At 42.6% G+C, this 909,851-nt stretch overlaps 4 protein-coding genes across 12 annotated transcripts; 3 read left to right on the top strand and 1 right to left on the bottom strand.

Annotated features, from left to right (window-relative positions):
* The first annotated feature begins 5,008 nt into the window (after positions 1-5,008).
* On the top strand, positions 5,009-554,757 carry XKR4 (XK related 4). Its single transcript, XM_033935293.1, has 3 exons — positions 5,009-5,736; positions 434,446-434,645; positions 552,396-554,757. Exons 1-3 carry the CDS (start codon positions 5,009-5,011, stop codon positions 553,340-553,342), a joined length of 1,875 nt encoding a protein of 624 aa, XP_033791184.1. The 3' UTR covers positions 553,343-554,757.
* A 50,102-nt stretch (positions 554,758-604,859) lies between these two features.
* On the top strand, positions 604,860-612,409 carry LOC117354825. The gene is made up of 3 exons (XM_033932801.1): positions 604,860-605,101; positions 605,233-608,086; positions 612,308-612,409. The coding sequence occupies exons 2-3, from the start codon at positions 605,234-605,236 to the stop codon at positions 612,407-612,409; spliced, it is 2,955 nt and encodes a 984-aa protein (XP_033788692.1). The 5' UTR covers positions 604,860-605,101; position 605,233.
* A 69,960-nt stretch (positions 612,410-682,369) lies between these two features.
* TMEM68 (transmembrane protein 68) lies at positions 682,370-733,622 on the bottom strand. Of its 9 annotated transcripts, XM_033933643.1 has the most exons (8): positions 733,356-733,422; positions 723,921-724,318; positions 719,897-720,064; positions 717,402-717,595; positions 701,381-701,441; positions 697,395-697,534; positions 683,839-683,879; positions 682,373-683,276 (listed from the first exon to the last, which is right to left on the bottom strand). In XM_033933643.1, the coding sequence occupies exons 1-8, from the start codon at positions 733,376-733,378 to the stop codon at positions 683,252-683,254; spliced, it is 1,050 nt and encodes a 349-aa protein (XP_033789534.1). In that variant the 5' UTR covers positions 733,379-733,422; the 3' UTR covers positions 682,373-683,251. The 9 variants fall into 9 exon arrangements, with proteins under 9 accessions (XP_033789540.1, XP_033789539.1, XP_033789534.1 ...); XM_033933648.1 differs by lacking the exon at positions 683,839-683,879 and having other exon boundaries at positions 682,371-683,276; positions 701,381-701,417; positions 717,402-717,496; XM_033933647.1 differs by lacking the exon at positions 683,839-683,879 and having other exon boundaries at positions 717,402-717,496.
* A 47-nt stretch (positions 733,623-733,669) lies between these two features.
* On the top strand, positions 733,670-867,295 carry TGS1 (trimethylguanosine synthase 1). Its single transcript, XM_033933639.1, has 13 exons — positions 733,670-733,950; positions 740,272-740,333; positions 750,253-750,419; positions 754,032-755,199; positions 759,133-759,256; positions 768,469-768,555; positions 773,874-774,048; positions 786,918-787,428; positions 791,917-792,078; positions 801,949-802,092; positions 806,408-806,624; positions 813,141-813,219; positions 866,957-867,295. The coding sequence occupies exons 1-13, from the start codon at positions 733,847-733,849 to the stop codon at positions 867,065-867,067; spliced, it is 3,111 nt and encodes a 1,036-aa protein (XP_033789530.1). The 5' UTR covers positions 733,670-733,846; the 3' UTR covers positions 867,068-867,295.
* The last annotated feature ends 42,556 nt before the right edge of the window (positions 867,296-909,851 follow it).

Genomic DNA, 909,851 nt, shown 5'->3' with positions numbered 1-909,851 from the left:
CTCAACACAGACCGTGTTTCGGCTAAAAAGCCTGCCTCAGGAGTCCTGAAATGTATAACAGAGAGGACATAATGCAATATACGAATATACATAAACAAAAGTTTAACATGATTAAAAACAATACAATATTAAAAAGTTACATATAAAAATATAGAACAACACATATAAGCAATGAAAACATACCTTATGAATGCAGCATCAGGTCACAAACAATCCTGCCTGCTGCCACCCCGAAACAATCCCTGGCAGGAGGGATGCCCACTCCCACATGCCGGCACCCCCACCCACTAGAGTGAAAGAGGAAAGGGTGGGAATGTAGGAGGAAGAATGGCCAGGAAAGAACTAAGGGCATAAGAGAAGAGGAGAGGAGCCATGGAGCTTATATTCTAGCAGCAACCACTATGTCCCAAAAGCAAACACTGTCTGCAAATGTCACTCTGCAAGATGCAACAATTTTCATATTTTGCATTCCATCATTTCACTTGCATAATCTTTTGACTTGGTGGTAATGAAAGAGCATTAATGCAGTTTTAACACGCTTGACATCTGTGCCACTTTAAAATTCTGTACGATGATACACAGAATCCGTTATGGTAATGCTCCATTATATTTAACTCATTTACTTGTTTTGCTTACATCCAGTAGGGAAACTTATTCAAAGGATTGTCAATCACCCCCATTTCCTTCAGTGACAGGCATAAAATCTAAGAAATGTAGGTGGTCTTTTTCATACCAGGCCATATATTATTGGGAGTCTTTTCCTTTAAACATTTGGGGATTTTGAAAGAGTCTGAAAACAGTTCTTTTCCAGAAAGTTTTGAATTGATTGTTTTGTAATACTTCCTAGAGTTGTCCTAGACTAGTTTATCTTTGCTTTGACATGCATGGGACTTTCTAAGTGGAATAAATGAGTTTTTATTGTTAATGCAAGGGATAAGAACACCAAACTTTAGCAAAGAGACCTTTTGCATGGAAGGAAACATGTATAGAAAAGGGGAGCATTAAAAGACAAAAATGAAGGCTGCGGTATATAAGAAATAAATTACATTACATTACATTACATTACATTATAGAAGTAGTACTAGTAGTTTATGTCTTAACCCAGTGTCTCGCAAACTTTCTGGCCCGTGGCACACTAAATCTAGTGCCCCAGCTGGAAGGCATCCGGAAGTGCGCGGAGGCCCATCTGGCCGCGACCTGCTTCGGTGGAGGTGTCCCAGAGGTGCGGGGAGAGGAAGAGAGACGCTGGCCAGGAGGAGAGTCATCTGCGCAGGCTGACTTCCTACAGGATGTGCTTCTCATGGCGAGAGGCATGACCTGTAGGAAGTCAGCCGGTATGGATGACTCTCCTCCTTGCCAGTGTGTCATGGCACATCTGAAATCTCAGGAGGCACACTGGCGTGCCACAGCACACAGTTTGCGATACACTGTCTTACTTGTTGAGCCTTTAGGGCAGGGCTGTCAAACTCAGGCCCGCGGGCTAAATATGGCCCACAGTGTAATTATATTTGATCCGCAAGAAAATACCAAATGTCTACTAGAGCTGGCCCGCCGGTAGACAGCACATACATCTTTTTAAATTACTGACGGTTTTTCGAGCCGGTTTTACTTTCGGTTTGCTCAGCTCAAAGCGCTACAGATTGTCTCTATTAGGTAAGAGCCACCATGGCTTTATTTCATTCTTCCTTTTTATTTTTAACGTGACGGGAGACTGAACTTTAAGAAAATGTTGAAAACACAATTATTTGTCAATGCCTTTCTGTGCTAACGCTATTCTCTGTTAATGCCTTCCTGTCCTGTAAATGATTTTATGGGATTTTGTGTTTCCATCTTATAGGACGAATTTAAAAGATTTTAATAATGGTACCGTTAGTTAATGTCTTTTTTTGTGTTTGACGTCTTGAAACATATTTAGCATTTCTTAAATTGGTAAGAGGTATGGAAAACTTTTCATACGCTGACAGGTTGGAAAAGCTGGGGCTATTCTCCTTGGAAAAGCGGAGACTTAGAGGAGACATGATAGAAACCTTCAAAATCCTGAAAGGCATGGAGAAGGTAGACAGGGACAGATTCTTCAGACTTTGGGGAACCACAAGTACAAGGGGGCACTCGGAAAAATTGAAAGGGGATAGGTTTAGAACAAATGCTAGGAAGTTCTTCTCTACTCAGAGGGTGGTGGACACATGGAACGCGCTCCCGGAGGTTGTGATAGGGCAGAGCACGCTACGGGGGTTAAAGGAAGGTTCAGATAAATTCCTGAAGGATAAGGGGATTGAGGGGTACAGATAGAAGTAGAGATAGGTTATAGGAAAAGTCAGAGACCACCTAATAGGTCATGGACCTGATGGGCCGCCGTGGGTGCGGACTGCTGGACACGATGGACCTCTGGTCTGACCCAGTGGAGGCAACTTCTTATGTTCTTATGGCTCTTTTATCAAGCCGCGCTAGCGGTTTAATACGCATAATATGCGCTAAACTGCCGGTCGCGCTAGCCGCTACCGCCTCCCTTGAGCAGGCGGTAGTTTTTAGGCCAGCGCGGGGGTTAACGCGTGATGAAATGTCGTGTGCATTAACCCCGCTAGCACGGCTTGATAAAAGGAGCCCATAGCTTTTAAATAAATAAATAAAATATTAGCCGATGGTTTTTATGTTTTCTATAGTCTATTGCCACTCTGTGATGTTTATTAGTGCAGGACAGTTACACTTTTTTCATGCTCTGCAGCACTTTTTATTTATGCATTTTAAACCTTTCTGCGCAGAAGGTTTTGTTATTATTTATTTTTCACTGTTTATAATTTTATATTATATTTTTTGTTGGGTTTTGGTTTATCATGTGCTCACGATACTTCTTTGGCCACTTTTACATTTACACTCTTAGTTTCTTTTGCCGAACCTTGTCCTTAAACATGGTTACGAACATGGCACTTTTTTGTGCCTCCTCCCCCTTCTTTTTTTTTTTTTTAAACGTTGGTTTTTTTCACACCAGCTTCACTTTCAGTTTATACAGCTTAGAGCGCTGAAAATTGTCCTCACCAGAAAAACTTCCTCAATTGCAGACATTTTTTCAAGAAATATCAAGGCTGGCCCGTATCCAAGTTTTTAATTTTGGCCCACTGTGTATTTGAGTTTGAAACCCCTGCTATAGGGCCTGATTCCATATAGTCTGCCTATAACATTGGCACCAATTAGTATGACACTTTGAGCATTTCTATAAAAGTTAGACACGTTAGACAGAATCACACTTGATGCCCCCCTAAGTGGGCTTAGACATCACTAGGCAACCTAACTTTAGGCATACCCAATTTATGCCAGGGTTTTCGCCTAAATACCTATACCTAAGTTAGGCACCTAATTCGCAGAGAGGGGCCTAACTCACAAAAATGCCCCTAGCCATGTTCACTTGTAGTTAGGCACCTACTTTTTATGGACTTATGTTTTTTTTTAGTTAGATGCCTAACTTTCAATTAAGTCAAACAATCCAATTATGAGATGTTAAGTGCCTATTATCAGTGACAATTAAGCCTATTAATTAAGCTAGTGCCTACATGGGCTAGGTGCACTGATGTAGGCGCTATAGGTAGACTGCATAGAATTTGTCAGTTAGTGAATAATATGATTCTGATTAGAGAATGACACGGTGACAAAATTCATCACCGTCCCCGTCCCTGCGGATAACCGCGGGAAACCATCTTCATGTCATTCTTTAAGGAGAGAGGGAAGAATCAGAGTATGAATGGCCGCAACTACTGACCCGCAAGCTTTGCTTTGAAGAATGCAGGTGTAGTAGGATTGAGGTTGAAATAGACACTAGAAAATGACATGGGATTATTTAATGCCGTTATCCACGGGAACGGTGATGAATTTTGTCACTGTGTCATTCTCTAATTCTGATATTCAATACTTAAAACCATTTTACTGAGTGATAACTATCGGAAGGAATAATTTGATCAGGAAGAGTTATCCCTTCATTCACATTAAGAAGCCTGGGCTTGAATAAATGCAAGATTTTGTAATGAAAATATGTCTTCCTGGAAGAGCAATTTCTATTACAGCAATGTTTACTGTGTGTGTGTCGGGGGGGGGGGGGGGGAGGGCAGTGTTGTCTGATCTAAATGTACCACCGAAACCCATTTTAATTATTTTTAATATCGTGATCAGTACCAGAGGAAATGCGATTTCATTTCTAATCCACCGCTTCCCTTTCATTAAAAAGGAGCCATTCTTCCAACGCGCGTCTCGCTTTATAGTCCATGACGGCGATACAGACGTGCGTGAACTAAAATCCACATCGCACATAATACATTTTCCGCCTTATGAACTTCAAAGCTCTTAGGGGGGAGGGGGAGGGGAACAGGACGAAAACCACACACGCGGCGCTTTCCTCCTCACCAAGCTTTCCCGGGTCTTCCTTTCCCAATTCCCGGGTCAGTCCCTTTGCACCCTCGGGCGAGAGCCTCCAACTCGCTTCCCTGCTACCCTCCCAGCCTGACACAGTTCGGTTTGATCTCGCAAATGAAGTCATAGGGCTGCGGACGTGTGATCCTGGAAGCTGCACAGGTCGCGTGCAGAGCGTCCCCAGCCCTCCCTCCCAGCTTCCTCCCCCCCCCCCCCGAGTGAAACAGAATAAAGATACAACCAGTCCCTTTCGCCCCGCTAGAGCGTCTCTTCTCGAGGGAGTTCCCAAGCAGGCTCACAGAAAGCTGCCGCCCCCCCCTCCCCCTCCTCCCCTGCTGGGAAAGGGAAGAGATGAGGTCATCGTTCCCCAGCACCGAGCCGGGCGCAAGCAGGCGACAGCAGGGGGCGCTAGAGCAGCGAGCGCTGCCCGGTAGCGCCGTCCCCAGCCCCGGCAGAAGCGGGAGGAGGAGACAGAGCCAAAAGGTGGCACGGGAAGGAGCGCGCCTTCCCTTCTCCCCCGCTCCACGCCGTTGCCTCCTTTTTTTTTTTTTTTTTTTTTAACCCCCCCTTCCCCCCTCCCTCCTTTCCCAGTTTTCTCTCCTTGACCTCGGCCATGGCCGCGAAGTCGGACGGGCTGCTGAAGATGAAGCCGAGCGACGTGGCGTTCACGCCGCTGCAGAACTCGGACCACTCGGGCTCCGTGCAGGGCTTGGCCGCCGCGCTGCAGTCGTGCTCGGCCGCCGGGGAGGCGGGCTGCTCGGCCGGGGGCTCCCGCTGCTGCGGCGGCGGAGGAGGCGGCGGCGGCGCCTCGCCCTCCCCGCTCTGCCTGCGCCTGGGCCGGCAGCAGCAGCGGCGCTACTCCTTCTGCGACTGCCTCTGGATCCTGGCCGCCGTCGCCGTCTACTTCGCCGACGTGGGCACCGACGTCTGGCTGGCCGTGGACTACTACGAGCGGGGCCAGCGCTGGTGGTTCGGGCTGACGCTGTTCTTCGTGGCGCTGGGCTCCCTTTCCGTGCAGGTCTTCAGCTTCCGCTGGTTCATGCACGATTTCAGCACCGAGGACAGCGGCCCCGGCGCCGCCTCTCCCCAGCAGCAGCAGCAGCAGCAGCAGCAGCCGAGCAGCGCCGGGGAAGCGAAGCCGGGCAGCGGGGAGGGGGATGGGCGCCCTGCCACCCCGCAGAGGCCAGCGTCGACGGCCAGCAAGAGCAACCCTGGCACCGCCGCTGCCGCCACCGCCACCCGGGCAGCCAAGACGGGCGGCCACAGCTCGGGCTCCTGCTCCTTCTGCGTCTGTCTCCTGCAGTCCCTCGTCCACATCCTGCAGCTCGGCCAGCTCTGGAGGTAAGGGCAGGGTGGAAGGGCTTGTTCTTCTTTCACCCCCCCTCCCCCCCCCCTCTTTTCTTACATGCGTACTATCAATGTGGTCTTGCTCACTTAAAAAAAAAAAAAGCAGAAATGCCTTTCTCTCTGGTATTTGTCATGTCCTGAAGGTCGGGGGGAAAACCAAACAAAACAAGCAATGGGCAAGGTGGTCTTGTGTGAACGCTTTTGGAGCCGTTTTAATCCAATTTCTATACCTTGGTAGGAAGAGGCAGTAGGGAAGAATGTAGTGTATGGATTTGGGATAAGCCCCCTCAAAGAAAACATCTATACTTTCTATCTTCTTACTTAGATGTTACACGTGGCATATAAGATGTAAAGTTTTCTGTCTTGGTTGAAATGCATAGCTGGAGTTCAAAGTGCATTGCCTTGGTTTAAAAGGCACTTTAACTTGTAAAAACTAATAATCGGCAGTCTTAGACGTTTATAGCAGAAAATGGCTTGTTAATTAGCACAAAATAGTAATTGTGATATCTGGGCAAGGGCAGTGCAGCAATCTGCTCTCATTCTGGTGAAAGTGTTGGTTAAAGTGATTATAATGTCCATGCTGCTTTTGAGGAGCAATTCTCGTCAGGGATCTTGCTTGATTTTGGTACTAATGGTTACTCAGCTTTGTGGTTGATTCACCCAGTAAAAGGATAGTGTTACACATTAAAAAATGAATAAACCACTGATTAAGTTTAGAAAAATTATTGCATGGTGTAATATACAATCTTGTCAATTAAGCTATCTCAAAAAAAAAAAAAAAGTTACTGCTCAGCATAGCGGGGTATCATTTCCTGTATATCAAAGGTTTATTTCTTCAAGGAAAATAATTTTCATTATTGGTTGAGAGAGAAGCAAAAATGGTTGATTTACTGTATTTTGCATAATTGTGTATTTGATTCATCTAACTCAACAATAGAGTTGTAAAAGTGTGCTGGAGCTCCAGCAAGTGGTAGAATCCTTGCTTTTAAACTTCCTGGCCTCTGGCTGTGTGCAAATACTTTAATGTGTCTGAGGGATATATGAAAGAATGAAGGCAAAATAATTTTAGGATAAGAATGTTTCTGGATTTGAAGTAGTTAAACTAAGTTAAAACCAGGAAAACATAAAGGTAACATTAGTTAACTTGTTGCTTGATTTGACATATTTAAACTAAGTAAAAAAATGCTATGATTGTACTGATTATTCTGAGAAATAATACAATATGATATTATTATTATATCAACCAAATAGAATACTATTAGTTCAAAATTACTGTGTGGGGCAATTCTAGCTGTATAAGGGATTGATTTCTTCAAAACTAGTTCAGCAAAGCAAATTTGAGAGTTGGTGCCTGAGCTTAGCAAAAGTTGTTAAGCGTAGTTAGGGCTCCTTTTACGAAGCCGCGGTAGCGGCTTTAACGCACGCGACTTTTAATCACGTGCTACTCCCCCCTCGCCCCGCCAGCCGGAAAACTACTGCCTGCTCAAGAGGAGGCGGTAGCGGCTAGCACGGTCAGCGGTTTAGTGCACGCTATTAGACACGTTAAACCGCTACCGCGCCTTCGTAAAAGGAGCCCTTAGTGATGCATTGTTGAAGCTGGGGAGTTCCTGTTAATACTACCAGATTATTCTTGACACACTTCACCCATTGATATCAGCTCTGTGGTGCTGAGCAACCCCAATTCTGAGCAACCTCTTTCACTGTGTCCAGAGAGGGGTGATTTGTTCTGCATTTAAACACCCCCAATCATTTTGAAAGTTTGCTCCTATGACTTCACCTGCCACAATTCAGTCTATAAAAATAGTTGTCGCAGACGGTGGAACAAAATTAATCAGGAAATCTATTTCATCCATACTTCACTCTGTTGTTATTTCCAGCTGGCATCCATTTACATTTTAATTACAGACAAAATGAAGAAGATATGCACATAAATTAATACCTATTCAAGTACTTTCTCGCATTTATCTAAGTCTTTCTAACATGTTTACAGAGTTTGGAAACTGCCCTGTTATTCATCCCTCTTTCACCATACTGCAGGGCAGTGTTTGACAGTTATTTTTACTCATAGGAACAGAGAGCGGGGAGCGCTTTTCAGTCCTTCCCAGGGAGCTTGTAGGTCCGTAGTTACATACCTGTGGATCTCGAAGATATTTTTCAAAGGGAAGCTCCCTGTGGGTTTCTCTTTGGAAATCTGGGTCTGGTAGGTACAAAATACATATCTGACCCTCTCTGCGAAAAGTTGACTAAAATCAGACCCCCAACTATCGAGAATGGCCAATTGTTCATGTCATGGGTCCATAAGCAGTCAATAAAAGTTACATGTCTGAATTTATGAAAGCAAAGATTCTACCATTTGCTGGAGCTTTTCACATAAAAAGATGGGGTCCAGCCTGTTGTACTACAAAATTGTTTGCTCTAACAGAATTCATTAAATTTGCTACTTCATTAATTTTGTCTCTGCTGACTTTAGTCAGTTTTTCCAAGAGATGGTCACATATAATAAAATACATCTGAGGATTTTAAACTGAAATCTCTGTATTGTACCTTCGCTCACACCCCTTTTTAAAATGACTATAAGTGTGTCTATGTTGAACTCAGTGGTGAATTTAATCCCCCTCCCTGGCTGCCACTAGGCGATGGGGCAGTTGTCTGCAGCCCTCCAGCTGGGGAGAGGGTCCTGCTTTGAAACTATGGCAGACTGAGATTATGCCCCCCTTCATAACCATGCATTGTAGTGAGCCCCGGGTGGTACCCCATTGAAGTCACCTCAGCTTTCCATCACAGTATTATAATGGGGTCATTCAGGAGCACCACTTCAACTGATTGAGGTGAATTTCCAGCTGCAGACTGGTGCCCCTCTTCCACGTCCCCTCCTCCCCCCCAAGGCATCTACCCCTAGACAGTTGTCTCCTGTCCCTACCTGGAAGTCTGTCCCTGTGTGACACAGCATGCCCTCAGAATCAGGCATTACATGCACTGAGACATCAATAAATATAAAATCACCCTTTCAAGGAAAGAATATTGGATTAAGTACATTATTTACTTCCACTTGCTCCTGATGACCCTTCATAATTTCTATGAGAAAGGAAATCACATGAGGATTAGAATGTATTATTTATCCATGAGTTACAGATGACCTCATTAACTCATATAACACCCTTGGGAGTTGCATAGCAGTGCGGATATATTTATTTTACTGTGAATGACTCTCTTAGTGGTGGAGCCTTGAGTTATCAAGTTAGCATTGGGAACAAATGACACCGCATACGTTTTTAGCGCTTTAGATATTTTGTTGTTTTTGTACATTCTATGAGCTGGTTTATTTTTCCTTAACACATTTTTTTTCTCTATTGAGTTGGGAAGAAACTGGCTAGGTTTTAGGGAACGCTAAGCAGGGAATATGAAAGTACTAGGAAGGGACTGGAAGTTCCAGTTTGTAAGATGGAAAGGGTTGCACATATTCTAGTATTCTAAGGAGAATATCATTTCTAAGACTTTTATTTTTATTTTGGTTGAAATAGGAGAGGCTGCTGAAAAGTTCTCAGCCCGACCAACAAAGTTGGGGCAGTCTTCCTTGAGTCCAGCGATTTTCCACTTTCTTCATTCTGTATTTTTCCAACAGAACAAAATAAGTGGAAAACCACTAGATTATCCCCCCTTTTACAAAACCGCACAAGAGGTTTTAAGCGCCAGCTGGCGTGCTGAATGTTCTGCGCTGCTCCAATGGTCATAGGAACTCTGGCCAGTGCTAAAAACGTCTTGCGCGGTTTTGTAAAGGGGGGTAAGTGTATAGCCTTCGATGGAGACTGCCCCAGCTTGGTTGGTTGGGCTGAGAACTTTTTAGTGGCCCCTCATAAGAGCCCCTCATATCCAGAGTGGCATTTCCTCTCGTCGGTTTTCTAACAAGCTGTTCCATGAAGCAATCTTGTGTAGCCTCCAGGAATTCTGTCTCCCTAGTGCATTTTAAGCTTCCAAGACTTCAGTCTATCCCGGGGTAGTTGAAATCTCCTATAATAACCGTGTTACCGCTTTTGCATTCTTGCTTCATCTCAGCTTCCATTTCTTTATCGATATCTCCGGTTTGCCCGGGTGGACGATAGTATAGGCCCACCTTTATTTCATGACCTTTCCTACCCGGTATTTTAACTAATTATTTACTGTGAGATAAGTGAATATCTTTTACAGCTTTTGAAGAAAAAAAACAATCCCCCCCCCCTACACATTCACTTTCAGAAATTGTAATGCTTTTTTTTTCCAGATTATTTTGTGTTACAGTTTTCAATTAATAGCTTAGGCCAGGGGTGTCCAACCTGCGGCCCCATGAAGGATTTTGTGTGGCCCCGGTCGAGGGCGATGCAGTGTTTTCCTCTGCTGCCCCTGGGTTTTTACCATCTTGCCGGCTCCCTCCTCTGTCTTGCTGCAGCGTTTGCGCATTTGTGCACCCCCAGAAACATTTTTTTCTGCCAATGCGGCCCAGGGAAGTCAAAAGGTTGGACACCCCTGGATTAGGCTTTAAGCTAACAAAATGAGCGTGAATTTGAAAGTATTAAAGAGGGCATTTCCTGATTCTGTGAGAAAAAACACACTTTGGCCAGTGGTTGACAGAGATCTGGGAAAACTAGAGTTGAAATCCAATTTCTCAAACTGATACTCTTTTTTTAAATCATGAGTGGGTCATATTGTCTGTCATTGCCTCAGGGACCTGCTTTAAGAGGCAATTCTATAACTGCTAGCATGAAAACAAGTTACGAGGGGGTGATGAAAAGTTCTCAGCTCAACCAAGCAACTTCCCAAATTCTGCGTATTATTTTGCCACTGTAGCTGAAAAGAGTGCTATCTTATTTCATTAAGTGCCAATTTGCAGAAACAAAATTCTGTTTCAACATTGTTTCAGATCATTGATTGAACCATATCGACATCATTTTCTTCTTGACTGGGCTGAGAACTTTTCAGCACCCCCTTGTACACGTAAACATTTTGCTCTGTGGGTTTTCCTGGATTTTTCAAAGTGAAAGTATTGTACACTCATTCCTCCACTTTGCAGCATATCCCATGAAAAGTATTCATATACATTTAACATGTTGATTGGTAGAGTTAGTTTTTGTTTGAAAATATTTGCATAAACCTTTGTATTTCCAAACTATCCTCCAATTCTATGTATCACACCCAAATTTCTGCACTAACTTTGTGCATGCATCAGAGATGAGTACACAAATAAATTGATGAATGAGTTCAGAAACATCAATAATTAGGTCCCAACAAACAATTATTGATGTTAATTGGCAGTCTTAAAAATTTGTGAACGCATCTCACTGCGTGCTATTTTATAAAGTACGGTGCCCAAATTCAATCACATGTATTTGAAAAGGGAGCATAGTTAAGGCCATGTTGGGGTGTTGCAAAAAGTTGCATGTGGATTTACGTACAGAATTCACCCAAAGTGTCCCTAAGTTGGTCATTTACACCTGCTTTTACCAAGCTCTAATATGGCACAAAAAAATTAAGGGTGAGATCCATGCTGAATACTATTCTATAAAGCAGGGGTAGGGAACTCCGGTCCTCGAGAGCTGTATTCCAGTCAGGTTTTCAGGATTTACCCAATGAATATACATGAGATCTATCTGCATGCACTGCTTTCAATGCATATTCATTGGGGAAATCCTGAAAACCCGACTGGAATACGGCTCTCGAGGACCGGAGTTCCCTACCCCTGCTATAAAGGATGTACTCCCTTTACAGACTAGCACTTAGTAGTCAAGTTTTTTTGCTGCCAAACTTTCTGCAGTATTTCCTGAATTCCTTCCTATGTGTCTTAAGTGCAACTCCCTTCCCCTAACTCAGGGGTAGGGAACTCCGGTCCTCGAGAGCCATATTCCAGTCGGGTTTTCAGGATTTCCCCAATGAATATGCATTGAAAGCAGTGCATGCAAATATATCTCATGCATATTCATTGGGGAAATCCTGAAAACCCGACTGGAATACGGTTCTCGAGGACAGGAGTTCCCTACCCCTGCTCTAACTCTTTCCCTAGGAATGCCGCTGCTCCTGTGAGAAAAAGTGTGCACATATAGCAGGTAAAGCACTGTTCTGACTGGGAAAATTACTTTGAAAATGACTCTTTCTGAGACTGCTTCCTTTGATTAGCCAACTGGCTGGAACAGTAGTTATCAGCCTGAGTCTTGGAGTCAACTAACAGTCTGGTTTCCCTGATATCCAAAATACATGAACGATCTGCATTCATTGGATGCAGTGCATGCAAGTAGGTCTTGGGCACGCTCATTTTAGATATACTAAAAACCAAGTATATCAATTGTTCTTTGAGGACGAGGTTGAGAATTTCAAGGTTAAGTTTTGCATTTCCATAGTAATGCTTAAAAATCCCCTTCTCTCTCTCTAACCTTTGTATAACATTTCTGGGAAATGTATTCCATGGGTACCCAAATAAAGGTTATTTCATGATTCTAAAGAATCAATATATAGAGTATTTATGGGTGTTTATGATAACCATGAGCATGACACTGTGTTTGAAATACTTTGATATACAACTTATTAAATCAATTGATTGTAATCAATATAATAGTTCTAATAAATATATTGGTCCTAGAGAGAAATGGAATCTGCAAGTTTTGATCCCTTTAAAAGGACCAACAGGAGCCTTAGAAACTTTCCAAGTACTTGGGATTATTTGAGAAAGGGAGTATATTTAATAAGAAATAATGAAAGCTGTGCGGTCTCAAAAGCTTCTGCACTACCACCCAAATTCTCTAACTGGTGTCTATGTCAACGGCCGCCTTAAAAGAGGCTGCCAGTCGCATACCAATCACACAACAGCACCGGTTAGAGAATCGGTGACCTTCCCCTTCCCGGTGCACCCTTCCCAAGATTCACTGGGAGGGGCCTAAGACTCATATTGGCCCAAGCACCTAACACCCCTTTCAAAGGAGGGGCCTTGGACACCTGGGCCAATCTGGGCCTTAGACCCCTTCCCAGTGCACCCTGGGATGGGGTCTAAATTTCTGATTGGCCAAGGCACCTAAAGCCCCTCTCATAAAAGAGGCCTCAGGTGTCTAGGCCAATCAGAGTCTTGGGCCCCTCCTAGTGCATCCCAGGGTGCACCAGGAAAAGGGAGGCCCACCATTTTGAAGAGGCAGGCCTGCCAGCTGGAGGGAGTGAGCATCCTTCCTTTCCTGCCAGTTATCCATCCAAAGGTACAAGAAGGGTGTGGAGAGATGTGTGGGGATGTCGGTGGTGTGTGGGGTAGGTTCGTTGGGAGGCGGCTCTCTTTGGAAGGGTACTGGGGTGGATCAGTGAGTGGAAGGGAGGAAGAGTGGAATCAGGGATCTCCCTGCTAGTTCAGCTAATCGTGGCAGGGGAATCCCCAATCAGCTGAGCCGGCAGGACTCTTGAAGCTGCAGTTTTGGGGAGTTCTGCTGGCTCAGCTGATCGGGGATTCCCCTGCCATGATCAGCTGATGGTAAGCTGTGGACTATTTTCAGGATCCCTGGCAAACATAGGTGCTGGAAATTGGGCCTACATTCCCAGCACCTATTTTTGCGTGAATCATGCCTACATAGGTGCTTTAGGCTACCTAATGCCACTTGGCGTTTGGCGGCCTAAACACCTATGTGGGCGCAATTCTGATGCCTTTTATTTAGATGCCAGTAGGTTCTTCAACCTCACCATTTTTTGCCATTTCTAACAGCGTTCTTCAATTAACCTAGGTACCGGTTTTAGAATTTCCCTGTACGTCTTTTCTTGTCAGTCATTTCTTGTCAGTCTTTGCATGCTAATTCAGTGGCTGAGTAAAAGAGCTGCACTCAACCATGCAGAGCCAAGATGCTCTCCCCAGGCCAGCCAGATCTGAGAATGCTGCAACTGCAAATAAAGAGAGAGCACCAGCCATTACTCAATAGTGACATCTAGTAGCCAGACTTGGGATCTACAAGTCTGCATTCTGAGGGAGTTGTGGCTTGTGACCCCTGGCTGAAGTTGGTGGCTGGAAAAACTGGAGGGAATATAAAATGAAGTTGGAAGAAGGGCTTATTGCATCAGTGGAGAGTTCCAAAAGGACAAGGAGGAAGATGGTCCTGTGCTAAAACAAAAGTATTATTGCCTACAGAGACTCCAATAAATATAAGAAAATAAATTCTATGTAGGAAAGACTTTTTAAATCCTGAAAACTGTTTCAGGGTAGTGTGATAGGTAAAGTTAGTCTGAAACCTAGCCATTTTAAATAAAAATTTATTATTTTTTCCCAATGAGCAGTTTCCTTTCAGCATGAACAGAATTCACAAGGCTTATAAAGGATTTCTCTTTCTTTCTTTTTAAATTTAGTGTGAAAACAGCTTCCACAACATACTTGTGGCCTTTAAAATAGTGAGTTATGGGGATCTTCAGTCACTCATGACCTGTGAATTAAAACCTTTCATCAACAGTTATTATGTGTTTTCTCTTTTACTTTTTAAACGTAAGGGATCATATGTCACTTCCGGCTCACCACACAATTGTTTCCCACGTACTCACCTTTATAGGACCCCCAGGGACCCCTGAAGAAGACTTTTTGTCAAAACGCGGACCGTGTTGGGTCCTGTATCCCTAGCGGACTAGGTCCTTTAAGGCTCTTATGTGGATGATTTATTTTTATGTGGATGGAATTATTTTATGTGGATGATTTCAGTGTACCTTTGGAACTTTGACACTTTAAAATAAAGTCCATTTAGGAACATCGTCACTCCACAGAGTTTTTTTGGTTTTCGCAAGCACTTAACCCCCAGGAAAATCTTTTACTACTAGAGTTTTAGCCCGTTACAATCGTTACAGTAACAGGTGCTAGAATAGCTCCACCTATACCTTGACCCCACACATGCCCCGCCTCTATCATGTCCTGCCTCCCACTGATCCCAGTCCCACTACCTCACCTTTCACAATTTCCTTAGCCCTCTGTACCCTTTTGGCCCTCATCGATCACCCTTTCAGTCCCAGCTCCATTCCTATCTGTCCTTTCTTCCATTGCCTCCAAGGCCATTCTTCCTGTCCCTATATTCCACCCCCCCCCCCACCCAGCTTCTCTTCCTTTTTTACCCTTTCTCTTGTACCCCACCCCAGGACCAATTTCTCTGTTGTTTCTCCCCTGCCCCTTCCCATAGTACTGCAACTGTTCCTGACCCCAACCAAGCACACCCCTCCCCCCAAAGCAAGATCACTCCCTGCCCCCCCCTCTCTAGCACACCCCCTTCCCCCAAACTAAAGCAAGATTGCTCACTGCTCCCCCAGCACCCCCTTCCTCCAAACCAAAGCAAAATCGGTCCCTGCCCCAAGCAAAATTGCTCCCTGCCCCCCCAGCACACAGGTTGTGGCTTATCTGAGAAGTCTCCCGTGTTTTCTGAAGCAGCTCCGGCAGGGCCCGCAGCAGGCTCCTTCTTGCGATGAGGAAACTGCTGCATGCAAACCACCACAGGCTCCTTCTACTGCGCATGCATAGGCACAGAAGCACGGAGTTTCAAGTGCTCATGCGCGCTAAGGATTTTATTATGGATATCAGGTCCAGTGCTATTTGGTGAATTAACCCCATGTATTCATATTCCAACATATTCCGATTCTTTTGTTAGTACTGACAAAATATATTTTTGTGTCACTAGCGGCATTCACATCACCAGTTTTATTTTTTTTGGCATATATATGGTGCTTTAAATCAGAGCATTCTACGGTAACTTGCATCCAAGCATGATGAATGTCTACCCCGAACAGTGTATAATCTATGTGCCCAGGATGATAAAGTAACTTACCCAAGGTCACAGCAAGTATAAGTGGCAGAAGCAAGACTCAAGTCTTTATGACTCCCAATACATTACTCTTACCCAAGGCCACTTGCTCATATTTCCCTGTATCTACTGTATTGCATTTTATGTTTGTATTATAAACTATGAGTAATGCAGGGATGGCCAGTGACTTTTTTTTTAGCTTTAATTACTTTAGTATACTTTCCAAATTAATGAAAAGCAAGAAGCAGCATCTTCAGCTAATTAACAGTTTTCTCTTTAAACGGAGAAGAAATGTAATAGATCACACCAGAGCCAGTCTCATTCTCTTTAGCCCTCTTCCTCTTTCATCCTCCACACACGTAGAAAGTTTTAAAGGCTGGGCTTAATTTTATATATTGACTTTTAACCATTTGGGCCTTTTAGAAAGACCTTTTATGAATGAGTTCCACTTTAAGAAAGATTTATAATTGTGGTGTCCTTTTACTAAGGTGCGCTAGCGTTTTTAGCGCTCGCACAAAATTACCGCATGCTCAATGCTGGCGTTAAGGTCTAGCGCGGGGGGCAATTTAGCCCGCACTATTCCGCGTGTTAAGACCCTAACGCACCTTAGTAAAAGGAGCCCTAAATCAATTAGCGGGTGTTAAATCGGTGAGCGCGCCTTAGTAAAATGGGCCCCTGTATTTGGCAAGACTGCTTTGACAGAGAAGAAATCCTTCCATATTCTCAGAAAATTGAGGGTTATTAAAATGTTTTTCTCTACTGGAACATTGGGAATTCTCATTCAGTCTCTTAGGCCTTCTTTTACTAAGCTGCGGTAGCGGTTTCTACCGCAGCCCGGTGCGCTGAACGCTCTAATGCTGCTCCAACGCGTATACTATTCTATGACCATTGGAGTAGCGTCGGAGAATGTAGCATTCCAGGCCATGATAGAAACCTTTACCTCAGCTTAGTTTGGCTAGACTCGATTACTGTAAAATGTTCCTGGTAGTCTGTTGTAAATCTTTGATTCACTGATTGCAAATTCATGCAGAATGCAGCAATTAGGCTAATTTTTCAGACTTCATAAGTTCAAAGTACAGTTAAACTTTTTTTATTCTGAACTCCATTGGTTGCCTGCTAGCTCTAGGGTACAGTTTCAACTTTGAACTACTGTTTTCAAAATATTGGCTGGAGAATTTCCAGCATAGATGATGGATTTAATAACAATGTTCCATGACGCTAATGCAAGAAATAAATCTCTTAACCAGTTTACACTGCGGCTGATGTCTGAAATGATTCTGAAATGAAATGAAAAGTGTCAAGAAAAGTGTGGCATAACTTGTAAGTGTCATAGCTCCATTTTCTTCTTGGTTGGGCTGTGAACTTTTCAGCAGCCCCTCGTAATTACTTTTGTGCATTTTCTTGTGTAGCTTGGTGTCGAGGGTAGTCCCTTAGGGCTAAGGTTTTGTGACTTTTTTTGCTCAAGATTTCTAGACATGAACCTCAGATGGATGTTTAAAACTAAGGAGTGATGCAGGGCTAGTACTACCTGTGGGTAATGCTCATTGTTAGCATTACCCAAGTATGCAGGCTTGCAATTTCAGGTAGTTCCAACTGGCATGATTCATTTTCTAGCGACAGTTCAACACAAACACTGCTTCACATAAACAATGAGCTTCTTAACCAAGGTACATTGACAATAAGCTTCCCAGCTGTGATGCTTCAACCAAGGCTGTCTCGGGAGTTCTAGAATAGTTTTCAGACTAGCGAAAGGAAAGGTCCTTTGTACCCACAGTTCCAAGAGGGCTTAGAAATAGTGTCTCTTTGAACTCACAAATGCAGACAGGCTCACATCAGGGCTTCAGAATAAAGCTGTTTTCACAGATTACATCACAGTTGATGATCTGCACATCAGTATCCTGCAGGGACCCATGGAAAAGGTTTCTAACAACATTTTTCTCTTTCTCTCTCTCTCTCTCTCTCTCGCTATCCTTTATCAAAATATACAATGACAAGGGACACTCCGTGGAATTACATAGTAGCATATTTAAAACAGCATATTCAAAACAGAAGAAATATGTTTTCACTCTGGAACTCACTGCTGGAGCAGGTGGTAAAAGAAGTTAATGTAGCTGGGTTTAAAAAACTTTGGTCAAATTCCTGGAGGGAAAGTCTATAAACTTATTAAAGTAGACTTGGAGAAAGCCACTGCTTGTCCCTGGAGGTAGGTAGCATGAATATTACCGCTTTTTAGGACCCTGCCATGTACTTGTGACCTGGACTGGTCACTGTTGGAAACAGGATATTTGGTTAGATGAATTCTTTGGACTAGGATTACCAGATGCCCAGGAAAACCCAAACATGTCCTCTTTTTCCAATGATTGTCCAGGTGCCTGGATGTTTTTTTTAAATGGGGGGGGTCTGTCTGGGTTTAGCCAGCTCTCTTGACTCCCCCACCTAACTACCTCTTCCCCAGGTCTGGCTGTTGTAATTGAATATTCGGGCAGCCAGCAGCAGCAACGACATAAGCCTGCTGCTGCCGACCTGCACCAGAAGCCATCTCTCTGTGGGAACAGGAAGTTGCTGCAGAGAGGCGACTTCCGCAGTAGGCTGGCGGTAGCAGACTTACCTCGTTGCTGCTGCAGACTACCCAAAGATTAAATTAAAGCAGCTGGGCCCGGAGAAGAGGTAGGTGGGGGAATCGAGAGTTAGAGAGGTCTTGAGGGGAAGCAGTGTCGGAGGAGAAGAGGGGAGGGAGCTGAAGAAATAGCATGAAGGGAGGAAGGGAAGGAGGAAGAAACAGCATGATGGGAGGGAGGGGGCTGAAGAAACAGCATGGAAGGATGGAGGAGGGCTGGAGAAGCATTATGGAGAGAGTGCTGGAGAAAAGAGCATGGAGTAGGGTAGTGCTGGATGGGAGTGGAGAGATAAACAGAAGGAGAGGAGGTTGGAAGGAGAGAGAGGGGCACCCTTAAGAACATAAGAATAGCCTTTCTGGGTCAGATATCTAGAGAAGATACGGTATATAAGCTTAAGGTTTAGTTTAGTTTTAGTTTAGTTTATCAATGGTACATCAAGCCCAGTAGCCCATTCTCACGGTGGCCAATCCAGGTCACTAGTACCTGAAAGGATTAGGTCCCAATTACTGCCTCACACACTCTGTCATCAGTAAGTCAGATGCATCTGGGGACAATATCTTAGAGACAACAGATCTCCCAAACATGTCCAATTTATTGTTAGCTTTACAACTCTTTTTATATCATTTTACATGGTTCAGTGTTGTCAGCATATGACGTAAATACAAGCCATATATGGTGACAGGTCACATGAAACTTTAAAGAAATAACAAGCCCCTTACTATCTAAAGGCTGAAGTCCAAAGGGTGTTCTGCATAGCAGACAATTTTGTTATCTATAGCTTCTTACAAATACAGCTATGAAAACAATTGAATTCACTTCACAACAAGATAAGGAAACACATCTCTCAAACATAAAATGGCCTTGTAGTATTTCAGCAAGAGAAGGGAAACAGTGTCTGGATTTACAGCTTCAAACACAGCCTAAGGAAAACTACAAGATACATGATACGTGTCCCTTCAGTACCTGGCCAAAACGCAAAGAATATCAACATTCCATGCTACCAATCCAGGGCAAGCGGAGGCTTCTCCCATGTCTTCATTACAGACTATGGACTTTTCCTCCAGGAATTTGTCCAAACCTTTCTTGAAACCAGCTACCCTATCTGCTTTTACCACAACCTCTGACAATGCGTTTCAGAGCTTAACTATTCTCTGAGTGAAAAAAATATTTCCTCCTATTGGTTTTAAAAGTATTTCCCTGTAGTTTCATTGAGTGTCCCCTTGGTGGTGGTGGGATTGGAAGGAGAGAGAATGAGAGACAAAGAAAGAAAGAAGCACCCATAGGGGAGGATGGTTAGAGGAATGGAGAGAGAGAGAGTGAGAGAGAGAATAAAAAGCACTAAAAGGTACAGAGGATGGGAAGGAGGGCCAAGGAAATAGGTGGTGTGAGGGTGGCTGTGGGTGGAGTGTGTCATGTGTCTTCTTTTTTGTGTTCACAAATATGATAACCCTACTCTGGAATTTGTTGCCAGAGAATGTGGTAAACAAGACTTGGATAGTTTCCTAAAAGAAAAGTCCATAGGCCATTATTGAGATGGCTTGGGGAAATCCACTTCTTGATGGACCTTCGCTCTGTCTCAGCATGGTAGTTTTTATGTTCTTACTTCTGACCCAGCATGGCAACTCTCAAGTTCTTATGTTCTTCTTTCTACAAATAATTTTTCTGTAAGGTTTAGAGTTCTTTTCACACAAGCCTAGCTATTCCTTAGCCCTGGTGCCTTCTCTGTACAGATGGTACAGGAGTACAGTATATCAATAACACATCATCTGTACCAGGGATCTCAAAGTTCCTCCTTGAGGGCCACAATCCAGTCGGGTTTTCAGGATTTCCCCAATGAATATGCATTGAAAGCAGTGCATGCACATAGATCTCATGCATATTCATTGAGGAAATCCTGAAAACCCGACTGGATTGCGGCCCTCAAGGAGGGACTTTGAGACCCCTGATCTGTACAGTATATCAACCACCCCTGAAACATGTTCATAATGTTGCTTTTATATAATTATATTTTTGATTAAGTTGATAGATCACTGAAAATCCAAGACATTCTTAGCATTGCTGAACAGCTTTCTTTATATAGTAATTCAGAAGGTGAGAAAAGCATTGTGCAGTTGTAACAGTGAAAATAAATTCCTCTTTGACTCCAAATGAGGTGATGAACTCAGAATCACTTGATTAGCACTTTTCCATAACGTCTGACTGGATCATTACACCCAATATCTTTTTATCCTCTAAAAACTTCTCAAAGTACTTTGGAACTTGATTTAGGGTCTAATTCACTAACACATTTCTCCCATTCAATGGCCACAGGAAAGGATCTTGAATAATAATACCCCTTCCTGCCCCTTTTACATAGAACACTGAGAACATAATTGAATGCATTGCCAGAGGTTGTGGTAAGAGCGGATAGCGTAGCTGGTTTTAAGAAAGGTTTGGATAAATTCCTAGAGGAAAAGTCCATAGTCTGTTATTGAGAAAGACATGGGGGAACCCACTGCTTGTCCTGGATCGGTAGCATGGAATGTTGGTACTCTGGGTTTTTTGCCAGGTAATAGTGACCTGAATTGGCCACCATGAGGACGGGCTACTGGGCTTGATGGACCATTGGTCTGACATAGTAAGGCTATTCTAAGGTTCATATGTGATGTTAGATCAAGACATGCTCGGTTCCAGTGGCATTTTCAAACAGGCCCTGTTGTAAAATATAAATAAGGACATTTATGAAGCCATATTACAAAATTTGATGTGCTGGCACTTCCACTTGGAAGAGGTAGTTTTACAACTTCCACAAACGGCGGCACCTCTTTCATGTGTAGCCATCCCATTTTACAAATCTGTAAATGTAAGTGCTGCCAGTTAAGCACTGAGGCTGGCTTTTTTAAATAATTTTTTAAAGGACTTATTGAAAAGTAATGAGACTGCCTCTGTTTTTCTATCCAAGAAGTAGACATGGTTAACGCTGACCTGGCTGTTGTGAAGCTCATACACCGATGCTTCTGAACCTGCAGTTGGACTGCCATAGTCTTAATTGTTGGGTTACAGCGAGGGGAAGAACTCTGTACGTTTCATCATGGCAGATGAGGAAGACGACGTGTCGGTGAGAGTACGCCAGAGGTGTGTGATTCAATTTTTTGTTATGCTTGCCGTAACATTTCAAGAGTTTCATTACCGCTCTTTTCAAGTTTAACACAAAATTCAATCACACACCTCAGGCGTACTCTCGCAGACATGTCTTCCTCATCTGCCCTGACAAAACGTACGCAGTTCTTCCTCTCGCTGTGATCCAACAGTGAAGTCCACAGCATTCCAACTGCAGGTTCAGAAACATCGATGTTTGAGCTTCATAAGAACCAGCACAGAGTTGCCACGTCTACTTCTTGGAAAGAAGCAAAGGCAATCTCATTACTTTTCAATCAGAACTTATATATTAATATTCTATTTATATTGTATTGTATTTATTGTATTTGATATACCGCTTGTACATGAGTATTAAGTGGTTTACAAAACTAACACCCCCCCCCCATTTTACTGAGGTGCGCTAAATGATTAGTGTGCGCTAATCAAATTAGCGCACGCTAAATGCTAACATAGACTAACATGCACGCGTTAGCGTATAGCACGTGCTAATCGGTTAGCGCACCTTAGTAAAACAGGGCCTAAAACAATAGGCACATTGATAGCGCTGTACTTTGATTCAAATTTTTTTAATTTGCACGATTAATTGTAATTAAAAAGCACTCCCTATGCAGTGCAATATAGAGACAGCAGGTGTAAATTCTCAAAATTGACATTTATTTATTTTAGTATTATATACTACTTATAACCTAAGTGGTTTACATTCAGGTACTCAAGCATTTTCCCCTATCTGTCCTGGTGGGCTTACACTCTATGTAATGTGCTTGGGGCAATGAAGGATTAATGCCCCCCCCCCCCCTTTTACAAAACCGTAGCGTGATTTTTAGCGCTGGCTGCGACAGTAACACCTTTGATGCTCATAGAATTCCTATGAGCGTTGGAGCTGTTACCGCCACAGCCAGCGCTAAAAACTGCACTACGATTTTGTATAAAAAGGGGGTAAGTGATTTGCCTACAAGCACAAGGAACAGCGTGGGATTTGAACCCACCACCTCCGGGTGTTGAGGGTAACTCTAACTACTGTGCCACACACTCCCCAATTACTAAAGTGGAAATAAAATTATTTACCTTATCTTTGTTATCTGGTGATTTTCTTTCTAATCTTCTCATTCCCTGACTAATGCTGCTTCCCTGAGAGCTGTCAACTGTTTCTAGGGCCTCCTCTGTATTCACTCATTTTTTGCTCCAGTAGCTCACTAGGGGGATGCGGGACAGTGGCACAAACAGCTTTCTGGGAGTGGGGCCCTGGCGCCAGCAGCTCTCTGGGGGGGGAGGGGGGACTGACAGCAGCTCTAGCAGCTCTCCTAGGGAACGGGGACGGGGTGGCAGGAGCACTAGCAGCTCTCTGGTTGAGGGGGTGGGGGGGAGACCAGCTGTTCTGAAGTGGAGGTTCGTCAGACAGAGGTGGACTCATAGGCAGGTCTGATGCTGGGGCTTAGGGTAGAAATTAAGGAGGGGGCTCTCAATTCCTCTCCTCTCTGCCCCCTCCTGATATTCTCATCCACCAAATGCCCTTCTATCCACTATTTCTTTCTCTCGCTTTCTCTATCCATCCGCACCACCCCTAGGTCCACCATCTCTCCCTTCTTCTTCCCATTTCGCTTCCCTTGCCCTCCCATTTAGCATCTCTCCCTAACTCCGCCATCTCTCATTTGTGTTTAAAATGGGAGGTCAAGCAGGGCAGCTCCAGGGGGTTACCCTTGGGCAGGATGTCCTTCCCTTCTCCCTCCCTGGTCCGAATGCTCCCCCCTCATCTTTTAAAATTTAAGGGTATCCCTGGTATGGCAGTCATTCTCAAGCACTGCCTGTAGGCTCCTTGGCATTCTTCCTCCATTGCGGCCTGCTTCCTTTATGATACAACATCTTGTTTTCAGTGGTTTGCGACAGATGAAGATGCCGAGAAGACTGTGGGCAGTGCTTAAGAACTACAAGTCTCTGCATGCAACAGTATAAACCCAGGACTGGATCAGCCCTGTCCTGTGAATCTGGATCCAGTTGGCAGCCAGTTATAAAATGAGGAACTGTTGATTTTTGTCCTCCTAGGCTAAACCCAAAGCACACCCCTTTAAAATCTCTGCATAGTATAGCCCTCCATGTATAAAATAGTGACTTTCTGAAATCAATATGTGGAGATACTTCTAAGATAACCTGTTAAATGTTATAGCCATAATTATGTACACTCAGTAGCAATCTCTTTCATGAATTATAGTGAGGCTGCCAACTGGATCAAGATTGAAAGGATAGGGTTGATCCAGTCCTTGGGTTTACCATGTTACATGCGGAGACTTATAGTTCTGATTTCCCTATTACTTTCTCCAAGTAAAGCAAGACTACAAGTCCCAGCATGCACTGGAGTAAACCCAAGACTGTATCAACCCTATCCTATGAATCTGGATCCAGCTGGCAGCCTTAGATTATGATAAAAGTTTCAGCAGCCGAACTATCCACCCTACAGTCCTGATCTGGCTCCCTCAAATTATTTCATGTGCCGAGTTTTGAAGAAATCTCTCAGTGGACAGCTGTTTTCAAGTGATGGAAGCTGTGATGTCCTGGTTTGAAGGTCAATGTATCCCATAATACAAAGGAAAAAACACACATCCACGTGTGAAAAGTTAAACCAAAAAAGAAGTGGAGAAGGGACACAATCAAACAACTTCAGGGACAATCAATTTATTTAAACATTGTAAATCAATGATACACATATACATAAAACAAAGCAGACATAAAAACAAATTTATGTTTTTTCGTTATCTTTCCTTTTTTCCTTTGTCTTTTACATTACATTGATTTGTCTTATTTTGTCCCCCTTTGTAGGACCCCTGAGGAAGGCAACCTTCGTTGCCGAAACATGGACTGTGTAGGATCTGTTGATTTTATCCACAGGGCCTGTTGATTTCATATATAGCACTATTTTTATGTTTTATGCACTGTTGGCATCGGCCAGATTTCGTAGTAAAACCTTTTTATAGCATTGCATTTTAATATACACCAATAAATATTGTTTTCTTACTCCTGCAAGTCCAGGATTGGGTTCCATTTTTTTTTTTTTTGCTTGTTTCATCATTTACTTTTGTGGCACCAAGGTCCTTGGCTGTGTGAAGTTGGACTGCCTTTTTGGCGTTGACCACCCCACAGTCTTTTTGTGTCTTCGTAACCTCAATTATTAGTAATTAGGTATCATTGCAGACATGGGACTGATGCTAAATTAGCACAAGTTAGTGGTGAAATAACATATTTTAGTGGTAGCCCGCAGTGTTACTATATCTCTTAAATAGGTAAATGCTATTTACTTGTGTAAATAAACTCAAAAGTGGCCAACATTGTGTATAAATGAAAGTATGCTTGGGGATCAGTCTAACTGTAGGAATTATGTATGTTAACCTGTAACCTGTTCTGAGATTTTTTTGGGGAAAACGGAATAGAAAATGAATTAAATAAATAAATATAAAGCATGTTTAGAGGTAGGAATAGCAAAAAAACTCGGATATGGTGAACACCACTAATAATCACAAAAACACTTTCACCAAAAGGAATAAATGAAGGTATAATAAATAGTAAAACACAAGCAGAAACCAATCTTAACGGAAGAAAAAGCCTCAGACAGGGGCCCACCCACCTCCACAATGGTGGAATAGCGGTGTTCGGGCGGTCACTTCACTGGCACAAAACCTCCTATTTTGATGGTCCTAGCAATGTGTTTGAAAATTGCTTTCAGAGTTGAGTGATATAGAAGAAGATAATAATGACTTAACTTTCTCCTTTAAGGATCGGTACACCAACGATGGCCAGCGTTTCACTGTCAAGCTGCCTCAGGGTGTAACAAGTCCGATCACACTCTCATCCGGACGCCGCTCGCGTCTCAAAAGATCCAGGTAGGAATAGAACAGGAGAGGCAACAATGTGCATAGTTTTGCAGGAAGATATAAAAAGCAGATGGCGATCTCTCTGGTTGCTTTTTGCATAGGAATTTTCAAAGAGAAAGTATGTGTGTACCTTGAGGACTGATATAAATCTTGCCAGACTAACGGCCTCTTTTACAAAGCTGCGCTAGTGGCTGCTGTGCGGAAACAGCCCCGAAGTCCTTTAATTCTCTATGGGCTTCGGGGCCATTAGCGCAGAGTAGCCGCTAGTGTGGCTTTATAAAAGAGGTCGTAAGTGCCCGTACACTAAAGGTGTTCATGTTCTAGACTTCTGGATACTGGTGTTTAGACATTCATATTGCATAGTCCATAGGCAGCGGAATGCTTTTTTGTTTGGGGGGCCTGTAAGCTCTGCCTCAGACCCCGCCCTCATAATAGTACTAATTGTAATACCATTTTTCTCCATTCATTTTTCATATATACATACAATATAATTTTATTAACAACACATAATGGTTAACAACAAAATGAGACTACACAAAGCACACTGTATGCTTCTCAACATTAATTCCTACCACACATAGAACACAAATAATAACCCCTATGCAAACACAGGACCACAAACTAAAAGTACTAATATATAAAAATGAAACCCTAAGATGCAAGGCTCTGCATACAATGCAACAACCACATAAACAGTGACATATGTCCCTAATACTGTGCAAAATATGAAGACAGTAGATGTAAATTTGAAAAAACTGATACATAACAATCACCACTTTACAAATTAACAAATAGAAATAAAGCAAACATGAGAAATAAGAAAATACCATTTTATTGGACTAGTCCATTTTTCAATTAGCTTTCAGAGGTCAAATCTTTCTTCAAGACAGTACAGTATACTGCTGTTATGGTATCCTGTCCTGACCTGAGGAAAGGGGTTTAGTCCCCCCAAAATTACCTTATTTCAATTTTCTGTTTATAAGCTTTTGTCAATACAGTTACAATACTACTTGATTCTACATAAAGCAACACAAAAAAATTTCTTTCTACCTTTTGTCGTTTCTGCTTTGCTCTCTTCTTTCTATAAAGCATTTGTCTTCTCTTCCATCATCTGCCTCCTCTCTTTGCTCTTTCCACCCAGCCTCTGCCCTCTCTCTCTATCCCTTCCATCTACTGTCCACCCTCTCTCTGCCTCTTCCATCTACTGTCCACCCTCTCTCTCTTCCATATGGCATCTTCCCTCTTTCTATGTCCCTTCAATAAACTGTATATCCTGTGCCCCTTCTCTTCTTTGTACATGATACATTTCAGCTTCACACTCTCTCCATTTTGTTGTCTCCACTCCCTCCCCTATGCTGTGGCATCTCTCTCTTCTCTTTTCCTTCCTTCCTTCCCACTCCAGCCCATGGTCTGGCATCTCTATATCCTTCCCTTCCCCCATGCCCTAGCATCTCTCTCCTCTCCTATCTCTCCCTCACCCTCCATGCTCTGGCACCTCCTCTTCTTCCTTTCCCTCTGGTCTGGCATTTGTCTCCTTTGTTTACCTTCCTCTCCTCATGCCCTGGCATCTCTCTCCTTCCATCTCTATTATCTGGCATCTTCTCTCCTTCCTTTCTCTCCCTCCCTTCTTCTTTTCCCCTGGTCTGAAATCTCCCCCTCCCCCTCCATGGCCTAGTATCTCCTTTCCTTTCCCTCCCTCCATTGGACTTGGCATCTCTCATTCTTCTCCTCTCCCTTCTCTGGTCTTCCTTCTCCTTTTCCCCAATTGGGTGCAGCAGCAGCATTTATTTCCCCCCCCTCCCCCCCGGTCTACCTTCTCCCTCTTTCTCCCCAATTGGGTGCAGCAGCAGAAGCAGCATTTCTCTTCTCCCCCCCCCCCCCCAGTCTTCTTTCTCCCTTTTTCTCTTCAATTGGGTGCAGCAGCATTTCTCCCTCTTCCCTTCCCTGTCCCACACAACCATCCCGGCAGTGCAGCATTCACAACTCGCTGCTCCTGCCTTCCTCGCTGCCGGGTCCCACCTACTTTCTGTTTCCGTGAAGGCAGGACCCGGCAATGAGGAAGACCCGAAGCAAGCAGGAGCAGTGAGTTGAAAGCTTCTCTCCTTCGCTGCCCTATCCTGCCGTAGCCTGCAAGCGACTTCACCCTTGCTCCGGATCTCTAACTCCATGCTTGCCGGCTTCCTGACCCTTCTCCTCCAAAACCGGAAGTTGTGTCATGAGGGGTTAGGGAGGAGAAGCGAAGTTGGCAAGCATAGAGTTAGAGCCCCAGAGCATGGGTGAAGTTACTTGCAGGCTATGGCGGGAGATAGGGCAGCGAGGGAGGGAAGCTTACAACTTGCTGCTCCTGCGTGCTTCGGGCCTTCCTCGCTTCCAGGTCCTGCCTTCGTGGAAACAGAAAGTAGGTGGGACCCGGCAGCAAGGAAGGCCCGAAGCAAGCAGGAGCAGCGAGTTGTGAATGCTGCACTGCTTTGCTCCCCCCTAAAGCCGACTCTGGAGCCACGGCAATTTTTGGGGAGGCTACGGCCCTTGTCGCTACTACCCCCATTCTGACGCCAATGGCATGGTCATCCAAATACCAATTTTATAAAACCAGAATATGGATATCTAAAACTGCTGTATGTCCATATGGCAAGGGGAAGTGGTCTGGGCATATTTTAGGTGGGATTAGGGAGGAGTCAAAAGATGGACGTCCAGCATGGGAAGGGGATATCCATATTCAAAAAGATGGACATATGTATTGTAAAAGAAAATAGTACAGGGTTAGTGAGTGGGAAAGGGGAAATTATCGCAAGCAGTAAGCATTTTTTTTCAAATTGTGCTTTAGGGCTTAATGCCCTTTAATAAAAGGGTCACCTAGTTATTAACTGGAGTTAACAAAAAAAAACCCAAAACATGTCTTAACAATAGCTCATGATGATAACTTGCTTCCATGGTGACCTGGTTTATTAATCTTTTCTTTCCATAGACATAGAACGGGAAAAAATAGTCTTAATAACTCAGACCCTAAAAGAGCAGTGGAAGGCCTTTTTGTGTGGGTGGGTGGGGGGAGGGGATTAGTAGTAGTAGCGATGGTGAGGGAGGGGTTCTCAAAGAAGTCTCTGTGGCAAGCGCTTATGTTCTTAAGATCACTCCTAAATTCAAATAAAATTTAAGGTCTGGCCTAGAGTATGAGCTGTGAACAATAAAATATTGTTCATTCCACTAGAAGTCATTTGATTTATTAATGCTTATGAATTTTACACTCTTTAATAAAGTACAATTGATTATTTTCAATGAGCAAACAGTCATTAGTACTCTTGCAGAATCTGCCACATTGTTGCCACTTAAAATATCTGTTGCTAGGCAACGGTATTTATATGTTAAGGGAAAAGAAATTTAGGAATTTGTATAGCAAGAGGATAAAATGAGAGGAATTCATAAAATGTACAAAGATGAGTAGTTTTCTGGTAATAACATCCTGTTAATTACTCATTGCTATGTTAAAAGATCTCTGTGTTTTAGCTTAAGAAGTCCACCATTATTTTAGCATCCTTCACAGTTTAGAAACTAATGCTTCCCTAGGCCACTAACCCCATTATTTTGTAATAGGTTGCTTACATTTACAGAATACAGTACTGTATCCACAGGGATACGAGAGGGTGCTGAAAAGTTCTCAGCCCAACCAATCAACATCCTAAATTATGAGCGTTATTTTGCCACTGTAGCTGAAAAGAGTGTTATCTTATTTCACTAAGGGCTCCTTTTACTAAGGTGCGCTAGCGGTCTTAGCGCACGCTAAACGCTAACGCCTCCATACAGCTTGCGTTAGTATTTTTCGTTTAGCGCGTGGTTTGCGCGAGCTGATCTTTGGCGTGCTCTAAAAAAACGCTAGCGCACCTTAGTAAAAGGAGCCCTGAGTGCCAGTTTGCAGAAACAAAATTCTGCTTTGACATTGTTTCGGATCATTGGTTGAACCATATTCACGCCATTCTCGTCTTGGCTGGGCCGAGAACTTTTCAGCACCCCTTCGTAAAAATGGCACCATTGTAGGGAATCGCTATTTTACAATTATGCACTCAAATGGTTAACCTTTGGATTCTATATATGATGTGTAAGTTAGGTGCTAAAAGTTACTGGTTAATTGGTAACAATGGATGCGTGCATGCATCTTGCTAAATGCTATTCGATAATGATGTGTGCGTAAGTCTTTTAATGCATGACTAAAAAGGGGTTTAGCCACAGGAGCATCATGAGCAGATCAGGGTCATTTCCTAAAGATACATACAGTATTATAGAATTCAGGGGATTCTTGCCTAATTGATGCACAAAGATTTACACCAGGTTTCAGCTGGGCATGGATCCCAGTGCTATTCTATAAATGGCACCCAACTTGGAGCACCATTTATAGAATAGCTCATTTTTATAGAATAGCTCAGTGCTCATTTTTTTCAAGACCCAAATTTGGGCACCATTTACTGAGTCTAGTCTATCGTGTGTAATTGTTAGATGGGTTTGCACAAGGGAGGAACATGAGCAGAGTTTGGTTGAGGCAACTTACAGAATACTGTATGTTGCTCAAGTTACTGTTGTATTTGGGTGCAAACATTTCCGCAAGCCGTAGTAGACCTGTAATAAATGTTTGCATCTACATTTTTTAATAATAATAATTTTTATTTTGTATTCCGCCATACCCAGGGAGTTCTAGGCGGTTCACAACAGATAGATGAATTACATACAGTGCGATTGAAAAAAGAGGAACATAACAAGGCAATCGAAGGGTCAAACTAGTTTACATTAACAAATTAGGTGAGTGAACGGCTAAATACAGAGCACATACAGTGTGTACTGTAAGAGGATACAATTGAATTTATGAGAAAGGGGAAAGCATATTAGATGAAAGGGGGAGCAACAATCTTAGAAGGGTGGGGGGGAGGAGGCGGAGAGGTAAAGGAAGAGGTGGGAAGCGTTGAGGAGGGAGAAGGGGAGCGTTAAGGAATTAGTCTATTACAAAGAAGAGTTTTGATCTGTTTTCTAGTGTGGAGAAGGGGAACGTTAAGGTGGAAATGGGGAGCATTAAGGATTTGGTCCATTGAAAAGTAGAGTTTTGAGCTTTTTTCTAAAGTGGAGGTATGAAGAGGCGTCAAGTATAATTTGGGCGAGCCATTAATTTAGTTTGGCCGCTTGAAAAGAGAAGGTTCGTTCGAGGAATCTTTTAAGATGACACGATTTCAGTGAGGGAAAAGTGAACATAGTTATTCTACGGGAGCTCTTATTATTATAGTTTAGGTTGAAGTGGGGGTAAAGATAGTCTGGTGACATACCAGATAGATGCATTGATGCAGGGTTTACAGTCGTTTTCTATGAGGTTATTTCATGCACCAATATCCTTAGAGAATAGGCTCACTACCTTCCTTGATGGGCCATCTAAAAGGAGGCACGTTGCTACAGTATTATCCCCTAAGAGCACAGCTCTGTAAAGTAGGCTAACATTGGCTTGAGAAAATGTGTGGAATACTAGCTTATGCAGGCGTATATGTACAAATACACATGGTTCTGCCAATATTCAGTCTAGGTGCTATTCTGTGAATACATGCATATCATGTATTTGCATAAGAACATAGGAATAGCCTTACTAGGTCACACCAGTTGTCCATCTAATCCAGTATCCTGTTTCTACAGTGACTAATCCAGGTCACAAATTGCTGGCAGAAACCCTAATACTAGCAATATTCCATGCTACCAATCCCAGACCAAACAGTGGCTTTCCCCATGTCTGTCTCAATAGCAGAATATGGACCTTTCCTCCAGGAACTTGAATAAATCTTTTTTATACCCATCTATGTTAACCGCTGTTACCCCCTTGAAGGGGCAACACCCTCCAAGAACTCCCAACTCCACCCCCATTGAAGACCATCAGGAGGGATTCCCATGCCCTCCTGCCAAAACCCCTGTGGAACCCCAGATGTTCTGCTTTTTAAAAAAAAATAAAAACATGCGTCCCGATTGGCTGCTAGACAGAGCTAGGAATACCTATCGCTGCCAACATTCGGGACACCCATTTATAAAATCTGCTCCAAAATGTTCATTTTAAAAAAAAAGCAAGATGCCATCCTTTTTTTTTTTAAATGACCTTTCTAGATTTGTTCACCCTTATTGCTTTCATCTTTTTATGACATTTAAAAAAAATAAAATGTATGTATGAAAACATATAAAACAAGCCTTTTTAGTAGATTAGCCACAAGGCATGCCAGAACAGCAGTGGGGCACTCAAGGGGTACTACAGTGAACTTTATATAAAGGGTCTCAGTTATACATCCCCAAACCAAATGTACCCAACTGTTTACCACCCCAGTAGCCCTTATGCCTGCAGGTTTCACCTATATGTCAGTATAGTAGGTTTTGGTGGGCTCACACTTTCGACTACAAGTGTACAAGTTAGGGTGGCATATGGGCCTGGGTCCCCTTCTCTGGAGTCTACTGTACTGACCACCAGGCTAGTCCAGCCACTTGTTTCCTGTTCTAATAAGACTGGCCATTAGATCTGTCAGATAGACAGATACTGTATGTACTATTTCATTCAGATCTTTGGGGGATGGGAGAGGGTCAGAGACCACTGGGGGAATGGAGGGGGTGGGGGTGGGACTATGCCTTCATCCCTGCAGTGGGCATCTAGTCAGTTTAGGCACCTTTTAGGCCCTTATTCGTTTTTAAAATAGGTCTAGTCCCAAATGTTTAAATGGTGCCCTGGACATTTTGTTAAATGTTCAATAATCATTGCAAAAGAAACAAATTCTAATCCCGCACAACTCCCTCCCTTGAGATTTATATGCATTGCAAATGAATAGCTTAGAAAAATATCTAGGAAGTAGGATTCAAAAATAGCAATTTGGACATTTTGGCAATTAACACGTCCAAATGTCACTTTATGTCATTTTTTGATGTCGCTATGTTTTGTAAATGAGCCCCATAGTAATGCATTCCTATCTGCAAGCTTGCAGTATAATATAGCCTTTAATCTAGAATCCTGTTTAATAATCAGTGTACCTAGAAAAAATAGTTCATATCCATTGAAGCAGAAAAATGCAAATTGACATCTTATGTACCATGTGAAAAATTCAGTACAGTGATCCAGCAAAGAGTTTGAAATAAAGAAGATGTCATCAGTAAAACTGGTCCAGATGACTACATGCTGAAATGATCCTCAGATCCTGAGACAGAGAGATTGGCTACTCTAAAAATTTTCAAATAAAACTATCTGAAACAAAAAATAGTTGTATGTACAAAATGAGCCAGGGACCACTTAGTGCACGGACCACCTTCAGCTGTGTCAAAGATGCCCTTCTCTTGATCGACTCTTCACTTGAGTTTTGATCTTTAATTAATTATTGAAGTGTGATTAGAGTTGTTTCTTTGGGACACTGTTTGGATATTATATGATAATTGAATTGTTGAACTTTTTATACTTATTTGTTCACTGAAATCAGTATACACTATAACTCGCTTTTACAAAGCTCTGGTAGAGGTTTCAACCATGGGCCAATGAGGTAAATGCTGTGATGTAGAGAATGAAATGGAGACAAATTTTTCTCCTTTCCTGCAGGAACTCAATTTCCCCATCCTGTCCTCGTGAGTTTTGTCACTGTCGATGTCTCTGTCCCTGCCCCATTCCTGTAAGCTCTGCCTTAACCGCACAAGCCTCAAAGTGTTTGAGCACAGAGCTTGCAGGAATGGGGCAGGGACAGGAAAATAATTTGCCGGGATGGGACGGGAAAATGAATTCCCGCGGGGACGTGGGAAAATTTGTCCCCGTGTCATTCTCTATTCTGATGCTCATAGAATTTAGACAAAATTGCAGAGAAAAAATATCCCAAATACGAGTTTCAAAAGTCTAATTTAATTCCACAGTTATAGCCCGCTTAACCACAAAGCTCCAAGCGGCTTACAGTTAAAATATATATCATTCCCCCCCCCCTTTTTTTTTTTACAAAACCGTGCTAGCCGGCATGCTGAATGCTCTGCACTGCTTCAACGCTCCTAGGAACTCTATGACTGTCAAAGCAATGCAGGGCATTCAACGTGCCGGCTAGTGCTAAAAACGTCTTGCACAGTTTTGTAAAAGGGGGGGGGGGGTAATATTTTCTTATAACAAAGTATGCCATCAACAGATAGTATATATTTACAATATCATTGACATCAAAGTACATCTAAAATAGCCATCAATAGGTAATATTCATTTACAGAACCAATAACACCACGATTCAGATGTTTTTCCAGTCTATGCTATGTTTTGGATGTTTTTCTGTTTTGAAAATGAGGCTGTAGTCATTGAGTTACATTGATGGCTTGAATGGCATTCTCTGTGCAGAGCTCTCTCTATATCAGTAGTCTCAAACTCAAACCCTTTGCAGGGCCACATTTTGGATTTATATGTACTTGGAGGGCCTCAGAAAAAATAGTTAATGTCTTATTAAAGAAATGGCAATTATGCATGAGGTAAAACTCTTTATAAATCTTTCCTTTTGGCTAAGTCTTAATAATAATATTGTCATTTATAGCTAAAGAGACATATGATCAAGAAACTTTTATTTTACTTTTGTGATTATGATAGACATACCGAGGGCCTCAAAATAGTACCTAGCGGGCCGCATGTGGCCCCCGGACTGCGAGTTTGAGACCACTGCTTTATAGAATACCAACTTAACACAGATCTTCCTGCAGCCTAAGTTTGGGTGTCATTTACTGAATTCCGCCCTGCACTTAAGAGGGGCCGCTGATAAGTTCTCAGCCTAACCAACAGAGTTGGGGCAGTCTCCATCGAGGGCTATACACGTGGAGGGGCATAATCAAAAGAAATGTCTAAGTCTGTTTTGGACCTAAATCACTAGTTGCCCAAAGTTGACAGTGTCTTAAGTCCATTCTCGAAAAATACGTTCAAAATATTTTGTTTTTTTCGAGAGTCGTCTAACTGTACGTCCAGCTGTTTGATCGTCCAGACCGCTAAGTCGTCTCTATCTTTATACCCCATTCTCATCCAAAAATTCATCCAAGTCAAAAACGCCTAGAAAAGGACCTTTTGAACGTGGGAGGGGCCAGCAAAGTAATGGACTGGACACCTAGACATGGCAACAGAGTAGTGGGGGTACCTTACAGGGCATTGCTGCAAACTTCACATAAAGGATACCACATAAACATCTCACCATAACTCCCCCTAAAACCTACTAGACCCACCTGTTTACCACCCCCAATAGTCCTCACGGCTGCAGTACAGTATATGGCAGTACAGTAGGGTTTGGTGGGTGCACATATTCCACCATAAATGCAGTGGTTAGAGTGGCTTATGGGCTTGTGTCCTCTTCTCTATGGTTCACTAGCCCACCCCCCACACCACTTAAACCACCTCTTTGCTGCTCTACTAGGTTTTGCTATGCCAGGTGTTGATGTTCTGGAGGCAGGCATGTACGTTTTTATTCCGATTTTTATGGTGTTGTGGGAGGGGCAGTGTGTGGGGGTCTGTACTTTGTGTCTGCAGTGTTTATCTGGTCACTTTGGATACCTTTTTGGCACTTAGACCTGGTTTTACATAGCCCAAGTCACAATGTACAAGTTCCGTCCAGGCAGCCTTGTTAAACTTTCGGTTATACTTGCAGTATGACTAAGTTTGGATCAGAAGTACCGCAAGCTGCCATGATCTCTTGCAGTACTCATGTAGTACCATGAGCTGCCACAAGGCTACAGCAGCCTTGAAGAACCACCACTAGGGACAGGAGAGAAGGAGCTGTGCTTCTGCCACCACTTACCCCCTCTAGACATCCAGGGATAAAGGTATGTCCAGTGAGGCCTACTTACACATCTGATGGATTTGTGGGTCTTCCAGGGGATGTTCACATCCTGGATGGGAGGGCAGGGGGCATGTTCAGGGAGGTAGGGAGGTGGGAGGTCAGAGGGGTCGGGATTTTTTTTATGTAATAAAAAAAACCTTATGCAGCCAGTCTGATATTCCGCTGGGGCCACATATCAATCCGGACACAAAGCTCTGGGCAACAAGGCCACCCATAATTATCAAGAGATATTCAATGCCAGTACCTGGACATAGCCCAGTACTAAATATCACCGGATACTTTAACCAGTGACAATCAGCATGTGAAAATACTTTGCCCATCGCTGGCTGAATTATTGGGGGGATTATAATAATAATAATAATAATAATAACTTTATTCTTATATACCGCCAACAATCTTGCGACTTCTAGGCGGTTATGTCTTAAACCAATGGATAGGCCAAAAAGAACAAATGAGTCTTCAGCAATCTCTTAAACTGTTTTGTATTACAGACAAAATGCAAAATTGGTGTTTAATCACAGACCTGCAATAAAAAATGCAACCTGTTAGGATACAATAGTTAGACAGTTCTAATTCTAATAGATGCTGGCACTGTCATCTAGACATTGGGACGCTGGATCATTGTATTATATTTAGACTCATTGAATTATATTGTACTGTATTGTATACACCCATTGTATTGTATTGTATTGTATTGTTTTGTCTTGTATTGTATGTTGACTTATCGTATTGTATTGTGACCTTGTCACTCGCTGAATGTCCAGCCTTCTTACAGTGTAAACCGCCTAGAAGTCACCTGACTATGGCGGTATACAAAAATAAAGTTATTATTATTATTATTATCTGTTGTTCTATTGTCCTTTGATACTCAACTTTTGGAAGTCAGTATGGGGACAGATTAATACCATTCTGGAATCATCAATTCCATTGACAAATGAAGTAGTCATATTTGGAACATTGTTGCATGTTAAGTCACAACATGGACCGCTATAAATGCTGGCTTTTCCTAATTATGACTGGGATAGCTATGCAGATGGTAATTCGTAATTGGAAAAATTATGATCGCCTCAATTTTCCTTTTTGGTGGGCAAATTTATGCTCCAGCTATAGGTATGAAAAAATGAATGCTGACATGTTGGGGCATAGTAATTTATTTAAACTGGTTTGTGGCCATTGAGACACAGTAATTTGATGCTTTATCTCAATGTTCCAAATGTCACGCAGACCAGTCTTTGGTTTCTTATTCAAAAATCCAGATATTAATTTATACCACTGTGTTTTTATTGATTAGTCATTGGGTGGGATAAAATGGTTGCTCATGTATGTCTGTAAGATGAATGTGCTTTTCTTGATTTATTATATGTTTATATACTTGTGTATTACACTGTTAATATTTGGAAAATCAATAAAGAATTAAAAAAAATGCAATAACCCTTGTGTCAGTATAGCACACATTCCCTAAATTTACAGTTTCTACATATTTCAAGATTAACTGACTGCAGTACATGAATTGGTTGGTGTAATTTCAAAATCTGTGAAAAGTACCAATGAGCTGCCCCATATATAGTATTACACGATGAATTAAAACCAGTATTTAAAATGAAATCCTGCTTCATTGTCAGAGTTATTATATACACGTACCTTGAGGCCCCAGTAATCAAATGCGCTGCAACATTCTGTATCATCTGTAAAGCCTTACAGCGAGCAGTGGAGACCCCCAGGTAGAATGCATTACAATAATGCAACATTTTTTCCAATGTACTCATGTATGACTATTATACCCAGTGCAAACAAAACGTAAATGTGCCTACATATTTGTTCTTTGAATATTTATGCAGTTTCAGTGAAGGGTGACAAAAATGATAAAATGGATGGTATGACTTCCCTATGAGGAAAGGGTAAAGCAGCTAGGGCTCTTTGGCTTGGAGAAGAGATGGCTCAGGGGTGATATGATAGTGGTCTATAAAATACTTAGTGGAGTGGAATGAGTAGATGTGAAACGCTTGTTTACTCTTTTCAAAAATACTAGGACAAGGGGGTATTTGATGAAGTTACTAAGTAGTAGATTTGAAACAAACCGGAGAAAATATTTCTTCACACAATGTGTAATTAAACTCTGGAATTGGTTGCTATAGATAGAATGTGGTGAAGTCAGTTAGCTTAGTGGGGTTTAAAAAAGGTTTGGATAAATTCCTAAAAGAGAAGTCCATAGATCATTATTGAGGTGGCTTGGGGATATCCACTGCTTATTCCTAGGATCAGCAGCATAAAATATGTTTTACTACTTGGGACCTGGGCTTGATGGACCTTTGGTCTGTCCCAGTATGGTAATTCTTATGTTCTTATTTTCTTAGATAAGAATGGAATTTTTTTTTTTCTAAATCCTTAAGAACAAAACCTAATCTGATTTCTTTTCGTTTTTGACATGTACAGTATTTCATATGCAAATGTACGAGTAAAATGTTTTAATTACTGAACTCAACATCTAATTTTATTTACAAATGCATTACAGATGTCTCTGCTAAAATTCATTTTAGATGTTAATTAAAATTAATGTTCTCTAATGGAAAATCAATGTTCTTTTTAATGTTGGATAGGATGATGCTTTGAATCTTATGGCTTTATTAATTTGCAAACTTTGATATACCGCCATACTCTAAGAGGACATCATATTCCATCTATAATTCAGGTGAATGTTACAGTTGTACTGGAGGCATGAAGTCATCTACAGAAGTGCCATAATACTGATATTGGCTGTTTACTTTCACTCACCCTCTATTCAAGGAATGTGCCTTATCAGAATGTGGTTTTGAGGCATTCTAAAACAGTGCTAAAACTGGTTCTCTTCTCTCTCTCTCTATGATTGTGCATAATATATCAGTGTCAATAGTTATATAGATATACCCTTCCCCCTCCCCATTTGCGGTTTCCCTACTTGCGATTTCACATAATCACGATTTTTTTTTTGGGGGGGGGGAGGGAAACCCCTCCCATATTTTTGTCTTCCCCCCCGGCATCCTGGCCTTACCTGGTGGTCTAGCTGGTTTTCGGGGCAGAAGCGATCTTCCTACGCTCCTGCCCCGTGCAGATAGCCATTAGGAAATGGCTGTGGGGAGTTCCCGTAGTCTCTCGAGAGACTACGGGAACTCCTCACAGCCATTTCTTAATGGCTATCTGCATAGGGCAGGAGCATAGGAAGATCGCTCCTGCCCCAAGAACCAGGTAGACCCACCAGGTAAGGCCGAGATGCCAGGGGAAGGCGGAAGGGAAGCGGGGGTGGGTCAGAGCCGGATATTCGCGGTTTTTTGCCATTCGCGGTTCGGCTCTGCCCCTATCCCCCGCGAATAACGAGGGAGAAGTATAATGCTCGTATGTAGAGGTGTCATCCTTTAAACCAGTGTTCTTCAACCGCTGTTCCGCAGAAAATTCCTCCCGGTCTGCGGCAAGATTGATGAGCTGCAATTTCCTGCCGGTCCGCGTAGGGCCGGCGAGATCATGGGGGAGCCTCCGACAGTGGCTTTCTCCCCTCCCAGTACTTGCCAGCGCAGCGATTCACTAAGGCAGCCTTGGGGCTTTTGCTGAGTTGCAGCCGCCTCGGATGATGCAACTTCCTTTTTCCTCAAAGGCGGCACTTCCTAAATAGGTTCCGCTCAGCATGATTCATTAAACAGCACCCAGTTTTACTTGAATCGCACTGAACAGTGCCTAATTAGATGCCTAACTTTTGGGTGCTTCTTATAGAATTTGCCCTTAAGTGTCTTTCTATACAGTGTTTATAACTCATAGAATCACGCTTAGCAGTGCACTAGTTGGCGCTGATTTTTTAGCCTCAAAGATAAACCCTGACTCCACTTGTTAAGAAAGCATATGAGCTGTACTTCAGTTGCAAGATTGGTAATCAAGGCAAACCATGGGCTCCTCACATTTGTTGTGCAAGATGTGCAATCAGTCTTAGAGCTTGGCTCTGAGGTATTCGAAAGCCAATGCCATTTGCTATCCCAATGATATGACGAGAACAGAAGGATCACTTGATAGACTGTTACTTCTGTCTGACAAATGTATCTGGTTTCTCTGGTAAAAATAAGAAATCAATTGAATACCCCAATCTTCCTTCAGCCATGAGACCAGTGCCTTATGATGACAGTCTTCCGGTACCGAAGCCACTAGAGAAATGGAGCTTAAACTAAACCGACGAAGAATATGCTATGCACCAGCCAAGCACTGACAGTGACATTAATCCTGATTTTGAACCATGTACATCTGGTGAGCTTCATCTTATAACACAGTCAGAATTAAACGACCTGGTCAAGGACTTAGGTTTGTCAAAAGCAAAAGCTGAATTATTGGGTTCAAGACTGCAGGGATGGTGTTTGCTTTCGCCAGGTATGAAACATTTCTGTCTTTCGAAGCCACCAAGACGATTTATCAAATTTCTTTGCACAGGTTGAAAATCTCTGTATCTGCATTGATATTTAAGGGTTGTTCACAGCTTTGAGTTGTACGATTCATCAGTGTTAAGCCTCAAGGCTGTTTTGTTATCCAATGTCTACCTGTTGATACCTATTGGCTATGCTGCACACATGAAAAAAACATATGAAAACATGGAATTGCTGTTAAAAGCATATCCAGTATACAAAGTTCAACTAGAACATCTGTGGTGATCTTAAAGTAGTAGCTCTGCTACTTGAAATGCAGCTTGGATATACCAAATGTTTTATTTGTGAATGAGACAGCCATGCCAAGGAGTTACATTACATTCAGAAGAACTGGGCACTCCATAAGAATTTGGTTCCAGGACAGAAAAATGTGGTACATGAACCACTTGTTGACCCGACAAAGATATTTTTGCCTCTTCTTCACTTAAAACTTGGACTGATAAAAAATTTTGCAAAAGCGATGAACAAGGAAGGCAAAGGTTTTCTTTATCTAAGACACATGTTTACAAGAATAACTGACGCCAAGATTAAGGAAGGCATTTTTGTTAGTCCATAGATCAGACACGTCATCAATGACGAGAGATTTGAAGATCTGTTAGTCTGGCCAGAGAAAATCGCCTGGAAAGCATTCAAGGATGTTGAGAATTTTCTTGGCAGTTACAGAGCACCAAACTTTATTCACCTGGCTGACAAACTTCTTAGAACATACAAAACCATGAAGTGTGACATGTCACAGAAGATGCACTTTCTACATTCATACTTGGACTTCTTCCCTGCAAATCATGGTGCAGTCAGCAATGAACGTGGTGAAAGGTTTCACTGGGACATTGCCACTAAGGAAAAAAGATATCAGGGCAACTGGAATCCATCAGTGTTGGCTGACTATTGTTGGACACTGCAACGAGATGTACCAGACACTGAGTACAAACGAAAATCAGCAGGAAAACACTTAGCCAAGGCAAACTATCACAGCGTATCAGAAACTTTGTGCATTAAAACATGTTATAGTCAGTTAAAGATTCTAATTGATCCATGGCTTTTGTTTCTGATAATGAGTGTGATCTTCAAAGTTATACAGAATCTAGGTTCTAAGTGTGATTCTCAGCAATTAGATATTTGGCCCCTACTAGGCTGTCATCTCAGATCCTCTCAGGAATATGTACTCTCATGTAATCTCATCAAAAAATGCTAACAAAAACTATCAAAATTATCCCTCAAAAAATTCATTACACAGAACTCCCTGACGTACCCTAGAGCTCACTTTCATCAATCATTCTTCCGGCTCTATAAACTATGAGTGAACATGGCATCTGCATTTAACAAAAAAAAGCTGAAAAATCCCCAGTCAGTTACAAACCTGCCATCAGTCGGAGATGGCAAAGTCATGATGAAAAAGCCAATCATTTTCCTAGAAAACTCCAAGGGCGGTCCACTCAAAAATCTTATCAACCTCACTGTCACAAACAGGCTTTCAATTCAATAACCTGGTTGAAACCTAAAAAAACCCTCAGCACTGAAAATACCCCAGAGACTTGGATTCTGTAAATGGTGCTGTAAGTTAGGTAGTGGTAGGTGCCCTACCCCGCCTAACATAATTTGTTTTGTTTGGCACAGTAATTGACTGCGCCATTAGAAACTGATTAAAACCTTGTTAAAAAAACGAAGGCATCGGAATTGCATCTAAGAATGGTGCCTATCGGTGCCTAAGTTGAAAGTAAGCATGGATAGGGGCAGAGATGACCTTAGGCGCCATTAGCTATGTTTCTAAGTCAAACTTAGGCACCAGTAATGTAGGCCTTTAAAACCCTGGCTTACGTTATTGGTGCCAAAGTTTCTCTGTAGCCGTGATTCTTTTAAAGGCACCTACACATGATTGACACACAAACAGCGCTGTTTTTGTAGTTGCCACCAATGTAGGCACAGTTTACAGAATCTGGCCCTATAAACCATATTTAAAATGACAGAACAGTGCTTATGTCTGGGAAACATGCCTAACTTTAGTTGCATTCACACTAAAGATGGCACTATTTAACTCTGTTTCATTAATGGTTGGGAGTTATACAACACAAATCTCCAATACTTCACCCAACCAACACAATATCCAACATCCCTCTCCACAAAATTACAAGTTGTTCCACATGCTTTCATATATTTCAAATCTGGCAATAAAACTGCAATGAAAGAATGTTGGCCAATGAGGAATAAAAACACCCGTATCCCTACCTCTATTGAACATTACTAAGGGTGGAGGAGGTGTACCTGAGGCCACATTTTGCCAGATTTGAAATATATGAGAGCATGTGATAGGCCAGAGCACGCTACAGGGGTTCAAGGAAGGTTTAGATAGGTTCCTAAAGGATAAGGGGATTGAGGGGTACAGATAGAAGTAGAGGTAGGTTATAGGAATAGTCAGGGACCACTTCACAGGTCATAGGCCTGATGGGCCGCCGCGGGAGCGGACCGCTGGGTGCGATGGACCTCTGGTCTGACCCAGTGGAGGCAACTTCTTATGTTCTTATGTGGAACAACTTGTAATTTTGTGGAGAGGATGTTGGATATTGTGGAGGTTGGGTGAAGTATTGGAGACTTAACTTTAGTTGCAGCCATTTGCACCAACTAAAAGTGGTGCAAATCCTCACTCTTAAATTAGGTATTCTACAATGTCATATGTAAATCCAAGGAACACCCCCTCAATCTGGCTATAACCCTCCCATTTCCATGCCCTTTTTTTGATATGCATGATTTTTAATTAAAACTAATTAGCACCAATAATTACTCATTAAGATCCCACTTATCGGTGCTCTTTGGCTTGTTATTCAATTAAATTGTATGCACAGTTTTTAGGGGTTGGTATGGCCTTTATAAAATGGGCTTAAAGTAGACATATTTTTGGACTTCTTACATGCGCTCTGTAAATCAACATCTTTTGGGTAAATATGAGCATCTCCAAAGTATATATCACAGAAACACATCATTGTTGTCAGAAATCCAGTAATTAGTGAAAAAACAATGTTACAGAAATATAAAATGTTCTTGGCCATCAGAAAAGATTGGAACAGTTACAGCATCAATATGCAGGCAGGTCATTACTTAATTATCAACAAAATTGTCGAGAAATGAATAGATTGTGCTGTTTTTACTACAGACTATTGTCCTCTGTTATTGCAGCAGACATTTATCTTGCCTTGCATGATCAATACTAGATATAATTTTTTTAAAAAAGTAATGCACATTCATCAAAAGACAGTAAAACCTAACATTTCAATAAGTGATACAGAGATCATTTCACTAAGGTGTGCTAATGAATAGTGCTTGCTAAATGTTGAGAAGCCCATAGGTATAAAATGGGCTTCATAGCATTTAGCACATGAATCATTGGCTCACTTTAATAAAAGGACCTAAGAGTAAGAGGGTAAATTTATGATAGGTTGCCTACGTTTTGAGGTCATAAAGGTGCCTATTTTAACCTATTATATAAAGATATGTGACTTCCCAGGAGAATGCCTCTGCTGCAGTACAGGAGGTGGGAAATTCTCCTGGGGATCAAAATGGTGATGGGAGCTGGTGAGCTGCCTTAAGTGGGTGGAGTTGAGGCGATTGACACAGTTATGAATGTTGTAAAAATATGATTGACAGTGTTCTTATGCAAGAGGTGGGGTTTGTAATGGGATAAAAACATTTGCATTACTGAGCACATGGTCTTTGGTTGTCCATGCTCCTCCCTGCTAAGACCCGTGGGGAGAACAGAATATACCCTGCTGGAGTAGTATGGGCAGAAAAGGAGTAAACTCAAGGATGGGTGCATGAAGACTCCACGAGTGACGCAGGAAAAATTGCCTGCTGTGATTGGGAGGCGAGGGACAGAAATCACATCTCCAGGGAGTTAGGATACACAGGAAGGTCCAGTCATGAATGTGAATCTGGGAGCTGCGCTAAAACCCAAAAGGATCCCTGCAAGAAGAGTTGAACTGCTATGCTTTATTGTCCACCCACGCTGACATCCTCATACAAAATGGCTCCCACTCACGCTGCCATTTTGTGTGAGGATGTCAGCGTCAGTAGATGATAAAGAAAAGCAGTTCAAATAGAAACATGACAGGCTGCTCAAATGATTTATCCCTGATGCAACGGCTAATTATGCTGTAAAACGCTGGCTGTGTCAGATAAAAGAGAAATGGCAATTCATGATTCAATAGAAACGACAGCTTCCACTGAATTGGAGAAGTAAATGGAGAGATCTGGATAAATCCTACAAGTGTATCAGCTATTGAGGATCTCAGCTCTACTTCAGATAAGTTTCTTGTTAAAAGATAAATTTTCGCTTTAACTGCACTGAATGTTTGAGTTTTTACACACTGGGATTGAACTATATGTGCTATATAGAGGTTGATTAATGAAGTTTATGAATATATGATTATCGTGAGTATACAAGATTATTATTTTGAAATTAGAGGATTATCTAAATGAAAGAAGATTACCGTACTGAATTCATTTAAAAGAATATGAAGATTTATCTTAATGTTTGCATGGAGGGGGAGATTTTTATGCTATTGCGCCTAAGTTGGTTTTACCCTGAATGAGGGATGTTGTTGTTCTTAGGTGCCATCGACTCGTTCTTGAGTCCTAGTGACTTGATGAATTGCAGATCTAAAAAGAAATCGGTTTTGTGCTAGTCCAGAACATCATCCCCATGGTTGTTTTCAACGTGTCCAGCCATCTGATTGCAGGTCGCCCTCTTTGTCTGGTTCCTTTGATATTCCCAAACATGATGTCCTTCTCCAGTGATCTCTCTCTTTTGATGGTGTGACCAAAAAAAGACAGACACAACTTCATCATTTGGGCTTCGAGTGACATAGCCGGTTTGATTTCTTCCAGAATTGATTCATTAGTTCTTCTGGCGGTTCACAGCACACCTAAAATCCTTCTCCAGCACCAAAGTTCAAATGAATCAATCTTCTTTCTGTCTTGTTTCTATAGAGTACAGCTTTCACGTCTATAACTGACCTCTGAGAAAATGAGTATATGGACAAATCTAATCTTCATTTGGAGTGTTACCTCCTTGCCTTTGAATACTTTGTCGAGAGCCTTAATTGAAGAGCGACCATGTGCTCTTCTGCGGAGTATTTCCTCCCTGCTAGTTGCTTCTTTATTTACAAAAGAGCCCAGGAGATTGAAATCTTTTATAACTTCTATCGCTTTCAAGCTCAAAATCTTCATCATTTTCCATGCTTATGATCTTCATCTTGTTTATGTTCAGTTCTAATCCCATGTTATGACTTTCGATTTTGACTTTTCTCAGTAGATACAGCATGTATTCTTTGCTGCTGGTGATGAGCGTTGTATCATCTGCATAGCGCAGGTTGTTTATATTTTGGCCACCGACTTTGAAACCGACACTCTCTTATTCCAAATTTGCTTTTCTGAAGACGGTTTCACCGAACAGGTTGAACAGGTAAGGTGACAAGATGTATCCTTGCCTGATGCCACGTTTTATTGGAACCCAATCAGTGTTGCCATATTCACTTCTCACTGCAGCTTTTTCATATTCATATAGACTCTCTATCAGCTGAGTTATGTATTTGGGTATTCCCATTTGCACTAGAGTTTTCCATAGTTTATTGTGACCCACACAGTCAAAAACTTTTTCTCTAGTCGATGAAACAATGGTAAAGGAGTTTTTGTTATTTTTTTGCTTTTCTCCAATATCCATTTAACATTGGCAATAATGCCTCTTGTTCCTCGACCTTTTCTTAAAACAGCCTTAACTTCAGGTAGTTCTTGTTTAATGTATGATTGGAGCCTTTGTTGTATTATTTTCAGCAATATTTTGCTGGCGTGTGGAATTAATGCAATTGTTTTGTAGTCGTTACAGTCCTTGGCGTCACCTTTCTTCGGTATCGGTATGAACAGTGATCTTCTCTAATCAGTTTGCCATGTTTTTTCCTTCCAAACCTGTTGACACAGTCGAGTGAGGGCCATGAGAGCACCTTCTCAGCCTTTTATTAATTCAATTGGAATACCGTCGATACCAGGTGATTTGTTTTTCGATAAAGCTTTAATCACTGCTATGACTTCTTCTATTAAAATATCTGGTTGTTCTTCGGCTTCAGTTTCCAGTACAATTTGAACAATGTTATCCTCATTGCCTTGTTTGTATAAATTTTCCGTATATTCTTTGCATCTCTTTTTAATTCTTTCGGGATCATTTCATATCATTCCATTGGCATCTTTAAGCATTCCCAGTTGAGGATGGCATTTATGCCACAATATCTTAATCTTCTGAAAAGCTACTCTGGTTTTTCCATTTTCATGTTCTGATTCAATTTTCTGACAAATATCCTTGAGATATTGTTCTTTGTCTTGCTGAACTTGATGTTGAAACACTCAGTTTATTTGTGATACTTTTTCTCTATCACCGGATAGTTTTGCTTGTCTTCTTTCTTCTGCTACTTTTCTGGTTTCTTCTGATTAGGGAATGACCACAGGGACAAATTTGTCCCCGTCCCCGCAGGAACTCAATTTCCCCGTCCCGTCTCCACGAGTTGTTGTCCCTGTTCCTGCCCCATTCCTGTAAGCTCTGCCTTAACCACACATGCCTTGAACACTTATGATTTTAAAGTGTTTGAGGCTTGTGCAGATGAGGATGGAGCTTGCAGGAATATAGCAGGGACAGGAAAATGAGTTCCTGCGGGGACGAGGAAAAATTTGTCCCCATGTTATTCTCTACTTCTGATATCCAAGGTGATTTCTTGGCTTTATTTTTCTTTTGGAGTGTTTTTTTAGCTTCATGATTAATTACAGTTTTGATGTCATTCCATAACTCTTCGTGCTCTCTATCTCCTGTATCAAGCAAGGCAAACCTGTTGTTTAGTTGTATCCAATAGTCTAATGGAATGTTTTCAATGTTGTATTTTGGGAAGTCTATAATAATCATCTTGTGAAGCTTCACTTGATCTTGCATGTCAAAAGCTCGTGGTTGCTTCCTTAATCAGTTCCTGGTTTAGTCCTTGCAGTCAAAATTTCAGATCTGTCTTATACAGATGCAGTTAATTTGATTTTGATACATGCCATTTGGAGAGGTCCATGTGTACTCGCAATGTTTGTGGTGTTGGAAATGTGATTGTTTTGAAAAACTGTACTAGCAAGAGGCACATCCTGTAGGCAGTCAGCTGGCATCGATGACTCTTCCTCATAGGGGTCTCCTCCTCTCCCTGCACCTCCCCTCCTCCAGAATCCCTCACCGGGGAAGTGACAGGTTCAGGGTCGTGGACGTTGATGTGCTGACATCACACATTCACGTGAGGTTATTGCATCAACATCTGCGCACTTTCGGATACCTTCTGGCCGCGGCACTGAGTCTAGTGTGCCGCAGCACTGGAAAGTTTGCGGGACACTGGTTTAGAGAAACATCCAAGTCATAAGTCTGCCCTCGTCCCACCCATACCACATCTCTAACACGTCCCCTTGAGATTTAGACAAACTGCAGATAAACAGCATAGAAATCCATCTAGAAAATAGTAATTTGAATAGTTTGGAGAGAAAACTATCCAACTTGCACTTTATGCCACTCTTCGGACATTGTTCTCTTTTGAAAATGAGTCCCATAATTGCTCATGTTCAAGTATAGGCCTATACATCTGTAGTTCCTTCTATTATGGTCCTTTTTCTGCAGGTAGCACTAACATGGGAACTGAGTGTCCCGCTGCTTAGTCGAGCGCTGATCGCTAATCTGTTTTGTTATTGTCTGTTATTGTATGTGTGTTGCTGTTTTATTATGTATGTACACTTCTCTCTCCGTATTCGCGGTTTCAGTAATTGCGGTTTCAATTATTCACGGTTTTTAGCTTGCTGGCTCCTCCCCCCCATTACGTCAGCTTGCATAGTGAAATCGCTGATTCCAAGCGTTTACAGAGAAGATCATTGATCCCCAGCACTTTCTTCACCGTGCTTAGCCTCTCCTTAAGAAACAGGCCAGGTCTCCCACCATGTTATTTGCGGTTTCACCATATTCAAGATGGTTTTGAATAGAAAACAGCGAATAACATATGAAAAAGTTATTCGCGGTTTTTCTATATTTGCGGTTCTGTTAATTCTCTATCACAGCGAATATGGAGGGACAAGTGTACTTGTTGTGACCCACTTTGTATAAAGCAGGATAAAAAATGAATGAACTATAAACATGTGCATATTGTAGGTTAGAATGCACTTTTTGCATGAGTGCTGCATGCTACCCACGTACATACATTCACAGTCACTCCTCTTTTATGCACAAAAGTATTTTGGCCCCTAAACTGTAGCACTCCCTTGTGTTTTTGTACCCTAAATGCATGACCCTGCATTTTTTAGCCTTAAATCTTTGGTCTAGAACTCGGCAGCTTTCTTCAAGCTTCACTAGGTCCCTTCTCGTGTTATCCCCACCATCATGGACCTCCAGCGGCGTAACGAGGGTGAGCAGGACTCGGGATTGTGGCACCTGTCCCCCATCCTCTTTTCTGCCCCCTGCTTCGCTCCTTCCCAACCCCCTGCCGCACATGCGCCCCTTCCCTTCCTCCCCCCATACCTTTTTAATTTTCCAGGCTTAAGCAATATTACGAACTTGCTGCCTGGGTCATGTCGGCTATCCCTCTGATGTCACTTTCTAGGAGTGGGGCCCAGAAATGACGTCAGAGGGAGGCGATATTGAGGTGGGCAGCATTCATAATGCTGCACGCGCAGGGAAAATTAAAGAGGTACAAGAGAAGGGAAGGGGCGCACGTGCGTGACAGGGGGTTGGGAAGGAGAGGGGGGGGGGTGCGGCGGAGGAGGACCATTGCCGGTGCCCCTACCAAGACCACACCTGGAGCGGACCACTCCTCCACCCCCTACTACGCCACTGGGGAGTCTACTTTATTGCAGACTTTGGTAAAACTAAACTAAAACTTAACTTTATATACCGGGTCTTCAGTCAGAAAGGGGCTCGACTCGGTTAACAGTAACTAAAAAAATACTTGTTTTCATTTGCAAAGAGGCAAACCTCGCCAGATATCCCTTTGGTTAACCTCTTTTTTCCTTACTTGTTCAGCTGCTGCTTTTGGGAACCGAAGCATCCTTCGTCTCCTCATTATTATTATTATTATTATTTTTTTTTTTACTTTCCTTACGAAAAGGATTGTTGCCCTTACAATAGCTCCTTTCGGTGTTATTTGTTCACTGAGTTGGGATATTTTACTATTGAAGATAAAGCCGGTGATTCGGAGGTGGCTGGCAACTGAGAGTTAATCTGCAATGTAGTGAGCAGCATTGGACTTTCACATTTGATTCTGTGGTGTCACATAGATTAAATCTGAATACTGAGCAGAATGTATCCTGGTGGTGTCAAAACCCATGCTCCCGTCACTTCTTCCAATAAAACTAGTTGAAAACAGTTCTTAGTGTGACCTGACTGGGAAATGCCTACAGTTAAACACCATAAGTGGTGCAGAGTGTGTTAAATAAAGATATATTACAAATAAAGTCCAGTCTATTAAACAGTTTACCAGAGGAAAGCGAAATACAGTTAGAAGATAATTAATAGGACTGAAATGGCCCAATAATTTACTTTTTTTTTGCAGTAATGCACGAACATAATATGGGTTTCAGAGCAGGGGATTATATTAAGAAGCCACTTTATTGAAAATTTTTAATATGAAGGATAATTAGAAACTCCCAGTATATAACAATTAAGCTAAAGGTTATGTTTGAGACTTATTACTTAATGTACCCTTCAGCCATTTTCTTTTACTGACCTACTAAATGCAGACTTGGCGCATCGAGTTAAAAATGTATCTTACTGACATGCGTTTACGAAAAAGCTGTCAAGAAATATCAGCATGAAATGATACATTTTGAGGCCACTGAAAATCATTTTTCAGTACCATCAACTGTATGATACAGTATAATCCAGTGACTGACAGGATTCCGTATAACAAGTAACATCAGCTTTCCAGCCCCATAATGTCTCATCTGACCTTACTTTGCACACCAGATTTATCAAACTTAAACTACTGCTCTTATGTTTTTGAACCTAGCAATTTCCTCCCGTTCTTTTGTATATCCAGCTCTATCAGACCGATGCTCAAAACCTAACACTGGAGCTAAAGGCGATTAGCACCCGCGATGGTGTGCCGCCTGATACTCTAATAAAAATAGAACATAAGAATAACCTTACTGGGTCAGACAAATGGTTCATCTAACCCAGCAGCCCATCCTCACGGTGGCCAATCCAGGTTACTAGCACCTGGCAACCCCCCCGAAAAGTAGCAACATTCCATGCTACCGATCCAGGGCAAGCAGGGGCTCTTCAACATATTTATGTATTCAAATATATTTTATTGAGCTCAATAGAAAAAACAGAAATAGGCACATAAGGCAGCAAAACAAGCTCAAGGTATATGAAATATCCTACAACATCCCCACCTGAAGGCCTGCACCCCTCCCCCCCCCCCACGAAAGCCTGTCTGTCCCCCCTGAAGGCCTGTGCCACCATTCCTGAAGGCCTGTCCCCCCCTTGAAGGCCTGCACCCCCCTGCCCAGGCTACCCCACCATGCCCTGCCCTGCCCGCATTTACCCATTTTCTTATTTACTTCTATCCCCCTTCTTCCTTCTCTACTTCTACTCTTCACTGTTCTTTCTTTCCCTTTCTCCCACCAGACATTTTTCTCTGCTCACTCCATCCCTCTCTCCAAATACTCCTTATCCTCTTTCCAACCCTATATTTCTCTTCCTTTCTCCTTTCTCATTCCCATCCTTCGTTCAGTACTTTTTCACTCCTTCATAGCTTAGTCCTATTGGCTCTTCACTACTTGCCTCCTTCCCCTCAGCTCTCCTCTCAGGCTGATTGAGGCTGCCTACACTTGATCTCTTTTTTTATTAATGGTGCAGCAGTCTGATGACAGCAGAAGAAATGCTGCGCTGCTGTGTGTCCAGTCTCATGGCAAGAGTTGCAGGATCCTCCCTCTCCCCGAAGCCTGCCTGCCTTCCCCCAAGCCGACCTGTCACCAATTCCGCCTCCCGCCACTCACCCCCTGCCCGCCGCCACTAGCCGACTCCATTTAACAACCCCCCCACCCCTCGCTGAAGCCATAACTCTAAAAGGTCCAGGCGCATGCAGCGATTGCACCCGCCAGTCCATAAGCTTTCCCCCAACCTCAATTCTAACGAAGAGAAGGCTTATGGGCCGATGGCGTGTAATTGCTGCACGCACTTGGCTCTTTTGGAGCAGTAGCAGCGAGCAGAATTAAATGGAGCCAGTGGGCGGGCCGCAAGCAGATGGTCCACGGTGCAGGCAAGCACCAACAGCAGCATTGTCTATCAAGGCATGAAGATAAACACAGAATCACCACTGCTGCCTGCAGTCATCGTAGCAGCGCATCGGGCCCACCCTTTAATCTGGCCCTGGATGCGCGGAAGGCTAGGGGGGAAGCCGGACACCAGCACTTCCCGACTGACCCTCCCTCCTTGCCCTCTAAAGCAGGAGTGGCAGCGGCCGGCCAGCAAGAGGCAGCGCTGCCGCTCCTGCTTTAGGGGGCGAGTGGGGAGGGTCAGTCAGCAAATCGGGAGGCTGATTTTTTTTTTGAATGGATTCGAATCGATTCACCCAAAGTGAATCGTGAATCGGGCAGCACTAGTACAGAGGCACCTACTTTCGATCATCAATTAAAGACCAGTCTATATATTGTATTGCCTTAGATCAGTTTTTCTAAAAAATATAGGCTTTTCAATAATTCTGGGTGTCTGACAACATAACCACGTTCAGAATTTAGAATATTATCTTGGGGTTGAATAACATTGGGCTCCTTTCACTAAGTCACGGTAGAGGTTTCTACCATGGTTTGGAGCACTAAATGTTCTGACACTGCTCCGATTCTCATTGGAATTCTGTGAGCGTCAGAGCATTTAGCGTTCCGGGCCATGGTGGAAACCTCTACCACGGCTTAGTAAAACCCAGAAATTATTTCTTCTTGGGTGTATTCATAGATTTTCTTTTGCTCAGTAGATAATTTGCAAACAAGGAAAGACCAACACCAACAAGTGCTCTTATCTTTTTAACATTTAACAAGAATTTAGCACAGTATATCCTTCACAATTATGAGTCAACATCCATAGCAGTTTTCTTAATTTAATTAAACTGATCATTGGTCTGTGAATTCTACAAATCCTTTTTGTAACATTACAGCACAAAGTATAGTTTATTTGAATTTATACCTTAATTATAGTAGACCATTTCAAATATGAGCACCAGGGGGGCTTAAGCTGTATAGAAGTGAACCTACTGACACTTAGCATCATGCTGTTTCTAGCAGTGATTTAACTAATGCATTATAGCTGATGCTATTTTATATGGGGATAGTTTGGCAAATTTTAAAGGCTTTTCTATGCATAAAAACTAGGTGGTTTATATGTGGAAAAGGGCTTTTTCAAAATTGCCCAGACTGCCAATAAAATGATATGATTAATGCCACTACACATACAAATAAAAGAGACATTCATAGGGGTGGAATTTGGAACATGGTTGACATTTATGCCTACTCTAGACCAGGGGTAGGCAATTCCAGTCCTAGAGAGCCTGAGCCAGGTCAAGTTTTCAGGATATCCACAATAAATATGTATGAGATGGATTTGCATGCACTGCCTCCTTGAGATGCAAATCTATCTCATGCATATTTATTGTGGATATCCTAAAAACCTGACTTGGCTCAGGCTCTCGAGGCCTACCCCTGCTCTAGGCTAGTGCATTTTCAAAGGGCCCATACATATGTGATATTTGAAAATCTTGAATGATATATAAGTTGCCTGTACAGATAATAGTGCATTGTATGTAATACCTACTGTTCTTTATTTGTTTGGCACTGTTTTTAATTTTAAAATCAATAAAGATTAGTAAAATAAAAACAAACAAACAAAGGGCCCATACAAATAGCAGGGGCAAATTGGTTTGCATTCTTTTCCCTACATTTTTAAAGTTACATCTGAAGCTAAAAAATATCCATTAAATGTATATAAAGTTCCCCTGTGTATTTTCTCACTCTTGGCAAGAATGTAGTAAGCTCAATTACTCATTTAAAGGAAAAGTATGCTCAGAGACACGGAGACCACTGCAGCGGATAAGCCCCAAATGTGGCCTCACCATCCAATCATAACATATAGTTCTTTGAAGGTTGAGTACTTGTAGTCATCGATGATCAAAAATCTTTACAATCTCAAAGAAATTGAATCACTTATCTGTTTGGAGGCTCCGACACAGACTTTAGAAGCCCCTCCGGTATTGCCTTCACTTCCCCGTTGCTGGAGCTTTCAAAGCTAACTTGAACCTTATTATTCTCAATAAAATCTATTTACTAAGGGGCTGATTCTATAAAGGATGCCTAAAGTTAAGCAAAATACCCTTAACAGCCTCAATAATTGGTTAAAAAATTAATTGGACAATAGGCACTAGTCTGATTCTATAAAAGATATGCGCCTATTGTAATGCGCTTAGCAGCACCTAACGCCTAAGTGGACATTTCTTTGGGTGGAGCTTGAGTTAGGGACCGTTAAGTACGATTCTCCAAAAACTCAGGTGCCTGAGATGTAAATCTTTAAAATCTTCGCCTACATTTCAGGTGCCTAAGTTTTTACATAGGCACCTCTAGCCACGATTCTGTAAATGGTACCTAGGTGTGACTGGCACATGATTGGCGCCTTTTTTAAGGCGCTGGCCAATTTAGGTGCAGTTTACAGAATCAGCTCCTAATTGTGTACTTAACATGAAATAACACACGTTAATGTGCATTAACATGTCTTAACTTACATGTTTGTAAATCTATATGCTCCTGAGTTAACTGCTCACCTAAGACAGGGAATGCATGTGACACAGTTGACAACATAATTGCCATACCAAGTCTATTATTCAGAAACTGTGGGTAACCCGCCAAAATGGTGGTGGGGGAAAAGGTGCTCACCGCAGGTACGGGGACAAGGCCATTCACCGCCCCGTGGAGTGGTGAATGGCCTTGTCCCTGCACTTATGGGAGGGAATGTATGCGGTCACCGATCACACGTGGCCCTCTCCCTCCTTCCTACCTACCCACCCAAATCTATCTATCTCCCTCCCCCTTACCTTCGTGGCACGTTTTAAGGTTTCAGTCTTGTTGAAAGCCGCCGGAGCGTACGTGCAGTCGTGCGCGTGTGTGGGTGGAAGCTTCTTCTCTGACGCTACTTCCAGTGGCGTCAGGGGAGAAGCTTCCGCCCACACACGCACGTGACTGCACGAACACTCCGGCGGCTTTCAACAAGACTGAAACCTTAAAACGCGCCACGAAGGTAAGGGAGGGAGATGCACCTATCACGCGAGGGGCACCGAAGGGCAGTGAGGTGCCGAGAGGGAAGGGTGGATTGCTGCGGGGACGGGGCGGTGAAGGGGACGGCAGGGAAGGGGATGGGGCGGTGAAGGGGACAGCAGGGACGGGGCGGTGAAGGGGATGGCGGGGATGGGGCAGTGACGGGAACAGATTTTTTTCCCTGTGTCATTCTCTACTCCACACCCTAATGAAAATATTAGCTGTTACAAATGTATTTGGAATGTTTATTCATATTAAGACATTTTTATGATTGCAGTGAACCCTGTTTTATGTTAAATATTTTAACAAGCATTATCATATTGAAGAATCATGTCTTATTTTCATTTTTAATACCGTAGAAGACAGCCTGTCTGATTCCTTGCCTTCTAGTGCTGTTCCGAGCCGTGGGGGTTCCTCCAGAGAGGATAGCTTGTCAGTTATGTCTTGGAAAGTACATGCATTTTGACAGAGCTCTGTGCACAGCTGCTTTGCTCTTGCCTTTTTAACAAAGTTCACTTATTTATTGTCACTAAAATGTAAAATGAACTGCTTAAGATAACTGCTATTGATTTTGCAAAACTGAGCTCATGAATTCTGTTGTGGAGCTATCAAAGTGAAATTAAGTTGATTACTGATCTGCACTGCATAGTTAAGTCAAGACCATGAACTCGTGCTTATTTCTGGTCTTCAATGTCTACTTACTCGTAGCAGAATCAACGGAGGGAAAGTCATAAATAAGTAACTTCTATGCAGCAGATTTCAACCAAGCAAAGTCTTTTGACTATTCTCAGTTGGCATGCTTCTTTTTGATCTTTACATATCAATCAAAACATCAAGAATACTTGACAAGAAAACACCTTAGCTTTAACCCCCTCCCCCCAAAAAAAATCCAAATAAAACAGAAAAAAAGCTAAGAGGGTGACCACAAAAAAACCCAAGAAACATTCAAATCACTTACAATGAATGTACCGTGTTTCCCCGAAAATAAGACCAACCCCGAAAATAAGGCATAGTATGATTTTCAGGGTAGGTTTAAATATAAACTCTACCCCTGAAAATAAGCCCTAGTTGCTGGCAGCAGCGTTTCCCCCCCCCCTCCCGCCGCATGCCCGCCTCACCCCCTGCTGACCCTTCCATCTCTCCCTCCCATCCGAACCCTGACCGCGAGACTCAAATACCTGGGAACAAATGGCAACGTCGGCAGCACAGGCTGCATCGCAGCCTTTTCATGCCCAGGCATTCTGTGTGCTGCTTTGCTGATGACATCATCAGTGATGCGGCAGAGGAACGCCTAGGTGTGAGAAGGCCGTGATCCAGCCTGTGCTGCCGACGCTGCTGTTTGTTACCAGGTATTTCGGTTGGGAGGGAGAGATGAAAGGGTCGGGATCCAGGGGTTGTGCAGCGGCGGGGAGGATCGGAGGGATAGAAAGATGCTGCGCGGGGGGATGGGAAAAAGGGAGGGATAGGAGCTTCAAGGGTAATGCTGAACAAGAGATGGGAGGGAGGGAGTGAAGGATAGAAGCTGCAAAGGTTCTACTGCATAGGGGAATGGGAGTGAGGAATAGAAAGATACTGCACAAGGGAATGGATGAGAGGGGAGGAAATAAGCTGCACATGTGGGGGAGAGAAAGGAAATAGGAAGAATTGGGGTGGAGGAGAGGAAGGGAGAAATGATCATTGTACATGGAAAAAAAAATAAGACCTACCCCAAAAATAAGACATTGTCTTATATTAGTTTTGGGCCCAAAAAAGGCACTAGGTCTTATTTTTAGGGAAACATGGTATTAGAATGCACTTACAGAATCCAGAAAACCAACCCATTATTAATGGGATATGAGAAAATACCAAGAAAAACTGAAATGGCATTAGCTCCAGAAAACTTATTTTACCTAACCTAGACACAATCATTGCCTCCCCCCCTGCATTATTGGCAGTTGTGACAGCTAGAATGTGGCAACCACCTACTTATTAGCTGTCATCTGTCCATGTCTCCCCCTCCACTCCCAAGAGGACAACAGCTTAGCCTTGGACCAATGTGTGCGGGTTATAAAGTTGGGAAGTGAATCCTTGAATCCTTACAGTTACTTTAACCATCTCCATTTTGATATCAGGTGAATAGATAAGAGTCGTTTTAAAGACTAGAAGAAAAGGATTATGTGATTCTTCACCCTCAACTATTTCTCTTCTCAGTTAATTTAATCAGACTCCTAAGATAGGACTTTCAGGGCTGAGACATGATCGTGTCGCATCAACACAATATTATCTAATAAAGGAGATCGAGCACCAACTGGTCACCTTATTTGTTTTTTTCTTCCCCTCCACTCCTGTCATGCTCATGACTTGTCTCTACCTACATTAAGCAGCTAACATGGAATTTTATTGTGTTGGCTGGTTTTTAACACATAAAGGGTCATGGTGCTCATTTTCAAAGAGGAGAACATCTGAAAAACGTCATAAACAGCAGAAGGACATTTTTTCTCACCAAAATGTCTAAGTTGAGATTTTTGAAACTCTGATAGACATTTTTCTACACAGTTCATCCAGATTTCAAGGGGGCATGTGGGGGGGAGGGGCGTGTTTTGGTCAGGACTTGTAATGCGCTTAGCAGCACCTAACGCCTAAGTGGACATTTCTTTGGATGGAGCTTGAGTTAGGCACCGTTAAGTACGATTCTCCAAAAACTCAGGTGCCTGAAATGTAGGTCTTTAAAATCCTCGCCTACATTTCAGGTGCCTAAGTTTCTACATAGGCACTGCTAGCTACGATTCTGTAAACGGTGCCTAAGTGTGACTGGCACATGATGTTTTTCTGCCATAAAGGAACAAAATCAAAACGTTTGGGGCAAAAATTGGAGATGGTTTTATTTAGATCTGTTTTAAGCACAACTAAGTTACCAAAAGCTGCCCTAAATGACCAGATGATCACTGGAGAGATTAAGTCATGACCTCTCCTCCCCCTTAATCCTCCTGTGGTCACTGACCCCCCTCTCATCCCCTAAAGATGTAACTGTGACAGTATATACCAGGCTCTTTGAAACATTCAGATATGATGGTCATTCATTTTATTGGTACAGATAATTTTTTTCTGTTCCTGGAGGGCTCAAAATTCAATATAAGGGGGTTACGATGAAAGCTGTTTTTGAGAAATTGGAAAAACTGTGATAGGTTGAACTACACATTCTGGTGGGAATCCCTGTGTTATACTTATAAAATGGTGCGTTGCATGGCCATACAACAGGGATGCTGTAAGAATTTTATGGATGTTTGGGAGCCATTGGCTAAATACTGTAAAGAGGAATAATTAATTTAATTTTATAGACAAGTAAACATACACATCCTGGGGGTGGGGGTGGGGGATAAGGGAAGGGAATAGAATTGGAATTGATCAAGGATTTTATGAATAGTTTCATGAAGGTTTTATTATATTTGTTTATTAGTTGGGAGGGTGGGGGAAATTTCATTGTGCAGTATATTTGTAAGTTTTGTTGCACTTATTATGTAAGGTGCAAATATGTGAATCATTTATTGCGCATTTGTAGTCTGAAAAATCAATAAAGAATAAAAAAAAAAAAAGAAAGAAATTTGTACCTTGGAACTTTAATGTAAAGTGCACTGCACTGCCCCCAGGCTGCCTCACTGTTCTGCTGGGATGTCTGTGTGGCCAGCCTACTAAAACTCTTGGTCATCCAGACATCCCATTGGCTTATTTTTGTTCGTTCTTCCATAGGATTTTATTTTTCTTCAGAAATGGTACCTACAGAAAGATGCACTGACCACAAAAAACATCTTAAAAAATGGAAATTTTTGAAACAAAAAAAAATAAATGTTTTTCTATTTTGAAAATTGCTCTATTCATCACTCAGGGCTCCTTTTATCAAGCCGCGCTAGCAGGGTTAATGTGCGTGACGTTTCATCACGCGTTAACCCCTGCGCTGGCCTAAAAACTACCGCCTGCTCAAGGGAGGCAGTAGCGGCTAGCGCGGCTGGCGGTTTAGCGCACGGTATTACGCGCGTTAAACCGCTAGCGCGGCTTGATAAAAGGAGCCCTCAGTTTTTGGATGTTTTTCACCAAATGTCCCAAATAAGATGTAGACGTCATATCGAAAATACCCCTTTATCTGTGATACAGCCAAAGTGATTTACATATATTATATGACGGTACTTTCTCTGTCCCTATTGGGCGCACAATCTAAGTGTGATAGCAGGGGTTAGAAGAGGTTAATGCTAAAATCTGCAGAGTGGTAAAGCCTATGCTAGCTGCTTAGTTAATATGTCCCTAAATAAATACCGTATTTTTCGCTCCATAACACGTACGTTTTCCACCCCCAAAAAGGGGATGGAAATAAGGGTGCATTTTAAGGAGCGAATGTAAAAAAAAACCGTACCTCTTTTTGACATCCCAGCGGTCCAGCGCGCTTTCCGCGCTCCTGCCTCAGTTCCTCTGCTCTTTTCCAGCAGCGGCACAGCGGTGCACGAGGCAGGTGCGCACTTTTTGTGTGCCTGCTTGGTCCCTCCCTGCACTCCGAATGGCTGCCTGTCAGTCCTCACGGGACGAGAACTGACAGGCAGCCATTTGGCGTGCAGGGAGGGACCAAGCAGGCACGCAAAAAGTGTGCGCCTGCCTCGTGCACCGCTGTGCCGCTGACACTGCCAGAAGAGAGCAGGGGAACTGAGGCAGGAGCGTGGAAAGTGTGCTGTACCACCGGGATGCCACAAAAAAAAGGTACTGGGGGGATGTGCCTGCCTGCCTTTGGGCTGGCTGGCCGGTTTAACTGGCTGGCTGGCTGGCTTGGGGTGGGTTGGCTAGTTGGCTGGCTGGCTTGGGGCTGGCTGGCTGGCTGCCATTAGATGTGCCCACCACTAGATGTGCCCTGTACCCTGTCCCAGCCTACTACTAGACCACCAGAGGGGGGGACAGGGCACAGGGCACACCATTTGGTTCAGAATTTTTTTTTTTTTGAGTTTTCCTCATCTACAGATGGGTGCGTCTTATGGAGCGAAAAATACAGTAAACATAAAATAGACAGGGTAATTTTTACTAAAGGGTTTTAAGCCCTTAACACATGGATCGCACATGCTAACAGGCTAACATAATGGTATCCTGTTTTTGTGCACTAACCTTCACATTACCTATTTAAATTATTTTTTTTTAGGAAGGGACATGTCATGGGCAGAGAGAAGGTGCTCCCACATTATCCAGCTAGTGTTATGATTAGTGTATACTAACTTAGTACCTCCTAAATAGTTCAAGGGCATGGGACTTGATATACCACTTTTTCTGTGTGGTTACAATCAAAATGGCTTACATATTTTAGATAGGTATTTATTTTGTACCTGGGGCAATGAAGTGTTAAGTGATTTGCCCAGAGTCACACGGAGCCGCAGTGGGAATCAAACTCACAACCTCAGGGTGCTGAGGCAGCTGCTTTAGCCACTAGTCCACTCCTCCATTGCACATGATCTGCAATTAAAACAGACTAAAAAAGCCCTGAAAAATGTCATGTTCATTCTGGGCTTAGCGCGCGGGAAAGTCCCATGTTAACCTTAATTAAGCTCAGATTTTACAGTGGCTTAGTAAAACAACAATTGATTTGATTTACGAGTATTAATTTGTTATTTCACTGTTTGCAAAGCATCAGAGCAGATTGCAATGCCGCTTCATTTTAATGATCTCTGAATGGTATAATCTTTATCTGTGCAAAACCTATATTGCTGTCACTTCTCATCAGTGCAAAAGGTGTAGTGCTGACATCATACCTCTAATGCTGTAAAATGTGCCAAAACTTGCATGCACATAATTTAATGGAATAATAAGCCAATTAGTGCTGAAAATTGGGATCTTAACAAGCCATTAGTGGTGCTAATTGGGTATCCCCGGGTCAAAAATCGTAGACCCAGAATGTCAGTCAACTTGATGTTTGCATTGAGAATCAGTAGTACAAATTCTTTGGATCTAGTTAAATTGATCAATAGGAAAAGCAGCCCGTAGTTGTCTTGGATGACAGCTCATATAATTCAAATAATTATTCTTTTCAATATCTTTCTGATAGACTGTGGTATGCAAACAGTGTCGTGTTGCAAGATGCTTCCAGTTACCAGATTTTGTTCTGATAAAACTTGGACAGGTGGCCCCGCCTCCAGCCCCACCCCATTCTTCCCAAGTCATTCCCCATTAAGCTCCAGGTCTCCCCCCCCAACCTCTTCTCCTCTTTCCTCCAGCTTGAGGCCACATCTGGAGGGCCTCCGTGCATGCGTAGATGTGATGCAATGACATAACACACATGTATGTGACATCATCACCTCACACTCACGTGTGCGCGGAGGCCCTCCAGACGCAGCCCTGAGCTTGAAAATCCTGACGAACTTCTGCTTTTCAAGAATCCGTCCGGACACCCAGACAATCCTCTAAAAAGAGAACATGGCCGGGTAAATCTGGATGTCTGGTAACCCTAAACATGCCCAATAATAGTATTCTGTAAGTTGTACACATTGCTTGGCACCAAGCCCATGAACCTGCCCACGCTCCACACTGTATACTCCTCTCTTGCAGTTGCGTGCCATAGTACTGTATTTTCACGCATATAACACGCGCGTTATACACGATTTTACAAACCGTGCATACCATGCGCGTTATACGTGTGAGCGCATTGTACACATGTTCTTTTTTTCATTCGAATCCGGCATTCCCCCTGTGAACTGGCATCCTCCCCCCCCCGCTCGCGTCACCCCCTCCCCTGCGATCCTACATCCCCCCCAGCACCGCAAAGACAACTCTTACCCGATTGGGCAACAGCACCAGCACCAATGCACAGGATGTGCCAGTGTCCGAAGATCCTCCCTCGTTGGGCTGGGCTGGGCTGGGCGGTGCGAGAGAGAGCGAGACCAGAAGGCTTTAAGCATGCGCAAATGCTCAAAGCCTAGTCCATCCCGGCACAGGAAGAAGGAGGATCTCTCTCGCACCGCCCAGCCCAGCCCAACCCAATGAGGGAGGATCTTCGGGCACTGGCACTGGCACATCCTGTGCATTGGTGCTGGTGCCGGTGCCCAATCGGGTAAGAGTTGACTTTGCGGTGCTGGGGGGGATGTAGGATCGCGGGGGAGGGGGGGTGACGTGAGCGGGGGGGGAGGATGCCGGTTCACAGGGGGAATGCCGGATTCGAATGAAAAAAAAAAATGCTCTCTCGGGTAAGCAAGCGGGGGATGCCGGTTCGGAGTAGGCGGGAGGAGGTTTTAGCATGCGCGGTATACGCGTGTGTGTGCTATATTAAAATTTTTTAACATAAATTTGTGTTCCCCGCGCGCTATACCCGTGTGCGCTTTTTACACGGGTGCGCGGTATATGGGTGAAAATACAGTACATAGGTTACTTACTTGATAGAAAAGGGCATTTTGGCACATATCTGTCAATTAGAATGGCACTTACATGCCTATTTATAGAATTACCTCCACTCTGCATAGGTGTTCCCAGGAGATGCATTGGATGTACACACATTGAATTGATAAGGAGTGTGACTGTTTGGCAGACCAGATGAACCATTCAGGTCTTTTTTTCTGCTGTCATTTACTATGTAAGATGTAGAATGCGCCCAAGTCCTGACCCAAACATGTCCAGACCACACCCTCTCGCTAGGTGCCCATTCTGCAGTTTTGAACATTCATAGCCTGGCTTTGTAAAATCAGGATTTTGGATGTCCAATTGCCAGTTCATGAACATCTAAAACACAAATACCGCGATAAGTGTAGCGGGCCGTGTCTAATCTAACCCGTTTCTCTAACCCGCGTCTGTAACATGGACGCCGGTTACAGAATCGGGGTTTAGTTTAGGCCGATTCTGAATAGGACGCCTCTCCCGGGCGTCCTATTCAGAATCAGGGCCTAGGTGTCTTGCAGGCCTCGCCTTCAATATAGGCGGCCTGCCTGGGGAGCATTTTTTTTTTAAAACGTGCATCCCGATTGGCTGATTAGACAGCTGTAGGACGCCTACAGCTGCCTAAAATCGGGACGCACTTTTAGAGAATCAGGCTCTGAATGTTTTCAGCACCTAAATTTTGGTGTTGTTTATTAAATTCCTCAATAATGCACACATAGGCACATATATGCCAATTTTCTAGATATTTATTCATGTAAATATTAGCATCTAGTTCACAGAAACAGAGAAAAATGAAGACATATAGGGCTCCTTTTACGAAGGTGCGCTAGCGTTTTTAGCGCACGCACCGGATTAGCGCACGCTCAAAAGGAGGCGGTAGCGGCTAGCGCGCGCAGCAGTTTAGCCCTGGCGCACCTTCGTAAAAGGAGCCCATAAAGCCCACATAGCCTATCTAGCCTGCCTAAGCATGCCATCTACTATCCCTTCCTGATCCAAGCTTTCTTGAATTCGGGCAAACTTTTTGTCTCCACCACCTCCAACGGGAGGCCGTTCCAAACATTCACCACCCTTTCCGTGAAAAAGTATTTTTCTGAGGTTACTTCTGAATCTGTTCCCTTTTGTCTTCATCCTATGCTATCTCATTCCATGGGATAAAGGTAAAAGGGGATAGATTCAGAAATCACCTCAGAAAATAGTCCCCCACAATGTATTATGTGACTTAGAGAAAGATCTAATATATAAAAAAACTTTATATTGTGAATTGATGTACCTCTGAAACTTTTCTCATACCATGTGTTGATTGTATTCACCAAACTCAATAAATATCTTTAGATGATACATATTTCTAAGGCCTGAATTTTAGTGACTGAAAACCAATATGTTGGAAATTTGTTTAATTTCCTGTTAAATAAGGATCTCTGTAGAGCGCTCAGGACTTAGGGTACATGCTATGACCTTTCCACAATATTTGTAATGCATTTCATAAACTGCAGCTGAAATACCATTGAGCAGGCTCTGGAATAATAATAAGACTGTCACTAATTTTGAGCGGCTTCTTTAATAGACCCAGAAGTTCAAAATGCCAGAAATGGCAAACAGGGCAACACATCTTCTAGAAAGAATGAGAGCAGGGTACTGACAAAATACCTGAAAAAAGCTGCAGTCCTTTGGTCTTTTAAACTGAGAATTTCTCATTATGACTGCCTTTCCTATAGAAATTTGGTTCCCACTTTTTGGGCTATAAGGTTTGAATATATCTTGGAGTTTCAAAGCACACTCAGATGTGATAGAAGTACAAGAGATGTGTTGCCCTGTTTGCCATGTCTGGCATTTTGAACTTCTGGTATGCTCCATCAACAGCGGGTACTCCTAGCCTCTGTCTATGCTCCTAATGTGGCACAGCGTTCCTATTTCAAAAGGCTTTTGGGAACTCTTCTCCCTTTACAATCTCTGCTCCTCTGGTTCTTTTGGGGGACTTTAATTCTATACTTGACTCCAGTCTGGATTGTTCTGGGGGGTCTTCACGCACTTCCCCTAGATCTGATAATGGACTGCAGTCTTTTATACAGACCCTGGATCTGGTGGATGTGTGACGTACTCTACATCCTGGGGACCATGATTTCACTCATATTTCTAAGGTACATCACACATCTGCTAGGATTGACTATACTCTCCTTTCCCGTTCTTCTTTTCACTGTGTCTCTGGGGCATCTATTGGGGTCTTGGCTATTTCGGACCATGCTCCGATATGGCTTGACCTGCTGCTGGGGGGGGACTCGGGGGGGGTGGATATAGATGGAGATTTCCTGCAGCTCTCTATCATGACCCCGATTTTTCCTCCTTTCTCATCAAGTCCTGGAGAGATTTTGTTTCATTCAATGGGGAGCATGTGGAGGATGGGGACCTTTTTTGGAGTACGGCTAAGGCGGTGTTGCGGGGGGCCATTATAGAATATAGCTCCCGTAAGCGTAAGATTTTAGCTTCTAAGATTTTGGATTTGGAACGGAGGGTTAAAATCAGCCATCAGTTGTTTATTCGTTCTCCCACCGCACAACATCGGCATGACTTTTATACTGCCCAGACGGCTTTCAATACCTTATTGCATGAGCGGGCGCGTAATTCTTTATTTCATTCCAAATATAAATTTCATAGGTTTGGTAATAGGCCTGGCCGAATGCTTGCCAATTTGACTAAGGGTTGGAGAGGTCCTACTTTGATCTCTTCCCTGCACTCTGCTCCGGGACAGCTTGTGACTCAGCAATCGCAGCTGGAGGCCCTTTTTGTTCAATATTATCAAACACTATACACGGCAGAGGTCGTGGATAAGGCTCAGTTGATTGAGGACTTCCTTGATTCTCTGACATTACCCATCTTGCCGGCTGCCGCTAGTGAGGTTTTGAATCTCCCTATTTCTCGGGAAGAGGTTCTTGGTGTTGTGAAGAGGCTTCCCCTGGGTAAGTCTCCGGGACCCGATGGGTTCAGTGGTGAATTTTTCAGGCTTCTTAGTGGCTACATTGTGGACCCGCTTTGTCGCTATTTTAATCAGGCCATTGAACATGGCTCCTTTCCCGAGCTGGCTAATCAGGCTCTTATTACAGTTCTGCCTAAGCCGGGAAAGGACCATAGCCTGGTCGAGTCCTACCGCCCTATTTCCCTTATTAATGTGGACTTAAAAATGCTGGCCAAATTGTTAGCGGACCGCCTGGCTCCTTATTTACCCACCTTGATACAGGAGGATCAGGTCGGTTTTGTGTCGGGCAGGCAGGCGGGACATAATGTACGCAAACTTTTGTTGGCTATGGCACATTGTGACTACCATCAAATTCCTTCTCTGGTCATTAGTTTTGACTCGGAGAAGGCATTTGATCAGGTCGAATGGGCCTTTCTTTTTCCGTTATTGGCTAGATATGGGATCTCGGGGTTCTTCATGCAGGCCTTACGAACCTTGTATTCCAACCCGGCGGCAGCGGTGCTAGTTAATGGTTGTCCCTCCTCAGTATTTCAACTGGAGAGGGGGACTAGGCAGGGTTGCCCGTTGTCCCCACTTTTATACATCTTGTTTTTGGAGCCTTTATTGATCCAGCTTCGGCATCATCCAGATCTCTCAGGCGGCTCTCAGGCTCAGGTGGGCGGCTCGTCGATCCGCTGCATGGCTTTTGCTGACGACATTATGGTTATCCTTACGGACCCGAAGAAGGCTCTAGGTCCTTTATTGGATCTCTTTTATAGTTTTGGGGAGCTCTCTGGATTGAAGCTTAATGTCTCTAAATCGGAGGCTATGGCTTTACATATCGATGCGGTGTGGCCTCTTTTTCCACTGAGAGCGACACCTCTCCAGGTTAAATATTTAGGGGTCTATGTACCTTCAGCTCTGAATCAGTTGTATGAGGCTAATGTGGGGCCCTTACTTAAAAAAATGGTTGAGCTCCTACGTCTTTGGGGTGCACTCCCTCTCTCTTTGTCCGGGCGTATCTATTTGTATAATATGATGCTGGTGCCTCGATGGTTGTATCTTCTACAGACCTTACCCTTATGGCTGAAACGTGGGGATTTGGATGTTTTGTATAAAGCGTTGCGGACCTTTTTGTGGGGTGGCAGAAGGCCTCGCCTACCACTTCATGTGTTAATGTTACCTCTCTCTATGGGTGGATTTGGTCTGCTTGATCTTCAGCTTTATAATTTGGCCTGTGGGCTGAGGGTTCTCCGTGATTGGTGTCTTGAAAGTTCGGTTGCCCTAAATTATCCACTAGAAAAGGATTTGTTGGGACTGGTGGCGGGGTTGTATGTCCTTCATGCTCCTTCTATCCGTTTGCCCCTGCCTAAACGGACTCATGTTGTTTGGGCCTATATGCGCTGGGGATGGAAACTCTTGTGTAGGAAGTTTTCTTTGAACTTTAGTGAGACACCGTTTCTTCCCTTGGTAGGAAATCTGGACTTTACTCCGGGTTCGGAGACTCGCACTTTTAGTATTTGGTATGCCCAGGGCATTAAAAGAGTGGGGGACCTTCTACATGAGCAGGGGCGCCTGCTTACCCCCTCGGAACTTCAGTCCTTATACGACCTTGACACTGTTGATATGTTCGGGTACTTTCAGGTGCGTCATTATATCTCTGGCCTAGACACATTGGGGGTGACAGCTCACAGTGCTGATCGCTTGGGTCGGTGTCTGGCTTTATGGGAACCGGTGGCCCCTAAGCTGAGCTATTATATCTCGACCTTACTGACCTTGTGTCCTGATACTCAGACTGGTCACTTGGCACGCGCCTGGAGCCAGGACTTGCAGAGTGACATGTCGCCGGATTTGCTTTCCCATGGTTTTGGCAGCATTGCGGCTGTTTCTTGGAGTATGATTCATCGGGAGCAGGAATATAAGTTGTTGCATAGAGCTTTCATTTCACCAGTCCGAGCCTTTCGAGCGGGTTTCGCTGACAGGGATACTTGCCCTAAGTGTGCCTCTCCTGGAGCCACATTGGGGCATATGTTTTGGACATGCTCTTGTATACAGCTGTTTTGGTCTCGGGTTTGGTCTTATCTTCGTTCGTTCCTGCCGAATTTGCCAGCTTGTTCTCCTTTGATTGCTCTTTTTTATGTACTGGATGGGATGGGATCTCTGCCCGGAGGGCACCGTTTGTTTGTCCAGAAAGCTTTCTTACTGGCCAAACGGGCGATTTTAGTGTGCTGGCGGGAGCAGGCTATCCCAACGGTGGTACAATGGCAACGTTCACTCTTTGAATTGGCCTTGCTGGAACGCCGGGCTGTGTCCGGTAGGGTTCCCCGTAGTTGGGATTGTTTTCAGGAGATTTGGGAGGCTTATTGGACGGCTTTGCCGCACTGTTCTAGGAGTTTACTGCTTAACTCATAGGATATGGGGGACTGCACCTCTTTCTTTCTATTCTATTCTGCTCTCTGGCGCTTGTTGCTTGTTTCCTCACTCACTCATACATACCTGTGTTTTTTCTGACATCTTTCTTTTTGTTGTGCCATCCACATGGGAGGGGGGGCTGGGTGTGTAGGTTGGGTATCTTTGGGGTGATATTTGTAAAATCTTTTCTGAGCACTTGATTCTTTATGGCACTGTGTGACTGTTGTATTCTTAGTTGATGCCTTGTACTTAGGGTTTGCCGTGGTGTATTATTGCTCTTTTGGCACGGCTGCCTTTTGTTGTGTTCTTTGTTTTTTCTTGATTTGCTCAATAAAATATATTTAAAAAATAAAAAAAAATATTGTAATTTATAGCTAAAGAGACATATGATCAAGAAACTGGTTTATTTTACTTTGTGGTTATGATAGACATACTGAGGGCCTCAAAATAGTACTTGGCGGGCCGCGAGTTTGAGGCCACTGATGTACACAGTGTTGGTAATTTCTCTGTCCCTTGTGGGCTCGCAATCTAAGCAGTATTTCTTTTTTAAACTGGTGCAACAGAGGGTTAAATGACTTAACTAAGGTCACAAGGAGCTGAACTAGGAATCAACCTCAGTTTTACAAGGATCAAAGCCTGCTGCACTAACTTTGTCTATTATGCTGATCATCAGCAGCTTTTTTTGTGAATTCCAACATAAAACATACAACTTTATCAGCATTACACTTACAAACACAAAACCATATTGATATTTGAACCTTATCAAAGCTCAAATGCTTTTAAAATCAACGGAAGGGCATTTAAAATTGGCAAAACGTTTTATTTCCTATAATTAGACCATCTGAAACCCTTCATCTTAAAAAAATCTAATAGCAAGTCTTTACTTTCTTTCACAAATCAGATCTGACCTCAAAAGGCAGTGCATTGCCAGTAATTGATAACATTCACTGGGCTACACATTCTTTGTCAGCAGATTTCACAGAATGAATGTTCGATAAGCTCTGATTCTAGCAGCAAATATTTTGCAATAGATGATAAAAGGATAGAGCAAAAGATATCTGCAAGTCTAGAGCCCAATGCAGTCATAAAGCATCAATACAGCTTTAAGTCTTACACAATAGTCAAAGGATAGCCAGGAAAAAAGAATGCAATAATAGTGAGATATGATCAAACCTTTTGCTACTTCATGCATGCACATATGAGAACACACAAATATACATGCATGCATAGATATCATGGTATGCTGGAAAGCATAATGTTATGTTATGTTATGAGGTTTTCTATTTTGTCTTTACCTATTTAGTTCAAGGTCGGATTACATTACAAGAGGTTGGGTCAGTTACCCAGGAAGCCACAATGGACAGATTGACGCAGACATTCAATAGGGTTGCTAGTTCAGGTAGATCAGGATCAGTATAACTATTAATACAGTTAGGTCATAGTTTCAACTATATACTGTAGTTACAAGTATAATTAAGTTTAGAAATGTGCTTCTAAAATTATTGCTTCAGTTACTTCAGGGTTGGCTCCCTGTCTTGATATAATAAAATCCAAAAAAGCAGGGATGGAAAAGTACACGTCAACCATAGATTTATTCACAAGATTAAGGGCCTGTTTTACAAAGTCGCATAGCGGCTGCCACACGACAACAGCCCAGAAGCCCTTTAAATCTCTATGGGCTTCGGGGCTGTTACCACGCTGCAGCCGCTAGTGTGGCTTTATAAAACAGGCCCTAAGTCTCAGTGATGAATAAATTCTTCAAAGACATTCACCTACTCGGCCACATATGTGCCTCTGAAGTAGGCTTTGGGCCGAAGCACGGACTGTGTCAGGTCTACTTATATCAATAAATATATTTTATTGATGTGAGTAGAGCCGACACAGTCCGTGTTTCAGCCCAGAGAGCTTGCCTCAGGGGTACATATATGGTCGAGTAGGTGATTGTCTTTGGGCTTTTTGGAAGAAATCACTAGTTCAGTGCATCAGTGAATAAGAGCTGTTGAACCAATGCTTGTTCCTGCACAGCCCGGGAAACCTACTCGACCATATATGTACATTTGGAAGAATTTCTTCATCATTGAGACTTAATTTTGTGAATAAATCCCAGTTGACATGGACTGTTCCCACTTTTTGGGATTTTGTTTGTTACTCTAGGGGTTTTGTTTCCTGGTTTTTCTTATGTGGTGCTGGATAGCATGCGAATGGTTTTACATTATTTATTTATTGGGATTTATTAACCCCTTTTATGAAGAGTCACCCAAAGTGGTTTACAATACATTGAATACTAACCAGGTACTCTTAAGTGTTTTCCCTATCTGTTCCGTCAAGCTCCCAATCTGACCATGGTACCTGGGGCAATGGAAGTAACTTGCCTAGGGTCACAAGGAGCATAACTCCTGGGTCCTGAAGCAGCAGCTCTAACCACTAGGCCACGCCACACGGAAGGAAATGTCAATCTGTGTAGTAGAGCTCTGGAAGAAAGTGGGCACACAAACACATTAAAGGCCCAATGCACAAAGCAGCCATGAGCTTAGCCATGGGGTTACCACAGGTTGAACGTGGGTTGTGCTTAATCACACACAGCAATGCAGAGTGGAATCATGCGGAGGTGTTAGCTCATGCAAGAAGACACAGTGCACCAGGTAATATTTTGAAGCCATTGGTATTATAGAGAATGATTCTTTATGTAAAACTTGTGCCTTAATGTCTGGCGGTCGCTGTAACCTCACGCAAGCGCTTTCCTGCGACTGTACGCGATTGTGAGGTGAAGTGGAGAGGACAATTGCGTACAGACGCAGGAAGGCACTTGCGTGAGGTTACAGCAGTGAGGTGGGCAACGTTCCAGAACGTAAGGTAAGCATCGAAAGAAGTGTAGCTTGTTCAAGTTCAAGTTTCAAGTTTATTTAGTTCTTGATGAATCGCCTATTTCAAATTTTCTAGGCGATGTACATAATATAATAAAGCAACTTTAAACATAATATAATAAAATTCAAGTAGTAACTAACATGAAAAAAAGGAAAGGAGGTAAAGTTACAATAAGGGCACAGGAAAAAAGGGAAAAACAAAAGGTAGGGTAAATAATTTCAAGGCACACTTTATGGATATTAATTAAAACAAAATAGATAAGATAAGTTTAGAATCTTTAAAAGTCATAAGCATCCTTAAACAAATAAGTTTTTAAAAGATTTTTAAAAGCTGAAATATCTTGTTCTGATCTAATGTACTGGGGAAGGGAGTTCCACCATTGTGGACCTGCGACAGTGAACATATCTGCTCTTCTTGTTCCGATGATTTTTAAAGAAGGAACAGTTAATAAATTTAATTCGGATGAACGTAAAGATCTTTGGGGTTTGTATGGGATCAGCGATTTAGATATGAATTGTGGTTCACTGGATGTTAGGGTTTTGAAGATTAAAAACATCAGTTTGTGCCTGTGCTGGAGGAGGTGAGAGCTGAAGGTGGTTGTGGATGCGACCGCAGGACACTTAAGGCACAAGTTTTCCATAAAGAATCATGCTTTATAATACCGAGGGCCTCAATATAGTTGGTCCAAAATCTTGTCTCTTGCAGTTGATACTTTGATAGTTTTTCACTTTCTGCATGTTGCACTGCTTTCAGCTGTGTATAGCTGAAATTATCAGAAGCAATTAAGGAAAGATTTATAAACTATAACAAGTTTTACCTCATGGAAAGTTGTCATTTCTTTAATAAGACATTAACTACTTTTTCTGCAGCCCTCCAAGTACCTACAAATCCAAACTGTGGCCCTGCAAAGGGTTTGAGTTTGAGACCGCTGCTCTAAGGGATCCCATGTGCCTATCCCAGGCTTTCTTGAATTCGGACACAGTCTCTGTCTCCACCACCTCTTCTGGGAGACTGTCCCATGCTTCTACCACCCTTTCTGTAAAAAAGTATTTTGTTAGATTACTCTGGAGCCTATCACCTCTTAACTTCATCCTATGCCCTCTCATTCCAGAACTTCCTTTCAAATGAAAGAGATTCGACTCATGTGCATTTACGCCACATAGGTATTTAAACATCTCTATCATATCTCCCCTCTCCCGCCTTTCCTCTAAAGTATACATATTGAGATCTTTAAGTCTGTCCCTATATGCCTTATGATGAAAATCTCACACCATTTTAGTAGCCTTCCTCTGGATTGACTCCAATATTTTTATATCTTTGTTTATATATATTTTTTGAAGGTGCGGTTTCCAGAATTGTACACAACATTCTAAATGAGGTCTTACCAGAGTCTTATACAGGGCCATCAATACCTCCTTTTTCCTACTGGCCATATCTCTTCCTATGCACCCTAGCATCCTTTTAGCTTTTGCTGTTACCTTTTCAACCTGGATGGCCACCTTAAGATCATCACATAGAGTTGTTCTTTATAGCAGTGGTTCCCAACCCTGTCCTGGAGGACCACCAGTCAGTCAGGTTTTTGGGATAACCCTAATGAATATGCAAGAGAGAGATTTGCATATAATGGAGGTAACAGGCATGGAGATCTGCTCCTTGCAAATTTATTAGGGCTATCCTGAAACCTGACTGGCTGGTGGTCCTCCAGGACAGGGTTGGGAACCACTGCTTTACAGGGTATAGAGTATTAGTAATGTGCACTGAAGTGTAAACAATTTCTAAATGCATATGTAAAAAAATCCATTAGCACCCAAAACAGTAAACAAATCATATACCAATAATGTGCACACAAAAAAATGTGTGAAAACATTTTGGAGCATGTTAGTCTATGGATACACATATATTCTAGTATATTGGATATTTGTTTGATAACAGCTGATATTTTGCAGAGATTGTACCAGTAGCTGTAATGGTATTTCTCCTTATCTTAAATCTGCTATTACCCACTGTAAAACTATCTTGATCTTTATAGTGGAGGATATAATGGGACAGTCTTTTTTCTCTTTGATGTTATCATCTTATTGAATCTCAACAGCATGCTTTTTCAGTTGTGGGACAAGTGCTATGCAACTGTCTTGTTAGAATGGGGATGATGTGTGTCTTCAGGAAGAAGGCACAGGTATATCTATAACTAAAAGTGGTAGGGAGCTCCTGGCTGTCACCAGAAAGCATGCACATACTCCTCCAGAGACTAGCATTAAGAAGGAATCTGACTAGAATGGAAACCGTCAAGAGCTGGAAAAACTCATAGTAACATAGTAGATGATGGCAGATAAAGACCCAAATGGTCCATCCAGTCTGCCCAACCTGATTCAATCTAAAAAAAAATAATAATTTTTTCTTCTTAGCTATTTCTGGACAAGAATCCAAAGCTCTGCCCGGTACTGTGCTTAGGTTCCAACTATTGATGTCTCCGTCAAAGCTCCCTCCAGCCCAGCTACACCCTCCCAACCATTGAAACCCTCCCCAGCCCATCCTCAACCAAACAGCCATAGACAGACACAGACTGTGCAAGTCTGCCCAGTACTGGCCTTCAATATTTACAATTATTCTTCAGTATTTACCATTATTTTCTGATTCTAGATCCTCTGTGTTCATCCCACGCTTTTTTGAACTCCGTCACCGTTTTCCTCTCTACCACCTCCCTCGGGAGGCATTCCAAGCATCCACCACCCTTTCCGTAAAGAAGAATTTCCTTACATTGCTCTTGAGTCTCCCAACCCTCAACCTCAAATTTTACAGTCAGTTGGAAAAAATCAGGAAAATAAAGCAGAGTGGTAAAAAGTAGGGTTACCATAGGCTCCAGAAAAAGTAGGATGGATTTGAGATATTGTATCTGGGTTTTACTTCTAATAGAAGAAAAACACAAATGCCTCACTCCATCCTCCTTTTTCTGTAATCATATGGTAACCCTAGGCTTTAGCTCATTTGCTGGTACAAAAGTCACCTGTTTGACGTGGCCACATTTCAGCATGTGCCTGCTTCAGTGGAGGGTGGTGGATGTCTGGAATGCGCTCCCGAGAGAGGTGGTGGAGTGGAAAATGGTGATGGAGTTCAAAGAAGCGTGGGATGAACACAGAGGATCTAGAATCAGAAAATAATAGTAAATATTGAAGAACTAAGGCCAGTACTGGGCAGACTTGCACGGTATGTGTCTGTATACGGCCTTATGGTTGAGGATGTGTTCATCCCACGCTTTTTTGGACTCCGTCACCGTTTTCATCTCCACCACCTCTCTCAGCACCTCTCTCACTGCATTCCAGGCATCCACCACCGACTCCGTAAAGAAGAATTTCCTTACATTGCTCTTGAGTCTACCTCAAGAGTCTACCTGAACCTCAAATTATGTCAAAAGTATATTCCATGCAATAATATTATTGATATGATATATACATTTTTGCTGTCAAGTGCATTGCCCATCAATTCCCAGTTGCACTACTTCCTCCTTAACCCCACATTTGGCCATTTAATCACCTCTATTCCTCATCCGTACAGCAGATAAGAACACTGCTCTCGTATTGCCTTCTGGTTGGAGGGAGGATGGGAAGGGGGAGGAACTTGCTTTGAGTAAGCTTTGTGGCTGACTGTAGATGGTGGAGTTTATTCAAATGCAAGTTCTGTGTGAATTCATTTATGTAAGTGTTCAAATCATTAAGGTTTGGGGTGCAGGGCATTATGCAGTTTTCATGTTTTCTTCCTGTCCCCCTCATCTGATACTATCACTTTCTTTATAGAAAAAAAGCACTGGATATAAGTACATTGTAGACTGTCTAAAAGCAGGAGGTAGACTAGATGCTCTGAGGGTTACCAGATTTCCTCTTAATAAAAAAAGAGGACACTTGGCCCCGCTCTGTCCTGCCCCTGGCTCCACCCCAACACGAACCTCGTGTTTCCTTCCTCGAACTCTGGGCTTTGTCTAAAGGGCCTCCGCACATACGTGGACATCGATGCAATGACTTGGGAGTAATCATCTGGGAAGATATGAAAGCTGCAAATCAGGTGGAGAAAGCTACAGCAAAAGCTAGACAAATGCTGGGCTGCATCAGAAGGAGCTTTATCAGTTGAAAGCCTGAAGTCATACTGCCATTGTACAGATCAATGGTAAGACCTCACCTGGAGTACTGTGTTCAGTTTTGGAGGCCACATTATCAAAAGGATGTGAGGAGAATGGAGTCGATTCAGCGAATGGCCACTAGGATGGTCTCAGGACTAAAAAATCTCCCATATGAAGAACGTTTGAGCAGGCTGCGCTTATATTCTCTCGAAGAGCGCAGAGAAAGGGGGGGCATGATAGAAACATTCAAATACATCACGGGCTGCATTGATGTGGAGGAAGAAATCTTTTGTCTTACAGGTCCCACGGCGACAAGAGGGCATCTGCAAAAACTCAGGGGGGGAAGATTTCATGGGGACACCAGGAAGTATTTCTTCACCGAAAGGGTAATTGAGCGATGGAATGGTCTTCCACGTCAGGTAGTCGAGGCCAGTACCAAGCTTGACTTCAAGGGACGATGGGACAGACAGGTGGGGTCGCTCCAGAGGAATACTTAAAAGATGGATTCTTGAAGGAGGGAGGGTTCTTGTGTGGGCAGACTTGTTGGGCCGTCGACCCTTTTCTGCAGTCATACTCTATGTTTCTATGCACGCATGCGATGTCATCACGTTAACATTCGCACATGTGCAGAGGCCCTCCAGTTGTGACCTCGAGCTCAGGGCCTTCCAAAACCCAGACAAACCGCCAACAAATAGCTTCCTACTTGGGGCAATAACACCAATAATGCTTCACAAAATACATTCCTACCAGAACGCCTGGCCTTGGTCACAAGTGCAGAACACAAATAAACCCTATTCAAATAGAGGACCGCAAACTAAAAGTCTTAATATGCACAAAGGAAATCTTAAGATGCCAGGCTTTGCATGCAGTACAACACCAGAGAAACAGAAAGACATACATTTCTTCCTGAACAGTGCAAAATATAGACAACAGATGTACACTCTGAAAACTGACACATTTCAATCACTAAATTGAAAATAAAATTGATTTTATTTTTCTACTCATCTTTTCCCAGTCTCTGGTTATACTTCCTTCCGTCTGTGCTCTTAACTGTGTTTCCATGGCCTTCTTATCCAATTGCTGCTTTTCTCTCGTTCATTTTCTGCCCCTTATCCATCTTTAAATCCAATTGTACATAGGGAAAACCAAAACACTTGATACTCTATAAGAAAGAGTGATTAAAGGAAAACATATGCAAATCAAAAAAATCACTCAAAAGGTGTAATAATAAGATTCACACTTGTAGAACAAAAAACAATTAGAACTCAAAAATATGCTCAGAGATACGAAGGCAAAGGCAGGGAGCCGAAGCCCCCCCGAAAAATGCCTCACCACCCAATCATCGTATAGTATAAATTCTGGTGCAAAACACAACTCGTTGCTGCAAACTAGCATAAACAGTTTTCTTATACTTTAAATAGTTTCAAGCAGAACACTTAGGGCTCCTTTTACAAAGCCACGCTAGCGGTTTTAACGCATGCACCGGATTAGCGCGCGCTAGCCGGAAATCTACCACCTGCTCCAAAGGAGGTGGTAGCAGCTAGCACGTGCGGCAATTTAGCGTGCTCTATTCCGCGCATTAAGGCCCTAGCGCGGCTTTGTAAAAGGAGCCCTTAGCTTGATCAAAGGTTCCGACGGGGCCTGTTTCGATCCTGCGTCAGGAAACCGAATGGAGCATTCAGCAAGCTTTCAAAAAAAGTGGTGGTGTCTGAAAACATAAGTAAGAAACTTTAAATATTATCAAAAACAATCATGCAATGTATAAAAAGCATCACTTTGCATCAATTTCCGGCAAAACAGAGGGTACCCACCAAAAATTTATGTTTCATTCATAGATATGGGCCTCCTCCACTAATTTCTCCAAGGCCGAAAGACCGGCCTTGGTACTGATTTTAAAGACAGCTGCTTAGCTGATGTCAGGACGCTGTGAACATCGGATACGTCAAACATGTGAAAAACCCATTGTTGTGTCTCTATATATTTTCTGTTATTTCTTGTACTGTACTGTTGATAACTTTTTGTAATAAGAAAATTTCAATAAACATACTTGGACACACACAATAATGCTCAGAATTTAGGAAACTGGTTGCTTGAGCTGAGAAATTTTCAGCACCCCTTTGTAGCTTAAATTCATCCTTCTTTCCCTCCTCCTCCCAAAAGCAAAAAGTGTTTATTTACAGAAATATCTGTGACTTATTCAACATACCTTTATTAATGAGATAGGTATGTGTCCTACAAATATGAGAAGCTGCTTGTGAGGGCGGGTGTGGCCAATGTAGCCCAAAGGTTTATCAGAAGCATTAAAATAATAAGACCTTGTGTGTAAGGATATTGAATGCTTTTCCCTGGGTTACAGTTAGTTGCCAGTCTTTTTACCCAAATATGATAATGTTTAACAGAGATTTTTCACAAGCCATAATCCTAACTGAGTTAGAGGCAACTTGAGGGCAGCCTGACCCAGTGCTGCTGAAACCTTGAGACAGAATAAACTTGTCAAAAGCAGGACCAATTGATGGGAACAAAATGAGCACATGAAAAAAAAGATTTACAGCACGGAGGAATTAGTGGCAGTTGCATGACTGCGCAGTGCTCCAGCACAGACCTGAACCAGTCTCAAGTAGGAGGGAATATATTCTCTTTTGGGGGGGCTGCCGGAGGTACAAAAAAGCTCTGGCACCAAGTCTGCCAAGAATTGGGCTAGAATAATTCACTGCGTTAATAGGAAAGGTAGTAGACATTTGTGTTTGAACCCCGTGTCATGAACAATAATCTATACTCCATTTCTAACATCAATGGTATAGATTTCCAGAATAAACCTGTGAGAGTTGAAAAACTGATGTCTTGACACGGCGAATAAATCAATAATCCCAGCCTTTAAAACATAAGATCTAGCACAAAACAAAATGACATAACAGAGACAACATTTAGATTAAATGGGATAGAACAGTGGTCTCAAACTCGCGGCCCTGGGGCCACATGCGGCCATCCAGGCACTATTTTGAGGCCCTCGGTATGTTTATCGAAATCACAAAAGTAAAATAAAACAGTTTCTTGATCATATGTCTTTTTAGCTATAAATTACAATATTATTATTAAGACTTAGCCAAAAGGAAAGATTTATAAACTATAAAGAGTTTTACCTCATGCAAAATTGTATTTCTTTAATAAGACATTAACTATTTTTTCTGCGGCCCTCCATGTACCTACAAATTCAAAATGTGGCCCTGCAAAGGGTTTGAGTTTGAGACCACTGGGATAGAATGACCCTCATATGAGGAAACAAGCATAGGAAATGATGGTAGATAAAGACCATATGGCCTATGCAGTCTGCTTATCCACAGTGGCACTTTTCCTACCTTTGTTGTCTGGTGATCTTTTCCCAGTCTCTGGTTGTACTTCCTTTTGTCTGTGCTCTTAACTGTGTTTCCATGGCCTTCTTATCCAATTGCTCTTTTTCTTCCAGGTGCAGGGAGCTCGGGGGATGCTCAAGCATTCGCAGGTCTGCGGTCCGCCTGCACACAGCTGTCGGCTCTGCTGGCCCCCACCCCCTCCGATGTCAACTTCCTATTCCGGGGCAGGGGACAAGCAGAGCCAACTGCCCCATGACTGATCTACGCACCTTCCCACTATCTGGAGGAGAGGGTGTTCTAACCTTAGGATGGGGTGCTCCGCCCCGGGTTCCCCGCTCTGCCTGGTATGCCACTGCCCATCCATACTATAATGTTAAAAAGGATAGAGTTCTACAGGCTGGAGAAGAGATGGCTGGGGAGAAGGGGGATATGAGAGATGTCAAAAAAATCCTGAGTGGAATGGAACAGGTAAATTTGAATTGATAGCTTACTATTTCAAAAAGTACAAAGAATGTACTAAATTGTACATTTAAAACAAATAGGAGAACATAGTTAAGCTGAGAAACTCATTGTCAGGGATGTGGTAAGAGCAGTTAATGCAGCTGGGTTTAAAAAAGATTTGGACAAGTTTCTAAATTAAAGTACATAAACTGTTTCTAAGGGTAAAGCCACTGTTTATCCTTGGGGTAAGTAGCATGTAAGTGAGCTACTTTTTGACATCTTGCCAGGTTTTTTTGTGACCTAAATTGACAATTATTGAAAACAAGTTAGATGGACCTTTAGTTTAAACAGTGCATTTTTTCTAGCAAAAAGGGTTCTTGTACCCAAATTCTAGACCATTCTTCAGGAGTGGGATGATCATTGAGCGACCCACTCCACATTAGCCATGTCCCCTGCAACCAGCCACAGAATCCATGAAAAATCAGCAATAAGGGGCAAATTCTGTAAAAGACGTCCAAAGTTAGGCGTCCATAATGTGGACGTCCATCAACTTAGGCGTCCAAATAAATTAGATAGTAAGCCCAATTAACAACTTTAACAAGCAATAATTGAAAGTTAGATGTCCAAAGGCTGTGTGTGATTCACAAAATAGGCATCCACAATTTCGTAGACTCCCATGAGAAAATAGTTGCATCTAATGGTGTGGGCGTGGCTTAGATATAGACGTCCATTTATAGAACTGCATGCCGTTCATTGTCCTAACGCATCTACCAAACGCCTAAAATGTAGGTGTTACAAAAGCAGGTCTACTTTTGAGTGCGAGTTGGGCATTAATTAGGTGGCTGTGACTTAGACGTCACTTAGGTGTGCTGGAGGAATCTACATATAGGTGAAAGGGGCTTTATTTTTTGGAGTAAAAAGGACTCCAGTTTAATATATAGGTCAAAAAATGTTTAATAATGCATTACTTAAAGCACATGAAAAGATATATACAGTACAGTATATTGTATACTAAACCTTCTATTTTGGGGGGTAAAGAGGACTCCTATTTGATAATAATAGAAAAAATGTTCAAGAATGCATTACTCAAGCAAAGCACACACTGTATATATACAAACACACACATATATATTATACTAAACCTCATTTCCAAAAAGTTAAGAAATTAAAAAGAGAAACCCTACTCACAATGGCTGTGGTTCAGAGCAAGTGGACATGGCTGATGCACAATCTTGATATCACTGTGACATCATCAATATGCACCTAGATGGCAGAATTTCAATAAAACTAATAAGAACCCCTCTCTAAAAGAAAGTGCCTGTGACTCAGTGGTTAAAGGAACGTCTTCCATTTCTACAGGTCATGGGATCAAATCCACACAATCCCCCAGCACCTCAACATCTTCTTTTTGGCAGTAGCGTACCAAGGGGAGGGGGGGGTGGTCCGCCCCGGGTGCAAGCCCTGAGGGGGTGCTCCCGGCCTTGGCGTTCAGTCCCTCCCACCCCCGAAGGACCGCTCGCCCCCCTGGCCTCCCCGCACCACCTATGAAGCAGCCCGCAGCGGGATCGCGATGCCAGCGATCCCTGCGCTGCTTCGGCGCTGCTTCCTACGCCGCGGTCCCGCCCCTCCTGTGACATCTGCGGCATGGTTCGTAGGTGGTGCGGGGAGGCCAGGGGGGCGAGCGGTCCTTCGGGGTGGGTCGGGGCATCAAGCCTTCAGGGTGGGACGGGCGGGCAGGCCTTCAAGGGGGGGGTGACAGGCAGGCAGGCCGGCCTTCAAGGGGAGGACAGGCAGGCAGGCCTTCAAAGGGGGGGACAGGCAAGCAGGCAGGCCTTCAAGGGGGGGGACAGGCAGGCCTTCAAGGGGGGGAACAGGCAGGCCTTCAAGGGGGGGGAACAAGCAGGCCTTCAAGGGGGGGGAACAGGCAGGCCTTCAAGGGGGGGACAGGCCTTCAAGGGGGGGGACAGGCAGGCAGGCCTTCAAAGGGGGGACAGGCCTTCAAGGGGGGGGACAGGCAGGCAGGCCTTCAAGGGAGGGACAGGCCTTCAAGGGGGGGACAGGAAGGCCTTCAAGGGGGGGGACAGGCCTTCAAGGGGGGGGACAGGCCTTCAAGGAGGGGGGACAGGGGTGGCAGGCCTTCAAGGGGGGTGCAGGCCTTCAGGGGTGGGATGCAGACCTTTAAGGGGAGGACAGGCCTTCAGGGAGGGGGGCCCTGGTGTAGAAATATACGAAAGGAATGGGGAGGGATCAAAGAGACGTGCATATGCCGGACTTTGGGTGGGAAGAAATAATGGGTCTGAAAATAGAGAAGAGGGAGAGAGATGATGGACCATGGTTTTTAGGGAGGGAAGGAACAGAAAGGGAGAGAAGTTGGACACAAGGGATGGTGTGGAGGGGGGGATAGAGATACTGGAAAGGAGGGTAGTTGGGAAAAGAAAGGGAGAGATGGTGGACCCTGGGGTGGTGGGGAAGGAGGGAGAAATGCTGGATGAAAGGGTAGTTAAGAAAAGATGGATCTGTGGAGGGAGACGAAAAAAGGAAAGATGCCAGACCTCCTGGGGAGGGAAGGGAAACGGGGAGGACAGAGATGGCAGATGGATGGTTAGCATGCAGAAAAAAGGAAGAAGGAGACCCTGACAAGCAAGTTATCAGAAGACAACCAGAGCCTTGGACCAACAAGATTTGAAAAATAACCAGACAACAAAAGGTAGAAAAACTAATTTTATTTCCTGTTTTGTGATTACAATATGTCAGATTTGAAATGTGTATCCTGCCAGAGCTGGTGTTAGACCAGCTATGATTTAACAGAGAGAGGAAAAGTCCTTTTTGTTTTTTTTCTTTTATTTACACCACAGCGCCAGTGTGGTTAGGAGAAGCCAAAGGGGGGTGAAAAAGCTATAAAAGAAACCCACCAGGATGTTTGAAAAAAAACCAAACAAAACACCCAATTGAGCAGGAAAGTTGAATCGAAAAACCAATTCAATAGGCTGAATCGAATCGAAATTTTTTTTTTTTTCTTGAATCGGGCAGCACTAGTTTGCGCTACTGTCTTAGACTTTAGGACCTGGGATTAGGGAGAGATGGCATCCTCAGTACTTTATAATGCAAGTGAAATGAGGATTTGGTTAGACTTTTGAAGGGTCTGCAGAAGAAAAATATTGTATAGGCCGGGGATATGAGACAGCAGGAAACGGGAACTTTTCTTCCTTCTATTTTTATGAATGGCAAGGCTGAGGATGTCAGAGAGTTCAGTTAAAATATGTGCTTTATAAGAAAATATAATAATGTGTTTTATAAAGTTTATAAGCATTGTTGGCCTACCCGGTGAGGTGTTCCTAATGGTGGTGATGGTGGCAGCGTGTCAATGTGTTGAGAGGAAGAGGTGGTCTGGGAAATTCTGCTGAGCAAACTCCGGGCCCATTTCCACCCCCCAGTTAGTCCACTCCACTCAACTGGTTCACACACTAAGTGGGTCTTTGGGTGTTGTGCCTGGGTAGTTGTTTTGGGATCTCTTTCAGTGATTTGTCAGTATCTCCTTGTGGTCCAAGGAAGGAAACTTTGTTAACCTTAGCATTGACCTTTAGAATATGTTTGTAACAGCGCTGCTTGTGTGGCATTAGGCTATGTAGTGATCGAAAGAAAAAAACAGACCTTTGCACATTTTTGCACTATATGGTGGGTATATGAGGAGATTCACATTTCCTGCACAACTAAGTCCTTGTGAAGTTACCTTGTTCGTTCTGTATTTGACATCTAGCATGGTCTCTGTTTGGAAGGAAAGATCTAAGCTTAAAAATGATGTGGCCAGAAGTTATGGTAAAAGCAGATAGCGTTGCTGATTTTAAGAAAGGTTTGGACAAATTCCTGGAGGAAAAGTCCTTAGTCTGTTATTAAGACATGGGGGAAATGTCTGCTTGCCCTGGATCGGTAGCATGGAATGTTGCTACTCTTTGGGTTTTGACCAGGTACTAGTGACCTGGATTGGTTACCATGAGAACAGGCTACTGGGCATGATGAACCATTGATCTGACCCAGTTAGGCTATTCTTATGTTATGTTCTCATCTGTAGGGGCCTTTGTTTTCACTTCTTATTTTAATGTATTTTTTTTTCTGGGAACTTATCAGTGTTTTTTAGAATGGGAACAAAAATGGAAGAGAATTAATATGTGTGGAATGGGGGGGTTACTAATTTCTTCAGCTAAATAATTAATCCACCTCAACCAGACATAGGAGAACTCACGCACCATTCACACACCCTCCAACCAAAATCGTCAAAAGAAAAAAAACTGTTCGGCAACCTCCTAACACTCGACCCCCAACTCTACAACCTATTGACCTCGACCACAAACTACAAAACCTTCAAAAAGGAAATAAAAACCCTTCTATTCAAAAAACACATAAAACCGAACTAACACAGTCAGAACTGTCCCAAACATCACCTGCAACTACTCCATATATACTTCTGATGTCATGACAATTCAGACATAATTTATGTTATGTTTGGAATAATGGTTACATATATGAGGTTCAATAAAATAAAATTTTCACTGCCTGTTTCTATTATGACCATTTATTTTTCATGGTTATTACAAAAAATATTTTTTTACATGGGGGGGGGGTCAAAAAATGATGGGCCCCGGGTGCCACATACCTTAGGTACGCCACTGCTTTTTGGTCTTAGAAGAGAGTATGGGTTGTGGACTTTGCCATTTATATTTGCACTCTGCCCTTTCCAGGGTTCAGAGGGAAACTTATGGCTATGATCTCCTAGGATAGCATCTCACATGGCAGGAATCCCTACATAAAGGCAGCACATAAGGCTCAGTGGTTAAAGCCACTGTTTCCATCTTCCACAGGTCATGGATTCAAATCCCTAGTTTGGTCAGGTACCCCAGCACATATTCCTATTTTTTTTAGGGACAATCTGCCATCTAGATGCATATTGGTAATATCACAATGATGTCAAGATTGTACATCAGACATGTCTACTTGCTCTGAATCACAGCCGTTATGAGTAGGGTTTCTCGTCTTATTTTCTTAAACTTTGGGAGTAAGGTTTAGTATTCAATACATTTTATCATGTGCTTTGCTTGAGTAATGCATTATTAAACTTCATTTTAGATTATTATCAAAGAGGAGTCCTCTATACCCTCCAAAATAGAAGCCCCATTCACCTATATCTGGACACCTTAGGCATGTCTAAGTGACGCTTAAGTTGCGTCCACATAACTTGCACCCAATTAATGCACAAAAGTAGACCTGGTTTTGAAAAGGAGTTCTCTTTACATTAAAAAATAGGTTTAGTATGCAATATATATATATATATTTTTTTCATATTCTTTGATTGAAGAACACAGAGACCAAAAGAGGAACTAGCCAAGTGTTGAAGGTACATGCTTGATATTTATCCTAGAGAAATGACAGCTTATGAATCAAGAGGATATAAGCTTGGCTTTTGAATTGACATGTGGTTTACTATCTGAGTGTGTGTGGTGCAGTGGTTAGAGCTACAGCCTCAGTACTCTGAGGTTGTGGGTTCAAACCCTTCACTGCTCCTTGTGACCATGGGCAAAGCCACTTAATCCCCTTGAGCCCACCAGGACATAAGGGAAATATTATAACATAGCCAAATATAAAATTGGGCTGCCTTCTACATGCCGTTTTACTGCATACAATTTTAATGTAAAAAACAGCATAAAATCGCTGTTCTAATGACATCATAAAACTAAAATGCAACAATGTTATAGACGTGAAGATGTCTATGTGCAACCTAAAAGGGGATTCTATAAAACACGCCTAACTATATAGACGTGTTTAAATTTACATAGTGTTTTTTTCTATTTTTTCTATATTTTGGAGTGCAGGGCCTGTCTGAAAGGTGGAGTTTTTTGCCAGATGAAGCAGAACTGAGGCTTTTTCTCCACCTTTTTTTCCTGCTACTACATGCTGTGTGATTGGCATGGGTGTGTGTGATTAAGGCCTGGTAGTGTTGCAGAGGGGGTGTTTGTGTCCTTATGGGGTTCTGATTTAGAGTAATTACTGGAGTTTAACTGACCCCACACATTCCCCCAATGGTCATTGACCCACTTCCACCCCCCAAAAAATTTGAATGGCTCTAGAACAGCAGCACTAGGTATGGGAAAGCCTAGCACAGCATCACACAAGTGTTTTAAGTACCATATTTTCACGCATATAACACGCGCGTTATACACGATTTTACAAACCGTGCATAACCACTCTCGGAGAGAGCGAGACCAGAAGGCTTTGAGCATGCGCAAATGCTCAAAGCCCAGTCCAGTCCGGCACAGGAAGAAGGAGGATCTCTCTCACACCGCCCAGCCCAGCCCAGCCCAACGAGGGAGGATCTTCGGGCACTGGCACTGGCACTGGCACATCCTGTGCATTGGTGCTGGTGCCGGTGCCCAATCGGGTAAGAGTTGTCTTTGCGGTGCTGGGCGGGATGTAGGATCGTGGGGGGGGGGGATGCGAGTGGGGGGGAGGATGCTGGTTCGGAGTAGGTGGGAGGAGGTTTTAGCATGCGCGGTATATGCATGTGCACGCTTTATTAAAATTTTATTACATACATTTCTGTTCCCCGCGCGCTATACCTGTGTGCGCGTTTTACACAGGTGCGCGGTATATGAGTGAAAATACGGTAGTCATATGGGTGGGCTATTGAGACATAGAGAGGAGGAGCCAGGCCCATAAGCCACTCTAACCACTATATTTATGGAGGAAAGTGTGAATCCACCAAAACCCTACTGTACTGCAGTATAGGTGCCACCTGCAGCCATAAGGGCTATTAGTGGACAAGTGGGTATAGTAGGTTTTGGGGGAATTTGGGAGGGCTCACCATACATTAGATGGTGAGATTTACTTCTGGCGCTGCTTATCTGAAGTTCATAGCAGTGCCTTCTAACGTGCCCCACTGCTCTGTTGGCATGTCTTTGAAGCTAGTCCATTAGGAAGCTGGCCCCTCCTATGTCTAAATGACCTTCATTGGGACATTTTCAACTTAGACAGTATTGTGGTCGAAAATGTAGAATAAAGTTAGATGTCCTGAGGTTGGATATCTATTTGGATTTCTTGATGGCCAAGAAGTCCAACTAGACAAAAAAAAAAAAAAATTAGGAGGTCCACCATTTATGAAAATGGACCCTTCTGGAAGTCCAGTTTTGGACGTTTTGCGGAAAACGTCCAAAGTCAGACTTAGACGTCCTATTGAAAATGCCCCTCCACATGTGGCATGTAAATATACTTTTTATACATGCAAACAGTACACACCTGTCTAAAATTATTTTAGATGGACATATTTAAAGGCCGAGAGGACAAGGACAGAGTCTGGCAGAAAAATGAAATGCTAGATTTCATACTTAATAGCAAAAAATAAATAAAGTGTGTGTGTGGGGGGGGGGTGGGGGGGTATGATTTTGACTTTGAATTGGCAAGCACAGAATGAGATGTTCTTGTTGCGGTCTATATTCTGATGTGAAACCAGTTTCAAGGTTGTTAATGTTGCATTGTTGCAACATGTAATCTGAATTTTGCTTCAGGGGCTATATGTCAGAGATCTCAGCTTTTCCTCTTGTTTGTGCAAAAGGTGCTTTTATGTATTTAGAAAGTGTACATCAAAAGAAAGATACTTCAATAGAGAGGTACTAGATATAGGATTCTACAGCAGAATCAGAGAATGAAAAATCAGAAGTCTGGGATGAGCAAGGAAAATAAATTTTGTTTTTCTTTGTTTTGCATTTATGACATTTTATTTCATTTTCATGTCTATATTGTTTTGTTCATTTCATTTGGCATGCTATATTTTCAAAGTGTGCATACTTACTTATATTATTTAGATGCTAAGGCAGTGTGTATTCTAAAACCTAAATATGTCAGAGGCAGGTTTAGTGAGAGAAGAGAGAACAAAGGATAAATAGACAGCAGGTGCTTGAAAGAGAATTAGCAGATGATAGATAGAAAAGCAGAAAAGAGAAAGTGGAACTAACATGATGGAAAAATAAAGGCCTGGATTCTGTAAAAGGCACCGTTATTGGCGGTCACCTATAAAACTGCTGCAAATCGTGACTTTCGTCCAAGGTAGGCACCGGAAATGTAATTCAGGGTTTTAAAGGCCTACATTTCTGGCACCTACCTTTGATGAGAATCATGTCTACGGAGGCACCTTAGAGCACCTAAGAACATTTCTAGCATTAACCATGCCTCCTTGAACCTTAGATGTTCTAAGGTGCCTCCATAGATGTGATGGAGGTGCTGTTTTTCTAGGCGCCAGTAGGCACCTTTATTATTTTTAAATGGCTTTACAAATTACCCCCCCCCCCTTTTTTTACTAAGCTGTGGTAGAGGTTTCTATTGCAGCCTGGAGCACTAAATGTTCCAGTGATGCTCCAGCACTCATAGAATTCTATGAGCGTCAGAGCAGCGTCGGAGCATTTAGCGCTCCAGGCTGCGGTAGAAACCTCTACTATGGCTTAGTAAAAAGGTGTGTGTGTGGGGGGGGGGGGGGGAAGCTAGGCGCCTAAGTTAAGCAGTCATTTATAGAATATGGCCCAAAATGTCCAGACAAGAACATAGAAAAAAAAGCATTTTATTTTCAATGCTTTAAATGGAATATGTAAGCTTTCAGAAATGTGCATAGCAAATGTCTATATCATGTTCAGAAGAAAAGAAAAGAAAAACACATTTCTATTTTTATTTTTCTAGTGCTACAGTACATGCTAAGTTTTAACTTTTGGTGGTCTAAATATTTGTCTAAATATTTTAATTTCTAATTTGTGGTCCCTAATGGTTAAAGATAGACCATTCCAAATAGATATTCGTAAGTACTGTAAATAAACATGGAATTAAACTGACATTTATTATACCCCTTACAGAAGGGAATTATAATAAAAATGTGTCATGTACCCTGAATGATGAAAAAAAAAAGAAGAATCAAATATTCACTGGAATTAACTTTGAAAATGTGATGAACCGTTGATACAATCTTAAAAGTGATATGGGCTTTCTCAGAAGGGGCTTTAGGCACCTGGGCCAACCGGAGTCTTAGGCCTCCTTCCCAGTGCATTCTGGGATGCACTGGAATTGGCCTAAGACTCCGATTGGCCAAATCCCTAAGGTTCCTCTATTCCCCTCCTACTCTACTATGATCAAGAAACTACAGTGGGAACCAGGTATGGAGCTACAGAATGGTTGAAGATCAAAAAGGGTTCAAGACAAGGGTAAGAACATAAGAATAGCCTTACTGGGTCAGGCCAATGGTCCATCAAACCCAGTAGCCTGTTCTCACGGTGGCTAATCCAGGTCACTAGTACCTGGCCAAAACCTAAGGTGTAGCAATATTCTATGCTACCGATACAGGGCAAGCAGTGACTTCCCCCGTGTCTTTCTCAATAACAGACTATGGTCTTTTCCTCCAGGAAGTTGTCCAAACCTTTCTTAAAACCAGCTACACTATTTGCTTGCTCTTCTTTTCTTTTCAACCTCTATGCAGAGATAATCATGAGGAAGCTGGACTTAGATGATTTGAGTGTTGGGGTGAAAAGAGGTGGAAGAACCATCAGTAATCTTAGATACACATACTGTATGATACTACCCTGCTGTCAGAGTATGAGAAGAAGGCCTTCAAGAAGTTGATCTTGAAGTTGAATGAAGAAATCGAGAAGATGGGACTTTATCTGAACATCAAGAAGACCAAAATCATGACTACCACTAACAAGAAAGTCCATATAAAGATCAACAATGAAGAAATAGAAGTGGTTAACAGCTTCATTTTCTTTGGGTCCCTCATTGATTACAGTGGCGGTTCAACAGCAGAGATCAAGCATCGATTAGCATTGTGGCATGCAGCCATGGTGAGCATGGACCAAATATGGAAGTGCAAGGATATCTCAGACACCATCAAACAAAGACTGATAACTGCCATTGTGTTGTTCCCAATCACAACATATGGCTGTTAGACATGGACGCTCACAAAAGCAGATAGAAGAAAAATTGATGCCTTCGAGCTGTGGACAGCTAGGATCATCAACAAAGATGTTCTTGATCATATAAACCCAGAGCTGTCCCTGGCTGTAACTGAGCATGAGCCCTGTGTTTTCAGTAAAAGGTAGGAGTTAAGTGACCTGCCTAAGATCACAAGGAGCAGCAGGATTTGACCAGAGTTTCCCAGCTTGTTGCATTTCTACTTATGATTTGCTATTCTAAGCCCAAACTCAAGATGAGTTATAATCAGACTTACAATCTAAGGCATCTATTTATTAAAGTGTAGTACAATACACAATTTACTAAATTGCAGTGCCTGAGTACTGCAGGTTACTTATTTATTGATTTGAAAAAATTCACCCAAAGAAGTGTACAGCGAGAATAAGCCTGATATATGCAATAGACAATTGCAACAGTAAACATGAGAACATAAAAATAGCCATACTGAGTCAGACCAATGGACCATCTAGTCCAGTATCCTAAGAATATAAGAATTGCCATACTGGACAAACCAAAGGTCCCTCAAGCCCAGTAAACTGTTTCCAACAGTGGCCAACCCAGGTCCAAAGTACCTAGCTAGATGCCAAGTAGCAAAACAGATTCTATGCTGCTTATCCTAGGAATAAGCAGTGGATTTCCCCAAGCCATCTCAATAATGGTCTATGGACTTCTCTTTTAGGAAATTATCCAAACCTTTTTTAAACCCCGCTAAGCTAACTGACTTCACTACATTCTCCGGTAACCAATTCCAGAGTTTAATTACACGTTGTGTGAAGAAATATTTTCTCTAGTTTGTTTAAAATCTACTACTTAGTAGCTTCATTACATGTCCCCTAGTTCTAATATTTTTGGAAAGAGTGAACAAGCGATTCACATCTACCCTCTCCACTTCACTTTTGGAAAGAGTAAGCAAGCTATTCACATCTACCCTCTCCGCTTCACTCGGTATTTTATAGACCCGTCATATCACCCCTGAGCCATCTCTTCTCCAAGCTTTTCCTTCTAGGGAAGTCATCCCATTCCTCTTATCATTTTCATAGCCCTTCTCGGTACATAAGAACATAAGCATTGCCTCTGCTGGGTCAGACCAGAGGTCCATCATACCCAGCAGCCCACTCACGTGGCAGCCCATCAGGTCCAGGACCTGTATAGTATTCTTCTATCTATACCCTTCCATCCTATTTTCCTTCAGGAATTTATCTAATCCTTTCTTGAACCCCTTTATCGTGCTCTGTCTTATCACACCCTCTGGAAGCTCATTCCAGGTGTCCACCACCCTTTGGGTAAAGAAGAACTTCCTAGCGTTGGTTCTGAATCTCTCCCCTTTTAATTTTTCTGAGTGCCCTCTCGTTTTTGTAGTTTTCGAAAGTTTGAAGAATCTGCCCCTCTCCACTTTTTCTATGCCCTTCATGATCTTGCAAGTCTCTATCATGTCCCCTCTAAGTCTCTGGTTTTCCATTGAAAAGAGCCCCAGTTTCTCTAGTCTTTCAGCATATGAAAGGTTTTCCATACCTTTTATCAATCGCGTCGCTCTTTTCTGGACCCTCTCGAGTAACGCCATATCCTTCTTTAGGAACGGCAACCAATATTGGACGCAGTACTCCAGATGCAGGCGCACCATCGCCCGATACAATGGCAGGATAACCTCTTTCATTCTGGCTGTAATACCTTTCTTGATAATACCCAGCATTCTATTTGCCTTCTTTGAGGCCGCTGCGCACTGTTCCGACGGCTTCATTGTCTTGTCCACCATTACCCCTAAGTCCTTTCCTAGGGTACTTTCACCCAATAGCTGTACTTTGGGTTTCTGTTTCCCACATGCAAGACTTAACATTTCTCTACATTAAATTTCATCTGCCATCTCACCGCCCACTCTTCTAGTTTGTTCAGGTCCCTTTGTAAAGCTTCACAGTCCTCTTTTGTCCCAACTCCACTAAATAGTTTGGTGTCGTCTGCGAACTTTATTACCTCGCACTTCGTCCCTGTTTCTAGATTTTTAAAAAAATCATTAAACAGCAGCGGTCCGAGCACCGACCCCCTGCGAAACACCACTCGTGACCTTCCTCCAGTCAGAGTAGTGGCCCTTTACTCCTCCCCTCTGCTTCCTACCCACCAACCAATTTTTGACCCATAGTAGGTGTTCATGGGGTACCTTGCCAAAGGCTTTTTGGAAATCCCAAGTATACGATGTCTATGGGGTCCCCTTTGTCCATTCATTTGTTAATTTCTTCGAAGAAGTGTAATAAGTTCGTTAGGCATGATCTTCCCTTGCAGAAGCCATGCTGGCTTGTTTTCATCAGTTTATTTCTTTCTAGATGTTCATCGATGCTGTCTTTTATCAGCGCTTCCGCCATCTTTCCCGGAGCCGAAGTCAGACTTATTGGTATGTAGTTCCCCGGGTCACCTCTTGCTCCTTTTTTGACGATGGGTGTAACATTTGCTATCTTCCAATCCTCCAGGATCACGCCTGTACTCAGGGATAGGTTACAAACCTGCTGTAGTAGCTCCGCTATTTCCTCCTTTAGTTCCTTCAAAACCCTGGGGTGGATTCCGTCCGGCCCGGAGATTTGTCACTTTGTAATGTATCTATCTGCCTATATACGTCTTTGAGGCTTACCTCCATTGATGTTAATTTTTCTACCTGGTCCCCTGTGAAGATTTTTTCAGGTTTCGGCACGTTGGATGTGTTCTCCTTTGTAAATACTGACGAAAAGAACATATTTAGTCTATCCACCACCTCTTTTTCCTCCTTCACCACTCCTTTTCTATCTCCATCATCCAGCAGTCCCACTTCCTCCCTAGCCGGCTGCTTCCCTTTAACATATCTGAAGAACGGTTTGAAATTTCCTGCTTCCCTGGATAGCCTCTCTTCATATTCTCTTTTTGCTCTTTTAACCACACGGTGACATTCTTTTTGATGCTTCCTGTGCTCTTTCCAGTTCTCCCCAGTTTTGTCCTTTTTCCATTCCCGGAAAGAATGTTTGTCTCCTATCGCTTTCTTCACTTCTTTGGTTATCCACGCCGGGTCTCTAGTTCGGTTCTTTTTGCATCCTTTTCTAAATCTGGGAATGCACAGATTTTGCGCTTCACTCACCGTGTCTTTGAATAGTGACCAGGCTTGCTCTACAGTCTGAGATTTCTTTGAGATGTTCCTAAGTTTCTTTCTTACCATTACTCTCTTTGCTTCGTAGTTTCCTTTCTTGAAGTTTAAAGTTGTTGCTGCGGTTCTCTTCCCTTTCGATATTCCAATTTGTGATCGCTGTTTCCCAACGGTCCCACTACTTCCACTTCCTTTGCAGGTCCTCTTAGCCCATTGAGGATAAGGTCCAGAGTACCTTTTCTAATTCTGCTATATATTTTTTGAGATACAGCAACCAGAATTGCACACAGTATTCAAGATGTGGCCATACCATAGAGCAATGCAAGGGCATTATAACATTTTCATCTTTGCTTTCCATTCCTTTCCTGATAATTCCTAACATTCTATTTGCTTTCTTAGCAGTCACTGCACATTGAGCTGAGGGTTTCAACGTATCCTCAACAGTGACACCTAGATCCTTTTTGTGTGCAGTGACTCCTAACACAGAACCCAACATCACATAGCTATAGTTTGGGTTCCTCTTTCCCACATGCATCACTTTGCACTTGCTTACATTAAACATCATCTGCCATTTTGATGCTCAGTCTTCCAGTCTCATAAGGTCCTCTTGCAATTTTTCATAATCTTCTTGTGATTTAACAGCTTTATATAACTTTGTGTCATTAGCAAATTTAATTATCTCACTATTTATTCCCATCTCTAGATCATTGATAAATATGTTAAAAAGCAGTGGTCCAAGCACAGACTCCTGGGGAACCCCATTATTTATCCTTCTCCATTGAGAATATTGACCATTTAAATCCATACTCTTTCAACCAGTTCTCAATCCATAAAAGGACATTACCTCCTATCCCATGACTTTCTAATTTCCTCAGAAGTCTTTCATGAGGTACTTTGTCAAATGCCTTTTGAAAATCCAAATACACAATATCAACTAGTTCACCATTATCCACATGGTCATTAATCCCTTCAAAGAAATGCAGTAGATTGGTGAGGCAAGATTTCCCTTGATTAAAACCATGTTGGCTTTTTCTCATTAATCCATGCTTACATATATGTTTTGTCATTTTGTTCTTTATAATAGTCTCTACCATTTTGCCCGGCACCGATGTCAGACTCACCGGTCTATAATTTCCCGGATCATCTCTGGAACCCTGTTTAAAAATCGGTGTAACATTGTCTACCCTCCAATCTTCCGTTAATATGCTGGTTTTTAACGAAAAATTACAAATTACTAACAATAGCTCTGCAAGTTCATTTTTCAATTCTATCAGCACTCTAGGATTTATACATCTGATCCATATGATTTGCTACGTTCAATTTGTCAAATTGACCCATGACATCATCCAGTGTTACAGAGATTTGTATGAGTTTCTCTGATTCATCAGAATTGAATACAGTTTCTGGCACCAGTATCTCCTCAGTGAAGACCAAGGCAAAGAATTCATTTAATCTCACTACTATGTCCTTGTTTTCCCTGAGAGCCCCTTTTATTCCTCAGTCGTCTAGTGGTCCAGCCAATTCTCTTCCCGGCTTCTTGCTTTTAATATACCTAAAAGATTTTTACTGTGTGTTTTTGCTTCCAGTGCAATCTTCTTTTCAAGATCTCTCTCCGCCTTCCTTATTAGCAACTTGCATTTGACTTGACATTCCTTATGTTGTTTACAATTATTTTCAGTGGTCAATCCAGGTCACAAGTTCCTAGCAACAACCCAAACAGTTGCAAAATTCCATGCTACTGATTCCAGGGACTGGCTTCCCACATGTCTATCTCAATAGCAGACTATAGATTTTTCCTCCAGGAACTTGGCCAGACCTTTTTAAAACCCATCTACCTTAACAGCTGTTACTACATCCTTTGGTAACGCATTCCAGAGATGAACTATTCTCTGAATGAAAAAATATTTCCTCCTATTGGTTTTAAAAGTATTACCCTGTAACTTTATAGACTGTTCCCTAGTCTTTATAATTCACTTGTACCTGGACTTTTCTTTTAGGAATTTCTTATGTTCTTATGTTCTTATCCAAACCTTTTTTAAACCCCGCTCAGCTAATTGATTTCACCACATTCTCCGGCAATGAATTCGAGTTTAATTACACGTTATGTGAAGAAATATTTTCTACAGTTTGTTTTATCTACTAAGCTTCATCACATGCCCCCTAGTCCTAGTATTTCTGGAAAGAGTGAACAAGCGATTCACATATATCCTTTCCACTCCACTCATTATTTTATAGACCTCTACCATATCACCCCTGATTCTCTTCTCCAAGCTGAAGAGCCCTAGCTTCTTAGCCTTTCCTCATAGGGAAGCCGTCCCAACCCTTTATAATTTTTGTTGCCCTTCTCTATACAGAAGTGTTTGGATCTCAGAAGACCTGTTAGAGGGAAAAGTAGTGGAAGTTCTGGCTTGGAAATACAGAAGTTAAATTGAAGTCTAGCATGGGGCAGATTAACAACTAGCACCCAAGTAAGATAATGAGTGAAACCCTGTTTATAGACATATGCGACTAGTAAAGACGGTAAAGTTTGACTCCAGTATCTTTGAGCTTCCTATTTACAAGTGGAATTGTAAATATTGCATATGTTTCACTTTTTGTGAGCATTCCTGAAATGGAAGCCTTATCACCAAGTTTCTCAGGAAAGTTCTTTGGTACATTCAACTAGCCAATACGGAGTGAACTCTTTTCAATGTGAAGAAATAAAACTGAGTAAAAACCCCTCTGGCCTACCGGAGTGTGATCCGTCTGCAGTGTGCACCCTGGAATTATAGACCAAACCCCTTTCATACTCAACAGGTACCTTAGATAAGGCGAGACTTATGCCATCCATGGATTTGGGTTATATAAGCTAAAATGAAAGGTTTTTGGCATTGCAAACAAAAAATATCATTTTCATGCAAATGGTTTTATTGTACACCTTAGTCTCCTTTCCTTATAATAAAGAAAGCAGTTCCTCAATGCTTAGTTCTTCATGAGAGCTCAGCAGTTGCTAAGGATGCAGTGTGTTTTGTCATTGTCTGTTGCCAAGGGGCTATTGAGCTAGGGTTATCAGATATCTGGGAAAACCTGGACATGTCCTCTTTTTTAGAGGACTGTCCAAGTGCCAAGAGGGACTTTCTAAAACCCAGCAGTTGTCCAGGTTTTGGAAAACTCAAGCTATATGAGGAGGGCCTCTGAGCATGCGCAAATGATGTCACACTAGTCTGTGCTTGCTCAGAGGCCTCTGGATACTGCCCAGAGGTCAGAAATGATGAGGCTTTTGAGGGCGGGGCTTAGGGAGGAATGGGGTGGGGGCAAAGGCAGAACAGGGTGGGCTTGGGGTGGAACGGGACAGGGCTTGGGCGGAATGGGGCAGGGCCTGCCATCCGGAATTTTGCTGAGAAAAATATGGTAACCCTATGTTGAGCTAAACATGATTTTTTGGAGGGCAGAATAAATTTTATTGCAAAGGGAGATAGGACTTGTATATCTTTTTCTGGTTATACATTCAAAGTAGGGTTACCAGATGTCTGGATTTCCCAGGACATGTCCTCCTTTTAGAGGACATGTCCAGGCATCTGGACGGCTTTTCAAAACCCGGCACTTCCAGCTAGGAGTGACGTCAGGATGGCATCTGCACATATGTGGATGGAACACGGTAAAGTCATGTGATGCCCTCTTGACAAGTGAACAGGGTGAGGGGGTGGGGCTTGGGGGGGGGGCACGACTCAGGCGGAACCGAGTGGGGACATGGGTCTGGATTTTAGCTCCAGAAAATCTGGTAACCCTAATTCAAAGGAGTTTTAACATACAGTATATACGGTTCATAGTCATTGGCGCGCGAGACATCAGCGCGCCGACATTAGAGAGCAGACAATTCGGCGCAAGACATCAGCGCACCACGGAAAAACTTACTTTTAAAGAGCTCCGACACGGGGTATGAGTGGGGAACCCCCCCCCCCCACTTTACTTCATACTCTTCGCGCTGCTGTTGGGGGTGGGTGGGGGGTGCAATAACCCACATTATAGAGAAAAGTTCCTCACTCATACTCCCCATCGGAGCTCTTTAAAAGTAAGTTTTTCTGCGGCTCGCTGGTGTCTTGTGCCGAATTATCTGCTCTCTAATGTCGGCGCGCTGATGTCTCGCATGTTTTTGTCTTGTCACTGTATATACAGGTACTTATTTTGTACCTGGAGCAGTGGAGGATTAAGTGACTTGCCGGAGGTCACAAGGAGAAGTGTTGGGATTGATACCACAACCTCAGTTCTGCCACCAGGCCACTCCTCAGGACTATTCTTTCCAGAAAAGTGTGTAAGTCCCCATTCTAATGCCATAGTGGTTTCTGAGGCTTTCAGAAGCTGTACAGATAATGCACTTAGCCTTTCTAAAGACTAGTGCTATGTATCAATTCTACAGCCTACAAAAGAAATCACAGATTTTGATAAACCTGTCATTGAAAGATGTTTGTCAGGCTAGCAAAGAAGCCATTGAGCTGTGAAGCTGCAGTGTCTCCCTTCTCTCTCACCTCGTACTATTCTATAGATTGAAGTTTACATAGAATGCCTTTGGAAGACATTTTTCAGCCTTTCCTGAACTAAGCTGTTTAATGACAATAAAAGTGAATATGAGTCTATTTTGTGGATTTTTCTACCAGAACACTTTGAACCTATTTTTAAGGGGTGGGTAAAGTTCTAATGGATACTACATAAAGACATCATGGGAGTAAATTATTTCCCTACCCCCATTTTACGAAGCTGCGTTAGGTTTATTTTTACCGTCGACCGCAGTGGTATTAGTTCTGATGCACATAGAATTCTTATGAGCGTCAGAGCAAATACCATTATGGCCGTCGATAAAAAAAGTCTAATGCGTCTTCATTAAAGGGAGAAGGGAGTAATATAAATTGTGCTGAAAAATCAGCACCAGAAAAAAAAAACATCACAGCCTTGACTTGATCCTCATCCTTCTTGATCTGTCTGCTGCCTTTAATACTGTTAATCGCAGCTTATGCCTTGACACGCTTTCCTTGCTTGGATTCCGTAAATTCTGACCTCTCCTGATTTGCCTCCTACCTCTCCCATCACACCTTTAGCACCAGCATTTGCAAAGCCAATGAAATGGCCTGAAGCTCTAGTCCAGGGGTGCCCATACTTTTTTGGCTTATGAGCTAACTTTAAAATGACCAAGTCAAAATGATCTACCAACAATAAAATGTTTTTAAAACACAAAGCATACATACACAGAGAAAATGTTAATCATCATTTATATTCCGGGGGGTTTTCAAAGAGGTCGAGGCAGATGACTATACAATGTCACTTCAATAACAACTATACAAAAATAGACAAATATACCCCCCTCCCTTTTTAATAAATGCCCCACGCTGCTCTCAACACTCAGGCTCCCTGCGCTAAAAACCGCTATTGTAAAAGGGGGCCATAGTGCAAAATATAGACAGCAGATATAAATTCTCAAAACGGACACATTTTGATCACTAAATTTAAAATAAAATCATTTTCCCCACCTTTGTTATCTGGTGATTTCATGAGTCTCTGGTTGCACTTTCTTCTTCTGACTGTGCATCCAATATTTCTTCCCTTCTTTCAGCCTACTGTATGCTTCCTCTTCTCCAGACCTCATTCCCTCCCCCAACTTTTTCTTCCTCTCTCCCTGCCCCCTCCCCTTTCTTTCTTTCTCCCTGCCTCTTTCTGTCTCCCTGCCCCCTTTCTTTCTGTCTCCCTGCCAGCCCCCTTTCTTTCTTTCTCCCTGCCCTCCCCCAAGCCACTGTCGCCACCATCGGGGAACAAGCCCCCAAGCCACTGCCGCCCCAAGCTCTCCATGCTTCCCGACGCAGAAACATCGGGCTGACCAGCATTTGGAGAGGAAGTTCCGGGCCAACCAGGCAGCGATTGTCAGACCAATTGGGGGTGGGGGGTGAAGGGAGAGGCACAGTAACAGAGCAAATGGAAGGTGCAGAGAGAAGACAGAGAGTGGATGGAAGGAATTGAATGGGAAGATGAGGAAAGCAGAAACCAGACAACAAAGGTAGAAAAAAAATTCCATTTCTTTTCTTTTTTGCTTTAGGATAAAGTAGTATATTAGTTGTGTTGATAAAAATGTATAAACAAAGCCCTGCCAGCTGAACATCTCTTTCTCCAGTTCAGCAGCCAGAACTTTGATTTATATGGCAGGAATAAGCTAAATATTGCAGTACTGAGGCTTGTATGGATGCTACGGGGACAGGGCGGTGAATAGGATGGCAGTGACGGTGATGGGGCGGTGAAGAGGATGGTGGTGACGGTGACGGGGCGGTGAAGGGAATGGCAGTGACGGGGCAGTGAAGGGGCTGGTGGGCCAGGGACGGTGCAGTGACGCGGACAGATTTTTTCCCCGTGTCATTCTCTAATCCAGACCTCTATATACACAGAGAGCTTTCCTCCTATCCTCAGGGGAAAGACTTTGGCCCTGGCAACATTATGCCTTCTTGGAGGTTGAAGAAGAATGAGGACTGGAGGCTTGGCTTTGCCTAGGTCCTGTGAATCTCTATCTTGATCCCTGATAGGATCTCTGAGATGATGCTTCTTCTAAGTACTGTTGAAAGTGCCTAGAATTACAAAAATTAGACTGCCCAGAACCTTTAGAAGTTTGCGGTCTGCTGTACGGTAGAGATTTTGGCCGGTAACCTGCCACACTGGTCATCAGATCATCCAGACCCTTTGCAAACAACATCTGTCCTTTGAAAGGGAATCTGCTGAGAGTAACCTTGTACCATATTTTTCACTCGATAAGACGCACCTGACCATAAGACACACCCTAAATTTAGAGGAGGAAAACAAGAAAAAAAACGATTCTGAATCAAATTCTCCCTGCCAGGCTCTATACCCTGCCCCCCCCCCCCCCTGGTGGTCTAATGGTAGGCCGGGACAGGGCACAGGGCAGGCAGGGCTACTGGCTGGCAGGCAGGTAGGGGCAGAGCAGGCAGGGACAGGGCACAAGTCAGGCTGGCCTAGTGGCTGGCATGCTAATAGGTACAGAGCAGGCAGGGACAGAGCACAGGGCTGCCAGGCAGGTAGGGACAGGGCAGACAGGGCACAAGGCAGGCAGACCTAGTGGCTGGCATGCAGGTAGGGACAGGGCAGGAAGGGACAGGGCACCAGGTAGGGACAAGGCAGGCAGGCCTAGAGGCAAGTAGGCAGGGGCGGCTCCCGTATCTTTTTTTACTTTTTAAAATCCCGGCAGGGCCCTCTGTACCTTTTTGTACTACCCCCACCCGTGCACTATTTTTACTTTTTTAAAATCCCGGCAGGGCCTCCCATACTGACGGCAGCCATTCAAGCAGCGGCGCAGGCCCAGGCAGGCATGCGAGAAGCTCGCGCCTGCCTTGTTCGCCGCTGCAGCCGTCTAGCAGGGGAAGCACCGGGAGTTCAAAAAGGTCGTTGCTATATCCATCCAGCGAGGGAAGCACCGGGAATAGGAAAAGGTACTGGGGGGGGGGGTGTTGTGGTATTCGTTCCTTAAGACGCACCCTTATTTCCACCCACTTTTTTGGGGGAAAAACAGTACATCTTATGGAGAGAAAAATACAGTAGATGGAATTTCAGAGCTAAAATGGAATAAGCCAAGACTTTGCTCATGACTCTGATGTCATAGAGAACATTGACTACATAATCCACCCCTGCTAGCATAAGCTGTGACAAAGGCTTGTTCTATGCCCGGGTGAGCCCATGTATCTTATTATCAAGTTTCAAGTTTCAAGTTTAATAAAAAATTTGATTAATCGCTTTATCTGAATTCAAAGCGATGTACATATTAATAAAATAAGTTACTAAAAGTAATACAACATTAGGTAAAACAATCTTGACTTGAGACAAATACGACTATACTAGAGACATATGGAATTCGTAGGGAGAAGTTACATTATAGTAAAAGTATGGGGATACATAAAGGGAAAATACATAAGGGTGGGTAGACTAAAGAATAAGAGAGAGAAAAAAAAGTTATGATTAATTTGAGAATGCATCATTGAAGAGAAAAGTTTTCAATTTGCTTTTAAATTTTCCGGCATTAGCTTCTTCCCTTAGATAGCTGGGGAAAGAATTCCAGGTTTGGGGAGCAATAACAGAGAACATAAACTGACGACGCGTATTTATAATTTTTAAAGACGGGATTGATAACAGATGTTGATCTGTAGATCTTAATGTTCTGTTGGTAGAATAAGGGATTAACAATTTGTGAATGAAAGCCGGAGTTTTAAAGAAAAGAGATTTGAAGGTAAGAAGGCCAATTTTGTATAATATTCTATGGGCAACTGGCAGCCAATGGGCTTCTTTGCGTGCCACAAAAGAGGCTGTTGCAGCTGCTTTGATCCCTAAGGCCAAAGCTTCAAACTGCCTTTTTAGGACCATATCAATTCTGCAATCCTGCATATCTTTTAATACTACGCCTTCCTCACTTGAAAGGGATGTGCACTTGGTTACCTGAGCAAACAAGGAATCCACTTTAGGCTGAATGAACATCTGTTGATACTTCTGTGCCATAGCATACAGCCTAGATCTTGTTTGGCTATCTTTAAAGATCCTTCAGGAGCATCCCGGTGCTCCGTGATTAAAACACTTGTATCAGAATGCCAGGGAAAAGATGTGGGTTGCACTCTCACTCCACTCAGGATAGAACACTGAGTGGAAGAGGCCTGCTGGAAGTCTAACTGCAACTCCCACAGAGAGTTAATAATGAGCTCTAATAGCGCCAAAGGCTTCAACAACCAGCATACAATGGGATCCTTCCCTTGATTGAGGGCCACTACTGCTTACTTGCTCTTGTTTGCAACCCTATATTTCCCAGTAGGGAAGACTTGCTCTATGACAGCAAGGACATACAGGGGACATACAGACTGATCCCTCATCCTGTCAGAAAGAACCACAGGATTCTGATCAGCCACTGCCAATAACCCTGATGCGACCTGGGAACCTAAGCCCCCTTGCATGACCCCTGGCCCACTGTCAGAGCTCATATGAGGATCCCAGCTATCCAAATAAGCTCTCTACATCAGATTAACAAATTCAGGAGAAAAAGCTTTACTAGGTATCACTGAGTCCCCGTTAGTTAACTCCACCTTGTATCTCTTGGGCTTTGCAGCTTTAAAGCTCTTACGCTTAGGTTTGCTGCTGTTCGGGGGGCTCCAGAAGGGATTTTTTTCTCAGTAGACAGACACCCCAGAGGTTCTCTCTCCCTTTCCTAATGTTTTTTTACCTTAATTGTTTCTTTTATAAATAGATTGTATTTCTTCTCTCGCTTTTCCTTTTGTTTGACTTTATATGTATATGCAGATTTATTAAAATATGTTCAGTACATTTGTCCTTGTTAATTATGTATTTGCTGATTTTATAATATGTTCAGTACGATCTGCCCTTGTTAGTTATGTCTCTCTCCCCTGTTATTGTAATTTTTTTATCAATTGTACATCGCCTAGAATTTGGAATAGACGATTAATCAAATTTCATAATAAACTTGAAACTTGATGTACCGTCCCATTCCACCCTCTAGCCCCGCCCCCCAGAATGCTCCTCCCTTTACTATGAGTTCCGGCCATGTCTACAGGGCCTGGAGCATGTGTGGATGTGTGTGACATTATTTGCGCATGCTCAGAGGTCCTCCAGATGCAGCTGAAACTTGTAAGGGCTTTCCAAAACCTGGACCAATGCCAGGTTTTAGAAAGTTCATCTGGGAACCCAGACAGTTCTCTAAAAAGAGGGCATGTCCAGGCTTTCCCGGATGTCTGCTAGTCCTATGCTAGTTGGACCGAAGTCAGACTGATTCCCTTGCCCCAATCAGCTCTATCGGCAGGCAGGGAGAGCAGGGGCTCTTTTTTACACCAGTGGTAAAACTGGCATTAGTAAGCAAGAAAGATTTATGTTAGGGTACATTAAAGCCACTTTTTACTGCTGTATGGTAAAAAAAAAAAAAAAGCCCTTAAAGGGGGAATTCATCAAAGGGCGCTACACGTGTTGTGTGTTTGCATGTACAAACGATAACCACTAAAGATGCACATTATATTTCCATGGCGTCTTTCGTGGCTACTGTGCGCTAATAAAGACTACATGCACTAACGCACTTAACGTCCTTTGATGAATCCTCCCCCCCCCCAAGCCTTTTCAAAAATCTTACAAGTTCTTCTTGGCATAGTTCAATAGCGATCTTATTTTGAAAGTTCGATTTTAGTGACAAATTTTACTTAGCTGCTTTTTGCATATAATTATCTTTAATATAGTGGAAGTTAAAAGATTACATTAAAAATGTAATACTGATTTTTAATGTAGTTTTATTACAGTGATTTTAATGCAGTTTTATTACATGAGGCTGATACAGCAAATTGCTTCTGGGGTAAAATCTCTAGTTGATTTGACAAATTAGGTAACCTGTTGATTTTTTTACCACTTTACTCAATTAAAACTCTTCTACCCTCAATTAATCCCAAATACAAGTCTCCCGCTTCACTTCCTTCCTACTGTTTTGCAAGTGGTTTTGCACAACTGGAGAAGTAATTAAAAGCCTCTTTGTAACCCAATTCATGGTAACTGGGATAACCGTTCAGATTTTTTTATTTCGTAAGCAGAATGAGATAGCTGTTCTTTAGATATCCCCTCTTTTACAAACCACAAAGCGTTTTTTTATGCAGGCCAGCGCGCTCAGGCCTCTATCAAACTGCGCTAGCAGTTTTTAGCACAGAGAGCGGCGTTGAATGGCCTGCACTGCTCCCGATGCTTAGGAACTCTGAGCGTCGGGAGCAGCGCGGCTCACCACGCTACAAACTCGGTGTTCTGCGCTGCTCCCGACGCTCATAGAGTTCCTATGAGCGTTGGGGGCAGATCAGAGCATTCAGCACACCAGCCTGCACTAATAACCACTTTCACGGTTTTGAAAAAGGATGGATTATTTATTTATAAATATTTACATACCATTTTCTTGGCTTCTAGGGCTTCTTTTTACAAAGACTCGATATTGATTCTCCTGCGGCAAATGCATCAAACTCATTCAATTCCTATAGACTTTGGTGCATTTGCCATGGGAGAATCATTACCACGGCTTTGTAAAAAGGTCATAAAAAATCTGATATAACACAATAAAATTAAACTTATCAATTGTTTCCTCCAGGGAACAAATAGGACTTCAAAGCCTTTCTAAAACCAGGAATTGATAAATATACTTTTATTTTTTCCAATAATAGGCTAATCAGTAAATATTACAGCATCAGTATCCCAATTCATGTTTTTAGGTTAAAGGTGGTATTCCCAGCATATGGGAAGAAGCGGCTGCAACATTAACATACATTACCACATGTTAACAGAGAGATAACTGCAGTTGAAGTGAACTATGCCTTTGAAGAGCTGCTGAGAAACTTTACCTCCTCTTAAAATCTGCTTATCATGCGTACACAGTTCAGACTCTTTCCACAATACCACCCAACGCTGTACCAGCCCTGCTTCTCTCTAAATAACATCCTGCCTCCTAAAAGTAATTTGGCTCCCTTACTTGCCAACCACAATTAGCATTATACCTGTACTCCAGCATATTTTGCTCTGCTGGCAATATGGTATCCCCCTGCTGGTATGTTGGCTTTCTGTGTGATTGATTTCTTGTTCCAAATTATAGCATTCCTGTTGCTATAAATTTATACTTTTCAGCTTATAGTCACTCCCTAAAGACTGTATAGTGACTTCCAGAAGACTGTCTTTAAAAAGTATCCCATCTAATTACAGAAGAAACTTCACAGGAGTCTAACACCTAAAAAGTGACTGCAGATAAAGACCATATAGCCCACCCAGTCTGCCCATCTATCTTGTATCATCTATACTAGGTAAAAAAATGCTTTTTTAGCCTTCATATGCTGAGGAAAGTGAGATCCTGCTTTCATCATTCTCACTTCGCCGTCCTTGTTCAATCCACCATCCTCTCTAAACTGGATTACTGCAACTCCATCTATATAAGCCTAACTAAGAAAAACCTCCATATACTTCAGCTAATTCAGAATGCCGCGGCTAAGCTTATTTTCGCAAAAGGCAAGTTCGATCACATCTCCCCACTCCTGTCCAAGCTTCACTGGCCCAGTACACTCCAGAGTCCTCTGTAAATGTGCCTGCTTAGCCTTCAAGATCCTACATGGCATCCTTCCTCCCGTCATCCCACTCTTTTTGAACTCCTCAAACCCCAACTCCACCAGACCCTCCCAAAAACTGAAACTATCATTCCCCTCTACAAAAGGTATATCCCGCGCAGGAAAACTTGGAACATCCCTCCCCTTTAGAACCACAGAACTCTGGAACAACCTCACATCCCCGCTCAGAAATTCACTCTCCCTCCAATCCTTCCGCAAACACTTGAAAACTTGGCTCTTTTCAAAAATCTAATCACCTCCCTTCATTGTAGGTCCTTTCTATCCTAACTCTGTAAACCGTGCCGAGCTCTACGCTCGTGGAGATGGCGCAGTATACAAACCTAAGGTTTAGTTTAGTTTAGTTTAGTTTACCATTCTACACTTATATCCTATATAATAAAACCCCAAGCGCGCATGCGCACTTAGGGTTTCGTGTTCCCTGCTGCCGTGTTTTCTGATCCGTGGCCGGATTCTATTTTAGAACCCGGTGGCAGGGAACACTCTGGCCACTCCCCTCCTCCCACCTTGACTCACCGCCAGAGAAACCGCTGCCGCCGCTGATTCAGAACGGAGGTACAGGCACCCCTGCCGGCATCTATTTCTCCCTCTCCTCCCTCTCGCCTGCTCACCCGCTCGCAGCGTTTAACTGAAAAGCGCTGCGCTATGCTGCCACTGGCCTCGCTGTCTTCTCTCCACTGCGGCCCACCCTCTGACAACTTCCTGTTTCCGCTAGGGCGGGCCGCAGTGGAGAGAAGACACCGAGGCCAGCAACAGCACGGCGCAGCACTTTTCTTCGAGGCAAGTAGATTTCTGCGGGCGTATGCACAGGGAGAGCAGGAAAGGGGTGCTGCTGGACGGGGGAGAGAAAAGGAAGGGAACAGGAGGAGCAGGCAAGGGGTGGGTGCACAGGAAAGGGGGAATGCTGCTACTGCACAGGGGTGGGGGGGAGGGGGGATAGGGAAAGGGAAAGGGGGACAGGGAGCAATCTTGGTTTGCTTTGGGGGGGAGACAAAAGGGAGACATGGAGAGAGACAGAAAGATAGGCAGGCAGTGCATGAAAATGAAAGGCAGACACAAAGAAAGATAGCAGGCAGGGAGACAGAAAGAAAGAAAGACAGACAGACAAAGGGTGCCAGGGAGAGAGACAGACAGAAAGACAGACAGTGGGAAGGAGAGAGACAAAGAAAGGAAGAAAGACAGGGGCAGGGAGAGACACAGAAAGAAAGACAGACAGACATATTTCTAGCACCCGTTAATGTAACGGGCTTAAACACTAGTATATATATATATAATACTACAGTGTTTCCCCGAAAATAAGACAGTGTCTTATATTAATTTTAGGCCCAAAAAACACACTAGGCCTTATTTTCGGGATATGCACATAATCATCTCTCCCTTCCTCTCCTTCACCCCAATTTTTCCTCTTTCCTTTCTCTCCCCCACATGTGCAGCATCTTTCCTTCCCTCCATCCCATCCCTCGTGCAGCAGGACCACTGCCCAGCTTCTCTTCTCTCCCTCTTATCCCTTGTGCAGCAGGATCCTTGCCCAGCTTCCCTTCCCTCCCTCCCATCCCTTGTGCAGCAGAACCCTTACGTCTTCTTCCATAAAGACTGAAGCAAAGAATTCATTCAGTCTCTCTGTTATGGCCTTATCCTCCCTGAGCACTCCTTTTGCTCTTTGATCATCCAGTGGTCCCACAGATTCCCTGACAGGTTTTTTGCTTCTGATGTACCTGAAAGAAATTGTTATGAGTTTTTGCCTCTTTGGCACGTTTCTCTTCATATTCTTTCTTAGCTTTATTTATTCTTTGCATCTAACTTGCCAGTGCTTGTGTCTCTTATTTTCTTCATTTGGATCCTTTTTCCATTCTTTAAATGATTTTTTTTTGGCTCTAATAGCCTCTTTCACTTCACCTTTTAACCACCCTGACTCTCGTTTCCTCTTCTTTCCACCTTTGCTGATGCGTGGAATACATCTGGTCTGGGCTTCCATGATGGTATTTTTAAATAACATCCATACCTGGTTTACAGTCCTAACCTTTGCAACTGATCCTTTTAGCTTCTTATTAACTATTTTTCTCATTTTATCATAGTCGTCCTTTCGAATATTAAATGCCTCTAGAGTACATTTCTTTTGTGACGTCACTCTCGGTAACTCCTGTACTATACCTTGCATTCCATTAATGACCAAATCTAAAATTTAATTTAATTTTAATTTAATTTAATTCTTATATACCGCTAATAACCGTGAGGTTTCTAAGCGCTTTATAAAAATGATGCATTAAAGATACAATAAATAAAAACTAAATAAATAAGATAGGTACTTGGAAATTCCCTAACTGTCCCAAAGGCTCACAATCTAACTAAAGTACCTGAAGAAACAGTATGAAAAATAAAAATAAAAAGACAGAGGTAGAGATAGAGATAGAAATGAAATATTCCAACAAGTAATGAATAAATAATTTAAAGATAGAATTAAAATAATAATTAAAGTAAACAAAACAGAGATAAAAATAAGCATAGAGAGAAACAGAAACACACTCCAAAAAAGCATCAAGATCTTTGACTTGTAATTATTATGATCATTTAACACCAGATCTTAAATGCCTTTCCGGAATACATCATATCCCTATCCCTCTCCATACCCACCTCCATCTCCACCCCAATTCACTTCAATCACCATTCCCATTCTATTCTTTAACTGCTTCTCCTCATGTCGGCTCCCGGAGCAGTTGCTCCAAGAAGCAGTCAGTTATGACATCTAGGAATTTTACCTCCCTAGCATTCCCCGATGTAACATTTAACCAGTCAATGATGGGATAATTGAAATCACCCATTATTATACTGTTGCCCAATTCTCCAGCTCTCCTAATCTCTGAAAACATTTCTTCTTCTGTCTGCTCCACTAAATTACTGGGCTCAGCAGCATGCAACATTGCCATTGAGTTACTGGCCTCAGCAGCATGCAACACTGCCACTGATTTACTGGGTCAATCCCCTGTTCTTATCTAAGATTCTCATTTCTTGCCATCCTGCTGCTGTTAATGATTGTATGCAGGGCTAAAAATCTCGGAAAACTTGGCACTGAGAGCTATAGAAGCAAGACCATCCCACACTGTTTCTATTTAGATGATCTTTGTTGAGAATTCATTTCACATTTCACTCAAAAGAGACTCTGATTTCGAAGTATACTGCTGCATAGCTTTCTGCTCAACAGACATTGCTGCCTTAATAATATTAATGCCAATTCTGTAAAAAGATCTAATTTCCTTGTGAAATAGTCTCTCTGGTTTTCTAATTTCTATGTCTGCAACTTTTTTAAAATTTGACATTTTATTGCTTATCTCTAGGTATTTGTTTACCATAAAACTGCTAGTTTTGCTTTTTTTAATGATAATCCTCTCTTTTGTAATTTAGCTCCTGTTTATGCTATGTACTTTGCATATGTATAATGTTGCTGTATGTTCCTGGTAGCAAATAGTACAGCATTTTAATAAGAGGCTAAGCACATAGGATTATCAGAAGACAAACTTATTATGTTCTTCTCCTTGGTAGATGTTTTTTTTTTAAGTTCAGTATGTTTTATTGAAAATTTTTGTGTCATAACATAAGAATTAAACAATACTAATACAGAACAAGAGATCCTAACAATAAAGCTTGTGTTGGTATTCAATAAATGCACAAGTCAACGCCCAATATTAGGCAATGATAATACAACATTGGTAGATGTTTTATAATTTTTTCTTATGCCCATTTTGAAATAAAATAGTTGTTATAAAAGATGAATCAAACATGGAATCACTAGAAATATATGCATGTAAGGGCTCTTTTGTTAAAGGGCATTAAGCCCTCAATGCATGGTTAAATAGTACACAAATTCATTAAAGTGTTTTGTAATATTTTTTGCTTCCATATTTTAAACCATGGATTCTTTAAGGGGTCAAAATTAAAAGCAATGTAACCAACCAGAAAATGGTTCCTGGCTAGTTAAATAATAATAATAATAATTTTATTTTTATATATCACAATACCAAAACAGTGGAATATAACAATTTAAAAAGGAAAACTAATGATAAAATTATAAAATAATTCCACACTAATAAACTATAGTTAAAGTCCACATTAAGAGGAGAGAGAATCAACCATTTCCAAGGGAAGTTGGATTCCAAGAAATACTAAATTAATTAAATTACAGAGTACAGCTGGAATCAATTAATGGCCTGGTTGGGAGATTCCATGGAAGTCTCTGGAATTCTTGTAGTTGCTTTACCTTCAAGAAAAAATTGCAACTAATCGGGTTCATAAAAAATATATCTATTACTCTGATACGTAATACAACATTTACAAGGAAAATGTAGCTGAAAGGTTGCTCCTAAACTCAAAACAGATTGACGATAGGCCAGAAATTTCTTGCATCTGGCCTGCGTCCATTTCGATACATCAGGAAAAATTGAAATTTTGAATCCATGAAATTCCACATTATCAGCCCTATAAAATAGATGAAGAATTACATCCTTATCTTGAAGAAAGACAAAAGTTACCAATAAAGTGGCTCTAACCTAAATTTCCTCTTGAGATGTCTCCAGCATACCAGTGAGATCCAATTCTCCTGGTGATGCATCTCCTTTTTCTTTATCCACTTTTGGGAGATTCAGGTAATATAACTTTTGTAACGGTAGCATATTATTTTCAGGAAATTTCAAAACTGATTTCAAAAAGAAATGGAATAAATCTCTAGGTGATTGAAATTTAGAGACAGGAAAATTTAACCAAAACAATTTTAAGCGGTTTACAACAAGAAAAGAACTGACAACCAGTGAAATACAATCAAAACAGGCAATAAAAAAAATACATTATGAGGTAACAAATGTATCAAATAGATAGGTCTTTACAGATTTTCTAAAGGATTGGTAGGATGAAGCTTTTAATTCCATTTCGCTTAGCCAGGCATTCATTTTACCAGCTTGGAATGAGTGTTCTATCTAGAACACTGGTTAACTGCTAAGTTTCAGTGGCACTTAACCAGTTTGCACTGCTGAAAATAATCAATTAGGGCCAGATTCTGTAACGGGTACCGAAAAAAAATAGGTGCCTATTGCATGTCAATCACACATAGGCACCCATTACAGAATTGCACCGAGTGGCACCTAATTAAAACTTAGGCATCTGTAATGTAGACTAGGGTTTTAAAGGCCTGCAGTATAGGCACCTAATTTCTTTATATATGGCACTACAAATTGTGCACAGAAATTTGGGAATGTGTCCAATTTCTGTGTGCAATTTAACTGAATATCAAGCCAATTTGCACTGATAATTGGGCACTAATAATTGTTTATAAGCAATATTTGGCATAAATTATAATTTTAGGTGGCCAGCATCTGCACATAAATTTATATACAGATCCAAAAAGGAGGCACAACCATGGGAAGGGCATGGGCAGACCAGGGGCATTCCTGGAATTTATGCATCGTTTTATAGAATACGGGAGATATGCATGTAATTTAGGTGTGAAAATTTGCACCAGGTTTGGTGCAGATTGTGACACTAAACACTATGCCAGTGTATCACAAAACTGTGTGCCCCAGCAGATTCCAGGTGTTCCGTGAGATGCCAGTGAGGAGGAGAGGTAGTGGCGCCAACTGACCGCTTACAGGACGTGCTTCTTGTGGCGCGAGGCATGTTGTGTAGTCAGTCAGCCGCCACCTCTGTTCCTTATACAGTGGTGCCTCACACAACGAACTTAATCCGTTCCAGGAGCAAGTTTGTTATGTGAAACGTTCGTTGTGTGAAACGCGTTTTCCCATAACAATACATGTTAAAAAAAATAATTCGTTCTGTAGCATAAAATATGCTAAGATAACATAAAAAAAGATAAATTTTTGGTTATTATTTTTATTTAGATACATCTAAAAACATAATTGTTTTTTAAAACAACACACATTTTTTAAATTTAAAGACAGACTAAGTAGAGTCTAATTTTACAGTGAGAGGGCAGAGTCTCAGCGGCAAAAACTGGGACTTAACTGTTCATTTTTTTTTTTTTTCTACCGTGTTTCCCCGATGATAAGGCAGGGCCATCAAATAAGACAGCCCCCCCTTTTTAGAAAAAAATGTAAAATAAGGCACCCCCCCGCAAATAAGCCACCCACCGATACCTGCGCTTACACGAATCGGGTGGTACGGTGGGTGACTCCGTGTGGTCCCTGGCACCCCCGACACGATCGGGGCAAGAGGGAGCTCAAGCCCTCTTGCCCCCCCGACTCCCCGACACGATCGGGGCAAGAGGGAGCTCAAGCCCTCTTGCCCCCCCCACGACTCCTCGACACGATCGGGGCAAGAGGGAGCTCAAGCCCTCTTGCCCCCCCCCGACTCCCCGACACGATCGGGGCAAGAGGGAGCTCAAGCCCTCTTGCCCCCCCGACTCCCCGACACGATCGGGGCAAGAGGGAGCTCAAGCCCTCTTGCCCCCCCGACTCCCCGACACGATCGGGGCAAGAGGGAGCTCAAGCCCTCTTGCCCCCCCAACTCCCCGACACGATCGGGGCAAGAGGGAGCTCAAGCCCTCTTGCCCCCCCCCCGACTCCCCGACACGATCGGGGCAAGAGGGAGCTCAAGCCCTCTTGCCCCCCCGACTCCCCGACACGATCGGGGCAAGAGGGAGCTCAAGCCCTCTTGCCCCCCCCCGACTCCCCGACACGATCGGGGCAAGAGGGAGCTCAAGCCCTCTTGCCCCCCCCGACTCCCCGACACGATCGTGGCAAGAGGGAGCTCAAGCCCTCTTGCCCCCCCGACTCCCCGACACGATCGGGGCAAGAGGGAGCTCAAGCCCTCTTGCCCCCCCGACTCCCCGACACGATCGGGGCAAAAGGGAGCTCAAGCCCTCTTGCCCCCCCGACTCCCCGACACGATCGGGGCAAAAGGGAGCCCAAGCCCTCTTGCCCCGCCGATTCCCCAACTCCCCGACAATATCGGGCCAGGAGGGAGCCCAAGTCCTCCTGGCCACGGCGACCCCTAACCCCACCCTGCACTACATTACGGGCAGGAGGGATCCCAGGCCCTCCTGCCCTCGACGCAAACCCCCCCACCCCCCAACGACCGCCCCCCCCAAGAACCCCCGACCGCCCCCCCAGCCGCCCCGCGACCCCCCTGGCCGACCCCCACGACACCCCCAACCCCCTTCCCCGTACCTTTCTGTAGTTGGCCGGACAGACGGGAGCCAAACCAGCCTGTCCGGCAGGCAGCCATCGACGGAATGAGGCCGGATTGGCCCATCCGTCCCAAAGCTCCGCCTACTGGTGGGGCCTAAGGCGCCTGGGCCAATCAGAATAGGCCCGGGAGCCTTAGGTCCCTCCTGGGGGCAGGGCCTGAGGCACATGGTCGGGTTGGGCCCATGTGCCTCAGGCCCCGCCCCCAGGAGGGACCTAAGGCTCCCGGGCCTATTCTGATTGGCCCAGGCGCCTTAGGCCCCACCAGTAGGCGGAGCTTTGGGACGGATGGGCCAATCCGGCCTCATTCCGTCGTTGGCTGCCTGCCGGACAGGCGGGTTTGGCTCCCGTCTGTCCGGCCAACTACAGAAAGGTACGGGGAAGGGGGTTGGGGGTGTCGTGGGGGTCGGCCAGGGGGGTCGCGGGTCGGCTGGGGGGGCGGTCGGAGGTTCTTGGGGGGGGGCGGTCGTTGGGGGGAGGGGGGGTTTGCGTCGAGGGCAGGAGGGCCTGGGATCCCTCCTGCCCGTAATGTAGTGCAGGGTGGGGTTAGGGGGTCGCCGTGGCCAGGAGGACTTGGGCTCCCTCCTGGCCCGATATTGTGTGGGGAGTTGGGGAATCGGCGGGGCAAGAGGGCTTGGGCTCCTTTTTGCCCCGATCGTGTCGGGGGGTCGGGGGGGGCAAGAGGGAACCAGGCGGAGAGAGGGCAGTTAAGCGCAGTGCCTGCGCGGAAGGATGCAGCTCGGGCGACTTCGTTGTGTGAAACGAAGTTCGTTGTACGGATCAAGACATAAAGTTCGTTGTGCGCAGCGTTCGCTGTGCGAGGCGTCCGTTATGCGAGGCACCACTGTACTCACCTCTCCTTTTGCAGTACCCCTCCCCCCCCCCCGGCGGTAATAGGAGGCTCAGGGCTGCGGTTGGAGACCATACGTGCCTGCGCTGATGAAGTGAGGACATCACATATGCCCATGACGTCATTACATTGATATCCATGTATTTCCGGGTGACCTCCAGCAGGGGTCGTGGGATTAGTGTGCCACACCTTAAAAAGTTTGCGACACACTGCACTAGGCTATAAATGGCACCCAGGTCTTGGTGTCATTTATAGAATAGTGGTAAGCGTGAAATTTTATTGGCAATGATTTTTCAGTGCCATTTATAGAACTGTGTCCATAGTGTAGAAGAAACTGCTCTGCTTTCTGAACCATTAACTACATTTACCTGTATTCTGTGATAAATGAAATTAGAGAATGACACAGGGACAAATTTCTCCCCGTCCCTACAAGATCTCAATATTCCTGTCCCGACCCTCGAGTTCTGTCGCTGTCCCTGTCCCATTCCTGCAAGCTTTGCCTTAACTGCACAAGCCTCAGACACTTATGATTTTAAAGTGTTTGAGCCATGTGCAGATGAGAACAGAGCTTGCAAGAATGGGGCAGGGACAGCGACAGAGCTCACGTGGATGGAATGGGATAGAGAGATCCTGCGGGGATGGGGGAAATTTGTCCCCGTGTCATTCTCTGCATTAAATAAGAACCAATTGAAATTCTGTAAGAATACACCTATATTATAATCTATCTGAATTATGTTAGAGTTTTGCTATATTAAATTCATTTCCCTGAACACCACAGACCTGAATACCATCTGGCTGGATGCAAGCTGCTGTTAAATTTATTCTTAGATGAAATATCAATAAAAGTAGGAACGATTTCAACAATGTATTTTTTTTTTTTTCAGATCTGTATCTTGATTTTGAACAAATGTTATTCAATTATAGAGTTTTATATAACAATCTTCTTACAGCAAGCTGTTGGAATAACAAGATAAAACCTTGTTTCTCAAAGCCATTTTTGTGTGTTAGGTATTATGGCCCGGATTCTGTAAACGGTGCCTAAATCGGCCAGCGCCTAGAAAAACAACGCTGGCCGTATGTCAGTCACACATAAGCGCTAAAAACAGAATTGCGGCTACCGGCGCCTAAGAAAATCTTAGGCGCCAGTAACGTTTTAAAGGTCTACAATTTCCAATGCCTAGGTTTCCTTGAGAATCGCGCCTACTGGTGTCTAGTGATACCCAAGGTCATCTCTGCTCCTAAACATGCTTACTTTGACCTGATTCCAGCACCTACTTTTTTATGTGGTTTTAATTTATAACATTTTTATTGAAGAAAGCAGTAAATATACAATATGATACAATAAAAGTCCGTAAATTAAAATTCATCATATTAATTTCCATCAAATATCTTTCATTTCTTCAAAATATATTTCCAAAATACCCATTACATCTCTCAATACCCTCCCCCTAATTCCTACCCCTTCCCTTTTCCCTACTGACCCCCTATCCTCCCCCCAAATTTAGTTTATAACTTTTTATTGAAAGAATCATTCTAAACCCCCCCCCCCCAAACCCAATGAAAGTTGACAAAAATAAAGAATAATAAAAAGTAAAGAATTGGAATTTTAGATAAATAATCATAGCTTCAATGTAAATGATTAAGAATTAAACTTCTTGCCTTAGTTGAAAGATTCTGAATATACGGATCCCAAATTTTCATAAACATAGTCGGTTATAAATGGTGAGTTCAATTGCTTTGCTGATTAAAGCAAATTAATGCAATTAACCCCCTCTTTTACTAAGGTGTGCTGGCCGATTTAGTGCATGCTAAATAGTAGCGCGTGATAAACGCTAACGGGTCCATAGAATATAATGGACACGTTAGCATTTAGTGCGCGTTAATGTTTAGCACGCGCTAAATTGGCTAGCGCTAAATTGGCACGCGCTAAATTGGTCCTTAGTAAAAGGACCGCTAAGTTAGGCGCCTACCGGTGCCATTTATAGAATTTGGCCCTATGTGCCCATTTACTGTGGGAGGAATACACATGGAGAGATAATGATCTGCCAGCAGAACTATAACATTCCTCCCTCCCCCCCCCCATCCCTATATCAGGGTACAGTATTCCTTCTGGGTCTGAAATCTGCGCCACATGATTTTCCAATTTAACCTCAGTACTTCAGAGACATACAGATTGCCAAATGCCTAGATAATGGTTTACGAGTATTATCTTTTTCTCATGCTTGAAAAAATTACAATCAGGCCAGACTGCAGAATGGTCAGCTATTTTGTAAGGATATTTAGTTTTTTCTGAAATATTATGCCCATCTTTGTATTTCTACCCACAGTGACATCCGTGAACTCAGCATGCATGCTCTCAGTTTCTGAAATATCACTGACAGTAATCGCATTATGTAGGTAGCTATCTTAAAAGCATATCCAAAACTAGGGTTCAAATCAGCTTCAGAAGTATAAATCTTTATAAAAATCACATCATTTTAAATACTGTATTTGCTGGCTTCTGCATACAGTCACTGACCAAAACAGCATGTTAAAGTGATAAAAGTTAACATAAAATTTAGCCCTCATGATTATGTATCAGTCTTTCAGCTTGAAAATAACCACTTATATACACTTCTCCCTCGTCATTCGCGGGGGATATGGGCAGAGCCGGACCGCGAATGCCGAAAAACCGCGATTATCCGGCTCTGACCCACCCCCACCTCCCTGCCGCCTTCCTGGCCTTAACTGGTGGTCTAGAGGGTTTTCGGGGCAGGAGTGATCTTCCTACGCTCCTGCCCCTTGCAGATCGCCATGAGGAAATGGCTGTAGGGAGTTCCCAACGTAGTCTCGAGAGACTACGGGAACTCCCAGCAGCCATTTCCTCATGGCGATCTGCACGGGGCAGGAGCATAGGAATATCGCTCCTGCCCCGAAAACCCTCTAGACCACCAGGTAAGGCCGGGAAGGCGGCAGGAAGGAAAAAATGATGGATTTTTTTTACATTAAGACTTTTTTTAATTCTCCCCCTCCTCAGAAAAAAATTGTGATTATATGAAACCACGAGTGCAGGAACCGCGAATGGGGAGGGGGAAGTGTAGTGTGTACTCCCGATATGCACAAACAATTTAAATGTCACAGAGATGCTCCTGGTTGTTTAAATAACTTGTCAATGGCTAACAGTAACAATATTCAGCTGCACTTAACTAGTTAGGCCTACATTCTATAATGTGCTTTTTAAGGCGCCAGTAGGAGCCCTACCGGCACCTAACCTAAGTGAAAAATGCCATTTAAACAATGTTTTAAACTGATTTTCAAGACGCCTACTGGTGCCTTAAAAACTGGCATTGGAATTGTGCCTCCATAGGCGCTTTATGGAGCCTAATGCCACTGTAGGCGTGGCTAATACCAGAAGTGCTTTTAGGCGCTGTAAAGGGCCTATGGAAGCATGATTCACAAAGGCAGGTGCCAGAAATGTAGGCCTTGAAAACTCTGGCCTACATTTCTGGCGCCTACCTTTGCCAGAGGTGATTGACACGTGATTGGTGGCCATTTTTAAGATGGCCGCCGACAATGGTACTATTTAGAGAATCCGGGCCTTAGTGTCACTCAATATTCACAATTAGCATCTGAGTTGAAAATGGCTAACTTGTGGGCTTCACAGAAAGCAACAAGGCAGGTGGTCTGCAAATTCCAAGATAGTGACAACAAAAGCAGATAAGCCAAAGGGAAATATTAAGATCTTTATTCTTGTGGAGGACACACAACATAAAAAAGCCCAATATAGGCAAGGGCTGCATCAAAGGCTCAAGAAAATCTGATGGTATAAAAAAAAAGTGTACCACCAAAAGGTTCAAACTATAAAATCCATAAAATGGCAGTGTCCCACAATGAATCAATGAGTTATGCTGCTGATAGCTGCTGAGTTTGATTCACTGTGGGACATTGCCATCCTTAGAAATAATACAGCATTATTATTATTAATTTGGATTTTATTGCAAGGGGTCTTGGCTGTAATTTGGATAACTTGGGCTTTGATGCAGGAGTTAAGTGAATGAACCCAATGAGTGGGTTGAGGGGTGGAGAGCTATGGGAGTCCCTCTTAAGTTGCACCTTGAGAGGTGGATTCTTCTTTGGCCTGGGGCTGGCCAAGGAGGCGAAAAACTTCAAGGCATTCTTCAGTTACGTTAAGGGGAAGCGACCAGCGAGAGAGGAAGTAGGGCCGCTGGATGATGGGGACAGGAAGGGAGTGATTAAGGAGGATAAAGAGGTAGCTGAGAGGTTGAACACGTTCTTCTCGTCGGTTTTCACGAGCGAAGACAAATCTAATATACCAGACTCAGAGGAGCTCATGAGTGGGGAACAGACTGAAAAATTAGAGCACATAGAGGTAAGTAGGGAGGATGTCCTCAAACAGATAGACAGGTTAAAATGCGGCAAATCACCGGGCCCGGACGGGATCCATCCAAGGGTTCTGAAGAAACTAAGACAGGAAATAGCGGGCACAATACAACATGTTTGCAACCTATCCTTGAAAACTGGTGAGGTGCCGGAGGACTGGAAATTGGCAAATGTCACACCCATCTTCAAGAAGGGATCGAGGGGTGACCCCGGGAACTACAGGCCGGTGAGCCTGACTTCAATTATAGGGAAGATTGTGGAAGCTATGATCAAGGACGGCATTTGCGAGCACATCGAGAGGAATGGCCTACTGAGAACAAGCCAGCACGGATTCTGTAAGGGAAGGTCGTGCCTAACGAACCTTCTGTACTTCTTTGAGGGAATAAGCAGTCGGGTGGACAATGGGGAGCCCATAGACATCATTTACCTCGACTTTCAAAAGGCTTTCGACAAGGTGCCACATGAAAGGCTACTTAAGAAGCTGTGGAACCATGGGGTGGGAGGGGATGTGCACAGATGGATCAAGCACTGGTTGTCGGGAAGACTGCAGAGGGTTGGAGTAAAGGGTCAATATTCTGACTGGCGGGGAGTCACGAGCGGTGTGCCACAGGGATCGGTGCTGGGGCCTTTACTCTTTAACATATTCATCAATGACCTGGAAAAGGAGGCAAAGTGTGAGGTTATAAAATTCGCAGACGATACCAAACTGTGCGGCAGAGTTACGACCAGGGAGGAGTGTGAGGACCTACAAAGGGACCTGGACAAGCTGGAAGACTGGGCAAACAAATGGCAAATGCGCTTCAACGTGGACAAATGCAAGGTCATGCATATAGGGAAAAAGAACCCGTTGTTCAGCTACAAATTAGGGGGGGTATTGTTGGGAGACAGCAGACTCGAGAGAGACTTGGGTGTGCTGGTGGATGCATCACTGAAGCCATCTGCACAGTGCGCAGCAGCCTCGAAAAAAGCCAACAGGATGCTGGGCATCATAAAGAAGGGCATAGCAACCAGAACACGGGAAGTCATCATGCCATTGTATCGAGCGATGGTGCGTCCACATCTGGAATACTGCGTTCAGTATTGGTCACCGCACCTCAAGAAGGACATGGCGGTACTTGAGAGAGTCCAAAGGAGAGCAACGAAATTGGTAAGAGGGCTGGAACACTGCTCATACGCCGAGAGGCTGGATAGGCTGGGGCTCTTCTCTCTGGAGAAAAGGAGGCTCAGGGGAGATATGATAGAGACCTTCAAGATCATGAGGGGCATAGAGAAGGTGGATAGGGACAGATTCTTTAGACTGAAGGGGACAGCAAATACGAGGGGACATTCTGAGAAGGGAGACAGGTTCAAAACAAATGCAAGGAAGTTTTTTTTCACCCAAAGGGTCGTGGACACTTGGAATGCGCTACCGGAGGAAGTGATCAGGCAGAATACGGTACAAGGATTCAAACAGGGATTGGATGGATTCCTGAGGGATAAAGGGATCGTGGGATACTGAGGGAGGAGCTGGGATGTAACACAAGTATAGGAAGTAAATCAGGTATTGAGTATAAACTAACCTGGTCGTGCATGTGCAAGACCGGAGGGCTAGGACTTCGATAGGAAGGCAGGACTTAAATGGGAAACCAAGGTGGCAAGGGAGCCCCTTCTGATGATTCAGACAGGTCTTGACTTGTTTTGGGCCGCCGCGGGAGCGGACTGCTGGGCGGGATGGACCTGTGGTCTGACCCGGCGGAGGCACTGCTTATGTTCTTATGTTCTTATGATATGTTGGGCAGTTGCTCATATGTGGGGGACTTCATCATGGGGAACTTTAATGGAGGAGTCTAGGCCCTGGACTGAGAGGAAAAGATGGCACTGGAGAGAGGTCACATTGGTGGGGCTGCCATCTGAAGGGTCGCTGATGCTGAGACTGGGGCCCTCTTCAGAAAAACCAGTGGTTTTAGACAACTGTTCCCATGTTTATAAGGGAAAAAGAATGTCTACTTTCCCCCCAGGTGCTACCTTCTAATATCATTGCTCCTTCTGAACATGGAGGGTCTTTGACATGCAGTCTTGGACCTATTTTACAAGAGGCTCTACATTTGGCAGAGCGTCTTATAAATTGTGTGGGAATTCTCCAGATCCTGACTTGGCAGAGCATCTTGTAAAACTGTGTGGGGATTTTCCGGATCCTGACTTGGATTTCCCTTTCTACATTCTGTCTAAAATTGCTGAAAAGTAGAGAGAATTGGAGCTGCTACACGAAAGGCACCCTGACGCAGTGGGGAAAGTCATAACCCACGAAACGCAGGCCGCGTTGGTTTTCAGATAGCGGCAAATGGAGTGCACATTGAGAAAGTGGATTTGTATAACAAGATAAGTTTAATTTTCTTGAGCTTTACAATTGATGCATATGAATGAACTGAAATCGTTATAGCTTCAGATTACTGTCCCTGACTAGACAATTTACTTAGCAGCGTAAAGGAATTTCTTTGAATAAAAGTTCATCGGTGCTAAGCAAAAGAAAGAAAAAAAGAGAAAAAAAATTGGGGTGGGGGGAGAAGTTGCTGACGTTAGGCACATAAGTATAAATTTCCTTCTTTTAATAAATTATGAAAAGTAAATGAATTAAACAAATAAAATAAAGATTAACAATCCAAAGGGTTTTTTGGGTTTTTTTGCCTATGACTGTATTGAGAGCTGGGTGAATCCATTACCTTTTATGAGGCTTTTTTCCCTTAGGAAAATTAAAAAAAATAGAAGTAAGGGAGATGAAATAAGAAAACCTATAGATAACTGCTGATTAAATAGATCAATACAGTGGATTATATCTTTGTGACTAATGTAACATTTCCCTGCAACATGCTGTTTTCTTCTATCATTTCCAATCAAGTGAAAATGCAACATCTTGATTAGTAACATAGTAGATGACGGCAGATAAAGACCCGAATGGTCCATCCAGTCTGCCCAACCTGATTTAATTTAAATTTTTTTTTTTTTTTTTTTTCTTCTTAGCTATTTCTGGGCAAGAATCCAAAGCTTTACCCGGTACTATGCTTGGGTTCCAACTGCCGAAATCTTTGCTCATCTACACCCTCCCAGCCATTGAAGCCCTTCCCAGCCATTGAAGCCCTCCCCTGCCCATCCTCCACCAAACGGCCATACACAGACACAGACCGTGCAAGTCTGCCCAGTAACTGGCCTTAGTTCAATATTTAATATTATTTTCTGATTCTAAATCTTCTGTGTTTATCCCACGCTTCTTTGAACTCAGTCACAGTTTTACTCTCCACCACCTCTCTCGGGAGCGCATTCCAGGCATCCACCACCCTCTCCGTAAAGTAGAATTTCCTAACATTGCCCCTGAATCTACCACCCCTCAACCTCAAATTATGTCCTCTGGTTTTACCATTTTCCTTTCTCAGGAAAAGATTTTGTTCTACGTTAATACCCTTTAAGTATTTGAACGTCTGAATCATATCTCCCCTGTCTCTCCTTTCCGCTAGGGTATACATATTCAGGGCTTCCAGTCTCTCCTCATACGTCTTCTGGCGCAAGCCTCCTATCATTTTCGTCGCCCTCCTCTGGACTGCCTCAAGTCTTCTTAAGTCTTTCGCCAGATACGGTCTCCAAAACTGAACACAATACTCCAAGTGGGGCCTCACCAATGACTTGTACAGGGGCATCAACACCTTCTTCCTTCTACTGACTATGCCTCTCTTTATACAGCCCAGAATCCTTCTGGCAGCAGCCACTGCCTTGTCACACTGTTTTTTCGCCTTTAGATCTCTGGACACTATCACCCCAAGGTCCCTCTCCCCGTCCGTGCATATCAGCTTCTCTCCTCCCAGCATATACGGTTCCTTCCTATTATTAATCCCCAAATGCATTACTCTGCATTTCTTTGCATTGAATTTTAGTTGCCAGGCATTAGACCATTCCTCTAACTTTTGCAGATCCTTTTTCATATTCTCCACTCCCTCTTCGGTGTTTACTCTGTTACAAATCTTGGTATCATCTGCAAAAAGGCACACTTTTCCTTCTAACCCTTCAGCAATGTCACTTACATACATATTGAACAGGATTGGCCCCAGCACCGAACCCTGAGGGACTCCACTAGTCACCTTTCCTTCCTTCGAGCGACTTCCATTAACCACCACCCTCTGGCGTCTGTCCGACAGTCAGTTTCTGACCCAGTTTACCACTTTGGGTCCTAACTTCAGCCCTTCAAGTTTGTTCAACAGCCTCCTATAAGGAACTGTATCAAAGGCTTTGCTGAAATCCAAGTAAATTACATCTAGCATATGTCCTCGATCCAGCTCTCTGGTTACCCAATCAAAAAATTCAATCAGGTTTGTTTGGCACGATTTACCTTTTCTAAAGCCATGTTGCCTCGGATCCTGTAACTCATTAGATTCAAGGAAATACACTATCCTTTCTTTCAGCAACACTTCCATTATTTTTCCAACAACTGAAGTGAGGCTCACCGGCCTGTAGTTTCCTGCTTCATCCCTGTGACCACTTTTATGAATAGGGACCACATCCGCTCTCCTCCAATCCCCAGGAATCACTCCCGTCTCCAGAGATTTGTTGAACAAGTCTTTAATAGGACTCGCCAGAACCTCTCTGAGCTCCCTTAGTATCCTGGGATGGATCCCGTCTGGTCCCATCGCTTTGTCCACCTTCAGTAGCTCGGTTGTGTGGAGTAATCTTGCTTTGTTTCCTGCTGCGATTTCATTTATCTGTTTATTCACTCATTCATCTTTAGAACCGAGCCGCTCGTGAACAGTGTTGGTATTTTGCTTCAGTTATCATTCACTCCCTACTGATACTCTGTAAATTTGCTTTATCTGGTCTAACTGGAAAAGAACAGTATAAAACAATTAAAGCGTGTTCCCTTTTTTCGGTTTTCTTTCTCTCCTTTTTTTTTTTTTCGGCTAGTGGTTTTATATAACCTCAAGAAGTTAATAAGACGGCAAATCAGAAATCATTTCAACTTGTATTGGAAAACTGTTTTAATGGGCGTGCAAATTGCATTTCATGAGATTGTGGATTTAGTTAATTGAATAAAATAAATGCAGTGAAAGATCCTCCTTATACTGCTTGGCATCATGTTACATTAAACTAAAATGTGACTTTTGGGATAGGCTTTTCCTTTATAGTCTGTAATCAAAGAAACTGAAATTGCATTACTGAAAATCTAAATCACAGTATTGGTGGCAGACTTTAGGCATTTTACCAGAAAAGCTGTATCGTTTGTACATTGTAAAGAAATAAGAGCCGACTCCCTCCTGCCGCTGGCCCCATCATCTCCTGAACCCCACTAAACATGCCCCGAATCAACCCCGACACCCCCCAAGATCCCTTTGACACTCCCTGTCACCCCCAAGATCCCCCTGCCACTCCCAACCCCACGAACGCCCCCCCTCCCAATACCTTTATCTGATGGCCGGCAAAGGGGATGCCCACTCTCTCCTGCCCAGATTGAATGCATTCAATACTCACTCGATTTACTCTCATTTCTTACCCCTATCCACACTACTCATTCATTCTCAGTGCAGCCTTCATATCCCCAACACTCAATGCTCTCTCTCATTTTCTGTCCCTAGCATTCAATCTTTCTCTCTCAGTCCTCTTTCCATGTCCCAGCCAGTGCTTACACAATTTCTATTCCTTGTCTCCCTATCACTATAGACTTTCTCTCTTCTCTTCCTATTTAGGGGGGTTGGGGGTGGGGTAAATTCTATAACAGTGCACCGACTACTATTTTTGTTATTATTTCTGTAGCGCTATCAGGTTCATGCGGCACTGTACATTAAACACACAAGAGACAGTCCCTGCTCATAAGAGCTTACAAGCTAATTATGACAGACACACAGGACAAAAAGGGGGGGAATCTATATACATATTCTATACAGGAAAGTAGGCACCGACTTCCCTTTATCGAATGCTAGCATAACCGGGTATAGATGTATGCATATGCTTAGACAAGCACTTATACTATTCTATTAAGTGATGGGGAAAGTTTTCAGCTGGCCAGCTTTATGCCTGAATATCCAACTCTCAGCCTTGTCCATGCACCAGCGCCGAATACAAACCCAGGTTTGTGTAGCTGGCTATCCCGTATCTGGTTAAATTTAATGTTCAGAATTTGAACACCTAAGTGAAACTGGATTAACGATAGGACTGAGGATATGTGGTTTGATTTGTCTGGCTAATGATGTAGGTGGCTAAGTGCTTAATATCAACACTTAACTGCTTAAGTGCCAACTCCACTCCTGGACGACCTACAAAACAGCCAGCTGTTAGTGCTATTTAGCAGTTAGTGCTGGTATTCAGTGGCACTTGTTGTTTAAATGCCACTAGATATCAGCTGATAGAGCCCACACAAGCAATTTAACTGGGACAGCATATTCTACTGAGGCAATGGAGGAAGATATCTTGGAGAATTTATCTTTTCTGGACATGAGGAGTGTGTGGCGCAGTGGTTAAGGGAAGTTGCGAAGTACAGTAGTTAAAGCTACAGCCCTAGCACCCTGAGGTTGTAAGTTGTTATACAACTATTCCCTGCTCTGGCCGGCAGGCAGTTTAGCTGTGCTATATTCTGACCTGTCAGAGTGGCTTCCCCAGGAAAGAGGAAGGCTTTTCAGGTAAAACAGACCTAGGCTCCTGCTTAGTCTGCCCAGGCCACACTGAGCTACGTTTGCCAATAAAGGGAGGCACAATTCAGGTATGGTCAAAATCTCATTCTCATGCTTTATTTGATAGGGGGGTCTGAACACCGTCAGCCACCCTCAAGACATTCATAAGTCAGGCAAAAAGTAAAATATAATATCATTCAGTTGTCAGAATGGCTTACAGTCCAAGTATGGCATACAATTGCATTCCCCTGGACTTTCTCTGTTTTAAAGATAGTCCTCTTCACCAGGGTTCAAATAAACAGCAATGCCATGAAAATAAACTTCAAACAATGAAAGCAAAACTCCTAAACCAAACAGGTAAATGAAGTAGCAAACTTTGGAGATAAAGTCCCAAGCTTCCCAGCTAACCTTGCGGGGTAAAGTGTCCAGTTTCCAGACTCCGTTCAGAGCTCTGCTGTACAATAGAGCTTATTAGTATCAGCTGAGCTTTTCAGAGCACATCAGGGAGTCAGATAAGCTTTTAGTTTTACAGAGGCTTTATCACAGTGGCTTCATATGATCAAAGATACAGCTTCTTTAGCAAACAAAACCTCTGAGCTGTCTGGAGCAAAAAACGGAGAGGTTTCCCTTCTCTCCCTAATCAAGGCCAGCTGGTCTCAGGTTACAGAGAGCCAGCACACAAACGCAGCTTAGAAAGACAATTTCCTGGCTTCCCTTCACCTCATGGACTAACCTCCATTCCCTCTGGGTTATAGTCAGCTTCTAGACTCAATTCAGTAGTGTCCATTGCCTCAGCTTTCTCAGCAGTTGGGCTCAGGCTTGGGAAGTCTTCTGCCATATCCACGTCCTCACTGCTGTAGAGCTGAGGAGAGAGACTTCTCTCCTCACCTTCCTGTTTCCTCTGCTGCTCCTCCTTGCTGTTTGTCCGGCCTCCATTCCTGCCTCCTCTCTGTGATTCAGGGCTCTGCTTTTACGTGTGTCATAGCCCCACCCCTCTCTCCTAGGAGCAGGGAGATTGGGCTGGAAATCCCTAGGGAAATAACTCTGGTTTCTCCTCGGCTGATAGTGTGAATATCTTGCAGGACTAGGTCTCCACTTCTAAGTAAAAGTTCTAACAGGCTTTCTGGTGTATTTATTCTGATATGGCATGCAGTGCTGAATAACCTTAGGCTTAAACCCTTCCTGCTCTACCTCACTGTCTGAGGGGCAGTCAGCCATTTCAATATCCTTACTTTTAACCTGGTCAGTTCTCCTGACCAGGGACCGTGCTCTGCTTTTATCCATTACAGGGACAAAGCTGGCTACCGGTTTGTCACAAAGTTCAAACATAGGTTTACCAGATTTTCCATCTGGAAAATCCAGACCCCTAGGCCCACCCATCCCTTTCCCATCACGCCTCAGTTCTGCCCCGCCTCCAATCCCGCCCCAGCCCCACAACTCTGCTGCCTGTTCTTGTCGGGCAGCACATGTGCTGATGAGACACAATGATACAACACACGCGTGACATCAATGTGTCATATCCGCACATGCATGGATGCCCTCCTGCACGAAGGAAAGCTTTCCAAAACCCGGACATGTCTGGGAAAATCTGGACATCTGGTAACCCTATTCAAACCCATGCTGCTCCTTGTGACTGTGGGCAAGTCACTTAATTCCCCCATTGCCCCAGGTATATTAGATAAAGTGTGAGCCCACCGGAACAGATAGGGAAAAATGCTTGAATACCTGAATAAAATTCATGTAAACCATTCTGAGCTCCCTGGGGAGAGCAGTATAGAAAATTGAATAAATAAATGAGGGCAGGAAGGAATTCTCCAGCTGGCACCATCTTTTTATGTACATAATTGTATTGCAAACAAGTGTGCCGCGAGACACCAGCAAGGAGGAGAGGCGCCAGTTGACTGCCTAAAGGACGTGCCTCTTGCGGCAAGAGGCACGTCCTGTAGGCAGTCAGCTGGTGCCTCTTCTCTACGCCTCTCTTCTTCTAGCACTCCCTCACTGGCGGCTCAAGACCCCGTCTAGAGGACCTCTGGGTGGATGTCGACATGATGACATCACGCATGTGCATGACATCATTGTGTCAACATCTGCATATTTCCGGATACTCTCCAGCCACAGCCATGTTAGTGTGCTGCAGCTCTGGAGAGTTTGTGAGACACTGATGTAGAGGAAGGAAAGACGCTTGGAGTAGATGCCAGGTGACCCTGATTTTTGTAAACTTTAACAGAGTGGCATGGAGAGTGACTGCTGAGGGAATTACTTTCTTCTTCTTTCCTAGCACTGTGCACAAGGAAGGAGGGGGGTTCTTAAAAAAGGGTTCCTTGAGGGGACATTTAGTTAAGATTTTTCTTTTCTTTTTTTTTTTTTTGTTCATGTGGGTTGAGGCAAGGAGGGAAGGAAGAGTTTAACACTATTGAATAAGATCTTGGAAAAGAGTGAACTGGAAAGTAAGGAAATTTGTGGCATAGATTGGAAAGATACAATAAAACCTTGGTTTGCGAGCATAATTTGTTCCGTAAGCATTCATATATCAAAGCGAATTTCCCCATAGGAAATAATGGAAACTCAGACGATTTGTTCCACAACCCAAAATACTGTACTGTACTGTATAAAATACAGTGCAAAAGATATGCACACTTGTAAAGCACGCTTGAACTGCGGGTGAATTGGGTGTGATGCTTTTATTATGTTCAGCCGCGCTCAGCGTGAGATGTGCGTATGTTGTGTGTGCTTGAACTCGATCTCGGGAGGGGAATCCACTTGTGTGCACTGTCACCGTGTATCACCAGGCCAGGCCGCGCCCAAGCAGGAGTGGCCGAAAGAGCCCAGAGCACACAGTGCTGACCGAGCGGATTATCAGTACAAATTGGAGTTGGTGGATCAAGTAAAAACACCCAGTTTTGCTTCCAACACAAACTTCTATATTCCAACAGGAACTTCAGCTTTCCCCACAATTGTATTCACAGTTCAAAAGAAAAAAAACAACTTGTATTTCCCAGATATAGTCCAAAATGACTCTTCTCTACCTCACTGAAATAGTCCATAGATTCCAAACTACTTTCAAAATACTTTCATGCAGTTTGACACAGTCTCTTGCTCCTAATATCTTCTGGCAGCTTTAGACTGGATCCTGCCTCTGAACTCCTTGGATGCGGAGCTCAGGGCAGAAGGGACCTCCTCCCAAAATGACCGTTGGCTGTGCTCCCTCCCAACTAAGTCTATGAAAAAGAAACCCCAAAAAAGGAAAAAGGTCTCCAACTACTGCCAAGGCTGTGCGGTGCTAATCACAACAGCCTGGAAACTCTGTGGTTCTTGCCCAAAAAGAATGCAAGGAACATTCATGAGCCGCTAAGGCTTTCAGTAACCTTTCTTATGCCTTAAGGTTACAGAGACAGCCAGACCCTTAACTAGCACAACAAAACTAGCAAGTCCATTTAACTTCTCAGTTTTGCTATTTGTCACAGTCTCTGCATAACTTCCTTTAAACCCCATTGGTTTCCATATCCCACTGGTCAGAATCAACATTTCCCTCTTTAAAGTCCATGACTTCCTCATGGCCTAAATAGTCTTCATTATCTGACGTTTCCCTCCTGAATTCATCTAACATTTCAGCATCCATAAAGTTAGATCTGATCTGGGTGTTGGGCTGAGGTATGCTGCTGCGTGTCCTTGGAACTGGTCTCCTGTCTCCATTTAGCTTTCTCTCCAGTGTGGGCTGGTTCAGTGGCTACCTCCTGTCTGAGCACTGCTGCTGGTCCCTATAAGTCTCAGGATAATAAGCAACAGGTGTGGCTTTTTCCTGACTAAATTGAGGACTAGAGCATTCCTGGTGTTGCCTGGAATTGTGTCCCCCATGAATGTTAGGAGATGTGGGGTGCACCCTGCCCCTAGGAACAATATCCTGAGTACTTTTAGTTCCCCTTACCCATTGTTCTCCCTTCCCTAATTCCAGCGAAAACAAATAGGTACTTTCTTGCTTCTCACTGAACCTTCCTTGTCTGGCTGTAGTTCTGGGTTGAGGGGTTGGTGAGGGTTTGGAAGAACATTTTCCCCTGCCTAGCTCTAGGTATTGGTGTCCTTTCACTACCCGGCTCAGTTGCAGGTCCTACCCTGTGACAGCATTTTACTATATTCGGTCAACAGTCACAAAATATGTGAGATTGTCAAAAGGTATTGGCCTGCGTTACAAGTGCATCCCAATTTACAGTTTAATTTGCAATCAGCCACGATCAGCGATGCGATGTAATGTAATGTAATTTATTTCTTATATACCGCTACATCCGTTAGGTTCTAAGCGGTTTACAGAAAATATACATTAAGATTAGAAATAAGAAAGGTACTTGAAAAATTCCCTAACTGTCCCGAAGGCTCACAATCTAACTAAAGTACCTGGAGGGTAATAGAGAAGTGAAAAGTAGAGTTAGAGGAAAAATAAAAATAAAATAAACATTTTAACAAGACAGCATTGATCTAAATACTTTGGAAGGTAGAAGAGAGGAGAGAAAGGAATAGAAGCAGAAGGGGGAGCCGTTGAACAGTAGAATTCTGGAGAAATTTAAATGATAGAAATAGAACAAAACAAAGACAAAAGGCAAAACAATAGATAAGATTAAAGATAAATCATAAGCTGGAAAGAAAAATAAAATAAAACTTTGTCTTCAATCCACGGTATCAGCGTCAGTGATGAAGTGTAGCAAGTAAGTTTAGGAGGAGCGATTGACGTTTCCAGAAAGGGCTTCTTCAGGGAAGAGACTTGGCAGACAGTCCCAGGATGCCTATGTCTCTTCCCCTGCGATGTTCTCCCATCAATGCATTCCCTCCCAGACACACTGCCCGTGCCCCAGCCACTCCAAGGAGGCTGCCCCAGATGAGGCCCATGGTGAATGCAGGATTCTCTCCTCTGCGGGAAAGCCGCCCGGAGCCGACAGTCGATCTTCTTAGCGGATTGCATGGGGGGAAGAGTTCACACTCTTGGTAGGATCGGGTCTGTGTGCTCTCGGTGGTTGTGGCTGGTCTCGTTGCTGCTTAGGTGTAAAAGCAGTTGATCTCCACTGCTGCTGATATTTAAAAGCAGGCAGATTGATCTCTCCAATGGACTGCAGGGGGAGGAGTTCACACTCCTGGCAGGATCGGGTCTGTGGGCTCTTGGTGGTTGCGGTAGGTCTCGCTGCTGCTTGTATGTAAAAGCAGTTGTTTTTCTACTGCTGCTGATATTTAAAGCAGGTAGATTGATCTCTTAAACGGGATATAGGGGGAGGAGCTCACATGCCTGGTTGGATCGGGGCAAGGGCTCCTATTATAGGCAACTGGTCTTGCTGCTACTTAGGTGTTAAAGCAGTTGATCTTCCTAGCGGACTGCAGGAGGTGTGGAGCTCACACTCCTGTCATGATCTGGTCTATGGGCTCTTGGTAGTTGCGGTTGGTCCCAATGCTGCTTAGGTGTAAAAGCAGTTGTTCTCCCACTGCTGCTGATATTTAAAAGCAGGTAGATTGATCTATCCAATGGAATGCTGGGGGAAGATCTTATATGTCTGGCTGGATCGTGGCAAAGGGTTCCCGGTAGGGGCGGCTGGTCCTATTGCTGCTTAGGTGTAAAAACAGTTGATCTTCTTATCGAATTGTAGGGGGGGCGGATCTCACATTCCTGGCAGGTTCGGGTCTGTGGGTTCTTGGTGGTTGCGGATGGACCCGCTGCTGTTTAGGTGTAAAAGCAGTTGTTTTCCCAATGCTGCTGATATTTAAAAGCAGGCAGATTGATCTCTCCAACAAATTGTATGGTGAAGAGCATATACGTCTGGCTGGATTGGGACAAAAGCTCTCGATAGTGGCGGCTGGTCTTGATGCTGTTTAGGTGTAAAAGCAGTTGATTTTCCTAGCGAACTGCAGGGAGGGTGGAGCTCATATTTTTCAGGACCGGGACTGTGGGTTTTTGGTGGGTTGGTCCCGTTGCTGCTTAGGTGTAAAAGCAATTGATCTCCCACTGCTGCTGATATTTAAAAGCAGGCAGATTGTCCAGGGAGAGGAGCTCTGCATTCAAACTGCCATCCTCCTCGCCTCCAAGTTCCGGAATGTGACACGCGTATATTGCTCGTCTTGCAAAACACTTGCACACCACATTACTCGCTATCCAAGGTTTGAGTGTATTGTATAAAGAATATGCCTAACTTGTCACTATCTATCGTCAATGCTGTTACCAAGAAAATTGCATCACATTATGTGAGAGTATGTCTGTACTATCCAATTGTGTAATTATGTATGTTGACCTGTAACCCATTCTGGGCTCTTTTGGGAGGATGGACTAAACCAGTGTTTTTCAACCTTTTTACACCTATGGACCGGCAGAAATAAAAGAATTATTCTGTGGACCGGCATCGGTCCATGGACCGGCGGTTGAAGAACACTGGGCTAAGTCATGAGCCAGATCCCGCCCGTCTCTACCCAAGCTCCACCCCAGACCCCGCCCCCATAATAGTACTAATTGCACCTTGCACGTCCCGTGCCTCATCTGGAAGCCTTCCCTCTGACGTTGCAACGTGGCTTTGTAAACTGAATCAGTTAGGAAGAGGGAGCTGGCTCGAAGATAACGCCGCATTGATCGCACCGTGGACCTGCGGTTGAAGAACACTGTTTTGGGCCTGATGCACGTGCTGGTCCTGTGGACCGGCAGGAAATTTCTGTGGACCAGCACTGGTCCATGGACCTGTGGTTGAAGAATACTGGACTAAACAACCAAATAAATAAATCAGACATGATTTAATTTCACAGGCTTTCCTGGACTTTACTTTCCAAAGATGTGGTATATCTTTGGAAACTGGCATGAATATTCTGTTAAATGTACTGTATTTCAGGATGCATGTGAAGTCTAAGTAAGAGGTAGAAAAGTTCAGCTGTGTCCTTTTCACTTATGATGGGGAATCTGTGGGGCCAGCTAAGGCTTTCAAAGGACAAATAAGGAATTGAATCCTGATGAGAAGGATTACTGGTGGGAAGGAGAATCTGTCTAACACATTCCCTATTAAAAAGCCCAGTTGTCTATGTCAAGAATAACAGGATCATTACATCCAGTTCCTTACTAGCAGGCTATGACGAAATATGACAACTAAAGCAGACCATCTGTTTTTTGACTGATATGATGGTTATGGCCAGGCTGTGACACAGGTTGCAGCCAGTGAACTAACTATGGACATGGATGATCATTTTTAATCGCAGTGCAAGCAACTGGTTACATAAAGCTGTAGTCCTTTTGCTTGACTTATATCACTAGATTTGTAATTAGACTGTAAGCTCTACTAAGCAGGGACTGTCTCTTGAATGTTTAAGCGCTACAGAAATGATAATTAGTAGCAGTGGTAGTATTTGTAAAATTATGAAATGGTTCGTGCAGGGCTGAAATAGGGAGAGAGTGTGTGAGGAAGCAAATGCTTCAAAAGGAATTTATTTGTGATCCAAAAATTTAAACACTAGACAAGTAAAAAGCTCTGTATACTCACTGGTGATTGCTGACACATCCCATAGCAATTTTTAAATATTCCATTCCCCGTGTTTGGCTTTTGTCTACATTTTCCCCAAGTTATGCATTATTACCGTATTTTCTCGCATATAACGCGCGCGTTATACGTGGTTTTTACAAACCGCGCATACCCTTGCGCGTTATACGCGTGAGCGTGTTGTACAAAATTTTTTTTACATAGTTCCCCCCCCCCCCGACGCCCGATTCATCACCCGGAAGAAGCGCTCGCACTCCCACCCCGAAGGACCGCTCGCACCCCCACCCGAAGGACCTCTCGCACCCCCACAGCCTTCCCCCCTCCCCCATGGAGAAGCTGTCTACCTTGTTTCCGGATGCCAGCCCAGCTGCTTCCTCTGCCGGTGGTCCTGCCCCTTCTCAGAGCCCTGTGCTACGCTGCTTCCTCTTCAGGCGGTCCCGCCCTTTCTCTGATGTCAGAGAAAGGGTGGGACCGCCGGAAGAAAAAGCAGCGCAGCAGGGCTCAGAGAAGGGGCGGGACCGCCGGCAGAGAAAACAGCTGGGCTCGCTGGCATCTGGAAACAAGGTAGACTGCTTCTCCATGGGGGAGGGGGTTGAGGCTGTGGGGGTGCGAGTGGTTCTTCGGGTAGGGGTGCGAGCGGTCCTTCGGGGTGGGAGTGCGAGCGCTCCTTCGGGGTGGGGGTGCGAGCGGTCCTTCAGGGTGGGGGTGCAGGTGCGTGCGAGCGGTCCTTCGGGGTGGGGGTGTGAGCGGTCCTGCGGGGGGGTGAATCGGACGTCGGGGGGGGGCATCAGGCTTTCAGGGTAGGGACAGGACTTCAAGGAGGAAAGGAGAGTCGGGGCGGGCGAAAACAGAGTCGGGGTCTCCAGAGGAGAGTTGGGGCGGGCGAAAGGAGAGTCGGGCAGCATGCGCGGTATACGGGTGTGCGCGGTATATAAAAATTTATGTACATAAATATGTGTTTTTTGCGCGCTATACCCGTGTGCGCGTTTTACACGGGTGCGCGTTATCTATGTGAAAATACGGTAAGCCATATTTGGTTTGAAACAAAAATTGCTAAGTACTATGCAAGGCTTGCATTTTTTTTTTAATTGTGTTTTGTTCTTAATCTGAGAAGGTTAGGATCTATGTCAAATCATTGTATCCAATAATGGGCTCCTTTTACGAAGCCGCATTAGCGGCTTTAGCGTGCACAACTTTTAATCAAGCGCTAGCCGAAAAACTACCACCTGCTCAAGAGGAGGCGGTAGCGGCTAGCACGTCTGGCAGTTTAGCGTGCGCTATTACGCGCGTTAAACCGCTAACGCGGCTTCGTAAAAGGAGCCCAATATGTTTATTCACACAGTTTGTTTGTTCTCTTCACTGGCTAAAGCAATAAGAATATTAGGAGTTCATGTTGATCACAACCTTTCACTATTACCTCAGGTCAACTTATTAATTAAAAAAAAAAAACTTTTGATCTTTTCTGGAAACTTAGAAGGATTAGAAAGTATTTAGATAATTATCAATTCCGCTATTAGAACAATCTTTAGTTTTGTCTCAACTGGACTATTGCAATGTCACCTTTTAAGATTGGCCTAAATTTATATATATATAAAAAAACCAACAACCCTCCAAATGCTAAAGAATACAGCCATTAGATTAATCTTCAGATTGCAAAAAAGTGATAAGATTACACCTTATTTACATGAATTACACTGGCTACCCATAGAAGGGAGAATACTGTATAAATTCTATTGTATTCTATTTAAAATACGGTTTGGAGAAACTCCAGACTATATGCCACATCTCGTTAAATTTTCTAATAATCCATCTTTGAACCTAAGAAACAATGATACTTTTCGGTATCTAATCATTAGGAACATTAGATACAATAGGACATTTAACTCCACATGAGCATATCAAGCACAAAACTGTGGAAAGCATTACCAACTAATATTAACCAGCAATCTAATTTTAAATGCTTCAAAAAATACTTAGGGCTCCTTTTACTAAGGTGCGCTAGTGGTTTTAGCGTGCACTTAGCGTGCGCTACAATGCCGGGCACACTAAATGCTAACGCCTCCATAGAGCTTATTTAGCGCGTGCTAAAAACGCTAGCGCACCTTAGTAAAAGGAGCCCTTAAAGACTTATCTTTTTCGAGAATTTGTTACGAGTGATTCCTAAATATTGTAATACTTGTTTTTAATTTGTATCACCATAATTACTCATGTAATCCGCTGTGAACTTCATGGAGATATTGCCGGTATACAAATAAAGATTGTATTGTATTGTATTATTCTAAGAGGATTTTGAATTAGCCAATACATTTCTCCCCCTTAGCAGCTGCCATGTGGCAAAAGCCCCAAAGCCCTTTAAATCCCTATGGGCTTCGTGGCAATTACTGTACTGGCAGCCGCCAGTGTGGCTGTGTAAAAGAAGGGTTATTTGGTATCTGGTGAGTTAAATTGGATAGACTTTGGTACCTTGAAATCTAAGACAAATCCATGATCTTCCAAGGTGTTTCTTAAAGATCCATGTGTTAGAACAGTGTTCTTCAACCACCAGTCTGTAGACCGGTGCTGGTCTGCAGAAATTTCCTGCCGGTCCACAGGGCCGGCATGTGCATTGGGCCCCAGACAGTGCTCATCAGCCGCCGGTCCACGGTGCAATCGATGCAACGTAGTCTTCAGGCCGGCTCCTTCTTCCTCAGTGCTGCAGTGCACAAAGCCGTGGGCAAAGGCTTCTACGCGCGTCCTGCGCCTGAACCGGAAGCCTTCTCTGACGTTTTTGGTCCTGTATTTGCATGGGGTTATCTGTGTTCTGGTAGGAATGGATATTGAGAAGCATACAGTGTGCTTTGTGTTGTTTAATTTTGTGGTTAACCATTATGTGTTGTTAATACGATTATTTTGTGGGTGTGTATATATGAAAAATGAATGGATAAAATGGTGTTATAATTAGTACTATTATTGGGGTGGGGTATGGGGCGGAGATTGGGTGGAGATGGGCGGGGTCTGGCCCACGACTTAGCCCAGTGTTCTTCAACTGCCGGTTCGCGGACCGGTGCAGGTCCACAACATATTTATTTTATTTCCACCGGTCCATAGGTGTCAAAAGGTTGAGGAACACTGTGTTAGAGCACGATCTTCACTTTAGGAAATATTCCAAGGAATATCAGTCTGAACTAGTTCCTTTTGATATTATTTGCTAATAAGTCCAAAGCTATATTGCATACAAAGTGAATCAGAAGACCTCAAGGCTAGCACTTGTCTCCCTCCTTGCATAAACTGACATCTTTCATTTCCTGTATTAAAGTCAATTTTAAATCCATTTGGCCACGTCTTCCTGCTTTCCATAACTCAATCTGTTCTATCCCCTGTTGTCCTTAGATCAACCTCTTACAACAGAAATTATAACAAGCTCATACATATTTGGACGCTTTCCAAACCTTACTTTGCATCTAACTTGTCCTATGTCATCTATGCATGCAGTGTGTGTAGTTTAATGACAGTGTATATAGCTCCGTTTAAGATACCATCTTACTAGAAAGAAATATTCATATTCAGGAAACGGCATAGCTTAAGGCATTATAAATCACTGCAGAAGGCAGACTTAGGGCTCCTTTTATTAAGGTGCGCTAGCGGTTTTAGCGCGCTTAGTGCACGCTACAATGCTGCGCGTGCTAAACACTAATACCTTCATAGAGCTTGCGTTAGTATTATTGTTTAGCGCATGGTTAACGCGCGCTAATCTTTAGCACGTGCTAAAAACGCTAGCGCACCTTAGTAAAAGATAATGATATTTTTTAGTAGTCATCTTTTAGTCTTTTGATGTATTTTTCTAGACTAATATGGTAGGTTTACTGAAAATCATTACTGTATTTGCATGTCCAGCAAGGCTATTCTAATACCTGATGATAACAATCTCAGAAGGATGACCAAAACAAAGACCCTGATTCTATAAAAATCACCTACTATTAGGTACCTAGATCGGGGTACCTAGATAATAGATGACATGGATATTTGGTATGAGAAAATTTGATCATGTGCCTCCTCTGGCTCCCTGTCTATCTTATAGTTTAAATGCGCTTCTGTGGTTTTAAAAATCATACATGGACTTTTTACGTCTTTGATTCCTCTATCTTTGAATAACCAGAGATCTTCTGATTCAAGAAACTCTCAGAAATTTGAACTGTCCTTTCCATCTTTAAAAGGAATAAAATCTGTTGGTAATATTGCTCGATCTTTCTCATATAATTTTACAGTGATTTGGAATGGGATTTCCTCTTGTGTTAGAACTTTTTGCTCCTTCCAAATTTTCCGTAAATCTATGTAAACATTGTTATTTCAACAGTTCTTAGAAAATTGTTTTAAGGAGAATTAGCTATCTTCTCTCTAGGTTGTCGGATGAGGGTTTTCATTGATGACATGGTATATAAATCCAGAGCATAGATTATTTTTTCTGTTTCCTTGATGACCTGAAGGGAATAGACTTAGTAGATAAGGACAGGTTGTTCACCCTCTCCAAGGTAGGGAGAACGAGAAGCCACTCTCTAAAATTGAAAGGGGATAGATTCCGTAGAAACATAAGGAAGTTCTTCTTCACCCAGAGAGTGGTAGAAAACTGGAATGCTCTTCCGGAGTCTGTTATAAGGGAAAACACCCTCCAGGGATTGAAGACAAAGTTAGACAAGTTCCTGCTGAACCGGAATGTACTCAGCTAGGGCTAGTCTCAGTTAGGTCGCTGGTCTTTGACCAGAGGGCCGCCGCGTGAGCGGACTGCTGGGCACGATGGACCACTGGTCTGACCCAGCTGCAGCAGTTCTTATGTTCTTATGACCTCTTTAAGATTCTGCCCAGGCCTGTAAAATAACAGTGCATGTGAGATTGCTTACATGCAGCGTTATTCTTTTGCCTTAGGAATCAGTAACCTGTAGTACTGGGCTATCACCGTTTGCCATGGTAAATCGAGGTGTGGTAAAAGCCCTCGATAACTTATCCCTTAAAAGGCATTAAAGATGTACACATTATCATACTTTTAGTAAATAATCCTTATAATATTTATTCGAGAACAGTTAATGCAAAGGAGGCTATTTTGAAGGCAGATGATCATTTTCAAAAGCATCCTAAATTTAACATGCAAATCGGTGAGCGACAAAATATTTCAATGGCTACGTCATTACTGTATCAAGGTTTGTGGAAAAACTGAAATATTCAGAGCTTAATTCAGCCTGTGGAAGACACAGACTTGCCAACATGAAGAAGACCTAAATAGTCTCTGAATGGGTTTATTCAACTGAAATTAATACACAGACAAAAGAGGTAGACAAAGCACAGAACGTTTGTTGCCTTCATGTGGGCTCAGTTTAGAATGAATTGCGCTGCCATTGAAAATGCTAAACATGTTATGATGCTTCTTATTCATTTCACATATTCATGAACAACTTAATTCATGTTGCACAAAACCACTGCTCTGATTTTCCTTTATCAAAATACAATACAATACAATACACATTTTATTTCTATACATGCAGTCCCCAGGTTAAGAATGAGTTACGTTTTTAAAGCTGTTCTTAAGTTGGATTTGTATGTAACTCAGAACTTGTAGATTTTAAGATTCTTGCTGCTTACATCTGCTCCTGGCTGACAAAAGGGCCAGCTGTCCCTAACCAGTGTTCCCTCTAAGGCAGGGGTGTCAAAGTCCCTCCTCAAGGGCCGCAATCTGGTCGGGTTTTCAGGATTTCCCCAATGAATATGCATGAGATCTATTAGCATACAATGAAAGCAGTGCATGCAAATAGATCTCATGCATATTCATTGAGGAAATCCTGAAAACCCGACTGGATTGCGGCCCTCGAGGAGGGACTTTGACACCCCTGCTCTAAGGTTCAGCATGCATAACCACACACTGTTCTTAAAGTGGCCATGCATAATTCCTGAATTTTCTGCAGGAGAAGTGTAGGAGTCTATGCCACTGGAAGTATTGCTCAGTGAAATCAAATGAAGCTGCAACTGCATTCCTAAGCATGAGTTGTACTTAAGTCAGGTGTCTGTAACTCTGGGACTACCTGTACCGTTAATACTTCAAAAAGTTCATAATGGTTTACATAAGAGAAATACGCACAATATCAAAGAATTAAAAATTAAAATAACAAAACAAATTACAACTTGTTCAAAACATATTCCCTAAATCTTCCGCCCAATGTGCGGTGGCGGCCAATGAAGCAAATAGAATGCTAGGAATTATTTTTAAAAAGGTATAGTTAACAAGACTAAGAATATTATAATGCCCCTGTATCGCTCCATGGTACAACCTCATCTGGAGTATTGCATTCAATTCTGGTCTCCTTACCTCAAGAAAGATATAGTGGCGCTAGAAAAGGTTCAAAGAAGAGCGACCAAGATGGTAAAGGGGATGGAACTACTCTTGTATTAGGAAAGACTAAAATGGTTAGGGCTCTTCAACTTGGAAAAGAGACGGCTGAGGGGAGATATGATTGAAGTCTACAAAATTCTGAGTGGAGTAGAACAGGTACAAGTGGATTGATTTTTCACTCCATCAAAAATTACAAAGACTAGGGGACACCCGATGAAGTTACAGAGAAATATTTTTAAAACCAATTGGAGGAAAAATTTTTTCACTCAGGGAATAGTTAAGCTCTGGAACACATTGCCAGAGGATGTAAGAGCGGATAGCGTAGCTGATTTTAAGAAAGTTTTGGACAAGTTCCTGGAGGAAAAGTTAGTGAGATAGCCACTTCTTGCCCTGCATTGGTAGCATGGAATATTGCTACACCTTGGGTTTTGGCCAGGTACTATTGACCTGTATTGGCCACCTTGAGAACGGGCTACTGGGCTTGATGGACCATTGGTCTGACCCAGTAAGGCTATTCTTATATTTTCAAAGATTTCTTAAAACTCTTATAATTTCCTATTAAATCAATTTGATCTGGTAATTCTCCAAAGATTGGCTGCCTAATATGCCCATGTCTGAGCAAACACTCTGAAATATTTTATCCCTCTTACCTTTGGAAATTGAAAAACAGATTGTTGTCTCAAACCATAAGATTTAATTTTTGAATAACATAATAATGGAGGCATATATGTAAGTAGGAACATCTCCTTCAGTGGCATATTGAGGATAATCGGTGGCACACCTCTCTCGTCCTCTTCCCCGCCCCCCTGTTGCATGCTTGCATACATGATTGCACCCCTTCCCTGTACCTTTTTAAATTTGGCATGAGCAGCAAAGAAATTGATGCCCACGTCAGCTTCGGAGCTCTCTCTTATGTCACTTCTTCTCGGAAGTGATGTCAGAGAAAGGGCTGAAGCCGATGCAGGCAGCATTTTTGTTGCTGCTCGCGCTGAAGTTAAAGAGGTATGGGGAAGGAGCTCGAATGCATGTGTGTGGCAGGGAGAGGAGTGTGAAATGTAAATAATATGCACTTTAGGCTGCTGAATGCCATTATGGATGTGGCTAAGGCCGGATGTGGTCTTAGGCGGTCTAAAATGCCTACATAGGCAAGATTCACGACAAAGATAGGCACCAGAAATGTGGGCCAGCAAAAACCTGTTATACATTTCTGGCACCTATCTTTTGCAGAGGCACGATTCTCCATAGGGTGCCGTCACATGATTGACACACGATCGGCAACCCTTAGGGAACCCAGGCCTTAGATTACAGAATAGCACCTAAGTGCAGTTAGGTGTGTAACTGCAAATTTGTGCCAATTAATGCCACATAAAGACTATCATTGGCACTTAAGACCAGTTGGCGCCTAATTTAACTTTATGGGGCCCTTTTAATAAAGGAACACCATAATAATGAAAATGCCAAGAAACCTCTATGAATGTATATTTTACACCACAACAAGGTTTCTACCCCACAACTTAAAAGTTATGTGTGTGTTGAGAGGAAAAGGTCTCAGAAATCCTGCTCTGTTCAATGAATGAACATTGAAATAATAATGCAAGTTAGGATTCTTGTTCATTGACCAAAAACCTCTCACTCATTACTTTAAATCCTTGATATTTTTGTATTCATGTTGTTACTCAATAAATAAATAAATAAATAAAGTCATGCTAAAAAGTGGGCTGCGCTGTTTGTAGCCTATGAGTTTCACGCATGTTGAAAAGCCATGTTTTCGGGTTCATAGTCAGTCGCACGCGAGACACCAGCACGCCGACAATGGAGGGCAGACAATTCAGCGCAAGACACCAGCGCGCCATGGGAAAACTTAGCTTTAAAGAGCTCCGAAGCGGGGTGTGAGTGGGGAACCCCCCACTTTACTGCAAAGTGTTTGCGCTGCTGTTGGGGGGTTTGGGGGGCTGGAACCCTCCATTATAGAGAAAACTGAACTTTTTCCAATTTTTTTCGGGAAAAGTTCCGTTTTCTCTATAATGTGGGGGGTTGCACCCCCCCCACACACACACACACCTGTAGAGATAGAGATCTGATAAGTTCTGAACCAGGCCAGGTCGGCACACTGATCTAGGCCCTGTGTACAGATCTAGGCCCTGTGTGCGGATCTAGGCCCTGAGTAAGAATTATAAGCCCCTGTGAAAGAATTATGAATTATTCCCATTCCTCTCTCTTCTTGCCATGCAGCCATTCTAAGTAAAGGAAAATGCTAGCATCTTGTCACAAGACCCTTGTCACATATTAACTTGACACAGGTTTACCCTTATCCCTTATATGGGCAACAGTCAGACTTTTCCTACGTGCAGGCCCTGAGCTTAAGGCTAATTAAAATAGCTTAAGGAGTATGCATTATAACCTATGGGCTGTCACATGCTTATCTTATTTGAGCAGTCCTTATTAGGAAAGGACATCAGCTGACAGGCCTTAAGGCCTTAAGCCCTTGTCTAAGTGCTGAGTTGGAGGATGATCACAAGGTAAAAGCACGAGGTATGGGGAGGGTGATCACGATGTATAAGCATGTATCTTTCTTTGTATCCACCAATGTAAAAGCATATACCTTTGTACCCACCAATCATGAGATGTGTAAACGAGGGAGTTACTATGATGTCATTAGCTTAGAAGCATAATAAAAAGGGACTCGGAGCTAGCCCCTGGCAGCGCCTCCTTCTTGACTCTAAGACTGCGTATGTGTGTTTCCTGTGTGAAATTCCTACACACACCCCACCCAACGGCAGCGCGAAGAGTATGCAGTAAAGTAGGGGGTTACCCCCCCACACCCCCATCAGAGCTCTTTAAAACTAAGTTTTACCGTGGCGCACTTGTGTCTTGTGCCAAATTGTCAGCGCTCGATTGTCGGCGTGCTGGTGTCTGGCGCGCGATTGTCCCGTCACCTGTTTTCGTGTGGCTTTAAAATGGACGCAATTTGGTTTTCCTTTTAATGGCCATGCACTAATTTCAAAATTAGCGTATGGCCATTATCACATCAGCTCTAATCGCCTCCTATTTTCTTAATTTCTATCTTGCCATGAGATTTTACATTTTACGCAACATGGATTCTGTTCCATTCATAGTACTGAGACATTATTATTATTAACTTTGATAACAGAAAATAAATCGTATTTGAGTAGAGAAAGGGGATTTTGTTTCAATTTGATATTTCTGCTGTGTTTAATGCAACTGATCATCATTTATCCAATTGGTGCCAATTAATGGCAATTAATACCAGAGACATAGTCAGATAACCAATTTTGAATGGGCCTGGACCCCAGTTGGGTGAACAGAAGATCCCATCTCTCCCTCTCCCACCCAGGTGAGGTGATCTGATCTGGTGTCTGCCTCTGCTGCCTACCTTTCAAACAGCCAGTCTTTGTTGACAGAGAGCAGTGTGACTGATACATACTGCTTGTGCTTGCCCCATAGTCTTCCTTCTGATACAACTTCCTGTTTTTGCAGGGGCGGAGTGTATCAAAACGAAGGTCGTAGGGTCAGTGCAGGCAAAGTCTATCAGTCATGCTGCTCACTGTCAGCAAAGGTTGGCCCTTTAAAGGTACACAGTTGGAGAGGTTTGAGGAGTTTTTAGCGGGCAGAACTTGGGGTTTCCCCATCAGCTACTTTATAAATGTACTGCTACTGGGTGGGTCTGAACCTAAAGTGGGTGTGCCTGAGCCCACCCATAGCTCTGCCACTGATTGAAGCCAATAGTTGGCTGTTAATTTAAGTTGTGCATGCAACTGACATTATTCTATAAACTGGGCATCTCACTGTGTGCTAAATAATATAGTTGGGCACCCAGTTTTATATAATTAGGTGGATGGTATGTAGACTCACACACTTGGCTGTTATGAAACACAGCCGGACTAGAATTATAACAGGCTGTCTCCCATTTCATAGCTAAGCGAAATGGTTGTTATGACTATTCCAACGAGGCCTTCAAGTCTTTCCAGATCTGCAACTGTGGCAAAACTCTTTGGAAAACAGCTCTCAGTCAGAGCTGTTCATTTTCATGTTTTGCGTTACACATTCATTCAAGCTCATTGCAGTATACGTTCCATTGTATCTCATTCCCTGTATTGATTTCTCTGTTTACCCTGCATCACAGCACTGCATAAATTGGTAGTGCTGTGTAAAAAAGGAATAAAACTAGTCATAACAAATGTTCTTAGTGTGTGTGCTACCTATTGTTTTGACTAACAGTCATAGGATCCCCTTGGTGGTTCAGGATATTTAAGTGCAGTTATTCTGTGAAGTACATCTATGTTCTATTCATTTTGCCTACTTTGAAATTTATACCAGATGAAACAGTCTGCTTAAAAAAAGAGCATTATTATTATTTTTTTTTAAATCTAGCCTCAGCCTCCCTGGGGTATTTTCTTTTAAGATGATTCTCGTGAAGTATCGTATGCAATCAACATGCAACATTTAGCAAAAAAAAAAAAAAAAAAAAGATTAACACCTGGTAGTTGAACAACTGCATGAAATACAGAATTAAAAAGCAGAGAGGTATGTGTGTAAGTTCTAAGGGATTTAAGCACATATCCCCTTCCTTTTGTAGTTCTGGTGATTTCAGAATGCTGTGTAGCACACTAAAGGTTAAGTGAAAGGGTTTCTTGAGTTTTGGTGCAGAGACAGCAAGAAAGCACTGCTTTCCTAGGAATGGAAAACAATTGTTCCTTTGTTTCTCTGATCTCATCACCTGAGGGAAAACCCGCTGCAGTTCTGGAAGGTATTCTCCAGGGGTCTCCAATTAAAACATACCCTACTTCAGGTTAATGGAGAGCTGAAGCCACAAGGGATGGCAGCATGCAGTGACACAGCAGCCTGGATCCTCAAAGGTGCAGAACATGGGCTTTTAGGGGCTACCAATTTCCCATAGAATAACTTAGAAAATTTTACTTCTAAAATTGAAATCCAGAATTTTTCACACCCCAGAATTTATCGATAGACTGCTTATCCCTTGTAACTCATCCAAAACGCTCCAATCAAATAATCAATACCTCTTAGTTATACCTTCACTAAGCCATATTATATATGATACTACCCATACATCGATTTTCTCCATAACTCCCTCCCCCCCCCCTCCAATTATGAAACTCTGTGCCAACACATCTTCGGGAGAAACCTTCGCTGGATTGATTCAAATCGAATTTACCTTCTTATTTAAATATGCATTCAATTTATAATCCCCTAATTACCCCTTACTACACAGATGAAATCTTTCCCTCCTTATTGTATTTACCATTTACATCGCTCTATCCTATCTATTATTGTATTTCAGCTCCCTAACCTATTGTATGATAATGTATGTTTGTTAATGAGATCAGTATGTATTATCCATATTTAATCTATTTTACCTTTGTACGCTGCTTAGAAGCTTGATAAGCGGGATAACAAATTTTAAATAAACTTGAAATTGTAATGTGATAAGGATCTGCCTAGTTTTAGGCACCAGGAATGTGCGTAAATAATAGTCTCTTATAAAACATTGACCAGTGTAAATGTCTGCACATCATTTGCATGACAAATATTTCTAATGTGGGCAGGCACATGGGTGGAATTTGGGTGGAGCACTGGCAGTGTGAGCACGCTTGCCCATTGATTATGAAATACAATAATTTATGTTTATTTGCAAAATTTAGGTGTGGGCATTTACACCAATTCTAAGTCTAGTGTAAGTAGGGTTACCTTTTTTTGGGCCGCAAAAACATGGCCCTGCCCTGTTCGACTTCCAGCCCTGTTCCCACTCAGTTCCACATTCGGCTCTGCCTCATTCCACCCCAGCCCTTCCCAGTTCAATCTCCAGCCCTGCCCCCACAAACCCCCTCTCTTCTTCCCCGACAAGCTCCAACCACGTCTGGAGGGCCTGGAGCATACGCGAATATGTGTGATGTCATCCGTGCATGCTCAGATGTCCTGTAAACGTGGCCAGAGCTCATCAGGGCTTTCCAAAACCCAGACAAACTGCCCCTGGACAGTTCTCTAAAAAGATGTCTGGTAACTCTAAGGCTCTCTTCTATCAAACTGCGACAGCAGTTTTTAGCGTGGGGAGCCACGCTGAATGGCCCACGCTACTCCCGACGCTCATTGAGTTCCTATGAGCGTCGGGAGCAGCACGGACCATTCACGCTAAAAACTGCTATTGCAGTTTGGCAGAAGAGGGCCTAAGTGTATGTGATCTTGCCTTAAGGCACCTATTTTTCTTTATAGAAAGGTTTAAAGTAGAAGTTTTTAGTAGGAGTCCTATTATAAAATTGTCTTCCATCGAAAAAATGTATTCAATGTGTATCTTACTAATTTGGGAATGGTACTTCTTCGCTCTGAAAATGTTTGTTATTTTTCATATCGGATGATGCTGTTTTGATATTTCCTAACGTGTTTCCCTGAAAATAAGACAGTGTCTTATATTAATTCTGGGCCCAAAAAACGCACTAGGTCTTATTTTCGGGGTATGTACATAATCAACTCTCCCTTCCTCTCCTTCACCACAATTCTTCCTCTTTCCTTTCTCTCCCCCACATGTGCAGCATCTTTCCTCCCATCCCTCTGTGCAGCAGAACTTTGCCCAGCTTCTATCCTTCCCTCCCTCCCATCCCTTGTGAAGCAGAACCCTTGATCACCCCTTGCCTCACTGTGCAGCCGAACCCCTGCTGACCCTCCATCCTTCCCTCCCTGCTGACCGCGAGCGAGCCATACCTTCATCCAAAGCAGCATCAGGCCAGCAGCACTCTAAACAAGCTGCTTGGCCTTATCCGTCGGGGATTTCACTCTGCTGCATTACTGACAGTAGCGCGGCAGAGTGAAATCCCCAACAGACAAGGCCAAGCAGTCTGTTCAGAGTGCTGCCGGCCCGACGCTGCTTTGGATGAAGGTAGGGCTCACTCGCGGTGGAGGTGGGGGGGGGCGGGTTGAAGTTGCTGCTGGTGAATCCCAGGACTAGGGCTTATTTTTAGGGTAGGGCTTATATTAAGACCTACCACGAAAATGATGCTAGGGCTTATTTTCAGGGAAACATGGTATGTGTCAGGATTTAGCTTAAATTTATAGTTGGATGAATGAGGTTTTTGAAGTTATCTTTGGATGTAATCCAACTACAAAGGATCTTCAAAAAGTTTCCGTACCTTTTTTTTAATCACTGTTTATTAAATATCTCAAAAGCAAGTTACGTCACTACCTGTAAGGTGAGTCAGCTTGCCTGACTAACTAGTCAATCATTCCACAATACACCCTCTCACCACTTCTCCCACCTCGACCTTTTCCCAGATAAATATGAAAATGTGGAAACTTTTTGAAGAACCCTCATATTTAAAGATTAACTCTGCTAAAACAAATATCTTATGGGTGGGAAATTCCCGAAAGAACATGTCCCAACTGAATCCAAAATTGTCAGGAATTGAAATTCCATTAAAATCAAATATCAAGTTGTTCAGTGGTCATGTTCTGAAGAAACCGGTTCTGGATAGGCAGGCACACCTGTCTGCGAGCCAGGGTCAAGCTCCTGGTGAGCTTTTCTCACTTTTGAAATGCTTTTTTTTTACTTTCAAAAATATATATTTTATTCTTTTTTAATTTAGATATTTATATACTACCTATCAAGATTATCTAAGCGGTTTACAATCAGGTACTCAAACATTTTCCCTATCTGTCTCAGTGGGCTCACAAACTATCTACCATACCTGGAGCAATGGAGGATTGAGTGACTTGCCCAAGGTCACAAGGAGCAGCCACTGATTACGTACGAGTTTCACCTGTTGGAAGAAGGGATGCAAAGTTTGGTTCTGCAGTACTGGCAGCAGGCTCACTTCCCCTCCCTAGGCACTGAGGACTGCTTTGGTATGACCTGTTGGTCAAGACTGATATTCCTGTTGTACTAGAATGGAAGATTAGGTTCTTACCTTTGCTAATCTTCCTTTTTAAACAGGAATATCAGTCTTGATGCCCGCTCTGTCAGTTTGTTAACCTGCTTTGGGTCTCAGAAATGTCTGGAGGGTCAGACATCTTGTTTACTTCCACTGTCCCTTATAGTTAGGGAGGAGAAGAATTTATTGCAGTGTAAAATTTACAAACTGAGTAGCTTTTGAATTGCTGATGCAGGTTGTACACACATTTCATTTCACCTCGTTATGTGTTGCAAAATATTTTAATTAATTTTATTGAGCAGAATAGACTTGTGTTACCTTGGGGAGAATCCCCACATCCCATTTCTATCTTTTTGTACCCACTCCAGGACTGATTCACTGCTTTGATACAAACTAGTACAGCGCAGAGTGAGAGGAGGAGGAGATGAAGAATATGTAGATCGGGCTGTCTATAGACTTTGCAGTAAAGGAGGGTAATATACCATTGGTCATGACTGATATTCCTGTTTGCAAGAAAGAAGGTTAGTAAAGGTAAGAAACCAATCTTCCAATATACAATGCAGGGTTTAAAACATCAATATCTATTTTAGTACCTATAATAATTTAATTTGACAGATTTGTATTCCACACTGATCAATCAGATTCTAGGCGAATGACAAGTTACAAAACTCAAGTATAATACAGACAATAAACCATCCCAATTATAACAATGTCAATAGCCCAGAAACAGATGCTACAACAATATCTAACAACAGAGAATGCTTATTTTAGCACTGATCAGAATTAAGCAAAATTGTCAAATACTACTTAAAGGTTTTATTTTAAATTTCAACAAAAAGTATAAATCAGATTACTGACCAGTGCTGAAACACTTTTTAAACAGCCACGTTTTTAAACTACAGCGAAAGGACATGCAATTCTGATTGTTCCTAGCAGTGATCAAGAGAAGATTCCAAAGTTCAGCTTCTTTCCAACCAACATAAGCTGCTTTTTCCTTTTCAGTCTGCAAGTGGTTTTAGAGAGTTTAGCCAATGTAAAATAACTGAAGAACGGAGGTCCCTAAATGAAATATAGATTCTTATCAAGTTTTTCATATAACTGGGTCCAAGGCCTTACAGTCTGCCCAACAAAGGTAATGTTGAACCAACAATCTAGTAATTATTCATTTTACTTGCTAAATTCCCCTATATGTATCTTCCCCTCCTCCTGAAATAGGCAAGACCTGTACTTAGAAGATATGAATGGGGCATAAGATATGCATATTTTCTCCTAATCTGTCTTGCTGCATACGGATACAGACCGTAGAAGTCCATACTGCATCAGCTACACTGCCCCACTACCAGAGTGCACCTAACTCCTATGCATACTTCTCACATGTCCATGCCTCTCCCACATCCATACCCTTCTAGAAGTTGGGTGTGATAGAATTTGTGCATGCAACCTCTAGAATAGTGACCAAGATCAGTTGTGTCAATTGGTGCAAAATAGTGCCAGTTAACACCAATTTAAGCCAATAATTAGCTGTCAACTCCATTTAATAGCTAACTAATAAATTAAGTTGCATGCACAACTGACCTTATTCTATAAATTGCATTCACAAATTTGCATTATAGGCACAAGTTTATAGAATTAAGGGGGGTTCATGCTTAAGTGTTCTTATGTAGAATACTAGCATACGAGGTCTGACAAGTTCGCAAACTTGCCTCCGTGCACTTATGTTAGCATCACTGTATAAACCACTCAGTAAGGTTTCATAACCTTTGTATAACATAACAGCTGAGTTTGTGTTGACATGTGGCGTTCATTATTATTGTGTGTTTTTGTGTGCCATCGCGAGAATGTCGGAGCTTGAATTAAATTTCTTGTTAAACTTGGCAAGAGTGGAAGTGAAAGCAGAGACATGTTAGTCCAAGTTTACTGGGATATGCCATGAAGAAAACAGCAGTGTACAAATGGATTAAATGTTTTTCTGAGGGGAGAGATAGCGCCATTGATGAAGAAAAGTCAGGGCAGCCAGTAACGAGCAGAACTGACAAAAATATTACAAAAATTCTTTGAATCGTGCATCACAATTGTCAGCTGGCTCTGAGAAACAAAGCAGACCAAGTAAACATCAATAGAGAAACAGGAAAATCTTAACTGAAAATTTTGACATGAGAAAGATGTGTGCAAAAATGGTACTGAAGGAGCTCACTGATGAACAAAAGCAATGGAGAGTTGAAGTTTGCCAAGACCTTTTGGAGAGGCAAGATGATTTTTTGGGTCATGTTATCACTGGTGATGAAACATAGGTATACCAATACAATCCTGAAACAAAGCATTAACATAGTAACATAGTAGATGACGGCAGATAAAGACCTGAATGGTCCATCCAGTCTGCCCAACCTGATTAAATTTAAATTTTTAAATTTATTTTTTTTTCTTCTTAGCTATTTCTGGGCAAGAATCCAAAGCTCTTCCCGGTACTGTGCTTGGGTTCCAACTGTCAAAGTCTCTGTAAAATCTCACTCCAGCCCATCTACACCCTCCCAGCCATTGAAGCCCTCCCTATCCCATCCTCAACCAAAAAGCCATATATAGACACATACCATGCAAGTCTTCCCAGTACAGGCCTTAGTTCAATATTTACTATTATTTTCTGATTCTAGATCTTCTGTGTTCATCCCACGCTTCTTTAAACTCCGTCACCATTTTCCTCTCCACCAGCTCTCTCAGGAGCGCATTCCAGGCATCCACCACCCTCTCCGTAAAGTAGAATTTCCTAACATTGCTCTTGAATCTACAACCCCTCAACCTCAAATTATGTCCTCTGGTTTTACCATTTTCCTTTCTCTGGAAAAGATTTTGTTCTTCCTTAATACCCTTCAAGCATTTGAATGTCTGAATCATATCTCCCCTGTCTCTCCTTTCCTCTAGGGTATACATATTCAGGGTTTCTGTCATCTGGTGCAAACCTCCTATCATCGCCAGATACGGTCTCCAGAGCTGAACACAATACTCCAAGTGGGGCCTCACCAACGACATGTACAGGGGCATCAACACTTTCTTCCTTCTATTGGCTACGCCTTTCATTATACAGCCCATCATCCTTCTGGCCACAGCCACCGCCTTATCACACTATTTTTTCGCCTTTAGATCTTCAGACACTATCACCCCAAGGTCCCTCTCCCCGTCCGTGCATATCAGCCTCTCACCTCCCAGCATAAATGGTTCTTCCGATTATTAATCCTCATATACATTACTCTATATTTCTTTGCATTGAATTTTAGTTGCCAGACATTAGACCATTCCTCTAACTCTTGCAGATCCTTTTTCATATTTTCCGCTCCCTTTTCGGTGTCTACTCTGTTACAAATCTTAGTATCATCCACAAAAAGGCAAACCTTTCCTTCTAACCCTTCAACAATGTCACTCACAAACATTGAACAGGATCAGCCCCAGCACCAATGGAAGTTAACCAATTCTCCATGACCAAAAAAGTTCAGCCAATCCAAATTAAGAGCCAAAATGATGTTGCTAACCTTTTTTGATATCAAAGGGCTTGTTCATTATTAATTTGTACTAACAAGTTTACTATTTGGAAGTGCTGAAAAGGCTGCATGAAAAAGTTAGAGGAAAACGACCTGAACTTTTTGCCAACAACTCATGGCTCTTGCATCACGACAATGCACCAGCTCATATGACACTGTCTGTGAGGGAGATTTTAGCCAGCAAACAAATAACTGTATTGGAACACCCTGCCTATTCACCTGATCTGGTACACCAAAATAAAGGAAATATTGAAAGGAAGATATTTTGATAACATTCTGGACATCATGTGTAATATGATGCCTACTCTGATGGACATTCCAGAAAAAGAGTTCCAAAATTGCTTTGAAGGTGCTGGCATCGGTGCATAGCTTCTCAAGGGAAGTACTTCAAAGGTAACCATAGTGATATTCAGCAATGAGGTATGTAGCACTTTTTCTAGGATGAGTTTGCAAACTTAATTGTCAGGCTTTGTACGTTGAGATCAGTGCACCTAAATGTAGGTGCACACATTTATGCCAGGTCAATGACTGGCATATATGGAAGTGGCTACATTTGATATTTAATTTCTTAAATTGCAGTATTCTGTAACTTGCACTTGTAAATGTCAGCTCCGTCCATGCCTCCTCACTTATGAATTCTTCCATATAATTAATGTACATACTAAGCCATTTAAGAGCCATTTATGCAGTAACAATCCGATTCTTTAAATGACATCCAAATTTTGGGTGGCAAAATTACAGCGCAGGTCATAGATGCATAAATAAACGATCCAGTTAATACCAATTAATTGATGTTAACAATGAATCATTGATGTTAATTGGCAATAGTTTAGATTTGCGCATGAATCTGCCTGCACACTATTCCATTTGCCTGAACACTCATAGCATGCAAAGGAGGGTGTGTCCATGGATCAGGGGTGTTCTGAGAAAATCTGTGCAGTGTTATGGAATAAGGGGTCTCCGCATCCAAAGTGGCCTCCTCGAATTACTCCACATTTCAGCAGGCAAAGGTCTGGCACTCAGAGTTGGGTGTGGAGCTTGGCGCTAAGCACTATATTGTAAAAGTCACATGCCCGTTACAGAAACACACTTAGCGCCAATCTTTTCCAGCAACAGGATTTTGGCACTATTTACAGAATCTGACCCTAAGATCCTGATTCTAAAAAAAATGCATAAAGTTAGGCGCCAGTAATTGACAATTAGCACTTCATAATTGGCTCAAATTAAAATTAATTGGGTGGTAAGCAGTGCTCCCTCTAAGGAGTGGCTGGGTGCACACATTTCTAAAAATCAAGTTCTAAAACATCAACAATTTTATGATCCCAGTATTAGCAATGCATTTCTATAAATAGCACAAAATTACATCACATATATAGTAATTGATTTAATTATTTATTTATTTTACGTATTTATATTCCGCCTATCAAAGTTATCTAAGCGGTTTACAATCAGGTACTCAAGCATTTTCCCTAACTGTCCCGGTGGGCTCACAATCTATCTAATGTACCTGGGGCAATGGAGGATTGAGTGACTTTCCCAGAGTAACAAGGAGCAGCATAGGATTTGAACCCACAACCGCAGGGTGCCGAGGCTGTAGCTCTAACCAATAGGCCACTCTTTCCTGCATTTGGCTCTCCTGCACAGTTTATAAATTTTTTGTTATTCCTTTCTAATAAATTGAGAAGTTCATTTAGTTTAGTTTCATTAATTTTTTTTGTAGTTTAATTTTGTTTGCAAGTTGGGTTGGGTCACTATTTTTGTGAGCAGCCAGGTAAAATGTATGAGCAATTGCTCATGTGCTCTGCGTAGAGGAAATGTAGGTGAAAGTTGCCTAACTCGATAGGTGTGTATGACTTTCAGATAGGCGCTTAGTCCAAGGTGCCTACCAGAAAGTGAGAATGGTTAGGGGGTGGACCGTGGGAATATGCTGGCCATGTTTTGCCTAAACTTAGACAACAGTAGGCACTAGTGCTGCCCGATTCAGGAAAAAAATTTCAATTCGATTCGATTCAGTCTATTAAATTGGTTTTTCGATTCGATTTTCCTGCCCAATTGGGTGGTGTTGTTTTTTTTTTTCAAACATCCTGGTTGGTTTATTTTACAGCCTCTTCACCCCCTTTGCCTTCTCCTAACCACTCTGGCGCTGTGGTGTAAACAAAATAAACAAACAAAAAAGACTTTTCCTCTCTCTGTTAAATCCTAGCTCACTTTTGCTGTCTAACACCAGCTCTGGCAGGATACACATTTCAAATCTGAAATATTGTAATCGCAAAACAGAAAATAAAATTAGTTTTTCTACCTTTTGTTATCTGGTCATTATTCAAATTTTGTTGGTCTCAGGCTCTGGTTGTCTTCTGATAACTTGCTTGCCAGGGTCTCCTTCTTTCTTCTTTCTCCCTGCTAACTATCCATCTTCCATCTCTGTCCTCCCCTTCCGTTTCTCTTCCCTCACTAGGAAGTCTGGCATCTTTCCTTTTTTTCATCTCCCTCCACAGATCCACCTTTTCTTAACTACCCTTTCATCCAGCATCTCTCCTTCCTTCCCCACCACCCCAGGGACCACCATCTCTCCCTTTCTTTTCCCAACTACCCTCCTATCCAGTATCTCTATCCTCCCTCCACACCATCCCTTATGCCCAACTTTTCTCCCTTTCTATTCCTTCCCTCCCTAAATCCCATTGTCCTTCATCTCCCTCTCCTCTATTTTCAGACCCATTTCTTCCTCCCCAAAGACCGGCATATGCACATCTCCTTGAAGCCCCCCTTTCCTCCCTCCGTGTACTTCTATACCAGGGCCCCCCCTCCCCTGAAGGTCTGTGCCATCATCCCTGAAGGCCTGTTTCCCCCTTGAAGGATTGTCCCCCCCCCCTTAAAGGTCTGCATCCCACCCCTGAAGGCCTGCCTGTCCCCCCTAAAGGCCTGCCTGTCCCCCCTAAAGGCCTGCCTGTCCCCCCTTTGAAGGCTTGTCCCCCCCCTTGAACACCTATCCCACCCCTGAAGGCCTGCCCGTCCCCCCCTTGAAGTCCTGCCTGTCCCCCCCCTTGAAGACCTGCTTCCACCCCTGAAGGCCTGCCTGTATTTGAAGGCCTGCCTGCCTGTTCCACCCCGAAGGACTGCTCACTTCCCCCCCCCCCGGCATCCGGCTTCCACACCCCTAACCTTCTGCTTCTCCCCCCTGGCCTCCCCGCACTGCTTACCTTCCAGGAATATCCTGCAAACAAGATCGCGGTGTTAGTGATCTTAGAACCGCTTCGGAGCTGGTTCCTCTGTCGCGGTCCCGCCCCTCCCCTGACGTCAGAGGAGGGGCGGGACCGCGACGGAGGAAACAGCTCCGAAGCGGTACTAAGATCGCTGACACTGTGATCTTGTTTGCAGGCTGTTCCAGCTGGAAGGTAAACAGTGCAGGGAGGCCAGGAGGGGAAGCGTAAGGCTAAGGGGGTGGAAGCCAGAAGCCGGCCGCCAGAGGGGTGGGGAAGCTGACAGCAGCACTTCCTGACTGACCCTCCCCCCTCGCCTTCTAAAGCAGGTGCGGCAGCTGCCGCTCCGTCTTTAGGGGGCGAGGGGGTAGGGTCAGGCGAATCGGGAAGCCGTTCTTTTTTTTTGTTTTGAACCAATTCGAATCGATTCACCCGAAGTGAATCAGTGAACCGATTCAAATCGTGAATCGGGCAGCACTAGTAGGCACCTAATATAGACTCCAAAATTTAACCCTGGCATAATCAGGGAGCACCTGAGGTTAGGGCACCTAACAAGACTGACAGGCAATAAGTGTTGCATTCCTTAATTTTATCAAATCAGGGCCTGTGTACACTTTTGTGCGTGGGTAGCTGTATTCTATACATTCAAACATGCAAGTGGCACTTAAAATTTGGTGCCCTGTCATAGAATGAGGGGGATAATGTGAAAAATGTGAGAGAAATTTCAGGTGGTAGAACTATTGAAGAAAGGGGCTACAGATCAAGATTTATCTCATTTAGGGGTCCTTTTATTAAGGCGTACTAAACAATTTAGCATGCGCTAAAGATTAGCGTGCACTAAATGCTAAAGCATCCATTATGTTCTAATGGGCGCCTTAGCATTTAGCGTGCGCTAATCTTTAGCGCGTTCTAAATCGGTTAGCGCACCTTCATAAAAGGACCCCTTAGATATACTAGCTAAATTTAAAGACCTTACTTTCTCCCAAATTATCTAACATTTCTATGAGATTATTAACATCCCTGTTAGAGAATAGGAAATAGTTTTTCCTTCCCCCCCTCCCCCCCGCTAGTGACATATAGAAAGAGAAAGCATTCACATCTGTATCTCAGTGGAATTGCAAGCTGGATTCAGTAAATAAGATTACACTAAACTCTTCTAAAAAGGAGGCTTTATATAGGTTAGGAAATAAAAGGAAGCAAACTGGGAGCCATTTGATTGATGATACCATTGTCCCAGTGAAGGATCAGGTTCACAGGCTGTGAGTCATCACTGACAGGATTCCCTTTAGTGGCCATGTATTATATGGGGGTGAAAAACTGTTGAAAAATTCTCTCTATCAAAATGTACCTATTTAATGAGGCACATTTTGATAGCAGACTACACTTGAAAAGACTTGTAGATGCCGTCATGTGTTGGATATCGCTACAGCAGATGCAACTCATTCAGAGCACAGTGTAAGTGTTAAACAGAGAACAATTGCAGAGACTTATCTTCAGCACTTCCCTGGATACAGGTCGCAACACAGATCAAATTTAAAGTCCTCACTGACTTTTAAGATACTGTACAATCTAGTGAGCTCACCTGTGTGAAGAACAATTAGCCAGGTGTTACCAAATTGACCTTTTCACTCAGAATGAAGTGTTCTCTGAACCCTCCTCAGAACTTGTACATAAAAAAAGAAGTGGACCTTTGGTCCTAGGGAAGCGATAGTTGGGTCAGAACCAGGAGCAACAGCAGAAGGGGAGCAGAATTAAGAAGCAGTGACTGCTCTGCTCCTCATCCGCCTCTGCTTCTCTGAAGGCTGACTAGAAAGGGAGGGGCTGGAGTGCTTAGGGCTAGATTTACTAAGCCCACTGCTCAAGTCCCGACCACTTAGCGACCCCTTTGCGACCCGGACCGATTCACTAACCTGCCTCCCGATCCAGTCCGATCCGTGCATGCAAATGAGGGGGAATGGCATGCAAATATAGGCAGGCAGTGATTCACTAAAAAAAAGAGGAACACCGACTTTGCTGGCCGATCCCAATACAAGCGACTGCTGAGGACCAGTCACACACATCCCTGCCGACTCTCCTGCTCCATTGCCACCCTGAAATCCCTGCCAACTTCCAGCCCTGAACTCTGCTCCGATTGGTTTGAGGTTTGTCAGCTCGCGTGAGCTGCAGCAGGGAAAGTGAACAATTTTGCTCCCTGTCTCCGCCGCAATTCTGCTTGCCGCCCCGCACTCTCTGCCCCGACTCTTGCTGGCTACCCCGACTCTTCTCTGCCCCGCTCTCTGCTTCGATTCTCCACCCTTCCGTGCAGCGCGAGCCCATGGTCTTAACCCTCTTTAAACCCATGGGTTAAAACCATGGGCTCACGCATGCTTCGGGATCGCTGGAGAGCAATCCGTGTAGTCGATGGGGAGGGGCGTTCCTCCGAACGTCCGCATTTGAATACAGGCCCGTTGTGAATCAGTCAACCTGCGTCGGATCAGACACGGAGCGGAGTGAATCAGGCAGGTTAGTGAATCTAGCCCTTAGTTAGCACATGCAGATTTCAGAGTTATTGCAGGATACCTGAGTACATTCTACAGTACACCATTTTAAGCTGTGTTAGGCACGCATTAACATCTAATGAAATTTAATAAGAGAGCCTCTAAGCCTCTAATCACATTTATATAATGCGACACTGACTTACCCACCCATACAGCCAGAGACTGCCAGGGATTTTAGGATCCTGAGTGAAGAGATTTAGTCCAAGTTAGGAAGTGGAATTGTCTGAGGCAAAGTTGCATGTCTGGGGTGCTCTGGCTTGATAGGAAGGAGGAGGGGGAACTAGTAGAGAAAGAGAGGGAGAGAGACTCTTTTTACATGTCAAGTGTTTCCCTTCCAAAATGATTCTTGGTTAGTGGGGTCACTGGGACCTGGAGAGGGGAGACTGCTTTTTAAGGGGGCCTTATACTAAGCTTTGGTAAAATGTGACCTTAGCACTCCTTTCCCGCTCAATAAGGACATTTTTACCACAACTAGAAAATGACCAATTTTCTATAGTCCCATGGCCATGTTTTAATGTTCCATCAAAATTCATTTGTTTGTTCTATTGCAGGAAGAATATTCAAAGATGCCCCTCTAAATACTCGTAGTAAAATAAATGAACCTCAAAGCTCTGTAAGATGGGGCCTCATTCATAACTCCACCCTAATAACACCCATTTCTTCTCATAGGTTTAATTCGACCCCAAGGAAAAATAGAATAGTCCAAAAAAACTCCAGCCATTAAACAAGTTTCAAAAAAAGAGAAAGAAAAATCCTTTTGAAGAAAAACTGGCTGTCCTATAAGAACCTCAAGACAGAATCATACATCTGCACAAATCAATTGCATATTCTCCCCCCTAAAAATTTTTTTTAATGGCTTCAAAATCAGTGCTCACAGCACAAAAAAAATTTTTTCAAAAAAATCCTCAAATATCTTTCCTGGATATATCCATTACTAGTTGTATTTTATCATTTGAATACTGATGCTTTCACAGCCCCTGATTCCAGCATTTGCTGAAATGTGGCCATGTTGGTATGTTGGCCATGTTGGTATTTTATTGTTCAATAAAGGACTGTCATCATCCGGGCTCCTCCATAAGAAGAGTCGAGCCAACGGCAGAGACAGAGTGTGAGAGCAGAAGAAGTGAGGGAAAGCGAAGGAGAGGCAACGTGTGAGAGAAAGGAGAGGCAAGGAAAGCGAAGGAGAGCAGAAGGGAGCAGGAGCAGGCAAAAACAGTTTCAGGGCAGCGGCGAGAGTAGCTCCGCCCACCCCCACCGCATCAGCAAAGATCAGACGGGCTCCTCCATAAGAAGAGTCGAGCCAATGGCGCGCAGCCATTCGGCGCGCGGCAAAGGCGAGCAGCAAAGGCGCTTGCCTTAGCGAGAGCGCCTTTGCGAAGAAGCCATAAGAAGCCATAAGAAGGAGCCAGGAAGCTAGGCTGACTAACAGAGAGCCCCAAAACGTAAGTTACAATCCTGTTTTTTACCTAGCCACACAACACACTAGAACAAGCACTCGTAGAGAACTCATCAGCACCAGCACAGCACCACTTGCAACTATCAAGGAGGACAGCTAACAGGAAGTTAGGACACACACAGCTGACTGGGACAGAAGGTTCACATAAAAGCACAACTCAGAAGGGGAACAGGACATGATCGCCCACGGAAGCCAGTAGATGAGCTTTCCAGTCTTCTGCACCGGCTGCAATATGTATGACTACCTCCCCTCGGGGACTAGGGCATACGTTTGCAGTCGATGCAAGGAGCTGGATAGCCGTAAAAACAGCAAGTCCGGTTGCTGGAGGGAACTGTGATAGAACTAGAAGAACTCCTCGCCATGAAAGAAGAAAACCGCAAGCAGGAGAAGTTGCTGGTGGAGTCCAGTACCAGCGAAGTGATCGGGGAATTGGAGAGATTCATCGAAGAAGCCCACCAGCAACTTGTGGAGGTCCCAGGGCTAGAGATCAGTACCCGAACAACCCAGGAAGAAGGTCCAGGCAATATGGAAGGAGGCACCAATACAATTGACGGAGAGGCTGAAGCGGAGGTCGAGGATGACCACACACTCAGCAGAAATGAGAGACCACATGGGGATGCACCACAGAAGAAGGAAGACAGGTCCTATGCCATGGATGCAGACTTACGACCCCCAAGGAACCCCCGAATAAAGAAGATAGGGATCATCGGAGATTCCATCATACGCAATGTGGACAGCCACACCGCAGGAGGAAGAGAGGATAGACTGGTTACCTGCCTGCCTGGTGCAAGAGTGAAGGATGTGGCCAGCAGGCTCACTAGGATCATAGACAGCGTAGGAGGAGAGGACACTGCTGTGCTTATCCATGTGGGAACCAACGATGTGAGCGAACGGAAGTACGACAGGGAGGAAATGAAGGACCAACTCCGCTCACTTGGAAGAAAACTGAAGGTCAGGGAGGTGAAAGTGGCCTTCTCTGAGATTCTCCCGGTACCGAGAGCGGATGGAAAGAGACAGGATGAACTGAGAGCAATCAACGCCTGGATGTGACGATGGTGCAAAGAGGAGGGTTTTGACTTCGTGCGCAACTGGACGGCATTCTGTGGAAGAAGCAGATACTATAGAAATGACGGCCTACACCTCACCAAGCAAGGAGCGAGAGTCTTGGCTGAAAACATAAAGAAGACCATTGAGAAGGGGGGAGCCGACAGTTGACAACCAGTTGATGGCCCGGACATCAGGAGACCCCAAAGAAGGAACTACAAGCAACTGCTCAGATAAAAGGGAAGAGCATGTTGAAATCGCAAGTGGCAAAGAAAGAGCGCAAATAGATACAAAAAGGGATGTGAAGATTAAAAAGTCCAGGAAAGTAGCACAAAGGGAGCTCAAATATATGTACACGAATGCCAGAAGCTTGAGAAACAAAATGGGGGAACTGGAAGCACTAGTAAGAGAAGAACTGGATATCATTGGAATAACAGAAACATGGTGGAATGAAGATAATGAATGGGACACAGTACTGCAGGGATACAAGCTATACAGAAGAGATAGAATAGGGTAAAAAGGTATGTCCAAGAAGGAATAGAGTCTATCAGAGAAGGGGAGACAGAAGGAAAAGAAAAACTGGAGTCCCTCCGGATAAAGATTCCTAGAGAAAACGAAGCAGACACAAAAATTGGCCTCTATTATCGACCCCCAGGACAGACGGAGGAAAGACACAGAAATGATAGAGGAAATCAACCATGGATGTAGAACAGAAAACGTAATGATCATGGGAGACTTCAACTTTCCGGGGATAAACTGAAATCTAGGAACCTCAAACTGCGGCAGGGAAACAAAGTTCCTGGAAATGATAGGGGACTGCTTCCTAGAACAAATGGTGGGAGGACTGACAAGAGGAACCACAACCTTGGACTTGGTCCTAAATGGCATAATTGGAAGGACAACAGATGTAGAAGTCACGGCCCCACTGGGGATGAGCGATCACAGCATGATCAATTTTAAAATTGGCATCGGGAAGGGGAAACGAACCAAGACCCAAACCACAACCCTTAACTTCAGAAATCAATTATACAATAATGAAAACCAGGTTAAGAAGGCATTATGAGAAACTCCTATATGGCTTAAGAATGAAGCTAAAGCTAATAGGGGGAAAGTGTGGCACAGTGGTTAAAGCTACAGCCTCAGCACCTTGAGGTTGTGGGTTCAAACCTATACTTCTCCTTGTGACCTTGGGCAAGTCACCTAATCCCCTTGTTGCCCCAGGTACATTAGATAGATTTTGAGCCCACTGGGACAAACACAGAAAAATGCTTCAGTACCTGAACAACCCCATCCTTTTTTGCAAAGCCTCACTGGCCGCAGCGGTAACAGTTCAGACGCTCATATGAATTCTATGAGCATCAGAGCTGTTACTGCAACGACTGACGCTAAAAACACTAGCACAGCTTTCTAAAGGAGTGGATAAATTCATGTAAACCATTCTGAGCTCCCTTGGGAGAAAGTACAGAAAACGGAATAAATAAATATTAAATTGAAAATCTACCGCTGATATAAATGACAGTGTAAACAATTTCTATAAGTCATTCTGGAGCTGTGATGTGACTTTATACAGTGATATCAATAGCTATTATATTCTAGTTTACAAGAATACAAACTACTTAGGTATCATAGCACTGGTACATCCAGATGACATTCTCCACTGTTGATGGGGAGAGGTAGAATAAAAATATGCTTTCCTTCCCCCTGCAATCTGTACCCAAGCATATCTTGCTTAACACGTGGTGTTCACAAATATATTGTGCAGTGAGGACTTGTTTTACAAAATCAAATCTTGGTTTTCTCTCACTATTTACTATGGGGTTGGTTTTTATTTATTTTTTTAAATAACACAATATATAAGATACATTGATAAGAGACTGTGTTCAAGTGAAGGCATCCCTAAGTCTGCATCCTTTAAACAAAACATGGTATTTTAAACCAAAGGTCTTAAACGTCAGGAAAGTAATTGTCAGATTTACATTGATCTACAAATGCCAGAGGCCTTGCCTGCAATGGCTGCTTTTTTGTATCTGCATTTTTCACACAGAAGGTGTCCTGGGTTGATTGGTTTCCATGGGAACAACTGCTTATATTGATTGCATGAGTTCAGGAGTAGTGTGGAACAGAGTCCGAAACAGAATAACAGCATTCCTCATGGAAATTAGACTACCGTAAGGGGCTGCTCTCTCTTAGCTTTTTCTTACCTGTTAAGCGCATCCTTGCATTCAGTAGATAACCAAAAAGTCAACACTGTACTATTTTTTAGGTAAACTGTTTTAAAGCAGCAGTTCTAGTATCAGCTTGCTTTTGTGCTTGAGAATTACCACCCTCCCTCCCCCAAATGAAGAAAACACAGACTCTCACTGGTCACATTGGATTATATCATATTAAAAACATTACAATCATGCATAAACTAGCATTTCATTGACATATGCCCTCCTACTCTGAATTAATGTTATTTAGCATAGCCACTGATGCTACTTATGCTTTCACACCACAGCACAGTTGCTAAACACAGCATGTTGCCCAAGATATTTGGTGGTAAACAGCTCCATCCTCAGCACTCATCAAACCTCAAGGGTCTGCGTTTTGACCATCTTGGAGAATGAATCTCATTTGTTGTCCTAACAAGAATGTTTTTTAGAGCTGGTATAAATGTCCATGCATGACACTTATGCTAGTATTTTATAAAGACAAATAGGTGCCTACTTGTCTGTATAAAATAGCCTTAACATAGGTACCTTAAAAGCACTTTAACTAGGCACCCCCTTATAAAATTACTTCCAATGGGGCTCATAATAATAATTAAAAAAATGTCCCAAACTGGCCTAAGTTGGTACTTGGATGATCAAAAAGATAGGTCATCTAAGTACCGATAATCAAAACTGGTTTAAATGGATCTAAAACCAGCTTAGGCCTTTTCACCGTCTCTATATGCCCAGAGTGAAAAGGGGTGTTTTTGGAGGAGTGGATAGGGCGGGAGGTAGGCGGGATATGGGCCGACCTAGAATTAGTTGTCTGGCAACCATAATCAAAAAAGTTTGATAGGTTGCCAGACGGAACTTATTCATTTTGACTTAGACAAAGTCAAAACACGTATAAGTTCCAAATCGGGCCAGTGACCTGATCGCGGCTGCTGCGATCAGCTCAGCGGCCCAGGTAACCCATCCCCCTGCACCCAGAACGATCGCAGCAGGAGAGATACCCAATGTCTCCTGCCACCACCCGCAGCGACCCCCGTGACACATTGTGGCAGGAGAGATGGCCAATCTCTCCTGCCACTCCCCCAAACCCCTACGCAATTGCACTCTTCCCAATTTACTATATATATATATATATAGTTGTGGGCCACCCTAGCCATGCCCAAAATAATCCCCTTTCATATCTCTGCACCCCAGCAATCTACTTGTGGTAATAGAAGATTTCTGAAATTGCCAGTTGCATATTTATCCAATCTCTATATATAAATGCCACTATCTATACACTTAAATGATTCTAAGATGAGCTTTGTATTGATGCCAATGTCTGAAAATGTAATCTCATCATAGAGAAATAAACCATGGCAATTATATTAAAATGGCTTTTGTTCTCTATTTTTGAAGTACAATTGGTTACAGAAATTTTGGACCCATCATGACTAATCTTAATCAGAGCAACAAGCTGACTTCCTCCCAAAATACCCTATGATAGAATGATATGCCAAATTAATACCACTCTTGGAATCATGTCATAATGCTTTTAAGACCTCTCTTACTTTTTTGCTTGGTATTTAAGCTTGTCAACTATGTCTCCAATTGCCAACAGATGGTGCCCCCTGGCAAGCTGTCAGTTATGAAAGAATCTGGAATTTCATATCACACCAACTTGTCTTTCAGCATTTAGGGCCAGATTCTGTAAACGGTGCCTAAATTGGCAGCCGTCTACAACAAAGGCGCTGGCCGTGTATAAATTACGCTTAGGCACCATTTAAAGAATCAAGCCTGATGACGCCTACCTGAAAACTTAGGCATCTGCAACGTAGGTCAGGGTTTTACGGCCTACATTGCAGATGCCTATGTTCTTTTAAGAATTGTGCCAAATAGCACCTAAGGTCATCTCCGCCCCTAACCACGCCTACTTTGATCTTAAGTACTATTAGATGACGCCTTAGGCATGATTATGACGCCTACCTTTACGTCTTCTGGCATCTATTTTTTTAATGTTTTTAATCGGTTTTTAATGGCAATTACTGCGCCAATTAAAATCAATTAAGTTATTCGGTAGTGCAGCACCTACCACTGCCGAACTTAAGGTGCCATTTATAGAATATATGGCCCTTAGTGCTTTAATAGAAGACTGTGTATGACCTCTCAGCATAACACATCACAAAATGAATGCATTTTTTTGCTTGTTTAAAAGGTATGATATACAGTAGATATCAATTGTTTTTTACTATTTCATATATATATATATATATATATATATATATATAAATGGCTGTACATCGATTAACATTTTTCATATTTTGATTCATTGCAATTAAAATTTTTAATTATGCAATTAATCATGATAAAATTTTTAATCATGTGATTAATCACATGATCCAAATGTAAAGGAGTTGTAGTAAATGTAGCATGTTTACTTAGCTGTTTACATTTTTTTTATTGTTCCTAAACATTCATTGAACAACTATGTCTCTGACATCATTTCCTGCCTGGTCCCCCGCGAACACAGAGGTGGGTAACCTAACCTTGGTCCTTGAGGGCCATACAGTACTTAATAATTGGGGCGTGAACTATCTTGGGTACCATCACAGCAGGGGCACCGGTGACACTTTTAGTCGAAACACTGCTGCTTCCAGCCCTGTGGTTAATTTTAAACCTCACTGAAGATCCAGAGCTGCATGAAATTTTCACTCATTATGGGTAAGTGGTCACAATACATTCTACCTGATGAATATTTTGCAGATGAATAAGGTGTGTTATGACTTTAATTATAGCTGATTATGCAATTTTTATGTTATGTATTCATGGGAATATGAAGAAATATGAAGGGCTGCTGAAAAGTTCACAGCCCATCCAAGAAAGTTGGGGCAGTCTCCATCAAGGGCCATACACTTAGGGCTCCTTTTATCAAGGTGCGGTAGGCGGTTAACGCGCGGAATACCGCGCGTTCAACCGCCTGCCGTGCTAGTCGCTAACGCCTCCATTGACGAGGCGTTAGTTTTTAGGCTTGCCGCGGGGGTTAGCACGTGATGAAATGTCCGACGCGCTAAACCCCGTAGCGCGCCTTGATAAAAGGAGCCCTTAGTCCAGCGTGTTTCCACTTTTTTGTTCAGTACTTTTCCAATGGAAAGAAAAAAAGTGGAAACGCGCTGGCCTAAGTGTATGAGACTGCCCCAACTTTCTTGGATGGTCTGAGAACTTTTCAGCCTAAGTGTTTAGCACTCGAAGCAGACTGTCCCAACTGAAGTTGGGATGAGAACTTTGTAGCACCCCCTCATACATTGGGCTGGTTTTGGGCTGCTTTTTCAAGGCAATTGGGTGGGATTATAAAAAAAAGTATCTGGCAGCACTGGACTCAGCCCAGGCAAATGGCAGAGAAAACTTCTCCACAGGAAAGCCCTGCCCCTTCCTTGTTCAGGAAGACACTCATAACATTGACAGACTCTTGCATACACGATGTATATGTCATCTATTCTAGTGCATATTTATGAAAGGAATTTTTAGAACTAAAGTAAAATTCTGGAATCTCTCGTGATACACCTCTCTGTGCCATGGCACACAGTTTGAGAGACACCAATCTATACACTAAAGTATTCATATTTTGGGGAGTCAAGCCATAGAATATTTTGAACAGTAGGCAGTATAATTTAAACATTGTTCTAGCCTCCATTGGAAGCCAGTGTAAAGCAATTGTATGAGAAAGTATAATCCTCTATTACTACAAGTAACATGGAATCTGGCTAATCTCTCAGCACTGTAGCCTGAGGCTGCTTTGTATCACTTTGTAAACTAGAATTATTTTCTTTATTGGACTTTATTCTAATTTACGGCTATTTAAAATGGTTCTTAACTGCCCAGCATTAAAAGATACCTACTCTCGATCCTTTACTGAGAGATTATAGGAAGAGTATTGCTCACTGTAGTGTTAAGGGAGATGGGATTTGATATGCCATTCTTCTGTGGTTTCAGTCAAAGCAGTCTACGAGTAAACAGGTACTTATTTTGTACCTGGGGCAATGGAGAATTAACCCCCCCCCCACACACACACCCCACCACCACCACCTTTTTACAAAACCGTAGTGCAATTTCTAATGCCTGCCATGGTGGTAACAGCTCCGACACTCATAGGAATTCTATGAACGTTGGAGCTGTTACCGCTGCGGTTGGCGCTAAAAACCACGCTACAGTTATGTAAAAGGGGGGAGGGGAAGGGTAAGTGACAAGCCCAGAGCGACAGGGAGGTTCTCAGGCCGCTACATTAACCATTAGGCGACTCAGTTTTTCCAGTGAGTTGTTAGAGTTTGGATGCTAAATTTTTCCATTCGCTTTATACGTTTGAAGCATGCAGGTTTGCTTTATTTTGCCAGAGAAAGCAACATGGAGCAGGAGGGACAAAGTTGAGTGACATCAAGGTTGTGTAATCAACAAAGCCTCTCAGGAAGAAAGCCCAAAAGACACTGAGGCCTCCTTTTACTAAGGTGCGCTAGCGTTTTTAGCGCATGCAGCAGATTAGCGCGTGCTAACACCGCGCTACGTGGCTAGAACTAACGCCAGCGTCTAGCGCGCACAACACTGTAGCGCCCGCTATTCCGCGCGTTAAAGCCCTAACGCAGCTTAGTAAAAAGGAGCCCTAAGTGCCATATTCTTTAAATAGCGCTTGTGCTTACCGCCACCTAATTTAAGCCCCCTTTTATCAAGCTGCGTTAGGGTTTTTTTTATCACCAGCCACTGTGCTAAAAGCTCAGACGCTCATAGAATTCCTATTTACCGCAGCGGCCAGCAATTAAAAAAAACCCTTAACGCAGCTTGATAAGAGGACCTTAATTGCTTGAATCGGTTTTAATCAGTGCGGTAATTGAAAAATAAAAAAGGTAAGCATTGGAATCACATCTACAGCATGGTGCCGTGCAATGCTTAAGGTCAAAGTGTGCATGTTTATGGGTGGAGATGACCTTAGGCACCACTAAACATGATTCTTCAAAAAACATAAGCATTGGAAATGTAGGCCTTTAAAACCCTGGCCGCCATTACTGACGCCTAAGTTTTTTCTTAGGTTCCGGTAGCCACGATACTGTTAATGGGGCCTAAGCATGATTGACCCATGGCTGGCACCATTTTTCTAGGCGTTGTTTACAGAATTCAGATCTAAGAGACCAAGAGAGCCACAGGACTTCAGACAAGATGGAAAAACTCTAAAACAAAGTTCCAGCTGATATTTTTACAAAACAAGAAATGTCAACAAAAGGAGATATTTAGGGCTGACAAAAAGATATTCTTCAAGACTTGAATAATAATAGACTTGTTAATTTTATCTATCTTTCAAAAGGCTACAGAAAGCTCAATTTTGTGTATATTGTCTAAGTAAGAGAAGGGAAGTTGAAGTCTGGATATTCACAACTTTCCTAATATTTCACAAAAGATTTCTGAATGTGGAGCCTTTTTAAAATACATATAAGGACACAGGAAATACACATATATTCAAACTCCTCTTCTGAGTGGACAAATGCACTCACTCAGCTGCCCCTTACTATCTCAATTCACTTATCTCCCCCTATGATTCCCCCCCCCCCCCCGTGAGCTCCGCTCAGCTGGTAAGTCCCTACTATCTGTGCCCTTTTCTTCAAGTGCCAACCCCAGACTCCATCCCTTCTGCCTTGTTGCACCTTATGCTTGGAGCAAGCTGCCCGAATCCCTACGGCAGGCTCCTTTTCTGGCAGTTTTCAAGGCCCAGTTAAAAGTGCACCTTTTTGAGAGTGCTTTCAGCTCTTAACTCCTCTCACCTCACCCATCCCCAATACTATAGGTCATATCTTTCTGTCCGTGTTAGATTGTAAGCTCTTCTGAGCAGGGACCATCTATAAATTTCAAAATGTACAGCGCTGTGTATGCTTTTCAGCGCTATATAAGTGATAAGTAGTAGTAGTAGTAGCAACAGGAGCCAGAGACACTACAGAATTATTTACTGCGCTTTTGTGGGTCCCGGAGCCAGCCCAAGAGCATTAATTCACACATACACATTTAAGAAGGTTCTACTAAGCTCTTGAAGGCGTCCATTCTGAATATTTGTTCCTGCTTAGGACAGGGGTCAGTCTGGATGTCTCTTTTCCTCTGCTTCTCATTATGTTCTGTGGGAAGATGTGTTCAAATTATTTTCTTTTCCTGTCATTCATGGAACATTATAGACGCTAGGACTTGCCACCTTCTGGGCTTATACAAGTTCATATTTCATTTGGACTGAGAGCTTATGGTCATCATTCAGAGGGTCTTTCTCAGTGCTTTTTTAAAGAGACAGTACTGCTTTCTTCACCAATGAGAGCAGCAATCCTTTTTGTAAAGGTAGTTTGATTGAATAAATTATTTTACAAGATGCTCTTCTGATTTTTGGTTAGAATTCGTAAACCCTGATCACCCCCAGTTTTCAGTTACAACCAAATTCTTCTGAAAATTCTTCTTCTTAAGGTGCTCTGATGACATCATCCTGCTGCTGCCTTCACAGTCAGTGATAGCATTAGAGTGAGACCTACCTGTTTCCCCTCCGGTCTGTCTGCCGCACACAGCATTGCAAGCAACATGAACAAGGCATTGATCACTACCTAGCATATGGCTCCAAAAAAAGGAGGAAAGATTGAGACATCCGGGTTTTACTTTCATTGCTTTCAATGGAAATAAAACCCAGATGTCTATCTGTCCTCCTTACTTGCATTGCTTTCAGTGGAAGTAAACCTCAGATGTCTCAATCTGTCCTCCTTTTCCCGGAGCCATATGGTAACCTTAGAATATACAGTATGAAGGTCAGAATCATAGAGGCAGAAAAACAACAGACACACTAATATGTTATAGAACTTAACAAACAGCACCAGAGATCATGCAGACCAGTGGTACACTACATTAGAAAAAGAAAATGGGCAGATAAGAACATAAGCAGTGCCTCTGCCGGTCAGACCATGGGTCCATCCTGCCCAGCAGTCCGCTCCCGCGGCGGCCCAAACAGGTCACGACCTGTCTGAATCACTAGAAGGGGCTCCCTTGCCACCTTGGTATCTCGTTTAAGTCCTGCCTTCCTATCGAAGTCCTAGCCCTCCAGTCTTGCACATGCACGACCTGGTTGGTTTATACTCATTACCTGGTTAACATTCTATACTTGTGTTACATCCCAGCTCCTCCCTCAGTATCCCACGATCCCTTTATCCGTCAGGAATCTGTCCAATCCCTGTTTGAATCCTTGGACCGTACTCTGCTTGATCACTTCCTCTGGTAGTGCATTCCAAGTGTCCACGACCCTCTGGGTGAAAAAAAACTTCCTTGCATTTGTTTTGAACCTATCTCCCTTCAGTTTCTCAGAATGCCCCCTTGTATTTGCTGTCCCCTTTAGTCTGAAGAATCTGTCCCTATCCACCCTCTCTATGCCCCTCATGATCTTGAAGGTCTCTATCATATCTCCCCTGAGCCTCCTTTTCTCCAGGGAGAAGAGCCCCAGCCTTTCCAGCCTCTCGGCGTATGAGCAGTGTTCCAGCCCTCTTACCATTCTCGTTGCTCTCCTTTGGACTCTCTCAAGTACCGCCATGTCCTTCTTGAGGTGTGGCGACCAATACTGAACGCAGTATTCCAGATGCGGACGCACCATCGCTCGATACAATGGCATGATGACTTCCCGTGTTCTGGTTGTTATGCCCTTCTTTATGATGCCCAGCATCCTGTTGGCTTTTTTCAAGGCTGCTGCGCACTGTGCAGATGGCTTCAGTGATGCATCCACCAACACACCCAAGTCTCTCTCGAGTCTGCTGTCTCCCAACAATACCCCCCCCAATTTGTAGCTGAACAACGGGTTCTTTTTCCCTATATGCATGACCTTGCATTTGTCCACGTTGAAGCGCATTTGCCATTTGTTTGCCCAGTCTTCTAGCTTGTCCAGGTCCCTTTGTAGGTCCTCACACTCCTCCCTGGTCCTAACTCTGCCGCACAGTTTGGTATCGTCTGCGAATTTTATAACCTCACACTTTGCCTCCTTTTCCAGGTCATTTATGAATATGTTAAAAAGCAACGGCCCCAGCACCGATCCCTGTGGCACACCGCTTGTGACTCCCCGCCAGTCAGAAAATTGACCCTTTACTCCAACCCTCTGCAGTCTACCCGACAACCAGTGCTTGATCCATCTGTGCACATCCCCTCCCACCCCGTGGTTCCACAGCTTCTTAAGTAGCCTTTCATGTGGCACCTTGTCGAAAGCCTTCTGAAAATCGAGGTAAATGATGTCTATGGGCTCCCCATTGTCCACCCGACTGCTTATTCCCTCAAAGAAGTACAGAAGGTTCGTTAGGCACGACCTTCCCTTGCAGAATCCATGCTGGCTTGTTCTCAGTAGGCCATTCCTCTCGATGTGCTCGCAAATGGCGTCCTTGATCATAGTTTCCACCATCTTCCCTATAATTGAAGTTAGGCTCACCGGCCTGTAGTTCCCGGGGTCACCCCTCGATCCCTTCTTGAAGATGAAATGAGTTTTGTAGAAATGAACTCCGTATAGCCTATACTTTCATATGTGGACAATCAGTAGAGATGGAATAACTGCCTCGAACCAAAAGGCTTTTGCGGTATATAAATAAAGATTTATGTTATGTTATAATAAGGTTACTGCATAACGAGGCTGGCTAGTTCACTATACTACTCAAAATAATTATTGTTGAGTGAAAGGAAGGCTAGAGGAAAGAAGAGGGGTTTGAGAGAGAGAAATACTGCTGGAGATGTGGAAGAAGAAGGGAAATTTCTGGAAACAGGAGGGATGAGAGTGAAAGATTTAATATGGGTGCTTGAGAAAAGGAGCTTACTGGGAATAAGGTGTGGGAATGAGAGTGAGAGGGGCCTAACTGAGGACACAGTGGAAAGAGAGAGATGGGTGAGATTGGGTGGGAAGTGTGATTTTCTAGGGGTCAAGTGTAGAGCAGTGGTTAAAGCTACAGCCTCAGCACCGTAAGGTTATGGGTTCAAACCGAGACTGCTCCCTGTGACCCTGGGCAAGTCACCTAACCCCCCCATTGCCCCAGGTATATTAGATAGATTGTGAGCCCACCAGGACAGACAGGGAAAAATGCTTGAGTACCTAAATAAGTTCATGTAAACTGTTCAGAGCTCCCCTCGGAGAACAGTATAGAAAATGGAATAAATAGAGAATGAGAAAAAGCATGCCAGTTTAAAATTTTTAAAAGTAAAGCTGGAAAATTTGGAATCCACCTACAAATGTTCTTTAAATGTAATTTTGTGATACAGAAACATTGATATACATAGAATTTTAATACCTTCTCAAAGCCTCTAATCGACTTGACCATAAACTCTTAATTTTACCATTTATATCCCTCTAGAATAAGAAGCCCTGTTTATAGTCACCTGGCCCAATGTAATGAGGAATCAAACATACCACTCATTATCACTGTAGCGCAGTTTTTTAGTGCCAGCCATGGCGGTAACAGCTCCGACGCTCATAAAATCCACGCTATGGTTTTGTAAAAGGGAGGGGGGGGGCATATTTTTTCCTTTTCTCCCATGTCATAATATACTACCTATAGTCACATTGTACCTATATAATGATACAGCACTCCTGCATGCATTCTCGTTGGTCATGTTTACACACCACAGGGAAAAAATAAATAAAATGCAATTGGGTCATCTTCTTTGTGCCTGCATTTTTGAGCTCAAGCCTCATTAGAATATTATCAATATAGTCTTTTTCCTTAGCATAAGGACAAAATGGGCATATTCCTAAGCCCTCAGGATATGATTATAAATGTATAGTTATTTTGGATTTTCTATACTGATTGGCAGGCCAAAGCGGTATACAGACAAACAACAGTAGAAAGCAACACCAGTTTGAAGTGGAATAGAACCAATCAAACAAGATCAGACTCATGACCAGAACAAGCCGTTACATCCGTAGTGGGTTTCAGGGCAGCCATTATACAAGTATTCCAAAGCATGTCTAATAGAATGATCATACAAGAGAAATCACAGGACTAGTTCCAAAACATATCAACACGCTGACTCCCTAAAAGCAAGATGAAAAACAAACGCCTTTGAAAACCGTTTTAAATTTATGAAAGTATAACTCAGTCCATATGGGTAGGGGAAGGTTGTTCCATGAAGCAAGTGCTACAAAAAAGAAATGCACAGGGCAATTGCACTTATAGGGAGCACCAAACAGTGATCATTCAATGAACGAAGAAGATGTAGTGGACAGTAAAAGTACAGTAAGATTGGCAAGAAGTGGAAGGCCTACTCATAATGCTTTGACTATGAGGACCAGAATCTAAAACTGTATGAGTATCTTAAACTTCATAGGGCAGCCAGTGGTACTGGAGTAATAATAGGTCACATGATCAGACTTATAGGCATAGCATAGCATAACATATCAATAGCTGAGTTTTGCAGTGTTTGGAGTCCTTTAAGGTTGATTTGTGAAAATTGAGAAAAGGACAATTTTCCCGGAGGAGGTGTCAGAGGAGGATGAAGGAAGAATAAACAGAATTTGAATAATATCTTTGCATAGCTGTATGGGCTTATATCCTAAGGATTGTATTAGAAAGGGAAAAGGAGCTAAGATGACATTAAATAGGAACCAGAATACAGCAAGAGGTAAACTAAGCATAGACTGTATCACAGATGCCAGGGTCTCAGAGGCAAAGAAGGAAAGCATGGTCAACTCCAAAGATCTAAAGGCAAAAAAACAGTGTGACAAGGCAGTGGCTGCTGCCAGAAGGATGCTGGGCTGTATAAAGAGAGGCGTAGCCAGTAGAAGGAAGAAGGTGTTGATGCCCCTGTACATGTCATTGGTGAGGCTCCACTTGGAGTATTGTGTTCAGTTTTGGAGACCATATCTGGCAAAGTACTTAAGAAGACTTGAAGAGGTCCAGAGGAGTGTGATGAAAATGATAGAAGGCTTGCGCCAGAAGACGTATGAGGAGAGGCTGGAAGCCCTGAATATGTATACCCTAGAGCAGGGGTGCCCAACACGTCGATCGTGATCGACCAGTAGCTCAGGAAGGCAACGTGAGTCGATCGCAGACTCATGTTGCCGTCCTGATCTACGGGCCGATCAGCCTTCCTCTCCAGTGTTCTCCCTAGGGCCTTTTAGCTGGGCGGTCCGCCCAGCTGTCATCTGCCGCTGCTGAACATTAAAAAAAAAACCCAAACACCGGCTTGGAGATTTCAGCCCGCAGCGAACTTATGCTTCGGGCTCTAAAGTGTGCGTGCCGGCTTCTCTTCTCTTCCCTCCGAAACCAGAAGTTATATCCGGGGGGGAGAGGAGAAGGGAAGCCGGCACGCACATGTTGAGAGCCCTGAGCAAGCGTTCACTACGGGCTAAGGCAGGAGACAAGTAAATGAAGCATTTCCTCTTCTTGCTGCCGGGTCCTGCCTACTTTCAGTTTCTGCGAAGGCAGGACCCGGCAGCATTTCCCCCAATAGGTTGATCACGATCTTGGGCTGATCAGCCTTCCTCTTCCCGACGGCAGAATTGACGTCGGGGAGAGGAATGCTGGTTGGCCGAAGCAGGGAGAGCTTGGGGCCTGTTATTGGTGGCGTTTGGGTTCTGGTCCCCGATGGCAATGGCAGTGGCAGTGGCAGTGGCTTGGGGGACGGCAGGGAGAAAGAAAGAAAAAGGGCAGGCAGGGAGACAGAAGGAAAGAAGAGAAACAGAAAAAAAAAGAAAGGGAGGCAGAGAGAAAGAAAGGGCAGGGAAGAGGAAGGAAAAGTTGGGGGAAGAAATGAGGTCTGGAGGAGAGGAAGCATACAGGCTAAAAGAAGGGAAGAAAGATTGTATGCACAGTCAGAAGAAGAAAGTGCAACCAGAGACTCATGAAATCACCAGACAAGGTAGGAAAAATGATTTTATTTTAAATTTAGTGATCAAAATGTGTCTGAATTTATTTCTGCTGTCTATATTTTACACTAAGGTCCCCTTTTACTAAACCGCAATAGAGGTTTTTAGCTCAGGGAGCCTATGAGTGTCGAGAGCAGCGCTGGGCATTCAGCGCAGCTCCCTGCGCTAAAAACTGCTATCGTGGTTTAGTAAAAAGGGAGGGGGGTATATTTGTCTATTTTTGTATGGTTGTTACTGAGGTGATATTGCATAGAGTCATCTGCTTTGACCTCTTTGAAAAACCCTGGAATAGGAATGATAATTAACATTTTCTATGCATACAGTGTGCTTTGTCGTTTTTTTTTAATTTTATTGTTGATAGATCATTTTTACTTGGTCATTTAAAAAGTAGCTCGCAAGCCCAAAAAGTGTGGGCACCCCTGCCCTAGAGGAAAGGAGGGACAGGGGAGATATGATTCAGATGTTCAAATACTTGAAGGGTATTAACGTAGAACAAAATCTTTTCCAGAGAAAGGAAAATGGTAAAACCAGAGGACATAATTTGAGATGGTAGATTCAGAATCTCAGAGACAGCGAGACCCAGAAGGCTTTGAGCATGCGCAAATGCTCAAAGCCAATCCAGCCCGGCCCAGCCCAGAAGAGGGAGGATCTCCGACGCACCGCCCAGCCCAGGCCGCACCAGAAGAGGGAGGATCTTCGGGCACCGGCACTGGTGCCCAGTCGGGGTAAGGGATGTCATTGCCGTGCTCGGGGGGAGGGGATGTAGGATCGCGGTGGAGAGGGGCAATGCGAGTGGGGGGGAGGATGCCGGTTCACAGGGGGGATGCCGGATCACGGGGATGGAGCAGCGTCGGTGGCCTCAAGGGGGGGGGGGAAATGGAGCAGCGCCGGTAGCCTCAGGTGGGGGGGGGAGGAGGTGGAACCAATCAAAGCGAGTTTCCCTTACTTCCTATGGGGAAACTTGCTTTGATATACGAGCAATTTGGTTTACGAGCATGCTTCTGGAACGAATTATGCTCGTAAACCAAGGTTCCACTGTATATTGCTTCAGAGGAGCACCTTTTTAGCAAGGACACGGAATTTGTTTGTTGCATGTACTGTATGTTAACAGTATTACAGTGTTCAGTTTGTTATGTGGGTCGTTGGTGAATGACATTCTGTCTATAGCTCAGGAGACAATATCAGGATATGCTGTCTTGACATTGCCATTTTGAAGGGATTTGAAAAAGATAAGATTGATACAGTATATGTGCTAAGGACTGTAATGATTTTGTTTACAAGTATGCCAAAATATCTAGGATACTTTGACACAAGCAATTATTACTCGCAAAGATTATTTGGTTTTAACAGATATAGTCTGACGTTCCTGACAGTGTGGGCACCAGCTTGGTTCTTGTAGTCTAGCTTAAACTTCTGCCCACCTTCTTTGTAAGATCAACAATCATTGTTAAGTGGAAAGCGGCAATGATAGGAGCAATGCTGTCTCTTCCAGTAATAATATTACTCCAAGAGAAAGGCATATAGTGTGAAAGCAGCTGGCTGTGTAGTGTATGGAGGAACTGGCTTTATTTGTGCTCAGATTGCTTGCATTTCCAAAGCTCAGCCAGATGTGTAAGTTGATTGAAAGGATGCTGGGGAATGGGGTGTCATAAGATGAAGGTGACAGGGGATAGATTCAGGAATGATCTGAGGAAACATTTCTTTACAAAATGTATATTGGATGCTTGGAACAGCTTCTCAGTGGAGATGGTGGAGTCAACGCATGCTGCCCTGTCTGTTACCCTTCCAACTTCCTAAAATAAATTGTTAAAATATTATAAAAGGACACGGTACTATTTGAAAGGGTCCAGAGAAGAGCGACTAAGATGGTTAAGGGGCTGGTGTAGTTGCCGTACAGTGAAAGTTTAGAGAAACTGGGCCTTTTCTCCCTCGAACAGAGATTGAGAGGGGACATGATCGAAACATTCAAGGTACTGAAGGGAATAGACTTAGTAGATAAGGACAGGTTGTTCACCCTCTCCAAGGTAGGGAGAACGAGAAGGCACTCTCTAAAATTGAAAGGGGATAGATTCCGTATGAACGTAAGGAAGTTCTTCTTCACCCAGAGAGTGGTAGAAAACTGGAGACAGTCATAGGTGAAAACACCCTCCAGGGATTTAAGACAAAGTTCGACAAGTTCCTCCTGAACTGGAACGTACGCAGGTAGGGCTAGTCTCAGTTAGGGCTCTGGTCTTTGACCAGAGGGCCGCCACGTGAGCAGACTGCTGGGCACGATGGACCACTGGTCTGACCCAGCAGCGTCAATTCTTATGTTCTTACTTAAACCTGTACATTTTTCACATTCAGCTTTTTGAAAATACATCTTAAAGAGCCTGATTCTATAAACACCGTCTAACTTGGTTGGTGCCAAGGAAAGTGGCACCTATTGCATATCTTTCAAAGTTAGGAACCATTTGTCGAACAGCTCCTAGTGACACCTAAATCAAATTAGACACTGGTAGGTGTATACACCTTAGGCGTTGATATATTAGGCCAGGGCTTTCCTGGCCTAAAATACTGGTGCCTAACTCAACCCACGCCCAAACTCTGTTCCTAACCAGTGTAGCGCCTACATTGAAGTTGTAGGCACCTACAGAGTTTGGCACCTACTGGCTAATTCATTTTTTAAATGATATTTTAATGGTTTTTCAATAAGTACTCCAAAAAATTTAACCCCTTCCTTTACAAAGCCGCGCTCTCATTTTTAGCGTTGCCGCAGCGGTAAGAACTCTGACACTCATAGAATTCCTATGAGTGTCAGAGGTCTTACCATCATGGTCGGCGCTGAAAAATGCAGCACGGCTTTGTGGAGGAGGACCTAAGTTAGGTGCCTAGATTGGGTAGGTATCCAATGTAGGTGCTTAATGGTAGGTGCTTTTATAGAATCAGGTCCAAAATGAGTTAAAATAGGAATTTGGTACTTGTGGCCCAAACATACTCTGCATTTTCAATAAAAATGAACAATTCTAAAAAATAAAGTTATAAAAATTCTATAAAAATTCTACAATTCTATAAAAATAAAGTTAATTCTAAAAAATAAGTCTCTACACTATTTTATGTAGGTTGTTAAGATCAGAATTGAGATATCCAGGTCAGGGGTTGCTCATTTCTCCCTGCATTTTACACAAAGCTATGCTAAATGCATACCTTTTTGTGAAAAGGAAAGCTTCATGAAAAGTTCTCTCCGGGCTGGTCACTGAAACAGTAATACATGTACATCAGGGAACTATTCTGAAGAGCCCTCGGGGCAAAAGTGAATAGATATGGAATAGAAAACAGGCAGAGATTGGAGAAGTATATAGGTGAATTTAATGATGAAAGGGAGGCTGGAATGTTTTTAATTTTCTGGACAAAGTAGGATTTAATGGCCTCTGAGGTGAGGCCAATTGAGGATGAGGGAGAAGACGCAGATGAGGAGAACTGAGAGACTAATTTAAATGATAATTGGATTGGGTTAAATGAGTCTTTATAGCAGTGAGAGATGTAATTTTTCATAGCTTTTTGAATCATTTTTTATAGTTCATTGTTGATTCATCTAGATGGCTTTATTAGCTGGAGAACTATGGATGTGCCAACAGCACTCAGCTCTAAAAATTGACCTTTTCTAATCTTGCAGTGACTTAGAGTATCAAGGATGCTATAAGGATGTGCAGGAGTGCATTTGTGTTTTCTGTCACGTACAGTGGCAGCAGCTGTTTTGCAAATATATGAAACAGAAAAAGAGCAGCATCAACTTGGCAGCTTCCATGTAGACGTGTTGGCACTTGGAAGTGGTGATTTCACAACTTTGGTGTATAAGTGCTGGCACTACTACAAGCAGTGGGACCATATTACAAACCTATACGTATTAATGCCACCAATTAACATATGAGGCTGTAATTCTTTTTTTTAAAGGTGAAGGTGGAAATAAAGAAAATTGGGATTAAGGAGAATGACTCCCTTAATCCCTCATACGGTCAAAACAGACACTGGCGCAAATTTGTTTTCATTTATTCTCATCACATCATGCTTAGACTACTGCAATGTACTTCTCTCAGGCCTCCCACGCATCCATCTTTCACTCCTTCAATACGTTCAAAATGCTGCTGCATGATTCATATTCCATAAGAGCAGCTATTCTCACATTACTCCTCTCTTCAAGTCACTTCATTGGCTCTCCATCTGTTTCCGAATACAGTTCAAACTCCTGTTACTGACTTACAAGTGCATCCACTCTGTGGCCCCACAATATCTCTCTTCTCTTATCTTCCCCTATGCCCCCCACTGTGAACAGATCGGAGAAGGTTATCATGCCGCTGTACCGGGCCATGGTGCACCCTCACCTGGAGTACTGCGTCCAGCACTGGTCGCTGTACATGAAGAAGGACACAGTACTACTCGAAAGAGTCCAGAGAAGAACGACTAAGATGGTTAAGGGGCTGGGGGAGTTGCTGTACAGTGAAAGATTAGAGAAACTGGGCCTTTTCTCCCTCAAACAGAGGAGATTGAGAGGGGATATGATCAAAACATTCAAGGTACTGAAGGGAATAGACTTAGTAGATAAGGACAGGTTGTTCACCCTCTCCAAGGTAGGGAGAATGAGAGGGCACTCACTAAAATTGAAAGGGGATAGATTCCGTACGAATGTAAGGAAGTTCTTCTTCACTCAGAGAGTGATAGAAAACTGGAACGCTCTTCCAGAGTCTGTCGTAGAGGATAACATCCTCCAGGGATTCAAGGCAAAGTTAGACAAGTTCCTTCTGAACCAGAACGTATGCAGGTAGGGCTAGTCTCAGGGCGCTGGTCTTTGACCAAGGACCGCCGCGTGAGTGGACTGCCTGGCACGATGGACTGGTCTGACCCAACAGCGGCAATTCTTATGTTCTTAAGTTCCTCTTATCTGTATCCTTCTCCTCCACTGTAGAGAATGACACGGGGAAAAATTCTGTCCCCATCACTGCCCGTCCCCTTCACCACCCTGTCCCCGCCGTCCCCTTCACCACCCTGTCCCCGCAGCATCCATACAAACCTCAGTACTGTAATATTTAGCTTATTCCGTCCTTATAAATCAAAATTCTGGCTGCTGAACTAGAGTTTCATTAAAAATTTGATTTGATGGCAAAATCGTAATTCAATCCGATTTACAAATAATGATAAAATTGGGGTAAAAAGAAAAACATATTAATCAAACCATAAGGTTAAAACAACTTTAGACCAACCAAACACAGAAGGTAAAAAAAAATAAAAATAAAGGATTAAATACAATTTATAAACAAATAAAAAAGGGCGAGGTGATAAAACAATAGGATGGAGAAAAGGTTACCTGCTCAATTTTCACATATCAGCATTACTAGTATTCTAACACACATCATGAATATATAAAATTTGCATAACTCAATTAAAAGCATCCTTAAAAAGCCAGCTTTTCAGGAGACTTTTAAACTTACTAAGTAATTTTTCTTCCCTTATATTGATTGGGAGCGAATTCCAGATTTGAGGGGCCGTGACGGAAAACATTGTGTCTCTCCTTGAATAAATGAATCTTAGTGAAGGGACTAAGAGGAGATATTTCTCTTCCGATCTTAAGGATTTTGTAGGAATATAAGGGATTAGAAGCCTTTCTAAGAATGCAGGAGCTTTATTTGTTAAAATTTTGTGTGTAAGTAATGTTATTTTATATGTAATTCTATGATTTACAGGTAACCAATGCTTTTCCTTTAGAAGGGGAGTCACATGATCAAATTTTTTCCTTTTAGTAATTATTTTTATTGCTGTGTTTTGTAGGATTTGCAATCTACGTATTTCGTTTAAGATTATTCCCTTATACAAAGCGTTGCAGTAGTTACTTTTTGATATGACTGACGAGTGTATTAAAATGTTCTGAGAAAGATATGTTCAGCTGGCAGGGCTTTGTTTATAAATTTTTATCAACACAACTAATATACTACTTTATCCTAAAGCAAAAAAAAAAAAAAGGAAATAAATAGAAAAATGTTTCTACCTTTGTTGTCTGGTTTCTGCTTTCCTCATCTTCTCATTCAATTCCTTCCATCCACTATCTGTCTTCTCTCAGCGACTTCCATTTGCTCTGTTACTGTGCCTTTCCCTTCACCCCCCCCCCCCCCCCAAATGGGAAAGCCACTGGAATATTGGTACCATGGAATATTGCTACACCTTGGATTTTGGCCAGGTACTAGTGACCTGGATTGGCCACCATGAGAACGGGCTACTGGGCTTGGTCTAACCTAATAAGGCTATTCTTATGTTTTTATGCTTTCAACTCTTAACTCCCAGTCACTGCTGTCAGTGTATCATTTCCTTTACCAGAATCTCCCTAACCCTGAAATGTCCTGTCTATCTGTCGAAATTAGACTGTAAGCTCTTCTGAGCAGGCACCGTCTATTGTATGTTAAATGTACAGCACTGCGAGAATGTCATATAAAGATCATACCAACGGTCTGTACGATCAAACGGTCTGTATGATCAAACGTAGAAGTAGACGATTTTGAAAAAAAAAAATTGGGGGGACGTATTTTTCTAGAATGGACTTTGAACGCTGCTGACTTTGGGCGACTAGTGCCCTAGGCCCAAAACAGACTTAGACATTTGTTTTGATTATGCCCCTCCACTTATTAAATATCTCAAAAGCAAATTACATAACTTATTTTGTCCCTTTATGGTACAAATTGTAAGTTTAGCAGCCATCTTCACCACAGCGTAACAGCTCTCCCACTACCTGCAAGGTGAACTGCCCCAAACATTTCCCACAAAAATGTGAAAGAACTTAAGAGAGCAACATTGTTAGTGACATTTGTAGCAGATAATGATAGGAGTGCATTTATAAAAGCATATTTTCAACATAAAGATTCTTCCTTTTGTGGACAAAAGATTCAACTCTACCTGGATGCATCACATGTCACACAGCTGAGACGGAAGGCTTTTATAGTTTTGAAATCTCAACTTGTGGCATTGGGAGGAACTTTTTATTTGAAGTTCCCTCATAGATGTTTGGTTACTTTTTCTGGGAAGAATTCTGGGCCTGTTTTACAAAGTCGTATGGCATGGGCCACTGCGGTAACTGCCCCAAAGCCCATAGGGATGTAAAAGGCTTTGGGGGGTGTTGCCACGCGGCAGCTGCCAGCACAGCTTTGTAAAAGAGGGGGTATGTGTTCTTTGAATAATCTCAATTGGAAGGCTTCATTTCTCATAATAGTTGATTTATATTATATAAAATAATTTACCCCCCCCCCCCCACTTTACAAAGTCACATTAGGCTTTTTTATTGCTGGCCACGAAGGTATTAGCTCTGATGCTCGTAGAATTCCTACGAGCATTAGAACTAATGCCAGCGCAGCCGGTGGTAAAAAAGCTTAATGTGGCTTCATAAAGGGGGGGGATTTTTTTTTTTTTCTTTCTTATAATAAACTGTAGTAGGGAAGGTGGATATACCTGTGGATAATTAGCGTGGAGGGGCATAATAGAAAGGGACGTCTAAGTCCGTTTTCGTCTAAGTCGCAAGTCGTCCAAAGTAAAAAAAATAGCTTAGGACACATTTTGAAAAATATGTCCAAAATTTTTTTTCTTTCAAAAATCGTCTTAAGTATACGTCCTGCCAATCTGATCATCCAAGTCTCTAAATCGTCCATCTTTATACCACATTTCTGTCCAACTTTTCGTCCAGGTCAAAAATGCCTAGGACAAGCCCTGTTTGACGTGGAAGGGGTCTGCAAAGTGATGGACTGAACACCCAGACATGCCACTTAAATAGTGGGATACCTTACAGGGCACTGCTGTGAACTTCACAAAAAGGTGCCATGTCTTCTCCTCACTACAGCTCCCTTATAGGTCATGGTGAGCCCCCAAACCACCTCCAGAATCCCCTAAACCCACTTATCTACCACCCTAATAGCCCTTATGGCTGCAAGAGCAACTTATATGCCAGTAAAAAAGGGTGTATAGGGTGTGTATAGAGGAGTGCACATTTTTAAGTATCAATGCAGTGATTACAGGGGCTTATGAGCATGGGTCCTCCTCTCCATGAGTCCCTAACCCACCCTCAAGATGACTTAAGCTGCCTCTGTGCTAGACGACTAGGCTTTCCTATGCCGGGCTGCCAGGAGATGATGGTCTGGAGGCTGAATTTTAAAGGTGTGATTAATGTTTTTATGGGGGTGGGAGGTCGGTGATCACTGGGGTAGTGTATGGGGGTCTGTTTTATGTGTTTGCAGAGCTTATCTGGTGACTTTTTGGTGGGTTTTTGTGACGTAGACCATGTTTTACAACGTCGATCCTGGGCTGTATAACTTTCGGTTATACATGCTGTACAACTAAGTCTAAGCCTGCCCACATCCCGCCCAACTCCCGCCCTTGACACTCCTCCTCAAATGCTCCGTTTAGCTTTGGTCGTTCAGTGGCACTATGAAGGCCTAGGTCGTTTAGAAATACGTCCAAAACCCGGTTTTATTATCGGCACTTGGACGTATTTGGACAATGTTCGTCCAAGTGCCGACTTAGGCCAGGTTTTGGACATTTTTCTCTTTCGATTATGAGCCCCATAATGTATTAGGATTGTAGGATTCTTTATTTTTCCTTATTATTTAGACTCATGAGCTCTTTCAGGATGTGGACTTAACTAGAATATATTTTTCTTCCTTTTTTTTTTTCTTCCTTTTTTACTTCTGTTTAATATTAATATTTTCTTTTTCACTTGTCTGATAGTGATGAATAGAAATTTAAATTTAAAAAATGAATGTCTGTAACCCCTAAAGGGGTCCTTTTACTAAGCTGCAGTAAGCACTAAGGGAATACTTACTGCAACTTACAATGCCATACCATGGCATTCCACCTATAATTTTGGCATCAACATGCGCTACGCACATGCTACAAAATAGAATTTATTTTTTAGCACTGGGACGAGTCGGGGGGGGGGGGGAAGGGCAGAGAGTTCTGCTCTAATCAGTTAGCGCAGCTTAATTTTCCCAAGTAGTAAAAATAGCCATCGTAAACGAGAACGACTCACATAAGCATGCACTAAGGTCACTTTATACCTCAGTTTGGTGCGAGGTCCCCATAGAATGGTGCAGCAAAGGAAATGTGAGAGGATCCCTAAACAGCATTGTGGCTGGCCTGCATCTGGATAGGAGATTACCTGGAATTCTTTGGAAAATGGGTACATTCTCACCACCTGTAAAGTGGATAGTGTCCAGTTTTGTTTTCTTTCCTAGTCTGATCATTCCTTAATTGATTTTATAACTTATTGTGACCAGACCCCCAAAATGTGTTCTTTTGGAAAACAAGCAATGCTTGGTGGTCCTACAATTTTATTTTACATTTTGTTTGCAGCATTTGTTAGTTTATCAGCACCCACAGGAGTTAAAGGAGAAAAATCAATCTGAGTTATGAGAATGAGTGTGTGATACTATTTAAGTTTGTTTCTTTGTAGAATATTTAAATCTTATAAGTGGCAAGTTCTGAGTAACTACAGGTTGATATATCAATGCCACATTTTGCTTCCAGCATCAATTTTTGATAGGATAATGGAGGAGTTCACATTTAAAATATGAATAATTAAATTCTTATTCTGCAGATGTCAGGTAAGGTGGAAGATAGATTTTATGCACTACATTAATCTGCTGAGTTATTTTTAAACAGGTCTGGAAGTAACTCTGGCTGCCATTGTCCCTTATAAAGGAAATCTTTTGACCATAATATATAAAATCCCAGTTTCAGAAAGGACATAGAGATGGGAACTGAGATGTCCTGGTCAGACCACCTATTTCGACAAAGGTGTTGCCAAATTAAGCCAATGGGGAATAAGTAGGGCTGAACAAGGGGCTTCCGTTGGTTTCTCCTATCCTGGGGTTCGTCTCTGGATTTTGGCCAATTTTTGATTGATTCATTGCCAAATGAATAGTGGCTTGTAAAATGTACATGTAACATGTATTTATTTATTTATTTAAAACTTTTTTTTTTTAATTTATTTATAATTTTCAATCATTACATTAATTTAGTGAATAAGGTAAAAAAGGCATCATTTACAAAACATTTACAATAATCAAAACATCCATTCATAATTCCTTTTCAAGCCCACATTATTTAGGGAGATAAACTTTATTACAGAACAAAATTAATAAGGAAAAAAGAATAGGGATATTCATTACTTCCTCTTATTTTTCGTGTATTTAAAACTTTTTTATACCATTTACGAAAAAACTAAACGGGTTACATCAATTAAAATATACATAAGATAAAAACAAACCATGTCCTAAAATCTACATAATTAAACGTCACCTGAATTGCAAGATTACAGTAGCAAACATGATTAAACAGATTCTGTTCTTCAAATACCTACTAATAGATCGCCAAAATGCAGTAACAGACAGCTGAGTTCTTTTTAACTGTTTCTTAAACTGAAATCGATTTACACACAGTCGCAATTGGCCCACAAGAGCATTCCACATTTTAATACCAGCAATGCAGAAAGTCATCGCTCTAGTGTCTTCAGAATTTCCTTGCACTATTGGAATTAATAGCTTTTCATTTTCGGATCGTAGGGAACTCCGGTCCTCGAGAGCCGTATTCCAGTCGGGTCTTCAGGATTTCCCCAATGAATATGCATTGAAAGCAGTGCATGCAAATAGATCTCATGCATATTCATTGGGGAAATCCTGAAAACCAGACTGGAATATGGCTCTCGAGGACCGGAGTTCCCTACCTCTGTATTAGGCTTATAGAGTGCCACAACTTGTCAATAGTACCATGGTGCTGTCCGATTCAGGAAAAAATTTTGATTCAATTCAGCCTATTGAATCGATTTTTTGATTCGATTTTCCTGCCCAATTGGGTGGTTTTTTTTCAATCATCATGGTGGGTTTATTTTATAGTCTCTTCACCCCCCCTTTGCACTCTCCTACCCACACTGGCGCTGTGGTGTAAACAAAATAAACAAACAAAAAGATTTTTCCTCTCTCTGTTAAATCCTAGCTCACGTTTGCGCTCTAAGACCAGCTCTGGCAGGATACACATTTCAAATCTGACATATTGTAATCACAAAATAGAAAATAAAATTATTTTTTCTACAATTCATCTACAGGCCAGTACACTTCTAGACCTGAGCTACTAGAGTGAAAGCAAAGCACTTCTTAACAGAATGCAGAAAATTTCAAGAAATGAGAGAATAATTAGACAGATAGTATAGCAACTTCTTATGTTCCAAATTATAGAAAATAATACATCTCCCTCCCCTTATGACTGTGGCAAAGCTAGAGATTAATGCCCCCCCTTCCCTACTTCTATGACCTCTTCTAGGTTCCCTTTTGCCGTGATTAATCTTGCTCTAGTCTTATTCCAAAAGACAAGAGCAGTATACGTAAAGTGAAAGTGGAATGGTGCACGTTTAAAAAGGAGAATATTACTTGTATAGGGTCACATTCACATGCCCCTGAGGTTTGGAGAGGGGCTCTGAAGGTTTCCCTCCACCATCCTCTGACAACTCATCATGTGCAGATTCCTGGGGGTGCCGGGGCTTTTAGGACCTCTTGTGGATTCAAGTATACTGTGACTGGGATCGTAGCAGCTGAACTTATAATCAAGCTAAGCGGTGTGAGAATGCAAAGGGGCCTGAGAAGCAGCCACCAGAAAGCAGGAACCAAAAAAACATCCCAACTAAATAGTGGGCGTATTTCTGATACCTTGTAAAAGGCTCCATTCAGTCCCTGAACCTCCACCACCAGTTCCTCCATATTGCTCAATGCAACAAGGTGGGGGAGGGGGGAATCCTGCGCCCGCTTCCTGGGCCTACTACCATTGTTTTTCCTTCAACGTCGAGCCCGGCGCATGAATTCCTATGGGCGGGTCTAAGGCAGGCTCAGTCTCTTTTACATAGCGAAAAAATTGAACAGAAACAGGAAACCCACAGCCACCGCACTGCCGCACTTCCCGACTGACCCTCCCCCCTCGCCTCCTAAAGCAGCAGCAGCAGTAGTGGATGGCCAGCAAGAGGCAGCGCTGCCACTCGTGCTTTAGGAGACCTGAAGACATGGGGAGGAGGGTTGGGTCCCGAATCGGCTAGGCCAATTTAAAAAAAAAATGAATCAATTCACCTGAAGTGAATCGGAAATCAGGCAGCACTAGTCTTGTAGACATCAGAAATAACTTTATGTTTTTTTATATACCACTTATAGTCTAAGTAGTTTACATTCAGGGACTCAAATGTTTTTCCCTGTCTGTCCTGGTGGGTTCACAAGCTGTCTAAAGTACCTGGGACAATGGGGGGATGAAGTGACTTGCCCAGAGTCAGAAGGAGCAGCATGGGCTTGAACCCACAACCTCAGGGTGTTAAAGCTGTAGCTCTAACCACTGTGCCACACACTCCACATCTATGTCTGCCTATGTCCAGTGCAATCAGCAATTTTTACAAATCTACCTGTAAGAAAAAAAATAATCATGTTCTTCTAGCCCACCTGTGCCTGGGAGCAGGAAAACATTTGAATGCCTATTACATCTATTGTATGCAACTGTCTGTCATCATATTCATTAAGGACATCCTGAAAGCCTGACTCCCACTCCACTCCCAGTTCATGAGAACTGGGAATGAAGCTACTAAGTAGTAGATTTAAAACAAACCGGAGAAAATATTTCTTCACATAATGTGTAATTAAACTCTGGAATTCGTTGCCAGAGAATGTGGTGAAATCAGTTAGCTTAACAGAGTTTTAAAAAGGTTTGGATAATTTCCTAAAAGAGAAGTCCATGAGCCACTGCTTATTCCTAGGATAAGCAGTATAAAATCTGTTTTACTACTTGGGATCTAGCTAGGTACTTGGGACCATGGTTGGCCACTGTTGGAAACCGGATTCTGGGCTTGGCGGACCTTCAGTCTGTCTCGGTATTGCAGTTCTTATGTACCTGTTTATGACATCATTAATATCTGGATTCTAGTGAAAAACAGGAGAAACAAAGAAGCTCACTTATAATGAAAGAAGCATGTTCTGATCAAGTTTCTACAAATCCTTTGCTTAAGTCCTGTACTTTCTTAATAAAATTGATACTTGGGGATCCTTTTACTAAGTTGCATTAGCGTTTTTAGCGCACGCAGAATTTTAGCAGGCGCTAAACCCACGCTACGTGGCTAAAACTAACGTCAGCTCAATGCTGGCGTTAGTATCTAGCGTGCGGGGCAATTCAGCGCGCGCTAAAACCACTATCGCAGCATAGTAAAAGGAGCCCTCAATGGAAAGTGGAGGATAACTTAACATTGTAACATTCCTAGCGTGCCATGGATATGACGATCATTAAATGGTGCCTCAGTAGTTTGCTATAATCTGCCTGATCCTCTCAAATATTTGGTACTGCCACAGAGTTTCGCATTATAGCATTTGGCCTATGCAGATCTGCTATACTTTATTTCATTACGGCCACTTTCATTTCCTATAAACTGAAAATAAAGCATTAGCATTTTTTGGGGAGGTTGTATGTTTGGGGAGAGCCCCAAAAACATTCAGGGGAGATATATATTTTTACTGCCTCCTTTCACAGTTAGAAAAAAAAAAAAATTAAATTGTTCAACAGCTTTGAAGGTCCTGTGATAAAATTTGCCTGAATAGATGCAGGCATGTTAGGTGTGATATGAAAGAGAAATAGGCCTCAAAAGCCTCATTTCAAAATCATTGCTGTTTATAGCACATAAAGCACAGATAATAATAAAGGTTTAGAAAAGTAGTAGAGGCATCCTTTTAGGCCTGCCAGACTGAAGGGCAAAGAAGTTAATATGAAATGTTAGAAATTCAGATAGAAAACACAGGCAGTCCTAACTCTGGGTTTGTCTAGCAGGCACATACAAAGGAGGTCCTCCCCCCCTAAAAAAATAAAAAACCTAACCACCTAGAGTTTTTTTGCTGTTTTCTCAGAAACCGCTTGGAATTTCAATGTGAAATTTTATACCTTTACACTTCCCCCTCCCCATTCGCGGTTTCTGCACTCGCGATTTCACACAATCGCGATTTTTTTCTGGGGAGGGGGAAAATTAAAAACCCCATATTTTTTACCTCCCTGCCGCCTTCCCGGCCTTACCTGGTGGTTTAGCGGGCTTTCGGGGCAGGAGCGATCTTCCTATCTCCTGCCCCGCGCAGATCGCCATGAGGAAATGGCTGTAGGGAGTTCCCATCGTAGTCTCGAGTTTGGGGGTTCTGGACAGATTTTCAAAACCTGGCACTTTGTCCGGGTTTTGAAAAGAAATCGTGTGATGTCATCGCGTCGCAACCGCGCATGCGCAAATGCTTTCCTGCCCGACGAACAGGCAGCAGGGGCAGGCATGGGCCAGAGCTGAGGGTGGAGCTTGGGTGTAATGGGGCGGGGATGGATAGAACTGGGTGGACCTGGGGGCGTGTCTAGGAGTCCGGATTTTACTGACATAAAATCTGGTAACCCTAGGTGAGTGGAATGAGTATCTTTAAACTCTGTAAAATTAGACTTTTTAGTGTGACCACCCAGCAATTTTCACATGTTGAAAACAGTTTAAAACTAACATTGTTTGAAAAAAAAAAGAAAGAAAGAAAGTATACTGGCTTACTGTTAATGATGTCACAGTGATGTAGACTTTTGTAAACAATAACTTGAATAATTTGTTTTTGATAATATGATAATTTATGAATAATTTCCTTAAAAGCATTTTGGATCAGAATGGCAATCATAAGCAAGGGGCTCCTTTTATTAAGCCATGCTAGCAGGGTTAACGCGCACGACCTTTCATCACACGCTAACCCCGGCGCTGGCCTAAAAACTACGGCCTGCTCAAGAGGAGGCGGTAGCAGCTAGCACGGCCGGCGGTTTAGCACATGGTATTACGCGCATTAAACTGCTAGCGCGCCTTTGTAAAAGGAGCCCAAGGTGTTGGTAGCAGGCAAAATGAGAATCCAGCAATGTTTCAGAGGAAAGACAATAGTGCCTACGTATCCTCTCAAGAACTGGAAGCGCAGGACTATGAAGAAAATTTGTCAGCGTGGCTGAAAATTCTGACCCTTTCCCCCCCCTTTTACGAACTCATAGCGCGGATTTAGTGCCGGCAGTCGCGGCAACTGCTCCAGCGCTCATAGAATTCCTATGAGCGTCGGAGCAGTTACTGCTGCTGCTGGCGCTAAAACCCGCGCTGTGCGTTCGTAAAAGAGGGGTTTTGTTAAATTGTGTCGTTTGAATGACGACTGTGTTTTAGTTCAAGCTTTTGTAGCACACATAAATTTCTATTGCTAGGTAGTAATGCAAAAATGTCAGTAACATCGAAAAGCTTAAAATAATTGCTGGCTTTTACAAAGCTGCGGTAGAGGCTTCTACTGAGGACCGGCAAGGCAAATGCTCCGACGCTCATAGAATTCCTATAAGCGTGGGAGCATTTACCTCACTGGACCACAGTAGAAACCTTTACCACAGCTTTGTAAAAGAAATCCTAAATGTTGTTTAACCGTAATACGGAACTGTGGTTCCTAAACAAGTATATAAAATTTCTCATTGAAATTCAAAGCAATTGCTGTAGGGGATTACTCTGTTGTCATGTCCATCTGACAGTTGCCTGCTGGTTGTAGTGGTGGTGGGAGAAAATCCCAAGAGCAGACCTGATCATGTTACTCCATTACTGAAACTTATATGAAAAGGCTGATTGCTTCCTTAGAAATCTGGTCAATAAAGTTAGAATTGTTTCTAAGGTATCTGGCTGTTTGTCTTTCAAATCCAACATCTAGTTTAACTGAGTGTTCATAATGTTTTGAAAGCACTTCTTTTTTGTTTTTTCATAAGCACTCAGAACCACCATTCCTCCGTCCCACCACTTCCTCCATCCGTTGGTGGGACGGAGAAGTGGTGGTTCTGAGGTCTTATGAAAAAAACAAAAAAGAAGTGCTTTCCAAACATTATGAACACTCAGTTAAACTAAATGTTGGATTTGAAAGACAAACAGCCAAATACCTTAGAAACAATTCTAACTTTATTGACTCCATTACTGAAGGCACTGCATTGGCTTCCGGTTTATTGGACGGTTCAATTTAAGGGCTCCTTTTATCAAGCCACGCTAGTGGGGTTAACGCGCGTGACTTTTCATCATGCGTTAACCCCTGCGCTGGCCAAAAACTACCGCCTGCTCAAGAGGAGGCGGTAGCGGCTAGTGCAGCTGGCAGTTGAGCGCGCGCTATTACGCGCATTAAACCACTAGCGCGTCTTTGTAAAAGGATCCCAAAGCGTGCCAGGGTTCTATTTAACATTTTAAATACCTCCCGGGGGGAGGGGGGAGCGAGGGGGAGTATATCTTTTGTTTTGGTATTATTCCTGATGGTAATGATGGAAGGGGAGGGAATTTTTATCTTTTGTATAGATACTGATTGATTATAAGTGCTTGGTTGATTATCATTATTTGTATATAAATTATATTGTACTTTTTGTTGGCATTAAAAACTAAATAAAGTTAAAAAAAACCCAAAAAACATTTTATATGGGATTTTTCCCCCATTGCTTATTTTTTCTTTCAATTCTCAACAACCCCTTTCTTCTAATGGAATACATAAATTGAAATTAGTATTCTCTTCCATTAGGGGTATTAAAACCTTAGGTAGGCTTTCTCACTCTATGGGGTCCTTTTATCAAGCCATGCTAGCGGGGTTAGCGCATCGGACATTTCATCACGCGCTAACCCCCGCGGCAACCAAAAATCTAACGCCTGGTCAATGGAGACATTAGCGACTAGCGTGGCAGGCGGTTTAACGCGCGGTATTCCGCATGTTAAACCCCTACCGCGCCTTGATAAAAGGACCCCTATGGCATTTGCCATGGTAAAAATCTGGAGTGATCTCCCTTCAGAAATTAGACTTCTTTCTTTTTTGACATATTTTAGGAAAACTTTGAAGACGTATCTTTTCCAGAAATTTTAAACTGATAAATAAGGGACTGTAACAGATGAATTCTTTATCCAATCATTGTTTTCCTTTGTCTTTTTAATTAATTTTGTGAACCGGATCAAGTCCCTAGTGGGAATGATCCAGTATATAAGACTAAGGATTGGATTGGCTTATCAGGCCAAACATTTGGACAACAACAGCCACCCTAATATGGCTAGCTGTTTAGATTTATCAATTTTGTGGTTAGGTGTGGAAAGACAGGGATACTAAATAGGAGCTAAATAGGGGTTCACCCCGCTGTATCTAGGAGGGCTGCCTCCAAGCTCCACTGTACTGATGTCCCCAGTGGCGTAGCAAGGGTAGGAGATGCCCAGGGTGGTGGAATCCCCCCCGCACCCTCCTCTCTGCCCTCCCCCCCCTCCCGCTTCTTCCCCACATTCAAAGCCACACTCGCACCCTCCCTTTCCCCCCCCCCCCCGTATCTCTTTAAATCTTCGCCAGCACAAGCTGCTTCTCTGGCCTGCTGCTCGCGCCGGTGTTGGCTCTCTCTACGATGTCACTTCCTGGCCTCGCAACCAGGAAGTGATTTCAGGGGGGAGCCAGGTCAGCGCAAACAGCAGACTAGAGAAGCTGCGCTGGAAAAATTTAAAGAGGGGAGGGAGGGTGTGAGTGTGGTGTGGAGAGGTGCTGCTGCCCCCACCAAGACGGCGCCTGGGGCAGCCTGTCCCCACCCCCCACCCTGCCTCCTCCTTTACTACGCCGCTGGATGTCATCCCAGGAATTAGTACTGAGGACCAGACTAATGGCTACTGAAGGAATGTGACTTCCATGCCATAGTAATGGATAAGGTAAAGGAACTTGTATACTACCTTTTTGTAGTTACACAACCACATTCAAAGCAGTTTACATACAAGTACTCAAGCATTTTCCCTGTCTATCCTAGAGGGCTCACAATCCATCTAATGTACTTGGGGCAGTGGAGGATTAAGTGACTTTGAACCCACAACCTCATGGGTGCTACAACTAATTATTTCTATAGCATTACCAGACGTACGCAGTGCTGTACAGAGTCTCAAAGAAGACAGTCCCTGCTTGGAGCTTAAAATCTAAACAGACAAGACCAATAAATAGGATGCCATGGATACAGTTAAGAGTAATGGTTAATCGCTGGATAGGGTGCTGAGGCTGTACCTTTCGCTGTTCACTGTCAGAGTAGTGAAGCATCGCTGAAGGTGCACAGCCTAAGGGAGGTACCTCTCAGCATGTCACTGTTTGTGGGCTTGATGTACTGCAAGACTTCAGATTTCTATAAATTAGGGTGGAGGATTATGGGTATGAATAAGTATAACTTGACATTAAGCCATACAAGAAACTGAATAAAGAACATGTTGTTTAGTCTAAGTAGAAAGACTGAGGTTATCTAATTCTGTCTCAGTTAAAGTATTGTTAAATGTGAGATCACTCAACAACAAAACTCAAATCATAAGAACATAAGAATAGCCTTACTGGGTCGGACCAAAGGTCCATCAAGCCCAATAGCCCGTTCTCACGGTGTCCAATCTAGGTCATTAGTACCTGGCCAAAACCCAAGGAATAGCAATATTCCATGCTACCAATTCAGGGCAAGCAGTGGCTTCCCCCCTGTCTTTGTCAACAGACTATGGACTTTTCCTCCAGGAACTTGTCCAAACCTTTCTTAAAACCAGCTAGGCTATCCGCTCTTACCACAACCTCTGGCAATGCGTTCCAGAGCTTAACTATTCTCTGAGTGAAAAAAAAATTTCCTCCTATTGGTTTTAAAAGTATTTCCCTGTAACTTCATCAAGTGTCCCCTAGAACCTTTAAATGTTATGTTACACTCATCTTCTATCTATTCCACATTAACCTTTATAGTTCTATAAGGATTACAATAAGGAGAAAAAGCTGGATCTACTGTACAAACACATTCCATAAATTACAGCATCACAATTAACAACAATCTAAGTAACCAGTAAATACATAATTAGAAAATGGAAATGTTTTCAGGTTTATCCTAAATGTCAGATAATTGATAAGAAATCCAATCTGAGAAGGTAATGAATTCCTAACTGAAGCCATTTGACAATGGAGCGAAGAATTGAATATTTTATGTGGCTGATGGAAAAGACAATAAAAGCTGGTTGCGAGTTTGATAAATAGAAGTTCTTTGTAGGAATATAATCCGGCCACATTGATAAGCATATCCATCCATAATTTTGAAATTAGTTGTACACAACTCGAACTGAGTTCTAGCTTTCACTGGTAATGAGTGTAGTTTTTCCAAGCATTTGATTTCACTCCAAGAAAAGTGGAGTGATAGCCAGCTTCAAACTTATGAGCCATAAATATCATCCTTATTTTGTCTAAGCTGCATCAGACTAATTAGAATCATAGGGCAAGCAGCATAAACGTTGTCATAATAGTCTATCCTACATGTTTAAGAGTTGTACGTTTTCTCTGGGTGGGTGGGAGGGTGGGGGTTTCTCTCTGTGGGGTGGGGGGTGTTGCTTTTGATCGTGGAGGACATCAGAGTCCAGTCCTCCGCGGTTGTTGGTTGAAATTGTGTACCCTGTTTTCTACTACTGTTGTACCTGCTGTTGTCACTGCTTAATAAAATAGATTTGAATATATAGTCTATCCTAGATAAAATCCCCCTCCCCTTCCCCACACACACACCTTTTACAAAACTAGCGTGGTTTTTAGTGCCAGCCACGGTGGTAAAAGCTCCAAAGCAGCCAGTGCTAAAAATTGTGCTACAGTTTTGTAAAAGGGGAGAGGGGGTAGTGTCTACACTAGCAATCTAAATGTTATCAGTTCCAAATATTTGCAAACAGATCTTAATTTTTTCAGCATATAAAAAAATATTTGGACTAGCAATTTTACTTGTGGCCCAAATGATAGGGAACTAACTTATTTTTCTCTCCATAAGATGCACTTTTTCCACCCCCTAAAAGGGGATGGAAAAGTGGGTGCGTCTTATGGAGCGAATACACTTTGCCCCCGGTACCTTTTTAAACTGGCGGTGGTCCAGCGTGATCTCCTGCTGGACAGCTGCCTTTCGTTGCAGAGCAGCACACAACACAGGAGTGTGACCTTTGTGCTTCCTGCCTGGTCCCGCACCACTCTGTGATTGGCTGAGGTCAGTTAAAAAAGGTACCGGTGAGGGGGGGGACTGCTTCATGCTGTGGGCTGCTTCAGGCTGCTTCACACTTCCCAGCACCGGACCACGAGATGCACCCCTCTGTAGCGGAGGAAAAAACAAATTTTTTTTCCTTGGTTTTTCCTCCTCTACATGGGGGTGCGTCTTATGGTCGGGTACGTCTTATAGAATAAAAAATATGGTATCTATTTCTATTCCTAAAATCTTAGATAAAAAATCAAAAGAAAAAAAAAATATCTATTTTAATGGATAAACTAGACCTATCCATACAAATTTGGCCTTGTCTCTATTCAATTTAAGCTGATGAACCAGAATCCAGTTCTTAATCAGTTGTCTGCATTCCAAAATTTTAGTCAATGTGGTGGTGCAATCACCTGGCACTGGAAATCAAACCATAATATCATTTGCATATACATAAAAAAATGAAATATTGAGACTATCCAGGAACTGCATTCTGTACTTTTTCATTGCTTTGTGTTCTTGGTCATTCTTTTTGTCACCATCACAGGACTAATGAGCAAGAAGAGAGGTGGGGAATTTGTAGAGGCAGTTTCTCCATTTACAAATTATTCAGCTTGCTCAGCACTCTGATATTGATTATTTGTATGCCCCTTTAAGGGACAAAGTGAATTATGGCTCTTATTCATTTGTCGACCACCTAATAGTTCCCAAGAGGTCCTGCAAAATCTTCCAGATGTCACCTCAGAGAGAGCATTACGAACCCAAAAGCTGTTCATTGTAGGTGATTTAAATTATTGATGCCCCAGATTTTGCAAGTACACATGGCATTTTAGGTACAATGGGCATTTTTGGTCTTACACAATAAAACCCACTCTCCCCCCCCCAATCATATTATACTCCATGCCTTCTGTTTCATCTTACTTCTATTAATGCTTGTTTTTAAGATTATGCATTCATTGATTCATGTTTAGTTTGTTTAGGTGAATTACAGTTGGAGCAAAATCAATTTTAATGCATATTAATTGATGAATTAACACTTGTAAAGTTGATTTCCATGCTTTAAAAAATTCTAACACATCTTAAAATTATTTTTAATAAAAAAAAAAGTGAAATGAATTAAACTAAATCTGTGAAAATAAGGGGAAAAAAAGCATATGAAAATCGAGTCAAAAGCAAATGAACATTTTGTCCATGCTCATACCTCTTACCTTCAGAGAAGACAATGGCTATATTTTTTTTCTCTCTTCTGGTCTGTTTATTTCTTAATTGATGTTAGATATTTATCTTACTATGACCAAACATGTAATGCAGTCTTGCGTGGTCTGGATGAGCACAGGCCCGCCCAGCAGCAGCACAACTATGATGTGGTTGGTGGGGATCCCCATGCTGAAGACTCCAGACATTTCTCCCTCTTCCCTCCCCCACCTTTCCTCAGTTGATTGGAGATCTCTTATCTCCACTCCCGCAACCTGGTATCTTTTAAGTCATTCAGTTCTTCACTGACACTGAACAGTGACTTGTACCTACTACTTCTGTAGGCCCTAAGCCTTCTGTGGAAGAGTAAGAGCTTATCTTCTGCTAATGCTACCATTCCACCTCCATACAGCAGGGGCAGCCTGCCCAAGACTGAGCGAACTACATGTCCTAGACTGCACTGGCTTTACAGCTCAGTGCTAAGCTGCATTAATAATGTAACCCTGCTGAGTCAGGGGGCATGGTTCAACAGGGAGGTGTTTATCTGCCACAGAGGGGAAATCATTGGAGAGAGGTCCCCATGAGAGAAACGTCTTGGAGGAAGGAATGAGTCCGGGGGAGAGAGAGATTTCCCCTTTCCTATCTGTAGGCTGAGGTTGCCTTGGAAAGGTTTGACGTGTGCAAGAACCTCCAAGAACTGGTCTCTACTGAAGCAGGGTAAGCCAGGCCCATAAGGAAAATAAATGTGGAAGTGATTTAAGGTTGTGAAAGCTAAGCAGCTGTTTGTGCCTTTCCTGAGTCTGTGAGGAAACAGACTCAGGTCTCTAGAATAATAAAAGCTTTCTTATTGTTGCACTTTTTTACAGTGGTTGTTTGTGTTGTTTGAGTGCGTGTGGTCAGTGATCCGGGTGCGTCTGGACTGGACTCTGCCACACCTTCCCTCTTGATATATGAAAGGGAGAAAAAAAAACGCTCACTTAAACACACGAAGCAATTAAATACAAAAGAAGAAAGTGTGGCATGAATCCTCAGTGTGTGTTAATTATTTCCAAAACAAGGAAAAAGGACTTCAAACACCCAGATACAACCCTTAAAGGGGTATGAATGTTATCATTAATCCATAAAACCTTGTATAATCTTTTTGTGAATTTGAATTTAAATAATGGTAAATCTTAGTGAATATGCAACTCCATAATTAACAGATATTTTGAGACTTCAATCCTTATTAGAAAGATCGAGTCACTTATCCTCAATCCTTATTGGAAAGATGGAGCCACTTAACTTGTATCCTGTATCCTATGGAGACTCAACCGTTTCACATCTGAATGCTTCTTCAGGGATAAATTCACAAAGGTTTTGTAGAATTGCTAACAATCAACACCATTCCATGTTGCCTTCAAAAAACACATAATGAGAAAAAATATATTAGAAAAAGATGGCAGAACTGGTTGCACAACGCTTAACTGAAGTTGTTGATTAACAACAATGTAATCCTTCAATGCCGCCTAGGCTTATTATTGAACTCATTGGACTCAAAGGGCAACTTTTGTGAAGTTGAACAAATTTTTCATATGGTAATAAAACAAAGGGCATACTAACCAGTGATATTACACAATGGAGATATATATTTGTTGAATATTTTAGAATCATCTTTTTTAGGACTCCCAAACAAGTGGAGGGGCAAAATCGGAAAAAAAAATGTCAAAGCCCCTTTTTGGCCTAAGGTGCTTGGTGCCCAAAGTGGGCAGCAGGGAAATGTTATCTTCTATTTATCATTTGTAAATCATTCCCTGTTTATTATACAAAGTTAAGTTTTAGTTTAGTTTAGTCCTTTCTTGAAAAAAACGTCCAAAATGTGTTGGTGGGGTTTTTTTGGGAGGTTTTTTTCGAAAATGGCCTACCTGTACGTTCAGGTGTTTAATCGCCCAAACCGCCAGTATGTCTATCTTTAAGCCCTAGTCCCAAACAAAAATTTGCCCAAGTTCCAAATTCCCAAAACAAGACCTTTAAGGCATGGGAGGGACCAGTTATTCATCTAAAACCACAATTCTCTAACTGGCGTCTATCATAAGCGCTGGTTAGAGAATTATGAAACCATTTCCACCCCACCCCGTAATGATCGCAGCAGTAAGGCTGCCCAGTCCCTCCTGCCTGTACCTGCTGCGACCCTCCTACATTGATCACGGCAGGAGGGATACCCAGTCCCTCCTGCCACTCCCCCCACAATGATCACTGGCAGGGGAGATGCCCAATCTCGCCTGCTGGACACCTCCTCCCCCGAACCCACAAAAGTTCACTAGCAGGAGGGATTCCCAGTCAACCCCCCCTCCTCACCCCCAAAGGGGGTATATGTTGTCTTCAAATAATAAGGGATTGAAGTCTCAAAATATCTGTTAATTGTGAAGATTCATATTCACTAAGATCTATCATTATTTAAATTCAAATTCACAAAAAGATTATACAAGTTTTTTGGGACTAATGATAACAGTCATACCTCATTATGGGTAGAAACCAGTTGGTAGTTTCTGGGTTAATGAAGTCCTTTTTCCTTGTTTTTGGAATAATACACATTGAGGATTCACACCACATTTTCTTTTTTTTGTATTTAACACTTCTCTGGCATAACTTTCTATTTATGGGACAAGGACTATTTTCCAGGCAGGGGGCAGAGTTCTCTTGCCCAAAACTGGGTGTCTCACTTCGCCCTAGGACCAAACCCCTCAAATTAATATTAATAGTCCACCTTAGAATGCCTTTAACTCTGGTACTTTTTTCTATAGATGAACTGGTTAGATCTGTTGATATGGTAATGTTTTTGAATAAATCACTGCATTGGCAGTTGATACAGTTGCACTCTAAAACTGTGTGAGATCTTTGTTATGAGATTGGTTTGCTGGATTAAATATCTGCTATAATTTGACAAGCACATATAATAGGCATTGTCCAGGTCAATATTCTTTCCCATGGGTGCCACATATCCTTAAATAGATGAATTATTCATCCAATTATGCAGAATTTTGCAAGCCAAAATGCACAATATATAAAGTTACAACTGCTATTTGGCTGGCCAAAACTGAACATGTAAATTATATAAATAGCAGCTTGATATCATCACTTTCCTCCTAGTATATGACAGGTTGAGTATTACTGTAAGCCGCTTAGAAATCTGATAACAAATTTTAATAAAACTTGGAAACTTGGAAACTTCTGCTCTCCTCCTCCAAAGATTAAAAATAATTGCAACATTTGCGTACCCCTTTGCCTCCAGACCTCTCTTATAATAATGGTGGGTTCATAACTTTTGATGGAGGAATAGTAAAGTGGTTTTAGCACTGGATTTGCTACCCAAGGATGACCAGTTCAATTCCCACTGATACTCCTTGTGATCTTGGGCAAGTCTCTTAATCCTCTGTTTCCTCAGGCACGAAAATTAGAATGTGAACCTTCCAGAGACAGGAAAATTTGTACTTTACCTAAATATAATTCAATCTTGAGCTACTACTGAAAAAGTTGTGAGCAAAATCCAAATAAAATAAATGGCCTCTACTATGAAAATCTTAGGTGTGTATTTAGATGATAAATTATCTTTTATCCACACATCTCGTACATATCTCAAAATGCTTATAGAAATTATGCATGCTATGTTCAGTGAAATCATTATAACCTCAGAGTGTGATGTGAACATTGATACTCTCTTTAGTCATCAGTAAGATGCCTACCAATAAGTAGGAATTAAGCGAGAGAAAAAAACCCCCAAAACAAAACGCTTTTAAGAAGCGATATCCCATCTTCTTCTCGTTACTCCCTCTCCCTCTACCCTCCCTTTTATTTTTATTTATCATTGTAATTAATATTTTCCTATCCCCTAAAAACCCTCTCTTTTCTAATCAGTCTCAATTATCATAGGTTTAGGTTTACCCCATTTTATTTTATTTTACCTACTTATATTAGACCTTTTTAATTTGTAATATTGTAAACCGCCCAGATACATGTGATGGTTGGTATATCAATCCATGAATAAACTTGAAACTTGATTTGCTTTCTGGTATTCAACAAACTAATATATGTTGTCTTCAAATAATAAAGTGGCTAAAAATGGGATAATGTATCCCCATCGCTGAAAACTGAACATTGAAATTAGACAAAAAGGTGATATCTGGAAAGCTTTGTAATACCCATAGTATGGGAAACAGATTTCCAGATCTAGAGGCTCTAATGGTAGAAGCTGATTTGGATTTAGTGGTAGTCATGGAATGCCATAACTGTGATATAGTTATGCCTGGCTATAATCTATTCAGGAGGGACAGGATTGGTAAAAAGAGTGGATGTAGTGGTATATGAGTGTTAAGAAATGAAAAAAAGTTAATAAATCCCAATAAATAAATAATATTAAATTGACAGAATTGCAGGACATATGGAGTAAAGAAGAAGCACTATGGGCTAATCTTGAAAGAGAGAATGGGAAATATATTTACGTTGATGTGACATATAGGCCTCCTTCACAGTCAGAAGAAAAAGAGATTTAATTGAAGACATTCAAAAGATATCTATGAAAGGGGATGTACTACCAATAAGTGATTTTAATATGTCGGACGTAGATTGGGGCGTCTTTGTTGCAGGGTCTTCTAGAAATAAGGGGATCTTGGATTTGCTACAGGAAGAATTGTTCCAGCAGTTAGTAATGGAACCCATGTAGGATAGAACTGTTCTGGACATGGTGCTTACAAATGGGAAAAGCATTTCTGATCTCATGATGGATGATTATGATGCAGGAAGAAAGGGTTTGAAGAAATCAGATCATGTTACGCCATACAACAGACATCAAAGTGTTTCGGAAAGAAATCAAAACATTTCTTTTCAAAAAGCACGTCCTTACTTAATATTCCCCTCCCCAACCGCACATGCACAGTCCCCAGCAAATAACACACTAGTCATCCCCTTGAACCTCATTTACCAAAAATATCCAGACTCCTAAATAAGCATCTCCCTTAGGTATCCATTTAACCTTCTCCTAAGCATCTCCCTTAGGTATCCACTAACTGATTCCTTCAAAGTTAGGTATCTTTCTTCAGTTGTCTATATTGTTTTCCCCACTGAACCTTGTAACTACTTGAACCCTGTCAAGTTATTCTATCTATAAATCCAGATATCTTATACTTGTATTTCTACACCACAACATGTAATTTACTTAAATCGTTGTAATGTAATTCTCTCGGTAATGTCCTGACCTCCTTTAACTGTAATCCGCTTAGAACCGCAAGGCACAGGCGGAATAGAAATCACAAATGTAATGTAATGTAATACTACAGACAAGAGGCCAGAGTTTGGTTTAAATTTGGGATGCTCTGTTATAAAGCTGTCCGTGATTAGGCACCTGGTTATTTACTAGAACAATTTACATTTTTTAAGGCGGTTCGTCCACTAAGGATAACTTCATTGTTTGTGTTCCCTCCAGTACGAGGATGTCTTTACTAGAAATTTTTGCATCGAACAATTGCATATCAGGCTGCTAGTTGGGATTTGGAACTGCGTATTTTGTTTGCTTCTTCGATTTCATATATGCATTTCCGAAAACTATTAAAGACATCTCTTTTTGTAAAATTCTTAGGAAAGTAAGGAAGATGAAATTTCTTTTGTATTTCACTGTAATGTACAGTCTCTTGATGATGTAAACTGCATCATTCTGGAAGGTATTGCAGTCTAGAAATGTGTTGTAATGTAATGCAATGTAATTTATTCAAGACTGAAGATTCTAAATTTCAAAAGAACTAACTTTGGCAAGATGGGGGAATACGTCAAGGAGGAGTTAGTTGGATAGGGATGGGAACAGCTGGATGTAGAACAGCAGTGGGCAAAATTGAAAGGAAGAGGAAGATAGGCAAAAATATGTGGAAAAGCTAAGAGAAGCTGGAAAAGCTGTCAGAAAAGCAAAGATGCAAATGGAAGAAAATATAACCAATATGGTAAAATTTGGGAACAAGACAATTTTTATATATGTACATGTTGGGAAAAAGTGTCAAAACAGCATTGTGAGGCTTAAGGGTGAAGAGGGCAAATATGTAGAATCTGAATAAAGATAAGACTGAACAGTTTATTTCTGTTCTGTATTCACAGATGAAAGACCAGGGGTAGAACAATGGGAATGGATGAGTGGTAGACTAGGATAGATTCTCAGAAGATTCTGTTTGTGAGGAGCTAGCTAAATTAAAAATAGACAAAGTAATGGGACCTGATGAGATACATACGAGGGTACTCAAGGAACTCAGAGAGGTTCTGGCAACTCTGTTGTCTTTGTCTTTTCAATGCTTCTTAGAATTTGAAGTGGTCCCGGAGAATTCGAAAAGCGCGGATGTGGTCCCTCTGCACAAGAGCAAAAGTAAGGAGGAGGTTGAGAATTACAGGCCGGTTAGTCTGACCTCTCTAGTGAGTAAAATCTTCTTATGCAATTGATAGTGAGATTTCTAGAACTGAATAGACTGCAGGACCTGAGGCAGCACGGTTTTACAAGAGGCAGGTCTTGTCAGCCAAATCTGATTGATTTCTTTGACTGGGTGCTGAAACAATTGGATATGGGAGGGGCACTAGATGTGGGTGTATTTGAATTTTAGCAAAGCCTTTGACACGGTTCCACATTGGCAGCTGATAAATAAACTGAGTGCCTTCAGTATGGGACCTAAAGTGACGGATTGGATTAAAAACTGGTTAAGTGGAAGGAGATAGAGGGTAGTGGTAAATCAGGAGTGTCAAAGTCCCTCCTCGAGGACCTCAATCCAGTCGGGTTTTCAGGATTTCCCCAATGAATATGCATGAGATCTATTTGCATGCACTGCTTTCATTGTATGCTAATAGATCTCAAGCATATTCATTGGGGAAATTCTGAAAACCCGACTGGATTGCGGCCCTGAGGAAAAGGATATTGTTAGTAGAGTGCCGCAGAGATCTGTCCTTGCGCTGGCTCTTTTTAACTTCTTTATGAATGATATTACGGAAGGACTCGCTGGTAAAGTTTAGATTTTTGCAGATGATACCTGTAATAGGATAGCAATCCCAGAGGGTATAGATAAAATAAGGCAGCATCTAGTGAAGCTTGGTCCAGTTATTGGAAACTAAGATTTAATGCTAAAAAATGCAGGGCCATGCACATGGGCTGCAAAAATCCAAGAGAACAGTATTGTATAGGGAAATGGTTCTTAAACCTGTCCTGGGGGACCCCCCAGCTAGTCAGGTTTTCAAGATATCCCTATTGAATATGCATGAGTGAGATTTGCCTATAAAGTAAGTAGTAGGCATGCAAAGTTCTCTCATGCATATTCATTAGAATATCTTGAAAACCCGAATGGTTGGGGATCCCCAGGACAGGTTTAAGAACCACTGGTATAGGGGTTGAAGTATTTCTGTGTATGAAAGAAGAGCGAGATTTGAGGGTGATTATGTCTGACGATCTTAAGGTGGCAAAACAGGTGGAAAAGATGACAGCCAAAGCCAGGAGGATGCTCAGGTGCAGAAGCAGAGGAATGGTCAGGAGGAAAAAGGAGATGAAACTGCCATTGTATAAATCTCTGGTGAGGCCCCATTTGGAATACTGTGTGCAATTCTGGAGACCGCACCTTTAAAAAGATATAGATAGGATGGAGTTAGTCCAGTTAGCTGCTGCAAAATTGGTTAGTGGTCTTTGTCATAAAGCGTATGGAGATAGATTTATAGACCTCAGTTTGTATACTCTGGAGGAAAGTTATGGGCAGACTAGATGGACCATTTGGCCTTTATCTGCCATCATGTTTCTATTGGCTACCAGATTCATAGAGGGTTACATTCAAGATTCTAATTCTAGTGTATAAGATCTAGCATTCAGGATTCCCACTTAAATTACTTTGCTAAAGGCAAAATTAGCGCATGGCCTTTAATTTGGAAATGGGAAAAACAGCTTATTTCCAGATGCAGCAAAAGTGGCCTTGATGCATGGCACAGACCTGCGGTAAAAATACACTAAGACCATTTTTGCTGCAAGGTATTTTATTTAGAACAACCATAATATTTGGCAAACCTACTCATTTCTTATTGCCCTCTAAGATCATTAAGGTCTCAGAATCAAAACCCCTTGGTCATTATACCATTATCTAGAGCAGGGGTAGGGAACTCCGGTCCTCGAGAGCCGTATTCCAGTCAGGTTTTCAGGATTTCCCCAATGAATATGCATTGAAAGCAGTGCATGCAAATAGATCTCATGCAGATTCATTGGGAAAATCCTGAAAACCCGACTGGAATACGGCTCTCGAGGACCGGAGTTCCCTACCCCTGATCTAAAGCAAGATTGGACTCCACACAAGGGTCCTGCCTTTTTTTTAATTAGCTCCTGCTTTATGGAACATTCTTCCAGCTTATCTCCGTTCCAAGACTAATTTTTTTTAAAAATGACAAAGGATTGAAAGACATATTATTTTACTATAGCATTTTAAATCAATTGGTCTGTTGATACCACCTCCATCCCTCTACTCTCCGGAAGATACTTTGTTTTATTTATTTTAATTTGTTTGGCCTGCATGTTTACTGTTTTGGAAGATACTTTACTTCAGTCATTTTTGTTATGTATAAATTGCATGTTTATTATGCTGGACCAGAAATTGTAAAAAACATTTCATTGGCTATTTATTTGAGAGACAGTATATAAAATGCCATAAATAAATATAGGTGGCACATATACCTGTAAATTCTAGCTGTCTAGCCATATGTGAACACATACATACTGTACTTAGATAATAATCCGCGTATGCTCTATTCTGTTAAGAACATGCCTATATCTTTGATGGCATGTGCTTTGCAGATGGACGTTCACATGAATAGGGTAGATCTCACACTTATCTGTATAAATTACAAAATATTGTAAGTGCTTATCTTCCAATCTAGGTGTGAGCATATAACCATCTCTAGGCAAAAGCACTTCCAATCCACCTAAACACTAATTTGCTATAAAGAAAAGTAGGTATCTACTTTTCTTTATAGAATAGGCCTCAAATAGACTCCAAATAGACACCCCATTTTAGACTGACCCTCTAAGTCAGGGATCTCAAAGTCCAGTTGGGTTTTCAGGATTTCCCCAATGACTATGCATGAGATCTATGTGCATGCACTGCTTTCAATGCATATTCATTGGGGAAATCCTGAAAACCCGACTGGATTGTGGCCCTCAAGGAGGGACTTTGAAATCCCTGCTCTAAGTGTAGGATTGTTTTAGCTGTACCAGTATTTCATATCCATGTTTTGATCCCTTAAGGCAGTGGTTCCCAAACCTGTCCTGGGGGACCCCCAGCCAGTCAGGTTTTCAAGATATCCCTAATGAATATGCATGAGAGAGATTTGCATACCTATCACTTCCATTATATGCAAATCTCTCTCATGCATATTCATTAGGGATATCTTGAAAACCTGACTGGCTGGGGGTCCCCCAAGACAGGTTTGGGAACCACTGCCTTAAGGTGTGCTAACAAATTTAGCATGCATTAGTGTGCATTACGCCTATAGACATACAGTGGGCCACATGGCATTTAGAGTGCACTAAATCTATTAGTGAACCTTTGTATAAGCATCCCTTAATACACAGTTAGCATTAATCTGTTTTGCAGTCGTTTGCCTAGTTGCACAGATAACCCATGCATTACCGTTAAAAAAAAAAAAAAATTCACATGGGGCATGTCATAGGCAAAGAGTAGGTGTTTACGTTATCTAGAAATTGCGTTAGGATTAGTGTACATCAAGGGCCTGATTCTGTATCATGCGACCAAAGGTGCATGTGCCAATCTGTGTGCATTGCTGATTTGCATGTGCAACTTAATTAGTTAACAAGCCAAGCAGCACTGACAATTGGTAATTAACAAGTAATAATTGGCACTAATTAGGATTTCCACACATAAATTTCTAAGTGTAAATTTCTAAAGTGGTGCGCATAAATTCTAGTGCATGAATCTCAAAAGGGAATGTGGCCAGAGGAGAAGCATGGCACGCTGTTTTAGGATATGCCTGATCCATGCACAACTTAGGCACAGTATTTAGGCCTGGTTTTCTTTGGCATAAATGGATGTGCCTAAGTGTTAGTCACACAGATGGGAGCAATGCATGATTCTATTAATTGCATCTCACTTCAGAGGTGTTTTAGTGAGCCACGCTAAGCGCCATCCTTTTTGTCGCTGATACCTGAACGAACTCCTCATCCAGAACAATTCAACCAGACCAAGAAAAACCCAGTCACCGTTTAATCATCCTCCGCCGCCCCCCCCCCCCCTTATTCAAGGACACTGTGCACAAAAAAAAATGTACGACGGCCTACTAGCAACACAGGCAGCAAAACTTGACCATCAGCTCTTCAACCTGCTAATAACACCACCAGACTGCAAAACCTTCCGAAGGGAAATAAGAACTATACTATTCAGAAAATTTGTTAGGACAACCTAACACAGAACCAAAATTTATCACTATGCCTGTATTTGGCACAACTTAGCACAGCATCGCATTTTTTTTTCTGTTCCTGTAACTTGTACTTTTACTCTGTACCTCTGGTAATGTCCTGCTTACTGTATATACTCAAATATAAACCGGGATTTTTGGGCCCAAAAATTGGCCTAAAAAGAGGGTCCCGGTTTATATTCGAACCAACACCCCATCCCAGAATTTTGCAGGCCGCTACCGCTAGGCTCTGCCCTCCTCCCTGCTCTATCCTCATACCTCTGCCGATCCCTGGTGGAGGTGCAGCAGGTAGGAGCAAGCTTTCCAAACCCTTGCCCCGCTGCTAACTGGCTGACGCAGATCGAGTTGATTCAGCTGCTGAGCAGCACGAGCAGGAGCGTGATTTGGTGCTGCTGCTTGGCGCTAAGTGGCTTCCTTACGAGAACTTGCGGGATCCAGTAAGGAAGCCGCTCAGCGCTGAGCAGCAATGCCAAATCGCACTCCTGCTCATGCTTCTCAGCCGAAGAAACTGGATCTGTGCAGCCGGTTAGCAGCGAGGCAGGAGTTCAGAAAGCTTGCTCCTGCCCGCTGCATCTCCACCAGGAATTGGCAGAGGTATGAGAATAGGGCAGGGAGGGGGAACAGGGAGCAGAGCCTGGGAGGTAGGGTGCAGAGTCTGATAGGGGAAGGAAGGGTGCTGGGTGCAGAGCCTGACAGGGGAGGGAGGGAAGGAACGAAGGAAGGGTGCTGGGTGCAGAGCCTGACAGGGGAGGGAGGGAAGGGTGCTGGGTGCAGAGTCTGACAGGGGAGGGAGGGAAGGAAGGGTGCTGTGTGCAGAGCCCGACAGGGAAGATAGGGAAGGAAGGAAGGGTGCTGGGTGCAGAGCCTGACAGGGGAGGGAAGGAATGGTGCTTGGTGCAGAGTCTGACAGGGGAGGGAGGGAAGTAAGGGTGCTGGGTGCAGAGCCTGACAGGAGGGAGGGAAGGGTTCTGGGCGCAGAGCCTGACAGTAGGGAAGGAAGGGTGCTAGTTGCAGTGCCTGAAAGGGGAGAGAGGGAAGGGGGCTGGGTGCAGAGCTTGGCAGGGAAGGGGCTGGGTATAGAGCTTGACAGGGCAGGGCACTTGAATAATAAGCTGCCCAACTTATATTCGATTCAACCATTTTTCCTCCTTTTGGGGGGGAAAAGGGGGTCTCGACTTATATTCAGATCAACTTATATTCAAAAATATACGATACATCTTTAGTAATCCGCCTAGAACTGTAAGGATAGGCAGAATAGAAATCACTAATATAACAGGAAAATACAGAGTTAACAGTAGGTGCATTTAAGGCCAGATTCTATGCATGGCACCTAACTCAGTAGGCACATAGGAAATCAGCACCTATTGCATATCAATCAGTTAGGTGTCATTTTTACTGGTGCTTGTTGCAAGTTTCCAGGTCTCGCTGCATCTTATAAGATGCAGCAAGACCCGGAAACTTACAAAAAGCACAATGGCAGCTGCGGAAACTGAGAGAACATCTAACCCAGCTCCACGGGAAGAACATCTTTAATCCTACTATGGACTTTCACAGCAAAACTCAAATTTCTGACCAACTGACTTTCCTGCCAAAATTCAAATTGGTGGACTGTCCTGTTCCCAATCAGGTCAGTGAACCCACTATTTCTAAAGTCACACTGCAGACTTCAGAGCATACCCTGAAGAAAGCCACAGCATGATGGCTGAAAAGTTGGTTTCTGCCTCACAAAGATGCAGCGAGACCCAGAAACCTGCAACAAGCACAATGCCAGCTGCAGAAACCATGAGAGAACACATCTACCGGTGCCTAAATTGACTTAGGACTGGTAGGCACATACAACTTAGGCCTCCTTTTACAAAACTGTAATAGCAGTTTCTAGCACGGGGAGCTGCGCTGAATGGCCTGCGCTGCTTCCGACGCTCATTGAGTTCCTATGAGCGGCGGGAGCAGTAAGGGCCATTCAGCGCTGCTCCTCGTGCTAGAAACTGCTATCGCAGTTTCGTTAAAGAGGGGGTTAGTCGCCAGTATATTAGGCCAGGGGTTTCTTTGGCCTAATATATTGGCACCTAAGTAAGGCACCTACAGCACCTAACTGAATCCACGTCCAAACTCTGCCCCAAATTATGCCTTCTTGCCGGTAGGTGTAGATGCCTATATCAAAGTGGTAGTCCCTTACCACCTTAGGTGCCTACTTAGTTGGATGCCTGCTGGCTAATTAATTGGTTTTTAATGGTGCTTTAAATTATCAGCGCCAATTAATCCAATTTTTTTTTAAATTGTTAGGCGCCTAAATTGACTGGGTGTCCGATCTAGTTTTATAGAATCAGGGCCTTAGTGCCTCCCAAATAAGAGGCTGTAAGTGCTTCTACACTTCTCCCTCGGTATTCGCGGGGGGTAGGTGCAGAGCCAGACCGTAAAGTGTGAAAAATCACGAATAACTTCTCGGCCGGCTCTGACCCACTCCCACCTCCCTCCTGCATCCCCGGAACCTTACCTGGTGGTCTAGCGGTGAAGCTTCACCGCTAGATCACCAGGTAAGGTTCTGGGGAGGCTTGGATAGCTTAAAAATAGCCAAAAAATGAAAATAGTTTTTTGCAAAAAAATAAAAAAATCGCGGATACTGAAACCGCGGATTCAGAGGGAGAAGTGTACATTAAATTTTTGCAGGTGCTGCACTCTAATGGGAATATTGGCACATGACCTGCAAATTAAAAAAGAAAAATCCCTAAAAAGTGTTGCATTAAATCTGGTTTAGTGTCTGAGAAAGTCCCATGTTAAACTCATGAAGTTGAGAATTTATCACCTTTTTAAAATTTCCCCTTTTTTCATGTGCTTCTTGGTCAGTCCTTAAAGACTGCATTTTTTTATACTTAATTTGTCTTGAAAAAATTGTCAGTGTGTTTTTCCTGATAACAGTTTGAAAGTGCCTTACTTTGATAGCCCTACAGTAGCAGTGCAAAGCCAGAATATTAAGGTGTTTTCCTTGTCTTTGCCTATGGGAAAATGCTTTTATCTTCCAAACCATATCACAAACGCTGGAGTTAAGTGGACATAAAACCCCGGCCTAATAGATGAGAAAGTAGTCCATGTCAGAGAATTCCACATAAAACACTCTTGTCAATAACATTTTCCTTAGCAGGAAATCATGATCAATGGCTTTCTGTAGTGTTTAGTTTAGTGCAATAGTAAGTCTTCAAAGCCAGTGAAAATAAAAGCACTGTAATCCAAATTCTTTGTACTTATTCTAAATGATTGAATGAAGTTGAATCAGCCCAGAATTTAAACTTGAGTGCAGTTATACCAATCATCAAGGCTTTAACTCTGGTTCTTTTCCATTTGCACATCTTGCATATGTATTCATAATTAACCCCCTCCTTTGCAAAGCCGTGCTAGCGTTTTTTAGCGCTGGCTGCCGCAGTAACAGCTCCGACGCTCATAGAATTCCTATGAGCTGTTACCGTTGCGGCTAGCGCTAAAAACGCTAGTGAGGTTTTGTAAAGGAGGGGGTTAATTTGTTTCAAAATCTATGCAACAAAAAGTTAAATTTAAATTCACTCACCTCTTGCTTGGATTATAAGAACATAAGTGCTACCACACAGGGTCAAATCAGTGGACAGCTAAGTCTAGTATCCTATCTCCAATCTTGGCCAAGCCAGATTGTTTGAAAGCAAGATCCTGCTGATTCTGATGAAATCTATACTTTGTTAACAAACAGTTCCCTGCCATATGAGACAGCATTTTCCAAACCTACCTGGATGATAGCTTTTAAAAGACTGTGGGGCTCATTTTCAAAAGATAAAATTGTCCCCCCAAAAATGTCATAAAGTGGCATTTTGACATTTTTCATGCCAAAACGTCCAAATCACTATTTTTGAAACCCATATTTTAGATGCTTTCATATGCAGTTTGTCTGCAGTGTGTCTAAATCTCAAGGGGGCATGTAGGGGGTGTGGTTTGAATGGGCCTAGGGTGGACTTAGGATTTGGACATTTTTCTGCATCAACGGAACATTGTAGAAAACATCCAGGGCAAAAATTTGACGCTTTAGGCTAGACCTTTTTCAATAACAAATAAGTACCAAAACGGTACCTAAACTGACTAGATGACAACTGGAAAGATTAAGGGATGAGCCACCTTTATACCCTCCAGTGGTCATCAACTCCTTCCTACCACCCAAAACTATCAGCTCAGTGGCAACGCGATTCTCTAACCGGTGCCTGTAACATGGGTGCTAGTTAGAGCACAGTTCTTCAACCGCCAGTCCGCAAAAAAATCTTGCCGGTCCGCGAAGGATTCAGGACCCCGCCGCAGCAAAAGGTGCCGGCGTCAGCTGACGTGCAACTTCCTTTTGCCGTCGCTATGCCGGCACTCCTGCCTGCCACCACCGACTCCTGCCGCTTATGTCTCCGCACCCCCAGAAAAGCAGCGGCAGGTCTGTGTGCTTTTAACTTCGGCCCACAGCTGCCCCTAGGCAGTATTTTAGCGCGGTTTCATGAGTCAGCCTCGGGGCCTTTGGTAGGCCGGCCCACATCGCATCATCAAAGCGGGCCGGTCTACCAAAGGCCCCGAAGCTGCCTCATGAACCACGCTAAAATACTGCTTAGGGGCAGCTGTGTGCCGAAGTTAAAAGCATACAGAGCTGCCGCTAGCCTACATCGAGGAAACATTTGCTGGAGAGGGAAGGGAGTAGAGGTGCTCCTAGACAAGGGAGGGGAAGGGGCTACTGCTGGCAGGGGAGAAGGGAAAGGGAAGGGATGAGAATTACTGTTGGATAAGGGGAGGAGGAAAGGGAGAAGGGGTACTCCTGGACAAGGGAGGGGAAGGGGCTACTGCTGACAGGGGAGAAGGGGAAGGGAAGAGAGTTACTGTTGGATAAGGGGAGGAAGAAAGGGAGAAGGTACTGCTGGAACATTGGAAGGAAACAGCTGGCAGGGAGATTAGAGGAGGAGAAGGAGTCAGGATGGAATGGAGAGATCAGATGAGGGAAAGGGGAGAGACAGAGGAATGACAAGGTAGAGAGAGATTGATGCTGGGAAGGGGGGTCAGATGAAAAATAAGGAAAGAGGGACAAAGATGCTAGATCTGGTGTAGGAGAGAGGGGCATAGAAAGAATGCAGATACCATATGGGAGGGGGAGGGGGAGGGGTAGAGGGCAGACAGTGGATGGAAGAGGCAGATGCTGGATTGAAGAGACTGAGGGCAGACGCTGGATGGAAGAGAGTGAAAAGACGATGAAAGCAGAAACCAGAGACGACAAAAGGTAGAAAAAAATAATTTTATTTCTATCTTGTGATTAGAATATATCAGATTTAAAATATGCATCCTGCTAGAGCTGATGTTAGACATAACTGGGGAGTGCAAAGCCCAGGCAGTGCGTCTTTAGCTTCCAGCTGGCTTAGGGCTTTCTCTGACCAGGAGGCAGTTGCCCTAGTTGCACTCCCCCTAACACCATTCCTGCCATGTGTGACTGCGGTATTCTGTTAGCATGATATTTGTGTAGCATTCTGTAATAATTTGGCTTATTCAGTTTTCTTGATAGTAGAGGGGATATATGTGAAGGGGAGGGGAGACGGGGGTTTTGTTGATCCTTGCCCTGTATTATTTATATTTATAAAATGACAATTGTACAGAATATTGTTTCTTTTTATACTTTAATAAAATATGTTCAGTATAAAATCATAACTATTTGAGGCTTGCGCAGATGGGATCAGATGGTTAACGGGACCGAGCTCGCGAGGACAGGGCGGCAATGGGGTTTTTTTAAAATTTCAGTCTTATTAGTTTGCCGGTCCATGAAATAATTATTTTATTTCCGCCGGTCCATAGGTGTAAAAAGGTTGAAGAACACTGAGTTAGAGAGTCTTAGTGGTTAGGCGACTTAGGGCGATTCTGTATAGGCCATCCATGTGCGATTCTCAAAAGTCACTTAGGCGGCTTCTTTGACTGGGCGCCCTATACAGAATCCGGGCCAAAATGTCTGCATGTTTAAATGCTTTTGATAGCTATCTCCTGATTGGTTGCCCTGCTCTGTAAGGGCAGTCAGCGCAGAAACAGTTGGAGAGCAAGAAACTAAAGAGAAGAGTAGATGTGTTTATGAGAGGAATCTATATGTTTGCACGAGTGACTGCTTTTTGAAGAAGAATTAAGCAGTGAAAGGGAGCGTTTGAACAAGTAAAATAAACATCAAAGTGAATGCTGTGAGAAAAAAATATTTTAAATTTGGAAAATTTTTCATTTTTCTTCTCAAGGTAGGAACCCTAAAAGGATAGATGATGTTCTGGATTTAAAGTTACTTCCTTGGAAAAAAAAAATTCTCCTGAATTGCTGAGTGGTTTCAGCACATTTTTAAAATATTCAGTTGAGAGGGAAAATTTGTCTGAAGATTTTTTTTATTTTTAAGAACTTCAGGAGTTCTAAATTTTAGGAGAAATATTAAAACACAGACATCAATGATCGGTGATTCTTTACCCTCTTACTCAATTGATGGGGTTATTTAAAATTTACCTCAGAAACCCCCCTTTTACAAAACTGCAAAACTGTTTTTTAGCTCAGGCTGGCTCACTAAATGCTCTGCATTGCTTCTGACGCTCATAGAATTCTATGAGCGTCAGAAGCAGTGCAGAACATTCAGAGTAGAGAATGACACGGGGCCCGTTTACCACGGTAAACCATGGTCACTGCAGTAAATCTGCAGGAATGGAGACATTTTCAACTGGTTTACCACAGGAATAGAGACAAGACCTTTCACCACCCCGCAGGAATGGGGACAAGACCTTTTACTGCCCCGTGGGAGTGGTAAAAAGTCTTGCTCCTGTGGTATAAAAAATTGCACCTGTCAGACTTGGCATCTCCTCCCTAGCTCCTCTTGCGCCTATTTTACCTTTGGGAGCCAGCCATGCCACGATGAAGACAGAAGGAACCCAAAACCAAAGCCTGAGACCAATGTGATTTTGAAGAATAAAATTACCAGACAATAAAAGGTAGAAAAAATTAATTTATTTTATATTTAGAATATTTCAGATTTGAAATTTGTATCCTGCTAGAGCTGGTATTAGACATAACTGGGAATCACCAAGCCCAAGCTGTTCTTTTTTAGCTTCCAGCTGGCTTAGGGCTCTCTCTCTCTCTCTGACCAGGAGGAAGTTTCCCTAGTTGCACTCCCTAACACTATTCCTGCCATGTGTGACTGAAATATTCTGTTAGCTTGATTTTTCTGTGTAGCATTCGATAGTAATTTGGTTTGTTCAGTTTTCACAATAGTGGAGGGAATATTTGTGAAAGGGAGGGGAGACAGGGGTTCTGTTGATCCTTGCTCTGACTTATTTGTGTTTATAAAATGACAATTGTACAGAATATTGTCTCTTTTTATACTTTAATAAAATAAGTTTAGTATAAAATCATAACTATTTGAGGCTTGTGCGAATGGGATCTGACAGTTTGTAGGGTGGGGACAGGGAATGAGCTCGCGGGGATGGGGCAGGGACGGGGACTGAGCTCGCGGGGAAGGGGCGGGAAAAGTTATAATTTTTTCCCCCTTTCATTCTCTAATTCAGAGCACTGGCCTGTGCTAAAAACTGCTTTTACGGATTTGTAAAAGGGGGGGGGGGGGAAGTAAAGTGAGTGTATGAGAGGTGAGTGTTTGCTGTATTGGTTCTGGGCAGTCAATGAAGAATTCCTGTGCTGAAAAATTCAAACCTCTCCTTTAGAAACAATGGGGATTAAACATCCCTCCCCCCTCTTATGAAGCTGCATGAGGCTTTTTTATTGCTGGCCGGGGTGGTAAAAGCTCCATTGCTCATTTAATTCTTATGAGCGTCAAAGCTAATAGCACTGTGGCCAGCGATAAAAAAGGCTAATGCAGCTTCATAAAAGGGGGTCAATGTTAAAAAGTTAGTAAGAAAATATCGTTAGGGAGCTTCATGTGATAAATTTTATTATTTTAGCTAGAATTACCAGTCCAGGTATCCTGATATTAGGTAAGCATTCCTATATAGTACACAGACACCGGAAGTGAGTTTTCTCTCCGTTTATTTTAAAATTAAGTCAGGTTTAGGGGGGGGGAAGACGACCAAGACAGTTGGAAAGAGAAGATTATTCAAGAAAGCTGGAAGATAAGTAAACAAAACAAAGGGCTCCTTTTACTAAGCCGCGCTAGCGGGGTTAACGCGCGCGACTTTTCGTCACGCATTAACCCCCGCGCTGGCCAAAAACTACCGCCTGCTCAAGAGGAGGCGGTAGCGGCTAGCGTGGCCGGTGGTTTAACGCGCGCTATTACGCACGTTAAACCCCTAGCGCGGCTTGATAAAAGGAGCCCAAAGGTTTTTGGGACTTCTATAAAGAGAGTTTTACTTCACAAAGCTACCTGTAACTGTTTCCAATAAGCTGGAACAAACACCCGAAAACATTTTAACTTACGAATTGAACTAAAAGTGAATTTATCCAACTAGGTGAAAGAAACCGTAGTTACTTATGTTACTATTTGATTTGAATTAAATACTTTCTGTGACTGAGTAGTTACTATTTTGCATCTTAGGGCTCCTTTTACTAAGGCGCGCTAGGGGCTTTGACGCACGCAATAGCGTGCGCTACATTGTCCCGCGCGCTAGACCTTAACGCCAGCATTGAGCTGGCGTTAGTTCTAGAAGCATAGCACGCGGTGTCAGGGCTGTGGAGTCGGTAGATAAATGTTCCGACTTTGACTCCTCAGTTTTTTGTACTTCAGACTCCGACTCCGACTCCAGATACCCGAAATTTCCTCCGACTCCGACTCCTCGACTCCGACTCCAACTCCGACTCCACAGCACTGGTTAATTTTCAGATCGTTAAAATGGAATGTCAAGTTGAGAGAAATGAGCATTTTCGACACCACCTTCTTTTTGCTTTTAATCAAAGTTCTAAGGCCGCAGAAGCTGCTTGCAACATTTGTGCTGTGTATATAGTGGGTGCTATAGCTGAAAGAATCGCTCGTGATTGGTATGCCAAGTTCAAAAATGGAGTCGGTAGATAAATGTTCCGACTCCGACTCCTCAGTTTTTTGTACTTCTGACTCCGACTCCAGGTACCCGAAATTTCCTCCGACTCTGACTCCTCGACTCCGACTCCACAGCCCTGCGCGGTGTAGCGCGCAGTAATTTCCTGCGTGTGCTAAAAATGCTAGCGGCACCTTAGTTAAAGGTGCCCTTAGTCTGTAGAAACGGGCCAGTAGAGTTGGATTTAAAATTTTAGTCGTAAAAGTTTCTACTGTTAGACTCTATTAACAGTGCAGTAAATTTCACTGATGCACTTCATTCTTGTGTGACTCCAGAAATTAAAAAAAAAAAATCTATTACATATTGATTCTCTAATAATTTCAGTTACATTCAAACGCTATGGGCTCCTTTTATGAAGCTGCGTTAGCGGATTTATCGCACTCAACTTTTTAGCACACGCTAACCCCCCCTCCCACTTGCGCTAGCCAAAAAAACTACCACCTACTCAAAATGAGGCGGTAATGGCTAGCGTGGCCAACAAATTAGCACGTGCTATTACGTGCATTAAACCTCTAACGCGGCTTCGTAAAAGGAGCCCTATGTGTACTTTGTAATTTTCTCTTGTTCTTGGAATTGCCTTTGTAGGAAAAGTGTTGTCTTCTGTACTTTCCCCCATCCTCTAAGAAACCAGTCACAGATTCTTGGCTGCACAAATTAGAGAAAGACAGGGCTTCTCCCTCAGAGGGTAGGCTACACTAGTTTAGCTTATCTGGTTAAGTGTTAAATATCAGCATTAAACAGATAAGTGCCAGCACTGCCCCTGGACCACATACAAAATAACCTGTTTTGGCTTGAGTGCTAACCAAGCAGTTAAGTACCACTGAATATACCTGGCTAGCTCTGGCAAACAATTTAAATGGCCAGGAGCCTCTCCTGGCCATTTTAATTGCTTTGGATTTTGGCCCCATAAGGTGAAACCAAGGCCTTACCTTGTCCACCCTGCAGCTGCTTATGCCCTGCAGGAGACAGGCCAGTTACGGTACCTTCAGGCCACTTATTTCCTTGTGCTGAGCTCTCCTTAGCCTGAAATTAGAGGTCTATAACTTGTGCCAACTAAAGTGTTGATGTCTGATATCAAAAGAGAGAAGTGCTTCCTAAGTCCTGTGATAAACTCCACTCCCCATTCCTCAGAATTCAGCAATCAATTTTAGCTAACTATACTTTGCAGAGTAGACCAGTGTTCTTCAACCGCCAGTCCGTGGACTGGTACCGGTCCACGGAAATTTTCTGCTGGTTCACAGGGCCGACACATCCATCGGGCAGAAGACAGTGTTCTTCAGCTGCTGGTCCACGGTGCAATCAACGCGGCGTCTTTGGGTCAGCTCCCTCAATGCTGCAGTGCACAAAGCCATGGGAAAAGGCTCCTATGCGCATCTTGCGCCTGAACCGGAAGCCTTCTCTCTGATGTTGCAACGTCAGAGGGAAGGCTTCCAGATGAGGCGCAGGACGCTTGCAAGGAGCCGCTGCCCACAGCTTTGTGCAATGCAGCACTCAGGGAACCGGCCCGAAGATGCCGCGTTGATCGCACTGTGGACCGGTCCGAAGATAACACCGGGGGGCAGGCCAGAAGGCAAGGCACAGCATGGAGGGAGAGAGACAACAATGGTAGGGGGAATGCTTTTATTTTTTTATTTAGTAATTGATCTACATCTGATGTCTGTTTCTTTTCCTCTGGGGTTGTGCTGCTTGCAGAGTCTTGCATTTTAGGGTTTGTTTGTAATATTAGTACTTTTAGTTTTTGGTCCTGCATTTGCATATGGTTGTCTGTTTTCTGTTAGGAATGAATGTTGAAAAGCATAGTGTGCTTTGTGTATTTTAATTTTATGGTTAACCATTATGTGTTGTTAATACGATTCTATATGTGTGTGTGTATATATATATATATGAAAAATGAATGGAAAAAATGGTGTTACAATTAGTACTATTATGGGGGCGGGGTCTGGGGCAGAGATTGGGTGGATATGGGCACAACTTAGCCCAGTGTTCTTCAAATGCTGGTCCACATCCACAAAATAATTATTTTATTTCCCGCCGGTCCATGGGTGTCAAAAGGTTGAAGAACACTGGGGTAGACTTTAATGAAATTTACAAGAAGCTAATTTACCAGGTTCAGCATTAAGCATATAATAACCTGGAGCATTCAAACACAAGGAACGGGAAGTACTAGGATATGATAGCAGTGCACTCTTAGGCCAAATTTCCTAAAACTAAAAGATCTGGAAGACAAGAGTTAACTATACAAAAACAGGGGGGTGGGGGACTCTCCTCAGGGTGTGCACACAGCCCAGTTGGTGGCCACTGTGAGATTTGGGGATTTTTGTTCTCCTCTAGGCAGTTCCTTAAGTGCTTTAATGGTGGGTAAATCTTTAATACAGAGCAGGGGTTCTCAATCTAGTCCTTCTGTAACACTAAGCCAGTTAGGTTTTATGGCCCACAATGAATATGCATGAGATAAATTTGCATACAATGGAGATAACAATTTGCATGTACTCTCAGGCATATTCATCATGGATATCCTGAAAATCTGACTGGTTGGGTGTGTCCCAAGGACTGGGTTGAGAATTCCTGATTTTGAGTGAGAAACTTCTCAGCCTTGCTTTATGGGCTGGAAGCCAGTCTTTTAGAGCCCTGTAGGCCTGAATTCCTGCCTGAGGCTGACTGGTGCATGGTGGTATCTGTGCATGTTATTTCTAGTTAGCAGTAGGGATTTTTTCTTTGGATGTCTCTTTGTTACTGTCTTTGCTCCCAGGCTAGGGTTACCAGATTTTGTGTCCAAAAATCCTGGGTGCATGGCCCTGCCCTATTCTGCCCCAGCCCCGCCTTGTTCCACCCCAACCCCACCCCGTTCTGCCTCTAACCCTTCCCCATTCTGCCTCCACCCTCAGCAAGCCTCTTCTTTTAATCCCTGACCTCTGAGCCACATCTGAGGACCTCCGAGCATGCGTGGACATGTGTGACTTCATCTGCACTTTCTCAGAGGCCCTCCAGACGCGACCAGAGTTTTTGAAAACCCAAACTGTCAGGTTTTGGAAAGTCCGTCCTGGCGCCTGGACAGTCCTCTAAAAAGAGGACATGTCTGGGTTTTCCCGGACGTCTGGTAACCCTATCCAAGGCAAGCTGTAGCTCAACTCTATCCCCAGGGGAGCCTTTGACTGCAGAGTAGGCAAAATTTTCTTTTCGGTTCAAGCTTTGTGACAGTTCAATCCTTTTTCCATTCTGGAAATCCTTTTGCTATAGTCCTGGGAAATCAGGGAAACCTGCTATGGATTGCTCAGATCCTGCTCCCCATTTCGCTAGTCTGTGTCTCGGAGCTCTCTCTCTCTCTCTTTCTTTCAAAAGTTGCATCAGAGGTCTAGCATCACAGGGAATTTAACCCTCTCTCTGGCAAGGGCAGAGTACATCCAGCAACTTCCTGTGAGTTCCTCTGGCATAGTCTATACCAGGGGTTGGTAACTTTTTAAAGCAAAGAGCCAATTTATCCTAAAGATTTAACCCAAGATTTACAAAGAGCTGCAGTGGGTAGAGAAGGAAGTGTGAGATATTCCAGATCTCTCACTCTCTCTTCCCTCCCCAAGGTCTAGCTTCTCTCCCCTCTTTCTTTCCTCCAACCCCTCACAGGTCTTTTCCCTTCCTCCCTCCCTCTTTTGCCTGCCCATCCCCCTCCCCAACCCATAGCCAAGGTCTCCCCTCTCCAGGCCCCAACTCTTTAATCTCTCTCCCAACCCCACAATTCCCCACCTCCATGCTGACTTAGGTACATAGTGGGCCAGCGGGGTCTTCATGGCAGGAGCGCAGCCCTCTTGCTCCTGCCTCCACATGGCTGCCTTCTAAAATGGATACCTTGACCTTCCACGGCTGCTCGCATTATTTCCTGTAGTATGGCAAGCTGCCACGAGAGGTCATGGCAGCCATTTTAGAAGGCAGCCGTGAGGAGGCAGGAGCAAGAAGGCTATGCTCCTACCATGAAGACCCCCCACTGGACCACCAGGTACCTCAGTAAGCCAGGAGGAGGGGGAATCATGGGGTTCGGAGGGAGATTAAAGAGTCGGGGCCTGGAGAGCCACAGCCACATGGCAGAAGAGCCGCAGGTTGCCGACCCTTGTTCTATACCATGGTTCTTGAGGGCCACGATCCAATTGGGTTTCAAGGTTTCTACAATGAATATACATGAGATCTATTTGTAAACAATGGAAGCAGTACATGTAAATCAGTCTCATGCTGGAGAGCCCTCCGGACAATCCTGGGAACCACTGGAATAGCCATGTAGAATAAATCTGAGAGATATTTCAGTGTGCCTAAGTTACCCAGTTCCATGAAGGAGATTTTAGACCAGTCCTGGATTTTGACTAAATTCATTCTGATGCATTATAGGATCTGTAGCACTGATTTTAATGGATAAAATCAAGACCTACAAATACCACACTGCTTTGAGATGTAAGTTTAAAAGCAGAACTGGCCAAAAAGTCTCCCTCCTGGAACTTGACAGCTCTGATGTTTGTTAGCAATGAATATACCTATTTCCTTAGAATGAAAAATATTGGGTAGCTGGATTGATGCTAGATTATCTATGGAGCCTCATGAATATGATAATGCGAGAAATCTTTTTTAACCTAAAATTGATTAGAAGAATCTGTAAATTTCTGAAACCTGACCATATGTTGAAGATCAGGAGTAATCTAAGGAAATACTTTTTTACAGAAAGGGTGGTAGTTGCGTGGAACAGTCTCCCAGTAGAGGTGGTGGAGTCAGAGACTATGTCTGATTTCAAGAAAGCCTGGGATAGTGGGATCTCTTAGAGTGGGATCTCTTAGAGCAGGGGTGTCAAAGTCCCTCCTTGAGGGCCGCAATCCAGTCAGGTTTTCACGATTTCCCCAATGAATATGCATGAGATCTATTTGCATGCACTGCTTTCATTGTATGCTAATAGATCTCATGCTAATAGATTCATTGGATTGCAGCCCTCGAGGAGGGAATTTGACACTCCTGTCTTAGAGAGTGAAAGAGATAATGGTTACTGCAAATGGGCAGACTGGATGGGCCCATTCATCCATGTTTCTATCATGCAAGTCAAATTATGCAAATATTATGCTCTTAGGTTTGCCAGATAGGCAGTTCCATAGATTGCAAGTTCTACAGAATGTAGTTGTAAAAATGATATGGAGGGAAATAAGGTGGATCATGTTACACCGTATTAGAGCTCATTGGTTGCCATTAAGGACAAGAATAAACATTAAAGTCTTAATATTTATTTATAAAATTTTATATGGAATGGCACCATTTATGAAGCCACGTTAGGGTTTTTTTTATCGCAGGTCATGGCAGAATTCTATGAGCATTGGAGCTTTTACTACCAGAACTGGTGATTTAAAAAAACTTGGCTGTATAAAGGGAAGGGGGTATATATTGCATTTTTGTGTGCTATACATATACTCCAAGATGAAGTTTGCGCACAGGGTAGTACATTTAAGTACATAAGTACATAAGTAGTCGCCTCCGCCGGGGCAGACCAGAGGTCCATCCTGCCCAGCGGTCCGCTCACGCGGCGGCCCATCAGGCATATTGCCTGAGCAGCGGTCCCTGACTAATTTTATACCTACCTCTACACTTATCTCTAAACCTTCCACTGCTCTTATCTGTACCCCTCAATCCCTTTGTCCTCCAGGAACCTATCCAGGTCTTCCTTGAAACCCTGTATTGTGCTATTTCCTATCACGGCCTCCGGAAGGGTGTTCCATGTGTCCACCACCCTCTGTGTGAAAAAGAATTTCCTTGCGTTTGTTCTAAACCTGTCCCCCTTCAATTTCATCGAGTGACCCCTTGTTCTTGTGGTTTCTTTCAAATTGAAAAATCTGTCCTTGTCAACCTTTTTGATGCCCCTCAGGATCTTGAAGGTCTCTATCATATCTCCTCTGAGTCTCCGCTTTTCCAGGGAGAACAGCCCCAGCTTCTTCAGTCTGTCAGTGTATGTAAGGTTTTCCATACCCTTAATCAGTTTAGTTGCTCTTCTCTGGACTCCCTCAAGCATTGCCATGTCCTTTTTGACCAATACTGTACACAGTATTCCAGATGCGGGCGCACCATAGCCCGGTACAGTGGCAGGATGACTTCCTTCGTTCTGGTCGAGATACCCTTCTTAATGATACCTAACATTTGGTTTGCTTTCCTCGAGGCTGTGGCGCACTGTACCGACGCCTTCAATGTCGTGTCTACCATCACTCCCAGGTCTCTTTCCAGCTTACTGACCCCTAGCATTGATCCCCCCATTTTGTAAGTGAACATCGGGTTCCTTCTCCCTATATGCATGACCTTGCATTTCCCTACGTTGAAGCTCATTTGCCACTTTTTCGCCCATTCTTCCAGTGTCGTAAGATCCCTTTGGAGATCCTCGCAATCTACCGTGGTTTCAACCTTGCTGAATAGTTTGGTGTCATCTGCGAATTTGATGACCTCACATTTTGTTCCCGCCTCCAGGTCGTCAATGAATATGTTAAACAGGAGCGGTCCCAGCACTGACCCTTGAGGAACCCCGCTCGTGACCCCTTGCCAGTCTGAGTAGTGGCCCTTTACACCAACCCTCTGCTTCCTGTCTGCCAGCCAGTTTTTGATCCATCGGTGGACCTCCCCTCGCACCCCGTGATTCCATAGCTTCCTGAGCAACCGCTCATGTGGTACCTTATCGAAGGCTTTCTGGAAGTCTAGGTAAATTATGTCTATGGGTTCACCTTTGTCCACCTGGCTATTTACCCCCTCAAAGAAGTACAAGTTTGTGAGGCACGACCTACCCTTGCAGAACCCATGCTGGCTCGACCTTAACTGACAATTTTTTTCGATATGATCACAGATGCTGTCCTTAATCAGCGCCTCCATCATCTTTCCCGGGACCGATGTGAGGCTCACCGGCCTATAGTTTCCCGGGTCGCCCCTTGAACCCTTCTTGAAGATGGGCGTGACATTAGCTATTTTCCAGTCCTCCGGGATCTCTCCAGTTTTTAGGGATAGGTTGCATATTTGCTGAAGTGTCTCTGCTATTTCATTCCTTAATTCCTTGAGCACCCTTGGGTGAATGCCGTCCTGACCTGGCGACTTGTCGCTCTTTAGCTTGTCTATCTGCCTGAGGACATCCTCCTGGCTCGCCTCTAGTTAGACCAGCTTGCTATCTTGATCTCCATTTTCTATTTCCTCTGGTTCCGGAATGTTGGATGTGTCCTCCCTCGTGAAGACCGACGTAAAGAAGTCATTTAACTTGTCAGCTATTTTTTTTTCCTCCCTCACTACTCCCTTTCTATCCCCATCATCCAAGGGCCCCACTTCCTCCCTCGCTGGTTGCTTTCCCTTTACGTACCTGAAGAATGATTTGAAATTTTTTGCCTCTCCCGCTAGTCTCTCTTCATATTCCCTCTTTGCTCTCCTAACCACTCGGTGGCACTCCTTCTGGCTTTCCTTGTGTTCCTTTTGGTTGGCCTGCGTTTGGTCCTGTTTCCATTTTTTGAACGATGCTTTCTTGTCACTGATCGCCTTTTTTACAGCAGCCGTTATCCATGCTGGGTTCTTTATTCGATTTTATTGAATTTGATTGAATGTTCCAAATTTATCTGAGATCCATTTACAATCTACAAGGCATAAAACTATCAATGGTCAGGGTCCTCTTTTGCGGAATGCGTTACCTAAGAATGATTTCATCCTATTTAGACAACACTTGAAAACAGGGCTTTTTCAAAAATATCTAACTGTGAATAATTATCATTCATGAAGTTTTAGAGAAAATGTAAATGGAATGTATGAAATTGTTTGATTGTGTCCATGATTTAATTTTGTTTTATTATGTGATTCGCTTTGAACTGAAAAGTAGAGTGGAATAAAAATGCATATATTAATGTTAATGTTATACCATGGAGGAAATGCATGCAGATGTGCTACATACATATCCATTGTGGTATCCTGAAAAGCTTGACTGACTTGCTACACATCAGAACCAGAATTGCCTTCCCCTGGAATATTCACTAATCACGGTAGAAGAAAGGGTAAATAAATGCAGTGATATACCAATGGCACAGCCAGTAAGGGGGTGCAGGGAAAAGCTGTGGGGGGCCACAGTCTAGTGTCTGCGGCTGTCGACTCCACCTGATGTCAACTTCCTGTTCTGAGGCAGGGGACTGACAGAGCCGACGACCGCACACACCAGACCACAACCCCTTGACTGTTCCACTTATCCCCCTCCCCATTACCCGGAGGAGGGGATGCTCCATCTTGGATGCAACCAACGCAGGTATGCCACTGAATAATTGATTCCTATTTTCTTATTCCAGAGCACTTATGATTTTATAAACTTTTCTCATAAAATCTAAATGAGCAGGGGGTACTGGTCTCAGGGAATTTAAATATCGGGAAGAATGGGGGCCTTTAGAGAATATGCCTGTTTTAGAGAAGACTAGCAAACACACTTCCATTCTACTGCCTGTCTCTACGTTAGCAGTCAGTCTGGAAACAACAGATCCTGAATATTTTTTTCATGTCCTTTCAATTGAATAGATATGTGCTTACATTCTTCTAAATGAAAATATCAAAATAGCTGGACTAGTGCATGACAATTTCAATACCCATGGTTTTAGTTTTTCATGAGTGTGCCTCAGCCCCACCACTCCACCGCTGTACTATCTTGTGACTGCGTGGAGATTTATGTGGCCATTCATCATCGGCTGCTCGTGTCTTTTTAATTTTATAGAATTGTGAAAAAATGCCTTCATATATATATTTTTTTTTATAAAAAGTGTTTTTCTTAATGTCAAAGATGGTATAAATACTTAGCTCTTATCAGCCAACGTCTGGGAGTCTAACCCCAGACGTTGGCTGATAAGAGCTAAGTATTTATACCATCTTTGACATTAAGAAAAACACTTTTTATAAAAAAATATATATATATGAAGGCATTTTTTCACAATTCTATAAAATTAAAAAGACACGAGCAGCCGATGATGAATGGCCACATAAATCTCCACGCAGTCACAAGATAGTACAGCGGTGGAGTGGTGGGGCTGAGGCACACTCATGAAAAACTAAAACCATGGGTATTGAAATTGTCATGCACTAGTCCAGCTATTTTGATATTTTCAATTATTTCTATATTTTGGGACTGGTACAAGCTTTTACCACTATAGCCATATTTGAGGAAGCTTACATTCTTCTAAATGGCACCAGACCTGAAAATCATGTGTAATAAGCAATAAGTACAGTGTGTGATTTGATAAAAATGGAATAAAAGTTAAAAATATTAACCGAGGAATTATCTTGTCGTGTTGAGGAAAATAATTGTTGTTTTTTGCACATGCCCATGACTATAGTGAGCAAAAATAGCTTTCAGAGTTTTCACATTACACATCGGATTCTAATTTTACATTTTCATGGGAAGGATAGATGAATATAGTAAGAAAGTAACATAGCAAATGACAGCATAAAAGGGCTGAAATGGCCTAACTAGTCTGCCCAGTAAGGTAGTTTGTGTGGTTTACCTCCCACCCATTTTCCTGCGTGCAGGTTATCCTCATCTCTTCTTTCAAGTACAAAATGTTGTTTCACTGCTGTTCTAAGCTGAGGTTCCCAATACTTAATCTCTGTCTTATTTCCATTTAAGGATCCTTTGTGTATGAGACTGTGATGTTAATAAGGGAGAGATGGTGACAGTAAGGTGCTGGTTGCCTATGTATTTTATTGTTTCTATTTTTGCTTTGTGTTGTTAAGTGTCTTGTATTGTTATATATGTATTGATTTTGTATGTAATTTTGTAACCCGCCCTAGGTAAGGACGGGATATAAATAAATAAACCGACCAACCATTCATGCCTTTTAAAATTCCATCAAATGTCAAACCCAGTGGAGATGACCTCGTGGTGCTAAAACTTTTTTTAAAATTCAAACAAAACTCGGCACGTCCATGTTTTGGCCTCACAGCCGGTACCAGGATTCTTAGCTGAAATTATAAGAACCCTTGATAAGTGAATAGTATATACTGCAGAGTTCATCACCGACTTGGTGCAATGGCCAAATTGCATGTACAACATACAGTAATTGTTTAATGAGCCAATCGGCAGCAGTAATTGGCCACTAACAAGCAGGTATTGGGACAAATTGGCAGTAACTAGAATTCACACACACAACTTTCTAAGAATATTCTACATAAAGTGGTGCATTTAAATTCTAATGTATGGATCTGAAAAGAAGGCCATGGGAGGGTATGCACACTATTATAGAATACACCTGAGCTATGCAGAATTTAGGTGTAGGCATTTACACCAGTTTTCTTTGGCATAAATGATCGTGTCTAAATTTTAAAGTTATGGTGGTTCCTGATGTTTCCAACTGGGTACAACTTAGGCAGAAAAAATGGCTGTCTGGCTGGGCGGAACTTCCTCTCCGACGGCAGAATTGACGTCGGGGAGAGGAAGATTGATCGGCCCGAAGCAGAGAGAGCATGGGGTGGCATCGGCATCGGCTTTGGGGCCTGTTATCCATTGGTGGCGTTTGGATCCTGTTCCCCGATGGCAGCAGCAGTGGCAGTGGCTTGGGGAAGGGCAGGGAGAAAGAAAGAAAGGGGGCAGGCAGGGAAACAGAAGGAAAGAAGAGAAACAGAAAAAAAGAAAGGGGGCATGAAGAGAAAAAGAAAGAAAGAAAGAAAGAAAGAAAGGGCAGGGAGAGAGGAAGAAAAAGTTGGGGGAGGGAATGAGGTTTGGAGGAGAGGAAGCATACAGGCTGAAAGAAAGATTGGATGCACAGTCAGAAGAAGAAAGTGCAACCAGAGACTCATGAAATCACCAGGCAAGGTAGGAAAAATGATTTTATTTTAAATTTAGTGATCAAAATGTGTCTGAATTTATATCTGCTGTCTATATTTTACAATATGGTCCCCTTTTACTAAACCGCAATAGTGGTTTTTAGCGCAGGGAGCCTATGAGCGTCAAGAGCAGTGCTGGGCATTCAGCGCAGCTCCCTGCACTAAAAAATGCTATTGTGGTTTAGTAAAAAGGGAGGGGGTGGGTATTTGTCTATTTTTGTATGGTTGTTACTGAGGTGACAGTGCATAGAGTCATCTGCTTTGACCTCTTTGAAAAAACCCCGGAATAGGAATGATAATTAACAATTCTATGCGTACAGTGTGCGTTGTGTTTTTTTAAAAATTTTTTGTTGGTAGATCATTTTGACTTGGTCATTTTAAAAGTAGCTCGCGAGTCAAAAAAGTGTGGGCACCCCTGGTCTAAGACAATCCATTCCTCATTTTTCTGTTCTGTGAGCAACTTCCATTTACAACCACCTGTTCTGTATTCTATCAATCAATCATGTTTTTTAATCCAGCCCACCAGCTTGGGACCCTCTTCCAGGCTGTTAATTCATTCATGAGCCTCCTATGTGGCTCAGTATCAAAGGCTTTGCTGAAATCCAAGTAAACCACATCCAGTGCAAGCCATCCATCTAATTTTCGAAGAAATCAATCAGATTCATTTGACACAACCTGCCTCTGGTGAAATTGTGCTGCCTTGGATCTTACAACACATGGTTTATTAATAATAATAATAATAACTTTATTCTTCTATACCGCCACAATCTTGCGACTTCTAGGCGGTTTACATTCAAGAGAGCTGGACATTCAGCGAGTTACATTATGCAGATAGTCAGAGGAAATACAGACTACAGAAATTTTAAGAAAGCGAAAAAATAAAATATACAGTTTGCTAAGAAATTTCCGAGAGGAACTGTTTGGAAAAGGTCGCGAATTACAAAAATACAGTGAAAATTACAATATACAGTTTGTTAGGAATTTTCAGAGGGGACATATTAATTGAAAGGTCCCGAATTACAAAATACAGTTTGATTAGGATCTCAGAATTCTCCTTTCTTTCAATGTTTATTTAAAACTTTGCAACAGGTAGGTCTAGTAGATTCTGGGGGTGTTTTGGGATGGCTCACCATGACCTATAAGGTTGTTGTGAGATGTGTATGTGGCACCCTTTTTGTGAAGTTCACAGCAGTGCCCTGCAAGGTACCCCACTACTCTGGTGCAATGTTTGGGTGCCCAGTCCAACACTTTCCTGACCCCGCCCACGTCCAAAAGGTCTTTTTCTAGGCGTTTTTTATTTGGATGAATTTTTGGACGAAAATGGGGTATAAAGATGGATGACTTAGCGGTCTGGACGATCAGGTGGCTGGACGTACAGTTAGACGATTACCCCCCCCCCAAAAAAAAAAAAAAGTTGGATGTATTTTTCGAAAATAGACCTTTTCCCATGTCCGACATTGGGCGACTAGTGACTTAGGCCCAAAACGGACTTAGATGTACCTTTTGATTATACCCCTCCACGTCCAGTGACTTTCCACTTTTTATTGTTCCATCAGAAAAATATGGAACAAAAAAAGTTGAAAATTGCTGGACTAAGGGCTCCTTTTACGAAGCCACGTTAGCAGCTTCAGCGCGCGCGACTTTTCATTTACATGCCAACCCCCGCGCCATCCAAAAAATTACCGCCTGCTCAAGAGGAGGCGGTAGCGGCTAGCGTGGCCGGCGGTTTAGCGCGTGCTATTACACAAGATAAACCGCTACCACGGCTTCGTAAAAGGAGCCCTTCGATGGATACTGTCCCAACTTTGCTGGCTGGGCTGAGAACTTTTCAGAGGTCCATTGTACAGAGTACTTTAAAACAATTATTTTCCTTAATGAATAGCTTGTTGTGAGGCTCTCACAACAAAGAGGAAGCTAAAATACATTTAGGCTGTTAACAAATAAGACTCAATGCTATGTTTTGAGTGACCTCCTTTGGTAAACACATATATAAAGAATCACAATAGTCTAAAACTCATAACACAGAAGGCTACCACTAGATAAGTCCTTCAGAGGATGAAGCAGCCACTTTTTCTCAATTTCCCATACACTGAAGCTACCATCTAGCTCACCTGGCATTCTTTCAACCAATTCTGATCTAGTAGAGGTTCTGTAACTTTTTCCACCACCAAGCTAAGGTTTAACAAAGGGCAATAAATGAGCATAATATAGAATTGCATTCTGGAACATAAGAAAAAGAAGAGGGAAAAATTATGGATCTGTGCTTAAATGTCCTGAAAGATTGAAATCTGGAGTTACACTTGCTACCAAAAACGTTTAGGATTTTTGAAACATCTGCTACCAGTGACGTAGTAAGGGGTGGGTGAGGGCAGTGGTCCACCCAGGGCCTCATCTTGGGGGCGCTGGCACCCGTTCTCCTGTCTGCCCCCGCTCCTTCTCAGCACCCCCCCCCCCAGTACTGCCCATGCATGCCTCTTCGCTTTCCTCGTACGTCTTTAACGTCAGAGGAAGAGCTGACACTGGCACAGTCAGCAGGCTGGGTTTGCTGCTCGCACTGTGAACATTAAAGAGGTATGGGAGGAGGGAAGGGGCATGCAGATGGTGCAGGAGGGGGTGGGGAAGGAGAAGAGGGCAGGGGAGGGGCACCACTCTATGGATGGGGTGAGAGGGTGGAGAAGAGGGCAGGAGAGGGGCGCCACTGCACTGGGCACCTATCACCCTTGCTACACCACTAGCTGCTACTGAGCAGCACTCCATTGGAGGGATTGGGGGTACTCCCTTAATCTACCAATGATTTTTGCCCTCCAAAATGCCAGTCTAGCAAAAGAAACTGGCCACTCTCACAGCATTGGGTTAATAACCAATTATGTTTCCAAGGTCACAAAGATAACCTGTTGTGTGCTTCATATGAACAGTTATGTTTTGTTGTGCAACATAACTAGTTATGTGCTGTCTTTGAACTCATCCGTTTTTTATATGTCTATTTTTATAAAATGCATAAGAACATAAGAATGCCACCCCTTAGGCTTCAATCACTAGTTACACTGCATACACTGCATATAAAGATTTTCTAATTATGAATAGTGTAACCTTAATAATATCTTCAGAGGGTATTTAACTATGCAAGAAAGTATATGACTAATTGAAGAATATTCGAGAACACCAAAGATCTATTTCCTCCCTAAAATACATAAGAATGTAACAGTGCCTCCAAGTCGCCCAATCGTATCTACAAAATTTGTCCAGATTCATTGATAGTTTTTTTGAAAACAACACAGATACAGAAAATTTCTTCTTAGGTCTTTTTCTAGGCGTTTTTGATTTGGATGAATTTTTGGACGAAAATGGGGTATAAAGATGGATGACTTAGCGGTCTGGACGATCAGGTGGCTGGACGTACAGTTAGACGATTCCTCCCCCCCAAAAAAAAAAAAAAAAAAAGTTGGATGTATTTTTCGAAAATAGACCTTTTCCCATGTCCGACATTGGGCGACTAGTGACTTAGGCCCAAAACGGACTTAGATGTACCTTTTGATTATACCCCTCCACGTCCAGTGACTTTCCACTTTTTATTGTTCCATCAGAAAAATATGGAACAAAAAAAGTTGAAAATTGCTGGACTAAGGGCTCCTTTTACGAAGCCACGTTAGCAGCTTCAGCGCGCGCGACTTTTCATTTACATGCCAACCCCCGCGCCATCCAAAAAATTACCGCCTGCTCAAGAGGAGGCGGTAGCGGCTAGCGTGGCCGGCGGTTTAGCGCGTGCTATTACACACGATAAACCGCTACCACGGCTTCGTAAAAGGAGCCCTTCGATGGATACTGTCCCAACTTTGCTGGCTGGGCTGAGAACTTTTCAGAGGTCCATTGTACAGAGTACTTTAAAACAATTATTTTCCTTAATGAATAGCTTGTTGTGAGGCTCTCACAACAAAGAGGAAGCTAAAATACATTTAGGCTGTTAACAAATAAGACTCAATGCTATGTTTTGAGTGACCTCCTTTGGTAAACACATATATAAAGAATCACAATAGTCTAAAACTCATAACACAGAAGGCTACCACTAGATAAGTCCTTCAGAGGATGAAGCAGCCACTTTTTCTCAATTTCCCATACACTGAAGCTACCATCTAGCTCACCTGGCATTCTTTCAACCAATTCTGATCTAGTAGAGGTTCTGTAACTTTTTCCACCACCAAGCTAAGGTTTAACAAAGGGCAATAAATGAGCATAATATAGAATTGCATTCTGGAACATAAGAAAAAGAAGAGGGAAAAATTATGGATCTGTGCTTAAATGTCCTGAAAGATTGAAATCTGGAGTTACACTTGCTACCAAAAACGTTTAGGATTTTTGAAACATCTGCTACCAGTGACGTAGTAAGGGGTGGGTGAGGGCAGTGGTCCACCCAGGGCCTCATCTTGGGGGCGCTGGCACCCGTTCTCCTGTCTGCCCCCGCTCCTTCTCAGCACCCCCCCCCCCCAGTACTGCCCATGCATGCCTCTTCGCTTTCCTCGTACGTCTTTAACGTCAGAGGAAGAGCTGACACTGGCACAGTCAGCAGGCTGGGTTTGCTGCTCGCACTGTGAACATTAAAGAGGTATGGGAGGAGGGAAGGGGCATGCAGATGGTGCAGGAGGGGGTGGGGAAGGAGAAGAGGGCAGGGGAGGGGCACCACTCTATGGATGGGGTGAGAGGGTGGAGAAGAGGGCAGGAGAGGGGCGCCACTGCACTGGGCACCTATCACCCTTGCTACACCACTAGCTGCTACTGAGCAGCACTCCATTGGAGGGATTGGGGGTACTCCCTTAATCTACCAATGATTTTTGCCCTCCAAAATGCCAGTCTAGCAAAAGAAACTGGCCACTCTCACAGCATTGGGTTAATAACCAATTATGTTTCCAAGGTCACAAAGATAACCTGTTGTGTGCTTCATATGAACAGTTATGTTTTGTTGTGCAACATAACTAGTTATGTGCTGTCTTTGAACTCATCCGTTTTTTATATGTCTATTTTTATAAAATGCATAAGAACATAAGAATGCCACCCCTTAGGCTTCAATCACTAGTTACACTGCATACACTGCATATAAAGATTTTCTAATTATGAATAGTGTAACCTTAATAATATCTTCAGAGGGTATTTAACTATGCAAGAAAGTATATGACTAATTGAAGAATATTCGAGAACACCAAAGATCTATTTCCTCCCTAAAATACATAAGAATGTAACAGTGCCTCCAAGTCGCCCAATCGTATCTACAAAATTTGTCCAGATTCATTGATAGTTTTTTTGAAAACAACACAGATACAGAAAATTTCTTCTTAGGTCTTTTTCTAGGCGTTTTTGATTTGGATGAATTTTTGGACGAAAATGGGGTATAAAGATGGATGACTTAGCGGTCTGGACGATCAGGTGGCTGGACGTACAGTTAGACGATTCCTCCCCCCCAAAAAAAAAAAAAAAAAAGTTGGATGTATTTTTCGAAAATAGACCTTTTCCCATGTCCGACATTGGGCGACTAGTGACTTAGGCCCAAAACGGACTTAGATGTACCTTTTGATTATACCCCTCCACGTCCAGTGACTTTCCACTTTTTATTGTTCCATCAGAAAAATATGGAACAAAAAAAGTTGAAAATTGCTGGACTAAGGGCTCCTTTTACGAAGCCACGTTAGCAGCTTCAGCGCGCGCGACTTTTCATTTACATGCCAACCCCCGCGCCATCCAAAAAATTACCGCCTGCTCAAGAGGAGGCGGTAGCGGCTAGCGTGGCCGGCGGTTTAGCGCGTGCTATTACACACGATAAACCGCTACCACGGCTTCGTAAAAGGAGCCCTTCGATGGATACTGTCCCAACTTTGCTGGCTGGGCTGAGAACTTTTCAGAGGTCCATTGTACAGAGTACTTTAAAACAATTATTTTCCTTAATGAATAGCTTGTTGTGAGGCTCTCACAACAAAGAGGAAGCTAAAATACATTTAGGCTGTTAACAAATAAGACTCAATGCTATGTTTTGAGTGACCTCCTTTGGTAAACACATATATAAAGAATCACAATAGTCTAAAACTCATAACACAGAAGGCTACCACTAGATAAGTCCTTCAGAGGATGAAGCAGCCACTTTTTCTCAATTTCCCATACACTGAAGCTACCATCTAGCTCACCTGGCATTCTTTCAACCAATTCTGATCTAGTAGAGGTTCTGTAACTTTTTCCACCACCAAGCTAAGGTTTAACAAAGGGCAATAAATGAGCATAATATAGAATTGCATTCTGGAACATAAGAAAAAGAAGAGGGAAAAATTATGGATCAGTACTTAAATGTCCTGAAAGATTGAAATCTGGAGTTACACTTGCTACCAAAAACGTTTAGGATTTTTGAAACATCTGCTACCAGTGACGTAGTAAGGGGTGGGTGAGGGCAGTGGTCCACCCAGGGCCTCATCTTGGGGGCGCTGGCACCCGTCCTCCTCTCTGCCCCCACTCCTTCTCAGCACCCCCCCCCCCCCCAGTACTGCCCATGCATGCCTCTTCGCTTTCCTCGTACGTCTTTAACGTCAGAGGAAGAGCTGACACTGGCACATTCAGCAGGCTGGGTTTGCTGCTCGCACTGTGAACATTAAAGAGGTATGGGAGGAGGGAAGGGGCATGCAGATGGTGCAGGAGGGGGTGGGGTAGGAGAAGAGGGCAGGGGAGGGGCACCACTCTATGGATGGGGTGAGAGGGTGGAGAAGAGGGCAGGAGAGGGGCACCACTGCACTGGGCACCTATCACCCTTGCTACACCACTAGCTGCTACTGAGCAGCACTCCATTGGAGGGATTGGGGGTACTCCCTTAATCTACCAATGATTTTTGCCCTCCAAAATGCCAATCTAGCAAAAGAAACTGGCCACTCTCACAGCATTGGGTTAATAACCAATTATGTTTCCAAGGTCACAAAGATAACCTGTTGTGTGCTTCATATGAACAGTTATGTTTTGTTGTGCAACATAACTAGTTATGTGCTGTCTTTGAACTCATCCGTTTTTTATATGTCTATTTTTATAAAATGCATAAGAACATAAGAATGTCACCCCTTAGGCTTCAATCACTAGTTACACTGCATACACTGCATATAAAGATTTTCTAATTATGAATAGTGTAACCTTAATAATATCTTCAGAGGGTATTTAACTATGCAAGAAAGTATATGTCTAATTGAAGAATATTCGAGAACACCAAAGATCTATTTCCTCCCTAAAATACATAAGAATGTAACAGTGCCTCCAAGTCGCCCAATCGTATCTACAAAATTTGTCCAGATTCATTGATAGTTTTTTTGAAAACAACACAGATACAGAAAATTTCTTCTTATTTAAAAGACTCTTCTCATTTAATAAGAATCCTGGAAGAATTGGGTGAGATTACTGAACCAATTTGGTTGGCTACAGTTGATATGATTTCTCTATATAAAAGGATTCCGCAGGACGGGGTAGTAGAAATTGTGGCTCATACCTTGGATAGGAGAGAGTCTTTCTGGTAGATTTCCTGCAACATTTTTACAAGATCTGGCTAACTTACCCCCCACGTTTGTTTGCCTTAAAATCTATATAAAGTTTGCTCAATGATGCCTGGCCATCTTTGGTACATAGAAGATACTAGGGAATGAATGACAGCGACGCACTTAGGGCTCCTTTTACAAAAGTGCGCTAGCGTCTTTAGCACATGCACCAGATTAGCACGCGCTACCTGAAAAACTACCGCCTGCAACCACGCGCTATTCCATGCATTAAGACCCTAATGCAGTTGTTTTTGGTTTTTGCAAATGTATACTCAACACTGTTAATAAGTGGCACTGAATATATATATATATATATATATATATATATATATATATACAGGGGGGTTCCCGTATCTGCAGTTTCAATTATCCATGGTTTACTGCATAAATGCCGGGCACTGCCCTCACAATACCCCACCATACACATACCCATCCCAGCATACCTTCATAAAAAGTTCCCCAAAATCAAGCCGGATCTCCTCCCTGCTTCTCACGATGGCCTGAGCTACCTCATTCTGAGGTCACATCCGGGTCACAGGACTGGGAAGTGACATCAGAGGGAGGGAGCTGAGGCTGGCACTAGCAGCGGTCAGGAGATTCTGCTCTCTGCTGCTAAAGATTTGAGGAGATACGTTTGGGGGCTATGGATACAGCGGGGTAGAGTATGGGTGGGCAAGAGTTCTTGGTGCTCAGGTGGTAAACTGCGGTATAGCACCGTTTGCTAATATCTGCAGTTTCACGTATGTGCAGATATTAGCAAACGGTGGATACAGGGGACCCCCTGTATAGAATGGTGAGCACTGCTGCAATATTCAGCTGCTGTCCATATGCTATAACTATCTAGAAAGAGTTAGGACAACCTTTTTTGTTGACTATTGCAGCTGTCTGTATATTTAGGCAGAAAGTGCATGTTCTGGCCTTGCTCTGATTTGGCACTATCCAGATAGTTCTGCTGAAAAATGATTGATAAGGTATTTATCTGGGTAGTGGATGCAGCTGTCTGGACAAATGCTTCTGAATATTGAACTGTTAGCTTTTAAGGAGCAAAAACGAATATGGAAACATACTGAAGTAAGTTCACCCACTCTCCAGGAGGCCCCAGGGACCTGTCATATTATTATCCTTTATTCAATACAATCCTTTTCATTTTGTTGCAGGATTAAATTGATTCAGTACCTGCATTTGCACAAATTTTTGAGCTTTGACAGCTGACCTCAAGAGTCACCTCAGTGTGTACCAAAACAGATGGCCATATTCTCGAAATGTAGAAAACCTAGTAATGCTACAAAATAGTATTCAGTACTGCCCCGAAATTCATGGGGGTTCCGTTCCAGAAACCCCTGCGAATCTTGAAAAACCGCGAATACGGTTTTTCGTGGGGGAGACTGGAGAGGGCAGCGGGAGAGGCAGGAGAGAGCAGCCGGAGCACTGGCGAGTGAAGGAAATCACTCATTGTATGCTCCGACCACCTCTTCCTGCACTAAAGTCGAGCCTTACGTGTCAAAGCAGCTCCTGATTGGTAAGACCCAACTTTAGTGCAGGAAGAGGCGGTCGGAGCATACGGCGAATGATTTCCTTCACTCGCCGGTGCTCTGGCTGCTCTCTCCTGCCTCTCCAGATGTCCTCTCCTAGTCAGCGGTCGTGGTCGGAAAATACCGCGAATGACTGGGACCGCGAACCGCTGACCGCAAATGACCGGGGGAACATTGTAATGGACATTTGATTTTTTTAGTTCCTTCACTTAGTAGGTGTCAGAGTGCCATAGGGGAGAGAAGGCAGCTTCCTCTGGTAGTGTTATTTTTTCCCATTTGCTAGCTAAAATGTATTTTTTAGTCCTGTCAGTACATATAACTCTACTGTAATACTGTGTGTTTCATGGTGTATTTTTGAAGTTGGAGTAAGTTGGTTGTACTCCTCTTTAAGTTTCAAGTTTAATTGAAAATGTGATAAATCGCAATATCATGTTTCAAAGCGATGTGCAATTTAAAAATGGTGAAAGCCAACTACATTCAGGTTGCAATAAGACATGGACAAAATCAGACCAATACAGAAGGAATGCAGGTGGAACTACAATAAAAGAAAAGAAAGACCAAAAAAGGTAAAAACAAAAGGGGGAGGGGAATAACTTTCCTTTATGCTATTCCATTAAAAGTGGGATAGTCGCGTGAAAGTTTCATGTTTCGAATGTGTCTTTGCACAGCCAACATTTTAATGTCCCTTTGAATCTATTAAGGATTTTTTCTTCCCTAATATGAGCCGGCTGCGAGTTCCATATTTGTGGAGCTGTAACTGAATTGTACCCCGTTGTGTGTTTATGATTCTTAAGGACAGAACAGAAAGACGATTAAAAGTAAGAAAGTTGAGCTGACCTTGAGACTGAGTAGGAGGACTGTCTACTACTATTCTCAGAGAGCTGGGTTTAGTTCCTACAATGAGTTCTGTACCTTAGTCAGCACATGCTAGTGAGGTGCACAAGCAGAACATTTTTAGTACTTTTCCAAATTTTCCGACAACTGTAGTTCATTTCAGACATTCCTCTAATAAAAAAAAAATTTCAACAGACTTTAGTCTGTAGGTTAATGCACTTTGAATCAGAGGCGTTTTTAGAGGAAGGGAAAGGGTGGGCCAACCTAGACTTAGTCATACTGCAGGTATAACCAAAAGTCTAGGGAGATGGCCCAGTCGGAACTTATACATTTTGACTTAGACCAAGTCAAAACAGGTATAATGATACCGTTTCCAAACCCTACGCTCTTAATTATGGAATTCCCCAAGGATCCATCCTGTCTCCATTATTGTTCAACAACTTTTTGTCACCCTTTTAGGCCTTTGTCAGCCTATCGGCTTCACCACCTTTACATATGCCGATGATATCCAACTTTTACACTCTTTAAATCTGGAAAATAAAGAAGAAATACTTGAGATTAATAAAAAGCTTGAGAGGGTTAGACAGAAAACAAAAGCTCTACTTTTTCCATGGAAGACGGGAATAAACTTGAGTGCCTCTTTTACTCTGGATAACATTCATTTGGATCTTGTAACTTCATTAAAAATACTTGGAGTCATCATCGATGATAAACTTTCCTACCACGATCATATAAGTAGTATTGTTAAATCCTGCTTTTATAGGCTGCGAATGATTCGCTCAATTTCCAAGTTTCTGGAGCCAAAATTGTTCAATATATTAATCCATTCTTTAATCATTGCAAAACTTGACTATTGTAATTCTTTATTAATAAGTATCACACAAAACGAAAAAAAGCACCTTCAGATAATTCAGAATACTGCCGTTAAACTCATCCACAATGGTAAAAAATATGATCATGTAACACCGTTTCTGACTAAATCTCATTGGTTTCCAATTAACCTTCAAAATTTTACTTTTAGTATTCAAAACCCTCTCTACTAATGAACCTCAATTTATTGATAAATTGCTCATCCCTTATAGCATTTCACGTTCTCTCCAGTCTACTAATCAAAAGCTTATAGTAGTCCCCTCTTTGAAAGTTATTGGGACACATTAACACGATATGTTTTCAGTGATGGGACCGCAGCTTTGGAACACCATGCCACAGCATTTAAGAGTGGAAAACGATTTGAGTCATTTTAAAAGTAATTTAAAAAGTTTTCTTTTTAAAGACTCTTCTTTCTTTGATTGCACATTTCCTATTTTTTTTTCCATATATGGTTCTCCTCTGTACTTTAAAAATACTGAATTGTAGTTCTGTTCTCTCTTACCTATTGTATTAGTTGGTCTGTAAGTCTATTTGTCTAACCCATTATTTTAAAATTTAAATTGTATGACTAAATATATGTTTATATTTTTATCGATTTTGTACCTCGCTTAGTAAAACTAAATAAGCTATTCATCAAACTCAAATAAAACTTGAAACTTGAATAGGGGCCACTAAGCTGATCGCGGCTGCCGCGATCAGCTCAGCAGCCCCAGCAACCTGCCCACCCCCCACCACAACAATCGCGGCAGGACAGATGCCTAATCTCTCCTGCCATGATCGCAATCCCCCCAAACTGCCACAAATCACGGCAGGAGAGATGGGGTCCTGCGCCTTGGCAGGAGGGCTTGGGCTTCCTTCTACCGGTATTGTCGGGGAGAAGGGGTTCAGGGGTGGGGGCCTGCGCCTTGGCAGGAGAGTTTGGCCTCCCTCTTGCCAGTATTTACGCAGGAGGGTTGGGGTGCTGGCAGGAGGGCTTCGGATCCCTCCTGCCAGTATTCGAGGGGGAGTGCGCCTTCGGCAGGAGAGATTGGGCATCTCTCCTGCTGTTATTATTGCGGGGGAGGGGGGGTAAAATTCTGTAACCAGTGTTTTTGACAGACGCTGGTTACAGAATCCAGCTTTTAGGTGAAGGACTGACCCTTCCTTCGCCTAAAAGGTCTTGTTTTGGGCGTTTGGGACTTGGGCGATTTTTTGGTTGGGGAATGTATTTTAATTTTAGACGTTGTGGTGGTCTGGGCGATTAAACTGCTGAAGGTAGAGGTAGGCCATTCTCAAAAAAAACCTCATTTTGGATGTTTTTTTGAGAATGGACATTTTCCCTGCTGTTACTTTCAGCGTTTAGGGGCTTAGGCCAAAAGGGGACTTAGATGGGTTTTTTTTATTATGCCCCTCTAAGGGGATAGTTAAGTTATGGCAATGATATTTTATTTCTCCTTTAATGTGTGTTAAATGGCAATAGCGTGCATTATATTAATGTAATACATTATTATGTTATCATGGGATACATAATAATGAGATTCAAAGTATGAAAATGAGTGCAAAACACCTCATTCTTATGTAAATTGAATAATGCAACTTGCAGTGAATAAAAAAAACAACTGTGTTATTCTTGAAAAGAAATTGCCTGCTCAAAGCTGGCATTATTTTTTCTGCCTGGGACCCTAGAGTACTGCTCTTTCTAAAGAAAACAAATCTTAATTAAATTTTGCATGATGCGAGTGTATAAAAAATGTTTATCTAAAGTGGTCAAATATAATAATCAACTAGGTAAATATTCTAGAGGAATAAGCAGATATACTGAAGAAGCCCTTTCTGGAAACTTCAAACTTACTTGCTCCACTTCATCACTGACGCTAACCCATTCTGCTTCTATTCCTTTCTCTCCTCTCTTCTACCTTCCAAGTATTTAGATCAATGCTGTCTTGTTATTTTATTTTTCCTCTAACTCTACTTTTCACTTCTCTATTACCCTCCAGGTACTTTAGTTAGATTGTGAGCCTTCGGAACAGTAAGGGAATTTTTCAAGTACCTTTCTTATTTCTAATCTTAATGTATATTTTCTGTAAACCGCTTAGAACCTAACGGATGTAGCGGTATATAAGAAATAAATTACATTACATTACATTACATATACGGACCCATTTTCAGAAGACAAACATGTCCAAAAAAACGGCATAAAGTGGCACCTAGACATTTTAATTGCTAAAGTGTTCAAATCACACTTTTCAAAACCTAGAAGGCTTTCTATGCTGTTTGTCAGTAGTTCATCAAAATTTCAAGGGGCCATGTTGGAGGCGTGTTTTGGGTGGGACTAGGGTGGGCTTATGACCTGGACGTTTTGCAGTGATAAACATTTTACAAAACATCCAGGGCACAATTTGGATGTTTGGGGCTAGACCTGTTTTAATAACAAGTGCCAACAAGGTGCCCAAATTGACCAGATGACCACTGGAGGCATAAGGGCATAACCCGCGAGAACTGATGGCAGCCATTTAGAAAGCAGCATGGCCCAGGCAGGAGTGCGGAAAGCTCGCTCCTGACAGCTGACACACCGCTGGACCACCAGGCTATAAGCTGCATTTTAAAAGGAACGGCGGGCGATCCACCAGAGAGACCACATGACGGGCAGATGGGCGGGCGGGTGAGGGGTCCACTAGAGAGATTGCATGACTGACTGACTGACGGATGGATGTGCGAGCGGGTCCACCAGAGAGACCAGATCTGGACACTATAATAATGCAAGTGTTGAGCCTTCTCTCCACCGCCAACTCCAGACTCTGTCCCTTCTTTCTTGCTGTATGCCTGGAACAGGTTGACAGAGTCCATAGACGTTAGATAGATTGTGAGTCCACCGGGACAGATAGGGAAAATGCTTGAGTACCTGATTGTAAAAACCGCTTAGATAACCTTGATAAGCGGTATATCAAATCCTAATAAACTTGAAACTTGAAACTTGTTATTGAGAAAGACACAGGGGAAGCCTTTGTTTGACCTGGATCAGTAGCACAGAATGTTGCTACTCTTTGGGGTTCTGGAATCTTGCTATTCTTTGAGATTCTGCTTGGAATCTTGATACTCTTTGGAGTTCTAGAATATTTTGTTACGGAGGGGGGTGTTTTAAAAAGGTACGGGGTATTTTTAAAAGGTACGATAGGGGGATTTAAAAAGGTACAGGGTGCAGAGGCTGGCAAAGAGTGTGGGGTTGGGTGCAGAGCCTAGCAGGGAGTGAGGGGGGCTGGGCGCAGAGCCTGGTATATATTAGTACACAATTTGGTTCAGAATGTTTTTTTCTTGTTTTCCTCCTCTAAATCTAGGGTGCGTCTTATGGTCAGGTGCGTCTTATGGAGCGAAAAATACGGTAATTCTTTTGTTGGTTTTGCAATTTTATAATTTCAGTTATAATATGCTGCAAAAAACATTTGCTCCATTTAGTATGACGGAGCCAAAAAAGTTTGAGAAACACTGCTTTAAGACCTCTAGAGATGAGGAAATATCTCCTGTACCTGAACATAATTCACTCTGAGCTACAAATGAAAGACTTGGATTTAACATTGAAAAAATAAGAGTCCAAATGCTTGACATGGCAGATTTTCTGTCTGGAGACCGCCACTTTACCATTACTACTACTACTATTTATCATTTCTATAGTGCTATACTTTTAACATTCAATAGACAGTCCCTGCTCGGAAGAGCTTACATTCTAATTTGAACAGAGAGACAGGACATCTCAAGGTTGAGGAGTTTCTAGCAGAAGGAATGATACGATGGTGATCAATTTTTTACACTCTGCTAAGCTACATGCATACCTAAGAGACACGGCAACTCTTCCCATTTTACACTGCCTCGAACATAAGTGATAAGAAATTTTGGTGCATTCATTATAAAATAGTGCCTAGCACTTATGTGCATAAATGCCAATTTATGGCATCAATCACACCTTACAAGTAAATGTCCTGCTTTATTATTTGTTTTAGGGAAATGAGAGATAAATTGTGTATGAATGTGCAGGGGGGAGGGAGGAGTGGTGTTTAAACAGTTTTGATGTTGTTGAAAAGGCAGTCTGTTGTGGTCTGAAGCGGCCAAAATAAGCCCCATTTGAACCATTTGCTACATTGGATGCTGAGTGTTTTCATCCACTCTCAGCTCCCACAATTCAGCTGGCTACCTCCATATGTTCATTTTTTTTTCTTGCACAACAGTAGTCAAGCAAAATAAACTGGAGGGAACAAAGTAAAGCATGTCATTTGACGAGCAACACCTGCCATGTTCAGTCATCTCATTTAAGGACTTGAACAGAGAGTGAAATACTGCAGGATGTTAAGATGGAGAAAGAAGGCAATGCTGGGGGGGTTTTTGGTTTAAAAAAAAAAATCTTTATTCATTTTTAAACCTTCAACAAGTAATTTAAATATACATTCATATATACTTTAATAACACTTATTAATCATACATTTATTGTATCATAATAAAATTACTTCCTACCCCCTCCCTCCCATATAACATTTTCAGAAATAACTAAAATTTACACCCACCCTCCCCCCACCATATACTTCAATAATAAAGGGGAAAAATAAATTATTAACTATAATCAATCCTTACAATAATTTGTTAATGGCTCCCAAACATCAATAAATCTTTTATATTGTCCCTGCTGAATAGCTAATATTCTCTCCAATTTAAAAATATGGCACAATGAATTCCACCAATGCTGTTTTTAATGTCAGTGTGTTTCTGTTTCAGTCTGACAGACAATAGGCTTCATTTTTTCTAGTGTGTTCGTCTGTCGTTGAAATTGCACCATAGCACACAAGGCATCTATAGATCTGAAGAGCAAAAAGGAAAGGAAAGTTCTTTTGATGAGTAGTAGTTGTGGAAATTGTCTTTCAGATTATTGTTCTCCTTGTTCATGGGTAAAAATGCCAGCATATGTCAACATACATGCTTTTATCCACAGGATTTAGGAGGCATTTCTAGATGGGGTTACACATAAGTCAAAGGAGCAAACTGTATGCAAAGACAGGTCAATATTTAAACTCTGTGATTAGTGTTTCTTACAAATGGCAGTTATGGAACTTACGACTATTAAAAAATTGGTATTATAAATGATGTTATCTTCAGTAATGTCCCTGGGAATGATAAAGAAAAAAATATATATGAATGTATAAACCTTAAAAAAACTATAAATGAAAAATTGCAATCAATCAGACAAATCAAAAGAAACAATCAGTACGGGCCCTGTGCCCTCGTTTCAACCAATGGCCCCGGGCAATGCTTATACAGTGACATGCACTTAGAAATAAATCTAAATAAACGGTGCCCAGTACATCATTTTATTCTTTTGAAGCGTGTCAAAAAATATAAATAAAAAATGATAAATAATAAAGGAGTGAAAACACTACCTTCCCCAAGCATGGACTTCTGAAGAAAAAATCATTGAAAAGAATATCTCCCTGAAACCTCATATGCAAAAACACCAGAATGTGAATAATTATATGAAAAAATCATAATACAAAAAATAATGACTCAAAATCATCAAAAACGTTCAAAAACAAGAGTGAGCAGAATGGATGAGACCAATGAGCAGAATGAATGAGACCAACGAGCGAGATATATGAGTGAGCGGAATGTGTTAATAAAACAGAGTCATAAATTGGAGAGATACTTCTGAACAGCTCTTTGGATTTAGATTCAAGTACTACGGCTACAGCACCTATAAGTTCATTCTTCAATGAGTATTTCGTAAGTGAGCGGGACCGATCAAGCAGAGGTATCACAGAACCATCATTGAACTTTGAACTTTGAATTTTGAACCTCATCCCGTTCTGAAATGGCTGAGCTAAGTACTTTTTATTGATTTTTACTGGTTTCTACTTTGCATCACGTTTCTTAGATTTTCCATTGATAGACACATTGAATTTTTGGTACACAGATTGAGGACATTGTATATTTTCACTTATTTGTTTTTGAACGTTTTTGATGATTTTGAGTCATTATTTTTTGTATTATGATTTTTTCATATAATTATTCACATTCTGGTGTTTTTGCATATGAGGTTTCAGGGAGATATTCTTTTCAATGATTTTTTCTTCAGAAGTCCATGCTTGGGGAAGGTAGTGTTTTCACTCCTTTATTATTTATCATTTTTTATTTATATTTTTTGACACGCTTCAAAAGAATAAAATGATGTACTGGGCACCGTTTATTTAGATTTATTTCTAAGTGCATGTCACTGTATAAGCATTGCCCGGGGCCATTGGTTGAAACGAGGGCACAGGGCCCGTACTGATTGTTTCTTTTGATTTGTCTGATTGATTGCAATTTTTCATTTATAGTTTTTTTAAGGTTTATACATTCATATATATTTTTTTCTTTATCATTCCCAGGGACATTACTGAAGATAACATCATTTATAATACCAATTTTTTAATAGTCGTATTTCTACATAAATTGGTATTTATTTATATTTTGGTATAGTTTTTGAGGCCAGTTATGGAACTTAAACATATAGGCCCTGATTCTATGAATGGTGCCTACAAGTAAGCACCTACTGAGTTTCGTGCCTATTTTAATTTTTTAATTGGTTAGTTGACAACAATAATTTAAAAAGTGTCATCAAAAACCTATAAAAAATTAATTTGCTGGTGTCTACACTGAGGCACCTACCTGCCTACAGCATCTATCCAAAAAGTAGGTGTGGTTGAGGGCAGAAATTGGCATGGATTGAGTTAGGCACTAGTATTTTGGACCAAGAAAACCCGGGCCTAATATACTGACATCTACATTTTTGATACCTACTGGTGGCGCAGAGGTTAAAGCTACAGTCTCAGCACTCTGAAGTTGTGGGTTCAAACCCACACTGATCCTGGGGCAAGTCACTTAGTCCCCCTTTTGCCCCAGGTACATTAGATAGATTGTGAGCCCGCCAGGGCAAACAGGGAAAAATGCTTAAATAAGAACATATAACATAAGAATAGCCTTATTGAGTCAGACCAATGGTCCATCAAGCCCAGTAGCCTGTTCTCACAATGGCCAATCCAGGTCACTAGTACCTGGCCAAAACCCAAAGAGTAGCAACATTCCATCTACTAATCCAGGGCAAGCAGAGGCTTCCCCCATGTCTTAATAACAGACTATGTTCATGTAAACTGTGCAGAGCTCCCCTGGGAGAACAGTATAGGAAATTGAATAAATAAATAAACTTGAGTTAGGCACTACTAGGTACAAGTCTATAAATGGCATCTAACTTTGAAACAAGAAAAATACTGTTGGGAGAAAATCAAATATACCTCTAGATCAGTGGTCTCAAACTCGCGGTCCGGGGGCCACATGCGGCCCGCCAGGTACTTACTATTTTGAGGCCCTCGGTATGTTTATCATAATCACAAAAGTAAAATAAAACTGTTTCTTGATCATATGTCTCTTTACCTATAAATTATAATAATATTATTATTAAGACTTAGCCAAAAGGAAAGATTTATAAACTATAAAGAGTTTTACCTCATGCACATTTTTTTCTGAGGCCCTCCAAGTACCTACAACTCCAAAATGTGGCCCTGCAAAGGGTTTGAGTTTGAGACCACTGCTCTAGATCTTCCAAAAATTCTAACCTTACACATAAAAGATAACTGCCTTAAATACATCTAACATTTCAAATGCATGAAGAAAAATGTGAAAATAGTGCTCAGTTAAAGATTAACACCATCCCATACTGGCAGTGCCATAATCACATTCATCACAGCACTCCCTGCCTACTGTTCCATAATGTTTATGAAACATGACTTATCTTGTTTGATCTTGTAGATTTAATCCTGGCCAGGGGATGAAGGTATGGATTTCCACTATGACAGACTGCCAGTATTTATGCCTTCCTCAAGTTTACAGTTCCCCAATATAATTGTGCAAAAATCCAAAAAAACAACAACAATCCAACAACCAGCAAGACAAATCCAGATGACGTCACATTTTCACATTTTTATTCATGCATTTGAAAAGTTATATTTATTTAAGGCAGTGATCTTTAATGTGTATGATCCTTCCAGATGTATACAATTTTGCATATTTTCAAGCCCGACATTATGTTCGCTCTCTGTCTGCATGCCATTTGACGGACACTTGTCATGAAACTCTTTCTGAAATGTTTAGTTTGTCTGCACAACAATTGATCCCTCTTCGCTTTCATCATGTGGGCATTCATGACAGTCAATCTGGCCCTTACTTTGCCATTTTAGCAACAACCTAAGCTGAGGATTTACAGTGTGTTATTACCTCCCACCAGCTGCAGCAAGTGGTGAAAAATTTGAGAAAGGTGTCCTCCAACATTCAACATTGGGAACTGCAGCTGAAGTTTACGTTTTGTCTATACATTTCACCAATTCGAGTTTGCCGGATGGGCATTACCCAGTTCCATCAATGTCCCAAATGTTCTCAGGCACACACCTCACTGGGACATATGTTTTGGTCCTGCCCTCACATTCTTCGGTTCTGGTATTGTTTGGGAACTTATATGACCTCTCTCTCTGGGGTCGGCGGTGGACCCCGACGCCCAGAGCATTATTTGGTTTCTATGATATTGTCACACCTAAACCAAAAGGCCTTTCAGCTTTTGCGACTCAAGCCATATTGCTTGGAAAAAAAAGCAACATTGACACAGTGGCTGGCCAATAATGCTCCGACTTACAGTCAGTGGAGAACTTTGATGACTGTACATGCCTCCTTGGAATGTAGACATTTTACCGATCTAGACACTGGGCCGGGTCACCGATTTACTTTGATCTGGGAACGCTTTTGGATAACTCTTACACCTATGGCCCGGAGTAGACTCTTGAACCTGTAATTTGTGTTGTGCTGGACTCCCTACACTCAGAGATTATTATTGTGTTTATGTCTCTGGTTGAGGGACTGGGTGGGTGGGTGGGAGGGAAGGATTGTTTTGTGCACAAATGTAAGTACCGTATTTGCCGGCGTATAAGACGACTGGGCGTATAAGACGACCCCCCAACTTTTAGTTAAAATATAGAGTTTTGTTATATACTCGCCGTATAAGACTACCCCTTCTTCCGCACACCTTCTCTACCGCCCCGGGTGCAGCACAGCCGGCCAGGTCCCCTTACTTTTGTGGCACTTCCCCGACCGACCGATAACAGCCCGGGTCCGACAAACCTCCCTGCCCTTAACCGCGAATCTAAATTACCTTCTGACTACCCCTTCTTCCGCACACCTTCTCTACCGCCCCGGGTGCAGCACAGCCGGCCAGGTCCCCTTACTTTTGTGGCACTTCCCCGACCGACCGACAACAGCCCCGGTCCGACAAACCTCCCTGCCCTTAACCGCGAATCTAAATTACCTTCTTACAGCTGCTGTAAGAAGGTAATTTAGATTCGCGGCTACAGGGCAGGGAGGATTGTCGGACCCGGGCTGTTATCGGTCGGTCGGGGAAGTGCCACAAAAGTAAGGGGACCTGGCCGGCTGTGCTGCAACCGGGGCGGGGCGGCCGCCCCTTTCCCTTGGTAGCCACTCGAACCACGAGGCTATTCTCCTTCTCCTTATCTGCCCTGCCTGCAGCACAGAGCCGAACGGAAGTCTTCCCGACGTCAGCGCTGACGTCGGAGGGAGGGAGGGCTTTGTTTAAGCTTTGTTTAAGCCCTCCCTCCCCATCGACGTCAGCGCTGACGTCGGGAAGACTTCCGTTCGGCTCTGTGCTGCAAGCAGAGAAGGTAGGGAGAAGAAGAGCCGCGTACATCCAGAAGACTGAGCATCCAGCCCCGCAGGAGCCCCGCGACCCTCGGAGGCATCCCCATGGGATCCCCGCGACCCTAGGGGGCGTCCCCAAGGGATCCCCGCGACCCTAGGGGCGTCCCCGTGCAGCTCTCTAAACAGTACCCGGCGTATAAGACGACCCCCGACTTTGGGGAGGATTTTAAGGTACTGAAAAGTCGTCTTATACGCCGGCAAATACGGTACTTTGTTCTGTTTTGCTATGGATGTTTCTATGCATGTTGAAAATGAATAAATATATTAAACATAATGTGTATGATCAAACATTGAATGACATGGTAAGTGCCATTTCCCTAGGCGCCTGCTGATTTAGGTGCCGATTATAGAATCAGACCCTTACCATTTACAATTTATTGAAATTTGATACATCATTCATCCTTCATAGATTAGGGCAGCATGCAATCAAATAGAAAAACATTTAAGAAAACATAAGAACATAAGAAGTTGCCTCCGCTGAGGCAGACCAGAGGTCCATCCCGCCCAGCGGTCCGCTCTCGCGGCGGCCCATCAGGCCTAATTGCCTGAACAGTGTCCCTGACTAATTTTGTAACTGCCTCTAATCCTCTAATCCTATCCCTATTTCCTACCTCTACGCCTATCTGTACCCCTCAATCCCTTTGTCCTCCAGGTACCTGTCCAGACCCTCTTTGAAGCCCTGTAGCGTGCTCCTGCTTATCACATCCTCCGGTAGCGCGTTCCATGTATTCACCACCCTCTGAGTGAAAAAGAACTTCCTGGCGTTTGTTCTAAACCTTTCCCCTTTCAATTTCTCTGAGTGCCCCCTTGTACTTGTGGTTCCCCGTAATTTGAAAAATCTGTCCCTGTCTACTCTTTCTATGCCTTTCATGATCTTGAAGGTTTCTATCATGTCTCCTCAAAGTCTCCGCTTTTCCAGGGAGAAAAGCCCCAGCTTCTTCAGTCTGTCAGTATATGAGAGGTCTTCCATACCCTTTATTAGCTTAGTTGCTCTTCTCTGGACTCTCTCAAGTACCGCCATGTCCTTCTTGAGGTACGGCGACCAGTACCGGACACAGTACACCAGGTGTGGGTGCACCATTGCACGATACAGTGGCAGGATGACTTCCTTCGTCCTGGTCGTGATACCCTTCTTAATGATGCAAAACAGAAAAACTAAAACTAACAGAAAATAAACTATATCAGATACATTACTACAGTGTGTTTCTCTTAAATGTTAACAGGTTTTCTGTTCTTCAAAAGCCTGAACCCCAATTGCCAGGGTAAAAAAAAGTGACTCCCCCCACCCTTTACAAAACCGTGATAGCGGTTTTTCGCGCAGGCCGGCGTGCTGAATGCACCTACCTGCAAGAAGGGGGCAGAGGCTCAGCAGAATATAGGCGGAAAGAGGACAGAGACTGTACATTGCAGTCAGCATGTGGTAGGTAGCGATCACTGTCACGTGTGCAGTTCATAGTGGCTGATCTAACATCATCTCAGTAGGTGGAGTTAGGTGCCTTCCTGTTCATAGGGTGGAAACTGCAGAGAGATTGCTGGACACGCCCTCAACAGGTGCCACAGAGCCTTTGCACTTAAGGCACATTGATTTTGCATGTTAATCTTTTCTTAAAACCAACGTTCGAGAGCTTAACTATTCTTGGAGGAAATTTTTTTTCACTCAGAGAATAGTTAAGCTCTGGAACGCATTGCCAGAGGTTGTGGTAGGAGTGGATAGTGTAGCTGATTTTAAGAAAGGTTTGAACAATTTCCTGGAGGAAAAGTCCATACTCTGTTATTGAGAAAGACATGGGGGAAGCCACTTCTTGCCCTGGATCGGTAGCATGGAATGTTGCTACTGCTTGGGTTTTGACCAGGTTCTAGGGACCTGGGTTGGCCACCTTAAGAATGTGCTACTGGGCTTGATGGACCAATGGTCTGACTCAGTAAGGCTATTCTTATGTTCTTAAGTGCAAAATCTTAAATCTCCTCTCGTAAATATGCCCCCAAAGATTAGTTGTCTATATAAGTGTGGATGCCAAACTGGGGCAAGTCAAATAAGAAAATGCAAGCAGTGTCTCACTTCCGGCTCACCACCACCACGTACTCTCCTTTATAGGACCCCCCAGGGATCCCTGAAGAAGACTTTTTGTCGAAACACGGACCGTGTTGGGTCCTTTATCCCTAGCGGACTAGGTCCTTTAAGGCTCTTATGTGGATGATTTATTTTTATGTGGATGGAATTATTTTATGTGGATGATTTCAGTGTACCTTTGGAACTTTGACACTTTCAAATAAAGTCCATTTAGGAACATCGTTACTCCACAGAGTTTTTTTTAGAAAGCTATAGTGGAAATGTCATTGGCTAATATGAAAAATTCACTATGAGGGCCCAGATCTTGTTTACTGTGATTTGTCTGTTGCAAAATTCCACTGCTTTGGATTCGTATAAATGTATCATGAGGACTGTATTCCACCAGAATGTGATATTCAGTAGATCTGCAGATTTCTAATTGTGTAAAATCATTTGGATGGTGATTGCCAGCAAGGTGTTAAGTATGGATTTCTGCCAGGTGCTTAGAGAATCCCCAATAGCGAGAGCTCTAATTATAATTTTAAATGAAGATATAGATATAATAGCCCAGATTTTCTAAAAGGCGCCAATATTAGTGGCTGCCTAAAAAGCGACTGCCAATCGTATGTCAATCACGCAATGGCCAATGTCAGTTACGAAATGGTCACCCACAAATCGGTCACAATGTAACTTTAAGTGCTCAGAACCATTAAAGTAGAGAAATCACAACTGGGGACTATCTCCTAAATGCGCATCTCTTGGTCAATCACAGCACTTCAAAATTATTTTTTCTCTACTATTATACACTGTAATCATTACTAGCCATTACTGTAGTAGTAAAACGTGTCAGAACACGTAAGCCTTGTAGACTCCTTCAGTTAAGTGCATAAACAACTTTAAAAATAACAATAGCTAGTAATTATTACACCATCCATGGCAGGAGGGATTCTCACTCCCTCCTACCAACAGTCCACCTCCCCGAGCACAACCCTCACCCCGACACCCTCACAAAGCAGAACCCCCACCCCAGCACCCCCAGAACAGAGCCCCCACCCTGGCACCCTCCAGAGCATAACCCCCATGCCAGCTCTCCCCCAGAAGAGAGCTTCCACCCTGGCACCCCAACTCCCCCCTGTGACTTTTGGAGTACTGCTGGCCGGAGGGATGCCTACATTTCCGGCCAGCAAGACCACCTCTTCAGAATGGCGGGCCTTCCCCTTCCCACCACACATTAGATGGAGGGTTTCATCGTATTGTCTATAATGACACCCTGATCTTTTTATTGGGGACCTTAGGGATCTGGCCAGAATCTTAGGCCCCTCCCAGTGTATTCCAGAATGCACTGGGGAAGGGCCTAAGGCCCTGATTGGCCCAGGCACTTAAGTCCCCGCCTTTAGGAGGGCCTTAGACACTTTGGCCAACCAGAGTCTTAGGCCTCCTTCTCAGTGCATTCTGGGATACACTGGGAAGGAGGGGTCTAAGACTCTGATTGGTCAGATCCTTAAGGTCCCCAAGAAAAAGATCTGGGTATCATTATAGACAATACGATACGATGAAACCTTCCATCTAATGTGTGGCGGCAGCCAATTAGGCAAACAAGATGCTAGGAATTATTAAAAAAGTGATGTTAACAAGACTAAGAATATTATAATGTCTCTGTATCGCTCCATGGTGTGACCTCACGTTGAATATTGCGTTCAATTCTGGTCACCTTATCTCAAGAAAGATATAGCAGCACTAGAAAAGATTTAAAAAAAGAGCAACCTAGATGATAAAGAGGATGGAACACCTCTTGTATGAGTAAAGACTAAAGAGGTTAAGGCTCTTCAGCTTGGAAAAGAAATGGCTGAAGGGAAATATGATTGAAGTCTACAAAATCCTAAGTGGTATAGAACGGGTACAAGTAGACCGATTTTTTACTCCATCAAAAATTACAAAGACCAGGGGACACTCGATGAAGTTATAGGGAAATACTTTTAAAACCAATAGCATTATATATTTGTTTTCTTTTGTCCTCCAAGTCTGATTGAATAGTTACAATTATCCATTTTTGTGATCTCTGTTAGAAATAATAAAACTGCTCTAGATAGTTTCCATTTAATCAACCACGGTCAGAATCTTCTATTGCAAGTCAAAAATAATTCTTTAGCAGACCAAGATATTTATATATTATAGTATACATAAATACATATATAATAAGTATGGATCAGGTGGTAATGCTAGGAGTTCATTCAATGTGCCATTCTTACTTTTTCACTGCCAGCCAAACAAATGTGAGCATGATTTATGAAGCCAGCCTAGAAACAATTTCATCCTTTAAACATGATTTCCAAAATGCAATTTTCCAGCGATATAAGTCACAAGAAATGCAAACTGATATATTCTCTTTTTCCCTTGAGATTTTTCTTACTAACATTTAATTTGTTTTTTTCTTCTATCCTCTGGCATTTTACTGTCTATGTACTCTTAGGAGAATTGTAGTATTAGTTTTATTTACCTACAGAAAAGGGACAAACTACAAGGAGGCTACAGATTCGGTTTATTAAGATTCTATAGACTCAGAATGACAAGACGTTTTTCACAACTTAGGCCCTGACTACATAATTGTGATATATCTTCAAAATTACCATGTAGAGCCTTTAATTGTGCTTTATTTGGACAACAAAATCTTTGAAACCGTTATTAGGATGGGCTTAGGAAAATCCTCTGCTTATTTCTAAGATAAGCAGCATAAAATCTGCTGTACTCTTTTGAGATCTTGCCAGGTACTTTTGAACTGAATTGGCTACAGTTGGAAACAGGATTCTGGGCCTGATGGACCTTTTGATGTATCCTGGTATAGCAACGCTTATGTTCCTGTGTTCAAAATTATCAACAGGCTGTTTGTTGTGAGACAATTGAAGATTAGCCTGTTAGTTAAAACAGTGGGCTGAGAAGTAAGGAAGTCAGGGTTCAAATCCTGTTGCTGCCTCTTATGATTTTAGACATGTCATTTAACCTTCCATTCCTCAGATGGAAAACTTTTAAGAACATAAGAAGTTGCCCCCGCTGAGTCAGACCAGAGGTCCATCTTGCTCAGCGGTCCGCTCCCGCGGCGGCCCATCAGGCCTAGTGCCTGAACAGTGGTCCCTGATTAATTTTGGAACTTACCTCTAATCCCATCCCTATAATCTACCTCTACTCTTATCTGTACCCCTCAATCCCTTTGTCTTCCAAGTACCTATCCAAAGCTTTTACTAAAGCTTAACATGCACTAAAGACCAGATTCTGTAAATGGCGCTTAATCTAGCAAAGCTCCACCTACCACATGTCAATCAAAGGCGCCATTTGTAGAATTGTGCCTAGCAGTGTCTAAATCAGCTTAGGCGCTGGTGTTTATTTGTTCATTCATTCTATACTGTTCTCCCAGGGGAGCTCAAAATGGTTTGCATGAATTTATTTAGGTACTCAAGAATTTTTCCCTATCTGTCCCGGCGGGCCCACAATCTATCTAATGTACCTGGGGCAATGGGGGGGATTAAGTGACTTGCCCAGGGTCACAAGGAGCAGCGTGGGTTTGAACCCACAACCTCAAGGTGGGAGGGGGTGTGTAACCAATGGGAAAGTGTGGAGGAGTCATTAATCCCTCCAGTGGTCAACTGATCAGTTTTGGTACCTTTTTGGCACTTAGATGCTTCTAAAACAGGTCTAAGTTCCATCTAGGACGTCCTACAAAAGGTTTGATTATTGACGCAAAACGTCCAAATCTAACCCAGCCCACAGCCCGCCCATATTCCACCCAAAACATACCTCTAGCACACCCCTTTCTGAGTTGGATGTTTTGGAGAGTGAATGTCCTGCAAAATATCTAAGTTCTTTGTTTCACTTATCGGCACTTGGACATTTTGCAGAGAAAAATGTCCAAGTGCTGAATTTTGGACATTTTCCTGTTTTGAAAATACCCCAAATAATATATAAACTATGGTCCTTCATCTTTCTTACATTGTTACGGTACTTCTCCCAGATATATTTCTTCTTTTATTGTTTTGTCTTATAGAAATTCAAAGCCAACGACAAGGGAATTTTTAATATTACATTACCCTGGTCCTAGAAAACTGGTATATAAAAAGGTATTCTCAAAGGTCTCAGCACTATTCTCATATCAAGCTTTGACTAGATGGAATGCTTTGCCAAATATGATATCATCTAAACTATAGAACATTCTGGAAAAAAATAGCACTTAGCGCTGGGATCCATGCCCAATTGCATACAGTATTATAGAATATGGCAGATCTGCACCTAATTTAGGTTGCAAGGATTTACACCAGGTTTCAGTTGATGTTAATCCTCTTGTCCAAAATTGGCCATGGATCCTAGTGCTATTTTATAAATAGCAACCAACTTATAGTGCCATTGATAGAATAGCACATAACACTTATTTTTTCAGTGCCCAAATTTGGGTGCCATTTTTTTTATTTTTATTTAGCCATAAAAGACCATTACAGCGACCTTAGTTACATTACTGTGGCCTGCAGTATTCTACCAGAGGCCATATTGTTTCATTGTATGTGTGACTTCCACCCTTCATATGTTAATGCTACATACTGCTTCCACTTGGAAATCGATTAAACCAGCTGAAAATTATTACTAAAGATTTTCAATTAAACCAAAATCATCAACTACTGCAAATCATTCACAAATGTGTTGCAAAGATCCTTCACAACAATTTCTCTAGTGGTGCATCCTGAGCTGTCAGAAGCAGCACCCCAAATACATCAAGTACTGGTTCAAGGGACTAGTTTTCCGCTAGTGCTTCCTCATAGGCTCCTGTACCACTATAATACTTTTTGTGATTTTTATATTTTATAGTTTTTAAAACCTGTGTTTAAACTTATCTTTTTTTACAATCCTGGTTCAAAAAAAGCTAACACCAGAGGTAGGAAGCCACGGGATTCGCGGCTCTCGCAGCAGCCTATCAAGGAGAGGTGCAGGGCCGGCCGGGAGCACGAGAAGCTCACTCATGTGTGCCGGCCGGGTGCGCCACTGACTATTACTTTTACAATCTTCAGGATTTCAGCACGGGATACACGCTGGACCACCAGGGAACAGGTACTTAAAGGAGGGAAGGTGGTAATTATTAGTGTCAGCCAGGGCAGGAGCCGGGAGGGATCCCTCCTATCCCTGCCTACCACTAGGTGGTTTAAGTTAAGGAGAATGGTTAATCTGCTGGCTGGGTTAAAGGGCAATCAAGCCATTGTGACATCAATGATGAGGTTGGCTCTTTATAGGGGGAAGAGGGTACAGGGAAGGAAGGTGGGACAGTGATCAGAGCCTGGCAGGGAGGGGGGGGGCTTGATTCACAGCCTGGTAGGGAATGGGACTGAGTGCAGGGCAGGGAGGGAAGGGGGCTGGGTGTAGAACTTGGCAGGGAGGGGGGCTGAGTGCAAAACCTGGCAGGGCAGGACACTTGAATATCAAGTCGCCCGACTTATATTCGAATCAACCATTTTTCCTCCTTTTGGGGGGAAATGGGGGACTCGGCTTATATTCAGATCAACTTATATTTGAATATATATGGAAACATAGAAACATAGAAAATGACGGCAGAAAGGGGCCACAGCCCATCAAGTCTGCCCACCCTAATAAACCCACCCTCATAACTTCACCCAGCTAGAGATCCCACATGCGTATCCCATTTTTTCTTAAAGTCTGGCACGCTGCAGTGGAAGTTCATTCCAATGATCGACCACCCTTTCGGTGAAGAAATACTTCCTGGTGTCACCATGAAATTGCCCGCCCCTGATTTTCAGCGGATGCCCTCTTGTGGTCGAGGGTCCTTTAAGAAAGAAGATATCATCTTCCACCTCGATACGGCCCGTGATATATTTAAACGTCTCAATCATGTCCCCCCTCTCTCTACGTTCCTCGAGTGAGTATAGCTGCAATTTATTCAGTCTTTCCTCATATGGGAGATTCTTGAGCCCCGAGACCTCCTAAATAGAAAGCAGATTGTCGTTCCAATCTGGCTGCAAAGTGTGTTCTGTTACATTGATTCTCGTGCGGCCAGCGAGTGCAGCCACCCCTCCCCTTTTCATTTTGACCTCAAGATTGTGCAGAGAGCAGGCGCATATGCGGATCACATCTACAGGCAAAGAGGATGGTCTGCGGATGCGTCTGGATCGCTCTGCTAAGGGGTTGCTAAGGGACGTGCATCCGATCACATCATTTGCTTGAGGACACTGTAGTGAATCGGTCACCCGGCAAGACTCAGCCACAGATCGCCTACATCGGTGATCTTTAGTGAATTTAGGCCTAAGTGTCCCCGTATTATTTGTTTGCAGGTACCACATGCTAATGGGAATATTAGGGGCACAGTTTGAAAAAAAAAAAAAAAGAAGAGAGAAAGCCCTATAATAATGCCACATTAACCCTCACCCTCTTATAAAACCGTAGCAGTAACAACTCCAATGCTCATGGGAATTCTATGAGCATTGGCTGTTACTGTCACAGTTTGCACAAAAAACCACGCTATGGTTTTGTAAAAGGGAGGAGGGGGTGAATTTGGGCTTGATGAGCAGGAACTTTAGAATGTGCTGAGCCTAGATTTTAACACACCTAGTAAAAGGGCATTATTTGGAAAATGGCATAGAAAATAGTTTGTAAGTTGGGTTTTGCAACATAAGAACATAGGCATTGCCATACTGGGTCAGACCAAAAATCTATCAAGCCCAGTATCCTCTTTCCAACATTGGCCAATCCAGGTCAGAAATACCTGGCAAGATCTCAAAACAATAAAAACAGATTCTGTGCTTAGGAATAAGCCATGGATTTGTCCAAGTCCATCATAATGGCTTATGAACTTTTCTTGTAGAAATTGTCAAACCTTTTTTTAAATCCCGCTAAGCTAACTGCTTTCACTACATTCTCTGGCAGTGAATACCAGGGTTTAATTACACATTGAGTTCCCTATTCTGTATTAGTTGCCTAAAAATTTGGTGTCAATTACTGCACCACAAAGTACGATTCTATAAAAGTTTGGTGCAGTGTATAGAAAAAACATGGGCAACTCCGGTCCTCGAGGGCCGGAATCCAATCGGGTTTTCAGGATTTGCCCAATGAATATGCATTGAAAGCAGTGCATGCATATAGATCTCATGCATATTCATTGAAGAAATCCTGAAAACCCGATTGGATTCCGGCCCTCGAGGACCAGAGTTGCCCTTGTCTGGTATAGAGACATGCTTAGCGCTGCCTAAGTGGCCTTAGGTGTTGCTAGACGTCTTAATTTTTAAGCACACCATATTTTTGCCCGGGTTTTCCTGACCCAAATGTGTGCGCCTACGTTAGACATACAGTAGTGCCTAAGTCAAAAACAGGCACCTAACTCAAAAATGTCTACAGTCTGCCCCCTAGCCATTCCCACTTTTAACTACACACTCTGGATTAGGCGCCTGCCTTTTATAGAATCATGTTTTTCAAGTTAGGTGCCTAACTTTTGATTAAATCCAACTGACAGCAATTATGAGATGTTAAGTGCCAATTATCAGCACTGATTAAGCCTATCAATTAATTTAGGCAGAGTTTATAAAATTTAGGGGTAAGTGAAAAAATATTTTCCTTATTTGATTTAAATTTGTTGCTTAATAGCTTCATTTCATGCCCCCTAGTCCTTCTATTCTTGGAAAAAAACAAACAAGTGATTCACAGAAGTAAACACACCATGAAAAGTCCAAGTGTCTTTTTTTTTCTCCCAGGCCTTGTAGCTAGAGAATGACACGGGGAGCGATCCCCGCAGGGAGCCGCGGCGTGGCTGCGGTTTGGCTGCGGGTTATGGAGACTCCAAAGCCAAATCGCCGCAGACACGGGGACAAAAGTTTTCACCGCCCGCAAAAACGGTGAAAAGATTTGTCCCCGCAGGCCAATGTACCCCCTTCTAGGAACCGCTATTTACCTGTGTTTCACCGTGTTCGTGACCGGGTGTTTGATGTCTCCGCCATGTTGTCTGTCTCCTCCAACTCTCGATCCAACTTGCACGTTGCCGCATTGACTCCGCCCCCCAATATACTGGCTCCTCATTTGTCATGTGTGCGCGCCTCTTGGGCGCTGTAGTCCGATGGGCAACCCAGGGGAACATTGTTCGGTGAAAGTCTAAGATTCCTAGAGAGCCAGGCGTTTCGGAGGAGCATGGGTGCCCACGAGCTTTGCGTCGAGCCGCCAAGGGGAGGCGCATGTGGGTAGCATGGGTGGGAGGTGTGGCAGCTGAGACGAGTTTACCAGAGGAGCTGAAATAACAAGCTATGTCCGTGGCTGCTAGCCAGAGGCCCCCCCTTCCTCCTCCCCCCATGAACGGTGGCAGCAGAGACATCCTTACATGCACTGGAAGAAATCAGTTTGAAGAAAATACGTCGGTGAAGAAAATACGTCGGTAAGGAAAAACTGTTCACAAAAAAAAGTTGTCAGTTTATCCCATTCTTTGATTTCTGTAAGTATTGTGGGGGAGAGAAGCCGGTTCCCGGGATGGACGCACTCGTTGATCGAGTCAATGCTCAGTTTGCGAGTTAAAGTTTGCTTGAGTGTTTTGCTCATCTTGCAAAACACTAGCAAACCGCGTTAATCGCAAACCAAAGTTTGACTGTATTACTCTGTAACTTCATTGAGTGTCCCCTAATCTTTGTAAATATTGATGCAGTGAAAAAAAAAAAAAAATCCATCCACTTGTACCTGTTTTAATCCACTCAGGTTTTTGTAGACTTCAATCATAGTTTCCCTCAGCCGTCTCTTTTCCAAGAGCAAATAGGGCAACGCCGAAACTAGGATCCTTGTTGGGAAGAATTTCTAATAGGTTGAACTGACATCCTCCTTGCCTTTTTCTTGTGACTGCAGATTGGGAATAGTCATTGGTAAATGCAAAATTGATTTGGGTCAAAGGGGGGAAAGAAACAACTTGGTGAATGATATGTTTTTCTTTGGTTTTATTTCTACTAATAACCTTTAAAGTGAACTAACATGGCAGCCCTCTTGTACCCAGTTTTGTCCTGATATGTTTTGAAGCTTTGTTTTTTGTGAAGTTTTATGTTGAAATTGTTTGTGTTGTTTGCATTAATGATTATGTATGTTTTCCTTGTTCTCTGCTCTGGATAAGGGAAGACTACAGATAAAAAAAATCTAAATCTAATTACTCTCAAATTTGTCTAATAGCTTTGTAGCTTTCTTTACTAGGTTTTCACTGCTACAATTAGTCTTACACCCTAAATGGCGATATCCTAGCTGAGGTCTGGCTGAGCTACTCTTTCCAATAGCATACACATTCTCATGCTGAAATTTTCATTTGCTCTGATGCAGGTGAGATTATTTGCTTTTAGGGTCTCTTTTACTAAGCCACATTAGAGGTTTCTAGTAGGACCAGCTCTGTGCTGAAGTCTGGCTGGGCTACTCTTTCAGCACTGAGCTGGTTCTTTTTTTTAAATCAGAGTGCAAAGCGAATAAGATTATTTTATTTCCAACCCCTTTGCATGTAAGACTGTGTAGTTTTATGTCTGTAAATAAAGAAAAGTATATAAAATCGTACCCGTTTGAGGCTTTTATGTATGCAGCGGTGACGGTGACGGGGCGGTGAATGGGGTTGCAGTGGCGGTGACGGGGCGGTGAATGGGGTGGCAGTGGCGGTGACGGGGCGGTGAAGGGAATGGCGGTGACGGGGCGGTGCAGAGGATGGTGAGACGGGGACGGGGCGGTGACGGGGACCAATTTTTTCACCGTGTCATTCTCTACTTGTAGCTACAGTATTTTGTCGAACAGTGTTTTAATGGAGCTCATTTACTTCTGTAGTAAAACCACGGGTAAAGAGGCCACAGGTTAGGACATTCTCCTAGTTGGATTTAGGGGAAAAAAAAATCGACTCCGAGTCCCGTCTACTCTTTCTTGATTGCATATCAGTGTTACAGTGCAGCAACATACCGAGACAGCAGTGAGATTGTTATGTTTTTTGGAAGTGAAAAGAGAGGGCCCACACAGCACATCTTAGCGGTGTCAATGCCCGTACTATTTCCTTATTTGTTTCACACTCTGTTTTATGGCATGCTAATCAGATGCTGCTTCTGTAGGCTGTAGCCTTGTGGCCTCACTGATTTAATTGAAGGCCTGCCCTTTCTGGGATGTTGCACTTCGCCAGTGCCTTCCCTGCCCATCTGTTCACCATATTGCTATTAGCATTCATATTTGTGAGGTACTTTTATGAGAACTAATTACTAGTGTCTCTTGCAAGCCTGACACATTCTGATTAAGCACGAGAGGTTGAATTCCTTTAGTTCAGCCAATTTTGAGAATCCCTCCCTCTGTGTTTTAGAGCGTTGTGATTTCAATATTTTATTTTAATTATATAGCATATTAATAAAATATATGTTTTATGCCTTAATTTCTTGGAAATGTCAGAATTATATTTAAGAAATTAGCACACGGTTTCATGTCTAGGGACACAATTATGAGTACCTGCAAATAATTTTATGTATTTATCAAATTTTGAATGCCATTTTGCCTCATTTATATATATACATGGATTTATATTCCATCCTCCCCAAAGAGCTCAGAACGGGTTACAGTTTACATTCATAGTGTTACAATGGAGGAAAAGTCCATAGGCTGTTATTGAGAAAGACACGGGGGAAGCCACTGCTTGCCCTGGATTGTTAGCATGGAATGTTGCTACTCCTTGGGTTTTGGCCAGGTTCTAGGGACCTGGATTGACCACTGCGAGAATGGGCAACTGTGCTTGATTGATCATTGGTCTGATCCAGTAAGGTTATTCTTCTGTTCTTATGAGATTACATACAGTGTGTTACCACATATCTAGATATAGGATGACTTACTGATGCTGGAGAGATAACGACTAAGCTTGCCAACGGTAGTATAATTATAGATAAGGAGTTTCAGAAGAAAATTGGGTAGAGTCACTTTAGAATCAGGAGAGCGGTTTGGAAGGAGAAGGAAGGGGATCAATGATATAGTTTGACCACTTAAGTTTGATGGTAGTCTTAGGGTCTAGCAGGGGTGTGGGAATTGAGACCTTATTGCTCAGCACATGGATAAAGTTTATGCATAAGAGATCAGCATCTTTGAGTGTCAGTCCCTAAGTCACAATCCATAGAGAACACTGCTGAGACATAAGCGATTGACATCTTTGATTTTCAATCTTGGTTTCAATCCCAATCTACAGCACTTTTAGAAAGTAGATCCGCTGAAAAAAGAAAATTGTGATCTTTATTTCATAACACAAAGCTAACTGATTTAGCGCGCGCTAAATGCTAACACGCCCACTATATTCTATGGACACATTAGAATTTAGCGTGCGTTAATCATTAGCATGCGCTAAATCAATTAGTGCGCCCTAAATCAGTTAGCACGCGCTAAATCGGTTAGCACGCCTTAGTAAAAGGACTCCTAAGTTTACCATGCCTATTTTCCACCACTAATCATGCCCACTTAACAGGTGGCACGACTTAGGCATTGCTAGGTGCCATGCGGATATCTGCATGCAATCTTAATTAGTAATAAAAAAAATGATTTTTAATCATTTTGTAATGGTGTAGTCAATTACCATGCCATTTATCCAATTAAAAAACAATTTGGCTATGCAAAAATTTAACTCCCCCCCCCATCCCTTTTACAAAACCATAGCACGGTTTTTAGTGATGGCCTCGGCGGTAACAGCTCCGACGTTCATAGAATCGGAACTGTTACCACCACGGCCGGCGCTAAATCCGCACCACGGTTTTGTAAAAAGGGGGTTAAATTTGGTGTCACTAGGTATCTGCAATTAAAGCACCTAGCCGTGCCTAGGCTAAGCACCATTTATAGAATCAAGCCCTATGTGAACACCCAATTACAGAGCACGCAGCGTGGAATACTGGCACATAGCCAGAAACTGCTCATTTGTACAAACATCTTCACAAGTATGCACAAATGACTAGAAGACTGACATTTATATACTGTACATTCTTGCCACTAAAAGCTAGGCAGCTCCTTATAAAATTACTCCCTAAGAGTCTGATTAACATAAGAACATAAGCAGTGCCTCTGCTGGGTCAGACCTGAGGTCCATTGTGCCCAGCAGTCCACTCATGCGGCGGCCCAATAGGTCCAGGACCTGTGCAGAAATCCTCTATCTATACCCCTCTATCCCCTTTTCCAACAGGAAATTGTCCAATCCTTTCTTGAACCCCAGTACCGTACTCTGCCCTATTAAGCCCTCTGGAAGCGCATTCCAGGTGTCCACCACACGTTGGGTAAAGAATAACTTCCTAGCATTCGTTTTGAATCTGTCCCCTTTCAACTTTTCCGAATGCCCTCTTGTTCTTTTATTTTTCGAAAGTTTGAAGAATCTGACCCTCTCTACTCTCTCTATGTCCTTCATGATCTTGCAAGTCTCTATCATATCCCCTCTAAGTCTCCTCTTCTCCAGGGAAAAGAGTCCCAGTTTTCCCAATCTCTCAGCGTATGAAAGGTTTTCCAAACCTTTTATCAGATGTGTCGCTCTCCTCTGAACCCTCTCGAGTTTCGCCATATCCTTCTTAAGGTACGGCGCGACCAATATTGGACGCAGTATAATTAAACTTTTTTCCTCCATACCACAGATGGGCAATTCTATAAACGAGACACTAATGTTAATATACATGTTATGCATTTAAATGTTTAGAATGGTTTTCTTCACTAATTTTTTAAGTCAGGGTCACTTTAGATCCACATGAGTTGAAGGAGAGCCACCAAATATCTTCCTATGCAATGCTGTGACACTGCAGACCAGTGTGTGTCAATGGCTCTCCACCAGCCTACTTTCAAACTTTTTTTATTGAGGGTATCCTCAAGGAGGTAGGCATATATTGAGAAATGATTTGTCCTTCAAGCAGGCAGCTTTTTCTCCCAGAGAGGCAAAGCGTAGCAGAAAAAAGCCAGAATATTAGCATACACGCGCATTTGCCTAGGGTTACCAGATAGACCTTTATGTTCTTATATTTTATTGGTGTACTTCACTTAGAAACACTTGATAAACGGCCTGATCAAATACTAATAAACCTTGAAGCCTTGAGTGCCCTTGGGATTGGTCCCAAATTGACGGGCTGTGTCAAAAACTGGTTGAGTGGAAGACAACAGAGGATAGTGGTTAATGGAGATCACTCTGAGGAAAGGGATGTTGCCAGTGGTGTGCCTCAAGGTTCTGTTCTTGGGCCTGTTCTTTTTAACATTTTTATAAGCAATATTGCTGAAGAGCTGTCAGGTAAGATTTGCCTCTTTGCAGATGATACCAAAAGCTGCAATAGAGTAGACACCCCGGAAGGTGTGAATAATATGAAGAAAGACCTAGCGAAGCTTGAAGAATGGTCTGAAATTTTGCAGCTAAAATTTAATGCTAAGAAATGCAAGGCCATGCATTTGGGCTGCAAAAACCCGAGGGAACGGTACATTTTAGGGGGTGAAGAACTTAAGTGCATGACGGAAGAGCGTGTGATTGTATGTGATGATCTTAAGGTGGCCAAACAGGTTGAAAAGGTGTCCGTGAAAGCTAGAAGGATGATAGGTTACATAGGAAGAGGTATGTCCAGTAGGAAAAAGGAGGTATTGATGCCTTTGTATAAGATGAGACCTCATTTAGAATATTGTGTACAATTCTGGAGGCTGCACCTTCAAAAAGAGGAAAGCTACTAAAATGGTGCATGGTCTTCATCATAAAGCGTATGGGGACAGACTTAAAGATCTCAATATGTATACTTTGTAGGAAAGGAGGGAGAGGGGAGATATGATAGAGACGTTTAAATACCTATGTGGCATAAATGCACATGAATTGAGTCTCATTTGAAAGGAAGGTCTGGAATGAGAGGGCATAGGATGAAGTTAAGAGGTGATAGGCTCCGGAGTAATCTAAGGAAATGCCTTTTTTTTTTTTTTTTTTAAGTTAAGGAAGTTTTATTAACATTTGAAAATTGTACAAAATAAGCAGTAAAAGAATATAAATAATATATATATATAATACAAAAAAATACAGGGTTCAGATTGGTTTCTGCTCTGTTGATTTATCCTCACCCAACTGGTTATTCTTTGAAAATGAGATTTCTTTTCCTCTGTCATTAGATAAATTACCTGGGTTTAAAAAATTCCCAGATAGATTGAGTAATCCTGTTATTAAAAATACATATTTAGTTTCCAGATTCTTTGATGAATATTCAGACATTCCATGGTCTGGTACATTATATTATTCATTATGGAATAATCCTCAATTGCTTGTTGATAAGGAAATACTTTTTAACAGAAAGGGTGGTAGATGTGTGGTGCAGTCTCCCAGAAGTAATGGTGGAGACAGAGACTGTGTCTGAATTCAAGAAGGCATGGGATAGGCATGTGAGATCTCTTGGAGAGAGGAAGAGATAATGGTTACTGCAGATGGGCAAACTAGATGGGCCATTTGGCCTTTATCTGCCATCATGCGTCTCTGTTTCTATCTTCTTAGGCGTGATTCTACAAAATATAGGTGCCTAACACTACAGTAGGCATGTTTAGGGGTAGAGAAAGATTTAGGTGCAATTCTCTAATGGATGTAGGCACTTATATTATAGGCCTTTAAAACACTGGCCTACATTACAGGTGTCTAAGTTTTAAGTTAGGCACGATTCTGTAATGGGTGCCTAAGTGTGATTGCCTTGTAAGAGGCACCTATCATTTTTAAGTGCCAATTACATAATCTGGCCTATATTGTATTGCTTTGAAACATGTGTCTGCATTATCCAAACTCAATCACTCTTGCTTGTAATGATGATGTCTTCTGCATCAAGTTCCCTCTTGACTTGAATTCTGATTGATCAACAAAGAGCACTTGGTAGATTATAAAAAGAAAAGTATCTGGTAAGAAGTATTTGATGCAGTTACTTTTATGATGAGAACTGATTATTTAATCAGTCTGTGTAATACATTAAATGTAATTTAAATCATGATGTACCTTTCTTAGCTCAGAAGCTGTGATCGCAACATGTCTGCCAGGCACATATGAGTTTCATGGGAGAAATAACTTCATTATGTATTAAGAATTTCCAGTTATTTGACGAGAAATATGAAATTGTTTAGGAAGGTTTCAGAATTTTTAGACTCTGCTGTAATGGTTATTATGGATATTTGTTCTGGCAGCTACAATTTCCCCACAATTTCTTGCTTAGAAATTAATGAGGAGATGGGAAGCCTGCCATGTCTGACAACAGCTATGGGCATGATTAACTCAAATTCAGGATTTCAGAACAAAATTCTGGCATAAAGATAATCATCGACCATAGTGAAGAAGAGAATTTAACTATGTTTTTAAAAAAGACTCTGCTTCTCAGGTGCCCTGAATATCATGGATAAACTTTTTTTTAAAACCGTTAGTGTGGATTTTATAATATACATCTTTGAACAAACTAGAAGCTCAAATAGGCAATTCAAATAACATAATAAGAAAAAAAAAAAAAAAAAAAAAGGAAATCAACACATTTGGCTCCCCAATAGACCACAATAACCAATCCGCCTTGAACCGCAAGGTAAAGGCGGAATAGAAATCACTAATGTAATGAAATTCACAAAAATCCGAGGAATTTGACTGCAATAGAAAATAATGTTCAGGATAAAGCAGTGATGTTTATTTATTTATTTTTTTTACATTGGCCCTTACTCTGAATTGCATGATACATTGAGGACCGTTTTCAATATGACCTCTAAATCCAAGTTAGACACTGCCTAGAAGATGCCCAAAATCTAACAGTGTTAATAAAAAAAAAAAGGCCTGATTCTATAAATGGCACCTAACGGCGCCTAGATTGTAGGTTCCAGTCAGCGTGGTTGTCAATTAACCACACAGTGCCAATAATAGAATCTAATCTAATCTTCTAGTTGTGCATCGCTCATACCTATACAGGCTCAAGGCAACTTTAAAGTGTGGAGAGAGGGGAGAGGATGGAGAGGGAGGGAGGAGAGGGGAGGAGGATCATGCCTAGCGGTGTCTAAGCAGGCTTAGGCATCACTAGGCATCCTGGTGGTAGATGCCGTTATATTAGGCCAGTGTTTTCCTGTCCTAATTTACCGACACCTAAGTCAGCCATGCTTATTCTCCATGCCCTAACCATGCCTACTTTTCAGATGGGTGTCGTCAGACGCCGGTAGATGCCTCAACTTAGGCATTGTTAGGTGCTGCGTAGTGTTCCGCATGAAACTTTAATTGATGTTTTTTTTAATCCATCATCCTCTCCAAACTTGACTACTGTAATGCCATTTACCTATGCTTAACAAAAAAAAGCCTCCAAAGACTCCAGCTTATTCAGAATACAGCAGCCAAGCTGATCTTTGCAAAATGTAAATCTGACCACGTCTCCCCACTCCTGGCCAGTCTTCACTGGCTCCCAGTGATTTCCAGAATCCAATTCAAATGCTCTTGCCTGGCTTTTTAAGATTATTCACGGCATCCTTCCTTCCCTACTCCCACTTTCCTTCAACTCCTCGTGCCCTGACTCCACCAGGACCGCCCATAAATTAAAACTATCCTTCCCCTCCCTACATGGTATTCTCCATGCAGGTAAACTGGGAAAATCACTTCTATTCAAAATCACAGGTCTGTGGAATGACCTTACCATCCCGCTGCGGAAACTGAGCTCCCTCCATTTATTCCGCAAGCAACTAAAAACCTGGCTCTTCTCTAACATGTAAATTTTTTTTTCCCTTACTTTTCCACTCAACTTATAAACCTTTTCCTACCCTTTCTCATTTTTAAGTTCTTGTAAACCGTGCCGAGCTCTACCTCCGTGGAGATGATGCGGTATATAAACTTAAGGTTTAGTTTAGTTTTAAAAAAAATTTCAATTACCCCGCCAATTAAGACAATCCAAAAAATTAAGTTTCATGCAGAATTCAGTTAGGCGTTGCTAGGCATCCTCGATTAGGGTGCCTTAGCAGTGCCTGACTTAGGTGCTGTTTATAGAATTCCCCCCTACCACCACCAAATGCCTAAAATGTGTGGCGAGTTTCCAAAATTGCTGAGATAAATGTCTGGGGAAAAAAAGCATTTAAAGATGGGCGTCACCATGTCTAGAAAATACCCCATGAAAAACATCAACTGTGGTACCATACTGATGTCATCATCGACATCAGTATGGTACCACTGTGGTGAAACGATGTTCTCATAATGTGCTGAATGTGTACATATAGTGTTGTATGTGGAGACTTAGTGGAGGGAGAGGAGAGAGAGAGGAAAGAGTAGGAAAGCATGAGAGGAGAGAGAGAGAGAATGGAGGGAAAAGAGAGACAAGAGATAGGAGTATGTCAATCAGGACAGAGCCCAACCACTGCCATGAAACTGAGGTCCTGGTGCTCCTGTGCCTCTGCTACAAGAGTCATATATTCAAGTACCACATCACTTCCCCTCTAGTGTGTCAATGAGGACATGAAGATCCATCCACAGCATCCTAGATAGGTGAGTGTGAAACTGTGACACCCCCTCCCCCCCTCCCCCCCGGATTACTGCAACGCTCATATTCAATTACCAGACACAGGCGCAGAGTGTGGCTGCAATACATAGAATTGCTCATGTCCTAACAAAGGGGAAAAACACCAATTTATAAAACACAATCCACACAATAAGGCATGAGAACCTCACAGGGTCACCCCATGTGCCCTGACAACATAAGGGGCCCCACAGATGTAAGACCCCTTCCCTCTCCCCTCCTGCCCCATGTCTACATAGAGCAGACACGCATCCCAAACCACACCTACCTATCCCCTATGACCAGCCGCACCTACCCCAACAGTGCAAATGTTCCACACAGAGGCCATCCTCGGTCCCAGGCCCACCTCAGATCACAATCCACCTGGGCCATGTTGACTGTTCCCTCTCTAGCCCTCCCTTCAAGCAGCCCATTGCCATCTCTCCAAGGCCAATATTGCACGGGATGTCCCCCCCCGAAAACCAATCATGTATGTGAAGCCAAGAAGGTCTATCGCCTGACCCTATTTCCCTGCAACTTCTGTCTTGCAGGTGCTTCAGAGTGTACCGTGACCTTGAGTCACTGTGGCGCCACTACTGGCACATGTGCGGGACAATCCCAACCCCTTCTGATACATGAAACTGCACCTCAAGGCTAATTATAAGTAACTCAAACACACACAGCATCTCTGCAACTTCCCTGTTCCCCATTATGTCCCCAGTGCACAATGACTCTCCTTTCAGAGCACCTGCAACCCCCAAAACTCCAGATGATGAGATTAAATGGTATGGCTCAGGGGAGGGGGTAGCATTTGTCCACCAGCAGCCGGCAATCCAAAGGGTTACAGTGTGCCACACACTCATATATACATACAAGTTCAATGAATAAGACATAAATAAAGACAAGCTGATCGAGGGGGAGGTGAGAGCAAAATATATCGAGATAAAAAGTAAATATAAAAGGGTGGTAAATGGGGAGGGGAAAACCATAAAGGGGGGATAGTGCTTCTTAAAAGTGGTTGGTATTCATGACTGTAAAAGGATTAAGAAGGTTAGGGAAAAGTTGTCTGTTCTTAGGTTAGAAATGTATCTCTAAATAAGAAAGTTTTTAGTTTGGTCTTGAATTTGTCCACTGATTCTTCCAGTCGGAAATCCAGTGGAAGAGCATTCCATAGAGTGGGGGCTCTGACTAAAAATATGGTATTACGCGTAGTTTTGTAAAATAGCTCCCTAATAGATGGGATAAACAGATTCTGACTGTTAGATAGTAGAGCTTGAGGGGAAACATAAGGGATAAGATATTTTTCAAGAAATGCTGGTGAGTTGATAAGTTTGATCTTGAATGCGAGTAGAAGTATTTTATAGGTTGTCTGGTGAAATACGGGGAGCCAATGGGGTAGTAAAGGGGTGATGTGATCGTATTACTTGCCTTATATATGAGTTTAATAGCTGTATTTTGGATGAGTTGCAGTTGGCGTGTTTCTTTTTGCGTTATACCATGATATAAAGACTTACAGTAATCGATGTGTGAGATGAGTGAATGGATCAAAATCTGGAATGGATCAGTGAATGGATCAAAATAGAGAAACAGTTAAGAAGAGAAGTTATGGATCGTACTAATCTCAATTTGTAGAAACAACATTGAGTTGTGGCACTTATTTGATCATGGTAGTTAAGATCTTTGTTGAGGATCACCCCCAGAAGTTTGATTTCGGTTTCACACATCTGACAAACAGGAGAGTGATGGAGGACAGCACTATGGCCACAGAAGACTTTCACAGCCTCCCTCACATTCCCTAATCCATGCCCATTGGATAGTCCACTGACAGCTTGACAGGCCAGGATGCCACTGTGGGAGACCTGCCAAAGAGGCATAAACTTGGGGCCAATTAAATGTCCTCAGCACAGGGCCTCCAAAAACCCACCCATCCCCCTCTCCCTCTCCCTCTCTGTCTCTCTCCATACCTTTGGAACTCCCGCTCCCCCTTACTATGCCACTGCATTGAAGACCTGATTCTGGAAGTGTGTCTATTATTTTAGGTTCTCTTGTATTAATATTAATAATAATATCAATATCATCCAGAGTCACTTCTGGTTTGGTTTTGTTTTAATATAGGTGCCCTAAATGTAGGCCAGTATTTTAAACGCCTACATTTAAGGCGTTGATCTCATGCCTATGGAGGTGTATAATTCCTTCTGTTTGTTGTCCATGAGAAAAGTTTTAGTACATAAGCCCCTTCATCTGCATTCCTCATATTCTGGACTATTTTCTAAAATGAACAGAAACAAGGAACTTCTAGTGTAACTTGCTTTTAGAGATTTATCAGCTTACCAGACAGTTAAAATTGCAGACAGTTTTTCTGAATGCTTTTGCTTTCCAGTAAACTACATCTTTGACTGAATTGTCCAGGGCTGATGAATTATTATGCTGCCAGCGAGATGTATTATATGAGCACTAGCATGTGCAGCCAAAATTACTTCGTAAAAATGAGGCCTTCTTATTCTTTTCTACTTCCCTTTTGGTTAGGTTACTTTAGGGGATGTAATATATTTTAGTGGTTCAGAAAAAAAAAAAGTACATACCGAAGTTATAAATTATATACTTGATTTTTTTGGGACCGTTCTTCACATCTCTGTAACAGTACAGAGGAACACTTTTCATCAGAGGGTCATAACCTGAGAGTTATATATTGACTTTTGCTTGACTTATAAACTACAGATTTAGAGTGCAGTTTTTTTTAAACAGATCTTTGAGGATTTAAAGAAAGGGCTAGATGGTAGCCCTAAGTTTAGAGGATGGCCTGTCTCCCAGGTTGAGGGGAATCAGGCGTAGAAAGGTGAGGTAATTGGGTTAAGTGATACAGCTTTGTTAGCTCATTTTTTTCCCATTCACCCCTGGGCAGGTTGAGGCTTTTTAGGACCTTAAATAATGATTTCCTCTGTATGATGGAGTCAGTTTCAGTTACCTTAATGAAATCCTGGGCCCTGTTTTAATTCGTAGGATCTAGTTAGGTAATTGGGACCTGGGTTGGCTACTGTTGGAAACAGGATACTGTACTCGATGGACCTTCAGTCTATCCCGGTATAGCAATTCTTATGTTTTGATTCAGGGTTCTCCCTCTCAAGGTGTGATGCCATCTTGTTTTAAAGAGGTATTAGTCTCTCCCTGTTTGATGGTTATGCTAACTGGATGGTTATGTGAAAGATAACAGGCTGCTTGATCCTGTTCCATAAAGACAGTGGCATGGAAACTCTATTAGTGGCATGATTGGGCCAGATCTATTTTAATTTTGACAAGGATGTCCTGATGCTGCTGGCATCCTCAGATCTCTCAACAGCATTTGTTTCAGTGGAATTCCTAAGGCTGTTCAAGACATGCCAACAATTAGGAATGGCATGTAGTGTTTTGTAATGGATTGCTTCCTTCTTAGAGGGCAAAAGGTTTTATGTTAAATTTGGTAAATGTCAATTTAGGGCGATTCGATGTTCCTCTGGCCTTTCTCCCCGTACTGCTTCTTTTTAACATTATATTAATCCATTGGGACACTAAGGGCTCCTTTAATCAAGCCACGCTAGCGGTTCAACGCACGTAATAGCGTGCGTTAAACCGCCAGCTGCGCTAGCTGCTACCGCCTGCTCGGTAGTTTTTGGCCAGCGCGGGGGTTAGCGCATGATGAAACGTCGCACGTGTTAGCCCCGCTAGCGCGGCTTGATAAAATGAGCCCTAAGTAAGGAAATATAGGGGTCAATATTCAGCCTGCGGTGCTCAGTGTTTTGCTGAAATTCAGTGCCAAGCCATATTTGGGTTCTGGCTGTGAATTTCTGGGTTTATAGAGCTGGTGAAACCATAGACAGTTAATTGTAATATTCATCACTTAACTGGCTATGGTGCACCGCATGAAAGTAGGACTGACTTTTAAAGTAGCCCTATCTGTGTGGTTACCATGGCCAGCTAAATGCTGAATATTGGCATTTAACCGGCCAAGGGCTAGATTCATTAAGCAAACCGATTGTGTACCAATCAGTTTGTGACCCCTTTGCGACCCTGACCCAATTCACTAACTTTCTGGCCGATCCTGTCCATACCCGATCTGATCCGCGCATGCAAATGAGGGAAATGGCATGCAAATCTAGGAAGGCAGTGATTCACTAACACTTTTCAGGCATACCAATTGGGTTGGCCGATCCAAAACCAAGCGATAGCTGGATGGATCAGAAACTGGTTGGCGAGCAGGAAACAAAGGGTAGGAGTAAAGGGCCACTACTCAGACTGGAGGAGGGTCACGAGTGGTGTCCCGCAGGGCTCAGTACTCGGGCCACTGCTATTTAATATATTCATAAATGATCTAGAAACAGGGATGAAGTGTGAGATAATAAAATTTGCGGACGACACCAAACTATTTAGTGGAGCTCGGACTAAAGAGGACTAGTCTTGTCAATCCAATCTGATAAGCTTCTTTGACTGGGTAACAAAAAAACTGGCATTATGACTTTGGGGCTCCGGCTGACGAAACCTCTACAGATGCATCCCACCATTTGTCTGGCCTTGGATGCAGCTTTCTCCACCTGATTGGCAGTTTTCATGTCTTCACTAATGATCACTCCCAAATCACATTCTGCCCTAGTCCTAGCTAAGGTCTCACCATTTAGAGTGTAAGATCTGCATGGGTTTCTGCTGCCAAGGTGCATGACCTTACATTTTTTAGCATTGAAGCCTAGCTGCCAAGTCGAGGACCAATGTTCCAATAAGAGCAGGTCCTGCTCCATACTGTCGGGCGAAGCACTGTTACCTACTATGTTGCATAGTTTGGCGTCGTCGGTGAATAATGTTATTTTACCTTGAAGCCCCTGAGTCAGGTCTCTTATGTATATGTTGAAAAGGATCGGTCCCAAGACTGAGCCCTGTGGCACTCCTCTGGTCACCTCCGATGTATTGGAGGGGGTACCGTTAACCACTACCCTCTGGAGTCTGCCGCTTAACCAGTTATTGACCCCATGTCGTCAATGTTGCTCCCAATCCCATCGATGTCATCTTGCTCAACAATCTGCGGTGCGGGACGCTATCAAAAGCTTTGCTGAAGTCCAAGTACATGATGTCCAGAGACTCCCCCATATCCAGTTTCCTTGTAACCCAGTCAAAGAAGCCGATTAGATTGGATTGGCAGTCTTTTCAATATATTTAACATAAAAAAAGAATAAAGCATTTAATAAAACATTAGTTCTAAGCCAGGAAAAACACTGTTTTTAAGCTCCTTTGAAAGGACAATAAATTACCATATATCTGATTGCAAGTGGCAGTGCATTCCACTTTAATAGGCTCACAACACTAAGGGCCTGATTATCTAAAGAATGCAGATCTTGGCAGCCACCTGAGAAGCGACAGCCGATCATGTGTCAATCATGCATCGGTGTCCTGTAGAGAATCGCGTCTACTTTTACTAACAGACACCTTAAATGTAAGCAAGCATTTTACAGATCTACATTTAAGGCATCGGTCGCGCACCTATGAAGATGTGTAGAGACACTTAAGGATGCCCAAGGCGTGTCATGGCTGTGGTCTCCACTGGAAGTGGCCTTGGGCATCCATAAGCGTCCCTACACATCTCTGTAGGTGCGAGACAGATGTAGACTTGTAAAATGTTTGCTTACATTTAAGGCATCTGTTAGTAAAAATAGACACAATTATCCATAGGTCACTGATACGTGATAGACACATCTACATTCCACCCATTTCCTTGGTCCCCCTTCCCATCCTCTGTACCCTTTTAGTGTTTCTCTCTCTCTCGCTCCTTTCCTCCAACCCTCCTTACCCATGGGTGCTTCTCTCTCTCTCTCTCTCTCTCTCTCTCTCTCTCTCTCTCTCTTTCTCTCTCCTTACAACTCCCCTCTCCTGTGGGTGCATTTTCTTTCATTTTCTCCAACCCCAGCCCCTCTCTCTCCTTTTAACCTCCTCTCCTGCTGTTTCCGCCTCTCCTCTCCCATCCAGCACTAACCTCATCCAGCACTAACCACCTCCTCCTCCCTCCATGCTGTTTCTCCCTCCATATCTCCCTCCATCCATGAATATCAGGTAGGCACTTAGTCCAAGGCACCTACCAGAAAATGGACATGGTTAGGGGTGGATCGTGGGCAGATCTTGGGTATTTTCTTGTGTATAGGTGCCTAAATTGGACTTAAGTACTGGTATTTAGGCCAAGAAAACCCTAATAGGGAGCGTCTAAGTCTAGTTTAGGCGCTGCTAGGCATGATTCTATAAATAGCAACCAACTTAAGACTGATGGGCAATAAGTGCCACGTTCTCAGCACCTATGTTTTAGATGCCATGCATAGAATCAGGGCCTAAGGGTCAAGGGCTCCTAACCATCTATCAAAAATTATTAAACTAGATGGAAGCTATAACAGCGTGCATAAATTGCAGGAATGTTCCTAATATATCCATGATCCTCCATGGCCATGTGCCTATTTTGGAGCCATGCATAAAATTTACATGTGGATCCCAGTATCTTAAAATATGCATGTCAATTTTAATTGATGCTAATTAGTGCTGATAATTGATTAGCCCCCAATTATCACTGCTAATTGGTTTGTTATTCAATTAAATTGCATGGGGAAATTGGGTGCAGCCCAATTTTTAGCACCATTTATAGAATTAGGCCATATATGTATTTTATACATGGCTCCAATAGGGATTTTTTCTACCTAGATACCCTATGCAAAGGGATCGTTTTACTAAGGTGTGCTAACGAATTTAGCGTGCACTAATGATTAGCAGGGGCTAAATGCTATGAAGCCCATTTTATACCTATGGGCTTCTTAGCATTGAGTATGAACTAAGGGCTAGATTCACAAAGCAAACCGATCGTGTACTGATCGGTTTGCGACCCCTTTACTATCAAATTTCCATCTGGCCTGATTCACTTATCTCTCCTGTGATCCGCTTCGAATTCATAGAAACATAGAAACATAGAAAAAAGTGGCAGAAAAGGGCTATAGCCCACCAAGTCTGCCCATTCCAAGTATCCCCCCCCCCTGAATTTACTCCCTTAAAGATCCCACGTGAGTATCCCATTTTTTCTTAAAATCCGTCCTGCTGCTGGCCGTTATCACCTGGAGTGGGAGTCTGTTCCAATGATCCACCACTCTTTCGGTGAAGAAGTACTTCCTGGAGTCGCCATGAAACTTCCCTCCCCTGATTTTCAGCGGATGCCCTCTGGTGGTTGAGGGTCCCATGAGCCAGAAGATATCATCTTCTGACTCGATGCGTCTCATGATGTACTTATACGTTTCAATCATATCTCCCCGTTCTCTTCTTTCCTCAAGTGAGTACAGCCACAATTTCTTTAGTCTTTCTTCATACATGAGATCCTTGAGCCCCATGACCTTCCTGGTGGCCGTTCGCTGAACCGACTCGATCCTCAGCATGTCCTTTCGGTAGTGTGGTCTCCAAAACTGAACACAGTACTCCAAGTGAGGCCTCACCATGGCTCTGTACAACGGCATCATAACTTCAGCTCTCCTGCTGACAAAACTTCTGCGGATACACCCCATCATTTGTCTTGCCCTGGAGGAAGCCTTCTCCACTTGATTGGCAACCTTCATGCATGCAAATGAGATGAAAAGCATGCAAAGTAGGCTGGGACGCGATTCACAACGCCAAATTTCCAATCCGACTGGGCTGGCCAGTCACCTGAAGAAGCGACTGCTGGGGACCAATCAAAAACGTCTTTCCGACTGGAAGCCCTGCTCTCTGCCCTACAATCTCTCCTGCCTGCTCGCCCCGCATGCTGCCCTGCTCTGCCTCGATCTTCCCCAAATCTATCCTGCCACATCGCTGTTCTCCTGCCCTTCCCTGAAGCTCTCCTGCCGCATCACCGTTCTCCTGCCCTTCCCCGAAGCTCTACTGCCCTTCCCCGCCCAGCGAGCCCGTGGTTTTTACCAGTGGATTAAAACCACGAGCTCGCAGGGTTAAAAACTAACCAAAAAAAGTTTTCAAGTTAAAAAAAAAGGTGGTTTACGCATGCACGGGGATCGCTATAAAGCGATCCATGCAGGCAGATGGGGGCGTTCCTACGATCACCCCATCTGCATATTTTTCGTTCCTGAATTCATCAGACCTGCCCGGATCGGAACTGGATCAGGCCCGATCGGGCAAGTTAGTGACTACCAGTCTAAATCCTTTAGTGCACCTTTGTGAAAGGACTCCACAGTTATTCTCCACAGGAATACAGTACCCAAGTATTTTTTTTTATTGATTCTGACTTTTCATAAACGTATCCTTGCTCTTGAGTCAGAATATCAATGTTGTTCCTTTCTTGAACTCATTGCAGTATGCTGCTGCTGCTGCTGCTATTACTACTTATTATTATTTCTATAGTGCTACTAGATAGATGCACATGCTGTTGCTAAAGCACAGGCTTTTCCAGTTGTTGACCTAACAAACTGGAATTCACTTCCAATTGATGCATGTCTAGAAGAGAATTTATCAGATAAATGTAGAAGATAAAGGCCTCCTTCCCACATGTTTTTAGTATTATCTGGAGCAGTATTATACATTATAGGGGTGGGCAATCCCCAAAATTTCTTCTTTTTTTTTCACATGTTATTTGCAGCATAAGTTGATTAGTAATTTCCATCCCCCCCTCCCCCAAATTCTATTCTCCCTTCGCCAAGAAGAGTACCCCCTCGCCTCATCTCTGGAAACAATCCCTACCAACCCCAACCCAGGAGCCCCTTCCTAACAGGGCTTACTTTCACATTGTCTGATTGTTTAGTAGTCTTCAGAGGAGAAATGCCAGCTCTAGTCTCAAAATGGCTGCCACAGCCTCTAGAGGCAGTCTCTCAGTACTGCAGTATTACCATGAGACTGTTGCTAGAGATTGCAACAAGCATTTTGAGGCTAGAGCTGGCATATGGAAGAGTGAGTGGGCATTGCTGCTGCTCTGAAGACTACTAGACCATCATGCAATGTGAAGGTAGGTCTGAGGGGAGCCTCTTCAGAGTGGAAGTTGTTTTCGGAGGTGCAGTACTGCTTGAAGGTGATTAAACTCCATTTACACATGCATTCAAAAGACTATACATGTGTACATAACAATTTTAGAGAAACAGCTATTTTCACATGAACCTGTGGTATGCACATTTTAGAAGGAGGTGTGCACTGGGTGTGGTTTGGCTAGGCTTGAAAAGTATACAGTATGTATATTTTCATTTTGCAACATGTATCCTTGTACACCTCAAAAAATTTCCCTCAAAGATTTACACTTGCTTCTAGGGCACATACAATTGTTAGCTAACTGCTCATTTGGACCTGGGATTTGTGATATTGGTTGAGGGGAAAATTTGCTTTCCTCCAGCATTTAAATGTGGGTTTTGGAACTTGGCTCTACAAAAGCTCTCTTTGAGACATGCTGTTTTTGTAAAACTGGCAACATGCATGTGTAAATACTGGAATATAAATGTACAGGTTGCACAGTCTGTCACCTGTATATATCATGGTCGGCATTCACATGTACAAACAGAGCCTCATGCGATGTCACTCTTTCATGAATATTTTTTAATGGATATTTTTGCTGTCATTTGACCAGATACATGTGTTTCTCCTATAGCCTTATAAATCTTTTAGAAAAGGCTTTATTGTTCAATGGGCCTTATGTAGAATACACTGCAAAATTAGGAATGTCCCGGTTTTGAATGTCTCTTTTCCTACCTAGACAACTTATAAATGATAGACTTTTTGCAACTAGGAATTGTTGATGGAGAGCAAAAAAACCTGTGTAAGACCATATGTGACATTTTAGAAACCCCAAAATCAATTAGTAAACAAGACTTTTACAGGGTTTTTTTCATTGTACAGATCAAGATAGAACAAATAGTTATTTTTTTAATTTTTCCAGTTGAGGAACAGTCAGCAAATTAGCAGTTAGAAAACAGAACTGTTAACACAGAAACTCTTGGCAAGTCTTAAAATAAGGCAGTCTATTCTGGCTGAGTACATTATCTGCTTATGTTCCTGCTAATTTGTTCAACACATAAAGACACATTTAAAAAAAATAGATAATTGGAAGTGTGATCGTCACTTCAGGGGCCTTTTACTTAAGGTTTTCTTTCTTTTTATGTCTATAGGAAAAAAGTCTTTTTAAATAGAGCCCACAAGAGTCATTGCCTTAAAAGATATTGGCCATATTTGCTAAGGGATCAGTTCCAACCATGTGTGTCAGAATGAAATGTTATAGACATTTCATGGATTATGCATGTGACTCAAACAGCTAAAATTCTCTGGTACACACATGCTTTTCTTTATACACGCTCAAGCATATATTCCAGAGTACATAGCCCAAGAATCTTGGAATATTACTACTACTATTACTACTTATCACTTATATAGCACTGATAGGCGTTCGCAGTGCTGTACATCTTGATATTTGTAGACAGTACCTGCTTGGAAGAGCTTATAATCCAACTTGGACAGACAGACATGACATATAGGGTTGGGGATTCAGAGCCTAAAGTAAGAGGAGTCAAAAGCACTCTCAAACTGGGCCTTGAACACTGGCAGAGACGGAGCCCGCCGTAAGGATTCAAGCAGCTTGTTCCAAGCATATGGCACAGCAAGGCAGAAGGGACGGAGTCTGGAGTTCACAGCTGAAGAAAAGGGAAGAGATAGGAGGGACTTACCAGCTGAGCAGAGCTCACGGGAGGAATCATGGGGAGATAAGTGAAGAGAGATAGTTAGGAGCAGCTGAGTGAATGCATTTGTAGGTCAGTAAGAGGAGTTTTAATTCTATTCGGAAACAGATGGGAAGCCAATAAAGTGACTTTAGAAGAGGGGTAACGTAAGTAAAGTGGCTCTCTTGGAATATGAGTTGTGCAGTCAAATTCTGGACGGATTGGATGGGAGCGAGATGGCTAAGCGGAAGGCCAGAGAGTAGCGAGTTGCAGTAGTCTAAGCGCCAGGTGATGAGGGCATGGATAAGTGTTTTGGTAGTGTGCTCAGAGAGGACGGGTCAGATTTTGGCAATATTATAGAGGAAGAAGTGGAAGGTTTTAGCTATATGTTGTATCTGGGTGGTGAAGGAGAAAGAGGAATCAAAGATGACCCCGAGATTACGAGCAGACAAAACAGGAAGGATAAGAGTGTTGCCCACAGAGACGGAGAATGAGGGAAATGGAGAGATGGGTTTAGGCAGGAAGATAAGCAACTCTGTTGTAGCCATATTCAATTTGAGATGGCGGTGAGGCATCCAGATGGCAGTGTCGGTCTGGGTTTCAGTAGACTGGGTCTGGGTGGCAGTAGACTGGGTCTGGTTGGCAGTGTGACTCTGGTCTTGCTTTCAGTAGAGATATTTGGCGCAGAGAAGTAGATCTCAGAGTCGTCATCATAGAGGTGATACTGGAAGCCGTGGGAGGAGATCAGCACTCCAAGTGGGCATCCTTTCTGTCTAGTTATTTTGGTTCACATCATTGAGGATATGTCCATCTGTCAGTCACAGAAGTTTGACCACTTGTTGGATATTTCTTCTTACCCAAGATAAATTTTGTCTTCCCTTTATTACAGGCAGATGTGTGTATATGTTCTCACACTCAGCTGAACATCCATCAGCCATTTTCTCATTGCCAAAATTTGCAGCAATTTAGGTGGTCAAGTCCAGTAATATCACTGCTTAAACATTTGTGCACCTTGCCAGATTGTTCCTAAAAATCACTAGCCTGTTAGTATCTGAGCTATTATCACCTACTGGTATCAACCTGGCCACAGCCTACCAAACTGGTTCTTACCATTGTCTTTCATATCTCATCCAAACATGCCAAGATTCTATTGTAAGTGCTCACCTTCTCAAACACTGCTGGCAGGCTGTTTCAAGCTATATAATTATTACAGTCCCATGCTTACTTGATTAAACATTGACATCCTCTTCCTTTTATTTGACCTGACAATTTACTCACTTCCAGCTCAATGAAAATGAGTGCTGGGATCTGGTACAATGAGTCTTCATTCACATCTTCCCAGGGGAGTTGTCCCTATTTCATATTCTAAGTTACAATGTATAGTACTTAGTCTGGTAATTGCAGTGATGAGCCAGGGAACACACAGGTTCTCCCATCATCCTGTATGCATGGGCTCCAAATCTGTCCACTATGTATCACTCTTGATCAATGACCTTGACTCCCTCTCGGCCGGATGCTGGGAACTTTGCCTCCACAATATTCACAACTGACCCAGGAGTGGAAGACCCAACTTGATTATCAAATCTGGGACCTTCCATGCACAAAAATTGACTTTTGATTTAGAATGTGAGCCTCTTTTAGATGCCTGCAGCCAGGGCCGTGGTCCACCCAGGCAGAACCAGGATGCTGTGTTAGAGGTGGGGCAGACCACAGCAGAGAGAACGTGTAACAAAGGCCACAAGTAGCCTGTTAGAATAGCTGCAGCACTGGCAATCCTCTGCAGAGCATAATTACTTTTTAGAGTTAGACCGGGAAGGCCAGGGGGCACTGGACGAGAGTAGCAACAAGGAGAAAACATGCCAGTACACAGGGTACCCCTGGAATAACTGTTCTTGAAGTAGATGGACTGGATGGAGGGGGTTTAGAGAATGCCAATACCTCTCCTCTTCTCCGCCACCCACCTCTTCAAAATCTTTGGTGGCAGTAAGCAGAATAACCTGGCTGTTGCTCGGTGGCCTGAGCTCTGCTTCCGACCTCACTTCCTAGTCGTGATACCAGTCAGTGACCAGTACATTCCTACATTCAGGACCATACCAAGTAAGAATCAAAATGAAGCACATACCATCTAGTTATGCATGAAATAACAAGAGGAAAAGTCTCCTCATAAATAAGGATGAAAAAAGGAACAGTGATGGCCGAAGAGAGGAATGACAACTCAAGGGTCCATCAGGATAACAGACTTTAACCCTCTTTTACGAACTCATAGCACGGGTTGTAGTGCCGGCAGCAGCGGTAACTGCTCCGATGCTCATGGAGTTCCTATGAGCGTCGGAGCAGTTACTGGTGCTAAAACCCGCACTACGCGTTCGTAAAAGAGTAGGTTTATTATATATCCTATGGTACAAATGAATTTAAGATAATCAATAAAGAGGTACACCTTCAGTTCAAGAGGATTTCCCCCCCCCCAAAAAAAAAGCCAAAAACTGTTTTTTTCCCATGTAACAATTTGAAGATCCAACATAAGCTTAGTGAGATTACTTAGAAAGAAGTACTAATGTTTTTGACACAGCTATGTTTTGATGTGAATTGCCTGCATCAGGTGTCCACCAGCTGTAATGTGCCTAACAAAATTTATAGAGTAGAAAATCTTGAGGGTTCAAGGATTTTGCTTTCGCCAAAAGAAAGCATCATGAGAAAGCAGCTCCAAATGGCACTCAATTTGTATCTTGTCTGAAATCTGCCTCACCTTTTGAGTTGTGTTTCATGTGAAATGAATGTGACAGCAAAGAGGTTTTGCATACCCTCCTGCCTGCTGTCCGATTTCTTTACTTATTCTTTATTTATTGGCCTTTTCTATTCCACTTACAATTAAATGGATTACAGTAAAACATATACAATTAAAGTATCATCCTGTAGACACAGGGTTAGGCCAGACACATAACACACTACAAAGCAAAGCAAAACAAAATAAAGCAAACCATTACAGTTCCTGTTCATTACCATGCACTACGGGTACTGATCTGCATGAAAACAAATCATTAAAACAAATTATCCAACTTGTCCATCACTAGGCACCTAAAGCTTCAGTAAAAAGGAAAGTCTGAAGCTTTTTCTTGGTAGTATTGGTTCTAATTGTGTCAAGCAACTTATATTCAAATGGCCCAGCAATAAAGAGAGAGCATGCTGTGGATGATCCAGTATGGCTTTTCTTACGGTCTTATGTTATAGAAGGTCTTTTTCATCATTTTTTAAAATTCTTTATTTATTCAATTTACATTGAACTTATTTACATATTACATGCCTCAGGAAACAGAATAAAGCTATTTCAAACACTTGTATTACATCCAATAGTTCTAGAAACATGTACTTAGGAAAATTTATATAACTAGATCCCCTATAAGCCCACAAATTAAAAGGAGGAGAAATTTAGGAAAAGGAGGCACTTCCTATTTTAAGAAGAAAAAAAAAAATAGAAACAAATTGATGACATCTCATCTGAATTTACTTTATACAACCTTCCTCATTAAACTAATCTCCAGTTTCTTCCCTTGGACCCACAGTCTGGACCTGTATCATATGCTTATTTTCAAGAAATGCCTTCAATTGTTTGGGATCAAAGAAAATATACCTATTTGATTTAAATACAATTAAGCATTTACAGGGAAAACGTAAAAAGAAATGGACTCCCATAGATAACACCTGGGGGTGCAACATCAAAAACTGCTTTTTTTTTTTTTTCCTGTGTCTCTACACAGACGTTGGGAAAAACCCAAATTTTTCCTCCCAGAACAATTTATCATTATTCCGAAAAAAAACAGCCTCATCACCCAGTCTTTATCGGACTCAAAAACGAATGTCACCAGAAGTGTAGATCTTATACTCTTTACTTCAGTAGATGTTTCCAATAACTGAGTAAAAATGACAAGTCTCCCCTGACCCGAAAACCGGGTGAAGGGCAGAGGCAGCCGAACCAAAACAACCTACTGCTAATTATTGGTGTAAATGGGAAACCTTCAGTCTCACAGCTTGCAATAGGAACAAGTCCCTAAAGCACTAGCTGTCACAATCATTACATTACATTACATTAGGGACTTCTATTCCGCCTATACCTTGCAGTTCAAGGCGGATTACAAAAGAGCTAACTGGACATTTCCAGTGAAGTTAAAACAGTTTTGGGTTTTTGGGGGGTTTTTTTTGGTTACAAGGGAGGAGAGGTACCTGGATTAATTCCGGAAGAACTTGCAAATTGGATATTAAATTGACTGTGTGATATAACAAATAGATTACAGTTAGAGTACAAATAAGATTACGTTACATTTCAGGGATATGAATACTTGGTTGGTGTTTTGGGGAGGAAGAGATTATTTAAGTGGAGGTTTTGGGGGAGAATTTATCTAGGAGGAGGGGGAAGAGTTGGGTTAAGATATCTGGATAAATTTTTTTGAAAAGTAGGGTTTTGATTTCTTTTCGAAAAGTTTTGAAGTCGCCCATTGTCGTCAACAGGTTGGAGATGGAGTGGTTAAGTTTTGCTGCTTGCGTCGCCAGAAGGTTATCAAACATCTTTTTGCGCTGAGTGCCCTTGAGTGGAGGGAAGGCAAAAGGGTTCGGAGGTATTACCTGATAACATCCCTGGGTTTCCCATATAGATTGAACTAGCGCACAAATGTGCTAAAAGTGAAATAATAATGAATAAATAATCATTAAATATACAGTGAAATGGTTCAACTGTCTATGTCCCTCATCCGAGGGTCAAATGGTGTCCAAAATCAACTGGGCTGGCTCGAACACGAGCAAATGAAAAAGTACTTAGCTTCTCCGTAAAGGTCCGGAGTGCAGGGTAAACAGCTTGAAAGGAACCCGTCCAACGGGGCTCCGTTTCGAAGGGAAAAGACCCCCTCTTCCTCAGGAACCAGCTGTGAGTCAAACTGTGCTCTCAGGTGCCAGCCAGGAGGATGAAAAGTCATTAATGGCGCCATTTTCATTCCCTCTAAATAAATAAAGAGCAGCCACGTCAGTATAATCACTTTTGTAGTAACTTTGTAAAAGTATTCTGTGTAGTCTGTAAAGTTTTTTTGCGAATGTTTGTGAAAATTTGTGATTAAATTGCTGCTGAGGTCTAAAGTCATGCAAAGTTTATTTCCTCACGTTGGGGTGTAATTGTGCCTATTGGTGGTGTTCTTGGGTTTTTGGGGGGAGCAGGGGGCTGTCACTAGGGGGGGAGGGGGGGAGGGGGTGGGGGGGTGACATCAGGAGATTTGTTGATCTGCAGATTACCTGCCTGTATTGTAGTTGGATATTCCTGATGTTTTGCTGTGATGTTTTTCTCTTGTCATAAATAAACAGTTACAAAAAAAAAAAAAAAAAAAATCATAAAAAATTGTGTGTAAAAGACTGGGAAAAATTGAGAATTATTAGAATGCCATATTAGCATTTGTAGTTTGCTTCTCTGAATTTAAGGCAAAATAAATTACTTTATAATAAAAAGAACACTGGAAAATTCAAGAAAGGAATAAAAACTATCCTTTTCTCAAACTACTTCAACTGAAGCTACAAAGTTGACAGAGAAAGGAAACTAGAACTTTCAGGGATGCATGTAAATAGATTATAATTAGTTGAAATGGCCAACCTCCTTAAGAGGTATGTAAAAGCATATAGTGTATTTAGCTCCAATAGTAAACCTAGTATTACTTGTGCACATACATAGGACAACTGATTTGGTATAAACATGTGCATATAAGTAGGATGATGGATTATTGGCGTAACCATGCCGGTATTAATAACTCTGTAACACCACCACAGAGCTCTGTGTATTTCAGTATAGAGCCCATGCATTGTAACACCTCACAACTCCTTATGGCAACATCTCTACAGAAGCTAATGTATCATAACGCCTTTACAGAAGCTCGTTTAGTGTAGCGCCTTTGCAGAGGCTCATGTAAACTGCTCCGAATTGACTCCCCAGTCATTAGTACACTTCTCCCTCCGTATTCACTGTGATAGGGGATTAACAGAACCACAAATACAGAAATACCGCAAATAACTTTTTCATACGTTATTCGCTGTTTTCTATTAAAAACCATCATGAATACGGTGAAACTGCGAATAACATGGCGGGAGACCTGGCCTGTTCCTGAAGGAGAAGCAAAACATGGTGAAGAAAGTGCTGGGAATCAGCGATTTTCTCTGTAAACGCTTGGAATCAGCAATTTCTCTACGCAAGCTGATGTCATTATGGGGGGAGAAGCCAGCAAGTTAAAAACCGTGAATAATCGAAACCATGAATGCTGAAACCACAAATACGGAGGGAGAAGTATAAAAGCTCTCAATAATCATAATCGAAATGTGAGATTTTTAAACCCTGATACACTGACAAAAAGTTCCAGAGTGTAATATATGTTGACTAAAATAATATTTATTTTAAATGTACTACTTACTAACATCATTGTATGTCTCATAGTCTTTGTACTTTTTGATTCGTATTTACTCATTCTGCTCAGGATTTTCATAGACTTGTATCATATCTCCCCTTGTCAATCTCTTTTCCCCTAACTTCATTAGCCTTTCCTCATATGAGTCATTCCATCCCTTTTATCATTTTGGTCACCCTTCTTTTTACCTTTTCTAATTCTGCTGTAATTCTAATCCTGCAATCCTTTTAATATTTGTTCACTAGTTCAGATAGCAGCACAGAGTGGAATACAGTATTTAAGGCCTATTTAGGAAGGCTTTTATCTCATTATGTGTCCATTATGAGCTTAGTAAATCAAATCCCTATCTGCCTAAAACAGACAGCAATTAACATGCAGTAGAATGCAGTAACCAATGTAATAAATACAATATAATATAAAGTTTTCAGTCCAAGAAGAGAATGATGTGGATATGGTTCAATTAATGATCTGAAACAAAGTCAAAACATAGAATGTTGTTTCTGCAAATTGGCACTTAATGAAATAAGATACTCTTTCCAGCTACAGTGGCAAAATAACGCTCAGAATTTAGGAGTGGGGCTGAGAACTTTTCAGCACCCCTTCGTAGCACACATTGATGAATTTCCCCCTAAGTGTACATTTTCAACTTGAATATATTTACAGCTTTCTATATAGAATAAAATGTTTTCTTTCAAACTTCATACCTATGGATAGAAGCCAAAAATAAAAAAAACCAAAAAAAAGTCTCCTCTTAAGAGTGATGTGTAGTTTTTTTTCTCTTAAATTTCAAGCTTTAATTTATGTCCAATGACTATTTCAGGTCTACTTTTTTTGTATTTTGAGCCCCGAATATCTAAGCTTTCATCCTGGGCTATTTTAAAAAAAAAATGTTGATGCACTAGCTTTAATTTGATTTTTTCATAAACTGTATTATCACAGTTTATACAAAGTTGAAATACTTTAAAGAAAGTTCCTCAGACATGAGATAAGAGTTTTGTGATGTTCTAGTGGTTATGGCTCTATGGGGGGGGGTGGGGGAGCAGTGTTACCCTTAGGTAGAAGTAGGCAATTGCCAAGGGTAGCAGTTTCTAAGGAAGTAGGTCATCAAAGAATAGGTGCAATTGAGGCAAATTAATAAGTGCTGACACTTAAAAAAAAATCACTGGGTATTTTAAATCTGAGAAAGTTGGCAATTTCCAAATAACCCATTTTAAATGGTTGGCCTCGGGGGCAATTTCTCCAAGTGGGTTAGTTTTGCATATATCACAACAGGAATTCTGAGAGAGGAAAGTGGTGCATGATTGTTGTGGATTGGGGGGAGGGGGAGAGGGAGGGACAAGGAGCCTAAAGTTAGTTAGATGGCGTACAAGGTGCCTCATATAAGAGGTTTGAGGAGGTTAAACCTCAGCTTCTATGTGTGTGGATGTGAGCAGTTGGAGCACTTAGAGAGCCTCTACAGTTGCTGGTGGAGTAGGCTGGAATCATTCCCCTGACGCAGCTCAGCGAAACGGAGGTTTCCCCGTCGGGAAAGAGTGGCTGCGGGGCCAGGCAGGCTTGCACTTTTTGGATGCATGGAAGACAGCCAGGACACCGTCTGCAGCTAAGTGTTTGTTTTTTCCTGCTTACCATTGACTGTGTTTGAGACTCATATATGTGCTGCTTGCTTTACTCACATTTTTTGAAGTTTTGTTATTTGGCGTGCTAGATTTTTTTTGAGGTGGTTCCTACAAGGGCTACTATAGTGTTTCTCACTGCTGAGTGAACTGATACATTGTGGACCTTGCTTAATGGTTGTTTATAAGTGGAGTTTTTTGCCATATAAAGATGAACTGAGGCTTTTTCTCCACTTTTTTTCTTGTTTTTTGTGTGTTAAGTGAATGAGCGGGTCTTTGTATGAGTGCAGTGGGTAGACCTGGTAATGTCTAGGTAGGTCCCTCCTATGGTTTCCAAAAGGGCATAATTCATTAGTTTTAGGAGGTTAAACCTCCCCAGCCTCAAGCACTAACTTTTCTCTCCCTGCCTGAATCTGTAGCAGCAACAGCAAATAGGAAAAGTTGGTTTCCCTTCCCTGCCGCTGTCTTCCCAATTCTGGAGGCTACAATAAAAATTAAATCATGTGTGAAGCCAGAACCCTGTGCACGCCACTGCCGGCTTTGCTTGTCTTGCACTCCGCCCTCCACCCTCCCCAAAACAGGAAGTTACATCACAGGGGAGGGAGAAGCACAGTACTCTGGCTCCTCACATGATTTAATTTTCTTTGCAGCCTCCATAGTTGGGAAGACAGCAGCAGGGAGGGAAAGGAAGATTGCCCTTCCTATTTGTTCTTGCTTCCACAGACTTATGCAGACTGTGACCCAATGGAGGTATCAGTGAGTGAAGGATGGAGGGAAGGAGAAACAGAGATGGGGTGATTGTGAGGTAGGGGATGAGGTGGGATGATGGTGAGGGATAGAACTCATGGGAGAAAAGAGAGATGACTGTTGGGGTGGGGAGGAGAGAGACAGAGGAACTCACACCCTATGGATTTCAACTTGGACCACCACACTCCGTATTGCCACAACCTAGCCCAACCCCACCGTTGCCTTTGCCTAATACCTTTGACTAGTCATGTAACAAACAAATATATCCTGTGGCAGCTTAGTCAAAGATACTAAATTTTCTTTCAGTGGAATATATATGTGCGCAGCAGAAGTCTTACGAGAACCCGGGACTGCAATAAAAGAACTGCCTGAAACAGAAGTTACTATTTATTTTGAGGAAAACTACCCCACAATCCGCAACTTTTGGGCCCCTGACCAAGAATTGTTTGTGCATTTTTGATCTAGAAACACCATTTCTTTCCTGCAGCTCTGGGACACTACTGTAGAAAGGCTTTCCCTGCATTCCGAATCTACAGTCTTTTGCCCATTTCTTTGCTTCCTCATTTATATAAAGCTAAGAGACCATGAGACACATGTCAAGCCTGTACACCAAGACTTTCAAAGTGTACTGTGAATTTTGTGCTGCTACAAATGGTGGCCTAGCGAGGGTAGGAGGCACCTAGGGCAGTAGTGCCCCCCAGTATCCTCCTCTCTCCCCCCCTACACTCACACCCTCCCTTCCCCCATACCTTTTTAAATCTTTGCAGCAAAAGCAACTTTTCAGGCTGCTGCTCATGCCGGTGTTGGATTTCCCTCTGACATCACTTCCTGGCCCAGCAACCCGGAAGTGATTTCAGAGGGGAGCCAGGTCGGCACGAGCGGCAGGCTGGAAAAGTTGCTCATGCTGCTAAAGATTTAAAGAGGTACTGGGGGGTGGGAAAGGAACATGCAAGTATAGCATGGAGGGGTGGAGCGGTACCAGCGACCCCACCAAGACAGCACCCAGGGTGGTCTGCCCCCCCCCCCTTTACTACTCCACTAGCTACAAATGATTATGAGTATCATCTTTCTAAGGTTGTGCATCCCAATCATCTCCTGGAAGCACACCTAAATGGGTTTTAAGTCATGGTATTTGCCCCTTAATGCAACTTAAATGGCTTTAATGCTGCTTGTCTTAATTTCTTGCAGTGATATTTAAGTCACCACAGGTTACATAGTAATCGGATGCAAAACATGGATCTTGTAGGGTGTGGAGGGCCTTATGGAGGTTGGGGGATTCCTTGAGAAGGCTTGATCTGGAAACAAGAAAAAGCATCAGGGGCTGGGAATGGCAGCCAATGCTCCAGGCTGCCGGAATAGCAGTGCTTGTGGGATGACTCGCAAGCAGCATGATTAATTTACCATCAACCTGTAGGTCTCTTAATACCGCAGTTTGCTGACTACCACAGTAAATCAAGGTGATCCTTTATTGCACCTTGATAACTTCTCCCCCCCCCCCCCCCCCAACACTCACACTTCTCTATAAGCTGAGCAGGATTCCTCCACCAATATTCTTGCCAAGGGGAGGGGGTGTTGCTGTTTCACCATCACATTTTCAATAATAAGGAACAGGTAAGCTTTGCAGGACTCTAGGGAACTTGCCTGTTCCTAGTGATTGAAAACAGGATTGAAGCACCACCCCCCACTGGCAGCAGTGCAATTGGAGGCAGTGGTGTAATAAGGAGGATGCGGTCTTGGTATTTCTGGACCCGTGTTGCAGGAAAAAGTGAGATAATTTCACGAGGAAATGAATATTGAAGTTCATTGTTGATTTTCAAGTACATGGCTTACCTGATTCAGGGCATCTGTAAACTAGACTTGTCAGGTGAGCAGAAATTGGCTGATTCTGGTTTCAGAACATGACCTGACCCCAGAGCAGATTTATAATGCAGATGAGACTGGATTAATGTGGAAATATTTTCCTAATTCTACAATAAAGAGTTTATGATATGGTAGGGTATAGTATTAAGCAAAAAACAAAAGGAATTGACCCCAAAATATCCACAAAGAAGAAAATCCAGAGAAAACCAAAAAAACTCTGTGGAGTGACGATGTTTCCAAATGGACTTTATTTGAAAGTGTCAAAGTTCCAAAGGTACACTGAAATCATCCACATAAAAATAAAAATAAATCATCCACATAAGAGCCTTAAAGGATCTAGTCCGCTAGGAATACAGGACCCAACACAGCCTGCGTTTCGACAAAAAGTCTTCTTCAGGGGTCCCTGGGAGTCCTATAAAGGTGAGTACGTGGGAAACAATTGTGTGGTGAGCCGGAAGTGAGACTAGGTCCTTTAAGGCTCTTATGTGGATGATTTATTTTTATGTGGATGGAATTATTTTATGTGAATGATTTCAGTGTACCTTTGGAACTTTGACACTTTCAAATAAAGTCCATTGAGGAACATCGTCACTCCACAGAGTTTTTTTTGTTTTCTCAGGGTATAGTATTAGCTAGGCCTGTAGTAGTGTATCACAAACTGTCCATGGCACACTAGTGTACCACCCGAGATTCCAGGTGTACTTCAAGACCCTGGGGAGGAAGAGAGACGCCAGCTGACTGCCTACAGGGTGTTCCTCTTGGGGTGAGAGGCACATCCTGTAGGTAGTCAGCCAGCACCAGCACCTCTTCTTCTCTCTGTGCCTCTTCTCTTCCAGCATCCCCCACAGGCGGCCCCATCTGGAGGTCCTTCACACGTCATCGCGCCGACATCCATGCACTTCCGGATGCCTCGAACCACCATGTTTAATGTGCCACAGCATCGCAAAGTTTGCAAGACACTGGCCTATGTAACTCTCAAGCAACCAGAAACGACATTTATCTGGCATCTACCAATCCCCATGAATGCTGGTTAATGGAGATTCTATTCTATGTAAGGCATGACTCTGAAACACCATTCTGAAATGCCTTTTTTTGCCTTTGGGCAACTTTGTACATGTTGTGAAAAGTATGTGAATATTTTCAGTCAGCTAAATATCCACTTACCCATAGATGGCTGACTACCTTCCCCAACAACAAAAAAACAAAAACCTGTGGATGCTGATGTTCTGAAAATGATTTATTATATGTCCTTTCACAATCAAACCATAACAACATAAAAATACATTTGAAAAAGTCCAAAAGACCCTACACAGTCCGTGTTTCGGCGAACACGCCTTCTTCAAGGGTCTAATTGATGTCAAATGCACAAATAGAGAAATGGACTAAAAACAGTGTACTTGTCTTTAAACATATAGTAGGAACTGACTGGAGACAAGCACAAATTGTGATTTTTTTTTTTGTGCCATTAATGCTTGTCTCCAGTCAGTTCCTACTATATGTTTAAAGACAAGTACACTGTTTTTAGTCCATTTCACTATTTGTGCATTTGACATCAATTGGACCCCTGAGGAAGGCATGTTCACCAAAACACGGACCATGTAGAGTCCGGTTGGACTTTTTCATATGTATTTTTATGTTGTTATGGTTTGATTGTGAAAGGACGTACAGTACTTCCCCCGATATTCGCGGGGGTTCCGTTCCAGGAACCCCCGCGAATGCTGAAAAAACACGAATATGTTTTTTAGCGGGGGAGACAGGAGAGGGTAACCGGAGAGGTAGGAGAGGGCAGCCGGAACGCGGGCGAGTGAAGGAAATCACTCGCAGTATGCTCCGACCGCCTTTTCCTGTACTAAAGTCGGGCCTCACCAATCAGGAGCTGCGAGTCCAAGCAGCTCCTGATTGGTGAGGCCCGACTTTAGTACAGGAAGAGGTGGTTGGAGCATACGGCGAGTGATTTCCTTCACTCGCCGGCACTCCAGATGCCCTCTCCTGCCCGGTCATTCGCGGTCGGAAAATTCCGCAAATGCATGGAAATGGGAATTCGCGGGGGAGCACTGTATAAAAAATCATTTTCAGAACATCAGCATCCACACGTTTTTGGTTTTTTGTTGTTGGATTGATTCTTCTGTGGATTTGGGGGTCTTCTTTTTTTCTTTTGTTGTGACTACTTTCTCCTGCACAATAGGTGCTTAAAGCTTTGAAAATTTACCTCTGTGATTTGCAATAATACCTTACTTCTGAGACTAGAGTAGCAAATAATGTATGTATAATATATCTGGTTGCAGCTAGGAGACTGCCTCGGAGAAAACAGCACAGAAGAAACATAACAGAATTAGTAATGAACAATCTGACAACAGTAACTCTAAATATACTGGGAATTTTGGTTTATAAGTTTATGCTCAATCTAATGTTATTTTTCAAAGCGTGTAGAGACAGATTCCTACAACTTTTTCTGTATATCAAATTTTTATAAACCATGGTCTCCCAACCCCTTCCACTGACTTACTTCAACTGCTACTACTACTTATCATTTATATAGCACTGAAACATTGTAAACATGAAAATCCATTTCTCTGTATATCCAGGGAGATATCTCTATAATGGTACCTTAAGTAAAACGCGCCGGACAAAAACGCGCTGACAATCCCGCGCAGGACTTATGTGTGTGGCCTTAAAACAGTTCCTGTTAGTGCTCTGAGGGAGGAGGGGAACCCCCCAGTAAACTTAAAGTGTTCGCACTTCCGTTGGGGGGAGGTGGAGGAGGGAAGAAAACCCATTACAGTGGAAACTGCTGTTTTCCTTCATTTTTTGGGTATTCTGCAGCTTTCAGAGTAGTGGGAGGATGTTTTAAGGCAGAGCACATAAGTCCTGCGTGGGATTCTTGGCGCACGATTGTTGCCACGTTTTTGTCCGGCACAATTATGATGGATCACCCTCTATAATATGTTCACACAATAACATATATAGGGCTCCTTTTACAAAGGTACGCTAGCGTTTTAAGCGCACGCACTGGATTAGCACACGCTATAGTGCGCGCTACCCAAAAAACTACCGCCTGCTCAATAGGAGGCGGTAGCGGCTAGCGTGTGTGGCATTTTAGCGTGCGCTATTCCGTGCGTTAAGGCCCTAATGCACCTTTGTAAAAGGAGCCCATAGTATATGCCTCGGTGCATAATTAATATAGAACACTGTTTTTGCTTAGGTTTCAATCACTGTTGTCTCTGTTCATTTTCATGCTTTTTACCACTTTAGAGCATTTTCCTTGTTTACTTCAACAGGAAAACAATGGCCCCAGCACTTCTGTCTCTGATCATTTTTCCCTTTTATTTTCGTCTAATTATCGTACCCAGCTTTTGATAGGTAATGTTTCGGTACTTGAAAGAATTTTTAAAATAAGAGTTGGGGGAGAGATGGTAGAATGAGACTGCAGAAATGAAGGGCTGTTGAGATTGGCTGTTTTCCCTAACATTTCTAAGATTGAACATGGAGAGGTGCAAGGGAAAGCTTAGACCTTGCTGGAGTAGCTTTCTCCTGAGATCTTGGCATCAACGATGTGTGTTCTAGTGCTGCAGTAGACTGGTACATCTGAGAAAGGCAAGGTTTCTATTGTCAAGATTGTCAGCTGGACTTAACATCATTGAGCCATCCTTAATTGGGATCTCCTCTCTGGATGTAGGCTCTAGAAGTTGCAGACACTGCCTGTGGGGACTGCTGAGCATTTTGGGGACTGCTAAGCAGTTGAAGTAATGGGAAGAGCTACCTGGGTTCAAAGGAACAATGTGCATGGTGATGACAGGGGCTGGTTGTGGACCCTAGAAATACGAAGGATGTCATTGGAGCCAGGTAAGGATGTAGTGCAGGAGTGTCAAAGTCCCTACTGGAGTGCCGCAATACAGTCAGGTTTTCAGGATTTCCCCAATGAAGATGCATGAGATCTATTTGCATGCACTGCTTTCATTGTATGCTAATAGATCTCATGCATATTCATTGGGAAAATCCTGAAAACCTAACTGGATTGCGGCCCTCCAGGAGGGACTTTGACACCCCTGATGTAGTGGCTCCAGTGGCATAGCAAGGTTGAGAGGTGCCCCTCCCCCACCCTTATCTCTGCCCTCCCGCTCCTTCCCGATCTCCCCTGCTGCACGCGCTTCCCCCCCTCCCCCTTCCCTCCCCGGTACCTCTAGTTGTTCACCACCGGAAGTAACAACGTCAATGTGCTCCTCGCAACCCAGGCAGCTCTCCCTCTGATGTCACTTCCTATGCATGGCACCCAGAACTGATGTCAGCAGGAGATCTGATGCGGTCGCGAGGAGCACGTTGACGTTGTTGTTCACGGCGATGAACAACTAGAGGGAAGGGGAAGGGGGAGCACACATGTGGTGAGGGGAAGAGGCAGAGGGTTAGGAGAGGAAGAGGGGTGCCGGCACCCCCACCAACATGATGCCCAGGGTGGACCGCCCCCCCATCGACCCCTCCCCCTGTACTACACCACTCAGTGGCTCTGTTATTAGTCTCTACCTTGAAGGCTAAGCCCAGCCCAAGATTAGTGAATGTGTTTATACTAGGATTATTAGATTTTTAAAGTTAAAAAAAGAGGACATATGGCCCCGCCCCCTTCTGTCCCAGTCATGCCCCATCCAACTCGCGGCCAGGCTTCTTTCCGCCCCTGGTCACACCCCCACATAAATCTTCATCACCTTGCCTGAGCTCGAGGCCGTGTCTGGAGGGCCTCGAGCATGCGCAGAGGCAGCATGATGATATTGCGCACATGCGTGCAATGTCATGTTGCATCCATGCATTCTCAGAGTCGTCCCCCCCCCCCAGACATGGCCCCCGAGCTCAGGCTTTGCAAATCCTGCACAAACTTCTGGGTTTTGGGTTTTGTTTTTCTTGGATCTCATTTGAATAATGTTCTTTTTTAAAAAAATTCTTTATTATTTTTCAAATCAAATACAAATGCCAACAATATACACTCAATTAATACATAAAACAGCACTTATATCCAAACAAGTATTAATACAAAGTACATTTCCCCTCCCCCCTCCCTCTCACCCTCCCTGGATATGTGTAGAAATCAATTAGGAATTAAAGGCTTATTCGATTAATCGGTTTTAATAAATACCGCTAATGGACCCCATGTTTCTTTAAGTTTTTTATTTTGTCCCATTTTCTCAGCAGTCATTCTTTCATATCTATAATATTGACAAAGAGTTTCCCACCAAAAAGTAAAGTACAATCTGTCCCAGGTCTTCCAATTTCTTGTTATTAACTGCATGGCCACCCCCATCATAATAATAATTGGACTCTTAGGTGGCAATAAAGTTCCAAATAAAACAGTATCATAAGACAATGGGACAGAAGCCTCCAATATCCTGTTAATTTTACCCCATATTGATTTCCAGAAATTGAGTATCAAGGGACAGTAAAACAACAAGTGATCCAGTGTCCCTACCTCAAGATGACAGTGCCAGCATCTATTAGACTTTGAACTACTGGTTTTGGAAATCCAACCGGGCCCAGGACAGTCCTTTAAAAAGAGGACATGTCTGGGTTTTCCCAGACATCTGGTAAACCTTGTTTATACCCAGCCTGAACAAACCTCTTGTGGTCACTATGGACTCACTGTGGATTGCGCTGGTAAACCTGGCGGCATCAACTTCTGTTTTCTTACATCTGTCACATCTGTTGGTTACAAGGAGAGAAAGACATTTAGGGGATGATTGTATAACACATTTCGCATGTGCAAGATATGTTTTACACATGGAAGATGGCTGTTATAAAAATGTATGCTGGCATACACAAGTGAAAAGAAGATGCCTAAGGACAAAGACAACTTTTCCATGATCTGTGCAGAGGTCTTTCGAGGGACATAGTTTGGGTGCCACTGAGGTGGAGTTGTGATGTGCACAGTGGCATAGTAAGGAGGGGGCGGACCACCCTGGGTTCCATCTTAATGGGGGTGCCGGCACCTCTTCGCTCCTCTCCACACCACACTCGCGCCTCCCCCCCCCCCCACCCCACCCCCACATACCTCTTTAAATTTTTGCCAGTGCAAGCAGCTTCTCTGGCCTGTTGCTCGTGCCAGTCTGGCTCCCCTCTGAAATCACTTCCAAGTCACGGGCCAGGAAGTGACATCAGAGGACATTCCAATGCCGGTGCGAGCAGCAGACCAGAGAAGCTGAAAATTTAAAGAGTTACCGAGGGGGGGGGGCAAGAGTGCAGTAGGGGGAAGGAGCAGGGTGGTGGAAAAGAGGGCAGTAAGAAGAGGGCACAGGGGGAGCACCTCCTACCCTCGCTACACCACTGGATGCACATTCATATTTTACAAAATACTGAGCTGCATATCTTTAACAGGTGTTTTCTGTAGACTGCAGGATTAATCAAGCATGCAAGTAGGTGGCTCCCAAGCTCTGTATCAACCTGCTTATACACAATATCTTTTTACTTATGCAGAGCAGCCCAATCAGAGGATGAAGTGAAAATAGCACAGTTCACAAAGACAGGTTGTTTAATACTGCTTGGCTCCTTCCCTATTCCCCCTTAGCCAAAAGCACTAGCAGGAGCTTCCCAAGCGAGAAACCTGCCCTGTGTGGCACTCCCCAAGAGCTCCTGCCCTACCCACGGCATTGCAGCCAAGCAAGGGAAGACAATGGACGTGGCCTGATTTTGGCACCCCTGCCACTGTTTGTGATTTGTTGACTAGTCTATGCAGAAATGAGTAGTGAAGGTATGATGCAAGGATCCCTTCCCTACTTCTTTTGAGATGTGCTTCAATGCAGAGTATTTGGAAAGCTGCTTTTTCTTTTTTTTGTAGTTTTACAATCACACTCAAAGCAGTTTATGTACTGGTACTTCAAGCATTTTCCCTATCTGCCCCAGTGGGCTCACAATCTATCTAAAGGATTAAGTGACTTGCCCAGGGTCACAGGGAGCAGCGTAGAATTTGAACAAACAACTTCAGGCTGTAGTTCTAACCACCAGGCCACACTCTCCTTCAAGTACAGTAGTTACAGTGACTGATTTAATGAGGCTTGGCTGAACTGATTAAAGAAAATGCAGTCTGTCCATAACAGAATGATACACACAGATAGCCAATTAGCCAGGATTCATTTTGCCTCTGGAATGCTAAATTAGTTGGGACTGAAGACAAAACAGCTGCATAGATTTTCTGATGAATTCTGTTCTTTTCAGATACTGTAGTGAGAGCTTATTTACAGCCCAACGAATGTGAGGGCTTCTCTTATGGATGCTTGTGAGGCTTAGGATAAAATGAAGGTAACACTATTTCTTTATTAAAATGAAAGGTCTTGAACAAATTTCCAAGAATGAGCATGGACTATTACGTATTATCATGAAGATACGAATAAGATTTATAGTTGTCTAAGTTCACGGATTCTTCTAGATGAAATAATGGCTACTAGAAAGAAAACTTTCCAGGAAACATTCTTGAGTGAGCTCAGATGGCAAGAATAAAAGGTCCCATGGCGCAGGAGACTTCTGGATCAATATTTTGATATGAAGAAGCCCTTAATTTCTCTTTACTGTAAACCGCCTAGAAGTCGCAAGATTGTTGGCGGTATATAAGAATAAAGTTATTATTATTATTATTATTATTTTATGAGTACATAAGAACATAAGAATTGCCAACTGGGACAGACCGAAAGTCCATTAAGCTAGAGAATGACAAGGGGAAAAAAATTGTCACCGTCCCTGTCACTGCCCTGTCCCTGCAACCACTGTCCCTGTCCCATCCCCGTCCCCGCGACTGCTGTCCTCGCAACATCCATAGAAGCCTCTGTACTGCAATATTTAGCTTATTCCTTCCGTATAAATCAAAGTTCTGGCTGCTGAACTAGAGAAAGATATGTTCTGCTGGCAGGGTTTTGTTTATAAATTTTTATCAACACAACTAATATACTACTTTATCCTAAAGCAAAAAAAAACTAAATAAAGAAATAGAAATGTTTTTTCTACTTTGTTGTCTGGTTTCTGCTTTCCTCATCTTCTCATTCATTTCCTTTCATCCACTGTCTGCCTTCTCTGTCTCTTCCATAAGCTCCACCCCCCCCCCCCCCAATTGGTCTGGCACCCATCTTTTTCCCTCCACTCCCCCCATAGTCTGGAATCTCTCTCTTCCCCATTTCCCTTCAGCGTCTGTTCCTCTCCACCCCACCTTCCCCATTCCCTTCAGCGTCTGGTCCTATCCTCCCCACTTTCCCCAGTTCCCTTAAGCGTCTGGTCCTCTCCATCTCACCTTTCTTCCCTTTCTCCCTCCCTGCCCCTTACCTTCGTGGCAGGCGATTTCTAAATTTCCTTCCTATGAGCAGCCGGAGCATTGAAGTTGTTTGTGGCTGCAGGAAAGGTCGTCTCTGATTCAACTTAGCAGATTTCTAAGCGAAGTACAATAATTTAAAATTGGGGCTAATACATACAGCAAAATTGAACACAACAAAAACACAACATGGACAAACATACAGAACAAGGTAAAAAGGGGACAGAACTACAGTAATTAAAGGACAGAAGAACATGGTAGGTGAAAACACTAGGGGGGAATATACATATAGGAGCAAAAAAAAGAATATTTAGGACAATCTAGAGCAGGGGTAGGGCAATCCGGTCCTCGAGAGCCGTATTCCAGTCGGGTTTTCAGGATTTCCCCAATGAATATGCATTGAAAGCAGTGCATGCAAATAGATCTCATGCATATTCATTGGGGAAATCCTGAAAACCCGACTGGAATACGGCTCTCGAGGACCAGAGTTCCCTACCTCTGATCTAGAGATTGGAAAAGGATAAAAATGCAAAGAAGTCCTTTAAAAGGGCCTTAGGCTTAAAAAGTGTATTTAAATAAAAAAACTTTTTAGGCTTCCTTTAAATCTATCTAAGGGTGTTTCCTCTCAGCTAATCTACCTACCCTTTTATTCTCATAAGGATTCTATCTTTTTCAGTAGAACATCAAGCAATTCCCTGTGAGAGTTTCAAGCCAGGTGGGGTGGGGATATTGGGTGAGGCAGAGGGGGAACTTTGAGAGCTTCTGTGACAGACAGAATCTGTGTGTTACTGGGGATCTTTACAAGAGCCTAGTTTATAAAGGCGCATGGTCATCTTGGTTGCCTATATAAAATACCACCAAAACCTCTCAAAAATCCTCACATCAATTTTTTAGGACCATCATATGGGAGAAAGTATGAGCAACTACTTTAAAACTGCAGGTACTTCCCGAAATATAAGCACTGGTCCAAAATTCAAATAAAATACTATCAAATTCTAATTTCACTTGTCTCAAATTGATAAGTCCAAGTTTCTCAGCTGTAATTCTCCCACTGAAATGTGCCTAACGATCGTGCCTTGAGTCTTTAGGCTCTGCTTCAGGGAAACTCTCCCTTCAGATTCAAGACCCTTTTACTTCTCAATCTCCACTTCACTGCTAAAGTATGCATAAGTAATATCTTTTTGGACATTTCATACATTACATTAGGGATTTCTATTCTGCCATTACCGTACGGTTCAAGGCAGATTACAAATGGTTTGTCTGGATATTAGAAGTGTTTAGGGAGTAGTTTGTACATTGCTTTGAGTTGTTAAGGATTACATCTGAGTTGTCATGATATTAGAAGTTCATATGTGGTAGTTGCAGGTGATGCCAGTGTTAGTTCGGTTTTATGTGTTTTATGAAAAGAAGGGTTTTTATTTCTTTTTTGAAGGTTTTGTAGTCTGTAGTTGTCAATAGGTTGTAGAGTTGTGGGTCGAGTTTTGCAGCTTGAGTGGCTAGGAGGTTGTCATACAGGTTTTTTTTTTCTTTTGACGTTTTTGGTTGGAGGGTGTGTGAATGGTGTGTGGGTTCTCCTATGTCTGGTTGAGGTGGATTGAATTAGTTGATTGTTCCAATAAGCTGGTCTGTCTCCGTTTATTGCTTTAAATAGTAGGCAGTAAATGGGAGCCAATGTGAGTCGTGGTAAGCCTCTGTGATGTGGTCATATTTCTTCATACAGGCTCTCTGTTATGAAATTAACCCCCATCAAGCAATTGGATCATTAGATAATTTCACCAGATGTCTCAAGCTAGTCTTCATCTTTCTTAAAGTGGAGTCAATATCACCTTTAAAAGCATACAGAAGATGGAACAAAATCAAACAGAATAAACAAATCAGCAACTTAGAAGTACAGTATATGTGCCCATGTAAGTTGGCATTAAAAATGCCTTGTTCCAAACAGCCTTGTTTCAACAGGTGACAATAAAATATATACGAAAAGTTGGGGCAGTCTCCATCGAGGGCTTCACACTTAGGGGCATAATCTATAAACGGCATCCCAATGGTAGGCGATGATAGGGATCCTACAGCTGTCTAACAAGCCAATCGGGATGCAGTTTTTAAAAAAACACCCTGAGGCAGGCCACCTACATCATAGGCATCTGTCGCATGTAAACGGCATCCCAATGGTAGGCGATGATAGGGATCCTACCGCTGTCTAACAAGCCAATCGGGATGCAGTTTTTAAAAAAACACCCTGAGGCAGGCCACCTACACCATAGGCATCTGTCGCATGTAAACGGCATCCCAATGGTAGGCGATGATAGGGATCCTACCGCTGTCTAACAAGCCAATCGGGATGCAGTTTTTAAAAAAAACACCCTGAGGCAGGCCACCTACACCATAGGCATCTGTCGCATGTAAACGGCATCCCAATGGTAGGCGATGATAGGGATCCTACCGCTGTCTAACAAGCCAATCGGGATGCAGTTTTTAAAAAAACACCCTGAGGCAGGCCACCTACACCATAGGCATCTGTCGCATGTAAACGGCATCCCAATGGTAGGCGATGATAGGGATCCTACCGCTGTCTAACAAGCAATCGGGATGCAGTTTTTAAAAAAACACCCTGAGGCAGGCCACCTACACCATAGGCATCTGTCGCATGTAAACGGCATCCCAATGGTAGGCGATGATAGGGATCCTACCGCTGTCTAACAAGCCAATCGGGATGCAGTTTTTAAAAAAAACACCCTGAGGCAGGCCACCTACACCATAGGCATCTGTCGCATGTAAACGGCATCCCAATGGTAGGCGATGATAGGGATCCTACGCTGTCTAACAAGCCAATCGGGATGCAGTTTTTAAAAAAACACCCTGAGGCAGGCCACCTACACCATAGGCATCTGTCCGCATGTAAACGGCATCCCAATGGTAGGCGATGATAGGGATCCTACCGCTGTCTAACAAGCCAATCGGGATGCAGTTTTTAAAAAAACACCCTGAGGCAGGCCACCTACACCATAGGCATCTGTCGCAGTTGAGGGAGACACATAGGGATGCTTAAGCTCACCCAAGGCTAGGTGTGGGCGTGATTATGCTGGGAAGTGACCTTGGGTGAGCTACGCATCTCCCTAGGGCTGGTCTATATTTCAAATAAATGTGGCCGCTATGCTGATTGCAGCAAAGAAATCTCAGTGCCGTGATCAGCTGAGTGGACGCAGCAGGGAATTCGCGGAGGGGGGCAATCAGTTCAGCAGCAACACGATTCTCTAACCGGTGCCTGTGACATAGACGCTGGTTAGAGAATCAGAGTGGTTAGGTGGGATTAGACGGGGTTAGGCTAGACAGATGCAATTCTATAACATACAGACACGATTCCATAAAGGACAGGGGTGTCCAATGTCGGTCCTCGAGGGCCGCAATCAGTCGGGTTTTTAGGATTTCCCCAATGAATATGCATGAGATCTATGTGCTTGCACTGCTTTCAATGCATATTCAGTGGGGAAATCCTGAAAACCCGACTGGATTGCGGCCCTCGAGGACCGACATTGGACACCCCTGATATAGGACATCCGCGTGCAATTCTCAAAAGCCACTTAGCTGAGACCGGGCATCCTATACAGAATCAGGCCCTTATTTTCCAATTTTTTTCATTCTGTCTGAAAAATATGGAATGAAAAAAGTGGAAAATCACTGGTCTAAGTCAGTGATTCCCAACCCTGTCCTGGAGGAACACCAGGCCAATCGGGTTTTCAGGCTAGCCCTAATGAATATGCATGAGAGAGATTTGCATATGATGGAAGTGATAGGCATACAAATTTGCTTCATGCATATTCATTAGGGCTAGCCTGAAAACCCAATTGGCCTGGTGTTCCTCCAGGACAGGGTTGGGAACCACTGGTCTAAGTGTTTAGCCCTCGATGGTGACTGCCAATTTTGTTGGTTGGGCTGAGAACTTTTCAGCAGCCCCTCGTATAGGCTATAATTATAGCAGATCAACCAAATGATGCAGTGATGACAAAAGAAAATGAACCCTTCTTTCTGATAATTCCAATTTAGCTATGAGACAAAGTTCAGAAATCAGCATTGCCAACATTTTTCCTGGCACTTACTGAAAAAGGGGATTTTTTTTCTGATAAGGCATTCCTTGTCTACCCTGAACTCTAAAGAAAGCATGTTCTAAAGCAGACATGGGCAACTCCGGTCTTCGAGGGCCGTAATCCAATCGGGTTTTCAGGATTTCCCCAATGAATATGCATGAGATCTATTTGCATGCACTGCTTTCAATGCATATTCATTGGGGAAATCCTGAAAACCCGATTGGATTCCGGCCCTCAAGGACCGGAGTTGCCCATGTCTGTTCTAAAGCCTTGAACCTGCATGTGAGAAAGAACTTCCACAGCTTTTATCTTTGTGCCTTGTCTGTCCTTTTATTTGTAAGCATCACAGAGCAAAGGCCATCTGTTATATACGTTTCTGTAAAACATTGCATATACCCAGTAGCGCTATTTTACTGATAATAGAATTCTAATGTGTATTTCTATAAGCTAAGCCAGTGGTTCCCAAACCTGTCCTGGGGGACCCCCAGCCAGTCAGGTTTTCAAGATATCCCTAATGAATATGCATGAGAGTGATTTGCATACCTGTCACTTCCATTATATGCAAATCTCTCTCATGCATATTCATTAGGGATATCTTGAAAACTGACTGGCTGGGGGTCCCCCAGGACAGGTTTGGGAACCACTGAGCTAAGCTATAGGTGTTCTTCACCAGGGGGTCTTTTTACTAAGGCGTGCTAGCCGATTTAGCATGCGCTAAATGCTAACACGCCCATCATATTCTATAGACACGTTAGCATTTAGCCATGCTAAATCGGCTAGCGCATCTTAGTAAAAAAGGGGGCAGGTCAGCAAAGAGAATAGAGCTCGCAAAAGCTATGTAGTAAAAGGTTAAAAAGGTATTACCTGCAACTTTTTAAATCAGCCTTATTTCTATATAAACAAATGTGACACACGATATCTTATTGGGTGATGTGTGTTCTAGTCTAGTTTTATGTCTTGAACTTATTATATATGTGCTATAGTAAGTTCCTGGCTTTCTCTTTCCATATTTCATATGCACTTCTTTTTGCTGTGACCTGATGACATTTAAAGTGGCATTTAATATAGTAAATGTCGACCTTGACCACTTCTGTCGTATATAGACACTGGCATTTCTCTGGTTTAACATTCACTATGCATGTAGAAAAGTGGTTTTGCTATGTCAAATTCATTCACTAGGCTGAACTGAGGTAAAGAGGGTGTGGATTTGGAGGATGTTTAAGGAAGCACGAAATAATAAGAAAGCTGATCTGCCAAAATCTGATCATAAAGAGAAATAATAAAGAAAAAAGCAATCACACTGAACCTGAAATTACTGCCTTTGAAGATAGACTAACTATAGAGGTCTTAATTTGCTTAAGCTGGCCTCTAACTTTTTTTTTTACAATTATTTTACAGAAAAGATTCTAAAATTGATCTTTACACTAGTTTTCAAGTAGATTGTTTCACTACCAAATGTATCATCCAAAGAGAAACATAAGAACTGCCATCTCCGGATCAGACCTTCGGTCCGTCAAGTCCGGCGATCCGCACACGCGGAGGCCCAACCAGGTGTACATCTGGTGTAATTTTAGTCACCCATATCCCTCTATGCCTCTCGTAAGATGTACATCTAGTTTGCTTTTAAATCCTAGAACGGTGGATTCCGCAATAACCTTCTCTGGGAGAGCTTTCCAGGTGTCCACCACTCGTTGCGTGAAGCAGAACTTTCTTATATTTGTCCTGCACTTGTCCCCCCCTTAGCTTCAGTCCATGTCCTCTTGTCCGTGTCACATTGGACATTGTAAATAATTTTTTTTTTCCTGGTTGGGTTGGGCCCATGTGCCTCAGGCCCCGCCCACAGGAGGGTCCTAAGGCTCCCAGGCCTATTCTGATTGGCCCAGGCGCCTTAGGCCCCACCTGTAGGCGGGGCTTTGGGACGGATGGGCCAATCCGGCCTCATTCCGTCGTTGGCTGCCTGCCGGACAGGCGGGTTTGGCTCCCGTCTGTCCGGCCAACTAAACCAAAGGTACGGGGAAGGGGGGTGGGGGTGTCGTGGGGGTCGGCCAGGGGGGTCGCAGGTTGGCTGGGGGGGCGGTCGGAGGTTCTTGGGGGGGCGGTCGTTGGGGGGAGAGGGGTTTGCGTCGAGGGCAGGAGGGTCTGGCATCCCTCCTGCCCGTAATGTAGTGCGGGGTGGGGGTCGCCGTGGCCAGGAGGGTTTGGGCTCCCTCCTGGCCCGAACAACTAGCGGGGGGGGGGGGGGGTCACCAGGACCAGGAGGACTTGGGCTCCTTCCTGGCCCAATATTGTCAGGGAGTTGGGGAGTCGGCGGGGCTAGAGGGCTTGGGCTCCCTCTTGCCCCGATCATGTCGGGGGGGGCTGGAGGGCTTGAGCTCCCTCTTGCCCCGATCATGTCGGGGGTGCCACGGTTGGCTGGGGCAAGAGGGCTTGAGCTCCCTCTTGCCCCGATGTTGTTTGTGAGGGGGGGAGTGATGCATCGCGGCAGGAGAGATGCCATCACTCCTCTACCCGAACTGCCGCGGGTCGCGGCAGTTCAGGTAGAAGAGTGATGGCATCGCGGTAGGGGAGATGAGGCATCTCTCCTGCCACGATGGTTAGGTTGCCGGGCCGCTGAACTGATGGCGCCAGCGGCCATCAGCTCAGCGGCCCGTTTTTCGGCACTTAGACCTGGTTTTATTTCGTCTAAGTGAAAAAGGTCTAAGTGCCGACTAGACAACCTTTGAAATGTTTTGGTTATACCTGTTGTACGGCTAGGTGTATAACCTCGGCCCACCTCCCGTCCACTGCCTGCCCTTTCCCCTCCTCTAAACACACCTCTTTTCTCTCTGTGCGTTTAGAGGCAGGGGAAAGGCCTAAGTTGGTTTTAGATACGTCTAAAAACCAGCTTTGGTTATGGGTACTTGGACGATCAGGCTTTTTGATCGTCCAAGTAGCCATTTAGGACACTTTTTAGACTTTTTTATTATTATTATTACCCCCTTATGCTATTGTATCTCAAATTACATATTAGCCCTTACCATGCCTGCATTTTTGCTAGCACTTCTAAATCTTTCTCATGCATATTGGGAATTGAAGCTTGACAGCATCTTATTTTCATCATAGCCCCAGTCTTTGGAATAACCCGTGTAACCCCTGCACTTTCATACAAGAGGTTCAGAATCAGACTTAAGACCCATTTTCATATTTCATTTAATATTCCCTGAGAGTCTATAACACCCAGACGCCTGAGGTTAGTACATGCTCCTCCCTTTTATTCTGTTGATTGACAGAAGGCAGCTGCGTACATTTTCTGTCTGTGTGATGAGTTTGGCTGAATGTACTTTTTCTAGCTTTGCTATGGAGTTCTTTTTCCTTTTCTTTTCTTTTTTTTATCTACAATACCTAGACTTGGTCTTCAAAATGAGAAGGGTAGAAAATTGTACAGAAATAATAAACTGTAACCCTCCACACTACAGCAGTTGAGGCAAAGCACAGCAAACATCATTTACTTTAAAATATCTTGCCTTGCAACCTTCCTCTGCCTCTCTCTAATAAAAACATTTTAAAATAAATATTTATAAAAGCCAGGCTGCTTTTATTAGAGAGAGGCAGAGGGAGATGGTGCGGCAAATTATTTTAAAGTAAGCTATGGTTGCTGGCTGCTATGCTTTCCCTTATTTAATTCTTGGGTGGTGGATTCCTTCTCCTTCACTCCCCCCCTCCCCTATGCCGCTGCCAAGTATAGCTCATTACTTGATCTAACCCCAGTATGATATTCAAATACATTTGATTTTAATATATGTGGAGTTTAACTGGGAAAAGACAGAATTGCATTGCGAACTGTTCTAACATTCAGATGACTCAAAGCTCGGAAGCCATGAAGGGTGGAAAGTAGGGTAAAGAGCAGATTAGTTTGCTGTCTCTTTCTGCATCTGAAAGCAGACTGAGTTTGCACTCTGTTGGTTTATGAACCAACCTGTCATATCTTTCTTCCAGCATTTCATTCTGCACTTACTCTAGTAGGAAGAAAGCCAAGCAAAAACGAGTGTTTCTGGTGACAAAGCATAAGTAAGAGGAATAATTCAGTCAGTGTTCTTCTGTGCTGTTAATATCTTATGAAGCAAAGGTAGAAAAGAGAAAGTAAGGAATGTGTAATTCGGGAATCAAATTCCAAAGCTGGCACAGTTTTATTATTAAAATGTTAGTAATTTGTGTGTGAGACTGTCTTGTGGAATGGAATTTGGACTGAGGAGGACAAATGTTTGATCTCTTTTTGTGGTCTTTTATTGATTTAATTAATTTCACAGCGTTAAGCATTGTGAGGGAGTGGGTGGTACAAGCAGGGTTTCCTTCACCACGCTCCCCCACTGAGGCTGGAACCGAATTGCCTTCGGCAAGGGAATAGCTTTGTTAACTTATCTGCCAGGATGGCAAGACTCAGAGAAAGAGAAGGATGTCAAAAGCCCTCTGGCAGAACAGGACAGCAAAGCCCTGAATAAGAGGAAGAGATCCAACTACTAATTATTTCTGTAGTGTTACCAGACTTAAGTGCTTTTTTGCACCTTATATGCAGGCACTTTGTCTGTCCCTAGTGGGCTCACAATCGGTTTTGTACCTGGAGTGTTAAGTGATTTGGCAGGGTCACAGGGAACTACAGTGGGAATTGATTCCACCACTCCTCCTTGGGGATTCCACTCTGAAGCTGCATTAATTTAGGGATAGGGATATAGAGTGGGCCTTTCAGAAAATGCCTGCATCACCCAGCTATAAGCAGCAGACGCTTATTCCAGGTAGAAGATTAACCTGGAAACCCTTTTGAGTATTGCCCTTTGAGACCAGAATAGAGTCATGCCTTTATATGTTTAATGCGGAGCCTGTCACGGACAGGGCTGCGGGAAGATTACAGAAAATTTTAAGATTGGATTGAAGACTTGGATTTTAAACAATTCTTGGATCCACGGAGGGGCATAATCAAAAGAAACGTCAGTCCGTTTTGGCCTAAGTCGCAAGTCGCCCAAAGACAGGCATGGGAAAAGGTCCATTTTCGAAAAATACATCCAGCATATTTTTTTTTTTTTAATCATCCAACTGTATATCCAGCCGTCTGATCACCCAGACCACTATGTCATCCATCTTTATACCCCATTTTCGACCAAAATTTCGTCCAACTCATAAACGCCTAGAAAAGACCTTTTGAGCGTGGGAAGGGCCAGAAAAAGTGATGGACTGGACACCCAAACATTACACCAGAGTAGTGGGGTACCTTACAGGCATTGCTGTGAACTTCACAAAAAGGGTGCCACATACACATCTCATTACAGCTCCCTTATAGGTCATGGTAAGCCCCCCAAAACACCCCCAGAATCTATTAGACCTACCTATCTGCCACCTCAATAGCCCATATGGCTGCAGAAACCACTTATATGGCAGTACAAAGGGGGTTTTGGGGGGTGGACATTTTTTACCATGAATGCAGTGATTAGAGTGGCTTAGGGGCCTGGGTCCACCTCTCCATGGTTCACTAACCCACCCCCAAGCCACTTAAGCCACCTCTGTGCAGCTCTACTAGGATTTCCTATGCCAGGCTGCCAGGTGCTGATGTTCTGGAGGCAGATATGTAAAGTTGTTATTACGATTTTTATGGGGGTGGGGGGCAGTGATGACTGGGACAGTGTGTGTGGGTCTGTACTTTGTGTCTGCAGTGCTTATCTGGTCACTTTGGATACCTTTTGTGGACTTAGACCTGATTTTAGATGGCCTAAGTCACAACGTCCAAGTTCCGTCTTGGCAGTGTTGTAAAACTTTCGGTTATACATGCAGTACGACTAAGTCTAGGATGACCCTCGTCCAGTCCTAATCCCACCCTCGACACTCCTCCTGACACACCCCTTTTAGCTCTGGTCGTTCAGCAGCACTGTGAAGGCCTAGTTCATTTTTAAATACATCTAAAACCCGGTTCGATTATTGGCACTTAGACGACTTATCTTTTAGATCGTCCAAGTGCCGATTTAGGCTGATTTTTAGACGTTTTTCTGTTTCGATTATGAGCCCCATAGCTTTTGACATATTGAGTGATTAGATTGCATAATATAGGACATTTTCTATGTCCTTTTTATATCACAATTTTAATCTATGGATTCTACAGTGCCTATAGTCCTATAGATTCCCTCCCATTGTTTCAATATTTGTTTGCTCTTATTGTTTTGTTTTATGTAGACTGTTCTTAATTTTCCCTCCGGATTCGCGGGGGATAGAGGCAGAGCCGGACCACGAATATCTTCTGGTCCGGCTCTGACCCACCCCCATCTCCCTCCCGTCTTCCCCCGGCATCCTGGCCTTACCTGGTGGTCTAGCGGGCTTTCGGGGCAGGAGCGAACTTCCTACGCTCCTGCCCCGTACAGATCGCAAATAGGAAATGGCTGCCATGAGTTCCCATAGTCTCTCGAGACTACGACGGAAACTCCCCACAGCCATTTCCTATTGGCAATCTACACGGGACAGGAGCATAGGAAGATCACTCCTGCCCCAAAAGCCCACTAGACCACCAGGTAAGGCCGGGACGCCGGGGAGAAGGCTAAACTATGGGGTTTTTTTCTTTTTTTCCCCCTCCCCCCAAAATCACGAATATGTGAAAACGCGATTGCCGAAACCACGAATGGGGAGGGGGAAGTATATGTAAACCCCTGTGATGTAGTACTTGAAGGATGGTATAACAAATGCACAAGAAATTAAATTAATTAAACAAATTAACACCCCCCCCCCCTTTTACAAAACCACGCAAATGGTTTTTTTCTGGCAGTATACATAGATAGTATAGTACTGTCATGAGATAAGTCATTGGCATAAAAAAAACTCAAGCCTGTACATCCAAACCTTGCAGCATAATTGAAACAGTACAGCTGTGTTAAAGGTGCACTAGAGGTCATCTATTTAGTATGGTCCTGTAAATCCATTCTTCTTCTCACAGCTATATAGCTTCCAAAATGCTGCCCTAGGATCAGTTCCATTCAAAGAAATGCCAACAAGAAATCTTGTTTCACTGGTCATGCCGTCTGCTTCAGGAGAAATCTACCCACCCTGTGCACAAGTTGGCTTTCACTTTATTCTGAGGCTTTTTTCTCCACCTGCTACCATTGCAGATAGATTGTTATTCGCTGTCTCTGTGGTTTTAATCCTTTTCAACATTAAAGTAGAGTTAGTATTGTTATTCTGTTGAAACCCTTGTTGTTTGCGGTCATGTATTAGTTTGGGGGTTGTTTTTTTTTAACCTTTATTAAATTTTCCAACTACAATTGTGCATACAAATAATTCATGTACATATATTACAAGAAAAGCACAATAAACCTACGTATAGTAATAAGCAATTCTTTTCTCTCACCCTCCCACCTATTAATCAAGAAAGTAAATACCCACAAGAAACTATCTAAAAATTCCCCAAAACAATTCCAGTACAAACCTCTCCCACCCTGGATGTGTATGTTTAAAGGTCAATAAAATAATGTCAGTTATCATTCCTTACAAAATTTAGTCCACGGCTCCCAAACATCCATAAATTTCCTGTACCTTTCCTGCTGTATAGCCATCAGACGTTCCATTTTAAAAGTATAACAAAGGGATTCCCACCAGAAAGTGTAATTTAACCTATCCCAGTTCTTCAAAATAAATTGTATGGCAACCCCTGCCATTACAAATAGAAGTTTGTTATTGCTAGCAGATATTTGACTTTTAGCTCTCATTAACGTACCAAATAGGATGGTATCGTACGTCAATGCCACTGGATTTTCCAATATATTGTTCACTTGATTCCAAATAGATCTCCAAAATTGAAGTATCAAGGGACAATAGTATAATAAATGAACCATAGTCCCGGCTTCGAGATGACAGTGCCATGTATTAGTTTTGCTATTAGCACATAGACATTAAAAAGAATTACTGTGGGAGCACTTACCTTACCGACACCTATTTTGTAGGCAGTAAGGGCTCACATGGTAATCCTGTGCTAATCAGTTAGCATATCCACATTGCTGTGTGCTGATTAGTACAGGAATGTCTACCCTCCAGCTCCAAACATACCTCGCAACAAAAGTTGAAAAATATATTTTAGTGTATAGGTAGCGCATGCAGATCTAGAACTTACCGTAGGATGCCTGTTTGCTTCCCGTGGTAAAGAACAACACAAAGAGAGTCAAAATATACTTTAAAGAGTCAGGTAAAAAAAAAAAGCACAAAGGGCCTCAATGAACAGGAACTTAGGGCTCCTTTTACCAAGGTGCGTTAGGGCCTTAACGCGCGTAACAGCATGCGCTAAATTGCTGCGCGCGCTAGACCTTAATGCCAGCATTGAGCTGGCGTTATTCTAGAAACATACCGCGCGGTTTAGCACGCAGTAATTTTGTGCGTGCACTAAAAACGCTAGCGCACCTTCGTCAAAGGAGACCTTAGTCTTTATTTATTTTTTAAAATAATATCTTTATTAAGGCAAGCAATAAAGCCACAACACAACCAAGAACTACCCAGATTGACTGAACACGGACTGTGGGCTCCTTTTACGAAGGTGCGCTAGCGTTTTCTAGCGCACGCAAACCACACGCTAAATGAAAAATACTAACGCAAGCTCTGTGGAGGCGTTAGCGTTTAGCGCCTGCGGCATTGTAGCACGTGCTAAACGCTAACACGTCCATAGAGCTTGCATTAGTATTTTTCATTTAGCGCATGGTTTGCGCGCACTAAAAACGCTAGTGCACCTTTTTAAAAGGAGCCCTGTTTTTCATTGTACTTGCAACAATGTACAACAGTTTTGGATAAGTCTGTGGAGATGAATTGAAAACATTTTTCATTTTAGGCTGTCACTTACTTATAAACTCATAGCCTTGTGATCTGTGGTTTTGCCCAAAATGTTGCATACATCTGAAGCAAAGCGGTTTAATATATTAATGGGGTTAGGCAATACAACATATTTAAATGAATGGAAGAATAGTTCTGTATTATCTGAGGTTGCATGGTGGAATGTTGTTTGTTTAGTACGGAAGTAAGAAGAAATAGCTGCTGTAAAAAAGTGTAAATTAATTCATTTTAGAAGGGTTTGGAGATTGATGGATTTCTATTGTCAGTCTATTGAGTAATGAGTAAAGTGGGGACTTGGCTTTCAAGATTGGGTAGAGGGATATTGTATGTTTATAATTGTAAAATTCAATTTAAAAAAAATTGAATAAGAAATCGCACAACGTATATTTAAATAAGGATATGAGATTCTTGTGCCGTACTACAACATCAAGGAGTGAATCTCAGTATTATGACAAATTGGCGGTAAAGTAAAGTAATATCAGAACGTTGATTCACTCCTTGATGTTGTGGGACGGCACAAGAATCCCATATCCTTATTTAAATATACCGTTGTGTATTTGCATTGATATAGGCATTGTACACCGAAACATACCCGCTCTTTTACTATGGTGCGCTATGCTTTTTAGCACGCACTAAACATGCACTAAATGCTAAAGCGTGCATGTTATCCTATGCCGAGGTTCCATTCTATCCCCAGATAGTTGAAGTCACCCATGATAACTGCGTTGCCTCCCTTGCAGTTGCGTTTAATCTCATCCGTCAATTCTCCATCAATTTCTTCGGACTGCCCTGGGGGTCGGTAGTAGAAGCCTATCTTCGTTTCTGGTCCATTTGTTCCTGGAATTTTGACCCATAGAGACTCTAACTTATCCTTCTGTTGTGCCATGTTCTCTCCAGTAGATTCAATTCCCTCTTTGACGCATATGGCAATGCCTCCTCCTTTTTGTGTCACTCTGTCTCTGCGGTATAGTTTGTATCCCGGTAGCACCGTGTCCCAGACATTTTCATCAGTCCATCATGTTTCCGTGATGCCGATGATGTCAACGTTATCCTTTTGTGCCACAGCTTCTAATTCACCCATCTTATTTCTAAGGCTCCATGCATTCGTGTACATACAAAAGCAACCCAGCTTAAACAAAACACGAGCCTCCATTGGAAGCCAGTGCAACTCACAATAAAATGGAGTTGCATGATCATACTCTTTAAGACCATAGATTGTAAGCTTTTTTGAGCAGGGACTGTCTTCTTTCTGACTCTGTACTGCGCTTCATACGTCTGGTAGCGCTATAGAAATAACTAATAATAAGAGTAGTAGTGCATCTCCAGAATAGTATGCAGAAATTTGGACGCCATATATTGAACATGGAGGATAGTGCTGAGACAGTCTGTAGAGATTTTCAGCAGCAATATGGTCCAGGTTCACAGCTCTTGTTTGGGTAGCAGGTGCAGCTAACGAGATAAGTGCCACTGAGTATTGGGCTGATGGTTTGCAAATATAATTGGATATGGAAATATGCTCAGATATTTTTAATGCTTTAATTGTTCAAAGTGAGTGCGTGATCACAGAGACAGTTATAAAATGAATCTGTTGTGTCTATATTATTATTCTGCCTGGAGAGAAATAGTGAGAAGCTACAATCCTGCTTAGCTTAAAAATAGATTGGGCATTAGTTGAGCCATCACATGATTTGTCCTTTCTGAAATTTGTAAGTTCTCTTACTGATAACCTGAAATAGCAGAGTTCATCCTTGGGCTAATTAAAAAAGGGTTGAGAAGCAGTTTTTTTTTTTAATTGCTCTAGGCATGGATGGAAGAATGCCTAGCAAATTTTGTTCTTCATCCCATAGATAACTGTGTGATCAAGACTGGACTCCCTAGTTGTTGATTATCCTTCTGTTTCTTTGTCTAGCAATGGCTCCTGAAGAGTCATGGAGTTCACTGTACATATTAAAGTGTCAATATTAGATTATCAGACACCTTTTGCTTGAATTGCACAGTTCTGCACAATTCTGCGAATAACTTTTATTTAAATCAATATATTCAAAATCTTTCCCATAGAGCTCGTAATATGATTCTTAATGTTTTATACCGAGGAATATGAAACTTTCATTGACTCTTAACACTTTGTAATATGTGTCATCTTTCAATATGGGGGTAGGGATGGAATTTGTTTGATGATAATAATAATTGGAATTTCTTGAATTGTATATTTATTAATTTTGTATACATTTAATTTATTACTTTGTTATATTTAAAAAATTGGGGGGGAAGTGAAGGGGAGGGAAAGGGGGTGGGAAAGGTAAAGGGGGTATATAAGGTATTATGAATAGAAAATATATTTTGGAGAAATGATAAAATAATTTATGTAATATTTGAGCTTTGAATTTAATTGTAATGAGCATATATTGTATAATTGTATATTTGATTGATTTCTTCAATAAAAAGTTTTAACATAAAGTTGTTATAGTTACAATTAAATAGTTTATATTCTACTATTGCCAACAAATAGTTAATAATGTATATCTTAGTTGAATTGATCTAAAAGTTTTAAGTGCATTTTTAAAAAATGGTAAGAGTTACTAAAGATCGTATTTGAATTGGCAGGATTGACCAGACAGAGGTGGCCTGATAAGGAAATGAAATAGTAAACAATTTTTTATATATAATTACGTTTAAACTTTGAAATTGTAATATTAAAGTATTAAGAACACTATCATTTCATTTAGGGCTCCTTTTACTAAACTGGGGAAGAGCTACTTACTGTGGACCGGTGAGGTAAATACTCTGATGTTCATTCAATTCCTATGAGCGTTGGAGCATTTACCTCGCCAGCCCATGGTATGAAGCTCTTCCACGGTTTAGTAAAACCCAACATTAATTTAATTTACATTATATACTGCCAATCTACCATTTCTATCAATCTCATGCAAAGTAAATTGTTCATATATTGTGGGATCAATCCATATAATATTTTAAGCACCAAACAGCACAACTTAAACATGACTTTAGCCTCGACTGGAAACCAATGTAAAGCTATATATGAAGGTGTAATTCTGTCTGATTTTCTTAATTTATAAATTAATTGGACAGCTGAATTATGTATTTTCTGAAAACGTTTATGCAGACACTTATGAATTCCCAGATAAACTATATTGCAGTAATCTAATTTGCTTAATATTAGTGCTTGCACTACCAATCTAAATTGAAGGAGCCTGCCTAGCTTGCTGCCGACGCTGCCGGTTTGTTATAAGGTACATTTCTTTCTGTCTTCTCACGGAGGGAGGGATGGGTCAGCGGGGTGGGGGGGATGCGGGAGCGCTGCCAGCGCCTAGGGCTTATTTTCAGGGGTAGGGCTTATATTAAGACCTACCCTGAAAATCATGCTAGGGCTTATTTTGGGGGTAGGTCTTATTTTTGGGAAAACATGGTAAGAATCATCATCATTATCATTTTCCCAGTAGGATCAGGTTACAGGGCATTAATATCCATTTCCCCCATATTCAGCATTGTGTGGTGTCAGCCAAAAGGCCAAGATAGGAGCAATATTGTTGATCTTTCACTCCTCCCCTTCTGTTCCTTTTTGTCTATCTGGAATAGCCGAGCAGGAGTCCTCCAACTGCATTGATGCCAGTGAGGGGCAGTGCTTCAATATTGTATCTTCCATCACTAGAGACAGGCAGATTCCCTGGAGTCCTGCAGAGCTTGCCTGTCTCTCACTATTGACAATGTGATAGTGAAACAGCAACCTCTACTGGTAGGATTATAGGTGGATGACTGCCACTCAGTTTAGAGCAGTGGTCTCAAACCCGCGGCCCGTCGGGCTATATTTTGAGGCCCTCGGTATGTTTATCATAATCACAAAAGTAAAATAATAGTTTCTTGATCACATGTCTCTTTAGCTATAAATTACAATATTATTATTAAGACTTAGCCAAAAGGAAAGATTTATAAACTATAAAGAGTTTTAACTTATGCAAAATTGTCATTTCTTTAATAAAACATTGACTATTTTTTCTGAGGCCCTCCAAGTACCTACAAATCCAAATGTGGCCCTGCAAAGGCTTAGAGGGAACAGCGGTAGGTAGAGTTTGACCTTCCTTTTTCTTGCATTCCTGTGTTTCTCCTTCCTCCCAAACTATATGTCTATCCAATGGCATAGTAAGGGAAGGAGGCAACTCCTTCCTGCCCCCTGCTCCACACTTGCGCTCTCCCTTCCCCACCCAGTACCTATAAATCTTTGCCAGTGCGAGTGGCTTTTTTTCCAGCATGTGTCCCAGAAGTGATTCAGAAGGGAACCAGGCTGGCACGAGCAACAGGCAGGAGAAGTTGCTCCTGCTAGTGAAGATCTACAGAGGTACAGGGTGGAGTGAGGGATGGCACAAGCATGGCATGGTGGGGAAGGGTGGACAGGTGCCGGTGCCCCCACTGACGGCACCCAGGATGGTCTGCCCCCCTTACTGTGCCATTGTTTATCCTCCCAAACTATCCTTGATCCTATCTCTCTCTCATCATCCAAAGTGCCATTATACACATATACCTGTCCCCTGGTCAGTAGCATAGTAAGGGGGGCAGACTGCCCACGATTCCATCTTGGTGGGGGCACCAGCACCTCTCCTCCTCTCCATCCCCCAGTCTATCCATGCACCTCCCTGCCGCATGCATGCCTTCCCTTCCTCCATGCTCCAACCTGCTGCTTACTTCGGCCTTGGCTCTCCCTCTGAAGTCACTTCCTGAAGTTAAAGAGGTACAGGGAAGGGGCATGAATGTGGGGCAGGGAAGGAACAGGGGATGGAGAAGAGAGTGGGGAGTGCCACCCCCCGGTACCTCCCACCCTCACTATGTCACTGCCCCCAATTACTCTGTTATACGTGTATTTACACATTCTCCCAATCCACCTCACCCTCCTACTTCTCACACACATGTACAAACTCTCTCCCAATCAATCTTAGATTACAGCAAATTAGATTTATCCTCTGTTGCTTTGTTATTTTCACTAAAAGCAGAGGATCTTCATAGCATTACACTAGATGATCAACTTGAAGTATGGAATGTGGCAATTCGTACTCTATTAGACAACCTTGCACCAGTCCGTTTCCGTACCATTTCTCCCCAAAAATTCAAGAACCCATGGTTCACCGATGAACTTGCATTGATTAAAAAGCAATTAAGATATCTTGAATGGAGCTAGTGATGGAATAAGACACTTAATAACTTAAATAAATATAAGGAACAAGAGATTTACTACAAAAGCTAAATCTATCAGGCAAAAAAAACCTATTACTCAACTCGCATTTCCACAGCTAAAAATTCATCTGCTGTCTTCTCAATTTTAAAAACTTTAACATCATTTAAACCTTTAAAAGATTCAATATCACATAGCAAACTTTCAGCCCAGGACTTGGCAAACTACTTCATAAACAAAATTGTCAAAATCAGGAAATGTTTCCAAACCAAATCCATGCCCATCCCTTTGGAAGAGGACCAAGCTTCAAAATTACCAATGGCAAAGTGTGCTAATTTCAATTTGCCAACATTAAAGTGATCTTAAAATGCTTCTTCAAAGCATTAATACTAAGGGATCACACTCTGATTTGATTCCTCCATCATTAACAAAACGCTTCTTTCCCATTTTCAGCCCAATTCTTAAAAACCTGATTTCCAATAGTTTGTCCACGGGGTACCTTCCAATATCTTGGAAAGAGTCGACCATCCACCCAATTATTAAGGATCATAAAGATTCATTAGATGATAAATCAAATTATCGCCCAATCATCAATATTACTTTCCTCGTCTAACTAACAGAAAGGTAATTTTTCAATCAAATTACAGACTTCATTAATAAAACCCAGGCTCTTAACCCAAATCAAACCGGTTTTAGAATGAATCATTCTACGGAACATTCCATGATTGGACTAACAACCACCATTCCATACTTCCTAGATCATCACAAGTCCGTCCTCCTAGTTTCCCTTGATCTTTCCATGGTTTTTGATACCATTGAGCACAACCTACTTCTCAATGGACTAATCTCCATAGGCATCACCGATCAAATTCTGTGCTGGTTCCGTTCATATTTCACAAATTGCTCCTCCAAGGTGACATTCAATAACTCCTTATCCAATAGCTTTTCTTTTTTTTTTATTTATAATTCTTTATTGATTTTTAAACAAGAACAGTGTTATATAAATAAAAGAACAGTATATTATTGCATTCAGTCATAACACTAATATCTATATAGATAACAGAACTATCATTCAATAATTACATTATTTTGCATATAGTAATAACATAAGAACCAAGTAAATAATATAATATGAAACCAAGTTACCTAGCTTTTCTAATACTTATGGAACCCCACAAGGTTCCATCTTGTCTCTGCTTCTCTTCAATATCTTCTTGGTACCTTTATTGACACTTTATCAATCAGTTGGATTTTCAGTATATGCTTACGCTGACAATATACAACTCTTGCATCCTCTAGATGTCAAAAATTCGAATTACATAGTGAGCATTAACAGAAAGATCGAACAAGTTAGTCAGTGGCTCAGTGAAAATAGGTTGGCTTTAAATATTTCTAAAACAAAAACTATGCTATTTCACTGGAAAGAAGATCTCACCATGAGTTCCCCTATCCTTCTGAATAATATTCCACTACAAATGGTCAAGACCATAAAAATTTTAAGAGTAATCCTTGATCAAAAGTTATCATGTCATGAGCACATCGGTACAGTTGTCAAAAATTGTTTCTATAAATTGCACATGATAAGATCCCTGGCAAAGGACCTCGAACCAGCAGCAATAAATATTCTAATTCATTTTCTCGTAATTTCCAAACTAGACTATTGTAACTCTTTATTAAAATGTATCTCTCAGAAAGAACTGAGGCGGTTACAAATAATCCAGAACACAGCAATAAAAATCATTACAAATTCAAAACAATTTGATCACATTACACATCTCTTGAAAAATGCACTCTGGCTCCCAATCACATACAGAATCACATATAAATAGCCCTAATAATCTTCAAAATTAGAGCTTCAAATCTGCCAGCCTTCCTTGATAAGTTATTAATTCCTTACAGCTCATTAAGGTCTCTGAGATTGAATGAACAACAACTGTTATCTATCTCCTCTCTGAAGGTTATTAATAAATGACACACTGATATTTTTTCAGTTATAGCCCCCCAAATTTTGAATTTATTGCCTATCTATTTATGAGAGAAAACCTCAGACAGATTTAAAAAGTTTACTGAGGAGTTTTCTCTTCAGAGACACTTTTGGAAACTAAAAATTACATATTTTGACAGCATTTGTCTCTTTTGAAGTCTAATCTACCAGATCTTTTATGATTTTAAAACATTGCCTACATCTTTTCCCCACCCTTATGTTCTTACCTTATACGTCCTCTGTCCTATGAAGAACTGTAGTTCCTCCCTTTATCCTAATGCTTTTGGTTAGTTAATTGTTTTGTTTTTGGCTTATGTAAGACTAAATATGTGCATTACTGTGTTCCCTTTTTATTTGTACATCGCTTAGAAATACTGATAAGCGTTTAAATCAAATTTTAATAAAACTTGAAACTAGATCACCAGACTCCTTTTGGATGGACCTTAAACCCAGCCCATCTTTCACCTCCCATATCCCATCAACTTTTTCAACCCTACATCCCCAGTCCTTTCAGACTCTGTTACATGTCACTCAGTCCCTCTCTTTTACCTCACATCTCCCCATCCCACCTGTTTTTCTTTCACTGACTAAGCCCTAATTTCCTTCTTTTCACACATACAAAGGAGATTGACAGCACACATTTCTATATCCTCCTCTTCTACCTAACATCACGTGACACTGTAATCGACCATGGTTCTAAATGTCAATGCCAGCTGTGACCTAAGTGACAGACTGTTCTTTTCTTCCCACTGTTTGCCCTACTTTCCCGGAGGAGGGGGCATTGGAAAAAAACAATAGGGAGTTGTAAATACACTCTTTTACTTAGTCATCCCCTTCTTCATCCATCTCAGACACTGGTCTCCTTCCCAGCCAGGTTTGTCAGGGACCAGGAGCTCTTAAGAGTTTCTATTAACAATTATTTACTATCACGGCATGGATTGTAAAATGATTACTGTGACTCTCCCTACTTTTGGGGTTTTAACAGGTACTTGTGACCTGGATTGGCCACCGTGAAGACAGGACATTGGGCTAGATGGACCATTTGTCTGACCCAGTAATGCTATTATGCTCTTATGCTTATTACTCTCCCTTTCTCCGCTTGTTGATTTGTTTTCTTTGTGTTACTTTTATATTGCTTATTAAGGTTAAAGCATTGACAGCTTGAAAAATGAAAATTTTCTATCTTCTAAGTGATCAGGAACAGTGATAAATGGCAGTACATTGGAGGCATCTTTGATGCATACATAACTTATTCTTTTTTTTGTCTATATTATCCTTTCTCTATCCACAATATATTTAACTCATATCAGTCAGAAATTTTTCTATCATATACTTTTAACATCTTTTCATTATTGGATAGATTATCAAATCATACAAAATAGTATATTATCTACAGAACATAATGAAAGATTTTTCACAGAATGCAGTTTCATTGTTATGGTAAAATAAAAATATTATATTGATGCAAAGTATTCCATCTGATTGTCAGTGTTACTGGAAATCATAAAGAAATGGCTATCTTTTATTGAGGCTAAGAGAGCTGTGCCTCGGGATTACATAGTTCCAAGTATATTTGTGGCTAGCATCGATGGATATATTAAAGTAGTGGTTCCCAACCCTGTCCTGGAGGACCACCAGGCCAATCGGGTTTTCAGGCTAGCCCTAATGAATATGCACGGAGTAGATTTGCATGCCTATCACTTCCATTATATGCAAATCTCTCTCATGCATATTCATTAGGGCTAGCCTGAAAACCCGATTGGCCTGGTGGTCCTCCAGGACAGGGTTGGGAACCACTGTATTAAAGCATCAGGCTTCGTATTGAAGCATGTTAGTAAATGAGTAGAAATAAATTTAGAATAAGCAGATTTATGAATGTAGTAAAATAACTATAGAGCCCTTTTACTAAAGTGTGGTAAATAGTGTGATGAGTAAGAAGGGTTGTACCCTCTTGCCTGAGTAAAAAACTCAGACAAAGTCTGAAAAAAACCTGAACCACACCCAACTGAGAGTAAGGTATAGTCACCACTGTACAGTCACACAGCAGTGTGCCACAAAGTTAAACAAAAAAGTGCACAAAACAAAACACAAAAACATCAAAAAACTGGTCTTGCTATATGTTGCCAGCCGTTGAGAGACTGGAGTGTGTGCAACTGGAGCTGAGACAGTTTCTGAACCGATTTGGAGGACCCACTACTACTTTTTCTCCCAGCTAAGTACTTGGCTTTTTTGTTTTTTGATGTTTTTGTGTTTTGTTTTGTGCACTTTTTGCTTTATTTTGTGGCACACTGCTGTGTGACTGTACAGTGGTGACTATACCTTACTCTACAGTCGGGTGTGGTTCAGGTTTTTCTCAGACTTTGTCTGAGTTTTTTACTGAGTCTCCCACCTAACATGTAAGAGGAGCCGATGATTAAGGACCTGTTGCCTTATTGGCTAAAAGTACCTGACTTGTAATTATATATTCAGTCAGTGTGTCTGAGGCTCGCTTTGATTAAGTTGTTGTGTACAATGACAGTTCACAGAGTAGTGACTTTTTTGTCTATTTAAATAAATACCTTAAAAGTAAAAAATTTGACAAAAATTTCTTTACAATTGGTGCCTGAACATGATTGACATGTGGCAGACCGTCATTTTTCTAGGTGCCTGCTGTTTCATGCGCCACTTATAGAATCAGCCCCTAAGTGCCAATTATCATCACCATTTAAGCCTATTAATTAATTAAGTTAGGACCCTACATCAGTTAGATGTGCCGTTGTAGGTACCTAACTTTAGGCAGACTTTATAGAATTGGGGGGTTTATGCATATTCCACAATGAATATGCATAAATCCCCCAATTCTATAACATAGTAACATATGTTACTATGTTATAGAATTGGGGGGTTTATGCATATTCATTGTGGAAATCCTAAAAACCCACCAAGGCTAGACACCTCTGTTGTAGGCTCTATCCATTTCTTTCTGTATGCAACACAACTTTTGACTATAACGTGCTTGATTCCCAGGTGGCAGCAGTCCATAGAGAATTGGCAAAGTATGAAACATCAAAAAGTCTAAACATCAGGCTAACATAATGAAGAATCAAAGTCTTATAAATAATCCTCAGCTCCAGTTTGCAGTTTGACTGGGAAAATAAATGTTATTTTCCCAGGACCATGAAGTTGGCTTCTCTTAATAAAGGAGGTACAATAGATTCAAATCTTCATTCTCTCTGCATAGCCATTACTCCTTGCCATATGAAAAGCTTATGTATGGGGAAAAGCATGAATCAATTAAATCATTTCATTAGTTTAGAATTATGTGACATGCAAAGTCCTTCTACTGAATTGATAGATGGAGCTAAGGTTTGCATCATCATTCTTGAACTACCATTACCTGTTATGTTTTTAAGTTCATGGGCAAAGATGAATAGGAATGATATCTAATGGTGATTGCAGTAATTTGATTTCACTCTCTTGAAGCTTGCAGACTTATCTTTCTATAAGTGAATTAAAATCCTTTCTGAAGGAGGGGTTTGTGGTTCACTGCAGCAGGCTAGTGTGTAAATTCTGCTGAGTTTCTCTTTAAGCAAATTAACGAACCATGAAAGATTACATCATCCATCCACTTAACTCATTTTTATGCTTAGAATTTATCAGGTTGCATCAATGAAATGCTATAAAGAAATGTACTACATAACCGAGATTAAAAAGCTTTTAAGTTGTAAAGAACCTCTGTCTTCAAAACTAGCTGTTTTCTCATGTATCAGCTGTAAGCATTACATCCACAGCTCTGGGTTAAGAAGGGGGTTTTTTAATGCTAAATTATTCAAGGAAAATTTGAAACTATCATCTTCAGAGTTCAGAAAGCTAGCCTGAAATACTCTTGTGCTTTCACCCAGAAAAGTCAGGAAAATACTTCTTTTTTTTTTGTAAATCTTTATTAATTTTAAAATATATATAGTGCAATACAATGAATTTAAACAAAAACATATCAAGAAACGCAGTTTAAATATGCAAATAATTCAAAAACCACTCATTTTCTCCCCCCTCTGCCCCCTTAACTAATAAAAGTAGATATGCATTTATAATTTCCATACAATAAATAAAATAGGAATAACGAACAATAATACATTTCCCACCACCCTCCCTCCCACCCTGGATGTGTAAGGAGGTCAGATAAAAAGAAAAGGTACATGACATCTATTGTGACTCAATAAATGATGCCAATGGGCTTCTATAATTTTACCCTAGGCCTGGCTATATACGGTAACTTTTTTTGTCATACTGTCTCATACGTTGTCACACTGTGCTGTTTTTTAATGCCACAGTATATCACTAGCTGAACCATGCAATCCAATGTGACAGGGACTGTTTTCTTACTCTTTGACTCTGTACAATGCTGCGTGCATTAATAGTAGTAGGGTACCACATTTTAGCAGGTCTGAGCATCTATGACCATAAGAATATTAGAATATCTATACTGGGGCAGACTTATGGTTCATCTAGCCCACTATCTTGCTTCCAGCAGGACCAGTGCAGCTTCCAGCAGTGGCCAGTGCAGGTCACAAGTGCATGGCAGAATCCCAAATAGTAGCATGATTCAATGCTACCAGTCCCAGGGACGGCAGTGGCTGTCCCCATTTCTGTTTCAATTTGACACTGTGGATTTTCCTCCAGGGAATTGTCCAATCCTTTTTTTAAACCCAGATTTAAGAACATAAAAACAACAACAATAAAAAAGCCTCTGTCAGTGCCCCAGCACCAGAAGGCACCAGTTTGCCCAGATGGTGAATTGGTAGAATGGCCTCCTGGTAGAAGTGATGAAAACAAAATCCTTATCTGAATTCAAGAATGCTTGGGCAAGTTAGGATCTCTAAGGAAGAGGAAGAAATAGGGATGAGCAGGCTAGATAGTCCATATGATCTTTATCTGCCTTCATTTTTCTGTTTTTCTCTGTTTCTATATAGCAATCCCAGCAGTATAACTAGAAAGCAGACTGTAAGAAAGAAAAAAAAAAAAAATCACATTTCAGTCAAGGCATGGGGCTTTAATCTTATAAGTTATTGAGTTACACTCCCCCCTCAATATTTGCTGTCCCACGAATATTGAAAATTTGCGAATAACTTTTGGGCTTTAAAATGGGGGGAAAATGCCATGGCCATATTAGATGGATCCGCAAAAGAGGAACAATAGAGTTGTTTATTAAGGTATTGTAGGATAATTTTTTCTCTATACTACAGTTCTTTTAAATTGAAAGTGGTTAATGTATTTTAATATTTTTTTTCAGGAAATAAAGTTTTGATACAGCCATTGGGCGAAACATATCATCTCGTCAGTGTTTCTTTCTCCTGGCTTTATGCCAGATAATATAAGTCATAAATGTTATATTTGTTCTTGAAATATTTTAAAGTAAAAATATGAAGATTGAAAATATATAGTTTTTGTTTGTGCAGTTTAAGTATAAAAGATAATTGAAAAATTTCAGGTCAATGATGAGTGTTGAGCTTGTGCTTTGTTTTAGTATAATCACTCCTTTTTCTGATAGATCCAACAATAAAAATATATTTGATGTAGTTTGAGATAAGCTATTTAAGATTTTGGTAGATGTTTAGAATAATGGCATGTATGGGTATATGTGCACACACAGGGCCGCCATCAGGGCAGTACTACCAGTCCTGACGGGGGGCCCGGGCTCCCCCAGGGCAGGAGGAGCTGAGAGGAAGCGGCGGCGGACTGTATTTGAAAGTTAAAAGATGCAGCGGTGGCTCCTCTCAAGATCCCCGACTGCATCGGACTTCCGACGCAGGTGGGGATTCGTGAGAGGAGCCGCTGCCACGTCTTCAGTGTCCTACCAAGAGGGGGGGGCGGTCCGCCCTGGCTGTGCACCCGCCCTAAGACTGCAGTCGGAGAGGAAGTTCGGGCCAGCCAATCGCTGCCTGGCTGGGCGGAACTTCCTCTCCGACGGCAGAATTGACGTCGGGGGAAGCAGAGAGAGCTTGGGGTAGCCGCAGTGGTGGTTTTGGGGCCTGTTTCCCCCCCGATGGTTGCGGCGGTGGCTTTGGGGCCTGTTTCCCCCGATGGTGGCAGCAGTGGCTTTGTGGAGGGTAGGGAGCAAGAAAGGGGGCAGGCAGGGAGACAGAAGGGAAACAGAAAAAAAGAAAGGGAGCATCAAGAGGAAAAAAAAAGAAAGAAAGGGCAAGGAGAGAGGAAGAAAAAGTTGGGGGAGGGAATGAGGTCTGGAGGAGAGAAAGCATACAGGCTGAAAGAAGGGAAGAAAGATTGGATGCACAGTCAGAAGATGAAAGTGCAACCAGAGACTCATGAAATCACCAGACAAGGTAGGAAAAATGATTTTATTTTAAATTTAGTGATCAAAATGTGTCTGAATTTATATATGCTGTCTATATTTTGCACTATGGCCCCCTTTTACTAAATCGCAATGTGTTTTTTAGCGCAGGGAGCCTATGAGCGTCGAGAGCAGCGCTGGGCATTTAGCGCAGTTCCCTGCGCTAAAAACTGCTATTGTGGTTTAATAAAAAGGATGGGGGGGTATATTTGTCTATTTTTGTATGGTTGTTACTGAGGTGACAATGCATAGAGTCATCTGCCTTGACCTCTTTGAAAAAAACCCAGAATAGGAATGATAATTAACATTTTCTCAGCGTATAGGTTTTTTAATTTTATTGTTGGTAGATCATTTTGACTTGGTCATTTTAAAGTAGCTCGCAAGCCCAAAAAGTTTGGGCACCTCTGAGCTAGAGCGTTGAAGCTGTGTATTTCTATTTTATCCCCCCTTTTACAAAACTGTGGAGCGTTTTTTAGCGCCAGCCGTGGTGGTAGCAGCTCTGATGCTCAGAATTCTATGAGCGTCAGGGCTGTTACCACTGTGGCTAAAATCCACACTACAGTTTTGTAAAAGGGTGAGGGGTTAGTTTGTGATGACATATTCCATACTAGGCGAAGATGTTTTCTGTGTTCTGTGTGTTCGAAAGACATGGTTTTCTGTTAGGATTGACGGTGTAGGATTGATCTGTGCTGGTCTGGCTTGTTTAGTTTTACAATGGGTGTATTGATGTACTGCTCACTGCAATATGTAAGATGCTGCCTTTTCCTAGGTACTCATGTGTGACGTGTGGTTTGTTACTAAAAATCATGTTTTTCTTACAGATGGGGGGGGGTGCCAAAAAATGATGGGCCCCGGGTGTTACATATGCTAGGTATGCCACTGTATGTAAAGATACCAGAAAGCTGGCGTAGCAAAAACTTTAAGTAAATTGTTATTCTTCTAAGCTTTGAGTATTTAACCCTCCCACAATCTCACGGGCGCTCGTTTCAAGTTTCAAGTTTATTGAGATTTTGATTTAAACGCAATATCAAATATTTTCAATGCGTATAACAAAAATAAATTTGGGGAAATAAATAAAACCATTTGAACAATAAACATACAAACATATCCATAGATGATTAAAAATACATAAGGAGTACAAGGATAAACTACATTTGTTTAAAAATGCGTCCTCCGCGCCTGCTCATAAATTTGTGGAGTATGTAACTTGTCGCTCATGCATATTTTTTTTTTGCACACACCTCATCAATCCTTAGAGGGAACATTGGTCCTAGGCCACCATAGCACAAATTCCTGTATTATGCTTCTGCTGTGCACAACAATAAACACTGCTGTCATACTTTTTTTTGTCCCCTGCCGATTTCCTGATAGCACTCCCCCGGACAAAAGTGGGGGGGAAGGGGTGCGTGGGGGGCCCAATAGGATTGCTCAGTAAGGGGCCCAGAAATTTCTGATGGCGGCCCTGTGCACACATATACATGTAACTGCCAAAATTCTGCCTGGGCTATTCTGTAAATATTGATACCCCTATATAAGACTCTGATGAGACCTCATTTAGAATATTGTGTACAATTCTGTAAACAGCACCTTCAAAAAGATATAAACAGGATGGAGTTGGTCCAGATAAAACCTACTAAAATGGTCGGTAGTCTATGTCATGAGGTGTATGGGGACAGAGCTTAACAATGGTATTCGCACTGCTTCAGCTTCTATATCACTTATTAACATCCCCAAATAATGCACAAACACCAATCTTTGTGGAAAATTTCTTTGGCCGCAGCTATATTAACAAAATTTTCATAACCATATAGCAATAATAATCATAATAACCAGATAACATCCAAACCCATCTTCCAGGCCAGCCACTCAAATCTTGATTGTCAGCTAGTCAGTGCCAACCTAGCTGATTCAAGTTTCAAGTTTATTAGGATTTTATATACCGCCTATCAAGGTTATCTAAGCGGTTTTTACAATCAGGTACTCAAGCATTTTCCCTATCTGTCACGGTGGGCTCACAATCTATCTAAAATACCTGGGGCTATGGAGGACTGAGTGACTTGCCCAGGGTCACAAGGAGCAGCGCGGGGTTTGAACCCACAACCCCAAGGTGCTGAGGCTGTAGATCCAACCATTGCGCCACACACTCCTCCAAAATCCCACTTTGTATTCGTGCAACATCCACAATATTTCCCTTCCCATCCCCCCCAAGAGACCTGCGGTATCACCCGGCCTCACCCACATACAAGTAATCACCAACAATTCCATTTACCAAATAACTTCAACCACTTCAACAAATTGCTTGACCCTGGAAGATTCTCCATTCTGCAGATGCGACTCCTTCCCACCCATCCCCCCATCCCAACCCCCACCCAAAGAAAATATTCCCCAATTGACCTCAACCCCAACACAACCATGGGCGGGCAGGGTGGGAAGACACCCTCTTTACACCCTTCCCACTCCAACCCACAACCTTAATTTTTTTCACTAACCACCACCCATCCTACCTAACCTTCACAAATAATTCCTTCACCTCAAACCCCACTTCCCACTTAAATTCCAACCAATACCTAACCATCTTTGTCCTCCAATCCACAACCACCGATACCTTAGCAACATCTGACTTCCCAAACCAGCCCTATCCATTACCTTTCTTTCTCCTTTCTCATACTAACTTACACCCCCCCACTTACCCCCTTTTACATTCCCCTTCTCTAAGCTACTCCACAGCTCACCCATTGTTATTAGCCCACCACTAAATTGATGGGCTTTTCAAAGATCTCAATGTGTATATTTTAGAGGAAAGGTGAAAGAAGGAAGATATGATAAAGACGTGGCATAAATGTGCATGTGGCAATTGTCAGTTGAAAGGAAACTCTGTATAGAATGAGGAGGCTTAGGATGAAGGTGAAAGGGGATAGATTCAGAAGTGACCTCAGAAAATACCTTTACATGGAAAAGGTGGTGAATGCTTCGAACGGCCTTTCGGTGGAGATGGTGGAGACAGACTGTATCTGAATTCAAGAAAGCTTGGGACAAGTATGTTGGATCTCTAAGGGAGAAGAGGGAATAGTAGATAGCAGATAAGATAGTAGTTAGGTAGATAAGATAAACCATATTGTCTTTGGCCTAGATTTACTAAAACTCACTGATCTGGGCGATCCGTGGCCGAGTCTTGCCGGGCGACTGATTCACTACAGAGTCCTCATGCAAATGAAGTGATCGGACGCACGCCCCACAACGACCCCACGGATTGCTGCAGAGCGATCTAGATGCATGTGCAGACCATCCTCTTTGCCTGAAGATGTGATCTGCATATGTGCTTGCTCTCCGCACAAGCTTGAGGTCAAAACGAAAGGGGGAGGGGTGGCTGCACTCGTTGGCCCCACAGAACACACTGTGCAGCCAGACTGGAATAACATGGAACAGAACATGCCGTAATGCAGCACGGTTTAAACCCGCAGGTTAAAACCACAAGCTCGCAGAGAGGCAGGGTGGCAGAGAGCAGGGAGATTTCAGGGATTTCAGGGCGGCAGAGAGCAGGAGAGTCGGCAGGGACAGTGAGCGACTGGTCCTCAGCAGTCGCTTCATTTTGGATCGGCAAGCCCAATCGGTGTTCCTTCTGTTTAGTGAATTGCTGCCTTCCTACTTAAGCCATGTCATTTCCCCTTGTTTGCATATGCGGATCAGATCTGGCTAAGGTTAGTGAATCGGATCGGGGAACACTCACAAACTGGTCAGGACACAATCGGTAAGTTTAGTGAATCTAGGCCTTTATCTGCCTTCAATTTTTTGTTTCTAAGCCAGATTTGATTACATATATAATACACTTCCCCCTCCGTATTCGCGAATTTCGTATCTACGGATTCGTTTATTCGTGGTTTTAAAACAAAAAAAGCATTTTCATTTTTCAGGCTACTTTAAGCCCTGTAAGCCCCCCCTTAAACCTTACCTGGGGGTCTAGCGGGTTTTTGGGTCAGAAGCGATCTTCCCACGCTCCTTCCCCGTGCAGACCGCTCACAGGAAATGGCTTGAGAGACTACCGGAGCTCAAGGCAGCCATTTCCTGTGAGCGATCTGCACGGGTCAGTTGCGTGGGAAGATCGCTCCTGCCTGAAAACCCGCTAGACCACCAGGTAAGGCTTAAGGGGGGCTTTCAGGGCTTAAAATAGCCGGGGAAGCGGGGGTTAGGGGCAGAACCGTCCCAAATATTATTTGCGTTTTTTTATTATTCACGGGCCAGCTCTGCCCCTAATCCCTGCGAATACAGAGGGGGAAGTGTACTAGAAGTTACACATGTATGTCTAACAGTCAGGCACTAGCACATCAGTTCTGTGGCTAGCATAAGTGCTGACATTTTTAAGCACATATTTAAGCGGTTCCACTAGTTATCTATAAAAGAAAGTAGTCAACTATGTTCCTTTGTAGAATAGGATCTTTAAGCACGGATAGTGAGAAACAAGTGTGTTATGAGCCCAACCAAAAAATGAAAGTGAAAAGACATATCGGCGCCCGTTTTTCTGTGCTCAAAACTTTTAAGTGCAAACAATTTTTGAAAGGCTCAGCAGAGCATAGAACATCGCCGATGTGTGCTTGTGCTTCCAGTTTTGTCTGGACATGTGCATAAGAGCCGTGCTTGCCAGGCACTTTCCTCCCCTTGTTTCCTGTTTGTTAGCACAAATTAACTGTCACATTATTTGCTTATCATTTCCTGAGCATCACTTAGTAATTTTTCTGTGATGTTGTTGTATTATGAGGTTTTGTGTTGTGGGATTTAATGCCCGGTTTTGACCATCAGTCCCACAGAACCTCTTGTAAAATAGGGGTTAAGGATATGTGGGACTTCACATCCATGTCTACCCACATCTGTTAAGAGCAGCGATTTTAGAACTGGAGGAGTACTTTACACCAATAAAAAGAAAAGAAAAAAACACCTTGGAGTTAAGAAAACTTTGCTAGACTAGAATTTCTGAAATAATCATTTTGATTAGTTTAAAAAAATATAACCTGTGTCAGTGTGTCATAATGTTCACTTATGAATTTTACAAGCCAGCTTGATTACTGCAATATTGCCTGTTTGGCAATTTCACAGAAGAATATGCAGCGATTGCAAATAATACAAAATGCGGTGGTCAGGCTGATTTTTAGGTTGAAGAAATACGATCACGTAACACCTTCCTATCGAGTACTGCATTGGCTGCCAATGGAGGCGCGGGTGAAGTTTAAGTTTGGTTGCTTCTATTTTAAGGATTTGTTTGGTTTAGCTCCCAAATATATAATTGAGCTTTTCTCTTTTGCAACCGACAGACATAAGAGAAACTCACATCTGAATTTTGTTTTTCCGCCTGTTGGAGGATGTAAATTTAAAAAACATCTTCAAAATCTTTTTTTCATATCAAGCAGCGTTATGGGGTAAGGATTTAGAACAATTGTTTTTGCTTACTGACACTTAAGGGGAATTTAGGAGATATCTAAAAACATCTGTTTTCGAAGTATTTAAGCAGCTAATTCGTAAAAATTTTATTATGCACTATTTTGATCATTTTAGTGTCTGTAATTATTGAAAAGGATTTTGGTCCCAATTCCTGCCCCATACTTTCTCTGTCTCTGTCATTTGGAAGTCAGGTACCTGGGGACACATCTTAAAGACCAGAAATCGTCTTCCAAAACATGTCCAAATTTTATTATGAGTTTCACATCTTTTATATGAATCAGGTTTGTCAGCATGTGACGTAAATGCAAACCATATATGGATACAGGTCACATGAAACTTTAAACACATCAGCATTTTTTCTATCTGGAGATTGAAGTCCACTGAGGGTCAGAAAAAGCCTTGACCAGCAGAGCTTCTTAACTAAAGCTGTCTGTAAATACGGCTTAACAAAACAATTGAATTCACTTCACAACAACTCTGTTTAAACATTCATGTCAAAGAAGGAAAGACAAACAAACAGGGCCTGGTTTTCTTACAACTTTAAACAACAAATGCCTAAGGAAAATTATCAAGGTTCATGATACGTGTCCCTTCAAATCCCCTCTTACGTCATGAAAATGACGTCATAAATACACAGCATGAGCTGGAAGGGAGTGATACTCTAGATATGTCTCTCAAGGAGGGGTTTTTTAGGAGCTGTAATACGAATAACACAGTACATGAGCAGTCAAGACAAGAGTGCAAATAATAAGAGACCCAACCCTGCATTCAACTAAAGTGTTGATCTCAAGAATTAGATAAATCAGAGTTACATTTGAACTCAGCAAAGAGGTCTGCTAATTTCTGAATGTCCATAGTAGGACCTATATTATCAGAAAGAACAGTACAACAGCATAAAATACTGAGGAGAATTTAACAGAATTCCCAGCTAGAATCATATCTAGGGCCATATGATTTTGAGAACCATCTGAGAAGTGGAGCCTAATTGATCAGTAATACCTTGCAAGGCGTCCCTAGAATAGTTCACAAAGTGTTGCTGATTATAATAATTTTAACTAATCCAATCAACATTCTTATTAATAGTAATAAAGGGAATAAGGAACTCAAACCCAGCCTTAACCTGAGCTCGGGCCTTAAATTCATCTGGGACCCCTCTTGGGACCCCTATAGCATCTATGTATACATGTGATCAGATTTATATCAAGACAAATAAAAGGAAAAACCATGTGAATAGGAAGGATGCCTTTCAGAAAGAATATGCAGAAGCATGGTAACCTTAGCTAAAGTGCACTGGTCTATCCACTGGCTGGGTAGCTTAACAGGGAGCCAAAAGTCTCCATAAAGCCAGTAAATATCAAATCTGATGCAGCAACAATAGGGCATACCTATGAGCCAAGACAGAACAATAACCTGGGGGTAAATTACCTACAAAACTACCCTGTGTCAGATTAGAAACATGACATGTGTAATTGCCCTTATAGATAGTAACGACAATATCAAGCTTTTGCTGTCCTGGCAACAAAAGGTATTTAGAACACTACAGTGCACAAAGAGGATAGGTAAAATTAGAGGAGATATTGGTAAATAACCCAAAAAGGCATGGTTGGATACCAGGAGGGAGGTCCAGAGGTACGATTCCTAGATGGGGTCTAGCTTGAGCACATATGTAACAATTACTCTTATTATGTTGATCAGCAGTGAATTTCATCCATTCTAACCAAAGGTTAGGTTCTGAAAACCCTACCTCAACAGCCACAATATCTTCAAAAGTAGGATTGGCAATAGCCATCATGTCAGTAAGTTTATTGAATGTAGGGGCCAGTGGGTTAGTATTTTTTGGGGCCCCCACAAAATGGCGGGAGAGGATGAGTGGAGGTAGATAGATCCCGTAAGAAAACTGATGGGTCGGATAGCTAGACCCACCCTTAAACCACATGTCCATAATGTACATACCTTCATCAGTAGGTCTAGGGTTGTCAATAGTAAGAGAAAGCTTAATAATTTGTGCAGGAACACTTTTCCTATAACAGTGTCCAACCTTATGAAAGGTCATACAAGTAAGCAGTGATTTACCATTTTGGTCCACTGTTTTTCAGGGTATTTTCTAGTTTATAAGCCCAGTCAATATAAATATTCCACCCTACCACTCCCCAGAATGCACACTTATCCCCCCAACGTGAGTCAGTAACATATATATATATGTCCTTAGTTTTAGGAATCTCTGAGGACCAATGGCACAGCCTTGGGATATCAATTGATGAACAGTCCACAATGTCACAATACTCAAAGGAGAAGGTGGCAACTTGCACACTGCTGGAATTATACCAAAGGGTAGCATACTATCGGTCTTTTCTGGATTCCAATTGAAGGACAGCCTTTGCGAGGGAGTAGTCCAGCTTGACGTCGTGTTCGCAAAGAGGTGTCGGGGGTGCTGTTTACAGCAGGAGTGTCATTTACAGATGGGTATGGGCAGAAAGTGTCGTGGACCCAGAACACATCATCCCTGTAGACCCAGTTAGAAATGATCCATACAGGGAGAAAAACTAGCAGCAGCGGTGCCAGTAAGAGAATGATAAAGTTGGTAGAATGCTGCAATGAGATCATCATGTTGTTCCACTGGAGGAGGTGAAATCTGCGCAGGGAAGACTTGCTTCTGGGGTTTTAGGTTAACCCTCTTCAAGCGACTTGCGTGGATCCAAACAGGAAACTCCTCAGTGAGTGCAGCGGGCCTGGTCACAGCGATCACAGTAGTGGGAAGGCCAAAGGGGAAATCCGTCTGCTTCCGATCCTTGGAAAGCTTCTGGACAATCACCAGGCTGGAAAAAATGGGTAGGAATCTGTGGAGAGAAAGGAGAAGTGCAAGACACGTTTCTTTGAACAAGCCCTAATATTTCAATTAGCTTTTAAATGTATTCCTCCTGTATCAAGGGAAAATCTACCCACGAGGCGGGTAAAGGTCATCCCGTGAGAATCTCAAAGGGAGAGCAGCCAGATGTCTGTGCATACAGAAAGAGATACTTGAAAAGAGATGCTTGGAAAGCATTCCAAATATCATTCAGCAGCTGTACTCCAATGTGATCCAAATAAGAGATAGAAAACAAGAGAAACCATGTTGCCTGTACCAAATGTGGCAACATGTAACAATACCAATTCATGTACTTGATATAGCTATGGCAAAAGAGAGACAATACTCAGTTACTTAAGGTTCTTAATTGAACAATACAAAAAGATATGTTTTTGCGTGCTGCATATAACTATTATGCACCTCAGAGAGACCATACTGATGTACTGAATGTATTCAGAAATGTATATTGAATGGATCATATGTAGGGAACACCACGAAATAAACGCTGTATAAAGTAAAACTTTTTCTTAAACATATAACCCTTAACTAAACTATATTCAGAATATAAAAGCTATAAGTAAAAGAACATTGCGCAGTTAGGCTAGTAAGAAGTGGAAAAAGAGCTCTAAAAGTGGCCAATGTTATGTATCCTGGGGTACCCACTAAACTGAAACAAGTAGACATGACACAGACAAAACATAAAGTTTTAAGCGTGGAGCTATTTCTCCATCTGTCAAGTGTGCAGGGCTGAATTTAACTCTGCAAATAAACACATTGATATAAAAAAACCAAAACTACAAATAATGTATATCATAACCATCTCATATTTGGAAAAAGGCATAAAGCTAATGTCTCTTTGGAGCGTCTCTATCTCTGCAGTGATAAAGAGGACCCGTGGAAAACATTAGAAATATCTGTGCCAAAACTGATCTGGGATGGCTATGTATAAATCCGGAAAAAACATTTTAAATTAGCAACATCCTAATTTCAGCTAAAACAATAGAAAGGAATTGTATTTTCCAATTTATTTTCAATTCACAACCGTGCCAGCTGTAATTATTGAGCTATATATCTCTGTATCAAGGAGCAAAAGGTCAAGAATGAAAATATCACTAGCAAGAAGTTAAAATGTCGAGCGAGCACTACGATAACCAATACCATGATATTGGGCAATGAATAAGGGGGAGCTAGCAGCTGGTATCCAGGGTTTCCCCTCTTTGCACCAAAGTCCGTCTAAAAGGGCGGCTTTGGGCACCTGCCAAACGCCAGGCATCAAATTCAGAAGAAGCTGTGAAAAAAGAGAGGAAGAGAATCCTGTTCACCCGTGAGACCCAAAAGCCCATTTAAAAGAAGGGCTTGAACATCGTGAAGAGTATGAAGGGTAATGGGGTGACCAAGGGTCAAAGAAGTAACCATCTCTACCACCATAGCACAAGCAGCCAGGGAACTTGAACAGGAGTGACTATAAAAAAAGGCAACAGAGCGTAACTTACCGCCATGTTCTCCCTTCATGGTGTTACAATAGTCCCAAACAAAGAGATAAAACATGTGGGCATAAGCAGGAAAACCCAAATTTGAGCTAGAAACCAAAGCACATCTTAAATGTCCAACATTTCATAAGTCCATCTGATAAGAGCAGTCATTTCAGAAACCAGGGTCTGTCTCAAAATCTGGTCATAGAAGGAACAAGCAGAGATCCATTGGCGGCAGTGACCAATCATAGCAAGAAAAGTAAGCATGTCTTTCTTGGTAGCTGGGCGGGGCAGACCCAGAATAGCAGCAGTGCAGAAAGTGCAGATTTTCCTCTGACCATTAGACAGGACAAAACCCAGGTATTTCACTTCAGATGTACACCAGTGCAGTTTATTTCATGACACCTTGTGACCACACACAGACAACCATTATAAAAGGTGCAAACTATCAATCTGACAGGTCTCCTGAATTATGGAACACAAAAAGTTGTACAAAATAAGAATAGGACCATGAGGGGCAGTGCATGACTTGTAGAATAGCCCGAAGGACATTCCACACTAGGTATACTGTTGCTTAAAGGTGAAGGCAGCCTCACCAAAGGGACTAAAAATAAAACATTCTTTAGGACAATGACAGAAAAAAAATCATTGGCTGCCGGTGGAATGGTGGAAGAAACATAAGTGCAATGAGAATTACCAAAACACTAACAGCCCTAAAATCTAGGACGAAACAAGGAATGCCATCAGCTTTGACAACAAGAGCGATGGGCGTATTATAAGAAGAGATGGTGGTTTTGATAATGCCGGAGAAAAGTCAAGAGACAAGCAGTGGAATCTCACCTTACTGCTTGATAAAACCAAGAATGAGTAACTTCAAAGAAGCACTATAGGGGGTCAGTGGAAGCCCAAACAGTGAAGTCTGGGGGAAGGGACAAAAACATTCATGCACAGACCCTGATAATGAAAGCAAAGAACAGATTAGCTTTGCTCTGCACAAGAGAGAAAACCTCTAAAACTGAATTTTTTCTTTTTCTTGTTTCTTTTTTTTTATGATCCAGCACAGAACACAAAGGAAGCAGCCGTAGAAGAAACGCACAAAATTAGTCAGGATCAAAAGGAAGACAAGAAATAGTGCTTGTGTACAAACTACAAGGGAAAGATCTTAGACTGATTCAAACAGCGCTTTCAATTCATTCCACATAACAGCATGTCCTACCTCAGTATTAAACATTGGTGACACAGAAAGATGGGAGCTAAAGGAAAAATGTCATACACACACACAGCCGTACAAGTCTCATTTGTCTAGGAGTAACCTAAGTGCCTTATGACTCATTACAAAGCCAATATAACAATGCAAAAATATTCGCTTATCTTACCTTATAAGCGAGGTACAGTAATAAGAGACAATAAAATCTTATACTCTATAAAAGTGTTAACCTTACAAATGACAGAGTGGGCAGGGGGGTTCTATAAATAATTTCATTCTTCCCGAAAGAATGGCAGCTGCTTATATTTACGAGGGGCGCTTACCGAAAGTACCCCGAGATTTTTCCCAAAAAAACTCCATAATAGAACCCAAAGCTTGAACTTAAAATAAAGGGTGGGTACAGGTCACCACTACCCAGTGAGTATTAAAGAACAGAAAAAATTCAGAAATACTCACAAAATATTGGTGATATCATCTGCCCATCCCGGACGAGCCCCCAACTGAAAAGGATTTTGGTCCCAATTCCTGCCCCATACTTTCTCTGTCTCTGTCATTTGGAAGTCAGGTACCTGGGGACACATCTTAAAGACCAGAAATCGTCATCCAAAACATGTCCAAATTTTATTATGAGCTTCACATCTTTTATATGAATCAGGTTTGTCAGCATGTGATGTAAATGCAAACCATATATGGATACAGGTCACATGAAACTTTAAACACATCAGCATTTTTTCTATCTGGAGATTGAAGTCCACTGAGGGTCAGAAAAAGCCTTGACCAGCAGAGCTTCTTAACTAAAGCTGTCTGTAAATACGGCTTAACAAAACAATTGAATTCACTTCACAACAACTCTGTTTAAACATTCATGTCAAAGAAGGAAAGACAAACAAACAGGGCCTGGTTTTCTTACAACTTTAAACAACAAATGCCTAAGGAAAATTATCAAGGTTCATGATACGTGTCCCTTCAATTATGGGCTTTTAACTTTTTTAGTTCTATTCAACTTCTTTTATTGGTTTTAAAAAAAAAAACTATTGTAAACCGCATAGAACTTTACGGCCTTGCGGTATATAAACTGATTATTATTAAAACAAGGAAGTTGACGCAAAGGAATTCTATAAGCGTCAGAGCATCTAGCACCCTGGGCCATGGTAAAAACCTCTATCACAGCTTAGTAAAAGAGGGCTTCAGTGTATAGCCTTACTGAAATACTGAAAGGAATCGACAAAATAGAGCAGAGAAGATTATTTACACTGTCCAATTTGACACGGACTAGAGGACATGTAATGAAGCTAAGGGGGGACAGGTTCAGGACTAATGTCAGGAAGTTCTGCTTCACTCAGAGAGTGGTTGACACCTGGAATGCCCTCCCAGAGGAGATTATTGCGGAATCGACCGTCCTAGGCTTCAAGAGCAAACTAGATGCATATCTCCTTAAGAGAGGCATATAAAGATATGGTGGACTAAAAATTACGCCAGGTGTACACCTGGCGGGGCCTCCGCGTGTGCGGATCGCCGGACTTGATGGACCGAAGGTCTGATCCGGAGATGGCAGTTCTTATGTTCTTATGTTCTTAAATGGAAACTGCCCCAACTTTGTTGGTTGGGCTGAGAACTTTTCAGCGGCCACTCTTATGTTATTTCCCCGATAAAAGCACAATCTGAACCATAAAATCACCCCGCCTCAAATTACATTTCTGAAACTATACAAAATAAAGGGTTTGAGGGAAAGATGACAATTTCCTTCCCTGTAATCTTATGTTATTCATAATCTCCCTTGAACTGGACCATTATTACTGAAAAATGACTGTAATTCCAAATATCTATTCCAGGAAATATAGCCAGCCATCTTCCCATTTTATATCAAGTGAAAGCCCATATTCTATTTAAAAAAAAAAAATTCTGTCCTCATGGTAAATAAATTAGTTAACTGTGGCTAAAGATTTTACTTCAAACCTAACCCCCCCCCCCCCCCCAACTCAAACATGTCTTTGCTCTTGGAGATTGAAATGTCCTTGGTCCTAAAGGTATCATTTAAGCTAAATAGGTTTTCACCATTCCATGAGTAATTTCAGGCAGTAAGAATGTTATCAATCAGAGACAAAACATTGCATTGGTAGCAGGGTTGTTGCCCGAAGAAACCAAGGCCACTCAGTTTTACACTCATTCCCCTCCAATGTCCCTTCCTAGTATGGAATAGTGTTCAAAAGTGCTACTTAAATTTAATATTTCATATATGGTAGTATAATTTTTCCACCATCTAAATACCCTTATGGTTTAACAATTTTTCATACAGTTTTAAAGGATCCTCAGCGGCACCACTTGGAACTCAATAGCATTTCATTGTACCAAGCTTTACGTGTCAACTCGTCATCGGGTCCCCATTGTTCTAATAATTTTCTTATATTCTTCACTTCTGCATATTTATCAAACACTTTAAATATTTTTATAATTTTATAAGCTATCACTTAGCTTTTAAATGTGGTCTCCGGCTAGGGGAATGTCATACCGACATGTTTCGCTAGGAGTAGCTTTATCAAGGAATTCTCCCCCAATAATAAGCCGTCAGCCCTTATGACCACTCTGTCTTTAGGGCTGACGGCTTATTATTGGGGGAGAATTCCTTGATAAAGCTACTCCTAGCGAAACATGTCGGTATGACATTCCCCTAGCCGGAGACCACATTTAAAAGCTAAGTGATAGCTTATAAAATTATAAAAATATTTAAAGTGTTTGATAAATATGCAGAAGTGAAGAATATAAGAAAATTATTAGAACAATGGGGACCCGATGACGAGTTGACACGTAAAGCTTGGTACAATGAAATGCTATTGAGTTCCAAGTGGTGCTGCTGAGGATCCTTTAAAACTGTATGAAAAATTGTTAAACCATAAGGGTATTTAGATGGTGGAAAAATTATACTACCATATATGAAATAGTCTTGATTAAGGACCCTTATGAAAATTTAATTGTGTTACTAGTGACTTAAATTTAATATGCACTAAATCAGTTTCATACACATTAAACATCTAATTAACATACCGTGGGTTTTTTTGGTTTTGTTTTTTAATTAAAATGAATGCATGAAAAGATCAGAAAAAAAATTTTTAAAAATGAGAAAAATGCCTAAATAAACCAAAATATTTTGCCCTGTGTACATTTCTATCGCCTATCCATAGCACATAAAAAAGGATCCACTAACACTAATACAGAGATCCAGAGCACTGCTCTGTTGGGGGGGGGAGCAGAAGGGCTTTCCGCCCCAAGTGCAGACCATAAGGGGGTGCTCCCAGTGTCAGCTTCATGGTCAGGGAGCTTTTCCTTCTGGCAGCGGCAGCCTTAACAACACGCTGCTCTGCCGGCGTCAGAAGCAGGAAGGTCTGGCACCAGCAGAGCAGCGAGTTGTGAAGGCTGACAATGAGAGAGATATAGACGTACCCATGAAGGGTGGGTAAAGAAATGCTACACCTGATTGGAGAGAGGGAGGGGTAAGGCAAAAAGCTGTCAAATTGGGGAGGGGGGAAGAGGGAGAAGGAAGGGAAGGGAGAGGAGAAGAGAAGAGAGAGTGATGCTTATCCTTCAGAATTTTTTTAATCATGTGCCTGCAGTTATCAGTATACAAAGGTTCAAAAATACGGTCAGAGATGACATCTGTTCTCTCTGCATAACAACCAATAGACATTACCAGGTAATACTGACAAAATTCAAGTGGAGCTGGCTAGAACTATGAGTCAACTAGAGCAACGATCAAAAGAGACAAACAAGTAATGAAACTGTACAATGTTGTTCTTAGACTTACAGGCCCTGAGCCCTTTCAGGCCTGCAAGTACTACAATATGTGGGAGTTGGTGCTCTGACAGTATTGTAAGTTTCCACAGGCAGAAAACCTATGTTTGCGATGTAGGAAAACCAGCTGCCACCAGTTAGAAACCATGTGCAGGAGAAACAGACTGAGTCAAGCAGCTTGGCTCATTCTATTAGTTCTCTTGGTGTGCATGTTAAAGCTATTGTAAAGTAAATCATACTGGAAGGTAAGCTTGCCCTGGACTAACCTGCTTTAAGAGGTAAGATGGGGCACCATGGACCAAATTCTCGATAGTGTGCCATAAATTAGGCGACAGTAGGCACTCTACTGCTACCTAACTTAGTTGGTGCACTAATTGGTTCACTAATTGGTTGTGCCGATTTAAAAAAAAAAACCCAATTAAATTGTGATTTTTTAAAAATGGTGGTGCCTAAGGGTGCCTCCTAAGAGTCTGCCAATATCCCATCCACAGAGGCACTTTACGACATCCAGCACCATTGTAGGTGTGGTTAACGCCTCCGTGGATGTGATTCTCATGGAAGATAGGTGCCGAACATGTAGTCCTTTAAAACTCTGGCCTGCATTTCCAGCACGTATCTTCCAAGTAGCCATGATTCTGTAAATAGCGCTGTTGCGTGATTGACGTGATCGGTGGCCATTTTTAAGGTGCCCACTGATCAGGGCAGGATTAACCAATAGGCCAAGTAGGCTCGTGCCTAGGGCCCGAAATGGTCAGGGGGGCCCGATGAAGGAGGGCATCAACATTGTTTTTTTCCAAACGGCGATGGGCCCCTCCAGCATCGATCGGCAACGCGGACCCCACCCCATCGACGGAAAGTAAGACAAGCAAGCAACGCGGGTAAGAAAGGCAACAGGAACTGTAATTGTGCAAGCGGTGCTGCTTGCCCAAAGCTTCCCTTTGACGCAGCTTCCTGATTCCGTCTGGGCGCATGTTGGGGTGGGGTGGGGTGGGGCGGGGCAGGGGGCCCAGTGTACTTGTGTGCCTTGGGGCCCTTGACGAATTAATCCTGCCCTGCCACCGATAATGGCGCCGTTTACAGAATCCAGGCCTTATACTGGAGAACTGCCATTTCTTACTTCTGCAAGTGAACAAGAAATGGGCTTTCCCATTGGCTAGTGACTTAGAATGGCCACTGACGGTGAAAGAATGTTGGACTCAATTGCCCTTTGGTCTGACTGAGCTTGACACTTCTTATGTTCTTAAGATTATTATTGTTGTTAAGATTATTATTATTGTTTTATTGTTCTCTGCTTTGAATGCTCTGAAAAGGGAATCTATAAAAAATACATTAATATTTGTTTTATTAGGTGATTGATTGCACATTATGTTTGTCGTGTGCTTTTTTTGTTTTATCATGCGATTGACAGTAAATGATGTTTCTGTCATTCATTTTTATTTGTTGTATTATGTGACTGATTGTAGATGATTCTTTCCTGTAATTTTTTTATGTGACTGACTGCAGATGTTTCTATCATCTGTTTTTTTTCACTTTTCATGATGTGTATTTATAAGCTGTAACAAATATAAAAATGAAAGAGAACTTGAGTTATTTAACTGATTCATTTGTAATTATTTGTAATATGCTGATAGTCAGGTATATGTGCTAAATAATGGTAATTATCCTGTCAGACAGGGTTACTATTATGATATGTGTTGAGATGCGTGTCTTTATATTAGGCATGTGTATGATGAAGTTTAAATTGGGTTATGAGCTACAACGCCTCTTGAGACATCTTTAAATATAATTGAATTGCTTCTGTAAGTATGTGATGGTAAGTGCTTGCAATAATTGAGTTTAAAACTTTTAAACATAAACATAGCATAAATGTTTATTTATATACCGCATTAGCCTTTCGGTTCAAGGCGGTGTACAGGATCGTACAAAACATCAAGGAACAGTAATTTTTAACAAATTAGAATACAGTTTTACAAACGCATGAAAAAACAATAAACAAAAAACTGAGGTTAGTGATGGGGTAAGATGATGAGTGAAAGTTGTCTAGTCTTGGGTCAACAAGGGTTAATTTAAAGTGTTATTGACAATGCATGGCAGCTGTTGCAGACTATTTATCCATTTTTAGGTGTACTGTAAGGCGTTATTGGTTGACAAAGAGTTAACTAGCATGGGTCAGACTCATATGCCTACTGTCTACCAATGTTAACCATGGATTTCCCAAAAATCCATTCTTGCTATGTCTTGAAACAGTACCATTCAATCATCTTTCTTAAAAGGAAATGGATAGGTATGTCTTCACACCTCAATTGCTTCTTCCTCCACCCAACACACGCACACAAACACGTAGGAAAATGAAACATGTAACCATGTAAACTTTCCTATTGCTAATATGAGACAGCAGTTCTGCAGGAGTCAAACGCTCTAGAAAAAAAAAAAAATCAAATGCAATAAGTGGGTTCCAGTAAGAAGTACTAAATTCTACATTTTTTCCAGTGGTGCATGCTTTCATTAACTCTACTTGTGCTACAATGTTCAGACTACGTTTTTCCACTGTTAAATTTGTTTGACAAGTGATCATTTAGCAAAGATTGATGTAATTACCAGCTGTAGTCTCTTTAGTATACTGTACTGCCAAACAGCAGCACATCAAATTTGGTCATGCAGTGAACATATAATTTGAAACATCTGACCTAGATGTGGTCACATCATACTTATATTTAGCGGTGCTATACATTTAGGTCTGTGTTTCTCAACCCCCTTTTTTTTAAAACACATCTAGTTAATCAGGCTTTCAGGATTACTACATGGATATGCAAGAGATACAGATTAGCATATGATGGATCGCCAATATTGCTAATTATCTCATGAATATTCATTGTGGCAATCCTGGATCTCTGACCAGCTTGGTGTGTTTCCAGGACGGAGTTAGGAAACAAAGGTTTAAGTGGTTTGGCTGAATATACTTGTATAGCCTGAACTGTTTAATTTGGACATTTCAAGTATTACTTGCTATTTATGTGGCCAGTTTGGCTATTCAGTGTAAATATTTGGGATGCTAATTCAGTAACAGGTCACATAGTTTTAACAGGGGAGGAGGAAAGGGGGATATAGACTTGATACACAGCCTTTCTGTGGTTACATCAAAGCGGTTTACATATTACAGTACTCTGCCAAGATTTGCGGGGGTTCTGTTCCAGGAGCAGCCGCGAATTAAAAAAAGAACCGCGATAATTGAATATGGTTTAGGGGAGGTGGGAGAGGGCTGCAGGGCCGGCTTTCTCTGTATCTTCATGCCGTGCAGATTGCCCGACTTCGGTGATGTGCTCTGTTTTGGGCTCACCCCTCTCCTCCTCTTTCCCCTGGAAGGGAAAGGTGCTGGAGAAAGCGGCTGCACGGAGTGCTGGGTATTTGCAGCACGGGGTAATATGAAAAACAGTATATTTTTGAGGAGGGAAAAAAAACAACAACCCACGAACGACTGGGGCCGCGAACACTGAACCACGAGTTTGCAGGGGAGTACTGTATATACAGGTACTTATTTTAGCCCTGGGGCAATGAAGGGTTAAGTGAGTTGCTCAGTCAAAGGGAACTGCAGTGGGAATTGAACCCAGCAGCACATGGGTCTGTATCGGGCTCCTGAACAAACATAGATGTCCAAAAAGCATCCTACAGTAAATCGGCACATGGATGTGCTAATCGCCAGAATGTCCGAGTGCCAAGAATCAAAACCGCTTTTCTGGACGTTTACAAAGGTGTCCCGGCCTCTGTGCATCCAGAGCATGAGATGGGCTTGGTGAAGACATGTTATGGGCAGGCTTTGGGCGTGCCTAAGGGCAGCTTAGACTTGGACATCTTGTTAGCAATAAATCATCAAACGTTTTGCAAGACATCTTGACGGAACTTACACGTTTGGAACTAGACCTGTTTTAGAAGCATCTAAGTGCAACAAAAATGCCCAAACTGACCAAATGACCACTGTATGCATCAAGGTAAGACACCTCCACATCCCCCCCAGTGCTCTCTGACCCCCCTTCCATCACACACAAATGAGAACAAAAAGGTACATATGTGTCTCTAACACAGCAGCATCTAGTGTGGGGAAGCCTAGTAGAGCTGCACACAGGTGTTTTAAATAGCCTGGTGGATGGGAAAGTGACCCATAGAGAGGAGGGCCCAGGACCATAAGCCACTCTAACCACTACATTTATGGCAGAATGTGTGAGCCTACCCAAACTCTACTATACTGCCATATAGGTGTCAGCTGCAAGCATAAGTGCTATTGGGGTGATGCACAGGTGGGTATGGTAGTTTGGGTTTTTTTGGGCTCACCATAAATTATGAGGGTTATGGTGAGATATACTTTTGGCACCCTATAAGTGAAGTTCACAGCAGTGCCATCTTAAGATGTTCTATTTCTCTGTTGGGCTGCCTATGTGGTCAAGGTATTACTATGCTGGCCCCTCCTATACATTTTCAACATGAATGTTTTTCTGATTGAAAATGGGGTTTAAAGTTAGACCAAGGATCTCAAAGTCCCTCCTTGAGGGCCGCAATCCAGTCGGATTTTCAGGATTTCCCCAATGAATATTCATTGAAAGCAGTGCATGCACATAGATCTCATGCATATTCATTGGGGAAATCCTGAAAACCCCACTGGATTGCGGCCCTCAAGGAGGGACTTTGAGACCCCTGAGTTAGACGTTCTGGTGGCCTAGGCATCCCGATGGCCAAGACATCTAAGCGGACAATTTTCAAATATAGATCTATTTATTTATATATTTGGATGTTCAGCAGTTTGCTATTCAAAAATGGCCTTTTCTGTTCCTCCAACTTTGGACGTCCAGCTGGAAATGCCCAAGTTGGACTTAATATAACCATCAATGTAGTGGGTCATCAAGAAAGCATTCATACCAGTACATCAAGAGAATTGTAGCAACGGGAATTCAGATTTTGACCTCAGAGTTTAAAGTACTCATCTGGTCTGTCATTCGTCATTAATCCCTGCTGATATTCTCATATTTTCAACATTTTATATACTTTTTGTAATCTTTTTGTTTTACTTATTATTATTTTCAATAGTATAATATTTAGATCACTTAGCTTCTTTAGCGAGTATGCATTCTGTGATCTACTGGTTCACCAGTGCTGTCCCAGCATTAGAGTAAATGTTCCCCTATGCCAACGCGTTTCGCTTAACTTTATCAAGGCTGGGGAGTCTGCGGGAACATAAAGCACAAAGAAAACCCATTAATGTACAGTAATAATTGCTAAATGCAAAATATTAAAAAATTAGCACAACTTACCATAGTTTTAACTTTCATACTAACACGCCGGTAATAACCAAAAGATGGCCGCGGCGTGCGCCCCACAATATAAATACACTCATCCCTTGACGTCACCTCCAATAAGGAGCGAACAGCTGAGCAGTACAAAGCTGTCAGAATACTAACAGGCTAGTTAGACGTCAGCCTGAGCTAGCCAATCAGAGGCTTCATTCAACCCCTCCGGAGCCATAGAACCTAGCATGAACATCCAGCGCAATTCTTTTAAATTGAGATTCCTCTCTATATTTCCACCCTCCCACCCTACATAGACAGAGTCCAGTACCCTCTACCTCAGGTCATCCAGAGTATGGCCACATAATTGCCAGTGTTGGACCAGAGGGGATGTTTCATTTTTAGTATGGACACGCGATTTATGCTCTGTCAACCGTGTTTTTATAGATCTCAGTGTTCTACCTACATACAATTTAGGACAGGGACACTGGATCAGATAGATGACATGGTCAGAGTTGCAATTAGTTTTAGTTTTGAAACGATAGGACTCACCCGTACAAGGGTGGATCCATATTTCACCTGACATAGTGTAAGGGCACCACTGACATTTCCCACAAGGTAAGTGGCACCCTACAATTTTAGGTCTCGGGTCCCTGAGCAGATTGTGATTTACATACTCCCCAATGTTTTTCCTACGTTTATATGAAAAAATAGGGCGCTCAGCTAAAGTAGGATTGGCCAATCTGGCTATGTGCCAATATTTCATAACCAGTTGAGTGATATGATGAGACAGAGGAGAGAATTGTTGAACAAAAGCCACCCCCTCAGATTCAGAACATTTCTGTTTTTCAAGAAGTAGCCATTCTCGATGAGCATATTTAGCTCGAGTGTATGCTTTTTTTTACTACTTCCCGGGGATAGCCTCGCTGAAAAAAACGTCTCTTCATTATTTTGGCCTGAGCCCGAAATTCATCTAGGGAGTAGCAAATACGCCGCAGTCGCAAGAATTGACTAATGGGAAGACTTCTTCTGAGACCAATGGGATGGAAGCTGTGGTATCGAAGCAAACTGTTCCTATCAGTTTGCTTTCGATATATGGTCGTTAGTAATTTACCTTGCTTCTTTATAATTTTTATGTCTAAGAAAACAATTTCACAATTATTAATAGTAGCAGTAAATTGTATATTAGTGTTCAGTTTGTTTAAATCTGCAATAAATCGATGGAGATCAGCTTCAGAAGATGACCATATACAAAATATGTCATCAAGAAAACGTTTCCAAATTACCATGTGGTCAAACAAGGGCATCTGATATATCAATTCTTCCTCCATATTTGCCATAAAAAGAGTGGCTAAAGACGGGGCCAAAGAAGCCCCCATTGCAATGCCCTGACATTGTAGAAAAAACTCACCATGGAATTGAAAGTAACTACGGGTAAGTACCAAAGTAGCCAACTCCATCAAAATTTCAATTGATAAATGCGGACGAATAGTTTGTTTGGAAAATATTGTCCTGAGCAGATTTAAGGCTTGGTCCACAGGAATCATGGTATATAACGCCGTAACGTCAAAGGTAACCAACAGCCAGTGATCCTGGATTTCTTGAATTTCAGATAATATTCGAAGCATGTGAGTTGTATCTTTAATAAATGATTTGACATGCTGGAGTTCTTGCTGAAGAAAAAGATCTAAAAATTTTGACAATGGTTCCAGTGGGGAGTTCCTCATCGAAACAATCGGACGTCCAGGGGGGTTCTGTAAGTCTTTATGAATTTTCGGGAGAAAGTAAATGTTGGGGGTAGTATACCAGTTAGGGTTCAGAAAATTTGCCTCACGGGTAGTAATCATTTTCAACTTGAAAGCTTTAGAGATCAGCTTGGATATGGTAGTCTTTAATTCTACAACAGGGTCCTCTCTCAGTTTAAGATAAAATTGAGTATTGTTTAATTGTCGAAGAGCTTCATGGATATACATCTCTTTTGAAAGGAGAACAATCGCACCTCTTTTATCAGCCCGGGTAATGATCAAAGAAGGATTATGTTGAAGTTCTTGTAAAGCTGACCATTCTTCCCGAGTCAGATTGTATTCAATAGGGGAGTGTACATTCTGGCTCTCCATCTCTTCCACATCTTTTTCTTCAGCAAGAACTCCAGCATGTCAAATCATTTATTAAAGAAATTCACTTTTTGTTTTTGGAAGAAAAGCCTAAAAGATTTGTCAAGCAGAAATAACCGTCTGTAACCCCATCTTTATGCTCTCTCCATCTGATCAGGACAAAAAAATTGCATGGTTGGCCATGAACCCTAGATTCAAGCTCTCAGGTTAACTTCACATGATACACTAGGAATATGGGGAACCCAGCTTTTGTCCTGATTACCAACTTTATGAGTACATCCAAGATACAGTTCATAGGCCTTCTTCACCAGTGAAGTTATGGTTCTTCTTTGCATATTTAGACAGAACTCACCACAGATGTAGTAGAAATTGTCAAAATGATTAATTACATTCCATTAATTTTCAGTTTAAATGATCATGCAATAACTAGATATTCATTGATTTCTCCTAAAAGCAATATGTAAAAATAAAACTAAATGATGTTATAATATATTTAAATTGAATAGCATTTATTTACTAATGATGTCATGTCATTTATTTGATCATCCAAAAATCTGTAAGAAACACCCAATCTCAGTTTTCCCCCTTTCACCTCTCACCTTCCTACCACCTTACTCTTCTTTTCCTATTCCTCCCTCCCTGTTTTCACCTCTTCCCTAGTGCCTTATTTTGACTTTCTAGAATAACAATCTACCTTTATCTCACTCCTTCACCAGCTCCAGCTCAGTCTTGAATTACAACCTCTTTCTTCTGCCTCTTACTCCCTAGCTATGTAGCTTTCTATTCTCCTTTGTTCACTCTTCCCCTACTTCTCCATTTCTAGCCTCATACCACCTTTACAGACCTACCTTTCTTTTTTCATCCCCTCCACAAATCCTATTACTGCCTTTCAAACTCTATCCCGCCCCTCCAGATATTTCATACCATTTTTCTACCCCTCCCTATGCTTCTCTACACAGTTTCACAACATCCAGCCTATCTAACATAGGCATCATTCAATTGCTGTATTCTTGGGAGCCTGTTTAATAGACCCTGTTCTCCTCCTCATCCAGTGCACATTTGCCACTCTTTGTTAAATCCAATCCCCAAGTCTAGCTGATATCCAGATAAAGTTAACCAAATAACTTGGCCTCAAAAATAGCATGCCTAAAATATCCAAATATAGTTATCTGGCTATATTCAATGGCACTAACTTATATGAATATCATTCTAAGCATGTCCAGATATCTTTAGCCAAGTATTTACATCCAGATATCTTATGGATAACTATTAGCTCTTCTGTTTCAATTAGAATTTCAACTTGATCCACCACTGCAAATGAGAACATTGCAGCCCTACACATTTGAGAGTAAAGTGGTACAGTATTTAAGAACATAAGAACTGCCAAACTGGGACAGACCGAAGGTCCATCAAGCCTAGTATCCTGTTTCCAACAGTGGCCAACCCAGGTCCCAAGTACCTAGCTAAAACATTCAAATTGCCATTTTCGAAGCACATTTTTAGACTGTCTATATGCTGTTTGTCTACAGTGCATCTAGATCTCATGGGCAAGATTAGGGCAGACTTGACTTGGACATTTTTCTGCAATAATGGAACACTGCTGAAAATGTCCAGGGCCAAATGTGGATGTTTGAGACTAGACGTGTTTCAATAACGAATAAGTGCCAAAAAGGTGGCCAAACTGACCAGGTAACCCCTGGAGACATGAGGCATGGTCACACCTTTTTCCCCCCAGGAGTCACTAACCCCCCTCCCAGCCCCCACCCCCAAAGATGTGAACAAAACAGTACATATCAGCTTAAGAACATAAGAATAGCCTTTCTGGGTCAGACCAAAGGTCCGTAAAGCCCAGTGGGAGAGTGTGGCGCAATAGTTAGAGCTACAGCCTCAGCATCCTGAGGTTGTTGGTTCAAACCCAAGCTGCTCCTTGTGACTCTGGTCAAATCACTTAATTCCCATTGCCCCAGGTACATTAGATAGATTGTGAGCCTACCGGGACAGACAGAGAAAAATGCTTGAGTACCTGAATAAATTCATGTAAACCATTCTGAGCTCCCCTGGGAGAACGGTATAGAAAACTGAACAAATAAAATAAATAGCCCATTCTCACGGTGGCCAATCCAGGCCAAAACCCAAAGAATAGCAACAATCCAGCTTGTAAGACAGCTTCAGATGATATGGCCAGTCCTATTAAAACAGCAAGCAGGTCTCTGGAGTAGCCTAGCAATTGGTACAGTGGGCTGTAGAAAAGGGTTTCCAGACCCATATCCCACTCTACCTAGTACACTTGTGGTGTAAAGTATGAGCCCTCCAAAACCCAACTGAAACCTACTGTACCAATATATAGGTGACACATGCAGGCATAAGGGCTATTGGGGTGGTACAAAGTTGAGTATAGTAGGTTTTGGTGAGTGTTGGAGGGCTCACCATACAATGTAAGGGGGTTGTTGTGAAATGTGTACCTGGGACTTTTTACGTGAAGTTCACTGCAGTGCCCCTAGAGCAGGAATCTCAAAGTCCTTCCTTGAGGGCCGCAATCCAGTCGGGTTTTCAGGATTTCCCCAATGAATATGCATTGAAAGCAGTGCATGCACATAGATCTCATGCATATTCATTGGGGAAATCTTGAAAACCCAACTGGATTGCGGCCCTCAAGGAGGGACTTTGAGACCCCTGCCCTAGAGTGTTCTACTGCTCTGCTGGGATGTCTGTGTGACCAGTCTGCTAACAATGCTGGCCTCCTATGTCCCGATGGTTAGTCTTTGTACGTTTTTCATTTGGATGTTTTGTTATCAATATACAGTGGAACCTCGGTTTGCGAGTAACCCGGTTTGCGAGTGTTTTGCAAGACGAGCAAAACACTCAGCAAACTTTTGACTCGCAAACCGAGCACTGCCCCGATAAATGAGCACTTACAGTCCAGGAAGCGCCATTTCGGGGGATTCCTCTTCCGTCTTTCGACCAGCCTTCCACGTCGGGTGCCTTCCGCAGGTTGGAGAACCTCTGTCTGGGCCTGTGCGGCCGGGTGCCGTTCCGCCTGCACATTGCATGTGACGCGCACAGCGTCAATCATCGGTGTGCGTGTTGTGTGCAGCGTGCAGGTGGGGCGGTGCTCGGCTGCGTGGGATCGGGTGGGGGCTCTCCAGCATGCGAAGGGCATCCGAAGTGGAGGGCTGGCCGACGGATGGAGGAGGCATCCTTCTGAAGCGGCACTGTGGGGTTCTCCGGCAGCTGGCGGACATTAGAGGCATACCCCCGAAGCGGCACTGTGGGGTTCTTCTTTGGATGATGGACGGAGGAGACGGCGCTGCAACACCCAGCACCCAACAGGTACAGACCCCGGATTCTGGAACGAATCGTTGCTGTTACCACTATTTTCTATGGGGAACTTTGCTTTGATAAATGAGCATTTTGGATTATGAGCATTCTCCTGGAACGGATTATGCTCGTAATCCAAGGTACCACTGTAGTTGTATTGAGGACATACACATTTAGAAAATGACCATTTTAGAAAAAAAAAATAAAAAAAGGTAGACATTTTTCTAGTTTGAAAATGATTATTTTCTCTACTGGATTTTTGAATGTTTGTCCCAAAACATCCAACATCATTGAAAATGCCCTTCTATATCTTCTTGATAAGGTCAGCTACAGTCAGTGACAAAGGACAGGTTCAGATGAAAATGCGGTAACAATTTTAACCTTAACAATTTTTGAAATAAAATGGTATTTTGCCTTAGATCCCTGGCAAATGCAAATATATATGAAATGCATTCAGCAGGGTGTCTGCCAAAACATGCACAATACTTCCTGGGTTAACCAGACATTGTGCTGAAATGATTTGATCTGGCAAGTGAACAAACATTCAGAAGAACTTGGAGCTGGGTAATTGAATAGACATCATCCAAAAATGTTGCTGGAACCAACTTTTCTCTTGAAGTAAGTAATTATGAAATACATTTATAATGCCAGCATTTTCTTCGTCCCCCTTCCTCATCCCCCATCATATTCTGAGTGGTCTTATTCTAAGCACTGGGGGTTTTCTCTTTTTTTCAAAGAGATGGATTTTTGTTTCTTTTTTAATGTGCATAAGAACAGCCATACTGGGACAGACTGAAGGTCCATCAAGCCCAGTATCTTATTTCCAACAGTAGCCAACCTAGGTCATAGGACCTGGCAAGATCCCAAAAAGTAAAACAGATTTTATGCACTTATCTTAGGAATAAACCGTGGATTTCATAGGATAAGCAGGATAAAATCTGTAGCAATCAAAAGTAAACATCACTGTATAGAAACTTCTGGAATACCTTAATTTATACATGGGTTGTGTGCAAGGCTGTGGCACTCATTTTGTCTTATCCTTCATAGAACCAAAACCTTCTTCTGACTTTCACCTATGGTGCTTTTTTTCAAAGCATATGGTGAAGAAGAGGAACGGAGAAACAACAAAGAGGTAGAAAGAGCTGAGAGGGAGAAATCCTGCATATGGTGGAGGGGAGAGAGGCATGTATGGAGAAGAGAGAGGAATAAATATTGGACATAGGGTGGAGGGCAGGGAGAGATGGTGCATGGGGAGAGAGAAGGAAATGTTGCACATAATAATGGAGGGGAGAAAAGGAAATTTGTTGCATGGAAGGGAATAGAGAGATTTGACCCAGGGCACAAGGCAAGAGAAGGAGAGAGAGTGTGGGTAGGCAGTGAGAAAGAAACAGAAATGTTGGATATGACAGTGGAAGGGAAAGTTCAGAGATGGAAGATGGATGGTGAGCACGGAGAAAGAAGAAAATGTCAAATAGGCAGTGAGTTAACAGAAGACAAACAGAAACCAGAGCTTGGGACCAACATGATTTGAATAATAAAGTGACCAGACAACAAAAGGTAGAAAAAAATGTTTATTTTCTATTTTGTGATTATAATATGTCAGATTTGAAATGTGTATCCTGCCAGAGTTGGTGTTAGACAGCAAGCATGAGCTAGGACTTAACAGAGAAAGGAAAAGTCTTTTTTTGTTGTTTATTTTGTTTATACCACAGCACCGGCATGGGGTTGGAGCAATTGTAACCCTATGTGATTGGAGCAATTGTAACCCTATGTGATGTTATATTGTAACACTGTAAATGTTAAACTGTAACCTGTTCTGAACTCTCTGGGGAGGACGGACTATAAAAATAAATAAATAAAATTACTAAAAAGATTTATATTGGGGGGAGGGGGGTTGTTAAAAAAATGATCAGCTCTGGGTGTCACATACCCTAGGTATACCACTGGTCTGTTACAATAAATGGACAGAGTGAGTTGGGAAAGGACAGATTAATGCAGTTCTTGATTCGTAGTCCTGTTTTTCATTGTAATTTATAACATTTTATTTAAGGAATCAAATAAATATACAATAATATAATACAATAAAGATATTCATTACAATTATATTCACAATTCTAATTTTTCCATACATATTTCTATCATTCCTCCAAAATATATTTCATAGAAACATAGAAACATAGAAGATGACGGCAGAAAAGGGCTACAGCCCATCAAGTCTGCCCACTCTACTTACCCACCCCCTGTCTAAGCCCTAATGACCCAATTTCCTTATCTTGACCCTCGTAGGGATCCCACATGGGTATCCCATTTATTCTTAAAGTCTGGCACGCTGTCTGCCTCGATCACCTGCACTGGAAGCTTGTTCCAATGATCAACCACTCTCTGTGAAGAAATACTTTCTGGTGTCGCCATGAAATTTTCCGCCCCTGAGTTTGAGCGGGTGCCCTCTTGTGGCCGAGGGTCCCTTGAGAAAGAAAATATCATCTTCCACTTCGACACGTCCCGTGAGGTACTTAAATGTTTCGATCATGTCTCCCCTCTCCCTACGTTCCTCAAGAGTGTAGAGCTGCAATTTGTTCAGTCTCTCTTCGTACGAGAGACCCTTGAGCCCCGAGATCATCCTGGTGGCCGTCCGTTGAACCGATTCAATTCTGCGCACATCTTTACTGTAATGTGGCCTCCAGAATTGCACACAGTACTCCAGATGAGGTCTCACCATGGCCCTGTACAACGGCATTATGACTTCAGGCTTTCGGCTGACGAAACTTCTATTGATACAACCCAATATCTGCCTTGCCTTAGATGAAGCCTTCTCCACTTGATTGGCAGTTTTCATGTCTGCACTGATGATTACTCCTAAATCTCGTTCTGCTGAAGTCCTAGTTAAAGTTTCTCCGTTCAAGAAGTACGTCCTGCATGGATTTCCGCTTCCGAGGTGCATGACCTTACATTTCTTAGCATTGAAGCCTAGCTGCCAGGTTGAGGACCAACTTTCCAATGTAAGCAGGTCCTGCGCCATATAATTCTGTAAACTGCATTCACTTACTATATTACATAGTTTGGCGTCATCAGCGAATAGTGTTATTTTACCTTGAAGCCCTTGAGTCAGATCCCCTATGAATATGTTGAAAAGGAGTGGACCCAGGACCGAGCCCTGCGGCACTCCACTGGTCACCTCCGATGTTTTAGAGAGGGTACCATTAACCACCACCCTCTGAAGTCTGCCACTCAGCCAATCATTGATCCATGCAGTTAGTGTCTCTCCTAACCCCATCGATTCCATCTTGCTTAGCAGCCTGCAGTGTGGGACACTGTCAAAAGCTTTACTGAAGTCCAGGTACACGACGTCCAAAGACTCTCCCAAGTCCAACTTTCTTGTTACCCAGTCAAAGAAGCTGATGAGATTGGATTGGCAGGACCTACCCTTGGTGAATCCATGCTGACTGGGATCCCGAAGATTCCCTTCATTCAAGATCGTGTCCAATTTGCTTTTAATTAGTGTTTCCATGAGTTTGCACACTATTGATGTGAGACTCACCGGTCTATAATTCGCAGCCTCTGCCCTGCAACCCTTTTTATGCAGAGGAACGACATTAGCTAATTTCCAGTCCAGGGGAACTTTCCCCTTACTTAGGGAGAGATTGAATAGCTCAGCCAACGGTTTCGCCAGGACATCGCTCAATTCTCTGAGCACTCTTGGGTGCAAATTGTCTGGTCCCATGGCTTTGTTCACCTTGAGTCTTGCCAGTTCACTGTAAACTTCACCTGGTGTGAACTCAAAATTCTGAAACGGGTCTTCTGTGCTTTGTGTTGCCTTCAACTGCGGACCGTGTCCCGGTGCCTCACAGGTGAAGACTGAGCAGAAGTATTCATTCAGTAGTTCGGCTTTATCGGAATCTGCTTCCACGTAACTTCCGTCCAGTCTTCTAAGGCGTACTATCCCGCCTGTGTTCCTTTTTCTGTCACTAATATTTGTCCCCCTTTTTAATGTTTTTTGCCAGAATTTCTTCCACTCGAAGTTTTGCCTCCCTAACTGCCATTTTGACCGCTGTAGACCTGGTCCTATATTCTACTTTTGCCTCTCTTTTCTCCGTGCGCTTGTAGGAGAGAAACGCTTTTTTCTTCTCCTTAATGAGGTGCGAGATCTCCACGGTGAACCATTGGGGTTTATTGTTTCTTTGTCGTTTATTTACTGATTTTATGAAGCGGCTAGTTGCTTCATGTATGGTTGATTTCAGTGTTAACCACTTAGCTTCTACATCATCGGTCTCTGCTTGGTCCTGCAGCGTCTGATGGATGAAATCTGCCATGCGTGCGAAGTCTGTGCCCCGGAAATTGAGTACCTTTGTTTTCGTGTTTGATCTAGGGAAGCCTTTCCTAAGGTTGAACCATACTATGTTGTGGTCGCTGGAGGCTAGCATATCTCCTACTGAGACCATATGATCTATTTCATACCTCTATACACTCCCCTTGTTCCCTTCTCCCTCCCCCCCCCCATTGTTTTATTTCCAATTATAACATTGTAATGAATGAATTAAACAAATATACAATTCAAGTATTTCCATATATTTACTATTATCTTAATAACCCCAATCATAAAAAGCATAAAGGACTCTTCCAACGCACCTTCCAATTACAGACCAATAGCTAACATACCACTATTCACCAAAATCGCGGAAGGGGCAGTAAAAGCAGAACTCTCCGCATACCTGGAAAAATTCAATATCCTAAGCGACAATCAATCGGGCTTCCGCACGGACCACAGCACAGAGACCATCATCGCCTCCTTACTAGACCACCTGCACATACTCTTCAGTCGGGGCTCCAGCGCCCTGATCTTACAATTTGATCTAAGCAGTGCGTTTGACCTAGTTGACCACACTATTCTCCTGGAATGCCTGGCCCACATTGGAATCTCCGACCGGGTACTCAGCTGGTTCCAAGGGTTCCTACGAAACAGATCCTACAGGGTACACAAAAATGACAACTTCTCCTACAGCTGGGTGAACTCCTGCGGTGTACCACAAGGCTCCCCCTTATCCCCCACCCTATTCAATATCTACCTCGCCTCCCTCAGTAACCTCCTTCACAAACTTAAGCTCAAATTCTTCATCTATGCAGATGACATCACAATTGTCATCCCTCTAACCAGTCTATCCCAGGATCTTCTCAACTACATAACTAGCATACTCAGCCAGATAGAACTCTGGATGCTCTCCTTCAAACTAAAGCTCAACCCAGACAAAACAAAATTCTTTCTAGCCACCCCCAAAGACAAAATCAAAGACACCACAATCCAGGTGAAAGGATTGGTTTTCCCACTCGAACAAACATTAAAAATACTAGGAGTCACGCTTGACAAACATCTATCCCTAGAAAATCACACAGACCTCACTGTCAAGAAAGGCCTTTCAGCACTCTGGAAACTCCGTACCATAAAGAAATACTTCGATGACACTGCATTTCGACTATTAGTTCAATCCTCTATCCTCAGCATACTGGATTATTGCAATATCATCTACCTAAGCTCCACAAAGAAAATCACCAGAAGACTAAAACTGATTCAAAACACAGCTGTCCGCCTAATTTTCGGCCTGAACAAATGGGAACACATCACCCCCTTCTACCACCAACTGCACTGGCTACCCTTCGAATCCCGAGTCCTCTTCAAGTTCGCCTGCATCTGTTACAAGACAGTATTTGGTCTCTCACCAAAATACCTCTCCCCACATTTCAACATGTATTGCACCAACAAGAAATCCCGCAGAATCCAGTTGTTTACCTTCCCCTCCATAAAATCATGCCAGCTCAAAAGATTCATCGACAAAACCTTCGCCTTCCAGGCGGCCAAGCTGAACCCTTGGCTAGCCCAAATGATGCTAGAGGCCCCGACCTACCTAGACTTCAGAAAACTTCTCAAAACACACCTCTTCCGCGAACAAGACCCTTAATCCTCACCCCCCGCATACACTCCAACCCCCCCACCCCCACATCCCTCTCCCCCCCCTCCTCTGGTTTCCCACACCCTCCATTTTATCTTCTCACCCAACTACGATAAACCTGTGCTAAAACTACTTTGCTTCCTTCCACGCTACCTGCAATTCCGACAAAATTTTTGTAAATCCGGGTTCAGACCGGATCCTAATGTAATGGATGTAAACCGCCTAGAACTCTTTGGGTATGGCGGGATATAAGAACATAATAATAATAATAATAATAATAATAATATTCCCTCCCCTCCCCCAGAATTGAAGGTGACACAAATTACCAGATGTTGGAATACAATGAATGTTTCCAAAGCTTCAATATAAAACATTAAGAATCATTCTTCGTGCTCTAGAGGAAAGATTTTGAATATATGGGTCCCAAATTTTCAAAACGAAACAAATTTGTCTAGGAAATGTACCAACCTCCCAAACCTCCAATGCCAAAAACTAGGAGGATCTTTCTATAACCAATATTGCAAAATGCATTTATGACCAATCATACATGCGTTTTGAAATAAAATGCTTCTATCTTGTCCAAAAACCCCACAAGCAGCAGCTTTACAAAATAATACCCCCCCCCCCTTGGAGATTCCAGTAATTGACTATTCCATAATGAATCCAAAAATAATAGGATGGCAGACCAGAATGATTTAATAAGAGGACATTGCCACAATGCATGAGATAAAGTATTCGGATCTTTCTCACATTTAATACAAATAGGAGAATTAACTAAAATCAGAACTGAAAGTACTATATGTGCAGGGAAAAGGGGAAAACAAGGAGTGGATCAGCCTAGGGTTACCAAGTGGCTCCTGAAAAAAGGCAACGGATTGATTCATCCGGGTTTTACTTCCACTGAAAGTAATGGAACTAGGTAGGACAGATGGGATCCGGAAGGTTCGCCCCCCACATTTCGCCCCCAGCAATTCGCCCCTCACATTTCGCCCCCGCACATTTCGCCCCCCGGATGTTTCGCCCCCACACATTTCGCCCCCGCACATTTTGCCCCCCGGATGTTTCGCCCCCACACATTTCGCCCCCGCACATTTCGCCCCCGCACATTTCGCCCCTGAGCGTTGGATTATGTGTACTGCACATTTCGCCCCTGAGCGTTCCTCCGTTCTCTCTCTCTCACTCTAACTTTGTCTCCCTTCCCACCTCCCCTTTCTGGTCTGAGTCATTCTTTTCCTCTCTTTATCTTTCCCCTACCCCACCCCCAATTGTAGGTCCAGCATCTGTTCCTTCCCACCCTCTTTTCTGGTATGGGTCACTTTCTCTCCTCCCCTCCCCACTTATGGTTCCAGCACTCTGAAGCAGCAGCGGCCGCCGATCCTGACAATCCCACTGCCTCTTACCCTCACTTACCCGAAGCAGTAGTGGCAGCCTGTGAGCAGAGGCAGTGCCGTAAACAGGCTGCTTTCGGCCAGCCCTGGCAGGGCCTTTCCTCTGCCATGTTAGTCCTGACAACACCCACTCCCTCCCTCTGGCCCCCGAAACTAGGTTGTGCTTGTGGTGATGCCTCTTCACCCCGTGCTGCTTCCTCGACCCAGGAGAGGGGGACAGCGGCGGGGTCGGGGGAGACGGGGCTGGGGACGGAGACCCCTCTTCCTGCTCCAGCATAGGCACCGATTCCCTCTGGAGCCCGCCCCGGCGGCAGCACCGCCATCCATGGCAGGCTGCCAAGCGGGCACTCGCAGGCGGAGCAGCAGCCGCCGCCGCCGCCTTCAGGACAGGGAGCACACGATCACCATTTCCGTCCCCCCCTCAGCCCCGGCAAAGCACACAAGAAAGCCCCCACCCCACCGGGGATCGCGGAGGGGCCCAGGCAGTGAAACAGGTGAGACGGCAGCAACTAAGCTCATGTTCCCTTTCGGCGGACCTGCGGCTCATTGGAGGCGCGCGGCGTACGCTCGCGGGACGCTGTCTCGCTCTGGCCCAAGCCCCGATCCCCCTTCATGTCCTAGCGGATCGCGGACGAAAAAGGGGAAAGCCCGGGGGCGGGGCCAGACTTCGACTCCCTCCCCCCCTTGGCTTTGCTCGCGCACACCAGCAGCTGGACTGAGGGCCCGTGAGGTAAGGATTTGCACGGGAGGGGGGGGGGTGATGAGCGCTCCGAGACGGATTTCTTTTTCCCCTCAAAGGCAGGGGCGAAATGTGCGGGGGCGAAATGTGCGGGGGCGAAATGTGTGGGGGCAAAACATCCGGGGGGCGAAATGTGTGGGGGCGAAACTTCCGGGGGCGAAACATACCTGGGGGCGAAATGTGGGGGGCGAAATGTGAGGGGCGAATTGCTGGGGGCGAAATGTGGGGGGCGAAACTTCCGCAAACCAGGACAGATTGAGACATCTGGGTTTTACTTCCATTGCTTTCAGTGGAAGTAAAACCTGGATGTCTCAATTCGTCCTCCTTTTTCTGGAGCCATATGGTAACCCTACCTTGGTGGCGGGGTAGATAATGGAGTAGCACACGTCTGGCACTCCAACCTTATAAAATCTTGTGGAGGGTAGTTTTATAGCAACTCAAAATAAGGATCTATTTCTAGCCTATTTTATAAAAAGAAGTGGAAGGGCATTTTTGAAAGAAAGGCCAAGTCAGAATTGGAATGTCCTGCTCATAATGTCCAAACAAATTTCTATCTCGCTGCCAATTTCAAACAGGAAAATGTTCAGATTTTCTGTTCAAAAAATGGGCGCTTTTGTGCTAAGAACATCCAAAATGAATAGCCTTTTTGTTTGGGGTTCATTTGTCAAGGACTAAATTGTAGGTGGGCTCTTTTATCAGAAGCTATATGGTTAGGGGCCTTTTAGTCTTCTGTTTTTTTTTATCAGGGCTATTTTGTGTTTGGACTGATTTGATGGGGATATTTTTTGTGGCCTTTATGTTCGGACTATTTTGATTTGATACCATGATTGTGTTATAAGTAAATCAAAACCACTAGATATATACTTACAATCACATTCTATTATCACTTGTCCTGTTAGGAAAGCCAACTTTTAATTTTATGTATACGAATTATTCCCCTAGTGAGGAAAACCACAGACTGGTTTAGGCTGGCAATTTATAGAAGCATGTTATTTGAACGAGGAAATCTAACATCTTGGTAATAATGAAATGGTTTAATTATTGCTTTACACATCCAGAGTACTCTCCCGGCAGAAGGAACAAACTGCAACGCTAGTGTAAGTCTAGGTTTGGGCATACTGTGAATTCATCTAATGCGGTGCAACTTAATTTCATGGTCTAATGAGGGTAATCATTCCAACGAGCTTCTAGCCGGATCGTTTTGATTCTGGTTGTAGAAATAACAGCCTCTAATCATATGCATTCAAAGTTCAGTCTTGCAGATTTCGGAGAAAGTTTCCACTGTGGCTACTGAAACAAAGTCTTATGCTTCCATTTTAAAAGGTAAATGATGTCTCAGAGGCACCCTTGGATAGCCTGAAATATACATTATTATACAAAAGGAACATCATTCACAATGTAGCAAACAATGAATTGCTCAAAAGGGGCCAACTCATCCCTCTAAAACAGTGCAGTATCAAGCCAAATGGGTTTGCAGAGCCGTCACATCAGGAAATACAGCCCATGAGTTGTATTCAGAATATTGATTCTCTGTGCCTGCTGGAAAGAGGGTATGATCACCATAGAAAATTTATTTTCACTCTATGTCCTTATATACATACTAGTGTTTAAGCCTGCTACATTAACGGGTGCTAGAACAGATGTGTAAACTTTTAGCACAATGGGGCACTGAGGCCTTTATTTCTTACTTTCTTTCTCTTTCTTTCTTTGCTTCCTGCTTCCCCTGTCTAGCAGTAGCCCTTCTCCCTTCTTTTTACCTCCCCCCTGTCCAGCAGCACTCCTTTCCTGCTCCCCCTGTCCAGCACTAGCTCTTCTCCCTTCCTTTTACCTCCCTCCTGTCCAGCTGCACCCCTTCCCTGCTCCCCCTGTCCAGCAATAGCCCTTCTCTCTTCCTTTTACCTCCCCCCTGTTCAGCAGTACCCCTTCCCTGCTCCCCCCTGTCCAGCAGTAGCCCTTCTCCATTTTACTTCCCCCCTGTCCAGCAGCACCCCTTCCCTGCTCCCCCTGTCAAGCTGTAGCCCTTCTCCCTTCCTTTTACTTCCCCCTTGTCCAGCAGCACCCCTTCCCTGCTCCCCCCTGTCCAGCAGTAGCTCTTTTCCCTTCCTTTTACCTCCCCCGTGTCAAGCAGCACCCCTTCCCTGTTCCCCCTGTCTAGCAGTAGCCACAGATACTTCAGCTTGAGCCCCCTTCTCCCACTTATTCTTAAATTACTCCTTTTGCCTCCTGCTAGTTGTTTCCACCCTCCTCAGCCTGAACAACCACCAACCACAGTCCGGATGCTGAGCGTCATTATGCCTGCTACACTGTTATTATTTTTGTGCTCTCCTTGGTCCTTTGAGTCACACACACATACCTTTGAGATGGAGTGAAGGCAGGAGGCAGGAGTCGCCACTGTGGCGGTCGCCACTGGCTCCGTGCCTCCGCATATGCAGTAGAAAGAGCCAGCGTTGCTGAGGGGGAACGATGGGGAAACCACCGCTGGCTCCTTCTACTACGCATGCGTTGGCACAGAGGCATGGAAACTGAAGTGTGCATGCGCACTAAGGGTTTTATTATAGTTGATTTATGCGTATTGTTGTTAGGTGCCATCGACTCGTGTTCGAGTCCTAGCAACTTGATGAGTTTTCATTACAGAATACAGAAGTAGATTTCCGGGCCTTACTTCTGCGCAGTATAAATTTGATGTTGCTGCCATTGTCGCATCAAAGACAATTCTCCGGGTCCAACACTACCCATCTGCTACTGCCCACTTGGGTGGTACATCGTTAGTCTGACATCTCCGCTGAAACCAGTCCACCTTGGGAGGCTCTGCTGGTAGTGAAATTACTGACGGCATAGCTTTCAGCTTCTCAGATGCACGCAAGCCCCAGTGGCACGACAAGCCCATGTACAAGTAGGGTGACCAGATGTCTGGAATTACCCGGACATACCCACTTTGGGTTTTGAAAAGCAGATTGTGTCGGGAGGGGCAGCCGTGCATGGCTGGGGCATGATGTGGGCGTAACAGAGCTAGGGATGGGTGGGCCTAGGGGGTGGGTCTATGGGTCTGGATTTTACAAACGTAAAATCTGCTAGCTCTATGTATGAGGAGCTGCAGAAAAGTTCTCAGCCTAACCAACAAAGTTGGGGCAGTCTTCATTGAGGGCTATATTCTGTGTAGGATGCAGGTCTCAGCGGCTGCTGAGAATCGCACACTGGTGTCCTATACAGAATCACGTCTACCCTAACAGACATGAGAACATGAGAATACCCTTAATGGGTCAGACCAATGGTCAATCAAGCCCAGTAGCCCATTCTCATGGTGGCCAATCCAGGTCACTAGTACCTGGCCAAAACCCAAGGTGTTGCAATATTCCATGCTACCAGTAAAGGGCATAAAATAATGAGTGGAATTGTCCTAATAAGACTAATGACCACAAATGATTATAAAAAAGTCCTTTTACTCATCCAATGTTCAAATGACTTTATTCATCCAATAGCTCAATGACTCTAAATGTACATGTTTCGGCCACATAGGCCTGCTTCAGGAGTCTCTTGAGAATCTACTAAGATGTAACAAAAAGTGTCTTGAATAAATAGGCTCGCAGTTGTGACCAGTCAGGCTCCGTGCCTGCCTTGGTCCCTGTGTTTTCATTAATGCCCACCGGGGGAGCCAGAGAGGAGCCCAAGGGAGATCAGGCTCAGTTAGAGCAGGGCGTGGCCTCTTCCCTTTAAAAGTCAGTAGTTTGCTCTTGGTGGGGATGGTGAGAGGAAGTCAAGAGGCTTTTCCCAAGTTAGGCATGTCTGGCAAGCTAGGGAAATACCTTAGACCTGGGTGTGGAAGAAGCTGGGGTCTACACCACCATTTGCAGCCTGAGCCAGTGTGTATGTGATAAAGCTGCAAGGAAAGCCAAGAAGATTGGCAGCTCCTGTTTCTAAGCCTGAGCTGAATCACTGTGAGGTGTTTGTTATTTTCTTATTTTGTGGCTAGGTTCTTTGCCTGCTCCTAATCACTTTCAAAGACTTTTTTGGACTATACAATTGTTTGATAAGCTAAGAGTGAGTGGGGAGAAGTTGGCCAACAACCGGGTGGGAATTTTGAAAGCTGTCTTGTGTGCTTTTGAAGGCAAACTTAGTGGACTCCTCTTTACCCAGCCCTGATACAGTTTTAGGCTGGAGGCTTTATTTTTGTATGTGTTTGCCTAGAGATTAGAGTGAACAGGAATATCTCTGGGAACTGTTTTTGAATGCTATGAACTTACCTGAGTCCTGCTGAGGAGCAGACTTGGGAGAAAAGAAAGTAATAGGGTAAAGCTGCTCTGTGGGAGGGTGAATCACAGAGAAAACTGTTTCAGGAGGAATAAAAATCCTGAAGGCTGCCAGAGTTTTCCTCTGGCCTTGTTTTGTTTCTAGTTTGAACATTTGTTTGTTGCTTTGAACTTTATGCCATTTTGATTTTTATTATGGACAAGTAAAAATTTACATTTTTGCCATTCTAACCACTGTGTTTGAGTTTTGATTAAGTTCTGTGGAAAACTGCAGGGTGACTCCAGTCCTGGTCACAAGCTGGTGTACTTTTGTTGGTGGCCACTGAAGGTGCTGCTGAGCCCCGGCTTAGGGCTACAGTGTGGTTACACAGTCCAATGCTATGGTGCCATGATAAAATATTCTGCCACAGTCCTCAAAGCCAAAAAAGTCCCGGGCGTTCAAGAACACTATCTATGTGGCGCTTGAGGTCCGCCACCTTTGCACCAGGCAGGCAAATGCCAGGCGATCCTCACACCCACCAGCTACCCAGCTATCTATGCCTAATAATCAAATCACCAACTACAACCGCTGTCCTAACTTTTCCCTCCTGGGCAGAAGCCCCTGGAGACACATCCATGGTGCGAGAGGATATTGCATTTCCTGGTGGGCAGGTCCTAGTTATACTTTTATTTCCTACTTCACCAGGGTGATGCTCTCCTTCTAGGAGACCTCTCTCCTCCAAGGCAGCACAGGGGCTACCAGACTGGAGGTGGGACTTCTCTACAACATCCCTGTAGGTCTCCTCTATGTACTTCTCTGTCAACCAGTACTCCCAAGTCTCTTTCCTGGGGGGGGGGGGTCTCTCCAAGTACCGCCCCAGACATCATGTATTCGTGTATAAGATTTTTGTTACCGACAAGCATCACCTTACACTTATCCACGTTGAACCTTATTTGCCATGTTGTGGCCCATTTCTCGAGCTGGTTTATGTCACGTTGCAGACCGGGTCACCTTTGTCTATCTGCCTGTTTACTCCCTCGAAGAAGTGCAGCAAGTTCGTCAAGCAAGATCTTCCTTTGCTGAAGCCGTGCTGGCTGGTCCTCATCAGATTGTGTCCGCCAAGGTGCTCAATGATGCGGTCCTTTATCAGTGCCTCTACCATCTTTCCCGGTACTGAGGTCAGGCTCACCGGTGATCTTCTCCCACCCTCCAAAAAAAAAAACCACCTCCAAAACACACTATATCTACCTGTCTACAGCCCCAATAGCCCTTATGGCTGCAGATGGCACCTATATGGCAGTACAGTAGGGTTTTGGGAGATTTTGGTGGGCTCACATTTTCCAGCATGAATGTAGTGGTAAGAGTGGCTTATGGGCCTAGGTCTTCCTCTCTGTGGTTCACTTGCCCATCCCAGGCTACTTAAAACACCTGTATGCAGCTCTACTAGGCTTTCCTATAGCAGGTGCTGATGTTCCAGAGACAGATATGTACACTGGGAGAGTGTGAGTGAGTCTTTACATTGTCACTGCAGAGGTTATCTGGTCACTTTAGATATCTTCTTGGCATTTATACCTGCTTTTACATTGTCTAAGTCACAACGTATCAGTTTCGTCCAGGAAGTTTCGTGAAACATTTGATTATCCCTGAAGGATAAGTCTAGGTCGGTCCATATCCCGCTCAAATACCACCCTAACCACTCCTCCAGATATGTCCCTCTTAGCTCTGGGTGCACAGCGACATTCAGAGGCCTAAAAAGTCCCTGGATGCATTCAGAAATTCGGTTTGATTATTATCGGCACTTGGACAACCTGTCTTTTAGGTTGTCCAAGTGCCAACCTGGGCAGGTTTTTAGACGTGTTTAAGTTTTGATTATGAGCTCCATAGAACATATGTTACTTGGACTTACCATGGAAAAACTGAAGGCAGGAATTTTTGATGGCCCAAAGATAAGACAAATTATTAAATGACCCACATTTTATAGCATCAATGAATGAATTGAATCATGTACCTGGTCTTCATTTGTTTTTGTTGTGAAAAACTTTCTTGGCAATAAGACAGCAGACAATTAATAGAGGATATGCTCTTTCATTTCAATAGACTAGGCCAGGGGTGCCCACACTTTTTGGGCTTGCGAGCTACTTTTAAAATGACCAAGTCAAAATGATCTACCAACAATAAAATTTTTTAAAACACAAAGGACACTGTACGCAGAGAAAATGTTAATTATCATTTATATTCTGGGTTATTTTTCAAAGAGATCAAGGCAGATGACTTTATGCAATGTCACTTCAGTAACAACCATACAAAAATAGACAATAGCGGGTTTTAGCGCAGGGAGCTGCACTGAATGCCCTGCGCTGCTCTCAATGCTCATAGGCTCCCTGCGCTAAAAAACACTATTGTGGTTTAGTAAAAGGGGGCCATAGTGCAAAATATAGACTGCAGATTTAAATTCTCAAAATGGCCACATTTTGATCACTAAATTGAAAATAAAACCTTTTTACTACCTTTGTTGTCTGGACATTATTCAAATCTTGTTGGTCTCAGGCTCTGGTTGTCTTCTGATAACTCACTTGCCAGGGTCTCCTGCCCATTTGTTGTTTTCTTCTTTCACCATGCTAACCATCCATCTTCCATCTCTGTCCAACCCTTCTGTTTCCCTTCCCTCCCCCCAAGTCTGGCATCTTTCCTTTTTTTCATCACCATCCACAGATCCACCTGTTCTCAACTACCCTTTCAACCTTCATCTCTCCCTCCTTCCCCACCCCCCAGGGTCCACCATCTCTCCCTTTCTCTTCCCAATTACCTTCCTATCCAGTATCTCTATTCCTCCCTCCATACTATCCCTTGTTTCCAACTTCTTCCCTGTCTGTTCCTTCCCTACCTAAATCCCATTTTCCACCATCTCTCTCCCTCTCCTCTATTTTTAAGACCCATTATTTATTTTCCCCAAAGTCCGGCATATGTACGTCTCTTTGAACCCCTTCTCTCCCTCCCTCCATGTACTTCTACACCAGGGCCCCCAGAAAAAGAAATATACATGTGTTTCACTTTACACCCCCCTCCTCTGAAGGCCTGACCCCCCCTTGAAGGTCTGCACATTCCCCCCCCAAAGGTTGACTCCCCCCCTGAAGGCCTGCATTACCCCTTGAAGGACTGCACCCCCCCCGTCCCGAAAGCCTGCCCTCCCCACATCCATTTACCTAATTCCAGCAGAGAGCAGTCTGCAGAGAGGATCGCTGGTACTTTAGCGATCCTTGCAGGTTGCCATAGGCCTCAGGAGCTGTCTTCCCTCTGCCCCAATCCTGACTCTGACTCAGAGGAGAGGCAGGACCAGGCAAAGGGAAGACCTGAGGCCTATGGCAACCTGCAAGAATTGCTAAAGTACCACCTGCCACCGGCTGTCTCCCATTCGTCCCCTTTGGAGATCCCCACAGGAACAAGGAAGTTAAATTAATAGAATACTTAGGCACAGGAAAACAAAGAAATGCAGAAGAGACATACCTCCAAGAACTGCCCCATGTGTCACAATGCTCATTAGTGGAACTGAATAAAAGACAAGTACAATGGATGTAGAAGGGGTGCACAGCTGGCCAGGTCCAGGTCATCCTGCCCTTCCTTTCCCCCGGTCCGCGCTCGGGGCTCGCGCCTGCCTGGTCCCGCACCGACGCTCGAATGGTGCCGTCAACTCCCGCGAGTCTGGCGATAACCAACAGCACCATTTGGGTGGCGGTACAGGACCAGGCAGGTGCGAGCCCCGAGCGCGGACCGGGGGAAAGGAAGGGCAGGAGGACCGGACGGCTGTGCATCCCTCCAAGCCGTGCACCCGGGGCGGGGGCGGATTGCCCCCCTCCCGGTACGCCACTGATTGGGAGGCCGATTTTGGGGGTTTTAAAATTGTATATCGGGCAGCACTAGGCCTCGGCTCTTACCTCAATCATTACAGGCGCTTCTATTTCTTGTGGTGCGCTGAGCTCCATCCCCCACCGACCCTTCACCCCGCCCTTCCAGCACTCTGATTGGCCGGCGTTCTTCAAGAGGCGGGCCAATCAGGATGGGAAAAAAAAAGAAGGGAAGAAGGGAACCCGCTCTGTGATCGACTGGGGTCGCCTGAGCGAACAACCTGTCGATCGCGATCGACGTGTTGGGCACCCCTGGGCTAGGCTGTAACATAAGTGTTACAGTCCATTATCTTCACAGTCACTTAGATCGCTTTCCAGAGAACCTTGGTGACTTAAACGAAGTGCAAGGTGAAAGATTTCATCAAGATATAGAAACAAATTTAAAAATGATTATAAAAAATTATTTTCTGGTAGGTGCCTACTAGAAAGTAGGTATGGTTAGGGATAGATTTGAGATGGATTTTGTTTTTTGTTTTTAAATCTTTATTCATTTTAAAAACTCACAATAAGTGTAACACAAATTACAATCATTTTATACTTTAACATCACTTAATATATCATCAAATTATAACTCTCATCAAATATCCCCCCTCCCTTATACCCAACAATTAATCATAAGCAAAAGAAATCATAAAATATTCCCCCCCCCCCACCCTGGACGTGTATGAACAAAAGGGAAAAAATTTGGAAAAAATTGAGATGGATTTTGGATGTGGTTTGACTTGAGCACCAGTAGGCACAATTCTCTAAATGGCTCCTAGTTGATTGGCAATTGCACTGAACAGTGCCTATGAGTTAGGTGCAGTTTATAAGGTCAAATTGTACATTATTTGTCAAAGTTACATAGTAACATAGTAAATTATGGCAGATAAAGATATGTATGATCCATCCAGTCCGCTCAACAAGATAGCCAGTTATACCTGTGCCCTTGCATGCCCTCCTTAAAGTGTGAGAGATCATTTAAGTTTTCCTTTGACTCCGTCTTCTTTATACATATATAAGGAACCTCTGTAGATACCAAATGAGCCTAACTCCAATCTCATATTTCCACCATTTCAACTAAGATATCAGAATAGGGTGAATTTGTGATTAGAAGTAGGACGAACTGTTTGAATAATTCAGGCAATGTTTGAACACTAGGAGGTCATGGAGGGACCTAGTTAGAGATAGCTATACACCAGTGTCAAAGGGCTGGATTCGGCAAATGGCGCCTACATCGGTGGCTGCCTTAGGAAACAACGCCAATCACATGTCAGTCACGCCATGGCAGAATTCTGCCCACCGTTAAACACAGGCGCCAGTAATATAGGCCAAGGTTTTGAAGGCCTATATTTGATAAGAATCGCATCTACAGAGGCTTCACCTAACATCATTTCCATCATACTTTGACCTTAGGCATTGTAAACACAATTATGGCATTCTTTTATGGAGGTACCTATGGGCGTCTATATTTTTTTATATTTTTTTATTTACTTATATTCTTTTACAAGTTGATAAACAACAATTAAATGGAAATAAACAATTGAAATAAGAAACAAATAAGTCAAATTATAAAATAATATACATTAGTAACTAAAATCAAAGTCCACAATATAGGGAGAGAGAATCCATCACCTCCAAGGGAAATTGGTTTTCAGGAATAATTCAAAATTAAATCACATTACAGAGTGCAGTTGGAGTCAATTAATTAACGGCCTTGTTGGGAGATTCCATGGAAGCCTCTGAAGTTCTTTTAGTTGCTTTACCTCATGGAAAAAAGTTATTTTAGTTGCTTTACCCTCAAGGAAAAAGTTCAACTGATCAGATTCATAAAAAATATATCTAGTACCCTGATAGGTAATGCAGAATTTACAAGGAAAACGTAACTGAAAAGTTGCTCCCATGCTCAAAACAGACTGACGATAAGCCAGGAATTTCTTCCGTCTGGCTTGCATCCACTTTGATACATCAGGAAATATTGAAATTTTGAATCCATGAAATTCCACATTATCAGTCCTATAAAATAGAGGGAGAATTGCCTCCTTATCTTGGAGAAAAACGAAAGTTACCAATAAGGTGGCTCTAGTAACTATTTCTTCTTGTTGAGATGTCTCCAATGTACCAGTGAGATCCAAATCTCCTGGTAGTGTTTCTCCTTTTTCTTTCTCCTCTTTAAGAATATTCAAATAGTATAACTTTTGTAACGGTGGCATATTATTTTCTGGAAATTTCAAAACTTAAGTTTAGGAAGAAATGAAATAAATCTCTAGGTGTTTGAAATTTAGAGACAAGAAAATTTAAAAGTCTCAGGCAGTGGCGTACCTAGCATATGTGACACCCGGGGCCCATCATTTTTTTGACACCCCCCCTCCCATCTATATGAGAAATATGATTTTTAGTAACAGTCCACATATCGCACAACAAGAGTGTACCTAGGAAAAGCAGCATCTTAAACACTGCAGTGAGCACTAGAACCCCAACACATACATTGTAAAACTAAACAAGCCAGATCCCGCACAGTCAATTGATCCTGCAGTCAATGCCAACCGAAAACTATGTTCTTTTCATACACACAGAACAGAGATACACCCTCGCCCAATATGGAATAATCACAAACTAAAAATAGAAATATGTAGACAAAAGTTAAACTGAACCGCCAAGAAACCAGACTCTGCATACAATGCAACACCATAACACCACAAAGACAGTAACACATGTCCTCTAATACTGTGCAAAATATAAAGACAGTAGATGTAAATTTGAAAAAAACTGATACATAACAATCACCACTTTACAAATTAACAAATAAAAATAAAACAAATAATGAGAAATAAGAAAAAACCATTTTATTGGATTAATTCCCATAAGCTTGGTCCCCATCCCTGCAAACCATCTGATTCCATCCACACAAGCCTTGAATTGTTTTATACTGAACTTATTATATTAAAGTATAAAAAGAAACAATATTCTGTACAATTGTCAATTTATAAATCAGCGTCTTCTCCCCACTCTCTCTTCCCCATTTCCCTTCAGCGTCCTCAGCCCACTCTCTCTCCACTTTCCTTCAGCGCACGCACATAAAAACAAGCAAGTAATTTTATATCATTTTCATTCTATTCATTCATAGAAATTAAAGTCTAAATAATGCCAGTCACATAACAAAACATGATTTTACAAAAATAATTCCCTGCACAGTCAAGCCTGCAAGGATTACTAGATGTCTTTCAACAGCTCCCCTCCCTCCCCCTTACCTTTGTGGCCAAGTCAAAATGATCTACCAACAATAAAATTTTTAAAACACAAAGCACACTGTACGCAGAGAAAATGTTAATTATCATTTATATTCCATGGGTTTTCAAAGAGCTCAAGGCAGATGACTTTATGCAATGTCACCTCAGTAACAACTACACAAAAATAGACAAATATGCCCCCTCCCTTTTTACTAAACCACGATAGTGGTTTTTAGCGCAGGGAGCTGCGCTGAATGCCCCACGCTGCTCTCGACGCTCATAGGCTCACTGTGCTAAAAAACACTATTGCGGTTTAGTAAAAGGGGGCCATAGTGCAAAATATAGACAGCATATATAAATTCTAAAAACGGACACATTTTGATCACTAAATTGAAAATAAAATCATTTTTCCTATCTTTGGTAATTTCATCAGTCTCTGGTTGCACTTTATTCTTCTGACTGTGCATCCAATATTTCTTCCCTTCTTTCAGCCTCCTGTTTCATCCTGCCCCCTTCTTTTTTTTCTCTCTCCATGCCCCATTTCTTTCTTTCTCTCTCCATGCCCCTTTTTTTTCTGTGTCTGTCTTTCTCTCTCTCTCCATGCTCCATTTCTTTCATTCACCCTGCCCCCTTCTTTCTTTCTCTCTCCATGCCTCCTTTCTTTCTCTATGTCTGTCTTTCTCTCTCTCCGTGCCCCATTTTTTCTTTCTTTCTTTGTTTCACCCTGCCCCCTTCTTTCTTTCTCTCTCCATGCCCCCTTTCTTTCTGTGTCTGTCTTTCTCTCTCTCTTCGTGCCCCATTTCTTTGTTTCACCCTGCCCCCTTTCTTTCTTTCTTTCTCTCTGCCCTCCCCCATGCCACCGCCATTGGGAAATATGCTGCTGACACCGCCGCCAGGGAAAGGCTGCCACTGCCGTCATTGAGAACAGGCCGGTGCCGAGTTCTCCCTACCTGCTTTTCTTCCTCGCGGGGCCGACCAACTCTCGCCGCCTGACGTCAATTCTAACGTCGGAGAGGGAGTTCCGGGCCAAACAGGCAGCGATTGGCTGGCCCAGAACGTCCTCTCCGACGTGAGAATTGACGTCGAGTGGCGAGAGTTGGTCGCCCTGTGGGGAAGAAAAGCAGGGAGGGAGAATTCGGCGCTGGCCTGTTCCCGATCGCGGCAGTGGCAGCCTATTCCCCGACGGCAGCCTATTCCCCGGTGGGTGGCCAGTTGTGCACCCCCTTAGGGTGTGCACCCGGGGTGGACTGCCTGCCCACCCCCCTTGGTATGCCACTGGTCTCAGATTCAAACTTCTGTTTGCATTCTCCAAATTTTCTATTTTCCTAGTGAGAAAACACTTTTCCTTCAATTGTAAATTAGTAGAAACCTTCACCTCTGCCATTGATTTCTCTAAATTGTCCATTCTATCAGACTGTTGTTGGAATTTCTCTTCAAAAGTTTTAAATTGAGTATTAGTATTCTGTACTGAGGCAACAAATTGGGAGCATGTAAAGATTCCAAACCACTCCAAATCGCCTCCATGTCATTCACCACAGGTCTTATCAAAGGAGCAGGGAGAGATATTCCAGGAGATTCCCCAATTGGTTTCATCTCCTCTTTCCCTGCTTCAATGCAAGTTTCAGTTCCTCCGAACTCCAATGTCGGCTGTTCAAAATTCGGCAAGCTGTACAATAGTCGGCTGTACAAAAGTCAGGGTCAGGGTGAGACTTGCAACGCCGACGGAGACATCAACTCCGGCGCTTCCTGCGCTGTTGAAGGCGTCCCCGACATTGTCCCAGAGCGTGGAGGAACTCCAGGTCCTAATGGGCTAAGTGATACCTTGCTTTCCAAGACCAAGGTCTGCCCACCTCGGACAGTGGATACGGCAGCTCCAGCAAGGACGGCATAGAATGTTATAGCCGCCTGTTGCATCAGAGAAGTGGAAGAGGAGGCAGGAAGAACACTCCTCTGCTTACCCCTGTGCTTAGGCATAGCAGAAAGTAAGACTGCTGGTGGAAATGTGAAATAGCTGATAAAGTGCAGGAGCCACTTGCAGACGCGACTCACTCCGTCGCCATCTTGGATTCTCCTCCCCGCTATATTTTTTTAAGGTTTCAAACGACATGGCCAATTACCGCGTCAATTACCACAAATTAAAACAATTAAGTTAGACGGAGGTAAGGCACCTACCATCGCCTAACTTACAGCACCGTTTAGAGCAGTATCTCTGAAAATTTTTTAGCTCTGGCACATTAATTGGATCAAATGTTTTTCACAGTGCACTAAATGGAGGAAATTATTTTCGTGGCACATTATAATTGAAATTATAAAATTGCAAAACCAACAAAATTAAAGGTGAGAATTATTTATTTCAAGTTTTTTAAGCTATGTATGAATTGAAACAACATTGAAACTAAAGTAGGTAGAATTGCTAATCAATGCAATGGATGTGCTTGTTTTTGAGTGCAAATTAACTCAAAACACGGCTTGCATTTCATCATCCACCATCTGAAGTCTTTCTCTCTTTTTTCGATTTAATTTCTGTCAGAGCTGAAAATCCAAGTTCACAAAGATAAGAAGATCCAAACGGTAAACAAAGCCTTGATTGCTTTGTTGCTCAAGTTAGGATAACTACTGCATAAAAAATAAAACTAAAATTACTTGCCATTAGTTTGCAAGGACCAATCACATCAAAGAATGATGCTTATCTGGACGGTTGTATCCTTAGGCATACAAACGCTTATATTGACAAACATTGACAAACTCTTGCATATGCAATGTACATGTCATCTATTCTAGTGTATACTTATGAAGGGAATTTTTAAAATAAAATTTTGGAATGTCTCGTGGCACAGCCAGAATCTCTTCGGGGCACACCACTGAGCCGTGGCACACAGTTTGAGAGACTCTGGTTCAGAGAATTTGGGCCTGTGTTCACCCAGCATTAACTAGTTAGTGCTCAAAAATCCTGGTTAACACTAGCATGCCCATTTTCCACCCATGACACACTCCCTGGAAAAATATTTTGAAAAATAAGTAACACACAGACAGTTAAAATACCACAGACACTTTAACGCATTTTGCAGTAGAGCTTTTCATATGCTAAACGTGCATTAGAGCTTAACACCCTTTAGTGAAAGGGCCCCTAAATTAGGTGATCACTAGTGATCCATATAAGAAAAACTCCAAGTCAGAACCAATCTAGGATTACAGTCTAGGATTACATAGAACTACTATGACCAAGAGTATCAGCTGAAGCCACATAGAAAATTCTTCCCTGCTATAAGTATCTGGCCTTATCTTCCTTTGAAGCAACACATTTAAACAAAGCAGAAAAAAAAATAATGATGTCTCTAAAACTTTGAATTGGCTCCACAGTGACTCATTCTGAGTGCAGTACCATCCAACTATGTCCCAGTGAGCCTCCAAAGTCAAAAAATGATGGTATGATATAACAATTATCAAATTATCATTCTAAAATATGGCTACATTTCACAATCTAGATAACATTGTTACACCCATGGGCAACGCTGTGTCTGCTGTTGCCCAAAAAAAAAAAGCATTTATAATATGTTTTATTATGACTTTATCACTTCTCCAATAAAACTACAGCTGACAAAGCTTCCATATTACTCTGACTGTAAACCTGACAGCTTGAAAATAAGGATTGCTATCCTGCTAGTGAATATTGTAGTAAGAAAGTCCTAGTCCAGGGGTAGGCAATTCCAGTCCTTGAGAGCCGGAGCCAGGTCAGGTTTTCAGGATATCCACAATAAATATGCATGAGATAGATTTGCATCTCAAGGAGGCAGTGCATGCAGATCCATCTCATACATATTCATGGTGGAGGTGTGGGGGGGGGGTTATAGTGGGGGTAGTTAATTTGACCGAGTCTGGGTTATAAGAACCCAAACCTGGACTCTCTCTGTTTGTTGAACCTTTGTCGTATCTGTTAGGTTTTGTTATACCTTGCTTATTTGGAAAATGTATCTGTTTGTATTGCTCTATGCTTTATTTTCTTGACTAAACTGTTAAAAAAAAAAGGCTTGGTTAATTTCCTGAAAGAGAAGTCCATAGGCCATTATTGAGATGGCTTAGGCAGATCCACTGCTTTTTCCCAGGGTAACCAGCATAAATTTTTTTTTTTTTACTACTTACTATCTAGCTAGGAACTTGGGACCTGAGTTGGCCACTGTTGGAAAAAGGATACTAGGCTTGTTGGACCTTCGGTCTGTTCCAGTATGGTAATTCTTCTGTTCTTACATGCACTGACATTGTTATATGGTAAGAAACACTGCTAGCAGCATACATTACCTTGTGGAATAGACTACTGTATTTTTCTCTAGTTTTTTACCATGATATTTATTTATTTTTTCATCATATTTACCATCATATTTACCATCATATTTATTTATTTATTCAGTTTTGCGAATAAAAAAAGTTGAAGGTACAGACAGCGTGCCAGACTTTAAGAATAAATGGGATACCCATGTGGGATCCCTACGAGGGTCAAGATAAGGAAATTGGGTCATTAGGGCATAGACAGGGGGTGGGTAAGCAGAGTGGGCAGACTTGATGGGCTGTAGCCCTTTTCTGCCGTCATCTTCTATGTTTCTATGTATAAAAACATACATGTGCCAGTAAAATATGATATATTTGCCTCCGAGTAAGGTTGGTTTGAAAACTGAAATCTGAAATAGATTAGCAACAATAATGTGCTTGTTATCTAGTACTGTAACACTCTGTATGTTAAGAACATAAGATACTAAATGTAATAGAGGTACAATCGTATTCAATGAAGAAAAGAATATAGTTGTAAACGTATTGTAAATAATAGTAGCAGCAGGGATTCATTCACACCACAGTGACAAAAAGAACAGTTGACAAAATCATAGAAAAAACGGAGAAAAAATAAACCTCAATTGTGGGTTGCCGGGACTACACAAGTGCCCTAAGCCCCCCACATCATCACGGGTTTATAAAAAAACTCCATACAAATATAAATCACTTTCATACATTGAAGTATAATCTCAAAAGGTTTTCAAAAGGTAAGTATTTTCAAAATTTTCAAAATATTTAGTGATTTGAACGACAATGTCCAAAAATATCTTATAAACAAGTGATTCAATCCCAAACTCACTATATTATGGCAATCAGCTCAGCTGTAAGTAATTCTAAACGGTTAAGTAGCGTAGCTGTAAGACCCGAGTATCAAAAACTCTAAGAAAATCTATCACTCATCTGAAGGTGAAACCATTCTTCGTCCCGACAGAAAAGGCTTTCTGTTTCGCTTGAAAACAGGCTACTTCAGGGGATCCATGTTATATAGGTTACTTCCACGCTTCTTAGCAGCACAACGAAAAGCTGGCTTCTCTCAGAATGGCCCAGGTCCATTACAACTATATTCTTTTCTTCAAGAACATAAGATAGCCTTACTGGGTCAGACCTATGATCCATCTAGCCCAGTAGCCCATTCTCATGATGGCCAATCCAGGTCACTAGTACCTGGCAAAAACCCAAAGAGTAGCAACATATTCTGTGCTACTGATCCAGGGCAAGAAGTGGCTTCCCCCATGTCTTTCTCAATAATAGACTATGGACTTTTCTTCCAGGAAATGGTCCATACCTTTCTTAAACCAGCTACGCTACCCGCTCTTACCAAAATTTCTGACAATTCAATCCAGAGCTTAAAAATATTTCCACTTATTGGTTTTAAAAGTATTTCCCTGAAGCTTCATCGAGTGTCCCCCTACTCTTTGTAATTGTTGACGGAGTGAAAAATCGATCCAATTGTACCCGTTCTACTCCACTCAGGATTTTGTAGACTTCAGTCATATCTCCCCTCAGCCCTCTCTTTTCCAAGCTGAAGAGCCCTAACCATTTTAGTCTTTCCTTATACAAGAGAAGTTCCACCCCATTATCATCTTGATCGCTGTTCTTTGAACCTTTTCTAGTGCCTCTATGTCTTTCTTGAGATAAGGAGACCAGAACTGAAAGCAATATTCCAGGTGAGGTCACACCATGGAGCGATACAGAGGCATTATAACATTCTTAGTCTTGTTAACCATCCCTTTTTTTAATAATTCCTAGCATCTTGCTTGCTTTTTTTGGCCGCCGCTACATATTGGATGGAAGGTTTCATCATAAGAAGGGTACAAGATATTTACCGGTACATGTAAGACAGAATTCACAGCCAGGCTGTTAGCTGTGGTCAAAGAGAGCATAACACTCCCACTTAGCAAATTTACAGTATATTGCTTGGTGATTGTAGAGAGAGTTCAGTTCAAGTTGAGTTGTTTGTCTTTTAAAGGTCTGCACAATTTTGATCCACAATATTTGCAGGAGAAATTACTTTCCTGTGTGCCTTTAAGGCCACTGTATTCCCAGGAGGAGGTTCTTTTGGATGTCCCTTCAATAAAGATAATTAAAGTGCAAGAACTTAAAATCAAGTCTTTGTATGCTGGCCCTTGCTTTTCTGGACTAAGTTCCAGGGGAAATCAGCCTGTGATCTGCTAAACTTCTTAAAATCTGGTTGTTTCAGTGGATGTTTGAGGGCTACTTGAGCCATTTGATGTAATGAGGGCAAGAAAACCTGACCTGATTGGTGGGAAGGCAATATTTTAACTGCTGCGTTTCCTTGATTTGTATGTGTAACAGTAACATAGTAGATGACGGCAGATAAAGACCCAAATGGTACATCCAGTCTGCCCAACCTAATTCAATTAAAAAAATTTTTTTTTCTTCTTCTTAGTTATTTCTGGGCAAGAATCCAAAGCTCTGCCCGGTACTGTGCTTAGGTTCCAACTACTAAATTCCAGCCCATCTACACCCTCCCAGTCATTGAAGCCATCCCCAGCCCATCCTCAACCAAACGGCCAGACACAGACCGTGCAAGTCTGCCCAGTACTAGCCTTAGTTCTTCAATATTTACTCTTATTTTCTGATTATAGATCCTCTGTGTTCATCCCACGCTTTTTGAACTCCGCCACTGATTTCCTCTCCACCACCTCTCTCGGGAGCGCATTCCAGGCATCCACCACCCTCTCCATAAAGAAGAATTTCCTTACATTGCTCTTGAGTCTCCCTCCCCTCAGCCTCAAATTATGTCCTCTGGTTTTACCATTTTCCTTTCTCTTGAAAAGATTTTGTTCTACGTTAATACCTTTCAAGTACTTGAACGTCTGAATCATATCTCCCCTGTCCCTCCTTTCAACTAGGGTATACATATTCAGGGCTTCCAGTCTCTTCTCACAGGTTATTAGATAATGAGGATGGGGATGAATGGTTAGAAAATTAGATTGCATTTTGACTATGATTGAAAGGATAGACTTTTGGTTGAGATAATTGTTTTCATTCTGCCTTTTAACGGCTCCCTTATTTGCATATATATTGTATTTAAGGGGCTGCCAAATGTTGACAAGAAAGATGGAAACAGTTTTATTCTGTTTTGGATTGCTTTTATGTTGTATCTTACTTTGAGTGTATTGTATTTTAGTGAGCAATAAATATTTATAAATGATCAATGCCACAATAACTAGATCATTTTAAAATGCAAATAAAACACAAAGAACATAAAAATAGATAATAAAATACTTTCCCTGCATTGAAGTCGTACCACTACTGCAACAGATACGTAGTTTGAACCCATTCATCCCTCCTGTTTTGGAGTTTGTTCAGCAGCCACAGTACCCAGCTCTGCCCCAAAGTCCATTTGCAGTACGGATACCATTTCCTTCTCAACTTCCAAATCCAATTGGTCCATTTCCTCAGGGAGCCCTGAATGGCCAGCAGGATTCCATGCAGTCTCAAAATTCTCAACAGAACCAGCAGCAGCCTAATCCGATGATGTCATACATTATCCCATATGGAATGTCACCAGTAATGGAGCAGCCAGCTGCAAATGTAGTTCCATATTTTCCAAATTCTAGGGCCCTACTTCTCTTGCCCCTTCAAACACCCACAATTCTTAATGCATTAAGATCAACACCATTCTCAATAAAGCACCATAAAAGAAATTAAACAAAAGCATGTAAATCAATCTCCCAGGAGAAGATTCTCAAATACTCATTCTTTAATATTAGCAAGTCACTACTCAATCTTTTTAATATTAGTAGCCTAGATCAGAAAAATTCCTACTGCCACTTCTAAGCGTGTATCTTCATTAGCTTAGAACTTGTTCTCAGAAAAGTAATATGCTTTGTAGTTAAAGTTTAGAAGAATTCACAAGGTCCGGTAGAACTGTAGTCACAACCCATTTGTATATCTTTATGAATCTAGCATAACAAAATAATAATTGTTAAAAATATTGCTGAACTTATTGACAAAAGGACAAACTGTCAGCTGTACAAATGTGATTAATAAATGATTATTAAAGCAAAAAAAAAAAAAAAAAAAAAGAAGTCCTAAAATCATAAACTACTTCAAATTTTTTCACAAATTTAGTCAGTAGTAGTGCCAATTAAACCTAACTACCATATATACTCGAATATAAGCCATGATTTTGGGGCCCAAAAATGGGAGTCTCAGCTTATATTCAGTTCAGTGCCCACCCGCCCCCTTCCGGACCTGTTACAGGCTTCTGTCAGGTCTGCCATAAGACCTGGTAGTCCAGCGGTGGGCCAAGACAGGAGGGATCACACATGCCTCTTGTCCTGGGCAACTGTTAAAATTTATACCTCCCTCGCCTCCCTGATGTACCTTTAAAATACCCGGTGGTCCAGCTATGAACCAGAGCAGAAGCGGTCTTCCCATGCTTCCGCCATGTGCAGAGCTGTTAGTGACTGGCTGCTGCAAGTTCTTGCAAGGCTCGTGAGAACTCGTGGCACCCTTAATTTAAAATATGTCCTCTTAATGACTATGGATACATGCTATCTAAAGGAGAGCTATGAGTCTGTAATAACTCCCAGATATCGTATCTCTGAAGCAACCTCTACATCCAGATCTAACAACCTAACCGATGTCACAAAGTCCTGTCTGATGTCCTTCAACAAAAGTATCACAGAAATCTTTTCAACATTCAACCGGAGCCTGTTCGTATCCAACCATCCTTTTATCTTAACCATGGTTTCATTCAGAAACACAATTGACTGATCCAATGACTCAACCACCAGGAAGAAAAATTGTATCCACATAAACTAAGTTCGACAAATTCAACATCCTTAGTAACGTACAAAGCGGACCAAGGTACAAGTTAAACAGTACGACAGAAAGTGCCGACCTTTGAAGGACCCCAGTTGTTACCTTACGTAACTGTGATCGTGTCCCATATATGATAACTGCTTGTGGCCGGTCTTGCAAAAACGATTTAAACCACTTCTACACGACCCCAGTGAATCCACACTCACCCAATCTAGATAATAAGATCTGGTGATCCAACGTATCAAAAGCAGCGGATATATCAAGGCAGACCATGATGTATGCTGTCCCTTGGTTAAATGCTTTATATGAAAATGAAAAAAAGATTTTTTCACTAAAATGAGATATGGAACTTGAAGATTACAAGGGCATCAAACAAGATCCTTAACTTCATACTCTGCCCCATCCTGGTAACAGAATACTATCTAGGCCTAAGTATGAGTTATCTTAGACAGAAAGCAGAGGGAAAATTCACTATAAAACACAGTGAGATGAAAAGCTCAAAACCTAGGATTCACAGAGCAGCTACCCACAGTGTTTTCCTCCTGATTGCCTGTCCACCCCTGTTCCCTCTGAGTGGGAGTCCTCCAACTGCATTGCTGCCAGTAGGAGGTGGTGCTTAAATATTGTTTTTATCAGTCAGTAGGGACAGACAGGTTCCTTGGAGTCCTGCACAGGGTTACCAGATTTTCCGTTCAGAAAATCCAGACCCCCTTAGACCCGTTCCTAGGCCCGCCCAGTCCCACCCATCTATGCCCCAGTCCCGCCCCTAATCCTGCCCTGGCCCAATCCCACCCCCTGCTGCCTGCTCTGGTCGGGCAGGAGGGCATGCACGCATGCGACCCGATGACATCACGCACATGTGCGCGACATCATCGCGTTGTCCTCCTGACCGATGCAATTTTGAGGGTTGCTTTTCAAAACCCAGACAAAATTCCAGGTTTTGAAAAGCCATACGGATCTCCTTCCACCCTCCTCCTGCCACACAGGCACACATCCCTTCCCTTCCCCCGTACCTCTTTAGCATTCCGGGCACGAGCAGCAACCCCAACCTGCTACTTACACCAGCGTCGGCTCTTCCTCTGATGTCACTTCCTAGGTGCGGGTCTAAGGGGTTGAGGTACGGGGAGGGGAATGGAAGGGGCACGCGCGTGCAGTAGTGGGGGGGCGGGGAAGGAATGGGGTGGAGAGGAGGATGGGTACCTATGCCCCCCCCTCCTTATTATGCTACTGCACACACACATACAGTAAACCTCCGTGAATTTGCGGTTCGCAAATCACGGACTCAGTAATTTGCGGTATTTGCAGGGCTCGGTCCTGGGTCCACTCCTTTTCAACATATTCATAGGGGATCTGACTCAAGGGCTTCAAGGTAAAATAACACTATTCGCCGATGACGCCAAACTATGTAATATAGTAAGTGAATGCAGTTTACAGAATTATATGGCGCAGGACCTGCTCACATTGGAAAGTTGGTCCTCAACCTGGCAGCTAGGCTTCAATGCTAAGAAATGTAAGGTCATGCACCTCGGAAGCGGAAATCCATGCAGGACGTACTTCTTGAACGGAGAAACTTTAACTAGGACTTCAGCAGAACGAGATTTAGGAGTAATCATCAGTGCAGACATGAAAACTGCCAATCAAGTGGAGAAGGCTTCATCTAAGGCAAGGCAGATATTGGGTTGTATCAATAGAAGTTTCGTCAGCCAAAAGCCTGAAGTCATAATGCCGTTGTACAGGGCCATGGTGAGACCTCATCTGGAGTACTGTGTGCAATTCTGGAGGCCACATTACAGTAAAGATGTGCGCAGAATTGAATCGGTTCAACGGACGGCCACCAGGATGATCTCGGGGCTCAAAGGTCTCTCGTACGAAGAGAGACTGAACAAATTGCAGCTCTACACTCTTGAGGAACGTAGGGAGAGGGGAGGCATGATCGAAACATTTAAGTACCTCACGGGACGTGTCGAAGTGGAAGATGATATTTTCTTTCTCAAGGGACCCTCGGCCACAAGAGGGCACCCGCTCAAACTCAGGGGCGGAAAATTTCATGGCGACACCAGAAAGTATTTCTTGACAGAGCAAGTGGTTGATCATTGGAACAAGCTTCCAGTACAGGTGATCGAGGCAGACAGCGTACCAGACTTTAAGAATAAATGGGATACCCATGTGGGATCCCTACGAGGGTCAAGATAAGGAAATTGGGTCATTAGGGCATAGACAGGGGGTGGGTAAGCAGAGTGGGCAGACTTGATGGGCTGTAGCCCTTTTCTGCCGTCATCTTCTATGTTTCTATGTTTCTATTTTCTGACTGCCTCTTCCTGGTACTAAAGTCATGGTTACACCAATGAGGAGCTGCTTTGACACGCTATCTGGCGTATCAAAGCAGCTCCTGATTGGTGTAACCATGACTTGAGTACCAGGAAGAGGCGGTCGGAAAATGTGCCCAGCTTCGTAAGTACAGTTTAAGCATCCGCCAGCGCCCCCGCTGCTCTCTCCTGCCTTCAATCAGCTGAAAAAAACGTATTCGCGTTTTTCAAAATTCGCAGGGGTTCCTGGAACGGAACCCCCATGAATTTCGGGGGAGTATTGTACACACGCACTGACAGGTTTGTAGGTGTTGGACTCCTACTCAGCTCAGAGAGAACACTGCTGTCCACCTATGCTTATGCTCACTTTAGAGGAGAAATTTAGCATTACCCCAAAGGAACTAACAGGACCTGGGTATGATCTTTGAGACTGCACATATGATAGACAAGTGCTAGGAACACAAAGCCGAGCTGATATTCAAACAAAGTTATATTTTCACTGGCATCTTGTGAATATATAACTATACAGTGTATTTTCAATTTTTGTAAGGTTATTATTGGGCCAAAAGGATATATAGGACTGGGTTTGGGGTGTAGCAAGTGCTGACCAAAAAATGTATCTGGATAGTGGCTATATTCAATCACTGGATTGCTTGTCTGTTTAGCAGGCCCAAACTGAACATATGAAGCCCCCCATCTTGCATAGAAAGAAGCGATTGGAACCGAGGCGTCCAAGTCAGGATGTGCTCATTACCGGCAGTATTTTGGAAGAAGATTTGTCAATGTAGATACCTGCAGGAGTGCATGCATATTTGACAGCATGTGCAGCAGGAGCAGCCATTTTACAAATACAAATTGGTGTGCAGCCATCCATATTAACACGTGGAAGTGGTCATTTTACAACTTTCTCATGCCCCACATTATAAACCTACATATGTAAGTGTTCCTAATTAAGCAGTAAGGCTACTATTTTAACTTGTTTTCATTGTGAAGGAGAAATAAGCATACATAAATAAGGTGAATGACTCCTTTAAACCAGTGGCATAGCCAAAGGATAGCCTTGGGGGCCTGGGCCCCTCACACTTTGGGCTCAGGCCCCCTCCAACACTGAGGCAGTCAGTTCATGGTTGGCAGGTGTCCCCAAGCCCTGCCGGTCAAAGAGCTTCCCTAAGCAGCAGGAAGTTGGCAAGCTGCTCTGGCGGCTGATGCAACCATTCTGTATATGCTCGGTTCATGTTTTTGAACTGAGCATGCGCGGAAGTGCTGGCATCAGAAGCCAGACCGGCTTGCTGACATCTGCTTAATTAGAGCAGGCTGGGCTTCTGCAGGGAGACTCTTTAGTTTGCTGGGCTTCAGCGTCCCTGCCAGCAAAAGTATTTTGGGAGGGGGTAACAGCAGAGGGTAGGGAGGACTGAGAGGAAATGCTTGCCCTCTCCCCCCAGTTCACTTTAGGGCTCCCCCAAATCAAGGGAAAGGGAATGGGGACTTGTATACCGCCTTCGGGTTGAAAAAAACAGGAGCATGTCAGCCCATATTACCGACAACTGTACTGGTTACCAATAGAAGCTAGAATACTTTTCATATTTGCTTGCAATTGCTATAAATTGTTATCTGGCTTATCTCCATTCTATCTTTTTTTTCACTTTGAATTGTATAGTCCAATTAAGTCTACTCATTGTTCTGGTTTATTTACTTTTCCCAATCCCAAAAAGTTTTTTGATAGAACCTTAGCCTATCAAGCAGGTAGAGTCCAAGCTTGGTTAGATGATATGATTCGACAAACTGCATCCTATTGCACTTTCAGGAAATTAGTAAAGACCTATTTGTTCAAGAAATTTGTTACTTGATTAGTGACTATAATAGTATAAAACTGTGTATTGTACTGTTGCCTCTCATATGTTCTGTATTTCATCACTGAATTGTTCAGTTCTCTTATTTTGTGAACCGCCTAGCACTCTTTGGGTGTTGGCGGTATAGAAAAATAAAGTTATTATTATTGTATACCACCTTTGGCATTTCAAAGCTGACATTCAAAGTGGTGAATACTGGAGAATTAAGTGACTTGCCCAGGGTCACAAGGAGCAGCACCTGGATTTGATCTTACAACCTCTGGGTGCAGAGTCAGCAGCTCAACCAGTGAGCCACAGTCCTTCCTCAACTTCTGGCTATGCCCCTGCTTTAAACCCATGTGTTAACCCATAGCCAAAACAAATTAATTTTAAAACCTATGCATCATTTTAAGCTAGTGCAAGTCCAGTGCTCACCACTTTGAATGTCAACATTGAAATGGCAAAGCGATAAAAAGGCTGTATACAAAACCTTATCGCGGTTTTTAGCGCCGTCCGTGGCAGTAACAGCTCCAGTGCTCATAAAGTGTACCACGGTTTTGTAAAAAGGGAGGAGTGGGGGTAATATACTGTAATTATGAGGCTTGAATTAATATAGTCGCCATGCCATCGGAAAATCTAGCCCAGCATTTTTCTTAAGTGGACACAGACATACTGAAAATTTGAAAGAGACATCACATCAGTAATCATTTAGGACTTTCAGGTCATCACATCAAATTAAAAACCTTGGAAAATAAAATGGTTTAAATATATAAATGGCTGCCGCTTCAGCCCTCTCCTTTCTCAGCAGGAAACAAAGTTAATGCATTTTTCTAGAATACTTCTGAGAGGCATAAGGTGCAATAAGCAATCACATTAACACATCTACCATTAGATTGCTCCAAAACTAGGCAAATTATCTTTTTCTATCCACATCTAATTATTTCTTAAATGATTATGACAAAGGATAAAAATATTTACCAAAATATGTCTATTTTTTTGTATTCTGAAACAGCTGCATCAAAAATGCCGTGCCAAGAGTTTTTAATTAACTTTGTGCTGTATTTCAAAAAGCAACCTTCAGAAAATAATTTACATTTTTGTTTTCTCTTTGCTAGTGTTTGGTTTATAGTGTTCTGATACTGTTAATGTACAGCTTACATTAATTCATGGCCTTAGGCACCTGAGGCAATCAGAGCCTTAGGCCTCCTTCCCAATGCATACTGGGATGGAATGGGCATGGCCTAAGACTCCGATTTCGGGGTGGATGCTGATTGCGGCAGGGATATTTTCCTTCCTGATCAGCTGGAGACCTGCCAGCTCAGCTGATCAGGGATTTCCTTGCTTAAATCAGCTTACGGCAAGGGACCTCTCGATCAGGAAGTCTTAGGCCTCTTTCCCAGTGCATTCTGGGGCCTAGATGCCTGGGCAAATCAAGGCCTTAGGCCCAGGGGAAGGCTCACCATTGTGAAGAGGTGGGCCTACTGGTCGGAGGGAGAAGGCATTCCTGTGGCCTGTCATACTACAAAAGGTATGTGGGGTTTGGGTCTTGAGGGGTGCCGGTGTGGGGGATTCGAGGCTTGGGGGGCCTGCTGGCAGGAGGGGGTGGGCATACCTTCTATCCAGCTTGTTTTGGGAGGGGGGATCCAGTGCAGGAGGGAGAGGGGTTCAGGCCGTGGCAGCTCAGCTTATCGAAGCCGAGAGATTTCCTTGCTGCGATCAGCATTTTAATGGCCTACATTTCAGACATCTTCAGATATTTGTCGCAGCTCTAGGGAAACACCTAGGGCCGCTTAAACTTGCCCAAGGTCACTTTCAGGTTAATCCACGCCCACGCCCTGCCATGGGCAAGCTTAGATGTTCCACATGTCTCCCTAGACCCGCAAAAACGCTTACAGTGTAGGCCGCCTGCCTCAGGTAGGCTTTTCTAAAAACATGCATCCCGATTGACTGATTAGACAGCGGTAGGACGCCAAACACTACCTAAAATCGGGATGTCGTTTATAGAATTTGCCCCTTAGTATATAAGTATGAAAGAGACAAATTATGAATTCAGATTTTTCAAAAAAAGCATACTGTTTATACTCAAATATAAGTCGATCCGAATATAAATCGAGACCCCCATTTTCCCCCCAAAAAGGAAGAAAAATGGTTGACTCGAATATAAGACAGGGGCTCAATATTCAAGTGCCATGCCCTGCCAGGATCTGCACCAAGTGTCCCCTCCCTCAGGCCCTCCCCTGCCAGGCTCTGCACCTAGCCCTCTTCCCTCCCTGCCCTACCAGGCTCTGAACTCAACCCCCGTCCCTGCCAGGCTTTGAACCCAGCCCCCTCACTCCCTGTCAGGCTCTGCAACCAGCCCCCTTCCCTCACTGCCCTACCAGGCTCTGAACTCATCCCCTTTCCCTACCAGGCTCTGAGCTCAGCCCCCCTTCCCTGCCAGGCTCTGCATCCAACCCCTTTCCCTTCCTGCCCTAGCAGACTCTGAACTCAACCCCCTTCCCTGCCAGGCTCTGCACCCTGTCCCACCTTCCTTCCCTGTTCCCTCTTCCCCCTCTAGTTATGTAGTGGTAGGCCAAGACAGGAGGAATCCCTCCCGTCTTCCGTCATGGACAATACAAACAATCTTTACCCTTCCCTCACGTACCTTTTCCCTAGTGATCCAGCAATATATATATATATATAGTCAGGAGACGCAAGCTTTCCACGCTCAAGCCCCTCCCAATCTCGCAGCCAGCAGGCAGGAGCGAGCTTTTTGAGCTCCCACCTGGCCCTGCGACACTCCCTGAATTAAAAAATCTTAATGCATTGAAAATAATCCTTATAAAAAGAGAATGGAATCTGCACAACATATGACTTTCATTACCTCCATTTGGAGGGGTTTTCTTCCCAAGGAATGTACAAAACCTTTAAAAATAATAGGGAAATGGAATCTGTTTTCAAATAGTTTATTTTCATTAAAAAATAGCATGTTTTACAGAGACAATTGGATGTAATATAATCCACAGAAATTAAAATTTGTTAAACTCAATGCTTATAAGGATCACAGCTATTTTAAGACGTGGCTTTCAAGAGTTGAAAGATTCTTTCAGATTACCGTATTTTCTCGCATATAACGCGCGCGTTATACGTGGTTTTTACGTACCGCACATACCCTTGCACGTTATACGCGTGAGCGCGTTGTATAAAATTTTTTTACATAGTTCCCCCCCCCGACGTCCGATTCACCCCCCCCCCCCCGCAAGACTGCTCGCACCCCCACCCCGAAGGACCGCTCACACCCCCACAGCCTCCCGACCCCCCCCCCCCATCATGTAGAAGCTCCTACCGGTGTCCTGCTGCTTCCTCTTGGCGGTCCCGACACCCGACACGATCGGGGCAAGAGGGAGCTCAAGCCCTCTTGCCCCAGCCAACCGCGGCACCCCCGACACGATCGGGGCAAGAGGGAGCTCAAGCCCTCTTTCCCCCCCGACTCTCCGACACGATCGGGGCAAAAGGGAGCCCAAGCCCTCTTGCCCCGCCGACTCACCAACTCCTCAACAATATCGGGCCAGGAGGGAGCCCAAGTCCTCCTGGCCCTGGTGACCCCCCCCCCCCCGCTAGTTGTTCGGGCCAGGAGGGAGCCCAAACCCTCCTGGCTACGGCGACCCCCCACCCCGCACTACATTATGGGCAGGAGGGATCCCAGGCCAGTACCTTAGTGTAGTTGGCCGGACAGACGGGAGCCAAACTCGCCTGTCCGGCAGGCAGCCAACGACGGAATGAGGTCGGATTGGCCCATCCGTCCCAAAGCTCCGCCTACTGGTGGGGCCTAATGCGCCTGGGCCAATCAGAATAGGCCCAACCATGTGCCCAAGGCCCCGCCCCCAGGAGGGACCTAAGGCTCCCGGTCCTATTCTGATTGGCCCAGGCGCCTTAGGCCCCACCAGTAGGCGGAGCTTTGGGACGGATGGGCCAATCCGGCCTCATTTCGTCGTTGGCTGCCTGCCGGACAGGCGAGTTTGGCTCCCGTCTGTCCGGCCAACTACACTAAGGTACGGGGAAGGGGGGTGGGGGTGTCGTGGGGGTTCGGCCAGGGGGGTCGCAGGTCGGCTGGGGGGGCGGTCGGAGGTTCTTGGGGGGGGCGGTCGTTGGGGGGAGGGGGGTTTGCGTCGAGTGCAGGAGGGCCTGGGATCCCTCCTGCCCGTAATGTAGTGCGGGGTGGGGGTAGGGGGTCGCCGTGGCCAGGAGGGTTTGGGCTCCCTCCTGGCCCGAGCAACTAGCGGGGGGGGGTCGCCAGGGCCAGGAAGACTTGGGCTCTCTCCTGGCCCGATATTGTCGGAGAGTTGGGGAGTCGGCGGGGCAAGAGGGCTTGGGCTCCCTCTTGCCCCAATCGTGTCGGGGGGGCCGCGGTTGGCTGGGGCAAGAGGGCTTGAGCTCCCTCTTGCCCCGATCGTGTCGGGGGTGCCGCGGTTGGCTGGGGCAAGAGGACTTGAGCTCCCTCTTGCCCCGATCGTGTCGGGGAGTCAGGACCGCCAAGAGGAAGCAGCAGGACACCGGTAGGAGCTTCTACATGATGGGGGGGTCAGGAGGCTGTGGGGGTGCGAGCGGTCCTTTAGAGTGGGGGTGCGGGTGCGGGTGGGAGTGCGTGTGAGCGGTCCTTCGGGGTGGGGGTGCGGATGCGTGTGAGCGGTCCTTCGGGTGGGGGTGCGAGCGGTCCTGCGGGGGGGGGTGAATCGGACATCGGGGGGCATCAGGCTTTCAGGGTGGGGACAGGACTTCAAGGGGGAGAGGAGAGTCGGGGCGGGCGAAAGGAGAGTCGGGTGGCCAGAGGAGAGTTGGGGCGGGCGAAAGGAGAGTCGGGCAGCATGCGTGGTATACGGGTGTGCGCGGTATATAAAAATTTCTGTACATAAATTTGTGTTTTTCGCGTGCTATACCCGTGTGCGCGTTTTACAAGGGTGCGCGTTATCTATGTGAAAATACGGTACTATAGGTTCTTGAGATTGCCTGAGGAAAGAATTTAAAAAGCTCAAATCCTTTTATTAATCTACATAGTAAAGGATTAACCCTATCCAACTAATTTGTTGATTTTATTTGAACAATGAAATCCCATTTTGGTTAGGGATCTACAAATGTCTTTTAAGTTCTGCCACCAAATTTGACAAAATTGTAGAAAATCTGCAGGCTTATAGAATTGAATTCATGGAATTTAAAAGAGGTAGATGGCACCTCATAGAATAATCAATTTATTGAGACATTAGCTTTCAAGGAACAGAGTCCACTTCATCAGATGCAACAAGTGAAGTTCAGGACCTCGGTACATATACTGAGGTCCAAGATGCACAGGAAGGGAGAGAGATATAAAAAGTTGGCATATGCAGGGCAGGGTGTGGAAAGGGACAGAGAAAGGCTGCAAATTTCATTTAACTGATTGCTGTGGTGAGTGAAAGAGAACAAGTACAGGATGATCTCAAAGTAGATTCTAAAAGTTTGAGTTCAGGAACAGTGGATAAGGCAAGCTAAGGGAATATCCTTCATACAGCTAAACATACAAAGGTACAGCTAAACATAGGTTCTATGTCAGAATGAGACTCCACTAGCCATTTCTTAAAAAGATGAGTATTATTAATTTGTACTAAGCTGATTAATTTTAAGATAAAAAAGAGAGATGTATATTCAGAGAGATTAATGAAAAACAACTGAGACCAGTAACAACAATGGTGTGATAAGTCTGCATGTTTAAAGCCTACTCATGCAGTTAGACTGCCAAAGTCTGAAGTACTTTATTCAGGGTGGTGATCGTGAATGATTCTTGGATATTATACTCTGAATAGCTGATTTGAAGTGTGTATGGATACTGTACTCAGAGTAGTTAAGTCCAGCTGGCAATATAAAAATCCCATTCTAGCTGCTTAACGGAAGCAGGGAGAGTGAGAGGACATGATGGGGGAGAACAGAGGAGCGACTGCTGATAGCACAGATTCACTTACAGCCACCTCAAGAGGAAGTGGTAGGTGCAACCTTGCTATCAGCAGTACAACAGAGTGGCTGCCACCATTGACCAAATCTCTTCTCCCAGTCCTGCAGTTCAGTACTCCATCTGATCCCCCTGCCTAAACCAAATCCCCAGTTCAATATCCCAGTTCAGTACCCCTTGTTTCAATTCCCTTGCCCAAATCCAACACCCCTCCCCAAGAACCCCTGGACATATCAGCACTGTTCCCTCTAAGCTAAGCGGGAGTCTTCCACCTACAATCCTACCAGTGGGGGGGTTGCTATTTTATTATAACATTTCCAAAAGTGAGGGATAAGCAGCAAGTTTTGCAGGATTCCAAGGACCGTGCTTGTCCCTACTGATTCAAAAAACAATATTGAAGCATCACCTCCCACTGGCAGCAATGCAGTTGGAGGACTCTCGTTTGGCTTAGAGAAAGCAGCATTTACCAGGCGGCTGTCCCTAGTAGTCTAATGGGATGAGACAGGAATATAATCCTCTCCAATCCTGCCATGTCTGGCTGTGGATGAACTGACTCCTAGTACCACAGTGCTACCACTAGGGTTCAGCCTTCCAATAAGGCCTTCCATATGGAAGGCTGATTCTTAATGGTAGTACCACAAGCCTACTGCTAGGGTTCAGTGGGTGCCATTTTGCATCCGAAGCAGACAGCGCCCCATCCCACTAGACTACCAGGGATGGCCCCCCCCCCTTGCAATTCCTTTAGGTTCTTGGAGGGTGATAGAAACATCAGGAAGTTTTTGCTTTGAATGGGAGGTGCATCGGGTGGGTTCTGATTTGATCAGGGTGATCAAATCAAGGAGGTTCTGATTTGGTAGGTGAGATTGGATTAGGGTGCTGTAGGGTTACCAGGCATCAGATTTCCCCGGACACGTCCTCCTTTTGAGGACATGTCCGGGGGTCTGGATGGCTTTTCAAAACCCGGCACTTTGTCCAAGTTTTGAAAAGCTTCCCGACATAATTGCGTCAGAAAGGTGCACGCATGCATGCGTGAATGCCATCTGGGGACAGATCTGGGGGGGGGGGGGGAAATAGGCAGAAGTGGGTGGTCCTGGGGGCATGGCCATGGATCCAGATTTTCCCAAAGGAAAATCAGATAACCCTAGGGTGCTGAATTTGTAGGAGATTGGATCAGGGATTGATGGGATCAGGTAGACTGGATCTGGAGGGGTCAGGTGGACCAGATAAAAAAGGGTGTCTATTGGGAGGCAGTTTGGGAGAAAGGATCAGAAATGGAGGAAGGAGTATGGAGAGGATTCACCATCATGGCAGAGGTATGATTTTTTTTTTTGCGTGCACTGGTGAGTTCACTTGTACCATGTTACCTGCAGTGATGGATGCTGTATGGTGCATGTTACATGTGGTGTATGGTCCATGCTACCTGCAGTGTATGGACCATGGTATGCAGTGGTCCATGGTATCTGCAGTGTATGATCCAGTGTATGGTCCATGGTACGTGCAGTGATGGATGCTGTAAGGTACATGTTACAAGGCTGATGTGAAATAAATTTTATTATATCACAAGGTTGATATGTACTGTCCCTTTCCCACTTTCCTTCTATTGTATATTGACTGTAGATTGTTTTGCCTTGTTTTGCATATTGCACATGTCTACCCTGAGCAGTAAATGTAAGGTTGATGCACAACATGCACCTGCGTTTACTGCACTTTACCAGGTGCAAGCTTTCTCAACTAACACACTATCCTCCAAATTATATATAGCGCCCAAATATATCGGCACCAATTAGAATAGTGCTTAGTGCAGTTCTATAAGACATGCATACCTTTTATAGAATTGTGCTTAACACAGGTGTGTATCGCATCAGGCTGGCTAAAAACCAAGCTTAAACGCCTGTGCCTAAGTTGTGCACAGATCAGGTGTATTCTAAAACAATGCGCATGACAACTTCTAGGAACACCCACAATCTGTCTCTGGCCTATCCCCTGTTCAAATTCATGCACTGTAACTGGTGTATACTTTTTATAGAATCGTGCTTCCCGAGTTGTGTGCGTAACTTGTAATTAGTGCCAATTAGCATCGATTATGAGGTATGAATTGCCAATTATCAACACCGATTAGGCCAATTAATCAATTAAGTTGTGCGTGCACATCAGCTATGCACATAGAACCTTAGGCGTCATATACAGAATTGGGAGGAATAGGTGCAAAATCTTACTACACTGTAGCAGAGGAGCCCATAGTTTGCTGCCCTCTCAACTGATTACGAATGAAAAGAAATGAAACAAAACAAATAAGGTCAAAGGAAGATGCCATGGAGCCTTGAACCTGATGCATTTTTATTGTGGGGACTCATAACAAGCAAAGCTGCTTTAATGCATGACATCTCTTTGTCCTTCAGGCGCATCAGCAAAAAAAACACTGATTTGCTAAAACTATTTTATCTTCCTGTGGAAATACAGCTTCCATAATAATATTGCAAAGGCGGCCCTCCACTGGCAATGATGTATGTATCCATGTCAGTATGCTGGCCTAAGATGTGCACAGAAAGCATTTTCAGCTCATCTTTAGGTCATTTTCAGATTTTACCCCTGATTATGGTCCTGCTGTGGTTTGTATCATACATTTGTTGTGCTTTAATGTTTTAATACTTTTTAATTGACTTAACAAGTACCAATTTGTAAATTAGCATGCATGAAATTGATTTAGCATAAGCTAAGTTATCAATATAGCTTCAACCAAGGCTAGACAAATGCTGGGTTGCATCTGAAGAAGTTTTGACAATCGAAAGCCTGAAGTTATAATGCCATTGTACAGGTCCATGGTGAGACCTCATCTGGAGTACTGTGTTCAGTTTTGGAGGCCACATTGTCAAAAGGATGTGAAGAGAATGGAATCGGTTCAGCGAATGGCCACTAAGATGGTCTCAGGACTCAAGGATCTCCCATATGAAGATCATCTAAGCAGGCTGCAATTATATTCTCTCGAGGAACGCAGAGAGAGGGGAGACATGATAGAGATGTTCAAATATCTTACAGGCCGTGCTGAGGTGGAAGAAGATATCTTTTTCCTTACAGGTCCCACGGCAACAAGAGGGCATCCGCTCAAACTCAAGGGTGGGAGACTTCATGGCGACATCAGGAAGTACTTCTTCACCGAAAGGGTGGTTGATCGTTGGAATGGTCTTCCACGTCAGGTAGTCGAAGCCAGCAACGTGCTCGACTTCAAGAGACGATGGGATAAACATGTGGGTTCACTCCGGGGAAATGCTTAGGGGGAGGGTTCTTTTAAGGGGAGGGTTCTTTGAGTGGGCAGAGTTGTTGGGCCGTTGGCCCTTTTCTGCCGTCATACTCTATGTAATCTATGTAATATTGAAAACAATTTAATCCAGTTAAACTGCAGTCACCCAGCCATGTGATATAGGGTTCCACATTATAAGGCACCACCCAAGAAAAGGAACTAGGTGCCATTGTTGAGGATATGTTGAAACCCTCTGCTCATTATGCAGAAGTGGCTAAGAAAGCAAATAGAATGTTAGAAATTATCAGGAAAGTAATGGAAAACAAAGATGAGTATGTTATAATGCCTTTGTATCGCTCCATAGTGCGGAGGCACCTCAAATACCTTTTGAGTTGTGCGCTATGAGATTTGCTTGCAGATTTTAATACAATAGCACTTAGCAAGATGCACGCACAAATCCAAATTGTTGCCAATTAACGCCAATAATTGATTGTGAGCTCCCGGTTATTAGCGCTGATTGGCTCATGAGCCAGTTTAGTTGTGCATGCATCTCAGGACAGTGCGCCATTTTGCATGTAGAAATTTGTACACCATTTATAGAATTCAGACGATATGGGGGCTCATAATTGAAATTTAAACACTTCTAAAAACCTGCCCAAGTTGGCACTTGGACGACCTATAAGACAGGTTGTCCAAGTGTCGATAATCAAACCTGTTTTTAGACATATCCAGGGACTTTTTAGACCTTTGAATGCTGCTATGTGCCCAGAGCTAAAAGGGGCATATCTGAAACAGTAGTTAGGGTGGTATTTGGGCGAGATGTGGGCTGACCTAGACTTAGTCATCCTGCAGGGATAATCAAAGGTTTTACGAGACTTCCTGGACTGAACTTATACATTGTGACTTAGACTATGTAAAAACAGGTATAAGTGCCCAGAAGGTATCCAAAGTGACCAGATAACCACTGCAGAGACAAAGTAAAGACCCACACACACTCCCCCAGTGTTCACTGACCCCCCTCCCCCCCCTCCCCCGCAAAGATCAGAATAAAAATGTATATAACTTTCTCAGCACCTAGTGTAGGAAAGCCTAATAGAGCTGCACACAGGTCTCTTTAGCCTGAGGGGTGGGCTAGTGAACCATAGAGAGGAGGACCCAGGCCCATAAGCCACTCTAACCACTACATTTATGGTGGAACATCTGCGCCCTCCGACCCCCCCAACCCTATTGTACTACCATATAGGTGCCACCTGCAGCAATAAGGGCTATTGGGATTGTAGACAGGTAGGTATAGTGGGTTTTGGGAGTGTTCGGGGGGGGCTCAGCATAACCTATAAGGGAGTACTGGTGAGATGTTTATGTGGCACCCTTTTTGTGAAGTTCACAGTAGTGCCCTGTAAGGTGCCCCACTGCTCTGTTGCCATGTCTGGGTGGCCAGTTCATCACAATGCTGACCCCTCCCATGTCTAAATGGTCTTCTTCTGGACGTTTGGGACTTGGATGAAATTGTGGTTGAGAATGTGGTATAAAGATAGACTAACTGGCGGTCTGGTCGAACAATAGCCTGGACATTGATTTTCACAAAAAAATTTTTAGACGTATTTGTCGAGAATGGGCTTTTTTCCACTGCCGACTTTGGGCATCTAGTGTTATACATCCCAATCAGACTTAGACTTATGTTTTGATTATGCCCCTTTGTCTACAATGCTGCATACATCTAGTAGCACTATAAAAGAACATAATGATTGCCATACTGAGACGACCAAAGGTCCATCAAGCTCAGTATCCTGTTTCCAACAGTGGCCAACCCAGGTCCCAAGTACCTAGCTAGATCCCAAGTAGTAAAAAGGACTTTATGCTGCTTAGCCTAGGAATAAGCAGTAGAAATGATAACTAGTACTGTATTTTCACGCATATAACGCGCACGTTATACGCGTTTTTACCTACCGCGCATACCCCTCGCGCGTTATACGCGTGAGCGCGGTATACAAAAATTTTTTTACATAGTTCCCACCCCGCCCAACGCCCGATTCACCCCCCCGAGCAGGACCGCTCGCACCCCCACCCCGAACGCGCTCCCACCCACACCCGCATCCACGATCGGAGCAAGAGGGAGCCCAAGCCCTCTTGCCCAGCAGACTCCCCAACTCCCCGACAATATCGGGCCAGGAGGGAGCCCAAACCCTCCTGGCCACGGCGACCCCCTACCCCCACCCCGCACTACATTACGGGCAGGAGGGATCCCAGGCCCTCCTGCCCTCGACGCAAACCCCCCTCCCTCCAATGACCGCCCCCCCCCCAAGAACCTCTGACCGCCCCCCCAGCCGACCCGCGACCCCCCTGGCCGACCCCCACGACACCCCCACCCCCCTTCCCCGTACCTTTGGTAGTTGGCCGGACAGACGGGAGCCAAACCCGCCTGTCCGGCAGGCAGCCAACGACGGAATGAGGCCGGATTGGCCCATCCGTCCCAAAGCTCCGCCTACTGGTGGGGCCTAAGGCGCGTGGGCCAATCAGAATAGGCCCTGGAGCCTTAGGTCCCACCTGGGGGCGCGGCCTGAGGCACATGGGCCCAACCCGACCATGTGCCTCAGGCCGCGCCCCCAGGTGGGACCTAAGGCTCCAGGGCCTATTCTGATTGGCCCACGCGCCTTAGGCCCCACCAGTAGACGGAGAGGTGGGGCAGTGCACGGAAAGTCAGGGCGGGTGAACGGAGAGTCGGGACAGCGCACGGAGAGTCGGGGCAGTGCACGGAAAGTCAGGGCGGGTGAACGGAGAGTCGGGACAGCGCACGGAGAGGCGGGGCAGTGCACGGAAAGTCAGGGAGGGTGAACGGAGAGTCGGGACAGCGCACGGAGAGTCGGGGCAGTGCACGGAAAGTCAGGGAGGGTGAACGGAGAGTCGGGACAGCGCACGGAGAGGCGGGGCAGTGCACGGAAAGTCAGGGAGGGTGAACGGATAGTCGGGACAGCGCACGGAGAGTCGGTGAGGGCGAAAGGAGAGTCGGGGTGGCCAGAGGAGAGTCGGGGCGGGCGAAAGGACAGTCGGGCTGCATGCGCGGTATACCCGTGAGCGCGGTATACAAAAGTTTTTGTACATAAAATCGTGGTTTCTGCGCGCTATACCCGTGTGCGCGTTTTACACGGGTGCGCGTTATCTGCGTGAAAATACGGTACTAATTATACTCTTTCCAGAAGCCCTTATATGGAATTGTCCTCTCAGGGGAAAATTCATTAAGTTTACTCTAGAGAATGACACGTCTCCGCAGGAACTCAATTTCTCCGTCCCATTCTTGTGAGTTTTGTCCCTGTCCCTGCCTTATTCCTGTAAGCTCTGCCTTAACCGCACAAACCTCAAACACTTACGATTTTAAAGTATTTGAGACTTGTGCAGATGAGGATGAAGCTTGCAGGAATGGGGTAGGGACAGGAAAAGAACTCACGGGTCAGGTTGGGAAAATGAGTTGCCACGGGGACGGGGAAAAATTTGTCCTGGTGTCATTCTCTAGTCTACTCCTCCTGTACCCATATTTATGCTTACACACAAGTAGTACAGCAATGCCCACTCCCACTGATTCCAGTAGAGTTCTCCTTTGTATTCCCATTATTATGTTAGCATACTATGACAGACACTGGGGTAGCCGTGTGTTCTCAAAGTTCAATATCTACAGCAGTTTTCACAAATTAAGGCCCTCTTTTATTAACCCCCTCTTCTACGAAACCGCACTAGCAGTTTCTAGCGGGGGGAGCCGCTCTGAAGGGCCCGCGCTGCTCCTGACGCTCATAGGAACTCAATGAGCATTGGGAGCAGCACGGGCCATTCAGCGCGGCTCTCTGCACTAAACACCACTAGCACGGTTTCGTAGAAGAGGGGGGTAAGTCGTGGTACAGGTTTCTACTGCAGCCTGGGGCGCTAAATGCTCCGACGGTGCTCCAATGCTCATAGGAATTCTATGAGTGTCGGAACAGCGTCAGAGCATTTAGTGCTCTGGGCCTGGCTTAGTAAAAGGGGGGGGGGGGCTTAAGTTTTTTATGTAGCCCTTATTTGGAGCATTCTATATACAAACCCTCACAAAATGTTGCAAACAAATTACCCCAATCTCGCATATGATGGACACAAGAAATGATAAATATTTTTTTCTTTTTTCTGTTTTTCAAAATAAATGACTAATTCATTCTCTCTTAAATTTCTTCTCATTTGTACCATTGATGATTATTAAGTGATATATTTATTGTTAATCTGTTTTAACATATTGACACACTTATTGTAAGTTTGAAAATGAATAAAGATTTTTTTTTTTTAAATGATTCTCCTGTAGTTGTATTAGGTTAATTTATCAGTAAGATATAGAGACCACTCATACACAAATATCACTGAAAGCTCACACAGTGATGGAAAATACTGTTGGAATTGCCCCGGGAATAAAGAAACCTCAAGGGCTCGCAGCAGTTTGTCTTTTAGAACATGTCTTAGTCTTAGTGATATATTTATGGTTATTTGTATGGATATGTTATCACACTTATTATAAGTTTAAAAATGAATAAAGATTTTAAAAATAAAAAAAAAGAACATGTCTTAGTCAAAACTGCCTAATGCGGACTATAGTTTCAAGTTTAATAAATTCTTTGATTAGATCGCAAAATCTCATTTCAATGTGATTTATATCAGATAAAAATATAAAATAATAAAATCCACAAATATGACATATACTGCTAATTAACATTAAAACATTAGGGAAGAGCAGCTTAAATTACAATATTAAAAAAAATAAAACAAAAAATAAAATCGGGTATAGGTTTAGAACACAAAGGATGAGAGACAAATACCCTCATATTACAGTGAACCTCCTTATCCTATCCTAAAATATAGTAAGACTGATCTAGTAAAAAGTGTCTTTAAAAGGCCAGCTCTTTAGAAGACTTTTAAATTTGTTCAATAGTTTTTCTTCTCTTAGATTAAGTGGAAGTAAGTTCCAGATGTGGGGGGCCGAAACAGAAAAAATCATGTCTCTCCTAGAGTATATAACTTTTAAAGAAGGGACTGTTAATAGGGCTTTGTCTTCTGATCTTAACGATTTTAATGGGAAGTATGGTTTCAGCACTCTCCCTATGTGCTATTGATATTATTCTTGAACTTTTTTTTACATGAATAAATATTTAAGAATACTTAGCTTATATCAGTATAAAATGTTCCTTATTCCAGTTGGAGTGGTTACAAACTATTATCTCAAATAAGGTGTAGATCACAGGCTCTTCGGAGCGTCTCTGTTTCACTCAAAACTGATCTTCATCGGGAGATATACAACCGGATAATAAATTAATTTCACTACAACAGGGCTGCCCAAGTCCGGTCCTTGAGATCTACTGGCAGGCCAGGTTTTCTGGATATCCACAATGAACATGCATGAGAGAGATTTGCATACCAAGAAGGCAGTGCAGGCAAATCTCTCTCATGCATATTCATATGCAATGAGTTCAGATGGCACTCATAGCACTTCCCAGGTCACCAGAGCTGGAATAGAGGTAGAGCTGAAAGTAGGAATGCCAGAAAATGTTTACTTTCCTGATCTGACCTGTCACAGCCCTGAGTTGGAAAAATGAATTACTCATTCACCAAAAACAGAGAATAAATCAAAGGATATCATAAAGCCTCTATATTGGCCCATGGTATGACTGCATATGTTTAAGTTAAGATGTTTATGTTATAGCATAAAACATAAGAATAGCCTTACAGAATCAGACCAAGGGTCCATCAAGCCCAGTAGCCCGTTCTCATGGTGGCCAATCGAAGTGATTTTCCTGGTTCTCGAACCTCTGCACTAATCAGTAGGCTACTCTTCCATTCCAATTAGTCATGAAGGAGTTAAAATTGCTTTAACTCATGAAATGTAAAGCTTGGCTAGCCGTAGAGACTTTTTTTTTTCCAGAGCGTTGCCTATATATTTTATCATTTCAGGAAAGTAACTGAAATGATATGCAGTGGTTGCTGCTTCAGAGTGCATACGAGTACATACACTTTGTATCAGGGATCTCAAAGTCCCTCCTTGAGGGCCGCAATCCAGTCAGGTTTGCAGGATTTCCCCAATGAGTATGCATTGAAAGCAGTGCATGCACATAGATCTCATGCATATTCATTGGGGAAATCCTGAAAACACGACTGGATTGCGGCCCTCGAGGAGGGACTTTGAGATCCCTGCTTGTATACATTGTGCAGTCCAGGGTGCATGAGTATTCACACCTGATATGGCTGCATACAAGTTAGAAAGAATAAGTTGTTTCGACAGCAGGTTGATATGCTGCTGTCCTGCACCGGAGTCTACAAATGTTTTTGGATTTAATATACTGTATTTTAAGTCTCAATAAGTGCAGGATTTCTAGGTGGGAACTGGACCATTTCTCAGTTCTCTGAATATTTACAAAATATCCTGTTGAATACAATACTTCTTTTATAAATATATATGAGGACCCTGGAAAATACTTGTGTCATTGCTGGCATGTACATTTCAAGTTTATTATGTTTTGACATACCGCTTTTACATTCAAAGCAGTTTACATCTTTACAGTGTTAAAAAAATTAATTAAAAATTGGGGGGAAAGATAAACAAACTATAAGTAATTATTAAGACAAAAATTGAAACAAGGGGAGAAAGGGTTCGGATGTAATATTAAAAAATAAAAGGAAAAGGTACAGGAAAAAAACTTCAGGGAAGTGGGGTTGTCTGGATCAAGCATCTTTGCTTATTTTTTTAATTTTTCATTATCAGTCATAAATCTCATGTACAGCAAAAGCACTGTATTTGCAAAAAGAAATAAAAGACTTTCCCAAAAAGAGTGCCAAGCTAGCAACATCCACGTATATTTGTCTTTGCTAAAACATGTAAATGTGGAATTCCATAAAACTCCGCATTCAAAAGAAGCCAGGTGAAATGACCCTTTCTTTTTTTCATTTTTAAGGAGGTGGCAGATTTGCATGCTCAGTCACTGGTGGAGAACTCCGATCCAAATGAGCAGGTAGCTGACACGCATGCCTTGGAATAGGTATAAATGCCAACAGGATAAATGCATTGGCATTATAAAATATGAAACACGTAAGGAAAACTTTATTTATTTTATTTATTTATTTATTTATTTATTTAGATTTTTATCCCGTCCTCCCAGTAGCTCAGAACGGTCTACAAGTGAACATACACAATGGAGAGTAATTTGACATATAAGAAGTACAACAGGTTTAAATGTTTGGACTATAAGAATGTGATGTAATTTAAATAAAAGGAGAATAAGCAAATTAAGAGTAGACTTTACATATAAGTAGTTTAGTTTAAGAACAGTTCTATGAGTTTAGATACAGTTTGTCAGTGTAAGGACTAGGAGAGGACTATATTGAAATTTAGGGAGAAGATAGGCAGGGGAGAGAGGAGAGAGGGGGTTTAAGGGGGGGAGAAGACAGAGGGTGATCTTTAGTTGAAGAGGAGGGTCTTTATCAATTTGCGGAATGTTAATAATGAGTTCTGTTGTCTGAGTTGAGGGGGGAGTTGGTTCCAGAGGTGTGGAATGAAGTGGCTGTAGGACCGTTTGCGGGCAGTTTCTGTGAGGAGGGACCTTCCGGGGGGGTTGCATAGGTGTATCTCCGATTTTGAGCGGAGGGTGCGAGTGGGGGTGTAGATGGGAAGCTTGGATTTTATGTAGGAGGGGGTGGAGGAATAAATTGTCTTGTGGGCAATTGTCAGGGCCTTGAAGGCACAGCGCTGGCTAATTGGGAGCCAGTGTTCAGCACGGAGTGCTGGGGAGATGGGATCGTGGTAGTTGAGGTTGTGTAGGAGGCGGATAGCTGCATTTTGGACCCGTTGAAGGCGTTTGAGATTATTTTTGGTTAGTCCATTAAATAGGGAGTTACAATAATCCATTCTGGAGAGAACATATGCGTAGAGGAGTTGGGCGAGGTCCGGTGTGGAAATGTAGGGTTTGATCCTTTTCAGTTGGCGAAGGTAGTAGAAAGAGGTGGAGATTACTTGGGATATGTGGGCAGATAGGGATAGGTGTCCGTCTAGGGTTACTCCTAGGCTGCGAACCTGATCTGTTGCCGTTAGTAGAGTGGAGTCCCATGCTAGTGTAGGACGTGGGTATTTGGTGTTTTTTTTCCTGATCCATAAGAGTTCGGTTTTAGAGGCGTTAAGTTGAAGTTTGTTGTTTGACATCCAAGTTTTCATGTCAGAGAGGCAGTGTTGGAGGTTAGCAATTTGGGACGACCGGTTCTCGCCTAGAGGGAGGAGTAGCTGGATGTCATCTGCATAAGAGTGGATTTTAATGTTATATTTCTTCGCTATATCGATGACAGGCCTGACGTAGAGGTTGAATAGGAGGGGGGATAGAAGGGCGCCTTGAGGAACACCATATTTGATAGGCTTGGGGTTAGATTTATGTGTTCCTAGTAAAATCTTGCACTGTTAACTATGGCAAATTTAACCTGTAAACTGTCTATATGTGTCAAATTAGGATAAAACTTATACACTACCCCCTCCGTATTCGCAAATTCCGTATCAACGGATTCGCTTATTCACGGTTTTAAAACAAAAGAAGCATTTTCATTTTTCAGGCTATTTTAAGCTCTGTAATCCCCCTTAAGCCTTACCTGGTGGTCTAGCGGGTTTTCGGGGCAGGAGTGATCTTCCCACGCTCCTGCCCCATGCAGATTGCTCACATGAAATGGCTCGAGAGATTATGGGAGCTCAAGGCAGCCATTTCCTGTGAGCGATCTGCACGGGGCAGAAGCGTGGGAAGATCCTCCTGTCCCGAAAACCCGCTAGACCACCAGGTAAGGCTTAAAGGGGGGCTTTCAGGGCTTAAAATAGCCGGGGGGGAAGCAGGGGTTAGGGGCAGAACCGGCCAAAATATTATTCACGTTTTTTTAATATTTGCGGGCCGGTTCTGCCTTTAACCCCCGCGAATACGGAGGGGGAAGTGTAAATGCCAACAGGATAAATGCATTGGCATTATAAAATATGAAACACGTAAAGAAAACTTGTATTGTAAAATCTTGCACTGTTAACTATGGCAAATTTAACCTGTAAACTGTCTATATGTGTCAAATTAGGATAAAATTTATACTGGAAAACTTGCACCATAAAGATAACTATGGTAAATTGTAACCGGTAAACTGTATATTATGTATATTAGTTTTAGACCCCTAGTATGTGTCAAGTTAGGATAATAACTGGTAAACTTGTACTGAAATAATGGAAAATCCAGTGCAAATCATAACCTGCTAATTGTAAACTATATATGTTTAACCTGTAACCCGTTCTGAGCTCTTTGGGGATAACGGGATAGAAAATGAAATAAATAAATAAGGGCTCCTTTTACTAAGGTGCGCTAGCGTTTTTAGCGCGCTCTACAATGCCACGCGCTCTAACCCCGCGCTACATGGAAAATACTAACGCAAGCTCTATGGAGGCGTTAGCGTGTAGCGCGCGGGGCAATGTAGCGCACGCTAAAACCGCTAGCGCACCTTAGTAAAAGGAGCCCTAAGTCACTATACCAAAATAAAAAAAATCCTGATTTTCATGTTGTTTGAGCAATAGCAACACGGAGCTCTCCACTACCAGGCACACTGTTAAATATAAAAACCTGAAAAGAGGCCCCATATTTTGTACTGAATACAGTACAAAATCATCTGCAATTAATATTTCCCAAAGCTAACATATTTCAATTAATAAATTCCAGATAAAACACTTTATTCTACCTTTGTTTTCTGGATGGTTTCATGTTCTGTTGTGCTGGTTCCAGTTACTTGTTTCCGGTCTTTCTTCTGTTTCCTGTGGCTGTTGTCTCTTTTTCAATTCTCCTCTCTCCTCCTGCCTTGTTCCCTCAATATACAGTATCTCGCTCTGACAAACTGGTTTTTCCTTTTTAGCTCTTTCCTTATTTCTTTTATTTGCCCCTGTCCACTCAAAATTCACCCTACTCTTTCTACTTTTCACCTAGCTATCAACTTTATCTCCTTCTCTCACCCTTTAGCTCTCCTATCTCCCATCTTGCCACCTTCCCCAGCCTCCTATTCCCATCTCTCTCTCCCCCCATTTTCCCCCTCCACTAAGTCTATCTCTCTATCATCCCCCCATTTTCCTCCCTACACCAAGTCTATCTCTCCCCCACCAAGTCCATCTCTCTCTCCCCCCCCCCCATTTTCCTCCTCCACCAAGTCCCTCTCTCTCTCCCCCCCTATTTTCCCCCTCCACTAAGTCTATATCTCTATCACCCCCCATTTTCCTCCCTACACCAAGTCTATCTCTCCCCACCAAGTCCATCTCTCTCTCCCCCCCCATTTTCCTCTTCCACCAAGTCCATCTCTCTCTTCCCCCCCCCCCATTTTCCTCTTCCACCAAGTCCATCTCTCTCTCTCCCCCTCTCCATTTTCCTCCTCCACCAAGTCCATCTCTCTCTCCCCCCATTTTCCTCCTCCACCAAGTCCATCCATCCTGCTCCTCCAAGTTTTCTGTAAAAGTCACCAGGTGGCGGTAGCAATTTCCTACCATCGGTCCCTGTGTCTTCTCTCTACTGTGGCCGCCCCAGTGGAAACAGGAAGTTTTTTTTAAAGGGCTTTATATATCACAGAAATGTTTTCTTGTTACCAGCCTTTTTTTAATTATTATTATGTATCATACAGGCATGGTCTTTCCTAATTGCCACTATTTTATTTCTTCCATGGTGTCATGTTGTGCATTTTTCTTTCAGAAATGTGTTTGGCTGCATTAATAAAACTCTACAGGTGTTCCAACAAGATTACTAGCAGCAATTCTTATGTTCAATACAGTATAGTTTATTTCAAATATTTTCTCTGTCTATAACTAGCTAGTTTATGAAGCACTGAGAAAACAGTCCAATAAAATGTACCACAGTCTCTGAGGAGCCCAGTTTTATCTAGGCTGCCACTACTCTGCAGTACAAAAACATAAACCTACAATTTCTTAAGATTTATTTGTTGTGACATAATAGCTCAGAACTGCAGCAAAAGAGGATGCTTGTATCAGTTGTATACGAGTATGTTTATGTTTATTATTATTTATATACCGCTCTTTGTTACAACATTAATTCGGTGTACATCAATTTAAAAGAAAAGAAAGCCAATATTTAAGAAGAAAGAAAGAAAAATGATCAATTAGACATCTGGGAAGACTGGGATATTCCTTACAGGGTGTACAACATTGGTGTCTACAAAATCCTGAGTGGAGTAGAACAGGTACAAGTGGATCTATTTTTCACTCCATCAGAAATTACACAGACTAGGAGATACTTGAAGTTACAGGGAAATACTTTTAAAACCAATATTTTTTCACTCAGAGAATAGTTAAGCTCTAGAACACATTGCCAGAGGTTGTGGTAAGAGCAGATAGCGTAGCTGGTTTTAAGAAAGGTTTGGACAAGTTCATGGAGGAAAAGTCCATAGTCTGTTACATGGGGGAAGCCACTGCTTACTCTGGATCTGTAGTGTGGAATGTTGCTACTCCTTGGGTTTTGGCTAGATGCTATTAACCTGGATTGGCCACTGTGAAAATGGATTACTGGGCTTGATGGACCATTCGTATGACCAATAAGGCTATTCTTATGTTCTTATGTACCTGGCAGGATGGGAACCCAGGGCAGAGCATCCCCTTCCTCTAGGCAATGGAAAGGTGCATGGATCGGTTGTGACTCATGGGGTTGTGTGCAGCCTGCACATGGCCATCAGCTCTGTTGATCCCCCGCCCTGAAAGTTGATGTTAGAGGGGGCAGGGGGCCAGTGGAGCTGACGGGCATGTGCAGGCAGACCACAAACCCATGACCGCTCCAGCACTCCTGAACCCCCTGTACCCGGGCCGGACTGCCCCTGCTCTGCCCTTGGTACGCCACTGGGTTACAATCAGCGGTACATTTCCAAAAAGGCTGTGTTACTGTGTACAAAGCAAACAGAGTAAGTAGATAGGAGGGGTCTATCTGCATTAGACTTCCCAAAAGCCTCAGGTATCCAGCATGGGGCATTTATGGTTCTAACCCTAACATTAAAGTGCAAAGGGTTGCTGGCTGTTTTGGACAACAGCAAATAAACCTCACTGCCCTCTAACCTGAAGCATCACTGATAATCTTCTGTTATTACTCTACCAGTAGTTAGAAGGAATATGCACACATACTTCCTAAATCTACCATATTTGGGGGGTTATGAGTTGCATTTTTTTTACATAAGCTGTAACAGGTGCAACTTAACAATAAATAGGAATACTCCACTTATTTAATGTAGGAGCACTATCCCCAACGGAAGAAAAAGCCTCAGGTATTATCACGGCAGAGCAAGACATGCTCAAACCTCCTCCATCCACATCATCGGCAAAAAACTTCCAAAGGGAATGTGCAAAAACCACTACTCTATTTTTGCAGGACTGAGTTCATTAGCTGCCTTTTCTAATTGTGAAGATGTAAGTGAAACAACATATAAGCCAACGTTTCATGGTGTGTAGCCGTTTCTTCAGGGCTTTGTCAAATGTCACTTCCCCACATCTATTGCATCACTTGCTATTTTGCTCTTAGCAGCAGACAAATCGGCGCAAGACCCCAGCGCGCCACCTAAAAAGTTACTTTTAAAGAGCTACGACGCGGGGTGTGAGTGGGGAACCCCCCCCCCCCCACACACACACACACACAGTTTACTTCATACTGTTCGCGCTGCCATTGGGGGGGATTCAACCCCCCACATTATAGAGAAAACTTAACTTTTTCCTAAAAAAATCGGGAAAAAGTTAAGTTTACTCTATAATGGAGGGTTCCAAAACCCCCCCCCCCCCCCATGGCAGTGCAAAGAGTATGAAGTAAACTGTGAGGGGATCCTCACTCACACCCCGCGTTGGAGCTCTTTAAAAGTAAATTTTTAGGTGGCGTACTAGGGTCTTGCGCTGATTTGTCTGCACTGCAATGTCGGTGAGCCGAAGTACCGTGCGCGAATGACTATGAACCGTTACTTCCCCAGGTCTCCAAGCAGCTGCAGTGACAATAAGAAGCATATGGAAGGTGCAGGGGCTTCCCTCTGCATGGCAGCTGTATCTGCAGTAGCAAGAATAAATCAGGTAGGGGACATTCCCTTGTGCACACTGCCACTTGCTGCTTGGCTGGTCCCAGAAACAGGAAGTTACATCAGAGCTGGTAACTTCCTGTTTCTGGAACTGAATGAACCAGCAGCGGAATAAGCAAGGGATGTCCCAACACCTGCCTTCCGCTTGCTATTGCAGCCACCGTTCAGACCCACAGGAGTCAGTGAACGATTGGGATGGGGCAAAAAAGGAGACAGATGGGGCAATGCAAGGTATGAAGAGTAGGGAGGGATGGGCCAATGTTGAATGATAGTGGTGGCATGGAACAGAGAGATGGGCTAATACTGGATGGTAGGGTAAAAGAGACAGAGGAGTGGTGCATTCAGTTTTGTTTGTAGACACATGTGCGACTTATATTCCACAACGACTTATATACTGATTTTTCCAGTTTTGTCCTAATTTTTCCTTCCTTTGACTAATACACAGTAGTGACATCTAACCCCCAAAATATGATATTTCATATCAACTTCATATCCCGACCTCTTGTCCTGGAACTTCTTAGCCGCTGAAAATATATATGGTCTGTATTAGTCACTTAGAGCTAAATTTACTGAAAGGTCCTGCCACGTTGCCACACAGTAACACAGCTCTAATTTGGGGGCCCGTTTACTAAGAAGGTGCATAAATTATGCTAGTGCATGCTAATTCAGTCGTGCACTTTAATAAACTGAGCTTTTATTATCACTCTGCATCAAGTTCTGAGTTGGTTTTCTCAGATTATCTTCTGAGTGCAGTATTTTATATCATCTGAATTACAAAGAGTCCAAAGACAGATTAGGAATGCAGAACTGATCGATGGGGTGTTATAGTATACATTGCCAGATGTAGACCTAGGGTTGATTCCCAGAACTGATGCCTGCTAGTTAGTCTTGCAGGGGCAAAACATAATGCAGAGGCAGAATCTGGAGTCCCTGGAATGAAGGGTATCTCCATCTTTAAGCAACAATATTATCGGCTGACTGGCTTTGGCTGCCAGTGAATTTTTAGGATCTTTCTAATGAACAATCATGAGATAGATTTGCATATGATGGATGTAGTATGTATGTAAATCCTTCTCATGCATATTCATTAGAGAGATCCTGAAAACCTGACCCACTGGTGGCCTTTAAGGACTGGGAGTGAATGCCACGGTTCGACCAGTTTGTCGGGAACACACAAGGTAGACTCGCTGGTCTTGTACTTCCGTAGGTAGCGTTACCAGATTTTGTCCTAAAAATAAGGAGGATATGTGGCCCCGCCACGTTCTGCCCCCACATCTGTCCCATTCTGCCCACAGCCCTGACCCATTCCTCCCCCCCCCCAACCCCATGCCCCACACAAACCCCCGTCTCTTCAGGGATGCGTCTGGAGGGTATCTGCACATGCGCGACGATGACATCACCGAGGACCTGACCGGGTAAATCCAGACATCTGGTAACCCTATCCATAGGTCACTTAAAAGACCTTACCATATTGCTGTTAACATTTCCAAGCATCCAATCATTTAGCATCAGGGCTATTTTTAGTGATGTAGTTCATAGTGCTGTTTCATAATAAACTTCATGTAGAACTCGGGTGAATTCTGCCTCCTTCAGATGACTTGTACTTTTTACATTTCTCCCCAGAACCTCCTTTAATAATCATCTAAGCTTTAATCAGTTCTTCAGATTTATATTTTTAAAAGGACAACTCTTCGATGGTCTTTCTTCCCTGAGTAACTTTCCACAGTACAATGAGAAGAAAATGGTGAAATACACCAGTCTGATACATTTAACCATTAAAGAGAGTTTTGATTTTAATGAAAATGATGAATTATACCATCTCTGACCTGTTTTATCTTCATTTGCTGCATTAAACTATATAACAAAACTTGATGGAAAGTCTGCTTTTACTATTGCTATTTTCACATGTGAAAGATAATTTTATAACAGGTGCTTATGGGATCTTTTTACTAAGGTGTGATAACAGATTTAGCGCACACTAATAATGATGACTAAATACTAAGAAATCCATAGGAATAAAATGGGCTTCTTAGCATTTAGCATGCACTAAATCCATTAGCATAACTTAGGGCTCCTTTTACTAAACTGCATTAGGGCTTTAATACATGGAATAGCGCGCGCTACATTGCCCCGTGCGCTAGACCTTAATGCCAGCATTGAGCTTGCATTAGTTTTTCCGCGTAGCGCACGGTAATTTCCTGCGTGCACTAAAAACGCTAGTGCACCTTAGTAAAAGGAGCCCTTAGTAAAAGAAGCCTGATATGTCCTTATAAAATTTCACCACAAAAGCTGCCATAAGAATTGCCATACTGGGTCAGACCAATGGTTCATCATCTAACCTGGCATCCTATGAACATAAGAGTTGTCATACTGGGACAGACTGAAGATTCATCAAGCCCAGTAACCAGTTTACCACAGCGGCCAACCCAGGTCATAAGGACTTCAATGAGAAACCAAGGTGGCAAGGGAGCCCCTTCTGGTGATTCAGACAGGTCGTGACCTGTTTGGGCCGCTGCGGGAGCGGACTGCCGAGCAGGATGGACCTATGGTCTGACCCGGCGGAGGCACTGCTTATGTTCTTATTACCTGGCAAGATCCCAAGGAGTTAAACAGATTTTATGCTGCTTATCCTAGGAATAAGCAGTGGATTTCCTGAAGTCCATCTTAATAATGGCTTATGGACTTCTGTTTTAGGAAATTATCCAAACCTTTTTTAAACCCTGCTAAGCCAACTGTTTTCATCACATTCTCCGGCAATGAATTCCAGAGTTTAATTACACGTTGAGTGAAGAAATATTTTCTCTGGTTTGTTTAAAAATTTACTACTTAGTAGCTTCATCGCATGCCCCCTAGTCCTAGTATTTTTGGAAAGAGTAAATGAGCAATTCACATTTACCTGTTCCACTCAGTATTTTATAGACCTCTGTCATATTTCCCCTGAGCCATCTCTTCTCCAGCCTGAAGAGTCCTAGCCACTTTAGACTTTCCTCAGTTTCCAACAATGGCCAATACAGGTCACAAGCACCTATCCGAAAATCATTTGCATCCTCTTCGAAACAGGTATAAATGTTTGTACATACTTCATAAAGTCTGTGTGTAAATTGTGAGTGCTGGCATTCTGCCCAAAACCCATCCGAATATGCCTACATTCTAGTTACATGAAAGAAGGCAAGTTCTTGCTAGTTTTATACTTTTACGTGGAATGTAATTTTCTAAGTGGCATTTTAAGTATTGTATACTCAAACACACATGCAAGAAAGCCCTTATAAAATTATCACAAAATGTTCATGCAACATATCACATACTGACAGAAAAAAAGCACAATATTACATTACATGAGTGATCTTTATAAAAAAATTAAACAATTTAAAGCTATATTTCAGGAAGAGAAGGCTATAGGTAGGGTTGGAGAGGCAGCTCCAGTTAGGAACTGCTGTATAGTACTTGCTTTTTTAAAAAGAAAGAGTGTGTGGAGGGGGTTTGAAAGTTGAGTACACAAATGGCGAGCAGCGTGAATTCTACTAGAAGCATTTTCATATCCGGTAAAATGAAAAGACGTGAAGAACGTGAGAGGTCGATTCTTACTGCTGTCTGGGTGGGTCCGCTTCCGAGTTAGCTTGACTGACGTTCTAATTATTTTCTTGTGGCTTTCTTCTGGGTAATGGCTGAAATTCGGTCAAAGAAACAAAGATGTGGCACCACCTGGTCAACTGTGAGAACCATGACACCAGGCGTAGAAGCCTGTGTTTAGGAGCTGCGTGTCCTAGAAGCTGGAGCAGATTCAGACAGTTATTTGAATTCCTCTCTCAACAATTCTTGAGTAAATCATTACAGAGGAGAAGTATGAGTGTGAGCTGCTTTATAGGATAATTTGTCAAGTAAGAGCTGCTGTCTCTGTGTGAGATAAACTAAAATGCCATGATTTCAGCACTTTTGCTGTGACATATACATCTGAGCTGCAGGCAGAAAATGAGGGAAATGCCACAAATTTCTGTTAAATATGGACAGCGGCTTTTGGCTTAATGCCTTCTTCCCTGGTAATATCATCAGTCAAGGCATGCTCAGTGGGTGCCCTCTGTTCCAGCTTTGGGCCACATATCTGAAACACAATAACAGGAAGAAGACACGGTGAAATGGAATCAAAAATTGTAGTCAGTAAATGAGAGAAGCAGAGTTTAGGCGATTACATAAGCCCCAAATGCACTACAGTTCCATTCTACAGTATCATGCTTTCAAACACTTGCGGGGGGGGGGAGGGGGGGAGTTATCAGTGTGGGCTGTTGTTACAATGGGCTAGATTCACTAAGGGCACGGATCGGATCCGATCCATGAGGGATCCGTTCCGTGTCCGGAGGGGCTTATTCACGAATTGCCCTCATGCAAATGAGGGCGATCGGAATCACGCCCCCAACCAAGCGCCCGGATCGCTCTATAGCGATCCCGACTCATGCGCAGACCATCTGTAGATGGTCTGTGCATGCTTAAAGCAGCAGCGACCTTTTTTTTTTTGTTTTTTTTACTCTAACTTTTCTAACTTTTTGCGAGCCCGTGGTTTTAACCCGCTTTAAAACTGCGGGTTAAAACCGCAGGCTCGCACTGCGGGGAAAGCGATCAGGGCAGAGAGCAAAGAGATCAGGGCAGGCAAAGCTGGAAAGTCGGGGCTGAGAGCAGGAGATCGGGGCAGAGAGCAGAGAAGCAGGGCGGCAGAAGGCAGGGCAGTCAGAAAGGACCTGAGCGACTGGTCCTCAGCAGTCGCTTATTTTTGGATCGGTCAGCCCAGTCGATGTCCCTCATTTTGTTTGGTGAATCGCTGCCTGCCTGCATTTGAATGCCGTTCCCCCTCATTTGCATGCACGGATCAGAGGATGATCGGGACAGAGGTTAGTAAATTGGGTCAGAGGGAAATCGGGTCGCAAAGGGGTCGCCAACCGATCGGTACACGATCGGTTTACTTAGTGAATCTAGCCCAATGTGTTATTTTATGTTCAAATATATTTTATTAAATTTCCAACTACAAAACCTGTAAACAAACAAATACAGTTAGCAGAGTCATCCACCAGAACAGAAAGTTCAACCTCCCCCTCCCCCCTTCCCCTTTCCCACCCCAGGAGTCCATTGCCTTATTGAGAAGAGCAGAGTCAAGCTTAGAGATTCAACAATCTACTACGGGCATGAGGTGTAAGATCCAGCCAAAAATGTTCCCAGGTCTGACAGAATCGACAGCCCAGACCTCGGTCCAGGTCCCAATGTGTTATTTTAATGTTAACCCCAATTCAATAACACGAATGAGTGCAGACCTGAAGCCCAAATAAGACAGAGCCACAGAGCAGTTGCAGATGAAGGAAAATAACATTTATTAAAGCTGTTAGTTCTGGGGTCCTGTTTCATCTACAAGTAGGAGAAAAAGGCAACATAAAACTAGTCTGTAAATGTAACGATGTACTCAAATGGCCTGCTCCTGCATGGCCACTGTGTACCTTCCTTCCTCTCAGAGAAGCAACATACTTTAATTGTCCCTGACCTGGTTTCTCCAAGCACTGGCGTAGTAAAGGCACGGTTTTTATAAGGGGCACAGGCACCCATTCTCCTTTCCGTCCCCCACCGCTCCTTCCTGTCCCGTCCCCCCACCGTGCATAGCATTATGAACTTGCTGCTCGTGTCGGTGTTGCCTTTATAGTCCACCATTAACCAATCCAGATCTAGGCAGCTCACAAAAGACAAAAATCTGGGAATACCAGGACTTAACAATAAAATTATACGTACTCAGCCTTAATCACAATGGCCAGTCACAAGTTGTCAAGGGCCAGTGAAAAATGCATCTCTGGCTTGTGTTTTGACTGTGGCTCATGAAAAAAAAAAAATTACATGATTCACATAAATTATAGGGCCTCTTTTAGCGCGGGGAGCCGCGCTGAATGGCCCACACTGCTCCCACCGCTCATAGAGTTCCTATGAGCATCGGGAGCAGCGCGGGACATTCAGCGCGGCTCTCTGCGCTAAAAACTGCTAACGCAGTTTAATAGGAGGATAGTCTTTTTTTTTTTGTAAACCTGACTTAAAAATAGCCCACTTTGATAACTTTCCCCCTAAATCTAGAATTAAAATGTAGTATATATTTTTTAAAAATGTACTGCTACTTCCTGAGCCAAATCTGGTCAGCAATTGGGTTTTTTAAAAACTTTATATTCTGCATATCCTACAGTTCTATGTGAATTACAAATTATTCAGGTATTCAAGCATTTTTCCCTAACTGTCCTGGTGGGCTCCCACTCTATCTAATGTACCTGGGGCAATGGGGATTAAGGGCCTCTTCTATCAAACTGCGCTAGCAGTTTTTAGCGCAGAGAGCCGTGCTGAGTGCCTGCTCTGCTCCCGACGCTCATAGAGTTCCTATGAGCGTCGGGAGCAGTGCGGACCATTCAGCGCGGCTCACCATGCTACAAACTGCTAGCGCAGTTTGATAGAAGAGGCCCTAAGTGACTTGCCCAAGGTCATAAAGAGCAGTGTGGGATTTGAACCTACAGGGTGTTGAGGCTATAGCTCTAACCCCTACACCACACACTCCCACTATTATATATGAATAGGTTCCGTATAGGATCCAGGAAATTGTCATTTTAGTACAGGACATCACTGGCTTCCTATCCAGGAAGGATATGTGTGCTTTTCCCCTAGAAAATTTAGATTCATGGCGGCAAATAGAAGCAATAAGATTTGTTTGTATCTAACCTTTATCAGTAGGATGACCTTGCTGGCTAGCCAAAGACAAAGACGCAAGGGAGGAAATGAAATGCAGAACAAGTTATAGCCTGGTAGAAAGAGACACAGAGGATCTAAGGTACTGTATTAAAAAAAACTATTCCAGGTATCCAGTACCTTTTCTCTAAATATTTCTTCATATATATTGTAGTGAACACTTCATATACATTCCAATTTTGCATAAATCATGTCAGAAAAGAAATGTCCAAGTGAAAATATTAAACCTTTGCAATGTATTTCACAAAAAGCTTGATAATATGGAGCTTTTTATAAAATAGATATAAGGCCAAAGCAAAAAATTAATCAACTGTATTTAGCAGCATGTATAGCAGGAATCGCTATTTTACTACAAAAAAAAACCCCATATTCAGAACAAGTGTAGCATCACTTGGGACTTTGTGGGATTAATTCTGAAAAGGAACGCCTATATTTTGGTGCCTATTGGGAACTGTTCTATAAAGAAAATAAGGTAACTACGGTACTTTTATTTATAGAATATTAGCTTAACAAGTCAAATTTGCACCTATATTTTAAGTACGAGCACTTAGGGTCTGATTCTGTATAGAACTCTGATTTTGGCAGCCTCTGATCACTTGTCAATCATGTAGAGAATCCTGTAGAGAATCGCATCTACTTTTACAAACAGATGCTTTAAATGTAGGCCTACATTTAACAACACATACAGTCCAGTCACACAAGACAACGTTTAGGGTGCCAGAGGGGTATCAGATTTCCCTCCAAGCAACATAGCTTAAAGGGTTACTTCCTCATATTCCTTTGAGCTATGTTGCTTGGAGGGTAATCAGACACCTCTCTGGCACCCTAAATGTTGTCCTGTGTGACTGGACTGTATGTGTTGTTGAGTGAAGAGGAAAGACAATAGAAATAGTATAAAGGATGGCCTACATTTAAGGCATCTGTCTCACACCTACAGAGACACATAGGGATGCTTATGGATGCCCAGTGCCACTTCTGATGGAGACCACGCCATGCCTTGGGCATCCGTAAGCATCTCTACGCATGTCCAACGATGGCAACATAAATTGTGAAATGCTGGCCATTGTCAGTGTGCTGATCTTTTACAAGAGATAACGTTGTTTTTTTCTATCTTGTCAGTGTTATAATATTACACCGTACAGAGATTTTTTTCATTGACAGAGGAGGTTTTTTATGCCAGTGAGGTTAGAACCCTTGACACCTGTAGCCACATCTTTTGGGTGGTAAGGGTTGGGTTCTGAGGCTTTTTCCTCCTCTAAGTTTTTGAATAGCACGTTTCAGGAGAAAGAGTTATATACTAACCTACACAAAATGCCATGCAGCCCATAGAAATATAATGGGTTGCATGGCATTAAGCATGCACTAAGGGCCCCTTTTACAAAGCTGTGGTAGTGATACTGCTGTGATAAATGCACCAAAGTCCGTAGGAATTGAATGGGCTTCAGTGCATTTACCGCTGCAGCATCACCACCATGGCTTTGTAAAAGGGGCCCTAAATCTTATAGCATGCCTTAGTAAAAGGACCCCTTTGAATAGCAACCCAGTACTGTACTGTTTTAAGATAAACACTATAAGCCACTTTGGGTTCCTGTTTAGGGGAGTAAGATGGTATAGAAATGGAAGTTTAGATTTAATGTCATTTGATACAATATTTATATTTCACATTAAGCCGAGTAGTTCAAAGCTGTTCAGAAAAGAGCAGATAGAATATAAATTCAGAAAAAAAAACTATAACACAATCATAAAACAAGTTTTCAAATAGAGAAAGATACATACAAGGGTTTAATTGAGCAGAATATTTGAAGGGTGGGGTGCCTGCTGCTTGCACAGCCTTCTTGGCATTTTGCAGGAAAGGGCAGTAAGCCCATGTCTGATGCTTCTTTGGGACAGGAGGAACTACTTTTTCTCTAATTTTGTTGCAGAGCTAAGGGGTCCTTTTATTAAGGCGTGCTAACCGATTTAGCACGTGTTAAATGCTAAGGCGCCCATTATATTTTATGAACACCTTAGCATTTAGCGTGCGCTAAATCGGTTAGCGTGTCTTAATGAAAGGACCCCTAAATTATAGCCTGGAGTTTGAAACCCATGTTTTGCAAGTTGAAAATTATGACGTTTTCATGAATCAGATCAAATTGTACAACATTGCATTTGGAGCAAATTTGATTTCCTGCTGTTATTTTCTGAGTTTCTTTTTTTTTTTTTTCCTGAGTTTCTGATAACAATAAATATTGTTTTAAATTGTTTAATTTAATAGGATTTATTTTGAGGAAATTACTTTTGAGGAAATTCACCTAAGATGGTGTACAGCAAAATTAGGCTAATAGATTCTTTATTTAGGATTTAGCTCACATTATGTATGGATGCACTAGGTATTTTACAGTCACTCGAGGGCTTACAATTAGAGAGTTGCGCGGGGACAGAAATCCCACCCATCCCTGCCCGTCCCTGTCAGGATCTTCTCCATACCCACCGACCCCTGCAAGGAATTACCTCCATCCCCGCCCGTCCCCATAAAAAGCAGCAATTACTTCCAACAGGATCATCAATTCCACAGTTTCTTTTGTGTTTGCGCTGCTGTTTTCCTTGTGGAATCTCTTTGGTGGAACCCTTTTTTTGTTTTCTGTTCAAGTAATTAACTTATAAACCCCCTCTTTTACTAAGGCTGACGTGTCCATTATATTATATGGATGAACCCTGCTTCCAAAGCCTTCCATCCCCGTGGGAGTCCTGTTGGCTTGAGGGGGGTCCCCATGGGAGTCCCGTGGGCCAGAGGGGTGGTCCCCGTGGGAGTCCCGTGGGTTAGGGGGGGGATTCCCGCAATCCCCGTTCCCGTGCAGACCTCTACTTACAATTCAAGGGTCCTTTTACTAAACTGTGGTAACAAACGGTCTTAGTGCACCCTTACAAGGTCAGTCGTGTGCACTAAAAACATTTATACCATGGCCATTAAAAAGAACCCCGATGGTCCATCTTGCCCAGTATCTTGATGTCACAGTGGCCAGTCAGATCACAAGTACCTTGCAAAAACCCAAATAGCAACATTCCATACTATTGATCCAGGGCAAGCATTGGCTTCCCCATGTCTGTCTCAATAGCAGACTATGGACTTTTCCTCCAAGAACTTGTCCAAACCTTTTTTAAAACAAGCTACATTGACCGCTCTTACCACATCCTCTGGCAATGCATTCCAGAGCTTAACTATTCTCTAAAGTCTAAATGAAGAAAATATTTCCTTCTTTTGGCTTTGAAAGTATTTTCCCTGTAACTTCATCAAGTGTCCCCTAGTCTTCGTAATTTTTGATTGAGTAAAAAATCGATCCACTTGTACCCATTCTACACCGCTCAGGATCTTGTAGACTTCAATCATATCTCCCCTCAGCTGTCTCTTTTCTAAGCTGAAGAACCCTAACTTCTTTATTCTTTCCTCGTACAAGAGGAGTTCCATCCCCTTTAGCGTCTTGGTTGCTCATCTTTTGAACCTTTTATAGTTCCACTACATTTTTTTTAGAAAAGGTGACCAGAACTGAACGCAATACTCAAGGTGAGGTTCTCCATGGAGCAATACTGAGGCATTATAACATTCTTACTCTTGTTTTCTATCCCTTTTCTGGTAATTCCTAGCATCTTGTTTGCTTTTTCGGCTGCCGCCACACATTGGGAGGAAGGTTTCAGTATATTGTCTACAATGACACCTAGACAAGGACGTGATAACACATTTTTCCATCAGTGTTTAATTAGCCCTTTTAAGCTGTAATTGCAGCAACCTGTAGAAAAGGCCATGTGGGCATGATCAAGGCCCATTTTAGGGACCAAGAGGGAGTGAGGCTAGAAGCCACAAATTTTGTAAGCAAGTCCATTCTATTGGGTGCTGAAGACATAGAGCTAAAATTGTTGGTATCTGGCAGAGCTAATTATGTTTGCAACTAGAATTTCATATGGGGGAGGAAAGAAGAAAGGAGATGGGGGAGGGGAAAAAAGAGGCTTCTGAGGGAAGGGAAGAAAATTGATAAGGAAGACTTCTGTCGTCTGCTTACTCTGTGAAAATTCAGATTTGTAAGAAAAATCACTTTTCTGAAAGAAGCACAGCTCCATGCCAAAGAATCTATGAGTAACAGCTCTGTTGTCCCTGGATAAAATTTCCACATTTAGCACGGACACTGAGAAGAAACAATGGTGATAAGAACTGCCTTTCATTCTACTAGTTGGTTATGATCAGAGTTTCCATTCTTCATCATACCATAGATCTTAGTCAAAAGACAAGGCAATAAATTCCTAATACAGTATGCTCAGCCTGTTTAATCAGACTGACTTAATAATAAATGCAGATTATACAATAGGGAAGAATTGGTCATAGCATTTATACGCAGCCACTGCGTACCTTTCAACTTATTATAAATCTTGCAGTAAAATATGTAAGAGGAGCAGGAGTTCTCTGCTGATTCTGGCTATTGTCATAAACACGGAGTAGATGAGGCATGAAATAAACACATTCCATTTTTCCAAACAAGACCATTGCTTTCCTGATTAAGTGACCCTTTCAGGATATCTTTAGCGCAAGCTGTCTGGTTTAATTATGGCAATATAGAATACTTCTTTAGCAGGAAGGTTTATTGTTTGACATGGCATTGTATTGCGCTCATAATAGTTGTACTGTGAAATACCGGAGTAGACTTCTCAGCACTGGCAACTTAAATTCTCAATAATATACTTAAAGGAAAATTACAGACTTTAAGTTGCCTGTTTTCTTAAGATGTTAGGAAATTCTGTTTCACGGAGAGGGTGGTAAATGCCTGGAATGCCCTCTCGAGGGAAGTGGTGGAGAGGAAAACGGTAATGGAATTCAAAAAAAGCGTGGGATAAACATAGAGGATCTCTAATTAGAAAACGAAGGATGTAAATTAAAGAACTAAGGCTGGTACTGGACAGACTTGCACGGTCTGTGCCCCATATGTAGAGGATGGGCTGGGGAGGGCATCAATGGGAACTCCACTAACTTGGGAAATGAGGATGTTACTAGCCAGACTTTATGGTAGATATCCTGCAAACAGGATGGTTGGATAGACTGGAATGAGCTTGGACGGCAACTTCAGCATTTAGAACTTAGGACAATACCAGGTGGACTTTACAGTCTACAACCCAGAAATAGCAAAGAACATAAGAACATAAGAAGTTGCCTCCGCTGAGGCAGACCAGAGGTCCATCTTGCCCAACGGTCTGCTCCCGCGGCGGCCCATCAGGCCTAATTGCCTGAACAGTGTCCCTGATTAATTTTGTAACTGCCTCTAATCCTATCCCTATAACCTACCTCTACTCCTATCTGTACCCCTCAATCCCTTTGTCTTCCAGGTACCTATCCAAACCTTCTTTGAAGCCCTGTAGCATGCTCCTACACAAGTTAATTTAACCATGTATTTTTAAAAGGTATAACTAATGGGTAGACTGGATGAACTGTTCAGGTCTTTATCTGCCATCATTTACTATGATACTATAATAAATAAGGTAAATATTCAGCCAGCAGTAGTCAGTGAGATTTTTTGGCCCCTGCCAGCCTTATCTCCAGATATTCAGTGCTGGCCCATGTCTGTACATATCCACAGATATGTGTCCGACATAGGGCAGTGGTGTCTAATGGGTGGCCCCAGGGCTGCATGCAGTCCCACGGTTCTCCATTGTGACCCTGTTGACTGTTTTTAAAATATATCCCTGAAGTGTTGAAGAATCCTGTTTGTCTGTTTAGATTGTAAGCTCTTTCGAGCAGGGACTGTTTTCTTATTCTTTGTGACTCTGTGCAGCGCTGTGTGCATCTGGTAGCACTATAGAAATAATGAATAGTAGTATTAATTTTTAATGTTGAATACCCAATCTGAATAAGCAGGTCAAGGCGGTTTACAAAATTAGTAGTATGTATAAGCTTGAAATCTTTTGGTGGCCCTCGGAGCTTTCTCGTAGTCACACTGCAGCCTTTTTCCTGAAAAAGAATAGAGGCCCTTTTACTAAGTTGCGCTAAAATAAATGGACAGCGCTATCCCAGAGCTGGTCTTTTCCGTGCGCTAAGGCCACTTTTATCGAGGCAATAACATGGCCAATTTCCATAATTCCCATTAACGGCTACATGCTAATTTTCCCATCAGTGCTTGGCCATTTATGCATGAGAACATACTAACATCTGTTTTCTAGGCAGTAAAGGCTCACGTGCTAACCACACACTAATCAGTTTGTGCATGGTGATGAAGTTACGCTAACCAATTAGCACAGTACACGCCTACTCTCCGCCCTCAGGCTTGCCCCCAGTGATAAAAATAAATTCTATTTTATAGTGCAAGGGAATCACATTCCCTGATCCCCAAACTACCACAGGACACCAGAGCGCACCCAGCAGTAGTGTTTTTTAATCTGCAATAAGCACACATTAGTGCTTATCACAGCTTAGTGAAAGGGCCCTTTATCCTGTTAGGTGCAGAGTTCAGCACCTACCTGCATAAAATGAACCACAAAAAGCACACTGGCTACCAATCTCGCATAGAATAATTTATAAAATTGCACTGATAACCTTTAAAATCCAACAGACTAATGCACCAATATTTCTGGATCGTCTTCTAATACCATATTTTCCAGTCAGGACACTTAGATCAACAGAATAACATCTGCTGACTATCCCTTCTTTAAAAGTAATAGGTACTAGGAGAGCTACTATCTTTTCGGTTATAGCACCCCAGATCTGGAACAACTTAAGTGGTGAATCCTCACTAGAAAAATTTAAAAGCTCTTTAAAAAGTTACTTGTATAGGGACACATTTGAGACATAGATAGCATAATTCTTCTATCATTAATGCATATGCTCTAATACTTAATTTTAATCAGACTTTACTTATAGGCCGTAATCTCCTTTACCTCTTCTCCAGGTTTAGCCATGCTTTCAAGATTAATTTTATTACCCTCCACTTGTTTTTTTCCCTAAATGTATCTCTATTTTCTTTAAAGATTGTAGTTCACCCTCCTTTCCTTTTGTGCTGATAATTATGTTTATTTGTATAAAGTTATTTTATTGTTTGTTTCCTAATTTTAAACGGTCATACGCATTGAAGTATTTGACATTGCGTGTACAACAAATTTTTAATAAACTTGAAACTTCGCATAGAGATAGGATTAGGATTTTACAGTCTAATTTATGCTGTTAAATGTGGAATATCTGTACTTAACCACATAAATGCCAACTCTATACTAGAGAATGACACGAAGACAGAATTTGTCCCCGTTCCTGCAGATAGCCACGGGAAACCCTCCTGACTGTGTCATTCGTTAGTGTCTATCTCAATTTCAGTCCTTCTACACAAGCATTCTTCAATGCAATGCTTGAAGGTCAGTGGCTGTGCCCACTTATTCTCTGATTCTTCCCTCTCTCTTTAAAGAATGACACAGGGACAGGGACAAATTCTGTCCCTGTGTCATTAGACCACCCACAAATTAACCTATTTCAGCTTAGGCGTTTTCCGTGGATATTCATAAGAACATAAGAGTTGCCATACTGGTCCATCAAGCCCAGTATCCTGTTTCCAACAGTGGCCAACCCAGGTCTCAAGTACCTAGCTAGATCCCAAGTAGTAAAACTCAGATCCATTAAAGCTTATTTTGATACAGCGGCATTCAGAACCATAGTCCAATCTCTCGTACTGTCTACTTGACTACTGTAACATCGCCTATTTAGCAATTTCCCAAAAGAACATGCAGCGTTTACAATTGATGCAAAATGCAGCGGTCAAACTGATCTTTGGGCTGAGGAAGTTTGACCACGTGACACCCTACTACCGGCAGCTGCATTGGCTGCTAATGGAGGCGCGTGTAAAGTTTAAATTTGCCTGCTTCTGCTTCAAAGCACTGCACGGACTTGCCCCTAAATATATAACTGACCTTTCGTCTTCTCAGCCAACAGACACAAGAGAAGCTCACATTCCAACTTCGTTTCCCCCCCAGTGAGAGGTTGTAAACTGAAAAAACACCATGAACATCTTCTCTCGCACCAAGCAGCATCATGGGGTAAAGACCTAGAACAATTGCTTTCGCCCACTACTTATGAGGAATTTAGGAAACGTCTGAAAACACACCTGTTCCTAAAGTATCTATACAACTGATCCTCTCTTCTCTCTCCCCTCTATAGCGATTAACTTGTTCTATTGATCACTCTCTCCTCAAAAATGGATTTCCTGTCCTATTAACCCTCTTTCTTCCTCCCCTCTTAAAGTCAATCAATTTGTACCTTTGCTTAATCTTTGTAAACCGCATAGAACTTCACGGTATTGCAGTATATAAGCTGTTGTTATTATTATTATTATTATTATTATTATTAATAAAACAGATTTTATGCTGCTTATCCTAGGAATAAGCAATGGATTTCCCCAAGTCTATCTTAATAATGGCTTATAGACTTTTGCTTTAGGAAATTATCCAAACCTTTTTTAAAACCCTGCTAAGCTAATTGCTTTCACAACATTCTCCAGAAATGAATTCCAGAGTTTAATTGCACATTGAGTGATTAAATATTTTCATCGGTTTATATAAATATACTACTTAGTAGCTTCTTTGTATGCCCCCTAGTTCTAGTATTTTGGGAAAGGATAAACAAGCGATTCACAATCTACCCGTTCCACTCCACACACAAAAACTGGAATAAGCAGGATGAAAACTGGAATAAGCACAAATAACAATGCAGGTGCTATAAGCTGCTAAAAGGGGCCAAAAGAGACTACGAGGAAAAAAATAGCCAAAGAGGCGAAAAACTTCAAGCTGTTCTTTCAATATATTAAAGGGAAACGACCTACGAAGGAAGCGGTGGGACTGTTGGATGACCATGGAATAAAGGAAGTGCTAAAGGAGGACAAAGCAATCGCCGACAAAGTGAGCACATTTTTTGCGTCTGTATTTACCAAAGAGGATATACCCATCAGTCTATATGCTGGAAATGAAGACGGGAAACTGACAGGGTTGACAGTCAGTCCAGAAGAAGTATGCAGGCAGATCAATAGGCTTAAGAGTGATAAATCCCCGGGACCGGATGGCATCCATCCAAGGGTCATCAAGGAACTGAAAGGGACGATAGCTGAACTGCTTCAACTAATAGCCAATCTGTCGATCAAATCGGGAAAGATTCCGGAAGACTGGAAGGTGGCGAATGTTACACCGATCTTCAAAAAAGATTTGAGGGGAGATCCGGGAAACTACAGACCAGTGAGTCTGACCTCGGTACCATGAAAGATGGTAAAGGTGCTGATAAAGGATCGCATCATTGATCACCTTGATGGATATGGTCTGATGAGGACCAGCCAGCACGGTTTCAGCAAAGGCAGATCTTGTTTGACGAACTTGCTGCACTTCTTTGAGGAAGTAAATAGGCAAATAGACAAGGGCGACCCAGTTGACATTGTATATCTGGATTTTCAGAAGGCGTTCGACAAGGTTCCACATGAACAACTACTTCAGAAAATTTTGAGCCATGGAATCGAGGGTGAAATATTCACATGGATTAAAAACTGGCTGGAGCATAGGAAACAGAGAGTGGGGGTAAATGAACAATACTCGGACTGGAAGAGTGTCACCAGTGGGGTGCCGCAAGGCTCGGTGCTTGGACCCGTTCTCTTCAACATCTTTATTAATGATCTGGACATTGGTATGACGAGTGAGATGATTAAATTTGCAGACGATATGAAGTTATTCAGAATAGTGAAGACACAGAAGGATTGCGAAGAAATGCAACGTGATATAATCAAGCTCGAGAAATGGACATTGATATGGCAAATGAGGTTCAACATGGATAAGTGTAAAGTAATTCATGTCAGTAACAAGAATCTCATGCACGAATACAGGATGTTCTGGGTGGTACTTGGAGAGACCTCCCAGGAAAGAGACTTAGGAGTTATGATTGACAAGTCGATGAAGCCGTCCATGCAATGCATGGCGGCGGCAAAAAGGGCGAACAGAATGCTAGGAATGATAAAGAAGGGGATCATGAACAGACTGGAGAAGGTTATCATGCCGCTGTACCGGGCCATGGTGCGCCCTCACCTGGAGTACTGCGTCCAGCACTGGTCGCCATACATGAAGAAGGACACGGTACTACTCAAAAGGGTCCAGAGAAGAGTGACTAAAATGGTTAAGGGGCTGGAGGAGTTGCCGTACAGTGAGAGATTGGAGAAACTGGGCCTCTTCACCCTTGAAAAGAGGAGACTGAGAGGGGACAAGATCAAAACATTCAAAATACTGAAGGGAATAGACTTAGCAGATAAAGACAGATTGTTCACCCTCTCCAAGGTAGGAAGAACGAGAGGGCACTCTCTAAAGTTAAAAGGGGATAGATTCCATACAAACGTAAGGAAGTTTTTCTTCACCCAGAGAGTGGTAGAAAACTGGAATGCTCTTCTGAAGTCTGTTATAGGGGAAAGCAACCTCTAGGGCAGGGGTGCCCACACTTTATGGGCTTGCGAGCTACTTTTAGAATGACTAAGTCAAAATGATCTACCAACAATAAAATTAAAAAAAAAAACACAAAGCACACTGAAAGGCAGAGAAAATGTTAATTATTCATATTCCGGATTTTTTCAGAGGTTACGGCAGATGACTCTATGCAATGTCACCTCAGTAACAAAATACAAAAATAGACAAATACACCCCCTCCCTTTTTACTAAACCACAATAGTAGGTTTTAGCACAGGGAGTTACGCTGAATGCCTCGTGCTGCTCTCAATGCTCATAGGCTCCCTGCGCTAAAAAACGCTATTGCGGTTTAGTAAAAGGGAGCCATAGTGCAAAATATAGACAGCAGATATAAATTCTCAAAACCGACACATTTTGATCACTAAATTGAAAATAAAATCATTTTTTCTACCTTTGCTGTTTGGTGATTTCATGAATCTCTGGTTGCACTTTCTTCTTCTGACTGTGCATCCAATCTTTCTTCCTTTCTTTCAGCCTCCTGTATGTTTCCTCTCCTCCAGACCTCATTCTCTCCCCCAACTTTTTCTTTCTGTCTCCCTGTTCCCCCTTCTTTCTGTTTCCCTGTCTGCCCCCTTTCTTTCTTTCTCCGTGCCCTCCCCCAAGCCACTCGGTTTGCTGCCACCACCATCGGGGAACAGCCCCCAAGCCACTGCTGTCCCAAGCTTTCCCTGCAGAAGCGTCGCGCTGACCAGCATTCCGCTCCCTGACGTCAATTCTGACTTAGGAGAGGAAGTTCCGGGCCAACAAGGCATTTCTCCTCATTCCATCCAGCCTGAGCCCCATCTCTCCTTGATCCAGCATTTCCCTTCTGTGTCTGTCAGAATTACCATTCCACCTATTTTCCAGCATCACCCTTCTTTGTGTCCATCTCACCTATATCCCTATCTCACCACTTTTTCAGAATCTTCATTTGTCTCTGTCCTTGTCTTTACCCCATGTTCACCATTTGCCCTTTCAATGTCTTTATCTCCCCCCACACACTTTTTCAGCATTACTTCTATGTCTCTATTTCACCTCCTCTTCATGTCCCCTCTGTATCTCTATCCTTATTCAGTAGGTCCTGCTTACTCTTTCTCTTCTTTGTGTCACTATCTCCATTTTCAGCTTTCCCCCCTTTTCCTTTGTTAATGCACCCTGTAGCCAGAATCTATCCACCCTCCCTCCACTCCGGCCCAGCCCAGTATGAAATATTTCCTTTTGTTTCCCTCCCTCCCCTCTCTCTTTCTCTCTCTCTTCTGCTCCCTCACCCACGAGTCCTGCATCTGGCCCTCTCCCTTCTACCTGCACCTGGCAAAACCCCCCTGCTCCGCGGCTCTCTTAAGCAACTCGTCAGCAGCGGTGATCAAGACAAGCTGCCGACATTGAGGCCTTCCCTCTACGAGTCCCGCCTTTGTGGAAAAAGGAAGTTGAAACAAGCGGGACTCGCAGAGGGTAGGCCCCGACGTCAGAAGCTTGTGTCGATCGCTGCTGCTGAGTTGCCGAAGAGAGCCGTGGAGCAGGGGGTGTGGCCGGAAGCAGGTAGAAGGGAGAGGGCTGCTGGAAGAGGTAGAAGTTCCGGCGTTTGACACCGACCTGGGCCAGGATGATTTCTTTTTCAAGCTGTTGTTGCTGTTGCTGCTGCCGCCGCCACGCCACCACACCCCCCCCCCCCCCCCGAAATGACAAAAACAGCCTAATGCCCGGCGTCGGCATCTTTGACGTCGGGGAGAGGAAGGCTGATAGGCCCGGTAGATCGGGACGGCAACACGAGTCTATCACAGAGCCCGGGATGGGTTCTGCGATCGACTCACGTTGCCTTCCTGAGCTACCGGTCGATCGCGATCGACGCGTTGGGCACCCCTGCTCTAGGGATTGAAGACAAAATTGGACAAGTTCCTGCTAAACTGGAACGTACACAGGTGAGGCAGGACTCATTTAGAGCACTGGTCTTTGACCTGGGGGCCACCGCGTGAGCAGACTGTTGGGCACGATGGACCACTGCTCTGTTCCCAGCAGAGGCAATTCTTATGTTCTTATATTCAGTATTTTATAGACTTCTATCATATCTTTCTTGAACCTTCTCTTCTCCAGGCGAAAGAGCCCTAGCTGCTTTAGCCTTTCCTCATAGGGAAGTTGTCTCATCCCTTTTAATATTTTTGGCGCCCTTCTCTGTACCTTTTCTAATTCTTCTATATTTTTATGAGATGCAGTAACCGGAATTGCACACAGTATTTGAGCTGTGACCGCACCATGGAGCGATACAAGGGCATTATAACATTCTCATCTTTGCTTTGCGTTCCTTTCCTGATAATTCCTAACATTCTATTTGCTTTCTTAGCCGCTGCTGCATCCTGAGCAGAGGATTTCAAAGTATCCTCAATGATGACACCTAGATCCTTTTACTGGGCAGTGACTCTTAATATGGAAGCCTGCATCATGTAGCTATAGTTCGGGTTCCTCTTTCCCACATGCGTAACTTTGCACTTGCTCATATTAAACATCATCTGCTATTTAGATGTCCGGTCTCGCAAGATCCTCTTGCAATTTTTCACAATCCTCTTGTGATTTAATAACTTTGAACAACTTTGTGTCATCAGCAAATTTAATTTTCCTCACTAGTTATTCCCATCTCTAGGTTATTGATAAATATTTTTTTTAAAAGCAGCAGTCCCAGCACAAATCCCAGGGGAACCCCACTATGTACCCTTTTCCATTGAGAATATAAATGCTTCTGAATATCTGTGAATAGCCCCAGACAAGTGATTTCAATAGCCAAGAGTGTCTCCTGCCCATTCAGAAAGCTTTGAATATCGACCCCCCAATGTGTTTACAATTTAAAAAATTGAATGACAAGAATCAAGAAGGCAATACCCATAAATAGCATGAGATGATGGTGACAATAAAGTGATCAAGTTGAATAATGGCATGAAGAAGTATGCTGAGTAAGACCCATTCTATATGTAATTGATATAATAGCCTGGCTCCAATGGAGAGTGATTTTTCAGTGTGCAGCTGTCAGCCACATACTGCAAAAATATACTACTGTAATATGCTCTGATCGGGTTTCCCTTGTCTTGTTTTCTTGTTAACTATCTCAGGATAACAGTATAATCATCTTTAAAAGCATTATTTTTTGAGAGAGAGGGAATCTTTGACACCTAGGTGGTTTGGCACATTCCTAGACTGCGACCTCATGGGATGGTTTTAATTGTGATGTCTGCTGTGGTGAACAGGTGACAGAAGAGCTGGGGTCTCACTGACTTTGACAAGGCAATGTTCAGGAAAGGTTAAACTGTTAAGTCATTTCTTCAGTGCAGGTAGAAAGAAGCAGGCAGTAGCATCCAGCAGGAAGGTCTTCACTCCTTGAAATTTGTTTAGTACAAGGTATCATAGGTAAGTTGTGATAGCTGAATTAGTCCTAGAGATTGGAATTTTATTTATTTTATTTTTATTAGGATTTATTTACTGCCTTTCTGAAGGAATTCACTTAAGAATAAGTCAAACATTAACATATTCATACTACAATACAAAGTATGGTATAGTTTGCTACATTACTATGGGCTAGATTCACAAAGCAAAACAATCGTATACTGATCGGTTTGCGACCCCTTTGCGACTCGATTTTACTCTGGCCCGATTCAAGTAGGCAGGCAAATTTTGTGAACTGACTGGGCTGGCCAATCAACTCAAGAAGCGACTGCTGGGGACCAGTTGCAAACGTCCTTTAAGACTCTCCAGCTTCATTGCCGCCCTGCTCTCTGCATGCCCTGCTCTCTGCTGCCCTGATCTCGCTGCCTTTACTCCTCTCGCCGCCCTGCTCTCTTCCCTTCTCCTGCCTTTCAGCCCCACTGCCCCGACTTTCCTCTTGCCGCCCTGCTTTCTGCCCCCGACTCTCCTCTTGCCGCCCTGCTTTCTGCCCCCAACTCTCCTCTTGCCACCCTGCTTTCTGCCCCCGACTCTCCTCTTGCCGCCCTGCTTTCTGCCCCCAACTCTCCTCTTGCCACCCTGCTTTCTGCCCCCGACTCTCCTCTTGCCGCCCTGCTTTCTGCCCCCGACTCGCCGCCCTGCTCTCTGCCCCGAATATAGAACTCCCCCTGCTCTCTGCCGCCCCGACTTTCCTGCTCTCAGCCTCCTTCCCCGCAGTGCGAGCCCACGGGCTCACATTGCAGAGAAAACGGCAAAGAGCAGGAGAGTCATAGCCAGTGAGTTTAAGGCTGCTGCCGCCGGGGATCGCCGGAGATTGCCCTTGAAGAGAGTCGGGGCCCCAAAAAACAAACAAGAAAAAACAGGGCAGAAACAACAAGAACGCATGTGCAGGCCATCTACAGGAAAAGCAGATGGTCTCTGCATGCGTCTGGATCGCACACTTGCAATCCGTGTTGGCGTATGGGGGCGTTCCTCCGATCGCCCCTATTTGAATATTGCTGGTTTGTGAATCCATCAGACCTGCCCGGATCAGTCACGATCAGGCAGGTTAGTGAATCTAGCCCTATGTCAGCACAATACAGAACTGAAAGCAGGAAGGTTTCTTTCCCTGTGGTTTCAGAGCCCTGAAGAAACGATATCAATATCGTGAAACGATGGTCATCGTCGGCATTTCAAACAATGGCAACACAACACACATTAAACACATTATCAATATATATAAAATCGGATGTATGTATGTATGTGCTGCGATCACGCAAAAACGGCTTGACCGATTTGAATGAAACTTGGTATGCAGATCCCTCACTACCCGGGATGATATGATCTGGGGGTCTCACGGCCCACCTGCACACGTGGGCGGAGCTACAAACAGATAATCGGATTTCACCCATTCATGTCAATGGAAAAAATGTAAAGAGCTTTCAACGCAAAAACGGCTTGCCCGATTTGAACGAAACTTGGTATGCCGATCCCTCACTACCTGGGGTGATATGTTCTGGGGGTCTCACGGCCCACCTGCACATGTGGGCGGAGCTACAAACATAAAATCAGATTTCACCCATTCATGTCAATGGAAAAAATGTAAAACAGCTGCCAACGCAAAAACGGCTTGCCCGATTTGAACGAAACTTGGTATGCAGATCCCTCACTACCTGGGGTGATATGTTCTGGGGGTATTGTGGCCAACCTGCACACCTGGGCGGAGCTACAAACAGAAAATCAGATTTCACCCATTCATGTCAATGGAAAAAATGTAAAAACTGCCTCCGCAAAACCGGCTTGCCCGATTTGAACGAAACTTGGTATGCGGATCCCTCACTACCTGGGGTGATATGTTCTGGGGGTCTCACGGCCCACCTGCACATGTGGGCGGAGCTACAAACATAAAATCAGATTTCACCCATTCAAGTCAATGGGAAAAATGTAAAAAGCTGTGGGACCGATTTGAACTAAACTTGGTATGCTGATCCCTCACTACCTGGGGTGATATGTTCTGGGGGTCTCGCGGCCCACCTGCACACATGGGCGGAGCTACAAACAGAAAATCAGATTTCACCCATTCATGTCAATGGAAAAAATGTAAAAAACTGCCATTCTCACAGTAATTCCAACTACCTGGGGTGATATGTTCTGGGGGTCTCGCGGCCCACCTGCACACGTGGGCGGAGCTACAAACAGAACATCAAATTTCACCCATTCATGTCAATGGAAAAAATGTAAAAAGCTGCCATTCTCACTGTGACCAATTTGGACGAAACTTGGTATGCAGATCCCTCACTACCTGGGTTGTTATGTTCTGGGGGTATCGCGGCCCACCTGCACACATGGGCGGAGCTACAAACAGAAAATCAGATTTCACCCATTCATGTCAATGGAAAAAATGTAAAAAGCTGCCATTCTCACAGTAATTCAAAAACGGCTTGACCGATTTGAACGAAACTTGGTATGCAGATCCCTCACTACCTGGGGTGATATGTTCTGGGGGTCTCGCGGCCCACCTGAACACGTGGGCGGAGCTACAAACAGAAAATCATATTTCACCCATTCATGTCAATGGAAAAAATGTAAAAAGATGCCATTCTCACAGTAATTCAAAAACGGCTTGACCGATTTGAACGAAACTTGGTATGCAGATCCCTCACTACCTGGGGTGATATGTTCTTGGGGTCTCGCGGCCCACCTGCACACATGGGCGGAGCTACAAATAGAAAATCAGATTTCACCCATTCAAGTCAATGGAAAAAATGTAAAAAGCTGTGGGACCGATTTGAACGAAAATTGGTATGCAGATCCCTCACTACCGGGGGTGATATGTTCTGGGGGTCTCGCGGCCCACCTGTACACGTGGGCAGAGCTACAAACAGAAAATCAGATTTCACCCATTCAAGTCAATGGAAAAAATGTAAAAAGCTGTGGGACCGATTTGAACGAAACTTGGTATGCAGATCCCTCACTACCTGGGGTGATATGTTCTGGGGGTCTCGCGGCCCACCTGCACACATGGGCGGAGCTACAAACAGAAAATCACATTTCACCCATTCATGTCAATGGAAAAAATGTGAAAAGATGCCATTTTCACATTAATTCAAAAACGGCTTGACCGATTTGAACGAAACTTGGTATGCAGATCCCTCACTACCTGGGGTGATATGTTCTGGGGGTCTTCCAGCCCACCTGCACACGTTGGCCGAGCTACAAGCAGAAAATCTGATTTCACCCATTCATGTCAATGGAAAAAATGTAATAAGCTGTGGGACCAATTTGAACGAAACTTGGTATGCAGATCCCTCACTACCTGGGGTGATATGTTCTTGGGGTCTCGCGGCCCACCTGCACACGTGGGCGGAGCTACAAACAGAAAATCAGATTTCACCCATTCAAGTCAATGGAAAAAATGTAAAAAGCTGTGGGACCGATTTGAACGAAAATTGGTATGCAGATCCCTCACTACCGGGGGTGATATGTTCTTGGGGTCTCGCAGCCCACCTGCACACGTGGGAAGGGTGGGTTCACCCAATAATGTATATGTTCTTGCTCCTGGAGGTGAAACTAAAAATGTTGTTTATAATCCAGTTTTGTGTTAGTTGTATTGTATTCATTTTGTCAAATATTTCACATTATAATTTGAATATTGTACTTTTTATAAAGTAAAAAAATATTTTCATTCACCACTATAAAGTATCTTTATTTGAATCCATTTACAGTGTTATTGCTATAATTAAATACCCGTGCAACACCGGGCCATCAGCTAGTACTCATTAAACCAGTATAGAAAATTGAATAAATAAATGATAAAAGCAGCTCTTGAAGGTTGCTTAGGTTTGGAGGATTTTTTATTAATCTAATTTTCTATATACCATTCTCCCAGGGGAGCTCAGAATGGTTTAGATCAGTGGTCTCAAACACGTGGCCTGGGGGCCACATGCGGCCTGGCAGGTACTATTTTGAGGCCCTTGGTATATGTATCATAATCACAAAAGTAAAATAAAACAGTTTTTTGATCATATGCCTCTTTAACTATAAATTACAATATTATTATTAAGACTTAGCCAAAAGGAAAGATTTATAAACTATAAAGAGTTTTACCTCATGCAAAATTGTCATTTCTTTAATAAGACATTAACTATTTTTTCTGAGGCCCTCTAAGTACCTACAAATCCAAAATGTGGCCCTGCAAAGGGTTTGAGTTTGAGACCACTGGTTTAGATGAATAAAATTCAGGTTTTCAAGTATTTTTCTCTGTCTGTTCGAGCGGGCTCACAATCTATCTAATGTAAAGAAGCAGCATAGGTTTGAACCCACAACCTCAGGGTACTGAGGCTGTAGCTTTAACCACTGTGCCACACTCTCCCCCTTGCAAGAATTGTAACTTTAACCACTGCACCACTCTCTCAGAGCTGTATTCCAAGTTCCTGATTGTGATTTGAGGGGGGAGTTCTTATTTCCCAAATGAAATGTGATTTCTCTGAAGATACTGATGAACCTGTAGTTAGACCAAAGGAAGAGCTATCCAAAAGACGATGTAAACAAGCATTTCTGACTACACAGAAAGATGTCACGGCTTTGCCAAAAAGTATGGAAATTATTTTGTCATAGTTCAATACGGTTATCAGAACTCTGCATTACAGAATGGGAAATACTGTAATTATCCCTCTAGGTTGGCAGTTCAGTCAATTGAAAAAGAAGGAAGTTCAACTTGCCAGTGACTTGACTTCTGAAGAATGGGGCTGAGTAGTCTTGAAAGTTCATGCACAGCAATATTGTTAGATAAATCTTATGTTACATCAATAAAAGGTATTATAGCCTACATGGCGTCTAAGTTTATAACTATACAGTATATTCATCCAGAGTGTCCTTGGAAATATGACTGATGCTTTCAAAGATTTCCTAAGACAGTAAAATGCTAGAGGATGTATATTTATTCCACTTTTTTTTTTTTTTCCAAAAGCTAAGTTTAGTTTCAGAAGAAATGGAAGAATATAAAAATAGAGTCAGAGCAAACATTTAGAAACCAGTGCTCAAAACATGCAATCAGCAATATCTATGCCAGTTAGGAGTTACGTTAACCCTGTGGAGGGTAATTTTATTTTGGGTTGCCTAGGTTGGGAGGTCCAACAAACACCTGTTTTATACCTGCATGCCTTTATTAAATTTCTACTGAGAAGCTGTAGAAATCAGAGCTTACACGAAGCCATGAATATTTATGCCTGCTGAGGAACAAACATACATGCTGTATAGAAACATAGAGGGGCATAATCAAAAAAAGCGTCTAAGTCCCCTTTTGGCCTAAGTCCCTAAACGTTCAACCCAGAAGCAGGGAAAGTGTCCATAATCAAAACAAATGTCCATGTTTTGATTATGGCCTTCCTCTGCCTAAATGCCCAATCACCATTACGTCTAAAAGTACACCCACACCATGTCTACACTTTTTAGCCATAATGAAACAAAAAAACGCCTAAGCCCCAAACGTCCAACAGAGGGGCTTTTAGGCGAAGGAGGAGCCAGCCCTACGCCTAAAAGCTGGATTCTGTAACCGGTGTCTGTCAAAAACAACACTGGTTACAGAATCCCCCCCCCCCCCACAACGATCCAGGCAGGAGGGTGCCCAAGCCCCCCCGACAACATCGGGGCAAGAGGGAACCCAAGCCCTCTTGCCCCGGGCACCCATGGTACCCCCAACAACATCGGGGCAAGAGAGAGCCCAAGCCCAAGCCCTCTTGCCCCGCCGACTCCCCGACGATATCAGGGCAAGAGGGAGCCCAAGCCCTCTTGCCCCGCCGATTGTGCCCCCCGACTCGATCGGGCCAGGAGGGAGCCCAAGCCCTCCTGGCCCAGGCGACCCCCACCCCCCACTACATTACGGGCAGGAGGGATCCCAGGCCGTCCTGCCCTCGATGAACCCCCCTCCCCCCAATGTCCTCCCCCCCAGAACCCCTGATCAACCCCCCCAGCTGACCCGCGACCCCCCCAGCCGACCCCACGACCTCCCCACCCCCACCCCTTCCCGTACCTTTTTAACGTTGGCCGGACAGACGGGTGCCAAACTCGGCCGTCCGGCAGGCAGCTCACAGCAGAATGGGGCCGGATTGGCCCAGCCATCCCAAAGCCCCGCCTACTGGTGGGGCCTAAGGCGCCTGGGCAAATCAGACTTTTTTTTAAATTATTATTACCCCCATAGAGTATGATGGCAGAAGAGGGCCGGCGGCCCAACAAGTCTGCCCACTCAAGAACCCTCCCTCCCTAGAGTATCCATCTTTTACGCATAACACTCTAACCCCCCCCCCCCACCACCACCACCACCACCACCATCACTTGTTTGTCCCATCGACTTATGAAGTCGAGCACGCTGCTAGCCTCGACCACCTTTCATGGAAGTTTATTCCATCGATCAATCACCCATTCGGTGAAGAAGTATTTCCTGGTGTCACCATGAAATCTTCCCCCCTTGAGCTTTAGCGGATGCCCTCATGTCGCTGTGGGACCCCTTAAGAAAAAAGATGTCTTCCTCCACTTCAATGCGACCCGTGATGTATTTGAATGTTTATATCATGTCCCCCCTTTCTCTGCGCTCCTCGAGAGAATATAAGCGCAGTCTGGTCATACGTTCTTCATATGGGATGTCTTTAAGTCCTGAGACCATCCTAGAGGCCATTCTCTGGATCGACTCCATTCTCTTCACATCCTTTTGATAATGTGGCCTCCAAAACTGGACAGAGTACTCCAGGTGAGGTCTCACCATGGATCAGTATAACGGTAGTATGACTTCAGGCTTTCGGCTGATAAAGCTCCTTCTGATGCAACCCAGCATTTGTCTTGCCTTTGCTGAAGCTTTCTCCACCTGATTAGCAGCTTTCATATCTTCCCGGATGAGAACTCCCAAGTCCCTTTCTGCAGTGGTTCTTGCTAAGTTTTCACCATTCAAGGTGTATATTCTGCATGGGTTTCCGCTCCCAAGGTGCATTACTTTACATTTTTTGGCATTAAAGTTTAGTTGCCAAGTACTGGACCATTGTTCCAATAAAAGCAGGTCCTGCTCCATAGTGCTGGGCCTGGTTGCCCTGCCCACAATGTTGCATAGTTTAGCATCATCAGCAAATAATGTAATTTTGCCTCGAAGTCCCTGAGTTAGCTCCCTAACAAAGATATTAAATAGCATCGGGCCCAAGACCGAACCCTGTGGTCCTCCACTGATCACTTTTGATGTTTTTGAGGGAATACCATTCACCATTACTCTTTGAAGTCTGCCGCTAAGCCAGTCTTGTACCCATGCTGTCAGTGTTTTTCCTGGTCCTAACGAGTTCATCTTGTTCAATAACCTACGGTGTGGAACACTATCAAAAGCCTTGCTAAAGTCTAAATACATGATATCCAGGGATTCACCCTCATCCAGTTTTTTTGTTACCCAGTCAAAGAAGTTTATCAGGTTGGATTGGCAAGACCTTCCCTTTGTAAAGCCATGCTGGTGGGGATCCCTTAATCTTTCATCATCCAGAAATGTGTCCAATCTATTCTTGATCAGCTTCTCCATGAGTTTACTCACTATTGATGTGAGACTCACCGGTCTATAATTTTCAGCCTCTGACCTGCATCCCTTTTTGTGGAGTGGGATAACATTGGCAGTTTTCCAGTCCAGGGGAACTTTTCCCTTGCTTAGGGAAAGATTGAAGAGCACAGCTAACGGCTGTATGTATAAGTATTGTTTTCTTTTTCTGTATTGTTGCCTATAATTCGAATAAAAAGATTTGATCTAAAAAAAAACAAAAACAAATGAGTAAATAATGACTCTTCCCATGTTCTTCCCCCAACCCACTCCTGAACATGCCTATACCTATGTAACATAACTCCGAACCATTAAAAAATATTTTGATGTAGCATCATTTCATCTGCTAGTTCAGTCTTCCTTTTTTAAAAAAAAATTCTTTATTCTTTATTGATTTTCCAAACATCAAAAGTGCAAAACACAAATATGTATCCATATAATAAGTCAATAAAAGCACATTCATCATACAAATATATATGAACAGCCATTTTTTCCCATCCACCCACCCACCCAATGACTAATCAATAAAAACATAGATTTTTTCAATAACCTTTCCCTATTTAAAATAGTAATGTCATCCCACCCTCCTTATCAAAACTCCTACTGAATCCCCAAATAAACATGGGAAAACAGAAATGTTTCTTGGAAGCGATATCCTGTCCTTTCCTTCTGTTTTTATTTATATAATGTAATTTACAAATCTTCCTCTCCCCTCTTTTTCCTTTGTTTCGTATCCCTTGTAATCAAGTCTTTGTCTTGACCCTCTTCTCCCTACTTCCATAGAGATTTTATTTTCTCCTATACTTAGATTTAATTTTTATCAAAAATTTTTTATTTTCCATTTTTATCTTTTTACTATTGTAAACCGACCAGATACACGTGATGGTCGGTATATCAAAATACTAATAAACTTGAAACTTCTCCCACCCACCCTGGATGTATATACTCAAAGGGCTAAAAATCTTAAGTATGCTCGACTATTGCAATATTATTTTTTGGAGTACATATAAGAAAACACAGAAAAGGCTTCGAGTTATTCAAAATTCAGCAGTTCGGCTGATTTTTGGTTTGAAAAAATGGGAACATATTAACTCCCTATTATCAAAAACTACATTGGTTACCGATGGAGACAAGAGTTTTGTTTAAATTTTCCTGTATCTGTTTTAAATCAATATTTGGTATGGCTCCTGTGTACCTGGTCTCTCATTTTTTTTCTAGACCGTTTTAACAGGCCTACACGCAGAATCCATATGTTTGCTTACCCAACAGTAAATGCTTATCGCTTTAAAAGATTTCTGGATAGAACTCTTGCATATCAGGCAGGTAAATTGAATGACAGCTTGGGTAATATTATGCGTGCTCCATCTTATTTTACTTTTAGAAAATTAGTAAAAATACAGTTGTTTGATCAATTTGTAACCTAATTCAGTTTTTAATCTTTAATCTTTTTATCTTGTATGTATTTCTGATGATATGTATTGTGTTTTTTCACTGATTGTCCAGTGCTTCTCATTGTAAACCACCTCGAACTATTATGGCTTTGGCAGTATACAAGAATAAATTATTATTATTATTACTGGCACCTAAGTTAAGTGCAAAACACCTTTTAAAAGAGGATTTAAAAGAATTCTCATGGCACCTACCAGCACCTAAAACAACAGCACCGAAATCACGTCTACAAAGGCATTTTATGACACCTAACACTACTGTAGGCTTTGTTAACACCTGAAATGGCATTAGGCACTATAAAGCACCTCCTAGGTGTGATTCATGTCAAAGGTAGGCACCGGAAATGTAGGCCTTGAAAACCCTGGCCTACATCTCCAGCAGCTACCTTTCCTGAAGGTGCAATTCTCTAAATCAGTGGTTCCCAACCCTGTCCTGGAGGAACACCAGGCCAATTGGGTTTTCAGGCTAGCCCTAATGAATATGCATGAAGCAAATTTGCATGCCTATCACTTCCATCATATGCAAATCTCTCTCATGCATATTCATTAGGGCTAGCCTGAAAACCCAATTGGCCTGGTGTTCCTCCAGGACAGGGTTGGGAATCACTGCTCTAAATGATGCCATTGCACGATTGACACTCGATCAATGGCCACTTTTAAGGTGGCCACTAACAACGGCGTCGTTTAGAGAATCTGGGCCTAAGTGTTATTCTATAAAATAATAATAATAACTTTATTTTTCTATACCGCCATAGTCAAAATGACTTCTAGGCGGTTCACATAGAAAGAAGGCTGGACAGTCAACGAATTACAGAATGCATGAAGAAAGAAGTTACATAATGAATTGGAGAACATGGGGAAAGAATACATGAGAGAAGAAAGATGTTACATAATACGTTGGCATTAAATGGGGAAGAATACCTGGGAGAGGTCATTTGATTAGGCAAGGAATTTGTCAAGTAGAGCAGTTTTAATTGATTTTCGGAATGTGTTGTAGGTCTGGCTTTATTTATGTGGTTTCCCAGCCAGGATAGCTGTCTGTTTGCTTGGAACATGAAGGTTCTGTCTAGGAAGGATTTGTATTTGCAGCCTGTGATCTTTGGGTATGCAAAGATGTTTTTGTTTCTGGTTGTTCGTGTGGGCTTGTGTAGAGTGAAGTGTTTGCAGGTAGGAAGGTGCTAGGTCCCATATTTGTTTGAAGCAGATACATGCAAATTTGAACAATATTCGTGCCTCCACTGGAAGCCAGTGCAGTTTTTTGTAATAGGGGCTAATGTGGTCTTTTTTTCTCAGTCCGAAGATCAAGTGAACCGCAGTGTTTAGCACTAATCTTAATTTTTGTACTGTTTTTTGGGGGGGGATACCCAGGTAGGCAATGTTGCAGTAATCCAGGGTAGATAGGATCAGCGACTGCACCAGTAATCTAAAGGATGTTGTGTCAAAGTATTTTTTAATAGGCCTTAGCTTCCACAGCATGTAAAAGCATTTCTTCACCAGTAGGTTTGTGTGGTCAGCCATGGTTAAGTGAGTATCTAGAGTGATACCCAGTATTTTTATGGTTTTGGAGATTGAGTATTCATGGCCATTTATTTTTAACGATGTTTTCGTTATTTTGTCGTTGGGGCTTGCCAAAAAGACTTTTGTTTTCTCTATGTTTAGTTTTAGTTTGAAGCTGGTGGTCCATTTTTCGATTTCTATCATAGTGTGTGAGAGGTTATCTATAGTTTCATTTGTGATGTCATTTAAGGGGATTAGGATGGATATATCGTCTGCTTATATATAGTGCTTTAAGTTTAATTTTTGTAGTAGGTGACCTAAGGATGCAAGGTAGATGTTGAATAAGGTGGGTGATAGAGGGGAGCCTTGGGGCACCCCTGATGGGTTTTTCCTTGGGTTGGAGTAATTTTCATTGCTGGTTATTCAGTAGGATCTGTTTGTTAGGATTTCTTGGAACCATTTCATTACCTTTCCCGAGATTCCTATTGCGTCAAGACGCAGTAGCATGATTTCGTGGTCTACTAGGTCGAACGCACTGCTAAGGTCTAGTTGCAGAATCAATGCGCTTTTGCCTTTACTGAAAAGATCATAGAGGTGGTTTAGTATGGAAGCTATGACAGTTTCTGTGCTATATACTTTCCTGAAGCCTGATTGGTGTTCGTTGAGGGTGTTGAATTTGTCTAGGTAGTCTGTTAGTTGTAGGTTGACCAATCCTTCCTGTAGCTTTGTGAAAAGGGGAATGCTTGCTATGGGTCTATAATTGGATGTTAGTGCAGTTGCAGTTTTTTGATCTTTGGGGATAGTTGTAATCAGTGTGTGTCCCATATCCTCGTTTAATGTTCCATTTGTAAGGGCAGTTGTTAACCAAGTGAATAGTTCCATTTTGAAGTCAAGGGGGGCGACTGTCATGATTTTAGGGGAGCATTCGTCAAGTAGGCAGTTTGATTTGGTGTATTTGTTGAATAAACTTAGGAACTGGTGCCAGTTTGGGAAGTCGAAGTGGTCCCAATTCATGTCTGCTCTGGGATCCTGGTCATGAGGGTCAAGGTACTGAAGTGTATTGGTTGTGGGTGTGGGTAGAGTAGTTCTTAGGTCAGTGATTTTATTTTTTTTAAAGTTAGCTAGGGTTTGAGCGGATGGGGTGCTCTCATTTTCCTTTTTCAGGATTTGTGTTGTGTCTGTTAGTGTTTTTACTAGTTTGAATAATTCTTTATTGTTTATTTTTGTTGAACCAATTTTTTGTGCGTAGTGCTTTGTGCGTTTTTCTTTGATCAGATTTTTATATATTTTAATTTTTTGTTTCCAGTTTGTCTTGTCTATTTCTTTGTTTGTTTTTTGCCAGATTCTTTCCAATTTTCTTAGTTCCTGTTTGTTGGTTAGTAGTTCTGAGTCGAACCATTCGTTTGGTGGTCTATCTTTCTTTTTGTATGTTTGGTATGGGGCTATTTGGTCTAAGAGATCTTTACTGAACTTTTCCCATCTTATAGGGAATTCCTGTATTTTGTTGGTTGTGGGACGTAGTTCATAGTGAGCCCAGAATTCTGTTGGTTATTACGACTGGTTATTATTTTTGTGATTTTACTTTTGTAACCGGTTGTGAATTCTTTTTTTGCCAGCGTAGGTTGAAATTGCCAATATAGTGGTCTGACCAGATGCATTTTTTCCAGGTCCCTGTGTAGTATTGTATTTTTGGATCAGGGGTATCTTTTTGAGAGAAAGTAACTATGTCTAGTTTGTGTCCTTTTTCGTGGGTTATCTCTGTGCCTGGAATTGGAAAATCGAGTGACATTAGGAAGTTGCCAATTTCGGTTACTTCTGGCTTTCCCTTTTGTTCTAGGTGTATGTTTATGTCCCCCAGAAGTAGATTGTATGATCCTTTTAGGGTGTTTACGGTTAGGAATTCAAAGAATTCATCTCTGGCGTTTGACCATTTTTTGGGTGGGATATAAAATAGAGTAGTAGTGATTCTTCTAATCGAGTGTTAGTGATTTTGCAAGTTAGCATTTCTAGGTTTTCTGATGTTTTGGAATCAGTCTTAATGTAGTCAAAGGGTTCCTTTAGAATGATCGCTAGGCCGCCTCCTTTTTTCCAGCTTCTTGATAGTGGGAGTATTTTGTATCCCTGTGGTAGGATTTCTTTCATGATAATGTCTGTGTCAGAGACCATTCGTGTTTCTGTTAGAAATAGGAAATCTGGCTTTGTTTGCAATATCCAGTTGTTTATTATGTGTGCTTTGTTTCTCACGGAGCAGGTATTTAGGCAGTATCCCGTAATGTTTTCATAGCTGGTTGAGGTGGGAGTTTCCGAGTAGGTTAACTTTTTTAGGTTTCTATTTTTGGTCTGGTTCCTATATGGTTTGCGGGGTTTGCGGTTGGTGTTTATCACTGGAATTTGAAGTGGGCCTTGTTCTGGATAGTCTTTTAGGTTGGTGGGAGTTTGTTGATTTGGATGGTTTGGCTGGTCTGTGCCAGGAGTGATAGGTGTGAGTTGGTTGAAGGGATTTATCTTCATTGCCCCAGCAGCATCTAGAGCAGATTAGGTACAGTATCCCTAGTAGTAGTAGCTGTTTGTTAAAAATTGCCATTTTGTGTGAGGTGTAGCGGGATGTAAGCTGTATCAGGTAGTAATGGGCAGAACAGGCTATACATGCGATAACAGTAGTGGGCAGTAGAGGCTAAACATGCGGTAGCAGGCTAAACATGTGGTAGCAGGCTATACATGCGAAGACAGGTTGTACATACGGTAACAGGCTATACATGCAGTCTATACATGCTACATGCTATCTATACATGTTATATAGGCTATATGTGCAGGCTATACATGCAGTCTAAACTGTCTGTACAGGCTATACATGCAGTAGCAGGCTATACATGCGGTAACAGGCTATACATGCAGTCTATATATGTTATAAAGGCTATATATGCAGGCTACACATGCAGTCCATACTGTCTATACAGGCTATACATGCGGTAGCAAGCTATACCTGCAGGCTATAATTATAGATTATATAGGCAGCTGCTGGTTATTTCTTTGCTGGTAATAAGGAGTACTTATCCTGTGGTCTGGGTTTCAGACGTTTCGCATAGACGCTTCGCAAAGGCGCGTGCTAAGGCGCACGTGCCTTTGCCGTGTGCCTTCGCCGGCACGCCAAACGGCAGTGCGCCGTTGATGGTGTTGATTTTAAAGAGGCCCCTACTGGTTCGGGGGAGGGGGAGGGACGGATCGACTCCCACGCCTGCAGGATCGGTCTCCTGCTCTCCCTGCCTGCCTGCCCGCCGGATTTCTGTGCGGGAAAAAAGCAGTTCCCACTGGCGGTGTTGATTTTAAAGAGGCCCCCGCTGGTTCAGGGGAGGGGGAGGGGGAGGGGTGGATCGACTCCCACGCCTGCAGTTAGGCTTGATTTATAAAATATACATAGTGGTCGGCACCATAACTAAAATTTAGGCATGACCATTTATGCCAACTAAAACCTGATGTACTAAATTCTGCGCAGATCAGGCAATTATGCAATTGCAATGTATGCAATTTATAGGAATGTCCACAACCTTCTCATAGCCATCTCATGTCCATGCCACCTTTTGAGATCTGCCCTTTAGAATTTACATGCACCACTTTGTAGAATATGCTTAGAAAGTTGTACACATAAATTCTAATTAGTGCTGATAATTACATGTTGGTGGCCAATTTTGGGCACCAATTGACTTGTAAAAAAATTAACTTGTGTGCACAATTTGGCTGTGCAGCACTAACCACCCACTACTCACTATTCAATTGTTGGCCTCATTTGAGGAACCTATAAAAGCCCCATTACAACACATGGCTCTGCGCAGAACCCCACCCAAATCCCAATGATTCCTCTCAAGTTCACCCAATGGAGCACTCAAAGGAGCATTGCCCTTGGGTTTGCTCCTTCAATGAGCCATTTGTTGATATTTGGAATGCTTAGCAAGCTTCCTAAATTAAGAGGCAGTACAAGCTCTCTCATTAATTCTAAGCAGATACAGTGTGCCAATGACAACATTAGCACATGACCTGCAAAATAAAAATGTTAAAAAGTGCCACACTAGATTTGCATGTTAACATAGAGGAAAATCCCATGTTAAATGTTGAATGCAACTCTTAACTCACTTTAGTAAAAAGGCCCCGAGGATAGGAAGATACCTAGAGTACCTGAATAAAACTGAAAATGGTATGAACTAAATCTAAAATCCATTTCCCTTCCCTTCTCTTCCCTTTTCTGGAAATGAATTAAAGATGAGTATGTATTTGGGTGAATAAATGCCTGATTGTGTTGTATGTTTTAATTTTGTTCGATAAGTTTATTATTAGTGAGTTTTATTATTGAAATTCTATTTTACCAATATTTGTATTTTTTACTGTATTATTGTATTTCGGTGATTGTCCAGCTCTTTTTAGTGTAAACTGCCTAGAACTTTTGGTTATGGTGGTATAAAAGAATAAAGTTATTATTCTTATTATTACTCTTCTTAGATTATTAGATAGTGCGGATAATAGAGCAATAAAAAAATACATATTTCTGTGGGTAGCCCCTCTTATTTTTCCTATAATGAATATTACATGTTTTTTTGGTTGCACATTTTGGGGAAAATTCTATAACTGGGCACTGCTATTTAGGCACCAACATTAAATAGCTAGTGCTTATTCCAGTGTCTCGCAAACTTTGTCAAGCTAATCGCTAATTGATTCTACATGCCACTAGCTTGAACTGCTGGATGGAGAATTTGGAAACAAAACAAGGTACTCTGTTGGGCAATCAGCTTTGCACACTTTGTGGAAGATAAGCCCAAATTTTATATTCATATCTGTTACATTCATTGAAAAAAACATTTGGACATATGACATTGTAGTGATTTTAGTGACTATTTTTAAGTCTCTGCTTTTGATTTTATTTTGATTTAGGTATATACACAAGCACACATATAGTGGATAAATATGATGTGAGGGGTATACCTACTGTGTACCTCTGTTGGGTACACAATTTGTAGGAAAAAACCCTGGTGGACTTATCTTGATTATTTGATAAGGTCTCCCAGTAACCGATAAATAGCCATGTTGTGTATGTGCAGTGGAATATACGTAGATTGAGGATTATAACGTAGTTCCACTACACTTTGATCAGGAGACATAGGGCATGGTTTCCTGTGTACATTATGATTATAACCTCCTGTATTGTTTTTCAATTTGGTTTAGGCTTTTTTGTTTACCTTTAAATGTTGGCCAGAATTTTAAAGGCCTACATGTAAGGCACCGGTCTCATGCCCACAGAGGCACATAGGGATGCCTATGGTCGCCAAAGGCCACTTCCAGTGCAAACCATGCCCACGCTGACCATAGGCATCCGTAGGCATCGCTATGTGCCTCCGTAGGCATGAAATCAGCGCCTTAGAACAGCACCTTCAAATTTTTTTTTTTTAATGTGCCACCTGATTGGTCAGTTAGGTGTCACCTAACTGCAGCATGTCCTGTACAGAATTTCATCCTAATGTTTAAATGTCAGCCCTATGCCAGTGCCTATGCCAGTGCCGGCTCTTCCTCTGATGTCACTTCCTGGACCCATGCCTAAAAAGTGACGTCAGAGGAAGAGCCAACGCTGGTGCAAGCAGCAGGTTGGGGGTCGTTGTTCGCGCCGGGAACGTTAAAGAGCTATGGAGAAAAGGAAGGGGTGGGAAGGAGCGGATGGGGTGGGGGGGAGAAGAGGGCAGGGGACGGGTGTTACCGCCCTCTCACCGTCGCTATGTCACTGGCCTCCACCTCTCTCCTGTAAATGCCCCCTAACAATTATGCACTAAGACATTTTTGCACATAATTATAAAATAGCACGAGTGTTCTACTACCATTTGCATGCATAAGTGTTCATGTACCCATGTGAATCCCAGTATTCTATAAATTTAAGTGTATGAGGTGCTTAAAGATAGTTTCCCTGTTATAGAATAAAGAGATTCCCATATATGTACTTTGTTCACTATTGCTATTAATAGTTGTACTCACTATTCACTTTCCAGAGTTTAAAACAAAAATCATTTGAGTGAGTTGACCCTTCTATAGCTGTGCTGCTCTCTTATCAGGCCAAAAAAGGCTATTGTGCATGATGAATTTTCACTGAAACAATAGGTCACGTCATTTTATGTGACAATTTTGCAGCAAAGAAAATGCACTTTTCACCTTTTTATTCGTAAGAAGTCCCCATGTTGCTTCCCAGAGAGTTAATTTTCATGCCTTCCTAGCAATGCTGAGTGAAGAAGGCTAAGAAGCCTAATTTCTGCCTGCTTTGGTTTCTAGGTACTTCCACACTATTTACTTGGGCATCAGAAGCCGTCGGAGTGCAGGGAGCGACAGATGGCGGTTTTATTGGAAGATGGTGTACGAGTATGCGGACGTGAGCATGCTGCACCTGCTGGCCACCTTTCTGGAAAGCGCACCTCAGCTGGTCCTGCAACTCTGCATTATCGTGCAGACTCACAGCCTACAGGCCATCCAAGGTAAAGCTCACTGTAGATATTGGTTTGCTGTTTGAGAGATGCAGCCATTCATCGTTTCGCTAATTATCATTTGTATGTTCAGGGTTCCATGCAAGAAGTGCTCCCTTCCTACCATATTTACACCCCCCACCTCTCTTTCCATAATGAATATTACTGTCATGAATACAGCTCAAGTGCTACATTCTCCTCTAATCGCTCCTCGGATGTCTAATTAAGAGAGGTCCTCCAGTGACTATCATTTTTCTCAACAAATCTCAACAAGAACACAAAAGCAGGAAAAGCACAACAAGATTCTTAGAATTGTTTTATATAGGGATTGTTTTAGAAGGCCCTATTTATGATTTACATGTGGAAATACCACTTTTACAAGTGTATATCACATACATGTATAAAATCGATTTCAGAGCGACACTGTTTTCACCTGGAAATCCACATTATGTAGAAATTTCAAAGGTTATGGTATGGGAAGTGCCTGGGCAAGACTAAAATCTGTATTCCTCATTTCACAAAGGGGACATACTGATGGCTTTTACACCTGCTTATTGAAATGTAAAAGGGTTTTTTAAGTGCTTGTTTCGGCCAGAGCATTGCACAAGCCATCCTCCTCTTTCCCATGTAGGGTTTATCCGCCTCCGAAATGAAGCCACATTAAAATTGTAGACTCTTTACTTAAGTATTGGCACGTACGTGTGTAGATTTGTAAAATGAAACACCTTTATTGCTTATGTTTTATTGATGGATCTGAGCCCTTTGACACCCTGATATTCTCCTGGTATTCTTTTACTGGCATCTCCCTTATGTAGTAGATGATCTAGAGAAGAGGTTTTCAAACCAATCCTTGGGACAAACCCATTCAGTCATTTTTAAGGATATTCACATTGATAAGCAAGAACCACCAGTATTACCATAAGGTCATAAATAAATAAATGTCTCTATTAAAATACCCGACTTGTCATGTTTCATCCTCTGGCTTCATCAGGGGTAATATATCACAAAATGGTAGATTGTGGAACAACTTGAGTTGGTCTCATCAGTGATTACAACAATATCAATGATTGATAATCAGCCAACTGAGTGGCAAAAGCATCAGGGTACTGGCAGCATTTCTTACTGCTCAGACCAAATGATGTGCTTGAGATAAATTTGCATGTTTGCTTCCCTAATATGCAAATATATCTCCTGCCTATATGCATTATGGATGTTCTGAAATTGAATTTGACAGCTGGGTTGAGAACCACTGGTCTGGACAAAGATTGCCTGACTGTAGTAGGGTGGCATTATCAAGGCTGATTTTAGTGTTGGACAGGAGAGGAAGCAATCTGCAAAACTCAGAATGGCAGACGTGGTACATGAGAGGATCATTGTTAATCAATATAATTTAAAACACATAGATATATCATTACTGACACAGCATTCCCAAAACTCTACGAAGGGTGCTCACATTTGCATACCCAAATTTCAGTGCAGTTCTGAGAGGTAGGGGCAACTAAATTGGGCAATGAGCTAATAATGTCATTAACTGGGCACTAATAATCAATTACTGATGTTAATTGGCACCAATTTGGATTTGCGTGTGCCTCTTGTTACACACTATTCTATAAAATTGTGCACCCAGATTCCATAACATGTAACCCAAAAGGGGGACATGGCCATAAGCATGTTAGAGGCAATCCCTAAATTTGCATGAAGTGTTAAAGAATACTGCAGATGTGTGCCCAAATTAGGAACCAGGAATTACACCTGCTTTCAGCAGGCTTAAGTCCTGGCACCCAAATTTGGGCATGGAACTTGGTGTTGTGCCCTATTCTATAAAGAACACATAGTGCCCTTTTTTGAATAGTGCTGAACAGTGGCATAGTAAGGGGAGCAGGGGGTGGACTGCCCCGGGTGCCATCTTGTGGGGGCACCAGCACCTCTCCACCACTCCACCCCAGGATGGCACCCTGCCCCCCCCTTTTGCCCCCCACCCCTCCATACCTCTTTAAATCTTTGCCAGTGTGAACAACTTCTATGGCCTGTGGCTCACACCTGTGTTGGCTTTCCCTCTGATGTTACTTCCTGGCCACATGACCAGGAAGCGATTTCAGAGGGAAGCTAGGTTGGCGTGAGCAGCAGGCTGGAGAAGCTACTCACGCTGGTGAAGATTTAAAAAGGTACGAGGGAAGGAATGATGCTAGTGTGGCAGGAAGGAGGAGGCGGAGAAATGGGTGTGAGGGGGGGCGCCTCCAACCCTCGCTATGCCACTGGTGCTGAGTGCTGATTTTTTTCAGTGCCCAAATATAGGCGTCATTTACTGAATCTGGTCCTATGTGTGTATAAAAAACCTAACAATACTAATAAATACCATAAATACTTGAATATAAACCGAGATTTTTGGGCAAAAAAAAAATGGCCCAAAAATATGGGTCTCGGCTTATATTCGGGTCATCGCCCACACGCCCTCCTCCTGGACTTGTTGCAGGAGGGGGACAGGTGGATGATGACCCGAATATAATCCAAGACTCCCATTTTTAGGCCATTTTTTTGCCTAAAAATCGCTGTTTATATTCGACAACATATGGTATTTATTAGTATTGTTGGGTTTTTTTACACACACATAGGACCAGATTCAGTAAATGGCGCCTATATTTGGGCACTGGAAAAAAATCAGCACTCAGCACCAGTGGCATAGCGAGAAGAAGCCCAGGGTGGTGGCACCCCGCTGACGCCCTGCCATATGGCCTGGTGGGGTTGGCCAAGACAGGAGGGATCCCTCCCGTCTCCTATCCTGGCCAACTCTTAACAATTTTTTTTTACCTCCCTCCAGCCTCCTCCCACAAACATTTTTGAATCCCTGGTGGTCCAGCGGTGTATTGGGCAGGAGTGAGCTTTCTGCCCAATGAGCCCCTCCCTGAATGGCCGCCTCGAGTTCTCCTGGCCCAGTGTTTTACCAGGCATGAGAGAGTTTTCCTCGCTCCTGCCCGGCATGAGCCACTTGCTGAATGGCTGCTTCAAGTTCTTGCAGCCCAACAGTATACCCAGCAGTGTACTGAACATAAACGAGCTTTTCTCACTCCTACTCGGCATTGAGCCATTCGCTGAATGGCTGCCGCCAATTTCTCGCAGGACTTGTGAAAACTCACAGCATCCATTCAGCAAGCAGCTCAGCGCTGGGTAGGAGTGAGAAAAGCTTGCTTATGTTCAGTACACTGCTGGGCCACAAGAATTTAAGGAAGCCATTCAGGGAGGGGCTCAATGCGGGGCAAGAGTGCAAAAACTTGCTCCTGCCCAGTACACCGTTAGACCACTAGGGATTCAAAAAGGTACGCAGGGGGAAGACGGGAGGAAGATTTTTAAAAAATGGCAGTTGGCTGGGACAGGAGACAGGAGGGATCCCTCCTGTTCCGGTCCACCATGTCATACGGCAGGCCTAGTGGAGGACATTGGGAGAGAGGGGGGAATAGGGTACAGGGCAGGGAGGGGGGTTGGGTGCAGAGCCTGGCAGGGCAGGGTACAGATCCTGGCAGGAAGGGAAGGGGCAAGTCTGACAAGGAGGGAGGGAGCAAGCCTGTCAGGGAGGGAGGGGGGACAGGGTGGAGAGCCTGGCGGGGCAAAGAGGGAGGGGGGCTGGGTGCAGAGCCTGGCAGGGGAGGGAGTGGGAAGGGGCAGGGCACAGATCTTGACAGAGCACATGAATATTAACAACCCCCCTCCCCCACTGTCTTATATTCATCAACTTTTTTTCCTCCTTTTTGGAAGGAAAAGGGGTACCTCGTCTTATACTTAGATCAACTTATATGTGAGTATATACGTAATAAATAACAATTAAATTAAAATTATAATTGCAAAAACCATAGGGATGATAGTCTAAGCAATTTGACTAGCCAGAAAGGGCTCGCTTGTTCGGGGCAATCCACTGATAGTCAGTGGCAATTAACCAGTTCATGCTGCTGAACATCACTACAGACTGCTAAATTTAAAGCCTGCTATTTTGTGGACAACACTTATGCGAGTAGGTGCCATTTTTCAGCAATGCCTAAGTTTTGTGGTCAAATTGAAGTGCATAAAATCAGTTATCTTTATGTGGCGTCGCTTATGTGGTTATGTGCTGAACCTCCAACAGATAGCCAGCCACATAAACCTGGATATTAAATGCTGGTGCCCAGACATGGCTTAGCATTGAAAATCCAGGAATAATGCTGGCGGCAGCTTAAAAAAAACACTTATTGCCGCTGGCTGAATATTGATCTCCATATTAAAAATGAGGACTTTTGACACATATTAAGAAGGACAGGAATTCAAACACTTCCTTCAAGCGTTCAGTTCATATGCATCAAAGACAGAATGAGTCAAAATGGCTGAAAGTCTCAGTGGCCATTTGTACTGTGGAGAAAAAAATGGGCAGGAGCAAGTGGGAATCACTCCTGCCCCAATGCGCCGCTAGACTACCAAGAAATCACGGTAGGCCTGGAGGGTTACTCTTCCTTGGGAGGGAGGGAACGCTAGCTGCCAGCTAGTGGGGGTTGTGGTAGGGGTGCAGGTACGCGCTGAAGTCTGCCGGTTCAGGGGGGTTGGCGGAGGCAGAAGGAAAGATTACTGGGAGGGTGATAGAGCATCACAGGGAAGACAAGGGGAGAAATGGTAGAATATAAACCCTCCAGTTTATAGTTGAGTTACCATTTTTCTCCTAAAAAGGAGGGCAAAATGGTATCTCGGTTTATACTTGGATAGGTTTATAATCAAGTATATACAGTAAAAGCCACTTGAAAGATTGCACGAATAAGGGAAAGAATCAATGAACTCATCAACAACAGTCTTCTTACCAGCATCCTGCTGTAGAGAATTTTGCAAACAAAGCTTATGGCAAGTTTATATGTAGCAACACAGAAGTTTCTCAAAGTAGGCCTGGGCCTACCAGGAGGAATGTCATTCTTTTTTCTGTTTTGCTGCAAAAATAAAAGAAAATTCAACCAGAGTTTGTCTTACAACTTTACTGCATAATTTCTGGCAACAAGGACTGATATCAGTTGATGAGATCTTGGTATAACTAGTTGCCTGTAATCCAAAGAAGAGCTCGTCTTAGCTAAGTATTTTCAAATATATGAGTCTGCTTTGAATTTGGTGAAGTGCATTGTTTGTGTGTGAATAGATGGTTTCCTTCTGAGATGGAGGTGGATTTGCTTATTAGACGACACAGCAGGTTGCAATTGAATTGCACTTTAGTTAAAGCTGCATGTTCGTACTCATTTGTTTCCTGTATTCCAACTAAAACGCCAGTCATAGCTTAGTATTTTGTAATATCTTTGTATATTTTAGGATATTATCGTCTACTTTGAATTTGGTATAGTTTATATTCTGCTACCAAATTCTCTAAATAATTGGGAAAGACATGCTTTCCTGCTAGCTTTCTCATTTCATTTTCTCTTGTTGTCTGGAAGGAGGTGTGAACTCCTACTTCTGCTATGTTTTGAAGAGAAATCAACTAGAATTAGGGTAATTTGCTTTCTCTGTAGATATAGTCATTTGAGTAGGTGAACTAGGATTTTTGCCTTTATTATTTTTATTTCAATTTTTATACCATTTTCCAGAAGTCTGCTGAAAATAATGTACAAATCAATTAATACACATCTGGGGTGGGGGAGGGGGAAGTGCCGGGCATGCTGCTGAAGCTTTGAAAGAATAAGGTCTCTCCAACTTCCCTTCTTCCCTGATTTCCACTTCTGATCCTGCCATTGCCTGAGTTACAAACTTACACAGCAGTTCTCTGGCATTTATACCAGGGCCAGTAGTAGAGGAGGGCAACAGGGCAGCTTCCCTAGGCCCCACAGCTTTAGGAGGGCCCTGTGGTCCAGGCATTTCTTCCCCTTGTAGGTCCATTTCCCTCCCATCCCCTCACCTTCCTGGTTGCTTTTCAAAATCAAGGTTCTCCTTTTCAGAGGGATCCCAGCGTGGCAATCATTCTCAAAAACTGCCAGTGGCTGCCCCGAAGATTCCCCTCTGGGATGCAACTTCCTGGGTGGATCGTAGCAGAGGGAAAGCTTTGGTGCCGCCGCTTGCAGTTATGTCAGAATTTAATAGGGCGTGTATCTAAATTTATGATCAAAATTTCACTAAACTCCTAAATTTAGAAGTCTGAAAAAAGTGGGTGACATCAGGTTGGATTTAGGATTGGGGAAAAAATTAGAAGCGTACAGCACTGTTGTTGTTAGGTGCCATTGACTCAATGCTTGAGTCCTAGAAACTTGATAAATTGCAGATCTAAAAAGAAATTTGTTTTGTGCTAGTCTGGAAAGGTCCTCCAGCGTCATCCCCATGGTTGTTTTCAACATGTCCAGCCATTTGATTGCCGGTCGCCCTCTTCGCCTGGTTCCTTTGATCTTCTCAAACATGATGTCCTTCTCCAGTGACCTCTCTTCTGATGGTGTGACCAAAATAAGACAGTCATAGCTTCATCATTTGGGCTTCAAGTGACATAGCCGGTTTGATCTCTTCCAGAATCAATTTGTTAGTTCTTCTGGTAGTCCACATCATGCCTAAAATCCTTCTCCAACACCAGAGCTCAAATGAGTCAATCTTCTTTCTGTCTTGTTTCTGTAGTATCCATCTTTCACATCCGTAACTAACCACTGAGAAAATGAGGGTCTGATCTTCGTTTGGAGTGTTACCTCCTTGCCTTTGAATACTGTGACGAGAACCCTCATTGAAGAGCGACCAAGTGCTATTCTGCGGAATATTTCCTCCCTGCTATTTTCTTATTTGCTTACAAAAGCCCAAGAGATTGAAATCCTTCGCAACTTCTATTCTATCGCCTTCAAGCTCAAAATCTTCATCATATATGGAAATTTATTCAAACAAGGCAATGAGGATAACATTGGGGAAATTGAACTGGAAACTGAAGCTGAAGAAGAACCAGATATTTTAAAAGAAGAAGTCATAGCAGCAATGATTAAAACATTATCAAAACTCAAGTCACCTGGTATCGACGGTGTTCCAATTGAATAATAAAAGGTTCAGAAAGTGCTATCATGGCCCTCACTTGACTGTGTCAATAGATTTAGAAGGAAAAAACATGGCCAACCAAGTGGAGAAGATCACTGTTCATACCTATACTGAAGAAAGATGATGCCAAAGACTGTAAGAACTACAGAACAATTGCATTAATTCCACACACCATCAAAATATTGCGGAAAATAATACAACGAAGGCTCCAATCATAAATTGAACAAGAATTACCCAAAGTTCAGGCTGATTTCAGAAAAGGTCAAGGAACAAGAGACATTATTGCCAATGTTAGATGGATATTGGAGAAGAGCAAAGAATACCAAAAATCTTATACCTTTGATTCATTGTCTACAGCAAAGCTTTTGAATGTGTGAATCACAAAAAAAACTATGGAGAACTCTAATTCAAATAGAAATACCCAAACACATAACTAAGCTGATAGAGAGCCTATATGAAAATCAAGAAGCCTCAGTGAGAACTGAATATGGTAACACTGATTGGTTTCCAGCAAAATGTGGCATCAGGATGAAACCTGTACGGTGAAACCATCTTCAGAAAAGCAAATGTGGAAGAAGAAAGTGTCGGTTTCAAAGTTGGTGGCTGATATATAAACAACCTGTACTATGCAGATGGTACAATGCTCATCACCAGCAGCAAAGAAGACATGCTGTATCGACTGAGATAAGTTAAAACCGAAAGTCATAACATGGGATTAGAACTGAACATAAACAAAAAGAAGATAATTTGCAGCACTAGGCAGCAAAATTAGGATTCTAAATCTAGGCAAATGAATGAAAGGCTTAAGTTTAGAAACATATCTATTAACCAGTCAATTTTCAAAGTGATTTAACTGGGCAGTAGAGCCTACACCAGTTAAATCACTTGATCCTGCCTAATCACTGTTATTGAGTGGAGGAGTGGCCTAGTGGTTAGAACTGCTGTCTCAGCGCCCTGAGGTTGTGAGTTCAATCCCAGTCTACTCCTTGTGACTCTGGGCAAGTCACTTAATCCTCAATTGCCCCAGGTACCATAGGTAGATTGTGAGCCTGCTGGGACAGATAAGGAAAATATTTAAGAGTACCAGATTACTGTTCAATGTATTGTAAACTGCTTTGGGTGAATCTCTTCATGAAAAAGGCATCTAATAAATCCCAATAAATAATTCACTGTCATTTAATTGGACTGTGCTGCTGAATATCAGCGTTAACTGCCCCTATAGTATCTAGCTAGCACTGGGCAGAACCGGTACCTAACTAGTGAGTAGTGATATTCATACTAGTCATGAAAGCGTGACCAGTACTCAGTTATCTTTCTGAAAGACAAAGAAATCCTTCCCCGAGGGGGCAGGAGAGGGGTTCCTATGGGCAGGAGTGATTCTCACTCGCGACTGCCTTTCACAACTCTTTCTTTCATCAGGCAAGCATCTATCATTTACACGCCTCCCCTTCCCTTCGTTCAATCCCCCCCCCCCCCACTTTTCCCATTTCTTCTATACAATGTAACTTTTTCCCTTTCCTCCCCTATTGCCCTCACACTCCAGTACGTCAAGTCTTTGTCATTTACGTTTTATTTTAGACTTCTTCATGCACATTCTACCACATTTAAACTCTTTATTAATTTTATTGTTAACCGGCCAGACAATTGTTTGATGGTTGGGATATTAAAAACTAATAAACTTGGAAACTTGGAAACCTCTAGCAGCAGTCTCATAGTAATAGAGGTCACAACTGCCATTTTGGTTATGGAGCCGCAAAAGGGAGGCGCAAATGGGCATTGATCCTAACCATAGGATCCCCACTGGACCATAATGGCCTATGAAATAGGTCTGAACGGACCTATGAGGGTTATTTGGGGCAGCATGCTCTCTGGATATCTATCTGCATAGAGACAGATCAGAAGAATTATTGTTTTAACTTTATCCAGATAGCTTTCTACCTAGATATTGTGTGCCACTAAATATCAATGCCAAGACCAGCATTAAAAAAATGATGACACTGGCAGCTAAATTGTTCACCCAATAGATAAGACATTTAGTTAAAATTGATTTTTTTTTTCTCTCCTTTTTGCATAGATCTTGGATCTAATGTCAGACACATTTAATGTATTAGTTTTGTTAGATCATATGATCTATCCATTCTGCCCATCCACATCATCTATTATTCTTCCACTCTCCAAAGGAGAGGAAGGGATAATAGACAACATGGATGGGCAGACTGGATAGGCCATATAGAGCCAGATATTCAGCCAGCGGCAGTCATTGATTTCAATGGAAGTAAAACCTGGATATCTCAATCCATCCTCCTTTTTCTGGAGCCATATGGTAACCCTAGGACTGACTTTTATGCAGTCCTATTTATGCAATTACCTCAATATCAGCATTTAACTAGTCAAGTGCTGACTCTGTCCTCAGAATGCCCCCAAAATAGCCAGTTGTGAGTTGGGCATTCACCAGACATTTTCAGTGGCACTATCTGGCTAAGTGTGGCTGAAAATTTAACTGACCAGGATCCATTTATTGCCAGTTAATATAGTCAAGGAAGATGCCTCTTATTTCAGAAAGCTTGTATGGTGGGTCATAAATATATTATGCAATATTGGTTGCAGATAGAACCTCCTAGTTTTTGGCATTGGAGGAACCAATTACATTGTGTACTTTTATGTGAGGTTTGGGAGGTTCATCGATCTCCTAGACCAGGGGTAGGCAATTCCAGTCCTCGAGAGTCACAGACAGGTCAGGTTTTCAAGATATTCATAATGAATATGTATGAGATTGATTTGCATGCACTGCCTCCTTGAAATGCAACTCTATCTCATGCATATTTATTGTGGATATCCTGAAAACCTGGCCTGCCTGTGGCTCTCGAGGACTGGAATTGCCTACCCCTGTCCTAGACGAACTCGTCTATTTATGAAAATATGGGACCCCTATATTCAAAAACTTTCACTTAGTTTGATTCTTAATGAATTACATTGAAGCTTTGGATGCCTTCATGGTATCCCAAAACCTGGCTGTCTTTGTCACCTTCTATCCGGGGGGAGGGGAAAGGGAAGGGGGGACTAGAGTTTGGCATATAAAATTTTGGAGGAATGATAGTATTTAATAGAATAATTGGATTAGTATTTTCAAATGTGTGAAATCATTTATAATGAATATATTTTTGTATTATATAAATGTATATTTACTATCTTTCTTCAATAAAAATGTTAAAACATAGAGCCAGTTAAATTGCTTCTAATATTGACCCATGTTTTTTATCTGCCTTCATTTTTCTCTGTTTCTATATTTCATATCATTTTTTGGTAAGGCTATATTGTTAGTAATTTTGTACTCTGCCTTGAACTTAATGGTTAGACAGACTATAAATTCTGCACATTACATTATATTATTTTACAATAGGAAAAGGAGAACACACTTAAGTTAAGCAGAAAGTCTGAGGAATTAAATCCATTAGCACCTTCAGCATACCAAAGATAGATCCTTTAAAGCTCCCTTCTTAAATACCCAGAGAAATTAGCCTTTAATATGTATTCCTGGGGCTTTCTCATCATCCACATATACAGTGACGGCATGTTTATGATGTGGCTTCCCAGGCTAGTTATTTCATAATCTTCTATTTTGGAATGTCGTCTTTGTTAGAACCTTTAAAGTATATCATTTGTCTTGTCCAGATGATGCATTCACTTTCTGTAGAACTGTTGAAATATGCAGTAAATTCACTTGTCCCACCCCTGACTCTAATCTGGCCGTCATCCTTCTAGGCTTATTGCCTAAAAGAAGAAATCTATGTTCTGTGGAGACAAAGAATGCTGCAGCTTTCACAGGAAGAAGAATGTTTATAGCTTTCCTAACATCCTTGCAGGATCCAAAGAGTTACTGGCTAACAATTTTATATTCTGAGTCAAATTTATATGTGCTTTTAAGACTTTAATTTTGTAACTTGCCAGAATAGATGATGATTATGTACATCTTCATCCTATGTAGCTTTCAGGACTTCTATTAAATGCATACCATTAAACGAGGACTAGGACTTCAGCTATAGAGTCTCTGGGTCCGATATATTCAGTAGATGACCAGGAATGTCTCCCGGCTGTCTAAATAGCACATAGCTGACCATCCAGAGTTTTAGGCCCCTCCCGGTGCATCCCAGGATGCACCGGGTAGGGGCAGGGTGCCGCCATTTTGAAGGGGTGGGCCCTGAGGCAGGAGGTAGTAGGCATCCCTCTTGCCATGTAATGGAAAAGGTGTGGTAGGGGATCGGGGTGGGAGAGGGATGAGGGTCATCTGGCTGGAGGGGCCTGGACCCCAGACACTTGTTTGGGCTCAGGGGTGAGGGTCAGAGTATAGTTGTCCAGTTGGCCTGGACCCCAAAACCTGGACCCCAGACCACAGGGTCCAGGGAGTGTGTGATGCAGTGGTTAGAGCTACAGCCTCTGTACTCTGGGGTTGTGGGTTCAAATCCCTCCCTGTGACCCTTGGTAAGTCACATAATTAGGGTTACCAGACGTCCAGATTTGCCCAGACATGTCCTCCTTTTGAGGACATGTCCGGGGGTCCAGACAACTTTTCAAAATCCAGCACTTTGTCGGGATTGATGGTTAATTATCAATTCATTTAAATCTTTATATATCCAGCTATTTCTCTTTCATGTGATCCACTTTGAGCTGAATAGGTGTATGCAGGCTATAAGAATTGAAAAATAAGTTATAACCTCTGTGCAACCAACAATGCCAAAGGGAATTTTAAATTATAAAGAAAGGGCTCTAGAAGAGGAAGGAAAAAGAAAAGCTGGACTGGATCTTGTATTGGCAATGGATAGGAGTCTATGTCTCGTTGTATGAAAAGGCTACTGTAACTTGGAAGGAGATGGGGCTTGTTTAGAATTCCAGGCTAGACCAATATCTTTTCAGCGAAAGATTCTTATGCATAGAGAAATATCCTATTTTGTTATTTTTGAGTTTATATTTAAATAAAGTAGACGGCTTAAGAAGTTTGACCAAAGCTCTGGTCATTCTTACAAGTGCCTTAGTGAGAGAAAAGCTAGAGAGGCATGACTTCTCTTACCCTTAGAGACAGAGGGGGCATTCTTACAGTTATGTCATTACAAATAGCAACCAAATCATCATGGCATGTTAGTTGAAGTTACATGTTTCTCCCATAGAACAGTGGTTCCCAACCCTGTCCTGGGGGACCACCAGGCTAGTCAGGTTTTCAGGATAGCCCTAATGAATATGCATGAGAGAGATCTGCATATAATGGAGGTGCCAGGCATGCAAATCTCATTAGGGCTATCCTGAAAACCCAACTGGCCTGGTGGTCCTCCAGGACAGGGTTGGGAACCACTGCCATAGAAACATGTTTTCTCCCAGAGAAAACTGAAGATAGATAAAGACCATATGACCTATCCCCAGTCTGCCCATCCATGCCATCTACTCTCCCTTTCATTCCCTTGGAGATCCTTTGCATTTGTCTCAAGCTTTCTTGAATTAAGTTGCCTTCTCCACCACTTCTGAAACAAAAACCCTACTCTTCAAAAAGTACATTAAACCTTTATAACAGAACCAGACCCCCCCAAACTTCACCCAAAACACCATCTACATAGCAAATCAAAAATATTCAAAGCACTCATTAGACATTTACTAGTATCTTAACAATTCTCTTGTAATCCACCGAATAACGACGGAATAGAAATCACTAATGTAATGTAACTTCTATTAGGAGGCCATTCCACAAATTCACCACCTTTTCCATTAAGAAATATTTCCTCAGGTTACTTCTACAGTACGTCTATCCCCTTTCTCCTTCATCCTGTGCCCCCTAATTCCAGAGTTTCCTTTCAATTGAAAGAGACTCACCTCCTGTGCAGGTATGCCACTTAGCTATTTAAATATCTCTTTTTCTTATCTTCCCTTTCCCACCTTTCTTCCAGTTTATACATATTCAAATCTTTAAGTCTTTCTGCATGCACTTTATGAACAAAGACCACTAACCATTTTAATAGCCACTATCTAGACCAACTCCATTCTGTTTATATCTCTTTGAAGGTGCGGACTCCGGAATCTAATATAATAAAATGGTAGGACGTGCATGCACACTAAAAAAATCGTGTTCCCTGATCCGTCGCGGAAACACGATTACGAATGCGCGGGTTTTACGTCACTGAACTCTGTTCCTCCTCCACCATGCCATGCCAGCCATGTCCGCCACCGGCCTAGAGCTCCTGGGGGCGGGCGGCGCGAGCCGTCCGCCCGCTGCTGAGGCCCCGCCTCCCGCTTCACCCTACACGCTAGCCATGTCCGCCGCCGGCCTTGAGCTCCTGGGGGCCGGCAGCGCGAGCTGCCTGACCGCTGCTGAGGCCCCGCCTCCCGCTTCCGCCTCCGCCCTACACGCTAGCCATGTCTGCCGCCGGCCTCGAGCTCCTGGGGGCCGGCGGCGCGAACCGCCCAACCGCTGCTGAGGCCCCGCCTCCCGCTTCCACCCTACACGGCGACGCCAGACGCCGCCCGGCCGGTGCTGAGGCCCCACCTCCCGCTTCCGCCCTACACGGCGACTACAAAACGCTGAGGCCCTACACACTGACTACAAAACAGACCCGGCCCTACAAAACGCTGAGGCCCGTCTTCCACTTCCGACCTACACGGCGCCACCAGACCCGGCACCACAAAACGGCCCTCACATCCGCGAACAGGGTTGCCATGGAAACAGAGGGGATCAGGAGCTAAACAGAGATTTAAAAAAAAAAAAAAACAACAGTGCACAAGGACAGAGACACACAGACACTCACAGAAGGACAGGGGGCTAAAGAGACAGATTGAAAAAAATAACAAAACACTAAGGAGAATGAGAGACACAGGTAAGGAGTGCTGCTGGGCAGGGGGAGCAGGGAAGAGGGTCAGGGGGAGAAAGGAAGGAGTGCTGCTGGACAGGCAGAGCAGGGAAGAGGAACAGGGGAGCAGGGAAGAGGAACAGGGGAGCAGGGAAGAAGTGCTGCTGGACAGGGGGAGCAGGGAAGAGGGACAGGGGGAGCAGGTAAGGAGTGCTGCTGGACAGGGGGAGGTAAAAGGAAGGGAGAAGGCCTACTGCTGGACAGGTGGAACAGGCAAGGGGTGATGGTTGACAGCCGAGGAAAGAGAGAGACAGAAAGCGGCCAAGAGGAGAGAGAGAAAAAGAAATAAAGACACACACATCTATTCTAGCACCTGTTAATGTAACGGGCTTAAAGACTAGTTGTATATAATATTCTAAATGAGATCTCACTAGAGTCTTATACATGGGCATCATCACCTCCTTTTTCCTATTGGCCATTCCTCTCTCTATGCATCCAAGCTTCCTTCTAAATTTCTTGCCAACTTTTCTATTTGTTTGACCACCTTAAGATCATCACATATGATCATACCCAAGTCCTGATCCTTTTTTATACACAAAAGTTCTCCACCCCCTCAACTGTGCCGTTCTCTGGGTTTTTGCAGCCCAAATGCATTACATCTTAGCTGCCAAATTCTGGATCATCTTCAAACTTCACTAGAAAATTACTCATTTTTTCCATACTATCAGGGGTATTTACTTTATGACAAATTTTGGTAAAGAACCTTCTCCTCCTCCCCCCTCCCCCAACATACATGCATATCTGAACTTTAGCAAAAAATGTAGTACTTCCTCCCTAAAGATAGTTTAATGTTAGTGAATCAGCCCTTTGCTGAGGAATTTTTATACAAAAAATCAGTGCATGACACACATTTTTCCAGTTAAATTGTTTATTAAATGTTACTGTGGTTGTTTCAGAGCATCAGTTCTAGTCCTGCCTTCATTCCCTTTTTTGACTGTAAGTTTCTCCTTCTTCAGACTCAACAATTGCAGCTTCTGCTCAATGCCCTGCTAGGCAGACTGAATAGCAAGTTTCTGTTCATATAGAATAGCTGTATGACCCTGGCCTCTCTCCAGTAATAACTCACAAAGCCAAGAATATATTTTGAAGATGATGCTACTCTGCCAACATACAAATATAAGGGTTTTGTATCAAAGGCAGGCAATTCTTTTGCACATGCTTTATACTTGTGGTTCCCAAACCTTCCCTGGGGGACTTTTATGCAGTTCTATTTACGCAGTTAACCTGGCTGGAAATTACATTTTATGAAGGTATTTTCTACTGCTGTTGGATGGGGAAAACCACTCAGTGGGAGATCCACTGAGAGGGCGGAAGATGACCCGCAAAAGTGGAAGTCTCCCACTTTCAGTGAGAGATTTAACAGGTCTGGGGAGGGGTTGGCTGACTGGGGGCAGTAGAGCTGCCACGGGTGCCCAGTTTTTGAGAAGCACATTTTATGACATATTTCCAGCCCTGCCCAGTCTACCCTAGCCCCACCCACTCCATCTCTTGGCTCAACCCCTTGGCACACTTCAGTTCCACAGCTTTCTCGTTCTCCAGCTCTTCACAGCACCAACAAAACAGCTCATTCTCCATCAGCGGCAGGAACCACCTTCATAAAATGTCATCTGTTGCTGCCTTGGGACCAGTCTTGGGATATGCGCTGCCAATCTAGGTTCTGTTTCTCATAGAATCAGGGCCTTACTGCATAACCTGCTATTATGGGTATATGCTGAATGGCCTTAGCCTTAACTTTACATATATGGGCCTTTTACGAGGGCTGATTGAAAAGACTTTTTTTAAATTCAGAATTAGATGATACCCCCACCCCTACCCCATACACACACACAGACACAGGATCTGATCATTTTTCTCTTTCCAAGCAGCAGCCATTCAATACATTTTTTTTGCAGCATTTCAAGAATGATTCAAAGACATGCAGTAGACTGTTTTGCAGACTTTTAGCGCTGCGGCTGTGGCGTTTTTCATGTCATCATCTGAAGAGAACAACTTTCCATGCAGTTGTTTCAAGAATTTCATTACCGCTCTTGCCAAGTTTAACACAAAATTCAATTACACACCTCTGGCATACTCTCATAGACACGTCTTCCTCATCTGCCATGATGAAACGTACAAAGTTCTTCCTCTCGCTGTGATCCAACGATGAAAACTATGGCATTCCAACTGCAGGTTCAGAAACGTCGATGTATGAGCTTCATAAAAACTAGCACAGGGTTGCCACATCTACTTCTTGGAAATAAAAACAGAGGCAGTCTCATTACATTTCAATCAGCCCTCATAGTATATAACATGATAAAGCGTCATTTTTAATTAATGTCTGTAGAAAAACTGTGTTCTCCTTGGCTACCCCAGTCTCCCCTATACCCTTCTCATTGCTATCTCTCAAGATGGCAGCCTCTATCTCTTTTCACATCTTATATGCTGATCCCAAAAATCTTTAATCAAACTGTGGCATTATTACCCTCAGTATCTACGGCATGGATTCGCTAAACTTTCATTTCCCATGCGATCCGTGGTGACCGATTCTCTACCAGACCTTCATGTAAATTAACCCGATCAGAGGTACGCCCCAGAACGACCCCAAGGATCACTGCAGAACGATCCTGACACATGCGCAGATCATCTTCTTGCCTGTAGAAATGGTCCGCCCATGCGCCTGCTTTCCGCACGGGGGGGGGGGGCTTTAATGGAACAGAACACATTGCAAGGAGAGGCTAGGCCAGAGGTAAAGCAAACAATGAATCCCTATGCCTGGTCGCAAGGATTTCGGGGCAGCTGTCAAGTAAATGTTATTTCAGCCCCGCTTTTAACCCATGGGTTAAAAACATGGGCTTGCAGAGAGGCAGTGCGGCAAAGAGCAGGATGTTAGGGCAGAAGAGAGCAGAGCGGTAGAGAGTAGGGCACTTTTTTGATGGTTGCAGGGCTAGGATTTCAGGGTGAGGACAGTCGGCATGGACATGAGCGACTGGTCCTCAGCAGTTGCTTCTTTTTTGATCGGCAAGCCCAGTCGGAGCTCCTGAATTGGTTTTGTGAATCTCTGCCGTCCTACTTATGGGTGCCCTACCCCCTCATTTGCATGCGCAGCTCAGGATCGGATCGGGAGGAAGGTTAGTGAATCAGGTCGGGGTCACAAAGTGGTCGCAAACTGGTCGGGACACGATCGTGGGCCTAGTGAATCTAGCCCTAAGTCTTGTCCTACAGGAACACACAAGGTCCTCCACAGTCATCATTTCTAGCATGCAAGCAGCAGCAAGGCAAGATTTTGCATTCATAAGGAGAGGCTCAGCACCCCATGAAATTCTCACAATCTCTTTTAGAAATCCTGAACAACCAAAGTCTTTAAAGATCTTAAGACACAAATGTAACTACAGGTCACTTCATCCTGGTCCACTGTTCTTACCACAGAAAGTTGCTCCTCGGGACTTCTATACTGGCCGGAGAAGATACTGTATACTTCAAGGCCCTGTTAATTTTGCAGTCTCAGGCACAAACTGTACATGCTGCACAGAAGTATTCTAGAGAAACAGAGTGTTACTGAAAATAAACCTCATGTGTGGTGTTGATCTCAGATACATTACATTAGCAGATGAGAAGTCAGCACACTCCATTCTTGAGATTCCGCACATCCAACGCAGCTTCAAAACTTCACTTCGTACAAAGAATCTAATTAGTACTTAACTTTCTTGATGACAACTTTTTTCACTGATTATTTTACTTCCCAGTTGTACTAGAGAAACTGCTGCAACTCTCAGTGCCTTTGGCTAATATCCACAATATTTCCTGTGAATGGATAAGCACCTGATAGCCTACTCACCTGCCACTGCTTCTTCCAGATCCCAGTGCCTGGAAATCTGGTTTCCACTTTGACTTTCTTCTGTGACTTTCTTCTGTTCTCCTACTAGATGACATTACATTACATTACATTACATTAGTGATTTTTATTCCGCTTGTACCTTGCGGTTCAAAGCGGATTACATAAGAAGAAAGCTGGACATTTCCAGGAGGGTACATGACATTGGAGAAAACAGATTGAGGGTAAAGACTTAATAACAGAATGGACATAGTAACTTTGGAAGATAAATCAGGTTACATTACAATTACATATCAATAGTCTTTTCCTTTTTTTGGTCGGTTGAGGGTACGGTGCCAGGGAGTGAGCAAGACCTGGTCGGTGTAAGTGGAAGAGGAGAGGGAGATTGGGTAGATTGTATATACTTTTTGAATAGCAGCGTTTTGATTTCTTTACGGAATGCTTTGTAGTCGGATGTTGAGGTTAACAATCTGGAGATGGAGGGTTCGAGTTTTGCTGCATGCGTTGCTAAGAGGTTATCATAAAGCTTTTTACGATGAGTGCCATTGAGTGGTGGGTATGAGAATGGTGTCAGTGTTCTTCTTATTCTGGGTGGAAGGTTACTGTTTAGGCGATCATTTAGATAAGCAGGAGCAGTACCGTTGAATACTTTGAAGACATGAGTTCCATTCTCTCTTTTTCCCCAATACACATCAGGCTGCCATATTAGATTCCTGCAAACATCTAGAAAGCCTGTGATTAATCTTTCTCGTAATATCCAAAGACATCTTTCTTTCAGAGAACAGACTCCTGCTTTTGACTTCTCCTTGTAAGCTTCTTATTAGAGAATTTTCTAGAAATTGACTGTGGGCCTGTATGTTCTCAGTGCTTTCTATGTCCATCTCAGGAACAAAGGTTAGATTCAAAGCTGGGATAAACCTTTATAGCCTCAGTACTGAGGGGCACCAATTTAGTGGGGAACCCATTGGGTCTCTATACTTCTGTATGAGGAGCCTTCAAGAACACCTGACAGTGCTTGAAGAAGGAGATCTGGATTTTTATGAACAGCCTTAGAGAAGACTTTAAGGAGTTGATGGAGCGCAAGCCTAACTAAATAGATTTGCTGTCATAGGTATTCCTCGAGATTGACAAAATTCAACATTATATCCTGGCAACTGACAGAGTCCTGAAGAAGTTACAACAAAGCATTATGAGGGTCCGCTAAAAAGTTCTCAGCCCAACCAAGAAGAGAATGATGTGGAGCCATAAAACTTACAAGCTATTCCACTCTTTTCTTGACACTTTTTGTTTCATTTCATATCATATCACTGAAACAAAATATGTGAAGAAAAGTGTGGAATAATTTGTAAGTTTCATGTCTCCACATCATTCATTCTCTTCTTGGTTAGGCTGAGAACTTTTCAGTGGCCCCTCATACTTTACTAACTACAGCTTTGGGGGGAGGCTTCTGAGGGAAGTACCCCCACTAAAGAACAAAAGGACCCCAAAATTATTCCCTCCTTCCCACTGTCCACTCTCATCAGCATCGATATAAATAGCAGAACATCTAAAATTCCCTTATATTCTTTCTTCCTTGCAAGCTTTTAGAACTTTTAATCTTGAATAAAGTGCCCCTACTATGTTTGGTTTATATCTTGAAATGTGAAGCTGTGGCACAAATTTTAGAAAGGTCAGGCAGCTTTTACATGTGTAAAATTTACCGTAGATTACATTTGTAAGAAGGCATATACATGAATGCAGTGATTTTTGGAAAGCAGCTATTTACACGTGCACTGATTACTTTCGCACATAAATGTCTAGAATATTAGCACTTACCCTTGAAAGATCCAGCAGGGCACCTACACACTATTCTGTAATAGAGCACATAAGTGACATGAGTGCATAAGTACAAAAGAGCATATACATGGGTAGAGCATGGGCGGGTCTCTCACTGCCGTCAGTTACATGTGTCTCTGCCCAGTGGCATAGTGAGGGGAGTTTACACCTGGGCAGAAGGCGCCCAGCATCATCGCATCATGCGTCCCCCTATGTGCTCTTCGCTGACCTCTGGCATCGCCATACTAGGTACCTCCCAAATGCACTGTTCCCTGCCCCCCCCCCCCCCACATACCTCTTCAGATCTTAGCCAGCAGTGAGCAGGACCTCCTACCCACTGCTCATGCTGGCTGAGCCTTCCCTCTGATGTCACTTCCTGGTCCCGCAAACAGAAAGTAATATCAGAAGGAGGGATGTGGCCGGCACAAGCAGCTAATAGAAGAGTCTGCTAGCTGCCGACAAAGATTTGAAGAGGTATGTGAGGGGGTGCATTTAACAGATCCTTCCCGTTGCTGGGGGAGAAAAGGAGAGGTACCAGAGCTCCTGCCAAGATGGTGCTCAGGGCCTTCCAGCTCTGCCCTTTTACTACACTATTATCCCTGCCACATTGACATACTCACAGTTATCCAAGTTTAAGTTTCAAAGTTTATTTAAAAATTTGATAAAATCGCTTTTTCAGAATTTCAAAGCAATGTACACTAAAATAGGGGAGACACACAATTTATTAGGGAAACACTGACTTACGTCAGATGAGAAAGTAATGGTAGGAACTACAATGCTTAAGGTTGGCATAACTGCAGGCACATAAATGTTTTATGTAAGCCTTATATGTGTGATCATTCACCTGACTCCAGAATTCTGAAAAATAAGACCAGCGTAATCAAACCCACATCACAAAGAGGCCCTTGCCATATTTTAGTGTGCCTTGTAACGCAGAGGTCACGCTGCTGGCACCCTATCATACACCGCTGTATTAAATAGCCTTGGCAGGAAATCATGCAGTATCAGCCTACTGAAAGTAATGGAGTTATTGATTTCACTCCATTATCTTTAATAGGGATTGAATACGAGTATTTGTTGCTTGTCATCCTATTGATGTGTGAAAGCACAGTGAGATCAGTTTCATTCCCCCGTAATTGATTGGATCACTTGAAATCAGCTAACTGCTAAACTGGCTAAACTCAGGACCCGGTTGTGAGATGTTTTCATTGAGGTTTAACTGGACCGTGTACCAAGAGCTAAAATATTATACTGCTTGAATAGAACTCTCTCAATATGAATGCCTCAAATACAGTGACTATTTTTTATGCATCATGTCTGTATCTATAAATATTTCACCACGCGGCATTATAAGAATAAATTAACAAGAGAAAAATGCCATAAAGCTGAATATGCTGTTGATTAGAGGGGGGTTGCAGAAATGCTGATGTTTGTATGCTGAGTAGCTTGTCTGAATTGTAGCTGACCACAGACCAGAGTGATCACATGACCGCAAAGAAATTAAGCCTCAATATGGAGATCCCCTGCTATAAAAATGATTCCTTTAGTGGCATCTAAGCCATGGTGGCATGCACCATGGGCCTGAATATATAATGAGACAATGTGTATAAGGATACTCAATCTTCAGTTCTTAATTCTGTTCTCCAATATACATTCACCGAATGGTTAAAACAATGAATATAATGAAGTCGGGAGGAGCGGCAATCAAAAAAGAAAGTACCGCAACGGCTGTCTACGGTGTGCGCCGCTCACAATGTCTTCACAGCGTAGATTGAGTATCCTTATACACATTGTCTCGTTATATGTTCAGACTCCAGAGGCAGGCCCGTTGGGGCTGAAACACGATTGTGTCGAGTCTTTTAATTAATAAACGCCATTGAGCACCAATCAGTCACCTTCGTTGTTTTTCCTCTGCTTTCACGTTCTGTGTTTTCTGCGGCATGCACCATGGGTGCATGCCAAAGGAGCGAATTCAAGAAGCAAGTCATGCTTCTTGGGCTTGCTCCATGGGGTGTACTCCTGGGTGAGCTCTTTCTACACTGGAAATAGAGGCAAAACCACGAAGAAGCTGATATATTTAATTAATTCATTTTCTATCCCATTTTCCTCAAAGAGCTCAGAGCAGGTTACAGGATGAGCTATCTAAGATATGTTTTATCTCTTAATATTTCTTACTTTGATGTTATAGTTAGAGAATAATATGATTTTGATCAGTAGTGAATTCCATCTACATGAGATAATAATCCTCCTTCACGGGTGCCTTTGCAGGGCCCTGTCTATAATCTTATTTCTTGTTCTGGGGATTCATTATGCACACCTGTGACACGTGTTAAGTTTAAAATGGGTTTGCTGAACCGTAGACCCCCTGAAAAGTAAAACACCATTTATCTTTGATTTAATTAAATTTTATGATATTAAGATACTGGGTTTAAGTGAAACCTGACTCAAACATGAGGAGAAATCTTATTTGATAGATTTCATTCCTTCAGGGTTTTCCTTCCTTTCTATGTTGCATGGTGCAAAAACAGGGGGAGGGTTGGCTTTTTTATATGACAAGAATTTTTCTATGTCAAAAATAGGAAAAGTAAGGAAATATGTTAAGAAAAATAGCATATGAGAATGTGGAGATCAAAAAATCCTAAATCGAAAGACAAATGGTCTCCAATTAATTATTAATTGACTTGAAAGTAAAGCAGCAAAAAGCAACAAGCAGTTTTGAGAATCTCCACGCTGAAGTTTGCTGATATGATAGAATGGCACGGCGCACTTTAAAGCATCACCCTTAATGTGTGACAGTCAAGCACAACGTTAACTCCCCTCGTGGGTTCCTTGAAAAAGTTCCACGCAACGTGGTCCACATCGGGACCAATGTTCCCTCTAAGGATTGATGAGGTGTGTGCAAAAAAAAATATTCATGAGCGACAAGTTACATACTCCACAAATTTATGAGCAGGCGCGGAGGACACATTTTTAAACAAATGTAGTTTATCCTTGTACTCCTTATGTAATTTTAATCATCTATGGATATGTTTGTATGTTTATTGTTCAAATGGTTTTATTTATTTCCCCAAATTTATTTTTGTTATACGCATTGAAAATATTTGATATTGCGTTTAAATCAAATCTCAATAAACTTGAAACAAGTGCCCGTGAGATTGTGGGAGGGTTAAATACTCAAAGCTTAGAAGAATAACAATTTACTTAAAGTTTTTGCTACGCCAGCTTTCTGGTATCTTTACATACAGTGGCGTACCTAGCATATGTAACACCCGGGGCCCATCATTTTTTGGCACCCCCCCCCCCCATCTGTAAGAAAAACATGATTTTTAGTAACAAACCACACGTCACACATGAGTACCTAGGAAAAGGCAGCATCTTACATATTGCAGTGAGCAGTAGATCAATACACCCATTGTAAAACTAAACAAGCCAGACCAGCACAGTTTTGTAAAAGGGGGGATAAAATAGAAATACACAGCTTCAACGCTCTAGCTCAGAGGTGCCAAAACTTTTTGGGCTTGCGAGCTACTTTAAAATGACCAAATCAAAATGATCTACCAACAATAAAATTAAAAAACACAAAGCACACTATACGCTGAGAAAATGTTAATTATCATTCCTGTTCTGGGTTTTTTTCAAAGAGGTCAAGGCAGATGACTCTATGCATTGTCACCTCAGTAACAACCATACAAAAATAGACAAATATACCCCCCTTCCTTTTTATTAAACCACAATAGCAGTTTTTAGCGCAGGGAACTGCGCTAAATGCCCAGCGCTGCTCTCGACGCTCATAGGCTCCCTGCGCTAAAAAACACTATTGCGGTTTAGTAAAAGGGGGCCATAGTGCAAAATATAGACAGCATATATAAATTCAGACACATTTTGATCACTAAATTTAAAATAAAATCATTTTTCCTACCTTGTCTGGTGATTTCATGAGTCTCTGGTTGCACTTTCATCTTCTGACTGTGTATCCAATCTTTCTTCCCTTCTTTCAGCCTGTATGCTTCCTCTCCTCCAGACCTCATTCCCTCCCCTAACTTTTTCTTCCTCTCTCCTTGCCCTTTCTTTCTTTTTTTTCCTCTTGATGCCCCCTTTCGTTTTTTCTATTTCCCTTCTGTCTCCCTGCCTGCCCCCTTTCTTTCTCCCTACCCTCCACAAAGCCACTGCTGCCACCATCGGGGGAAACAGGCCCCAAAGCCACCGCCGCAACCATCGGGGGAAACAGGCCCCAAAGCCACCGTCGCGGCTGCCCCAAGCTCTCTCTGCTTCCCACCGGGCCAACCAGCATTCCCCTGACGTCAATTCTGCCGTCAGAGAGGAAGTTCCGCCCAGCCAGGCAGCGATTGGCTGGCCCGAACTTCCTCTCCGACTGCAGCCTTAGGGCTGGTGCACATCCGGGTCGGACCGCCCCCCCCCTCTTGGTAGGACACTGAAGACGTGGCAGCGGCTCCTCTCCACGAATCCCCACCTGCATCGGAAGTCCGATGCAGTCGGGGATCTTGAGAGGAGCCGCCACTGCATCTTTTAACTTTAAAATACAGGCCGCCATTTCCTCTCACCTCCTCCCGCCCTCGAGTGAGCGATAGAGGAAAGCATATGAGCGACGCCACTGAAAATAGTGAGCGATCGCTCATGCGCTCACCTTAGAGGGAACACTGATATTCCGGGACTATACAAGCTAAGTCACAAGCCCTTTTAAATAATTTTTTTGCAAATATTTCATTAATTGAAATTTTTTTCAAATGATATAAAGTATTTATATATTATTCCATACACAGTGACTGGGTGGTGGATCCGGCTGTTGGGATCTTGGTCCTAGGCTGAATTATACAATTCTGAGTGCATGTGAATTTAAGGTCAAACTTTACTTTCAAGTCAATGAATATTCAATTGGAGATCATTTGTGTTTAGATTAAAGAATTTTTCTATGACTGAAATATCTTGATGACATGGCTATATAAATAAGTTCTTCTAGGGAAACTAAATCGGTTCACACTACTTTATTTAGCCCTTTTTATTACCCACTTGGGTTATCTGATGATAGGGCTGGAAGCTGGGAGAAGTTTTCTGGAGGCTGATGCTAGGGCTGGGAACTGGAGGAGGAGAAGGAGTTGGAGGCTGATGATGGGCCTGGGACTGGGAGAAGGGGGATTCATTGCCAGAGAATGCTGTAAAAGCAGTTAGCTTAGCAGGGTTTAAAAAAAGGTTTGGATAACTTCCTAAAAGGAAAGTCCACAAGCCATAATACGAACATGGGGAAAGCCATTGCTTATTCCTAGGATAAACAGCTGTTTTACTCTGTGGGATCTTGCCAAGTACTTGTGGTCTGGGTTGGCCATTGTAGGAAACAGGATAGTAGGCTTGATGTTTCTTTGGGCTGTCCTAGTTTGCAACTCTTATGTTATGTACAGTGACACTGAGCAAGACTGGCACTTCCATTAGGTGAACCAGATAATTGCTTAGAGAACCGAGATTCTGGGAGTGGCAAAAAGGTAGTGGATAATGGTGCAAGGACATTAAATTCCCTCCTTACTCCCTAAGTTCTACCTCAGTTTTTAACCCCCACCCCCCTCTCCACCAGTGGATTAGTCCCTAGGACTGACGGGTAGGAGGCACTTACTAGTACAGTTCCTTCTATGCTGCAGGTTCAGTCTTGTGATATGAGCTGCAAGATGTCATAACCTCACAGCTCATACCATGAGATTGGCTCTGCAAAGTTATTGTGCTATTAAGCACAGAGGCCGAACTGCCAGGGAAGTATTGGATTAAGGCATCCAGAGGAAGGAGGTAATTTAAACTACCTGCCTGTTACATACTTTCTTTCTGCCACCTCCAGAATCTTGTCAAGCTGCCGAAGAAGGTTGTGGCAGTAGTGGTGGCAGGGAAGGTTTACATGGGGCATCCAATATCCTTGCTCCAGCTCTGAGATGGACTAGAGACAAATGAGGAGGAGAGAGGGTTTTTAAGGATCTGGAGCGTTAGGGGAGAGGTTGGGAGATAGAGGTCAGTGTGAGAAACAAAGGAAGGGGACCAGTCTTTGAAGGAGGTGAGGGAAGGTAGAACTAGGGGAGGTAAAAGAATAGATGACAGGGAGTAAAAAAGGACTGGCGATGGAGAGGGGATGAGAGACAGGCGGGGCTGGTGTAAAGATATGTCAGGGATCCAGGGCAGCAGTTGGATAAGGCAAAGCTTCCTTCTGCTTCAGGAAGGCTTGGGGGTCTCATTACATTACATTACATTACATTAGTGATTTCTATTCCGCTTATACCTTGCGGTTCAAAGCGGATTACATAAGAAGAAGCTGGACATTTCCAGGAGGGTACGTGACATTTAGGGTAAGACATAGTTACAGAATGAGTATAGACTTGGTAACATTGGATGAGAGCAGTTATATTACATTACATATCAAATCTTTTTCCAGGCGTTGGTAGGTAATAAATCGGTAGGAAGAATTAGGTTTTTGTTTTTTTTTTAATTTTTTGGTCGGTTGAGGATATGGTGTCAGGGAGTGGGTAACCTGGTCGGTGTATGTGGAAGAGGAGATTAGGTGTTTTGAATATGCTTTTTGAAAAGTAGCGTTTTGAGTTCTTTGCGGAATGAGGTTAACAATCTGGTTATGGAGGGTTCGAGTTTTGCTGCATGCGTTGCTATGAGGTTATCGTAAAGCTTTGTACGATGAGTGCCGTTGAGTGGTGGGTATGAGAATGGTGTCAGTGTTCTTCTTATTCTGGGTGGAAGGTTTCGGTGTAGGCGATCGATTAGATAGGCAGGTGCTGTACCGTAGAGTACTTTGAAGATTAGACAGTATAGTTTGAATTGGATTCTGGCTCTGATCGGTAGCCAATGTGAGTCTAGGTAGGCGTTAGTTATGTGGTCATATTTTCCGAGGGAATAGATTAGTCTGAGAGCCGTGTTCTGAATGGTCTGTAGTTTTTTGATCATTTTTGTAGGACATGGTAGATATAGGATATTGCAGTAGTCCACAAGTCCAAGTACCAGGGATTGAACAATGATCCTGTAGTGTTCTTTGTCGAAGAATTTCCTTATTTTTCGTAAGTTGCGCATTGTGAAGAATGCTTTTTGGGTAGTTTTGTTGATTTGAGTCTGCATAGTGCAGCATCTATCTATCAGCACTCCCAGGATTTTGAGGGAGGTCTGGATTGGGTATTTGGTAGTTTTGATTTCCAGGTCTGTTATGGATGGGATTTTGTCCGTTTCAAGCATTAAGAATTTGGTTTTGTCCGAGTTTAGTTTTAATTTGTGGTTTGTCATCCATTTTTCTACTTCGTCCAGTATTGTTTCCAAGTGTCCAGTAGCGGAGTTGTCTTGGGTTTCGAAGGGGAGGAGGATAGTTATGTCGTCTGCGTAACTGAAGGATGTTACATTTAGGTTGTCTAGAGTGGTACCAAGTGAAGAGATGTAGAGGTTGAATAGAATGGGTGAAAGTGGAGAGCCCTGAGGGACTCCACATGGATTAGACCATGTGTTGGATTTCTTATCGTTTATCTTAACTCTGTAAGTTCTTGTTTTAAGGTATCCTTGGAACCAGTTGTATACCACCCCTGAGATCCCTATTGCATCAAGTATCTGGAGTAGTATGGTATGATCAACTAGATCAAAGGCTGCGGAAAGATCTAGTTGGATAATTAGGATCCTGTGACCTTTACTGAGGTGTTGTCGGACTATGTCCAGTAGTGTTGCTAGTAGAGTTTCTGTGCTGTGGTAAGATCTAAATCCTGATTGGGATGTGTGAAGTATATTGTGGTCTGCTAGGTAGTTAGAGAGGTATTGAGCCACGAGTCCTTCAATCAGCTTGACATAGAGTGGGATTGAAGCGATCAGTCTGTAGTTGGTAGGTGTGTCTACAGGACCTTTTTGGTCTTTCAGTATGGGTGTGATTATGATCTCTCCTAGATCTTGTGGGAATTGGCCTTCTAAGAGAGTGCTTTGTATCCACTGCATGAGGCTGGTTTTGAATTTAGGGGAGGCATTTGTGAGTAGATACGATGGGCAGTTGTTCAAGTCGCATGAGGTGTGGCTGTATTTTTTATATAGTCGGTTCAGTTCAGGCCATTGTAGAGTTGGGAAGGTGGTCCATGTTCTGTCTGCTGTTATGGCTTCTTCTGTTGTGGGGGTAGTTATTAACTCGTTGAGTATGGTAGTTGAGTTGTTGAAGGTAGTTCTGATTTTGATGATCTTGAGTTTGAAATGATCAGCTAGTTGGGAAGCTGTTGGGGTTTTGTTGCCTTGAGTGGCAAGGTATGGGTTTGTGTCTGTAAGTTTTTTTACTAAGTTGAAGAGTGTTTTTGTGTCGGGGTTGTTTGTGCCAATTAGTTTAGTGTAGTATGTTTTGCGCTTTTCCTTAAGTTTGTTGTTATATAGTTTGATTTGGGTTCTCCAAGCGGATTTGGTTTGGTCATTTCTCTTTATTCTCCAAGATCTTTCAAGTTGTCTGCAATGCCTTTTTAGTAGGTGGAGTTCTGAGTCGAACCACTTGTCTGATGGTCTGCAGGTTCTGTGTTTGGTTTTTTTCTGGGGCTAGCTCATTCAAGGTTGTTTCGCTTAGGGAGCGCCAGTGTTTTGCGAAGTCTGAAGGGTCTATGGGGTCAAGTGCTGGGTCCACTTTGTCCCAGAATGTGGCTGGTTCAATTTTCTGTCTAGATTTGAAGGTTGTTTTTGGGGGCATAGATTTTGTGTTATTTTGAGGCCAGTTGATAGTGAAGGTGTATTTATGGTGGTCTGACCATAGAGAGGGATGCCATGTACCATTGGTGATGTGAATATTTGGGGAGTGTAGGTTATGTGGTGTGAATGCTGCTATGTCAAGTTGGTGGCCTTTATTGTGCGTGGGTTCCGGATTGAGGACCTGGAAGGATAGGGCGTCGAGGTATGAGAGTATTTCGTTTGCTTGTTTGGATGTGTGGTCTTCGAGGTGGAGATTAATGTCTCCTAGGAGCAAGTTGTATGAGGAGGATAGAGAGTTCTGGAATAAGAATTCTTCAAGATCGTGTTTTGAGGTGTTCCATTTTCCTGGAGTGATGTAGCATAGTAGACAGTTCAAGGTGCCTGTGAGTGTGTTGTCGGATAGTTGGCATGCAAGAAGGTCTAAGTGAGGGGTTGATTGTTTGTGTAGCACTTTTAGGTTGAGATTGTTTTTTACTAGAATCGCTAGGCCACCCCCTCGTTTGTTTTCTCGACATACCATTTCTACTTTGTAACCTGTGGGGCAGAATTCGGTTATGCATGGGTCCGTGTTGGATGTTAGCCAGGTTTCAGCTAGGAAGAGGCAGTTTAATTGTTCTTTGATTATCCAGTCTTTGATTAGATTTGCTTTTGGGTTTATTGACCTTATATTCATGTAGGCACAGGTTAGCGAGGTGTATTTTGTGTTGGAGTTAAGGTTGCGATTGAGGTAGAGGATGTTATTTGCTGGTGCTTGTGCTTGTTGTTTTTGCGAGGTAGTATTATGTTTTGGTGGAGGTCGTTTTCCCCATACCGTGGGAATGTGGTTTAGGCTGGTCAGTGGGCAGGATGTTAGGGTTCTGGTGGTGTGGATTTTTCTGGGTGGATGTGGTTGTCTGAAGGTTGATGTCAGAATTGGGATGGGTGATATGTGATATCCTGTGGTTTGCCAGTTTGAAGTAAGTAGAGAGAGTATTAGGAGGGCTAGTGTGATTTTGTATGCGTGGTTTTCCATTTTGTTTGTGTGGTGGATGATTTTTTGGATCTAGTAACTATTTGGTTAGAGTTGAGGCAATGGTGTTAGAGTTTATGAGAGGGATTTTTTGAAGAAGGTGAGAGTTTCTGATCGCTCTCCTCTCTGGTGAAGGTAATCGCCTATGTGTTTAGACTCAACTTGTGGTGGCGTTTGGTGAGTCTGGTCCCTCGCAGATTGGGGAGAGGGGCGGCGTGGGCTGGACTCTAAAACTAATGACCGCGCTGCAGGGGGTGGAATTGGGTCCCTCTCTGGTCGGGGAGATGTGCGGAGCAGGGCTCCCACGCTGCCTCTCTTCTGCTGGGCTCTGAAAAGCGAAAGTTTGCTGCTGCAGGGGGTGAAATCGGGTCCCTCGCTGGTCGGGGGGAGGGGCGGAGCAGGGCTCCCACGCTGCCTCTCCTCTGCTGGGCTCTGAAAGAATGAAAGTCCGCTGCTGCAGGGGATGATTTTGGGTCTTTTGCTGGTCGGGGAGGGGGCGGAGCAGGGCTCCCACGCTTCCTCTCCTCTGCTGGCTCTGAAATTAAGAGTTCTCACTGCAGGGGGTGAAATCGGGTCCCTTGCTGGTCGGGGGGAGGGGCGGAGCAGGGCTCCCACGCTGCCTCTCCTCTGCTGGGCTCTGAAACAAAGTCTGCTGCTGCAGGGGTTGAATCGCTGGTCGGGGGGAGGGGCGGAGCAGGGCTCCCACGCTGCCTCTCCTCTGCTGGGCTCTGAAACAAAGTCTGCTGCTGCAGGGGTTGAATCGCTGGTCGGGGGGAGGGGCGGAGCAGGGCTCCCACGCTGCCTCTCCTCTGCATTGCTCTGGTTGCCATCCTTTAACATTGGCCCTGGTGACAGAGAAGTAGCTGGGGCTGGTAAGGGGGATCAAAGGCCAAGGATGATTATAAAGAGTGGAAATAGGGGACTATAAAGTATCCAAGTTTCCAAGTTTATTTATAATTTGATAGACCGGCCATCAACAAGTATCTGGTCGCTAAAATTAACAACAAGTATCTGGAGCTAAAATTAACACTTTAAAATTTTTTTAAAAAACGGAGGGGGGAGTAAACTAGACAAAGACAACTGGGTGATGATGGCGTTGATACAAAAGGTAACAAGGGAGGGAAGGTTTCATAAATACATCGAGGCTAAAATTAAAATTAAAATGGAGGAAAGAGAGGGAAGGGAAGCAACAAATGGGGAGGGGAGGTCGCTTCATAAAAGTGGTTCTTGGTAATCGCTGATGAATAGGTGAAAAACAGGGTGTAGAGAGTACAGGAGAAGGAATACAATAGAGGGGGAAACTGGGGAAAAGTAGGAAAAGGAAACCTGGCAAGTAGGTACAGGAGAAAAAAGGGAGACCAAAGACTGGAGGGAGACATGGTGGAATGAAATCAAGCTATAGGGAGACAAAGTGGCAGATGAACAAAATGGAGAGAAAAAAAAGATGAAACAAAAGGATCAGCATCAGAGACTGATGCAGAGGTGGAAGGGAAAAAGAGGAAGGAAGAGGAGACAGAACACTGAAATGCAATCCTGAGAGACCAGGCCCAACTGAACTGTCTGAACACTGTACTGTATTTATTATTAGAATTTGATTTCTGGGTTGATGGCCTTTGTCCTCACTTCAGACTGTCAGACCCTACGGTAAGATTATAAACTACAAGACAAAGCCCAATACATCATAGATTAAACTATCTGGATAATTTTACAGGTCTGCCTTCTTTCAGCCCTCTCCTCTGCCCCTCAATATGAAGATCTTATTGTATAAGTTAAAGGGATTTTCAGGTGACACTATTGGTAGAAAATACATAGAAAGTTGAGTTATACATTCACTGGCCACCCAGGAACATATAACGCCATATGTTTGTTTGTTTGTTTTTAATCTTTATTGATTTTCTATATATTAACAGTGCAATGCACAGGTATATAAACATATAATAAATCAAGAAAAGCACAATCATCTTACAGGTATACATAAGCAACCATATTATCCCACCCTCCTCCCATCCTGGATGTGTATGGAAATAAACCAAAAATTAAAGACAAAAAAATCAACTATAGTGAAGTAATAAACGCCATTGTATCGGGCAATGGTGCGTCCGCATCTGGAGTACTGCATCCAATACTGGTCACCATACCTTAAGAAGGATATGGCAATACTCGAGAGGGTTCAGAGGAGAGTGACACATTTAATAAAGGGTATGGAGAACCTTTCATACACTGAGAGACTGGAGAAGCAAACCCTATGATCACTGGCTGGATACAAACAGATTGGCTCTAAACATTAAAAAAACAAATGTTATGCTTTTTCCATGGAAAGATAATTTTCCCCTTGTTACTCCAATCTCTATTCAAAAAATCCCCTTACAATCAATTAATAATATTAAAATCTTAGGGGTGATTTTCGATAACAAACTAAATTTTCACGATCATATTAGTAACATTGTTAAAACTACCTTTTACAGACTACGGAAAATTCGATCTATTTCTAAATTTCTATGTCCCAAATCACTTAATATTCTTATTCACTCTTTGGTGATGTCTAAAATCGATTATTGCAATTCCCTTTTTAAAGGAATTGCTTTACATGAAATAAAACGTCTACAAATTATACAAAATGCTTCAATTAAACTTATAACTAAATCAGGAAAGTTTGATCATGTAACACCTCTACTTAAAAAAGCCCACTGGCTTCCAGTTATTCATAGAATAACATATAAACTTTGTATAATTACCTTCAAAACCATTTATAATAAGACTCCTGCTTTCTTATTTAAACTACTAATTCCATATTCTACAAGAAGAAACTTAAGATCTAATGAACAAAACCTACTGTCTATCCCTTCATTGAAAATTATAAATACAAGACGACAATTTATTTTTTCAGTTACTGCGCCACAGATTTGGAATGCCCTCCCTATATTTTTAAGAGAAGAGTAGGAACTTGGAAAATTTAAAAGTAACTTAAAAACATTCCTCTTCAAGGATGCCTTTGCAAACTAATTTTATTATCCAGCTAACCCCATGCTATCTGTATCATATTTATTTTGTTACCCTCTTGTATTTTCCCTTAATGTTCTCTCTTTACTTTAAGATTTGTATTTCTTTCCCCCTTACCTAATGTTATGAATATGTAAATTGAGCGTAATTTTGTCTTTTTTTATTTACTGTATTGTTACCTAAAAATGAAAATTTTAATTTGTACATCGCTTAGAAGTCTGATTAAGCGATTAATCAAGAATCCTAATAAACTTGAAACTTAAACTTAAACTTGAAACTTATAGAGTCTTTTCATAGGCAGTAGTCCCAAAAATGAGGTGATCTATTAAAGAATAAGTTTGAGTGTACAACCATTTATTTATTGGGATTTATTAACCGCCTTTTTCATGAAGAGATTCACCCAAAATGATTTACAATACACTGCATAGTAGTCAGGTTCCCTTAAGTATTTACGTGTGGATAAGTAGATTATAAGGGGGAACGTTGTCAATGTGGACTACCATTGGCCTCGGTTATTCTACTGTTAACCCAGGTTATTAGTAACTAGGGCCCTCTTTTACTAATCCACAGTAGAGGCTTCTACCACGGCCTGGGTTCTAAATGCTCTGATGCTTATGAGCATTTAGTGCTTCGGGCTGCATAGAAACCTCCACCATGCCATAGTAAAAGGGGGGTAGGTCTCATTGGATAAAATGGGATCTGTGTTAAAAAAAAAAAAAAAAAAAAGCATGAGTTGTGGTAAAATAACCTGTCTTAACACTAGCCCACTTTGATAACTCCTCCCCCCCTTATAAATTAGTCAAGGCCTTTGGGGTGCTGGAGATGGGGATATGGGCTCTAATTGCTTTCTAGCATGACCTTATGTAGTATGGTAAAGGTTTGTGGATGTTGCCAGTGTTCAAGCATGAGAAGACTTTCTAGCAGAAGGACAGGCATCACATTTATGCCACACTATTTAAAGCAAAATATATGACTGACTAGGGTTACCAGATTTCCCCGAAGGAAAATCCAGACCCGTGGCCACATTCTGAGGCCCAGCCAGTTCCGCCCCATTCCGCCTGTGTCACGCCCCTGCCCCGCCCCCCAGACAGCATCCGCACATGCGTGTGTGATGTCACTGCGTTGCAGCTGCGCATGCATGGGTGCCCCTTCCCGATGCGATTTTTACAGAAGCTTTTCAAAACCTGGACAAAGGAGGACATGTCCGGGGAGATTCGGACGTCCGGTAACCCTATGACTGCCTAAGAACCAGCATGGTCTGTTCTTAAGTGGCAAATTGAGAATAACTTGAGCCAGCATCGTGACCAATCACTGCAATTCCCTCAAGTTACACGGTCACACATTTAGGGCTCCTTTTACGAAGCCGCATTAGCGGTTTAACGGGCGTAATAGCGCGTGCTAATTTGCCGGCCGCGCTAGCCACTACCGCCTCCTCTTGAGCAGGCGGTAGTTTTTCGGCTAGCGCGGGGGTTAGCGTGCGCTAAAAAATGTGAGTGCGCTAAAGCCGCTAACGCGGCTTCGTAAAAGGAGCCCTTAATGCGATTAGTGGTTTCTGCTGCTTTTTGTTCATCGGTGATTTTGAACTGGGATTGCAGGAAACCCTCAAAATGTTTTCCCATCAACCGAATGCCCTCTGGGCAATAAATATTTTATTACCTTCCTTGCCACTCTCTATAGGGAAGCACAGCTGATTTCACAGTTTTATTTTACCATTTTTCTTGGCTGGAGTCATCTGTTTTAAGAGCTGTCTTGGAATATGCCCGAAACTAATGCCTTGAATGATGGCACAGCAGGAAGGAGACAGGGCTGCCATGGGATGCTGTCTTCTTGAAACATTTCACTGCTGGTTTTACGGCTTTTGAAATTTCTTGTTTCCATTGGAAACTGTAGCACAGCGGAGGAAAAGCTGTGGATGCAATCTCAGATTCTACAAAGTACAGCAAGTGCTTTTCAATCAACACAAACAAACCCTGAGGAGCGCACCAAGTGGCACAGCTGGCACCAGATGGGAGTTGTATAGGGTGTATAATAGCCCCAGATTCAATTGGTAAACAAACACGTGACGGTTGAAAATCAGAGAAATTCTCAAAACAGGAGATCTTACAATGTGGGTTGATTGCTCCCATATTTCTATGCAATTCTTCATTTTCTGCTCTTGTGTCTTAAAGCCATTCGCTTGATTTGCTTTTTTTAATGCTTTGCAGTACAAATATCTATACATTAACATCTATTATACTAAAATAATTCATTGTATCCTTGTGCTGAAATAGCCATTTTCTTTGCTCAATGCTGTATACACTGTCCCCCAATCCTATAAACTTGTGTGCACATGTTTAAACACAGTGTTCCCCCGGTCATTTGTGGTCAGCGGTTCGCGGTCCCGGTCATTCGCAGTATTTTCCGACCGTGAACCGCCGACCAGGAAGTACTATTTTTATCTCTAACCGGCTAGATACTCATTGATAGTCGGTATATTAAAAAGCAATAAACTTGAAACTTGAACTTGAGAGGACAGCTGGAGAGGCAGGAGAGAGCAGCCGGAGCGCTCCTGATTGGTAAGGCCCGACTTTAGTGCAGGAAGAGACGGTCGGAGCATACAGCGAGTGATTTCCTTCACTCGCTGGCACTCCGGCTGCTCTCTCCTGCCTCTCTTGCTGCCCTCTCCAGTCTCCCCCATGAAAAACCGTATTCGTGGTTTTTCAAGATTCGTGGGGGTTCCTGGAATGGAACCCCCACGAATATTGGGGGAGTACTGTACTTAATATACTCAGCACTCAAAAAAGTAGATTTATAAACAGCACTTTCTCATCTGTAATAATCTTCAAAAGCCTTGGAGGTGACTATTTATTTTAAAAAATTTCTATATCGTTTACAACTAAACGGTTAACAAGATATACATACATAATCTTAAAACATGGTAAAATAAACATTTTTTAAAAACCCTTAAAATTCATAGCTAAAAAATACTAACATAGCTTTGCATAAAAACAGAGCTTAAAAAGACAGATAAAAGCTAATAGCATATAATTGACACAGATTAATAGCGTAACTGTGGATCATCAGGTTTACCAAAAAAGGTATGTCTAAAAGAAAGCATCAACAAATAACTGGGTTTTAAGTAATTTTCTAAACATACCCCTCTCACAATTCCGTATCTGTCCTATCAGAGAGTTCCAAATCTTAACTCCTACACAGCAAACGGTCTTTTTGCCAGTGTCCACTAACCTTGGGTTCACAGTCATCTTCAGCAAAGCCAAATTCTCAGAACGCAGAGATCTTTTTGGAATATAACTAGATATGTTATTTTAATCAATTCTGAAGTGTTTCTGTACAAAAATTGGTGGCAAATCATTAAAGCTTTGTACTGTATTCTGAAGGTGACTAGTTTCACATGAGCCACTCTGCCCATAATTCACCTGAATTGTCATGGGCTTCACATGCTAATTCATTTGTTTTCCATCAAAAAACTTTAAAAAAAAAAATCTTTGTTGATTTTTAAACTTTGAAAGTGCAATATAATTAATTGAACATAAACACTGTATAAAATGCACTATTAATACAAGAAGACATATTATGTGATTACAATATTATAATTAAGTAATTTTAATAATCAAAATATATTTCCCCCCCTCCCCTCCTGGATTTTTGAAAAATTACTCATGTTATTTCAGTATACAAAAGTGCTTAACTTAAAAACAGTGTCTCTCTTTAGAATATTACAGAGGAGAAAGTGAAGCTATGGTGTTTATTAATCTATTTTTTGACTGCTGAATATATTAAGTATTTGGATTTAATTGCTCCCACCATAAGACATAACATAACATAATATAATAAATTTTTTATATACCGGAGTACCGTAGGAGTTCTGTGCAGTTTACAAAAGAAAATTGAAACAGTGACAATAAAAACAAATGACCTAGAAATTACAAATATTTCTTAAATAAGTAAGTTTTCAATAATTTCCTGAACTGCTGGTAAGAGGCGGAGCCGAGTAACAGATTTACAAACCATATCACAAGAAGCTGCCTGAAAAGATAGGAGTCATTGAAAATAACTCTTGTATAAATAACCCTTTACTGATGAAAAAGCAAAGAAATTACAATTACGTCTTGGGCATTGTGAATTAATGAAAAAAAAAATGATCCACAGGATAATCAGATGCTAAAACATGTAAAACATTATAGCATATACAACAAAACTTAAATCTGATTCTGACCTCAACTGGTAACCAATGTAGTTTTTGGTAATAAGGTATGACATGATCTGATTTTTTCAGACTGAAAATTAATCGGACTGCCGTGTTTTGTATGATGTGGAGTCTATGAAGATTTTTCTGATAACCTGCTAAGTAATCTATACTGCTTCACAGTAATCCAAAATACTTAGAATTGACTGTGTTGTTTTTAGAGCTGCAATTCATCAAGTCACTAGGTCTTGAGCATGAGTCGATGGCACCTAACAACAACTCATGCTCGAGACCTAGCGACTTGATGAATTGCAGCTCTAAAAAGAAATCGGTTTTATTCTAGTCCAGAAAGGTCCTCCAGCGTCATCCCCAAGGTAGTTTTCAACGTGTCCAGCCATCTGATTGCAGGTCGCCCTTTTCGCCTGGTTCCTTCAATCTTCCAAAACATGATGTCCTTCTCCAGTGGTCTCTCTCTTCTGATGGTGTGACCAAAATAAGACAGTCATAACTTCATCATTTGGGCTTCGAGAAACATAGCTAGTTTGATCTCTTCCAGAATCAATTTGTTAGTTCTTCTGGCAGTCCATGGCTTGCCTAAAATCCTTCTCCAACACCAAAGCTCAAATGAGTCAATCTTCTTTCCATCTTGTTTCCACTTTTGCTGTACCAACAGCCTAAAGTTTCAAGTTTGTTTATTTTTGATATACCGGCTATCAAAATAAATATCTAAACGGTGTACAATATAAAAAATTGTTGAGAACTGTTAAAATGAGTAAATAAAAATAATATTTTTCATATATTAAAATACTAGGCAAATTCACATTAACGTACATGAGACATAAGGGAAGTTGGGAAAGGAGAAGTTGGTTAAAATACATCGAAGTAAAAATTAATTTAAAAAAAGGGGAGGTAAAAGGGGAGTGGCAAGACATTAGGGAGGGGATCACTATAGGAGAAGCGTTTGATGTTTCAGAGCTTCACAGAAATTAAAAGTTTGAGAAGCGGAAGCTGGTACTAAAGAGTAAAGGCATCTTTAAAGAGAAGAGTTTTGAGCTTGGTTTTAAATTTTCCAAGCGAGTTCTCTAATCGAACATCTAATGGGAGGGCATTCCACAACGTAGGGGCAGAAACTGAAAAAATGGATTTACAAGTAGTATCGTTAAACAGTTCACATATTGATGGAATGGAAAGTAGATTTTGATTGTTAGATCGGAGGGTCCTGAATGATAAGTATGGGATCAAAAGTTTATTTATAAATGCTGGTTGGTTAGAGTTTTTTGTTTTAAAGGTGAGGAGGAGTATTTTATAAGTGAGACGATGAGTAATAGGTAGCCAATGTGCTTTACATAAGAAGCATCAAATTATGGACCTGATCAATTTAACTTATTGTGCACATATTTATGCACATATTCTAATTTATAGAATAAGGTCAGTTGCTTGTGCAGTTTAATTTAATAACTGGCTCTTAAATGGACTTAACAGCCAATTAGTGATTTAAATTGGTGTTAAGTGGCACCGATTGGCAGTTGGGCACCCAACTATTCATACTCTGTATTCTAGAATTTTGACGTGCAAATTCTGTATGGTGTGGATATGTGAAGGGCATGGGTGGGTCGGCGGCATGCTTAGAAGTTAAGCGCACATGTTATAGAATACCAGTAGTTATGCGCCTAACTGCCAGCATTTAGACATAGGTGCTTACGCCAGTCTTTGATATGGCATAAGTGCGGACGCCTACAGTTAGGCATGAAACTGCAAAATTTTACTAGTCTTCTATAACAGTGATTCCAAATAGAACCACTGTTACAGAATTCATGCTTAAAGCGTATCATCCTGGTGCCTAATGTTTGGTACTCTTTATGAATTCACCCTTATGGGAGTACTTCTGAAACAGTTGCTGACTTTTAAGCACTAGGATGCCATGCCCTAAGCACAAAAGCCCGGATTCTCTGATCATGTGTCAATCACACGGTGGCGCCATTTAGAGAATTGCACTTCCGGCAAAGGTAGGTGCCAGAAATATAGGTCAGGGTTTTCAAGGCCTACATTTCTGGCACCTGCCTTTGATGTGAATCATGCCTATCAGTGCCTAATGCTACTTCCAGCGTTAGCTATGCCTACAGTGGCATTAGGGGCCAGTAGGTGCCTATGGAGGTGTTATTCTGGACCATTCTTTTAGGCCAGTGGTCTCAGACTCACACCTTTGGATTTGTAGGTACTTGGAGGGCCTCAGAAAAAAATGTACACGAGGTAAAACTCTTTATAGTTTATAAATCTTTCCTTTTGGCTAAGTCTTAATAATAATAATATTGTAATTTATAGCTAAAGAGACATGATCAAGAAACTGTTTTATTTTACTTTTGTGATTATGATAAACATACTGAGGGCCTCAAAATAGTACCTTACAGGCCACATGTGGTCCCCGGGCCGCAAGTTTGAGACCACTGTTTTAGGCTATAGTAAGCACCTGGAAATTTCTTTTAAAGAACTCTTTTTTTTTATAATTCTTTATTCATTTTCAAACTTACAATAAGTGTGACAATATGTCCAAACAAATTAACAATAAAATATATCACTTAATAATCATAAATGACACAAATGATATGTTCTTATCTCCCAACCTTCCCACCCTTTCCTAGCATATAATCAATACCTTATACAATATGTAACAATAAAATTACCCTCTCCCCTCACAATTGAACTTGTAAATTTAAGGGAAAAAATGTCATCTAATCAGTACAATACTTTGTTAATGGCTCCCACACATCTTGAAATTTCCTGAAACATCCCCGCTGTATTGCAATAAATCTCTCCATTTTATAAACATGACATAAGGTGAAACGAACAGGATCCGTTTCTTGGTCCCGAAACTGCCCTGCAAAACACTCTGTCATCTGGAGGCAATTCCCCTTAGAAAGAAAGATAGGTAGCCAGTATTCTAAAGAGATTTTGCCTGATTTATTATGAGTGTGCATTCATTTATATATCTGTTACATGGGTCAGTGGTAACCATCACAGGAAAAGGGGGATGGACAAGAGAGGGGAGGGGGTGCGTGAGCAGGATATGTACATGGCAAGGGGTTTGAGCATGTATTGTCTTAAAGATGAAACTTCATTAACATGATTAAATGACCTCTTCCCAAACCATCGAGAGAGTAAACACAAACATTCTGCATCTGATTACCTCCAGCACAGGCAGGAACAAAAGACATCCTTTTAGACAGAGACAGAAAACTTATCCATTAAAATGTGTCCTTTCAATCCCCTCTTACGTCATGAAAATGACGTCATAAATGCACAGCATGAGCGTGGAGGGAGAGATATTCTGGATATGTCTCTTGAGGAGGAGTTTTTAGGGGCTGTAATATGAGTCAAACAGCGCAGGAACAGTCTAAAAATTACATAAGCAACAAGAGTGCAGATAATAATAAAGATTATAACAATAAGAAGGTCTTTCACCCACCCCTGCATCCAAATAAAATACAGATCCCAAGGATTAGATAAACCAGAATTACGTTTAAGTTCAACATTCTTATTGATAGTAATAAGGGACTCAAACCTAGCCTTAACCTGGTCTCGGGCCTTGAATTCATCTGGGACCCCTATCTCATCTATGTATAGCTAAAGTGCACTGGCCTATCTACTGGCTGAGTAGTTTAACACGGAGCCGAAGGTCTCCACAGAGCCAGTAAATATCACCTAAAGCAAAATCTAATGCAGCAACAGTGAAGCATACCTATAATTTCCAAAAAAGAATACTAGGCTGTAGTTAAATTTCCAGTATGCCTCGGACAATAGTTTCTGATTAATACATTAACACATTTTAGCTAATCATGATTTAATCAGGACTACTTGAAACCATCTTCCTGCCCTCAGGGTCTATCTGCATCCCCATGCCAGAGTCAGATTGATACAATTTCCCATAGGCCTTTGGTGACACCAGCTATGCCAACCGAAAATGCTGAACGCCTGCAACGGCTATGCTGACATCTTCCATATTCTTTGAAATGAAAGCAAACTTGTGGTACCCTTAGCCAGCTTGCCTCGCTTATGCCTTGCCAATCTCTAACAGTATATCATAGCTGTCCTCCAAGCTATGAAGATGAACAGTTCCCATTATGAGTTCAAACCTCTGTCTTAGGTTGCATAGGTCGTATCTATATCTTACCCGTCGTTGAGCGAATGAACGGTGCATAAGAGGTGCAGGAAACTTTCTCAGGAGGCCCAGGCAAAAAGGTACAAGGATGTCATAAGAGAGTATGTAAGTATGGGATATGGGATAATATTATCTCTGACCCTGGTAATGGTAATGCAATAGGCCATGCCAAATTAAAACCAAATTAGAACCAAATTAGCAAGTTGTCAGAGAAGATACTGGAAATTCATGTATAACTGCCTTAAAAGCTAAAAGAAATGTACACGTGTTTCACTCTACAGCAAAGGAGAATCATAACAATACATAGCAAAATTTGTAGAATAGTTAAGATAGGATGAATTAAAACATTAAATACATGGTTTGCAGTGGGCGAATACTCAAAGAAAAGTTCCAAAGCTTGAGACATGAGCATCTCGGAGCAAATTTTGTGCAATCTGTCCATTTTCAAAAGTGATAGTATGGTTCACTTCTTTGGAGGTTTTCTTAAGTTGTTCAATAAAGTTCAGCAGCTTATGAAATGTCTCATTGCCCATACCAAGAGGTAGTAGATGTACAGCATATGAAATAAAGTCTGGAATGTCCATAGAATAGATTAAATAGGTGGAATTGTACAGCAAAGCATTCTTAGGAAGGTGGCTATCTCCGATGAACAGCAAACATTGTGTACAGCATGTGTGGAAAAGTCTTTGCAGTCAGGGTGCAGGAAGATGAATTAGTCCAGCAGGAACCGGCAGTCTCTTTAAACTGGTGAGATGGGATGAAATGATGTTTGCACAGGATCTGATGTTTGCACAGGATCTTTCAGTCACTGCAAATTAGTGGTATTCATCCTTGAGATGGAATGATGTTTGTGCATACAGGGAGGGATTTGAAAAGAGTCCCGATATCATTCAGCAGCTGTACTCCAGTGTGATCCAAATAAGAGATAGAAAATGGAGGAGAAACCATGTTGCCTGTACTGAATGTAGAGAGAGAGAGAGAGAGAGAGAGAGAGAGAGAGAGACCAGGTTGCCTGTACTGAATGTGGCAACATGTAACAATATTAATGCATTTACTTGGTATAGTTATGGCAAAAGAGAGACAATATTCAAGTACTTAAGGTTCTTAATCAGACATTCCAAAAAGATATGTTTTTGTGTGCTGCATATAACTATTATGGCAATTCAGAGAGACCATAATTCTGTACTGAATGTATTTAAAAAATTATGTCAGAAATGTGTACTGAATGGTTCATATCTAGTGAGCACCATAGAATAAACACTGTATAGATATAGAATAAAACCTTTTCTTAAAAATATAACCCCTAACTAAGCTACATTTAGCATATGCAAATTATAGGGAAAAAAGAACATTGCGCATTTGGGCTAGTAAAAAGTGGGAAAAGAGCTAGCTCTAGAAATGGCCAATATTATATATCCTGGGGTACCCCTCAAACCAAAACAAGTAGACAAAACACAGACCACATGGCACAGACAAGACACAAAACACATAGCTCTAGGCTTCAAACTATTCTTCCATCGGTCAAGTGTTCAGAGCTGAACTTATCTCTGGAAATAAACACATTGTTATAGAAAAACAAAACAGAGATGAACACATGAGTAAAGTATATGGACAAATAATGCATAGCATAACCATCTCATATTTAGAAAAGCTAATGTCTCTTTGGATCATCTTTATCTCTGCAGTGACAAAGAGGATCCCTGGAAAACACCAGAAATATCCTAGTGCCAAAACTGGGATGGGCTTGCATATATCCGAACCGCTGCTAAGAAAAAGAAAAGAAAAACACATTTTAATTTTGCAACATCCTAATTTCAGCTAAAACAATAGGAAGGAATTTTTTTCCAAATCACAAATGTGCCAGCTGTGGCTTTCCAGATTTTATCTTTAATAGTCCTATTCATGCGTTCGACAATACCGGAACTCTGTGGGTGATATGGGAGATGAAATTTCCACTCAATGCGGAATGCGATAGCTAAATCTTTGCATACTCTGGCAGTGAAAGCAGGACCATTATCTGAGTTGATGTGTGTGGGACATCCCCACCTAGGGATGATTTCGCGAAGTAAAATGTTCACCATAGTCTGAGCAGTTTCATTTGTAGTGGGAAAAAACTTCAGGTTATCGGGAGAACATGTCAACAATAACAAGGGCAGCTGGTATACAGGGTTTCCCCTCTTTGCACCAAAGTCCGTCCGAAGGGCGGCTTTGGGCACCGGCCAGATGGGCATTGATTAAGCCAGTGACCAGGGTCTCCGCAATTAAAACATCCAGTACTTCTAGATGGATTATTACCATCTCAATCGGAGACAGGGGCCCGCCCGCTACGAAACCCGTGACCCCCTCTTCCGCGAGGAGCGGACAGGCGCGGTCCCCAGGTAGGTAGCTGGCCCTAATAATGCAGGATTTCCCGAGGCTTAGAGATCTCAAAGCGTAGGAGAGTGTTGCGTAGTGGTTAGCGCTACAGCCTAAGGAACCTGAAGCTTGGGGGTTCAAACCCCGCACTGCTCCTTTTTTCAATCTGAAATTATGCACGAGAACTAGTGGGCCATTCTGAAATCATTTGTTTGACCAGAATCTGCAAAGGAGAACGGAGGTTAGAAAGGAAAGTCTGAATAAGTAGGGAATCCATATTTGCATGGGCACTAAGACTCATTAAGCCTCTTCCACACCTATCAAGCTCTGTCTGCAATCCTGATCGAATCACATTGGATTCCTGTTACTCATCGCATTACCTTTAAAATCCTACTTTTAGTTTTTAAAACACTGTCTTTGAATGAACCCCAATTCATTAATAACTATTTATTCCCCATAGTATATCACGTTCTTTAAGATCCATTAATCCATTAATCTTTAAGATCCATTAATCAAAAACTCTTAACAATTCCATCACTGAAAGTTATCGGAACTCGTCATCATGATATCTTCTCTGTAATGGCCCCACAATTATGGAACACCTTAACTCAGCATGTAAGAGAAGAAAATGATCTAAACCATTTTAAAAGCAATCTGAAGAGCTTCCTTTTTAAAGACGCCTTTAATTTATTTATTCCCTATTCCTATTGTTTTCACCATTCATGTCTTCTTTTGTGCTTTATTAATACAATTGTAGTTCTGCCCTTTTTTTCCTTATGTATCTGTTAGTTTGTATGTCAATACGTCAAACTCATGTAATTTACTATAAATAAGCTTATGTGTACACCTTGTTTTTATTTGTAAATCGCTTAGCAAATTAAATTAAGCTATTCAATAAGTTAAAAATAAACTTGAAACTTGAATCTCACAAATTTCCATATTTTTCTTGCTCTATCTGTAAAACTAATTCTGGCCCCTGTATTAATTAAAGTTAATTTATCCTGACCCTCTTTAAGACACATTGGCACCATGCATACTAATATCTTTTCTGTGACGGCCCCTATCGTCTGGAACTCAGCACCAAACTATATAAGAGAAAGTTCATCACTTGATAAATTTAAAACTAGCTTGAAGGCCTTTCTTTTTTAAAGACGCATTTGGAGTATAAAAGTCCTTTTAAGGACTGTAATGGGACTTTGCTCCTTGCTTTTCTTATTCATTTTAATCTTTTCTACAAAGTGCTAGATTATTTATTTTTTGTTTCCTCCCTTTTGTTTTGATCCTTCTCTCTTTCTTTTTCATTATAATTTGTTTTGTTTTTAAATATATGCCTTTCTGACTGTCTGTTTTAATAATTACACAAATGTATTTCTACCCTTTTTCATTTTGTTTCGGTAAGTTCCCCAAACACACCTGAAACAGGGAGCTCTTATTCGTTCTGTCCACTGAATATACATTAACATTTTATAACATTTCCAATATTCTTTTATCATTCTTAAAAACTTATTTCAGACAATTTGTCTATGTATCAAACAAGCTGCTGAAAAGTTCTCAGCCGGCCTACAAACAGTGCTGAAAACTAGTCAGCCTGCTTGTCACTACAACAAAGGAGAAGGAGGGGCTGTCCTCCTCCTCTTCCCGCCAAAGACTGCCACAGAATCAGAATCAGATCTCCGACTCCAACTCAACCACTTCACCCATACCACACATCCACAACCTGGTTCACTCACATTCAATTCATATTAAGCCCTACAGGGTTCACCACTTTCACCTACCCTATTCAACATTTACATATCCTCTCTAGGACACCCACTGCAAAACCAAACCTGATCTAGTACATATGTGCAGACGACATCTCCATCCTAATCCCAGTGAACAGCATAACAAATGAAACCTCAAAATACATTACTCATATAATGACCGAAATAGAACATTGGACAAGCAACTTCAAACTGAAACTCAACACAGAAAAAAACAAAAATCTTTCTTGCAAGCCCAACGGATAAAATTGCCAATTCAACGCTACATATAAAAGACCATGATTACCCAATTACCAACACAATAAAAATATTGGGAGTCATATTGGACACACACACCTCACTATGATTGAACACACGAATATTGTGGCAACAAAATGTTTCACGATGCTATGGAGATTAAAGACCATCAAAAAATACTTTGACCCACTTTCGTTTAGATTACTAGTGCAATCACTAGTGCTTTCTACCCTGGACTATTGTAATATCGTTTATTTGGGTATCATTCAGAACTCAGCTGTCCGCTTGATATATGGATTAAAAAAGAATGACCATGTCACCCCCACCACAAACCACTGCACTGGCTGTCAGTCGAGGCAAGAATATTATTCAAGTTCTCCTGCATATGTTTCAAGCTAGTTTGGGGACCAGCACCTACATATCTACAAACCCATTTCGCACTCCACAACCCTACAAGACAAACCAGAAACAGCTATCTTTTTTGCATACCCAAGCATAACCAATTGTAAATACAAAACCTTTCTGGACAGAACCTTCATGCTCCAAGCAAATAAACAACAACATTGGCTAGACAGTCACATTAATAAAACAGAACTGACCTACAATGCCTTTAGAAAACTCATAAAAACTACCCTATTTGACAGATACATCACCTAAACAGAACCTCACCAAGTACTCTTTCTTTTCACAATGCTCTCTGAAATCCTAATTCTTGCTGTTTCTGAATCTCTAAACAAACTGTACATTGTAATTTTTTCCCTTTTTTCAGGAAAGCTGCGATTTTTCTTTACAGGTCCGCTCCGAAATTCTTAGCAAACATTATATTTTGTAATTTTGATTCCTAATAGTCTCTGTACTCTGTACTCCCTCCACATATTGTAAATCGCTGAATGTTCAGCTCTCTTAAATGTAAACCGCCTAGAAGTCGCAAGATTGTGGCGGTATAGAAGAATAAAGTTATTACCATTATTATTATTATTACTGAAGCAAACAAAGTCTCATCTGTCTAGGAGGTGGAGAATCCTAAGTGCCTTTATGACCCATTAGAAAAACAATATCACAATGCAGGAATTTTTTCAATAAAAAAAACAATATAACAATGCAGAAATTTTCGCTTGCCTTACCTTATAAGCGAGGTACATTAATAATATACAATATAATCTTATACTCTATAAAATCTTATCTAAGCGATAGAAGAGAAAAGCGCATGCAAAGAATGGTACAGATGACAGAATGTGCAGACGTTTCTATAAATCCACAATAGAGACTTTCCAAAAGTCTTCACTTAATTTCATTCTTCCCGAAAGAATGGCAGCTGCTTATTTTCGCGGCGGGAATTTACCAAAAACTCCACATTAATATTTGACCTTGCCAAAAGGACAGTAACCGCGGCGGGTTTACCAAAAACCCTACAATATAAATAAAGGGTTGGAACATGACTCCAATACCTGTGAGTATTAAAGAACAGAATTCAAAATTCAGAAATACTCAAAAAATATTGGTAATGTCAAGTCCATCGAGGACGTAGCCCCCAAATTGAAACGAACAGGATAGAAACATAGAAACATAGAAAGATGACGGCAGAAAAGGGCCAAGGCCCATCAAGTCTGCCCACTATAGACCCTCCCCTTAAGATTAGCTAGTGTTTTGCCCTGACCCTCTTAGGGATCCCACATGGGCGTCCCATTTATTCTTAAAATCTGGCACACTGCTGGCCTCGATCACCTGCACTGGAAGCCCGTTCCACCGATCAATCACTCGCTCCGTGAAGAAATACTTCCTGGTGTCGCCGTGAAATTTTCCGCCCCTGAGTTTGAGCGGGTGCCCTCTTGTGGTTGAGGGGCCTCTAAGAAGGAAGATGTTATCTTCCACTTCTATACGTCCGGTGACGTATTTAAACGTCTCAATCATGTCTCCCCTCTCCCTGCGCTCCTCTAGAGTGTAGAGCTGCAAATTGTCTAGTCTTGCTTCGTACGGGAGACCTTTAAGCCCTGAGACCATTCTGGTGGCCATTCTTTGGACCGACTCGACCCTCTGCACGTCTTTGCGGTAGTGTGGCTTCCAGAATTGCACGCAGTATTCCAGATGAGGTCTCACCATGGCCCTGTACAATGGCATAATGACAGCAGGCTTTCTGCTGACAAAACTTCTACGGATGCAACCCAGCATCTGCCTTGCCCTTGAGGAAGCCTTCTCCACCTGATTGGCAGATTTCATGTCTGCACTAATGATTACTCCCAAATCTCGTTCCGCTGAAGTCCTGGTCAAGGTCTCCCCGTTCAAGGTATAAGTTCTGCACGGGTTTCTGTTACCTAGGTGCATGACCTTACATTTTCCAGCATTGAAGCCCAGCTGCCAGGTTGAGGACCAGCATTCCAATGTGCGCAGGTTCTGCGCCATACTATCTTGTAAATTGCCCTCGCTTACCATATTACATAGTTTGGTGTCGTCGGCGAATAATGTTACTTTACCTTGAAGCCCTTGAGTTAGATCTCCTATGAATATGTTGAAGAGGAGCGGACCCAAGACCGAGCCCTGAGGCACCCCGCTGGTCACCTCCGATGTCCCAGAGAAAGTACCGTTAACCATCACCCTCTGACGTCTGCCACTCAGCCAATCTCTGACCCATGCCGTCAGAGTCTCTCCTAACCCCATTGATTTCATCTTGTTTAACAGTCTGCGGTGTGGGACGCTGTCAAAAGCTTTACTGAAGTCCAGGTACACTATGTCCAGTGAATCTCCAGTGATCCGTTTCTTGGTCCCGAAACTGCCCTGCAAAACACTCTGTCATCTGGAGGCAATTCCCCTTAGAAAGAAAGATAGGTAGCCAGTATTCTAAAGAGATTTTGCCTGATTTATTATGAGTGTGCATTCATTTATATATCTGTTACATGGGTCAGTGGTAACCATCACAGGAAAAGGGGGATGGACAAGAGAGGGGAGGGGGTGCGTGAGCAGGATATGTACATGGCAAGGAGTTTGAGCATGTATTGTCTTAAAGACGAAACTTCATTAACATGATTAAATGACCTCTTCCCAAACCATCGAGAGAGTATACACAAACATTCTGCATCTGATTACCTCCAGCACAGGCAGGAACAAAAGACATCCTTTTAGACAGAGACGGAAAACTTATCCATTAAAATGTGTCCTTTCATAAGGAATTCCACCAGAACTCTTAATCTGTGTTTCCCTCTTATCTTAGGCGCCAGTAGGGCACCTACCGGCGCCTAAGTTAAGGTGCCATTTCTAGAATATGGGCCAAATTCTATATTGGCTTTATGGTCCTGATTCTATAAATTACACCTTAAGTTAGGCACCTAGATTGGTACACCTGGTCAATCTAGGCGCCTAACTTAATTAACTTAGGCGTCTAACTTAATTAACAATTATCACCTTATAATTGACCTAAATTGTACTTAGACGCCTTCCACTTTGAGGTAGGTGCCAGTCAGAAAGTACGCAGGGTTAAGGAGCAGATTGTGTTTTTCAATTAGGTGTCTAACTTAAGTGCACTCATTTAGGTCAAGAAAACCCTTAGGTTAGGACACCTTCTGATACCTAAGCCTACTTTAAGCATCACTAAGGATGATTCTACTGTATAAAGCATGCCTAATTTTTATAGAATCATGCTTACACTATTTGGCACCTAACTTTTTGGTGCTATTTATAGAATCAGGGCATATACGTTTAATTGCTGTTATAGAATCCTAGCATAAATTAGCATTTAAATGCCAACACTTACGACTATTATTAGTCATTTCTATAGTGCTACTAGGCATACACAGCATTGTACACATTATATGCAGGTACTATCTCTGTCCCTAGTGGGCTTAAGTTTTGTACCTGGAGCGATGGAGTGCCAAGTGATCTGTGTGACATGTAGTGCTTATGTCATGTCAATGACTGGTATAAAAGGGTGTGACCAGTAAGAAAAAGGAGGTATTAATGCCCCTGTATAAGACTCTGGTGAGATCTAATTTAGAATATTGTGTACAATTCTGGAAGCTGCACCTTCAAAAAGATATAAAAAGGATGGAGTCAGTCCAGAGGAAGGCTACTAAAATGGTGTGTGGTCTTCGTGATAAGGCGTATGGGGACAGACTTAAAGATCTCAATCTGTATACTTTGGAGGAAAGGCGGGAGAGGAGAGAAATGATAGAGACATTTAAATACCTACGTAGCATAAAGGCGCATGAGTCGAGTCTTTCAATTGAAAGGAAGCTCTGGAATGAGAGGGCATAGGATGAACTTAAGAGGCGATAGGCTCAGGAGTAATCTAAGGAAATACTTTTTTATAGAAAGGGTGGTAGATGCATGGAACAGTCTCCCGGTAGAGGTGGTGGAGACAGAATCTGTGTCCGATTTCAAGAAAGCCTGGGATAAGCACGTGGGATCTCTTAGAGAGAGGAAGAGATAATGGTTACTGCAGATGGGTAGGCTGGATAGACCATCTGCCATCATGTTTCTATGTTTCTATATCATCAGTAAAAGTTCTGTATGGCACACATTGTAGGCATGTTAGGATTTTGCCAGTGCCCCTCCCCTTCCCTTTCTTTGAAAATGGGGAGGGTAACTTAGGGGAGAGAGAGACACTTTAGGACATCCGGAGTGGGGTCACACAATTTTATTTAGCTGCGATCAAGGGATCACGGCCACAAAAAGATTGATGATCTCTGTTTCAGGATGTAGAATGAAGAAATATCAATGAAGTGCCCATGGCAGGAAGCCATGAGGCTCTTGCAATAATGAACAAGGGAGTCTGAGCCAGCGTGCACCATGAAACTCTAGCAGTGTAGTTCAGCAATTGAAAAACAGACTTTCATCAGCAGAAAGTGCTTGTGGTATTTAAAGGTGGTGCAGATGGATTTTTAAAAAATCTCCTCATAAAACATCTGCTGACAGAACCTACATACTTGGCAACATTATGCATTCATGATTGCTAGTACTTGCAACAAAGAGCATTATTATCCCATGCCGTATTCTGATATTCTCCAGCCTAAACTAACAGCCTTATCATATCACTATACACTTCTCCCTCCGTATTCGCTGTGATAGAGGATTAACAGACCCGCGAATACAGAAAAACTGCAAATAACTTTTTCATATGTTATTCGCTGTTTTCTATTATAAACCATTGTGAATATGGTGAAACTGCAAATAACCTGGCCTGTTCCTGAAGGAGAGGCAAAACATGGTGAAGAAAATGCTGGGAATCAGTGATTTTCTCTGTAAACACTTGGATCAGCTATTTCTCTATGCAAGCTAACATAATTGGGGGGGGGGGGGAAGGAGCCAGCAAGCTAAAAACCATGAATAATCGAAACTGCGATTGCTGAAACCACGAATACAGAGGGAGAAGTGTACTGCAAAGAGATATAACCATGCTAGAGAGATGTGTTGCTAGAAATTAAAACAAGATTTCCTTTTTTTTTTGACCTGTGTGTAATGTTTCAGAATAGAAGAATTTAGTGTAGTGTTCTAGACACTGAACACAACTGAAAAGTGTATGAACAACTGATAGTAACCAGTGCTTTTTTTTTTTTTTAGAAAAAAAAAAATGCGCTGGTACTCATATGGGGCCAACCCTAGGGACCAGGATGACTATCAGTGTCTGTTCTTGTAGTAGCCACACTCTCACAATATCCACTTCCCCTGTTACCAGCTGCAGAGTATATTAAAACAGTGGTCCCCAACCTTTTTGACACCAAGGACCACTTTTATAGAAGCAAATTTTTCCAGGGACAGATAAGGGGGGGATGATTCGGGGCAGGTTCGTAGGGCAGTTTTATACACAATATACATTACATTTCTATTGTTATTAAGTTATAATATTGTAATAGAAATTATACAACTTACCATAATGCAAAATCAGTGGGACCCCTGAGCTTGCAGAACCCCGATGACCCCGCCAACCCATCCCCCTAGGCAACATCTTTCCATCTCTCCCTCCCATCCCCCACATGCAGCAGAACCCCGATGACCCCACCAACCCATCCCCCTGTGCAGCATCTTTCCATCTTTCACTCCCACAGCAGAACCCCGCCAACCCTCCCACCGCGAGGCTAACATACCTCCACTCCAAACAGTAGCGGCGGCCGCACTGAACAGGTAGCTTCACTGCCTTTCCTGCCGGGGGGCTTTCCTATGCCGCCACGTCACTGATGATTTCATCAGTGATGCGGCAGCGGAGGGAAGGCCCCGGTGGGGGAAGGCAGCGAAGCAGCCTGTTCATAGCTGCCGCCACTGCTGTTTGGAACAGAGGTATGTCGGCTTCACGGTGGGAGGGTCAGTGGGGTTCTGCTGTGCAGGATGGGAAGGAGGGATGTAAAGGTATTACGCAAGTGAATCTCTCGCGGCCCGCTAGTGGGCCACGGACCAAGGGTTGGGGACCTCTGTATTAAAAGATAGTACGCCAGATAGAACACCAACACAGTTCTTGTTGAAAAAACAGAAGAAGCACGTACTCCACATGAGGTGAGCAGGAGACCACACCTCAGTCAAACAAGCAAAATTCAGAACAAGGTTCCACAACTTTAAATTAGAAATATGCACACATTTAGTCCTATGTCTGTCAGGACTTAAACATTTTGCTCTGTGTAATTGCCATCATTTAGTCATGAATGTTGCCGAATTGTCTCCATTGATATTTTAGGCATTGACAATTGCAAAATGGCTGTTGCCACTATACTTGTCCATTCCTGCAGGTATTTTAGAAAAGACTCTGTGTCATTAGATATTTTCTAAATTATTTCTGATATTCTACAGGTCTCAATTTTGATTTGTAGGTTCTATCTAAAAACTATTTTTGCATGTATAGAGATCTGGTTTATACCAGAGGTGGGACTTGTCAGGTAATCAATCAATTTCTTTGACTGGGTGACCTAACAGGTGGATCGGAGAAAGCACAGGCAGCCACTAAACTGAGGCCCAGATTCTCAAAACTTTAACACCATTTCTAAACTGTTTTCCAACAGTTTAGCCTGCACGCATTTTAGCAGCAGTTATCAAAACGGCTTATCTCTGTTTTTAGCGAGGTTTTGTGGCAGTGTCAGACACTGACATGCAAATGGGTTTTTCAACATTAAAATGAGCACTCCGGTGTGAATGTCATATCTATGCACAATGAGATTCTCTTTGTTATTATTGTTCCATATATTTGTATACTTTCTTAAAACCAATAAAACTATTTTTGAACAGAAAAAAAAAAATCGCTGAGCCCTTCTCCAAGAGCAGCATCAGCTTTTGGCGACAAACAGACAAATATCAGTGACTGGTCCAGGGGTGCCGGTACAGTGACAGCACTGTTTAGAACTCTGGCAAATACAGTGTTGGAGACTGCTAGAAAAGCCGTTTTAAGAAGCAACCTCCCCCCCCCCAGCAGTGGGAGAGATGCCCATTCTCTCCTGCTGCCACTCAACACCTCACCCCTGCAGCAAGAGAGATGCCCATTCTCTCCTGTTGCCACACAACACCCCCCCTGCAGTGGGAGCGATGCCCATTCTCTCCCATTGCCACACAACACCATCCCCTGCAGTGGGAGAGATGTCCATTCTCTCCCGCTGCCACACAACACCCCCCCTGCAACGAGAGAGATGCCCATTCTCTCCCGCTGCCATACAACACCCCCCCTTGCAATGGGAGAGATGCCCATTCTCTCCCACTGTCACACAACACCCCCTCTGCAACAGGAGAGATGCCCATTCTCTCCCGCTACCACATAACACCCCCCCCCCATAACAGGAGAGATGCCCATTCTCTCCCGCTGCCACACAACACCCCCCCCTGCAGCGGGAGAGATGCCTACTCTCTCCTGCTGCCAAGTGAAACCCCCAGGAGGAAGTGACGTCAGAGAGAGAGCTCCGAAGCTGACACGGGCTGCAACTTCTTCACTGCTTGCGCCGAAGTTAAAAAGGTACGGGGAAGAGGCGTGCACAGCAGGGGGGTGGGGAAGAGGGCGGGAAAGGGGCGCCACTGCCCCGGGCACCAGTTACCCTCGCTATACCACTGCTAGCGAGACTGGGAGGCTGGGCATCAAAATGGCAGATGATGCTTCATGTGAGCAAGTGCAAAGTGATGCATGTGAGAAAGAGGAACCTGAACTATAGCTACATAATGCAAGGTTCCACACTAGGAGTCACCACACAGGACAAGGATCTAGGTGTCATCATTGATGATGCATTGAAACCCTCTGCTCAGTGGCAGTGATGGCTAAGAAAGCAAATAGAAGGTTAGGAATTGTCAGGAAAGGTATGGAAGACAAAAATGTGAATGTTATAATGCCCTTGTATCATTTCATAATGTGACTGCACCTCAAATACTGTGTGCAATTCTGGTCACAGCATCTAAAAAAGAAATAGTGGAATTAGAAAAGGTACAGAGAAGTGTGCTAAAAATGATAAAGGGGTTAGGGGGGACTTCCCTATGAGGAAAGGCTAAAGACACTAGGGCTCTTCACCTTGGAGAAGAGACAGTTACACATCTCACTGGTGACGGGACATTCGTGCACGAGACTTCAGCGCACCGACAATTTGGCACAAGACACCAGCGCGCCGCCTAAAAAGTGACTTTTAAAGAGCTCTGATGGGGGGTATGGGAGGGGAACCCCCTCACACTTTACTTCAGACTGTTCGCGCTGCCGTTGGGGGGGTGTGGGGGTGCAACCCCCCACATTATAGAGAAAACTTAACTTTTTCCTAAAAAATTGGGAAAAAGTTAAGTTTACTCTATAATGGAGGGTTCCTATCACACCCCCCTCCCAACAGCAGCACAAAAAGTATGAAATAAACTGGGGGGATTCCCCACTCACACCCCGCGTCGGAGCTTTTTAAAAGTCACTTTTTAGGTGGCGTGCTGATGTCTTGCGCCAAATTGTCGGCGCTGCAATGTCATCAGGCTGAAGTCTCGCACGCGAATGACTATGAACCCATCTCTCCATAACCCCTGTACATTATATGGTGAGTCCTCCAAAACTCCCCCAAAACCAACTGCACATACCTGTTTACCACCCCAATAGCCCTTATGCATACAGGTGTCACCTATAGGGCTGGGTGGGTTTTGCTGGGTTTTGGAGGGCTCACACTTTTTATCAGACATGTACTAGTAAGGGTGGCATATGGGCCTGGGTCCCCTTCTCTGCAGTCCACTGCACTGCCCATCAGGCTACTCCAGAAACCTGCCTGCAGCTCTACTAGGACTGGCCATAGTATCTGTAGCTGTCCTAGAGACAGATATGTACTGTTTCATGTAGATATTTGGGGAGTGGGAGGGAGTCAGTGACCACTGGAGGAATGTATAGGGGCCATATTTTCATTCCAACAGTGGTCATTTTGTCAGTTTTGGTACTTTTTAACAATAGGTCTAGCTCAAAAAGTCCAAATTGTTTCTGGACATTTTGTAAAATGTTTATGATTGTAAAATGTCCAAGCTCTAAGCCCGCTCTAATCCCATCCAATATATGCCCCCTTGATATTTAGATGCACTGAAGACAAAATGATCAGAAAAATGTCTTGAAAGTCAGTTTTGAAAATGCCTACTTGGACGTTTGTAGAGGCATAATCAAAAAAACTAAAATGCCAAGACGTCCAAGTGCCAATAATCGAAAACATTTTCCTGGATGTCTAACGAGATGTTTCATCCATTGTGCATCCAGAGTTCAAGGGAGTGTTTTAAGAGGCATGCTATGGTGGGCTTTGAGTGAGCCAGACTTGGACATCTTGCGGGAATAGAAGAGAACATGAACTTTCACCTCTCACTCTTTCTAGTAGGACAGATACTGTCTGGAAACACAGTACCACAATTTCTGGTAACTGAAGACTTCAGATGCCAAAATACCATTAGCCTACAGAACAGCTGTTGCCACAACAAGATAGAGACCTTAAGAGCTACATAGCACCACGGAAACAGTCATCATTTTGCCGAGATCATGACTTCATGTTTTGTGCCTTCTCTAATGTTACAAGACCCAGAGAGGCATTTCTGGAGAAGCTAATTAGGCTTTTCTCCAGACACATTTCGTTCATAAGTTGCAGGAGCAGCTCACACCTTTGCAAACACTTCTAAAAAAAGAGCAGCAGTGTGTGGTGAGAGCATTACCGTTCCTGCACCCCAGGCATCATCATGTTGCCATGGCACCAATCACATTCATAGCTTTATTGGACAATGCAAATGAAAAGAAATGACAAAACTGGTTATTTAGGGGTACTCTGCAGAGCAAGGCAAGTTTCTACAGCAATGCATGCAACAAAACAAAGAGAAATAAATAATCTAACAAAATTACACTAGGGCGGCTTTAAATTAAAATAGAAGATAAGTTCTGGTTAAGTAGCAAACTAAAAATATGAATGTTATTAGTACAAGTAACACCATTTAGACACAAAGGCCCCGATTCTGTAAACTGCGCCTAATGTTAGGCGTGGTTTAGGCATCCAATTTAAGTGGTTAATGAGCGATTCAAGGGTCTTAACAAGCGTTAATTGGAACTTAGACGGAGTTAGGTGTCAGGTAGGCGTTGTCAGGAGATAGACACTAGGTAGACACGAGTTTTTGGAAAAGTTGCATCCAAGTATGTAGACATGGGCGAAACATGGGTGTGGTTAAGGATAGGCACCACATAGACGCTAATTGGGAGGTAGACCGTGTATAAACATTGTGGAAATTGTAGGCAAATGAAAAGTTGGTCTAAGTGTGGTTTCTGCTTGGTTTCTGCTTGGGCTGAACTCAGGTTTCTGTGGGCGTAACATAGATGTGCTTTGGGCTTCCGAAATGATATTTTCTACATAGACTTCAGGAATCGTTTTTTTCCTCTTTTTCCCCTTCTAATAGATTTAATAAGCCACCATATCAATAGGGCACATCAATATAAACATATTGCATGGAAAACATAGTTCTTTTCTGCCCAAACAGTAATATGATTTACATATTACACCACCTTTGGCTTTCCTTCTTAAAAACAACCCCCTTTTTTCTCACCAAACAGTGCTGCAATCAGCTTTCTTGAGAGCAAAGAAAGAACATGAAAAAGATATCATTATTGCACACATTACTTCATTTCTCAGCGCTTAAAAATAGAAAAACCAGATACATGCATTTTCCTTCCTTGAAAATGGAGGTGTGCAACTGCACAAAGCTGACCTCATTGTGCAAGGTGTGCAACTGCGCAACTGCACAAAGCTGACCTCATCAAGGTGCACCTTCAAGGTAGAATGCCACAATTAAAAGATGCACTGGGTGTTGAACTCACAACCTCTGTATGATCAGCAAAGGATTTTAACACATTGAGCTACATCAGCTTCTACTCAGGTGGATCTCACTGCCCTGTCATATAATAGTGGACTGACTTGCCTATATATCATATGCTTAGGAATGATATGACAGTCAGCACAAAGAAAGCATTTGTGGCTCACCAAGTTAATGTGCGTTGTTGCACCTTGCCCATCTTCTCAAGCTCACTGGTTCAAATCCCACCTTCACTAATTTTAACAGTTTCCTATTAGCAGTCTTAAGAAGGTCTAGAATGGACTTTGCTGTTTTTATCAGCACATTTCCCTTTCCAGGCAAACTTATTTTCACCTTCCCATGGCTAGGACATCCTAAGCTGTCATGGGAGGAAACTTCTCCTCTTACAAAAACAGTTTATAGCGCCGGCTGGCACACTGGATGCTTTGCGTTGCTCCCAACGCTCATAGAGTTCCCATGAGCATCGGGAGCAGCAGAGTATTCAGCACACCAGCCTGCACTAAAAACCACTTTTGCAGTTATGTAAAAGGTGTGTGTGGGGGGGAAGAGAGACTATGATAAAATGAGAAATATGGTTTAAAAAAATAACTAAAAGGAGCAGCCGCAAAATTTGAGAGATTACTTCTGGCATGAATGTCAATTTTTTTACATTATTTATAACCCACCTAAAACTAAGCAGAGATCCATTCAAAACACATATAATAATAATAAAAAAAACATTAAAAATACAATAACTGTAAGGAATGATAATTGATTTTATTTTATAGACTCGTAAACATGCATATCTGGGGGGGTGGGGGAAGGGAGTTGCATTGGAATTTAATTCAGGGTTTTATGGATAAATTCTTGAAGGTTTTATTTTATTTGAGTACAGTGGTACCTCGGTTTACGAGTGCACCAGTTTGCGAATGTTTTGCAAGACGAGCAAAACATTCGCAAACTTGGTGCCTCGTAAACCGAGCTTGCCTCGCTGTACGAGCGCCCCCCCCCCCCCCGCGATCCGGCATCCCCCCAGTGATCTGGCATCCCCCCGCTCACGTTGCCCCCCCTCCACCGTGATCCTACTTCCCCCCCCCGAGCAGTCAATGACACCCTTTCAAGTTTCAAGTTTATTAAAAAGTTTGTTATACCACTTATACAAATTTCAAGGCGGTGTACAGCAATAATAAAAGAGGGGAATCTTTAAAAATAACAAAACAAATTAGTATTGATATATTAAAAACAAGACAATATTAAAAAGAAACAAATAACAAAACCATAGACTGAGACTAAGGAGATAAACTACACACAAATAGGGAAAAGGGAAGAACTACAGCATTTAAAATAAATCACATTTAAGGGCTAAAGCAATAGGTAGGGAGAAAGACAACAAATAGTTTAGTCCTGAAAAGGACAGCTTTAACCGAAAGCATCCTCAAATAAGAAAGTTTTGAGTTTTGCTTTAAATTGTTTTAGAGAGGATTCCATCCGCAAATGGAGGGGCAATGAGTTCCATAGAGTAGGAACGGTCACAGCAAAGTTATTAGATCTCAAAGTGTTAATCAATTTGAGAGACGGTACAGTTAAGAGATTGTGTGATGTGGAACGAAGAGATTTAGCGGGGTGATAGGGAATAAGAAGTTGGTCAATAAATACTGGTTGATTGAATGAACGAGTAGTAAAGGTTAATAATAGAATTTTATAGCTGATTCAGTGTTCAACCGGTAACCAGTGAGCATCGATTAAGAGGGGAGAAACATGATCGTATTTCTTAGCCATAAATAATTTTAACAGCAGAATTTTGTATAATCTGGAGACGTCTTATTTCCTTTTTGGTTATGCCCTTATAGAGGGAATTACAGTAGTCTATACAAGAGATGACCAGGGAATGAATAAGTGTATTCAAGGACGATTGATCTAACAGTTTGGAAAGAGAACGAACCATTCTGAGATGGTGGAAACATTTCTGGACCACCGTACTGATGTGATTATGGTAAGAGAATTTTGAGTCAAAGGTAACTCCTAAAAGTTTCAAGGTGGATACCACTTTAATTGAAAAAGATTCAAGTTTCAAGAGGGCCTGGAGAGTTAGCCCCTCTTTGAAAGGGAAAAATCATAAGTTTGGATTTATTAATGTTGAGTGATAACATGTTAGCATCCAGCCATAATTTGATTTTTTTGAGTTTTAGATTAATGGAGGCCACTTCCTCAATATTGTTCAAGTCGATAGGGTGTATTAATTGTACGTCGTCGGCGTATGCGAAGGTGGTGAAGCCAATGGATTGGCCCACCGTCAAAAGAGGAGACAAAAAGATATTAAAAAGAAGAGGAGACAGGATAGAGCCTTGAGGAATTCCATATTTAGAGAAGGAAGGTTCAGAAGAAGAATTATTAAAGATAACCTTAGAAGATCTGTTAGTGAAGTAAGAAGTAAACCATTCCATGACTTGGTCTGTTATTCCTATTTCATGGAGGCGAGAAAACAGTAAGCTGTGATCGATAGTGTCGAAAGCAGATGAGAGGTCTAGAGAGATAAGCAAGACTGATTGGTGATGATCCAGATGGTAAAGTATTTTTGTAGTTAAGCCTAACAAAGAAATTACCCGACTTGGCACCAGTGCCCGTGCCCGAAGATCCTCCCTCTTCTGGCGTAGCCTGGGCTGGGCGGTGCGTCGGAGATCCTCCTTCTTCTGGTCTGGGCTGGGCTGGACTGGCTTTGAGCATTTGCGCATGCTCAAAGCCTTCTGGTCTCGCTCTCTTCGAGATTGAGAGCGAGACCAGAAGGCTTTGAGCATGCGCAAATGCTCAAAGCCAGTCCAGCCCAGCCCAGACCAGAAGAAGGAGGATCTCCGACGCACCGCCCAGCCGCGCCAGAAGAGGGAGGATCTTCGGGCACCGGCACTGGTGCCAAGTCGGGTAAAGGGTGTCATTGACTGCTCGGGAGGGGGGAAAGTAGGATCACGGTGGAGGGGGGGCAATGCGAGGGGGGGTTTGCTGGTTCGCAGAGGGGGAAGCTGGATCGCGGGGAGGGGATTGGAACAGCGTCGGATTCCTCAAGGGGGGGGGAAGAATGGTGCAGCGCCTGTAGCCTCGTGGAAGGGGGGAGGAGGTGGAACCAATCAAAGCAGTTTCCTTTACTTCCTATGGGGAAACTTGCTTTGATATACGAGCAATTTGGTTTACGAGCATGCTTCTGGAACGAATTATGCTCGTAAACCAAGGTTCCACTGTATTTGGTGAGAGGGTGGGGGAAATGTAATTGTACATTAATGTCTGAAAGTTTATTGTCCTTGTCTTGTAATATTTTATATTTATGAATTATTTGTTGCACAATTGTAGTTTGAAAATTCAATAAAGATTTTTTAAAAATAAAAAAAATTAAAATACAATAACAAATCCAGTACAAAACAATATTGTAATTAACGTAAAACTCTGGTCACTGAGGCAAGAGAGAGTGGGCATCCCTCCTGTCTCTCTGGGTGTGTCGCTGACGCGAGGGTGGCTTTCATCGCCGGGAGCTTCGGGGACCCATGATTGTCATCAGGGGGTGACAGCTGTGGAAAGGAGGGGGCCAGCATGACTTTTTTTTAATGGGGGTCAGATATTGTGCATCGGTGCGCAACATCTGTGTCCATTTAAAAAAGAAAATGTTTCCTGCCCTGAACAGCTGAGTGCTCCAAATAATGATGTAGAATTTTATAATCCTTAATATTTAAATTAAGAATATGTATAAGATCTCTTCCAATATTGAATATCCAAATATATAAAAAGTTTATTTCTTATTTCGGCCTCAGCCACACTGCTCCACCGCCAATTAATAACTTATAGCAGGAAGTCTTACGTGGAACATCATCATTAGCCAATAAATAAACTTTATTTCATAAACATCTGTCTTCTTTTCCTTACTTATTCACCTTAATTCAAATTTTATGTATAAAATTGTAAACTTTTTCGGTTTTAAAGCTACTTATCTTTTAGCTAAAATGACCCAGGAAAGGATGACCCGACATGTTTCACACATCCATGCTTTTTCAAGGGTCTTCCACGGCCGCTTGAGTCGGATGATAGATTATAACTTTCATTGGTTTATCTGTATGCTACTGCCTATTCAGACTTCTAGGTGGTGTACAGTAATCATAAAAACATATATTCACTAAAACTAACTTAATGTTACAAAGTCACATTAGGGGTGAGTAACACATTTAAAAACCTTTAAATCATGGACAAACAGATACGAGAGGAAAAGAGGTAAGAACTACATTTTTCTGAGTTGAGAAAGAACAATTAGGGGAAGAACATTGGGGGGGGGCTGTAGGACAAAACAGCGTAGAGTCACCCTTATAAGGGCAATTAGCTATCGTAGGCATCAAAAAATAAGAAAGTTTTTAGTTTAGCTTTGAAATGACTTAGGGATGATTCTTCACGTAAATAAGTAGGCACAGAATTCCATAGAGAGGGCGCAGTCACAGTAAAGATATTTGACCTCATTGTATTAATATGCCTCAAAGACGGAATTGAAAGGAGATTCTGGGTCAAAGAATGAAGGGATTTAGAGGGATTATATGGAATAAGGAAACTGTCAATAAATTCAGGCTGGTTACACTGTAGGGTTTTGAATGTTAGTAGAAGAATTTTATAGGTGATTCTGTGTTCTACCGGTAACCAGTATGCTTTGCGTAGAAGAGATGTGATGTGATCATATGTTTTTTTATTATAGATGATTTTTATTGCTGTGTTCTGTACTATCTGAAGTCGCATCAATTTTTTTTTTTTCATTATGCCTTTGTAAAGGGCATTGCAGTAGTCTATGCAGGAGATCACAAGTGAGTGGATCAGGGTGTTCAGGGAGGAGGGTTCAAGCAATTTGGAGAGAGAGCTGATCATTCAAAGGCAATGGAAACAGTGTTGAATGACTGTACTGATGTGAATATGATAATTGAATTTGCTGGCGAATGTAACACCTAACAATTTTAAAGATGGTACAACTTTGATAGGTAAAGATTTAAATTTTAGGGCAGCCTATAGGGACAGGCCCTCTTTGATAGGGAAGATCATTAATTTGGACTTTTCGATGTTGAGGGACAGCATGTTGAAGTCTAGCCATGACTTGATTTTTTCCAGTTTATGATTTATAATTGTTACCTCATCTGGGTTATTTAAGTCTATAGGGTGAACTAGTTGGATGTCATCCGCATAGGCGAACACTGTGAAACCTATTGATTGACCTAGGATTAATAAAGGGGCCAGGTAAATATTGAAAAGTAAGGGAGAAAGAATTGAACCCTGTGGAATGCCATATTCGATTTTAAAGGACTCTGAGGATGTTGCGTTAAAGACTACCTTTGAGGATTGTTCTGTAAAGAAAGATGAAAACCAATCCATAACCTGATCTGAGATTGCAATTTCACTTAGACGCGACAGAAGAAGCTTGTGGTCTATCATGTCAAATGCTGAGGAAAGATCTAAGGAGATAAGCAGAACAGACTGGTTGGTGATGATCAAGATTGTAAAGTATTTTTGTTGTCAAGCCTATGAGTGAAAGTTCTGTTGAGTGGTGGCGGAATCCAGTTTGTGTCGGGTGCAAAACTTTGGTTGTCTCGATGAAGTTTGAAATTTGGCGGAAGACAATCTTCTCAGTAAGCTTTACCAAGAAGGGGATGTTTGCAATGGGCCAATAATTTGATACTTTTTGTACACTGATTTTGTGATCTTTGAATAGCGATTGTCTCTTTCCATGTTTTGGGTAAGGTACCTGAAGTTAAGCTTGAACGGACCAGATTGACACTGCTCAGGATTTTGTAGACTTCAATCATATCTCCCCTCCCATACCCAAAAGATGTGAATGTAACAGTACACCTGCCTGTTTGATAGCTTCAGATGTTATAGCCAGTCCTAGTACAGCAGCAAGCTAGTTCCTGGAGTAGCTTAGTGGGTGGTGTAGTGTTTCTCAACTCGGTCCTGGAGTATCCCCTTTTCAGTCAGGTTTTCAGGATATCCACAATGAATATGCATAAACTTGATATGCATACATTGCCTCCTTTATATGCAAATTTCTTTCATGCATTTTCATTGTGGATATCCTGAAAACCTGACTGGCAAGGGGGTACTCCAGGACCGAGTTGAGAAGCACTGGTGTAGTGAACTATAGAGATGAGAACTCAGACCCATATCCCACTCTAACTACTACACTTATGGTGGAATATATGAGCCTTCCAAAACCCACCCAGATTTCACTATACCTTCATTTAGGTGACTCCTGCAGACATAAGGGCTATTGGTGTGGTGTACAGTTGGGTCCAGTAGGTTTTGGGTGGGCTTTGGAGATCTCACCATACAATGTAAGGGGGATATGGTAAAATGTGTACTTGGGCCTTTTTATGAGAAGTCCTTTAGTGTCCCCTAGGGAGCCCCACTGCTGTGCTGGGATATCTGTGTGTCCAGTCTACTAAAACTGCTATCCCCTCCTACATCCCAATGGCTGGTTTTGTGTGTTTTTTTCCTTTTGGATGTGGTTTTTTTCCAAAATGGATCAAAAAGATAGATGCCCAAACAACTTCATAAATTTAGAGTGTTATTTTGTCATTGTAGCTGAAAAGAGTGTTATTTTATTTTGCAAAGTGCCCATTTGCAGAATTGTAATGCTGTTTTGACATTGTTTCAGATCATTGATTGAACCATGCCAATGAAAAGTATGGAATTTTCAAGTGTGGAACTCCGAGCCATCATGAAGTTCCTATTCCTGCAAAAGAAAACTCCAAAGAAAATCCAAGAATGTAAGATGCAAACATTGAGTGACAAATGCCCATCATACTCCACAGTGAAGAAACAGTGTGCAAACTTTCAGCGTGAAGATTTCAAGATCAAACATGCAGCAAGGTCTGGGAAGCCTCAAATGCTCTCAACTACTGGCATTCTTTGTCTTTCCTCTAGCAAGAGGATGCATGTTTAAAAAATTTCAGGGTAGATTGCATTGCTTTCTTACCAGGCAGCAAGCTAGGAATCAGAAATTCATGCTTTTATTAAATTCTATATCTTATCTCCAATTTAGAAAACTGCTTAAAATCTACTTGTTTAAGAAATTTTTAGATGTGTGTGGAGGGGCATAATCAAAAAAAGCGTCTAAGTCCCCTTTTGGCCTAAGTCCTTAAACGTTCAACGCAGAAGCAGGGAAAGTGTCCATAACCAAAACAAACGTCCTTGTTTTGATTATGGCCTTTCTCTGCCTAAACGCCCAATCTCCACTACGTCTACAAGTACACCTACACGACGTCTACACTTTTTAGCCATAATGAAACAAAAAAACGCCTAAGACCCAAACGTCCAACAGAAGGGCTTTTAGGCGAAGGAGGAGCCAGTCCTTCGCCTAAAAGCTGGATTCTATAACCGTTGTCTGTCAAAAACAACACCGGTTACAGAATCCCCCCCCCCCACAACCATCCAGGCAGGAGGGTGCCCAAGCCCTCCTGCCATGTCAAACCGCGACCCCCCTCCCGACAACATCGGGGCAAGAGGGAGCTCAAGCCCTCTTGCCCCGGCCAACCGCGGCACCCCCGACGATATCGGGGAAAGAGGGAGCCCAAGCCCTCTTGCCCCGCCGATTAACATCAGGCCAGGAGAGAGCCCAAGCTCTCCTGGCCCCAGCGACACCCCCCCGCTGCGACTGGCTTGGTCCAGGAGGGAGCCCAAGCCCTCCTGGCCCCGGCGACCACCCCCCCCCCGAGTACGATCGGGCCATGAGAGAGCCCATGCTCTCCTGGCCCGCAGCAAACCCCCCCCCCTCCGTTTTAACGGGCCAGGAGAGAGCCCAAGCTCTCCTGGCCCTGGTGACCCCCCCCTCCCGTGACTGGCTTGGGCCAGGAGGGAGCCCAAGCCCTCCTGGCCCTGGCGACCACCCCCCTGTGACTTGTTCAGGCCAGGAGGGAGCCCAAGCCCTCCTGCCCTCGACGCAACCCCCCTCCCCCCAACGACTGCCCCCCCAGAACCCCCGATTGCCCCTCCAGCTGACCCGCGACCTCCCCGGCCGACCCCATGACCCCCCCCACCCCCACCCCCTTCCCCGTACCTGTATTCCAGTTGGCCAGACAGATGGGTTCCCAAACCCGCCTGTCCAGCAGGCAGCCACCGGCAGAATGGGGCCGGATTGGCCCAGCCATCCCAAAGGCCCGCCCACAGAATATTCTGATTGGCCCAGGCGCCTTAGGCCCCACCTGTGGGCGGGCCTTTGGGACGGCTGGGCCAATCTGGCCCCATTCTGTCGGTGGCTGCTTGCCGGACAGGCGGGTTTGGGCACCCGTCTGTCCGGCCAACTGGAATACAGGTACGGGGAAGGGGGGTGGGGGGGTCGTGGGGTCGGCCGGGGGGTCGCAGGTCGGCTGGGGGGGGTGATTGGGGGTTCGGGGGGGCGGTCGTTGGGGGGAGGGGTGGTAGTGTCGAGGGCAGGAGGGCCTGGGATCCCTCCTGCCTGTAATGTAGTGCGGGGTGGGGGTGGGGGTCGCCTGGGCCAGGAGGGTTTGGGCTCCCTCCTGGCCCAAACGAGTCGCGGGGGGGTGGTCACTGGGGCCAGGTGGGCTTGGGCTCTCTCCTGGCCCGATCGTACTCAGGGGGGGTCACCGGAGCCAGGAGGGCTTGGGCTCTCTCCTGGCCTGATGTTCATTGCGGGGGGAGGGGGGGGTGATGGATCGCGGCAGGAGAGATGTCTCATCTCCCCTACTGCGATGCCATCACTCCTCTATCGGAACTGCCGCAACCCGCGGCAGGAGAAATAGGGCATATCTCCTGCCGCAGGTCGCGGCAGTTCGGGTAGAGGAGTGATGGCATCGCAGTAGGGGAGATGAGGCATCTCTCCTGCCGCGATGGTTGCAGTGGGTAGGTTGCCGGGCCGCTGAACTGATGGCGCCAGATCAGGCTTTTTGATCGTCCAAGTAGCCATTTAGGACACTTTTTAGACGTTTTTTCTTATTTTATTATTACTCCCATAGCATTTAAATGTTCATTTATGATTTATTAAATGTGTGAGTTATACTTGTAATTAGAGAATGACATGGGGACAAATTTTCCCCGTCCCCTTCGGAAATCATTTTCCCGTCCTGTCCCTGCGAGTTCTTTTCTGTCCCCGTCCCATTCCTGCAAGCCCTGACCTCATCTGCACAAGCCTCAAACACTTTAAAATCATAAGTGTTTGAGGCTTGTGCAGTTAAGGCAGAGCTTACAGGAATGGGACAGGGACAGTGACAAAGCTCACAGGGTCGGGATGGAGAAATTGAGTTCCTGCAGGGACAGGGACAAATATGTCTCCGTGTCATTCCCTACTTGTAATTTGCCGTATATGAACAGGTTCTTTTATTGTTTGTTACCCACATTGAATTGCAAGGTATTGCGGGATAGAAATAAAATTTTATGTTATGTCATCTTATATCCAAGACCTGATTTTGTCAGATTGGCGAATATCAGCTAAAACAATTGCTGAGACACTACAGATATCCAGGGAATGTGTTGGGTGTATATTCTACGAGCAGCTGGGTATGCAGAAGCTGTTAGCTAAGTGGGTGACCAAATGTTTGAATGCTGATGAGAAATGACATCAAGTGGACACTTCCAAATTGATTTTGCAGCATTTTCGGCAAACTGGTGCCAACTTTTTGGAACGACTAGTTACTGTTGATGAAACATGGCTACACCACTATGATCCTGAGACAAAACAACGGTCCATGCAATGACAGCACCCAGGTTCTCCAAGGCCAAGGAAATTCAAGACCCAAACAGCAGGCAAGGAAGGTCATGGCCGCAGTGTTTTGGAATCAGGAAGGTGTTGTAATGACTATCTGCCAAGGAGCCAAACAGTTAGTTCAGAGTACGACTGCAATTTGCTGTGCCGATTAAAGGAGGCATTGAAAGAGAAAAGGAGAGGGGATCTGCAGAAAGGAGTTCTCTTATTGTAAGACAATACACCTGCTCACAAGGCTGGCAAAACGATGGTTGTTTTGACACAGTTGGGGTTTCAGTTTATTAACCATCCACCCTACTCACTGGGTCTTGCTCCATCTGACTATTTTCTGTTTCCAAACCTTAAAAAGGGTTCATAGACAACGGCGCGAAAGACAAAAGCGCGCGCTGACAATTGAGCGCAGCTCGTACCGCCGCGCCACTCTAAATTACAGTTTTTAGGGTCTCCGACGGGGGGTTTTGTTGGGGAACCCCCCCCCAGTTTACTTAATAGACATTGCGCCGGCGTTATGGGGGGTTGTAACCCTCCACATTTTACTGTAAACTGAACTTATTCCCTAAAAACAGGGAAAAAGTGAAGTTTTCAGTAAAATGTGGGGGGTTACAACCCCCCACAACGCCCCCACAACGTGGCACAATGTCTATTAAGTAAACTGGGGGGGGTTCCCCAACAAAACCCCCCGTCGGAGACCCTAAAAACTGTAATTTAGAGCGGCACGGCGGCGCACACTGCGCTCAATTGTCTGGGCGCGCCTTTGTCCCGGCGCGCTTTTGACCTGACACCTTAAAAAGAGTTTGAAAGGACAACAATTTTTGAGTGATTCGGAGGTGATTGCAGCAGCGGAGCAGTATTTAAATGACCAAACATCAGAGTATTTTTTTAGAAGGGTTACAGAAACTTCAGACACGATGTACCAAGTATGTTGAGCTTAGGGGTGAATATGTGGAATAACTCGTAAGTTTCAGGGCTTCATGTCATTCCCTTTTTGGTTCGGCAAAGAACCTTTCAGTGCCCCCTCGTAAAGTACCTTTATTATCCATAGATTACTTGTCTTTACTTTTATGCAACTGGAATTTGTCTTTCATAATATTGCAAGAGACACGTGTCCAGTGTGGATAAATCTGAGTGAGCTAAGTGTTGCCTGACAGCCGCATTTAAAATAGACCCTCAAAATATTCTTTAAAGTGTTTTTTCTAATAATTCTGAAAAAAATGAGATTATAAGAACTGATGGAATTAATGAATTGATTGATTTCCAAGCTGCCTTTCCAATTAAAGGATTTATTAATTAGCCTTGGAGCAGAGCAGCATCTCTCTCACTCCAATGTGATGAATCCTGAGTATCTGGTACAACCACCCACATGTCTACAAAAAAAACTAACAAGTGATTGTCTTTTCGGTTTTTAATGTGTGAGATTCCTATGACTTGTTATCACAGGAGGCTTCCTATCAAGAAAAATGTTTCATTTGTGAGAGAGAAAGCCCCCTTATCAACAAAATTATCCTTCACTGCCCCGTACACAGTCACTCTGAACAAAGCACGGTAGTTCTTAGATCTTGTTTTATCCATCTGATGATGGCAAAATGTCAGTTTTATAACTTTTAGACAAGCTGAAAACATGTTTTCTTGGGTAAAGTAAACATAGCGGTTCAAACTACCATCTATAAATGTACAACAGCACAGATGGATGCTATGATACATTTCACTATTTTTATATACAGTGCAGGCTCTTTTTAAATTAAGATAAGCTATAAAATATTTATTATGCTTTATTTGTGCTTCATATTTTTATATCTGTCTTGCATTAAAGCATATTTTGCCTTATTTTAAACTGATATACCTTATGCTAGATTGCACTGTTTTGTTTTTGGTTTTTCCATTCTTTTAATAAATAACTAAGGGGGATTTTCACTAAAGCGTGCCGCAATTTGCATTTAATAGCGAAAGCTAAGGTGTAGGGAGTGCAAAGCCTGTGCGGTACATGCTGTGGGCGTGGCCAGCAGCTGTCTTGAATTTACTGCACAGGGCAAACAATACAGGACCCGTGTAAAATCCTGTAGCAGATAGTTCAGATGTGCCTTCTTCCAAAGCATTTAACATGGGCCCCTGCACTAAAGAGCAAAGAGAGGCTAAAGTGGCTCATCCAGTCTGCCCAGCAAGGTGTTTAATACTGTAACTGTTATCCCAATGCCTCTGTATATGACTGGATTGATGGCCTCTTTCTAGGGGGCAAGAGTGACCCCAAAGAGCCTGCATATAAGAATCTATTAGTCATGACTGGCACTTCAAGCAGGGAGAGAACAGGAAAACACTCCACCACCAATATTCCCTCAGGGGTCTCAAAGTCCCTCCTTGAGGGCCGCAATCCAGTCGGGTTTTCAGGATTTCCCCAATGAATGTGCATGAGATCTATGTGCATGCACTGCTTTCAATGCATATTCATGGGGGAAATTCTGAAAACCTGACTGGATTGCGGCCCTCAAGGAGGGACTTTGAGATCCCTAAGCTGAGCGGGATTACTCCACTTTCAGTTCTGCCAGTAGAGGGTGCTGTTTCACTATTGCATTTCCAATAATAAGGGACAGGCAAGCTCTGTTGGACCTCAGGGAACCTGTTTGTCTCTAGTAAGTGAAAATGCAATATTGAATCACTACCTCCCACAGGCAGCAATGCAGTTGGAGGACTTCTACTCAGCTTAGAAGGAACTGTGTCCACCATTGCAACAAAATAGTTAAAGGGTCCTGACTGATAAAGAGAAGCTATACTGTAAGATGCAGTAAGATTGAAAGACAACATGCAAAATTGCTAGTGGCCACCAATGGTTTGTTTAAATAAAAGCGCCTTTAATTGGTGATTAAACAAATAGAAAAAATGGAACAAGGTCCCCACCGTTAAATCACAAGTCCAAAGAAAAGCAGGAACAAACATCCAATATATTGTAGATGCAATTCTCTGGACAAACCCTTTTGTTCTCCAAATAAATCTTTATTGCAACACATCAGTTGAATCAGACAGGTCCATGTTTTGGCTCACTCGAGCCTGCCTCAGGAGTCAGAAAATACATATTGTGTGTTAATCTTTGAAAATCTGGCAAGCCTAGCCACCATCAGGGTGTAGGAACCGCTGCTAGCAGCCTATGGCTGCTGGGTGAGCGGGCCTGAGCCCAAAAGGGGCAGTTTAGGCCCATCCCATGGCTACGCCCCTGCTATAATGTACCAGGTTAGGGTTGCAGAAATCCAGGACTGAGTTTTCCTTTTGAACTGGGTAACATAGCTGCTCTCCAGCTCTACTCATTAAGCTTCTCCATTCAAAGTGTGTGCTTGCATAGTCCCCATGCTCATTCACGAACTAATACTGCTATCATACCCACAGTAAAGCTCTGTACTTTTCCCTGCTACTTCTGGAGAGGTAAAATAATGGTTGTGGAGAGGGGCCCACAAATATATGTTTGCCTAGGGCCTAATATACACCCGTCCCTCCTCTTTTACAAATCCGCTCAAGAGGTTTTTAGTGCCGGCTGGCGCGCTGAATGCTCTGCGCTGCTCCAGCACTCATAGGAACTCTTAAGACTGTCAGAGCAGCGCAGAGCGTTCAGCGTGCGGGCCAGTGCTAAAATCTCTTGCGCAGTTTTGTAAAAGGGGAGATGGTGTTAATCTGGCCCACCTACACTAGTATTCTATGACAGAAAGTATGTGGATACTTTCCTTTATAGACTGGTGTCACGTAGGTGCCCTCTAATCCCCTAAAAATAGGCACACTGAAATCATTTCCTCCTAGATGCAAAACCTTGGAATGCCATAATAAATAGGCCCCTTAATACCGAAGCTATAGATACCAGCGTGTTAATAAGCAGGGGTGCCAGTTGACTTCATTTCAATTTTCCAGGTCAGCCTGACCAAGCTGTGGCTTCTCATTCTGCTTTTTATAAGGAAATCAGCAGTACAAGCAAATGCGTGCAAATATTGTAAAACTAAGACTGGGCCAGCTTGTCCTGATCAGACAAAGACAGTGTGCAACCCTACTAGTGAGCTGCATTTTATAAATCTCAGCCATTTTATGGAAAAGCTATGAATGCATATATCATTAGTACAACTTTAAGTATTGTATATCAAATGTGTAGGTGTCCAAATCTTCTGGGATTCTCTGCCAGAAACCTAGAACTCTGCTGCATTCCTTCAGCATTATGCAGATCACTTCAGATTGAATAAACTGAACTTTCCCTCTTGGCATGTTTTTGGCTAGGATCCAAGTTCAGAGACAGAGCTATAAGCTGAATACAGTTCTTTGGCCTTTTTGGCTGAGATTCAGAGTTTATACAACAAAAGAGGTTAACTCGGTTCCATCAGGGACACCAAGATGTAATGACTCTTGCCAAAACAGGGTTACAGCTCCTGCTAAGGGGAGGGAACAAATCCCGTGATTACCAGAGACGTTAACTGGAAACTCTCATGCCCAGTAGAAAATGAACATACCTTACAAATTTATATTCTGTCTCGTGCAGCAAACGACTTCAAAATGGATTACAAATTCAGCCCCTTTATTGGGCCAACCTCTTCAGGTAAGGGCGCATTCATCTTCAGGGCTATGTCCCACAGAGTGAATGAGGGGAGGAGTAGCCTAATAGAGCAGTGGCATGGGGAACTCCTTGTGACTCTGGGCAAACTGCTTCTCCCTCCATTGCCCCTGTATTGTCAGAATCTTTCAGAACAGGAATTTCAGCTAGGGTTACCAGATGTCCAGATTGGGGTCTGAACAGCTTTTCAAAATCTGGCACTTTGTCCAGGTTTTGAAAAGCCTCCCTCAAAATTGCCATCGGGCAGGAGGTCAACATGATGATGGCATGCATGTGGGCGTGATGTCATCGTGTCGCATGCACGGATGCTCTCCTGCCCAACAGTGGGCATGATGGGGTGGGGGATGGGTAGAACTGGGCAGGCCTGGGGGGTGGTTCTAAGGCAGGGATCTCAAAGTCCCTCCTTGAGGGCCGCAATCCAGTCGGGTTTTCAGGATTTCCTCAATGAATATGCATTGAAAGCAGTGCATGCACATAGATCTCATGCATATTCATTGGGGAAATCCTGAAAACCCGACTGGATTGCGGCCCTCAAGGAGGGACTGAGACCCCTGGTCTAAGGGGTCCGGATTTTCTTTTTTTTGTTTAATTCTATATTGATTTTCAAATTTTGACAGTGCAATACAACTATTATTAAACATGAGCATTATATATAATGCACTTAAAATACACAAAATTAATACATTACCAATCCTTTTCTCCCTCCCTTCCTCACATAACTATTATACTGCATCTGCATATGCATATACTTCTTCTTAAATGATCCCATCCTTTGTGTTCAAACCTTACATGTTTCTTTTTTTTTTATAAATTGTAGTTCTTCCCATTACCCATTTGTACCAGTTTGTACTAATTTGTAATAGAACAAAATGATTTGTATGTAATGTCTTATCTTATTTTATTTTGTTCATCCTGCTCTCTTTTTATGTATTGGAAACATGTAATACGCATTGAAATATATGATATTGTGTAAAAATCAAAATCAATGAAACTTGAAACTATTATTGCAATATTATAGATAAATACCTTTAGCAATCCCAAAAACAGTGTCATACAAATGAAAGAACAAAAGATATTCCACATATTACACTATTATCTATACAGGTAACATAAATATCATTCAATAAGTTCATTTTCCTGCACATAATAATATCATAATATATCCTAATATACAATACAAATAAAGAATAAAGTTACCCAAATATCATTATCAATATTTATTCCCCTCCCTCCAACCCCCCATCCCCTGGATGTGTAAAGATAAATAATGTAATGTAATGTAATGTAATTTATTTCTTATATACCGCTACATCCGTTAGGTTCTAAGCGGTTTACAGAAAATATACATTAAGATTAGAAATAAGAAAGGTACTTGAAAAATTCCCTTACTGTCCCGAAGGCTCACAATCTAACTAAAGTACCTGGAGGGTAATAGAGAAGTGAAAAGTAGAGTTAGAGGAAAAATAAAAATAAAATAAACATTTTAACAAGACAGCATTGATCTAAATACTTTGGAAGGTAGAAGAGAGGAGAGAAAGGAATAGAAGCAGAAGGGGGAGCCGTTGCACAGTAGAATTCTGGAGAAATTTAAATGATAGAAATAGAACAAAACAAAGACAAAAGGCAAAACAATAGATAAGATTAAAGATAAATCATAAGCTGGAAAGAAAAATAAAATAAAACTTTGTCTTCAATCCACGGTTTCAGCGTCAGTGATGAAGTGGAGCAAGTAAGTTTAGGAGGAGCGATTGACGTTTCCAGAAAGGGCTTCTTCAGGGAAGAGACTTGGCCGACAATCCCAGGATGCCTATGTCTCCTTCCCTGCGATGTTCTCCCATCCATGCATTCCCTCCCAGACACACTGCCCATGCCTCAGCCGCTCCAAGGAGGCTGCCCCAGATGAGGCCCACGGTGAATGCAGGATTCTCTCCTCTGCGGGAAAGCCGCCCGGAGCCGACAGTCGATCTTCTTAGCGGATTGCAGGGGGGGAAGAGTTCACACTCTTGGTAGGATCGGGTCTGTGTGCTCTCGGTGGTTGTGGCTGGTCTCGTTGCTGCTTAGGTGTAAAAGCAGTTGATCTCCACTGCTGCTGATATTTAAAAGCAGGCAGATTGATCTCTCCAATGGACTGCAGGGGGAGGAGTTCACACTCCTGGCAGGATCGGGTCTGTGGGCTCTTGGTGGTTGCGGTAGGTCTCGCTGCTGCTTGTATGTAAAAGCAGTTGTTTTTCTACTGCTGCTGATATTTAAAGCAGGTAGATTGATCTCTTAAACGGGATATAGGGGGAGGAGTTCACATGCCTGGCTGGATCGGGGCAAGGGCTCCTATTATAGGCAGCTGGTCTTGCTGCTACTTAGGTGTTAAAGCAGTTGATCTTCCTAGCGGACTGCAGGAGGTGTGGAGCTCACACTCCTGTCATGATCTGGTCTATGGGCTCTTGGTAGTTGCGGTTGGTCCCAATGCTGCTTAGGTGTAAAAGCAGTTGTTCTCCCACTGCTGCTGATATTTAAAAGCAGGTAGATTGATCTATCCAATGGAATGCTGGGGGAAGATCTTATATGTCTGGCTGGATCGTGGCAAAGGGTTCCCGGTAGTGGCGGCTGGTCCTATTGCTGCTTAGGTGTAAAAACAGTTGATCTTCTTATCGGATTGTAGGGGGGGGCGGATCTCAGATTCCTGGCAGGTTCGGGTCTGTGGGTTCTTGGTGGTTGCGGATGGACCCGTTGCTGCTTAGGTGTAAAAGCAGTTGTTTTCCCAATGCTGCTGATATTTAAAAGCAGGCAGATTGATCTCTCCAACAAAATTGTATGGTGAAGAGCATACACGTCTGGTTGGATTGGGACAAAAGCTCTCGATAGTGGCGGCTGGTCTTGGTGCTGCTTAGGTGTAAAAGCAGTTGATCTCCTACTTCTGATGATATTTAAAAGCAAGCATATTGATTTTTCCAACGGAATGCTGGGGGAAGAGCTTACTTATCTGGCTGGATCAGGGCAAAGGGCTCTCGGTAGTGGTGGCTGGTCCTGTTGCTGCTTAGGTGTAAAAAACAGTTGATCTTCCTAGTGGACTGCAGGGGGAGATGGAGCTCACACTCTTGGCTGGATCGGGTCTGTGGGCTCTTGGTAGTTGCGGATAGTTCCGCTGCTGCTGAGGTGTAAAAGCAGTTGATTTCCCACTGTTGCTGATATTTAAAAGCAGGTAGATTGATCTCTCCAATGGACTGCAGAGGGAGGAGCTCACATGCCTGGCTGGATCGGGGCAAAGGGCTCTTGGTAGTGGTGGCTAGTCCTGCTGCTGCTTAGGTGTAAAAGCAGTTGATTTTCCTAGCGGACTGCAGGGAGGGTGGAGCTCATATTTTTGCAGGATCGGGACTGTGGGTTTTTGGTGGGTTGGTCCCGGTGCTGCTTAGATGTAAAAGCAATTGATCTCCCACTGCTGCTGATATTTAAAAGCAGGCAGATTGTCCAAGGAGAGGAGCTCTGCACTCAAACTGCCATCCTCCTCGCCTCCAAGTTCCGGAACTTATAAATAAATAAAGAAAAGAAGAGATATGATGAAAATACATTATTATGTTTTTACAAATTTAGTCAATGGGCTCCAAATAGAGATGGCCATAACATCTGAAGCTGTCATACAGGCTGGTATGTGCTGGGGGGGGGGGGGGTTCCACATCTTTGGGTGGTGGTAGGGGGGTCGGTGATCACTGGGGAAGTAAGGAGAGGTCATTCCTAAATCCCTCTAGTGGTCATCTGGTTAGTTTGGGCACGTTTTTGATACTTATTCGTTATTGAAACAGGTCTAGCCTAAAATGTCCAATTTTTGCCTTGGATCAAGTTTCAAGTTTATTTAGTTTCTTTGATTACCTCGCATAGTCCAAATCCAATGTGATTTACATAAGTTCCAAAGTTATGTAAGATATTAAAAACCAACAAACATAACATTCATTCCTAATACAATAGTACATATAAGGAGGGAAGCGGTAAACAACAATTAACATAAATACAATTCTAAAAAAAAACTAAAAGTAAAAAAAAAAAACAGGGGAGGATTAAGCCACAGGAGGTACCATGTTCTATTATTGCAGAAAAACATTCAAATCATAAGCCCGCCCAATCCACACCACCAACATGCCCCCTTGAGATTTAGATGCACTTTAGATGAACTGCACAGAAAACCATCTAAAGTATGGGTCTCAAAAATAGTGATTTTGCCTTTTTTTTTTTTTAAGTTCAAAGATTTTTATTGATTTCAGCATATAAAAGTACAATAAATATTAACAAGGCAAGATATGTACACGCTGTACCAAAGCAAAAAGTCATAAAATTTTGACAATTTATTGCATTGTTTGACATTTTGTTCTCTTTTGTATAAGTGTTTGGTTACTGCTTTTATTGAAGTTAACCCCCCTTGATTTGTAGTAAAGTTATTAGAGTGAATTATATCAGCCTGTCTTTCTGGTTATTCTTTGTGTGTATGAAGCTGGCAGAGCAGCTGGTTACATCTATCCATATAACTCTAGTGGATCGATGTCCCAGAACCCTAATGAGCTCATAATCAAAATTTAAACACGTGACCAAGTCGGCACTTTGACGACCTAAAAGACCTATTTTTTGGACTTTCAGGGACTTTTTAGGCCTCTGAATGCCACTGTGTGCCCAGAGCTAAAAGGGGCATATCTGGAGGAGTGGTTAGGGCGAAATATGGGCAGGATGGGGGCCGACCTAGACTTAGTTGTCCTGCAGGGATAATCAAAGGTTTTAAGAGACTTCCTGGATGGAACTTATATGTTGTGACTTAGGGCTCCTTTTACTAAGCTGCAGTAGCGTTTTTAGCGCGTGCTGAAGATTAGCGTGTGCTAACCCCCGCGCTATGCGGAAAAACTAATGCCAGCTCTATAGAGGCGCTAGCGTCTAGCGCGTGTGTCATTGTAGCACGCACTAAAACTGCTACCGCAGCTTAGTAAAAGGAGCCCTTAGATGATATAAAATACCTGTTTTTATATTATCTAAGCCGAGGGCCGCATGTGGCCCAGTGAAGTATTTTGTGTGGCCCCGGACGAGGGCGATACAGTGTTTTCCTCTGCTGCCCTTGGGTGTTTACCGTTTTGCCGGCTCCCTCCTCTGTCTTGCTGCAGTGTTTGTGCATTTGTGCGGCCTCAGAAACATTTTTTTTGGACAATGCGGCCCAGGGAAGCCAAAAGGTTGGACATCCCTGATCTAAGGGCTCCTTTTACTAAGCTGCAGTAGCAGTTTGGGCACTTATACCTAAGTGCCCAAAAGGTATCCAAAGTGACCAAATAACCACTGCAGAGACAAAGTAAAGACCCACACACACTCCCCCAGTGTTCACTGACCCCCCTCACACCCCTGCAAAGATCGGAATAAAAATGTACATACCTGTTTCCAGAACATAAGCACCTAGTATAGGAAAGCCTAGTAGAGCTGCACACAGGTCTCTTAAATAGCCGGGGGGGGGGGGGGGGCTAGTGAACCATAGAGAGGAGGATCCAGGCACATAATCCACTCTAACCACTACAAAATGTGAGCCCACAAAACTTCCCAAAACCCTACTGTACTGCCATATAGGTGCCACCTGCAGCCATAAGGGCTATGTGGGCTATACACAGGTGGGTATAGTAGGTTTTGGGAGTGCTTGGGGGGGGCTCAGCATAACCTATAAGGGAGTTCTGGTGAGATATTTATATGGCATCCTTTTTGTGAAGTTCACAGCAGTGCCTTTTGCTATATCTGGGTGGCCAGTCCATCACAATGCTGGCCCCTCCCATGTCCAAATGGTTTTGTCTGGGCATTTGGAACTTTGACGAATTTTTGGTCAAAAATGTAGTATAAAGATAGATATATAGTACTGGCGGTCCAGATAGACAATTTTCCCAAAAAGAAATATTCCAGGCGTATTTTTTCGAGAATGGACATTTTACCACTGCCAACTTTGAACGTCTTGCGCCATATGTCCGAACCGGACTTAGAAGTTTCTTTTGATTATGCCCCTCTAAATATACAGGTAAAGGGGGAATTTCTATTTTTCTTGCCCATTCTCCTTTTATCTATTATTGTCTTCTGTCCTTCCTCTTGTGAACATAATCAGCCACAAAGTACCATAGGAAGCCAGGGGTTACATGTATTCGTAACGTGTTTTGATTGTAACTACAGAAAGGCAGTATATCATATCCCATTCCCTTTTCCTCCAAAGCCTGGTTTGCATTCTTTGATGGGGGAAAAGATTCCTTAATTCAAAGCATAATGCATGGCACAGTGGTTAAAGCTACAGTCTCAGCACCCCAACATTGCAGGTTCAAATCCACACTGCTCCTTGTGGCCCTGGGCAAGTCACTTAATCCTGCCACTGCCCCAGGTACATTAGATGAATTGTGAGCCTGCCAGGACAGACAGGGAAAAATACTTGAGTACACGAATAAATTCGTGTAAACCATTCTGAGCTCCCTTAGTGGAACAGTATAGAAAACTGAATAAATAAATCAGTATTGCTGAACACTTCAGGCACCGTGTTTTATGTATAGATACACACATTTCTTCAAAGCTAAACAGTCCAGTGTAACCATTTCAACTACGTCTTCACGGCACTCAAGTACAAAAGCAGGATATTTATTTAAAGTGTTTTCATATCCTGCTATTCCCAGTAGCATCGTAGCAGATCACAAGATCAAAAGAAGTTAGGAGAACAGTTGCAACCAGACAATCTAGGCTCTTGACTAGAATGGGAAGAAAGGGGAAGGTGGGGGATGGATGGGACAATAATCATTTATCCAGAAGGCAGTATGTATAAGTTAACTGAACACATGAGGACAGGCAGGAGAGGGCTAAATCAGCTCCAGCAATCGATCAGCATCTAATTGCATTTCGATCCTTTCATTCACAGACCTTTGGGACATCCTCTGAGCTTCTTCCAGGCTCCCTAATTCTCTCAAGGACTCTTCTAGGTATCTTACTCCTAATGCTTGAATCTCTATTCTCTTTTCATCTTTCCCCTGGACACCTTTGGATAATCCAGACTCCACTCCTACACAGAATGAATGAATGAACGATCAATTATGGGGTCAGTATTCAAAGTGATTTAACCGGCCAGAAATGGCTCCAGGCTGGTTAAATCGCTTCTTTAGCGCTAACTGGTCATATTCAGCAGTACTTAACATATTAATAAGTGACATATTAGATGAAAACAGATCAAGACCTATGCATCCAGTTTGCCTAACAAGATAAACTCATAAGGTATGATGTGATACTACATATATACACTTGATTTGTCTTTGCCATTTTCAGGGCACAGACTGTAGAAGTATGCCCGGCACTGGCTTTGCTTCTCAATTACTAGTATTGCGATCTAATCACTGCTAAACTTGTTTCTTTCCATGCCTTCCATATAGTTAGTACCACTGAAAATAACTGATTAGCACTGAACTGAAAGCCAACTATTTTGAGGGCATTCTTGGGGGGGGTGGAATCAGCATTTTGACCAGTTAAGTGCTAATATTCACACTTACCCTATATACTAAAATATAAATCAAGATAACCCTTTTTCTCCTAAAAAGGGTAAAAAAAAGATTAACTCGATTATCCTAGGACAAGCAGGCAGCATATTCTCACAGATCGGTGATGTCATCCACGGAGCCTGGTACAGACAGTGCAAAAGTATAATGTTACTTTAACTTCTTAGAAGTTTGAAGACTGCCCATACCGTGGATGCTCGAGTACCCTTCCACCTGATGTCAGCTCGCAGGAGCATCAGTTCTTAGTTTTCTGTGGAGCTAAGATGACATGTATCGGTGGAATATCTCCAACACTGCTATTTTTATTTTATTTTTTTCCTTTTTTGTGCCTTCCCGTATCAATTTTCTTCATTAATTTTCTTTTCTTTAATATTTTCTTTTCTCAGACTTTTGATCAAAATTTTTTACTCTTCGTTATCGGGCCTTCAGCCCTCCTTCAGCCAGTTTTCCAGCTGGCAGCATCAGCACTCTTTCAGTCATACATTTACTCGACCATCAGAGGAAAAATGTATTCCTTTCATCTCGCGTCGGCAGTTTTTCCCTCGATGTTGAAGCTTTCTACCGGCTTCAAGAGATGCAGTAAGACCATATCAGTCACTGATCCACACAATTGGTGTTTCTGGTGCCTTGGTTCCAGTGGCGTACCTATCATATGTGACACCCGGGGCCCATCATTTTTTGACACACACACACACACACCCCGATCTGTACGAAAAACATGATTTTTAGTAACAAGCCACACGTCACACAGTACCTAGGAAAAGGCAGCATCTTACATACATAACGCTCCACAGTTTTGTAAAAGGGGGGATAAAATAGAAATACATAGACAGATGTTAAATTGAACCAGCAAGAAGCTGGACTCTGCATACAGTGCAACACCACAGAAACAGTGACACATGTCTCCTAAAGTAATAAATAAATAGAAAATTTTTGTTCTATCTTTGTCTTCTCTGGTTTCTGCTTTCCTCATCTTCTTGTTACTCTCTTCCTTCCATCCACTGTCTGCCATCTCTCTGCCCCTATATGGCATCTTCTCTCCTATGCCCCTTCCAGAAACCGTTTGCCTCCCCCTTCCATCTCTCCTTTCACCCCCATTGGTCTGGCATCTCTCTCCTCTCCTTCCCTCTCCCACACCTCTCTTCTGCAATCCCTTTCTTCCCTCATTTTCATTTTCAATTTATTTTCTGCATCCATTTAGATTACAATCTTACTACCCTCTCATCAATTTCCTTTTTTACTGTCTACCTATAGCTCGCCACCTCTTTCCCTCACCCCCTCCATTATTTCCCTAACTCAATCCTTCCCCCCATCATGTGCCCTCCTTTTATTTATCCCCTCCTTCCATCATGTGCCCTCTTTCTCTACCCCTTCCATCTAGCTAAAGAAGCACTGCCTGGGCTTTGCAGTCCCCAGTTATGTCTCTAGCAGGATATATATTTCAAATCTGATATATTCTAATGACAAAATAGAAATAAAATGATTTTTTTCTACCTTTTGTTGTCTCTGGTTTCTGCTTTTATCTTCTTTTCACTCTTTTCCTTCCAGCGTCTGCCCTGTCTCTTCAATCCAGCATCTGCCCATTCCATCCACTGTCTGCCCCTTCCAGAAACTGTCGGTCTCCCCCTGCCATCTCTCCTCTAGATTCCCCCCCCCCCCTTTGGTCTGGCATCCATTTTCTTCCCTCTGTTCTCTCATGATCTGGCATCTTTCTCCTTTCATTTCTCTTTCTCTCCCCCTGTGGTTTTTAGCATCTCTCTCTTCTCATTTCCTCCGCTCAGATCTGATATCTCTGTCTCCTTCCCCGTTCTCTAGCATCTCTCTCTCCTCTCTCTCTCTTTTCCCTTTCCTTCTCTGGTCTTCCTTCTTTATTTTCTGCCTCCATCTAAATTACATTATTTCTTACAATGCAGTCCTCAGTTTCCCTCTTTTCACTGTGTCTACCCACAGCATGCCACTCCTTTCTTTCACCCCTCCACTATCTCACTAACTCTATCTTCTTCCCCCATCCAGCATATGTCCTTTTTTTTATCCCTCCTTCCATCCAGTATGTGTTCTCTTTCTTCACGTCCATTCAGCATTTGCTCTCCCTTCTCCCCACTTCCATCATCTGCCCTATTCTCTCTCCCTACTTCCATCATCTGCCCCTTCTCCCCACTTCCATCATCTGCCCTCTTCCCTCTCCCCACTTCCATCATCTGCCCCTTCTCCCCACTTCCATCATCTGCCCTCTTCTCTCTCCTCCTTCTTTCCACTTCCATCATCTACCCTCTTCTTTCTCTCCCTTCTCCCAACTTCCATCATCTGCCCTCTTCTCTCTCTTCACTTCCATCATCTGCCCCTTCTCTCCACTTCCATCATCTGCCCTCTTCTCTCTCCCCCTTCTCTCCACTTCCATTATCTGCCCTCTTCTCTCTCCCCCTTCTCCCCACCTCCATCATCTGCCCCCTTCTCTCAATCTCTCCATCCACCACAGGCCCATCTCTCTCCCTTCCTCTCACCTTTCCAATTTTGGCAACAAGATCGGCAACGCCCCGCCCCCGTGATAACACTTAAGATCGGCAACGGGCCTCCTTATACCACCAACATCAACAGAACTTCAGATCGGCAATGCGGTGCTCAGTCCAAAGCTTCCCTCTGACTCAGCTTCCTGTTTCCGCCCAGGCAGTTCAGTCAGAGGGAAGCTTTTGACTGAGCACCGCGTTGCCGATCTGAAGTTCTGTTGATGCCGGGGATAGAAGGAGGCCCATTGCTGATCTTAAGTGTCATCGCGGGGGGGTGCGTTGCCGATCATGAATTGCGTCACGGGGGGGCTGCCAATGCCGTTCATCTCCGTTGCAGCCCAGACGCTGCCGATGACCCCCAATGCGATCTTGCTGGCCCTGTGCAGACCGACACTGGACAACCCAGACCTGGCCGGCTGTGCATCCCCCCTAAGGTGTGCACCCGGGGCAGACTTCCCCCCCCCCCCCGCCTCCCCCTTGGTATGCCACTGCTTGGTTCCTTCTGGAGGAATTGTTTTTCATCTCCAGTTTTACAATAGATGGACTCCAATCTATCCCTTCAAGATTTCTCTGACCCACAATATTCTGCAATCGGTGGCCTATGGACTTTTGTCAAATACATTTCCTCCTCCACCTAGATGTAGTTCACCACCAGAGAGCCTTTCCTTCCTCACAGATGTGTATATGGAATCTGAACTGAAGCCAAAAGCCACACTTTTTGATGCACTTGCCTAAGAGAATATTTAAAACTCTGATACAATAGCAAATAAACAACTCTCTTCTACTGAAATAGAGAATATGCCAGCCATCCAACCATGTTTAGTGGAGAAAAAAAAGACCTAAAAAAACCCCAATAGGAACGTCACAGAACAGCACACATAGGCCATTATTGAGATGGCTTAGGGAAATCCACTGCTTATTCCTAGGATAAGCAGCATAAAATCTGTTTTACTACTTGGGATCTAGCTAGGTACTGAGACCTGGGATGGCCACTATTAGAAACAGGATACTGGACTTGATGGACCTTCGGTCTGTCCCAGTATGGCAATTCTTATGTTTTTATGTTATGTTCTTATGTAAATAAGAAGCTCACTGTCATCACTGGTCAAAAAACTCCACAACATTCTAGGCCAGACAGATCTCTCATTCAGCAAGACAAATCACATTAGCTGCAGTCCTAATATCATGGAACAGTCAATATTCATCAAAAAATAATTCACTTAACTTTCAGCACAGTCTGTAATTCACCAACTATGGTCCCAGAAATATTCAGCCCCTATGGGAGACCCCATTTTGCAGAGGCATCTTCAGGGGAAATGCAGCCACAACAAACTCCAAAGCTTCGTATGTCCAGCTCTTTCCAGGAAGACTCCCAAGACCTGGAAAGAGCTGGATATACGAAGTTGCTGAGTTTGTTGTGGCTGCATTTCCCCTGACGATGCCTCCACGAAACGGGGTCTCCCATAGGGATTGGATATTTCTGGGATCATGATACGGGATGTCATACTTTGAATAAGTTTGGTCATAAGTTATTTCAAAATATGATGCTTACTAGCTGCATCCTCAACTGTGCTTTCTATATGGCATTCTATTTTAAGCACGTAGGAAGCTGGTCTACAGGAATGAATTGTTCAAAATGAAACAGATGTTGAACTAACTTTCAGAAAACTTCAAAGGATCTCAAGACCAGGACATTCATGTCAAGATCAATCTTTGATGCTTTCGATGTCGCTTCCAGAGCATCAGCCTTGTCTATTGCAATGAGACGACAAGCCTGGCTTTATAAATCAGGCTTGAAACTTGCTCTTCAGGACCACCTTGCAAATTCCCCTTCCATGGGAGACGAACTTTTCAATGATCACATTTTTTAAAAAACACCAAAGACAACTGGAGGACTGCACCCATTCCTCTGAACCCTTATCAAGTTTTTCATACAACAAAGGTTTCACATGCTATTCCCAGGCACTTTCTATCTCCAATTAGAGAAGAACAACTGTCTTTTTTTTCTCTGGATCTCAAGGAAAACTACACGCATATCCCCATTCTTCCTGCTCACAGGAAATACCACTGCTTCCAGATAGGAACATATCATATTCATTACAACGTGCTACCCTTTGGCCTGGCATCAGCACCTAGAATATTACTGCTCCTACTACTTCTACTAGTCATCTGCTTCATAATCACTCAAGGGTGTTTAGACCCTGCTCCTCGTGTCAAGAGGTGATACAAGTTTCTTCTTCAAAGCTAGCAGATGTCTTACTTCATCTCCATTCTATCCAGTCTACTTCACTTGGGGATCTTCATGCTTAAGTCTCTTCTTCTCTGCCAGCAATTGCAATTATATTCCAGTTTGCAATCTTCTCATCATTGGATTCCATTGAGTTTCTTCCAGCTTGAACAATCCAGCTCCTACCTGCTAATCTAAAAGCAGGGGCAAGGGGGGGGGATGTGATGTGCTGGTGGGTATTATATGCAGAAATATCACATTGGCTTCCCCCCACCCCATACTTAGCTTGCTCTCCTTTTGTCAACCCTAATATGTCTCTCTAGAGATGCCACTGACGGTTCAACAAGCTAGATTAAGGCTTCAGAATATATTAGGGCCTCTCATATGATAGCACACAATACTCCCTCTGAGCCATAGAACCTGCCAAAGAAAAAGCATTTGAATGTGAAACTGAAGCAATTACAAAGGCTAATATCAGCCATATATATCACAATGCTGTCATAGCTTTAGCATCTTGCAGTTCCTGAAAGCTGGTAACAGCATGTATATTCCTGCACGACCTTATTATAACATGCAAGAAAAAGCTCCTCTGTTTAAACAATTTTGGGGTAAAACCTCATTACAGGACTGTGGTGGTAGCTTCAAGGTTGTTTTTGCAGGTGTGTATTTCTCCAACAGGGCTTGTACTTTTAATTATATCGATGGAGCTTCCATTCAAAACCAATAAGGATACTTAGAGAGTCTGCATACAAATTGATGCAATTACTGTAATGAGCACTAATAAAAAGTAAAACTCTTTGGGACTGCAGAGCCAGCTTGGTATTAGAATTGCAGTCATTACAGGCTGAATTTGGCATTAACCATTCACTATACTAGTGGAAGCCTGTTTTAGCCACGTTGGTGGTCATATTTATATTTTCTATATAAAGAACATAGAAGACGCAGAAGGCTTTCCCAGTTTATATGTAAATACATAAAAGATGCAATTTATTTAAAGGGGTGTCTATTCTATTCTATATAACATTTATAGTTCGCTCAAATCTCCAATCAGATTCTAGGTGGATAACAATATTTAAAAATAATACATCAGAGGGCTCCTTTTACTAAGCCACGTTAGGGCTTTAACATGCGGAATAGTGCGCGCTACATTGCCACGCGCGCTAGATCTTAATGCCAGCATTGAGCTGGCATTAGTTCTAGAAGCGTAGCATGCGGTGTAGCACGCGGTAATTTCCTGCGTGGGCTAAAAATGCTAGCGCACCTTAGTAAAAGAGCCCACAGTCTCAGCAAATTCCCAATAAATCAATTAAAATAATGAGTTTTTAAAATTTTTTTAAAGATATAATATGAAGAAACGTTCCTTAATTCAGTAGGAAGATTATTCCAAAGTTTGGTTCTTACATATTCAAAAGATTTACTAATCAAAGACTTCAAATAAATATATTTACTTAGGGCCAGATTCTGTAACCGGCACCCAAGTTGGTGGCCAACTTAAAAGCGGCCGCCGATCGCTTGTCAATCATTTGAAGGTGCCGGTTACAGAATCGCGCCTATTCCGTCAAGATAGGTGGAAAACCCTGGCCTACATTTCATACACTTATCTTTGCCGCTAGATCGCAGCAGCCAATCACAGCAGAGTAATTCCCCACCCCACCCCACCCCCATATCACCTGAGCAGCAGGGACTCCCCTAAGCTGTGATTCTGTAACCGACACCTAAGTCGGATTGCCGGTCATTCATTCTAGGGCGCCGGTTACAGAATCATGGCTTTGGGGAGTCCCTACCACTCAGCTGATGGGGAGGTGGGGAATTCCCCTGCCGTAATCAGTTGAGCAGCCATGGCAGGGAACCCTTGAACCCCACCGCAAGTTGGCCAGCAAGAGAGATGCCTAATCCCTCCTGCCGGCAACCCCCTGTTAACATCCCCAGCAGGAGGACAATTACTGACCTCTGCTAAACTCAACATCCTTTGGTATAGGTGTCAAAACAATATCCCCCTCCAGGTAATAATAATAATAAGTTTTTATTTTTATACCGCAGTACCTCTCAGTTCTATGCGGTTTACAATTTACAATAGTAAAAAAAAGCTGGACAACACAGCAATAATACAACAGTAGCATAAAATTCAAGTGATTAATAACGTCAGACAAATTTATCTTGGTAAGAATAAGAAGCCACAATCAAACCATTTAAAGATTTACTCCATTTCCCAGCTTGGAAAGATAAGGTTCTTTCAAGAAATCTTTTATACATACCAGTACATCCTTTTAAGGATGGAAAAGAGAATAAAGAACAACCACTTTACTGCGTTCATTATCTGAAAGTCTGAAGTGTTTCAGCATGTAAAAGAAAAGATTTTCCAAACTTTACATACCTACTAGAGTAGTGCACCCAAATAAGTTCAAATGCTGACACTTCTAAAAACTGACTTCAAAACAAATCTATAATAATAAAACGCTAAGCGCACATGCACAATCTCACCGCGTGCTTCCCTGATTCTTGTTCTGTCGCGCTGTGCCGGCAAGAGTGCGCATGCGCGCTTACTAAGTCACACATGGCAACTCGGCGTTTAAGATCAGGAAAAGCAAAAGGCCCGACACGGTGGAAGAACAGCAGCAGCCCCCGAAGCTCCTCACCAGTCCAATCCCTCTCCTTCCTCACCGACACCGAAGAAGCTGCAGCTGGGGCAGTCGGGGCCTCCCCCGCTGCGCCCAACCCACCCAGGCCCCGCTCCCTCTCGCGGTGCTGGCGGCAGCTGCTGGGAGGAGGGCTCCGAGCCGCTGAAGACTGTCCACAAAACACCGGCGGAGAGTCGGGCGCTGCCCTCGCACAGGGCTGCCGACCTGAACATGTTCTGGGCGGTGGCTGGAATCTTCATCGACGCCGAAGAAGCTGCAGTCGGGGCCTCCCCCGCTACGCCCAACACACCCAGGCCCCGTTCCCTCTCATGCTCCAAGCACTCACTCCAGGTAGCTGAGAGGAATGGCTGGGAGAGGGAAAGAGGGTTGCTTTGGAGGGAGGGGTGTACTGGGGGGCAGACAGCTTTGCTCGGGGGGAAGACAGAAGGGGGCCTTGGAAAAACAGTCAGGAAGAGGGAAAGAGGGTTGCTTTGGAGGGAGGGGTGTGCTGGCTGGGGGGGCAGACAGCTTTGCTCGGGGGGGGCAAGTCAAAAGGGGGCCTTGGAAAAACAGTCAGGGAGAGGGAAAGAGGGTTGCTTTGGAGGGAGGGGTGTGCTGGGGGCAGACAGCTTTTCTCGGGGGGGGGAAAGACAGAAGGGGGCCACGGAAAAACAGTCAGGGAGAGGGAAAGAGGGTTGCTTTGGAGTGAGGGGTGTGCTGGGGGGCAGACAGCTTTGCTAGGGGGGGAAGACAGGAGGGGGGCACAGAAAAACAGTCAGGGAGACAGAAAGGGGCCATGGAAAAACAGACAGCGTCCAAGGAGAGAGAAACAAATAAAAATAGACAGACAGACAGCGGCCAAGGGGAGAGAGAGAAAGAAAGAAAGAAAGACAGACACACATCTATTCTAGCACCCGTTAATGTAACGGGCTTAAAGACTAGTTAAATATAAAAGCAGATTAGATATGATTTTCCCCTGGACTTTTAAAGTCAGAGCGTCTGACGCAGCAGATGGGTGGGGCAAGCTCCCACGCCAAGGAACAACTTTGCCAGTCAGATACCAGGGCAGATGAAAAGTCCCAGTTGATTTTCCTGTTGGACTTTAAAAGTCAGAGGGCTCCTTTTACGAAGGTGCGCTAGCATTTTTAGCGCACGCTGAAGATTAGTGCGTGTTAACCCCACGCTATACGGAAAATACTAATGCCAGCTTTATGGAGGTGTTAGCGTGTAGCACGTGCGGCAATGCATCGCACCCTAAAACCGCTAGCGCACCTTCGTAAAAGGAGCCCAGGGTGTTTGACGCGGCAGATAGGCAGAGCAAGCTCCCACGCCAAGGAACAACTTGACAGTCAGATAGCAGGGCAGATGAAGGAAATAAGCCAGATGACACATAATAATTTAACCACTGAGTGCGTAAGCCTAGGAATAGCGGAGATGCAGACTTAATGAAAAAAAGGGGCAGACATCCATGGAGCAGAAAGATTCAGCATATTTCAAAAACAAGGGTTTAGTTCCTTTGAATTGAATTTGATAAAAATTTTCCCCAGATTCTATCTACCTGGAGAGTAGATTCATTATTAACCTTTTCCTATCGTAATAAATTTTACGTTACGCTGGTTCCAATCGTAATTATTTTAGCAAAGATTTGTATTTTTCACCGTTATCATTTACGGTTATTGTAAGCATAATGTAAATCAGTCATAAGTCTGTAAATTCAAATATTTTCTGTTCCTGGCTCTTTATTAGTCCATACAGACTGTTTATCCATTGTCTATGTCATTTTTGGAATGTCACGTCATCCGGGACACACGATAGGAAAAGGTACAGAGAGGATCATAGAGGGACAGATGGATCCTAATGGTCTGAATCTTAGATTTAAAAAAGGTTGGCAAGTCTGATGTACATAGAAGGGTAGAGTCAGTTATATGATCCAAATTTGTTAGGTGCTCTAACATTGAAAATAATTTTTTGATACCCACTATTTTCGAGTAGTGCTCTCTCTATTTACAGATCAGTAAATGTTTGTACTTGTGTTCACTATTCCGTCAGTTGAGTTTGTTTTCAATAGTAGGGGTGGAGGGGCATAATAAAAAAAAATGTCTAAGTCTCCTTTTGGCCTAAGGCCCTAAACGTTGAAAGTAGAAACAGGGAAAATGTCCATTCTCAAAAAAAAAAAAAAACATACAAAAGGAGGGTTTTTTAATAATGGCCTGCTTCTACGTTCAGCTGTTTAAATGCCCAGACCACCACTACATCTACACTTACCACATATAATGAACCCCAAAAAAGCCTAAGTCCCAAACGCCCAACACAAGAGTTTTTAGGCGAAGGAGGAGCCATTCCTTCACCTAAAAGCTGGATTTTGTAACCGTTGTCCTCAAAGAGCTCAGAACGGCTTACAGGTTAAACATGCATACTATATAGTTGACAGGATACAATTTGACATAATTACAGAACAAGTTTACTATACAAGGTTGTATCCTAACTTGATACAAACTAGGGATCTAATACAAACAGTTTGATTCTCCAGGTTACAATTTGCATAGTTATCCTTGGCAGTGCATGTTTTTTCAATACAAATTTTTAACCTAATGTGACACATATTGAGATCTAGTAGAAACATAGAAACATGATGGCAGATAAAGGCCAAATGGCCCATCTAGTCTGCCCATCCATAGTAACCATTCTCTCTTTCTCTCTCCAAGACATCCCATGGGCATATCCTAGGCCCTTTTGAATTCAGACACAGTCTCTGTCTCTATCACCTCTTCTGGTAAACTGTTCCATGCATCTACCACCCTTTCTGCAAAAACGTATTTCCTTAGATTGCTCCAGAGCCTATCACCTCATATAGAAACATGATGGCAGATAAAGGCCAATATATATTTCTCTGCAATTCATTTGTCATGGACAGGTAATGGCTGTTACTTCTTTTCTGTGTACTGGAACCTACTAAAAATGTGATAATGTAAGGGACATATACCTGGTGTAATTATCATTGTATTTAAGCCAGGTTTTAGTAGTCAGGAATATGTCCCGTTTTTATCTGTGAGGTCTTTTAGTATGATGTCTTTGTTGTTTACTAGTCTGGCTTCTATGAGAGTGATGGATATGTTTTTTGTTGTTCGGGGGTGTAGGAGGAAAAGGAGATTCCTCTCTGGCACTCTCTGGGAACCTGTACATAGGCATTCTAGTATAGAATTATCCTCTTTGTAGAGCAGAAGAGAGCAATTCTGAGCCCAATTTATCCAGAAAATTGTAATCAAGCTCACATGCTTTGCAAAACACCTTTGCTATCAATACTGATGCTTAAAGATGGTGTGTGAAGCTCACGTCTGTTCTCTGTTATGATTCTTTTATTTGCAGTCCTATTTAAGCAGGCCAGATAAGAGAAATGTGCAGCCCCAAAATCACAGTATGGGAAGGCTTATAGCAAGAGATTTCTTTCCTTTTCAATCACGTTTAATGTTGAAATTTTTGCATCAGTTCTCATCAAATATATGCTACCAGCAATCATTAAATATTATTTTCCTGTGAGTCAGCAGGTAGCCCAGCATCTTATTTCAACTTCTTCACACTTTCCTGGTTGATTCAAATGAGTTGTTTTGCTACTGAATCTCAAAACTAAAATATGATTACATTTGCATAGACTGATTAAGAAAAATGACAACATGGGCTTTAAAATCTGAAGAAGTAATCATGTCAGAAGAAATGGAGAAAGAATTAAAGACATTCACAAGATAGCTAGGAAAGAGGAAGTACTACAGATAGGTGATTTTAATATGCCAGACATTGATTGGACTGTCCCTGCTGTGGGGTCATCTAGAAGCAAGGGGATCTTGGATTTGCTACAGGAAGAATTGTTTCAGCAATTACTAACAAAACCCACACAGGATTGAACTATTCTGGATTTGGTGCTTACAAATGGGGAAAATGTTTCTGAGGTTACAGTGAGTGATTGTTTGGTATCTAGTGATCACTGAATGGTGAGTGTGGGGCAAGAGGACTTACTCAAGTTTGAATGTTCTAGACTTCAAAAGAACTAACTTTCTCAAGATGGGGGAATACCTCAAGGAAGAGTAAATTGGATGGGAACAGCTGAATGAAGTTGAAAAGCAGTGAGTGAAATCAAGCTATTCTAAAGGCAACAAACCTTTTTGTTAGGAAAGTGCATAAAGGTAAAAGGAAAAGAAGGCTGCTCTGGTTCTCAAATATAGTAGCTAAAAAGTTTAGACAAAAAAAGTTAGCTTTCATAAATTATAAGATGTCACAGAAAGAGGATGACAGGCAAAAATATGTGGAAAAGAATTAAGAAGTGGGAAAAGCTGTCAGAAAAGCAAAAATACAAATGGAAGAAAAGATAGCCAATACGGTAAAATTGGAGAAGAAAATGTTTTTTTAGATATGTAAGTGATAGGAAGAAGTGTCAGAATGGCATAGTGTGGCTCATGGGTGAAGGAGACAAATATGTAGAAATTGATAAGGATAAAGCTGAACTGTTTAGCAATTATTTCTGTTCTGTATTCATGGATGAAAGACCAGGGGTAGAACCGCAGAAAACGAATGCAAACGGAAATGGTTGTGTGATAAACCCGGGAGAGATTCTCAAAAGACTGTTTGTGAGGAACTGGCTAAATTAAAAATAGACAAAGCGATGGGGCCTGATGGGATACTCAAGGAACTCAGAGAGGTTCTGGCGGTTAGATTGTCTCTTCTTTTCAATGCTTCTGTAGAGTCTGGTGTGCTCCTGGAGGACTGGAGAAGGGCAGATGTGGTCTCTCTGCACAAGAGTGGAAGTAAGAAGGAGGTTGGGAATTACAGGCTGGTTAGTCAGACCTCGGTAGTGAGTAAACTAATGGAAATGCTGCACACAGACACACATACTTTCATCCCAGGCCTAGGAAGGAGAATATCAAAGACTGAATAGGATCTGTGGCAGTCACTGCACATTGGTAGATAGAGTGAACCAATTGACCCCTATCTGTGGAAATAAACCTTCAATGTTTCTATAACTTTTGTCTCATTTGATAAAGAGGTAAAGGGAGAGGAGTCAAGCTGCAAAACATAAGAGCCCAAGATGGCAATTTTTTTCAGTGGAGCTTCATCTGGAAAACTAAACAAAGCTCTGATCTCACCTGAACGTCCACATCAATCCTAGTGCCCTTGAAAAGAGGAACAATTATTCTATCCGTTAGAGTTAGTGGCATTCATTCAGCAGTCTAGCAGGAAGTTTTATGAGCTGCAATATGGACACACGAGGTGGAGATATGCAACTGCCAACTGTGTATATGTTGAACTGTTGAAAGAGTAATTTATGACAACTGTGCTTCCTACTAAGAAAAGATTTTAGGTTTTATTTTTTGCCTGGAAAGAATGAGTCATAGAACCATGTGTGCTAGCTAAGGGAGACAATATGAAAGAATAAGGCGACAAAAAGAACAAAATGAGCAAAGCGGAAAGAAACCACAGCTTTGAGATTTTTCAAAAAGAGGGTTTCTTGTGATTTCAGCTGCCGCTTTTCAACTTTCAGCTTACCTTCTTGACTGACAGCTAAAGAGAATACAATGTACGGTTTTCATTTTAGACCATTACAGAAGAAGTCCTACAATCTCCAGCTGTGCTTTATGCTCCAAACGTGTCCTGATCATTCTATAATGCCAATTGCATTCTGTAGTGCCAATTGCGTGTTTATATTGTAGAATACTACTACTACTACTTATCACTTATATGGTGCTGAAAGGCATACGCAGTGCTGTACATTTTGTATCTATTTAATTATTTAATGTAGTATTTATTTAGGGGTCATTTTATTAAGGTGCGCAAACCGATTTAGTGCATGCTAAGATGCCCATAGGAATATAATGGATATCTTAGCATTGAACGCGCACTAATCTTTAGCACCTTAATATCCATATATTTATGTATTAATTTATATAAACATAACATAAGAGTAGCCATACTGGGTCATGCCAATGGTCCACCTAGCTCAGTATCCTGTTTCCACAGTGGCCAATAAGGTCCTGCTTCCTAACTATTGGAGTTGTTTTTGTAGCCCACTCTACTGTAGATTTGATCCTGATCTCTTTTCTTTTTCTTTTTGCCATTTATGGGACTTAGATCATAGAAATCTACCCGACATTGGCTTTGTTGTTACACTTAATTTTTTTTCTATTTATGTGCATGTTGCTCCATCCTCTTTGTAATGAAAATTTATGTCTCTGGGGTCAGTAGGGAGGGAGCAAGGGGGGGGGGGTTACAGAGAGAGTGTGGCAGTATGAATTATATGCTGGTGTAGGCTTGGGGAGGGTCTTTATAGCAGTATGTATGGGGGTGTAAAAGTGGTGTATTTCTTCAGGATGGTGGGGGAGGGCATGTACCTTGTTAGAAACATGATGGCAGATAAAGGCCAAATGACCCATCCAGTCTGCCCGTCCGCAGCATCTACTATCTCCTCCTCTCCCTAACGGATACCACTTGCCTGTCCCACGCTTTCTTGAACTCGGACACAGTCTTTGTATCTACCACCTTTACCAAGAGACTATTTCATGTATCTGCTACCCTTTAAATAGAGCTTTGGTATCATATTTTCTTTGTTATAATTTGCTCCCCTCTTGATTTTATTGTCCAACCACCTTGAAATTTTTGATAAGGCGGTATAACAAATTTTTAATAAACTTGGAAACTTCTGTTGTGGTGTTGAGCTGTCATGGGCAAGAGTAGAACATAAGAATAGCCTAAAATGGTCAGACCAGTGGTCCATCAAGCCCGTTCTCACAGTGGCCAATCCAGGTCCTACTACCTGGCCAAAATCCAAAGAGTAGCAACATTCCATGCTACCGATCCAAGCCAAGGAGTGGCTTCACCCATGTTTTTCTCAATAATAGACTCCTCCTGGAGGAGGAGAGGTTAGGTGTGGGAGATGTTCTTTGAAAAACTGGGTTTGAAGTGCATTCCATGATGAGAGATTCTGTGTTTTACTGTTATTTTCTGTATTCCTGCTTTGCTTGTTTGTACCAGTTTTGTGTTTTGCCATTGCCACTATATTGTACTTTGGATCCTCAATAAAGAAATATACAAAAAAATAAAATAGGCGTCCCTAAATGTGCCAATTGATAACTGATAGTATTCTATAAATTACGCACATCTCTTGGAGATACACCCATAGCCTGTCCTTTTTCTTCCCATATGTACCCTTCCCCCCATAGTTACACTCTACAGCACATAGGCATTGATTTATAGAATAATGCCTAGAGCACATTTGTGCATATAACTTCCAATTATTGGCACCTTTGACGTGTGATGCATACATGTAGATGCAAATTTATAGAATTACCTCCATGTTGTGTAAAATTAGCTGTTTGATTTCCATCCTCACGATATTCAGGCAGCATTGGGTTGCACGTAGACTGCCCAATACCAGTGATCAGACCGGATATTCAATATTGGGCTGTATTCAGCAACCAGATTTGAATATCCAGTTTCATTTTTGACCACAGCAACTTAACCAGTTAAGCTGATATTCAGCACTAACAGGTGCTTAGCTGTTAAAGATAGGCCTGCCATTTATGCGATATTCAGTAAGAAATATCTAGTTATTTCTAACTGAATATCTGTGGTTAAATAGTTTTGAATTTCAGCCAGTATGGCTCGGATTCTCTAAACGGCACCATTGTCTGCTGCCACCTTAAAAGCGGTCGCTGATTATGTGCCAATCCACGAAAACACCATTTAGAACAGGGGTGTCCAACCTTTTGGCTTCCCTGGGCCGCATTGGCCAAAAAAAATGTTTCTGGGGCCGCACAAACGCTGCAGCAAGACAGAGGAGGGAGCTGGCAAGACGGTAAATACCCGGGGGCAGCAAAGGAAAACACTGCATCGCCCTTGACTGGGGCTGTAAAAAATACTTCACAGGGCTGCATGCGGCCCTCGGGCCGCAGGTTGGACACCCCTGGTTTAGAGAATCTCACCTCTGGCAAAGGTAGGCACCGAAAATATAGGCCAGGGTTTTCAAGGCCTACATTTCTGGCACCTACCTTTGATGTGGAATCATTGTGCCTCTGGAGGTACCTAACACCACTTCCAGTATTAGCCACTCCTACATTGGGGTTAGGGGCCAATAAATGCCTCCAGAGGCGCAATGATTCCAGCAACTTGAAATTTCTTTTAAGTACACTTTTAAATGGTGTTTTCGACTTAACTTATGGGCTGGTAGAGCCCTTACCAGCGCCTAAGTTAAGGTGCTGTTTAGAGAATATGGGCCTACAAGGGGCTGCAGAAAAGTTCTCAGCCCAATGGAAAGACAAAAGTGGAAAATCATTGGACTAAGTGAATAGCCCTCGATGGAGACTGCACCAACTTTGTTGGTTGGGCTGAGAACTTTCTAGCGGCCCCTCGCATGTGTCTATTTATTACATGCCTATACATTAGACAGGCCCAGGTTGCATATAAAATCGCCTCCTTAATTTATCCGTGTTAAAATACGGCTTTAACGCTGGGGGGGGGGGGGGGGGTTCCCCATGGCCACAGAATGGAGACAAATCCCTTTTGATTGAATAAGTCCCAAAGTTTCAGAAATCTGCAGTCCTCATAAAAACCTATGCCTTTCAATTCCCAGTACATGTCTGCAGTTCATGAAGGCCCTGTCTTGTCTCTGGAGTATCGAAATGATTTTCTGCCATCCTGGATGAAGATGATGCAAAAATCATTTGTCCTTTAAAATGTCCTATGAGGCAAAGAAGAATTTTGTAAGACTGTCCACTGTGGCTTTGATGAAAACATAATTAAAGTTGCTGACTGAGCCATCTGCATGTTACAGCCAGATAACAATGTAATTGACTGTAATGGTGTATGTGCTGAAAGACAATAACCAAGAAATCAATGTGACTGAAGCCAAATTTAACCAGGATAATGTTATTCATATTTCTATCATTGTGCAGTTTACAATGCTAGGACCAAAAACATTGATTTTATTTAAAGACTGACTTGGTTTTAAAGCAAAATATATATTCAGCCTTCCCCTAATTTATCCCCATGTTTGATTTGTGCTTTCTCTCTTGTGAACACCGCTCAAACATGATCACTCACAATATAAACACTCAATGAAGTTACAGGGAAATACTTTTAAAACCAATAGGAGGAAATTTTTTTTCACTCAGAGGATAGTTAAGCTCTGGAACTCATTGTCACAAGATGTGGTAATAGTGGTGCGGGGTTTAAAAAAGGTTTGGACAATTTCTTGGATAGTCTGCTATTGAGACAGACCTGGAGGAAACAGAGAAACTCAATGACAGATAAAAGGCTAAATGGCCCATCCAGTCTGCCCATTTACAATCTCCTCCAGGAATTCCACATGTGTGTCCTACTCTTTCTTAAATTCAGACACAGTCTTTGTCTCCACCACCTCTACTGGAAGACTATTTCACACATCTACTACCCTTTCTGTAAAAAAGTATTTCCTTGGAATACTCTTGAGCCTATTACGTCGTAAGTTCATCCCATGCCCTCTCACTCTGGAGCTTCCTTTCAACTGAAAGAGACTGGCCTCGTACCTATTTATGCCACATAGATATTTAAATGTTTCTTTCATATCTCCCCTCTCCCGCCATTCTTCCAAAGTATACATATTGAGATCTTTATCCCCCTCTTCTATTAAACTGCGCTAGCAGTTTTTAGCGCAGAGAGCCGCGCTGAATGGCCCGCGCTGCTCCCAACGCTCATAGAGTTCGTATGAGCAACAGGAGCAGCGCAGGCCATTCAGTGTGGCTCTCTGCGCTAAAAACTGCTAGCACAGTTTAATAGAAGAGGCCCTAAGTCTGTCTTAATATGCCTTATGACAAAAACCACTGACCATTTTAGTAGCCTTCCTCTGGACCAACTCCATCCTATTTATATCTTTTTGGAGGTATGGTCTCCAGAAATGTAGGCAACATTCTAAATGAGGTCTCACCAGAGGGATATCAATACCTCCTTTTTTCTAACTGGCCATACCTCTCCCTTTGCACCCTAGCATCTTTCTAGCTTTCACCGTTGCCTTTTTAACCTGTTTGGCCACCTTAAGATCATCACATCACACCCAAGTCCCACGGGCATTTATAGGCAGCCAGTGAAGCATGCGGTACTATGCAGTAACATGGTCGTACTTTTATAGGCTGAAGATCAACCGGATTGCCGTGTTCTGGATCAGTTGGACTTTGTGCATTTGGAAGGCGGATAAGCCCGCATAGAGGGGGTTGCAATAGTCAAGTTGTGTTAGGACTAGAATTGCAAAGTGGTTGCAGTGGAAGTAAGGTTTTATCAATCTCAGTTGTCTTAAACTATAGGAAGCTTTTTTCCTGAGATTGGAAAGTTGGGGTTTGTAGGAAAGTGTGGAGTCAAAGCAGGATTCCAAGTACCTTAGAGGTCTTCTCAATGTTCAGTGTCTCACCAGTAGGTAGGGTTAGGACTGTGAGTGTTGTTTCTGTGGTAGTGTGGAACCAAAGAAGCTTGATTTTAGCGGTATTTGGTTTTAGTTTGTTGGAGACTGCCCAGGAGTAGACTTTTCAATGCCGTTTGAGACTTTTTTTTTCTTTGAGGACTCCCTAGTGTTGGAGTACAGCTGGATTAGTAGAAATATATTGTCTGTGTAGGATAGCAGGCATTTTGAAGGTGAGCATACTCATGGTGCTTATAAAGATGTTGAAGAGCACTGGTGAGAGTGGGGACCCCTGAGGTACCCCACAGACTGCTTTCCAGCTTTGGGAGAAGGTGCCTTCCTTCCTTCCATATGCAGTGTTCTCTGTTTGTCAGGAATTCCTTGAGCCAGTTGAGGACAGTTCCAGTCAGGCCTAGTTCACTGAGTTTATTCAGTTACAGCTCATGGTCTACAGAGTCAAATGCAGCAGATATGTCAAACTGGAGGAGGATTTACTGATGCCCCTGCTGAGCATCTGTTTGATTTTGGTGGTTAGTGTGAGTAGCAGCAGTTCTTTGCTGTCACTGGGCCTGAAGCCTGAAGCCTGAAGCCATACCGAGAAGGATAGAGGCAGGAAAATATGTCAAAGTATTCTGTGAATTGCGTACAGATCAGTGATTCAAGAAGTTTGGTGAGTAGAGGTATTCCAGCTATGGATTTGAAGTTGGAGGATGAGGGTAAGTCAGCTCCTTGGGTTTGTGGGCAATGTGACTCATTTGGGTGGGAAGTTGGCCTTTTTGCAAGAGGTCGTTAGGGAGTACAAGTGTGATGGACATTTGTCTAGTATGCTGCTTTTGGAAGATAGTTTGATTAGTTGGGGGAGCACTTCATCTGAGGTGAGTGGTTCAAAGGTGCTCCAGATTTGGCCTACCGTGCAAGAATCAGTGGTTACAGGGTCAGATTGGGTTTCTAGGTATATAGTGCTTGATGATTTGATGATTTCTACTTGTACGTTCTTTTATTTTGTCTTGGAAGTAGCTTGCTGGTTCTTGGGCACTGGATTGGGTCTTAGTGATTGCTATGTCATCTATTTCATGGATTCCATGGATTTGGTAGTGAATAACCAGCCTGTATCTAAATGTCAAGAGCAGGGCAGGTAATATGGACAAATCAAAAGCTAGGTCCTGCCATGCTCTCCTTCCCTTTGCAGCTTGTCAGCATCATACTCTCTCTAGTTATATATTCAGGCCATCTACAGCACTTTTCTCCAGCCAGTCCCTCAGCCCATCATTTACACCACACTTTTTCCTTCAACTTTTTTTTCACTTTTTCCTAATTTCTGTTCTTCTTTGCTCCTCCTCGTACTCTTTAATTTTTCTACTTTTGCACAGGCATAATTTGATGTTTTATATTTGGAAGCAGAGAGTTTAATAAAGACATTGCCTTTTTTCCAGCTCTATATTAGGAAGATTTCATCTCTGTCTAGGCAGTGCTGGAATGAATATTGGGGGTGCTCCAGCACCTACAGAGCTGGTGCCTAGGGCAAGATTCCTGCTTTCCCACCATGACTCAGATCTCTATAAATTTGAGCCAAGCAGTATCATAAGTTTGGACTGGTGTTTCAACCATAAGACCAACCTGAACTTCTGGCACCCTGCACCTCAGACTTACATAGAGCTGATTCACGCTGGGGAAGTAAGAAGCCCATTATTTGTTCCACAACTTAAGCAAGGTGAGGGGAAAGAGACTGAGTAAAGCCTGGGAGAATACATGAGAGAAAGCAAGTAGATTGGGTGAAGGTTGTGGGTAGATGAAAAAAAGAGAGAGAGAAACTTGCTGGGAGGGGACGACACACTGTTATATTTTTCCACTATTTGGCAAAATACAATGGTGCGTGATTTGGCCCTCTGAATGTTACAAAATATGAATCGTGGCCCCTGATAGAAAACAACTGGACAAGCCTGGTATAATACCTCTAGGTTCCCCTACTACCCTGTCTTGCTAGGCCAACTTTTCCCCTACTAATAGCCAATTTGTTTTCAATTTCTCAAACTGTTTTCTGGAAGATTCTGTTGTGCTATTAATTCCCTGCATCTCTTGTCTAGTATTCTCTTAAAAGGGGAATTAATCAAGGGGCACTAACCGATTTAGTACACGCTAACAGCATTAGTACACACTAATGATTAGCACATGCTAAATGCTAAGATGCCCATAGGAATATAATGGGAATCTTAGCCTTTAGCACATGCTAAATTGATTAGCGCCCCTTGATCAATTCCCCCCTAAATGTCAATTGTTTGGTGATGTGATACCATTAAATGTTAGCTGAGTAGTCTTTGGTCCTTTGCACCATCTTGATGCACCTATGAACAGTAGTCTTTATCTGCCATCATAGTAACATAGAAGATGGCGGCAGATAAAGACCCAAATGGTCCATCCAGTAGTTTCTAAATGTCAGTTAAATAAATAACATAAAATATGCTGTCAGGATTTCTGCAGCTGGTATCATGCTTGTTGTAGGTGTCCGGGTCTCGCTGCATCTTGTCAGGCAGAAACCAACATTTCAGCCAACATTCTATGGGAAACCAACAAACTTTCCGGCCAAAATCCAAATTCATTGATCAACAGACTTCTCTGTTCTCAATCAGGTCAGTGGACCCAATATATATAAAGACAAACTGTGGACCTCACAGCATACCCTGAAGAAAGCCACAACATGATGGCTGACACTTTGGTTTCTCCCTGACAAGATGCAGTGAGACCCGGAAACCTGCAACAAGCAAAATAAAATACATTTGGATAGGGGAAGCTAATTAAAAAGTGATGTACAAGGAAGCCTTTGAGTATTTTTATATATGTTGAAGAGCACTAGCATAAGTGCATTAGAGTGATAAATTTCCAGATAAGGAGCCCATTCAATGATGTGGTCTGTTCTGAAGTGTGCTTTTTCAAAGGCTATTAATGTTCACTGTCGCACTTAAACGACTTGATGCATTCATGGCAAACTTTGCTAATCACATCATTATTAAGTAAGCCTTCAGCAAAGCCTCTTATCATTTCAAATTATAGGTATTCAAAAACATAGGAAGGGGATGAGTAGATTTTCATAAATAAACCATGTAATAGGTGGCCCTTCTTGAAAATATTTAACGCTACATTCTGATATACAGTATTTATAAGCAGGGAAGGTAATTTTTTAACAGGTCAGGAAAGCACAAAGGTTCAACTATTTCATAAAGACAATATATCTCAAAAAATGTAAGTCTCCCTTCAACTTAGGAATCAAGGAAACTCTTATATCTTGGCATCCCAAGTCCTCTAAATTTTCTTCACACTTCTACCTCTAACCCTCTGTTGTAGTTCCTTCCTATTTCTCCTACTGTAAACCGCGTCGAGCTCTACGAACGTGGAGATGATGCGGTATACAAACCTAAGGATTAGATTGGATTAGATTAGATTAGATTAAAAAGCCACTGTTTATACATGGTGATCCATAACACACAAATGTTTCAAGGGGGTGTGGTAGGAGTGTGAGAAAGACCAAAATCTAAAGTGTATTTCACATTTTACAAAGGAAATACACATGGGTGGGAAAACAGTTCCCTATCAGGTTCGGTACCAGCTCAGAGATATGTACTGCTTTTGAAGAAGTGTTCATTTCAGCCAAGGCCTTATGCAAGGAATTAAGGGGGGTCATAGGGGCTCATTTTCAAAAAGCAGTTCATTTACAAAAGCTGGATAATTCAAAGTCTAACAGATGTTGGCATTGTCAACTTGAAGTAGGGACACTGGACCAACTGCTATTTTATTGTCCATTGATACCCAATTTTTGGAAGTCAATTTGGGATAAAATTAATATGGTATTAGGTGTCTCTATTTTAGAGATTATTATAATATTTACTCCAAGCATTAGAAAATATAGCGAAAATGTTCATTTTTGCATTATAATGCTCAGAGGGTTATACAGAAAAATTAAGGTCAGTTTTTAATTCAACGACCCCAAATCACTATAGAACACCCACTACAATTCATGCCCTAAAACCTCTGTTGCACAGTGTAGTCTATGTAACATATCGGAAGGAAAAATTGCCTGGGTCTGTCATTCAAACTGATTACACTGATTGGATCAGAAGTGGCTAAATAGCCTAGGACAGAGAAGCTGCCAGTCACATTTGCTAAGCAGGTCAATCTTTAAACTGAAATATCTTTGCTCTTTGTTTTACATCTTCTGTAGAGCAGAAAACAAATGATGATGTTTAGGGGGTTCAAACTAGAGAATGACATAGGGACCGTTTACTGTGGTAAACTGAGGCCGCTGCAGTAAATCCACAGTAATGGGGGACATTTGCAACTGGTTTACCGCAAGAATGGGGACAAGACCTTTCACTGCCCCGCAGGAATGGGGACAAGACCTTTCACCACCCCATGGAAGTGGTGAAAAGTCTTGCTTCTGTGGTAAAAAAAATTGCACCTGTGTCAGACTCGGCATCTCATCCCCAGCTCCTCTTGGGCCTATTTTACCTTCAGAAGCCAGTCATGCCACGATGAAGACAGAATGAACCCAGAACCAAAGCCTAAAATTTATTTTATTTTTTTGTGATTAGAATATTTCAGATTTGAAATATGTATCCTGCTAGACCTGGTATTAGACATAACTGGGAACCACAAAGCCCAGGCTGTGCTTCTTTAGCTTCCAGCTAGCTTAGGGCTCTCTCTCTGACCAGGGGGCAGTTGCCCTAGTTGCATTTCCCTAACACTATTCCTGCCATGTGTGACTGAAGTATTCTGTTAGCTTGATTTTTTTATGTAGCATTCTGTAGTAATTTGGTTTGTTCAGTTTTCACAATAGTGAGGGGATATTTGCGAAAGGGAGGGGGAGACAGGGGTTTTGTTGATCCTTGCTCTGTATTATTTGTGTTTATAAAATGACAATTGTATAGAATAGTCTCTTATTATACTTTAATAAAATAAGTTCAGTATAAAATCATAACTATTTGCGGGTGAGATCTGACAGTTTGCAGGGTGGGGAAGGGGACTGAGCTCGCGGGGACAGGGCACGGACGGGGATTGAGCTCGCGGGGACGAGGCAGGAACAGGGACTGAGCTCCATGGGGATGGGGCAGGAACGGGGACGAGTTCACGGGGGCGGGAACGGTGATAAATTTTTTTCCCTGTGTCATTCTCTAGATCAAACTGTTGCTTTAGGTAGAAGAAAGCCATAGTACCATATATATGAGTATATAAGCCATAGTACCATATATATGAGTATATTATTCATAGTTGTATTTAAGTCCATTTCAGAAATTCCATTAAACTATCGTTATTGTCTTAATTGATGATCATCACAATTCATAAAATAAATCCAAATTCATTCAGTCCAAGCCTGTTCATATGCTCACACTCTAAGTTGGTTTCCCCAAACAGGTATTTGAAATGCTTCTGTGAAATGTCTCAGCAGTGATAGAGCAGTACTGAATTAAGATAAGTAGGCATTCCCAGGGAAATCTTTGATCATGCTTGAGTACCTGATTGTAAAAACCGCTTAGATAACCTTGATAGGCGGTATATAAAATCCTAATAAAATTTAAAAAAAAAAATCACAGCTTTCAAGGAAACATAACAGAAAAGCTAAAACTCTGGGGCATGTAGCAAATTTGTGGAGTGGTATATGTGTATAATTGCTAAAGTGCAAAATTACTAAAAGAAAAAAATACCCTACAAGAAAGCCCACTGGTGAAGAAAAAATTGTTCCTGCTTAGTGTACATGTCACAATACGTCTTTAGCTCTCTTCCAGCTACAGAGACAGTTTTTACTTATCCAGATCCATGCTTCTCTGAACTATTAGGCTGTGGATTCTCTGTTGGAAGGAAGGGATAATCCACTTGAGTACCCAAAAAGCACTTAACTTAATATGATTTCTTGACTGATTTGTTGATATGCCATTAAATACAATCATGTGTTAAAGCAATTTACACTTAAAAATAATATAACATAATAAAAACAATTACAATATACTAATTTTCCCACAAATAAAACAATATAAATATAAATAAAATAAAATAACAATTTCTTCATAGCCTAATCACAAGTGGCCAGCACGATATTCAGTCGCCCAGATATATGCAATAATCCAGGATAGTGCCTGGACATGGCCCGGCACTGAATAATAGTGTATAATTTAGCCGGTGACATAAGAATTGCCATACTGGAACAAACCAAAAATCCATCAAGCCCAGTATCCTGTTTCCAACAGTGGCCAACCCAGGTCCCAAGTATCTAGCTAGATCCCAAGTAGTAAAACAGATTTGATGCTGCTTATCCTAGGAATAACAGTGGATTTCTCCAAGCCATCTCAATAATAGAAACAAGATGGCAGATAAAGGCCAAATGGTCCATCTAGTCTGTCCATCCGCAGTAACTATTATCTCTTCCTCTCTCTAAGAGATCCTAAGTGCCTATCCCATGCCTCCTTGAATTCAAACAGTCTCTGTCTCCAACACTTCCTTCGGGACACTGTTCCACACATCTACCACCCTTTCTGTATAAAAGTATTTCTTTGGAGCCTATCACCTCTTAACTTTATCCTAATCCCTCTCATTCCATAGCTTACTTTAAATGAAAGAGACTTGACTCATGTGCATTTATGCCACGTAGGTATTTCAAGGATCCTTTTACAAAAAGTGAAATGATATTATATAACCCGGGGGCCTAGATCATCCTGTCACATCACTTCTAGTTTAAAGCCCTCTTTAGTAGTTTAGCCAGCTGCCTCTGAAGATACTTCTTCCCTTCTTTGGTAGATGGATACCGTCACTGCTCATCAGCCCTTGGAAAATCATCCCGTGGTCCAGGAAGCGAAAACACTCCGATGACACCATCCATATAGCCATGTATTCATGTCCATGATGCATGCTTCTCTGACCTGGCCCTTACATTTGACAGGGAGGATGGATGAGCAGGGAGGATGGAATACCATCTGCGCACCTGACTGCTTCACCTTCTCTCCCAGAGCCACAGTCACTTTTGATACATTTGCAGGGGTACCTAGCAGTATCATTGGTGCCAATGTGGATGAGCATCATAGGATAATAGGCATAAGGCTTGATGAGTATTACCAATCTCTCTGTAACATCTTGGATTTTGGCACCAGGCAGACAGCATACCTCCTGGGACTTCATATTTGGACTGCAGATGGATGCTTCTGTACTCCTCAGAAGGGAATCGCCAATCACCAATACTTTATGCCTCCTAGTGATCATGAATCCAGCAATTTGGGGGATTTCAAGCTTTGGTCCTTCATCCCTCTGGGATGCTCTCATCTCCTCCATTTCCAGGGCAGCATACTGGTTCTTCAGTTCAAGGGCGGGTGAAATCACATTACCAATCTTGCAGGGTTCCATAATCTGGGTCCAGCTGTCTTCCCTCAGCACAGCCTCTTCTTCCCCACTGCTAGAAATCTTTGACGCATCATGAACCATTTCATTGATGTACCTCTCATTCTCATGGATGCTTCTCAGTCTTGCCACTTTACTTCCTTTATGAGGGATTCAAGCTGAAGACAGTTTGCACATGGAACCACTCCCTCTGCCTGGATAACATTTTCTGTCTGCACAGAGACAGAAGCTGTAACCTGAGCAGCAGCTTTGGTGACACAATGTTTCCCAGCCATGCTGTCGTTGCAGAAGTGCCTACACCTGAAAGAAAAAAGAAAGAACAGAAAAATCCTACCAAAGCAATGCCCTGTTCCTGGTTGGCTGAAGAGCCAAAAAGCTCCGCCTTGGGGTGGGTGGGAGGGAATTAACCTCAAGGGCCACCTGTGGAGTCTGATCTCTAAGAAAGTCCTCAGAGTTCTCTTTTAGGAAATTATCCAAGTCTTTTTTAAACCTTGCTGAGCTAACTGATTTCATCACATTCTCCGGCAATGAATTCCAGAGGTTAATTACACGTTATGTGAAATATCTACAGTTTGTTTTAAATCTACGACTTAGCACCTTCATCACATCCCCGCTAGTCCTGGTATTTTTGGAAAGTAGTTTTGTGTACAGTATTGCATATATATAGTAGCACTTTATAAATGATAAGTTAGGGTTAGATAATATGACCTTGGTTACTAGGATGGCATATTTGTTAATTGTTATTCAAAGTTGGTTTTATGTATGTAACATTGTGTATTCTGCCTTGTTCTTAAGGACTAAAAGTGGGTCATAAATGCCTAATATAATAATAATAATTGAATGCCTTATATTGACAGCAGAATGTAGAAAATGTACAATGGCAAGAAGAGATATAGATACACACATACACACGATGGGGAGCTGAATAGTTCTCAGCCCAACCAACCAACTTCCTAAATTCAGAGGTCATTTTGCCACTGTAACTTAAAAGAATGTTATTTTATTTCGCTAAGTGTCAATTTGCAGAAACAAAATTCTATGTTTTTTTTACATTGTTTCAGATCATTGATTGTACCATATCCACATCATTCTCTTCTTGATTGGGCTGAGAACATTTCATATAAGAATGTAAGGCAAAAAATGTTTTTGTTAAAATTTAAACAGAAATGATGACAGCTCCATCTGCCATGCCAACTAGCATCCCCTAAACCAGGGATGGGCATCTTTAGTCTTCAAATATAGTAAGCTGGTCGGGTTTCATCATATCCAAATTGAATATGAATGAGATGCATTTGCATGCACTGCCTTTATTGTATGCAAATGTATCTCATACATATTCAGTGAAAACTCAACTAACAGGCACATTTCAAGATTGGCATCACATATCCCTGCGCTAAATTCAGACTTAAACACAAATTACACTTCATTGGGTGCTGTCTTGAGGGGCAAACCAGAGGTGGTCAGGATCTTTCCTAGATCACTAGCCTTTTAGGGAGGATGGGGGGGGCACCAGGATCACCAGGCCACGGATTTGTAGCCCAGGGCTCCTGGGAAGAAAAGATAAAGCCAGCTCAAAGCTTTGTTATTCATTTTACATAATAATGAGGTTCTGCGTATTTACATAAATTGCATCTGATTATTATTTAACTCTGATTTTTTTTTAAATTCTTTATTTATGCATTTTTAAACTTTTCACAATATCATCCATCAAAAATAACAATGAACAGAAAATATCTAAACAATAAGAACTAATGTTCTCAATTCATAGTTTTCCAGGAAACATATTAATTAAATCAGAGTATAATTAGTCCCCAATTTCTGGAGAAGGAGCTGAAAGATGAACTGAACTACATTATTCCATAAAACTCTTAAGCAAATAAAGATGAAGCTTGATGACCCCCCAAACCTATTTCCATTTGAGCTGTTCTACTTGGGTACCCTTATCAGGAGGTGGAAGTTACTTGACCTTTAACAGATAGCTGCTGCGGCACGTAAAAAAACATATCTATTTTCTTTATAAACCATTACACATTTACAAGGATATCTCAATGTGAAGGTTGCTCCCAACTATAGGACCTGTGGTCTCAAAATTAAGAATTGTTTTCTTCTTTTCTGGGTGGCTCTAGAAATACATCCGAGTATATCCGTACTTTATAAGTCATAAAGGGAAAATCTCGATATGCAAAAAACAATTTCAACAGCTAGTCTCTGTCTGAATCGATAGCGAGGCAAACTAATAATGTTGCGGGGACCTGAGCTTTTACATCCGACCTTTCAAGGAAATTAGTCAGGTCCAAACTATCAACAAAAAGATTCTGCTGGTTAGGACTCTGTGATTTTACTTTAGTAGGTAGGTAATAAATTTTAGAGATAGTTGGATAAGATGACTTGGGTACCTTCAGAACCTCATTCATATATTTTTTTAAACATTTCCATTGGTGTAATGGTCAGTACTTTTGGAAAATTAATAACCCTAAGGTAACATTTTCTGGTAGCATTTTCTAACATTTCACATTTTTTTTTTTTAATTTAATATTTATTGAAATTTTCAATATATTCAAGCATATTATAACTTGTACAGAAAGGAAATTTAGCAAGAAATTAATACAAATAAAAGCATATATCAAAGAACATATAAGCATAAATTTCTACTCAAGTCCTCAATAAGATCCAAGAAGGAAAATAGGCGATAGAAAGAAATTATTATAAAACAAAATAATAGCTAGTCGAATGAGATTGAGGCACCCTTTCTTAAACTAAGCACTTTCTTTCTCCAAAGATGCAGTTGTGAGAAAAGTTGTCAGTTGAGATGGCTCAAAGAAAACATATTTATGAGAATGGTAATTAACAACACATTTACATGGGTGTCGCAAGTAAAAAGTCGCCCCCAGAGATAAAACACCAGGTTTCCTTAACAGAAATTCTTTTCTCCTTCTCTGCGTCTCCTTGGCCAAATCTGGGAACATCTGAATTTTACAACCTAAAAACTCTTTTTGCTTATTTTTAAAGAAAAGTCTCAGCAACCAGTTTTTATCTGGTGCGAGAGCTACTGTCAATAATAAGGTTGCAGGGGTCACTAATTCTCTGTCAGACGTTTCCAATATATTGGATATATTCATTAAATCAGGTCCCGACTTCTGTTGTAATTGCTGTTGTTGTTGGTCTTGAGGCTTACTTGGAAGATAATAAACCTGCGTAAATGGTGGTAATGATTCATCAGAGAGTTCCAATATTTCCGTCATATAACGTTTCAACATTTCCCTTGGGGCTATCACAGAGACCCTAGGGAAATTTATCAATCTGAGATTATTGTTACGAGAAAAGTTTTCCATTGCTTCCATTTTCCTTCTTAAATTGGTATTATCTTTAATTAATACCTCAGTAATTTGTTGTGATACTTTAAATTCTTGATGAATATTTTGTATTGAAATTTTTGAGTCCTCAAGTCCAGTCTTTAAATTTTTAATCTCAGTTCCATGATTTTCTAATTTCTTTTCTACTTCTTGTAATTGTGGATTAATAGATTTTGCCAAATTGGCTACCAGGTCCCACAGAGAGTCTAATGTAACCTCTCGGGGCTTCAAAATTTGCAATGGTTGTAATTTTAAGTTAATTAGCTCACCCTCTGGCAACATGTCTCCTCCTGCAATCTGTTGGATTTTCTGTTGGATTTTCTTATCCCCCACTGCTTCTTCCACAGTCTCCTCATTAAGACTCCTCTGCTCCAGCAGGGAGTCCCGTGGCACAGTCCCCGTGTTCTCTTCCTTAGCCTCCGAGAGGAAGTGAACTCCAACCTCAGGAAGTTCCTCCTCTCGCGGGGAACTGGTCGACTGAGGGCGTGGGGGTGGTGCTCTCACTTCGGGGCTCAATGATGTTTCCAGCCCCATGGTGAACGCCACTGACGCGCCTCCACCGTGTGTCTCCTGCGGGGAACTCCCCGAAGCTATCGGCGTGCCCTGCATTCTCCTCATCAAGTCCTCGATGTTCCCGAAGACGGCTGTTCTGGAGCGCTGCGAGGCTCCAGCAGCGCTACGTCCCCTCCTCTTCGGCATCGTGAAACAGGTAAAGGTTTGAGTGGACAAATTATATCAAGGAATAGACGGGAGCGTGAGACTCATGCGACTGCTCATGCGGCCATCTTGGAACATTTCACATTTAAAATGCAAGTTCCCGCTATCTTTAACCCAGACCAAAGCTTGTGTCTCCAAAGTTTTTAGTCTAGTTTCATAGTCCAAAGACTTGTTTTCCAGACTAGATATTCTGTTCTTTATCTCCACAGACTTGTTTTCCAGACTAGATTTCTGTTCTTTATCTCCACAGACTTGTTTTCCAGACTAGATTTCTGTTCTTTATCTCCACAAACTTGTTTTCCAGACAGATATTCTGTTCTTTATCTCCACATGTTCTGATAGTACAGCTGTGCACCGATTAGAAAGTTGCTGGATTTGGCTACCCAAAGAGGACTGTAAGTTAGCTATTGCCCCCCATATCGTCTCCAAATTGAAGATCCTAGGTCTCTGCAGAGGTGCTAGATCCAAACTGAGTTTCCCTGTAACACCAGTACCTAGAGCTGCTGCTGCCAAAGAAATCTGTATGCGAACCTCCTCCTCCTGATTTGAATCCAAGTCCTCCACCGACAATGCTGCCTTATCCTCCTGGAGCCACTTAGATTAGATTCCCGGCTCTGGCCATGCGTCAAGGGAGCGTTTTGGGCTTGCTCAGCATCCAACGCTGATTCCATAGCCACAGGTCGCTTTGGTGAGCTCCGCTCTTCCGGAGATAAGGTGGCACCCTCACTGGAGTGTTTGCATGCCTCAGTCTGCATGCCTCCTCCCGCCGTGGATTCATCCAGATTCTGCATTCGGGGGGGTATGTTGCACGAAAGCATCCATTGGCCCAGACTTTAGATTTATGTTTCACCATGAGTTGGGGAAAGCAAAAAGGATATTCTCCCGGGGACGGCGCCCCAACGCTTCCTTCAAGCCGCCATCTTAGAATAGCTCCTCTAACTCTGATTATTATTTACACTACAATAAATTGTATTAAGGGCACATAAATTATTTTGCCATTTAATACATGTTGAAAAACACATGTATTATTCCTTTACTGCACCTTTATTACAATGACTCTCAGTCTACAAATCATAGGCAGGGATTGTATACTTTCTGATACCAGTTCATACTGAGTTAGCATAGAATGACTTCTCACAGAATTAAAAGCTCTTAGCTACTCTGAGCATGTTCAGGAGGAAAGTTACTATCTGCCTTAAGGGAAAACACACAATATTTGCCTCTTCGTATATGTTAGATAGCAAAATCATGTGTTATTTTGCCATAACGATAAATACCAAAAAAAAAAGGAAAAACCAAAATCTCCACAAAAACAACAAAAGAAACTCAAAGAGTGGAGTCTCTATGGTCATCCAAACGTGGTGGTCAAGAGTGCTAAAAGTCTATAAAATAAATGGCTTGAAGAGTAATCTCTTCTTGGTAACATAACTTTATTGAACTTTAAGTAACTCAGTCAATGCTGTACTGATATGACTCGACACGGTCCGTGTTTTGGCTACACAGAGCGTTCTTCAGGGCTCTTACAACAAATAAAACTATGAATAAAGCATAAATGAACAAATATATGCATGTTACGATATCCATTGTAAAATGAAAACGATCATGAATGTGAGGACAAAGAGAGTGGGTGAGTGAGGAAGCGTCAAATGCCAATCGAGAACATTCACCAATGTGTAGAAAATGAAAAGTGAAAACCTGCAGAGAAGAACGTGCGCATTAAAATATGTGTACGCCCCTACCTGCCCCCTCCGCTCTAGAGCAGAGAGATGACTGTGCATCCCCCCCAGGAAGGTCTCTCCTGATGGAAATTGCCCACAAACACTCCTACAGCCACTTCATCCCACAGCTTTGGAACCAACTCCCCCCCCCCCCCCACACACACACACACAAATCAGGTCACAGAACTCATTAATGACCTTCTGAAGAGCTGTGAAGACCTCTCTCTTCAACTAAAGGGTTAGCCACAGACAATCACCTCTAAACTCTCTCCTGCCAACAACCACTAGTTGGTGACCCTCTGGTCCAATCTACTGTATTACCTCCCCAGGAATTTCCTATGAATGTCCCCACCCCAAGCTGTCCTTAAGTTACTGTACTGTCCAGCCCTGTCATTAGGCTACTGTATTGCCAAACGTACTGTCCAATGTAACATACTCTGAATGTTAGCTTGTAACACGTTCTGAGCTCCTGGGAGGACGGGATAGAAATTGAATTAAATAAATAAATAACAAGTGTCTAAAGTGTTGCATGTACTAAGTGTTGCATGTACTCACCAGCTACTTTCACTGCTTCTTGACTTAATTTGTCTTATCTCTAGCTTTCCTGCTATGTTTTTCTCCTTCTCTAATTGCTCTCTTAGTGTATCTCCTGCAGCTCCATTGCGCAGGAGCAAACTACCACCTTCTCTACTTGGAACGGAAATCTCTACCTCGAGAAATCCCAAAAATCTTACTTCCCCTCTAGTACAACTTAGTATTGTAATGCTCATCCCAAGTTTTCAGCAATGTACTAACCTGTTCTCCTTTTCTTACTTTAAGTTGCCTTGAACCTTTGTAGGCATAGTACGACGCACAAATACCAGATTAGATTAGATATACTATGAGAAGTGAGAAATAAAGTGAAGAAAAATGAAATATACATGATCAGTAGTGGCCAGAAATACAAAAGATGAGTGTATATGAACATATATGAACCTACCCCAATTTGTTGTTGAATGATGAAATTGAATAAATAACAAGACTGAGTTACATATATCTGTGAAAAATGAAATGGTGTATAGTTGAATATGAGCTGTGTAAACACTCTAAGATTAAAACAAAACTGTTTGATATATCACTTGTGTAACCTAATGCTTCACAGTATGAGTGAAAAAGCTTACGTAGGCCTAAATGCACTAAAGAGGATCGGAAAGACCTTGTGGGTCTCTCCAATCCAATTTTTTAGCTGATTCAAAAAGAGCTATTGATGCACTAAAAAGTTTGCATGAAAGTTCGTCGTAATCCCCATCTCTCCTGTCCAACTGATGACTGTGAGAGCGACTCTCACACATGTGCAGAGCCGGTAGGGAAAGCACGAACAGCTGAGAGGCAGGGGAAGCCCTGAAAATAGTGTCCTGCCACTCAGCTGTTCAGAGCAGGAAACCGATGATGGCCCTCCCCGACAAACAGGCACCAAGAACCCACACACACACACACCCCACTCCCCCATGGCAGTGAAAATGGCAGGAGGAATGCCCCCCCTTGCATGAGAAAAAATGGCAGGAGAGATGCCCAATCCCTCCTGCCAATGGAGGCCCCCCAAACCATCCCCTACCCTCCCCCTTCCCACCCCCCCAAAAAAGGCAGGAGGAATACCCATTCTTTCCTGCCACCGGATGCTCCCTGGACCCCCCCCCCCCCCGTACTTTTTCTGTTTGATGCAGAAGGAAAGCACAATCCCTCCACCTTCATGGCCTACCAATCCGGAGACATGGTTCACAGAGAACTATGACTGGGATGTAATTATACCGGGCTATAATCTGTTCAGGAAAAACAGGGTAGGAAGAAAAGGAGGGGAGTGGCATTATATGTTAACGATCATATTAAAGCCACACAATTGCACGATCTGTAGGGCAAGGAAGAGGCACTATGGATCAATTTGGAAAGAGGGAATGGTGAATATATTTATATTGGTGTGATATATAAAGGACTCCTTCACAAACGGAAGCAGTAGATAGAGATTTAATAGTAGACATTCAGAATATATTAAAAAAAAAAAAAGGGGAAGTCTTGCTAATAGGTGATTTTAACATGCCAGATGTTGATTGGGATATCCCTATTGCGGGGTATTCTAGAAGTAGGGAGATTCTGGATTCTCTACAAGGATAACTGTTCCAGCATTTGTAATGGAACCCACGCGGGATGGGGTCATACTGGACTTAGTGCATACAAACGGGGAAAGTGTTTCTGATGTTACAGTGGGTGATCATCTGGCATCCAGTGATCACTGCATGGTATGGTTTAATATTAAGATGGGTATAGAGAGGGCTCATTCAAAAGCAAAGGTTCTAGACTTTTAAAAAAACTAACTTGTTTGGATGGGGGTTTACGTTAAGGAATTGTTGTGTGAGTGGGAATGTCTGGAAAGAGTGGAAATGCAGTGTGCAAAACTGAAAGGAGCAATTGTAAGGGCAACAAACTTTTATGTGAGGCAAGTAAGTAAAAGTAAGAGGAAAAGAAGGCCGCTTTGGTTCTCAAAAGTAGTAGCTAAGAAGGTAAGATATAAGAGGTTAGCTTTCATAAACTACAAAAAATCACAGAAAGAGGAAGGCAGGCAAAATTTTCTGGAAAAGTTAAGAGAGGATGGTCGTGTTGTCAGGAAAGCAAAGATGTAAATGGAAGAAAAAATATCTGACACGATAAAACATTTTATAGATATGTTAGTGATAGGAAGAAGTGCAAAAGTGGCATTTTGAGACTCAAAGGTGAAGGGGAGGAATATGTAGAAGCTGATAAAGAAAAGGCCGAATTGCTTAATAAATATTTCTGTCCTTTATTCACGGCTAAAGCGCCAGGAGCGGGACCACAGAAGATAAACGTGAATAGGGATGGAAGAGTAATAGTCCCTGATCGTTTGGTGTACATCCGAGGGTGTTGAAGGAACTTAGGGAATTTCTGGTAGCTCCGCTGACTGACCTTTTCAATGAGTCTCTAGAGTCAGAAGTGATACCGGAGGACTGGAGAAGGGTAGATGTGGTCCCTCTCCACAAAAATGGAAATAAGGAAGAAGTAGGGAATTACAGGCCGGTAAGTCTGACTTCTGTGGTAAGCAAATTAATGGAAACGCTTTTAATACAGAGAATGGTGAAGTGTCTGGAATCCTGTGGATTACAGGACTGGAGGTAACATGGATTCAATAAGAACATAAGAACATAAGCAGTGCCTCCGCCGGGTCAGACCATAGGTCCATCCTGCCCGGCAGTCCGCTCCCGCGGCGGCCCAAACAGGTCACGACCTGTCTGAATCACCAGAAGGGGCTCCCTTGCCACCTTGGTTTCTCATTGAAGTCCTATCTTCCCATCGTAGTCCTAACCCTCCGGTCTTGCACATGCACGACCTGTTGGGTTTCTATACTTATTACCTGGTTAGCTTTCTATACCTGTGTTACATCCCAGCACCTCTCTCAGTATCCCACGATCCCTTTATCCCTCAGGAATCCGTCCAATCCCTGTTTGAATCCCTGTACCGTACTCTGCCTGATCACTTCCTCCGGTAGCGCATTCCAAGTGTCCACGACCCTTTGGGTGAAAAAAAAACTTCCTTGCATTTGTTTTGAACCTATCTCCCTTCAGTTTCTCTGAATGCCCCCTCGTACTTGTTGTCCCCTTCAGTCTGAAGAATCTGTCCCTATCCACCCTCTCTATGCCCCTCATGATCTTGAAGATCTCTATCATATCTCCCCTGAGCCTCCTTTTTTCCAGAGAGAAGAGCCCCAGCCTATCCAACCTCGGTTAGAGGTAGGTCTTGTCAGACAAATCTGATCAATTTCTTTGATTGGGTGACCAGAGAATTGGATAGAGGATGTGGTGTATTTAGATTTTAGCAAAGCCTTTGATAGTGTTCCACACAGATGTCTAATAAATAAACTGAGTGCCCTTGGGATGGGTCCCAAAGTGACGGGCAGGATAAGGAGCTGTTTGAGTGGAAGGCGACAGAGGGTAGTGATCAATGGAGATCGCTCTGAGGAAAGGGATATTACCAGTAGTGTGCCTCAAGGTTCTGTTCTTGGGCCTGTTCTTTTTAACATTTTTATAAATGATATTGCTGAATAGTTGTTGGGTAAGATTTGCCTCTTTGTGGATGATACCAAAACCTGCAATAGAGTAGACACGCCGGATGGTGTGAATAACATGAAGAAAGACCTGGGGAAGCTTGAAGAATGGTCTGAAATTTGGCAGCTAAAATTTAATGCTAAGAAATGCAAGGTCATGTATTTGGGCTGCAAAAACCCGAGGGAAGTTTCAAGTTTCAAGTTTATTATAAAATTTGCTTAATCGCTTATTCAAAATTCTAAGCGACAAATCAATAAAATTATAAAATAGGGGGGGGACAAACAAAAGTAACAAAAAAACTGAACCTTACAAAATATATTGAAGACTAACTTAACAAACATAATAAAACGTGAGGAAAGGATAGGGACAGAAATACAATTTGGTTGATAGAAGAAAAGACACTTATGGTTGAAAACAATAGGAAGGGAAAGAATCTCAAAGAAGTTATGAAAATAAAATGAAGCTCCTAGACAGTCCTTTTAGTCATTAAATGCATCTATAAAAAAAAAGCTTTTAAGTTTGCTCTTAAATTTATCCAAATTTTTTTCCTCTCTTAAGTAAATAGGGAGAGAATTCCATGTTTGAAGAGCTGTGACGGAAAAGATGAAGTGCCGTCGTGTATTAATAATTTTAAGTGAGGGGATGACTAATAAGTGTTGGTCATTGGACCTCAGTAATTTGGATGAGGTATAAGGAATCAATGATTTGTAAATGAAAGCCAGAGTTTTGTATATCAGAGATTTGAAGGTAAGCAAACTTAATTTGTACATTATGCGATGTGCGACAGGAAGCCAGTGTGCTTTTTTAAGAAGATGAGTCACGTGATCAAATTTCTTAGCTACAGTTTAGGGGGTGAAGAACTTATGTGCATGATAGAAAAGCGGGACTTGGGTGTGATTGTATGTGATGATCTTAAGGTGGCCAAACAGGTTGAAAAGGTGACGGCAAAAGCTAGAAGGATGCTAGGTTGCATAGGGAGAGGTATGTCCAGTAGGAAAAAGGATGTATTGATGCCTCTGGTGAGACCTCATGTAGAACATTGTGCACAATTCTGGAGGCCACACCTTCCAAAGGAATTATTAAAAAGGGATGGTTAACAAAACTAAGAATGTTATAATGCCCCTGTATCGCTCCATGGTGTGACCTCATGGAATATTGCGTTCAATTCTGGTCTCCTTATCTCAAAAAAGATATAGTGGCACTGGAAAAGGTTCAAAGAAGAGTGACCAAGATGATAAAGGGGATGGAACTTCTCTTATATGGGGAACGACTAAAAAGGTTAGTGCTCTTCATCTTGGAAAAGAGATGGCTCAGGGGAGATATGATTAAAGTCTACGAAATCCTGAGTGGAGTAGAATGGGTACAAGTGGATTGATTTTTCACTCCATCAAAAATTACAAAGACTAGGGGACACTTGATAAAGTTACAGGGAAATACTTTTAAAACCAATAGGAAGAAATATTTTTTCACTCAGAGAATAGTTAAGCTCTGGAATGCATTGCCAGAGGTTGTGGTAAGAGCAGATAGCATAGCTGGTTTTAAGAAAGGTTTGGACAATTTCCTGGAGGAAAAGTCCATGATCTGTTATTGAGAAAGACATAGTGCAAGCCACTGCTTGCCCTGGATTGGTAGCATGGAATGTTGCTACTCCTTGTGTTTTGGCCAGGTACTAGGGACCTGGATTGGCCACCGTGAGAACGGGCTACTGGGCTTGATGGACTATTGGTCTGACCCAATAAGGCTATTCTTCCATTCTTATTTAGTAATAGTAGTAGTAGTAGTAGGTTAAGATTACATAATATCTCAAACTAGAAACACCAGCAACAATCCAGTGAACAGTGGTAAACAATAAGACTTTTCTTGGACTACGGTAATTGTCTTGTCATACAGCTGAACAGCTTAGTTCACATTTCTTGCATGCCTGAGTTTGTTCATGAGAAACTCAAGTCAGAAGGACAATAGCATATGTCCTATTATATATTTTTGTATAATAATATATAAGAATGGTTCTAATTTTTCTTTAACTGGCTATGAACTTTAGTACTTTTCTGTTAGACTTTAATGTTTGAAGGTGAAAAATCATCTAAAATAATTGTTTTTATGATCTATTGGACTGATATTCAGCAAGTGATAACTGGTTAGGAGGATTTTAAAACAGTTTTCTCCTACTGACTGGGTGATCCCCACTTTTTTAGTGGCATATATCTGTGGGCAGAGTGAAAGTAAGATCAGAGTTTATCTGGTTAAGTCATACTCAGACCTGTAACCAGAAAACAAATTACCACTTACCCGAAGTCAACATCAGCTGATTCAAAAGCAAGTGCTGGTAAAACAGAGAGTTGGAGGCAAGGAGAGTTTGTGTACCTAATGTGCTGCCTGTTACCCTGTTACCGAGATCAGTTACCACTTAAAGACGTCACCATCAACTGATTTAAAAGCAAGTGCTGGTAATGGCGTGTGGCCTTGCGGTGTGCCCAAAGGGGCATGCCCCTTAGAGACACGAGGTCACTCAATGAGATTCGAGGAGAGTTGGAAGGAATTGAGGTTTGTTACATAAAATTATGGGAAGCGTAAAGCTAAGATACATAATATCCAGAATCCTTCTCTGAGAGTTTCTGGTCCTATGGATACGATATGGATATGAGAGCACACAATTATTTAATGTCTCCTCACCGGAATCTGGCCCTTCCTTTAGTATGGGAAGGAGACCCACTCCTCCCCATCCATTAGTCTCTTCTCCCAATACCAAAGTGGTTAGTGGGAACAGAGAGGCTTTACATACTTTGGTGATGAAACCTGGTGATTCAATCCTTGAAACAGCTGTTTCTGAAGGACTACCTATACCTGAACCTGTTTCATTGATAGAATTACAGTCTATGAATACAGCTAAAGTTATGGATTCTGAAATTTCATTAAAAAATGTTTGGTCTACTGTTTCTAGAACAGAATTCATGTTGAAGGATAATGTATCCCAATTGTGCTCCTTTAACAAGGTAGCAGCTGAGAAGATTGTAAGTTTGGACCTACAATTTAGTAAATTAGAGGAGTATACTTGTAGCTTGAATGTACAGATTAAGAATTTGAAAGTCACCAGTCAGTCTGCTATTAAAGATAATTTGCTAATTCATAGGAAACTTGAAATGATGGAAAATCAGTCTAGAGCAAAATATCTTACATTTCTTGAATTTTCTTATGATGCATTAGTTAACTCCTGAATCATTATTGAGACAATATTTTTCTGATATCCTGAAACTTCCCAATGCTAGAGAAATTGTTATTTCTAGAATATATTATATTTTCTCAGAAATGAAGATGATGGATCTGAAAGGGCAACAGATGTTTTCAGTGGCCCTGAAACCCCTAATCTCACAGCAGTTTTGAAATATTCTCAGGATAAAATTTCTAAGAGAGCTACATTATTGGTGACTTTCTTGTCTGATTTTGATAAGAGTTTGGTAATGAAGGTATAGTTTTGTAACAGAATCTATTTTCTGGGATCAAAAAATTCATCTCTTCCCTGATGTGGCTGGTTCCACCCAGCTGAGATGTAAGGCTTTTTGAGCTTTGAAATCTCAGCTTGTTTCAAAAGGTGGAACCTTTTATTTGAAATTTCCCTATGTTTAGTTACTTTTGAAAGTAAGAGTTATATATTTTTTGAACTTGATCAATTGAAAAGTCTTATTCTGGGTAAAAAAATCTTATGATTTTAGGTTCATTTACCTAAAATATTGGCTTAGTTTGTTCTCAGCGTGGTGGGAGGATATTATTAGTGGTGGAAAGAAATATAGGCACTAATAATTAGGATTATATTTTCCTGTGTTTTTCCCTTTTTTTTTGTTTCCTGTGTTTTTTATTCTCTCCTTTCCTCTTTTGATGTGGACTTTTTCATAACAAGATATTGTAATGACTTTGTTTAATTTGTTTTTCCTGATTTACCTGACAATTTATGCAAATAAACTTTCTTCTAAATTTTTTTTTTTTTTAAAGCAAAACATCTTATCCTAAATGTGGAACCCTATTACAAAGCTGTGATAGGTGCTAACAAGCACATAACATAGCTAAACATAACAAGCACATAACATAGCTAAAAATGGATTGTCACGAGATACCAGTGTCATCTGGTAGTTTGTGAATGTCTGCACATTAACCATGCACTAAGGCCTAGATTCACTAAATTTACCTTTCCGATCCAATCCATGGGCGATCCTTGGCCGAGTCTTGCCGGGCAACCGATTCACAACAGTTCCTCTGCATTTCTGATCTGAAGCACACCCACAAGCGATCACACAGATCACTGCAGAGCGATCACTAACTGGTTATTTCAGTGACACTAACCGATGAAGTGCCCTGAAAATTAGCCTTTAGCCCCAAACAGACAATTTATTCAGCCAGAAGCTATTTTTAGCAGGTTAAATTGCTTTGAATATTGACACTTGGTAGGTTTTACGGCTGCAGTAAAAATGACTTTGGTACATGGGAAAGACCCACTTAAGGCCTATTTTTACCACAGCTTAGTAACAGGGCCCTTATATCTGCTTGGCTATCCGAGCACCAGTCTGAATATCAGCTGGCACCTGGATAACTTCCAGCAGCCATGCAAGCCCAGAGGTTGATGGGATATAAAATAAACCAAAGAAATAAATAATATTCAATTCCAGTGCCCAGATTGGGCTTAGCATTGAATATCTGGATCATATTCTGTCCTCAGTTATCAGCACCTTTGTGATTGTTTATCTTCATCGATTTTCAACCTTCAAATAGTGTATTGAATATTGCAATTAATGTTTGAAAATGCATCATATTTTTTTTTTCTTTCAGGTCTGACAGCTGCAGCCTCTCTTGTGTCCCTTGCCTGGGCGTTGGCTTCCTACCAGAAAGCTCTCCGCGACTCCCGGGATGACAAGAAACCCATCAGTTACATGGCAGTGATCATCCAGTTTTGCTGGCATTTCTTCACTATTGCAGCCAGGGTCATCACGTTTGCTCTTTTCGCCTCGGTTTTCCAGCTCTACTTTGGGATCTTCATTGTCTTGCACTGGTGCATCATGACCTTCTGGATCGTTCACTGCGAGACGGAATTCTGCATTACCAAGTGGGAGGAGATTGTGTTTGACATGGTTGTTGGAATTATTTATATTTTTAGTTGGTTCAATGTCAAGGAAGGAAGGACACGTTGCAGGCTCTTCATTTATTATTTTGTCATCCTTTTGGAAAACACTGCCTTGAGCGCACTCTGGTACCTGTACAAGACCCCTTTGATTTTGAATGCATTTGCTATCCCGGTGCTATGTGTGGTGTTCAGCAGCTTTTTAACAGGAATTGTTTTTATGCTGATGTACTATGCCTTCTTTCATCCCAATGGACCAAGGTTTGGGCAATCACCAAGCTGTGCTTGTGAGGACCATGTAGCCACTTTTCCTTTGCCTCCAGAAGGGGCATCAAACACTCTAAGGTCGATGTCCAACAACCGGAGTATGACCGGTGACCGGGAACAGAAATTTGCGGAAAGGGATGGCTGTGTGCCTGTCTTTCAGGTTAGGCCAACAGCTCCCTCTACCCCATCATCCCGGCCACCAAGGATTGAAGAGTCAGTGATTAAAATTGACTTGTTTAGAAATAGGTATCCAGCCTGGGAGAGACATGTGTTGGACAGAAGCCTACGGAAGGCAATCTTAGCTTTTGAATGCTCCCCTGCTCCTCCCAGGCTACAGTATAAAGATGATGCCCTCATTCAGGAGCGCCTGGAGTATGAAACCACATTATAAAACTAATAAGTACAAAATGAAATTTTAAAATTCTTGTGGGAGCTGCAATGTTACAGTCCAAAATAAGGGTTCGTAGATGGGCTGTGGCAATAACTATGCTCAAGTAGATCAGCAAGCTGGGATGTTTTCCATCACAACTGGATGTTTTCCATGAATTTTCATCATTATGATTATCATTTGTCCCTCTATTTGATGTTGGTTTGTGGCCATCTTACTACAACACAAAATTATTCACAAACCTCAATAAAACAAAGCACAAGTGGGGAAGGGTTTGATATGTTCAAACGTTATGTTTATTACCTGCCACTAAAAAGCAGCAAATGTTTGATGAAAATTCCAAACAAAAAAATTATAATAAAACACAGAATATAAAAAAAAGAAGGAAAGAATAACAGAAGGTACATTCATGGAGGAAAATGTGTCAATACCTATGAGTAGTACAGGTAAATCTGAAAACCTGGTTTCTGCCAATAATTAACCATTTAAGGGTAAATGCCTTCTGCAACCAAAAAACAGAGCAAATCATGAATTCCTTTACTCAGGAATAACTCAAACTTAGAAACAGAATTGGCAAGTAATAATTTAGAAAAAGCACTAGTTTTAGTCATGACTTACTTTCTACGTAAGACAAAAGTACATAGTACAATTGCAATTCAATAAAGTCAGGAAAAGAAGTTGCTGAGTTTTATTTGTAATAGAAATTCCATGCAGAACAGGTACACTAATCAAGGGAAATGCATAATTTGCTGTTTATAAATATATAATAAATGATAATCATGATGAGATATAGGCTTTGCATTAAAGGAAAATGAACGTTCACTCTATTGAACTATGAAGGGACCATGCTAGGAACTGGAAGGGAAAGTCTCTACTAACATTTTGAAATGTAGATCTGTTTCAGGACTTGGATTGCATGGATCCTTATGACTGTATGTGGGTATGATAACCAGGAGCAAACCATGCCATACCATTCTAGTGCCAAACCCAAACGACTGATCCTGTTGCCTGAGGGACATCAAAGGTATGGCCTGATGAGCCCTCTAAAAGCGGGAGGTGAGAGACAATCGAGCCCTCCGAGTGTACAGGTAGCTCTGCTTCTGAACCCCCCCGTGCCCTCCCCGCCCATAGTGAAAGTGGTGTGTTTCCTAGAAACATATGGGCCATCTGGTAGGATGTGTATGCGGTTCAGTAGAATAAGTGCAAGCTGTATGATTTGTAACTCACTGGAGACAATTGTCCACTTCTTTCTCAAATCACACTAGATCACGTGTAGAAATGATGTTTTTACTGCAAGCAACTGAGTTTTTAAATATCTCCCTAAAGTAATCCAGTTTTATGTCAACAGTATCCCATGATGGTGCTTTCAGTGTATTAAAGGTGCAAGTCAACATTTGATAGTATTGTTTTTCAAGTGAGTGCGGAGTAAACTAAACCATGGATTATATCAATATTTCTGAATGGCTTACAAAGGTATTGGGGTTTTTTTGTAATAGCCTTTGATCCTTTTACTATATCTCAGTCTCTAATATAGCTTAGGAATTAAGTCGTGATCCATAAATTATACTCGGTTGCATAAGCAGAAAATATGAACTTATTAATCATAGAGAATGGATTTATAAAGAGAGAGTTTTTTGTGGGACATGGATTTCTTTGGCAGTGTAAAAATGCTATGGAGAAATATGCATTGGTGCATTCATATTTTTATTAAAAAAGAAATTCCTATTTCAGGTACCGATGACAAAAATATCCATGAGAAACAATTCCAGTCACTTTGATTAGTTGTTGTTTTGGTTTGGGTTTTTTTTTAAAAAGTGGACTAGAACTGTTGATTGGCCACAGTAAACTTCATCGACAAGTTTAAAGGGTTTAGTCAATATGTCGTGTTAGTGAACTCAAACTATCAGCTCATTATTTGGGGTCTGATTTTATAATGAGATGCTTATGTGAGAAGTCCAAAAATGCACCTATTTCAAGGCTGTTTTATAAAGACAACATTGGTACCCAGAACAGTGGCATACCTTGCTCAGCGGCCACCTGGGGCAAAGCACGCCCTCCTCTGGCCGAGAACACCCCTCCTTCAGGCATTTGAGGGGTGCATGGAGCGGCTGCGGGGCTATGGTCCAAGTGTGCCTGGCTGTCGTCTGTGCCAGCCCCTGCCCCGGAACAGGAAGTTGGCATCACAGGGGGGTGAGGATGGCTGTGCACATGCAAACCATGGCCCCATGACCATTCTACACCCCCCTCCCCGACTCCCTGCATCGGGGACTGACCATTTCCACTGCCGCACTCTTGTTATGCTAAAAACCCAGAACTAGCCACTGTAGTGTATAACTGCTGACATACACGTTTATACCTGTTTAGAAACAGATATAAATGTGTGTGTTCCTTCCATGTATTCCAGCTTATTATGTAAAAATATACGTGTATATTTCAATGCCGCTCCTGTTCTGCTCAAATTATGCCTCCAGAAATGTATGTATGTATGCAGTGTCTTCTCTTACTAAAGTACATTAGATGTTGCCCTTAAAATGCTGTAAAGCAGGAAATTAATGCATGTCAAATGCAAAACTAATGGGGATACGTAGTGGGGGGGGGTGCCCACTGCCCATCATGTAACCTGTAGTACAAATGTATCACAGGATAATTTTTTAATCATGGTATAATTTTATAAAAGGCCTTTTTCACATGTAAACAGCCTTGATATATGAAAAAACTTTTATAAAACTATCCCCTTCTAGTGCATTTAATACTGAAACAATGTTATTTGATTAATTTTTATTAGCAGGCTTTTGTTCTTTACCGAGACTAGATTCTTAAAACCCGAGGCCTTGATTCTATGTACAGCACCTAACTCCTAGGTGCCACTGAGCGTGATTATCAATCATTCTCTAGGCGTCATTTATGGAATCACACCTAGCGACACTGGTCATAGGCACCGGTAGGCATTGAAACAGTCATAGGCACCAGTAGGCATTGAAACCTTAGGCACACTCCTATTTAGGCCAGGGTTTTCAAACTCCACCCCAAATCCGCCCATAACCACGCCTCCTTGCTAGTAGGTGCCTCAGAGTAGACCTTACCTCCAAGCGGTAAGTACCTACCGAGTTGTGCTTAGTGGCTAATTAATTTTTTATTGTTTTTTCATTTTTTTAAATGGCGTTTTCAATTAACGGCACTGATTAAGCCAATTACGAAAAATAAGTTAGGCACCTAGATCAGCTAGGCTTGCCAATCTAGATGTTTAACTTTAGGTGTCATTTATAGAATCAGGGTCCAAATGTCTACTGAGTGTGGTAGATGTAATAGCCAAAATGCAATCTATGAATATTAAACAAAGATTTAGAACCCTATGCTAAATACAAGCAGGTTATACTCATTTCATCCAAAATTCTGTAAAATATATGGGCCCCTTTTACAAAGCTGTGCTAGCAATTCTGATGCGGTAAATACACTGAAGCCCATAAGAAATGAATGGGCTTTGGTTCATTTGTCAAGGCAGAATTGCTACTGCAGTTTTATAAAAGGGGCTCCATATGTCATATGGCAGCTTGATCCCTAGCGGTTGTACTGAAAAACTACCACTAAGGGTCACTAGCACTATTTTGAACCTAGGACTTTAATAGACAAGGATCAACTGGGGATCGCTGTTGCTCAACACAAGGACCTCAGTATAAGCCTGAGATGGAGGTCAGAGGATGGGGGAATCCTTGTCTGGTGGAGGGGGTTCAGAAGGAAATATTGATATCTTTCATGATGAGAAGGAGGTATTGATGTCTTCAGGTGAATTTCAAGGGGTAAGAGAATGGTTGCTGTCTGGAGCAGCTCTCCCACATGCAAATATTTTCCCCTTCCCCATACCCCCACATACAGCTTTCTAAAATCACTGCTCCCAAGTCCATGCATTCCTGCATGTCCTCACACGTATTTATAAGAGGATCTGTGTATGGCAGAGCCTTTGTAATATACTGTGGAATTTTTTACACCCCAACTTGGATGTCCCAATTCCCCTCTCTGTCATTTCTTCAACTGGGCTCATTATGCTTGGTCACATTGAATTTCCACGCTAGGATAGCCACTGTCTACTATTCACTCAGGACTATTAAGATCACCTGGGTAAATCAATTATTTATCAAAAAATATGCGCTGTATATGTGAAATTCAGTCATTGGCCTGCCCATGGGAAAAAGGTACAAGAGCAGTAGTGAGCTTAACCGAAAGCTCTTGTTGCAGTCTGGAGCAGAGTCCTTGATTAATCAAATTGCACTCGACAGCTTAAAAAATGAAGTCTTTAGAAGTAACTTCACAGTGCTGAGTTTCCCCAGCATCCAGGGAACCAGTGTGTGCTGGGCAGGCGGCAGAACTGGTTGCATTCATTCCTACTTTAGACAAGCATCCACTGTAATGGGTTTCTCCCAAGTTAAGCTCCTTCAAAGACAGGGCCTGAGAGAAATAATAATCACAGCACAAACCAGTGAATTAGAGGTCTCAGCCCAGTAATTACTAATTCTGCAGGGTGTGGGTGGGATTCTACAGAAACACAATGAGCCATTTAATTCCCCTAATTGTTGCAATTAGGGTAGCTCACAAAAACCCACCCCCTCAGCAGAAAGCCAAATGGAATAAGTGACATCCCAGCCGTTTATACACCAGCAAAAACATTGCAGGATATCTGCTCCCTAGTCTTTGAAGGTATCCTTAGTCTAGTTTTCACCCTTTTTATTCTGCCTAATAGTTAACCTGGGAATTTGCAACTTTAAATTGGTACACCAACAGACAAAAACTCTCTATAACAATAAATACTATTGAGGAACTCTGTCACTAATTCCTATAATATAGTTTATAGTTTATTTTATTTGTATCCCGCTTTATACAAAGTGGGTCACATTAAGTAATTACACAATTATAAACATCAATACATACTGTACAAACTAAGCACAAACAGTAAAAAAACATTTCAGTGACTAGCACTCAACTTGCTATCAAGGATTCAATTCCCATATTTCATCTTGCAAAACAAAAACCTCTTTAATAATTTCTTAAAGTTATGCAAATTCTATGATAAAGTGAGACAAATAAATCAAATATATAATATACTGTAAATTTGTATAAGGAAACCCTCAGTTATTAGTACTGTATAAATAACCACTCATAGGTGGCAGGGCGTAGGAAGGGGTGCCATGTCGGTGGGGGGCGCCAGAACCTCTCCGCCCTATCACGCCACATCACGCTCGCACCATCCATCCCCCCCCCCACACTCTACCTCCATAGATCTTCACTAGCATGAGCAATTTGTCCTGCCTGTTGCTCGCGCCAGCCTGGTCCCCCTCTGAATCACTTGTGGGTCAAGGGGCCAGGAAGTAATGTCAGAGGGAAATTCAAAGCTGGCTCAAGGAGCATGTTGGAGAAAAGCCACTCACACTAGCGAAGATTTAGATGTATTGAGGAGGGGAGGAAGGGAGAGCATGAGTGTGGAGTGGGAAGAGGGGAGGAGCAGGAGAGTGTGGAAGAAATGGGGGCGTGGAGTGGAGGCAGGGGGCATAGAGAAAAGGGCAAGGAGAGGAGGGCATAGGGGGCGCCTCTGCCCTGGGCGCCTCCTACCCTTTTTACGCCAATGGGTAGTATAGCTTTAATCAGCAATATGCTCAAAATCTTGCCTAGTCAGTATTCAGAGCTTGAGGAGCTTCTGCCCAATAACATCCCTGGGTTCTGGTTGCCATACCTTAAGAAGGACATGGCAATACTCAAGAGGGTCCAGAGGAGAGCAACAAGGATGATAAAGGGCATGGAGAACCTTTCATATGCCGAACGGTTGGACAAGCTGGGACTCTTTACCCTGGAAAAGCGAAGACTGAGAGGGGACATGATAGAGACTTATAAAATCATGAAAGGCATAGAGAAGGTGGAGAGGGACAGATTCTTTAGACTAGCGGGGACAACAAAAACAAGAGGTCATTCAGAAAAACTGAGAGGAGAAGATTAAAAACGAATGCAAGGAAGTTCTTCTTCACTCAACGGGTGGTGGATACCTGGAACTCGCTTCCAGGAGAGGTGATAAGACAGAGTACAATAATGGGGTTCAAAAAGGGACTGGATGACTTCCTGGAAGCAAAGGGGATAGCAGGGCACAGATAGAGGGTTACTTCACTGGACATTAGGCGAACAGGGTATGGAAGTTGCAGGTTAGGAGCACTTACAGGTCATGGACCTGGGGGGCCGCCGTGGAAGCGGACTGCCGGGCACGATGGACCCCTGGTCTGACCCGGCAGGGGCAATGCTTATGTTCTTATGTTCTCCTTCACTCCTGAAGAAGCAGTGAAACAGGGCACCTCTTCAAGTTGGAGTCCTAGCAGTGATTTTTGTTGTTGTTTTAAGCTGGTCTCTTTTTTTTTTTTAATAATTCTTTATTAATTTTTTAAATAAATACAAAGTGCAATAGAACATACAAACAAATGGTACAATAAACAGCACTTTTATCTAACAAAAATGATATAAGTATTTCCCCCTCCCCCCCTTCCCGCCCTCCCTGGATGCATGTGAACCTCCTATTAGAAATCAAAGGCTTATACTAGTGATCAGTTTTTACAAATGTCGTCAATGGCCCCCAAGTCTCATTAAAGTTTTTGTAATGGCCCAGCTGTTCCGAGTTCATTCGCTCATATCTATAAACTTGGCACAAGGTTTCCCACCAGAAAATAAAATGCAGTCTATCCCAGTTTTTCCAGCTTTTTGTAATTAACTGCATCGCTATCCCTGTCATAATGAGAAGTAATCTGTTCTGACTTGCACTAATTGGACTTCTAGTTTGTAACAAAGTTCCGAATAACACAATGGCAACGGGATAGAAGATCCCAATATCCTATTAATTTTCCCCCAGATAGACTTCCAGAAGTTGAGTATCAAGGGACAATAGAACAAATGATCCAGTGTCCCTACTTCAAGATGACTTTGAACTATTTAACTTTTGCAAACGAACAGGGGTCCAAAAAATTATATACAACTGAAAAAAACAAGTTTGTCTCATAGATGCTGACACTATACATCTCATCCTCCAAGTCCAAATCCATGGCCATTGAGTAACAGAAATCTGATGCTTTATCTCAATGCTCCAAATGTTTTTTAGACTAGTTTTAGGCTTCTTATTCAGATATTAAGATATTAATTTATACTTTCCAGTAGATATTTTAAGGCAGCATCGGCCGTTTGATAAGTGCTCCTTGTTATATTATGTCTCCGGAGACAGATAAGTGAGTTTTATTGAGTATTTTCATATAAGTATGACCACAAGTTTTGTATTTTTCATTCCTATGTTGGACTTTTCAAGGATGCACTTCACACGTGGATTTAAAATAAGGAAAACCCAGGGATGTTCTTAGGCTGAAGCTTCTCGAGCTCTGAATACTGACTGGGCAAGATTTTGAGCATATCGCCGATTAAAGCTATATCACCTATGAGTGGTTATTAATTCTAATAACTGAGGGTTTCCTTACACAAATTTATATTACTGTATATATTTGATTTTTTTTTTTTTGGTCTCACTTTACCATATTGCAGGAATTAGCGACAGAGTGCCTCAATAGTATTTGTTGTTTAAAGAGAGTTTTTGTCTGTTTGTGTTTCTTTATTCTCTCTTTCCAGAGTAGGCAGTTCTTAGTGCTTTAAATAGGTAACAATGGGAGTGTGTGTGTGTGTGTGTGTGTGTTTGTTTACAGGCTGCATCTCCTCTTTTTCTACCAACACAAAAATTGTCTGAAGATGTTATATATAACATGTAACGGCTGCATTCAAAGAAAGGGTCTACTGGTGTAGACTGGTGTTACTGGTGTAGTAAGCGGGCGGGGGGCTGGGGGGCCGCCCCAGGAGCCATGATGGTGGGGCACCGGCACCCCTCCTCCTCTCCACCCCCTGCCTCTTCCTACTCCTCCCCTCGCCACATGTGCACCCCCCCCTTCCCTTCCACCGCCATGAGCAACAACTTCAACGTGACTGCGTTGTATCTCCCCGCTGACATCACTTCCGGGTGCCGTGCATCAGAGGGAGAGCCGACAGGGTCGTGAGGATAACGCTGAAGTTCTTGTTGCTCGCGGCGGTGAACAACTAGAGGTACGGGGGAAGGGAAGGAGAGGGTGCGTGCGCGGGGGGGGGGGATCAGGGAGGTGGAGATGAGGGTGGGCGAGGGATGCCACTGCCCTGGGCACCTCTCACCCTCGCTATGCCAGTGTACAGTATGTAGCCTCTAGAACTGCTGCTAAAGCACGACTGGCCCATCCAGTCAGCCTAGTTATTTTGGAGGCCGCTGCTAGTGATATTGTGCAGCTGTCACCTACAGATCTTTGAATGCCTCTAGAATATTACAACACATCCTAATCAGGTATTAAAAAAAAAAAAATCATTGTTGTTTTTTTGATTATAGGTAAATAATCTTATGAATTCATAATTGCCAGCTCTGTGGGGTGCAGTGGGTGCTTAAGCATCCTCGATGTTAGACAAACCCCTTCACTTTGTCTAGGAAGAGATAATTCTGAAAACTTGGCTCCTATTCTTATATTTAATTCACCATCCAGATCCTCCCGCTCACCGTATCTTACCACTCAGCTTTGTAGTAGTTTAAACTTGAACATCTGGGGACTGATATAAATCCTATGAAGGTCATCAGTTTTTAATCCACTGAGTGCTGCGGACAGATTCATCCCCAGATATTCCACGTTGGTCCATTCCTGGGCCAGACACTGACCCAGAAGTTATGCAAGGGCCAGAGGGGTGTTCTGTTCATACAAGAAAGTTCTATCTGCTTGCTTAGCGATATGGACTCCAGCAGTGAATATGGCCACTGCCGGCTCTTCCCCAATTTTGTCTATCTGGGCAGTACTGTGGTGCTTAAAGAGCCAATATTCAACAGCACTGCCCAGTTAGCTGAATATTTTATTTTATTTCTTCCATTTATGCTTCGCACATACCTATACAAGCTCTAGGCAACATTTTAGAGGAAGGGGTTAGAAGAGGGTAGGGAGGACTATGGAGGGCAGGAAGGAGTGGAGAGGAGAGAAGCATGTAGAATATTTCATAGAAATTCCTAACTTTACAAATAGGAGCACCATCTATGTAGATTATATCTAAATGAATTAAAGTAATATGTAAAAAGGAATAGAAGGGAGGAACCGTTAAACAATAGAATTCAGTTAATAAAATAAAAACAATAGGGGTAAAAACAATGGAATAAAGTTTAAAATAATTCATAAACTGGAAGAAAAAAATGAAAAACAAAATCAAATAAGTCTGGCAGAAGTCCAATTTCCTGAAGCAGCTCTGTTGCCTCAGCATATTTTAAATAATCCCAACGGCAAAAGTCCAGATGGGACAGATATCAGCTCAGGCTTTCCAGATGCTGCAGCCCCGACTCATCGCTTCCAGGCAGAAGATGCACAGAGAGAGAACAATCCAGCGCCAGGCCGCACTGCTCTCGGTGGGCAGCGGATGCTCATGGGCAGCTCCCAAAGAATACAGCACTCTGCCTCCATCGGACAACCGGGAGCAGCCAGCCTGCTTAACAACATTTAAGTGGGCAGAAGCCTCTCCTGTCTGCTCAATCTATGCTAAATATTAACCCCCAGGTACCTTAGGTTCCTGAAGTTTTTCTGGATTGTATTCATCGACCACAAACCTGTCAGTGTGAACATAGTTGGCATCTGGGGATTAGAAGCCCCTATTCACTTTGGTTGCAAGCAGCGTCTCACTAACGGCTCACCACATATTAGCTTTTCCACATATTCACCATTATAGGATCCTCAGGGACCCCTGAAGAAGACTTTTTGTCGAAACGCAGACCATGTTGGGCCCTGCATCCTTAGTGGACTAGGTCCTCTAGGTTTTTATGTGGATTACCTTACTTTTATGTGGACAATTTTATTTTATATGGATGATTTTATTGTACCTTTGGAACTTTGACATTCTCAATAAAGTCCATTTAAGGACATCGTCACTCCACAGAGTTTCTTTTGGTTTCTTATACCTGGCTGCCTCATGGTCTGCAGAATCACCAGCATGTGTTCTTCGTCTATCCCTTTTTTCCATCATCTTTCACCTTTATTTCTGCTCTTGATATTGTAGCTTCCTAACCTGCTTCCAGTCGTGGTCCTCTGTTATGTGCCCCAATTATGCTTGAATTCCACCAGCTGTGATAGTAAGTTTTTTTCCAGGCAGTTTCCAGCCTCAGTGAGCATTATTTTTTATTATGGGCTCCTTTTACGAAGGTGCGCTAGCGTTTTTAGCGCACGCACCAGATTAGCGCGCGCTATAAAATGTGCTAGTCAAAAAACTACCACCTGCTCAAGAGGAGGCGGTAGTGGTTAGCGCGTGTGGCATTTTAGCGTGCGCTAATCAGCGCGTTAAGGCCCTAACGCACCTTCGTAAAAGGAGCCCTATGTTTCTTCCGAACCTTCCTCCCTGCAGTTTCAGATCAGGAATCCTTTGTCATTTCACTTTTTTTTTAATATGAAATGAGACCTTCCTGAACTTTGCTGAAAGCTGTCAACTTTGGACCAACCTCCTTCTACTCCTTTACTTTGAACTCTCCTAACAGAAATTTAGAAGTATGCAACAAAATCTTTTTGGAAGGAAAGCAAATAGAGGTATGAGGAACAGAAAGTCACTTTGGTTCTCAAAAATAATAGCGGAAAAGGTAAGGAAAAAGAGATTAGCCCTCATAAACTAAAATATTGCAGGCAACAATATCTGGAAAAACTAAGAGAAACCTGTAAAATAGTTAGGAAAGCAAAGATGCAAATAGAAGAAAAAAATAGCTAATATGGTAATTTGGAAATTCAGGACATTTTTCATATATGTTAGATAGGAGGAAGTACAAAAGTGGCATTGGGGAACTTAAGGATGAAGGGGTGGAATACATAGAAGCTGATAAGGATATGGTAGAATTGCTCAAAAAAAAATTTCTGTTCTGTGTTCACAGTTGAAGGGCCAGGAGCAGGACTGCAGAAGACAAACACAAGTACTGGAGTAAAGAAGTGGTAGACCCTGACTGATTTTCAGAGGACTGGGTTCAGGAGGAACTAGCTAAACTAAAGGAAGACACAGTGATGGGGCCAGATGGCATACATCCAAGCTACTAAAGGAAATTAGGGAGATTCTGGTGGCTCCATTGGCTGACCTTTTCAATACTTTTTTTAGAGTCAGGAGTAGTCCCACGGGATTGGGGAAGGGTGAATTTGGTCCCTCTTCACAAAAGTGGAAGTAAGGAAGAGGTTGGGAACGACAGACCAGTAAGTAAATTACTAGAAACACTTTTAAATTTCAGGAATTCAGTAGGATAGGAAGAAAAGGAGGGGCAGTAGCGTTATATGTTAAATATCATATTAAAGCCACACAATTGCAGGATCTGCAGGGCAAGGAAGAGACACTGTGGATCAATTTGGAAAGAGGGAATGGTAAATATATTTACATTGGTGTGATATATAGGCCTCCGTCACAGACAGAAGAGGTCGACAGAGATTTAATAGTAGACATTCAGAATATATCTACAAAAAGGGATGTTTTACTAATAGATGATTTCAACTTGCTGGATGTTGATTGGGGTATCCCTATTGCAGGGTCTTCTAGGAGATCCTGGATTCTCTACAAGGAGAACTGTTCCAGCAGTTGGTAATGGAACCCACGTGGGATGGGGTCATACTGGACTTAGTGCTTGCAAAGAGGGAAAGTGTTTCTGATGTTACAGTGGGTGATCATCTGGCATCCAGTGATCACAAACAAGAGAAAAATCCAACAGGAACTGCAGCAAAACCAAGCGAAAAGCAAAAACCAAAGACAACTGCAGACTATGTACAAGATGCAGGCACTGTTTATTTCAAACTCTAATGGTATATACAACCTTATTACCAACCGAGGGACCCAACATGGTCCATGTTTCGGACAACAAACCTTCCTCAGGGGTCCGTGGTAGATAAGGTTTTGCAACAAACAGCATTAAAGGAAAAAACAAGTGCCCGAACGAGTGTAGTGCTGGATTGTAAAAAGCATTGCAATCTCAATGGAAAAGCATGGTACGGTTTAATATTGAGATGGGAATAGAGAGGGTTCATTCAAAAGTAAAGGTTCTAGACTTTTTAAAAAATGATTACGTCAAGGAATTGTCTGGATGGAAACATCTGGGAGGAGTGGAAATGCAGTGGGCAAAACTGAAAGGCGTTATTGTAAGGATGACAGACCTTTTTGTGAGGCAAGTATGTAAAAGTAAGAGGAAAAGAAGGCCACTTTGGTTCTCAAAAGCAGTAGCTGAAAAGGTAAGGAATTAGATGTTAGCTTTCATAAACTACAAAAGAGAAAGACAGGCAAAAATATCTGGAAAAGTTAAGAGAGGCTGGTCAAGTGGTCTGGAAAGCAAAGATACAAATGGAAGAAAAAATAACTGTTATAGTAAAATGGGGAGACAAAACATTTTTTAGATATATCAGTGATAGGAAGAAGTGCAAAAGTGGCATTGTGAGACTCAAAGGTGAAGGGGAGAAATATGTAGAAGCTGATAAAGAAAAGGCCGAATTGCTTAACAAATATTTCTGTTCTGTGTTCACGGCTGAATTGCTTGGAGCGGGACCACAGAAACACAAATAGGGATGGAGTAGTTTCAAGTTTATTTAAAAATTCTTATACCGCCTAATCAAACCTTCAAAGCAGTGTATAAGAATACCAAAACATTGTACCAAATCAAAACAGAATGTAATCAAAGACAAATTGGGGAAAATGACAAATTTTTTAAGACATTGACGAACGGGAATGAAGGGGAAGAGGGGGTGGAACTACAATTGATACAAAGAGAAAGAACATTTAAGAAGAACAAAAGGAAGGGAGACTGAAAGTAAAAACCTTTCCAATCTGGTTTGTCCTTAAAAGGGCAGTTTAAGTAGCAGACATCAAGAAATAAAAATGTCTTTAACTTCGCCTTAAAATTGGCAAGACTTGTTATTTCACGTAAGTGATTTGGAATACTATTCCAAAGCGAGGGGGCACTAACGGAAAAAATTGTAGCCCTCAAAGTACTGATATACTTCAACGAGGGAATAGTTAAAAGGTTGTGAGCTGTGGATCTTAAAGTCCTAGATTGATTATATGGCATAAGTAAATGTTAATAAATTCAGGTTGGTTATCTGGCTATGAGATTCTTATGGCAGCAAATCACTATACAGAAAGGCACAAGGTGGCATGTTTCATCCACTAGAAACTTTGTAAACATTACAACATTGCCATACCAGAAAAGCACTAGGATTATAGCCCTAAGAGAAACCTGGAGAATGAAGAAGTTATGATCACCTTTGACATCCCCATCCTGACAGATTTGAGTGCCAGGAAATGGAACGTAGTGGTAAAAGAGAAAAACACCAAAATATCATTCATTCTAGAGGTGTTAATCACAAGTGTCTTCTCTGTGACTCATGTATAGAAATAAAAGATCTTCAAGTACCAAGAAATGCTGTCTGAGATCAAGACAATGTAGCAAAAGGATATAGAAATATTTCTTATTATTTTAGGTGTCACATGTTTGATTAAAAAGAATTTCCAGCCATACACAGATCATTTGTCTATACATGTTTAATCTTATGAACTCCAAATGAGAATTCTGTTTGGCACAATGCGTGGGGGTAAAGGAGGAAGGGATCATGGTGTGGTGGGGGGCAGGGAGGGAGAAAGAGAGAGATGGCAGAGCATGGAGGGATGGATGGCAGCCAACCAGAGGACAGAAGGAGGGAGAGATGCCAGGCAGCCTGCCTTCCAGCCAGCCAGTGGACAATGGATGCAAGAGCAGGGAGAGAGGGAGGTCAGACAGCCTTCCTTCTAACCAGCAAGCCAGAGGATAGACATATGCCAGACAGACAGCCAATGGAGGGAGGGAGGCCAGCCTTCCAGCCAGCCAATGAAGAAAGGGATGTCAGAGGAGGGAGGAAAGCCAGCCAACCAGAGCTTGGAGAGAGAGAGGTGCTAGAGCATGGTGGGGGAAGAAGAGAGAGATGCCAGGGGGAATGGAAGGGAAGGAGACAGAGATGCCAGAGGGAGTGGAAGGAAAGGGAAGGAGACAGATATACCAGGGAGGGGAGCAGTAAGGAAAGAGGAGAGAGATGCCAGAGCACGGGGAAGGGGTGGAGGCAGAGAGAGGGGAGGTAAAAATGGAGAAGGGGTGAATCTGAAATGAATCATTTATAAAGGAGAGAAGGGACACAAGCTGGATGGACAGGGAGAGGGTAGACAGTTTATGGAAAGGGCATATAAAGGGAGAAGATGCCATATGGAAGGGGGAGAGGGCAGAAACTGAATAGAAAGAAGGAAAGCAGAAACCAGATATGACAAAAGGTAGAAAAAATATATTTTTGTTGCTTTAGAATAAAGTAGTATTGTAGTTGTATTGATAACTTTATAAATAGAAAATGGAAATAAGGTAATTTTTTATTGAACTAATTTTAATACTTTTTTTTTAACTAACTTTCAGAGACCAAAACCCCCTTCCTTAGGTCAGGACAGGGTACCTTAACAGCAGTATACTTTACTGACCTGAAGAAGATTATGGCCTCTACAAGCATATTGAAAAATTATTTGGTACAAATAAAATGGTATTATCTTATTTTCCATTTTTGTTATATTTCTATTTGTTAATTTGTAAAGTGGTGATTATTATTTCTCATTTTTTTCAAATTTACATCTGCTATCTTTTTATTTTGCACGGTATTAGGGAACATGTGTTTCTATGATGTTGCATTGTATGCAGTCTGGCTTCTTGGTGTATCAATTTAACTTTTGTCTATATATTTCTATTTTTAGTTTGTAGATACTTATCCCTTGCTTAGTGAGGATCTATTTGTGCAAAAGAGACCAGTTATTCTGATATTTTATTTATTTCATTTTCTTTCCCGTTGTCCCCAAAGAGCTCAGAATGGATAGCATTGAATATCTGTGTAGAATCAATCTGTACTAACCAGTTTGTTTAGTAGCTTGGAAACAACAGTATTTCTAAAACTTAATGCTATAAACTTAACAGATATAGTGGACATTGATATTATTTTGTCTGTTTGGCCTGTTTGGTTTCTCACTGAAAAGGTAATAAGCTATGTGCTATAGGTTAATGTTAAGGATTGCCTGAATAGGTTTCAGGGTTCCTGGAAATGACAGAGAAAAGCACTAAGGGGAAAATTCTATACCCTACCCTTCCAGCACCTATGTTACCATATATACTTGAATATAAGATGATCCGAATATAAGTCGAAGTACCCTTTTTCCCCCCAAAAAATGAGGAAAAAAGGTTGACTCAAATATAAGCTGGGATGTGTGTGTTAATATTTATGTGCTGTGCCCTGCCAGTATCTGCCCCAGCCTCTTTCACTTCCTCCCAGGCTCTCCACCCTGTTCCCCTTCTTCCCTCCTAAGCTCTGCACCCGGTCCCACCTCCCTGCTGTGTACCCCCCCTCTCTCTCACGATGTCCTGCAGGCCTCCACCAAGCCTGCTGAATGACCTGGTGGTCCATTGGTAGGCTGCGATAGGAGGGATCCTTCCTGTCTCAGCTGACTGACAGTTTTTTACCTCCCTGCCTCTCCCCCTTGCACCTTTTTGAATCCCTAGTGGTCCAGCGGTGTACCGGGCAGGAGCAAGCTTTTTGTGTTCCTGCCCCATGCTGAGTCCCTCTCTGCATGGCTGCCTCAAGGTCTCGCAGCCCAGCCCAGTTTTTTGTGCTCCTGCCCGACCCTAAACCTCTCCCTGAATGGCTACCGCCAGTTCCCACAAGAACTGGTGGCAGCCATTCAGCAAACAGCTCAGCACCGGGCAGGATTGCAAAAAACTTATTCCGGCCCAGTACACCGCTGGACCGCAAGAACTGGCTGGATTGCAGCAGCCATTCAGATGTGCTCAGCATGGGGCAGGAGCATGGAAAGCTCACTCCTGCTCGGTACATCGCTGGACCACCAAGGATTCAAGAAGGTACGTGGGGGGAGGCGGGAGGGAGTAAAAAAAATTGTCAGAGTCAAACAGGACAGGAGACGGGAGGGATCCGTCCTGTTCCGGCCCACTAGGTCATACAGCAGGTCGGCGGAGGCCTGCAACAAGTCCGGGAGGGAACGGGTGGATGCTGATCCGCATATAAGATGAGGCCCCCAAATCTCATCTTATAATCAAGTATATACAGTAATTGAGAAATGCCATTTGAAATGACAATTAATATTAAATTTAAAGTGCCTATCGGCACCTAAACAAAAGGTACTGGAACCACGTCTCTGGAGGCACCTACTGGCGCCTAACACCACTATGGGTGTGGCTAACGCCAGAAGTGGCATTAGGCACTGTAAAGCACCTACATAGGTACAATTCACGATAAAGATAATCACCGTAAATGTAAGCCTGGAAAACCCTGGCTTACATTTCCGGCGGCTATCATTCCCAGAGGCATGATTCTCTAGACGGCGCCATTGTGCAAGTGACACGCGATCAGCAGCCGCAGATATTGGTGCCATATAGAGAATCCGAGCCTAAGAGCCTTTTTTTACAAAGCCGTGGTAGGCATGCAGTTGCGCGAAACCCACCAAAGCCCAGTCAATTCCTATGGGCTTCAGTGCATTTACCGCAGCAGCATCGCTACTATGGCTTTGCAAAAAGGGCTCTACATTATTTGTTTGTGATAATCTGAGGACTGTACTTGATTGAATTTTTCCTTTCTTTATTTGCTGGCTTTGTTTTGTTGCTTGGAAATGGACATTGCCTATTTATAGTGTTTCGTTTCACTTCAAACTGAAAGAAGCACTAAGCCATGTGCACTATTGGTTTGCTTTTACACTGAAAAAACAAAAAAAAAAACCACTAACCCTCCTTTTTACAAAGCTGCTGTGCCAAGCGGCACGAGCTGAACACCAAGCTGCCTATTCTATTCCCATGGGCGGCTCGGAATTTAGCTTGTGCTGCTCAGCCGTTTCAGCTTTGTAAAAGGGGGTAAGTAACTTGTGTGTGATGTTCTGAGGGCTGTTCTTGATATGTTTGCAATTGTGTCTGTTTTGCTCACAATAAAAAAAAAATCATTTCTTTATTTGCTGTGAGTTTGTGAACTGAATAAGAACTACAAGTTTTGGGACAGGACTGAATAAAAACTAAAATTTCCACCATTGACAGAACCACACTGTAGATTAAGAATTGAAATTCCATGTTTTGCACATGAATAATTAGAACTAAAATTATTGTCTGGACTAAAATATCACTAGAATTGAGCTGATGTTTGGTTTTCTGTGTGCAATGCAGAACCCAGCACACATCACTAGTTGTACTTTTATTGATGCTCTTTCAAAATAAAAGTTAGAAAACCCACCACTACTATAGACTTAAAATTTACAATATCTTAGGCCTATAAAATTGCATAAAATCATCTTTCTGATTTGAGCGGGGTAGAAAATTAAGGCTATGGGGACAGTGAGGGGATGGGGATGACAAATGCACTTCACGGCAGGGATGGTGAGGGGACGGGGATGAATCTGTCCCCGGCACTCTTACTGGAAACACTACTCCAAAGGACAACTGAGACAGTTTGGGTTATGTTATATTGATTTGTATTTTCTTGTTTAGTATAATTAAGAGTAATCCCGGAAAACAAGAGCAGAAGTGCAATAGTTAAAGTATACTTCAGTCACTCCTTATAAATCAAAGATAAATTAAAATCCATTCACACTAAGGTCGGTTTTCATAAGAATAGCTTTACTGGGTCCATCTACCCAGTACAGTACTCCCCCGATATTCCCCAATGTTGAAAAACTGCAAATACGGTTTTTAGCAGGGGAGACAGGAGAGGGCAGCCGGAGAAGCAGGAGAGAGCAGCCGGAGCACCGGCGCGTGAAGGAAATCACTCACAGTATGCTCCGACCGCCTCTTCTTATACTAAAGTCAGGCCTCACCAATCAGGAGCTGCGTATCAAAGCAGCTTCTGATTGGTGAGGCCCGACTTTAGTACAGGAAGAGGCAGTCAGAGCATACCGCGAGTGATTTCCTTCACTCACCAGTGCTCTGGCTGTCCTCTCCTGTCCGGTCATTCACGGTCGGAAAATACCGTGAATGACCGGAACCACGAATTCGCAGGGGAGCACTGTATTCCATCTTCATGGTAGCCAATCCAGGTTACATGTACCTGGTAAAACCAATATAGTAGCAACATTCCATGCTATTCCAGGGCAAGCACTGGCTTCCCCTATGTCTGTCTGAATATCCAGATGTTCAGAAAGATATCTACTTAAGTCTTCTTATCTGACAGTTAATCAAATAATGCTTCTAGTTAACGTTAATACAGGTAGTTTTAGGACTAAACTCATCTCAGTGTTGCTAAATGCCATTGCTGTCCAGGGGTTAAAGCTACAGCCTCATCACCTAATCTCCCCGTTGCCATAGATTGTGAGCCCACTGGGACAGACAGGGGAAAATTCTTGAGTACCTGAATAAATTCATATAAACCATTCTGAGTTCCCCTGGGAGAACAGTATAGAAAAGTGAATAAATAAATAGACATTCTCCTGGAACACCTTTGATCCTTCTGATACATAACTGGTTAAAACTTTAACCAGAAGAGTTATCTAGTTGAAATTTAACTGGTCACCCTCTCCCCTGTTCAATAGTCTTGCATGTACATTTTCATTTTTTTCTTTTTTTTTTAACATTTTTATTATTTTATTTAGTTACAATAGTGTCATACATTTAGATTGAAAATAACAAAATATAACAAAGAATACACTATCTCAAACAATAATATTATAGAATCATAGCTATACTCAACCCCTTTCCATCTACCAATCCTCGTAGCAGCCGCCGAGAACACTATGCAGGTGCATCCAAAGAAGCTCCCTCATATTTAAATGAGCTCTCCTTGGAATGCACAAAAGGGAGCACCCCGAGCAGCAAGGGAATCCGAACAGCTGAGCACCAGGGGAAGTTTAGCGTAGGGGGTTGCGCACGCTAAAAAACGCTAGTGCACCTTAGTAAAAGGAGCCCTATATCTTTTTCACACATGCAGGACACAGATCCTCACCCAGTAAAGATATGTAATCACAAACTAAAAATAGAAATAAAAATGAAACTCAATCCCCCAAGTAGCCAGACTCTGCGTACAAGGCAACACTAGAGAAAGAGAAACGGTGATGCATGTAGTTTCCAAAATGTAAAGATGGCAGATGTAAATTTCAAAAAACTGACATACTCCAATCACTAGAATTCCAAGAAAAATCAGCAATGATTATAGAAAGAGCAAAAACCCTTACTGTATAAGTAAAGAATGGGGAGAGTACAAAAAAACCACCCAAAAAGTAAAATTTATCAACCATAAACCGGGAGGAAGACCTCAATACTGGGGAACTGCAATGAATGAAATTGCTAGCAGTATACTCCCGGGCAGACAACTCATATTTTTCTTAAAAGTTATAACCTAAATGAGTTTGCCCCACACATCATAATATTTCCTCTATAGTGAAGAAAATACTAAATAAGTGAAAAAATAATAATAATCATGTGAAAATGTACTCTCCTCATCTGACAAATGATGTCTTCCATTTTCCTTTTCACTGCTCAAATCAATGACAAAAGTGCAATATAATTAAACATCAAATTTATCTGTATTCAAAGGAAATTAGTCACTGCCCGACAGAGCTCCATTTCGCTAACTTCTTCAGGAGCAGGAACCTTGTAATCCTTTTTGTTCATGACAAGTTAAGGTCCAAGTTAGCGTGGCATTAAAAAAACCTGCCAAAAACCATAAGTGGAGAGTTGAATGAAGCTTTTCTCCCTCCACTGCGTAATGAAAGTGACAAGAGTGACTTATACAATAAGGGGCTCATAATAAAATTTTTTAAAAGTACAAAATGTGGCCTAAGTCGGTCCTCGGACGATCAAAAATACAGATTGTCCAAGTACCGATAATCAAAACTGGCTTGTTTCTAAAACCAGCTTAGGTCTTTACCCTGCCTCTGTAATAATAATAATAATAATTTTTATTCTTATATACCGCCATACCCAGCGAGTTCTAGGCGGTTTACATCAGTTAAATTAGGATCCACGTTGACAAGCAGATTTACAACAAATTATAAGATATATAACAAATTTTAACCGAACTTGGTAGAGGAGGAGGGGAGGTTGGGGAAGATCGGAAATAGAAGCTATCGTGGAGGAGGAGAAGTGTGGGGAGGCGAAGTAGGGGGGGGCGAAGTGTAATGAAATCAGGGGGGGAACCTTAGGGGTTTTGTTTGCTGAATAGGTAAGTTTTGAGTGATTTTCTGAAGCCGAGGTAAGTGGGGGCCTCTAGTATCATTTGGGCAAGCCATGAGTTCAGCTTGGCTGCTTGGAAGGCGAAGGTTTTGTCTAGGAATCTTTTGAGGTGACACAGTTTTAGCGAGGGGTAGGCGAACAGCTGAATTCTACGGGATTTCTTGTTTGTGCAATAGCGGTTAAAGTGAGGATTGATGTAACTTGGTGATGAACCATTTACCGATTTGTAGCAGAAGCATGCAAATTTAAAAAGAACTCTAGATTCGAATGGCGTCTAGAGTGAAAAGGGGCCTTTTTGGAGGAGCGGATAGGGCAGGAGGTGGGCCAACCTACAGTCATCTGGCAGCCATAACCAAAAAGGTTTGACAGGGTGCCAGACAGAACTTATACGATTTGACTTAAACCAAGTCAAAACAGGTATAAGTTCTGAATCTGGCAGCCACGATCAGCTCAGCAGCCCAGGCAACCCATTCCCCCCGCATCGGTAAGGATGGCGGCAAGAGAGATGCCTAATCTCTCCTGCCACACTCCCTCCTAACCTCCCCGGCAGGAGAGATGCCCAATCTTTCCTGCCGACCTGAACCCCGACACCCCCCCCAATCTCTCCTGCCAACAGGAACTCAAACTCCCCCCCTGCGATTACTGGCAAGAACAATGCCCAATCTCTCCTAACAATAGAAACCCTGAACCCCCACACAGCGCTTACCGGCAGGAGGTAGCCCAAGCCCTCCTGCCATCAGGAACCACGCCCCCCCCCCCCCACACATACACACACACACAGTGCTCAACAGTAGGAGGGAGCCCAAGCCCTCCTGCCGACACAAAACCCTTGCCTCCCCACAACTCTCACCGTCAGGATGGAGCTCAAGCCCTCCTGCTGACAGGAAACCCCCCCCCCCACACACACACACACACAGCACTCACTGGCAGGAGGGAGCCCATGCCTTCCTGCCGACAGGTACCCCAAGCCCCCTCCCCCCTGCAACGCTCACTGGCAGGAGGGAGCCCAAGCCCTCCTGCCGGACAACCTCCCCCTCCACCAACCCCCTTCCCCCTGATTGAGATCCCCCCCACTAACCTTAATCGATGGCCTGACGGATGGGTTCTCCCTCCTGTCCTTCTCTGAATGGCGGACCTGCCACTTCCCGGTGCATTGTGGGATGCACCAGGGAGGGGCCTAGTGCCTGATTGGCCCAGGTGCCTAAGTCCCCATCCATAGGAAGGACTTTAGGCACCTGGGCCAACCGGAATTGGACCAGTTGCCTAATGCCCCTCCTATGGCCAGAGCCTTAGGCACATGGACCAACCGAATCAGTACCCTTTTTGTAGAACTCACTCCCTAATAAACTTCATGTTGAAACTACTTATATTACATATGGCACAGATGCCCCTTCTTCTATAATTCCGTGAATAAATGTGAGGAACACCTCCGATCCACCCATGACCTCCCATTTCCATGCCCCCTTTTTGGATACCGTAAATCCCCTGCCTAAATTTACATGCATAGATTTAAAAGAAATCCAATGAGCATTGATAATTGCTTGTTAGGCCAATAATCAGCAATAATTAGATCGTCATTCAATTAAGTTGCATGTGCAAATTGGACTCAAGCCTAAATCTGCATGTTTATTTAGTTAGTCAGTTAGTTAGTTAGATATTTACATTTATTTTCCACCCTACCCGAAAGCTCAGGGTAGGTAACAGTAGAACAAACACAGTTTTAGAGAGCAGGGTAACAGAAGAACCAGTGGTGATACAGAAAACTGAGGGAACCTTGGAGCAATATTAAAGGCTAACATTATCATCAAGGAGAAATGTACAGATTCCATAGGCAGTGGATCTAAGTACAAGATGAGGCTAAAGTGCAACTCAAAGCACCAAATGTAGAATTCAGGGGGGAAGTGCTTAATGCCCTTTAGTAAAGGGACCCCTAATTTCAGTTCTTTAGATCCAATAGACAGAATATTTCAGGTGTTATATGATTCATATATGATTAAATGAAAGAACTGAGACAATGTTTACTACTAAATCAATTCCTTTGTTCTTCATTCCTTTGTTCAGCAGCAATAAGATAATTTTTGTAGTTTAGCTCAGTGTTCTTCAACCTTTTGACACCTATGGACCGGCGGAAATAAAATAATTATTTTGTGGACTGGCACTGCTCCGCGGACTGGCAGTTGAAGAACACTGGGCTAAGTTGTGGGCCAGACCCCGCACCCATAATAGTACTAATTGTAACACATTTTTTCCATTCATTTTTCAAGTATACACTCACACACACAATATAATCGTATTAACAACACATAATGGTTAACCACAAAATTAAACTACACAAAGCACACTGTATGCTTCTCAATATTCATTCCTACCAGAACACAGATAACCCTATGCAAATGCAGGACCAAAAACTAAAAGTACAGTACTAATATATACAAACAAACCCTAAGATGCAAGACTCTGCATGCAGTACAACCCCAGAGGAAAAGAAACAAATGCATTTCTTCCTGAACAGACAGCAGATGTAAATCAATCACTAAATTAAAAAATAAAATCATTCTCCCTACCGTTGTTGTCTCCCTCCCTCCTTGCTGTGCCTTGCCTTCTGGCCTTTCCCCCCCTCCCCCCCTCCAGTGTTATCTTTGGCCGGCTCCCGCTTCCTCAGTGCTGTAGTGCACAAAGCTGTGGGCAGTGTCCCGTGCCTCATCTGGAAGCCTTCCCTCTGATGTTGCGACATCAGAGAGAAGGCTTCTGGTTCAGGCGCAGGACACACGTAGGAGCCTCTGCCTATGGCTTTGTGCACTGCAGCACTGAGGAAGAGGGAGCCGGCCCAAAGACAACGCTGCATCAATCGCACCATGGACCGGTGGCTGAAGAGCACTGAATGGGGCCCGATACATGTGCTGGCCCTGTGGACCAGCAGGAAATTTCTGCGGACCAGCACTGGTCCACGGACCGGCGGTTAAAGAACACTGGTTTAGCTGATGCCAAGTCTAGATGATACCACTTATCACAAATTCTATAAAGCTATATGCAATCTAGCATGCAAATTTGCACACATCATTTATAGAATAGGGTCATTTGCATACTTAGGGAGAGTAATGGCCAGTAGGAAAAAGGAAGTATTGATGCCCTGTATAAGACTCTGGTGAGACCTAATTTAGAATATTGTGTACAATTCTGGAGACCGCATCTTCAAAAAGATATAAAAAGGATGGAGTCGGCCATAGGAAGGCTATTAAAATGATCAGTGGTCTACGTCATAAGGTGAATGGGGACAGACTTAAATATCTCAATATGTATACTTTGGAGGAAAGGCAGAAGAGGGGAGATATGATAAAGACATTTAAATATTTCAAATTTGAGAATTTGAGATTGTGATCAGCTCCCTGACACAGCCATTTGTGGTGAAACAAGGACCTTGGAGAATTCTATGCTGACCAAGAGTGCTGTGAAGAGCATTAACAGGCTATGCACGAAAGATCAGTGAATTGAGCTAAGTTGCTTTTGTTTTTCTGTTCCCCTGTGCACAGTGGTGGGTTTTGCTCCTGTTTAGAAAATTGCATTTTGTATTGGTGGAGTTTTTTTGCCAGTGATAAGATTTGCATTGGCTTAAAATCCCATGTGGATTTCAGTGCTTTATTTATATATCTTGAGGCTTTTTCTCCACCTATTTGATTTAAATGTGCGTTTCTGAAAGGAGTCTCCACCGCTGGCTGATAACATTTTTTTGAAATTTGAAATATTTATTGTTATCATTTCTGTTACCTGAGAGACATTTAAATACCTACATGGCATAAATGCACATGAGCTGAGTCTCTTTCATTTGAAAGGAAGCTCTGGAATGAGATGGCATCGGATGAAATTAAAAGGTGATAGGCTCAGGAATAATCTAAGAAAAGGGTGGGAGATGCGTGGACTAGTCTGGTAGAGGTGATGGAGACAAAGGCCGTGTCTGAATTCAAGAAAGCATGGGATAGGCACATGGGATCTCTTAGGGAGAGGAGGAGATAGTGGATGCTGTGGATGAGCCATTTGGCCTTTATCCGCCTTCATGTTTCTGTGCATCTGTAATTGAATCATTGGATGCTAATTGGTCTTAATAACCAATTATTGGCTAAAATTGATGTATATTGGCATTAATTAGCAGTTATGCACATAACTGCTCTTGGTTGATATTTTATAAATTGTATGCTCAAATTCCAGAGCATGCAACTCCAAGGGGGACATAGATCTGGGAGGAGCACAGGAGTATTGGGGTGTGTGAGTTATGCACATGGGTTATAGACTTCTGGACTAGCATTTATATGCCTCACTGTCTGCAGTTAGGCTTGAATTTATGCCAGCTACTGAGATAGCACAAGTGCGTGTGCCTTAAGTTAGGCTTGCATCATCCTGGCACCTAACTTTAGGTGACCATTTGAGAATTATCCTCTTTTTTTATTATTATTTATTTATCATTTTCATTTTTACATTTCAAGTATAAACTTGTACAGATAGCAATATAGGATCAAATCAATACACAAAAGAATACAATATACTTAAAAATTTTTCCTCACATAATTGCTCTAGTCCCCAGTATATGAGATCCAAAATATACATAGCGGATTTAATCAAAAAAAGATAATCATTAACTAAGGATAACATGACTGGTCAAGCTGATATCTAGTTGGAATAGTCACCTTTTATTATTATCCTCTTAACAAGGTATCAGCAACTGGGTGCATTATGGGAGATGTAGTTGAGAATATGACTTGTTCCATAAGATGTGATATACCAATTTAGTTTGAGCATGAAAATTCAATACAAATACTGATCAGGAAAAAAGATAGGAAAGAGCTAGTATGTTCATAACATGTTAGCTGTGGAGCATAATGTTGTTTTGGTTTTCTTTTGCATATGTAAACCAAAAGATGTGCACTAAGGAGATGGAAAGTCAAAAAATATATCTACTTTATGCCTATTTTATGAGGGATATTCAAAAAGTTTCCACACTTCCGTTTCCACTGTAGTCTCACGAGACCGCAGGAACTCATGGCAGCCATTTTTAATCGTGGCTCTGCACGGAGCATGAGCATAGGAAGATCGCTTTTGCCCCGCTTCGGCACTAGACCACCAGGTTTGAAAAGTAAGGTGTGGAGAGGTCTGGGAGGAGAGACTTGCGAATAACTGAAGTCACGAGTGTTGAACCCGTGAATATAGAGGAGGGAGTGTACCACTCTATTGCAGTATTCAAAAAATTGCAAGAAATGGATTCATGGATTCAATCCCATATCATTCACAGCTTACAACCATAATGGTTGGGGAAAAAATGCAAAGTTCAGCTGTATTCTTTATCTTGCACTCACAAAAAAAGCCAAACAGCAGCCCTATTTTGCCTCCGGCTTTCTCAAGGGCCGCGACATTAATTCTCAAACAGCAGTCTTCGCCTAACACAAAATTCTCACCCTCACTAAGGCATTGCACCATACAGCGCAAAACACAGAAGAAACTGGGCTCACTTTCCCCTGCAGCCATATTGAAACACCTTCTTATGATAGGGACATCATAGCTCTGCAAAGTTCATTTAAAAAAATACTCATTCTCTCATGCTTAAATCAAAAAATGAAAAGTTAAACTTACAGGAGATACAAATCAATCCATTCTCTGAAACGAGTACATAGTCTCAAGATCTTATTCACTGATCCAGGCATAAAGAAAAAGACAGCTTCCGTCACTGAAACGCTGGTGAATGGTATAATTAATGAGAGTATCAGCACCTGCCAATCCAAAGTGCAACAGCTTTCTCTCCTTAAAGACACAGACACAAGCAAAACTGACTTTACCACAGGAGGCTTCTATATGTCACCCGGTAGGTTAACATTACCCAACATAATTTTCTTACTCTTCTGCACATGACTCTGCTTAGAAAACACAAGACAGCACACAAAAAAAACCCAAAAGAATATGCAGTCTAACTCTAAAAGACAGTCTCTTCTCTGCAAATTATCCCAAAATACCAGAATTTTCTTTACTTCATGGCTAAATATTCCCAAAAAAACAGTCCAATCTATCATAGCATTCCAACCAGAAGAACTTACAGTTTGTAAAGCAAAAATCCAGCGCTGTTCTTGTTGTCTTAACCGGTGTTTTAAATTAATGGAGGCAGGTATATGCTCTGCCACCTAGCATCTTAAGTCAGAAAATTTATAGCATGCTGCCACACAATGAGGGACAAAGGGAACTGTCATCTTTTTTAAGGCCAGGCAACTTTTATGTTCAATTAACCTTGTCGTTAATGCCCATGAAAGATCTTTTAAGTAAACTGATGTTTGGTCTCATTTAATTACTGCAGTTCCAAGAGTGCCAGGACATTTCAAATGTAATAATTGCTCAGTATGTGACTTAATGATTGAATCTGCTGTTTATATTCATCCTAAGACTAAACAATTCATGAAGTTATATAGTAGAACTGACTGTCAAACTTCTGGCATGGTATATTTGTTGGAATGCCAATATTTTTTTGCATATTGGACAAACTTCACAGGCATCAATGGGAAATGAAGTTAGTTCTGTTCCATCTCTGTCATACGTAGACTCTAAGGGAGAGGAAGGGATAGTAGCATGTATGGTTAGACTTAATAGGTCATATGGTCTTTATCTGCCTTCATTTTTATAGGTTTCTATACCCAGCTAGGAGGGCTTTGTCCAAGTAATGCACACCCAGGGTACGATTGAGGAATTGGTAAATTAGGGACCAGTCTAGGGCCCAAGGCCCAGATTCTGTATAGGATGCCTGTTTCTCAGAAGCCGCCTAAGCGGCTTTTGAGAATCGCATACGGTCGTCCTATACAGGATCGTGACTAAGCCCGCCTAAAAAAGAACCCGATTCTCTAACCGACGTCCATGTTACAGCCGCCGGTTAGAGAATCGGGTGGCCGCTGAGCTTATCATGGAAAGGGATCTCCCTGCCACAGTATCTTTAGTGGCAACTAACCCCTCCTATGGGCAGTATGGACATCACTTCCTAGGTGCAGGACCCAGAAGAGACATCAGAGGAAGAGCCGATGCTGGCACAATCAGCAGCTTGGATTATCAGGGTTTAAAAAAGGTTTAGATAATTTCCTAAAAGAGAATTCCATTGGCCATTATTGAGATGGCTTGGGGAAATCATCTGCTTATTCCTAGGATAAGCAGCATAAAATCTATTTTACTACTTTGAGATCTTGCTAGGTACTTGTGACCTGAGTTGGCCACTGTTGAAAACAAGATTCTGGGCAACTCAGTATGACAACTCTTATGTTGCTGGAGAATGTAGTGAAAGCAGTTAGCTTAGCAGGATTTTAAAAAGGTTTGGATAATTTCCTAAAAGAGAAGTCTGTAAGCCATTATTGAGACGACTTGGGGAAATCCACTACTTATTCCTAGGAGAAGCAGTATAAAATGTTTTACTATTTGGGATCTTGCTAGGTACTTGTGACCTGGGTTGGCCACAGTAGGAAACAAGATACCGGGGCTTGGTGGACCTTGCCAGGTAGCCTAAATGTAAGCATCATTTGTACATTAAAATGCTCAGAATATTGCCATCCACACATATACACTTACAATCTTAAATGACAGCTGCATACTGATTCTATAACTTAAGCATGCATACGCCTTACTGCATAAATGCAAGGAGGCATTCACGAGGAAAGAGCATGAGTGGGGCCTAGGTGGGACTAATATGTATGGGGGTGATATTCAATGCAATTTACCATAACCAGCTGCTGAAAATAACCGGTAAGCACCAAACTGAAAACTGGCTGTTTGGGAGGCAGAGTCAGCACTTAGCCAGTTAAGTGCAAGTTAACTGGATAAATAGGACTGAACCAAAGTTAGTCCTATTGTTATGTGGGAACCCATAGTCAATTAAGTGTTGGATATTACTCTTAGCCAGCTCTACAGTACAAACCTAGAAATTCAGAGCCAAAGTCCGGACATTACCCAGCGCAAAACACTGATCACCACTGACTGAATATTGGGCCCTACATACTTAGGGCCAGATTCTGTGCCTAAAGTTAGGCACCTAACTTAATTGGCAAAATACCCTTAATAAGCTCAATAATTGCTAAAAGAAAAAAAATTAATTGGGTGATAGGCATGTATCCAGTTCTATGGAAGATAGGCATCTATTGCATGGCACTTAGCAGCACCTATGAGCGGAGCATGACTTAAGCGCTGCTAAGCGTGATTCTTCAAAAACTTAGGTGCCTGAAATGTAGGCCTTTAACCCCTTGCCTACATTTCAGGTGTCTAAGTTTTTACATAGGTGCCGCTAGCCATGATTCTGTAAATGGCGCCTAAGTGTGATTGACATGCCATTTTTTTTATAAATGCCGGCCGATTTAGGCACTGTTTATAGAACTAGCCCCTTAGTGTACAGAATAGTGTAATTTACAAGCATAAATGCCACATTTAGGTGCTCACATTTACGCCATTCATAGACCGGGTTAGGCTAACATTCTATAAGAAGACTTACCCATGTAAGTGTTGATATGCAAGGCTTTTTCAAAAAGTTACTTTTATATGGAGAGATATATTGATTACTACACTGTGATACTCTATTAAATCAAATACCTTCTATAATCACAGCTCAACTTGCAATAATATTATGTTTAATTAAGAATTGTGAAAACCTCAGACCCTAAACTGGTGATAACACCAAACTGGGGTTCATTGGGGGACCAGCATCGTTTTTCACTGTCCCCTTACCATCCAACTAGATTTTGCATGAAAAAATCAAGATTGAAAAAACTTATCTGTTTATCAGATGGTATGATCCCTATAATGATCCTCAGCGGTGAATAAATTATCTCGTCTAACTCTTCGCAACCTATTGCAGAATAGCCTCTTATGCATGTGCATATGTATTTTATAATGTAAACACAAGCATCACAATTTTCCATCCTCCCCGCCCCCCCACCCCCCACCACACATACACACCGTTCCTCCCAAACTATGCTCTTGGAACACCTACTTGTAGATCACATAAATGTCATTTGTTGAATTTCTTGTATAAAAAGTTCACATTTCTTCTGTCTTAGTACCTCCCCAAGGGGGACAAGGACATAGTATGGAGGAGTAATAGTGGTTGTTTTTAGCACACTATAAGCACGAGATAATTTATTCACCGCTGAGGATCATTATAGGGATCATACCATCTGATAAACAGATAAGTTTTTTCAATCTTGATTTTTTCATGCAAAATCTAGTTGGATGGTAAGGGGACAGTGAAAAACGATGATGGTCCCCCAATGAACCCCAGTTTGGTGTTATCACCAGTCACGGGTTTAGGGTCTGAGGTTTTCACAATTCTTAATTAAACATAATATTATTGCAAGTTGAGCTGTGATTATAGAAGGTATTTCTTCAAAAAGTTTCCACATTTTCATATTTTCGTGGGAAATGGTTGGGGCGGGAGAAGTGGTAAGAGGGTGTGTCATTGAATGTCATGTAACTAGTCCGTCAGGCAAGCCGGCTCACCTTTGGAAACGTGGTGTAATTTGCTTTTGAGATATTTAATAAATAGTGTTTAAAAAACTAAAAGTGCAGAAACATTTTAAAGATCCCTCATAGATTAGGTTCCCCACCCACAGAAATTAGACGTCTAACTCTTCGCAACCTATTACAGAATAGCCTCTTATGCATGTGCATATGTATTTTATAATGTACATACAAGCATCACAATTTTCCATCCCCCCACCCCACCCACCCACCCCCCACCACACATACACACCGTTCCTCCCAAACTATGCCCTTGGAACACCTACTTGTAGATCACATAAATGTCATTTGTTGAATTTCTTGTATAAAAAGTTCACATTTCTTCTGTCTTAGTACCTCAATATAGTAGTAAAAATGAAGTACCCTATGAAGTTTTTTTTAACTCTTCCTAGTACTGATGAAATAATACAAACTGTTCATAAAATAAATGTAACCATCATTTTTCCTAGATTCCTGTCCTCTCTGGTTGATTAGGTCATCACTAGATGCTTTGAGTAACTTCTTGAGAGAAGTGATCTCTTTTCTAATGGTGGGCACTATGCCCCTTTACTCAGTCAAATGTATAATGTGTCCTCTATTGAAAAAAAACCCAAACACTCGATCCTCAAGACCAAGTTTTCGCTCAATATCTAGTCTTCCATTCTTGGCTAAACTAATTGAACAGTGTTAAATGCCAGTTACAGGAAAGAGTGTGTGTGTGTGTGTGTGTGTGTTGAACAGACTGTTATATGCCAGTTACAGAATTTATGTGTGTGTTCCCTATGTACTGTAAGATCAATAATATGGTTTTAGATCCAAGCATAGAGTAGAATCTCTAGTCACGTCCATCTCAGATACTATATTGTAGGTTTTCAAAATGATATAACATATTTAGGAGGGAAATTATCAATGTAGACTATCATTAAGAGTGGTTATTTTCCCATAAGTCTTATAGCACAGGAGTCTCCCGTTTTATTTTGATCATTTCATCGGCATTTGATATTATCAATCATGTATAGACTTTGTTGTCTTTTAATGAGTTCAGTCCAGACTCTCAGGTCATACACAGACAAGTTAGGGTAGACGATGAGGTTTTTAATTGTGTTCTTTCACAATAAGGAGTACCTCAGGGATCTGCACTCTGGTCTGTGCTGTTCAATATTTACTTACTACCAGTGGACATGTTAAATCAATTCAAGGATGGTTCTTACATATATGCAGATAATATTATGATGTGTTTACCTTTTCACAATGAATCTAAACCTCCTCTGACTGTTGCAAGAGATTGTTTACACATGATTTCTAGATGATTGCATTTGTGTGGACTTGGATTTTATCTTAAGAAACAGAGGTATTGTTTGTGAGTTGTTTTGATCATTCTGAATGGCCCTCACACACTATTGGTGGTGATACCGCATCTGTGTTTCTTATAAAGTTCACTATTTAGGTGTCACTTTTGATTCATATTTTTCAATAAAGGCACAAATAAAAAATATTAGAGCTTGATTTTTTTTTTTTATTTATTGCTTCAACAATTAAAGCCATATTTAGAGCCGATGGAATTTGAGTTTGTATTGCAGATGCTTTTATCACCAGTTTTAGACTATTGCAATGACTTATCTATAAGTTTACAGGAAAACAAAAAGAACCCACTAACAGGGGAAAGAGCGTAGTAACCTAAAAACTAATCCCCCCTGCCCCAAAAAAGTATAAAGGGTGAGGGGGAGAGAGAGCTCGAACAACAATATACTAAAGAAAGAAATAATTGTGATAAAGGAAAGCCCTCAGTCACACAGCTCACAGAGGGGAATGAACCCTTGAGCTCCAGCTGTCACTAGTATAACCCAATGAAGGGTATTAACTGTGAAACATCCCTGGGCGCCATCTTCAACTCTGCGATTCTATCTGGGGCTGGTGTTTAAAATTGTTTAAACTTTTTATGGTCATAGCCTGGCCAGTTCCTGAGGAAGGGGATTTTTATCCTCAAAACGGAGTCCCGTCGGACGAGCTTCATCTTGGCTGGCTCCTTTTTGTACTACATCGGAGAAGCTAAGTACTTCCTGCAATTGATTTTGTTTTTCACTTGTGCCTGCTTTGCTGATTTTGGTTGCTCATTTTCCCCGGAAGAGGGGTAGAGACAGCTTTCACAACTTGTATTTATTACGATTGATTTTTCACCTTTAGCACGTTGGTTTGTGCACTGGTTTTATTATATTCAATTCACACAAGGTTAGCCCAGGGATGTTTCACAGTTAATACCCTTCATTAGGTTATACTTGTGACAGCTGGAGCTCAAGGGTTCATTCCCCTGTGCGAGCTGTGTGACTGAGGGCTTTGCTTTATACACAATTATTTATTTCTTTAGTATATTGTTGTTCGAGCTGTCTCTCCCCCTCACCCTTTATACTTTTTGGGGGCAGGGGGGATTAGTTTTTAGGTTATCTATAAGTTTACCAGAAACAACTATTAAAAGCCTTTCTGCTAGTGCAGTATGGGCCTGATGCTTAAAACATGGGTCCTGGCAGCTAATCAGGATGCATATATTTTTATTTGCATTTTATAATACATTCAAAGATAAACCTTGAAGGCAATACAGAATTTCAAATAAAGAAGATTAAGCTGAATCATTAAAATTACCAATACAGTCCACTTAAAGAGGAGAAAACAACACTTTCTATGAGAAGATAGATTCAAATAGGAAACAAATAACAGGAAAGATGGAGTAAACTGTTAATCAAATTCAGTGACCATTTAGATATTATAAAGCATTAACATCAGCGTCTGGGGTTCTAGAGGTAGCTTTCCCTTCCAAGAAAAATTGTAATTGTTCCGATTCATAGAACACATATCTATTATTCTGATAAGATATACAGCATTTACAGGGGAAGCGCAATTGAAAGGTTGCTCCTAAATTTAATACAGATTGACGGTAAAACCAAAACTTCTTTCGTCTGAGCTGCATCCATTTAGACACATCAGGAAATATAACTATTTTGGAGCCAAAAAATTCAACTTTTTCTGACCTATAGAGCAAACGAAGAATGGCTTCCTTATCCTGTATAAATACAAATGTCACTAGTAACGTAGCCCTAGATTCAACCTCCATTTGAGATGTTTCTAGAAACCCCGTAAGATCTAATGCTGCAGCGTCCTCGGCCACATTTCCTTCAGGTTTAACCAAATTGATATAATACAATTTTTGTACAGGAAGAATATTCATCTCTGAGTATTTCAAAACTGACATCAAAAATTTTTGAAACAAGTCTTTTGGAAACAGAAAAGTTTTAAAAAACACAGATTACCATTCCTATTTGCATTTTCCAGATTTTCCACCTTTCTTATTAACATATTTTTATCCCTCAATTGCTGATTAATCTGAACTTTTACATCAGAGAGTGATTTTTCAAAAGAATCCATTCTAGAAGTTTGTTGCTGAAGATTTTCCTCCAATTTAGAAGAATTGGTAGCAGTAGAGACGAAGAAGAAGCATACCTGGTATAAACTTTCAATAGCTCCCCATAACGAGTCCATAGTCACCACTGAAGGCTTTACCAAGGGTTTGAGAGTAAGTATAACATTTCCTCTGCTATCTGACCAGATAAAATCTGCTGCACTCCTTCACCACATCCAAACACTGCCTGTAAGCCAGGGCCTTCAATCCTGAGCGCTTTGGGCACAGCACTCAGCTGGATTCCCTTCCGGGGTCAAAGGCAACGCAGGCACTTCCATTAGAGAATAGTCTCTGATGTCGGCGTTCCTTGAAACTCCTCGGGTTGTGGCGGCACCTCCGGTCCAAAAGGGCTCAACGAAGCTTCGCTGTCCAAGTCGGGAGTCTTCTCTCCCCCAACAGCAGAAACGCCCAGATTAACAGGTACGGTAAAAGATGTTATTACCGTCTGTCGCAGCATGGAGAATAGGCATTAGAACTAAGGCAGAGGAAAAAAAAAGGGGGAAACCCTTCAGGGTAAAACCCTTAAGCAAGGAAATTTCTTTTTCCCCGAAGCGAGTCAGGAGCACGACCTACTCCATCGCCATCTTCAGGATGCATATATTTTTTAAAAATTGTGTGATGAAGGATGCCTAGATTGTAGGTGTCTGTAGCGTGTCTGCGGAGACAGGTAGTGATGCTTAAGCATGCCTAAGGCAGGGGATGGGCATAGTTTCACCCGAAAATGACCTTGGGTGTGCTTAAGTGTCCCTATATGTCTCCATAGGCGCGAGACAGATGCCTTAAATGTAGGCCTGCAAAATGCTGGCCTACATTTAAGGTGTCTGTTCAGTGATGTAAACGCGATTCTATATAGGACGTTGATGCATGATTGAAACGTAATCAGTGTCCTTTACAGAATCAGGCCCTATATGTCTTATTATAGGATTTAAGTGACACAAGCACTTAAGTTGGAATTCTGTAACTGGGTACTGCACAGGGAATGCCTATTTTAAAATTATATCTGAGTGCCTCAATTCCATTATAGAATACTAGCATAAATCCACATTGGCGCACCTAAATTGTTGGCTGGGCTGAAAACTTTTCAGTGGCAATCCTCCCCTCCCATGCTCCTTCCAAGTGTACACCTCCCTTTCAGTCACATGTACTTACATTGTGCACTTACACACCTAAGTGTCAAATTCTGTACATGGCCCCTGGTGGCACCTAACTCCTAAGTGCCACTTAGCAGAGTTGGCAATCAACTGCTAGGCACCATTTATAGAATCACACCTAGTGGCACCTAAAATGACTTAAATATTGCTAGGCCTCCTGATGTTAGGCGCTGGTATTGTAGGTTAGGGCAGGGGTAGGCAATTCCAGTCCTCGAGAGCCACAGGCAGGTCAGCTTTTCAAGATATCCATAATGTAATGTAATGTAATGTAATTTATTTCTTATATACCGCTAAACTCTGTTAGGATTCTAAGCGGTTTACAGAAAATAGACAAAAGGGTGCATTAAAATTATAAGTAAAATAGGTACTTAGAAATTCCCTTACTGTCCCGAAGGCTCACAATCTAACTCAAGTACCTGGAAAAATGACAATTAGTAGAGTAATCTATATATATAAAATCGGAGGTATGTGTGAGTGTATGTGCCGCGATCACGCAAAAACGGCTTGACCAATTTGAACGAAACTTGGTATGCAGATCCCTCACTACCTGGGGTGATATGTTCTGGGGGTCTCGTGGCCCACCTGTACACGTGGGCGGAGCTACAAACAGAAAATCAGATTTCACCCATTCATGTCAATGGAAAATATGTAAAAAGCTGCCATTCTCACAGTAATTCAAAAATGGCTTGACCGATTTGAACGAAACTTGGTATGCAGATCCCTCACTACCTGGGGTGATATGTTCTGGGGGTCTCTCGGCCCACAACTCTATGTTGCTTGCTCAAGGGTGGGTTCACCCAACAATTTATATGTTCTTGCTCCTGGAGGTGAAACTAAAAATGTTGTTTATAATCACGTTTTGCGTTAGTTGTATTGTATTCATTTTGTCAAATATTTCACATTATAATTTGAATATTGTACTTTTTATTAAGCTGTAAAACAATAATTTCATTCACCACTATAAAGTATCTTTATTTGAATCCATTTACAGTGTTATTGCTATAATTAAATACCCGGGCAACGCCGGGGCATCAGCTAGTGAAGAAATAAAATAGAGATAGATGAGAAAAAAATAAGAAAATAAACATTCTAATAAGACTACAATGAACTAAAGGACTTTGAAAGGTTGAAAAAAAAATAGGGGAGATAGGGATAGATGCAGAAGGAACCGTTAAACAATAGAATTCTGGGGAAATTTAAATAATAAAGTAAAAACAAAGCAAGGGGCAAAACAATGACTGACATTAAAAAATAATTCATAAAATGGAAAGAAAGTGAGAAATAAAATAAAAAACAGTCTAGACTGAAGTCCAGCTTGAAATGACTTCACTGCTTAAGCTGCCAAATTTCTGCAGGTGACAGCCGATCTTTGCCAGCACACCGGGTGCCTCAAGAAGGGAGAGAAATGTAAATCCAGCAGTCAGCCATCCCCAACATGGCTAACCCATCGGCTGCACGTCAATATCAACTGGTTAACCATCACCATCCTCTTCTGTGCAACGGCCAGGGAACCACCATCATCATCCTCAGCACATCTGCCGCAGGCCAACTCCGACAACTCGAGGTGTCACTCCCAGGGGAGACTTCCATGTCTGTAGACCAATCGGGCTTCTCCACGGAGTGACCCGGACTGAAAATGCCTCAGATGTCCTAATGAATATGTATGAGATGGATCTGCATGCACTGCTTCCTTGAGATGCAAATCTATCTCATGCATATTTATTGTGGATCTCCTGAAAACCTGACCTGCCTGTGGCTCTCGAGGACCGGAATTGCCTAGCCCTGGGCTAGGGTTTTTCTGGCTTAATTTGCAAGCGTCTAACACAGAAGCCTAGCAATGCCAGTCATACCATGCCTATTGTCCGCCCCTAACCATGCCTACTTTGTGGGTAGGCGCCGCTCCAAAAACTGCATAGAATTCTGAAGTAATCATTTAAAATTTTTTTAATGAGTTTTTAATAGCATGGTCAATTACTACACCAGTTAAGCTCAATCAATTCTGAGTTCTGTGCGGAGCTCAGCTAGGCAGCCCCAATCTAGGCGCCTAGCAGAACCTAACTTAGGTGTCGCTTAGAGAATCAGACCCAAGGTGTGTGTAACTGCACAAGCTTCATTATAGAATTGCCTTTATAATTCTTAACGTTGTTTTTTGGGAGATTTTTTTCTCTTTGAGGGCAGAATTTGAAACTTTTCTTTTTTGTGTGATATTGTAAATCTTGCATGAATTATCCATACACAATAATGTTGATTGTTATTTTGTGATCTGCTTAAGAATTTTGGTAGGTGGAATCTGATGAGGTTGTTTACTAAGCTGCAATAACGTGATATTTTACTACAGCAACAATTAGGGCTCCTTTTACGAAGCTGCGTTAGCGGCTTTATCGCAGGCACATTTTTAGCACGCGCTAACCCCTGCGCTAGCCGAAAAACTACCGCCTTCTCAAGAGGAAGCGGCAGCGGCTAGCGTGGCTAGCAAATTAGAGCGCGCTATTACGCGTGTTAAACTGCTAACGCGGTTTCGTAAAAGGAGCCCTTAATGCACAAGATACTAACTTGCAGTTCCTTAATATAATGCAATACAGCTTCTTATATCCTGCAGTTTTCGACAGGAAATCATTGCTGCTTACAGCAAAGACTACATTCGTGATTCCAAATTAGAAGTGAGCAGATTCAACATAGATAGTTCATGGTTGGAGGGAGTAATAAATGGGAAGTGTTAGACCGCGGAGAGCAAATGTAACTACAAGGGAAAAAAATACGTCTGTAGTTTTTTCCTGAAAAGACAGTTTGCGGGAATTTGCCGCAGTTGAGTAGGTAAACTGTTCCAGATGAATGGTCCAAGGAACTCGAAAGTGGATTTCATCAGCTTTTTCAGACGTATTCATTGAGAAGTTGGGAAAGGTAAAGTTACATTGGCTAAACAGAAAGGCTCCTTTTAGTTTATTCACTAAATACATTTAACTCCAAGCATTGTAAGACTACTTACTGTTAACAGAATGCATAATTGTTTCCTATAGAATGGCGCTATTGTTTTCAAAAGGAATTTATACTTAAATCATTTTTCCTACTGGCGAACAAACCTTGAGTACAAATGTTTAAGATACTCGGTTTTTATATTTTGATTTTCTAAATTATTTTGCTAATAACTAAAATATAGTACTGTGAAATGGCTAGTTCTTGTTATCACACTTTTCCACCATCTTTCTTTAAGGATCCTGTGTTTAGAAAGCTCCTTCAATTCTGTGTTTATCAGAACATTTTAGGAAATATGCATTTAGCCAGATCCTCATCGAAACCTCTGTTGAAAAGGCAGATACATGAGACTACAGAACAGGTTTTTAATTTTTGTGTGTTCCCAAGGGAGATGGGGAAACTCTTCTCCAAGGTCCTACATCACTACTTGCTCAAAATCTTTTACAATATCTTATTCAGTCAATTGAAGTCCACTCTTTCTCTTCTTACTACTCATCACTGAGGAGCAAACTAACTTGATTAATAAATCCATGGCAAGTAGAGATTGTAGAACTGGAAGTCAAAATTTACTATAACTTCAGAAACTTTAACTTTAGAATACACTTGAAAATTATTTACAGAGTGTGTTAAATACTTCAGATTAGTCACCTCTTTCTTCCCATTTAAAGATTCTCTGCTCTAATCTCTCACACAATCACTCTCATTCTCCATTGGTAGTCCTCTTCTTAACATTGAGAAGGACATCCATTCTTCACTGCTCACAGTTATGTTAGCTCCACTGAGGAGAGATATAATTGAAGTCTACAAAATCCTGAGTGAAGTAGAATGGGTACAAGTGGATCGATTTTTCACTCTGTCAAAAATTGCAAAGACTAGGAGACACTCGATAAAATTGCAGGGAAATTCTTTTAAAACCAATAGGAGGAAATATTTTTTCACTCAAAGAATAAAGCTCTGGAACGCGTTGCCAGAGGTTGTGGTAAAAGTAGATAGCGTAGCTGGTTTTAAAAAGGGTTTGGAGAAATTCCTGGAGGAAAAGTCCATAGTCTGTTATTAAGACATGGGAGAAGCCTCTGCTTGCCCTGAATCAGTAGCATGGAATTTTGCTACTCTTTGGGTTTTGGCCAGGTACTAGTGACCTGGATTGACCACCATGAGAACGGGCTACTGGGCTTGAGGAACCATTGGGCTGACCCAGTAAGGCTATTCTTATGTTCTCATCATCCAGTCTGGCTCCTCATTGAGTTTGGCAACAGGAATTTATCCTGGGTAAAATCCTCCTTTTCTTCAATTCCTTTCTTGGATTTTCTTGGTCCAGATTCACTCCACAAATTTCTTTCTCCCTCTAGACTCCTTTGGCTGATATCTGGTTTCTGGTCCCTTCCATCTATGAGTTCAACAAGAAAAAACCTGTTTCTGGGCAGGAATTCATGATTTTCCATTCTTCTCTGTTATAGTAGCATTTCCTTTTCTTTGCCCTGAGACCTAGGTGGTGCATAGGTCCTTAGGATTGCTTGTTGCTGGCTGGCAAAAAAAGAGACCAAGAAAAGACACTTTCCATTGAAAACTGGGTTCTTAAATAGTCAGGAACCCACCTAGTACCTCTTCTGGGAACATCCCATTTGAATTCCCAGCTAGAAAACTTTAACAGGGCAATTCTATAAAGAAGTAGGGAAAGGGATTGGGACTTGAATACCACCTTTTTGTAGTTTTTACAACCACACTCAAAGTAGTTTACATACAGATACTTCAAGCATTTTCCCTAGCTATTCCAGTGGGCTCACAATCTATCTAATGTAACATAACATAACATAACAAAACAAAACATAAAAATGTATTTCTTTACCGCAGTACCTTAGGAGTTCTATGTGGTTTACAAAAGAAAATTGAAACAGTGACAAAAACAAATGACCTAGAAATTACAAACATTTTGTAAATAAGTAGATTTTCAATAATTTCCTGAACTGCTGATAAGAGACAGAACTAACAGATTTACAAACTCTTTATCACAAGAAGCTGCCTGAAAAGATAGGAGTCGTTGAAAATAGTTCTTGTATAAACAACCCTTTACTGATGGAAAAGCAAACAAATTACAATTACGTCTTGGGCATTATGAATTAATGAATAAGAAATGATCCAGAAGATAATCAGGTGCTAAACCATGTAAGACTTTATAGCATTTACAACCAAACTTAAATCTGACTCTGACCTTGACTGGTAACCAATGTAGTCTTTGGTAATAAGATGTAACATGATCTGATTTTTTTCAGATTGAAAATTAATCAAACTGCCATGTTTTGTATGTTGCAGAGTCAATGAAAAATTTTCTGATAACCCTATAAGTAATCTATATTACAGTAATCCAAAATACTTAGAATTAATTACTGTACCAACAGTCTAAAAGAAGAAACAACAAAATAGGTCTAATAGTCCGTAATTTCCACAATATATAGAAACTTTTCCATACTAAAGTCTCTATATTTGAATTCATAGTGAGATTTTGATCTAAAATTACCCCTAGAATTCTTATAGTAAGATTAATTGAGTACAAAATTCCATTCAAATTTATACCCGTCTCTATTTCTTTCTCCTTGCAAATAGTAGCATAGAAGAATTTTGTTTTTCCTGTATTGAGTTTTAACTTAAATTCGGTCATTCATAATTCTATAGTTGTGATTGTGGTGGAAATTAACTGCATAGATTGAGAGAATGGTGAATATAGTGGACTTGCAATTGTAATATCAGCATAACTGTAAAATGTCACACCTAACGTAGATAATCTATGTCCCAGAGATGACAAGTAGACATTGAAGAGTAAAGGAGAAAGAGGAGATTCCTGAGGAACTCCAGGAACTCCAAAATTAGTCTATTTGTTAGAAAATACATTCCCAAATCGGACCTGGTCGGTACGAAAATGCAAAAAACCCTGAAACCATTTAAGGACATTACCAGAAATGTCCAAAGCATCCAAACATCTAAGTAGTTAATAGTGATCAACAAGATCAAATGCACTGCTTAGGTCAAATTGTAATATCAATGCTCTAACACCTTGACTAAACAGATTGTACAAGTGGTCTAAAAGGGATGCTAAAACTGTACTATAAAGAGAACAAAAGCCTGATTGAGATGAATGTAAAAGAGAGTATTGCTCTAAATAATCAAGCAACTGTGAATACACCAATGATTGCTATCTTAATGAAAAAAAGGAATACTTGCTATTGGCTTGGGGCAGTGAAGGATTAATTGACTTACCCAAGGTCAAAAGGAGCAGTGCGGGGTTTGAACCCCCAACCTCAGAGTGCTGAGGCTGTAGCTCTAACCACTACACCACACTCACCTCAGTTTAAGTGCCCCAGTGCCATGTACTTTGAACCAGTTCAATAATGGCATCTTGGCATCAAAACTCTGATATAGAATGAAAGCATAGGTTGGTATTGATGCACCCGTATGTGGACACAGCCTCTTATGGAATGTCAATGTCAGGCATCAGCTGGCATATCTAAGTGCATCAAGTGATGGTGGTTTATTTTCTTCTTAAATAGCTCTGACACTATACCACTGCATAAACACTGGCTAGTTAGGAGAAGGGCTCAATAAAGTTCTAAACAAGTCAAATGGTTGCAATCGATTGGACACTGACTACCATATTGAACCATTAATTTAATTCTCGGAGACAAAAACGGTGGCAAACTTTAAAAAGTCATGGGATGAACACAGAGGATCTCTAATTAGAAAATCAATAGTATGAAAATCAAAACTTAAATGGTTACATGTGTGTTTGGTGCTTAAATGATGACTCCAGCTGTGAAGAACTAAGGCTGATACTGGGCAGACTTGTATGGTCTGTGTCCCTTATATGGCAATTTGGTCTAGGATGGGCTGGAGAAGGCTTTGACGGAAATTCAAGTAACTGGAATGTGAGGACAGTGCCAGGCAGACTTTTATGGACTGTGCCTTGCAAATGACATGATGGTTCAGATAGGCTGGAGTGGGCTTCGATGGAAACTCCAGTAGTTGGAACCTAAGGACAGTGTTGGGCAGACTTCTATGGTCTATGACCTAGAAATGACAAAGAAAGACAACAATCAAGTATTTTATATCACATTGTTGGTTTATTCATAAATTGATGTCAAGCATGACTGTTGGGCAGACTGGATGGATCGTTGAGGTGTTTATCTGCTTTCACTTACTATGTTATATTGCTATGTAATTCTGAGTAAAGCAGTAAAGAGGTCCTATAGCACAGGGCCAAAAATTAGGAATGTCCACTTGACAAGTTTAGTGTCCGCTGACATTACTTATTTCACAATATTCATGATATTTTCAAAAGAAAATCTGTAGTAATGCATAAGGACCTCAATAGTTTCACATCCTTCTACAAATACTAGGTACAATAGGAATCACAGATAAAATACTCACATGGTTTCAAGGATTCCTGAAGTCCAGAACTTACGGAGTAAAGTCGAACAATGAAAAGTCAGAACCCTGGTCTAACCCCTGTGGCGTACCCCAAGGATCCCCTTTATCCCCTACACTCTTCAAACTCTACATCGCATCCCTCGGCACCTACCTGGACAAATTAGGCCTAACCTCCTACAGCTATGCAGACGAAATCACCATTATTCTCCCCTTTGATCAACCAAAACCCTCCATGACAGACACTCTACACAAAACATTGGACACAATAACAACATGGGTGAAAGACCACAAACTGAAATTAAACCCAGACAAAACAAAATTTTTTCTCCTCGAAAACAACAAAACCCCAACCATAAAAAATCTAGTTATAAACTCAACCACATTCTCCATACAGCCCACTCTAAAACTACTGGGAATGACAATAGACAGGTGCTGCACTATGCAATCACAAATCAATAAAACAATACAATAAGTTTCAGGGTATGTGTAATGAATATCAGGTACACATGCTCACTTTCCACTCAATGGTCTGTTTAATTTGCATATGTTATTTACCCTGAAGACCAAATCTGCCTACATATGGACTATAGGACCTCTATCCTGCAGACTTCATAAATAGGCAAATATCTGGAAATATTTAACTCCCCTCCCTCTCCCCCCCCCCCCCGGCATTTTTTCCTTGTAACACACACCAAAAAATATATTTTTATTTGGTAAAGGTCAGGAGATATTGGGTCCTTTCTCTGTATCTCTAGAGCATCCTAACATCATATACCTGCTAATTTATAACATAGAGCTCATTGTGAATTAAATGAAGTCACTTTATTATGTTAGCAGAAGAGAAAGCCTTCTGTGGTAAGTCTTCTGCAAGGCACATATTTTAGCTGTCCTGGAGCAGACTGCTTGAAGTTGATTTTGCTGCCTCTTTTTTAAAAATGTCTCAGGCTTGTCAAGCTGTAGGTGAGGTGATTTGCCATTAATTAATTCAACAGGCATTTTAATCTTGCAGATTTGTGACTTGTAATATTGTAATCAAGCCAACCTTAATCAGCTGGGAAGGAAAAGAAGCACTCTTTTCAGCTATGTGCCATAATTTGCCTGGAGCTGGAAAGACCTTCAAAGAACACAGGTCTAATAAATTCTTACTGCTAATTTATTTTTTATTTTTTTTATCACTATGGCTATGAATCACCCATTCACCTGATTTGTTTGTATAAGTCAGTTCTTGCGTTAAAAAAGGATGATTAACCTTGCTTGTGTCCTCCTATTTAGAACATATATTTTGAATGAAATGGAGGGCACTTTTTCTGAGAAAAATCAAATGACAAAGAGTAATTAAAGCTGAATAGCTATATGTCCATGTAACAATTCAGTAATGACAAAAATTGCAGGGGCTGGTTTTTCCTGATAGCACACACTGCTGTCTCCTGTGGAGAAATCAATGTAAATTAGCATTTCCAAAGTGTACCACGTCATCATGACTTTCATGGTTTCTAGGGCTTCCCAAACTTGTCATGGTGACCCCATAGACAGTCACAAGATAAACAGTGAGCCTGTATGAGACACCTAGGCATCTGCTAAATGAAAATTATATGCAATTTAAGCTACTAGCAACATCAGTCTGATCATTCTTATCCCAGTTACATCCAGGGCAGCTGTAGTTGGCTGTCATATGCTTACTCTAACTGCATGACACAATCTGCCTCTCAGTTCAGCATAATTGGTATCCTCTGCTCTGTGAAGGAGCAACACAAGATTATGAGTGGGACTTCAGTTCAGGGTTGAGATGATTTGACCAAGACGTGAAGGCACTTATACCAGCAAAACACTTTATGTCCTTCAGCTGAATAATTGCAGATAGCAATAATACCTGTAGAATACCAGCTAATCATTTGATGATGTGTACAGAGCAAGAGGAAACAAGCATCTTAGGAAATATGCAGTAAAATTTGCACCTTGATTTTTGCATACATTAGCTAAATATAGCGTGTAGATTGAAACATTTCTTAATGTGAAAAGGGTCTTTTATAATATCATCTCATTGTTTACACTAACAAGATTCTTCATAGTTCAAAGTGCTCCTCATTCCCAGAGGTGGAGTTTGGGGTGAGAACGAGTGGAGTTGAGATGCACTTGTCTATTTAATACAATATGCAAGTGCACGTTTAGGACCAGATTCTGTATGTGGTGCACTTATAGAATAGCGCTTCGTGCTGGGAACCACATCAAACTTTAGATGCAACCATTTACACCAATGGAAACATGGTGCAAATCTCCTAACCTAAATTAAGCACAGATCTCCCCCATATTCTGTAATTATGTGTTTAAGTTAGAATGGTGAAACTAAAGTAGATAGAATAGAATTACTAATCAATGCGATGGATGTGCTTGTTTTTGAGTGCAAATCAACTCAAAACGTGGCTCGATGGTCAACAAGCAAACCCACATTTCATCATCCACACTCTGCAGTCATTCTGTTTTTTTATTTAATTTCTGTCACAGCTGAAAATCCAAGTTTGCAAAGATAAGAGGATCCAAACGGTAACAATGCCTTGATTGTTTTGTTGTTCAAGTTAGGTTAACTACTGCATAAAAATAAAAATAAAATGACTTGCCGTTAGCAGGCCCGAGGAGAGGGGGGGGTGCAGCCAGTACATCACTCCAGGGCCTATGAAACTCAAGGGGGCCCAATGAAGCCCAAGAAACATCACGAAAACTGAAATGTGTCGGTGTCTCGAGAAGGAGATGTCCTTACAAACTAAGTTAACAGCGTGAGAACTTTTGCGTACAAGATCGCGAAGCGTTGAGTGAGCACGAAGCAATAGAAAGCCATGACAATTATAAAATACTTTTGAGTGACATAATGCGGTGCATTCAAGATTCAACGACAAAAACTTGTGAAAATGACTATCAATAAGTGTTCTCACGTGTTCATTCCTAGCTTTAAACTTATTGCTTTCCCACCGAATCCCGGGAGGAAGAAGAAAATGGGACATGAGCCACACTGATTCATCGTGGACTGCAAAGAATACTTTACAGGACAGCGAAGGAAGAAATAATTCCACAGGTAAAGTTCCCTGTAAATGCTGTAATTGCAGCACAAAAGACCCACTGACATCGCGTGCCTTTTTGTCTACGTTATCGAGAAATTTGAGACTATAAATGGCTTGACGGTTAGCGGAAAGACAATAGCAATATTGTCCTAACTTTAGAACCACTAACAAAATTCTTGATAGCAATACGGCAAATTTCTGTGTTCTATATTTCATTTCAGGTAAAAAATGTTCTAAGATCCACTATGTCACATGCGTGACTAGTAGATTTGGCAAGACTCAGTATTGAGTCTGATCTAGCAAAACAGATTAATTTTGATTATGTGTTTTAGAGTTATGCTAGGAAAAAGGCCAGGAAAGCACCTTTGTTTGGCAGACAATAAATGCTATTATAAATGTCTTTTACTATTATTAATTTATTATTACATTTATACCTATATATACTTATCTAAATGTATCAATGTAATCTATGATTGTTAGAAATAAATAATAATATACACACATAGAATTTTGTGTAGAATTTTGTATAAGGTCCCACACACCTTCTTTGTACCGGGGCCCGGATTTTCTCTCAGCGGCCCTGGCTGTTATTATCCTTACGCGCTCAGACGCTTATAACATTGACAGACTTGTGTACACGACTTACATGTCATCTATTATAGTATATATTTATGAAGGGAATTTTCAAAAAAGTAAAATTCTGGAATCTCTCATGGCACACCCGGAATCATTTCGGGGCACCCATTTTGAGAGACACTGCTCTATTGTATATGAAAAAGTAATGTACTTGATATAAAAATAATTTTTCTAAGGATATATACAGACAGAGATCTGTAGGCGGGGTTTGAGCCGCCTGGGCCAATCAGGCCCTAAGGCCAGCCATTCCCATCCGTCCGACCAACATTTTTAAGGTACGGGGAAGGGGGTAGGAGTGGGGGGTCATGGGGTGGCGGGGAGGTCACGGATCGGCAGGGGGGCTGATCTGGGGTTCGGGGAGGCAGTCATGGGGGGGTTGCATTGAAGGCAGGAAGGCCTGGGATCCCTCCTGCCCGTATTTTAGTGAGGGATGGGGGTTAGAGGGTGTCGCCGGGCCAGGAGGGCTTGGGCTCCCTACTGGCCGGATCATGGACCTCCTGCCGATTCCCAACATAAGGTAAGGAGCGTGAGATCCCCGCTCCTCCCCCGCATCCCAGCATGAAAAAACCAGCCACTCCAGATCCAGCCGGGACTCAAAGGGAGAATCATTCCTTCCACCTAACACCCCGAACCAGACATCAAAAAATGAAGCTCTCCCTGCATACACACACACTAGCCACCCTTCTGATAATCCTCCTCATTTCTAGTTGGAAAGCAGCAGCAAACAACTTACCCACCACAACCACATCCTCCAGTACAACCAATTTCCAACTTCCCAACAGAAGAATACTCACATCAAGAAACTCGAACCACCACACCAGCAATCAACACTCCATCACTGTTACCTGGAGAAGAAGATCAACGCTTCCGAAAACAAAATCTCATCCATCTCCCACAACACTCATATACCCGGAAACAACTCACACTCCCCAGACTGACACGACCTCCCTTACATGTGCCTATGTCAACATCAGAGCACTAGGACCCAAAACAGAAAACATAAAAAACTGGATAAAAACAGAAAAACTTGACTGCCTATTCCTCACTGAAACCTGGTTAACCTCAGACACAGACCCTAGAATAAAAGAAGTATGCCCGCCAGGATACAAAATAACAGTTACCTGCAGAGAAAAAAAAAGAGGAGGAGGACTAGCTATAATAATCAAGAACTCCCTAACTCTAAACATACTTGAAAAAACATCCACACCGCAAATGGATTTCCTAGCATGTCACCTCACAAACCCAACACTAAAAAACTCACTAAACTGCTTGCTCTGCTACATAACACCAGGAAACTGGACCACAGTGAGACCTGAATTTTAAAACTTTATCTACCAAAACTCATTAACAGCAGAATATAACCTCATCCTAGGAGACCTAAACCTACACCTAGAAGACACAACCTCCACACCTGCAAATAACTGTCTATCCTTCCTCAATGCCTTATCCTTCCAGATCCTAAACCCACAAACCACCCATGATAAAGGTCATCAACTGGACATTGCTGCATTCATGACTCACCAACCATCCAATCCAGCAATCCAAACACCTAACGGAACATGGTCCCCATCCCTATGGTCAGACCACTACACATATAACTTCAACATCAACTGGACCAAGACCAAACACACACCTCAAAAAAAAAAAACCACATATACCACACGCAAACATATCGACCCAACCACGTTTTGGTCAAAAGTAGACGAAACCATACAAGACTGCGACCCAAAAAACTTCATCTCCCACTGGAAAAATGTGTCCACCAACATCCTCGATGATCTGGCCCCCCTACAAACCAAAACCAGAACCAGCAGGAAATCAGACCAATGGTTTGATAATGAATTACTCCAACTCAAAAGACAGTGTAGAAGATTAGAAAGAAAATGGAGAAAAAAGAACCAAGATCAAACAAAAAACGATTGGAAAAAAATCAACAAACAATACAAAAATCTACTAAGGGATAAGAGGAAAAACTACTATACTAATCTCATAGGCACGGAAACCCAAGATTCCAAAAAAATATTCCAAATCCTGAAAGAATTAACAGACACCAAACCATACACAACCACCACGAACACCCCCCCACCATCACCCACCCTCTTAGCAGAACACTTCAAGAACAAAATTACCAACACCAGAGCCACTCTCATCCTTAACCCATCCCATCAAAATACAATCACAATCCACCCTTCAGGAAAAGAGGCAACTGCAGCAGACAGAATTTGGACTCAATTCCCCAACATACAATGGTCAGAACTCAACAAATTCTACAAAAAATACAGTCATGCCTCCTGTGACCTCAACCATTGCCCCTCATATCTCCTCACCACCGCTAGTGTAAAATTCCGCACCATAATGCTACAATGGATTCAATTCACGCTCACAGAAGGCACATTCCCTGCTGACCTCAGCGAAATCGTCATCACCCCAATCCAAAAAGACCCAAAAGCACCACAAAACCACCCATCTAACTTTAGACCTATAGCCTCAATTCCGCTATATGTCAAAATTATAGAAGGCCTAGTAGCCAAACTCCTCACCAATTACATAGATGACCACAACCTACTCCACCCCATGCAATCAGGCTTCAGAACAAACTTCAGTACAGAGACACTACTAGGCTCCCTTATGGATACCGTCAGACAACACCTTAGTACAGGGGAAAAAATGCTTCTCATACAACTGGACTTAACTGCGGCATTCGACTTAGTGGATCACAACATCCTTCTACAGATCTTAGACGCAATAGGTATTTCAGATAAAGTTTACTCCTGGTTTGAAGGATTCCTAAAACTCAGAACCTACAGTGTAAAATCAAACAAAGAAAAGTCAGAATCCTGGTCAAACCCCTGCGGCGTACCACAAGGATCTCCACTATCCCCTACCCTCTTCAATCTCTACACTGCTTCTCTAGGAACGCATCTGGACAATCTGGGCATAACCACCTATAGTTATGCTGATGACATCACCATCCTCATCCCATACGATCATTCCAAACCTACCATGACAGACAAACTTCACCAAACACTTGAAACAGTCACAACCTGGATGAAAAATCACAAACTTAAACTCAACCAAGACAAAACCAAATTCATCCTTCTCGAAAATGACAAGATCCAAACCACAACCAACTTAGAGATAAACGCAATCAAATATCCCATCCAAACCACCATAAAACTACTTGGCATGACCATAGACAGATGCTGCACTATGCAACCGCAAATAAATAAAACAATTCAGAAATCATTCGCAATCATGAGAAACCTGAGACAAGTCCGAAAATTCTTTGAAAGAACACAATTTCAACTTATAGTACAATCTCTAATACTGGGTATATTGGACTACTGCAACATCCTCTTCCTTCCTTGCCCTGCAACTACGATTAGACAACTCCAAACAATCCAAAATACAGCTTTGAGACTCATCTACTCATTGAAAAAACATGACCACATTACGGATGCCTTCACAAACTCACATTGGCTTCCAATCCAAGAAAGAATCCAATTCAAATTCTACTGCATATTATTTAAAACCCTACACGGAGACAGCCCATCATACTTGAACAATCGCCTCATCCAAGCACCCACTACTAGACACAGAAAAACGCACTCCCCATTCATACCCCCCCCAATCAAGGAAGTAAAAAGAACAAGACTACACGACGGCCTACTAGCCACTCAAGCTGCAAGACTGGACAACCAAATCTCCAACCTTCTGATGACCACCCCAGACTATAGGACATTCAGAAAGGAAATAAAGACCACACTTTTCAAGAAATTCCTGAAGCAGCAATAACATCACGACCTCTTAGTAACACTAAAACTGACGCTCGATCTACCCATTACTGCACTAATAATAACAAAAGAACCTCCACTTTGACCACCTATCAACTCTACTACAAACCACCTCACCCTCAACAACCCGCTAAATGTCTATAAGATCTACAACCTACCTCTCTAGCTAATCATTGTAACTCTGTTTTTAAATTAACCTTTTGTAATCCGCCTTGAACCGCAAGGTAATGGCGGAATAGAAATCCCTAATGTAATGTAATGTAATGTAATATCACTGGGCCAGGAGGGCTTGGGCTCCCTCCTGGCTGGATCATGTGGGGGGGAAGGGGGAGATCGCCAGGTCAGGAGGGCTTGGGCTCCCTCCTGGCCCCATCGGACTCAGTGGGGAGGGGGATCGCGGGGCAAGAGGGCTTGGGCTCCCTCCTGTCCTGATCGTGTCGTGGGGGGGGTGATGTATCGTGGCAGGAGAGATTGGCCATCTCCCCTGCCGCGATGCGATCACTCCTCTACCCGAACTGACACAACCCGCGGCAGGAGAGATTGGTTATCTCTCCTGCCACGGGTCGCAGCAGTTCGGGTAGAGGGGTGATCTCATCGCGGTAGGGGAGATGAGGCATCTCTCCTGCCGCGATTGTTGTGGTGGGGGAGTGGGTAGGTTGCCAAGCCACTGAACTGATCGCGCCAGCCATCAGCTCAGTGGCCCCTTTTTCGGCACTTATACCTGTTTTGACTTGTTCTAAGTCAAAACGTATAAGTGCCGACTAGGCAGCCTGTCAAATGTTTTGGTTATACCTGATGTACGCTGTGACAGGGAAGCTCCTGTCACGGTGAAAACTACTACTAAAACTCCCCAGAATGCAGCACAAGGCTGGATAAAACCAGGCATGGAGTCAGGACAGCGGGCTCAGGCAAAAGAAGGCAAGCCCAGGCAGGTTCCAGCACAGCTGAAGAGCCAATTAAGAAAGGCTCTGCAGACCACTGATTTCCCCTATCACTCCTTTCCTGAAGTCAGGGAGAAACCTGAGGCTAATTTAGAAGGGGGTGGAGTCAGACCCCGGGGTTGGCCTTATAGGAAAGATCAATTTACTGGAGAAGGGAGAAGGGAGGAAACTCGAGAAGGAACGAGAGTGCAGAGAGAGGAGAACCAGAAGGAGTGGTTGAGAAGCCAAACTACTCACGTGGGTTCCAGGTCACAGAGGGTGCCTCAAGTCCAGCAGGAACGGAGGGCAAGAAGCCCACACCTAGGGAAAGGTGTTACTGCCCTGGAGAGGTATTGTGACTGGCAACTCAAGCCCCAAAGAGCAGGGCTGAGAAAGCCTCCCCAGAGAAAAGCTGCAGATAGTTTTGCAGACGTACAGAGAGGGGGAGGGGAAGCACAAACAGAAAGAAGTGAAGAAACTTCAAGCCAGAGTTCCCGGGAGTGTGAATGGGAAATGGACAGCATACTAAGTAATGAGATAAGTGAAGAGGGCATGGACCTTGGAGAATATGATGTTTGCATGTCCTAAGTTAAACTCCTGAAGAACGGTATCCTATTGTTTGTATACCCGACAGCATGAGCAGTGCGGGCAGAGTTAACAAGGTGCTAATAATGTGTTAAACAAATGCAGAGGGCTGAGAAGGAAAGGCTGGACGCAAGCCGTCCGTGCTCAGCTAGCTAGGCTCATAAAAGGTGAAGTCCAGAGTGAGAGCAATCAAGCCCGGCAGGGGCTACGAGCCAAGGAAAGCTTTAACTGACTTATAAGTTTGCTGGGATTTTCCTGGTGATAAGGAAGGGCAATCTTGCTCCTTAATAGAACCTGGACTGAAAGAATATAATGGGGGGAGAGGCCCTCTAAACACTGTAACCAACTGAGGTGAATGTTTTATGTTTTTTTCTTCTGCTGTGTATTTTCTTTGAACTTTGGGTTAGTAATAAACCTGATACTTTATTCTAAAGAATCCGGTATCCGGGTCTTCCTTCCACTGCCATATAAAAGGCGTATCAAAAATCTTACTTGTGGTCCGGGCCGCAGTTTCCTACTTACTCAGGGACGGGCCCGGTCACAAGAAGTTGGTGGCAGTGGTGGGATCGCGCCGCCCACAGGTTAGTGGAGGAAGTACGCCCAGAGGTTGGAAAGGAAAACCCCAAGGAAAAAAAAAAAAAACCCGCAAAACCACAGAAACACGAAGGTTGGTTTTTTTTTGTGTGCAAAGCAACAGCTGGGTTTTGGCAGTGGAAAATAGTGCCAGAAAGGACGGTGTTCACAAGCTGGTAACACAGTGGTGTGGAATGTAGGAACAATTCAAGCGTGGTTTGGATTTTTTTTTGGAAAAGCCATAAATTTCTTAACCGGACTTTCTTGGAGACTGAGGATTAAAAGACCCAGAGGCAACATTAAGGCATCTGGAGGCCAACATCAGCAAGAGAGTGGAGCGGAGTCCGGAGGAGCAGTTCCAGGTTCCTGAGTTCCTGGTTGCAGGAGTGGCTGGGGAGGCCCTAATATCCCAAGGCTGAGACACATCAGTCCCTAAGGTAACGGTACTTAGGGGTGGCTGATGTGGATTGGTGGGTAAGGGGGACCAGAAGCTTGGGGACCAGAAGGGGAACGCCATAGTTTGAAAAGGCCGCACTTGGGTTCCTGTTCTCTCTTGTTTGTATTTCAGGATGGAGGCAGCCAAGTTCCGGACTGGTCTGGAAGGGGAGATGCACCGTATGCAGCTGCATTTCCAGGAGATGTTGCAGTCGCAGGCAGAGCTTTGGAAGGCTGATCACCAGGCGCAGCAAGCAAGGCACACAGAACTTTTGCAACAAATGACTGCTCAGATACAGGCCATAAGCAACCTGGCGCAGAGACCTGCAGTACCAGGGGCCGGCAGCGGTGATGGTGTCGTCGGGCCGGTAGGCGCTCCTTTTGGGGAGCCGATAAGACTGCATAAAATGAATGTAGATGATGACATATCATATCGTACTTTGGGTACTGAACCAGCAGTAAGCTATCCTATACTTAAGCCAAAATTGCTAGAATGTGTAGAGAGTGACCCAGGTCCCTATCGGAGCCAGTCACGGGGAACCCGTTTGGCCCCGAAGGAGACCCCTGGAGCCTTGAGACAAGGCCTTGACAGATGTTTTAGGAGGTCTGGGGGAAGGTACCAGGGACGGGCCAGGGTTAAGCGGGCTGGTAAGTGTTTTGCCTGTGGTCATCCGGGACATTGGCAAGTGCAATGCCCGGTCAGGAGGAGCCTGACCAACAAGGTTGGGTCCACAACCCTGATTTCCCTGAGAGAGTGGATGATTCCGATAAAAATAGAGGGAATCCCGTTAGTTGCCCTAATAGACTCAGGGGCTGATCAGTCCATACTGGCCCAGAAAGTATGGCAGCAGGTTTTAAGAGCCCGGGGTCAGAAAATCGATAAACCCCAGGGACGGTTGGAAATACAATGCATGCATGGGACCTCCTTACCCTATGAAATGAAGGAGGTGTGGATAGAGTATGAAGGGAGAAAAGATGCTCTAAAAATGGCCCTGATGCCTAGACCCCCATATGATGTGATCCTGGGACGGGAATGGCCCTACTTTAGGGAGTGTTGTGGCATGCGAGGGGTGGAGGCGTCCCCAGTGCAGGAGGAGCAGTTGGCCCAAATCTTCCCCCTGGCAGAGGAGGTCCTAGAAGAACCCTCCCATAAAAGAAGGAAAAGCCGAGCAGAGCGGCGGGAGGACAAAAGGTCTTGCTCGCAAGGCAAGGGAGGGGGGAGTCACTTATCGTGGAGACCCTGGGTGCCTTACGAGGTGGCCCAACGATTCCCTACTCTAAGCCGGGAACAAAGGAAAGATCCCTCATTAGAGCCGGCTATAGAGCAGTGGGAAATCGCTGGGGAGGGGGCTTGTGAGTTTCAGGTGGTAGGGGGACTCCTCTATAGGAGAGGATGGAATCCTAGGGCCCAAAAGGCACAAAGGTGCTTAGTAATACCAGCCAGCTTTAGGAAGCAAATATTTTGGTCCATCCATAGGGACCGCGGACTAGACCATTTGACCCCAGGTTTAACCATTAAAGAGATCCAAAGGAAATTCTATTGGCCCGGACTAGTCCAAGAGGTAGTAGCCTGGTGTAAGGAGTGTCCGAGATGTAGGGACGGGGGAGCAGAGAGGCCGCCCATTAATCCTGAAGAGGCAAGTGTACATAAGGACAGGGACCAAAAGAGTCCGCCAGAGAAACCTGAAGAGGTAGGTCAGAGTAGGGACCAGAGAGGAAAGAGTTCGCCAGAGAAACCTGAAGAGGTAGGTCAGAGTAAGGACCAGAGAGGAAAGAGTCCGCCAGAGGAACCTGAAGAGGTAGGTCAGAGTAAGGATCAGAGAGGAAAGAGTCCGCCAGAGAAACCTGAAGAGGTAGGTCAGAGTAAGGATCAGAGAGGAAAGAGTCCGCTAGAGAAACCTGAAGAGGTAGGTCAGAGTAGGGACCAGAGAGGAAAGAGTCCGCCCGGACAACCGAAAGAGGTTTCCTTGGCCAAGGTTACACCAGATAGGGAGAAGCCCATTTTAAGGGTAATGCGGCTATCTCCCAAGGCTAAATTGCCAGTCCGCGTGACGCCAGGATCCGTGGGCTGGGACTTAAGCAGTATCCAAGAAATGAAGGTGCCAAAAGGGGGCAGGAAGGTTGTGGATACAGGCGTAGTGATCGCTCTACCAGAAGAGTGTTATGGGCGCATTGCGCCAAGATCGGGTTTGGCCCTCCGGCATGGCATACACATAGGGGCTGGAGTGGTCGATCCCGATTATCGGGGAACCCTTAAGATTTTGGTATTAAATCTAGGGGAGAAGAAATATAGTATAAAAGAAGGGGATTGTATAGCTCAATTAATATGTGAGCGAGTGATGATTCCGGAACTGCGAGAGGAGGTGATAGATACAGTCACTGCTCGGGGGGAGCAGGGCTGGGGCTCCTCAGAGGAGCAAGAAGGGGTGGTAAAGAAATCCATAACCCGGAGAGTCCCGTTACGGTTAGGGGAAAAGACCTCTAAGAGTGTAAAAGAAGAAAGGACCGATAGGGGTTTAAGTAGGGGGGTATGTGACAGGGAAGCTCCTGTCACGGTGAAAACTACTACTAAAACTCCCCAGAATGCAGCACAAGGCTGGATAAAACCAGGCATGGAGTCAGGACAGCGGGCTCAGGCAAAAGAAGGCAAGCCCAGGCAGGTTCCAGCACAGCTGAAGAGCCAATTAAGAAAGGCTCTGCAGACCACTGATTTCCCCTATCACTCCTTTCCTGAAGTCAGGGAGAAACCTGAGGCTAATTTAGAAGGGGGTGGAGTCAGACCCCGGGGTTGGCCTTATAGGAAAGATCAATTTACTGGAGAAGGGAGAAGGGAGGAAACTCGAGAAGGAACGAGAGTGCAGAGAGAGGAGAACCAGAAGGAGTGGTTGAGAAGCCAAACTACTCACGTGGGTTCCAGGTCACAGAGGGTGCCTCAAGTCCAGCAGGAACGGAGGGCAAGAAGCCCACACCTAGGGAAAGGTGTTACTGCCCTGGAGAGGTATTGTGACTGGCAACTCAAGCCCCAAAGAGCAGGGCTGAGAAAGCCTCCCCAGAGAAAAGCTGCAGATAGTTTTGCAGACGTACAGAGAGGGGGAGGGGAAGCACAAACAGAAAGAAGTGAAGAAACTTCAAGCCAGAGTTCCCGGAAGTGTGAATGGGAAATGGACAGCATACTAAGTAATGAGATAAGTGAAGAGGGCATGGACCTTGGAGAATATGATGTTTGCATGTCCTAAGTTAAACTCCTGAAGAACGGTATCCTATTGTTTGTATACCCGACAGCATGAGCAGTGCGGGCAGAGTTAACAAGGTGCTAATAATGTGTTAAACAAATGCAGAGGGCTGAGAAGGAAAGGCTGGACGCAAGCCGTGCTCAGCTAGCTAGGCTCATAAAAGGTGAAGTCCAGAGTGAGAGCAATCAAGCCCGGCAGGGGCTACGAGCCAAGGAAAGCTTTAACTGACTTATAAGTTTGCTGGGATTTTCCTGGTGATAAGGAAGGGCAATCTTGCTCCTTAATAGAACCTGGACTGAAAGAATATAATGGGGGGAGAGGCCCTCTAAGCACTGTAACCAACTGAGGTGAATGTTTTATGTTTTTTTCTTCTGCTGTGTATTTTCTTTGAACTTTGGGTTAGTAATAAACCTGATACTTTATTCTAAAGAATCCGGTATCCGGGTCTTCCTTCCACTGCCATATAAAAGGCGTATCAAAAATCTTACTTGTGGTCCGGGCCGCAGTTTCCTACTTACTCAGGGACGGGCCCGGTCACAACGCCTAGGTGTAGGGCGGCCCACCTCCAGCCCTTTCCCCTCCTCTAAAAATGCCTCTTTTCTCTCTGTGCGTTTAGAGGCAGGGGAAAGGCCTAAACTGGTTTTAGATACGTCTAAAACCAGCTTTGATTATGGGTACTTGGACAATCAGGCTTTTTAATCATCCAAGTACCCATTTAGGCCACTTTTTAGATGGGTTGTTTTTTTTTTATTATGAGCCCCATAGGCTCCATTTATGGACTTCTCCAGTTACCGCCTACAAAGCTGGTGTAAGTAAGTGGTCACGGACTAATTTTGTTAATAGCCACATGCTAATGGCAACATTAATACACAGCCTTTAATTGAGAAAATAGAAAGTTGGCCATTTTATGCAGGAAAAATCCACATTAAGGGTGTGCTAAAATCAACTTTTCCTGCAGCTTGGTAAAAGCACCCCATAGTCTTGTTATTGCTCTTTCTACAGTAGTTATGTCAAATTTAATTCTACTTTGATCACTAGAGTCATATAACTCTACCCTTGCACCAGGTTTTGCATTCTATTGAAAACTGGATCTAAACTAGCTCCCCATCCATATGGTTCCAAGACCAGAGTGCTCCAAAAAGCAATTATTTTTAAAGATCATGGTCATACTGCTCATTCATGTGCAGAGAGCATTTGATGTTTAATGCAAAAATATTCTGTCTGTGTGTGGTATACGCACACACACAAGCTGCTAATAATTCATGTTTGTCTTCTTCACGATATGAACCTAATACTATAATATTTAAATAGACTTTTGATATCAAAATAAATACAGTTATTACATTAACAGGTTTATTAAATGTCTTTGTAGACAATAAGTAGATGGATAAGAGCTGAATTCAGAATTTTTCAGATTTGAAGATTAACTTAGTTTGTAAGAGTTTAATTTCGCTAAGAAATATTTGTTTAAGTTATATTTGGTGGGGTGCCCTGTTTATATAATAGCAATAACACAGGAAAGATTATATTTATGAGTGGTATATGTTATGGTCGGGCCAGGTCCCAAGTGAGTGGGCAAACCTGGCTTGGACCACAGATAAAATTTTCAGTGCACCTTTTATGTGGTTGGTAGAAGGAAAACCTAGACACTGGATTTCTTATAAACAAAACTTCACCAGGTTTATTGTAGGCAACAGAAAAATGATCCAAACTCAAAAGAATTGCCTTTCACAGTCTCTGGTAATACAGTTCACTTCACTGCGCTCTGTCTGCTCTCTCCATGACTCAGTTCATGGACTGGACAGTCCTTGTCAGCAGATCCTAAGCAAAAAAAAAAAATCAAAACATGCTTTCCAGTTTCTTGGATTCTTATGCTCCCCCTTTTGGGGCTACTGGCTGCTCTTTAGCAACAGTTCTGTCAGCTGTATTCAGGCACTACAGGTGCCAGCACTCCTCACTATCAAGGTGCAAAAATCAAGAGGCAAAAACGTATTTTCTCACTCTGTTTTAAATAACAACAATTTGTCCCACTAAGGACTTTCACAGCCCTGCACTACAGGCTGTGTGGAAGCAAGCCTCCCTTTGCACATAGCTGCTCAGGCCCTCCCAAAATGCCCCCCAAAAGTCCTTTAGCTTTGGTTCTTTGGAGACTTTGCTAGGTGAGGTTTTAAACACACTTTAAAACTAAGGCACTGCTGCCTTGTTACCTGTAGCCTTAATTCAGCCCAGGTTTCTTTGGCAGAGACTTTTCTTTTACTGTGAGGAAGGAAACAGCTTCATACTGGTCATTCACATGTCCATGCCTTCCTCTAGCACACATTCCCCTGGGTCAGTCTCACTGTACCTCCCCCACCCTGTATCACTGGAGCTAAAGTAACCATCTCCGGTTTCCATTAATTCTTCTGCTTTTCTCTCCACCTCCCATCCCCCTCTCTGGGTGTTTGGAAGTTTCTCAAAGCAGGTTTCTTCATCGTCTGAACAAACCTCCAGCCCTTTCCCCCAAGGCTCAACTGGGTAACTACAGTACCTTTTTGGAGACAGACTTCCTGCCTTTCCTTATGGGCCTGGAGAAAACCCCTGTTTATGGTGGGTAGGAAAAGTTTCAAAATTGCCCTCAGTGTGCCTGCTCTGCTTTCCCCGTTAGAGTCAGCTGGGGTTATGGACATGGCAGGGGCTTCCGTGTCACGATGTCCATATGTTGAAATGCTGATGAAATTTGTTATCTGATACCAAACCCTTACTTTTCTCTCCGCTTTGGAGCAATGGTTAATCAAAGCTGAAGAATGATTAAGCTCCACTAAGTATCACTTTTGGATTTCATTCAGAAATGAAATCCTCTTTCCGTTCTTGTGCTTCAGAATACTCTATTGCTAAACATTTTGGACCTCATCATTTCCAGCAGAGCCTAGCAAAGGGTACCAGCAGATCATATCTGCCCTTCACCAATGGCATGGTTGTCAAATGTGGGTGAGATAACCGGTAACAGCTTCTCAGCTGACCTATCATGAAAGAAGGGCAATAAATTTTAGCATTTCATCAAATAGGAAAAGAAAACCAGATAATTTTTGATAGACCTAATCTGCACTGTGAGGATGAGGAATGGTATAAGCCTCAAGTTTCATGAAATTCACAGGCTTACACTATTCAAGGAACAGACCCCTGCAAATATCTTTTTTTTTTTTTTTTGTAGAATATGAAAAAAAAAATGCTATGGGTCAGCACATTCAGATCTGTGGCCACTGAAAACAAATCTATGAGACTCTGAGGCAACGAGAGGGTGAAATAGAGCTCATGAGTGTTGCAGATATCCAAGTTAGCCCGTCACCAGGTTTCTTACTCTGCTTTCTACAATACCACTGGCCGGCGAGGTAAATGCTCTGACACTCGTAGAATTCCTATGAGCGTCTGAGCATTTGTCTCACTGGCCCACAGTAGAAACCTCTACAATGGCTTTGTAAAAGGAGCCCATAATTTGGCAAATAGGATGATAGAAATTTGAAAAACAAAATTTATACTGTAGTCATACTCTGTATCTATGACTGCTGCTTTCACTATTTTCTTGTATTTTTATTTATTTTTTAAAGCCCAATTGCCCTTTGATTCAGATTTGCTATTCAGTGGTTTTCGTGCATCTGACTTTTCTCTCCCTTTTTTCCCATTTTTGTATTATTGCTTTATAATACAATATAGTACTTATAATCCACTATAGCCACCTCTATGGTTCAATTCAGATTACAGCTTTAAGATAGTAGAATATTTCTAGGAATATACATTCTTGTACACTGCTTCATTGTTTCAGTCAAATGAATAGGCCTAGATCTATCCAAATCAGTCTGTTCAGATTGAGGAAGAGAGCACTAAATCCCACCTAAACAATCCTGGCAATCATGAAATTAACCACCCTGACTGATGTAAATGTTTCAATGTTCATAGAACATCTAAACATTTTTTTTTTTTTTTAATGGTTTGGTTAAGGGGTTCACGAAGGATTTGAGTGCAATCGTAATGATGATCTCCCAGAACTCATCTCAGATTATTAAGGCCATTGCTATTCTGATCATGAACGTCATGTTCTAAGTGCTCACATCTTTTTCTGCTTATTTGATTTCTCAATATTGACTTGAGCATTACCCAAGCAGATTGTAAACTGTAATTTGCTGCCTCCTCTTCTGGGCCACATAAGTTGCTCTCAGACTCTCCACTAAATGGCTCTCTAGTTTTCCTTGGTTGAAAGCACTCTGGAAAAATAATGTAAATGGCATCTAAAAAGATGTATGCCCATATTATAGGCATCTATCTCTTGTCAATCACACTTAAGCGCCTATTACAGAATCACAATTCACTTAAAACTTAAGCGCCTGTAATGTAGGCCAGGGTTTTAAAGGCCTACATTATAGGCACCTAAGTGCTTTAGAGAATCACATCTAGTGGTGCCTAAATCCTTCTCCACCCCTAAACACGTCTACTTTGGAGTTAGGTGCTACTAGCTGCAATAGGCGCCTATCTTATGTAGAATCGTGCTTAAGAAGATAGGTGCCTCTCACCCGATTAAATTTTTTTTTTTCAATTATGAGCTTCTTAAAGCCAATTTACAAATTAAGTTAGGCTCCTAAGTTTAGGCATCTATTCATTTAGGCGCCTTTTATAGAATTTTCCTCCATTGCCAGAACAAAAGCAAATTCACAGAATAACAGGAAACAATTTGAAGCCAAATTCCCCGAGGTCATGATCTAAGTTTTCTGAGATCACTTAATGTGAATCTTATTCTGTGGTAGGCTCAGCAAAGCGGCACGAAAAAAAAGCACAAGGGGCCTTCAAGTTCTACACATACAATTTTGCGTTCCAAGAGCTATATATGGCACCCAAAAATTCATCACTGAAAAAAGCTCCATTCTATAAGCCAGATTTAAAGTTCGGTGCAGTTTATAGAATGGCACTTACACCCAGGAACCATGTCTAAATTTAGGTGTGGCCATTTGCACCAATGAAAACATGATGCAAGTTCCTGCACCTAAATTTAGGCATGGATACCCTTAGTCTATAATTATGCATATGACTGAAAGTAACACCCCCAATCTACCCATGGCTTACCCCTTTCCATGCCCCCTTTTTTGACAAGAGCATAAAATTTACTAAATTTACACACAAAACTTGTATTTGATTTTAATTAGCACCAATAATTGCTTAATAATTATTGGTGTTAATTAACTTACTAAATTAAATTGCATGCACAATTTGGGTACACGGCCAAAATTGCACATGCAATTTTTAGATCTTTTTATAGAATGAGGAGTATATGCGTAACCAAGGGTGCTCTTTTTCTGAGACATTCTCCTTCTGTGCTGAGTTTAAAACTAAATATTGTTGTTCCTTATGGGCAAGTTAGTAAGTCTTTGAATTGGAAAAGCAAGTCACCTGAGTGAGCAGGGGTGAGGGGTTCAAACTACCTTCTATTTTTGCAACTTTTAGAACAGCGTTTACCAAATCTCTCAAGATTATTCTAGAAACCACAACTTCACAATGTATTGAATGTATTGAATTTACCTTCAATGACCTCATATTAAAAATTTACCTGTGTGAGAGATTCAGGGGTTTTCCCCTGCTGCAATTATACCCCTGGGCAGAAGAGGGTGTGAGACAAATCTGGTGGAGCTACCTGTCTCAGAATGCATTGAGCTTTGCAGCTCAGTCCTGAAACCCATTAAGGAAGTAATACAGCCCTGCTGAGTCAGAGGGGCGGAACGCAGGCAGGGAAAAATATATATGCCTAGCTCAGAGTTATTCAAGAGAGGTCCCTGAGAGAGGAGGTCCCGAGGAAGAGACTTCCACTAGAGAACCCTTCCTTAGCTGGGGGTTGAGAAGAACCCTGGGAAGCAGAGGGATTCTTATGAGACTGTGTGAGAGAGAATCCTTCCTTAGTCGAGGGCTGAGGAAAAGTTCTGGAAAGTCAAGAACTGTTATAAGAACTGATAGTGTGAGACTTTTGGTACATGGCTGGCTAAAATAAGCCAATCTTATTATACTGAGGATTGTGGACTTTGCATGGGTCTGCCTGGGACCAGCCCTTGTGAAGGACTTATTTCATGTTCTAGCCTGCCTGCCTTGGGTGTTAGCTGGGACATTTTAACTTCTTATGGCTATCTCAGCATAAACGACATGTAACAGAAAGACTGCAGGGCCTAGATAAGTGACCTGCTAATGACCTGCTAGTGTGAGCTTAGCACCAATAATTGTTAAGAAAAGTAACACGTGAACAATTTTTTCTATAATTCAGTTGTTTAGCCAGAAGAATGTATAAATATCTCTGTAACATCCTGTTTTCGGCACTTCTGAAGCCAGCTTGGAGCTCAGGAGTCACATACGTATGCTAATAAACCATCTGTGCTTTCTTCAAGTCTCTAAGTTTTGTGGCTTCCCAAAGTGACCTATCACTTGAACTTTGCTTAAGAAAAACTGTTTAGCCTTGATTTGAGAAAAGGTTTTGCCTTACCAGATCCTGTGACATAACAGCCTCAGGTTAAGAAAAGTGTGGAACAACTTGTAAGCTTCATGGCTCCACAACATCATTCTCTTTTTGACTGGGCCGAGAACTTTTCAGCGGCCCCTCGTATAATAATAAGAACATAAGCATTGCCTCTGCTGGGTCAGACCAGAGATCCATCATGCCCAGCAGTCCGCTCGCGCAGTGGCCCATCAGGTCAAGACCTGTACAGTAATCCTCTATCTATACCCTTCAATACCCTTTTCCTTCAGGAAATCATCCAATCTCTTCTTGAAACCTAATACTATACTCTGTCCTATCACACCCTCTGGAAGTGCATTCCAGGTGTCCACCACCCTTTGGGTGAAGAAGAACTTCCTAGCATTGGTTCTGAATCTGTCCCCTCTTAATTTTTCTGAATGCCCTCTCGTTCTTGTAGTTTTTGAAAGTTTGAAGAATCTGTCCCTCTCCACTTTCTCTATGCCCTTCATGATCTTGTAAGTCTCTATGATGTCCCTTCTAAGCCTTCGCTTCTCCAGGGAAAAGAGCCCCAGTTTCTCTAATCTTTCAGCATATGAAAGGTTTTCCATACCTTTTATCAATCTCGTTGCTATAAGAACATAAGCATTGCCTCTGCTGGGTCAGACCATCCTCGGGAAAAAAAAATCTATGAAACAAAAAAGTTTTAAGAGATCTTCAAAATATCATTAAATCATCAACTGATTTACAAAACATAAGAATTTTATTCCATTGAAGAACCGTAGAACAAGAGTATGTATGAAAATGAGCACATTCAAGCCTTGGAGCTTTAAAAGAGGGAAGAGAAAAACATCTCTCGCTCTGGGAGCATGGAGGATGTTTAGGACAATAGATTCAATCACACACACACCAAACAACATTCAATAGAAAAAAAAAAGATGGCCACTATAAGGACTTAAATCAATATACAATTAGTTATACAGGAATAATGGAGAAAAGACCTCAGAGTCACCAGGGACACAGAGTATAACTATCCTGTTTCAAATTAAATATTGAAGCAGGAAATACATCTTTGGTCAGAAAACCTTTATATATAGTCCAAAACTACTCAAAACTCACAAATTGAAAAATAGAATCACTTATCTTCCGATAATAAAACTCATCATGGTATTCAACAAAAGGAGCAGAATTCCAAAGTTCCAGAGCTTGAACAGTGCATCCAAATCTTTGCAGTAAAATACCACCGCCATTCCCAGATACAAAAGCTCTATATGATAGGATTTCAAAAACGGCCCCTTGTTGGAACTTGTTGGACTATCTGCAGATAAGTGATTCTATTTTTTAATTTATAAGTTATGAGTAGTTTTGGACTATATATGGTGTTTTTCTGACCTAGGATGTGTTTTCTGCTTCAATATTTAATTTGAAACAGGATAGTTAGTCCTTGGGATATTAGTTATACTCTGTGTCCCTGGCGACACTGAGGTCTTTTCTCCATTATTCATGTATAACTAATTGTAAATTGATTTAAGTCCTTGTAGTGGCATCTTTTTTTGCTATTGAAAGGTTTTTGGTGGCTGTATTTGATTTTTTCCATTCAACTTGTATGTATTTATCTTTTTTTGAAAATAAAACACTTTAAATACTAATACTAATAATTTAAAAGAACAGTGTCTCAACTGGGATCCAATGCGAGAAAAAAAAATAACAATATAGTATGACTTTACAACCTTGAATTGGTCTAAACATATTGGAGTCTTTTAAGACCTTTTGCCAGCAAATCTACAAATAACACAGTGCAATAATCAATGTGAAAAACCACATAGGCATAGACTAATTGGGCAAAATCCAATATAGTAAAGGTAAGAACGAATCCTTGGAAGTTGACAAAGTTATGCTTCTCTAAGCCCATGCCTCACCCAGACTCCACCCATATACTACCGTGTTTCCCTGAAAATAAGACCTACCCGGAAAATAAGCCCTAGCAGGATTTTCGGGGTAGGTCGTAATATAAGCCCTACCCCCAAAATAAGCCCTAGTCCTGGGATTCACCGGCAGTTTCCCTTCCCTCCCTCCCATCCCTTGTGCAGCAGAACCCTTGAGAGAGCATCCCTTCCCCCCACCCCACCCGAACACCCGCCATGCAGCTAAATCCCCATCCTTCTCTCCCTCCCATCGTAACCCAACCGTGAGCCCTACATGGCTCCCTAAGCAGCATCGGGCCGGTAGCACACTAACAAGCTGCTTTGGCATTGTCTGCCAGTGAACTCTGCCGTGATGATGTCATCAGTAACGCGGCCATTATTCTAATGTAAAATATACATAATTTGCGTACTTTATAGAATTGTCCTGTTATGCACAGGAGCGGCCTAGTGGTTAAAGCTACTGACTCAGCACCCTGAGGTTGTGAGTTTAATCCCAACTGCATCTCCTTGTGATTCTGGGCAATTCACATAATACTTCATTGCCCCATGTAAACCACTTTGTGTAAACCCAGTGACGTAGCAAGGGAGGATGGCACCGGGAGCAGTGGCACCCAGCATAGCTGCCTTGGGCACCCCCACTCTTACCCACCACTTGAATGCCCCCTGCTCCCTCACATACCTCTTGACATGTTCAGTAGTGCGAGCAGGCATCTTCCACCTGCTGCTCATGCCGGCCTCGGCTCCTTTCTGACGTCACGTCCTGGTCCCATGACCATGAAGTGACATCAGAAGGGAGCTGAGGCCGGTGCGAGCAGCAAGTGGAAGATGCTGCTTGCACCGGCGAGCATTGTAAAAGGTATGCGGGGATTGGAGAGGAGGAGAGGCGCCGGTGTGCACGCTTACTACGACACTGTTTATACCACTATACCACACAAAAAGAAGCAGTATATCAAGTCCCATCCTCTTTAAAATGACACCATTGGATAGAATAAGGTCTAGTCATTTACAGGGAGAGGAAAAGGAGGAGACTTTGGGGTCTTTTTGCTAAGGCGTGCTAATCGATTAAGCGCACGCTAAAGATTAGCATGTGCTAAATGCTAAGGTGCCCATAGAATATAAGGGGCATAGCATATAGCGCATGATCATCTTTAGCGCGCGATAAATCAATTAGCGGGTTAAATCGGTTAGCGCACCTTAGTAAAAGGACCCCTTTATTTGCAGAATTGTATCTCCCTTGCTGTTTGTTCTAAGAAAAGGTGAGATTTGGGAAGCCAACTGTTTTCTTGCAGAATCAGCTTAGCCAGCGCTGAGTGCAGTGCCAAGGTGCATACCATAGTTCACAAGTTGCAGACGTCTTGCATCGTTTCACAGATGTTTTTGTACCATTAGGTGGTCCAATACAAAGCGCAGCAGCGTTAGAGCTTCCTAAGGTACAGCTGCAGCACCTTCTGTTCCTTCCTCTTCATGGCCGTGACTGTCTATTTATGACACAATTTCCACTAGAAAGAACCAAAACCATCTTAAAATATGCAACATTTCATTGTAAGTTTCAAATTAAACCACAGCAGGAAAAGCAGGTTTAAGAACAGCACCTCTCCTACACCCCCCCTCCCCCAACATACATCTACCTATAAAGCTTTCAAAGGTCATGAAATAGAACTTTATTATCTCTGCTGTTTATGTTCTACAGGACCCATTATTAACCCAAGACATTAAAAACTAGCAGGGAAACACCAATTAAAAACCCCTAGGAGGAGTTGCAAGTGTCATGCAGGAAAAGAAGTTAGAGAAAGGGACTCTCAGCTATTGTAGCAACTTGTTACTAGGCTCTGTGTCTGTAGTTAAAATAGTTCTTTTCTACTCAGCTAAATTTTAATCTTGGGGGAAGGGGAGCAGATTTATTCAAAATTTGCCCCAGTGTTTCTCCCACCCACATTAGAAAATTTTTCCATTCACAAACCTGAGCTAGTTCTCACATCAGATCAAAGCTTGGACAAACCCTGCCCTAGGCTATGGAACAAGAATCAGTGTTCTTTTATTTAGGGTTATCAGATTTTACTCCTGTAAAATCTGGGTGCATAGCCCCGCCCCCCCCAGGCCCACCCAATTCAACCCAGCCCTGCCCCATTATACACAAATCACATCCCATTCCACCCCAGCCTTGCCCCCATCCCCGCCCCCCTCAGACTGTTCTCGTCCTCAGGATTGCGTCAGGAGATTGCAATGCAATGACATCACACACATGCGCATGCATGTAACTGCACCTTCAAAAAGATATAGGTAGGATGGGGTCAGTCCAGATAGCTGCTACAAAATTGGTTAGTGCCTTTGTCATAAATCTTATGAGGACAGACTTGAAGAACTTAATATGTATACTCTGAAAGAAAGATTGGAGAGAGGGAATATGATAGAGATGCTTAAATATCTCCAATGTGTTAATATACAGGAGGTGAACCTTTTTCAAATGAAGGAAAACTCCGAAAGAAGAGGGCATAGGATGAATTTAAGAAGTGATAGGCTCAGGAGTAATGTAAGAAAATACTTTTTCACAGAAAGGGTGGTAGATGTGTGGAATGGTCTCCCTGTGGAGGTGGTGGAGATGAAGACTGTTTCTGAATTTAAGATAGCATGTGGGATCTCCTAGGGAGAAAAGGAGATAGTATATGGTGTGGAAGGGCAGACTGGATGGGCCATTTGGCCTTTATCTGCCATCAGGTTTCTATGTTTCTAGAGAATGCTGACGCATTATTCATGGATCTATGATGCAGAATGATATCTGGCCTCTGGATCTGACATGGCTTTGGCTCTGTTGTGATGAGAAGGTGCCTATGATACTGTGTCCTGTGGCCTATTGCTAAAGCGAACTACTGAAGTTTAATGGAGAACAAATAATGAAACCTAGGAAAAGCAATACTATACATGGCAAGGGCTTGCTTATCTCAGACTGTGCCAGGAAAGATTCTTCATTCTAAAAATGACACAAAGACTGGTGGAATCTTCTGGATTGATAGTTCCAGAAGAATAAGCTTCGTAGGGCCAGAACTCACTTCATCAGATGTTAATTCTGAGGGCTGTACCCTTGCCGTGTAGGCCCAGTTTCTTATCCTCAGACCCCTGTTGCGTTCAGGATGTGCCTAGGATTCACTCTATGGCTCTCACTGAATGGATCTCTTTTGTTGCATATCCTCTTTGTTAGTTTATTGACTATTTCAATTGCATTATATATCTAATCTACCTCAGCTCTCATATTTCTTTGAGTAAATAAAATTTATATACTTTGTAGCTCAGCAGGTGTTTTGTTGTGAAATATGCCTTGAGCAAGCTAGGTTAAACCATTCACAGTGAAGGATTTTGCGAGATATGACCGATAAGCCTTCTTCATAATATATTCTGTTTTGAAAACTGATTTTACTGTAACACCCAGATGACAACCCCTTCAAGTGTCCTTTTGGTACGTAAAGTCACTGAGAAATAACTGAGTCTTCAGTGTATAGATTACATGAGAGTTGGCATACAGGATAGATTGAAGGTTCATTTTCAACAGTGGCCAACCCAGATCACAAGTACTTGGCAAGATCCCAAGAAGAACAACAGATTTTATACGTCTTATCCTAGGAATAAGCAGTAGATTTCCCGAAGCCAACTAATGGCTTATGGATTTTATCATTTAAAGGAAATTATTCAAACATTTTTTAAACCCTGCTAAGCTAACCGCTTTCACTACATTCTCCAGCAATGAATTCCAGAGTTTAATTACCCATTGAGTGAAGAAGTTAGAGAAAGACTGACATAGCTACACAGAATAGGAACCAAGATGAGAATAGCAGGTTCCCTCTCTCCTGGCCAGGTTCCTCTTTGTTGCATTATCACTTCCTATACATAGGGGCAGAGTTATCAAAGAAGACTACCAGTAAGACACGTTATTTTACCACTAACAAGCTATTTTAGCATAGGCCCCATTTATGTAATGAGATGTAGTTACTAATACTTGAGATAAAATAGCAGCACAATAACATATCTTAATGGTAGCCCATGTTGACCATTTCCCCTTTAAATCATTTTATAACAATCCAATAACTTTTCACTTGTGCATAATGCAGTGGCGTAGCGAGGGTGAGTGGCTCCCCTCCCCCGCCCTCTGATCCCCCTGGCTCCTTCCCGACCTACCGTGCCAGGCGCGAGCAACAGCATGAACTTGCTGGCCATGTCGTATCGCCTATCCCTCTGATGTCACTTCCGGAAGTGACGTTAGAGCGAGGTGACACTGATACGGGCAGTAAGTTCGTAATGCTGCTCGCACAGGGAAAATTAAAGAGATACGAGAGAAAGGAAGGGAATGGAAGGGGTGCATGTGTACGGCAGGAGTTTTGGGAAGGAGCACCCCCCTTACTATGCCACTGGCATAAGGTATACCTTTGAGATACTGAGATATGCCTATCATATCCCCTCTTTACTTCAGAATTACTCTGTATGCCTTTATCTTGTGATTTTTCAAAGACATATGTGTTAACAAATTATATGAGGATGCACAACATATAATATATTTATATAATGATTCAAAATGTTGCGTGATCGTGACATCGTGTCTTCAAACCCAGCATGCACCCAAAAAGAGGGAGAAAAAGCAGTATAGAACCAAAAGGTACAAATCAAAACTATTTTTGATACTTTAACTGGCAAAAAAAAAAAACCACTCCCTCACAGAACAGCTCAGGTTTAGAAAAGGGCAAAGTCAACCGGAGGCACGTTCAAGGACTTAGCTGACTAAAGACGATTTGAGCTCCAACGCTGTCACGTCTTCTCCAATCTTCCCAACAAGCGACCTTGTTTCACCAATGTTTGGCTCATCAGGGGAACCAACAATACAGCCTTGAAAAGTGTAGCCACGCTGAGACCAGTCGCTACATTAGTCTGAGGCTTTTTCTCCCTCTTTTTGGGCGCATGCTGGGTTGCTACGATCACACAACATTTTGAATCATTATATGAACATTTTCAAAGACATGCAAAATGCCAAATACAGGAGTCAGTCTCCATGGAGCAGAGCTGAATATGCAGCTTAACATCCACCTAAATTTATTTTGGGGTCATTTTACTAAGCTGCAGTGAGCACTAACATATGCTTACCACAGCTAAAAATGCCTTACCATGGGGCGCACTAAAGCGTCCTATGGTAATTTGGGGATCAGTGTGCACTATCCATGCACTAAAACTTGAAATATTTTTAAGCACTGGGGATGGGTTGGGGGTGGGGTGTGGGCATTCTCTGTGCTAATCAGGTAGTGCTGATATTGCTGCGTACTAACCAATTAGCACGGGGTTAGCGCGTGAGCCCTTACCGCCTACAAAACAGGTGGTGGTAGGAGCTGACGTGCTAATGCCCATGCACTAAAGGGAAAATTAGCATGAGTCTCCAGCATATGTCTCCAGGAAAAGGAGGACGGTTTTTACTTCCCTTGCTTTCAGTGGAATTAAAACTTGGATGTCTCAAAACATCCTCCTTTTTCTGGAGCCATTATGAGGGGCTACTGAAAAGTTCTTAGCCCAACCAAGAAGAGAATGATGTGGAGCCATGAAACATACAAGTTATTTCGCACTTTTAATTTCAGCAATACGAAATGAAACAAAAAGTGTCAAGAAAAGTGTGGAATAACTTGTACATTTTACGGCTCCACGTGAATAAAAGTCTTTATAAAATTGCTCCTTAATGATCAGGCCCCAATTTAGGCTTGGCAACATAGGCAATGGCCTAGCTTGGCAAATTTTGAAAATGCCCAAAACTCAGATTGATGATCAATTTTCCCTGCTTGCTTTAGGACTACACGTGGGAGCATCTTCAAAGGAATGCTGCTCTTTCATTCTGCCCTCCTCCATTCTCTGGTCTTGCCTTTGAACAACACAAGCTTGTATCTGGTCCTCTGGATGGTATGATCTATGGAAAAACACACATTCTAAAAGTATGATTAGATTCACTCACTACAGTAACTGAGGGCTTCTTCTATCAAGCCTGATAGCAAGGCCCGCCGCGATAAATGCTCCGAAGTTCATAGGGATTTAAAGGGCTTCAGGGCTTTTGCCGCACGGCACTCTCTAGCACAGCTTCATAAAAAAGGCCCTGAGTCTGTAAAAGAATTATACAAAGCAAGCAGTGAAGCCATGGTGGAGTCAAGCCCAAGCTGGTTGTGGGGTCTCACTGCTTTACTGTGACTTATGAGGGGCCGCTGAAAAGTTCTCAGCCCAATCAACAAAGCTGGGGCAGTCTCCACTGAGGGCTCTACACTTAGGGCTCCTTTTACGAAGCCGCGTTAGCGGCTTTAGCACGCGTGACTTTTAATCACGCACTACCCCCGCGCTAGCCGAAAAACTACCGCCTGCTCAAGACCGATTTTCCACATTTTTTGTTCCATCAGAAAAATACAGCATGAGAAAAATGGAAAATTGCTGGACTAAGGGCTCCTTTTTACAAAGCCGCACTAGCGGTTTTAGCGCACGCTCTGGATTATCACACGCTAAAGTGTGCGCTAGCCGAAAATCTACCGCCTGCTCAAAAGGAGACGGTAGCGGCTAGCGCGCGTTATTTCGCGCGTTAAGGCCCTAGCGCGGCTTTGTAAAAGGAGCCCTTAGTGTATAGCCCTCAATGAAGACTGTCCCAGCTTTGTTGGTTGGGCTGAGAACTTTTCAGCGACCCCTCATACTGCCAACATAAACCTGCCAACATAAACTAACACTGGTTTGGCTTTAAAATAGTTTCTGTCTCCTCCTTGTTCAAATAGTTTCTGAACTCATGTAAAATGAGGGGGGGGGGGTGTATTTAAAATAAACAGTGGGAGATCAATGACCGATAGAATAGAGTTGAGCAACAGTTTCTCTGTTCTCTATTTATGTTTCATTATACTGATTGTGCTATAAAAAAAAACATTACTGTACATCTATTCCCACACTCCCATTCTCATCTTCCCACCTCCTCATGATCATCATAGAAATAAAATTTATGAGAGAGAACATGTATATGTCTATGGAGCAGTGTGTGTATTGCTCCCAATGCAAGCACAGTGACTTCGGTTAAACAATTATCTTGGCAATTCTTGTGCTCCAACCTTTGTAAACATTGTACAAATATATTTGGTATTTTATTTGAAATGAATAATGATTCTAGTTATTTACCGAGAATTTTTCTTTCTGTAAATATATATATTCTGATTCCATGTATATGCACCTTTCTCTAGAGTGCTGGTTGTGGAGAGTGTCTTTATTGGCTACAGACTGCCGTCCTGTGCGGCGGTGGTTTCATGTTCAAACGAACGCAGTGTGCGATGTATTTGATGTCCCACAGTACCATAGTTCTTTTGGTTGACTCGAGTAAGTTACAATTTGTGATGAAATTAAATTGAAAGTAGTGCTTCATGACAAATGTCATTGGGTTATTGTTTGATTTTTAATTTTATTTTTTTTCTCGTAAAAAAACTCAAAACAGAAACTTGAAAGATTTTGTATATTTGGATTTTGTATATATTTATTTTTATTTTATTGCAACACAAGGTACCAAAATCATTAAATAAAAGTACACTGTGGTCATTTTACTGGCCTGCTGGGGTTGTTTTTAATGTCTGCGAATGTCCTGGAGATTGTGATATGCGACAGTGGCACTATACAGATGGTGGTGGCTACAGTAACTATGAAAAGACAAGTTCAGAGTCTCATAAAATGACCAAATAACTTGGAGGAAGGGGGTGATCTTTTTTACCTGTTAGCAGGGCAGGATTAATTCTTCAGCGGGCCCTAGGCACCCAAATACACTGGGCCCCCTAGACCTGCCCCTCCATGACCCTGTCCCCTCCCTGCCTCTGCCCTCCTATATCCCCCTCAGCTCCAGAAGTCCAAGTAGCACCTTATCCTTCCTTCTTCATTATTCAGTGCAACCGAATTTGCAGTCTTCAAAAGGCCATGGGCAGCAGCTCCTACACGCTGCCCACAGCTGACCCAGAAGCCTTCCCTCTAATGCAAAATCCCACCATCAGCCTTTTGAAGAGTTCAGCTGCACTGAATAATGAAGGCGGTAGGAGGAGGCCTGAAGCCGGACACAGAGGTAGGTACACTGAAGTCATCAGAGCAGGCAGCTTTCTGGGGCCCCCTGAACTCTTCGGGCCCGAGGCACATGCCTACTTGGCCTACCCTTTAATCCTGCCATGCCTGTTAGGATGTACAATGAGCTCTGGGTATACTCATTTTTGACTCAGAAGAGATTCAGTCCTGCACCTAATTATCTACACATCTCCAAATCTCTCACTGTAGGAGTTAAAGAGGGAGGGAGGGGGTTGGTGGAACAAATGCCTATAAAAATGTAACCATAACATTGGGAAAAAAGAGGGGTGAAGGTTTGGAACAGATGAAGAATCAAATAATTGAATAACATTTGCATATAACAGTGGCATAGTGAGGGTAGGGGTGCATGGGGTAGAGGTGCACTCCCCCCCCCCCCGCTGCCGTGTGCGCCCCCTTTCCCAAACCCCCTGTACCACTGATAACCCTAAGCAAATACATTGCTAGGAGCTCATTAGTATTTAAATGAACTCTCCTAGAAATGCACAAAAGGGAACCACCCCTCCCCTCCTCGTTTCCAGTTGCTAATTACTGGCAGCTCTGGAGCTGCCGGTAACTGTTGTGCGTGTGTTGTGCACACACAACACAGGCACAGCAGCATTAATAAAACTACAGCCATGCTGGCAAGGGAGCCAAAACCAGAACCCCCTGAGACACCTGAGAAACCCCTCCCCGACACCAATCTCCCCAAACACTCCTACCACCCCAAAACAAAATTCTGGTGGTCTAGTGGGCTGGGGGGTGAGGTCAGTTGGGTCAGACCACTCCCCCCCACTTGAGGACCTCCACCTCTGACACAACTCCCCATACATTTTGAGGAAAATCAGGCAGGAGGTCCTCCCTTCCAGTACATCCTGGGAGGCCCTTCCCCCGGGTGATTAAGTGTTAGAAAAGTGCTCTGGGCATGCTGGCCTCCTCCAAATGTTAAACTGACAAGTGGTACTGGGCTTTGGGAAATATGGACGTTCATGATACTAAAAATGGCTGACATAAACGTTTGAATCCTTGCACATGGACATCTATGTAGCCATTTTATAATATAGATGTTCCCATGTTGCCACATAGTGGTCTATGTTTCTGATTTTGCTCTATTCATATGTTAGATGTTCCAGTTTGTAAAATGGATGATTATGATGGATGTGATCGGCACATGTACTTCCATTTCTCTTGTATTTTAAAACAGGCTCTATCTTTGGCAGATCATGTTCAAAAGTACAAGTACTGCATGCGACACACTGACTTGGTATTCTGAGTTGGACATCCTTTCTAAAATATGTTCCTTATATTCATGTTTTCAAGATTTTCAAGATCCAATTATTTACTGATTTTAGGGCGTTATCAATAGAATTACATTTTATCAATACGTATTTGTCATATGGGTGTCCTTTTACTAAGATGCGCTAATGGATTAAGCATGCACTAAGGCCTTGATTCTATAAATGGTGCCTATTGCTTAAGAGCTGTTGAGCGCGATTGTCAATCACCTGCTAGACCCTGTTTATAAAATCATACCTAGTGGTGCCTAAGCAGTCTTAGGCACCACTAGGTATTGAACGCTTCAACGCATTGCCTTATAGGCCAGGGTTTTCTTGGCCTAAATGAGTAAGCCTAAGTTAGGTGCTGGTCAAACCATGCCCAAAATCCACCCCAAATCCGCCCCTAATCTCACCTCGGTGCAGACGCCTACCTCAAAATGATAGGCACCTACTGAGTTAGGCACCTACCAGCTAATTCAATTTTTTAATGGCTTTTAAATTGTTTTTTTTAAGGCCCTTTCAATTATCAGCACTGATTAAACCAATTAAGAAAATTAAGTTAGGCTGGGCACACTGACCTAACTTTAGGTGTCATTTATAGAATCTGGGCCTAAATGCTAAATGCTAAGATGCCCATACCTATAAAATGGGCTTCTTAGCATTTAGCATGCACTAAATCCATTAGCACACTTTAGTAAAACAACCTCTTCATTTGTTAACAGTGATCTATTACTTCCCTGATCACCAGAATTAATGGTTCTTCAATTGATTTTCAGTGCTGAAGAGTGTCTGTATGGGAGGCATGATCATTCATTTGGGCAATATTACTGCGAATATTTAAATGAACCAAAGCCTTCTGCTTGGCCACACTCTATAAGGAAGAGCATTTTTTTGAAGCACCATTGAGGAAGCCTTTATTTTGTTATGATTTTTTTTTTTTAAGTTGGGGTTAATATTCAGTGGGAATTATCCAAATAAGTCCCACTGACCAAGTCCATACCTAGATTTTCAGTGGTATTTTCTAAATAATTCCACTGAATATCCAGCCATCCACCTCAGCATTATCGAGGTTGTGTGGGGGTGGTCCAGTAACAGAGTTTTGGTGGAGCAAGGAGTTACCTGTTTAACATCAATATTTAGTCTGCTAACCAGGTAATTGTCATAATAAAGGTCAAAGAGAAAAAAAAAAAAAGCTAACCTTTTATCAAATTACCTATCCTGGTACAAGTCTAAATATGGTTGGTACCCAGTTTAAAGAGTGCCAGACAACCTACACCCGATTATTCATCACCAGCCATTATCTGGACACTGACACTGAATATTTAGGTAAATGCTGACCACCATGAGCAAAATATCTGGGGGTTATTTTTAATGAGTACATCATTTCTTTCCATTATTGTCTTGACTTTGAATGACACTAAGGATTCTTCTCTTTAGTGGCACTTAATGGAAGAGGTAGCCCATTTTTGAGTATGTGATAGAGAGATGCCACATCTATGAATGTTGTTATATAAGCTGTATAGGATGTATATAGTACATAATTTTTTTAATAAATACTCTTTTCAATAGAGGAGTCAGTTCTGTACAATATGTAACATAGTAGATGACGGCAGATAAAGACCCGAATGGTCCATCCAGTCTGCCCAACCTGATTCAATTTAAAATTTTTTTTTTTTTTTTTTTTTTGTTTTTTTCAGCTAGCGGTAAAATCCATGACAGATGCATTACAAAGACAGGTGGCATTTTAGGTGTCACAATTATTAAAATCTACGGTTTGGCCATCACTGACACTTATAACATGTAATATGGTAACAGTATTTACAATGCAATAGCATAAGACAAAACAAAAGAATGATCCAACTGATCTGCAGTGAAGAGTCAAACGATGAAAACAAGGGAGAAAACTGTTGAAAAAAAATGTAGTGGCTCTCATATGAGAAGAGACATGACCCGACATGGTCCTTGTTTCGGAAAACACTCCTTCCTCAGGGATCCGGGATGTTTTGGTGCACACAAATAGAGAACCTTTATCGAGATAATCCGAAAACGACAGGCGACTTAGAGCTCTGTCCTGCTGCAACACAGTTAACTAACTGATAGCGAAAGTTTCTCGATAAAGGTTCTCTATTTGTGCATATCAAAGGAGGTGGTTTGAGCTTTCTGATCTACTGGATGGACCTGAGGCTTTTTCTTCCGTTGGATTTGAGCCGTCAGCTATTGAAGCAGGCTACTGTATTTGTTTAAGACATCGTATGGCCTTGTGCCAACTTATCTTGTCGATCATTTTAAATTTGCAGACAGAAAGCCGACATTACGTAAACTTGCTACATTTACGTTTCGAACAGTAAAAGGTTGTATTTACAAACGATTTTTCCACAGAATTTTAGCTTACCAGGTGGGTTCTTGGGACAAGAGTTTCAGCAAGTTGATATTAGAATCCAGTTCTTATCAAGTTTTTAGAAAGATGTTGAAGACTTAACGATGGTGTATCTTAATTATGAATTTGTATTTTAATTGAATTATATTTTTTTATTGATGTTGTATTTAAATCAGGAATATGTTTTTTTATATTGTATTTCTTCACTGAAATGTCTCAGTTTCTCTTGTTGTGAACCGCCCAGAACTACTGGTAGGGCGGTATACAAGAAAATAAATTATTATTATTATTATCCCGGACCCCTGAGGAAGGATTGTTTTCCGAAACACGGGCCATGTTGAGTCCTGTCTCTTCACCTATGAGAACCACTAATTGGATTTCTACATTTTTTTTCAATAAAGATTCTGTGCCTTGTACAAAGTAATAGCATACCATGATAAAGTAAGGACAAGTAGGTCCACCCAGTCTGCTTTACATAAGAATACATGTATTTCCCAAATGTCACACAACTCAAACAAAAACCTCCAGTTATGCTGTATTAATTTGCCGAAGCATTCCCTCTATGTTATGTCCTACAGACTATTGCTGAATAAGGGAAAAAGCCTCAGAAGCCATGAGGTGCACACTTAGCACCAGGGCTATGAGTGAGAGCTAGAAACATCTTAGCTCCCCCCCACACTTCGATCATCAGCCAGAAAAAGCCTTATCAATGCTGCTGCAATAGTGCTGTTATTATGACTAAGGGCTCCTTTTACAAATGCGCGCTTGCGGTTTAACACGCGCTAAACCGCCGGCCACGCTAGCCGCTACGCCTCCTCTTGAGCAGGCGGTAGTTTTTAGGCCAGCGCGGGGGTTAACGCGTGATGAAAAGTCGCGCACGTTAACCCCGCTAGCGCGGCTCGATAAAAGGAGCCCTAAATCATTCAACAAGACTGAAAATCAACAAACCGGACTTATCTTTGTGCTGTTGATTTAGTCCACTGCTGCTGCTTCAGTGGCATTATTAGAATGCTAAAGCTGAACGCCGAAGCTGACACTGAACTGTCATATGTCGCCACTGTTATGAATAGCCGACAATGGCCAACGTTTCATGACGAAGTTATCATTTCTTCAGGGCTCTGAAATAGCAGGAGAAATGACTGTCCTAGAACTGAATGCAGGACAGTCATTGGGGGGGGAGCCGAGATTTGTTTTTAGCTCTCACTCATAGCCCTGGTGCTAAGCGTACACCTCGTTGCTTCTGAGGCCTTTCCCCTTATTCAGCAATAGTCTGTAGGACATAACACAGAGGGAATGCTTCGGCAAATTAATACAGCATAACTGGAGGTTTTTGTTTGAGTTGTGTGCTTATTTCATCCCAGTTCCTCTATTGTGGATGGTGTTTCCCAAATGTCAGCCCTACAATTATTGTTATAACAGCATATGAACATAAGAATAACCATACTGAGTTAGATCAATGGTCCATCTAGCCCAGTTTCACATTTTCACAGGCGCCAATCCAGGTCACAGTACCTGGCAGAAACCTAAATAACTCATAGTAGCAGCATTCCATGTTATCGATCCCAGGGCAAGCAGTGGCTTCCCCCATGGATATCTCAATAGCAGACTATGAACTTTTTTCCTCCAGGAACTTGTCCAAACCTTTCTTAAACCCAGCTTTGCTGACTGGGGTAACCACATCCATTGGCAGTGAGTTCTAGAGCTTAACTATTCTTTGAGTCAAGTCAGCATGCTAGCATAGCATAAAACTTGTACCTATGTTTCTATTGAAGATTTACTGAAGCACTGCTGTCACCACTAGTTGACCTTATTTAGTTTCCTTGGTAACTTAACACAGTCACATCTCTATCCTCTGGGTCATAGGCAGCAAGCCTTGTGGTAGGGCCACAGCTCTACAGACAAGAAGGGTGACATAAAAAAATAAGCCCAACTTATTATTTCTACTTCAGTTTAAACTCTTCAGAGACCTCAGCGATACCACTCTTATCGGCTCAAAAATTAATTGTTGCCCGGTTTGAGTGCATTTCAATGAACTTAAATCCAGGATCACTACTTTAAAACACACAAGCCCCACTGGCACATATATTAATGGATATTCATGGGAGAATTATCCATCAAGTTAAAAAAACAGGTCGGGTGGGTAGAAACTCTGAAAGCCTACTAAACTATAAAGAACAGAAATGGGCATATACCCTGAATACGGTGAGTCCACATGGCTTGAATGCTGAACTTGAGTGGATGTCATTGGTCTAACGGGCACTCTATGACTGGATAAATAAAAGTTGTTTTCTGAAGGAGGGTTTAATATGATCTGAAAAACCGCTGCCGCTATTCTTGTCTGAAGAAGATGAAAGGCTGAAGATGGGATCGGCACTAAGAGGAGGTACTTTAAATTGCTGTGAGGTTCTTGTTTTTTTGAAATATGTTTGGGAAATAGTTCTATGATGAAATTTATATAGTGTTTGTTTTACATTTAGGGGATTAACCTTGAAACAGCATTTTCATGTGAAACATCAGTCATGTCGGTTGTCAGATCCTCAATCCGAATATGATTCACTGAAGTTTCTTCAAAGCAGATTTTAGATAAGTGAGATAAAATTTCTATTCATGTATGATTGAAGAATGATGTTTAAGATTATAAATTGAATTAATGAGAGTTGTGACTTTCAACCCAAAAAAGTGAAACCAGTGAGGATCAGATACTTAATATCCCTATCGGCCAAGGCCGGTTTTAGACATGCTGGGGCCCAGGGCAGAAATTAAGGAGGGTGGCCCTCTCCCAATTTCCATACCCACCATTACTACCATATACGTATAAAACAATGTTAAATGACTTCTTCACACATATGTGACACCCGGGGCCCATCATTTTTTTACACACCCCCCCCCCCACCCACCCATCTGTATGAAAAACATGATAACAATTCACACGTCACACAAGAGTGTACCTAGGAAAGGGCAGCATCTTACATACTGCAGTGAGCAGTACATCAATAAACCCATTGTAAAACTAATCAAGCCAGCCTAGTACAGATCAATCCTGCACAGTCAATTCTAACTGAAAACCATGTCTTTTGAACACACAGAACACAGAAAACACCTTCGCCTAGTGTGGAATATGTAATCACAAACTAACCCCTCCCCTTTTACAAAACTGTAGTGTGGTTTTTAGCCTCGGTGGTAACAGCTCAGATGCTCATAGAATTCTGAGCATCAGAGCTGTTACCACCATGGCCGGCGCTAAAAAAACTCTACAGTTTTGTAAAGGGGGGATAAAATAGAAATACATAGACAAAAGTTAAACTGAACCACCAAGAAGCTGGACTCAGCATACAATGCAACACCACAGAAACAGCGATGCATGTCCCCTAAAGCAAAAAAATTAATAAATAGAAATTTTTTTTCTACCTTTGTCTTATCTGGTTTCTGCTTTCCTCATCTTCTTGTCACTCTCTTCTTTTCATCCACTGTCTACTCTCTCTCTCTGCCCCTTCTATATGGCATTTCTCTCCTTCTATTCCTCTTCCAGAAACTTTATACCTCCTTCTTCCATCTTTCCCTTCACCCCCATTGGGCTGGCATCCATTTTCTTCCCTTCCCTTCTCCAATGGTCTGGAATCTCTCTCCTCTCCTTCCTTTTACTCTCCCACACCCCTATGGTCTGGCATTTCACTCTCTCCTCTCCCTTCCCCCGACTTCCATCAGCATTTGCCCCCTTTCTTTTCCTCCAACCCAATTCCATCCAGTATCCTTCCCCCTTATGTCTCTCTCCCCTTTTCCTGCACACCAATTCCATTAGTATCTGTCCCTTTTCTCTCCCTCCACTACCCTTCTATGCTACTTTCTCTCTCCCTCCAAACCAATGCCATGTAGCAAGGTCTCGCGATGACTGCAGCTGCCGGCTCTGCTCAGGAAGAAGTAAGTAACATCGGAGGGGGTGGACCAGCAGACGCAGGGAGTTGCAGCAAGGTCCCGCGATGACTGCATCTGCCAGTCTATCCCTTCCTATGTCCCTTACTTCTTCCGGAGCAAAGCTGGCAGATGCAGTCATCGCGGGACCTTCCTGCACTTCAGAGCAGCTGCCGACTCTGCTCCGGAATAACTACGTCAGAGTGGGTAGACTTGCAGCCACACTGAGGTGCCGGTCCTTCAAGGGGAGGATATGCCAGCTCACGGGGCCCCCTAGAGCCGTGTTGCCTGGGGCAGCTGCCCTCTTTGCTCCCCCCTAACGTTGGCCCTGCTGTCAGCAATGAAATTCTAAGCTGATAAGGGGGATATCACTGAGGTTTCTGAAGATTTATATGATTAAGCTGAAGTAGAAATAATAAGTTGAATCTGTTTCCTCATCTTCTCTTCACTCTCCATTCCATCCAGCATCAGCCCTCTTTCTCTGTCCCTTCCATTTCTCTCTTTCTGTCTCTACTCCCTCCTCCATGCTCTGGCATCTCTCTCTTCTCCTTTCCTTCCCTCCTTCCCACCCCAACTCACCCCATGGTCTGGTTACTGCTTCCCTTCCCCTATACCCTGGGAAATCTCCCCTCTCTTCTCTTTTCCTTCCATCTCTCCCTCTCCCTCCATACTCTGGCATCTCCTTTCCTTCCTTTCCCTCCCTCCCTTCTTTCCCGATGGTCTGACATCTCAGTCCCTTCCCTATCCCCATGCCCTGACATCTCTCTCCTCTTCTTCTTTTCCATCTCTCTCCCCCACCATCCATACTCTGGCATCTCTCTCACTCCCCCCCCCCCTCCATGGTCTGGCATCTCCTTCCTTCCTTCCTTCCTTTCCTTCCTTTCCCTCCTTCCCCATGATCTGACATCTCTTTTTCCTCTCTCCCTTCCCTGGTCTTCCTTCTTCCTCCTTCCCTCTCACAATCAGGTACAGTATTTCTCTCCCCCTCGTCTCCCTCCCTCTTTTTGACACCCCTCACCATGTCAGCAGTGCAATGTTAAGAACTCGCTGCTCTTGCCAGTGTTGGGCCTTCCTCTCTGCTGGGTCCCGCCTACTTCCTGTTTCTGCGAAGGCAGAACCTGGCAGAGAGGAAGGCCTGACACTGGCAGAGCAGTGAATTCTGAATGCTGCCACAGCTGGAAGAAGTTTCCTGAGTTGGACCATGACACCAGCCCTCGCTCAGAGCACCCTCTTATGGGCTGCACCCAGGGTGGAATGCCCCCCCTCCCCCCCGGGTATGCCACTGGGTTTTAGATTTAAATACCGATGGCAGTGGTGGTGGCGGATTTTGGGTTAAAATCACGGGCTTGCTCTGCTAAAAAGCATTGCGAGCCCATGGTTTTAAAGGGCAGAAGAGGGCAGGAGAGTTGGCCAGGATAGAAGCAACTGGTCTTCAGCAGTCACTTCTTTTCTGATCGGCAAGCCCAATCAGTGTTAGCTAAAGGGTTTAGTGAATCGCTGCCCTCCCAGATTTGCATGCCATTTACCTCATTTGCATGCACGGATCGGGATGGGATCGCTAAACACTTTAGTGAATCGGGTCGGAGTGAAATTGGGTCGCAAAGGATTCGCAAACCAATCGGTACACGATCGGTTTGCTTTGTGAATCTAGCCCTTTGTCCCTAGACTATGATAATTACTGGAGTGACATATAAAAAACCAGCGCTGGACATATATATTAAAAAACACTGCTGTATGCTACGATGTGGTAGATCTGAGTTTGATTGGCAAGCCCAGCTCTTGCTACAGAGACTGAGAAAACCTGGTGATCCAGTGGAGCAATATTTGCAGCACCGGAAGACAGGAGACATCTCAGCTATCAGAGAGTGGTGACACTTAGCAATCAGACTTGGGGTGTACTCGTAGCAAGCGCTGAAGGAAACTATACTTTATGGTCCCATCTTGAGGACTGTCACCACAATTGTTGAATTAGGTGGGGAGTCAAAATTGGGAAAAACTCTGGTAGCTGTGAGTGAAGACTCACCACTTTTGAACCCCCTGGAGACCAGTTTCATGCAGCTGGAAAATATAAAGGAGAGGAAGAAAACTGGCACTGTAGTCCAAAAAAACTGTCATTAGCTTAATGTGAACACAGTGTGATATGGTGTACAGTGCAACACACAACACATTATACAGAAGGTATTTTTCAGAGCATATGTTTGAGCAAAATGCTGGCCTATATTTCAAATATCTCTCTCTCGTCAATGTCCAAGAATACAACTCTATATATTCCGTTAATTCTTCTTTCACTTCAGATATAGATCATGCTTGTTATGGACCTCAGAACCACCCACCTCCACCGTTATTTGTAGAATTTGGGTGGTTCTGAGGTCCATAACAAGCATGATCTATATCTGAAGTGAAAGAAGAATTAACGGAATATATAGAGTTGTATTCTTGGACATTGAAGAGAGAGAGATAGATTGTTGGTTCCAAGATTAAAGATCAAGCCTACATTTGGTGCTATATTTCAAATAGACACGGCTGCTGAACTGATCGCGGCAATTTAGCGGCCAAGGCAGGGAACCCGTTCCCCCCGCAAGACTACCGGCAGGAGCGATGCCAGTCTCTCCTGCCGGAACCCCCGAAGCTGCCCACCCCCACCCCTGAATGTCCACGGCAGGAGAAATGTCCAATTCCTCCTACCGCCACCTGGCCAAGACATCCACCAGTCCCTCCTGCCAGAACCCCCCACCCCCCAAAACATCCTATGGCACCCGATCCCCCCCCCCCTTTATAGAATAGTGTTTAATGCTGATTTTTTTTTTTTTTTTTTCTGGTGCACATTTAGGAACACCATTTATAAAATGCAAGGGTGAGTCCCATAATTGCATGCATAACTAAAAGTCCTTACAAAGTATCGTTCCAAACACTAGGCTTGACTGTCACTTTAAACCAGAGTACAGAACATTACTATGAAAAGACAGAACTTGAGAATCAAATTCTTCTTTAATGTATCAATCAAAAAATAATTTACAGATCATATGTGCTGGACAAAAGTTATTACTTTGCAGTTGGGAGTCTGTTCTTAACCAGCTCTCTCCATGCATGAGAGACTGGGAGCTTCAGCAACACTGAGAAGTAATGCTGCATATATTTTTGCACTGATGAAATCTTGTTGGAATCTTATGGACTTAAAGGGCTCACACAACCCAATACAGCTTGGCAGTTTTCATGCACAAAAGAAACATACTGCAGACTATCTCCCACTGAATATTAGCCGTCAGCTGGCCAATGCTATTTAACCAGCTAAGAGCTATCCCTAGCCTGATAAATAGCACTGAATATCAGGGGTTGATTTTTGTCTTATAGCTTTCTCTCAACTTTAGCCTAGATTTCTTTTAGCGCTCTGTGTTCAGCATGGTTAAACCTTTGTTTTATATTCACTTCATACAACAGAAACAGCTTGATTCTTCATCCAGAAGTGTTTAAATCAGCTCAACTGCTAAGATTGGATACAGGTGGGCTTTTATCATATTATGGGCATTGTTAAAGGAATTTATAGAAACAATCCTAATTTGAGATTGCTTTGACAAAGGGTGTGAAAACATGCAATCAAAACTTTTTAGTTTCTTATTATTAATTATGTTTTGAATGTTTCTATATTTGTCCTTTCATGTTGAAAATATAGCGTATGTTGTGTAGATCAGTGAAACTAACTCCTACATTAATGGAGTTTGAATTATACTTTTTATGTAATGGGTTCCCTGGAAGCTCCGGAAGCGACAGGAAAAGATCATTTTCCTGGAAGAGATTTCATCAGAGCCCTAGCTCATGAACTACCATTCACCCTTGCAGTGCCTTTTCCCACCCTCTCAATTAGGAGTTCACTCCCAAAAAGACACAGGTTACTCAGTGGACCAACAGTTCATCTGTTCAGTTCACAGACAAGTGATTAGTCAATAAACTCAAAAATAAAAAAATAAAGTAGATATTGGGCTCTTGGTGTTAGAAATCCTTCAAAAATGTCTACGCTGAAACCTTATGTCCAATGTGTGGCAACAGCCAAAAAAGCAAACAAGAAGCTTGGAATTATTAAAAAAGGGATGGTTAACAAGACTAAAAATGTTATAATGACTCTGTAACACTCCATGATGCAACCTTACCTTGAATACTGTGTTTAATTCTGGTTGCCTTATCTCAAAAATGATATAGTGGAACTAGAAAAGGTTCAAAGAAGAGCGAGCAAGATGATAAAAGGGATGGAACTCCTTTTGTATGAGGAAAGACTAAATAGGTTAGGGCTCTTCAGCTTGGAAAAGAGATGGCTAAGGGGAGATATGATTAAAGTCTACAAAATCCTGGGTGGTGTAGAATGCATACAAGTGGATCGATTTTTGCAGTTCAGTTTTGAATGGGCAGGTTGTGAGGGTTGCAGTATGCTGTTTATTATGCAGACAGTGTCAGCCTTACATTGATTGTATACTGTCTGCATGTGTGTTGGCAGGGCCAGAGTGTCAGCAAAGGACTCTGGGATATTATATTAAAGAAATCTGACCCTGGGAATATTAGTAAAGATAGAATGAATAAGCCCCCTGCCCATAATCCACATATCTTGAGCCAGAATGAGAGTATCCATCCAGACTGGATTTCTCAAGAAGATATGTTAACTACCAGAGCTTGAAAAGAACAAAAGAAGCCAGGCAGACTGATTCCAACTACCATTCCTGCAAAAGAGTAACACCTTCCTTATCAATTAAGGGCTATTGTCTAAAACAGATTCCAAATGATGGCACAGAGAGACACTGGAAAATGTGTTAAGATAAGTATTTACTAATAATAGATAATATTTTTAGAACAAGATTCCAACCTGTATAAACCCAGACAAACCCTCCCCCCTCTCAAGGCTTTTGGCCCTCTCTTGGCCTCCCCTTTTATAACTCCACATCACACCTGTTCAGGGACACACAGGACACCCATTCATACAAACTGTCTTTTCTCTCTCATTAATCAAAGCAAAGTAGCAGCTCCAATATTACTCATATGCATTGTACCTCTGTATTAATAGATAGATAGATACTTTTTATGCACGCTACCTCTTTGAGGGTTGAATCTAGGACCTAGAATAGATGAGAATATACATAAAAACACAAAAGATTACATTTGGAAACTCATCTGACATTTGGGGACTCGTCAGCTTATCTGACAAACAGGTGCTTAGTTGAATTGATAACCTGTTCAATGCATTGAGAGAAATATTGTTTTTTGGCTGCTGTTAAGTCTTTTCATCCACATATGGATAGTCCAAGGCATCTAGGAAATTCTCAGCAATAAGCTTTTATTATTCTCTGATCTTCCAAACTCTGGAATATACCATTTGTTTCAGATGGTCACTTAGGGAAATTTTAATTAGGAAATGGTCATAATAGAGGTATTTTTTTCATCAACCCCTTTATAGAATACCAAGTCTAGTATGTGACCCTTTTCATAGGTTGGAGAATTTACTAACTGTGTGAATCCTAGTGCTGTCATCATGTCTAGAAAGACAGTTATGGTAGTGTCTGGGGTTTTGATATGTAGGTTGAAATCTCCCATAATCTCCATCCTAGGGTAATTCAGGATCACCTGTGTAATCAGACCAAGAAGATCTTGCATAGATGATGTGTTGTTACAAGGTACTTGGTATACCACCCAAATTGGTTTTTCCTCTTTTAGCTGAATTAAAAAAGATTCTGATTCTGCGTAGTTTGATTGTATTAGGGTTACCAGAAGTCCGGATTTACCCAGACATGCCCTCTTTTTAGAGGACTGTCCAGGAGTCTGGACATCTTTCTAACCTGTAAGAAGTTTGTCCGGATTTTCAGCTCGGGGCTGTGTCAGGGAGGACCTCTGAGCATGAATGGATGTGACATCATTCCATCACATCCGAGCATGGTCAGAGGCCCTCCAAACACAGCCATAAGATTAAGAGGAGGTTCGTGGGGGGGGGGGAGCTGGGATAGAATGGGTCAGGGCTGGGACAGAATGGGGCAGGGCTGGGGCAGAACAGGGAGGGGCTGGGGCAGGGCGGGGTGTTGCTGGGGGCAGGCCATGTGTCTGGGTTTTTATTTCGTGAAATCTGGTAACCCTTAGATTGTATCCAAAATCAGGACTGCTATCCTTCCACCCCTGTTCCCTCTGAGTTGAGCAGGAGTCTTCCATCCAATCCTGGCAGTAGTTTGTACTGCTTCGCCATCACACTGTCAATAAAGAAAGACAGGCAAGCTCTGCGGGACTTCAGCGAACCTATCTGTCTCTAGAATTTGAAAACACAATATTGAAGCACCACTCACCACGAGCAGCAATGCAGATGGAGGAACTCCTCTCAGCTTAGAGGAAGCAGTACCCTCTACCCTGTCTTCCTGGTCTTGGTTGATGGTTGTTGAAACCTGTTGGGCATAGTTCAGTCACTGGTAAACCCCTGTATTCATCTAGCCAGGTTTCATTATTCCTAAAATGTCTAGATGCTGTTCATGAATGACATCATGGATCACTGAGGATTTCTTAGCAACTGATCTGGCATTCATCAGGCCTATGGGTCCAAAGGAGGTGACGGAACTAAAGCGCGCCAGACAATCACGTGCGGACAAATGAGCAGAGACAAATGTGCGCAGGACGTCAGCGCACCAGATTAAAAGTTACATTTAAAGCGCTCCAAGGGGGAGTGGGGAACTCCCCACTTTACTTACAAGTGTTGGCGATGCCATTGAGGTGGGTGGGGGCCCCCCCCCACACACACACACACATACAGAAGAAACTAATTTTTCCCTAAAACAAGGAAAAATTACACTTTCCTCTATAATGGGGGGTTCCCCCTGAACCCCCCAATGGCAGCGCCAACTTCCAAGTAAACAGGGGGGGTTCCCCCGCAAATCCCCCCTCAGAGCTCTTTAAATTTAACTTTTAATATGGCGCGCTGATGTTCTGCACCCATTTGTCTGCACGCTTTCATCTAAGAAACCCCAAAAGATGGTCTGGGGGTAACTGGTATTGCAGTGAAGTGATCATTTAGATACTGTTAACTGTTTGACCTCTTGCACTTTTGTTTTCTCTTTGGTTAGTGGAGATTATATTTTCCTCTCCCACACACCACTGGGATCCTTAAGGTCTCTTGGTTGTGTCACAAGCTCCTTAGTCAAATTTCACTAGGTGGCACTATAGTCCTAAAAGACTGTGGATCCAGTGTAGTAAGGGTGGGAGGCTCCCGGGGTGAGGGTGGGAGGCTCCCGGGGTAGTGGTGCCCACCACCCTTGCTCATTCCCCGCCCCTCCTGCTCCTTCCCCGCTGCATATGGTCCCCTTTCCCCATATCTCTTTAACTTCCCCAGCCCGCGCACCATCTCCAACTTGCTGCCCACACTGGTCTTCTCTCTCCCTCTGATGTCACTTCCTGTTCACAAGCCCAGGAAATTATGTCAGAGGGAGAGCTAAGGCCAGATTGGAACGGCTGCTCGTGCCAACAAAGAACTAGAGGTACAGAGAGGAAGTGAAGGTGCATGCATAGTGGAGGAGGGGTGGGAAGGAGCAGGGACAGAGAGGAAGAGAGGTTCCAGTGCCCCTACCAAGACAGCGCCTGGAGTAGTCTGCCCCTCTGCCCCAACCCCTTACTACACCACTGTGTGGATCAGCAACCTTTGGATCAGTAAAGCAAGGTTTACCTGTTGACACTGTAGGATTACAGGTCTTAAATCAACAGGTCTGAGAGAATAGACCTTTTAAAGCTGTAAATCGCTTTGATCCTTTTTGGCGGTATAGAAAGATTTTTAATAAACATAAATTCAGACTAGGCCAACTACTAGAGTACCATTTATAGAATCGTGCTGGGTTTTTTTGGGGTACCAAAATTTGGGCACCGTTTACTGAATTTAGTCCTTTTGTGTACATACAGTTGCATTCTTATGAAGTCACACAATTTTATAAAAGCTCTTTTCTGCATGTAAAACGTGGAAAATCTTTATAAAATTACTTCCATTATGTGTATGCAGAGACACCTAGTGGCACTACCAGGTATAGCACTTGGATTTTTATGCTACCAAGTACTTTCCAGAACTGGGAGTGTTTTTACCAGTGAAGCAATGGTAAGAGGAGACCTCAGATTGGAAAGAAAATGTATAAATTTTCTGCCTAAAGGCAGTTTTCAGTCTTTAGCTGAGTAGTCACCAATAATAACTAAGGGGTTCTTTTACAGTATATGCCCATAAGGTCCTCACAAACACATCATAAAATGCAACCAGAGAAATGGAACAAGAAATATGGCATAGTATAAAACCATATCATAAGTGAATTGGAGTTTGGGCACTGTTCTGTGACAGATCTTCCTTCTTCCAGGGTTCCATCTTCTCCTGTTTCTGCTTGCTCTAGACATGGAGATGTCACTGTGGATTCAAGGGTGGTTTCTTCTTTCCTCTGCGATGCTGGTGCTAAGACCGTGGGGAAATTACTGAGGGAGGAGAGAGATGCACTTGCAGCGCTTCCTGGATTTGACAAGAAGAGCCAATCTTGCATCGTGACCTCGGCTAACATCCAGCTCTCAGCCACTGAAGAGATGATCTTGCCTGGTTCATTGACTTAGATCTGTACTGTTCAAAATGCTGGTTGTTTAATCTAGTATTATATTTTATTTTTATTTACTTTGTTTTTGGACTAATTTTTGCTATTTTGTTTATCATTTTAACCCTTTCTGGGGGTCTTGATTATGAATTTTGGTTTCTTTTTTTTTTCCTTTGTTATATCTTTAGTATGTAATGTAATTGTTAATTCAGGTGCTTTAGTTAGATTGTGAGTCTTTTTGGACAGATAGGGAAATTCTAAGTCCCTAATATTCGATATTGGCGGTATACAATAAAATTTGTATTGTATTGTGACCACTAGGTGAGCTGAATTAAATATGTAGAAACTGCATCATTCAAAGAGAATATGGTTTATAGTGGTATAAAGATAGACTACTGTAGTTAACCTTGTAAATTGGCTAAATAACTTTCCAAGCTAGACCAGACTTTAGCTTGTAGATCCAGTTTTATCCACCAAAGTAATTTCAAATTTATGAGTCTGAAGCAGTGGCGTACCTAGGATATGTGGCACCCGGGGCCCATCATTTTTTGACACCCCCCCTATGTAAAAAAATATTTTTTGTAATGACCATGAAACAGAATAAATGGTCAGAATAGAAACAGGCAGTGAAAATTTTCTTATATTCCAAACATAACATAACATAAATTATGTCTGAATTGTCATGACATCAGAAGTACATATGGAGTAGTTGCAGGTGATGCTTGGGACAGTTCTGATTGTGTTAGTTCGGTTTTATGTGTTTTTTGAATAGAAGGGTTTTTATTTCTTTTTGAAGGTTTTGCAGTCTGTGGTCGATGTCAATTGGTTGTAGAGTTGGGGGTCGAGTGTTGCAGCTCGAATGGCTAGGAGGTTGTCGAACAGTTTTTTTCTTTTGACGTTTTTGGTTGGAGGGTGTGTGAATGGTGCGTGAGTTCTCCTATGTCTGTTTGAAGTGGATTGAATTATTTAGCTGAAGAAATTAGTTACCCCCTCATCCCACACACATTAATTCTCTTCCATTTTTGTTCCCATTATAAAAAACACTGATAAGTTCCCAGAAAAAAAATACATTAAAATAAGAAGTGAAAACAAAGGCCCCTACAGATGAGAACATAACATAAGAATAGCCTAACTGGGTCAGACCAATGGTCCATCATGCCCAGTAGCCCATTCTCATGGTAGCCAATCCAGGACACTAATACCTGGTCAAAACCCAAAGAGTAGCAACATTCCATGCTACCGATCCAGGGCAAGCAGACACTTCCCCCATGTCTTAATAACAGATTATGGACTTTTCCTCCAGGAATTTGTCCAAATCTTTCTTAAAACCAGCTACACTATCTGCTTTTACCATAACTTCTGGCCACTTCATTTTTAAGTTTAGATCTTTCCTTTCAAACAGAGACCTTGCTAGATGTCAAATACAGCACAAGGTAACTTCACATGGACTTAGCTGTGCAGGAAATGTGAATCTCCTCATACACCCACCATATAGTGCAAAAATGTGCAAAGGTCTGTTTTTTTCTTTCGATCACTACATAGCCTAATGCCACACAAGCAGCGCTGTTAAAAACATATTCTGTAGGTCAATGCTAAGGATAACAAAGTTTCCTTCCTTGAACCAGAAGGAGATAAACCACTGGAAGAGATCCCAAAACAACACCCAAAGACCCACTCAGTGTGTGAACCAGTTGAGTGGAGTGGACTAACTGGGGGGTGGAAATGGGCCCGGAGTTTGCTCAGCAGAATTTCCCAGACCACCTCTTCCTCTCAACACATTGACACGCTGCCACCATCACCACTAGGAACACCTCACTGGGTAGGCCAGCTATGCTATAAACTTTATAAAACACATTATTATATTTTCTTATAAAGCACATATTTTAACTGATCTCTCTGACATCCTCAGCCTTTCCATTCACAAAAATAGAAGGAAGAAAAGTTCCCATTTCCTGCTGTCTCATGTCCCCGGCCTATACAATATTTTTTTTCTGCAGACCCTTCAAAAGTCTGACCAAATCCTCGTTTCACTTACATTATAAAGTACTGAGGATGCCATCTCTCCCCAATCCCAGGTCCTAAAGTCTAAGACAGTAGCACAAACTAATGCTGCCAGAGACAGGAAAAAAATTTTTGATTCGATTCAGCCCTATTGAATTGGTTTTTCAATTCGATTTTCCTGCCCAGTTGGGTGATTTTTTTCAAAACTCCTGGTGGGTTTTATATCTTTTTCACCCCCTTTGGCTTCTCCTAATCACACTGGCGCTGTGGTGTAAATAAAATAAAGAAACAAAAAGGACTTTTCCTCTCTCTGTTAAATCCTAGCTCACGTTTGCAGTCCAACACCAGCTCTGGCAGGATACACATTTCAAATCTGACATATTATAATCACAAAACAGAAAATAAAATTAATTTTTCTACCTTTTGTTGTCTGGTTATATTTCAAATCTTGTTGGTCCAAGGCTCTGGTTTTCTTCTGATAACTTGCTTGCCAGGGTCTCCTTCTTTCTGCATGCTAACCATCCATCTGCCAACTCTGTCCTCCCTTTCCATTTCCCTTCCCTTCCCAGGAAGTCTGGTATCTTTCCTTTTTTTCATCTCCCTCCACAGATCCACCTTTTCTAAAATACCCTTTCATCCGGCATCTCTCCCTCCTTCCCCACCACCCCAGAGTCCACCATCTCTCCCTTTCTTTTCCTAATTACCCTCCTATCCAGTATCTCTATCCCTCCTCCACACCATCCCTTGTGTCCAATTTCTCTCCCTTTCTGTTCCTTCCCTCCCTAAATCCCATGGTCCATCATCTCTCTCCCTCTCCTCTATTTTCAGACCCATTATTTCTTCCCCCCCCAAAGTTTGGCATATGCACGTCTCTTTGAACACCCCCTTCCCTCCGTGTACTTCTAAATCATGGTCCCCCCCAAAGGCCTGTCCCCCCTTAAAGGTCTGCCTGTCCCCCCTTGAAGGCCTGCACCCCCCTTGAAGGCCTGTCCCATCCCCTTGTAGGCCTGTCCCCCCCTTGAAGGCCTGCCTGCCTGTCCCCCCCTTGAAGGTCTGCACCCCCCCGAAGGCCTGTCCCCCACTTGAAGGCCTGTCCCACCCCCTTGTAGCTTCTCCCCCCCCTTGTAGGCCTTTCCCCCCTTGAAGGCCTGCCTGCCTGCCTTTCCCCCCCCCTTGAAGGCCTGTCCCCCCCCTTGAAGGCCTGCACCCCCCCAAAGGCCTGCACTCCCTTGAAGGTCTGCACCCCCCTGAAGGCCTGTCCCCCCCTTGAAGGCCTGTCCCACCCCCTTGTAGGCCTGTCCCCCCCTTGTAGGCCTGTCCCCCCTTGAAGGCCTGCCTGCCTGCCTTTCCCCCCCCTTGAAGGCCTGTCTCCCCCTTGAAGGCCTGCACCCCCCCCCTTGAAGGCCTGCACCCCCCCTTGAAGGCCTGCACTCCCTTGAAGGTCTGCACCCCTCCGAAGGCCTGTCCCCCCCTTGAAGGCCTGTCCCACCCCCTTGTAGGCCTGTCCCCCCCTTGTAGGCCTGTCCCCCCCCTTGAAGGCCTGCCTGCCTTTCCCCCCTTGAAGGCCTGCCCCCCCCCCCCTTGAAGGCCTGCACCCCCTTGAAGGTCTGCACCCCCCCAAAGGCCTACACCCCCCCCGAAGGCCTGCACCCCCCCGAAGGCCTGCCTGCCCCCCTTGAAGGCCTGCACCCCTTGAAGGTCTGCACCCCCCCGAAGGCCTGTCCCCCCTTGAAGGCCTGCCTGCCTGCCTGTCACCCCCTCCCCCTTGAAAGCCTGCCTGCCTGCCCGCCAGCCCCACCCTGAAGGCCTGATGCCCCGACCCACCCCGAAGGACCGCTCGCCCCCCTGGCCTCCCCGCACCACCTATGAAGCAGCTGCAGCAGGATCGCTAAGTCAGCGTCAGCGATCCCTGCGCTGCTTCCTGCGCCACGGTCCCGCCCCTCCTCTGACGTCAGAGGAGGGGCGGGATCGCGGCACAGGAAGCAGCGCCTAAGCAGCGCAGGGATCGCTGACGCTGACTTCGCAATCCTGCTGAGGGCTGCTTCACAGGTGGTGCAGGAAGGTCAGTGGGGCGAGCGGTCCTTCGGGGGTGGGGGGGACTGAACGGCAAGGCCGGGAGCACCCCCTTAGGGCTGGCACCCGGGGCGCACCGCCCCCCCCCCCCCTTGGTACGCCAGTGGTCTGAAGAACACAATGCCACCAAAAGTGAACACTGAAAGCTTGATCACTTTTCCAATTAATTAAAACATCCTTGTGAGCTGTAGATATCAAAAATATCAAATAACATTGATTGGAAAGGGTCGAGAGAACCATTCAGAACAATAATAATTCTGGGGGATAAAGATATATTAATTGAAAAAGTGAGTATGATTATTTTGCACACTTCTTTCCAAAAGATATTAGTACGATGACAATCATAGATCATTCACAGAAATGTGCCTTCATCTTTTTTGCAGGACCAAAAAGTTGCTGTAAAAAGTGACCTTAGCACATCCTTTTGCAGGTTTTGCCCTTGTACTAAGGCCATTTTTACCACAGCTGTAAAAATAGCTTTTTCGTATTCATGGCTATGTGCTAATGTTGCCATTAGCGCATAGCCATTAAAAAACTAGTCCATGCACATTTACCACCACCCATTTTGTAGACAGTAAGGCCCAGATTCTATAAAAGGTGCCAAAAATGTGGAAGCCTCTCTACCGCTGAGCCCTGCTCAGCGCGATTCTACAAAGGGCGCCTAACTTGGACATCCAAATGGCGCCTAACTTTAGGTGTTCTGTGCAGAATCTGGGCCTAAGGGCCTGATTCGATAAACAGGGCCTAAATCAGTAGGCACATAGGAAAATGGCACCTACCGCATGGCACTTACCGCATGTCATTCAGTGTTACATAATAAATAATTTATATCAATGCTCCACTATCTGAATTGAGAGCACTATCTCAATGAAAGAAAAAGCCTCAGATTTTTGTTTAGGCAGAGAATAAATGCTCAAACCTCCGCCACCCACATCATTGGCAAAAAACTTCTGAGGAGAATGTGCAAATACCACATTTACTTATTAGTGCAGAACTGAGATAGCTGCTGCCTCTATATTGTAAAGAAGCAAGTGATGTTTAAATAATAGCCAACGTTTCACGGTAAAGACCGTTTCTTCAGGGCATGTCAACTTTCACTCTCCAATACGTTTTGAGTTGCTTGCTCGTTCTCACCAGCGTCCTGTCTAGTTACATGCCATTTATAGAATTGCACCTAGCAGTGCCTAAATCAGGTTTTCTAAGTCTAAAACACCAGTGCCAAATTCATTCCATACCCAAACTCTGTCTCTAACCATACCCACTTTGTGGGTAGGTGCCTCAGTGTAGATGCTACATGGCATCTACTGAGACTAATTGGGTTTTAATGGTACTGTTCAATTACCAGTGCCGATTAAACCAATTAAAAAAATTAAGTTAGGCGTCTAACTCAGTAGGCGCACCAATCTAGGCGCCTACTAGTATGTACCATTTATAGAATCAGGCCCTAAGGCTTCAAGTACTAACCAGTTAGTGTTTGATAATAGAAATATAGAAACATAACGAAAGGTAAAAGCCAAATCCAATCTGCCCATCTACAGCATCCGCTATCTCCTCCTCTAAGAGATCCCACATGCCTGCCCCATGCTATCTTGAAGTCAAATACAGTCTTCATCTCTACCACCTCCATAGGGAGACCCTTTCTGTACAGAAGTATTTTCTTACATTATTTCTGAGCCTATCACCTCTTAACTTCATCCTATGCTCTCTCCTTCCAGAGTTTACCTTCATTTGAAAAAGACTCACCATGAAGATATTTAAATGTCTCTATCATATCCCCTCTCTCCCATCTTTCCTCCAGAGTACACATATTAAGGTCTCTAATTCTGGACCCAATCTATATATATAAAATCGGAGGTATGTATGTGTGTATGTATGTATGTGTGTGTGTGTGTATGTGCCGCGATCACGCAAAAACGGCTTGACCGATTTGAACAAAACTTGGTATGCAGATCCCTCACTACCTGGGATGATATGTTCTGGGGGTCTCGCGGCCCACCTGCACATGTGGGCGGAGCTACAAACAGAAAATCAGATTTCACCCATTCATGTCAATGGAAAAAATGTAAAAAGCTGCCATTCTCACAGTAATTCAAAAACGGCTTGACCGATTTGAACGAAACTTGGTATGCAGATCCCTCACTACCTGGGGTGATATGTTCTGGGGGTCTCGCGGCCCACCTGCACACGTGGGCGGAGCTACAAACAGAAAATCAGATTTCACCCATTCATATCAATGGAAAAAATGTAAAAAGCTGCCATTCTCACAGTAATTCAAAAACGGCTTGACCGATTTGAACGAAACTTGGTATGCAGATCCCTCACTACCTGGGGTGATATGTTCTGGGGGTCTCGCGGCCCACCTGCACACGTGGGCGGAGCTACAAACAGAAAATCAGATTTCACCCATTCATGTCAATGGAAAAAAATGTAAAAAGCTGCCATTCTCACAGTAATTCAAAAACGGCTTGAACGAAACTTGGTATGCAGATCCCTCACTACCTGGGGTAATATGTTCTGGGGGTCTCGCAGCCCACCTGAACACGTGGGCGGAGCTACAAACAGAAAATCAGATTTCACCCATTCATGTCAATGGAAAAAATGTAAAAAGCTGCCATTCTCACAGTAATTCAAAAACGGCTTGACCGATTTGAACGAAACTTGGTATGCAGATCCCTCACTACCTGGGGTGATATGTTCTGGGGGTCTCGCGGCCCACCTGCACACGTGGGCGGAGCTACAAACTGAAAATCAGATTTCACCCATTCATGTCAATGGAAAAAATGTAAAAAGCTGCCATTCTCACTGTAATTCAAAAACGGCTTGACCGATTTGAACGAAACTTGGTATGCAGATCCCTCACTACCTGGGGTGATATGTTCTGGGGGTCTCGCGGCCCACCTGCACACGTGGGCGGAGCTACAAACAGAAAATCAGATTTCACCCATTCATGTCAATGGAAAAAATGTAAAAAGCTGCCTTTCTCACAGTAATTCAAAAACGTCTTGACCCATTTGAACGAAACTTGGTATGCAAATCCCTCACTACCTGGGGTGATATGTTCTGGGGGTCTCGCGGCCCACCTGCACACGTGGGCGGAGCTACAAACTGAAAATCAGATTTCACCCATTCATGTCAATGGAAAAAATGTAAAAAGCTGCCATTCTCACTGTAATTCAAAAACGGCTTGACCGATTTGAACGAAACTTGGTATGCTGATCCCTCACTACCTGGGATGATATGTTCTGGGGGTCTCGCGGCCCACCTGCACACGTGGGCGGAGCTACAAACAGAAAATCAGATTTCACCCATTCATGTCAATGGAAAAAATGTAAAAAGCTGCCATTCTCACTGTAATTCAAAAACGGCTTGACCGATTTGAACGAAACTTGGTATGCAGATCTCTCACTACCTGTGGTGATATGTTCTGGGGGTCTCGCGGCCCACCTGCACACGTGGGTGGAGCTACAAACAGAAAATCAGATTTCACCCATTCATGTCAATGGAAAATATGTAAAAAGCTGCCATTCTCACAGTAATTCAAAAATGGCTTGACCGATTTGAACGAAACTTGGTATGCTGATCCCTCACTACCTGGGGTGATATGTTCTGGGGGTCTCACGGCCCACCTGCACACATGGGCGGAGCTACAAACAGAAAATCAGATTTCACCCATTCATGTCAATGGAAAATATGTAAAAAGCTGCCATTCTCACAGTAATTCAAAAACGGCTTGACCGATTTGAACGAAACTTGGTATGCAGATCCCTCACTACCTGAGGTGATATGTTCTGGGGGTCTCGCGGCCTACAACTCTATGTTGCTTGCTCAAGGGTGGGTTCACCCAAGAATTTATATGTTCTTGCTCCAGGAGGTGAAACTAAAATTGTTGTTTATAATCACGTTTTGCGTTAGTTGTATTGTATTCATTTTGTCAAATATTTCACATTATAATTTGAATATTGTACTTTTTATTAAGCTGTAAAAAAATAATTTCATTCACCACTATAAAGTATCTTTATTTGAATCCATTTACAGTGTTATTGCTATAATTAAATACCCGTGCAACGCCGGGGCATCAGCTGGTATGATTTATAACAGAGACCATTAACCAATTATATAGCAGCCCTCTGTACTTATTCCATCCTATTTATATAAGGATAACTATGGCAAATTGTAATCAGTAAACTGTATATTTATATTAGGCCCCCTAGTATGTGCCAAGTTAGGATAAAAACTTGTATCATAAACTTGACTGAAATTATGTATGTTTAACCTGTAACCTGTTCTGAGCTCTTTGGGGATGATGGGATAAAAAATGAAATAAATAAATAAATAAATTTTGTTGAAGGTAGGGGTCTCCAAAACAGTGATGGGATAATCGCGCGCCAGATGCCAGCGTGCCGACAATCCAGCGCCGACAATTCGGCGCAAGACAGAAGCGCGCGGGGGAAAAAATAATTTTTAAAGAGCTCCGACGGGGGGGGGGGGTTGGGGTGGCAACCCCCCACTTTATTGGTTAGTGTTCACGGTGACGTTGCGGGGGGAGGGTGAAACCCCCCACATTATAGAGAATATGGAACTTTTCCCAAAAAAAAATCAGAAAAAGTTCCATTTTCTCTATAATGGAGGTTTTAATGAAAGTGTGCAAATGAATTAGAACATAAGAAGTGCCTCTGCTGGGTCAGACCAGAAGTCCATTGTGCCCAGCAGTCCGCTCGCGCGGCAGCCCAACAGGTCCAGGACCTGTGTAGTAGTCCTCTATCTGTACCCCTCTATCCCCTTCTCCTTCAGAAAATTGTCCAATCCCTTCTTGAACCCTATTACCGTACTCTGTCCCATCACGCCACTGCAAGTAGATGTGAGAACGGCCAAAACCACAGGTTTCATGGAGGAAGGTTGCAATTACTGTGTGATATGAACATGAATACAGTTGTAATTTTGACAGGGTAGCTAGGTCGTTACTGACTAGCTGACAGTGATTATTTGATTGTAAGAGGCCAGACTGGAAGAAGGGTTAAGTTAATGTATGGTTCTTAGATTGTTATTTCAAGAATTGTTATATAAAGCTGCAGCCAAGAAATTTATTCTGACAAATAAGTGAGTAATTAGTCATTTGTTGTAATGCTGGTTTGGAATGATTGTTTGTGAGGGAACGAAGAAGTGCAAATGCCATATGTTATGCAAACAACAACTTTAAAAGAAATTTTAGTCTTGAAAAGATAAACAATAAAAGGCTTTAAAACCAGCAACACGTCAGACCACTTCACTTCAGCCAATTGTCCAGCTGCTAGGTTCTGTATGCCTGCAGTTTATTAAGATGTGTGGTTAAAAAAAAAGCTATAACAATAGTCAAGGTGACCTAAAATCCAGGTCTGAATGATTGTTGCAAAATTACATAAATATGCACATTTTTTGTAATGATTCAAAGCTGCCAAAAGGAACGTTTAATCAACTTAGCAACATGTGTCTGAATAGTTAATTCAGAATCCAGAAGAGAATGACCACAATCATTAGAACCGGTATTTTGAAAGCATGTCCTGGCTTCCTAACCCAGGACAGCTTGGACTTTTTCTCATTCAAAAAACAACTTGTTTTTATGGAGCCAGTTTTGCATAACATGGAGACAACTTTAAAACTGGGTCAATTGTTCTGTCCATCAGCAGCTAAGCTCAGAAACAATCTGAATATCATCCACAGAAAGACTTATGGAGCAAGTTGTATGCTGTAAAGCAGGGGTCTCAAAGTCCCTCCTTGAGGGCCGCAATCCAGTCGGGTTTTCAGAATTTCCCCAATGAATATGCATGAGATCTATGTGCATGCACTGCTTTCAATGCATATTCATTGGGAAAATCCTGAAAACCTGGCTAAATTGCGGCCCTCAAGGAGGGACTTTGAGATCCCTGCTGTAAAAGGTGTGCCTGTTCTCTAATGCAGAGGTTCTGAACCCAGTCCTCATGACACTCCAAGGCAGTCTAGTATTCCAGGTGACAGAATTCATTACCGCTCCTGTCCCTGCAGATAACCATGGGAAACCATCCCATGTCATTCTTTAGTGTCTATCTCAACCTCAGCCCTTCTACACCTGTTTTCTTAGGGTTACCAGATTTTCCCTGAAAGAAAATCCGGACCCGTGGCCATGCCCCCAGGCCTAACCAGTTCTGCTCCGTTTCACCTGTGTCGTGCCCTGTTCTGCCCCCCCCCCCAGCCCCTCCTCCAGATGGCATCCGCACAAAATAGTGGTCAAAAAAATTTTAAACAACTCTCGGAGTGTCATAAACTTCGGAACAGGAAAATTCAATACTCTTAAATTTAGACTTCTATTCTGGTTTTCCAAATTCTCAATTTTTCTTAAGATTAGAGCTTTTCAGACATTTGTGACTTGAATGGGTTTTTAATTTCAGTAGATGATTTTTCCAGCCCAGCAATATCAACAGTATGTTGGTGAAATTCTGTTTCAAGTTTAGTAACTTTTGAAGAAAGGTTTAGTGTTAAAGTCATAAAGTTTGCACATACCAGGTGAAGGTTCTCAATTGCAGCCCAGAGAGATTCGAGTGTAACTACCAGCGGCTTAATGAGTGGCTTGAGCATGATTAATGGGAGCAGGTCTTGCTCAGGATTCCTGGTTTCAACCGGATCTAGACTCCCTCCAGACTCACCACCTCTCAATACCGGTACTCCACCTCCATTGAGTTGCAATGCGGAAAGCGTCGAAGCCTCCACTTCCGGGTTTGCTATGGGTTCTTCTAAGAACATAAGAATTGCCAGCATCCCCTTGCCTCTCCGGGAGCAGGAGGTGGGTTAGGTTTGGCTGGGATCAACGATAATTCATTGTCCAAGCTGAGCTTATCCCAAAATCCAGCAGCAGATGCGCCCAATAACTCTGAAGAGACTGTATAAGCTGTTATTACAGTCTAGCGCGGCGATGAAGTCATAGGAGTGGGAGGATGGTTAGCCTGCTGTTTCCCTCTCCTTTTGGGCACAGGAAGAAAACTTGCAAAATAGTTACCAAAATAAAATCCCAAGGTAAGGGAAGCCTTCAACTATGCGACCTGCTCAGTCGCCCGCTAGACCTATTTTAAAAGTGTCTAAGTGCCAAAAAAGTACCCAAACTGACCAGATGACCACTGGACAGATTATGTAATGACCATCCACACTTTCTCAGTGCTCACTGACCCCCTTCCACCAACAAAAATGAGAACAAAAAGTTACATACCTGGCTCTAGAACAGCAATTGGTATGGGGAAGCCTAGTAGAGCATCAGATGTGTAGAGTTACCTGGTTGGTGGGCTTGTGAACCATAGAGCAGAGAACCCAGGCCCACAAGGCACTCTAACCATAACATCTATGGTATTATGAGCCCATCAAAACCCACCCAAACCCTACTATACTGTCATATAGGTGCTACCTGCAGCCATAAGGCCTATTGGGGTGGTATACATGTAGGTATAGTAGGTTTTGGGGACATTTTGGAGGGTTCGCCATAAATTATAAGTGTTATAAATTATAAGGGGGTGAGATGTATAAGTTGCACCCTTTATATGAAGTTCACAGCAGTGCCATATAAGCTGCCCCACTGCTCTGTTGGTATGTCTATGTGGCTAGTCCATCACAATGCTGGCCCCTTCCACATCCAAATGGTCTGGTTTTAGACATTTCTAACTTGGATATTTTTGTGGTGGAAAATGGCAAACAGTTAGGCATCCTAAGGTTGGATGTCCTGGCCACCAAGATATACAAATAGGTCAATTAAAAAAAAAAATTGGATCTCTAGCAGTTTCGAAAATGAACATTTCCCCACCCTGAATTCTGGATGTCTTGCGGGAAACATCCAAAATCGGACTTCGATGTCCTATCAAAAATACCCTTCCACATGGATGATAGAGTACAGCCTGGGAGAAAGCTCTGAAGAGCCATGTTCAATAGATAAGTACAACTTAGAGAAGAGACGGCTCAGAGAAGATATGATACAGGATTATAAATTACTTAGTGGAATGGAATGGGTGGATGTGAATCTGTTGTTTACTATTTTCAAAAATACTAGGAGTAGGGGACATGCAATGAAGCTACTAAGTAGTAGTGGATTAATGAAAACAAAACAAGAAAAAATATTTCTTCAAACAATGTGTATTAAATTTTGGAATTTGTTCCCAGAGCATGTGGTGAAAGCAGTTAGCTTAGCAAGATTTTAAAAAATGTTTGCATAATTTCCTAAAAGTCTATAAGCCATTATTAAGATGGACTTGTGAAAATCTACTGCTTATTCCTAGGATAAGCAGCATAAAATCTGTTTTACATTCTGGGATCTTGCCAAGTATTTGTGACCTGGGTTGGCCAGTTTTGGAAACAGGATACTGGACCTGATGGACTTTCAGTCTTTCCCAGTATGGCAACTTTTATATTTAGAATATTTGCATGGTTGTATGGATCTGCCTGGTTCCATGAAGTTATCATGTGGTTATACTACCTGTCCTTTTGCATGAATGTCCTCGAGAGCCGGAGCCAGGTCAGGTTTTCAGGATATCCACAATGAATATGTATGAGATGGATTTGCATGCACTACCTCCTTGAGATGCAAATCTATCTCATGCATATTTATTGTGGATATCCTGAAAACCTGATCTGGCTCCGGCTCTCGCGGACCGGAATTGCCTACCCCTGGTTTAGGGTTACCATATGGCTCCAGAAAAAGGAGATCGGCTTGAGACATCTGGGTTTTACTTCTACTGAAAGCAATAGAAGTAAGTAGGTCAGACAGAGATATCTGGTTTTACTTCCATTGAAAGCAATGGAAGTAAAACCCGGATGTCTCAATCCATTCTCCTTTTTCTGGAGCCATATGGTAACCCTACTTTGGTTGCTTTATATATGTTTTCCACTTGTTATTCTACGAGAGGGATGAGGAGGAGTGTGGGCTTTCATTCTGCCAGTCATTATTATTCATGCACATATGTTCTCCACAATGTAACTCTCTTCTTTTTTTCTATTTACTTCATATTTGGATATTCTTAGCTACAGTTCTGCCACTTTGAAAAAATGTTCTGGACCAGTGGTTAGAACCCCCTGCCTCAGCACCCTGAGGTTGTGGGTTCAATCCTTGTGCCACTCCTTGTGACCCTGAGCAAGTCACATAATCCTCCCATTTCCCCAGGTAGCAGAGTTGGATTGTCCACCAGGACAGATAGGAAGAAATACTTAAAAGTACATGAATGTAAACCACTTCAAATAGAATGGTTTTAAAAGGATTTCCCTGTAACTTCATCGAGCGTCTCCTAGTCTTTGTAATTTTTGACAGAGTGAAAAAATTGATCCACTTGTACCCGTTCTATCTTTATGTGGTTCGCCATAGCTAGTTCAGTGCAGGGGGTGGGGGGTTCCCCTCTATATTTTTCTCATCTTTCTGTTATTGCTGGAGTTTGCTCCTGCTGGTGTTTTTTATTCTTTCATTGCTATTTTGTTATTTATTCAGTTTTCTATACCGTTCTCCCAGGAGCTCAGAACAGTTTACAGTGTTCACTCTGTCGTTCACGGTATTTTCTGACCGCGAACCGCCGACAAGGAGAGAGCAGTGGGAGAGGCAGGAGAAAGCAGCCGGAGCGCCACGAGTGCAGGAAATCACTCGCAGTATGTTCCGACCGCCTCTTCCTGCACTAAGTCGGACCTTATCCAATCAGGAGCTGCTTTGGCACCCATGCTATACTGACCAGTAAAAATAGCACTTGTCCTTTAAAAGTGTCTTTCACAAGGGGCATTTTCAGAGGAGGGGAAGATTAATAGAGATATTTTAACAATTTTTGGCTACTGCAAAACATGAGAGCTTAACACTGGCATAGTAAGGGGGTGCAAGGGAAGGTTATGAGGGGTGCAGGGGGGTGCGGTCTGCCCCAGGCACAGTCTTTGTAAAGGGCGCTGGCACCTGTCCTCCTCTCTATCCCCATCCTTCCCGACCCCTCCCTGCCACACACGTATACCCCTTCCCTTATACCTCTTTAATTTTTCCTGCACGAGCAGCATTATGAACTGGCTGCCCATGTCAGTGTCTCCTCTCTCTGGCATCACTTCCGGGTCCCGTGCCCAGGAAGTGACATCAGAGGGATAGCGGACACTACGTGGGCAGCAAGTTCTTGCTATTGCTCTCGCCTGGAAAATTTAAAAGGTACAGGGAAAGGGAAGGGGGTGCATGTGCAGCAAGGGGGAGGTCAGGAAGAAGTGGGGGAAGGGAGGAGAAGAGGGCAGAGGAGGGTGCCACTGCCCAGACGCCATTTACCCTCGCTACGCCACTGGAGCTTAAGAAAGCAAATTTTCATAGTTTCTCCATGTTAGAAAAGTATTTGTAGAAAAGGGCACTCATTGACAATTATGTGAACTATTTGGCCACTTTAGCACTCAGGTGCCGAATTACTCCTGCCTCTCTGGCAGAAGTAAATATGTTTTCCATCTAAGGGCTTCTGGACATAATTAAGATACACATGTGTTTTAGTAAATGAGATCTGGGCATTAAGGCCCAGATTCTCTATATCAAGGGTGTCCAACCTTTTGACTTCCCTGGGACGCATTGGCCGAAAAAAATGTTTCTGGGGCCGCGCAAATCCTGCAGCAAGACAGAGGAGGGAGCCGGCAAGATGATAAACACCCGGGGGCAGCAGAGGAAAACACTGCATCGCCCTCGACCAGGGCCGCACAAAATACTTCACGGGGCCGCAGGTTGGACACTCCTGCTTTATATAGTGCTGATATTGGTGGCTCCCAATCGCACGTCAATCACATGACAGCGCCGTATAAAGAATCGTGACTCAGGAAAAATAGGTGCCAGAAATGTAGGCAAGGGTTTTCCAGGCCTACATTTCTGGTGCCTATCTTTCTTCTGAATCGCGCCTATGCATGCATTTTATGGTCAGGGTTACCAGATTGTACTTTAGTAAAATCCAGACCGCCCCCCCCCCCCCCCCAGTTCTGCCCAGTTCTACCCATCCCCACTCCATTACACCCTAGTCCCACTCCCAATCTCACCCCCACCCCCGTTGCCTGCTCTCGTTGGGCAAGAGGGCATCTGCACATTCATGGATGCCCTCCTGCCCAACGCAATTTCGAGGAAGCTTTTCAAAACCTGGACAAAGTGCCAGGTTTTGAAAAGCCGTCCAGTCCCCTAGACATGTCCTCGAAAAGTAGGACATGTCCGGGGAAATCTTACACATCTGGTAACCCTATTTATGGTGTCTAATGCCACTTCTGGCATTAGCCATGCTCATAATGGCATTAAGTGCCATAAAGTGCAATAAAGTGCCATGATTCTATGCCGGCAGGTGCTTTAACTTTAATGTTTTTTGCTGTTTTAAAAGCAGTTCTCAATTTTATTTTATTTAAAATAGTTATAATCTGCTTAATGATCTAAGTGATTTACAAACTTACATTCACAGTATCCTTAGACACTACAACATGCATTTACAAAACAACACTTAAAAATGCCAGCTTCCTACCTGAAAAACATGTTGCACTCATCCCATATCTTCCTATTCCAATTCCACCATTACACTCTTAAAAATGATCAGTGTTAAGTAAAAGCCTGAACAAAGAAGTATGTTTTGAGCAATTTTCTGAACTGAAGTACATTTTCACAAAACCATATTACACCGGGTATCCCATTCCATAGAACTGGACCTGCAGTTGAAAACCAGCATTTTCGCGTATTTGCATATTTCACCACATCCCTTTTCCTTACATCTAGCAACATCTCATTTTCTGACCTCAACAGTCTACTATTACTACTTATCACTTATTTAGCGCTGAAAGGCATATGCAGCACTGTACATTATGACATTTATAGACAGTCCCTGCTCAGAAGAGCTTACAATCTAACTTGGACTGACAGACATGACACAGAGGGTAGGGGATGCAGAACCAAAGGTGAGAGGAGTCTACTTGGTCTATATATCACCCAAAAAATTATTCAAATAATCTGGTATCATTCAGTTTAGCACTGCTGAAGGAGCGTCATGTTGCTGTCAGGGGGAGGCAGGAGGCCTGGTACCCTTTTGTGGGGGTGCCAGCACCCTTCCTCCTCTCCATCCCTCTCTCCTTCCCACTCCTCCCCCAACCACGAACAGTAACTCCAACCTTCTGCTCGCACCAGCGCTGGCTCTCCCTCTGACATCACTTCTGGGTCCCATGCCTAGTAAGTGACATCAGAGGGAGAGATTATACTGACGGGAAAATGCTGATGGGGGGGGAGAAGGGTGAAAGTGGAAAGCCTAATAGTAGGGCCAGCCCTTGTCCCACCCCCATCTTGAATGCTTGGGGGAGGGGCACCAGCTCATCCCTTGCCTCAGGTAGCAGATTGCCTTGAGCCGCTTCTGAGACCAGGCAGACTGAGCTGGACTAGTATAATGCGCCACATCTCACCTTCTCACATCGAGCAACATTCTATTTTCAGACTGCAATGAGCGTTTTGGCCACCATTTTACTTCAGTGTTAAAAATGGCCTTAGCATGAAGGAAAACCAACTTAAGGGTCTGCTAAGACCACTTTTTACCTCTGTTTGTTAAAAGAGCCCCTTGAATTTTATGACCATAAGGGCACTCACAGAGGACCCAAATTCCTGCCCATTCAGCATGCTTTTAGGAACCTTGTTGATGTTTTTGACTTGTACCCGTTGCTAAAATAGTTACAAATATTCCTCATTCTTGGATTTGACAGAATTGTAAAGCTAGATAAAAGGCTCACTTTTCATATTTGCTACTTTGCCAGATATGCAGATTCCTGTCAAGCGGATGTACCTGCCAGCTCTAGCAGCGGTTCCAAAAGCAAACATTTATTCAGCCGATGTTCTAATTAACTGGAACATTATAACAAGCATGCAATTATTCTGGAACCTGTTGAGCTATCATCTGCTATCAGTTTCAATTCATTTCAGATTAGTCTTAGCCTTGCTTGCTGTGAACTAAGTAACTTGAATACAGTAGCAGAAAATTGTGGTTTAACACAACTGCGTCTGTACTCAGGCATGACAGAGGATTCTCCTTCAAATTCATGTAAAAGGTACATTGATAAGTGAACATGTATCTCTTGAAAATCCCCCCTAAATTAATATTGTGTCTCATAGAAACATAATAACATAGTAAATGACAGCAGATAAAGGCCTTGAACGGTCCATCCAGTCTGCCCATCAATTACATGCATTATAAATTCATAATTAAATTAAATTGTCCTTTTTTTCTTTGATATTTCTGGGCCATAGGCCATACAGTTCGCCGGGTACTGTCCTTAGGTCCCAACTTCTGGAGTTGCCATCAAAGCTAACTCCAGCACATCCAACTAACTCATTGCTTGTGGATACATACCGTAAAGTTAACCCATCAACATCCTCATGTTCCAAGTTACTGGAGTTCCCATCAATGTACTCCCTAGCACACCCTATACCGAATTGCCATATATGGGGCACAGACCATGCAAGTCTGTCCAGTATCAGTCTTACACATGCACATTTGTGCCCATTTTTTTTTTAAAGTTATTCTGGAACACCCTCCTTGATGACTGCCCCTCCCCCCGATGACAGCACCCTCCCCAATCTTAAAAAAAAATTGTCCGGAGGGAAGCCCACTCCCTCCTGCCTCAGCTACCCGCCCACCCCCCACCTTTAAATTGAAGATCGGCAGGATGGATGCCCACTCTCTCCTGCCACCGAGCCCCCCCTGCAAATCACCCACCTTTAAATTGAAGATCAGCAGGAAGGATGTCCACTCCCTCCTGCCAGCAGTCCCACCTCTTCAAAATGATGGGACTTCCCCTTCCTGGTGCATTCTGGAATGCACTGGGAGAGGTCTAAGATGCTGATTGGCCCAGGCATCTAAGTTCCCTCCTTTGGACTAGTCAAAGTCTTAGGCCCTTCATCAAACCAGTCAATGGCATGTGTTCACACCTTCTTTGCCAAACCCATTCAATCAGCACACAATTTAAATCTTTATTTTTTGCCCTATGCAATGTTTTCTGTTTATCATTAATTTTTGGTCATCATAACGTATCTTTCTGTTTCTTTAAGTCATATATGGTTGTTATTCCTACACCCCATTTTTCAGTCAGCCATTGTACAAACCATAGACGTCGGAACGGAGGGGGGCCACAGGGACCGTGGCCTCCCCCAAAATTGGCAGTGCCTCTGCTCCCCCACCTATCTCCTCTTTTAGCCGCTCTAATTTTAAATTTTCGGTGTGTGGCCATAAATTTATGAGTATATTGAGTGATGATGGGATGATGGTACAGCCTGCTGTATTTCCAGGGAATTTAGTACAAACAGTTTTTAAAATAGAATTTATTTATCTACATTTATTAACTGACCAGCATTAATAGTACACATATAAAGCAGTATACATAGTAAAAGCATCAATATATAGTTTATCAATTCAACACTGACAATCCAAAACTATTTAACAATTAAATTTATATAGGAGAGAATGGAAGCTTACCTGATGAAAGCAAGTGGTACTGAGTTAGCAGAGGTAAAGCTGTATGAAATCTGGGCTAAGAATGTCAGTCTTGTGATATCCTCTTTCTGGGCCAACCCAATAAAAACAAGCGTGTTGAAACCCTTTGTAGAGACTGGAATATATACCTGGTGAGAGCAAAAGGTGCCAAGTCAGCAGAGGCAGAACCATGAGAAATTTGGGTACAAAGACATAGGCCTGGTGACATCTTTCTAGGCAAACCTTTGGATAAAATTGTGCCAGAGGCCAAAGAGGTGTGCTCTAAGGGGCATCCTTTGAGCCCTTTGGAATAGGGTTACCATATGGCTCCAGAAAAGGGAGTGCGGATTGAGACATATTGGTTTTAAACTTTTAACTGAGAAATTCGGGAGGACCTTGCAGCTATAGCTTTGGCAATCAGAACTGAAAGAGGTTTAAAGATTTTCAAAAGACTAAAACAGAACTGAAAGAATTTAAGGGTTCAAAGGACTATGAGCTAAGGGTTTTGGATATCTGAAACATAGACTAATGCTGCTGGGTTAACTGCATAAGCATTGACACTGTTGAAAGTTGTTTATGATAATTGGCTTTAGGATTAGGCATACAAGTGTACATGGGGCTAGATTCACTAAGCCCACCGATCAAGTCCTGACCACTTAGTGACCCCTTTGCGACCCGGACCCAATTCACTAACCTCCCTCACAATTCGATTCCGATCCGTGCATGCAAATGAGGGGCATCCAAAAGTAGGAAGGCAGCGATTCACAAAAAAAAAAATTAAGAAACACCGACTGGGCTGGCCGATCACAAAAGAAGCGACTGCTGAGGACCCGCACACATCCCTGCCGACTCTCCTATGCATTCTCTCATATGGGTCCCCTGAAATAGCAACCAGACAGCCGAGGCACATCTCCTGCTCTCTGCCACCCCAACTCTCCTGCACTGCGGGGAAGGGCGGCAGAGAGCAGGAAAGTCGGGGCGGCACGGACTTCCATTTCGGTCTTTTTTCTGCTCCCAAACCATTAGCCTGATGTCGTGCTGGGCACAAGCCGTGAACTTCTCCTCCACAGCCTCCCTCGGTTCTCCTCCATCCCCTACAAGTCGGCAGCACTCGCACACTGGCGGGAGGGAGGAGACCCGCTGCCGACCCCTCTCTCTTCTCCTTTGCCTGGAAGCGCAGGCAAGACCGGGTCGGAACACCGCCGCGGCCCTTTTGTGGAGAGTCCGCTCAGCTCTGGCTCAGAAATGTTCCCAGCATATGAGTTTGCTAGTTTGCTGTTGGGGATAGTACATTAGTAAAGCAAAAAAGTTTTAAAAAGTTCCAGCGGAGATCATGCGCAGACCATCTACATTTGCCATTTTGATGCGTATAGTCTCATAAGGTCTTGCAATTTTTCACAGTCCTCTTGTGATTTAACAACTTTGTGTCATCAGCAATTTTAGTTATCTCACTAGTTATTCCCATCTAAATCATTGATAAATGGTCCCTCAGAAGTCTTTCATGAGCTACTTTGTAAATTGCCTTTTGAAATTCCAAATACACATTATCAACCGGCTCACCTTTATCCACATGTTCATTCATCCTTTCAAAGAAATTCAGTAGATTGGTGAGGCAAGATTTCCTTTGACTAAATTCATATTGGCTTTCTCTCATTAATCCATACTTACGTATATTTTCTGTTATTTTGTTCTTTATAATAGTCTCTACCATTTTGCCTGGCACCAAGGTCAGACTCACCGGTTTATAATTTCCCGGATCACTTCTGGAACCCTTTTTAAAAATCAGCGTTACGTTGGCCACTCTCCAGTCTTCCAGTACTATACTAGATTTTAGAGAAAAATTACAAATTACTAACAATAAGAACTTAAGAACATAAGAATTGCCACTGCTAGGTCAGACCAGTGGTCCATTGTGCCCAGCAGTCCACTCCCGCGGCAGCTCTTAGGTCAAAGACCAGTGCCCTAATTGAGTCTAGCCTTACCTGCGTATGTTATGGTTCAGCAGGAACTTGTCTAATTTTGTTTTGAATCCCTGGAGGGTGTTTTCCCCTTTAACAGCCTCCAGAAGTGCATTCCAGATTTCTATCACTCTCTGGATGAAGAAGAACTTCCTTACGTTTGTACAGAATCTATCCCCTTTTCACTTTAGAGAGTGCCCTCTCATTCTCTCTACCTTGGAGAGGGTGAACAACCTGTCTTTATCTACTAAGTCTATTCCCTTCACTATCTTGAATGTTTCGATCATGTCCCTTCTCAGTCTCCTCTTTTCAAGGGAGAAGAGGCCCAGTTTCTCTAATCTCTCACTGTACAGCAACTCCTCCAGCCCCTTAACCATTTTAGTTGCTCTTCTCTGGACCCTTTCAAGTAGTACAATGTCCTTCTTTATGTAAGCCACCAGTGCTGGATGCAGTATTCTACAACTAGGCTTCCTGAGGATTAGGCACTAGGCCAGTATTCCTCCCCTCAAGGGTCACCTGTGGAGTCTGATCACTTTGGGATTTACCGGTATATCCTGTTTACTAGATTTCACACCTGTTAGAGGAAACTAGGATAAACACCTTCAATTGAAGTTAAACTAGGAACGCCTCCAATTGAAGTTAAACAAACTGATACATATACAGCGTGGCTGAGGGAGAGAGGAGCTGCGGGGGAGCACGAGGAGAGACGCGGCGGTGAGGAGCGGGTAGCGGCGAGAGTTAGCTCCGCCCACCCGCGTCACCAGCCGCGACAGCAGGATCGGCGCCCGGACTCCCCCTTAAGAGAAGGGAGCCGGGCGAGGAGGAAGCCACAGCAGCCGCGTGGCTGAGGGAGAGAGGAGCTGCGGGGGAGCACGAGGAGAGACGCGGCGGTGAGGAGCGGGTAGCGGCGAGAGTTAGCTCCGCCCACCCGCGTCACCAGCCGCGACAGCAGGATCGGCGCCCGGACTTCCCCTTAAGAGAAGGGAGCCGGGCGAGGAGGAAGCCACAGCAGCCGCGTGGCTGAGGGAGAGAGGAGCTGCGGGGGAGCACGAGGAGAGACGCGGCGGTGAGGAGCGGGTAGCGGCGAGAGTTAGCTCCGCCCACCCGCGTCACCAGCCGCGACAGCAGGATCGGCGCCCGGACTCCCCCTTAAGAGAAGGGAGCCGGGCGAGGAGGAAGCCACAGCAGCCGCGTGGCTGAGGGAGAGAGGAGCTGCGGGGGAGCACGAGGAGAGACGCGGCGGTGAGGAGCGGGTAGCGGCGAGAGTTAGCTCCGCCCACCCGCGTCACCAGCCGCGACAGCAGGATCGGCGCCCGGACTTTGCGTAGGAGCCTTGGAAGGAGCCCAGGCAGCCCAGCAGCGAATCCTAAACTTCTAACTAAAAAAAAAAACAAACAAACAAAAAAAAAAAACACTCTTTTCTTCTGTTGTCATTCTCTTCTCTCTCTATTCTTTCATATAGCTGCACGCAGAGCTAACTCACACTCACATTCAGCCAACCCTTTCAGATATCCTTAGCTCCTAACTTCGTATTCTCTCAGACACCCAAATCTTTCATAATCTCGCACTAGCTCTCAGTAGGATTTTTCTAACTCTCTTTTCTTTTTCTAATTACTGACAGGCAGATCTAATTTGCAACTTGGAAATGGCAGGGAGGACTAGAAGCGCCAAGGCTACAATCAAATCCAGCATTCCAGCCACCATGGGGACCCTGGAAGAGATCACGGACGGCGTACAAAGGGAGGAGGACTCAGGACGGTGGACAGAGGTCTCCGTGCAGACCGAATCCACCCCCGGGCACTACACTACAGTCTCCACGCAGACAGAGGAGGCTGCTCAGCTGGATGGAACCCTCATGCAGGAACTGTGGAGCCTCAGGGAGGAGGTGGTTCGCCTGAGAAGCATCCGAGAGGATGAAGCCTACATCGACGGAGTCGTTCAGGAGTTGTCCCAAATTACAGAGCAGACCCACGACAAGTCCATTCTTGAGACACCCAAATCATCAGCTTTGAAGACAACATTTGGGATACAGGAAATGGCTGGCGGCAATGACACCTGGCAGTTGGTGACCTCTTCCACAGGTAAACATAGAAGATCCCCCCCCCTTTTTTCAATCTCTTCATCCTCTTCTTTTTCTTCCCAACAGGCCAACCCTACATCAACCCCTCAACTCGTCCTGAAGAATAGATTCCAGATTCTTCAGGAAGAAGCCGCCGACGAGGTACAGGAGCAGGCCCAGCACGAAGAACAGGAGCAGGCCCAACACGCAACCCCATCTGCTGACCGACTTCCCCCTCCACAACGGAAGAAGCGCAGAGTTATAGTCATTGGGGACTCCATGCTGAGGGGCACCGAGGGACCAATCTGCAGACCGGATGCTCACTCAAGAGAGGTTTGCTGTCTGCCTGGAGCCAAAATAAGGGACGTCACCACCAGCCTGGGTAAACTACTTACACATCATGACCATTTTCCTATGCTTCTTATCCATATAGGTACGAATGACACTGCCAGGAACACCCCAGAGACCATCACCAGAGACTTCGGAGCCTTGGGCGAGAGGCTGAAGCAGACAAGTGCGCAGGTAGTCTTCTCATCAATCCTCCCAGTTAGAGGCAAGGGAAGAGCCAGAGATGAATGCATCCGGAGAACGAACGAATGGCTACAAGGATGGTGTCGAGATATGAACTTCGGATTCCTGGATCATAGAGAGGCGCTGCAGGGACTACAGGGACCAGACGGACTCCATTTGACCAGCAGAGGTAAGAACGTCTTCGGACACCGACTAGCCCGCCTGATTCGCAGGGCTTTAAACTAGGTAAGTTGGGGGAGGGGACCTACTCATATACTGGTGTGGAAAGGAACTATCCTGATGGGACGAGTCGACACTCTGTTTCCGAGGTAAGGACCCAATATGCAAACAGTTCTCTAGGAGCCACACAGACTCAGTCAGGAATAGCCTTACAGGGACTCAGCAAACACAAAGTGTGGAGGGCCATGTATGTTAATGCACACAGTTTAGGCAATAAAATTCTAGAACTGGAAACTGAAATAAGGGATGCCAACCTGGACGTGGTGGCAATATCCGAGACTTGGTTCACGGACACACATGGGTGGGATATGGCTATACCGGGGTACAATTTACTTCGTCAGGACAGAGAGGGCAGGTTAGGTGGAGGGGTAGCACTATACATTAAAGAGGACATCAAAACCACCAGGATCACTGATGTCAAGTATACCGGGGAATCCCTCTGGGTAAACCTGGCAAGAGGTGGCAAAAAATGCCTGTATCTTGGAGTGGTATACAGACCTCCAAGACAACCGGAAGACATGGACGCAGAATTAATTGAAGACATAGAGAATATAACTCTACGGGGCGACACTGTACTGCTAGGGGACTTCAACATACCTGATGCAGACTGGAACACATTTTCAGCAACAACCAGCAGCAGCAGGAGGCTTTTGACCTCCATAAAAGGAGTACATCTCAGACAGATGGTAACGGAACCCACTAGAGCCCAGGCGATCCTAGACCTGGTACTCACCAATGGGGAAAGCGTCTCAGAGGTCTCGGTAGGAGATACGCTAGCCTCCAGCGACCATAACATGGTATGGTTCAACCTTGGGAAAGGATCCCCTAAATCAATTACAAAAACAAAGGTGCTCCAATTCCGGGGCACCGACTTCGCACGCATGGGGGATTTCGTTCATCAGACGCTGCAGGACCATGCAGGGACCAGCAACGTGGAAACTATGTGGTCGTACCTTAAATCATCCATACACGAAGCAACTAATCGCTACATAAAATCAGTAGATAAACGACAAAGAAACAACAAACCCCAATGGTTCACTGAAGAGATCTCGCACCTCATTAAGGAAAAGAAAAAAGCATTTCTTTCCTACAAACATACGCAGAGAAGAGAAACTAAAGTAGAATATAAGACCAGATCTGCAACGGTCAAAACAGCAGTTAGGGAGGCCAAACTTCGAGTGGAAGAAACTCTGGCAAAGAACATTAAAAAAGGGGACAAATCCTTCTTTAGGTATATCAGTGATAGGAAAAGGAATACAGACGGTATAGTACGCCTTAGACAACCGGACGGGAACTACACGGTGGCGGATTCAGAAAAAGCAGAACTACTAAATGAATATTTCTGCTCAGTCTTCACCTGCGAAGCACCGGGACACGGACCACAGTTGATGATAAAACAAGACGTGGATGACCCGTTTCAGAATTTTGAGTTCACACCTGAGGACGTTTACAACGAACTGGCAAGGCTAAAGGTAAACAAGGCCATGGGACCGGACAACTTACACCCAAGAGTGCTCAAAGAATTGAGAGATGTTCTGGCGGAACCGTTGGCAGTGCTCTTCAATCTCTCACTAAGTACGGGGAAAGTTCCGTTAGACTGGAAAACAGCCAACGTCGTTCCTCTACATAAAAAGGGTTGCAAGGCTGAGGCTGCAAACTATAGACCGGTAAGCCTCACCTCAATAGTGTGTAAACTCATGGAAACACTAATTAAGTATAAATTAGATACGATCCTGAACGAGGGAAATCTTCGGGATCCCAGCCAACATGGATTCACCAAGGGTAGGTCATGCCAGTCAAATCTAATCAACTTCTTTGACTGGGTAACAAGAAGACTGGACTCAGGAGAGTCCTTGGACGTCGTGTACCTGGACTTCAGCAAAGCGTTCGACAGCGTCCCACACCGCAGGCTGCTGAACAAGATGAAATCGATGGGATTAGGAGAGACTCTAACTGCATGGGTTAAAGATTGGCTTAATGGCAGACTTCAGAGGGTGGTAGTTAACGGTACCCTCTCTAAAATGTCGGAGGTGACTAGCGGAGTGCCACAGGGTTCGGTCCTGGGCCCACTCCTCTTCAACATATTCATTGGGGATCTGACTCAAGGGCTTCAAGGCAAAGTAACCTTATTCGCTGATGACGCCAAACTATGCAATATAGTAAACAGCCATAATCTACAAGATGCTATGGAGCAAGACCTGCGTACTTTAGAAAGTTGGTCCTTGACGTGGCAGCTGGGCTTTAACGCCAAGAAATGTAAGGTCATGCATCTCGGTAACGGAAATCCTTGCAGAACTTACACCCTGAATGGAGAAACTTTAACCAGGACTACGGCAGAACGAGACTTAGGAGTAATCATCAGTGCTGACATGAAAGCAGCCACTCAAGTGGAGAAGGCTTCATCTAAAGCACGGCAGATGATAGGTTGTATCAAGAGAAGCTTCGTCAACAGGAAACCTGAAGTCATGATGCCATTGTACAGAGCCATGGTGAGACCTCATCTGGAGTACTGTGTGCAATTCTGGAGGCCACATTACCGTAAGGATGTGCTCAGAATTGAGTCGGTTCAGCGGATGGCCACCAGGATGGTCTCGGGGCTAAAGGGTCTCCCATACGAGGAAAGACTGAGCAAATTGCAGCTCTACACTCTTGAAGAGCGTAGGGAGAGGGGAGACATGATTGAGACATTTAAGTACATCACGGGACGGGTCGAGGTGGAAGAGGATATCTTTCTTCTCAGGGGACCCTCGACCACAAGAGGACATCCGCTCAAACTCAGGGGAGGGAAGTTTCGTGGAGACGCAAGGAAATACTTCTTCACGGAGAGAGTGATCGAGCATTGGAACAAGCTTCCAGTGCAGGTGGTCGAGGCACGCAGCATCCCAGACTTCAAGAACAAATGGGATACCCATGTGGGATCCCTACGGGGTCATGCCAAGGAATAGGGTCACTAGGACTTAAATGAGCGGGTCAGTAGAGTGACAGTATAATTACAATTATACTTAAGGGGTCAGAAGACTTAAGAGGGTGGGTAAATGGTGTGGGCAGACTTGATGGGCTATAGCCTTTATCTGCCGTCATCTTTCTATGTTTCTATGTTTCTATGTTTCTATTCCAGGTGGAGGCGTACCATGGCCCGGTACAGCGGCATGATAACCTTCTCTGATCTGTTTGTGATCCCCTTCTTAATCATTTCTAGCATTCTGTTTGGCTTTTTGCCACCGCCGCACATTGCACAAATGGCTTCATTGACTTGTCTACCAGTACTCCCAAGTCTCTTTCCTGGTGAGGTCTCTCCAAGTACTGCACGGACATCCTGTATTCGTGTATAAGATTTTTTGTTGCCGACATGCATCACTTTACACTTATCTATGTTAAACCTCATTTGCCATGTCGCAGACCATTTCTTAAGCATGTTTATGTCATGTTGCAGGTCTTCGCAATCCTTCTGTGTCTTCACTACTCTGAATAACTTTGTATCGTCTGCAAATTTAATCACCTCGCTCATCGTACCAATTTCCAAGTCGTTAATAAATATGTTGAAGAGCACGGGTCCAAGCACCGAACCCTGCGGCACTCCACTCATGACGCTTTTCCAGTCCGAGTATTGTCCATTTACCCCCCACTCTCTGTTTCTTATCCGCCAATCAGATTTTAATCCATGTGAGTATATCATCCTCAATTCCATGGCTCGCAATTTTTCAAAATAGTCGTTCATGCGGGATCTTGTTGAATGCCTTTTGAAAATCCAGATATACAATGTCGATTGGGTCACCCTTGTCTATCTGCCTATTTACTCCCTCGATGAAGTGCAGTAAGCTCGTCAAGCAAGATCTTCCTTTGCTGAAGCCATGCTGGCTGGTCCTCATCAGATTGTGTCCATCAAGGTGATCAATGATGCGGTCCTTTATCAGCACCTCTACCATCTTTCCCGGTACCGAGGTCAGACTCACTGGTCTGTAGTTTCCCGGATCTCCCCTCGAACCTTTCTTGAAGATCGGCATAACATTTGCCACTTTCCAGTCTTCCGGAATCCTTCCTGATTTGATTGACAGATTGGCTATTAGTTGAAGCAGTTCAGCTATAACCCCTTTCAGATCCTTGATTAGCCTCAGATGGATGCCGTCTAGTCCCAGGGATTTATCATTTTTAAGCCTATCAATCTGCCTGCATACCTCTTCTAGACTGACCGTCAACCCTGTCAGTTTCCCGTATTAATTTCCTGTGTATAGCCTGTCGGCATCAGGTATATTGTATATATCCTCTTCAGTAAACACAGACGCAAAAAACATGTGTTCAGTTTGTCGGTGATGGCTTTGTCCTCCTTTAGTACTCCCTTTATTCCATGGTCATTCAGCGGCCCCACCGCTTCCTTCGCAGTCGTTTCCCCTTAATATATTGAAAGAACAACTTGAAGTTTTTTGCCTCCTTAGCTATTTTTTCCTTGTAGTCTCTTTTGGCCCCTCTTACCGCCTTATGGCACCTGCTTTGATGTTGTTTGTGCTTTTTTCAGTTTTCAGCCATTTTTTACTTTTTCCATTCCTTAAACGAAGTCTTCTTGTCAAGTTCATTTTTCAATTTTAACAGCACTTTGGGATGTATATCATCTGGTTCAGGCAATTTGCTACTGTTTAATTTGTCAAAGTGACCCATTACATCTTCCAGTGTTGCAGAGATTTGTTTGAGTCTCTCTGATTCATCAGAATTGAATACCATTTCTGGCACTGATAAACTCCCCCATATCTTCCTCTATGAAGTCCAAAGCAAAGAATTAATTTAATCTCTCTGCTATGGCCTTGTCTTCCCTGAGAACCCCTTTTATCCCTGAGTTGTCTAGCAGTCCTACTGATTCTCTTTCTGGCTTCTTAATTTTAATATGCCTAAAAAAAGTTTTTACTGTGTGTTTTTGCTTCTGGTGCAATCTTCTTTTCAAGGTTTCTCTTCACCTTCCTTATGAGTACCTTGCATTTGACTTGCTATTCCTTGTGCTGTTTACAATTATTTCCAGTTGGATCCTTCTTCCACTTTCTGAAGGATTCTCTTTTGTCTCTAATAGCTTCCTTCACCTCACTCGCCAGCTGTCGTTTAATCTTCCTTCCTCCTTTTTTAATACATGAAAGATATTTAGTCTGGGCTTCCAGGATAGTATTTTTGAATAACATCCACGCCTGATGTAAATTTTTGACTTTTGCTGCTGCTCCTCTAAGTTTCTTTTTTTTTTTTTAACATTCTCTTCATGTTATCATACTTTCTTTTTTTTAGTTAAATGTTATTGTATTGGACTTCCTGTGTGAAGAAAATAACTTTGAGGATAAGGCAGAAAACTCTTTTTACCCCTTTCACCCCTTTTGAAGTCTGCAACAATATAGTTGTCTGCTCTTTTTCCTGTACTTAATGTAAGTAAAATGCTTGTAGATTTTGAAAATGCAAAAAATTAAAAAAGAGAGGCGTACCAACTGCAACACCTTTTCTGTAATATAATTTGACTTTTGGAGATATTTTATGATAAATACCACCTCTTATAGGCCCTCCTTTACAAAGCTGTGCTAGCATTTTTAGCACCGGCTGCGAAAATAAGAACTCCAATGCTCATAGGAATTCTATGAGCATCCAAGTTCTTACCGCTGTGGCCAGTGCTAAAAACACTAGTGCGGCTTTGTAAAGGAGGAAGATAGTTAAAAAATGCTATGGAGAAAAATCTCTGCAACTTATATGTTGTGAGTTAGATGATGTAAAGACACATATAAGTGCCCAAAAGGTATCCAAAGTGACCAGAAAACTGCTGCAGGGACAAAGTAAATACACATACACACACCGTGTTCACTGACCCCGTCACACTCCCACAAAATTCAAAATAAAAACGTACATACCTGCCTCTGGAACATCAGCACTTGGCATAGAAAGAGCCTAGTAGAACTGCACAGAGATGGCTTAAGTATTATGATGGGGGTGGGCTAGTGATCCATAGAGAGGAGGACCCAGGCCCATAAGCCACTCTAACCACTACATTCATGGTGAAACATGTGAGCCAACCAACAAAAACAAACAAACCCTGCTGTACTGCCATATAGGTGGCACCTGCAGGCATAAGGGCTATTGGGGTTGTAAATAGGTAGGTATAGTGGGTTTAAGGGGTGTTTTAGGGGACTCACCATGACCTATAAGGGAGTTCTGGTGAGATGTTTATGTGGCACCCTTTTTGTGAAGTTCACAGCAGTGCCTTGTAAAGTGCCCCACTGTTCTCTTGCCTTGTCTGGGTGGCCCCTCTCATGTCTAAAAGGTCTTGTTCTGGGCGTTTGGGACTTTGACAAATTTTGGTCGAGAATATGGTATAAAGATAGATGTAGTGACAGTCTCGATGATCAAACGCATGGACGTACAGATAGATGATTTTTAAAATATATATATTTGGATGTACTTTTTGAGAATGAACATTTTGCTGCTGCTGACTTTGTGCACCTAGCACCCTATGTCCAAATCAAACTTAGACATTTCTTTTGATTATGCCCCTCCATGTGTATATATGGAGGATGATTGATTTGATATAAATGTGTGCCTATAAGTAGGATGATCAGTGTGCCAGCAACCTAAGTACCACCACAGAGCTCCATGTATTTCAGTATAGAGCTCATGTATTGTAACATCTCACGAAGCTCTTTGTAACTATGTATGATAATGTCCCTATAGAAGCTCATGTAGCATAACACCTTTACAGAAGCTCATGTAAACCGCTCTGAATTGACTCCCCAGTCTTTAGTAGCAGTATAGAAGCTCTCAATAAATATAAACATATTTCTTTTTTTGAAAATGAGCCCCAAGGTCCAAGGATAATATTCGTCTATTAAGCAAACTGTCTGAACTGTCTCTGCTGTAAAAAAACAATTAGTTATTAATATAAAATGCAACCGTTTCCTTCCTGGGCAATTGAATGCACTAAATCCTCTAGAAAATAATCTCTGAACTGCCTTTGCAAATAAAATGGCCCATATCCCTGCACTTTCTCTCGTGTATGCAATTATTTTGCAGAATAGGAGGCAGCAAAACGTGTGTGTTCAATCTGTGCTCTTAAACAGAAAAGTTCAGCTGTGTCCATCATTTCACACATCTGGCTTCAGCTGTATGAAGGAAATTGTATGCAAGAGAGCACAGGGCTAAGCTGCTGGCTTGGCATCTCCCTTCCCCCTTTTATTTTTCTTGAATCCACATGAAGTCATATTCCCCAGGGCATAGCTCTGACATTTCAAGGAAGACTAAAAGGCTATCAAGTCCACTTGCTAGGTACAGTATGTCTGGACCACTGAAAAACAATGCAGCTGGCATTCTTTTTTGTACATATGATTGAGAAATGAAATGGCTTTGGTAATACATTGGCATTCAGGACTCATATTTTTTCTAATTATTTAGCACTCAAGATAAAAGGCTCATTATAATATCTGTTTTGTCCTGTAATACTGTATTTGTGTACCAGTCGTAACATAAGATAACATCTCTAAAAGTACAGGAAATAAAATGCAGTATCAGCTATTATTTACTGTTTCTTTGAAGAAAATTATTCATAAATGCTTTTATTTTGAAACATAATTTGGTCCCAGAAATGGTTTGCCATGAACATGAAGTAAAAGGTCCCTTCCTTCTTCCCTCTTCCCCTCCCATTCCATGCCAGGTTTTGCATAAAGTCCATGGAACTAAGGAGAGGATTCTCAAAACTCACCAGTAATCCTCCCAACACCCCCAGCAGGAGGGATGCCCACCTCCTCCTGCTGCTGCTGCAGCCGTCACTCCTCCCCCCCATACACACACACCCCTGGCAGGAGGGATGCCCACTCGCTTCCACTGCCGCCACACAGCCCCCAATACCCCTCCTCCCCTGACAACCTGCTGACAACCCCAGCAGGAGGAATGCCCACTCCCTCCTGCCACCGGGGTCCCACACCCTCCGACAACCCACAAATACCCAAGACTGTCTCTCCCCCCCCCCACCGTACATTTTGGATGATGGCCAGCCGGAGGGATGCCTATTCCTTCCAACCAGTAGGCCTGCCTCTTCAAAATGGCAGGGCTTCCCCTTCCCAGTGCATCCTGGGATGCACCAGGGAGGACCTAAGGCTCTGATTGGTCCAGTTGCTTAAGGCCCCTCCTGTAGGAGTTAAGGGCCCTCTAGCACTCAACACTGCACCTCCATGACCCTGGCCTGATCTTTGCTGGGGACTCCTGCCAGCACATCTACTTAATTTACTAGAAGCATATCTGTTTGCACATGCAAGAGCAGATGTGGATGGATAGACAGACAGACAGACAATATTGCCTGATGTGGAAAGAATCAACTATCAGTCCATGGAAGTTTTTAACTCTTAAGATTTTGTGAAAGTATTTCTTTAACAAGGACTGTTTAGTAATAATGAAATGGACTGTATGGTTTTTGTTGGGGGTTTGTTTTTTTAGGTTATGAAGTTTTTTTGTTTAAAAACACAGGTCCTTTTATTAAGCTGTGGTATGCGCCAGCTCTCGCTTACCCTGGTATACACTCAGGCATCCTATAGTATGTTCCCAACTGGCATTCACTACCCATGAGTGAAAAATATTTTTTATTTTTGCGTGGAGGGGGCATGTTCCCATTACCACACACTAACTGACTTTCAAAGGAGTACCATGGGAACCCAGACTGCCTACAAAATATCTAAGCAGTTTTACAATCAGGTACTCAAGCATTTTTCCTATCTGTCCTGATAGGCTCACAATCTATCTAACGTACATAGAAACATAGAAATAGAAGGCAGATAAGGGCCACGGCCCATCTAGTCTGCCCACCCCAATGACCCTCCCCTACCTTTCTCTGTGAATAGATCCCACGTGTCTATCCCATTTGGCCTTAAAATCAGGTACGCTGCTGGCCTCAATAACCTTAAGTGGAAGACTATTCCAGCGATCAACCACCCTTTCAGTTATAAAGAATTTCCTGGTGTCCCCGTGCAGTTTCCCGCCCCTGATTTTCCATGGATGTCTCCTTGTTGCCGCAGGACCCTTGAAAAAGAAGATATCTTCTTCCACCTCGATGCGGCCCGTGAGATACTTGAATGTCTCGATCATGTCACCTCTCTCTCTGCGTTCTTCGAGTGAGTACAGCTGCAACTTATCCAGCCATTCCTCATACGGGAGATCCTTGAGTCCCGAGACCATCCGGGTGGCCATTCTCTGGACCGACTCCAGTCTCAGCACATCCTTACGGTAATGCGGCCTCCATTTTGCACACAGTATTCCAGGTGGGGCCTCACCATGGATCTATACAATGGCATAATGACTTCAGGCTTATGGCTGATGAAACTCCTGCGTATGCAATCTATGATTTGCCTTGCCTTAAGCTTGCTCCACTTGATTGGCAGTCTTCATGTTCTCACTGACGATCACCCCTAAGTCTCGTTCTGCTTCAGTTCTTGTTAGGATCTCGCCATTAAGGGTGTAAGTCTTGCATGGATTTTGGCTGCCCAGGTGCATGACTTTGCATTTTTTGGCATTGAAGCTGAGTTGCAAGGACCTAGACCAGTGCTCCAGTAGGAGTAGGTCGTGCATTATGTTGTCGGACATTGAATTTATGTCTGTTGTGCTTTTGCCCACTACATTGCTTAGTTTGGCGTCATCAGCGAATAATGTTATTTTACCTCGCAGCCCTTCTGCCAAGTCTCTTATAAAGATGTTGAATAGGATCGGGCCCAGGACTGAGCCCTGCGGCACTCCACTGATTACCTCCGTCATTTCGGAGGGGGTGCCGTTCACCACTACCCTCTATGTATTTTGATTCTGATATTTTGAGCATATCCTGAGACCTTCTGAAGTAGTGCTTTATATTCTATTTCAGTTTTGATCTTTGCCAGAGGGGAATGACACCTACAGTCCTGAGTGCTTCAGAAATGACAGCGACCCCTTGTGGTATCTTTTATATACTACTCCTACAATGAACAGTGTAAACATATTTTATGTACCCAAGCCTTTTTACTGAAATGTAATAGAATTTTTATTTTAAGCTTTAAAATAAATCAGGCAGAATAAGATAAAGAAGTGCTAGTTGTTGACACAAAATACCCTGTTAGAATACAATGGTTGCTCATGGCAGCCATTTCTTTTGTGTGGACATTCGTGTGGAAGAAAATAATTGTTCAAAAAAATATATAAACACTCCTTGATTTTATATGTCCATAAACAACTACTAATGGCCTTATAATGGCTGGCCATAAACTTCTCCAATATAGGGCATTCATATTTCCAACCATCTGGCATAGTGTTGTTTCATGCCCAAGCTGCATATCTAATCATAGCCCTTTGGGAACGGATATGATATATAAATTGTCATATTTTAAATATGTTTTAAGTGCAATTAAAGCAGAATTTCTCTCACATATGCTTTTCTAAAATATTTGACCATTCAGATCTATAAACCACATTGTTATGTGCCACTTAGCTCATTGTGATCTCACAGCCAGCTTTTTTAGTACTTCTCCATTTGATAATGTTTCATGATCAGTGTTTAAATGTTCATACCTCTGTAAATCTGTTTTCTATAGCCTCAGCCTGACTTTTCACTTTTTTTTATTTAGCCCCATATTTTCACACTTGATAAAGCTGTGATTTGGCACATTCCTGTACCTGTCTTAGGGGGGGATTAATACTCACCAGGGATGCTAAATATTAACATATTCCCTGCCTTAGTCAACAACTTTATGAGCCAAACCACTCAGTGCTAATATTAGCGAGATTTTCTTGAGAGGGGATGATTTTTAGCTGTAGCCTTTTCAATGGTAGCACATGATAAGTTACATTTAGGTGCTATAAGTATTGCCATTGCCAGAGGTCTTATAGTGATATCAAGGTGCCAAGGATTTCGAAGACTGGGTTCCTCCTGAGGAGTGTGCTCCGGAGGAAATTTTAGATGCTTTAGAAAATACAGACCAAGAGTAAGCATCAGCCAGATTGTGGTTTGCAGCAGAGGTGGTTGCAGGGGTCTTTGGGAATCCAGATTAGGAATTTTAGGAGCTGCTCATGTGAAGCGATGAGGCTTGTGAGCCTGCTGGGACAGATGGGGAAAAATGCTGAGTACCCGAATGTAAAACTGCCTTGATGGTCTTGCAAAAAAGCGGTATAAAAGTACCTTACCATAAACAAAAACAGTTTAAGGGCTCCTTTTATTAAGCTGCAGTAAGCACTAGTGCACACATCATTGCTTAAAAGGGCTTACCAAGGGGCAGGCGGAAGTGTCCTGGGGTAAAAGTCCAATGTGTGCATGCAAAGCATATGCTATAAAACAGATTTTCTGATGACACAAAGTTGTTAAATTTCAAGAGGACCTTATGAGACTTAGAATCAAAAAGGCAGATGACGTTTAATGTGAGCAAGTGCAAAGTGATGCATGCAGGGCTCTATGTTAGGAGTCACAGCCTAGGAAAAGGATCTAGGTGTCATCGCTGAGGATATGTTGAATCCTTCAAATAATCATAAATTTCAACAGCAATCCAACTGGATTTCAAGCCGTTCTTTTCCTCATTATTGGCATAAAAAAACTCCACTAAAGTTAAATAACTATCTCACAATGGGCTAGAAACCCACCACTGTTCACCGGGATTTCAAAAAAAGAGGGAAGAAAGCTTTCACTTAACTGAAGGAGTCCTGGGGTGTGCCGTCATCAAATGTGAACAATGGTAACAAACATCCCAGATATCACATTTGGGGTCTCCACCATAACTCCATAACCTCCTACAAGAGCCTTGTTTCGCTGTACACTGGCTGCTTCAGGGAAATAGCCTTCAATCTTCAGATAATAAATGTGCATGCTTGGCACAAGAGGCACATCGCATTGTTTGTTTGTTTGTTTATTTATCTCCCGCCCTTATCCAGGGCAAGTAACACTTTTACATACAAAATAATACATTACATTTAACATACAGATCACATCAATATAACCATCACTCTAACCAATATACACACATACATTCAAAGTATAAAAATACAAGTAACATACAAATTGCTTCAACAGCAAGCATCGGTATACATCAGAATATAAAAATGCCTATGATATACAAGTCGCTGCTATGACAAGTATCATTAAAACCAGTAAAACAAAACAGAACATTATAAAGGAACACTGGAAAAGACTTCTGGTTTGATTTACGGAAGGAAACGTGATGACATAAACAAAAATTATCCAATGAAACAGCCAAAATAACCAACAAAACACTTCATAAAGTAAAAAAGCTGAAACAAACTTCAGAAAAAAGATGTCTGGTCTTGCTCTGAGGATGGGAGGGTAGGCCATTTTTGTTGTGGCAAATGTGCTATATGTGCAATAATAATGGAAGGAAATATGACACATATTCCTGGAAGGAGAGTCATAGATCTTCACTCTTACTACCTGTGAGTCAAGAAGGGTGGTGTATGTGATGCTCTGCCCTTGTGGACTGGCTTATGTTGGTCATACTGCCAGACTATTTAAAACACAGTTGTTTGAGCATCACTCTAATATTCTTCATAAGAAGGAGATTGATGTGCTCATACGTCATTGTGTGAGTAAGATACATTCCTTTGATGAATTCAGATGCAGTGTCTTGGAGCACATCCCTACAACAGAGAAGTGGGAAGACGTGAAGCGTTTGCTATACCAACACGAACAAAGATGGATTTTTTTAAATTTAAATACGCTATGGCCAAGTGGTCTATATCAATGTGTTGAGTGGTGTGCCTTTTTCTGAGGTTTGTGGCAGCTTTTTTACTTTTTGTACTGAACAAAATAAGTGGAAAAATATAATTAAGTGTTCAAAAAAATATAGCTAAGGCAATTGAGTATAGAACACTAAAAATGGCATATGATGCATGTAAATATCCAAAAGAAGAAGAAAAGAAATCAAAGAACCCCCGGAGTCCAATCAATGGAAAGACACCAGTTTGGAGTACTATCACTGGTCAAAACCTCCTTTTTAGATAATAATTATTTTTATAGAAATTTTTTTTTTCAAATTTTGTTAATTTATAATTTTTAAATAATTTATAATTTAATGAATGTGTTTCAATAAATGTCATTTTAAATTTCTCCAATCATTGATGTAGAGGCAGAGAGCAGGCAACCACAACACAGTTAAACCATAAACACAGCTGGATCTGATAAGATACAAAAGCAGAAATAAGCAAGCACTTATCTTTAGAACCCAAAGGAGGCCAGGACCGTTTCACACTATCAGGCTTCTTCAGGGGAAGTGCTACAAAATGGTCAATGCCATTACCAGCTAGTGAAAGGTTGCACAACCGTTTGTTACCACAGTTGCCCTGGATTTTCTCCTCCTTTTGGATATTTACATGAATCATATGCCATTTTTAGTGTTCTACACTCAATTGCCTTAGCTTTTTTACTGTTAGAATTTTTTTGTTTTTTTTGTCGGTTATTTTGGCTGTTTCATTAGATAATTTTTGCTTATGTCATCTCGTTTCCTTTCAAAAATGAAAGCGGAAGTCTTTTTCAGCGTTCCTTTATAATGTGATGTACCTCTTGTGCCGAGTGTGCATATTTATTATCTGAAAATTGAAGGCTGTTATTTCCCTGAAGCAGCTGGTGTACAGCGAAACAAGGCTCGTGTAGGTTATGGAGTTCTGGTGGAGACCCCAAATGTGATTTCTGGGATGTTTTTACCATCATTCAAGCTTGATGAAGGTGCACCCCAGGACTCCTTCAGTTAAGTGAAAGCTTTCTTCCCTCTTTTTTGAAATCCCGATGCAGTGTTGGGTTTCTGTCCATTGTGAGATAATTATTTAACTTTGGTGGGTTTTTATGCCAATGACAAGGAAAAGAGTGACTTGAAATCCAGTTGGATTGCTGTTGAAATTTATGATTATTTGAAGCTTTTTTCCACTATTTTCTACGTAGACTATCCCAGCAATGGCTAGTAATATATATTTTTGATTGATTGAGTTTGTTACTACTTTTGATTTTTCTTGATAGACATTTAAATACCTATGTGGCGTAAATGCACATGAGGCGAGTCTCTTTCATTTGAAAGTAAGCTCTGGCATGAGAGGGGATAGGATGAAGTTAAGAGGTGATAGGCTCAGGAGTAATCTATGGAAATACTTTTTTACAGAAAGAGTGGTAGATGAGTGGAACAGTCTTCCGGTCGAGGTGGTGGAGACAGAGACTGTGTCTGATTTCAGGAAAGCCTGGGATAGGCACGTGGGATCTCTTAGAAAGAGGAAGAGATAATGGTTACTGCCGATGGGCAGACTGGATGGGCCATTTGCCTTTATCTGCAATCATGTTTCTATGAAGAGGAATCAATAAGGCTTATGATGAGAAGAACATCATCCCTCCTGTTAAGCATGGATGTGGATTTCTGCTGGAGAGGGGTTGGGGGGGAGAGGGGGAGCTACAATGGCATAGGGAATTTAGTCAAAATTTATGGCAAGATGAATGCAGCATCTTATCAGAATATATTGGAGTAGAATTTGCATTCATCAGCCAGGAATCTGTGCATGGGGTGCACTTGGACTTTCCAATAAGACAATGATCCAAAACAAAAGGCCAAGTCATCCCTTCAGTGGCTACAGCAGAAAAAAGTAGAGTGGCCATCACAACTCCTGATCTCAATATCACTGAGCTACTCTAGGGAGAACTCAAACATGCAGTTCATGGTAGAGAACCAAAGAATATACACAATATGGAGGCTTTTGCCAAGAACAGACAGCTTTACCACATGAGAAAATAGGTGGCCTCATTCTCAACTATCAAAAAAGACTGCTAGTGGTTATTGATGCAAAAGGTGGCAATACATGATATTAAGAACTAAGGGCTCCTTTTACAAAGGTGCGCTAGCGTTTTTAACGCATGCACCGGATTAGCGCACGCTATAGCATGCGCTAGTCGAAAATCTATCTCCTGATCAAAAGGAGGCGGTAGCGGCTAGCGCACGCGGCAATTTATTGCGCGCTATTCCGTGCGTTAAGGCCCTAGTGCATATCTTTGTAAAAGGAGCCCTAAGAGTATGCAAACTTTGTTTGATCATTCATATTTTCCACAAATGGTACACATCATAGACAAATTCTGCCAGAGGTATGTAAAAATCTGAGCACAACTGTATCTGCCACATAACTTTCCATATTAACTGAATTGGGCCTTTCAAATACAAATATAGAAACAGAAATATGGTACGATTGTATCTTGAATGCCCCAACAAATGCTAAAGCTGTGATGTATGCTAAAATAATAATTATGCGATTAACAATGAATAGAAATATCTTCATATCATATCATATCATATCATATATGATATGATATGATATGAAATATCTTAGAGAATATGAAGTAACTACTCAGCTTAACAATCTGTAATAAAATTTTATTTGCCTTGATTTTGAAATACAAAATTCATAAAACGCATATTTATAACATGCAAGGGCCAAGGACTGTTTTTATCTGTAAAGGCACAGAACCAGGAAAAATTTCTCATTGGTTAGGAGTAGAAGTGACTGCACTTGAAAATTAATGCACTCCTTAATTAATACTTTTAATAGAACATTACACACAAATCTGAGCATGTCATGAAAATGTATTTGAATGCATACAAATATACATGTTTCTTTTCTAGTAAAGCAGCTTTACTATGTGGTCTACAAAACTGTCCAGGCTACGACAAACTACTCCAAGGCAAATATACTGAATTTTGTTCTAAGAAGAATCCAACTGACTTTAGAGAAGCTGGACAACACTGAACTGCTTGTGCTATAATTATATAATGCAAATGTTCTGTAGAATTTATTTAAATTACAGCACTATAGAGAACTACAAAAGCAAATATCAAACCATGAGCATGATCAAAGATTCTTAGGCCTTTTTCAGGCATGTTTCATTTATAATGACAAACAAAAAAGGCAAGGGCAGTGTCTTTCCAACCATTGATTGAGTCTTTATTTAGAAAACAAACAGTCCCAACAAGGATCCCTGTTTCGGCATATGGGAAACACCATCTTCAGGGGACACTATTGGAAATATATTGGCTGAAGAGCGTTTCCGTTCTCCCACCAATCTGCCACTAGCTAAGATATTTCCAATAGTGTCCCCTGAAGATGGTGTTTCCCATAGGTCGAAACAAGGATCTTTGTTGGGACTGTTTGTTTTCTGAATAAAGACTTAATCATTGGTTGGAAAGATACCGCCCTTGCCTTTTTTGTTTGTCTGCTTATATCCCAAGGCGAGGTGTTCTTCTCTCTGCCTGTCATTTATGACAGCATTCATTAGTTTTAGTAGGTCTTTCTTCCAGCAGCCTACTTCACTGGATTTGCACCAGTACCAGTGAGAGACTATCATTAAAATGTGAAATCAAGATGCAATTCACATTCAGAAAATGCTTCTAAAATGACTTCCTTTTTTAGATTGTGTAAATATAAAATAGTTTATATACTGATCCTTTTAAGTGTCAATGTACCTCAAGGCTGCTTACATTCTAGCTATGTCACTATTGTAGCCTTTCCTACTCAGTCAAGATCCAACCACATCATGGTCATAACCACAAGTATGCCTAGGCTCCTCTGACAACTGGGTGCAGTTGGTGTACTGCTGGCATACCATTAGTGTAGCTAGCAGGGATCCTAAAGCCCTGCCAGCTGAAAAAAATCTAAAGACACCCCCAGTCAGTAAAGTTAAAACTTGGCATTCAGCAGCAGCATGTTGAACCGCTGGCACCAGTGCTTGAGCAAACCCCATTCACTGTGAAAAATATGCACACCTATAGTGTTTGCATCAGAGACTCAAAGTACATTGCTAAGTGCCAAGCTTTACTGACTGTGGGCAACTTGGAATTTCTTCAGCTGGCAGAACTAAGGGATCCTTACTAGTTAAGATATTTTAAATGTAAAATTTTGGTTGAGAGGTGAGAGGGGCAGGGTGGGAAGTGGAGGAAAATGAAATAGGGTGCTTAGTGCTCTCCAATAAAAATTGTCTGGCTACGCTACTGATATGATCTAGGACTGAAGTACTGTTCATAACAAATAAAGCCTCAGAAAAACCTTCAAGATCCTAAGCTATCTATTCTTACTCATTAAAAAAAACTTAAATTTTATCTTTTTTTCTTATTCCATATTTGTGTGCTCAAAATTTCTTAACAGATTAAAAACACTCTAAAGAAAAAAGAGAGTTTTTTAAAGCTACGTGTTACGTTAAAAACAAAACGGATTGGGTTTTTTTTATGCCGATGGTAGAAAAGTAAGAACCAGCAGGTTTTGTTCCTGATTGTTTTTATAAGGCTTTGTCTTTCAATCTCCTAAAGTCTAAGGTGATTCATATCTATAGGAGTATTTGATTTTTCCTATTCTGGCTACACTGCTGACCCATAAAATACTGTGTCCTATTTGAACTTATTACAGAAACATAAAATATTGAGACAAGCCTGTGGAAATGTGCCCATTTTGGGGCAAATTCTATAAATGGCATCCCGATTGTGGGCGTCCTATTGCTGTCTAACCAGCCAATCGGGACACACATTTTCTTTAAAAAAAAAAAAAAAAAAGCCGACCGCCTATACTGTAGGCATCTGTCACAGGTACAGGGAGGCACCTTGGGCGAGCATATACGGTCCTAGATGTCTCCCTAAGTCTGTGATAGGCTCCTGAAATGTAAGTCATTGAAATGCTGGCCTACATTTCAAATAGATGTGACCACTAAACTGATCGGGGCAAGAAAATCTCCCTGCCACAATCAGCTGAGCGGCCACGGCAGCAAACCCCTGAACCCCACAAGTTGGCCAGCAGGAAGGATGCCCACTCCCTCCCGTCACCACCCCTGAACCCTCCGAACACTGTCCACGGCTGGAGGGATGCCCTCCTTCCTGCTGGAACTCCTAAAACAGAGGGATGCCCAATTCCTCCTTCCGGCACCCCCTAAACTCCCTGTCAGGAGGGATGCCCCCTCCCTCCTGCAGGCCTCCCCCCCCCCCGAACACATGAACCCAAGCCCACCCGGGACCCCCGTACCCTTTTCTGCAAGGCTGGCCAGAGGGATGCCTACTCCATCTGGCCAGCAGGCCTGCCTCTTCCAAATGGCAGGCCTTCCCATTCCTGGAATGCTCCGGAGAGGGGCCTAAGGCCCTAATTGGCCCAGGTGCCTAAGGCTCCTCCAATAGGAGGGGCCCTAGGCACCTGGACCAACCAGATTCATAGGCCTCCTTCCCAGTGCATTCTGGGATGCACTGGGAGTGGCCTGACTTCAATTGGCCAGATCCCTAAGGCCACTCCCATTCAATCAGTCTCTATAGCAAAAAATATTTAGCCGCAATGTTGTATAAAATTACCCAATTTCAGGAAGATTCACAAAGAGCTAATTTGGTGTGTGCAGAATAAATCAGAGCTTCACTAAATCAGATTACGTTACTGCTCCTGCAGTGCACTAAATCCTGTGGATGGTCAACTGTCTGCTGCCCTCATGGGAATAGCACAAAAGTGCATAAAATAAAAGTTGAGATGCTTTATTTTGGTGTGCTACTGAAGAATCATCTGCAACTTTAATGTTTTATAAGTGAGAATATGCAAAGAAGCCTACTAAAAATGTGGTAAAAATGATTGTATACTGCAAATTGGTTTCCTTCTGAAAAAACAACATGCATAAAACACATTCTGTTTGTTAGAAAAATCAGTCTATAAAAGCATAGTACCTTCAAACAAGGATGTTACAGAGCATACCTTTTACAGAATGTTTTGTGCTGGGCAAGCTATTTTAAAATGGATTTATTTATTATTACAATTTACCAATCAACAAGATAGTAGACATTTGGGAGGGAAAAGAAAACACTGCATCTTGATTATATTTTATGAATACAAAAAAATATTCAAAGCAATCTTCCATTTTGATTTCTCTGAAGAATTATACTGCACTGGGGACAGTTCAGGAGTTGCATTAACATGCAAGTTATGTGTAGTCCTTCACATTTGTGTAAAGTGTCCTTCTTTTTGTCTTCTGTGAAATCGTTCCAGCAGAGCTTGAAAGATATTCCCTGGTATTCTTTGGTGTCTATCTATTAATGATTGGATTGCAGACTTTGTCTGGAAAAAAAAAAAAAAAAGAAACAGGGGGTATAGAAAATACATTTTTTTTCACACAGCAGGCTAGAAAATGTGATGGACTAACATGATTTGTTTTCATTGCTCATCTGTGTTAAAGAGTATTAAGTTCTCATTAATTGTTTTACCAGCACTTAAAAAGCACATCACTGTGTAAATGTTTAATAGCTTAGACATCAACTCACAGAATCTAATTAGCATTTTTCAGAATACGACAGCTGATCCTCAAAGGATCCTCAAATCTGTACTGTGTCACCTAAGCTGCTCTGCGCATGGACAAAGTCTGAACTGGCCAAACCCATTAGTAAAATCTTAATGCTATAAAGAAGCCAAATAACATGCCTTCAAACAGCAAAATCTGGTGTTAATTGTTCTATCACTGATCTGAACAGAGCTTATCCAAAACATTAAAGCCTTGTGCATTGATCTGCACAAAACAGGCTACATGTTGTCAGATAAAATAGCACTAGTAAAAAACCCTAATTGGATCGTAGCCAATAAAATCCAAAAGATAATCAAGATGAAAAGGAATTGGCTAACTCACCTGATCCTTGGGGAGAAGAAGTCTAAAGAGATGGGGCAAATCTACAGATTGATAAATAAATAATGGACATCAGTATGAGCCCTTCGTACATAAACGAACATAAACCTCTGGCTCAGGCGATATCTCAAGAGGTGACCAGCACCAGACCACAGTCTAATTGAGAATTGCCTCATACATCATGTAGTCCATATGTGTCTAAAAATGTAAACTGTATTATACAACCTCCTAAAACTGGATAGACCTTTTCTCACCAAGGAAAAGGGGGGTTTTAATGGGCAACACATACATACTGTCCCTAAATACACACCTTGTGAGAGAAACAACAATGAATGTAATAAATATAATAAACACTATAAATATATGTATAAAAGAATATGTGTGGTGTACCAGAGTCTATGTGTAAAGTGCGAATGAAAAAAATAAATGCATAAATACTTAATAAATAATTAATAAATAAATAATCATGCAAAATACAAGGTGCTTCATAAAATACAAAGTGTGTAACTAAAATACAACCTAAAGTGCAAATGCAGCCTATAGCACCATGATGAAAGATATCTGGTCAATAAATATCACGAAGATATGTATAAAAATATATATAAAGTGCAAAGCATATAACAGAAAAAGAACATAAGGTGCAAATGCCTATAGCACCGTAATGAAAAATACCTGGTCAATGAATGTCACAAAAATATATATAAAGTGAAAAGAATATAGCAAGAATAAAATATAAAGTGCAAATGCAGTCTATAACACCAGAAAAACACTTGTGCATATAAGGAAGAATATAAATATAAAGTACCGATGCAAATCCTACCATTTAGAATGTAAGTGCAATTTGTCACTAACTATAGGTTATAAGCACCATAAACACACACTCACACGCACCAAGCAAAAGATGATAAATAATATCACCACTCTAAATAATAAATACTTGACTAGCAAATGCTAGACATTCACACGTGTACCACACAAATACACAAGTACACTCACTCATAAACCGGCTTAAATAAAGCCCAATCAAACAATAGTAACTCTGTTTAAGAAATCACTCATGAATATCACCACTCGACAGAGCTCCGTTTCGCCACTTCATGAGGAGCGGAGACGGGTTGAGATAGATATATGTATATAAGGTAAATAAAGAGCCCGAATAAAACTGTTAGGATTGTCGGTGGAAAAAATCCTGCGGTTCCCAGGCGTATAGCAATCAAAAACGCAGGGACCCATTAAAACCCCCCTTTTCCTTGGTGAGAAAAGGTCTATCCAGTTTTGGGAGGTTGTATAATACAGTTTACATTTTTAGACACATATGGACTACATGATGTATGAGGCAATTCTCAATTAGACCCAAGGATCAGGTGAGTTAGTCAGATAAAATATACATTCAATTTTACTAGTCTTGCATTGTCAAGAAAATTATTAGTTAACACCAAAGTATTATGCTATTTCAGTGCTATTTCAGTCGCCTAGTAGTTAGTGCAATGACCTAGGGAACTGGGTTCAATTCCCACTGCAACTCCTAGTGACTCTGGGCAAGTCATTTAACCCAAAAATTATAAAAACAGCCTGGCGCTATTTACGAGAGGTCAGCTCAAATTGTTATAATCCAAAAGACCTGCTCGTGTATCTCTTTGTTTGCACTAAGAACTTTAATGACCAAATTTGCTGGGCATTCAGCTGAGGTACCCCTTTAAGGACATTATTCAGCATCAGCAGGCCCCATGAGATAAGTTCCCTACAATATGAAGTTGTGATATACAAGAGGGACTTTTCTTGATTTAGAAATTCAAATTGGGAGAAATTATTTTTGTGACATTTTTGATAGCTCTGTTTTATATTTGCACTTTGCACTTTTGGTAATTGAATAAAATATATGTGAATTCTGGGTAGGTAATAAATTATGTTTGTGGGTAATATCCTATAGTGCATGACAGGAGGCACTGTTATTGGGGATATCCCTGGTGAACTTTCTAACCTTTGTATTTAAGGTAAGAGGTTCCCACAGACTGATACACCTCCTATGAACAACCATTTGAAATTGATCCTTTAAATAAGCAAATTTGGTCATTAAAGTTCTTAGTGCTGTATTATAAACAAGTCATGTAACCCTCCATTGCCCCAGGAGCAAAATAAGTACCTGTATATAATATGTAAACCACTATGATTGTAACCACAGAAAGGCAGTATATCAAGACCCAGCCCCTTTCCCTTAGATAGGTAGTATACGAAGAATCTAATAAGCAAAATAAAAGCCAGAAATTATATTTAAAACACAGGCAAAACTACTTACATTTCAACAAGGTAATTATGTTCATTTCTGGATGGATTTAAAATTTTAAGGTACTACTTTAACATCCGTTTCATTGTCCAACAGAGCTCCTTTCTATCTGAATTCCCAATATCCAGAGATATTCCCAAAATTCAAGAAAATATGGCAGTCCAACTCTTTTGTGATCTACTGTTCTGTCTGTTCCTCCTTCATGGTTCAGATTCAGATCAAGGTACTTCATAAGGAAATCTATGACAAGTTGCATGGTTCAAACATATTTCTCTCTCTCACACACACACATTCTAAAGTACACAGATTTGAATGCCATAGGAAAACTTCCAGATACTCAGCCTTTTCTGATCAATCATGAGGTAAGCAAATGTGAGACTCTGCACTTTCAATAGTTTTTAATTTGACACTGGCACACTCTTTTTAAGGGGAAGAGCAGGGGATGCAGTAGAGAAGTGAGGAGGGGAGGACAAGTATAATATTAGAGATTGCAGATTGAGCTTCATAGAAATGTGATGGCAGATAAAGGTCAAATGGCCCATCCAGTCTGTCCATCCGCAGCATCCACTATCTCCTCCTCTCCCTAAGAGATCCAATGTGTCTGTGGCATGCTTTCTTCAAGTCAGAAACCAAGACTTGGACTTTGACATATGCTTAAGCCGCTTGGTGTTTGGGATAGATGGGCATGTGGGTAATGTCAAAGATTGATATTTTACTGTTATAAATTTCCTGTGTGAATCAATGGCAATGAGCTTTTCACTAAAACAGATTGTTTAAAAAGATAATTGAATCATCAACGTATGAAATGTATCATGTCTTCACTAATGTCCATAAGAAGCCATTCAAGTCTGCAGCAAAATTAGCAGAGCTCAGAACAGACTCCAGAAAATTTCCAGTTTAGCACTGCCCTTAGAGTAAATTAAAGTAAGTTTTTCATGGGAAAAATTAGACATTTTTTAGCAAACTAGGAATTAGCAAAGAACACTTCTCCCCACATCCTCAAATTCATTATTTGAAAACATAAATAAAATTAAAACTCCAGTTTGCTATGGTAGTGTAATTGCATGAAACTAACTCCTAAATGCCATAGTACATATGAGGCTCTGTAATATTAAAAGTCTCTGTCTTCAGCTGAAGCACTGTAAAAATGGGAAAAAAAAAAGCTAATAAAATGGATACTCTTATATAAAATCTCAGCCTGGAATGAGTGTAAGGTAATTCAGCCTCCATGTGCCTTTTTTAGGCTTTTGTTGTTGTTATTTGTTAAAGGGACTAAGAAGTGGAACTAATTTGTTTTTTATCCAGATAATTATGGGACCACTTTTTAATACAATTTTTTGGGGGTTTATTTTGTGTAGGGGAGGGAGTATTTCTAGAAAGGAAAAATACATTTACGTCCATCTCGCAAGTCGTCCAAAGTAAAAGACAGCTTAAGACACATTTTCGAAAGATAAGTCCAACTTTTTTTTTGTTTCGAAAATCGTCTAATTATATGTCCTGCTGTTCTGATCATCCAAGTCACTAAATCGTCTATCTTTATGCCACATTTTCGTCCAACTTTCCGTCCAATTCCAAAATGCCTAAAACAAGCCGTGTTGGACGTGGGAGGGGTCTGCAAAGTGATGGACTGCACACCCAGACATGCCACCTAAATAGTGGGGTACCTTACAGAGCACTGCTGTGAACTTCACAAAAAGGGTGCCAGGTCTTCTCCTCCATACAGCTTCCTTATAGACCCACTTATCTACCACCCCAATAGCCCTTATGGCTGCAAGAGCCACTTATATGCCAGTAAAAAAGGGTTTTGGGGGTGTATAGGGCAGTGCACATGTTTAAGTATCAATGCAGTGATTACAGGGGCTTATGGGCATGGGTCCTCCTCTCTATGGGTCCCTAACCCACCCTCAAGACGGCTTAAGCCGCCTCTGTGCTGGACGACTCGGTTTTCCTATGCCAGGCAGCCAGGTGATGATGGTCTGGAGGCTGAAGTTTAAAGTTGTGATTAAAATTTTTGTGGGGGTGGAGGGGGGTCGTTGATCACTGGGGTAGTGTATGGGAGTCTGTTTTATTTGTTTGCAGTGCTTATCTGGTGACTTTAGGTGGATTTAGTGACTTAGACCATGTTTTACATGGTCTAAGTCACAATGTCCAAATTCCATCTAGGCTCTGTTGTAAAACTTTCGGTTATACATGCTGTACGACTAAGTCTAAGTCGGCCCATGTCCCGACCAACTCCTGCCCTCAACACGCCTCCCAAAAGGCCCCGTTTAGCTTTGGTCATTCAGCAGCACTATGAAGGCCTAGGTCGTTTAGAAATACGTCCAAAACCCGTTTTATTATCGGCACTTGGACGTTTTTGAGAAATGTTCATCCCAGTGCCGACTTAGGCCGGTTTTTGGATGATTTTCTCTTTCGATTATGAGCCCCATGGTAATTGAAACAAAAAGGGGCTGAATTAGTACACAGTAAGTTTTCAACTTATAAACAATAATGCCACTCAAGATTTCAACCTTGACTGCTGTCAATTTGTGCATACCTCATATGCCAAATGTAAACTGTAAAGTGAATAAAGTTTTATCATAAAATCAGAATTACTTAGACCCTTGTTAGAAATAAATAAAAAAGTATGTTAGTAATTTATGGAGAAATTATGTCTTACCCGATAAGTTTCTTTCCTTTCCTTTAGTAACATGGAGGGGCATTTTAGATATGATATCCAAGTCCAAATTGAAATGTTTTGCTAAAAATGTCTCAAAAAAAGGTCTAAGTCACAGCCATAATCAAACCAGGGCAAGCAGTGGCTTCCCACATGTCTGTCTCAATAGCAGACTATGGACTTTTCTTCCAGGAATTTGTCCAAACCTTTTTTAAACCCAACTATGCTAACAGCCAGCACGGTTTCAGCAAAGGCAGATCTTGTTTGACAAACTTGCTACACTTTTTTGAGGGAGTAAACAGGCAGATAGACAAGGGCGATCGACATTGTATATCTGGATTTTCAGAAGGCGTTCAACAAGGTTCCACATGAACGACTACTTTGGAAAATTGTGAGCCATGGAATCGAGGATGAAATACTCACGTGGATTAAAAACTGGCTAGAGCATAGGAAACAGAGAGTGGGGATAAATATGGACAATACTCGGACAGGAAAAGCGTCACCAGTGGGGTGCCGCAGGGCTCGGTGCTTGGACCCGTGCTCTTCAACATCTTTATAAACGATCTGGACATTGGTACGACGAGTGAGATGATTAAATTTGCAGACGATACAAAGTTATTCATAGTGAAGACACAGTGGGATTGCGAAGATCTGCAACGTGACATAATCAAGTTCGAGAAATGTGCATCGACATGGCAAATGAGGTTCAACGTGGATAAGTGTAAAGTGATGCATGTTGGTAACAAAAACCTCATGCACGAATACAGGATGTCCGGGGCGGTACTTGGAGAGACCTCACCAGGAAAGAGACTTGGGAATTCTGATCGACAAGTCGATGAAGCCGTCTGCGCAATGCGCAACAGCAGCGAAAAGGGCAAACAGAATGCTAGGAATGATTAAGAAGGAGATCACGAACAGATCGGAGAAAGTTATCATGCCGCTGTATCGGGCCATGCTGCGCCCTCACCTAGAGTACTGTGTCCAGCACTGGTCGCCATACATGAAGGACACAGTACTACTCGAAAAGGTCCAGAGAAGAGTGACTAAAATGGTTAAGGGGCAGGAGGAATTGCCATACAGTGAGAGATTGGAGAAACTGGGCCTCTTCTCCCTTGAAAAGAGACTGAGAGGGGACATGATCGAAACATTCAAAATACTGAAGGGAATAGACTTAGCAGATAAAGACAGATTGTTCACCCTCTCCAAGGTAGGGAAAATGAGAGGGCACTCTCTAAAGTTGAAAGGGGACAGATTCCATACAAACGTAAGGAAGTTCTTCTTCACCCAGAGAGTGGTAGAAAACTGGAACGCTCTTCCGGTGTCTGTTATAGGGGAAAAACACCCTCCAGGGATTCAAGACAAAGTTGGACAAGTTCCTGCTAAACTGGAATGTACACAGGTGAGACTGGACTCATTTAGAACACTGGTCTTTGACCTGGGGGCCGCTGCGTGAGCGGAATGCTGGGCACGATGGACCACTGTTCTGACCCAGCAGTGGCAATTCTTATGTTCTTAGTGGAATGTAGGGAATAGTATGAGAGGTAACTGTGTTGGGTCTGCTCATGGCCAGCATTAGGGGGGGAGCAAATAACTCCAGGGGGCTCCTTTCAGCTGGAATGTCTTTCCTTTCTCCCCACCTGGTTCTGAAGCCCCTCTTACCTGTAAAAATGCAAGGAGGTCACTGGTGAGGCAACAACTCTCTAGTGCTGCTCATGGTCTCATTGGCACATTTCCTTTGCTGTGGTCTTCCCCCCTCCCCAATGCAACTTCCTGTTTCCGCTTGGGTGGCCAGCGGCAGAGAAACAGTACCAAAGAGGCCGCAGACAGCATTAGAGAATTACTGCCACACTAGTGACCTCCTTGCATTTTTACAGATGAGGGTGGTTTTGGAACCAGGTGGGGAGAAGACCTGGCCCACAGGGGACCCCTGAAGCATCTGATTTTAAAATGAATGGAGGGATGTTGGATGGGGGGGCAGTTGGTGGACCCGGGGGTGGTGGGGAGAAAGGGAAGGAGGAAGAAGGGAGATATGCTGGATGGAAGGGGCATTTGGTGGGTAGGTAAATCGGGGGGGGGGGGAGCGGGAGAGGGCAGGGAGGAGAGGAATTGGGGGGCCCCTCCTTAATTTCTGCCCTGGACCTCAGCATTTCTACTTTGATCTGATGAAATTAGAGCTGATATCTGGGATGACATCATTAAAGAAATCTACTGTAGCAGTATGTAATTTTCAAAAGGGTGACTGATAAAATGAGGAAAATGGTTAAAAAGAAGCTGGATGTTATTTTTTTTTAAACTCATAGAAGCCCAGACTAGATGTATTCCACATATTAATAAAGATGGAAAAAAGAGAAAACAAGAGCCAGCATGGTTAAAAGGCGAAGTGAAAGAGGCTATTTGAACCAAAAGAACAACCTTTAAAGAATGGAAAAAGGATCCTAATGAAAAAAAATAAGAAGCAACATAAGAACTGGCAAGTTTGATGCAAAGCACTGATAAAGCAGGCCAAAACAGAATATGAAAAGAAACTTGCCAAAGAGACAAAAAGTCATAGAAACAACTTTTTCAGGTATATTAGAAGCAGAAAGACTGCAAGGGAATCCGTATGACCATTGGATCATCAAGGAGCAAAGGGACACTCAGGGAGGATAAGGTCATAGTGGAGAGACTGAATTAATTCTTTGCTTCGATCTTTATGGAAGAAGATGTAAGAGATCTAGAGATCTACCTGAACCGAAAATGGTTTTCAAGAGTGCCAATGTGGAAGAACTGAAAGAAATTGCAATGAACCTGAAAGATGTACTGAGCCAAATCGACAAGTAAAAAAGTTAGCACTGTTTATTTTGGATTGCTTATTTGGGAGGTCACAAAAAAACACCTCCACAGACTTCATGTAATCCAAAATAAAGCAGCACGAGTACATTTAGGGCTCCTTTTACAAAGGTGCGCTAGCATTTTTAGCACACACACCAAATTAGCGCACGCTACCCAAAAAACTACCGCCTGTTCAAGAGGAGGCAGTAGCGGCTAGCACGTGAGGAATTTTAGCGCACTCTATTCCGCGCGTTAAGGCCCTAACGCACCTTTGTAAAAGGAGCCCTTAGTGATGAGTATCAGCAGTATAAGACATGGATCTCTCTGGGTGATCATTCTCTGGGGAAATTCCCCTAAGTTACTGCTGGCACAGGAAGGAGGATTTGGAAACGCAAGCAGCACACACACCACCACCTGAAAGCTCAAGGTCGAAATATCAAAAGCTTGCTTGAGGAAGGTGTTTAGCTTACAATTCTGGATATCTTTCAAGTTCAAACCCCCTTCCCACAGGAATAGTAGTCTTCTTGGTGACAGCCATCACCAAAGTATTCATACTGGGCTGTGACAATCTTTCTTTATGTAACCTCTCCCTCTACAAAACTCCCTATTTTCAGTCTCTTAAGAGAAAAAAGTTAAACATAAAATCTAAAATTACCTTTAAAAAAAAATTACAAGAAGTAAGAGTTTTTGTTATTTTATTATTACAATTCTAAAAGATATATATCCAAATAACTTTAACATAAAATCCCAAATAAACTTTTCATCATAGAATTTAGTCCTTTCAAAAGATTTTTCTCACAGATTTCAAATGTAAATTTTCTTACAGGACTCTGTTGTTTATTTTACACAGCCGTTGGGTACCAGCGCTTCTTTTTTTCTTCTTTTGAGATTCAGTTTTGATCAACAGCAAACCTACTTCCTAACTTAAAGAAATCAAAGGGAGCAAAACCCTAACACCCTGAAAAATATGTTTGTTGTTTTAATTTTCTCTAACTACCCATAGAAAAGAAAAAATAATTGAAATTCCCTAAATTTTCCAACCCTGATGTATTTTAAACTATTCTCAAACAAACCCCAGACCAAACTGTCTTTCAAACTGAACTCTTCCCAACTTTTTTTCTCTCTGGCAGTTTTAGAATCCTGACCTGCACTTCTCACTGCTACGTGATCTCATCAGAGCTGATGCAGACATAACATTCCAGAATTCTCACTTTCAGGCAGGCAAATACAACATTAAATTACCCAGCTAGCAAACAAAACTTTTCACTTCAAAATATAAAAAAACTTCTATCAGATCTTCTGCCCTATAAACTATAACATATTTCAAACTTATTTTTGTAACCCATGGTTACACTTATCTTCAGGCAGCAATGGATAAAGCTTGCCCATTGTCCTTCCTTGCCCATTGTCTGAACAGTGAGCTACTCCAGACAAAGTTTGAATAGCCTCATGAATTGGAACAGCTTTAGAGATTTTTTTTTTAGAGCCCAGAAAACCATGATTATGAGTCTTGGGAGTATCCTGAACTTGTGATAAAGAAATATCCAAAATGTCCAGCATTCTTGAAATTGGCTTTGGACGTTCATCCTTCCGAAAAAAAGGCAAACAACTGAGGGATCATCTCCCTCTTTAGTAGGGAATACATCCTCCAAGTGATCAAATAAGAATCTTGAGACAAGGAATCTGGATGCTGCGAAGGGGGAAGACACACTCTGGAAAGGCTTTCTTATCCAAAAAGGTGGTGGAATTGAAGAATGTGCTTTTTAGACACATGGCTCATAGAGTATTGTAAACCACTCTACTACTATTTGTAAAGAGTGGTATATCAAGCATAATGAACTATAAACCACAGTGTACCCCTGTGAGAGATGAGAGCCCCTCAGCAAGAAGGCTCTTTGCATTAGAACACAAATTCAGTTAAAAAAAATTCAACTGCCCCCTTGACTCTTGAAGGATCTCCAGAGGAACCTGGCTGAAAAGAAACAGCATTGAGAGCAGAGAGGAGTCTAATGGCAGCCTGTTAGGATGTAGAGCACTGTAAGAATTAGCAAGTGCCTCTGTGGGTTCCTCTTAGAAAATAGCAGTTCCTCCACTGCTGACTGTGGGAGAAGTGCAAGTCTTAGCAGCACTAAGCTCTAAGACTTTCCCTACCCAGGGCGGCTCCTTTCTTCTTGGCCAGGCTTCCTCTGGAATTCTATAAAGAAAGAATTGCTGGAAGAAGAGAACTCCCCTGATAGAATTTGCTGCCCCCACAGCAACAGAAGTGCTTTGCATGTTTTGCTGGGGTTTCCATGAATGTGCAAAGTTGCCTCAGGTGTTCAGCCAATGAAAAAAATTGAGACCATATGTTGAGGCCTTCAAGGACTGCAGCAATGGCTTAAAGGATTAATGCTGAAACTGCCTGAAGAATTGAAGTTCTTATTTCCAAAACCCCTAATTCCATATTTGGGTTTATGAAATAAGTCCTTCAATTACCTCTCTCAGTGACCCCATAAGTAACCACAATGAACAAGATACAGCTGTAGAATTCTTCTTTTCAGGATGTTGGATCTTGAGGAGGAAGGGGAAGGCAGATATCTCAGACTGTGATGTCTCCTAGCTTTGTTCAGAATTCTTAATTTAGTATTACCAATTCAGAACCCTCTGCTCAACTGATAGCAAGTCCTCTGACCTGGTAAGGAGATACATAGTCTGCTGTTAATCATTTGCTAGAGACAGAGAAATACCTAACACTCCAAAGCTGCAAGATGCCCTTATAGGGCAAATCACTCAGAATTACTTTTGTTTTCTGTCTTCATCCGCTGATCACCGGGTATAACCCACAGGTCCTGGACTGGACTGGTATGGTATGGTATGATTGCTAAGGATGTTTGGCCTTGTAAAGCATTCAGATACAAGTTCTTTCACGAATATGTACCAGCTATCCCTGCTAAAATGTTAAGACCCCCCCCCTCTTTTTTTGGAGGGTGGGGAATTAGAAAAAGAAAGGAAAAATGTTTTTTTCCTAATGGTCTGCTGCTAGAATAAATGGCAAATTACTGACTATAATAGAATTGTAATTTACAGATGTAGCCATTGTCACCAAATGAAGCATAGAATTAAAGTGACTTTGCATAGCTGTGCAAATTTTAAGAACTCAGTAACTGTTCTACCCACATACTTAATTGTTGGGAAAACCAACACAAGCAGCCAAATACTTTGTTAATTGCTACATCTTTGCCAAATGCTCAAGTCCTTCCTTCTCCTCTTCCCACAAGATCCTTTGCTGCTCCAAGCTAACTGCAGCTCTGTGGCAGCAGATGAACAGCTTGAATGCATGCTCAGTCAAGCCTATCAACTCACTAATGAAAGGTCAGCCTTAATTTTCCTTTCCACCTTTTGAAGAGAACTGCATCTGCACAACCGCAATTATGATTTTATATTGAACGTATTTTATTAAAGTATAAAAATAAACAATATTCTGAACAATTGTGATTTTATAAATACAAATATACAGAGCACGGACCAACAAAACCCCTGTCTCCCCTCCCCTTCACATATATCCCCTCTACTATCAAGAAAACTGAACAAGCCAAGTTCATAGAAATATCATGCTAACAGAATACTGCAGTCCCCAGTTATGTCTCTAGCAGGATATATATTTCAAATCTGATATATTCTAATCACAAAATAGAAATAAAATTATTTGTTTCTACCTTTTGTTGTCTCTGGTTTCTGCTTTCATCTTCTTTTCACTCTCTTCCTTCCAGCATCTGCCCTCTCTGTCTCTTCAATCCAGCATCTGCCCCTTCCATCTACTGTCTGACCTCTCCCCCTTCCATATGGTATTTGTCTTCTTTCTATGCCCCTCTCCCCTTTCCATCCAGCCTATGCCCCTCTCTCCTTTTTACACGATTCACTCCAGCTTCACTGCCCTCTTCATTTTTATCTCTCCTACACCAGATCTAGCATCTTTGTCCCTCTCAATTTCTCTGCTGACCCCCCTTCCCATCTCATTCCTGTCTCTCCCCTTCCCCTCCTCTAATCTCCCTGCAAGCTGTTTCCTTCCTTTTTTCTTCTCCCTTCCCTACTCCCCCTGTCCAGCAGTAACTCTCTTCCCTTTCCTTTCCCTCCTCCCCTCCCAGCAGCATCTCTCCTTCTCCCTATCCAGGTCCAGTAGCAGCTGTCCCTTTTTCCCCTTGCCCAGCAGCTTCCCAGACTCCTTTCCCTCCTCCCCTCCCAGCAGCATCTCTCCTTCTCCCTCTCCAGGTCCAGTAGCAGCTGTCCCTTTTTCCCCCTTACCCAGCAGCTTCCCAGACTCCTTCCCCCCCCCCCTCCCAGCAGCATCTCTCCTTCTCCCTCTCCAGGTCCAGTAGCAGCTGTCCCTTTTTTTCCACCATGCCCAGCAGCTTCCCAGACTCCTTTCCCTCCTCCCCTCCCAGCAGCATCTCTCCTTTTCCCTATCCAGGTCCAGTAGCAGCTGTCCCTTTTTTCCCCTTGCCCAGCAGCTTCCCAGACTCCTTTCCCTCCTCCCCTTCCAGCAGCATCTCTCCTTCTCCCTCTCCAGGTCCAGTAGCAGCTGTCCCTTTTTCCCCCTTACCCAGCAGCTTCCCAGACTCCTTTCCCTACCCCCTCCCAGCAGCATCTCTCCTTCTCCCTCTCCAGGTCCAGTAACAACTGTCCCCTTTCTTATTTTCACCATGCCCAGCAGCTTTCTCCCCTCCCAGCAACTCTCCTTGCCAGCGCTGCGATTCAGTAAGGCAGCCTCAGGTCCTTTCTTGGGTCGCACCGCCTCTGAGGAAAGCGGAAGTTGCATCATCAGAGGCGGCCCGACTCAGCAAAAGCTCCAAGGCTTCCTTTTTGAATCGCTGCGTTTGTTAGGAGAGCCGCTGGGAGGGGATAAAGCACAGTGTGAGGCTCCCTATTATGTCTCCGGCCCTGCGCGAATGACAGCTTCTCGATCTTGCCGGTCCTGCGCGGACCGGCAGGAAATTGAAGAAGTTGATCTCGCCGGTCCTGTGCGGACCGGCAGGAATTTTCTGCGGACCGGCACCGGTCCGCGGACCGGCGGTTGAAGAACTGTGCTCTAATACATCTTAAAATCCTAGAGGAGATACTGGTGGCTAGTGAATACTGGCCGTCAGTTCAAACACAGAGTTATATAATTACCTACTCAGGACGTCCAACAATTCACAAAAAAAACTGAAAAGCTCACTAATACAGCTCTCACTAGGAAAACTAGAGAAAATAATCCATAGGATCAGATCAGGCACTAATGTGCAATGGAGCTGAGTTTATAATTTACATTAGAGAATGACTCAGGGACAAATTTGTCCCCATCCTGTCCCCACGAGTTTTGACACTGCCCCTGTCCCACAAGCCGCACAAGCCTCGAACACATATGATTTTAAAGTGTTTGAGGCTTGTGCAGTTGGGGACAGAGCTTGCAGGAATAGGGCAGGGACAGGAAAAGAACTTGACGGATGAGAAAATGATTTCCTGCGGGGATGGGGAAAAATTGATCCCCGTGTCATTCTCTAATTTACATATCTGGTTTTGACATAACTAAAACAGTAGCTCTTCATGCAATTTATTCCAGAGGGCAATGTATGATTCTGGCCTATAAAATGCAATCTCCATTTCCCACAGACATTTTTTCTGGCATTTTATAATTTAACACATAACTGCAGTATGCTTCTATGGAACAAGCAATGATTTATTTATATAAGAGGCTAGTGGAAACAACAACAAGATTCTCTATAATAAATAGTGAAAATAACACATTTCAGGATAAGATGATGGGGTGGGGGGGAGGAGGCATGGATTTACCTTTTCAGCTAGCTCTGCAGCTGTTATACCTGGAACATATGGTATAGGATCTCCTAAGTATGTGCGGAATTTGACAGGAAACCCTCCATATACAGGAACTAATGGTAAGCGACATTTTTCATATAGCCATCTAAACACCCCTGTGTGAAAATAAAATAAAAATGCAAACATTCAGTGAGATTCAGATATGGGGCAGACATTTTACAACAGAGACCAGTGCTGGAGGTGGGATTTAGCAGAGTTCATGTGTTGCCCAGATTTAGAAAAAAAACAGTTAGTAAACTGAGTAAAATATTTACTACCAGATATTTACATATCTGTTAACTAGTAACATACTTCCAGAAAAAGAAAAATTACCCATTTCCCACCCATTTCTTGATAAAATTATTATAGAGAACTGAGAGCAGGAAAAATGTACACAGGCTCCTTCTGGGATACTGACAAATAGCTGGTGTCTAATCTATAGGAACTTAAAAAAAATGTAAAGATGATACGAAAGGAATACTTTATTTCTTTAGAAATGCTTCCTCATTGTGAGAGAATGAGAAAAAAATCTGAAATTTGAAGGGGAGAAAATGGTGAGCCATAAGGTCCGCAATAGAAAATAAGGATTTTGAGCTAACTGAAATCTGTTCCTACTTCATGCCTAATTTAACAAAGAGGAAATCACTCAAAAAAAAGGACAATGGTCAAAACTTCACTCTAAAACAGTCACTCACTGTAGAATCAATTTTTCTCACATATCCCTCAACTTATCAAATTATCTTTTTGCAAAATCATTACACCTTCAATTCACATCACTTGATTTTGTCAATTTGTTTCCTGAGTAGTAAAAGCCTCAGAAAATGAAGCAGCTATACCATTTCAAAGCTATTCTTTTCTCAATCTTTGGCTAAAAATCTCCCCTACTTTTTAATTATCAAATAGAACACCATATTTAGTATGTAATTTATTTAAAAGTATGTTGGAGAATCCCAGGAATCATTCACAAGATATTTCACTTATCTTTAATCTCTTCAAACATCTCCCTTTTGTAGTCCCGCTAAAGCAGCACTGTTGCAGTTAGCATCTCTATATCTGCTGTAACAATGAAAATTTTCTCACACTTGAAAACGGGGGAGAAGAACTGAGTCATACGAGTATAGAGACATCCCAGCAGAGAAAGTTTTCCCTGAAGCAGCATGAGCCATGAATCCAAATGAAGAAAACAGTAAAATGTTATTAAACTCTGGAATCCATTGCTGGAGAATATGGTGAAAGCAGTTAGCTTAGTAGGGTTTAAAAAAGGTTTGGATAACTTTCTAAAAGAGAAGACCAAAAGCAATTATTAAGACGGCTTTGGGGAAATCCACTCCTTATTTGTAGGTTAAGCAATATAAAATATGTTTTACTCTTTGGGAGTTTGCCAGGTACTTGCAACTTGGGTTGTCTAGTATTGGAAACAGGATATTGAGCTTGATGGACCTGCAGTCTATCCCAGTACAGAAGCTCTTATGTTCTTAAGGTTACATGCATAACATTTTTTTGTATTTGATTAGCACTCTAAAACCATTTTATCCTACTCATTAAAAAAAGCGATATAGAAAGTCTTCAATAAATAGAGACTAAATTAATTCTTTGCTCTGGTCTTTACTAAGAAAGTTGTAAGGGAGATACCCACATCAGTATAGGTGCCAACTCTTCAAAATGATTGGGGGTACTAAACGCTAAACAAATGAAGAAGCTTGCTCAATACTAGGTGATGTTCAGCATCTACCACACCCACAGGGATGGCACCTATAGGTGCTAATTCAGAGGAACTGAAACAAATTTTAGTAAACCTGGAAGATATAATAAAGTAAACTGACACACTATTGAATCTTGCACTTGTGCTGAGGTGGAGGTACATCACCACTTTAGAGGACAGGTTAGATACAAACGTATGCTCCAACTTATGTATCGACGTATCAAAAAATTATGCTTTAGTTCCACAGTGGTTTTAGTTAAATGTGCCCCAGAGTTAGGGAGTATTATGTCGGCTCGGGCTCTAGCTCCGAGAGCAGGGAAAAGCTACGGTTCTGGTCCCGTTAGTCTGAGACGGCACAGAGTATATGAAATTTACAAAAGAATTAAAGAGACTAAAGATAAGTAAACTTCTGTTAGTTTTTTCAAACCGTGAAGTGGTCTTTATTCAGATGTTCACTGTGGAGTGAATTAGTCCCTAATTATAGTTTAAAATAAAAGAGAAAAATAAGGATAAAAAGACTATAAGTAAAACATAAATAGTAAAAATGCACTAAGCAGGTTTTTGGACAGTGATTGTAGGATGGAGTATGTATATTGATTATATCTACGCTGGCAAAGAATGCCGATGAGTCCATAAGCGTAGTACTCCCTAACTCTGAGGCCTTTTCCTGCATAAACTAATATGCTCAAAAATATGACTAAATAAGAAGTTTAATTAGAATGGTTAACAGTTTATTGAATACTAGCTGATGCCCCGGCGTTGCACGGGTATTTAATTATAGCAATAACACTGTAAATGGATTCAAATAAAGATACTTTATAGTGGTGAATGAAATTATTTTTTTACAGCTTAATAAAAAGTACAATATTCAAATTATAAAGTGAAATATTTGACAAAATGAATACAATACAACTAACGCAAAACGTGATTATAAACAACATTTTTAGTTTCACCTCCTGGAGCAAGAACATATAAATTCTTGGGTGAACCCAGCCCTGAGCAAGCAACATAGAGTTGTGGGCCGCGAGACCCCCAGAACATATCACCCTAGGTAGTGAGGGATCTGCATACCAAGTTTCGTTCAAATCGGTCAAGCCGTTTTTGAATTACTGTGAGAATGGCAGCTTTTTACATTTTTTCCATTGACATGAATGGGTGAAATCTGATTTTCTGTTTGTAGCTCCGCCCACGTGTGCAGGTGGGCCGCGAGACCCCCAGAACATATCACCCCAGGTAGTGAGGGATCTGCATACCAAGTTTCGTTCAAATCGGTCAAGCCGTTTTTGAATTACTGTGAGAATGGCAGCTTTTTACATTTTTTCCATTGACATGAATGGGTGAAATCTGATTTTCTGTTTGTAGCTCCGCCCACGTGTGCAGGTGGCCCGCGAGACCCCCAGAACATATCACCCCAGGTAGTGAGGGATCTGCATACCAAGTTTCGTTCAAATCGGTCAAGCCGTTTTTGAATTACAGTGAGAATGGCAGCTTTTTATATTTTTTCCATTGACATGAATGGGTGAAATCTGATTTTCTGTTTGTAGCTCCGCCCACGTGTGCAGGTGGGCCGCGAGACCCCCAGAACATATCACCCCAGGTAGTGAGGGATCTGCATACCAAGTTTCGTTCAAATCGGTCAAGCCGTTTTTGAATTACTGTGAGAATGGCAGCTTTTTACATTTTTTCCATTGACATGAATGGGTGAAATCTGATTTTATGTTTGTAGCTCCGCCCACGTGTGCAGGTGGGCCGTGAGACCCCCAGAACATATCATCCCAGATAGTGAGGGATCTGCATACCAAGTTTCGTTCAAATCGGTCAAGCCATTTTTGTGTGATCGCGGCACATACACACACACATACATACATACCTCCGATTTTATATATATAGAAGATAGATTGACCGTTTCACATGAGTGGATTACTGACATTTGCTGTATATTAGTTATTTATACCACTCAGTTAAAGATTCCTTATAGTTAAATGTGGCTATGAAACTACATAAAAGAAAGATCAGTCATTGTTATGCTGAATAAAATGGCCTTTATTTTCTTGTATATATTAAACAAGCTAAAAAAAATCATTCATTGCACTGCAGAGAGAGACATTTTTTCAATCATTTGAGGTAAACAGTTTTGGCAGGCTAGAAGAAAGCTTTGACAGTATTTGTGTAGTCTTTTTTTCCCTAGCATAATATAGAAAATTTTTCAATAAATATAACTTAATTGTCAAGTAAGAAACACAAAATAAATGTGTCATACTTATTCCTCCGAGGGTCCGGAATCCTTCTCGAATATTCTGTGTAAACATAGGAATAACAGGCTGAGAAAAGATGAAAAACCATAGTAAGGATTCAACAGCAAGACACTTTTTCTTCATATAAGACACAATTATAATGTCTATTGAAACAAAAATGGGATAATTTTGACGACAATTTCTAGAGAGGTTAAATTAGTATCCCGCTTTTCCTTGGTTGAAAGCATTTGATAGAACAGGAAATTACAGGCTGATATAAAAAGAGAATGCTGAACCATGTTATTTTTAGTGAAGACTTTTTTTTTCTACTTTAAATTTTAATTTAAGTTATATTAAAATGAGATGCATAGTGCATTGATGTAAATCTGTATAAAACCAGAACTGTGTAATAAAACCAAAGTAGACTTTACTTCTGTATTACAAATTGACTGCTGCTTTAAAAAAATGTCACTCAGTCCTCCATAGCCCCAGGTACATTATATAGATTGTGAGCCCACCGGGACAGATAGGGAAAATGCTTGAGTATCTGATTGTAAAACTCGCTTAGATAACCTTAATAGGCGGTATATAAAATCCTAATAAACTTGAAACTTGAAACCTTCTTCCCCCACTCAAACCCCTTTTTGCTTTTTAAACTAGCTATAAAAATCAAGCCGGATTTTTTCTGTTCACTATGTTTGATGGATAGGCTTGCTAACCAAAAACCTACAGAAGTATTTATTAATGCTGTGTGGTGTAGATGAGGCTTAGACTAGGTACAGTAGACTCTCTGATAAATGGCACCTATGGGGATTGATGGATGTCAGATAAAGCACAGTTACTTACCTTAACAGGTGTTATCCAGGGACAGCAGGCAGATATTCTCACATGTGGGTGACGTCATCCACGGAGCCCCGACGCGGACACCTTTTCAAGCAAACTTGATTGAAGATTTCAAGTTTGCTGGTGCTGTACCACGCATGTGTGTGCCTTCCTGATCCACTAGAGGGCGCATCCCCTCCTCATGGTCTTCAGTTCAGATAGCTAGCAAAGAAGCCAACCTCGGGGAGGCGGGCAGGTTGTGAGAATATCTGCCTGCTGTCCCTGGATAACACCTGTTACGGTAAGTAACTGTGCTTTATCCCAGGACAAGCAGGCAGCATATTCTCACATGTGGGTGACCTCCAAGCTAACTGAAAAGGGATGGAGGGAAGTTGGCAATTCAAGAAAACAGATTACGCAAAACCGACTGGCCAAACCGGCCGTCGCTCCTGGACAGAGTATCCAGGCAGTAGTGGGAGGTGAAAGTATGAACCGAAGACCAAGTGGCAGCCTTGCAAATCTCCTCGATAGGCGTCGACCTGAGGAAAGCTACAGAAGCCGCCATCACTCGGACTTTATGTCCCATGACTCGACCATGCAGCGCGAGACCAGCCTGAGCGTAGCAAAAGGAAATACAAGCAGCCAACCAGTTGGACAAGGTGCGCTTGGAAACTGGGCGTCCCAACCAATTAGGGTCGAAGGACAAAAAGAATTGAGGAAACCGTCCAAGGAGACTGAGTGCGTTGAAGACAAAAAGCCAACGCCCTCTTACAGTCAAGTGTGTGAAGCGCCACCTCGCCAGGAGGCAAGTGGGGCTTCGGAAAAAAGACCGGAAGAACAATGGAAAGATCGAAAGGAAAGTCCGAAACCACCCTGGACAAGAACTGGGGTTGAGTATGCAGGACCACCGTGTCATGATGAAATACAGGAAAAGACGGGTCCGCAACCAGAGCTTGCAGCTCACTGACTCTGCGAGCAGACGTGAGAGCAACCAGGAATACCACCTGCCAGGTGAAGTAATTCAAAAGAGCTTCATCAATGGAATCAAATGGAGGTATCACCAATTGAGCCAGGAACACACAAAGATCCCAAACCACCGGAGGGGCTTTGAGCGGAGGAGGTACAATGAAGAGATCCCTCATAAAGCGGGAAACCGTCGGATGGACGGAGAGCAGCGTCCCATTCAGCGGTCGATGAAAGGCAGCAAATGCACAGAGGTGGAATCGAATAGATGTAGATTTGAGACCAGACCGAGACAAGTGCAACAGATAATCCAGCACTGAAGGCAAGGAGGCAGAGAGCGAATCCATGCGGTGCTCAGCACACCACGCAGCAAATCAGGACCATATCTGGGAAAAGCATTGCCGAGTGGAGATCTTTCGAGAGGCCTCGAGAACACCCCCACCGAATGAGAGAAACAGAAGAAGGGAGGCACGTTGCGAGGAACCAAGCTGATAAGTGTAGAGACTGCAGATTGGAATGCAACAGAAACCGCAACACTGAGACAGCAGAGACGGGAACATAGGTAGAAGCTGAGTCTCCCTGACACGCTGGAGGAGCAGGGAGAACCATGGCCGCCAGGGCCACAGAGGAGCCATCAAGATCATGGTGGCACAGACCGACAGGAGGTGTATCAAAGACTCGAGAATCAGAGTAAAGGGAGGGAACGCATAGAGGAACCTGCCCATTCCATCGAGAAGGAAAGCATCCACCTCGATGCGAACTCGGGAGAACATCCTCAAGCAATATCGAGGCAACCAGTGAGTGAGGGGCAAAGCGAACAGAACTACCTGTTGGGTTCCCCACCGAACAACCACATGCCGCAGAGTCTGAGAATAGAGCAACCATTCATGCGGCCGAAAAGGGCGACTCAACGTGTGCACCAGACAATGCTGCACGCCCCGGAAATACACCGCCCGAAGAAAGAATCAGTGGTGTAACGCACCCTGCCAATGACGAAGGGCTTCCCTGCAAAGTAACAGGGAACCTGTACATCCTGGCTTGATCACAGAATACATCGCCACCGGGATGTCGGGACGCACCAGGACCCCGCAATCTTGCAATAACGAAAATCCACCACGGCATTGTAAATGGCCCGGAGCTCCAGCAGATTGATGCGGCTGCGAAGGCCCGCACCCGACCAAAGACCCTGAGTCTGAAGGCCGTCGAGGTGCACCCCTAAGCCTATGCCGAGGAGTCCATCGGCAGAACCTTCTGATGCGATGATACGAAGAGGTGGCCCACCAACGAAACAAACGTGTCAAGGAGGGAGGCACCACAATGTGCTGGGAAGTGGGATCCCGATCCTGCCATCACTGAGATGCTCGGGTCCAGCGGGGAACACGAAGATGAAACCAGGCGAACATCGGGACATGAACCGTGGAGACCCATGATCCCAAAAGGATCAGCATCAGCTCGGCCGAGGCCGAAGACCGCTGAGACACCAGCTGACTCAGGCGCAGACAGGCGGCCTGCCAAGGCAAAGGCAGAAAAGACCGGAGACGGACCGAGGACAGAGGGGTCACCTTCCGGCATAAACAAACAAGGGCCTCCCCCTGAGGCCAAGACAAGAAGGAGCGCAGACAAACTGGGTCCAGGTCCGTCCCGACGGACTCCCGAGACTGGGGCGGACAGAGTCTGAACCACTCCCGGACCAGAAACTAGTGCAGGGCACAAAGGGCCAGGACCAGACGCAGATGGGAGGATGGGAATGCCCAACCGACAGAAGCGAGGCTATACTCCCGATGCGTAGACACGGAGACACCCCTCCCGAAGGGAGGAGGGGAATCCCCAGAAGGAGAGCAGCCCGGAGGCTATGCGAGAATCGTCAAAAAGACGGCCAGGAGTTGCCGAAGCCGGCGGCTGGACCATAACCCGGCGCAGCTGCAGCTATTGCGGCTGCTGCGAAGGAGGCCGAGATAACACAAGAAAGGTATCCGGAGGCCCCTCCGGAAAAGGAGTCCAAACCACCAAGGCAGAAGGGATTCAGCTGAAGGCGTCCCGAAAGGCGAAGGACCGGTCGCGTGCTGAGAGGCGGTTAGAGGCCTCCGCAAGAGAGGCCTCAAGAAGCGCAGTACTCACGCAAGTAAAAGTGGCGAGACGTTCCTGGAGGTTCAGATCCCCAGCCACACTCTGCACCAAGCGAGATGACGCATGGCGGGAGCAATAGAGCCGGAGCAGGGAGAGAGTCTCCTCCAGGAAACCAAACTCCGTACTACAAGATTCCGTCACAGCTGCCCGGAATGAACCGAAGAGAAAGCGGGGAACCCTCTCGAACAGGAGCCGGAGACGCCGAGGCACAGAGCCCCAGATGACGTCGAGGCACTAAGCTCCCGTCGATGCCGAGGTATAAAGCCCCCAGCGACGTTGCAGCACCAAGCCACAGTCGACTTCGAGACACAAGGCCACAGCCAACCAAAGGGCACAAAGCCCCAAGCGACGTTAAGTCACAAAGCTCCAGTCGACGGCGATTCACGAAGCCTCGGTCAACGACGAGACACAGAGCTCGAGCCGACAATGAGGCCCCCAGCCTCAGTCGAGGCCCAAGCCTCAGACGATGTTGAAGCACAAGCGTCAAGTGACGCGAAGCACACGGCCGCAGCCGACGGTGAAGGCACAAAGCATACGTCGACGTCGAGACACCAAGCCGCAGGCGACATCGAGACACCAAGCCCCAGTCGACGTTGAGGCAGAAAGTCGAGGCACAAAGCCACATTCTACGTCGAGGCACAAGGCCACAAGCCGACGTGCAGGCACCAAGCCCCAGCCAACGTCCAGGCACCAAGCCGCAGCCGACGTCGAGGCACCAAGCCTCAGTCGACATCGAGGCCCAAAGCCTCAGTCGACGTCGAGGCCCAAAGCCTCAGTCGACGTCGAGGCCCAAAGCCTCAGTCGACGTCGAGGCCCAAAGCCTCAGTCGACGTCGAGGCACAAGGCCTCAGGCGGCGGTGAGGCACCAAGCTCCAGCCGACGTGCAGGCACCAAGCCCCAGCCGACGTCCAGGCACCAAACCGCAGCCGACGTCGAGGCACCAAGCCTCAGTCGACGTCGAGGCACCAAGCCTCAGTCGAGGCACAAAGCCTCAGTCGAGGCACGAAGCCGGAGTCGACGTCGAGGCAGGAAGCCTCAGTCGACGTCGAGGCAGGAAGCCTCAGTCGACGTCGAGGCAGGAAGCCACAGTCGACGTCGAGGCAGGAAGCCACAGTCGACGTCGAGGCACGAAGCCATAGTCGAAGTCGAGGCACGAAGCCCCAGGCGACGTCGAGGCACGAAGCCCCAGGCGACGTCAAGGCACGAAGCCCCAGGCGACGTCGAGGCACGAAGCCCCAGGCGACGACAAGGCACAAAGCCTCAGTCGACGTCGAGGCACAAAGCAGCAGTTGACGTCGAGGCACGAAGCCTCAGTCGACGTCGAGGCACGAAGCCTCAGCCGACGTCGAGGCACGAAGCCTCAGTCGATGTCGAGGCACGGAGCTCCAGTCGACGTCGAGGCACACCGAAGACCGTCAGAAGTCGGCACCGTACCAATGAAACTGGCAATAAAGGTGCAGCAGTGCGCTCCATAAAGGGCAACCTCGAGATGAGTATTCCCATGAAAGGAGGCACGCTTTGAAAGTCTCGTAGAGGCGGGCACGACTGCACTCGATGCCTGGAATGCCTGAGACTCAGCCGGCGGCGTTACCGAGGTAACGCACCTAGAAGAACAGAAAGAAAGAAAGAAAACTTACCGGGGATCGAAGCTACTCAGTCCGATTCCAACGAAGGAAAAAGGGTCCCAGCCATTCTGCTCACACGAGGTGAGCCCAGAGAGAGGCCAGGGAAGAAGAAAATACAGCTGCAGCCAACTGAGGCCTAGCAGCATGGCTGAGGCCCAAGAAGAGCCTGCCGGTGGAACCAGTAGAAACACAATAAAAAGTCCTTTTTTTTTTTAAACAAAGAAATACACGATCAATCAACAAACGCACAGCGACTCCCTAACAAAATAAAGAAGCCGCGGTGCTAGAAAGGCACTTAGAAGAACGCAGAGAAGAGAGACAGGGCTTTCTGGCTGAAGACCATGAGGAGGGGATGCGCCCTCTAGTGGATCAGGAAGGCACACACATGCGTGGTACAGCACCAGCAAACTTGAAATCTTCAATCAAGTTTGCTTGAAAAGCTGTCCGCGTCGGGGCTCCGTGGATGATGTCACCCACATGTGAGAATATGCTGCCTGCTTGTCCTGGGATAAATGTAGTTTCTGGTTCCTTGAGAGTTACTATTAAAAAGAGGCCTAATTAATACTATACCTCATACTAGTGCTGCCCGATTCGCCTGCCCAATTGGGTGTTTTTTACAAACATCCTGGTGGGTTTATTTTATAGCCTCTTCACCTCCTTTGCCTTCTAACCACATTGGCACTGTGGTGTAAACAAAATAAACAAACAAAAAAGACTTTTCCTCTCTCTGTTAAATCCTAGCTCACGTTTGCGGTCTAACACCAGCTCTGGCAGGATACACGTTTCAAATCTGAAATAGTATAATCACAAAACAGAAAATAAAATTAATTTTTCTACCTTTTGTTGTTTGGTCATTATTCAAATCTTGTTGGTCCCAGGCTCTGGTTGTCTTCTGATAACTTGCTTGCCAGGGTCTCCTTCTTTCTTCTTTCTCCGTGCTAACCATCCATCTGCCATCTCTGTCCTCCCCTTCCGTTTCCCTTCCCTCCCCAGGAAGTCTGGCATCTTTCCTTTTTTAGGTCTCCATCCACAGATCCATCTTTTTTCAACTACCCTTTCATCCAGCATCTCTCCCTCCTTCCCCACCACCCCAGGGTCCACCATATCTCTCTTTCTTTTCCCAACTACCCTCCTATCCAGTATCTCTATCCCCCCTCCACACCATCTCTTGTGTCCAACTTCTCTCCCTTTCTGTTCCTTCCCTCCCTAAATCCCATTGTCCACCATCTCTCTCCCTCTCCTCTGTTTTTAGACCCATTATTTCTTCCCCCCCAAAGTCCGGCATATGCATGTCTCTTTGAAACCCCCCTTCCCTCCCTCTGTGTACTTCTATATCAGGGCCCCCTCTGAAGGCCTGCACCCCCCCCCCCGAAGGCCTGCCTGTCCCACCTGAAGGCCTGTGCCATCATCCCTGAATACCTGTCCCCCCCCTGCCCAGGCTACCCCACCATGCCCTGCCCCACCCCCATTTACCCTTTTTCTTATTTACTTCTTTCCTCCTTTTTGCTTCTCTACTTCTACTCTTCACTGCTCTCTTTCTTTCCTTTTCTCCCACCAGACATTTTTCTCTGCTCATTCCATCCCTCTCTCCAAATACTCTTTATCCTCTTTCCAACCCTATATTTCTAATCCTGTCTCCTTTCTCATTCCCAGTGGCATACCTAGCATATGTGACACCTGGGGCCCATCATTTTTTGACACCCCCCCATCTGTACGAAAAACATGATTTTTAGTATCAAGCCACATGTCACACATGAGTACCTAGGAAAAGGCAGCATCTTACATACTGCAGTGAGCAGTACAACATCAATACACCCATTGTAAAATTAAACAAGTCTGACTAGTACAGATCAATCCTGCAGTCAATCCTAACAAAAAAAACATGTCTTTCGAACACACAGAACACAGAAAACACCTTCGCCTAGTAAGGAATACGTAATCACAAACTAACCTCTCCCTCTTTTACAAAACTGTAATGTGGATTTTAGTCACTGTGGTAACAGCTCTGACGCTCATAGAATTCTAAGCATCAGAGCTGCTACCACCATAGCTGGCGCTAAAAAACGCTCCACAGTTTTCTAAAAGGGGGGATAAAATAGAAATACATAGACAAAGGTTAAATTGAACCAGTAAGAAGCTGGACTCTGCATACAATGCTCCACAGAAACAGTGACACATGTCTCCTAAAGCAATAAATAAATAGAAAAATTTTTTCTACCTTTGTCTTCTGTGGTTTCTGCTTTCCTCATCTTCTTGTAACTCTCTTCCTTCCATCCACTGTCTGCCTTCTCTCTTCCCCTATATGGCATCTTCTCTCCTTCTATGCCTCTCCCTTCCATCTCTCCTTTCACCCCCATTGGTCTGGCATCTCTCTCCTCTCCTTCCCTCTCCCAAACCTCTCCTCTGCAATCCCTTTCCCTTTTTTCCCTCATTTTCCTTTTCAATTTATTTTCTGCATGTCTAGATTACGTTCTTACTACCCTTTCATCAATGTCCTTTTTTACTGTCTACCTAAAGCTTGCCACCTCTTTCCCTCACCCCTCCAGTGTTTCCCTAACTCAATCCTTTCCTCCCCATCATGTGCCCTCCTTTTATTTATCCCCTCCTTCCATCATATACCCTCTTTCTCCAACCCTTCCATCCAGTACCTTCTCCTCTCTCTGTCCACTTCCATCCAGCGTCTGCTCCCCTCTTTCTCTCTTTCCATTTCCTTCATGCATTTGCTCCCCTATCTCTCCCATCTGCACTTCCATCCAGCATAGGCTCCCCACTACCATCCAATGTCTGCCCTTTCTCTCGCCATCCACCCCTCTTTAATCAGCATCTGCCCCCTTTCTTTCCCTCCAATATCCTTCCCTCTTATGTCTCTCCCCTTTCTCTGTACATCAATCCTATCAGCACCACCCTTCCATTCCACCCTGCCCCCTTTCTTTCCCTCCACCACTCTTCCATTCCAGCAGTCCTGCTCCTTTATCTCCCTTCATGCAGCAAGGTCCCGCGATGACTGTAGCTGCCGGCTGCCAGTCCACCCCACTCCGACGTACTTGCTCTGGAGCAGACTCAGCAGCCGCATGCTGGAAGGTCCAGTAATGACTCGTCTGCTGGCTCTGCTCCAGAAGAAGTAAGTTACGTCGGAGGGGGTGGACCCGGCAGACGCAGGGAGTTGCGGCAATGTCCCGCAATGACTGCGTCTGCCGGGTCCACCCCCTCTGACGTAACTTACTTTTTCCGGAGCAGAGCCGGCAGATGAGTCATCACGGGACCTTCCTGCACCTCAGCACAGTTGCCGACTCTGCTGCAAAGAAAGTAAGTCAGAGGTAACGTGACCATTTATTTTTTTCATCAAAAGGGGACATCTATTAATTGACTGTGTATCCTTTCTTTCATTTCTTTCTTTCTGCACTCAGGCCCAACAATTGTCCCTTTCTATTCCCTCTCTCCTTCCTTACCATGTCCTTATTGCCCCCAGTGCCTCCTTCCCGTGTCCTTAGTGCCTCCGTCCTGTGTCCTTAGTGCCCCCAGTGCCTCCTTCTCCTGTCCTTAGTGCCTCCGTCCTGTGTCCATAGTGCCCCCAATGCCTCCGTCTTGTGTCCATAGTGTCCCCAGTGCTCCGTCCTGTGTCCTTAGTGCCCCCAGTGCCTCCGTCCTGTGTCCATAATGCCCCCAGTGCCTCAGTCCTGTGTCCATAGTGCCCCCAGTGTCTCCTTCCCATGTCCATGGTGCCCCCATTGTGTCCGTCCTGTGTCCATGGTGCCCTCAATGCCTCCTTCCTGTGTCCATAGTGCCCTCAGTGCCCCATCCTGTGTCCTTAGTGCCCCCAGTGCCAACTATGTCTCCCCACTACCTTCCAGATTTTTTCCACCCCCAAAGCCAGCCTGCCTGCCTATCTCCCTCCCTCCCTGCTGCGCTAAAGCCAGCCAACATGCCTGCCTACATCCTGCCCTCCCTGCCGCGGAAAAAAAAAGCGCCTCTCTCCTTCCTTTCCCCGGGTCCGCGCCGCTGCAATCTTACTTCCCCCTGCCGCCAAGAAGTCTTTCCGACGTCAATTCCGATGTCGGAGAAGACGTTCCGGGCCAGCCAATCACTGCCTGGCTGGCCCGTAACGTCCTCTCTGACATCAGAATTGACGTCGGAAAGACTTCTTGTTGGCGGTGGGAGGTAAGTTGTAGGGGTGCAGGCCGGGGGAAAGGAAGGGCAGGAGAACCCGGACCTGGCTGGCTGTGCACCCCCCCTCCCAAGCCAAGCACCCGGGGCGGAACCACCCGCCCCCTCCTTGGTACGCCACTGCTCTTTCCCATCCTTCGTTCAGTACTTTTTCACTCCTTCATAGCCTAGTCCTATTGGCTCTTCATTCCTTGCCTCCTGCCCCTCAGCTCTCCTCTCAGGCTGATTGAGGCTGACTACACTTGATCTCTTTTTTATTTATCGTGCAGCAGTCTGATGGCAGTAGAAGTAATGCTGTGCTGCTGTGGGTCCAATCTCATGGCAAGAGTTGCAGGATCCTCCTTTCCTCTCCCCGAAACCTGCCTGTCTTCCCCCAAGCCGACCTGCCACCGATTCCGCCTCCCACCACTCACCCCCTGCCCGCCACCACCGCTAGTCGACTCCATTTAACATCCCCCCTCACTGCTGCCGCCAACTCCAAAAGGGCCAGGTGCGTGCAGCGATTGCACCCGCCGGTCCATAAGCCTTCCCCTGACATCAATTCTGACGGAGAGAAGGCTTATGGGCCGGCGGCGTGCAATCGCTGCATGTGCTTGGCACTTTTGGAGCAGCTGCAGCGAGCGGAATTAAATGGAGCCAGCGGGTGGGCCGCAAGCAGATGGGCCACGGTGCAGGCAAGCACCAACAGCAGCATTGTCTATCGAGGCAGGAAGATATACACAGAACCACCACTGCCGCCTGCAGTCATCGTAGCAGCGCATCGGGCCCACCCTTTAATCCGGTCTGGATGTGTGGAAGGCTAGGGGGAAGCCAGATACCAGCACTTTACAACTGACCCTCCCCCTTTGCCCTCTAAAGCAGGAGTGGCAGTGGCTGGCCAGCAAGAGGCAGCGCTTCCGTTCCTGCTTTAGGGGGCAAGGGGGGAGGGTCAGTCAGCGAATCGGGAGGCCGATTTTTTTGTTGTATTGAATCGATTCGAATCGATTCACCCAAAGTGAATCAGTGAATTGATTTGATTCGTGAATCAGGCAGCACTACCTCATACTATGCCATACCATAAACTGTTCCGGACAAACTACCAGACATGGTTCACTGACTCTCATGGGTGGGATATAACTATACCAGGATATAACCTGCTTCGCCAAGATAGAGAGGGTAAGTTGGGAGGTGGGGTAGCACTTTACATCAAAGAGAACATCAAGACAACTAGGATCACAGATGTCAAGTACACTGGGGAATCCATCTGGGTAAACCTGGCCAGAGGCGGAGAAAAATGCCTATACCTCGGTGTGGTATACAGACCTCCAAGACAATCGGAGGACAAAGACACAGAATTAATTGAAGACATTGAGAATATCACCTTACGGGGGGACGTTGTCCTGTTAGGGGACTTCAACATGCCTGATGTAGACTGGAACACATTCTCAGCAACAACTTGTAGTAGCAAGAGGATATTAACATCCATGAAGGGAGTACAGCTCAAACAAATGGTACTAGAGCCCACTAGGGCCCAGGCCATCCTGGACCTGATACTTACGAACGGGGAAAGCGTCACGGAAGTCTCGGTGGGAGAAACGCTGGCAACCAGTGACCATAACATGGTATGGTTCAACCTTAGAAAGGGCTTCCCTAGATCACAAACAAAAACGAAGGTACTCAATTTCCGGGGCACTGACTTCGCAAGCATGGGCGATTTCGTCCATCAGACGCTACAGGCTCAAGAAACAACCCACGAAGTGGAAGCTATGTGGTCAACACTGAAAAGGACACTACACGAAGCAACTATCCGCTACATAAAATCGGTAAATAAACAACAAAGAAAGAAGAAACCCCGTTGGTTCACTGATGAGGTCTCACACCTAGTCAAGGACAAGAAAAGAGCATTTCTTTCATACAAACGCACCGGGGAGAAAGAAGCTAACATTGAATACAAAACAAGGTCTGCAGCAGTCAAAACAGCAGTCAGGGAGGCCAAACTTCGAGTGGAAGAAACTCTAGCAAAGAACATTAAGAAAGGGGACAAATCCTTCTTCAGGTATATTAGTGACAGGCAGAAGAACACAAAGGGGATAGTACGTCTTAGAACAGCAGATGGGATTTATGTGGAAACAGATTCCGAAAAAGCCAAACTACTGAACGATTACTTCTGCTCAGTCTTTACCTGCGAGGCACCTGGACACGGGCCACAGCTGGAAGCAAAGCCAAGCAAGGAAGACCCATTTCAGAATTTTGGGTTCTCACCAGCTGATGTTTACAGCGAACTGTCAAGACTCAAGGTGAGCAAAGCCATGGGACCAGACAAATTGCACCCACGAGTACTCAGGGAGCTGTGCGATGTCCTGGCGGAACCATTAACCATGCTCTTCAATCTCTCCCTAAGTACAGGGAGAGTCCCCCTGGACTGGAAAACAGCTAACGTCGTTCCTCTGCACAAAAAGGGTTGCAGAGCGGAGGCTGCAAATTACAGACCAGTGAGTCTCACATCAATAGTGTGTAAACTCATGGAAACATTACTTAAATGTAAATTAGACACGATTTTGGATGAGGGGAATCTAAGGGATCCTAGTCAACATGGATTCACTAGGGGTAGGTCATGCCAATCCAATCTTATCGGCTTCTTTGATTGGGTAACAGGAAAGCTGGACTCGGGAGAGTCTCTGGACATAGTGTACTTAGATTTCAGTAAAGCTTTCGACAGCGTCCCACACCGTAGACTATTAAACAAGATGAAATCTATGGGGTTAGGTGAGACACTAATTGCTTGGGTCAAAGATTGGCTGAGTGGAAGACGTCAGAGGGTGGTGGTCAACGGCACCCTCTCTGAGACATCGGAGGTGACCAGCGGAGTGCCACAAGGCTCGGTCCTGGGTCCACTCCTTTTTAACATATTCATAAGAGACTTGACCCAAGGGCTTCAGGGTAAAGTAACTCTATTCGCTGATGACGCCAAACTATGTAATATAGTAAGTGAAAGCAATCTGCAGGATAGTATGACGCAGGATCTGCTTATGTTGGAAAACTGGTCCTCGACATGGCAGCTGGGCTTCAACGCTAAGAAATGTAAGGTTATGCATCTCGGTAGCAGAAATCCATGCAAACCTTACACCTTAAATGGAGAAACACTAGCTAGGACTTCAGAAGAAAGAGACTTGGGAGTAATCATCAGTGCAGACATGAAGGCCGCCAAACAAGTAGAGAAGGCCTCATCCAAAGCAAGGCAACTTATGGGATGTATCAATAGAAGCTTCGTTAGCCGCAAATCTGAAGTCATAATGCCACTGTACAGAACCATGGTGAGACCTCATCTGGAGTACTGTGTGCAATTCTGGAGGCCACATTACCGTAAAGACGTGCTTAGAGTTGAGTCGGTTCAGCGGATGGCCACTAGGATGATCTCGGGGCTCAAGGGTCTCTCGTACGAAGAAAGACTAAACAAATTGCAGCTCTACACTCTAGAGGAGCGCAGGGAGAGGGGGGACATGATTGAGACATTTAAATACATCACGGGACGTGTCGAGGTGGAAGAAGACATCTTCTTTCTCAGGGGACCCTCGGTCACAAGGGGGCATCCATTCAAACTCAGAGGAGGGAAATTCGATAGTGACATAAGGAAGTATTTCTTCACAGAAAGGGTTGTAGATCACTGGAACAAGCTTCCAGAGCAGGTGATCAAGGCCACCAGCGTTATTGACTTTAAGAATAAATGGGATGCCCTAGTAGGATCCTTACGAGGGTCGAGTTAAGGAACTAGGTCATTAGTACTCAGACTTAATGGGGTGGGTCAGTAGAGTGGGCAGACTTGATGGGCTATAGCCCTTTTCTGCCGTCATCTTTCTATGTTTCTATGTTTCTATGAGGTAGACAAAGCATGGGCATACTCAGGTGTGGCGTGCCAGATTTGCATGTAAATTTCTGCCATGGAGGAAGTTTTTCCTACATTAATAAATTTTGATTTGTAAAAAAAATTGTTGTTTGAATTTCAGTATATGACCCTCGTATATTGCAGTGATAAGGTAGATCTAATTGGTGAAGGCATAACATATACCGTATATACTTGAATATAAACTGAGATTTTGGGGCCAAACAAATGGGCAAGGCACTGCATTTGAATATTACCACCCTCCCTGGTTTATATTTGCGTCAACCTTCTTTTTTTGGGGGAAGGGGAAGGTTACCTCGGATTATAGTCAGTATATATATATATATATATATATATATATATTGTGGGTTTTTTTTAAGGAGGCCTTGAATCGAATACACTAAAAATTCTAAAGGAATCAAAACATGCCTTGGAATCCCTATGGGTAGAAATTCCATGTGTAAAGGAGAACAGGATAGTGGTAGGAGATCTCCGAGAATCTCGGACAGAGTGAGACCAGAAGGCCTTGAGCATGCGCAAAAGCTCAAGGCCCAGTCCAGGCCAGCCAAGAGGGAGGATCTTGCCAAATTGGGGTAAGGGATGCTATTTGGGTGCTCAGCGGGGGATGTAGGATCACGGGGGGTGGGGGTGACACGAGTGGGGGGATGCCGGATCGCAGGGGGGGGACGCTCATAAATCCAGTCAAGCTCGGTTTCCGAGGCACCAATTTTGCGAATGTTTTGCTCATCTTGCAAAACACTCGCAAACCGGTGCACTCGTAAACCGAGGTTTGACTGTATCAGGAAAAGAATGGAAAACAATTATGAAAATATTATAATGCCCTTATATCACTCTATGGTATGGCCGCACCTCGAATAGTGTGTGCAATTCTGGTCACTGTATCTCAAAAAAGATATAGCGAATTAGAAAAGGTACAGAGAAGGGCGACGAAAATGATAAAAGGTTTGGGCTGACTTCCCTATGAGGGAAGGCTAAAGTGGCTAGGGTTCTTCAGCTTGGAGAAAAGACGGCTCGGGGTGATATGATAGAGGTCTATAAATGCTGAGTGCAGTGGAAAAAGTAGATGTGAATCACTTGTTCACTTTCCAAAAATACTAGGACTAGGGGGCATGAGATGGCAATTCTTAAAATGAGATGGCGTTCTTAAAATGTTATAATGCCCTTGTATTGCTCCATGGTGTGGCCACCTCTCAAATATTAGTAGGGAGGGAAGAATCAGGGTCTCTTCCTGCTGAGCTGATCATGGCCACTGGCTTTGGATAGTCTTGTCGGCTGAGATGATCAGTGATTCCTCTGTCACGATCAGCTCAGCCAGCAGGGAGAGCTGCAGTGGCAGGCATGGGTTTTTTTGATGGGAGATGGGGGGAAGAGCTGTTCCTAGCGCTTGCTCTTTTGAGCAAGCACCAGGTGCAATTCCTCCTCCCTTTTACCAGCGATTCTCTGCACAATAGAATGCATATAATTTGCATGCTATTCTGCTGAGCATTGTTAATAAAAAAAATAATTCACTTCTACCACAATATTTTTTACCTGTGGTTTAAGAGCTTCAAGGCCTGCGTTAACCTCCCTTTTACAAAACCGCGGAAGCAGTTTTTAGTGCAGGCTGGCACGCTGAATGCTCTGCACTGCTCCTGATGCTCAAAGAGTTCCTATGAGCATCGGGAGCTGCGCATTCAATGCGCTGGCCTGCGCTAAAAACCACTTCCTCGGTTTTGTAAAAGGGGGAGGTAATTATATTATTTCCATTTTAAATGTTAAGCTCTAGTTTAAAATAGATGCATGTTTGACCTCCCAAACTTGTTACAAAAGTACGTTTCATACAGTTTAGCTTCTCAGGATATCAATTTGAGCTTCTGTTTGCATGTTTGTTTTTAATTTGTGATTTTCCATTATTAGTAAGGGCAGTCTTTGTTCTTTAAGAGTTCTGCTACCATGCAGTTTATAAGTAGGAATCATCATCCATCTTATTTTGCTTTTCTAGCCCATTGATGTTCTAGGATAATGTTTCTCAGTTTGATCATGAAGCACCAAGGGGCTCATTTTCAAAGCACTTAGCCACACAAAGTAACATAGAAACCTACTGTACTTTGTGTGTCTCAGTGCATTGAAAATGAGCCCCTTAGTCAGTCTGGTTTTCAGAATATCCAGAAAGGTAATCTATATGCACTGCCTCCACTGCATACAGTTTTATTTCCTATGTATTCAATGAGGATATCCTGAAAACTAGACTGGCTAGATGGTACTCCAGGGCTGGCTATTATAGTAACCAGTGTAAGTTGCAAGTTGTCTTTTCTGAGAATGGCTGCACTGGGCAGGCTCTTGAGCAATCACTTCTATTCCCCACACTCAAGGATGGCCCTAAATATCAACACTGCTTAATTCTAGAAGAATAATCATAGTTTTAAACTATCAATTTTCTTCCAAGTGCACAACATCAGTATGTGTAAGATTATTTATGATACTCACCACTTCTGCATCTATAGCCACCTGAGCAAAGCCCGTCCGGTTGCCCCACATAATGGTATAAGTCTCATCACTGAAGAGTGCTTCTCGTACTCCACCTGGTGAAATAGCCAATAAATGACCATTCCTCAGAGCCTTAACACATTCTTCCTTTGGCCCATGCATTACGCTGAACACTTCAAGCAATGGCTTAAACCCTGAAAGATGTGGGTGCATTATTGATATAATAGGCAATATTGGACATTTGCAAAATTATCACCTATATGTGTAAATGGTGTTAACTCCCAAAGGTTTGCTTGCAGAAATCATAACTGCAAAACCCAGCACCGATTTTGCACATCAAAAGCCTGATTCTATATAATAGGTCGTCTATTAGTGCAGCACTAAGTACAATTCTGTAAAAGGCACACTGTATAGAATCACGCTTGGTTTATGTCTTCTTCTATACCTAATAATAATAATTGTAGTTCAGCCCTTCTTCTCCATATGTATCTGTAAGTTTGTATGTCAGTCTGTTTAACCCATGTTATTTACTGATTAAATTGATATAAATTTATATTTTATTTGTTTTAATTTGTACATCGCTTAGTAAAATGTAATAAGCGATTCATTAAGTTAAAAATTAATTTGAAACTTGAAACTTTTGTCGCTAGGCATCCTAACTTTAGGCACACTGTATTTATGCCAGGGTTTTCTTTGCCTAAGTACCGGTGCCTAATTTAAAAAAAGAGGCACCTAACTTTAAAACATGCCCATGATATGCGTCCTAACCATGCCCACTTATAGGTAGGCGCTTTGGACTAGAATCTAATTTTTCAAGTTAGGTGCCCAATTTTCAATTAGTCAAATTAACAACAATTATGAGGTGTTGCATTCCAATTATCAGTGCCAATTAAGACTATTAACCAATTAAGTTAGGCACCTATATTGGTAGGCGCTCTGATGTAGTTGCCTAACTTTAGGAGAACTACAGTACTCCCCCAATATTTGCGAGGGTTCCGATTTTTCGCCTGGGGAGGCAGGAGAGGGCAGCTGGAGCGCCGGTGAGTGAAGGAAATCACTCGCAGTATGTTCCGACTGCCTCTTCCTGCACTAAAGTCAGGCTTCACCAATCAGGAGCTGCTTTGACATGCAGCTCCTGATTGGTGAAACCCGACTTTAGCAAGGAAGTCCCAGTCGGAGAATACCGCGAATGACCGGGACCACGAACCACCAGGGGAACACTGTATATAGAATTTACCAGTAAATGCACAGGGTTACATTTTGTTTGGTCAAGATCCAGCCATTTTATAAGCTTGCAGACTGAAAATAGAACATAAAATATGTCCCTGTTCCCTTAAAGAAAGTGAAAAACTGAATTCTATTAAATCTGACCTTATCAATCTGCTTAGTAATTTAAAAAAAAATCCAACTTTAATTTCTTACTTTAATCCAACTGGAAGTCCAAAGCCAATATATCAGAGTAGAGAGATATGCAAGCATTATTCATCTTTACCAAAGTATCAAGATAATCATGATTTAGTCCAATTGGATATGTAGTCATAGGAACATAAGAATAACCATACTGGATCAGACAAATGGTCCATCTAGCCCAGTATCCTGTTTTCACAGTGGCCAAACCAGGTCACAAGTACCTGGCAAAAACCCAAATAGTAGCCACATTCCATGCTACTGATCCCAGGGCAAGCAGTGGCATCCCCCATGTCTGGCTCAATAGCAGACTATGGACTTTTCCTCCAGGGTGAGTATTAAGCTAATTCAGTTTTTTTTAAAAGTATCACCTGCAATTTCATTGTTAATTCTTAAGTTTATACAAAATGGCAGCCACTGTATATTTTTTTGCTTTATTAGATCACAAGGACATCAAATCATTCAATGTTTATATTTTAGAACACCGGTGAACCAATGGTTCATTAAATGGAATGCCTCTAGTAGATGCTGCAAATATTGGTTTGCTTTAAACTATAATTTTAAGATACAGCACGTGAAAATATAAGCCATTCAGTGTTTCCTGTGGAGCATGAGAAGCATTTGGGCCATTCCTTTTTAGAAACATAGAAATATAGGAACATGACAGCAGATAAAGGCCAAATTGCCCATCTAGTCTGCCCATCCACAGTAACCATTATCACAGTAACCAGGACATAATGGAATCTAATGAACCTCAGGCTTGCATAGACACTGCCTACAATGAGGGTAGGTAGAGCAATTGAGAAGCAAGTAGCAATATTATTTAAAACTCAGCATGATCAGATGGGCTGTAGGGATTCATATGCTAATGAGAAAACTAACATATAGTCATTAAAGGAAAAATCTGAAAATCAGCCATTTTACTCCTGAGGTAAAACAAAGCTTTAGTGTGTAGGAGACTTGTTTAAGGGTGTGCTAAGGCCACTTTTTTGCCACAGCTTAGTACAAGGGCACCCTAGTGAACAGAAAATAAAGGAGCCATAATAAATTGTTTTCCCCAAATTCTTTCTACAACAAAAGTACTTTACCTGGTACTTTAAAGAGGAAGTGGTCACCCACCGAGTGGCATATTCTGCCTTTGTGAATAATGAGTTTAGCTAAAAAGTAGTAATAATCTACAGGAATGGCTCCGTGGTAATAAACTATAAGTGCTGGTCCTTCGTCCGGTATTTTTTCCAAACCATAAATTTCATAACCTGTTAAAAAAGTATAAAATGCAACCATTTCAGGATCAGCAATATGCCTCTCATTGGTTAATTCAGACCAATGGTTCTCAAACACTGGTTGTCAAGAATCCCCTTTCCGGTTCTGTTTTCAGGCTATCCACAGTAGATACAAGATATAAACCTACATATAGTTAGTCCTGAAGAAGAACCCTGAGAAGATAACTCATGGGAGTTTCTTGAAGTGTGACTTTGGATACACCAACTCTTAGTGCAATTTCCTATTTATAGATATGCTGAGCACTCTGTTACCAATTTTTATGGAGCATTCAAGATCATTGCAAAAGCAAAATAGGCAGAAACTAACTGCTACGTGTTGTTTACAAGATCACTTAATAAATGATATCATTTGTTATAGTGAATGGAATAATGTCTAGTGAATTACATGTCTGGTTGGCAGGTAAAAGCAAAGAAGGGTCCCTATCTTTTAACACATATGTGGATATCATTGATGTGTCACTTTCCACTGTTGGAATAAAATCCTGCATCACGAACATTATTTTTGTAGTCCTTCTTTGCTTTTGGCTGCTGTCCTTTTACTGCGGAAGTGTTGGGTTCTGCTTTTGTTTTTGGGATTGACAGGTATACAAAGTTTTTACATGTAGCACAAAATGTTTCCCAGTTGCACTGTTAGTAGTGCTAAACCTGCATCTCAGATAATAAAAGAAAAAGAAAAATGAGGCTATGAGGGTTGGTATTGTACTTCAAGTAGCAGGAGCAACAAGATTCTTCAACTATCACTTCATGAATGAGAACAGAAGCAAAGCAAATAACAAAAAAAGATGGTAAACTTCCTTTATGGTCCTAATATTTCACTTTTTATGCTTCCACACTGTTTACAAAAAATTACAAACAGAGGCCCTGATGCTCAAAAGCTTTCCCTGCACATTAAGACTGGTTAAAGCTAGTCTTATGTGCAAGGAAGCTCAGCCTATGATGCTCAAAAAGGGTTCTCAGAGGCTTTTTACCAATCCCAGTAGCAGCCACCAAGAACCCTATACAAATGCATTACAAGGAGCTCATTAGTATTAAAATGAGTTCTTTATGCATTGCTCTAAAGGGAATGCCCACTTTATATGGGCAAAATTTTCCATAAGGTCTGAAGCTGTTGGCAGCTGTTTGTGCGTGTGTTCTACTAGACTGGTTCAAGACATTTTTATGCAATCAAAGCTATATAATTAAGATGAAGGGAGAGCTATCACAGACCTGGCGAGCACCCTGTGGTGTTCCTCAGGGCTCACCACTCTCTCCAATCTTGTTCAATCTGTTTATGAGTTCTTTAAATTATCTTCATTTGGAGGATGAATATTGCTGCTCATATGCAGATGATATTTTCATTCTGGTGCTAATATCAATGATTAATTTATAATCAGGCTAAGATACTGGAGTGTATAGGAAAGTTGAAACAGTGGGCTTTAACATTTAAGCTAATGTTAAATGCAACCAAAATGAAAATCCTATGGTTTTCCAATCAATTGAAATTTTATACCCAAGGTTATACCACTCAATCAGAATGACAATTTAAAAGTAGAAAGGTCCTCTAAGGTATTGGGGATAATCTTAGACTCCTCGTTGTCTTTTGAGGGTCAGGTTGTTTATCTGTTTAAAAACATTCTCTTTAAATTGAGACAGTTATGATCTATTAGATAACTTATTTTCATGAACAACATTTTAGGCTGTTTCTTCAGAGTCTGATTTTGCCCCAATTAGATTATCGTAGTATTTTGTATTCAGGTACAAACTGAGGAATAGTATCCAACTATTGCAGAATAAGGCTGCTCAAATGATATTTAGACAGGGTAAGTTCACTCAAGTGTCACCTTTGTTCAAAGAGCCTCATTGGTTATCATTTCAAGCATAAATAGCATTTAAAACTAGCTTTATTGTTAAGATTTTTTTATGGACTGACCTCACCATAGGTTTTTCAACTAATACATTTCCCAATTAGATCTAATTCCAGTTGAACGTCTCATGGACTATATATAGTTGCACCTTTATTTAAAGGAATTAGACCAGGGATGGGCAACGAGGGCCGCAATCCAGTCGGGTTTTCCCCAATTAATATGCATGAGATCTATTTGCATGCACTGCCTCCATTGTATGCAAATGGATCGCATGGATATTCATTGGGGAAATCCTAAAAACCCGACTGGATTGCAGCCCTTATTGCCCACCCCTGAATTAGACTAATAAAATATCTAATAAACTCTCTCATTAGTCTATGCAAATTTGTAATGCTTTACCTCAAGTCACTGAAAAATCAATTTTCATATATTCTCTTTCAGAAAAGTCTGAAGAAACTGGAAATGGATTAGACATTGCCTCAATCCTCCAGACCAGGTCCACAACCTGATATCTTCAGGCTGTTGGTCAGATTAAAGTTCGACCAAGGCTTTAACTCCCACGGATCCATGTGCAAGCAGGGGAAGGAATCTACGCAACCGGCACTCGTTAAACAATGGGGCCAAATATCCTGTGCTCAAGCACCTGCTAAAATCAGGATGCAAGCAAGCTTCAAGGGGAATGGACCTTGAGCTCCACAATTTTCAATGCAAACTGGCCGGACAGAAACCTGGAGGGTTGTCTTGTCAGCTGCAGAACTCTTTCACACAGTCTGTGTCTTCTCCCAGAACTGCAACCTCTCCAGCACTGAAAAGCCTCAAATTTGAAGGAAACCCCCCGAAAAAGTAATATAATTTATCAGAGCAGATCAGAATTACACCTTCTCAATTCACTTCCAGAAGGAAAAACTGAAGGGGGCACTACAGTCACTAAAGAAGGAGGTGGAGCTGAAGAATGTAAATTTCATCTTTCTGCAATACAACTCACAAGTAAGGGAAATCATCTATAGTCAAGACCCCTAGAAACATTACACCAGAACCACTTTTTCTGCACTATGCCTGCTCTTAGGTTCAAAATGAGCATAGTCAGCTTTGAGCTGAGAACATAAATTTGAAACTGGATTAACGACAAGCTACTTTTTAAATTTACTGTGAAGAATGTATACTAAGAAAGCTCAATAAACAAAGAAAACAATGTCTTTGCAAAGAGATCAATCTTTTTCTCTAACTTTGTATTTTATATAATATTAACTATGTTTTAGGTCAACCCAGCCAACTTCAAAGCATTTTTTAAAGACTATAAAACTCTTGTATCTTAAAAAAACTAACAAAAAAACAAGAGCATCTACTACAAATGACAATAAGAACCTAAAAACAGTCATACTGGGTCAGCACAATGGTCCATCTAGCCCAGTCTCTTGTTTCCATCAGTGGCCAATTCAGTTCACAGTACCTGGAAGAAACCTAAATAGAAGCAACATTCCATGTTAACTAATTCAGGGTAAACAGTGGCTTCCCCTATATCTGTCTCAATAGCAGACTATGGACTTTTCCTGCAGGAATTTGTCCAAACCTTTCTTAAACTTAGCTACGCTAACTACTATAACTACCTCCTTTGGCATCTATTCTTTGAGTGAAAAAAAAATTTCCTCCTATTTGTTTTATAAATATTCCAATATAATTTCATTGAGTGTCCCTAGTTCTTATACTTTTTTAAAGTGTGAAAAATCGACTTATTATTACCCATGCTACACCACTCAGAATTCTCTAGACCTCAGTCATATCTCCCCTTAACCATTTTTTTTTTCCAAGCTGAAAAGCACCAACCTCTTTAGTCTTTCCTCATACGAGAGGAGTTCCATCTCCTTTATCATTTTGGTCACTCTTCTTTGAACCTTTTCTAATTCCACTATATCTTTTTGAGATAAGGCCACAAAAACAATGGTAAAATTGGATTTCAAAAGGGAAAAAAAATAAATTTTGCCTACCATGCCAGATTGCTGCATGTCCATCCCATAGAGTTGCCAATGTTTTCCTTGCACCATTCCATAAACTATTGGAATAAGCTTCCTTTAGTTCATTTTTCCGTTTATAAACATGAAGGAAAAGAATGGAGAGGTAAAGAAAGACAACAATTAAAAAAGGAAGTATAAAAACGATTATGAGTGGTGTGAAGACCCATATGAGGTAGTCTACATAATTCAGATAGTCCTCTAGGTTATCCAAACCTATCCACTCCTCCCAGATATCAATCAAACAAGTTAGATAGGTCATGGGTAACCATGACAAACAGGATTCATTTCTGAAGTTCATCTTCTGAACAGAGCAGAATAAAACACACTGGATCAAATTCCCTTCATGATCAAAACAGCTTTTAGTCAAGGCCCTAGAAATTAAACAGAAGAAAATTAGTTCAATGTCTACTGTTAATAAAAAGAGTATACAGTATTATCAACATGCCAGAACTCTGTTTTAACACTTTAATATAACAATCTCTGTTTAGCATTATCCAATAATGTAATAGATAATAATTATATACCCAGTCCTCCCAGTTCTCCCTCCACCCACCCACCTCCAACTTGGACAATCTTGTGAAGACCTCTACGATTTTTCTGAGTTATGTGATGCAGCTGTGTGTCTCTGTTTAGTAGTTAAAAGGGTGCTGCACTCTTAGCCTTATATAGTAATAAATCCAGCCCGGGAGTCCAAATCATGAAGACAGGCAATCAACATATTTTAAATACTTTAGCCAATTATTTCCATTATCATGTTGTGTAGTACCACCCACCAGCGAGTCTGGTAAAGATTCCTTCAATAGATTAAAATATTTTTCTTAACCAAAAGGAAAAATTCAAGCATATTTCTTGTAGGGAGTTTTGAGATATCACAGAGCATAGTCCCTCAGATCTCACCTATATGCTGTACCTTTCATTCCCTATCATATCCTAGAAGGCATACATGGTAGGACACAGCTAAAAGGCCATGACCCGGTACACCATCCTTAATGTCACACTCATGTGTGTGCCTCTCTTCAATCCCGTCCCAAGAATCCTCCTCAAAGTATACCGGTACTTAAGTCAAGCGTCTGTAACTTGGAGACTGCCTGTATATAGCACGCAAAACTGCACACAAATTTGGCAAGCTCCCAAAATGTACATGTAATTTAATTGCTTAACGAACCAATTAAAACCAATAATTTGGTGCTAACAATTATTGGCGCTAATTAGCAATAGTTGGAATATGTGCCATCTTTATAGTCACTATTCTATAAAGATATGCACGTAAAGTTTTCCGCATAGATCCAAAAAAGGAGCATGGCCATGGGAGGTTCAGGGGTGGCTCTAGAATTTGTGTGCAGTGTTACAGAATTTGGGGATCCATGTCTAATTTAGGCATGAGGAATACATCAGGTTTCAGTTCGTGTAAATACTCACACCTATAATTGGATGTGTATCCTGGTGTTAAGCACTATTCTACGGTATAAATGGCGTCCAACTTGGAGCATTGTTTATAGAATAGTGCTTAACACACATTTTTTTGTGGGTACCCAAATTGGGGCGTTATTTACAGAAGTAAGTTCCAAATCTATTTGCAATTTTGAAATGGAGCATTTTACACCTTGGGTTTAATCTCATGCAAAATATGGAAAGGAAAAGATTCCATGGGGGGAAAAGGGAAAGGAAAGGGAATGGGGACTTGTATACTGCCTTTATGTTGCTTTGACATTTAAAGCGGTGGGCATTGGAGGATTACCGTAAGTGACTTGCCCAGGATCACAAGGAGCAGCACTGGGATTTGATCTTACATCTGAGTGCAGAGGAAACAGCTCTACCAGTGGGCCACACCACCACCACGTGTGCACTTAGAATTTGTGCAAATATCACTGTAGGGTCTCTATCCAACCTTTATTACAAGCATTTTATTAACGCAAGAGAGTCTATTGTAGAAGGTATGTCCATTTGTCTGTCTATCCACATTCATTAGATGTTAATGTGAGCTACATGGCAAAGCAAGGTGATTAAAAATTCAGAAAGAGAGTGAGAGGAGCGGCAGTTGAAGTTCATGCCACTACTCTCAGAGAGGGAGGAACACCAGTAGGTTGTGCCACCACAAGAAAGAAACTGAGTGAAAGGAAAAACATCTCTGTGTAATGCTTATAATATGCATTTTCTAGCTTGTATTTCCTTCTAGGATCTTAGCTGTTTGGCAGTTATAAGTTCTTCTCTATCTAATGGATTGTGGAACTCCAATATTGATTTTGTGAATTCGTCAAAACTCTTCTGATCCTGAAAATAACATTTAAAAATGTTTAAGACGGATTAAAGTAAAGGTTAATCTATTCAGGAGACCATGGTTCAGCTCTAACATCTCTCCTGGCATTATTTTCAAGTTTATGTCCTCAGGTACCAATTTTATACTTCAAAAGGCCACTATTCAGCAGGTTGCAAAGGGGTAATTCTATAAAGAACACACTTACATTTAGGCACCAGATACATGCATAATGCATAAGCCATTAGAATACTGGCATATGCATGTATATGCCAAATATGCGCTCAAATGCTATTCTATAAATACACGTATATCTTTGATAATGAATAGTCTGTTGAGGGTAGCTGTACACATAGGCAGAGTTCAGGTAGGACACAGGCAGAGCAAAATTTATGTGCTATAAATTATCTCCGGGATTCTATATGGCACAACCAAATTTCCAAAGCTCAAATACCATAATTGGCTAAAGAGTTTAGAGACATTGATAATTAAGTGCTAACAACCAATTACTGAAGTTAGTTGGCAGTCTTAAAAAATTGCACTGCATCTTGCTGCACGCTATTTTAAAAAGCAGTGTTTAACTTCAATTGAATGTGTGTTGGGAGCATTCCAAAGTTGCATGCTTATTTACAGAAATGACCCAAATCACATCCGAGTTGGGCTTTTACCGGGCGTAAGAACAATGTTCAAAAGTTAGGCACAGGATCCATGCCAACTGTTATTCTATAAAGGATATGCTCCTTAGAGGATAACATTTAGTGCTCAAGAGTTTTTTGCTGTCATTTATTGAATTTTCTCCAATGTGTTAATCTCTAGAATGCCAGCTCTATAGCTGGGACAAGTGTTCATTATTGTTACATGCATGTATCTTACCTGTTACACTAGTAAAGTAGGTTCCTACTTTCAATAAACTCCTATCAGGCACCCAGTTATAGAGTTATCCTTAAAAAGTACAACTTTATATGAATAAGATATCCACATAAAGTTATAAACCAGCTGACAATTAATAGCCAGGAGGTTGCATACAAAGCATATTGCATAGGAATAGGCTTGTTATTACAGAGGTAGAAGCAAGATTCATCATACATATGCTTGTTACTAATGTACAGAAAGATATTTTGTTATAGAGCTGCTTCTGTGTATGTAAAGGAAAACATGTGGTTTACCTGAATGAATGTGTGTGTCTGGTTATAAGGTGGAGGAGAAGAAAGCCAAGAGGGATTCAAAAGACGAGGCAGAAGAGTGATAAACAAAAGAGGAGATCAAGATTCTGAGCTTGTTGGGGAGGATGGGATATAAAATGAACCAAACAAATAAATAAGGTGTTGCAGCATGCCTTTATAGATTTGCTAAAATCTACACCACATCTAGCACACATCCTCTATCCAATTCTCTGGTCACCCAGTCAAAGAAATTTTTGTCTGACAAGACCTACCTCTAGTGCAGGGGTCTCAAAGTCCCTCCTTGAGGGCCGCAATCCAGTCGGATTTTCAGGATTTCCCCAATGAATATGCATGAGATCTATGTGCACTGCTTTCAATGCATATTCATTGGGGAAATCCTGAAAACCTAACTGGATTGCGGCCCTCGAGGAGGGACTTTGAGATCCCTGCTCTAGTAAATCCATGTTGCCTCCAGTCCTGTAATCCACAGGATTCCAGAAACTTGACCATTCTTTGTTTTAAAAGTGTTTCCATTAATTTGCTTACCACAGAAGTCAGACTTACTGGCCTGTAATTCCCTACTTCTTCCTTATTTCCACTTTTGTGGCGAGGGACCACATCCGCCCTTCTCCAGTCTTCCTGTACGACTCCTGACTCTAGAGATGCATTGAAAAGCTCAGTCAGCAGAATGTAAATTCAGAGAAGCCAGGAACTCCCCTGAAGCCACTGCCACAATGACCGGGCGGACTGTCTCCAAGTGGAACCATGGTATTTTCAAAGTGCATTGAGATCCAGAATGGGTCTCCAGTCCTCTGATCCTTTCTTTGGCACTATGAAGTATCTGCCCAAGTCTGTTTCTTCTGCTGGAATGGGCTCTACAGCTTGAATGGCTATCAGATGTTGTACTGTTGTCAGTACTTTGCCCTCTTCCTACAGCCTTCCTGGTGAAGAGGTCATGAATAAATCATGCAAAGAATGGGCAAATTTGATCTTGAAGGATCTTGAGCACCCAGTGGTCCATTGTGATTTGCATCCAGACTTCCACATAGTCCAAAAGCCTTCCCCCTAACAGAGGGAAGAAGGTCTCTGCCCTGGTGTCATTTTTCCTTTTTGGCAACCGACACTGGATGAGAGCCGGAGGTCTGTGGTCATCGGGCACCAGCAAACGTTTGTTGAGAACCTCAATAGGCTCTCTGGTTTGCAGCTCCACCTGTGAATTGCCTACAGCAAAGTAAGCCTCAAAAATTAGATTGCTCCACTCCTCTAGGGGCCAGAATCTGCTGTCTGGTAAAGATTTTGGCTGACGATCCGCCACAAGATCTACCAAGACCTTACTAAATAACTTCTGCCCGTTGAAGAGCAGTTTACTAAGCATAGCCTTAGAAGCTGAATCTCCCACCCATTGTCTGATCCAGCCGAGATGGAATAAGTAGAAACTTTGCTCATAACTCTGATAATATCATAAAGTGCATCAGCTAATAATCTACCCTTGCCTGAATAAGTGGGGCGAGGGGGGGGGCAGGGTCGTTGTCATCATTCACTGGAAGACTCCTCCTCAACCTGGTAAGGCAGGCATGGGTCACAAACGAAGCTGTTGCTGCAGCATTAATGCCTCTGTGATCCTACAAATCCTTCAAGATTCTTGCTCGGGAGAGAGGTGCGTTTAGTCACCTGGGTTGCTAGGGAATCCACTTTCTACAGTATAAATAATAATAACTTTATTCTTTTATACTGCCATCACCAGCAATTCTAGGCGGTTTTCATGGAAGAGGACTGGACAAAAATACAATTATATAAAAAATGCAACAGTTACAGCCTTAAAAAGTCACCTAAAATCAGGTAATAAATTTATCAAACAGATTGATCTAAACTAATTTCTGAAAAGAGCAATAGGATAAGGCTTGATGGATACATTCACTTAACCAAGTTTGCAATTTACCTGCCTGAAATGCAAGAGTCCTATCCAAAAACGTTTTATAACGACAAGATTTTTATTTAGGATAGGTAAATAGGTGAAAACTTCGAGTAACCCTCATGGACCTATATAACTCAAAATGAGAGGAAAGGTAAGTTGGAGACAAATCGCTGCTGACATTATTGAGCCTTGTCATTGTCTTGGCCACCTATAAAGACCCTTCAGGAGCATCCCAATGCTCTATGACTAACACATTAATGTCAGGATGCCAGGGAAAGGATGTGGGCAGATACTTCACACCGCTCATGACAGTTCAATATTGACAGGGCACTAGATTTAATTCTCGCAAGGAGTCTGTAATGATTTCCAGTAACGCCATGGACTTAGACAAGCATTGAACAGACTGGTCATTTCCCTGTTTCAGGGCTACCACTGCCTCCTGGCTATTAGACCCTATTTGGGATCCTGCATCACTCATCAGGGAACTACATTTTGAGAAAGCAAAAGCATAGAAATAGACTCTGTCTGCACCGTCTAGATCCTCTTGAACAGGGTCTTGTTCTGAGGGGGGCGCACCCTCAGTGAGCAGATTTCCTTGTGCTACCTCCGTCGCATCTCCACGCAGCTGTGATGAAACCAGGCAGTTTAAAACAGGCCTGCCACATGAGATTCACAAAGTCAGAGGTGAATCTCTGCTTAGGTAGCTCTGGGACCCCTATGGAAGAGTCCAGTTTCCTTTTCTTGGGCTCTATGGCATCTGTGCTTTGCCAAACCTGCCTGGTTTCATCACAGCTGCGTGGAGATGCGACGGAGGTAGCACAAGGAAATCTGCTCACTGAGGGTGCGCCCCCCTCAGAACAAGACCCTGTTCAAGAGGATCTAGACGGTGCAGACAGAGTCTGTTTCTATGCTTTTGCTTTCTCAAAATGTAGTTCCCTGATGAGTGATGCAGGATCCCAAATAGGGTCTAATAGCCAGGAGGCAGTGGTAGCCCTGAAACAGGGAAATGACCAGTCTGTGGCACTAGATTTAATTCTCGCAAAGAGTCTGTAATGATTTCCAGTAACGCCATGGACTTAGACAAGCATTGAACAGACTGGTCATTTCCCTGTTTCAGGGCTACCACTGCCTCCTGGCTATTAGACCCTATTTGGGATCCTGCATCACTCATCAGGGAACTACATTTTGAGAAAGCAAAAGCATAGAAATAGACTCTGTCTGCACCGTCTAGATCCTCTTGAACAGGGTCTTGTTCTGAGGGGGGCGCACCCTCAGTGAGCAGATTTCCTTGTGCTACCTCCGTCGCATCTCCACGCAGCTGTGATGAAACCAGGCAGTTTAAAACAGGCCTGCCACATGAGATTCACAAAGTCAGAGGTGAATCTCTGCTTAGGTAGCTCTGGGACCCCTATGGAAGAGTCCAGTTTCCTTTTCTTGGGCTCTATGGCATCTGTGCTTTGCCAAACCACTACCCAGGGGTTCTAGAAGCACTTTACTCCCTGTGGCTCCCCAGACCTAGAGACATCCAAGGGGGCTAAGCCTAAGGCTCCCACTCCCTCATGTGTCCCGCAGCACATCATCGCTCCTCGGCTAGCAATCCAGAGCAAATCTACTACTACTACTTATTTCTATAGCTGGCATGATATAGGGGTATTTAGGTCTGATGAGTCCATCAATGATGTTTTTAAGTAAAAATGAAGTGTTTTAAGGCAGATGGAGGCTTTAAAAACAAAATTGGGATGGCTGCCGCAGCAGCATTTTAGCACCAAAAATGGCTAAAAACAGCCACACTACAGCACAAAAACACCTAAAAAAGGGAATTTGGGGGAAAGGAAACCCTCTGGGAAACCTCAGAAACCTTTAAAATACATTTTAAAGACCACCCCCTCCCCCCCATTCACATGCTGTGCTGTAATAGTGCCTCAGCCTGCTTCAGCTCACATGTACACCTGGGATATGGAGAAGTAATACTCCCTCAAAAATGAATGGCCAGTTCCAAAACGATGAGATCTTCGTCTGTCAGTCAGACAAGTCTCGGACCCCCATGGACCCTTGCATGAAAGGAGGAGATGGAACACACCAGTAGCCTGTGTTAGATACCATCAACTCGTGTTCGAGTCCTAGCGACTTGATGAATTAAAAAGAAATCTGTTTTGTGGTAATCTGGTAAGGTCCTCCAGCATCATCCCCACCCATCCACTCACTACAGGGCAAAAACAGCCTGCACTCAAACTCTTGATGATTAATCAGAGGGCGAGCTAGCTTCTAAGAGCGAGCTTCTTAAGAACATAAGTACTGCTATCTCTGGATCAGACATTCGGTCCATCAAGTCTGGCGATCCGCCCACGCGGAGACCCAGCCAGGTGTTCACCTGGCATAATTTTAGTCACCCATATCTCTCTATGCCTCTCGATGTGCATCTAGTTTGCATTTAAATCCTAGAACGGTGGATTCCGCAATAACCTCCTTTGGGAGGGCATTCCAGGTGTCCACCACTCGTTGCGTGAAGCAGAACTTCCTGATATTTGTCCCCCTTAGCTTCAGTCCATGTCCTCTTGTCCATGTCACATTGGACATTGCAAGTAATTTTTTTTCCTGCTTTATTCTGTCGATTCCTTTCAGTATTTTGAAAGTCTCGATCATATCCTCTCACAGTCTCCTTTTTTCAAGGGAGAACAATCCCAGTCTCTTAAGTCGTTCCTCATATTCCAAGTTCTCCATACCTTTTATTAGCTTCGTTACTTGTCTCTGCACCCTCTCCAGCAGTTTTATATCCTTCTTTAGGTTGGGAGACCAATGTTGGACACAGTATTCCAAGTGTGGTCTGACCATTGCTCTATAAAGCAGCATTATAACTTTCTCCGATCTACTCGTGATTCCTTTCTTTATCATGCCTAACATTCTATTTGCTTTCTTTGCTGCTGCCGCGCATTGTGCCAATGGCTTCAGGGTCCTATCTATCAGTACACCCAGGTCCTTTTCTTGTTCGCTCTTGCCCAGAGTTGCACCTGACATTCTACATTCGTGTTCATTGTTCTTTCTACCTAAATGCATTACTTTGCACTTTTCCACATTAAACTTCATCTGCCATTTCTCCACCCATTTCTCTAACTGGCACAAGTCACTCAGGAGTTCCTCGCTATCCTTCTGCGATCTGATTGCCCGGCATAGCTTTGTGTCGTCTGCTGACTGAACAGGTACTCAAGGCAATGGCCCGACAACTGTAGATACCTAGTCTTCTTCTTCTCCCAGGCAGAGTTGCCCCAGTAACACTGTGGACCTATGGGCACCAAAACCTCCAAAATTCAGACTAAAAACCTGAAAATAAAAAAAAAGCTTTAAATAGAGCAGATCAGAATGACACCATCCAGATTGAGTGTGAAAGGAAAAACTGAAGGGGGCAGCACAGTGCACTAGATGAGGAGGAGTTGAAATCTGTGATTAATAGCTTCTGCACAGTTTACGGGTTCAGATTGAATACCCATCCATCCAGAATGATACACCTATTGCACTAGAAATTATGGTTTATGATGTGAGTCAATCTGATCTGTTTTATTATATTGATATTTGTCAGGAATATCCTGAAAATCCAATTTGGTTGGCAGGGCAGGTTTGAGAGCCACTGGTTTAACATAGAGATGTAATTGTAAACTGTTAAACTGTAGGAAGATATGAAACTTTCCCCTCCCTCATTTCTCTATGCTCATTGTTAATGCCCAAAAGCTAGTCAAGAAATGCATTGCTACAGTTAGTCCAATGAAAAGGTCACACTTCAAAGAACTATACTGTATTTTTAAGAACACACACAACCTCCCCCCCCCCCCCCGGAAAATGACATAAAATAAAACCCATATGGTCGCCAATCTGCCCAATCATGCTATCTACTATCCCTGCCTCTCCTTGGAAGATCCTGTGTGCTGCTTGGTTCATTCTTTCTCTGAATCCAGTCTTCATCTATACCACCTTCACTTTGGGCTGTAGCCATTCTACCACCCTTTCTATAAAGAAGTATTTCCTTAGATTACTCTGGAGCCCATCTCCGTCAAATTTCCCCCTATGGGGAGGGTAAGAATTACCTGATAGCAGCAGTTACTAGCATTCCCCTCCCCGATATAAGCCCCACCCAGTAGCTACTAAGACACCGGCATTGTTCGTACCATTTCCTGTCGGCGACATGCTCCCCGTCCTTTGGTTCCGACTTTCGTTCTCTGGTTCCGGCCCCAGAAATCTCCAACTAGTCCTAGAGACAAACGCAGAGGGCAACTGCCCGAGCCTCTTTCCGTGTAACACACTCGGGGGGAAGAGCCAAGTTTCTCCTCCTCCGGGCGTCCTATACATTTCCTCCCTCTTTCCTTTCATTTTCGGCTCTAAAGAGGTGTGGCTAAACTGTCGCATCTCTCTGCTCCGCCCCGTTAATCCGAACGACCAGATGACGTGTGGAACATCACGCTGGAGGGTTCGATTCTGTGTTGCTGGTCCTGGCGGTAGTTGTCGCGTGCTTAGAACGCTACCTTCTTCCACGTGCGTGCGGGAGGCCTGCCGGGGTCTTTGATAGTTCGCTGGTGAGATGCTGTGCGAGAAGTGGAGCCGAGTGGCCGAAATGGTCCTTTGCGTCGAGGATCTGGATGAGACGCAGAGCATCCTGTGCCTTTGCTCCAGAGCTTTTGTAGAGTATGTAAACCCTTCTCAACTGTGTCATCTATATTGCATGTTTATTTCTTAATAAAGTGCAGTGAAAATTCGGTGTGACATAAGAAAATGGTTTTGTTTTCAGTCCTATTTTTTTTTCTGGTGTGGTCATGCTGTTTGGTGTCGTTCTGAAAGGCCTTTGTCCTTTGATTGTGATTCTTATTAGGATGAAGAAAGAAGGGATTTACAGTATTTGTACGGTTATGTTAAAGGGGGGGGGGGCATATCGCTCAGCAATAAAACTCCAGCTTTTTGGAGTTTAGGCAGGGTCATTCTTGAGTTGCAGGTAACTTACTCTAAATATCATTTGCACCTTGGTTTTAATATAAGTGATAACAGAGTGTGATGATTTAGCTACTTCAGTAGTTTTACCAGTAGTGCTAGCAAGAATTTTGACTGTGCATGGTGTTTTGACCCTTGTTTTAATACCTGTTACTTTGGTTTTTATTTTTCAGTTCTTCTCCAGCCTTTCTAGCTGCCAGCTCCCTGCTTCTCACTCCCAGGCTCAGTGGGCGTAGTGAGGGTGACAGGTGCCCAGGGCAGTGATGCCCACCCTCATCTTCCCCCTGCTACTTCCCCGATCTCGCCTGTCGCACGCGCTTCTCCCCCCCCCCCCCCCTTTCCCCTGTACCTCTGGTTTAAGTTGTTACTCATGGTAGTCAACAACGTGCTCCTCGCGATCCCATCAGCTCTCCCTCTGATGTCACTTCCTATGCACGGCACCCGGAAGTGACATCAGCCAGAGAGCCTACAGGGTCGCAAAGAGCATGTTCTTGACTGCCTTGAACAACAGCTTCAACTAGAGGTATGTGGGAAGGGAAGGGAAGGGGTGCACGTGCTTGGAGCGGAGGAATGGGAAGAGGTGGGGGGAGGAGGGGTGCCATCGTCCCCACCAGCATAGTTCTCAGGGCAGACCCTCCCCCTTACTACGCCACTGGCCAGGGTGGACTGCCCCCTCACCCCCTTACTACATCACTGCCCAGGCTCTGCCTATCAAATTCTTCTCCAGAGTCTCTAGCTGCCAGCTCCCTGCTGCTCACTCCCAGGCTCTGCCTATCAAGCTGACCTCACCTTCTAGCACCTATTTTAGTAGCCCTTCCCTCCAGCAGTGTGAGTTTTACCAGTAGGGCTAGCAAGAATATTGACTGTGCATGGTGTTTTAAAACCCTTGTTTTTATTTTACAGTTCTTCGGTCTTTCTAGCTTTCAGTTCCCTGCTTCTCACTCCCAGGCTCCACCTATCAAAGTGACCTCACTTTCTGGTACCTATTTTAGTCAAGGTATTTTCTTCCACTGTTTAGAGCAGTGGTCTCAAACTCAAACCCTTTGCAGGGCCACATTTTGGATCTGTAGGTATTTGGAGGGCCTCAGAAAAACGTCTTATTAAAGAAATGATAATTTTACATGAGGTAAAACTCTTTATAGTTTATAAATCTTTCCTTTTGACTAAGTCTTAATAATAATATTGTAAAGAGACATATGATCAAGAAACTGTTTTATTTTACATTTGTGATTATGATAAACATAGCGAGGGCCTCAAAATAGTACCTGGCAGGCCACGAGTTTGAGACCACTGGTTTAGAGATACACACTTCATGCACATCATGTTCTCTACACCTTTGGCACACTTTACCATCTGTTCTCACTTGCAGGTGATACACACATTATAATATTCCACCATATTTCAACTCATTATATTTCCCATAGGACCCCTGAGGAAGAAGTTTTTCAAAACACGGACCATGTCTTCTAACATATCAGAACCATTTTTTGGAAAACAAAATTCAATTGACTTAAATAAAAAGTTCCTGTGCCTTGTATATAATCTCTGTAGTCCTTCTCTTGGTTTTGCCTATTTTAGTAGCCCTTCTCTCCATCTGCATGAGCCACAGGTGTGCAACAAGGGAGTGCGTCTCCTAAGAATATTGTGTTTTCAATCTGTTTCTAATTTTAAATCCTTTTCATCCTCGATAATTCATCACATATTCCTACTCTATAGGGCCGTAGGTTGCCCCGTGATAGGCCTTCCTCTTTTCTTCAGTTACTCTTGTTCTGTTTACTTCTTCCAGCAAACTTTCATCTTTTTACTTTTCTGAAGATACTTTTCTACTTAAAGTTGCAAGTTTAAATGTTTGGTCTCTTCGTTCTAAGGTACATTTAATTAATGTTTTTTTTCTATATTTAGAAAAACCAGGCAATTTTACTGTTGTAAAACCTTGGTTGACTCCTGATGATGACAGTTTTCTCCACCAGGCATGTCCCCCGGGCCATGCAGGGGGGTGGATTTGCAATTTTCTTATCTGGTTCAGTCATTGCCAAAGAAGAACAGTATTCCTCCATCAACATTGGAATGTCTCCTTTGCAAATGTCACTTTTACTGTCTATGCTCCACCCCCTATAACACGATCTTCTCTTTCAGCACTTCATTATTTTATTGTTTTCTTTTTTTTTTTTTTTAATCTTTATTTAAATTTTTTCAAATAAACAACAATTGTGCTTAACAGGCAATATACGATATTAATACATCCAATCTTTCTTTTAGTAATTATAATAATTCAAAAAAAAATAATAATAATACAGAAATAATTCCATTTTCATTATTGGAGCAATATATTAACAAAAAGGAAGAAAAACCTAAACTTTTTTAACATAGTCCTCAATAAAAGAGGAAGGAGACAAAGAGAAAGAAATTCTTCCAGGAAAGATCACATATTAAGTATTAAAAGGAAATTAAGTGAAAACCGATGGTTTAATAATAATAATAGACTTGAGTTATACCGAAAATCACTATGGTGCAAATGAAACTCCTTTACTCTCTAGAAAGAAACGTAGCTGCTGCGAATCATAAAAAATATATCTATTGTTTTTATTGTTGTTTTCTCTTACTATTTTAACCTCCCATATATCTGGTGTCTCTAAAGTTCTTCCTTCCAAGCAAGTCTGAACTTTGTCTTTTAACAGCCGATGCTTTTTCAAAAATTGTGACTCTTTTCCTGTTAATTTTTAGGACCTTGATCTGTGTGACCAGATTAAGATCTGAGATAATACTCTTTGATCTGTTCTGGATCTTTCTGCCCCTCTTGAATTAATCTCCCCTAATCGTCATCCTTCTCAGCTCTGGTCATCCAGGTCTCGCTTGCGGCAACAATTACGTATTGCAGAACGAACTTGGAAAAAGAACCCTTCTGTGGCCAAATATGCCCAATTTAAATCCCTCTCTAAGTATTATTCAGTTTCTTTAATGACAGCAAAGCAAAATTATATTCAAAAGATTTTGCAATGGGATTTGAATAATTCCCAACTGTACCAGTTCTTTTATTCTTTTTCTGGAATATCTTCTACTAGTAGATCCCCATTCCAATCTTCGACTTCCTCAGTGCAGATGACTTTGCTCGTGGTTTTCAAAATAAGATCACCCAGTTAAGGCAATCCCCCAACAATAACAGCACCCATCCCTTCTTCTACTCCTGATGCTTCTTCTTCCTTGGTTCCTGTTTCAGAACTCTGCTTTTAATCTTCCTTGAAAAAGGTAAGTTGCATCTTTCCAGTGTTCCTTGTCTCCAAACGGCCCTAATCTAGCTTTCCTCTTGCAAAGATTCTTGGATCATCTCTCAGGACCATTGATGGCTATAGTCTCACTTCATCTACATTTCCTCCTACCTTGAAGCATGCTATATTCACCCCTGTGCTTAAAGCCTTTAAATTAGACCCTGCTGAGATTACAAATTTTAGGCCACTTTCTAATTTGCCTTTCCTTTCTAAAATTACTGAAAAGGTAATAGCAGCACAACTTTCTGACTTTCTTCATTGTACAAATGCACTACACCTGCGTCAGACAGGATTTTGTCCTCATCATTCAACTGAACACTCACTTTTGGGTCTTACAAATTATGTAAGATCAATTCTTGATGGCAGTCGTGGTGATGTGCTTTTTTCGTTGGACATGTCCGCTGCCTTCATCTACTGTGATGACATTCAGCTTCTTTATCCATTCAGTTCTCAGTGCTCTTAACAATTTTTCCATAATCTCAACTTCAGCTTGTGTAAAATACTGCTCTCTGCTTTACTGTTAAATCTAAATATGATTGTACTACTCCTTTGCTCAAAGTAGAACATATGCTTCCAATTGCTTATAGAATTATTTTCAAGTTTAACGTACTCTTTTTCCAGATTCGATCTTCAGGTTTTCCCTTATTCTTGGCTAGCCATCTGATCCCTTACTCACCTCAAAGGAACCTTCGTTCCTCTCATCAATGCTTGCTGGCTATGCCATCTTTCAGGCAATGTTCTTGGATATTTACAGGGATTCCAGTTTTTCAGTAATGGCCCATATTCTGTGAAATTCCCTTCCATTATATCTTAAGACTGAAAAATCTTTGAAAAACTGTAAATCTCAATTAAAGGCTCATCACTTTAATATGGCATTTGACATTACTTTTATAATTTTCTTTTTTTTTTTTTTTTCTTAATGGATTTACAGCACTAATATATGTATAATATAGGCTGAGGCAAAAAAGTAACCCCTAGAGGTTTTTTAGCCATTTTTTTCAGTTTCTACTTTGAATGTAAACAAGAAATTTTACATATTTATTTAGTCAACTTACACACTTCAACAACATTTAATTATCTTAAGCTACATTGATGTTACTACCTAGTGATTTTGCATCTTAAAAACGTTAATGGTTAAGGGGCTGGAGGAGTTGCTGTACAGTGAGAGATTAGAGAAACTGGGCCTCTTCTCCCTTGAAAAGAGGAGACTGAGAGGGGACATGATCAAAGCATTCAAGATAATGAAGGGAATAGACTTAGTAGATAAAGACAGGTTGTTCACCCTTTCCAAGGTAGAGGGAACAAGAGGGCACTCTCTAAAGTTAAAAGGGGATAGATTCCATTCAAATGTAAGGAAGTTCTTCTTAACCCAGAGAGTGGTAGAAAACTGGAACACTCTTCCGGAGGCTATTATATGGGAAAACACCCTCCAGGGATTCAAGACAAAGTTAGACAAGTTCCTGCTGAACCAGAACGTACGCAGGTAAGGCTAGTCTCAGTTAGGGCACTGGTCTTTGACCTAAGGGCCGCTGTGTGAGCGGACTGCTGGGCACAATGGACCGCGGGTCTGACTTAGCAGCAGCCATTCTTATGTGTCAAAATTTTGCTGTCACAGTTAATGCTCAGTGTCCAGCTCCAGCTTAACACAGGCCTTCAGTCACTTTAGGAAGTTCGACAGCCTTATCGATCACTCCTTGTTGCAGTGCTTCCTTAAGTTCTGCAATTTTTTCTGACCTTTTAGTCCAGATCAGTTTTAGCTTGCATTAGGCCTCCAAAACTGATATCCTGTTGGGGGGGGGGGGGGGGTTCTTTCAAGTAATGGTATAATGGTAAATCCATGTGCCATTCTGAGCCGAGTTTGGATGGGGCGGGAGAGAATGTGATTGCCCTGATGCAGCCATTGAGTGGCGAAACAAGAGCCTTGTTGGTATCATCCAGTTCCTTTTCTTCTTCCAGCGTGAGAAGTGCTATAGCAGGAAGATCTACTTGCTGTGTTTGGTGACACCGATGAAGATAAGTGAACTGTGTTTTTGTTCTTTTTCTAGGCTCCCTGTGCACAGTGGTGGCTTTGGTCCCATTTTGAAAAATTACATTTTGAAAAGTGTGGAGTTTTTTTGCCTATGATACAGAGCAGGACTGGCTTACAAACTTATTGGGTTGCTGTCTGTATATTGTTGATAAGTTCAGGCTTTTTCTCCACTGTTTATAAATGGTTTTTCATGGGGTATCTCCACCACTAGGCTAATAACAGTTTTTTGGTTTATTGAATTTATATTTTGTTATTGCAATTTGTATTCTTATAATAGTAGTTTTACAATACATAAGCATATAAAGATAAAGCCATCATTAATGACATAAGAACATAAGAATTGATGATCTATAATGGGGGCAGGAAAAGCCTCGGACCTGGTAAGGTGGTAGCTCCATGTCTGAGACTTTTCCTACCCCCATTATAGATTAGCATCACTAGTCATTATTACTGTCGTGTTTAATGATAATCTCATGCTATGCTATGTTTATGTGCTATCTCAGCACATAAACATAGATAGAAACAACAAATAAAGCTGTAAAATTTCACGTTGAAATTCCAAGCAGTTGCTGATAAAATAGTAAAAAAAATTCCTAGGGAGTAACTTTTTTTTTTTTTTGGCCTCAGTGTGTGTGTGTGTTAAAATTTAGGACCCATAGATCTGAATAACCCTTTAATCAGATACTTTGTGGTAAGAAATAATTATTTTATTTCTATGTCTTTCAGTGATCGAGATTTGTATTGCCTGGGTTTGAAAGGGCTCTGCTCTGAAGATGACGACAGTGTTGGTAAGGTGTGAAATTGTTGTACTTCACTTAATTGTTTTGCCTAATAAGTTTTACATTTGCTGGCATTTTATTTTAATGAGTTTTGCTAGAAAAATAAAATTGGTAACACTGTTAACTTTAACCTTTAATTACCACTTTTCACATTCTAACCAAAGAAGCCTGGTTCAAATCCCACTGCTTGTGATTTTGGGAAACGTCAATTGAAAGCTCTTATACCAAAGCTCTAGCTCTTGTACTAAAGGTTAGTGCGTGCTAATGGGCCTAATTGTGCGCTAAATTTTGCACATCCTATTTTATTCCTGTGGGTCACAAAGGCATTTAGCACATGCTGATGTTCATTGGCACTCTCTACGCTTTAGTAAAAGGGCCCCTTTACTCTCTATTGCCCCAGGTACTAATTTAGGGGTCCCTTTTAGTATATGACATTAGAATCTGGACTTACTGCACTGGAAAGTATTGCATTAGGACACGCTAAGTCACACTTAACATTGCATGAGAGTTGAGGGTTTTTTTGTTTGTTTTGTTTTATTGCAGGTCTCACACAAATGTTTTCATTAGTTCACAGGACTTGCAAAAATAACATGGGAACATTTACCACCAGACAAACAGGATGTTATGGATACAGTTAAGGGAATGGTTAATCTGCTGGCTGGGTTGGTGGGCAGTGGAGGTGTAGGGTTATGGATTGAAAGCTATATCAAAATGGTGGCATTATTTTAAAGGCTGGGATCAATGATTCCGAACATGGACATGGCTCCTAGGCATGGGTGCACTTGTATCTGCTCCAGTATGCACTTCTCTCCTGCTGGTGCCCACAGAGGGATGCTCTCTTGGAGCAGCTGCCTTGGACATCGGAAGCACATCACAGTCTAGCCTGGTGGTTGGAGCCTCAGTCTCTAACCAGAGGAGTTCCCCTTCACATCATCACATGGGTGATCTGATGACAGACGCCAGCCTATATGGCTGAGAAGGCACACTGCGAGGGACATCCGGATAAGGGATGCTGGTCCTCTTCTCAGAGGAAGTGGTTGGTCAACCATTTGGAACTTCGAGCCATCTACCTAGCACTTCAGGTGTTTGGGAGCATGCTGCAGAGCAAAGTGGTAAGAGTTTTATCCCAGGTCAAGCAGGCAGGTATTCTCACAAGAGGGTGACGTGATCCAACGGAGTCCCGATGCGGACGCCTCACAAGCAGTCTTGCTTGAAGAAACTTGAAGTTTCGAGTCGCCTGCACCGCGCATGCGCGAGTGCCTTCCCGCCCAGCGTAGGGCGCGTCTCCTCAGTTCTTACTTTTCCGCGGAGCCGAGAAGTCCGTCTTCGACTCTCTGCGTGAAGTTTTTTCACTTGCGCCTTCTTAAGTCCGCGGTTTTGGGTTCTTTTTCTCAGAATCGTTGATTTTCGTCGTGCTTTCTTGTTTTTTCAAAAAAAAAATAATAATTTCTTCCACCTGACAGCTTGGTTCCTCTCAACATAGCTCCTCTCCAGTTTTCTCAAGCTGTGAGGGATGTTTTGGAAACTTCATGGAAGCCTGCTACTAGACAATGCTATCACCAAAAATGGACTAGATTTTCTACTTGGTGTTTTTCTCATCATCAGGAGCCACAGCATTCCTCCTTGTCTTCAGTTTTGGACTATCTTTTGCACCTTTCTCATTCTGGTCTCAAGTTTACGTCGATCAGAGTCCACCTTAGTGCAATTGCTGCTTTCCATCAGCCTCTCCAAGGGAAACCTCTCTCTGCTCATCCTGTGGGTTCCAGGTTCATAAAAGGACTTTTCCATGTCAATCCTCCTCTCAAACCGCCTCCTGTGGTTTGGGACCTCAATATTGTTCTTTCTCAACTTATGAAACCTCCATTTGAACCAATTGACAAGGCTCATCTGAAGTATCTCACTTGGAAAGTGGTGTTTCTCATTGGTCTCACTTCTGCTCGACGAGTCTGTGAGCTCCAAGCCTTGGTTGCAGATCCACCTTTTACAGTGTTCCATCATGACAAGGTGGTTCTTCGCACTCATCCGAAGTTCCTTCCTAAAGTTGTCTCGGAATTTCATCTCAACCAATCCATTGTTCTTCCAGTGTTCTTTCCAAAGCCTCATTCTGACCTTGGAGAATCAGCTCTTCATACTCTGGACTGTAAACGTGCTTTGGCTTTCTATTTGGAATGCACCAAACCACACAGAACTGCTCCTCAACTTTTTGTCTCCTTTGATCCGAATAAATTGGGACGTCCTATCTCTAAGTGTACCATCTCTAATTGGATGGCGGCTTGCATCTCTTTCTGCTATGCCCAGGCTGGAATGCCCCTTCACAGTAAAGCAGGGGTGTCCAATGTCGGTCCTCGAGGGCCGCAGTCCAGTCGGGTTTTCAGGATTTCCCCAATGAATATGCATGAGATCTATTTGCATGCACTGCTTTCAATGCATATTCATTGGGGAAATCCTGAAAACCCGACTGGACTGCGGCCCTCGAGGACCGACATTGGACACCCCTGCAGTAAAGTCACAGCCCATAAGGTCAGACCAATGGCAGCTTCTGTAGCTTTCCTCAGATCGACACCGATTGAGGAGATTTGTAAAGCTGCCACTTGGTCCTCGGTTCATACCTTCACTTCTTATTATTGTCTGGATACTTTCTCCAGACGGGATGGACATTTTGGTCAAACAGTATTGCAAAATTTATTCTCCTAAGTTGCCAACCCTCCCACTATCCCACTTTGGTTAGCTTGGAGGTCACCCATTTGTGAGAATACTTGCCTGCTTGTCCTGGGATAAAGCACAGTTACTTACCGTAACATTTGTTATCCATGGACAGCAGGCAGCTATTCTCACATCCCACCCACTTCCCCTGGGTTGGCTTCTCTGCTAGCTATCTGAACTGAGGAGACACGCCCTACGCTGGGCGGGAAGGCACTCGCATATGCGCAGTGCGGGCGACTCAAAACTTCGAGTTTCTTCAAGCAAGACTGCTTGTGAGGCGTCCACATCGGGGCTCCGTTGGATCACGTCACCCACTTGTGAGAATAGCTGCCTGCTGTCCCTGAATAACAACTGTTATGGTAAGTAACTGTGCTTTCTCAGACAACGAAACAGTGGTAGTCTATGTCAGTTGCTAGTAGGGCACAAAGAGTGCTACTCTATGCTTGGAAGCCCAGATGCTGTTTTGATAGGCAGAGGCCCTCTCTTGGTACTCTCGGTGGCAAATATGGCAGAAGTGTACAATGTGCAAGCAGATTTTCTCAGCCAGAAGACCCTAAATCCCTTTGAGTGGTCACTGCCTCAGGAAGCCTTCACTGCCTCAGGAATGTAGGGGTGCCCGACATTCGATCTGATCGCATCGACAGCCAACAAGAAGGCGGCTTGGTTCTTCAGTTGAAAATACAAGCTAGGAAGCATAACTAAACAACTTTATTCCCAATTGAAATAGTTTGATATCCAGCAATGACATATACTGTAGACTTTAAAGAGTAAAAGAGAAAGTGGTGACACTGCATGGATTACTTCAGCTGCCTCAGAAATTATTATTGAAACGAACCTAGATATGTGTTCTAAGGAACCCTGAAACCCCTATTTTGTCAGCTGTAACTTTTTTTTTTTTTTTCTGGTAAATCACTCTACAGTATTACATAGAGCTGCCTCAAGTTAAAAAAGGAGTTGAGTTTACCAACTCTTATCTCTATGTGACTATTCCACAGTTCTTTCAAGGAATGTAGAGCAATTTCCTTTATCAAACAGCTATTTATATAGAAAGTCCATAATGCATCCTTGAAGATTTTTGTTAACAAATAATTATTTGAACGGCTTTCTCTCTAAATTTGCTTAAGTCCAAGGATTTTTTCATGATTCTTTTCTAACTTGAATGTTGAACTTAAAGAAAGTAGGGCACATCCTCCTTTCACTGCATCATATAAATTGTTGTTTACTTATCTATCTATCTATCTATATAAAATCGGAGGTATGTATGTGTGTATGTGCCGCGATCACGCAAAAACGGCTTGACCGATTTGAATGAAACTTGGTATGCAGATCCCTCACTACCTGGTGTGATAAGTTCTGGGGGTCTCGCGGCCCACCTGCACACGTGGGCGGAGCTACAAACAGAAAATCATATTTCACCCATTCATGTCAATGGAAAAAATGTAAAAAGCTGCCATTCTCACAGTTATTCCAACTACTGTGAGAATGGCAGCTTTTTACATTTTTTCCATTGACATGAATGGGTGAAATCAGATGTTATGTTTGTAGCTCCGCCCACGTGTGCAGGTGGGCCGCGAGACCCCCAGAACATATCACCCCAGGTAGTGAGGGACCTGCATACAAAGTTTTGTTCAAATCGGTCAAGCCGCCCCAGAACATATCAGCCCAGGTAGTGAGGGACCTGCATACAAAGTTTTGTTCAAATCGGTCAAGCCGTTTTTGAATTACAGTGAGAATGGCAGATTTTTACATTTTTTCCATTGACATGAATGGGTGAAATCTGATTTTCTGTTTGTAGCTCCGCCCACGTGTGCAGGTGGGCCGCGAGACCCCCAGAACATATCACCCCAGGTAGTGAGGGATCTGCATACCAAGTTTCGTTCAAATCGGTCAAGCAGTTTTTTAAATACTGTGAGAATGGCAGCTTTTTACATTTTTTCCATTGACATGAATGGGTGAAATCAGATGTTATGTTTGTAGCTCCGCCCACGTGTGCAGGTGGGCCGCGAGACCCCCAGAACATATCACCCCAGGTATTTAAAAAACTGCTTGACCGATTTGAACGAAACTTGGTATGCAGATCCCTCACTACCTGGGGTGATATGTTCTGGGGGTCTCGCGGCCCACCTGCACACGTGGGCGGAGCTACAAACAGAAAATCAGATTTCACCCATTCATATCAATGGAAAAAATGTAAAAAGCTGCCATTCTCACAGTATTTCAAAAACGGCTTGACCGATTTGAACGAAACTTTGTATGCAGGTCCCTCACTACCTGGGCTGATATGTTCTGGGGGTCTCGCGGCCCACCTGCACACGTGGGCGGAGCTACAAACATAAAATCAGATTTCACCCAGTCATGTCAACGGAAAAAATGTAAAAAGCTGCCATTCTCACAGTAATTCCAACTACCTGGGGTGATATGTTCTGGGGGTCTCGCGGCCCACCTGCACACGTGGGTGGAGCTACAAACAGAAAATCATATTTCACCCATTCATGTCAATGGAAAAAATGTAAAAATCTGCCATTCTCACTGTAATTCAAAAACGGCTTGACCGATTTGAACAAAACTTTGTATGCAGGTCCCTCACTACCTGGGCTGATATGTTCTGGGGCGGCTTGACCGATTTGAACAAAACTTTGTATGCAGGTCCCTCACTACCTGGGCTGATATGTTCTGGGGGTTTCGCTGCCCACCTGCACACGTGGGCGGAGCTACAAACAGAAAATCAGATTTCACCCAGTCATGTCAATGGAAAAAATGTAAACAGCTGCCATTCTCACAGTAAATCAAAACCGGCTTGACCGATTTGAACAAAACTTGGTATGCAGATCCCTCACTACCTGGGGTGATATGTTCTGGGGGTCTCGCGGCCCACCTGCACACGTGGGCGGAGCTACAAACATAAAATCAGATTTCACCCATTCATGTCAATGGAAAAAATGTAAAAAGCTGCCATTCTCACAGTAATTCCAACTACCTGGGGTGATATGTTCTGGGGGTCTCGCGGCCCACCTGCACACGTGGGCGGAGCTACAAACAGAAAATCATATTTCACCCATTCATGTCAATGGAAAAAATGTAAAAATCTGCCATTCTCACTGTAATTCAAAAACGGCTTGACCGATTTGAACAAAACTTTGTATGCAGGTCCCTCACTACCTGGGCTGATATGTTCTGGGGCGGCTTGACCGATTTGAACAAAACTTTGTATGCAGGTCCCTCACTACCTGGGCTGATATGTTCTGGGGGTTTCGCTGCCCACCTGCACACGTGGGCGGAGCTACAAACATAAAATCAGATTTCACCCATTCATGTCAATGGAAAAAATGTAAAAATCTGCCATTCTCACAGTATTTCAAAAACGGCTTGACCGATTTGAACGAAACTTTGTATGCAGGTCCCTCACTACCTGGGCTGATATGTTCTGGGGGTCTCGCGGCCCACCTGCACACGTGGGCGGAGCTACAAACAGAAAATCAGATTTCACCCAGTCATGTCAATGGAAAAAATGTAAAAATCTGCCATTCTCACAGTATTTCAAAAACGGCTTGACCGATTTGAACGAAACTTTGTATGCAGGTCCCTCACTACCTGGGCTGATATGTTCTGGGGGTCTCGCGGCCCACCTGCACACGTGGGCGGAGCTACAAACAGAAAATCAGATTTCACCCAGTCATGTCAATGGAAAAAATGTAAAAAGCTGCCATTCTCACAGTATTTCAAAAACGGCTTGACCGATTTGAACGAAACTTTGTATGCAGGTCCCTCACTACCTGGGCTGATATGTTCTGGGGGTCTCGCGGCCCACCTGCACACGTGGGCGGAGCTACAAACATAAAATCAGATTTCACCCAGTCATGTCAACGGAAAAAAATGTAAAAAGCTGCCATTCTCACAGTAATTCCAACTACCTGGGGTGATATGTTCTGGGGGTCTCGCGGCCCACCTGCACACGTGGGCGGAGCTACAAACAGAAAATCATATTTCACCCATTCATGTCAATGGAAAAAATGTAAAAATCTGCCATTCTCACTGTAATTCAAAAACGGCTTGACCGATTTGAACAAAACTTTGTATGCAGGTCCCTCACTACCTGGGCTGATATGTTCTGGGGCGGCTTGACCGATTTGAACAAAACTTTGTATGCAGGTCCCTCACTACCTGGGCTGATATGTTCTGGGGGTTTCGCTGCCCACCTGCACACGTGGGCGGAGCTACAAACAGAAAATCAGATTTCACCCAGTCATGTCAATGGAAAAAATGTAAACAGCTGCCATTCTCACAGTAAATCAAAACCGGCTTGACCGATTTGAACAAAACTTGGTATGCAGATCCCTCACTACCTGGGGTGATATGTTCTGGGGGTCTCGCGGCCCACCTGCACACGTGGGCGGAGCTACAAACATAAAATCAGATTTCACCCATTCATGTCAATGGAAAAAATGTAAAAAGCTGCCATTCTCACAGTAATTCCAACTACCTGGGGTGATATGTTCTGGGGGTCTCGCGGCCCTCCTGCACACGTGGGCGGAGCTACAAACAGAAAATCATATTTCACCCATTCATGTCAATGGAAAAAATGTAAAAAGCTGCCATTCTCACAGTATTTCAAAAACGGCTTGACCGATTTGAACGAAACTGTATGCAGGTCCCTCACTACCTGGGCTGATATGTTCTGGGGGTCTCGCGGCCCACCTGCACACGTGGGCGGAGCTACAAACAATATCAGATATCACCCATTCATGTCAATGGAAAAAATGTAAAAAGCTGCCATTCTCACAGTATTTCAAAAATGGCTTGACCGATTTGAACAAAACTTGGTATGCAGATCCCTCACTACCTGGGGTGATATGTTCTGGGGGTCTCTCGGCCCACAACTCTATGTTGCTTGCTCAAGGGTGGGTTCACCCAACAATTTATATGTTCTTGCTCCTGGAGGTGAAACTAAAAATGTTGTTTATAATCACGTTTTGCGTTAGTTGTATTGTATTCATTTTGTCAAATATTTCACATTATAATTTGAATATTGTACTTTTTATTAAGCTGTAAAACAATAATTTCATTCACCACTATAAAGTATCTTTATTTGAATCCATTTACAGTGTTATTGCTATAATTAAATACCCGTGCAACGCCGGGGCATCAGCTAGTTATAAATAATTATTATAGTGGGTCATTAGATGTGTATCTGCACAAATTTACTCCTTTGGAGCAATCGCAAATTTGTTTTGTCTGCATTGTTTTAGGCTGAATCTTGAAGTTTATTTTATGAAGGTACATAGGCACCTATGATGACTTAAGTGCCTTTTTGGACTTCTCATGTAGGTGGTCTGTTTAAATTTATGCCACTCTTGTTTTATTGATTTAATACGTATGTGATTAGCTTTCAGGAGTTACCTTATGTACTCGAATGAATGTAAACCAAGATTATTTGGCCCCAAAAAATGCATCAAAATTTAAGTCTCAGATTATATTTGGACTTTATCCTCGCTCTTCCAGGGCATCCCTTCCTCAAGGTGTTCTGCTGCAGCTGGCTCTGCACCCTGAACTGGAAACTTCCACTCACTTCCTTTCCCTCTCCTGGGCCTACCTTAACAGCCCTAGGGGTCCAGTAGTGAGCTGGGGCAGGAGCAATCCTCCTACGCTCCTCCCTGTGCAATCTGCATCCTGGAAATGACTGCCGCAAGTTTCAGTGGCAATCTCGCAGTAGCCATTTTTGGTACAGAGACTGCATGGGCAGGAATATAGGAGGATCACTACTGGACAACCAGGGCTATAAGGTAGGTAGGGGGGTATTCATCTTTACAGTGGGAGGGAGCAAGTGAGTAGACATTTCCAGTTTTGCCATGGGTGGTGGGGGAGGCTTGGGGCAGAGCCGGCTGCAGCAGGACTTCAGGGAAAGGAGGGAACAGAAGAAATTACAGATGCTGTGGAGAAAAGGAGAGAGAGCATTACTAGAATATAAGCCATCAGCGTATATTCAAATTAACATTTTTACCCTAAAAAAGGAAGAATAAATGTTATCTCTTGTTTATATTCAAATATATACGAGGGTATTTCCTTCTTTGTCAAGAGAGTGAAGAAACGGAGCTGTTACATTGAGCCAGGTAGTCCATAAGGCATGTTCCAGTGTTCTTCATTGTGAAGACCTGGGACTAGCGTTGGCTCCTTGACACTATTGCCCCGGTATATGCTCTTCTCCTAGTTTGTCTGAAAGCTTGCTGCTGGCACTGCTTCTAAAATAGTTTTCTTTATTTAGCCTTGTCACACTTGCGCCAACTCTGCAAAATGATTGGCGGTGCTAAAAGGCTGCACAAATTACCCTAGTTTGGATAAAGTGAAGGAGCTTGCTCAGTCCTGAGGGGTGCTCAGAACTGGCAGCTACAGTCCTTTCCAGCTGTCCATTTGAATTGCATGTCCAAATTCCCATGCTGGTCTTGTTTAGATAGGGCACCATGCAGCTCATGGTCAGAGCTGCTTGATGCCAGAAGAAAACAGAGCAGGTATTCCAGAGGCAGCACCAGTGGAAGTTGATGAGAATGAACAGAGTGGAAGGAGAGCTGACTTAGAGCTGGGGACAGAATTATGGTGGCTGACTGGAGGAGATGCTATTACAGGAAAAGAGAAGTAGAGGAGATGGGAGATGAATGATGAGTCTGGGGGATTAGACTTCATTTTAGGTAAATATGTTGCTCTGAGTGCACCTTAGCTGTTGCACTGACTGTTTTACTGCAAGGGGATGCATGCCCTTTGCCTCATTGCACATGGTGCTGGATGTCAGTCACTTTGTGCAGTGTTTGGTTCTAATTGTAAAACAACCAAGATTGCTGGCTTATGCCAGTAATAAAATGACTGACAGTAAAACCATGCAGCTCAAATCCCAAGAGCAAAGATGTGTTAGGATGCTTGAGAAAAGAAAGCCTTTAGGTGAAAAAGCTGAATTAGCTTAAGAGGTAGGAGAGAGACCTTTGATCACAGGATTATAGAAGATGGATGTAGAGTGAAATAAGGGTTAAAGATGTAAGAAAAGCAGATGACTGCAGCACACCAAGAGAGGCAGAGAGGGAAACAAGAACTGAAAGTAATTGGGGCAATTAGAGAATAACAAGGTAATATATCCTCATAAGGAGGGTCCCTTGGTATGCTGCCATAAATCTCTGTCAGGCCCATTCAGTGCAAAGATAGCTTTAGCTGTCTCTTCACCAACTTTTACATTTGTTAACAGAAGAACAGCAAGAGCAAGAAGAAGAGGATTTGCCAAGTGTAACGGTAGAATCAATAACAAATGGCGTGAATGTGGAAGAGTGTGAGCTGGATTCAGAGGCTGAGCTGATGCTGAGCATGGGTTTACCCCTTCAGTTTGGTGGGGTCTCTGTTCACAAGGATATTGTGGTAAGTTTCCAATATTCTTTTTTTCTGTTAGTGTAACCTGGCTAGGGCAAAACCATCAAAGTGGTTTGCATTATATTAATATCGCAGAAAGAAAAAGAAATACAATGACAGCAGAGTAGAGTAGCAAGCTTACTGTGTGTCACAGGATCCCTGGGTCAATGCAAACTAAAATCAGATGTTAAAAGCTAGCTGAATAAACATGTCTTTAATAATACTTTAAAGGTTGAAAGAAAAGACATGGGAAGGGCATTCCATAATGTAGGTCCCACTACATTAAACTAAACTAAACCAAACTAAACTTTAAGTTTGTATACCGCATCATCTCCACAATCGTAGAGCTCGGCACGATTTACAGGAAATGGTGTAGAGAAGGAACTCCAATGAGGGTTATAGGATAAATGCAACTTGTGAAAACAACAAGTAGTCCCAGTTGCCAGCTGATTTGATATTCTGCATTTGTGGATTTATATGCACATAGATGACCATTTGATTGTATACAGACTGGTATACACCTGGGACTACTTGTTTTCACAAGTTGAATTTGTTTTATTGACTTTTAATTGTTGTGTGTTCACAATTTTATGTGAATAATAAACCTGAGCGTTTCCAAATCAGCCTCCCCTTCATCAATCAGTTCAATCTTCAAAACAAAATGTAGTCACTTCAGTCTTTAAACTAATTCTCATAACTTGACTTGTGATACTTAACATGCAGTTTAACAAATTCACACAATCACTTAAAGCAAAAACAATTTCACTTATCTTCACAGCCCGCTCTACTGTTTGACTTGTCTTCACAAAATACTCCACTTTTATCCTGCCTTAGCCTTGACGATGACCAGTCATTATTTTGCTGAGGCTGCATCAGGGCTAAATTTGGACACTAGACTTTGACACCGCTTCTTAGTGATCACCAGTACTGCAAAGTGGAGTGTTTTATGAAGACAAATCAAACAGTAGAGCGGGCTGTGAAGATAAGTGAAATATTTTTAGCTTTAAGTGTTTGTGTGAATTTGTTAAAAATTACACGTTAAGTATCACAAGTCAAGTTATAAGAATTAGTTTAAAGACTGAAGTGACTACATTTTGTTTTGAAGATTGAACTGATTGATGAAGGGGAGTTTTTTCTGCCTATGAGTTTTCTCCTAACTAGCAACCTATCCACTTAAAAACCTGGATGTGGCAGGCTTTTCCTCCCTTTTCAAACATTGGTTCTTTCTTTCCCCTGAAATTTGCAAAGGTGTTTTGGAAGTTGTAATTATTTGTGCACCCTTCACCCGCAAAGATTTCTTTGAATTGTCACTTGTTAGAATTAGGTTCCCCCACCTCCAAAATGCCTTTTTCAACATTTTTGTTTTTCAAGAAAACAGCCAAAGGCCGTGATTGGCGCGATTATACTGGTGGTGGCTTTCTTGGATTTTTATTGAACTGTTCCTTCCTTCCTATTGAAGATGGGCTTGGCTTTTCATGTCTGTTAAGAGATTCATTTGCCCACTTTTCACCCTTCCAGTTCAGCTAAACAGGACAGGATTTTGCAGAGGCTAGATGTAAGAAAGAATCCTTCTTCACTACTTGGAGAAGACCAATGATTTCTATCTCTCTGACCATATTTTTGTGCAAATCAAGACAAGGCGGACAAGTCTCTAAGGCTTCAATTGCCATATGGATTCGCATGGCAATTTCTTCTTACATTGCCTGTGGAAAATTGCCACCTATCTCTATTACAGCACATTCGACTAGAAGTGTTGCTGCTTCTTGGACAAAATCCCGGTCTGTTCCACCTGTTGAAATCTGTACAGTGATTACTTGATCTACTCTCCATACCTTTACAAGGTTCTACAGAGTAGATGTGGCAGCCCGAGAGGATGCCGCTTGGGTTCTCGGTGCTACTGGCACGATCATCTGTCCCTCCCTAGACATCTTTGCAACAGAATGGAAGATTAGGTTCTTACCTCATTGATCTTCTTTCTGTTAAAAGACATAGAACTATGTTCAGCCTGCCCTATGCAGACTTCTGATTCACCTGTTTACGGCCTCAGACATTGCTGGTGTCCATCATGGGACTTCACTTCTGTCATTTGGAAGAGTATGTTAAAAAAAAAGTATGTATATATATATGTGTGTGTGTATATATATATATATATTTATTTATTACATTAGGGATTTCTATTCCACCATTACCTTGCAGTTCAAGGCGGATTACAAAAGCATTATCTAGGATGTATTACAACAAGAGCTTACAAAAATAAATAAATTTAAAAAAATAAAAAAATAAATAAAAATTGTTCATTTTCAGAGAGAGTAAGAAATGGGTAGGTTATTTGTTTGGGGTAGTTGGCTTTAGTGAGAGATGGAGTTTGGAGCTTGCGGTATTATTTCTTTTTTGCAGGGTTTTCTTGAAGAGTATGGTCTTAATTTCTTTTCTAAAAGTCTTGTAGTCGAGGGATGCCGTCAGTAGGTTGGCGATAAGAGTAGAACATTTCTTAAAGCAACACTAGTTTTATTGTACCTTGGGGTTTATTAAGTGATAGTGCTAGTTGCACATAGCAGGTTGGTTCCTGGATACTTCTAAGTTGCAAGTTCATGTTAATTATTGTTCTTTTTTCATGATTTACAGAGCAGAACAGAAATGTATGTTGTCTCCGTGGAAGTTCCCCATATCCTTCCTTCTCTTATCTTCTGTTTCTGTGGAATTTGATTGCTTTGGTACTAACTGAAGAGGGAGCTATTCTCCAATGCTGAAGGGAAGGAGTTGGAAAAATAAGTTGTCTTCTGTTTCAGTGGAATTCGCTTGCTTTGGTACTAACTGAAGAGGGAGCTATTCTCCACTGCTGAAGGGAAGGAGTTGGACAAATGAGTGACTCACTTCTGCAAAGTTCACAACTATAGGAAGATAACAGCTTTAGTACAGAATCCTATGTCTTCTAACAGAAAGAAGATTACTGTGGTAATAACCTAATATTCCATTATGGGACTTTTTATTAAACCGCGGTAGAGCTTTATACAGCAAGTTAGTGAGGTAAATTCTCCGATGCTCATAGGAATTGAATGAGCATCAGAGTATTTACCTCACTGGCCCTACCACAGTTTGATAAAAAAAAGGGCTCTTTATGTAGAAATATTGTTTCACAAATCCATAAAAATCAAAAAGTGTGATTGGTGCCACATTTTTTTATTTTTATGGATTTGTGAAACGATATTTCTACATATAATTTAATATTTTTGGTATATGAGATTTTGTAATTTGTTTAAAGGAGTGAGATTCATGTGATTGGAAGCCATTATTAGGATCAGGAACTGAAATAGCTGTGCATTATAAGAGATCCAACGATCCCCCTACTATAAACTACTCTGATGTCTCTCTCTCTCTTTGAAGGATTTATTATTTGGTCATTGTGGATTTTGACACCACATTTTGATTTTGTTTTACTTATGTGTATTTTTGGTACTCTCCTTTCTATACAATGAATCACTTTTTCTAAATCTTTAATGTATGTACAACAGTAACCAGGTATAAACTCTCTATCAGAGAAAAATAGACATTATGAAATGTTCACACATTCTTTGGTTTATTTTGTACACTACTTTTTTTTTTTTTTTAATCTGTTTTCAGCCTTCAGAGAAGTCTAATAAACAACCCAAGGTTAAGAAAATAAAGAAGAAAGCACAGCAGAAATATCTGAATCAAATTATCCGAGAGGCCCAAGAAGAAGTGACTGAAGATTGTAGCCTGGTTGGTTCTGACGACTTCACTTCACCTATTGATGAAGTGAACCCTGCGGGAGAGTGCCAGCCATCAACAGGGGAAGATTCCCTCCCTGACCACACATTGCTTAGTAACCCTGCGGGAGAGTGCCAGCCACCAACAGGGGAAGATTCCCTCACTGACCACACATTACCCAATAACCCTCTGGGAGAGTGCCAGCCACCAACAAGGGAAGATTCCCTCCCTGACCACACATTGCCCAATAACCCTGCGAGAGAGTGCCAGCCGCCAACAGGGGAAGATTCCCTCCCTGACCACACATTGTCCAATAACCGTGTGAGGGAGTGCCAGCCACCAACAGGGGAAGATTCCCTCACTGACCACACATTGCCCAATAACCCTGCGAGAGAGTGCCAGCCATCAACAGGGGAAGATTCCCTCCCTGACCACACATTCCCCAATAGTCTCTGTGTTGGAGAAGACTGGGAAAAATACTGGAATCAGTACGGTGAAGGACTTCTTTGGCAAAGCTGGCAAGATAAGCATCCAGAGCCATCATCAGTGGAGCCAGCCCCTATTCCTGAGCCTTGGAGCTGTCCCAACACCAAGGAAGAGTGGGAGCATCATTACACTGAAGTGTACTGGCAGTACTGGGAGTTGTATCGGTACTGGGCAGCACAGGGATGGACCATTGACACATTCTGTAATGGCAACACCAGCATTAGCACATCTGAAATACACACTGACCCATCCAAAGTAGACTGTATCGGTACATCTAGTGATGTCTCAGAACTTTCCTCAAGTCCTGTGTCTAACACTGCTTTCAGAAAAAGTCCTTGTCTAAATGATGAGCAGTACAATGAAGTCCTTGACAGGATTAGCATCATAAATCTGAATTCAGAGGAAATGGAGCAAGACGAATTAGCTCTAAGGATTATTAATGATGTCCATCAGCAGCTGAGCCAGACTCCTGGTGAAAGGCAATGTCCTTGTGCTCCAAATGGGAGTGAGCCAAGTGATGGGGGAACTGGAAAAGGGTGTACATCATCTGGATGTGAAACCACAGATCAGCCAGGTCAGTGTACACGCAGCTGGGATTGATTCTGGTAATGTACATCTAAATAAGGACATATCGGTAGTGCTGACCTTGCCACTATCTTTTATTGCATGTTTTAAGACTAGAGAGTAAGTGTTGTCTTGAGTGATGTGTATTTATTTTAACACATTTTTGTTCTCCCCAGCCACCGTTACGTCATTCCTTGTGCTGGTAGCACTCAGAAATACGAATGTGTTTCCTAGAAAACTTGTGCCTCCTTCATAAATCTTGTGAGCCGTCTCCCTGTAATGGGTCTGATAATAGCATTCATGAGCCATGGTGCCGCTCCAGTGAAAGGGTCGATGTTTTCTGTCATTGTGCCAGGACAGGCGCAGCAGAAAATGTATCCTACTTGCTCCCAATAGACAATGAAAAGCTTGTTGTTCCTGCTACATGTTGGGAATCTTGTTTTTACTGTGCTGAGATTAAATTGGTTTTCCTTTTGAAAACTTTTTGGGGGTGATTTTAAGCAGGGCCTCACTTAAAATAATTATAAGATCGCTGGTGCGCTAACATTGCATTGGCAGTTTGCTGGCCTTTGGTATTTCAGAAACATTTGTATGAATTCCTGCTTCTTGTTTGCCAGTTTTGGTGCTACTGTATGAGCATATATTTATAAAACAGGCCAGTACTGCAATGCATGCAATTCTGTGTCAGTTATATTTTTGTGGTGTTCATCTTTCTGTATGTTTGTGTCTTGCAAGTTCTTTTGCTGTGCCCTGCTGGCATGTAGGGATGTCACCCTTATGATCAGAGTTCACTGCAGTAGTTATTAACTTCCTTCCTTTCCAGATAATAAACAGCATTCATCCTTTTGGTTCATGTTCTTCAAGAAACTGGTTTCTATTGGTAAAACTTTTTTTTTTCTTTTTCAACAAATTGTGTGCCACCTTGCTCAAAGACCATTCTTTACCCACTGCTCTTGTTTTTCTTATCCCCCTCTATCTATCCCAACTTAAACCCTGTACACAAAGTGATAAAGCCCAGCAGGTGCAGTGTTTTTTTCCCTCTAGGCAGAGTGAGCAAGTTCCTGGCAACAAGTAGGCATGCCACTGCATCCTCCCTTCTTTCTCCATACTCACTATCCATCTTCCATCTCTGTACCTTCCCTTCCACTCTCATATCCAATATTTCTGTTTCTTTCCCACTGTCTACCATCTCTCTCTCTCTCCCTGCCTTGTGCCCTGAGTCAAACCTCTCTATTCCCCTCCATGCGGCATCTCTCCCTTCCTCCCAGCCATTATCACATGCAATATTTCTTTTTTTCTCCCCATGCACCATCTCTCCCTGCCCTCCACCCTATGTGTAACAAATCTTCCTCCCCTTCACCATATTCAGGATTTCTCCGTCACCCCTTTCTATTTAATTGTTGCATCTCCTCCACCCCATGTCCAACAATTCTTCCTCTCTCCTCCCATGTGCAGCAGCTTTCCATCCCTCCTATCCCCCTGTGCAGCAGCTTTTCATCCCTCTTAGTTTTAATCATTGGCTTTCGACTACCAACCACCCACTTTACTCTTGGTTGGTGTTTAACGAAGCGGCTTAGGCACTGAGTATGCCAGTTATCTGAGCTAAGGCGTCTTAAAGAAGGTGCTGCATGGCACTGAAGCAACTCAGATAAGTACTGAAAAGAAAGGATATCAATAATCCAGAATATAACAGCATGAAGATGCAGTTAATGTATGAAAAGTGTTTCCCATATATAGGATTATGAGACCCAATGACGTGAAACTGAGTGGAAAAAGAAGGACGTTGAATATTGAAAGCTGAAAATTTAAAGAATTTGAAAAGGACTGTTGATATTGACCCTATTAGAAAAAGAAAGTGACTAATGAATATAGACTTTTTTAAAGAAATAAGAGCACTTTGGATTTTTAGAGAATATAGGAAAAAGAAAAAGAACAAAAATTTATTTAAAAAAATATTTTAAAATAATTAAAAAAAATTTTGAGTGAGATTAAAGATAAAAGTGGGTGGTTGGTGGTCGAAAGCCAATGATTAAAACTAAGGGCTAGTGAAAGCAAACCGATCGTGTACCGACCCCTTTGTGACCCGATTTTACTCCGGCCCAATTCACTTACCTCTCTGCCGATCTGATTCCGATCTGTGCATGCAAATGAGGGGAACGGCATGCAAAGTAGGCAGGGACGCGTTTCACAAAACAAATTTTGCAAATCGACTGGGCTGGCTGATCAACCCAAGAAATGACTGCTGGGGACAAGTTGCAAACATCCTTTCCAACTCTCCAGCTCCATTGCTGCCCTCTCTTTGCCCTGCTCTCTGCACTCCCTGCTCTCTGCTGCCCCAAATCGCCGACCTGCTCTGCCACGAATCTCTCCTGCCTGCTCTGCCCCGAATCGCCGCCCTGCTCTCCCCTGAATATCTCCTGCCCTTCCCCGCACAGCGAGCCCATGGTTTTAACCCACGAGTTTAAGCGGGTTAAAACTATGGGCTTGCAAAGAAGTTGAGAGGTTTAAAAAAAGTTTTTTAAAAGTTTAAAAAGAGGCTGCTGCTGCTGCCAGGGATCGAGTGGGGTCTCTCTCTCTCTCTCCCAACCCCCCCCCAAAAAAAATAAGGAACACGAACGCATGCACAGACCATCTACAGGGAAAGCAGATGGTCTGCGCATACGTCTGGATCGCACACTAGCAAACTGTGTCGCCACAGGGGGGCGTTCCTCTGATCGCCCCCATTAGAATATTGTTGATTGAAAAATCCATCAGACCTGTCTGGATTGGTCACGATTGGGCAGGTTAGTGAATCTAGCCCTAAGAGCATTGAAAAAAGTGGAAATTAACACCCTTCGTTGGGCGTGAACCGCCACGCAACCGAGATCGCTAACATGTCTCTGGACATCCTCAGCTCCGTGGGCTCTTTCAAGATGAGACACTATACTTATTTTTATCTCTATTTTTATTTACTTTAATTATTATTTTAAATCTATCTTTAACTTATTTATTCATTACTTGTTGGAATATTCATTTCTATCTCTATCTCTACCTCTGTCTTTATGTACTTTAGTTAGATTGTGAGCCTTTGGGACAGTTAGGGAATTTCCAAGTACCTATCTTATTTATTTTTATTTATTGTATCTTTTAATGCATCATTTTTGTAAACCGCTTAGAAACCTCACAGTTATTAGCGGTATATAAGAATTAAATTAAATTAAATCTGAGGCCACTAGTCCACCTAAATTTAGATACAAGAATAGGAGTTCAGTTAGAGAACTAAGAGGGCCTAAGGGATGGGTTTCATAATACCTTGATTTCAGTGGACTAGTTGGAATACTAAGGAGCTTATAGTGGTTAATCCATTATGAATATAATATTATAGTGTTGTATTAGCACAGTCTCTAGAACATTAAACCATGTGACCAGTAATTTTTTTTCTTAACGTCTCACCATATTTTATCTGGCATATGTTAGACCTCACTTGGGTGTCTCTGGAGCCCTTTTTCAAAATTAGAGCGTTATTGACTGCTTTCCAGTCCTTAGATACGGAAGAAGATTTTTATGATAGGTTACAAGTAATAGGTGTGCTGTTTTCTAGTTGTGTTCCTTTGGAACTCTGGAATGAACATCCTGCTGTCCCAGTGATTTCCTGTTATATAGTTTCTTTAATCTTGTATTCCAGTTCCTCTCAATCATCACCTACAAAAGATGTTTCTTCTGTAGTAAGGACTGAAGCAAATAATTCATTTATTGTTCTGCTATGTTCTTATCCTCTTTGCATACCAAGTGTGTGTGTTCATTTTTTAGATCCCAGAATATCTTCTTGTTACTTAGGAACATTGAGTTCTCCCTCCCTTACGCAAGGTTCAGTCAAATCATAGCTATCTTGGTTTATTTAATCATGATGATATATTTTAAAGTAGATTGTACAGAAATTCAGAGTTGTCTTCATTTTTCTTAGGTTCTCAGCCACTGTCGAGAAGCAAGCCAAATGACCAGAGAATCCCAATCAAAAGAGAAGAGAATGGGGAGGAAGATGAGGAAGAACCACCACATAAAAACAGACTGACAAAACTGAAAAAGGGGTAAGAAGTAGACCCGTACCAAATAGAATATTTTACTATTTGGCTAAATATGATTACTGAATACAAATAATGAGCATTGAGCTTTTTAACATAACAAATAAAGAAGTAATGTGAAATCAGATATCGCATGGTTATTTAAGCAAGAGTTAGCACAGCAGAGCCCTCGGATTAATCATATTCAAATTTAAATCACTATTCGGCCAAATACAAATATACTTGTATATTCAGGGCACTATTCGGAACCGAATCAAATTGAGTACAAATATTCAGTACAGCCCTAAGACATAAAAGTGCTGGTTCAGATCTTTTAGGATAGTTTGAGGACCTCTTATTTAGGGAATGACCATTCTGTGCAAGAAAGTCTTATAATGATGATTGGAATACTCTGGTATTTAATGCAGAGAGTTACTATTTTTCAGTAGTATCAGGCACGAATTATTGTGAGTTTAAAGTTTTTTTGTGGATACTGTGCCTATTTTCTGGGTATTAACATTTTATTCCTTATTTTGATGCCCTACCCCACCAAATCTGCACAATGTGACCCTGGGAATCCTTTTCCAAAATAGCTTTACATTGCCTGCATTTTCCAGCAGGTTGCAGCCTATGTAATTCATGTGTATTGACTGCCTTGTGGTGTCCAGATAGGATATACCTGATGATACTGAAGGAACTTAATAAAATTTTGGTTGTTCTGAAGAGTGAATATGGTCCTTCTCTACATAAACAGTGAAGAGGAGGTTGGGAATTATAGGCCAGTTACTCTGACCTATATGTTGAGTAGAAACACTTCTAAAGCAAAGGATAGTGCAATTTCTGGAATCTGTTGGATTGTAGGACCCAAGGCAACATGATCTTACTAGAGGTAGGTTTTCTCGGATGAATCTGGCTTCTTGTACTTGGTGATCAGAGAGCTGAATCAAGTAAGATTTTAGCAAAGCCTTTGACATAGTTCTGCAAAGGCATCTTAACGCTGAGCACTCTTGGTACTGGCACTAAACCAGGGGTCTCAAAGTCCCTCCTTGAGGGCCGCAATCCAGTCGGGTTTTCAGGATTTCCTCAATGAATATGCATGAGATCTATGTGCATGGACTGCTGTCAGTGCATATTCATTGGGGAAATCCTGAAAACCCGACTGGATTGCGGCCCTCAAGGAGGGACTCTGTTCCCTGCACTAAACTGACTAGACTAGGAAGTGGTTGAGTGGAAGTATGCAGAGAATAGTGATTTATGGAGTTCACTTTGAGAAAAGAGATATTACCAGTGGTGTACCACAAAATTTGTTTCTTGGTTCCATTCTGTTAGTATTTTTGTAAGTGATTTTTTAAGTACCTTCTTACTTCTCATTTATAATCTTAATGTATATTTTCTTCAAACCGCTTAGAACCTAACGGATGTAGCGGTATATAAGAAATAAATTACATTACATTACATTACATATTGCAGATGATACCAACATGAGGAGAGACCTAGAATGATGTGGAATTTGACAACTAAAATTTAATGCTAAAAAATGCAGGATTGGGCATTTGAGCTGCAAAAACCAAAGGGAGTGGTGCAGTGTAGGGGATGAAAGACCTAGGTGTAATCATATCTGATCTTAAGGTAGAAAAGGTGATAGCAAAGGTGGGTAGAGGAATGACCAGCAGGAAAAAGGTGATAACACCTCTGTAAAAGTCTGTTGTAAGACCCTATTTACTGGATACAATTCTGGAGATGGCATCTTCAAAAATAAACAGGATGGAATTGGTTCAGAGGCCAGTTATTAAAAGCTCAATAATCTTTTGATAAAGTGTATGGAGACAGAAATTGAAGATCTCAATAGTATAGTCCTAGCCCTGTCCTGGAGGACCACCAGCCAATTAGGTTTTCTGGATAGCTCTAATGAATATGCATGAGAGAGATTTGCATATAATGGAGGTGACAGACATCATCCCCATGTATATTCTTTAGGGCTATCCTGATAACCTGACTGGATTTGGATGAGTAGGTCTTTTTGGTAGCTGTGGGTTCACTGGAAAAATTGGAGATTCCTTCCACAGACCTCAGAAGGGATTCACTGGTGGAAGGGGAAATTCCAGCAGTTGAAGATACCTTCATGGTATGAATTTTCTACTAAGGTGAATTGGTGTCCTTGATAGTGCAAGTCTTAGCAGTCCTTAAGATCTGTGAAGTGACCCTTTCAGAGGCAATTTCTAAAGAGGATCCGTTACTAGAAGGAGTTCATAAGCTACCTAAAGGAATCTTAAGTTTTAGGTAGGCAGGTCACAATCACAGTGGAGTATGAGGAGATGCTTTACCTGCACAAAGTTGATACTTTGGTGTCAAACAGTAGCTAAGAAACAGTCTTAAAGATCTCAATATGTACACTTTGGAGGAAAGGCGAGAGAGGGAAGATATGATAGAGAAGTTTAAATACCTACGTGGCATAAGTGCACATGAGGTGAGTCCCTTTTATTTGAAAGGGAGCTCCAGAATGAGAGGGCATAGGATGTAGTTAAGAGTGATAGGCTCAGGAGTAATCTAAAAAAATATTTTTTACAGAAAGGGTGGTAGATGCATGGAATAGTTTCCTGGTAGAGGTGGTGGAGACAGTCTGAATTCAAGAAAGCTTGATACAGGCACATGGGTCTCTTAGGGAGAGGAGGAGACAGTGGATGTTGTGGATGGGTAGACTGGATGAGCCATTTGACTTTTATTTACCATCATGTTTCTAAGTTTCTATTCGGTGTGGATCAGGTCATATAAGGCACTGGCTAAGAACATGGACACCATCCCCAGGTGCACCTGTTCTAAGACATCTTCTGAGTCTCCCATCAAGAATTTTTTTGGTAGTTTGAGTCCAAATTAGACAAACCCTTGCTACATAACCTCCGCAGTCACCTGCAAGGCCAGGGCTGACACCTTGAAAGACTTCTTCAGCAGAACATCAATTTTCTGGTTTTGCAGATCCTTAAGAGCCGCTCAACCCCCAAATGGTATAGTTGTCTTCCATTCGCCTTATGACTAAGACACTGACCATTTTAGTAGCCTCCCTCTGGACAAATACAATCCTGTTTATATATTTTTGAAGGAGCGGTCTCCAGAATTGTAAACAGTATTCTAAATGAGGTCTCACCAAAGTCTTATACATGGGCATCAATACCTCCCTTTTTCCTATTGGTCATACCTCTCCTTATGCACCCTAGTATCATTCTAGCTTTCGCCATCTCCTTTTTCAACCTGGTTGGCCACCGATCATCACATACTATCACACCCAAGCCCTGTTCCTCTTTTGTTTACAAAAGTTCTTCACTCCCTAAACTGTACCATTCCCTCAGTTTTATGTAACCCATCTTTTTGGAGGTGCATAACTAGTTGAAAGAGATGATGCCCTCGTATAAAACACTACATTCAGTTCTGGAGGCCAAATCTCAAAAAGGAGAGAGACACAGCTTGCATTCATCACCAACTGTGTCAGAATTGTAGAAACTCTGGCAGATGAGCTTTTCTAGTGACTCTGGCCTGTATATAGATCTTGGAAGCTGAGATTGACAGGAGTACATTTTATCTTATTTTTAATTTTCTTTCATTTAATTTTTTACTGGGTTTGCTTAATTTTTTTTCTGTTTCTTTCTTTTATTTATGCTTTAATTCTGTAATTGTTGTAGTTTTCTTTATGTGACTCAGCCTTTTTGTACACCTTTTGTATCTACATTACACCTCTTTCTCTTCATATTTCTCTAGCATGTAATTAAATACTTCTTCCATAGTTACTATAATTAGATTGTGAGCCCGATGGGATAATCTCTTTGGACTGAAAGATGTATCCCTCATTTCTATTAGTGTTGTAAACCATTTAATACTTACGTACAAGCGGTATATCAAATGTAATAAAGCAAATCAAATGCACACCCTTGCATGTCTTAGCATTAAATCTTAGCTGCCAAATTTCAGACTATTCTTCAAGCTTCACTAGGTCCTTCCTCATGTTGTTCACACCATCAGGAGTGTCTACTCTATTGCAGATTTTAGTATCGTCTGAAAAAAGGCAAATCTTACCTTCAACAATATCGCTTCCAAAAATGTTAAAAAGAATAGGTCCAAATATCGCTTCCAAAAATGTTAAGTTTCAAGTTTTATTAAAATTTTGATGTATCGCAATATCATTAATTCAAAGCAATTTACAATTAAAAACAGGGTCTTAATTATTAACTACAACCAACACAAACGGACCTGATGTACCAATACATAAGGGAAGTAGGGAGAACTACAATAAGTATAGTAAAAAATACATATAAGGAAAATACAAATGGAGGGTAAGAAAGTTTAAAAGTAATTATAAAAGTATAGAAAAAAATTCAGAACTTTTTTTTCCCCCCAAATTCTCAGAGCCTAAGAAAGAGGATTAATGAGTTTAAGCATCAAATGGGATCAGTAAGGATTCTGATAATTAGGTCTCAAAAACATCCTTGTACAACCAGCATTTTAACAGTCCTTTAAATTTACTCAATGATTTTTCTTCTTTAATAAATGATGGTAGGGAATTCCATATTCTGGGTGCTGTGACTGTAAAAATCGTATCTTGTCTTGTATTTATCATACTAAGTGAAGGAATTACTAGAAGGTTTTTGTCTTCAGATCTTAAACTTCTAGTAGGAATATATGGAATAATGTACCTTTCTAAAAATGATGGAACTTTGGTTGTTAATATATTGAATGTTAATATTGCTATTTTGTAGGAGATTCTATGAACAATTGGAAGCCAATGAGCTTCTTTAAGAAGAGGTGTCACGTGATCAAATTTTTTCCTATTCATTATAATCTTAATTGAGGTATTTTGAATTAATTGAAGTCGACGGATTTCTTTAAGAGCTACTCCTTTATAGAGCGAGTTGCAATAGTCTAACTTAGAAATGATCAACGAATGTACAAGAGTGTTCAGTGATGATGGGTCCATAAAAGGGGCGAATGATCTAATCATTCTTAACCTCTGAAAACAACCTCTTACTACTGCGCTAATTTGATTATGATATGTCAATTTTTGATCCAGAATAACCCCTAGAACTCTAATCATAGTGACTTCCTGCAGTTGGATGTTATTTATGTTTATTGAGGTGGTAAGATTTAGTCCTTCTTTCCAAGGGAAGTGTATTATTTTTGTTTTATCTGTATTCATTACTAGTTTATTTTCATCAAGCCAGTCAAATTGTGCTTAATTTCTTATTAATATTTTGGAATTCCTCGATAGAATATGTCTAGTGGAAGCAGGAGTTGCAGATCATCCGCGTAAGATTGACAGAGATCTTCCCAATAGATTGATCATCCCAATAGATTGACAGAGAGTCAGCAGAGGTGCTAGAAAGATGTTAAATAGTAGGGGAGATAATATCGATTCTTGTGGGATGCCATAGTTAGTAGATATCAGATCTGAAGTGGCATTGTTAAAGAATAAGCTCAAGAACTGACCCTTGAGGCACACCACTGGTAACATCCCTTACCTCAGAGCGATCTCCATTGACCACTACCCTCTGTTGTCTTCCACTCAACCAGTTCCTGACTCAGTCTGTCACTTTGGGGCCCATCCCGAGGACTCTCAGTCTGTTTATTAGATGCCTGTGTGGAATACCATATTTTCACGAAGATAACACACACCCGTGTAAAACGTGCACACGGGTATAGCGTGCGGGAAACCGACATATATGTTAAAAAAATTTTGTATACCGCGCATGCTGCCCCGACTCTCCCGTCACCGCCCAACTCTCCTTTCGCCCGCCCCGACTCTCCTCTGGCCACCCCGACTCTCCTTTCCCCCGCCCCGACTCTCCTCTCCCCCTTGAAGTCCTGTCCCCACCCTGAAAGCCTGATGCCCCCCCCCCCCAGACGTCCGATTCACCCCCCGCAGGATCGCTCGCACCCCCACCCCGAAGGACCGCTCGCACGCACCCCCACCCTGAAGGACCGCTCGCAACCCCACAGCCTCCCGACCCCCCCCCCTCATCACATAGAAGCTCCTACCGGCGGTGTCCTGCTGCTTCCTCTTGGCGGTCCCGGCCCTTCTGTGAGCCCTGCGTCTGCGCTGCTTCGTCTTCCGGCAGTCCCGCCCTTTCTCTGATGTCAGAGAAAGGGAGGGACCGCCGGAAGACGAAGCAGCGCAGATGCAGGGCTCACAGAAGGGCCGGGACCGCCAAGAGGAAGCAGCAGGACACCGGTAGGAGCTTCTACGTGTTGAGGGGGGGGGTCGGGAGGCTGTGGGGGTGCGAGCGGTCCTTCAGGGTGGGGGTGCGGGTGGGAGTGCGTGCGAGCAGTCCTTTGGGGTGGGGGTGCGGGTGCGTGCGAGCGGTCCTTCGGGGTGGGGGTGCGAGCGGTCCTGCAGGGGGTGAATCGGACGTCGGGGAGGGGGAACTATGTAAAAAAAATTTTATAAAACGCGCTCACGCGTATAACGCGCAAGGTTATGCACGGTTTGTAAAAAACGTGTATAACGCGCGTGTTATATGCGTGAAAATACGGTACTGTCAAAGGCTTTGCTAAAATCTAAATAAACCACATCTAGCATACTCCTTCTATCCATTTCTCTGGTCACCCAGTCAAAGAAATTGATCAGATTTCTCTGACAAAACCTGCCACTAGTGAATCTATGTTGCCTCAGGTCCTGTTATCCACTGGATTCCAGAAATGTCACTATTCGCTGTTTTAAAATTGTTTCCATTAATTTACTTACCACAGAAGTCAGACTTGACGACCTGTAGTTCCCTAATTCTTCCTTACATTTGCAGAGCTGCCAGAACTTCCTTAAGTTCCTTCAGTACCCTTGGATGTACACCATCCTGCTCCATCCCTTTGTCTACCTTTAGTTTAGATAGCTGCTCACGAACACAATCCTCTGAAAATCAATGACAGTCTACCACACCTCCATCCCTGTTTGTGTTTATCTTCTGCGATCCTGCTCCTGGTGCTTCAGTTGTGAATACAGAACAAAAATATTTGTTAAGCAATTCAGCCTGATATCAATGTCTGCATATTTCACCCCTTCACCTAAGAACATAAGCAGTGCCTCCGCCGGGTCAGACCATAGGTCCATCCTGCCCAGCAGTCCGCTCCCGCGGCGGCCCAAACAGGTCACGACCTGTCTGTATCACCAGAAGGGGCTCCCTTGCCACCTTGGTTTCTCATTTAAGTCCTGTCTTCCTATCGAAGTCCTAACCCTCCGGTCTTGCACATGCACGACCTGGTTTGGTTTCTATACTCATTACCTGGTTAGCTTTCTATACTTGTGTTACATCTCAGCTCCTCCCTCAGTATCCCATGATCCCTTTATCCTTCAGGAATCCGTCCAATCCCTGTTTGAATCCCTGTACCGTACTCTGCCTGATCACTTCCTCCGGTAGCGCATTCCAAGTGTCCACGACCCTTTGGGTGAAAAAAAACTTCCTTGCGTTTGTTTTGAACCTATCTCCCTTCAGTTTCTCCAAATGCCCCCTCGTATTTGCTGTCCCCTTCAGTCTGAAGAATCTGTCCCTATCCACCCTCTCTATGCCCCTCATGATCTTGAAGGTCTTTATCATATCTCCCCTGAGCCTCCTTTTCTCCAGAGAGAAGAGCCCCAGCCTATCCAACCTCTCGTCGTATGGGCAGTGTTCCAGCCCTTTTACCATTTTCGTTGCTCTCCTTTGGACTCTCTCAAGTACCGCCATGTCTTTTTGAGGTGCGGCGACCAATACTGTACGCAGTATTCCAGATGTGGACGCACCATCGCTCGATACAATGGCATGATGACTTCCCGTGTTCTGGTTGTTATGCCATTGTATCGAGCGATGTATCGAGCGAGCCATTGTATCGAAACCTTTTGAGTTTCATAATACCACTTCTGCACTTCTTCCTATTACTAATGCATCTAAAAAAGTCTTGATCCCCAGACAGTCCTTTAGCAATATCGCTTACAAAAATGTTAAGAACAGGCCCATGAACTGAACCTTTTGGCACACAATTGGTAACATCCCTTTCCTCGAAGCAATCTCAATTAACCACTATCCTCTGTCACCTTACACTCAGCCAGATCCTGACCCACTCCATTTGCTGGCTCATTCCACCAAAGCGCAAATATCTTTCTGGGTGGAATATACAGTAGTTTGATTCTGTCCCAAGATATATGTGAGGTGACTACCTGGTTATCTCTGTGCTCCTTTTTCTGACACTATAGATTGGATGATCAGGTGAGACAGGGCATGGACTCTGGAGCTAAACTACTGGGAGGAAGGCATGTCAAGGACCCTCCCTTATTAATTAACAGCTTGGTACTTCTCACACACCTGAACTTTTCTGGAGGAACAATAAGAAATTAAATCTTGCATATTAATTTTCTTTCCTTGAGTCTCCAAACCAATGTAGAACCCAGACCTAGAAAGAAATTTGCAGGCCATTTTGTGATTTTTCTGCCAAACTGTTCAGTAGAATGAATTAAGGAAATTGCTGTTTGCTTCCTTTTGCATTTTTACTACAAGTATTTTTTCATTATGTGAGTCTGTTGCGAGCTTGTTAAGGGCAGTTCTAGTACCTTCTAAGTGATAGATAGAGGGTAGGGTTATCGCTTTAAATTACTTTGTTATAGAAATACTAACTTGATATGGCCTGCACAGGGACCTTATAGGGTTATATTATCAAACCACTAGTTCTCAGTCTCTGCTGATTGGAGAAATAAACCTACACGTCTGGAGGGACTTGAGGAAAGAAAATCGACAGGTAAGGTCTAATTTCTCTTTTAATGTATGCACTATTCAGCTGTAGATTTTATTTTTTTAATTTGCTCTTAGGTATTCCCATCTGAAAATCCATCATTAGCAATTCCTGTCTTGGAATAATCTACGCTAGCTTTTACTAAACCACAGTAGAACTTCTTACCATGGGCCGGTGAGGTAAATGCTCCGATGCTCACAGGAAATGAATGAGTGTTGGAGCATTTACCTCACCAGCCTGTGGTAAAAAGCTTTATTACAGTTTAGTAAAAGGAGCCCCTAGTGTTTCAAAATATCTTCTAGCTGGGACTGAAGAGTCACCAATTTTAATTTTTTCTGATGGTGATGCTTAGTAATTGGTGCCATAAAGATTTAATTGATGGAGAATTTACTAAACTCTCCGTAGTCCAGATGTGCCTTGAGAGCCATAGGAAAATAGTCACAACAGGCTTTGTTCTGTCCATTCCTAGATGTGACCCTGTTGTCTTGTGTCTGTTGTAGCCATGAACTAGATGCAGAAGAAAATCCTACTACAGTCCTAGAAGAAACCTGTTCTGTGCTGGGATACAAATACAGCAAAGGGCAAAAGTAAGTCCTCAAGAATGTGAATTTTGGCAGCATATTTATAGAAGTCACATATCCTGGTTATATTTAAGTACCCTATATTCTCCAATATTCAGCTCTCTTTAGGATCTTAAAAAAATTGGACTGCATACGAGGACCTAAATTTTCAAATGTAAGGTGCCTCAGGTTTGCTACCTGATGCTGGCTATGTCCTTGTCCTCCCAAATCAAAACATGATTGTGGGGTTTAGCTGCGCCAAAGAACCACCACCTGCCTGAACATTTACTGTATATACACATAGTAAGTATGTTCCCAGCCCCAAACACCTGCCATCTCAGAGTTCCCTAGATAAGCTGGAAGGACATCGTATTAAGGTTCTCTAGTCTTAGCAGGTACTGTTATATTGACAGTAATGCTAGTAGTGCTGCTGAAAGAGCAATAGTAGGTGCTAAACTGGAAAGACCTTGAGACTCTGTTCTCTGGCTAGCAGGGCAGGATTAATTTGTTGAGGGCCCCTAGGCACACAAGTACACTGGGCCCCTTGCCCCGCCCCATCCCACCATGCGCCCAGGCGGAAACAGGAAGCTGCGTCGGAGGGAAGCTTTAGGCAAGCAGCACCGCTTGCACAATTACAGTTCCCGTTGCCTATCTTACCCACGTTGCTTGCTTGTCTTACTTTCCGTCAATGGGGGGAGCTGCGTTGACGATCGGGGTGGGGCCCGCGTTGCCAATCGGGGACGGGTCCGCGTTGCCAATCGATGCTGGAGAGCCCCATCGCCATTCCCCTTGACCATTTTGGGCCCTAGGCACGTGCCTACTTTGGCCTATTGGTTAATCCTGCCCTGCTGGCTAGAGAATTTTTGAGGGAGGCATGAGGTGGAGAGGTGATTGGGACACTCTTCTTTGAAATTGTTGGTCTTCTGGTACTTACCTCCTCTTTTACAAAGGCGCGCTAATCGATTTAGCACATGCTAAACGCTAACACGCCCATTATAGTCTATGGACATGTTAGTGTTTAGAGTGTGCTAAATCGGATACCACACCTTAGTAAAAGGACCCGTTAGTGTGCTGGGTGGATTCAACATGCCTGCAATTTTATTGTTATGTTTGGTTGCTTAACTTCATCCTCCTTACCTGGCCACACCCACTTCTGATACATCTAAATTTAAGGTGTCCAGATGGCAGATTTTTTTTCTAGCTGCCTAGGATTTCTGAATGCCTGCCTCATGGTAGTACAGATTAGGGGTGGGGAGGGAGTTGGGTATTGTTTAATATTTAAAAGATCACTTTGTAAAAGTTTAGTGTCCTACTTATTTTGGTTTGTAATATCAGGACACTCCTCTTATCCGTCACAAGTCTTGCTACTACTGCCAGTACTGGGCAGATTTGCACGATCTGTGTCCTGTATATGGCAGTTTGGTTTAGGATGGGGTGTGAAGGGCTTCGATGGGATCTCCAGTAATTTGGAACAAGAGGACAGTGCTGGACAGACTTTTACAGTCTGTAGCCCGCAAATAACAAGATGGTTTGGATAGGCTGGAGTGAGCTTTGACGGCAGTTCAATAGTTGGACCCTAAGGACAATACTGAATGGACTTCTAAAAGTCTAGGGGCCCAAAAATATCAAAGAAAAAATACAATTTAATGTAATCATGCATTTATAATGCATGTAACTATTGGACAGACTTCAGCATAATAGGTCCTACTCTATGGAATTCTATCTTTGTTGACCTACACCCAGAACACTTATTACCTGTTTTCAATTCCAAGCTCAAGATTTTTCTGTTCACCAAGGTTTATGGGCCTTGATTTGCTTCTTACTGAGTTGAGAACTTGGAGCATATTGATCATCTAACCTAGGGGTCCCCAAAGTCCCTCTTTGAGGGCTGAATCCATTCGGGTTTTCAGGATTTCCCCAATGAATATGCATTAAAAGTAGTGCATGCACATAGATCTCATGCATATTCATTTGCCCCATGTCCCTATGACATTCTTTATTATTTTGTCAACCTCCTCTTGTCTTGTCTCCGCAGTGAGGCAATCAAGGATCGCGCGGTCCAGCAGCCTCCACCCACCCGATTGCAGCGTTTCGCCATCTCCCTCCCTCCACCTTACCTTAGATGCAGAGTTTGCCGGCTTTCTTTTTCGCCCAGCCGCACGCTTTCAAAAAGCCGAGCACGCGTGACTGCTCGAGTTGTTCAATCTTCTCCTCCGCTGCAACTTCCTGTTTCCGGTTGCGTCAGAGGAGAAGATTGAACAACTGAGCAGCCACGCATGTGGCTGGGCGAAAAAAGAAAGGCGGCAAACTCGGCATCTAAGGTGATGAGGAGGGAGGGAGCTGACGGAACGTTGCAATCAGGCGGGAGGGAGCTGCTGGACATGTTCCCGGCTCATACTAGGAAGGAGGGAGTGAAAGGGAAAGAGATTCTGGGCCAAGGGGATGAAGAGGGAGAGAAAGAAACCTACAGCAGGGAAGAAAGGGGAGGACAGGCAAGGGGAGGGGGAAGCAGCGGGGGGGAAGAAAGAGGGAAAGAAGCTAGATGGGGTTGAAGAGAAGAGACACATTGGTGTGGAAGAGGAAGAGAGGGGAAATCTGGACACAGGAAGGTAACAGAAACAGAGGGGAAATTATGTGCATGGGGACAGAGACATAAAGGGGACATACATGCCATGGGGATGGTTTATGGACACGAGGGGGCAATGCCAGATAACATAAGAACATAAGTAGTCGCCTCCGCCGGGGCAGACCAGAGGTCCATCCCGCCCAGCGGTCCGCTCACGCGGCGGCCCATCAGGCATATTGCCTGAGCAGCGGTCCCTGACTAATTTTATACCTACCTCTACACTTATCTCTAAAAATTCCACTACTCTTATCTGTACCCCTCAATCCCTTTGTCCTCCAGGAACCTATCCAGGTCTTTCTTGAAACCCTGTACTGTGCTATTTCCTATCACGGCCTCCGGAAGGGTGTTCCATGTGTCCACCACCCTCTGTGTGAAAAAGAATTTCCTTGCGTTTGTTCTAAATCTGTCCCCCTTCAATTTCATCGAGTGACCCCTTGTTCTTGTGGTTTCTTTCAAATTGAAAAATCTGTCCTTGTCAACCTTTTCGATGCCCCTCAGGATCTTGAAGGTCTCTATCATATCTCCTCTGAGTCTCCGCTTTTCCAGGGAGAACAGCCCCAGCTTCTTCAGTCTGTCAGTGTATGTAAGGTTTTCCATACCCTTAATCAGTTTAGTTGCTCTTCTCTGGACTCTCTCAAGCATTGCCATGTCCTTTTTGAGGTACGGTGACCAGTACTGTACACAGTATTCCAGATGCGGGCGCACCATAGCCCGGTACAGTGGCAGGATGACTTCCTTCGTTCTGGTCGAGATACCCTTCTTAATGATACCTAACATTTGGTTTGCTTTCCTCGAGGCTGTGGCGCACTGTGCCGATGCCTTCAATGTCGTGTCTACCATCACTCCCAGGTCTCTTTCCAGCTTACTGACCCCTAGCATTGATCCCCCCATTTTGTAAGTGAACATCGGGTTCCTTCTCCCTATATGCATGACCTTGCATTTCCCCACGTTGAAGCTCATTTGCCACTTTTTCGCCCATTCTTCCAGTGTCGTAAGATCCCTTTGGAGATCCTCGCAATCTGCCGTGGTTTCAACCTTGCTGAATAGTTTGGTGTCATCTGCGAATTTGATGACCTCACATTTTGTTCCCGCCTCCAGGTCGTCAATAAATATGTAATGTAATGTAATGTAATTTATTTCTTATATACCGCTACATCCGTTAGGTTCTAAGCGGTTTACAGAAAATATACATTAAGATTAGAAATAAGAAATATGTTAAACAGGAGCGGTCCCAGCACTGACCCTTGAGGGACCCCACTCGTGACCCCTTGCCAGTCCGAGTAGTGGCCCTTTACACCAACCCTCTGCTTCCTGTCTGCCAGCCACATAGGGGAGATATTAGAAATGGGGAAAATAGGAACACAGAAGCGAGATTGTTTGGGGACTGAGCTCGCAGGCTCCAGCGGCTTGCACAAATTACATCGTCCCAAATTGCTAACCTCCAACACTGCCTCTCTGACATGAAAACCTGGATGACAAACTACAACTGAACGCCTCTAAGACCGAACTCTTATGGATCAGGGAAAAAAAACACCAAATACACACGCCCAACACTATCATGGGACTTCACTCTACTAACGGCAACAGATCAAGTACGCAGCCTAGGAGTAACCTTAGACGGACACCTATCCCTATCCACCCACATATCCCAAGTAGTCTCTACCTCCTTCTACTACCTCCGCCAACTGAGAAAGATCATACCCTACATCTCCACACCTAACCTAGCCCAACTCCTCTACGCATATGTCCTCTCCAGAATGGATTACTGCAACTCCCTATTTAATGGAATAACCAAAAAAGATCTCAAGCGCCTCCAACGGGTCCAAAATGCAGCTATCCGCCTCCTACACAGCCTCAACTACCATGATCCCATCTCCCCAGCACCCCGCGCTGAACACTGGCAGGCGCTTTTGTAGAAAAACTTCACAAAATACTCCACAAACACATATTGTTCATTATCCATTCCATAGCGCCCTCTAGAGTGCCACTTCAAAGGAAGGAATAAGCTAAATATTGCAGTACTGAGACTTATATGGATGCTGCGGGGACAGTGACGGGGCGGTGAATGGGATGGCAGTGACAGTGACGGGGCGGTGAAGGGGACGGTGGGCCGGGGCCGGGGACAGATTTTTCCCCGTGTCATTCTCTAATGCTTATGTCTAGGTAACTACTAGATTTAATTTATAATTTTGGGTTCCTTTTACAAAGGTGCGTTAGGGCCTTAATGCACAGAATAACGCGTGCTAGACCTTAACACCAGCATTGAGCTGGCTTTAGTTCTAGAAGCGTAGTGCAGGTTTAGCACGCGCTAAAATCCTGCATGCGCTAAAAACGCTAGCGCACCTTAGTAAAAGGAGCCCTTTATTTTTATCACTGTATTTGCAATGTTTCCTTTTGTGTTTTTTTGCTTTCTTATCCAAAGAACTGTTAAGTCATAAAAATGTGGTTATATGCTGTATATCAAATATGTAGGTGATCTAATTGTGGTGAACAGTCTGTTAGGTCTGTTCAATCTTTGTTAAAGTTTGTGAATTTTTAATATGGCTGTTTTAGATGTAATGTACTTAGATTTGAAGCAGAATAATTTTTAGGGAGTGGTGGTGTTACCTTATTTAAACATTTTCTCAGTAGATGGCAATTTGCTTGTTTATCTGAGACCTTGGAAGTCATTTGTCAACATTTATTGTTACCCTGACTGACTTGCTTTGTGTGTTGGTAGGTATAGTGGAATTTCACAGCTCAGTTGCCGGAAAGTGCAGTACCTGGAGAAGGACGTGAAATTTAAGTCAAAATTATTAGACATGCACAGGCCAATAGGATCTAAAAACAAGCACATATTTTTCCCAGAGGAGAATGAGGAAGCACCACTGAAGAAGAATAAAACACTGCATAAGGTATTTATCAATGAGCTTGGCTTAGTACATCCATATGCAGGACACCATCAATGGCTCACTTGCATAGCAATAATAACTGTAAATCTCATTTTTGAGCTCATGTTCAAAAATACTACCAGTGTTAATAGCTGTTAATACCAAGTATACATATACAAATGGTTTCAGCACTTGAGCTGAAACCATTAGCACAGACCACATTTAAGTATGGTTTGAAAGGGAAAAAAAATTTTCCCACATACATTTTGCACTGGACACTTTCACTAGGGGCTCCTTTTACGAAGCCGTGTTAGCGGTTTAACGCGCATAATAGCAAGCGCTAAACTGCCGGCTGCGCTAGACGCTAACGCTAGCATTTAGCACGCGCTAAAAAGCTGCGTGTGCTAAAACCGCTAACGCAGCTTCGTAAAAGGAGTCCTAGGTCAAGGGCAGCACAGAAGGGTTAGTTGAGAAAAGGGGTGTCTACAGCTTCCCTTCTCTGCCTTATCCTGCCCTGGACCCAAAATCCCAATGTGCCCCCTCCCCTGGCTTGCCTAATGCTCCAAAAAGCTCTCTGATGGTCTAGTGCAGTGTTTTTCAACCGCTGTTCCGCGGCACACTAGTGTGCCGCGAGATGTTGCCTGGTGTGCTGCAGGGCCGCCATCAGGGCAGTACTACCAGTCCTGAATTCAGGGGCCCGGAGCTGACAGGGGGCCCGAGGCAGGGGCGCCAGTAGCTCGCCAAGGCAAAGTGAGTCGATCACCCAGGACTCACTTTGTCTTGGCGATCTAATCTATCGAGCCGATAAGTCTTCTTCTCCCCGACGTCAATTCTGCAGTCGGAGAGGAAGTTCGGGCCAGCCAATCGCTGCCTGGCTGGGCGAAACTTCCTCTCCGATTGCAGAATTGACGTCAGGGAGAGCATGCGTCAGCTTTGGGGCCTGTTATCCATTGGTGGGTCCTGTTCCCCGATGGCAGCGGCTGTGGCAGTGGCTTGGGGAATGGCAGGGAGAAAGAAAGAAAGGGGGCAGGCATGGAAACAGAAGGAAAGAAGAGAAACAGAAAAAAAGAAAGAAAGGTCAGGGAGAGAGGAAGAAAAAGTTGGGGGAGGGAATGAGGTGTGGAGGAGAGAAAGCATACAGGCTGATAGAAAGGAAGAAAGATTGGATGCACAGTCAGAAGAAGAAAGTGCAACCAGAAATCACCAGACAAGGTAGGAAAAATGATTTTATTTTAAATTTAGCAAAGTGGAGGCAGTATTACCACAGTTTTCAAAGGAATTTGCCCAAATAACTTAATAGTTAACTGGGTAAATTCCCAGAGATGAAAACTTCCCTTCACTTACTATGCACAGTTCTGAATTTATATCTGCTGTCTATATTTTACAATATGGTCACCTTTTACTAAACCGCAATAGTGGTTTTTAGCGCAGGGAGCCTATGAGCGTCAAGAGCAGCGCTGGGCATTCAGCGCAGCTCCCTGCGCTAAAAACTGCTATTGTGGTTTAATAAAAAGGATGGAGGGTATATTTGTCTATTTTTGTATGCTATAAAAACCAAATACAGAGAGAGACTGAGAGCTGTTGACGAAGAGCTACGTGTGTGTCTTTCTTCGATTCCAGCCAGAATATCAGCTTTGTGTTCAGCCAAACAGGCCCAGGTTTCGCACTGAATAAAGTATTTTATAATTTTTCACTATTCTGTTTACTTAATATTTCATAATAAAGTAATTATAAAATACTTTCTTTGTGTTTATTTGATTCCTATTCAAGAGAATTACTTTATATATAGTCAATATAGGCACAGAGTTAAATTTTTTAACATTTTCTAATGGTGGTGTGCCTTGTGATTTTTTTCATGAAACAAGTGTGCCTTTGCCCAAAAAAGGTTGAAAAACACTGGTCTAGTGGGACCCTAAACCAAGCTCAGCCCCCGTACTTGGAAGGAGGCAGGAGTGATGCTCACTTCTGCCTCTGGGTGGCACCCTACCCCACCTGGTACATCCTAGCATAGCTACCGCAACTATAGCATGTCAAGAGATCAAAAAAGTAAACAATACTCAACAATAGAGAGTTCACTAATATTGATTAATGAGTCCAAAAATGCCATCAATTATTATGAGAGAGGAAAAGGATCTCAGAAACCTGCTCAGATAGTAAATAATTTTTCTCTATCTGAGATTTATAGGTTTCAGATTTCAATCATTGATCCTGAAAAACCTCTTACCAAATATGCAGGTGCTTAACATGGAAAATATCTATGAACTAAATGTTAACATTTCACATTTTAAATGTTCATTTTTTTTAAAGCATTTTCAATAACTCAGCAAAATTTAACTCTACAACCTTGCTTCAAACTACCTCATAGAAGCCCACGCTTATCTTAATGATACCAGACCATACCCCTTTCACCAGCATTCCAAGGTTTGTCAGGGGTCACTAATAAGGACTGAAACATCTCTTAAAGACAGCTCTGAATCACAGTATGTATACCAATTAATAATTCTCATACTGAAGACAAGCATTCTAATGTTTCTAATTATAATGTCTATGCACAGACTGACTTACAGATGGCTGTATTCAGCTCAAAGCTTGTTGAATTCACAAAATGGCGCTGTTTAACTAATAAACGTCATGCATGTGCTTTAAGAATACTGATACATCCCACCCATAAAGTGGCATCACTCACAGTATTTTTTGCACAAAAATGTTTGATTGAACAAAATTGATACAATAATGTAATCACAGAAACAAATTCTACTCCTTGGTATTAGTCAACTCAAATGGCTTGAGCGCTTTCAATCTAAAAATCCAACGGGCTTCCCTCTTCGTAACCTCTTTTCTCGATTGACCCCTTATATCGTGGAGTGATCCATGTCAATGCAGCGTTTTAAATCACTAAGGGCTCCTTTTACGAAGGTGCGCTAGTGTTTTTAGCGCACGCACCGGATTAGCGTGTGCTAGCCGAAAATCTACCGCCTGCTCAAAAAGAGGCGGTAGCGGCTAGCGCGCATGGCAATTTAGTGTGTGCTATTCCGCATGTTAAGGTCCTAGCGCACCTTCGTAAAAGGAGCCCTAAATTTGTGACCATATTCAATACAATGCTCTACTAAAGGTTCTGTAATTCTTGATTGCTTAATATTAGATTATGTTCAAGAATTCTTCTCCTTAGCGATCTGGTAGACATCCCTACATAAAGTTTGGAACAAGGGCACATGATAACAAATTATTTATTTATTTAAAACTTTTTATACCATTTACAAAAAAACTAAATGGTTTACATCAATAAAAACATACCTAAATTAAGAGACAAAACTAAAATCTTAAAATCTGCATAATTAAAAAAATTTATTCTCTCATCATGAGAACATCAGCCAATAAATTTAAAACATGAGCAGAATTACAAACAGCTCTTAAAGATCTTCAGAAAAATATATCATGAAGAGATGTGTAGACATTTTAAGTGACTTATCAACATATCATAAGTTATCACTTGATCTAACTAAGGAATCTTTTTCTAAGACATACACTAAATGCTAATGGGCTAATGCCCCATAGGATATAATGGACGTGTTAGCATTTAGTTTGCTAAGACGCACTAGTGCACCTTAGTAAAAGGACCCATAAGTGCAGTCAAATTCATAGAATTATAAAATCATATTTAGATGTTTCGGTTTCTGACACTTAGGGATTATAGATATTTAATTAAACATCTTATGACACCTGTTATATATATTGCCAAAAATTCACAAAAGGCTTATTGATCTGCCCAGACAGCCTCTTATTTCTTTTCAAGGTTTATTATTGGAGCCCCTTTCTTGTTTTGTGGATCAGTTTTTAAAAATTAAGGTAGTAAAAGTTCTAGCATACATCAGACTCTGCTCATTCCTCATGATGGTTTTCCATTCATTTTGGCAATATTAGATGTAATCTAAGAATAGCCTTACTGGGTCAGACCAATGGTCCATCTAGCCCAGTAGCCCATCTACACGGTGGCTAATCCAAGTCACTAGAAAAACCCAAATATTAGCAACATTCCATGCTACTGATCTAGAGCAAGCAGTGGCTTCCCCCATGTCTGTCTCAATAACAAGTCTATAGACTTTTCTTCCAGGAAATTGTTCAAACCTTTTTTAAAACCAGCTACGTAAACAGCTTAGATTTAACTCTATTTGTTAATATTTATGGTATATCAAATAAACTGAACTGAATTTTTACCACAGCCTCTGGCAATGCATTCCAGAGCTTAACTATTCTCTTGAGTGAAAAAATATTTCCTCCTATTGGTTTTAAAAGCGTTTCTCTGTAACTTCATTGAGTGTCCCCTAGTATTTGTAATTTGTTGAAGTAAAAAATCCATCCACTTGTACCCATTCTACACCATTCAGGATTTTGTAGACTTCAATTATATCTCCCCTCAACTGTCTCTTTTCCAAGCTGAGGAGCCCTAACCTCGTTAGTCTTTCCTCGTATGAGAGGAGTTCCATCCCTTTTATCATCTTGGTTGCTCCTCATTAAAATTGTTAGAAGCTAGAGATAGACCTCTTATTCCAATTGAATTTCTTATGAAACTATCTCAGTTGGCTATGAAAGAAAAAATTTCCCATCATACAGAAAAAAATTATCTACAAGTGTGGCCTCAGGAGCCACATTTGCTCCCTCAGTGGCCAATCTCTACATGACTTGTTTTGAAAAAACGTGGGTGTATTGTTCCTCTTTCTTACAGCTCATTTATAGATGGTTTAGATACATTGATGATGTGGTTTTTTTGTTGTGGAAGGGGAGTGCTGAAGAACTTACCTCTTTTATACACTGGCTTAACACATGATGAATATTTAAGGTTCACAGTGGATTTTTCTAAAGAGCATAATTTTTTGGAACAAGTTTACATGTGAAGTCCATTGATAGAATTTCTCTTTTGGCTTATGACAGTTGCTGTCCTATAAAATTGAAGGCCAGTTTAACTTTTTCATTTTCTCAGAATAAGAAATATTTAAAATCCCTAATGTTGTACAATTATCATATAAAATAATTGGAAGAAAAACTTATTGGTAGAGATAATCCATCTTCAGTAATTCAAAAAGCCCATAGGAGTGAGATATTACAATAAAGACTTTTTGTTGGGGAAGAACACACAGGTCTAAAGTTCAAACTTGTGTTTAAAAATTCTCTGTGCAAGGATCCCAGGTTGCCAACATTATAAAGAAGCATTGTTTGGGTCAATCCAATTTTTCAGCAGACAGATTTAAGAATTTGGGGGTGGAGCCAAGGGTCCACTAGACCAGTGGTCCCCAAACCTGTCCTGGAGGACCACCAGCCAGTCAGGTTTCCAGGATAGCCCTAATGAATGTGCATGAGAGAGATTTGCATATAATGGAGGTGACAGGCATGCAAATCTGCTCCATGTATATTCATTAGGGTTATCCTGAAAACCTGACTTTGCTGGTGGTCCTCCGGGACAGGATTGGGGACCACTGCACTAGACCATCAGGCCTTGTTTGTAGCATTATGGGGGAAAGGTCAAGATGGAGCCATGGCATATTTTAAATATCAACTTTCCTGTCAATTCCTGAGCCAGTTACTGCTCTGGTACTTACAGGAAAATAGACATTTAATGCAGCAGTAATTTACATGCTCATTAGTTTGAGCATGCAGCATCTATTTTTGCTCAGTTTGCAGTAGAGTGAGGACTCTACCACACAGCTTTTGATCACTGAACCCTGTGTGAGATAAATATGCACTAAGTGCACAGCAAATGAAAGGCAGACACGAGAGAGCAGGAATTTGAGCCCAAAAGTGCTTAAAAGGGAGATAACCAAGAGTGAAAATCTAACTGTTGAATGAAAAATGAATACACCTGAGATTGTTGCTGATGTTTCTTGGGATTAGGATGTTCTGCTAATCAGTTATAAGGTTGCTGTCCTTGTTACTGAACTGTGAAAACATGTCAGATTGATTATTTTAGAGACACAGAGTATATGTGTCAGAGGTGTTGAGGATTCTGCATTGTGTTCACATCCATGCCTCTTTCAGATTCCTGAATAAAATTGATTTTAAAGAAAATCACTTTTGAAAATATCAAAACTACGAGGGGGCGCTGAAAAGTTCTCAGTCCAACCAACCAACTTCTTGAATTCTGAGCATTATTTTGCCACTAAAGCTGAAAAGAGTGGGGGGGGGGGGGGGGGGCGCTAGTGAGCTAGGAGGAATGGCGGCTTGAATTTGAGCTCCGACAAACCTGCTTTAAAATTAAGAATACGCTCTTTCAATATAGAAATTTTTCCTCCTAATTACTCAGCGAGTGCTAGACACGTTCTCCTTTGTTTGATAATGATGTCGGCATCCAAAAGCGGTAAACGTACGAAAATCGATCCTCCCTCTCCTTTGAAATCGCAGGCCTCGAAATCGGAGGAAGGTCCCGATGACTATACTAATTGAGGAGATTCGTGCACTGAAAGACATGCTCTCCGAAACAAACACCAACATTGAGGACATTAAGCAAGATGTGTCCATCATGAAACGGATGTTCTCCATTTCTGTACCCGCGTGGAGTCTCTTGAGACTAAGCAGCGCGCCACGGATGAAAATGTAAAAGATTTGCAGCGCCATCTTAAACGCGTGGTGCAGTTGGAGAAAGATTTGGACAAGACGAACGACAGGGCCCGTAAGAGAAATATTCGTATCCTTGGATTATCAGAGGCTCGGGAAGGCCAAAATCTAATCAAATTTTTGCAGGATACTATACCTACCTTGCTTGACATTACCTTCACACAACCTTTTGAGATTGAAGCCGTTCACCGCATCAACTCGCAGCGTACACCTCGTGAGAATTTCCCAAGACCAGTTATTTTAAGCCTTCTTTGCTTTAATCAAACTATTGAGATCATGCAAAAGGCAAAACTGAAGGTGCCGTTGAAGTTTGAAGGACGGAACCTGTTGTTCGTTCCAAATTTGAGCAAGACATCTGCACAACTACGGAAACAGCTGCTAGAATACAGACCCCGTCTTAAAGCTCTCAACGCTCGCTTCGGGATGTTTTACCCCGATCGCTTGAGGGTCACCATACAGAACCGTACTAAAGACTTCACAGACCCGAACTTGCTTGGTGATTACCTGGAATCTATTTCTCCTAGCATGATTAACGCTACTTGACTTTCCATATGATTTTTTTAGTCTGCATTTCTGCACGTAGTAGTGAGCCTGCCAGCTCTTGTTCCATCTTGGTATCTCTGTTTTATCTCCTCATATTTGCAGCTCTCCTTTCTTATTCTTCAGCTCTATTTCTGCTGATGTGGCGCACTTTTTCTTCCTCCTAACTAACTTTTCTTAAATCCTTCCAGTGCCACTCGCTTTGGCTTCCCATGTATGACTGTTTTTCTTTCTACAAACTGCTCTCTTGAATCTTATGGTACCTTTCTTATACTTTATATTGCAACATCAGTGCTTTCCGTTACTTGACTTGCCTCACCTATCCTCTCCTGGTGGCAGTATCTCATTCTTAGTAATCTCTTATTTCACATGTAGACACTAACATTCTTTTGTCTGTCTCGCCACTGCCTCTTCTTTCCTGATAGAGATTCTCTTTGCATAACTCATATTCACTGTTATTGCCTTTGCATTTGCATCAGCTTGTGTATTCATTATAATTGTACTGTTATATACATTGGTTTGCTGATACTCGTTCATGTTTGCTATTTTTCCCTCACTCTGACCCGTTGGTCTATTCTTTATGCCATTGATTGCCCTTTGGCATAGAGAGTGTACATTATATGGAAGTGCTGCTCATGCTTTGATCATATGTACAGTATTTATACTTATTGTATTTCCCTTTTATGATGCCTCTTAACTGTATCTCGCTTAATGTGAAAGGATTTCATAACCCGTTAAAGAAGGTAAAAATATCTCAGTATATATTCCAGTTCCACCCGGACGTTGTCCTCCTGCAAGAAACGCATCTCGATGCACCGGAAGCTTCAAAATTCACTTGCAACTGGGCTTTACCCCCATTTTTTTCACCTGCCAAAAATAAGAAAAATGGGGTTATACTACTCATTAGGAGACATCCTGACCTTATAGTCACTGATCAAGCTTGTGACACTGAGGGCAGATGGGTGAGAGTCACCCTCTCTTTTCAACTCTCGTCTTTAGCCATATTAAACATCTAAGCACCCAACAAAGACTGCCCTTTTTCATGACCTGGCAAATTCAGTCACTGCTATGGGCGCTATTCCTTCACTCATCGGAGGTGACTTTAACCTCGCCCTGGACCCTGACTTGGATAGGAAATCATCAAGTTTCAAGTTTATTCATATTATTTGATTGAACACTTTTCCAAATTACAAAGCGTTGTACAAAAGGTAAAAATATGATTTTAGAGAAATCACATATGCATAATACATTAACTTGACCTACATGGGTAATTGCTTTTTAAAACCACGGGAAACAATAGGAAAGAGGGGAGGAAATACAATTTTAAAGAAAAAGTATATAAAAGGGAAGTACATAAGGAGGGTAGGAAGAAGAGGATTGCTGGCAGAAGTTGGGTCGAATAAGAGAGCTATTAGAATTCTTGATTTGGAGATGGCTGAAATCGTAAAGTATTACCTCTTAAATGGACATAGTATTTTCAGTTAAAGGCTTCTTTAAAAAGAAGGCACTTTAAGCTACTCTTAAATTTCTGCAAATCTTGTTCGAGTCTTATATATAAAGGAAGAGAATTCCAAGTCATTGGAGCAGTTACAGAAAAAATAGAAGCATGGCGTATTCCGATAATTTTCAAGGAAGGAACATTAAGGGTAAACTGTGAAGTAGATCTAAGAACTCTCGATGAGCTCTGTGGAATCAAAAGCCTATCTATAAATGCCGGAGCGTTGGTCTGTATAGTCTTGAAGACTAGAAGAGCTATTTTATATGTAATCCTATATGTTATTGGCAACCAGTGAGCTTTTTGCAGTAATGGTGTGACATGGTCAAATTTTTTTGAGCCTGAAATTATCTTTATTGCTGTGTTTTGTATAAGTTGAAGGCACCTTATGTCTTTTAAATATGCCCCTTTTAATAAAGAATTGCAATAATCTAATTTAGATATTACTAGGAAATGATCTGCATCTGCTTCTCACAAATATACTAAGGCTTGGCTGGCTTTCTCTGACATAATTCAACACCTGAATCTATGTGGCCCATGGAGACTTACCCACCTGGACACATACAAATTTACTTTTTTTCTTCACTGCATTCTTCTTTCTCAAGAATTGATTTTTTTCTGGTATCTGCATCATTATTACCCTGTGTTTCCAGTACATATTCATCCTATTACTGTGTCTGACCATGCCTTGATCAGCTTGGAACTTGGCTTCATTGGTCCTACACCATTGAAACCCTGTTGGAGATTCGACTCAACACTCCTTGATGATCCTGAATTTGTGAATCTTGTCACGAACAGCAATAAAGAATTTTTCCTATTCAATACAGTGGATCATACTTGCTGGACTACCCTTTGGGACATGCTCAAAGCCTACTTGTGTGGCATAATCATTTCTTACAAATCCAAAAAGAATAAAATTTCTGCACAACTCCGTTCCTCCTTAGAATCTCAGATTCAATCCCTTGAATCTCTTTTCTGCACTGACCCGACTAATAATGCTCTCCTTGATCAACTGATGAAGTTACGCCTTCAATACAATAATCTGCTGGCGAACTCGGCAGGTAAGACTCTATTCATGAGAGAGGCGACTTATTATGCAGAACACGACACTTCGGGCCATTTATTGGCCAATTATTTAAAGACACAATCAGAACGGACTTATATAACATCCATAAGGTCCAAAGATGACTGTATCTTGACCAATAGACCAGATATATTGGCCAGATTTCATGAATATTACCAGGAGTTTTACACATCGCAATCGCCCACTCTTAGGGACATTGACATTTTCTTCAACCAGCTGGAGGGACCTGAGATCACTGAAGGTGATAATGATTTCTTCTGCTCACCTTTTACTGAGGTCTAAATTACTGCAGCTCTATCAGACATGGCCAAAGGGAAAACCCCCGGCCCGGACAGTTCCCCTGTGGAGTTTTACATTGCCTTCCAATCTCTGCTTATTCCTCAATTATTGGATCTGTTTAACTACCTGATTCAAACTCAAGCTGTTTGTGGTTCATTTACTGAAGCTGTGATAGTGGTCTTACCTAAAGCTGGCAAAGACAAACAACAAGTTCAAAGCTATCGGCCTCTATCCATGATAAACGTAGACGCCAAGCTTTATGCGAAAATCCTTGCTGATAGATTGCAAAGAATCCTCCCCAAGTTGATTTCATATGAACAAACTGGATTTATGCATGGACGTCTATCCCACGACAACACGAGACTCTTCTTCAACATCCTCAAACATGTGGAAAATCTGGATGCACCACACCGCCATTGGATTAGATGCCGAGAAGGCTTTTGACAGGGTGGAATGGATCTTTCTATTCCACGCCTTACAGCATTTTGGTTTCTCTGAGCCTGCTATCAACATGATTAAAGTCTTATACACCTCTCCCTCTACTAAAATCTTGATAAACAATCAATTATTGGCTCCTTTTCATCTCAGTCGTGGAACTCACCAAGGATGTCCACTGTCTCCCTTGCTCTTAATATTGCTTTGGAACCACTTCTGCTCTGCATCAAAAACAATCTCAACATTTGTGGTGTAACAAAGAGCTCTGTTCTCATCAAATACTCGGCATATGCTGATGATATATTGCTTTATACCACTCCTGACTCTCTGCTTCATATTTTCCAAACCATCTCTGCCTATGCCATTGTGTCTGGTTATAAACTTAATCAATCTGAATCGGAAATTATGCCTCTCAATCATCCTGAGGTCAAACATGAACTTCAGCGCTTCGATTTCACTTGGTCTGATACTGCCCTGAAATATCTGGGTATCTACTTTGCACCCACAATTGATGAAACCATCTTGCTGAATGTGATGAAACTAATCTCCATTATCAAAGACCTTTTATCACGTTGGACACCTCTACGGCTCACGTGGTGGGGAAGACTTTATGATCATCATAAAGATGATGATCGCCCCTAAGATCAATTACTTTTTGAATATGATACCGACTCTACTTCCCACCACCTTCTATACTGCAGTTGAAAAACTTCTTACTGCCTTTTTGTGGTGTTCCAAGCCCTCAAGAATTGCGTTACACAAATTAAAGGCTAACAAAGGATGTGGGGGAGTCAATTTCCCTGATTTTCACAAGTATCATATCGCCTTCATCATGCAACAAACTTCTTACTGGTTTCTGTCACCCTCTACTGATTATTCACCAATATGGCTCTCATGGGAGCTGTCCTGCTGCGCTCCCCAACCTTTACACCTCCTGCCATTCCAACATATCCCCAAGTCTACAAATCCCATCCTACACAGTGCAAAACTTGCAGTTGGAATGATTGAGAAATTTCTGTCTCACCCCTGGTTATCTATCATGTCTGCTCCACTCTGGAATAATACTAACTTTAAGATACAGAATGAACCTATTCGCTGAATTGAATGGCAAGGATATGGTATATGGACTGTCCAAGATCTTGGAGGGGAAAACTCCTGGATGACCTTCAACCAACTACAGCAACGCTACCATCTCAACAACAATCAGCATTTTCACTGGATCCAACTGATCCATTGTCTGTCTTCCTCTATGCACAAGTCCCACCTTGCCACTGAATCACCCAGCCTATTGTCTCTGTATTCTACACTGCATACCGCCAAAGGTTGTGCGTCCCGCTGGTATAAATGGCTACAGTCAGAACTTTACAACTTTACCATCAACCAACTGGTACTGAACACACATGGGAATTTGACCTGCAAATTCCTTACTTGGTGGACTCTTGGAAACAGGTGTGGCTCTCGTTAACGAGTAACTCTTGTTCTTCAACACTCACTTTGTACTGCACAGAGCTGTATGGACTCCGTATAAACTGTCTCATTTTAAATCTTCCGAATCTGGACACTGTTGGTCCTGTAACAGTGTAAAGAAACAGGTACCTTTTTACATCAACTCTTTCATTGTCCTTTGATTAACCCATTTTGGCAATCCATCTGGAAGACCATGAGCGAGATATTTTGCATTACTGAACCACTTACCCCTGCCATTGTCATTCTCGGCACTCACCAACTTAAACTCGCTCGGACTGAGGGTGACTCGAAGCTCTTCAACTTATTGTTACAACTGGCCATTAAATTAGTATTACAGAACTGGAAAAATGTCTCATTGGTGACTTACTCCATGTGGTGGAATATGATATGTGACACAGCCAAGTATAAATCCCTGTGCTCATTCGAGCGTACCTGGAAGCTTTTACTGGATGTATCCTTATCTCCTCATAATTGAACTGAGTACCTCCATATTTACTTGGGTTGTTCTTATTACTGTATGATATTTTTGCCCTTTCCTAGTCACTCATATCATCTGTTATGTAGGCCTTACTGTACGATTGAATTAATTATGCCTGCACTTCCGTATTTCCCTTTTTCTTGTTACTGTACAGTGTTACTATGTTACTTATGTACTTTTTTTGAAACAATAAAACTTTATTGAACTTAAAAAAAAGCTGAAAAGAGTATTATCTTATTTTGTTAAGTGCCAATTTACAGAATCGAAATTCTGTATTTTGACATTGTTTCAGATCATTGATTGAACCATATCCATGTTATTCTCTTCTTGGTTGGGCTGAGAACTTTTCAGTGCTCCCTCGTATATGATATATTGATAAGCTAGAAAAGGAGTCTTTAATATTGAATGTTTGCATCCTTGCATTTACTGTGATGGCACAAATATAACATCCCCCAAAAGTTGCTATTTTTCCAGTATTTATTTTATTTTATTATTTGGCTGTTTTCCAGGTTCATAACTTCTTAAAACAGATTAGTAGACCTGTGGAGAATAGTGTTGATGACTGCCTCTTCCTAGAAAAAGCACCAGACTCTTCTACAGATAGTGAATCTGAACCAGGGAGCTCTTCCGAGAAGGAGTGCTCCACCATGCCACAGAGCACACATGTAGGACAAGCAACCTGTGAAGAAATTCTCTCAGACTCTGTGTTATGTGCACCCACAGTAAACAGTGCTTCAGAGGTGCAGGATGACATGGATGTTACTGCCGTTGACAATTTGGAGAGGACTGAAATCTCTTCTGCAAGAGAACTGGTGGCCTTAGATATTCCAGACTACCTGAAGCTTGAAAATGAAGGTATCTCAGACTCTGTGTTATGTGTGCCCACAGTAAACAGTGCTTCAGAGGTGCAGGATGACACGGATGTTTCTGCCGTTGACAATTTGGAGAGGACTGAAATCTCTTCTGCAAGAGAACTGGTGGCCTTAGATATTCCAGACTACCTGAAGCTTGAAAGTGAAGGTAAGAATCTTTTATAGAATTTCCCATGTAATATTAGTCACTTTTTTTTTTTTTTTTACCTGATGATTTTTATTGCAAAATAGACCACAAATACAAACAAGAAGTGTTATCTTCGGCACACATGGGTTCTTCAGTGTGCCTGATCTAGTGAAGATCACTCAGCTAGAGTCTAACATAGTCCTCCTGTATTCCTCCCTACCCCACCAACAAAAAATACAATAAAATAAGTACACCCCAACCCTTCCCCTACCCTAATATCCCCTTGTAGTCCCTGATTCCATGATGTAGTAATCCACTGCTCAAACCTCCTACAGATACAATCGTAATTATGATAGTGTGTGTCAATGATACAGAGCAGTGAGTTTATACATATCATACCATTGGCTCAATTTGTCAACTACTAGTGTCCATTTAGGCATTACAGACTGTTTCCAACTCACTGCCAGTACCATTCTGGCAGTTGTAAATGATAGTTTACAAAAACTCAGCTCACCCTCCTCCAAATCAAGCCCATAACAATGCAGCAAAGCAGTTTCCAAAGCACACAAAACTTCCCTGCCCAAGATGGAGGCGAGCATTCCACACGCAAGACACCCAAAACCCCCATACGAAGTCACATTCCCACCACATATACAGATAATTCCCCGGCTGCCCACAACCTCGCTAACATCTGCCATCCTGCCCACCCTTCATTTTCACTAGGTGAAGTGGGGTATAGTAACAGCAAAAAAAAAACCACCTTGTATCCATTCTCTACCATCACTACTGCCATCACTAAGGATGTCTCACTCTGCCACATCCGCTCCCATTCCACCCCATCCAATTTCTGCCCCAAGTCCTCACAAGCTAACATGAATTTCAAAGAGCAGCAAAAATAGACCACCACCTCTGAAATCTGCTGAATTTAATAATCAAATAGCAATAACTTACAGGAACAAATCACACAGCATACAGAGTAATAGAGCATATACCAGGCTGGCCAGACTGATGGAGAACTTCCGAAGAGTTCTGAAACTATGGTCCAAGGAGCTTTCTTTTATATGATTCTGACAGCTCTGGCCCACCTTGGTGTAGGTTACATTTCATATTTTCATTGGTTAATCATATTTATTATCTCATTTATTAATCTATTGATTGGCTAGCATAATGAGTGATACTGTGTGCAATGCCCTTCCTTATCTAATTCTATCCTATTTCCCCGTAAATGTCCTGTTAATATATCAAGATCCTCTTTCGAGCACCTGGGCCTAATGGCTTTTTAGCTCTGTGGTTAACTCTCTTACATTCTTACATCTCTTGTTCCTTGCGCAGCATCCGTCAGTATCATGGTGAGTCTTTCCCATCAACATCATCCTTTATCTTGTGAAACTTCTATCAGCTTAACCTGCTAATATAGGGCCAAGATCTCTTTTTCACTAGAGTTGTTTTTCTCTTCAGCTGTGCCTTCTGTTTGACCTTGCTCTCAAGAAAGCAGAAGTGTCTTTCAGAGCTGACAGTTTTTAGTCAGAGTGTCCATTTTGCTCTTTCAGCAGCCATTTTAGGTCTTAGCTGTATTGGTCTGTTTCTGCTATGTTGGGGAATTCTCAGGGGTCTTCACCTGGGCTTTTCCTACACAGGACTTCTATTCCCTTCCTCAATCCTGAGGCTCCAATTGGCCCAAATAAATCATGACAGTCTCCACTATAACATCTCTAATACTGGGCATCCCACCCAGATGGACTGTGTCTGAAACAAAAGTAATAACTGAGGGAATATAATTATTTTTACCACCTCAACATGGCCTATCCACAAGAAGTACATACCTTCCTATCTATCCAAGTCCCTCCTAATCCAAGCTAGAAGAGGTAAGTAATTAAGGTTATACAAATTTGCACCATATGACCAAAGTACACCCCCAAGTATCTGCACCCACCGGAAGGAGAAAAGCTGCCTTAGTTCCTCCATCTGATCTTCCTCTAAATTCACATTAAGGAGCCCACTTATTCAGATTAACTCGAAATCCCGCTACTGAGTCATAGCCTTCCAATTCTTGTGGGGAGCGGCTTATACTGTACATTTGAACTATGAGCATAAAAATCAGAAAATTATCTTTTTGTTGCTTATTCTTGGATTTTTCTTTTCTTTTTTCTTCCTAGTCTCATCTAGGGTTACCAGATTTGTTCATGCAAAAAAAGAGGACAAGTGGCCCACCCTGTTCCGCCTCCAGCCCCACCCCCACACAAACCTCATCTCTTCTTCCCCGAATCCGGGGCAGTGTCCGTTGGTAACCCTATGTCTCACCCCGCCACTTACATCCCGTTCTTCATGCTTTATTGACTTATTATATGTTATATATTTGTATAAAAATCAATAAAGAATTTTTTTTAAAAAAAGAGCTTCTTCCCTGCATCCTGATCTCTCTTCTGAGAACCCTTTTATCCGCCGATTTCTCCTATCAGCCTCCTCCTCTTTGAATCCCACAGAAGTCCTCTCCACTCATCTCTGCTTTTCTTTCTTCAGCCCATCCCTCACCCACTTCTCTTTTTGTCACAGCCCATGCCTCCTCCCAGCTTGCATTTATTTCAGCTCTTTTCTCTCTTTCACAGTCTATATCTCTTCCCTCAGTTTCTTTTCCTCTTACATTGTCTGTGCCTACTCTTTCCTCTCCCTGCTTCTCTTATCACTTCCTCATTCCTTTCCCTGTGCCTCCCTCAGTACTTTCCTCTGTCTATGGTAGACCAAAAGCAGGAAGCCACCTACATTGCTAAGGACTGTCTGACCGAAGGTGTCTCCTGGTCCTGCCTCCTTTGCAGCTTATTGGCTTGCTAAGGAATGTGCCCAGTAGGCTGCAGTGGAAGGCAGGAGCAGTAGCAGAGGAGAGACAGCCTTAATTCCTGCTTTCTCCTGCAGCTCTACTTCGGGACGATTTCAGCTCTGATGTTTGAGCAGTGCTGCAAAAAATATTGGGGGTGCTCTATCACCCACAGAGCTGGTGCCTATGTATTGGACTATATTCAGGTTTGATCCATTATGTTGTTAATGATCTGTTCAGGGCATCCCTTTGAGACTCATATTTTGACTTTTTGGGAGAAAAAGGAGCTTTAAAACATTTTGATTTCATTCTGGGCTTTGGCTAAATGTGCTGTAGTTGTAGGTTGTTTGTGTTTTACATCATATTTTTAAGTTCTGTTTTGTCCATTGCTGCTTGTATTTTGCCTAGAAGATTTGATAAGTAGAATGTGTATTTAAATGTTGCAGGAGCTAAAAAGTAGTGTAATCTTTAAGAGAAATCTCAGTCTAGGGCAGGGGTAGGCAATTCCGGTCCTCAAGAGCCGGAGCCAGGTCAGGTTTTCAGACTATCCACAGTAAATATGCATGAGATAAATTTGCATCTCAAGGAGGCAGTGCATGCAAATCCATCTCATACATATTCATTGTGGAGATCCTGAAAACCTGACCTGGCTCCAGCTCTCGAGGACCAGAATTGCCTACCCCTGGTCTAGGGTTATCACATTACCCATTACCACATTACCCAAGCACAGTCCCGAGTAGAGCTTTGGATTCTTGCCCAGAAATAGCTAAGAAAAAAATTAAAATTTAAATTGAATCAGGTTGGGCAGACTGGATGGACCATTCGGGTCTTTATCTGCTGTCATCTACTATGTTACTATGTTATGTTACTATGTTATTTAAGTCAAATAAAGACACATGACCCCAGCCATACCCACAGTGCCCCGCCCCAGCCTCCCACTGGTCTCACCCCTATCCCGCCTCATCCCCCCAGTGTAGTCTCTCTCTCTCTCTCAGCCATACTCAGTTCCGTGGTGGGGGGCTGGACAGGAGAGAATGCAAAACCCAGACAAACTCCCTCCAGTCCAGGAAACCATCCAGACACCCAGACAGTCCTCTAAAAAGAGGACATGTCTGGGTAAATCCAGATGTCTGGTAACCCTCTCTCGGTCAAAGCACACTTAATAGCTAGTATAGGTGTAAACAGATTCTGTCTGGCTCTTAATTGGAAGCAGGTTCCCTAAGCTAACGCTTGACAAATTCTAGGTGCCAGGTTGCCATGGTGCCTAGAAATTGCACCCTGGCATCTGAGGTTTCTTGTCCCCGTCCCCCCCCCCCCCCCCCCATTTGTATTGACTCTTTGTGCTGCTGCAGAAAACATTTCCTACTTGCCCACAGCGGTTCAACTCATTGTTGTAAACTTGAGCCATACGGTGCAGGAAGCTCAGGTGCTCTCACTGTTTCAAGTCTTGTGGGATTGAAAATGCAAGAATATCCAAATTTCCTGCACACACAGCTCAAGCTTAAAATCGTGGGCAGGTACGTAGCAATGTGAAGGAAATTGATGGCAAGAGATGAGAGACAAATTGGATGAAAGCTTTGGGGTCTTATTAGAGAAACATTAGATAAAGGCTCGGTGGGGGGGAAGTGTGAGAGAAAGAGGTGGGAGGTCCATGCTATGATGATATGTGAAAATGAAAATGGACCTTTCTTTTGTAGTTGAAAGAAGCACTCCAAAAAAAAAGATCAGAAAGAGGAGGAAGCAGAAAAAGATGCCACCCTTGCCTCCCGAGATTGCTGCTGTTCCACAGCTAGCCAAGTACTGGGCCCAGCGATACCGCCTCTTCTCACGCTTTGATGAAGGCATCAAGTTGGATACAGGTACATGGCAGGCATAAGTAATATTCAGTAGAGGGTGAATGTGTGCTGTGTGCATGGAGTTTGAGTGAAAACAAGCACTTCTGAAGCCACAAGACTTTCAGATGACTGTGTGTTTAACCAGTAAACAAAGTAAAGGGCATAAACTGCTGTAGTTGTTGGTGGAAGTGTTTTATAGGTTGTTGCAAGGTGTGGTTTTTGGATGATGGGATAGTTTATACTGAGGAGGGCATAGTTTTTGAGTTGTAGCAGTCTGGGAATTTGGGACTGTAGGGAACAGGGAGAGGCAGTGTAGTGCAGTGGTTAGAGCTACAGCCTCAGCACCCTGAGGTTGTGGGTTCAAACCCTGCACTGCTCCTTGTGACCCTGGGCAAGTCACTTAATCCTCGACTGCCCCAGGTACATTAGAGAGACTGTGAGTCCAGCTGGACAGAGAGGGAAAATGCTTGAAGTACCTGTATGTAAACCACTTTGAGTGTGGTTGTATAACTACAAAAAGGCGGTATACAAGTCCAAAATTCAAATTCAAATTGTAATGTGAAAGGAGGAATTCTGTGTTTCACTGTATTTACTGTAAATTTCTATTAAACAAAAAATAAAACAGAGAGCTACAACTAATAAGCAACGGGATTCAAAAGTAAATCTCAAAGATAAGAAAAAGAAATCCCTAAAGGGTATATACCACAGAAAAATTCTATAATATCAGAGCAATGTATTCAAATTGCAAAATTAGAAATATTGTACATATTTATTAATTTAAAATTTGCAAAAATATCACAAAATTTTCATAGAATAGCATATACAGAACACCATACAAACACTACAAACAAACCAGACAAGATATAACAACATATAACAAGCTCTGATATTATAGTATTTTTCTGTGATATATACTCTGTAAATTTCTATGCCACAAAAGTTGGAACAACTCACACAGACGTGCATTCAGCCATTTGTGGAAGGGGGGGGGGTTATTTCTCTGCAACTTCAGTTTAGCCAGTTTTCAAATCCAATGTGCCTTACTGCTTTTTTCCACATACCAAGCTTCATTCCAAGTTAAATTTTCATTTTGTCTGCCTTTCTAAGGGTAAAATAACTGACATTTTTGACCTCTTGTGTATAATTGTTTCCAACTTCTGATGGGTTGGAAATAATAAAAAGGATCCAGCAAAAATTCTAAAGCAATCTCTAATCTTCCAGAAACATTCAGAACTATTTCAAATGAAATGTTTTAATTTATCCAAAAAAAGGAAAGTCCTCAAGCCACTACCTCACAACCTTTGATTTGATTGACTAGAATTGTTCTATTTCAATCCAAAAACATATTTTCTTCCTGATACACTAGTCAAAATCAATTAGTTGTCCCCTACCAGCAAATAGAGACAAAGAAGCTAGTCTTCTAGTGACATCACCGCTCTTAGAGTAATGCAGCCTGCAATTTGTCAGTATTACTCTGCCTGCAGCAACTGGTGCAGCAGGATTTTTTAGCACAGATCTGACTCTCCAGGATGGTAACTTGGCCCACAATCAGGTCCCTTGGGCCAGTGTTTGACTGCCAAATCAGTCCATGGGCTTTTCCCTTAAGAGTCCAGATGTGTCCATTCCTCAGAGATACTAAATCTTAGCCTACAGAGACCAACTGGCGAGGTCCCACGGGACCTCTACCAGTGGGGGATGAATGTCCTATTTTCTTCTTGAGTTCCCCATCCCTCTTTTCCCCTAGAGACCTCTCTACAGCTGGATTAAAAAAAAATATCACATCCCTATGCTAAGCTATTAGGCTGCATAAGGCTGTTTGTGTAGACAAAAAAATAGAGAGAGAAAGCAGAGCCAAGCAAACCTTATCAAAAGCAGTGAGAAATCTGCAGCCTGATAAGTACAAGGGTGGAGGTTCGTGAGAAGGGAAGTGAGCTGGGCAATGCACTCCTTTCTGTGGCACATGCAAAGTGGCAGGCACCATGGGGCTTGCATGAGCCGGTGTATGAGCGCTGTTGCCAGCTCCTACTGTCCCATTTGTGATGGGGAGGAAGTATTTTGGCTATGGAGGGCTCCAGGACCTTCCCAGAGCAGCATACCAACAGCATTCCAGTGTCTTTGGCTCTTTCCTCCCTCCTTCAGCAGCTCCTTATTTTGGTAGAAACAGCAGCCATTTTATGCGTAGACCACCAAGCTCTCATGCCATTGAATGCAAGCTCACAGTTGGGTATTGGGGTCCTTATGTTGGATATGGGATCTCATTTCCAGGTCTTATAGATTGCCTCTAGAGGACACTTTCTGGTTTCTAGAGCCTGACTTCAGGGGGCCCATCTGTTTTGCTTCAGAGCAATGTGGAGTAGAGACCTTCAAGTCTTCATGCTTTGTCGTCTGGGCAGCCAAACATCCATTGGTCCTTAGTGGTGGCTTAGAAAACAAGTGGGCTCTAGTCCCACCTGCAACCTCTCTGAAGGAGACATGGGCTGAGGAAGAAGGCAATGAAAGAGATTTGCTGCTGGACGAGGACTCTCCTGAAGCAGGATAGCTCTCTCCATGATTATCTAGTAGTGGGGCTGTTCAGATGTGATGGGTTGTCATACCTTGTTGACCAGGTGGTCATAATGCTCCGTATTTTGGCTTCATCATAGAGGGAGACCTTAGTTGAGGACTCAGAGGGACTGCGGGAGCCCTCTAAAGTTTGGGTTTTTTTTCTCCTTTTAGAGCCCTGTTGCAGATGATCCTGGCAGAATGGGAGGCATTGGCATGGTCCTCCAGGGCATGAGATTGATGATTTGGGTATATTCTTTAACTGGACAATTTGAAGCAGCTCCTGTGAATTCCCAAGATTGATACCTTAATGACAGCTGTGACTAAGAAAATCACTAGCTCCATGGAAGATGTGTTGTGTCATGAAACTTGAATAAAACTTGATTTCTATGACAGAAAAGTGGAGATACTCCTGAAGCAAACATGTAGCACTTCACCCTGAGGGCTTGCAGACAGAAGTCTGTAGACGTTTTGTGGTGAAAGCCATGCTGTGCTGGGCTTAGCAGTTGCTCATCTTACTTGAGGTGACTTGGCTGGAAACAGGAGCAGTCTTTATGGCCATCATCCTTTATGATTTGATCCCTATCTTCTCCTTCTCATTGACTTCTGTAGTAGTTGCCCACAGGTTGCTCTGGCTCTGATCATTAGATTTGTTCTCCAAGTCTCAATTGGGCTAGTTCCGGGGGGAAGGGGGGAGTTATCTCCTTATTGTTTGTAGAGGATCTGGTAAAGTTTGTTAAAAACATCTCAGAGGTTTCCAGAGAACAGAAAGACATCTTCAATTCAGTGATCTGGAAGCAAGTGCCAGGCCAAACCCATTTCAGTAGAAAGTCTCTGTATGGCATCTCTAGGTCAAGATATCAGAAAGGGTAGCCTTTTTGAAGAATGAAGAAATCGAGGGACAGTGGCACTGCCTTATCTCCAATCAACGGGTTATGTTTTGTAGCCTGTTGTAGTTGCTTGGTAGTGTACCCCATTCTTTGGACTCATCTTGCAAAAGACAAGCTATAGAGGTGGCATTACAATGGTTGATTTTAGCTGGGAGCTGTGGAGTTCATGCATGTCCAAGAGCAAGGCAGGGGACACTACTCCCATCTAGTTTATGGTGCTAAGGAAAAAGCGGTACATTCTCTCCCACTCTGGATCTGAAAAGAGTCAGTGCATTCCTGTTCTTCATTTTTGCAGGTATATGTTACAGACAGTCATGTTCTTAGTCTATCCTGGGAAATTTCTAACCTCTAAATCTGGCTGAAGTTTAATTCCGCATTGTGATGAGGGACAGCCATAAGCAATGCCGTCATTTCTGCATTCTGGGCAAGCACTTTCAGTTCAGGGTGCCTCCCTTTGGTCTAACAACAGCTCCCAGAACTTATTAAAGTCATAGCAGTAGTGACATTTGAGTTCATCCTGTTAGATGATCGGTTGATTTGTGCTGATTCAGAAGCAAATTCAAAAGTGGTGACAGCCAAAGTAATCCAGCTGTTGGATCATATGGGCTGGTCCCTTAGAAGGTGTTTCAACCTATGAACAAAGGGGCTAGATTAAGTTTCAAGTTTATTTAAAATTTGATAAACCGCTTATCAGATATCTAAGCAGTGTACATAATCTTCTATATATATAAAATCGGAGGTATGTATGTATGTGTGTGTGTATGTGCCGCGATCACGCAAAAACGGCTTGACCGATTTGAACGAAACTTGGTATGCAGATCCCTCACTACCTGGGATGATATGTTCTGGGGGTCTCGCGGCCCACCTGCACACGTGGGCGGAGCTACAAACATAAAATCAGATTTCACCCATTCATGTCAATGGAAAAAATGTAAAAAGCTGCCATTCTCACAGTAATTCAAAAACGGCTTGACCGATTTGAACGAAACTTGGTATGCAGATCCCTCACTACCTGGGGTGATATGTTCTGGGGGTCTCGCGGCCCACCTGCACACGTGGGCGGAGCTACAAACATAAAATCAGATTTCACCCATTCATGTCAATGGAAAAAATGTAAAAAGCTGCCATTCTCACAGTAATTCAAAAACGGCTTGACCGATTTGAACGAAACTTGGTATGCAGATCCCTCACTACCTGGGGTGATATGTTCTGGGGGTCTCGCAGCCCACCTGCACACGTGGGCGGAGCTACATACAGAAAATCAGATTTCACCCATTCATGTCAATGGAAAAAATGTAAAAAGCTGCCATTCTCACAGTAATTCAAAAACGGCTTGACCGATTTGAATGAAACTTGGTATGCAGATCCCTCACTACCTGGGGTGATATGTTCTGGGGGTCTCGCGGCCCACAACTCTATGTTGCTTGCTCAAGGCTGGGTTCACCCAAGAATTTATATTTTCTTGCTCCAGGAGGTGAAACTAAAAATGTTGTTTATAATCACGTTTTGCGTTAGTTGTATTGTATTCATTTTGTCAAATATTTCACATTATAATTTGAATATTGTACTTTTTATTAAGCTGTAAAAAAAAATTTCATTCACCACTATAAAGTATCTTTATTTGAATCCATTTACAGTGTTATTGCTATAATTAAATACCCGTGCAACGCCGGGGCATCAGCTAGTAAAAATTATATAAATACGGGTTAACAAATACTAACTGACAAAACAAATTAGTCATCCAAGCGGGAAAAGGGAAGAAATAAAAAATTTGATAGGACAGAAATACAGAAAAAGGAATGAACGGGGGGGTGGGGGGGAATTAAATATGATTAGTAATAATCATATCTGAAGGAAAGGGCTTGGTAGTCTTATCAAGATGTTTAGGAGTTAGTCAGTATTCAGAAATCAAATGCATCTTTAAATAAGAATGTTTTTAAAGTTTGATTTAAATTTGTTTAAAGAGGATTATTCACGAAGGTATATTGGAGCACTTACAAAAAATATGGATTTACGTGTTGTATCATATACTATATGGCGTAGTGATGGAACAACTAAAAGATTTTGATTACATGCCCATAATGATCTTAATGGAATGTAAGGAATGATTAATCTATCAATAAATCCGGGAGAGTTAGTCATTCTGGATGTAAAGGTTAAAAGTAATATTTTATAAGTTATTCTATAGGAAAGCGGTAGCCAATGAGTGTTTTTCAAAAGAGGCGTTATGTGGTCGAATTTTTTTGACTTTAAATAAAAGTTTAACAGCTGTATTTTGAATAATCTGTAGTGTTCTAAGTTCTTTTTGGTTTATTCCTTGATTTAAGGCATTGCAGTAATCAATCTAATTGTGAAATAACTAGTGAATGTATTAAGATATTTAGATATGAAGTTTCTAGAAGGTTGGAAATAGAACGAATCATGCGTAGTTTGTAGGACATTTGCTTCTCCTTTTTTGTCTCCTTGGAGTTATGCACAAAGCAGGCCCCGGAGTCTTGGGACTACCTGTAGCTCCTTGGCTTCATGGCATTGACACCGGAAGTGGCCCTGTGAGTGAAGGCTCACATGAGGCTATTCTAATAGGCCGTGTTTCAGTAGTCCCGAAATTTTGAGATCTGGCTTCTGTTCTCCTTGGTATTCCTCTGCAGCTGCTTGGTGGGATGTTCTGTCTCATCTCCTGAAAGGAGTTTTTCTGGACACTCCAGATTGAGTGAGGGGTAGTGACATCTGTGAGACTGGAGATGGGATGAGGACATTATCTAAGACAAGTCACCCAAGGGTATTTGTCAGATCTGGATTGTCATTGGCCATCAATCACTAGGAAGAAACAGCCCTCTGCTTGACTACAGAACTTCCTCCACTGATCTTAGGAAAGGCAGTTTGGGTGATGTCCAGCAATGCAACTGCAGTGGCATACATTAATGTGCAGGGAGGAGCCACAAGTACCACAGTGGAGCAGGAGAGTGACTGACTGGTGCAAGATTGGGTTCTGCCAAGCTACAGAGCCAATCTCAGTGGTGCTTATTGTGGGAGTGGAGTATATTCAGATGGACTATCTCAGCAGGCAGTTCCTGAAACCTGGAGAGTGGAAACTGAACACTTCAGTATTTCAGCTACTTGTGGCCCATTGGAGGCCTCCAAATTTTGACCTGATGGTAACCCAGCAGAATGGAAAGTGTCTTTCCTTATTTAGCCACAGGAATGAATTGGGGTTGGCAGGAATAACACAGAATCCCTTGTATGTCTTTCCATCATGGTCTTTGCTAGAATTTCCAAAAAGTGGCAGCTCACCCTGTTTCTGGTGGGTTTGGATTATTTTCATTGCTCTGGTATGTGGACTTGATTCATTTGTTAGCAGGTTCACCTGTGCTACTCCTGAGAGGTCTGGTTCTCTTGCAGCAAGGGCCAGCTGTAATGAAAGATCTGGATACCTTATTTGGCTTGCCCCTTGAGAGATAGCATTTAGGTGAAAAGGTTGAATGTCCACAAGTAACAGCTATGAGCCTGAGTTCTTTGTGGTGCTGATGCAGAGCATGATAACAGTTGGATATGACATAGCCATTATTATGGTACATAGGTTTGAGTAATTTATTTGCAAGATTTGGTGTTATTTCACAAGAAGTAGTTTTGTGTTGCTATTACTGAGGTGATACAAGAATTTGAATAGAGTGGTAGAAACAGAGTTCAGGATGGTGCTGAGATGCTAAGACCATGCAGTGACCATCAGTTAATGATACTAGCTCAGGGGTTTCCAGGGCCAGTGCAAAGGTATTAGATATTCTAGCCAAACTATCAACCTTACATTCCCACTGAATTAACTTTGAGACCTTTAACGTCTCTTGTCATCCCCCCCCCAAGCTTTTGATAATTAAACTCCCGATTCCTTCCAGAACAATCCTATAAAAACACATACTTGGACACCTTAGGGCAATTCTGTAACTAGGCATCCCAATGCTGTGGTGTGTATTTGGAAGCCCCAACTATTAGGGAAATACTTTTAAAACTAACAGGAGAAAATATTTTTTCACTCAGAGAATAGTTAAGCTCTGGAATGTACATCCTTATAGAATAGCACTTAGGGCACTTAAACATGTAAATGCAAATTTTTTTCAGCATTTACACGCTCAAAATAACACATAACCACAGGTGACTACTTATTAAATTTTTATATGAAGAGCAATTTTATATTTAAATCTATCTACATATAGATAAGAGAGTGAGGGCAATGTCTAAAAGTCATTTATAACGGTAAATGAGCTACAGTAGAACGCTGATTATCCGGATGTCCAATTATCCGGACTGCTTCGGGGATCTCAGTTTATATTTGAGTTCTCCCCTTCCCCCCCCCCCCCCCGAAGTAGTTTCAAGTTTAATAAGAGTTTGATATTGTCGTATTATCAAATAATTTCAATGCGATGTATAAAATTAAAATATGAGTAGTACATGACAAAACAATTTGTTTTAGGGAGATAAAGGAATCCAACAAATGACAAACGGTTAATAGTTTGAAACATTAGGGAAAAGGGGAGAACTACAATAAGTAAAAAAGGAACAAAAAAGGGGAATAACAATAGGATACGTCAGATTTAAAATTAGCTGTCTCATAGCTTTTATACATCAAATGCATTCTTGAAAAGAAAACTTTTGAGTTTTCCTTTAAATTTATCAAGGTTAGCTTCTTCTCTTACATGTATTAGCAAGGAGTTCCATGTTTAAGGGCCTGTTACTGAAAAGATAGTTGCTAGATGGGTATTTATGATTTTCAGGGAGGGAACTGATAGAAAATGTTTATCTTCTGATCTCAGTGTTCTTGAGGGCACATAAGGAATGAGTATTCTTTCAACGAAAGAGAGGCTTTGAACATATTAACTTTAAAGGTTATTAAAGCTGTTTTATAAGTAATTCTATGATTTATGGGTAGCCAGTGAGCCCAGCCCCCATCCACCCCCCCCCCAGCAGGGAGACTTTTCCCCACCATCAGCATGTCCCCCCTCTACAAGAAAAGAGAGTGTTCCCCCTCCCTACCTGAACCGGGAGACGTCAGCACAAGACCCCCACTTCCTTAAAAGAAAAGAGAGCATTCCCCCCTCCCTCCCTGAACAGACACCACCAACCACTATCCCAGACCCAGAGGAAGGACACCAGGCCTACCTTGTTTCCCTGGTGGTGTAGCGGGCCACTGGGGCAGGAGCAATTCCCACTCACTCTTGCCCATGCTCTTTCAGTAACAAAAATAGCTGCTGAGATTTCCAGTGGCAGTGTTGCAGGGTACTTGAATATTAGCACACACTTACACTTATATTCGAGTATATAAAAAGTTAAAAAAGTATGATGCATTTGCTGCACAACTGAGTACTGAATACAAAAACTTTAAAATCTAAATTTCAGTACAATTTAAAAACATCCAGCCTGTGTAACACAGAAAAACTACTGTCCTCAAATCAGAGCTCATCATTTTAAATGTCCCTTTATAGTACACTTCTCCCTCCGTATTCGTGGTTTCAGCAATTACGATTTCAATTATTCACGGTTTGCTCCTCCCCCCAAATTATGTCAGCTTGCATAGAGAATTTGCTGATTCTAAGGGTTTACAGAGAAAATCGCTGATTCCCAGCACTTTCTTCACCGTGTGTTGCCTCTCCTTCAAGAACAGGTCAGGTCTCCCACCATGTTATTTGCGGTTTCACCATATTCATGATAATTTATAATAGAAAACAGCGAATAACATATGAAAAAAGTTATTTGAGGTTTTTCTATATTTGCGGGTCTGTTAATCCCCTATCACAGCGAATACGGAGGGAGAAGTGTAATAGCAAATATGACCTCTCAAATAGCAATATTTTAAATTTACCCCGTAATGAATAATAATCCTGAATCCACCTCAACTCCATTAGAATAATGATTCCACAATTTAAGAGGCATTTCTGAGAGCAAGCCTTTGACCTTTTCCTCCTTGCAGAAGTTAGATTGCAGATTTACCTCAATTTCAGAGACAAAACATTTGTCTATCCTGTTCATTTTTTTAGTGTCTGACAAGCATTTTGCTCTGTCTCTGTACTCAACTGATATTGTTATTAGCTTAAGAAATATTGAAACCCGCCCCTCACACACCACCCACTCAAATAGTAAGTAGCACTGCTTCCACTGAATGTTGTATTGAACCAGCAACTGGATTTTTTCCCAGTCAAGCTGAATGGCAGCTTTTGTAATCACCTTGTAAAGCTGATTTATGTAACAAAAAATTGATCAACATAAAAAGACAACTTTGTAGTTAAGGGTATTTTCCATCCTCCTCATTCCTAATCCTCTCTGCTGTGCTAACATTCTATGGCAATTTACAGAAGCAGTGAGATATTTGTTATATCGTAGTTTGATTATATTGTGTGGCAATTTTTGCTTTTATTATCCTGTATGTGTGTGTAGTTAGATTTTGTGATGGCAATTTTTTTTTCTCTTCCATCAGAGGGCTGGTTTTCCGTCACACCAGAGAAAATTGCTCTTCACATTGCGGGCCGTGTGCAACAGTCCTTCAAGTGTGACATCATCGTAGATGCTTTCTGTGGCGTTGGAGGAAATGCAATCCAGTTTGCACTGACAGGAAAAAGAGGTACTATAATCTTTTTGGGAAGTTGGGATGATTAGCTCTAGTCCTTGGAAATGTAAGCAGCCCTAGTTTAGGCCAAGCATTGTCAAATACAGTCATGAATAACGTATACCCTGAAGTTCAGTCTCGCTTTTGGCTGGCAAGATTAGGAGGTAGCCATCATTAGCTGCTCATAGTGGATGTGGGAAGTAAAATGTACCAAATATAAGTTGCCCTGAAGCAGTAGAGGGAAGAAGAGACCTGCGAAACGCTGGCCGCGTCGGCTTAATTCTCAGTGGCACAGACAGCTTCTTGGTCCCCGTTTTAAATTTTGAGAGAGACAAAAGAAGAAATGTGTTGCATGAGTGAAGTTTTTGTGCTTAAAGTTTACGGAGGGACTGGAATACCAAATTACAAGATAAGTTTACTTGGTTGTAATTGTTGCATGAACTGTTACAATTTAGCTGGTAAAATGAGTACCGTATTTTCACGCATATAACACGCATACGCACTAGGAATTTAGCAATATGGAGTAAAAGCCATACACTCCTAAAGCAGACCAGCTCTAAGACATTCTCTGTAGTTCTACTTTGGCTTGTGTTTGCCACAAGCAATCCCTACAGGTACCGTAAGAGGCTCGGCAAGTGTTTATCTTCATTTCATTTGTGGAATTTGTATTCTATTTCATGCAAATTTCTCATAGAGATTTCAGACAAATGAGTATAAACTTTTAACAGACTTAAGTACAAAATTATAAAACAAAAATTGCAGCCTTAAAGGGCATTACTACCTTATGAGTCAAAAGCCTGTACAACCAAAAAGACCGTCAAGTTGCTTCTTAAAAACTAAGTAATCTTGTTCAAGCCTAAAGGTACCAGACAGAGAATTCTATAGCAGTTGTCCGACCATTGAACTAGCTTTTCTTGTCATTAACCTTGCCTGCTTGATTCTCAGATGAATTTGGATTACTGTATATGTAGTTCAGAGATTTGCAAAATATGCAGGAGGTATTTTTTTCACATAGCACAAAATATATTGAGGAATAAATCAGGAAATATCATTTTTGTCCAACTGGACCAGTCCATACCAGTGTGCCTGTATTAAAAGCAGCTGATTATATCAAGAAGCAAGAACAGACCACTACCAGTATCATATTTTAATGGCTTTCTTGTGATTCCTCGGGAAGTTAATGATGGAAAATTTCAGTGTTTTGGCATTATAACTTCTAAAGCTCCCTTAAAAGAGACGCATGATACAATTATCCTCTAAAAGGTGTCTTAAGCTGTAAAAAATAAATAATAAAATAAAATTTTCAATAACCTGATCTAAGGGTGAAAGGTAATAATAAACTATGCAATAATTTGTCACTACTTTTGCATCCAAAAAATAGATAAAAGGCTTTCAAAACTAGCAATAAATAAATACTCCCATATAATTCAGTAGAGACATAAAGGACTAAATTCTATATATGGTGCCTTAAAAAGCTGCTCATAAGTATTCTATAAACAGCACTTAAAGGCCAACTTTTACAAAGTATTTTAGTGTGGGCAAGTACGACAAATGGCCCGAAATCCATAGAGATTTAAAGGGCTTTGGGGCTTTTGCCGCATGGCACTCACGAGCCATTTTGTAAAAGGGAGCCAAAGTTAGGCATGGTTTATAGAATAGTGCTTACACCCAAGACCTGTGCTCAACCGTTTACACCAGCTGAAACATAGTGTAAATCCTCATGCTTAAATTAGGTGCTGATCCTCTTTTTTGTTCTACGATTATGCGTGTAAATTTCAGAAATGTTCCCATCTGCCCAAGACACTTCTATTTCTGAGCCCCATTTTTACAGCTGGCCTAAATTTGCATGTATAATTTTTAATTACAATAGCATCAATAACTGATGATTAAAATGCCTATTATCTGTACTAGTTGACTCATTGTTCAATTAAGTTGCATGCCTATATTTGCATGTGCAGCTCAAAGCAACATATATAGAATCCAGGGGAAAATGTGAACTGTTCAGACGTAGAATGTTTATTAAAACAAAAGTGAATTAACTGAAAATATAAATCAGTATCAAATGTGTACAATAAAGTTCATAGCCAAATCAATTGTTCAATGTGTCAACATGTAGTCTTGCTTCAGGGACTTACTGTATTTTTCACTCCATAAGCACTTTTTTTCCACCCAAAAGTGCATAGAAATCTCGGTGCGTCTTATGAAGCGAAAGTACAAATTTTGTTACCCCGCCGCACCACCTTTTTAAATCCACCTGCCCACTGCCGCCGCCACCACAACACCTTTTTTAAAAAAACGCCCGGCTGGCCGTCGTCGTTGTCCCCTCTTTTTAACCTGGTGATCCAGTGTGTATCCTTTGTCTTATTTCCCAGCCTGCGGCGCAGAGATCAGCAGCACAGATGTCAGGAGCAAACTTTACACTCTCCTGCTCGGCCCTGTGCTGCTTTCTGAATGGCTGCCATAGGTTCTCGCGGGACTCACAAGAACTTAACGGCAGCCATTCGGAAAGCAGCACAGAGCTGAGCAGGAGAGCATAAAGCTTGCTCCTGACGTCCGCACTGCTGGTCTCTGTGCCGCTGGCCAAGAAATAAGGAGGAGCCCAGCAGAGCAAAGGCTGCGAGCACCGTCTTCCAGATAGCTGGAGCTGCTAGGCCCACGAATAAGGGAGGTGGGCTGGAGCCGACGGACCCACGAGTAAGGGATGGGTGGGCAGGATTTTAAAAGGTATGAGGGGGCTGGCTGGCTGGGTGGCCTGGGGCTGGCTAGCTGGCTTGGGGCTGGCGGGCTGGCTTGCTGGTTTGGGGCTGGCTGGGTGGCCTGGGGCTGGCCTGGGGCGGGCGGGCTGGTTTGAGGCTGACTGGCTGGCCTTGGGCTTGCTTGCTGGCTGGCGGGCTGACTAGCTTCTGGCTGGCTTGGGGCAGGCTGGCTGGGGGTGGGCTGACTTGGGGCTGCCTACCATTAGACATGCCCACCACTAGATGTGCCCTGTACCCTGTCCCGGCCTACCACCAGAGGGGGGACAGGGCACACCATGTGGTTCAGAATTTTTTTTTTCTTGGTTTTTCTTCCTTTAGAGCAGGGATCTCAAAGTCCCTCCTTGAGGGCCGCAATCCAGTTGGGTTTTCAGGATTTCCCCAATGAATATGCATTAAAAGCAGTGCATGCACATAGATCTCATGCACATTCATTAGGGAAATCCTGAAAACCCGACTGGATTGCAGTCCTCAAGGAAGAACTTTGAGACCCCTGCTCTAGAGGTAGCACCGTCTTACGGAGCGAAAAATACGGTAATTCAAACAAGATGTTCATGTTTGAGAGAGAGCTGAGGAAATAAGGTGACAGCTGAGAACTGAGGAGTCTAAAGAAAAAAAATAAGTAAGGGCAGAGGGAAAAATGGTACCAAAAGGAATAGTAATAAATATGTAAATTATTTTTAAAAATACAAAAATAGAACTGTCAAAAATATCACAAAAACTTACCCAGAAAAAATACCTTAATCACAAAATTTTTTTTTTGAAAAAAAAAGATACCCAAGCGCTGAGTACCATTTCCCGAAGTACAGTAGATAAACTAAGAATTGGTCTATAAAATAAACAATGTACATTCTTTTTATTTATGTATTTTGTTTTAATGTTTTATATCTGTCAATTTCACTTAACCTTATATATAGTTATTTATTGCTTAAATGGGAAAGGCTGGACACAAACGGCCTCTTTTAAGCCCATAAAGATTAAAAGGGCTTCGGGGCTATTGCCGCGCAGCTTTGTAAAAGAGGCCAAAAGGATGAACTATGCTTTTAACACTGTAGGATAAACTCATGAAGGTAAAAAAAAAATTTTCAAGCTGCGCTAGAGGATTATTATACAGGCCGGTGAGCATCGGAGCATTTACTGCAGCAGCCCTCACTAAAAATCCTCTAACGCAGCTTGATAAAAGGGGTTGAAAGACTATTATGTATCCCTTGAAATCTGTCTTGAGTCTTTTAAAAAAAAAGGAAATTGTAAATAGATTATAACAACTCTTCCATTATTCTGTGGAGTATTTTGCTTGTTTAAATTCTTGAGGGTATGGAGGTGTTTCCTGAGACAATTTAACACATTCCTGCCTGTTTATTGCTGTCATGTAGTCTGACAGAGACTTTGCTTATACCTCCAAAAATTAGATGGAATATTTTTTTTAATTGGTCTTCCTTTCTAGATACTATTTTCTAAAAACATCTGTTTTCCTCAATGTGTATGGATCTCTTGTGTCTCTTACTTAGAAGTCTAACTGTGCACCCTAGGATAACTCTTGACACATGTCTTCTGCTTCTCTCTTTCTCTGCCTATAGTGATTGCCATCGACATCGACCCTGTTAAGATCGATCTTGCTCATAACAACTCAGAAGTATATGGTGTCGCAGAACAGATTGAGTTTATCTGTGGAGACTTCCTGCTGCTGGCTTCTGGAATAAAGGCTGATGTAGTTTTCCTTAGCCCCCCCTGGGGAGGGCCCAACTATGCCAGTGCTGAAATCTTTGATATCAGCACAATGATGGCTCCTGATGGATATCCTTTAAACGTCAGGTAGCAGAGGATCTTTCCTCGACTACTCTTAAGGGCATGTTTTAAGAGGACAGGAGATGAGTGTCTTTCCTTCCCAGTGTTTGGGAGTGCTTTTCAGGTTTAAAATGGTTATCACTAAAGGGAATTAATCTTAATCCGTGACTACAGCGGTAGTACTTTTGTTAAGCATATGCCTTACACCAGTAATAATGTATTATTTTGAAAAGATAAATAAGGGATAATCAAATTGAAATTCATGGTATTGACTAGCACAAGAAAATCCTTTGCGGGTGCTGATAATTTATCCTAGATAGAGGGGTGTAAGAAAGCATTTTTTATCAGTGGATTTACAATAACTTATCTTTCCTTTAGAAAAATGCTAAAAATCTACTTATTTGACAAATTCATCTGAATGTGATTATAATACACTCTGTTTTTACAGTCTCTTGATTGTTGTTAACCCCTTTGAACTGAGAGGTTACTGCTGTATATAATTGAATTTATGTTATAAACAGTGGGTATCTTTATTGATAAGGTCAAGGAAAATCATTTGTTTATCATGATATGTTAGTTTAAAAGTCAAATTTCTATCCCTTCTGTTTAACCAGTTGTAAAAATTGTTCAGAATTTTTTCTCCATAAAATAAATGTAATCTCTATATCTCTTATAGAGACATATCTGACACTTAAAGGGATATTCTTGTACAATCCCACTCTATTCCTGGACAAGTGGGTTTTTCATCCCATGTTGCAACACTGCTTGTAGGAAACCTCATTTAGATCATTTTTCTAACCCTCCCCTTTTACCTCAGGGCTGCCCTCTGGTCACCAGTTGCTTTCCTACAAGAGAGACAATAGGAGCTAGTCTTTTTCTGTTCGTGTTTATTTTTCCTTCTACTCATTATTTTTACACACTTTGCGTCCTTATGCTGCAGAAGTTCCCTGCGGGGACAGCTCTGGCTACGGGAGATAGCAGACTTTGCAGGTTAAGTCTGCTTCCAGGAGGTTGGCTGCTTTGCAGTGCACTTCTTGGACAGCCTGCACCTTCAGGAGGTTCAGGGGCCATTCCCTTAGAAGCTGACTCACCCCAGATTTGTCCAGTAGTGGGTTTGAGTGCAGGCTGTATGGCTCTATGGAGGTGTGTCTGGCATCAGGGCCAACTGCATCCCTCAACCACGATGTGTCTCGAGGGTGGCGGAGGTCTCCTGCCCTTGGTGTCAGGCCGGAGGGGCAGTCAGAAGACCAGCAGTCCAGTTTGCAAAGTTTGTTGAGGCAGAGGTTCTCCCTATAAACTGTTTCAGCTTCCTTAACTGCAGCTCCCAGAACCACATGGCACAGTGGAGTACAGTGCTGACAGCCTGTCACAACAATTTTGGAGAGTCTTTAAAAATAGTTTTTGGGCAGTTTGAGAGTTAGCCCTATTTCCCACCCATAAAATTCTAAATTTGCCGCTTTTGGATGTTCCTGTGCTTTTCCCGGGCTGTTTTTCTTTGAAAATTTGCACCTGCGGCAACCATTTTGGATTTTCCCAATTTGAATGTAAAGTTATTTTTTGCCCTTACAAGCTTCGTGTTTGCAAGAAAACTACTCGGATGGACTCCTCAGGGCAGGATACTTCAGATTCATGCCCTGTTTATGATGGATGGCTGTCCAGCAAGCAGTTGTGTTCTACAAGTTGTATGGCGCAGGAGAGGGGCGAGGTTTTGTCGGCCTTGGTTCCCTTGATCACTTTATGGGGTCCTACCACCCACTCCATCTGTGTCCAGTCCAAAAAGTTCCCTGGGGAACGTGTGCTTATGGCCCCAATGAAACGCAGTTGCGATTTGGCGCCAAAGGCAAGAAATTTTTCAAAAGTGCCAAAGTTCCCAGGAGGTGGCTGTTACTCAGATGAGGGTTTCCTCCTGGAATTTATTAACATGCTCTTCCAGGCTTATCTAGCCAAGAAAAAGGCATCCAGTGCGCCTCCTTTGGCGTCCTTACTGGCTTTGGGGGTCCCCTTCTCAGGATTCAGGTCTTAAGTCCAGATTCCCTGAGTTATCCGGGGATGATTCGCTTGCTGATGACACGGATGATCAAGATGATCTAACGATGCCCTTGCTTAAGCAGGTGGGCACTACCACTGCGGGGAATATAGCAGCGCTTGCAGATCTCCAAGATCAGGATCTGGGAGAGGTTCTGGATATGGGTGTAGACTCCACAATGCGGAGATTTTTAAGCCTTCAGCTTTGGTCAGTCTAATTTCTGAATCCCTCCAGAAGTTCAAATTGGAGGCTGGGCAATCAGCATCTGTGGAATGCTCCCTTATGAGTAGCACAAAGCTGCAGTCTTCGTCCTTTCCTGATTATCCAAACATTGTGAAAATGCTCACGGATTGCTGTGAGGCGTCAGGAGAGTTATCTGAGCGTTGCTAGAGCCATGGCCAAGCTCTACCCTGTGGCAGATATATTTAATACACATTAAACATATCTGCCACAGCATTTTGCATCCCCGAAAGTAGATTCCTTGGTGGCACAGGTTACCAAGTGCACTTATCTCACCAGTGATGGAGGAGTTGTGCTTAAGGATACATAAGACCATCGGATTGATTTTGTCTTCAAGCAGCTCTTTGACTCTGTGGCTTAGTACTGCCCAATTCATCTCGGTGAATTGATTAGAATCGATTCACTTTCTAAAAAAAAAACCAAAAAACAATCAGATTCACCATTTCAGGGAGTCCTGACTCCTGACATACCTCGGGCATCCTAAAGTAGCAACAACAGTGGCAGTGACTGGCTTGGCAGAAGCAGCACAGTGACCAGGCTTCTCCTGGCCTGCGGGGTGAACACCGATGACATGACAGAGAGAAGCTCTGGCGGGCAGGCTGCAAGAAAACCTGCTCACCGAGCTGCTTCTGCCAAGCCAGTCACCGCCACCACTGCTGCTGCTAATTTAGAAGGCCTGAAGGGGGTGATGGGTGTCGGTTGGTGCTGCACAGTGGAATAGGAAGGATGGAAAGCTGCGGCACAGGGGGATGGGAGGGAAGAATTAAAAGCTGCTGCACAGGGGGATAGGGATGGAAAGCTGCTGCACATGGGGGAAGAGACAAAGAATTGGTGGAGATGGGATGGAGGAGAGGCAGGGAGAGATACTACAGAGGTAGAAAGGGGTGAGAGGTCAATATCCTGCATATGGTGGAGAGAAGGGAGACATGCATGGAGAAGAGAGAGGGAGAAATGTTGGACATAGGGTAGAGGGCAGGGAGAGATGGTTCATGGGGAGAAGAAATGGTGCACATGATAATGGAGGGGAGGAAGGGAGAGGTTGCTGCATGGAGGGGAATGGATAGGTTTGACCTAGGGCACAAGGCAGGGAGAGAGAGAAAGAGAGAGATGGTAGACAGTGGGAAAGAAACAGAAATGTTGGATATGGCAGTTGAAGGGAAAGTACAGAGATGAAAGATGTATGGTGAGCATGGAGAAAGGAGAAAATGTCAAATGGGCAGGAGACCCTGGCAAGCAAGTTAACAGAAGGCAAACAGAAACCAGAGCTTGGGACCCATCGTGAGTTGAATAAATAATTTTATTTTTTGTGATTAAAATATGTCAGATTTGAAATGTGTATCCTGGCAGAGCTGGTACCTTAAGTTGGGAGCAGAAGGGATGCTCAGACCCTCCTGCTCCTCCGGCTTCCAGAGATGAACTGTGGGTCTTAGGCCCTGCCCTGGTGCATCATGTGATGCACGGGGAGGGACCTATAACAACGGCCAATCAGAGACTTCCTTAGGCTACTCCCTAAGGAACTCCCTGATTGGCTCAAGCGCCTCAGGCCCCTCCCAAGGGAAGAGCCCAAGGCCCCTGAACCAATCAGGGCCTTAGGCCTCTCCCTGTGCATCACATGGTGTACCAGGGTGGGGCCTAAGGCCTGTAGTTCATCGCTGGAGGAGCAGGAGGGACTGAGCACCCCTCCTGCTCCCAACTTAAGGTACAGTGAGGGGACAGAGTGCATCGGTGTCTGCTGTCCGGTTTCAGGAGGGAGTGGGAATCCCTCCTGCCATTCGTTTGCAGCGACATCCTTTTTTTTTTTTTTTTGTTTAGGGAGGGGGGGCTTTTTTTTTTTTTTAAAAAAAATTTTTCTTAGTTGGGCAAATATTTTGCGTGTGTAATACATGCAAAATATCAGTGCCAACAGTTACGGCATGTTTTGAGCGAGGATGGCACACTTCTTTTTACGGCTGCCTTGTTACAATGTGGGGTACCACCCTTGGGACTTTCCTTTGCCAGGTGTCAGCTGAACCATTATGTGAGGTCTTTTCCCCCAGGCTCTTTGTCGGTGACCTTCGAGGATCAGTTTCTCTCATTTTTGGAGGCAGAGTCGGAGGGGGAGCCCTCGGTATCATATTTTTATAAGCAGTTGACTGCTTTGGGGGCACCTCCTGATTTTTCTGCTATTCTGCTGTTGTGGCAGAGGGATCTGGGACGTGTGTGGTCAGCTGATCTTTCTTCATGCACTTAAGGGGACTCCTGGGCTAGTGTACAGTGCAGAGCTTCGGGAATGTCACTATCGAACCTTGTTGAGAGCCTATGCCTCCCAAAGTCAGGCTTATTATATGGGCTGTGTGGAGACCCAATTATGCCAAAAATGCTCTGTTGTTGGGAACTCTTATTTCCATAGGCTCTGGTCTTGTATTTGTATTCAGGACTTTTGGTGCGCTCTGGCCTCCTTTTTGAGGAGGCTATTGCAGACGTCGCTTTTGGTGGCTGCCAATCCTATGTTATTTTCTCAATTTTCTGCGTGGTCTATGCTTGGTTCTTCTGAGCGGAAGTTCCTTGGTAAATGTTTTATATTGGGGAAGAAATGTATCCTAACCCACTGGACTTCGGGGGAGGCGCCCACGGTTTGGTATTGGCAGAACAAATTACATGAGTTGATGGGTTGGGAGGCTCGTATGGCATCCCATTCTTGTCGGAAAAGCTCTAATTTTGTGCAGATTTGGTCTCCCTATTTGCAGGTTTAGCCTCCGAGAGCCCGGAGCCACATTCTGAACAAATTGCAGCTGAGTGCATATCCACCTGGGGTGGGTTAGTTTGGGGGGGAGGCGTGAGTGTCTGTGGAGGGGTGGTTTATGGGCTTAGGTTTGCCCTGAGGTGCTAAGAGTGCAAGTACCTTGTGGTTTTCTTCGTGTCTCCAGAGATATGTTCCTGTTTGTTTGGGAAGGTTGGGGGTGGGCTGGGTGATTTGCTTCATTGCTTTACTTGTTGGCTCTGTTTTGTCATCAATAAAAATTGTTTCAAACTAAAATATCAATGCCATTATTTATTTATTTTAAAATTTTCTTTACCGTTTACAACTAAACGGTGTACAAGGTATACATACATAATCTTAAAACATCATGAAATAGATATTCAAAAGATCTTAAAACTATAACTAAAAAATACTAGCAAAGCTTTACATAAAAACAAATCGTAAAAGAGATAAACATTAATATCGTATCGTGGATACAAATTAATATCATAACTGTGGATCTCAAACAATTCATCAAGTTTACCTAAGAAGAGAGTTTGACTAAAAAAGCATCAGTAAACAACTGGGTTTTAAGTATTTTTCTAAACATACCTCTCTCACAACAATTCTGTCCTACCAAAGAATTCTAAATCTTAACTCCTGCACAGCAGAGTGTCTTTTTCCTAGTATCGACCAACCTTGGGTTCACGGTCATCTTCAGAAAGGCTAAGTTCTCAGAGCGCAAAATCGTTTGGGAATATAACTAGATATGTTATTTTTTACCATTTCTGGAATATTTCCGTACAAAAATTGATGACAAATCATTAAAACTTTGTACTGTATTCTGAAGGCGACCGGAAGCCAATGGAGTTTTTGGAGATGAGGCGAAATACGATCATATTTAGGCAAACCCAGTATCAATCTTGCTTCTGCGTTCTGTGTAACCTGTAACGCTTTACATCTAACCTTTATTATTCCAAGATAAAGGGCATTAAAGTAGTCAAGTCTCGACAGGACCATGAAAAAAAAAAAACAAGCCGTCTACAGCAGTCGGTTTTACAATTGTAAAACCCGATGCAAAATAGCCAATCAATTGTTAGTGACGCATTCGCTTGGCTATTTTGCATGAGGTTTTACTTATTTGCATGGATGGATCCGATCGGATAGGAGATTCATCGGACAGCAGTTTAGTCCAGTAAAACCGGTTTTGCAACCATCGTTACAGGATCGGTAGGTTTAGTGAATCTAGCCCTAAGTTTAGACACTGAAATCAGCAATCAGTGCTGTTTTATAATGGGTGCCCGTCTTTTAATATCCATTGTAGAATAGCATTGAGTTCCAATTTTTTTTTTTTTTTTGGCACTGATTTTTGAGCTCCATTTATTGAATCTAGCCCATAGTGTTTATAAAAGTTAAATGAGAATTTCTAGAATATTCTATTATCTCTCCATGTACTTTCTTCTGGTGTTAACTGGTTTGTGCACACTTGACAGAAATCAGATGTCCTTGGACTAGTTTGTTTCCTTTACTTGCTTTTTACGTTTGCAATTTTTAAGCTGGCTCAGAAGATCACAAACAACATTGTCTATTTCCTGCCACGGAATGCCGACATTAATCAGGTAATATTTATATCACTTTATTTAGTCTTGAGATGTTTTGTATAACTACTGTCTCTCCTTCATATTTTCCCCATTGCTGTTTTCTCTATCCCTCACCTATGTTGCATTGGGTTTAGTGGTACATCTTAAGTATCTGCAACCACCACTGTGCAGATTGTCCATGTAACTGCTGGCTCCTTCCTGAATCCACCCTCAGACTATTCCAACACTATCTAAATATGATCTCTTAGTTTTTTTTATATTTTCTGTGCCTGCTGTGTGGAGTGTCAGACTAGCTGAGGAAATTCTCCTTACCCTTGCCTGAGAGGAATGAAGTGGTGCCTGGCCTGGTATGTGCTAGCAGCTACCTCTGCCTCTCTGTGGATCCGAGTGGGTTTTTTAAGAAACAGAATGTTCAAATTTAGGTCATGACTGCTTCAAAGAATGAGTATTTTAAGTTCTCCACAACGTAGGTTTAAAGATCATGTAGAGGAAAACAAAATCGCTGTTTGTGTAATATTTATGTCCCTTTGAGGTCACATCCAGCCCCATCTTTTAAACATTTTGGAATACAACAACATAAGTGCTTTTCACCTGAGATCTGGGTTTATAACTTAAAAACATTACAGTGATTTGCCTTGCCACTACAACGACAATAAAAGTGGAAAATAACTGAAGTAATATAGGTCAACAAGTTTGTTTCTGGGATGTACCTTTTATAGTGGTATGGTTACCTGGGTGGTTTTGCCAGCTATGCACTATTTTGTATGTGTTGCCCTTGTTCTTTCTACTACAAAGCAATATTTAAACGTCTTAATCATAGCTTTCTTGACAGAAGGAAGGGGGGCTGCAAGTGTTCTGGGTCATGAACACAATCCTTTCCCATAATCCAGGTATGTATTTGCAGATAGTGTTTTGGAATTCAGATCCAACACTGAATAAAAAGGACCATAAAAACAATGAGAAAAAGTGGGTTTTGTTGTTGTTTTTACATGAAGGTATTAACATAAATGGTTATGACTGACAGGTGAAAGGAGAGTCTTAAATTAGAAAAAAGCTCTTTGCTGAACTAATGTTCATAAACTAAATATAATTCTAGTTCAATAGGAACGTCAGTCTTGAACTAGTGGGTTTATGCACCTTCACCCACAGGGTGTATGTAGAGAGCCTCGTTTGCATTTCTCTGCTCCGCCTCCCTTCTCCTTGGGCTGTCTTGTAATCCTCAGTTATTCTCTCTACTTTCGAGATGGTAGGAGCCTGTCTGTTCTGCTTGTGTTTATTTCTTTTTTCAGGTTTTTATCATCCACTTGAGAGGCTTTTTGGTGCTGCAGTCTCCTACTCTTGGTATATCTTTGGCTGCAGGAGAACACAAACTTTCAGATTAGAAGTCTGTAGCCAAAGGATAGACTGCTTTGCAGTGCACCCACTTGGCTGGCCTAGACTAACAGTCTGGGAGCTCAGAGACCGGGTTTTGTCAGCTGTCATACGTCGACCGAGTTGTCTTCTCTCTGCCGCGGTCCCGCCCCTTCTCTGACGTCAGATTTTACTTTATCTGATTTTACTCTGTATGTTCTGAATTTTAGGACGCCTTCAAACCAAGAGTATACTTTATCTGAGATGCCTGTTGCATCCAAAATTTGCAGTAGGATGTTATGGTCTACCAGGTCAAATGCTGCGGTAAGGTCTAGTTGTATAAGAAGCATTTTTTTTCCTGTGCTGAGGTGTTGTCTGGCTGTGTCAATGAGGGAGTCTAGTATTGTATCTATGCTGAAGTTGGATCTGAAGCCAGATTGCGTGGGTTGAAGTATATTATGGTCATCTAGATAGTTGGTGAGGTGTTTGGCTACTAGTCCTTCTGTCAGTTTGACATATAGAGGTATTGAGGCAATGGGTCTGTAGTTGGATGGTTGATCTGTTGGTCCTTTTGGATCTTTTTGAATTGGGGTAATGATGATTTCGCTGAGGTCAGTTGGAAAAAGGCCGTCAGTGAGCATGGTTTGTATCCATTGCAGAAGTAGAGTATGGAATTTTGTGCTGGAGGTTGTAAGGAGATATGATGGGCAGTGGTTAAGGTCACAGGATGCGTGGCTGTACTTTTTGTAGAGTTTATTGAATTCAGACCATTGTATGTTGGGGAATTGAGACCATGTTCTGTCAGCTGCAGTTGATTCTTAGTCTGTAGGAGGAATTGTGAGTTCGTTTAGGTGGGATGGGATATAATTGAGGGTGGCTCTGGCATTTGTAATTTTGTTCTTGAAGTGTTCTGCTAAGAGGGTGGCTGAGGGGGATGGGGTATTGTTAGTGGTTATGTAGGGTCTGGTGTCTGTTAGGTCTTTTACTATTTGGAATAGTTTTTTGGTATCTTGGGTTTCTGTGCCGATTAGATTAGTGTAATGTGTTTTTCTCTTGTTTGTTAGTTTTTTTCCAGGCAGTTTTTGTGTGATCTAGATTAGTTTTTCTCCATTTTCTTTCTAGTCTTCTGCATTATCTTATAAGTAGGAATAGTTCATTGTCAAACCATTGATCTGATCTTCTGCTGATTCTAGTTTTGATTTGTAGTGCGGCTAGTTCATCAAGGATGTTGGTAGTCAGATTGTTCCACTGTGAGATGAAGTCCTTGGGGGTCACAGTCCTGGATTGTTTCATCTATTTTTGTCCAGAATTTGGAGGGGTCGATGTGTTTGCGTGAGGTGTAAGTTATTTTGGGGGGTTTAGGTATGGTATCGTTCTTGGTCCAGTTGATGTTGAAGGTGTATAGAAACATAGAAAAAAGCGGCAGAAAAGGGCTACAGCCCACCAGTCTGCTCATTCCAAGTATCCCCCCCTGAATTTACTTCCTTAAAGATCCCACAAGAGTATCCCATTTATTCTTAAAATCCGTCACGCTGCTGGCTTTTACCACCTGGAGTGGTAGTCTGTTCCAATGATCCACCACTCTTTCGGTGAAGAAGTACTTCCTGGAGTCGCCGTGAAACTTCCCTCCCCTGATTTTCAGCGGATGTCCTCTGGTGGTCGAGGGACCCATGGGCCAGGAGATATCATCTTCTGGCTCGATGCGTCCCGTGATGTATTTATACGTTTTGATCATATCTCCCCGTTCTCTTCTTTCCTCGAGTGAGTACAGTCGCAACTTCTGTAGTCTTTCTTCATATGGGAGATCCTTGAGCCCCACGACCATCCTGGTGGCCGTTCGCTGAACCGACTCGATCCTTTGCACGTCCTTTCGGTAGTGTGGTCTCCAAAACTGAACACAGTACTCCAAGTGCGGCCTCACCATGGCTCTGTACAACGGCATCATAACTTCAGGTCTCCTGCTGACGAAACCTCTGCGGATACACCCCAATATTTGTCTTGCCTTGGAGGAAGCCTTCTCCACTTGATTGGCAACTTTCATGTCTTCACTAATGATCACTCCTAGATCGCGTTCCTCCGTGGTCGTAACCAAGGTCTCGCCATTTAGTACATAAGCTCTACGCGGGTTTCTCTTGCCCAAGTGCATTATCTTGCATTTTTTAGCATTGAAGCCTAGCTGCCAAGTATTTGACCATTGTTCCAGCAGCAGTAGGTCGTGTGACATAGTATCAGGTAATGAGCTTTTGCCTACTATGTTGCAAAGTTTGGCGTCGTCGGCGAATAGTGATACCCTTCCTCTAAGTCCTTGTGTCATATCTCTTATGAATAAGTTGAATAGAATTGGGCCCAGGACCGATCCCTGCGGCACTCCACTGATCACGTCCGACGCTTCAGATGGGGTACCATTCACCACCACCTTCTGACGTCTGCCGTTCAGCCAATCCATGTAGTTAGAATGTCTCCTAATCCTATCGATTTTAGCTTGTTCAGTAATCTTCGATGAGGGACGCTATCAAATGCTTTACTGAAGTCCAAATATACCACGTCTAGTGACTCCGGCGTCCAGTTGTCTAGTAACCCAGTCAAAAAAGCTAATCAGGTTAGATTGGCATGATCTACCCCTGGTGAACCCATGTTGGTGTGGATCACGTAGGTTTTCTTCGTCTAGGATTGTGTCAATATGCTGTTTGATCAGCGTTTCTATGAGTTTACACACTATAGACGTGAGACTCACTGGTCTGTAGTTTGCTGTCTCTGTCCTGCAACCCTTTTTGTGGAGTGGGATTACATTGGCGGTTTTCCAGTCCAAGGGGACCACTCCTGTGCTTAGGGAAAGATTGAAAAGAACCGATAATGGTTCTGCCAGGACTTCTCTTAACTCCCTGAGCATTCTGGGGTGTAGGTTATCCGGTCCCATTGCTTTGTTTACTTTGAGTCTTGATAGTTCGTTGTAGACGCTACTGGGCGTAAATTCGAAATCTTGAAACGGGTCTTTCCGGTTATCTCCCGTCTGAAGCTGAGGACCAGCTCCCGGTGCTTCACGAGTGAATACTGAACAGAAGTATTTGTTTAGTACTTCTGCCTTCTCAGAGTCTGATTCTGCAAATTTACCGTCCGATTGCTTCAAGCGTACTATGCCATCTTTGTTTCTTTTCCTGTCACTGATATAGCTGTAGAAAGATTTATCCCCTTTCTTCATTTTTCGTGCTAGCTCTTCCTCCATTCGGAGTTTGGCCTCTCTGACTGCTGTTTTGACAGTTTTGGATCTGTCAAGATAGTCCTCTTTTGCCCCCTCCCTGCCTAAATGTTTGTAGGCGATAAATGCGTCTTTTTTCTGTTTAACTAATTCTGAGATTTCCTTACTGAACCATTGGGGTCTTTTGTTTCTCCTACGTTTACTTACTGTCCTTATGTATCGGTCTGTTGCTTCGTGTAGTATGGACTTCAGGGACAACCACATATCTTCCACGTTGTTAGTTAGTTCTTGTTTATGTAGTTCCTGATGGACGAACTCTCCCATTTGGTTAAAGTCTGTGCCTCTAAAGTTGAGAATCCTTGTTGCTGTGCTTGTTTTTGGGAATCCTTTTCTTAGGTTGAGCCATATCATATTATGGTCGCTGGAGGCCAGTGTTTCCCCTACCGAGACCTCAGTGACACTATCTCCGTTGGTGAGGACCAGGTCCAGTAACGCCTGGTCCCTGGTGGGTTCCAACACCAATTGCTTGAGGCGTGCACCCTTTATGGAGTTTAATATTTTTTTGCTGCTACCCGTGGTTGCAGAGAGTGTGTTCCAGTCTGCATCTGGCATGTTGAAGTCTCCTAGTATTACTGAGTCCCCGCGCAGCGTGATATTCTCTATGTCCTCAATCAATTCCATGTCTTTGTCCTCCTGTTGCCTGGGAGGTCTATATATCACACCAAGGTATAGGCATTTTTCATTCACTCTGGCCAGATTCACCCAGAGGGATTCCCCAGTGTATCTAACATCCGTGATTTTGGTGGTTTTGATGTTTTCCTTAGTGTATAATGCTACTCCTCCTCCCAATTTACCCACTCGGTCGCATCGAAGTATGTTGTACCCTGGTATAATCATATCCCATCCATGCGATTCCGTGAACCAGGTTTCAGATATCGCTATCACGTCAAGATCGGCGTTTGCTATTTCAGTCTCTAATTCTAGAATCTTATTGCCCAAGCTGTGTGCATTAACATACATAGCCCTCCATATCTGTGAAGAGTTTTCCTTATTTGACAGTGTGGCTTCCGAAAACTCAGTGATATTTCTCCCTGATCTATTGTGGGTATCATTGGTACTTACCTTAGACTTGGTAGTATGAGTGCGATTTGCCTCCTCAGGGTGATTTCTTACTGCTCTGGGATATAAGTATGTACCCTCCCCCAACTTACCTAGTTTAAAGCCCTATGGAGTAGTCGGGCCAGTCGATGTGTATGTGTAGTGGTCTAACCAGAGGGATGGGGTCTAGGTTCCATTAGGTGTTTGAATTTCTGGGGAGGATGGTTGATGGGTCATGAAGGCTGCGATGTCAAGTTGGTGTCCTTTTTTATGTGTGGTTTGTGGGTTTAGGATTTGGAAGGATAAGGCATTGAGAAATGATAAGACAGTTTTTTGCTGGTTTGGATGCTTGATCTTCAAGGTATATGTTTAGGTCTCCTAGGATGAGGTTGTATTCTGCTGTTAATGAGTTTTGGTATATGAAGTTTTCAAATTCAGGTTTTACTCTGGTCCAGTTTCCTGGTGTTATGTAGCAGAGCATGCAGTTTAGTGAGTTTTTTAGAGTGGTGCTTGAGAGATGGCAGGCAAGGAAGTCCATTTATGGGGTGGATGTTTTTTCGAGTATATTTAGGGTTAGGGAGTCCTTGATTAAGATTGCTAGTCCTCCTCCTCTTTTTTTCTCTCTGCAGATTAAATAGCATCGGACCCAAGACCGAGCCCTTGGCACTCCACTGGTCACTTCCGACGTTTCTGAGGGAGTACCATTTACCACCACCCTCTGAAGTCTACCATTGAGCCAGTCTTTAACCCATGCAGACAATGTTTCTCCCAGTCCCATTGTATTCATTTTGTTCAATAACCTACGGTGTGGGACACTATCAAAGGCTTTACTGAAGTACAAATACACTATATCCAGGGACTCTCCCCTATCTAGTTGTTTCGTTACCCAGCCAAAGAAGCTTATCAGATTGGATTGACAAGACCTTCCCTTTGTAAATCCATGCTGGTGGGGATCCCTCAGCCTCTCGTCATCCAGAATCCTATCCAATCAATGTCTCCATAAGTTTACACAGAAAATGGAAAAAGGACCAAACAAAGGACAACCAGAAGGAACACAAAAAACACCAAAGAGAATGTCACCGAGTGGTTAGGAAAGCAAAAAGAGAATATGAGGAGAGACTGGTGAGGGAAGCAACCAACTTCAAATCATTCTTCAGGTATGTAAAGGGGAAGCAACCAGCCAGGGAAGAAGTGGGACCATTGGATGATGGAGACAAGAAGGGAGTGGTAAAGGAGGAAAAAGAGATAGCTGACAGGTTAAATAAGTTCTTCTCGTCGGTCTTCACGAGAGAGGACACATCCAATATTCCAGAACCCAAGGAGATCATAAATGGGGATCAGGATGAAAAGCTGGTCCAACTAGAGGTAAGACAAGAGGATGTCCTCCGACAGATAGACAGACTAAAGAGCGACAAATCACCGGGTCCGGACAGCATCCACCCAAGGGTACTCAAAGAGCTAAGGAAAGAAATAGCGGAACCACTTCGCCAAATATGTAACCTATCCTTAAAAACTGGGGAGATACCGGAGGACTGGAAAATAGCAAATGTCACGCCCATCTTTAAAAAGGGTTCAAGGGGTGACCCAGGAAACTACAGGTTGGTGAGCTTGACCTCGGTTCCGGGAAAGATGATGGAAGCACTGGTTAAGGACAGCAAATGTGAACACATAGAAAACAATGGATAGCTGAAGGCGAGCCAGCACGGCTTCTGCAAGGGAAGGTTGTGCCTCACAAACTTACTGTACTTCTTTGAGGGAATAAACAGCCAGATGGATAAAGGGGAATCCATAGACATCATTTACCTTGACTTCCAAAAAGCCTTCGACAAGGTACCCCACGAACGGCTGCTTAAGAAGCTGTGGAACCACGGGATGCAAGGGGATGTCCACCGATGGATCAAAAACTGGCTGGCAGGCAGGAAACAGAGGGTTGGAGTAAAAGGCCATTACTCAGACTGGCTATGGGTCACGAGCGGAGTTCCACAGGGGTCGGTGCTGGGACCGCTCCTGTTCAATATATTTATTAACAACCTGGAGGCGAGAACAAAATGTGAGTTTATAAAGTTTGCGGATGACACCAAACTCTGCAGCAGGGTTAGAACCGCGGAAGACTGCGAGTACCTGCAAAGGGACCTAACGATACTGGAAGAGTGGGCAAAAAAGTGGCAAATGAGCTTTAACATAGAGAAATGCAAGGTCATGCATGTAGGGAAAAAGAACCCGATGTTCAGCTACAAAATGGGGGGATCACTGCTAGGGGTAAGTAACCTTGAAAGAGACCTTGGGGTGATGGTAGACACAACATTGAAGGCGTCGGCACAATGCGCGACGGCCTCAAGGAAAGCAAACCAAATGTTGGGTATCATTAAGAAGGGTATTATGGCCAGGACGAAGGAAGTCATCATGCCACTGTATCGTGCAATGGTGCGCCCCCATCTGGGGTACTGTGTCCAGTACTGGTCGCCATACCTCAAGAAGGACATGGCAGTACTTGAGGGAGTCCAGAGAAGAGTGACTAAACTGATAAAGGGTATGGAAAACTTCTCATATGCTGACAGGTTGAAAAAGCTGGGGCTATTCTCCATGGAAAAGCGGAGACTTAGAGGAGACATGATAGAAACCTTCAAAATCCTGAAGGGCATAGAAAAGGTAGACAGGGACAGATTCTTCATACTATGGGGAACCACAAATACAAGGGGGCACTCGGAGAAATTAAAAAGGGGCAGGTTTAGAACAAACGCTAGGAAGTTCTTTTTTACCCAGAGGGTGGTGGACACATGGAACGTGCTTCTGGAGGCCGTGATAGGCCAGAGCACGTTACAGGGCTTCAAAGAAGTTTAGATAGGTTCCTAGAGGATAAGGGGATTGAAGGGTACAGATAGGAGTTGAGGTAGGTTATAGGAAATAGTCAGGGACCACTGCACAGGTGATAAGCCTGAGGGGCCACCGCGGGAGCGGACCACTGGGCGGGATGGACCTCTGGTCTGACCCAGCGGAGGCAAATTCTTATGTTCTTATTGATGTAAGACTCACAGGTCTGTCATTTTCAGCCTCTGACCTACATCCCTTTTTGTGGAGCGGAATGACGTTAGTAGTTTTCCAGTCCAAGGGGACTTTTCCCTTGTTTAGGGAAAGATTGAAAAGCACAGCTAACAGCTCTGCCAGACATCTCTCAATTCCCAAAGTACCCTGAGGTGTAGATTATCCAGTCCCATGGCTTTGTTCACTTTTAGCCTCGATAGCTCCTGGTAGACGCTGCTCGCGGTAAATTTAATATCCCAGAACGGGTCCTCCAAGCACTCCCTTGTCTGCAGCTGTAGTCCAGATCCCGGCGCTTCACAGGTAAAAACCGAGCAGAAGTAGCCATTGAGTAGTTCGGCTTTATCTGAGTCCGAGTCTACATAGTTACCGTCAGGTTTCTTGAGACGCACAATCCCGTCTGTGTTCTTTTTTCTGTCGCTAATATACCTGAAAAATGATTTATCCCCTTTTTTAAAATGCCTAGCTGTTTTTTCTTCCATCATGAGTTTGGCATCCCTGACTGCTGTTTTAACAGTTCTAGATTTCACCAGATAGGCTTCTTTAGTTTCCGGTCGTTGTAATTGTTTGTAGGATATAAATGCTCTTCTGTTTTACTAGTTCCGAGATCTCTGCGGAGAACCACTGGAGTCTATTATTTCTCTGTCTTTTACTCACGGTTTGGATGTAAAGTTTGGTTGCTTCCTTCAGGGTAGATTTCAGAGCCGACAACAGTACCTCCACATTGTCTATCGTGTCCTGGTTTTGCAGCATCTCATAGACAAAATCTCCCATGCTCTGGAAGTTCTTAAAGTTAACATAGAAACATAGAAGATGATGGCTGATAAGGGCCATAGCCCATCAGGTCTGCCCACTCTACTAACCCACCCCCAAGTCTAGGGGGATCCTACTCCTGGTGACAGGTTCCCTTGGCTTAACCCTCTAAGGCAGGGCTGCCCAAGTCCGGTCCTCGAGATCCACCGGCAGGCCAGGCCCCCAGGACACCCACAATGAATATGCATGAGAGAGACCTGCCTGCACTGCCTTCTTGGCATGCAAATTTCTCTCATGCACACTCACCGTGGACATCCCGAAAACCCGGCCCGCCAGTAAATCTCAAGGACCGGACCCAGGCAGCCCTGCTCCAAGGGATCCCACCTTTGTCGATGTATTTGACCTAGTGACTCCCTTCCTGAGGTGAAACCACACCATGTTGTGGTCACTGGAGGCCAAAGCATATCCTATCGAAACCTCTGTGACACTGTCTCCATTGGTAAGTAACAGGTCCAGAATTGCCTGATCCTTGGTGGGCTCCAATAACATCTGTTTGAGGCATGCTCCCTGTATGGAGGCTACTAACCTTCTGCTGCCGCTGGTCGTAGCGGTAAATTTGTTCCAGTCTACATCAGGCATGTTGAGGTCCCCCAACAGCACAGTGTCTCCACGCAGAGTGATGGCCTCAATGTCTTCGATTAATTCTTTGTCTATGTTGTCTTGTTGTTTTGGAGGTCTGTACACAACACCAAGATACAGGCATTTGTCATTGCCCCTGGCAAGGTTCACCCAGAGGGATTCCCCTGTATACTTGACGTCTATTATCCTGGTAACTTTGATATCCTCTCTGATGTATAATGCTACCCCTCCTCCGGTTTTACCTTCTCTGTCTCGGCGGAGCAAGTTATATCCTGGTATAGCCATATCCCATCCATAGGACTCCGAGAACCAGGTTTCTGTTAGCGCCACCACATCTAGGTCAGCATTTCTCATTTCTGTTTCCAATTCCAGAATTTTATTGCCCAAACTATTTGCTTTAGCGTACATAGCCAGCCGTCCATTCACTATGTTTGTTCGGTCTGTATGGAGATTTTCCCGTTCGAGTTAGGCTGAATCGAATCAAATTTTTTTTTTCCCTGAATCGGGCAGCACTAATGTTAACTGGCTTTGGGACTTATCTGGATATATTCTCTAGCTCTCAGGCTAAGGGGGTGGAGCATGCTCTCAGAAAAGTGTTGGATTTCTGCAACTCCCGGATTGCAGGTTGGGATTGAACACCTAGCATATGGAATCCTACAGGGACTAACAGAAAGAAGATTATTGAAGGTATAAACCTAATCTTCCAGTTTTTTAGTATTATCAAAGTTGACCCCTCTCTTATAGTAACTCTTGAGAGAAGAGAGATGGGGGCAGGGCGAGTATAGTATATTCATATGTTTCAAAAATTCAAATATACAAGAAGCAAATATTTGTGAATGGAAAGAATGTTTTGGATCAAGGGGACAGAGACTCAATAATATCTTAGGAGGTAGTAGTAGTACTGGAAGAGAAATTTCTTTATGGAAAGAATTGTAGGTAAATGGAGCCAGCCTCACAGTGGAGATTGAAGAAGGGGGGATGGGAACTATAAAGAGCATAACTCAGAATGCATGGAGCAAGCATAGCGGCATCATAAATAGTAAAAGAAAAGCTAAATTGGAACTGTGACATTTATCAGGAAGTAATTTGGGCAGAATAGACTAGTCTTCACAGTTGTGCATCTATGAATAGATAAAATAAGCTGTTTCTTTTATAAATCTGTTTAGAGCATCAAAAGTAAATAAGCTTGTATTTCATATGAAGTATTGGCTGCATTAGATAACATCACTGGGGACATATGCAAAGAATACTTGATTTATTGAAAAACAGCTAGAATCTACAGCTGGACCCAGCATGAATTATTTCAGCTTTTGTTTGCTTTATAGCAGAGAAAGCTGAACTTATGACTTACACAGCAAACTGCATCATCTGTCCTTGGTGAGTTGTTGTAGTCTGTGATGTGTTTCCAGTTCAGTTTCCAGTCTCTGGAGGGAGCAGCTGCACTGAGAAAACCAGAGTTTTAAAATGCAGCAATCTCCAGTACCTTTCACATCAACTGCTAATTTCTAAATGGAATTGTTTTCATGAATGAGTTTTACATCTGAATGAAGCTATTAAGGAAGAAGTCTCAGAATGAAAAATTAAGGGGCCCTTTTACTAAAGCTTTGCACACGCTAAATGCTAAGAAGCCAGTTCTAAGCAAAAAATGTTCCAGAAAATATTAATCTCCAAAGTTCATAAGGAGAACATAAGATACACGATCCTCAGAGGGTGAAATTACCCACAGGTTCAAGTGAGAAAGCTCACTAAACCACGATCTTCACTGGATCACACCCGTATCTTCTTTTATCTTTTTTAGTTTTTTTGTACTTTTTACCAAATATACTTTTTAAAGTTCTTTTAATCCATAACTTAAATAATTTAGTAGTCTACTTAGCTTGCTGGTTTATAAAGGGGAGCGCCTCCACCAACATGCCATGTTTCACAACGCTTTCCTCAGGGTTGAGGCTCCCTAATTGTATCTGAAAAACATTTAAAAATCAAACATTACTCCTAAGCTCATTTTGTAATAATACTAAAAAGTTTTTTATCACTAGGTATATTGTAACTAGGTAACAATGGCCAATCAAGAACTATATATTTTTCAACTTACTCATGTGCAAACTGAAGCTCGCTCCATTCAATTAGATTTCATATTGAACGAGAGCGTCTGTCGTCAGATCCGGTTTTAACCCCCAGAGGAGGGATCTCAAACAGAGAACCGTCATGTACTTTTTTATCTCACCGGACTAGATTCAAAGCCTTTAACAGAATTAGACTACTGACATCCAATCGATTTCTTCGTTCAATCCATGGGGAGATAAAGCATTTAAAACAAAGATCCATTTTTGTTCCTTGATATTAAGAGCTGATTTGTAATTCCCACCCTCCTTCCCTATTTTCACAGAATCTATAATACGCCATCTAATATCATGCCAAGAATGTTGTTTCTTTATCCAATGATTTACAATAGGTGCCTTGTCAGTTTCTGTATGAACCCTAGATTTGTGTTCATTCAGCCGTACTCTGATAGAGCGCTGGGTTCTTCCAACATAAATCAAATTGCACGGACACTGAATAATGTAGATGACATTAGTGGTATTGCAAGTAGTGATGTCCTTAGATTGAATAACCAATCCAGTAGTTGGATGGCACCAAGAGTCTCCAGGGATGGTGAAAGGACACCATTGACATCTACCGCAACTCACATGGTAACCTTGTTGAGAGGGAGTTGCGGTACTTTGCAGTATCTCTTCTATGTTCCGATGTCTCTGGAAAGCAAACAAGAGGACTCTAGAGGACTATAAAACTCAAGCTAAACATCTGTGGCATCGTTTTGCTCAAAGAGGTTATCCCCATCATCATATCAAACGAGCATATACGAGAGCTAAATTTGCAAACCGGGATTTATTATTAACCTCTACAAGACAGAAAAATTCTAACAATCTGGTTTATGTACAAAAATACACTACACTATCTATGCAAATTAAATGTATATTACTCAAGCATTGGCACATTATTCGTTTATTGGAGGACATGCCTGAAAAACCGTTGTTTGCTTTCCAGAGACATCGGAACATAGAAGAGATACTGCAAAGTACCGCAACTCCCTCTCAACAAGGTTACCATGTGAGTTGCGGTAGATGTCAATGGTGTCCTTTCACCATCCCTGGAGACTCTTGGTGCCATCCAACTACTGGATTGGTTATTCAATCTAAGGACATCACTACTTGCAATACCACTAATGTCATCTACATTATTCAGTGTCCGTGCAATTTGATTTATGTTGGAAGAACCCAGCGCTCTATCAGAGTACGGCTGAATGAACACAAATCTAGGGTTCATACAGAAACTGACACGGCACCTATTGTAAATCATTGGATAAAGAAACAACATTCTTGGCATGATATTAGATGGCGTATTATAGATTCTGTGAAAATAGGGAAGGAGGGTGGGAATTACAAATCAGCTCTTAATATCAAGGAACAAAAATGGATCTTTGTTTTAAATGCTTTATCTCCCCATGGATTGAACGAAGAAATCGATTGGATGTCAGTAGTCTAATTCTGTTAAAGGCTTTGAATCTAGTCCGGTGAGATAAAAAAGTACATGACGGTTCTCTGTTTGAGATCCCTCCTCTGGGGGTTAAAACCGGATCTGACGACAGACGCTCTCGTTCAATATGAAATCTAATTGAATGGAGCGAGCTTCAGTTTGCACATGAGTAAGTTGAAAAATATATAGTTCTTGATTGGCCATTGTTACCTAGTTACAATATACCTAGTGATAAAAAACTTTTTAGTATTATTACAAAATGAGCTTAGGAGTAATGTTTGATTTTTAAATGTTTTTTCAGATACAATTAGGGAGCCTCAACCCTGAGGAAAGCGTTGTGAAACATGGCATGTTGGTGGAGGCGCTCCCCTTTATAAACCAGCAAGCTAAGTAGACTACTAAATTATTTAAGTTATGGATTAAAAGAACTTTAAAAAGTATATTTGGTAAAAAGTACAAAAAAACTAAAAAAGATAAAAGAAGATACGGGTGTGATCCAGTGAAGATCGTGGTTTAGTGAGCTTTCTCACTTGAACCTGTGGGTAATTTCACCCTCTGAGGATCGTGTATCTTATGTTCTCCTTATGAACTTTGGAGATTAATATTTTCTGGAACATTTTTTGCTTATAACATATTGAAGGTTCCAGTTGGTAGCATAGCCACCATTTTTTCATTCTATAATTAAGAAGCCAGTTCTATACATGTGCACATAACTTCTAAGTGCCAATTAGCACCAGTGAGGTGTTAATTGCCAATTATTGGCACAGATGGTTTTGTTAAATAAGATGTGCGTACAGATTGGACGTGCACATCGATTTGCATGCACAACTTATGTCACTTAGGGCTAGATTCACTAAGCCCACCGAACAAGTCCCGACCACTTAGCGACCCCTTTGCGACCCGATTTTCCTCCGACCCGATCCACGCATGCAAATGAGGGGGAATGGCATTCAAATGTAGGCAGGCAGCGATTCACTAAACAAATCTGGAACACTGACTGGGCTGGCCGATCAACAAAAGAAGCGATTGCTGGGGACCAGTTGCTCACTGCTTTCCGACTGCATCTCCTGCCCTGACTCCTCTCTCCCCAAATCTCTCCTGTCGCCCTGACTCGCTGCCCTGCTCTCACTCCGAATCTCTCCTGCCAACCCGACTTGCCACCCTGCTCTCGCCCCGAATCTCTCCTGCCGCCCCGAATCTCCTCCTCTCGCCACCCCGACTCTCCTGTCCTTCCCCGCACTACGAGCTCGTGAAGAAAAAGAGAAGTGTAAAAAAAAAGTTGCTACTCTGTAAGCATGTGCAGACCATCTAGTCGGTTGGGGGCGTGATTCCGATCATCCTCATTTGCATGAGGATGCATCGTGAATCAGCCAATCGGATCGGTAGTCTGTTTAGTAAATCTAGCCCTATATACAGAATCTGGAGGTTAGTGTATACTAAGCTTTAATAGAAATAATTAATTATAGTAGTAGTAATTATATCATCCTGCAATTACACTGAGCTGTCATCAAAAATATTTAAACAAATACAGTTTCAAGGGATGTTCAGAGAAAAAGCACATCCTGGACCATATACATCATATAACTGCTCCTGGCCTGCCCTGCTGGGAACTTCCCTTTGCCACGTCACTGATGACATGACAGAGGGAAGCCCTAGCGGGCATGCCATGAGAAGCCTATTTTTTCACCTGTTTCTGCCCGCTAGTCTCCACCACCCTTTTAGGCATCTGTGTAGTGGCTCCTCCTGCTGTACCACATGTGCAAGTCACACGGATGACAACCTCCATGCGCTCCCTGGCTTTGAATCATGAGACTTCTGGGTGATTCCGGCGCCATAGAGGAAAGGAAGGTCCGTGTCGTCACAAGTATGATTTCCACTGCCATAATGCCGAAGTCTCATTATGGCAGTGGGATTCAAACTACAAATATAGATTCACAGTCAATCAATTGGGAAGTGTTGCACGGGGGGGTAGAGGATAGGAGGGATGGAAGGCTGTTGCATCGAGGAATGGAAAGCTGCTGTACTGAGGGGATGGGAGGGAGGGATAACCAGCTGCTGTACAGGGTGATTAGGAGGGAGGGATGGAAAGATGTTGCACATGAGGGGAGAGGAGAAAGGAAGAATTGTTGGACATAGGGTGGAGGAGATGAAGTGAGAGATGCAACAAAGAGGTAGAAAGGGGTGAGAGAAATCCTGCATATGGTGGAGGGGAGGGATACATGCATGGAAAAGAGAGAGAGTGAAAAATGTTGGACATGGATTGGAGGGCAGAGAGAAATAGTGTATGAGGAGAGAGAAAGAAATGTTGCACAAAATAAGAATATAAGAATATCCTTACTGAGTTAGACCAATGGTCCATCAAGCCCAGTAGCCCATTCTCACAGTGGCCAATCCAGGTCCCTAGTACCTTGACAAAACCAAATGAGTAGCAACACTCTTTGCTACCAATCCAGGGCAAGCAATGGAAGGGAGGAGGGTAGAGATGCTGCATGCAGGGGAATAGAGATGTTTGACCCAGGGCACAAAGCAGGGAGAAATATTAAATGTTAGACAATGGAAAAGAAACAGAAATGTTGGATATCGCAGTGGAAGGGAAGGTACACAGATGGAAGATGAATGGGGAGCATGGAGAAAAAAAGAAAATGTCAAATGGGCAAGAGATCTGGTGAGCGAGTTAACAGAAGACAAACAGAAACCAGAGCCTGGTACCAACATGATTTGAATAATAAAATGACCAGACAACAAATGGTTGAAAAAATAATTTTATTTACTGTATGTAATATTAACAATTAACATAGAAACATAGAAACTGACAGCAGAAAAGGGCCACGGCCCATCTAGTCTGCCCACACTAAAGACCCACCCCCTAACTTCCTCCTGGCTCGTGGGATCTCTTCATGGATGAAGTTAGGGGGTGGATCTTTAGTGTGGGCAGACTAGATGGGCCGTGGCCCTTTTCTGCCATCAGTTTCTATGTTAATTGTTAATATTACATACAGTAAAATTCTATATATTATATTTTAAAGCAGTTTCAGAGAAGAGGGTCTTCAGGCGGGATTATAATACAGCTAGAGAGGGAATAAGAAGTATATCGACACAGTATGTCCGTTTCTCTGGGGTTCTTAAACTGGCCACTAGGTGTAGCTATACTAAAGCTTGTTGCTTTTTGAAGTTATCAAGAAAAAAATCCAACAGGTATGTTCATCAGAATATGTGAATAATGCACATTGAATATAACTATGAAATTAAAAGTCTTTGGATTTTTGTAAGTCACTGTCATCATTTGTATGGAAGGTGGTGAATCAATTATAATAAACCTAAACCTACCCATAGACCAGCTGATCATATCGCTGAGCACAGAAAAACAGGAGTACAGTATAACCTCTGCAGAACCAGCAGACGTGTCAAAAATAGCAAAGGTGGTCTAAGGAAGGAAGAACAGCCAATGACGCGAGCACAATATTTATTGAAGAAGGACCCAAATTGGCCATTTTGGCAATAGCCTGCATCAGAGGTCTACAAATGTGCATCATAACAAAATTTTAAAACATACAGAATAAATAAAAATCATACAATAATAAATTGGACATAAATGAAACAAAAATGGGATTTCTGATTTTATATGACTGATTTAAGTTGTATTAAGAAATAATATTTCTATATTTGTTTTGTGTAAATTCTCATATCCTGTATACTTGTTTGTATACGTTAAAAAATTTAATAAAAAAAATAAATAAATGAAACACAAATAAAATAATGTGAGATTACCAGCAGTATCTTCAATCAAAAATAAACATGGTTAGACAGAATCTTCCTGTGCACAGACAAAAAGAGGATTTAAATATTGCAAAAGAGGTTAGTATCTCTAATGTGACAAATGTATACAGCTACAGCAATGTCAGAGCAGTCCTTCCAAACCATACTCATTACAATGAGTCTTAAAAAGACTTGAATGAGCCATAAGGACAAATATATGAAGATAAAAAGCAAAAAACAATTTTTTATCATTTATCATTCAAGCCCATATTAACCTTGTTCCTCCTCCTCTTCAAAGGGCTGCTACCTAGTGCCCCCAAAGGATACCGTTGACAGTCCTTGATAATGACCAATGTTTATTCTTTTAAGAGTCTGCTATTAGTACTTTTATTAAAAGCCACTTTAAGGAAATATGAATGGCAAGGCCTTAAAAATATAAGCTTAAACAGACCAGGCCCCGTCATGGCTGCCTCCCTCATTGGTGCATGTAACACAAATCTAAAAAACAACAATCAACACCATCTATCTATCTTATTTTATATTTGAATGTAGCTTCCACCTTTTCAATTGTAGACTTTGACACGGTTCAACATACGCAGTAAATAGAGTGCCTTTAGTATGGGCCCTAAACTGACTGACTGGGTTAAGACCTGGTTGAGTAGAAGGCAACAGAGGGTAGTGGTAATGGAGTTCACGCTGAGGAAAGGGATGTTGCCACTGGTGTGCTGCAAGGCTCAGGGCTTGAGCCAGTTTGATTTAAAAAAAAAAACCCAAACATTTTTGTAAATGATACTGCTGAACAGCTTCTTTGAGGATGATATCAAAATCTTCAATAGGGTGGACATCCCTTGTTGGTATGGATAACATGAGGAAGGACCTACAATGCTTGGTCCAGAATTTGGCTGAAAAATAGTGGCATGCATTTGGGCTGCAAAAGCATGAGAGAATGGTATAGTTTAGGGGGCAAAGAACTTTTGTGCACAAAGTAGGAGTGGGACTTGGATGTGATCGTATGTGATGATTTTAAGGTGGCCAAACAGGTAGAAAAGGCAGCAGTGAAAGTTAGAAGGATGCTTGGGTGTATAGGGAGAGCAATGGCCAGTAGGAAAAAGGAAGTGATGATGCCTCTAATTTAGAATATTGTGAACAATTCTGGAGACCGCACCTTCAAAAAGATGTAAGGACAGATTTCAAGATCTTAGTAACATAGTAGATGACGGCAGGGAAGTGAGTTCGACAGAGATCTTTAAATTCCTCTGGCACAAGAGGTGAATCAGTGGAAAGAAAGCTCTGGAATGAAGGGGCTTAGGACGAAGGTAAAAGGGGACAGGCTCAGAAGTAACTTGAGAAAATTCTTTGCTGTGTGATGAATCTATTTAGCATCCTCCTGGTGGAGGTGGTGGATGAAAAGAACTGTAACTGAATTCTTGAAAGCTTAGGATAGGTACATAGGATCTCTAAGGGAGAGGAAGGAATAGTAGACAGCATGGATGGGCAGAGTGGATAGGCCATTGGTTTTTAAGAACAGAACATAAGAATTGCCATCTACAGATCAGACCCTGGGTCCATCAAGTCCGGTGATCCGCACACGCGGAGGCCCCACCAGGTGTACCCTGACTTAGTTTTAGTCCCCATATCACTGTATGCTTCTCAAAGGAGATGTGCATCTAATTTACCCTTACCCGTATCGCTCTATGCTACTCTTAAGGAGATCAAAAGAAATCAGAAAAACCCGAAAAAATTGGAAGGTAAATAGACAAATCCAACAGCAAAAAAACCTCCCAAACCCCAAGAAAAGGAACTAAGGAACTAGACAAGGGAGAGAGACAAAAGCAGAGACGGCTCAACTACATTCACCAACCTATCAATAATGTTTAAGATGTAAGTAGATTGAACGGGAGAGCCCTCAGTAACATAGCCACCCACCGGAAAACCAGTGGAAAAGGCTGTCACATGGCTTACACCCAAACGAGTGTTAACTGTGAAACATCCCCGGGCTCTACTCCGTATTTTTTATAATAAAGTGCTCCCAACAGTGCTAAGTGTGAAAAAAGATATACTTAAATCAAAAAAACACACTTTACCATTCACTACGATTGTCTCTGCCCCTTGTCCAGGGGGCCAAAAACGTCCAAGTCCAGCCAAGCAAAAAACAACAGGAAGTACTTAGCTTCTCCGTGAAGACAAACAGCCAGCAAAGATATTCTTCGTCCAACGGGACTCCGTTTCGGGGGTGCACACCCCCTTCTTCAGGAACAGCTGGGCTGCGCTGTGACCATCCAAATCATCTGGCACAGCAAGGATTGACAAAGCAGGAAATGGCACTGAACCGAACAGAACGCCTCCAATTTAAACAGCAGACCCAAAAGGTAATTGCTGTTGGACTCTTAAGGAGATGACATCCCTTATAAATGCTGACATCTCGAGCCAAGAAGACTTAGCCACAGTTTTAAGCTAAGTATAAAAACATAAAAGAATTAAAAAGTTTAAGAAAAATATTTAGCTCTATGCAAAAGATCATTAGACCCAGTGACGAGCAGACACGTAAAGCTCAGGACAATGAAAGGTTTGAGTCCTGAGTGGTGCCACTGAGGGTTGGTTAAGATCTAATATGGTTGCTTGTATAGCAGGAAAGAAAATATTTCCTAGCTACCACATCAAAAAAACTCTTAAGGAGATGTGCATCTAGTTTACCCTTAAATCCTAGAACGGTGAATTCTGCAATTACTTCCTCTGGGAGAGCACCAGATTAGTTGAAACAGCACCGAGTGATTTTGTTCACTGCGGTGCAGTGATCTTACCCACACCAGAGGACAGAAAGATACCTTTAAAGATAAGTGCAGGTTATTTATGTCAAAAATTGCTGGAAATAGGCTTTGGTGAGAATAATTTAGAACGGAGTTTTTCTTGGCCAAGGATGTGTTTCCTATGACAATTTTATAATTGCCATAAAAGTTCCCTGAGTTTTTCTCCTGGAACACTGAGGTCTTTTCTCCGTATATTTGATACCTTCCTTATTGAAATCTCTGGTAAGGGGTTATATAGTGTGTGAATAAATACCCTATAACCCATTTCATGGTTTACAACAGAACTAAAGGCAGTGAAATCAGCTGGAGAAAGACCAGAGTGAAGACGGCGGAAATAAACATCACAAGCCCATAGGCTTCCTGGTGTCATCTGCAGTTATTCCTGTTATAAAGCCATTATTAATGCAAAGATGGAGTTTTTCACAAAACCAATCAATTAAGCAAAAAAACAAACAAACCCTGACAGGTTTATTTCAGACAATAAAAAGGTTTCTGGGAGCCACACATTCTCTCCCCCCTTCCTTCAATCTGGAATCAGAAGGGCAAATTGGGCATGAAAGAAATCTTCAACGGACCCAAATGAATGTACACACCCACACATTTGCTACCTTTCATCCTCTATTAATCAATATGGTCAATGTCCTGTTGACTTCATAACAACAACCAAGCATAAAAAGATCTTTGCCCTGCATTCGCTTGGTATATTAACCATGCCAAGTCAGTAATATCAGAGCTATCATCCTATTGTATTACTCTTGCAAAATCTACTGAATCACTGGTTGCTGACAGAATTCTTAGAAAAACATGCAATTCTAGAATCCATTCAGCATGGTTTTAGAAGTATGCATAGCACTGAAACGTTGCTTCTTTCTATGATATCAGTGAAGAGAATTCTAAGTAAGATAAATCAAGTGTCATTATTACAGTTTGATTTATCAGCTGCATTCAATATGGTCAATCATGAATTATATAGATTGTCTGAATGTGGCATTGGAAGTACAATGCTAAAATATCACAGGCTCTAATGGTAAACTTTTACTGGGTAAGTTTCCAATTCTTGTTTTCTGGTGTTGAAAGAATCCATCCATGAATGAATTGCTTTTAAGAAGGGTTTACAAATCTGTTGTTAAAAGATACATATTAAAGTATGCATGTCAGTGTGTGACTGTGGTCAGTGAATAAGGGTGCAGTACATATAGGTATAATATGTTTCAGGGGATTGGTGTCTTCCCTCTGTCCTTCCCCTTCTTTCTTCCTCCTCTTTATTCCTACAGACTCCTGCCTCTTCCTCATTTCCCCCCTTCACTTTGTTCCTCTCTTTCTCATTTTGGGGGCCTTTCTTTTAGGCTGGTAGGGGCTGAGAAACCTGCTGATAATTCAGGGTTATTCCAGGAACAATAGAGACTGGACTAGATTCACTAAGGGATTGGGTCCGATCCATGAGGGATCCGATCCGTGTCCGGGGGGCTGATTCACGAATCGCCCTCATGCAAATGAGGCCGATCAGAATCACGCCCCCAACCGACTGCAGGGATGGCTGAATAGCAATCCCAATGCTTGCGCAGACCATCTGTAGATGGTCTGCGCATGTGCTGGTCCTCCGTACCTGGCAGAGCTTTTTACTTTTTTTTTTCACGAGCCTGCTTGCACTGCGGAGAAGAGAGTAAATGGGGCAAAGAAGCAGGGCAAAGAACAGGGCGGCAGAAGGCAGGGCAGTCGGAAAGGACCTGAGCGACTGGTCCTCAGCAGTCACTTATTTTTGGATTGGTCAGTGCCCCTCATTTTTTTTAGTGAATCGTTTCATGCCTACATTTGAATGCCATTCCCCCCTCATTAGCTTGCGCGGATCGGAGGATGATCAGGACAGAGGTTAGTGAATCAGGTTGGAGGGAAACCAGGTCGTAAAGGGGTTGTTAAGTGGTCAGAACTTGATTGATAGGCTTAGTGAATCTAGCCCTTTGCATCAGACTGCTGGGCTTGAGAACACCACAGACATTTCAAGACTACGAGGGGGTGCTGAAAGTTCTCAGCCCAACCAACTTCCTAAATTGTGAGCGTTATTTTGCCACTGTACCTGAAAAGTGTGGAATTTTCAAGTGTGGAACTCCAAGCCTTAGTGAAGTTCCTATTCCTGCAGAAAAAAACTCCAAAGGAAATCCAGGAATGTATAATGCAAATACTGAGTGACAAATGCCCATCATACTCCACAGTGAAAAAGTGGTGTGCAGACTTGCAGCATGGAGTTTTCAAGACCAAAAATGCAGCAAGGTTTGGAGGCCACAAACTGTGTCAACTCCTGAAATTTTTGACCATGTCCATGACCTGGACCCATGTCCATGACCTGATTTTGGCAGATTGGTGAATGTCGGCTTAAACAATTGCTGAGACACTATAGCTATCCAGGGAACATATTATCCAAGAACAGCTGGGTATGCAGAAGCTGTCAGCCAGTTGGGTGCCCAAATGTTTGATTATTGACAAGAAATGATGTTGAGTGGACACCTCCAACTTGATTTTTACAGTATTTTCAGTGAGCTGGTACCAACTTTTTGGAACAACTAGTTACTATTGATGAAATATGGTTATATCACTATGATCCTGAGACAAAACAGTCCATGCAGTGGTGGCACTCAGGTTCTCCAAGGCCAAGGAATTTCAAGACTCAAGTGTCAGCAGGAAAGGTCATGGCCACAGTGTTTTTGGATCAGGAAGGTGTTAAAATGACTGACTATCTTTCAAGGGGCCAGACACTGTATCTTGCTGTGCTGATTAAAGGAGGCATTGAAAGAAAAAAGGAGAGGGAAGTTGCGGAAAGGAGTTCTCTTTTTGCAAAACAGTGTACCTGCTCACAAGGCTAACAAAACGATGGATGCTTTGACTCATTGGGATTTCAGTGCATAGACAATCCACCTTACTCACCAGATCTTGCTCCATATGACTATTTTCTGTTTCCAACCCTTAAAAAGAGTTTGGAAGTGTGACAATTTTCAAGCGATTCAAAGGTGATTGAAACAGCGGAGCAGTACTTCAGTGACCAGGCAACATATTTTTTTAGAAGGGTTACAGAAACTTCAGACATGATGTGCTAAGTGTGTGGTAAGTTTCATGACTCCACGTCATTCCCTTCTTGGTTGGGCTGAGAACCTTTCAGCACCCCCTCATACTTGCATTGCTGTGGAGACCTCCACTTGGGCTGGCAGGGCTTGGGAACCCACTTTGGTACTTCATAATGTTTCTCCTGCTAGAATGATAACTTCATTCTACATGAAATTATAGTTTCATAAGTGGTTGCTCATTTTGAAACTAAAAGTTCAGACTGACAGATCATTGGCATCAGGTTCTCTTCTTGGAGTAAAATGCACTGAAAAATAATATAGCTGGTCAGAATGGTTACCAGACACAATGACATCCCAGGGAAGAGAGTGTTCCTTCCAATGATACAGATAGCCCACTGCTCAAAGAAGCTTCATGGGAGATATTTCCACCTTCTGCAACAGCTGTCCACTTAGTCAAAGAGGGTAAAAACTTATAATTTACTGTTCTAAACACCCCAGTTTCATAAATATTAGAAAAATGTGCCCTAGTGACAGAGAAAGCATAACTATAAGGAACAGAGCAGCTGACATGGAAGGAGAGCCTGCTAAATAACTAGAGAAAAAGTTATATGTGAGAAATAGCTGCTTTTAAATATTTCTCCTGGCAATATCATTTATGCAAGCAAAGTCTTTTAAGTAGCAACAGTAAGGGTTTGTTGCAGAGGGAAGCGACCAAAGGCTGAGTGAATTTTGTGTAAGGCAGGATGTTGCAGCTCTTATGTATTGTTTTCCTCTTCCTGCGTTCCCTCCAACTTCCTCATGCCATATAATTGGCTGATGCAAGCTAGTAAAGTCATCAATGACCAGAGATGGTCTGAATACCTTACAAAGTGGTTGGGGGAGGAAATGGGGGAAGTGGGGAAGTGGTCTAAAAATTTTAAAGATAATAGCAAGATTTTCTAGTCACCAGCTAAAATAAGGCAAGCAAAATGTATTTAAGTTCTAGACCAGTGTGCCTCTCAGCTACAACACTTATAACTTTAAATACTGAAAATTGCACAGAAAGTATGTTATGTTTATTACAATAAATGTTAAAAATAATTTTTTTTTATCTTTGTCAGGTGTGTGTTTTTAGCATTGCTTTATTCTATTGTGCCTTTCCTTGCATCTCCTTTTTTCATCTCTCGCTCTTGTTCTATTTCATGCTCATGTTCATCTGTCCTGAGTTTTTTCATTTTCCTTTTCAGCTCTGCATTCAAACACCATTTTGCTGCATCTCATCTGCCTGTTGCCCGCTTACATGCTCCACCTTCTCTAAGTCTCTGATCTTGCTTCTTCCCCATATAATCTCTCCCCCTCACTATTTCCTAATATCTTGTTTGCTTTTGTTCCTTACTAGATCATCCTCATTGATCCCATTTATGTTCTCCATCTTTCTTGTTATTGATTCTCAACTGCATCTAAGATCCTCCTCCTTCCTGCCTCTGATTCTTAACTTTCAATTGTGTCTCTCCTCCCCAGCATCAATCTTCTGTCCCGCATCCAAGAAAAACATGAACTGAGTACGTGTTGTCCTCGGGACCTTTGAAAGATCATGTGTTCATGCTCAGTGTTCTCTCAGTGGTTGTCCCGCTTTCTACAGGTGCAGAAATAAAAGTTGTTACAATAAAAACACTTTATCTTTTTGAAGGTGTGATGCCCAGTATTGTACGTAGTACTTTAAATAAGGTCTCACCAGAGACTTAACTCTCCCTAAGCATTCTTCTATCTTTTGCCATCCTTTTCTACCAGCCTTGATCCTTGGCCTGCTTCTGATTCTCCTGCTTTGGACTCCTAATCGACTCCTTTCCTCCTCAGAGCACTATTCTGCATCCTTGGCCTTCTGTTTATCCTGGTGATAGTCCTAAGGTACTTCACGGGAAAAGAGTTGAGAAACAGTCAAAACAATATCAAAAGCAACTCTCTTTTGCTAAGGAAGAAGCTGGTGGGCCACCCCAGAAATCAAAAGTGGAGAAAAAAAAAAACCCTCAAAACCACACAGGGGACATACAAACAGCATAAAGCTGTACCAACATAAACCCACTGTCATCATAGGTCAAAAAAGTCCACACATTAGTATAACCCACCAGTTCCCTCCTGAACAGGCAAATAACATTAGCTGTGAGAAATTCAAAAATTGCGGGAGGCAATATCACAGACTAAATTCAATTTCATCCAATAACCTGCTTCAGTTCTCCGCAAAAGCACAAAATCAATCGAGTCCACACAAAAGAAATCACTTATCTGTGCATGACTTCCACTACTGATAATCCACAGTCTGTATAATCCTAACGTTGTCAGGGGAAAACAGCTCCACAGTGTATCACCGGCTACTAAAGGAAGAAGGCCTAGGGATCCCAATTTAAAATGTCAGAGTACCTCCCACTGCGTGATAACATGGCCCGCAACACTCCCACTGATGTCATAGATTATGTGCTACTGCACAGAGCTATGGGAAACTGACGCCATAGATTATGTGTTACTGCACAGAGCTATGGAAAACAGATCATGGGAGCTAGGACTGGTGACACCAGGAGTGGAAGGCACTGGTCTAGAGTTCTTTCGGGAGGAACAGGAAAGGTCTTAGAACACTGGGAAAAATAAATCACGGGGGCCCTAGGACTATGAAGGGAAGAGGAGGATGGCTGTTTGGGGACATAGAAAATTTGGTAATTCTTTGGTTTGTGATTTGATAGTGGAAATGTCACAATATATGCATCCAATGACATCTGATGTGTATACATTATACTCCAACAATTCCTGACTATACTAATATGTCCCTGTAAACCAGGGGTGTCCAACCTGCGGCCCGAGGGCTGCATGCAGCCCTGTGAAATATTTTGTGTGGCCCTGGTCAAGGGCAATGCAGTGTTTTCCTCTGCTGCCCCCAGGTGTTTACTGTCTTGCCGGCTCCCTCCTCTGTCTTGCTGCTGTGTTTGTACGGCCCCAGAAAATTTTTTTTCAGCCAATGCGGCCCAGGGAAGCCAAAAGGTTGGACATCCCTGCTGTAAACTGATATGTGGGGCAGACATCTCGTCAATTAAGACTCGTTTGATTGAACACAGACACTCTGTGAATACAAAGAAGATTCTTGAAACATTGGTGGAATACTGTTTGTCTGCTCAGCATGAATTTTCCACCTTTCGCTGTTTGGTTCTGGAACAGCTTCAGGTGAGCAAACGCCATGGGAGTATCCTCCATTGTTTGAGCCAAAATGAATAACGGTGGATATTTAACCTGCATTTGGTGAATCCTTGCAGGCTTAACCATTTGATAGAATGGAAAGCCTTTTTGTGAATGAGGTGATTTATATTTTCAGGACAATCAGGTGTAATATTGTTACATGTTGGGGTTATATCATCCACGGAACCTGGTCACTTTAAATCTTTAGGCAGTGCTCGCACTAATCTTTGTGAACGCCGCTGAAAGTGAACGGCACTGCTTAGTGAAACCCGATGGGGCCTCCGTTTCACCCTAATAGGCTTCGTCAGGGGATAGTGTTCAGCAGTACCTTAATATTAGAAAAAAACAGCAGTTTAATCTATAATAAAGACACTTTAGCATTTAAAAAAAATTTTTAAGTTAGTGCTATATGAAAAGACAGCAACTTACGGAACACAGCTTCCTACGTGATTCAAAATTTTCAAAATGGCGCCGCCAAACATATAAATAGCCAATCAAATTGAGTTACGTCACACCTCTCAGTTTGAACAAAAGATGGCCAATCAAAATAAGCTACTTCATAGAAACATAGAAAGATGACTTCAGAAAAGGGCCAAGGCCCATCAAGTCTGCCCACTCTATAGACCCTCCCCTTAAGATTAGCCAATGTTTTGCCCTGACCCACGTAGTGATCCCACATGGGCGTCCCATTTATTCTTAAAATCTGGCACGCTGCTGGCCTCGATTACCTGTACTGGAAGCTTGTTCCATTGATCAATCACTCGCTCCGTGAAGAAATACTTCCTGGTGTCGCCGTGAAATTTCCCGCCCTTGAGTTTGAGCGGGTGCCCCCTTGTGGTTGAGGGGCCTCTGAGAAGGAAAATGTTATCTTCCACTTCTATACGTCCTATGACATATTTAAACGTCTCAATCATGTCTCCCCTCTCCCTGCGTTCCTCGAGAGTGTAGAGCTGCAAATTGTTTAGTCTTGCTTCGTACGAGAGACCTTTAAGCCCTGAGACCATTCTGGTGGCCATCCTTTGGACCGACTCAACCCTCTGCACGTCTTTGCGGTAATGTGGCTTCCAGAATTGTATGCAGTATTCTAGATGAGGTCTCACCATGGTCCTGTACAGTGGCATTATGACAGCAGGCTTTCTGCTGACGAAACTTCTACGGATGCAACCCAGCATCTGCCTTGCCCTTGAGGAAGCCTTCTCCACCTGATTGGCAGATTTCATGTCTGCACTAATGATTACTCCTAAATCTCGTTCCGCTGAAGTCCTGGTCAAGGTCTCCCCGTTTAAGGTATAAGTTCTGCACGGGTTTCTGCTACCTAGGTGCATGACCTTACACTTCCCAGCATTGAAGCCCAGCTGCCAGGTTGAGGACCAGCATTCCAATGTACGCAGGTCCTGCGCCATACTATCTTGTAAATTGCTCTCGCTTACCATATTACATAGTTTGGCGTCGTCGGCGAATAATGTTACTTTACCTTGAAGCCCTTGAGTCAGATCTCCTATGAATATGTTGAAGAGGAGTGGACCCAAGACCGAGCCCTGCGGCACCCCGCTGGTCACCTCCGATGTCTCAGAGAAAGTACCGTTAACCATCACCCTCTGAAGTCTGCCACTCAGCCAATCATTGACCCATGCCGTTAGAGTCTCTCCTAACCCCATCGATTTCATCTTGTTTAACAGTCTGCGATGTGGGATGCTGTCAAAAGCTTTACTGAAGTCTAGGTACACTATGTCCAGTGAATCTCCTTCGTCCAGTCTTTTTGTTACCCAGTCAAAGAAGCTGATGAGGTTTGATTGGCAGGACCTACCCTTGGTGAATCCATGTTGATTGGGGTCCCGTAGATTCCCTTCGTCCAAGACCGTGTCCAATTGGCGTTTGATCAGTGTTTCCATAAGTTTGCATACTATCGATGTCAGACTCACCGGTCTGTAATTTGCAGCCTCTGTCCTGCAACCCTTTTTGTGCAGAGGAACGACGTTAGCTGTTTTCCAGTCCAAGGGGACTGTCCCTGTACTCAGTGAGAGATTGAATAGCTCGGCCAACGGTTCTGCAAGGACATCACCTATCTCCATGAGCACTCTGGGGTGCAGATTGTCCGGTCCCATGGCTTTGTCCACCTTGAGTTGTGTTAGCTCAAAGTAAACCTCGCTGGGTGTGAATTTAAAATTCCGAAACGGGTCTTTTGTGTTTGACTGTGGCTTCAATTGAGGGCCGGACCCTGGTGCCTCGCAGGTGAAGACCGAGCAGAAGTATTCATTCAGTAGTTCAGCCTTTTCGGGATCCGATTCTGCGTAATTCCCGTCCGTTTTTCTCAGGCGTACTATCCCGTCTGTGTTTTTTTTCCTGTCACTAATATACCGGAAGAAGGATTTGTCCCCTTTCTTAATGTTGTGTGCTAGAGTTTCTTCCACTCGAAGTTTGGCCTCCCTGACTGCTGTTTTGACCTCTGTGGACTTGATCCTGTGTAGCAGTTGATCTTCACTTTCCCCGTGCGTTTGAAGGAAGCAAATGCGTTTTTCTTCTCCTTAACGAGACGTGAGATCTCTGTGGTGAACCACTGGGGTTTGTCTTTTCTTCGCCGTTTATGTGATGATTTTATGTAACGGCCGGTTGCCTCATGTATGACAGATTTCAGGGATGACCACATATCCTCCACATTCCCTGTCTTAGTTTGGTCCTGGAGCGCCTGATGGACGAAAACTGCCTCTTAGTTTAAAAAAAAGAGGTAGACAGTGGTTGAAACTACAGCCTCAGCACCCTAGGATTGTGGGTTCAAACCCCGCACTGCTCCTTGTGATCCTGGACAAGTCACTTAATCCTCCATAGCCCCAGGTACGTTAGATAGATTGTGAGCCCACCGGGACAGATAGGGAAAATGCTTGAGTACCTGATTGTAAAACCGCTTAGATAACCTTGATAGGCGGTATATAAAATCCTAATAAAACTTGAAAAAAAAAACTTGAAACTTTATTCTGAAAAAACTTTTGTTCAATAGAAAGCAGACCAATCAATCCTATCATTAAGCCCATTTGAGGGCCAATGTTTGTAAATTAAAAATCCAATGGCATTCCCTGTGTCTCAAAGCTAAACAGCGATCACCTCCTCTTTCATTCTTTTTGACCACGTCTATAACAAAGCCTTTGGGATTATTAAATGTACGAGAAGCATCTAAACAATGTTGGACTAATGGCTCTTTAACAATTGCTCTTTTTATGTTGGATTTATGTTCGGCAAGATGCAACTTAAACGGTCTCGTTGTCATGCCAACATAAATTTTTTGACATGGGCAAATAATTACATAAACCACATATTCCGTTTTACAAGTACTGAAATTCTTTAACTTGTGAGTCTTTTTTGTGATAGGATTAATGAATTCTTTAATCTGTATAGAAAATTCACAGAAAGAACAATAGCCACATTTAAAATGCCCTGTTGGAAGTAGATTAGTTGATGTTTTTCTAGTTGTCTGTTGACTTAGAAATTCTTTAAGATTTTTACCTCTGGAAAATGTAAATCTTAAATTCATATGTTGAAAAGAGTGAAGAGATTGAATTACATCCCATCTATTTCTGATGATTCTAGGAATGTCGACACTTAATGTAGAATGCTGAACACAAGTGATGGTTTGCTCAGAATTGGAAGATGAGTCTTTGAAAAAAATCTGTTAGTAATAAATCTCAATTATTGTATTTGGCTCTTTTATATGCCCGATGTATAACTTGATTGGGATAGCCTCTCTCACTTAATTTGTTTTTAAGACATTTAGCTGGAGCCTGATTACGTACGTGTGTTTAGGTCTGTGTGGGCCCCGACTGCTATCTCCAGGGTCCGGCTCCTCGGTGCTCTTTGTTTCTCTCACATCGCCGCGAAGATGAACTGGTCTGTTATTGTGATGAGACCCTCCTCCGCCTCCAATCGCCTCCTTCCTCACTCTGATCCAAGTCCCGGGGCCATTTTTTTTTTCTGATTCTCAGGGGGGGGGGCTAGGGGAAAAAAAATCACAAATAAATGAAACCGCGAATGTTGGAACCGCAAATAGGGAGGGGGAAGTGTAGAATTAACAGCCGAGATACATTAATCAACTATACATGCTATAGTAGACATGAACATCTAAGATACACTAATCAGCTATAGTAGAGATAAACCTCAGAGATACTCTAACTATACATACTTAGTCATTAGATACCCTATTTAAGAACGGGAAGACAAATGCAAATAGAGATGGATGTGTGATAGAAATTGATCAATTTTCAGAGGATTGTGTTTGTGAGGAGCTAGCTAAACTAAAGGTGCACAAAGCTATGGGAGTGGATGGTGTACATAAGAGGGTAATGAAGGAACTTAGGGAAGTTCTGGTGGCTTCACCGTTTGACCTTTTTAGTGCCTTTCTAGAATTGTTAGTGGAACTGGAGGACTGGAGAAGTGCAGATGTGTTCCCTCTCCACAAAAATGGAAGTAAGGAAGAGGTAAGGAAGAGGTAAGGGACTACAGGCCGGTAAGTCTGACTTCTGTGGTAAATAAATTAATGGAAGCAATTTAAAAAAGAGAATAGTGACATTTCTAGAATCCAGTGGATTTCAGGACCAGAGACAACATGGATTCACTAGAGTCAGGTCTTGTCAGACAAATCTGATCAATTTCTTTGACTGGATGACCAGAGAATTGGATAGGGAGAGTGTGCTAAATGTGATGTATTTAGATTTTAGCAAAGACTTTGACAGTGTTCCAAATAAGGGGTCAAATAAGCTGAGTGCCCTCAGAATGGGCCCCAAAGTGATAGACTGGGTCAGGAACATTTTGAGTGGCAGGCAACAGAGGGTAGTGTTCAATGGAGATTGCTCTAAGGAAAGGGATGTTACCAGTGGTGTGCCTCAAGGTTCGGGTCTTGGGCCTTTAGTTTTTAACCTTTTTGTAAGCAATATTGCTGAAAGGCTGTTAGGTAATATTTGTCTCTTTGCAGATGATACCAATTTCTGCAATAGAGTAGATGCCCCTGAAAGTATGAATAACTTGAGGAAGGATCTAGTGAGCTTGAAGCTTGGTCTGAAATTTGGCAGCTAAGATATACTGCTATGAAATGCAATGCCATGCATTTGGCCTGCAGAAACCTGAGGGAATGAAACAGTTTAGGGGTGAAGAACTTTTGTGCAAGAAGGAAGAGAAGGACTTGGGTGTGATAGTATATGATCTTAAGTTGGCCATACAGATTGAAAAGGCAACAGCAAAAGCTAGAAGGATGCTTTGGTGCATAAGGGGAGAAATGGTCAGTAGGAAAAAGGAGTATTGATGCCCCTGTATAAGTCTCTGGTGAGATCTCATTTAGAATATTGTGTACAATTCTGGAGACTGCACCTTCAAAAAGATATAAACAGGATGGAGTCAGTCCCGAGGAAGGCTGCTAAAATAGTTGGTGGTCTTCATCATAAGATGTATGGGGACAGACTTAAAGATCTCAATATGTATCCTTTGGAGGAAAGGCAGGAGAGTGGAGATATGATAGAGAAAAGTCTCTTTCATTTGAAAGTAAGCTATGGAATGAGTGGGCATAAGATGAAGGTGATAGATTCAGGAGTAATTTAAGGAAATACTTTTTTGCAGAAAGGGTAGTAGATGCATGGAATAGTCTCCTGGAAGAAGGGTAGAGACAGACTGTGTATTGAGTTCAAGAAAGCATGGGACAGGCATGTGGGATCTCTTAGGGAGAGGAGATTGTGAATGGGCAGACTGGTTGGGCCATTTGGCCTTTATCTGCCGTCATGTTTCTATGCTTGTCAGTCCAGATAGCTCCTAATTGACACAATGTATAGAATACAGAAGTGACCAGGGTTTGAGAGAATACAGCTTCAACATCCTTCTTTAGTTGTGAAATCTGCTTTAAAATGTTCATGCAATTCAAGGTCTTATGCTTCTGCTCTATCAGGAAGGGAAGTCAGAACATTAGACTTTTTTGAGAAATCTATTTTTCAGTCATCTATGCTAACAAATAGAACCTTGAATTACCAGTTCTGTTCGTCAATTTCTTTAAAATCTATACTTAAACAACTTCCAGCTTTTGAGTCATTCTTCCTGCAGGAGAAGCTTTGAGTTTCAACAATTATCTAAAAACTTGTTCACTATGAGAAGCATATTCAGTGCTGCTTCTCATATATCTGCAGTGGCAAGACACTGTACATCTTGGCTCAGAGTCTCAGATCTTGAAACCTTAGTGCAGGAACTCCTTTCTGATGTTTCTTTAAAAGGTGATGGTCTGTTTGGAGATAAGATTAAGGAGGTCGCTGATCAAATTAAAACACACACACACATTGTCAACTGTGTCTAAACCTCAGGCTTCTACATCTTGAGTTACAGGCAATAGGAAATGCTCTCACGACATTCTAACACTCTATTTTGAAAGGTAGTGCTTGTTCATACAGACAACCAAGTTGCTATGTTCTATCTGAACAAATAGGAAACAGGATCTCACACCCTTTGTTTGGAGGCAATCGACATTTGGACTTGGGCAATTGCTCATGGAATACTTTTCAGAGTGGTTTACTTAGTGGGGAAGCACAATACTTGGCAGACAAATTGAGCAGACTTCTTCAGCCTCACAAATAGTCTCTCAACATGTCTGTCTTGCATCAGGTCTTCTCTCGTTGGGGGACACTGGACATTGATCTCTTCACTTCCCCTTGGAATAGCAAGCTTTCATAATTCTGTTCCAGGATCTTTGCCCCCAATCACATTTATTAGGTCATTTTCCTGCTTAATTGGGGGGACTATTTCCTGTATGCATTTCCTCCAGACCCTCTTATAAGGAAAACTCTACCAGGATCGGGGAAACATGATTCTAATAGCACCTCTCTGGCCATGCCAGGTTTGGTTTTCACTCCTAGAGTTCATAGCCAAGAAGCTGTGGAAACTGCAACCGTATCCACCAGTACTTGCTCAGAATGAGGGATCTCTCCTTCATCCTAACCCACTCATTAGCACTAACAACATGGTTTCTTTCTCTGAACACACAAACGCATATTGCCTTTCGACTGCATTGTCTGATGTCATTGAAGCTTCCAATCTGCGCTGTTACCGCTTTAAGTGGACATGATTCTCTTCTTGGTTTGCATTGAATTCTCTAGAACTTATTACCTGCCTACTTCCGTCAATACTGGAATACCTTCATCAAATTCTGGTATAAAGACCAATTCAAGGTTCATCTCAGTGCTATCAGTGCATTCTACTCACTTCTCAACAAGAAGCCTTTATCTGTTCATCCCTTGGTATTTCGATTCATGAAAGGTGTATTTCACACAAAACCACCTCTCAAGTATCCATCATTTGTTTGAGATCTCAATGTGGTTATTTCTATTCTCATGAAGCCTCCCTTTGAACAGCTTGCATCTTGTTCTTTGAAACTTCTGACTTGGAAGGTCATTCCCCTCATAAATTTTTTTCAAGTTTCAAGTTTTATTAGGATTTTATATACCGCCTATCAAGGTTATCTAAGCGGTTTTACAATCAGGTACTCAAGCATTTTCCCTATCTGTCCCGGTGGGCTCACAATCTATCTAACATACCTGGGGCTATGGAGGATTAAGTGACTTGCCCAGGATCACAAGGAGCAGCGTGGGGTTTGAACCCACAACCCCAGGGTGCTGAGGCTGTAGCTTCAACCACTGCACCACACACTCACCCTTACATCTGCATGCTGTGTAAGTTAACTTCAAGCTCTTTTGGATCCTCCATAGATAAGATTATATCATGTCATAATAGTTCTTCAAACATATTGTAATACTCCTTCCTAAAGTTGTTTTGAAAGTCCACCTCAACCAATCCATAGTTCTACCTATTTTCTTTCCTAAGCCGTGTTTCCATTCTGGAACAACAGCTCTTCATACCTTAGACTGCAAACACGCTGTTGCATTCTACCTGGACCAGATTAAACCTCATAGGAAATCCTCTGGGCTCTTTATAGCTTTTGACCCTAAGAGGCCAGGCATTCCTGTGTCCAAGAGAACTATCTCCACTTGGCTAGCGGACTGTATCTCCTTTATGTATGCTCAGACTGGGCTGATCCAAGGCCTTGTGACAGCACATAATGTGCAGGCTATGACTGCCTCAATAACTCAACTGCTTGGTCATCAGTCCATACCTTTACTTCTCATTATTGTTTGTAACTAAAATCCAGCAGAGATGGTCAGTTTGGGCAAGCAGTTCTGCAAAATAGTTTTTCTTCCTGAATGCCAACTTTCCCTGCAACTCTTTTGGATTTCACCAGGCTCTTGTTTATTCAACTTTAGACCTTTGCCAGAGACATGATCCTGGCAGCTTGGACTCCCAAATCTGCAAATATTATGCCTGCTTGTCCTTGGAGAAAGCAAAAATACTTGCCTCTAGCAGGTGTTAAAGAACATAAGAATAGCCTTACTGCGTCAGACCAATGGTCTATCTAACCCAGTATTCTGTTTTCATGGAGGCCAATCCAAGTCACAAGTACCTGGCAAAAACCCAAATAGTAGCACTATTCCATGCCACCAATCCAGGGCAAGCCAAGTTCTCCAAGGACAGCAGGCATAAATTCCCCCACTCCCTGCCCCCCAACCCACACTCCTTCCCGATTTGACTTCTTAGCTTTTTTACTGAACTGTTGGTCCCGCATGCCGATGGCGGAAGCAGGAAGGCACCTGCACACACACAGAACGGCACTGCCTAAAGATTTTAAAGTGGCAGTGCACCACACCAGGTTTTATGGATGACATCACTCCCACATTTGAGAATGTATGCCTGCTGTCTTTGGAAAACATCTGCTACAGGTAAATATTTTTGCTTTGCTGAGTGTAGCTTAGACTAACGTTTATCAAACACTCTGTAGCTATGATCCCATTTGTGCAGCTATAGAAAGCACATGATGATACCACCACCACCCCTGCCCCAAGTGACAATTATCTTCTATGGCATACATGCCCAGATTGTAACACCAAAAATGGGCTTCCCCATTTGGGAAGCCTTGGTTTAGACAAGCACCTAAGAATTTTCCCTCCCTTGGTATCCAAGTACATTCTCTTTTTTGGTTGTTTTTTTAATTTACTTTCCTTCCCATGCTTATGAAGCTACTGGTCTGTATGTTCTGGTTAATAATTTTTGCTTTTTTGAGGTCAATTTAGTTTAGTTGCTGGAAGTAAAGAAGGAAGATAAGTCATGTATTCATTCTATGACCATTTTCATTTGGAAAAAGATGCCACTGGTTTCATGACGCCTCAAGATCATGACTGCCATAGGTGTTAATAGAATGGGGATCTATCATAAGAAAAATTTCCCATTCTGAAACAAAACCTAGATAACTCCTCTTTAAGGGCAGTTCCTTTAAAACTAAATGAAGAATCTGCTGACAGCGTGTTCTGAAAGCCAGTTCTCGTATTGAAGGAAGCATCTCTTCCTGTTAGGCCAGCAAGTGTTCGTCACAGCTTTAATGCAAGCAGCTGACTTTTCCGTACAACACTAAAGATGCCATTATTTTGTCATGTACACTTTTTCCTTTATCTGAATAGGGGGGGGGAGAAAGAAGAATATTTTCTCCGCCATAGGCATCCTGCATTTTAATTTTCTCACATTGTAATTTGTCCAAGTTAGATGAGGCATTTAGATTTGAATAGCTGTGATGATGGGCTGCCACGTGAGCGGACTGCTGGACGTGATGGTCTGACCCAGCAGAGGCAATGCTTATGTTCTTATCCCAGCTTTTTTTCATGCATCATAGTGTTTTATCAGTTCAGCAAATTCTTTTCAGGAAGAAAAAGATAAAAATACTTGTAACGTTTAACTTCGTTGCGAGTATACTAAGCTAAAGTTAAGTGAGTTTGATTATTGGTTGGGAGTGATTGGCATTCAAATTGTCAGGATAGAAGCTTTTATACAGTATATGGAAAGGATGAGTCAGACTGGACCTAAAACTGAGAGAAATATGAATATTACTCACAACTGCAAGGACACTCTTGATCCTTTATTACAAGGATATGAAGCAATCCATTGATAATTTGCCCAATTTACAGGAAAACAGTTTTGCTTGTGTTTTGTTTTGGCATTTGTCTCTTCAGAATTCTGCAGTGCAAAAAGTGAGGGGTGAGACAGGTTGCTACAGTAATGCTGTGGTTATCAGGATCAAATCAAACCACTTGCTGGTCAGTAGAGTAAGCAGTTGTTTTCTAGAGGGGCAGCCATCAAACCATTAGGAGGCTGTTCATTCACCAGAAGTAGTGTTCCTGTGTGGCTCCATTTTATGATGGTAAGCTGTAAAGGGGAAATCTCAGGGACCACAGCTATGTATAATCCCAAAAGCAAAAGTGTCAGCTACTGAACAACAGTCCTTAAATGATGTCAGAATGATCATTTCTACTCGCTCGGAATATTGTATGGAAAAGGTGTTTAATCCAAGTATATACTTGGAAGGGGAGTAGAATGTTGGAACTCCTTACCTCTGGAAATTAGATTAACAATGGACAACATGAGTTTCTGATGCCTAGTGAAAATATGGCTTTCTCAAACAGTTCTGATCCTATGCCTGTGAATTGGATCTTGTCTGTATTTTTTTATTGTTATACTGTATATGGAACTGAGTGCATTTGGATTATGTATATTGTAGGTCCTGATTATAGTGCTTGCTTGTATTTTTAGGCTGATTGATCTCTGCCTAGAACTTGATGGTAAAGCGGATTATGAATTCTTAAATTATACATGTTAGGAATTTACATTTGTTAATGCACATGTGGTTTGTAGGTATAACTTAAAGAATTTAGTGCACAGATTTAATTTAGGGGCCCTTTCACTAACAGGCTTTAGTGCTGGGGGAAAAAAAAAAACTACTGCATTTTGCAGTTTTGTGTACTCTTAACTATTTTTTTCACTATTTTTCAGAGAGGGACAGAAAGTAGGCATTCCCACATTGAACTAGAAGATTAGCATTTTGTATAGCAATTGGATTACACAGTTAACGTGGGGGCACATATAGTAATGAGAACATAGTGCATGACCTACAAAAAAAACCCACCTGACTTTAATACCATGGTAAATGTAAGCTTAGCGTGTAGGGAAAGACCTGTGTTAGAATGAGCTAAACCCAAATACACCTTAGGACCCTTAATGTGTTTTCAGCTTACAGATATTAAGTAAGTTGAAGGGCTATATTTCTCTGGAAGATTTTAGATCTATTGTGCAAAATTTTGTATTGAGTGGATTAGACTATTGTAACCTATTAATTGTCCTATTTGTCCATTAAGATCTGAGGGTTTGGATTACCTGTATGTTCCAACCTTAAGAAAAATGCACTTTAAGGAAGCACAGCGAGGCTTTTTCTTTTGCTGGACCAATTTGCTACACATTTTAAGACAACCTCAGACACGGCTGCATTTAGAAAATTATTGAAGGGGTGCTTTTTGGATTTACTAAGGTAAAATGAAATGTAGTTATTATACACTTTTACCTGTACATAGTTTGGATTATCTTTAAATGATTTTTTTTAAATCAATAAATAGGCTTCTTGTTTACATAGGCCCAGATTCTCAAAACTTTTAACGCTGTCGCTAAACTGTTTTCTGACAGTTTAGCATGCAGGCATTTTAGCAGCAGATTATCAAAATGACTTATCTTTGTCCTTAGTGAGGTTTCTATCTGTCTCCAACACCAACATGCAAATGGGCTCCTCAACATTGAAATGAGCACTCCGGTGGATTCTTAACAATTGCCGAGCCATTATCTAAGAGCTTTTGGCGACAAAAATCAGCGACTGGTCCAGGGGTGCCGATGCAGTGACAGCACTGTTTAAAACCCTGGCATGGCAATGTTGAAGACTGATAGAAATCCAACCGCCTACCCCCTCCCCCCTCTTAGCAGCGGGAGAGATGCTGATTCTCTCCTGCCACAAACACCCCCCTGCAGCAGGAAAGATGCCCACTCTTTCCCGCCACAAGCACCCCTCTGCAGCAGTGACACCCCCCGCAGCAGCAGGAGTGATGCCCACTCTCTCCCATCACAAAAACGCCCCCCAAGCAGTGAGAGAGATGCCGCCTCTGTCCTACCACAAACTACACCCACCCCTGAAGCAGCAACCCCCCCCCAGCAGCAGGAGAGATGCCCACTTTTTCCCGCTGCCACACAACCATCCCCCCCCCCCCACCTCTGAACCTTCTTCCTCTTACTTGCAGCAGGAGAGATTGAACATCTCTCCCGCTGTGGTGTTTTTGCTTTGGTTTTTCCGTTTTGCATTTATTCTGCACATGTGCCCATCGCTATCACCAGCGATGGGCACATGAAAATTTAGTGAGTCTTCACTACTCTCTGCCAACCTCATTTGCATGTGCAATTTTTGGAGAATGACTCACATTTTTTATATCGCTACCAGAACAGCTGCGATAGGAGCCCATCTTTTTTAATGCGGTTTTTTAAGAATCAAGGCCTTCGTAAATTAGGTTTGTGAATTTTTAGTGGCATTTTATTTTATGTTCAATATTTTGCTTTCTTCTAATTTTTTTTTATTAATAGTTTTACATTTTTTCAACAAAAAAAAGAATAAAACTTATCCACATTTAAACATGAATATTCTTCACTAAATAACTGTATATTTCTAGCTAACATTTTGAGGAAAGAGGAAATTACTAAGCATAATCCTTAAATCTTAGTTAAATATTACATTATATCTCCATTAAGCTTGCACAGATTTATTTAAACTCCTGAACAATTTCTCATTACTTTTAGGAAATTTTCCAAATTGTAAAGAGTCCCAGAACACATAAGACACTTGCAAAACTTTTTTTTTATATAGCTCCCAGGGCGACCACTTGAAATTTCAAAGCCACCATTTTAGTTTATTATATTTTTATTCTGTTTATGTATGAAGTGTGATCTGCCTAGGTTTAGGTAAAATACAAACTAATAAATGGGGTCGATATATTCAAAACACTTAACCAGAAAATGCTGCTGAATACATCCAGGTAGCACCCAATGTGAAACCAGTTATTGGGGGGGGGGGGGTTTCCAAGGGCAGAGTCAGCACATGGTCAGTTAAGTGCCAGTATTTAGCATTTAACTGGTCAATGTAATTGTGTAAATATGACTGCATAAAAGTCAGTCCTATCTTTGTGGTTTGCCTTAGCCGGTTAAGGCCTAGTTTCACTAACCTTCCTTTCCGTGTCCAATCCGTGGGCGGTTGCAGGCAGGCCAACAAATTCACTAAAGGCCTGCATGCAAATGGGGGCAATCATTGGCACGCCCCCCCAACCAACCGCACGGATCGCTGGAGAGCGATCCTTGAGCATGCGCAGACCATCTTCATTGTAGATGGTCTGCGCATGTGCTGGCCCTTCATACCTGGCAGAGCTTTTTTACTTTTTTTTACTTCGCGAGCCTGTGGTTTTAACCTGCTTTAAACCTGCGGGTTTAAACCACGGGCTCGCACTGTGGGGAAGGGCAGGCGAGTCGGGGCAGAAAGGCAGGAGAAGTCGGCAGAGAGCAGGAAAGGTCTTGAGCGACTGATCCCCACCAGTCGCTTCTTTTTGGATTGGCCAGCCCCGTCGGTGTTCCTTGAAAAGTTTAGTGAATTGCGTCCTTCCTACTTTGCATGCCGTTTACCCTCATTTGCATGCGCAGATCAGATTTGGATCGGCCACGAGGTTAGTGAATCTGGTCCGGGTCGCAAACCGGTCAGTACACAATCAGTTTGCTTAGTGAATCTAGCTCCTGAGTACTGAATATGCTATATTTTTGCTGGAGCCCAGAAATGGTCTTGCATTGAATTTTCATGGATAATGCTGGCAGCATTCAGTAAATCAGTGATCACCACCAGCTGAATATTGGGCCCAATGAAACGAATTAATAAATATACAATTGATTAGCATGCCTTTATTTATTTATGAAATTCATTTTATATCCCATTCTCACCAGTTCTAGTGCATATTTAAAAATATATATTTAAATAAGTTCCTGAAACCAACCTAAATAACTGCCCAAATATTGGGTAAAAAACAGAAAAATCCCAAAACAAACCAAAGGTCTTTTGTGTTTAGTACATATCTCTAATAGACTTTGAGGAAATTTAGCAGCAATGATTTATTTATTTATTTATTTTTTTTTGGAGCACAGTACAATTCCTGAACCTGGCTCCTGCTCCTTGGGTCAACTGGAAGGGTTGTTGTCCTTGGTGATCACAATCCCTTTTTCTTCTCACCTTATGGAATAGCATTGTCACACAACAGTAACACTTTAATAAGAGTTCTAAAGGGAGTTGGCATCCAATTTTCTCCTGAAAGGAAATTAATATTAGCCACAAATGAAGGCATTTGTAGAAAATAACCTTAGAATAAGAATATTACACTAATCAGGTTTTTTTTAGCTAAGCTTGTATCTTAATTTATACCAGCAGGGGTGTCAAACTGCAATTATGAAAGGCCATAAACCAGACAGGTTTTCAGGCTATCCCTAAGGCATACTCATGAGAAAGATTTGTATGCACTTCTTCCGTTATATGCAAATATATCTCATGCATATTCATTAAGGATAGTCTGAAATTTGTAGATCACCTAGATTTCATTTGGAGACCTGATTTAAAGAATGGAAATGTTCTCAATTATTTTAAGACTGCCTTTGACTCATGCTTGATCAGGTCCCATGGAATGTTGCTACTCTTTGGGTTTTGGCCAGGTACTAGTAACCTGGATTGGCCACCGTGAGAACGGGGTACTGGGCTTGATGGACCCTTGGTCTGACCCAGTAAGGCTATTATTATGTTCTTATGAAGAAAGGAACTAAAGCCAGGGGAAGAAGAGAATTGCAACACAGTACAGTGACTGCATGCGTCATTCAGGGGACTTTATCAAAAAGCTGAGATGCCTAAAGAAAACAAAGGAAGCAAGAACCTTGATGCACTAGTAAATTTAAATCCTAGCAAAGCAATTAATGGGACAGAAGGGGAAGGAAAAAGAAAGTGAAATTAATTGTTATGGAGGGCTTGTTAGACTAAACAGCAGAGAGAAAGCAGGTTCATGATGAGATAGAGAAATAACTAAAGAGAAGAACATCCTTGTTTGCTGCTTTCTTAATGCACATTGCACCAGTCCCAGGAAAGAGGAACTAAAACACAAGAAATATGCAGTATATGAAAGGAAGCATTTTGGGTTTTGCATAACTCTCACCAGAGTAGAAATATAGTCTCTGAGCTTATATCTCTACCACTGCTTAAAGGAACAGTGGGGACACTAATTGCCAGTGATGTCAGAGGTAAACAAGTGATTATTTAGAGCCCACTGATCTAAGAAGTGCTATATTTCGTATATGGTGCCCAAAAATATCGGCGCTGACTAGAATTTTATAAAACTTTATAAAATCACACTAAGTGCTAATGCATGAATAAGTTTAGGCGAACCCATTTAGGCCGATAATTCGCAACGAGGGAACAGTAAGTAATTTACCATGTGAGGAGACGTGACGACTCGTATGGAATGAGGTATTTTTCGATAAACTGGGGATTTGGTTTGTAATGTTTTGAAAATTATTAATGCAAGTTTGTAGGAAATCCTATTTTTTATCGGCAACCAGTGAGCTTTGCAGTTACATGGTCAAATTTTTAGATTTCGTTATAAGCTTAATGGCGGCGTTTTGGATTATTTGTAGGCGCTTGTTTTCCTTTTGAGTAGATTCAGTGAGAAGGCTGTTACAATAATCTAATTTCACTATAACTAATAAGTGGTCCAGGATGTTCAGGGATTTGGGTTCTAAGAATTTGGAACTTGAGTGAATCATCCGAAATTTGAAAAAAGCATGATTTGACAACGGTACTGATGTGATCATGAAATGATGATAATTTGTCAAATGTTACTCCAAGGCGCAGCCAGAAGGGGTGGTAGCTCAAAACATAGCCTCTCCCCTGGTCAAGCAGGTGACAAAATGCTCAGCTTGCCCAGTGGGACAGCCTTCTTTATTTTTGAAGCTTGGCATGACTTATAGTTCCATGCGCATGGCTGTCCGCAGCCTCGGAAACGCAGTTTAGTCATCAGAGGGTAACTATGTGTCCCAGGAGCTGGAGTCTTTCTCAGAGTTTCTGAAAAAGTTGTAAAAAATAAATAAATAAACTTTAAAGGCAGACGTTCTTCCCCTGCGCAGTCCCACTCCATATCCGCTGCATCTCTCAGTGACATTGCTTATATGGGCATGTGCTTGTCTCAGTCAGCCGCTGTTCCTGGTCTGCCTGTTCCTGTGTCTTAGACTGCTGACCAGCTTGCTGACCCCTTATTTCAAGGTGCAGCGCTTCCAAGGACGGATCCTTCAGAGGCTCTAGGACCTGGGTACGATCCCACAGATCTGCGCTTATTTCAGTCTGCAGTTTTGCCAGATCTTATTTCTGAGTCTTTGCGGGAATTGCATTTGGTCACTCAGCCGGCTCTGTCCTCTTATTCCTCCTGGCATTGTGATCTGCACTTGCAGTCTTCCACCTTTCCCTGGCACCCTGATATGGGCATTTTAATATCAGAGCAATATGACTATCCAGAATATGCTCTTATGTTAATGAGGGCCATGTCTCACTTGTACCGTCTGGCACTGGAGTGCCCGCAGGTTCTGGATCAGTCTAGAGTGGAGTCTTTGGTTACACAAGTGCCTAACTGCACCTCTCTTCCCAGGGAAAGAGTTGTGGTGTTTACAGATATGTATGACTGCCGTGTGAATATAGCCCTCCGGAGGCTTTTTGATGCAGTTGCTTTGGCAGCGTCTTTTGTCACTCATGCCTGTCTGTCTTGCCTGCACACCCTGGAGAGTGAGGCAGTAGATTCTCCTCATCAACTTCTTTTGGCTGGGTTGGATTATGTGACTGATGCTTTATATGTTTATGTGGCTGGGTTAGACAATGGGCTGGTGATTCCACTTCCAAAGGCTACTTTGGTGAGACTTCCCTTTCAGGGCAGTTGCTGTTTGGCAAGGACCTGGTCGACCTCATAGATTCTGTGGTGAAAACCTGACTGGCAAGGGGATATTCCAGGGACAACTTGGGAAACACTGGTCCAGACTATCCTAAACAATGTCTATGACTTTATCCCCTTTTCCAGAATTTGAGGTCAGCTAGTAGTGAGTGGTCTACTTGTACTTGCAGGACCAGAAGACGCCAAACTGGTAATAAGCAAGGAACTCCTTGTCAAGTGAGAAATTAGAGATACTGAAACTTCAACAATAAGAACAAATCATACGTAGCATCACTCAATTGTCTAGGAATGGGTTCACAATTATTTCCTTACACTGATGTACAAAAAGAAACCATTAAAATTATCCAAAATTCAGCCATATCACATGCTTAATTGATTAAAAGATGGACAAGAGATTTCCAAAGGTTTAGAAAGGATGTTATCCAGGTGCAGTAAAAGGCAAGTTTTTACTGTGCCTTTGATTTACCAACCTGCAGTATTTTGGCAGATCTTTGTCCTGAATTATTTTTTCTGTTTTATTGTACTGTTTTGTAATGTAGTCTATATGTGTTCCTGTTAAAGTTGTAAACCACTTTGTAACCTAATTCTAGGGTAGAATGTGGTATAAAAGTGCAACAAATAGAATCTAAAAGATTAAATAAATCAAAAATAATATTTAATACACTGGAAAGGAGACCATAAATTAGTTATTTCAGACAGTCAATGATAACTGGGATCAACAATTGCCAAGTTTATTATTAAAAAAAAAAGTGGCCTTTGTTGATCCCAGTTAGTTACCGATTGACTGTCTAAGGAATAAGTATAGTTTTAGGAGACATAATGTGAAAACAAATGCAGAAAGAGAATTTTAAGTGAGAAATGAAAAACAAGTAACAAGCAGGGTTGGCGAGATTACTCCTGGCAGAATTCTGCGAGTACAGATACAGGCAGTAGAAGAGGAAGTGAACTGCTGCACAGCAGGTCACTTCGTTGTCCTGTGCTGACTTATAGACTTGACTGTATAAGTGAACCATGATCTTGCACACGCAGAATTTTGTCAGGAGTAGGAGCTGTAATGGGTTTTTCATATGTTTTACTTCCCCCCCCCCCCCCCCCTCTTTTAACATTTTCAATTCATGAATAATTGTTTGCATAAAACATTTCGTATTCATCAGAAGGCAAAATTACATAGGTGTAGTCTGTGGAATAATTGTGCGTCATGGTTATTCAGAGAAGCAGAATTCAAAACTTTCTAGGCATTCTGCTTTGGTGTTTAGCACCTCTTGATTTTTTTTTTCTAGGAACATTTTAAAATTTAAATTGATACAGAAAATGGTCCAAATTCTCAAAAGTGTGCCGTAAGTTAAGCACCCTACGATCACCTAACTTAATTGGCACAGTAATAGACCATGTAGTTTTAAAAACAATTAAAAAGTATTTATTTAAAAAAATTGTAGATGCAAAATGGCACTGTGATCACATCTATGGAAGCACCTAATGGCACATAGTGTCGAAGTAGGTGTGGTTAACGCTGCAAATGACCTTAGGCACCTCCGTAGAAGCAATTCACATCAAACATAGACACCGTAAATGTTGGCCTTCAAAACCCTGGCCTACATTTCCACCGCCTATGTTTGATGGTGACTCTGATTCTACAAATGACACAGTTCCGTGACTGACACACGACCGGTGCCATTTTTGGAGGCGCTGGCCGATAACGGCACAGTTTGTAGAATACGGCCCATTTTGTTTATCTAAACTTCTGTAACAACGATTAAGTCCTGGAAATTAAGATAATGTTGGAGGTTTTTTATTAACAAACTCAGTTTTATTTTCTTTCAAAATATGTCTTTTTACGATTGCTTTTTGTTGGAGCAGCTGAGCATTAAAAAGGGTAAGAGAATTATTTCCTCCCTGTTAAAAGTTGTTTTCTTTCACAGTAAAATAAAGGAAGTTGAGCAGGTTTAAATTTAAACTTAGGCTTCATTAGAAACTCTCAAAGGAATTGAAGAACATTGTTAATGCATGATGAGTTTAACATGTTAACAGAGCTGCTCTGAATTATTTGTATTAATAATTAACTTTTGGGTTTTATATGATGCCTTCCACATGACCACTTCCAAAGAGAAAAACCTTTTTGTTTGAATATGTTGAAACCTCTAGAGAGAATCTTTATATCTAGGTTTCTAGCATTTACAAATGCACTGTAATTTAAATAACAGAAATTCTATTTTAAAAAGGGAAGGAATGTTTTTTGGCAGTCTAAGGGCCCCTTTTACAAAACCTCTGTAGCAATGCTGCCATAGCAAATTCATAGGAATTGAATGGGTTTTGGTGCATAATCCGTAGCAGCATCACTACCGCAGCTTTGTAAAAGGAGCCCTAAATATTAAAATATAAGAATAGCCATACTGGGTCAAACCAGTAATCCATTTAGCTCAGTATCCCATTTCCAGCAGTGGCCAATCTAGGTCACAAGTACCTGACAAAACCCCAAATAGTAGCAACATTCCATATCACTGATTCCAAGGCAAGCAGTAGCTTCTCCCATGTCTCTCAATAGCAGTCTATGGACATATCCTCCAGAAACTTGTCCAAACCTTTTTTTTAAACCCGGCTGTGCTAACCATTGTTACCTCATCCTCTGGCAATGAGTTTCAAAGCGAGTGAAAAAAATTCCTCCTATTTGTTTTAAAAGTATTTCCATTTAATGTTATTGAGTATCCCCTGTCCATTGGTCTTTATATTTCTTGAAAAAGTGAAAAATCTATTCACTTTTACCTGTATTACACCACTCAGGATTTTGTAGACCTCAATCTTATCTCCTTCAGCCACCTCTTCTCCAGTGCTGAGGAGCCCTAACCTCTTTAGCCTTTCCAAATATGAGAGACATTCCATCCCCAAGAATATTACCCTTTTTTTTTTTTTTTTTTACAGTCTGTTTAACTTTATCTTATGTAGCCAGTACTCTTATGCTAATGAAATACTGTGTTGTCAGGTACTTATGAGTGTAAAGGAAAGAAAGAAATTGTGGAGTAGGAGGCAATATTCTTTTGTGGCTTGAGAAGTGGCAGAAAGATAAGCAACCGATTAGGACTAAATGGACAGTTTCGTCTGTGAAGAAATGTGATTGTTACCTCTACTCCAGATTCCGTACATGTGATGATCAATCCTTTCCTGCAAGCTGGACTTGAAGTGAGAGCACTTTCAGCTTTGAGCACCTCCTGTATGGAGGTGAAGCCCAGTGCACCCTCCAGCTTTTCTTTTGCAAGCGAACTGTATAGATGTATATCTGATCTGCTTACATTTTTTTTCTTTCTTGCATTCAAGTCTGTTTTTCTGGGGCTTTGGTGCCCTGAAACCTCATGTTTGGGGAATCTCTGCCTGGGAAAGGAAGCAGGTTCCGCTGAGCCGGACTGTAGCTCTGCAAGGCAAGCCAAGCCTTCGGGTGGACCTGTAGGACCAACAGGTCCAGCCTGCTGTGTTTCTTCTGGACTCAGGGTCTGTTTCCCTGGGAGCCATCTCGGCCTTCTGAATTTCTCAGTGGCTTTCACACTGGCTGCGGGTGCCCTGAGTAAAAGCCCTTGGGGTATCAGGGTGCCAGCTGCATATTTACCCATCCCTGTCATGCTTCAAGATTCCTTGAGGGTAGAGGTTTGTGTCGGTTCGACTGGCAGCCCAAAAATCACTTGATTTGAAGAGTTGCTAGATGTATCTGAGGCAGAAAGTCATTTCCACCTTTTCAGCTGCACTGAAAAATAACTAGGCAGGCACCAGCAGAGAACTGAGAGTACAGCCCCATTCATTCCTATGGGAGAATGGAAGTGGGTCTGAAAATCCCAATTTTGAGGGTTTCTGGGGTTAGGGTTCCAGTCTCCCCACATCCAGAACCCCTTTTTCTATGTTTTGGAGCTTTTCAAAAAGTCTCTTCGGGCTATTTTTGGCATGATTTTACTGGCGGTGGATTTTAGACTATCTTTTTTTCAGAAGCCTCTATCTGCCTCAAAACCCCTTGATTTTGCTCCCAATCTACTGGGATGAAGGGGGTGAAGATGCGAATTCATGTAAAATTTGTGCTGAGTTGCCGGTGGTAGAGCGTCTGTGTACTGCATGCCAATATCCATGCAAGGGAGGGGCAGGACCTTGGACTTTGCCTCATCTTTCAGGGCAGAAAATATTACCGACTCTCTCGTGATGATGCAAAGCAAAGGTGTATGGTACCTGGGGACCTCACGAGAGCCCAGCCAGAGGACTTGAGGGCTTCATTTAATTCCCCTGCACAGGCTTCTTCCCAGAATTTGTGAATCTCATGTGGAGAGCCTTTCTGACATGTCCAGGACAGGTGGCGCAGCTTAGGGGTGCACAACCATCAACACAGGAAGCGTCTTGTCCACTGATATCTGTTTCTCAAGTAAGTAAGCCGGCCCTTGGCTCCAGTGACCTTTCAGATCACGATGGGTTGGATGGAATGTCAGATTTCATACTGCCTTTGTCCCAGGATTCTGACTTGGACCTGAAGGACACCAGTTCTCTGTTTGGGCCCAGTGACCGAGAGGCCTCCTTGGCTTCTGACCAGGGGGATGATCCTTTTATCCACCACCTTTTCAAATTGTTCTCTGTCCACAATTTTATTTCTGATGTGGTTTCAGAATTGAAGCTGGAAATGCAGCTCTCCACTTTCCACTGCACGATCATAAGTGGTTTCAGTGACCAGATATCTTTCTTTCTGCTGCATCCGGACATTACTGCCTGATCACGGAACAGTGGGAGACCCCGGAGAGGTCTCTGAGGGTTGCTAAGACCATGGCTAAGTTTTATCCCATGGTACCTGAACAGTTCTTTGACCAGCTAAAGTTGGATTTGGCGATCACTCAGGTCACCAAGCGTCCTGCTCTCCTGAGTGAAGGCAGTGTTATGTTTTTTTGTGTTCTTTAGACAATTATACCCATGGATATTCCGGAGTGGCAACGTACTCTTGGTTATTCTGCAGACCAAATTACTCAATACTCTCACCGTACTTCTTTGCTAGATGGTGACCATAGTGACTCTCCCACAGGCTTTTCTCAAAACAAACAGACATGGATCAACCTACAACGTAGTTTGATCCGCTTAGACCTACACAGTATGTCCTTGATAGAATATCTCAAACATCAATACATACCTAGGGGTCTACGGATACAGAAGGTTCCAGGTATGTTTACTGATAGGGAACCGTTCCTTTGCAAATGGGCATCTATCCTAAACAAATGTTCTATAGATCTGATGATGCTCATAATAGATACAATTCAAGAAGTCACTCAGGAGGTCACCACTCAGGCAGACACAGTTCATGAAGAAATTCGCAAAGAACCAGACACTTTTCAGGCATTTCAAGAGAGTTTACCGACTATTCATCAATCATTAGACCAGTTTAGGACAAAAACTCGTTCATCTAAAATCAAAAAATTTCACCGAGACACTGAAGATTATAAGAAAGGGAACATTTACTCATGGTTAACATTCAAAGATAAAGATCCCGAGCATACTACCACTTCCACTCACTCTTTTACTGATTTGGATTCGGGCTCCAGTAGTGGTACAGAAGATCTTAGACTCAGATCAAAGTCTCCGGTTTTTTTACCCCGGGGAGGAAGGGGCAGACAACGGAGACAAAGGGGAAATCGCTTCACCAGCAGGGGACCCAACAGAGTACAACACTCCGACTCGAATCAGTCGTCTCGACCACAGACGAGGTCATCGGGCCCGACCAATCAATAGTGTATAATTTATCCGGAGTTTCCTTTTCCCCGGACCAACTAGGGGTTCTAAATAAGGGACTATCTTTCGTTCCATCTTGTCGCTATGACCCCTTCACTACCCGTAGCAATATTGAACGTTTTATACGATCTCTACAGATTAGACTGTTTTTTCATAAACAGCCACACAATACGGACCAGTCTATTCTAAGAGCCCCTTCCAAGTGGGTTCCTCCAGGCCCATTGGATCCGGCTCTGCATACTTTTCGTGAATTAATTCTCAAAGATTTAGATAACTTGGAAAAATCTCTCGGTAATACACGTAGTTATTCCAATCTCACTAAAAGTGAACGGGCTGCCCTCATGTCTCTTAGTCATGATGACCGATGTGTGATCAAGCCTGCCGATAAAGGCGGCTCGATTGTCATTTTGAACGATCAACAATATGTCACAGAGATTAACAAGCATTTATCAAACACTCGATTCTATTCCATACTTTCAGGTGATCCTACAGATTCTCTCATTTCCACCATCGCTCAGATAGTGGATAAAGCATATGATGAGGGCCAACTCACTAAGGCGGAAACTAAATTCCTCAAATTAACATCTCCTTGTCGTCCCACCTTTTACATTGTCCCCAAGGTCCATAAGAAGGTTTGTCCTCCCCCAGGTAGACCCATTGTGTCCCTCCGGGGCACAGTCCTGGAGCCCTTATCCAAGTTTATAGACTGGTTTCTTAAACCGTTAGTAACTCGTGCTCCTTCTTATCTTAAAGATACTACTCACTTTCTCACATGCATTTCCCAGTTGACAGACATTCAAGATTCACATATACTTGTTACCATGGACCTTGAGTCCCTTTACTCCAATATACCTCAGTCAGCTGCTCTTGAACTTGTTTCCAGAACATTCATGCAGGATGTTCATCATGACAGGATTAGGGCAGATTTCCTCATCCAGTTAACACAACTAGTACTAAACCACAATTACTTCCAGTTCGACCAGCAATTTTTCCTTCAGACACATGGGGTTGCAATGGGTACCGCCGCAGCCCCCAGCATTGCCAACTTATATGTTTCACGGTTTGAGGAATGTCATTTATATTCCTCAGCCTGGTATACATACATTAAAGTATGGTACAGGTTCATAGACGATGTCTTTTGCATCTGGACGGGACCCACAGAACTATTATCTCACTTTATTGATTGGTTAAATTCTCTGGACTCCAATCTCAGATTTACTATGGAGTCCAATTTATCCCATATATCTTTTTTGGATGTATGGGTCTCTAAATCAGAACACACTCTGACCACTACATTGTACAGAAAATCTGTAGAAGTCAATAACTATCTTAGGTATAACAGCTGTCACCCTACAAAACTAAAACAGTCCTTACCGGTCAGTCAGTTCCTCCGTGTCCGTAGGATATGTTCTGACACCAAAGAGTTTCGCTTTCAAGCGAGGAAACTTTATGCCAGATTTAAGGAGAGAGGGTACCCACATAATGTTCTACAGAACGCTTATACCAGGGCCCTTTATGCTAACAGGGAACTCCTCTTATCGGCGACTTCTACTCAAGAAGCGGAGGGTACTACATGTATACTGACTTTCTCCAATCATGCTGCCCGTGTCGCCCAGAGCATCCGGAAACATTGGTCCATTCTTCAGCTTCACCCGGTCTTCCAGGATTTTCCCCGCATAGCGTATTCCCGAGCAAAGAACTTAGGAGACCACCTGGTCCATTCTAGGTACAATAAGAACAGGGGCTTTACTATGCGGGAAGGCCGCCACTCCAGATGCAGTGACACTTGTGACATTTGTCATACCACCATTCAGGGCAATCAGTGGCGACATCCCAAAACTGGCAGATTATACACTTTGAAGTCAGACACCACTTGTAAATCCATGTGGGCCGTTTATGTTATCATCTGCCCCTGCACTATGATTTATGTGGACCGTACACAGAGAACTGTCAGAACCCGATTGATAGAACATCGGTCACGGATCAACACTCAATCATTGAATTCTCCTATGGTCCCCCATTGTATCCAATATGGCCATACTTTTCGAGACTTACGCTGGTTCATTATTGAACATTTGTTTGCTGACTATCAGGGCAACAAAATCAAGTGGTTACAAAGAAGAGAACAATACTGGATATTTGAACTACAGACCCTAACTCCCAATGGACATAACGACTACATAGAATGGCAACTTACATACTAGCTCCTTTTGTGAATTGACTTTTGTTTAATTTTTTTCTTTTTTTCTTTTTTACATACAGCAGAATCTTATTTGTATTTTCTGTGAGGCTTATTTTGCTGACATATTGTCATCTATATTTTTACTTTTTCTTTGTAGTCAAGGAATTTTTACTCTTTCCCTTAACAAACTGGTCATTTGACTTTTTCATCCTATCACAGTTGTGGCTGCAGTTTAAATTCGGAGGCGTTTCCCTCTGTTAGGTGCCATTTTCTGCCTTACTTTCCAAGCCATGCCGGAGGAATCACCAGTCTTATTACAGTCCAGTTGTTCCTGAGGAAGGGGGTGTGCACCCCCGAAACGGAGTCCCGTTGGACGGATGATGTTACACATCGGCTGGCTGTTCTACAGTCTTAAGAAGCTAAGTACTTCCATTTATTGACTGGCTTGGTTCAGATTTGGACAGATTTGGACACTTTCCTTCCTTGTTTGGCCCCCCTGACAAGGAGTAGAGACAAGAATTTCTTTAATCTCTCTGTGTGTTTTTTTGATCTTTAGAATCTTTTTTCACACGTAGCACTTTTTGGGGGTGCACTTGATTTATTCTCACCAACAGGAAGAACCCGGGGATGTTTCACAGTTTACACTCTTTCTGAGTGTTAGCCGGTGACAGCCTTTCCCTCATTGGGCGGCTGTGTTACTGAGGGTTCTCCTGTTTCACTCTATGTGCAATTTGCTGGTTAATTTAGATTGAGGTTTCTTCTTGTCTCTCCCCCTTGTCTGTTGTTTTTCTTGGGGTTGGGGAGGTTTCTGTAGCAGAAGGATGCTCAGGGCATGATTCTTAAGAAACCATTTTAAGCTTTTGCTTTGGGGATCAAGGCTGCTGCTGCCACTTCTTTTGCTGTGCAGGCTTGCCACACCAGACTGCGTCAGACTCCCTCGACAGAGGAGGACGCCTGCCCCTATCTCGTACAGAAAGGGATAGGTTAAATGGTGGATGCTCTCTATGACCTTATCAGGGTCATGAGCAAGGTGTCTCCTTATGCAGTCTCGACTTGCACAGTGCACTGAATCCAGCAGTGGGCGGGCAACTCGACATCCAAGGCTACCTTGAAAAAACTACCCTTTAAAGGGCAGATACTTTTTGGTAAAGCCCTTGATGATCTTATGACCAGTGTGGCAGATCACCACCCTAGTCTTTCCTCAATCAACCTTCTAAAAAGACCCAATGATACCAGGCTGCCAGCCCCGCTCCCGCATATTGGGTGGGGGGGGCTCAGATATTTCTGCCTCAGATATTGCCATCAGTTCTCGGAACTCATGAGAACTGACGGCAGCCATTCATGGAGCAGCATGGAGCCAGAGCTGGTGCAAGCATGAGCAAGGACATGACAGAGAAAGGAAAAGTCTTTTTTATTTATTTTGTTTATATCACAGAGCCAGGGTGGGGGTTGGAGAGGTTGTAACCCTATACTTCTACTAAGACTAAGGGGTCCTTTTATTAAGGTGCGCATTTAGCGTGCGCTAAATCGGTTAGCGTACCTTAATAAAAGGACTCCTAAGTATCTTAATAAAAAATGTGGCCCACGACAGCCTATGTTTTAGATTTCGGCCCCTTATGTGATTGAGTTTGACACCCCTGCATTAGAGGGAATCAGAGGTCTTTTTTTTCCTCCTCCTTGTACAAACCTTTTCAGTAAAAAAATCTTTCAGTCAACATATATAATAAGGATTCCATTGAAATATAATTGACATTATCATTTTGACATCAAGATTTGTATGTTAATGATATTAGTTGTTGATTCTTCCCCCCCTCACTTATATTCTAATTATAGCATTATGCAAAATTATTTTAAATATCCTGAAAATCTTGATTGGTGCAGGTTTTAGATGACATAATTGCAAATCATTGACTACAACTAAAAGGTGACCTATTTGTCCTGTTCAGAAAAATTGTAAATAGTAAAATGTATTAGCCCTTTCTGTGACAATTTGTAGAACATAGGAATGTGCAAAAAATACGTGTTCCTTTTAATACTAGATATTATGATATTTTCTAATGAATCTTCTGATCACTTTCTTTATCAGATATATTTTTGTATATTTTAATGATATTAAATCCTGCTGTGTTGAATTGTGGGGGTTTTTCATGGTCTGTTTCTTCCTTATTTTTAAGAGTATTAACAATGTAGTTCAAAATTTGTATCTGCTGATGCCTAATTATGCTTTGGAGGTTAGATTCTGTAAAAGCAAGGACAATTATCTTCATTGTTAAGCCTGCCTACAATCAATTGCCACATTTTGAAAATAGAATTAAGTATTCTGAAAAGTTTTGCTTTACTGTAAGTGTGCACCTTATAAATGAGGTTATCCCTTGGATTTCTACCATCACAAAATGTCCCTTGGAATTTCAAAAAATAATATTGCCTTTCCATTTTTGCATATCTTCCCACTGATTATTTAATTTTGTATTTAGGTGGCATCTTTAGCAGGACCAGGAGGACAAGTTGAAATAGAGCAAAATTTCCTCAACAACAAACTGAAGACAATAACAGCATACTTTGGTGATTTAATCCGAAGAGACTGAAAACTGCAGTGTGTGGATCTTGCTATGAACAGGAAACTATGTTCTATAAGATCATGTACCCAATAGGGACAGCAGTTAAAGGGACTTAAGCAACTGTGAGGCAGATTTTTTTTTTTTTTGGCTCTAACTTTAGTTTATCAAATCTGTAAATGTGTTTACCATGATGAACATGTTCCATATATATGTAAAAATAATTTTTACAAGAATAAAAAATATATCTAAAATGTTTGAAGTATTTGCCTTTTCTCCTCAGCATAATTAAAATGGCTGACTAAAATCTATAAATTGCTCCGATTCTGTGCCATTCTTAGAAAAATTATTCCTTGTTTGTTAACATTTTGTTTGCTCTGAGGTTCAGTATGATTTATCTTTTATTTTATTTTTGATAATTTGTTTGCCTTTGAAGGAAATAAGAAGAATGATTTTCTTGCATGCCAGGCCTTACGCCTAACAGGTGCCCATATTTTCTAAGATGCTGAAATTTTATTTGGATATTGAGATAATCTTCATATATATATATATATATTTTTTTTTTTTTTTAGATAATCTTCATATATCTTAAAGAATATCATATAGATATTAAGATAATCATTTTTTATGTAATTTACCTTGAGGGGAAAGATTATGCTAATGGTAATTTAATAATTAAAACTCTTGTTCAAAATGTTGTTATATTGTAGGATGGGGGTATTGTGCCATTTTTATGGAATGCCAAGAGGTTAACCTTTCCTTCAAGGCCAACTGAAAGCTTATTCCATAATATCGAGGCAATCAATGAAAATACTTGTGACCTCCAGCATATCAAGTAGAATTCTACCCTTTATAGAAATATCCAGTAATCTTCCCTGACTAAATGTTAACGGGTTCATAGAAACATGATGGCAAATAAAGGCCAAATGGCCCATCTAATCTGCCCACCCACAGTAACCATTATCTTTTTCCCTCTCCGAGATATCCCACGTGCCTATCCCAGGCCCTTTTAAATTCAGACATAGTCTCTGTCTCCACCACCTCTTCTGGGAGACTGTTCCTTGCATCTACCAACCTTTTTATAAAAAAGTACTTCCTTAGATTACTCTGGAGCCTATCACATCTTAACTTCATTCTATGCCCTCTCATTGCAGAGTTTCCTTTCAAATTAAGGAGACTTGACTCATGCGCATTTACATTACATAGGTATTTAAACGTCTCTATCATATCTCCCCTCTCCTGCCTTTCCTCCAAAGTATACAGATTGAGATCTTTAAGTCTGTCCCCATACGCCTTATGATGAAGACCACAAACCATTTTAGTAGCCTTCTTCTGGGCCGACTCCATCCTTTTATATCTTTTTGAAGGTGTGTCCTCCAGAATTGTACACAATATTCTAAATGAGGTCTCACCAAAGTCTTATACAGGGGCATCAATACCTCCTTTTTCCTACTAGCCATACCTCTCCCTATGAAACCTAGCATCCTTCTAGCTTTCGCCATTACCTTTTCAACCTGCTTGTCCACCTTAAGATCATCACATACAATCGCACCCAAATTCCGCTCTTCTGTCATGCACATAAGCTCTTCACTTCTTAATCTGTACTATTCCCTCGAGTTTTTGCAACCCAAATGCATGACCTTGCATCTCTTAGCATTAAATTTTAGCTGCCAAATTTCAGACCATTCTTCCAGGTCTTTCTTCATGTTATTCACACAGTCCAGCGTGTCTAATCTATTGTATTGATTTTATGTACTGCTTGTCATAATTCTGTTCTTCTATTCTCAACATTTCTTTTGCCCACTCCCCATTTACATCTAGGCAATATAGATAAAAAATAAACTGGCAAATTTAGCCAGGGGTATACAAGCAAGTATAAACCACATACATATTTCACATCAGAGAAAGCTGCAACATTTTTGTAAGAATTATTCATATAAATAATTTTCAATGACTGTTGAAAACAATAATAGGGAAAGGAGAGAGATGTTTGACCACAGGAAGGGGGAGGGAAGGAGAGAGAGATGCCAGACTGTGGAAAAGAAAGGAGAGAGATGCCAGACAGGGAAGGAGCGAAGAGAAATGCTAGACCATAGAAGGGGAGAAGGGAAAGACAGAGGAGATGGTATACAGGGATGGAGGGGAAGGGGAGAGACACAGAAGAAATGCTTATGGATAGTTGAGAATAGGGAAGAAGAAAGAGGGAGGAGATGGTACTCATGGATAGATGGGAAGAGAAAACATGGAAAAGTAGATTTTGAGAAGAAAGCAGAAAAATGGAAAAAAGTTGAATGTTAAAAGTTAATGCTGAAGATGTATGTAGACAAAATGAAACTTACTCCTGTGTATTCAAAAAGATTATATGCCTCAGTGGATTGATCCAATACTCTCTTATATGCTCAGATAAATGGAACTCTAATGGGGAGTAGTAATCCCCCTTGCAGAGTTCATATAATCTTTTTGAATACATAGGAGTAAGTTTCATTTTGTATACATTTAGTATACGTTACAGTATACTTTTCTTATCTCCTTATTTAAACTACAATACCCTGTATAACTATAGTCGAAAAGATGTATGTAGGGCAGAAAGTGAAGGAGAGAAAACAACAAATAAAGAAGGCCCTGGAAACACAAGAGCACAGACAGAAGGAAGTGCAACCAGAGACTGGGAAAAGATGATTAGAAAAATAAAATCACTATATCATACAAGAGTCAATGAAGCCATCCTCTCTTATAATACCATTCTCTCCTCTTCTCTAGATACCCTTGTTCCTCCAATCTCACATCCTATTAAGCATGCTAAACCCCCAACCCTGTCTCACCCCCCGTATCCGCTACCTGAGCTCATGTGCCCATTACGCTGAATGTCTCTGGCTTAAATCCCATGCGCATGCTGACTTCATACACTTCAAATTCATGCTGACATAATTCCAGTCTGTCCTCTCGCTAGCCAAACAAGAATGCTATATCCACTGAACCACTTCTCTTAGCTCCAATCCTCTCCATCGCTTTACCATACTAAACTCCCTACTCAAAGCACCCTTGCTGCCTATCCCCCCTTCAACACTTGCTACCCTCTCCTCTTCCTCTGAGATCACTAAGGAGGAAACCACACATCTCTCATCTTCCAAACCCACTACCTGCTCCTTCGATCCGATTCCCACTCACCTACTCGGTGCTATCTCACCCTCTGTCATCCGTCCTATTTGTCACATCCTCAACCTATCGCTCTCCACTGCAACTGTCCTTGATGCCTTCAAACATGCCGCTGTCACACTCCTCAAGATATCCTCATTGGACCACACATGTCCCTACAACTATCGCCCCATCTCCCTTCTCCCCTTCTTATCAAAGATACTTGAGCATGCTGTTCACCGCCATTGCCTGGATTGCCTCTCATCCCATGCTATTATGGATCCGCTTCAGTCAGGCTTTCGCCCGCTGTATTGTAAGGAAACTGCCCTTACTGAAGTTTCCAATGATCCAAAGGCCTCCTCAGCCTTCTCGATCTTTCTGCCGCCTTTGATGCTGTTGATCATCACCTACTCCTTGAAATGCTGTCCTTGTTGGGATTCCAGGGTTCTGCTCTCTCCCGGTTTTCTTCCTATCTCTCCCATCACACCTTCAATGAAGGCAGCAGTGGTTCCTCTTCCACAGCCTTCCTGCTATTCATTAGTGTACCTCAAGGCTCTGTCCTGGGACTACTCCTTTTCTCAGTCTACACTTGTTCATTTGGAGCGCTGATCTCCTCCCAAGGCTTCCAGTATCACCTCTATGTTGCTGACTCCCAGATTGACCTCTTTGTGCCAAATATCTCTACTGAAACCCAGACTAGAATCTCAGCCTGCCTGTCTGACATTGCCACCTGGAGAAGCGGAGACTTAGAGGGGACATGATAGAAACTTATAAGATCTTGAAGGGGATAGAGAAGGTAGAGAGGGACAGATTCTTCAGACTAGCAGAGGCAACAAAAACTAGAGGGCATTCAAAAAAATTGAAAGGTGATAGATTCAGAACAAATGCTAGGAAGCTCTTCTTCACTCAAAGGGTGGTGGATGCCTGGAATGCGCTTCCAGAGGAGGTGGTAGGGCAGAGTACTTTATCGGGTTTCAAAAAGGGATTGGATGATTTCCTGAAGGAAAAGGGGATTGAAGGATATAGATGGTTGATATACAGGATATCAAATGATTAGGGAATGAAATGTTCTAGGTAAAGAGATCACTTACTTGTTTTTAGGGAAAAAGTTAAGTTTACAGTAAAATGTGGAGGGTTACAACCCCCCACACCTCCCACAACGCTGGCGCGATCTCTATTAAGTAAACTGGGGGGGTCTCCCCCAAAAAACCCCCATTGGAGCCCCTAAAAACTGTAATTTTCTTCGGCGTGCGCCTCCATCTTGCGCTCAGTTGTCGGCGCGCACCTTTGTCTTTCGCGGGGTTGTCTATGAACCCAGCGGTAAAAGCTCTGATGCTGATAGAATTCCAGTGAGCTGGTGATTTTTTTAAAAAACCCTAACAAGGCTTGGGGGGTTAATGCATAAAATTTTACCTTTTATTTGGAATTGTTACTCAGAAGCAACCTGTGTTTTCTATGGCTCTTATGAGAGATCTGCATCTCCAAATGCCTGTTACTTGGCACTGTTGCTCTCGTTCAACATTAAGTTACGTAAAGCAGCCATTTCACCATCTGCCAATTAAAGGGTTAAGAGTTCAGTCTCTAGGATCATAAAATATAAATACATACCTTAAACTGCCGATGAACCCAGCGATGCTGTAAGTGAAGCGGTGCAAATATGTTGATCCTTGAAACCTTGAAATAATCACAGGCGAAACTGGCCACCGTCAGTGGGTTCAACAGCAAAAAAATAATTTTTATGCACTTTGCTTTCAAAATAAGTCATTTGTTTGAGTAAATAACTTTGTGGATTACCAGTGCACTTGCATTGTACAATGTCTTAATAGTTCTATAGAAGAGGTTTTTATGCCTATTCCTGTCGTCAAGAAGAATGAAGGCGTGGTTCTGAGACTTTTTCTTTCCTGGAACTATTTTACTCTGTTGCAGATGGTTTCTTTGATATATAAGTGAATATAAAAACATAAGAATAGCCTTACTGGATCAGACCAATGGTCTATCTAGCCCAGTATCCCGTCTTCAGGGAGGCCAATCCAAGTTACAAGTATCTGGCAAAAACCCAAATTGTAGCAGCATTCCATGCCACCGATCCAGGGCAAGCAGTGGCTTCTCCCATATCTGTCTCAACAGCAGTTTATGGACTTTTCCTCCAGGAACTTGTCCAAACCATTTTTTTAAAACAAGCTACATTAGCTACTCTTCCTACCATATCCTCTGGCAATGCATTCCAGAGCTTAACTATTCTCTTGAGTGAAGAATATTTCCTCCTATTGGTTTTAAAAGTATTACTCTGTATCGTCATTGAATGCCCCTAGTCTTTGTAAATCTTGCTGCAGTAAAAAATCGATCCACTTGTACCAGTTCTACACTGGTAGCAACATGGAATAGGTTTGGTTGTACTATTAAACTGCACCATTCCCTTATAAGTATGCAATGCAGTTTCTCATGCACTTGGGGAATGCAGAAAGGCTCACAGTAGAACTGCATGCAGATGTCTGAGTGCATAGCTTCTAGTGTGAATAAACAAAAAAACATGCTTATATAAATCATTGAAACAAATTCAGAAAATTATTTCTAATAGCAAAATCAATTAAAACCATTCTATTTGACAAATTCATAGCCTAAACAGATGACCCTCTCTCACTATGATATTTTCCCTTTTCAAACCTGATGTAATTTCTCATGAAATTCCTAATTCTTATGTAACATTTCTCCTCTTGCTTTCTGTAATTTGCTGATTGTCCAGCCTTCTTTCAATGTGAACCGCCTAGAAGTCATTTGACTATGGCGGTATAGAAAAATAAAGTTATTATTATTATATCATATTTTCATTTGTGGATAGGTTGTGCTCAGAGACATGGAGGAAAAAGGGGACAAAGTCCCCAAAAATCCTCACCACCCAATTATTGCAGAACTTCCACTTTACTGAAGTATAACACTGTGCATTAGCATCAAAAATTTATTGTTAAGCAGCACTTATCTTTTTATGTGAAATTCTTTGGCCTCAACGTGCCATGTTTCATTCTTTCTTCAGGAAGCCAAAACAGTGTGGTCAGAAGACTACAAAGTCTTCCAAAAAGGGTGTCAGTCTCTGCAACACGCTTTCCTTTTGGAAATTTGTGTCCTCCTTTTCATTTTAGCTTCTAGCATGAGCATAATAGCATGGAATGCAGCAAGTTAATTTTAGGCAAATTTTATTCTGGGCCTATGGGAAGTCCATAGGAACTTTCAATAAAATCCCTTGTGTTGTATTGTGACATCGGCTTTGCCTTTCTTTTGTTTTACCTAATATGATGAGAAATATTTCTGTATCTTTCTGCCATATTTTCTATGTCTCTGTGTCTGATACTTGAAGATGTTCTCTATCTTCACTCAATGTACAGACTAATCACAAGGCACTAACACCTCTATTATCAATGCTGTTCAGTTTTTCTCCTTTGCTCAGTGATCCAGTAAGGGATGCTACAAAGACCCACAGATGCCAGTTCCCATTGAACTGAAAGATCAAAGGAGCTCCAAAACATAAGGGCATGTTATTACGTGACCACTGATGTTAATTAGAATTTGTCATAAATAGCATAGGACTCATTCAAAATAATTTAATATTGTTGATGTCATTAAAATGAATCAGAAGCATTGATGGCATTGACATAAATGAGAACAATTGACTTAATATTGTAACCTTCAGAGAGAAGGGAAGTCAGGCAAGTAAATAGAAGCTATTGAATTTTACCTGCATGTAGGCTGACATAATTGGCCTTCAGATAATCAGATGGATTCCATCACTGCAATCCTCTAAACCAGACTCATATCATATCTCCCTCTTTATCTACTATACCCCTGTCATAATCATTTCATCATCATCCCCTAATTGATCTATTTCACTGTTGAAGGATCAGTGAATGGTGCTTACCTGCTGCTGCCTTGTCTTCAGGTGGCTTTACTATAGGACAGTGGTCTTCATTAATTTTGAATCTGGGGCCACTTTGGATTCTAATGACCTGATTCTAAATATCTTCCCATGGGGGGCCATGACACTGCTAACCAGTGTGTGTCAGTGACATCTATCCCCACCAGCAGACCTTCAAACATCATTGAGGGTATCTTCAAGGTTCTGAGCATTTCCAAATGCATTCTCATTTGTCTGTTAAAGAAATGCCTTATCCTTTAAGCATCAGGTTCTTCCCCTCTCCTCCCCCTATCCACTTTCCCTTTTCTGTCCTGAGTCTCGGAACAGAGTGTAAGAGACAAGCTCACAAGGGCCACAATCGGCCCCAAGGTCTGTCTGGGACCCTACAAGAGGCAGAGTATCATAAAAAGAAACAGAAACAATGGAGGCTACTTCAGAGGTCTTCATTGGCCACCATTGGTCCCTGTGTCTTGCTTTGAAGAACACTATTACAGGACCTCATTATGACTGCTGAGGGGAAAAAGCCCACAAAGGATTAGGCAGCAGGTAAGAAGCATAGCTCAACAACTTCTCCTGCTTCCAGGAGATGGGGAGATTAGACAGATTTCCACTACCAAGAATGGCTCTAATCTACCCTAACTCTTCCTTCTGCTGGGAACTAACTTACCAGAGCAAAAATATGCTTTAGGAACCAATGAATTAGCAGTTCTGAGTGGGTTGTCTAAACATCTGGGTTCTAGGCACATATGTTGTACGGATTTCCGTTTTTGTTTCATTTCATTTAGTAATAGCATGCATTATTTTATTTCAGTGTGTGTTCTCTCTTAATAGCAAGCACTATGAAACAGTGCCTTATAATTTGCCCCTGGGACTGGGTAACATGGCATCTCTGAAGAGGGGAGACTGAGGAATGCAGTCTTCTAGTGAAAATGGTTTTCTGACTTTTCTAGTAACCATATCTAAGTCCTTTTGATTTTGAATAGCTCAATATTCTCTAAGAAGAACGCATGACATCTCCTAGAATGGTTGCTGTGGAAAAGTCTTGGAGTGGTGCAAGATAATATACATTGTTAGTGAAGAGTGCCTTCTTAATGTGCAATGCTGCTGATAATAGATGACGGACAGGATAATTCTTGTTAAAGAAAAACTGATGTTCCTTTTGACCTCTCCATAAATGTGAGATTTTCTTAATTCATGTCGAAACTTTCTCTTATTTCCTTTTACCGTACCATACATTTTACTTCTATACCACAAATTTCAGCTAGGATTCAATGCGGTTTCCAATAAGATTAAGAACAAGACATGAACACTGAAAGAGGATAGGATTTCATTATAGGTCCAAGGAGAAAAGGTGAGTCTTAAGTTTCTTTCTGAAGATGTGATATTGGCATGGTTGTCATAGGTGGAGAGGGAGGCCATTCCAAAGTTTGGGTCCCTGGTACACAAATGTTGATTCATACAGCTTCTTCCTACATATATGTGAAGGGGGGGAAGCTAGTTTGTACAATTGGTGTGTCCTTGCATTGAGGAAGGAGTGCGTAGCTTTGATATCTGTGCCAAGTCCTGCAGAGTTTTCCCCGTAGATGGCTTTGTGAACCATGCAGACTATCATATGGTTTTTTCTTCACGGGGAGCCAGTGTTGTTCCTTTAAGAGTGGAGAAACACTTTCATATTTGCCCTTTTGTAAAATCAAGTATAACATTTATATTTGTGTTCTTTTAGTCCATAAAATCATATGGTATAGGGTTTCAGAAATATTTTTAAACATTTATATAAGGCAATGTAGTGATTGAGGTATGGACAAGCATTTTCAGCAGCTTAACCCTTAATTTGAACTGGTATCTCATTTGGAACATGCTCCTAGAAGTTTCACCACCCTTTTCCAGATACTGGTGTTTCCATGACAACAGGCCAGTAATCTGCCTAGGGTTGTTGAGACAGTGGCACACCAGAAGAGCATCTTATCTCCCCTTCCCTACCCCTAACCCATTGCCAGCATCTTTCTTTTTTCATGCCTCTGATGCTGCTCCTGCAGCCTTACCTCTTCCCTGGGTAAAGTTCCAAAGTACTCAGCATCAACCTGAAGCCTTTCAGTAGAGGCCCATACTCAAGCACTGTCTTACTCATCCTTGCCCCAACAGTAAGTTCTGCATTGGATGCAGGGTAGGATCTGCAGTACTTGAGTGCAGGTTGTACTGTAAATCCTCACACCAAGCCTGACTCCTTTGGAGCTTCAACCAAAGAATAGTTAGAGTGGCAACCATGACATGGAGAAGAGAGGAGAGATGAGATGCTGCACTGGGAGTGGCTAGAGAAGTGAAGGAGAGGGGAGGAAGATGCTGGATTTGTAGAGGGAGGTGAAAAGGAGATGCAAGTCACCTGGGAAGGAGTACAGAGAAGAAAGGGAGTTTCTGGTCAGTGCAAGGGGAGAGGAAGGGAAGTTGCCAGACCAAGAGGAGGTAAGGAGGTATAGGAAAGCTGCTGGACTAGGAGGAGTATGGAAAAGAAGGAAAGTTCCAGGCAACTTGAGGAAATTGAGAAAGGAAAGGAGATTGCTGGCCACCTGGGAGGAGAAGGAGATCCTGGACTGTAAAGGGTAGAGAGAAGAGAAGATGCTGGCTCTCAGGAAGGGGGAAATAGAGAGGGAAAGGGGACTAAGGGCCACATTGGAGGGACGGAGAACGGAGATGCTGGACTTGGAAGGGAGATTATGCACTTATCCACCCCTGAGGGATTTGCTTTAGGCATCAGATACCTTGAATATATTAAAGGAATAATTACAGTCCTAATTATTATAATGAACTTCATAATGTATTAAGCTGCTCTAGGGTGGTGCTTCTCAGCCCTGTCCTTGAGGCACACCTGATCAGGTTTTCAGGATACCCACAATGAATATGCATGGGATAGATTTCCAGGTATGCCTCAAGGACCGGATTTAGAAGCACTGCTCCAGGGGGCCTACATAGCTTTTCCAGGATATACCATGTCGAGGTACCATGGGGTTTCTTTTAACATAGAGCTTAATTGTATTCACCAATGTCAGCAAAACAATTTTGGCCATTTTGAATGAAATGAAACTGTTTGGCTCTTTGTATAATTAAGGCATTAAATCCAGGTAATGAAAACTTGTGTCAAGATAATGGCCTTCTGCTATTACATAAACTAGTGAAGTTTTTGCAGTAAACAAAGCTCAAGGAAAAGCCAAAATATTTATTATCAAAGGAGGAGACTGTCCTGCACAAACTCCTTGCAGAAATATTATTTCCATTAATTAAATTATTTAAAAGGTATTAATAACAAATAAAACTATATAAGATCCAATATCCACGTTGATACCGCCTTTCTCAATTAGGTGCAATTTATTCATTATGGTCCAGTTTTTCTATTATGAGTAACATTTTACCATTTGGCTGGTGTCTTGTCTTAATTCAAAGTGTAATGATGCTTTTGTGAATGATAGGAATCTGCTTTCCAACTGGATGAGCTTTTTTGTTTGTTTGACAACGAAAAGGAAATTAATTAACAAAATGATGAGCTCAGCTGTTGTTTATTTTATGTAATGTAAAATAAACCAACACAGAAGGTTAGCTTGAAGGGGACCAACCGTCTATCGTGATTAATTCTCTTCAATTTCTGATTAATCCTCTTCAACTTCCTTCCATTTGGCTGATGATTCAGAAGAAGGATAAAAAGAAACACTTGTCATAATAACTTTTTTGTTTCCCAGTTGAAGAATTACCTTTATGACCCTCTGACCCTTGCCTCAAAATGACATCTTGGATCAGAACCAAAACGAGAGGCAGGGGCAAAACGGTCAATGCACCACATCCGGTCCTTGAGAGGCTTCCTTCTTATCTGTGGTAGTGAGATATGTCCCAGAGCATGTCTCTCCTGCATGGAGGTAGTATGTAGAGACTAGAAGTGATGTCACCTCCTAGTGTCTCTCAACCTGGAACTCAGGGGGTAGGAAGAGGACATATTTGGCTTCAAAATCCTCAACTTGGACTGCATAGATCCAGTGGTGTACCAAGGGCAGGGGGGGTGTAGACCGTCCTGGGTGCAAGCCATGAGGGGGTTGTTCCAGGCCTTGGAGTCATGGTCCAGCCCCAAGGCTCTGGGTGGTCCCCATGGCCCAGCATGTTTTCACCCTTCTCTCCTGTCCAGTCAGATGTCACTTTACCTTCCGTCAAGCTGAAAAAACTGCCGGCCTTAACAGTGAATCAGCGACATTGCCTGTGGCTCCCCTTCCTGCTTTCTGTCTGCCATGGTCCACCCAGGTGGAAACAGAAGTTGCGTCATTGGAGAAAGACCAAGCAGATGTGGAAAGCAGGAGGGGGGAGCCGTGGGCAACGTCGCTGAATCACTGCTGAGGCCAGCAGTTATTTTAGCTTGACAGAAGGTAAAGCGACATTGGACCGGACAGGAGAGAAGGGTGAGAACATGCTGGGCCTGGACTAACTGGGTTTCTTTTTTTAAAAGTTAAAAGCGGGGGGGACAGGGGAAAGCTTATTGGGGGAGGCATTAGAGAAATGCTGGACCGAGGGGATGGGGAGGGAATAAAGAAAGACGCCAGACCTCTGGGGCAGGGAAGGGGAGGGCAGAAATGCCAGGCCATGGTAGACAATAGGAGGAAAAGGAGGAGGAAAGAGAAGGAGAGGAGATACCAAACCAGAGAAAAGGAAGGAGAGAGATGGACAACAAAGATAGGAAAAATTATTTTATTTTCAATGTAATGATTGAAATATATTGGTTTTGAGAATTTACATCTGCTGTCTATGCATTTGTTTCTATTTCTCTGGTGTTGTACTACATGCATGCAGAGTCTGGCATTAGGATTTAATTTATGTGTGTGATCTGTTTTCTGGATGTGTGATCAAGGCAAGATGTTCTGGTAGGAATGAATGATGAGAAACATTATTGATGTCATGGCCCAAATAGGAACATATTTGTCGGCTCTCCTTCACCTCTTTTGGACTCAAAACAACCCTCACTTTATGGAAGCGGGGAAGAGTGAGGGGGCAGAGGTAGGCTTTTTTATTGCCAGCCGTGGCGATATTAGCTCCAGCGCTCATAGAAATTCTATGAGCTTCAAAGCTGTTACGCTGTGGCCAGTGCTAAAAACAGCACTACAATTTTGTAAAAAGGGGGGAGGGGATAGTTTGTGATTACATATTCCATACTGGGCAAAGGTATTTTCTGTGTACGAAAGACATGGTTCTCTGTTAGCATTGACTGTTTAGGCTCAATCTGTACTAGTCTGGTTTGTTTGCTTTTACAATGGGGGTATTGATGTTCTACTGCTCACTGCAGTATGTAAGATGCTGTCTTTTCCTAGGTACATTCTAGTTGTGTGATATATGGATTGTTACTAAAAATCATGTTTTTCATATAGATGAGGAGGGTGTAAAAAAATGATGAGCCCCGGGTACCACATATGCTAGGAACGCCACTGCATAGATCCCTACTCTCTACCTGGATTGAACACAATCCACAGCTCTCTGAAACCAATCTAGTCGATAACTTTATCGCCGATTGTTCACTTTTCACCAAGTTGACTCATTGTGAACCAATTAATGAATCACTGAGAGTCATGAGAGGAAGTGGCATAAATTCTGCACGAAGAGCCCCTGCACTGCAGGGGACCACTTGTAGCTGCTCTCCCTAGTCTGGGGGCCCCCTTTCAGAACGGTTGGTTGAGGGGCCCTTTAGCTGAGTTTAGACATTGATGAGAAGGAAGGAAATAATAAAAATGGCAGGCTGCTGCTGTACACAGCACAGACAAAGAGAATCTTAAGTACTGGCATTTAGGGAGAGGGGGAGCAAACAGAACAGTTGCCCTGGGTCCCCATGCCACAGGGAGTTCTGGATTTCCCAAAGTAGAAGAAAAGTGCAACCTACCAGCTAGCTTGGGACCTCCACCCAAATTTCCACCCTGGACCCCTAACACTGGCCTTGAAAACGTTAGAAGGATCATACAAAACCCAACAGCAGAACTGAATCACAGAACTACATTAAATACTTACTGTGCAACAGGAGGAGAAGGAAAAATGTAATGATAGATGCCTCCAATGGCAGGAAGGGATGAGACCAAGTAGGGCTAGTTTTCCCAATAAGCGTATTGATATTTTAAGGCTCACTGGACTATATAGGGTGCTGTATTTTTGTAGGTAGGCTCCTTACTGTGTGATAATTAGAGGTACATGGTCTGTGCATCTAAGAAGACACTGATTAAGATCTGCACACAGAGGGAGTGAGGGTTTTACCTCCTTTTATTTATTTTAAGACAGAATAGCAGGTTACCCGGATCCTGAGGTGTTCTGGCATTTCAGTGCAGAAGTTCCACCAGTGACATTCTCGTGCAGCGGTCCAGCAGCGGTTTCCTGGTACCCCATGCAAGAACAGTAAGCGACTGAGGGCCTGAAGAAAAAGAAACTTTCAATTTAAAAGTTTTTCTTGTGTACATACATCCAACATTTTTTTTTTAGCTGAGATACTTGACCTTAAAAATTTTTGATGTGTAATTTTGATTCCTGTAGGAGAAAAGAAACAAATTTTAACATTAAGTTAAACAAGTTAAGTTTTAAAGAGAAATACAAAAGAAGAAAAAAATACAAATATCTACCTGTTGGTTATATACCTATTAAAAAAAAAACACAACACAGGAGAATTCACACAAAGTAAAAAAAAAGTAGCATAATTAATATGAAAATAAGTGGTTGATAAAGTGAGAAGGGTATTAAAAAAAAAAGTACTTATCTGAAAAGTTCCTTAGTATTGTTAAATTTCTAAATGGAATCCTGAAAGATACAAATATTTGAACACTTTAGACAATAGAAAGCAATTGAACAATGACATCAAAGGTATAGTGAGTGGAGGGGTAGAAACTAAACTGTTACTGGGAAGATTAGTCAATCTTTTGCTTTCAAGTTTGAAGAGATCTGCAATGAACTCCCTGACTCTATTAGGCTTATAGGCCAAATGCAACTATTTCATAAAACCCTGAAAACTTTGTTGTTCTCACAATTTTTAAACGCTTTAACTACAGTCTCAATGAAATGATAATACTATAGTTCTTACTTCTCTCTTGTAGGTCAGGGGTGTCAAAGTCCCTCCTCGAGGGCTGCAATCCAGTTGGGTTTTCAGGATTTCCCCAATGAATATGCAAGAGATCTATTTGCATGCACAGCTTTCATTCTGTGCTAGTAGATCTCATGCATATTCATTGGGGAAATCCTGAAAACCCAACTGGATTGTGGCCCTTGAGGAGGAACTGACACCCTTGACCTACAAGGAGTGGTACGTGAGGCTCTGCTGTTATTTACTGTGTTTCTGAAGCTATTACCCTCTAAGAAACTGCTGCCATAGGTAGCTGGCCAGTCCTGCCTAATAGTTGGGGCAGCCCTTGCCCTACCCCTATTTTGGATGCTTGGGGGGGGGGGTGCCAGCTCATCCCTTGCCTTAGGCAGCAGATTGCCTTGAGCCACCCCTGGAAGGGAGGGAAAGGGACAGAAGGGGAAGAGATGCCCGGACTGCACACTGGCCCTGGTCACACAAGTATCAAAAGTATTGGGGGTGCTCGGGCACCCAGAGCACCCACAGAACTGGCATCTATCAGTAACAGAGGTACTGGGGGAGTGGGGGTAGGGAAAGAGGCTGCTGATGCAACTGACCCAGAGACACAGTGAAGGGGTCCTTTCCTGTTGTGTTCAAAAGTAACTGCACTGTCTCTTTACTGCTGCTATACTTTTTGCTCCCCACCCTGCCCTACTTTAGCCTCTACTCAAACAGCTGAGTCACTTACCACCTATGAGGATAGAGTAGAACTGGTATCATTCTAGGTGAGAGGGGAAAATAGTGAGAGAGAGCGAGAAAAAAAAATGTGTGTAGGTATCTGTGTGAGAGAAAGATTGTGGAATCTCAGCAAACATTTCCATGCCAATTTTTCATGTACTCCAGCCCTGACTGCCATGTTTTATTTTCTTTTGTGCCTCATTGTGTGTTCTGTGAATCACAGTATCATTAGCCCATACAGATTTTAAAAACTGAGTTGGCCAGCAGGGACCGGGGACTGCAACCACTGAAGCTATCATTTGCCTCAGAGCAGAGGTTCTCAGACCTGTCCTGGGGGAACCCCCTCCCCTCCCCCCCCCCCCCCCACCAACCAGACAGGTTTGAGGATATCCTTAGTGAATATGCATGAGACAGATTTGCATACCTGTCACTTCCATTATATGCAAATCTCTCTCATACATATTCATTAGGGATATGCTGAAATCTGACTGGCCGAGGGTCCCCCAGGGCAGGTTTGAGAACCACTGTCTCAGAGTCTTCTACCCCCATGAAGTCTCCTCATTCTTAAGATCTCCTTTTGATGACTGAAGTATCTGGTGTTTTGAATATCCACTGATGGTGCTGAAGCCATGTCCTAACTGGAACCTTCCTCTTCGGATGCCGAAATAGCTTCTTCCTCAGCTGTTTAAGCTGTCAAGTGCCTGGGAGCCCCCACCACTGCCAGAGGGAGAAATGATGACAGGCTGTACAGACAGGAGCAGGGAGGTTTTTCTGTGTGGTTGAGGATAACTCTGCTGGGAGAGTGGTGGCAGTAAGAGATACAGAGAGGGATGGAAAGGGGACATGTGTTTCCCCCCCCCCCCCACCCCCACCATGCCTCCTCCTCTCTCAAGTTGCTCTGCTGCCCCACAACATGGCTTAAAAAGAAAGAAACATATCCTAAGAATGTATCATTAACACATTCAAATTAAAAGTCATGTATAATGTATGATTTTTGTCCTGGGATTTTATCTTGACTAGCATTATTTCTTTTTTGTTATGGCTTTTCTTTTTTAATTGAACAGATCTCTGTTTTCATTTTTGGGATAAGAACATAAGAACATAAGAATTGCCATCTCCAGATCAGACCCTGGGTCCATCAAGTCCGGTGATCCGCACACGCGGAGGCCCCGCCTGGTGTACCCTGGCTTAGTTTTAGTCCCCATATCACTGGATGCTTATTTTCATCTTTTGGACTTACCTTTGTATTATGTTTTATTTTATTTTACTGTCTGATGTTTTTGCTGTGATTTCCTTCATGTCCTGTTTCAGTAGAAGGTTTGTTTGAGTAATTATCTTTAAAACTGCATTAATAATAATAATGGCATGTTCTTTATTAATGAAGGTTCTCTTTTCAGTGCTGTGCACCCTCTGTCCTTTAAGGGGGTAATTCTATAAGTCAGCATATCTTTTTATGTGCCCCGATGCTGCAGTGATATCCTATTTGTATTAATTTGTACTGATTCATGTTGATTTGGATTTATTTATTTCATATAACAGTTTTAATGGATACGTTTTAGAAATGTTCATTTCTTTGATGCTCTCAAGCTCTGCCAGTGACAGATCTGTGAAGTGTGTTGTGCTGGGAATTGCACTAAAATATGACTGTTTGCTATCAGGCCGCTTCAGAGACTTTTCTAGCTCTTAAATTTGTTTTATTTTATTTTTTATTTTCTTTCATTATTTCTATTTCTTTGATTTTTGATCTTAGAAATGTATTGTATGTTGTTATCACTTATTTTTAGTTTATCAGGTACTTTAGCTAGATTGTGAGCCTTCGGGACAGATAGGGTAGTTTTTCTCAAGTACCTAATTTCATTTTAGTTTGATACATTGTAAACCGTTTAGGTCAGTAAAATGCAGGAGCGGTATATCAAATCATAAATAAACATAATGGTACCTGGGTGCCCAGATTCCATTATAGAACATTAACATAACCAAGTATTGTTGTATAACATAGCAACGTAGTAAATGACAGCAAAGACCTGAATGAGCCATCCAGTCTGTCAAACAGTCGCACGCATTATTAAATCACAATTAAATTGTCTTTATTTCTTTGACATTTTGGCGACATAGACCGTAGAAGTCTGCCTGATTCTGTCCTTAGGTTCCAGCTACTGGAGTTGCTGTCAAAGCTCATTCCAGCCCATCCCAACCATCTTGTCATTTGCGGGATCCAGACTGCAAGTGGCTGCCAAGCACTGTCTTCGTGCTCCAAATTAATGGAGTCAAAGCCCTCCCCAGCCCATCCTACACCGAATTGCCATATATGGGACACAGACTGTGCAAGTTTGCCCAGTTCTGGCCTTAGTTCTTCATTTTATACCATTCATTTTCTAATTACCGTATTTGCCGGCGTATAAGACGACTGGGCGTATAAGACGACCCCCCAACTTTTACAGTTAAAATATAGAGTTTGTTATATACTCGCCGTATAAGACTACCCCTTCTTCCGCACACCTTCTGCACAACCTTCTGCCTGCCTGTCCCCCCCTTGAAGGTCTGCACCCCCCGAAGGCCTGCACCCCCCCTGAAGGCCTGCCTGCCCCCCCCCCCTTGAAGGCCTGCACCCCTTGAAGGTCTGCACCCCCCCCGAAGGCCTGTCCCCCCTTGAAGGCCTGCCTGCCTGCCTGTCACCCCCTCCCCCTTGAAAGCCTGCCTGCCTGCCCGCCCGCCCCACCCTGAAGGCCTGATGCCCCAACCCACCCCGACTCGCCCCCCTGGCCTCCCCACACCACCTATGAAGCAGCCGCAGCAGGATCGCGAAGTCAACGTCAGCGATCCCTGCGCTGCTTCCTGCGCCACGGTCCCGCCCCTCCTCTGACATCAGAGGAGGGGCGGGATCGCTGACGCTGACTTCGCGATCCTGCTGCGGACTGCTTCACAGGTGGTGCAGGAAGGTCAGTGGGGCGAGCGGTCCTTCGGGGGTGGGGGGGATTGAACGGCAAGGCCGGGAGCACCCCCTTAGGGCTGGCACCCGGGGCGCACCGCCCCCTCCGCCCCCCCCTTGGTACGCCACTGCATGTAAACAGTACCCGGCGTATAAGACGACCCCCGACTTTGGGGAGGATTTTAAGGTACTGAAAAGTCGTCTTATATGCCGGCAAATACGGTAGATCTCTTCTGTGTTCAGCCCATGCTTTTTTTTTAAATTCCGCCACTGTTTTCATCTCCACCACTTGAAGTTACACCAGGTAGACCTGGCACAACTGTGGGCACCTAAATGTGACAAGGGTGCCTGTAACTCATTCTGTAAGCTATGCATGTAAGTGGCAGCCCCACCTATGCTCCACCCATGTGAACATGCCCTTGCATTTACATGCTGTGCAACTTGCACTTGCCCTTACAGACTAGTACCTAGTTGCTTTGCTCCCACTTATACATGTATGTGCCGGTATTCTGTACATTTACACAGGCAAGTGGTGCATACATGTGGGTGCCCAGTTATTCGGGTGCCTTTCATATCCTAGCTAGAGAATGACACGGGCACAAATTTGTCCCCGTCCCCGCAGGAACTCAATTTCCCCGTCCCCGTGAGTTATGTCGCTGTCCCTGCCCCGTTCCTGTAAGCTCTGCCTTAACGGCACAAGCCTTGAACACTTACGATTTTAAAGTGTTTGAGGCTTGTGCAGATGAGAGTGGGGCTTGCAGGAATGGGGAAAGGACAGGAAAAGAACTCAAGGGGATGGGACGGGAAAATGAGTTCCCGCGGGGACGAGGAAAAATATGTGTCATTCTCTAATCCTAGCAGATCAATAATCTGTAACAGAAGAGCTTGGTGCCCCACCAAAGTCCAGGACTATGGACTGGATAGAAAACAGGAGTTATGCAAAATGTATTACTGTACATTTTGTTTGGTTCTTTCAAACGTGTATTGTAGTTTGGCTCAGATTAGACCCTCAAGAAGCATTTCAAACAAAATGGCTCCTTGAGATACTACACTGAAATGGTTTTAAAACAGAAGGGTCAGTCCAGTCTGTTTATTTGGTTTTATAAGGAAACAAATCCTATAATCATAAAATAACCATTGCTGAAACATGACTGTCACCTCTGTGTGCTCTGGTACGATAGCATTTGCATAGGAGATGAAGAAAGTTTCTGCTCTAGGCATTGTTAAAGTTTCATTTCATAAGTGGAAAAGGCACTATTCCAAGACAATTATTCTCTTAATTCCTATGCGGCCAGGTTTTATCAGTGGCTGTCAGGTTGCCCTGCTAAATCCAGCCCTGCTGCCAATAGCGTGAAAGCCTATTGGCAAAATATCTTGGCAGAGCTCAAATGAGAGTCCTGTTTGCTCTTTGCAGGAAACACGACTGCTGTCTTTTCATGGACACTGGTAAACACAGCTGCCAGCATTATCACATTCACTCACATGACTCTGCATTTCCTTACATTGGGAGAGATATAATAAAAATGCAGTTATTTGAGGTTGTGCTGTGCAAATCAACAGCAGCAGCCATGTGCTAATACAATATACTACGGATTTCTATGTTTATTCTCAGGGACTGCTGGCTGTGACACCTGCAGGGGCACTCCTAGTAAATCACTGAGAGCTCTTTTTAGTAAGATGTGCTAATGGATTTAGCATGCGCTACCAATTAGCATTTGAAAATTACGAAGAAGCCCATTTTGGGCTAGATTCACAAAGCAAATCGATTGTGTACCGATCAGTTTGCGACCCCTTTGCAACCAGATTTCCCTCCAACCCGATTCACTAACCTCTCCTGCGATCCGCTTCCAATCCGTGCATGCAAATGAGGAGAAACATATGCAAAGTAGACAGGGGCACGATTCACCAACAAATTTTTAAAACCGACTGGGCTGACCGATCAACCCAAGAAGCGACTGCTAGCGACCAGTCGCAAACATCTTTCCGACTCTCCAGCTCCATTGAAGCCCTGCTCTCTGCGGCCCCAAATTTCTCCTGCCTGCTGCCCTGCTCTTCCCCAATCTCTCCTGCCTGCTCTACCCCGATCTCTCCTGCCTGCTCTGCCCCGAATCGCTGCCCTGCTCTTCCCCTGATCTCTCCTGCCTGCTGCCCTGAATCTCTCTTGCCCTTCCCCGCACTGCAAGCCCGTGGTTTTAACTTGCAGGTTTAAAGTGGGTTAAAACCATGGGCTCGCTGGGCTAAAAAGTTTTTTTTAAAAATGGGCTTGGACAGCCATGCGCAGACCATCTACAGATGGTCTGCGCATGTCAGGATCGCACACCAGCGATCCATGCCGGCAGATGGGGGCATTCCTCCGATCGCCCCCATCTGTATATTAGAGGTTGAAGAATCCATCAGACCTGCCCAGATCGGACATCTTAGCATTTAGCACACCCTAATCCATTAGTGCATCTTAGTAAATGGAGCCCTTCATATGGGGTTTTTTAAAATATTTTCCAGGTCACCTTTATCTGCTCCAGTGGGGTCCAAGTCTTGCTCGAGGCCAAGGAGCCAAATCAAGTTTATTTAAGTTTTGATATACCACTCATTTTAAAACTGAGCTGTGTATAATAAAAACAAGGGGGGGGGAAATATATAAAACACATAAAAAAGAGGGGTACATAATAATAATAATAATAATAGATATAAGATACAATACGGTAAAAAAGTAATAGGGACGGGGAGGAACTACAATATATTGAAGGAAAGAAAGTAAGGGAAGGTCACAAGAGGGAAGAGGGTATGGGAATTTTATAAATAGTTCTTGGATAAAGTTGAAATGAAATATTTAATTTTGATATGCTTTAATATATCATATCATTGGCATCAGTGAATAGAAAAGTTTCGAGACTGGATTTAAATTTAGGGGTCCTTTTACTAAGGCGCATCTTAGCACACAGTAAAAATTAGTGCGCGCTAAATACTAACACATGCTAACGCATCTATTATATCCTATGGATGCGTTGCCACGCGTTAGCATTTAGCGTGCGCTAAGACGCACTAGCACGCCTTAGTAAAAGGACCCCTTAATTAATGAAGTTTCATGACAGAGATATGAAGGAAGAGCATTCCAGAGAGTAGGGGCTGTTACTAAGAAAATGGTCTTTCGGTGGCCAAGATGGCGGCATCGACTGAGCGTTGAAATCAAGCTCTCGTGGCTGTTAGCGCTCCCTTTTCCCCCGGAGCAGTTATGCCGCATAAACGAAAAGGTTTGGTAAAGGTGCCTACTTCGTCGATGCCAACACCCCCTACTCGACAGAAGACGATAGAGCAACTACTGCCCGGAATCTGCATTAAGAATGGTGAAGTTAGCCCCACGGTGGGAATAGGTAAAGAAGGCCTTACCTCACAGGGGCATGAAATCTCCCTTTCGCCACTGCATATGGAACCACCTCCCTATCCGGTGGACACAAACACCTGGAGGCGGGAGCTAGCGGTGTTGCCGAGATTGCGCCTGGAGTTCCTGCAGAGGAAGCAACCAGGGCAGATGAGCTTCTGCCGATGGAAACCAACATTGGGGAGAGAATCCCCCTCCAGTGAGGTGACTTTGTCAGCAATTTGGCATATGCTCCAGAAGTTGGACAAGGCTGCAGTACAGACATCAGAGGAGGTAAAAACTTTGGCTGGTAAAATCGATGATATCTGAAGAACCTTGGAACATTCTAATATAGAAATGAAAAACTCTATTATAAATGTGCAATCAGAAGTTCAAGCTTTACAAGCTTTTAAAGTAGCTGCGATTAAGGATAACACTATACCTCAAAGAAAAATAGAAAATATTGAGAATTTTAATCACAGACTTAATGCCAGAATCTTGAACTTCCCCAAAGTCCCCAGGATTTCAGCATATGAGATGTTTAAGAGATACTTGGTGGAAGTATTTTCATCGGACCATATTCCTCCATTAAATAAAATATACTATCTACCACAGACCACTAGACCCCGGGAAACATTGGATGGAGTTAATTTAGAGACACTGCAATTGGGTGTTAACAACATATCTGCTATACTGGAAGAGTCTATTTCTGACTCTTCATTGAGAGTGACACTTCTGATTTCGTTTATTTTTCTTTTCTTTTTTTTTAACTTTATTGATTTTTTATTCAAAAGTAATGCATAAAAATATACTTATTAAATAACTTCAAAATTGCATTTAAATCAACCATAAAAATACTTTAAGACATTTTCCTCCCCCTCCCAACCCAATACAGAAACGAACTTTATGAAAAGAACTTATCAAAAGAACTTTATGAAAAGAGCTTATCAAAAGAACTGTTCTATGGTACAAAGATATGGGTATTCCTGGAAGTAACTAAGGAAACCTGGATGTAACCCAGGAAAAAAGGAAACAATTTTTGTCTTTGAGACAAGAGACCGAGGCCTTGGGGGCATCTTTTTTACTGGCGTACCCTTGTAAGTGTGTAGTAAAATTTGCTCAGGTTAAGTAAATCTTTTTTCAGCCAGAGCAGCTAAGATCATTTCTGGAGCTAAAGAAAATTGCTGTTTAGTGGAATTTAAAATAAATGCAGAATATGCTATAGTCTTTCATTGATTTGTTCTTTTTTCTTCTGTGTTTAACTTCTTATTGTTACATGACTTATACTCCCCTTTGGTATTTTGTGGTCTAAGGAAGCGTGAATTTTATTTTATTTTATAAAAATGTGATGTTTAACATTTATTCCTGCTGTATTTCGTTAGCAAGAATGTTATTTTCTTATAATGTTTGAAAATTTCAATAAATAAATTAAAAAAAAGAAAAGAAAATGGTCTTGCGAATAGTATCAAATGTTATGCATTGGAGTTCCTGTCATCAAATTACAAGGCATGGGGGAGGTTTGGGGGTGTGGGCATCTTGCAAGTGGTGCTGCTCGGCCAAAGCTTCCCTCTGAAGCAAACCACTCAGGCAGAAACAGGAAGCTGTGTCAGAGGGGAAGCTTTGGGCTGAGTACCACTTATAAGATAACAGTTGCCGAACTTATTTGCTGTCGATGCCAGGGCCTGTCGTCATTTGGAAAAAAAAAAAAAAAAATTTGGAAAGGTGAGTGGTGACCCGTGAAGGTGAGGGGGGAGGGAGACCCCCAGGGCAGTTGCTCTGTTGGCCTTCCTTCAGCGGGCCCCCCAGACAATTTCAGGCCCTGGGCACGTGCCTACTGGGCCTACCCTTTATTCCGGCCCTGTTCACAGCATCCACTATTTCTTACTATCCCTAAGAGATCCCATGTACCTGCTTTCTTGAATTCACAGTTTTTGTCTCTACCATCTCTACCAGGAGACTATTCCATGCATCTACCACCCTGGCAGTAAAACAGTATTTCCTTAAATTTCTCCTGTGCCTATCACCTCTTAACTTCATCCTGTGCCCTCTCATTCCGGAGTTTCCTTTCCAAACGAGACTCGCCTCATGCACATTTATGCCATGTAAGTTAGGAAGTTTCAAGTTTATTAGGTGTTTATATACCGCCTATCAAGATTATCTAAGCGGTTTTTACAATCAGATACTTTCCCTATCTGTCCCAGTGGGCTCACAATCTATCTAACGTACCTGGGGCTATGGAGGATTAAGTGACTTGCCCAGGGTCACAAAGAACAGCGCGGAAGGTGGGCTATCAAGCTTTTGCATCATACTATATGGATAAAAAGGGTGAGGGAGTAGTGGTTATTGTTACAGTAGACCTGAGCTAAGTCCTCAAGTTATTGAAAGTTTGGTGCTAGAAGCATTGGAATGTTTACTTTTTTCATTTGGCCATGACTAAAAAAAAGTGTTTGCTTTAGTTTATAGGGCACCTTATTCACCAATAGGCATTTTAGAAGACTTGTTAGCCCTTATTAGTAAATTGGTTATGACTGACCACTATATAGTGGTTTGGGGGGGATTTTAATTTTACTGACTACCCTGATGTCAGTGAAACTGTATCAGATTTTATAGTGACTCTTTCTGATCTAGGTTTTGTTCAGATAGTCAATTCACCTACTCATTTTTCTGGGCATGTCTTAGATTTAATTTTTAGTTTTTGTGATCTGGTATATTCAGATCGTGTACACTTAACTACTATCCCAATGCCATCACCTCCGCACATTTAACCTTTTGGTTGGGGATGGGGTGTTGATCAGACTGTCATTGGTTAAAAAAAAAAAAGCATTTTGATTCAAACTCCGTAGGTCTTAAGGCTTTTGCTCTAGGTGTTTTGCAATTACAAGATACTTTGAGTTGTGATGGCATCCCTTGGATGATTCTGTTCCATCTTGGAATGCGAGAGTTCAGAAGCTTTATGAGAGTTTCGCTTCAATGACAATAATCAAAACAAATTTGCATAAACATAACATAAAAATTTATTTCTATACTGCAATGCCATTAAGTTCTATGCGGTTACAAAATAGAATAAAAAACTGCACATATACAGTTGATTATAATACATTAATTTCCTAAAAAATCTCATAAACAAATACATTTTCAATTGCCTCCTAAAATGCTGATATGAGCAAGAGGTCGCTATTAGAGAATTAAAATCTTGATCCCCTATTGCAGCTTGACACGACAGAAGACGTTTTTATATTGACAACCTTTGACCAAAGGAAAGGTAAATACGAGCATGTATATGTCGAGAGTGCTTTGTATTTACAAATATGAACGAATCCACAAGATAATTAGGTGCAAGGCCAAACAATGCCTTATAACAAATGCAATCAAATTTAAACTTCACACGAGCCTCGATTGGCAACCAATGCAATTCATGGAAAAAAGGGGTGTCATGATCAAACTTTTTCAGATTAAAGATCAGTTGAACGGAAGCATTCTGAATAATGTGTAATCTACATAGATTTTTGGTAACCAGCAAAGTAGACAATATTACAATAATCCAACTGGCTCAGAACCAATGACCGAACCAATAATCTAAAAGATGAGACATTAAAATATGCTTTAATGGTGCGTAATTTCCGAGAGTGTTAAAACAGGTTTGACAAAAGCAGAGAGAGTTTGGTGTAGAACTAAACGTACAGAAGCCAAGAACAAATAGAAACAGTTATCTGAAAAATACAAGTTGGCTATTCATGAAACATAAAAAATTATTCCCAATAGATGTAAGGGCTTATTTGCTGTGACTGAAAATTTGTTTACTGCTTCTCATGGGAATACACAAAGTATTGCTTCTTAGTTCCGCCCTCCCCCCCCTGTTTTACAAAACCACGAAAGCTGTTTTTAGTGCAGGCTGGTGCACTGAATACTTTGTGCTGCTCTCAATGCTCATAGGAACTCTATGAGTGTCGGGAGCAGCGCAGAGCATTCAGCGCGCTGGCCTGTGCTAAAAACAAACAAACAAAAAAAAAAACTTTTGCGGTTTTTAAAAGGGGGTTTAGAATGTTAGACTTTATCATCTTTCTTCCAGAAGAAAATTGAGTATGAGCGACGCACAAATAGAAGATTAGTGTGAAAATGACTTAAAGGTTACACTGCACAACAATTTTTTGGTTAAGTCTTGATTCCTGAAAAGTTTTTGGTGATTATGACAGGTACCAACTTGGTATGCTCAAATATGGTTTTGGTTTTACTGCATCACGTAAGAACTATGAGAAATAGACATTTTTATGTTTACTGACAATAAAATATATAGTCAAGTTTACGTTTCGCACAAGCGACTAAATGAAACAGAATTAAAAGTGTTTTGCTCCCGAGTTTCTTTTATATTCAGTGTCTGGTGCATCACGTTGTAGCATCCAACAATAGTCGGCAAGCATTGACGGATTCCAATTGCCCTGGTATCGTTTCTCCATCGTAGCTATGTCTTGATGAAACCTTTCACCGTGCTCGTCACTCACAGCACCGAGATTTGCGGGGAAGAAGTCCAAGTGTGAATGGAGGAAATGAATCTTGAGTGACATATTGCACTTCATTCTCTTGTATGCTTTGAGAAGTTTGTCTACCAGCTGAATGTAGTTTGGGGCTCTGTAATTGCCCAGAAAATTGTCAACAACGTCTTTCAAGGCTTTCCAGCCAATTTTTTCCGGCCCAACTAACAGATCTTCAAATCGCTTGTCACTCATAACATGTCTGATCTGGGGGCCAACAAAAATACCCTCTTTGATCTTGGCATCAGTTATTCTTGGGAACATCTGTCTTAAATAACGAAAACCTTCCCCTTCCTTGTTCATTGCTTTCACAAAATTCTTCATGAGTCCCAGTTTAATGTGAAGAGGAGGCAAAAATATCTTTGTCGGGTCAACAAGCGATTCATGTGCTACATTTTTCTGTCCTGGAACTAACTTTTTACGGAGTGGCCAGTTCTTTCTAGAATAGTGCGACTCTCTGTCTCGGCTGTCCCATTCGCAGATGAAACAGCAGTACTTTGTATAGCCAAGCTGCAGTCCTAGTAACAGAGCAACGACTTTGAGGTCTCCACAGATATTCCAGTTATACCTGGTATACTGGACATACTTTAGTAACATTTCCATATTCTCATATGTTTCTTTCATATGTGCTGCATAGCCAACAGGTACTGAAGGATAAACGTTGCCATTGTGCAACAGAACAGCTTTCAGGCTTAACATTGACGAATCAATGAAAAGACGCCACTCTTCCGGGTTGTGATCACAACCAAAGACCGAGAACAATCCTTCAATGTCACAACAGAAACAGAGAGTGTCGACTTGTGCAAAAAATTTGGTTATATCATGATGCCGGTCTCGAAACACAGAAATTTTCGTACCTGGTGATAGCAAACACCATTCCTGCAGTCTCGAACCTAGCAGCTCAGCTTTTGCTTTTGACAGACCCAAATCTCTGACCAAATCGTTCAATTCGGACTGTGTTATCAGATGTGGATCGCCTGATGAGGATGGTTCAAAATCCGGGTCAATGTCACTGTTAGAACCCTGCACTGCAGTTTCTTCATCTGGTTCGTCTAAGGTCCAATCCTCTGGTGGTTTCGGAACTGGAAGACTGTCATCATGTGGCATGGGTCTCATTGCTGAAGGCAGATTAGGATATTCAATTGACTTCTTGTTTTTGGCAGAGAAACCAGACACATTAGTCAAACAGAAATAACAGTCCGTCACATGGTCTTTCTGTTCTCGCCATATCATCGGAACAGCAAATGGCATCGTCTTTCGAGTACCTCTGAGCCAGGCTCTCAGACTAACAGCACATGTCGCACAGCAAATGTGAGGCGCCCATTGCTTGTCTTGATCACCTATTTTGCAGCCAAAATACAGATGATAGGCTTTCTTTACAAGGGCAGTCATCGAACGTCTCTGAGGCGTAAGTGTATATTCCCCACAGATATAGCAGAATGTGTCGCGGCTGTTACGACACCGACGAGACATATTGCCCGACACCAAAACGTCTATAGCATCAAGCTTACTTACTGTTATATTGCTACAGCTACTATACTACTATACTTTACTATACTGATACTATATACACACACGGACTATCTATATTAACCAAATGAGCAGGATCGGTGTATGGAAGCCACCATTATAGCATGGTGAGACAGCGCAAGCTCGTTCAGACCTGCCCAGACATGCCCAGGATGTCATCTTCCATAAAACAGCTTCCAACCTGGCTAGATTTTATGCATGGACATACCCAGGCGGCACAAACCGTTGTTGATAAGACACTTATGGGAGAAAAAATTGTTTGCATCCAAATATAAGAAAAAATCACGACAAAATTGAAGATTTCTCTGAAATGGTACGTGATGGGTAATTTTTGATGTAATATTCATGATCAGCACCCAAAATTCTATAAGAAACACCCAGCAGTGTTCAGGAAGCAAAAACTTTGTTGTGCAGTGTTACCAGCAAGATAGATCGTTTCCCCCTGATGAAAGGACTTTAAAAATTAGCAGAAGTATTTTATAGGTGATTCAATGTGGCAATGGAATCTAGCGTTCCTTTTTTAGTAAAGAAGTGATATGATAAAATCTGAATACATTGCTCAGACTCACACACATTTGTTTTTCGCTACCAGAGCATAGAAGCTTGCCCAGGCTTCCTCCACTTAAAAAATAAATAAATAAATAAAAATTCACAACTGGAAGTTGAAAGTGAAATATCCAGAACCGATCTTTTCTTCATGACTTTCAACTCCACCTCTGAGCTGGCGGTAAGTTTCCAGCGCTAAGAGCGGTGTTTGTTTGTGCACTGTTCTCTGGGCATAGGGAGGAAATACTGAACGACTCCATTAATATCCATTTACAGTTTGCAGTCATCTTTGGTGCGTGTGTTGTTCCCTTCGCTAGAGCCCTCGGAACATTCTGCGCACACAAAGCTGGTGTTAGGCTTTGAGCATTGAGCCATGGGTGACTGGAAACATCCAGTCATTCCAAGGATCATTAATTAGGGGGAATCCAGCAGAGGTGTGTGCTGGGTCCACCACTACTCGGGATTTACAGACATTTGTACTGGACTTGAGTGTATACACCTAAAGTAACAGCAGTCGGAGGGAGGTGAGGCATACAGTAGGGAGGTAGGGAGTTTCTACTTTAAACATACTTGTGGTGATTCATGTGCCTGTGTAAACTGATAATGCAGTAGGATATCCTTGTGGTTCTGCAGTTTTATATAAGTCTCTAATTTTCTAATCAGCACATTAATTAAATAATGATAGCAGTTACTTAACTCCATTTTTCTGTGCTGCTTGAATGTAACAGCTGACTCAGGGCTAGATTCACTAACCTGCCTGATCGGGCCCGATCTGGGCAGGTCCGATGAATGCTACAAACAACAATATGCAGATGGGGGCGATCAGAGGAACGCCCCCATTTGCCTGCCCGGATCGCTCTATAGTGATCCCATCTGTAGATGGTCTGCGCAAGCACTGGACCTCCAGGCCCGGCAGAGATTTTTTTTTTTCCACTTTTTGGAGCCTGTGATTTTAACCCACTTAAGTCCGCGGGTTAAAACCACGGGCTTGCACTGCGGGGAAGGTTGGGAGAGTCTGGGCAGGCAGGCGATCGGGGCAGGCAGGAGATCAGGGCAGCGGGAGAGTCGGGGCTGACAGGGCAGAGAGCAGGGATGCAGAAGGCAGGGCAGTCGGAAAGGTCTTGAGTGACTGGTCCTCAGCAGTCGCTTGTCTGTGATCGGCCAGCCCAGTCGGTGTTGCAGGGTTTTGGTTAGTGAATCGTGTCCCTGCCTACTTTGCATGCCGTTGCCCTCATTTGCATGCGCGGGTCGGAGGATGGTTGGCAGAGAGGTTAGTGAATAGTGCAGGAGGGAAATCGGGTCGCAAAGGGGTCGCAAACCGATTGGTACACGATCGGTTTGCTTTGTGAACTTAGCCCTCAGTGAACAAAAGATGTATAATAACTGGATAAGCAGTACACAAAATATAGAGGCAAAAATTTGCCATTATATGCAATGCACAACCACCACCAAGAAGCAGATTAGTCCAAGTAGAAGACATAAGATTTATTAGCAACAAAGACCTAACGTGGCCACGTTTTGCTCTCAGGCTGTGTCAGGGGTAAAAACTGCAGGGGAAATTTGACGCACAACCACGTCAGCACTTCCAAACAACCACAGTGCTGCCAGTCTGAAGGAAGACACATTGATTTGCTCTGTGGTTTGGAAGTGCTGACTAGTAGGTATTGTGTGTCAAATTTCCCTTCAGTTTTTACCCCTGACTCAGCCTGAGGGCAAAATGTGGTCTTGGGTCTTTGTTGCTAATAAATCATACATCATATACTTGGACTAGTCTGCTTCTTAGTTGTTGTAATAACTGACTAAGGTACTGCACAGCACAAATCCTTCAAGGGGAACAGAGTAATGAACTTAGGGCTAGATTCACTAAAGTCAGCGATCGTCGCTAAACCTGTCACTGCTAACTGTCCCGATTCACTAAATGGCCCACCGTGTTTTTTTTCCTCGATCGCCCATTTTCTGATCCAGCCATGCACATTAGTAAAACCCCATGCAAAATAGCCAAGCGATTGATTCTCTTACATTGCTTGGCTATTTAGCATCGGGTTTTACCGATCCTAAAACCTGATTGCTGTAGACCTGTCCGTAACTGTGTAACTGCCTTGTTTTTTTTTTTCAATAGCACAAATATTTTGTGTGTATTACATACGCAAAATATCTGCCCCGTTTTATAGAAAATGAAAAAAATCCCCCACCGCTACCAACAGCCCTCCCCTAATGACCCCGACAATTTTGACCCCCCTCCCCCCGACAAACCCAGCAACCCACCCTAAAACAAATGGCAGGAGGGATGCTCACTCCCTCCTGCCACAAAGACGCTCACTCACTCCCCCCCCCTGAAAAATCCAACAGGAGGGATGCACACTCTCTCCCCTCCCCCCCAAAAAGGTAGGAGAGATGCCCATTCCCTCCTGCCATTGGAGGTCCCCCCCCAGGCCCCATATATTAAAGTTGGGAGCAGGAGGTACTGAAAACACCTCTTGCTCCTGCAATCTTCTTGACAACACTGGGCCTTAGACCCCCTCCCTGGTACATCATGTGATGCACGGGGAGGGGCCTAAGGCTCTGATTGGCTCAGATGCTTCAGGCCCCAAGGGGCCTGAGGCATCTGAGCCAATCAGGGACTTCCTTAGGAAGGAGCCTAAGGAAGTCCCTGATTGTCCAAAACAAATGGCCAATCAGGGACTTCCTTAGGCTCCTTGTTAATAAAGTCCCTGATTGGGTCAGATGCCTCAGGCCTTCCCAAAGGACCAAGTATTTAATTCAATGCACCTTATTTAGCAGTCTCTTCAGTGGCTTGTCCGAGACTCCAATCCTATTATTTTGTTGATTTCTGTGTCATGGGATTTTGGTTCTGTTTTGCAGGTTGTTATTTTTAAGCATACCATGACAGTAATGAACCTCACTCCTAAGCTAGGGTATGTGGAGTCTCTCAAATTTACTATTAACGCTTGCCATAATACTTGCATTATCTATTTGCAACTTGTTTCCACCTGTATTTTTGGCATTTGTTGCCTCTTGTTGTTTTTCATAGCATAGTTTATTGGGTTCACACTTATTAGATCATTTGATGTTTTGTTCTGATTGTACGTCTTACACAAGCTGCTCTCCGCCTGTTTAAAGGCTATTCTGGTATATTAATAGCATTTTTCAACCTTATATTTTTTTAGATATACATTGTTACTCGGTCATTTACTATTTTTCCAACTTATTTTGTGAGTCATGTTCTATGTCTGATGGAATTTCAATAGGTTGATTGTACGTCTTGCACAAGCTGCTATTCACCTTTTTAAAGACTGATGTGGTATATTAATAGCACCTTTCAACCTTATATTTTTTGGGATACACAATGTTATTTGGTCACTTACCATTTTTGCAATTTATTTCATGAGTTATGGTCTTTGCATGATGGTGTTTCTTTTATCAGTTGTGGCTTCTCTTGGATTTTTTTCACATAGATAGCAGTGTTTCTACCTGTCTTATTTTTCATTTTTATATTTCAGTGTCTATTTATGACAGTTTTATATCTGTTTTTAAATCTTGATGTTATATGTCACCACTTTTTTATACCATGATGTACTTTAACAATATCCCTGCATCCTTTAATGTATGGTATTTAATGTATCTTTTAAAATGTTATATGGATCAGATCACGTGATGCTCTGAGCTGAGGCAGACACACGCTGCCTGAGCTCCCGGGCCCCGAGTCCCGAACCGCCCTATTATTAGCCGCCAGAGGAGCGCCGGAGGTTAGCAATTTGCAGCGCTAAGAGCACCCGCTGCATGGACAGATTTCTGACCTCTCCCGGCACCGCCAATGTCTACCCGCCTGCATAAAAAAGATCGTGATCGTTCGCAGTTCGGTGGAGACAAAATGGCGCCGGGCTCCCCTACTCAGGCAATCCAACAAATAGCGCCGGAGGCGCTGACTGCACTCACCCAGGCGGTAATAGCTGCTATGCAGCCCAGCATTGACAAATTGTCAGAACAACTGTTAAAATTGGAGAATTTGCTCACAGAAACGATTGGAAGAACAACTGCACTGGAGAACAGAGTTTCAGGCATAGATGACTTACAGACCACTCAAGCCACTGCACTACAGGAACTACAAGCCCTGACCCAAAAGCAAGCTGAGAAGCTGGAGGACCTGGAAAATCGCTCACGTAGGTCCAACTTACGCTTTTTGGGTATCCCAGAAACGGTGGTGGGTCCAAAGCTGCTACAAACCCTAGAGGTATGGCTGACAAATACCTTTTCATTGCCCGAGGGCTTGGGACCTATCTGCCTCGAACGGGCGCACCGCTTGGGCAGGGAACAGGCCCGGGAGGCGAGGCCTAGAATGGTCATAGCCAAACTCTTAAATTATATTCACAAAGTTGAAATCCTGCACAAATATAAACAACTACGGGAGACCTTAACATTTGACGAGTCGGAGGTCTTATCCTTCCAGGATTACTCAGCAGCCCTGACCGAGCGCAGGAAGCAATTTTACCCGATTTGTTCTTCCCTGGCTGAAAAAAAATACGTTTCCTTTTTTTATATCCAGCAATTCTACGTATACAATATCCTTTTTTTATATCCAGCAATTCTACGTGTACAATATCGCATGTTTTTGATGCAGCAGTGGAGGCAGTCCTTTATGTGAACACCCAGGTGCTCCCTCAGTCGGACCATACCTGACTGAGAGGGGGGCTTAAGACTGCTTTTGCCTCTTTCTGACTACGGACTTTGGAATCTGAGGTTCTCGAGCCCCCTAGACCCCCTGAGTTGGGGGATATGTGACTTTCACCAGCATACTCCAGATTTGGCTCTATGGTCTGAGTGGGCATAAATTTACCGGTTTAATATGTACTGTTTATATGATAGCATACAGTGGATGGATTACCTCCTAAGTAATCTCTTTGTCATAGGCATACATTCTGGAAATAGAAACTTTCCTTTTGGGTGACTCGGGGCCTGGAGTGGCATTATTTTGTGATCTTTCACACCTCTGGGACTGCCTCGGGGCGGACCTTTAGTTGTGACCACAAACCATGCAAAAGAGGGGAAGGCTGGGATGGGAGGGTGGGGAGGGTTGGGGTTGGATGGCGCGGAGTTCTTTGCAATTGTGGATGTATGTGAGTATATTTGGGATATTAGAGAGTGCGGGTCTGGAAGTTGAAATGAGATTCCTGCAAGCTGTTCTGTATATTGCACTGCAGGTACTCGGGTAGGCCCTGAGTGCCATAAGTCTGTCCTGGGTGGGGCTGGGCACCTGGGGCGGGCTATTGTACTGCACTGTACATTCTCTGCATTTAATCTCCCTTCCTCTGCCCTATAGCTAATACTCTGAAAATAGTATCATGGAATGTATCTGGCATCTCCTCCCCCATAAAAAGAACAAAAATTTTAATACAGTTAAAACGTCACAAAGTTGATATAGCATGTCTGCAGGAAACCCGCCTGACGGATATAGAACACCAGAAATTGAAGAGGTCATGGGTTGCTGCAGTTTATGCAGCCTTTTCTACACAAAAGCGAGCGGGGGTAGCGATTTTAATTCGTAAGACATTACCGCACACAACACGAGTGGTAGACGCTGACCCTCAGGGTAGATATATTCTGATACAGGTGACAATAGGAACATATTCCTTCTATCTTATGAATGTCTATGCTCCTAATACTTACGATCATGCTTTCTTTGAAGGTATTACACATTTACTCTTGGAGCGGGTCGCAGATCCGGTCTTTTTGGCGGGAGACTTTAATCAAGTCATGGATCCGAGTTGTGATCGCTCTTTGCCAGGACACAATGCTAGTCAGTCCCCAAATAGAGGCCTACCCTATCTTTGGGCAACTCTAGATTTAGTCGACCCCTGGAGACTATTACACACTACAGAACGAGATTATACGCATCGCTCCAGAGCACATAATACACAATCTAGAATAGATTACATTCTTACTACGAGTAGAGCGTTCCTAAATGTAGATGCAGCGGTCATAGGACCGGTGGTAATTTCCGACCATGCGATGATTTGGATTGATGTGAATGTAGGTTTGGGAATACGGGGCCCAGTGCACTGGCGCTTTCCGAGTTACCTATTTTCTGATGACCACTTCAAAACATATTTAACATCTAAGTGGGAAGAATTCCTGGATTTTAATGGTCAGCATTGTAATAACCCGACGTTATTTTGGAACACTGCAAAAGTAGTGCTCAGTGGTGATTGTATAGCTTATGTTATAGCATGCAACCGCCGTTTATCACGGGGCATCCTCAGGTTGGAGAGGGAATTAGCAAATGGCAAACGCCACTATACACAACACCCGACCCGAACCTCCAGGGAGCACCTGATATCCGTGGAGACGACCCTTAATTCTTATATACACGAGCGCACGGTCAAAATGCTATTATATCAAAAATTCCGCTATCGTTATGGAAACAGAGCGGGGAAGTTATTAGCCCGGTTGACAACACAGGCCAGGGGTCAACGTTATGTCATGGGCTTGAGGGATGATTTGGGACATCAGCAGCATTCCACTGCACACATTGTGCAGATTTTCAAGTCTCATTTTCAAAAGATATATGGGCGTCAGGACTCGGGGGATGAACCCCTTATTAGGGACTACCTAACAGATTCTGGTTTATTGCCGCTCTCTGAACCAGATGTAGCGTTTCTCAATGCAACCATTACCACTAAAGAATTACAAAAAGCAATCCAGCAACAGAGAAATTTTTCTGCCCCAGGGCCGGATGGCTTTACGGCAGAATTTTATAAGCTTTTAGCGTTGCAGCTTGGTCCCTTCCTTCGGGACTATTATTCTCAAGTAATACAAGATGAACACTTTCCCACTAAGGCGAATGAGGCTTTAATTACTCTGATATTGAAACCTGGTAAAGACAGCACTGCTCCCGAGTCCTATCGTCCAATCTCCCTTTTGAATGTAGATATTAAAATTCTTTCTAAAATATTGGCTGATAGATTGGCAACTCTACTCCCGAATATTATTGCTTTAACACAGGTGGGTTTTATAAAGGGAAGGCAGGCGGTGCATAATGTTTGCAAGGCATTACTATCGTTGGCACACACGCAATATCATAATACCCCGATGCTACTGCTTAGCTTAGACGCGGCGCAAGCATTTGACCAAGTTGACTAGACATATCTCTTTGAGGTGCTGACCTTCATGGGAATCTCGGGTTGGTTTGCCACCGCATTATGCACGCTCTATACGACACCGAGGGCGAGACTCCTGGTTAACGACATTATTACGGATCCAATTTTAATTGAAAGAGGTACCCGACAGGGATGTCCCTTGTCCCCCCTTTTATTCTTGTTATACTTGGAACCCTTTCTGCGTACAGTATCCCGAGACCCTGACATTGTAGGAGTGGACTTAGGGGACCATTCACTAAAAGTGCTAGCTTTTGCTGATGATTTATTATTTATGCTTACCAATCCCACTCACTCCATTGACCATCTACTGCAGGCACTTAATGAATTTAAATTTTATTCGGGTTTTACTCTGAACTATCAGAAATCTGTAGCTTTAGCTAGCCCGCTGACACTGCAATAGACCTGGAGAGGTCAATTTCCCTTTACTTGGGCGGCAACCTCGATTCGGTACTTGGGTGTCTGGATTCCTAGAGACCTCAAGACTCTTTATGTTAATAATATCTCCCACTTCTACATGACAATTTGCAAAACTTACAAAACTGGACCACTTTCTCCCTTTCTGTAGCGGGACGGGTAGCTCTCTTTAATATGGTGCTCTTTCCCAAATGGTTGTATTGTTTTCAGGTCCTACCGCTATTATTATCTTATACTCACAATGCACGTCTTATCAAGGGTCTCCAATGTTTTCTATGGGGGGGGGCAAGCGACCACGAATGCAATTTCTTAGGATGTGTTTGCCCAGGGATAGGGGGGGGGATACGGATTGTTAAATGTACGTTGGTACACTATGGCTTGTCAGATGAGACATATCAATGATTGGTTTAGGGGGACATCTGATTTCTCTGCCACACCACTGGAATTATCTCTGTTGGCTCCGTACCATGTAAGTTATTTTTTGCGTGTGGCGGATCCACATATACGTCCTCTGGTGTCCCACTATCCGATATTTACGCCAGCACGGCGCACATGGAAGTGGGTATGTAAAACTGCCAAGTTGTCTTCTGGGGTCTCCTTATATTTACCCATTCAGGGCAATGGGGCCTTTCAGCCTGGATTACAAAACACCACCTTTCAGAGATGGAATGTGCAGGGACTTCAATATCTTTTCCACCTGTTTTTGGAGGAGGGGAGGATAGCAAACTTTGCAGAATTACGTCAGACTTTTGATTTACAGCCTAATGACTTGTTTGCTTATTACCAGATCCGCCATTATGTACAATCTCTACCGGTGACCCACCTCACTGAGGACAATAGAGATGTACTCTCAGAACTTTTCAGCCTTTCTGCGCAACAGAGGATTCCTCTTCGCTTTCATATTGTGGGGGTCCGGGACTGTCAACCTGGCCCTAACTTGAACATTTTGGCGACAGCGTGGGCAGAAGATCTTCAGTGTGCACTTACGGCCCATCAGCTACAACGGGTATTGAAACATATTCAAAAGGTATCTCCTAATATCACCCACTGGGAAATGCAATTGAAACTTGTTCTGAGACTCTATATCCCACCAGAACGAGCAGCCCGTATGGGGATTACGCAGTTTCATTTATGCCCGAAATGTGCTCATGCTCATGCTTCCTTGGGTCACATGCTTTGGGCCTGCCCTAAAATTTACCAGTTTTGGAGTCACCTGGAACAATATGTTACGCTGATTTGGGGGAGGCGTTGGCTTCCGCAACCGAGAGCATTATTTGGGTATTACAATATAGCCATGCCTAAACCCAAGGGAATGTCAGCATTTCTAACCAGAGTACTCTTGATGGGGAAGAAAGCTATTCTCACCAACTGGCTGTCTACTACTCCCCCGACTTATGCCCAATGGAGATCCCTGATGATAATCCACGCAACGCTGGAGCGGAGACTGGTGGGAGATCTGGATTAGAGGTCTGCACGGGAGCGGGGATCCCGCGGGTTCCCCCCCTGGCCCACGGGACTCCCACGGGGATGCCCCCTGGCCCACGGGACTCCCACGGGGATGCCCCCCTGACCCACGGGACTCCCACGGGGACGCCCCCTGGCCCACGGGACTCCCACGGGGATGAAAACAGCCTACCTAAATTCTGGCGATGCAGGCGTGCAGCTTATAAGTCCGGCGTCGCGGCGGGAAATAGCCATGCTGAGCAGTGAGCTCAGCACGTACACAGATGAAAGCCTTGCTTGCTGATTGGTCAGGCGGCCCCACCCTGCCGTGCCGCCGGACCAATCAGCAAGCAAGGCTTTCATCTGTGTACGTGCTGAGCTCACTGCTCAGCATGGCTATTTCCCGCCGCGACGCTGGACTTGTAAGCTGCACGCCTGAAAAAGAAATCATCCTGGCCGGGGTCGGTGTCATGCTCCGGAGCTTCTACAGCCTTCCTATCTCCCTCTCCCTTCTACCTGCTTCCGGCCACACCCCCTGCTCCACGGCTCTCTTCGGCAACTCAGCAGCAGCGATCGACACAAGCTTCTGACGTCGGGGCCTACCATCTGCGAGTCCCGCTTGTTTCAACTTTCTTTTTCCACAAAGGCGGGACTCGTAGAGGGAAGGCCTCGATGCCGGCAGCTTGTCTTGATCACAGCTGCTGACCAGTTGCTGAAGAGAGCCGCGGAGCAGGGGGGTTTTGCCAGGTGCAGGTAGAAGGGAGAGGGCCAGATGCAGGACTCGTGGGTGAGGGAGGAGAAGAGAGAAAGAGAGGGGAGGGAAACAAAAGGAAATATTTCATACTGGGCTGGGCCGGAGTGGAGGGAGGGTGGAACGATTCTGGCTACCGGGTGCAGTAACAAAGGAAAAGGGGGGAAAGCTGAAAATGGAGATAGTGACACAAAGAAGAGAAAGAGTAAGCAGGACCTACTGAATAAGGATAGAGATACAGAGGGGACATGAAGAGGAGGTGAAATAGAGACATAGAAGTAATGCTGAAAAAGGGGGGGGAGATAAAGACATTGAAAGGGCAAATGGTGAACATGGGGTAAAGACAAGGACAGAGACAAATGAAGATTCTGAAAAAGTGGTGAGATAGGGATATAGGTGAGATGGACACAAAGAAGGGTGATGCTGGAAAATAGGTGGAATGGTAATTATGACAAACACAGAAGGGAAATGCTGGATCAAGGAGAGATGGGGCTCAGGCTGGATGGAATGAGGAGAAATGCCTTGTTGGCCAGGAACTTCCTCTCCTACGTCAGAATTGACATCAGGGAGCGGAATGCTGGTCAGCGCGACGCTTCTGCAGGGAAAGCTTGGGACAGCAGTGGCTTGGGGGCTATTCACCGATGGCGGTGGCAGCAAACCGAGTGGCTTGGGGGAGGGCACGGAGAAAGAAAGAAAGGGGGCAGACAGGGAGACAGAAAGAAGGGGGAACAGGGAGACAGAAAGAAAAAGTTGGGGGAGAGAATGAGGTCTGGAGGAGAGGAAACATACAGGAGGCTGAAAGAAAGGAAGAAAGATTGGATGCACAGTCAGAAGAAGAAAGTGCAACCAGAGACTCATGAAATCACCAAACAGCAAAGGTAGGAAAAATGATTTTATTTTCAATTTAGTGATCAAAATGTGTCTGTTTTGAGAATTTATATCTGCTGTCTATATTTTGCACTATGGCTCCCTTTTACTAAACCGCAATATCGTTTTTTAGCGCAGGGAGCCTATGAGCATTGAGAGCAGTGCGAGGCATTCAGCGTAACTCCCTGTGCTAAAACCTACTATTGTGGTTTAGTAAAAAAGGAGGGGGTGTATTTGTCTATTTTTGTATTTTGTTACCGAGGTGACATTGCATAGAGTCATCTGCCGTGACCTCTTTGAAAAAACCCGGAATATGAATAATTAACATTTTCTCTGCCTTTCATTGTGCTTTGTGTTTTTTTTAAATTTTATTGTTGGTAGATCATTTTGACTTAGTCATTATAAAGTAGCTCGCAAGCCCATAAAGTGTGGGAACCCCTGCTCTTACTCTGGGGCACCAGACCTCCCTCACGGCACACACACGGCAAATGGAAGAAAAAGGAGAATTTTTGGTCGTAGGGAGGAAGGTACAGAATGTGATAGGGAAGAAAAAGATGAGAGTAAGAAATGTGGCAAGGGAACAATGGGACAGATTGAAAGGGATGCAAGAGGGAGGAATATTGGACAGTGGTGAAGGGAATGGAGGGAGAGATGTGGCATAGTGTTGGAGAAGGGTGATAGAAGGAGAAATGTTGGGCATGGGGCTGGTGGGCAGGCACGAAAGATGAGAAAGAGATAAATGCTGGACCATGGTAGGGGAAACCAATGGACAGCAACAGAAGAATTTACAGAAGGTGGGAAAGCGGAAAAAAGAAACTGGGACCAACTTTATGGAAAAATAAGTCTCCAGACAACGAAGGTAAAAAACGGAATTTATTGACTAAAATATGTTAGCTTTGGGAAATGTATATGGCAGATGTCTTTGTTTTGTGTTCAAAAGAAAAGGAAATGCATTTCTGGTTTTATTTCTACAGTGTTGAAGTACTTGTTGACCCTTGCTGTGACTGGTGGGGATCCCCAAGCACCGCCAGCAGAGGACCTCCTCTAGAGATGGCCAGAACTCCCCTCCACCAAGCGCAGCAGTCGCTGGCAGCATCCATGAGCCACTGAGGTGCCAGCATCTGTGACTCAGGGACGCTACTACTGCCTGCCAAGCTTGGCAAAAGGGACCCCCGGCCAACTGCAAAGGAAGTCCTCAGCTGACAGTTTGTGGGTTCTCATCAGCTGAGTATTTATATTTTATATTTACATTAGAGGTTCTGGTAGAAACCCATTTACAAAGTATGTATTCTTCCCAATTAATATTTCCAAATTAATAAAGTCTCTTTGCTTATTTGTAAATGGGTCTCTACCAGAGCCTTTAATTCAGTAGCATAACCCCAGCAACAACAGCAAAAAATGCTGACTAATGAGGGAAGGTCCATGAGATCAAAGGCAGCAGAAAGAAGCAGAACATCTAAGTGAGTTCATTGTTATGATATGGGTAGTGCCCAGTTTGTTGATGATGTTGAACTGCATTATTTTAATATTTATACATCATAATTAAGCAGTTTACAGTCAGGTGCTCAAGTATTTCTTCCTGTTTTGTCCCAGTGGGCTCACAATCTGACTGGGGTAATAGTGTGTTAAGTGACTTGCCCAGGGTCACAAAGAGCAGTGCTGGGCTTGAACTTGCAACCTGAGGGTGCCGAGGCTGTAGCCCTAACCACTAGGCCACTCCTCCACTCCCTTAGCTAGCCTAAGCAGGAAACAAGCTAAGAGGCAACTATTTTTCTATAGCTTTTGAGATAAATAGATTTGTAATGCGACAGTAATTTACTGTATCTGAAGGATGTACTGCTGCTTTTTTCCCATTCAGGGGAAGAAAACACCAGTGCCGAGACTCAAAGAGATCATAGAGTGGATAAAAAAAATTAAAGGATAATAATAACTGAAAAAAAAAAAGAGAGTGAGAATAGGATCAGTAGGGGAAGTAGCAGAGTTCTTACCAGTGACCTTTCTGATGCAGTAGGGATAGGGAAGTGGTCTAGATGTCCGAACCAAAGAGAATATTTGAGACAGAGAAGCTGTTAGTGGTATCAGTTGAGAATAATTGGGATGGGTAAATGCCAAAAATAGAAGAATCTGAGGTCTTAATTTTCTATGTAAATGCAATGGCTAAAGCCTCATCACTCAGTTTTAACATGATGGAAGTGGACAATGTGGGACTTGTCCACCACTGGAGTAACTTATGTGGATGGGCATTTTCAATTTTGCTGTCTAAATCTGAATTTAGACGTTTTTGGAAGTGCGCCCAAAAATTGGGTAGAGAAAATGGTCCTTTTTGAAACAGCAAAACTACCTACAGACTTGGTTTTTCTTGTTACATAGATCTTTTTGGACCCTGGTTAGGTTGTAAAGGTTGGACAGTTCTAAATCGAATAGATGCTGGCACTGTCATCATGATATAGGGACTCTGGATCATTTGCTATATTATTGTCCCTTGATACTCAAATTCTGGAAATCCATTTGGGGTCAAATTATTTTGATATTGAAAGTCCCATTATCACTATCATATGATATAATATTGTTTGGAACCATATTATTACCCAAGAAACCAATTAATGCAAATCAAAATAAATTGCTCCTCATTATGACAGGAGTAGCCATGCAGTTGATAATGAAAAATTAGAAAAGTTGGGATAACTTAAATTATAGTTTCTGGTGGGAGTCTTTATGTCATATTTATAAGTTTGAAAACATTCATTCTATACAGAGCAAATTCAAGGAAATTTGGGGCCCTTTTACAAATTATTGTAAGTTATAAATTATTAATATTATCTCCCTTTGATTCATGAAAGACGGTTATACACATCCAGGGAGGAGGGTTTAATAGCTGTATATTATTTGTTGGAATAGAGTGCAGTTTGTTATATTACTTGATTGTTCATTTGTTGGCACTATGTATTTGATTTAAAAATGAATTAAAAAAAAAAGAAACAGCAAAATATCCACTTTTTTTTTTTTTTTTGTAATATATTTTTATTAGAAGAAAGGGTACAACAAGGCAACTGGCCATAGAAAAAACAATACAATAATACAAAGAAGTAAAAACAATACAATAATACACGAAAGAAGGCAGCCATAACCGCACTGCACCAAAGCCCCACTTTTTTTTTAATGACCATTTCTAGATGTGTTTGTCCAAAGCGCATCTATCTTTTTTGAACATTTAAAAAAAAAAAAAAAAGTCCAAATGAAAAATGCACAGAACAAGCCATTGAGATGTAGAAGGGGCCAGCATTTTTAGTAGACTGGCCACACAGACAGCCCAGGAGAGCAGTGGGGCACCTCAGGGGGCACTGCAGTGAACTTCACATAAAAGGTCCCAGGTATACACCTCACCATAACCCCCTTATAGTGTATGGTAAGCCTTCCAAAACCCACTCAAAACTTGCTGGACCCAACTGCAAACCACACCAACAGCTCTTATGCCTGCAGGCGTTACCTACAGTGGCATAGCGAGGGTGAGAGGTGCTCCTCCCCTGCCCTCATCTCCGCTCCCCAGCTCCTTCCCTGAGCCCCCCTGCTGTGTGCATGCCCCTTTCCCTTCCCCCCACACCTCTAGTTGTTCACCACTGCGAGTAACAACTTTGACCTACTCCTCGCAACCCCTGCGGCTCTCCCTCCGTCACTTACTATGCACGGCTCCCTGAAGCGACGTCAGCGGGAGAGCTGACGCAGTCGTGAGGAACACGTTGAAGTTGTTGCTTGCGGCTATGAATAACTAGAGGTTCGGGGGGAGGGAAGAGGTGTGATGCCGGTGCCCCCACCATCATGGCACCCAGGGCGAACCGCTCCCCCCTTACTCCACCACTAGTCACCTATATGTCATTACAGTATGCTTTGGGTGGGCTTTGGTGGGCCCACACTTTCCACCACAAGTGTAATAATTAGAATGGGATGCAGGCCTGGGATCCCTTCTCTAGCATTCACTGCACTGACCATCAGGCTATTCTCTACTAGGACTGGCCACAGTGGTCTCAAACTCGCGGCCCGCCAGGTACTGTTTTGAGGCCCTCGATATGTTTATCATAATCACAAAAGTAAAATAAAACCGTTTCTTGATCATAGAGAATGACACGGTGACAAAATTCATCACCGTTCCCGTCCCCGCGGATAACCGCAGGAAACCATCTTCATGTTATTCTTTAAAGAGAGAGGGAAGAATCAGAGTATAATTGGGCACAACCACTGACCCGCAAGCTTTGCTTTGAAGAATGCTGGTGAAGGACTGAGGTTGAAATAGACACTAGAAAATGACATGGGATTATTTCCCGCGGTTATCCGCGGGGACAGGAACGGTGATGAATTTTGTCACCATGTCATTCTCTTCATCATATGTCTCTTTAGCTATAAAAATTACAATATTATTATTAAGACTTAGACAAAAAGAAAGATTTATAAACTATAAAGAGTTTTA

Source organism: Geotrypetes seraphini, chromosome 2 (assembly GCF_902459505.1).
Source record: "Geotrypetes seraphini chromosome 2, aGeoSer1.1, whole genome shotgun sequence".
NCBI classification, from domain to species: Eukaryota; Metazoa; Chordata; class Amphibia; order Gymnophiona; family Dermophiidae; genus Geotrypetes; species Geotrypetes seraphini.
This window is presented reverse-complemented; position numbering and strand designations above follow the sequence as displayed.

Coding starts and splice junctions, on each gene's coding strand:
- XKR4 (XM_033935293.1), top strand. CDS start 5,009: ATGGCCGCGAAGTCGGACGGGCTGCTGAAGATGAAGCCGAGCGACGTG. Junction 5,737..434,445: donor CAGCTCGGCCAGCTCTGGAG/GTAAGGGCAGGG, acceptor TTTGGTTTCTAG/GTACTTCCACACTATTTACT. Junction 434,646..552,395: donor CAGCCTACAGGCCATCCAAG/GTAAAGCTCACT, acceptor TTTTTCTTTCAG/GTCTGACAGCTGCAGCCTCT.
- LOC117354825 (XM_033932801.1), top strand. CDS start 605,234: ATGGAGGCAGCCAAGTTCCGGACTGGTCTGGAAGGGGAGATGCACCGT. Junction 608,087..612,307: donor ACCTAGGGAAAGGTGTTACT/GCCCTGGAGAGG, acceptor GGTTTGGTTAAG/GGGTTCACGAAGGATTTGAG.
- TMEM68 (XM_033933640.1), bottom strand. CDS start 733,378: ATGCTAGTAACTGCTGCTATCAG. Junction 720,065..723,920: donor ACATGCAGCAATCTGGCATG/GTAGGCAAAATT, acceptor CTTTTTTAACAG/GTTATGAAATTTATGGTTTG. Junction 717,596..719,896: donor CTTCCTCTTTAAAGTACCAG/GTAAAGTACTTT, acceptor CACATCTTTCAG/GGTTTAAGCCATTGCTTGAA.
- TGS1 (XM_033933639.1), top strand. CDS start 733,847: ATGCTGTGCGAGAAGTGGAGCCGAGTGGCCGAAATGGTCCTTTGCGTC. Junction 740,334..750,252: donor TGAAGATGACGACAGTGTTG/GTAAGGTGTGAA, acceptor ATTTGTTAACAG/AAGAACAGCAAGAGCAAGAA. Junction 787,429..791,916: donor CCTGAAGCTTGAAAGTGAAG/GTAAGAATCTTT, acceptor TTTCTTTTGTAG/TTGAAAGAAGCACTCCAAAA.